Source organism: Lissotriton vulgaris, chromosome 3_1 (assembly GCF_964263255.1).
Source record: "Lissotriton vulgaris chromosome 3_1, aLisVul1.2, whole genome shotgun sequence".
Lineage (NCBI taxonomy): Eukaryota > Metazoa > Chordata > Amphibia > Caudata > Salamandridae > Lissotriton > Lissotriton vulgaris.
The window spans coordinates 1,886,356,476-1,887,509,908 of NC_141689.1; the positions used below are offsets into that span (position 1 = coordinate 1,886,356,476).

A 1,153,433-nucleotide genomic window follows, 5' to 3' on the forward strand; every position below is an offset into this window, starting at 1 on the left:
GACATCGCCGACTTCATCAGCCCGCATGCCCTCCCCTCCGCTGACTACATCCTCCTGGGAGACCTCAACTTCCATCTGGAGAACAACAACGACCACAACACCAGCACCCTGCTCGACAACCTCGCCAACCTGGGACTCAAGCAACTGGTGTCCACCCCCACCCACCTCGCCGGACACACACTCGACGCCGTCTTCTCATCCAGCACAGACATCGACTTCAGCCACGCCACAGAGCTTCAATGGACGGACCACAGCTGCGTCCACTTCACCTTCAAGAGAACGACGACCCACCAACACCAGCAACAGACCGCCCGCAGAAGCTGGAACAAGATCACAGCAGACCAGCTCGCCACCTCCCTGAGCCAACACCCTCCTGCCAGCTCAGCGAACCCCAGCCAGGCCGCCGACAACCTCACGAAGTGGATCAGCAACTGCGCGGACGAACTCGCCCCGCTGAGGACCCCGCCTAGCAGACCCGGCAGCAAGAAGGCCCCATGGTTCACCGACGAACTCAAGAGCTCCAAGAAGAACTGCCGAGCCCTCGAGAAAGTCTGGAAAAGGGAACCGACACCGGACAACAGGACCTCCTACAAACTTGCCACCCGGAAACACCACCAGCTGATCCGCGCCGCCAAGAAAACAGCATTCAAGGACCGGTTGGACAACAACGCACACAACTGCAAGGAACTCTTCAACATCGTGAAAGAGCTTTCCAACCCCAGCGCAGGAAACAACGACATCACCCCATCGCAAGACCTCTGCAACTCCCTCGCCTCATACTTCCACAACAAGATCACGGACATACACAGCAGTTTCAACAACCAACCAACGCACACCACGACCGACCAGCCACCCCCCCCCACCACCACCCTCCACGCCTGGACCCCGATCAGCACCAAAGACACCATCCGCACGATGAACTCCATCCACTCCGGATCACCGACCGACCCCTGCCCTCACCACGTCTTCAACAAGGCCGACGCTGTCATCGCACCCCACCTGCGAGACATCATCAACACCTCCTTCGACACCGCCATCTTCCCTGAAAGCTGGAAACACGCCGAACTCAGCGCTCTACTCAAGAAACCAACAGCGGACCCCACCGACCTCAAGAATTACCGCCCCATCTCGCTTCTCCCGTTTCCAGCCAAAGTCATCGAGAAGACCGTCAACAAGCAGATGGCCGCCTTCCTCGAGACGAACGGATCCCTCGACCCCTCACAGTCCGGCTTCCGAGCCAAACACAGCACCGAGACCGCCCTCATCGCCGCCACCGATGACATCCGAGCCCTGATGGACAATGGAGAAACAGCGGCCCTCATCCTCCTAGACCTCTCCGCGGCATTCGACACGGTCTGCCACCGCACCCTAGTACGGCGCCTCAGCAACATCGGAATCCAGGACAAGGCGCTGGAATGGATCATCTCCTTCCTCGACGGAAGAACACAGCGAGTCCGCCTACCACCGTACAAGTCAGAGGCCTCCGAAGTCATCTGCGGCGTCCCCCAAGGATCATCCCTGAGCCCCACCCTCTTCAACGTCTACATGAGCCCCCTCGCGGCCATCGTACGCAAACACCACCTCAGCATAATCTCCTACGCCGACGACACCCAGCTGATCCTCTCCCTGACCAACGACCCCGCCGCCGCCAGAGCCAACCTGCACGAAGGGATGAAAGAGGTAGCCGAGTGGATGACGACCAGCCGCCTGAAACTGAACTCGGACAAGACAGAGGTCCTCATCCTGGGCTCCTCACCCTCCGCCTGGGACGACTCCTGGTGGCCTCCCGCCCTGGGCACCGCACCCAAACCGACAGACCATGCACGAAACCTGGGCTTCATCCTGGACTCCTCCCTCTCCATGACCAGGCAAGTCAACAGCGTCTCCTCGGCGTGCTTCAACATCCTACGCATGCTACGGAAGATCTTCTGGTGGATCCCCACAGAGACCAGGAAGACCGTCACCCAGGCCCTCGTCACCAGCCGACTGGACTACGGCAACGCCCTCTACGCCGGGACCACCGCCAAGCTCCAGAAGAGACTCCAGCGGATCCAAAACGCCTCAGCCAGACTCATCCTCGACATTCCACGATCCAGCCACATCTCCGGACATCTGAGAGACCTTCACTGGCTCCCCGTCAACAAGAGAATCACCTTCCGCCTCCTCACCCACGCACACAAAGCCCTACACGACCAAGGCCCGAGCTACCTCAACAGCCGAGTCAACTTCTACGCTCCCAAACGCCACCTCCGATCAGCCAACCACGCCCTCGCCGCCGTCCCCCGCATCCGAAGAGCGACTACAGGAGGAAGGTCCTTCTCCTACCTGGCCGCCAAGACCTGGAACTCCCTCCCGTCCGACCTGCGCCTGACCCAAGACCACCTCTCCTTCAGGAAGAAGCTGAAGACCTGGCTGTTCGAGCAGTAGCGGCACCCCCCCCCCCCCCCAGCGCCTTGAGACCCTACGGGTATGTAGCGCGCTTTATAAGTGTCACTGATTGATTGATTGATTGGAAAGTCTCTTTGAAGTACATGGAATTTCCTGACTCCCCCGTCCTGCCTTCAACCTGGCAAAGATGATAAGTCCTTTGCGTGAAGGCAGCAAAGTCTTTTCAGTGATGTGCTCTGCTTTGCCCCCATCATGCCAGCAGATGGAACATTCAGGCATACCAAATCTCTTGTTTTTGTGACTGCCTGGAAGAAGGTTTAACTGACAAGAACTCTGAAGAGTTTGACGGCTCATAGGAAATCCTTGGGCCCTGAAGATTAAAGGAGTAAACCTGTTATGCAAGGGGACCGATTTGCGGGAAATGCATTGTTAGGTTGAAAGATGATCTGAGTTCACATAAATAGGAATTACCCTGGAAGTCTTTTTGCAGAAGAATAGTTTTTCAATGTGCTGTTTGCTTTTTAAAGGGAGTCCAGGAGTATAGGACCACAATAAACGAACAGACGTTTCTTCAGCTATTTCCGAGTAAAAATTAACTTGAGTCACTTCAAGGCCCTTTAATACACATACAAAGCCTATAGAATTTGCTGGACCTTTTGGGTTGTGTGAATTTTGTAGGAAGCAGTCAAGAATACGCTTAAATTAAGTAGAGGACAAACAAACCCTCATGAAATGATAAACCAAACCAAACTGACAAAGAAGTCTATTCTAAGTAATCATTTAACAAAAATTGTAAAGATCATAACATTTCAAACTGAATTAACACTGCACGGCTGCAGTTTTCAATGGTGCAGTGCACTGATTTGATACATGCAAATAGGGGATAAAAGGACATTAATTGTCACAAACTAAGAGATAGGAATAAGCAATTGTAGTCTGCTGCCTATTTTTCTTTTGTTTCACATTTTTGGTTGCAGGGTGTCCCTACATTTAGCTTGGAATACCATTCCATTATGAATGGCTTTGATTTTAGACCATCCCTGACCCAACTGTCAATACAGTTGCATAATAAAAAAAGCAGCATTCTTTGGTTTAGGAGCCAATTGGGCATTGGTATTGTGGAGAAACATTTCTGTTTGTAGCTATCTTGTGCATATTACGATGCTCCAATGTTTGAGTATTATTCTCTGCAATATTAGTGATGGTTAAGCATCAGTGTTCAGTACTTTAGAATGCGCAATTGACTCCTTGTTTCACAATATCTTCTTCCCCAGTTACAGCGACCCCTTCGGGTATGGAGCTCATCAGTGGAGGATTTTCAGCAGGCCTGGTTTAGGCAAGTCTAGAATTGCTCTACATAAATAGGTGATCAACTCAGACAAAAGATGGTCTGGTCTTGGAGCGAGAGAAGTCAGTGTTTCAATCTGCTCATCTAAATTAATTGCTGTCATCGAGCACACGTGTTGGAAATATCCCAAGGATATGCTGTAATTTAGAAATCTGCAAACATGAAACATTACGTCTTTCTTTGGGGTTGATTTTTATTCTGGACGAAGCCTCAAGGCTCAATTAAACCCTATGCCAAAAATCACGGATTTGTGTATGTATGCACGGTTCGTGAAGATCTGATGTTGGTGGAGTGATTGTCTATATCTTGGTGAGCTTAGATGAAGAAGGCCTCCGTCTCTTCTCCAATTTTACATTTTTTTGTCGTTAATCTGTCAATATTGAGGCTTCTAGTATTGCATTGGAACCGCATTCCAGTCCAACTTTTTTTTGTTCACTATGGTACCTCAGGCATGAAGCATCCGTTTACAAATCAACCTTGGTCCTGCTCCAGTAGTACTTGCCCAACTCGAAATGCCATGCCACCTCTGAAGGGGAACCCAAGCAGCATAAGACCGGTGTTGCTCTCTTTGTGCCTGGTCAGTGAAGGGCAGCTTTAGCCCACAGGCAAAGTGGAGATCAATCCAACATCTTAGAATACATTTGACAGCGGTATGCACTGGTGCCTGGCCACTCTCTGTAATATCAAAGATCTTTCTAAATAAATAATAAATAATAATAAATTGGAGATATTTCCCATCAAACCTCTTTTTTCAAACTGGAGAAAATGGATGGAAGTTGAAAATGTGTTATTTTAGGCTGTGAACTTCGCCACCCATTACTCACCTAAGGCACGAGTATTTTTCATACCTTAGCTAACGGGTGAGCAAAAAATCCGACACACGTGATCTGCAGACAGTTTGCTTTCTTCACTTTGACAAAACCGTTGCTATTATTCTGCTTATGTCAAAGTTTCTACATTCTGCTGCAGGGATCGAGTGTGCCTGTTTTTGTCACCCAATTTCCAAGTGAGAAAATATCGTTTTTAGGTTTCGGCTACCGTCCCACTGCGTGAGCAGTGGGTGGGCGGAGCCGAAATCTTTTGTCTCTACATATGGGGCTTTGGTCCCGCCTTGTCTTCCATTGGCTAGCTCCATAAATGGAGGCTAGCCATTGGAAGAGATTGGCTGTCAATCACCCTTTCCCCTGAAAACGCGATTCGGGGGCGTTTCCGTGTCTTTTTTTAAGTCCCGCCCTCTCCTCTTCCCATTGGCTGGAATTTTACCTTCCAGCCAATGGGAAGGGGAGACCCCGAAAAACACGCCCCGAGCTCTCCTCCATCGCGCTCTCGTCTTGTTTTACAATATGATCACTTTCCCAATCGTTTGAAGTGCCGCTTGTTTCTCAGTGACATACATTTAAGGGCGGGCATGTCTTAAAGTGGTGGACTCATTAAGTCACTGTGCAGAGTCTGCACTTGCCCTCCGTGCGCGTTATGGACGCTGCCTCGCCACCTGCACAAACGCATGTTTGCAGTGTCTGCCGCGGACTTAAGACCGGGGCATTCCTCGTACCCGCCACCACTGTGGTAACTATAGACTTTGGCAGGGAATGTGGCGGATTCATTTCGAGTCTGTTAGCTCAGCCCATGCAGCCCACATCTTTTCTGGCTGTCTTGGAGACTGTCCTGTGCCCCCGCTCTGCTCTGTTTTTTCACCAAACCCTGTGAATTCTGCTCAGCAAAGTAAACATTGGGAGCTGCTAATCGCATCCTCTGAAACAGAACAGCACTTGAGTCGGGGATCTGGCGGAGATCAGAGTTAAGCAGAGTGAGTCTCTCCCAGCTGCTGCTCTCGATACTGCTGCTGTGCAGACCCTCCGGCGGTGCTCCCTCCTGCCGGCCGCCTGCTGAGCCCCGGCTCTGCCCACCCAGCTCCCAGCTGCTTCTGAGGGACCCCCGGTTCGGGCCACTGCTGCAGCGAGATCCATGCTGTGACCAGAAGTTTACGGATACCATGGCGAGGGCATATGCGTGGCAGACCCTACTCCTGCAGTTCCTGGCTCTCACTGCCTCTCGGGCGGCGTTTGGGTTTACGGACGATACTGTGGAAAAAGCCTCCAAGTCCGAGGGGCACTGCAGCCGGATCCTGGCGTCCAGGGCACCCAGAGGGAAGAAGCAGTGCTTAATTTGTGCCGGTGCTTAGCACCGGCACATATTGATCAGGGCCGGGTCTACAAATATCAGCACGACAATGGCATTGATGGCATATTTACCTCACTGACTTGGGCAATAAGTGTTGTATTTGTTCGTCCCTCGTGTGAGTCCCAGTGAAGTGTTACGGCAGTGAGAGCCAAGATTCAAATGATATGATGATAATTATTTACCCAATATCCTACATATTGCATGCGTATTGCGAATTTGCTTTTGGCGGCGCAGAGACAGCCCTTAGTTCATTGATGCCGGTGGGCGGGTGCCGGGCTGGACATCGATTGGGCTGGATTAGGTTTCTGCTGGGTGGGGGCTGTGCGGCAGGCAGCGTGCACAGATTGTTTTCAGAATGGCACGCGCACGCCCCAGCACGCCCGCACCCCACGAGGCATCAGCGGTTCAGCCAGGTCAGCCCGACGACGTGCAGGTGGAGGGCAGGCAGCAGGAGCTGCACCAGGCCTATCAGTTAAATAAAGTCAGTGCTCCGGCCGCCAACCACCAGTAAACCGTACGTACTACTAAGAGCCTTGATTAAGTTTCAAATCTCAGCAAACCATGCTGTAGGCGTCTTTAGCTGAGGCACCGCACACGTGAAATAATCAGTGCATTGTCGGATAATTCTTGACCTACTGTGTTTAACAATTGTTAAAGTGACAAGCAGTTTTCATTACCACCCTGGCCAGGACGACGAGGCTGGAAGGGCAGGGGCTGGGCAGGGCGTGTAACTTAACCCCGGGCAGTCCGCCCTATCGTGAAATAATGTATGGCTAGGGCATCGTTGAATTTTGAGATTGTGGAGCCGGAGCTACCACAGTGTTTTGTGAGATTAGAAACCACTGAAACGTTATCGAGGTTCTGAGCTCAGCTAAAGCTGCGCCTCGTTGAAAGATATTGAACAATCACAACAGAAATGAAACCAATATTTTATTTAATGCGCGCCTGAATGGTGACTACAGCAGCACACAATTAATTTGCTAATTACTTTTGTGTACATGCTCTTGGTTTACCGCCCAGACCTCTTAGGCTCATGACACACCAGGGAAGGGGTCAGAGAAGAGCAATAGGCCAAAATGCAAGTGAAAAGCCAGAATCGGTGTGTGTGTGTGAAATAAATACACATGGGAGAATGCTTTCTGTAGTTGGCAGGGTGGAATCTGAAAGGCAGTGCGGCATAAAGTGCGCAGTGCTTTGATTCTCAAACTGGGCCGCCACCACCGATATTTTCTCTGAAAAAAACAGAAAATTATCCTTTCTAGCAGTCAACAAACAAGGGTCTAAGTTGAGTAATTGGACTAAATTCAACCAATATCAGGGTAGGACCGGAAACATGATCCTGAAACACTACCTAGAACACTGGTGATGTGACCAAACACCACAGTAGTGCCCGTGGCCCTGACAATTTAGCTACTCACGGCATTCATTCCCATTAACTCTTCGCCTACCTCCTTAGTTTTATGATCGTTAACTTCTAGCCTTCTACCAGTGTCTGGGCTGGAGCTGCCTTTCTAGGACCCTTTGAAAACGTCCCCCTTCTTCCACTACAGAGCTACAGAGGTGTTCATATATCACTTTGTATTACTGCTTTCAGAGTGTCCCAGGTGCCCCTTCCATACTGGACCTTACTCTCCAGCCACTGGAACTCAGTGGGAAGAAATATAACCAAGTACACCCAAACCTAACCCGGGTCAGTGTATCTTGGTTACATGAAAGGAATAGGACCGATGTCGGCCAAGCCTCTGTCACTGTGTCAACCCCCATCTCTTTTCCCTGTTTCTCTACCTGTTTTCCAACACTCTGCAACATCCTCTTTCTGCCTTTTAAAATATTTTCATAACCCTTTCTTCCTATCTTTCTCTCTTCTCAAGCATCCTCTCCTCCTCAGTCTGTATCAGCTCCCTCTCTTCTCCCATCCTCTTTCCTTCTATCACTAGTCACTTATCACTTCGGTTCTCACCTGGCCTCCTCCCTCTTTTAAAACCAGTGCCCTGGGGCAAGAGTGTCTCAACTCTCCAACTGGCAAGTTAGAATGTTCTGATGAAGACAAATGTTTACCAACATGTAAATAGGATTTACACATACATTTTACATTAAATCTTTTGCTGACCTTTTTGTGCTTTGTGGAGAACATCTGTATTTGCTAGATAAACCCTTTAGTTATCAGAGGTTTACCTTTTCTTTCTGTATTTTTATTAAGGTGTTCTTAATGTAATTTGCAATATCTTTTGTGATCTAATCGCATACTGGCTGAGCCATGCTGTTCTCAAGTGCACATTCTGTGTTGCTCTCCTTCACATGTGGTTGAATGATATATTATAATTTAATATTTGTCAAAATTTCCCAGGGTAGGGAAACCTTCCTATCAGAACTTTGCTATGAGGAAGGCTCCATTGCTGAAATTCAGATAGGGTATTACCTCTATTAGCAGGGCCAGTTGAGGATGTGGGTGGAGCCAATAGAGTAAGTGGATGGAGCTGGGGGAAAGTAGGTGTGGCCTCCGACAAACATTTGAGCACCTGGACTTCATATTTTACAAATTAAGCACTGGGGAAGGGTACAACAAATTCAGCCTGAGGGTGGAGGGAGACCCAGAGTTTTACAAGCCGGAAGCCAGCTACCGAGGTAAGTTCTCCTCGGGGCGGCGTGTTGAGCAAAGTGCGTGCACGTGCGTGAGAAAGGGGTCAGGTGAAGATTTGGGGCGCGAGAGCCAGGCTGAAATAGTTGCGCCCTGCCCCACAATGTTACACCTGTTTCTTTGCTGCTCTCGTTAATCTTGATCCATAACAGTACTTACTCATGATTGGAGTTTCATTGTTCTCGTGACATCAGAGATTTCTGATATGATAATTAAAGGTAGATGTATCATGCATTCTCCTATTAGGGTGGCCTCGCAGCGCTAACGTGATTACAGTTTTCTGTAATCGAAGGCATACTGTCGAAGTCATCTCAATGACGAGACAAGATGATACAAAGTTTTCGAACTTCTTTTCTACACCACAGTTACATTCACGGTGTTTTGGGACACTTTTTATTTGATGTTATCACTTATTCTACATTAAACTGTGTTTCAGCCCCGTGGCCCCTATCTTCCATGTGAGCACTGCAGGTGTGGCAATAGAGGTTTCCTGGTTCTGTTTAAAGAGACATAGCAGTACGTTAACATGATTGACGTTAGAAAACAGAGGGGCTTATTTACACGCCTCTAGCGCCGCGGGTGCGCCACTTTTGCCCAAGTTAAAAGTGGCGGCGCAAGGGGCTTGTAAAAAAGCCTAGCGTTTTCAGGCATACTGTCCTCGATGCAGAGCACGTCTGTATTTGAATGTTCTAAACCTGCACAAGTTTGGTACTGCAACAACCGTCAGTTGGGTTACGAGTTAGGAATGAGCAGGTCGGACACAATGCTGCTGCCTGGCCTGGTCTGAGAAACGGAAAATGTGCCCTGCCACCACAAAACTTGTGTGAACATGTCTAATTGTGCTATTTGAAGTCACCCTGCGGAGCAGCAGCAATGAACTTAAAACAAACGAGGGATGTGTGTCCACATTATTTTCTCTGTCTAGACTAATCTAGTGTGTTCGATCGATAGATCCCTCCTTAACTTTTTTGTAAAGAAAATTACATTTTTGCCTAGTTCCACAGGTTATGTGTGATACCTTCAGTCAGTATCGACTTTATCGCCAACAGTACTTTGCATGCTGGGAATTGTAGGCCTTTATAAAGACTCGAAAAAACTAAACTACAGGTCCCATAAACATTATAGAATGAATATTGGTGACCAAAAAATTGATGAATAGACGAAGGAAGAGTTTCTGGCATGTTTAAGGTAAACGGACTGTAGAGTAGTTCTATCTGCCTGAGCAGCTGACTTCGGAAGTGGGGTACCGGGTTTGAGTTCCAGCGCCATCTCTCCCACCTATGATTCTAGCAAATTACTTAATCGCCCGTGCCTAACAAAATAAAATCTGTCCTCGTGTAATATAATAATCTTGTGCTCATGTAAAGCACTCTGATTCCGTAGGGCCATGATCGCGCTGTTTAAAACTGAAGAAAAACCATTATTTGCATGGCATGCTATACAGTCGCCCCCTCAATTCTATAGTTTAATAATTCCAAGCGTCTCTTTTATGCCTTTATTCCAACACCCGGCGCAGCTCTCGCTGTCATCTAAGCAGGGACCGAGTCACGTGATCCGAGGTCTGAGTGCAGCCGTCGCCTTAGACTGGCCGTGAACCCGGCCGCGCTTGGGGGTGAGTCAGCAGCTGGGGGTCCACCTCTGCACGGTCCATGCTGAGGGAACCTCTTCTGCTGAAGGAAGGAGCCATCCTCCTCTCTCACGGTTGGGGCTGCCTCAGGTCACTTAACCAGTATTGGGAACACCCGCGCCCTTCACCCGCCCGTTCTCTCCTATACCCACTATACTGAAGCCCCGGGTATTTTGGGACTCAGACCAGTGTCTTATTTCAGCTGCTGTCTATTGTGTGTGCCTGTTGTAGTCCGCTTTGTGTGTGCCTGACAAAGATTTTCTTTTTTAGGTAGTGCATAGAGGCAGCTTAAATTGTTCACAACACAAGCCTCATGTAATAAAAGAACATCTTAAAAAATACATACATTTATACATATATGCCTTGTGTTTCCCCTCTTCTTTTATTGGGCTGTAGCCCTACCATTCAGGTTTTGCGTCTTCACCCTACATCATAAAGCATGGTGTAGGGGACAGGTCGGCACTATGAGTTGCGGCATTTCCTCCTTGTTGTTTAAACCTGTCTAAATATTCTAAGTCGATAGTGCCCTCTTTTGAGCAAATAAGAATCATATTTTCTGTGATCTGCATTAAAACTAAAAATAAAATTCTGTACCTATTCAGAGTACCATTGCCTGCTAGAGAGCACTTGGACGACACTGTTCTATCAGAATTATATGCAAGGGTACATTTGTTTAATATAATTTTTTAATTGCAAGTGTACAGTCACCATGTTTAGCTTGTGGTGTATTTTCTTTTTTTTCATCTTTTTATTTTTCTGGACCATCGTGGCAGTAAAAAAATAAGATTTAAAAAATACCCATAGCACCAGCTTGCATAGGTCAGATGTAATCACTGAAGTTCTATTGGATCTGGCAAAGGTGCAATCTAGAAAGGAATATTTTCTATTTATAACTTCATCGTGACTTGCACTTGAGATGCGCTTCGTGTTTTCCATAAAATGTTTGGTTAAGCCCAAGGGTTACTCTCTTGGCCTTGTGATTTTCACACCTGGAGTGACCATATATATGTAAATACTGCCTGCACTTTTGAGAACTTGCATCTTTGAGATAAATTATGTTTTTTGCATATGACTGTGCAGTCCAGTGACTGGCTGTGTGCACAAAGATCTCTGCCTGGATCTGTGTGTGTGTTGGGCTCTGTGTGTGTGTGTGTGTTGGGCTCTGTGGCTCTGTGTGTGTGTGTGTGTGTTGGGCTGTGTGTGTGTGTGTGTTGGGCTCTGTGTGTGTGTTGGGCTCTGTGTGTGTGTGTGTCGGGCTCTGTGTGTCGTGGGGCTCTGTGTGTGTGGGGCTCTGTGTGAGTGTGTGTGCCTCTGTGTGTGGGGGGGGCTCTGTGTGTGTGTAGTGCTGTGTCTTTGTGTGTGGCATTTGCGAGAGATTAAGCTATTGGCATTGTAAATTACAATGACGTTTATTTATCTGTTTTCAAAACCAACACATAAATAACAATTATGTCATTTACAATGCCAATCGTTCTAACTTTTGCAAAGGCGAAACCGTTGCATTGTAAATGCTTGTTTTATGCTGTTGTCACTTGCTTTATTTATATTTACTTATCAGCTGTGAAATTCAATTTCAATGTGTGACTCCGAGATCTCAGTTGAAACTGGTACAGTAAACTCACAGGGGCCACAAGAGAAACATTACAGGGCATGGTTAAAAGAAAACGCGTGCACTTGATGCTACCACTGCAGGATGAGCCTTACGGATGGAAAACTGTCACATGCGATCTCGCAGAGCGGTGAAGACCTGGCTCTTCCATCTCTAAAATCTTCTGCCTTATGTTGTCGATCTGTCTCTCAGCGCCGGGAAACACTCATGGGTAGCTGTCGCGCTCAATAAACTCAATTAATAAATAAATAAAATTACTTGTTGAAATATGTCTGTGAAATATAATATGACCATTTCACTCCTCACAGTCAGAACCAGCTATAGCGTTGGTGGAGTCTGGTGCAACAATCTTTGTTGGTACCCCCACTCCCAATAACCTCCTTCTTCAAGGATTCCCTCACTACCACCCTCTAGTTGTGCCCCTCACTTCACCTTAGCACCTCGTTCAAATCTATTTATTTTATAGCCCTAATTATCCCAATTCAGACTGTATACTTTACATCACAAACATAATACAGAGCCAATGCGCAATACAAGTGTGTAAATCGTTGTATGAAAATGCTACTCAAGTCAATAAGGTCTACAAGGTTTAGGAGTCAAATGTCATTCACACTGGTAAGCATATGGCCTCACATTAATGTCGGTCGGGCTGGCTTTCCGACTGACATGGTAGGTTTAAACACTGATAGCCGCATTAGGATGATGGCGGTCGGAGTTTAAACCTGGGGGGGAATCCAATCCCTTAAGGACGGCGTTTACGCCATCGGGATTATGATATCGGTCTCCAACAGCCAATCCATGGTGGCCTTTCTGACATGGATTGGCTGTCTAAACCTGATTTTGGGGGGCTCCTAGCAGGGTCCCCTTGCCCCCTGGCCCACCGGTTTTGGGCCTGTCTGAACTGGGGTGGCAGAGTGGGCTAAAGAACGGTGATGGATTAAACCCAGATCTTTTGACTGGGTGTGAGTGTTTGATTGATTCAGATGCTCCGTCCGTCACCACCCCCTTTTGTACCGCTATTGGCCGCCATAAGTGTGGCAGGGTATGCTCAGACGTGAGTCCCTTGCTCACTTTGCCACTGGATTCAAGCAAGCCGGGCTGAAGACGGCTGAAATGCCAGAAACCGGTCCTCGGAAGCTTGTTTCCGGTCCAGGGAAGACATGGCTTGGCTGTTCGGGCTCGACTGTTCCCATGAGGCACAGGGTCAGGCTGATTTGCATATAGCCATGTCTGAACTGGGGTGGCAGAGTGGACTAAAGTACGGTGATGGATTAAACCCAGATCTTTTGACTGGGTGTGAGTGTTTGATTGATTCAGATGCTCCGTCCTTCACCACCCCCTTTTGTACCCCCTATCGCTCCCTAGTCACCTTCACTGAGCTCATCCTAAATATCCTCCATATCCACACAACCTCTGATAAAATGCTGGTACAACGTAAACACTGGTGTCTTTGAGGAAACTTACATAGTTTCACATTTTACTAATATAGCATAACAGATCTAGAGACAATTTGAAACAATTTGCTCCACAAATCTTTCAGCGCCGTGCAAGTTCTTGTGCCTGATAATGCCATAAAGTCAGCAAGACGTGGCTCAATAAGAAATGTATAGACCTTAAAAGAAATTATCTTAAAATCGTATGAATTTAGCTAATGGTATGGCCCACATTTATTGAGACATGTTTTTCCAAGACTTAGAAAGGAGTGTCTAAGGGCAAACAAACTTCATTTGCCCAATGCATAATTGATTTGTGGAATCTAAGGAAGGACCTCATTGATATTTTCATGTTAGCAACCAAACCAACTAGGGTTAAAAAAACACCACTGGGGTCAACAACGTTGCAAAGATTTCCCATGCTTTGCATCAAAAGTACCAAACATCTTAAAAGCTATGCTGGCTGATTCAAAGCTGATAGACTCTCTTCACCACTTCTTCTCAGAAGTTAGACAAACTGATATCATTCAAACCCATGCATGTTGGAGTATCTCTAAAAGGTGCGGTGGCTCAAAAAATAAAAGCCTTCAACTTCTTAGCAAGTCCATGAAATGCTTCTTGTTTAAAGCAATTCATTCCATCATTGTGGTCACATTACCCCTAGATGGAGTATAGATCCAGGGACACTGACACATGCAGTCATCATCCTTCTTCGTAAAAATCATCAACAGACCCAAGTAAATTAAAAAACTATGGTTCAATTTCACATCTCTCTTCCATCATCAAAATGTTTGAGAATGACATACAAAAAATGTCGGGTACTCTTTGTATAAAACATCACCCTTCACAATCAATACTCCAGATTCAGACTAATTAGAGGAACCCAAACCATACTTGCAAATATGTCAAAACTTCTCCTGAACCTCAAGAGCAACAAATAAGTGATTCCTTGCAATCCTTGTCCACTCGGCATCTGTTGATGCAGACAATGCCACCATTCCCATCAAAAGACTTGAAAAATGGGCTGGTCTTACTAGTCCTGCCTCGATATTAATACAATGCTTCCCTCAGGTATTCCTCAGGTATGAGGTAAAAGCTGCTTATTGGACTTTTAGTGTCTTTGATGTGCAAAGTGGCTTGCAACATACCACAGGGTCCTTTTTCCACACCATTTCATTGTGTACATCCTTATATTTCACATAAACACTGAGTAACTAAAAGTAAATTTTCAAATGTATGCAGATGATGTTCAAATTCTCATCAGTCTTAAAAACGGCTGGGCTAGATTTCCACCCATTAGTAAGCTCATAGACTGGTGGATGAAAGAAAGCTTTGTCTAACTAAATGAAGTCCAAAACTGAAGTTCTCATGGCAAGATGCTCGACTCTGTTGCTTGTTCCAGTGAATATCTTAGCAGTCCTGGAGCAACACCAATCACTTTCTAGGAAAGCAAATAATCTAGGGGTAATATTTGGTGTAGACCTTTCCATTTTCCCATAAATATATGCAATAAGTAAATGTCTCAACTACTTCTATTCAAGCGATGTAAATGTTAGAGAAATCTGGTTACTGGCTGACTAGGGTGCGAGAGCTAGTCAGGCAGCAACGACAATCCGTCAGGATAAGGCACAAGCAAACAGGGAGATTCTTCTCAATGGCTTGTGGTGTGGGCATGGCCCTGGTGGGTCTGCTTGGGGCACGGCGGTGACGAACAGCTGAGAGGAGCACTGCATTACTTGGAGCCTCAGCTACAGGATTGGATGCCTGCCCGAAGGAGACTCTACGATTCCAACTCAAAGATTGTACAAAAGAAGGATAAAAATAACTTGGTGCCAAGCATCACAATGACTTGCCATGGAATATGTACACATAAATTGTATCTACCGGAGAGTCATCGAACTCGGAAACAATTAATAACCATACTTCTGGATCAACAAAATTCTCTTGAAGACAAGACAACTCAAGTACGACAGATTTAGTCCACTTGTGTTCCTGATGAAAATTCCGCCAGCAATCGGGATTTGAAACACATCGACCCTTCTCTTTTCTTATTAAGGCTAATCATTTTGATAATTGTCATGATCTCAAAAAACTGTCTGATAGCCTAATATTTTGAATATCTAAAAACACTTCATTGTGATAAGTGCCCCGTCAAATTAGTACAAAAAAAGTGTAGGGACACTCATACACAGGCTTTTATAAATCTTATCACTTTTCTTCTTTTCTTTAGATGTATGCGGTATGGATGTTTTGAATGTATCACAGCACGATACTGATCACTGAGATTGATACTAGAAGTATGCTTGTTTTTCTTTTTTATCTTTTCTATTATCACTCTTTTTATCACACTTCTGTACATATTACCACATATCTCTATAATTAAGAGTCCTCTCCCCTTCCCTTGTAAATTTTAGGGTGGTGTTTGACTTGGATTAATTGTCAAACAGTGATATTTTTTGTCAAAAATAAATGAAAAATACAAAAACAATTGAATATAAGAATAACGTTTTTTTAAATCAAAGCTGGACTGAAATAGTGGTCCTTGCAGGCGAGTTGCTTGTCCCTTGTTCTGCAGAAAATAAGAAAAATATTGAGCAGTATTGGCACTTCTAAAAGTGGCATTTCTGAAACAGTAATAAAAAATACGCTTTTACCATTAAGCAGGATTTATTACCACTATTCCAAACATACCAAACAGGGTAATGCTCCTCCTTCCAGCTTAGAAATTCGACTGAAACACATATCAGGGAATTCCCAAAGCAAACCTATGAGAGGAGCAGCCTAACAGCAGGGAGAAACCAAATATTCTGTTTGTCACTACTAGGACATGCCACACAACAAAGGCCACATGTCCTACCTTTTACCTACACATCACCCTGCCCATAGGGCTACCTAGAGCCTGCCTTAAGGGTGAACTGCATGCAGCAAAATGGGAGTTTCAGACTAGGCATGTATTTTAAAAATCAAGTCACTGTGCCATAAACTGCACAAGCAGGCCCGGCAGTGGCCAAAGACAGATTTGAAAGGCTACTTCTGAGGATGGCGCCGGCAGCACGGCCGGACTAATAGTTGCATTTAAATTACAGGCATTGAGAATATAGGATACCACTTGACACCACTGTACAAGGGACTGACAGGTAACTTTAATATTCCAAACAGGTGTAGACCAATCTAACCAAGGTTATAGGATAGAGCACATGCCATTTAGCACTGAGCAGCAGTGTTAAAGTGCTCACAGTCATAAAGTCAACACAAACAGGTCAGAAAATAGAGGAGGAAGGCAGAAAAGCCAGAAAGAGCTCCCCGAGTTTAGTTTAAATGACCCCTGGCAGCATTTTGCTCAGATGGAGTCAGAAATACACACCAGGCACCATTTTAAGAATGACTCAAGCAATTAGTATGAATTTACAGCAGCTTCGAATGTATTGATTTCAGCCCTATCATTGCAAAGTGGGATTATGGAAGAGCGACTGGTCGCCGCCTATGAATTGCAGCCCTCAGTTGGGGGTATTGACTCTAAACTTAATCACTTGAACTCATTATTAGTCAGAGCACAAACAGCTTCTTTGAAAATACCAATAGTATGCTCTTGTCCATGACTTTATTATATCAAAGCTATAAGAAGTCCAAGCTATCCTACAATCAGCAATAAAAGAATCTTAGGCAAAAAACCTCTCCCAGCGGTCCAGCTTGTCAGGCTGTAGGAGCATTAGGATAAATAAATCTCTGCAGACATGAGAAATAAAATCATCAGAATTGAAGTCCACGGACAGCCCTTTAGAAACCTAACACCACAGGGCCAGCAAACACACTCCCCCAATCTCATTTGCATAATGGAAAAAAACTGTTTCTCTCTAAAGTAAAATAAAAGAACCATAGGCATTAATGACGTCCATCATACAATTCAAATAGGCTTTTGTAAGGTCACTTAGAAAACACACCAGAAATAATTGAATGAAGGTTGCGAGATGGAAGGTTTGCCCAGTGCTTAATGTTAGCCGGTGGTTTCCGATGCTCTGCACCAGCACTAAATTGTCAACACCGACGCATATGACAGTCTGCAACATGATAGCCCTGTTTGTCTAATATGGAGACCAGCCCAACAGCAGTATGCCTTAAAATGGCTATGATATGCCTGCCATGCCATTCCTACAGGTTTTGGGGCCTGGAATAGTCTGAATTGTTACACTTGTATATCACTCTGCAGCGCCCTAACATACTCTTTAGTAATCACTGAAGAGTATGTAAGGGCAGCACATACTTGAAGGTAACTACGCAAAACGTTTTGAAGACCACCTTGAGTCAGACAGGTCGAACAGTAATGAAATGTTTAAAGCAGGGATGTGAGTTTACCTCCTATTCATTTAATTTTTCAATCTATATATAGTAGGTCTGGGCATGAAATTCTGCTCCGATCGCAAAGTTTGAGGGGTTTTTCCCACTCCGCGCTCCTTATAGGGCATGGAGTTCCCAAAAATTCCACAGAGCAGAGTTTATTCCTCGCTCGCGCTCACAAATGTGAAGTTGGTGAGCCTAAGCAAGGAAAATCATATTCCAGACCACCTCCCGGCAAGATTTCTCAACGCGGGTGGTCGTGGATGACTGCTACCGCTCCCATTCTGTTCGTGTTAAGAAAGCTGCCGATCCAATTGAACATCTACTCGAGCAGCAGAAAGAAACAGAGCTCTCTTGCGCAGCACATGATTGGATTGCACTGATATTCCAGCGCAGGAGAAGTGTGGCTCACTGGTTAGAGGAGGCATACCCTGAAGCAGAGGTCAGACTCAGGACCAGGGTTCAATTCCTGGCGCAGCAGGGTCTTGAGCCCAATTGTCAACGGACTCGATAATTCTCGCTTCGGTGCCCACTCTAAGCACGGGTTCACACTATGCAGCTCTGGGCATTAAGATTGCTTAATCTCCACAACGGCCCCCGCGGCAGGATGCCTGGCTTTCACCTTGGGGATGTCCAGTACGGGTTATCTCACAGGGAAAAGCCAGGACGGGTTCCCAATGCAAGCGCCAAGATGCCCTAGGGTAAGTCGAGCGCTATATAAGAACACACATACATACATACATACCCAGTGCTAAACAAATCAACGCAACCAGCTCAGCCTACGCACTCTGGTGCTTGTGGTGCTTGTGGTACAGGTCATAGTGTGGCAGAACTTTTTGGCCACTTTCTTTTGGTCAACTTCACCCAGGCCTAATATGTAGTCGATATAGAACCAGCCTTGAAAACTCAAAAGGCTTGTCCCCCAAAAGTTGGCAGCCTACATCTTGGTACTCTGAATTGTGCAGACAACACTGTGTTGTTGAACTACTCGGCAAGTCGCCATCTGCATTCCTTAAACAACCTGGATTCCTACCACGAGGAAAATGGTTAAGAAATAAACCCCTGTAAAACCAAAGTTATCGCCTTCTCTCAGATTCGGAAGAGGAAATTGGGCAACATGCAATCACCAGTGTCAGCTCATGCAAATATCTTGGTGTCAAATTTGAAGCTTCAGGAGCAAGCACACTTCACATGGAGTCACTTCAAAACAAGTCCAAATGGATCACATTTGCATTGAACAAGGTGGCAAAAACCTCACATGCACTTGCCTCTTGCCACTGTTGTGGGTTTTATATGCCAAATATTTGCCTCCATTATTTTATAACCTTGAAGCTTTCCCAGACAAGTTCGGAAGATGGCTGAATTTAATTCAAACAAGGATATATAGATCAAGTTTCAGATTGGTAAACTCCACTAGGGAAGCACAATTCACCTGGAATTCAGCCTTATGGAGCATATCTTAGCCATGAGGACAAACCTATTAAAGTTTTGGTTTAAGTTACAAAAAGCAGAGCCCAGGAGCTTTAAGTTTCATCATGGCCTGGGGTTGACTAATTCAATCCCCATGCCCTGACACACTGCCATTGAAACTTCAAATGGTGCCACCTTGGTCTTTGAATAATCAGTCTGCGAAGCCTACCTACATTCTTTCCAGGAAGACTTATAATCCACTTGCAGTGTCTACCTACATGTAGCTTTTTCCATAACAATGTCTTTTAAATTAAAGTTCTTGAAGCTGCATATGGTCTATTTGATGTTGTGGAAGTAGCCCAGGGCTGGAGATACATCCACCTGTTAAGTACCTGCCGGTTCTGCACTTATCATGAGGAATCTCTGCTCCAATTCCTATGTCTCTGTCCCACCTTTGAGCTGGAAAGAAGACTGTTGTCCAAACCACTAATCCATGAGCTGAACATTCATTCCTGTCAGAAGGCTATTAGACACTATTTTCGGAGAATATATGGCAGATTAATGGTGGGATTCTCCATGTTTATGAACAAAGTCACTCAGAGAACGACCTAACTGCAAGTGGCTGGTAGCTGTCTCTGTGAATATAAGGAATATGAACTGCATAGCACACTGTGCACTTTCATTGACAATTAATTTGCCAACAGGGGATCGTCCTAAAATTAGCTGATATGAGATGCCCTAGCCTTAGGGATACTGAAATGCTGCTGAACCCTGAGGTGCTTGATCACTCTAGTGATTAGGCTTAATTATATTTTAATATGTAGTTTTAATATAGAGATGTTTTAATACCAGATTAATGAATTGATCTGGCTGCTTTAATCTATTTTGAATGGTTTTAATTAACTATCAAATAAAGATTATATCACTGTAAGAAATTGGGCTACTGTTTGAGGAGAATGTCTGACAAAATATCGATAACACAAATATCGATATTCAAAAATATCGGAACACAAATATCGAAGTCAAAAATATAGGAATCCTATCCCTAACAAGGTAAGTACAAATATATCGAAAATAAAATATAGAATGACAAAAATATCTTTTTTTGTAAAATATCGTTTTTTTTAAATATAATAAAAATGTAATATTAACAAAATAATACTTATAAATGTAATAAACATATTTAAAAATGTACTATAATATTTAAAATTAATACATAATGTAATACAAATTAATATTAATAAATATATAATACATAATATATGTTTCATTATTAATAACTCGAAATTAATTATTTTCATAACTTAAAAACAAATAAAAATGTAATAAATTACTAATACATTTATTTACATAAAATATTCACATAAATAACAATAATAACAACATAACTAAGAAAAAAGCTAAATACATTTTAGATAGCGTATGAGTAAAAATTACTATTCCCACTCCAGAGAGTGCAGCAGTAGGGAAAGTGTTGGATCGCGTAGCGGTAACAATTACTATTCCCACTCCAGAGAGTGCAACAGTAGGGAAAGTGTTGGATAGCGTAGGGTTAAAAATTACTATTCCAACTCCAGAGAGTGCAACAGTAGGGAAAGTGTTGGATAGCGTAGGGGTAACAATTACTATTCCAACTCCTGAGAGTGCAACAGTAGGGAAAGTGTTGGATAGCGTAGGGGTAAAAATTACTATTCCCACTCCAGAGAGTGCAACAGTAGGGAAAGTGTTGGATAGCGTAGGGGTAACAATTACTATTCCAACTCCAGAGAGTACAACAGTAGGGAAAGTGTTGGATAGCGTAGGATTCAAAATTACTATTCCAACTCCAGAGAGTGCAACAGTAGGGAAAGTGTTGGATAGCGTAGGGTTAAAAATTACTATTCCAACTCCAGAGAGTGCAACAGTAGGGAAAGTGTTGGATAGCGTAGGGGTAACAATTACTATTCTAACTCCAGAGAGTGCAACAGTAGGGAAAGTGTTGGATAGCGTAGGGGTAAAAATTACTATTTCCACTCCAGAGAGTGCAACAGTAGGGAAAGTGTTGGATAGCGTAGGGGTAACAATTACTATTCCAACTCCAGAGAGTGCAACAGTAGGGAAAGTGTTGGATAGCGTAGGGGTAAAAATTACTATTTCCACTCCAGAGAGTGCAACAGTAGGGAAAGTGTTGGATAGCGTAGGGGTAACAATTACTATTCCAACTCCAGAGAGTGCAACAGTAGGGAAAGTGTTGGATAGCGTAGGATTAAAATTTACTATTCCAACTCCAGAGAGTGCAACAGTAGGGAAAGTGTTGGATAGCGTAGGGGTAAAAATGACTATTCCCACTCCAGAGAGTGCAACAGTAGGGAAAGTGTTGGATAGCGTAGGGGTAACAATTACTATTCCAACTCCAGAGAGTGCAACAGTAGGGAAAGTGTTGGATAGCGTAGGGGTTTAAATTACATACTTATAAATTACATCTATCAATTAATTAATTATTTACAATTAATTACCAATTAATTAAATTTATTTACCAATTAATAAAAATAAATGTATGCTTCCTACTAATTAATAATTAATTCTACATAATGAAATTACTTCCCACCCTATTCCCCTATAAACCCATAACCCGCTACAGAACATATTTATCAATTAATTAAAAATATTTACCAAAATAATTAAATATAATTACCAATTATTTTTAATTAATGTATAATTCCTACGAATTAATTATTATTTAAACATTATTACATTACTTCCCACCCTATTCCCCTATAAACCCATAACCCGCTACAGAACATATTTATTAATTAATCAATTAATTAAAATTAATTACAAATAATTCTCAATTAATTAATTATTAATTCCTACTAATTAATAATTAATTTAACATAATTAAATTACTTCCCACCCTATTCCCCTATAAACCCATAACCCGCTACAGAACATATTTATCAATTAATCAATTCATTAAAATTAAATAAAAAATTAATTATCATTAATTAATTAATAATGCCTACTAATAATAATTAATTTAACATAATTAAATTACTTCCCACCCTATTCCCCTATAAACCCACATCCCGCTACAGTACTAAAAGACAATATTTAATTAAATTACATTAAAAATAAATAATAAAACATAATAAATACAATATAATATACACAAAATTTATTTAAAAATCGATATTAGTAACATCGAAATTATTTACTTCGATATTATTGACATCGATACTTAAAACTTCGATATTACTAATATCGATATTAAGACTGTTGATATTACTTACCTTCTATATTATGTCCCATCGATATTTAAACTTCGATATAATTGTATATCGAAATTTAAAACTCGATATTTTGTCTGTGTACCGTCTGAGGATGGATGAAACCCTACTCAAGCAGGCGCTACAATCCTTGTCAGGGTGAAGTCACAAATTAACCCTAAATTAACCTATTCTCAACCCTCTGATAGCTTGGCACAGAGCAGTCACGCTTAACTTAGAGGTAATATGTAAAGTATTTGTGCAACACTTTAAACAGTAATAAAATGAAAACAATAAACACGAAGGATCCCACAACAGATTAGACAAGTAGAGTAAATTTGAATAAATAAACCAAGATAAAAATGTCAAAATCCAATATGTAGAACCGGAGATATACAATGTGAAATATTTCAGTGAAAATAGTGCCAAAAGCCCAAAGTGCTAACTGTGGTTATATGGTCGCACTGAACCAGGGACGAAGTAACAAGTTCAGGCTAACCATGATGCAGCTTGGGCTGGCTACAGGGACCAAGTTACGGCAGCTGAACAAGAGTTCCTTACATCCTAGTTTCTAAGTGTAGCATGGCTCTGAGTTGAGGATGTGTCACGCAGCAAGGGCAATGCGTGGTCCAGGTCAGAGATGCATCATGCAGCTTCAGCTCCAGGGAGCTGCAAGGTTGGTATGTGTAATCCTGCATCACGTATGGGTTGCACATTGGCAAGTTCCAAAGATGCTTCAGGGTTTGCAATGTGCAGTCCTGTGTGTTGTGAAGGCCGAGGAGATGCTTTGATTCTGCTGGAATCACGGATGGGCTGGCAGAGCATCCTCTGGCCCACTTCAAGGGTCCAGGACTGGGCTGCCCCACTTGACAGGGTGGGACTCACAGTTACAAATTCCAGGTGCTGGTTACAGGAGACCATCCCTTGGAGTCACTCTAGTGGTCCTGGGTACAGGTTGCAGGTGCAGTCCTTCTCACCCCGGCAAGAGAGCAGCAGATCAGCAAATCAGCACAGCAGGCCTTCAAGACAGCAGTCCAACAGAAAGGCAGTTCTTTCAGTAGCGCAGCTATCCTTCTTCCTGACAGAGTCTTTCACTGGTGCAGAAGTGTACTGAAGTGCTGGTGTCTGGGTCCAATATTTATACCTTGTGCTTTCTTTGAAGTGGGTGCAATGTCTAGAGAATCCTCTTTGAAGTGCTCAAATGTACTGCCTCCCCTGGCTCCAGAATAACTACAGGGGGTTTTAAATCCTTCGAGTGAAGGCAGGACATTGTCTAGTCATGGGTAAGTGAGGCTGTGACTAACTCTGCCATCCCATGCTGCCAGTGGTGGCCCATCCTGGCACCACTAAGCTTTTTATTGTGTGTCTCTGTCAAAGGGGAATACACAAAGATTAACTGCAAACTACATCCAGTCATGTTGTTACCCAGAGACAGGCTGCAAGCACTAAATAGTTAGGACAGGAAAATGACAACTTTCTAGAAATGTATTTTCAAAATTGTAGTTCAATATCCGACTTTACTATAAAAGAGAATTTTTCATTACAGAGAAACCAAACATGATCCGTTTACCTCATATCAGTTGGAAATTACAGTTATTAAATGTAAGAAGGTAACTCCAATTGTATTATTTGAGAATGGAGGTCTTGCAGTAGTGAAACACAAATTTAAGAGTTTTTCACAGATGGGACATTTAAAAATTAAAAATACATGACCTACTTTTTATATTTATTGCACACTGTTTTGTGGGTTGTTTAGGAACTGCCCAATGAGTGACTTATATATACAAACAAATTAGGTTTAGGCCTGGCTAAAGTATATTTTACCAAGTCAAAATGTCAGTTGCACACACTGGCTGCAATGGCAGACCTGAGACAGGTTTGCAAGGCTACTTAAATTGATGGCACATCAAGTGCTAAAAGCACACAAGTAGAATTGAATTTACATGCCCTGGGTACATGTAGTACCACTTACTAAGGGCTTACAAGTAAATTAAATGTGTCAATTCCGTATAAGCTGATTTTTCCATGCTTAGAAGAGAGTGCATAAGCACTTTACCACTCTCCTGAGATACTGGAGTTTGGTAAAAAAATTATTTTAGAGTTTTATATAGTGCGTACTAGACAGGAAGATATAAGGTAGCAGAATGCTTTACATCGGCATTACAGTTGACACAATAATTTTTGTTAGGCACAGGGAGAATAGGTGATTTGCCCAGAATCACAGGATGTTGAGCGTCATTGCAGAGACTAGAACCCAGTTCCCCAGCTCCGAGGTCGACTGTTCTAGCTGTAAGGCTACATCCCATGGGTACACTTCTCCTCACTTGTTGACCCCATCTGTGAAGTACAAAATCATTTACTTGCTCACAGATGCATCCAGTAATCAGACAGTACCACTAAGACCCACAAACTGATGTGGCCAATTCAGCCCCTAGGATCAGACATTTGTACCAAAGGAAAGTGTTGCCCATAAGGATAGCAATTAACAGAGGCCACTGGCAACTGCTAGTTTCAAAAGCCAGGCCCCAGAACATCCACTGCCAAATGGAAGCTCCAAGGAGTACATTGGGTAGGCCTTTCTTCAAACCTTGGGTCTGGGAAGGAGTTCCCTATGGGCTCCTGAAGGGTTTCAGCCTCTGAGGTCTCCCAGAGGGGGAGCAATAGCCTTAGGTAGAAGGCACCCTGCCTCCAATCTACCTCTTGCAAGTCCAGGTGGGATAGCCGAGACAGGCTTTGTCAGGATTCGAGACACGCGCCTGCATTGCTTGGCGAACCAGATACAATTAATCACGAAACAGGATTGATTTGGCCAGGAAACTACAACTCCCAGAATCCTCGGCAGAGGGGAGGGGATATCAGTACTGCTAACATGCATCCTGTTGCGTGTAATTCGTTTTCGTGCCGTGTTCCTTGCCGGCTGGCAGAGGAGCACCTTTCCCTCGTTTTCATCAAGGTTTCCAGAGTTTGGAGTAACCGGTGGTGTTCGTTCCTGTTCCGAGGTAGGAGCGGATAATTGAGACTGTGGACAAGTTTTCTCAGAGCACGATTGTTTTCCTATCCGCGTTGCCGTTAGGGGAAGAGCTTGTCCTTGTGCTTATTTCATAAGTGGAGCGCGCTAGTGTCCAGCTACGCGTTGCCGTTTTTCCTTCATTTTCCACGGGAAGAGAACTCATCTTCCGGAGGCATTGTGTTATTATTTATGGATTCAACTCGGTTACAGAGTTTCACTGGCGGAACGCAGTAGTGGTCTCAACTACGCGCTGCCGTGCGGTGATCTTTATTTCTACACTTGGTGTCACACGTGGAGAGCGGTTTTAGTGCCTGGAGTTTCCGGGGATCCTAGGTTCTCCATATGGTTTACAGAATTGTGTAACTATGCAATTACTCATGATTTCTTTTCCATGACAGAGCGGAGTGTTGTGGTTCTTGCTCCCTACACACTACCGTATCTGTAAGACCTTGGGCATCATATTTATTTAACCTTTATATTACTTTCATCGCAATACCAAAGGGAAATTGACCGGAGTGATCATTCTATTATTTCCCTCAGCAGAACCCATTATTGCATGGCATCCTCACACTATAGTCATGGTAGGTGGAATGGTGGTAGATGTTATATTCATGTTGAGACCCTATGTGTATTCTTTATGATCATAGCGTGTTGTTTATATTTCATTTAGACGCAATACCGTCAAGGCTGATGGTGAATGAAGAGGATCTTTTCTGGATTTGTTTCCTTTATGTTTCAGGTACCAGTGATTCTTTAGTGAGACCATTTGAGAGTGGCCAATGTATATGGAATTGTTCTAAGTGCATGTTCTTTGTCGTTACAGGTTACTCCCTTTCCCTGCGGTCCCTTCCCTTTCCCTCTCTTGTTCTTTTTTCCCTCGCCTAATGGCTCAAATACTCTGTGTACTACAAGTAGAGTGTTTGTGACGTTGGGAGGTGGACCATTATATACTACAACCAGATCCTGCGGAGCTGAATCTGACAGGCTGTTCAGTCCAAGGTCTGAACCCTGTGGCTGAAAAGGTAACAGTCCTCCCTTTCCCTACCCCTCCATCTTGGTCACATACCCTGCAGTGGCACCCCCAGAAAAAATAAGCTTCCTGGGAGCCCTAGGCTGCTGCTCCTCCAGCTCTCCTGACACCGTGGAGCTCTCTCATGTGGATGGTCTCTTGGTATGGACCAGATTCCCTTCCTTGTGCCCCAACTGGGAGCAATCAAAGCACCAGGGTTAGAATTGGGGCACACTGAACTTCCGCCCATTAGAACCTATCCCTCTGTTCTTAGAAGGAGTATGGGGACCCTTTGCCCTCACACTCTTATGGTCACTGTGTACCTCCCCCTCACTCTGTTGAGGGATCTAGAACCACCCTCCTTAGGATCAATTCCAGGTATCTTCCTACACACTCTGGTACAAACTCAGAAGTTTGCCTCCTTTGCAAGCTTTCTTGGGTCAGTAAGCCTACAGTCTGTCAGGTAATGGTGCAACTCCATGAAACAGTTACTAAGTATGTGCTCTCTCAAAATGCGATCATACAACCCTTCATAACTGCTCACTTGTCTTCCCTTCACCCAGCACCACAATGCCTTACTGGAGAAGTCCAGACAATCTACCCAAGAAGACTGGCCTGCTGGTTTGTACCTATTCCTAAACCTTATTCAATATGCCTCTGGAGTGAGCCTAAAGTAAGTCAAGTCAAGTCAAGTCAGGGACATTTGTATTGCGCACACATCACTCCAGGAGTCTCATGGTGCATGCAGACGACTCTGAACCAAAACTGATGACTTAGTTATCAAATAGCCATTTTTTTAGCTTCTTGCGGAAGCAACTATGGTCAGAGATGGAGCGGAGGTATAGGGGCATTTTATTCCAGGATGCCGGGACGAGAAAGGAAAAAGATTTCCCCTCTTTTCTAGCCATTTGAATCCTAGGATGAATAAGCAAAGTCTCATTACTGGATCTAAGTACCCTACGTGGCTGATACCAAAGTAACTTTTCTGACCAATATCTAGAGCCAACTCCATACATGTTTTTATGAGTCAGACAGAGAATTTTAAAAATAATCAGTTTATTCACAGGAAGCCAATGCAGGGTTTTTAGACATGGAGCAGAAGAAGATCTATATGGAAAATTTAAAACAAGTCTAGCAGCTGTGTTCTGCAGGATCTGAAGCCTGTTTAGGAGGTTTTCATTTATTGAGAGCAGTAAGGCATTGCCGTAGTCCATCCTATTTATGATCAGCACCTGGACTAATGGCTTCCTCGCCTCAATGGGGATCCATTTGAAGACCCTCCGCAAACTACACATAACACCAAAACAGGTGCCAATGACGTGGTTTATTTGGCTTTTCATGGACAGTTGGTTGTCCATGAAAAAACCGAGGTTGCGGACCGTTTCCTTGATGTTTGGGCAGGGGCCTCAATTAACTGACCACCAGTCATGTGCCCAGTGTTCTGTGGCCTTGCCAAAGAACATAATCTCAGACTTACCACCGTTTAGCTGAAGGTGGTTAGATCTTATCCACAGAGCCACATGGGACAGACAATTTTGGAAACATTGCTTAGTTTCGATAAGGTCCAAGCCAAGGGTGACCAGAATCTGAGTATCGTCTGTGTACGATATGACATCAAACCCGTAGGTTCTGATCACCTTAGCCAAGGGGATCATGTACAATTTGAAAAGTGTTGGGCTCAAAATAGAGCCCTGTGGCACTCCCATCTTCACAGGTCTTTCACATGAAATGCGTTTTCCCATCTGAACAGTTGTCATACGGTCAGATAAGTAGCACTTAAACCACTTAAGGGCATTTCCTCTGACACCAATCTTCCAGAGCTGATGTTCTAAAATGCTCTGGGAGATGGTGTCAAAGGCGGCGGACAGGTCGAGCTGGACGAGGATGACTGACTGATGTTTGTCTAGTGCCAGCCTGATATTGCCCGTAACCTTGACCAATGCTGTCTCTGTACTGTGCGCCGCCCTGAAGCCAGACTGTGAAGAATCTAAACGTGCATGCTTCTCGAGATGGTTAACAAGCTGTTTGTTAACAAGGGATTCCAGCATCTTCCCAAAATAGGGAAGCAAAGAGATGGGATGATAATTTAGAAGAAGTTTTGGATTGGCTATTGTTTTTTTTTTATGGGTCTCACTCTGGCTGCCTTCCATATTATAGGGAAGTCCGCCTCTGAGAGTGACCTGTTAAAAAGACTGATTAAACTTTCCAACAATACCGGAGCAATAGTGACAATTAATTTTGGAGGCACAGGGTCTGTGGGAGTGCCAGATGTTATCTTCCGCATGATAGATGTAAATGACTTGATGTCACATTTAATAAATTCCCTCAATGTAAGGTGGGTCAGAAGACCGACAGGGCATGTCTTCAGAGAAGAAATTGTTTTGTTGAAATGATAGAGAGTGATGGATGGCAGTGATTTTCTCCTCAAACATTAGAAAGAGAGTCAGTCCAGTCTTGAGAGACAGGGATTGACAGCTGGGTACTAGGAGTAGTAAAATCCTTCAGAATTTGATAAAGCTCTCTTGAGGAATTTTCTGCATTATTTATCCGATCTATGAGAAATGATTTTTTTTGGCCAATTTTATCTCATCCATGTAGTTGCAGTGTAGTTTTTTATAATTATCACGGTCGGCTGAATTTATACTTTTACGCCAATTGCATTCCGCAGTTCTACACAAGAACTTTGTCAGTCTTAATTGATCCATAAACAAGGGGGCAGTTCTAGTCCTGATCTTCACATGACTGGGGGGGGCAATTTTGTCAAGTGTTGTCAAAATAGCTTTTTCAAGACTATATGCCGCTTGGCTGACATTGACTTGACTTCTAGTCTTGTCTGATCAGGACAGAAATGTTTTGAAAGAAGAAGCATAGTAACTTTGCGCCTTGATCTTTGCAATACAAGATTGTTTTCATGATAATTTTTAATCATGGTTAAGGGAATAGTGAATTTTAGTAAATAGTGGTCCGTCCATAATAGTGGGACTGGAGGTTCGACAATATTTCCAGACATATTAGATAAAAGGAGGTCCAGGGTATGGTCGGCATCATGAGGGGGTCCTATGACCAACTGGGTGAAACCAAGAGAATTCATATTAGAGATCAGTTTATCAGTGTCAACATGACTTATCATATCTATCTGATAATTAAAATCTTCAATTAGGAGAAAATTGTCTGAGGCTAATATTGTGTGCAATGGTCTCAAGTAGTTTATCAGAAAAATTGCCTTTCGGTCTTGGGGGGGGGGGGCGATAAATTAAGGCCCCTCTCCAGGAACCATTAGAAAGGCCAGTGTTAGACTTGGCTGTCTCTAGTTGGCAGAGGTATACACTTCTGACAAATAGGGACTCACCTCCTCTAGTCAGGGCAAGGGGATCGCACACTTAGATAACCCCTGCTCGCCACCTTGGTAGCTTGGCAAAGCAGACAGGCTTATCTCAGAGGCAGTGCGTTAAGCATTTATGACTATATACAGTAATAAAGTGAATACACTACAAATGGACACGACACAGTAGTATTATAAAAATAAGGATGTTTATATAAGGCTTAGCACAAGACCAAATAACGACAAATATATACCACAATCTTAATATATACTCTTGGAAGGAGAAATTAATAGTTCAAGTGTAGTTTCTTCTTAGCACAAAGTCTTTAGTAACAAAAGCAACTCTTCTTCTTTAAATCAGTTCTTGGCAACAATGTAACCCCCACAGGAGTCACACAACGTTGAGGCAAAGTTAATCTAAAGGTTCGGCGTCGACCGCGAGGAGCGCTACGTCGAGCCCGGAGTCCAAACAGACCCCCACAACACAGTACCTTGGAAAATAAAGAAAAGATGATCTACGGCGTCGAGGCGTCCCGGCGTCGAGTCTTCGGCGTCGATCGGGCCTTGGAGTCGGGGGGATCTGTAGCGGCGTCAACAGATGTCAGGCAGGAGCAGCGCTCCCGAGGCGAAGCAGGATACGGCATCAGCGTCGATGTCGATGTCGATGTTGCAAGAGTGTGCAGCGCTTATGGCGTCGAGAGGGCTCGGGGTCGAGGTGTCGGCAGCGGCTTCGCTACTAGCGTCGATCGGGCCCAGCGGCCTGCGTCGAAGATGCGGGACACGGGAGCTGCACTCACGATGTCGAGCTGGATTCGGCGGCGTCCGTCGGCGTCGGGATTGCTGGATTTCTTCAGAGGTGCTGGACTTTCAGGTTCCAGCAACAAGCACTTTCAGCAAGTGGTGAAGTCCTTTAGGCCTGTGACTTCAACAGGAGGCTGGCACTCTTCCAGCCCTTGGAGATTTTCTTGGCAAAGTTTGAGAGTACACACTTAGTTCCTCTCTCCTGGTTCCTTGGCAAAAATAAAGAAGTGACTGCAAGATTCCCCCCAGCAAACAGCACTCTGGCAGAAGGGGTAGGCAAGTCCTTGGATCAGCAGGCTTCTTGTCCTTGGTTCAGGGTTCCTTGTCAGAATTGATCTAAATTCTTTGGTTCAGGGGTCCTTCTCTTATACCCCTTTTCTGCTTTGATCCCTTTGTCCATGCAGGGGAATTCCCCTCATCTTGGGTATGTTGTGGGTGTAGCCAGGCCGAGGCACCTGGCCTATTCACTGTGCAGGGCAGGGTCCTCAGCCACCCAGCAGGAGGTGGAGCCAGTATTGTCACTGGCAGGAGCAGAGCCATCAGTCGCCCGGCAGGAGGTGGAGCCAGCATTGTGTCAGGCAAGGCAGGCTATCAGGAGCTACTCTTCCCCTACTCTCAATGCAAATGCCTCACTCACCCTACACTGACTCATTCAGACCTCTGGAGCCCCCCAGCTCCTGTCACACACACACCAAACCAGCAGGGACCGGTAATAGTCAGACAAGAAAATAGCCACTTTCTAAAAGTGCTATTTTCAAACCCAGAGTCCAAAAACCATCCACCCAAATGGATGCATTATTAAACCCCGAGTTCAGGGATACCAAACTCGCCATTGTACCATGCTGCCCGAGCCAGCTAGGATTATAGCTCTTAATAACCCTGGCAGCCCATTCTAACTTATGGAGAGCAGGTAACCTTACAATAGTGAAAAACGAATATGGCTGTAATTCACTATTAGGGCATGCCACACACATCAGGGCTTGTCCTACCTTATGCTTACAATGCACCCTGCCCTTGGGCCTACCATAGGGGTGACTAACGGGAAGTTAAGAGAAGGTTTGGGGACTGGCAAGTAGGTGTACTTGCGCAGCCCGCGTGACAGTACCAGACTGCACGTAGGTCTAGCAATGGCAGACCTTTAGACATATTTTACCAGGCTGCTTATGTGGGTGGCACAATACGTGCTGCAAGCCCACTAGCAGCATTTGTATTTACAAGCCCTGGCACTCCTGGTGCACTATACTAGGGACTGACAGTAAACCAAATAAGCCAATCATGGAATCCAATCAATATTAATTTAACATAGGGAGAACTTGCACTGTGGCACTGATCTGCAGTGGCACAGTGCCCAAAGCAATATACCAGCAAAAACATTGTAAACAGAGGAGGCAAAGAGAAAAAATGAAGGAGAGACTCAGGCCAATGATGTCAGGTGTAACACGTGTCCCCTCCAGCTGAAATGTGGGGAGAACTTCCCTTAACCTAGGGAGTCCTCATCACTAAGGTGGAAAAATCTGGACAGACCATCAGCATTGGCGTGATCTGTACCAGGGCGGTGTTCCACCCTGAATTCCGTCCCCTGTAGGGAAATGGACCACCTTAACAGCTTTGGATTCTCACCCCTCATCTGCATCAACCATCTGAGGGACCTGTGGTCTGTCTGAACCCGGAAGTGAGTCCCAAACAGGTAGGGTCTTAGCTTCTTCAGCGCCCAGACCACAGCAAATGCTTCTCGTTCTATCACACTCCACCTCTGTTCCCTGGGAAGTAACCTCCTACTGATGAAGGCTACAGGTAAGTCTCGGCCCTCTTCATTCACCTGAGCTAGAACAGCCCCCACGCCATGCTATGAAGCGTCCGTCTGGACAACAAATTCTTTAAAAAAGTTGGGTGCCTGGAGTATGGGTACTGTGCACATTACAGTTTTCAGGGTTTCAAAATCCGTCTGACATACGTCAGTCCAGATCACAAGTTTTGGCTGCTTCCTGGAAGTCAGCGAAGTCAAGGGGTGAACAATGTTACCATAATCCTTGACAAACCTCCTGTAGTAACCCGTGAGACCTAAGAAGGCTCTCACCTGAGTTTGAGTTTTGGGTGGTGCCCAAGCCAGGATGATATCAATCTTGGGTTGCAGGGGGGCCACCTTGCCGCTCCCTACTTGGTGCCCCAAGTACACCACCGAACCCTGCCCAATCTGGCACTTACTGGCTTTGATTGTGAGGGCTGCTCTGCGCAGGGCCAACATCACTTCCTGGAGGTGGTGCAAGTGTTCCTCCCAGCTGGCGCTGAACACTGTCATGTCATCCAGGTAGGCGGCGCTGAAATACTCCAGTCCAGCCAATAACTGGTTGACCAACCTCTGGAAGGTGGCAGTGGCATTCTTCATCCCAAAGGGCATAACCCGGAACTGTTAGTGCCCATCTGGTGTGGAGAATGCTGACCTCTCTTTTGCCCCATCAGTCAAGGTGATCTGCCAGTACCCAGACGTTAGATCAAACGTACTAAGGTACCGGGCAGCCCCTAACCGATCTATGAGCTCATCAGCTCTGGGGTAAACAGCCTTTACAACGAAACTTTTACAACGAACTACCATTACAACGCGGTCATTACAACGCAAACCATTACAACGCATTGCGCTGGGGGGCGCTCTAGGATAGGGAATAAGTTTAATTTTCTATCCAACACCTTCCCTAGTGTCCACGGGTACTGGAGTTGGAATAGAAAATTAAACTTTTCACTATCCCGCACCTTTAAGCGCTATGCGTTGTAAAGGTATGCGATGTAAAAACCGCGTTGTAAAAGCAGGCGTTGTAATAGCCTGCATTGTAACATCATACATCCCAGCTCTGGGGATGGGGTGCGCGTCAGTCTTGATGACTGAATTGAGTCCTCGGTAATCCACACAGAACTGAAGTTCTGGTGAGGCACTAGGCGCTGCAGCCTTCGGGACCAAGACCACTGGGCTGGCCCAAGGACTGCTAGAGGACTCAACCACCCCTAAGGCAAACATATGAAGACCTCCTCCTTGATGTATGCTCTGACCTTGTAAGTCACCCTGTAGGCCTTGTGCTTCACAGGAGTGCTGTCCCCGGTGTCTACATCATGGACACACCACTGAGTGACACCAGGAATCAAGGAGAACAGATCAGGGAATTGTCCCAACAGTTGGCGACAATCTTGCTGCTGCTCAGGGGTCAGTGTGTCAGAGAGGACAACACCATCCACTGACCCATGTTGTTCTTTTGCATACAGGAGGTCAGGAAGAGGCTCACTCTCCTCCTCAATTCCAGCATCTGTAGCTAGGAGCATGCCCACTTCGGACCTTTCTAAGTGGGGCTTTAAACGGTTGACATGCAGGACCCTCAGGCGGTTCCTGGGAGACTTCAAGTCCACCAAGTAGGTGACATCGCTCTTTTTCTCCACAACCTCAAATGGTCCAGTCCACCTGTCCTTGAGTGCACAAGGTTCCACAGGGGACATGACCCAAACCTTCTGACCAGGTTGAAGCTCCACCAGAGTGGCATTCCGGTCGTACCACCGCTTCATCTCATCCTGGCTGGCTTCCAGATTTGCCTGAGCAATATCTCTGAAGTGTCTAGTCTGGTTCCTAAAGGCCAGCATGTAACTGTATACATCCTGGGGAGGTTTCCTGGGAGCTTTCTCCCAGCCTTCTTTGACCAGACTCAAAGGTCCTCTTGCCGGGTGTCCATACAAAAGCTCAAAGGGACTGAACCCTAGAGACTTCTGTCGCAACTCACGGTAAGCAAACAGCAGGCATGGCAAGAGGACGTCCCATTTACGCCTCATTGGTTCTTCAAGACCCATGATCATTCCTTTGAGGGTCCGGTTGAATCTCTCAGCCAGCCCATTACCTTGATGGTAGTAAGGAGTGGTGAACTTGTAGGTTACCCCACACTCCTTCCACAGAGACTTCATATAATTGGAAATGAAGTTGGTGCCCTGGTCTGACAACACCTCTCTAGGGAACCCCATGCGGGGAAAAACACCCATCAGTGCCTGTCCCACCACGGGGGCCGTCACTGTTCTGAGAGGGATGGCTTCCGGGTACCGTGTGGCATGGTCCACCAAGACCAGGATGAACCTGTTGCCCAGGGCTGCCTTGGGGTCTAGGGGCCCAACAATGTCAATCCCCACCCGGTCAAAGGGGGTACTGACGACGGGAAAAGGATGGAGGGGAGCCTTCTGCTTCCTCCCGCTTTTCCCACTTGCCTGGAAAGTTTGACAGGTTTTGCAATGGATATCTGTATCCCTTGAAAAGAACAAGAAGAGTTGGAGGGTCTGTGAACCAAACTGCCGAGTCTATAAGGTCCTCATTAAGAAACTACACTTTTTGGATTGCACTGGACCAGACCAAAGTGGTCACAAGACACTTAGTGTATTCTAGATATCCTATCAGCCCACCCAGTTGGCGGAGCCTCGTCATGTAGGACGTCTAGAACCAGGTTGGTGCGTCCAAGCCTAGATGAATTGGCTAGACAACACACAATTATGGTTCATACAGTGGAAGTGTCCCTGCCACTGGGCGGTGCTGGTAAAGTGCAGTGCAAACAGAAGAAGTGAATAAGTGATGCTAAAATGACGGTCAAGGCAAAAGAAAAACCTTTTAATTGATATTCACCCGGACGCCAGATTAAAAAGAGATGTTGGACAGTGTGACAAAATCACTGTCTACTTCGCTGTGTTGTTAAATAGGCCAACATGTTTCTGCCAACAAGTGAAACTACACCGGCATTCTTCAGGGCCACTTATATGAGATGTTGCTACTGCAAAGGTACACTCTAATGATATTTATAAAAAGTGAATGTGACAAACCAAAAGTAAAGGACTGTCAAACAAAATGGGGTGGTCACTAGGACCGTCCTACCGTATCCTCTTGAATCATTTTTTTGATAGAGGAACTAGTCCTGTAAATGAAAGCAGAAAGACAAAAACTACTTTGTGTTCTTCAAACATAGCACACTTACAGGAGCAATTGACCCCAAAAAGAGGGGTTGTATTAATATGTTATGAGGACCAATATAGAGCATAGCAAGGCCAGTCCCTATTAGAACAGCCACTAAATTTAATTACCGGTTGCAAAAATAAACCATAAACATTTCTGAATACAAACGTTGAAAGCAGTAAAGAAGACTTACCCAGCAATATGTGGGAGTCAAGCCTCACCTCACCCGGCGACGGCTCGGAGATTGAGGCCCCGCTCTATGCACAAATAGATAAATGTAAACATGTAAGCCAAGGCGACTTAAAGGATCTGTAAAGTATCCTAAGTCAGTACTATGTTTCTAAAGTATGTGCATATAGATAACTGGTTCGAGATTGCCCACAGTGATCACGTTTCATAGACAACAAAAGGAAGGGGAAGGCTTAAGTGCTGGTTGGAAACTAGTATAAACAATGACTGCCAGGGCAAACCATGTGTAATTGCCACAGTTTACAATTCACCCTGATTAACTTTGTCAATTCCCAAAGTATGCATACAGTTGTCAGTTCGAAATGTCCTGTAGCGCACAACTATAGAATTGCAAAAGGTGGTATAGCTGAGTGAAAATACAGCCTCAGTCTTCACCAAAACAAGAAATAAGAGAAACAACAACACACGCCTAAAACCACACTCCCACAGTGAGGCAAAGGTCAGGTGTTGACTATTAGAGGTGATTCTTAAAGTTTCTATTTTGTTAAGAGAGAAAGAAAGCTTAGCTGTCCCTCAGAGTGCATGAAAAGAAATGCCAAGGCTAACCACAATGAGGCAAAAGGTCGGATGTTGACCCGTCAAGGTAATTCTTAAAGTTTCTACTTTATTGAAAAAGAAAGCTTAGTTATCCATCAATGTGCATGGAAGAGAATATTAAAGCTAATTTAGGCTCAGCGCGTCGTCTACACTCACCTCTCCGTCGGTACCTCTCGGCTAAAACCAAAGCCGAAGGGGAGGCAACGAGGAGAGGTGAGGCGCGCGTTTTTATACCCAGTTTAATTGGAGAATACCGCGTCAATGACATACAGCTGGTGTACTGCTGCCGTCATTCACGCGCGCGAGTTCTTATCACAGCGCATGCGCGCCGGTGATTCGCTTCTCTATGTAGCGCGGTCGAACAGCGGAGCATGCGCAAAGGGGATCAGGACACATCTCCGGTAATCGGAATGTGTTGTGTCCCCGCGCATGCTCAGTCTAATGTAAACAATCTATGCAGGAGCTAAACACCGCCTCGTTTTCCTTTTAAGAATTGACAAGCGTGTAGATACGATACACGCGCGCTATGCAGAGCATTGTGAGCGTAAGTCTGGAGGCAATGTATAAAAGGGTATTAATCAATATACTGATGTTAAGGGAGAACAACAAATAGTGTGTGCTGGCCACCATAAATGTATCTGTCATAAAATTGACGTGTCAACATGAGAGTGTAGAGGCAATGTACAAGGGATGTACAGAGGACATACCATCAAGGGGTGTTAATCCAGTTGGCAATATTTAGGTGAACAAAAAATAGTGTGTACTGGCCACTATGAAATGTAGGATCATAATCCTGTATACACAGAGAGAACAATATATTGGGCTTCAGAAAGGCCAAGCCATCTATGATAAGTGTCCTGCCTCATTTGGTCCTTTCTAGATAATGGGGTGATATTCAGTGATTCCTGACATGTACTGCACAGTGTGTGGTTACTAGAAAGAACCTACTAGATATTATGTATAGAAAAACCCTTTGTGCAGACCATTACACATGGTTTGCCCTGGCAGTCATTGTTTATACTAGTTTCCAACCAGCACTTAAGCCTTCCCCTTCCTTTTGTTGTCTATGAAACGTGATCACTGTGGGCAATCTCGAACCAGTTATCTATATGCACATACTTTAGAAACATAGTACTGACTTAGGATACTTTACAGATCCTTTAAGTCGCCTTGGCTTACATGTTTACATTTATCTATTTGTGCATAGAGTGGGGCCTCAATCTCCGAGCCGTCGCCGGGTGAGGTGAGGCTTGACTCCCACATATTGCTGGGTAAGTCTTCTTTACTGCTTTCAACGTTTGTATTCAGAAATGTTTATGGTTTATTTTTGCAACCGGTAATTAAATTTAGTGGCTGTTCTAATAGGGACTGGCCTTGCTATGCTCTATATTGGTCCTCATAACATATTAATACAACCCCTCTTTTTGGGGTCAATTGCTCCTGTAAGTGTGCTATGTTTGAAGAACACAAAGTAGTTTTTGTCTTTCTGCTTTCATTTACAGGACTAGTTCCTCTATCAAAAAAATGATTCAAGAGGATACGGTAGGACGGTCCTAGTGACCACCCCATTTTGTTTGACAGTCCTTTACTTTTGGTTTGTCACATTCACTTTTTATAAATATCATTAGAGTGTACCTTTGCAGTAGCAACATCTCATATAAGTGGCCCTGAAGAATGCCGGTGTAGTTTCACTTGTTGGCAGAAACATGTTGGCCTATTTAACAACACAGCGAAGTAGACAGTGATTTTGTCACACTGTCCAACATCTCTTTTTAATCTGGCGTCCGGGTGAATATCAATTAAAAGGTTTTTCTTTTGCCTTGACCGTCATTTTAGCATCACTTATTCACTTCTTCTGTTTGCACTGCACTTTACCAGCACCGCCCAGTGGCAGGGACACTTCCACTGTATGAACCATAATTGTGTGTTGTCTAGCCAATTCATCTAGGCTTGGACGCACCAACCTGGTTCTAGACGTCCTACATGACGAGGCTCCGCCAACTGGGTGGGCTGATAGGATATCTAGAATACACTAAGTGTCTTGTGACCACTTTGGTCTGGTCCAGTGCAATCCAAAAAGTGTAGTTTCTTAATGAGGACCTTATAGACTCGGCAGTTTGGTTCACAGACCCTCCAACTCTTCTTGTTCTTTTCTAGTTCTATTTGGGGTATTTGAGTTGGGATGGTCTATAAATATATTCCCCTTGACCCTCCTTAAATAGTTGTTTTTCAGTATCTGTATCCCTTCTCATCTGAGGCCAATAAAAATGGGTGACAAGCCTGTCATAGGTCTTGTCCTGCCCCAGATGTCCAGCTAATGGAACGTCATGAGCCAAACCCAGTAGGAAGGCTCTGAAGCGCTGGGGTACCACCAGCACACGGGCTGACCCAGGCTCAGCGGCCAAAGGCTCGCTATACAGGAGATCGTTATCCTAGTAGACCCAATGTGATCCTGACTGATCACCTGTTGTTTGGGCTGAGGCCTGCTGCCTCATACCCACAAGAGAAGGGCAAACGTTCTGTTCTGCACAAAATTCTTTCCTGGATGGACCACCATCCTGCTGCCAGTGGGTCAGCTCAGGCAGGTCTCCCAGTTCAGCAACTTGTTCCCCTGTAGGTACCAGGGCACCCCTCTCGAGGTCTGCCTCCTCCTGGACCGTGGGAACTATGGGGGACGGTTTCCCGCGCCCCCTGCCTCTTCTCTTTACAGCTGGGTCCTGGGCCATACTTTCAGGCTCCGGAACCCCATCAACACCCTTACTTGCTGTCATCCAACGAGTGGTTGCACACACCCACTCTGGCACACCCAACATTTTCAAATGCGCCTTTCGCTCCACCTGAGCCCAAGGGGAGCCCTCCAAATCATTGCCCAGGAGACAATCAACAGGCATGGCGGGCCTTATAGCAACTTGAAGAGTACCTGAAACTCCCACCCATTCAAAGGGAACCTGAGCTACCTCACACTCTCTCTGGGAGTTGTCAGCAGCTATAACAGGGTGGAATGCATAAGGGACCACCTGCTCTCTGGACACCAAGTGACACTTGACAGCTGTCACACTCGCTCCGGTGTCTCTGAGAGCTTCCACCCTATGGCCATTAATGGTCACCCACTGCCTCTATTTCTTAGTGTTACTAGGCAGCGGAGGTGGAGGGACCATTTCCATGTCTCCTAAAGAGACCGGGGACATCTCTGCGGGTCCCCTCCCACCACAGGCAACCATCTCCTTCCCTCCCAGGGCTACACTCGCCATCTGATGGGGGGTGCACGTGGTGGTGCTTTAGAGTTCCTCATGGGACACTAGGGATCATAATAACGGTGTCCCACCTGCTTACAAATGTAGCAGGTCATTGGGCCCCTATGAACAGGTTTACCTGTCGGGGCCTCTGACCTCTTCACTGGGGGAGGCTGGGAACCCTTCCCTTGGTTCCCTTGGGGATTACTTTGGGGCCCTTTTTGAAACTCCCTCTGTTTACCCTTGTCCCCTCCACTTTTCTACTGGGGACCCTGCCCACCTTTGGCTGAGTCTCCCACCTGACCCTGGTACTGACCCAGTGGTCCGCCTCCTCAGCAAGTTTTCTAGGGCTAGATATCTTGCTATCAATAAGGTGCTGGCGCAGCTCTGGAAAAGTTATTAGACAAGTGCTCCCAAGCAAACAAATCATAAAGAGCATCATAACTTTCCACTTTGCTGCCCTTTACCAACCATCCATGGCTCTGCAAAAAAATGACACATATTCAACCCACGTAGTACCAGGCAATTTCTTACTATCTCTAAAGGCTTGTCTGTACTTTTCTGGGGTTACGCCATACGTTAACATTAAAGCATCTTTCATATGCATTTCATGTACATTTACATTTAAGTTTACATTTACATATGAGTATAAGACATCCTATCCTCAACAGGCATGTCCAGCAGGGTATCTCTCCCCTCATTCACAAAGCGACCCCACAACCCCGCTCCCCAATCATTCTCAGGGACCCGGTGAGCCAACAATGCTAACTCATACGCTTTAAACCATTGGCTAATGTCTTCATTCTTATGAAAATCTTTGATAATATCTTTGGGAAAATAAAACCTACTTTCTGCAGGCACAGATGGGATGCTGCTATCAGAGGGATTCAACTCTAAACTCTTTGTTTTAAGCTCCATCTCCCTCACCATTTTCTCACGTTCAAAAGCTAACTTTTCTCTTTCAAACTCCAACCTTTTGATCTCCAGATCAGCATCTCTCCTGCTTCTTGCATTTTCTAACTCCAACTGCCCTTCTATCTTAAGTTTTGCAATTTCTATGTTGTATGCACGCTCCTTCGCCCTTTCTTCTCTTTCATCAGGAGAAAGACCTTTAGAGGACACCATGCTACCGGGAGAGGACTCGGGCCCATTCACTGGCACCTCCTCTTCCCCTTCCCCTGGCGGTACCACCACCAGATCAGAGGGATCTCTGGCCTCTAACCAGGCCACCAATGCTTTGCTCAAGTCCTCCTTCCTTGAGAGGCCTGTAATAGGAACTTAAAACTGCTTGCAAAAGGATTTTCTGCTGACCTGACTTTTAGTCCTTTATCTTTCCTCTATCAAATCCCTCCACAACAACAAGGGCAGTGACTCCGGCATCACTCATGATCAAAACTGGCAGTGTTCAAAAAAACAAGCTCCAGGAAAGCGGAGAACAAAAATAGAATATACTACCAAAAATAGATTGTGGCTGCGCTATGGTCTGCTTTCACTATGTAGCGCACACTAATCACTGCACATGGGTCATAAATGCAAAGTTCAAATCCTCACCGCTGACCCACCAATGTTAGACTTGGCTATTTCTAGTTGGCAGGGGTATACACTTCTGACAAATAGGGACTCACCTCCTCTAGTCAGGGCAAAGGGATCACACACTTAGATAACCCCTGCTCACCGCCTTGTTAGCTTGGCAAAGCAGACAGGCTTATCTCAGAGGTAGTGCGTTAAGCATTTATGAACATTTACAGTAATAAAGTGAATACACTACAAATGGACATGACACAGTAGTATTATAAAAATAAGGATGTTTATATAAGGCTTAGCACAAGACCAAATAACGACAAAAATATACCACAATCTTAATAAATACTCTTGGAAGGAGAACATAATAGTTCAAGTGTAGTTTCTTCTTAGCACAAAGTCTTTAGTAACAAAAGCAACTTTTCTTCTTTAAATCACAGTTCTTGAAGCAATGTAACCCCCACAGGACAGACCATCAGCATTCGTTCGGCATCGACCGCGAGGAGCGCTACGTCGAGCCCGGAGTCGAAACAGACCCCCACAACACAGTACCTTGGAAAATGAAGAAAAGATGATCTATGGCGTCGAGGTGTCCCGGCGACGAGTCTTGGGCGTCGATCGGGCCTCGGAGTCAGGGCGATCTGCAGCAGCGTCGACAGATGTCAGGCAGGAGCAGAGCTCCCGAGGCAAAGCTGGATATGGCATCGTCATCGATGTTGCAAGAGTGAGCAGCGCTCACTGCGTCGAGAGGGCTCGAGGTCGAGGCGTCGGCAGCGGCTTCGCTACTAGCGTCGATTGGGCCCGGCGACCGGCGTCGAAGATGCAGGAGACAGGAGCTGCACTCACAATGTCGAGCTGGATTCGGTGGCGTCCGTCGGCGTCGGGATTGCTGGATATCTCCAGAGGTGCTGGACTTTCTGGATCCAGCAACAAGCACTTTCAGCAAATGGTGAAGTCCTTTAGCCCTGTGATTTCAACCTGAGGCTGGCACTCTTCCAGCCCTTGGAGATTTCCTTGGCAAAGTTTGAGAGTACACACTTAGTTTCTCTCTCCTGGTTCCTTGGCAAAAACAAAGAAGTGACTGCAGGATTCCCCCCAGCAAACAGCACTCTGGCAGAAGGGGTAGGCAAGTCCTTGGATCAGCAGGCTTCTTGTCCTTGGTTCAGGGTTCCTTGTCAGAATTGATCTAAATTCTTTGGTTCAGGGGTCCTACTCTTATACCCTTTTCTGCTTTGATCCCTTTGTCCATGCAGGGGAATTCCCCTCATCCTGGGTTTGTTGTGGGTTTAGCCACTCCGAGGCACCTGGCCTATTCACTCTGCAGGGCAGGGTCCTCAGCCGCCCAGCAGGAGGTGGAGCCAGTATTGTCACTGGCAGGAGCAGAGCCATCAGTCGCCCGGCAGGAGGTGGAGCCAGCATTGTGTCAGGCAGGGCAGGCTATCAGTAGCTACTCTTCACCTACTCTTAATGCAAATGCCTCACTCACCCCACACTGACTCATTCAGACCTCTGGAGCCACCCAGCTCCTGTCACACACACACCAAACCAGCAGAGACGGTAATAGCCACTTTCTAAAAGTGCTATTTTCAAACCCAGAGTCCAAAAACAATCCACCCAAACGGATGCGCTATTAAACCCTGAGTTCAGGGATACCAAACTCGACATTGTACCATGCTCCCCGAGCCAGCTAGGATTGTAGCTCTTAATAACCCTGGCAGCCCATTCTAACTTATGGAGAGCAGGTAACCTTACAATAGTGAAAAACTAATATGGCTGTAATTCACTATTAGGACATGCCACACACATCAGGGCTTGTCCTACCTTATGCTTACAATGCACCATGCCCTTGGGCCTACCATAGGGGTGACTAACAGGAAGTTAAGGGAAGGTTTGGGGACTGGCAAGTAGGTGTACTTGTGCAGCCCGCGTGACAGTACCAGACTGCTTGTAGGTCTAGCAATGGCAGACCTTTAGACATATTTTACCAGGCTGCTTCTGTGGCTGGCACAATACGTGCTGCAAGCCCACTAGCAGCATTTGTATTTACAAGCCCTGGCACTCCTGGTGCACTATACTAGGGACTGACAGTAAGGCAAATAAGCCAAACATGGAATCCAATCAATATTAATTTAACATAGGGAGCACTTGCACTGTGGCACTGATCAGCAGTGGCACAGTGCCCAAAGCAATATACCAGCAAAAACATCGTAAACAGAGGAGGCAAACAGAAAAAATGGAGGAGAGACTCAGGCCAATGATGTCAGGTCTAACAGCCAGCTATCTTAAAAATAATTATTTCTGGGTGGCTGTAGGTCAGGCTTTCCAAAACAGTGATATTCAGGTCATGTATTGAAGCAATCAATAGAGCACCACCTCAGGTCTCCTTCCTATTTGCTCGGGTTACCTTGTATTGGGGGGGAACAGCCATCTGTACGTCAGGGAAGGCCTGCTCATGCAGCCAGGTTTCTGTAACAAATCAGGTATCTGGAGCTGTTGAATCCAAGAGGCTTCATATCTCCACCGAGTGTTTGGGAATAGAGCGGGCGTTGAAATAGATGGCACTGAGTGGTTTAGGTGCATTAGGCTGTTTAAAGCAGTGAGGTGTAACGATTTTTTGGGAAATAGGAAAAATAACTGGGCACGAGATATCTGGAATACTGAGTATTCCATTTTCCGTGCTTCAGTGAGTTCTATATTAGGGATGTGTAAGTCTTTTAACTCCTTATTTGTGTATTTCAGGAATGGCATGTTATTGTGAAATCAGAAAAGCCCTCCAAATAAGATTGCTAAGATACAGTGAGAAGATGCAGGGGTCCTGGCGTCTGGCAGAGATCAGGCGTGGACAGGAGCAGACGGGAGTTCCTTTGGCGCGCCGCCGTGTGCGTTTGCGCCCTTCTCCCATTTATGTAGGAAATGGCGAGGAAGAGCTGGAGCTCTGACTGTTGCTTCCGGTATGAACCAGAAGCACTGACTACCGAGAAATTTCCCTCTGTTCAAGTGGCACAAGCCGTGACGGACCAGGGTCAGAGGCAGCTGCCTCACCTGTGCACTATGGACGATAGAGGCTGGTAAGTGGGGCGCAATTTAAAATGTACTAAAAACAGTGCCCAAAAATCTTTTCCTCACTGAAGTTAGGAACAGACTTTAAATTATCGTAGCATCAAGGTGGTAGATTCTTTCAGGGGCCGCTGCACGTGTCCGCGCCCTTCTCCCGTTTATGTAGGGAATGGCGAGGAAGAGCTGGAGCGCCGACTGTTGCTTCTGGTATGAACTGGAAGCACTGACTGCTGAGAAATTACCCTCCGTTCAAGCGGCGCAAGCCGTGACGGTCCGGGGTCAGAGGCAGCTGCCTAACCTGTGCAATATGAGCAATAGAGACAGAGTTCTGCCCTTGGTGTAACCAAAAGGAATCTCTAGGCCATATCTTTTTCGCCTGTCCAGCTTACATTGCTACCCGCCGTAAATGGCTTAAACCCATTTGCAAAAAAATAAAGACAAGGGGGTGCTGGGAAGCTCTTTGGACTTTAAGATCCAATACCTCTGAATGCTTGACCATAGAAGTGGCAGAGCTAGGCACCCATCAGACGTATAACTGGATGATATTTTTTATCTTCTATATGAATGAACCTCTGTACGTCTTTAAAGTATATTTAACCAAGTTTTAATGTTTAAAGCACTTATGACGTTTTTAATGAGCATTGTGGAAATTTTATATTGTCTTGTATTTTATTAATAATGTTTGTATTGATTATGAAGTCTTTTATGGTTTAAAAAATCGAAATAAAGACGTTTGAACTGATAGAGGCTGGTAAGTGCAGCGCAATCAAAAATTTACTAAAAACCGTGCCCACAAATCTTCTCCTCACTGGAGTTAGGAACAGAATTTAAATTATCATTGCAGTGTTTCAAAAGTGCATCAAGGTGGTAGAATCTTTCAGGGGCCACTTTCATGGAGGTGTAGGATGTCTGGTCACCCACCTCTCATTTCAAGGGGTTATCCCTCCCTATGGATAGCATGTGCTTCAATAGACAGGCCCCCAAAACTCCTCTGGGTTCCTAACTATTCTAAGGTCTACCTCATAGGTTGCAAACCACCTATCAATATCACCCCCATCTTAAAGTTGGGCACCAGGGGGCATATTACCAAGCAATAGCGATAATTATCGCTATTGCTTGGTTAGAGACAAAAATTTACCGCTGAGCTGCGGCGATTTTTATCGCAGATAAACCTTGGTATTACCAAGGTTTATCGCAAATGCGATAAAAATCGGCCGCAATGCATGAATATCGCTGAAAAGTCAGCGATATTCATGCATTACCGAGATAATGCTCTTAGCCATGTTATCCAGCTCCCATTGGATAACATGGCTAATGACTGCTCAGGGCAGGTGTTAGCTTTTGGAGATATTGGCGCTTAGCGTGAATATCTCCAAAAGTTGGTAATAGGAGATAGCGATGTTAGCGACTGTTTCCAGACGCTAACATCTTGGCACGCCCACTTTGCATGTCATTAGTGATAAATATCACTGACATGCAAAGTGGGACCCAAGATGGTCGCTATCTCCTACTAGCTGTCGCTAACTGGTGTTAGCGACAGCTAGGTGATAGGGAGATAATTTTATCTCCGCTTTCTTGGCTTTTAAAGTCAAAAAAGCGGAGATAAACCCCCTTGATAATATGCCCCCAGGTTTTTAGATATGTGGACTCCTTGATTTCCTTTGGACACAGAGGTATTGCTGCCACCATTTCATCTGGAGTCTCACAGCGGATTGTCCTTCAAGTCCAGCTCCTTTGAACACAGTTCATGAGCCGAACAATAGTTTTCTCAACCTCCAAGGCCCTCTCTGCCTCAGCCTTTCTCTCCTCCATGACATATAGTGTAATCAGGGCAGCGAATATAGCTACTACCTACAAAATCTCTCTAGTGGTTATCACACTAGACGCCATCAATGCATTTGACTGGGTAAACCGGGCCTACCTGTGGAAGATGTTGAAACTATACAACCATGGCAAACATTTCTCTAGGACTTTGGCCATGATCTTTAAAAAACCACGTGCCAGATTCTGATAAATGGTTCTCTTTCCATGAGCTTTAATATTTCAAGAGGGACAAGACAGGGTTGCCCTTTATCCCCTCTTCTTTTCAATCCCTATTTTGAACCCTTGGCAACCAAGATCAGGAAAGAGAGTTGGCTACTTCCTTTTAGATATAAGGGTTGGGATAGACAGGTGGCTCTATATGCAAATGACCTGATGGTATATACATCAGACCGATCCCATTATTAAATGATCTGACCCTACAATTTGGCTGCATTTCAAGGTATGCAGTAAATTGGGGAAAAACTGAGGTTATTGCCTGGAATTTGGAGAAAACCCCAAATGTAGCCTGATGCTAAGTTGGTCTCATCTTCATCTATTATAGAGAAAGCATATCTGATGAAAATCTGAATCCTCCAGAAGTTTACTTTCCTATTTCAGACGATAACACTAATGTTTAAGGTTGAGTGGTTAACAAAACTAGAGGCTAAGATCAACAGTTTTCTATGGGATTTCAAAGGCCCTTGAAATGCCTGGAAAAAAACGATGGCATCAGAGAGAAAAAGGAGGGCTATGACTGCCAGATTCAGATTATTATGCCTGGGTTTTTCTTCTAAAAAACTGGAAGATGTGATTAAGTCAATCAGACAACTCTGAGATAGGTAAAATGTTTGATTCTATGCTCCTAGACATCAAAGTAGGAGAGCATAGATTTATGTACAAGTTCTGAGCCACTATTTCAAAATACCCTGCCATAAGTGTGGCAGGGTATGATCAGACGTGAGTCCCTTGCTCACTTTGCCACTGGATTCAAGCAAGCCGGGCTGAAGACGGCTGGAATTCCAGAAACCGGTCCCCGGAAGCTTGTTTCCGGTCCAGGGAAGACATGGGTTGGCAGTTCGGGCTGGACTGTTTCCATGAGGCATAGGGTCAGACTGATTTGCATATAGCCATGTCTGAACTGGGGTGGCAGAGTGGGCTAAAAAACGGTGATGGATTAAACCCGGATCTTTTGACTGGGTGTGAGTGTTTGATTGATTCAGATGCTCCGTCCATCACCACCCCCTTTTGTACCGCTTTTAGCCGCCATAAGTGTGGCAGGGTATGCCCAGACGTGAGTCCCTTGCTCACTTTGCCACTGGATTCAAGCAAGCCGGGCTGAAGGCGGCTGGAATGCCAGAAACAGGTCCTCGGAAGCTTGTTTCCGGTCCAGGGAAGACATGGCTTGGCAGTTCGGGCTGGACTGTTCCCATGAGGCACAGGGTCAGACTGATTTGCATATAGCCATGTCTGAACCTGGATGGCAGAGTGGGCTAAAGAACGGTGATAAATTAAACACAGATCTTTTGACTGGGTGTGAGTGTTTGATTGATTCAGATGCTCCGTCCATCACCATCCCTTTTTGTACCGCTTTTAGCCTTTATAAGTGTGGCAGAGTATGCTCAGACGTGAGTCCCTTGCTCATTTTGCCACTGGATTCAAGCAAGCCGGGCTGAAGACGGCTGGAATGCCAGAACCCGGTCCTCGGAAGCTTGTTTCCGGTCCAGGGAAGACATGGCTTGGCAGTTCGGGCTGGACTGTTCCCATGATGCACAGGGTCAGACTGATTTGCATATAGCCATGTCTGAACCTGGGTGGCAGAGTGGGCTAAAGAACGGTGATGGATTAAACCCAGATCTTTTGACTGGGTGTGAGTGTTTGATTGATTCAGATGCTCCGTCCATCAACATCCCCTTTTGTACCGCTTTTAGCCTCCATAAGTGTGGCAGAGTATGCTCAGACGTGAGTCCCTTGCTCACTTTGCCACTGGATTCAAGCAAGCCGGGCTGAAGACGGCTGGAATGCAGAAACAGGTCCCCAGAAGCTTGTTTCTGGTCCAGGGAAGACATGGCTTGGCAGTTTCGGCTGGACTGTTCCCATGAGGCACAGGGTCAGACTGATTTTCATATAGCGATGTCTGAACTGGGGTGGCAGAGTGGGATAAAGAACGGTGATGGATTAAACCCAGATCTTTTGATTGGGTGTGAGTGTTTAATTGATTCAGATGCTCCGTCCATCACCACCCTCTTTTGTACCGCTTTTAGCCGCAATAACTGTGGCAGGGTATGCTCGGACGTGAGTCCCTTGCTCACTTTGCCATTAGATTCAAGCAAGCCGGGCTGAAGACGGCTGGAATGCCAGAAACCAGTCCTTGGAAGCTTGTTTCCGGTCCAGGGAAGACATGGCTTGGCAGTTCGGGCTGGACTGTTCCCATGAGGCACAGGGTCAGACTGATTTGCATATAGCCATGTCTGAACTGGGGTGGCAGAGTGGGCTAAAGAACGGTGATGGATCAAACCCAGATATTGTGACTGGGTGTGAGTGTTTGATTGATTAAGATGCTCCGTCCATCACCACCCCCTTTTGTACAGTGTCTTAAGACCCTACAGAGTGTGGCTGAACTTTGGTCTAAGATCAGAAAGGAGATAAAACTCACTTACTATAGCAGGTTAGTACCAATATGGGTTGCCCCTGGATCTCCTGCATGGACTAAAGATATCCTTGCTCTCCCTTTAAACTGGCGGAGATATCTAGCAACAACATTTTGAGGTTCCAATACTTTTTTTTTTTAAAGCGGGTTTCAGTCATCTGGTGTGGAGATATATCTGTCATATGAGCTAGAAGTGGGTTTGATTGGTGAGGTGCCAAAGAAGAAGGAAGTGGCCAGATGGTACTGGCTTCTGCTGGAATTAACAGATGGTTTCTTGAAACTTCCGAGCGACTTGTGGGAAAAGAGCTTGCTGGGCTTGCAGTTGGAAGACTTATGGTAAGTATCTTTTAATATTCTTTACTCCACTGTACATCTCACCAATCTAAGAAGAAACCATATCTTCTTTCTACCTAAGGTATATTGGGCTTCATATAGGCTATCCAAACTGGGGAAACGGTGAGATGTGTAAAATGCTGCCAAGAGAAGGCAAATGACATTCACATGTTTCTGGAGTGTCGTAAATTTGGGGAGATGTAAATAGTTGTATCTCATCTATATTGGACACCTAACTCCAGGTAAGTCTGCGTTTCATATTTTATGGAGTACAAGAGTCGCATGTGGATATCTCTAATGACATAAAGAAATTGGTTTTCTAACGGATTCTTTTGGCTCGAAGAGAGATCTGTAAAAATTGGACCAGTAATCTACCTCTGACTGAAGTAGATTGGGTAAAAGCTGTTAAACACACAATCAGTTTGGATAAGGCATTTGTGAGGAGAAGAAACCAGTTGGGTCTCCAACTGTAAAGTGGGTAGACCTTAAGTGAATGCAGGTGGTTAAGGACAGGAACAGGTCCAATGATTATGCCTTCTCGCTTTTTGGGTCTCTTACTCCTCGTGTGTGATCTGCAATTCGGCTGATTGGACAGAGTAAAAAAACAAAAGAGAAGTTTAGGGGACATTATGATCCTTGGCATAAATAAACAGCTCTGTGCAGGCGGGCCCCAAAGCTCGATTCCATGGCGAATGAGGTTAAAAATAACACCCACTAATAAAAGGAATACCTGGTTGTGTTGAGGTATTTTTATTTTCTAGAAGACCAAAGCAGACAACAATCTTAAAAGTTCTCCTTGGAACATGGTTGAGCACATCCTCTGATGCTTCCATACGCTGGAGATGCTAAAGAAGATTTTCAAATGACTCCCAATCAGCGCCTGAAAAACTATCATGCATGTCTCCATCACAAGCAAACTGGACTATGGGAACACCATCTCTGCCAGGATAAACTAAACACTCGCAAGAAAGCTGAAGACTAATCATAATTCCGTGCAAAGTATCACTCTCAAACTCCTAGCTGCACTCACATCACACCCCCTGTGGGAGCTCCTCTAGATCCACGTACACAAACAAGCTTTGATTCAAGCTCCTCACTCACAATTTCACCACATAACACTGGCCCAGCATACCTCAACAATCGCATCTCCTTTCACAAACCTTCCAGACGTTCTCTGATCATCAGTATTCCTCTTGGTACACATCCCACGCATATGGTAAAATTGACCCGGTGGTCGAGCCATCTCCTACATCACTCCTAAAGCATGGAATGACCTGCAGCTACACATAAGAGACTCCTTCGCAATTCTTGAATTCCTTAAGAAATTGAAGACCTGACTTTTCGAATAGTGTGAATAGGCCCTAGGTGTGCCTAGAATAACACCTGCTCAGTGCCAGGACACTCTCCCGGGTGATAGTGTGTTCTACAAATCTCCATAACATAAAATGACACAACATAACATCCTGTTTGTTAGGGACCAGGATGTAACACTGTGATAAAGCATACATCCACTAGAGTGGGTGACGTTTCTAAAATAAAAAAATAAAAACAAATGGCTTTGCGGTTTTTGTGGGAGGATTACCAGATACTGCTGTGGTCTATAATTTCACTCTGTAGGACGCCTTTAAGTGTATTGAAGCTCACATATCTCCTGTTGAACCTTGATTGCAAGTTTAGTGCTACATGACATTTTTGGCAGTACTTTGGGAAGGTAATGAGTATTCAGTTATTTTAAACCAAATTTCAAACTTGTTTAGCTCTTAGACATCCACATCCTGTGGTTCAGGAACATTTTCAAAAACATCTTACCCTTCATGTCCCGCACAGCTTACTCTTCTTGTCCCACAGAATGCATTACAAATATATTTTTGGTAGGAGATATGTAATGAACAACTCTTGAATAATGTTTTAACCGTAATATCTTGATATCATGTAATCTACTACTGTGATGTAGATCAATAAACAAAGTTTACAAAAAAAAAAAAATTGCTCTACAAACCATTGCCTAATATTCAAACACGTTTTTCGCCCTCCTGTCTCTCCCCCCATTCCATGGTGGGCTCCTCAGGCTCCCTCAAGAAGGGAGGAACCGTTACATTTTGCATCCTGCCAAATTCTCAGTTTGACCAACCAATACCCACAAAATAGAAACGCAAAAATGGTCTACGCGCATCACCTCACAAAAAGAACACATAAACATACAAAATATATGAACTTCAATGGACAGTTCAAAATATTCCATATATGTCAGAGCGTTTCTCAATCTATTTTGAGGGTATCCCTAGTGATACGCGAAATTCTTTCCAGGTTTGTCTTTCGAAAACACAGTTGTGTGTTGAAATGTACCTCAATGTCACTTTTTCTTTTTTCACGCTTACACATCATGTCTGCATCACGTATTATTGTATATATCTTTTTATGAAAGACATTTTGAAAAAAACATTCCAATTGCAGAACATTCACAACATTGTTCATGCACCAGAATCACGGATAATTTAATATATTATTCTTTGTTGTTGCCATTATCTTAACTCACAAGCCCCCTTGGGGTCAAAGGTGAAGGGCGTGTACAAAAATGGCTCCTTGCTACAAACACGCTAGAGATATTTGCTCAACCTCTGCTATTTGGATTTCACGGGGAAATATCAACCCTTTTGAAAACATGGAGGAGGGTGTCTGGGAGTTCAATACCACAAACTCTGGTACAAGCTCAAATTACTCTCACGGCTGAACTCAGTCACCTGTGCTTCAGAGGTCCCCTGAAAATTAATTTGTTTGTATAGGCATTAAAACAAGTAACACCAAGGGCAGCACCTAAAGAATGCTATAAAGGACCTTTGTTACTCTGAAGCTCTTGTCTGCCGTGAAGCTTCAAATGCCCTGGTGTTACCTGGAGATGGTGATGTTATCACGACTTTAAACTCAGTAAGGGAATACTTAAGTTGCCCAGCAAGTCGAGTGAATCTACAGCAGTTGGTCTGCGTGAGGTTTGATTTTATAATATATTTCAACCAATGGATCAATGCTTCGAAAACTGTAGACATTTTTCACTAAATAAACAAATCCAAGTAGACACTTTGATCCAGATCCAGGCACCTCTTGTTAGCAGAGCCAGAAATATAGACATAAATAGCTGTCTCTGACTTCAATGACTTGTAAAGAAAGAATTCTATCAGGTTTAGGAGAAACAAAAAAATCAAAAAAATATGTGCAATTTCATTTGAAGTCTTGTGACTCGCTTCTCTGACCAGTCCAAAATTCATAGTAAAAAAATGCAGTATTTTGAGAAAATGATGACGTGACAGTCATGAACAGAATAGCCTCATATATAAGTAAGCTAGGGGCATATTACCAAGCAATAGCGATAATTATCACTATTGCTTGGTTAGAGACAAAAATGTATCGCTGACCTGCGGCGATTTTTATCGCAGATTAACCTTGGTATTACCAAGGTTTATCGCAAATGCGATAAAAAACGGCCGCAATGCATGTATATCGCTGAAAAGTCAGCGATATTCATGCATTACCGAGCTAATGCTCTTAACCATGTTATCCACCTCCCATTGGATAACATGGCTAAGAACTGCTCAGGGCAGGTGTTAGCTTTTGGAGATATTCGCGCTTAGCGCAAATATCTCCAAAAGTTGGTAATAGGAGATAGCGATGTTAGCGACTGTTTCCAGTCGCTAACATCTTGGCACGCCCACTTTGCATGTCATTAGTGATAAATTTCTCTGACATGCAACGTGGGGCCCAAGATGGTCGCTATCTCCTACTAGCTGTCGCTAACTGGTGTTAGCGACAGCTAGGTAATAGGGTGATAATTTTATCTCCGCTTTCTTGGCTTTTAAAGCCAAAAAAGGAGAGATAAACCCCCTTGATAATATGCCCCCTACTTTTTAAATTCGTGGTGGGATGTTGTCAGGTTCTTCATATTTTTTTGCAATTGGCTTTATCAAGGCTAAAAAGAAAAAAAAGTCTCATCTGTGGTTTGTATTCCCCTGGTAATCATTCCTTTAAATAGGTTCTAGTGTGTATCCTATTTTATGACCGAAAGAAGCACTATTCTGAGAGCAGATGGTTTTCATCCACAGCCTTTGATTGGAAATATTCCCTTCGGACAATTTTTGGACTGAAAAGAGGCTGCAAGGTTCCAGAGATTTCATAGAGCGTCTATGAAAGACATGTCTTAAGATAAGGTATAGAAGCATTGCCTTCTTAAAGTGACATTGAAAAAGCGTCCAATTTTCCCAACCTGGAAACTAGGTTGAACACTCATGCTTGTTTATGGCTGGTGCTCAGGAAGCAGCAAAGTTCCAAGCACTGCAGTAATACTTTCATTTTAAAGGAGCATCTCTTGTAACACTTGTGGTGATTTCAGAATAGTATATCAGGATACAATTTTATTAATCCTCTATGAATCTATCGTCCAGATTCAGTAAGCAGGAGTAGGTGTACAAGAGCATTTGTCCATGCAATATTTTAGGTTGAGCAGCAGTGCACAGTTGCTTATATTTTCTAAGCGAATTTACAAATACATCTAGAGATGTACTTATGCAAAACTGGGTTAATTGATTGAACATTCATGTAGCCTCACACCAGAATGACGCCCCGAGATCACTGAAAACGCGAGGCACATTGGTGTGTCACTGATGCCATCTTGTGCAAAGATTACAACTCCACTGGAAATATGCCCCTCTCATCCAGAAGAGTGTTTTTATCTAATGCAGCAGCAAACCTGAAAACCAAAATATAGGATAGCTTCTTGCCTGTGAAATCAGCTGAAATATCCTTTCGATCGCTGAAAAGAAGCAAAGACTCATGTGGGTTTATGCAATCTTTTTCCCCCCAAGAAATGGACCAATAAATGGGCAAAAGCTAGATGGATACATGGTGATTACAAATTTAGAGGAAAGCCAGATACTCGAATTTGCAGCATGGACTTAACTATCCTTAAATGTGCTAGCTTTAGTACAAGGGGTTGCACATTTAGTGATGCGTCAGCAAGAAATACAAGAAGTAACTATAGTGCTAGCACACTCATTTGCCAACATTGTTCAATCGCTAAGAAAAAGAAAGTAGTGATAAGTGAAATGCTTGAATACATTTTAGTCCCTGGTAATTACTTAGGCCGCATACCTGTCTGTTGGGTTTTTCCCATTATGCCACTCCAGAAGATAACTAGCTATTTGCAAATCAGGCTCTAATAAGACCAATCAGCCACACATTGCCACGCCAGGTCTCGTCTAGATCTCAACAAAAGCAATGCCAAGCTAGTTTTGGCTTATTCAAACCTCATCAATGAGATGCAATTTGGGCCAATGGGGATTTGGTACACCCATAGCACTTAGAAAAACAAAAACGTAATGGCTTAACTACTTCAGGCCACATCAGAAACTGGCAATTACTTAAGGTCATATTTTTGCCATGATATTTTTGTATCTGGCAGCATGATAATTCATCTTAGAGCTTCAACTTTTTTTTCTATTATTTGTGAACTATCTTAAAAATACTTCTGTTCTTTTATGTGTGCCAACAACATGTCGTATGAATAATGATCAGCAGTTGGACGCTCGGAAGGTTTGTAAAGAGGCAAATTGAAGCCTCGGGACACCAATTAAGTTGTGTTTACATTCTGTAAGCCCTACGAGGCCCCATAGACGTAGTCAAAGTTCCATATACTAGAGTAAACAAGAAACATGGGTTATTCAAGAACTTTATAATTTGGAAAGCACTGGACCCCTCTCACACTTGACCCCTAAGGCACTAATGGGGCCTGCACGCGGAGCAGGGAGCTGACGCGCGTTGCGGCGCGCCGAAGGTGCGCCAAAGGCAAGCCCGTCTGCACCCGTCCGCGCCTGACCGCCGCCAGACACCTGGACCCCTGGCCCTTTATAGTCAGGTACTGTATTTGCTATTTTTGACTTAGAATTCGGTTACCATGTCCTTGCTTAGTTACTCTAGTAAACAACTAAGAGAGTTGAATACCACACAAATCAAACCTACTGGAACCCTAGTCTCTGATTTAGCTAGCTGTCCTCAAATCTCTCTGGTCGCTTATCTCACCGACCAGACAGAAACTCCCCCTTCTCCTGGTCCCTGCTTTCTTAGCACAGATAATTTAGCTGATACACTTAGTGCCATATATTTTAATGCTCGTTCAATCCCCAAACACACTATAGAAATCTGGGCTTTGCTTGACTCAGCAGCTCCAGATATTTGTTTTATCACCGAGACCTGGCTACATGAGCATGCCAACCCCGATTTATATACTGCCTTTCCGTCAGAATATAAATTAATTTGACTTCACAGAAAGGAAACTAAAGGGGGAAGACTACTGATTGCTGCTAAAAATAACTTGAACGTGCTTAGTCTAGAAAGCTTTGCAAACAGCTGCTTAGAAGCCATTATATTTCAGATTGAGGGAAAATTCAACAACATTTGGAAAGGAGACCTAATATATCGTCCCCCTGGCATCAAAGGAGATTTTGCTAATACACTTCTCGAAATTATTGCACCTCATGTCCTTGCCTCAGATAAATTCCTTGTAGTAGGGGACTTCAATTATCATGCAGATATACCATCTGACTTAGGGGCCAGATGTAGGTCGGCAAATACCGGTCGGTAACGGCCGATTTCGGCCGTTACCGACCGGTATTTGCTAATGGTGATTTAGGGGCCTTAAAACATACAAAATCAGTATATTTACAGATTCGGTAAATTTACCGATTCTGTAAAATACAGAATCTGTAAATTTACAGAATCGGTAAATACAGATGTAGGTGGCACTGAAAACAGTGCCACAGGCCATTACCGATTCGTTATTTACCATGTAATACTATTACATGGTAAATAATGAATTCCAGTGTATATGCACATCTGTGCATGTACACCTGTGCCATGAGAAACACAGACATGCCCTAAGGGCATGTATGTGTGCCACATGGCACACAAGCCAGTAACAGGGGGCAACAGGGTGTCACAGTGACACCCTGTCCCCCTTGCAAATTCAGTATTTTTACCAATTCTGTAATTACAGAATCAGTATTTGCCATTGATCCCTATGGGCCTTGAAGCACATAGGAATCAATGGCAAATACTGATTCGGTAATTACAGAATCGGTAATTACCAAATCTTACCGATTCTGTATTTTTACCGAATTTTTTACCTACATAGCAATTACCGAATAGTGAATACCGAATTGGTGAAATTCGGTATTTACCATTCGGTAATTTGCTATTATTTACATCTAGGCCTTAGACACAGAAAAGCTAATGTCTAGCATGAACACTCTGGGACTCGATCAGAAGATCATAGGCCCTACACACCAAGCTGGCCATACATTGGATCTCCTTTTTACCAATTCTTCTGATCTGAAAGCAGCCTCTCCTATTCCATTGCTTTGGACTGACCATTATCTGGTAAATGTTTCCTTCCCGATGGTTAAAATAAAAATAGCACCGGGAAATGGCTCAAGACTACAGAGACCTATGAAAAAAATCACTCTACCGCTTTTTCAAAAACAATTTCAGCTAAACTCACACACTCCCTCTCCAAGTGCCAGCACTGCGGCAATGCAATTTGATCTCGCTATAGAGACAGCGCTGAATAAAATTGCTCCTATGAGCAGAATTAAACACAAAATTAGAACTGCGCCTTGGTTCACAAAGGAACTAAGAATTATAAAATTGGTATGTAGAACCACAGAAAAGAAATGGCGGAGGAGTAAAGATCAGAAAGATCGGAAAATATTTAAACTTCTGCACTCTAGCTATATGCTTAAAATAAAACTGACAAAAAAAGCATTTCTCACGGAGCGGATAGATAGAGCCCAAAATTCCTCTAAGGAACTTTTTCAAATAATGAAGGAAATTACTACTCCTAATACTGCGTTAGAAATTCCGAACTCCTTGGAATGGACAAATGCAATATCCCAGTTTTTTGAAGATAAAATGATCGCCATTCACCTCTCCTTTCCTGATCATCCTGACCTAACGCAGCTAAATGTTTCGGGCACATCCCCATCAGACTCCCCTCATATTATGGAGGAATTCATTAAATGTGATCGTGAGGCGACTATTTTGGCCGGATTAAAAATCAAGTCAGGGACACCCTCAGATCTCATCCCCCCTAAACTTTTTTCTACACTTGCACCGGCACTGGTGGAACATCTCACTGACGTTTTTAATAAATCTTTCATGGATGCCGATTTTCTGACAATATGGAAAGCCGCTAAAGTCAGGCCCATTCTGAAAAAACCCACGGCCGACCCTAACATCTTGTTAAACTATCGGCCTATATCCGTGCTTCCATACTTTGGGAAAATGCTTGAATCAATTGTTAACAAGCAGCTTGTGAAATATCTTGAAAGCCATGGACTCCTGGATCCCTCACAATCGGGTTTTAGGGCACAACATAGCACTGAAACCGCATTGGTCGAGGTGGTTGATAACATCAGACTGGCGCTGGATAAGCACCAGTCAGCCATCCTCGTCCTGCTCGATTTGTCGGTGGCATTTGACACCATCTCCCACCGCATTCTAATCCATTGATTGTGGGAGATTGGTGTCAGAGGAAACGCCTATTTGTCCAACCGCACTACAAAGATCCAAATCGGAGAAAACAGTGCGAATGAAAGACCTGTCAAAATGGGTGTCCCTCAGGGCTCTATATTGAGCCCAACGCTCTTTAATATCTATATGACCCCTTTGGCCAATATAATTAGAGACCATGGCTTTGATGTTCTGTCGTATGCCGATGATACGCAGATCCTTGTCACACTAGATTCTGACCCTAACGAAACCAAACAACGTTTCTGGTACAAGTTGAGGAATGGATGACCATCAATCACCTTCAACTAAATGGCAGCAAGTCAGAAATTATGCTCTTCTGCAAAGCGGCAGAACATTGGACAGATGATTGGTGGCCAATCAATCTGGGCACATGCTCAGTACCAAAGGACTCAACCCGTAACTTGGGCTTTCTGTTGGATAACAAATTGTCCATGAATAGCCAAATAAGCAGCATAGTTGGCACCTGTTTTGGACTAATGCAGAGTTTGAGAAAAATCTTTAAGTGGATCCATATCCACGCCCGTAAACCCTTAGTCCAAGGCCTTATAATAAATAGGATGGACTACGGGAACACACTTTCGTCTTCTATAAATGAACACCATCTGAGGAGGCATCAGGTTCTCCAGAATACCGCAGCCTGGCTGGTTCTTAACCTTCCGAGAAAAACCTCTTCTGCTGCCTGTCTAAAAAGCCTACATTGGTTGCCGGTAAAAAAGCGGATCCTTTTCAAAATATTATGTCTGGTTCACAGACAATTGTATGAAAAGGGGCCTAAATACTGTTCCAAAAAACTCAGATGGTATCAGCCACAAAGGGATCTCAGATCCAGAAACAAACTTCTACTGATACCTTTGAGAACACGTACCTCCAGAAATGGTGGTCGAGCATTTTCGTTTCTGGCTCCGGTCGCATGGAACAAAATGCCGTTCCATCTCCGTAACTCCCCCGATCATGGCCGTTTTCGCAAAGGACTAAAGACCTGGCTCTTTGCAAACTAGCTGCGTTCCCCTATGTCAGAGACTGCTGTAAGCGCCATGAGACTCCCAGGATGTGATTTGTGCGCTGTACAAATGTTCCTGACTTGACTTGACTTGACAACCCTGAAAGCCCCTATGAGTCAATAGAGCACGTTACAAGAAAACATGACATAAAAAGGCATTATGGCGGACGTGAGCCGTGAGCCCAGCACAGGTTCCCTCCTCACGCAGAAGGTGGTCATATTTCATATACTACAAAGCAGAAAGTTTCTTTTTATACATGATCGCTGGCCTCCCCTTAATAAGCAATTGCGGATTGCTTCTGATACAGTTATTTGAGCCTCAATTACAGAAGTGAGATTGTGACAATAATTCATTTTTATCATCCTTCAGAAAAAAAGAATGTAACTATTGACTGAACAGTGCTGCAGAGGCTTGAAGGCTGACCTTTGTTAGATTCCTTAATCCTTCCCAGTCGGGCTTCCGGCCAAAGCATAGCACGGAAACAGCCTTGGTAGCCGTTACTGATGAGATCAGGCTAGCACTAGATAATGGTCAATCTATGCTCCTGGTGCTAGTGTACTTCTCAGCATCATTCGATACGGTCGACCACCAGATTTTGAGAGAATACTGAAGGAAGCCGGGATTGGTGGACTAGCACTGCAGTGGATGACTAGTGTCCTCACCAACCGCACCCAAACCATCAATCTGGGGCCTTACTATTCCAACACGAAGGAGCTGACCAAGGGAGTGCCTCAAGGCTCATGTTTAAGCCCAACCATGTTTAACATTTATATTGCCCCCTTGTCCTTGTCACTGAACCCCCTTCAGGTGGTACAGAACACGGCAGCTCATCTTGAACACCCTGTACCGAACAGCCTCTGTCCCCCTTCTCCAACAGCTCCGTTGGTTACCTGTGCATAAACTAGTGAAATTTAAGATCTGCTGCTTGACACAAAAGGCCACATGGGGTAAGGGACCAACCTATTTGGCAGAGAGGCTACATCAATATACTCCCTAAAGGGACCTCCGCTCTGGCTCAAAATCCCTCCTCAAGGTCCCCATGGTCAAGAGTGCAAGGACAGGGGGCGTGGCCAAGATGGCGACCGGGACGGACGTTCCTGAGTGAGGCTCCCGGCCGGAATCCCCTATCCTGACCACCTAATAGCCTCTACCCCCTGCAGGCACCCCACAAAACGTGAGCACTTGCTACTTGGGGCATCGACAGCCGGACCCCGCTGTTTCCTGGGCCGGCGCTGTCCCGCTACCGCCCTGAGCAAGAATTCCTCCGTGGCGAGGTCTGGCCCGCCATTTTTACTGTACGGGAGGAGCGGCGGTTGCTGGCGGCAGCTGTGGTCCCTGTGGGCGAGGTGAACGGGCCCTGGTGTGGCGGCCGACCGGAGGATGACAGCGGAGCTGTGAGGAGGTGCCCAACCTCCCGTGACTCTCCGGCCACTGAGGCAGCGCCCGCGAGTTAGTCGTGTCAATGCCGGCTCGCCGGACAAATCGAGCCCCTGGCTGCTGGGCCTGGGCCCCGCGGTTCCTTGGGCCAGCGCGGTCCTGCGATCGCCCTGGATGAGCCTTCTCTTTCGGAGGGGACCATCCTGCTGGGCAAGCAGAGTGCTGGCCGCTGGGGGCGGCGGAGTATCCTGAGTGCGGGGGTGAGTGGACTCCGACGTTGCAGCTGGCCAGGAGCTGTGAGGAGAGGCCCGGCGTCTTGCAACTCTTCAGCCGCAGAGGGAGGTGGCTGCGAGCGGGTCACACCTAAGACGGCTCGCGGCAAATCAAGCCCCCGGCTCTTGGGCCCGAGCCCGGGTCCGAGCCCGGGTCCGGCCCCGGAGCGGCGACATCCCCTAGGGCAGGGGTGCCCTGTCTGCCTGTGTGGCGCGGTGGCCCGAGCAGTGACGCGGAGCATACGACGGCGCCCGGTGAGTGGGAGCTGATCTGGGCCGGGGGTCGCGCCGAGCTGCCTGCTGAGTGCCACCCGAGCCCCCGACTTGCAGGCCTGCCGTTGCGGCCGCGGGGAGACACAACGGAAACCCCACACAATCTACTGGCGATAATGCAACGATGATGGCGTGATAATCTGATGCCCCCTCCTGATAGCGACTGTGACCCAGAGATAACCAACTTAAAGGAATTACGCTGCGACGCGTGGCCCGGCGCGGGCACTTGGCACCGGCGACAATCTAGGTGTTGCCCCAAGTAAAAGTACGCGGAGGCGTGAGGACTTGGGAAGAGCCGGCTGAACGCCCGGGGGGGGGCAGGTGTGGGGCTTCACTTACCACTGTGCTGTGGGCATTGACACTGTGCACTGGCACGGAACGACGAGCAAAGCGGCCTACACAGACTCCCACGTCTGGACTCACGGGTTGACCTGCGCCAGCGCTGTGGCGCGACATCTTGGCTCTGCCCCCCCCGCCGGGGCGAGGAGGAATCTGAGACCCCCTGCGGACACCCCTCTTGGGCGTCATGGCTACGGGGCAGCGCAGAATGGGGTGTACAATCCCGGACATGTTAGGGAAGAGTGCCCCCAAGGGAGACAAAAGCCCATTGCCCTCAGTGCCCCCGAGGGTCGCCGCGGGGCAGGACGATGAGGGCGCCCCCCTCACTAAGTCCTTCCTGGAGACTCTCTTCAATACCCTGAGGGAGGACTTCCAAACATTGAAGCAAGATGTGGCTGGGGAAGTCAGAGAAATACGTAGAGATGTGGATGGCCTAGGGGAGCGAGTGGCCGCGGTGGAAGAAGTCACCCTGTCCAGGGGTGAGGAGATAGTGCAACTGCAACAAGAAGTGGTACGCCTCAAAGAGCAGCATGTAGATCTCCAGGCTCACTCAGAAGACCTGGCAAACCGGTCACGAAGAAATAACATACGGGTCTGGGGCGTGCTACTCAAAACGGAGGGAACGGATGTCACTCTCTTCCTGCAGGGCCTCTTCAGGGACGTTTTGGACGAGGGAGAGGACTTCGAGGTGCGCATTGACAGGGCACACAGGGTGGGCCTGGCGCGACGCGCGTCTGCCACCCCACCGGACATCCTAGCATTCCTCCCGGACTTCCAGCTGAAGGAACGCATCTTGCTGGCGGCCCGTAAGAAACAGCCCCTTCAATACCGGGGCCACTCGGTGTCACTGTTTCAGGACCTCTCAGCCATAACTCTGCAGAAGAGGAAGACTTTCAAGCCAGTCACCGCCTTCCTGCGGGACAAAGGGGTCCCGTACTCATGGGGCCACCCATTTCGGATCATCTTTAAATGGAATGGGGCCTTACAGCAGCTCTGATCCCTACAGGACACCTGTGCAATTTTGGGGATCACCCTGGACGATGACGCCAAGGGGGAGGGTACCGGGAGACGGTCCTCACCCAGGTCTCCATCACAGACTTCGGACGATGGCTGGCAACGAGTAAAGGATCGAAGAGGGCCCAAGAGGTCCCTGAAACTGGATCCCCAACTGATGGCACAGGAGCAGGCGGCAGCTATCCAGGAGGTATCCAAAGACACGGCAACGGCAGAATGATCCAGCAGGACACGAATGGTGCTCCGGAGCACCGGTCTTCGCTACAATTGTGCATGAGGGTTCATTTGCTTCAGGGTGAGCGGGTCAGGGGGGAAAGGAGGGGGGCCGATGGGATCGCCATCAACACCCACTCCGCACGGAGAAGACTCTGTGGGCCTGAACTATGTTCGGATAGGCCCAGGACTATGGTAAAGTTGGGACTCCAGTTCATGTTGGGAACGGGGGAGGAGGGTGGAGGGGGCGGGACAAGAGGGGGACCACAGTTGGGGTGAGGGGTTGGTCCTTTGGTGGGGAGGGCTGGGGGACATGGGGAGGTTCGCGGGGGGCTGTTGGGGTGGGGGTAGGGGGGGTGGGACAGAGGGAGGGACTCAGTGTGCCAGGAGGTTCTGTGGGACTGCAACGCCCCTTGATTCAATGTCAGAGACACCAGGGGTATGTGCTTCTGTTGCTGGAGACAGGTTTGCTTTGCTATGCTTCTCTACGGCTTGTGGCGCGTTTGACTTCCTGGAATGGAGTCTAGTTTAAAGGTACTAACCCTCAATGTGAAGGGCCTGAACAACCCGATTAAATGTAGGGCTGTGCTTTCATACTTGGAGAACTCTGAGGCGGACATATGCCTCTTACAAGAGACCCACCTCCTACCCAAGGATTTGCACAGGATGCCCTCACGTGCCTTTCCCCAACAGTTTTTTTCCTCACTCCCCACAAAGAAAGCAGGGGTGGCTATTCTAGTTTCCAGGCGCTTCCGCGGCAGCATAGGCGACAAGGCGGGGGAAATCAAGGGTAGGTTACTAGCATACACCTTCCTCTTGGGGAACCAGCGCTTTACGATTGTCTCCCTCTACGCCCCGAACTCAGGGCAAGAAACATTTTTGAAAATCGCCATCTCGGAATCACTTCAATCTCCTGCCTCTCTCCTACTCATTGGGGGAGACCTTAACTTAATAATAGATACAAATACAGACAGATCATGTCACCGATACGGGGACACCAGTGCCATAACTGCTACCAGTAATGACTGGCTGCAGGAGAGGGGGCTAGTGGATCTGTGGAGAGTCACCCATCCCAACACGTCACACTTCACATTTTACTCACATGTCTATCACACATACGCCAGGCTGGACCACTACTTAGGCTCTACTGAGCTACTAGCCACTCTTCAAGATGTAAGCATTGTCCCAGCGGCGTTGTCTGATCATGACGCAGGGGAACTGATGCTGCAGGTTCCTGCGTCCGCCCGGACCCCGGGGACGTGGCGGCTGAGGGAAACCCTCCTGCAACGACCGGAGGTCCCCGAGCAAATCCGCACCTGCCTCACCGATTACTTAACTATTAATGATGTCCCCGGAAGTTCGCTGTCAGCCCTATGGGGGGCCTTGAAGGCTGTGGTCCGCAAAGAACTTATTGCCATTGCATCAGCAGAGGCCAAGGACCGCAAGGCAAAAAGGGATGACCTCACTGCCCAGGTCTCTGAACTGGAAAGGGTCCATAGCCGCACGGGTGCCCCACGAATTTGGAGGCAACTTAAGGCTGCCAGGGTCCAGCAAGCCAGCTTAGGCACAGATCCTGTCGAATTCGCCGCATTGCGTCTACGTCACTCATACTACACGGGTGGCAACAAAAAGGGCCGCTTACTTGCTAGCGCCCTGAAGGCGAAGATTCCACGCTATCTTTGGCGATCCCCCATCACTCGCACTGTCATGCGAATCTAGGATACGGTGGCGATCAAAAAAGGGTTTACTACCTTCCCTTCTCCACTTCCCCCCGTTTTGGACAATCCTGACTTCCCGCCTGGTAATGACCCCTGGGCGTTCCCGCAATGGCGCGGCGTCAGCTGCCTCTCTGCCGGCCATTTCTTTGATTTGCAAGGTTTCCTTACCCTACCGGACATAATTCAGGGCTACGAAGTTGTCTCCCCACACTTATTTCAATATTTCCAAATTAGGCACTGGCTCACACACCCAGATGTTGCCCCCTAGTCGGCAGGCCCATGACGGCCTTTGAAAAGTGGCTTGTGACGAAGGAATCGGACAAACATCTTATCACAGAACTTTAAAAAATGCGCACACCTCCCGCCCCTTCAGGTAAGACGGTAGGTCAAAAAAGGTGGGAGACAGAACTGGGGCGGGCCCTATCACCCAAGGAAGGGAGCTCTGTGTACTACAGAGCCTCTCACACCACTCGAAACACTGCAAGCAGGGAAGCGGCGACGAAGCTAGCTATATACTGGCACCTCACTCCAGCCCGGCTCCATAAAAGTAACCCCACATGTAGTGCGCTATGCTGGAGAGGCTGCGGGGAAAAAGGCACCCTAACTCACCTCCTCTGGGAATGCCGGGAAGCCCAGGAATATTGGAAGACAGTCCTGGATGACATAGACTCTACATTTGACCCTGAAATCCCTAGATTCCTGGCTTACACCATCCTAGGTCTACCCAACGCACTCACCTTCCCCCTAAAATCCCCCAGAGGCCGCCAGATGGGGATTGCTATGCAGGCTGCTACACAGCACGTTCTGTCCCTCTGGGGCTCCAACACCAAGCCCACTCATACGGGGTGGCTGCATAAAATATGGTTTACTTTGGGAATGGAACGCATTCAGGCTACGCTCACACACTCCACCGCTGCTTACCGGAAGGTATGGCTTCCATTACTGTCTCTATTATCCAGGGAATTCAAGGAGGTCACGTGTCCTAGATACCTCCGCATACTGCGACTCACGGAGCACACGCATGATTCCCCAAGCTCATCTGGGTGATTGCACCCTCTACTATATGATCACAGCTATGTTAGTTTTACGGGTCTGGCACACTGGGTGGGGTGGGAAAAGGGAGGGGGGTTGGGGGTTAGTACGGGAATTTTGGTTGGGTTTTTTACTTATGCAATTTCATTACCTCATCACAACAGACATTTGCAAGCCTGGCATTACACCATTGTTAAGTCGAGCACCGCCTGCCATCTGTTTGCTTTGCAGAATCTATGTACCTACCTGCCTCGATGACTTCTCTTGTCTGATCTGCCTCTTCCACGCTGTAATGTCTATTGTTACTTTTGGAACCAATAAAACAAACTTAAAATTAAGAGTGCAAGGACAAGAGGAAACGACTTTTCATATTTGGCGCCCTCCTTCTGGAATCAACTTCCCATAACTTTAAGACAGTGCCCAGACCATCTGAAATTTAGGAAGGGTCTGAAAACTGCCCTTTTCTAGATGTGACTCTATGTAACAGCTCCTCATTGATAGTGCGCAAGCCTGTGATACCCCTTTGGGGGTGATTCAAGAGCTAAACCCACAAATCAAATCAGATAATTTGCAGGCATAGATAGTTTATTACTACAACTAATAATTCTAGCCACCCTTCTCATTTTGCTGAAAAACATGTAGGAATGTGTTGCATGATTATGGGCCAGATTCATATACAGTTTTTAAGTGAAAATTGATAACTTTATCAGTCACATGCAGAAAAGAAAACTGAAAACAAAGAATTGCTTTTGCTTATTCAGGTTTACATGTCCAATAAAATTTAGATTTCATTTGTGCAAGCTAGGAAACATGTTATGTCCATGAAAACTCATTTGGAATTCTGTGGATTGCCAAATTTACATATCTCTGTGCAAATCATAAACAAATAGAAAACGATACCACATTCCTTAACATTGGTAGTAAAATCGAAATGTACTCTTTTCATTCCCGGCAAAAACATACTCAGGAGTAACTTTTATTGTTAGTATGAGTTAAATATTAAAAAGTAATCAGCCATTATTAAGGGGCATCATCATCATCATCAATAGTGACACAAAGAAGGTCAGTAGTGCACCAAATAAAGTTTTATGGTTGAACAGAAGAAACAGGAATACTGCATTGAGTCCGCTGTGCAATGATTATTTAGATGAAAAAAATCCTAAGTGAACAGTGTGTGTTTATTGGGTGCCTTATCCTTGAAGTTATACCAACCATTTGGAAGTCAGCAACTGTAAAACACCTGTTGAAGAAATAATCATAATGTATACATGATTTGAAATATGTTTGACCCATCACTCTCCAGATCTTCTCTGGATAGCTGCTTGTGAAACCCATCCTCTTGCAGCTTGTGAAAAAGTGCCTCTGTTTGAGTGGTCAGTCACATTTTGTGCTACTGGTTTTTCGATTCTTTACACTGGAACACTGATAACCAGGGCCCAGTGTGTATGCTCGGACACCTAAAACATGTCATAATCGGCTAACTCTTGATTGGCATATTTAATTTTCCTATAAGGCCATAGTATAAGGTAGACAAACTACACCCTCTGTCATGGAAAGTTCAATGTCAGCTATGGCCACAGAACTACTGCATCCGCCATCAGCGTGACCAGAAAAACATGACTCCAAACCTGGCACTGCAGCCTGGCAGCTGCTGTTTAAACCTGCTGTTTGGCCTGTCAAAAACACACTTTTTGACACAAGGAAACCTTCCTTTCACATATTAATAAGTCACCACCATGCTGACTTTGCTAGCCCGCAAGGCATGGCACGTGGCATTTAAAGGAGAACATGTACAAACGTAAAGTTAGCATGTCCTTACAGTGACTGGCACCCAATGCTATTTTCACTGTACCAATGCTGGCTGGCTCATAGGAAACACTGGAGAGCAATTATTAATAAAATGTTGTTTCCAGATTGAAATCAGGTAGAAATGTGAATAAACCACTATGTTTAAAATGACTAGAAGCCCAGCTCAATAATGAAGTCATATTTTTAATAAATATTAGGAACAAGTAACTTGTAGAATGTCACAGTGGCCCGGGGGAGTGTGGATAGGTGTTTTTGTTCCACTGGCAGGAAGACCAGTTGAGCTGTGCCCTCTAAATTAATTTGCTTCATAGTGGCCTCCCTTGTCACAAGCAGATGTGAGATGACATCTGAACATGGACCGCCTTTTGTCCGAGTCTGGCAGTCACCAAACCAAGTAGGGGAAAGCTGCCCCAGAACGGGTTTGTAGTGACTACAGAGAAGGGACTGCTCATCATTACCCCGATCACACATCTGGGTGGGCACACAAGTTCTGCACAAGGGGAGAAGAGTTTCTCCATCTTTGATTTAGTGAGTGAAGGGCACTGTGGGATTGTATGACACAGAGATACTACAGCAAAAGTGGGTAGGGTTACCCCTATGAATGCTTACCCTGTTGGTCAGGAAGGGGCCAGAAATCACCTCCCACCCAAAAGCTAGTGCCAGACATGTATATGGCTCCCAAGGATCCCTTTTTCAGAAAACCTGCTTGACATGAGGAAGAACAGAAGACAAAGGGCGTGGTCTGCTGAGCTGCGAAAATAGCCGCTCTCTGAGTGAGCTCCACCGGCTGAGATTTAATCCTTCAGTGATTCTCGCACCTAGAGAGCTACTGCCGAGTTAAACAGCTTCGCACAGAACGCTGGCAGCGCGCTGAACAGACTGTAGTGACCTGCATCTTTGTTCTCAGCTTCTTGGCCAAGAAGTGCGCCGACTTGGAGGGAGGCTGACCACTCTCGCTCGCGGTGTAGAGGTGAGCGCGGGCTGCCCCAGAATTCGAGCCCGCTGAGCACCGTGAGTTGTGGGCCACACCTGCAGCAGATGCCAACTGGCTGTCTCTGGGATCGGACCGCGGGAGTGTGCGTCGGGCATTCGGAGGTGAGGTGCGGATCTGCCCGGGGATCTCAGACAATGCTGCCCAGGCCCTGGCGATAAGGAGCTGAGTCAATGGGGCAGCGCTCTAGTGCAGGAGGTGGCAGCGCCGTATAAGCATCCGGGTGAATGGAGGACTTACCAGCTGCCCTGTGGATATGTTTGTTGTGCCAGTGCTGAAGCCCAGATGCACCGAAGGTGCGGTGTGAGCCATTGCAGCGTAGGATCTTGTGTCCAGCAGTGAGGTTGGAAGCTGAGCGCGCATCCCACGTGCTATTTTGTGACCCTGAGCTGTTGACCACTAGAGCGGTGATGCAGACACGAGGTGGCTAGTAGTGGATTGAAGCACCAGGCTGACTTGGGAGTGCAAGTGGGCGTGCTCTAATGCTCTAAGGGCTGCTGTGTCCTGCCCAGTTTGGTGCACACGTGTGAAACCAATATCAGCCCCGAAGATGCATACGGCATCTGTATAAGGTGGCGGAGAGACCCCCTGGGCAACTCCGCGGTTTGTGCTTGTGCGCTGGCCCCCGTTGGCTCATGGATTGAAGGTGGGCAAATCGTTGGTGCATGAGTTTCGGGTGAGACAGTCGTGCATGACCTACCAGTGTTGCATGTAGCTGGAGGGCCCTAATAACAAAGTCAGCAGCGCCTGAACGCGACATGGAAAAGCAAGACACAAAACAGCCAAAGCTGACCTTCGACCAGAGGACCACAAGGCTTACGGAATCAGATTCAGAAGCTGGGGTGGTAAGGCTTGCAGAATCACAGATGGAAGATCGAGGAGAGGACCTGAACACCCTGATGCTTGAGATGAGGTCTATTCTGGGGAACCTCGATACCAAGCTAGATGTGCTAACAACCCAGCTGGATGCTGTCAAAATGCAAGTGGGAAAGAATGAGACCAGACTCAACATGCTTGAAAACAAGGCTTCAGACTTTCATGAGTTCCAAATTGAAACAAAGGAACAGCTTCTACAGATGGACAAAGTGCTGGGAATCATCCGTGCCAAGAATGAGGATTTGGAGGCGAGATTGTGCCGCAATAACCTGCGCATCACAGGCATACCAGAGAAAACAGCCATTGCCAAGATGGAGACCAACATAGCTGATCTGCTCCGTGAGCTCCTTGAAACCAATCTATCTGCAGTATTCGCAGTTGAGAGGTCACACCGCACCTTGGCCCCCAAACTGCCAATCGGGGCTCCACCAAGACCCATCTTGGCCAGGATTCTGAGCTACCAGGACTCGTGCCTTGCATGAGAGAAGGGAACTATCATGCACAAGGGCAATCAAATCTCATTTTACCCGGACTTCATGCCCGCAGTTCTGTCAGTGAGGCAAGAGTTTCTGCCTGCTAAACATCTCCTGCTGAAAGCCCAAAGTCCCTACTCGCTGTTGTACCCGGCCAAACTTAAAGTCACTCTTGATGGGACTGCGCATTTCTTCATGGATGCCAAATCCGCCCTTAAATTAGCAAAGCACATTGGTGGTAAACAGCCTAAACAGGCTCCAGATCTGCAGCCTCTGTAGAGGCCCGGCTTAGTGACAATGATTGATATGTCTCCAGTCTAAGTATCTCTTTTACTCAAGCTGTTCTGCCCTATGTTGGTGCGTGGGGGACTTGTGTGCATTTTTTTATAGTTGGGAAAAGGTTGATATGCTTCAGTTATGTCTTGCACCCTCTGTAATGGACTTTACTGTTCATTACACAAACATGCAGGTTGGACTTGATAGGGTCCAAGAAACAATAGAGAAAGTGTAGAGGTAGTGGTGATAGAATCACCCTCCAATATGATATGAAAAAACAATGGGATTCTATCAATGTGAAGTGAATTATTTTTTGTGTCTTTATTTAATAGTAAAGGGAAGAGGGACCGGCTCTCTTCGCGGGTGGCGGAGAAGGATCACTATGTGCTTTTAAAATACCCCTCACACACTAAGACTCCCTTAGTGTCATGCTTCATCATAGGGGTCTTCCCATCCCTCCACGGGGCGGGGCATGCTGCGACCTACGAGCTATGCGGGAGCACTGATGTAAATGACGATAGGCTATGTGTGGTGTGGGACATTGATAAGTGATAAGAGTGTAGGGGCCTAAATACGTGAAAGGAAAAATTTAAAATCCCCTGGCTAGTGGAAAAAATTAATTTAATGGCTTCCCTAGCTGGGAATATTAAAATGGGGGTTTGGAGAGGTAGAACAGAATTTGTTGACTACCTAGTCGACATGACATGTTTCGTAAGCAGTCCCATACTGCTCACTCATCAGGACCTCTAATGGTCCCTACTAGTGAGACTCAATTACTAAATGTTGTATGCCTACAGTCCTAAAACCTAGTAGCAAAAATCGGCTACTTGGTTTGGCTTCTGGGCTTGAGTGGGCCCTAGGTGAAGCAAAAAATATTTTGACCTGTTGTGGTCCCTGAAAGGAAATGGAAAAAAAAATACATTTTGTAAATACACAAAAAATCAATAGATAAGCACATCTTCCTTAGAGGCCGCAAATTGCGTGAGTCACATTGTGGCATTATATCCATGTTATACTTGGCGGCTGATGCCTTATTAATCAATAAAACATGTAGACAGACAGTGATATATTTTTCTCTCTGGTCATGGGGTAGGGGGTATAGTAACCCACCACGAAATCACACACACAAGCGTGGCAGTACCCACCACATCACACGCACACATTCAACAGCGTACCCATGGGTAATGAATTGATCAAAAGGGTAGCTGATTCGGAAAGTTCCATGGTGAAAACACCGAGACTTAGAAGTTCAAATGGTGAAAGGTAGTCCGTTATATGGGAGGACATACTATACACCTCGTAGTGAGAACGCATGCACATCACAAACAATAAATACATACAGTTTTTTAAATGCTGTGTGCACCATGAGTCTGCATGCTGGGGTCCGCTATCTTGCGGTCTACTGTGAAGATATAAGACAAGGTAGGGTCTCACGAGGTGATCAATGATTTGTGTGGCCCTTTAATTATGCATCTGACCAGGTTTTTAGTGACCCGTGGACAGGGTCTTACTTACGTAACTGCTACAGATATGCTGGAATTAATCCTACCCCTCGGCAGCTCCGTGGAATCAATGGCTGGCCACGCGGGCTCAATATTTATGCCGGAAATGTTCTCCTCGGTAAGCGCTGTGTCATGACCGGAGCAGCTCGGGAGCTAGAAAGCTAACCGAAAAGATGGCCGCTCCTCGTGGCACAGAAGGGGCGTGTCCCCTACTTGCGTAGTCTTTCTCCTCTTTTTGCTTAAAGTTCATGCGGGAGATGATAGTACTATAATTTAGTTCATTACCCAGTTTCACTCGAAAAAAAGGAATTTGTACACAAGGGATCAGCGAAAACATTACAGAGCCCTTTAACGAAAGCGCGATGTAGCTGATTGCAAACCTTCCACAAACACTAGTGCTCTAACAAGAATGGCCACAAGATCTGGCGCAGTATCAGAAGTCTTTTGTCTATCTCTATGTTTGCTGATATACAAAGGGAGCAAAATATTTAATAATTAGAGAAAAAGTAAAAAGTATAATGATGCTTGGTGTGCACTGTAATTGCGGGATGAAAAGCGAGTGGAGGCGGGTGGCCAACAAAGAGGAGGTAGTCCTTAAGGGGAGATACCACAAAAGTGCAGGGGGTATTTCTAAGGGTACTTTTTTGAGACAAGAATTAGTTGTGAAATGTTAGCATTTACAGACAAGGAGTCATGTATGACCGTTGCGGCTAGTTAATTCCGCGTCTCCCAGATTATGTATTGTGGTAGACAGACGTGTACTGTGGCTAGGCCCCATGGGAACATTTCTTGTTTTCGGAAGGAATTTATAACCGCGCCTAAGTCTCGCTATCTTGGTTGGTAAATAACTGATTGGAGAGTTACATCAGAGCTGACCCCAAGGAATGTCGTCATTCAAGCCACTATTGTTTGTGTCCAGACGGAAAATCCATCTTTGTTCCTTCTCAGTTTGGTTTTTCGGTCGGGTGTGTACCAGAATATCTCATATGTTTCTTCCCTTTCTATGAGAGAACATGGGTGTTTGTAACTGCAGGCCACCACTGTTGAGAATTTTCCAATGTTTGTTGATGGTCTTAGAGACTTGGTTGGAACTCGTGTTATATGTAGTTATACATATTGGTATTTTCTCTTCTTCTCTGGGTATTTTTTCTTCCAGCAGGCTCTCCCTGCAGTTGTTGCGGGCCCTTGTGAATGCTTGATTGATTATTTTTTCAGGGTATTGACGAGCTTCCAATTTCTTACGCAAATCTTTGGATTGAAATTTGAAGTACTCAATTTCGGTACAATTACGCCTTAGGCGTAGAAACTGCCCATAGGGCAGGTTGTCCCGTAAATGTTTGGGATGGAACTCTGGTACATGAGTAAACAGTTCTTAGATGTGCTTTTGAAGTGTGTGGTGGTCATTAATCGGCCATCCTTCTGAAATATATTTAGGTCCAAAAAGACAAGGCTGCTGTTAGAGCTCGTGCTCGTGAACTTAAGGAAATAGTCCTGTAGGTTCAGCCACGTCAGGAATTGTTGTGATGTTCGCTCATCACCATCCCAGATTATGAGGATAACGTCGATATACCTCTTCCAAGTTCTTATGTTCTGTCTAAAAGGATTGTTGGGGTGGAGTATCTTGGTGGTTTCTAGGTTGTGCACCTAGAGACCAGCTATACTGGGAGCAAATGTGCTCCCCATGCTGGTCCCGTGCTTCTGTAGGTAGAGGGTGCCGTCATATTTGAAGAAATTCTCTTTCAACGCTAGTGAGCAGCAATCCATAATCACGTTCCTCGGTGTTCGGTACTCCCAATCATCCTCAAATAGGACATTCTCAATGATGTTGAGGGTCTCGTTGTGTGGGAGGCTGGTGTACAGACTCTCCACGTCACAGCTTATCAATAGTTGGGTGTTGGGGTCAAATGTTAATTTCTCTAGGAGGTTCAATATGTCCTTAGTATCTCTCAGGTAGGTGGACGTTCGTTGGACCATGGGTCGTAGGAAGGCATCAGTGAATTTTGAAACGGGTTCCAAAACTGATCCAATTCCAGAAACAATTGGACGGCCGGGTGGGTTTTCCAGCCGTTTATGTATTTTTGGTAAGGTGTATAGATAGGGAGTTGTTGGATTTTTTTGGCAAAGGAATTCACCTTCTTTTATGTGATCCAGTTGTGGGCCAAAGCTTCCTCCACCATTGTACCAATTTTCACCTGTACTCTTTCCGTTGGGTCGAAGCGGAGCATCTCGTAGTTCCGATGGTCCTGTAGGAGTCTCACGCATTCATTCTCATATTGTTGTTTGCTTTGTATGACCGTCGCTTCACCCTTGTACGCTGGTTTTATGACAAGGTCAGGGTTCCCACTCAATTCTTGTAGTGCTTTTCGTTCATTGTTGGAGATGTTCTGAAACACCCTCCTCTCCATTGGATTCAAATCGGTCAGGTCCTTCATGACCGCCTTTTCGAAGGTTAGAAGTTCGATAGGTAGAGTGCTGTTCATTGGTCTGAAGGTGGACTTTGGTCTTAATCCGGTGTCGCCTTCAATAGAATTTGTTTCTTTGTCTTTGAAGAAGACTTGGATCTTCAGGCGCCTAATGAACTCCTGCACTTCTTTACAAAGAAGAAATCTGTCCATATTGGCTGTGGGAACATAGCCGAGACCCTTTTCTAGTACTTTTTTCTGTGCCTCTGATAAGTTGAAATCGGTTAAGTTCACCATGAGGCTCCCTTCCGGTTCTTTGATGCACCTGTCATGCTACTTGTTGCCATTCTTGATGGCTCCTCTTCTCCAGTGGTCCAATGGACGGTTGTGCCTCTCCGGTTGCGTCCCTTGTTCCTGCCTTGGCGCCCCCCTAAAAAAGGATTCTGGTCATAATAGCCATAGTCTTGTTGTTGAAATGCCCAAGGGGGGAAGGGTCCTTGTGGGTGCTGGAAAGGAGGGGGTTCATATTGTTGAGGTGGATACATCATTTGTGGTGGGTAGTTGTTCCATCCTCTTGCCCCATGGTAATTGGGTCGCCGATAATTTGGGCGTGTGCCCTGATACCTAGGGCTGCTTCCTCTGCTCGAGTTTAAGCTATTGGAGCCAGTGTCAGATGACTCATCGTCAGTGGTGTTGTTCCTGGAGGACCTATAGTCATCCTTGATGTATGGGTAGATTTTCTCTTGTGTCCATCTCGTGGTATCCTTCTTGAATTTTTCATATTTACTTAGTTTCAGCGAGGTCTCGAAGTCGTTGAGTGTTTAGTTAAGCTCCTCGAGGTTTTTCTTCAGAACTGCCGGAGCCACATCACTCTTTAGTCGTACCTCGATTGCTTGAATCTCAACCTTGAGTTTAGTGGCTAATCTGCTGGCGGTTTTTATGATGAGAACAATCCAGTCCCGTGTGCATCGCCATGAGATCTGGGACCAATCGATTTTGAAGGTTTTATCATTGAGAAAAATGAATGGTTCATTTCCTACCACCAGACCCGATGGGGCTGTGTTAACTCTTAGATACCTGGACATGAGTAGCCAATGGAGCGCAGTTTTTATTTGTGTCCTTCTTAGTTCTTCTAGTTCATCCCAGTCATTGTTACTGGTGGATGGTACAGCAGTGTTAAGGCCCTCAAAGGTGCCGAGTGATGCCATCAGATCGGAGATCTCATCTTCCGTGAATGCAAGGCCCACGTTGGCCATGTCTCAATAAATCTCTTGTTGGTGGAACTTTTTCAGAAAAAATGTGCATGGATTGTGAAGGTACTGCAATTGTGGTGAAAGTATTAGTATAGGTAACTTCCGCAGCTGCACGCTGCTCGTAAAGATCCAAGAAACAATAGAGGAAGTGTAGAGGTAGTGGTGATAGAATCACCCTCCAATATGATAAGAAAAAACAATGGGATTCTATCAATGTGAAGTAAATTATTTTTATGTCTTTATTTAATAGTGAAGGGAAGAGGGACCGGCTCTCTTCGCGGGTGGCGGAGAAGGAGCACTATGTGCTTTTAAAATACCCCTCCCACACTAAGAATCCCTTAGTGTCATGCTTCATCATAGGGGTCTTCCCGTCCCTCTACAGGGCAGGGCGTGCTGCGACCTACGAGCTACGCGGGAGCACTGATGTAAATGACGATAGGCTATGTGTGGTGTGGGACAGTGATAAGTGATAAGAGTGTAGGGACCTAAATACGTGAAAGGAAAAATTTTAAATCCCCTGGCTAGTGGAAAATATTAATTTAATGGCTTCCCTAGCTGGGAATATTAAAAAGGGGGTTTGGAGAGGTAGAACATAATTTTTTGACTACCTAGTCGACATGACGTGCCTTGAGTGGGCCCTAGGTGAAGCAAAAAATAAATATACAGGGACCACAACAGGTCAAAATATTTTTTGCTTCACCTAGGGCCCACTCAAGCCCAGAAGCCAAACCAAGTAGCCGATTTTTGCTACTAGGTTTTAGAACTTTAGGCATACAGCATTTAGTAATTGAGTCTCACTAGTAGGGACCATTAGAGGTCCTGATGAGTAAGCAGTAGGCGACTGCTTACGAAACATGTAAACAAAACAAGATAAGGAGAAAGCGGAGAAGAAAATTAAAGAATTAAAAACAAAGGTTCTTCTGCAACAGGCTTAGATTTTGTGGAGATTCTCGGTCAGTGTCTAGAGGTAGAGGGCGTGGTGCGTCGTCTCAGGAACGACGTCCCTCTCCCCCTCAGGACTCTGCAAATTATTTTGACCTGCGGAATTCTCAGTCTGCACAGTATTACAATGACGATTATTGCACAGATGGTGAGAATGCTGATTTTCTCACTTGCAAGGACAGCCATAGACAGAGGAAGGGAGTCGTATCAGTTCCAGTGAATCAGGATGGACCTTATGTTAATGTTGTAGCATTGGGTGTTACAGAACCATTTCTTTTGGATACTGGTGCAATGAGAAGTTCTATTATGCATTCTAAACTCCCTGGGGCACCTTTGTCTGGCTTAACAAATGTTTCTGTAGGATTCTCTGGCGCCCCAGTTAGCCACCCTGTTTTTTGTCCTTTGCCTATTTCCATTGGTCCGTACGATTTAGAAGCTCCACTTCTTTTGACGATGGGTTGCGGAGAGAATTTATTGGGTTTGGATTTATTGAAACGTCTGCATGCCACATTGTATTGCGCGCCATCTGGTGTACATCTTACTATAGGTGCTAAGTTGACTTCTCTGATGTACGTATCTAAAGACCAACTGCCACTCGAACTGCGTTCGCTTTCTGCTACGCTTTGGGCTACGGGTCCGAATGATGTTGGTTTGCTTCAAATTCCACCTTATGTGATTACTGTGAAGCCTGATGTTAAGTTGCCACGCATTCCACAATACAAAATATCTAACGATGGTGGGTGAGCGCTGTTGGCTATTGTTCATGACTTGGTTCAGAAGGGTGTGGTCGAGGAGACCAGAGAAATGTTTGTAACAGTCCTGTTTTACCTGTTCTAAAGCGTACTGATCCTTCTCAGCCACCTGTGTATCGTTTTGTGATAGACCTCCAAGAGGTCAACAAAATTGTTGTTCCTCAGTTTCCTGTTGTTCCAGATATTACTGCTTTGCTTGCTATGATTCCTGATTCGGCAGCTTGGTTTTCAGTTATTGATCTCAAAAATACTTTCCTTAGCATTCCCATTGCTGAGGAGAGTAGGGATCTGTTCGGTTTCTCTTTTGGAGGCCGAAGTTTTCGATTTAAGCGTGCACCTCAAGGCTATTGTGAGAGTCCCTCCATCTGTAGTCAAGCCTTGAAGTCTGAGCTTGACACTTTTTCTTTGCCATCAGGTGCTACTCTTATCCAATATGTGGATGATTTGTTAGTGACTGCTGATTCGGAAGATGTCTGTAAAAATGCGGCTGTGTTACTTTTGCGACATTTGTCTGATCTACATCACAAAGTGTTGCTTTCTAAGTTACAATATTGCTGACAAGAGGTAACCTATTTAGGTCATCTCTTGTCGAAGGAGGGAAGGCGATTGACCCCAGAACGTATTCAAGCAATTGCGCAAATGTCTGTACCATCCACACAAAGAGAGGTGCGTGCTATTCTAGGTATTACCTCTTATTGTAGACATTGGATTCCGAACTTTTCCTTACTAGCTAAACCCTTGTTGGCACTCACTCTGAAAGATACACCCCAACCTTTTCCTTGGACTGATGAATGTCAAAAGAGTTTTTCTTATTTGCGTACTGCTTTGTGTTCGGCTCCTGTGGTGGGTACTCCAGATTACAGTAAACCCTTTACACTTTATGTTCATGAGAGGGAAGGTTGTGCATTATCAGTTCTGACACAGCAATTTGGAGGGAAACAAAGGCCATGTGCCTATTTCTCGGCTACGTTAGATCCAGTTGCTAAAGCATTACCCAATTGTCTTGGAGCAACAGCGGCAGCAGCGATTTCTATTCGTCAATCTGCTGGATTGGTGTTGGATCATACTCTTAATGTTATGGTGCCACACGCAGTAGATACTCTCTTGAATAGGACGAAAACTCAGCACTTAACGAGTGCTCGTTTGTCTGGATATGAGTTGACGCTTTTAGCAAGTCACATACATATCAGGAGGTGTAATGTCCTGAATCCAGCAACATAGTTGCCTCTTTTGGATGAGAGAAATGTACAAGATCAGCATGATTGTTTTCTTTGTACGGAAGAAGAGACTAAAGGTCAAGTTGATTTGAAAGATACACAACTTACGGATCCGGACGGGATCCTGTGGGTAGATGGGTCTTGCTTCAAGCTTCCTAATGGCGAGACGACAGCAGCTTATGCTGTTACAACTCTACATACGATCGTGGAAACTGCACGCATTTCACAGAATTCAGTGCAAGCTGCAGAGTTGATTGCGTTGACGAGAGCATGTTTGTTGGCGAAAGGAAAAAGAGTGACTGTTTACACAGATAGTCAATACGCGTTTGGCGTTGCCCACAGCTTTGGCCGTTTGTGGAGAGAAAGAGGATTCTTTACCTCCTGCGGCACTTAAATACAGCATGGTCAGTTGGTGACTGACCTTCTTGAATCACTTGCCTTGCCCACTCAAATAGTGATTGTGAAGTGTAGTGCGCATCAAAAGATTACTGATGACGTGGATCGAGGAAATGCATTTGCGGATGAAATAGCAAAGGAAACGGCACGGAATATTGAGAGTCGAATGTACGTTGCAGGACCGGCAAATTGAGTGCCAGAGGCTGGTATGTGTGAAGACACAGTAGAGAGCGTGAAAACGATTCAGAAAGAAGCAACTGAGAAAGAATTGAGTAAGTGGAAAGAAAGTACGGGAATGTTGGATACGATGGGATGTTGGACGGAATTGTCAGAACATCAGTGATGGTTGTTACCAGATGCGTATGTATTACCTGTGGTCACTATGGCTCATGGACCAGCCCATATTAATGCAAGGGGTATATGTAAACTCCTAGCTCCAGTATGGCAGTATTCAAATATTCCTAAATGTGCGAAAATGTAGTGAAGCATTGCATTGTTTGCTTGATGCATAATCCAGGAAAGGGAACTACAACTCCAGCAGGTCATTTTGCTCTTCCTACGTATCCTTTTGAGGTACTGCAAATAGATTACATCCATATGGAACGTTTCAATAATCTTAAGTATGTCCTGGTGGTGGTTTGCGCCTTTTCCAGATGGATAGAGGCCTACCCCCTAAAGGACAATACTGCTTTGTCTACTGCCAAAGTCCTTTTGAAAGAATTTTTCCTGAGGTTTGGTTTGCCGCGCATTGTCTGGAGTGACAATGGGAGTGAATTCGCAGGTCAGATTATGCAGAAAGTGTGTGTGGGTCTTGGTATTAGACAGAAATTTCATGCGGCAAACCATCCTCAGTCAGCAGGTTTGGTAGAGTGTTATAATGGCACTCTCAAACTTAAGTTAGCAAAGATTCAGACTAGTACAGGCCTTTCCTGGCCTGATTCCTTGCCTTTGGCACTTCTCTCAACAAGAATGACTGTCCATTCTCGTTTGGGGCTTAGCCCATATGAGATTGTTTTCGGGCGCCCTGCTAATGTTTGGGGAGTCCCTCGCCCCAAAAAGTACTCAGACATTCCGTATCCACTGTTGGTTGATTATTTGCCCGACCTCACCACTAAATTGCGTGTTATTCATCAACAGGTCCAAAACGCTTTGCAGGAGGCCTCCTCAGATCCAGGACACTCCATCTAACCCGGTGACTGGGTGTGTCTGAAAAAAATCCAGAGGAAGAAAAATCTGGAACCTCGTTGGGGGCCGCCGAGACAAGTCCTACTCACCACCCGTACAGCAGTGAAGGTCGTCGGCAAAAGAAACTGGATCCACGGTGTGCATTGCAATCGGGTACCATTGCCTTTACCTTATGACCAATGGGTCCGAGAAGGCATTGGGGACAGTGAATGTGAAAAAGTACCTAGGTTCATACCATTCAGCAGTGCACGCCTGGATTGGACTAGTACTGAGAAAGAGGATGACAACGTTTTGCAGGAAGCTGTACCTCCACACCTACGACTAGGCACATTGGATCCAGAGACTTTTTTTAAGGACCAGACGATACCTGGCAAGTCACGATACAACCTGAGAGAAAGGTTGCCTAAGAACAATTAAACTCTGTGCTTTATAATTTTGTCTTGTGTTCAAAAGTTAAAGATTCCTTTTCCACTATCCATCAAGTTGCAGGGTCACGGTAGGAGTCTTAGGCTGTGACCTGAATAGTGACTAGGTCAACAGGACTTGCAGTGTCATAGGACAGCTAGCAACCACAGCTAAGTGATTAAGGAAGATTATCATGAGCAACGCCTTTAGAGTAATGGATAGCGCAGGAAAAGAGAATGATGTCAAAATAATGAAAAGAAATCATTATAAGAAATTATTATTCAGTCGTTGTGGCGTAGCATTATGTATTTCAGTATGTTTATGCAGTTTATTAGCATGTGTAGGATGGATCGTACACAGTATGCAGCCAACACCTGTCCCTACTTCTACTTCTTTGATTTCCTCTACTACTATTTCTCCGCATACATTTTACGCACTCCCAGACCATGAGCAGATGAGAAGAATGGAGTATTTTAACAATTCATTTATCCAACTGTTACATCAACATCAATTGGTAGTGAATACTACTGATTGTTGGGTTTGTAGGCTCATACCTCACAACACAGAGAGAGGGATGCCGTATTTAGTCCTTCCATTTACGTATGAAGGTTCTGCCTGGGCTTATCTGGCTATGTTTTCTAATGCATACCAGGACCTACTCCGATATCCTCCTGGTGGGTCCTATAATGGTGGAGTGGATTTAAGTCATAGCTTTTTGATCAAGGGAATAGTGACTATGGCAAAAATCGCTGATATTATTAAGATTCCCAAAGATGAAAAGAGAACATATGATGGATGGAACGTGACTCGGTATGTCACTAGTCTCACTGATAAGATTAAACAGAAGAAATTTGAACCGATTTGGGTTTTACCCCAGAGAGGTAATCTGTGTTTACAATTAAATGGCCAGAATACCAAAGTTAAGCAAAAAAGGAGTAATTGTTCTCACATATACGTCTATACACCCTTGACTCCTTCACCGTTAGTTCCATCTCAAGGCACATACTTTATCTGTCATGACAAAGCTTATACATGGCTTCCCACATATTTCTCGGGAACATGTTATATAGCTCTTCTTCTTCCCCCATCATATACTGCTCCTGCAGATCACCATAGAAAGAGATTTGGTAGAGGGGTTATTGATGCGGAAGACACGGCTGGACAAGAGGGAGGAGATTTCCTGAAAGGATTTCTTCCTTTTTGGGGTCCAATGGCAAATAGTAGAAACATCAGACGCCTAGTTCGTGTGGTCGATGCTACCATAAATATAACTTCTGGAGCATTAAATAATCTAACAGCTGAACTTCAGGCGGATCCCCTTATGACTTTGCAGAACCGAATGGTTCTAGACATTGTCTTGGCTGATAGAGGCGGAGTCTGTAAATTTATTGGGTCCAGTTGCTGCGTTTATGTTCCAGATAATGCCCCTACAGTATACCAAGCCATCTCTAAGCTACATGTCATCTCCGAGTCTATTCATCAGGACACTGGAGACTGGTCTGTGATGGGATGGTTTTGGGGACTACTGTCCACATGGGGATGGAAAGTGTTAACTTTCTTTGGAGCGATTCTACTAATCATCTTTTCTTTTTGTCTTTGTTTACAGTGCTGTCCAGCTATTTGCAGACTTTGTGCCACTGTGTGTGTTTCTAAGCCAGTAACACAGGAAACAGAGAACATCAGAATGATGTTGCAGCAACACCTCAATGACCTCATGACCATCGATATTGATTCAGACTAACATGAGTCTTTTGTGCTTTGCCTGAGTATGGCAAAAGGAGGGTCTGAGGTTACGTGGTTTTCGACTTCGCTTCGTATCTAGCCGCCATTTTGTATTTAACCGCCATTTTGTGTTGCCTCACTCAGACAGCACGGCGGATGTGGTGAACGCGATGTTTTTGCTCTTGCAGCTGCTACGTGTCCTTCCCGTTAAAGAGTAACTTCTGCCTATGTTTATGAAACCGATGTCAGGGTCCCCCGAGTTTCGTAAATCCATGTCTAGACTGATTAAGCCATGTCTTACTCCACTTTTTGGGTCCCACCATTCTTCTTGACTTTATCTTGTTTAACTGGCCTTCGCTATTCTCTTTGTGTGTTCTCCTGTTACATAGACTGTCCTTTGAAGCATTCAACATGTTCTACCACCTGCAAATTGAATTACGGGCACTAGTGTTGATTAACCTGAAGGAAGGAGAGCACACAGGCTCTGAAAGGAGGGTGTGTTTTAGACATTCGATAGCTTGTTTTCAAACTATACCTATTTGTCAGTTTTTTATGTTTTGGGAGTTGGCATCGTAAACTTGTGTACTATAATAGTCTGTGCGCCACGGAATGAAGTGATAACATACCCGCTGGTGTACTTACAGGACCACTGTGCTTAGCTGCAGCTAATAAATCTGCTTTTCTATGCCTAACAGAGTGTCACGAGTCTCTGTCTGCCAAAGCAGGTGAACCCGGAGATCTTAGGCGTGCCCTGCGCTGCCTGGCCCGTAAGGTCAGGTTCTCCACTGTGGAGGGCAGGCAGCAGGGGCAGTGGCAGCACAACGGACCATGGACAGCAAGAGGGAGAAACAGGGCATGCACACAGAGAATGTAGGATATGAGGAAAGGATACAGGGGTGGAAAATTGCCTATGCAGGGGAGGCAGTAAGGGGACAGGTATCACAACATACTACAGAGGTCAGGCGGAGGGTGTAGGGGCATGCACCTGGAAAACAAAGGGCAATGGCGTGGGGGACAGGGGCAGCAGGGCATGAGACAACACCCCCCTCACATGGTCGAAGGCAGTGCACAGTGGGAAACCAAAAGTCACCAAAGTCCAGTAAGATAAATATAACCTGTGCCCCCGCCATGTCTTGCTTCTGACCTCACGTATTACATCACTCATGACATACTCAATGAAATTGATGATGATATTTGTAAATTATATTTTCAAAAGAAAAATATATTTTATGTTGGCATCACAAGTCAGAAACCAATTTGTCTTTAATAGACAAACTTTGTTCTCCCATAACTTTTATCTTGATGTAATGACTGTGGTAGATGACCATGGGGCAGATGTATCATGTGTTTTGCATGTCGCAAAAGCTGCGATTCTCTATTTTCCAGCGTTTGCGACATGCAAAAACGAAAATGGGATGTAAGAAAGAAATCGCATCGCACATTAGGAATTCGCATGTTTGCGAATTCCTTAAGTGCGAGAAATTCAAAATCGCAGAAAATATTGCGAATCGCGATATTGCATTGGTGCAAAATTGCGAAATTCGCATGGATATGTATGAAAAAATCGCAAATTGCGATTTTGTCATATTCGCATAATAAAGAATCGCAATTAACACCAGGTACAAGCAGGTGGTAAAAAAAAAAATATATAAAAGAACACCCAGAATGCATTTTCCCTTTCTCCAAAATGGCGGGACTGTACCTGATTGCCAGGAGGATGCGCATCCAAGCTCTTGCCCAGAGAAGACAACGTCAGGAAAGGATATTCCGAATACGCATTACGCTGTTCCAGCAGACACAGGAGGAGATATATGAAAAATACAGGCTACATCCTCACAGCATTTTGGACCTCATTACTGAATTGAAACCATTTTTGACACGCCAAACTGCCAGAACACAAGCCATACCAACACATGTGCAGGTATTGTGCTCACTGCACCTTTTGGCTTCTGGCTCCTTTCAAACAGTAATAGCAGAGGTTGGTGGAGTGTCACAGAGTGCCCTATCGCGTTTTTTCCATGTTTTCTTGGATGCAATGATCAGTAGACTCCAACATCATATATATTTTTCCAATACACAGCAAGCCATACAGGAAGCCAAGTTGGATTTCTATCAAATAGCAAGATTTCCACATGTGATTGGATGCATAGATGGAACCCATATTGCCATCACCCCACCAGCAGCCATTGAATATGTTTTCCGCAACAGAAAACACTACCATTCACTGAACATCCAGGTCATATGCAACGCTAAATACATAATACAGGACATTGTGGCAAAGTTTCCAGGGAGTACACATGACTCTTACATCTTCAGACATAGTGCAATACATAGACGTCTCAGTGCTGGTCAGTTTGGAGATGGATTCCTGCTAGGTAAGTAATACTCATCCATCCTCCCTTCAACCCAACCAATGTAATGTAACTCTGAGTCACTTTTCCCTCTCTAACTTGCAGGTGATAGTGCTTACGCAGTGCGTGATTTCATACTCACACCATACTTGAATCCTGCAAATGCAAGTGAAAGACGCTACAACAGGGCACACCGGTCCACACGTGGGGTAATAGAACGTACATTTGGAATTCTGAAAAGCCGTTTCAGACGCATTCACAAAAGTGGAGGTGCATTGCAATACAATCCAGAGACATGTTGTAAAATAGTGACAGCATGTGCAATGCTGCATAACATAGCAATCCGCAAAGGCACAGAAATTGAAGTGAGTGACTCAGACACATCTGATGATGAAGATGATAACCCTCCCCCAAGAATGGCAGTGGCAGGAGTAGGAGCCATGGCTGGTCGGCAAAGGAGGGCAGAGATTACACGGAACTATTTTTAGGTGAGAAAAAATACAGAAAACCATTTTCACTTTGCCATTGTTCTTTAATGCAGAACAAGAAAACAGTGCTATATGTATGTGAAATTATATGTAATCATTTTGATTTAACATGTCCTTACTACTAATGAAATTAAACATTATCCATGCATGACTGCTGCATGGGTACTTCATGGGTACTTAAAGAAGGTAAGTCATTTTTTGCGTTGGCGACTGCCAGCAGGTTGATCAATTGGAGGCATGGCCTCTTGCTCTGCTCCAGTAGTGGAACGCCTTCCACTCCTGCGTTGTACCATGATGTTTGTTGGTGTGGGGTTGCTGCTACTCCTACTGGAGTTGTCCTCACTTTCTCCTGAGCACAGAAGGGCCCTTGCACCTGATTGGTTTGTTTGTATACTTTCCAGTACCAAAGTCATATTGTTCACACTCTGTCCAACTGAACGTGTGCAATCACTCAATTCCCGCTGCATGTTCACACTGCGACGTGTGAAGTTGCTGGTGACTGCACATAGCCGGTTGATGGCTTTGGTGTAGCTGTGCATTGTGTCCTGCGCAGCCTGTGCAGCCCTGTCCCGTGCATCCTCTGTGTTCACAAGTGTGAGGCAAAGTTTATCAATGGCATCAGCCATGCGTTCCTGATTCTTGTTGGATTTAACAAGCTGCCTGTTGATGGATCTGAGTGCCTTATGTTGAAGGCGTTGTACCTCAAGCATGTTTTGCTCCAGGCCTGCAAACACTGTCACAACTTCACTCTGACCTGTGTTATTTGCAGATGGCTCTATGCGGAATGCACGTGACCTCCGTGGACTTTGTGAAGGCTGTTGTGCATCTTGGCTGGACACAGTGATTGTGTCATTGGACACTGCTTCAACATCAGAGGTTTCTTCCTCTTCCATAGGTTGTAGAGGTAGCACTCGTCTGCGCTTCCTCTGTATGGTCACAGGGGCATTACTGACTTCATTGTCTAAATCTGACATCACATGGGGAGGTGACAATTCCACATCATTGTCAGTCCTGTCCTCACTGGTATGTCCTGTGAATGTAGAGTGCAAAATATTAATTTGTGTTCATGACATAATAAAATTTACTCATGCCACTGTATTACTTGTCCTGCACTGTTTCAGTATTACGTAGTCCCACATTAAGGAGTCATATAAGTGAATGTTATTGTGAGTGTTACTAGGGCAATGGGACTACAACTCCCATGATGCATTGCTGTGGTATTGTTTCACAGTGTTCATGGCTTAATGGTAGTCTCAAATGCAGTGCACACACACACACACATTTTTGGTACACACATGGATGCACTTTCATATCCTCTTACCTTGTGCTGGTGCTGTGGGTTCTGAGCTGTCTATGTTGGTCACTCCACTCACACTTTCAGTTGTCAGTGTGGATTCTATCAATTCCTCATGGGGTGTTGGTTTGTCCACCATGGAGCTGCCACCACCTGTCATGTTGCCATCTTTCAGCCTCTCCGCAAGTTTTTCCTTGGATCTCAGTCTCATATCGTACCACCTTTTTTTGATCTCATCAATGGAGCGAGTGGTGACTCCTACTGAGTTGACCTTCTCCTGGATCTCCAGCCATATTTTTCTCTTCCTGGAGTCAGGTACCTTTAAAGAATTTTTTCCAAAGAGGTATTCATGGTTGCAAACCATTTCTTCTATGAGCACTTCTTGCTCCCTCTCTGAAAACTTCTGCTTTCTTTTTTTCTTCTCAATTGGCTGCTCCTCCTGTGCCTTCTGGGCCTCCATAGCTGTACAAACAGGTCTGCTCTGCCTCAGCACACTCTTCCAACTGCCACTGGGTGTGGCTCTGGGGAGCAGGTGCAAGCAATCACTGGTACTTCCTGCTTGTGATGTCATCAACTTGTGCCAGCATTGCATGATTCCCGTTTTTGCGAGTTCCTAAAATGCGAAAATCGCAATTATGCGAATCGCATTTTTCTCGCAATATTTTCTGCGAGTTTTAAGGAATCGCTATTTTCTCGCATTTTTTATGTTACATACCATTTTGCGATTCCGAAATTGCGATTCGCTACAAATCGCTATTACGGACTCGCAAAATGGTTTTTTGATACATCTGCCCCCATATTGCTGCATGCCATGCCTCCAAGTGTTTCTTCAATCCAGAAGTAACAAAGGAGTACTTCTTGGCTGTAACCCTGCTGAACTCCTTCTGGCAGAGATTGAGGGTGACTTTCCAGGCAGATTATGTCTTCTCTCATGGAGAAATGGAGAAAAACAGCCACACACTGGGCTCCATAGAAAACACCAGGGATTATCATACATTACACCCATTAGAAAATCTCTAGTCTCAAAGTTTATTCAAAAGCACTCTTTCATACACAATTTTTAAAACGTGTTTCCAGGTCCAGCCATACAGCCCGATGCACAATAGAAAATAAACCTTATACAGGACTGCCGTGGGACCCTTCTAATGGTTCTACGAGTCCTGTTGGAGTACCACAATACAAATGAGACCTTAAAACGGTATAATCGATATCTGGCGTTAAGTTAAGAAATTACAAGATGATTCTCTGGAAAAATTCAACATAAGAGTGGTTATATAGTTAACTATGCTAGTAAAATCTTACTTTATGTTACAAATCCTTTGAATTCCACTAAAAGTCAAAGCTATGTTACATTTAGGTATGGAATAACATCTGTATGTTAATAAAAAAACAAATATTCACTGAAAAAAATCTAACATTAAAGTGACACTATAGTTAGGTTTAGAAAAAAATAATATATTCAGTTAAAAAAAAACTAGGAATCACCTGAAAATACTAATGGTTAAGGTGAAGTTATCGATAATGAGATCCTCCATTACATTAAACAAACAACAGGAGTTAACTGAAAAAACAAAGGTCAAAGTCAAACTATAATTAGGTACAGAAAAAGGACATTAACTGACATTTAAAAAACCCTTAGAAATTCACCAAAGGTTAATAGGGCCTTCATAGTTAGGTAACAATGTCAGTCAGGCCATGCATGGTGCAAGAGATTGGCTGTAAGCCGGAGTTAGGCACAGGGACTGGATGCCAAAGGCGTGCGCAACATGTGGTAGGCCACCTGTGGGGTGTTGGGCACAGAGCTTAGCAACCTCGTTAGGTGTGGTAAAAAATATGACTTCATGTTAAAAGACCCATAGAAATAATTAAAGTGACATTATAGCAAGGCTATGGAAATAATCTTACTTTACGTTGAAAAAATATTCCTAAATTTACTGATATAAACATAGTATAAAATAACGTTCCAGTTAGGTGAAAATGTCAGTCAAAATGAAACATTTTAATCTCAAACTTAACTAAAGCTACTATAACTTGTGCCCTCACCATACACTGATTATTACATCATACTTTTCATTACTCATGACATGCTCTATGACATTATTGATAACAACAATGCAACATCTGAAATTACATCATTAATGACAACAATGAGCCTGGCAGGGGCACAGAGTTTAAAATGGAATGTTTTAACTGACATTTCCACCTAAATGTATTGCAGCTTTCATGGAAAACGTGCCCAATTGTCCAGCCCCTGGCTAAACGCTGTGTCAAAGGGTTCAGACCAATCACATGGCTCCATTGGCTTAGGGGTGGGAGCCTGGCTGCCTGCTTCCTGTTCCGACCTGGAGTCGGTCACAGGCGAACGGGAAAGAAGACGCAGGACCCGACTGCAAGGTACGTTTTAATTCTTCGTCTTTTTTTTTATGCAGGCGCGTCCGCGTCCGCCCCATCCCCATGCTCAGGTGTCTTCCCTGTCCCATGCTGTGACATGTTTGATCACCTTGTCTGTGCCAAAAAAGGTTAGTTATTCATTATCGCTTTTGTTTTTTTAGCAAAATGTCATTGCACAAGTTAGGTGAGAACAATTTTCTTAATGGCATGTAGATGTTACAGCACCATCTCTTTGAGAGATAGCTTTGTGCTACGAATGTACATTAGTTTGCAAGGACACTCTAGGACATAGACAGTGAAGTTGGACATGCAGATAATACATTTTGAGTATGATTTGGTCCTGACGGTAGGAAGTGTGTGATGTTTCTGGTTTGTGCTGCATTTACATGCTTTACACAAGCTTCATTTGAAGAACCTTTCTGCTCATTGAAACATTTTTGCATTTTCTCAGGATTAGAATGTCTGTGTACTAGCATTTCTTTGATGGAACTGGGTTTCTAGAAAGTGATTTTTGACAAGGCTCCTATTTCACTCCCTATGACTGGGTCAACTGTTAATAAGCCTCAATGTTTTTTCATGGAATCTCTGATTTTATATGATCTCCTGTTATGGTGGTTATGAATCGTGGAATCTGATTATTGGTCCCTGTGTTTTGGAATTCTCTCTGAACAATACATCCTCATGTTTCATATTGTACCTTCTTATCTGGCCTGTTTGAGAATGTTATGGGGATACCCACATTCAATGAATCATTGCATCGTTTTGTGTTATTATTTTTTTTAAATCGCCTTCAGTGCTGCAATTATGGCATGCTTGCAGGAGCTCCTCAAAGGGGATGCCCCCATTTTAATGAATTGGGATGGTAGCTGCCCACATGGAACTGACTGTTTACAGCTGTTTCTTTTCTATGTACCAAGGTTCTGAGAGTTTTGCCATCTACATGAACAGATATGTCCAACAATTCACTATGTTCTCTACTTATTTTATGTGGGTATTTAAGATTGAGAGAGTTTCTTTCCAAGGTGTTGATGAACTCTCAGGACATTTGGTGTTGCCCTCCCAGATTAAAAAAGGTCATCAATATACCCTATCCACGTGGAGATATGCATGTTATACCGCTCATTGGTGTCCGTAAAGACCACCTTCTCCTCCCACCAGCCAAGGAAAAGGTTCTCAAAGCTGGGAGCTAAGCAGGTGTCCATCGCAATTAAAGAGAATTGACAATACAGGATGTCCTTGAACAAAACAATATTTTTTTCTCGAAGAACTTTTTTTTACTTTTTCTTTTTTTTTAATGGGAAGGGGGACACAAGGCCCCCCTCCCATGGCCGATTTTTTTGCCCAGGGGGGATCCCTGGGGCATGGCCACATATTTTTTTTTAATTATTATTTTTAAGAAGGGGACCACGTGGCCCCCCTCCTGCAGCCAGTTTTGGCCTGGGGACCACGGGACCCGGCCTTATTTATTTTTAATTTTATCTTATAAAAAAATAAAAAAGGTGGGGGGCGTGTGGCCCACCTTCCCGTGACCACTTTTGGCCCCGGTGACCCCATTTCCAGGGTCCTGGCCTCTTTGATGGGATCATGGGGGGAGCCCCATTTTCCCCACAGTCCCTGCCAGCTCCCTGCCTCCTGCAGGAGCCGGCATTGCTTTTGGGCAAGGGGAGCTGCTAACATGCAGCTCCCCTTGCCCAAAAGCAATTCTGCTTTGCTTCTTGGAAGCAATAGCTTTCCTGCTCTTGCTTCAAAGAAGCAAAGCAGTGTTTGCCATGGCAGGGCGCGGTCCGTGCTCCTGCCCTGCCATAGCAAACAGCAATGTCCCAGGGGTTGGGCACCCCGGGACATTGCAGGAGCTGGCCCTGGGTGGGTGGCAGTCCACAGGGCTAGGGAGGGCTCCAGGAGGGGGGCCGCACGGCTCCCCTCCCAACTTTGACATAACCCTGGGGAGGTGGTGGTTCGCGGGGCCGAGGGTTCATAATGGACCCCCATATTAACATAATTAGTGCCTTGGGGAGGTGGTGGTCCCCTGGGCAGTGTGGGGAGGGGCAGGAGCCCCCCCACACTTCTAGAATTTAATTGGAGGTAGCAGTCCCCGGGGCTTGGGGGTGCTCGTGAGGCACCCCCGCCCCTATTAAAGCAAAGCACCGGGGAGGTGGCAGTCCCCTGGGTAGCATGGGGGGGCTGGAGCCCCCCACTTCTTTTTTTAAAGCTTCAGGGAGGTGGTGGTCCCTGGGGCTGAGGGGGGCCGTGTGCCCCCCGCTCATTATGAGCAAAGCACTGGGAAGGTGGCAGTCCCCGGTCACACACAGGTATACATATGCATATTTCTTTCTCTAATCTCTGTTCTTTTCAACTGCCTTTGTCCCATTATTGATGTACCTTCTAACTCATTCATGATAATAAAGATAATAATCCCCACCTTCATACTACTGTTAATACAATTATACAACTGACCTTATGAGTGTAAAAAGTCAAGACTGTGTAGGTGATTTAAATATATATATATATATATATATATAACATTTTAGAAACAGAGCGCAGGTCCTATGTACAAGCATTCAATTTCACTACTGAAACCTCACTATTCCACAAAATACAATTCCTCTATCTTGCATATGTTGATATCAAGCATTATCAAAAAACATGACACAAACCAACAAGAAAGAAGCTCAATCTGCTTCCTAATCTGAGGTAACGCAGGTGACATCATTGTGAAAGGTTCAAATATATTTATTTAATCAGGAAGACACTATTTATTCCTTCTCAAAAATGTAAAAGCCATTCATTTACCCCAAAATCGTTTTTAAATAACATTTTAGAAACAGAGCGCAGGTCCTATGTACATGCATTCCATGTCACTACTGAAACTTCTCAATTTTACAAAATACAATTCCTCTATGCAGCAAAATCTTTTTACCAATTATTGTCAAAAACATGACACAAACCAACATTAAAAAACCACAATCTGCTTCCAAATCTTCTCCATAGAGCATACAAGTCTCTATCTATAATAAATGAATCATTACTTACCTTTACAAATGCTTTGGGAGATTGAGAACAGTGTCAGACACACACACCAATTTTTCTTTAGCAGAGCAAAAGGTATGCACTCCAGACACTGCAACCATGACTGGCACAGAAAACCTCTAATTCTACACACATATGCCTCATGTCAACTAATTAAAACTCTTCCCTCACTATTTTCAAACCAACACCCTTCCCCCCTCAGACCTTTCAACCTGTTACCATAGCAACTCCCTCCTCACTGAACTCTCAGGTTTAAAAGTTTATTCTACAATGTTGCAAATGAACTCAGCAAGGATGTTTGACCTCTCAATACACCAGCTTATCCAGTGCAATGTTTCTTTAAATGACTTTTTCTTAACCATTCAAATTACTTCTTTCACAGAACAGAACCATGCACCCTAACTTTCAGTTTTCAACTATCTGAATCCACCAATCATTGCTTGTGATTCAAGACCAGTGAAACTCCACTTTATTTTTTTGTAAACTCCTACTGTTCCAACTGCCATTTCATTCCCACACTTCATCTGACTGCACCAGAACCTTCTCTCACCATGTATTCTGTTTGGATTATTGGACATAGCTACATCCACTGGGCTCAAAGGTATGCAGCTATCAGAAATTTTCACAACCTTGATTTACCAAATGTGCACATCAAGTGGATTGGCCAGAGAGGATTGAGATGTCACCAATTGATACCATTGGTGAAACCCTTTTTGCATCTGCCACACCCTGACCTCTTAATTGTGCACTGTGGTGGAAATGACTTGGGCACTTTGACTGGGGTAGGTCTGGAAATGCTTTTAAAGAACACCTTTGGTCAATTGATGGCACTTTTTCCACAAACTGCCTTGGTATATTCCAATACATGTCAAAGACAGAAATGGAAGTGGTCCAACCAATTTAGTCCACAATTTGAGAAAGCACGGAAACATGTGAATAACTCTGTTTCTGCTTACATGAGAGACTATGGAATGGGTTCAATATACAACAATAACTTGCGTTACAACATGCAAGATATCTACAGAGGAGATGGTGTGCACTTCTCAGATGAGGGGAATAGAATATTCCTCCTGAATTTAAAACTGGGCATTGGAACCTACTTGTAGGTACCTAAATCAGCCACAGAACCCAAAAGCTCTTTTCAGGGCTACCCTACCTCTGATCACTCAAAATAATCATCTTACTCTAACTTTTTTCACTATTTTTCACCAAAGTACGCTCCCCAGTACGCTCCCTGGTGCGCGTACCGGGCGCTCCCCCTGCGAAATTTAAAAAAAAAATGTTTTTGTCCATATGGGCCTCCTAAACCCCCCTCAGAAAACCTAGAGGGTCAGGGGGTGTCTACCGTGCCCCCTTTTACCCATTCCCAACGTTGTTTGTCCTCCATCTTGTGTCTCAATTCTACCGAAACACAAAATGGCAGACTCCCGTAGCGCTCCCGGTGCGCGTACCGGAGCGCGCACCGGTAAGCACTCCCCAAAAAACGTTTGAAGTTAATTTACATAAAAACCACTGGAGACACTTTCACTAAATATAGAATAGGCCCTACTACATACCAGTCCCTACCATTTTCCCAAATTTGGTGGAATTTGAGCCATTTGGGCTGTAGCCCTGTCTAAATATCCTGAGGTAAATTACATGACAAAAACACGTATGAAAGTGTTAGAATTTACAACCAATTAAAATATTACTTTCGTTTTGCACTTTTATGTGCTGACATTTGATTGGTTATGTACATGAATATATATGAAAAATGAGAGGGAAACACAGCCATTTTGACTAGTACTACCTGAGATACAACTTCAATTGCTTTCACAAAGGTAAGTTGTTAATTTGTAAGGGGAACTATGTTGTGCACTTTAAGTTAATTTGGAAAAATGTTTTCTGATAGTTATTTACTGTCCCTCTGTTATAGTTATAGATTGAGATAGGCTTCTCTGTTATAGTTATGGATTGAGTTAGGCTTCTCTTGTATAAAAATGAATTTACTTCATTCATCACATGCACTTTTTAATAGTTCTACTTCCTGCCTGAAACCATACACTGCCCAAAGATTACTTCACTGTTAAAAACTCAGAAGTACCTGTCTGAACTTAAACCCAACAGTACCCTAACTCTACTGATATAGTTATTTTGTATGCAATTTACAGAAAGATAATGGAAGCGAAACAAGAGTCCAATAATATTTATTTCGAAATTATGGTGGAGAACAATCCTGAAGAAAATATAGTTGACTTGGACTTTATGGATGAGTCTCTGGACGAACAATTAATTGACTGCTTGGAAACAATAGAATCATGCAATGAAAATTATGAGGAAATTCCAGACAATATGATGTTGGAAGTTTTATTACATTTTGAAAATTCTAAAGAATAAATTTATATTTAATAATTAAAAATAGTTTGAGACATTATTCATTTTTATATGTAATTCATGAAGTAGTACCAAAATGATTATAATACAAAGTGAGACTTATAGTATACTGTGCAACTTTTTTGTGTTACATAGTAAGTTTGCTCATAGTTACTTCCTTTCTCCCACTATATTATCTCCAATGTGTATCTGACATCTCTTTTTCATCTCCTGCCTCCTTTCTCTCACTGTCTGTCTCTAATTCACCCTATCGCTGCCATTTTGTGTAGATTCAGAAGAGAGTAAAAAGTAATACTTGAAAACATCATAAGGGAGCAGGGTAGACTACCCATGATCCCCTAGGCCTTCTCAGGGAGTACTTAAAGGATCTGTTTCTGCTTTCCTGACAGACTATGGTATGGATTCCATATACCTCAATAACTTCTGTAACAACATGCAAGATATGTGTCCACATATATGTATGAGTGACTATATAGAACTGTTGGTGAATGAGTGGATGTGTATATAGATGGCGGTATTACTGAATTGGTTGTTGTAACTGGTATGGGTATCTCAATTTTTTTGAATTTTTTTTGAATATGTGTTTCAAGGGTTACATTACACTGAAAGGAGGTCTGTCACTCTGTCACAAGGATGGTGTCATCAGTGATGTCATGAGTGATGTCACTGACCATGTCATGAGTGATGTAATATGTGACGTCATCGGCAGTGCATTGCAGGCGCGCAAGTAATAGTGAGTCCAACTAACTATAACGTGGGAATTTCAATGGTTTTATGTCACTAAAATTTCCAGCTAACTATAACTGGTGTGAAACCTATGTTTTTTTCAGTGAATTTAATAGGTTTTTTAAATGGTAATTCCTAACTATAACTGGTGTGAAACCTATGGTTTTTTCAGTGAATTTCATAGGTTTTTTAAATGCTAATTCCTAACTATAACTGGTGTGAAACCTATGGTTTTTTCAGTGAATTTCAAAGGTTTTTTAATAGCAAATTTCTATAGGTATGAAATGTAATATTTTTTATAATGAATCCTATATTGTATATTTATGTAATACTATTTTTTTATGTATATTGTTCATGTTTTTTTTTTTGTTGCCCTGGAGCGCTCCCGGTGCGCGTCCCGGTGAGCGCACCGGTAAGCGCAGTCTTGCGTTGCGCCCCAGGGAGCGTACCGGTGAGCGTCCGTTAGCGCTATCGCCGCGAACGAAAACATCATTGTGACGTATCGCGTAGCCGCATCCGCGTGATACACACGGCGTAAACGCACCCGGAAGCACTCGAGCGCATACGATTGCGCAACGTAAGCATCCGACGCGCTTACACGACGCGCCCCTGGGTGCGCCCCAGGGAGCTCCCTGGGGCGCGTAGCGTAAGCGGGTCGGGTCATGTGACCTAAAAATAACACTTTTTATTGGCTCAGGACAGTTTTGGTTTCCAAATGATGAAAGCCCTGGTCATGTGACCTGAAAATAACACTTTTCATTGGTTCAGGACAGTTTTTTTTCCTAATGATGAAAGCCCCCACCTTTTTTCCTCATTCTCACTTTGTACTTTGAGTGAAGAAGACCTGTTGATAGACCTCTCTGTACCTTTTTGGACTGAAAAATGGCTTCAGTAGCAGCAGCAGCAGGAGCATTTCAGCCACCAAGAATATAACAAAAGGAGGGAGGGAGAGGAGGAAGTGGATTCGGTCTCCCCTGGCAATTTACATAAACAAAATAAAATCCACTCTGGTAGTGGTAGTGATCCCTACAATGGTGGGGAGCACACAGTGTTGTTTTAAATACCCCTCACACACCAACAGGCCCCTTGGTGTCATGCTCATCATTGGGGTCTTCGCACCCCTCTACGGGATGCAGCGTGCTGCGACTCACGACTACGTAGGAGCACTGAAAGTGAACTATGTATTGGTGTGTGTGAGGGAAATAAGTGTGAAGACCCCAATGATGAAGCATGACACCAAGGGGCCTGTTGGTGTGTGAGGGGTATTGAAAACAACACTGTGTGCTCCCCACCATTGTAGGGATCACTACCACTACCAGAGTGGCATCTCAGCCACCACCACCACCACCAAGAAGACCACCACAACACCACAGTGGTGGAGATGAAGAAGAGGAGGAGGAGGAGGAGGAGGGGAGGAGGACGTTCCTGCCAGAAGACAATACCCCATATAGGCCAAAGCAGCACATTATCTGGGAGTTTTTTTCCATCCCAAAGGACCAAAAAAAAGTGAATGCGCCAAGGGTTACTTGCCTAATCTGTGGCACTGAACTTTCAAGGGGGAACTCTAACAAGAAATACTCTTTTGGCAATAACACCATGATTCGCCACATGCAACGCCGGCTTCCTAACAACTATGCTGCGGCATAGGTCCGAGAACTGGCCAGAAACCCTCCCCAATCTTCACCCAGCACCTCCAAAAGAAAGCAACCCACTCCATCGGGACCAGAGACAAGGGAGATGGCCCCAAACATACAACCCCAGTTTGGGGAATACAAAATCAGTTGTATTTTTTGTAGTAAAACAATTACCTATGGTGAGCAAAGCATAAAGCTCATCAACCGTGCTGGTGACAACCACAATTGCCCCAAAAAACCTTAATTTTTTCCTGATTTTTTTTGCTCCATTAGAGCCTTTTTCAATTCCCTGTTTTTTGTTTCTCCCTATAAAAATAACAAAAAAAATATAAAATTGTTCATAAAAGCCAAAAAAAGTACAAAATGTTCAAAAAAACAATAAAAAAATATAAAACAACAAAAAGAAGAAAAAAACAGTTCTTTTTAGAACTACCTCCAATTTATAAAAAAAGCTACATTTTTAAAAAACTCTGTCATTCTTTTTTCCCCATGGTACGTTCCCCGGTACGCTCCCCGGTGCGCGTACCTGGCGCTCCCCAGCGCAAATCGGAAAAGAAAAAAAATTGCCCAGCGGGGCCCTTTTATGGCCCCCACATCAAACCTAGGGGGTCAGGGGGGGTCTACTCTGCCCCCTTTTGGTCATTTCCCCCTTTGTTTTTGCCACCTCTTGTGTCTCGATCCTACCGAGACACAAGATGGCGGCCGCTCCGGACTGTTTGGAATGTTGATAGACACCCAAGAGCCAATCAGCTTTCCGCGCGCAAACTCGCGTAGCGCACTGGTTCGCGCCCCAGTGCGCGTACCGGGGCGCACTTATAGATATATATTTTGTTTTTTAACCTAAATTACTGAAAATCCACTGGAGCACATATCTTGAGACATAGCAAAGGCACATCGGGCTACCAGTCCCTACAATTTTTCCAAGTTTGGTGGAAATCCATTCAGCCGTTCGGGCTTAAAAGTGAGTTCGACCGCCCTATGGAAATTAACATGGGGAAAATATGTTTTGGGACCCCCCTTTTATCTCGGCCCCCGCTTGACGAATCCCCCCCCAATCTTTCAGGGAAGGAGCGGAGCGCCGCGAGGCAAATTTGAGGAAAATTTCAGGCAGATTCCTCAACCGGCGCCAAAGTTATTCCCAATAGAATGTTACGAATTCCCTATACAAAATAATCCTAACTATAACTACCTATTGGCGACTGCCAGTAGGTAATATATTTATACATATATATATTCACTGAAAAAACCATAGGTTATAGACCATATATAGTTAGGAATTAGCATTTACAAAACCTTATTTTACTCACACAAAACCATTGAAATTCGCATATATAGTTAGTTGCACTAACTATATATCGCGCACCCGCAATCCACTGCTGATGATGTCACATATTACATCATTCATGACATGGTCAGTGACATCACTGATGACATCACTGATGACATCTCAAATGCCATCACTGATGACATCACTGATGACATCTCAAATGACATCACTGATGACATCACTAATGACATCTCATTTGACATTACTGATCACATCACTGATGATATCATTCATGTGATAATACGATGAACCTCTTCAGACTCTAATATAACCTTAGATACAATCAGTGTAAACAGACACTCACAGACTGTCACTCATCCATGGAGTTACTCACACACCTAGTCAGTCATGCAAAGAATCAATCACACCTCCATTTCCTCAACTATACAGTTATACAAACTTTACTTATTCAAACATATACTAACACATATTTACTCTCTTATACAATCCCTGATACAAGTTCACAATGATCCATACAGCCACTCACACATTCACTGGCTCTTATGCACAGTTATTTATATATGTCAACTCTCACATGTACTGTGTTTTACATATGTACTTACTTTGACATGTAGCACTGAGATATCCATTCACTCACCAATACACTCATGCACACAGTCAACCGCCCATACAGCTGTTTCCACATGCACTTTTGAAACCATACATCTAGTGAATCAACTGCTCACACATCTATGCACAGAGTCATACACCTCCCAGCCACCCACACACACACTCAGTCTCCCATACAAATACTTGGGCAACCAATCAATAACCCATATAGTTACTCATATAGCTACTTATCAACACATGCAACAGTTTACAGAACAACAGACATAATGATGCACAAATTAAGACAGTTTAGTCACTAACCCATGCACTCAGTGAGACACATTTAATCACTCACTCATACAGTCAGTCATGCACCTACTAAATCCTTCATCCAGACACTTATACATCCACTCATTCTTCAATATGTAAGACATTTTTTAACTTTACAGAAACATACAGTCACTGGATGTTGTCATCAGTGATGTCATCAGTGATGTCATTTGAGATGTCATCAGTGATGTCATCAGTGATGCCACTGACCATGTCATGAATGATGTAATATGTGACATCATCAGCAGTGGATTGCGGGTGCGCGATATATAGTTAGTGCAACTAACTATATATGGAATTTCAATGGTTTTGTGTGAGTAAAATAAGGTTTTGTAAATGCGAATTCCTAACTATATATGGTCTATAACCTATGGTTTTTTCAGTGAATTTTCAAGGTTTTGTAAATGCTAATTCCTAACTATATATGGTCTATAACCTATGGTTTTTTCAGTGAATTTTCAAGGTTTTGTAAATGCTAATTCCAAACTATATATGGTCTATAACCTATGGTTTTTTCAGTGAATATATATATATATACATACATATATAAACATATATCATCTGTATATCTATATAAATACAAACATAAATGCATGCATACATATACTTATATGCATACAGATGCATGTTATTTACATGAAAGTTGAAAAAACACTAATAAAAGCAAAGCTAAAAAGCCACCTCATTACAAACAGAATGGCTTTAACTTAAACGAGGGCGAGATCTATTGCATTTTCAATGCTTGTTTACTTTGGTTCCATCAAGAAGGCATTCAGATGTGTCACACATTTGCCATAAATTCTGAATGTTAGCACTCTAGTTGCACATTAGATCACTGTAGTAAAGCTACTGCTCACCAGGGACGTCTGCTGCTGGTATTCAAAGTGCATGTTTCAGTCTGCATGTCAGAATTTTTTTAATGAAATAGAAGAGGATTTGAGAAGTCACTCAAAATGATCCCTAGTTTTTCTTTCTGAAGCACTAATCATACTTTCTATGGCAAAATTAACCCCCTCATGTTGTTCCTTTTTAAATTGAGTGTTTTCAGACTTACCACTTCATTCCAATCAAGATAGCTTCTGGTGTGCCATACTTTTGTCATAAGTAAGACTGTTAGCGCTCTAGTTGTTCTTTAGAACACTCTGGGACATTCTGTCATTGGGCTATACTTGGGGTACATCTGGATGATATTTGGGCTACATTTAGGCTCTTTTGTCTCTGGTGGCCATCTTGGGAGACTGTATGTCAGAATTTTTTAATGAAATTTAAGAGGGTTTGAGAAGTCACTCAAAATGTGCCCTAATTTTTCTTTCTGCAGCACTAATCATAATTCATATGGCAAAATATACCCCCTCATTTTGTTCCTTTTTAAATTAAATGTTTTAAGAGTTACCACTTTATTCCAATCAAGATGGCTTCAGGTGTGCCATACCTTTGTAATAAGTAGGACTGTTAGCGCTCTAGTTGTTCTTTAGAACACTCTGGGACATTCTGTCATTGGGCTATACTTGGGCTACATCTGGGTGATATTTGGGCTACATTTGGGCTCTTTTGTCTCTGGTGGCCATTTTGGGAGACTGCATGTCAGAATTTTTTAATGAAATAGAAAAGGATTTGAAAAGTCACTCAAAATGTGCCCTAAGTTTTCTTTCTGCAGGACTAATAATACCTTCTATTGCATAATATACCCCCTCATGTTGTTCCTTTTTAAATTAAATGTTTTGAGAGTTACCACTTTATTCCCATCACGATGGCTCCAGGTGTGCTATACCTTTGTAATAAGTAGGACTGTTAGCGCTCTAGTTGTTCTTTAGAACACTATGGGACATTCTGTCATTGGGCTATACTTGGGCTACATCTGGGTGATATTTGGGCTACATTTGGGCTCTTTTGTCTCTGGTGGCCATTTTGGGAGACTGCATGTCAGAATGTTTTAATGAAATAGAAAAGGATTTGAGAAGTCACTCAAAATGTGCCCTAATTTTTCATTCTGCAGCACTAATCATACTTTCTATGGCAAAATATACCCCCTCATGTTGTTTCTTTTTAAATTAAATGTTTTAAGAGTTACCACTTTATTCCAATCAAGATGGCTTCAGGTGTGCCATACCTTTGTAATAAGTAGGACTGTTAGCGCTCTAGTTGTTCTTTAGAACACTCTAGGAGGCTGCAGTAGAACACAAAGGAATCAACTGACAGTCTCTGTCCTTGTTGGATGTACATGTTTTACTGAGAATGTCAGACTTCATTTTCACATGACTGAGAAAGTTAATGTGAATTTACAGAAAATATGCTTTCAGTTTAGCTTATAGATCCCCTTCCAAACCACTGTGGGAAAATCATGAGATATTAGTTTTCTTTCAAACAATATTCATGATATCACAGCAGAAGGTTTTTTCACATGGTAAAATCACCTTAGAACCCACCACAATTCCTAAAACGAGTATGGTACCATCAACAAATGATTTATAATGTAACTAAAGTCCTAAAACCCTCTATTAACTACAATGCTTTTTAATGAGGTGCTATCATGTATATTGGTCCCAAGATGGCTGCCAACACTTCTTGGATGAAGTGCTGACAGCCAATCAGATCAGATGTGTGGTTAGGCTCCGCCCAGATATATATCTTTTTTTGAACCTAAATTACTCAAAATCCACTGGAGCACATATATTGAGACCTAGCAAAGGCACATCGGGCTAACAGTCCCTACAATTTTGCCAAGTTTCGTGCAAATCCATTCAGCCGTTCAAGCTAAAAGTGAGGCCAACCGCCCTATGGAAATTAACATGGGAAAAACGCGTTTTGGGACCCCCCTTTTTTCTCGGCCCCCCCTTGATGAAACCCCCCCAAATTGTCAGGGGCTACTCAGAAACAAAATGTTCCATTTTCCTGAAAATTTCAGCCAATTCCGTACACAAACGCCAAAGTTATTAGACATAGAATTTTCAAAACTCCCATAGAGAAAAAATCCTAACTATATATACCTACTGGCGACCGCCAGTAGGTAATATACATGTATATGTATATATATATATATATATCTTCTCCACTCCTTGCCTCGGAAGTAGTCACCGCCGCCAAACCAACGGGTGTCTCGTCTGTCAAAAGACCTCCGCTGCCAGGTCTTTACAAAAGAGCCTCAACGAGTAGAAAACCACACGCTGACGAGGCTTGATCAAGCCTGCTGGCCAGGCGAAACGCGTCCAGGGTTTTGACAAAATAAACTTTATTCGTCTGGTACACGGTCTCGTCAGCGTGTGGTTTTCTACTCGTTGAGGCTCATATATATATATATATATATATATATATATATATATATATATATATATATATATATATATATATATATATATATATATATATAGAGATATATATATATGAACGTAAATTCGTCAAACTGGAGCAGCCGCCCCAGTACACAGCTATACAATGACGAAGGAACAGACCCAGATATATATATGCGGTATGAGTCGTCCTGTAAGTCAGCATGCAGCCAAACAGTAAGCAGGAGACGAGACCCGTTTCTTTGGTGTTCAGAATTTTATTTTACCCAATACCTGTCTGCCATGACGCGTTTCGGCTACCAAAAGCCTTGATCACATGACGCAGTCATGGGGGCTGGCCACCCGTTTTAAAGTGCTAGGTGCCTGATGCACAATGAACATATAAAACATACTACATGCCTGAATGCATTAGAATTTTGAAGTACATTTAACTAACATTGATACATGTAAAATACAGGTTGAGTTAATTATAGCTGTATAAATACGAATAACAATCTCATTTACACTGACACTGTGATTGCATCACATATTGAAGCACAAGATTCAACACGAGTTGTGAACCGGCTATTCGGAATAAAATATATTAAAACACATAAATAGTAACAGTGCATTAAAATTATATAAATATTCCTGATCCGTGCCAGACTCACATTACAACAAGGTTTTGTTGATACTCTAGTTGTGAACATGTCAAGTTGTCAACCGTATGCTCTTAAAACAACAGTAAAATCAATGCAAGACAGGCAAATTTAAGAAATTTATCTAAAATTTTGTTCACAATGGTTATGAATCATAATATGTGGGCAGTGTAAATTCTTGTGCAAATAGGCAAAAAGTTCAGTGCATGTTGGTTAAATGTGCAACATAACTCAACAGTAAAATCATAAAGTGCTACCAGCGATAAAACAAAGATGTGCATGATGAATAAAAAGAGAATAGATAAAATATCTGATGATTCAAAGATTTAGAGTGTGGAGGATAAAGGAAATTCATAGGATGTTGATATTAGTGGAGTTACTAACTACAGGGACAGAGTCAGTGCAGGTTTTTCTTCTCTACAGAGTGACAGTTTTATAGGTAAGTGTGGCAATCCTCAATGTTATTGAGACCATTAGGCATCTTGCTGTCCAGCATAATGATGTATCTGGTCTCAAGTTTACGCAGTAGCCCTTCTCTGTCACCACCTCTTTGTTGAGGGGGGACGCTGTCTATTACAAAATAAGTTAGACCTTTTGGATTTTTTTCATGTATTGCTTCGAAATGTCTAGCCACAGGGTATGTAGGGTCTGCGTTGATGATGGCCCTCAGATGTTGCAGTATTCTCTTATGTACTTGGGGCCTGGTGCTCCCCACATACCTGGGCCCACATGGGCATTCTAAGACATAAACCGCAAATTCTGATTTGCAGTTGAGTTTCTCTCTTATTTTGATGGGAGTAGGAGAGAATGGTATCGTATATTCTGCTTTACTGATACCATTTTTGCAAGCCTTGCATGTGGCGCATTTCAAAAACCCTCTGCTCCCTGCCAGCCACGAGCCCGTGACTAGTTCAGGGCTGCTAGAGACCAAACTGGTTTGCATGGTTCTAGCTTTTCTGTAAGTAATGTTGGGCGAGATAGTCTCTAGGTTACCTACAACTGGGTCACTTCTGATTAAAAACCAATTATTTTTCACAATTTTCCGAATAGATTTATGTTGATTGCTGAAAGTCATGATTAGTCTGGTTTCATTGTTTACATCGGCTTTAGAAGTTTTGACAATTGCATCAGAGGGGCATATCAATTGTTGTCTGTCTTGCATATTCGCTCTCCTCATCGCACTGTCAATGGTGTGCAAGTCGTAACCTCTAGCCAAAAATCTAGATCTGCACTCATCTTGGGCGCTCAGGCAGTCTGTGTCGTTGCTACAAATTCGCCTGATATGGAGCATCTCCCCGTAGGGGATGCTCTTTATCAGGTGTGTTGGGTGGTGGCTATGGGCATGCAACACAGTGTTGCCGGCCGTCGGTTTTCTGTGGAGCTTAGTTTGTAGCTTGCCTTGTTCTATATATATCTCTACATCAAGAAAGACAATGGACATAGTACTGATAGTGTTGGTAAAGTGCAGGTTAAGGTTGTTCACATTTAATTGGACAATGAATGAGGTGACATCATCAGTGGAGCCATCCCATATAAAAAAGAGGTCATCAATGTACCTCCACCAACATTTGACCTTTGTGTTCATGGTGGCTGCGTGTTGAGGCATGAGGACCTGCTCCTCCCAGAAGCCCATGTGGAGACAGGCATAACTGGGAGAGAAGCAGGCCCCCATAGCCACACCTCTAGTTTGCAAGAAAAGTTGGTTTGAAAATAAGAATACATTATTTTCCAAGCATGCTGAAATCATATCTACCACCATTCTGGAATGTTCTACACAGTCAATGGTTCTTTTGCTGAGATAGTGTTGTATCGCCTTTATCCCATTCCTGTGATGGATACTTGTGTACAGGGATGTACCATCCAGAGACACTAGGAGAAAATTAGGTTGCCAAAGTTGGAAAGTTTATTCAGTAATTCCCCTGTGTCAAGTATGAATGATGGTAGATTCTTGACAAAGTCTTGTAAGAAAAAGTCAATGTATTTACTGACGTTTTCCATATATATATTTATATATATATATATATATACATATATATATTTATATATATATATATATATATATATATACATATATATATATATATATATATATATATATATATATATATATATAGAGAGAGAGAGAGAGAGAGAGAGAGAGAGAGAGAGAGTAATACTGTGGAAAGTAAACTATGCATTGTAGTGATACGTGTGAATGTGTGTACATTCTTTGGTACACTTTCCACAAATATCTTGTTTTATTGATTAGCACGTTCTTACTGTACATGAACCTAAACCATTTGTACAGCAGTCACTGCTAAGAATCAAAAGGTCTACTGTAGTATTACTAGTATGAGGCCTGCGTTTCATTTAATCCTTGGGAGGTACATCAATAATAGGACAAACAGACAGTTGGGCAGGTGGAGATTAGAGAAAAAATAACTAGTTGCTCCTCTTCATCAATAGAAATATAAAAGTCAGTACATCCTTGCAGGCATATTTACTTTACAGATCAGTGCCTCATTTGATGTTTTCATGTTCGGATTCCTACCATCTCAATTTTATTAGGTAACAGACATTTTTTTATCAGCAAGAGGGTATGCCAGACGAATGTCAACTTTGAATTTATTCACTAGCAACAGTATAAATGTATCATGTAGTTCCAGAACAGAAAATGAAAACAGTACAAAATAGGGGTTCGGAGACATCACACAGCACTAGCAGACCGAGTTGCCATGGTTACTGGAATATTGAACAGTGAGATCTCCAAAGCATCCTATCAGAGGGGCTCTTCGCGGTTTTTGCCACCGAGCACAGCAGGTTTATAATAAGATTCGCGAAGCAGTATGAAGATGAGCTGACAAATAATTATAGATTAAGGGAGTTGAGGGAGCCCAGCGCTGGAAATCCCACTGCAAGGCATGTTCCTGCTCTCGGCCCACTGTAAAATCAGCAAAGGATCTCTACATAACATGACTAAATGTGTGATTTTGAGAAAGTATATTGATTTTGGAGAGATCAGATTCTCACATTTGGCATCCTGTGAATCAGCAATGATGTTTCCAACAAAGAAATAGATTTTGAGACGTGTTTGCTTTTTATTGTAACAATGTTTGGAAAGAAACATAGCTGCAATTCTGTGTCACTTTATGCAGTAGTGTAGGCTGCCCACGACCGCTGTCAGGCCTGTAGTGCGGGTAATTATAACAATATTCAGTGGCAAAATATACCCCCGAATTAGACATTAGAATTTGAAACACAAGACGTTGTATGGCAAATGGAGCCAGGAACATTAGCATTGAATGATTAGTAGGAGCTTTTCTTGTCTATTTTGTGCAATGACTATGGGTTTCTCTCACAAGTGATCCATGCTTCTTGTGAGTGCTACGGTTACTACCCTCACTCACTAATTCATTGCTGCTTCCCCAGTGCATGTTGTTGAAGTGTGTGACGCTGACGTGCTGTTGTGGGAATCAGCTTGAGCACACGTGCCCCTGCTATTGTCTTTGAACAGTGCGGGACCCTTTGGAATCCCACTTTCATATGCTCAGTGCTAATCTGCCAGACACTCATCACACTGCCCCAGTGGGATGTTGTGAGGAGTTTGGGCAGGGCCTGACTGGGACCCCAAAGCAGACATGGCAGTTTTTCAGACAAGCACTCCTGCAGGGCATAGTGAGTGCAGCGAGTGAGGCTGACCAACACAAGGGGAGTTTGGGAGGGTTCTCCCCTCAAGAATATTTGTGCAGATATGTTGCATTCTACAACACAGTTGTCATTTTATATTCAATATATATAACTTTCTCACCTGAACCATTTAGTTTGCATGTAACTCTTTGATGACATTTCATAGCTCACTGTGCTAGATTATAATTGCAATTTATGAACTGCACTGTAACAAAAGAGTCTCTTTGACAAAAGCAGTAACCCATTACGCTATGCACATAATACTGTTCTGTGATATGCATGGTTGATGTCCTTTGCAGCAGACATATTATCCCTCTGCTCTACCTTAGGTAAGTCAAAATTACCACTAGATACAACTCCCATCTCTGTCAAGAAATGACATTAATCACCAGAGTTATCTTGACACTTTTATTGTTGCCTGAAAACTACTGGATATACAAGGAACTCAGCAGTGGGTGCTTTCAAAACTGATTCACTGCTACAAAAACAGTCCCCAGTAACACAACCAGCCCCTCACCCTTCCAACCTCCAGGGTAAACGCCCGATGCCCAGTAGGAGAAAGGAGCAGCGCCAAAACTTCAGAGTGTAGGCAGCTCCAACTCGGCTTTCAGCCTACATTCTAGGGTCAAGTAGAGTGGGGGTGTGATGAGGTGCAGCGGAGGTGAGCTGCAAAGTCCACTATGATGAGGAAGCAAATACCATGAATCAATACCTACCACCACTGCACCTTATTGGCAAACGTGCAATTTGTAGCAGCTTTAGGCTATTGCCTTTAGATATATTAGGGGCCCTGATATGAACAAGAATGTATACCAGCTAAATAGTGATAATGCAGATCAGTTAAATTTGAAAGCCAAAGTACATCAATAGTATGGAGAGAAGGAAGCTCATGTTTTCTGAAAGGTCAAACCACGCTCCTGTGATTGCCACAAACACGACATGCGGGTTGTCATTTATACCAATGATAGAGCGCTCAGGTCACCCGACTAGGATCTTACCAATACTCGCCTGGGCCCATAATTCGAAAAGGGACATCAATTTTATTACCTCAGACAGGTGACACACGCTGTATTTTTCAGCTGGTGCTTATACTAATTTCTATACCGAAAACTTACCAATCCGTGTCACTAAATACCTAAACACGATGAATCAGGGAGTTCGATAAGGAAAAGGCACTTAAAAATACCATAACATTTGCATTTATATAATAACCACAGACTCTTTATCTAATCATCATCATCAAAAGTCATAAGCCACAGATTAAATGCAATCAAACTATCAATAACCAAGATCAGAAACAGCGTATAGCTATGTAAAGATAGATTATGCCAACCATTTAGAAAACTTGAAATAAAGGGAAGATGGAATCAAGGAACATGCTAATTTTAGGAAACAGACTTTTGCAACTTGATTAAAGGAGGGTAAAGAAAGGGAACATACTAAACCCAAAACTTTCGTAATTCATTGGCAGTTTGAAAAGGAGAACACAACTTATGCAATTCGATTATTCACATTTTAGATCAATAACTATAGAGAAGGTAAGTTTTGGAACATACTATTAAATTCAGCTTATTACTTTAAAGGGAGGTTTGGAAAAAGAACATATGCTAATATAGAAACATTTAGCGTTTGACTAAAGGTGGGTTGAAAAATGGAACGCACTAATAAACAATAATACATGAAAGTCTCATTTACCAAGGGACAGAGAAAAGAAAAGGAACATTTGCAATCAAAAGCTTTTGCAAATTACAGGGAGGGTAAAGAAAAAGACGCGTTTAGAAAGATCAATTACCCACACAGATTTATATTTACCTAGAATAGTGTGAAGACCAACCCTAGCCACAGGTCAGTTGGAAAGGACAGGAGAAACCCCAAAGACTTCAGTGCCAGTAGGCAAGCAGGTGCAGTTAATGGACAATCAGGACAGGATAACCCCAGAATTTGGATCAGGACCGGATCACCAAAGGTTAAGACCAGCACCAGCAGTTTCGGTTGCAACGCCTGCGCTACTCCCTCCCTGCAAGGAATCTGCCAAAACCCCGTTTGGGTTATAGCTTTTTATCAACAAAGTGCTTCGCCAGCACTTTCACTTCCCCAAAACCCTGATTGGGCTCTCGAACCTCTCAACAGAGTGCTCCACAGCTCTTTGCTCTTAGTCACCTATTGAGTGCGTTGGGTCAGTGACAGGTCAGCTATTCAGACAAGTCGGACAATTTCTCTAGCTAAACCTACGCTAATTATACTGTTTTTCAGGTGAGTGTACCACCCCCCAATGTTGCAAGTGTAAGGATCCTCAATTTTGATTGGACAAAGGAGGAGGACAGGTCATCACACCAACTAAATTTTAGACTTTCTCCGTCTCTTTATTCAAATTCCGTCTACGTCCCTTAAATTTCAGGTTTTCATGGCATCTTCAATCCTCCAAACAATGGATGTTCCATTTACAAATACAATGTATTTGTCTAAAGTTCATTAGGGCAGCTTCCCAGGAGCATCTTCTAGTCAGTCAGCTCCTTGGCAATAGTCCTAAGGTCACTGCTCCGGGGACTGGTGATTCTCGTGCAGCCTCAGTTAGTTTAAACCAAAATGGAGTTCAGCATTCCACAACAGGCCAAATTTCAGAGTGTAACATGAAATAAAAGAGAAACAGTTTTAGAGTACAGAATAAATGATTATACTGTATACCATGAATTCCTACACTCTACCCATTACTTTATAATAAACTATAGCATTTGGATTACGCAGAACAAACAGTTTAGCAAAAGCAGCAATGCAAGCCTCTCGCATGTGGTAACACCGAACAGCCATTTTAGCACTAGTGCGCAGATGCGACAGCGTTCCCTCCAAATCTGCGAGTGTGTCATGTCACGTGGGTATGACAGACGAATTCGCAGTAGAAATTCCTGCATAGAAGCAGCCATATTAGATGCAAGCGTATTAGGATTAGAAAACACATAAGCAAGCTTCTCTCGGATACCCCATATAAGTGTAAGATGTGCGAAATTAGTAGGACAAACAGGTTGGTTACTTCGTTATATGTTATTCGAGGTTCATGAGTACGAGCAAGTCGCTTCATATGCGAATCCTTGCTCTATCACCAACAAATAGTGAGGATATTTCTGCCTATATTCTCGCTAAATCGTCTAATTGAGAATTATCCTCAATTGAAGGATCTAGTGACATGCATGATTTTGCAAGGCTCATCTCTGTTTTAAGTTAGAACATAGCAGGTCTGAAACAGAAAATTGAAGACAAGGAGTATTAAATCACATGATATTGTTGCTTTCAGAAACATGGTATATAGAAGTATTTTAGCCGACAGATATACAACCTACAGGTCCCCGGCTCTAAAAAGTAAGAAGCAGTACAGTCAATCAATCAATCAATCACAGCATTTATATAGCGCGCTACTCACCCGGAGGATCTAAAGGCGCTTGGGGAGGGGGGGTCCGCTACTGCTCAAACAGCCAGGTCTTGAGCTGCTTCCTGAAGGCGAGGTGGTCTTGGGTCGGGCAGAGGTGGGTCGGGAGGGAGTTCCACGTCTTGAAGGATCTTCCTCCTGTGGTGGCTCTTCGGATGCGGGGGACGGTGGCGAGGGCGTGGTTGGTTGACCGAAGCTGGCGTGTGGGAGTGTAGAAGTTGATGCGGCTGTTGAGGTATCTTGGGCCTTGGTTTTGTAGGGCTTTGTGTGCGTGGGTGAGGACTCGGAACGTGATTCTCTTGTTGACCGGGAGCCAGTGCAGGTCTCCCAGGTGTCCGGAGATGTGGCTGTGTCAGGGGATGTCCAGGATGAGTCTTGCTGAGGCTTTCTGGATTCGCTGGAGTCTCTTCTGGAGTCTGGCAGTGGTTCCGGCGTAGAGGGAGTTGCCGTAGTCCAGTCGGCTCGTGACGAGGGCCTGGGTGACTGTCTTCCTGGTCTCGGTGGGGATCCACCGGAAGATCTTACGTAGCATGCGCAGGATGTTGAAGCATGACGAGGAGACGGAGTTGACTTGTCTGGTCATGGAGAGGGAGGAGTCCAGGATGAAGCCCAGGTTGCGTGCGTGGTCTGTTGGTTTGGGTGCACTGCCCAGGGCGGGGGGCCACCAGGAGTCATCCCAGGCGGAGGGCGCATATCCCAGGATGAGGACTTCCGTCTTGTCTGAGTTGAGTTTCAGGCGGCTGTTCTTCATCCACACGGCTACGTCTTTCATCCCCTCGTGTAGGCTGGCTCTGGCGGTGGCGGGGTCGTTGGTGAGGGAGAGGATCAGCTGGGTGTCGTCGGCGTAAGAGATGATGTTGAGGTTGTGTTGGCGTGCGATGGCTGCAAGGGGGCTCATGTAGACATTGAAGAGGGTGGGGCTGAGCGAGGAGCCTTGGGGAACGCCGCAGATGACTTCGGTGGCTTCTGATCTGAATGGGGGGAGGCGGACTCTCTGAGTCCTTCCGGCGAGGAAGGAGATGATCCATTCTAGTGCCTTCTCTTGGATTCCGACGTTGCTGAGGCGCTGCTCTAACGTGCGGTGGCAGACAGTGTCGAAAGCCGCGGAAAGGTCCAGGAGGATGAGGGCCGCTGTTTCCCTGTTGTCGAGCAGGGCTCGGATGTCATCAGTGGCAGCAATGAGGGCGGTCTCGGTGCTGTGGATGGCCCGGAAGCCGGACTGCGAGTGGTCGAGGGATCCATTCGTCTCGAGGAAGGTGGCCAGCTGCTTGTTGACGGTCTTCTCGATGACTTTGGCCGGAAACGGGAGGAGCGAGATGGGGCGGTAGTTTTTGAGTTTGGTGGGGTCCGCTGATGGTTTCTTCAGTAGATCACTGCGTTCGGCATGCTTTCAGCTTTCCGGGAAGGTCGCTGTGTCGAAGGAGGTATTGATGATGTCCCGCAGGTGGGGTGCGATGACGGAGTCGGCTTTGTTGAAGACATGGTGAGGGCAGGGGTCGGTTGGAGATCCGGAGTGGATGGAGTTCATCGTGCGTAGGGTTTCCTCGGTGTTGATCGGGGTCCATGCGCGGAGGGTGGTGGTGGGGGGTGCAGGTGCTGTCGTGGGGTGCGTCGGCTCTGTGCTGAAGCTGTTGTGTATGTCCGCGATCTTGTTGTGGAAGTAGGAGGCGAGGGAGTTGCAGATGTCTTGTGATGGGGTGATGTCGTTGTTTCCGGCGCTAGGGTTGGAGAGCTCTTTGACGATGTTGAACAGTTCCTTGCTGTTGTGGTCGTTGTTGTCCAGTCGTTCCTTGAATGCGGTTTTCTTTTTGGTGTGGATCAGTTGGTGGTGTTTTCGAGTGGCGAGCTTGAGGGTGGTCATGTTGTCTGGTGTTGTGTCTCTGCGCCAGGGTCTCTCGAGGGCTCGGCAGTTCCTCTTGGAGCTCTTGAGTTCGTCGGTGAACCATGGTGCTTTCTTACTGCCAGGTCTGCTGGGCGGGGTCCTTAGTGGGGCGATGTCGTCTGCGCAGTTGCTGATCCACTTCGTGAGGTTGTTGGCGGCCTGGCTGGGGTTCGCTGAGCTGGCGGAGGGGTCCTGGCTTAAGGAAGCGGCGAACTGGTCGGCTGTGATCTTGTTCCATCTTCTGCGTGCAACCTGTTGCTGGTGGTGGTGTATCGTGTTCTTTCTGTAGCTGAAGTGGACGCACCTTCGGCTCACAATCGGCGCGCCCGCTGCGCGTCAACGCTGCGCGTACGCATGGTCGCCATTTATGGCGAAGTGGGAGGGAGGGAGGAGCAGCTGGGAGGGGGGAGCGGGGAGGGCACAGAAGGAAAAGGGGGCGCGGCCACACGCAGGCGGCGGGAAGCGGGGAGCGGGGCGGGGGGCACAGGGGCAGAAAGGAGAACGGCACAGAACAACAATATGGGACACAATATGGGAAACAGGCAATCTAAACAGACAATATGGGGGACAGTACAGAATGAAGCAAAAACCGAAATAAAGCTGAAGAGTTAATCCCAAGCACGTTACTACGGCGGGGGCGGGGTCGTCGGGGCGGGCTCAGCGAGGCTGAGGTCAGCAGCGGGGAGGACGCACACGCTACAGCTGGTGGCCGTGTGGCGCGGGGGTGTCCTGAGGGCAGGTCATCCAAGAAAGGATTGGCAATATAGATCCAACTTTTTGTTGCAATAAACCCAAAACATGAACTTACTATATGTCGTCTTGAAAAGTTTGAGCTCAACTATAGAAATCTTTAATCCGTATTCCATGTAAGCATGAGCGAATTTTGCGGATCTCGCGTTCGCGAATTTTGCGGATTTGCGGATTCGCAATCCGCAAAATCCGCGAATTCCCGCGAATTTGCGGATTTTTTTTTTTTTTGTGTTCGTCCGTGTTTCTGCCAGTTCGCGAGGGTTTTTACAATTTCGCAATTTGCGAACTTACCTGTCGGGTCGCAAGTTTTGCGAACTTGTTGTTTCTACGTGTCCAACCTGTTTGGGACACTCTTCTTCATCACTGCCACTCTCTGTCACCACTGCCACTCTCTGACTACTCATGCCACCCTCTGGCCCACCCATGCCACCCTCTGTTTCATCACCACACCCTCTGGTTGTCCAGTGTACATTATTTTCGGCAAAGCAAAGCACACCTTCCCTGCCTCAAGTGACCTGAATTAATTTGGGGCTGATTAATGTGTCACAGAATATTTTTTTAGCTGGCACCTGCTTCCTTAGTGCGCCCTGATTAGTGATCTTTTGCACTTGCTAAGTGCTTTCATTGTTGCAAAATTAGTTACAACACCTGCCCTGCCCCAACTGACAATAATGAATTAGGGGCTGATTAATGGATTTTAACTTCCAGCCTGGCTCCTGCTTGTCTCCCTTAGCTGTAATTCATGACCTTTGTGGCATATGTGTAACTATTCTGAGGTTCAGAGCAGGGTCACATAATAGTTTCAACTGGCAACTGAACTCTGGAGGGGCCCCTCAGGAAGCACTACAGGAAATGGCTACTAATGATGTGCCTGAACTTTTGAACCTGGTAAGTAGTTACTTTCAGTTTTGCTTAGATCGTATTTCTGCAATTTCGCACTTATTCGCGGGGCGCGAACTCACGCGAACAGTGCGAGCAGTGCGAGCAAAATCCGCTGCTCGCGGATTTGCGGATTTTGCAGGAAATTCGCAAATCTCGCGGATTGCGGATTTCCCGAAAATCCGCAAAATCCGCGAGCGGAACGGATTTTCCGCCCATGCCTAATTCCATGCATGATCAAAATAAAAACTGAGTTTAATTATTTAAGAACCAAAAAAGTTGATAACTGAGACTGGATTGTGAAATTTTACTAAATAAAAACACCCACATAGTCTTTGGAGACTTCAATTTAAAACTATATAAAATTATGCTGGACTCTGAAATTGTCATTGAAGACAGAGTTTAGGCGCTTCTGAACTCGGCAACATATACAATCTTGGAAAGCCAAAAGATGGGCCACCATTACCATGATGGTAACCTGTTACCAGGTCTCTTAAACTGGTGCGCAAAATTAGACATGCCAGTGAATATAGCCTTTTGGTCAAATAATAGCTTCAGCCTATTCAACTTTATGTTATTTAATATGGATTCTTGCCATCTAATATAAGACGTTGTCCTGCAAAAGAGAACAGAAAGTGACCCTGATCCCCAAAGATATCTCTTCTTTTTGTGTTTTCCAGCTATTCTGTCCTGATGAGAACCCCCACATTTGAAGGGGTTTGAAACACGTAGGCCATTGTGTCATGGCCAATCAAAGACCAAATTTGAATATGTTTTCGATTTAGAGAATCTATTTATTTGATGGCCTTGTTGTTTATTGCTAAATTCTTTTTTGTGATTTTTCGTTATTATTTTGAAATTATTTTGGGTATGTATGTGGTTATGTGAAGAGTGTGTTTTGATGGAATGATTGAGGTAATCTTATAGATCAAATGGAGTGTTGAGAGTGTGCATAAGTGTGGTTTACATGGATGCAATGGTGTCTTATTCATTTTTTTGTGAGGGCAAAGGGTGTTCAAATATATATGTTTTTCACAAAAGTCAAAGATGTTTGTATTTTTTTGTTGGTAAATCTTTCATGTGAATTGTGTATAAAAATTGGGATTAAATATAACGGAAAAAGTGGTTGATGTGACGGTTCATTTCAATGCACTGTGAATAGAACTTGAGTGTAGTAGCAGTCTGTCGGCTTCTATTCCATGAGAGTGTATGGCCGATAGATAATTGGAGTCAACTTAGTCAGTCCCACGGGGTGCCAGCCCCCCCCCCCCCCGTGTGCAAGCCCTGGGAGCACCGCTTCAGTAAATGCCTCTATTGACAGGTGAAAAAGTCATATAGGCCTAAAGCCTAAAGGCAAGTGAGCGCACACATCGTGTGTGTGGTGCACAAATGATAATCCCCCCACTTACTTCGTCAAGAAGGCATGCCTGTCTGTGACTCCTACAGTGTTCCACCGAGCCCACCAGGTGTTTGAGTGTGCCGGGCTTACAAAACAAAAAGAATGCATGATAGGCTAATGAGCTGCACTGAGCAGTGACGCGTCAGCTGATGGAGTGTTAAACGCTACCTATGGGAGTCATGGGATATGTAGGCTGCAATGTTCTCAGTTTCTGGTTGTGCTTCACCTCTTGATTAGGAAGCATTATTTACAGGGAAGACCATACACGTGGGGTACTGCGCCATCTGCAGTGGAATGCCTGATTAAGGAAAGTCTTTCGCAGGATAACATTATGTAGCCAATGTTACGATATCCTGTGTTTTAGTGACGTTTGTATGGACGCACTGCCCCATGAAGGTATATTATTATTCTGAGGACTGTTGCGCCAATAGGCAACCTACAGGTATGTGTTAGTTGATATTTTGTAACTGATGCATGTATTATGCCAATGTGATCTAAACATCAGTACAGTTATTTTGTGGCGTTTAAGGAAGCGGTGCTACCAGGGCAAGCACAGGAGGGCGGCGGGGGGTGGGGGGGGGGGGCAGTTCATTTTTTTCTCATTTAAATGCAGTATATTCGTCTGTGTGAACAGCATGTTAACAGAGATAGGAACAGCATGTAAAAAAAAAGACATGCAATGAAAGAAGATGGTTGTTGATGAGAGAAAAGAGCCCGAACAAATGGAAGAAGGTGATGATAAAGAGGATGTTAGTACGCGAAAATACCTGTCCCTCATAGTGTGTCTTTATTACCACCCGCATTCTCAGCTTGCCACAAGGGAAAGAGGGATGCTACGGCCACCCCAAAGTATCCAAGCAGCCCAACTCAAAGGAGGGCATTTGAGGTGTGATCATAAAAAAAATATAACAATCTGCTATCAGAGCTATATCGAGCAAGGAAGTACCTCACCGAAAAATCTCTAATTTAGCCCATGTACACATTGGAAAACTGGATAAAATGTTGCCAGTTGTCTTTCTTTATCATTTTTCTTTGGTGCAAGAAGAGGCTTTTTGTGGAGGCGTGTTGTCCAAAATGAAGGGTTCTAGACTGTCCTATTTTTCAATTGTTGCCGTGCCACAGTTGCACCATCAAGTGCTGGAATTGGTTGCTGATGCAATGAAAAGGCGATTTATGGAGTCCATCTGCCATACTATAAACATATTAACCGATTGTCCTGCTACCGACTACATATGCATCACTGCACACTGGGTCTCCATGAAGAGGGCTAGTCACAGGTGCTTTTGTTATATGTGCTTTTTGAGGTATTCTTCGGTTTGTCACATTTGCAAAGCTATTCATGAAGAAAAACACACAGCTGCTAACATCCTGGAAGAATTCAATACCAAAGACTATGAATAGCTTCAACCCCGGAAGCTCAGCATTGGATTTGTTGCCAAACTCAATTGCAGTTATCTAATCCAAACCAAGGCTGCTGGAAATACGTCACAGTGCTCTGTTTAGCTCATTGAAGCAACCTAATTGTGCAGGACTTTTCATAAAACAAGAAGTGGCCCACAACAAACAGGTCACATGTTCCAGGATTTGCACATATTTCAGCCATTCTTTCAAAGCTTAGAAAGAGGTGATGATCGTATGCCAGTACTGTCCCATACAAGCCTTCATACAGCAAATGCCCACCCGTTGGAATACACCTTCCTCATGCTGTAATTTCTGTTTCATTAGTACAGGTCTATAAAGGATTATGTGCAACGAAGAGATAATGCCACTTCAAAGGCCATGATGATGGGGGTTGATAAATTGGGGTTATTAGAGTGCCTGATCCAAATGATCATACCTTTTGAGATTTTGATGCAAATAGTTAGAAAGGTGTTGTACCTTGGGATGTCATCCTATGGTCCTACTCATGCAGTTATCCCACAATATACCTGTAGTGGACTTTCTGCTTAAGAAGTTACAGACCATTTGGATTAATGCAAAAAGAAAATTGATGGCTACAAGAGAACTAATGAAGGAACAGGCAGATAAACACAGGTGTCTATGATGTGGGGGACACTGTTTGATTGAGCACAAAGAATATACACATAACTGTTTCTGCATTCCTCTGAGACCATCGAATGGGCTGTATCTATAACAACCTGCGTTCTCACATGCATGTAATTTATAGATATAATGGGGTGCACTTTACAGACAAAGGCAACAGGGTGTTTCCAAGTAACCTGAAACTCTGCATCTGGTCTTACGTGTAGCTCTCATATACACCCAGTCAACACAACAGCTCTTGTCAGAGCCACCTTAGTACCTGAAAATGTTGTATCCTTTTTACTAAAGATCCTTTTTTTTTGTTTTTGGGAATCTCCACGACTGCGTAGTGGTGCTCACTTGTACATCAATAAATCGCAAAACTAAAGCAGACATTCAACGGTCACCTGCACATCCAGAAATAATAACTACTAAAATGCATTCTAAACATTTCACTACAGATATTAATGTATAAATACGGCTTAAAAAACATGTTTCAACTCATGGTTTTGTACTAAGCTTCTTTAAAAATCATCTTTGAAACCTATTTCCCATTTTTGTCAGTTATTTGGGACATCTCGATGACCTTGTTAACAGCGACGATCGTGCCTTTTTATAAAGTGTAAAACACATATATGTACACATATTACAGTATTTTACATAGTAGTGGTTTATTAATGTATTCCCTAAAGTCATGTTTTTCTAGTGAGTTTCTATAAAAAGCATCAATAACACCTATTTTCTGTTTTCGCAATGACGCCGGGACTCGCGCTGTCCCTGCGATCACCGCGAATACGTCGCTAAATGCAAAGCAAAAGAAAAAAAATTCATAGCCACTGTCACATTCGAAATTGATAACTATATAATTGTTTCTGACTGGGTATTTGAGTGCGTGTTTGAGAGTCTGAGTGGGTGTATGAATGGGTACATGATTCTATGAGTAGATCACTGAGTGGGTGCATAAGTGTATGAGTAGGTCTGCCTATAAGTGGGTGTGTGAGCAGAGGCATAAGTGTCTCAGTGTGTCTGTGCGTTGGTGTGTGCGTGTCTGAGTGAGTCTGCGACTGGGTGCATAAGTCTCTGAGTGGATATGTTACTGGGTGTATAAGTCTCTGACTATGTCTGTGAATGGGCGCATACGTCTCTTAGTGCTTCTGTAAGTAAGTGCATATGCCTATAAATGCTTATATGAGTACACACTTGGGTCTCTGAGTGAGTCTGCAAATGGGTCCATTAGTGTCTGAATGGGTATGTGACTGTATACATGTCTGAGGGAAACATTATTTACAACGCACGTGTTACAACCCGTGTCATTACAACACATTTTTTTAATCGTAAAATCCATTACAACATATGTCATTACCTCGCATAATCCATTACAACACATTCCCCAAAATAAAGCCCCAGCAGAGTTAGAATAGTAATTGCGTTGTAATGGATTATGCGTTGTAATGACATGCATTGTACCGACATGCGTTGTAATGGATGTTTGCGATGTAAAAAATGTGTTGTAATGTCACACGTTGTAACGCGTGCGTTGTAAAGTGTAATATTCCGTGTCTGAGTGAAATATGCAAGTACATGACAGCGAGGCTGTGTATATAGATATAGATACTTTGTGTTTTATATTTCCACCAATATTTGCGGTGTCACTGTGATAGTTGCGAAGTTCCCATAATGGTACATGGGGGATTGTGCTGGCAGTCTCGTCGCCGTCGTGAATATCAAGCATGATTAAAAAAAATCAATTTTGGACACATAACTTGTTTCACTAACACCCCCATTTCTCAAACATGGGGTCAGAGTACCTCCGCCTTCAAACTATATGTCAGCTTTCACAGAACCTTTTATCCCCAGGAACATTTCTCGATTGATAAAATGGCGGCTGCAATAAAAATTGGTCAAACTATGCCAAAGTTATAGGCAAGTTAAAAAAGTGGTTTTCCTGTAGAAACTAGGTCCTAACTATAACTACCTACTGGTGATAATAGGGTAATATTTTTTTAGGGTTTAGGTTGGGCCACAGCGGATGTAGTGATGGGAGACGGGAGTGAGGAAGAGCAAGGGGTACAGAATGCAAAAAGGGCACAGATGGCATGAAACAAAATCAACATGATGATGGAGGAATGAAACAAAGAGAAAATACCAATGACAACAACACAATGGAATGACCCAGCACAGAATAGCAGAAGAGGGTAAGAAAGGAATGAAATGAAGCGTAATATACCAAAGACAACAGCACAATGGAATAACACAGCACAACCTACGGCCTACCACTGGCCACCAGGGATGAGGCGCAGGTGGTAGCCTGCGGGTGGAGGAGGGCCTTTAGTTTCTTCAGCAGCAGCAGCAGCTGGACTAAGGGCATGGGCACACTGGTGGTGCTGTGGGGCGGGGGAGGGACCTGCCTAAAAGGGTCAAGGGTCGCTCTTGTCACTGCGCAGGCAGTGGCCGCCATAAGAAGGGGAGGTGGGAGGGAGGGGCAGCTAGGAGGTGGGTGCGGACAAATTGGTGAGTAGGGGGCGGGCCACAGGGGATGCAGTGGCAGGAGACAGGAGTGAGGAAGAGCGAGGGGTACAGAATGCAAAAAGGGCACAGGGCACAGAATGGCACGATACAAAATCAACAGTGGCAAAAAAGCAATACAATTAGACTAGGCAGAAGTGAAGCGAGCAAAGTGGCGGGCCGCAGGGGATGCAGTGGCGGGAGACGGGAGTGAGGTAGAGAGAGGGGTACAGAATGCAAAAAGGGCAAAGGGCACAGGATGGCACGAGACAAAATCAACAGTGGCAACGAGGCGGTGCAATTACACTAGGCAGAAGTGAAGCGAATGGGGGGGCGGGGACGCAGCGGCTGGAAAACAACAGGAGGAACGGCGAGAATGAGAGAAGGGCACAGAATAGCAGAAGAGGGTGAGGGAGGAATGAAACGAAGAGAACATACCAAAGACAGCAACACAATGGAATGACACAGCAGAGAATAGCAGAAGAGGGTAAGGGAGAAATGAAACAAAGAGAAAATACTAAAGACAACAACACAATGGAATGACACAGCTCAACCTATGGCCAACCACTGGCCACCAGGAATGAGGCGCAAGTGGTAGCCTGCAGGTGGAGGAGGGCCTCAAATTTCTTCAGCGGCAGCTGGTCAAAGGGCACCGGCACACTAGTGGTGCTATGCGGCGTGGGTAGCGACCTGCCTAAAAAGGTCAAGGGTCTCTGCATTGTAATGTACTGCATTGTGATGGAACATATGGAAACAACCGATATCCCTGCTACACATATGCTATGACAGTGTGCAGTTGATGTTTTTTTGCCACATTTTATTCACCATAGTTTTCTATTGTTTAATTTTTTCTGAAAACATTGTTTTTTTATAGAAATTATGATTTTCAGCACAAAATGGTGAGTGTTCTACTGCTCTCAAAAAGTTGGCGGGAAGGCTGTGATTTTTATTAAAACACAACAGGTGATGGACAGAATGTGGATCAATGTCACACACTCACCCCAGTCCAAAGATCTGGGCCCAAATCCATCGTTTTTTTGCACTCCACACCACCCTGGGTTAGACAATGGCGATATGCAAATCAGCTCTGACCCTGTGCCCCATGGGAACATTCCAGTCCGAACTACAAAAGCCATGTCCTTCCCAGAACGGAATCAAGCATCCGAGGACCGGACCGGTTTCGAGGTAACACCTCTCATCAGCCCGGCTAGCTTGACTCCAGTGGTGTGGAGTGCCTGGGACCCACGTCTGGGCATCCCCAGCGCACTTAGGGCGGAATATGCAAACACAACAGGCGATGGACAGAATGTGGATCAATGTCACACACTCACCCCAGTCCAAAGATCTGGGCCCAAATCCATCGTTTTTTTGCACTCCACACCACCCTGGGTAAGACAATGGCGATATGCAAATCAGCTCTGACCCTGTGCCCCATGGGAACAGTCCAGTCCGAACTACAAAAGCCATGTCCTTCCCAGAACGGAATCAAGCATCCGAGGACCGGACCGGTTTCGAGGTAACACCTCTCATCAGCCCGGCTAGCTTGACTCCAGTGGTGTGGAGTGCCTGGGACCCACGTCTGGGCATCCCCAGCACACTTAGGGCGGAATATGCAAACACAACAGGTGATGGACAGAATGTGGATCAATGTCACACACTCACCCCAGTCCAAAGATCTGGGCCCAAATCCATCGTTTTTTTGCACTCCACACAACCCTGGGTTAGACAATGGCGATATGCAAATCAGCTCTGACCCTGTGCCCCATGGGAACAGTCCAGTCCGAACTACAAAAGCCATGTCCTTCCCAGAACGAAATCAAGCATCCGAGGACCGGACCGGTTTCGAGGTAACACCTCTCATCAGCCCGGCTAGCTTGACTCCAGTGGTGTGGAGTGCCTGGGACCCACGTCTGGGCATCCCCAGCGCACTTAGGGCGGAATATGCAAACACAACAGGTGATGGACAGAATGTGGATCAATGTCACACACTCACCCCAGTCCAAAGATCTGGGCCCAAATCCATCGTTTTTTTGCACTCCACACCACCCTGGGTTAGACAATGGCGATATGCAAATCAGCTCTGACCCTGTGCCCCATGGGAACAGTCCAGTCCGAACTACAAAAGCCATGTCCTTCCCAGAACGGAATCAAGCATCCGAGGACCGGACCGGTTTCGAGGTAACACCTCTCATCAGCCCGGCTAGCTTGACTCCAGTGGTGTGGAGTGCCTGGGACCCACGTCTGGGCATCCCCAGCGCACTTAGGGCGGAATATGCAAACACAACAGGTGATGGACAGAATGTGGATCAATGTCACACACTCACCCCAGTCCAAAAATCTGGGCCCAAATCCATCCTTTTTTTGCACTCCACACCACCCGGGGTTAGACAATGGCGATATGCAAATCAGCTCTGACCCTGTGCCCCATGGGAACAGTCCAGTCCGAACTACAAAAGCCATGTCCTTCCCAGAACGGAATCAAGCATCCGAGGACCGGACCGGTTTTGAGGTAACACCTCTCATCAGCCCGGCTAGCTTGACTCCAGTGGTGTGGAGTGCCTGGGACCCACGTCTGGGCATCCCCAGCGCACTTAGGGCGGAATATGCAAACACAACAGGTGATGGACAGAATGTGGATCAATGTCACACACTCACCCCAGTCCAAAGATCTGGGCCCAAATCCATCGTTTTTTTGCACTCCACACCACCCTGGGTTAGACAATGGCAATATGCAAATCAGCTCTGACCCTGTGCCCCATGGGAACAGTCCAGTCCGAACTACAAAAGCCATGTCCTTCCCAGAACGGAATCAAGCATCCGAGGACCGGACCGGTTTCGAGGTAACACCTCTCATCAGCCTGGCTAGCTTGACTCCAGTGGTGTGGAGTGCCTGGGACCCACGTCTGGGCATCCCCAGCGCACTTAGGGCGGAATATGCAAACACAACAGGTGATGGACAGAATGTGGATCAATGTCACACACTCACCCCAGTCCAAAGATCTGGGCCCAAATCCATCGTTTTTTTGCACTCCACACCACCCTGGGTTAGACAATGGCGATATGCAAATCAGCTCTGACCCTGTGCCCCATGGGAACAGTCCAGTCCGAACTACAAAAGCCATGTCCTTCCCAGAACGGAATCAAGCATCCGAGGACTGGACCGGTTTCGAGGTAACACCTCTCATCAGCCCGGCTAGCTTGACTCCAGTGGTGTGGAGTGCCTGGGACCTACGTCTGGGCATCCCCAGCGCACTTAGGGCGGAATATGCAAACACAACAGGTGATGGACAGAATGTGGATCAATGTCACACACTCACCCCAGTCCAAAGATCTGGGCCCAAATCCATCGGAGTCACTGGAGTCAAGCTAGCCGGGCTGATGAGAGGTGTTACCCCGAAACCGGTCCGGTCCTCGGATGCTTGATTCCGTTCTGGGAAGGACATGGCTTTTGTAGTTCGGACTGGACTGTTCCCATGGGGCACAGGGTCAGAGCTGATTTGCATATCGCCATTGTCTAACCCAGGGTGGTGTGGAGTGCAAAAAAACGATGGTTTTGGGCCCAGATCTTTTGACTGGGATGAATGTGTGACATTGATCCTCATTCGGTCCATCACCTGTTTTGTTTGCAATACCGCCATAAGTGCGCTGGGGATGCTCAGACGTGGGTCCCAGGCACTCCACACCACTGGATTCAAGCTAGCCGGGCTGATGAGAGGTGTTACCTCGAAACCGGTCAGGTCCTCGGATGCTTGATTCCGTTCTGGGAAGGACATGGCTTTTGTAGTTCGGACTGGACTGTTCCCATGGGGCACAGGGTCAGAGCTGATTTGCATATTGCCATTGTCTAACCCAGGGTGGTGTGGAGTGCAAAAAAACGATGGATTTGGGCCCGGATCTTTTGACTGGGATGAATGTGTGACATTGATCCACATTCGGTCCATCACCTGTTTTGTTTGCAATACCGCCATAAGTGCGCTGGGGATGCTCAGACGTGGGTCCCAGGCACTCCACACCACTGGAGTCAAGCTAGCCGGGCTGATGAGAGGTGTTACCTCGAAACCGGTCCGGTCCTCGGATGCTTGTTTCCGTTCTGGGAAGGACATGGCTTTTGTAGTTCGGACTGGACTGTTCCCATGGGGCACAGGGTCAGAGCTGATTTGCATATCGCCATTGTCTAACCCAGGGTGGTGTGGAGTGCAAAAAAACGATGGATTTGGGCCCAGATCTTTTGACTGGGATGAATGTGTGACATTGATCCACATTCGGTCCATCACCTGTTTTGTTTGCAATACCGCCATAAGTGCGCTGGGGATGCTCAGACGTGGGTCCCAGGCACTCCACACCACTGGAGTCAAGCTAGCCGGGCTGATGAGAGGTGTTACCTCGAAACCGGTCCGGTCCTCGGATGCTTGATTCCGTTCTGGGAAGGACATGGCTTTTGTAGTTCGGACTGGACTGTTCCCATGGGGCACAGGGTCAGAGCTGATTTGCATATCGCCATTGTCTAACCCAGGGTGGTGTGCAGTGCAAAAAAACGATGGATTTGGGCCCAGATCTTTTGACTGGGATGAATGTGTGACATTGATCCACATTCGGTCCATCACCTGTTTTGTTTGCAATACCGCCATAAGTGCGCTGGGGATGCTCAGACGTGGGTCCCAGGCACTCCACACCACTGGAGTCAAGCTAGCCGGGCTGATGAGAGGTGTTACCTCGAAACCGGTCCGGTCCTCGGATGCTTGATTCCGTTCTGGGAAGGACATGGCTTTTGTAGTTCGGACTGGACTGTTCCCATGGGGCACAGGGTCAGAGCTGATTTGCATATCGCCATTGTCTAACCCAGGGTGGTGTGGAGTGCAAAAAAACGATGGATTTGGGCCCAGATCTTTTGACTGGGATGAATGTGTGACATTGATCCACATTCGGTCCATCACCTGTTTTGTTTGCAATACCGCCATAAGTGCGCTGGGGATGCTCAGACGTGGGTCCCAGGCACTCCACACCACTGGAGTCAAGCTAGCCGGGCTGATTAGAGGTGTTACCTCGAAACCGGTCCGGTCCTCGGATGCTTGATTCCGTTCTGGGAAGGACATGGCTTTTGTAGTTCGGACTTGACTGTTCCCATGGGGCACAGGGTCAGAGCTGATTTGCATATCGCCATTGTCTAACCCAGGGTGGTGTGGAGTGCAAAAAAACGATGGATTTGGGCCCAGATCTTTTGACTGGGATGAATGTGTGACATTGATCCACATTCGGTCCATCACCTGTTTTGTTTGCAATACCGCCATAAGTGCGCTGGGGATGCTCAGACGTGGGTCCCAGGCACTCCACACCACTGGAGTCAAGCTAGCCGGGCTGATGAGAGGTGTTACCTCGAAACCGGTCCGGTCCTCGGATGCTTGATTCCGTTCTGGGAAGGACATGGCTTTTGTAGTTCGGACTGGACTGTTCCCATGGGGCACAGGGTCAGAGCTGATTTGCATATCGCCATTGTCTAACCCAGGGTGGTGTGGAGTGCAAAAAAACGATGGATTTGGGCCCAGATCTTTTGACTGGGATGAATGTGTGACATTGATCCACATTCGGTCCATCACCTGTTTTGTTTGCAATACCGCCATAAGTGCGCTGGGGATGCTCAGACGTGGGTCCCAGGCACTCCACACCACTGGAGTCAAGCTAGCCGGGCTGATGAGAGGTGTTACCTCGAAACTGGTCCGGTCCTCGGATGCTTGATTCCGTTCTGGGAAGGACATGGCTTTTGTAGTTCGGACTGGACTGTTCCCATGGGGCACAGGGTCCGAGCTGATTTGCATATCGCCATTGTCTAACCCAGGGTGGTGTGGAGTGCAAAAAAACGATGGATTTGGGCCCAGATCTTTTGACTGGGATGAATGTGTGACATTGATCCACATTCGGTCCATCACCTGTTTTGTTTGCAATACCGCCATAAGTGCGCTGGGGATGCTCAGACGTGGGTCCCAGGCACTCCACACCACTGGAGTCAAGCTAGCCGGGCTGATGAGAGGTGTTACCTCGAAACCGTTCCGGTCCTCGGATGCTTGATTCCGTTCTGGGAAGGAGATGGCTTTTGTAGTTCGGACTGGACTGTTCCCATGGGGCACAGGGTCAGAGCTGATTTGCATATCGCCATTGTCTAACCCAGGGTGGTGTGGAGTGCAAAAAAACGATGGATTTGGGCCCAGATCTTTTGACTGGGATGAATGTGTGACATTGATCCACATTCGGTCCATCACCTGTTTTGTTTGCAATACCGCCATAAGTGCGCTGGGGATGCTCAGACGTGGGTCCCAGGCACTCCACACCACTGGAGTCAAGCTAGCCGGGCTGATGAGAGGTGTTTCCTCGAAACTGGTCCGGTCCTCGGATGCTTGATTCCGTTCTGGGAAGGACATGGCTTTTGTAGTTCGGACTGGACTGTTCCCATGGGGCACAGGGTCAGAGCTGATTTGCATATCGCCATTGTCTAACCCAGGGTGGTGTGGAGTGCAAAAAAACGATGGATTTGGGCCCAGATCTTTTGACTGGGATGAATGTGTGACATTGATCCACATTCGGTCCATCACCTGTTTTGTTTGCAATACCGCCATAAGTGCGCTGGGGATGCTCAGATGTGGGTCCCAGGCACTCCACACCACTGGAGTCAAGCTAGCCGGGCTGATGAGAGGTGTTACCTCGAAACCGGTCCGGTCCTCGGATGCTTGATTCCGTTCTGGGAAGGACATGGCTTTTGTAGTTCGGACTGGACTGTTCCCATGGGGCACAGGGTCAGAGGTGATTTGCATATCGCCATTGTCTAACCCAGGGTGGTGTGGAGTGCAAAAAAACGATGGATTTGGGCCCAGATCTTTTGACTGGGATGAATGTGTGACATTGATCCACATTCGGTCCATCACCTGTTTTGTTTGCAATACCGCCATAAGTGCGCTGGGGATGCTCAGACGTGGGTCCCAGGCACTCCACACCACTGGAGTCAAGCTAGCCGGGCTGATGAGAGGTGTTACCTCGAAACTGGTCCGGTCCTCGGATGCTTGATTCCGTTCTGGGAAGGACATGGCTTTTGTAGTTCGGACTGGACTGTTCCCATGGGGCACAGGGTCCGAGCCGATTTGCATATCGCCATTGTCTAACCCAGGGTGGTGTGGAGTGCAAAAAAACGATGGATTTGGGCCCAGATCTTTTGACTGGGATGAATGTGTGACATTGATCCACATTCGGTCCATCACCTGTTTTGTTTGCAATACCGCCATAAGTGCGCTGGGGATGCTCAGACGTGGGTCCCAGGCACTCCACACCACTGGAGTCAAGCTAGCCGGGCTGATGAGAGGTGTTACCTCGAAACCGGTCCGGTCCTCGGATGCTTGATTCCGTTCTGGGAAGGAGATGGCTTTTGTAGTTCGGACTGGACTGTTCCCATGGGGCACAGGGTCAGAGCTGATTTGCATATCGCCATTGTCTAACCCAGGGTGGTGTGGAGTGCAAAAAAACGATGGATTTGGGCCCAGATCTTTTGACTGGGATGAATGTGTGACATTGATCCACATTCGGTCCATCACCTGTTTTGTTTGTGATTTTTATTAAAATCATTATTTTATCACAGCCAAAATATTTTATTCATTTTTGTTATGCCTTTTTCTATGCCTCTGCGTGCCTCCCAGTAATTTCATAGTATCGGGCACTTCTACTGTTGCACCCCATATCTCTGGAAATATTTTTTCATGGTGGAAATTGGATTTTCAAGATGACAGCAAAAAATAAAACCCCTATCATCAGGCAATCTCATTTGAGAAAAATTCAAATGCATTCAGATTTTCAATTTTCTGAATCACTGCTTTTAAATGTTAGAAATATGGACACTTAAATGGAAACTTCTTAATGCTTAATGCTCAATAAAATCCTCACGGTTCGCAACAAATTAAAATTGACTCCTGCCTCTCTGTACCAACACAAGTCAAATTTGGAGTCCCGCAAGGATCGATCCTCTTACCATCCCTCTTCAATCTCTTCATGGAACCACTTGCAATAATTCTGAAACAAGCAAGGGTTCAATACCACCTATATGCAGATGACACACAAATATACTATAAAATCAAATCACCCAGTGAAGTCCGACACCTCAATGTCACGCTAACCAAGATCCAAACCTGGTTTAACGCAAACCATTTGAAGCTGAACCTGGAAAAAAACTGAATTAATATTGTTCTCCCCGAAAAGTAACCGCTAACCAATTCAACACTAGCTCAAGGAGCTTGATGCTCTAAACTGCTCCCTCGTCCTATCCGACTCTGTAAAGTCACTAGGCATTACCCTAGATAAGAACTTGTCAATGAAGGACCACATCAAGAACTCTTCAAAAAGTGCACTTAACTCTCTAAAACACCTCAAGAAAATTAAACCTCTCATTCCCCAAGATGATCTCAAGACAATAGTACAATCCCTAGTCCTTTCTAAACCGGACTATGGGAATGTCATCCTAACAGGGTCACCAAAGGTTCACCTAGCCCCACTAAGGTCTGTCCTTAACATGGCAGCTAGACTCATAATTGTTGTAAAAAGATTTGAACACAACACACCAACCCTCAACACACTCAACTGGCTTCCCATGGAAGGTAGAGGTATTTGCAAACTAGCCTGCATCACACACAAGGCCCTTCACGCCCAATCCCCAAACTACCTAAACAGCAAACTGGTAAAAGTAGGAAAATCCAGAACTCCGAGAAGCACCAACTCACTTCTTCTCATCCCTCCGAAACCGAAAAGGAAAATGACCCAGTGCCGATCCTTCTCTGGTAACGTACCAAGGATGTGGAATGCACTCCCTATTGACCTCAGATGCAACCACTCCTTCGCTTGCTTCAAAAAGGACCTGAAATTCCTTCTCCTCAACTAATACTTTACTGACTAAGTAAGCCAACCTAGGCATCAATAACCTAATGGACTCCCCCCTCACTTTGACCTTCAAGGATGGTAGTTATCTGACTGTTTCAACCACCTGCGTTTTTCTCCCCTCACTGTATACATAAGTATTATGTATTTGTTTATATCTTTATGCATCCTCATGTCCTGCGATGTAATGCAATTTTCCTTTTCCTTTGTGTATGTAAAACGCTCTGATACCCATGGGTCTAGCTAACGCGATATAAACATTTATAAATAATAAAATTAATAAATGTGAGTTTATTTTGCTGCAGTTGTGGTAGAAAATCTACTTGAGAAGTAACCATCTGGCTTGTACTTGAAAAACGCACAGGAAGGCTTCCTAGCAACCAGAAATCATGCTAGTCAGTGCCAAACCTCTCTCTCACTCACCAGTTATCTTGCTTGAGCCTTACATTGTTCCCATTGTCATAGGATTGCTTGAACGTAAACAAATTCTGACAAACTGTAATCGATTGAATTTGGCTGGAAGGCTGCATTAACAGCAACATGGAGTTGCCAAATTACTTCATGGGCCTTTTTAAAAGTTTACTTACAAATTTGATTGCAAATATATTGGTTTCAATACAAGTTAATTACATCTTTCCATTTGTGTAAACATTTCTGTCGCTATTCATCAGTTATGAACAAGGGTTTTTAACTTGAAGAAGGTTCCTGTCACATTTTAGAATTTCCTTGACAAATATACGGTTTAAGCACCAGACATGATTTCAGAATAGTGTGATTTGGTCACGTGAAGCATTTTTGCATGTTATACTGCCTTGTTTCCATCTGAGGAATGCATTTTTCCGCTGTATTTCAGACTGTGAACAATGGGCATCACAGTGTGAAGGCCGTATTCCTCAGCTTCTCTGATTGCCGGATGTGTGAAAATTTGCCAGTACCACTCTTAAGACTCATGTGAGACAGCAGTTGCAACACTTTAACTAGCCCTAACTCACAATCAACATTTATAATGCTTGCTGCCTTTTAGAAGTTTCCTGAATTACTTTGCCCAAAGTTGCTGCGCCAGAAATGCAGACGTGCTGTTATCGATATTTATCATCAGGACGAGTACAGTGCAGGACTCATTAACTTGGTATTATTGCCCACACAAAATCTTAGTGTCAATTAATGTGATCAAGAGAACTCAAAAAGGCATGCATGGGTCATTGACTGCCTTAAATATCAAAGTTTCCATAGAAACTGGATCTCTGAATAAAAGCTGCGGCTATTTGGAAAAATCGTGTACGTTCAGGATATGGAACTAATTTGTCACTTGATGGTGCTACAAAATAAATCTGGTAGGTAAAAACGTGGAGCTCAATGTACTAAGGATCAGTTCATAATACTGTTTCTCTATCTCCACAAAGCTGCTGTGCAACCCGATTCTTTTTCTTTGCTGGAATTGCTATGTTTATTGCTTGAAATGGAAATAAAAAGTGTCAGCACCCTGCATCCTAGAGTACCTGTTTACCACTAAGAAGTTCAGGCACGCTCCTATTAAAAGTATTCTCCCTTTCAATTAAATAAGTGCAGGTACTGAGTGTAGCATCCTGGCAGCCTAGGCACTCGCTAATAAGTATGCCACATATGTCTTTATTCCACTGCATGTAAGTCACAACTCAACATTCTAAGCCTGCATTCAACTCATCCTTCGACCTCTTACATCACAGGCTTACGGAATACAGTAGGAACCAAATGAGTTCCAGTGTTATTTTATTACAAGACAGTACATCTCCTGATTTGTTAAATAAAAGTCACAACTTTTTTAAAACAGATAAATATATATACAAATAAATACATGAATAGACATATAAATACACCAGCAATTACAATTCTTCAATTAAGCGTTGTGGCGCCTGAATCACACGTCCTGCTTGGGTCACTGGAAACCGGGATCTGGCAGTCAAAGTTTTAGTGATCTGCACAAGTGAAGAGGAATTATTAGCATGTACAGAGTCACCAACAGGTGGTCTAGTCTCAGGCTCTACATTGACATTGATGTTTGCTGGGTGATGAGGCACATTTGAAATTTAGAGGACTCTCTTTTGTTTTAAGCTTGAAAAGCTTTATTGAAGAAGTTGTTAATATGCAAAGACATAAGCAAAAACTGAAAAAATATTCAAACATAATATAGAACATGAACAGTGCTGATATCAAATATTAAAAAACAAACAGCATGTTATGGGGTTTAAAAGATGGAGGGTATGGGGAAAGAATGGAGAAAGAGAGGAAGGGAAGGGGGAAGGATATAAAAATTGATAATGCAATATATAAATATTAAATATTAATTACGGCATATATGTAAGCGGTATAGATGATCAATGCATAATGTTCAGCGTAAAAATGATATAACAAAAGAAACCTGTAAAAGGTGACAAGGTGACAAGAAGGAGAGAGTCAAAATTCTTCAAGGAAGTTTAACATTTTCTGAATTAATATGCAGAGATTTCTTAAGGGCCAATTGATCCAAATATGAAGTTAAAGGTAACCAGAAAAGATCAGTGTTACGGATTGGTTTACAGGAGGAGGCAAAGGCAACATCAAGTCTGTGGAAATGACAAAAAATATTCCACCAACCTTGAATGGAAATGTCTCTAAGGGATTTCCTATTAGATGAGATGTGTTGAAATGCAAGAGCATGCAATAAAGGTACAAATAAACATATAGACCACGATAAGTGCTATTGTGCAGCTTCCCAGCCCAGCCGGGCAGGGAATATTTAATTTTCAAATTTTTTGAATCAAATTTGACCAAGAGAGGGTCATATACAAGGAATTAGATAGGGCACAATCCTGTACCTAACCTGAAAAATAGAAAAACCATTAGAATATAGAAGGAAATAGAATGAAAGAAGTTTTAACAGGCAAGAAGGGTTTTGGAGCCAGTTGTCGCTTGCGAAATAATAAACAATCAAAGCAAGTCTCGACATACAGTGTATGCAGAATAATACACAAATGGATTTCAGCAACACTTTTTTTAAGCGTCAACGTTTCGATCCCTTGGCTCATAATGAACCGGGATCATCATCAGGACTATATTAATCAAAGCCTGTTTCCAATATGAACGCCTGCCAAATTGCAATGATTGGCTTGGTCGGGCGCGGTTTAGCTGTAAAGATTACTGTCAGGGACCCAGGGTTGGAGGGACCTTGGCAGGACGGGTCAGACCGTGGATTTCAAGTCTTTCCGTGCTCCCTAGATTAATGAGGTCGCTTAAATCGGCAACCACGAGTGCTTATTTCACCTTAGCATCAGTAGGTGGTGGGAGGTATTGCCGTAGATACGGGAATCTTCTGAATGTGGGGGCTAGCAGCCCTTGGATTGTCACGCCGCTTGAATCGGCGGTCTCTTGATCCGCAGTGGGATCTGCGGTGGGTAGGAAGTAAAGACTGTTCCCGCGGATCCACGCTGCCGGAGCTTTGTAGTTAGACCATCGTGTCTTTACTTCCTACCCACCGCAGATCCCACCGCGGATCAAGAGACCGCCGATTCAAGCGTGGTTGCCGATTTAAGCGACCTCATTAATCTAGGGAGCACGGAAAGACTTGAAATCCACGGTCTGACCCGTTTTGCCAAGGTCCCTCCAACCCTCGGTCCCTGACAGTAATCTTTACGGCTAAACCGTGCCCGACCAAGCCAATCATTGCAATTTGGCAGGCGTTCATATTGGAAACAGGCTTTGATTAATATAGTCCTGATGATGATCCCGGTTCATTATGAGCCAAGGGATCGAAACGTTGACGCTTAAAAACAGTGGGGCATATTACCAACAACTAGCGATAATTTTTGTCTCTAACTTGTTTAGAGACAAAAATTATCGCCGCACATCGGCGATTTTTATCGCAGATAAACCTTGCTATTAACAAGGTTTATCGCAAATGCGATAAAAAACGGCCGAAATGCATGAATATCGCTGAAAAGTCAGCGATATTCATGCATTATCGAGCAAATGCTCTTAGCCATGTTATCCACCTCCCATTGGATAACATGGCTAAGAACTGCTCAGGGCAGGTGTTAGCTTTTGGAGATATTCCCGCTTAGCGCGAATATCTCCAAAAGTTGGTAATAGGAGATAGCGATGTTAGCGACTGTTTTCAGTCTCTAACATCTTGGCACGCCCACTTTGCATCTCATTAGTGATAAATATCACTGACATGCAAAGTGGGGCCCAATATGGTCGCTATCTCCTACTAGCTGTCGCTAACTGGTGTTAGCGACAGCTTGGTAATAGGGAGAAAATTTTATCTCCGCTTTCTTGGCTTTTAAAGCCAAAAAAGCGGAGATAAACCCCCTTGATAATATGCCCCAGTGTTGCTGAAATCTATTTGTGTATTATTCTGCATACACTGTATGTCGAGACTTGCTTTGATTGTTTATTATTTCGCAAGCGACAACTGGCTCCAAAACCCTTCTTGCCTGTTAAAACTTCTTTCATTCTATTTCCTTCTATATTCTAATGGTTTTTCTATTTTTCAGGTTAGGTACAGGATTGTGCCCTATCTAATTCCTTGTATATGACCCTCTCTTGGTCAAATTGGATTAAAAAAATTTGAAAATTAAATATTCCCTGCCCGGCTGGGCTGGAAAACTGCACTATAGCACTTATCGTGGTCTATATGTTTATTTGTACCTTTATTGCATTCCCTGAGGACCCTTGTTCTCTCTAATAAGTATATTACCCATGGTCCAAAGGTATATCTCTGGGTTCCCTTGTTTATGCTAAAAAGAAATGCAAGAGCAAGCATGAGATCGAAAAGGCTATGTGAGTGTGTAGGGAGGTCTAAAGAGTCAGAAAGACTGCTCTAAAAGAGAAGAGTTATAGAATAAAGAACGGTAAGTGTAAAGATACGAGTAAAGTATGACCACATTTTTTCCCAGATTTTTGAAACGACAGTACAGAGAAAGAAGATATGAAGAAGATCAGCATTAAGAGTACACATGTCCAACATTTAGAGTCAGAAGAAGTTGAGAAACGTGACAAAGAAAGAGAAGAAAGATAAAGTCTATGATATAGATAAAATAAAGATTAAGTAGGTGAAGCAGAACGAGAAATTTTTAATGATCTGGACCAAAGAGCAACAGACCAAGTACAATCAAAGTCTGCTTCCCAGGAAAGTTCCAGTTTAGTTTTAGCACGGACCGGATTAGGAGAGGAGAAACATTTATAAATAAGAGACGCTTTAGGGAGGGTAATGAGAATTGTGAGGAGAGGAGAGCAAGTGCAAGTGATGAGGAAGATGGAAGAGAATAATAAAGGTCAAGAATTATTGACATGAGAGTAGTACATTTCTGCAAAAAGGATCGTGGACAATGAAATAAGAGTTGAAATTGGGGAAAGGAACAAGGTAATAATCCATCAAAGAGTTGGTTGACCCACATGACGCCCCTTATTCTCCAGGCGTTCCATAAAATGGGTCTATTATTTAAAAGGATCAGTGAGTTATACCAAATGGGGGAATTTAAAAAAGATTCACGTGTGATGGTAGTAGGAGAAACCAGGGTCTTAAAATAGAAGAAGTGTGTTTGAATAAGGGAAGTGATGTATGGGGAGATTTGGCAGAGAATCGTATAACTTCATCAAAGAAAAAGGGTAATAGTAATGTTTGCTCAATGTGGAGCCAAAGAGGGGTAACACGGGAAGGGTCTGATGAAAGTCATCTCGAGGCCTGGCACAATGAGATGGATTTATGGTAAAGGCGGAAATTTGGAAAGTTGACTCCATCATTAGATTTGGACTTTAGAAGAGCTGCAAGAGAAATTCTAGATTTCTTGTTCTTCCACAGAAACTTCGAAATTAATTAGTCGACAGGTTTAAAATAGATTGCAGGAACGTGAACAGGTAACATGTAAAAGATGTATATTAGGATAGAGGCTATCATCATCTTAATTGAGTCTAATCAACCCCACCAGGAAAGAAAAAGAGGATTCCAAGTGGAGAATGTTTTATCAATGTGGGACAAAATAGCGAACATATTTAAGTTAATTGAAGAGGGAATAGACTTAGAAAACCAAATACCTAGGTATTTAATCTTTGAACTATTCCAAGAAAAGCCAGTAGAGGAGAAAAGATGAGGAAGACAAGTTTTGGTTAGAGGAAGGATTTCAGTCTCATCTGAGTTAATCTTATATCCTGAAACCAGTGAGAATGAGTTGAATTCAGATAATAAAGGGGGAACAGATACTACTGAATCGGAAATAAATAAGAGAATATCATCTGCATATGCATAAAGTTTCAATTGATTGTCACTATAGGGAAAACCAAAAAAAGAGTGATTGTTACGGATGGAGGACAAAAAGGGTTCAAGCACTAGGACAAAAAGGAGTGGGGATATGGGCCAACCCTGACGTACGCCTCGTTGGAGAGTAAAGGATGAGGAGACCTGACCAGTCACAAGCACCAAAGCTTTGGGAGCCGAATATAACAAGGAGATAAGGGAAATGAATTTGGGACCAAAGCTGTGCCAATGTAATGAGGCAAACAAGAAAGACCAATCAACCCTGTCAAAAGCTTTTTCTTCATCTACAGAGATAGCGGCTAAAGGAATTGAGAGAGATGAGGCTTTATTCAAAACATTAGGAAAAAGATGAGAGTTATCAGAGGTGAGCCTGCCTTTAAGAAAGCCACATTGTTCCTTACCATTGAGATGGGGTCTAAACGCAACACAAGTAATTTAGCAAATAATTTATAGTCCACATTGACAAAAGAAATCGGACTATAATTCTTACAGAATTGGGGGTCACGACCGTCTTTAGGGATAAGACAAATGATAGCATCTTGAAAAGTGCCTTACCAGATGATTAAAATGATTGAAAAAGAGTTAAAAGTCTAGGAAGTAAGAGATCAAAAAAATGGTAATAAAACTCAACTGGGAATCCATCAGGGCTAGGTGTTTTACCCTAAGTGAGGGATATCAAAGCTACGGAAAATTCATGTAATGAGAGATGAAGGTCAAGGTGCGAAACATTGAGATGAGAAGAAGAGGGTTTAGGATGTCTCTCAAAGTATGCCTGAATAAGAGAAGGAGTAGGAGGAGATTCCGAGGTATAAAGATGTTGGTAAAATAATTGGAATTGATCCAAAATGTCCTTGTCTTTATGAAGGAGGGTGTTGTCAGAAGAGTAAATAGATTCTATAAGGGTACGCTCTTTACGTGATTTAAGATAATTAGCTAAAAGTTTCCTTGATTTATCACGACCACCATAGTAACGAGCACTACTACGAAGAAGTATCGAAGATGCATTATCCGTAGTAGATTTATTGAACTCTTTTGCCCGTAAAAGTTCTGGGGATATAGATTTATCTCAAGAAGTATCAAATTTATGTTCCAAAGATTTTATTTGAGCCAGTGAGGCTTTCCGCTTCTGGAGATATTGCTTCTTTTTCTTGGAGACGAAATCGATGACGAATCCTCTTGCAGTGGCTTTAAAGGAGTCCCAGAGGATATAAGGAGGAGTTCTGGGGTTGCAATTAAACAAGAAGAAATCATTAGTAAAAGAGCGAAAAGAGGAAGAGAAGTTAGGATCAGTAAGAAGGGACCTATTGAAGTGCCAACGAGAAGACTTGGGATGCGGCGGAAGTAAATCAAGGTCTGTTACAATAGGGGCATGGTCCGAGATTACTATAGGTTCAATAGAAGAAGGCAATAAGTTTTGAGATAATGGTTGAGAGAGAAAAATGTAATCAAGATGAGAAAAAGATGTATGAGGAGAAGAGAAAAAGGAGTAGTCCAAACTATCAGGATGAGAGAGTCGCCAAGAGTCAATAAAACGTGATTGCAAGATAGGGTCAAGAAATTGTTTGTGAGTCTTGTGGGGTATGAAACAAACTGTGGATTTACGATCAAGAAACGGATCAACAATCTGGTTACAATCTCCCCCGAAAATAAATAAGTCATCCTTATGTTGAATACATTTTTTCTTGATTAAGGGCCAGAAAGAGCAATCAGGTTGTGTGAGCCATAAACATTAAAACAGTTAAAAGTATACAATTAAGTAATAACTTAGTTAATATCCATCTACCGTCAGAATCATTTTCTTGTGACAAAACTTTACATTTTAATTTCTTGTGACATAAAATGGCAACCCCATTCTTTTTGTTGGTAAAAGGCGAAAATAAGACTGTACCCACCCAGCTCCTTTTTAATTTAAGGCATTCAATTTCGGTAATATGAGTCTCTTGTAAAAGAGCAATGTCAGGGTTATAGGAAGCTAGATGGGAAAGGATTCCCTGCCTTTTATTAGGATTATTAAAACCTTTTACATTCCAGGAGATAACTTTGAATTTACAAGCAGCCTCAAATTAATAGAAACATAAAAATACACTAATGCATATAGGTAAAATACAGCCGAAAAATGAGAGAAAGAAGAAGTGAATATAACAGATAACACCAAAAGAAAGGTCAGAGTGAAAAGAAGGAGAGGAAAAGAAGTCTGTATGAATATGGGAGCAGAGAAAATAGAAAAAGCAAAAGAAAAATTAGTTTAACCAATGAATGAAAGGGAAAGAAAGGGAAGAAAGGGTAAGGAAGAGAGGAAGAAAATACAAAAAGAGACAGTACATATCCAAAAGGATGACTGATAGTAACATACCTGAGGGGAACATACAAAAGGACAATGGGGCAATGGCGACGCTCAACAAGACGGACCGCCTGAAAAGAAAAGGAGTCCAGCCGCACCAGGACAGAAAACGAAGGAAGGGGACCCCATGAGTTGAGGAGAGTTATACCACAAACCTACATAAGGAAACATAAAGAATAATTAACAATAGGAATATACATTAGGATGTAAACAACAAACCAACAAACCATGTGAAGACATGGAACAACCGAAAGAAACTGCAATTTTAACTGAGAATAAGCAATAAACAAAGAATAAGCAATGAAAGAAACTGTACTAAAAACAGTATTAAAAAATTGTCAAAGGTTAACCTGAACGTAGAACTCCATATTGAACGCAATAAGAAAGCACAGCAAATTTAAACAATACATCAGCCACTAGAAGTGGAAGTATCCATGCCACTATTAGATGAATGTGAATGAAGTTCTCAAGTTCTCCAGGATCCTGAAAAGTCCATGTTCGAGTCACTTTGAAAGTACATTGATGAAATAAGCCATAACGAGCACCGAGAGATCGAAGAGGATCACGCAGGTTGAGAAATTATTTTCTTCTCGCCGCTGTAGCATTGGAAAAATCTTGAGATAGGAACACTCTCTGACCCAACCAAGATATTTGACGTTTAGATCTGGCTGCCGAAAGAACTGAAAGAAGATCTGTGAATTTCAAGAAGAGAATGATGACACCTAGTGGCTTAATTGAAGCAGATGAACATGGACCAAGCCGATGAGTCCTTTTAATACTGAGGAGTAGTAGGTGACATGTCCAGAAGCTTTGGGAGTAAAGAGGTAAAAAAACGTCACATGTTCATCACCTTCCAGGGATTCCAGCTGACCATAAATACGTAGGTTATTCTTCCTATTTCTGTTTTCTAAGTCCTCTGTGTGTTGTTGTAGAGCAAGAACCAACTTTTCCAGAGAGGAGTTGCGCTGAGCGTTAACTTGTATTCCTTAAACTTGTTGTTCCACAGACGTCACTCTATTGTCCATATTCGACCAATTCTCCTCAAGAAATTGCATTCTATTATTGGTTTCCTCTACAAATAGGCACAAAGCACAAATCCCTTCTGAAAGTAGTTCCATAGAGATGGGAGATGATGGTTTATCTGGAGATGGAGGATCCTGTTTCAAGTGTTCAGTCGAAGTTGTAGGAGCAGAGGTTCAAAGTGGACTGTGTTGAGGAAGAGAAATTGGGGGTAACACCAGCCATTTGGAATGTGCTGAAGGAAGAACCTGGTGTCGAGGAAAATGAGGAAGATGACTTTGGAATACTTTTGGAAGGTATAAAAACAAACTTTGGTTTACGCACCCTGCCCATAAAAAAAAACAATTACCTCCAAGCAATGGAATGAGCAGAGCATGATTGTGCCAAAGGAGGCCAAAAATACAGGAAATGATCCAGGTGTAGATAGTGAATAACCACAGAGAACAGTACTGTAGACAGTCAGAGAATTCACCACAAAAGAAAGGTAAATATGCAGCTACTGCGGCACAAATATTCCCGAAGATACGAAAGGCATGAAAAAGGCACAAGATACAAGTGGCATACCAGCTAATATACAGTTGTCCACATCAAAGATGATAGGATAATTGGTATATCACTATAGCTAACGTAGCAAACCATTCATTTAAACAATGCCTCCACATACCTTGCATGTTATTCTGCTCCCAAACATATTTATATTGAGGGGATGATATAGCAACAGTTAACAAACTGAGTTGTAGAAATGTGAAGAACTTTCCAGATGAACGCTGTCACATTGTACCTAAGGCGACATGTCCAGAAAGATAGGGTTGTGACTAAGGATATACACAGCTGCTAAACAGTGGGCTTCATCAGTGTGTGAGGAAAGTATGCATAGTGGCTATGTTGAAAGTCTTCTTCACAATGATAAACCTCAGACAGGGGCAGTAGCCAGAGAAGCGGAGACCTTAATAGGAGGTACACTTCAGTGTTACCAGGCAATTAATGTGCTATGCCAACTTAAATATATATGTCCATATTCTTCACTGCCAATGAGTAGAAAGTTCCTTGTGTTTAAATCCGTGGCAGAGAATGAAAGATTAGGGCATTTCATGCAGAAGTAAAACATCCTCATGAGGGGGCGCTGAGCTCCGTGTGATGACCGCGCGCTCCTAAGATGGCGGGCGCCATGATGGAGCAAATACTGCGGCGCCAAAAACTCAAAGAGCGCAGTGGATACATTTCTGGAAAGCGCTCACCAGATGCAGCAAATGTTCCAATTCGTGAAAATCACATTTCTTTGCGGCGTGCTGTGGAAAAAATGCAACAAAGGTGTTGTCAAAAGGTCCGGTGCGGCAGAGCGAACTCCCTAGGCATCCATCTTGCGTGGCGCCATAGCCACGCCCCCTTAGAGGACTCTCTTGTAAGGGACTTCCCAGGACGCTGGATAGGCACCTTGTTTCCTTTGGTGTTGGTGATAGTAAAGGGTTCAACCTCAAATAGAGCATCAGATTTTCTTCTTCTGTATTGTCTAACCAGCACTCAATCTCCTCTTGAAAAAGTGATGTACTTTGCATGATGTCATCGGTCAGCATATATTTTCATCTTCTGTTTTTGACCAAAGTCCCTAGTGTGAATGTCTTCCTCATTTTTAGATCTGAGTTTTGTCCAATGAGGCAGCCTGGTCATTATGGCTCTTCCAAACATTAGAGTAGCAGGGCTTTCCCCTGTCATTGAGTGAGGGGTCGAACGGTAAGCTTGAACAGTAGTGTTTAAAATTGCTTTGAGGTTGAGCTTCTCCTATCCAGCATGCTGAACAGTTTTCTTTAGAGTACTCATAAGCTGTTCTGCCAGGTCATTGGTCTGAGGCCAAAGAGTAGTTTCGTTTATGCTTTATATTGAGGTGATTTATAAAGTCTTTCTTTATTTATTTTTTTTGAAAACCTTTATTTACAAAATGTACGTTACACAGCGTCAGCCTACAACCCCTCAGGGCCGGCCGCTATGACACATATTGAAAGGATAAAGGGACAGTGCACGGTAGAGACAATCACTGGGCACACGTTATGATGTGGTACACCAAACAATACTTAAAGGATATCGAAGGTTTAATTTTGTAATTTTGTCGAAATAAACAACAAACACAAAGACATGGCATTATATTGGCAAGGGTCATAAGAGGGGGGGAGAAAAAAGGGGAGGAATACATGTATGAAGGAGCAAATCTAACGTGGGGGGGCGACCATGGAGGAAGAAAGGATACAGGTAGTATAGGAAACAAAAAAGGAACGCCAATCATGGGGAGGAGGGGATAGTAATGTCATAATCAAGTGGAGGGGAACAAATATCACCACGGTACGAATTCCACTGCGCCCAAACTCTGGACCATTTTCTAGGGCGACCCCGTGCCTCGTACACTGTCTTTTCTCGAAACATGCACCAGTCCATGTTGTCTTTCCAGGCACTGAGCCGCGGTGGTCTGGCGGATCCCCAGAGCTGAGCTATGTCCCTCTTGGCAACCATGTTGCCCAGAGTGACCCAGAACGTCTGGGCAGCAGTACAGTCCGTAGGCTCCCACACATTGAGCAGGCAGCGCCGTGCCTCAGGAAGGAGGGGGACCCCAGTGACACGTCCCATCACATCATGCACCCTGGACCAGAAGGCCGAGACAACCGGGCATTCCCACAGGACATGAAGAAAAGTACCATTCATACCACACCCACGCCTACACCGTCCATCCGTCGCAAGCCCCATTCGGACCAGTCGCATACCAGTTACATACACACGGTGGAGGATCTTTAGTTGAACAAAACGGAGCCGGGCCGGAATAGCTACTTCCCTAGGGGAAGAAACAGCCGATTGCCAATCCTCATCGTCTAATTCAAGCCCGTCCGCCGTCCAGGAAGCACAAAGTTTCCCCAGCTGGTCGGCCCTGTTGTTAATAAGCTTCTTATATATTAAGGAAATCGTACTATTAGGGACGTGGCCGTCTAGGATACGATCCTCCAATGGGGAGGATTGTGGAATATCAGTCCCGGGGGGAAAGGCTGAGGACAAGGCATGCCGAACCTGCATATACCTTATCATCAAGCTGATATTCCAGTTTTAGGGCTTCAAAGGACTTCACAGTGCCTCTGGCCCACAGATCCTCCACCTTACTGATCCCAATCCTATCCCACCTGTCAAACCCTTTCGTCTGCCAAAGGTTGCCCAATCGGTCAGAGTCGTACAGTGGGGTCATACGCGTCAGCTTGCCACTCCAGCCCGTAGCCACAGTCGCATCCCTCCAGGCCCGCACCGCACACTTCGTAGGACCCGTAAGGAGACGGATCGGTGACTTCGAGTACAAAGCCCTATTGAAGTTGCCACCGGGCAGTAAAAATTTGTCCAGGGCAAAGGCAGGAGCGGGTTCCGATGAATACGTTACGTGGTTAATGGCGCTTAGGTGCGAGGCCCAGTAGTATCGTTTGATATCTGGCAAAGCAATACCGCCGTCGTACCAGGGAAGGGTGAGCTTAGACAGCGCGATACGGGCACGTCCGTCCCAGATCAACTGCCGCTGTAGACTTTCGATCTCGCGGAAATAGCGAGCGGGGACCGGGTCGAAGAAATTCTGCAACGCATAAAGAAATCGAGGGAGCAACATCATTTTGAAGAGTGCCGCTCGCCCCAGCGGGGACAAGGGCAGTTCACGCCATCGCCTCACATCCTGTTTAAGACGACGGAGCGGAGCATAAAGATTCCGTTCATAGCGCACCGCAGAGACCGTGGAGACATAGATCCCCAAATACTTGAAACCGTCATCTGCCACTAGAATTGGAAACCTACGGGGCAGCGGCGGCAACACCCCGGCTATGACATAAACACAGGATTTGGTCCAATTGATGACCAGTCCGGAATTCTTGCCAAAGGATGTAAGAACGTCGAAAAGCACGTTCAAGGACTTTTGTGGAGAAGTAAAATAAAGGAGGATGTCGTCGGCATACAGTGAGACGCGATCTTCCAGATCTGGCGCCCACCGGATCCCTTTAATCGAGGGTTCCCACCGGAGCCACGCCGCAAGGGGTCCAAGCGCCAGCGCAAACAGAAGCGGGGAAAGCGGACACCCCTGACGGGTGCCGCGTCCCAATGGGAACGGGTCAGAGCTTCTGCCATTCACCACGACATGGGCAAGCGGTTGTTCATAAAGAAGCCTCACCCACGCGATGAAGTTAGGGCTGAAGCCGAATTTGGAGAGGGCCGCCCAAAGATAAGGCCATTCAATAGTGTTGAAAGCCATCGTAGCGTCCAGAGAGGCCACCACAGCAGGCTCCGCGAGAGTTGCAGCTCTCGCGAGAACACCATGAAGTTTACGCAGATTAAGGGCCGTGTTCCTATGTGGTATGAAGCCGGATTGATCCGGATGAATCAGGTCACAGATCACCGTCAACAACCGATTGGCCAGAACCTTAGCAAGGATTTTAGGTTCCGAGTTCAGCAGGGAAATGGGGCGGTAGGAGGCACAGCGATCACGAGGCTTGGCATCCTTATAAATGACCACTATAGTGGCTAGGCGCTGTTCAAGCGGAAGGAATCCGGCCTCGAACGCGTCCAGAAACATGGTCCGCAAATGGGCGGCCATCTTGTCTGGACGAAGTTTGTACAGCTCGATAGGAAGACCATTGGGCCCCATCGCCTTACCGGAGCGCAAGGATCTGATAGCGAGGGCAATCTCATCCACCGTAAAGGGCGCCTCCAGAGCAAGACCCTCCTCCTCCGAGACACAAGGAAGAGCTATATCACGCAACAGTAAACGGGAATCAGCCTCATCACGATCACTCACCGGGGTGTAAACCTTCCGAAAATGGTCAACGAAACAGCCAACAATTTCACCGGGGTCAGACACACATTCACCAGACTCACGGACGATGACGGGCACCACACGATTCGTTCTTTCAGCCTTATCCAGCCACGCAAGGAGTTTGCTAGCCTTGTCACCCACATCATACAGCCAGCCCAACTGATTCGCTCGCATCAACTTAGCAGCATCGGTTACACAAGCTTTGTAATCCGCCTGTTTCAACTCCAGAGTGTGTAAAAGCACAGGTGTGTCATCCCCACCCAGCTCACTTTCAAGTGCTGTAATTTCAGTCTCAAGGGCCAGTACGGCCTCCCTATTAGCTCTCCGTTCAGCAGCAATAAGAGATAGTGCAGATCCCCGTATGACCGTTTTAAAGGCCTCCCAGAGAACCGTGGGGGAGGTCACCGAACCCACATTTTCATCGAAATAACAATCAATAGCATTCACCAAATCTGAGCGGAGCCGGGGGTTACGAAAGTGCCAGGGGGAGACAAGGGGAACTCTATTACCAGAAAGACCACCCACAGAGACCGCAATCAGCAGGGGGGAATGGTCCGAGATACCCCGGGGGAGATGACGAACTTCCCGTACCAAGGATAGGGTAGAAGCCAGCATAAAGAAGTAGTCTATCCGAGAGAGGCTGCCATGCGCACCAGAGTGGAAGGTATACTGCGTCTGGGAGGGGTGCAGTGAACGCCAAACATCCACCAGACCAAAAGTTTCAGCCATATCATTGAGTCACATCTGGGACTGCGGCAGAACTCTAGGGGGCAATCGATCACAGTCGCCAGACATCACAGAGTTAAAATCCCCACCCATGATCAGCAAACCATCGGGGAGACCAAGAAGAGTCTTGCCAAGATCGGCATACGTGGTCGCCTGCAGCCCGGGGGGGATATAAACAGCTACCAACACAATTAGCTTCCCTTCCCATCTCCCCGAGACAACAGCATATCGTCCCCGATCATCTAGGATGACATCATCAATCTCGAGGGCCAGGGAGGATTTAACCAGTATACCCACTCCCCGGGAGCCTGACGTGAAACCAGCGTGGGCGGCCAATCGGTAGCCCCGACGGTCAAGAGCTTTACAGGCATTACCAATCAAGTGGGTTTCTTGAAGGAACACAACAACAGGGGCATGACGCCTTATAAATTGTAACACAATGCCACGTTTAATCCTATCACCCAAACCATTGACGTTCCAAGAAAGAACCTTCATCTCACCCCCCCATCCCAAGAAGAACGACCCAACCCAACCCCCTCCCGTGACCACAGATCAAGAATGCTTGCAATCAGTAATATACCATGACAAGAAAAAAACAACAAGAAACACACAACACAACCAAGTGCCCACCAACCACCCCCCAACCAGGAACCCGTTCCAACGCCCCCACCCTGCACCCCTGCTGACTAAAAAGCCACCCCAAACTGCAGTGTGCCTGTCGCCCCATCTGATCTACACAAAGAAACCCCTGAGGAGGAAGGGAGAAACCACCCGTACCCGCACCACCACGGACATAATCATAAAGCATACAATTTGAGTTACTCTACAAAGTTCACAGTTCCAAGCCGGACCTCTGGGGCCCCAAGCTAAACCTGGGCTGCCGCACCACCGTCCGCACCTCCGGGTCCTCCACTCTCGGTGTCATCTTTCGGCAACGAGTCCAACCAGTCACTAGCACAATCCGGCTGATCAAAGAAGTAGGCACGTTCCCTGTATTCAATCCGCAGGCGAGCAGGAAACAACATTGCATATTTCAGGCCCAAATCCCTCAGGTGACGCTTTACTCCAAGGAAACCAGAACGTTGCCGTTGCACTTGGGGAGTGAAGTCAGGATAAATCGAGACAGAGTTATTATCGAACTTCAACGGGCCGTGTTTACGAGCGGCCTGGAGGATGGCGTCTCTGTCCCGAAAGTGAAACAGCCTAGCAATGATAGGCCTCGGGGGGCCCCCCGGCTTCACCTGACCACCTGGGAAGCGATAGGCACGCTCGACCGCAAAAAACTTGCTGAGGCCTGCGGGAGCTAGTTTCGCGACAATGAGTTCCTCGACCAGTAGATCGATCGAGGCAGCACCATTGTCCTCCGGGACTCCGACCAAGCGTATGTTGTTCCCCCGGGCCCTATTATCGTAGTCCTCCATGCGTTTAAGCAAAAGGTCGTGCGAGGAGCGTAAATTCCCAATCTCCGACTGTGCCTCCGCCATGTCCGTCACCAAACTCGATGCCTTTAGGTCCAGTGCCTTGACCCTCTCGTTCGTCTTGGCCAAATCGGCACGAATAAGAGTAACATCCACCGCCACCGTGTCTATCTTGGACACAATGGCCTCGTATTGCTGACTCATATCGGCCTTGAGGCCTGCAATGGCAGCCAGCAGGTCCTGGAGGGACACTTCTGAGGAAGACAACATGTCCGTCTTCGGGTCTTCCAAGCCACGACTGGCGGCGCCGGGGGAACCTCTCGGTTGGGTATAGCGTTCGATCATGTTGGACTGGATCGACCCCCGCGAGTATTGGTCTTCCTGCGCTTCTCCGCCTCGGGTTTCGGCGCCATGATGTATTCAGCCCCGGCCAGGGACACCCGGGTGCCGCTGAATGGTGACGAGTCTCGAACCCCAAAAGTCTAGCTTCACAAGAAATTGTCACGGGACACCTAGCCGGCACCGCAAGAGAAAGCGTTCTCAGTGAGAGCAGCAGACCTGGATGAAGTAGCAGGTCCCAAGGAGTCAGAGACGAGAGGGTTGGAAACCGAAAGTGAAAGTGGCACACCACCGGTGGAGCAGATGCCAGGCAGCCGTTGTTGTTGCATTACAGCTCGGCCATATGAGGCAGCAGAGACCCCGGTCTCGTCCGGGGTTAGGCCAGAAAGTTGGAGACGATGTAGATATGGACCCCAAAGTCCGATCTCGGCCAGAAAAGGATCGACGGTATCAGCGAGAGTAGCACTTCAAAAGCCCGTCGAAGTGACCAGGATAACGGAAGGATAAATCAAGAAGGGTGGCGCGGGTCTCAGGAGCTATCTGCTCACGCGACCATCTTGGATGCCCGCGTAGCTCCTCCCTATAAAGTCTTTCTTGACTATTGAAAGGTGGTCCGTTATCAGACTTTAATACTGCAAAGATGACATCTAGGGGCCCATTAGGATGTCGGGCGGATTGCCTCCGCCAGGGTAGCGGTGGCCACTGCCACCCTGGCGGAGGCAATCTGCCCCGACATCCTTCCCTGCATTCCCCCCCCCGCCATTTTACGATGGCGGAGGGGACCGCAGCGGTGAGAAAGACCGCCCGCCTGTTTTCAGCCCCGGTCGCATAGCGGCCGGGGCGGAAAAGGTAGAACATGGTGGCTGTGTCTATCAGACACCGCCAGCCATATTAGAATTATATGGCATTTGTCAATGCCTTTCCGTGGCGGCAATGCCGCCACCGAAAGGCATGCAGTGTTCACTCTGGGGGGCCCCTGTGGGCCCCCAGAGTGACGGCCAAAGGGGGGTGGCACACGGGGGCGTAACTGTGGTACCCCCCTGCATTTGCATAATCGCAGCGGCAGGCACCGCGCGGTGCCTGCCGCCTCGATTATGCAAATGCGTGCATTTGTTTTGAACATTGTGGCGGGCGGTGCAGTGAGCACCGCTCGCCACAATGTTAATTTGAGGAATGCGCCCGCCACTGTGGCGGGCACATCCTAATGCCATTGTCGGGACCCCCGCCCTTTAGGCGGGCGGTCCCGATCTCCGTTAGGGTGGCGGGCGGACTGTTTCCGCCCACCATCCTAATGGACCCCCTAGTTTTGAATGACCTTTTCATGTGCAGTGGATGAAAGGTCTTCCGACAATGGGAAACCAAAATATTTCTCTATAATGACTAGAAGATGATGTTAATTCTCAAGAGTACCAAAGAAATCAATAGCAATTCTTTCCCAAGCATGATATGGCAAGTCGACATGTTGAATGGGTGCTGAATGACTAGTAATGAAAGACAGTTGCATATGTGTCATTAGTGAAAGGCCTGAAGTGCTGACTCCACAAATGATGAGCAATAATGTCTTTTAATCTTAAAATGATACTATCTTGACAAAGTGACAATTTGTTCTAAAGACATGGTAACTGGTCAGCTTGATTTTACAATAAAATTAATAATAGGCCTCCTCTGTCTTACATGGGGTACCAGGGCATTGGAAAGGCACTCTTGAAAAGTAATCAGCCTAATTCTGGTCTTTCCCTGTATGATGAATATTTGTATAGTTGATTTCTTGTAACCTCAAACCTGTTCAATTCGATTTGGATTGCTAAATATCGTCAATAATGCTTGATGATCAGTCTCTACAGTAAAAGGCTCGCCTTATAAGAAAACATGGAAGTATTCACAAGCCCAAACCACTGCCAAACCTTTTTTCCCAGGTTGCGGGCAAAGATGTTCTGTTTGTGACATGCTCTTACTGTTTATTGCCACAATATGTCTCCAGTCATTTGGCTGTCCACTTTGCTGCCCAAGGATTGCACCCAACCCAACAGGGTTAGAGTCAACTACAACCTTTGTATGTATGGAGAATAAATCATGGGGAGTATAGGAACTGCATTCAAAGATATAAATTATTGACACCAACAAGTTGATTTATCTGATATTATTTAAATTATGGAGTTCACAATAACATTAATGATAAATCAACATTTTTCCAATGTCTAAGTCTCCAAATGCCAGAGTAATTAAGTACAAAAACTGGACCTGTTATGGTATTTGATGTTGCCATAACCAACACATATTTTGCGGAGACACCGCTTCTTCAGGGCTCATAAATAAAATTATGACATTACATTCAATCTGCAGAAAGGAGAAAAGGGATATATCCATGACGATATCAAACCGTGAGTCATTTAAAGTAGTAAACATCCATAGCACATTGACATATAAGCAGGAGTGCAGGCTAGTTCATATGCATCCGAGCATTTCCAGAGACCATTGTAAAGAATATATTTTCATATATCAGCATGTTACATCCTCAAGGAAAAATAACACAGAGAGTTCCCGCAACAATCCTCAAATCAAGGAGAAATGACACACGTGTTCCCGCAATTAATCTTATATTTATGTGTGGATCATTGTGGGAACATGCTGTGTAATTTCTCCCTGGGGATGTAACTTGCTGAAATTATATTCTGTATATTCTGTACAGATGGTCTCTGGAAATGCTCAGATGCGTATGCACTACCATGCATACCTGCATATATGTCAATCTGCTCTGGATGCTTACTACTTTGAATGACTCATGGTCTGAAATCAACTTGGATAAATGTATTGTCTACTTTCTGGAGATTTCTGGAGATTGAAAGTAATGGTATATTTTATTTATGAGCCCTGAAGAAGCAGTTTCTCAGCGAAACGTGTTGGCTACGAATACATCAAATACAATAAGGTGTCCAGTTTTTGTACTTAGTTACTTGTATATTTGGAGCCTTAGACACTGAAAAATGATTGATATATCATTAATGTTATTGTGAACTCTTTAATATAAATTACGCTTATCTGGTCAAAATAAGTAGAACATTTATAATACCATATTAATTAACTAGTTGGTATCAATAATTTATATGTATGTAGTTTGCCATCAAAGTAGGCCATTTCAGGGGCACTTTCAATGGTTTGCTTGATGTGATGGAAGCTCTTCTCACACTCTTGTGACCAATGAAATGATACTTTCATTTTTGTTAGTTCTCATGACGGTGCACTGACAGTAACAAAGTCTCATATGTATCTCGTACAGTAACTGGCCAGTCCAAGAAAGGATCCTAACATGGTATTTTCAGTAGAAAATGCTTGCACTTTTGCTGCAGCAGGTTTTATACCCCAACAAAACAGACGTGGCCAAACAATAAAAAAAAAATCTTGTGTAATTCACATTTGTTGGCATTCAGAGTTAAGCCTGCTTTGGTTATAAAATGACATACTTATATAAGAGTCTTTTCATGTTTTTTCTGTGTGGCGCCGAAAACTAATATGTCATCACTTTAGTTAAATGCATTTACTACAAGGTATATGATACCTTTAATGACATCTTGGAAAATTCTGCAGCAGAAGATACACCAAAACTCAATCACTTACAGCAAACCAAATCAATATGCATAAAAAAGGTTGTAATGTACCTGAATTTCATTACAAGACCGAAAGCTACATAATGCATTTTCCTTCAATGCAGACCCAAGCAGCCGCATATATCACACTAGAAAAGGTTCCAATTAGAACAAAGGCAACAGATAAAGGCCATGAGGCAACAACAAATGTAGGATGCCCTTATTTGTAGGTTATTCCATAATTATTGATTGTCTACATATACAGCATTGTTTTTCCGCATTTTGTTTTTTAGTAGTTCGGCCTCTGTAACAGTAAATGAAGTGGCTTTTTTTCTTTCTCTCGAGGGTTACATCGGATAGTCTCTCCTTTGTATCTATTACCATCCAACAATTAGTCCCTCCTTTATTAAAACTAGAAGCACTGGGACATTCATGCGGGCAGTCCCGTTTCTATTTTCCCTACCTAATCAGGTGTAGGCGATTACTTAATCACAGATAAGGTATTTAAACTGTTTGCCGATTCCGGCAAACTTGAGTATTTTTCTGCCCCTCCGTTTCTGCGGCGGATCTGCACGTCGCAACCCCGTTACGCTGAGAGCATTTTCCTGCCTCTACGTCGAATTTCAAGGTAAGCGATTATCGGCTCGGTCCTCCTTCTTAAGACTCCTACACTGCAGCTAGCATCTAGATGATACTCGATTTATGAGTTTGGCCGCCTTACCTGTTTTCCTACCCATCCATTAGGAATGTGGGTTTTCACCCCCCTTTTTCCTTATTCCTTCCTTTTTTAGTTTGCTTACCTGGAGGAGGCCCTTTAAAAGATCGTTCTATGGCATTTAAGAAGCATCGTATAACAAGAGCAGCCTGTCACACAAAAGACAAGGCTCCACATTTAAAGGTATATACTGGTACGTTAGGGCACCCTCCTTTTAAATTCTCTTAGGTTTTTGGGGTTCTGAATTAGTTGTTTTTATTTAATTCTGTAGGATCCCCAGTAAAATATCTATCAGTACCTGAGGATACTTTCTCATCTTGGACTTAATATATAGAAGCTTTGCCACCTTTTTTTATATATCAGGTACGTGGATACATGACTTTATATCAACTTTGTATCTGATCACTTGGAAGCTGATTGCCCCTTTCTTTCCTTCGCCGCTTCCTTTCTTAGTTTAAGTATCATATACATAGACTTATAAAGAGTAGCCCTTTGAGTTAGTATATACACTACCATCCTAGGCACTCTATGCATTCGACATCATTGCACTTGTTTAAAAACTATTGTAAAGCTATGTGAGGTTAGTTCCACGAGAGAAATCACTTGGCCAGAGTCGTATCTTTGTCTCTCTAACCACGCACATCTTTGTTAGCGTGGAATTAAAATATATATACTGTGAGATCAGCATAGTAGAAATATTGACTGTGTCCTGAGACGCGATTCTAAATACTAACCGGGAAATATTTCAAACTAGGTCGAGTCATGTCGGTAATATCTGTGATAATTGCCACATCCATATGGCTGATATTTATCGCTCTACATGTCCTTCAATTGTGCATTCATGTGGCAGCTATTTGTTTGGGAAATCAATTTTGCCCTTCTAATTGATAGGTTGCACTAAAGGATTTGCAGACTGAAATTTGGTGTTTTATTTATTCCAGGATTCATACCTGTTGCGGCTATTTATTTGTCGAGCTTTCATAGTCCACTTGACTGTTCCCTGTATGCAAGTTTGGTAAATCTTCCTAAACAGTGAGTTTGACACACTAAATAAGAATATAGTTATTGAATGTTTATACAGAAATAAATTGTTAAATAATTGTCAAATGATTGTCGCTATGAAATAATCGAACCATCAAACTTTCGATTTTAATATTTCTATGCTGTAGCAAATTCTGTTCTTTTTTTGACTATCATTGTGTCAAGTATTGGACTTCCTCAAGTATTCTTTAGTTTAGCTTTGAGTACTGCACAATCTTGTTATTTATTGGCTTTATCATGTTTGCAGCGGAAACAAGATAAGAGATGAAATTATTTGACAGCGAAAATGTCTTTCTTATAAAATGTAGTTTGATTTTAACATTAGATGTATTTTTAATATGTGATTTTTATGTTTTATATTATTAATTGGAATATATTGTAATAGGATGTTTTTTTCATATGTATGTTTCAGATATCACTGTGTGGCTCCTGAAGAAAGCGTTGTCCACGCCGAAACGCGCGTCGAATCTCATTCGCCACAGTGTTGTCTCTTTTTGATACCAATGATATTATTTGTAGGGGTGTTCTGTATATGATTAAATAATAAATGTATAAACTGTCTGTTTTTTTATTAATTTTTACCATCATACGGTGGTGGTTTCGCCATTTACCTGTATGATTTTTATCTGTGTTCATTAAAATCATGATTACTTTTATTTTAATTCTCCATGTATGATTTTTTCGCTGTCACTTTATATTATTTGTTTGCCCATTTGTTGACTGCCTAGGGTTTTGTTCACACATTATTAGCCCTGCCCTAGGAGTTCATTGACACCAGTGTTCACGGGGTCCTTGTATTTTTTCATTCCATTTTAAAGATGGTCAACATGTCAGCAGTGGCTTATATCAACCGCTTGGGCAGCACAAAATCAGCGTACCTCTCAGATCTAGCCAAGAAGCTCTGGATGTTTTGTTTAGAGCACAAAATCTCTCTTAAAGCGGAATACCTTCCGGGAGTGGCGAGCATCTCTGCAGATTGGAACTCGAGATTCCTCCTAGTTTACAGTGATTAGAAACTGGATCCTTCCGTTTTCAATTCCCTGAACAAGGTCTGGGGTCCCTTGGAGATAAACTTATTCGTGAGCAGACTGACCATCCAACTCGAGAGTTACTTCAGCTGGATGCCCGACCCCGGTGCTCTAGCAGTCAATGCCTTCCTTCAATCTTGGAAGGAAATCCAAGAGTATGCTTTCCCCCCTTTCGCCTTGATTCAGAGAGTGCTTCAGAAAGTGAGACAGTAACAGTGTTTCTTTCTATTGATGACCCCCTTCTGGCCTTCAAAGGCCTGGTTCTCGACCGTTCTAGAACTGACTTGCAGTCTTCCTTTTTTGATTCCTTCTTCAGGGGATTTTCCTAAAGACATAGACGGTTGAATTCATCCCCTAATTCAGAATGGGAGTTTATCCCTTCTTGCCTGGAAAGTGCCAGGAGATCTAACGAAATCTCAGGCCTTTCGGATTTGGCTGCAAATCTCCTCGGAGAATCTTGGGCACCAGGCACACATTACAGATACAATAGGATCTGGAAACTTTGGGTATGTTGGTGCTTGGAAACGGACCTCGATCCCTTGGAGGCCCCTATTGTTCACATAACCAACTTCCTTGTTGAGCAATTTGAAAGGGGGCTCAGTTACAGATCCATCAATTGTTTTAGATCTGCTATTTTTGCCGGTCATGCCCTCGTCAACGGTAAAACTATTGGTAAAAATGTCATCTGTAGAGTTATGAAAAGTATACGCCTAAGGAGACCCCCTAGAGCCAGATATGATTTACTTTGGGATGTTAATTTGAATCTCGATCTCTTCAATAATTGGCCTTCCAATTCTCTCCTTAACAGGAAGAATCTTTCTATTAAACTAGCTACACTTTTATGCCTTATTTTGAGAGTTTCTGATATTAGACCTCTAGATATTTCCAGTCGTTCTTATAACATGTTTCGTGTCAAATTCGACATCCATATAAGAACTAAGACGATGTATGATTCTATAATTTATCCTCGCTTTGACCATTGTCCCAATCTCTGTGCTGTTGAATGCATGAAAAAATGCGATCGCAGAATGCTTGATCTCCGTCCTCAGGGTGTTAATCAATTGCTTATTTCCTTTGTCAAACCCCACAAAGAAATTAGGTCCTCTTCTATTGTGATGGAGCGAGGTGATGAATGAAATTTTGTTCAAACTCGCAAAGTTAAACTTTCATAACCAATGTAACTGTATTAATGAGCATGGTGTTGAACTCATTAACCAACTTAGTTTTAAAAAATGCATACATTCAATAAAACATGTGGGACTAATTTATATGCTTTATGTTGCAATTGCAAGTGTGTGAAAAATAATGAACTAACCTTGTCTATTGTCTTTGTCAGTATTAAATGCAGCTGTTTAATTAATGGCATGTGCTTATTTGTGGGCTTATGTTATGTTATGTCTTTTTTGTGGGAAAAGCTTGTGAAGGATCCTTGTGGCCTAAAGAAGAAGGTAGATATACATGCTGCTCTGTGTGCTCAGCTAGGTAACATAAATTAATGGGTTAATAATTAGCAAAGGGGTGGGTAACAGAATGGTCTCAATTCTCTAATTAAGTAATGTTTTGTGTTTGTTTAAATAATAGTTTCCGAGAGAGGCCTTAAGCTTGCAAAAAGATGGCGTTTCGAATCCTGTCCAGAAAGGAGCCTTGCACAGATGTGGAAACTTTTACCATGTCGACAATGTTGTCAGAAAAAAACTGTTTAATAAGTTGTGCTAAGATACGATAGCGATCACAATCTGCTCTCATTAAAATACGAGATCCCTGATCGGCAACCAGATAAGGTAGACACCAATGCACCATCACAGCCTGACTTAGTACTATCCAGCAACAGGCGTAGAATAAAATGGACTAAATTGCTGGAAAATCACAATAATATTGAGAGACTCTATGCACTAGTTGCCCCCGCCCTGGAAAAAGTAGAGTGCTCCATGAACCGTTCTGGCAGCGAATCCGAGACCAAAACCACGGGTAGCTTGGGTACTAAGGCACAATTGTCTGTTCTTGGTAACATCCATTCGGAGCTATGCACTAATCTTGCAGAGGTACTGAACCCAGTTGCCAGGCCTCGCAAGCCCAAACAGAGAAGAGCGACCTGGTTCAATGCCTCTTGCAGGGAAGCAAAAACCCTATTGTTGGAATCACTTAAAGCAAGAGACGCTCTGAACACAATCAGGGAGAGACGAGTAGCCTATAAATCTGCCCTCCACACTGCAAAAATAGATTGGGACGAGGAGAATTGGACAAAAATAACAGCTGCCCTCGCTTGCCAAGACTCACGGACCTTTTGGCAAATTGTAAGGCATGGCTCGGCCGAACCACTTGCAGCAGTCGAGGCCTGTATAGCACCATCTGTTTGGGAGGAACATTTCAAAAACTTATACCATCCACACAGCAGTGATAGTGGAAGAAGCAAACTTGCTGGAGAGTCCCCCAAAATCAAAAATAGCCTAACTGACATGGATGGTTTCAGCATAGAAGAAGTCACCCTGGCAATTTCCTCCCTGCCTGCAGGTAAGGCGCCGGGCCTAGACAGGCTCCCAGGCGATCTTTACAAGCACGAACCCAAAGTCTGGGCCCCCTATCTTGGGGTATTATTCAATCCCATCTTGAAAGGTCTGCCAATCCCTTCCACCTGGCCAGGGGCAGAAATAGTGCCAATTTTCAAAAAGGGGTCCCCTCTCCTCCCTGCAAACTATAGGCCTATAAGCCTAATTGATGTTTCCCAGAAACTCTTTTCCAAGCTCTTGTTAAATCGTTTACATGAGTGGATCAGGGACTACAACATCCTTATCCCTTTTCAAGCAGGCTTCAGGGAGAAGGTCTCCACAGTGGACCAGGTCTTTCGTCTCGCCCTCATACACTGGAAAACAGTACAGCTGGAGGGTGGCAGCCTCTATACTGTTTTTGTGGACTTGAGGGCAGCATTCGACCTGGTCCCGAGGAACAAGCTGTGGGAGGTCCTTGATAAACTGGGGGTCCCCGAAGGTCTCTTGAACATGATAATCCACCTCCACACTAGTAATTTTGCCCAGGTTAGATGCGGCAGGATGGGGGAATTGTCTGAGAAGTTCCCCGTTGGCAGGGGGTAAGGCAGGGTTGCGTGCTCGCACCAACCCTGTTCTGCCTCTATGTCAACGGGGTAATCTCCCACTTAGCGGGCGTACCCAATTCCGACGCCCCTAAATTGGCTGCTGAGAGGGTCTCAGCCATCATGTTTGCCGACGACACACTGCTCTTATCCAAGTCGGCAAAAGGCATCCAGCGCATCCTTGATGGCTTTGTGGACTTCTGTGAGGCCCATGGATTAGAAATCAACGCCACCAAGACGAAATTCATGGTCCTCAACCCCCCACAGAAATTTCACTTCACTCCAAGCATCGCACATATCAAGCTGGAAAGGGTAAAAACATTCGAATACCTGGGAATCGTATTAAATGATAAATTTACCTGGAGCTCCCACCTGGAGAAAGCTGCACTGAAATTGACCCAGCACTCGGGAGGTATAATGAAGCTCTTGGCAAACAACAAATCCTCAATCAGGCCGATCGGCCCCCCATTACAGATTTATAAATCTCAGGCCAAGGGGGCTGTCACCTATGGATCTGAACTCTGGGGTCAAGAAAACACATCAAAGCTGCTGAGGGTGGAAAACAAATTCATTCGCAACCTTGTTGGGCTACCACCGAGTACCCCCCTTGTCCCCCTCAGGATGGACCTAGGCCTATGCCCGCTTGATGAGGAACTGGCTCTACGCCCACTGGCCTTCTGGCGTAGAATATGGACAACTCCAGAATTGGCCAGTTACAGGGAAGGTCTTCGGGAGATTCTTGCCACTCCAGGTGCCGGAAAAATTAAATGGCTCAACTCTGTTAAATTAGAACTGGAGGCCTTAGGTCTCTCAACCATGTGGTCTGACCCCCAGAACATGTGCCATATCCTCTCAAAAAAGGATTTAGCCAGGTCATACCGAGAAAGTAAACTTTCCCTGATACTCAATCACCAACACCTCGGGCCCTTGACAGCTTCCTTTTTGTCCCACAAGGTGATTTACAATATGTAACCTACTCTAGATAAAATGTATCCCTCTCTACTGAGAACATTATATCTCCAGTGGAGACATGGATCTCTCCCCATCAGAACTTTTACAACCAAATGGAGTCATGATCCAAGTAGCACCTGTCCAGCATGCAGAAATTCGGAAGAAAGTGAGCTCCACATCCTTTTTTTCTGTCCAGTTTATCATGGGATCCGTAGGCACTGGATTCTCCCCCTATGCAAGAATCTGGGATTCAAGAAATGTCTCTCCGCATTTAGAGTCTTAAAAACTGATTTGTCAGACCATATTGTGTTCGCTATGGCCAAGTACTTGGGCGCCCTCTGGTCCATCAGAAGGAAATGGCTCAAAATACAGACTTGAGTACTGATCTGTTTTTAGTATATAAGGACTTTTTTCTAGCAATGTTTTTATGAATTTTACAATTTACTGTATAAATCATTTAAATGAATTGTTTTATATAATTGTCTTTTATGGTAAACTTTTACCGAAATAAAGATTTTCTGATCTGATCTGAAGTTGTGCTAAACGTGCTCCTGGGGAGAATGATTCAAGGACAGGAAGCGGCAAGATTGCCAAGGCAAGGAAGTCATGAACTGTAGCTCAAGTGAAAGGATACATTTTCGAGGAAGCGAAATGACACGAAGGCAAAGGACAATAGGTCTAAAGAAGAGCCCGTTCTTGGTTTGAAAACGGTGATGACACATTATTGTCTGACATAAGACAGCCAATGGGAACTCTGGATGGCAAAGTAAATTGTACAATTTTGAGAAGATTAGCTAGTTAGAAAGGTATAAAACTTGGCACCATGGGCAAGAGGGGATCTTCTTCTTGTTTCCAGATTCCTTAAGGACGTGATGTGCTGTTGGACTCTTTGGCGCACGTAAGGACAGCAGTCTTTAGAGATTATTCTTTCTAGGTGAAATGAGTTTTAGACAGGGTGTTAGAATTTAGGGAATGGAAACTTTATTTTGCTTTAATTCATGCTTATTGATTTGCCTTTGAAGTGTCAGTCTAATAAATCTTTTCCTTATTCAAATGTTGCCTTCATTTTGCTATTAAATAAAGATTCTAATTAAAATGCTATTTCTTTGAATAATAAAGTTAATAAAAATTAGATTTGAAATGACAAGCTGGTTTTGTTTATTTATGGTCTAATTACCATTAGTTAATCTGTCGCCTTAAGTAACTTAATTAAATGACTTATGTTTAAATCCATGGTAAGAAATGATAAACTGCAGTTGTATACAAATTTGTAAATAGTTTGTGAATAGATCTGATTAATTAGGTCACATGATTCAGTCGCTCAAAAATTGTCTCGTTAGTTTATGGGCCTTAGTAAGTAATTCATGATTAATGGTGAAGTAGGTGAGACAGTTTTTCCTTAGGAGCGCTGGATCAATTACTAGATGGATCAAGACTGCAATGAGCTTAGCTGGTATTGATTTAAAAAAAAAACAAGCTCATTCCCTTAGAGGTGCTATGGCCAGTAAATCCCTTTGGTCTGGAGGTAAGTTAGACGACATCCTGAGAGCTGCTGACTGGTCTAATGCCAATACCTTCGCACGTCACTATTGTAAACCTATTCAACACATGTCTGACATTGTTTTAGAGAGCTACCAACATGCATAATGTAGCCCTAGGCACTAGAATGGATCATCTCCTTCCTCGCCGGAAGAACACAGAGAGTCCGCCTACCACCGTTCAGATCAGAAGCCACCGAAGTCATCTGCGGCGTTCCTCAGGGCTCCTTGCTCAGTCCCACCCTCTTCAATGTCTACATGAGCCCCCTTGTGGCCATCACACGCCAACACAACCTCAACATCATCTCCTACGCCGACGACACCCAGCTGATCCTCTCCCTCACCAACGACCCCGCCACTGACAGAGCTAACCTACACAAAGGGATGAAAGACGTAGCCGAGTGGATGATGGACAGCCGTCTGAAACTGAACTCAGACAAGATGGAAGTTCTCATCCTGGGCTCCTCACCCTCCGCCTGGGATGACTCCTGGTGGCCCCCCGCCCTGGGCAGCGTACCCAAACCAACAGACCACGCACGCAACCTGGGCTTCATCTTGGACTCCTCCCTCTCCATGACCGGACAAGTCAACGCCATCTCCTCGTCATGCTTCAACATCCTGCGCATGCTACGTAAGATCTTCCGCTGGATCTCCACCGAGACCAGGAAGACGGTCACCCAGGCCCTCGTCACCAGCCGACTGGACTAAGGCAACGCCCTCTACGCCGGAACCACCGCCAAGCTCCAGAAGAGACTCCAGCGGATCCAGAACGCTTCAGCAAGACTCATCCTCGACATCCCCCGACACAGCCACATCTCCGGACACCTGAGAGACCTGCACTGGCTCCCGGTCAACAAGAGAATCACCTTCCGCCTCCTCACCCACGCACACAAAGCCCTACACAACCAAGGCCCAAGATACCTCAACAGCCGCCTCAACTTCTACACTCCCACCCGTCAGCTCTGATCGACCAGCCACGCCCTCGCCGCCGTCCCCCGCATCCGAAGAGCCACCACAGGAGGAAGGTCCTTCTCCTACCTGGCCGCCAAGACTTGGAACTCCCTCCCGATCCACCTCCGCCTGACCCAAGACCACCTCGCCTTCAGGAAGCAGCTCAAGACCTGGCTGTTCGAGCAGTAGCGGACCCCCCCCCCCCAAGCGCCTTGAGACCCTCCGGGTGAGTAGTGCGCTATATAAATGTTCTTGATTGATTGATTGATTGAGCCTTTGGTCTTGTAATAAAATTGCGATTCTCATATTAACATGACTAGAGAATCTGGATTTCATTAAAGACTTGGAGGCTGACATTATCCCTCCCTCCCACCTCTGGTGGCATTTCAATTGACAATGTTATCTATTACATTTTATTATAATGCTCATTATATTATGTATTACCTATGTGTATTATTTATGAATACTTTGGAAATTGTAGCTTTTATTCTTGGACTACGTTCCTTCTCTTTTCAGATAATTCCTAAATGCTGGTTTTACCACCTCATCTTCGTTGGATTTTACTTCATGGAATCCTTCATCTTCCTCCTTCTTCCGTTCTACTTCTGAAGACCGTCCTGAAGTTTGACGTCTCAAGTTTTTTTGGACTGATCTATTGATCATTTAAAAGAGGCTGATTGTTGTTGCTTCATTGCCTTTATCTGTTGCCTTTGTTCTGATTGGAACCTTTCCTATTGTGATGTATGCGGCTGCTTGGGTCTGCATTAAAGGAAACTGCATAATGTCAGCCTCCGAGTCTTTAATGAAATCCAGATTCTCTAGTTATGTTAATATGAGAATCGCAATTTTTATTCAATCTCCAACTGGAGAGATCCGAGTCGAGAGAAGAACTTTGCACCATTCAGCTAAGTTATCATAACCGCAAAGTGTATACTGGGATGTCTCTCTCTCTAAGTGGCCTTGTTGGCCTGACACATGTCAAAACATATACATACAGCTCCTTCATGGTCTCCTTTGAGCACTACTACAATGGGAGAAATCCATGGTGTGGGACCAGTGGAGTGTTCAGTGATGTTACCTTGCAAGTGAAACACAAATAATCTGTGTCTTTGGGCAGCAGGGCGAACATCCACATTTATGTGTAACTTTACTTTCATTGTTTTAAGTTTTCCGAGTTAATGAAATAATGAAGGAAATGTACTTAGAATTTCATGATGAGCATTCATATTGTAGTTCACTGATATCAGTCCCATATTTAGTCGCAGTATTAAAACCCTGTAAACAGGCAGCTGTTCTTTGAAGTACATGAATAGGTGTTTGTACCAAATTTTTCTTGCATTTTATTGTTTTTACCAAGGATCCTGGACTCTTTAAGGGCGTCAAGTGAGCCTATGTGTATACTTTTGTCTTTGACTTAGTAAGTTGTGGTAATAGGGCCAATTCTTGATACTTCTCATCAGGCATGATATTTATCAGCGCACCTCTGTCAATTATGAATGGTATTGGCCACCCATTCATTTTTAGAGTGATCTTCCTACAATGTTTGAATGTGTTTGGTGCTTCTTCATGCAGATTTTTTGTCAGTTTGAGTTTTTTCTTACGTTTGATGAACGTATGTGAACCTTTGGTATGCACATGTTGGACAGAGGTAAACATCGACATAATACAATTTTAATTGTCATTTTCACTGGAAACTGAGAATGAGGAACTCTTTGTCTATGATTTGGAGGACAATAAACTTCATTTGGTGTTGGTTTGCCTCATTTGGTGAGCCTGCTTGGCTTTGTTGGAGTGCGTCAAACATCGCTGAGGTAGCATTCAGTCTGCCCTTTTGTCTTTATGCTGTGATGCGCAATTTCTCTTCTCCCTGCAAGTCATCAGGAAATGGTTTGCTTTAACACAGCTGAAGCATGTTTATCCAATGGCAAGACATTTAACCTCATGTGGAAATGACAATACACATCTGTAACACACTCCCTTTTCCTTGAAGACATAGCCTTGTGTCTCTCAGCCTTGTAGCTTGACTTACTTTTCATGCTCATGACTGACGCACTTTAGATTTCCTGGGCCTCCATGTCAGTTGTTTGATGATCAGCACGCTATTCAGACGAGCAGCCTTGAAGACTTGTTCAAAGCTCAGAGTTTCCTTCCGCGTTTGTAGTCTAATGAATCTGACAGACATCTGTCTATTACTCTGAGGTCAGTAGTTTCCTCATCAGTAAACGTATTGAATCTACAGTGCTTCACTAGAACATCCAGTCTCTCAACAAATTCAGAGATGGTTTCACCCGGTCTCTGCCATTTTTGACAGAATATGTATCTTTCTTAATCTACATTTGGCACTTGATTAAACTTGACACTCAAGACTGTTTTGATTTGTTTGTAAGTCACCTCACCTTCTTGCTGTATATTTTTCATGTCTTCATTCACTCTTTCACCAGTCATGTTCCTCAGATACTTTATATTTGTATTATCTGTCTTACCTATTGCATCTATGTAATCTTCAAAAGTCTCTATCTATGCAATCCATCTATTGGCAATATTGTGTTTGTTGGCATTATCAAATGCAGTAGGCAGTTTTAACAATGCAGCAGTCATATTATAATGGGTGGACAGCAGGGGTCCCTCAGGCGCTGCATGTGGCACTTGTTCAGACAAAGCTTCTATAGCACCTTCTGACCTTCTGGCTGCAAGGTCAGTCTTACCAAATGTTGGAGTTTGTTTCTCGCCCTGGCTCTCCATTGGAGCTCTTTGTCTTTTGGCAGTCTAAAGAGTTGTTCTGGGCCCCTGCACAGTAGCTTTGGTTGACGGCCAATTCCCCTGGGGATAACTCTGCATGCACAACCCCTGACCCTCTTCTGGGGCCATGTTAGATCTGGGGGTCTCTAGTTGGCAATGGTATACACCTTTGTCCAAATAGGGACCCTTGCTTCTAAGTCAGGAAAAGGGGATTACACTCCTGAATAACCCCTGCTCACCCCCATTGGTAGCTTGGCACGAGCAGACAGGCTTATCTCAGAGGCAGTGTGTGAAGCATTGTGAATATACACAGCAATACAGTGAAAACACTACAGATGGACACAACACAGGTTTTATAAAAAGAAGTATTCTTTAAATAGACTTAACACAAGACCACAAATGGCAAAAATTCACTTAAAGATGGTAAAAGTTACTTAGTTCAAGTTGGTGATAAATGTGACAAAGTTCTCAACAAAGTACCTGGATACGTAACGCAAAATTAACAAAAGGCTTGCAAAAGGGGAAATGCGTTGGTTCCATAATCCGGGGGAGATGATGCGTCGTGCCTCAATGCTTGCGCAGAGTAGGGGATGCATCCTGATCCTTACCGGTGCAGGGATGATGCTTAGATTCTCAGTTTGCGGGCTGCTTGCGATGCGCAAGATGGCGCCTCGATGCGATGCAATAATCCTGGTGCGATGCAAGAAGATGGCGCCCTTGATGCGACAATGATGTGTAGACGCCCTGGCAGCCTTTCAATGACTCTGTTCTTTGGAGCTATGACATACCCTGCAACACGCTTCTATGGTGATGCGATGGGGACTCTCTCGATGGCGTCACGCTTCTCCAGTGATGCAACAGCAGGCAGCTTTGGCGAAGACAAGCTTTCTGGGAGATGCAGCAGTGGCACACTTCTCCAGCGGTGCGACGATTTCAGCTGCGGCGGCGACACGCTTCTTCTTGTTGCGTCGCGCTTCCACCTCCCAAAGACACGCAGGCTTCTGCAATTAGAATTCCCAGCAAGGAGATTCAGGGGGTAGCTGAAGATGAAGTCTTATGTCCATGAGACTTCAGCAGGAGGCAAGCACAATTTCAAGCCCTTGGAGAATATTCTGTAGATGATGAAAGTCCTTAAAAAACAGAGGGGCAGTCCAAACTCCAGCAGCTTCCTTGGTTTTTCTCCTTGGCAAAAGGTTTCTTGTTCCCAGAGTGATCTAAAGTTCTTGGGTCTCAGTTCCAATATTTATACCCCAAAATCCTTTGTTCTCTGAAGGCAGAGAGGCCTCTGCCTAGTCCAAACCAGTTCCTGAGCACTCTGTTTACAGGACTCCTTCTTTCCTTTCACAGTGCAGGGCAGAAACATCAGACGCCCCATAGGAGGTGGAGCCAGCATTGGGGAGGGAAAGCACAGCCCTGGGGCACTTTGTTGACATGATTCCTTCTCGTCTTTCACAGTGCAGGTGAGAGACATCATCCGCACCCCTGGAGGTAGAGCCAGCATTGTGGAGGGAAGGCCCAGTCCAATTCAGGGCCCAGGTGCATCTCCTCCCTCCCATCTAGATGCAGACTGGAAGAAGGCTAAGGTCAGAGCCCTGCTAAAAAAAAACAGCTTGGATCCTGAAGACCTGGCCAACTACAGGCCCATTTCACTATTACCAACCATCAGCAAAATAGCTGAAAAACATGTGAATCAGGTTCTCTCTTCCTTTATTGAATCCACTGATGGACTACATTCCACCCAGATAGGGTTCAGAGCAAAACAAGGAACAGAGACAGCTCTGGTGGCGGTAGTGCAGGCAGTTAGGGGTATTGTGGATGCAGGAGGCTGTGCTGCGGTGGTCCTGTTGGACCTCAGCGCAGCCTTCGATACCGTAAACCACTCTCTCTTGCTGCATCGGCTGCATCTCACAGGGGTCTCTGGAGTGGCCATCGAATGGCTCCATTCTTTTCTATCAGACAGAAGCTTCTCCGTCTTTGAGGGAGAGGTGTCATCCAGCCAGCTGCAACTGAATCACGGCGTTCCCCAGGGATCATCCCTCAGCCCTACTCTGCTTAATATTTACATGAGACCTTTGGCTGAGGTGGTTCTTCCCTGGGGAATCCAACTTGTTACCTACGCCGATGACACGCAGCTGGTTGTGTCTTTGGTGAGGAACGATGATTTAAATCAGGGGATCAATAATCTGACCCCGTGTCTCACCAAGGTTCTGGAATGGATGACCTCCTCCTTTTTGAAGCTAAATGGGGCCAAAACGGACATTATGCTTCTGGGGTACAAAGCCCCAATTAACCTGGATCCTTGGTGGCCTTACTGCCTAGGACCCCCCCCAGCACCTAAGACCCAAATAAAAAGCCTGGGGATCTGGCTAGACTCCTCCCTTGGATTTCATTACCAGGCTAAGAAGGTAGCCGCAACCTGCTATGGACTGTTGAGAGTCTTAAAAAAAGTGTTAGACCTCCTGCCATTCGAAGCTAGACGATTGCTGGTACAGTCGCTGATTTTGTCGCGGCTGGATTATGCAAATGCCGTCTATATGGGCGCTCCAGTCGGCACCATAAAAATTCTGCAATCTGTACAGAATTGTGCTGCTCGGCTGCTTATGAAAGTCCCCAAAAGATGCTCAGCGAAAGCCGCACTTCAATCCCTCCATTGGCTACCCATCAAGGGAAGGATTATATTCAAAACCCTGTGCCTGGCGCATAAGTCTATCCATAGTGTTGGCCCGCCCATTCTTGATCCCCTCTTTCGTCACCATCAATCAGTGAGATCTTTGAGATCCAACCAGCGGAATTTGCTGGTAGTCCCCAGGACGAAGCTGACTCGGATGGGTGGCCGTCGGCTTTCTGTGCACGCAGCTAAAGAATGGAACATACTCCCAGATGACATCAGGCACGAGACTAACCACCTTGCTTTCAGGAAGCGTTTAAAGACACACTTGTTCCAATAGTGTCTTCCATGTCCTCTGGTCTTACAGCGCTGGGATGCTCAAGAGTAGCCATGCGCTATAGAAGAGGGTATTCATTCATTCATTCATCTCCCTATTCACCTCTAGGCTGACTCGTTCTGTCTCTTGGAATCCCCCAGCCCTGTCACTCAATCTTCAGACAAGGAAATCACAACCTAGCAGAGGCAGGCTTTGGATAGTTAGACAAGAAAATACTTACTTTCTAAAAGTGGTATTTTCAAACACAGAATGTTAAAACCAACTTTACTAAAAGATGTATTTAAAAGTTCTGAGTTCAGGCAAGCTAAATTCGAATTTCTACCATGTTCCCTGAGTCAGTTAGGAACATAAGATGTAATAATCTAACTGCCCATTTTGGCCCATGGAGAACAGATAGCCTTGCAATAGTGAAAAACGAAAATCACTGTAATTCACTAGTAGGATATGCTACACACACCAGGTCATGCCCTACCTTATACTTACAATGCACCCTGCTCATGGGCCTACCATAGCGGTGTCTGATATGAAGCAAAGGGAAGGTTTAGGGACTGGCAAGTGGGTGCACTGGCCAAGTCGACATGGCAGCCACAGACTGCACACAGGCCTTGCAATGGCAAGCCTGAGACACACTTTACAAGCTGCTTCTGTGGGTGGCACAAACAGTGCTGCAAGGCCACCAGCAGGATTTGATTTACAAGCCCTGGGCACACATTGTGCACTGTACTAGGGTACGACAAGTAAATCAAATAACCCAATCATGGAATCACTAATTAGTACATCAATTTAACATAGGGAGCACGTGCACCGTGGCACTGAATAGCAGTGACACAGAGCCCAAAAGCATATAACCAGCAAAAACATTCCAAAAACAGAGGAGGCAATACGACAAAAATGGAAGGGAGACTCACGCCAATGATGCCAGGTCTAACAGGTCACTCCACAGTACGTTGTTGCATGATGAGTCGTTAGTGGTTTTGGTATGTAGATGAACCTTATATTCTACTAGTTCATGAATACAGACAACGTTATGACTTTTGTTTGACTTTGTGCTTGAGTGTTTCTTCACAACAACCTAGTTAATCTCTGCGTCATACCACACAAATGTCAATTTTTTTTGTGCTGAAGTATCACTGTGCACTGCTTTTGTAATCTGCTTATATCCGCCTTTAGCGTTCTTTATTGTATATAATATATTGCAGACGTTTGCGTAATGGCGCAGTACCTTTTATTTGCTGCTGTTTTAGTAATTCCCTTGCCATCAACATGTAGACTTTCAATGTTGATTTCTTTATCTTTAAACATTTTATACAGGCTGGCCTTGTGCTGAGCCTCCACCTTTGCCAGCGTCGATTGTAGACTTTGACTGCAGCACTTCATTAATCGCACGAGCAATTTTCTGGACCATGGCAATACTCGGAGTTTCCAAGAAACGCAATATGTGGGATATGTGGACTACAGTTAAATCAAGAAGATAAAAGATGATAAACTTTTGGAAAAAGAATGGAATGGAATTAAACATGGACTAATGGATTATTCAGAAGGATCTAGTATCCTGAAATTGCAGTGCATCTGGTTGTGGAGTGTGAGTTTTGCACTCCCCACTTGTTTATATATGTTATATAGTGCATGAGGGCATAGCACAGCCCAGTTTGCACGCATTTGACACAGTTTGAAAAACATGGACTGGAACTTAGTATTCTGATAAATATAGGTGTGCATACCACCTCTTGTGATTGTTTAAAATGTTTTGCCCCCCATTGGTATTGCACCCGATGATAAAAATGATAAAAACAGCTTGCGATCAAGGTTCGCGCTATGGTAGACACCCCATATCAGTTAACAGCGAGTTTCGAACAGCGTGTAACTAAAGGAGGCAACGTGAAAAGTAATATTTATTCTAGTCATGGTTATAGAAGTTAAATGTTAATGTTTTTGCAAATGAAATCAGTTTACGTGTTGTATTTTACGATATTTTTGTAATCTTTTGGTGATGGGAAGAATGCATTGTGGGGAAAGTAGTTCAGATCGGGGACAACACAGTGGTCATTAAAGCATTTTAGTCAGCACATGTGAGGGGCGGAGCTTGAGTAGTTAATAACTACGTAGGGGACGTGGTAATCCTTAATGGAGAAATCATTCGCCTTAGAAGAACTTCTGGCTATGTAGAAGAAGAAAGTAGGAGCAGGTATGTGTGACGGTTATTTAAAATTCGACTATTAAGTAGAACCTGAGAGTTGTGAACCAGTCAGCACTATATTAGTGTTTCTTAAAAATAAGCAGACGGTATGTGTGTAAGGAGAAAATGGATAGAAAGGGAGACATAAACAAACGCAAAACAGCAAATCGCTAGCAAGCTTAATAAAAGGGTTGCTGTGGGTTCTCGCTGAAATGCATTTTTTAAAAAAGTTTGGGATGAAAGATATACTTGTGTTAGGCTTAAGTAGGACTGTGTTTATACTGTTCGATTGTTTTAATGACAGAGAGGGATTCGAGAATGAACGGGTGAATCGACTATAATTGCATTTTTGAAATATACTTATATAACGCGTTTGGAGAAATATTTATAACTGACATGATTTGTGTAATGAGTATTTAAATAAGTGACGTGACTAGTAATACATTGTTTATAATTGCTGATTCACAGTTACCCCTGAAGAAGGGCAAAAAATTGCCTGAAATGCATTGGGTTCTGAATAAAGAAAAAGCTGCTTCGAACTACTTTTTGCGTCTGGTTCAGTATTTACTAAAGAAGCCTGGATGGGCCCAAGTTAATACTCTGAGTTTCCAAGAAACGCAATATGTGGGATATGTGGACTACAGTTAAATCAAGAAGATAAAAGATGATAAACGTTTGGAAAAAGAATGGAATGGAATTAAACATGGACTAATGGATTATTCAGAAGGATCTAGTATCCTGAAATTGCAGTGCATCTGGGTGTGGAGTGTGAGTTTTGCACTCCCCACTTGTTTATATATGTTATATAGTGCATGAGGGCATAGCACAGCCCAGTTTGCACGCATTTGACACAGTTTGAAAAACATGGACTGGAACTTAGTATTCTGATAAATATAGGTGTGCATACCACCTCTTGTGATTGTTTAAAATGTTTTGCCCCCCGTTGGTATTGCACCCGATGATAAAAATGGGGCTCACAGTCACAGCGGACCGGCAGCCGTGAGGGCAACGGCTTTTCCCGCTATTTGTCACGCCGTGAGGGAAACGGCCAGACCAACGCGAACTACCCTTCCCAGGTGCCCCAGGGAGGCGAGCAGCATTCGCGTCACCAGCGCGCCCGGAGGCGCTTAAGTAAACGGAGCGTCCCGAGCTCCAGGGGGCTCACAGTCACAGCGGACCGGCAGCCGTGAGGGCAACGGCTTTTCCCGCTATTTGTCACGCCGTGAGGGAAACGGCCAGACCAACGCGAACTACCCTTCCCAGGTGCCCCAGGGAGGCGAGCAGCATTCGCGTCACCAGCGCGCCCGGAGGCGCTTAAGTAAACGGAGCGTCCCGAGCTCCAGGGGGCTCACAGTCACAGCGGACCGGCAGCCGTGAGGGCAACGGCTTTTCCCGCTATTTGTCACGCCGTGAGGGAAACGGCCAGACCAACGCGAACTACCCTTCCCAGGTGCCCCAGGGAGGCGAGCAGCATTCGCGTCACCAGCGCGCCCGGAGGCGCTTAAGTAAACGGAGCGTCCCGAGCTCCAGGGGGCTCACAGTCACAGCGGACCGGCAGCCGTGAGGGCAACGGCTTTTCCCGCTATTTGTCACGCCGTGAGGGAAACGGCCAGACCAACGCGAACTACCCCAGGGAGGCGAGCAGCATTCGCGTCACCAGCGCGCCCGGAGGCGCTTAAGTAAACGGAACGCCTCTCGCCCCGCGAGTCGCGCGCGGGAGCCGGCCGGGAGAAGCCCGGGCAAAGGGCGGGCCCTCTTTGGCCCTCAGAGGCCGGAAGAGGTCGGGTCGGGCCACGGATCTTGGCTCCATGGACTATGAAGTACAAGTAAGACTCTGTTTCCCTCATTGTTACATACTGCAGTATTGAAGAGTAACTGTTGCTCGAGACTGTGTTAATATAGCCGCTCTGCTACCCGCTAACATGCCCACCATTACCATGGACCCATCTACATCGGGCCTACGTACCTTGGACAACTTTGTGCTCAAAAAAGTTACACAAATTAACAATGAACGTAGGGCTTCATTGGGTAGTAAAAGTCTTTCACCCTGTATGGATATTACATCTAATGAGTCCACAGAAGTGCCAGAATGCATCTTAGCACAGGCTGCACATAGTACTGAGGTCCCCAGTGTAGTTGCACAGGCACAGGTGCACTCTGAGAACCCAGTGAATCCAGTGGAACTGCTTGTCACTTCAGAGGAGGACTCAGTAGTAGAAGAACCACCGGAGGTTTCTTCTACACAAAGACCAGTGAGGAAATGCAGAAAGACTCAGGGGAGGCGTGGGGGAAAGTCTGTAAAATCTAAAACTCACGTCAACCAACCCAATAACTCTAGGGACACTAATGTTAACAGTGCAAGCATTCAGGTGGTGGAAGAATCCAATAAAGAGGGCTGTAGTAACGAAGGAAGTGTGTCCTTGTCTGACACCAAGTTAGAAGAATTAATAAATACAATAGTAGGTAAACTGGAGGCTAAAATTGTACATTTAATTACCCCAATAATGTCCAAACTGGACATAATAGCCTCTGAGGTGGAAAGACTGGGTAGTTTGGTGGCAGGATATATGACCCCTACACCAGTCCCAGCCCCAGCCGTGATATCACCTACAACTATTCCTGGTGGGAGTGGGAAGGAGCACTTGCTCAGGGGACAGAGTACACAGCAGAAGAGGCAGTCCAACCAAGAAACCGTGGCTGTTTCTGTAGCCGCGGTTTCCGCGGCTCCTGTGACTCAGCCGACTCATCAGGCCCTTGCCCCGGCCCCCCTGGGCAATTGCCCAGCGGTCCCTCAGAGGGCTAGACTTAGGAATGTAAATCTCCCCCCCGAATGCGTCCCATTTGTGGTTGTGCTGACCAATGTCCCGCGTTATGAGGAAATTGCAGCACAACCTCATGGAGAATCACACGACTCATTAAAAAACAAAACGGTGGCATGGCTAAACAAAAACTGTGGCTTTCCATCTCACTACTACGATCAAATTATATCTACTGTAAGAGTAAATTGGGTTGGACCTTCAAGGAAATCAACCACGGGGGACTGTGTAATCGTTAATTTTCAGCACCCACAACACGTTGCTACAGTCTTGTTACGCGCATCCTCACTGGTTTACAACACAAACAGTGTCTGTGTGCGACCCCTGGGATATTTCTATGCGCCTGACCAAAACTCACCTAAAAATCCCCCTAATACTTTCCGTGGGTACAGACTAGGCATGGGCGGAAAATCCGTTCCGCTCGCGGATTTTGCGGATTTTCGGGAAATCCGCAATCCGCGAGATTTGCGAATTTCCTGCAAAATCCGCAAATCCGCGAGCAGCGGATTTTGCTCGCACTGCTCGCACTGTTCGCGTGAGTTCGCGCCCCGCGAATAAGTGCGAAATTGCAGATATACGATCTAAGCAAAACTGAAAGTAACTACTTACCAGGTTCAAAAGTTCAGGCACATCATTAGTAGCCATTTCCTGTAGTGCTTCCTGAGGGGCCCCTCCAGAGTTCAGTTGCCAGTTGCAACTATTATGTGACCCTGCTCTGAACCTCAGAATAGTTACACATATGCCACAAAGGTCCTGAATTACAGCTAAGGGAGACAAGCAGGAGCCAGGCTGGAAGTTAAAATCCATTAATCAGCCCCTAATTCATTATTGTCAGTTGGGGCAGGGCAGGTGTTGTAACTAATTTTGCAACAATGAAAGCACTTAGCAAGTGCAAAAGATCACTAATCAGGGCGCACTAAGGAAGCAGGTGCCAGCTAAAAAAATATTCTGTGACACATTAATCAGCCCCAAATTAATTCAGGTCACTTGAGGCAGGGAAGGTGTGCTTTGCTTTGCCGAAAATAATGTACACTGGACAACCAGAGGGTGTGGTGATGAAACAGAGGGTGGCATGGGTGGGCCAGAGGGTGGCATGAGTAGTCAGAGAGTGGCAGTGGTGACAGAGAGTGGCAGTGATGAAGAAGAGTGTCCCAAACAGGTTGGACACGTAGAAACAACAAGTTCGCAAAACTTGCGACCCGACAGGTAAGTTCGCAAATTGCGAAATTGTAAAAACCCTCGCAAACTGGCAGAAACACGGGCGAACACAAAAAAAAAAAAAATCCGCAAATTCGCGGGAATTCGCGGATTTTGCGGATTGCGAGTTTGCAAATCCGCAAATTCGCGGATTGCCAATCCGCAAAATCCGCTCATGCATAACACAAATTCAGACACCAAATTCGGCAACACCATATATGTATAACAATGACACTAGTGGGCTACCTGGGTGGCAAACGCCAGCAGTAAACGCCAATGGCTGGCGGATACCACCTGCAAATTTTAATGTCGAGAATCTGAACAACAGAGGGTACAATATTCCTACACATAACCGATTTGATATGCTTTCAGGGCTGGATGCCTGCGACTGACTGAGGGCCTTGGAGGGTCAGGAAAACGACCAGTCGCCTGTAGCACAAACGTTAGAGGTGATTCCATCAATTACACCAAAAAATAATGTTATATGTTGGAATGTGGCGGGCTTAGAGAACAAAATGCAGGATGATAGTTGGTTAGCCTATATTAGGGGCTTCCAAATCATTTGTTTACAAGAGACTTGGTCAGTGAAATGTGATATTCAATTGGATGGCTACAAGGCATATTTTGTACCTGCTATACCAGTAACCCGGGGTAGATCAAAGGGGGGTATGGTAATGTTCATATCGGTAGCACTGAAATGCACAACTGTAAGTAGGCCTTCAAGTAATCTTGGCATACAAGGTCTAGTTTTATCGGCGGGTAACTGCAAGGTTGGTCTGATCAACTTTTATAATTCCACTAATAATGTTACTAGTTACGCCCATTCCGAATCCTTAAGTGAGTATATAGGCACTTCAATGAGGGATTGTTCACACAACTTGTTGATAATGGGCGATTTCAACACTCATTTATGTAGTGATCCCCTAGACAAAAGCCTCCTGGAACTGTATTGTCCCAGGATTAACGGTCTACATTTAGAACATACCGTGGAAGGGACACTTTTTAATAACCTACTAAACGAACATGGTCTCACGATTGCAATGAGTTTATGTGATCCCTCAAAGCGCTTCTGCACCCCTACCTTTAAAGGGCACGGGAAGGGGACATTTATTGATTACATGTTGCTAACTGCCCCCATGCAAGTGTTTGTGCGTTCATTCTCTATAGATAGCAATCCACTCAGTGATCATAATCCCTTGACTATACATCTAGGGGGCCCCTGGGTGGAAAGAGAAGGACGTAATTTAGGTCGGGGTAGGGTTACAGCTACGGACGGTAGACGTCGTTTAAAATGGTCTATGTGTACCCCGGCCCTCATATATCAGAATATTCAAACTAACTGCAGTGAAATCATTGCCAGATGCACCCAAGTTGATTCAGACCCAGCCCAGGTTCTATCGGATTTCAAAAGCTTAACTGACAACATAGCTATTTCAATGACAGAACCCCTAAAATATAGAGGTAGGGAGGGTCCAAGGTGGTTCAATAAGGAATGCTCCAAAGCAGCCCGTGATCTCAAAGCAGTCTTACTGCTAAAACCTCGCAACAAGGAATTAGTCCAGAGATCACGTAAAGAATATAAAACAGCCATTGTATCAAGAAAGGAGGCACTGAGGAATGAGGCCTGGGCTGAGATCCTGGAACCACAAACACTGAAAAACAGTGCTAAATTCTGGGCGGTGCTAAAGAAACCCTTCCTGGTGAAAGATCCAGGGGAAGGGTTAGAATGTGTCATCTCAAAAGAGGAATGGGTTGCTCATTTTAAACAACTGTATGGGGGGGGAGATATCAATGTGGTACCGTATGAATGCACTGTTGGGGGTCCTTGTATGAATGTTAGTATAGGAGAGGTCGTGATGGGTATTGAGGGGCTTACAGCGGGCAAATCACCTGGCCCGGATGGGATACCCCCGGATCTCTTCAAATCTGATCCTAATTTTTGGGCACCGATTGTCGCGGCAGTTATTAACGCAGCCTCAAGGGCAGGGTGCCCGACGTCATGGGGTCTCTCCACAATTGTGCCCATATTCAAAAAGGGGGACAGGGACAGTCCCCTTTGTTACAGGCCTATCTCCCTGATCAATTCTGTGGCCAAACTGGTGGGGAGAATAGTTTTGCGGCGACTAGTTGAGTGGACACGGGACAAAAACATCATGTCCATCGCCCAATATGGCTTCTGTAATGGCCGCTCGACTACAACACAATGCCTGAATCTCTTCTTATTACTAAGTAAATATACCATCGTTAAAAAAGGCACAGTCTACTTGGCCTTCATGGACCTATCCTCAGCTTTCGACTGTGTTAACAGGGGGAAGCTGTGGGGGTCCATGAAGGATAAGGGAGTGGACAATGATATTATAAACTTTCTGGCTGACCTCCATAATAACACCAGTGCAAATGTAAGGTATTCCCAAGATTTATCTGTAACTGAGGATTTTAGAACCGGGAAGGGGGTTAGGCAAGGATGCATACTGGCCCCCTTCCTTTTTAATTTTTATATAAATGAGCTGGATGGTGTTTTACGGGAGGTAAAATCAGACAGTCCAAGAGTGGGGACTAGAAGCATTCCAGTCTTGTTATACGCAGACGATGCGGTTCTGTTAGCAAGAACTGAAAATGGCCTTCAATTGTTACTGAACGCATTCAAAAAATTTATGGAAGACAGGGATTTGTTAGTGAACAACTCCAAATCGTTCATCATGCAGGTAGGGAAACAGCCAAAGAGACAATATACTTTTAAATTAGATGAGACAGTTATACCACTTTCAAGTACATTCTCCTATTTGGGAGTACTCTTTGACTCTAAACTATCCTGGGCCCCCCAACTCGCAAAGAAAAAATGTGATGTTTCAAAGGTTAATGCCTCCATTTTTAACTTTGCGTCAAAGCTTGGCAAAAAACCAACGGCTGCTATGATTAAATTGTATGAAGCAAAATCTGTAGCTACCGCAGCATATGGGAGTGAGCTTTGGGGCTATATGGTGGGGGAACAACTTCAGACCACAGAAAATCTGTTTTATAAACGGCTTTTGTGCGTTTCGGCCTCTACCTCAAACTTCATAGTACATGAGGAACTAGGAGTAGGGTACCTGAGTGATATCCTGACCCTACGACCTCTGCTATGTTGGCTGAAAATGTGGTTATGTGAGGAAATCCCCCTAACACACCTAATTGTTAAGGATTTCCTGGCTCTTGAGCACGCTTCACGCACTCCCTGGTTGAAGTACTTAAAATCATGTTTTACCGAGATGGGCCGTCCGGAATTATTTGAACACCCAGAAGGAATTGTGAAGGCGGATATTGACTCAGTTAAGCTGTTGTTCTTCCAGCGTAAGAAGACTGAGAGGGAGGGTGCTGAGCTACAAAAAGTTAGTGTGAGGAAATTCATCATGGTAAAAACATGTTTGACAACAGAGCCTTATCTACTCGGCACTTTCAGCACCCATGATAAATTCCTGCTTACAAGATTCAGATTTAATCAGTTTCAACATCTGCTTATCAGACCCAAAAAGGAGAGCTTCTGTAAACATCCTCTGTCCTGTGGCTGCGACGGTAAGTCTCCACAGGACATGATGCATTTTATGTTCCTATGTAAATACTATGAATTCCCCCGTAAACGCTTTTTAATTGCTCTTTTAAAAAAAATGAATTTTAAACAGATACGACCAGCCTTTTTATACTTACAATTGCTATACAGCAACAGTGTCCTTCAAGTTCTTGAATTTTTAAAACTGTCTCTTAAACTGCGACTTTGTCTGGACCAATGACTGAATCACTGTATGTAATGATTACAGTTCTTTTACCCTCTGAATTTATAATGTCATTTGATGTATGTACTGTATGTTTTTATTGTACTTTTATGGTTGAAATATTACCGAATAAAGTCTGTTTTGATTTGATTTGATTTGATAAAAATGATAAAAACAGTTTGCGATCAAGGTTCGCGCTATGGTAGACACCACATATCATTTAACAGCGAGTTTCGAACAGCGTGTAACTAAAGGAGGCAACGTGAAAAGTAATATTTATTCTAGTCATGGTTATAGAAGTTAAATGTTAATGTTTTTGCAAATGAAATCAGTTTACGTGTTGTATTTCACAATATTTTTGTAATATTTTGGTGATGGGAAGAAGGCATTGTGGGGTAAGTAGTTCAGATCGGGGACAACACAGTGGTCATTAAAGTTTTTTAGTCAGCACATGTGAGGGGCGGAGCTTGAGTAGTTCATAACTACGTAGGGGACGTGGTAATCCTTAATGGAGAAATCATTCGCCTTAGAAGAACTTCCGGCTATGTAGAAGAAAAACGTAGAAGCAGGTATGTGTGACAGTTATTTAAAATTCGACTATTAAGTAGAACCTGAGAGTTGTGAACCAGTCAGCACTATATTAGTGTTTCTTAAAAATAAGCAGACGGTATGTGTGTAAGGAGAAAATGGATAGTAAGGGAGATATAAATAAACGCGAAACAGCAAATCGCTAGCAAGCTTAATAAAAGGGTTGCTGTGGGTTCTCGCTGAAATGCATTTTTTTTAAAAGTTTGGGATGAAAGATATACTTGTGTTAGGCTTAAGTAGGACTGTGTTTATACTGTTCAATTGTTTTAATGACAGAGAGGGATTCGAGAAAGAACGGGTGAATCGACTATAATTGCATTTTTGAAATATACATATATAAGGCGTTTGGAGAAATATTTATAACTGACATGATTTGTGTAATGAGTATTTAAATAAGTGACGTGACTAGTAATACATTGTTTATAATTGTTGATTCACAGTTACCCCTGAAGAAGGGCAAAAAATTGCCCGAAATACATTGGGTTCTGAATAAAGAAAAAGCTGCTTCAAACTACTTTTTGCGTCTGGTTCAGTATTTACTAAAGAAGCCTGGATGGGCACAAGTCAATACTCTGAGTTTCCAAGAAACGCAATATGTGGGATATGTGGACTACAGTTAAATCAAGAAGATAAAAGATGATAAACTTTTGGAAAAAGAATGGTATGGAATTAAACATGGACTTATGGATTATTCAGAAGGATCTAGTATCCTGAAATTGCAGTGCACCTGGGTGTGGAGTGTGAGTTTTGCACTCCCCACTTGTTTATATATGTTATATAGTGCATGAGGGCATAGCACAGCCCAGTTAGCACGCATTTGACACAGTTTGAAAAACATGGACTGGAACTTAGTATTCTGATAAATATAGGTGTGCATACCACCTCTTGTGATTGTTTAAAATGTTTTGCCCCCGTTGGTATTGCACCCAATGATAAAAATGATAAAAACAGTTTGCGATCAAGGTTCGCACTATGGTAGACACCACATATCATTTAACAGCGAGTTTCGAACAGCGTGTAACTAAAGGAGGCAACGTGAAAAGTAATATTTATTCTAGTCATGGTTATAGAAGTTAAATGTTAATGTTTTTGCAAATGAAATCAGTTTACGTGTTGTATTCTATGATATTTTTGTAATATTTTTGTGATGGGAAGAATGCATTGTGGGGAAAGTAGTTCAGATCGGGGACAACACAGTGGTCATTAAAGCTTTTTAGTCAGAACATGTGAGGGGCGGAGCTTGAGTAGTTCATAACTACGTAGGGGACGTGGTAATCCTTAATCGAGAAATCATTCGCCTTAGAAGAACTTCCGGCTATGTAGAAGAAAAACGTAGGAGCAGGTATGTGTGACAGGTATTTAAAATTCGACTATTAAGTAGAACGTGAGAGTTGTGAACCAGTCAGCACTATATTAGTGTTTCTTAAAAATAAGAAGAGGGTATGTGTGTAAGCAGAAAATGGATAGTAAGCGAGACATAAATAAACGCGAAACAGCAAATCGCTAGAAAGCTTAATAAAAGGGTTGCTGTGGGTTCTCGCTGAAATGCATTTTTAAAAAAAAGTTTGGGATGAAAGATATACTTGTGTTAGGCTTAAGTAGGACTGTGTTTATACTGTTCGATTGTTTTAATGACAGAGAGGGATTCGAGAAAGAACCCGTGAATCGACTATAATTGCATTTTTGAAATATACATATATAACGCGTTTGGAGAAATATTTATAACTGACATGATTTGTGTAATGAGTATTTAAATAAGTGACGTGACTAGTAATACATTGTTTATAATTGTTGATTCACAGTTACCCCTGAAGAAGGGCAAAACATTGCACGAAATGCATTGGGTTCTGAATAAAGAAAAAGCTGCTCCGAACTACTTTTTGCGTCTGGTTCAGTATTTACTAAAGAAGCCTGGATGGGCACAAGTCAATACTCTGAGTTTTCAAGAAACGCAATATGTGGGATATGTGGACTACAGTTAAATCAAGAAGATAAAAGATGATAAACTTTTGGAAAAAGAATGGTATGGAATTAAACATGAACTAATGGATTATTCAGAAGGATCTAGTATCCTGAAATTGCAGTGCATCTGGGTGTGGAGTGTGAGTTTTGCACTCCCCACTTGTTTATATATGTTATATAGTGCATGAGGGCATAGCACAGCCCAGTTTGCACGCATTTGACACAGTTTGAAAAACATGGACTGGAACTTAGTATTCTGATAAATATAGGTGTGCATACCACCTCTTGTGATTGTAAACTCTCTGGAAGAGCATTTTCTGTGTATGGGCTTCAGATCCGCTCCCTCGTCACCAGTTGTAGCATCCTGCCGGTCTAGGCACTCATCAATAAGTATGCCACACACGAAAAGTAGTTTTACACATCTTTATTCCGCTGCGTGTAAATCAGAACTCAACATTCTAAGCCTGTCTTCTACTCATCCCTCCATCGCTTATGTTACAGGCCTACGGTATACAGTGGGAACCAAAAGAGTTCCAGCGTTCTTTTATTATAAGACACTACACTCAGTACCTGCCCATTTAAAGTAATTGCCCATTTTGCACTGTGACAGATTAACATAGTCCACTCTATACTAATCTATAACAGTTCAAAACGGCCATTTGAGTGAATTCGTAGAAATGCTGGCTTGTTTGTGTTGATGAGGCAAGATACCCACTGGAAATCCATCTGAATGGGACAGGGACTACAATAAAAAAATATTGAAATAAAACTGGTATCACTTCTGCAGCTTGTGCCCACAGCCATATATACATTATTGAAGTTTTCTTTCAAGGACAATTTCTACTTTGGACGTAGGTGTTGATATCCCATGAATGGATTAACACTGAAAAACATACATACATACATACATACATATCCTTGCAAGTCACAAAGAAGTCTGGAGTGCCTCTTTGAAGAAGTGTAAGAAATTGAAATGTGGATATTGTGAGTCATACGTTGCAAATCCAAGCAATATTTTTTTAGAAAATTGTGAATGTGAGTTTTCCACTCGCAAAGCTCACAGTTGTGCACTTTGCAGGTTTGCGAGTACAAAACCCTTCTGCACATCAGTCTCTGAGTTCTTTTATTAGTCACCAGTAAAAGGAAAATGAGTAATTAGGAAAGATTTGAAGTGGCATTCAACCACTCTAGAAACTTTATTTTATTTATTTATTTATTTATTTGTTTATTTATTTTATTTTCCAATGATGAACAATATACAAATTATACTTTTGCTCCATTTCTGTCGGGCCCCCTCCCCCCCCGTCACCTTTTCGCAACATTTGCTTGCACTAATTCCCTTTCAAGTTTACAGACAATAGACTGAAAGAAAAATAAGATCTGAGAGAAAGAAGACAAGCGGAATAAAATAAAAATAACAAAAAAAAAAAAAGAAAAGAAAGAAGGGAGAACAGCAAACATTTCCTAATAAAAAAGTTACTACATAATATTCCAAAGTAGTTAGAAGAAAAGAATAGTTTTTGCCAGCATGCGGCTTAATTCAGCTTTGTGTACCATCTGCCCATTTCTCTAATTGTTCCCAGAGCGCGAAGCCCTTCTTTCTGGCCCTTTTCCCTTTTTTTGCATAAATTGCCTTTTCCAGTTTATAAGTCGCCAGCAATCTAGCCTGCCACTGTGTAAATGAGGGAGGGTTAGGATCTTTCCAGTGTGCTGCAATACAAATTCTGTAAATAGTCATCGCTACAAAGATAAATGGACTCCCTGGCCTTGTACTTCCATCGTAACCTAACAATAATTCGGCTGGTGTGAGTTGTATCCCTTGCTCTAAAACCGCCCCTACAAAGAGTTGAATTTGCTGAATGAGTGGATTAAGTTTTGTGCAGGTGGCAAACATATGAGTATGATCTGCAGAGTATTCTTGGCATCGAGGACAAACGGTCCCCGCCCCATTCCCCCACTTAGCTATCCTGCCCGGTGTAATGTATAGAAAAAAAGCAGTTTTATAAATCTGAGCCTGCAGTTTAGTGGAAAGTAAAAACTTTTGGGACAAATCCAGAGCATTGGAAAAAAAATTTGGCTCTATATTCAGTTTTGTTTACCATCTCAACCCAATCCTTTCTAAATCATCGGGCATTTTATCATTAAAACTGGAATAAATGGTTCCTATCCTAGGCGGATTATTTGAGCGCAGTCTATCAATGATCTCATTTTTCTTGAATCCGGTCGGTCCACCGGTCTTGTGATCCAAGAAACTTCTAATCGCATAGTATTGAAATAATTGGCTCTCTTCTATCTGAAACCGTATTTTAATTTCTTGAAAGGTCCGAACCCCTTCTTGATTAATCAGGTCGCCCAATTTGGTAACCCCCGCGTTGTACCATTTATGAAGATATGATCCTTTAAAAATTGCTGGAAGTATTACATTATCTTTAATTGGAGTGTAGTAGTTTAGTCTACCTAACCCTACCAGTTTCCGTACTTTGGTAAAAACCCGGTAAATATTTATTAAAGACTTGAACCACACCCGCTTAAAATAACCGAATTCAAGTTGTCTCCAGAGAATTCCTCGAGCATTCACTCCAATTAAAGCTAAATAAGGAGATGGAAGATCTGAGGCGGACTGTATGTCGTAATCTAGCAGTAACACAGGACTGTACTGCAAAACGACTGCCCAATAGTAGAGTTTAAGATTAGGTAGCGCCCAACCACCTCTTTCTTTTGATAAAGATAGCCATTTGTAAGACCTTCTTATGGTAGAATACGACCAAATAAACTGGCAAAAAATTTGCTCAAATAGTTGGAGGACAGCATCACTGAATTCCAGAGGGATAGTTCTAAGGAAGTACAGTAGTTTGGGTAAGTAAGTCATCTTTATTACGTTGCTTCTGCCAACTATTGTTAGATGTAGATTATCAATTCTTTTTAATGCCTTTTTTGTATCCTTGGCAAGTGGGTTCAGGTTATTACCTACTATTGCGTCTAAATTTGCAGTGATGCTTACCCCCAAATACTTTGCTTTTGTGACTACAAGGGGATTGGACCAGCTTATGTTTTCATTTATAATTACCTGGGTTTTTGTTCTATTTAATAAATAGCCAGCTATCTCTCCGAATTCCTGTGCCTCATGTTCCAAGGCCCTGATGGACTTCTCGGGATCGGGTGTAACTATTGCCAGGTCGTCCGCATATGCCATGATTTTAGTTTCTACCCCTTGCCTAACATTTGGCCTAATATCTGGGTTTGCTAAGATTTTTGTGATAAGTGGGTTTATGTACAATGCAAACAGCAAAGGGGAGCATGGACAACCCTGCCGGGTGCCCCGAGTGATGGTAATTGGATTGGTCAAGTTTCCATTGATCATGATTTGAGCCCTGGGTGTTTGGTATAGTGCCTGAATTGCCTGTAGCATAATTGGGCCAAAACCTGACCTTTTTAGTACTTCCCACAAAAATAACCAGGAGACCCGATCGAATGCTTTCTCAGCATCTAACAATATTAAAGCGATCGGGTCCCCTGTTACCCTTGCTGCATCCATTAACATAATAGCCCTCCTGACATGTTCTGTTGTACCTTTGTTGGGGATAAACCCATGTTGTCAATTAGAAACTAATTTCTGGATGTTTTGTGAGATCCTGTTGGCTAATATTTTGGAGAATATTTTTGAGTCAGTATTAATTAAAGTGATCGGTCTATAAGATGCCATTTCTAGAGGTGATTTTTCTTTTTTGGCAAAGATGATAATTTTTGCGAGAGACCAAGAAGCAGGTGGTGATGTGCCTCTGAATATTGACCCCACTACTAAAGAAAATGTCTCCTTAATCTGACTTTCAAAGATTTTACAGAATTCAGCGGGGATAGAATCAAGGCCGGCCGCCTTTCCATCTGGAAGGCTTTTAATCGCGTTATGTATCTCCTCCCAGGTAGGAGGGAGTTCTAATTGCTCTTGTTCAATTGAGTTTAATTTAGGTGTGTCCATAGAGTCTAAATAGCCTGTAATGTTCAGTCTCCGATCACCTGGGCCTGACATCCTCCTCTGTATATAGTTTACTATAATACTCCCTGAAAGCTCTAAGTATTTCGGTAGGATCCTTAGTCAGACCTCCCATGATTGTCTCAATTTCCGCTATTGTGTTTAAGGTTGTTTGTTGTCTTATCGTTAATGCCAGTTGGTGTCCGACATGTTCCCCACATTCGTACAGTTTCCCTTTGGTTGCCGCCCATTTGGATGCTGTTCTTTCAGCAAAAATTGAGCCAATCTCGGCTTTTATCACTGCGACTGCGTTTTGGATTCCCTCGACATTCCCTCCTGCTTTTATTGCCTGTACTAGCTTGGTTTCTTCTGCCCCTAGTTTCTCCTGCAATTCCTGAACCTGTATCCTCTCAACTTTGTTTCTGCTGACAGAAAAACTCAAAGTCTCCCCCCTGATCCCGGACTTGAAAGCATCCCAAACCACCATCAAAGGAGCAGAATCTAAGTTTATCTCCAAAAATTCCTCTATCCATTTCTTCATATGTGCCTGATATTTGACATCATATAGCAATGCTTTCTCAAAGGACCAGGTTGTACTCTTATTTTCAATTTTTAGGCCATCAAGGCGCAGTATTAGAGGATTATGGTCTGACATAAATCTGGGCACTATGTCCATACTAGAAGAGCTAACCAATGAAGCAGAGATAAAGAAGTAATCTATTCTTGTAAGTTTTACATGAGGAGCTGAGAAAAAGGTGAACCCCTCCTGTTTAGGTCTTAACTCAGACCAGACATCCCGCAAGCCATGAGTCTCTACTAGATTTAGTAGAGATTGAAACACCCTTGGCTTCCTCCCTGAATATCTCCAGTCCTTGTTCGAGCTTCAGCCCACGGGTAGGTTTAAGTTTAGATCACCGCATAATATTATGGGTGTTTGCCAGTGGGCTAACTCCCCTGATACCCAATCGAGGACCCCTGGCTCGTCTAAATTGCTACCATATATTGAGCATAGTGTAAACTTACAGTTTAAATCAACAGTGCACCCTATAATGGCCCATCTGCCAAGAGAGTCTGTCTTTACTTTATCCACCTGCAATTTGAATCTATGACTTGCAAGTATTGCTACTCCTTTAATCTTGGCCCCCTGTGTGGTGGCAGCTATTATCTTGTAGCCCAGCGAAGAAAGAAGATGTTTCTGTGTCCCCACCACATGTGTTTCCTGAAGGCATATCAGATCCGGGCCAAGTGAGCGTAAGCCATGTGCCACCTTCTGCCTTTTAGCCTGATCATTTAAACCACATATGTTGCTAGACAAAATTTTAATTTTGCTTAACTGTATCATCCTGTCTTGGTATTTGTTTCAATCCCTAAAAACCCTGCCAATTCACGATCCCCTTCTCTGCCCTTTGTTTGCCTGCGATTTTTTTTTAAGTGTATTTTATAACATGCTGCTCCCTGTGTGTTTATATCCTCCATAACTTTAATGCCATTAGTGCTCTTAGTGACCCTGTTTCTTTCCCTTGCGTTTCTCTTGGGTGCCCTCCCCCCCTCCCCCTCCCCCCCTCCCTGATTGAGCAGTCGAGATGTCTCGTTTTGATAGTGTTCACGAGTGAGGCCCAGCCACCCTGCCACTTCTGAAAGAACAAAGCAAAAATAAGTGATCCCTGGTCATTCTTTCAAAAAACCCGTAACGACCCAAATGTCACTGTCCAGTTGCTTGATAGCCAATGTGTTCTAACCAAACAGTCCTAATGCTTCATTTCAATTCTTCCGTCTTCTATCTTTAATTTCTTTTAGAAGTTCTTCGGCTTTGATCTCAGAAAGAAAGACCCTAGTTTTTCCTTCAAAGATTACTTTTAGTCTGGCAGGGTTCATTAAATAGACCTGGGCGCCTATTTGTTGAAACGGGGTTATCAGTTGCCGTAATTTCCATCTGCGCTCCACCGTTGCATGGCAGAAATCTGGTTTAGCGAAAAATTTGACCCCATTAGCTTCTTTCTGTGCATTGGGTCTTGCTTTATCATAGACCAGTTGTCTTAAAAGAAAATTTCCGAAGAATACCAGGAAGACCCTGGGTTTGTCGTTGAGGTTGCTGTCGCCTCTATTATGCTTCAAGTTGAAAGGGAACCTGTGCGCTTGCTGGACTTCTAAATCCCAGTTCCAGGCAGTTTCAGAGGGAAATGCAGCTTGCAAGAGCTTTACTATATAGCCTCTAGGGTCATCCCCCTTAACTCCCTCCGTAATTCCTAGAAGTCGCAGGTTGTTGCGGCGCTGCCGATTTTCTTGATCCTCCAGCTTAGTCATTAGGTCCACCAGGCAAGCCTCGTGTGAGGTCCTTTGCTCCTTTGCCTCTGCCACCTCTCCTTCTAAAATCTCAGTCCTGGTTTCAACCATAGTCAGCCGATAGCCGAAGTCTGTGCAAGCCTTATTAAGTTTTCTCATCCCGCTTTGGAGTTTTTTGGAAGCAATCTTAGCGGTCAAATTGTCAGACCGTACCTCCTCCTGGAATGCTTTGATTGAGTTCAGTATGGATACCAGGGTAGGATTTTCGCCAGCCCCAAGGCTTTCTGCGTCATCTTTTTGGAGTGAGGTGGTATTAGATGCATTGGATGAGCTGGAGGCTCTGTGACCCTCAAGGGCAGGTAAGTTCGGTGAAACGTAGTGAGCCCCTTTGAGCTGGTTTCGTTTTCGCCTGGAGTGTCTTTTCCTTAATACGGTATTGGGTTCAGGTGCTTTATTAGGGAGGCTTTTTTCCTCAGACTCATTATCTTCTTACTGCCCTTCTGCAGACGAGGTCTCCTCACTGCAAGAGCCTGATTCTGATAGTGATCCATCAGTGACCGAGTAAAAGTTCTCGGTGTTGGGTTCTGAGCCAGGAGGTTGAGTAGGCCCTGCGCCGATATCTTCTCCCTCACCGGACCCCTGACCAGGGTACAAGCTTGTGATTCCGCTAGTGCCGGTTTCCATAGGCTGGGTATCTCTCTCCCCTATAGCTATGGGTGTTGCCTGCACATGCAACCCACTTGGGATAGATATTTCAGGATCCGGGGGAGGAACTTGGGGGCTAGAAGTGGGTGTGCTCTTATCATTTCCCCCCCCTCCTCCAACGAACTTGAGTTAGCTGGCTTAACCACAGGAAAATGGAGACTGATGGAGGGGGAGATGCCTGCACCCATAACAGTATTAGTCTTGGTAGTCTTTCTGATAGCCCCCAAGTCCCTCTTACCTTTCTGCTGTAGTTGCTGCTGCTGTGTAGGATTTTCGCTCTCCCTCTCCTCCTCCAGTTGAGGCGTCAATGCTTTATTCTTGTTTTTTTGGCCCCTCGTGGTCATTTTGGCGGTGGTTAAGAGGTCCCAATAGCAGCGTATTGTGTGGCCAGACCTTCGCTTCAGCTCGGGAAAGTAACCTCCGGCAGCCGCTAGCACTGACAAAGCGGCTCTGATTAATTTATGCTGGTGGGATGGTCGGCGGTTGAGAGCGTCGGAAAGGAGCTTATCTGCAAGGCACATCGTTCGGGCGGGGTAGAATGCCCGCACCGGAGAATTGGTAACCTGGCTCCTCGCCCTACAGTTCGATTCCGTCTCAGATCCTCTCGAAGTTTTATTCCGCCGCTGTCTTAGTATCTCTCGGCTTGTAACGCCGAAGTTGAGTAGATCGTTTCGCTGATCAATTCGCTGCCTGCAGCCCGTTCTCTCCTCGCTGCACAGGATCTGCCGAGCGCCGAGCATCGCCAGGGATTCTCCCAGCATGCACTGGTGGCCGGGGGCTGGAACGTGACTCCTCCTCACTCGAGCACCATCACTGCTCTACACTCTAGAAACTTTAAATGTTGGCGATCATCTCTATACTTTTTTTAAGTAAAGCTACAAAAACAGTATTACTTTTTTCACTGTATAGGTAAGACAGTGATGACTGAAACTGGTTGCATTTTTTTTGGTCACTGGTAATAACTAGAATGCACAAAGGTTTTAACTACTTCTGTGTAGTAGAATGCAGTTGGTAATCGTTGTTCCACTTTGACAAATCAAAGTTTCTAGACTGTAGCAAACTTCACTCAAGAGTAGTTAAAACTCACCCTGCCAGTTTGCGCTGTAGATTTCCTGTCATAGGTCCTATGGGCGAGAAATCTAGTGCCAGGAAATCCCCTGGAAGCTCAGGACAACCATTGCAATCCCAGGTAGATGATGCAGGATAGAGGAAATGGGCAGGCCATTAGAGGAACTTGCTGATTGTAGCAGGATCACTGGTGCAGCTGGGAAACGCACCAGCGTCAATAATAATCCCGGGGTTCGGGTCTCGGAGCAGTGATGGGTGAGTGCCATCGAGTGGGGAGTCCACCTGGTGCTTGTGTGGGGGGAACATCCTTTACAACGCGGATGTTACCCCGCAGTGCAGTTACGACGCGTCTTTTACAACGCAAGTCGTAACCACGACTTGCGCTGGAGGGCGCTCAAGGATAAGGAATAGTAGATTTACTATTCCAACACCTTCCCTACTGTACGTAGGCTGGTGTTGGAATAGTAAATTTAACTATTCCTAAGTCCGCACCCCTGCAGCGCAAGTCATGTTAACGACTTGCGTTGTAATGGTACGCGTGGTAATACCACGCGTTGTACCATCATACATCCCTGTGTGGCCCTTTTTAATAGCTGTTATTGTTTCATAATGTTGAAAATGCACCTCTTAAAAAAACTTTCTGAGCTCTGCATTATGCAAGTGGGAAGTCTGTTACTTTGCACATTTTAAGTAATAATTCGGGGTAGCGTTCTATTTCATTGTCGATTGCCCATCTGTGTATAAGTGAAGAGGACCAATCGGGTGCAAATTAGCCTCGTCCTAAACTCAAAAGGCGCATCGGACCCGTAATTTGCTATTTTGATATCACCATAACACTACAAAAGTACAACACATTTAGAAACACCTTTTGACAGTCATTTTCGAGAAACTCCTTGACGAGGGAATGTTCGTAAAAAAAATTGCAATGTGAAAAAAAACTACTTCAAATAGAATTCCCCCTTCAAAGACGAGTAAAACGTGTCCTACTTCTTCCATTACGGAGTTTTCAAACGTCTGTGAAATAAGAACGTCTAGCTTTTTCTTAATGTGTTGTTTGTCTTTCACTGCTATCACCTTGCTTCTAATTATGTCTCCTGGTTGTGCTTTGGGACGCCAAGGCAGACAGGTTATACTTTTTCCTGTTTTAGGTGCCAGCCTGCTGATATGACGAATGACGCAGGCTTCCTCTATCAGCTTGCAAGTTCTCTATATATCTTCTGAGACACATTTCCCAGCAGCTGTCATTTATAATCCATTATCACCAGTGTCACTTACTGCCTGATTCATGTACGGGCCGTTTTGCGTGTCCCTAATAGCGAATCATAGCGATTCGCTATTGAGGACACGCAAAACGGCATTCATGTAGGAATTGCTACTTACATAGCGATTCCTACATGTTCTTTATTTGCGAGTAGCAATTTGCTACTCGCAAATACTCCCCATTCATTCCTATGGGCCAAGAGGCCCATTGGAATGAATGGGGATTTGCGAGTAGCAATTTGCTACTCGCAACTGAGATAGCGATTTTAAGGGTGACAGGGGTGTCCAAAGGACGCCCTGTAGCACCCCTAAAATGCACTTTTGGACAGGTGTTGCGCACACACATGTCCAAAGGACATGTGTGTGTGCTACATGCAACTTTGAAAAATGCTTTTAAAAGCATTTTTCTGAGTTTTTGCTATTTACCGACAGGTCTGACCTGTCGGTAAATAGCGGCCCCAAAAGTCCAATATCGCTATTTTGTTGTGTGTCATGAATAGCATTTAAGGAATCTCTATTAGAGATTCCTTAAATGCCATACCACGCAAATATGCGAATTCTTAAATAGCGATTTTTGCATTTGGTATCATGAATACCAAATGCAAAAATTGCGCTCGCAAAGGGCCAGATTCTGAGAATCTGGCCCTTTGCGAGTGCAATTTAGCTACATGAATCAGGCTGTAAATTTCCTGTTTACGCAATTAGCACGAATTGTTCTTTTCCCCCTTTTCCCTTTATGGTTTTCATAACATTAAACCCACCCCTGTAGAACTGCCTGAGAAAAAATACAATCGGTTTTTAATTCATATCTGCAGTTTTCAATAGTGATTATTGTAACATCCTAATTTCGGAAATAGCTGAATCATAAACTTGAAATTTCTGAAACGTTCTTCTCAACTTTTAAATGTTAACCTTCAATTAAAATAGAACTCAAATGTGCTGCATAAGTTCCTTTAGCAGAACGTTTCAAAATTGCCCACACTGTGTTTTTCGCCTGTTATAAAGATGTTTTACCGGTCACAATGGATAACAAACCTTGGAAAAACCTTATACATGTTGCAGTTTTCTTTTTTTATTATTATTATTATTATTGTTATTATTATTATTATTATTATTATTATTATTATTATTATCGTTATTATTATTATTATTATGTTTTCTGATATAAGTCGGAGAAAGTACACAAGAAAACAAAAAGAAAGGAAATAATTTGAGAGAAAAGAAAGGAAAGTAAATAGACATACACACAGCACAAATCGCGAATAATAATCTAAGTATGGATATGCATTAAGAACATCATGTAATTATAAACACATGATTATCTCCCCATCATTTTACCCAGTTATTATAATAATAATAATAATCCACATCTGTAAAGCGCACAATCACCCTTAAGGGTCTCTAGGCGCTGGGGGCCGTCGGGAAGATTAAGCAAGCTATTGCCCAGAGTCACATGGTGCTGGGCTAATCTGCTGCCGGTCACCCTGGCCGCAGCACCACACCTCTTCCTAAATCATAATGGGCCTCATTTATGAAAAGTGACGCATTGCTGCGTGAAAACAGCGATGCGTCACTTTTCACTGCGCACTCCTTGCGACACCAATGATGCGTCATATTTAATGTATGACGCATCATGTCGCAAGGACTTACAGATACGTCAGTATTTCTGACACATCTGTAAGCGCAAAAGTGACGCATTGCTGGAGTGTGTCACAAAAGTGACGCAACTCTAGCAATGCGTCCTTTCACATGGGGAAAGCCCCATGTGAAAGGGCTTGCGTCAGTCTTACGCCTGCTGTTAGGCAGGCGCAAGATTTTGACGCAACAACATCCTAAAAGTGACGCAGTGAACTCTCATAGATTTCACAGCGTCACTATTACGAGGCTTTTTGCGGGGGAACGCCCCCTCTGCATACATTATACCTGACGCAGGTATAATGTGGTGCAGGGGTTTAAAAAGTGACGCATCTACCTAGATGTGTCACTTTTTAAATATGGCGCAACAAGGCGCATTTTATACGCCACTGGTGTGTCACAAAAAGTGACGCACCGGTGGCGCAAAACTGACGCAAGGCCTCATAAATAAGGGCCAATGTTTTTTTTAGACTTGGACTACATCCAGCCATGCTACCCACACCATATTATTTGACATTTAATCCTTTCCAGTTTTCATATAGCCCTATATAGGATGTTTCTAAAGGATATAATGCTGGATATCTTGCCCACCATTGCCACAAAGATGGGGGCGGGTAGAATGTACTCAACTTGCTCTGATGCAGTCACTACAATCACTATCAATACTGCATCACTATATGCATTACAAATCAAGTCGTCTACCTTTAGGATAATGATCTGTTCAGTGATAATTGTGCAAGCATATGCAGGAGAGCAGCCTCTCAGACATTTAGAGTTGCTTCGTCTGCCCCATGTGTATAGCCTTTCATTGCTGAACCTTTAAATTAGCAGACATCAATTTCTCATGACCGAATCAAATTGACTGTTGAAATAGCTCTATAGTAATCTCTACACTCAGTTTCCTAGCCCAATATTCAGCATGGATTTCTAAGTCATTTGACCAATCATCATGAAAATTGGTATAAGGGTTCAGTGCCTGATATTGATTCCACCACTAAAGATGGTGTCTAAGTAATCAATCTGGGTATGACACGTTTACATTTTTGTGTTAAAGAGGAAGTATCTAATCTGTAAGAATTTGAACCATAACTCGCTTTGAATATTAGTGAAGGAAAACACAGTAACTTTAAGAAATAAGAGCCTTATCTGTATTATGCCAGCTTTTGGCTCTGGTGTGTGCATTGTGTTGTTCATCTGTCAGATGGGACATATTTCGCCTCCTATCCAAAGGAAACCTGTGTGCCAATTGTACCTGATGAACCCAGTCCCATTCAGTTAAAGTCGATTAGAAGCAAGAAATAACAAAACATCTTCCACGTTCTCCTTAATACCCAATAAGCACAAGTAATTTCTGTGTTTCCTGTTCTCAATATCCTTGGACTTCCATTGTGTGTATTCTAGTTGATATTCAAGTTCTCCTGATTGTTCAAATATTTGCTCGGTCTTCAACTTATTTAAAACGATTCCACATTTCTGTTTACAGCTTTGCAATCTTTCTGAGCTTACCTTGATTTTTTTGAATTGACGTAATATTTAAATTGCTGTTTTTGTGAATTTCAACTCAGTGTGATATGATCAGCTAGTAAATAGAGGCTAAAGTATTTTCAACACATCTGGTTGCAGCTGATTGCAATAAACTATTAGTGATTGTGTCAGCTCCCCACTCTTCCCTAACTGGAGGAAAGTGAAATGCCCTATAGTCCCATTTAAAATTTTAAATTTCCCATTCAAAGTTGCGAGAATCAGCTTTGTCGTGTTTTTACTTGTGTTGACTGGTTTCTTTATATTGTCATCTGAATATGTTTCACTTTCTGAATATATACCTTCCATAATGTCATTGATTTCTGATGTATCCATTGATAGGTCAGAAAGAGAAAACATATTCAGGGGTTTCTGCCTTCTTTGTTTTGTGTTTATCTTCAATAATCTCCACATCATCCTACCAGACATCTGTGACACTCTTAGTTTAATTATTCGCAGTGCCAGGAAACGTATCTTTCTGCTGCTACATTGTAGCACTGCATTTCTAAGCACAGATTCCATCAACAACTGTAGAGCTTGCCTCAGTCATGCTGGGATAGTGGCTTGAGCAGAATAAACTACTGCAATCATGACACTCAGTACCTCCTTTCTCCTGCATGGCGTTAATTTCTCTCACCGTAAGTGCCACTTATCCTTCAACTTTCTGCGCCTTCTAATAAATATTCTCAGATTGATCTGCCTGTTGTCCTGCATAAGGCATTTCTTCATGCTGCTTCATTCATTCTATTGTGCTTCAATAGATAATGATATTTCCTGCGTTTCAAAGGCCAGTATGCTCCGTTCTCTGTGGTGACTACTGGCTAACCGGTGCCTCGTGGTACAGCATGTTGCTACATGCCTCTCTGGATCCCAATTCCTCCTTTGGGAGATTCCCTATCTGCAAGAGACTCTGCAATGGGTAACCAAATTCGCAGTGGTGTAGAGGAGGTGGTGGATACACCTTTGGTGCTCTGGGGTTGTTTAGTCAGTATCAGTGGTTCGGCACCATTATGCTAACAAGCGCCGTCCAGCAAACCTTGGACAATGCAAGCAAGGAGCCAAATGCGGCTCATCTTCCAAATCCAGTATTCCCAAATCAGACGGCAGAGGCTAAACAGACCCACATCTAAATGGGTGTTATGTGTTTCCTTCTTTATGTACAAACATGTTGGACCAGAGTGACAATCTTGACAGATATTGGAGAAGGTAATCGATAAGAAGAGCAGGGAAATATGCTGAAGCTCTTACATCACCTCCATCACTCCCCAAAAACCATCTTTCCCCCTAAAGCTTATTTGATTTTTGTAATGCATTTGTTTCCTCTATCACTATGGCTACGCTCTTCAGTCATGAACGAAATACTAAATAAATGACATATTGACTACAAGAGTGTAGAGTTCAACCAGGGTGGCAGGCACCGACTTTTATAAAGAAGGACACTCTTTTTTTGCCTCACAATAAGTGGTCTTTTAGATGTCGGTTGGCTGAAAAAAAAGTTTCCCATCAATCCACCTCATGGTTTCCCATTCACACTGGAGTAGCAGAAACAGCTTTGTTTCCAATGGAGTCAGTTCAGCTGGGTGCGCTATTGAAACCCACTTATGGCCATCCATCTGCCACAGGACTTCCTGTTGACATTCATCTGAAAGTCCTCCTTGTTTAGGGTTGGCCTTCCAATGCTATTTTTGTTTTTTCACAGAATCATTATGCACATTTTCCTCACTGAGAAAAGGCTGCATTTTCTTATTTAGAATTTTCAGAACCGAGCCCCCGCTGTAATGGCTTGTTTTTGAAAAACTAAAAAATTATAGCAACAGCCCTTGACATGAAGACCCAGCTGTAATAACTTTTTAAAGAAAAATCCCTTCTAACATTGTGAGGATTTCTAGATCAGAAAGGCTGTGTAAATTCTGGATTCAGAGATACAGCACCTAGGCAAGCTCAAAGCCTTGCCAGCAGACTCACGTAGTGATATATGAAGTCCTGAAAACATTTAGAGGGGAATGGCTTTTGTTGGGAAGTGGTTTATTAACAGTGATAAGTAGGACCTATAACTAGAATTGAGGCCCCAAACACAAGAAAACATTCCATCTAGGTCTCAATAAAGTATTCCCATGCTCAACCCTTGGTAGCTTGCAATGAACAGGCAGGCTTAACTTACTTGTGTGTAAAGCATTTAAAACCCAAATACACTAATAAGTAAGGCACAATAAACCATAGAATTCCAACACCAATTCTCAAAAATATTCTATGTACTTTGAAGAAAAAATAGATAGCAAAACAACAAAATCCAATGTAGGGAACCAGCGATATGCATTTTTAAATAATACAAGTAATAATAGCGCTTAGAAGCAAATAGCGCTCAAAGTTTAAAAAAAGGTTGTGCTGGACTGGAACAAAGAGTTCTTTACTCTTACTTCCAGAAGTGACTCTTAATGCAGTTAAGTGGTTCAAAGCACCAGCCAAGGGTTCAGATGCTCTGGTTTGCCTCTTGGGGTCTAGAATTGCATCTCCCACAATGCACCTGGCCAGCTTATGGAGCTTTTTACAAAAGTTGCTCCAACCTTCTCCAAACTTGTGGAACTTCTTCCTGAAGTTCCTCTTAAGGATTACAAGTTTCCAAAACGCCAATCCAAGGGTCTAGATGCTCTGTGAGGGTCCTTGGGGTTTTGGGACTACAAGTCCCACAGTGCACCTAGCCAAATCCTTAAAAGTCCACTGGATGCACTCCAGGATGGGGACGTCTTGGTGGAGATGATGCAGGTGGAATCTGTTAATCTGTAGTTTGCTTGCAGGGAGTGCAGTCCTTGTGAAGCCTGGCAAAGTCCTTAGGGCTGTAGTACCACATTGTGCTGCAGGTGCAGCCCTTCAGAGTGCAATCCTTTGAGTGCAGATCAGGGTCCCAGCAGGGCAGTACTTCTCATCCTTAGTGTTTCAGGCGGCAGATCTGAGTTGCTTGTCAACTCTTCCATATTTATTCAGTTTTCCTGGGCATGAAGCATGGGGGCACCCCTAACCAGTGGGATGCATAACTGCGACCCAGGTGTATGGCCACTTTCTCCAAAGTGTGGCATATTCTTGTCCCAGAGAGCACTATTCTTCCAAAATCCAAAATGGAGAAAGTATCTCCTAAAGAGTTAGATATGGCTAAGCCAATCCACTGGTATGGCTAGGATTACCTAACACCCCCTTCCAGCCCCTTCACGATTCTAACTACAGGGCTCATGTGTGGCTGGGGGGTACAGGATGTTGGGGAGAGCCTGTGCTGTCCGAAAGTGTCACTCTCCCTTTGAAGACCAGTTTGGCTACTCCACCCCTATCCTGCCTTTTGCTTCTGCAGCTGCAGTTCTTCACCCACAGGAAACCCTTTGTCTCTCTAGCAGGTCACTTCACACCTCATTAAGACACCTTGGCTCAGCCTGGCAGAGGATGGATAATCAGGCGAGGGCAGCTGGAAGGCTGGATTTTGTCTCACGGAAAATAAAGTTATACAGCTTATTTTCTGTAATAGTTATTATAATTTTAACAGTGGCACAGTGTTGAATTTATCATAACTATCATTTTCAGTCCTGGAATTACATTTTTTAGCTCACTCCTACCAATAGTTATACTTTATTAAAGTATACCCATGTAAGCCTATGGAGATAATATTCTGCAAAGAGGAAAACGAAAAGTGGCAGTCAGGGCACATAACATATATTTTAAAAATGGCCCTGCTTATTTTTACATGGCACCCTGCCCATGGGGCACCTAGGGGAGACCTTAGGGGTGGCTTATATATAGAAATAAGGTAGTTTAAAACTTTGGAAGTACCTTAAATCTCAAAGTCAAATTTGCATATAATTCAAACTTAAAAGCAGCCTGCAAGACAGGGCTGACTTTTAAAATGACAGCAGGCACCATAGTAGTGTACACTTAAATGCATGAAGTGTTACAGTCTTATAGCTAAGATTTGAGTTCCAATTGTATTTACACCTGATTGCCATATAGATTTAATCAGAGCACAGGCCTGGGTCTGGGTAATCTTGCCTCCTGCACTGTGAAACACAGTGCAGCTTTGAACTAGTAGCTCTGGATTTCATTTGAATGCGCTGCCCCCAGAGTGGCCCGAGTTCATGGCTGCCCTGGAGACAGCGCCTTCACTGTAATATGGTGCACTTTCCCTGCTTGAGCACGGCCCACCCATTTAAAGGTGCACGTATTGCAAACAGAGAAAGTGCTCCATATATTTAATACGGTCCCTGGGCCCCTCAAAGCCACAGAGTAGACAAATTAACATGTTGTCTCTTCTTTTAAGTTGTATGTTAAATACCATCCAGGGCCAGGCATGCTATTCTTTCATGCAACACAGCAAAAAAATGGGTTGTGCTGCACTGTGGGAAAGAAAGACAGAAAAATATGCCTTAACTACTGAGATATGGACACTTCTGCTCTCTCCTAGTGCCGGCACACTTGGAGCTGCCTAGTACCAACTTAAGCATCCTTGAGCCATGACACCAGGGTGCCTGTGTTGTGCTCATAATTGTTTTTGTGCAGGAAGGGACAAATTCCTACACAAAACCAATCCTGAGAGGTATATTCGTCTTTGCATGAGCGCTGCAGATTACAGCACGCATGCAAAGATGAAGTAGCAAGGTGAAATAAAGGTATTTCTCCTAACTACTCCAATCCCAGGTTTTGACACAAACCCATGTTTACTGACTTTAGTAAATCTGCCTTTGCGTCAAAATATATGGGTGGATGCAAGGGAATTCATTCATGTAACACCTTCTAGATGTAAGGTAAAGAAAGGCAGTACAAGGCGCTGAGCTACGTTACTTTCCAGCTGAAATGTGATGCAAAGCCATGCAAATCACGATTTGTGTGACTTTATCAATGTCACTTTCGTTGCTTGCTTTTAATTGAATGATGCTATTAAAATGCAAGTGCCTGGTAAATCTGTCCCGCAATAGTTTTTCCAATGCTTTGTTGTAGGAATTTTTTTTTTGTATGGCTTTTTATCCTCTTAGAATGTTATCTTCATTGTTGATCCATCTTATGATTTTTTTTTTACAAACCTGGCTTGGAATATTTACATTGTTCACTTTTTAAGTCTAATATTGTTTGGTTACTTGATACACAAATGCAACATGTATCTTCCCTGAGAACATCCTTGCTGCTTTTCTCTAACAACCAATGTCAAGCCAATGCTTCCACACAGAAACCAGTTTCCTGTTTTTGAAGGGGAGTTTAGTTGCAGCTCATATCAATACTGTGGCCACTCGCCCTCCTTCGTGTAACACTCTGGATACCAAAATGTGCTGTAACGGTCAAGAAAAACACATATGCACACTATTATTGAAAATGTAAAGAAACGTGCTTAAGTAAGCTCAATCTAACATGTTATCCTATACTGTTCAATTGCACTTTAGTAAGTCATGTGTGCCTTTTTAAAAGTAAACAAATTCAAGACGAATAATGAAAGCTGAAAAGTTCGACTAGGTATTAAGAACTTTCTTCAAAACTGCAAATGGGTGTATGAATGGTTTGTTTAATACATTAGGCTTTGAAAATGTCTGTTAACAAGCCAAGAAGCAGAGATTGATGAAAACAAAGAAGAGGGAGGATATGGGCTGCTATGAAGGAATTCTCAGCTATAACCTCAGCTTGATAACTACTGGTGGGGTTGTGGGCAACTCACAAAGTAAATTTAGGCTATGTTTAATTACACATTTGTGTATTTGAAGAAGAAAAAAGTGGTATAAGCGGTACCTCTTGTACACCTCCAAGGGTCAGTTGGTTGACATACTGTGTGATGCAATAAGCTAACCCTGGGTGTAGCTACGCGAACTACGTAGTGCGGTAGGGAAAATGCTGTTCGCACTGATTGCACAGTGAGGGATGCTTGTGCGCACTGTGCAATAATTGCAAACGGCATCTTACACAGTACAAGCGGTCATTTTCTGCTGATCGAGTAGATTTGTACTTGAGCGGCAGCTTTATCAACACGGACTGGTAGTTTCTCATCGCAAGCGGTTGCGAGCATAAGCGACCACTCACAATGAGACACCTGACCTCCCCGCATTGAGCATGTCGCCGGGAGGTTAATTTTCCACACTCACGATCAGCAACTTGATGTTGCTGATCGCGAACAAGGGAAAAGTCTCGCCGGGAAGGGAAATTTTGCTCGCTCGCGGTCGCCAACTTGACGTTGAAGACCGCGTGCAAGCAAAAAATGCCTGCTACGCATTTTTGTACTATGCTACGTGCAATTTGCGTAGCGTGTAGTTGCGCAAACTACGCACACTCTGCGAGCGTAGCGTAGTGTTCCGTCCAGGGTTACAATAAGCTTCAGAGACCCCTTGAAATTGACCCGCTGACCTGCTCCAACCTGACAATCCAGACCTGCGACTGGACCTGCCTTGGCCCTGATGGACCATGCTGAGTAAGTCCCTGATCCCCAAGCAGTGCCCCCTCCAGGTCCTAGACACTTGAATGGCATCAGAGTCTACACCACTCAAAGAAAAGGTAAAAATTATGAATTTTGTGCTCCTCACAACGGCAAACAGGCCAGTGTGTGCCAAGAGTCTGCCACCGATGACTACATGGCAGCATGAAGATCTGATGACACCTACACTTCCCCCACAGTTCACGCTTCAACGATGACCGTCCACATCACCTGACCTACTTTCACGCTATAGCAAGGACCATCAGTCATGTTCACCCTCCTCCTCCTTGCCTCCTACACCACGGACAAGAGTCTTTGCGCTGTAAACTTTTCAGTGGGACAAACCCGGTCCCTGTATCTGACCCAGGCTCCATTGAGGTTGACCTGAACATGTGACTTTCCTCTGGTCTTGCGTGACCAGATGACCACAAGTGGCGCTTTGTGCTTTTAGGCACTATTTTCACTAAAATGTTAAAATTGAATATCTCCAGTTCTGCTGGTTGGATTTTTATCATTCTGGCATTACCGTATTTATTAACATTTACTCTATTGTTCTAAATTGGCAATCTTCTTGCATTGTGTTCTGACTTTATTATTGTGTGTCTGCTGCATAAATACTTTACACATTTCCTCTATGTTAAGCCTGACTGTTTTTGTGACAAGTTACCAGAAGGATTAGATAGGGATTCTTTTGTTCACCCTGTCAAGGACTGTAGTTGTTGCTTGAGTAGGGATTCCTACCCGCTCAACCAGTAACCCAATTTCTTACTGACATGACTCAAAAAACGATAGGGTGGGTTACTTAATCCTGTGGCCTGGAATTTTATTAACTTACAGCTTAATATTTTTGCACAAACCATATGTTCTCTGATCCCTCCTTCCTTTTGAATCTCGATGAATCACAGTTGCATTCAATAGCAAATCACCAGGTATGTATTAATACTTTCCTCATGAAAACACAATCATCGGTGCTATCACTCCCCTACACTTACCTCTCCAACCAATAACTCATGTTGTGGTTCGACATTGTGAGTAATGAACATACAATAAAAAAAAAATCTGTTGTTGACAAATTAGCCAGATATAGGATCATACAGAAAGCACAGACTCTTGCAATATGTACTTAAAAAAGTGCTTTCCCTCTGTTCACTTTTGCTAAATGTGAGTCAAGCGCTTTGGAGTCAATTCACTAAGGCATTTAGGAGTAGGTAAAAGAGTAATATTTTACAGCTAATCCCTGTCTTTTTTAATGCTTTTGTGCATTTGCCCCATTCTTCAGATCAGTCTTAAAATGAAACAAAGGACATATGTTGGTCGAATAATAAAAGCATTTATGGGTATGGATAGCAGTACTGTAGAAGTGCAGTACTTTCTAAAGTACTTTTCCATGCCTTTATGAATCAGACCAAACACCCAACATCTTATTAATAGAAGTCCAAAGAGGACATTGGCATTTCTAAATGTACTGACTGTATTTAAATATATTGGCCAATTTACAAAAGTATGCAAGATTACATAAAACTGTTCTACAGGAACCATCCCGGGACCAGTTTTGCGGTATAACCCCACATCAGCCAGGCTAGCTTGAAACCAGTGGTGTGGCGAGCATTCCATCCATCATCCGCTCTTTTTGCTTTTGTTGCCCTAAGTGGAAAGGATATGCCCAGACGTGGATCCCATGCTCACTGTGCCAATTGATTCAAGCTAACCATGTCTGATGAAGGGCAGTGCCCCGAAACCAGTCACAGGATGCTTGTTTCCAGTCCAGGGAAGACCTGGATTGGCAGTTTGGGCTCCACTGTTCCAGTGAGGCGCAGAGACAAGACTGATTTGCATATGACTGGGCCCAAACTGGGGTTGTGTGATGAGCAAACAAATGATGGATTAAACCCAGATCTGTGACTGGTGTGAATGTTTGCATTGTTAAGCATTCCATCCATTATCTGTTCTTTTTGCTTCTGTCGTACTAAGTGGGAAGGGTTTGCCCAGACATAGGTCCCTTACTCACTGCACCACTGAATTCAAGCCTGGCGAAGAGGCATGATATCCCAAAACCAGTCCAGGGAGGGTTGTGTCCGGTCCAGGTAGTACCTGGCCTGGCAGTTCAGGCTGGATGTCCTCACGAGGAGCAGGGTCAAGACTGACTTGCATATAGCTGGGTCCAAACTGGGGTGAGGCGTTGAGCAAAATAACGATGCAATGAACCCAGATTTGTGACTGGGAATGAGTGTTTGAAAAGGTTCAACACTCCGTCCATCATTTGATTTTGTGATGTTATTTTGAACTAACCCATAAAGCTTACAGTCATATATATATATTTTTTTTTTGCATAGTGTTTCCATTGTATTCATTTGTGTTATTTTACGACTAGTATTGGTATCGATGAGTCTTGTTCATATAATACAATTTCATATGTACGTAATATGATTAATATATCTTATCTGAACAATCAATACACTTGACTTGAAGCGATACTGCCCTGGCACATGAACAAAACAAAGACCAGGCACATGAACAAAAACAAAGACCTGATTCTGATGAATGAATGCTCTTAATCTGCAAACGAGTTTCTGCTGAATGTACGATGTAGCAGTTGTGTCCAACCTGTTTGCTGCACTTGCAATCTCCATATTTTGTGAATGGGTCGCATTTTCCCTATGTATTAAGCGGGCATCCGGACCTTGCAGAACAGTTTTTGCTCAATTGCCAGCTTGTTTTCCATTCAGGTGTTAGTGGTTGGCAACATTTTTCAGATCAGATATACATTTTGTCTTTAAAATAGACCCATTCACAATACAACGTGTACTTTTTTGTTGTTTTAATGAGATTCGTGTGGATTTTTCATTCTCTGGTTCCCATTGCTGCCATCAACCCAATATCACTCAAATGATGTTCCTGAGTTTAATTCAATTTTTTTTGGTGCGCTGATCGATGACTCATTGCTTTCTGGCAATAGCACCTCTCTCTTGAGAAAAGCCCAATTTCATTTAAAGAAGGAGAAATGAACTCAGTTCTGTGTGCTATTGCAAACAAAATTGAAAAATAGAGAAAAGTACCTTTGCTTCAAACCTAAACCTTCAATAAAAGTAGCAATTGTAAGTTTATTACATTCTATAGTCTCTGTAGTATAACTTCAAAGCAATTATACATGTGCCAACACAAATTAGCGTGTTAACACGACCTAATATAAAAAAATACCAGCATACAGAGAATAAAGGATTTATTTTATTGTTGTTTTCAAACTGACAGGTGCATGCAATCTGGGCACATTAGGAATTGCTTCTAAAAAAAGGAACTTAATTAAACTGTGGGGCGCATTCATTTTGGTGTTGCCCAGGCATCGCCTTTGCCAGCTCAGACTGGTGGAATTAGCATTGACCGCTTCTTAAGGGGACATTTTTCCCACACATCTCTTCTTTCATCCATTTTAGGGCAGTCCCTCATGGCAAGCACGTATGACAAAGCTGTCAACACATCCATGACATAGTCCCAAATTGCATGTTCTTCTTTGGAAATAATGGGCCAGATGTATCAAGGCTTTTGCGACTCGCAAAGGCTGAAATTCGCAGAATTTCGTCCTTTGCGACTCGCAAACGGCCTTTTTGCATTTTTTCATATGTATGAAAAAATCGCAATTAAAGGAATCGCAATAATTTGCGATTTCTTATTTTGCCATAGCATTTAAGGAATCGCAAATTTTGCGATTCCTTAAATGATATGTATGAAACATTTTTAAATTGTGAATTTGTGTTAAGAAATCGCAAATTACCACCAACTTGTAGTTGGTGGTAATTTGCGATTTCTTTTAAAAATGCCCTATTTGCCATTTGTGAGGGTGGCATGTGACACACATACATGCCATAGGGCATGTATGTGTGCCACATGCACACACATGTAGATTTCAGGGGTGCAGCAGGGTGTCTTTGAGACACCCCTGCACCCTTGAAATAATTCTCAAATTGCGATTAGCAAATTGCGAATTCGCAATTTGAGAATTATTGCACTATCATTCCTATGGGCCTCCTGGCCCATAGGAATGCATTGGAAATTATTCTTTATTTGCGAATTCGCAAAATGCGAATTCGCAAATAAAGAATAATAAGGAATCGCTACAAAATAGCGATTTTGTACATACATTCCATTTTGCGAATTCTAAATAGCGATTCGCAAAAAATCGCTATTTAGGATTCTCAAAACGGAACCTTGATACATCTGGCCCAATGTAACTAATGGCCAAGGCTGGAGCAGCTCTTCTAAAGCTATTCCGGCTATGCACTAAGGTTAATCATAAACCTTTTTATGATAGCGAAGCCAATGGTTGCTTTGCCAAAGAAATGCCCGTGCTCTTCTGACAACTAAATCATGAGGAGAACCGGAAGGATAAGGGACGAGGTGTTCTCTAATTGTTGATGGCTGTCAGCTTTGCATCCTCCTCTTATAGAAGCATTGTGAGCCTTGATGTCCATCAATTTGTTCTTCTATTATCATTCAAACAATAATATTTAGTGTCAACCCAGATATGGTTTTAACTGGTTCGATGCTGATGACGGAACCGCTCCGTCATCAGCTGCGGGTGCGCTGTGCTGATGACGGAGCGGTTCCGTCATGGCCCGGCCGCCGCGCCTGCGCGGCGCGTTCTATTACGTGGGCGGGGCCATGACGGAACCGCTCCGTCACGAGCACAGAGCAACCGCGGCTGGTGACGGAGCGGTTCTGTCATCAGCATGCGGCTGCCGTGCGTCCGCCCCACCCGTTTAGCGCTGCGGCGGAATAGCCGCCGCAGCGATGTGGTTAAAGCAACTCTGTAGCATTACAACTCTTCCAATTCTGGCTATGAGTGGCATAGTCGGTGTGCTCAATAATCAGATCATTTGTCCCTGGAATCTAGCTAACAAGGTTATCTGAGCACATACTTTTCTGATTTGCATTTTCACCTATATTAGTTCCTCTATTATTAATATTTGTTGGTTTTCTGACTTCACTAGGAGCATACAAAGCTATTAAAAATCTGCTACAAAAGCGAAGAAATAGAAAAAGAATAGGCAAATAAGTCAGGATTTAGAACTAAGCGAAAACATGAACAAAGAATATAACACAATAAAAGAGAGAGAAAACATAAAACGAAAAAGAAGATATTCAACGGAAAGCAAGAGAGAATTATGAATTAAATCTGTGAATGTTGTGATAGTTGTAAATCATAAAAGGGGGAGGCTGAGAGGGTGTTTATAATAACTGAAAATTTGTGCAAACATTGTATAGAATTAAAGTGTAGTCCTAAAATGAGAAGTCACATTTTAAAATGGCAAAAGGGAGCACTAGGCTTTCATAGCAAGGCATGTCAAGTTAGAAATGCTTTAGGATGCAGTTTTACTTTTCATTTTTTTCTGACCTCAGGTAAACATTCTTGGTAACATGAATAAGTCAATAGTTCAGTCACAAAATGTACTGAAAAGACCTAATCTATTAGAAAAGATAGTTTGCCACCTCCTCTAGAGACATTGCCCATAAAGTACAATAGAAATGTAGTTGAATCCTGTGGCTGCGGGCTTGTACCAAGGGTTGTGGGGCAGGGGCAGAAGAATAAATGAAAATGAAACAGACTCACCTAACTTGCAGTGGGATGTCCTCCTCCATTCAGGTGTCTTCTGGAAGCTCCAGGAGCAGGAAACTGCAGTACTCAATCTTGGCGCTGCTCTCATAGCATGAAATCAATGCCAGGATTGTATAGACCTGACTTTCTCAGCACTCCTAAGTGTACTGTGCATTCTCTAACCTAGCTGTCTAGTGTAGGAAGGTGGATATCTGACTATGGTTACCCCCAAACTTTTTGCCTGGTGTTTAGCTGGTTTTTGACATAGTTGGCCTGGGATCCTGCTATTCAGGGCACCAGGCTGATTGCTCTCTCCTTAAAATGGACTCCATGTACCTTAGGTGCATAACACAATTGGAATTGGTTCACCTTATTGGCCCCTGTAACAGTGTACCATAGGTACCCAGGGCATAGGTGCATCCAAGGCCTACCAGGGGCTGCAGTATGTATTGTGCCACCCCTGGCCTGGCCTCCATATTTGACACAACTGGCTGATCACTCAGCTGGGGTAAGTTGGTGTAATCACCTCTTACTTAGATATAGTATCCCTATATCTAACCCTAAACTGGACCCATATGTTCCTATCAGCCACTCCTATGGAAGGCCTCTTCAATCCTGGAGGCAGAGTGCTTGGAAATATGTGAGATGGTGCTCTAGCATGAGCTGAGCCTGTCTGCAGCTGTCGGGAACCACTCCCTAAGCTGTTCCGGGATATTGCCATACCATATACTCTTAAGTGCATTATAATCCTCGCGGTTATATGCTATCTTTGGTTTGCGTTTATCAAAACATGTCGAGTAAGCTGTCATACGAATTGGAATACTATCCCCTCGACAGTTCTTTCGACGGGGATAGCATTCCACCCTTCTAGAGGGACACGACATGTGTGTAGCCTTAAACCCGGTTAAAGTTAACCAGAGCCTCAGCATCACAAAATGGATGCTGCCACCACAGACACAAGTCTGACCTCCTGCTGCTGGGAGTCCTTCCAGCGAGGAGGCTTGGACAAAGGGTTTCCTGCCTTGGGAGGTGCGAGCACCACCCCAGACAGGGTTTTGTGTATTGGGTAGGACAGGGCTGAATAGATTGAGACATGCCCGGGGCACACAAGGTGTCCCCATGCATAAGCCAGTCCAAACCGGTCCTGGGACTTTCCAGACCCAGGCCTGGCGAGGAGCTGGACAAAGGAAAGGGGGTGTAACCGCCCCCCTTCCTGGTTCCTCCCAGAGGAGGGACCTAGTAGGTGATCCACCCCTCAGATTGGGAATAAGAGTGGGAGCAGTGCCAATGCACAGCAGATCATCCTGAATCAACTTTACACGAAGAAGAAGACTGGACTTCGACATTCTGCTGCTCAGAAGACTGAAGAGAATCTCCCTTGTGGCCTAGGAGTGGCCACCCTGTGAAAGCAGGCACTAACCAGCAACTCGACGTCTGCTTTGGCGCCGCCTCCTGCCGGAGCCGGAGCCCAGAGCCTGACAAGACCCAGACTCCCAGACTTCTCACAGCCCGATCCACAGTCCCTGCAAAGAAGGGACCCGTGGAGGCACCGAGAGGCGTGGGACCGGACCTCTTGGAAGACACCCGAAAAGCTGACAGCGCAGCAACCAAGGCACCCTCGATGTTGTGCTTTGAGGACTGAGAGCCCCCACCACCAAGCAGCCCTTGCACCAAAGATCAGCCCCCCAGCATCTCCACGATCTGCGTGGGCCCCTTTTGCATTGTGCCACTCGACGCGCCATCCCGGCCACTAGCCACGTGGTCAGCGGCCATCTTGGCGACGAAACCAAAGAACTACACTGCGGGTTTAGTTGCTCCAGACTTGCCCCAGCTCCTGTAAGAAGGAGCACCCGCTCTGACCTTGCTGGTCCGAGTATTAAGCCTTTTTTGATTCCTGCGTGGCTTGCATTACCCGAGGCCTGTTTGCTACAATCAAGTTGCCGATACTGCCCACAGCGAGAAGCCTGCGTGTGACAGCTCATGACCGACTTCTGGACGTCCTCAACCCCCGGTGTCTACGTGGCTGCAGAGAGAATCTACACCTCAACGCCTGTTTGCACCCGACATCACCTGGTTCCAATCTGGTTCCACGGTAGTCACTGGCTAGTGACTTTGAACATTGTCCCCTCTGCTTTCAGGTCTTCACATCTTCAGATCCACCCTTGGATCCACCGGAACTCTTCACATCGAGCCGCCTGCAGCATCTTCAGCTCCAAGCACCATCGACCAGCGTGACGAAACCCGACACTACTTCGACCCTGTGCACCCGCTTCCTGTGGGTGAGGTAACTCAGCTCCGCCGGTGTTGTTACACTGGTACACATCTCTAGGGCCTGTGTCTCAAGTTTCAGCTTTCTAGGTCACTCAGAAGGTTCCGAACTAACTAACTTTGTACTTTTTACGCACCATAGACTTTGCATTGGTGAGTGCGTGCACTTTAAACACTGCACCCGAGTCCCGCGGGCCTTTCCCGACTTAGTCACTGCTAGTCCCGATCAGCTCCAGCGATTCCCAAGGCCCTAGGCCTGTTTTCTTTCCGATTGGTATCTCTTATACCACTTTCTTAGTATATGGTTTAGGTGGCCCCTAGGGCTCATCCATATTGTGCAACTTTTGTGTATTTTAAACTGTCTTGTGTTTAACGCTTGTGCTTCTGTGCTCATAAAGAGTCCAGGGGATACTTTTAGTTAATAAACCAATATATATTTTCAATATATATCTGTGTGGTGTCCTTTCTTTTGGTATTCAAGGGGGTTGTGTATGGTAATACAGCTGGCTTCACATGCCTTTCATAGTTTAGCCTAACACTTCTTTGTCCACGTTACTACTAGGATAACTGGTCTGTAAGGTTGACTTACAACCAATCATCATAAGGGTTGCTTGGCATGGTACAAAGTGATCACTAGAATTAGTGAGCATTATATATCAGGCCAACTTCTCACATCTAGGACAGCTAAGTTAGAGAACTTCTTAATGCTCATGTCTGACTGGCCGTCCCAAGAAGGCTGGCCAAAGAAAAATGCACATTTTAAAGCACACAGCTTCCTGCTGCTGCCACTTGGCGGCGCTGGCCCCGCCCCGTCCTGACACTTAGTTGAGAAAAATATAATGGCAATAAATAAACGTATTACCATTTTATTTTTCAGCTTTGGGGCTTGTGGGCCGACGCCCCTCCGCTCAAATGAAGGACCCTCCCCTGGTTGAATCTTACTTAAATGTTTCCTCATGAATAAGATCTGCAAGGTAGAAGATGTGAGAAAGAGATGGCTTCATTTGTGGAATGACAGACATAACCATGAACCGGTTTGATTTTTAGAAGACAGGAGAGTGGGAACCAAGCCAAGATTTGTACAATGTTGTTAGTAATGTATATGTACACTTAGGGGCAGATTTACTAGCCCCTTGCGCCCCTTCTACGCCGCCGTTGTGTCATTTTTGTGATACAGTGGCGGCGTAAAAGATGCGCCATGGTACTTACATTGTGACGCATCTGGGAGATGCGTCTCGTTGTAAAGCCCTGCACCAGAAGGAGGCGTTCCTGCGCAGGGGGTGGCGTTCTGGCGCAGGAATGCCTCCTAAAAGTAGCTCAGTGAAATCTACAATATTTCACTCAGTCACTTTGGGGCCCATGCTGCGTCAAAGCCCTGGCCATGCTTGAAGCAGGCGTAAGGATTGACGCAGCATTAACAAGATAGGGCCCCCCAGAGCCTTGCTGGAGCTGTGTCGCACTTGCAACGTAACTCCAGCAATGCTCCGCCTTTACGGCACAGATGCGTCTTGCATCTGTGCCGTTTTTGCCCATTGGTGCACCGCATTGTAAATGCGGCGCATCAATGGTGGCGGAGGCATGGCGCACAATAAGTGGCGCATCTCTGCTAATATGAAGGGATGCGCCACTTATTGTAAATCTGCCCCAAAATATTTGTAAGTCTTTTTTATCAAGACAGCGTAAATGGCCGTTGGAAGATAGAATTCTTGATGAAAACAAGCCTAAAAAGCAATCTCTCTGACCTATCAGAAACTAGTAAATCATGCACCTGACTCCCTTATACAACTCCGTAGAAAGTGGGAAACTAAAATCACAGAGCTAGATGATGACGAATGGCAGGAGCGCTAGCCTCCCCCAAGGAGGAGCACTCTCCTCCAAGCTCAAACTGGTGCAACTTAAAATATTACACAGAATATTCCTCCCAGGCTCACCACTGGTTAAAACGGATTAGAGGGAAGACTTAGATTGTAGGAGGCAGAGCGGCAGGGAAGGCACCTTTGTTCATATATTATGGAATGTATTCATGTTCAGAAATATTGGATGGAGGTGCTCCGCAGTATGACAGAGGCATTGGGTATAGGTTTGTATCCCAAGGTCAAAAGATGTTTACTGAATATCTGGGAACCTACAGACCTGAATGGTAAAGAAACAATCTACTCTGGGGCTAATGCTTGCCAAACGAAACATTGCAAAACTGTGGAGGGGCACAAGAAGCACTTATAGTGAACACATGGAAAAAGCATATTGATTGGTGCATGGTAAGACAAAATACAGTATATATGGCCCGGAGATGTCCGAAGAAGTGGATGCAAATATGGGGCAAGTGGAACACGTACAGAGATAATATTTGCACTGCACTCCATTCCGCTCTTCCCCCGACAGGAAGAGTGAGGGGCTATATATGTATAGAGATATGGACAGTGGGGAGTGTATTTATGTTAAATATAATCGAACAATACACTGTATGAAAGAAAGCAGTTGTATGAACAAATTCCATGTTGTCTTTGTCATCAATAAAAAGAGTTATAAAAAAAGAAGACAGCGTAAATGGAGAAGGATTTCTCTTTCCATAAAGCCATTGTGATTCCATTGGCCGAAGAAACCGGACTACTGTAACAATTGCATTAATTTAGATGTCAAAACGTTATATTAGTTCATGTTCCTAGACTCGGAAGAGGGAGCTTCTTCGACAGATGAAGCTTACCCATTCTCCACACTCTTAAGATCTTCTCAGACTCTCCGTGCTCTGAAGCCTTGTTCTTTGAGCAGACCATTATTCCTTACCCTTGCCAGAAATGATGCTATAATTATCTGAGACTCCACTGGAAATATGAACTTCTCTTCATGGGAAGTACTACTTGAATTGCTTTTAATGTTATACTTTCATCTCTCGATTTTGAACTATTTATGGGTTGAATATACTTTTCTCCTATTCATATTCAGAATAGGAACTCTGCGTATAAGGAACAGGCTTATGCAATTGTTCTGTTGTTAAAAAAATTGTCATTAGTTGTGTGGCCTGCATAAGTAATGGATCTACATTTCGCCGTCACTGAGAACCAAGCACCCCATTGAAACACTTGACTCTCACAGGGTATCGAAGTAGAGCAGTCCAAGGCCTACTCAAGGGAGGTGGTGTGTGCTAGTAAACACCATTCACAGATACACAATAATAACACTGAATAAATGATAGTCCAGAAAAAAGTATTTTTATTACACACACACTACTCAATACTTTGCAGCAATTTACAAATATACACAAGCTGATTGAATCACTTTTGGATAACATTGCATTTTCATTCTTACCCCTCCCAAAGTAGAAGGTCTAGTAGCACAACTCAAATGTTTAAACATTATCTTGTCTCTAAGTGACAGGATTGAACATAATTTGGAGTAAAAGGCATCAAAGTCAGTGACTATTAACTTCAGCATCTCAACCAGCATTTCATTATGGGAATAACTGCAAAAATCACATATAACCATGACTGAGGGCACATAATACTGGCAATAAAAACCATGCAAACTTTGATCATGAGTGGCTGTCAGTCTCATAATTTAAATAAAGCATCGCAAGAGGGAATTTTTATGCATGATTGGGAGATCAGTGTACTAAGCACGGATAACATAACATAACCACAGCCCCGAACATCACCTTTCTAATTCGAACACTATGCAATAATAAACTTTCAGCCACTGGGGGTTTGTAGCATACACTTTTAATAACTTTTAGCTTCACATACTGCAGTTAAACCATAGCCTCTAAAAGAATTCCCTTTGGTACATACTCAAATGCGCAGTTAGTACAGTTACTACCTTTCACCCTTAGAGGATGTCTGCCAACATGAAACCCCACTTTGTACCAAAGCCGATAACAAGGACTGCAGCCATAATCTTGACCCAGAGAGAGTACAATACTTCCAGCTGTAGAGCAAAATCTCCAGCCTTAGAAATGCTTGCCTGAAATTTGGAAATCCTGGGGAGGTTATACTGTTTGTGTCCCAACACAAACTAGGGTGGGGACTTTTTAATTCCTTGGGGGAACGCTGCTCTTTTCCTGAAGCTCCCCCTACACTTTAGCTATGCTTTGGTGGTGACCCCAGCCTCCTGTGGCCACCACAAGCCAAAAACAAGTGCTTTTTATTCTGAATTGCAGCCAGGCCCTACAGGGCATTATGGGTGCTTCTCTCACTGTGTATGCATACTATAGCAGGAGCTCTCCAGTGTAGCTGAGGAGAGCTGCGCTTGCTTTATTCTGTCTTTGTTTTCTGCACCCCAAGTGGCCAGTACACTCTTGTTCTGCAGCAGGATTCAACAGGGCTGTTCTTGTCTGCCTGCAGGTAGGCATGTTTCTGCTGGCCTGCCTTGCTGATCACATGTGGGAGTATGACAGCCTGCCTACCTCTCTGCTCAGGGCACTGGGCCCATCAATGGGGTCCTGGACCCCTTTCATGCACTTCTGGGGCTCGACAATATTCTTCTCTGATTCGAGGGATAGGCTACTAGGCCCTTTCTCTGCATTTGCAGGGTTTCAACGGCGTTCCCTCGTGGCCTTAGGGGCACAGGGATGGGTTTCTGGGCCCCTCCTGCTTCTTGCAGGTAAAGCATGATGGCGCTTCCCTGCAGGTTTTCTTCCTGGGAGCAGCCTCCAGGCCCTGGCTCACCCCAGAGGCAGAGATTCAGTAAGGTAGGGAAGACCCACGCGCTTCGCGGCCATAACCAGACAAATGTAGATCAAAGGTCACCAACTCTTTGCCTCCTTTTGCTCCTGGTGGTGATCCTGTGCCACCTTGAGTGCTTTATTCAGGTCTGCTGGCCCCAAAAGGTGACCAACTTTGTAAGGGGCTAGTTTCACTGTCTCGCGGTGCCAGCCTCTCACTTCCCTCTTCATTTGTGCCTCTCCTCCTGGTGCAGAAGCCCAGTCTTTCCCCCAACTAGTCCTCCTCAGTGGTTGTAAGGGGACCAGCTTCGCTGGTTCTGGGGAGCTCCACTCTGGTCCTGGGGTCAATCTGAGTCAGAGCCCTGGTGCCAAATGTCAGTCAGAGTGTTCCTCCTCCTCCATCTTCACCACCTCCCCCCTGACCCTCACTGCTGACCTCAAGGTGGGTGTTCAAAATTTCAACACCTACATCACGAATGCTCTGACTTAGTCACACCCCTCAAACATGCAAAACAAGGCAAACCCCTCAAACATATCAGCTAGTTCACTCCTGAACTGAAAGCCTCCAAATGCAATTATAAATGACTAGAAAGAATCTATCGCACCAACAAACACCAAGCGACAGAGCCAACTTCAAAGTGGCTTCAATAAATATCACATACACCTAAAAAATGACAAAAAGGAAGCCTTAGTCACTCGCCTCAAAGCTAGCTTCAACCATAGCATTGAACTCTTTGGCATCATCAAAGAGTTCATCTCAGAGTTTTTGCCCCCAACAGATTTGACTCCTCCACAAATGATAGGCCCACAAAGTGAGTGACAATGTTATGGGTGAATCTGGCATGATATGTCTAGGATATACAGCACTGCTTCCCCCCAATTTTCCATAACACAACAGACAACTCTTGTGTTGAGCACTAAATATGAACTATATATACCATAATGCAAAGGAGTGGAAAACTAAACTGGGGTTTGATGTTGTGTCAGCGCCCCCCCTTGTCCTAGCCCAGAGGACATTAAATGGTCTGTTCCCCCTTTTGTTACATGTCTCTGATTTTCTCTTTCACTGTCATTTCAGGTTTCTCCACTTCAGAACAACAGGATGGCAGTGGATTTGATATGTGATTGTGGAAAAAACAGAATGAATACAAAATGGCTGTCAACTACTTCCTGTTATGTATTTCCTCTCACCCACTTTCTGTATATAATTTCCTGTATGAAATAATGAGTCCCGGTTCAATTTCGGAGTTTACAGCCCGAAATGTAATTTCCAGTTCCGGAGGGTGCACCGCACATGCAGACCTTACACTCAGGTTGGGGAAATTACGTTTTGCCTACCAGGACATGATACGCAACAGACTCTTGATCAATGGGGATCGTGCTTGCGACTCCGCATTTTCAAAGGTGAGGATCTCTGTGAGTGATCATGTCTGAGTTGTCGCCAAGGTGCAGGTAGGTGTTCTGCATGTGCCTGTACAGGGTGAAGTTCATGTGAAGGAGTGGATGGTGTATGCACAGTTGGTGTTTGTGCGTGGACAGGGGCTGTTTGTGCAGGTGTTGGTAGTGCCTGTTCAGGGGTTGGTGGTGAATATACAGGTGGTGTGAGTGCCTTTTCAGGGCACGGTGATGGGTGTGTACCCTTGTTGTCGTCCTGTGCAGTTTATGGTATTGGTGTGTGGGTGTGATTTGCTGCAGGCAGATGTGATGGCTCCCCTCCCTGCGTTAACCATGAAGGGAGACTTTGGATCACTTTCATCATGCCCTCCATCATCTTCATGGCCAAGGCATGGTGTCTTAAACACTCTTCCCATTGGATAGATATCATGTCTCTGATATTATCTTGCCAAGATCTATCCATCCTATCTAAAACATGGGTCAGTTTGTCCACCACCTGAGGGATTTGGTGTATGTTCTGCAGGGCCTCAGACATGTCTTACAGGGTAGACCCTATAGCATGAATGTCCTGCCTCACATCTGACTGCTGTTTGAAGAAGTTCTGCTCCTACTGACCACCATGGCCATGTGCAAGCTCTCTCTCCAGGGGTCATCCATGGATGAGACCGCCAGATCCAACAGCAGGGGGATGCTAGCATGTGGAAGCCTGAGGACAAGAGAATGGTGCCATGGGGATACCTGCACCACAACAAGGTTGGTAGTTCCCTCAGATTAGGCCTGGGCTTTAAATTACATTCCGCTTGCAGAATTTTGGTAATTTCACATTCTGTGGAGAACGCTGAATTGCCCAAAAAATCCGTGATCCGCGGCTTCGCAGAATTTTTTGCTTGTCCGCGCTTTCAAAATGCGTGATCGCAAGATATTTCTTTTGGAGCATGCAAACAGTGTTCGCAAACAGGAAAAAATTCTGCGTGTTCGCGGATTTTTTGCGTACTTGTGAAGATTATTTACCGTTTCGCAGAGCTTTGTGTAGTGCCACTACGCAAATTCATCCCACCCCTACCACAGATTGTGGAGAGAATACCTGGAATACACTGTAGAGGGAGTAGTGTGTAAGGGAACCGCCATGTCTGTCCCAGATGTGAGGGAGTGATGTCTGTGTTGGGGTGTGGGCGAGCTGTGGCTGGTTAGCTCTATGCTAGGAACAGGCAATCTTTTGTTTTGGGGAAGGCTAAGGCACTTTGCTGGGGGTGTGAGGTCTTGCAAAATGTGGGCGATGTGGGCACATTTCTGTCCATGGCATCAGAATCTTCATCCTCTGAGAGGATGAACAGATAGTCACCATGCTCGTCCAATCCTTCATCCTCCTCAGGTACTTCCTCCTCCTCCTACTGCGCAGTACTTGCAGCCGACATTACTACCTGATGGAGCAGTGGATTTTCCCTTTTGAGTGCCCGTCATCCACCACTGGTGGAAGGTCTATCCTCCTCATCGTCATCATCACCTGAAACACAGAGGTGGCAACAGGATAAGTAATTGACCTACTATGAGATGTGGTGCAACACAATGGTTGGTTCTACTGTACTTTGCATCAACAGATGACACACATGTGACCTAGTTTGGGTACCCCTACAAGTGACAGCTCACACCATAGCACTGAGAGGTGAAACGGAGATGTACATTGCACAAGCAAACTCACCAGCTCCAGCCACAGCTTTGTGTCTCTTTGCAATCCCCCCCTGATGTCAACTGCTGAACGATGCTCCTCATATGTTTTGTTGATGAAGCGGTCCCCGATCCAGCAGTTGTAGAGGGAAGTAACACCATTCTCAATCATCTGCATTACTAATTTACAGACAGGCACATGTGACACTTATGATATGTATGTAACTTTGTAAACACCAACTGCAGGTTCTATGCAAAAGGAGATTTTGATCTTTGTCATGGTTTTGATAAGGAAACACTTCACGCCACATTTGCCTGATGGACAGGTGAGAGAGGGTTTCACTGCTGCAGCCAGATGGCCTGCATTCCCCGGTATGGTGTTGTACGCTACACTGGTGTCATCCTGTCACCAGCTGTGATGAGACATACTTGTCCATATTTCAGTACACCAAATGGTAGCTATGAGCTAACATGTATATGTCATTCTTAATGACCATTGATAAGATATTCTTGGACAATATGCAGCATGTTTACCTAATGGACTTTACATGTGGGCTCCTGCTCACATGCAACAATTGCCAGCTGTTACCTCCACACAGCACTGCCATCAATGAGATGACACATCAACAGAGAAATATGTATGAGAAGGTTACTGATATTTGAAAGAAGGGGATAAATAATCAGGTTGCCACTGCATTTCATTGATTACACCTTCACCGTTAAGACTAAAATGTCTCATGAGTATGATGTTGTCTGTTGACAAGTTGAAAGGAGTCTACATCCACATGCTGACCAGTTTCACATTTCCACATTAGTTTTAGGTATGGGCGGAAAATCCGTTCCGCTCGCGGATTTTGCGGATTTTCGGGAAATCCGCAATCCGCGAGATTCGCGAATCTCCCGCAAAATCCGCAAATCCGCGAGCAGCGGATTTTGCTCGCACTGCTCGCACTGTTCGCGTGAGTTCGCGGCTTCCCAGTACAACTTCGCGCCCCGCGAATAAGTGCTAAATTGCAGAAATACGATCTTAGCAAAACTGAAACTACTTGCCAGGTTCAAAAGTTCAGGCTCATCATTAGTAGCCATTTCCTGTAGTGCTTCCTGAGGGGCCCCTCCAGAGTTCAGTTGCCAGTTGCAACTATTATGTGACCCTGCTCTGAACCTCAGAATAGTTACACATATGCCACAAAGGTCCTGAATTACAGCTAAGGGAGACAAGCAGGAGCCAGGCTGGAAGTTAAAGTCCATTAATCAGCCCCTAATTCATTATTGTCAGTTGGGGCAGGGCAGGTGTTGTAACTAATTTTGCAACAATGAAAGCACTTAGCAAGTGCAAAAGATCACTAATCAGGGCGCACTAAGGAAGCAGGTGCCAGCTAAAAAAATATTCTGTGACACATTAATCAGCCCCAAATTAATTCAGGTCACTTGAGGCAGGGAAGGTGTGCTTTGCTTTGCCGAAAATAATGTACACTGGACAACCAGAGGGTGTGGTGATGAAACAGAGGGTGGCATGGGTGGGCCAGAGGGTGGCATGAGTAGTCAGAGAGTGGCAGTGGTGACAGAGAGTGGCAGTGATGAAGAAGAGTGTCCCAAACAGGCTGGACACGTAGAAACAACAAGTTCGCAAAACTTGCGACCCGACAGGTAAGTTCGCAAATTGCGAAATTGTAAAAACCCTCGCGAACTGGCAGAAACACGGGCGAACACAAAAAAAAAAAATCCGCAAATTCGCGGGAATTCGCGGATTTTGCGGATTGCGAGTTCGCAAATCCGCAAAATTCGCGAACGCGAGATCCGCAAAATTCGCCCATGCTTAATTAGTTTAAACATTGCATTGCAGAGTTCATTTTTGAGATGTGTAATAGTCAGGTACATTTTGTGTGTCATTTGTGCTTCCCTACGCATGAAGTCAAAAAGCTCATTTTGGAATGAAAGATCACACATTTGTTATGCCCATCATTTGAGTGTGCTCGATTCCCATAATCCATTTCCTACATCATGGTAGAACTAAGCTGACCATGGATGATGTCTTGTACAGCAGACATCCTAATCTCATATATTAAACACTCACTTCTATAGGTGGATACAGTAGAAGAAGAGGCAAGCAGAATGCAACATTTGACTCGGATCCCACAATGTGAGTAAGTTGCGAAGCTTTGATGGTTGCCGCTTACACTAGATTTGCGTTGTGGCTTTCAGCCAAGAGATTTTAAAATGTAACTTCCTGAAGATTCACTTTAGCAGCTCAAACATCCATCAAAAAAGTACACAACTGACATCAGTGCGAGCCTCATCCACACCAATTTCAATATGATTTGTCCATTGGAATTTTGCTAGGGAGTTTTCATATCATTGAATTACAATCTTGTTGTGTCTTGTACACTTCATAAGACACTATATAATATTTTATGTCAATTCTGCATTCACTTTTCATACATTTTGTGTCATCCTTTCACTAGCCACCATGGTGTGACCTGGTATGTGGTTAAATTACATATGTAGGGGCATATTGTGATGCAGGACAATAGTGATGTAAAACACATACAACATACAGCGGAGATTAAAGGCACCTTTCATGGGCATGACAGTAAAAAAAAAACAGTACATTTTTTTATTTGATCCACACCTCAACTGAGATCAACAAATACAAAGTTAGAATAATTTTAGATACTCATAAAAATGCTTAGCTAAAACACTTTTGCTTTTTAGGCTCACCACAAGATGGTACAGTAGCGATGTTCCACCGCCTACTCAAACAGCATTAGAATGAATTTGATAAGGTAAAATCTTCGGATTGTACTTATTGTTTAAAACAGCTTCAAGAAGCTTTTTAAGATCTTAAACAGATTATGACAAACATATTCATTAACTGTAAAGTTAAACAATCCATGTGATTAAATCTTGAGCAGAGAAAGCGTTATATTTTAATTGAATTGGGATTATATAACGTCGGCGGGCCTTAACTATGCTCTCATTAGGGCAGATTAATAAAACGTGGAGCAAATCTTGTTGGCCACCTTTGCAAAGTTCACATAAACGTTTAGGATTATTAGTACCATCCCAGCTAGCTAAAAAAGTGGCTAAAGGGAGTATACCCAAGCGTAAAAGTAAAATACACCGCCTTACGCCGTGCCTTAATTGAAAACGCAGACAGAAATTTTGAATTCTTTTTGCTCAGCAAACCATTTATAGTGATTCAATTGACATAGGATTATTTGTACCATCCCAGCTAGCTAAAAAAGTGGCTAAAGGGAGTATACCCAAGCGTAAAAGTAAAATACACCGCCTTACGCCGTGCTTTAATTGAAAACGCAGACAGAAATGTTGAATTATTTTTGCTCAGCAAACAGTATATAGTGCTTCAGTTGACAACAGTGATCTTTATCAGATTCAAAACTGATTCTAGGGGCCAAATGTTTTAAAAATTTCAGGTGTGCTGGGGACCACTCCTGTAAAAGTGCAACCGTGCATTGTGAAACCTCCAAGGCTTTTACCATATTCTTATTAAAAGTATACCCAGACGCTTCCTCTCTAAAAGTCTCTAATTTTAACAAATGTCTTAAGGTGTCTGGGGCTGCATGTAGTAAATTGTATGCCCACCTAATATTATTAGATATTACTCTGGCAGAGATACCCGTTACCGATAGCTCAAGATGTAGGGCTTGAACTTGGGCCGACTGTGCCACTTTTATTAGTTTTCGGAGTAGGGACCCTTCCTTTACTTTTAGAGATTGCCAAGTTTTAATTGATGAATATTCCATGGCATATGATAAGATTGGAGGGATTTTCATACTGTAGACTTCCAGCATTGAAGAAAAGTGTCTATTTCGTGTGGAGAGGTACAATCTCTGTAAAGCCCTAACATGGGAATCTGCCTTCCGGTTCAAGTGGCGATGGTGGGCTGTATCTAGGAGGTTGGAAGTGAATGTACAACCCAAATACACATACTCTCATACAGTCTCTATCGGTTTGTCTCCTAAAGACCAAGTATAAGGTAAAAGTTTCTTTCTGCCACTAAAGGGAAGTGCTTTTGTTTTATTAATATTTGGCATCAGGAAGTTTTTGGTTGCATGAAGATTTAATTCATTCAAAGATCATTGTAAACCTATCTGGGTCTGGTGAAGAATTACGATATCATCTGCATACATTAAACACAGGCTATCTACTTGAGCTAATTTTGGAGGAAAAGTTTTACTTTGAGAGAGACTCCCTGGGAGATTGCTGATATACATAGAAAATAATAAGGGAGCTAGTAAGCATCCTTGTTTTAGCCCATTCCGCGAAGGGATGGGTTTGGTTAGGCCTTTCTGCCCCCCCCATTTGAACTCTGCACCATGTAGATGTATGAAGGGAGATTAATATTGTTAAGAGAGCCAATTTTCTCCATAGTGTCGGACGATCTACACTATCGAACGCCGTTGAGAAATCGATAAAAGCACAATATAAAATGTGGCAGTTTGTCTTCACAAACTTATCAAGCACAGTTTGGAACACAGCAATATTGTCCAATGTAGAATGATTTGGGCGAAACCCAGCCTGATACATAGGAATTACTTTCCTGGAAAAAGCCCAGACTTTTAAGTGTTCGAAAATACAAGCAGCAAAGATCTTGCCGGAGGCATCTAGGAGAGCTATTTGTCTATAGTTTGCAGGGTTCGTTCTGATGCCTTTTTTAAAAGATGGACAACCACGCTCCCTTGCTAAGATTCAGGAATGTTACCACTTTCCAGAGGGGCTAAAAATGTTCCCCAGTCATCAGCGTTTTTTTGGAAAACTTTGATAGGAATCTTATCTGGACCCATTGCCGCTGAAGACCTGGCGGAGGAAATCAAAGTAGAGATCAGAGCGGCTGAGATTTCCATTGTATTCTGTTCGGGGAGTTTCATCGGTGCCTGATCCAGTCCGGTGGGATAAAATGTCTTGATGGTTAGATTTATAGAGCCTTAACATATACTTTTCCCAATCTTATGATGATACGGGAGCCGCTTCAACAGATTTTGGTATTCCCATCTGCGCGGAAATTATTTTCCAGATTGCTTTATTATTATTGTGTTTTACTGCTTGTTGGATGTCTATCCAGACACAGTCTCTCAGAGCTTGTCTTTCTTTCGCCTTTTTGCATTGGTGGAGTTTTTTCAATTTCCTTATTTCTCCTTGTCTTAGCACGCAAAAGGAACGGAATTGCGTTCTAGTTAATGTATTTAATTGTTGAGAATTATTATTCTCCAAAGTTTTTCCCGTCTGGCATGTTTTAACAAGTTCTCGTCTCGGAATGCTACCTTGGAGAGAGGCAACTACCATCTGTAAGGTTACTTCGAATCTGTTTATTGGATTACTGGTATTACTTACTGATGTTAGCAAATCTTGTGAGATCATATGATTATTTTACTAATTGCTTTGGAATTCCAATGGATCCTTCCTGTTTTCTGAATTACGACTGCCTAGCCTTCATAGGAATGGAGTGACCACGGAGAGGGGTGCTGGGTATACATTTCAACTTCCACAGTAAGTGGTGCAGGATTGCTTTCATGTGAATGTCTAGTAGAGAGCAATTGAACCTTTGAGAATAAGTCTAGGCTGCAGGTGAAATAGTCTATAATTGAAGACTTAGTTGGGCCCAATCTGGTAAATGCCGCTGGACTATCGCCATCTTTTCTCCCATTAATTATTACGCCATTAATTGCTTCAATGGATGACAAAAGCATTTTTTCCCTTTTAGTTCATCGGGGAAGACAGGAGTTGGAATCTGGCAGGCTTCTTCATGTGGAGATTTCCCCCTATTATAGATTAGTGAATTTGAGATCTTACCATTGAAGTCCCCAGCCATTATCATCATAGGGTATCCCCTTACTTCTAATATTGATTCAATTTCCTTGAATGCTTTAATCAGGATTTGATCTTTCGATGTTCCTGGTGGAAAATATATGTTAAAAAGTAAGAGGTCAGATAAAGACTCCAATCTTTCTTTCCGGCACTTAATTCTGATGCATTGAACATTTGGGAATGATAGCACAATTTCCTCCTGGTCCCAATCTATCTCTTCTCTCAATAGGATTGCTAGGCCTCCTTTTGCATGACCTCTTCTGGAAGCCTCAGCTGCTTTAGCGAACACTAAGTAATTTTTTTGCGCAAAAGTTGTCATGGACCATTTTTCTTGGAGTAACATGATAGACGGGGGATGTTCCCGAATAAAAAGCAATTTTTCATACGTCTTTCCCGCGATGTTCCATGATGTAATAACATGCCTATCGATAAAAAGGCAGTTTCAAATCTTTGCCCAACTTATTCCTGTTTAGAGAACCCGCAATCCAAGCCCAGGAATTTTCATCCAGCTACGGCTTTTGCCGTGAGTCCGATCCGTCCGAAAATTGCTGAACACCACCTTTTATAGAGATCTGCAAGGGAATGTCTTGCGCATATTTCCTTTCTTTTTCTTCCATTCTCTGTAGTTTTGATTTATTAATAGAGATGCCGTTTACTCCTTTGACTTCCCTTATCCCTGTACATACGGAGCTGGACTTTTTAACCATAGCGATATCGAAACCATTTTTATGAAGAGTACTTTGTTCTTTAATTAATATAGCTGGGACGACGTTAGAACAAAACTCAACACGAGCCACCGAGCAAGTTATTTTGTCTGGAAAAGAGACTAATTTTATTTCACCTGAAGTTAACGAATGAAGCAGTCCAATCTTATGTAACAATTCAACTATTCTTCCTCGATTTAATGGACATTTACCACTAGGGAATATATCTGTAAAATGTAGTACGTTTTGGAGTGAGACATCGGGATCATCCTTAGAATCTAGGAAGTCACAATTACCCTCTGTAATATGTACTTTTGGTTTTAGGCAATTTGAAGAGTAATTCAAAGCTAGCGGATTTAATGCTTACTGCCTTTTGTTTCCATTTGAATGATTTTTGGAGAGGTCTGCTGACAAGTGTTGTATAATCCATTGCTCTTGGGGAAGTTAGTTTCTTCCTCAGCATGTTCTGCTTGACTTACTTGGAGAAATTTTATTTTTCGTGATGCTCTTTCGATATTCTCTGTTTTGCTCTTTTCTTCAACAGTTTTGGTTTATTCTATTTCCCGAACTTATGTTTCTCCTTTTTATGGGTCGATCTTAGGGGTTCCAGAGGAATTAATTTGATCTGAGGAGATACTTCCTCTTTCCTTACAGTTGGTCGGGAATGGGAGAGACCTGTTTTTTGTTTTTTTGCTACGAAGATCGGAAAGAAAGATATGGGTTTTTGGAAAACATTCCCCTTATCTCTTCCTGGTCCTGGTTCTTTAAATAGTTTTCAAAGAGAATACATTTCATCACCATTTGGGGGATTCGTTTTTTGATTTTTTGGTATTTGGAACTTTTCCATCTGATTTCCCTTCTTCTTTTCCCCCTTTTCTTGCGTTGGCGGAATACAGGGGACCGAGGCGGTTACATGACACTTCCCTTTTCTGCCCACATCATGCTGTGGGTTAAGAGCTTGCATGTGTGTTGTTTTAACTGGTAAATTTGATTGAACCATTTGTTTTTTCCTTTTTTTGTCTACAAGATATTGAAGGATTCCGGTTTGAGTTTCTAAGATCTGATCCGAGTTTTCCTAATTATTTTCCAGAAGTGTTAATATCGAGTCCATAATTCTCTGTAGAGACAGAATAATATTAGAAACAGGATCTTGACCGGGTGCTGATTGTGGCATAATAAACAATGGGAACTAAGAAGATTGAGAGAAATTTTGATCTAGCTCTAGAAAAGTAGGTGAGATAAGATTATGATCCGGTAGAGTAAAATCAGTTGGTGCGACTTGACTCGGGCCCTCCTTTATTTTCGTTTTGGAGAATATCCTTGGAAGATCTTTCATGAGCGAGAGATTCGCAGGCTCTTTGTGCTCATGGGACGTTGTGGGATCGTACATTTTCAAAGGATCTAACAATTGAGCATTTTGGGGAGTAACATCCTTAGATGAGAGGGCTTTGTGGGCTAGGTCCTCACTTATAACGTCAGCTTTTCCTTTTACTATAATTGCGAATTGCTTTGTCTGATCCTCTTGAGAAAACTTGTTTACGAAATCTGTAGTCGATGTCGCTGTAGGTAAGAAGACATTTGTTATTAAGGATTTCTCTATCGGAACCGAAGCTCCAGCTTGGGATATTGTAAAGGAACTCTTGTAGTTGACTGAAGATCGTGTTGTTCCCACTTTTTTCATATGTATAGTACGGGACCGTAGCCTTTTGTAGACCATACCACCTTGCCGTTGAAGGGCGGGGGGACTCAGAGATGAATCAGCTGAGAAATGTTCCCCCTATCTACCTTCTAAGTGCTAGAACACCCAGCCTCCAACAACTTTCTCCTGTTTTCAAGCCTTCATGTCTTCCTGTCCGCCTGCTTACAGTCTGGCTATCTGTCGCCCTTAGCCAGTTTCAGGCTCCTCTGCAGATCACCTTATTACCACCTTGCCCCTCTAACACCAGGCTACTCGGTGCACTCTATGCACTCTAGACAGGTCTCCGGACTTAGGAAGACACAACTCTCCCTTTCCAGACAGGTAGGATGGCTCACAGGATGGCTCACCTTAAGCTGAATTCGCCTGAGCTGTCGAGTTGTTGACTTAATATTCAGATGCACTGCCAAATTCTGCCATTTTCTGCCGAATGCTGCCATGGGCTAAATTGAAATTGAAAACAGGCTCACTTCAATTCTACTAGTATCTCTCATCGCAGCACTCGTCACTTAGTACCGGAAAGTGATCGACAGAAAGCATCAGAGAGTCACCAGAAAACTTCCAGACGCTGAACAATCTGCTTATGATCTACTTCTTTTATTGTGGTTTCTCGGATTACAGGGGTACAGGGGAGATGCAGAAATGTGGGATATGCGGGGTGATTAACAACCGTCTACCGACCTGCCAGCGTCCGCTAGCCATCAGCGTTTCTTTGTGTTCTCCACTCCTCCACCTCCGCCCCTGCTCCCACTCATGATCTGCGCTTCTTGCCGCTGCGTCCAAGATCTGGGCGATGCACCCGCTGGCATCCTGCCGCTGGGGAAGATGCCCCCACTGCTCAATCCCAACACAGCGGCTCCATCCAGCCTCCACTGCTTCCGTTCTCAGCACCAGCTCCGGGAATGGATGTGCTCGGTGAGTGCTTGCCGGTGTTTGCCGACAAAGACACACACTTCAATGCCGGCACTCCAGCGGCTCTCCCCCACTGCCGCTCGGCTCCACAATCGCTCTCCACCCACAGTCTGGACCGTGTAAAACCAGATTGTAAGCCTATTTGTTAATCAGATTTGTTGACCTCTCGGTTCCCAAAATGTGGGGATTAGCATTCAGGTACATTATTCTTGGGTTTATTTACCATGGCCCCAAACCTGCCCAGTGTGTGGTCCCTACCAGATGTCACAGCTAACCTTGTATCAGAAGTCAATGTGTGTCTTGGACTCTGGGAGGACATCACTGAACCGACATTGATAAGTGTGTTGACTGCCACAAGTGTTGCACTCATTTCCAGGTACAAAGGATGAGCAAAAGCAGTGTAGTGTAGGCCTTACCATTGTCGAAGTGTGTAGCATTGATTAAGAGTGATCACACATTCAACTTATATTGGCCCCACTGCCTAGAAGCAACATCTATCAAATTGACACCTCAACAATTGCTGAACAAAGGTCCACCATCGTGTTTTGTTATTGGCCCAAAAACATGCCATATGATGACAACATCTGAAACCAGCTGGGTGGACTGGACAATTTCGTGTATGGAAAAAACATTGGACAGTGGACACATTCTCAATCCTCCTGACAATGGTATCTCTCTTCTTGTTCATCATTGTTACATGTCTTAAGATTGGATTTCTTGATGTAGTCTACAAAAACAATTGCAATCTAGAGGAGGCTTCGTTTTGACTTGTTTTGACACTCGATTCCAGGATTGAGTTTACCGTTCTGAAATTGGTGGTGGAATACATGTAATGCTCAGAAATCACAAAGGTATGATGAGCCTATATATGTTATATTTTGGTTTTCGCTATTTACAAATGTCATTTGCTAAATGTAAATGTCCTTTAAGAATACCAAATGTTGTAAAGCTAGTATTTTCTCTCTGGTTACCTTTGAGATTCGGTCCCTCTGTTGTCTGCTGACAATGTATGCATTTTGACCATCTCCAAACCAGTTTGACTTACCAGTTAGTGAGGGTGGTATGCGTTGCTCTGAATGATATTGTTTCCTCCCAGAAGATGCAGGGAACTCTGCTACTGTGGTTGTCTGTACTCTGGCTGAATGTGTCAATAGCTGAGTAGAGAAAAAAGACACCAAATGGAAAATGTACATGTGGAACTTGCCAGACATTTCCTCATATCTACTGCATGCTAACAGTATTGTGAAGTATTGCCACGGCCAGTGCAGGTAGGAGCAGTGGGGCGCGGGGATGTAAGGGCGTTGCAGGGTGGGAAATAGACAATGGAATATGGGATTTAAATGTTTGATAATAAGGATTCTCTCACCTTCTCCTTTGTGATTTTGGCAGGCACAAGGTGAGTTACTTTTAGGATAATTCGTAGTTATTTTCCCTATTCCGTTTTCTGATTTTCCTCTGCACCGTACCCCCCACCCCTTACGTTCTTGGCTGACCCAGCAGCATCTGGATAAGTGAAAGGGGCTCTTTGACAATTGCTACTTAACGTGTTAGATATATACAGCAGCAGTACGGGCCCATGTTTATTATTTATTTATTTATTTTTTATTTTATTGAACTTATATTGCGCGCAGCTACCCGCAGTGGGTTTCCCGGCGCCAGGGATAGACTGGAGGAGAAATCAGAAAACAAGTAATTGCAAGAGGGAGACACTAGACCGGAGGAATCTGGAACTAGAACAGGAGGGTCTTCAGTTTTTTGCGGAAAGCCAGAAGACTGGTTTCTGTTTTAAGCGCCAATGGGAGAGCATTCCACATCTTGGGGCCCAGATATGCGAATGAACGGCCTCCAATTTTTGCCAGTCGGATTCTGGGAATCACAAGATTGCCACTGTTGGATGACCTCAAAAGGCGGCCAGGCTGATATGGCTGCGCAAGATTGTGCAAGTAGGCCGGAGCGGAGCCTTGGCGAATTTTGAAGAGGATGCACAAAGTTTTGAAGGCCACTCGATCCGAGATTTTTAACCAATGGAGGTCACGTAGAGCCTGCATTGCGGACATTCTCCTTGGGACATTACGCAGCAGGCGGGCGGCTGAGTTCTGTACAACCTGGAGTTTATTGATTGTAGCTTTATCTGCTCCTAGATAAAGCACATTGCCATAGTCGATATGGGACATCACAAGGGCCTGTACGACAGTTCTACGAGTGGACTCAGGCAGCATCCATATGATCTTTTGCAACCAGCGAAGGGTGTTAAAGCAGATCGCAGCGACCTTAGTTGCCTGCTGCCTCATCGAGAGTTTGTCGTCGATTAGGACACCGAGGTTGCGAGCAACAGGCACGGGGGTAGGCAGAGGACCCATGTCACTGGGCCAATGTCGTGGACCCCAGAGATCTTTTTGTTTGCCTAGTATGATCACCTCGGTCTTGTCTCCGTTGAGCTTTAACAGATGCATTTGCATCCAAGCTGCAACGCGAGAGAGGCCGATTTTGAGGGCAGAGGTGTCCTGAGCCCTGCTGCTAGACAAAGAGAACACAATCTGCGTGTCGTCTGCGTATGAGTATATAGACAGACCGGCGTCCTCTACGATGGAAGCAAGTGGTCTGATGTAAATATTGAACAACAGAGGGCTCAATATAGACCCTTGGGGGACGCCGTAGGCAGAGGAATGAATCGCAGATTCAGCTTTGTTTGAGAAAACCTGAAAGGTGCGCTCATTAAGAAATGAGGACACCCAGGCGAGCGCAGATCCAGCAACACCGAGGGAACCGAGAGACTCCAATAGGATGGAGTGGGACACGGTATCGAAAGCAGCGCTTAAGTCAAGAAGAATCAGCGCAAAGGTCTCACCGCCATCGATACCGTGTCGGAGTCGCTCAGTTACCCCTAGGAGTGCGGATTCGGTGGAGTAATTAGCGCGAAAGCCTGATTGGGACGGATGGAGATATCCCATGTTTTCAACAAACTCATTAAGCTGGGTGTTAACATGGCGTTCTAGGATTTTAGAACAGGCTGGCAGCAGGGATATAGGCCTGAAGTTGGCAAGATTTGTGATGTCAGCACCAGATTTTTTAAGCAGGGGGACGACCATGGCATGTTTCCAGTCCTGTTCCACTCGAGATTCGGTGAGCGAGACGTTTAATAGCCTCATTAGGAATCTTCGTGGTTCAAGGTCAAGTTGTTTGAGTATCTTCATGGGGACTGGGTCCCGCGGAGATCCAGACCTGATGCTTTTTAAGCAGGATAGGAAAGAAGAGTCGTCAAATGGTGTCCAGTTGTAAATAAACTCAGTGGGGGAGGTGGAGGTATTACAATACGGACCGTGTAGAGAGGAATCAGTTGGAGAGGGAAGGGAAGCAAGAGATTGATGGATGCCCTCAACCTTAGATACAAAAAAGTCTGCAATGGCATTACATTGTGTGGCATCTAAAGCCGGCAGTGCGGGGACAGTATCAGCTCCTGTGAGTTTTTTAACTGTGGCAAAAAGAGTTCGGGGACAGTTTTGCACTGAAGTGATTGTGGAAACAGTGTAGGAGGCCTTAGCACGTTTGCAGTTTGCATGATAAAGTTTTAATTCTTCTTTGTAGATCACTTTAGAGGAAGCTGAATAGGACGCCCTCCATTTCCTCTCCAGGGCTTTGCATTTGGAGCGTTGGATTTTCAGCTCCTCTGAATACCAGGGTGCTGGTGGGCGCAAGGGTCTATGTTTGCTCCTGGATTGAGGGACAAGAGTCGATACTGCATCTGTCAGCCAATCAGAGATGGAAACATTCAGATTCTGGTCAGTATTGATGGAGGATGGAATAGACTCAGTTAGGCGCAGGTTAAAATCGGCTATATTGAGCTTGTCCCAGCGATACGATGATTTAATTTCATCCGCATGGACCCTGGCAGAGTATAAAGCAGGTGGTAGTACAAAGTGAACCGCATAGTGATCAGACCAGATAAGCGGGCGGGCAGAGTGGGTACAGTCAAATGAGAGAGTAGAGATGATTGGATCCAAAAGATGGCCAGCATTATGAGTGGCTCCAGAGTTACAGAGTTTGAGGTTAAAAACCTCAAGGTCAGAAAGAAGGACTTTATTGAGGGGGTTGTTGACATCATCGAAGTGAATGTTTAAATCACCAAGAATGGTGAAATTATTAGATTTTAGTAGTGTTGCTGATAGGCAATCAATAAGTGAGGGAATCCAAGGTGCGGCATTTCCGGGCGGCCGATAAATTAGCAGACCGGAGCGCGTCATTCGAGGATTAATCGTCAATTTGAACAGTGCAGCCTCACTACCTGGGAGATGTAGAGGTTCCAGTTTACATTGATAGATAGATTTATAAATGATTGCAATTCCACCACCTTTACCTAAGGGTCTGTCCTGATGCAGCACAACATAGTTAGGAGGGACGGCTGCGGCAATGTCCGGACCCGAACTGGCCTGAATCCAAGTCTCGGTCAGGAACAGAGCGTCAGGTGATTCCTCAGTGATAAAATCGAAGATGTTTAGTTTGTTCCTAGGGAGCGATCTACAATTTAGGCTCCAGAAATGGAGAGGGGACGGGGAGGTGATAGGGCCCTTGGTGGGCTTTCTTTTTCCCCTATAGTGCTTAACGCTCTGCTGTGTCTTGGAGAGCTGCATTTTACCAGTAGTGAAGCCACAACCAGCACAAGTGAAATAATGGCAAGGCAGAATGCACAAGGAACAAGATATGGGGGTACAAGGTCGAAAAGACAGTAATGTCGTGGAAGAGTAGATGTACTTACGACCACCCTGAGTCTGATTGTCGAAGGGCATAATAATGAGGGACAGCCCGTCCTGCAGCCCGTCCTCAGCGCGGACGGGCGCAGACGGGCTGACTAAGGCGTGACTCCGCGCTGAACGAGGCGCTTCCGCAAAGCGCGTCCGCTAGCGCGGAGAGCGACCGTATTCTTAAGTAGTGGAGAGCTAGAGCGCTCTCACTGCTGTCGCCTCCCACCTAAGATGGCCGCCGTAGGGGATGTTATCCCTATAGATCTAGTTTCAGCCCTAAGGTCAGCTGAGACCTTCTACAAGCGGTGTAAAATAAATGCAAGGAGCTGGGGAGGTATGCTGAGTGCTAACAGTGTGGAAATAACAATTTAGACAGGTTTTAAAAGTTTTAAAAATCGGCGATTAAAATGCTATATTAAACGATGGTAATTCCTAGTATCAGCTAAAGTAAGCAGCGCTTCTAAGGGAGCGAGTAGAATACTGTGCAATGCTGGCAAAACGCTTTCTAAATCACAAGCCTGCTTCCTTGGGGCTCCTTAAGTAGTGGAGAGCTAGAGCGCTCTCACTGCTGTCGCCTCCCACCTAAGATGGCCGCCGTAGGGGATGTTATCCCTATAGATCGAGTTTCAGCCCTAAGGTCAGCTGAGACCTTCTACAAGCGGTGTAAAATAAATGCAAGGAGCTGGGGAGGTATGCTGAGTGCTAACAGTGTGGAAATAACAATTTAGACAAGTTTTAAAAGTTTTAAAAATCGGCGATTAAAATGCTATATTAAACGATGGTAATTCCTAGTATCAGCTAAAGTAAGCAGCGCTTCTAAGGGAGCGAGTAGAATACTGTGCAATGCTGGCAAAACGCTTTCTAAAAATGTTTAAAATAGTGGCAAAGGGATTTGCCATTTCTAATACAAAGGATTCAGGGACCTGTGGTACAACATACAGAGGGAAACACATGAACCTCTGACTGACTATATTTTTATATGAACTTTGGACAACTTCTTTACTCACAATGATAGTGCAACACACACATTCATTTGGTATACTTGTTCTTGTCATCCCATTTACCTGGTACCACGTTGCGGACATCTCTTACACGCAGCCCATGAACTATGTGGGGGTGGATTGTAGTGATAAAATCCTCCTCAATTGGGGTGAGACGTAGGTGGGTCCCAGATTATGGGGGAGGAGAATCCTGTTTAACTCGATCCTGGAGTACTTCTCCTTCACCCTCGTCTTTTCATCCTGCCACTTCTTCTTGATGTCCTGCACTGTGCGCACATCCTCTGCCAACGCTGTGACAGCAGTGGCTAAATGCTGCCATAGAGCTGTCTTCTGTGTGCCACTGGTGCAGTAAGGTGGGAGACCATAAAGGCGTTTGTGGTGCCTCACAATGAACTCTACAATCATGGTAGTCTCCTCAGTTGTGAAGTTCTTCTTCCTCCTCCTTTTGTACATTTTCCAGTAGCGATGAACAGCAAATGAAAACAGGAATTCTCTGTGGCCAAACCTGTTCCTTGAATGTGTGCTGCTTTTATGTGGTTTATGGTGCTGGTCTTGCAGTTAGTCTTAATTAAATTCAGCTGGAGCATGATGGGGGATGTTAGGCACTTGAAGTGATCATCAGACCCAAATGCGGGTATTCTGGTCGGTATTTGGAGTTTCTGGCCTGCGTGTGGAAATTCCGGCCCAGGAGAGGAAATTCCGGCACAAGTGCAGGATTCTTGCTCGAGGTGCGGAAATTCTGGCCTAAGTGCGGACTTAAAGTTTGGAACCGTAAGGGCCTTCTGTGAATATCAAAAGTAGTACATTTAAGATTTTGTCTCAGATCAGTCCTGTGAATCGGCCCCATGGTGTTTATATACCCAAAGTGGTACGCTCAGGGGTTCTACCTTGCTGTGTCATGTCGGAGTTAGGATGATGAAAGGAATTACCCTTATACATAGCTATTATGCAGGAGATGGTAGTCCTGCTGAGTTTCCAAGAATCCTCATGCATAATGGATGAGGCCAGTTTTCAGGGAAAACCCTATGTCCTGTAAACAGTATCATAACTAGGTAAAAGGTCAGTCCCAAGAACTGTTATGTAGTGTAATGGTAAGGGAGAATATAGGTGAAAGGTTAGATGACTACCTGAGCCTATATTGGGGTACCTATAGGAAACAGAACACCCACTTCTCATCCGACTGGATGACATACTAAAAATTATAACGTACAGCTAGGTGTTTGTACATAAACAACTTATAAGTCCATAGAAATAGTACTTAAAAAGTGTAAAAACCTTAAAAAATGCTCAAAAGAAAAAGAAATATTGCAGGCGATAGACGTCTGTACTACACTATGTTCGTATATATAGTTCGAACAATGAGTGACTGAAAGCCATGCATTTTTAGGAAAAGTGTCTATTGTGTAGAATTCCAAATTGTTGTTATTTTTTAAAATGGCAGATTTTCCCAGCACACGATAGCCAAATGTTTGTGTGTCCCGACTGGGAAGCGCAACATCTCTGTTGCCTACAATTGCAGAAGACTTTCCTTGCAACACCTCGCAGATCAGGTCAATTGAGCACAGATGTTCCGCCGTATTCTCCACTTCTGCTGCTGGGGATGCCTGAGTGACAACCAAGGCCTGAGTATTTGTTGGGGACCCGGTATCCATTCCTATAGGATCTGAAGCATCCTGTGGTGGCTCTAAAAATGCAGACATCAACATTGGAATACGCTGAGGACACTGAAGAAAATGGGTTGTTATCGGGTCCAGTAAAGCATCAACGTTCGGTAGCGCAACTGATGGAAGTGTTAGACAGAGGTCTAACACGCATTATTGTTCGCAGAACAGACATCAGAGGACAGGCAGAATATAGTTGATCCAGACAGGTACAAATGAAGGGAACCAAGATTCACTTTGTTCGCGAAGGAGAGGTGTGCCCAGATGGAGTTCCATGCGATCACAGTATCAGCACTCAAAGAGTGTTTTTTCTATCTCCTTGGTGACTGGGAAGTCCATTGCGTAGCAGAAAAATGACTATCAGGATACCTACTATTAGGAACCGGATCAGCAGAAGCCCTCCAAAAATGCTTCCGAAAACCGAATGTATGACGTTGGGAATAACTCAGTCCAGAACCTATGGTCTTAAATAGGTGTACTATACCCGTCGTATCAGACATTTTAAAGATACATTGTACCATTTCTGTGAAATGGAAAGGGCTGTTTGTTCGTACTAGTGCCTGTATCTTAGCCGGGGACCTTACAACCTGGAGATCATAACTTTCTCTGGCGGAGGTTAAGGGCATGGTTTGCTGTAAAAGCATGGCTTTCATTCAGCTCACTGTATCAAACCGTATAAAGGAAACATTCAATGAAGGCCTTTACGGTGCTGCCCTGACTGTATGGGTCAGTGGAAACAATACTTGCATACAGCAAGTAACCCTGGAGCTTACTGTGACAATGTGCGGTGCTCGGGATCATCCCACAACAACCTTGATCCTTCAGCATCAAGTAACTCCCATTTGAAAGCAACCTGAACCCTGGATTAATCCCAGCAGCTTGGAATCCTTTCAAGTGACAGGATAAGTTAGCTACTGAACCATTATAGGCCCCGTGAAGCATGATAGCCTAGCTTATGCAAGATCAACTTAAAGAATGTTTGCACTTGGTACAACTAAGGAACATTTCCATGTCCCCATTCCTGCATTGAAATCTGTATGGCAATTCCCAAGATTCCTTGATGAACTCCCTACCCATCGCTTCATATCTGCCAACCTATTGTTCTTCTAGGCAATACTGAAACTGGAAAGTTATGACTGGTAACGTTATGTGGCCATGGATTAACCATTCTGTGGATGGTAACTCTGCCAGTAAAAGGTAACTTGACCAGTTTTTCAATACACAGCATTGTACATTTTGCTCCCCTTTGTGCCATCGTTATCTGTTTTTTAGTTAAATTGAATGCTGAAAATAGGGACACCCTGTTGCTACATCGCCAAGTCCCATAACCAGTGCGCAATGATTGCAGCGACCAGCTTAATAACATACTACAACGTAGTTCAGATTGTCCCTGTTGTAGTATGGACAAGTTCTGTTCTAGTATATCTATATCAGAAGATACAATGTTGCCCAGTGAATACATCCTGGCTGTTAATGTAGTCATACTGTTGTCAACTACAGCTAACTCCTTTTCTAAGTTAATTCTAGCTATTTCACAAAGTCTCTCCGCAGCTTCTTGGTAAGAGATTTTCCAGATTTCATTAAAGACAGCGTATATGAAATGTTTCTGAAGTGGCTTTCGGGGACCTAAACATTTTTCCCTTAGAATCACCTCATCTGAGAGTAAGGATAAATGCTGTTTCACCTGGGACAGTGCCAAGGTTTTTAGCAAATCGAGGCACAACTTCCCAACACTGTATGATGTCACCACCCCTGGATATTCTCTTTGTACATAGCGTTGGTCCAGCTATTGGATAGTGAACCCTTTGGTTGTACCCTTGAATCTTGATTGACATCTGTTTGTGTCTGTGGGCCAAACTAATCATCCCTTCCAATTGGGGTCTGATGTTTTGTACTGCTTGATGTCATCTATTGTATCCCCTCCACGTGATGTAAAATTGACGTGTGAAGGTGTGGGAATCCAAGGTGTGTTCAAATCCGTTTTCTTGGCTAGTCCGAAACAGGAAGTCTGTTGCACAGTGTCATTCAGAAATAGTATCTCCTGTGGGATGAGGCACGATCTAAATAGAGCTTCTGTTCCCTAAACCTGTCCTTTTCCTTGAACCCCAGGCTGATTTTATGTTAATAGTGTCCTTCCATAAGTCGAAACCCTGTTCAGACAATTGGAAAATAAAGGAGGCAGAATAGATCTGTTTGGTGTTAGTTAGTATATTTTTCTTTGCAGGTGTAGGTGCCAACTTATAGTAATATGAGGTCAGGTCAGAAGTGTTAAATTCTGAAAAATAAAAAATAAATCTGTGCAAACATTTTTGAACTACCTTTCGGTGGTGTCGGACAATGTTCTTATTGGTGGTAAGGAAATATATTTTGTGGGATACTGGATTTGTGTAAAAAGTGATTACCATAATGATGGTAACAGTACATAGTGTTATAGTCTGATATGTCTTCTAACAATACAATGCAGCAGATTGTTCTAAATCAGAGAATAGATTATTTACAGTTTCAAATTCCCAATCATCAGAAAATATACCGGCGGTAATCATATCATTTAGAGAAATTTTAAATAAATGTGGTATTTTCAAAAGTTTAATAGGGCCAAATACATCATAATCAATCTTGTCCCAAACTATACCATCAAGAATTGGAACAGCTGTAATGTTCATGGAGAACAGGTCTCTTTGTTCACGATGAGATGATGTCTGAGGTTTCAGGACCAATTTCACATTTAGATAATGCAGAGCGTTCTGGGGGCTATTTTCCACCTATGAGTAAGCAAAAAAAAGTCTCTAGTTCAATCCAGAACAGTAAAAACAATATTCCAGGTATTATCCAGAGCTGGAGCCAAGGAGATACTAAGTAAGTCTTTTTCAGAATAGTGTAGCAATCGTAAATTTGTTGCTTACTGGAAACTGGAGCTGACGTTGTCTCAGGTTCACTGGGATCAAGAGAGAAGGTATCAAAATCAAATATATGACTTTACAACGCAAACAATTACAACGCTTGCTTTCACAATGCGGTTTTTACATCGCAATTACCATTACATCGCATGATTTTACAATGCATTCCATTACCACACATTTTCAAAAATTATCATTACAACACATTCAATTACAACACATACCATTACAATGCATTCCATTACCATGCATAATACTTTTAGGGCAACAGTAGGGTAAGTGTTGAAAAGTGTAGGGGTAAAAAATTACTATTCCCATTCCAGTGAGTGCAACAGCAGGGAAAGTGTTGGATAGCATAGGGGTAAAAATTACTATTCCCATCTACCCCAAAACCCATACCCACCCTAAACTAAAAAATCTCCATTACTTACCTTACATTGCGCTGTAAAGGTATGCGTTGTAGTGACATACATTGTAATGGCATGCATTGTAATGGCATGCGATGTAAAGGCAGTTGCGTTGTAACAATTGCGTTGTAAAAGCAGTACGATGTAATGATTGCATTGTAATGGATGTTTCCCATCAAAATCGATGAAGTAGCCAGATACAGTTTGATTTATCTTTGGTAGCTCAGCAGGTTTTGTTGAACTGGCAGGTGTCTCTTGTCGAGGCATGTTGATGTAGACATCGGTGTTAGGCCGAATTGATATTTGTCTTTCATTTTTGTTTTGAAGTTCTGTTTCAAGAGTAACAAGTTCCATTTCCTTGTTGGAATTTCCATCATTTTGTATTGGTGACTCTTTGAATGTTATGAGTCTTTCTGTCTGAACTTCTTATATGGTAGTGAGAGGAGAGCGTCAGCTACCCAGGAGCCCACGAGGCCTACTATTCAGTATCAGCCACATAGTGTGGTTTGATCAGATCAATGGAGACAAATCTCTTTTCTGCCAGCAAGAGGCGGAAGAAGTACTGTTCTTGTTCCTTCGACAACCAGGACAGGTACAAGCTTTCTGTATGATGGCCGAAATTCTTTCTTTTCCTCGATCTTTTCTCTGACGAGATCCACTACTTTAGGGATCCAGACAGGTCTTGCAATGACCAATATGACTTCCCCAGTGGTGGTGCGTTTTACTTGCACGTAGCTTAGTAGTGCCTGGGATTCATTCAGATCCTGTAAAATAGCCAAAAGTTTATTGAGATCAAATGATATTTCATCCACCACTGTGCTTCCATAATCAAGATCAGGTACCAACTTTCCTGTCCCAAATAAACCTCGTAAGGCGTGACACCGCCTAGAGAACTTCCTGGCATGTTATTAGGAGCTTCTTGGACCCCATATAAGTGATTGACTCAACTACCATCCAAACCTAATACACTGTTAAAGATTACTTTAAGTCACAGTTTTTCCTCTCCACAACTGAATTTTCCTCTGGATGTTATGTTATGTTATGTTATGTTATGTTATGTTATGTTATGTTATGTTATGTTATGTTATGTTACCAGGGTATTTGTAGAACACACAGCTACTCTGCTGAGTGTCCCGGCGCTGGGTGAGTTTAACAAACTGGACTAGATAGGACAATGTGAGGCTATTGCAGGAACAACCAGGTCTTTAAGGCCTTCTTGAAGTGGAAGAGAACGTGCATCTGTCTTAAGGCAAGCGGCATGCTGTTCCAGAGTTTTGCAGCTTGTACCTGAAAAGATTGTCCTCCTATTCGAGAGAGGGAGAACATGGGAATGCTTGTTAGCGACAAGGATGATGAAGGCAGCCGGTGCCTAGGATGATAGAACTGGATTCCTTTCCAGCAAAAGGGGACTCCGGTGTCATGCAGGGCCATAAAGGCGAAAACAAGAGCTTTGAAATGGATCTTCTTGCGGATCGGGAGTCAGTGAAGAGAATTCAAGTGGGGGGATATCAGCATTCTTGGGCCAAGTAAAAGAATAGCCCTAGCTGCAGCATTTTGGACTACTTGGAGTCAGGTAAGTAAGTGTTCCGGTAGTCCAAGACATGATATATTTACATAATCCAGCCTGGATCCAATTAAGGTTCGATCACTACTTTTCGTTGAGGGACCTGGAGAAGGGGTAGGAACTTTTTTAACATTTTCTGGAATCTGAAGCATTGTCCGGCTACCACTTAAATCTGGGATTTAATATTTAGGGTGTCATCCAGTTCCACCCCCAAGTTTTTAACAGACCGTACCAAGGTGTTGGGCGGGTGCATGTCCTGTGGCCACCAGCCATGCCACATATTGTTGGGGGGCAGGCCAAAGAAAATAATTTCTGATTTGTCGGGATTACATTTCAGTTGATTTAACTGAAGCCAGGCAAACACCTCAGATAAACAGGAGTTGATCGCTTAGCCATTGAAATCTGTGTCCTTGTCACAAGTAAAGAGCAGCTGCGTGTCGTTGGCGTACAACACTATTTTTGCTCCGTGCGATTCAGCCAGATTCGCTAAGAGGGACATGTAAATATTAAACAGTCTAGGGCAGAGAACCAAGCCCTGAGGGACTGCCATTTTCAATGGCGGGATAGAAGCCAAAAAAGGCGGAGCCAAGACTGTTTGCTGGTGGTTCGACAGAAAGGAGGCAAACCACTTGAGAACCGTCCCCCGATCCCGGACTCCTGGAGTCTCAACAGGAGTCGGTTGTGAGGGAGGGTATCAAAGGCCACAGAAAGATCCAATAATATCAGCATGGGTTTGTCGCCCTTTCAAGGAAGTCCTTTATGGACTCCGAGCTATCTAGGAGCGCCTTTTCAGTGCTGAAATTTGGCCTGGATTTGCTCTGCTGTAGTATGTTATTAGTTTCCACAAACTATGTGGTGACTTAATTAACATAGTTTTTCAGTGTTTTGGAAAAAAAAGGTAAAAGAAATATGGGCCTGTAGTTGGAGGCTAACTCAGGGTCCAGGATTGGCTTTTTCAGGAGGGGGAGTATTTGAGCTTTCTTCCACCTGGGAGGGACAAGCCCCTGCTGCAGAGAGACATTCAGAATCTAGTTGTTTACTGGGTTAATGGTCACAGCTATCGATGCCATGGTAGAAGCTGGACATGGATCAGAGGGTGCCCCCGACTGGAAAGTTTTCATGATTTGAGATGAGGTTGCCAGTACCGCAATGCTACATCTAAACCTTCCATGGCTTCCATGTAAGCCTGAGAGCTAAATGCGGGGCCACAGTCAGACTGTAATGTGCCAACTGTGTATGTACCTATAAAGTCTCACAAATCTTTTATATCAGCCGAGCACTGAGCCCACACCTATAGGAATCTAGAGCATGAATCCACTGCCACCAACATGTACTTGTAAGCCCCTTCCAACTGTAGGGGGCAGCAGAGGTACAAATAGACACAAGCGAGTGGTCTATCTAATATTAGTAATGGTGTCTGCCCTGGACGCTCCACGTGGAACCCTTCATCTGCTGGCAGATGTCGCACTTTGAGACAAAAATTCTTGGATTGTTTACTTAACCCAGGCTACCAATTGCGTTGTTTCAATAAAGAAACTTTAGCGGTAATCTCTGTGTGTACAGAACCTAGACCCTTGTGCGCAGCTAGAATTAAGCCTAATCTGCGATACATGTTTGGTATTACTCTTTCCCCCACTCCTGAAATTTGAGCATACAGAATGTTATTTGCTTCTAACTTGTAGGAGTACTTGAGTGGAAAACCTTTTGGTAAGGCTGGGCTGTTTTTGCTTGAAGCAATGACAGCTGCCATTACTTGTCAGTCTATTCTCATTTTTGAACGAGTGATTGCAGCTACAGTAGCAGTTTGTATTGCCCCCTTTGCAGCTTTATCGGCCAATGAATTCCCTTCAACGTGAACACCATCACGTTTATGACTCAGCGTGTGTATCACATAAGCTCTTGGTAATTCATTTTTCAACTCAGGTACCTGTTCCCATAGCATTTTAAGCTTAATTGTGCCACCTTTTGAGTCTTTAAACCAATTTTGACCCCCAGTAGTGAAGATATTCGTTGTTTGACTGGACGCAATAAAATGAATCGCAGACAATCATCGTGGGTAATTCTTGATCTGTAATTATTAGTGCCAGTAACAGGGCTTTTAATTCTGCTAGCTGTGCCGTACAGTCTCCTAGCGACTGCGTCTTCGTACTGCAGGAATGGAACTTGCCAACTGCATACGGCCCTTCACAATCGCACAGGCTGCGCTGTATTGCTGTTTACTACGAATGGCTGGCTGAGCAAACCCGTCAGTGTAAATAATATATTCATAATGATCTAGAGGCATTATTTCATTTGATAGAGGATATTCTTGCTCATAGTGCAGTAATGCATGTGTCTTTAAACTAGGGTAAATCTGTATTCTACATCAGTTGCAGTGAGTTAATTAGCCCATTGTATAAAATTATTTGTTTCCCCTGAGCCAGTGCTCGTTCTCTTGTTACAGCGGTCTGTACTTCTGTCAGGATTTTCTCTGTAGAAGCAAAGCGCATTTCAGCGTTTGTGTACAAGTGTGATTTGTATGCTATGGGTACTGTATCTCCTTCATTGAAGGTTAGATAAGTGTACCCAGATTGACCCGCTATAACACGGATCACCAAATTGCAGAAATTCACTCATGTCTGTAAGTGTTTTGATGCTATCATATCAGCTTGCAGGGTACAAAGGATATCTGTGTGTTCCCAATGCCTAACTGAAAAATCTGGTCTGATTAAGTCTTAGTAAGGTTTTACTTTTCTGCGTAATCTAAAATGTATGTTAGGTGAAAATGTATGTTAGGCAAACCCCAAAATTACGTTGCTCACCCTGGTCAAGTGATCCTTTAAATCATCATCCATCAGATCAATATCATCTACATAGGACAATGCCTCTTCATCCAAATTTTGAAGTAATTCTGTTACCTTAGTGCGGAACAACCAAGGGCTATTCTTATACCCTTGGGGAAGGCAGTAACATTGACCATGTGAACCTAGCATTGAGAATGTGGTTAAATACCTGCTTTCAGGTGCTATATTTTGGCAGCACAATCCAGTTGAGACATCCAGTGTTGTTTTACATTTTTTCCACATGTTATTCATCAATGCGGCACTATGTGCATTCTGTACTGCAAATGTTTTAGTGCATGTATTCAGATGTTTGTAGCCTAAAACTAGATGGCATGAATTGTTGGGTTTCATTACGGGAAGCAAAGAATAATTCATTGGATAGGTGCAACTATCTATTAACACCGTGGTATTTAAGTTGACTTAAGATCTCCCTGACCTGTTTTTTCGCTTCTTGTTTTATTGGGTACTGTCTCTGTGGAGTTGGAGTATTTTTTACTGGGATTGTATGGTGAGGTAACTCAGCATTCCACCCAACATGGTTGCAATATAATGCTGGAGCAAGGGCTACCTACCGCCCACTCCTGCATGTATGTGTGTTTTAAGTATATTGGAACGAGGTCAGAAAAAGCCGGTAAAATTACAGTTTCTCCCTTTAGGCAATCCATAACAATTTTAGGCGGCCAATCTTTTTCTGCTAAAAGGATGTCATAGCCAAAAGCCAGGTTCTCCCAAAGAGGCCTTTAAATTTTCTGGGTTTGTCCCCCTCCGTTTGGAGTGTTATCTCATGTAACCTATGCGGGACACCTACCCTTGTATCAGGTGTTTCTACCGTGATATACTCATTCAACTCTTCTGTCACCAGAAATTCCACTAGGTTCTAGTGAGCTACTGTTACTCCTGCTGCGCTGTCTAGCATCGTTAGATCCCATTCCCCGTTCAGAGGTTGAGTCCTCAGAATTCTGGGCATGTCTAACTTTAAGACCAGCTACTTTCTTCTTTTTAAATTGAGGTTTTAATTTTGGCTTCTCTTTTGGAAGTATAATCTGAAGTGTGTGGCGTGTCTCTGGACTTTGTACGCTCTTCTTGTCTATGTTCTGACTGTCCTTCTCTCTTGGTAAACCTTGAAAGGAACGAGAGGAATGTGTATCAGTATCCTGATACCTGTCAGGTTTTTTAATTTTAGCTCTAGTCCTAAGGTTGTACTTCCTTTTGGAAGGCTCCTGTAGAGAAGATCCACCCCTGGACTGAGGTCTTTTTTCTCTATACTTTTGTTTTTTGTTGTTAGAATCCCATTTTTTCTTGGAAGAATCAGGTCCTGGCTGGAAGGTTTACACTCACTTCACTGTATGGGTCAACTGAAGATGAACCTGAGTTGATTGAATTTCTGGATGGGGAATTAGCATTGTGGCCAGAACCTGTAGTATGTTATGGGGATTTTAATATTAATGGTTTGGATGGCCTAACTGACAGGGGTGGGGGTAGATACCGGGGGACGAAGAGAAAGACATACAAAGCAGTACAGAAACTGATCCGACATAATGCTCTGGTGGATATGTGGGCAGAGAAAAACCCAACAGGCACAGGAAGTACTTATTATTCAGCTCCACATAAAACGATTGCCAGATTGGACTATTTCTTCATCTCTAGCTCACTAGTGTGCGGAGCCACAATAGAACGGCTTCCCAGGATAGTGTCGGATCACAATCCGTTGGTTTTAAGTATGACAGTGGCTAAAAAAAGGGACAGGTCGTTTAATGGATGGACATTCGAACGGGGGCTGTTAAAGGAAAAGGAATATGTTATAAGGATGCAAGAATGGATAACACAATTTTGGGACATGAACAGGTACTCGGCTTCAGCGGATATGGTATGGGACGCTTTTAAAGCTGGAGTTAGGGGAGAGACACTAAGCTATACTATGTTAAGAAGCAAGAAGGAAAAGGAGAGGATGGAAGAGAAGATTAGAAGCCTGGGGCGCTTAGAAGAGGGTCTAGTGGTAGCAATAAGTAGGCAAGAACCTATTGAACAGATCCTGTTGGACCTGGAGGTACAGAAGGCAGAAGCGGGCGTTACTTTGGCGCAAAAATCAGCAGGGAACTACCTAGCAAAAAAAGAAAAATGCTACGAATTCAATGAGAGGGTGGGCCATTTGCTGACAATTAGGACAAGGCAAACACTAGCAGCAGGGGAAATAAAAGAACTTAAGGATAGCACAGGGATGATAGTCAATAAGGTGGAGGAGGTACAGGAAGTGTTCAGGAGGTTCTACGAAACATTATACGAGCAGGATACAAATAATGGAGAGACAGGGATTATAGAATATTTGTCTCAGGTACCACAGATAGGGCTAAGGATAGAGGAGAGGGATAAGCTAGACCTGCCGTTAACAATTCAGGAGGTAAGGGACGCAACATTCAGTCTCCCCTCTGGTAAAGCAACAGGTTAAGATCAGATACCAGCAGATTTCTATAAGACCTTTTGGGATGTGCTAGGTATGGACATGTGGGCAATTTACTGCATGGCACAGGGGGGCAGAGTAGTCCCACAGTCCCGGGCCGGGGCAGATATAATAGTGATACTAAAAAAGGATAAACCTCCAATGGAACCAGGCTCATATAGGCCAATAACGCTGCTGAATGCAGATGCAAAAATATTTTCTAAATCACTGGCAAATAGATTGAGTAAGGTTATCGAGGGGGTGGTATCCCCCATACAGCATGGCTTTATCCCAGGTAAAGGGACCACCCAACATACAAGACAGATGATCACCATCCTAGACGCAGCGGAGGTTGCAGGAGACCCTGTCGCGGCTATTTTTCTGGATGCCGAGAAGGCCTTTGACAGGGTCTCCTGGGACTATCTGTGGAAAGCCATGGAATGGGCTGGTATAGGCAACGGCTATCTAAAAGCAATCCAGGCACTATATAAACATCCGTCAGCTAGGATAAGAATCAATAAATCCTATACAAAGGCAGTACAGATCAGACGAGGGACTAGGCAGGGTTGCCCAGCCTCGCCTTTGTTGTTTGCCATATACCTGGACCCGTGGTTAAGAAGGCTTACCCATAATAATAGGATCCCCCCAGTTAGGCTACATGAGCAGGAATATAAATTATTTGCTTACGCGGACGATGTAGCCATTACAACACCAGCACCGAGGGGGGCACTGATCGAAATAGAACAAGAGGCATGGAACTTTGGGGCGATTTCAGGGTATCTCATAAACAGAGGAAAGACACAGGTAGTGCAGAATAGGTTCACAACATTCCAGGATATGAGAGTAGTTTCAGAAGCAATATATTTGGGAATCAGGGTGACAGCGGATTTGGAGAACTTAATAGAGATTAATATGGAACCACTTCTAGGGAAGGTCAAAAGAAATATGGAGAGAATTAATAATTTACACTTGACACTAATGGGGCGTATTAATTTGATTAAAATGGTTTACTTTTCCAAAATTTTAATATATTTTTAGAGCAATTCCCTTATACTTTGCCGGCATATCGCCATTGTCTAACCCAGGGTGGTGTGGAGTGCAAAAAAACGATGGATTTGGACCCAGATCTTTGGACTGGGGTGAGTGTGTGACATTGATCCACATTCAGTCCATCACCTGTTGTGTTTGCATATTCCGTCCTAAGTGCGCTGGGGATGCCCAGACGTGGGTCCCAGGCATTCCACACCACTGGAGTCAAGCTAGCCGGGCTGATGAGAGGTGTTACCTCGAAACCGGTCCGGTCCTCGGATGCTTGATTCCGTTCTGGGAAGGTCATGGCTTTTGTAGTTCGGACTGGACTGTTCCCATGGGGCACAGGGTCAGAGCTGATTTGCATATCGCCATTGTCTAACCCAGGGTGGTGTGGAGTGCAAAAAAACGATGGATTTGGACCCAGATCTTTGGACTGGGGTGAGTGTGTGACATTGATCCACATTCAGTCCATCACCTGTTGTGTTTGCATATTCCGTCCTAAGTGCGCTGGGGATGCCCAGACGTGGGTCCCAGGCATTCCACACCACTGGAGTCAAGCTAGCCGGGCTGATGAGAGGTGTTACCTCGAAACCGGTCCGGTCCTCGGATGCTTGATTCCGTTCTGGGAAGGTCATGGCTTTTGTAGTTCGGACTGGACTGTTCCCATGGGGCACAGGGTCAGAGCTGATTTGCATATCGCCATTGTCTAACCCAGGGTGGTGTGGAGTGCAAAAAAACGATGGATTTGGACCCAGATCTTTGGACTGGGGTGAGTGTGTGACATTGATCCACATTCAGTCCATCACCTGTTGTGTTTGCATATTCCGTCCTAAGTGCGCTGGGGATGCCCAGACGTGGGTCCCAGGCATTCCACACCACTGGAGTCAAGCTAGCCGGGCTGATGAGAGGTGTTCCCTCGAAACCGGTCCGGTCCTCGGATGCTTGATTCCGTTCTGGGAAGGTCATGGCTTTTGTAGTTCGGACTGGACTGTTCCCATGGGGCACAGGGTCAGAGCTGATTTGCATATCGCCATTGTCTAACCCAGGGTGGTGTGGAGTGCAAAAAAACGATGGATTTGGACCCAGATCTTTGGACTGGGGTGAGTGTGTGACATTGATCCACATTCAGTCCATCACCTGTTGTGTTTGCATATTCCATCCTAAGTGCGCTGGGGATGCCCAGACGTGGGTCCCAGGCATTCCACACCACTGGAGTCAAGCTAGCCGGGCTGATGAGAGGTGTTACCTCGAAACCGGTCCGGTCCTCGGATGCTTGATTCCGTTCTGGGAAGGTCATGGCTTTTGTAGTTCGGACTGGACTGTTCCCATGGGGCACAGGGTCAGAGCTGATTTGCATATCGCCATTGTCTAACCCAGGGTGGTGTGGAGTGCAAAAAAACGATGGATTTGGACCCAGATCTTTGGACTGGGGTGAGTGTGTGACATTGATCCACATTCAGTCCATCACCTGTTGTGTTTGCATATTCCGTCCTAAGTGCGCTGGGGATGCCCAGACGTGGGTCCCAGGCATTCCACACCACTGGAGTCAAGCTAGCCGGGCTGATGAGAGGTGTTACCTCGAAACCGGTCCGGTCCTCGGATGCTTGATTCCGTTCTGGGAAGGTCATGGCTTTTGTAGTTCGGACTGGACTGTTCCCATGGGGCACAGGGTCAGAGCTGATTTGCATATCGCCATTGTCTAACCCAGGGTGGTGTGGAGTGCAAAAAAACGATGGATTTGGACCCAGATCTTTGGACTGGGGTGAGTGTGTGACATTGATCCACATTCAGTCCATCACCTGTTGTGTTTGCATATTCCGTCCTAAGTGCGCTGGGGATGCCCAGACGTGGGTCCCAGGCATTCCACACCACTGGAGTCAAGCTAGCCGGGCTGATGAGAGGTGTTACCTCGAAACCGGTCCGGTCCTCGGATGCTTGATTCCGTTCTGGGAAGGTCATGGCTTTTGTAGTTCGGACTGGACTGTTCCCATGGGGCACAGGGTCAGAGCTGATTTGCATATCGCCATTGTCTAACCCAGGGTGGTGTGGAGTGCAAAAAAACGATGGATTTGGACCCAGATCTTTGGACTGGGGTGAGTGTGTGACATTGATCCACATTCAGTCCATCACCTGTTGTGTTTGCATATTCCGTCCTAAGTGCGCTGGGGATGCCCAGACGTGGGTCCCAGGCATTCCACACCACTGGAGTCAAGCTAGCCGGGCTGATGAGAGGTGTTACCTCGAAACCAGTCCGGTCCTCGGATGCTTGATTCCGTTCTGGGAAGGTCATGGCTTTTGTAGTTCGGACTGGACTGTTCCCATGGGGCACAGGGTCAGAGCTGATTTGCATATCGCCATTGTCTAACCCAGGGTGGTGTGGAGTGCAAAAAAACGATGGATTTGGACCCAGATCTTTGGACTGGGGTGAGTGTGTGACATTGATCCACATTCAGTCCATCACCTGTTGTGTTTGCATATTCCATCCTAAGTGCGCTGGGGATGCCCAGACGTGGGTCCCAGGCATTCCACACCACTGGAGTCAAGCTAGCCGGGCTGATGAGAGGTGTTACCTTGAAACCGGTCCGGTCCTCGGATGCTTGATTCCGTTCTGGGAAGGTCATGGCTTTTGTAGTTCGGACTGGACTGTTCCCATGGGGCACAGGGTCAGAGCTGATTTGCATATCGCCATTGTCTAACCCAGGGTGGTGTGGAGTGCAAAAAAACGATGGATTTGGACCCAGATCTTTGGACTGGGGTGAGTGTGTGACATTGATCCACATTCAGTCCATCACCTGTTGTGTTTGCATATTCCGTCCTAAGTGCGCTGGGGATGCCCAGACGTGGGTCCCAGGCATTCCACACCACTGGAGTCAAGCTAGCCGGGCTGATGAGAGGTGTTACCTCGAAACCGGTCCGGTCCTCGGATGCTTGATTCCGTTCTGGGAAGGTCATGGCTTTTGTAGTTCGGACTGGACTGTTCCCATGGGGCACAGGGTCAGAGCTGATTTGCATATCGCCATTGTCTAACCCAGGGTGGTGTGGAGTGCAAAAAAACGATGGATTTGGACCCAGATCTTTGGACTGGGGTGAGTGTGTGACATTGATCCACATTCAGTCCATCACCTGTTGTGTTTGCATATTCCGTCCTAAGTGCGCTGGGGATGCCCAGACGTGGGTCCCAGGCATTCCACACCACTGGAGTCAAGCTAGCCGGGCTGATGAGAGGTGTTACCTCGAAACCGGTCCGGTCCTCGGATGCTTGATTCCGTTCTGGGAAGGTCATGGCTTTTGTAGTTCGGACTGGACTGTTCCCATGGGGCACAGGGTCAGAGCTGATTTGCATATCGCCATTGTCTAACCCAGGGTGGTGTGGAGTGCAAAAAAACGATGGATTTGGACCCAGATCTTTGGACTGGGGTGAGTGTGTGACATTGATCCACATTCAGTCCATCACCTGTTGTGTTTGCATATTCCGTCCTAAGTGCGCTGGGGATGCCCAGACGTGGGTCCCAGGCATTCCACACCACTGGAGTCAAGCTAGCCGGGCTGATGAGAGGTGTTACCTCGAAACCAGTCCGGTCCTCGGATGCTTGATTCCGTTCTGGGAAGGTCATGGCTTTTGTAGTTCGGACTGGACTGTTCCCATGGGGCACAGGGTCAGAGCTGATTTGCATATCGCCATTGTCTAACCCAGGGTGGTGTGGAGTGCAAAAAAACGATGGATTTGGACCCAGATCTTTGGACTGGGGTGAGTGTGTGACATTGATCCACATTCAGTCCATCACCTGTTGTGTTTGCATATTCCGTCCTAAGTGCGCTGGGGATGCCCAGACGTGGGTCCCAGGCATTCCACACCACTGGAGTCAAGCTAGCCGGGCTGATGAGAGGTGTTACCTTGAAACCGGTCCGGTCCTCGGATGCTTGATTCCGTTCTGGGAAGGTCATGGCTTTTGTAGTTCGGACTGGACTGTTCCCATGGGGCACAGGGTCAGAGCTGATTTGCATATCGCCATTGTCTAACCCAGGGTGGTGTGGAGTGCAAAAAAACGATGGATTTGGACCCAGATCTTTGGACTGGGGTGAGTGTGTGACATTGATCCACATTCAGTCCATCACCTGTTGTGTTTGCATATTCCGTCCTAAGTGCGCTGGGGATGCCCAGACGTGGGTCCCAGGCATTCCACACCACTGGAGTCAAGCTAGCCGGGCTGATGAGAGGTGTTACCTCGAAACCGGTCCGGTCCTCGGATGCTTGATTCCGTTCTGGGAAGGTCATGGCTTTTGTAGTTCGGACTGGACTGTTCCCATGGGGCACAGGGTCAGAGCTGATTTGCATATCGCCATTGTCTAACCCAGGGTGGTGTGGAGTGCAAAAAAACGATGGATTTGGACCCAGATCTTTGGACTGGGGTGAGTGTGTGACATTGATCCACATTCAGTCCATCACCTGTTGTGTTTGCATATTCCGTCCTAAGTGCGCTGGGGATGCCCAGACGTGGGTCCCAGGCATTCCACACCACTGGAGTCAAGCTAGCCGGGCTGATGAGAGGTGTTACCTCGAAACCGGTCCGGTCCTCGGATGCTTGATTCCGTTCTGGGAAGGTCATGGCTTTTGTAGTTCGGACTGGACTGTTCCCATGGGGCACAGGGTCAGAGCTGATTTGCATATCGCCATTGTCTAACCCAGGGTGGTGTGGAGTGCAAAAAAACGATGGATTTGGACCCAGATCTTTGGACTGGGGTGAGTGTGTGACATTGATCCACATTCAGTCCATCACCTGTTGTGTTTGCTTAATAGAATAGAAGCAACAGTGAATAGACTAATATGGGCACAGGGGAAGACACGTAGAGCACATCGATTTTTGACACTATCAAGGGAGAAGGGAGGATGGGGGCACCTGATTTTAGACTCTATTACTGGGCGGTAGCTCTCCAATATTCTCAAGGTTTATTAGGAGGCAGTAGCCAGCATGGCGAGAGATCGGGTCGAGTGAACGTCTATGAAGCAGTTCTGGGCAAGGAGGCAGAGAATGCCTTAGTAAATACAGTGGATTATGCCTATTTTAAACATACGAGGTTCAAGACACTGAGTGCTGAATATAAAATCTGGAGGGCCATTAGGAATAAAGTAGGAATGGGGAGGTATAATAGATATCTGAGGCTGTATACAAACAATGATCTTCCGGCAGAGATTTTCAGGGATGCAGTTATGAAGGATTGGGATGGCAAGGGGATTAAGAAATTAGGGGATTTGTTGGATGTAAAAGGGATGTTCCTACTGTTCCAGGATATTCAAAATAAATTTAAGATACCAGGAAACAATTTTTTTAAATACTTACAAGTGAGGAGTTACTTTCATAAGAAACAGGGTGGGACAGCAGGGTTGACAAATTGTAGGATAATGGACTACCTGGAGAGTAGCTTATATGGCACGATCAGACAACTGTATGCAGAACTACACGAATTAAAAACAGATGATAGAGAAAAATATGTTAATAAGTGGGTGGAACAAGTTGGGGCGCATCCCGAGGCTCTACAAGCCTCATTAGACCTAGGTCGATCTGTCTTGTATTCAGCAACGCTACAAACTCAACACTATAAGACAGTCTATTCGCTGTATCATACACCTGCTAGAATTGCCCAGTGGGGGGGGGGAGCACGGGAATAACTTGCCCACGATGTAACTCAACTAGTGCCAGTATTACACATATGTTTGCACAATGCCCACAGCTTTACACACTAAAATTGGCAATAGAAGAATTTCTGGAGGGATCTCTGGGGATGAAGATCAAATTAACGGATGAGTTGATAATGCTAGGGGTCATTATAGGAGATAATAATGAATATCCAGAATTTATGTTTATGGTTACGGCAGTTTTTAGGATTATTATTGCAAGGGCTTGGAGAAGTGTGGCTCACTGGTTAGAGGAGGCAGACCTGGAAGCAGAGGTCAGCCCGGGACCAGGGTTCAATTCCCGGCTCGGCGGGGTCTTGAGTCCTAAAATGTCCATGGACTCGACAATTCTCGCTCCGGTGCCTACTCGATTCACGGGTTCACACTCTGCGACTCTGGGCAATAGCTTGCTTAATCTCCACAACGGCCCCTCGCGGCGGGATGCCTGGCTTTCACCTTGCGGATACCCTGCCAGGGTATCTCACAGGGGAATACCAGGACGGGTTCCCTAAGCAAGCGCCTTGATGCCTCCGGGTGATACGTGCGCTATATAAATTGCAATACATTTACATTTACATTTGATAAGTTGGCACCGACATTCCAGTCATGGATAGCAAGGCTCCTTTCCACATACAATTTGGAGAAAGCTATTTATGATAGGAAAGGCAGAAGGGCAAGGGCATTGGGGGGTAGGATTTGGTTACCCATTGAGCAATGGAAGAATAGGGGGAAATAGAAGCAAAAAGAGGTCCTTTTTGGTTTTTTTCTGTTTTTCTTTTGTAGACTCTTTCTTTTTTTTGTGATAACTGTCGATTTTTTTGTGTATGCAATATCTGTACTGTAAAAATGCATCGGATTTATTGGAAATATGTGGGGGGGGAATCTTAATAAAAATATTTTAAAAAAAAGGAAGAATCAGGTGCTTGCTTGGAGTTATCCTTTTCAGGACCACCCATAAGTTGAGGTTTTATTCCTCTAGCTCCCAAACTATCGCTACCTAATTCAGCATAGGTGTCTTCAATCATTTTAGGGAATTCACGTTCCTGTTGTAAAGGAGTGAAATCCCTTAGGCGTTATAGTATTGCCACTGCTGCTGCATCCCCTGTAACATTAGCTAGAATAATAGCTGATACCGGGACAAAATTTCCCAATAATTTCATCCCCATCTTCAGAGCAGGTTCTGCTCCATACTCATTTAGTATTTCTCTAAATACATCTGGTATTATTGTTAAGGAAGGGATACCATGTGTTCTGGTAAATATTGCAGTGAAAGCTGTACCCCAAGTGGTACAATCCTCCATTTCGGGACCTATCCCCATTGGCAAGCAGATTGTTAGCATTCTGTGTTTTTCTTAAGGGCTGGTATGTGGAAATACTGCCTAGAGCTGTGTTATTTTTTGAGCTATCCAGAATGGCATTTGCTCACATTTAGTGAGCATTTTACCCTTAAGAGCTTGTAGCGTATGTGGTGTTATTTTAGTTGTAGATCCCTGAATTTTTCCTGTTTGTGTAGCTCTTGTTCACTGTTGTGTGAGTATTCCCATCAGAAACTGTCAGGTTTCTATAAAATGTTATTATTTCTTTATGAAGTGGACATAGGTCTGCCACTGGCATTGAGTCAATGTCTGGATGTGGGTATAAGCAGCTAGGACTGGCCAATTTGCTCCATCTCTTCTGAGAGTACATAGTCTTACTTTGGCTTTTGTGTGGGGGGGGGCCGCCTTTAAACCAGTTTATGTGCTCCTGGTAGGTGAGTGGAACTTCAATGTCCTCATACGGACAGTAGTCATCTGGTGTTTCATCTTCAGTGTAAGAATGAAATGTCTTCGATGGTGCATCTGCTGGTGGGAATTTAACCCATGAATGGAATACCTCTGTTCTATATGATTCATGTGCTTCAAACACGAAAGTTACTGCCCCCCCCCCCTAGTTGAGGCTTCATAGTCTGCTAGTTTCAAAGTAAGGGCAGTTCTGACATTTTCTGAAATGTTAATTTCCTCTTCTAGTTCTTCCTCAACTCCTACACCCACATCTAATACTGGGGCACTGTTGCCTTCTTCAGTCATTGTTGAAAAAGTTTCAAGTGAACTGAGAAAAAGGTTTTATGCAAAATAGGAACTGTTTGCCCTCCAAGCTTGATAAACCTAAAGCCAATATATAGGATATGCCTACTCAGCTGTGGTGGATAGTTACCTTCCCACTCCAGACATCTCTAGGAAAATATGAGTAGGGGTATCTGAGAAAAGCACGACAGATCTACTCAGATTTGACTGTTAAATAAGTACCAAACCAACGCTGGCGGCACCATGTTGTGTAGTTCCTATAAACCTATATAGGATCTGTGCGTTTAGACAACATAGACTGTAGTACTGGCGTCCGGACTGATTCTAGTCATCCCTACCGAGTACGTTAGCCTGTATACCAGCAGGCTCACAGTGCCACTAGAAACCCCTCTTACCAAGGAGAGAATAGGTCTTGGCAACCATTGAATATGACAAGCCTGATCCGTCTGGAACGTGGAAACAGTGCAATAGTTTTCGCTCAGTCCCTCGTGCTCACTTTGTCTGAGAGAGGTACACAGAATAAACAGTGGAGACACTTTTCAATAAGGATTTATTGAACTACCATCATTCTAGCATAAAATAGGTGTGCTGAAACAACCAATAGACAGAAACAGATATAAATGAATAGAAGCACTAATAGAGTAAAAGCATGGTAGATGTCTACCATCGTGCTAAAACAATCAATACAGGCAAGTATATAAAATACATGACAGTAATAAATGCGTATTCCTACGACGCAACCCTAACTAGATGTAACTAAGTGTACCTAGCATGTATGTAGGTGTAAAGCCCAGAATCCCTCTAGGATAAAGCCAACCCCATTACCTGAAGTTAGAAACTGTGGGACCCGGTCTTGGTCTCGAGTTGGACACCCCGCAAGGGATGTCAGACCACTGCAAACTGGAGTGTCGGCGTGCAGGAGCCTCAGCATCTCACATCAGTATGTCGGCATGAAAGTCCATTTCTCATCTCAGCGAGATATGTAGTTTATATACCAAAAGTGGTACCCTCAGGGGTTCTACCTTGCTGTGTCATGTCAGACTTAGGATGACAGAAGGAATGACCCTTATAGGTAGTCATTATGCAGGAGATGGTAGTCCTGCTGAAGTGCAAAGAAACCTCATGCATAACGGATGAGGCCAGTTTTCTGCGAAAACCCTACGTCCTGTAAGCAGTATCGTAACTAGGTAAAATGTCAGTCCCAAGAATCGTTATGTTGTGTAATGCTAGGGGAGAATATAGGTGAAAGATTAGGTGACTACCTGAGCCTATATGGGGATAGCTATATGAAACATAACAATATGGGATCAAGTAACACACAAACCACTACTACCATAAAGTAGACTATTGTTCTTTACAGATTCAATGTTGGCAAAATCAGTCGTTCTGGATTATGTTTCACTTATGTCTCCTGAAACAAGACAGATATGCACAGTATACCTCATCTCTGGTTTACCAAAATGTATCTATATTGGTTATTATTTGTCTTGGTGCTCTTTACATTTCTGTATTCTGTTTGAGCAAATATGCATGGTATACAATCCACTTACCTGTCCAGTTTTCTTGTTATTAGATTCAGAACAATATCTTTCATAAATATTTTAAGATCTGACATTTGCAGATTAAAATATGCACCTATAAACTGAGCCTTCCCTCTGATGTCCCACTATCAGATATAACAGTATGCCATTGTCTCCTCTTTTTACCCTCTATGAAGAGTAATGCGTAAAAGGGTCCATATTTACAAGACCATGAAAAGTCATGCAGGGTGACTTTACGTGAGCTAGTAAATATGGACAGGAATACTGCACAACCAATGCGTCTAAAAAAGTGACGCACCTGCGGTGCAATCTGCTTGTAAATGAGGCCCTTCCTTCTGAGGCGTCTGAAAAATAAACATGAAGCAGCTTATTTACATGCCCATTGTGCCGCATTTTTGATGCACCGTTGGCGCAGTTTGCCTGCCATATTTACAAGTCTACGTAAAGTCACACTGTGTGATGTTTTATGGCCTTGTAAATATGGTTCCCTTTCACACATTACTCTGCATGAAAGGGGGGTTCCATGGGTGTTTCTGTGGATGGTCCCACACAACATCCATGGAGCCTGACACATTCCTAAATTTACTGTGTGTTTTAAACCTGAAAATGCATCATAAGCCTAGCCAGAGGAGGTGTAGGAGTGGTGCAAAATGGAGAAATTCTTTTACTTCTCCTTTTTTTTTAATTCTTTCTATGTGTGCTGGATTCTGCAGCATATTTAGAAGGAGCAAAACACCATCAATGACCATGGTGCAAGGGTGTCTGCTTTGGAGAATAAAGCGATACAAAAGGGGATGATGGACGGAGCATTTGAATAAATCAAACACTCACCCCCAGTCAACTGATCTGGGTTTAATCCATTACCAGTCTTTAGCTCACTCAGCCACCCCAGTTCAGACATGACCATATGCAAATCAGTCTGACCCTGTGTCTCATGGGAACAGTCCAGCCTGAACTGCCAAGCCATGTCTTCCCTGGAACGGAAACAAGCATCCTGGGACTGGTTTCGGATTCATAATCCTCATCAGCCAGGCTATCTTGAATCCAGTGGCCAAGTGAGCAAGGGACTCACGTCTGAGCATACCCTGCCAACCTAGGGTGAACAAAGCGATACAAAAGGGGATGATGGACGTCCATCATCCCCTTTTGTTTCGCTTTGTTCCTCCCCTTTCGCTTTGATCCTCCCCTGCTTGGAAACTCCTTACCGGGCTTTGCTGTGGAAAATTGGAGCACTGATGGAGGAAATCACCGCAGACCGGCCCTCGAAACTGGGTAGACAAGAGAGCAGCCTGAGCCCGGCGCCAGAGACTCCTCCGAAGTCGCGCTGGTGTGGAGTCTGCTGCCTGGAACACTTGCTCCACCTTGAGCTCTGAGTCGTAGCCCATCCACTGCCCCAAGGTCCTAGCGCTGCAGATCGCTACCGCAACCGCTTTACTGCAGGAGTTTTCCTTTTTTTTTCCGGAGAGAAGAAGGACACAGTTAATCCATTTTGTAAAAAAGAAGGAGGAAAGAAACATCATACTCTCACCGGGTAAGATTGAAAATGACCGCTTCCCCTGTCATGTCGCTGCCGTATACGCTATGCGGCCTCTGCCTCGGAGCCCCTGCGACCGGCGTCAGCCTGCCGCCACCATGTTACTCCGCCTACCGCTGAGGAAGAGTTGGCGTCTTTATTTTCCCCAAGATGTTATTCTTCTGATGGCTAGTGGAATGCGATCTATAAAAACAAGGGAAGGGGGACTAGGAGCGCATTAAGATCCAGCATACATGCTCCACAATGAACAATAACAATTAGTAGTATGCAGTTCCTAAAGGAGGAAGGGCAAGAGGAAGGAAGGAACAGATGATCAGAACTGTGAAATCTGCAGGATTGGGAATAGTTCCTTCTTGGAACTAGCGCCCTCATACACCCTGAAAGGTGTCATCCTTCATCATTAGTGATACTCCTCGTTGGGCCTTCCTTTTCCCCTCCCTCCTTTAGGAACTGCATACTACTAATTGTTATTTTTCATAGTTGAATGTAGTTCCAGAACCTTGAGGCAATTCCAAAGAATGATCTTTTTGATTGTTACATTTTTCTAAAATTTCAGCAATTCAAAGAGCAGTTTGTCTCTTTTTCTAAAAAGTCTCCAAGTGTCTGACCTGTTCAGTTTTTGGTTGTAATTTTTTTGTGATCTTTTTGAGTCTTTCAATTTTCTTAATTGAGCAGTTTTTGTCTGGGTCTAAGGAGGCACCACCTGTTTGAGCTGCTTAGTTTTTTGATAGTCAATTATTGTGTGTTCCCAGAAATAGTACTTAATGTATGATGAAAGAAAGTTTGCAGATAAGTCTTGCTTCAATGTGGGTCCATTCCAGAGACATAAGGGTGAGTAGGATGTGATTATTTTTTTAATGCCCATAGCCGTTCAGAGCGACCGATTAAGGCCTAGATATCATGAGTCCAGAAAGTGGTGGATAGAAAGGTGGCTTCTCAGAGACTTTCTATTCCAAACTTCATTATTTTTGTCATTCCGCTTAAAATCTAACAGTTATAAGCAAGTGATTGAGAAGTGAACATGCAGTGTAGTGTATTATTTGAACAGTTATTCGTGTCAAGAAGCAAACAACAAGACAATAGGCCTTTTTCATCTATACACAAAGGACCTGAAAAATCATGCAAGCATCGATCAGAAATGCTCTATCGCTGCTACAATCTAGGAAAGATTTGAAAACGTATCTCTTTAAAAAACACTACATCACAATGCATCACTAAAGCAGTGCAAATGCCTCAAACACTAGTCAAAGACTCTACTATATCATATTGTTCTCACAACTTGCATGAATAGAAAGAATGCTCTTGATGCTGTGTCAATTTAGCGTTGTCAAAGTACAATACGTTGTTGGACGGCAGCTCCTCAGTCAAGACCCTGTCCTTATATTTGAAAGTTTTACAGAATAATAGCAACTTTTGTTGTGGGGCCTCAGAGAGTAATAGGAAAGTCATGTAAACCTTGTGAGCAATCTGTCTGAGAAACAAAAGCCATCAGACAATAAATAGATTTTTTTTTATTCCACAAAGCAATAAACCAGCCATCATAAATCAGTCCTTAGAAGGGTTAGGAAAAGAATTACATAACAGAGAAACGAAATTGCTGAAGAAGAAAATCTCAAACAATGTTCTATATATGATAATGTGATATGATAATGGATGAGCAATATAAACAAAATTGAAGGAGAGGACAGAAATGACTGGAAAGCCCAAGGTAATATGCTGGGCACCGTCAACTGGGACCAACATCAATTTTAGTATTCAACTTACATTTACTATCACCGCATGACCTTGGTCTTTCCACAGTCAACTTATCACAACTCAATGGGTAAAACACACCATTTTTTTAAATAAATGGTCAATCCCATTCACAGAAGTGATCTTGTGCATGCGTCTGTCTTAATATTGTCAAAAGAAATAAAATGTACTATAAAATTCCACATCTTGGCTCATAGAATCAGGAATAGCGGAATGTCTGTAGCACAACTTCCACTTACCTTGGTGTAAAATTCCAGAGAACCGCTTTTCCTTGGAGGTGGCGCCTACTGATGCTGCAATATGCTTGATGGGACTACAGCGAGTTTCCTCTCCTCCAAGGTTTTCATGGTGGCTCCACCTCAATGAATCCCCCAGTAGAAAGGAAACCAAGGGGGCCCTACAGGGCCCACTGTGCCACCACCGCATGTGGATGCATACAGAGGGGCATAACATGTGCATGCACATAGGTTCCTGAAGGGCATGAACTTTCAAGTCGATGCCATGTAGGAACCTGTTGTATGGTCCCATTGTGGTGCCTTTTTCAAAGGCACCGCCACCTTTGAAAACGCCACTGCCGTGGGACCCCGTGCCACCTTCTGCCAGATTATACTTAAAAGTCATAATCTGGCAGACGGATAGGCGGCAACGACCTTCGGCAGATTGGTGTCACAGCAGTTTGCACTGCTGCTCCACTGCCATGACAAAAGTCATAAATAGGCCCTAGTTATCTTTCCATATGTTTGTATGTAACAATATAGTTTAAAAAATATTGTGCTATCAAAATATTGTACCAGAAAACCAACCTCCAAAATATTGTGAAGGTAAGTAATAAAGGTATGAATAGATTTACTGTTCTTACCACCACATCTAAATAGCTTAAAGTTACATATATTATCCAGGTATATATGTGTGGAGTTGGTAGTCAATATTCTGCCTATGACATTTTAATAGCATGTTATTTAAAAACCATCTATGTGAACCTTTCTATGGAGGGACATTGATGTTAACATCCTCATATTGCACAAGGATGTAGGGGGAGAGATTTGTTCACAAGGAAAATATTTTCATATGTAGGAAAAAAAGTAGATGCACACATTTTTCCAGGAAAGAGTACTGTAAAAAATATATGGATTTCATACATTTGAAGGCATATTATTGAGACTCTCCCAATTGCTTTGGCAGTTACTGCAGCACACCCAAAAATCGTTTTCAACACAACTGTAAAACATCAAAGCGCAACTTACTCAGTCATGCCAAGTCACAACCAGACCATGATATAAATTATGCTCCATTGCATTTATTTACATGCAGGATTATTGAGTCATTTACTCAAGTAAAACAGACTAATTTGCCTTGGGTAGCTTCTAGTCTACAAGATATGGCACATTTACATTGTGATTCTATTAGGAAGTCTCTTCCATTCCAAAATTATGGAGTCTTCAAAAATCAACTCGCAACCAATCTGACAATCATTTGGTTTAGCTGCCTGGTGAAAATGCACACAATCTTCTTGATGTGTTTTTTCAATCACTAATTTTAAAAAAAACAAGTTAGAAATCGTAAAACCACTGTACATCTATGTAGCTATGTGTGACTATCATATCAAGTAATTAAGTTTCAATACCATGTTGTGAATATTTAATATGCACCATGGATCCGTTATTTTACACTGATTTGATTTAAATAAATAACTAAGAAATGTGTCAGAAATATCAGTATTTAGTCGACTTTCTGAAGCCCTTTTCACTGATGTACCATGAACCTCTCTCTAGTTTACTTGGTCTCAAACATACAACAGCACTTCCAGTTTAAAGTCAATATTGTGTTTACGGATTCTGGTAGGGTTTACTGTACACCATGTGATGTAATGTATTTGAGTGCTGTGTAATAAGCATGATATAAACCAACATTGTCTAATAAAGGTCCAGGAGATGATTTATTTCAAAGCCAGATTCTCAGATTAACATGATATGCATGTACATATAGTGAAAGTAAACAGAGCACATTCATATTTTCAGGGTTTGTTCTGAACATCTTGCACAGTTTCATCCATTTTTTGTCAATTTTGAAAATCCCCAAAATTCTTCCAATCCCTATTTTGAGTTGGGATTGCTAGTTTGAATTCTAACAATGAACATCTTTATTAATGTTGGGCCCTGCAAAGCTTAATCCTTGTTTAATACTGTTAAGGCTCTCTGCTATCTGAAACAATGGCCCTTCCAGGCCCATGAACACCTGCTCAAAGGTATTATCTTATATATTTATAATGTGGTGATTATATTAAGTAAGAATTGAGTTTTGAACATAGGTGAGAATATAACATAATCAATAGTGGCAGAAAAAGTGCTGGAGCCCACTAGTGACATTTAACTTACAGGCCCTGTTACACTGGACACAATCTAAAAGGGACTTACAGGTAACTTAAATGTACCCATTAGAGTTTTTAGTCAATTTGACAAACATTGAGGGGTCAGAGCACAAGCACTGGGGCCTAGTATGCAGGGTAACAGTGTACAGAGTTAAAAAGTAAACAGCATCAGTCCCAAAAAATGATGATGCCAAGAGGAGGTATTTTCCTAATTGGCCCCCTTCAGATTAAAGATAAGGAACAACTAAGCATTCCCTTTGTAGCTCTGATCTTCTATGTGGTAGAACATGGAAAGGCCATCTGCACTTGCATTGTCATTCCCAGGTCTGTGTTTCACTCTAAAGTCCATTCACTGTAGGGCTATGGACCACCAAAATCCTTTGGGGGTTTCTCCTTTCATTTGTATTAGCCATCTGTGAGGTCTGTAGTCAGTGTGAACCCTGAAGCAAGGCCAAAAGAGTTAAGGTCTCATTTTCTTCAGTGACCAAACCACATGGCATTTCAACGCTGCTCTATGGGTAAGGGTCGTCTGCTGACAAAGGCATCTGATTGATCCTGGCCCTCATCATTTAATTGTAATGAACTGCCCCACTCCCATGTTCTGAAGCTTTTGTTTGGCCAATAAACTTTCGGCCAAATTCAGGTGCTTCAGTGCAGGTTTTTGCACAGTGCCTCTTTCAGGGTGTCAAAGGCCTTCTGACAATCTTCACTCCTTTGAATCTTCTTTGCCTGCTTCTTAGAGGTGAGTTCTGTCAATGGGGCAGCAATGGTGCCATAACCCTTTACAAACCTCCTGTAATACTCTGTCATGTCCAGGAAGGTCCCCACCTGGGTTTCGGTTTTGGGAGGCTCCCAAACCATGTTGGTTTGGATCTTGGGTTGAAGTTGCTGTACATGCACTCACCTACAGGAAGACCCAGGTAAACAGCATGTTCCTGCCGTATCTGGCAATTGCTTGCCTTGACAGCAACTTCTTTCTGCTGCAGGACCTGAACACTCACTTGAGGTGGTTCAGATGGTCATGCCAAGTGGAGCTAAAGATAGTTATGCCATCTAGATAAGCTGAGCTGAAGACCTCCAGCCCAGACAATGCCCGGTTCATTAGCCTCTGAAAGGTGACAGAGGCATTCTTGAGGCCAAAAATACATCACTCCAAACTAGAAGTGGCCCTCTGGGGTTGATAAGAAGGCTTCTACTTGGCTCCCTCAGTTAGGGCAATCTGCCAGTATGCAGAAGTGAGGTCAAATGTTCTCAGGTACTTGGCAGCCCATAATCGGTCAAAGAGCTCATCTTCTCTGGGGACAGGGTGGGCATCAGCCTTAGTTACTGTAATCAGTTCCCTGTTATCCACACAGAACCTGAGCTCCTGCTTCCTACCTTTTGGGTTGTGCTTGGGCACCAGCCCTAATGTGCTGGCCTCAGGAATTCTGGAGGGGTCAGTCACCTCCTGTTCCAGCATCCTGTCACTTCACCTTTGATTCTGTCCTTCACCTGGTATTATGACCAGTAGATCTTGCTTTTGGCAGGTAAACTTTCACCTGTGTCCATGAAAATAATTCACCACTGTTTCTGAACAGGTGTCAATGACAAGTCAAAAAACTTCCCCAACAGTTGCTAACAGTGCTTCTGCTGTTGCTCTATCAGCTTAGGGCAGAGCACTACTCGCTACACTGACCCATCCTTTGAATTTTGTGACAAGAGGTCTGAGAGAGGTTCACCTTCTTCTTCCTCTCCCTCATCGGTAATTGTGAGCATGGTCATGCCAGCCCTGTCAAAGTGGGGTTTAACCTGTTCACATGGATCACCCTGGATGTTTTCTGGCGGTACTAAAGTCCACTAGGTAGATGACCATCTCCTTATTTTCTGGAACCATGTAGCGCCCAGTCTCTTTGTCCTGGAGGTCCCTCGGAGACACAGGATTCATGACCCATACCTTCTGACCTGGCTGGTACTCAACCAAGGCAGCTTTTTGATCATAGCAGTGCTTACCAAGCTACTGCCTGGCTTCTAAGTTCTTGTGTGACTGCTTCATGTACTCTGCCATGTGGAAATCCCGGCATAGTACATAGTGCATAGTCCACTAGATCCTGCTTGTGCTCATTGACGGGTTTCGCCCACCCCTCTTTGACCAGGCTTAAGAGACCTTGTACAGGTAGGCCATACAGATGCTCAAAGGGGCTGAAGATCTCTCCCTTCTGTAGTACCTCCCTGTAGACAAACAGAAGACATGGGCCCCTTCTTCAGATTCCAGGCCCTTCCCCTGAGGGCCAAACTCTTATTGGGTTTTGTGAACTAGAGAACATGGTTTTTTAGACTTTTTGCCCTTAAGTTTGGTTGGGATGGCCAGGGCCATTATTCCAGGCTCCTCTGACTATCCTGATGTGCTGTTTGAGGTCACACCCATCCACTCAAGTACACTCAGCAATTCTGCATGGTTGCTATTGCAGACCGAGCAGAGGTTTCAAGATCATTCCCTACAGACACTCGAATGGGATGGCAGGGGACACAGCTACCTTCTTCAGACTAGTTACATCTCCCTATTTAAAGGTGACCATAGCCAGAGAATGGTATTTTACATCATTGCCAGCTTTGACTACCTTGTGTAGGACATTTGGTATGATATACTCTGGGGGAACCAAATTGTCCGCCAAAGTGGTCACACTGGTTTCAGGATCTCTAAAAGCTCACACTCTTGTACTGTTGATGTTAGGCCATTGCCTGTCATTCACAATGCTGGAGTTAGACGGTCAGCACATCAACATTCACCCTACCCAAGGATACTAATGTGGCCTGATTGTAGCCCTTTGTGTGCCCAAGGCTAACGGCTACCCAAATCCCTACACTAGCAATCCCTTGGGAATGCCCACTGATTGGAGGCTTCTTAAAACAAACTGTGTCTTCCTTTTTGTGCCCTGGCTGTTGACAATCATAGTACACTCCAGTCTTAAAGGTTTCATAATGATTTCCCTGGTACCCTTTTCTCTTGAACTTGGATGGGTCACAGCTTCCTGCTCTTGGGCAGGCCTTTAAGGCCCTTTAGAGAACTCATTATTATTTTCTTGTTGCTCCCCTCTTTTACCAGATAGGAAGTAGACAACCTTTCTTGGGTTTACCGACCTGTGGCTTCTTGGACAGAGGTACACAACAATTCATTAGCTGTCCTACCCAGCTCTCCGGGGCTAGACAGCTTAGAATCTACTAGATACTGATTACTGATTTAAGTAATCAAGAGCAATTACTCAGAATATGTTTTTTTGCTGTTAAATTGTACAGCACAACATAATGTAACCTCTGGCTTGCCTAGATCACACAACAGTGTTAAGTGAAAAATATTGTACATAAAATGTAAAAAAATGTATTCTAACACACAATGGGAAGATTACAGTATTCCACAGGAGTGTGTTTTTATACCCAATGTGATGAGGGGAAGCCAAATGTACGATACAGTACATGTAACAACAGCAGAAACTATATTGTGACACATAAAGACAGAGTACAACAGAAATAGTATGCTGATGGGATATTTAACCAGTCCTCAGCTTTTTTCCATGTCAGGCTTTCATCCCCTTCCTAGATCACAATCGACACAGCAGATAAAACCAACAGGTGTTTTGGCAAAATTAAATTTTCAGGACTGCAATAACACATCATTAGAAGAAAACGTATATAGCGGATTGTACCAATTAGTAATAAGAAGAATAGAGTTATGAAGCTCCAACAACCAAATACCCTAAACAAATGTTCAGAAAATGAGAGAGCCAGGAAAAAGACAAGAGCAAAACACCATATACCATAGGTTCTGACTTTTCGATCACCTACTGAGAAAAGTGCAGTCATGCAAAGGACCATTAGTAAGGATAAGTGGAGAAGGTACCTATATAAAGGTTCCAGCCATACAACAAGATTAAATACCGGATAATTACAGAGAGAGAAGCTGTCACGTTCAATCAGCTGCTATTGGAACAAAATACTGCCACTGGAAAGTCGGAAAAATGGAGCCAGAACCAAGATTCCGATGAACTCACTGGAAGTTATATTTGCAAGAAATTATATATTGCTGCATTGCCGCAGCAAAGCGTCAAACATGTGTATGCCTCGGAGCAACAGATTCTTACGTAATGGAAGCGTGGTATTTGCAATATGCCACACCATGGAGTAAGTTGGTAGTCTACGTAAAAAGAAATGATGTATCCTGTGCGCTGCATAATACGAAAATCTGGTGCGACTTCTGCAAAAGTAACATTGGGCAGATTAGAATCACATAAAGAAACACAAGCCATCCTAGCGGCAATTTTGAGCGCCTAGATTGGCAAAAAAAGAAGAAAAAAAACCTCATTGTAAAAATAAAATGGCAAAAATGTACCAGAAGCAGCCATAGAGGAAGGAGCAAAGAACAGAGCCCAGGCCAACAGTCCCAGCAACGCCATTACCAGTCAGGATGTCCAGACAGACTCCCAGGGGAAGAGGAAATGCAACTTCAGTGAGGAGGAAGAATGACATCGTTATCACTGATGGCAGGCCATTGCAAATAAGGTCACCAACGTGGGGCAAGCAAAAAGGACAGTGACTGAATTCAAATAGTGCTGGCATGAGTGCTGGCCAAAAACCTCAAGGCAGCATTGCAAGCCGAGGTGGAGGCCCGGTGCCCCAGGATAAGCTGGATCCCTTGGAGGAGCAAGTGGCAGCCATCGGCCCATCTGAGTTGGTGGCAGGAGTCCGGGACAGTACAGTGCTGGCTATGATGAATCACAAGACCTTCAGGGAAAGTTGCAACAAGGGGCAATGTGGGCAACTAAGTTATGTTGTAAGGTGCAGGCAGCTATGTCTAGCACTGCCAAGCTGCCTGGGTCCTTGTGTGATGTGCTGCTCCAGTCTGGGTTCTTTTTATTGAATTCTGGGACTTGGGGTCTTTTTTATTGCATTATAAAACAGGACTACAAATCTCACAATTCAAAGAAAAAAGCTGAAGAGGAGCAGTACATCATGCATGAACAACTATGTATGTCTCAGCGCTCCACTGTACTTTGTCTGCAGGTCAGAGGGGAGTATGCTGGTTAATCTATTGTCAAACGCCAAATAAATGTAAATCTCAGTCACAAGTTATACGTTGCAGCATCAGTCCACGATCACCTTCCTGTGTATACTGCCTATTACAGTGAAATTTACAGCGTCAGTTACCAGAACTACAACTTCCAGAATACAAAGCAAAAAAATTGGACTGGAACAACACATCACACATGCACACTTTAACCCTACACAACCTGACTGTGACAATGCACGCCATCTTGCACCGTGAAAATACTCTGTCTCACTTAGGCCCATGCACACTAATCTATACTGTAAATGCATGATATGGAATATCCTTGTCCGAAGAGAAACCACTCACCTGAGAGGGGGGGGGGGGGGTCAGGTGTGGCCATGTGAAGTAGCTAAACATAGGGACATGTCAAGAGCCACGTCCATAGTAGCCTGCCTGAAACTACATTGTACCCACCTGCCCTGTCATGCAGGGTGAGAGCAACCAGGTGTCCACTGCCTTGGTAGGGGCCACCTGAACTCCACAGATCTAATAAATCTGACTGGGTGTGGTGGTGAATGCAAGAGATGCACACCAGAGAACCATGTTTGTTTAAACTAATGATGATGTGTGGGCCTGGTGGGCACCTTCTAGTGTAGTGCCTTTTAGGCGCTGGCTGTGCAAATAACACTGCCTGAATGGGGAGATTTTGCAAGCCAGGAGGTGAGAACGGACACATGTACTGCACGGTAGCCTCACCAATACACATGCACTGCTATGTCTGACTATGCCACACTTATGTTGTAGCTGGGCAGTGATGACAGATAACAGCCCATTATGATACTACATCCTGCATGTCATGTGGAGCTGGGGGAAGATAGGTTAAACACAATAAATCCATATTGCTACACATGCCACGAGGGAGACCACTGAGTACTAACCTCCTTCGTCCGAGTTGATCCTCCGATTCACGAGAAATTGGCCAATATGGATTTATTGTTTTTCAAACTATGGTGTGGTTTTAGTAGAAATAAATGTAGTATTGAATATTGTGTTGAATTAGAATATTTGGCATTTGTTGGAATATCTAAACAGTATAGTGTTACTGACTGTAGTTATTTTGCCTAAGGAATATTTTGGATAAAATCACCATGATTTTTTTTTTCAGAAGTTTTTTATTGGTAGTGTCCAGAAACAAAAAACATACAAAAACATACAATAAAAATAAGCATCATTGATGGCTACAGCTAGTTGATGGAGAGTACAATAACTAAATAAATGGAAAAATATCTGTATGGGCAATAACAATCACTGAGAAACAGAGTAAATTAAAAACCAAGACAAACATAAATCAATGAAAGGCAGGCTGCATAACAACAGTCATATATATCATATACTGTATCTTCACTAGGATGGAGGACACAGGAAGACAGTCTTCAAACTTCAAACTCTCTTTGTCAAAATAGATGGAGCAGTTGAATATGTTGTAGATTAGGCCCGTTGGTAAGTATGAGTGGTCGCATGGGTATGGGCATTATGGAGTGAGCTGAAAGTTCAAGGAGGTTTATGTACATTGAAATAGTTGTCAAGGCAAGTCCACATTTGTCTATTGGGGGGGCGCCATGGGGTGTTTTGAAGTGCGATATTATCCGTACCTCTCAGATTAGTGACCCAATTTAACCAACATTTAAAGGAAGCTTTACGGGTGTCCTTCCAATTGTTCAGGATTGTCTTCACAGCACCGGTGAGCAGCAGGTCAACTAGGGCCCTGTCATTATCTGAGATCGAGTCGGCTCTAATAAAGCCAAGTACTAAGGTAGACAACTCTCTAGCGGTGAACAGGAGAAGACCTTTGCAAGGAATGTAAAGACTTTGTCCCAGAAGGGTGTCACACAGACACAGCGTAATAATAGGTGTTCTAGGTCACCATCTTCCTTGTTGCAGTTCCAGCATATGGCGTTGTCTCTAATATTGTGTGAGAAGAGACGCGCCGGTGTCCAGAAAGCTTTATGGAGAAGCCAAAACTTTGTCTGGGAAAGTATAGGGCTTATTTTGTGTTTCATGGTTGATTCCCAGGTTTTGGACCAATTCTGAAATTGGTAACGAGGAGTGAGATTCCCAGAATTGCCGAAGATCTTTATTGAGATTGGATTTTTGTGGCCTCAGGAGTTTGTAAAGTCTGGAGACCTGGTGGCCCAGCTTATTGAGGGTAGCAAGGTAGCACGGGAGGGAGGGCGGCTTTTTGGATAGTTTTGCTTTGGAGATTGCTGTTTTAATGTTCAAAAAATTGTAAAACTCCATCTCTTCTAGGTCATATTTGGTTTAGAGTTCTTTGAAAGAGAGGGGGTAAGAATTACTAAATAGTTGATGTGGGAAGAATATACTTTTATTAATCCAGATTTCATTATAGAGTGGTATATTATTGAGTGATTGTACCATAACGATTCCCAGTCAGAGTGTCTTACACGGTTAGCCAGGAGTTTATCAATTTTTAGCAAGGCAAGTCTTGTATTTTTAAAGATGGAATTCGAACAATTGGCCGTATTCATTTTAGCAGTGAGGATGGTTGCAAGAGCAAGATTTTTGAAAAGGGCTTTCTCGACGTTAATCCACACAGGAGAGTAGTCAGCTGGTGGTGATAGCCAGTACGAGCCTTGTTTGGCAAGGAAGGCAACCCGATATAGTTTAATATCCATTAGATTGACCCCACCCAGTGTTTTGTCGAGGCGTAGCTAATCCTAGCCTTTTTCCCCTTCCAAGGGAATTTGGATAGTATGGTATCTAGTTTGTGGTGGAAGTCTTAGGATAGGGTGTGAGGGAGATTTGTAATAAGGTAATTTACTAGAGGGGGGATCATCATTTTTGATGGTTTCGACCCTTCCCCACCAGGTGATGAAACGAGGGGACCAGCCAATCAATTGCGATTTCATTTTATCCGGTCGGTGAAACTAGCAGCATACGCCGACGACATTCTCGTGACTACTGAGAACCCAGAGGCCTCTATCGCAGCTCTCATGACTGCCATTGAAAGGTACTCGCTTTATTCCGGTTATAAACTGAACCGGGACAAATCAGAAGTTAAGCCCTTAAATATACATGGTACCAGGGATATGCTCGGTTCCTCAGGTCTCACATGGCAAACTGGTTTTATCAAATACCTGGGAATTGAATTCTGCAGCTTCCTTCTTGAAACCCTTCACCACAATGAATCCATCACCTTGGATAAAATGAAATCACAATTGATTGGCTGGTCCCCCTTCTTTAAGCTAATCCTAGCCTTTTTCCCCTTCCGCCCTGTCCGCCCTGATAGCCATAAGCTCAAGCTGCATGGTGTCAGTGTTGTTCTTGGTTGATATGGCAAGGTCATGATCTTCAACAAGTTTTTTAAGGATCATTTCCATAGTGGCTGACATGTCCGATTTGGCTTTGATAGGGAATTGTGAAGGTGATGGCTCCGGGCGCACCTTTCTAGTGTTGTTCCTGCTTTCTCTGTCAGCCATTGTTGGTGAGGATATGGGGTTTGCAGTGTGAGTTGGTGTGGAAACCGATGTTGGTGAGAGAGCCCGTCACAGAATTTAGTATCGCAGCCGTACCGTAGTTGAACGGCGTCTAGAGATATGATGTGACAGATAAATCAACAATCGATATATTCAGGTCGCGGCTGGTTTCCCAATGATTAATCTGCTCCAGCAGTGAGATCAGACGAGTGAGGACTGTAGGAGTCACTTACCACTAATCAGCTGGGCTTGAAAATGGGGTGGCTGAGTGTTGAAGCAGATGTTAGACAAACACAGTTGGTTTATAATTAGCTTTCAGGCAAGATCAGCACCAAAGGAGACTACGCACTTGCTATATTGCTATTAGTGTATGTGGGGAGAAGTAACCCACGTTACCACACAATAAAACTGGGAAAGACTTGTTTACCCACAGGCACAGACTACAGTGAAGTAGGCTGGTGAGCACATTGATATCACTCTGCAGGCATTAATGCTCTTTGATGTTTGAACCATTTAAACCAAAAGCAATGTTGGCAAATCGATCTGGTGGTATGATTTAGGTAGGTGACACGAGGATGGCATTGCTGAGGCAGAGCACCAGTTTAAGGTAGACAGACAGGTCACGCCGAGTTTCTTTGGTTGAATTGGAGTCCCCACCAGCATCAATTCGAGAGGAGCAAGAGAAGAGGTGTTTTGCGTGCAGACAGGCAAGGGTCAGTGGGGCTGGCAGTGAACCCGGTATGAAAGGGACTCCACCAGCGTCACGCTGCCATTTTGGGAGCTCCGGTCATGTTATTTAGCATGAAAGCACCTAGATGTATAGGGCATGCTCAGGGTTGACAGAATGACTTTTTCCCAGTAATACAGGTTAGGGGTTTTCAGATTAGGTATTGATATTCGAGGTGGACAAACAGAGTCACTGTAAATCACAGCAGCGCTGTCTGAGAATGTCCGCCATGTTAAGGTCAGGCATTGCGGTGCAGATAAGTTGGTCGCACGGATCTCATATCTGCCGTCGATAACCAGGGCACCCACCTTCTGTGTCGCTGGAGTGGAGAGAAGGTCCGCGCTGTCCTGTGTGAGTAAGGGTCAGCAGATCCAAGACTGCCATTGAGCTCGGGCGAATCTTGATTAGCGTGGCACCACCATCTTAAGGCTCTTTCCCTGGAGTCACGGGCTCGGAATATCTCAGCAAGGAAGGCTTTTCTACGTTTCAAGGGAGGACAAAGACTGGTTGTAGGAGTCGGCGCTTGTCTTTTTTGAAGAGCAACCCAAGAAGAACAAGCGAGTATAAAGATCAACTACCCCGGTGTTGTAAATTAGCATAAATGGGTTAGCGTTAGCAGAAGCCATCTTGCATTTAGAAGTTATCTTATCTGCTTTTTTTAGAAGCCATTTTAGTATTCTGGAGGCCATCTTGGCTACCATGTGTTGCCATGTGCTCACTATGTGCATTGTCCTACCTTCCTTTTAGCTGCGCCTGAAGTCTGCCTAGTAACAGGATATATTTAGCCTCCTCCACTTCCACGCATGCTCAGAAATGCCTGGTAGAGTCTGCATCTGTTACTGATTAAGTTTTACATAGGAATGTGTTCACTACGGTCTGAAAACTGTTAGCTCCTCCCACTTGGTTCTACATGTCCATATTAGGTACTCTTTGTGTGCTCACAGGAGCCAAGACTGCCCCTTTTCATGTATGCTTACTGTGTAAGTCTGAAATGTATATAAGGCATCAGCCTTCTGACTTCCTCAGACTGCCTCATTCATTTGCCATGGCCTTTGGGCGACGCAGCCTCACTTCATATGAATGTAATAAACTGTCCTTTGATATTTCAGAGTTCTGTGTCAGTCTCTTACTGTTTTATGGACTACATGTAAGTGACACCCCTGAGAGGCAGGATTCTGGTTACGACACCGGAGAATATAACTACTAGGGAGGATTCCACCTATCCCTTTTTATTTGAGGAATGAAGGTTTATATTTCGTAGAACCGCTTATTAGGAGACCACAATAACCGGCAGCTAGGAGGATCTTTTTGGGGAAAGATTAATACAAATTTAAGAAGAGTCAGGAAACGAGTAGCAAATACTTATACGATTTTAAACGTTGCCCATCAAAACCCCAGAAAGAGGGAACTGCCAGAAACAGACGGAATATCATAAATAAAAGACGCCGCGTGAATGACCGTAAAAATTAAAAACGAAAAAAAGTAACTAGGACAAGTGGAAGAAATAAAACGAATATGACATAAGGATTTCCTCGAAATCGGCAACCATCCAGTGCCTGATATAGGAGAGACATATCAATTTGGTCTTGAAAAAGATTGTTAATTGTAATTGAACCATCGAAACGCGTCGACGCCTAGATTCACATAATCAAGGGATTGAGCTTACTCCATAGATACTAAAATTAGAGCATGTCCTGGAGAAGTTTCTATAATTCAGACTTCCTGATATGTATGTATATGACAATAAGATTGTCTGTTTTGTTCTCTGCTTACTTTTCTCTTCTTTTTATGATTCTTTTTATGATCTTATATGTACTAGTGATCCCTTTTCAGTAAAGGATTGGTTTTAATATAATGTGGTGCTAATGTACATGTATTGGAATGGATGTGTAATGTACTGTTTTTCATTTTTGATTTTGTGCAAATATTTAATTTTTAACAAAAAAATAAAGAGGAATTATATAATTCATTTTTTGGTTGCTTAATATCTATTTCTAATACATGAGCTATATTGATGTAAACTATACATCATACAGCCTGATTCATCATAGTGAAGTTTTGCGAGTCTGAAATAGCGATTAATAAGGAATCGCTATTCCAGACTCGCAAAACGGGATTCATGTAGGAATCGCAATATTTTTTGCAATTCCTGCAGGTTCCTTATTTGCGATTAGCTAATTGCTAATCGCAAATAAGGAATGACTCCCCATTCATTCCTATGGGCCTTTTCCTTATTTGCGATTAATCGCAAATAAGGAATGACTCCCCATTCATTCCTATGGGCCTTTTCCTTATTTGCCATTAGCAATTAGCTAATCGCAAATGAGATTGCGATTTCAAGGGTGCAGGGGTGTCCAAAGGACACCCTGTAATACCCCTGAAATGTAAATTCACACAGATGTTACACACACACATGTCCAAAGGACATGTGTGTGTGTAACATGCAACTTAGAAAAGTTAGAAAACTTTTCTAAGTTTTCGCTATTTACCACGAGGTTTAAATGTTTCATGAATAGCATTTAAGGAATCTCTAATAGAGATTCCTTAAATGCTAATCCTCGCAAATTTGCGAATTCTTTATTAGCAAATTTTGCATTTGGGATGATGAATCCCAAATGCAAAAATTGCACTCGCAAAGGGCCAGATTCTCAGAATTTGGCCCTTTGCGAGCGCAATTTCGCTTGATGAATCAGGCTGATAGGGTATTGACAGTTTGTGTCACCAAGGGACCGTTTTTTCACTACTGACTAGTACTCTAATCCCCTGGTTTGAAAGGGGTCTCTCTCTTATTATTACACATTTTCTACGTGTGATACAGGTGAGATTTCGTCACTCCATATGAAGCCGATTGGTGAGGCAGGGTGAAGCCCATTATTCTGGTTTCGATCTCTTCACTCCAACTACTGAAAATAGGTTTAGTCGCTCCTCTGTCTGCCGAGCGGCATGTCTAGGCAGCCATCGCCGCTGCCGTCCAAGCCACCCCTAATCAATCACCATAATTTTTTATTGTTAACATTTTTTCTAAAAAATACAAAACAATTAGTCTGAAAAATTTCTCTTTGATTGAAATTATATGTTAACGAACGTTTTGTAATAGGGACAGCTTATAGGCTATTTATTAGACATTGGGAATGTCTGTAACAGGTATACTCATTGTAGGACTGGTTCTTTCAGAAAAGAAATACATTCAGTGTATAAATCTTTTTAGAGGAAATAAGGGGTACTATACCACCCAATACACATGTATGAACGTTTTGTGAAGAATCTTCTATTGTGTAATCCTGACAGTGGGAAAAATGCGGAATTGATGAATTATCCAAATGAGTGTCCCATTTTTTCATGGCATATCATATGTTGAGCAAATACGTTTGTTACAACACTGAGCAATTGTGAGACTGGGTTATTAGCAAGAGCATGTCAAGATAGACATTCATTATTTGATTGTGTACATAATGCTTTTCTTGGAGGTGTATAGGGGTAGGGAGTCTGGTGGATTGTGTTTCATAATTGGGATAGACTGATGGGATTTATAAAGTATTGTTAATTTTAATTGTAAAATAATATTTTGTGCAAGGTTTTATGCAGCACATTAGTTAATGTGTGTTTTTAAATTTCACAGCCCTGGTGAAGTCCTTAGGGATGAAACGCATTGGCTGGGATGATGTACAATCGTAAAAAACTTGAATTAGGTGGATTTGAACTCACTAGCAAGACTCCAGAGGCTTTCAATTGATCTTTGATTAGGGACATATGTGGATATAGAATTTCACAGAACCTTTCTTAAGCTCTTAATTGCGCTAGATTCATCATACACTACATGCACCTTTTCTTGTGTTTTTGTTTCAGAATTAAAAACTGTCAAACAAAGGCTAGCTAGGAATGGGACAATCATCAAGATACATAAAATCTTTTTGAAACATCACTTGTGGCACTTCCTTAACCAAAAGGTTAACTCTAAGGTTAAAGTGAGCATACATCTGCCTGATACCTATCATCTCCAATTTAACTAAGGCCCAAAGTATCAAGGCTTAGAAACGTTACAGAATGCAATTGCTCCATCTTGGCACATCTAAGTATGACCATGCCAGTACAGAGTATACTTAGCAACAATGCTGTCCTGTACCCATGGTATGGTACACATATCATCTTATCATTAGTTTCCCTTCTACATCCTGCAATGGCCTTGAGTCCATTAGCATTAGCCAAAGTTAGATGAGAATTTTCTGCAAAGTATGTGTATTCTGTCTTAACATTGGGTCCAGGTAATGGCAAGGTCACATATCTGGACACATTGCTACCTACACTTAACATGTGTTAAGTAATTGATCTAAGAATGGAGGGTGGACAGCTAAGTCACATCAAACAGAAAGCTCACAAATGTAATAGCATGTATCCCACTACACAGCCTAGAGTCTGCCCCTACGTGTGGGATATTAAAGTCGCCTTGAGGCACTTCAGAAGCCAGCACATCCATGTGATGGGTGTGCGCATGCCTACTTTACATCTCATCTGTCCAGGTATTATGTGGTGTAAATAGCAATTGGTATCCAAAGTTTGATTCTGTTTGTGAAATAATTTGGGGCTATTATTAGCTACACAATCCGAAGGTGGATTGGGCAATGCCATGTTGGATGACTATGCTGTGCAGACACGCCTCCGGTCAAACATAACTTGGCATTTCTGTTAGGAAGACAGGGTAAAGGTATGTTGATGTATCCGCCATGGAGTATGGGGCATTAGACAACATGAGTGAGGCCTTCTAAAGCATTAAGATGTGTGAAATTGTGACATGTGCCCTGGCAACACTTAAGGGCTCATTCAGTAGTCCATCTGCCTTGCTGGAACCAGACTTTTAATGAGGGTCAAGTGACTCTCAGAGCAGTGCCATATTTACCAGCCGACATCAAGCCAGTCAGAATGGCTTTTCATGACCTTGTAAATATAGCCCATAGTCTTTCTGTCTTTATTGTGTTGTAGTTCCCACCTCCTGTATGGAGTAGCCATAGAAATCAGACAGAGAATGCAATGTGAGCAAATACAGTAGATGTGTGCTTCTCACATGCATTTGGAAGGATTACCATCCACAGTCATGGTAACCTATGAACCCACTACAAAATACTTTGCCATACTATGGCATTTGTATCACGGCTTCTCTGTCAGACCATGTATCTTGTAGTCCATCAGAGATTGCCAATATATTACCCTAAGAAATTACACAGAGGCGACTGCAAATGCTGCAATGAACATTTTTTACCTATTCTTCATTTTACATATGTTTTTTTTTCTCTCAGGGATGCAAATTGAACATGGCATTGCACACAGCATCCTACATCACACACAAATCTTGTACTACACAATTAGCATTCAGGACGATAATGATTAGTAATATTTGGATCATTGAAGCTCTTGACCTCACCAATAGTGTATGGTTTCGGCCCGTCTACAAGACATAGCATGAAACATTGCACTGTAAAAGTAGAACGCATACACTGTTGCCAAGTGAAACACAGCACAAATGAATAGCAATTGGCTTTGTAACCCTTCAGATTGTAATGAATCAAATGGCACAGTTGACATGCCATAATGTGACACATTGGTAAGACAGACTGAAGTGAACACAAATATGGTGCACAGATTGCAGAACCAGTTCTAAAATCTTACTACTACAAAATTTCACAATGGTAGCTAACTAACATGGCTCTCTGCACCTAAATAACTCACATATCACAATCAGCAAAGTAGAGCAATACCTGTGCCTTCCTCATTTCATTACATGTCCATGACTACACTATATACATCACACAGTAGCCATCCTTGCTCTTTAATTTCACAGATATCAGTAAGTGTCAGTGCTGTATAGTACCAGATATTGTCCATCCAAGTCTTGTGCATCCCCAAAGATAATTTATGAAAAATAAACAACATGTATGAGATATGTGCAGATGTGTCAAGTTCAGCCTGTCAGATGATAGAGCACTGAACCCAGGGCACGTTTGTGGCTGCCCTGGGTGCAGGCCATTACATGGAATGGTGCACACTTTATCAGTTTACCTGTTCTCATGTGCACCATGGTGCAAACAGAGAATGCGTTCACTATGAAAGATAGTGCCACTGGTCAGTGTGGGCTAATGACAGCCCAGTGTTTGAATGCTTCTGTGGTATGCTTCGACTTTTAAACATTGTGTTGAGGGGGCATGGCGCTTTCGTGCAAAAACATCTGCGAGTCAAAGAAATTATTAACAAAATCATCAATAGGCAAATGAGACACAGAGAAGAACTTACAGATCATGTGTACTTACCAACATGTCCACCAACTTTGATCTCAAAGTATTTCAGGAAGTTACTCTCCCAGCTGACCACATCCGCCCAATGATGTTTTACTTGCAGACCATCCGCTCAATGTCATACATCTGCAGCATGTGTTGGCACACCTTCCCTCACCTGAGCTTCTGCAGCGCTGTGGGGTAGCCTGCTATCACCCGAACACCACTGGCTAAAATATTTTGCAGATAGTGTCTGATGAGCCACAGAAAGCCCCTGAACTCATCACTCATTTTGCATGCCTTTCCCAGACATGTTCCTCCCCAAAAACAATATGAATCAAACATCCTGATTTTGAAAATCCTCAAGTTTGCCACTATCACTAAGACATTGCAAGGGATTTACTAGCTTTCAGTGAGGAACAGGATCAAGTTTATTGCACTGTCTCTAGTCACAAGATCCTGCACAGGACTGGGCCAGAATATTTTCAAAACATCTTCTCATGGCACTCTCTAAAGCGAATCCTCAGATCCAGTTCAGCCAGACTGGCAATTGTTCAGTCTGATGGGGCGGGAGAACCTTTGCCTTTGGCACAGGTAAAATCTGGAACTCCTTGCCTTTAACTTTGAGATCTCAGTCCAATCTGCTGCAGTTTAGGAAACAGATAAAAACATGGCTTTTCGCTGAAACAATTAGATAAGCTCTATGATTTCATTTTTCTCTACTGACGTCTGCTGTCTAACTGTTAGTGCTAAGACTCCTTTGGGTAATTGCGTGCTTTATAAAACAAATGTACATTACATTACATAAAATACCACAAAAGCGCACTACTACCTTTAATAACAATGAAACCCCAAAACACAGACACCCGACAAAACGTAGGACAATACAATATAATACACCAATATAAAGGACAAATTTAACTACAGGGATACTCCAGGGAGAACAAACACTACAAAAAAATAAAAAGAACACAAAGAAACTCTCCGGCCCAGCCAAAAAACACCCTCTTACAAGCACATAGACTGCGCGGCAAAGTGAAAATTAAAATAACTTTCCAGTTAGTAGTTTGCAGCATGCCCGAGCTATGACCATAATTTCCTGGGTGGAGGCATCACTTTTTCAGCCAATGCGTCACATTTTCTGACGCTTCCAAAGGAAACATAGCCAATGCTTTAAATTTGACAAGGCACCATGGGGTAATTCTGGTGCATTAGCTGGGATGTGTCACATCCATTACGCAATGGCTGCAAAAAAATCATGCATGCCGCAAATGTGTCTATTTGTGTGATGTTATTGTGCAAATGGGTGGTTTTCAGTGTAGTGTGATGTGGAATGCATGGAAACACTTACAGGGATGGCTGTGTTGCCTTTGAATAGTTGAGTTGATATGCTTAATGTTTTTGCATGTGTTTTATGTGTGTGTTGACAGTGTACATATGGAGTGCATTCATTACTAAGATCACACAACTAGGGGTGGGCAAAGAATTTCGCTCACCCAGCAGAGTTTATGGAGTTTTGGCCACTTTGTGCTCTATGCAGAATTCCAAAAAACTCTACAAAGTGATGCAGAGCAGAGCATTTTCTGTCGGGGCATTGGAGAGTGCGCGTAAGACAAAATTGTGAGCTAGACCTCTTCCAAGTGATGTTTCTCAACTCGGGCCCTCACAGCAAGTAGCATCCGCTTGTGCTGATAATTCGTACGCTTGTGTTGAGGAAGCTGCCACTCGAGTAGAATGTCTACTTGAGCAGCAAAAAGCAGCAGCCCCCTCTGGCATGATGTGTAGTGCAGTTCATGCTGATTTTACGGTGTGGGACAAACTCCTGGCACGATAAATCAGTGGGAGCAGCACAACTTAACAGACTCGGCTGCTAGCGGAACTTGACTGAGCATGGAGGAGTTATTATGGTACTTTGCAGAGTTCTCCAGAGTAGAACTCTGCCCGGCCTACATACTACGCATAGAGCTCAATCCCTCCATTTGTGCAATGGCACACCTTACAAGTGGTGTGCCTTGTGCTAGACAAGTAATGGCACCCAACTATATTTCTTGTGCTTCCCCAAGGGCTGGCATAAACTTGCACTGCCATGATATCAGTGCAACCATGTATGAGTGCAGGCAGCAGACTGTCAGCCAACTTTGGTGGGGTGACATTTTCCCTTGCAGGCAAGTACTCTGATTGGCTCCACCCACCTGGCAGGGGATGTATGGAAGGGGCTATATGCCCCAATACTCCTCTCTAAGGGGCTCCCATTAGGGGACACACTGCCAGTGCACCTCTGGAGATTGACTTTGCCTCAGGAACCACACGTTACATATGGGGTAGAGGCCAAGTCAGAGTGATCAGAACATTTGCATGGGGTCATGCACCCCTGCTCAAGAGGGTGCACCCACTGTTGATGGCACAGGCAGTATAAGTGTCCCGGCATCCAAGGTATTCAGGAATGGACGAGAAGCATGTGCAGACCCTTATGGCATTCCAAAGGACCCCAGAGGACCACAAAGTGTGTGCAAAAGCCCATTGTACTTCTACAGGGCTTCAACCATATAGCACGTGGTGTGAACACTGTGGCACAGAAAGTGCACTTTTCTAATTGGCTTGCATGTGAACCTACCAATTAAGTGATAAGGAAGACAACACAGAGCATACAGCCACATTGATGTACTGTATTGCATGAAAGGGCTAGCAAAGTAAACACAAGGAGATGATGGACAGAGCACTTAAACATTTCAGACACTCACCCTCAGACACAGATCTGGGTTGAATCCATCATTGTGCTTTAGCTCACTTCGCCACCTCAGTTCAGACCCAGCTACATGCAAATCAGCCTTGACACTGTGCCTCATGGGAACAGTCCAGCCCAAACTGCCAAGCCAGGTTCAGTTGAACCGGAAACAAGCATCCTGGGACCGGTTTTGGGGCAACACCCCTCATCAGCCAGGTTAGTTTGAATCCAGTGGCAAAGTGAGCAAGAGACCACATCCGGAGATACCCTGCCATCTTACGGTGAACAAAGCAAATACAAGGAGATGATGGACGGAGCGCTGAAACTATTCAGACACTCACCCCCAGTCACAAATCTGGGTTGAATCCATCATCGTTCTTTAGCTCACTTTGCCACCTCAATTCAGACCCAGCTATATGCAAATCAGTTTTGACCCTTTGCCTCATGGGAACAGTCCAGCCAGAACTACCAAACCAGGTCTCACCTACACCGGTTTTGGGGTAACACCCCTCATCAGCCAGGCTAGCTTGAATCCAGTCGCAAAGTGAGCAAGGGGCCACGTGTGGGTATACCTTGGCAACTTAGAGCGAAAAAAGAAAACACAAGGAGATAATGGACGGAGCACTGACACTTTCAGACATTCTCCCCATCACAGATCTGGATTGAACCCATTATCGATCTTTAGCTCACTTCGCCACCTCAATTCAGACCCAGCTATAAGCGAATCCGTCTTGACCCTGTGCCTCATAGGAACAGTCCAGCCCCAACTGCCAAACCAGGTCTTCCCTGAACTGGAAACAAGCATCCTGGGACCGGTGTCAGGGTAACACCCTTCATCAGCCAGGCTAGCTTGAATCCACTGGCAAAGTGAGCAAGGGATTTACGTCTGGGCATACCCTGCCAACTTAAGGTGAACAAAGTAAACACAAGGAGATGATGGACGGAGCGCTGAAACTTTTCAGACACTCTCACCATCACATGTCTAGATTGAATCCATCATCGTTCTTTAGTAAGCATGGGCGAATTTTGCGAATTTGCAATTCGCGAATTTGCGATCCGCAAAATCCACAAATTTGCGGATTCGCGGATTTTTCAGATTGTGTGGGTAAAGGCCGGGCGGGAAAACGGTGCACATCGCTAGTGTGAGGGGCAGGGCCAAATGGGCGAGGCTTATATGCGAGTTCACATGCCTGTTGTGTGTATAAAAGGACAGTCAAGGATCAGAGAAGCTCGCAGTCACAGGAACTGCACAGGGATTGAGCTCGTGAAAGTCAATAATGCAAAGGCCTCCATCAAGCATCATAGCTATTTTTCGACGATAGATATGGGGAGAATGCACACCTGCCCAGCCTCGACAAAACTCACATTTTTGGGGGGGCTGATTAACTTTGCCATCACACGGAAGAGCACCGGGGTCCCTCGAGTGAGCTGTCCTTCATAGTGGGTAAAGGGCTGGAAAACTGTGCACATCGCTAGTGTGAGGGGCAGGGCCAAACGGGCGAGTCTTATATGCGAGTTCACATTCCTCTTGTGTGCATAAAAGGACAGGTACGGATCAGAGAAGCTCGTGGTCACAGGAACTGCACAAGGATTGAGCTCGTGAAAGTCAATAATGCAAAGGCCTCCATCAAGCATCATAGCTAATTTTCGACGATAGATATGGGGAGAACGCACACCTGCCCAACCTCGACAAAACTCACATTTTTGTCCTGTAACTATTTTAGGATGGCGCCGGCAAGCTGTCAGCGCCATCCTAAAATAGTTACTAAATTAGCTTCATCAGGAAGCACTAATAGATAAAATAAAGCAGGTGCTCGAGCACCTGCTTTATTTTATCTATTAGTGCTTCCTGTTGAAGCTAACTTAGTAACTATTTTAGGATGGCGCTGGCAGCTTGCCGGCGCCATCCTAAAATAGTTACAAGTTCAACAGGCTTGAACTTTTGCCCCCCAAATCCGCCGCTCGCGGATTTCGCGGATTTTCAGTAAATTTGCGGGAGTTCGCGGATTGCGGATTTACCGAAAATCCACAAAATCCGCGAGCGGAACGGATTTTGCGCACATGCTTATTCTTTAGCTCACTTCGCCACCTCAGTTCAGACCCAGCTATAAGAAAATCCGTCTTGACCCTGTGCCTCATAGGAACAGTCCAGCCCAAACTGCCAAGCCAAGTCTTCCCTGAACAGGAAACAAGCCTCCTGGGACCGGTTTCTGGGTAACCCCCCTCATCAGCCAGGCTAGCTTGAATCCAGTGGCAAAGTGAGCAAGGGGACCACGTCTGGGCATAACCTACCAACTTAGGGCAAACAAAGAAAACACAAGGAAATGACGGATGGAGCACTGAAACTTTTCAGACACTCTCCCCATCACATGTCTGGATTTAATCCATCATCGTTCTTTAGCTCAATTTGCCACCTCAGTTCAGACCCAGCTATATACAAATCCGCCTTGACCCTGTGCATCATAGGAACAGTCCAGCCTGAACTGCCAAACCAGGTCTTCCCTGAACTGGAAACAAGCATCCTGGGACCAGTGTCAGGGTAACACCCCTCATCAGCCAGGCTAGCTTGAATCCAGTGGCAAAGTGAGCAAGGGATTCATGTCTGGGCATACCCTGCCAACTTACGGTGAACAAAGTAAATACAAGAAGATGATGGATGGAGCGCTGAAACTATTCAGACACTCACCCCCAGTCACAAATCTGTGTTGAATCCATCATCGTTCTTTAGCTCAATTTGCCACCTCAGTTCAGACCCAGCTATATGCAAATCCGCCTTGACCCTGTGCATCATAGGAACAGTCCAGCCTGAACTGCCAAACCAGGTCTTCCCTGAACTGGAAACAAGCATCCTGGGACCAGTGTCAGGGTAACACCCCTTATCAGCCAGGCTAGCTTGAATCCAGTGGCAAAGTGAGCAAGAGACCACGTCCGGAGATACCCTGCCATTTTACGGTGAACAAAGCAAACACAAGGAGATGATGGACAGAGCGCTGAAACTATTCAGACACTCACCCCCAGTCACAAATCTGGGTTGAATCCATCATCGTTCTTTAGCTCACTTTGCCACCTCAATTCAGACCCAGCTATATGCAAATCAGTCTTGACCCTGTGCCTCATGGGAACAGTCCAGCCAGAACTACCAAACCAGGTCTTACCTACACCGGTTTTGGGGTAACACCCCTCATCAGCCAGGCTAGCTTGAATCCAGTCACAAAGTGAGCAAGGGACCACGTGTGGGTATACCTTGGCAACTTAGAGCGAAAAAAGAAAACACAAGGAGATGATGGACGGAGCACTGACACTTTCAGACATTCTCCCCCATCACAGATCTGGATTGAACCCATTATCGATCTTTAGCTCACTTCGCCACCTCAATTCAGACCCAGCTATAAGCGAATCCGTCTTGACCCTGTGCCTCATAGGAACAGTCCAGCCCCAACTGCCAAACCAGGTCTTCCCTGAACTGGAAACAAGCATCCTGGTACCGGTGTCGGGGTAACACCCTTCAACAGCCAGGCTAGCTTGAATCCAGTGGCAAAGTGAGCAAGGGATTTACGTCTGGGCATACCCTGCCAACTTAAGGTGAACAAAGTAAACACAAGGAGATGATGGACGGAGCGCTGAAACTTTTCAGACACTCTCACCATCACATGTCTAGATTGAATCCATCATCGTTCTTTAGTAAGCATGGGCGAATTTTGCGAATTTGCAATTCGCGAATTTGCGAATTTGCAATCCGCAAAATCCACAAATTTGCGGATTCGCGGATTTTGCAGATTGTGTGGGTAAAGGCCGGGTGGGAAACCGGTGCACATCGCTAGTGTGAGGGGCAGGGCCAAACGGGCGAGGCTTATATGCGAGTTCACATGCCTCTTGAGTTTATAAAAGGACAGTCAAGGATCAGAGAAGCTATGGGTCACAGGAACTGCACAGGGATTGAGCTCGTGAAGGTCAATAATGCAAAGGCCTCCATCAAGCATCATAGCTATTTTTCGACGATAGATATGGGGAGAATGCACACCTGCCCAGCCTCGACAAAACTCACATTTTTGGGGGGGCTGATTAACTTTGCCATCACACAGAAGAGCACCGGGGTCCCTCGAGTGAGCTGTCCTTCATAGTGGGTAAAGGGCTGGAAAACTGTGCACATCGCTAATGTGAGGGGCAGGGCCAAACGGGCGAGCCTTATATGCGAGTTCACATTCCTCTTGTGTGCATAAAAGGACAGGTATGGATCAGAGAAGCTCGTGGTCACAGGAACTGCACAGGGATTGAGCTCGTGAAAGTCAATAATGCAAAGGCCTCCATCAAGCATCATAGCTAATTTTCGACGATAGATATGGGGAGAAAGCACACCTGCCCAACCTCGACAAAACTCACATTTTTGTCCTGTAACTATTTTAGGATGGCGCCAGCAAGCTGTCAGCGCCATCCTAAAATAGTTACTAAATTAGCTTCATCAGGAAGCACTAATAGATAAAATAAAGCAGGTGCTCGAGCACCTGCTTTATTTTATCTATTAGTGCTTCCTGTTGAAGCTAACTTAGTAACTATTTTAGGATGGAGCTGGCAGCTTGCCGGCGCCATCCTAAAATAGTTACATGTTCAACAGGCTTGAACTTTTGCCCCCCAAATCAGCTGCTCGCGGATTTCGCGGATTTTCAGTAAATTTGCGGGAGTTCGCGGATTGCGGATTTACCGAAAATCCACAAAATCCGCGAGCGGAATGGATTTTGCGCACATGCTTATTCTTTAGCTCACTTCGCCACCTCAGTTCAGACCCAGCTATAAGAAAATCCGTTTTGACCCTGTGCCTCATAGGAACAGTCCTGCCCAAACTGCCAAGCCAAGTCTTCCCTGAACAGGAAACAAGCCTCCTGGGACCGGTTTCTGGGTAACCCCCCCTCATCAGCCAGGCTAGCTTGAATCCAGTGGCAAAGTGAGCAAGGGGACCAAGTCTGGGCATAACCTACCAACTTAGGGCAAACAAAGAAAACACAAGGAAATGACGGATGGAGCACTGAAACTTTTCAGACACTCTCCCCATCACATGTCTGGATTTAATCCATCATCGTTCTTTAGCTCAATTTGCCACCTCAGTTCAGACCCAGCTATATGCAAATCCGCCTTGACCCTGTTCATCATAGGAACAGTCCAGCCTGAACTGCCAAACCAGGTCTTCCCTGAACTGGAAACAAGAATCCTGGGACCAGTGTCAGGGTAACACCCTTCATCAGCCAGGCTACCTTGAATCCAGTGGCAAAGTGAGCCAGGGATTCATGTCTGGGCATACCCTGCCAACTTAAGTTGAACAAAGCACACACAAGGAGATGATGGACGGAGCGCTGAAACTTTTCAGACACTCACCTCAAGTAACAGATCTGGATTGAATCCATCATCGTTGTTTAGTGCACTTTGCCACCTCAGTTTAGACCAAGCTATATGCAAATCGGTCTTGACCCTGTGCTTCATGGGAACAGTCAACCCGAACTACAAAGCAAGATCTTCCCTGAACTAGAAACAAACATCCTGGGACCGGTGGTGGGGAAACACCCCTCATCAGCCAGGCTTGCTTCAATTCAATGGCAAAGTGAGCAAGGGACCCACCCCTGGGCATACCCTGCCAACTTATGGCGAATAAAGCAAACACAAGGAGATGATGGACAGAGCGCTGAAACTTTTCAGGCACTCACCCCCAGTCACAGATCTGGATTGAGTCCATCATCGTTCTTTAGCGAACTTTGTCACCTCAGTTCGGGCCCAGCTGCATGCAAATCTGTCTTGACCCCGTGCCTCATGGGGAAAGTCAGCCCGAACTGCCAATCAAGGTCTTCCCTGAACCGGAAACAAGCACCCTGGGACTGGTTTCAGGCTAACACCCCTCATCAGCCAGGCTAGCTTGAAGGCATACCCTCTCAACTTAGGACAAACAAAGCAAACACAAGGAGATGATGGACAGAGCGCTGAATCTTTTCAGACACTCACCGCCAGTCACTGATCTGGATTGAAAAAAAACATAATCGTTCTTTAGCTCACTTCGACACCTCAGTTCAGACCCAGCAATATGCAAATCAGTCTTGACCCTGTGCCTCACGGGAACAGTCCAGCCCAAACTGCCAAGCAAGGTCTTTCCTGAACCGGAAACAAGCATCCTGCGACCGGTTATACAAATCATTGTTATAAGGAGCGGCATTCTCATTATTTTACCTTAACGAAATGACAAAAAGTTCCCTCTGGTCACAACACAAAGGGTCTCTAGTAAAAGAGAGAGGGGCCCCAATACCAAAGGGATAAGGTACCACAAAAGACTTTCGTCAAGTAATTAAATTCCCCTTGGGCGCCTTAATATAAAAACATAAATTTACACATAAACATAAACATAAATATAAATGCACCAATTACCATTCATGTAATACCACACCAAAGAAGCAATTTAAAAGAAACAATTATTATATGAACAAAAATATAATGAACATATACTGCACAATTTATTCATATTAAAACAATGTACAATTAAAAAAAAAAAATTATTCATCAGAGAAACAATTCATTTCCATATTTCAGGTTTCAAGAGCATAGATCAGCCATAAAAACTAAAAAACGAACTGCCTCCCTTGTGACATATTTTCTGGACAAAAAACATGGGGAAAACGAGTTCAAATGGTTTATCCTGGAGAAGGTAAAAATCGGAAAGAGAGGAGGCAATATAATCACTATACGGAAACGTAGAGAGCAGTGCTATATATAGTTTTTGAACACCGTAAGAAAAGGCCTCAACTCCAGGGAAGAATGGGAACGGATTATTGGATCTATCTAAACTGCCTGCCTAGATTATGTATTAGGGATGTCTGCTACTTACCTGAGAAAAATTTATATATAGAGGAAAGAGGATATAGGTTTGTCTATACCGGGAACAAGTGGTTTACCGAAAGTCTTGTTGTGACGGAAAGGATGGTAGAGGGACACTATAATGTGATCTGGTGACAGGGCCAGAGTGGGTAATAAATCAATCTTTAGTATAATTTGGTATGAGGTTGTCCTTTATGCCACTACGCTTAGGATGCCGTCAGTGCACACTGGTGTAGGAATATACACCAGTAGCAGAAGATAGGTAAATGCGGTATTTTCTAGTGCAGGCTAGAGGTATTTGTGGGAGAACTAGCCGCTTTTGACAGACACCTTAGTATGTATAGCTGGTCTCTGTATCGGTTCTCCCGGATGATGAACGCTACTACTACTGTGATGTAATTTTTATACCATAGACTCAGAGCGTCACTAAACTGATGGGAATATCTTTACTAATCACGAGGGGTAATTATACATGCGTTGAAGTAGCTTTATATATGCATTTTCGATATACATTGGATACATTTCTTTCGCCGTTTTTTGGAAATACTCGGACTTCAAAACATTTTTATCGAGGATTTAAAGCAGAGACCCATTAACAAAGGATGTACTGCTTTGTTACGTTCTCTATAGTAACAATCATGGAGAGAATGTATGTAAATTTTCTAAACAATCTAAATCTTCGGGACATGATTTTTGCGGCGATGGAATTCCTTTAATTAATGTTTATTAGTCTTTAACTTATCGCAGTGTACGCTTCCATTGAAAGTAGTCTTTTTTCTCTTTCGGTGTCGTTGAACACTGACCGGAAGTCCCCAACCTTTGGTGAACCGGATATTCTAAAATGATGCTGTTTTGCGCGGAAGTAATGGTACATAGGACGCCATGCAGGCTTATTTAGCGTCTTTAGCCGTATGAGGTCGAAAGTCGAGTTACGCGCGGGACGCCAGCGAGCTGATTGCCGCAGGTAAGTTCGTTAGTAATGACAGCTATGTTTAGATTTATGAGGGTACACGCTAAATTTAAAGGGTGACCTGGAGGTTTGTGTTTGTTTATGTCTCCGTGGTCGTAGGTGGTATTTGAAGATCTAACACGTGACAACCGTGAGACGTATTTTAACCTTATTCAGCACCTCCTTCGTGTTCAGTATTACTGAATTAAGTAAGTATAGGATAAATTGGCATTATCCTTGGATACAGAGGCTATTCAGTGATATAATGGGCTGTTCTATTTTTAGGTATTGAAGGCGGCGAATGCCTAGGGACGCAGGTGGGAGGTACCCCGTTTCTGTGATAAAAAGATTACAAAGTTGACTGCACGTACATAGGATATTGTGATCTATACAAAGTAAGTACAGTACTTTATTGACACCCCTCCTTAGAACATCATCGTATATCAGAACGGTTGTTTATACGTGCGTTTTTCTCGTTTTGCAGTGTGACATAATTATTAGTATATACGTCTCGCTGTTTGGAGTTGCTTATCCCCGCTATCGTCCGTGTTAGACAAACACTAACCTAGTAAGTTTTGAGCTTGATGCCGGGGGTGATTTGACATTGATTACGTAGCATAGGGGGCCAATGTGGACTGCTCATGTTATGTTTCTATCTTTAAGAGTCAGAGACAGACGACCTTGGAATAATTTTAAACTTTTAAATCGCCAAATCGCTGGACGAGACTACTGGTGCTGAAGAAAGGAGGTGTAGGCCCCAATTCGATAAGTTCACACGATATCAATGAGGTATGTAAGCCCGTAGGAGGAATAAAGGGAGGGTGGGGTCTTTTGATGAGGCCATTACTATGTGGTGGATAACACTCTCTCCAATGTTGCCTACCCCCCAGGACAAACCATACTTACATTTAGGATGTAATATAATAACAATGCTATTAGCAAGGCGGCCCGTAACAAATACATATGTATAAGTAGTGGGTATGTACTGGGTCCATGATTAGACCATTAGACAATTTCCCTGAGACTATGGCCATGGGAACTAAATCTGACTATTGGTGTTGGGAAAATGTCTGTAAGTTGTTGTTACCCAACCCCTACGAGTATGGCACGTACCGCTGATCAAAAGATTTGTCTAATAAATTGATCCATATGTGGGAAGTATTGTATTGTTCAATTGTAAGTTTGTGATATCTTGTATAAGTCTGGTATAGAGAGGTTGTGTATTGTGATAAACATAGAAGCTTTGTAAATAGGAAATATGCTGTGTAATATTCATTATGTATGTATGCTGACTTTGTGCAATTTTTAAATTACAGAATTGATTGGGATGGCAATATATGTTTTCCTGATGAAGGTGGTTTTATCATAAGTGCCCACCGAAACGCGTCGATGCTAGAAGTAAAGTAGGAATACATTTAATACTGTTTGACAACAATTCTGACGTTATGCTGAATTGATTTCATTATTGGTATCTCCTTTTCACTAATAGGAATTGAAATTGTTCCTTCTTTGAAATGTCGGTCCCTTTATGTCAATGTATGTTTTAATTAGAAATGTGGAAATGAGTTGTTTCTCTGATGATTAATGAATTTTTAATAATTGTACTTTGTTTTAATATGAATAAAAATGTGCAGTATATTTTCATAAAAAATTGTTTCTTTTACTTTGCTTCTTTGGTGTGGTATTACATGAATGATAATTGGTGCATTTATATTTATGTTTATGTTTATGTGCAAATTTATGTTTTTATATTAAGGCGTCCAAGGGGAATTTAATTACTTGACGAAAGGCACAACACAAAGGGGACATCTTATCAACATGTAAAACTAAATCGATAAATAGTAGGAAGATTTACGTGTCATTTTAAACAAAAAACGAACTTTCAAATCACAATCAATTTGCCAATGATACACTACTTACAGGGCATTATTCACTGTTTAATGGGCATTTCACTTGCATTTTTTACTATTACCTGTTTTGCTTTTTTGTTTTTATAAATAATCCTTCATGTCCTCATAAACAACACGTATAAGTATAGCAGCATAATCATAACGTCTCTAAATCATGTAGCAATGCATTCATTCTCAAACATAAGTGAAAATGTGTTAAAATAAAAATATCTTGTCTCCTAAACTCCTAAACATTTTCAACAAAGGTCACCATTAATCACAAAATACAGGATAATTTATACAGCACAGAACTTGTGCAGGAATTAAAAAGTTTATTCACCCTGAGGGCAAATCAGAATATGGTCTTCCAGATTTTGACAATTAAATATTAGTCATTCCTTTACTAATGACGTTCTAACCCATATTGCCAAAAAAGCCTGGTGTTCAAATGCCTAGCCGCATCGTTAATCATTTTGACATACCTTCCAGTAACTATCACTTTCGACAAGTATTTGCATTTCAATAGGTCTTCCATTATGTGTTTTAAAAACCTGCACGCTGTGCGTTAACACGCACTTTGTACTTATAGTCATTGCTTATGACAAGCAAGGCTGGCAGTAACTGCGCCTCTTTTACTGCCAGCCTTGCTTCTCGTAAGCAACAACTATAAGTACAAAGTGTGTATATACGCACCACATGAAGGTTTTCAAAATATATAAACAAAAGGCATTGTCATTTGCAATGCCATTAGCTCAAACTCTCGCAAAAGCGAGACCTATTGCATTGCAAATGCTTGTTGTACTATATGGTCTCTATGCCTTGTTGCTGCAAGTGACAGGACATTTTGATGCTGCTCCTCTTCTTCCTCATCATCGCCACTTCATGCTCCTCATTGGCAACCCCCATGGGACATTTTGTCCGCACACAAATACTGTGCAAAATGAAGCACACTAGTATTATTTTACATACCATCGGTGGCGAGTATAGCAATTGGCCCCCAGATATGTCCAGACTCCTAAAGTGGGACTTTAGGACACCGAATGTCCTGTGCTCACCATGCCACTGGAGTCAAGCTAGCCTGGCTGATGATGGGTGATACCCTGAAACCAGTCCCAGGATTCTTGTTTCCTGTCCAGGGAGGACCTTGTCTGGCAGTTCGGCTGGACTGTCTCCATGGGGGCAGGGTCAAAACTGATTTGCATATGGCTGTGTCTAAACTGAAATGACAGTATATGCAAAAAAACTATGGATTTAGGCCCAGGTCTCTGTACTGGGTTTGAATGCTTGACATTGTTTCAGGATTATGTCCATCAATTGTTTTCTGTTTGCACATTACTAACATATGGCACATCTGTGGTCTGTCTGCAAGCCCACGATCTCATATTTGTGACTAGCGCCAATACACACACCCTTGCACCATGGTGCAAGTGCATCAGCGTTGTTTGCTCAATGCATATAATGCTTTAAGATATACCTTCCAGCACAAAACAAAATAACAATGGATGCTTTTCCTTGTTCTATATGTACTGTGGAATGCAGCACACATAAAAAGAGGAAATAAAGAGGAGATATGTAGTTTTTTCTCCTCTGTACACCTCCCCTTGTGAGGCACACCATTTAGACAAAATCCCAGGTTCACAAATCCTTCGAAATCTGGGATGTGTAAATAATACTCATTGGTGTTGCATGGTAAAAGTCACCACAAGGCACTTGAAACACATCCTTGACATAGGGTGAGGCAACAGTGCACTTTGCACTGTATGATCTTCCTCCATATCTTTGAAGCCACGCAAGGGCACAGTGGCTGAATTTGCATTGCCTCATAGATATGAGTGACAGACCTATTCCATCAGAGCATTATGGACATTGATGCTCCAGCAGTGCAGTCCACTTGTACATATGGCCCACAGTGGAATAGCCGGTCTCAACATGTTTGACGGGTTGGTTTTGCACATGTGCCATATAGTATGAAGGCCCACACCTGCTACATGTCACTTTCTTATTCAGCCCAACACTAATATGACTATCTTATCATACATTATCGACTGGCCTGTGGTCAGTCATGTGCTTGATAAGTACTTACCAGCAAGTAGGACATTCCCATATCTTCCATTCTGGAAGCAGTCAATAATGATGAAATGGCTGAATGCTGTATGCATCATGAGAGCTCCCAGGATACTTTGCCAGGAGATTGACGAACAGTCCCAGATGGTCCACTATTACCTGCATACTCATAGAATAGGTGTCTGCTACTTACCTGAGAAAAATTTATATATAGAGGAAAGAGGATATAGGTTTGTCTATACCGGGAACAAGTGGTTTACCGAAAGTCTTGTTGTGACGGAAAGGATGGTAGAGGGACACTATAATGTGATCTGGTGACAGGGCCAGAGTGGGTAATAAATCAATCTTTAGTATAATTTGGTATGAGGTTGTCCTTTATGCCACTACGCTTAGGATGCCGTCAGTGCACACTGGTGTAGGAATATACACCAGTAGCAGAAGATAGGTAAATGCGGTATTTTCTAGTGCAGGCTAGAGGTATTTGTGGGAGAACTAGCCGCTTTTGACAGACACCTTAGTATGTATAGCTGGTCTCTGTATCGGTTCTCCCGGATGATGAACGCTACTACTACTGTGATGTAATTTTTATACCATAGACTCAGAGCGTCACTAAACTGATGGGAATATCTTTACTAATCACGAGGGGTAATTATACATGCGTTGAAGTAGCTTTATATATGCATTTTCGATATACATTGGATACATTTCTTTCGCCGTTTTTTGGAAATACTCGGACTTCAAAACATTTTTATCGAGGATTTAAAGCAGAGACCCATTAAAAAAGGATGTACTGCTTTGTTACGTTCTCTATAGTAACAATCATGGAGAGAATGTATGTAAATTTTCTAAACAATCTAAATCTTCGGGACATGATTTTTGCGGCGATGGAATTCCTTTAATTAATGTTTATTAGTCTTTAATTTATCGCAGTGTACGCTTCCATTGAAAGTAGTCTTTTTTCTCTTTCGGTGTCGTTGAACACTGACCGGAAGTCCCCAACCTTTGGTGAACCGGATATTCTAAAATGATGCTGTTTTGCGCGGAAGTAATGGTACATAGGACGCCATGCAGGCTTATTTAGCGTCTTTAGCTGTATGAGGTCGAAAGTCGAGTTACGGGTGGGACGCCAGCGAGCTGATTGCCGCAGGTAAGTTCGTTAGTAATGACAGCTATGTTTAGATTTATGAGGGTACACGCTAAATTTAAAGGGTGACCTGGAGGTTTGTGTTTGTTTATGTCTCCGTGGTCGTAGGTGGTATTTGAAGATCTAACACGTGACAACCGTGAGACGTATTTTAACCTTATTCAGCGCCTCCTTCGTGTTCAGTATTACTGAATTAAGTAAGTATAGGATAAATTGGCATTATCCTTGGATACAGAGGCTATTCAGTGATATAATGGGCTGTTCTATTTTTAGGTATTGAAGGCGGCGAATGCCTAGGGACGCAGGTGGGAGGTACCCCGTTTCTGTGATAAAAAGATTACAAAGTTGACTGCACGTACATAGGATATTGTGATCTATACAAAGTAAGTACAGTACTTTATTGACACCCCTCCTTAGAACATCATCGTATATCAGAACGGTTGTTTATACGTGCGTTTTTCTCGTTTTGCAGTGTGACATAATTATTAGTATATACGTCTCGCTGTTTGGAGTTGCTTATCCCCGCTATCGTCCGTGTTAGACAAACACTAACCTAGTAAGTTTTGAGCTTGATGCCGGGGGTGATTTGACATTGATTACGTAGCATAGGGGGCCAATGTGGACTGCTCATGTTATGTTTCTATCTTTAAGAGTCAGAGACAGACGACCTTGGAATAATTTTAAACTTTTAAATCGCCAAATCGCTGGACGAGACTACTGGTGCTGAAGAAAGGAGGTGTAGGCCCCAATTCGATAAGTTCACACGATATCAATGAGGTATGTAAGCCCGTAGGAGGAATAAAGGGAGGGTGGGGTCTTTTGATGAGGCCATTAGTATGTGGTGGATAACACTCTCTCCAATGTTGCCTACCCCCCAGGACAAACCATACTTATATTTAGGATGTAATATAATAACAATGCTATTAGCAAGGCGGCCCGTAACAAATACATATGTATAAGTAGTGGGTATGTACTGGGTCCATGATTAGACCATTAGACAATTTCCCTGAGACTATGGCCATGGGAACTAAATCTGACTATTGGTGTTGGGAAAATGTCTGTAAGTTGTTGTTACCCAACCCCTACGAGTATGGCACGTACCGCTGATCAAAAGATTTGTCTAATAAATTGATCCATATGTGGGAAGTATTGTATTGTTCAATTGTAAGTTTGTGATATCTTGTATAAGTCTGGTATAGAGAGGTTGTGTATTGTGATAAACATAGAAGCTTTGTAAATAGGAAATATGCTGTGTAATATTCATTATGTATGTATGCTGACTTTGTGCAATTTTTAAATTACAGAATTGATTGGGATGGCAATATATGTGATCCTGATGAAGGTGGTTTTATCATAAGTGCCCACAGAAACGCGTCGATGCTAGAAGTAAAGTAGGAATACATTTAATACTGTTTGACAACAATTCTGACGTTATGCTGAATTGATTTCATTATTGGTATCTCCTTTTCACTAATAGGAATTGAAATTGTTCCTTCTTTGAAATGTCGGTCCCTTTATGTCAATGTATGTTTTAATTAGAAATGTGGAAATGAGTTGTTTCTCTGATGATTAATGAATTTTTAATAATTGTACTTTGTTTTAATATGAATAAAAATGTGCAGTATATTTTCATAAAAAATTGTTTCTTTTACTTTGCTTCTTTGGTGTGGTATTACATGAATGATAATTGGTGCATTTATATTTATGTTTATGTTTATGTGCAAATTTATGTTTTTATATTAAGGCGTCCAAGGGGAATTTAATTACTTGACGAAAGGCACAACACAAAGGGGACATCTTATCAACATGTAAAACTAAATCGATAAATAGTAGGAAGATTTACGTGTCATTTTAAACAAAAAACGAACTTTCAAATCACAATCAATTTGCCAATGATACACTACTTACAGGGCATTATTCACTGTTTAATGGGCATTTCACTTGCATTTTTTACTATTACCTGTTTTGCTTTTTTGTTTTTATAAATAATCCTTCATGTCCTCATAAACAACACGTATAAGTATAGCAGCATAATCATAACGTCTCTAAATCATGTAGCAATGCATTCATTCTCAAACATAAGTGAAAATGTGTTAAAATAAAAATATCTTGTCTCCTAAACTCCTAAACATTTTCAACAAAGGTCACCATTAATCACAAAATACAGGATAATTTATACAGCACAGAACTTGTGCAGGAAATAAAAAGTTTATTCACCCTGAGGGCAAATCAGAATATGGTCTTCCAGATTTTGACAATTAAATATTAGTCATTCCTTTACTAATGACGTTCTAACCCATATTGCCAAAAAAACCTGGTGTTCAAATGCCTAGCCGCATCGTTAATCATTTTGACATACCTTCCAGTAACTATCACTTTCGACAAGTATTTGCATTTCAATAGGTCTTCCATTAGGTGCTTTAAAAACCTGCACGCTGTGCGTTAACACGCACTTTGTACTTATAGTCATTGCTTATGACAAGCAAGGCTGGCAGTAACTGCGCCTCTTTTACTGCCAGCCTTGCTTCTCGTAAGCAACAACTATAAGTACAAAGTGTGTATATACGCACCACATGAAGGTTTTCAAAATATATAAACAAAAGGCATTGTCATTTGCAATGCCATTAGCTCAAACTCTCGCAAAAGCGAGACCTATTGCATTGCAAATGCTTGTTGTACTATATGGTCTCTATGCCTTGTTGCTGCAAGTGACAGGACATTTTGATGCTGCTCCTCTTCTTCCTCATCATCGCCACTTCATGCTCCTCATTGGCAACCCCCATGGGACATTTTGTCCGCACACAAATACTGTGCAAAATGAAGCACACTAGTATTATTTTACATACCATCGGTGGCGAGTATAGCAATTGGCCCCCAGATATGTCCAGACTCCTAAAGTGGGACTTTAGGACACCGAATGTCCTGTGCTCACCATGCCACTGGAGTCAAGCTAGCCTGGCTGATGATGGGTGATAACCTGAAACCAGTCCCAGGATTCTTGTTTCCTGTCCAGGGAGGACCTTGTCTGGCAGTTCGGCTGGACTGTCTCCATGGGGGCAGGGTCAAAACTGATTTGCATATGGCTGTGTCTAAACTGAAATGACAGTATATGCAAAAAAACTATGGATTAGGCCCAGGTCTCTGTACTGGGTTTGAATGCTTGACATTGTTTCAGGATTATGTCCATCAATTGTTTTCTGTTTGCACATTACTAACATATGGCACATCTGTGGTCTGTCTGCAAGCCCACGATCTGATATTTGTGACTAGCGCCAATACACACACCCTTGCACCATGGTGCAAGGTCATCAGCGTTGTTTGCTCAATGCATATAATGCTTTAAGATATACCTTCCAGCACAAAACAAAATAACAATGGATGCTTTTCCTTGTTCTATATGTACTGTGGAATGCAGCACACATAAAAAGAGGAAATAAAGAGGAGATATGTAGTTTTTTCTCCTCTGTACACCTCCCCTTGTGAGGCACACCATTTAGACAAAATCCCAGGTTCACAAATCCTTCGAAATCTGGGATGTGTAAATAATACTCATTGGTGTTGCATGGTAAAAGTCACCACAAGGCACTTGAAACACATCCTTGACATAGGGTGAGGCAACAGTGCACTTTGCACTGTATGATCTTCCTCCATATCTTTGAAGCCACGCAAGGGCACAGTGGCTGAATTTGCATTGCCTCATAGATATGAGTGACAGACCTATTCCATCAGAGCATTATGGACATTGATGCTCCAGCAGTGCAGTCCACTTGTACATATGGCCCACAGTGGAATAGCCGGTCTCAACATGTTTGACGGGTTGGTTTTGCACATGTGCCATATAGTATGAAGGCCCACACCTGCTACATGTCACTTTCTTATTCAGCCCAACACTAATATGACTATCTTATCATACATTATCGACTGGCCTGTGGTCAGTCATGTGCTTGATAAGTACTTACCAGCAAGTAGGACATTCCCATATCTTCCATTCTGGAAGCAGTCAATAATGATGAAATGGCTGAATGCTGTATGCATCATGAGAGCTCCCAGGATACTTTGCCAGGAGATTGACGAACAGTCCCAGATGGTCCACTATTACCTGCATACTCATAGAATAGGTGTCTGCTACTTACCTGAGAAAAATTTATATATAGAGGAAAGAGGATATAGGTTTGTCTATACCGGGAACAAGTGGTTTACCGAAAGTCTTGTTGTGACGGAAAGGATGGTAGAGGGACACTATAATGTGATCTGGTGACAGGGCCAGAGTGGGTAATAAATCAATCTTTAGTATAATTTGGTATGAGGTTGTCCTTTATGCCACTACGCTTAGGATGCCGTCAGTGCACACTGGTGTAGGAATATACACCAGTAGCAGAAGATAGGTAAATGCGGTATTTTCTAGTGCAGGCTAGAGGTATTTGTGGGAGAACTAGCCGCTTTTGACAGACACCTTAGTATGTATAGCTGGTCTCTGTATCGGTTCTCCCGGATGATGAACGCTACTACTACTGTGATGTAATTTTTATACCATAGACTCAGAGCGTCACTAAACTGATGGGAATATCTTTACTAATCACGAGGGGTAATTATACATGCGTTGAAGTAGCTTTATATATGCATTTTCGATATACATTGGATACATTTCTTTCGCCGTTTTTTGGAAATACTCGGACTTCAAAACATTTTTATCGAGGATTTAAAGCAGAGACCCATTAAAAAAGGATGTACTGCTTTGTTACGTTCTCTATAGTAACAATCATGGAGAGAATGTATGTAAATTTTCTAAACAATCTAAATCTTCGGGACATGATTTTTGCGGCGATGGAATTCCTTTAATTAATGTTTATTAGTCTTTAATTTATCGCAGTGTACGCTTCCATTGAAAGTAGTCTTTTTTCTCTTTCGGTGTCGTTGAACACTGACCGGAAGTCCCCAACCTTTGGTGAACCGGATATTCTAAAATGATGCTGTTTTGCGCGGAAGTAATGGTACATAGGACGCCATGCAGGCTTATTTAGCGTCTTTAGCCGTATGAGGTCGAAAGTCGAGTTACGCGTGGGACGCCAGCGAGCTGATTGCCGCAGGTAAGTTCGTTAGTAATGACAGCTATGTTTAGATTTATGAGGGTACACGCTAAATTTAAAGGGTGACCTGGAGGTTTGTGTTTGTTTATGTCTCCGTGGTCGTAGGTGGTATTTGAAGATCTAACACGTGACAACCGTGAGACGTATTTTAACCTTATTCAGCGCCTCCTTCGTGTTCAGTATTACTGAATTAAGTAAGTATAGGATAAATTGGCATTATCCTTGGATACAGAGGCTATTCAGTGATATAATGGGCTGTTCTATTTTTAGGTATTGAAGGCGGCGAATGCCTAGGGACGCAGGTGGGAGGTACCCCGTTTCTGTGATAAAAAGATTACAAAGTTGACTGCACGTACATAGGATATTGTGATCTATACAAAGTAAGTACAGTACTTTATTGACACCCCTCCTTAGAACATCATCGTATATCAGAACGGTTGTTTATACGTGCGTTTTTCTCGTTTTGCAGTGTGACATAATTATTAGTATATACGTCTCGCTGTTTGGAGTTGCTTATCCCCGCTATCGTCCGTGTTAGACAAACACTAACCTAGTAAGTTTTGAGCTTGATGCCGGGGGTGATTTGACATTGATTACGTAGCATAGGGGGCCAATGTGGACTGCTCATGTTATGTTTCTATCTTTAAGAGTCAGAGACAGACGACCTTGGAATAATTTTAAACTTTTAAATCGCCAAATCGCTGGACGAGACTACTGGTGCTGAAGAAAGGAGGTGTAGGCCCCAATTCGATAAGTTCACACGATATCAATGAGGTATGTAAGCCCGTAGGAGGAATAAAGGGAGGGTGGGGTCTTTTGATGAGGCCATTACTATGTGGTGGATAACACTCTCTCCAATGTTGCCTACCCCCCAGGACAAACCATACTTATATTTAGGATGTAATATAATAACAATGCTATTAGCAAGGCGGCCCGTAACAAATACATATGTATAAGTAGTGGGTATGTACTGGGTCCATGATTAGACCATTAGACAATTTCCCTGAGACTATGGCCATGGGAACTAAATCTGACTATTGGTGTTGGGAAAATGTCTGTAAGTTGTTGTTACCCAACCCCTACGAGTATGGCACGTACCGCTGATCAAAAGATTTGTCTAATAAATTGATCCATATGTGGGAAGTATTGTATTGTTCAATTGTAAGTTTGTGATATCTTGTATAAGTCTGGTATAGAGAGGTTGTGTATTGTGATAAACATAGAAGCTTTGTAAATAGGAAATATGCTGTGTAATATTCATTATGTATGTATGCTGACTTTGTGCAATTTTTAAATTACAGAATTGATTGGGATGGCAATATATGTGATCCTGATGAAGGTGGTTTTATCATAAGTGCCCACAGAAACGCGTCGATGCTAGAAGTAAAGTAGGAATACATTTAATACTGTTTGACAACAATTCTGACGTTATGCTGAATTGATTTCATTATTGGTATCTCCTTTTCACTAATAGGAATTGAAATTGTTCCTTCTTTGAAATGTCGGTCCCTTTATGTCAATGTATGTTTTAATTAGAAATGTGGAAATGAGTTGTTTCTCTGATGATTAATGAATTTTTAATAATTGTACTTTGTTTTAATATGAATAAAAATGTGCAGTATATTTTCATAAAAAATTGTTTCTTTTACTTTGCTTCTTTGGTGTGGTATTACATGAATGATAATTGGTGCATTTATATTTATGTTTATGTTTATGTGCAAATTTATGTTTTTATATTAAGGCGTCCAAGGGGAATTTAATTACTTGACGAAAGGCACAACACAAAGGGGACATCTTATCAACATGTAAAACTAAATCGATAAATAGTAGGAAGATTTACGTGTCATTTTAAACAAAAAACGAACTTTCAAATCACAATCAATTTGCCAATGATACACTACTTACAGGGCATTATTCACTGTTTAATGGGCATTTCACTTGCATTTTTTACTATTACCTGTTTTGCTTTTTTGTTTTTATAAATAATCCTTCATGTCCTCATAAACAACACGTATAAGTATAGCAGCATAATCATAACGTCTCTAAATCATGTAGCAATGCATTCATTCTCAAACATAAGTGAAAATGTGTTAAAATAAAAATATCTTGTCTCCTAAACTCCTAAACATTTTCAACAAAGGTCACCATTAATCACAAAATACAGGATAATTTATACAGCACAGAACTTGTGCAGGAAATAAAAAGTTTATTCACCCTGAGGGCAAATCAGAATATGGTCTTCCAGATTTTGACAATTAAATATTAGTCATTCCTTTACTAATGACGTTCTAACCCATATTGCCAAAAAAACCTGGTGTTCAAATGCCTAGCCGCATCGTTAATCATTTTGACATACCTTCCAGTAACTATCACTTTCGACAAGTATTTGCATTTCAATAGGTCTTCCATTATGTGCTTTAAAAACCTGCACGCTGTGCGTTAACACGCACTTTGTACTTATAGTCATTGCTTATGACAAGCAAGGCTGGCAGTAACTGCGCCTCTTTTACTGCCAGCCTTGCTTCTCGTAAGCAACAACTATAAGTACAAAGTGTGTATATACGCACCACATGAAGGTTTTCAAAATATATAAACAAAAGGCATTGTCATTTGCAATGCCATTAGCTCAAACTCTCGCAAAAGCGAGACCTATTGCATTGCAAATGCTTGTTGTACTATATGGTCTCTATGCCTTGTTGCTGCAAGTGACAGGACATTTTGATGCTGCTCCTCTTCTTCCTCATCATCGCCACTTCATGCTCCTCATTGGCAACCCCCATGGGACATTTTGTCCGCACACAAATACTGTGCAAAATGAAGCACACTAGTATTATTTTACATACCATCGGTGGCGAGTATAGCAATTGGCCCCCAGATATGTCCAGACTCCTAAAGTGGGACTTTAGGACACCGAATGTCCTGTGCTCACCATGCCACTGGAGTCAAGCTAGCCTGGCTGATGATGGGTGATAACCTGAAACCAGTCCCAGGATTCTTGTTTCCTGTCCAGGGAGGACCTTGTCTGGCAGTTCGGCTGGACTGTCTCCATGGGGGCAGGGTCAAAACTGATTTGCATATGGCTGTGTCTAAACTGAAATGACAGTATATGCAAAAAAACTATGGATTAGGCCCAGGTCTCTGTACTGGGTTTGAATGCTTGACATTGTTTCAGGATTATGTCCATCAATTGTTTTCTGTTTGCACATTACTAACATATGGCACATCTGTGGTCTGTCTGCAAGCCCACGATCTCATATTTGTGACTAGCGCCAATACACACACCCTTGCACCATGGTGCAAGTGCATCAGCGTTGTTTGCTCAATGCATATAATGCTTTAAGATATACCTTCCAGCACAAAACAAAATAACAATGGATGCTTTTCCTTGTTCTATATGTACTGTGGAATGCAGCACACATAAAAAGAGGAAATAAAGAGGAGATATGTAGTTTTTTCTCCTCTGTACACCTCCCCTTGTGAGGCACACCATTTAGACAAAATCCCAGGTTCACAAATCCTTCGAAATCTGGGATGTGTAAATAATACTCATTGGTGTTGCATGGTAAAAGTCACCACAAGGCACTTGAAACACATCCTTGACATAGGGTGAGGCAACAGTGCACTTTGCACTGTATGATCTTCCTCCATATCTTTGAAGCCACGCAAGGGCACAGTGGCTGAATTTGCATTGCCTCATGTATATGAGTGACAGACCTATTCCATCAGAGCATTATGGACATTGATGCTCCAGCAGTGCAGTCCACTTGTACATATGGCCCACAGTGGAATAGCCGGTCTCAACATGTTTGACGGGTTGGTTTTGCACATGTGCCATATAGTATGAAGGCCCACACCTGCTACATGTCACTTTCTTATTCAGCCCAACACTAATATGACTATCTTATCATACATTATCGACTGGCCTGTGGTCAGTCATGTGCTTGATAAGTACTTACCAGCAAGTAGGACATTCCCATATCTTCCATTCTGGAAGCAGTCAATAATGATGAAATGGCTGAATGCTGTATGCATCATGAGAGCTCCCAGGATACTTTGCCAGGAGATTGACGAACAGTGCCAGATGGTCCACTATTACCTGCATACTCATAGAATAGGTGTGCTTCCTATTGTGGTAGAGGTGGGATGTAGCATCTTGAGGCACAAGTAGGACCTGTGTGCAATCCGTTGTCCCCCAACATGTGTAGAAATCCTGCAATGGTATAGAAGTCTTGCTTGTTTTTCCATTGTTTCTAGGGTGTGTTGGGGAACATGAGGTATTGGGGTGTGAGGCTTATGATGGCATCCAGGACAGAGGGTAGGAATGCTGAAACAATGGCTGGGGTACTCCTGCCACTCTGGCTGTGGTAGGTTGGAATGTTTCAGATGCCAGCATGTGTAGTACAGCCAGTAGCTTGGCCTGTGTAGGGATTTTGGTGCAGCACTGAGATGTTGGTTGCAGTCTTGGTGCAATCTGGTGCAGGAGGTGGACAGTAGGTTCCGTGCTGAGCTTGTAATGGGTATTGACCTCCTCCTCCCTGAGGTCAATCAGGGTAATCCTCTGCCACTATGTCCGTTCCCTTATCCTGCGCTGCCTGAGTGGTGATGGTGGTGGTGTTGGTGGAGGTGGTGCTCTTCTTGGTGCTCTGAGCTGAATTGATTGATTAACCTCCAGGATATGGGGAACCCCACCGCGCCCCCTTTCCCTCTCTGCCTTGAGACCCGTTTTGGGTGAGTAGCTTGCGCTTTAGAAATCCCTGATTACTTGATTGAAGCAGGACTACGTCCATGGTGTAGTACAGCTTTCCAGGGTGTTTTGGCTATGTTCTACCAATGTACCAGTGCAAACGTGTCATTTTTAAGCCTGGTTTGATGAGGCATAGGAATTTTTACGTTGTTTAAACTCTGCGTGTCTTTTTCTAATGCTCCATCATTTTCCCATATTCTCGTAAACACAGCTTCTTCAGTTCTGCATGACTTTTTGAGGTGGAACACCTACCTTGCATATTATTGATGTTACCTGAAGCAGCACGATCTAGCGCAGAGAGAAAAGGACACAGAAGAGATAAAAGAGGCCTATTAGTCCTCATGCGTCACTTAGTAAATACAGAGCACAGGATGCGCCACCGCAACATAAAAACAATGAGCAGCAGGGACGCAAGCTTCTTGTAAATATGCCCTTAGGCATTCAAGCAAGTCACGAAAGAACATCATAAAGTCCCACTCATTAATGAATGCACCGCCAGTAGATAGTCCTCCATGCATGTAAATGGTAGAGATTGTTGTACCTAGAAAACAAGAGCAGTCAACACAATTCAACATTAAACGCTCCAAATAGCGCCACAGATTGCAAAGGCAATAAACCTACATATAAAGTGGAAAGTAAATACTTGGCCCACAATGCATATTTAGGGGTTCCAGGGAAGGTATTCATGCACAAGTAACAGTTCTGAGTATTGTGCTTCCGTACTGGGACTGTTAAAAAAGGAAAGTAAATACAATGAAAAGAAAAGAACAAAAACAGAGCTAAAATGAGGTAAAAATAATTCCCTAACAATTTCTGACCTATCGGTCACGAGTAAGTCCACGAAAATGAGAGAGCGCAATTTGAATATAAAGTATATCGTAGCCATATCTAGACGCATATGTTATAAACGTAGGAATGAAACGCATATCGTAATGTAAAGTGGACGATTATAGCATAAAGGTCAACTAACGTGATAACATGATATAGGAAATGTAAATGTATTCACGTGTTAAACATGCATTAGATTTAGAAGTCCCGTATATATAATGAGTAAACATAGAAATGTGTAGAAATGCTTAAGAAATGTAGAACGTGCAAAGTAGAATACATGTACGTGTATAACTTTCAAATGGAGTAAACATGAGAGAAAAACGTAGGGAAATGTAACGTGGAGAAATGTGCAGAGAACTTATATAACGATGTAACCAGTGAGAATATAAAAGTTATACTCTACGTAGTTTATATTCTAGGTAAAATGTGTTCAAGCATAACTAAGACTTTGCTAAAAATCCGAATATATAAATGTATGTTAAAGGTTACACTGTGTAGAGGGGTTTTAGGAATGCTAGAAGAGTTTAGGTCATTTGTGATTATAACCCGACTGACCAAGAGTTCGAAGGAGCATAGTCAAATGTATGTAATTTAGAGGGCTTGTAAAAGTCGTAAATAGCTTGATGTGGACGTGAGAGCCAAGAAGTCTAGCACTTGTTAGATTTAAGGTGACAATGCCGGACGGAGTTTATTGCTCGAACGTGAGGAGAGACACTTTTGAATGTGAACTATGTTGTGACAAGAGCATTCACAGGATCTGGAAGGTTAAAGAGTTGCAGGTATAAGTTAAAGACTTGTCTAAGTTCATATGACATTTGATCCGAAAGAGTCAGTAAAAGTCGCCAATGAGATGATGAAGATGACAACTAAGGAGAAAGGTCAACTTAAGGAACGACGCAAGGAATGGACCAATGGAAGAAGCAGGAAGTTGACATCATCGGGGAAAGTCCGTGGTGGGCGTCAAGGGGCGTTCCACCCACACTGTGATTGTGTATTTTAGGGACAGCACCCCGGGGAGGAGGTAGCAATTGGCGATCAGGAGAGGGCAATCAGAGAAAGGCGAATTGCTCAGAGCAAAGGCAGGGGTAGATGCCTTGAGCAGATGCGCTGAGAGATCAGAGCGCAAGGGAGCAGTAGGCCGAGGACCCTTAGAGAGAGCGGATGGGTAGGCAGATAGGGTACTGCTTCTGAAACTTAAGATTCCTTTAGAGGCTAAGAGAGTTTGAACTTCTTTGGAAGTCAAACTGCTGACACCTTTTTAGGGAAGAAACTTGCGAAGTAGGGATGTCACGTAGCATAGAGTAGGGACAGTTTTAACTTGATTATTTTATCTTACTGCAGAGGACGCCGAAGGAACCACTTCACATCGAAGCATAAGTTGCTGATATTGTAACTGATTTTGTATTTTGTATACTTTGAGATTTTATCCTGAGTGGATTGTATTGCATTCAAAATTACTTCATATAAAAACTCTTAAACTTTATCAGTTGTAAGTGGTTCTTCAGAGTGGCGTCAGTTAATGGGGTTTGTCTAACCTATGCGGGGGTTGTCTTTTACTCAATGACAGATACAACTCGGTCCGAAATTGACGAATGAGATAAATTATTAAATTGATCATAATCATAAATTGATATCAAAATCTCATTCCCCGCAGTTGGTAGCAGAGTATGATGGTTATCTTCTTGAGGAAGACGACCTAGGCCAGGTTAGTTTACCCCAAGGTCCCTAGTCATCGTCGACCAGAAGAAGAATTGCAGCCGAAGACGGTGCTGACGGTGCGTCGAGGGAAAAGCAGCAGAATCGGTCGAGAGTGAGTATAAGGGTCATGCGTTGTAAGATTGCGGTGTTTTATGTTGTTCCTGTGTTATAATGTCAAGCGGAGTTGAATGCCTGTAGTGTGATTGGGGGAAGGTTGTGAGCGCGCGCAACCGGATGAAATCTTATGTCCAGAGGACTTAAGTGGTTCGGGTGTATCGAACACCCAGAGTAATTTGTCTACCATTGAAAGGGGGTCATGAGGTACCATTGATTTCCCGACAGACCGATGATAGGGGGAGCGTATGTGTGAGTGAATGGGTAGCGGACGCTGGTCGTACGTTTACTGTGTGTAAGTAACCTATCAGTTGAGGCAAGTGTCCGACCGTAAGAGGAAAGACGCTGTGCCAGTTGAGGTAGCAATTACAGTTAGACTGTGGCCGTACAGTCAGAGAAAAGTGATCGCTTGGACGGAAGTAGTCATTTTTCAGTGTATGAATGAAAACGCATGTGAGATCGTGAGACGAGTTGAGAAACGAGGGAAGCTGCTGAAGAAGAGACAAGTGACGTCAGCGTAGAGCCGCGCTGAGATTGGTCAGTCAGCGTAGAGTGGCGCTGAGATAGGCTGACTAGCGAGAGTCGCACGGGAATTGGTTGGTTGGTTGCCATTCGGGACGTAAACAAGGAAGAGTAAGAGGAAATTTGTAAATTATCGAAAATGAAGTGTTTTAAGAGTTTAAGAGCACTCTTTAAGAGAAATAGAAGAAACTTATATGCCGGAGAGGAAGCTCCACCAGAAGGCACACCAGCTTATTATATGGCAGTGAATGTAGGCTTGCACTCGATATTATGGATCTCCGAGTGGAACAGGCTAACTGAAGGGCATAAAGAACTGGCGTTTCCGAGATTTGGAACGTTTAAACTAGATGTGTTGAACCAGCTGAAAGCGACAATGCTTTCAATGAGACCTTTACCGAGGCCAACACAATTTGAAGCTCTTGGTGTGTGGTTTAGAACGGCACACGAAAGGGGCGTAAAGAGGCGCCAAGAGAGAGTGAGACGATCAGTAAAGGCAGTACAGGATGCCAAATGGGATGAAGAAGCTAAGAAATGGAGAATACAAAAGATAGAAGCGGACAAACTGTTCACCATGATAGAGGCTACGGGGGAAAGGAAACCTCTAGAACAAGAAGATGAGGAAAGCGAGTCGGAGGAGGATCTAATAGAGAGGTTATTAACAGATAGACCACCTCCATACAGCGGTGAACTTGCGAGTCCCATATTACCGCAAGCAGACGGAGCTAGGTGGGGGGAATATAAATCGATCCCAGTAACAGAGTGGGACGCTAACAAGACTGAGGAAATACCCCAAACTAGTTCTGAACAGAGAGTAGTGGGAAGATTTGTGGTTCAGAAGGTGCCAGAGACGCAATGCGCTAGGTCGTACCAAATGCCGGACGCCTTGCAGGTTCCGGTTACCATAGGCCCTATTGTGTCAATCTATAACCCAGAAGGGGTTCAGCAGGATGAACAGGCACGATGGGACAGTGAAAGAGCAGAAGTGGAGAATAGGAATGCCACAATGAATCCCCACAGGCAAATACGAGCACCAATAAGTCGGAGTACCCCATTAGATTCTGCAACGGGTCTCAGGGTAGAACAGGGAGGTCAAAGAGGGCCAATGGATTTGAGGGGTCCTAAACCGAAGTCTTTTAAAGAATTAAGAGAATATTTGAAAGAATGGGAAACTGTCGAAGAGGCTCGGGGTAGGAGTTTAGAAACGGGACCTGAGTGGAGAGAAGAGGACAACAGGATTCTCTCTCATTGTGGAGCTGGCGAAAGCAGCCCCGAGTGGGAGAGAGGAAGCCAAGAGAGCAGAGGAGATACTTGTCCTACCAATAGCGGCAATAGGCTAATGTGCGAAGACAGAAGTGCAGGGTGTGGCGAAGTGCCTCGCGTCACCTTCAGTGAAGGGGAACGTAGGACACAGGAGTACCGGAATACCTTTAGGTGCACACATCATGCCCCAGATGAAGAAGTGAGACACTGGAGTCACGGAAACATGGAGAGTCGCGAAGCGTCTCGACATGCATCCGGCGATAGTGGACGGAGTCAGGAGAACATAGGGAGTCGCGAAACGTCTCGCCATCCATCCGGTGATCGCGAAAGAGATCACGGGAATATGGAGGGCCGTGAAGGACCTTATCGTTTATTAAGCGACACCAGACAACAAGCGAGTTACGGTGGGTTAGAACAGAACGGTGGATCCTGTCTCACATCTGGAGAAACCGAGCCGAAAAGTCGGAACGTAGGGTTGGGGGACGGAGCATTATTCCACCATACCCCACGTGAAGATGGAAAGGCTTGGGATCTAGAGGGGTGGGAACGAAGAGAAGGAAGGAAGACTCCTCATAACTCACCTGTGCTCAGGCGTAGGGCGCATAGTGGAGGTGAGAGGGATATGAGAGAACAACACAGAACTGAAATGCTGAAAGCTGAAATAAAAGCAAAACGACTTGACGTAATGAGTTTGAAGTCAGACTTGGATGAAATGATTGATGGCACAGTGGCACTAGAGAGATTAGACTTGTATACACCAGATGAAATACTGTTCTTATCCAAGGATATTACTCGTAGAGCGAGGTCAGCTCATGAGAACCTATCTAATTTGGCAAACAGGTACATGGTAGACCTGTCGCGAACTAAGGCTTTACAGAGTAACCATAGGCTAACTTGCACAGAACGGGATCTGGATGAGCGTAGAACGATCGCGCTGAAGGTACACATAAGGGAATTGATTTTAAGTATCAGAATATGGAGAGATCTGGATAGATGGGAGGAAAGATGGTCCAAGAAAGGCTCCGTTAGACGGAGTGTGCTTGGGAAGTCCCAGGACGCAGACTTGATGCGAATGGAAGCCTTCCCTTTGCGAGAAATCGCGAATGGAAGCTACGTTCACGTGCCCTGGAGTAGGGGGGATTTGGCGGCATTTACCAATTCCTTCCCAAAGCTTAGGGATAATCCCGTTGAGTGGTATAAACAGGTAGAAAGATTCGTGAAGATCTCGAAGGTACTGTGGATCGATTTGAACACACTGTTCGATATCGTAGTACCCGGAGATTTGTGGACGGCGTGCAAGCTTAGTGTTGAATGGCCTAATTGTGAGCCTCCGAGAGATACTCGGACAAATGGTCCATCAGTTAGAGTCATGGAAAAATACGAGAGAGTAATAACATGGCTAAAAGAGAAAGTGCTAGTGCAAGACATAGACTGGGTAAAGATAGATCGAACTACTCAGGAGCCGAAGGAGACAGTTCATGAGTTCTATGAGCGATTACTGAAAGCATTCAAGCAGTACCGCGGGTTAGATGTAATGGATCCTAAGGACATTGGACAGTTTGTTTCGAAGTTTGTCCTCGGATTGAGACCAGAAATATGCCTAATGATCCAACAGCATCTGATCTGTTGGCAGAACAAACCTTTAGATGAGATTCTGAGGTATGCAAGGTACTGTAGTGACGAGATAGACTCTAAGGCAAAGAAGCTTAAAGAAAAGTTAATGCTAGTGCAAATGCAAGCTGCTGGAAAGGATAAACCGCGCCAACAGGGAACAGGAACGCAGGCAAAGAAACAGAATAATCAGAACCGAGATGAGGAAGAAAGACCGAGACCGAGAATGGATATCGCGACACTGAAAAAGACGACGAGATGCCATCAGTGTAATGAGGTGGGACACTGGCGACGCGAGTGTCCTTACAATGTTGAGTCAGGGGAATTAGAGCAGGAGGAGGAAGAGGTTCAGAACAACGTGGTTAAGGGAGCCACAGTCCCGAAGGGCAAGTTTGTCAGAGGGGGGACTCAGACTCCTCGAGCCCCGTTTCCTCAACCACCTCGCATCTCAAACGGAGGGAAAACCTACAGACAGATGCCATTGTTTGTAGGAGGAGAGGAATGCTACTACGTTGATCCACTTACAGGGCAGCGGGCGAATAGGGAGGAAGATTGTACTCTAGGAGCCGCCTTGGAAGTAGATCAGAGAGGACCATACGTAGAGGCTGAAATAGCGGGATGTCCTACAACCTTTTTGGTGGATACGGGGGCCACTCGATCCACGTTGAGATCCGCGGTAGTCCCAGGTCTGCCAATATCAGGAGAAATGGTTCAGGTGGTAGGGGTCGCGAACAAAAGGATGACGAATCCCCTGACCGAACCAGTGTCAGTAAGGATAGGGAATTACAGTGACGAACATCAGTTTGTGATCTGCGATTCTAGTCCTGTGTGTTTACTAGGGAGAGATTTGCTGTGTAAACTGAACTGCACGATACATTGTACACCAGAAGGAGTAGAAGTGCAGACTAATGACGAGGATGCTGATTTTAAAGTCGTAAACTCAAAAGAGTGTGTGGAACTATATCCTACCTTAACAGTGGAGGAGCTTCCACAGGACTTGAGGGAGAAAGTCTCAGCTGAGGTATGGGATTTTACTGGGGAAGAAATAGGATTAATCAAAGGAGTAGAACCGGTAAAAATCTTGGTAAGACCCCATGCTGAGTATCCAAGGACACCACAGTATAAGCTAACGACAGAGACGATTGCAGGAATAAAGCCTGTGATCGAATCCATGATTAAACAGGGAATACTGAAGGAGATCGTGGGTAGTCCATGTAACTCCCCGATCATGGGTTTGCAGAAACCTAGTGGAAAATACAGAATAGTGCAGGATCTTCGAAAGATTAATAACATTGTTGTCTCATGTTGTCCAGTGGTACCGAATCCATCAGTGATATTATTTCAGATACCGTTCCAAGCTGAATGGTTTACCGTGATAGATTTGTGCCAGGCTTTCTTTTCGATACCGTTAGATGAAGAGAGCCAGTATCTTTTCGCTTTCAAACTGGAAGATCGCGTCTTAACATGGTGTCGTATCCCTCAGGGGTATACAGAAAGCCCGTCGATCTTTAACCAGTTATTGAAACGAAATCTTGAGAGTCTAGTACTGCCCAAGAATTCAGTTCTGGTTCAGTACATAGACGACCTCCTAGTTGCGTCAGACACTGAGGAAGCTTGCAGAGAAGACACCATCACCTTGTTAAATCACTTGGCCGAGAACGGGCACAAGGTGTCTCCAAGTAAATTGCAATATTGTAAGACTGAGGTGCAATACTTGGGCCATAGGATTGAAAAGGGAAAGCGGAAGGTGTCTCCGGACAGAATAGAGGCGATTATGAAAATGAACGCGCCTACGACCCAAAGAGAAGTCAGGATGTTTCTAGGCATGGTTGGTTATTGTCGACAGTGGATAGCAAACTTTTCACTGAAGGCTAAACCGTTATTGCAACTGACGCACAAAGGAGTAAGTGATCCGGTACCATGGGACAAGGATTGTTTGATGGCATTTTTGCAGCTGAGGGAGGACTTATGTCGCGCCCCGGCTTTGGGAATGCCAGATTACACCAAACTTTTTTTGCTTTACTGCTGCGAGAGAGAGGGATGCGCTTTAGCGGTATTAGCTCAGATCCACGGAGATGCGCGCAGGCCAGTGGCGTATTTTTCGGCTACATTAGATCCAGTAGCCGCAGCGTTGCCCGGATGTCTCAAATCCGTAGCTGCAACGGGTGTCAGCATTGAGAGATCGGAGAGTGTAGTAATGGGACACCAGTTAGTGGTGTATGTGCCGCATTCTGTGGAATTGTTAATGACCAGGACCAAGACTCAGCATCTGACGAATAGCAGGCTCACACGCTACGAGCAAGTCATACTGGCTGCCGAGAATGTGACCCTAAAGAGATGCTCTGTCTTGAATCCTGCAACTTTGATGCCACTTCCGAATGAAGTGGACGATGAAAATTGTACAGATCATGACTGCCTCGATGTGACTGAACTATGTACCAAACCAAGACCTGATATCGTAGATGAGCCATTGACAGATCCAGACGAAATTTTCTTCGTTGATGGTTCATGCGTAAGAAACGATGTCGGTCAGCTGAGAGCAGCTTATGCAGTATGCACGATTACCAGAGTTATAGAAGCCGCTTGCCTGGAAGGAGTACACTCCGCACAGGTAGCTGAAATTGTCGCTTTGACTCGTGCTTGCTTAGCAGGCGACAAACTTCGAGTCACCATATACACCGATAGCCAGTATGGTTTCGGGGTAGTTCACGATTACGGGCAGTTATGGTCTCAAAGAGGTTACATGACCTCCTCGGGTTCTCCCATTAGGAATGGAGAATTCGTGAGACTTCTGTTAGAGGCTTTGCAAAAACCTATGGCCATAGCTGTGGTCAAATGTGTTGCGCATACAAAAAATGTTGATTTTGTATCACTAGGAAACAGATATGCTGATGAAGTAGCGCGTTAATGCGCAGAGCAGGGATATTCTCACACTGATGTAAAAGTGGGGGGAATCCAGGAAAGAACTGAATTGACAATGTTACTAGATACTGTAGATACATGGGATGAATTAAGAGCAGTACAAGAAAATGCACCAGATGACGAGAAAAGGAGCTGGGAAACAGCAGGTTGCGGAAAAAGTGAGATGAATTTTTGGGTTTCTGCCGACGGAAGGGCAGTATTACCAAATGAACTTGTTAGTCCAATGGCAAGGAAATTGCATGGATCAGCACACATAGGAAGAGACGCTATGGTGAGAGTATTCAGACAGACGTGGTTCAATCCTAAGTTTAGAGTAGCGGCAGAAGCAGTGTGTCAGCGATGTGCGATCTGTCAGCAACTAAATGTGGGAAAGAGAACACCAGTTACATTGAGTCACATTGGGAGGTCTGGGGGGCCTTTCAACAGGATGCAGATTGACTTTATAGAAATGCCTCCATGCAACAGACTCAGATACGTTTTAGTGATTGTCTGCATATTTTCTAGATGGGTTGAGGCTTACCCTACACGTAGGTGCGATACACTTACAGTAGCAAAATTGTTACTTAGAGAGTTGATACCGAGGTTTGGGGTGCCATCCTCTTTGGAATCGGACAGAGGAACTCATTTTAATAGCGAAGTGGTGAAGATGCTGTGTTCAGCTTTGAATATCGATCAAAAGTTACACTGCAGCTATCGACCAGAAGCTTCAGGGATTGTAGAACAAATTAACAGTACCATCAAGTCCAGACTGGCTAAAGTTTGTTCATCGACATCCCTGAGTTGGCCAGACGCACTTCCAGTAGTTCTTATGAGCATACGTAGCACACCTGATAGAAGGACAGGCCTCTCTCCACACGAAGTGCTAATGGGGAGAGCTATGAGGTTGCCATCGGTTCCGACTGCAGCGCTAGTGAACATCACAGACGATTTGATCTTGGACTACTGCAAGGGACTATCTGATGCCGTTAATTCTGTGTCCCTCCAGGTCCAGGCTGCAGAGGTTCCATCAGTACAGGACTTGTGTCATGACCTGAGTCCAGGAGACTGGGTCCTGGTGAAGAAGCACGTCAGGAAGAACTGCTTAGACGTCCGTTGGCGAGGACCGTTTCAAGTCATACTTGTAACGAATACCGCAGTGAAGTGTGGAGGTCTGCCAAACTGGATACATGCCTCACACACCCGAAGAGTGCCAACACCTCCAGAAGAAACAGCTCCTCTCTCGGATGAAAATCCGACGGGAAGCGGAGAAGCCATAGAGGGGGAAAACCAAGCTGGGGAGGTGATCGAAGAAACTGAAACTGTGTTGGAACAGGACGACGAAGGTCAGGACACTAGCGGGACCGAAGTCGCCTCAGGAGAAGAAAGTAATTGGGAGTCCGACACAGATATTGAACAAACTGAGAGTGACCAAGAGACAGGTCCTAGAATAAGGAGCGGAAAGACAAAGAGTGACGAAGCCAGTTGGCCGGAGAGAAGGAAAAGGCCAAGTACGAAAGAAAAGAAAGAAAGAACTCTTGTCCCGATCGCTGAAGAATCGGATCAGGAGGAAGGAACGACAGACTCAGGAACGGAGAGTCCACGAAGATCGAGAAGGGTACGTGTGCCCTCCAGAAGGTACGCCACCCCAGAGTGGACTTATCTAGCAGATGTATTGGGGACAGAAATCTGGGAGAGTGAAGAGCGTGAAAGTAATCGATCTCGATCCATTTGTGGCAGTGGAGATATGGATGTTGGCGCCTGGACTCGAGACTGAGGGGTTACTGACTTTCACACTTCCCATACCCCCACGTTTGAGTCAAATTCAAGATCTAGTACTAAAAAGATTACAATTTCCAACAGTTGGTCAGCAAATGTCAGAAGAAGAAGAAAAAGTTATTCGCTTTGAATTATTGATAATTGTTGTGAAAGCTGCAGGTCCGAAAATCATTGTTGATGCATAAAAAGGACTTTTGTATGTATGTTATAAAGAAGAAGATAACCTAGCGCCGAGTGGAAAGAAGAATAAAATTAGGGATTACATTTAGAGGACGGAGAAGGGCTAGGGTTGTCTGCTGCTAAGAGAGAAAAGGCATTTTTGTGAAAAAGAGACTTTATAGATAAAAAGCACTTTAATGACTGAGAAAGCAACCAAGCAACCGAAGACTGGAAAGGAAACCATTTGCTAAGAGAACGAGGTACGCTGTTTGATGACATGGAGAACGGCAACCCAAACAGAAAAGCTAGATGTATAGTAGGTACACTTATAGCAGTAGTGATATTTCTCATAATTACAGTAGTGACAATATCTTACATAATAGGACAGGAGAAAGATAAAGAAATAGCGAATGTAAAAACTGTAACGACTTTGAAACCCGCTCTTGTGGGAAAGAAGGAGGAGAGCACTGTTATACGTGAAAAGGCGTTACTTGCAGATGAAGCTCGTAGATTACACGTAGACGAGTCACAGGGAAATTTCAGGTCAAACGCATACGCTAAACTGTTATATGAGTATATCGATGCCATGGAGGCCAAAGATTGCTACGTTTGTATGCAATTGCCGGCTTCTGTAGACGAAGGCATTAGATATCACCATCTCCCATTGACTTATGGGATAACATGTAGTTTACTGCTTAGTATATTTTATGGTAGAGAAGGATTTGAGTACTACTTTTCAAATTATGATTCGGTACTGCCTGAAGTTCCGAATTATAAGCAAATGAATAAGTGGGACTATTACAAAAAGGAGGATAGACTGGCTAAATTCTTTCTTCCTTGGGATACACTAGATACATCATATGCACGTAGAAATAATCTGACTTGCAAAGTGTCAGAGGTAGAGAAAAGGTTTATAGCACAAGTAGATGACCGATACAGAAGGCAGAAGATTCTAAAAATGTCAGGACAATGGAAAATAGACTGGACAGAAGAAGAGAAGGCACATAAAAAGAAAGGTAGCAATGGTCCAATAGCATTGGATAGAACGCAGAAAGGAAAGTTATGTTTAGCTCGAAGCAAAACGTATTATGAGAGTGAATTTGTAGGTGAAGTTAGTTGCGAGCACTCTTTTAAACTAGAGTACTATACGAAAGATTTTATGAAAGGGATGCAAGCTATTCCGAATGTGTATTTTGTATGTGGGAGAAATGCCTATGTAAAACTACCTGATAATTGGTATGGTTCATGTTACTTGGCAATTGTCTTCCCCAAAATATATCATGCAAAGGATTTGGCGATAATAGAAGGAAAGGCTTCGACGAGAACGAAAAGGGAAGTAGGAGATGCAGAGGTAGTAGGAGATGTATTTGGAGCGATGTTTCCATTGTTAGGCTTGATCCTCAATGATGTTAAAATCAGAAGGTTAGCGACAGTCGTGGATAGATTGTCTGCCAGTACTGCAAGGTCATTAATGTTAGTAGAAGGGGAGATGCAGTCGATCAGAGCAATGGTTTTACAGAACAGACTTGCTCTAGATGTAATACTAGCAAAAGAAGGCGGAGTTTGTAAAGCTTTGAAAGTTCAGGAATGTTGTTCTTATATTCCTGATAATTCAAAACCACTTGAGAAAGTCATACGGAACATTACACAGATTCATCAAGAAATTGAAGATTTATCAAAAATAAATGTTTGGGAAAAAGTAGGAAATGGAGTGGGAAAGGTTGGAAGTTGGTTTACTAATCTTGGCAAAAGTATAGTTTGGTATATTTTAAAGCCTGTATTAATAGTATTAATTTGCATAATTACATTAGTAGGATTAGTAAAATTGTATAAGTGGTATAGGTCGAACCAGTTACAAAGATCGATGAGAGACCAGGAAAGGAGACTAGCTGTTCTACAAGATCAACAGTATAAAAGTCTGAGAGCACTTGAATCGATAAAAAGAGGAACTGATGTAACTAGTTCGGTATAAAAGATGTATTCAAATTGCTTTTAGTGATGACTCCTAAAAGTCATCAAAGGGGGGAACTGAGAGAGCGCAATTTGAATATAAAGTATATCGTAGCCATATCTAGACGCATATGTTATAAACGTAGGAATGAAACGCATATCGTAATGTAAAGTGGACGATTATAGCATAAAGGTCAACTAACGTGATAACATGATATAGGAAATGTAAATGTATTCACGTGTTAAACATGCATTAGATTTAGAAGTCCCGTATATATAATGAGTAAACATAGAAATGTGTAGAAATGCTTAAGAAATGTAGAACGTGCAAAGTAGAATACATGTACGTGTATAACTTTCAAATGGAGTAAACATGAGAGAAAAACGTAGGGAAATGTAACGTGGAGAAATGTGCAGAGAACTTATATAACGATGTAACCAGTGAGAATATAAAAGTTATACTCTACGTAGTTTATATTCTAGGTAAAATGTGTTCAAGCATAACTAAGACTTTGCTAAAAATCCGAATATATAAATGTATGTTAAAGGTTACACTGTGTAGAGGGGTTTTAGGAATGCTAGAAGAGTTTAGGTCATTTGTGATTATAACCCGACTGACCAAGAGTTCGAAGGAGCATAGTCAAATGTATGTAATTTAGAGGGCTTGTAAAAGTCGTAAATAGCTTGATGTGGACGTGAGAGCCAAGAAGTCTAGCACTTGTTAGATTTAAGGTGACAATGCCGGACGGAGTTTATTGCTCGAACGTGAGGAGAGACACTTTTGAATGTGAACTATGTTGTGACAAGAGCATTCACAGGATCTGGAAGGTTAAAGAGTTGCAGGTATAAGTTAAAGACTTGTCTAAGTTCATATGACATTTGATCCGAAAGAGTCAGTAAAAGTCGCCAATGAGATGATGAAGATGACAACTAAGGAGAAAGGTCAACTTAAGGAACGACGCAAGGAATGGACCAATGGAAGAAGCAGGAAGTTGACATCATCGGGGAAAGTCCGTGGTGGGCGTCAAGGGGCGTTCCACCCACACTGTGATTGTGTATTTTAGGGACAGCACCCCGGGGAGGAGGTAGCAATTGGCGATCAGGAGAGGGCAATCAGAGAAAGGCGAATTGCTCAGAGCAAAGGCAGGGGTAGATGCCTTGAGCAGATGCGCTGAGAGATCAGAGCGCAAGGGAGCAGTAGGCCGAGGACCCTTAGAGAGAGCGGATGGGTAGGCAGATAGGGTACTGCTTCTGAAACTTAAGATTCCTTTAGAGGCTAAGAGAGTTTGAACTTCTTTGGAAGTCAAACTGCTGACACCTTTTTAGGGAAGAAACTTGCGAAGTAGGGATGTCACGTAGCATAGAGTAGGGACAGTTTTAACTTGATTATTTTATCTTACTGCAGAGGACGCCGAAGGAACCACTTCACATCGAAGCATAAGTTGCTGATATTGTAACTGATTTTGTATTTTGTATACTTTGAGATTTTATCCTGAGTGGATTGTATTGCATTCAAAATTACTTCATATAAAAACTCTTAAACTTTATCAGTTGTAAGTGGTTCTTCAGAGTGGCGTCAGTTAATGGGGTTTGTCTAACCTATGCGGGGGTTGTCTTTTACTCAATGACAGATACAACTCGGTCCGAAATTGACGAATGAGATAAATTATTAAATTGATCATAATCATAAATTGATATCAAAATCTCATTCCCCGCAAAAACAATGCTGGAGAATTTATCCAGAATATGTGAAGGGCTCGCCCCTGAAAGGTCATCATGGCATACGAACCGCATTACAAAGGATCATCTAAATAAACCAGACGATATGCGTAATATAACCCTATACGTTGCATTGTCATATGACAAGTTTATAGCAGCAGACAGTAAAAGAAACGCATACTTGCCATACCTGCCGTAATGGGTACATTAGAAATTAGCAGAACAGTACGAAATATGTCCAAACCAGACATCGTAGTTTCGATTGTAAATGTGCTCTCCAAATGCAACGGATAATACCAGGTGCACACAATTAAAGACAAACAGTAGATAGCCATAATTTACGTGGTTACTACGTAAGGGCAGACGGCACATTAAAGAATAGTTTCCAACAAAGCATCTTATTCCATCCATTAGAATACATGGACACTCCTAATATATTGACGCCAACAATTCTAAACCTCCAATCCAAAACGAATTACATGTGAACACGTAGAATACCCAAGGCCGGCTTTAGCGCTGCTGGCGCCCGGGGCGACTATCATTTTTGTCTCCACTCCGTGACTTCCTCCGATTCCTTCATGACCTCCGGGCAAAAGTGCCCCCCATCTCTCCGCAGACACTCTCTCACATGCATTTAATATGTTTAAACGCATTGGTAAAGGCTGACTTTACTAATAAAAATGTGTATCCACCCAAACAAACCCTTTTTAGCATTAGATAAAGACTGGAGAGGGAAAAACATAACACCCAAACCTATTTTATGCAGTTTGCATGCAGCTCTTTGGTTAAAGTTTGTAACAGTCACAGTTCTATATTAGGGTTGCATCTTATGAAATGCTGTGAAAAAAGGATCTTTGTGGCAAAAGCAGTAATCCACTCAGCTAGCCAAATAAAATACAGATCTGTGATCTGCAATCAAGAGTGCTTTGCAGTAGGTATATTAGCCCTCTGTGCCACTTTATGGCAAGTAAAAACTGCCACTAGGCACAACTCAGATCTCTCTCTCTAGCAGGAACGTTATCACAAGAGTTATCTTGACATTTTTAATGCTGCCTAAAAACTAGAAGCACAAGTAACTCTGCAGCAGGGGTTTTTAAACCATAAGTAACTACTAAACCCTGTGCCCACCCAAGAGGTCAGCTTTCCCCTCCCCAGGTCAACGCCCAGTGCGGCCGCACAAGTCGCACTGCCCTAAATCCGGCCCTAGGAATACCCACCAGCTATACATATATCTGCACCAACAACCAAGTTCAAACAGATTAACGATCAGGCGTGTCCATACACAAGCGCCTAACATAAAAAATGAGAACAAAATCGTGCATGTAGAAGTGCAACGCCCTAAGCACTAGCAATGGTAAATCGCGGCTCCCCATAATGATTTGGTATACAAAGTAAAGGCCCAGTGATAATAATCAAAAAGTATTTTAGACATATGAGTACATGCACAACACCCTATATGTGGGATGTAAAGACAGCGATTAACCTAACGGTCTAATAGAAACGTGTAGAAAATGATAAAAGGTAGAGATGTTCACCTTCATAAGGAATTGCAATTGTGTAATGCCCTTAACAGTGTTCTCCTACGTTAGAGCATCACAATATACAGGGGTCAGAGATGGAAAGCAACAAGAAAACAATGGTTACATACTTGGCCTGACATTTTGCAAAATCATGAATCAATAATTTTATACAGCATATACAAACCCCAAAAACACGTTCAGTTATAATCAGACATCTATAGAAGATACGAGGCATTCATAGCACCACAATAATGATTATTAAAAAATATCCAGTCTATTTAGTTGGAGCTTAAAAAATGATGGAGTCCCTTATCAGTATTAAGGCCTTTATCCACCACACTTAGTCTAATCAGCCATTTGGCTTATGTTAGACCCAGGATCACTGGTTGGCTGAGGTAGATACCTTAGGCCACAGCTTTCCAAACGTTTTATGTTGGGCACACACTTTTTGGAGATGCATCATTTTGGGACACAGTAAGGCAGTGCAGCGAGCGAGTGCAGTGTAGCGACCCCATACCACCTAAGGTGGACTTTGGGGGATTCTCACTCACTCTGTCTGTCTCACTCTCTCTCCCTCTCTCTCTCTGTAACTGTCTCCCTCTCTCTGCCTCCCTCCCTCTCTCTTCCTCTGTCTACCTCCCTCACTCTCCCTATGTCTCCCTCCCTCTCTCTCCCTCTGTCTCCCTCTCTCTCTCTCCCTCCGTCTCCCTCCCTCTCTCTCCCTCTGTCTCCCACCCTCTCTCTCCCTGTCTGTCTCTGTCTGTCTGTCTCCCTCTGTCTGTCTTTCTCCCTCTGTCTGTCTACCTCCCTCTGTCTCCCTCTGTCTGTCTCACTTCCTCTGTCTCCCTCCCTCTGTTTGTCTCGCTTCCTCTGTCTCCCTCCCTCTGTCTGTCTATTGCCCTCTATCTTCGTACCTCTGTCTCCCACTCTGTCTCCCACTGAAACTGTCTCCCTCCCTCTCCCTATGTCTCCCTCCCTCTCTCTCCCTTTGTCTTCCTCCCTCTCTCTCCCTATGTCTTCCTCCCTCTATCTCCCTCTGTCTCCCACCCTCTACCTCCCTCTCTCTCCCTCTCTCTCCCTCTCTCTGCCTATGTCTCCCTCTGTCTGTCTGTCTCTGTCTGTCTGTCTCCCTTTATCTGTCTGTCTCCCTCTGTCTGTCTGTCTCCCTCTGTCTGTCTGTCTCCCTCTGTCTGACTCTGTCTGTCTCCCTCTGCCTGTCTCAGTCTGTCTGTCTCCCTCTATCTGTCTGTCTCCCTCTGTCTGTCTCTGTCTGTCTGTCTCCCTCTGCCTGTCTTCCTCTGTCTGTCTACCTCCCTCCCTCTGTCTGTCTCGCTTCCTCTGTCTTCCTCCCTCTCTCTCTGTCTCCCTCCCTCTGTTTATCCTCCCTCTCTCTGCCTATGTCTCCCTCTGTCTGTCTCTGTCTGTCTGTCTCCCTCTATCTGTCTGTCTCCCTCTGTCTCTGTCTGTCTGTCTCCCTCTGCCTGTCTCTGGCTGTCTGTCTCCCTCTGTCTGTCTACCTCCCTCCCTCTGTCTGTCTCGCTTCCTCTGTCTCCCTCCCTCTGTCTGTCTGTCTCCCTCCCTCTGTCTCCCTCCCGCTCTCTCCCACCCTCTGTCTCCCACTCTCTGTCTCCCACTCTCTGTCTCCCACTCTCTGTCTCCCTATCTGTCTCCCTCCCTCTGTCTCCGTTCCTCTGTCTCCATCCCTCTGTCTGTCTCCCCCTCTATCTCTCTCTCCCTCTGTCTGTCTCCCTCTGTCTGTCTCCCTCTGTCGGTCTCCCTCTCTCTCTGTCTCCCTCTCTCTCTGTCTCCCTCTCTTGCTGTCTCCCTCGCTCTCTGTCTCCCTCGCTCTCTGTCTCCCTCTGTGTGTCTCCTTCTCCTTCCCTCTGCCTCCCCCGTCTACCTCTGCCTCCCTTCCTCTGTCTCCCTCTCTCTCTTTCCCCCTCTCTCCCTCTCTCTCTGTCTCCCTCCCTCTCCCTCCCTCTGTCACCCTCTGTCTCCCTCTCTCTCACTCCCTCACTCTCCCTCTCTGCCTCTCTGCTAGGCATGGGCGGAAAATCCGTTCCGCTCGCGGATTTTGCGGATTTTCGGGAAATCCGCAATCCGCGAGATTTGCGAATTTCCTGCAAAATCCGCAAATCCGCGAGCAGCGGATTTTGCTCGCACTGCTCGCACTGTTCGCGTGAGTTCGCGCCCCGCGAATAAGTGCGAAATTGCAGAAATACGATCTAAGCAAAACTGAAAGTAACTACTTACCAGGTTCAAAAGTTCAGGCACATCATTAGTAGCCATTTCCTGTAGTGCTTCCTGAGGGGCCCCTCCAGAGTTCAGTTGCCAGTTGAAACTATTATGTGACCCTGCTCTGAACCTCAGAATAGTTACACATATGCCACAAAGGTCATGAATTACAGCTAAGGGAGACAAGCAGGAGCCAGGCTGGAAGTTAAAATCCATTAATCAGCCCCTAATTCATTATTGTCAGTTGGGGCAGGGCAGGTGTTGTAACTAATTTTGCAACAATGAAAGCACTTAGCAAGTGCAAAAGATCACTAATCAGGGCGCACTAAGGAAGCAGGTGCCAGCTAAAAAAATATTCTGTGACACATTAATCAGCCCCAAATTAATTCAGGTCACTTGAGGCAGGGAAGGTGTGCTTTGCTTTGCCGAAAATAATGTACACTGGACAACCAGAGGGTGTGGTGATGAAACAGAGGGTGGCATGGGTGGGCCAGAGGGTGGCATGAGTAGTCAGAGAGTGGCAGTGGTGACAGAGAGTGGCAGTGATGAAGAAGAGTGTCCCAAACAGGTTGGACACGTAGAAACAACAAGTTCGCAAAACTTGCGACCCGACAGGTAAGTTCGCAAATTGCGAAATTGTAAAAACCCTCGCGAACTGGCAGAAACACGGGCGAACACAAAAAAAAAAAAAATCCGCAAATTCGCGGGAATTCGCGGATTTTGCGGATTGCGAATCCGCAAATCCGCAAAATTCGCGAACGCGAGATCCGCAAAATTCGCTCATGCTTGCTCTCTGCCTCTCTGTCTGTCTCAGTCTCTGCTTCTGTCAGTCCCTGTCTCTGCCTCTATCTGTCTGTCTGTCCCTGTCTCTGTCTGTCCCTGTCTCCCTCTCCGTCTCTGTCTGTCCCTGCCTCTGTCTGTCTGTCCCTGTCTCTGCCTCTATTTGTATCTGTCTGTCCCCATCTCTGTCTGTCTCTGTTTGCATCTCTGTCTGTCTGTGTCTCCCTCCCTCTCTCGGTCTCCCTCAGTCTCTCGCTGTCTCACTCCCTCTCTCTGCCTATGTGTCCCTCTGTCTGTCTGTCTCCCTCTCTCTATATCTCCCTCCCTCTGCCTCCCTCCCTCTGTCTGTCTCCCTCTGTCTCCCTCCCTCTGTCTGTCTCCCTCTCTGTCTCCCTCTGTATCCTTCTCTATGTATCCTTCCCTCTGTCTCCGTCCCTCTATATCCGTCACTCTGTCTCCCTCCCTCTCTCTGTCTCCCTCTCTCTCCCTGTCTTCCTCCCTCTAGCTCACTGTCTCCCTCCCTCTGCCTGTCACCCTCTGTCTGTCTTGCTCTGTCACCTCACCCCAGCTTCCCGGGCACACACAGCTGCACCCGAGTACTTCTCAGGTCTTTAAACGACCATTTACTTGTTAAAAGGGCTTTGTTGTGAATCTCCCGGCCCCTCTAGAGCACAGTGTCTCGGAGTCTGCGCTGCTGTGGCTGACTCTGAGACAGTCTTTCAAAGGAATGCCTCCTAATTAGCAGTTATGTGCTAAGTGCCTCATCCAGCGACACACCCAGCACTTGCAGGCAACACAGTAGTGTGGCGGGACACACAGTTTGGAAAGCTCTGCCTTAGGCCAAATAGGGACCCGCATTTCCACGTAAGTGAAAGGAAGGACACCTTCTGAGATAGCCCACGCTCACCCCCTTGGTAGCTTGGCATGAGCAGCCAGGCTTATCTTCAAGGCAAATGTGTAAAGTATTTGCAACCACGCTCACAGCAACCCAATGAGGACACCACAAATTGACTCCTCACAAGTTTTATAAAAACGATTATACATGTTATATAAAAAGATATACGATAAGACCACACAATATAAATCACACATATGAGTATGTGTAATATTTCTCCTGGCTGGTTGTTAGGCCACCCAGTCCTTGTAGGTTCTGGCAATATTATTGAGCACTTCTAAACATTCCATTGTAGTCCTAAAACCATGTTATGCAGTGCATTATGCTAGACTCAGGCACTCTGCAAGGGAAAAGTAATGCAATGCGTAATGCAACAATCAGGCACTTTGCAATGTAAAAATAATGCAATGGTAAAGCAACAATCAGGTACTTTGCAATGTAAAAATATTGCAATGAAAAATACAACCACCAGGTATGTTGTTATACAGAAATATGGCAATGCGTGATACACTAATCAGGTAGTTCCTTATGCAGGAATAATGCAATGCGCAATACGCTAATCAGGTAGTTCGTTGTGCAGAAACAATGCAATGCGTCATATGACAATCAGGTAGTTTGTTATGCAGAAATCATGCCATTCATCATACACTAATCAGTTAGTTTGTTATACAGAAATGATGCAATCTGTAATATGACAATCAGGTTCTCCGTTATGCAGAAATAAGGTAATGCGTAATACACTCCAGCACAGATCACGATGCTTTAGGTGGTCTCTCTGTCACTCCTTCTGACTCGAAGTCAGCCTCTGTCAACAGTTGCCCCCAACATGGGTATGGTATAACAAAAAGTGCAGCTCTACACTCCGACCTCAGTACAGCCACTCCCTTGGTAAGTAAAGGCCGCGATACAAGCCGAAGCAGAGGCTTGCGCTGCCGGAATGACAGAGAGGCCGAGAGTGTCTCCCTCTGAGCACGCACCACGCCTCAGGTGTCAACACACATTACTTGGTGGTGCAACCCCACTCTCCTCTCCCAGCGACTTGGGCCTCCAATGCAATCTTTGTGAATTGGCAACGTCGGGCTCGGGCCTGCGCCCAGTTCCTCCGGAGCTGCCGGTCCGGGCCGCTACTGCTACGAGGATCTCAGACTGCCACAGGGCACACGCACACAGTGTCGCTGACACTCCCTTGAGCTTCGGGTGCACGATCACCGGGCACTCCTCACGAAGGTCTCAGGCTGCACAAACAACACGCATACAGAGTCGCTGAGACTCACTTTAACTCTGTGTGCACGTTAACAAGGCAATCCTCACGAATGTCTCAGGCTGGACAAATCACACGCACACAGCCTCGCTGAGACTCACTTGGACTCTGGATGCACGATAACAAGGCAATCCTCATGAAGGTCTCACACTGCACAAAGCACATGCACACAGCGTCAATGAGACTCACCTGGATTCCGGGTGTGCACGATAACAAGGCAATCCTCACAAAGGTCTGATGCTGCACAAAGCACACGCGCACAGCGTAGATGAGACTCACTTGGATTCTGGTGCAAATGATAACTGGACAATCCTCACACAGGGTTCAGGCTGCAGAAAGCACACGCACACAGTGTTGCTGATCCTCGCTTGGACTCCAGGTGCCCACGATCCCGGTGCACTGCATACGTGGGTCTCAGGCTGCAAAAAGCACATGCACACTGCGTCGCTGAGACTCTCCTGGACACTTTTGTGTTCCTGAGTTTCCGCAACAGGGAGCCAGCTCACCTCTGGCCTTGGGGATAAGTTACTTCAGGACACAGCACAGCAAAGTCCTTTCAAGCAGAGACCAGACCAGAGTAGTCCACCCCGGAGTGGGAGAGCGAGCGAGTGGTGAGCGGCAGACCAGTGCAGTAGACTGTGAACTCACTGTCATCGCTGCCCTCACAGTCCCGTAGCCCGGCAGTCATTGGCGACCTGGGAACAAGGAGGGTCCATGCTGCAGGGGCCGAAGAGGCCTAGGCTGTTGTCCCGGTGCTCCCTGTGGGTGCAGGCTTGAGGTGAGTGGCGGGTGGCAAGCGCCATTAGCTGGCAGGACAGGAGTGGAGGCGGCAGGGGTGAGCTTTTGGCGTGCAAGCAGCCCATTAGTTTAGGATCAGCCAGCGCCCTGGCAGCATGCTCTACCTTTTTCGTTTTGCTCCGCACTGCCTCACCCTGCTTCACCTCGCTTCCCCATTTCACCTCGCCGCGTGAGAGGATCTGACAGGGGGGGTTCTGACTGTAACTGACGGTGACTGTTATTATCTGTTACCCCCTGCAAGTGCCCAGAAGAGACTGGTGGTGGCAAACAGGGCCGCAAACAAGGTTGAAAACAAGGCTACAATCCAGCTTGCACTTATAGTGTATGCCTACACAAGCCATCTGTACACCAATCACGTGTACCCCATACCACTGTTTCACACTGTTTAACACTGACAGCAACCATAGTAACCTCAGAACGGTCAAAGCAGGGATTGAGGCAACAGGCAATCACTGCGCGGAGACGCATTATTAGCATTTACTGTCAGCCTCAGCCTCAGCACAGAACTTGAAGTCAAACGGCATTTATAGAGAAAGCAGAGCACTGGACTGTCAGCTACGGAGGATTCGACCCAGCAAAGTCATGCGGACCCCAAAGTAGCCCAAAAAGTTCAAAAGGCCCAGAAAAGCACTGGGCGCCAATCAAGGGGACACAAATCAAAACACAAACCAGAAAAAAGGGAACAGCATCAACTCTACAGAGCCCATTAAGCTCCCCAATCACAACTTTATTCAGGCACCAGGAAACTAGAGAAACAAACAAAGCCTTCCTTTTTCTCAAAACCCCAGAGGCAGTAATCTTCTCAACACCTCGCGTCCTGCCTGATTTGCCTGCCCCATTAACTCTCTAAAGGGTGTCACAAAACAAGGGACCAGAAAAACTCCTACTGCTCAGACAGCCCTGGGACTAACAGTCCCCATAGCGGTCCAAATGGACCCAAGTAGTCTAGACTCAACCCTTGGCTCAAATAGATACAAATGTCAGCTACACGAGGGAAGAGAACAATTTGAGAAAAGTAACTATCATTTTAGGAGCGGTCGGAGGAGAAACATTAATGTTTCTCAACACGAAGATTCTACAGTTATAGTGCTAAAAGCTTTTAGAACCTTGAAGGTTCTAATCATAACGATGGTGTAGAAAAGGATGTTAAATCCAAAGCTCCTTCTCATTGTTGTTAGAAGGGCAATCCTATTGGAATTGTAAAATACCCCTCACACACTGAAACCTGATTCAGTGTCATGCTTCATCATTGGGGTCTTCCCGTCCCTCTACAGGGCGGGGCATGCTACGACCTACGTAGACACAGGAGCTTGTGTTCTTGATGGACGTTAAATGTAGTGGATGGGGAGGTAGGGTCGTGAAAAAATAGTGCACACATTTGTAAAGGTTCCCTACGAAGTCATGATTTTCTCAACTGCTTTTTCTGGGAAGGGAAGTCTTGAAATGGGGTTATAGTTGTTAAGATCCTGCTTAACCAGATCTAGTTACTTTAATAAAGCAATTATTTATTCACTTTTAAAACCATAAAAGATTACATAAAATCCGTAAAATTTACAAGTAAAAAAAGAGGCGTAAGCTCATATGGCTGAGATACCCGCCACCCCCTCTCAACACAATCCCCAAGGATGGGAAACGGAAACAGTTCTGAAGTCTTTGGAAGACGGGAGGGAGTAACCCTCCCGGCCGTATTTATTAAAATATGAAACAAAATTAAAACATTAAATAAACAGTTTCATATTATGTACAATTTCATTACCACATTGCGATGTTTGGCTAACCTTAACAGATTCTCTAATACAAAGGTTCTCCTAGCCGAACTAACATCCTACAAAACATTTACTTGAAATTTTGAAATTGTACATCCTAACGTTTAAGGGCCAACGGCAAGGTCGTAACCGGTGTCAAGATCCCTAACCCAGAAATATCGCCCTCACTTGTGAGGGGCGGCCCAGAGGCGTACCTCCAGTGCAATTACCAATTTCCCTTGACTTGACGGGGGCCCCAATAAAACTTGACGCCACTTAGAGGTCGTACGTGGACTCGTGTGAGGTATCTAGAAGGTAGCGTAGACCCCCCCCCCAAACCCCACACAACTTACCATATCTGCCGTCGCAGACGTCCTGGCCCCGGGAAATTCCCCAGGAGGGGGCTGTAACCCCTCCTACCCAGGAAGGGGCCTTGACCGCCTTTCCTCTTCTTTCGGCGACCCATCCTTAGAAGGGACCGCCTCCCCGTTGAGGGGCCAATGGCCACCTCCCCCGAGCGCTCCCATCCGTGCTGGGTGACGCCCACTCATAGGGATCTTCCAATTAGTGCTCACCGATCATGACCTTACCGCCCGACCAAAATAAATACGACAATGCTAACTAAATGACTAAACTAAAAAGACAGTAGCAACTACACTTTTATTAAAAGCATGCTTACCAATGAACACTAAAGCAGAATTTCTTTATTTGCGAAACGTAACACAAATCGACATTCTTTATTACATACTCAAAATCATCACGATAATACCACAACCTGTAAACAAAAATCAGAGTTATCCATCAACTTTATTCAAAACCACTTGCTGTCATCAGGGGCTGGTGGGTGGGTCAAAATTGGCTCTTCATTCCGTCTCGAGCTCACGTGCAGCGAGGAGGTGCAGCTTCAGAGCACAGGAACAAGAGGATGCCTTCGGATCTTGCTTCTCCTTTTATCTGTCTACAGGGCGGGCGTAAACCCGCCCCTGCCTGCCCCTAGGGCGTGGCCAGCCGCGTCAGTGTCTAGGCCAACCCACTCTAGGGCGGGAAAAGGCGCGCCCCGGCTACGCCGCTTCGGGCATACCAGCCGAGACTCGCCTCCCGCCCAAGATGGCTTCCCGGGGGGATCGTGGTACTCCGCCATACGTTCGGGGGGACCGAGTGGTCGCCCCTTTCCATATGGCTGAGATACCCGCCACCCCCTCTCAACACAATCCCCAAGGATGGGAAACGGAAACAGTTCTGAAGTCTTTGGAAGACGGGAGGGAGTAACCCTCCCGGCCGTATTTATTAAAATATGAAACAAAATTAAAACATTAAATAAACAGTTTCATATTATGTACAATTTCATTACCACATTGCGATGTTTGGCTAACCTTAACAGATTCTCTAATACAAAGGTTCTCCTAGCCGAACTAACATCCTACAAAACATTTACTTGAAATTTTGAAATTGTACATCCTAACGTTTAAGGGCCAACGGCAAGGTCGTAACCGGTGTCAAGATCCCTAACCCAGAAATATCGCCCTCACTTGTGAGGGGCGGCCCAGAGGCGTACCTCCAGTGCAATTACCAATTTCCCTTGACTTGACGGGGGCCCCAATAAAACTCGACGCCACTTAGAGGTCGTACGTGGACTCGTGTGAGGTATCTAGAAGGTAGCGTAGACCCCCCCCCAAACCCCACACAACTTACCATATCTGCCGTCGCAGACGTCCTGGCCCCGGGAAATTCCCCAGGAGGGGGCTGTAACCCCTCCTACCCAGGAAGGGGCCTTGACCGCCTTTCCTCTTCTTTCGGCGACCCATCCTTAGAAGGGACCGCCTCCCCGTTGAGGGGCCAATGGCCACCTCCCCCGAGCGCTCCCATCCGTGCTGGGTGACGCCCACTCATAGGGATCTTCCAATTAGTGCTCACCGATCATGACCTTACCGCCACAGGCCGGATAGTTGACCGGCTATCCGGACCCCCCACAACACTCCTACCTAAAGGTCATGGTGTAACGTTTTTAGCCATGCTAAGAAGTCTCCTATGAGTAACTCATTCCCCACCCGAGACAAATGCACTCCATCCCCCAAATACATACTGTCATCATTAATACACCCATGTGAAATAGAATGCAGTGTCTTGGAACGGAACAACCTACTCACTTTGTTATTAAGCTTTCTAACAGAATGATTTAAAGCAGGAACCGAAATAGCCCCCCGCCACACTTTTCGTGGGATCATATGGGACCACGCAATTGTGCACCCTGGAACTCTCCTCGCTAACCAACTCACAGCGGAAAGCATCGCCTCAAGAAGAAGTCGTCTACCAGTGGTGACCAAATCATTACCCCCAAGATGTACTATGACTACAGACGGCGGTGACCTCGTCCGCCCTAGCAAACCCTCAAAAAATGATTGAAACTGGTCAATACAGAGACCGCCTCTTCCGTAGAAGGACACACTGTACCCGTATTCTCCAGCTACGTGAATCATATCACCTGCCTTGAATACGTCTGCGGCACGTCTCACGTATGAGTGGCCCACGACCCACACCTCCTTTTTCACAGCCGGTGATGTCTGACCGCTGGCCCGGTGTTGGGTCGACTGCAAAGTCCGCCCCGCCTCGTAGGCTTGCGCAACTGAAAACCAAACAAAAACAAGAAGCGTGAGTACATTGTTACAGCTTCACAACATGTGCAACCGCACATACCTTTTATAACAATTGGAGGACCAACGCCCCACCCGCTTAACTTGTTCAACATCCAAACCCCTGGCTGTAGCTTCTGTAGCAGCCCCTATCCGAAAGGAATGGGTCCCAAACTCGCCCGGGTTCAAGCCCGCAGCGTCAATCGACATCGCAAGCACCCGCTGAAACTGAAACTTTGTCAGTGGGGTGGCGTCAGCGTGTCTCAACAATGTCCCCCCCATGATGCCACCCTTCGTGCTAAATAATCCTCTAGACACCTTACCGGGCACATGGAGGACCCGGGAAACCTGCGTATGATTACGCAGTCACCCATCCCACTTTGATCGGTCTTGGACCTGACAAATGAGACCGTCATCGTCTCCCCTCTGATCTGGACGTGCTCGTGGCACAATCCTCCCGTCACATCCTGCTTGTTCCTCGCCACCAGTTCGCTTACCCGCATAGCCCCATGGAATGCCAGCGTAAAAGCGGCTCGGAATAACACTGTCTCAAATTGAGATGAACACGTAGCAGGGAGTCTGGCTAATAACTGGGCCAGCGTATCCAAACCTATCGGGCGCCTCTCGTCTACTCTGCGACCCTCAAGGCGTTGCCACCCCCGTAGCGCTTTCTGTACAACGAAAGACGCTGTCGGGTCTTGGATCCCATGAGCCCTGGCAACAAAGGAAATGGCAGCCCGATGCCTCTGAGCCGTGGCCACCGATTTCCCGACCTGATGTAAGGACATCAGAAAATTCACCACCCACTCCTCCTGGCCCCAAAGCTCCTCTCTATCAGTCCCCAAAAAGGCCAAATAGGACCGGAACGCCCCTTCATATGCCTTCCTCGTCCTGGGTGCTAAACTCTCTCCCACGAGGTTACGAAGTTCGGGGCACCGAGAGACCAGAGAGCTTCGGGAAAGGGTGCCGGCTCCGGGTCCGCTGTATGAAGGAAACCCCAGAAAGCCTGCATACGAAAACGAGACAGTGCATCAGCCGCCTGGTTCATTACCCCTGGGACATGTCTTGCCCTGAATAGCACATTCAATTGCATACACAGTAAAACAATTTCCTTGAGCAGTCTCAAAATCCATTTGCATCGTGCTGCCTGACTATTGATACACTCGACCACGGTCATATTGTCAGACCAAAATACCACAGAGTGATCTTTGAACCCTTCGGGCCAAGTTCTCAGGGCCACGAAAATGGGGAAAAGTTCCAGGAAAGCAATGTTACTTGTCAGTCCACTGTCATGCCACCATGTCGGCCACTTTTGTGCAGACCATCTCGTGCCGAAGATGGCACCGAAACCTATGCTCCCTGCCGAATCTGTCCATAGCCCCAGCTCCTCAGAGGACACGGCCGGTTTGTTCCAGACGACTCGACCATTGAAATCCGCCAGAAATGCTAACCAAATGCGCATGTCCTGGCGGACCTCTGCCGAGAGCCTTGTGCGATGATGGCACTCCCTCAGGCCGACCATGGCTTGAGCAATCGAACGGGAAAAGGGGCGGGCCATTGGTATAACCCTCAGGGCAAAATTCAGCTGGCCAACTAACTGCTGTAATTGATGCAGCTTAGCCTTAGGTCCACTTAAACACATTTGCAGGGATGTCCTGAACTTTGACACTTTGTCAGCTGGTAAACGAAAACAACCTTCTGCGGAGTCTAACTCGATCCCCAGAAACTCGAGGCAAGTGGAAGGCCCCACAGTCTTACCTGGTGCCAATGGCACGCCAAACTGATTCATCAAGACACAAAACTGCGCCAAAGCCTGCCCACATTCCGGATCCCCGGCTGCCCCCAGGAACAAAAAATCATCAAGGTAATGCATCACATTTTGGAAACCCGTCTTCCTTGTGAAGACCCATTGTAGAAAACTACTGAATTTTTCGAAATAGGCACAAGATATAGAGCACCCCATCGGCATACACCTATCCATGTAATAATGACCCTGAAACATGAAACCTAAGAGACGCTGATCGTCTGGATGTACCGGGAGCAACCGGAACGCTGACTCGATATCAGATTTTGCCATCAGCGCCCCGGGCCCCAGGCGATTCAAAATGGCTACGGCCTCATCGAAGGATGCGTACCGCACCGAACACACTTCCGGGTCTATCGCTTCGTTTACGGAAAGACCACGTGGGGCTGATAAATTATGTATCAGCCGAAACTCACCCGGGTCCTTCTTTGGGACCACACCTAAAGGGGAACAAACAAAATTAGGAACCGGTGGTACACTAAACGGACCGGCGACTCGACCTCGAGTAACCTCCTTCCTGATCTTATCCTGTACCACAGTCGTATGCTGAAAGACCGATAGCTGATTTTAACATTTCGTTGCACCTTGAAAGTCCCCCACTGGGATGCGGAAACCATAAGAAAACCCGTTCCGCAACACCCCAGCAGAAGTACGATCCGGGTATTCACTGAGCCAAGGAATCATTGCCAAGGTATCAATCGGGGTAGGTAAAGGCGCCCCTCGGACTATGTTAGACCTGTTTGGCGCCTCCTCTACCCCCGTTATCACCCGTTTTGGCTCTGCACGTGGACTCAGGATGGGATGATTGCCCACACCCACTACATTCGTGTCTAAATTTGCACGATCCCTGGGGCCTAGTACATTTACCCCTGTTGAAGTTCCAACAAACCCCCCTTTTTCCTGTGTTGCCGGCAGGCTTCGAGTAATTGTCGGTACCCGCACCTGACCGAAAGGGCGTCCCCGCATACTGTAAATGTAAATACTGGCGGGAAGATTCGCCAACGATACTCCCTACTAATGGCAATTTTAACATACCAGTCTCCTTCATTTTGGACCATGACACAGAATCATAACAATCCCATGTTAAGTTTTTATCATGTTCTTTAGCTTTTCTAAACAGGTTATCATAGCAGAACCAATGATTACCCTCGTGTGATACCGAGTACCCCATGATTCGTGACTGATAAATCGGCAATTCGGGTAACAGATCGGGCCTTCGCTCCCCCAAGATCGATGTAAAAACCCCCCACGCTTGGCCCCAATTGCCAATGTTTTCATTTACCTTAAAGGCGGTCATTTTTGCGCGCCAAACACTCGGATGCATGAGCTCCTTCTGGCCCTTAACATGCTCCATCTCATAGTGATCAGTAAGCAACGAGAAGATGTTTACGTACTCCCCTGCCCATATCTTCTCCTTAATAGCCAAAGGAACATGCTGACCCAACTTTTCCCTACGAGAGGGTGCTGACTCATCCCTCGCAATCGGCAATGGCCGCTTACCTGCACCGGACGTTGCCTCTGCTACTGAACCCGTCCCCTGTGGCTTCTCTACTGCTGCAGCCGGCGTGGACACCTTCGCTGCTTCCCGTGACTCACGCAGTTGCTTCATTAGCTCCTGCGCGTCGACAGCCGTGGCGCCCTCGCTACCTTTTCCCAACCACGCTGCCAATTGTGCTGCCAGCTCGGGCGGCATATCTTCCCCGGACACGGGGGTGACCACAACGGGAATCGGATTCCCTTCCTCCGGCACGGGAGTTGGTGCCTCGAGCGGGGCACTGGGACCCGAGATGTCTTCACCCGCTGCTCCCCTCCTGGGCCTCTTGTTTTTCCCTCCCGGGGCTGCTCCCGCCAAAGGACGTTTCGGTCCCCCTTCCTCGTTCTTATCCATTCGCCTCTTTAGTTCGGTCATCTCCTTCATGAGAACGCGCAGCATCTGGTCAGTAGTCATGCGCTTTCCCGCCTTCTTCGGCATTCTCCAACAGAGTATCTGAAAAACAAACAAGAACGATTACAACGCTCAAAATTGGCTCTTCGTTCCGTCTCGAGCTCACGTGCAGCGAGGAGGTGCAGCTTCAGAGCACAGGAACAAGAGGATGCCTTCGGATCTTGCTTCTCCTTTTATCTGTCTTCAGGGCGGGCGTAAACCCGCCCCTGCCTGCCCCTAGGGCGTGGCCAGCCGCGTCAGTGTCTAGGCCAACCCACTCTAGGGCGGGAAAAGGCGCGCCCCGGCTACGCCGCTTCGGGCATACCAGCCGAGACTCGCCTCCCGCCCAAGATGGCTTCCCGGGGGGATCGTGGTACTCCGCCATACGTTCGGGGGGACCGAGTGGTCGCCCCTTTCCATTAAACTTTGATGATGCAGTAAATATATATATATTTTTTTTTGGAAATCTTTTTATTAGCATAGTGGTTCAACAACCTTATACACTGTAATAAAACACGGAAGAATTGTCTCACATCCCAGAATATTTCAGAACAATGTTTTGCTCCTAAATTATTTAATGAAGTCACCAGGAAAATTAACTCTTTGAGTCCATAACTTTGCTTAAGGTTACTACTTTTAACATCTCTGTCTTGACTGCGCCTGTCTGGTCTCGGATTGGATTATACCTTCATCTCCAGCTTCATGAATAGCTACCGAAAAATTATGAACTCGGTTAAGAACTTTACCTAAAAGACTGTTTGTGATCTTAAGCTACATTTTATGAACTAATGGGATTTTAGATTTTATCACCATTTCATTCAAAGCCGATTGCACAAAATTGTATTAAGATTTATTTTTTGTGTATTTTAGGTAAGACTTAAAACAATTTAACATAATAGATGTACTTATTTACTGACATACTGAGACAAAAGCTAGTCAACATAAGTAAATTCTAAAGGTTTGTTACATTCAATAAATAAGGCTGAGTGGCTTCAGTTGTTAACAAGAAATTGTGGCTAACTACTGTAGGTTAAGGAAATTCATTAGACTCTCCTTTGCTTTCCAAAAAAGAACTTAATTTGAATTTCATTTTTAATTTTAACATTGTGATGGTGGCGCGGGTGTCAATAATATCCAACATTACTCCAATGGTGTTATACATTTGTCTTATGAAAGCTATCCATGGAATATGAAAGCATTATATATCGTTAACCAATTTGTAATAAGTGATCTCTTAAAACCAGTTTCTAATTTAGTTTAGAGTGCATTTATTTCTTCTATAAAGGGAAGAGTTAATTATTTGTGCACAATGCAGTCTGAGGTAAATTTGGGACCTGCCAATAATCTCCTAGCAAAAATGTTATCAGATCTTTGTAAATTGTAAACTCAGGGAGTACATATACCCCAAGACACTGAACCATATGTTATTGACAACAAGCATTTACTACAGTAAACCATGCACTTTTTAACAGGCCTACTCCCTAATTTCGCAAAACATCTAAATATTCCCTTAGCATTTTTTTCAGCTGCAGTTCCTTAACAAAATGTACACATTTCATATTACCTGCCTGCTTGTACAAGAAACACATCCAAGAAAATGTATCAACCCTAGGTATCTTAATACCTTTTATTGTGAATTTGAAAGATTTACATGCTCCATTTCCACATGATATTGTGAACATTTAGGGGCCAATTACGATGCAGCTAATAAAGGCTCTTTACATGGGCAGCTCGGTTTCCTCTCCGACCACCTCATTACAATAGAGGCGGTTAGAAAGGAACCCAACCAGTCATTCCTGTTAACTACCAACGGACTTTGAGAGCCTGTCCGCCAGTCAGAAGCTGGGTAGTAACGTCAAGGGTCGGCCTTTCCGCCCTTGAGATTACGATGACAGTTTCTAACATGGTTTGCATGCTGGCCTGTCCGACATGAAAACTATGTTGAAAGCATTGTTGGAGGCCCCTAGCAGGGCCCTGTTGGTGCACAGCCTCCGGTTAGAGGCCAAGGGGGCACGTATTGTGCCCCCATGTTGATCACTGCACCTTGTGTCAGGCACATTGAGGTGGCTGCCTCGGGGTGCAGGCATGAACTGCACCTCTCATTTCACTATGGGAGCATGCTTTAAGGCCAGTTTATGGCTGGAATGCATGCTGCCATAGTAAAATGTAGGAATGCGGCTGAAAAGTGTTCAGTCACATTCTAATGGAGCAATCGGGACCGCCGACCAGGTGTCGGTTGGTCCTATGACTGAGGCGGTGTAGAGCGGAAGCGATTCCGCCCGACATCGTAATGATCCCCTTAATTCAGACTGACTTTCAAATTCAATTCCTCTAAAAAATAGTTAAAGGTATCCAACAACTTTCATACACCAACTAGAGTACTAGCTAGGAGGATGACATCATACACAAAGAGTAAAACGGAAAGTGGGTGGGAGACAAATGTAGGCATATCTGTTTGTGTTTGATGAAATGCCCTTCAAGACCATTCATCTATAGATTATGCAGAAAGGTGCCAGAACCAACCCATGTCTGACCCCACTCCGTATCCTTTAGGATTATGAGAATTCTCCATTAGGGGCCATATTGGAGCTGAGCAGTAGCATGCGAGTACAAATAACTAAGCAAGTGGATAATACAATTATCTACCCTCAGTCTTCTCATAATGCACCAGTGTTTGACGTCACTAACACAGTCAAACATGCTGCTCAGGTCCATGAAGTCTATTTATAAAAATACTTACTTGCCTTCGTATATTTTCTGAATGGTAGTTCTAGATTGAGCTGCTGCTGAATAGATGCCAGGCCCTACCACAAACCCAACTGAAGGTCTGACAGGATTGTCTTCTGCTCTGGCCATTTGTAAACTTCTCTAGTAGATCTCTGCTTAGTATTTTGACAGGGGAACCTAATAAAAAAATGGATTGCTAACATTGTGGGCCCACCTTGTTCAATTGGTTGCTAACATTGTGGGCCCACCTTGTTCCCCTTCTTAAAATTTGAAATATAATTGTATGTCAGTCACCACTTGGATGACAGGCCCTCTATCCATGTCTTATATCAGTGGGATCAGGAATCTTTAAAGCCTTAGTGAGAATGATAAAGACAGTGTTGTTAATTGTTCCATAACATCTGTGAACATCTATTTTACAGTCTATCAAAGGGGTTTTGGGGACAGCCGAGCCTGCAAGGTCTGCCCCCGGACAGCTTTGGGAGGGGGCGGACTGCAGCGGCCATTTTTGTAAACGCTCCTGGGCTACGTTGGGAATAGCCCAAACATAGCCCAACTGAATTTAATAGCCCAAAGGCTATAAAGAGTTATTATTTCTTATTTCTTATTTATTAGATTTGTAAAGCTCGACAGCTACCCCAAAGGGTTTCCCGGCGCTAGAGGAGACAGAAGCAGAAAGGGCACAGACTAATTGGAGGTTATTGATTAAAGAGCCAGGTTTTAATGGCCCTGCGGAAGCAGGCATAACAGCTCTCAGCAGGAATGTCAAGGGGAAGGGAATTCCAAAGTCTGGGCCCTAAAAACGAGAAAGACCTGCCACCCATTCTCGATAGTCTAAACTTTGGCACACAGAATACATTTTGTGAGGAGGAACGGAGAGAGCGAGAAGGGGAGTAGGGGAGTTAGCCCTCCCTCTCCCAGCCACCACTTTAGGTTTGGTGACCTTGTGGCTGTGAGCATAGCCATATTTAGATTTTTGTATGGACTTAGATTTAGCGTTTTGCTCAGTTTGGTTTGTGGGATTTAGTGGGCATTCGACTAGTTATTATGTCTGGTAAGAAATGGAGAGGGTAGGAGGCCGTCCGACTGCTCAAGGAGGCCTGCCGGCTCGATTTCATTTGGCCCGAGGAGTCCGAACCCACGTGGCCCGCGAGGCGCGCGTCCGCGGGGATAGTGACCGCCGTCGCGGCCTGCTCATTACCCAAGAGGGGGAGGATGTCCAAGAGGAGAAGGAGCGTGGGTCGGAGGGGGAGGGCCTATTATGAGGGCCTGGATAGCTTTACCTCATGGCATGAGGACGTACGGGACTTGTCAAGGAGGGAGCAGATCGATGCCTACATGGCACACAGGGGTTCACTGGGTCTGGAGGCTAGGAGGGGGATCAGGCAGGCGAAGGGTCAGGTGTGGAGGGGGGGCTTGGTGGGGGTCTAGGCTCTGGCATGTTGGTGGCAGGGGCGGGCGTGTGTGGGAGTCTGGGGAGGTTGGAATGGAGTGACAATAAGGGGGGATAGGTTTGAGGGGGTTGCAATAGACCTTAGCAGAGTAGGGCGCCATTGAGCAGCTGGTACTCTAGGAGTAGGCTGGTCAAGGAATTGGGTCAGGAGGGAAAAGTAATTTAGGCCCAGCACACAAGACCATACTTTTTTGTTGCAGGCAGTAGAACAGCGGCGGGAGCCAAACTTGGCAGTGCAGGGAGCAGCTCATGGATACCGAGGTGAAGGGAGGGTGGAGCCTCACGGGGCATGCCCAGTACTGGTGGGAGAGCCTGTCTCTGCCGGCATACGTAGGCCCTGAACGGTCTCGCTGGTCCCAACACCCGATGGCCCTCAACGGGACACGGGACATCAAGGACGCAGGACCATGCATTGCTCTTATATTGGGGATCAGAGGAGGGGGCAGTCGGCACCCCCTGTAGACAGGAATTGGGGGCAGTTGGAGGCCGAGGAGTTAGATTATGAAGAGGAAAGTCTTGAGGAGGGTGAATTGAGGGAAAGCAAGGAGGGAGGTGCAGGGGGGGCCAAGTAATGTTGTTTCTATTACCTTGCCAGTGTCACAACGCCAGGCGGAGCCCCCGGGTCGAACAACTGGGTTGGCGGCAGCAACGGCTCCTGCGGCTAGGTGGGCTGCAGCAAGATGGACACCCTCATTGGGTGCAGGTAAAATGAAGGACGGAAGGGTCGAACCTGTGATGGTTTCTGTGGGGATTGGAGGGGGTAAAGGGTGGGGGAAGGAAGAGGGAGGTTAAGCTGGGGTAAATCTGTGTTGGATGTGGGAGTATGCACGAAACACGCAGGCACGACAGCGGTAAGAGTAGGGGACGACGCTAAGGCAAAGACGACAGAGGATGCAGGGGCAACAGGGACAGGAGAGTCGGATGCAAAGTTAGAGAGCAAGGAATTGAAAATCAAGATGTTGCTCTATATGGGAGTAATGAAGCCAATGGGTGTGCATCTGATGTTGGCCACTGAAGAGCATATATGGAAAGGTGAGTATGTGGAAATGCTCAAGCTGCTGCACAGGGAGGTGCAAGCTAAGGAAGGGTTTAAATGGAGGAGAAATAAGAATTGGCAAAGCGGCCAAGGGTCCCCCTCACTATAGCAAACCGGACAGCAGCTTTTCTAATATATGCCAGCATATTGCGAAAAGTATACAGAGTGGTGTGTGGTCCTCTTTAAGTATATGGATGTCATTGAGAAGGCTCAGTTCAGGGGAGAAGGATACGCTTGGTCCCAGTATGAAGAGGAGTTTAGAGCTTGTATGCCATGGGACACGGAAGCAACATTGGGGAAGTTGGATACGGACCTGTAGCAACAAACAATGGGGTCCGCCAGGGTGGGAAAGACTGTATTCAAGGCCAGCAGGCTACCGCTCGTTTATCAGTCTTAGCAGGGGAAGCCCACCTGAGGGGGGTGGGTGGTACAGGCAGGGTGCTGACGGGCTCTGGAGGGGCCTGCTGGGAGTTCAGTAAGGGAATGTGCACACAAGAGTTTTGTAGATTCAGGCATGACTGATAGAAATTTGGAGGCAGACACGCCTTTGTTAATTGCTTTGGGGGGGCTGAAGTTAGGGGGCCAGCAGTGGCAGCAAGGGGGGTCACAGGCAGAGGGTCAGCAGCAGCAGCCAGTCGGGGGCAGGGGCGAGAGGTGCAGGGCCAAAGGGCTCATTTACAAATTAGGGTGGTCAAATTCGGGGCAGACTTACACGGTTAGGACAACCAGAAGGCTGCAAAAGCACTACAGGACAGGTTTATAGACTGTTTTCTTTTGGGTATCAGAGGCCCAAGGGTTGAGGCGGGGAGAAGACAATGTCAGCCTGCAGGGGAGCACCCGGAGGTGGTGCAAGACAAATTGAACAAAGAAGTTTGCAAGGCTCGGATGGCAGGCCCACTTGCAGGAAGATTTTGTTTGGCTTTACTTTTTAGTGGTGGTGCCCAGGAAGGGACCAATCAATCAATCAATCAATCATTGCATTTATATAGTGCACTACTTACCCAGAGGGTCTCAAGGCGCTGGGGGGGGGGGGGGGATCTGCTTCTGCTCGAACAACCAGGTCTTGAGTTGCTTCCTGAAGGCGAGGTGGTCCTGGGTCAGGCAGAGGTGGGTGGGGAGGGAGTTCCATGTCTTGGCGGTGAGGTAGGAGAAGGACCGTCCCCCTGTGGTGGCTCTACGGATGCGGGGGACGGCGGCGAGGGCGTGGCTGGTCGTTCGAAGCTGGCGTTTGGGAGCATAGAAGTTGAGGCGGCTGTTGAGGTATCCTGGGCCTTGGCTGTGTAGGGCTTTGTGTGCGTGGGTGAGGAGACGGAAGGTGATTCTCTTGTTGACCGGGAGCCAATGCAGATCTCTCAGGTGTCCGGAGATGTGGCTGCGACGGGGAATGTCCAGGATGAGTCGTGCTGAGGCGTTCTGGATCCGCTGGAGTCTCTTCTGGAGTTTGGCGGTGGTTCCGGCGTAGAGGGTGTTGCCGTAGTCCAGACGGCTGGTGACGAGGGCCTGGGTGACCGTCTTCCTGGTCTCAGTGGGGATCCACCGGAAGATCTTACGTAGCATGGACAAGGGCAATTCCGGTTACGCCAGCATTTGTTATGCCTGGAAAGCAATGCAGTGCATGATTTTAGCAACAACACAGAAGACAGGGTGTTTGATTAGCCGGTTGATGTGTCCAAGTCACTGGTAAGTGACCACGGGCGTCTTATTAGTCGGTTGACGTGGCCATGTCACTGGTGTGTGACCATGGGCACAACAGTGGACAGGGCAGAACATGACATATACTCAGCTTTCCAATTGATTTCAGTCCACACGGAGGATGGGAACCTCCTGGGCATACATTTCAATGGTGAATGGTACGTAGGCAAAGCATTACCGATTGGCTGCTATATGTCTTGCGCATTCCTCAAATTTTTCAGTACTTTCCTCCAGTGGCAGTTTTCCAGGCACAGGGGACAGCAGTGGTAATGCCGTATCTGGATGACTTCCTCTTTGATGGCACCTCAGACTCCACAGAATGCCAGGCAGCACTAGACAGTTCAAAGAGATCATGAGGGAAATTGGAATGCCTTTAGAATGGAACAACCGATGGGGCCCAGTACGGCTCTTTCTTTTGGGGCATTGAGTTGAAATCCCGATTGAGGGAGGCTCAATTGCTGATGTATGAAAGGTAGCAGAGGCTGGGGCTGCTGGAGACGATGATGGCCAAAGAAAAGAGGCACAGTTCATAAGAGGCCGGTGTTGTGGGGACACCTCACTCGGTGTGCAAGGGCGAAGGGTAAGGAGAACTTGGGTAGACAACGGGGTGGGGTGATGACGGTACAGAGACCTCTGCATCACCAGGTTTGACGTTGGAGGGGGCACAAATGGCACACAAGAGAGTAACGTTCACAATGAGCAATAGGGGGATAGTATTCTGACTGTCAACAGACTTATGTGCTAAGCAGGAGAGATAGACCGCGGTTATGTGTTTCCGTCTGTTCATGCAGTTTTTCTATTTCAGGTTCGGTCGAGGACCCCTCGCCAAGGAAAGGACCATATGGATAGTGGGACATTCATTCGTGAAGTTGGCCGAGGTCCAGGCTTGGTCCAGCTATTTTGTTGGAAATTTGGGTTTTAATAAAGTGTTATTCAAGGTTTTGTGGAAAGGGTGAGAGGCATGCTGTGGAAGGAACTTCTGCGTTTATTGAATGGTATGTTGGTGGCAGGTAGGTGCCCCAACATTATGTTGATTCATCGGGGGGAAATTACATGGTTAGGGAGAAGGGTTTGGTCCTTATGAGAAGCATGAAGAGGGACCGGGCCCTGTTAAAGGGCCAGTGGTCCAGGTGCTCTGTCATTTGGACAGAGCTTACTCCGCGTAGGGTTTGGAGAGGGGCTATCATTCCTAGGGCGGTGGACAGGGCTCGGAGAAAGCTGAACACTGAAATGTTGCGTCATTGCAGGGACTTGGGTTTCTACAGGATTGCGCATAGATAGATTAAGCTTGACACATTAGATTTTTTTTTTTTAGAGGTGATGGGGTCCACTTGTCATGTTTGTGTATGGACTTGTATTTCCTGGGGATCATGGAAGTTCTGGCTGGGGTGCTGAACGTACAGAGTGGCTAGGAAAACACTCTTATTAGGGCAGGGGGGCAGAAAAAGGGGAGGCAGCTCTTCGCCTATGCTGCCGCTTTTTCCTGGGTGGCAGGGTTGTTCAAAAGTTGGCTAGATTGGCAGAAGTTTTGAGTTAAATGTTGGAAGTTTTGTGGGCAGGGCCAGGGAAGGTTAGGCAGGTAGGATACGTTTAGAATAGAGGTTAGGTAGTTACAGTTGCAGACGAACAGATAGGGTTGTAGGTTGTTTTATTAGATGACAGGAGTTTGGAACTGCAATTCCAGGGAATCGGATTGTTATAGAATGTTATGTAATGGTATGTTATCGGCAGGGTGGGGAATTTCATGTGGGGAACGTAGGGGTGGGGTGGGGGAAATGGAGTAACAGTTAATTTATGGTTAGTGAGGTTTTAGTTTGTAAGGCAATGGCCTAGGTTTGACATTGTGATATGCACCCGTTTTCAATTATGCAGCATTTTTTACACACAAAAGTGGGTCTCGGTTTTGACTGCCCCCTCCCTCCCAATGCTGGTATACGATTATTAGATAAGGATACGGAAGATGTACAATTGCATTCAGAGGCAGCATTCTAATAAGCCTGGCTTTTCACCTGATATTGGACATGATTGGTATTAGACCAGACATAATTTTACTCTTTTGACGGGTAGGCCATGATTATTCACTTTTCTCGTTTTAATGGGAAGAGTCATTACTTGTGCATGGGGAGTTGGTTAAAACACCGATTTTGCACACACCTTCAGATATTACGCTCGGATTACATGTCAGGGTTTGTACTAAATTAGGCATCTCACCTCCAGTAATACACTGTTCATTCATCAGCTCTGTCAGTATATCATTAGGGCCTTCTACCACTGTCCACTGAGCCCTCTGTGTCATCCCTAGCCTTCCCTTCACATTCTCAATTACAAAGTTAATTAGACCCATATCATTCATGACAGAGCTTGTAACTGAGGCATTGACACACCTGTCTTTTACTGTAGAATGAGATATTAACTTCCTCTTATCCATATTGTAGAGAACAATTACATTGTTAGCGTTAAATGTAGCAAAGGAGTTAGGCTCTTCTGGACTCTGACAGGCACGGGTGGGGCACTCTTGGCCCTGTTTTAGCCTGGGCAACACCTGGTTGCATCTCAAGCATGTACCACGCAGCGGCAAGCAGGAACACACTAAGTAGCGCTTGGGTAATTGCTTTGATGCAAGCGTGGGTTTATGAGCCCCGAAAAGCAAGAGCCCAGCTGAGCTCTGGTGAATCCTTGGTGTGTCCAGGGTTGGAGTGGGATTAAAAATTGGCCCGGGCACGCTAAAAAAGGGTTACCCACATTTGCATGTTGCCTTTCCGCAAAAAACACTGCTTCAGCAAAGTTTTACTACAAAAGGGGGGGGGCGTAAAAAAATGTTCCGATTAGTTTACACAGGTGAAACAAACCTGTAAAACATACAAGGCCACTTTTGCTCAGGCCCCCTGCCTTTGCTCAATATGCGTATATTAATGAGCCGGCCCAGCGAGAGAAATGGAATTACACCTCTGCCTATTGAAAAAAGGGAGGTAATGGATGCCCATCTGCCTCCAGAAAGGCCACTCAGGCACCCAATGGGCCGCTGGCGGCATCCGAACAATGCAGAAACTGCCCAAATCAACCCCCCAGGCTGCTCAAAAACGCAGCCCACAGCGGAACTCGGATGCCGGCCCGTGCCCTTATTACCAATCTGACCCTGGGTGTGTCCCATACAGTGGGAACTAAGAACATGTTAATAAATGCCATGGAAATTGCCCCTTCTCCACCAGCAAGAATTTGGTTTATGGCTGGGGTCTAAGTTCAAAAACCCTACTGAGGCCCATCGAATCCTTGGAGTGTCCCGCATAGCAGGAAGCAGTAACGTGCTAAGTGGTGCCGCAGAATTGCCTCAGCCCGAGCAGCAAGCATGTGGAGTAATTTAATTTTGGGCTAATCGTTTTTAGATAGAGGGGGTGGATGTTTATGTTGCTAGGTTGTGGATATTTATATTTTTTAGGGTGAAAAGCAAGTAGCTTATTTTTTTCAATTTTTTATTATGTGAATAAACATTTAGGAGCAGTATGCAAGGGTTATAGGTACTAAGGGTGAGAAGAATTTCTTTTTGGGATAATATTTTTTTCTATGGGGTGTGGTTGGGCATTTATTTGTATTTTATATGAGTAATTTTGTTTATTTGGGGTGCAAATGTCAAATAATTATTTAAATTGCATCTATGGTAATCATATTTATGCAAATGAATTTATAAATGTACATTACAACATTAAAATACATTTTGAAACATGTAATGTAAAAACGTTAATAGCTTTAAGTAATAGTGTCAGTTTAAATACATGTTAATTTATAACTGAACAAATATATATTTTTAATCAAAAAGAAATGATTGATGCTTAACAAAAACATTAATAGTTAACAAAAAATAATTACATACAATTATTTGTCAACTATAATTAATTTGCGTTTTTTTAAACATATTGAGCAATTAATCAAATATATATTTTTCTTATTTTCAAGAGTTTTCTCTTCTAGTTTTCTCTTCCTTTCTATGGTAGAAAATATCCTTTTTCATTTTTATGGCTGCCATTATTTTAGTCTTTCTGGTTTGTGTCTATTTTGACATTTGGTGGAGGTTCGCGGGTGAGGAAGGAGGGATACAGATTTTAGAGAAAGTTAACATTATTTCTTAAATTGCGTATTTAATAAAGTGTTCTTGGCCACTTGCAATCAGGACTGCTTGTTAAGATCAGGTGGAATGTCATGTTATTGTTTCCAACAGAGCCAGCTATTTTTTTTCTGCAAAAGAGAAAAGCGATGACCTTGATATGCACAAAACTTTTTCCCGATGTGTAGTGGTTTTTTGCTCACTTTTCATACCTGTATCTGCCAAGCAGTTCATGGTGGTTTTGCACAGGAAAAATATACTTTGGAAGAGTGCTTATGTAGGAATGATTTTCTACTTTTCAAGTTGTTGGACAATTTGGCATGTGCTGGAAGGGTTGCCGTATCTTTGGCATCTGACTGTGGCATCAACTGAGGCTTTGCCATTGAAAAACAAAAGGTTCCTCCTCTAATAAATGAGGTAGAGGAACTAATGCTTTGGTGGGGTTGGAGTCTCAGCCTCTAATAGTGGGGTCTGCCTACCCCTAAATGACCCTGTAAGACTTCAAAAAATCAGTTAGCCAATGTGTGCCCGTTCTATAGCAAACATACATTAAAGATCACATGCAGAGAAAGCAAAATTCAGTAAATGCTATTCACGATATATGACATGATAGAATGTTATATTGGGAATGGGTAACTTTTTACAGCCAGTATAAAGTCTGTCAAAGACTGATGGATTCCTACCCCTATTATTATTATGACTTTTTCCAAACTCTAGAGGAAACAGGTGCTGAGGCTTCAAGCAAAATGTCCATTATAGGTATGAAGAATAGACTAATTGATGAATGTTCTGGTATGTTCTACTTTCCGGCCCATTCGTGCCCTCCCTATATTTCTATCAATAATTAACCCAAAATAAGATTATTCCTACTCTTAATCCAAACTCCACAACCCTATAATCATGTTCCTAAAGTTAGATTAAAAGATTAAAAAAATGTTTTTTAATTATGTTACAGCTCTGCACAATAAGAAAATATGAATACTCGCACCCCAAAGAAACTAAATAACCATGCCCCTTTTTTAGAATAAAAATGTTCTAAAAACACCCTAAACATCCCAATCCCCACAATTTATTGCTCAAATATCTAGTATTTCCAATATTACATTTGGGGGTAAACCCCTGCAACCCTCCCTATATTTCTTTCTCCCTTTTTTATCCAACAGTCGTATAACGTGTGGGTGGTGGTAAATATCCTCTTCCCCAAAATACCCCATTTTATTTTCCCTAATCTACTTAAAATGTAAGTTTTCACAAAAAGTAACCTCATTACTTAAAAATCAAACCTTAGTGCTGTAAATGAATGCATTTTATCATGCATTGTAAACGATGAGTTGTGAATGTAGATCCTTATAAAATCGGTGATGTAAAGATAATATACTAGAAGAAACATTCTTGACAATTCTTAAAGGCAATGCCTTTTTTGTATGACAAATTCATATTTGATGTGCCGTTGCTTTCAGATTTATGATGTTATCTTCAGCTTTTGCCATTAAACGTGAGTCTTAAAAAGTTTAGGGGCATATTACCAAGCAATAGCGATAATTATCGCTATTGCTTGGTTAGAGACAAACAATTACCGCTGAGCTGCGGCAATTTTTATCGCAGATAAACCTTGGTATTACCAAGGTTTATCGCAAATGCGATAAAAATCGGCCGCAATGCATGATTATCGCTGACAAGTCAGCGATATTCATGCATTACCGAGCTAATGCTCTTAGCCATGTTATCCACCTCCCATTGGATAACATGGCTAAGAACTGCTCAGGGCAGGTGTTAGCTTTTGGAGATAAAAGTTGGTAATAGGAGATAGCGATGTTAGTGACTGTTTCCAGTCGCTAACATCTTGGCACGCCCACTTTGCATGTCATTAGTGATAAATATCACTGACATGCAAAGTGGGGCCCAAGATGGTCGCTATCTCCTACTAGCTGTCGCTAACTAGTGTTAGCGACAGCTAGGTAATAGGGAGATAATTTTATCTCCGCTTTCTTGGCTTTTAAAGCTAAAAAAAGCAGAGATAAACCCCCTTGATAATATGCCCCTTAGTTCTGTCAGTTGAAACCCAAGGGTCACATTTACACAAAAGTCACTCATTTCAGCACAGCAACCAAAGTTGCTTCACAGCGTTTTGTAAAAAGTACAGCAGGCTCTGACAGCGCTGACAACACATACGTGTACCCTAGTGCAAACGTATCTATGTGATGTTTGGCATAGGTTATGAATGCAATTCTATACTTAGAAGGAGTTTAACACTTTTCTAAATTGGCCTTTGTACTGTACATTACAGCACACATGCATATTTAGTAATGTTTTGAAAAAGGAAAACGTTTCACAAATGTTGCACATGCTTGGAAGGGGGTTGCATTGTTGGTGCAAAGTTCTTTAGACCTTTTTAAGTAGATTGGACTTTGCATCAATATCTATGAGTGGTTGCATGAGAATGCCCTGGTACCCTCCACATGATAGCCCTTTAACACAAAGTTGCAAAAAGTATCATTAGTGGTTAGTTTGTTAAAAAAAATAGGTGCCAGGGCGCTCGTCAGGAAACCACTTCAGCTTGCACCACACATTGCCCCTGCAAGTGTTTCCAAGGCAGTAGCGGCTCGTGGAGGGAGTGCCGCGGGTGGTGGGGCAGGGCGGAGCGGGGCGGGGGAGGGGCAGGGTGGGGAGTAGTAGACTCCGGCTCACGGTCGACCGGAGTAATGTAAACAAATAAATAAATGAAAAACAAATTTCATTGTGCGCTCTGAAACGCATTTAGCGTTTCAGCGCACGCAATGAAATTTGTTTTATTTATTTGTTTACATTACTCTGGTTGGCCGTGAGGCAGTGTTTACTACCCCCCACCCTGCCCTCCCCACCCCACCGCCCCATGGCACTCCCTCAATGAGCCGCTACTGCTCCAAGGACATTACCATCATAACTACTAACCATCACACTCCTTTCTACAAGTGTTACAATTTAGACCTTTCCAGCCCAAAGCTATATAAATGGCTTGAGTGGCAGGTATTAGGAATATGTATATTGCTTTAATGAACAACTGTTGCTGTGCTCATCTCTAAATTAGACAAACAGCACCACCATGTGGCAGACTGTCATAAGTGCCGGTGTTGACAATTCACTGCCGGTGCTGAGCACCAGGAACCACTGGCTCAAATTATGCACTGAATTAAGTGCTTCTTTGCTGAAAGTAAATCTCAAATAACGACAGTGCGTGGGTTTGTATGGCTTTTTGTGACGCTGTACTTGTGCAAAGCCATGATAAATTGGTCTCAAGATGATTTTACCATAATTCTGCACTTAAATTGCTTGATTACAGGCTTTATTTGGGGGATGTTGTATGTGGATGATGGATGTGGAATTTCTTTTTAATCAGCTTATAAGGTATTACTTCATAAAATACGCGTTATTCAAACAGGATTTGTTCAGTACATGCACAGAAGCTTTACTGTTTGGCATCAAAGAATATGTTATATGGAAAGGTTTTGTTTTGGCTTTCACATCTTTGAACCCACTACACTTTTTCAGTTTACAATCTTGGTGAGGTGCATTTCTAGACACAGGAATTCCCAGTGCTGTCATCTCTATCAAGTTGCGAGCCTAGGCTGTCCTTTTTTTCCTGCCATGGATCTAAAATGACTATAACAAATTGTTCAATCAGTCACTGAAGGGGTGTATTGATCCTGGCATGTATTTATTACTTGGAAAGTTGAAAGCAATGTACAGTATGTGGAGCATGTATTATGCACTGTTAACAGCCATGCAATATCAGTAAAGACGAAACAGTGACCGCAGGTCATAAATCAATCAGTAATGCTACAAATAAACTGCAGACTATTTTAATCTGGCCCTTTCTAAATGCTTATTTAAGGGCCTGAGTATGTAGTTATAATGAAAACTTAATTTAAATTCATTGAGAGTAGTCCATGGAAATTCTCTAACACATTCCAGCACGTATGTTAAAAAAACGTCATGTTTTGACAACAACAAAAATTAATAATAATCGCAGACATTGGGAAGCTAACAAATTGATACTACTGAACGACTGAAGTCTGCAACTGTCTACAACTTCCGTAAACATGCAAAAGAACAGAAGCAAGTATTGCTTTCTACGGTAACGTAGTTTTGAAGAAGATAATGGTGCAAAATAAGATTTTTTTGTATATGTATTTTATAATTGTGAAAATCTACATTTTACTATGTCTTGCTGAAAAAGATCGCAGTCTAGCGAATGCGATTCAATCTGACCTTTTTTTACTGGCACATGAGGCAGTCTCTGTTTTAGCATAACTGTAAAATTTACTTTGCAAGTGTGATACAATCACAGGACAGAGTTTGCGCCTAAACAAACGAGGCTGCTCGAACCTGTGGTCATCATGCCTGCTTAAGTAAACTAAATGCCCAGGAATGTGTTGATTGGCTCTAAAAATTCTGTCTGCCTGTCCTGTAGTTGTCTGAATGGTGCAAACAAAATTCAGATTTTTTGAAGGGTAACAACTCAAATGAATGAAGCAGCAGGCTATACTCTGATTGGTCACATTTCAAGTATTACAAATAAAAAGCTGCTTTAAAAAAATCTGTCAAATACCAACCTGTTCATATGTTGATTTCTGCTTGTTGCTTCCTCTTTCTATCCATGATTCATTCTTCATCACACATAGAAAGAAGAAATTGCTTCTTAGGTTTGAGTTTGTGTAGGAAGGAATTCCTTCCTGCCCAAAAACAATCCTGACCTTAATGCAGACATCTTTGCACCATAGTGAAAGGGTGGCTACTTTGCCACAAGGTAGCTAAAGAGCATCATATTTTAGCAGATATGGAGCTCCTCAGCTAACTCCCTCTCTCGGAGGGCAGCGCAGCAAGTTTGCTTGCTGCCTTGCATTCAATTAACTTTTAGCAAATATGCTCCTAAATATTCAAGTCCTCTGAAAACTATCCACAATCACATTGTAGTAAATAATAGGAATTATTTACAAAACTGTCCCATGCCAACATGCTTTGTTTCAGGGTAAACACTCCCTTGTTCGAGTTTTACTTGAGCATCAAAATGAGTGAATATTTTGAAACCTTGACAAGTCTCAGAGGCAGTGAACAGGGAAGAACGCTAGATATATGTCCCTGCTAACCTATAGACTGGCTCCTTGATAATGATCTACCAGAGGTGGAAAAGTAGGCAGCGGATGGTTTGGCACTGGGGTATGTGGTTGCCCAAGGCTGAGAGTGATGAAATGGCCATTGGTTGGAGTCAAAAATCTGACACAGGAGACAAAATGGGCCATATAAACTGGTTGGACATGCTGGGACTGTTTATATATGCTGAGATGCATATGTGAATAGGCTAGGAATGAGTCTCTCACAGGTAGGGTCTGCAGATAAGAAGGTTTTTCACGAGTAAGGTTAGTGACTAGACTATAACTTGACCGAGGGCACTGAATAGAGAAAGATAGCCATAAAATAAACAAGTTAAATTTAGAGATGGCAAATTCTCTTTGTTCTATTGTTTGAACAGGGAAGGCAATCATATGACTGATTAATTTACCTAGACTTTTGGCTAGGGGTGGTGTGTGTAGTGATGTTGAGGTGACTTGTTTTTCTACAGGGCCACTCTTGATTGTTTGCCTTTTTTATGGACTTTATGTTTGCTGAACCTACACCTCTGTGCACTGTTACCCCTGCTATACATGAATAAAGAGTATGTGACTCCGCCTTACTTTATAACAATGTACCCTGCGCTGACTGTCAGAATTGGCTTAAAAGCTGTTCTGACAGCGATCACACCTCTAGAGGCCACAAAGGTAGAGTTACTGTTAAAACTAATCACTTAGCAGCAATTCATTATCTTAGCAGGATACAGGGCAGCTGGCAGAACACATGATAGCTTTAACATAGAGGGCCTCATTTACAAGGCGTTGGCACAAGACATTCCCACAAGGAATCTTGCTGCGCTGCCCTGCATCAAAAGAAAAGAGCACGAATGGACCATATCAATGAGATACAGTACATTCCGGTCCTTTTCTCCTCGCACTGGAGCACAATGGGCTGTCATGCGCCAACACAGCACATTTGTGCTATGGTGAAAGGTTGTCTGTGTTGCAGTAGAGATTGTTTTTGTGCAGGAAGGGACACCTTACCTACACAAAAGCAATCATGAGAGGTGTTTTCCTCTTTCCATGTGAGATGTAAAATCATCCATCCCACAGGGTCTTATGTATGTGGCTCCCTTCATCAAGCTTTCTTGGGATCAGGTGACCCCTTCCCATGGGGCCTAATGTACATAAAAAGGGGAGCAGACTACCCGGCCCCCTTGCTGAGCCCTGGGGACCTAATTATCCAGGTCCTTATGTCATTTAACATTGGAGGGAGGCCATGTGGTCCCCTCTCTGAGGCTTCTCAGGCCCCAGGGACCCCATCCCCAAGGACCACATACACTTTAAAAGTGAAGGGATCATGCAGCCACACTCACTGGGCCTTATAGACCCTGGGGACAAGATCTACTGGGACCAGAGGTGGATGCCCAAGTGCCCACCCGGGACACTCACATACCATATGTTGCGGGCTGCAGGGGGAGCTCAAGGGCCCCTGTGGCCCAAGCCAGCTTCTGGCATGGTGGGGGAGCTGGCACTGCTCCCATGCCTAGATGAAGCAGCAATTTATGCTTGCTCCTTACGTGCTGGAGCATTATGGGCTCAGTTTCCCTTCCCACAACAGTGCTGTCAGGCAAATAGAACACAAGTCTGCTCCCAGCTGGCAGGAGCATCTTTAAATATCCCGCCTGCTGGGAGAAGACTCACACGTTTACACCCATTTGGCGGGAGATTTAAAAATGCAACCGCCAAATGAGAGCAAACATATGTTTTCCTGGCCGTGCTGGTGATGGCTAGGAAATTACTGTGTCCCGGGTAGGCCCCCTGGAACACAGCCACAGAGACAGGCCCAGGTGATGGGGTCACAGGGCCTTTAAAGGCTTAGGGAGGGGAGCCTTACACCCACCTCCTTTTAAACTTTAATTTGGCCCTGGAGAATGGGGTTCCTGGGGTCTCCTTAGGCTTGGGGAGGGGAGTCATGCAGCAAATAGCTCAGGTTTTTGCTACTGAGCGATATTGGCCTTGCCAATGCTTTTTTTAAATGCTTCTCTTTAGCTTCTGTAATATATGCTCCCTCTGGCTGATTAGTGTGTATGATGTTTACAAGGATTGTTACTATTCCGAGCGCCCAGTCGTTCTGTACAGAAGCTTCCAACAAGTTAAGAAATATGATTTTCAGAAACTCAGAAATCTAGGTCAAGGACTTATTACTTGAAGCTGTGTATGCCCTTTAGAAAATAAAAAGGATGCTTCAGTGATGAAATGCCACCCTCTGAAATTACTTTGCTAAATAAAAACAAAAAAGAAGCGAAGTCATCTATATTTATATTTCTATATTGACACTAATTATTTTAGATAAATGAATCCCTTTGAAGGAAATCAGTAGCCTGATCATAAAATTCCGACTGGCTCAGCAGGACTGATGGATTACCCTCAGGCTGCATTACATTGTTTTGAAAGAGGTTGCATTTCATCCTCAAAGGGACTATAAGGTGAAGGTGCCGTGTAACCTCCTTTATCAGAATAGTCATTTATTTTCTGAACGTCAAATTGAATGTTTTTTCCAAAGGACATTCTTATTTATTCTTCACATCGCCACAGTTACACAATGAGGAAAATCTATACTGAAATAAGAGTCGTGTTGAACTATTATCTGCTTAATGGATCAAAGAGGCTCCCAGTTTTTTCCATCTTTAGGCGCGCTTATTAAAATAAGTGCTCTATTCACGAAGAAAGCAAATTTATGCTTGCAAAACGTTAGTCTATTGCCAGAAGTCACAGAATCAAGATCAGTTGTGTCTGCAGATCAGGCTAACCACTACAGGAAATTTGTCAGTTTGGTCGATTTCCCACAGTTAAACCTATAGGACAGGAGGGGAAACCAACATTCTGAGAGTGAGGCATGGCCATGCAAATTGTAGGATTTGGCCACAAACCTACAAAAACATTTTGCAGGTCTTACACCCTGGAATCACCCGCTAATTTCCCAGGTTAGGAAAGGGGAAAGTATTCATTCATCTTTCGGGGGAGTGTAGGGGAAGGATTTTATCCATGGGTGGGAAAATGTAAAAGATAAAAAAATGTGGATTTGCACAGTACCATCATGGGTACTCCAGTTGTCTGGAATGCTAACAATCCTCCGCAATGCATGGTGGAAAAGAGTTTGCCTAAGATTCTGGAGATTTTTAGATACAATTATTACTTTTTACATTTTGTTAAATGCCACAAAAGTCCAGATATTTGCAAATTAGAGATGGAATGTTAAGCCTATTTTTGTGAATCACCCTTAATAAAGATAGAATATTCAGCTTTAAATACAAAATGAATTTCCATAAAATCAAATAGCCTCAAAAATGCACATTCAGGGCTTAATGTACAAAGTGAATTTAAGGTTACAAAGGTCAAATTTGAGCCTTTCAACCATAAAATTATTTTTTTAAATGTACAAAACCCAAATTGCAAATTGCAAATTCAGTAACACTTAACTGAATCACAATTTGGCTTTCAGCAAAATGCAGAATCAGTATTTGTAAAGAACATGTAAAGGGGGGTCCTCTCCAAATACTGATTCCTTAACTTATGTATTAATGTTTTGTGGCCGGAATTCAGGCGCAAAACACTAAAATGTTACCACCAAATCTAAATTGGTGGTAGCCCTTTACAAACAGGAAGGGGTCTGAGGCCCCTTCCCCTTGGTGAATGTCAACAAAAACATTTTTTAGAAGCATGCAATGGTCCATAGGACCACTGCCTGCGCCTAGAATATATTAGTAACATTATTTGTTTACTTTTCCAGAAGTATCACGCTTTCCTTTTAGTAAAACAGCCTGCATATAAAAAAAAATATTCCTTTATTTAAAAGCAATCAGAAACATGGTGGTCTGCTGACTCCTGCAGGCCACCATGCCTGTGACTCTAACAAATCATAGTGGATCTCAAATTGTGGCATACCTCATTCCTATTAATAAGGCAGTGTGAGAAATTGGGTTGTTGGTTGAGTAGGATGTTAACCCAGCTCAAGCAACAACCACAAGCCCTGTCTGGGTGAATCACAAAAGTCTCAAAATTAACCTGTGTTTAACCCTCTGGTATCTTGGCACAAAAGCAGTCAGGCTTGGATCACTGACAAAATATCGACCTCCAAAATATCGACCTACAGTAATATCGAGCCTAAAATATTGAGGGCAAGAAAATAGACATCCTATCTACAACATGGTAAGTACAAAAACATCGAAAAAATAATAAAGATGTTAAAAATATCGATGTTAAAAATATTGTTTTTTTTTCTTGTAAAATATAAATGTAAAATAAAGTAAATAACACTAATAAATATAATATACATAGTTAAAAGTATCTAATAATGTTTAAAATTAATAAATAATACATATATAATAATAATACATTAATTAAATGTATACTGTAAATATAAAATATATATGTTCTGAACAATATGTTGTAATAATTATTTTACTAACTTATAAATTATTAAAATATATTCTAATTTACAAATACATTTACAAACATAAAACAATAACATAAATAAAATGTAAAAAACAAAAAATTAAATATACTTTTAATATTTTTACAATTAATTATATAAAATGTTGGATAGCGTAGGGGTAAAAAGTTACTATTCCCACTCCAGAGAGTGCAACAGTAGGGAAAGCTATGGATAGCATGGGGTAAAAATTAATATTCCCACTTCACAGAGTGCAACAGTAGGGAAAGCGTTGGATAGCATAGGAGTATAAATTACTATTCCCACTCCACAGAGTGCAACAGTAGGGACAGCGTTAGATAGCGTAGGAGTAAAAATTACTATTCCCACGCCAGAGAGTGCAACAGTAGGGAAAGCGATGGATAGCGTAGAGGTAAAAATACTATTCCCACTCCAGAGAGTGCAACAGTAGGGAAAGCATTGGATAGAGTATGAGTAAAACTTACTATTCCCACTCCAGAGAGTGCATCAGTAGGGAAAGCGTTGGATAGCGTAGGAGTAAAAATTACTATCCCCACTCCAGAGAGTGCAACACTAGGGAAAGCGTTGGATAGCGTAGGGGTAAAAATTAATATTCCCACTCCAGAGAGTGCAACAGTAGGGAAAGCATTGGATAGCATAGGGGTAAAAATGACTATTCCCACTCCAGAGAGTGCAACAGTAGGGAAAGCATTGGATAGCGTAGGAGTATAAATTACTATTCCCACTCCACAGAGTGCAACAGTAGGGAAAGCGTTGGATAGCGTAGGAGTAAAAATAACTATTCCCACTTCAGAGAGTGCAACAGTAGGGAAAGCGTTGGATAGCGTAGGAGTAAAAATTACTATTCCCACTCCAGAGAGTGCAACAGTAGGGAAAGCGTTGGATAGCGTAGGAGTAAAAATTACTATTCCCACTCCAGAGAGTACAACAGTAGGGAAAGTGTTGGATAGCGTAGGGGTAACAATTACTATTCCAACTCCAGAGAGTGCAACAGTAGGGAAAATGTTGGATAGCGTAGGGGTTAAAATAACATACTTATAAATAAACGCTTTTTATTAAAAAATTATATAAGCTATTTAAAAAATTTAAACCATATACAATACCTAAACATAATTATAAAAAACATGATTAGCTAAATATATTTAACCAAAAATAAATATTAAAAAGTACCATTTTATAATATTTAATTACCAATTAAAAATTATTAACAATTATATTATTTACAAAACAATCATTTAAAAAACATTATTACTTAATTACATTTAAATTACTTCCCACCAAATTCCCCTATAAACCAACTACCCACAACAGAACACTTTTATCTATTTATCAATTAATTACAATTATTTACCAATCAATTAAAATTAATTACCAATTAATTAAAATTATTTACCAATTAATTGAAATTAATTTATAATTCCTACTAATTAATAATTAATTATACATAATTAAATAACTTCCCACCCTATTCCCCTATAAACCCACAACCCACTACAGAACATATATATCAATTAATCAATTAATGTTCACGAAATAACAATTAATTAAATGTATTTACCAATTATCTAAAATTATTTAATAATAACTACTAATTTGTTTTTTAATTTAACATAATTAAATTACTACACACCCTTTTCCCCTATAAACCCAAAACCCACTATAGAACATATTTATCAAATAATCAATTAATTAAAATGATTTACCAATTAATTAAATTTAATTACCAAATATTTATAATTAATTAATATTAACTACTAATTATTAATTAATTTAACCTATTTATATTACTTCCCACCCTATTTCCCTATAAACCCATAACCCACTACAGAACATATTTATCAATTAATCAATTAATTAAAATTTCCAATTAATTACAAATAATTACCAATTAATTACAATTTATTAATAAATCCTACTAATTAATAATCAATTTAACATAATTAAATTACTTCCCACCCTATTCCCCTATAAACCCACAACCCGCTCCGGTACTAAAACATATAATTTGCTTATAAATAAATGTATTAATATATAAATTTAATACACATATAATATTAAATATTTTAATTCCTTAAGTAAAACATATAACACATACATAATAAAAACAAAATAAATAATACAAATATCGATATTAGTGTAATCGAAATTAGTAACATCGATATATATGCTATCGATATTACTAACTTCGATATTACTTACATCGATATTAAGTATTTCGATATTACTTACCTTAGGGTCGATATTCTGTCCAACGATATTCTTGTCATCGATATTCTGCACCTTCGAAATTTCTGACACGATATTTTGGTAAATCGATATTTCATACTCGATATTTTGACTGTGTACCGTTAGGCTTAACTTAGAGGCATTGTGTAAAGTATTTATGCACCACAGAAACAGTAATAATATGATAACACAACATAAAAGAAATGCAACACCAATTAAGAAAAATAGAGTAAAGTTGAATACAATATTTGACCAAAAATACAACAGAGTATTGGGGGGTCCTAGGGGAGTTAGTTTATAGACAATGTAAGTACCTTGTCCCCCAACTACTACTACAAAAAACAAGAGAGGTACTAAGAGTCTATGAAGTGAAGAACTGACAGGACCAGATTGTGTCCAGTATGAGTGTTCAGATCAAACCGTTGATCTTGAGCACATGACACTATTATGTCATAGAGGTGAGGAAAGAAAGATACAGGGTTTAGAAAGTTAGAACATAGTACCCGTCCGCCCACTCATCAGTGGAATTTCGTCATCTGGGTTGGTGAAAAGAAAGGTGTCCTATGGGCTTCTCCTCAGGGAGAGTCTGAGGTAGCCAAATGTTGGACCCTTAAGAACCACATCCAACCAACAGAGGATAGTGTGTGAGTGGAAGGGGCAAATAAATTTGCAGTGCTCAGAAAAGAAAAGAAAAGGAAACTAATCCTAGTGATTAAAAATACCTACTTTGATGACATAAGAAAACTTTTATTCGGTGTGACCATCAAAGTGGTATTGTTAAAAACAGTATGCTGATAGCATGTAAGGAATTGCTATCTATCATGTATGTTAATCGGTCGACATGTTTCAGCCTATACCGGCTTTCTTCAGGACCTATGATAAGCTACTGCAACATATACTTATCGTGAGCATGAACAATCTCCAACAAATGAAGGTGTATCTCCTCCTGTGCATAAAAATGTGGGAAACAAAAAACACAGTGTCAAATATATACAAACTATGTGGTGTTTACCTCAACCTCTTGAAATGCAAAGAAAACATAGTCTTCACTCACCCCAATTGTAGGGAGAAAAAACCTCACCTCGCCTGGCAGCAGCTCAGGTTGGAAGGAGGCCACGCACTGAAAAGATAAGCTCGAGAATAAGAATTAATAATGCAGTAACTAAATAAGTCCTGCATTTTGTTTTAGACTTTTACAAACAGTGACACCGAAAGGCATAAGGAGGCGGCTGGATTGAGAAGCTGATGTGAAATTCATCTCTAAAAATTGTATCAAACCCCTTAATATTCCAAGGTTGTGCTACCAGTGGAGTTATTCTAAGAGGGCCAAAAACCGCCATGCTATGTTGTTAGCGTTAAGATAAATCAAAGGGAGTTGGAGTCTTCCTATTCAGAGCCCTCTCAGAAAGAAGCGCAACATGGAGCGCTAGAGAACTCACCTCTCCGTCGTTACCTCGGGTAGAATCCTGAGCCGAGGGGGAGGTGACTGGCTCACTGAGAATGGCTGTTAATAACAGCCGGGGGCGGACCTGAGAGAGAACTCTCAGTATGTGCGTTGTTATTGGTTGTCAGAAATCGACCAATAGTGGCGATGCAAGCTAAGCCTGCAAGAGCACGAACCTCTTGGCGCGTTCTCATTGGTTAAGACTTAAACCAATGCCAGCGGATGGAGGCTTTTTGTGCGGAACTGTGTAAAATACGTACCGCTAGTTTTCTATCAGTCATTCATGGTGATCATACATCTATATAAGAGAACGACCTCATCTGAGGACTGCATGTAGAGCATTCGCATGGCAAACGTACGCCGCCCCATGACTCTGAGTATGTCAGGGAATCGTCTAAATGGGCTTTGGCACAAGGTGCGTGATTGGTGAGCTTGCAACCAATCACGCACTGTTTTGTAAAAAGGGGGGGTTGTTTTGTTTACTTTTCATAATGCCAATATAATATGTTAAAGAACAAGTCCGCTTTCAATAAAAGCTCCGCGGTTTGCAGAGAAGTGATAGAAAGCAAATTAATGTTCATCTACACTCCATGTATACATGATGGTGTGTGAAAAAAAGAAGTTGTCATGTCTAACAGGTTGTATCCGAATGTAAACAAATGAATAGACAGATCGACCGGCAAGTTGCAACCAAGTTGTGTATACCAAAGGGAAGGCAGTATGTCGGAGGATTGTCCACTACTATGTGCGATCCCTAGGTTGCGGTCTGCGTATACCAGTAATGTTGGGCGAGGCTAAATTTGCATGGTGCCACTATCAAATGGGAAGTCAATTCTATGGACCAGAGAGAGCGGGCCTAGACACTGACAACCTCCCATGTGGGACCAATGAGGTGGAGATGGTGTGCACCCATGTTTGAAATGTTAGCCCCAGGTGACCAAAAGCCAAGGTGAACTGTAAATATAATGATGTTAAAGATGGATGCTCACAGTTGCATCCAGGGTATATCATCGTTTAGCCCTTGTGTGTCGCTTTGCAGTTTGTAGACCCACCTTTGCTCTTTTCTCAGAAGGAACAATGAAATGTCTGTGATGTGACTGGGTATGTGTGGTTGTTCCAGGATTAACCACCTCAGTTCATCAGGATGATGTTTTTTATCCAGAAAATGTGAGGTAAGGCGGGTAGCCTGTTTTGTGCGTCTGATTGTACTTTTGTGCTCTTGGATGCGCAGTTTAATTTTTCTTGCTGTCATCCCTATGTACCTTAAGCCACAAGGACAGGTGATCTGATAGATGACTTTGTCACTATTACAGTTTGTGTGACATTTTAATTTCCAGGGTATAGTGGTGCCAATATCGACTTCCAGGGTTTTACTGGTTTGGGCACACACTGAGCAGTTGCCACAAGGATAATGGCCCTGCACTGGAGGAAGATTCCATAGGTTAGGAGTGGATTCTGCAATGTCATCACAAGGTCTTGTGTGTACAAGAGCATCTCTAAGATTGGCCCCTCTCTTAAAAGAGAACAGTGGTAGAGAGATGTGCTCACCAGAGCTATTTAAAATGCGCCATTTCTGTCTAATTATTTTCTGTATTTTAGACGAAGAGGTGTTATATGTGGTGACACACACTATTCTGTCGAGGGGTGGTTTTGCAATTGGTGGTTCAAGTAGGGCCTCACGATGATTATTGGCAGCACGTTTGAAAGACTTGTGAACCAGAGATTTAGGATATCGCCGCATTCTCAGTTTGCTAGTGAGATCCTTTGCTTTTGCACGGAAGTCTACAGTGTCAGAGCAGTTCCTCCGGACCCTGAGGAACTGGCCAAAAGGAAGATTTTCCCTCAGGGAGCGGGGATGATGGCTGTCGAATCTGAGCAATGAGTTCCGTGCCATAGGTTTTCGATATAGAGAACTGGCCAAATGCCCTTCTTGTGGAAAGATTGTCAAATCAAGAAAGGGGAGTTCAGTTTTACTGTGCTCTAATGTGAACCGAAGGTAAGGGTTTTGTCCGTTCAACCAGTCTTGAAAAAGCAAGAGGGATTGTATATCTCCTTGCCAGACCACTATGATGTCATCAATGTACCGTTTCCACATCTTCAAATGATGAAGATGTGGATTGGTGTTATTCAGTACCTGTTGGGTCTCAAAATGATGGACATAAAGATTCGCTAAGCTGGGTGCGAATTTACTGCCCATAGATGTCCCCGAGATCTGTAAATACAGAGAGTCCTCGAAGGCGAAAAAGTTTTCGGTCATGGCAATCCTTGCCAGCTCCATTATAAAATGGGTGGGAGTTACAATATCCGCCGAAAAATCTTCTAGAAGTGTTTTAACCGTCTCCAGTGTCTCAGTCTGTGGTATACACGTGTAGAGTGATTCGGCATCAAAACTTGCTAGAATGTCAGTGTTGATGTCGAAAGGGACATCGGGTAGTTTCCGTAAGATGTCCTTGGTATCTTGGAGATATGTTGGCATGGTTTTCACAATCGGACTGAGAAAAACATCAACAAAGCTTGATAGAGGCTCTAACAAAGATCCAATTCCAGAGATAATCGGCCGGCCAGGCGGTGGTCTGGCCGGTTTATGAATCTTTGGAAGGGTGTAGAAATACGGAATGATGGGGCATTTCGTGACTAGAAAGTTGGCCTCTTGTGGGGTAATCCATCCCTCAGTGCTAGCTTCTTCCACTAGACACTTAATCTCATTGGAGAGTCTGGCAGTGGGATTATCAGCAAGGAGGGTGTAGAACTGTGTATTGCCTAATTGTCTAAGACATTCATTACGATATGTAGTGATGTCTTGAACGACAATGGCTCCCCCCTTGTCCGCCGGTTTGATCACTATCGTGGTGTCTTTGGAAAGCGAATTTAGGGCGGCTCTGTCTTTCTTAGAAAGGTTCTGGTAGTTTCCTTCTTTGGAGAAGTTTATAGAATTCAAATCTTGCAACACTGCTGCCTCAAAAGTGCCAACCTTGGATGGCACTTGTTGAAGTAGAGGCATAAAGTTGGATTTTACTTTCAGTCCTGTGTTCGTGTCATTATTCGGTATAACAGGCTCTTTATCTTTGAAAAAATAGTGTAGCCTGATAGTCCTGAAAAATCGTTCGATTTCACTCCTTAACAGAAAGGGTTCTCCACGGTTAGTGGGAACAAACCCGAGACCTCTGTTGAGAACCTCTTGTTCACTGGGGGTAATGATCCGGCTGCTTAGGTTCACAACTAGATCTTCTTCCGGGGGCTGGGGTGTGTCGTCTACTGGCCTCGTTTGTTGTGGCTCGTCGAAGGATCTTGATCGGCTGCCCATTGTACATGGCCTTGTCCCTGCCCTCTTCGTCTGCCTCGGTTCCAACCGCGGCCCTGTCCTAAAAAAGCCTGGTTGTCAAAATACTGAGGCTGCATGGGGTAGTGAGACATAGGTGGGGGAAATTGAGGGTAACCCCCATGGGGCGGGTGGCCACCATGGTCCTGTCTGATACATACTGCCCCGTCCGTTATATCTCTTGTTGGCTCGATTATTACGGCCTCTGCCCCTTGGTTGACTGGTATCCCCACTGTCTGAGCTAGAGGAATCAGTGTCTGTTGATGTGGCATAGGAAGAACCTTGAATGTTTTTCTGTTTATGAGAGTCAGTGGGAGTGTAATTATCACTGGTGTATGGGTATACTCTCTCATGTGAAAATTTGGCCAGATCTTTCTTGAACTTCTCTATCTTGGCCAAAAAGATTGGTTCTTTATATTCCTTATTCGCCTTGTTGGAATCTTCTTGTTGTTTCTCGAATTTTTTAGCTGTTAAGGTAGTCTGGATTTGTCCTTCAAGGATCTGTATTTCCACCAAGATGGCGTCTGCGATACGTTTGGCTGTGGTGATAATTAAAATCAGCCAATCTCTTGTACAGCGCCATGCTATTAGCGACCAGTCCTTGATAAAGGCCTTGTCTGTGAGAAACAGCCTTGGCGCATTGGTCACTATGAGACCTGTAGGGGCACATTTTCCATGCAAATACTCCGCCATGATCTGTCCATGTATGACTGTGCGAGAATGACTTTTTTTAAGGTTAAGTACTGTCTCCCAGTCTGCCACTACAGTAGGTGTCGGGGTTGGGAGTTGATCTAGCATGCTCGGATTTTCTGATAGAATAGATGATAAAGTCTCATCATCAAAACCCAAACCACCAAAGTCTGCCATGGTATCACTGAATGAAATTGTCAAGTAGCATTCGCACAATAATGCGAGAGTATGGAAAGGTAGGGACCCGCAGCCTGAGCTGCACAAATGAACAAAAATACAACAGAGTATTGGGGGGTCCTAGGGGAGTTAGTTTATAGACAATGTAAGTACCTTGTCCCCCAACTACTACTACAAAAAACAAGAGAGGTACTAAGAGTCTATGAAGTGAAGAACTGACAGGACCAGATTGTGTCCAGTATGAGTGTTCAGATCAAACCGTTGATCTTGAGCACATGACACTATTATGTCATAGAGGTGAGGAAAGGAAGATACAGGGTTTAGAAAGTTAGAACATAGTACCCATCCGCCCACTCATCAGTGGAATTTCGTCATCTGGGTTGGTGAAGAGAAAGGTGTCCTATGGGCTTCTCCTCAGGGAGAGTCTGAGGTAGCCAAATGTTGGACCCTTAAGAACCACATCCAACCAACAGAGGATAGTGTGTGAGTGGAAGGGGCAAATAAATTTGCAGTGCTCAGAAAAGAAAAGAAAAGGAAACTAATCCTAGTGATTAAAAATACCTACTTTGATGACATAAGAAAACTTTTATTCGGTGTGACCATCAAAGTGGTATCGTTAAAAACAGTATGCTGATAGCATGTAAGGAATTGCTATCTATCATGTATGTTAATCGGTCGACATGTTTCAGCCTATACCGGCTCCCATGTGGGACCTCATTGGTCCCACATGGGAGGTTGTCAGTGTCTAGGCCCGCTCTCTCTGGTCCATAGAATGGACTTCCCATTTGATAGTGGCACCATGCAAATTTAGCCTCGCCCAACATTACTGGTATACGCAGACCGCAACCTAGGGATCGCACATAGTAGTGGACAATCCTCCGACATACTGCCTTCCCTTTGGTATACACAACTTGGTTGCAACTTGCCGGTCGATCTGTCTATTCATTTGTTTACATTCGGATACAACCTGTTAGACATGACAACTTCTTTTTTTCACACACCATCATGTATACATGGAGTGTAGATGAACATTAATTTCCTTTCTATCACTTCTCTGCAAACCGCGGAGCTTTTATTGAAAGCGGACTTGTTCTTTAACATATTATATTGGCATTATGAAAAGTAAACAAAACACCCCCCCCTTTTTACAAAACAGTGCGTGATTGGTTGCAAGCTCACCAATCACGCACCTTGTGCCAAAGCCCATTTAGACGATTCCCTGACATACTCAGAGTCATTGGGCGGCGTACGTTTGCCATGCGAATGCTCTACATGCAGTCCTCAGATGAGGTCGTTCTCTTATATAGATGTATGATCACCATGAATGACTGATAGAAAACTAGCGGTACGTATTTTACACAGTTCCGCACAAAAAGCCTCCATCCGCTGGCATTGGTTTAAGTCTTAACCAATGAGAACGCGCCAAGAGGTTCGTGCTCTTGCAGGCTTAGCTTGCATCGCCACTATTGGTCGATTTCTGACAACCAATAACAACGCACATACTGAGAGTTCTCTCTCAGGTCCGCCACCGGCTGTTATTAACAGCCATTCTCAGTGAGCCAGTCACCTCCCCTTCGGCTCAGGATTCTACCCGAGGTAACGACGGAGAGGTGAGTTCTCTAGCGCTCCATGTTGCGCTTCTTTCTGAGAGGGCTCTGAATAGGAAGACTCCAACTCCCTTTGATTTAACTTAACGCTAACAACATAGCATGGCGGTTTTTGGCCCTCTTTGAATAACTCCACTGGTAGCACAACCTTGGAATATTAAGGGGTTTGATACAATTTTTAGAGATGAATTTCACATCAGCTTCTCAATCCAGCCGCCTCCTTATGCCTTTTGGTGTCACTGTTTGTAAAAGTCTAAAACAAAATGCAGGACTTATTTAGTTACTGCATTATTAATTCTTATTCTCGCACTTATCTTTTCAGTGCGTGGCCTCCTTCCAACCTGAGCTGTTGCCAGGCGAGGTGAGGTTTTTTCTCCCTACAATTGGGGTGAGTGAAGACTATGTTTTCTTTGCATTTCAAGAGGTTGAGGTAAACACCACATAGTTTGTATATATTTAACACTGTGTTTTTTGTTTCCCACATTTTTATGCACAGGAGGAGATACACCTTCATTTGTTGGAGATTGTTCATGCTCACGATAAGTATATGTTGCAGTAGCTTATCATAGGTCCTGAAGAAAGCCGGTATAGGCTGAAACATGTTGACCGATTAACATACATGATAGATAGCAATTCCTTACATTCTATCAGCATACTGTTTTTAATGATACCACTTTGATGGTCACACCGAATAAAAGTTTTCTTATGTCATCAAAGTAGGTATTTTTAATCACTAGGATTAGTTTCCTTTTCTTTTCTTTTCTGAGCACTGCAAATGTATTTGCCCCTTCCACTCACACACTATCCTCTGTTGGTTGGATGTGGTTCTTAAGGGTCCAACATTTGGCTACCTCAGACTCTCCCTGAGGAGAAGCCCATAGGACACCTTTCTTTTCACCAACCCAGATGACGAAATTCCACTGATGAGTGGGCGGATGGGTACTATGTTCTAACTTTCTAAACCCTGTATCTTCCTTTCCTCACCTCTATGACATAATAGTGTCATGTGCTCAAGATCAACGGTTTGATCTGAACACTCATACTGGACACAATCTGGTCCTGTCAGTTCTTCACTTCATAGACTCTTAGTACCTCTCTTGTTTTTTGTAGTAGTAGTTGGGGGACAAGGTACTTACATTGTCTATAAACTAACTCCCCTAGGACCCCCCAATACTCTGTTGTATTTTTGTTCATTTGTGCAGCTCAGGCTGCGGGTCCCTACCTTTCCATACTCTCGCATTATTGTGCGAATGCTACTTGACAATTTCATTCAGTGATACCATGGCAGACTTTGGTGGTTTGGGTTTTGATGATGAGACTTTATCATCTATTCTATCAGAAAATCCGAGCATGCTAGATCAACTCCCAACCCCGACACCTACTGTAGTGGCAGACTGGGAGACAATACTTAACCTTAAAAAAAGTCATTCTCGCACAGTCATACATGGACAGATCATGGCGGAGTATTTGCATGGAAAATGTGCCCCTACAGGTCTCATAGTGACCAATGCGCCAAGGCTGTTTCTCACAGACAAGGCCTTTATCAAGGACTGGTCGCTAATAGCATGGCGCTGTACAAGAGATTGGCTGATTTTAATTATCACCACAGCCAAACGTATCGCAGACGCCATCTTGGTGGAAATACAGATCCTTGAAGGACAAATCCAGACTACCTTAACAGCTAAAAAATTCGAGAAACAACAAGAAGATTCCAACAAGGCGAATAAGGAATATAAAGAACCAATCTTTTTGGCCAAGATAGAGAAGTTCAAGAAAGATCTGGCCAAATTTTCACATGAGAGAGTATACCCATACACCAGTGATAATTACACTCCCACTGATTCTCATAAACAGAAAAACATTCAAGGTTCTTCCTATGCCACATCAACAGACACTGATTCCTCTAGCTCAGACAGTGGGGATACCAGTCAACCAATGGGCAGAGGCCGTAATAATCGAGCCAACAAGAGATATAATGGATGGGGCAGTATGTATCAGACAGGACCATGGTGGCCACCCGCCCCATGGGGTTACCCTCAATTTCCCCCACCTATGTCTCACTACCCCATGCAGCCTCAGTATTTTGACAACCAGGCTTTTTTAGGACAGGGCCGCGGTTGGAACCGAGGCAGACGAAGAGGGCAGGGACAAGGCCATGTACAATGGGCAGCCGATCAAGATCCTTCGACGAGCCACAACAAACGAGGCCAGTAGACGACACACCCTAGCCCCCGGAAGAAGATCTAGTTGTGAACCTGAGCAGCCGGATCATTACCCCCAGTGAACAAGAGGTTCTCAACAGAGGTCTCGGGTTTGTTCCCACTAACCGTGGAGAACCCTTTCTGTTAAGGAGTGAAATCGAACGATTTTTCAGGACTATCAGGCTACACTATTTTTTCAAAGATAAAGAGCCTGTTATACCGAATAATGACACGAACACAGGACTGAAAGTAAAATCCAACTTTATGCCTCTACTTCAACAAGTGCCATCCAAGGTTGGCACATTTGAGGCAGCAGTGTTGCAAGATTTGAATTCTATAAACTTCTCCAAAGAAGGAAACTGCCAGAACCTTTCTAAGAAAGACAGAGCCGCCCTAAATTCGCTTTCCAAAGACACCACGATAGTGATCAAACCGGCGGACAAGGGGGGAGCCATTGTCGTTCAAGACATCACTACATATCGTAATGAATGTCTTAGACAATTAGGCAATACACAGTTCTACACCCTCCTTGCTGATAATCCCACTGCCAGACTCTCCAATGAGATTAAGTGTCTAGTGGAAGAAGCTAGCACTGAGGGATGGATTACCCCACAAGAGGCCAACTTTCTAGTCATGAAATGCCCCATCATTCCGTATTTCTACACCCTTCCAAAGATTCATAAACCGGCCAGACCACCGCCTGGCCGGCCGATTATCTCTGGAATTGGATCTTTGTTAGAGCCTCTATCAAGCTTTGTTGATGTTTTTCTCAGTCCGATTGTGAAAACCATGCCAACATATCTCCAAGATACCAAGGACATCTTACGGAAACTACCCGATGTCCCTTTCGACATCAACACTGACATTCTAGCAAGTTTTGATGTCGAATCACTCTACACGTGTATACCACAGACTGAGACACTGGAGACGGTTAAAACACTTCTAGAAGATTTTTCGGCGGATATTGTAACTCCCATCTATTTTATAATGGAGCTGGCAATGATTGCCATGACCGAAAACTTTTTCGCCTTCGAGGACTCTCTGTATTTACAGATCTCGGGGACATCTATGGGCAGTAAATTCGCACCCAGCTTAGCGAATCTTTATGTCCATCATTTTGAGACCCAACAGGTACTGAATAACACCAATCCACATCTTCATCATTTGAAGATGTGGAAACGGTACATTGATGACATCATAGTGGTCTGGCAAGGAGATATACAATCCCTCTTGCTTTTTCAAGACTGGTTGAACGGACAAAACCCTTACCTTCGGTTCACATTAGAGCACAGTAAAACTGAACTCCCCTTTCTTGATTTGACAATCTTTCCACAAGAAGGGCATTTGGCCAGTTCTCTATATCGAAAACCTATGGCACGGAACTCATTGCTCAGATTCGACAGCCATCATCCCCGCTCCCTGAGGGAAAATCTTCCTTTTGGCCAGTTCCTCAGGGTCCGGAGGAACTGCTCTGACACTGTAGACTTCCGTGCAAAAGCAAAGGATCTCACTAGCAAACTGAGAATGCGGCGATATCCTAAATCTCTGGTTCACAAGTCTTTCAAACGTGCTGCCAATAATCATCGTGAGGCCCTACTTGAACCACCAGTTGCAAAACCACCCCTCGACAGAATAGTGTGTGTCACCACATATAACACCTCTTCGTCTAAAATACAGAAAATAATTAGACAGAAATGGCGCATTTTAAATAGCTCTGGTGAACACATCTCTCTACCACTGTTCTCTTTTAAGAGAGGGGCCAATCTTAGAGATGCTCTTGTACACACAAGACCTTGTGATGACATTGCAGAATCCACTCCTAACCTATGGAATCTTCCTCCAGTGCAGGGCCATTATCCTTGTGGCAACTGCTCAGTGTGTGCCCAAACCAGTAAAACCCCGGAAGTCGATATTGGCACCACTATACCCTGGAAATTAAAACGTCACACAAACTGTAATAGTGACAAAGTCATCTATCAGATCACCTGTCCTTGTGGCTTAAGGTACATAGGGATGACAGCAAGAAAAATTAAACTGCGCATCCAAGAGCACAAAAGTACAATCAGACGCACAAAACAGGCTACCCGCCTTACCTCATATTTTCTGGAGAAAAAACATCATCCTGATGAACTGAGGTGGTTAATCCTGGAACAACCACACATACCCAGTCACATCACAGACATTTCATTGTTCCTTCTGAGAAAAGAGCAAAGGTGGGTCTACAAACTGCAAAGCGACACACAAGGGCTAAACGATGATATACCCTGGATGCAACTGTGAGCATCCATCTTTAACATCATTATATTTACAGTTCACCTTGGCTTTTGGTCACCTGGGGCTAACATTTCAAACATGGATGCACACCATCTCCACCTCATTGGTCCCACATGGGAGGTTGTCAGTGTCTAGGCCCGCTCTCTCTGGTCCATAGAATTGACTTCCCATTTGATAGTGGCACCATGCAAATTTAGCCTCGCCCAACATTACTGGTATACGCAGACCGCAACCTAGGGATCGCACATAGTAGTGGACAATCCTCCGACATACTGCCTTCCCTTTGGTATACATAACTTGGTTGCAACTTGCCGGTCGATCTGTCTATTCATTTGTTTACATTCGGATACAACCTGTTAGACATGACAACTTCTTTTTTTCACACACCATCATGTATACATGGAGTGTAGATGAACATTAATTTGCTTTCTATCACTTCTCTGCAAACCGCGGAGCTTTTATTGAAAGCGGACTTGTTCTTTAACATATTATATTGGCATTATGAAAAGTAAACAAAACAACCCCCCCTTTTTACAAAACAGTGCGTGATTGGTTGCAAGCTCACCAATCACGCACCTTGTGCCAAAGCCCATTTAGACGATTCCCTGACATACTCAGAGTCATTGGGCGGCGTACGTTTGCCATGCGAATGCTCTACATGCAGTCCTCAGATGAGGTCGTTCTCTTATATAGATGTATGATCACCATGAATGACTGATAGAAAACTAGAGGTACGTATTTTACACAGTTCCGCACAAAAAGCCTCCATCCGCTGGCATTGGTTTAAGTCTTAACCAATGAGAACGCGCCAAGAGGTTCGTGCTCTTGCAGGCTTAGCTTGCATCGCCACTATTGGTCGATTTCTGACAACCAATAACAACGCACATACTGAGAGTTCTCTCTCAGGTCCGCCACCGGCTGTTATTAACAGCCATTCTCAGTGAGCCAGTCACCTCCCCCTCGGCTCAGGATTCTACCCGAGGTAACGACGGAGAGGTGAGTTCTCTAGCGCTCCATGTTGTGCTTCTTTCTGAGAGGGCTCTGAATAGGAAGACTCCAACTCCCTTTGATTTAACTTAACGCTAACAACATAGCATGGCGGTTTTTGGCCCTCTTTGAATAACTCCACTGGTAGCACAACCTTGGAATATTAAGGGGTTTGATACAATTTTTAGAGATGAATTTCACATCAGCTTCTCAATCCAGCCGCCTCCTTATGCCTTTTGGTGTCACTGTTTGTAAAAGTATAAAACAAAATGCAGGACTTATTTAGTTACTGCATTATTAATTCTTATTCTCGCACTTATCTTTTCAGTGCGTGGCCTCCTTCCAACCTGAGCTGTTGCCAGGCGAGGTGAGGTTTTTTCTCTTTTTTCTCCCTACAATTGGGGTGAGTGAAGACTATGTTTTCTTTGCATTTCAAGAGGTTGAGGTAAACACCACATAGTTTGTATATATTTAACACTGTGTTTTTTGTTTCCCACATTTTTATGCACAGGAGGAGATACACCTTCATTTGTTGGAGATTGTTCATGCTCACGATAAGTATATGTTGCAGTAGCTTATCATAGGTCCTGAAGAAAGCCGGTATAGGCTGAAACATGTCGACCGATTAACATACATGATAGATAGCAATTCCTTACATGCTATCAGCATACTGTTTTTAACGATACCACTTTGATGGTCACACCGAATAAAAGTTTTCTTATGTCATCAAAGTAGGTATTTTTAATCACTAGGATTAGTTTCCTTTTCTTTTCTTTTCTGAGCACTGCAAATTTATTTGCCCCTTCCACTCACACACTATCCTCTGTTGGTTGGATGTGGTTCTTAAGGGTCCAACATTTGGCTACCTCAGACTCTCCCTGAGGAGAAGCCCATAGGACACCTTTCTTTTCACCAACCCAGATGACGAAATTCCACTGATGAGTGGGCGGATGGGTACTATGTTCTAACTTTCTAAACCCTGTATCTTCCTTTCCTCACCTCTATGACATAATAGTGTCATGTGCTCAAGATCAATGGTTTGATCTGAACACTCATACTGGACACAATCTGGTCCTGTCAGTTCTACAATATTTGACGCCAAAACGACAAAAATGCAATTAGTAGAACCAAGGTTATGAATTTTTAAAGTTTAAGTTAAAAATCAGCACCTAAAAGATCAAAGCGCCAACCGTGAGCATTTAGGTACAGGGTCAAAGTAAAAAAATATGGTGAGCTGTGATGGAGCATTAGATACAGGATGTCAATTGGCCTCATCGGTGCTCCCTTTGGACTTAGTAAAAGTTTAAAGAAAAAGTTATTTGAGAAAGTAAAGTTCAGCGGAGTCCGAGGAGGACTCCTCATTGTCGAGGAGGCGCTGGCTGAAGTCACTGTGAAGATTTCTATATTTGAACTTAGGGCCTGATTTCTATCTTGGCAGATGTGGTACTTCATCACAATGGTGACAGATATTCCGTCTGCCAAAATATAAATTCCATAGGATATAACAGGATTTTTGGAACAGAAAATGGGATATCCAAAACCATTGTGACAGAGTTACCCGTCCGCCAAGATCTAAATCAGGCCCTTAGCCTCTTTTTGAAAAACAAAAATCTCTAACAGGATCAAGCCTGAGGGTGTAGCTGCTGATAGTTCCGTGAGGCAGGATACACCTTTGGCAAAGGACTGTTGAATAGGATTTGCTGCTACGGAGAAGACCGTAGTGGGACCTGCGACAAATGAAGGCTGACCGGTGATGCTCCTTGGGTAGATAGATGAGCTGTTTTGTCTCTGTCTCCTCTTGTTCTGAGAGCAGTTTATAGCCAAAATAGTTTGGGATTTTGACTATCTGGGCACAATTACCACCACAAATAAGGGCCCAGGCCTGTAGGGGCAACACTTGGGGGTTAAGACTCACTCAGGCTGGGTCCAGGTGTGGGTTCAAGATGGTTCAGGCCTTTTCTATCCCCGAGGCTCTGATCAGAAGGCCAGTCAATAAGTCCTTGAAGTCACTCTTATAGAAACAGGGCTCAAACAGCAGGACAGGCATCTAAAGGTTCATGGCAGGCTTCGGGTAGCAGAGCAATCCTTCCAGGTTCAGCAAAGCAATCATTTGTAGTGAACAATTGGCCACAGAAGTAGGCAGTCCTCTGAGAGTCCTTCCGTAAGTTCAACAATTGAACTGAAGAGTGGATCTAAGGGTCATATTTTTAGGCATGGGGCTTTATTTGAAGTGGGAGGAAGTTTCCATTTGATGTGCTTAAAGTTTCCTGCCTTCCTTGCCCTTGCTCCAAGCCTGCTGAAGGAACAAAGCAGCGGTGACAGTCCTTTGTGTACAGGCAGAGCACAGCACATTCAGTTGCAAGTGGAGTTGTGCCACACTCTGTCCCTCACCCTGCCAACGAATCCCTCTTTTAGTGGCTGTCTGCAAGAAATAAATAAAGTCCAATTGCCAACTACATCCAGTCATGCCACCCAGGAACAGCTGCAAAAACCACAGTTGATGGACAGAATGCAGAACAATGTCATACATTCACCCCAGTACAGAGATCTGGGCCCAAATCTATCGTTTTTTTGCACTCCGCACCACCCCAGTTCAGACATGGCCATATGCAAATCAGTCTGACCCTGTGCCTCATGGGAACAGTCCAGCCCGAACTGCCAAGCCATGCCTTCCCTGGTCCAGAAACAAGCTTCCGAGGACCGGTTTCTGGCATTCCAGCCGTCTTCAGCCAGGCTTGCTTGAATCCAGTGGTGTGGAGTGCATGGGACTCACGTGCGAGCATACCCATCCCACTCGGGGTGACAAATGCAAAAGCCACAGTTGATGGACAGAATGCAGAACAATGTCATACATTCACCCCAGTACAGAGATCTGTGCCCAAATCCATCGTTTTTTTTCCCTTGCTCACTTTGCCACTGGATTCAAGCAAGCCGGGCTGAAGACGGCTGGAATGCCGAGAACCGGTCCTCGGAAGCTTGTTTCTGGTCCAGGGAAGGCATGGCTTGGCAGTTCGGGCGGGACTGTTCCCATGAGGCACAGGGTCAGACTGATTTGCATATAGCCATGTCTGAACTGGGGTGGCAGAGTGGGCTTAAGAACGGTGATGGATTAAACCCAGATCTTTTGACTGGGTGTGAGTGTTTGATTGGTTCAGATGCTCCGTCCATTACCCCCCCCCTTTTGTACCGCTTTTGGCTGCCATAAGTGTAGCAGGGTATGCGTAGACGTGAGTCCCTTGCTCACTTTGCCACTGCATTCAAGCAAGCCGGGCTGAAGACGGCTGGAATGCCAGAAACCGGTCCTCAGAAGCTTGTTCCGGTCCAGGGAAGGCATGGCTTGGCAGTTCGGGCTGGACTGTTCCCGTGAGGCACAGGGTCAGACTGATTTGCATATAACCATGTATGAACTGGGGTGGCAGAGTGGGCTAAAGAACGGTGATGGATTAAACCCAGATCTTTTGACTGGGTGTAAGTGTTTGATTGGTTCAGATGCTCCGTTCATTACCCCCCCTTTTGTACCGCTTTTGGCCGTCATAAGTGTGGCAGGGTATGCTCAGACGTGAGTCCCTTGCTCACTTTGCCACTGGATTCAAGCAAGCCGGGCTGAAGACGGCTGGAATGCCAGAAACCGGTCCTCAGAAGCTTGTTTCCGGTCCAGGGAAGGCATGGCTTGGCAGTTCGGGCTGGACTGTTCCCATGACGCACAGGGTCAGACTGATTTGCATATAGCCATGTCTGAACTGGGGTGGCAGAGTGGGCTAAAGAACGGTGATGGATTAAACCCAGATCTTTTGACTAGGTGTGAGTGTTTGATTGGTTCAGATGCTCCGTCCATTACACCCCCCCCTTTTGTACCGATTTTGGCCGCCATAAGTGTAGCAGGGTATGCTTAGACGTGAGTCCCTTGCACACTTTGCCACTGGATTTAAGCAAGCCGGGCTGAAGACAGCTGGAATGCCAGAAACTGGTCCTCGGAAGCTTGTTTCCGGTCCATGGAAGGCATGGCTTGGCAGTTCGGGCTGGAATGTTCCCATGAGGCACAGGGTCAGACTGATTTGCATATAGCCATGCCTGAACTGAGGTGGCATAGTGGGCTAAAGAACGGTGATGGATTAAACCCAGATCTTTTAACTGGGTGTGAGTGTTTGATTGGTTCAGATGCTCTGTCCATTACCCCCCCCTTTTGTACCGCTTTTGGCAGCCATAAGTGTAGCAGGGTATGCTCAGACGTGAGTCCCTTGCTTACTTTGCCACTGGATTCAAGCAAGCCGGGCTGAAGACGGCTGGAATGCCAGAAACCGGTCCTCGGAAGCTTGTTTCCGGTCCAGGGAAGGCATGGCTTGGCAGTTCGGGCTGGACTGTTCCCATGAGGCACAGGGTCAGACTGATTTGCATATAGCCATGTCTGAACAGGGGTGGCAGAGTGGGCTAAAGAACGGTGATGGATTAAACCCATATCTTTTGACTGGGTGTGAGTGTTTGATTGGTTCAGATGCTCCGTTCATTACCCCCCCCCTTTTGTACCGCTTTTGGCCGCCATAAGTGTGGCAGGGTATGCTCAGACATGAGTCCCTTGCTCACTTTGCCACTGGATTCAAGCAAGCCGGGCTGAAGACGGCTGGAATGCCAGAAACCGGTCCTCGGAAGCTTGTTTCCGGTCCAGTGAAGGCATGGCTTGGCAGTTCGGGCTGGACTGTTCCCATGAGGCACAGGGTCAGACTGATTTGCATATAGCCATGTCTGAACTGGGGTGGCAGAGTGGGATAAAGAACGGTGATGGATTAAACCCAGATCTTTTGACTGGGTGTGAGTGTTTGATTGGTTCAGATGCTCTGTCCATTACCCCACCCTTTTGTACCGCTTTTGGCCGCCATAAGTGTGGCAGGGTATGCTCAGATGTGAGTCTCTTGCTCACTTTACCACTGGATTCAAGCAAGCGGGGCTGAAGACGGCTGGAATGCCAGAAACCGGTCCTCGGAAGCTTGTTTCTGGTCCAGGGAAGGCATGGCTTGGCAGTTTGGGCTGGACTGTTCCCATGAGGCACAAGGTCAGACTGATTTGCATATAGCCATGTCTGAACTGGGGTGGCAGAGTGGGCTAAAGAACGGTGATGGATTAAACCCAGATCTTTTGACTGGGTGTGAGTGTTTGATTGGTTCAGATGCTCCGTCCATTACCCCCCCCCCCTTTGTACCGCTTTTGGCCGCCATAAGTGTGGCAGGGTATGCTCAGACGTGAGTCCCTTGCTCACTTTGCCACTGTATTCAAGCAAGCCGGGCTGAAGACGGCTGGAATGCCAGAAACCGGTACTCGGAAGCTTGTTTCCGGTACAGGGAAGGCATGGCTTGGCAGTTTGGGCTGGACTGTTCCCATGAGGCACAGGATCAGACTGATATGCATATAGCCATGTCTGAACTGGGGTGGCAGAGTGGGCTAAAGAACGGTGATGGATTAAACCCAGATCTTTTGACTGGGTGTGAGTGTTTGATTGGTTCAGATGCTCCGTCCAATAACCCCCCCCCCCCCCCCCGCCCTTTGTACCCAGGAACAGCCGGCAGGCACAAAATAGTTAGGGCAGCAAAATGGTAACTTTCTAAAAACGCATTTTCAAAATTCAAACTTAAAATCAGATTCTACCGTTGAAGATGATTTTTAATTACAGTGTTGTAGAGTGGAGCAGTATGTAGTACAGTGAAGCGGACTGGTATGCTGTAGAACCGAGTAGAGTAGAGTAGAGCATAGCGGAGTAGGAAGGAGTGGAGTTGAGTAGAGTGGATTGGTGCACATTGGAGTAGCATCCAGAGCGGTGGCATAGAGTAGAATTGCAGACAGTGGGGAGGGGTAGAGTGGGATCCCATGCAGTGGAATAGCATGGAGTATAGTATAGTGATGCACACTGGAGTAGTGTTGTAGGAGAGCAGGATCTGCTTCTTATAGTTGCCTCCACTTTTTGCTGTTATTTCACTGTTTTTGACTTAGACTGGCTGGGATCCTGCTCTCCAGGACCCCAGCCTAGCTGCTTTCTCCTGTAAATTGATTGGATGTATTTCAGGTACACTCCAGATTGGATATCGAGGTACCCTTATCAGTCCCTAGTATATGGTACACTATGTACCCAGGGCACAGGTACCCCAAAGGCCTCCCAGGGACTGTAGCATGTATTATACCACCCCTGAGAGATCATTCAAACGAACACCACGAGTTTGATACTGCAGCCTGTGTAAGGAGGTGCATGCCCCACTTACCTAGATATAGGTTCACCATATCCATCCTAAATCACTGCATATATAAAACTATCAGTCACCCCTATGGCAGGCCTTATCAATCCTGAAGGCAGGGTACTGGGTTTTATGTGAGAGGGTGCTCCTGCATGAGCAAAGCCCCTCTGCAGCCTTTGAAACCTATTTTCTGGGGTTGTTTCTGATGCAGCCATTCATATATATTTAAGTGCATCATAACCTCGCAGTAAATGCTAACTTTAAAACGGCTGCTTAGAAACATGTTGTGTTTGGTGTCAAACACCTTGGAATCATACTTCCACACCAGTAACTGCTGTGGGAGGTATGATTCCTCCCTTGTATATCGACTACTGTGGGTCACCGGGCTACCCAGTTCCAGCTTTCTCGACCTGGGCATCACCAAATAGATGCTGCCAGCCACAGACATGCATCTGTCCTCCTGCTGTTGAGCTGAGCTCGAGCAGGGGAGGCTGAACAATAGGTTTCCTGTCACAGGGAGGTGTGAACACCTCTGAGACAGGATTGAGTGTATTGGGGCTGGGTGGGTGCAGTGCTTAATTTGTGCCGGTGCTTTCCGGTGCTTAGCACCGGTACTTAATTACCAGGGCCGGGTCTACGCATCTGCTGCCCATGCCCACATTGATGTTTTTAAAATATACCTTAATTGTACTCGGTACGCGTGTTTTTCACGTATCGCGCCGTCCGCCGAGTATGAGTCACGGCGTTTAGTGTTGTTACTGCTCACAGTTCTTAATCATTTAGCCAGCAGCAGGCAGCCTTGCTAAAGCTCAAGAGAATGAATATTCAAATTAATAAAATATAATATATATCATGGCGGCCGCGCAGCCCTTCTAGTGCAGACGTAGTGTTGACTGTATCTATGCCACTTGCCAGTGGGGGCGGGCCGCGGAAGTTCAGAAGACACACGCTGATGTATTTGGGCCGTTGGGCGGGCCGTGGGGGGCCGGGCTGGAGGTTCTGATGGGATAGGGGCTGTGCGCGCGGAAGCGCGCGCAGATTTTTACACTGTGCCACCAGTCGCCACGCCCCAGCATACCCACCGCAGTCCGCAGCTCCCCAGCTCCCCACGAGTGATCTTCAACTTAAGTCGGCCCGGCGGCTCGGCCCCCGCACGACGACGACATTGAGGGCAGAGCTGGGCAGCCTGTGTCTGTGTGCAGGCATCTGGCAGCCTCCAGTAGTACTACTGACGGTACTGACGGTCTGGCACTGCTGGCAGACTGCGGTCTGATACTGGTAGCAAGCAGGCAGCACCACCAGGCCGCCATGGCGTCCTAATCAATCGTAGTACGTACTTACTAAGCAAAGGCACAAGGCAGTGTCATTCCCGATGGCGCACCACATGTAACGGTAAGATTCAAAGTTAAACGCTTTAAGATAGCAATCAGCAGGCCTCGGGAGGGGTGCATTTGGCTGGCTCTCGTAGAGGGAGTGGTCGGGTCATGCAGATGGGGGCGGACGCATAGGTGAAACCTATCGGATTTTGCCAGTGCTTGTGTTTTTTTTGTCACCGTTCTCTTTGGTTTCTCTGCATCTGGCTGCGCTTTCGCAGCTCCATACAGTGTGCTCGGCAGGGGGGGGCTAGGCTCCAGTTTCTCACAGAGTGACGGACATCATGCCTCGAGACGGTAAATCTGCACAACAGATCTGGGGATGAGGGTCTCCATGGGAGGGCTTGCCTTGAGTGACTCTTTAGGGAGGAAATCTATTGCAAAGGAGATGTGAAAGTTGTCACTTACTTGGGCCCTTAAGGACAAGATCTGCTGGTAGATAGCAGTCACTGCTGCCAGGCGCCAGGAAGCCCTGCCTCCCCTCTGTGCAGGGCCGAGGTGACGAGGAGTGCGGCCCCTGACCCCCCCACCCCCACTCGTGGATTCACGGACTCATAAATACTGCTGGCAGTAAAGGGGCCATCTCAACAGGTAATCAAGGAACCACTTCACCTACGGAAACAACCAGCCCTGTCGTGAAAGCAAGCGTTTACTTTGCACATAGCTGACATCCGTGGATAATTGCTAACTGTTGCTGTCATTAATTCAATAAAAAGTCGGCACAGTAAAGATCACACCCATTCCTAAAAACATTCACTGAAGTCAAGTTCAATCAAGTTGGTGGCCTTCAAAATTAAAAATAAAAATATTAAAAAATAGATCAGTACACAAAAATCGTGTCAAACACCACTACCATGCAAACACTTTCTTTATAAGAAATTCTACATTTGATATTTAATGTATTGGTAATACTGTTTACATGTAACAATCCTAGCTCAATGGGAGGCATGTGTAATCCTCTAAAATACAGTGAAAAGCCGTATTAACTGCTGTTAGGTTATATCCAAGAGACCTTTGTCTGGGGCGGGGGTGGGGGGCAGCCCTCGTCACTCCATTAAAGCTGCGTATGTGCGCAGACCATGTGCTGTGGGATTCAATGGACAAGTCGCACAATCTACAAACATGTTTAATTGAATATTGTGCTGCGGCACCCGCGACCCATGTGCTGTTTACATCCTGAAAGAGCATACAATGTATTAGCAGCCTTTTATCAACTACGTTTCCTAAATACTTTGCCCAAGAGGCAGAGCAACAAAAAAAACAACTCTAATTGTGAGTCAAAGCTCACACAATAGCTCCAATACAACAAAATACCCCACTTCACTTACACAAATTGTACTCTCAATAATGCTCTTATTAACCACCTGACTCTTTGATGCTGTTGCAAACCGCCTCCCCCCCAACTGCACCTTATACCATCTATCAGCTCTACTTCCTCTTCATCCATGTCGCCACCTATACCAGACACACACAGTTTTCATAACTTTCAACCTCTTGCCCCTGCACCTTCTGAGGTGTCTTATTTGTTTGCTCCCCTCACGCCTGCTGGGCTGGTTAGACCTTCACAATGGTGACAATGGTTTGTGCTTCTAAATTTGTAATGTAATTGTTAGCATGTATTAAAGATTATGTGCAAAAACAACCGACAGGAGTAGGTCAGAATCAGCCTTGCATTGTCCTCCATTAATTTAATTTGAACTTTGAAGCAATCTATATCGTGCATTATCACAAGCGTTTGATTAAAACAGGCGTCCAGGGCCCGTCCAGTAGACTCTTCGTGCAACTGGCTTTCTTGAGTAGCTTGTGCGGATTTATTTTTCCTTAGAATTGTTTGCTTTTATTTATGGTGGAGGCTGGCAGAGCTGCAGTATGTGTCTACTAAGGAAATACGAATACCTGGTGGTGAGGGGGGGGCTTAATGAAGTTTATTTATGCCTCTACTTTCTTCACTTCATTATTACTGCCAGCTGCAGAAGCATAGTAGCAAGAGGGAGGTGAGGTGAAGAATAACTTCGTAGAGGGTAGGGAGGAAAGGGTAAGCAGCAGAGAGAAAGAGACTGAGGCAAAGAGGGGTGAGCCATGAGGTCAGATAGCAAGAGAGAGAGATGAGATGACGGAGCATGAGATGGGTGAGAAGAGAAGGAAATATATATAGAAAGCCAGGGAGTTGAGGGGAGGGATAGGTAGAGAGAAAGTAGAGACAGTCAGAGGTAGAGGTAGACAGGGAGGTGTGGGGGTTAGAGAGAAAAATAGAAGAGAGTAAGAGAGAGTAAGAATACTGAGGACTCTGCTACATTATGTTCCCAAACAGGGCATTACACGTCTGTGATTGTTCAACAACTTTGAGCCATGTTTGTAATTTTTTTTAGGACAACAAGTTTGTGGTGAAAATTGACTATTTTGCTGCATAGAAAAATATTTCTCTAGTGTGGCCTGCAGCAAACAAAACAGCAGGGGTAGGGTCCCTAATCAACCTATCAAAACCTTACTATGAGGAAGGCTCCCTTTCTGAAATTCAGATCAGGTAATATATTTGACTTTTAGCAGTGCCAGTTTAAGATATGGGTGGAGCTAGTAGAGTAAGTGGGTGGAGCCAGTGGAGGGAGTGGGTGGAGCCAGAAAAAGTGGGTGTGGCCCCCGAGAAACATTTGAGCACCTGCACTTCATATTTTACAAATTAAGCACTGGGTGGGTGCACTCTGAGAGTGCCTGGCAGTCTGCACTGGGGGCACATTTGGTGTCCCTGTGCATAGTCCAGTTCAAACGGGTTGCAGGAGCCATCTGCTCCTGCTCAGATGCGAAACTGGACAAAGGACATGGGTGTAACCACCCCTCTATCCCATAGGTGGGTCCCCAGAGTTTGTCCCACCCCTTCCTTGGGTATAAAGTAGGAACCCTGACTACTGGACTTTAGATTTTACCTGGACTAAACTCTCCAAGCAGAGACCAAGTACTTAGACAATCTACACTACACTGGATGACTGAAGAATCTCCCTTGGAGTAAAGGAGTTACTCCCCTGCGAAGCAGGCATCTCTAACGCATCTGACCGGTTTGCATCTCCCGAGGACTCCGAAGATTTCTGCAAATCAGGGGGTGGGTTCCTGAGCGTCCCTGAGGTCGATCTGCCCTCTCAGTGATTCTGAGACCAGTATCCCTCGCGATGACAGTGCATTCTGAACCCCTGGGCACCGTGTACTTTTGCAGCAAACTGTGCTTTTTTGTGATCCCTGGAGCTGTGCTTTGGGCTATGTGTAGTCCTGACCCGGGCAGTAACTTCACCGAAGATTTCCGGCTGACACTCTGTGGGCTGGTATTTTGTGATTCAGCTCAAGGTCCCTTTGTGATCCCTGGTCCTTTGGCCTGTTGGTCCCTGTGAAGGTAACTTTGATTTCTCTTGGGCTTTCCAGGTTGTTCCAGATGTGCCCTGACTCCCCATATCTGAATGGATTTGCAGCAAATCACAAAAAGCACACTTTCTGGATCAATAGCTAGCTTTCTGCCGCATATGGAGTAATTCTGTTCACCTGTGTTTGGGGAATTGCTGTTCAATTTTCTTATGGAAAATGGTATGGGGAAAAATATTTTGGGACTCCCCTTCATATTGGCTGCCACGTGACAGTTCACCACAAACCTTTCTAGGAAGAAGCAGAGGTTGTTGAGACTTTTTTGGGAAAGTTTTGTGAAGATTAGTGAACAACTCCACAGTTTTTAGAAAATCAAAAAATCTATTTCCTATGGAAACCTGGTCCTGACTATAACTGTCCAGTGGTGATCGCCAATGGATAATAGGCAAGGTTCATGTATGTGGAGTAGGGTATACTAAATATATACTTATCTCTAGATACTTACCTTCTTGTTATTTTTATAGCTAATACACTCTCAACAATATTTTTGCAGCACAATATAAAAGCTCGATTGGGCCTCTGTCTCTGTGGAATTCTGCCTCTTCCCACATTAAGTCTTGTGGGTGCTGATAAGCTCCTGCACCCTGAGCAAACAATTGCTGTCTCTTCTGCATGCATTCGAATAAGTGATACCCTAAAAAGTATGGGGCATATTACCAAGCAATAGCGATAATTATCGCTATTACTTGGTTAGAGACAAAAATTTACCGCTGAGCTGCGGCGATTTTTAACGCAGATAAACCTTGGTATTACCAAGGTTTATTGAAAATGTGATAAAAATCGGCCGCAATGTATGAATATCGCTGAAAAGTCAGCGATATTCATGCATTACCGAGCTAATGCTTTTAGCCATGTTATCCAGCTCCAATTGGATAACATGGCTAAGAACTGCTCAGGGCAGTTGTTAACTTTTGGAGATATTCGCGCTTAGCGCGAATATCTCCAAAAGTTGGTAATAGGAGATAGCGATGTTAGCAACTGTTTCCAGTCGCTAATATCTTGGCACGCCCACTTTGCATATCATTAGTGATAAATATCACTGACATGCAAAGTGGGGCCCAAGATGGTCGCTATCTCCTACTAGCTGTCACTAACTGGTGTTAGTGATAGCTAAGTAATAGGGAGATCATTTTATCTCCGCTTTCTTGGTTTTTAAAGCCAAAAAAGCGGAGATAAACCCTCTTGATAATATGCCCCTCTGTTCTTGCCAAAACCTTTGTAAACAAAGTAAATCCTAGCTTCCTGGGTAATCTACTGTAATTGTCTCTACTAAGGTCTTCTGGATGGTGCAATCAATATACTCAAGGGCATTCAAAATGTTTATTTGGAGTCGCCTCAAAGCTTAGAATGTTCAAAAAGGTTACAAAACAAGAATATAGCTGAATTTTAAAATCTGATATGTTAATCACAAAATCTTCTATAGAATAATCAGGCCTTGCAATAAAGAGAGTTTCCAGGTATACCAAGATCCACTTCCCTCTCAATCCTGCTCAGAACTGCTTTCCCAGGTCGCTTCATTTTCCTGGCCCCTAAGTCTCAATCATTCTTTCCCTTGTATTCTGTCAGCAGTCAAATTTACTGTTTAGGAAAGCACTCCCTCAGCCCCCAAAAGCCAGTTCGGATGTGTAGGCCTTGTTTTTTATGGCATGATTCTTAGAAGCGTAAATATGCTTTTTAAACACATGGAATATCCCTGATAATATTACAAAATAGGCCCCCTTTTTATTTAGAGAACTAATTTAACATCACACAAATTATGACCTTTTTTTAATAAGTTATTTGGTCATGAGGGACTCGACTTATTTACTGATTCCCATGCTGTAAAATGGAATGGCTTTCAATCAAACACAATTCCGAGTGGGATGTCTGATTTAATTTGATCATTATTGTACATTTGCAAATTCAAACCATAAAACAAGCAATCGCAAAACCAATAGGTTAGGCATAGGATGTCAGCTTATCAGCTTTGTCAGTGCTTTTTTGGTTTTGGCATGTATTTTGCAAAACGTTATTGTTGGGGAAGTTACAGAGCCATCAGGAAGCTAAATAAATCATTTGCAAAAAGCACAATTATGCTTTGGTCTCAAAAAGCAGATAGTCCCTGGACAGAAGGGAACTACTTAACTAATGAGGTTAGCCAATGAATGCAGTTGGCTTGAACCATTACCCCATGCTGCATGTTGTAGTGGGTGGAAACAATAACAGACTAAATGATGAAGAACACTGGCTTAAAGTCCCTATTATATTATACACACAATTTTAGTGAATTCAAAACGTTTTGGCCAACACCAGACAGAAAAAGAGGCATATGGCATAAACTGCAACATATCACGACAAAACATTCACAGTGTTTAACATTCAATGCATTATCAGTATGGTATATGAGACAATATGTAAAGTCTGACAGAAGGCATCAACTATTACTATTCTATGTGATTTAAAAAAAGGCATAAACGGTTTACATTAATTCGAATATTTCACAAATAAAATAGCCAATGAATGACTCTAGTTGAACAGACCAGGAATGGCGCTGTTCTTCATACAGGCACAGTGCTAATTTGTCTAAACAAAAACATAGAAATGTAAAGTGAAAAAGTCAGACATAACAAATATATTACTTGTACAAATACATCAAAAGGTGACCTATTAATATATGGAGTGAGTGCTTAAGGCTAAATGAAATCATTGTAATTCGAGAAATGATACTTTGAAATTCAAATGTTGATTCTTAATCTGCTGTATGAGCACAAAATACAATTTAGCAATGCATAATAAATCAATACATACCGTTTTCTGGTGACAATGTGTGAAACCTACTGAGATAGCAAGTATTCAGTAATTCTATCGAAATATATTAGAATTCCTCTTCATTCAAATAAAAAGAAATGCAAGCCATTCACTCATCAAGGAACATTCCTGAAGCAGGGGCATAGCAATCAATAGTGTCGGGAGTGCAGGGGCACCGAGACCCAGGAGCTAAAAGGCCCACTACACCTCAAACACAGGAATTTTCACTACGAAACTTAGGTGGATATTTACAATAAAATGTTGGAGCGCTGTGTCATTCCAGAATTGGTAACGCTATGATCCAACATTTTTTAAATTCACGGATGCGCCTCATTTACAAAAATACAACGCACCCCTACATTTCCGCTAGCACCTAAATATCTACCTAACGTTGATGCAGGCACCCTTGTGCCATGGTTCAAGGGTGGCTGCACTTCAGGGGTGATTGTTAATGTGCAGGAAGGGACACCTTCCTGCACATAAACAATCTTGAAAGGCGATTTGCTGTTCCTATGTGTGCTACATAAAGCAGCACACATCAAAATAGCACAATACGAGGAGAAAGGAATAATTTCTCCTCTTGTCACCTTCCGAAGACCAGGTTTTACCTGACCTTATTTTTCGTGCTGTCCCATCCTTGTAAATATAGGACACTACCAAAAAGCAATGGGTGTTGCGGCGGACCGTGCAATTGGGCCTTATTTAAAGGAGGCATTAAGCTATGTTAAATTGTTTAACCCCTTCGATGCTGAGAACGGCGCCTGGCCGTCCCACATAATGGTGGGCAGCCGGGGGGAGTCCAAACCCCGCCCACTGATTAGAGTGCCAGCCTCGCTGCGGAATTCGCGCCATGGTCAACGCGTTGAAGCCGCCTTGTAAATTAGGTAAAGGGGATATCACCAACAGAACATCACTAAAAGTGATGTTCTGGTGGTGATTATCCCTTGTAGATATTCCCCCTGCACTGGGTCCCATTTCCCTTGGTACGGCACTTTTCTAAAGGCCGTGGTTAATTTGTGAAAGAATGAGTGCCTTGCCTAAAGTTCTGCTTAGAAGCTTGTGTCACTGTAATAAAACTTGAGGGCGCTCAATCTCAAGGCTGCGTCTTACATTCCCCTCAGGCCTCCTTCATCCAATACCCAATGATAACCACCTATTTATCTCACTCTTGCAGGTTGCTGATATCTACTTTTCTGACAGTTTTCCTGTCTTTCTCCATCTTTCTGCTTCGTTTATTTTTCCTTCTCTTGCTCTTGGAAAAGGTCTGATTAAGAAATATAAGTGCTGTCCCCTCAAAAGAGTGCCATGACTCAATTTGGCAATCACCGGCTCAAATTAAGCACTGTTAAAGGCTGGTTTAAATTGCTCAAATAGAAACACAAAAAGATCATATACCGAATGCTGAACCTTGTCAAGCACTCACCCCCAGTCACAGTTCTGGGTTAAATCCATCATTCCTTTGCAAGCCACGCTGCCCCAGTTTGGACCCAGCCATGTGCAAATCAGTCTTGACCCTGCTCTCCATGGGAACAGTGCAGCACGAACTGCTAGGCCAGGTCCTCCCTGGACTGGAAAACAAGCATCCTGATACCGGGTTCGGGGAATCATCAATCATCAGCCAAGCTAGCTTTGAATCCAGCTGCATATTGAGAAGGGGACCCACATCTGAACAAACCCTTCCCACTAAGGGTGACATAGCAACACAAAACGATGATTGACGGAATCCTGAACATTGTCAAGCATTCATCCCCAGTCGCAGATTTGGGTTAAATCCATTGCTTTAGGTCAAACAGAGAAACCTTCCTCCAAGTGAAAGGAGTAGACATTGAGGTGTATTGAACTGTTGTTTTGAGTTGGGCTGTGTGAAGCTGCGCACATTGTAATAGATTTGAAAAGTCTTTGGAAGTGAGAAGCTGGTGCACTTTTCAAAAAAGGTCAATAATAGAGCTGTGTGCAGCAGCGGAAACGATTCCACTGCTAAGGTGCACTCCCGGTCCCACTAGCTACCACTCTGCATGCCTACTGCAGGTCACTATTTCATTGCTCACACTGCGAAGCTTCAAAACATCCACACTAACATAACCGAGCACATAGAAACTATTCAGTATATTAACAAAATCTTATTCATACACTCTTCTTGCAGACGGATGTCAAGCATTTGCGTACTAACAATTTTATTTTTAAACATTTTATTAAAAAATAAGCTATACTTGAGTCTCCTGTTCCTCTGCAGTATTATTCCACTTTTAGGGTATTCCTCCCTCCCCCCAGGCTTCAGGATTTACTCCTAACTGAATCATGTGACCCATTTAGCTGGGTTTCTGCTTACCTTTGAGCGACTGCCTGGGGGAGGAGGGGCTGCAATTCCAAGCTTTTCCATCAGGCTCAGGCCCAAGACGGCCGCTAATTTAGACTTATTGATTTATTGACTGCTGCTAATTCCTATTGAGTTTTATTTATTTCAACTTCTGTTTATGATACTTCGTTTCCTCACTGTGCAGTTTAATTGGCGCATGACATTGCACCGTGAGATTTATTTTTCTAATCTTTTTCTCAGCTTACTGCCCTGTCCTTAGCACAGGAACCAAAGGCAAACCTGTCTGCATCCTTAAGACATCAGAATGCATTCGTGCCCAGAACTCCTCGACCATTGTCGTCAGAATTTAAGAAAAGGACATACATTAAAGAGAAATTGCTTGGGATTTGACAAGGTATATTTGAACCTCTTAAAGATTCCCTAATTTCCCTTTGATGATACTTATCAATCTAGGGAGTGTAGGGGGTGTTGGGAAAATGTATATATATATATATATATCCATATGTATGTACTACATGAACACATAGTTACCAGCTATAATGTATATTGCTCCTTTGAAAATGAGCAGGATGCGTTGGAACATTTAACATAGCAGTATAGTGCAATGATGTGTCCTGAGATGAAAGAAGCAAGAAAGTAAGACTTAGAAAAGAAGCAGGGTAAACACTACCATTGCTAATAACAGAGAGGATATGTTGAGTCCGTACAAAAATACATAAGGTTAATCAAAGAAATTAAATCTCCTTCTTTGCTTATAGAATTCACTCAAACAGTAGTACATCAAGAAAAGACAAATTCAATGATAGAGTGGAGTTATGTGACACTTTAGTCACTTATGTTTCAGACAATGTCAATTTAATCTATACATTATCATCGATCCCTGGCAACATACGAGAGGTCACAGCTAAACCTATACATAAACCAGAAGAACGTAAGTCATTCAATGCTTGATCTTAGTAGACACACTGCATAACATAGCTATGAAAGTAAAATCAGGGTCTGCTCTAAATGTGTCGCAAAAAAAATGTCACCTAGCCATGTACACAAGTGCTTTCAATCTGACTAACATTATTAATCTTTCCTTTCTGACTGGAAATGTTCCAATAGATAGAAAATAAAACAATTGTAGGCCAATATTGAAAAGACACTCTGCAGACCCTATGACACACAGCACCATTCACTCTATCTCACTACTGCCTTTCATGTCAAAAGTGGCATAGAAGATTGTCAACCACTGATTATCTATGTTTTTCTTCGCTAATAACAGACATGATTGTACGGCTGGTTTTGTGGCTCAACAGCGGTTACACTTCTGCAGTGATGAACAAGCTGCGGATGATCCAGAATAGGGGAGGAGATGCAGCTCTGATATCACTAGATTTATCTGCAACTTTTGACACAGTTTGTCACTCTATTCCCGTTACATGCTTAAGAGAAATTGATATTCACGACCTAGCCTTAAGACGACTGAAGTCTTTTTTTGTCCAAATGCTAAGTAGCAGTCTCTCATCCTGCCTTTATGTCCTAAATGTTCATCTCAGATCCCCATGCTGTTCAACATATAGGTTGCTGTTTTAGTTCAATTAGTGAGATCATATAATCAAGATATAATAACTATGGGGATGATACACATATCATCATTCAAATAGTGAGAGACCAACAGCTAGCACGATCCATGGTCACCAGTGGAAAAGACTTTGGAGCTAATTGGATGAGGGCAAACAGTCGAAAATTGAACTTCAACAAGACAGAGGTACTGATAATAGACTATCGGTTTGTTTGGACAAAACAGCGGTGCCCAAATTCCTTCGGCACTTTTCCAACCCTGGTAAATACTGTTCACACTCTATAGTTAATATTCAAGGATGAGCTCAACTGCTCCAGGCAAAGTGCTGAAGCAGTTTTGACATGCTTTCTTATTCTAAATAAAATGGAAAATTGATCACTCTACTTCATCGTGAGCACAGATTCACCAACTTACAGGCCACAGTAGAATCATGGCTTGATTATTGCAATTCCTTGCAACTAGCTCTCCCTAAATATGCAATACACAAAATGCAGATTATTCAAACCATGGCAGCAAGCGCTCTGTTGAACAATCCTCAAAATATCCTGATTCATGGACATTTGATCAGTTACATTGTCTGTCAGTTGAAAAACAAATTAAATTGCCACCCTGCTATAAAGCCTTCTGTGGCCTGTGTCCTAAAGTTGTTGAGGACACGATTCAGCATTACGTTTCATCTCATCTGGCCTTGAGGAAACTTTTAAAAATATATCTGTGTAAATAAATAATTTAGTTAACAGGAGACCTTATTGATAACTGTGCACTAAAAATGGTCAACAAAATATAACTTAACAAGGCTTTTATTTATTTATTTATTATTTTGTTAGATTTATACCGCGCATGGCTGCCCCAGCAACGGGGCGTCCCAGCGCACCAACAACTCCTGGACATTAACCGCAACAAACAGCCTTAAGCAGGGAAAAGCCAGGTCTTAATGGCTTTCTGGAACGCAAGATGGTTTTGGATTACTCTAATTGACCCGGGGAGAGAGTTCCAAATTTTCTCGGCCAGACAGCGGAAGGAACGACCAACCGCTCGGGCTCTCCGGACTCGCGGGGTGCATACCAGTGCTGCGGTGGCAGATCTTAGAGGACGACGGGGAACGTAGGACTGCAGCAATCCTCTCAAAGCAGCCGGTGCCTGTGGTGATAAGATCTTATGCGCTAAGCAAAGCGTCTTAAATTGGATACGCTTTGCTATTGGCAACCAGTGGAGCCTCTGCAAGACAGGGGGAACTGAACAGGTATTAAGGAGAGCCATCAACATGCGAGCGGCAGCGTTCTGTGCCCTCTGTAGGTGCTTAACGCTGGCTTTGTTTGTGCCTAGATATAGGCAGTTCCCATAGTCTAATCTCGACAGAATGGTTGCCTGTAGAATGAGTTGGCGGACTTTCGGGGGGAAAAAGCCCAGTAGTGGTTTCAAGCCCCTCAAAGCGCCAAAGAACATTCTGGCCACAGCTTTGGATTGGGCATCGAAAGTTAGTTCGCTGTCGAACCAAATACCAAGATTTTTCACAGTCTCCTTAGGCCCCGGAGCAGGGATCAGCTGGTCCGGCCAGTAACTCTCGGACCACATCCCTCGATCTCTTCCGAACAGCTGGATTTTGGACTTGCCAGTGTTCAAATGCAGGCGGTTAGCTGCCATCCAGTCCGCTATAGCTGCCAGATCCTCCTTGAACTTCACCAGATTTGTGACGTTTTTTTAGGAGAAAGCGATCACCAGCTGGGTGTCATCTGCGTAGGATACCAGTGCCAGGCCCCTATCCCTCGCCAACGCAGCCAGAGGCTGGACATAGATGTCAAACAATAGAGGACTTAGCACTGATCCCTGCGGTATACCCTGGCGCAAGGCAAACTCCTGTGACTGGAAAGGCAGAACATGCACTTGGAAGGACCTTTCTGCCAAAAATGACCGAAGCCACTCCAAGGCCAGATCTCTGATGCAAATTTCCAGAAGGCGTTGCAAGAGAATTGCATGTGAGACAGTATCGAAAGCGGCGCTTAGGTCCAACAGGACCAAGGCCGCTGAGTCTCCCACATCCAGGTTTGCCTGGATGGTCTCCGTGACCACCAGTAGTGCCAACTCCGTGCTGTGCCTGGCGCTGAAGCCATGTTGGGACGAGTCAAAGATGTCATTCTGCTCCACAAACCTGGAGAGTATGGCATTCACAAGCGATTCCGTAACCTTGGCCAGAAAAGGCAGTTGGGAAATTGGGCGGAAGTTAGCTGGCTTGGTGGGATCCAGCGTGGGCTTCTTTAGCAAAGGAATAACCGTGGCATGTTTCCAGGCCCTGGGGACGGACGCTGAAGTCCAAGAAAGATTGACCAGGTTGAAGTTCAGCGGAGCAAGGCACAAATGGAATTGGCAAAAGTGAGTAGGCGTCAGAGGGTCGGCTGGAGAGCCAGATTTGATTTTAGAACAGAGTACCTCAAACACGGGCTTAGTCAGAGACGGGAAAAAGGTCAAGATATTAGCTCCCCTTAATCCCGAAATCCGCAAATCAGGCCCCCCTGAGGTGGATTAGGGGTGGGTAGCCCCTGATAGATTTTGTCAACCTTATTCACAAAATGTGCGGCCAGCTCGGTGCACTGTTTGCTTGACGAGATCATAGAGGTCTCCATGGCTCCTTCGATTTTCATATTCTTCAGAACAGCGAAGATGGTTTTAGCAGGATAGGAGCTGGACAGAATTTTATCGGCCACAAACTTGGCCCGGGCTTGATGGATAAGCTTATGATAATGCTGGATCGCGGCACGATATTTCCTTTTTGCCGTTAGGTCATAGGAGCGCCTCCATGCTCGTTCCAGCTGTTGCAGCCCTTTCTGGCCATGACTAGGGAGTCATGAAAGACTGCCATGCTGCTAAGGGATTTATTCTCCTTCATGGCACCCTCTTTCTTCTGTGCCCAAGGGTCACTGCTAAGTGGGAACTATTAAACTGACCACACTTGAGCCCTCGTTGGCCCATTGGGAAGGTGGTAGCAAATTCTGTCCCTTGGTGCATTTGCACCCTTTTCCAGCACTACTGCTCTGGTACACTTCATTGTATCATTCTTCCCGCTGTCTCACCTTTCTATTTGTGGAGGACAAAGGGCATTCCACTTCATGATATTCACATTTGTGCATCCTCAAGAAGTACAAGACCCTCAACTAAGTTACCATTTTGGCTTCTAAAACCCCCTGCATGAGATATCTAGCATAAGGGTAATCGATGATTGTGCAGTGCCTGTGTGCCTGCGCCAGAGGTGCAGCAAGAGAAAAAATAAACCGCTCCTCCGTGGACATTTCTAACCACTTCTTCAGGCAGTTCCTCTCCCACTGGGATTGGTGCCAGCCTAACATGGGGAGAAAAGAAGAACCCTGCTTAGGTGACAGCTAACCTGGGATAGGTTATAAATTGCCAAAGTTAATCAAGTTCCTGAGAAAAATACAGATAAGCAAACTGCCAGAGGAACAGGAACATCTCCCTACACCCAAGCCTTTGTCCTGCTCTGGAAGCAGTTTTCACACATCATCAAGAGGGCTATTCAGCTGCCAAGTGAGAGCTGAAGCTTGAGCAAATGGGTCTCAGGGGCTTTAGGTATGGAAAAGATACTTTCTAAAAGTGCTTTCATCAACATATTTATTACAAACCCTACTTCACTAGTGATTAGGGCTTGTAATAAATATTCCACAGTCCAAGAATAAATCACGTTTGTTTCATAGCTAGAATTAATATTATTGAATACAATATTGTATTTCATGGCTTTCCTATGGAACAGCAAATGCTGCTACAGTGGAAATAGCTTTAGGAACCTTTCACTGTAAGAACATGCTTAACATAAAATGTGCACATATCCAACTTTTTAAAATAATAGGCACCCTGTCTTTGGGCGGTAAGGCCTACGGGGGTGGCTTATCAAAATTTAACATTTTGGTTTGAGCCTATCAAAAGGCATTATTTTGACAGCTTGAATTTGAAATTTTAAAACTGTGCAGCCAGGCTACAATTGTAGACCTGAGGTCATATTTACACTATCACTGTGGTGGGTGGCTGCGGTCCACTAGTGACCTTTAACTTACAGTGTCTGGGTGCACTTTGTACCATTGGGAATTATTCGTAAGTTAAATATGCCGATTAGGATTTGAGCCATTTTTGACATGTTTTTAGGGGTCAGTGAACATGCACTGGAGACTGGTTACCAGTGCTCCATTGTACTGAGTCAAAAAAACAGCAGCAACAGACCCAAAAAATGGGGTGATCATGCAAAAAGAGGCATTTTCCTACTGAGACCTTTTACCAAGCAAAACATTAAGCACAAGTTTATTTTATTTCTTACACAATTTCTCCAAAGGATCTCATTTATTGTTCAAAAGAAAGATCTTCCAGAATAGCATGCCCAGATGGCACACTATCTGTCTCAAAGCAATATAGATCATCTTTACTAATGTGCCTTTCATGGCAGAAATACATGGACATCTTTATTTGTCTAAATAACAATGAGGAAGGTCCTTGAGGATGACTATGGTTCCACTACACTGGAGGATCATTTATGAGAAATCATACAGTGCAGGGTAGCAAGCCGCCTTTCTGCGCTGCACTGCATGACAGGGAAATGGCAGTAATGTGCAGTATATGAGGCAATATGGCACAGTCCTGTGTTTTCCCATGCGCTGGTACCATTTTGATTGCCTAGTGCTAAGGCAGGTATCCTTGCACCATGGCGCAAGGGTGCCAGTGTTATATATTATATTGTTTTTGTGAAGTAAAGGGTACCTTCCTGCACACACACAAACCAATCCTCTGAGGCATATTCCTATGTCTATGTGTGCTGCAGAATGGAAAGAGGAAGAAATGAGGAGAAGCAGAGATATTTCTCCTCATTGCGTCTCTCCTCGTAATGTGTAAGATTGTGGTGCTTTCCCAAGTTGACGAGTTCTTGGAAATATGGATGGGAATGCATCATAATCTGTGGGAGTTGTATGGGAACACCCACACAAAATGCCCATGGAATGCCGTCCCATGGAAGAATAATGCAATGTAGCGATTTGCCTCACTCCAGATTTATGAAGCCACTCAGAGCCACGCAAAGTGGTTTTGCATTTCTTCATAAATTTGACTTGGTAGTTTGGCGTAAGGCAGAAGAATAAAGCTTTATTGAGATTTCTGTGAAAATGCAGGTAAGGTGCTTAAGAGGGCCCACATCAAAAGAAGAGAAGAGATAAAAGAACGACAAAATTTATTTTTGCTGGCTTTGTGGAAGGTCAGTAATGTAATAAAAGTTTGTTGATGTAAAACTAGGATTGATAAGAGTGGAGTGTCTGTGACATTGCTTTTTGGCTACAATACAGTTAGCTGTGCCACATATTAAAATTCCCATGAAGATGATTTTGTCAGAGAGCTTGGGAAAGGCTATGTTGGGGCTTTTAGATCCTGGGAATTCTGTAAATGATTTGGTTATTGAGGGGCCGCATCGTAATGGGCAGCTCAGTTTCTTTTCCGTCTGCTTCATTATGATGGAGGTGGTCTGAAAGGAAACTGGCCAGTCATTTAAGAGCTATTTACAAAGATATTCAATATGTGAACAAATTAGGAGCTCACATAGTAAACGTGTTTCTTTCTGTCTGTTTCACCTAGACCTTGGAAATTAAACTTATTATCAAATTGCCCAAGAATTGAGGTTTCACAGGGATCCCAGTGGTTGTGGGCTGTTAAACCTGTCAGTCTTAGGGCTGTCTTCCCCCAGTTCGTTTTTGTTGGCGTTAAGACTCTTTACACTTTATTGCTCAGTACCAGTGCTACAGTGTTTGTGCTCACTCTTCAAAATGTGGTAAAATTGGCCTACATATGACTGGCACATTTAAATCACCGATAGTAAAGTGGTACAACATGTACCCAGTGTCTTCAAATTAACTGCTATCAGTTAGCCTGCAGAACTTGTTGAACTATCCACTTAAGTACCATTTTAAGGCAAGTTTCATGCCTGCCATTGTAACCTGTGTGCAGATTAAAACTGTGATTTTGACCTTGCAAAACAAATCTTGTGCCATGCCTAAAACTCCCTTCTTAATACATATATGTCACCCCTACCGAAGACCCCAATTACATTTCAAATGAGCTGCCTCAGCACATTCACAAAGACCTTTACACCACTCTTTCGTCACTCTACACCTCTTGGAGCCTGGGCAGGGAGTGTTGGGAAAATGTATATATATCCATATGTATGTACTACATGAACACATAGTTCAAATTCTCACCTGTCTCAATTTACAGAGCTATCCCACTTCTCCCTGAGTGAGTTGCAGGAGCTGACAGCTGACAGCTAGGTGTTCCATGGCACACCAGACCCTCCTCTGCAGAATTATTCCAACTATTGACAAACTCTCCCACTCTGACCTTGCTGGATAGCTCACCTTAGACATTTTCATGTCTTTCCTATCTACCATGTTAGTTTAGTCAGCACATTCCACAGACATGGAAATAGCTTCCTTCAGCAGCCTACACTCCACACCTGACTTCTTTTAGTTTTATGCTCCCCTACACTTCTAATTTTTATACGGTTGCCCATAGTTGCCACAAGGTTTTCTGTTAGTTTTATGCTTCTGCTACCTTTCTATATTCTATATTTTTCCCATATTTAGCACTCTGCTTTCTTTGGTTTATGCTGGTGCTGCATTTCTGCTTGTATATAAACACCACACCCTAGTCACTCAAGGCAGAAGGAGCCTGCTTGTACAGCGTGCACACATGTCTGCCCTTCTCGCTTGGCTACCCAACAAGCGTTGGTACCTACAAATACATTGTCGTGTTCTAATCTAGGACCCCGATCAATACTGTGACCTTATGCCCCTATAGGGCTATAATCCATTTATACCCCTATACTGGCATAAACGATCAAGAGCGATATTTCAGAATCTCTTCCTCTGCAGCTCATTAGAGCAAATGACATAGTAGAAGCCACTATCTAAGATTCCTAGATTATACTCCGAGTTCTTCAACAAGATAAAACTCAGCAACCTGGGAAAGCCCCGCTTGTTATGTTTTGATTAGTAATAGAACTCTAATGAGCACTGAGAGACGATCACTTCCTAGTGACATCTTTATTGACGTCTTATGTCCAAAAACTTACGTCAAACAAGGCACCTTTCGGGTATAAATATTACCAACGTTGCCTTAAGCAAACGCTGCCTCAACGACATCGATGATAGCGGTGGTGTGGTGAACACAGGAGCAGATCAGCTGTCCCTTATAGAGCCCAGCAGATGCAAGCTGCCCACGGACACTGCCCCTCCTCCTCCTTGACCCGCTGAGAGAGACGCTGTCTTTTCTCCTGCCGAGAAAATCCAGCTCCGGCGTTTCCAGCCTACTCTTGCGAGTGACTGGGATATCGAGTCCTGGAAGGAGATACAAGAACTCCAACATTCTATTTCAGAGGTATGGTGTTGACTAAACCCTTAGAGAGAATTCTTGAAGCAAACCTTGGCAAAACCAACTTAACTAAAACTGCTACTCACTTACTCCCTTCCAAGTATTAGGCTTAGGTCAGGTACACTGGGGTAGGCGTAGTTAGAAGCACCAGTTGAGTACGTTAGCTGAATGTATATATGAATGTATATATTTTATTCATTTTAACCATTGTATGGCTAAGAAACCATGTCAATGCTTTTACAGTATTATTTCCCAATCCTCTTTTCACTGTACGCACTTTTTATAATAACTAGTCTTGCAATTGTGGCAATTCATTTCTCTTGCACGAGAAGAAAGACTGTTCAATAAATAATACCTTTTTATTGAAAACGCCCGTCTCTCTATTCTCTGCATCTTGGTGAAAGTAATCTGCACAACTTACTGAGTAAAATAACGTCTATTGTTTCACACGACTCTAGAGATTGACTCTTATTCTAAGGAGCAAAGTTGTCATGTTTATGCGGTTATTGGAAAATTGAATCCCTTCTTGTCTGTACCAGGGAAGCGGATCACTTCGTATTCAGTCAAGAAAGTTTCCAATGACCTCTGAGCTAGTTGGTAACAAACTCAATTAAGTTTAGCATAGTTAGTAGAGACCTGGAAGACCGCACTTCTACGTCTATACTGCTGTTTATGTTATTCCAATGCGCAGGGCCTATAGGGAAAATAGGAACTACACTACAACATTTGGCCTGTTCCCAAATTTCTGTTGTGTCTGGTGTGTTTGCTCCAGGGAGGATGCAGAATTATTCTGTGACGGAGAGAAAGAAAATTCCAGAATTATCTATAGGGGAAAACTCTACCTGTTTCTTTCACTTTTACAGCTGGCACTAGGTATACAAATAGGACCCTCAGACCCACTCTTCAGTTCAACTCCTACACCTGTGGAGGACACTCAGAAGGCCTGCTTAAGAAAGATTGCCCTGCTGCTTGCGGCCTGCTTTCCATTCAGAGGACTGGACTGCAGCTTAAAGAGAACTGTCCTGCTGCTCGAAGCCCTCATTGAACTGCCCTGCTGCTGGAGGACTGCTTTGCTGCTCGTACTCAGGACTACCCTAGTGACTCTGAGGGCTAGTTGACTGGTCTCTTGTTCTGAGCTACAGGGACACAAACAATCTCCAACAGTTTAAACTATCAACTTGGACCCTGCCTGAAGTGAACCCTACACTTCAAGTGGTGCCCACCAATGTGTGGCCCTTGGCAGTGGTACCCAAACAACCAAATCCAAAAACTTGGGACTTAGAACATTTTCAGCAAAAACTTGCTCTGAGAACTGACAGGAGACAAAGACCTACCAGCTCACTGATCTACCCTATGTACATCGGCAGTCGCCCCCACTACGTTCTTTTCCGCAGCAGCAAATCCTGTTCAGCTGATCCTCACAAAATAGGTATAGGGCCTCATGGTGCCCTTGTTGGATACAGCCTCCAGCTATGTCCAGCTGGACATTTTTTACTTCTAAAAAAGTGACAAACTCCAAACCTAGAAATCTTCACTGATGACTACCTTGTTCTGATCAACTTTACCTTGCCAAACAACAGGTCCAAAGTTTAGCGGAGACCGGACCCAATCTATTTTGGGTATCCTAACCAAATTTCATTGTGGTCAGCCATAATTTTCACCCTTGCCCCAGTCTAGTGTGGCTAGATGTCCGCTCTAGACACTTTCATCTTTCAGGCACTGGAATAAAAACTTTAAAAAAATAATAAATCCAGTTCTACTGATTGGATTTTTGTAGTTTTGACGTTGTTTTCTATTTTTCTAATTAGTGTAGGATTTTATATTACATTGGGTTTTTGACTGCTTTTTTGCTAAGCTACCTGATTGATAAGCACAAGTCAATTTGGTACCTTTTGTGGTTCACTCAGACGAGGATTGTGGTTGTTGCTTGAGAATGGTTTTCACCCCTCATTCAGAAACCACATTTCTAACATGGACCATTTAACAAAAATGGGTCATTCTATGCATTGGACTTAATTGCGCACATCTCAAGACTTAGCAGAGATTTTTCACAACATGATATTTGGTTGCATGGTGTTCTACAGGATCTCATTATTCATAAAGGGTCACAGTTTCTTTCAGTAATCTGGCCTGCTTTGTGTAAGGAATTAGATATTGAAGTTTGCCTGGCCACTTCCAACCATCCTCAAACATATGGACAAATAGAACGATTGAGTGAATGTTTTAAACAGTACTTGAGATATCAAAAAGGAAAGGATTTGTGCACAACATTTTGGTTGGCAGAGTACGTTTATAATAACAAGAAGCACTCATCTATCAAGGTGTAGCCTTTCTTTTATATGTAAGGTAATCATGCCTATACAGTTCCGTTGGCTACCTCAGTTGTTTCTGTGCAAGACCACTTAACAGAGCTAACGGATGTCCAGAAATTTGCACAAGAGGCCTTAAGAAAAGTTGCTAGTAAAATAAGTTCTACATCACAGTACCTTATGAGTGAAAAGTTGTAGTTACTTACAAACAAAAACATTTGAAATGTCGTCAAATTTTCAACCTAAGAGTATGTATTCATCGGTAATATACCAAGCTGTGAATCCAGTTACTGTTGGATTTAAATTTTGTTTGAGAACATCTGCACAGTTTTTCATGCATCGTTATGAAAATCGGTTTCTGGAAAGAAGCTTCTTGTTTCACATCCTTTGACCATTGATCTAAATTAATAAAATCAGTATGGATACTGTAAAGTGACCCTTTTTGAATGGTCACTCCCTGTTTTTCACTTGCTGGTAATTGTGAACTCTAACACGTGAAACTGTTATCCAGTGCCTACAATATGTGCTCTGACCCCAAACACAAAATCAAAATTGGCTAAAACTTTATTTAGCATATTTAACTTTCTTATAAGGCAATTGTATATGATGTAGAAACGACACATATGGTATGTAAAATTGTATGTCACATTTAGGCTGAAGCAGTTAATTGTGCCAACCACATTGTGATGCTAAAAACATTACACAGGCCTCCAAGGGGGCCTGGTCCCTTTCAGCCTGCAAGCTATCATACTTGCAGACAGAACTGTAAAAATAAACTCTTTTAAAAATTTGCTTCTAAGCCCTTAATAAGTCAGCCTAAAATAAGTGTATCGACTATAAGACAGTGTGCATAGTGTCTCAAAGTAGTATATGCCTAAAGCAATATTAGCAAATATCTTCAAGGAAGACATTATCCAAAGCTATATTCACTGCATTTGCTTTAGCTATTCCAATAGGAAATACTGTTAAAGCACATTAAATCTGCATTATCTAGCAGGAAACAACTTCTGAAAAAGTTCAAGATTTTTTCCTAACTGTTTTTACATATCCAATTTCCAAGTCTCATTTTTTCTAACTAGCTAGGAAATTTAATTTTCAGAAAAGTTATAATTGTTTGCATGCACCACTGTAGGTCAATTAGCCTCAGTCTGCAGCTACTCTCCAGCACCATTCCTTCCAAAAATGAGGTACGAAATTCCTTCCAGAAGCTACACATTTGATTGACAACTCAACATGAAGAGGCAGGGATGAGCCATCTGAGCTCAAAAGACTATTCAGGGTTAGGACTGCTGCCACTCCTGTTGGCACAACAGTGTTTCATCCGGCATGACTGGCCTGTATGAGGCACATGTAAAACTTCTGCACCCTGAAAGAGATCAAAATTGGCCCATATCACAGCTCACTGAACTACTGAAGGACCCTGCGTTGTCTGTCTTGTGGCTCCAGAGGCTGCATCAAACTGGATTTTATGTTAGATGTGATAAGACCCTAGAAATTTCCATGCTACATTCCCCTACTCACCCCCAGCACTCAAATCCCGAATTTAGGAGGGCTGAAGACTTTGGAAACATCAGATTTGCACTGACACATTAAATGTGCTGAAAAAGTAGATAGTCCAGGGACTAGGAACATTTACTCCATTGGTCAGAGAGGGACTAGGAGTGTCATAGAGTGTGCCCATCCACAGGCTGGTGAACCCTGCATAGCTGGATCCTTGCAGAGCGTTTCTCAGAGCACTGCTGGGCCCATGAAATTATACCAAGCAAACTCAACCTGCTACACTTAACATCTGTGAGAAGGACATTAAGAGGTTGAACCCCCTTCACCCTAAATCAAAACACAGAAAGTGCACAAGGACCAAAAGGCTAATCCCCCGGGTGGCTCCAGGAACACCAAAAAGCTGAAAAGGACATTTGTGTGACAAATCCATTGGACTAGTACCAACTTGACTGAGACTGGACTTCGCTGTTGACCTCTGCCTGACAAACTGAGCCTATCTAAGTGCCTTCTCCTGAGTGGCAGGGGTCCATAGAAGAGTACTCATGTGGCTGTTGGGCACCAGACGTAAGATTGGAAACCTTTGAAAACTTTTATCCTAGAAGTCCAGCGATTCAGAGGGACCCACCAGAAAAAGTCAAAACAACCGTTTCCCAGCAAGGTATTGGATGAGCCTGATTTATATTTTGGCAAAATGGAGTATTCTCCATCGAGCCGGTTGAGGACTTTACGTCCGACAGATAGAGAATACTCCGCCTGTAAGATTTATAAATGATTGCCTTGCAAGGAGTCATTTATTAAGGCGGCCTGATTTATATATATCTGCGGAGGAGGTATGCTATTGCGATGGTGACAGAGTTCCCTCCCTGCCAACATAGTGGTCCACCCACTGCATTCACATGGGCGCAGACCTTAGGGTTAATCATGGCAGAGAATACTCTGTCTCCATCATGAATAATTCTCTGCGACAGCCCTGAGGATTAAAGGCCCTGGGAGAAAGGGCTACATGTCAACTCACCCAATTTAGAGGGATGGACATGTAGTCGTTATTTTATTGTTCTTTACCGCCAGGTAAATTCTGGTGGTAAGGAAGAGGGAAAGCATTATAATGCCCCCCCCCTCACCCCCCCCCCCCATATGAGAGAAGTCTCTCGTGGTGAGGGGAGCATTTCTTTTTTTCTTTTAAAAAACAAAATCCTGTTTCAGGATTTTTTTTTTTAAAGAACACTATTGGCAGCAGGGCTGCATCCTTCCCCAGTGGCATACCACAGGGCCCGGCAGCCACGGCGTTGGGGAGGGGGGGTCGAGTCTGAGCTGCAGGGGGCCCCCTCAGCACAGTACTTAGGCCAAAAAGCTCCAGATTAGATCTGGAGAGGGGCCCTTCCATGTACCTTGCATGGGAGCTCTCTCAACTTTTGTTACAACACTGTCCTTCCCATGCAGTCCTGCGACAAGGAACCGCTGTTATGGCGCTTTGTATCCCAGATTCCCAGACAGGGATGATCTCTGCCTGGTGATCTTCTTTGAGCTGGCTGCTTCAAAAGAAACTACCAAACATGAAAAACATTTTTTTCTTATTTCACCTTGCTGATGATTCAGATCTTGCATTAGCATCAATAGGTAATAATAACACGGTTCTCTTCTTACCTGAAAGATCCCTCTCATCAACTGAGCATCAAGGACTTTCACTGTATCCCGATGTCCCTTGGCATTCCATAAGATTCCATGTCCATACCAGTACTATTTAACCTCTATGTGAAATCACTGGACGATAAATAAATAGTTCATACCGACTTAGAAAGTAGTGTAAGTGAAGACAACGATGAAAAAGGGGTTTGTGCAAACGGAAGACATCTATGTTTCTCTTATGAAAGTTGTTCTCTGACGTCCATCAAATACTGTTTGCACTTTTTAGCAGAAACAATCATCCACTAAAAAATATTTTGTAGCTACATAGGTCAATGTAATCCACAATTAACGAATGTAAAACATTTAAATAAGAACATCAGCCTGTCAATGCACATCAGCACTGCTACTATTATTTGAAAAAACAATATTATCCGTAAGTGTAATTTTAGAGAAAATATGAAAAATATGTTTACAGACAACAACAGAAGAAAAAGAGGAACATATCACTTGCCCATTAATATGGTACTATTAAAAAGACAGGCGAGGCTGCCTTGCACATAGTGTGCTATCTCCATTGTTTGTGCGGTTTCATTTTTATTGAGCTTTCATTTTTAGAAACAGTGGATGTTCTTTTTCTTAGCACTAAGGGGCAATTTGACTGATTAAACTAGCGGGCTGCTCTTAAAATATGCAGCTAGTTGCTATGGCAGCAGTCTCCCTTTCACACACAGCTGATCCTGATTTAAAAACTGCAGCCTGTTGTTACAGCAAGTTGGAAGCTAGAATTCTTCCTGAAATAAACACAGAACATAATGATGCAATGCCAATTAAAATGTATTTTTGAATGACAATTAGTTGCATGGTTTCGAAGTACACTTTCATTGTCATGAGACATGAAAGTTCCTGGCGTTCAATAAATATGTAAAATTTGACGGGTTATGGTGTCAATAAAATAAATCCGTGTTGATTAGAAACACAGCCAATTAATTGAATTGAATTTCTGAAAATACATTTTAATATGTGTACCCGCTTCCCATAACAAACTGCGCTCTGTTCATGTTTATTCCACCCTCATAATGTCACACATCAGTGTATAGAACTTTGTGGAAATGGAAGTCAATGGATAATTCAATGAGCTCTTGATAATTGGCGATGGGGTTTGTATCACGACAATGCCTGTAATTGCCTCGTGTCAGGTCCAACCTTGCCTCAGTTGATTGTTCATGCTCTGTCTGGCCTGATATGCCATACAGTGCAGCTGTGTTGCCCCCTCATTGAACATTGTGGAACAATATATGGATAATAATGAAGCCATTTTTCTGGAAGAGCATACACTATGATGCCTATTAGGATGGCGGACGGACCTGCATCCGTCCGCCACTCCCGAGGTGGAGGGACCGTCCACAGGGGCAGCAGCGGTCCCTCCATACCAATTAGTATGTGACCGCCACCTAGGCATGGGCGGAAAATCCGTTCCGCTCGCGGATTTTGCGGATTTTCGGGAAATCCGCAATCCGCGAGATTTGCGAATTTCCTGCAAAATCCGCAAATCCGCGAGCAGCGGATTTTGCTCGCACTGCTCGCACTGTTCGCGTGAGTTCGCGCCCCGCGAATAAGTGCGAAATTGCAGAAATATGATCTAAGCAAAACTGAAAGTAACTACTTACCAGGTTCAAAAGTTCAGGCACATCATTAGTAGCCATTTCCTGTAGTGCTTCCTGAGGGGCCCCTCCAGAGTTCAGTTGCCAGTTGAAACTATTATGTGACCCTGCTCTGAACCTCAGAATAGTTACACATATGCCACAAAGGTCATGAATTACAGCTAAGGGAGACAAGCAGGAGCCAGGCTGGAAGTTAAAATCCATTAATCAGCCCCTAATTCATTATTGTCAGTTGGGGCAGGGCAGGTGTTGTAACTAATTTTGCAACAATGAAAGCACTTAGCAAGTGCAAAAGATCACTAATCAGGGCGCACTAAGGAAGCAGGTGCCAGCTAAAAAAATATTCTGTGACACATTAATCAGCCCCAAATTAATTCAGGTCACTTGAGGCAGGGAAGGTGTGCTTTGCTTTGCCGAAAATAATGTACACTGGACAACCAGAGGGTGTGGTGATGAAACAGAGGGTGGCATGGGTGGGCCAGAGGGTGGCATGAGTAGTCAGAGAGTGGCAGTGGTGACAGAGAGTGGCAGTGATGAAGAAGAGTGTCCCAAACAGGTTGGACACGTAGAAACAACAAGTTCGCAAAACTTGCGACCCGACAGGTAAGTTCGCAAATTGCGAAATTGTAAAAACCCTCGCGAACTGGCAGAAACACGGGCGAACACAAAAAAAAAAAAATCCGCAAATTCGCGGGAATTCGCGGATTTTGCGGATTGCGAGTTCGCAAATCCGCAAATTCGCGGATTGCCAATCCGCAAAATCCGCTCATGCCTACCGCCACCCTGGTGCGGTGCCTGCTGCTTTGTGCATGTAAATGCAGGGGGGTACCATAGGTACCCCCCATGTGCACCCCCCACCCCGACACCCTGGGAGCCCGCAACGGGCCCCCAAACACAAAAGACCATATGCTTTTCCATGGCGGAAAAGCCGCCATGGAAAAGCATGTTTACGCCAGCAACCTAATATGGCTGGCGGTGCCTTGCAGACACTGCCACCATATTTGAGTGCATTCACCGTGGATCAGCAGCGGACGAACTTGCCGTCCACCACTGATCCACCGCCATCCTAATGTGGCTGTCATGTTTCCGGCTTCCGCAAATCGCCGCAAGTCGCAGCTGACACTTTGAGACCCGAAAACGGCAGCAGCGTCTCACCAGACTACAATTCCCGGCATGCCCGAGAGCACGTTGCGTGTGAGACAGCGGTCACGTAAGACACGGAAGTAAATAGCGGGCCGAGAGAAACAGACCTCGCCGATTATTCGTTTGCGGAGGAGATGCAGTGGGTCGGTAAGGAGCAGTGCTGGTAAGACTACTTCTCTGCACAATTCTAGGAAACCGACAAAACCCCGCTCTGGATTGGGTACCTTTTGTCACTATTGTCCGAGTTAGCCTCAAGGGGGTAAGAGCGCTAACGAACTTTGGGGCAGAATCCAGTTTACCTTCTTTCTTGCTATCTCCCTGTTGGAGGAGACGTAGTATTTTCGTCTCATTGCAGGGAGTGACTTGAACTAAGGAGTTCGGAGTATTGAACTTTATGATCTAGAAGTTGGGGCTCTGAGTACGTTTGCCTCATTTCTATTATGTACTATTGCATGGATGTCTAAGAGGTATTTGACGTTCGGGTACCCTGGAACTTTATGATTCACTTGAACCGATTAACCTTTGGCTTCTGAAAGAGTTCGAGAAGCCTTCACCTTGTTTTATGCCTTATTTCATACCTACACAGGAGAAAACGAGATAGGGGGTTCACGTCAGACGGAGTATTGAGCCTACAGGAAGGAACACATACAGTGTTTGGTATGCAATAAGAAATTGTGCGTATGTGAATACTGCCCGGGTAAAACTGGGAATGTGTGTGCATGTAAATTCCACCCGGCTACAACTGTGAAGGTTAAACCATTAATTGTGTCTTCCTTAGCAGTTGGTTACAACACCCTGGCATCGCCCCGAGTCTCTTCTCCTAGATTACAGGTCCAACGTATTTTCCTTTACAGGTAGGGGTGATACTGTTCTGTAAATAAGAAGAAAGAAGGTAGTTGATGTGCATGTAAGAGGGAGTGGGGGGGACTCATTATAACTGGTTGTCGTTCTCATTTCAGATCTCCCTCCCTGCTGTCCCCTTCCTTTCCCTCCCCTGCGGGCGGTCCTAGTCGCCTGTGTTTATACTTCAGGCTCTGGGTGAGTCGTGTAGGGGAGGTTATAGGTCATTCAGCACAGCCCCGAAGAGCTTGAGAAGACGGAGCCTGACAGTGGCAGTGGGTGTTTCCAATGTCCGCGGCGGTGAATCTGCATCCTCCAGGCCAGCGGTGGCTTCCGCCTGCCCGGAGGATACGGATTCACCACCATCGTAATCAGCCCCTATGTTTGTGAATCAGATTTTTCCAGAATGCTAGTTGGGAAGAGTTCAAAGCTACTAAGAGGCTGCTTGATAATCACCGGCTCTCCTACCAGACGACTGAATGTTTACAACTTTGTCCTTCTTTCTCCAGAATTCATAGATGTCACTGACAACTTGCATGTTCTTAAGGATTATTAGAACATTGGAATGTTGGGAGCTCCATTGCAGACAATGGAGTGCTCCCGGCTTCTACGGGCCGGTTAAGGCCCGCAGAGCAACATTCCAATGTTCTACAAAGGCTTCTCGAAGCTCGAGGGGATTTATATCCCCTCGAGCTTCTAAAACCCTTTGTTTAATTTGTTAGAACATTCTGCCCTCTAGTGGCAGAATGTTCTAATAGCCCTATAGCCCTTCGTAGCAAGGCTATACCGGCTATTAACGGCCCGGCTATTAACCGCCCGAGCCTTCAGGCTCGGGCCTTTAATGATTCAGCGGGCCTTTAATAGCCCAATAATAAGAAAATAGTAGTGAAGAAACAGACTTGTTCATGAGTTATGCTAAGGGGGTTTCATTTGAGGTGTGGCATATGCAAGAATAAGTAATATCCGTTTTGTAGTTCATTCTTCATAAACATTCCTGGCAGCTCCTTAAATATTCCATAGCAGTGTTTCTCCAACTATCACAAGCCATATAATTGTACATGGGAATGTATCAACAATTGAGTGGTTTTCCACCACTAGTTTCTGAGCGACAATAACTCAATAAAGAACAACATTTCAGTTTTCACGGAAGTCTCTGAAGTTCTCAGTGGAATGCTTCTCCTTGTTGAATCCCTTGTTGAATGTATGTTGAGTAGGCCTTCCCAACACTCCTTGTGTGCCATCATAGACAGACCACAAAGGCAGACAACGAAAAAGAGTGATTTGTGGTGCTGTGGAGCAAATGTAAAGAACATGTGGGACCTGCATAAAGCACGTGTAGGCATTGCTATTCCACGGAAGAGGACAACCCACTTATTTCATACTACACTGATGTCACACCAGTAGAGTAGAAAGTTAGGTTTTGTATAATATCTTCCTATGGAATCCATACATAATGTAGGTTATCTAATGGATGGCAATAGTCAATTATATCAACCCCAAACCTTTTTTTTCAGACATTCTGCTGAGGAGCAGGCCTTAAAGGAAAAGCCCCCCGCTGCTATAACTGACACACTGGCATAACATTGCCGTGCAGGACAAGGCACGCAGGCTGGAAAACAACTTCCTGTACTCGAATCAATGCCATGATGTGAGTGTGGTTTAGCAGTTGTGCAGCGATTTAAAACCAGAAACTCCTGCAGTGATCCTAGCGTTACTTTCACCTACTTTTTACACTAATCAAGAAATTAGAGTTTACATATTTCCCTTTCACATATTGACATATGGCGGCATGGCTGAGGATGCAGGAGCAGTTGCAAGTCTGTTGTGCATGTTGATCTTAAACACATTTAACTTTGCTTCCACATATAACACCAGCATCCATTGGGCTCATTGAGTTATTTATGGAATGCCTATAGCAGGGCTGTAAAGATGCTGCAAACTGCTTCATTCTTCTGTATATGCCAAAGAGAAAGTGTGCAAGATATTACTCACACTTCTCAAAACAGTGGCCAATGATAATCTACAGGTAATGCAAACTTTCAAAGGCCCATTCTGTGACATGCAAAAAAAAAATTAATTGGAACCCATTTATCCTTTCGATAAGTGCCTATAAGTACTGATTAGCATGTACACTACTGCCAATCAGGAGCAGGTTCTGAAGGCACCAATCATATGAAAGTGACCATAACTGAAACACAAAATCGCAGTCAGCTGGCGTTAAACAATTTAGCATGTGCCTTTAGATTATCCTGCAATTGGGATGCCAAGGCAAGTTGTCAAAAAGATCGGCTTTGCATGTAAACAGTGGTTCATTATCAAGCAAGAGAATGTGTGAGGTTATAACCAAAAAATAGACTTTACCAAAATTGCAAAAGAGAGGATCTACATGGGGTTAAGGTGGTCGATGTTTTCCTTATTACTGCAAAGTTCCAGTGAAAACAGCAAAGACGTTGATTAAACATATCTGAAACATTTGTATCACGAGGTGCATGGCTCCAAAAGATGCTGGGCACAACACAAGGGACAGCTCGATCATCAAATATTGTTGACTGATGAGCTACACAAATATGAATATCATATGTGGATTACAGCAGACCATTATCTAGAGGCCCCTTCAGGTTTCAAATCAATAGTCAGTGCTTCAAAGTTATCAAGGGTGCAGACCTGGGTGTCATAGTCTATCTATCTATCTCTGCATTTCTAAAGCGCGCTACATACCCGTGAGGGTCTCAAGGCGCTGGGGGGGGGGAGGGAACTGCTACTGATCGAAGAGCCAGGTCTTGAGAAGTCTTCTGAAGGCCAGCAGGTCCTGGGTCTGTCGTAGACTGGTGGGGAGAGTGTTCCAGGTCTTGGCGGCGAGGTAGGAGAAGGATCTGCCACCGGCGGTGGCTTTCCGGATGCGAGGAACTGTGGCAAGGGCGAGGTTGGCTGAGCGGAGGCTTCGGGTGGGAGTGTGGAAGCTGAGTCAGTTGTTGAGGTACGTAGGTCCAGTGTTCTGTAGAGCCTTATGTGTGTGGATGAGGAGCTTGAAGGTGATCCTCGTGTTGACGGGGAGCCAGTGCAGGCCTCTCAGGTGGGGTGTGATGTGGCTGCGTCGGTGTACGTCGAGGGTCAGTCGTGCCGAGACGTTCTGGATTCGTTGTAGTCGTCTCGGGAGCTTTGTTGTTGTTCCTGAGTAGAGGGCGTTCCAATAGTCGAGTCTGCTGGTGACGAGGGCGTGGGTGACGTTTTTTTTCGTGTCGGGAGGGGATCCATTTGAAGACCCTGCAGAGCATTCAGAGGGTGTTGAAGGAGGACGCGGAGACGGTGTTGACTTGCCTGGTCATGGAGAGGGTGGAGTAGAGGATGACCCCCAGGTTGCGTGCGTGGTCCGTGGGTTCCGGGGCTGTGCCTAGCGATGTGGGCCACCAAGAGTTGTCCCAGGCTGATGGGGTGGGTCCGAGAATGAGGACCTCGGTCTTGTTCGAGTTCAGATTCAGTCTGCTGTCCTTCATCCAGTCGGCCACGGCCTTCATTCCTCTGTGGAGGTTGGCTTTGGCGGTGTGGGGGTCTCCGTGAGGGATATGATCAGCTGGGTGTAAACATATAATGGAACACTTTCATAAACTGAAGCCTTGATTGGCCCTGTTCCACATCAAGATAAACTCCTATGGAGGCCGTGGCACCAATTACATGGAGCAACTCTTCCAAATGCACTATTCAACATGATGATGTAGAAGCGACCATGAAGGTGTTTGTCACTAAAGCCTAAAAAGGTAAGCTAATCTGCTGCAGCATTGAAGAAAAACCTAATCTGATTAGATTCAGAATGAATGCTATCATATGAGTAAAAAGGACATGGTAGAAGAACTGGAGTAGCTGATCTTAGGTAGGAGGGGCCTACAATTAAAAAGAGGACAATACCCTTCCACAAGTCTGTGCAAAAGGTACACCTTCATCAGTGAAAGCATATGCAATTAAAAGAGTAATACTCCCCTCACATTGGACACTTTCACTGTGTTAGCTGTAAAGGTCAAGCAAGCTGGAAAACATTGCAAATGTGTATATATCAGCACAGGCATTGAAGACAAGCCATAAAAAGAGAATACACAAAAAGCCAAGGATCAATGCCATTTTGACCGTGCTTAGTGTCTTTTTTGAAGACAGACCTAAGTGCTGAACACCATCAGCTAGAGACTTGTGAAGTCTCCTGCTGCACTTCAGCATTCTCAGTGCATTTGAAGGCAGGGGAGCTACGAGGGGCTAAACTTTGGGATGTCTGTGAATGAGAGCTTCCAGATTAAAGTCTGTCAATAATTAGCTTATTGATTTTGGAAGAGGATACACCTACCAATTTAATAAACAATCCTTGATTAATTTTCAAAAGATTTCTACATTTCTGTACAGCCCCCTGGTTGCTGTATCACAAAGGGCAGTCAATTCACCATATAAGTTTGTGTTACGTTCAGGAAGTACCATCAAGTTTAAAGTCAAGCCAAAACACAATAAAATTCTAATAAGCACCTATAAAATATAACACAATAAGTAAATGTATCAGTTTGTGAACCTGTGCGTGGATTTAGGCCTACTGAATTTGAACAGTGGCCCGATACACTTAGTGGGTACTACTGATACAAAAGTTTTATCTTGGACGTTTTATAGCTCCTGCCGAAGCAATTTATTTTGTAACCAAAGAGACAGAGAGGGAACAGCTGACTTCAGTAGCCGTCAGGATCGTTTTGCTGCTGGGATATACTTGCAATGCCACCTCCACTCCAAGTGAGGATAACCTCATTTTTTGCGTGCAGAGGTTGTGCCTTTAATGGGTAGTCTCAAACAATGTCCCAGTCAACTGGAGGTGAAAATAGTGCCATTCTGCTTTTTCGTGCCTTTGTGGAAGCTAACAGGAGGCCAAGCACTTAAACTCTACAAGCAGTTACAGTACCTGGATGGTATTCATTCTTTCAAATTTCAAACAGATTCCTCTTCTTGCAAGAAGTTTCTTTCCTAGGTCTAAAAATGTTCTGAGGAAACAACGAAGAGGTGTCAGTCTTAACCCATGAACTAGCCAGTGATTGGAGAATTCCCTACTCCCAGTCCTGACAAATTCCCAACCAATCCCCACAACCTTGCTTTACACTTCCTATGTTACTTTGCTGTAAAATTTACCAAACTTCCTGAACAAGAAAGCTCCCTCCCATCCCTCAACTGGAAGTTGTCTGGCTCACACCCAAGCAACTTTTAATTGGATTTCCTTCCTGGTGTGCATGAAACTAGAAAGTCTAGGGTCGCTCAGAGAATCAATTGTCACAGTCTGTGACAGCCACCAAAAATGTGAACGCTGACCTCAATTCTGCCAACTGGTACTGCCTCCTTACTAGGTAAATCTTCACCAAGGGATCATTTGCTCACCAACCCCTGCCTTCCTCCTGCCAGAGGTCACTCCGTTGTCTGCAGGAATAAGGTCATTAGAAAGGCACCCAAGAATATGTACTGGACCTACAGAGCAGTGCTGTAAGACAAGCAAAATCTAAACACTCTTACCTTAAAGGAACGATTTCACTACAATTAAAAAATAATGCTCTTTCACTTCTGAGTTAGATTTGTGATAGTAATGAAAAATAACTTTTTTATAATCACTGAAGAGATTTCACCGGAGGAGATATGAATTAACAATTTTATTCGCATCTTGGCCTGTTCCTGGAAATTGTAGCTTTATCTACACAGTGAAAACAGATTTTCCGTAATTGTTCATAATAATCCAAATGTCTAGCAAGCAGTGATTTAACTAATACATAAAAATAGATGATCATACACAGCAAAGGCAGTTTTCTCCGCCGTGTGTTGCTGCAGTGCTTTTAAACTGAAGTCAAGCCTGAGAACAATGGTGCTCTCTGTACCTACATGTGGTAATCATTTGTGTGGGTGGTGTAAATGTAAATGTCAGCCCACGTATAGCATTTAACTTACAAGCCACAAGTACAGTTTCCATTCCAGTCAGAAATAGCTACACTGGAAAGTTAAATGCATCAACTGATGGGTACCAATTTTACAGTGCTTTGTTAGGGACATAGAACTCAGAGTTTGGGATTGAATAGCAATCAAATTGCCAGCAGAAATAGGATTCATAAAAAGGTTTCAAATCCTAAGTGACCATGAAAAAAATGCAAAATTCCTGCAGAATTCAATTCAAGAGGGCTGTTAAACATTCCGAATATGCTAAACTTTAATGAAGCCATCTTCATATATCCTTAATCAGAGCAAAACCAGTTTAAGAGGCTCAGGGCAGCCCTTAACAGGCTGGAGAAATGTGACCTCAATAACATCAGTATTTAAAAGTATGACTCTCGAAAGTCTCAACAAGAATTTTTTTTGGCTATTTGTTCTCAGAAACTGGTGTCACGGTCAATGTGTATTCACTGTAGACAGCCACTGGGGGGGTTGAGGTGCACCTGGAATCCTTCCTGAATGACTCATCGTTGAGCTGAATGGGCTTGGCAGCATTTATACTAGCAGGAGGAGATTTCCTTGCACCTGAATAGGGGCTCTCTCCCTTACACAATGTTGTCTCCAACCACTGTGGCCATACTGCACCAGTGAGGACACTGGTTTTGACTGGGCTGAGAGACCCTTGCACAAAGTGAACACATACATTTTGTGGTATAAGTATTAGATCTAAAACCCCACAACTTCAGACTACTTATGGAATCAAGTGGACCCTTTGTCAATAAAAGACCTGTAGAAACTGGAGGAAGAGTAATGACCCTTTGCAGTGTGCTGTCTGGGGTTGGCCTGCAGTAGCTGTTTCTGCCAAGGAAAGGACAAGCACTTTGATGTGTGCTGTGTCCCCCTGCTTGAGGAATCTCCAAGGGCTTGAGTAGAGCTTGCCTCCTGTTCTGAAGTCTCAGGGACACAAAGACTTCACCCCAAGCTCCCCTGAACTTCCTTGCTGGGAGTTCTAACCTGCCAGGAGTTGCCTGTGACTGTGTTGGGCCTCTGGAGCTTGTTCCTGCTGCTGGGAACTGGAAAAGCAATGCAACTGCAATAAAACGATGCATCACTCTTCTTGCGGCTGTTATTTCCGATACAGCGCCGTTGTGCAAGAAGAATATCCACGCATCGCCGCGCCACTGCAAAAGTGACGTATCACCTGTCGCTGCTGCAAGAACAGACACATCGAGGGATCGCGGCTGAAGAAACCAACGCAGCGCTGCGTGACAAAGCTTCAACGATCGCCAACGCATCCCGGAGGTCCACGCATCGTACCTGTGTGGCAAGTTTTCCCGATGCATCACTCACTGACCAGAACAGTCTTGGAATCTACACATCACTTTGCCCTACAGACCAGATTCGAGGCATCACTTCTCCTGCGTGTAGCAGAACTTTCGCATCACCTCTCTATGGTCTCAGGAACTGACGCATCCCTTTGTTTTTCGACGCTTCCAATCTCTGCAGCTGTTCGGCCTTGTGAATTTTGTCACAACTACAGGTAATTTGAGAGAAATCACACATCCATAGTTGTCTATGGGCCAAGTTGTTTGAAACTATAAATCCTGCTGTCAATTAATCGGGCCAGGCCGTGGAAGGAAGACCAGAGTATAAGACACTCTGGCAAGAAAACAACCTTTTCACTTGCATGGTTTGAGCTAATGAAGAGCTGAAGAACGGTAAGGATAAACGCTTAGGAGATACATTCGAGCCCTGAGTTCAAGTGAGGACGGCACAAGTAGTCTGACGATTGGATATTTTGTAAGCATGAGCGAATTTTGCGAATTGGCAATTCGCGAATTTGCGGATTTGCGGATTTGCGAATTGGCAAACTGCAAAATTCGCGAATTTGCGGATTTTTTTATTCTTGCGTGTTCGCGAGGCGCTTTGCGTGTTTGCGGCTGTACGCGAGGCGCTTTGTAATTATGCGGATTTTTTTTTGCCTGCTTAATCACTGCCACCCTCTTGTTTTTTATGCCTAACTGCCCTCTGTACCACTTGTTTCTGTGCCCTTCTGCCCTCTGCCCCACTCATTTTTTGTCCCCTTCTGCCCTCTGTCCTACTTTTGTGCCCTTCTGCCCTCAGCCCCATTTAGAATGGCGCCGGCAAGCTGCCAGCGCCATTCTAAAATAGCTAGAAATAGCTTCAACAGGAAGCACTAATAGATAAAGTAAAGCAGGTGCTCCAGTTGAAGGTCAAATTAAGTTACACAATCATTAATCACCCCAAGTTTGGGTGATGCGGGTGATTAATGAGTGTGTAACTGAATTTGAGCAGCACCGGCTTTACTTTATCTATTAGAGCTTCCTGTTGAAGCTGACTTTTGTAACTATATTAGAATGGCTCTGGCAGCTTGCTGGCGCCATTCTAAAAGAGTTACAAAAGTCAGCTTGAACTTTTGACCCGAACCGTCCGTTCGCGGATTTTCGTTCGCGGATTTTGCGGGAAATTCGCGAATCTCGCGGATTTTGCGGGAAATTCGCGAATCTCGCGGATTGCGAATTTACCGAAAATCCGCGAAATCTACGAGCGGAACGGATTTTGCGCCCATGCTTAATATTGTTATATTTTTCTGACGATTGGATACTGTTATATTTTGGAGCTATGATTTTCCTTTGAAATAATACATGGAAAACACATATGAAACACGTTTGCCTATGGATTTGATTACCAAAAAAACAATAATTGATTGGATACCATAGAGGATACATTGATGCTCCTTTCAATTTGTAGAATTCACAGATAAATTTTAGTTTGTATGAGAGTAGCCTGGAGGTAACTAGCAGTGTTGGACTTCCAGGACACAATAGAGGGTTGAACATTTATTTATGGTGACCATTTTTGATTGAAATGTGTGAAGGAGGAATTAGGAGTAGCAAGGTTTTTTCGACTTTAGAGGCTATATGTCCTGTGTGACTGAACACATTAATACAAAACTCTATACCAGAGGACTGAGACATAGAAAGCAGTTGAGGATAAGCATTAAGAACAGTGTTACACAGTAATGTATATTTGGAAAAATCAGATAAAGGTAAGTTATATTTAGCTTGAATAGCATCAAATGAGTAAAACATATCATATTGACATAGGTCAGCAACAAATAAAATACCAGCAGCAATCCATAAATTCCAAAAAGAAATATGTTTATGATATTTTAGTTTGGGATTGACCCAAAGAGAAACTTTTTTAGTGGATATAATGATAATAGACAAACTACTATCAAATGATAAAAGGGCAAGTTTAGAGTTTTTGCAATAGTGGAGGAACTTTGCCAAATGAACAATTTGCCATAGTAAGGAATGCAGGTAATGGATGTGGAGCCAAAATATTCTTTCCAGGAAAAGCCATTTACGTGCATTGGAAGGAGAAATTGTATGAAACAATAACGAACATTGTGCCACAAGAAATGCAAAATGATATTTCTTTTAATCTGGAAGACCAACCCCATCATCACATTTGGTCAATAGCAAATTTGTAAGGCTAATTTGTGCAGGTTTATTATTCCAGATGAACTTAGTAAAATGTTTATATAATTTAATATAAAAAGTAGAAGGGAAAGAAAAAGGTATCATGGACAACAAGTAAAGAATGTGTGGAGTTGTAGACATTTTAATTGCCTCAATACATCCCCACCAATTTTTAATGAAGATTAGACCATCTATCCAGTTTATCTTAGGTACGAGCTGAAATTGTGGAACAATCAGTAAATGTTACACCCAAATATTTGAGGTTTTCTGGAGACCACACTATATAAGTATTTGCTAGCATTGTAGAATTACAAAAAACGTTTTAATGGAAAAAACTCTGTCTTATTAGTATTCAGAGAATGACCAGAAACACCAGCATGCTTATGAGTGATATTGAGATTAATAGGTACAGAGGTAAGGGGATCAATAACATACAGTAATATATCATCAGGGTATGCAGAAATGTTAATGTTAGTACTTTTCAAAATAACACCTGTGTATTTATCATTAATGCAGAAAGAGCATAAGAGGGGCACTTTACCAATAAGAAAAAGTAAAGGAGATAGTGCACCTCCTTGGCGAGTGCCTCTATATGAACGGAATGAGGAAGAGCATGCACCATTGACACAAATGGAGGGTTAGGAGCTGAATACAATGCTTTAATCATATTAATAAAAATAGTTCCAAACCAAAATACTTCTAGAGTTCTAAATAAAAATTGCCAATTAACCTTAACAAATGCCTTTTCCACATCCAACACCATTGCACCAATTGGATAGCTGGAGCCCTTAGCAAGAGACAAGGCATGACAAATCAAACAAGTGTTATAGGCAGGGAGTCTACCTTTCATGAAGCCAGTCTGATTAGGTTGAATAATATTAGAAAGCAAGGGAGACAATCTATTTGCTACAATTGTGGCATATATTGTACAGTCCTGATTAATTAGATATATGGGATCTTTACTAGGCTTGGGGAGAATAATGAACCAAAATACTTCTAGAGTTCTAAATAAAAATTGCCAATTGACCTTATCAAATGCCTTTTCCACATCCAACACCATTGCACCAATTGGATAGCTGGTGCCTTTAGCAAGAGACAAGGCATGACAAATCAATCAAGTGTTATAGGCAGGCAGTCTACCTTTCATGAAGCCAGTCTGATCAGGTTGAATAATATTAGAAAGCAAGGAAGACAATCTATTTGCTACAATTGTGGCATATATTGTACAGTCCTGATTAATTAGAGATATGGGACAAAAATGTGATAGTAAAGTAGGATCTTTACTAGGCTTGGGGAGACCAATGACAGTGGCTTCATTAAAAGATCCCACCATCAGGGAAGTATGCTGAATGTCTGTAAAAAGAGAAAGTATGATAGGAGAAAATTGGTCTTGACAACATTTATAGAAATCAGCCGGAATACCATCTGGGCCAGGTGTTTTTTTGGAGTTTAATGCTCTAATAGCTGCATTTATCTCTTGAATGTCAATGGGATTGTCTAAAGTTAATCTATGAGCGTCAGAAATCTGAAGCAGTTGACAAGAAATCAATGATGACATTGTTATGAGGGGCGAGAGGTTCATGGTATAAGAGGAAAAGAAAGAAAATAACTCTCAGTATATCCTCAACATCTGTCAATAAGGTACCGTTATATTTTGATGGTTGGGATTTGAATTCTGTCTCACTTGATGTGTATATAGTTAGCTAATAGTCGACCAGATTTGTTAGAGTTAAAATAAAAGTTTGATTTTTCTTTTGATATAAGTAATCTGCTCTTTTATTAAGCATACAATTATATTCGTATCTATATTTCTGAATTTGGGACTTATATTGTGGTCTCTAGATGAAATGAAAAGTCTTTCCACAGTTGTTAAATGCTTCTCTAATTTGGAGAGGTGGGAGTAAAATGATTTATTCTCATGCGCCATAATAGAAATTGAAACTCCTCGAACATAAGCTTTAAAAGCCTTCCAATGGATAACTTTGGAGGTATCGCAAGATTGTTATTAAAAAAATATTCACTAATAGCTAAGGCCAGTTTTTTTAGAATTAGTTGGATTAAGAGCTACTTCAGAGTTCCTTCTCTATCTTTTATTAGGAGTGTGAGGGTCAGAAATACATAAGGAAAAGGAAATTAGAGCATGTTCATAAACTGTAATAGGGTGTATAACTGACTCACTAATCATGTGACATAGATTATGTGAAGTCAATAGGTAATCAATCCTAGAAAAAGAAGAGTGAGCATTAGAATAAAAAGTAAAAAGTAAATTCTTTGTCTGTAGGATGATCTAATATCCAAAAATCAACCAATTTAGTAACAGAAAGAAAAGATTTCAAAGCAAAGAACACTTCGTTAGGCCAAAATTTAAATACAGAAGAACGGTCCAACAAAGGATCTCTTATGAGGTTAAAATCACCACCCACTATAAGGGACATGTTACCAATTTTGAGTATTTCAGCAGAAACATATGACCAAAAGGCAGGATCATCAGATGTAGGAGCGTGTACAATGACCACATTTAAAATTAGCTTGTCAATTTTAACTCACGGATATGCAAGTCTACCATCTGAGTCATGATGATGAGATAATATGTGTACATGAGCTCTATGTGAGAAAAGTATAGCTACACCATTTTTACGTTTTGCAGCAGCAGATGAAACTATAAGCCCTACCCAACCCTTGGACATAGTATGTAACAGTTTATCATCCACATGCGTTTGTTTTAAAAAACAGATATCTTCATTAGATTTTTTCAGTTATTCTAAAAATGTTCGTCTTTTAACTGGGTGCCTCAAACCCTTTACATTTAGTGAAGACCCTACTAACTTTTGTGGCCTGGACATATTACCCTATAAGTAGAAGAAAAGGATAAAAGAAAGACAGTAGCCCACATAAAAAAGACAAAACAAGACATACAACATATAAAGAGGTCAATCTCCAAGACCTCATACAAATAGAACATTGGAGAAGGAGGTACAAAGCAAGAAAACCACCTTATGTGCACAAGCATTGACATAGCCACTAGGTCTCACCTTTGGGACCTATAAGTGGACTACTGTTAACTACATTTGAAAAAAAAGGCACTAGTCCAATAGAGACCTACCTTTCTAGGTAAAGAAAATACAATCCAAGCATACGTAAATACAGACTGAAATGACACAACCTAATCCCTGATAGACACGTAGTCCCTGTGGGGCAGCCCAACGCTAGGCTGCTAACAAGGACCTGCTAGAAACGGGGACCGCTGCACTATGCAACTTCTCTGTAAAATAACATAAAATATCAAGTTAATTGCATTAATCATGAAACAAATATTTTTTTCTAATGGGCACAGATTACAGAAAAATCTTTTTAAGCAGAGGTCCTGAAATAATACAACAGAAGTCATGAAAATATGCATGTTTAATGTCTGGTTTGAAATAGCAAAAGAAAGTGTATCAGAAAATGGTTATATTATGGTGATATGAATACATATCTTATTAATTGTCAAAGGATTTTTGGATTTCCGTTAGATTCATTATTTGCTATAATTCTTTTTCTCGTATACTTATTTACATTTGTAAAGAGTCTGTGATGAACGTTCATTAGTACACGTGTCCCCATACTGCGGTCTGGCCTTGCCTATGTGGTGCATACATCAGAAGATGAAACTCCACCAAGACCAAAGTACATCATTCATGATTTACTTCACCAGAAGCCATGTATACAATATTATTAATTGGAAAATCTAGATGTATATAAGCGCTTCAACGCCTCGTCAGGAGTAGTAAGCACTATACAAGTAAAGTCTACATAGGAGCAGTCAAGGACTGAAATTGTCCAGAAAATCGATTAAACAGGGACTGGGTGATTTGAAGGCAGAGACACTTGAGAGACAGAGCTTTGGAGGTGAGTAAAGATGGGAAACACTGAGACATGGAGATGGAATGGGGAAAATAAGCATTACCACTGAGTGACCCCATAGCAGTAAAATAAAGACACAATTACACTGGGACAGTGGACTTGAGAAGAACATAGAGCAGGATAAAGAGACATCCGGCTCTGTAAAGAGCAATGTGGTTAATCTGCATTAATATAACCTAGTTCAGGAACTAGAAACCCCAGGCAAACCTCACCAGTCACGTGTGGTGCACAATGTGGAGACACACAGGCAGCTTGGAAGGAGCAGGACCCCTGGCCTTACAAATGCCCCCACTCGACTCTCTACACATGACGCACAGCACCGCCACTGCTGACTCTGGTGAGGTGGGGAGGGAAAACTCCCTTGGGAAACCAGAACATTGAGGCCACTCACAGTGAGTAGGAGGAAGGCAGGGGAAAAGAAGACCATCAGGCCCCAGCCCCACTCAACTCACAGGGAAGCCTGGTCCTACAAAACCAACCACGGCAGGCGTCCAGCACCCCGAACCTCACTGCCCCCTACATATCTCCAGCACAGAGAGAACCTCCATTGGGAGACCCCTTAAACTGCGGATCTCCATCTGCTTCCTCAAACCTACAACTGCAAGTGGCCAAAGAGCTGAGCAGCGCAACCCTCTGCAGAAAGCGCCTCATTTGCCAAACTACTAGGCAGATATTTTTGTGAGCTCATACCCCAAAAACTGTAGTCAACAGGAAGCTCTTAAAAAAGAAATACTACTGCCCTGCCGGCATGGCACACAGTACCTACCCGTAAATCAGCGGCCAGGGCCCAGGAGAGTGCAAACCCCTATGCACCACAGAGGGAAGACAGCACTGGTTCTCCGATCTTCCCCGCTTCTGTTCAAGCACACTTTCCGGTTTCAAGAAGATAATTTTCCATGTCCCAGGGCAACTAGACTTGTGACAAGCATAACCTTTATTCAAATTGTTTTTTTTGTGCTTTTCAAGTTGTTTCAAGCCTCTACGTTAGTAGGTGAAGTGTGGGAACAGTCACACATAGGAATGTTTGCCTTACTCGTGCAACTGTTTATATACCACAAAATGTGGCACGTGCAGAACACGCTGACCATCCAGTTTTATGATAAAAGGTCTGAGGCAGAATGTCACATTCAGTAATTATTTTTCTCTGTTGGGAGTTGGCCTTTAGGAAAAGGCTTGGCAAACCGACGTAACATGAAGGGTGCTTAAATATTCCACAGGATTGCAAAAAAAAAAACAAGATATCACAAACAAAACAAGTGCAGCAGCTGAAGTGAAAGCAACAGCGCTGTGTTCAATTAGTAACATGATCAACGACGAGGGAGGAATGCAGTCGGCAGCCCATGCGCTGCTGCTAGCTCCCGAGAGCCAAACGCTGTGGGAGTTAACTTTTGGAAGAGAGGTTGGACATGCACCTGCCTTTGGCCATTTGAGTGCTTTTATTTTTGAAAGCCACATTCAATGGCCAATAAAACATGTGGGAGTTAACAAAGTCACACGGAGAAATCTCTGGGCAGTTTGTAGTGCTTACAAGAAGCCTCCCCATAGAGCAGTGCATGTGCGCTGCGCTAGGCTCGACCTAAAAAGAGTAACATCCTTTAAAAATGGAAGAGAATGTTAGCCTGCAGAACCAGATGGTTGAGAATCCATGAGAATAGGACCATGCTGGTCTACGAATCTTAATAAATCTGGAGGAGCTGAAAAAGGCTTAGAGACATAATTTTTCCAGATTCGCATACTGAAGGATCAAGGAGGCCATACTTGGAATCCAGATTCTCGCAGAAGAGGCCTCAAATCTGAAAATTGCCCTATTATTTGAACTATCTCCTTTGGAAAATCCTGTTGAATAAAGACTTTATTTCCTTCAATTAGGAGAGAACGGATCTCTCGGGCAGCATTCCTGAGGATTAGGAGGTGATGGTGCCTCAAAACTTAAATATGATTTGTCTCGGTTTGACTTGGTGAGGTTTACGAGTAGAGGGTATTCTGTGAGCTTTATCAATCTCAAAACTTTCTGGAAATTTGACATTTAAAAGTTTATGTAGAAGGTTTTCCAAGGAAAGACAACAACTTTGTCCCTCAACTCCCTCTGGGACATTAAATATGCATAGGTTGTATTGTCTGTTTCTATTTTCCAAGTCAAGTAATGAGCGTATCATTATCTCAGACTCTCATAGGTAGTGAAGCCATATCTCTCAGAATATTTTTAATATCTGAAGAAATTGTGTCAGTGTTTATATGAATAGCTTGAATTTCTTACAAAATGTTTGCCAATGAGTTATCTTGTGAATCAATAGCTTTGGATTTGGTAGGAGGGGGCAAAACAGCTTGTTTACGCCTATATGACTCCGTTTTTACTCCACACTGTTAAAGAGAGAGCAGGCAAGTAACAGTGAATAAATTACACAAAGAAATAGCAGAGACTTTGAAGTATGCTATGGCTTTCCAGTCAAAATATTATAATTAATGAAGAAAACACAGATGCAGAAAGTCCTGAATGAGGTTTCAATAAAGCTTCAATGAATAAAATGGAAGCAAAACCTTTAAACTTGTGAAGAAGAGAAGGTAAAGCAAGCCAAGAGGCTAAAAAATCCCTTTAAGGCTTCTGAAGAGAGGATGTGCCAAAAAGAATATGCCAGCCTCCTCACTGCACACAGCTCACAGAGATTACTGCAGATGACAAGAGCCCTCTCTGAGGAGAAATGAAATGTGCCTACCGCGCTGCTACACACGAAGGCAGAAGACTTCTGAAATTCAGCCTGACGCCTCCCCAAGCATTAAGGAGCAGCTTGACTGAAGATGATGCCAAAACGAATCCCCTTTTGTCAGGAAAAGATCATCGATAAGGCAGGTGAGGGCGGAGCTTAAAGAGTAGCAACCATCTTGCTTTGCACGCGCTGCCGACTCCTAGCCATGGAAGTATTGAGGATGAAGTTGGGAAAGACATTGTAAATGTTAGAATTCTGAAGGAAATGAAGATGGAAAGTAGGTTCCCTTGATAATGACAAGAGTTTCAAAGGTATCTGGAGTTTTTATGCATATGTGTTAGAAATTAGATTTCTGGTTGACTAGGATATGCACCTAAGCCAGGCAGAACCCACCACAGTAGTCAGGGTACGGGAGTTACACACCCAAGATAACCACTGCTTATACCCTTGGTAGCTTGGCAGAGCAGTCAGGCTTATCCCAGAGGCAATGTATAAATCATTTGTGCAACACGCACACACACACCAGTGACACACTAGGCACCAACAAAAAGAGACTCCACACAAGTTATATAAAAATATCCTTTGTATTGTACATAAAATACGTTAGCCCACAATCATATACATCACTGTGTCACTAGGCACTAGTCATGACCTCACATAGATCATAAAGTCACTTTGCTGACCCGGCAATGGTCATAACATCACAAGGTAGTGCAAACAAGTTAAATGCTTGCAGATTGCACATATTATAAAAGTGACCTCATCATGGTGCACATAGTGTACCCCTTGAAATAATGTTTGTTATCCTGCTATTGCCAGGTGTCATACGAAATATGTAGTAAATCAGGGCACAAAAGGCTGGAGTTAGGTTAGGCATGAATCACGCACCTCACCAACATCATCCAATATAACAAGTGGGTCACAAATTACCAGAAGGTATTCTCCTTATATAGCACCCTTGCACTTCCCTTACAGATCATAGGGTATTTGGCACCAATCATAGGTTAGAAGCCTGCCTGCACCTTTACTACACGAAGTACAGTAATTCCTTTGAATTCAGGAACCTGTGGCCTCCAGCGAGGTCTCACCCCATCCTTATGCCAAGATATCTGGTGCTACTACTACCACAGCAGCCAGGCACCTCCCAAGGTATGCCACACTAATAAGGGGCATTGCTCACACACCAATTTGTCAGGGCAACCATGCAGGATCTAAAAATATGCCCCCTGTTGTTGAAGAGACGTCCCTGGGTTTCCCCCGGGAGGAATCCAGCACACCGCAGATACCCATGAACCCGCATGTTGCTGCTACCAAAAAGACGGTATAGTTAACAATATGGTCTTAGACATAATTTAGCCAAAACACTTAATGTGACACTTTTTGGTTTCGTACGCGACTTAATCCTACAAATACAAAAGACAAAATAAAGAATACGAAAAGCCAAATGCATATATAATATTTACAGTACCCAAAGTAATTTTAAAAACAAAGTTGTTTGGGGAAACATAAATTTGCAATTTATTTACATGATATACAATTTTAAGACAGTAAAGACTGGGGGGTAACTGCCAGGTGCAGTAAGAAGTGCAAAGATAAGTGCTCAAGTGAAAGGAAAAAAGAATGTAAGAAAGTTTAAAAGAGAATCCAACGATTTTTGATTGGGTTAGCTTCAAATCTCTTAGCAAAACGAAAGGCCTGCCCCAAGGGTCTTTTCATATGATTTACTGTAGTTATTTGTCACAGTGTCACTGTATCTGTGCAGATAGTCAATGGGAGGGGGCAACAGGGGTGCAGGTACCAATTCGGGGGGGAAATCGTCGACGTTTCGACCCTGGTGCTTAATCAAACCTATTGCAGAAAACACTACGAGTTACCTGAGGGACACTATGCAGGCGATACAACTGGTTGATGAACAATCTTTTAATCGTGAACAAGATCTGCTGGTTACAATGGACATAACATCCTTGTAGACTAACATCTCCCAGGAAGCAGCCCTTGGGGTAATTAATAAAACTTTGAATGAAAGGCCCAGACCACATAGGGTCCGGACTAGTTTTATAATAGATCTCCTCGAAATTGCGAAGCGAAAAAACTTCTTCTATTTTGAGGGTGATCATTATGTGCAGACAAATGGTGTAGCCATAGGGGGTAAGTTTTGCCCCGGATTTGGTTATAATATGCATGGATGTCTACGAACATGAATTTGTCCATAACGAATGTAACCCACATGAGAATGCATCAAACTTTGGCGTCGCTATATTGACGACGTGTTGTTGATATGGAATGGTACGGAGCAAGAACTTAAGACCTTTCACATATGGTTTAACAATAAAAAAGGACATTCAGTTTTCCCTTGACTATAGTAACAATGCGATTAACTTCTTAGACATTACCATTAAAGAGGAGAAAGGTAAACTACACACCACCCTTTTTAGGAAACCAAGTGAGAAGAACACAGTACTAAGATATTCTAGCCACCATCCGCACAACCTCAGGGACAACCTTCCCTATGGTCAATTCCTGAGGTTGCGTAGGAATTGCAGCCATAAAATTTACTTTTTCTCGGAGTCAGCATACTAATGGATCGCCTATTGGACAGGGGTTACACGAGGAGCCTCCTCAAAAAAGCAAGAAAGAGAGGGTGGTTTTGCCATAGGGAACACCGACTTGAACCCAAACCAGAGAAACTCAATGATAAGGAAAGGATTATCTATAACCACTGGCATTTAGTTGCAGATGAGATTGGTATACCAGAACCACCCATGCTTGCATTCCGTAAGGGAAGGAGTGTAAGGGACTTTGTGGTCCAATCACTTCTTCCCAAAAGGAATACGGAGAGTCAAACCGCACTGTGCAATATGCTGCCAGTGGTGGCGGTACAAAAGGGGGTGGTGATGGACGGAGCACCTGAATCAATCAAACACTCACACCCAGTCAAAAGATCTGGGTTTAATCCATCACCGTTCTTTAGCCCACTCTGCCACTCCAGTTCAGACATGTTTATATGCAAATCAGTCTGTCCCTGTGCCTCATGGAAACAGTACAGCCCGAACTGCCAAACCATGGCTTCCCTGGACCGGAAACAAGCTTCAGAGGACCGGTTTCTGGCATTCCAGCCGTCTTCAGCCCGGCTTGCTTGAATCCAGTGGCAAAGTGTGCAAGGGACTCACGTCTGAGCATACCCTGCCACACTTATGGCGGCCAAAAGCGGTACAAAAGGGGGTGGTGATGGACGGAGCATCTGAATCAATCAAACACTCACACCCAGTCAAAAGATCTGGGTTTAATCCATCACCGTTCTTTAGCCCACTCTGTCACCCCAGTTCAGACAAGGCTATATGCAAATCAGTCTGACCCTGTGCCTCATGGGAACAATCCAGCCCGAACTGCACAGCCATGTCTTCCCTGGACCGGAAACAAGCTTCCGAGGACCGGTTTCTGGCATTCCAGCAGTCTTCAGCCAGGCTTGCTTGAATCCAGTGGCAAAGTGAGCAAGGGACTCACATCTGAGCATACCCTGCCATACTTATGGCGGCCAAAAGCGGTACAAAAGGGGGTGGTGATGGACGGAGCATCTGAATCAATTAAACACTCACACCCAATCGAAAGATCTGGGATTAATCCATCACCGTTCTTTAGCCCACTCTGCCACCCCAGTTCAGACATTGCAATATGCAAATCAGTCTGACCCTGTGCCTCGTGGGAACAGTCCAACCCGAACTGCCAAGCCATGTCTTCCCTGGACCGGAAACAAGCTTCCGAGGACCGGTTTCCAGCATTCCAGCCGTCTTCAGCCCGGCTTGCTTGAATCCAGTGGCAAAGTGAGCAAGGGACTCACGTCTTAGCATACCCTGCCACATTTATGGCGGCTAAAAGCGGTACAAAAGGGGGTGGTGATGGAGGGAGCATCTGAATCAATTAAACACTCACACCCAGTCAAAAGATCTGGGTTTAATCCATCACCATTCTTTAGCCTACTCTGCCACCCCAGTTCAGACATGGCTATATGCAAATCAGTCTGACCCTGTTGCTCATGGGAACAGTCCAGCCTGAACTGCCAAGCCATGTCTTCCCTGGACCGGAAACAAGCTTCAGAGGACCGGTTTCTGGCATTCCAGCCGTCTTCAGCCCAGCTTGCTTGAATCCAGTGGCAAAGTGAGTAAGGGCCTCACGTCTGAGCATACCCTGCAACACTTATGGCGGCCAAAAGCGGTACAAAAGTGGGTGGTGATGGACAGAGCATCTGAATCAATCAAACACTCACACCCAGTCAAAATATCTGTTTTTAATCCATCACCGTTCTTTAGCCCACTCTGCCACCCTCAGTTCAGACATGGCTATATGCAAATCAGTCTGACCCTGTGCCTCATGGGAACAGTCCAGCCCGAACTGCCAAGCCATGTCTTCCCTGGACCGGTAACAAGCTTCTGAGGACCGTTTTCTGGCATTCCATCCGTCTTCAGCCCGGCTTGCTTGAATCCAGTGGCAAAGTGTGCAAGGGACTCACGTCTGAGCATACCCTGCCACACTTATGGCGGCCAAAAGCGGTACAAAAGGGGGTGGTGATGGACGGAGCACCTGAATCAATCAAACACTCACACCCAGTCAAAAGATCTTGGTTTAATCCATCACCGTTCTTTAGCCGACTCTGCCACTCCAGTTCAGACATGTTTATATGCAAATCAGTCTGACCCTGTGCCTCATGGAAACAGTACAGCCCGAACTGCCAAGCCATGGCTTCCCTGGACTGGAAACAAGCTTCAGAGGACCGGTTTCTGGCATTCCAGCAGTCTTCAGCCCGGCTTGCTTGAATCCAGTGGCAAAGTGAGCAAGGGACTCACATCTGAGCATACCCTGCCATACTTATGGCGGCCAAAAGCGGTACAAAATGGGGTGGTGATGGACGGAGCATCTGAATCAATTAAACACTCACACCCAATCAAAAGATCTGGGTTTAATCCATCACCATTCTTTAGCCCACTCTGCCACCCCAGTTCAGACATGGCTATATGCAAATCAGTCTGACCCTGTGCCTCATGGGAACAGTCCAGCCTGAACTGCCAAGCCATGTCTTCCCTGGACCGGAAACAAGCTTCAGAGGACCGGTTTCTGGCATTCCAGCCGTCTTCAGCCCGGCTTGCTTGAATCAAGTGGCAAAGTGAGTAAGGGCCTCACTTCTGAGCATACCCTGCAACACTTATGGCGGCCAAAAGCGGTACAAAAGTGGGTGGTGATGGACAGAGCATCTGAATCAATCAAACACTCACACCCAGTCAAAATATCTGGGTTTAATCCATCACCGTTCTTTAGCCCACTCTGCCACCCCAGTTCAGACATGGCTATATGCAAATCAGTCTGACCCTGTGCCTCATGGGAACAGTCCAGCCCAAACTGCCAAGCCATGTCTTCCCTGGACCGGTAACAAGCTTCCGAGGACCGTTTTCTGGCATTCCAGCCGTCTTCAGCCCGGCTTGCTTGAATCCAGTGGCAAAGTGTGCAAGGGACTCACGTCTGAGCATACCCTGCCACACTTATGGCGGCCGAAAGCGGTACAAAAGGGGGTGGCGATGGACGGATCATCTGAATCAATCAAACACACACACCCAGTTAAAAGATCTGGGTTTAATCCATCACCGTTCTTTAGCCCACTCTGCCACCCCAGTTCAGACATGGCTATATGCAAATCAGTCTGACCCTGTGCCTCATGGGAACAGTCCAGCCCGAACTGCCAAGCCATGTCTTCCCTGGACCGGAAACAAGCTTCAGGGGACCGGTTTCTGGCATTCCAGCCGTCTTCAGCCTGGCTTGCTTGAATCCAGTGGCAAAGTGAGCAAGGGCCTCACGTCTGAGCATACCCTGCCACACTTATGACGGCCAAAAGCGGTACAAAAGGGGGTGGTGATGGACGGAGCATCTGAATCAATCAAACACTCACACCCAGTCAAAAGATCTGGGTTTAATCTAAGCATGGGCGGAAAATCCGTTACGCTCGTGGATTTTCGGTAAATTCGCAATCCGCGAACACTCGCGAATTTACCGAAAATCCGCAAATTCGCACGCAGCGGATTTTTTTTTCTTGGTGATACAATTTTGCGGCGTGCGGAGTAAGTTCGCAATTGCGAACATGTAGGTGCGGCGGGCAGCAACAATCTCGCACTCGCGAAATTACAAAAATTGCAATTCTGCACAAGCAATCTACTAGCAAGCATCATAGACCTTCTGAAAATTATGATTTTTATCAGAATAACGCCTCAGGTTGACATTTGCCTGCACTTTTTTTTGGATTTGAGGCCTTTTGATTTTCTTTGTATAACTTTTGGATTAGAAATCAACTTTCTCATATAAGCTTGGTGGGGCATTACAGTTGCTGTAATGCTGTTCTGCAGAAAAACGAGTTTTGCAAAAGTGAAAGCAGGTTCAAAAGTTCAAACTCATCATTAGTAACCGTTCCCTGTAGTGCTTCCTGACATGGGCCCCTCCAGAGTTCAGTTGCTAGTTGCAACAATTGTATGACCCTGCTCTGACCCTAACAGCAGGCTCATAGAATAGCTACAAGTAGGCCACAAAGGTCCTGGAAAAAAAATTGCACTGCAACAGATAGCAAATTACAGATAAGGAAGCAGGTACCAGACTGGAATTTTAAAAAAGTGACACATTAATAAATCAACCCCAAAATAATTCATGTCAGTTTAAGCAGGCAGGTGTGCTTGCTTTTTCCCCCCCATAATCTACAGTGATGATTAACCAGAGGGTGGCATTGATGTACCAGAGGGTGGCATGGGTGAAACAGAGGGTGGCAGGGGTGAAACAGAGGGTGCTGGGAACCTGTGATGATGAACCAGACGTAGAAACAACATAATCGTGATGGTTGCGAGCCGACATGTAAGTTCGCAATTGCGAACTGGTACAAAACCCTCGCGAACTGTCAGAAATCCTTGCGAACTGGCAGAAATCCTTGCGAACACAAAAAAAAAATCAGCAAATTCGCGAGAATTCGCAGATTTTGCGGATTGCGAGTTCGCAAATTTGCAAAATTCGTGAACGCCAGATTCGCAAAATTCGCCCATGCTTAGTTTAATCCATCCCCTTCTTTAGCCCATTCTGCCACCCCAGTTCAGACATGGCTATATGCAAATCAGTCTGACCCTGTGCCTCATTGGAACAGTCCACCCCGAACTGCCAAGCCATGTCTTCCCTGGACCGGAAACAAGCTTCAGAGGACCGGTTTCTGGCATTCCAGCCATCTTCAGCCCGGCTTGCTTGAATCCAGTGGCAAAGTGAGCAAGGAACTCACGTCTGAGCATACCCTGCCACACTTATGGCGGCCAAAAGCAGTACAAAAGGGGGTGGTGATGGACGGAGCATCTGAATCAATCAAACACTCACACCCAGTCAAAAGATCTGGGTTTAATCCATCACCGTTCTTTAGCCCACTCTGCCACCCCAGTTCAGACATGGCTATATGCAAATCAGTCTGACCCTGTGCCTCATGGGAACAGTCCAGCCCGAACTGCCAAGCCATGTCTTCCCTGGACCGGAAACAAGCTTCCGAGGACCGGTTTCTGGCATTCCAGACGTATTTTTATCCCGGCTTGCTTGAATGCAGTGGCAAAGTGAGCAAGGGACTCACGTCTGAGCATACCCTGCCACACTTATGGCGGCCAAAAGCGGTACAAAAGGGGGTGGTGATGGACGGAGCATCTGAATCAATCAAACACTCACCCCCAGTCAAAAGATCTGGGTTTAATCCATCGCCGTTCTTTAGCCCACTCTGTCACCCCAGTTCAGACATGGCTATATGCAAATGAGTCCGACCCTGTGCCTCATGGGAACAGTCCAGCCCGAACTGCCAAGCCGTGCCTTCCCTGGACCGGAAACAAGTTTCCGAGGACCGGTTTCTGGTATTCCAGCCGTCTTCAGCCCGGCTTGCTTGAATCCAGTAGCAAAGTGAGCAAGGGACTCACGTCTGAGCATACCCTGCCACACTTATGGCGGCCAAAAGCGGTACAAAAGGGGGTGGTGATGGACGGAGCATCTGAATCAATCAAACACTCACACCCAGGCAAAAGATCTGGGTTTAATCCATCACCATTCTTTAGCCCACTCTGCCACCCCAGTTCAGACATGGCTATATGCAAATCAGTCTGACCCTGTGCCTCATGGGAACAGTCCAGCCCGAACTGCCAAGCCATGTCTTCCCTAGACCGGAAACAAGCTTCTGAGGACCGGTTTCTGGTGTTCCAGCCGTCTTCAGCCCGGCTTGCTTGAATCCAGTGGCAAAGTGAGCATGGGACTCACGTCTGAGCATACCCTGCCACACTTATGGCGGCCAAAAGCGGTACAAAAGGGGGTGGTGATGGACGGAGCATCTGAATCAATCAAAAACTCACCCCCAGTCAAAAGATCTGGGTTTAATCCATCGCCGTTCTTTAGCCCACTCTGCCACCCCAGTTCAGACATGGCTATATACAAATCAGTCTGACCCTGTGCCTCATGGGAACAGTCCAGACCGAACTGCCAAGCCATGTCTTCCCTAGACCGGAAACAAGCTTCCGAGGACCGGTTTCTGGCGTTCCAGCCGTCTTCAGCCCGGCTTGCTTGAATCCAGTGGCAAAGTGAGCAAGGGACTCACGTCTGAGAATACCCTGCCACACTTATGGCGGCCAAAAGCGGTACAAAAGGGGGTGGTGATGGACGGAGCATCTGAATCAATCAAACACTCACACCCAGTCACAAGATCTGGGTTTAATCCATTGCTGTTCTTTAGCCCACTCTGCCACCCCAGTTCAGACATGGCTATATGCAAATCAGTCGGACCCTGTGCCTTATGGGAACAGTTCAGCCCGAACTGCCAAGCCATGTCTTCCCTGGACCGGAAACAAGCTTCCGAGGACCGGTTTCTGGCATTCCAGCCGTCTTCAGCCCGGCTTGCTTGAATCCAGTGCCAAAGTGAGCAAGGGACTCACGTCTGAGCATACCCTGCCACACTTATGGCGGCAAAAGCGGTACAAAAGGGGGTGGTGATGGACGGAGCATCTGAATCAATCAAAAACTCACCCCCAGTCAAAAGATCTGGGTTTAATCCTTCGCCGTTCTTTAGCCCACTCTGTCACCCCAGTTCAGACATGGCTATATGCAAATGAGTCCGACCCTGTGCCTCATGGGAACAGTCCAGCCCGAACTGCCAAGCCATGCCTTCCCTGGACCGGAAACAAGTTTCCGAGGACCGGTTTCTGGTATTCCAGCCGTCTTCAGCCCGGCTTGCTTGAATCCAGTAGCAAAGTGAGCAAGGGACTCACGTCTGATCATACCCTGCCACACTTATGGCGGCCAAAAGCGGTACAAAAGGGGGTGGTGATGGACGGAGCATCTGAATCAATCAAACACTCACACCCAGTCACAAGATCTGGGTTTAATCCATTGCTGTTCTTTAGCCCACTCTGCCACCCCAGTTCAGACATGGCTATATGCAAATCAGTCGGACCCTGTGCCTTATGGGAACAGTCTAGCCCGAACTGCCAAGCCATGTCTACCCTGGACTGGAAACAAGCTTCAGAGGACCGGTTTCTGGCATTCCAGCCGTCTTCAGCCCGGCTTGCTTGAATCCAGTGGCAAAGAGAGCAAGGGACTCACGTCTGAGCATACCCTGCCACACTTATGGCGGCCAAAAGCAGTACAAAAGGGGGTGGTGATGGACGGAGCATCTGAATCAATCAAATACTCACACCCAGTCAAAAGGTCTGGGTTTAATCCATCACCGTTCTTTAGCCCACTCTGCCACCCCAGTTCAGACATGGCTATATACAAATCAGTCTGACCCTGTGCCTCATGGGAACAGTCCAGCCCGAACTGCCAAGCCATGTCTTCCCTGGACCGGAAACAAGCTTCTGAGGACCGGTTTCTGGCATTCCAGACGTCTTTTTATCCCGGCTTGCTTGTATCCAGTGGCAAAGTGAGCAAGGGACTCACGTCTGAGCATACCCTGCCACACTTATGGCGGCCAAAAGCGGTACAAAAGGGGGTGGTGATGGACGGAGCATCTGAATCAATCAAACACTCACACCCAGTCACAAGATCTAGGTTTAATCCATTGCTGTTCTTTAGCCCACTCTGCCACCCCAGTTCAGACATGGCTATATGCAAATCAGTCTGACCCTGTGCCTCATGGGAACAGTCTAGCCCGAACTGCCAAGCCATGTCTACCCTGGACTGGAAACAAGCTTCAGAGGACCGGTTTCTGGCATTCCAGCCGTCTTCAGCCCGGCTTGCTTGAATCCAGTGGCAAAGTGAGCAAGGGACTCACGCCTGAGCATACCCTGCCACACTTATGGCGGCCAAAAGCAGTACAAAAGGGGGTGGTGATGGACGGAGCATCTGAATCAATCAAATACTCACACCCAGTCAAAAGGTCTGGGTTTAATCTATCACCGTTCTTTAGCCCACTCTGCCACCCCAGTTCAGACATGGCTATATACAAATCAGTCTGACCCTGTGCCTCATGGGAACAGTCCAGCCCGAACTGCCAAGCCATGTCTTCCCTGGACCGGAAACAAGCTTCTGAGGACCGGTTTCTGGCATTCCAGCCGTCTTTTTATCCCGGCTTGCTTGAATCCAGTGGCAAAGTGAGCAAGGGACTCACGTCTGAGCATACCCTGCCACACTTATGGCGGCCAAAAGCGGTACAAAAGGGGGTGTGATGGATGGAGCATCTGAATCAATCAAACACTCACACCCAGTCAAAAGATCTGGGTTTAATCCATCACCATTCTTTAGCCCACTCTGCCACCCCAGTTCAGACATGGCTATATGCAAATCAGTCTGACCCTGTGCCTCATGGGAACAGTCCTACCCGAACTGCCAAGCCATGTCTTCCCTGGACTGGAAACAAGCTTCCGAGGACCGGTTTCTGGCATTCCAGCCGTCTTCAGCCTGGCTTGCTTGAATCCAATGGCAAAGTAAGCAAGGGACTCAAGTCTGAGCATACCCTGCCACACTTAAGGCGGCCAAAAGCGGCACAAAAGGGGGTGGTGATGGACGGAGCATCTGAATCAATCAAACACTCACACCTAGTCCAATTATCTGGGTTTAAGCCATCACCGTTCTTTAGCTCACTCTGCCATCCCAGTTCAGACATGGCTATATGCAAATCAGTCTGACCCTGTGCCGCATGGGAACAGTCCAGTCGAACTGCCAAGCCATGTCTTCCCTGGACCGGAAACAAGCTTCTGAGGACCGGTTTCTGGCATTCCAGCCGTCTTTTTATCCCGGCTTGCTTGAATCCAGTGGCAAAGTGAGCAAGGGACTCACGTCTGAGCATACCCTGCCACACTTATGGCGGCCAAAAGCGGTACAAAAGGGGGTGGTGATGGACGGAGCATCTGAATCAATCAAACACTCACACCCAGTCACAAGATCTGGGTTTAATCCATTGCTGTTCTTTAGCCCACTCTGCCACCCCAGTTCAGACATGGCTATATGCAAATCAGTCTGACCCTGTGCCTCATGGGAACAGTCTAGCCCGAACTGCCAAGCCATGTCTACCCTGGACTGGAAACAAGCTTCAGAGGACCGGTTTCTGGCATTCCAGCCGTCTTCAGCCCGGCTTGCTTGAATCCAGTGGCAAAGTGAGCAAGGGACTCACGCCTGAGCATACCCTGCCACACTTATGGCGGCCAAAAGCAGTACAAAAGGGGGTGGTGATGGACGGAGCATCTGAATCAATCAAATACTCACACCCAGTCAAAAGGTCTGGGTTTAATCTATCACCGTTCTTTAGCCCACTCTGCTACCCCAGTTCAGACATGGCTATATACAAATCAGTCTGACCCTGTGCCTCATGGGAACAGTCCAGCCCGAACTGCCAAGCCATGTCTTCCCTGGACCGGAAACAAGCTTCTGAGGACCGGTTTCTGGCATTCCAGCCGTCTTTTTATCCCGGCTTGCTTGAATCCAGTGGCAAAGTGAGCAAGGGACTCACGTCTGAGCATACCCTGCCACACTTATGGCGGCCAAAAGCGGTACAAAAGGGGGTGGTGATGGATGGAGCATCTGAATCAATCAAACACTCACACCCAGTCAAAAGATCTGGGTTTAATCCATCACCATTCTTTAGCCCACTCTGCCACCCCAGTTCAGACATGGCTATATGCAAATCAGTCTGACCCTGTGCCTCAAGGGAACAGTCCAGCCCGAACTGCCAAGCCATGTCTTCCCTAGACCAGAAACAAGCTTCCGAGGACCAGTTTCTGGCATTCCAGCTGTCTTCAGCCCGGCTTGCTTGAATCCAGTGGCAAAGTGAGCATGGGACTCACGTCTGAGCATACCCTGCCACACTTATGGCGGCCAAAAGCGGTACAAAAGGGGGTGGTGATGGACAGAGCATCTGAATCAATCAAACACTCACACCCAGTCAAAAGATCTGGGTTTAATCCATCGCTGTTCTTTAGCCCACTCTGCCACCCTAGTTCAGACATGGCTATATGCAAATCAGTCTGACCCTGTGCCTCATGGGAACAGTCCTACCCGAACTGCCAAGCCATGTCTTCCCTGGACTGGAAACAAGCTTCCGAGGACCGGTTTCTGGCATTCCAGCCGTCTTCAGCCTGGCTTGCTTGAATCCAGTGGCAAAGTAAGCAAGGGACTCAAGTCTGAGCATACCCTGCCACACTTAAGGCGGCCAAAAGCGGCACAAAAGGGGGTGGTGATGGACGGAGCATCTGAATCAATCAAACACTCACACCTAGTCCAATTATCTGGGTTTAATCCATCACCGTTCTTTAGCTCACTCTGCCATCCCAGTTCAGACATGGCTATATGCAAATCAGTCTGACCCTGTGCCGCATGGGAACAGTCCAGTCGAACTGCCAATCCATGTCTTCCCTGGACCGGAATCAAGCTTCCGAGGACCGGTTTCTGGCATTCCAGCCGTCTTATGCCTGGCTTGCTTGAATCCAGTGGCAAAGTGAGCAAGGGACTCACGTCTGAGCATTCCCTGCCACACTTATGGCGGCCAAAAGCGGTACAAAAGAGGGTGGTGATGGACAGAGCATCTGAATCAATCAAACACTCACACCCAGTCAAAAGATCTGGGTTTAATCCATCACCGTTCTTTAGCCCACTCTGCCACCCCAGTTCAGACATGGCTATATGCAAATCAGTCTGACCCTGTGCCTCATGGGAACAGTCCAGCCCGAACTGCCAAGAACAGGGGCCTTAATGAATACGAGGAGGTCACTAGACAAATGGCCTCTCTATATAATGGTTAACAACTAGTGACTTTTTCTTGATGTCAATGTTAAACTATACTGTGCAGATACATTGATTATCAATCAGGATCTGAACCGTATGAATTATTGCATAAACCTACACCTTTTTCCGGTTTAAACTTTTCATTATGGCGCACTCGCCAATAGTATCTCTTCTCTCCTCACTCGGGATCTGCGAAGCAGAGCACGCATCTCCAGTGTGCACGTTGCAGCGTGCATGTTGCGCGTTCACTATATCAGAGGGAACCGGTCCTGCCGTCGGGTTGTCTGCTTGACGTAACCCGAGGAGGACGTTTTGGTCATTCAAGACAGGTAATTTTGGAACTTTTGCAGCGGTAGAGTAGGTCTTTGGCTTTTTAGAGCTCTTGCCGTTTAATCTGCGTATTAGCGCATAACTAATTAGTGGATTTGGTTCTTTCTTCCCTCATAGAACCACTCCTGATTTGATTGACTAGCGGTGTAATTAAAAACCGTTTCTTACCCCCACGGTTTGCCCATTCCGGCCCTAGTGAGCGGAAGAGTGAACGTTTTCAACTGAGTTCTGATACATATTGTTGTACTCCAGATGATGTTAAGTGTCGTGTGTGGGACGATATATTTATTATGTCCACGTGTGTGTTCTGGCTTTAGAATCATTCGGAATTTATTCCCTGTCGGGAACTTCTTCATTAAGTCCTGGAATAGAGATCAGTTTTCTATGGAATATTATGGCACATCATTGACTGGTGAGTGCCTTTTGTGAAGATATACCTATGCAGGTGTATTGCTTTTAGTGTGAAATAATTAGGTTGTGGGCACTAAGCCATATGCTCTTTTATCTTTAGGTTGCCTACCTCATTGCTGGGAGCGTTGGTTCACTGCAACCTAGGTGGTGATGGAATTTGACGTTTATATGGTTTCTCCCAGGTCCTTTATTCCCTTCAACCCCGTCCTGAGGAAGACCGGTAGCTGAGGTTTTGATCCTCCCTTAACAGTGCCAGGGTTGAAACTTCGATGATCTCCCCCGAATTGGGGCCTGCACCCCTGTTGCCCCCTCCCATTGACTATCTGCACAGATGCAGTGACACTGTGACAAATAACTAAGCATGGGAAAATTTTGCGAATTCGCGAATTTGCAATCTGCAAAATCCGCGAATTTGCAAATTCGTGGATTTTGCGGATTGTGTGGGTAATGGCCGGGCGGGAAAATGGTGCACATCGCTAGTGTGAGGGGCAGGGCCAAACGGGCGAGGCTTATATGCGAGTTCACATGCCTCTTGTGTGCATAAAAGGACAGGCACGGATCAGAGAAGCTCGTGGTCACAGGAACTGCACAGGGATTGAGCTCAGGAAAGTCAATATGCAAAGGCCTCCATCAAGCATCATAGCTATTTTTCGACGATAGATATGGGGAGAATGCACACCTGCCCAGCCTCGACAACACTCAAATTTTTGGGGGGGCTGATTAACTTTGCCATCACACCAAAGAGCGCCGGGGTCCCTCGAGTGAGCTGTCCATCAAATGGGTGAAGGGCGCGAAGATGGTGCACACACCACTAGTGTGTGGGGAGGGGGCAAACGGACGGGGCTTATATGCGAGTTCACAGGCCTCTTGTGTGTATAAAAGGACAGGCACGGATCAGAAAAGCTCGTGGTCACAGGAACTGCACAGGGATTGAGCTCGTGAAAGTCAATTATGCCAAGGCCTCCATTAAGCATCATAGCTAATTTTCGACGATAGATATGGGGAGAGCGCACACCTACCCAGCCTCAACAAAACACACATTTTTGGGGGGGCTGGTTAACTTTGCCATCACACCAAAGAGCGCCGGGGTCCTTGAGTGAGCTGTCCATCAAGTGGGTGAAGGGCACGAAGACGGTGCACACACCACTAGTGTGTGGGGAGGGGCCAAACGGACGGGGCTTATATGCGAGTTCACATGCCTCTTGTGTGTATAAAAAGACAGGCACGGATCAGAGAAGCTCGTGGTCACAGGAACTGCACAGGGATTGATCTCGTGAAAGTCAATTATGCAAAGGCCTCCATCAAGCATCATAGCTAATTTTCGACGATAGATATGGGGAGAGCGCACACCTACCCAGCCTCGACAAAACACACATTTTTGGGGGGGCTGATTAACTTTGCCATCACACCAAAGAGTGCCGGGGTCCCTCGAGTGAGCTGTCCATCAAGTGGGTAAAGGGCGCGAAGACGGTGCACACACCACTAGTGTGTGGGGAGGGGCCAAACGGACGGGGTTTATATGCGAGTTCACATGCCTCTTGTGTGTATAAAAGGACAGGCATGGATCAGAGAAGCTCGTGGTCACAGGAACTGCACAGGGATTGAGCTCGTGAAAGTCAATTATGCAAAGGCCTCCATCAAGCATGATAGCTAATTTTCGACGATATATATGGGGAGAACGTACACCTACCCAGCCTCGACAAAACACACATCATCCTGTAACTATTTTAGGATGGGGCCGGCAAGCTGCCAGCGCCATCCTAAAATAGTTACTAAATTAGCTTCATCAGGGCACTAATAGATAAAATAAAGCAGGTGCTCGAGCACCTGCTTTATTTTATCTATTAGTGCTTCCTGTTGAAGCTAACTTAGTAACTATTTTAGGATGGCGCTGGCAGCTTGCCGGCGCCATCCTAAAATAGTTAAAAGTTCAACAGGCTTGAACTTTTGCCCCCCAAATCCGCCGCTCGCGGATCTCGCGGATTTTCAGTAAATTCGCGGGAGTTCGCGGATCGCGGATTTACCGAAAATCCGCGAAATCCGCGAGCGGAACGGATTTTCCGCTCATACTTACAAATAACTACAGTAAATCATATGAAAAGACCCTTGGGGCAGGCCTTTCGTTTTGCTAAGAGATTTGAAGCTTAGCCAATCACAAATCGTTGGATTATCTTTTAAACTTTCTTAGATTATTTTTCCCTTTCACTTGAGCACTTATCTTTGCGCTTCTTACTGCACCTGGCAGTTACCCCCAGTCTTTACTGTCTTAAAATTGTATATGATGTAAATAAATTGCAAAATTATTTTGCCCCAACCAACTTTGTTTTCAAAGTTACTTTGGGTACTGTAAATATTATATATGCATTTGGCTTTTTGTATGCTTTCTTTTGTCTTTTGTATTTGTAGGATAAAGTCCCGTACGAAACCAAAAAGTGTCACATTAAGTGTTGTGGCTAAATTATGTCTAGGACCATCTTGTTAACTATACCATTTGATACCCAGATCCTATGACTTTCTCTGGGTTTGACCCCATTTTTTTAATGGCTACCAAAAAGGAAGCACCTCTACCACAAATGCAGCTGAGCGGAACCTCCATCTAGTCTTCCTTCCCGCTAGGCTGACAAGCCAGATAGTGACACGGGCATACGTCAGCCCAGTGAACAAACAGCAGGCCACTCCCTAGGTTTTCCTCTGTCCCCGTGGGACCTAGAGCTTGCCCGAGCTGAAAGGCTATGTCCGGCAATGGGTGGGGCTGGGGGCTGGACCTGAGCAGTGCTGTGGCTGAGGCTGCTTTTCCTTCTCCTCGCTGCAGGAATCCAGTGTGTCTTGCAGGGTCAGGCACCTCTGAAGTACGGCTTCCCTTTTGCTTGGATCAGGATTAACTTGACCCTTCCTCTGGTAGCCCAGCCCCTCTCACTATAAGTCACCAGCAGAGTTCCTTCGGTCCTGGATACCCCTTCTTTGGGGTTCCTTTTCAGGTGCTGGAGAGTGCAACTCTGTTTAGGAATGGCAATCGCGCACCACACTCTTCACAATAGAGTGAGCTCACCAATGACTCTGCAAACAAGGCACAGTGCTCCCCACGGGATTCTTCCCTATGCCAGGATGCTGAGCAGCACCTTGCCACTCGTTATGGTTGTAGGGCTAGGGCATCAACCAGTGCTCACCACACGCTCCACTTCAGGGAAAGATGAATGGATAGTAAAGCGCTCACCAGCGCTACATTTTCACAGCACCTGGCAAACACCTAGGAGCAGTCCACAGTGCTCACCTCACGCTAAGCTCCTTTGAGAGCACTGGGGGGCATGCAGGTTCATGAAGGCATGCAGCAGGCCGGCACACAGGGTCCATGGGGCAAAGATGCATTCCTTCCAGCAGGTCAGCACATCAAGGCAAAGGCAAAGTGGCGGCTCCTTGAGAGCACAGCAATCCTCTGGTTCAGTGCATGCAGAACTAGCAGTGTCTGGTTACAAGTTTCACGCAGTGTATCACATTATGGGGTCACATCCCCTGTACTTATACTCCATAAATCTTTGTTCTGGGGGGCACTTCAAGCAACTTTCAGAAGTGCACAACACTCCCATTCATTCCCAAGCACTGGCTCCAGACACACTAGGGGGGGGAGCAGAGACAGCATTGTGAACGTCAGGCACAGCCCTATTCAGGTGCAGGTGCAAATCTGCTCACCACTCTAATTGCAGACAAGACCTAGTCAGATGCAAGGGAAACTCCTCCCACCACTCTAAATGCAACCAATGTCTATTCAGCCCAACGCTTAATCAACCAGGAAAGACAGGTCTCACCTCAACCCCACTTGTGAGTGTCGAGAGTGAATGCACATCCCCTTCTCCTGTCACTCTAAACAAAGGCAGTGAATACTCAACGTGGCAGAGCACAAAGAGTCATAAGCACACAGAAATGCCCACTTCTAAAAGTGGCATTTCTAAATAGTAAGGACAAATAAAGCTTTCACCAATAATCAGGATTCATTACTACTATTCCAAACATACCAAACATGGCCATGCTACCCCGTTCATATCACAAAGTGCCACTGAAACATATATCAGGGAATCCACAATGCAAACCTATGAAAGGGCAGCCTCATAGCAAGAGAAACCAAATAGGCTGTTTGTCACTACCAGGATGTGCCACACAGTTAAGGCACATGTATTAACTTTTACCTACACAGCACCCTGCCCATTGGGCTAGCTAGGGCCTACCTTAGGGGTGACTTATATGTAGTAAAAGGGGAGTTTCAGATGTGGCAACCACTTTAAATGCCATGTCGCTGTGTAAGTAAAAAGCACGTGGAGGCCCCGCAGCGGCAGACACCTGAGAAAGGTTTGAAAGGCTTACTTTGGTGGGTGGCGCAAGCAGCGCTGAAAACCCACTAGTAGCATTTAATTTACAGGTCCTGGTTATATTGGATACCACTGTACAAGGGACTTACAGGTAAATTAAATATGACAAACAGGTGTAGACCAATCTTGCCAGGTTTACCAGAGAGAGCACTTACACTTTAGCACTGATCATCAGGAGTAAAGTGCCCAGAGTAAGAAAAAATCCAGGAGGAAGGCAAAAACTTTGTGGATTACCCTGCAAAAAGGGCCACTTCCAACAAAAAGCCATAATATAATAGCATGAATATGATGAACTAAGAATTAGACCAAATCATGAGGACACAATCAATTTCATCTTAATTGCAAAAAAAAGCAAATATTAGCCCTGTTCCAATATTCCAATTACTCTCAGAATACTCATATAATGCTCACACTTTTACCCACACTGCATTAACCACATCCCTCTTTGGACCATCCCCATGCAAACATCATCACTGCTCCTCATTTTTGAGCCTGCATCCTTTAATCTCTGGGAAGGGGAAGTAATAATCAGAGAAAGGGAGACCACAAAAGCTGTTGGTAAAAACCTACATTTTCTTCAGTTAAAAAGGCTGTCTTATACTGGGAAAGTAGCTTAATTTCAGGGGACACTTTCCAATACCATTTGAAATAAGGCTACTAAACCTCCTTCATGTTGTGACAGTAATTATGTTTAGCTGCAGGAGGTGAATTGTCGCATCACCAGCAGCATATCTAATTTACAGAGGTACCTGAGTTCTGTATGCAGATGATGTAGTTATACTTGCAAGAACACTTCTAGTCTTACAAAACAGCATTGCAAACTATGCACTTTTTATGAAAAACCTGGACTTATATGTCAATAAAACAAAGTCTTTTCTCATGTCTGTTGGGAAAAGAAGTAAAAAAATGGTAAATTATAATATTGAGGATAGGAAAATCGAAAGTGTAGAGAATTCCGCATACCTGGGCATTGTTTTTGACACCAAATTAGATTGGAAATTGATGGTGACCTCTAGAGTCACACACATAACGCCTGGGGTGGTCATCTCAGCGGTTAGGATCACTTTGCTTCCACACAGGGTTTGACAAGTGGGACACTATTGGCATTGCTAATCTCGGAAATTTGGTCAGCAAGGGGAAACTGCTAAGCTTTTAAAGACTTACAAAATAAACATGCACTCGCACAAGGAGAGGTTTTCCGATACCTACAGATCCGACGTGCTCTTCTCACACAAGTTCCAGACCTTCCATCCTTGCCAGACTCTTCCCCCCTAGAGGACCGTTTGTTTACTGAGCCACTCTTGACAAAAGCCATCTTGTGTACCTACCGTACACTTTGCAATAACCTCCCTGACTGTTTTCAAAAGCTTCAAGACCATTGGCAGACAGACGTAGGGCTGTTGGACGATGAAGACTGGCAGACTGCATTAATGTCCCCCTGGGAAATAGCGATAAACCATTCCTTCTGCCTGATACAATAAAAAATACTTCACATATCCTATTTCTCCCTAGTGCTCCTGGCCAATATAGGATGCGCTCTGCCTTAGAAGCTGCGGCCAAGATAGTACTTTTTACCATGTTCTGTGGAAGTGTCCCCAAATACGGCCCTTGTGGGACAGGGCAACCAAGAGAATGACAGACACATTGGGTAAACATATTCAACTGTTACCAGGGCTTGGAATCCTAAACATATGGGAGTCCACAGACTTAACAGAAATTGAGCATCAATGGGTGGCATTGGGATATCTGCTAGTGAAGCGGGCTATAGCTATGCAGTGGTGGGGATCCACCACGCAGCCGTCAATGATTGGATGGGTTGCAGAGATGGATAGATGCATGATTGCAGAGAAAAAAGTCTTTATGCAAAGGGGATGCCCCAAGAAATGGGACAAAAAAAGAGGAGGGTGGAATGCTTTAAGAGGTGAAGTATGTACCTCTCCCACTGAAGATATGGCAATGAGGAGATCCCGATTCAGTAACTTTAATCATTAATATTGACATTATGCCAATGCTAATGGACTGTATTGTCTGACCCTGGAACTTCATTGTGATACTGTGATGATGACTCTGTGCTTTATTTCAATAAAAATTGTTTTTAAACAAAAAGAGCTATACACATGAGAAAAAGCATAGCTGCAATTTTTAGGTTTGCCACAAATCTGGGTAATAAACCAATACACGAGATGGTTAAAATTTACTTGGCCAAAACAGTCGCTGTGGCAATGTATGGGGCAGGAATCTGGGGTACAACCTGAGTGGATAGCCTACAAAAGATAGAGGACGGGTTTGCAAAAGATTATTATCTGCCCCAAAGGCTTGTACAAATGTTATTGTCCATAAAGAGTAAGCATTGCCACATATTACTGATACAATTAAACTAGCCCCTTTGTTATTATGGCTGTCTATTTGAAAACAGAAGGTCATCCAGCCAAATCAATCTATTCTGAGGGACATCATGAAAATGGAGCACGCCACAAAAATGATCAGGTTACAATATATAAGGCGTACCCTTGAGTCGGTGCGGCTGGGGGATCTCTATGCCCACCCTAAACGTGGTGAAACAATTGAGTAAGACGAGATTAAAAAAGCTCTATGTAGAGAAATATGCACGAGCCAGATGGAATAGATATAAAGAAAAACTCACAGTAATTGTATATAATGCTATTCCCTCTACGTTACATGGACCATCTTTATATCTCACTTTTGTAGAAAATAATCGCCACCGATTCATTTTGACAAGATTCCTCTTCAATTATGTGACATTAATGTTGGGCTACCCTGCAAATGTTTTTTCTCTGAATCAATTGGAATGCTGGCCTTGTGACAACATATCAAAACAATCAACTGTACATATTTTATTCTTTTGCCAATTTTATGTAAAGAAAAGAAAGAGATTTATTATCCCCTTTGTAAAGAATCTTAGCTTCTGCAGCCACATTACAGCATTGTCCGTTATACAACAGCTAGAGACACCATATCTGTGTTTTGTAATGGCCTCATTTCTATGTGCAGCTCTAAAAACTCGCCGTCTAGCTAATCACTTATCAAACGCAAACCTTTTTAATAGAAATTAACTCGATGTGATGTTTTTTATCTTTTTTACGATTTTAAGAAAGAATATATGCCTATGAGGCTTTTTTTGTTTAATTTATTAAAATGTCATTTGTCCTATGTACTTGCATGCATTTTTCTTAAATGCGAAAAAAAAGATATTTGATGGTGAGGTCCCAGAGTAAAGACAATGGAGAACAAGGAGGTGGAGGTGGCACAAGATGCATATGACAGCCATGCTGTTAAAGACAATTGTATTCAACAGCATGGCTATCATATAAATCTTTAGTGGAGGCATTCAGAGGAATCCAACGAATCCAGAACGCTTCAGCCAGGCTCATATTAGACATCACGCGCAATGAACACATCTCTGGTCACCTGAAAAACCTCCACTGGCTCCCCGTCAATAAGAGGATCACTTTCCGGCTCCTAACCCACGCACACAAAGCACTCTACGAAATCGGACCAGAATGCCTCAACACACGACTGTCCTTCTACACCCCCTCACGCCAGCTACGATCATCCAACCAAGCCCTGGCCACTGTACCTCGCATCAACAAAACCACCATGGGAGGTAGATCCTTTTCCTACCTTGCAGCTAAAACCTGGAACTCACTTCCCACTCACCTTCGCCTTACTCAGAACCACCTAGCATTCAGAAAGGAACTTAAAACGTGGATATTTTACCAGTATTTCCCCACCCCTCTTCAAGCGCCTTGAGACCCTCTGGGTATGTATATAAATTTTCTGACTTGACTTGACTTGAGAGGAGACCGGACAATAAATGTGGTACTGCCAAAGGTGCATGCCTGGAGGGTCTTCGGCCCCAGAGACTAATGGATTGTGAAGGAGGAGTCTGTTAAAGCTCCATTGTCCAAACTTCACTGGCTTCCTATTCAATCCAGAGTCAGCTATGCCTAGCCCACAAAGCTTAGCATGGCAGAGGTCCAGGACCTGTGACAGTCCCTCATCTCCCCATATGTCCCTAACAGGTCCCTCAGGCCTTCATCTGATTATCTCATGAGTACAGGGAGAATAAAAAAAGCCAGATGGGGAGGAAGATCTTTTACCCATTTGTTCCCAAAACTTTGGAGCTCAATAAACACTGAATTGCGACTTATAACGGACCTACATAGCTTCAGGAATAAACTTAAAGGGTAAAAGACTATCCCTGGAAAGATTTGTCTCACAGAATACTGGTCCTCCACTACCAGTAATTCTATCTCACTCACTCAGCGCATGTATTCACTCTATTAGTCAAATCATTGGTCACAAACTAGATCATAACGTTTACAGTCTATTTTATTTTAAAATGTATGATTAAAATTTCAGTATAGAATCAATCGGATTCTACTGAAAACATAAAATACAAAAACATTCAATAAAAGAAGGAAAATTATTTAAAAAAGACATAGTACAAATACATTTATACTGCATATGAGAAAAAATGCATAAAAGTACATATCATATCAATAATCAAAGATAAGCATACAGTCAATTATAAATACATAAACAAACAAAACCCCCTATTGTAAATGGAGCACCTATTGTTGCTACAGATTGTCAGATTCAATAGCCTTTATACAGTTTCGTTCAGACTTCTAGTATTTCAAAATACAGTACATCTAGAGTCTCTGAGGCTTTGTTTGAATTCTATAGCGAGAGAAGTGCGTCAACGCGTTTTGGTGTTTTAACCTCGTAGATGTGGTCACACCTTCATCAGGACAACATAGATATAATTGGGGTTATCTGGTTCGTTAGACCGGTGTTCTATCTCTTATATAAGGATTCTAATTCTTCCAGGTTTTGCAGCAGTTAATTCTTCACTTTTAACCACGACCTGCAGTGGACAAATCCTCAGAGCTGATGGTGGATCGTTTTATTTTAAATGCACGTGGATGAGTAGTTCTTTTCTTTTTTTATTTCTTATTTTCTTACTCAGAAGCTGGCTGTTTTTTTTAACTCTGATTGGAGTAGGTCACTTATCTCGTATTACTAAGGGCACCTCCTTCCCCGTGGTTTCCCTCTGTTGCGGACTGTCACTTCGATTCTTAGAATTAGATATGTTCTTTTTCTTAACCATTCATTCCTATGGGCCTCCTGGCAATTAAGGAATATTAAGAAATCGCAAAAAATTGTGATTTTTTTACATACATCCATATTTGCAATCGCAAATCAGGATGTTAATACATTTGGCCCTATGTTCCCTCGTAATGCACTCACGTGGATCTTCTGCACAAAACATTTATGTGCATTTGTTTGTTTCGATTGCTGAACAACTCGTCGCTACATATATTGTATGAATAGTATTACGCTCAGATTTGTTTTTAGAGTTGACTTTCTTCATTGAAGGTTCACAAGAATGGTGTTGATACTCATATATGTGCTTGCAGTGTGAACCCTGAAGTTGGAATATAGGCTTCATGCACTGTCTTATCATAACCATGGGCGCTATGAGTGTGGCGCTGCCTTTTGACAGTCACTCAGCACTAGACAAAGAGGTCTGTAGAGATCCGACTGTTTCTTTTACCTTCCTTTGGACTGAATATACCAAGCTCAGGGATGGGATTCCGCTGTCATTTTCAAAGATATAGATCAACGAAAATATGACTCATTTGAGAAACCTGTACTCTGCAGAAGCTTAAAGCAAGTGTAGGTAGATAACGCATTTTGACAGATTTGACTTTGAAGAACAATTATATGGTTATGCGCATAAAAGTGCAAAGGTTATCAGTTGATTGTATTATGAAAAAAAGAAATATAAAAAGCATCGTGCTCTCACCACTTTTAAAAGGACGAAGCTACTGCACATGATTGGAGGGACACAAATGTCATCGGCTCAGTACCCTGTTTAAAAGTTTGAAAAGATAAGGGTGCAGCTGCTGTGAAGATTCTGAGTGATGCAAATGTAATGGGCTTAGCTTCATTCTGCCTCTGGGATTTCCACAGTATACCTGATAGTAACCCGTTGGAGAGGCTTTTCAGTGAAAGGAATAGCAATTTTATGTATCGTGTTCACTAACATAGACAAGGGCGGAGGTGGAGAAAAGCAAAGATCTCTGATATTGCTTACACAAAATGCACAGTAAATGGTCATTTTGCTAAACAATGCAGTTCAATTTTCTAGGTGCTCTAAAATATTATTGGGCATATTTGGATGGATGCAAATCTCTTAATGGAGGAAGGATCGAATTAGAAAAAAAATCATAACAATTTTAGAAAAGTCTGATTAATCAGCCACATGCTCTTAGGGAGCATACGCCCATCTAATTTATCTACTGCGAGCAATTTCTCACCCAGGACAACCAGCATATATTTACAGTGCGTGTCAGAGTCCCTGTCAAAAGTGCTGAAGATGGTACATGCATTGCTCCTATTCTAATTGAGTGAGTGGGGGTACTGAGCAGATGGGCATAATATACTCCTAGAGGGAGAGGAGACACGAGCAAATAGGTTAAGGTGGGAAAACATGGAAGAGGATGCTGAGGGAAGTGGGAAAGGTAGTGGGCTACAAGATACCTAATATAAAAACATGGAAACGTATGTTTATTAGAACGGTGGTGAAGAATGGAATGTGCATTATGTCACAAAGAAACTCTGTGTGACACACTTCCCCACTTAGAAATCAGTACACTCTTCAGGTTGAAATCGGTGTGCAGTCTAAATATCGAGTACATTTTATCGATTGGACATAATATCGAATGAGGAATATCAATATGGCAGTAATATCGAGGTAAGTAATATCGAGGTAAGTTTTATTGATTTTTAAAGTTAAACAAAAATATCGAAGGTAGAAATATCGAGTAGTTAATATTGAGTGTGTAAAATATCTATTTTACTTGTCAGTAAAAAATATCGAAACTTAAAATATAGAGTGTTAGAATATCGAATGCAAAAATATAGAGTGTTGAATATCGAATGTAAATATATAGAGTGTAAGAATATCGATATTTGAAATATAGATTGTTAAATATGTTTGTTAATTTTTAAAAATAAATTTATAATTTTTTATATAATTTTTTATAAATAATTAAAATATTTTATTATTTACAAAAAAATCTATAATAAAGTTTAGGAGCGGGATGTGCGTTTTTAGGGGAATATGGTGGGGAGTGTTTTAATAATGTGAATTTGTAATTATTGTTTTTTTTTTATTTGAAGTTTTTTTAAATTTCCAAAAATATTTTTTTAAATGTGTAATAGAAATTAGGAGCGGGATGTGGGTTTTTATAGGAATAGTGTGGGGAGTATATTAATAATGTGATATTTGAAAAAAAAAAATATATTTTTATTTTTTCCAAATTTAAATTAAAAATATATATATTTATTACATTTTAGGAGCGGGATGTGGGTTTTTAGGGGAATAGGGTGGGGAGTGTATTAAGAATGTGAAATTTGAAATTTTATTTTTAAAAATTTTAAGTTTTAAAAAAAATTTAAATTAATTTTAAAAATGTATAAACAAAAATTTACTAGTGGGAAGTGGGTTTTTAGGGGAATAGGGTGGGGAGTCTTTTAAAAATGTTAAATTGAAATTTTTATTAACTGTTTAAATATTTCAATTTAAAAATAAAATATAAATTATAGAGAATTATAAGAGTTGTCTGTGTGTTTTTGTTTTAGAAATTGTGTTCAATTATGTAAATTACAATTTAAATTTATAAAAAATGTGTACAAAAATGTGAGTTTAAGTGTGCTAATTAAGTTTTTAGGTTTTTATGTTGTGTTTTTTTTATTTGAAATAAAAAAATTAAAATTTAAATTAAAAAATATAATTTTTATTTAAATTGTGGAATTATTAATATTTTAAATATCTGTTAGTAAAAATGTTTTAAAAATTATTTTAAATATTTAAATAATAAATTTATTTTGTAATTTTGTTTATTTTGGGTAAATTGTGTATTTTTTAATATTAATTTCAAATTAATTCGTAAATATGAAAAATATTAAATTAAAAATTTAAAATGTAAAATTTTAAGTTTGGAAATATACATTTTTATTTTAATGTAAATAATGTTTTGTGTTCTTAAGAATTGTGTTATTAATTAAAAATTTAAAAATAGGGTTTAATACTATTTAAAAATATATTTAAATTTGTATTTTATATTTAATTTAAAAAAATGTGTTTGGAATTATGTGAGCCAATATACATTTTAAAATATTATTTAAATGTATTTGAAATATTTATAAACAAACATTAAATAATGAAAATAATGATGAATATTTTTAATTTATTTTTTATATTTATTTTTAATCGATTGTTTGGATTATTTTTAATATGTAAAAAAATAATTTGGTGTAAGATGAATGTTTTATTTAAGTATGTTTTTTGTATGTGTTTATTATTTTAACTGGTTTTGGGTATATAATTAGTGGAGTTGGGAATAGTAAATTATATGGGTTGACTGTCCAGCACCTTCCCTGACTTTATACTTGGTGGAGTTGGAATAGTAATTTATATGGGTTTTGTGTCCAGCACCTTCCCTGAGTTTATACTTGGTGTAGTTGGAATAGTAAATTATATGGGTTATGTGTCCAGCACCTTCCCTGAGTTTATACTTGGGGGAGTGGGAATAGTAAATTATATGGGGTTTGTGTCCAGCAACTTTCCTGAGTTTATACTTGGTGGAGTGGGAATAGTGAATTATATGGGTTTTATGTCCAGCAACTTCCTTGAGTTTATACTTGGTGGAGTTGGATTAGGAAATTATATGGGTTTTGTGTCCAGCACCTTCCCTGAGTTTATACTTGGTAAAGTTGGAATAGTAAATTATATGGGTTGAGTGTCCAGCACCTTCCTTGAGTTTATACTTGGTGGAGTGGGAATAGTAACATATATAGGGTTTGTGTCCAGCAACTTTCTTGAGTTTATACTTGGTGGAGTGGGAATAGTAAATTATAAGGGTTTTGTGTCCAGCACCTTCCCTGAGTTTATACTTGGTGGAGTGGGAATAGTACATTTTATTGTTTGAGTGTCCAGCACCTTTCTTGGGTTTATACTTGGTGGAGTGGGAATAGTAAATTATTTGAGTTGACTGTCCAGCACTTTCCCTGAGTTTATACTTGGTGGAGTGGGAATAGTAGATTATTTGGGTTGACTGTCCAGCACCTTCCCTGAGTTTATAATTGGTGGAGTGGGAATAGTAATTTATATGGGTTTAGTGTCCAACACCTTCTTTGATTTTGTACTTGGTGGAGTGGGACTAGTAAAATATAGTGGTTTTGTGTCCAGCGCCTTCCTTGAGATTATACTTGGTGGAGGTGGAATAGTAAATTATATGGGTTTTGTGTCAAGCACCTTCCCTGAATTTATACTTGGTGGAGTGGGGGTAGTACATTTTATTGTTTGAGTGTCCAGCATCTTATTTTAGATTATACTTGGTGGAGTGGGAATAGTAAATTATTTGGTTTGACTGTCCAGCGCTTTTCCTGAGTTTATACTTGGTGGAGTGGGAATAGTAAATTATTTGGGTTGACTGTCCAGCACCTTCCCTAAGTTTATACTTGGTGGAGTGGGAATAGTAAATTATATGGGTTGAGTGTCCAGCACCTTCCCTGAGTTTATACATGGTGGAGTGGGAATAGTAAATTATATGGGTTTTGTGTCCAGCACCTTCTCTGAGTTTATACTTGGTGGTGTTGGAATAATAAATTATATGGGTTTTGTGTCCAGAACCTTCCCTGAGTTTATACTTGGTGGAGTGGGAATAGTAAATGATATGGGTTGAGTGTCCAGCACCTTCTCTGATTTTATAATTGGTGGAGTGGGAATAGTAAATTATGTGGTTTGAATGTTTAGCACCTCAGTAGAATATATAGTTGGTGAAGTGGGAACAGTAAATTATAATGTTTGAATGTGTAGTATTTTGTGAGAGTATGTATAATGATATTTACAGGGTTTAAATACATGTTGTACAGTAACATTATTATAAAAATTGTAATTACTTATTATGATTGTTAGTAAGTACAATTAAATTAATCAGACTCACAGCATGGTTTAAATATGTTATTATTTTCAAAAGAGGGTAATAAAATAAGAAAATAATTTTATTGACATTTTTGAATGTTTTGTGTACATTTTTATTTTGATGATATATAGTTAAATAACATATTTAAGTTTTAGTCACAGTGGTACATTTGTGCCAAATAAATTGTTTTGCAAAGAAATTTTTTTACATTTATTTTTAAGTAAAGTAATATTTATTAAGTGTGCATTTGTTTGTTCATTTCACAGTTTTTAATGTAAAAATAAAGATTTATTTTACAAGTCATATACAAGAATTATTTTGATAATTTTTTAACGCTGTGGTAGTATTTGTAAACATTTTTTGAAGTAAACATATTTATATACATTAACAAAAAAGGTAGGTGTTGTTGACATTAAATATATTATTATTATTATTAATACATATTATATTAATAATAATAATGTTACTGAGGTAAAGTATTTTTACACAGGTAATGTTTTTCAGGTAAATTATTTCTTTATACAAACAGTAAATAATAGTAACATTTATTACAGTGCTTTATATTCATACAGTAATGTAAGAAATTTTTATTAAAGTAAATGTTTGTTTATTTAATATACAGTAATTGAAAATAACATATAGAACATTGTAAACGATTTCTATAATAATCTTACATTTTTGTTTTATTAAAAAAAATACAATATTAACATAATATATATTGAAACATGTGTAAAATAATTTTGGAATGTTATTTAATGTTAATATCAATGGGACTATTTGTTTGTTGGAGACTATTTTGTAACTGTGTCATGTTATTTTGGGTCATTTCGACGTGGAAGAGCTCACGGTTGGAGGCTGCTTCGTGTGTTGAAGGGTAAGTTTAATTATAAGTACTTTATTTAACTTATATGTTTAGTTTGAGTGTTTTTGGAATGTGTGTAGGTGTTTTAGTGTTCGGTAGTTGTAGGATGTGTGTCTTTTAGGCGGTAGTTACGGTTTTTGTTTTGGTTCGGGTTTACTCGTTTTGGGCTTACTATGTTGAGGTAGGAATAGGGTTAGAATTGTTAATTAAATGATTTGTATAATGTTTGACAATGTTTCAAATTGACTGTTGGGGTTCATTGTGTGCGGGTGGGTATGTTTTTGTTCTATTTTACAGGTACTTCGCGTGGATGTTGTTTTTGGGAGAAGATTGCGTTTTTTGTGTGTAAGAAGTGTGTTGAATATTATTTAATATTTTTTTAGACACACTTTCTAACATTTTCGCGTTTTCAAGGAGCGTTTTTTATTTTTTAAACTATTTTCATTTTTTTTACGGTTTATCTTTGGATCGATTATGGAGAACGTTCGTTATGGATGTGTTTTTATTTTTTATTTTTATATTTCATTTCCTTGGAGCGTTTTTTCAGTTTTTGGTAACTATTTTCAGGTTTTTAAGGATTTTCTAGTGGATGGTATTGGAAAAGAACCTTTTCGAATCTCCTAGTTTTTTGTGATGAGCTCCTTTGGATGGATTCCTACTATGGAAGGATTTCTTTCATTTCAAAGGTTTGTCTTCAGCAACAAAGTGAGTAAGTTATTTTTATTTATTTTTTGGGTGGGATTGTTATGTTTTTTTTTAAATTATTTTACGTTATATGTTAGAAATTATAAGGAAAATGTTCAGATATATTTAAATAAATGTCTTAAATATATTTGAAAATGTTCTTACAGTTTCTAAAATGTGTTTAATATATATATTTTATGTTTAATATTTGAAAAGTGTAAGTATGTTAGGTATGTTTACAGAATTGTTTTTGCTATGGTAGATAGGTATGGTAGGCCTCTGGTAGTTGGGTATAGGGTGACATGGCTTTGTAATGTATTGTACATTTTTCTGGTTTCTTTAGTTAGTTTAGGGCCAATTAGTCTTACAGATTGCTCCATTCGAAGTTCTTGGTAACTCTGCTCCTTTTGTAATGCTTGAAGGAGTTTATGTAGGGTTAGGGAACCTCTGCCTGTACTTGCTTGGAAAGCATTGTGCCATCCTTCGACAGCGTTGTTGCTTTTAGCCTGTTTATTTAGTGTACTTATGAAGACGTTCCGCCAGGGTATTTGGAATTTTGGTTGCCTTCTGTGTCCTGATCGGTGTAGTCTACCTACCCATGTGTCCTCTGAGTAGTCTAAGAGAGGGCTTAGTTTTGTTTCATTTTTTTTATAATAGGTGCTTTCTATTAGTATGTTGTAATGTTCTGCTACGTCTGTAACAGGAACGTAGGCCAGTGCAATGAGTTTTTTTATCTGGTAGGCAAAAGTGCTGTCAGTGCAGTATTGGGTGCTTAGGGCAGATTTTTGTATACGTTTCCATATACATTTATTAAAGTGGTAGTAGCAACCTTGGATTGCTGTGTGAGGGTAGTTCTTTAGAATTGTATTTATCATTGCTTTCTCAAAGTCAAAGATAATTGTTTGGGAGAAGCAATTATTTGTTTGGTCTTTTATTTTATTTAGTACCTCTACATAGGTTGTTTGCTGTTTGTTGGGTAGTATGGTATATATGAAGGGAATATTGCAATTTTAATAGTGTCCATGGATGGTGTATAATTGGTAGAAAGGTTTTGGGCATACCTTTGGTAGAAAGGTTTTGGAGAATATACCGTCCATCATCCATGTTTCGCATTGGTGTAGTTTCACCATATTGTTTGCTGTAGCAAACATTATAATTCTTTTTTCTTTACAGGCATTGTCGTATAGGATGAATGGTTCGTCATTATGAGTTAATTTTAGTTCAGGTGGAATTTGGACTTCCTCAAAGGTTTTTGGGGCAGGTGGTGTAGCTGCAGTTGTTCTTTTTTGCCTAGCTATTGTCCTTTTTAGAGATTCTTTAGATGGGAGTTGGATTGATGCATGTTGGGGGAGAGTTTTTAAATGTTCTTTAAGAATCATTGTAGATGGGAGGTCTGTGCTAGTGCTTGCTTATTTTAGTGAGTCAAGCATTTGTCTAATTTCTATTTCTGTCACGTTGGGAGGGTGGTTATGTACTGTTGTATTAGTTACAGTTGTTTCTTGTGTTATAGCTCGACCATAACATTTATTACTGTAATATTTGCTGCATTTCCAAATAAATTTCAATTCATGCTGCTTTTCTTGGGTATATGTATAGCCCATATAACAAAGAAGCATTTTGCCTTTCTGTGAAGTTATAAATTTGGCTCCTTCTGACATTTTTCTGATTTCTTTCTACAGTAAATAAATGTTGCATAGAGATTTAGTATTGTTTTACGTTTATCCTTTGCATTCATCACATTTTCATAATATATTTACCTGTTTCTCAGTTGTTTGGAGGGCTGTGCTGTGTTTATGGATGCTTTTCTGCTCTGTTTGTCTTGTTGATGGTTCTGTTGGGTAAAGAAAAAAAGATGTATTGTATATGTTTTGTTTGACATTATTGGATTTCTTTACATATGGAGATTTTCTTGCTAACTTTTCTTTTAGGAGTTGTTTCTGTTATTTTAGTTTATATACTTACTTTGTTTTTAGAGTTGATAGGCTTGTAAATGTTGGCCTTTTTTTCTTTAATTTTGATATATCTGCAATACATGGTAAGAATGAAAGAAGTGATTAGTTTATTGTTTAATTTATTATTTTTAGTTTTTAGTGCTAAGTGTAGTAGTTATTATAAGGTAGTGGTACTTCCTTTTCTTTTGAATATCCTTTGTTTGATTGTAGCAGCTTTCTGTTCTGGTGAAAATTTGGCAGAGTTTCCTCTTCTTAACTTTTTGTGGCACAAAGTGGTATCTAATTGTGTGTTTTCTTTCTTTTTATAGTGTTTCAATAATGTGTTGGTTGTTTTGATTGGTATGTTTAATTGTTTGGCATATTTTATTGGTTGCTTGAGATATTTTGAATTTTTTTTGGTAGTTATGTGGTATATATGGAAGGCGCTAATTATTGTATTTTTTATTGTGGAGCTTTTTTTTCTTTCTTTTTATTTAATATTGTTTTTTAGTGTGAGATGTCTAATGTTTTATATGAATATATTATGTGAAGTTATTGTATTATAAAAATGTTATTTATGATAAAAATGCTGATGTTTATTTACTCATTGATTATAATAGTTTTAATTTTATATAAGTATGGTGATTTATCTTTCTATTTACTATGTTTTTTTCTTGGTATATTCTGTTTTTTATGATGTAGAAGCCGATAATTATATTTAGCGAAATTTTAGTGGTCTATATTTTTTTTCGATATTTTTGCTTATGTCTTTATATGTGTTGAAAGTCGATATATATGTTTTGTGATATTTCTTAGGGTTGAAAATGTTGTTGTTGATTTTTCTTAGGTGCGGTATTGTTGTCTCGATATTTATGTAGTTTTTTGTTTAAGTATTGGTAGTCGATATTTTTGTAGTCGATAATTCTTTGTCGAAATTTTTGGTACTCGATATTCGGTCTATTGATATTGTTTCGGTGATCCGTTGAAATCGTATGGAGGGTTTATAAGCCCTTAACTGAACCACTTTTATGTGCTGAACACTTTCCACAATTATGGCTTCCATTTTATTGATGTATTATTTTATCAGTAATTTATTTTAGGTGCTTGGGCAGCCAAATGATGCTTGAAAACAGTCAGTGATGAAGTACAGTCTGAAAATGTATTTTAAGTCTCAATTTGTGATGCAATAAGTTTTTTTCCAGGTATTTGTGGAAGTTAGCGCCTTGGCAAAAGGGTGTAGGCAAATTACATGAAAAAGTGGGGTCCTCAGGCTTGTGGGACATTTCGCCAAAAATTTGGCTCTTGCTGGTGTCAGTGATACGCAGTGCTGGAAAAAATACCCTTAAGCAGCTCGCTGTGTGTACTAAGAGCAACAGCTTGAAAAAGTATTCATAAGAATACCCATAGAAGGCTTTATGGACCTGGCAGAGCATTATTATACTTGATCCTATATTTGACTAGCTGCCAATGTACTGAAATGAAAATATGGGAGAATTGATTGGAGTTTGTTTAGGTGTAAGGAATCATTGTAGCTCACATTATTAGTAGGTGTGATGAAAGAGAACTCTGAATCAATAACAAAGATTGAGGGTGTATAGAAGTCACTCGTGGTATTGGATAATACAAAAGCTAGTATTTGTGCATTGGTAATTAATGTTCAATGATCATCAGAGCCTATGAGGAAGGTTTCAGTTTCTTTGCATTCATGCAGAAATGATTATAAGCCATTTGCTGCTCCACTTAGGGAAAGCAAACTTTCATGGATCATTGTTGTGAAGTTGGGAAGAAATGAGCCGACCATGACGAGTGGATTCAAATCATTTTAATTGGTAAGAATGGCACCTCAGCCACTGCGTCTTGTTCCAGCTCAAACCTTTGTCTTTGAATCTCATCCCTCGTTCATAACTCAACATTCCAAAAGAGAGAACTACAGGACATCACACTGGAGTTTTCATTGCTTGCTTATTTCTTATAAATGTTGAGTTATGCACAAGGAATTAGACGCCAAGAGGAGCGGGGTGAAGTGTAACAAGAAACAGTGGCTGAGGTGTCTTTCTCATCAATTAAATGTACTTTAATCTGATCATCGTGGTTGCGTTAATTTCTTCACAACATCATACTGGTGACAAGTAGCGTGGAAAAGAGGCATCATAACACGCAAAGTAGGAGGTGCTGCCTGACCTGAGATCTCCTGTTGTGTTGGTTGTTTTGACTGACGTTGATAACTCTTTTAAAGGCAAGTGGAAGCATTTGAGTTATGGAAAGTCTGAGGCAGGACTGTATGTGAAGGATGGAGATTGTGGCTTGTTGAGGTGCAGGAGGTGCCCAAAAGCGCAACAACTGGGCATCAAAAGCTACCCACAGCTCGTGCATGGAGCATCCACCACTTTGATTCAGTGCACAAGGAGAATCTTCTTGAGCCACTTCCATGTGTCTTCACAGTCCAAGAGGGGGACAAGGTTGCACAGATTTTGAGGGACCAAGTTGATGGAAGAACATGAAGTGAAAGCTCTCGGACATTCCAGTACATCTGAAGTGTTCAAATGCTGATGCACTACACAATGCCCTCTCATTTTTAGGAGGTATTGTCGCGGATTGTTAGTGGAAAGAGACGATGGCCAGAGGAGTGACCTCAGATTATATCTCAGTGTTTGAGGCTGTCATTTGGGAGGTTTCTGAGAGTTTTCCCTCTGTTTGACAAGGTTTGGTGATGCCTGCTGGTGATGGGCATACTTTATAGTAACATAGATTTTGCTTACATTGAAAAATAAGCCTGATGGTGACAGACAAACCCTGAACAGCATTTCCATATTTTCTTTTCTCTATAACTTTGCGTTTCCTATTTAAGTTCAATGCATTGATCAATGACCAGCCCATTTAGAAATTGTTGGGTATTGTTTACTTTTACTTTTATTGTCCTTTTGAAGTGATTTGTGATTGGTTTTCTTGGAGCCCTTCCACAGATACTTTCATTGGGCTTTTAAAGCTTTATTAGTACCCTAACTTAAAAACAAAAATAGAAAGTAGTATTGTGCAATGTTTAACTGGATAACATAATGCAGAATATAGCACCCCCACCATTCTTCCTCAGTAATCCCGGGGAAGCAACAATGAGTGTAGAAAAGTGTTTGAAAACTATATGTAGGTTTGTGGACCCAAGATAGGGGTTAATAGGAAAGTAGATTTGCTACTTCATGAGTTGGGAGCCGAAGGTCTAGAAGTAGGGGAAAATGTAGTAAATTTGGACAGTGAGTCTGTAAAGGGGGTTATGAGTGCAAAGTATATTTTAAAAAATTAGACATGCATTATTCTACAATCTTACAATCGTTATCATTTTAGGAGGAGGTAACAAGGGGGACAAGAATGTGAGGAAGATTATCTCACAGCTCTGCGTAAAATTCCTTCCATCTGCAAATTTGGACACTCATCTGAAGAAAGAATTTGAGATCAATTTTCATTGTATTGTAGTTCTGACAAAGTCACAGAAAAGTTATGGTTGAAGGAGTACCCACCACTGTGTGAGGTTATTCTTGTTGCCCAACATGTGCAACACAGGGTATAGTGTGTTGATTAACTTAAGAGAGACAAATAAAAACGTTTCAGGGGATTAGTTATGGCAGTGAAATAAGAGAAAGGGCAGAAGAGAGAGGTTACGGAAATATAAGGGGCAGTGTATGCAGTGTGATATTTAGGACCATATTGCCAGCAGAGTGTGCCTCTTTGAAAGTTATTTGCAATAGATTTGATAAAAAAGAGCACTATGCTAAATGTTGCGGGAACATTTCTTCTACAAACACAAAAGTACAAGATGTGAAAGAGGTGTGTGATGAAATAATGTTGTAGATGAAAATGAGTGGAGGTTCACCCTGAAGAATGTGTGAGGCTGGTCTCAAGAGATATGAAAATGTTGTTTGAATTTTGCTCTAAGCTAATAACAATATCAAAGAGAAAATGCGATGGGAAATTTGCAAACAAACGTCAGAATAAATTGATATGATATGGGGTGGGTATAGTGGTCAACCTATAGAAATGTTTGCGGACTTTTGTAACAAAATTTAAAATGTGAGGAAACAGCATCAATGGCATAGTATAGATAGTGAACCAAAGGAGATAGTATTTAGGTTCACAACAATAGAAGGATTTTGGAGTCTGGTTAGATATTAGTGCTCATCCACAAGTACAGATAAGACAAATAAATGTGAAGCAGAACACCATGAAAAGTTATTTTCAAATGTTTATACAAATTTGCTTGCTCAACAAAAAGTTGACAAATTGACCCAAACCAGTCTCAGCTAAGGTACATAGATTGTCAGTAGCAGTCCAAGGAGCAGTGTAGGAGAAGTTGGACAAACTGCAAAAAATAGGTGTGATTATACCTAAGGAGGCTACTGAGTGGTTAGCACCAATAGCAGCAGCAAAGAAAGAACATGGAAACGTACAACTCTGTGTAGTTCTAAGAGCATTAAATAAAGATGGTGTTGTGGATAAGCTCCTACTTCCCAGCATCAGTGAAATGCTCTCAAGAATAGCAGTTGCCAAGATCTTTTAAACATCAGACTTGGCATCTGGTTACCATCAAATAGGATAGCATGAGAACTCACAGGACTAGATAGTGTTTGTCAACCCGTTGGAGAATTATATTTAAGTGTACGCCTTTGGGTTGGCGGTATTTTTCAAAGAGCAATAAGTGCCATACGTACAAAGATGGGTCTGTTACCGACCACAAAAATGTTTTTACATATGTTCAAAGCACAAATTGTGATTTAATAACACGTTACCGAATCCCATTATGTTTTTGTGAATCAGCATTTGGAGAGGGAGAGTATTGGGCATCCCTTCCATATAATGAATCTGAATGGGATGCATTAATACACATATTATAGGGAGAGGTTGTAGCCTTACGGTGAGAGCGGTCGACCTTGAAGCTTGGGAACCGGGATGCTCAACATCCTGTGATTCTGGGCAAATCAGTTAATCTCCCCTTGCCTAACAAAAATGAATATCGCCATTTGTAACGAAACTGATGCTCATGTAAAGGGCTCTGACACCTGATATTGTTGGGTTGAGTTCCTGCTATATAAAACTCTAAAAAAAATAGTGGTTTGTGACTGAATTCTGAAAGTAACACATTAATACTTTACCGACTCCTTGAAGGAGGTGAATGGCTACCCACTCACAAAAGGGAAGGGTTTCCACTGGGACTCATTCCCCTTTGAGAAGGGAAAAAACAATTTAAACAGGCAGTGCTTCCAGGACCACTGCCTACTCTTAAACATTTTTTTTTCTAAGTTTCCTTTTTCTTTTTTAACACATCCAATTTTCCTTTAAGGACAACAGGCTTAAGTGTTTTTTCTTCAAAGGTTGCTTTATTAAAAACCAATAGCAGACATGGTGTTCAGCTGACTGCAGCAGGCCACTATCCCTATAATGCCTCTGATACCTAATGGGTCACAAATTGTACCATATATCATTAATATTCATGAGGTAAGTCAATTTGCAAACCTATTAGGAATCAATGTTCTTTGTTGAAATGCATTTCAGGAGTTTTTTACTATCAAGATAATGTTTTAGTATTTGGTAACATTCGGGAAGAACAAGACAAAATTGAATGCAGTATTTCAAGTATTTGAAGACAGTGGTCATAAATAAATGCCAATTTGGCAAGGATGAATTATCATATTTGGGTCATCACATAGATAGGAATGATACTTAACTAAAATAAAGTTTTGTGGTTTTGAGATGCCAAAATACAAGGGAGAGGTCATGCCTTTTCTTGGTGTGGTGGAATATTATTCTCGATTCATTAAGAATTTAGCAAAGAAAAAAGAAGAATTTTGTAATTTGGTGAGGAAAAATTTGGAATTTTCTTGGATTGTGAATTGTAACATTGAATTTCTAAGATTCAAATAGGGTCTAAAGAATGCCCCTAATCTAAAGACATTTGTTCCAGGAAAAGAATTTATTTTTGTCACTGATGCCAGTTCCAAGGATCTATGAGGTGTTGTTGAAGGAAATCATCAGAGAGGAAAGAACAATTGTCTTTGCGTTGCCTGCATTTAGAGGAGCTGAGTTAAATTACTCGGTCATTGAAAAAGAAGTGTTGGTGGTTAAGTGGGAAGTTGAGATATGTATAATATTATTGTGGGGTGTAAGGTGCAGAGCAAGAACGAATCACAAACCTGTGAGATATATATTTGAAAAGTTTTGTACAGAGTATCAGCTAGGATAAGAAAAAGGGTACTTTTGTTGCAGTAGTATTCCTTCAATATTTCTTATTTACCTGGTGTGCAGAGCCTAACTGCAGCTTGCCCCTCGAGCTTGGAATCTATTGGTGGAGTGAAAGAAATCAAAATGACATTGAGGATCAATGGACAGGTGTTTGTCGGGTGACAAATGTAGCTACTGGTTGTCAGGAGCTTCCCGTCCTGTCTGGTATGTCTGCACCCTCAGGGGTCACTGCTTGCTCATGTTTCTGTCCACTAAGTTGTTTAGTTGTTTCCTTTTCTTGCCACTGCCAATGTTTGTTTCTTTTCATTGTATTTGTTGGTGCTGGTGCTTTTTTTGCCAATTCTTGTTGTTTTTGGGTGCTAGCTACAGTGTCACAATATTGGACGTGTGCTGTTGCTAAGCACCTGTCATGCTTATGGGCATGGCTAAGGCACCCGGCATGCTTATGTGCGTGGCTAGCCATGTGCGGTTAACTGCCACTGAATTGGCTATAAAAGCCCAAGCCTCCCACCTGTCAGTGCTTGGTTTAATTTCTTGGTTCCTGCTTCAGCTGGAGGCTGCTTTTGTCACTGCTTCAGGATTTCCTCCTTCACCATTGGACAGAAGCACACTCCGGTCTGGAATTGCAGCAAGCATCGGACAGCTAAGTGCGAAGTGAAAGGCTGTGTGACTTTGAAATTTTCTATTGGTATCGGAAAGCTCATCCTTCCATAGTTGCCATGTGAATTGGCCATCTGGTATTTGGCACAAGTGACTTTTGTTTCAAGACTATGGCATTTACATATTTTTATTACGCTTAGTGCTTGGAGTCATTTCATGTTTGAACTCATTTCATATTTGTATTACACATAGCATTTGGGGTCATTTAATGTTTGAACTAATTACTGAATTCTGAGAGTTTTGTTTCCACACTATTTGCATGGAACTTTGATATTAAGACAAATATTTTGAACTTGATATCATGCCTTGCGCATGAAAGCATCCTGTTGCCCCTCTCATCATCATATTGTATGGACACTGGCTTATGTAGCCCTTTGGGCCTGTTCTTAGATGTGAATATTTGTTTATGGATGTTTGCGCTGATGAAACAACGTGTCTAGGTGCCATTTGTTTACCTGGCTGTAGATGATACATAATCATTGCCAGTGACTCCTTTTTGGGAGAATTGTTCTTAGAGAGCTATTATTTGGATTGGATTCTCCTGCACCCTACAGACAATGGCTAAGAGAGTATCTCTGCTCCTCTTGATAACCAACTTGTTATGAATGTTCTGTGTTAACTGTGCTTGGGTGGGCCAGAAATGTCTCTTTATTCATCTGTTGCATTTCTTATTTTATAGAGGAACACAAGTCCTTAAAAAAGCGACCCTAATCTGCAAACAGATCCCCTCAAGGGTGCCGGGCTGGACCAGGCTGTGTGGAGTGGGAGTGTGCTTTCTTTTTCTCGTCCCATCCACTATCCCTTTTGGTACACCTGCGGGGACTCCTGTAGCGAGTTCAGTAGTGCTGAGGGGTGTTCTAGGAGGAGAGAGGACAGTTCATTGCTCCTGCAGACAACCTGTAGTTCAGGTGAGTGGCTGCACCACAGTCTCACACTGGTGAGGAAGAATGGAAAGAGAAGGTGTGTAATGATGGGTCTCTAAGCAGATTGATTGGCTGGGTGGTGCATGGAAAGGATGGTTAGAGCATGTTTGAAGATTCTAGGAATCCGCATGAGCTTGTTGTCTGCAATGAATTGTCACTACAAGACGCTTTGTCATTTAGGAGTGTCAAATTGGTAGCGCAGGGGGGTGATGCAACTAGCTCACATTGTAAATTTAGGAATTGTGACCAAGGAGCACATTTGAGCTTATTTGTGGTGGCCTGGAATGGATTTGCAGATAGAGAGAGTGGTTAGAGATGCCTGGAGTGTAGAAATAGTAGCAAGATTTTGGACACAAGGTTACTTTTATGTAAGCTAGAACTTGATTAGCTGTTCAATGGCCATGGATATTGTAGGACCATTGTGGGGCGAGCATGTCACGCCAAATGTGCTGGTCTTGGTTGGTTTGTTTGCCTTATGCCCTATTGTTCAGTATCTTAATGATATCGGCTAAAATAATTTTGTCAGACTTTTAATTACTGTATTAAAGAACAAAAGTGTAGTTAGCGTGGTGCTGTTGGATAATGGTACACAATTATGTTCTAAAGAAAATGAAGAGTTAAAAAAAAGGTATAGCATTACTCACAAGAGGTGTTCTTGGTATCATCCGGAGACAAATTAAGTAGTTGAGATGTTCAAAAGAATGCTGTAGAAAGGTATTCAAGATTCAAGTGGCAAAGGCATCAAGGTTAGACTGTAAAAACGAGATGCATGAAAGCATGATTGCATACAGAATTACTCCAAATGTCACTACAGATACATCTCTCTTTGAGGTATTTTGGTATAGGAAGACTAGAAGAATGTTAGTTCCTCTGTGGATGGTTGTGAAAAAAGGCTCAGCTGTTGGCTGTGGAGACGTGTAGTGACAGAGAACAAGTGGCTGTTGCTGAAAGGATGAGAAGATTTGATAACAGCATATGTGTCAAGTAACAAGTTGTTTCGCTAGGTGATTGGGTAACGGTGAAGGCTTCCACTGGTACCATGCCAAGCACCCAGTTTACATATCCTATGAAGGTGGTTAAAGTGTTTCACAATGCTGTGAAAACCACCTATGAAGCCATTTGAAATTTAGCCAGAACAGCTGGGTTTGAACAAAGTGAAGATGTGGGGCCTTCATTAGGGAATAACAATGCAGTGCCTTTAAGGAACTTACATGGAGACTGAAAATGTTTATAAGAAAACCTTCATATTTGCATATATATGTGTAAGTAGTTTTTTCAGGAAATCTTCATATCAGCATAACCATGTCTAAATAGTTCATCATTTTGTGTATTTTTCTACAATTATCTACTTTTTCTTTATATGTATTGTTACATTTGTCTGTTTTAAGTAGGAAGCTGGGTGATGTCTCGGCGTTCTTGTTGGTTGTTCATTCCTTTGAAATTATGAGTTATGAACGAGGGATTAGATTCCAAGAAGGGGTTGAGCTGGAACAAGACACAGTGGCTGAGATGCTTTCTCATCAATTAAACTCACCTTAATCTATACTTGATGGTTGCCTTATTTCCTCACAATTTTACAACTTTCTTCTCAGATTTTGTAGAATTCTGATAGGAATTTGGGTATTACTAGCATACAAGTGATAACAAAATGTTAAGGTTATTGAGAATGATTGTAAATAGTGCATCTATTTCTCCCCCAACCTTGTTAACCTTATTGCCTCATTTAGATTTTAACTAATTTCCTATTATATTGAAACCCAGAATATAGTCACATTTAAAGAGAACAAAATTGCAGTTTCAGGCAAATTCAAATCTAAAGGTTATAGAGAATGACTGTATGCATTTCCAAATGGGCAGTAAACTGTGCAGTGAGAGGGGAGAACCATGTGACATTGCCACTTTTGATACTTTGGACAGGCTTCTCTCTCCATGTTCTATATGTTTCCTGCAATGTGTAAGGAAAGGTCTCAAACATCCAATTGCAGTCTCCACTATATTCACAACATCTATTTATTTTTCAATCAAGTGTCTTTGTTGTAGAAATATGCCCGATTGTACTACATCTTCAAGATATCAACAAATGATCCCATACTTTTGAGTGATTATAGCTTAATTTGCATACTGCTGTTTCCTGCTTGAATCAGAGTGAAATGAGTCAATACTCACATTTCCAAATTTATCAAAACAAACAATCTTCTGCACAACTTTCAAGAGCATTTAATTTCCACCAAAAAACAGAAGTTGCTTTACTACCCACCATGAATGCCATCCACCTCCTATTTGATAAGGACGAATGCAAAACCTTAACAATTTAGATTTAAATGCTGCATTTACTATGTCCCACCCTATCCCTCTTAAGTGGTCCTCTTTTGCTGTCATCCAAGGTACAGTTCTCCCCCTTTTGAAGGACTGCATTAAATCAGTGCACCTTTCTACTTTCTTCTCCAAATTGAAACGATTTTCCTGTGGTGTGTCCCAAGGCTCATCCGAGGTCCTGGGTTTGTAAAAACTTGTCTCACACTATATCCCTCTCAGATCTTTATATTCATCAACAGCTTGCATCCTAAGTATTCCTAAAATCTCTAAATCACACATGAAGGATTACTCATTTTTAGGTTTGTGGTTAGCCGAGACCGTTTGGACTTACCAAAATGATAAATATAATATACTTATTTATAAGGGCTTCAGCCAGCCCTCTGCCTCCTTTGATATGCTATTGTGTCATTCACACATATCTGTCACTATCTACAGAATACATCCTGCAGCAGTGAATCAGCCAAATTTAGTGATTGGCTAATTTGAACGAGAATGATGGCATTCTGCATTTTCACAAGGAGCACATCTACATGCTAAGCGGCAGATTACGATGTTGTTAGGAAACTCTTCTGACCAAATCAGTTTTGGAATCATTTCCGACTGACTTGGGTTCTGTGAGTCCGACCGAGTGATTATGATGCTTCAGTACATTATTCGGTCGGACTCCCATTGACTTCAATTGGAGCCTGTGTTCCGAACGAGAACAGAGGTTCCTATTGAAAAAAGGGTTTTTTGGGAAAAGCATGCACCCCGTGACGGGCTCCCCATGGTGCCTGCCACATTGTGCCTGGTGGTAAAAAGGAGTCCCATGGTTAGCCCCACGGGTCTTAACCAGAGGCTTCTGGGTGAAGAGGTGCCTGTTAAAGGCCCCCAAAGTCAGATTCCGACAGCCGTTTCATGTTAGACAGATTGATTTGGAACGGATGTCATAATAATCGCTCGTTTGGAAACCATGTCCATAGAGCTGTACTATTTGGGTTTGAACAACTCAGGCTGTCTAAATCCCTTTCGGAACTCAATCGGACAGCCCAAATGGTTTTCTTTCATCATAATCGGTCATTCAGAAATATGTCTGAATTGGTCGAACACATAGGTTCCGAATCGGATTTGCAAAATCAGACTGCTGTTGAGAGCCTTTCTGGACAGCATCGTAATCGGACCCAAAGTAGTGGCAGAGACTACTATGTCTATGTGTGCTTTTTGAGACCCCTTACAATTCTTTGCAAGCCAATTTTTTTTATTGATGAGTGGCTGTCAGCTTTCTCAACAATAAGGTTTTTGTGAAAAACATGAAAAAACTAAATAAGCAGACAAACAAGCAAAGACAGCCAAAAGGCTGGCGGGCAATGCCAGAAAATGTCACTTTGCCAATGTTTGCTTATCCTTGCTGCAATTAATTTTCCCTTTGCCATTTGAACCAAACCAAACCATTTTTGATCTTGAAAGAATTTGGTAAATTCCCCGCTGTTCACACAGTTGAGATTTCAACAGTATCGAGCATCTTAATCAGGTAACATGCACAGTACAAATTCTCATTCATCCAATTATTTGTTTGTTCTTTCAAGATGTGTGAGAAAAATGGGGTGATCCATCTTTTTGAGGGACACTTTTTGAAGGGAATTCAAACACAACTCTTACCCTTTTCCTTTGCAAAAGCAATTCTTCGCTGATGTTCATTAGAATTGATTAGGTATTACTCTGAGGTTTAGTGCTCACCTTGAGTTCAAAAGTGGTTTTGCTTGTTCAAAGATAGAGGTCACTCCTAACTCAAGACTCTTTAAACCAGCCTGAGTGGGGTGTATAGTTTGCAGGGATGTTTGGACTTTTGGGTGATCACTTAAGCTCCCTAATAGAAATGGAAAACTTAGGTTTTTCAGGAATAATCTGAGATATTAAGGACTCATTGAAGGGTTTTATAGTAATTGGCATCACTGCAGGAAGATAGAACTGTGTTGGTTGTTGATTTGCTAGGAATCGTAAGGTATGGTTTACTTTGTTTATGTTCTTAGCCACCAAGACTGGTAAAAAAAAATCAAAATGGCTCTGGCACTATTCGTCTCTTGACAGCAGGGCTCTTTTTGCCAGTAGGAAAAATAAATAATCACCTACTGAACGACATGCATGGGCATCAGAGTCCCATCATACATGCAATTGCCTGATGACAGCATACAATGTTTATTTTTTTATTTTCTGAAGAACACATTAAACCCTATTTTTAAAACCTAATTATTACTTATTGGCAACCGATCACAGCTCGCCCAGGCCACGTTGTTCAAAAAATGTCAACTTTTATGATTTTCATTTTTCAATCACTTGCTACTAACGTAGTTGCTAAATGAATCCGAAGAGTCTCCGCCATTAGAGTGACTTTCAAGTGTTTATCATATATCCTATAAACATTCATATCTGCTAAGAGGTCCATGTCATATGTGACAGTCCTGACCATTTAGTCTACTGCAATTTGCTGTGCCTTTAAAGTTCATATGTACAAGGGTAACCTTGAAAATACAAAATGCACAGTCGAACTGGCTAAATTGCCAGGAGTAGGTGAAAGATTTGTGAACCCACAAATTGTCAAATAATAAGGCACTGTAAAATGTGTTTCCTGTGAGTTTAAGGACCGCAACACATAGCTCTACCTGTGTAGGTTTGACATCAAATGTGTTATAAGGATGAAGAATTCCTATAGCCTGAAGCCCAAGCAGCAGCAGCCACTGCAGGTAAGAGCGGCGGGCGAGATGACCACGAGAGAAAATGTTTTATTTATTCAAATTTCCCTTGTGGTAGTCTCTCAAAATCCACCCCCCCCCCAGTCTGCCCCACCACTCTTACCTGCAGTGGCCGCAGGTTGAGCCCAGGACACATTGTTTGAGGTCATGGGCAATGCGTTCTCATGTTGATTTGTCCTTGGGACTAGTAGGCCCAACCACATACAACACAAAACCTTTGGATTCCAGTACCACATCATAGATCAGGGAAGAACATTGTCTACAGTTAAGGTAATATTTGTGTCCAGTGGTTAATGCTGTTCAAATTTGTATTCATGGTTCATTAATGCAAATCTTTATTATTAGAGTGAGCGCTCTAAGTAAATGTTGTAAGCTCGGACTGCACTACTGACGGTTGTCCCAGTATAAAAATATTTGTGGAAGCTTGAAAGTAGAAAAAAAGCAAGAAGGAATAAAAAAAATCGCTAGACTACCATAAATTGTTAGGTACCAATTCTTTGCAGCATCATTTAGTAAAATGTATTGATGTATGCTAGTATGTTTCAAAAATATTCATAATGGAAAATCAGTGTAATAAGTTACAATAAGAATATGGGAAACATAAAAATAAACAAGCATTGGCATAAACAGTAAGTCTGAAATTTGTGGTCAGTCTTTTGGTTTTAACAATGCATGCATGTCTTGTTTTTGCATGGTTTTTGCAAAACCTTATTGGTGTGGCGGCTACCAGGCCCTCACCATTATGGCAAACAATGGCAAAAGTAGAACATTTTTTAGGTTTCAAAAAGCACACATTGCCACCGTAGTGTGTTCCGATATGCTCCTTGCGAAAAAGCTGACAGCTAATAGACAGAGAGCAACAGCGTTTTAATAAACACGCATGGTCGTGGTTAACACCAGACCTAATTAGAGGCGCAATTATTAAAGAAAGTCTCAAAAGTGCACCTATGCTATATGGCCTTGCATTAAGTGCAGATGTACAGCTTTCATGAATTCACACGAATTTACAGAAATAGACCAAGAAATAGTACTCCTAAAAAATATTTGTGATCCATTTTTCAGCATGAGCAAAGGGCTTGTTTAGATATGCTTGTGTGAAAATCGGTTGAGTGTTTGCAACTTCACTTTCCATCCAACCACTTTTTTGCCAGCCCTGGAAGAATTTCTGTGTCTTCCATTGTCAGAAGTAAACGTTCAACCTTTCTCAGCATGGGGAAAGATTAGAGAAGAGTTGGTGAAAACCCTTAAAACATGCAAGTTAGTAGGTTTGCATAGACTCGAAAGGGCATTACAACCCTGGAACAATTGCTCCCCACTAACTTCAAGCCTCAGTATGTTGATCAGTGGAAACATGGCAAAATAAGGGACTTGCTAGTATTCAAACCCTTCTATGGTATGAGCACTGGCATAATCAGAGAGGCTATATCTGATCTCTTATATAATGAGATTGCTGCCATAATTTGCCGCTGCATTACATCGCACAAATTGGGCAAGTGGATTTTGTTACAGGACAAGTAGATTTATGAAGCAACCTGCCCCATGGACAAGCAGATATATGATTAATTTCCACACCTGTGTGCTATAATTTTGCATTCTGCAGGTCGCATGTTCCAGAAGAAGCAAAGTGAGACTGGAAATCTCTCATGTGTTCAATTATTTGGACAGGTTAGTGGTTTAATTTTGGTGGATCGAAAGATTATGTGTGTTTGTGGCATAAAATTAATTGTGCAGTTGCCTAGAATTGCATAGCAATGGAATCCATGTGATGTCAAAACTATATAGTGAATAGTTGGTAAGAGAGCTGGTGAAGAAAGATTCACCTGTCTGATAGACTGGCTCATGGTGGACTGACACTCTACTATGCAGCTGAAATTAAATGTAAACATTGAATCATATCTGGGCTCATTCTGGGTCTGCTGCTACAGTACTACCACAACATATCAAGTATTGGCTGCTGGAAAGTTGTTATAATTCTGAAGAGCAAATCATATCACCTGCCAGGCAGCCAATCAAAAGGGACATAACAAAGGGCCCTATCATCATTGTATGAAAGGGTGATCCATGAGGTTGCAGAGATCTTAGCACTCTGAAGGGTTACGCTTTCAACCAATCAGAATATGTCATAACCAGTCTACCTGTATATTTTACTACAATACAGAGATGTTAACTCCCATGGCTATGTTTCAGCTGTTATCATTCCCACTTGTCTAACGGTTACATTTTTGCTAATACCCACTTCTTATAATACAATGGTCCACATTCCTCATAGGTTTGTTTAAGCTTTCAATAATTGTCTGAGGTCTGTTACTTCAACTCAGCTAAGTCCTCTGACCTTTTGTTTACTGTATCATGTCTAACTTAAAAACTAAACCACCCCTTGAAAACGTTGCGTTTCATGCCTTGGTGGTGATATACTTCAAATCTATATGATCAACATGCTATTTCCATGTACTCAACTAGTCCTCACAAATCTAACCCTACTACCTCAAATTGATATAATTGATGATTTAATTTGTAGTTGATTCTTTCATGTGCACTCATATTATTCACAGCTTCCAGGGTCCGGACATGTTCTATATGCTGATAAGGTGCTGGTTTTCCAATGTCGTAATATCCTTACTTCTGCTGTCGCCATTGATAAAGCTAGCAGCCTTTTGGCAAAAAGTGATACTGTAGGGAGGTCTGATAAATCAACTAACAATAGCAGTTAATGCCTAATTTATATTATTCTCCCTTTTCAAAGTGTTTATTTGATTTGCTCAATATATAACTAAATTGTGATAATCCCATTCCACATTTCACATTGCATTGTGTTACACAAGGTTGCCTTGTGTAACATCGTTGAAGAATCAGGACTCTCAGTTATTGGTCATGATTCTCTATCATCCCATCCATTCTTTATCCACTCTCAGCCCTCCACTCTACCAAGGGATGTTATATGTGTAGGGCGACCTATCCTTCTTTGTGCCATTGTGTACCTTTCAAAAGGTGTGCAGGGTGCAAACATAGCAATGCACAATATTAGAAAGAATGCATTGTCCCTATGGCAGCTACAAACTCGTGATGCCCTGGGGGAAGCGCATTCAAGTGAAATATGGGGGGGGTTGGCACTTTCAATGCCGCTCTGTGTCTCACAGTGCAGGTGGCATACAGTCTGTAATTTGAAGAGGGGAGAGATATCCCCTTGTAGACGGGTGCTATAAGTGACTGAACCTGCCTTCAGGGGGATATCCAGGAAATTCATGGGGCCTCCTTTCTCCCCTCCAGAGGGCTGCTTTCAGGAGGCACATGTAAAGTGTGCCACCTCTTTGTGGCACACTTTCAATGCGCCTCCTAAGGGCATATTTGCCTCTGTGCCCATGGCCACATTATGGCGCGAGCGCAAAGGCAAAGTTATATCACAGGCATTTTGGCAAACTTTAAAAGATGCTTAGATAATCAAAACCTAGTGAAATGCTGTAAGCATTTCTCAAAAAACAAGATAGAAACAGCATGTGAAACGAAGCAAGATTAGGTAAGAAAAAACTTAAATCCAAACTATGCTGGTTAAAGCCGTAAATATTTTAGTTAAAATAGTAAAAATGTTATAAGTAAAATGAAGCAAAAATTCAGCAAATATCTCATAGAAAATATGTGAAGAAAAAACTAAATGTTACTATTTTCCATGAAATATGTTGGGCTGTTAACCTCCCTTCACAGCTGACCTGCTCTGTTGTCTTTGGCGTATCTATTGGTGGTTTGCCAAGGAAAAACGTTTATCTTTACACTTAGAACGTTTCTGGAGGTTCAATGCCTATAGAAGGGCTAGGCTGAAAACGTTCACTGGAAAATGAACCGTCTTCACTGACCAGACACGGTGGACACGTTTCTGTGGGCAGGCTGAAGAAACGTCCTGTTACAAGTAGTCCAAAAAAATTCTCCAAGGTCAATTTCCATATTCTGCTACTTCTAGGGCGGATTTCTACATGGCAATTGGTCCCAAAATGGACCTGGACCCACCAGAGCCTAGTTCTACTAGACCTAAAGAAACTTCTGGCTTCAGAGATTCAAGATGTAAGCAGGAGACACTTACTCCAATGCTCAGGCAGGCAAGAAAAAATCATTCAGTGTTGCATGCAGGAAAATTGTTTTTTTCTTCAGCTCTACCAAGTAGTTCTCTTCTGAAATTGGTAGTTGAAGGGGTTATTGGAAGCTGAAACTAGTGTGTGAGTGGCTGTAACACCTGGGACAATCAATTCTCACGATCACTTTCTCGACTAAATATTTTTGAAAAGTTACTTTGTTTCTGTTTCAAATATTTGTTTATGGTAAAACTTAGACCAGAAAATAACAGGGGGAAAAATTAGCAGCTTTTTGCCCCAGTCTCCATCTTTACCTCTTCATTTTTATGGAAGAATGCTTGTAGCTGTAGTAGCTGGCTCAAAATGCTCCAGCTACTACTGAGGTTGAATGCTCAAAGTGAAATGCAACAAAGAAGGGGGTGGTAAAAGTCAGCTTTCTACAACACTGCTATGAAAGACATTTTTAAAGAAATAATCCGCACACCTTGAGCAGACTAGCAAAATGTTATTTAACAGCAGTTAATGTATTTCTGATGCATGAGATCAGTGAATGGATATTTTATTCACATTTATTCACTTCTTGCTCTTCATCAAGAAACTCTATTTGCTGACAGTCACAATAGCCTCACCTCCTCCACTATTACCAACTACATCTTCTTCACTGAATGCCCACCCAAATGGAAAAGCATCTTTCTCCGACACCTTCTTATCAGTAACTCCCGCAAAATTCCGTATGGTATGAAACACTCCACCACCCCCTCTTCCTCCTTTCCTGGGGAAATAGACATTTCAATTTTCAAATCGGGAAACATACTTATTCAAGTGTCAGAAAAACACCTCTTTATTTTTTAACTCCACTTCAGCACACTATCCCAGAACCTCACTCCTACCCTTAACCCTTACCTCCAACACCCCAACACATAGATGTCTTGCTAACCCCACTCCCCCAGGTCCCCCTCTCTCCTCTCACTGATACACCCACCTCCTCCCCTATCCTTCCTGTTTATACCCAACCTCAATCGACTATGCCTGCTCTCAATACGATCATTAATAATAACACCCCCTACCCTCAATCCCTAACATTGACTACCTCCCTTGCATCCGCACCCTCCTCAGACTCTCTCACTCCCCCCTTTGCCTCCATACCCTCCCCCTGTCTTCCACTCTTGACCTGCAACCCCTCATCCAATCCTTCTCCTTTGCCCCCTCACCCCTGGACCCATGCACTCCTTCCCCCTGACTCTTCTAGCCCTCTTGAAATTCATCTCCCCTGTCCCAATACTCTGACATCCCCACTAACCCACAAGTCTATAGACTCTATTGTTTGCCCCTTGCCCTGTGATCCTTCCCTGATCCCATCTCCTCCTTCTTATGACTCTTCCTTAACTGCACAAGCCCCCCAAACTTACCCTCCCCTGCTATCACCTGCTAACGATCGATGAGCCACCCTACCTCACTCCCCTCCTTGTTTCTGCACTAAATTGCCCTCAACTGCACATAACCCACTACCTTCTCTTGTAACTTCCACACTCACCCCCCCTTACGGCTCACCCCACCTCCCCTTTGCCTTCCCAGCCAACTCCTTCACACACTCCCCCATCACTCCCTTGATCCCCATTTTACTGTCCTACAAGATCCCCCTTCCTCATGCCCTAACCAACACTACCAAAGACTTGAGGATCCCAACTTCTCTCCCCCCCTCTCCGACTACTCTCCCCCTCTTTAACTCGCCTCCTACCCCCCCCAGGTTCCCCCCTTCTGTCTATCACCCTCTTCCAATAAAATTTGACACCTCCTGGACTCAATTGTCCACCTACATTCCTCACTCCTTACTCTTTCACTCCTTAATATTGAACTACACCTCTCGACCCTTGTCTTAGATCTCGCCTCACTCAGAAATGATGTCTCTCTACTCTCCAGGAACTACTCTCTGGATCTCACCCCCCACTGTCCCCTCACATAATTTCAATACGCCAGCTTTCACAGTGCCTCTCACTTCCCCTCCAATCACCCCTCCTTCTTTTGTGCCTAACACTAATTTTCTGCCCAGCCCACCCCGCCATCAGAACAACCAGCCCTCACCAGACCTCCCTAAACTCACCAATGTCTTTCCCTCATACACCACTACATTGACCTCCCCCTCTCATCATACATCCTGCCCAGTGTCCATGGGAATTAACCTGACCACGACCTCCCCTGTTTCTCCCTTGATTGACGATCTCAGCACACTCGGCCCTCCACCCTCCCCTATCCATTCTTCCCCACGTGACCCCCATGACCCCTCTGATCACCTTAATATCCCACCTCCCCCTAACTCTTTTGTGATCCCCACCCCCCACTCTGCCATCCCAGTTCTTCTGGCAACGAACATATACCCCCGATTCCCTTAATCACCTAGGCCCCCACAACAACTAACGTCTATCCCCCTATGTCCCTCAATTTTACACACTGACATCTTACCCCTCAGCTGCATGCTGATAAACTGAAGATCTGCCTCATGTCATGCTACGGAAATAGCGGAAACTATTCTCAGCGATAATATCGACATTGCTTTCTTAACAGAAACATGGCTCAACCCCCACTCCACCTCTATCCTTGATATGCTCACCCCTCCTGGTTATTCCATCCTTAAGAAAGATAGAATTGATCAAGTTGGTGGTGGCCTTGCCATAATCTTTAAAGACGACCTAAAACTTGCACAGGTTCATCTCCAAGACCCAGCCTCCTTCGAATACCTCTGTGCTGATCTTACCACTCCTGGTTTCACTACTATTCGCCTACATACCATCTACCACCCCCCCGGTAATCCTCTTCCCTTCGCCGAGGAGCTATCTGACCTCATTATCCAAGTGTCGCTCTCCAATTCCAGAAATCTCTTCCTTGGGGACTTTAATATTCCCTGGAATAAAACCAAAGAACCTGCTATTAGCCTCCTTAATGAGGCCATGGATATCAGTGACCTGACTCAACTCATTCTAAGGGTGCCACCTTGGATGCCATTATCTCTTGCAAAGATCTGGCCTCCCTCTCAAAGATCATTCCTGTTGTCTGGTCTGACCATCACCTTATCCTCTTCACCATGAACAGCTCTACCACTCGTCCAACCCATAGCTGCAGTTTACAAATGAAACAAACACGTAATCTTCACCTCATCCCTCCAGGCGAGCTAGATTCTATAATTAAATCCTGATTATCACTCCCCCCTCTCTCCCACAGCACCACTGATCTAACTGATCATGACAACAATTCCATCCTTGAAGCACTTGACCAAATGTTCCATCTAAACAGAAACCACTAAAAAACATCCCACCCAAATCCGGGTTCAACGTTGAACTAAATAACGAAAGACGTGCCCTCAGGCAGTCTGAACATGCATGGAGGAATCAACCTTCCTCTTCCAACTCGATACTCCTCAGAAAAGCCAGAGCCAACTAAAAAAAGCACATCTTCAATGAGAAAGCCTCCTTCCTCCGTTCTCAAATTGACAATGCTAGAAACATCCCGGAGAATTGTTTCACATTGTCAAAAAACAAACCTCCTCTGGCCCTCTAAAATTATTAGCTACCAGGCGAGAGATGTGAAGAGATTGCTAGCTTCTTCTCAAATAAAGTCAACTTGATCGACCTATCTTTCTCCACCATCCCATTTACCCAACACCCTCCTCATACCCCTCAGCCAACACACTACCCCTAGCACTCAAACGGTACCTCTGCCTGCTTCCCTCCCCTCGCCTAACCCCCCTCAATCCTCCCTCTCTCTCCCCCAGCTTGACACCAATTCGGTTGTCCTCCTACCTAAAAACAATGCTTCTTGGAATGAATTTTGCCCTATCTCTGAATACGATGTTCTCAACATTATCTCCAAACTCAAACTCTCCTCCCATACCAAAGATCCTCTTCCTGCTCACTTGGTTCAGGAACTTAAGCACATCATTGCCCCTATATGGACCAACATTATCAACTCCTCCCTAGTTTCTGGCAGTGGTCCTGCTTCCCTCCAACTTGGTCAAATCACCCCTATCCTTAAAAACACAACAGTGGACCCTAATGACTTAAACAATGTACGCCTTATCTCAAACCTTCCCTTCCTTTCTAAAGCCCTTGAAAAATGTGTCCTGTCACAATTGGATAATCACATCGACACTTTCAATCTCCTTGATGCTTTCCAATATGGTTTTAGAAAGGGATGCAGCACGGAAACTACAATGCTCAACATTCCTGATGACATTCACAACTCCCTTGATAGAGGTGAATCCTTCCTCCTCATCCTCCTTGACCTCTCTGCAGCCTTTGATACTGTTAATCATCTCACCCTTCTGAAAACTCTTAAAGACCACTTCGGTTTAAATGGCAGTGTCCTCAAAGGGTTCACCTCCTATCTCCACAATAGAACCCAACAAATTAATCTGAATAGTTGCCTCTCCAAACCACAACCTGTCTCTCTGGGCGTCCCACAATGCGCTATCCTCTCGCCTACTCTTTTTAACCTCTTCATGGAACCCCTCACTACTATTCTCAAACAAGCTAAAATCAGCTACCACCTGTGTGCCGATGACACACAATTATACTACAAGATCAAATCACACAACAACATCTTACATCTTAATGATACCTTGACCAAAATTCAAACCTGGTTCTATCTTAACCACCTCAAACTTAATACTAAAAAAACTGAAATCATCCTTTCTGCTCCCAAAAACCATCCTCTGCCTATCCAACACTGGATTGCCTATATCAAAGCACTTAATTGCCCTCTCACTACTTCCCACTCTGTCAAATCCCTTGGCATCAGCGTCGACCAGAATCTCAATCTTATCCCACATATTAAAAACGATGCCAAAGTTGCCCTTTTCATTCTACATCACCTTAAAAAAATCAAACCCTTTATTCCAATGGACGATTGTAAAACCATTGTTCAATCACTTGTCCTTTCCGGAATCGACTATGGCAACGCCACGCTTGCTGGCACCCCCAAAGTCCATCTTGCCCCGATTAAATCTGTCCTCAACCTGGCGGCCAGGCTTATCTCTGGCATCTCCCAGGTCCTCAAAAATCTAAATTGGCTACCAATCGAAGGCAGATCCACCTACAAGATCGTGTGTATCACTCACAAAGCCCTTCACCAAAACACCCCCTCGTACCTTTCTGACAAACTCCAAAAATCAGGATGTACTAGATATTTGAGGAGCACCAACGCCCTTGTCCTAATCCCCTCTCAGACCAAAAAGAAAAAGACTCAATCATGTTCTTTATCAGGGAATGACCCATCCATTTGGAATTCTCTTCCCAAAGACCTTTGCTGCAACCCTCCTACCCCCTTTTCAAGAAAAACCTCAAGCTGGTGCTTCTCAACAAATATTGGGGTCCTTAATTCTTATTGAACTATCGGTCCATTTACTCTTTGCTGTTCTATACACTCTCCCTTACACTACCTTTACTACTCTCGCTTTTCAAGAACTACCTCAAGCTGCTGCTTCATAACAAATATTGGGGTCCCTAATTCCTAATGAACTATCTGCCCATTTACTCGCAGCATCCCTCTACATTCTCTCTTCCTTCTACTCTTCCTACTCTTGCTCTCCTTCTTTCTCCCTCTAACTAAATACTTTACCCCCCTATTTTCTTTCTCAACAGCTCTCTTCTCCTTTACTTGCTCTCTAAAAGCTACTCCTTCTTTTCCTTTTACACTCGGAGGACTCTATCACCTAGTGTATGTTAAAACTGTGCAGTTTATTGATTTTCTTTTTCATGATGTGTTAAGTTTCCTGTAAAGCGCTCTGATACTCTTGGATCCAGTAGTGCTATATAAAACCTTTTAAATAAATAAAATAAAAATTAAATTGTTTCTCATACCTCCTAGAGTAAATTATTTTGCATTCAACATGTGCAACATTGCACTCTACTGAAAACAAAACTCGGGCCATATTATCAAGAACGCCAATAACATTATCGCCGCTTTAGCGGCAAAAAGGGGCTTGATAATATGCGCTAGAAAATTCCAATAGAAGCCCAGGTTTGTGGTCCTTCACACCAGAACCTGGGATTATATTGGAATTCTCAAGGGCATATTATCAAACCCCTTATCGCTGCATTAACAGCAGTTTCCTGTGGCTAAAGCGGCGATAATCTTATCGCCGTTCTTGATAATATGGCCCCTAGTATGCAAATTTACGAAGAGTTTGCACAACACAGGGCATCAAGCACAGTTGCTGCACTGTGTAGCATGAACTGGAGCGAGCAGAGTGCGCCACATCTACAAATAAATTAGGTAATTCTGATTTCGCCAAGAGATAGAGCATTTTGTGCAGCTATTTGCCAACGGAGGGAATTATGTGCCACAAGGCAAGGGTGTCTAAGCTGTGATCTGCATAGTTTATGTGCAGGTAGGGGCCAGTTGCTGCATTAAAAGCATGCATTAAGGTGATATTCTCTATGTAGGTGTACTACAGAATGCAGCACGTATGTAAAGAGGAAGTGATCAAGGCAAAATAAAGATATTTCTCCCCATTACACCAGCCTGAAGAAGTTGCAGGATTCTGGGGGTAAATCCACATCTACAAGTCAAAGTTCATGGATAGAATGCTTGGGAACACCTATGCACCACCCAATGGAACACCTCTCTGATGCAGAGTATCGCAAGACAGCACAATGTACTGCGTTGCATTACTATTTGTTACAAATCAAAGCAACTTGTCATTTGTTGACATTGATAAATCCAAAACAATATTTTGCATTGGGTCTGTGTTAGAAACGTAATGCAAACCTGACGCAAACTCTTTGTAAATCTGGGCCTACAAGTTCATATTCTTGTAATAGAAAAAGTGATCCCATTTATGCTGTATATATCAGTTGTGATTTAAATCCTCTGTCTGGAAGTCAGCTCTAGATTTATTTTAGAATGACAGTGTGTAGTCATTAGAAGCATCGTTTAATAACAAGAAAAAGTGCTAAAAAAACATTACTGAGCATTATACATATGTTATGGAGGTGTGTGAGAAATTGAGTTGTTGGTTAAATGGGGGGTGACTCCTGTCCAAGAAACAGTCACAATCCCTGTCAGGGTGTACCCTAAATGTCACTACATTAACCTGTGCTTAGCCCTCTGGTAGCTTGGCACAAAAGAAGTGAGGCAATGAATTAGGTATTTATGCAGCACACAAACTGTAATAAAGTGAAAACAAAACACAAGAATAATCCCAAATGAAATTTAGAACAATAGAGTACATTTTAATAAAAATATTTAATGCCAAAACAATAATAATCCAACCAGTAGACCTTGACTTTTGAAATCTAGCGCTAAAAGATCAAAGCTCCGACCCCGGACATCTAGTCGCTCAAGACCGGGTTAAAGGAAAAAATTATGGGTGACCGCGATGAAGAATGGTTCAGATACAAGAAGTGTATTGGTCCCAGACAGTGCTTATTTATTTATTTATTTATTTATTTATTATGAAGTTTTATATAGCGCGAACAAGACCCGTGGGTATCAGAGCGCTTAACATAGAAGAAGTAAAGGATTAACAAATATATTAACAGTTATACGAACAACAGATATGAGGTAGGTGATATATAATCAAACACATGTGTAGTTAGCGTCTAAACTTCTATCCTAAGTAATATATATATACATAGACATATATGAGGTAGATCGTTATAAGTTCATGTAGGATGTAGTTATCAGTTCGGCCAAAATATTGTTTAGTGATATACTTTAGGTCGGTCTTACATCCTTGAATTAGCGTTTCTTATATTATTGACTGTGCTTCCCTTTCTGATGCCATAACTGTTTTGTATTAGGGTAGTAATAGACCAAAACCATGCTCAGATCTCTACTCTAAGTAAAGTATTTCTTCATCAGAAGGCTCTTCACTTCCCGTTTGAATGTTGCCAAATTCTGGATCTTCCTAACGTTAGGAGGAGTGAGTTCCAAATTCTGGGGGCAGCTCCAGAGAACGCTCTGTCATAGGTTTTTTTCGTTCGAAAAAGGCTGGCCGTAACAGAAACTCCTCAGCACTTCTAGCTGGTCGATTACCACCGGACAGCTGAATTTTCTTCGCTAGGTATCTTGGGGTGTTGTGGTGTAGCGCTTTATGGGTGATACATGCTAACTTCATTTGGATTCTGGCTTCATAAGGTAGCCAATTTAAAGCTTTCAGGTGTGGGGATATGATCATATTTCCTAGATCCTGAGATAATTCTTGCCGCAGCGTTAAGGCATGCTTTCAGTGGTGCTGTGTACGTTTTTGGTAGGCCAGCTAAGGTGGTGCAGCCATATTCAATCCTCGAGATAACTAAGGATTGGATTGCCAATTTGAGATCCGCCTCTGATATGAATGGTTTCAATTTTCTTAGATAGTTCAGGTGGAAGCGGGCATTTTTAGCCATTGAGTTAATGTGGGCTTTCATGTCCAGATTCTCGTCTAAGATGATTCCTAGCGATTTAGTTGAATTGATTAGTGTTGGGGTGCAGTTTAGCGCAGTCACGAATTTCGTCCAATCCTGTATTTCCGTATGGCTCCTTGCTGGTGAGATTAGTAGGAACTCAGTTTTGTGAGCATTTAGCTTCAGCTGATTGGTAGTTAACCATTGTAGAGCCATTTTAGAGCTTATCTTTGATTTAGAAGAAATTCTGAGAAAAATGTTAGGAGAAAGTAAAGTTTAATGGGGTAATGCTGCAGGTGGTGTCAGAGGAGGAGGCATTGTCATCTGGAGCCGCTGGAGGAAATTGGGGTGAAGACTTTTACATTTGCACTTAGTCTCTTTTTTGGAAGTCAAAAATCTTCAATGAGATGAAACTGGAGGCTGTAGATAATGAGAGTTCCAGGTGGCCGGACACCTCTTTGCCGAGGGGCTGCTAAACAGGATTTGCGGCTACAGAGCAGAACGTAGGTAGATCTGCTGCAAAATCAAGCCAACCGGCAATGCACTTCGGCAGATAGACAAGCAGGTTGGTCCTGCCTTCTCTTGGTTCTCAGAGCATTTTTAGCCAAAAACTTTCTAAGTCCCATGTTTTGGATTTTGACTAGCTGAACACATTAAGCACCACCACCAAAGGTCCAGGCCTAGATGGGCACCACTTGTGTGGGTTAGGACTCTCTCAGGCTTGGCCCAGGTTCAGGTTAAGGATGCTTCAAGCTATTTCTGTCCCTGAGGCACTGAACATGAGGCCAGCAAACTAGCCTTTGGTGTCACTCTAGTAATCCTGGGTTCAAGCGATGAAGCAGGGCTTAAAAAGCAGGCTGTCCTCTGAGGGCTAAATTATTCTCTGCTCACCGTCTGGTAGCTTGGTACAGAGTAGGCAGGTTTAACTTAAGAGGCAATGTGGGAAGTATTTGTGCAAAACCTCGAACAGTAACACAGTGAAAACATCACAAAATAACTCCACACCAGTTTAGAAAAATAGAGAATATGTTTATGAGTAAAACAAAACTCAAACAACAAAAATCCAATAAGTAGAAGTCAAGATATTATTTGTGTTGTGCTTGGAAACAAACAGCTCCAACAGAGACTATCTGCTTGTGCTTTATTGGATCATATCCAAACATTCAGTCTGACTGCGATAGAGCATGGGTCAGATACAGGGATCAGCCCTGGTCCATTGAAGCAGTACCTTTGATGTGTCAACGCCAAGAGAGATGTGGGAAGCAGCAGAGTCGAGGCATCATTGTCGATCTTTCACTGGATTGGCACCACTTGGCAGAGCAGAATTCACAGCAGACAGAACCCTTAGACTTCTGAAACAAAAGGCAATGCAAAGGGTAGGAGGCAGCAGAAAAGCACAGGAGAAAAGCAGTTCTTCCAGAGCAGCAGTCCAGCAAACTGATAGTCCTTCCAGCAGTCTTTTTTTCCGACAGGGGTTCTTCACAGTTCCAGAGGTGGCTGATTTGGTACTCAAATACTTATACCTAGTTGTGCCTTTGAAGGGAAGGTCACTTCAAAGGATAGTCTTTGAAGTGCACAGAGGTCCTTTCATCTTAACCCTGGCTCCACAATCATTACAGGAGAGTAATCAGCATGTGGTATATGGACAGGAATCTGCCTATTCAGGTGTGAGTGTCAGCTCCTCCCTCCCATCCTGCCCAGGATTTGCCATAGGATGGAAATGGGCACTCAGACACACCTAACCTACCTTTGTGTGTGGCTGTCTACAATGAATTCACACATTTAAGCTGTCAACCACCCCAGCAATGTATTGGAGACAGGGTACAGAGACACAGAGCTTTAAAAGCAGAGAAATGCCAACTTTCTAAGAGTACACCAAACAGAACAAATAGCCAGTCAGGTTTACTTTTTTGTTGTTCGATCAACCCAGCCTATGAGTGCCGAGTGATCAACTATTTTATTTTAGTTTTTTAACTTGTAGGACTTTTTCATTTAATTTTTTGTATGTCGTCAAAAGAACAGTTTGTCAAACAATAAAGAATGCATTCAAAAAAACAATGTGAGCAATATATACAAGTGGTAAATATGTACACAATCAATACTTAATTTCAAGTACACCAAAAATACATTACAACAAATAAATTCATACAATGCCTAAAACAGTTTTTTGAACTAGGCACCAGTCCTTCAAATTGTATACCAGAAGACAGGCGGACAACAGAGTTCGTGGATACTGCCTGCCTGTCTTACTGAGCCAGTGATTAGATACTATTGTGATTGCACGGCTAGGGAATGGAGAGAGTGGTATTATTTTTGTCCCTAGCTGCACCCTTCTTCTTTATCACAGGCTCGGGGTCAACGCGTTTCGAACCACAGAAGGATTGTGGGTTCTCCTCAGGACATGGACTGGAGGAGGCCGTAGCTGAAAACGATAAGGGAATTGGTGTAAGTATTGGGTTGCAATCAGATCATTGTGTGCTGTCAGACTCTAGTGCGGTCATTAAAAAAAACCTGTATGTGGTGTCAATCACCACTTCGGTCGATGGAGGAGGCTCGCAGAAGATGGTGTTTCTGCAGAGAGACAGGTAAGTGGGTGAGTAGGGGTCTGTGTCGGCAGCAGTCACTATTGCATGCCGCTAGTATTGGATTATAAACAGTGGAGCTTGCCAGCTAGAATCCTACCTTATCCCCAGGCGGTGAGTCGTGTGGGCAAAGGGGCTGGCATGTTCGCTGTTTCAGAAAAAAACTGACAAAAACCCTGCTTTACACTTCCAGAGCTATCACCCCAGGAGTCTCAAGAACAACCTTCCCTACGGACAATTTCCGAGGGTTAGATGGAATTGTTCTAGAGTCCAAGACTTTGACCTGCACGGCCAAGCATGGGCCAAAAAATTACAAGAAAGAGGATACCCACGGAAGTTGCTCAAGCACTCCATGAAAAGGGCCAGATGGACTCCAAGGGAGCACCTTTTGGAAAAAAGGCAGAGATCACCCACACAGAGAATTGTATGCGTGTCCACGTTCGGACCCCACACCCACCCTTTGCAGAAAATCATTCGAAAAAACAGGCACCTGGTGGAAGAAATCACACTGGACGTAGGCTCACCATTGTTTGCTCTCAAGAAAAATCGTAACATAGGTCAGCTGATCACATCCAAACGCCCCCCCCCAGAAAAAAGGACACTCAAAGCACCATCTTCGGGATGAACCTGGTTAAGGGACATCGCAAATGTGGTTCTTGTTCCGTTTTTGACCTCACTATGGAGGGGTCACTGTTCACCGATGGAAGGAAATTCTGGCGTCATGAAGAACAAACCAACTGCAAAACCAAAAACGCAGTATATGCCATCCAGTGCCCATGTGAGAAAGTTTACATTGGAAGGACAACACAGGAGGCGCGACAAAGGATCATAAAACATTGTTCGGGAATCAATAACAAGATCCTGGCAGCACCACTGGTGTCTCACTTTATACAACATAATCACTCGCCGAATGATCTCAGATGGACTATACTGGCAGTGATTAAAGGCGGAAGTGGGGACCCAGAAACACATCTATCCCAAAAAGAGGCATACTTAATACTGAAATTTGATACAGCCACCTCTGGGCTGAATGAGCTATCTGAATCTGGCAATCTATGACCAACAAGCCCGTTTCTCAATTGTCATGTGGATATCCCCTGGCGATGCCTTCTCCAGTGTTTACGACTCCAGTACACACACCCACTGTAATTGTCTGTGACCCTTTTCTGCTGTGGCTGTGACAACTTGCTAACTCTGCTCTATGATTACGGCGGCACTGCAAAGCCCATCTGGTCTGTGACACTGTGGTAATTCCACTCGGCATCTGCCGGTCACCACACCACTTCCAATAAGCACTACGAATACCATCATCCTTTGCGCGAAGCTCCCGGCATGGCCCATTTCTATTACCAACAGCTTGCCTCCCCGATGCGATCACTTTAAACCCTTGCGGCTCCCACACGCTGCCGGAGCAGATGCGGGACGGTTCACTAATCGGACCAGTAAGTACTCTCTCCCCGCGAACGTAGATTTTTCCATCCGATCTCTCCTGACCACCAATCTAATGTTTTTCATTGTGTCCCGGTATAGCTTTAATCGACCAGAGCACAACAAAAAGACTTTCCGAACCTGCGCCCGGTCTTCTCTTCCTTTTCCCACACGACACACCGCCTGGGGATAAGGTAGGATTCTAGCTGGCAAGCTCCACTGTTTATAATCCAATACTAGCGGCATGCAATAGTGACTGCTGCTGACACAGACCCCTACTCACACACTTACCTGTCTCTCTGCAGAAACGCCATCTTCTGCAAATCTCCTCCATCGACCGAAGTGGTGATTGACACCACATACAGGTATTTTTTAATGACCGCACTAGAGTCTGACAGCACACAATGATCTGATTGCAACCCAATACTTACACCAATTCCCTTATCGTTTTCAGCTACGGCCTCCTCCAGTCCATGTCCTGAGGAGAACCCACAATCCTTCTGTAGTTCGAAACGCGTTGACCCCGAGCCTGTGATAAGGAAGAAGGGTGCAGGTAGGGACAAAAATAATACCACTCTCTCCATTCCTTAGCCGTACAATCACAATAGTATATAATCACTGGCTCAGTAAGACAGGCAGGCAGTATCCACGAACTCTGTTGTCCGCCTGTCTTCTGGTATACAATTTGAAGGACTGGTGCATAGTTCAAAAAACAGTTTTTAGGCATTGTATGAATTTATTTGTTGTAATGTATTTTTGGTGTACTTGAAATTAAGTAATGATTGTGTACATATTTACCACTTGTATATATTGCTCACATTGTTTTTTTGAATGCATTCTTTATTGTTTGATAAACTGTTCTTTTGACTACATACAAAAAATTAAATGAAAAAGTCCTACACGTTAAAAAACGAAAATAAAATAGTTGATCACTCGGCACTCATAGGCTGGGTTGATCAAACAACAAAAAAGTAAACCTGACTGGCTATTTGTTCTGTTTGGTATATTTGAGTGGTCCAAGCCAGTTAGAGACTGGACCCAAACCTTCCTTGTTCCCCAACTTTCTAAGAGTGGCCTTTCTCAAATAGAATTGTTAACTCCAACTGTATCAGCAAAGAGGATTTACAATTACCATTACAATGCTATGAAGCATGACAAAACTGTTTCTTCCCAAAAAGGAATTACAACTTAAAAGTGTAATAAGGATTTCCCAGTGTTAAATCATGAGAGGAGTAGGTTTCACAGTAGTGAAAAACAAATGGAGGTGTTTTTCATTACCCGGACGTGCAAAATGTAAAAGTGCATGTCCTACTTTAACATTCACAGCATCCTGTCCCATTGGGTACCTAGGGACTAACTTAGGAGTGTCTTATGTGTAATAAAAGGAGAGTTTAAGGCTTGGTGAAAGGTTTTAACTGTCAAGTCGACATGGCAGTAACATACAGGCTCTTCAGTGGCAGTCATGAGACATGTTTTAAAGTGTTAATTGTTTGGGTGGCACAAAACAGTGCAGCATGCCCACAAGTAGCATTTACTTTACAGGCCCTGGTCACATGTAGTGTACTGTACTAAAGACTTATAAGTTATTTAAATATGCCAAGTACATGGTGAATATACCAATTAAGCCATGTTAAGAGGAGAGAGCACATGCACTTTAGCACTGGATATCAGTGGGAAAGTGCTGAGGGTCTTAAAGCCAACAAAAAACGAGGTCAGAAAAAGAGGAGAAGGAAGGCAAAAGGTTTTGGGTGACCCTTCAGATAGGACCATTTTCCAACAACAGTCATTTGTCCTTTTCCTGATCACGGTTACATGTGGCTTTTGATAACAAGCTGTGTAAAGATGACACCTCTTTGCGCCTCTGTCCTGGATATTCCAGGCTGGGGGCTACCCTGCAGTGAGGAGCACCACTCTGCATTAAGACTGTGTCTGGAAAAGAGCCAGGAGAGAACAATTGAAAGACAAAATACCTCAAACCAGTACTCAAAGCGCAGAGAGAGAATCCACATCCCCTCACTACTTTCACTGTATGCAAGTTGGAGAAATAGACCCACTTGTTGTTTCAGTTGCAATTTCTCTTTGACCAAAAAGGCAGAGATCAGCAAAGTACTCAGAGGACTGCTGTGCAACAGAGTCAGTATCTGCCTGACAGCCATTTTCAGAGAGTTGAGGGTACATCACCTTGACTATTGTTTAAAAGGAACTATTCCACTAACATCGGGAATCCAATATGCCTCCTGAGAGAGGGAAGGTACCTGCCAAATCTGTAGGGATACTCTCTGTAGGGAGAATCAGAGCCAGTTTGACCCTGTGATGTCAAAACATCAAGGCAGAGAAAAGTGTTCTGTGAGCTCAGGGGGAATATGAGTGCAGTCTCTTTGGGAGAGTGGTTCAAGTTAGGAGCCATGGTACCAATGGCCTATGTCACTACATCAGTGAAGCTTATCTAAGCAGACTGTGCCACTGCATCAAAGAATTGTGCCCTTGTGGACTGTGCCCCTTCAAAACAAACTATACCTGCGCAGACTGGGCTGCTGCAACAGCAAACTGTGCCTGAGCAGGCTCTGCTGTTGTATCAAGGAACTGTACCCATAGTGGACTTGCGCCATCCCAGAGACCTCAACCTCTGACTTCATGCCCCAATCCCAGACCTCACTGGAAGCCTAAAAGCAGGCTGGACCTCAGGCAAAGGCCAGTGTCTACACCTGAGCCTGGCATACTATCACAACTCCACATGGCAGTCTCACTGCTGCTTACTGTGATCACAACCTGATTGCCTCCCTTGCCACCCAAGGTTCTGAGTGTCTCCGAAGTGATTAGATCACATATTGTGATAATATGGACCCCAGGTGCAATTTTTCTAGTGCCCCTGAAGAATTTTCACCTGAAGCCTGTTTTGTGAAGTATTGAGTCTTTTGTGTGTATTAAAGTGTTGTTCTTTATCAGAGTACACTACATGGTTAGGTAATACATTATTGTGCTGCTGGGTGATACCCCACTGAGTAGCCTGTGACTGCTTGCTTTCACTACCACTGAGACTCAAGTACTGAAGAGGTTGTACTTGGTCCATTTGTGTAGAGCAACAGTATGATAGACCAACAGATATCAGCAGAAAATGACTCCAGTCCTCACTGCCAAGGCTCAGTAGCCCCTGCATGCCCTTTAGCTTTCCGAAAGGGGGATGATATGTACTGCTAAAAATATTAAGGAATCAGATATCAAGATTAATTGTACTGAAACAAATAGCATTGGTTGCATGAGAAAACATTGAGAAAAAACGGTCAAAGTTGCCCTATGGAAAATTCAATGATAGGCAGTTCATAATACATAGCTAGTCTGACTGAGCGAAAGGTGAACACAGTCTGGTAAAAGATATTGGTTTGACCTGATAAAAGAGTTTGAATTCGACCGTAGAAACATTTCTGGATGCCAATATCTTCAGCAAGTACACCTAAAACATTTTTTAGAAAGGAAGTTACGAGGTCTGAAACAGTGTGAGTAATTATCTTGCTATAACCTTTAAAATATCCTATGTGATAAAAACTGCTAAAATGACATTTCAGAGACTGCTTCTTTTTCATGTAGGCATGGCAGGTTTTCCCGTATTGGAGAACAATTAAATCATTCAAAAAGGGGGCCCATGGGTTGATACATAGGCAGAGATTCAGGGGAAACAACTGTATATATCTAAAAAACAAAACATACTGCCTGAAATATTGTTTCCCTTCGGGGGAATCTTACCATATGTGGGGTGGAGTGAAACAGTTTCTAAATCTAAATGTGTGTGCACATCATGGATTATTGAAAAATGTGCTTGATCTTTGGAACTCGTTCCTCAAACTCAAGTCCACTTTATTCTTTTGAAGGAGATTTATAAAACCTCTTCTATCAGGTCCTCTAGACATGTTAGGTACCAACTGGCCTACTTGGATGTATATAGTATGCAATGACTTCCTCTGTCTGAGGACCTTCTGAACTTTCCAGGCACAGGAGGAGAGGTCCATGGTGTAAAGAAGATATTGCTTACTTGATCTTGAGTCATCCATTTAGCACTGTGTTTTAACTGGAGATTAGCAGCACCACTCATCATCAAAGGGTTAGAGCAGAAGTTCAAGGTAGAGCTGTCAGACAAATCTACTTTCCTCTTCAGTTCCAGGCAGATGTTCCTGCTAGAGGTGGGTATTTGAAAAGGTAAAATATTGGTGATGAGTCAGAGTCAAGCCTAAAAAAAGGCTTTCCACTCATGCACCAGATATTCAGGAAAGGGATGAATTATCATGAGTGTATAATTTCTAGCAAAGAAAACTATGGTAGAATTCCATGTATCCAATATCCAAAATGGTGACTGTCGAAGATGTGTGGAGCACCTACCTATCTCACAACACTATCATTGGTCCTCATGAGTCAGCCAGTGGACCTGCAAGGAAATCAACGTCCCTGCCCTAAGACTTTGGTCCAACCTCTCATAAAGCATGACACTACTGAGTCACCTTACTCCCTTCTCTGACTAGGAAAGGAGTTGATAGATTCTATTTAAACACAGATGTTCTCATTGACAGCTAGCAGCGACTTTGGCTCTCCGTTTTAGATAGTGTTTGAAATAGCAGGTAGCATGCAGATCGACACTGAAGATGTGAATGGTGTGTGATAAAAGGTAAGAATGTGTGCAGTGCAGGTAGGAATGTGTCCCCCACTGCTTTGCAGCAGTGAAATAAAGGAAAAATAAATTAATAATAGCTTATTATCTTTTTATTTTGTCCTGCAGCAGCTTTGAAGGGCAGGGTGGGGCTGCTCTGATGACATGAGCTGGGGAAGTGGTGAGCACACTTTGTAGGTGGGCATGAATGTTTGGCCAGCCATCTCGGGCCAGCCAAACATTCATGTACACTTTGCATGTTCTCCACCCAGGCTGCTTTACAGCCTGGGTAGAGGACATGCCAAGGCTCCCATTCCCTACCTGAGTGCTGAACCACGGCGCTCAGACCAATCACAACGCTGCATTGCAGCGTTGTGATTGGCTTGGGGGAGCCTGGATGTGCTTCCTGTTTCAATAGTGTTGAGGGACAAGGAGGAGAGACGGAGGATAGACGCAGCGGTAAGGTATGTTTTTTTCTCTTACTTTTTGACTATCCTCTTATCCGTTTACACCCCCTGCCCTACCACCCCCAATCTATGCAGGCTAAATGTGTGTGCCTTTTAGAATGCCCTTCAAATGAGCTCGTGAAGGATATATTTTCAAAACGGTTTTAAAGGTAAGAGATAACAGGAAGTTATTTTTACGAATTTAATTTGGGTGGCACTTTCTTATTTAAAGGCATAGGGTTGCATTACATTTTATAGAGCTTGCCCTTGTCCTCTAACAGAAGTTGCTTGGAAAGCATTTATCTAAAAATATATTCTCTGTTTTTAGCTGTAAGTAGGGCAATATATTTTTTACTGATTACCATCTATCTCTGTACTGTGTGCCATTGAACAGGTATATGTTGTACAGACAGATGCCATACCAGAGTGACAAGCATGACATTTTGTACAATTGAAACACCTATCCTTTTACACTGAGCATATGTGGCCGTATCTGTTTGATAGACTAAAGCTACTGTCAAGATCAAACCTAGTTTCCAGGGCTTGAAAATGTAGGGAACAAAGGAAAGACATGCTTTCCTTACATTAATTCACGTTTTATAGGTGCCTAAGGTATACACAAACAACGCACCCACTAGGAGAGAGCCACCATGGCACAAGTTTCTCAGAAACATTAAATGACAGGCTCTTCATGGAGAATGAAGTGAAACCTTATGTTTATTCATTGTAATATTATACAAGGCAGGGAACATTTTGGAAAAAAATAGCTTTCCAGGTCGTCTGCTGCAGGCTGAATGTACTACCAAATGTGACTTCCAATAAAAGAGAACTGTATAAAATATGAAGCAAAGAGAAGGCAAAGGATGTGCACCAGCGATACCAAACAACATCACAGTTTCAGAAAAGTTTATGGGGGATATGTACAAGGAAGTTGCGGAGCGCTGTGTTAGTCTCCTTGGCTTAACGCCGCGCTCCGCCACTTCTGAAAAGTAAGGCTGCCCTATATTTACAAGAATGTGGTGCAGCCTGGCATTCCCCCCTGCAATGACGCTAAGTTTAGCAACTTAGCGCCAAAGCAGGCCCCCCTTGCACCAGAGTGCAAGGGTGTCTGCATGCAGAGGAGGATTGTGTATGTGTAGGAAGTTGTCCCTCCTTGCACATATACAAATGCCATTCTGTTACAAAAATTGCATTTTTAAAAATTGTTTGTTTGTTTATGTTTCCTGTACATAAACAAACCATGGCATTTTGCTTTTTCCATGTGTGCTGCACAAGGCAGCACACATGGAAAAAGCAAAAACGAGGAAAAATGCATTTCTCCTCTTTTCGCCAACAAAAGACCAGGATTTACCTGGTCTTAATTTTTGCGCTGCCTCCTGTGTTTGCCACCCTTGTACTTAGGGGCAGCGTGAACATGAATAAGTATTGTGGCAGAATGCCCACAAAAACACCCACTGCTCACCCCTTTTACGCTAACCGTAGGATGAAAGGGGACTTATGTACATGGTAGAGTTAAGCCTAATTAAGTGGCTTAACACCGTCTTGTACATGACCCGAAGCCGCTATTGTCACCACAACATCAGTAAAAGTGACGTAGTGGTGGTGATAGGGGCTTGTACATATGCCCCCATGTATTTAGTCCTTCAATAGAGAACATTTGAGGCAAAACTAAAGCCAGCACAAATTAGTAGCATGCCCACATGAACCAGGTACACAAGATATACTCCGGTTAATGCTGATGTGATATATTACCTGTGGTCGTCAGAGTTGTGTGTCAATCTTTACTTTACAAATGCCTCATGTAAATGGATCATACTTGACCAGTGAGCCAGGTTTCCCATAACACATTTTTTTCACATGAGGATTATCTCTCTCCAAAAAATTTTTGCTGCAAAAAGTCTTCTAGAAGTAGCATCTGTCAGGAATTTCTAGCTTTTAAAATAATGTATGATGTGGACAAAAGTGAGGTGGTTTAATCCCTGGCTTTGGCTTCCACTCAGGTCGAACAACGGGGTTAAAAAACTGACAAAATACAGCATGAACCATATACAACACAATTTATTGAAATTACGATACGGGTCTCCAATCAAGAAACACAGGACAAGGTGATCTCCATTTAAATGATGATGCATGTTGTGTACTGGTAATCATCTCATACAGTGTGATAGTAAGGTTAGCACATTGCTACCAAGAACAATTTTTTGTTACAAGAAGGACGTGGTAGAGGCGACATCCTCTGTATTCACACAAGTCAAAAAGGCACCACTAACAAGAATGACGCCCATCTCTAGGAAGGCGTTAGTTGCACTGTGAATGCAATTTACAGCAGTCTTGAAGAGGAGTACACTACCACCCATAGCCTTATTTATGAAAAGAGTTGCATTGCTGCGGTCAAAATAGAGAAGCAGCACTTTTAAAGGCGCTCTCCTTGTGACACCATGGATGAATTGTATGCTGTGAGGCAGGCGTAAGGATTTGATGCAATGGCGTCTATGAAGTGTTGGAGTGGATTCTCATAGATTTCACTGCAACACTTCTACAAGCCTTTTTTGCGGGGGAACACCCACCCTGCATACATTATACCTGACGGAGGTATAATGTAGCACAGGACTCTACAAAGTGACGCATCTGCCTAGATGCGCCTCTTTGTAAATATGGCACAACGTAGAGCAGCATCACAAAAAGTGAAGCAACACCGGTGCAAAGGGCTCATTAATAAGCCCCTTGGTTTTAGTGTCATACTTTTATTCTTAAATGAACAGCATGACAGAGCGTTCCTCCTCTCTGTAATCACAAGACAAAAGAAAGTGACTCTAAGCTTGATCTCGCCCAGTGCAGCCTTGGCTCCTGACACTGACACAAATAGGCAATAAGAAGCAAGCGCGCTGACAGCACTAACAGCAGTAACAGCAGTCGCAGCTGGCATGATTGTGGGTGGGGAACGGAATGGTCATGCATGTAGAGGTGAGTTGTGTGGGGGTCACGCGAGGGAAGTTGTGCGGGGGGTGTTCATTTAATTAATTAAAAAAAAACATTTAAAACTACCTTGTAGCCGGCCGGGTCCCGCATCTTCAAGAAGCAGGTAGACTCCCTCCCCTTCAAAAAGCCAATCACAATTCTCCAGTGGAGCATTGCGATTGGTCGGGATGCCGCCCAGGAATGGGCTTACAGGGAGGCCATCTTCTCCAATGCAGCCTTAATGGAGAACTTTAGCGTGTGCATAACTGGTTTCGGCGGCCCCAGAGGGCCGACCAAAGAGTCAGCGTCCTCTGCAGTGGGCACACCACTCCTCCCCTGGAACAGAAACCCCCAACCCATACCTTATGCATCCTCGAAGTGTGAGAAGCAAAAATATAAAATGGTAGATATTACCATTTTATGAGGGGCAAGAGAGAGCGTACGGCAAAATGGCCACACCTCCGTGAGGCTCTCCGGCCAAGCTGCAATCCGCTTATTATCCATGACTAATCCGTTTCATCTGGGGCCCAAGAGTGTGTACCTGGCGTCAAAGACACCCTGACCAGATTGCTGTGCCTGTGGGGCCTGGTACGGTCCGCAACTGTGAGAAATTTGCCTGCATCCCAAGTGGTGCGAAATGGCTGCGCCCGGGGCACCGTGAACCTATCAGCCTCCCTCTTCTGTATTGTGCCGGCGGCGGCACAGTCGATGCCTGTGGCCCACCAGTGCCCCGCCGCAGGAAGCTGTCAGTGGCTGCTCCGGAGTGTGGCGGCGATTTGTAGGTGGCTCCTGGCCCTCACAGCATCGGGCGGAGTATCGGCGGCCCAAGGTGGAGAGAAGAGCAGCGGTCGGACGGCAGCGCCTGGGGCCCGGGTGCCGGTGATGGTGAGTGGGGCACCGTAGGTGCTGGGCCGGCATCCATGGAGGCAGAGGCAGACCTTGCGTGGGCTGCTGCCCAGCTCCGTCGCTGTGCGCTTGGGCTCGCTGGTTATTGTGTAGCAGGTCTGTACTGAGCCGGCCCTGTATGATCGAGGCCTCTGGGACTTACCAGCATTGCTGCCCTGAATATTGGAGCTGCGTCCTGTGTGCACTTCCGTTCCTCACACTTACCCAACATTGACCTGCTGATGACTGTGGGGTGCCCACTCTGGCTGGTGGCTTGGTGTCTGTAGGCTACCCTGCCGTGGAGTGGTGTGTCCTTGCTGGGAGGAGGGGCTGTCTCTGGCTCCCTCGGCCTGCTTGGCTGTGAGTGACTGTCCCTGGGCTCGGAGGAGTGAGGATGAGGCCTAGCAACTTGTGGGATCTTCTGTGCTTGCTGGTGTGCAGACTGCCCGGTGCTTTTCTACACTACCCGCTTATCTGCCTCTGCCTGCATTAGCTGTGTGGGGTGACTGATTGACCTTCATATTGACTGGCCTGCCTCTAACACGCGGACATAGGGCGAGACCTCTGCCGCTGCCTGGAATGCGGGGACCGGGCTCAGGTGCTTACAGTGGACTTGGATTAGTGGTCTCCCCTTCCTGCTGTAGGGGTTGCAGTCTCTTCTTGTGCAGGTGATGACATCATGGGCAGGACTGACAAAACACAGCAGCGCCTAACATTTGAGACGCAAAAGATGCCTAAACCTTCCCTCAGAGCCACATCGGACTCTGAAGCAGATGCCCCAGGGGCTGAGCAATCCACTCTGGAAACCACCCTATTAGCTATGCAACACAGCCTCCAGTCTATAGAGGGCACTATGGCGGTAGTTAATCATCGCTTAGACCACATGTACTCTCAACTTGAAAAACAAAATGCCCGCATGGGGGAGGTAAAACAACAGGTGTTAGCCACTGAAGATGGCCTGAGTGACGTCGCAGGGAAGGCTTTGAACATGGAGAAGATTCTCTCCCTCATCCAAGCGAAGAATGAGTATTTAGAGGCCCGCTCCAGGAGGAACTATATCCACATTATAGGGCTGCCGGAGTCCACGAATGTGGAAAAAATGGAGACCTACATTGAGCACCTGATCACCGAGATCTTTGGGACCATGCACTTGTCTCCTATGTTTATCATTGAACGTGCGCATTGCTCCCTTGCCACCGTGCCCAATAATTGCTAGGGTGCTCAATTATAGAGACTGTGACTCTATCCTGCGCATGGCCAGGGAGAAGGGAACAATTAAGCATCAAGGAAACACCCTGTCCTTTTCCCCAGATTTCACTGTGGCTATGTAGAGAGTTTGGGGCTGTAAAGAAATTTCTGCAAACTGAAGGGGTCCCGTATGCGATGCTATACCCGGCCCATCTGCGGATAGGGTCCGACAATGCCTTTAACATTTTCACTACTCCCAAGGCCGCTATGGACCACGCTAAACAGTTGAAGAAGAGGCGGCGCGAATCACAGCCTACCGCTGAGACCAACGACTGAGGGGGAGGGTAATAATATCAACATGCTAAGAACTGCATCACACTGTATGATTTGTGTGGTCATGGGCTTCTGCTGGGGTTATTCTGCATTACATACGGCTGTGACTGAGATAATGTCTTCTAAGGGTACTAATTTTTTTGCATTTCATCTATGGTCACCCTCTGGTGCCTCAGGGCATATTGGTTATATTATAATTCAGGTATTATTGCTATTTTCTTGGCCACCTCCTATCTGATACGAGGACAGAAGTTCTCAACACCCCCCAATGGGTGTACCCCATACGTGTGCTCTGTTCTTTGGTTTTGGTTGAGACGGGATTGTCCTGGGGTGGGGTGGCTTTGGCGAGTTGGGTGTGCTGAAGTGGGAGGGGGGTTGGGGTTCTGGGTGGGTGGGAGGGCATGTTGTGGGGTTGCGAATATTGAACTGGAAGCGCACTGTGCTTTTTTCCCTTTGGTTACACTTTTTCAATACCTTGCTTGTCTCTGTTTGGCCTGGAATATCTGATCTGGCACTATGGCAGCTTATTACATTATTGTGTACCACCGAGTATGAATAGTACCATTCGATTTCTCACCTGGAATGTGCAAGGGCTGAACTCCCCAAAGAAGATATGGTCGGTCTTCGCCTATCTGGATCGTATGGGTGTTCATGTGGCCCTACTACAACAGTCCCACCTTACTGTGGAATCGGCCGGAAAGTTGGGTGTACGATGGGCGAGTGTTAAGGTTGCGTCCTCCTACTCCTCTTATTCTAGGGGAGTGTTGGTGCTAGTAAAAAAGGGAGTCCCCTTTAAAGCGATTCGGGAGGAGACTGATGAGCAGGGAAGGTTGGCGCTTCTTAATGGTGGCTTGGGAGGCATGAGTGTGTTGCTAGTAAATGTGTATGACCCGAATGTACACGACCTGTCTTTCTATTCTGATGTATGGCACAGAATATCAGCTTTTCCCACTGCGGAGATTATCTGGGGGGGGGGGATTTTAATATATGCCTGATTCCAATGTTAGATAGGTCAGCTAGCAGTGAAACACGCCCTAAGCAGGCTTCCGAGGCGCTGAGCGGTATCTGTGATGCGGGGAATCATCACGATGTGTGGAGGTGTCGTATTTCGGGTAGCAGGGAGAGCACGTTTATATCCACTGTACATGGGTCCTGGTCCCGATTGGACTGTTGGTTGCTCTCAGAGACTGCCTGCTCGTGGGTGACGGGGTGAAACGTGAAGCGCGAACTCTGTCGGATCATTCTTCGGGGACTTTAGACCTGCAGTTCCCACGAGCGAGCGCCCGCCTTATTCATGGCGCTTACAGCCCTCGAAATTGGCTGACCCGGTATTCAAACATACTATCACTGCGGCGATAGATAACTTTTTGGGGGAAAATGAGGGCACTGTCGGCAGCGTGGGAGTGCTGTGGGAAGCCTTTAAAGTTACTATCAGAGGGGTGTGTATTGGAGTCCAGGCAAGAGTTCTGCGAGATATCCGGTGCCACATAAAAAAGCTAGCCTCCGATATCTACACACTCAAACAGGAGTATGAACTTCATCCATCTCCGGCGGCACTGGCAGAAATACGGTCACTTGTTACTGGCTCCGTGACCTATTGTACTGTAAAGCTCAGTTACAAACCTACGAGGAGGAACTTCCTGAAAATTCACGTCCAAAGGACTTCTGGGCCCCGCTAACTGCATACTTACTAACCTGCCCGGACACCCTATGACTCTATATGAATATGTCAGTGCTGGTATCCTGTCCAGTCTCCTGAATTGCCATCCGCATAGTCTCATGGTGAGAGTGCTTTTCCTTCCCTTTAGTCTTTATTGGTGGATTATCTATGACTTTGCTGCAGGTTGTCTCCAGGTCTTTGGAACATTGGATTTCTGTTTTTATTGCCTGATGTTGATATGAAATGTGTACACTTCTCATTGCTTTGATGTTATCTTTGTATCAATTTTGGGGGTGGGTGGGTGGTAACTGGGAGGGGGGTCTGTTTTTATGAGTGGTTACTATTGCAATACCGGTCATGTCTTTGGATGTTTATGTAATTGAAGAAAATCAATAAATACATATATATATTTTTTAAAGATATTACCATTTTATGTTTCTACTTCTCGCACTGCAAGAACGATGTGGGGCGATGCTCCTCTGCCCTAGTGGAGGAGCCGACCCTGACTGACGGAGCATGGGAAACTCTGTGAATAGGGATCTCGGGCAGGAGTATAAAGCAGGTCCCCCCAGCCCCTGGTGCGGGGCTGTGGGTCCTGGGGACTCAATGGGGCCTAATTTAGCTCAAAACAAAAGAATATCTATGAAATATTAAAATATGGAAGTCTAAGGCGCCCCTCTTTACTTTCTGCTTGGGGGCCCTACACTGTATTTCGGTAAGACCCAAAGAGACTCATAGTGACACCAAAAGATCAAGAGAGGCCTGGAGTAGGTTATGATCACAGTTGGGTCTTGGCGAATAGTCAGCGACAATATATAGGAAGCGCCTTGGCTGCTCCATTCCTCACCTCTGGGAAGTATTGTAGGGTTTGGGCGTGCGGGGGGCGGTTGGGCCATTGTGTGTGGGGCGTTACCAGCACTGATGTATATCCCTCAAGAAAAACTCTCCAACTTTAACGTGACCCGCTAGCCAGGCATTGGGCTAACACTGACCCTTCATGAGAGTTAACAACCGGAATAGAGAAATGAAGAATTTAAAGTCAATACAGGATTCTTTCTTTATGAAAGTTTGAGGCAGCTGTGGCGAGAGGTGTTTTGTGGAGGAGTTAAGTGAATAGCTATGTAACAGTGTGGTACTCTTTCACTAAAGTTAAATTGCCAGCCTATTTTATTTACTTTGATAAAGTAATGTGCTGAGTGTGACTTTCAGTGGCTCTTCGTGGTAAATAATTGAACAATCACATGTGTTGCCGGTCTAAAAAGGTCCACTTAGGGAATTCAAAATCATTTCACGAACAGTAAAAGAGGACAAAGAAATAGATTGGACTACGAATTTTTCAGTTAAATTAATATGCCGAATTAAGGCACATATAGAAATGTCACTCTGGATTTGTGATAATGATAGAAACGTAAACGTGGGATAGATTTTATATGTCATATTGCTCACAACTCACTGGATTGTTTATTTTTCAAACGACTAGGAGTACAGTTTTTTTTAAATCTATTTTCTCCAAATATGAAATAAGAAACTGGAAAGATGCATTGTAGTATTATTTAGGAAGGAATCGTTGGATACAAACCATTGTGGGTAGGTTTTTAATTGACAGTAATAAAAAAGAGTTTTAAGCAACTTTGTATTACCTATATGTAATTGAGGATTTTAAAATCAAGATTTTACATTGAATTATTACATGTAATGAGTTGTGTAAAAGTTCCCCTTAAAAAATAAACACATTTCTGATGATGATGATGATAAAGCTCTGTAGCAAAGAGGATTGGCCAGCTTTATAGTTCTTCATGGTCTTTATACAGTAAATTGACCATAACACGAGCTGTACATTAACGTGAATGAGTGAGGGGAATGACTGTTAAATCATCTTGATGATGGGTTTACTGTGCAGGTAAAGGTCGATTAATCTTTCAGTGTGCCGCTGCACATGAACATTGTATTTCTTGAGGTCTGTTGATATCTTCCTCTTCAAACACACGCCTATGAAACCATGTTGTTACCCTCTTGAAATCACATGTTAGAGGCCATATTTATGGAAAAGAGTCTCCATTCACCGCTTTGCTTACTCCACTAGCCCGAATTACCACCATAGTCATTTGTGTTGTTTTGCATTCCTTCCCCCCCTCTTTACTTCTTCTGTGTTTGATTATGTTTAGATATTTTTCTAGAATCACTAAATGTATGTCATTGATTTTTTAATGATTTATAGGTATTTTTATAAAAGAAAATCTTAACAAAAATGAAGAAAATATTTAAATAAATTACAAATACTATTTTGAATATAAACAGTATGACTGGTTTCGACTAATTTTGTTTACATGTCACAATACTCATTTTATGTATTTATAGTTGTCCTTGGGTTTCTTGGCTTAATGACCATGTTCACTACTGTTCGTTCTTTCAAAAAATGGAAAAGTAATGCCGGACAGCAAGTCACCTCGCTACGCTGCATTAGAGGGAAAGGGCAGGAATGCCATGCCATTTCCCAGCGCTGGCGCACAATGTGCAAGAGTGTCTGCGTTGCGAGCAGGATTGTTTTGCGCAAGAATTGACACCTTTTCCACAAAAACAATCCTTTGAGGCATTTTCCTCTCTCCTTATGTCTTGCAGAATGCAGCACACATAGAAAGAGGAAGTAACAGAGAAATAAAGATATTTCTCCTTGTTCTGCTTCCCCTGGGAAGGAGTATCATTGTGGCGCATTCTCAGGTCTACCAGTAATGGTAAATCTGGAAATGCATCAAACTCCATGGGTGGTGTGTGGGAACACCCATGCAACACCCATCGAGTGCCTCCCTGGGCAAACGAACGCAATGCAGCGATTTGAGCTGCATTAAGTTACTCCAGTTTTATCAAGACGCTCAGGGCCACGTAAGGGTGCCTAGCATGGCTTATTAAATTGAAGTTCAATGGTTGCATTGCTTTTTCTCCATGCCTGGTGGTACAAAAGTGACGCAACCCTTGATAAATATGGCCCAATTTATGGAACAATTTAGTCGATGGAACATCCAGATAGAAAATACAGTATAACAGCAAATGAGCTATTTCTCTTTTGCACGCCTCATGGTCAGTCTCAAACATAAAAATGACGGCTACTATTTTTTACTTGCCCAGTGCTGACATAGCAGTTGGGTGCTACATATAGATCATTTAGAAAAAGTGCACATATTCACAGATTCAATGTGCTTTCATAGTAATCATGTTCTCTTTCGCCCCTTCTCCCATGTATCAGTACTACAACGGGGTAATATGTCATCAAATCCCAGATTGACACATGTGTAGCCAGTCAATGGGGTGAGGATGTTCATCTGTAATTTAACTGTCCTTTCTGGTGCAGCTCAAACACTGGACATAAAGCAGAATGAGCATAAATGCCTCTGATAACAGAGATACCCAGAGTGCTGGGGATCTTGACATCTCCATATGCACTGTTTATAGTTGAACAGAGGCATCTAATTTTTCAGAGCCCTTTGAGAATGACCTCAAGTGCAGTCCTGAGTGGTTCTTGATGCAGTATATTATAGCTAGGGTATCTCCTTCTGTTCACACTTTCTTCCTATAAAGTTAGTAGTTAAAGCCATCGGACGGAAATTTTTAAATAATATTATTGCAACCATAGTAACTACTAAAGCAATAGATTTTAGAGAACGCTCGGGATAGCTGACGGCTCATGAAATAATCCAGTAATTCAGAACCTATTGCCACATCAAGAATATTAGTGCGCTTAGGCAGAAAATGTCCTGATGCTCTCCTATGGATTGTTTTCTGCAATCAGCCTAGGTGTCCATTGGCTGCCAGGCTCGTTGGGGTTGCGTGGCGGTGGCAGTCTTCTGACCACCCTACTATGAATCAGGTGGTCAGGCCTCCCTGTGACTGCCACAACCACCAGTGGCGCGGTGGTCTTTAGGCCGCAATATGCTTGGCGGAACTCTCACGGTCCTGCCAAGCTTTACGAGTTTCCTCTCTGCCATGGTGGTTCCTCCTTGATGCCGTTCAAGTACTGACTTTGATGTTCCCATTACGGTGCCATTTCACAGGCACGGTTCTGGGAACGCAAAAGAACCACCTGCCAGACACAAGAAAACTCGTAATCTAGTGGGCGGTTTGCACATGGGTTTGGTGGTGTGGTTCACCGCCACACCGCCTAACTCGTAATCACGCCCTATGTCACCAAAGAATATAATGCTTCAATCCTGGGCTTTCCTTTTACAAGTCATTTTTTTCAGGTTTGTTAGTTGAAATCGATCTAATGATGTAACCTAGGACAACAATACCCAAAATGAGTAGGGTTTTTAAACTTAAATCCAACTTTCAGTGTACCAATATGATCTGCAGTAGTTAGTTATTAACTCCTTGCGTGCGTTCGTTGGCCAACAGCCATCGCGAGCACTACCTCGGTAGTGCTGTGCACGTCTGTTGGCTGACGCAGCCCTGTCCGTGCAATCAAACGCCCGCACCTGGGCCGAATTGCCGCCTTGGTAAACGGGTTAAAGTTACGATGGACTACAAAGTGCAAAGTAAATATGCATATTTTAATGGTGATTTTAGCGCCATGCCATATTTCTCATCATCTGTTATTTTGACACTGAATATCAAGATGAAAACGAAAATTCAGGTTAACAACAAAAGGACAAACTAATTTAAATTAATTTACACTGCAACTGTTTTCCAGCCCTTCCCTTCCTCGACAAAGTTGAGTGCTACAGACCACTTCCTGAGGGGAAGGGGTTGGGGAGGATGGTTCTTACTATTTTAGTGTTTCATTGTCTTTAAGCAACGCATTTAGAGTGGTGCATGTAGTTCCTTGAGTCAAAGTTAAAGTGATTTCAGGAAAAACTAAAATTGGGACCAGCAAATAATGTTGTAAGCGCAAAAATAAAATCTGTTCCCTAATGTATGTGTCTGCGTTATAACAGGCATTTCATATTCAGTGGTACAGTGATTCGCTTGATCAATTATGACTTTATCTGTAATACTGACAGATGCTACAACAGCAATAGCACACATTAAAGTGCCTCCCATTGTTGAATGTAGAAAATACCTCAGTTCTTTAAGTAAGGATAACCAATTACCCTGCCTGGCTCATTTTGCATATTGTTTCTGCCTGTGTTGCCTTTTCTTTTCAGCTTGGCTTTCACCAATTACGAAATTTATAGAGGATTGTTGCTGATCAGCAGGCCGACCCTTTCTAATGTGCACTCCTGATGCGGAGAAAAATGACAATGTGCATGGCTGCCCAGGCATGTACACTACAGGGAACTTAGAAGGGACATCTTTAAGAAGAGGCTTATTAAATGATACTTATTTCTGGGGTGTTTATGATGGGAAAGATAACTCTGCCTCCCCAACAGAAACACTGCTTTCTGTCACCCTACACATATGGCAGCCACACACATTGAGAGCAGAGGGGGCTCATGTTCAACCTAGGAAGAAATTAAATTACTACCCACCACTAAAAAAGGCCATTCATTGTCATTTTTACACCATTTGCTCACAGGGGCTAATTCCTAAAACTGATAGTCACAACTGTTGCCTAAGCTATGGATCCGATAGGACAGATACATATCTTTACAAACAGCTGAAGGAATTGAAGGGAAGGGGCTCAAGAGTGCAGTCAATGAGTGGGCCTAGTCCAATCATAGGAGGGATTGTGTGCATGGTTGTACATCATAATGTAAACTAAACGATTTTGTTGCTTGGTATGGTTCTAGCAGAGCAAAGATGGACCAAAGAGAATGCAAATGTATTTAATGAAATATAAATCTTCTGACGGAAGCCTTCTACATAAGTTCATATTTTTATATGCTCCTTAGACAAGCAGCTTGAGGTTTTTTTTAATAAACGATTGAACAATGTTTTCTGTAGCTCTCTGGTGTCCTCGGGAAGTATTCCAACATTTTAGTGAACCATGACAGTCACATTGATAAATTAGAACTTGAATACTCAGCAGAATTAAGTGAAGATCAATCATGTCAGCTCACTGAAACTTAACAGGGATTAAACTGGAGTTCCTTTGTTGCACTCCTGGCAGAATTCCCATGACACTTCCTCACGATATTCGCCCTCTTCCATTGGAGGAGGCGCAATTGTCTTCAGATTCAGTGCGTAATCTTTGGGTTGTGTTTGACAATACATTGTCTATGGAGATCCACATGACTAAAGTGGCAGGCAGGTGCTTTGCGTTACTAAGTAGTCTCAGGCAGGTGCTCCTTTGTTGACCCACCTATCCAGAATTATGGTGGAGTGGAGTGTCATACTGAGCTGACTGGACTATTGTAACACTGTACTTCATGGAGCACCTGAACACCTGATCAAGCAACTGCATAGAGTACAAGTAGTCGTGGCTAAACTGGCACTAAATAGACCTCGTAGGTCTTCCCCTAGTGATGCTTTGAAGGACCTACACTGACTTCCTTTGATGCAGAGGATTACGTTTAAGGCAATGTGAATTGTTTACAAGGCTGTACAAGGAAATGGTCCTGCACCAATGCAACATAGATGTAAAAGATACAATCCTCTTAGATCTCTCCGATAAAGCACTGCAAGCCTTGTTTGTATCCACAAGCATAGAAGAGCAAGATAAAGGGGCTGGGTATTTTCAGTAAAAGCTCAGATATGGAATGAGCTTCCGTACTCACTAGGGGGCTCTTTGGAGCTGTTCCAAATCGGAAGGATCTTGAAGACCTGGCTCTTCCTGAAATACATTTTTTATTCTGAAGTTGGAACTTGACATGTGCACTTTTAGTAAGATAGTTCCCTTGTATGCTAGCGCCAGGATACCAGTTTCGGTGACAGTTCAGCGCTTTATAAATACTATAAATAAATAAATATATAAATAAATAAAGTGATAGTGAGTTTCAATGCTTGAAAGTTAGGCATGTCAAAGTTCTTTAGAAAGTCTGGAAAAAGAATGATAGGAATTTTCAGAAGGTGAGCAAAGTTCAATTTAACAGGAGTCGTAGGTTAACTAATAGCAAAACGAGTTTAGATAAATATAGATGAAGCCAGTGAATAGCCCACTTACAAATGCAGAGAATTTGTTTATCCATCTCATGTTTGATGAATAAAGAGTCTTTTAGAGAGGCCATCCAAACTTTCATAAATGCTGCCTCAATTTATCATTGTTGAAAGACTGATATCGTGTCACCTGAAGTAACAGTGAGAATGCTAGAATGTTCTGGAAGTCTAATGAATTCATTCAAACGCAAAGAGATGATAGATGGAGCGCTGAAACTTTTCAGACACTCACCCCCAGTCACAGATCTGGGTTGAATCAATCATCGTTCTTTAGCTCACTTCACCACCTCAGTTCAGACCGAGCTGTATGCAAATCAGTCTTGAACCTGTGCCTCATGGGAACAGTCCAGCCCGAACTGTCAAGCCAGTTCTTTCCTGAACCGGAAACAAACATCCTGGGACTGGTTTTGGGGTAACACCCCTCATCAGCCAGGGTAGGTTGAATACTGTCAAGTCTTTTGTTTTGAAGGTGGTGAGTCTAAAGAAAGGGGTTTAACTGATCCTGCCGCTATGGATATATACCAAAAAACAATGTCTCAATGGGTAATGTTTATAAGACAGTTAAATAAGACATGCAGATCAAGTTGCAAAAAAGGAAAACTCAAGGGTCGGTGAGAAATGCAAGGAGCAATCTTTATTTAGGACAAGGTAAGTCAGGGAACAGTATCAACACTGTTTAAAATAAATGTGGTACTTGTGCTCATGAGTGCTCATGAGACATACAGTGAGCGGTGCAAGTGACCCAGCAGGGGACGGCGCAAGGTAAGCACACTTAGCAATATATACAAGGTACTTTTTGTTCACAGTTAGTTTTAATAGAAATTGTTTTACAAGCGATAGACAATTTTGTGAACAATAGATTTGCGCCAAGGTTAGCGCTGGAAGGTGAATGGCGTTTCGATATTTAATAATTTAAGGTAATCTTAAGAACTGAGGGCTAGATGTAGGTAGGCTAGTACCGGTCGGTAACTGCCGAAATCGGCCGTTACTGACCGGTAATAGACTTTTCCTATGTAGGGGGCACATTTACAGATTCGGTAAACAACAAATCGGTATTTACCAATTCGGTATTTACTGAATCATCATTTACCAATTCAGTATTTACCGAATCGGTAAATGAAATGTAGGAAGCACTTCAAACAGTGCTTCTGGGCTGAAAGGATTCGATATTTACACCAACTATTAGTTGGTGGTAAATAAGGAATTCCTATGTAAATGCAAATATGTGCATTTACACCTGTGCCATGTGACAAAAATACATGCCCTCAGGGCATGTATGTATGTCTCATGTGCACACCAGCACTATTCAAGGGTGCAAGAGGGTGTCAAAGTGACACCCTGCCACCCTTGACTATTTCCCTATTTTACCGAAACTGTATTTACCGATTCAGTAATTGACATTCATTCCTATGGGCCTTCAGGCCCATAGGAATGAATGGCAATTACCGAATCGGTAAATACCGATTCGGTAATTACCGAATCTTAACGATTCAGTCATTTTTACCGAATAAATACCTACATAGGATCTACCGATTCGAAAATACAGAATCGGTAAAATTCGGTATTTTAGAATCGGTAAAACCTATTTACCTACATCTAGCCCTGAGTTACTAATAGTTGGCCTGCTGTACAAGACGGGAGAAAAGAATTAAGATAAGCAGGGCGTGGAGCAAGGTAGGGGGATGGAGGTGAGGAACGTTGGAGGGTGGTAAGGTACCTGAATTTGATGGAATTCCAGGGAAGTGAGATAAAGAATCCTGCACTGGACGAAAGACCAAAGGTGGTAAACGAATTGCACTGCTGGCCGGGGTGCTGCATACGGTTGATCTATGTATGGGGAGGGAAGGAAAGAGAGCATGGGCTGAGAAAGGGCTGTGTTAGAGGCAAGAATCATGCAACGGTCCGGCTTGTAAAGGTCCGTGTTGAAGACAGTTAATTGTAACTCACCAGTTAGTCTGATGCACGTGGACATAATTGGAGATGGGAGGGGGAGTTGCGATCCAGAGTAGGAACAACAAATGTCTCGATGGTGCGCCGGCCCAGCGTCCAGTGAAGGGCGTCCGGCAGATAGGAGGGAGGGAAGTGTGGGTAAAGTTATAAGTTGACCACATGAACAGTAAAGTGGTCGGGGGTATGGGTGGAACATGGTACTAACCTGAAAGGAAATGTTCCAAAGTGGTGACTAGGGGGTAAGAAGTCCAGCAGGATCCTCATTCGGCAGGACACTCTCCTCTCCTTGAGCCTAGGTTGGAGTGATAGGCAACAGCAATCTGGACAGAGCTAATACGTCATGGGATTGTGTTACGTCACGGCATCCCGTGTGAATGTGGGCGGGGGCAGGGTCACAACCGGGGCATTCTTAAGGGCCAGGGCAATCAATGTGGGATAAGAGAAGGAAGAAATGTGTAACAGAGCCATGAAACACTGGGTAGGTAAGAACACAGAAAGAAAGGATCTAGGCCCAGACATAAGAACGGGCAATTTGAGTAATGACGTTATACAGCAGAAGATGGCCATTGAGAAATAAATGTAATTTGATCAGTGATCATTGTCAATTTGTGATCACTGTATATCGTGGTGAATATTTGACAAGATAAAACATTGAAAATAAATATGAAAACATATGAAAACAATCACATGGGAACAATCATGAAAATATAAAGGGAAAAGGGAAAACAGTAGTTCCAACATGTAATCATTCTGATAAATTGTCGTTCCTAAAGAGTGGAATAAAGGTAAAATAAGGACATATGTATGACAACCATATTCATACCTAGGGACAGACAGTGGTAGAACAAGGGAGTGAGTTTGCATAATAATACTGCATCATATGGGTTCAACACAGGCATATGTCATTTACATGGAGCAATTAGCGAAGGGATGTGCAGGCAATATGACCATAATGCCGGGACATACTGGGTCTCTTACTATGTTGCAACAAAGTCTGCGGTATGATAGGAACCTGAACTAGGAGTATGTACAGGGGATCAATCAAGATGTATAGTGTTGTTCAACTCATCAAGGTTGTTAATCCATTGGTTAATGGAGTCACATCATGTAGTCAATCTGCATTCACACTTGTTGAGGAGATGTTGCATGCTGCCAGCAAGAATGGCAAGCCCTCAAATTGCCCTTTCTTAAGTCTGTGCCTAGATCCTTTCTCTCTGTTTTCTCACGTCCCCAGTGTTTTGGGGCTCCATTACACACTTCTTCCTTCTCCTTTCCCCCCATGATTGCCCTGGCCCTTAAGAATGCCCTGGTTGCAAACCCGCCGTCTCCCACACACATGGGACGCTGTGACGTAACACACCCACAACGTATTAGCGCTTTCTAGATTGCTCTCGCTTATCACTCTAACCCAGACTCACGCCGAGGAGAGTGTCCCGCCGATTGTGGAGCCAGCTGGACCTCTTGCCCCCAAGTCAATGCTTTGGAAGATTTCCTTTCTGGTTAGTACCATGTTCCACCCGTAACCCCGACCACTTTGCTGCTCATGTGGTCAACTTGTAACTTTACCTCACTTCCCTTTCTCCTAGCCGCCGGACGCCCTCCACTCGACGCCGGGCCTGCACACTGCAGAGACATTCATTGTTCACATGCTGGACCGTAACTTCCCCTCCCATCTCCATTTGTGTCCAAGTGCATCAGACAGACTGGTGAGGTCCAATTAACAGCCTTCAACACAGACCTTTACTAGCCAGACCGTTGTACAATTCTTGCCTCTAACACGGCCCTTTCTCAGCCCATGCTCTATTTCCTTCCCTCCCCATACATAGATCAACTCTATGCAGCACCCCGGCCAGCAGTGCACTTCGTTTACCACCTTTGGTCTTTCGTCCAGGTCAGGATTCTTTAACTCGCGACCCTGGACCCTCAACAAATTCAGGTACCTTACCACCCTCCAACTTCCCTCACCTCCATCCCCCTACCTTGCTCCACGCCCTGCTTATCTTCATTCTTTTCTCCCTTCTTCTACAGCAGGCCAACTAATAGAAACTCAGTCCTGAAGATTACCTTAACTTATTAAATATCGAAACGCCGTTCACCTTCCAGCGCTAACCTTGGAGCAACTCTATTGTTCACAAAATTGGCTATCCCCTGTAAAACAATTTGTGTCAAAACTAACTGTGAACAAAAAGCACCTTGTATATCTTTCTAAGCGTGTTTACCTTGCACCGTTCCCAGCTGTGTTACTTGTGACTTGCGGTGCTCACCGTATGTCTCACGAGCACTCATGTGCACAAGTTCCTTCGGGTTACGCTCACATTTATTGTAAACAGTGCTGATACTGTTCCCTGACTTACCGTGTCCTAAATACAGATTGCTCCTTGCATCTCTCACAAACCCTTGATTCTCTCTTTTCCTTTTTTGCAACTTGATGTGCATGTTGTATTTAACGGTCTTATAAACATTACCAATTGAGACATTTGTTTTTTGTTATAGACTATTATCATCCAGGTCTCAACCGGGTATACGGGTGATCTCCTATTGTTTGAGTCCTACCTGTTATTAAGCAGTGTCTATAAAATCCCTGCAATGCATTATATGCGTTAATCTTGGCAAAGTGTTAGTCTGTATATTTAGTGACAAACAGATGAAAGCTATTATTTAAGTGAAAAGGCAATAGCACCACGAGGCCCCATAGAGGGGAATGGAACTCAGCAAATACATTTGTGCCAGGAGTCGTCTTTCAGTTGAATTGGAAATCTACAATTGCACTTGCTACGTTATTGTGAGGGGACCATTGCTCTAAAAAGGGGGCACTGCACCACAATTAGGATGATCTTTTGTTACCTAACACAGAGTTGGAGAGTTCATTTTACTTGTGATGCAACTTTGTCTGTCTTCTCTTGCATCAGCACAACTTGTCCTCAACATCCACAGGGGATAAACCAAGAACCTGAAGGTTAACACGACCAGCACAACTAATGTCACTCTTGCAGGTGATGGATTGGAAGAGGTTGAGGCCTTCACCTACCTGGGCATTGTAATAGACAAGCAGGGCGGCACAGACACTGACATAAAAGCAATTATTGGCAAATCAAGGGTTGACTTTATTCAGCTAAAGAAGATGTAAACTTCCAAGGACCTAACACTGCAAACCAAGACCAGGCTTTTAAACACCAGCAATAAAATTGATCCCTCTGTATGAAGTAAAAATTTGAAGGACGACAGTGACTACCACTAACAAAGTTCAGACCTTCATCAACACCTGTCTGAGGAAAATCCTCCACATCTGCTGGCCAAACACCATCAGCAAATACGACCTATGGCAGCAGACCTTTAAATATCCTGCTCATGAAGAAATCATAAATAGACACTGGGGCTGGATAGGTCACAACGGCCATAAGCCAGCATCAAAATCCACCAGGCAAGCCCTCACCTGGAACTCTCAAGTCAAAAGAAAAAAGGAATGCTGTGAAACACCTGGCTTGAGTCATTGAAGCTGACTGCTAGGCGGTGGGTTACACATGTAGTCAGATTGAAAGAAAAGCCCAGAACTGAGATGGCTGGATAGTCCTGGTTGTAGGCATACATAAGTGCCTCTGATACATTTGCTGTGCCACTAACATTTTTGAGGCAATCTCGGAAATTCATCAAGTTAAAAAATAAATTGACTTAGATTGCTTAAATAACTGCACTGATGTATTTGAAGTTGGGTTTCCTTGCTTCCCTTCAACTGAAGGAGCAATGTGGAGTCATAAATACCACGCAACATTACAGCAATATACACGGAGCAAAGATACAACCTTTCCCTCATGCCATTACATAATACTTAGGTCGTTTACCAAAGTCCTTTCAAGACAGAATAAAAGATCACATTATACATGCTTCCTCTTGCAAGTAATTTGATTGATTAAGAAAGAAACAAGCTCCCAGAAAATCTGTTCCTGTTTCTTTATCCCCAAAGATAATGTAATAGAGCGAGCGCAAATCAAATACTGCCTAGTCCCTACCTATAACCAATTTTATTTACCCTTACTACTAATGTGCCACTGCATTCAGTTTGCATAACGCTTGAAGAATAAATAGGAGCTATCTGTAACTCAGAACAAGCATTTGACATATAAATATAGTGTTAGTGCTGAACATACATAAACAAAGTACACCTCTCCTATACATTTTCCAGTGAAACTAGATTATCCAGCACACACATGCACCACAGAATATTAAAGGATCAGATAACGGAAGTGTAGTCCTGTGAAAGAAGGTCAACGCAGGTATTAAGAACAGCATGATACTATTTAGATTAAGTATTGTTGATATGGAAAAAGGATGGGAAATTCGTAGAATGTAAATGAGATCGGTGCAATTCTATACTAGCACCAGCCATGAATAAAAGAATCTGAATAAAGTACTAAATTGTAGAAACACAACAAAAACTGCACTATGTCCTATCCCAAAACAGAGGTATCTGGATAAAGATGGTAATAGTTCAATCCAGAAAATATTTCAGATGCTAGGAGGAAATAAGGCCACCATAAATGGTGTAGGCAGATGATTATGCCTCTAAACTTTAAACAAAATACTTCCAAAAATACAATTTCTCAATATTTAGATCTAATAATAAGTAGTTGAAGGAAGGAACACTTCCCAAGTTGTTAGTTTAAAAAATATATTGAATTGAGGGCAGTGTAAAAGGGGTTAAGGTGCTAAGTGTTTGGGATTGAGGATGTTGGGAAAAATGGCATGGGTGTATTACCTCAAAATGCTGGAGAACAACATTTTCAAAAATAACAATTCTCAATTGTTTGTTTTGAAAACAAATACTTTGGAGAAATGAATATTTCCCAAAGTGTCTGTTCTCAAAATATATTGAAATAAAGATAGTGGGAATGAGGAAACAGCTTTTACAACACACCACAAACCATGCGCTGCTGATAAAACGCAGACCTTACAGTGAATGATTCTTTACCATTCATATTGTTACAGCAATATGCCTTAGGTAAAGCAGCGTTGGACTTTAAAGTCCAATGCTTTCCTTATTGTTGTGCAGAGTGGAGTTTGAATAGCAAATTTTACCGCTCCAAAGTCCAATACTTTCACTAAGGCATGTTGTTGTAATGATATGCGTGGTAAAGAAATGCTTTGTAAAGATGAATTATTTTCAAAGACAGTGGAGTAGAAGCATGCGTGGTAAAGTGATATTTACTGACTAGTAGCCAGTCAAAATACAATATTTTGGTAGCATACACTTTTCATTATTTTCTGAGACATTTTATGAGAAATTCAACTCTCTGCTCTGAACCAAAATACACCTAGAGTCTTAATACGGATTATACCCTCACATGTACTAGTCTTAATTTTTGCTTGTTAATGGTTACAGCGTTACTCCAAAATAAACATCAGGAAATACGTGTGTTTGCTACTTGAGAAGGTAGAAAATGTTCAAAATAACAAGTATTCTTTCCAGTTTTAAAGCTTTATGGGCAAAACAAACATGGAAACTTCTGCAATGATGTATCCAGAAGCAGTTCTTGGAAACAGATTAACATGATCTGTTCGTATTAGTTCTGTGTGAATATTAATTCTTAGATTGCAAACAGTGCCCACAGGAGAAGAACATCAATCCATCAAGTTTGCCATAAATTGTCACCCCAGTTATTGGAACTGCTAAGGATCAGTAAGAGTACCATTGATTTCAAGCAGTTTAATTTTTTTCCCCTAAAGAACTTCAATCTAAGACTTGTGAAAGGGAGAGAAAAAGATGCAATGCAAATTCTTGTGTATCACCTGTCTTGTTGCAGAAGCATCCTGCATTTGTCCCACTAGACCTTTGTCTCAAGGATTGATGTGGTTACAGTGCCTACTTCAAACTGTATTTTAGTGTTAAATGTAGGAGGACATAAGTGATTACCATAGTGCACTCCTCCTCTGTACACCCATAACCCTCATAGCCCACGTTAAGTGTAGCTGAAGACATCTGCTATGCCCTGACATGCCCTGACACATGCCAATTTGGGACTGTAGGCAGTAAGGCAAAGAGGAACTACACAAGAAGTGGATAGGGTTTCCAACTGGAACTTTTGCCGGCCCACAAATCACCCTGGTTGGTGGTAGGCATACATGTGGCATGCCAAGGCAGCTGGACAGAATACTTTCTGGTCCAGGAAAGGAAGAGAAGAGGATCAGACCTGTGTGTGGCCTAAAAGGAGCTCCAATGGACTGGGCCTGCTCCCCCTTTTACCCAAGACACAAAATTGTTTTTCAAAGGGTCATTTGGCTAACATATGTGGCTACAGAGACACAACAAGCTGCAAGTTGCCTTTAACTGGAAGTACCCAGATTACCAGTGGGAACTTGACATAGATTGAATCCTGCTGTTGGTCCCTGTCTGACACTCAGAGAATCTCCTAGTACCCCCTGAACCCTTGGCAGACTTAGAAGTATACTCTTGTGGGTGTTTGGGCATCATAACAAAGTTTGGAAAATGATCAATACTTTTTTTCTAAAGCAGTGGGGCTTTTCTTTCTAACTTTTTTGACTCTCAGACTTTCACTGGGACCAATCCACATGGTGGCCCCCGTGAAATTTCACATAGGTACGAATACCAATTACCAATTATTGAAGTTGCAATTTTGTTTAATTACATTTTACTCCATTTTTCTAATTCAGTTTTGTATTTTTATTTATTGATGCTTTGAGTTATGACTGTTTTGAAACTACATAAAAAGATCTCTGCACACATATTTATGCTTGTTCCTGCTCAGAATTGTCTACCCGTTTGTTGTTCACAATTTCTGGCTGGAACTAATGACCCACTTGGCCTCAACATCCACAGGGGATGCTACTACGTAGGATTTTACACACATCAGTTGTTGAGTACATACTGGTGCTTTTGCTCAGGGTGAACTAAATTTGTAGGCTTATTATTCTGCTAGGATCCGAGTTCCTCTCGAACAGTGCCTTCAATATGCCTACTTCCTGTCAGCACTGACTCTGCACCAAAAGGTAGTAGAAATTCAGAGCGACTGGAAAAGGGGAAAGGATTTTGTGGAGGATACTGCGGTGAAGGGGATCTAGAATAACAGAACTGAACAGCTATAAACACATCACATTTAAAGCACATGATTATTTCTGATATCTGTGAAAATAAAAATAATTTTGCAAATTTCTTTTCTCATTTTCTTATTGTTTTTCAAATAATGCTCAATAACGTTTAATCAAATATCAGTACTATGAACTATTGTTAACAAAACTCATTTCCTCTTTAAGCATTCTTGATTTGAATGCCAGATTCAAAAATACAATCTTTGAATAACATGTTTCTCATTACATATATGAAAAGCAAATAAATATTTTGTTCACACATCCAAGTTTTCTTTTTTTAGTTCTTTTAACACTCTGTAAGGCTCTTTCAACATACTATTCAAATGTATTCCAAAAGTCCATGACTGCCTTACATTGACTTTTTACAGAATGCCAACCTCTAAAAAAGCTGTTGTGTGAGAAGATTGTAAATAGCGGTAATTCAATGAAGTTCTTTAGCTTAAATGGCCTTACTGGAATTTTGCATATATTCTCTCCTCAAGTTAGGAATTTCTGCAATTCTGTTCAATAAACAAACCTGATGGGCTCTGTGACTCAACTGTGGAACATAATACTTGATGGCTGACTCTCTCCTGCGTCCTTCACCAAATAAATCAGGAAACCATCACCTCTGAAGCTGCTGGAATAATAAGCAACATGCTTAGAGTGTTATTTATTCAATTCAGAGTCTGGAAAGCGGACTCAAGTTGCTTAGTTCCAGTTAGATTGCCAGCAATAAAGTGTTTATGGTTAAAAGACCTTCTTTTTAGCATGTCTGTCTTCTTTTAAAGGAATTTGTACATGATTCATTAAATGCACCAGTACATCATTTCTTAAGGAATTTGTTTTTTTTTCATTTCATAGTCTATTCTTTCATGTCTGAGTTTAAAGCAGTGAATCTTTGTACAACCCTTTAGTCAATTCAAAGAGTTTATCTTATTCATTATGAAATGTATGCTCCGCAAAGTCTCTGTGTCCAAGAGTGCTTAGGGTAATGAAAACCTGGTGCTGATATACACCAAATGAGATTAACTTTTCTCATGCTCCTAAAACGCTCTCGCACCTGAAACCCTGATTGCTTTTCTACGTCAAAACCTGTGATCTTAGATGGGGCCGTAATTCCAGGATAAGAACTGCAAGTAAAGCTCAATTGCATGACAATGTTGTGCAACATGGAACAGGCTACAATAATCTCACACATTAATTTTGGTGAGTACTGAAGCAGCACCATGTTCTATGATCGAATCATCTGAAGTGCAACTTGAGGAAGCCAAAGAGTACATATGGTATACATACATGAGACTTTGTGGGTGGATGTTGGATGGGTTCAAGGAAATGGGGAGAGAGTGCATAACTGCCATTCATCTGGAGAAAGCCATTTGATATTGATTATGATGTGGTCACCTTAAGAATACAGACGATATTACATGTATGATTGATGTCAATGTCTGTTTTATCATGTATATGGTGATGTGGTTAAATTAAGAGTGACTTTGTTTGTGACTGTGGGGCATATTACCAACAGTTAGCGTTATTTATCGCTAACTGAGCTTAGCGTTAGTTTTTTAACGCCGTGCTTCGCCCAATATTATTGCTGAGATAACGTCCTATTACCAACGTTTATCTCAAAAGCGATAATATTGCAGGCGTTAGCGTGAATATCGCTAGAAAACCCACGGTGTTCACGCATTAGCGTGCAAATGCTGTTAGCCATGTTATCCACCTCCCATTGGATAACATGGCTAAGAACTGGTATTTGCAGGCGTTAGCGTTTGGCGATATTCGCCCTTAGCGCAAAAATTTCCATCGGTTCGCCTTTCTTGGTAATAGGCGATAGCGATGTTAGCGACTGCTGTCAGTCGCTAACGGGTTGGGTACGCCCACTTTGCATGTCATTAGCGATAAATATCGCTGACATGCAAAGCGGGCCCCAAACCGCTCGCTATAGCCTACAAGCTGTCGCTAACTGGTGTTAGCGACAGCTTGGTAATAGGGCGATGGAATTATCTTCGCTTAACGGCCGAAAACGGCCGCTAAAGCGGCAATAATTCAATATCGCCACACTTGGTAATATGCCCCTGTATTCCTTAAATAAAATGCAGGGCCAGTGTGAGTTAGGTAAAGTAATCTAGTGAAGTTTGCTGTGGCATAAGTCCTGAACCTACAAGGACACTTCTCTAAACTGAAAGATTGTCGATGACAGTCTTCAGTCGGCACTGACTTTACAAATTCCTTCGTTGAAATGCATCAGGCGGACCTGTTTGAAAGTAGGCCGACTAGAATATTTTGATAACCCTAACTCTTTACAGTACATAAGCATGAGGGAGTTAAAAATTGTTGCATATCCCTGTCTGAAGGTCAAAGGGTGTCTGTGGAACTAGCTAATCCCATTATCATCAACAACCAAATGATGCTAATTACTGATGATATGCAACTCTAATTTAAATACGTTAACGATCACCAACACAGGTTTCTTCTGGCAAGATTCAGATTTGATATCTTCTATCAACTTGTAACTTTTCCTAAATCCAATTATTGGTCTTTAATCTAAGCTAAATGCCCATGTGATGGCTTCATCTGATCAATGCCCTCAGTATATATTATTTTCTTGTACATTTTATAAGACACCTATGAAGCATTTCATCCTGTCCATTTTACAAGGCAGCAAAGTCAAACACTGCCGTGCTGCTTTATTGTTTTTGTGACAACCGATGTCTTTACTAATCTGTTCTAATGTGTCTAGTTACTTATAGTTCGTGATTTATATCAGGAAACATTTGTATTATGACTATTGACCAGCCCATGGTGTGGCGGCATCCTCTTTCTAATCATGTGCAATTTTGTTATACTGTATTTTTAACATAATGCTATTATATTTTATTTCATGATTTTTTTATCTGTGCAATAATGTTCTTCACTTTAAAGTAGTATTCATATAATGTATTGTATGCTTTTATGATTTTACAAAAATAAAATAAAGTATTGAAATGAAAATTAATCTAGTGACCACGTCATTGAAATCTCCAGCAACCAACTAATGTGTAAGAGTGGACTGTCAGAAAATGCAGGTGTTGTGTGCATCTAAAAAGGCAACGTAGACACATTTGAAGCATCCTTATCTATAACCAATCTACATCCTGTGAACATCTCCCTCTCCCTGCTGATCCATATATCAAGAGATACAAGGCAGGGATGTCCCCTTTTGCCACTCCTATTTATTGTGGTGCTGAGTCACTGGCTAGCACGCTCCATCAACACCACTCATTCAGTGCACTTCTCTTTCCTGCTCACTGTATCCTTCAGTTGCAGATTGCAGATGATGAACTCCTGTTTGTTAAGAACCCTGTGGTAAATGTAACCCTCATTACTAGGACACTAATTACATGTGCTGCTCTATTTGGTCGATCCATTAAACGAGGAACTTCTCACTAAACCCTGGTAGAAAACAGTTTGACCATTACTTAATGGGCAGCACTGCTATCAAAAACCTTGGTACCTAAGTCTGCATAATACAGAAACAATCATCAAAGAAAACTATCAAGTGGTGTGCAAGATATTGGCAAAGCAAATGGACCACTTGATATGATTCCTCTTGTCCATCACAGGCCGGGTTGTCTTGATGAAGATTGTGGCCCTCCCAGATTCCTTTATCTTTTATAGAACATTCACATGAATCTGCCCCTTTCGTTTTTCACTTCCTTAAGGTTACTCAAAACCAAGTTTTTCCTAGGCTGTCAAATAATGCATCAAGTGGGAGACATTGCCTCTTGCATATTGTAAGGGAGACTGAATGCCAGTGATCATGAATTATAGGATTACTCTGCAAAGGCACAGTTTGCATAGTATGGCTGGCATTCCCCACCGGGCTTTCCTATATGCAATAGAGGAAGGTGCATTATTTGAGCAGGTGGTTGCAAGTGGGGACCACTGGCGCACATTTTTGGGAACCAGCACTTATTTTTCAGACGCTTCTAGAACTAGAAGGAGAAAAATACACAAGGGAGAAAAAGGTGGAAGAGAAAGATGGAAAGACAGTGATAAAGGGAGAAACGAAGGATAAAAAGTAACCTTGTGAGAGTGAGATAAACAGTGAGGTAGTGCCTGGTGGTGGATTAAAAAGGAATTGGGTGGAATAAAGACTACACAGCCTTGGAATTCGGCACTCTGACCTTACATAGTGTAGGCCTTGGGCTTCTAAACAAATGTTTGGGCACCAGCACTTATTGTATTACAAATTAAAAACTGTGGGTAGAGGCAGACATTTCACTGCTATTTGCCAGTAGCACTTTTTATGATGGATGTTACCCCCCTCTATATAATATACTACAATGTCATGGCAATGTCATGTTTTTATTCAGTAAGGTTTTACCTCTTTAGTGAACCCTATGTTTTTAGGTACACATTAGTTGCCTGTGTTTCTATTTAATAGGTCCCTAAAAAGTTGTCATTTCAAAGATTTTTTTTTATTCACTAATGTTTTAAGGGGCAGATTTATGAAGGGCTTGCACCACGTTTACGCCGCTGTTGCGTGACGCAACGGCACGGAAACGTGGCGCATCCCTGCACCCTATTTACAATGTGACGCATCTAGGAGATGCGTCACGTTGTACAGCACTGCGCCATGAGGAGGCGTTCCTGCACAGGGGGGGCGTTCCTGCGCAGGAACGCCTCCTGAAAGTGGCTGAGTGAAATCTATGAGATTTCACTCAGTCACTTTCAGGGCAATGCTGCGTCAAAACCCTGCGCCTGCTTGAAGCAGGCGTAAGGCTTGAGGCAGCATTGAAAGAATAGGCCCCCCAAGAGCATTGCTGGAGCTGCGTCGCGCTTGCGACGCAACTCCAGCAATGCGCCACATTTCCGGCACAGATGCGTCACGCATCTGTGCCGTTTTTGCCCCATGGTGCGCCGCATCATAAATGCGGCGCACCGTGGGTGGCGTAGCTGTGGCGCACTGTGGCGCATGTTAACTGGCGCATCCCTCGGGATGCGCCAGTTAACATAAATCTGCCCCTAAGTGTCTATTTATGATTGTTTCATATTTGCTTCCTTTAACCTTTGGAAACGAGCGAAATAAAGATATTTGACTGACTGACTGACATAGTGTTATATGGTATTTGTTTTTATATTGGATTAATCATATGACCAAGAGTTTGACAGATAGTGGATTATGCACTTTTGAACTTATGCTCTACGTGACAGTAGTAATACTCCTGACTTAGACTTTTTCATTAGCTCAGTCCTACCCAGAGTTAGCAGCATATTGGGGAATTTGCCACATTAGTTCTCATGCATTTACAACCGCGTTGTTTTATCACATACCTTTACAACGCATGTCAGAACAACGACTTGCTGTAGTGAGGGCGCTGGATGTTGGAATAGTATAATTTACTATTCCAACTCCAGTCTGTGCGAAAGTAGGGAAGGTGTTGGATTTTAAATTCAACACCTTCAAGCCTCTACAGCAAGTCACTGTTCCGACTTGCGTTGTAATAGTATGCAATGTAACAATGCGGTCGCTGTAACGACCGCGTTGTAATGGCATGCGTTGTCTCGCATGCATGGTAAACAATGTTTACCCATATTGGGTAGCCTTGGGACTCAACCTATACAAATGCTTGAAAAGGATTTGTCCCCCTTACCCATCACCGGGATATTTCAGAGAATTACTAATGACTATGCGTAAATATGCTGTTATGGCCCTGTCAGTGCCTAAAAAGCATATATCCGTCACTGAGGCAGAAGACAAATCTGTAAAATACAGGACTGCTTAAAAGATTGTATCTACTGTACCAACATTACCAGCCTATATATTTTACTAATTTCTCTGCAGTGATGTACCAAGGGAGGGTGGGAGAGGAAGTCCACGCAGGGGGGAACGTGTTTTGGGGGTGGTGGCCTCCCTCCGCCCGCTCTTACCTGGGGCATCGTTTACACAGAATAATCTGAATTATGCCCATCCATACTTAATACCAATCAACTGATGATGGGTATTGGGTGGATCTAGGAGATACACCCCAGTATCTGAAAGCCTGAACTAAGATCCCTCTTAACTGGACCTCCTGCCCCTTGATTGTCTGTATAGGACTTACACACCTGAGAAATATCTATGGTCTGATAGCATGATTTGCAACCATTTAACAGTTTTTATTTATCCCGATATATGTGCATTGTTTATCATTTATCTTATGACACTGCACATGTTTATACCGGCATACATTGTGGCTGTTTGTGTGAAAGGTTTCAGCACTCCGTCCATCATCTCCTTGTGTTTGCTTTGTTCACCCTAAGTTGGCAGGGTATTCCAAGACGTGGGTCCCTTGATCACTTTGCCACTGGATTCAAGCTAGCCTGGCTGATGAGGGGTGTTAACGCTGCATCCCAGGATGCTTGTTTCCGGTCCAGGTAGGACCTGGCCTGGCAGATTGGGCTGGACTTTGCCCATGAGGCACAGGGTCAAGACTGATTGTCATATGGCTGGGTCCAAACTGGGGTGGCAAAGTCAGATAAAGAACAATGATGGATTCAGCCGAGATCTGTGACTGAGGGTGAGTGTCTGAAAAGTTTAAGCACTCCGTCCATCATCTCCTTGTGTTCGCTTTGTTTGTCCTAAGTTGGCAGGGTATGACCCAGATGTGGGTCCCTAGCTCACTTTGCCACTGGATTCGAGCTAGCCTGGCTGATGAGGGGTGTTATCCTGAAAGTGGTCCCAGGATTCTTGTTTCCAGTCCAGGGAGGACCTGGCATAGGCCTATCAAGATGGACTGTTGCCATTGGGCACTCATAGGAACAGTGTTGCCCGAACTGTCAAGCAATGTCTTCCCTGTACCGGAATCAAGCATCCTAGGACTGGTTTCTGGATATCAGCCGTCATCAGCCAGGATAGCTTGACCCCAGTGGTGTGGAGAGCACAGCACTCTGGTCTGAGCATACCCGTCCCACTTGGGGTGACAAATGCAAAAACAACAGTTGATGGACAGAATGCAGAACAATGTCATACATTCACCCCAGTACACAGATCTGGGCCTAAATCCCTCATGCATTACCCTGCACCAAGGACCAACCAACACACAGCCAAAACCAACCTCCACGAGGGAATGAAGGCCGTTGCCGACTGGATGAGGTGCAGCCGTCTGAAGCTGAACTCAGACAAGACGGAGGTACTCATCCTCGGACCCACCCCCTCAGCCTGGGACGACTCCTGGTGGCCGACCATACTTAGAACAGCACCAACACCCACCGACCATGCACGTAACATAGGATTCCTCCTCGACTCCTCCCTCTCCATGTCTAAGCAGGTCAACGTCGTCTCCTCCACCTGCTACAACACCCTCTGCATGTTCAGCAGGATCTACAAGTGGATCCCGACTGAAACAAGAAAAACGGTGACACAGGCCCTCGTCAGCAGCAGGCTGGACTATGGCAATGCACTCTACTAAGGAATTTTTGCCAAACACCTACGATGACTACAATGCATCCAAAACGCCTCCGCCCGACTGATCGTCAAGGTCCCTTGCAGCAGCCACATCACCCCCCACCTGAGGGACCTACACTGGCTCCCCGTCGACAAGAAGATGACCTTCAAGCTCCTCACCCACGCACACAAAGAATTCCACAACGCCGGACCAGCCTACTTGAACAGCAGACCCATCTTCTACACCCCCACTCGCCAGCTCCGCTCCGCTAGCCTCGCACTCGCCGCTGTCCCCCGCAACCAACGAACCACCTTCAAACCACCTCCTTTGGATGTGTATTGGTATTAGATAAGTGTTACGTCTAACATTTATTTTGTCTCTTTTTATGCTGGTCATAATTGGAAATTATCTTAATATAAAAAATCCTGTTTTTTGATGTATTAGTGGTATTTGTTGGATGGAGTTTATGGTTATTAGCCACGTGACAGCCTTCTGCCCTCTTGGGGGAGGTGTGAACTCTCAGAAAGGAACACAAAGGATGTTCTATTGGAAAAGGTGCGTTACCTCTCCCTGGCAGGAAGACAAAATGTAGTGTGTGCCCAAAAGCCACCTCTGAAGAGTAAATGGTGTGCACACACAAGAGGGGCTGCTCTTTTGTTCTGGGAGACAGGTTGGCATTAGGGAAAGAGAGGCAGAAACAGTTGCCAAATAGCCCACAGGTAGCCACACCCCAATGGTAAACTACAAAGCTTCACACACTGAGAGAGGGATTCTCCCATCTTGGGAATGGGAAGAATATTGCATTCCGGGGTAACTAGGTGTCATATTATACAAGATGTTGTGTTCAGGTGGGAGGGGACCAGGCAGCCCACTGGCTAGTAGTAACCATATTCATGAGGGTAAGTACCGGGTATAAAAGTGGCACCCCTGGCACCCTCACATCAAGTCTACACCGGAGAAAGTACAGAAAAAGGACTGCTCTGCTGTTCTCTGGACCCTGTAAAGAGAAGCCACACTAAAAACTTGGATTGTACCTGCTGATCCTTGAGCTAACAAAGAGAGGACTATGCCTAAGGTGCCCTGCTCAAAGATAAGTTAAACCCGAACCCCAGACAGAAGAAGTGACTCCAAGAGTCTGTTGGCTCACTTTCTGGTACAACTTGAGGGTCACAAAAATGAATAAACCTGCCTTGGTGAGTTGGTAGCCACAGTCGCTTGATCACCACTGACACCTGCAACGCAGCCTGGGGAACAAGTCTCAACACTCAAAAGTTGCACCCACGTCTGCTGGACCCGGGTGAGTTGTCTGAGTGCAGAGTCGTTACTCAAGGCGGATAAGGGCCTCAATGAAAAGGAACTGCATTTTCGCTGTAACCAAGGACCAGTTGACCAGTGGTAGCTGGGTTTTGGCAAAACTTCAGCTGGACTCCAAGGGATATTGACCTCTGTGGCCAATGTCACCCCACCATGTTCATGGACCGAGGGGTGGCCCCAGGGAAACCCCCGTCTCCGGATCAGCACCCTCAGCATCCTTCAGCATGGTCAGTATCTTGTATCCCTTGCATCAAGACCTCTTCATTGATGTGCAGGGCTGTTCATCCATATAGCCTGGAACTGGACTGGAGACTGCTTTGACTGCCAGGTGTTAGAAATGGGCATCTCTAGTTGGCAATGGTTTGCTCCTTTGACCAAATAGAGACCCTTGCTTCTAGCCAGAGAAAGAGATTACACTCCTGAATAACCCCTGCTCTCCCACTTGGTAGCTTGGCACGAGCAGACAGGCTTATCTCAGAGGCAGTGTGTAAAGCATTTGTGAACACATACAGCAATGCAGCGAAAACACTACAGATGGACACCACTCAGGTTTTATAAGAATAAGTATTCTTTATATGGACTTAACACCTGACCACAAACAACAAAAATCCACAATACTGTAATCGAAAATAATACTTTAAGATGGTAGAGGTAGTTCAAAAATAGGTTATTCACCTAAAAGCAGTCTTTAGCAACAGATAACCCCAACTGGAGTTATCACAACGTTAAGGTCAAAGAAATCCCAAAGTAGGAAGTCAGTTCCTTGCTTCGGGGGGCGATGCGTCGGGTCCTCGATGCTTGCGCAATGCAGGGGAAGCATCGGTTCCTAGCTGGAGAGGAGGTGACGTCACGATGGCACCGAAACCACGGTTCCATACAATGTCACGATGTCGATTGATTCTTCACCACCCACGCGAGGATCGGCTCCGCACTGATGTCGGCTTCTGAGTCAATGTGGCACAGCAGCCGGAGTCGAGTCTACATTGTAATTCGGAGCAGCGCTCAAGACTTAAATGCAGAGTACGGCATCACTCGCTGGCGTCGGTATTTCAATTTCCTTCTGTAGCAGCTAGAATACCAAGTTCCAGGTGCAGGCAAACAGAATGGGTGAAGTCTTTTGAATCCCTGAGACTTCACACAGGAGGCAAGCTCAAGTTCAAGCCCTTGGAGAAATATTCTGCAAGAGGATGAAAGTTCCTAAAAGTTTCTTCTCCTTTCCTTGGCAATAAAGAAACCAATGCAGGCCAACCCAGCAAACAGCACACTGGCAAAGGGGCAGTCCAAACTCCTGCAGCTTACTTGGTTCTTCTCCTTGGCAAAGGTTCATCTTGACTTCCCATAAGTGATCTAAAGTCCTGGGGTCTGGGCCCCAATATTTATACCAGTAATTCCTTTGTCCTCTAAAGGCAGAGAGTCCTGTACCTAGTCCAAACCCGTTCTGGGTGCATTCTGCCAGTGCACTCTTTCTTCCTTTGTCAGTGTGGGCCAGGGTCATCAGACTCACCACAGGAGGTGGAGTCAACATTGTGGACGGCAGGCACAGCCCTATTCAGGCCCAGGTGCTACTCCTCCAAGCACTCTTCATGCAGATAGGTCTATTCAGCCTTGTGCTGACTCACCTTGTCTCCTGGAGCCACCCCAGCCCCTGTCACTCACAAACCAGACATGGAATACACAACCTAGCAGAGGCAGGCTTGGATGGTTAGGCAAGAAAATACCTACTTTCTAAAAGTGGTATTTTATTTTTAAACACAGAATCTTAAAACCAACTGCACTAAAATATGTATTTTATCATTCTGAGTTCAGGCATACTAATTATGAATTTCTACCATGTTCACTTGGTCAGTTAGGATTATAAGATGTTATAATCAAGCTGCTCATTGTGGCCTATAGGGGCAGGTAGCCTTGCAATAGGGAAAAACGAAATTGGCTGTAATTCACTATCAGGTCATTCCACACACATCAGGGCATGACCTACTTTTTACATACAATGCACCCTGCCCTATGGCCTACCTTCGGGGTATCTGATATATAGAAAAGGGTAGGTTTAAGGACTGGTAAGTGGGTGCACTTACCAAGTCGACATGGCAGTACTAGACTGCACACAGGCTCTGCAATGGCAGCCCTGAGACACACTTTACAAGCTGTTTCTGTGGGTGGCACAATCAGTGCTGCAAGCCACATTTGATCTACAGGCCCTGGGCACATGGTGCACTGTACTAGGGTCTGACAAGTAAATCAAATAAGCCAATCATGGAGTCACTAATCCATTACATTAATTTACCATAGGGAGCACTTGCACTGTGGCACCGAATAGCAGTGGCACAGTGCCCAAAGCGTCTAACCAGCAAAAACATATCAAAAGCAGAGGAGGCAATAAGTGAAAAATGGAAGGGACACTCACGCCAATGGTACCGGGTCTAACACCAGGTAACAGTCCTGCCAAGCCTTATTGGCCCATATGACTTGTTCCCTGAAAAAGTGAACCACCCAAAGTGAGCCAGAGTAATGGAACATAACTAACCGCTAACCGCAGTAGTTGCCAATGCTTGCTTGCAGTTTAAATGAAAGGGAGTGATTTATTATTTTCTTATTAATTTATATCTCCAGAATGCTATGTTTGATTTGTTTCATTTTGGTTCCTAAAAATTCATAAAAATGTATTTGTATAAATTGGTGGTGGATTGTTTTGAGTGTTTTATTTCTTTCTTCTTATGCTGTTTTGGTACTTATAAATATCTTGCACTTGTTCCTTTGACAGAGCCTGACTGTTTTAAAGCCACTGCTATGCACGGCTGAGCTAGGTTTCTGCAAACAAGCCTGACTGTACCCAAGACAGTTGTGTGAATGTATTACCCGATGCAGTTGTACAAGGCTCGAATGTGGCATTTTTAGTAAGCTGAATAAGGCAACATCAATATAAATATTTGATTAGCTCACACTGTTAAACACACTTATCTCATTTTCTAAGCTGCATATCAACGCAAGTCACAGTGAATAAAATCTGATCACAGCAACATTGGTTCAGATGAAGTTGTGAATCACACTGTGCGAAGACTCAGTTTATTCAGCACAGCTTTTAAAGTATTATCACAGTGTCCCACTTTTATTGTAATCCTGTCACTTGTTATCATGAAAACCATTCTGACCTGCTAGGCATATTACCTATATGATTTGGGTGGTCATAATGTGTAATGCTTAGATGCAATTTACAAATTGGATAAACATATATACTTCTTTGAAATGCCCTCCTTTGTTAAACCTTATCTCTGCAAGCTGTAAAAAATGTAAAATATATTTTGAATTATGAAGAATGTAAGGATAAATGTTCATAAATGACTGAGCTGTTATTCCATCTATCCCATTTTTACCTTTGTCTCTGAGTTCTCCTACATATTTCCCTTTATACCTGGGTCAGAGGAAACCCCTTAACATCTGATATCTCTTAATGACACCTTAGGTGTCACCAAAGAGAAGAGATTCTTATCTTTGTCGCCTCACCTTGGAACCTCAAGTGGATACCCCCTCCACCCCTTTGTTCATGTCTTAGGTGATGGCAGCCATTCTTTAGTGTTGCGGTGCCATCCCAAATGCAATTCATTACTAAAAATACAACCAGTAAATTAACTTACAGGTTTCCTCCATGTGTATTCTTTATTTAATATAAATAAATGATTGTGAGCATTACATAGATAGCATGTACAATAATAATTGTGGATATCAGAACAAATGAGAATGGACAACTGATCACAATCATCTACAGTGCACATGTTGTCAGGATTACCCTTTCATGAAGATTAACATATTTTGGATATTTTGCATGAGCGGTGAATGTTACATGGAGGATGGCAGCAGCTCACAACTAATCAACATGAATGATCTATTTCCCACTTCTTCCCTCATGCTTCTTAGTTGCTTTACCTTACAAGTCTATCTAGAGGAAATAGACAAGGCTGCCCTTCAAAGCAAACACATGCAGGACATAATTTCCTGATTTCATGTATGCAACAGCCATCACAGTGTGTTATAGTAGCTGTGCATGGTAGGTTAGTTCTGTCCAGATTACATTTTGGGAGAGAATTTCTGCCGCTATGAAATTGGGTTACTGGTTGAGGGGTTAATACCTTTCTGAAGAAGCAACCACCATTCTTGTCAGAGTGAAGTGCAAGCAACCCCCAAATTACCCTGTGCTTAACTCTCTGGTCTCAATTTAGAAAAATAAAGTAAAATGTAATTGATTATTTTAGACCAAAATGACTAAAATCCAATTAGTAGAACCAATATACAATTTTTAAGGTTTTTGATGAAATGAAGTGCTAAGGAGCAAAAAAAAGGCCTCAATCCGGTCATCTGTTCGCGGAAACTGGGTCAAAGTCACAAGTTCAGGCCGATGGCAATGGAGCGTGGGCTGGATATTGGACTGAGATCAGTCCTATGAAAGTAACTTGTACCTGATAATGTAATATTCACTATTAGTATAATAAAAAGTGACTGAAAGCAAACGTTCGTAAGGACAAACTGTCACTGTATTCCTGGCACTGATTTTGCCTCCTCTGAGCCCAAGGAAAGCAAAGGTAGTGCCAGGGGTCACAAGGGGCAAGCTGGGGGTCACAGCTGCTATCCCTGGTGGTCCTTAAATGACATCCATGGACTTCCAGGGACAGGCAGTGCATCAGCACTGAGGACAAAATGTTTCATGCTGGGCCAATGTCAGTCTGAAGCTGAGTCAGTGTTAAAGAAGCCGCCAGTGCACAGCATCTGTCTGCTTACCTTTCTACAGCAGTATATCAATTGGGGGGTTTTACCCAAGTATAGTCACTGGGACCTGGGCGAACTAAGTGTTTAGAGGAAGGGGTTCCAGTAAGGAAGGACAAGACTTAAGAACAGTGAAAATATAAATCACACAGAAAATCAATTTATCCTCATTGTTTTAATCACAATGGGAATGCATAATGGATATACAAAGATTGGTACATCAAATACGTACTTTTAGGCAGTGCCCCAAGAAAGGGAAGTGGGGGTGGGGGTTGTGATCATGTGATGACGAAGTGCAGGAGAAGAGGAATGATTAAAAGGTGACAGTACAATCAACCTATAAAAATCCTTAGATTGACACAGTTACACATTATGTACAAAACACAAGACTCATTAGTCAATTTTCAAAAAAGAGCATACTTCACATTGTTCATTTTATGAAACATTCGGGCGTGAAGTTGACATTCAAAAACAAGTGGTTGTCGACGTTTCGACCCTTAAGATTTACGCAGGATTTAGTTATGTCCTTGCAGTAGGGTCTTCATCAGGACAGGAGGAAGGGGCAAACAACCTAGTCGATATGTAAATAAATTGAATTAGAGGTGGGAAAATATCCCTGATTTCATCATAACAGAAAATAGCACACAAACCCCTTGACGGGATAGGTATAGGGTCGACAGGCGAGAGCATCAGACATGATTATAGAGATTGAGTACTATAATTATATAATGTCAGGTAAATATTAATGAGATAAATTCCAATAAATGGATAGTTCAATGGTAAAGGAGAGCCGATGGATAAAACCAGCTACACGGAGGTGCACATGGCCAGGGAGGATAGTTAAAAAGTTTCAATATCACTTAGAAACATTAACGTCAGTCGTGGTAAAAACACCCACTAGACCAAGGGCGTTGGTGCCTTATCTTATGGTAGTTTAACATAGGTCTAAGTGATGAACAGAAGGAATCGAGTAGGTTACTAAGAGAATAAACTCACCATTCCTTTATGTGCAAAATATTCACCGCTTGGTGTTCAGTGACAGTCAGGGGTCAAATAGACCGGCGATTGAGTTGAATCTGCCGAGATCAATTAAAGGGGGGGGCGGTTACCCATGGTCACGGAAAATGAATTACACATAGGTTACTCGTGACCAAGTCGGACTACACTCCACTAGGCGGGAGGGAGACTCACCAGTTAGTAGCGTTATACAACGCGTTCAGCTTACGGTGAAACCATCATTGTAGCGTTCCAAAAAATGTAGTAATCACAGGGAATCTGACGAACCAACGATAATGTGGAATCTAACGGGATTAAAAGAGGCCGTTATCACGGGACAACTCTGTAGAATTGTATAATGAACTCGTAGCACGGTAATGCTGAGTTACGTAAAGCAGGGGAGAAGAACTATCAAACCGCCTACTGCAGAGAGGATATCCCAAAAGATTGGTCAAGAGAGCAAAGAAAAGGGCTTGGTTTTACCCGCGTGAGGAACTCCTTTCCCCGAAGTCTGATAAGGAACCACAAGACAATAGGATCGTATGCGTCACAACTTTTAATACCAAGAGCAACAAAATCAGACGCATAATTAATCATCATTGGAAATTAATATCGGATGATATTGAGCAATCTGAGACACCCCTACACGCTTTTAAAAAAGCTAGAAGTGTTAAAGACCATGTGGTCCGGTCCTTTCTAGCAACTCCAGAAGAGCCTACTATCACCAGTCTATGGAATTTGACTCCGGTGGTAGGTCACTCCAGATGCTGCAATTGCAAAGCCTGTGACAGTACTATCCAAACAAAAGAGTTTGAACATCGCCAACACAAGATTCGTCTTAAGACTCAAACCAATTGTAATTCCTCTGACATCATTTACGCAATTGTGTGTCCGTGCCAAATGATATACATAGGCCAAACGCAACAAAAGGCGAAGGCAAGAATTCTTCAACATATGAGCCGAATCAGATGCCAAGTGCAAGGTGCACCAATGGTGGAACATTTTACATCGGCAGCACATCCACCTGAAAGCCTAAAATGGGTAATAATTGAGAAAGCTAGACTTGGCCCTCAGGGTGGGAACATCGCCAACATTTTAAACACACGAGAGCTCAAATGGATGTTCTTTTTTGATTCTATAGAGACAGGTCTCAATGAGCACGATAGCTCTTTCTCCCAACTAGCTACTCTGTCCTGATTTCTAACGGATCTATTCCAAGCATGGCCTATACCCCTTTGTTAGAGGTACGCCATGCCTATAGTAACGCTGTTTGAATGCACATGCTGATATATTGGTTCTGTTTGGCTTTCCTGAGTTTTGCAAACAAAAATATATACTGTATTAATGAGTGGCCTTTACCCTCGAGTGAGAGGTACGCCACCCTTGCAAATTTACACCATTTGTTTGAATGTTTCTATTTTTGTCATCCATTTTGAATAGTTACACCTTTTCGAAATTACTTAGTTTAGTCTGTTACATATACTCGACATGTAACAATATTGACGAATAATGCCTTCTTCTGTTATGTATGACAATCAAGATTATTTATATGTGGCCTTTACCCTCTTGTGAGAGGTACGCCACCCCTTTAGGTTGAAGTATTTGACATGCACTGGGTACGTTTAATTCCAGGTTATGTAAGTTTTCAAAACCCTCCCACGTTGTATAATTTATATATGACCATCTGACCCCCCAGCTCATATAATTAGGACCTTATTCTACAACCCAGTATTAGAATTAGATTTATCCATCCCTATTGCCACTTGATCGCGGCCCAATATAAGTCCGAGTGCCAATGTTTACGGTTACTTGGCAACAGACTAAGTCTCTCTACACGGGTGCTCTGCATCACGTGTATCCATCTCCATGGCAACTTAACTAACCCGGAAGCGTGGCTCGCCATTGCGAACCCGAGCGTTACTGACAGCGAGATTCATTCCGCATCGGGTAAGTGCGCTCTCTCTCCTCACCCTCATAGTTACAAACTAGCTCGCCACCTATATCATTACCTTTGAGTTTCGCCTACCCATGTTTTCACTTTGTCTCTTAGATATTGTGAGATTACCTCTCCCTTGAACATCCTGACGCTGAGATTACCGTGTGGTCACCGCGTTTTGAACAGTATTCACTGGTGAGTCTCTCCCCTGCTTTACGTAACTCAGCATTACCGTGCCACAAGTTCATTATACAATTCTACAGAGTTGTCCCGTGATAACGGCCTCTTTTAATCCCGTTAGATTCCACATTATCGTTGGTTCGTCAGATTCCCTGTGATTACTTCATTTTTTGGAACGCTACAATGATGGTTTCACCGTAAGCTGAACGCGTTGTATAACGCTACTAACTGGTGAGTCTCCCTCCTGCCTAGTGGAGTGTAGTCCGACTTGGTCACAAGTAACCTATGTGTAATTCATTTTCCGTGACCATGGGTAACCGCCCCCCCTTCAATTGATCTCGGCAGATTCAACTCAATCGCCGGTCTATTTGACCCCTGACTGTCACTGAACTCCAAGCGGTGAATATTTTGCGCATAAAGGAATGGTGAGTTTATTCTCTTAGTAACCTACTCGATTCCTTCTGTTCATCACTTAGACCTATGTTAAACTACCATAAGATAAGGCACCAACGCCCTTGGTCTAGTGGGTGTTTTTACCACGACTGACGTTAATGTTTCTAAGTGATATTGAAACTTTTTAACTATTCTCCCTGGCCATGTGCACCTCTGTGTAGCTGGTTTTATCCATCGGCTCTCCTTTACCATTGAACTATCCATTTATTGGAATTTATCTCATTAATATTTACCTGACAATATATAATTATAGTACTCAATCTCTATAATCATGTCTGATGCTCTCGCCTGTCGACCCTATACCTATCCCGTCAAGGGGTTTGTGTGCTATTTTCTGTTATGATGAAATCAGGGATATTTTCCCACCTCTAATTCAATTTATTTACATATCGACTAGGTTGTTTGCCCCTTCCTCCTGTCCTGATGAAGACCCTACTGCAAGGACATAACTAAATCCTGCGTAAATCTTAAGGGTCGAAACGTCGACAACCACTTGTTTTTGAATGTCAACTTCACGCCCGAATGTTTCATAAATTGAACAATGTGAAGTATGCTCTTTTTTGAAAATTGACTAATGAGTCTTGTGTTTTGTACATAATGTGTAACTGTGTCAATCTAAGGATTTTTATTGGTTGATTGTACTGTCCCCTTTAAATCATTCCTCTTCTCCTGCACTTCGTCCTCACACGATCACAACCCCCACCCCCACTTCCCTTTCTTGGGGCACTGCCTAAAACTACGTATTTGATGTACCAATCTTTGTATATCCATTATGCATTCCCATTGTGATTAAAACAATGAGGATACATTGATTTTCTGTGTGATTTATATTTTCACTGTTCTTAAGTCTTGTCCTTCCTTACTGGGACCCCTTCCTCTGTACCTTTCTACAGCAGCAGTGTAATGCTTGTCTGCATTACCCATTGCCATTTTTCCTATGTTAGCCTAGTTGTATGCGTTGTAGGCCGCATTTCTTTTGCACGTTACTACGTAAGCATGCTTGCTTTTTGTGCCACATTGTATTTTCACACAGAACCTGTATATGTTTCTGTGTTCTGTTCTTTTCTGGGATTTATTCTGAACACCATAAACAGGGCCAAACAACAATGTTGTTGTTGTTCTCTCTGGTCACACACTAGCACCTAGACATGACATACGAATGCAGCAAACATATCTTGTCATATAACTGAGGACAGGAGTTCTAAAAACTAACACACTAAGCAAAGGTCTGAGTCAAGACAAGACTGTGTCAGCTGAGATGTAGAACGTTTATCTATGTATGCTAAAGTACAGGGTGTGCCACTAATCCCAGAGATCTTTGATATATAATCATTAAGCCTCAGTAGGGAAAGGGAGGGTGGGATTTAGGCTAATCTGTCTTATAACATGGGCTTTGTATGGTATATGGTTTGTTACCCTTGCTGGCGACATTTGTGCTAATTGTGGTGCAAATACTGGATCTTTCGACACAATAGTTTAAATAAATATTCTAAACTTCCTTCATGCCTGTTATTTATCTTATTGTGGACAAGTACGAATGAGAGAGTGTGCCCTGTTACCACAAGCCCTGAGAGGACCAAGAGTGTTGTGTTCTGGGTGCCAACTCACTTGTTTCTCAGGAAAGGTTAGGAGGACAAATCAGGCACTATAGCTCATGGCTCATAGAAAGTGAGGTAATATGGTGACTCAGTCCCTAAATTCCAATGTTATATGGTCCCTAGCATAGTTCTGTTTCTGAGAAGAATCCCTGCAACATGGCGCTGCCAACGTTTTAGTCAGGTACTTACTTACTGGAAGCCTGAATAGTGCTGGGGCTTGCACACAATACCATTACACTTTTTACCAACAACATCCGTAGTGTTGGGGATCCTCCACAGTTTCTAGGTAGCACCTAGTTCTGTTGGTTTTTCAAGCTTGGATATTAGAAGGTTTTACACCCTGTCTGTGCTGTGCTTTGGACCCATTAAAGATGACTTATGGTTCAACCTATTGCGATTGCAGCCAACTGCTGACCGTCAGTATGTGCCCATTTACAACAACATGTACTCCCTGATGTGGGAGCTCCTGTAAATTTGTTTTTGTGTAGAAGCAAATGCTGCATTCCGCTTTGAGGTATTTTATTCCTGGGTCACATTTCCGGCTGTGCACACTAACACAAACACTTTTCATGAATACACTATATCCCAGGCACCTGCAGCATATAAACCTCATGACCTTGTTGAAAATACTCCTAAAGTTTGGGAACACAAGACTAGGTTTAATGGCGCACTTCCTCCAGTGCCTGGGCCAGTTTGAATGGGTCCTTTCAGTAATGATGGGGCCACCTGTCCGGCATTGGCTAGAAACATACCATATCGATATCTAGGCAATTTCAATCTAGTACAAACCTGTGCTTTGTATAATGTTCTTGTCATCGTATATCGACATCTAACTCAATTAATGTCACGTATATTACTAGCTGGTCCAGCCTGCAAGCACAAGCCCAGTTGCCTGCAGCACCTGTAATAAGTCTTGTAATTGTTCAGTCAGTTATGGGCAAACGGTCCACTAATCATGAGGAAATACCATTTTAAATTGCCCAAAAAAATCTATCAACTTGAAGGTGTGTTTCCCCTTATGGGACCACAAGACAAACAGAATTTGGACAATGCACTTACCCGCTGAATGGTTCCCACTCTAGCTGACTGCAACCCCTGGGGGACAATTTTTCACACAGTATACACCTTCATCATTGCACTCCCTTGTTGGATAGTCTGCCGAATGTCGGCAAACAAATATAGAATGAGCATGGGGCGTGGTATGCCCTCGATTTGGTGATGAAACTCATGGGTAATGTTCCCGTTGTCTCCCATTATTCTTTCTAATCTTAATGGTAAAGCAGTGTTTTTCGCTATAAACCAGCGGCTTACCTCTGTGACAGTAGCTGACTGCGATCATGAGTTGAGAGTTATCATTGCTAATGTACATACGTCTTTGAGACGCATTAGTTTGGGAACCTGACTTTGTGTACGATCATTTGGCAAGCCTAGCTCTGACAAGGATGCCAGACCAGCCCTTGAGTTTGCTAAAAAACCATGGGATGAATCTAAACAACACAAATATAGACAAGGTGGATGCTTTCCACTCTCGGAGACCTCTGAAAAATGATATGATTTTTGTAATTGCACTAAAATCAAGACTCCAGACAAGAAGAGTATGTGAAATCAAAAAGGGGGACACAATGCTTTTCTGACGTGAAGATAAAAAGGGAGGACAGGCTTCCTCCATAATAACCCCCTTTTCAGAAAAAGAATGTTGCAGATTTTACTGCTAAATATGCAACAGACGGTAAGAACTCTCCTCCTGAACAGGAGCTGGGTGGTGACACTCCTTAACACCACGGCAGAAGTCACCATAGTACACGGAACTCTCCACCAGTTTCTGGTAGCGAAAGCAATTGAAACATTTATTACGATTGATATCGCGGACACCATGTAGCCCTTAAACCGGCTATATCACTTGGATATTCAAATTGAAGGTGATGCTAAACGCACTATTAAAGCAATATTTTGTGACCACTTAACTACGTCTTATGACATACTTCTGGCAGAGGTCAATTGGCCCCCACCTTTTGTTCTTGCATCCACCTAGGGTGAGGGTGTAATTCCCTGTTCTTTTTCACACCTTGTTCCTGATGAACTGAAACAAGCCTATGGATCTGAATGGGCCCTTGCACTGGCCCCTGCACTTCATAGTAACTCTACTGGTGGAAATAACGATTCTCGTTTCCATGTTATTCCTATACAGTCAACATCGCGCAACCAACCACAGTATCCTTTTAAATGAAATGCTAAAGAATTTGTTAAGGAAATTATTTTTCCAACTGGAGTACCAAGGGGGTAATTCAACACTGTGTATCTCAAATTAATAATCCTCTTTTTCCTGTTCCGAAACCTGATCATTCCTATCGCATTATCTTAGACTATAGTTATTTTAACAGTCATACAAGAACATTTGCGAGGAAAAACACACATTGTACGTCACTCTTTAATAATTTAGTCTGTAAAAAATGCAAAACCATTTGGGATATTTCCAATGTTTTTTTTCTGTCAAAATTTGGCTCCTGAGACCCAAGACTGGTCAGCAGTTAGTGCCTTAGGATTTCAAATGTGCTATGCACGACTCCCTATGGGCTATAAGAACAGCCCTGGATTTTTTGCAGCACAAATTGTGTCAATTCTTCATGAAATAGAACATGATGCTCTGTCCTGTGCAAATTACATCTACCTAAGGGACGAAGAAATAAACCCCCAGTTGGCGAGAGTAGACCGCATAATATTAGGATTTGCTGAACTTGGCTACAAGTTAAACTTTAAAAAATCGAACATAGCTTTTCCCAGTGTCCTTTTCTTAACATATGAAATTATCAATGAGGAAAACATTTTGCCCCTCATTTTCTGGAAAAATGTGTGCAATTGCAACCTTCAACTAAACTGAAATAAATTGCAGTCTCTGCTGGGATTTCCTATTATGCACAATGCAATAAAAACCTTTTCTGCATTATCACATCCTGATTTTTCCATTTCATCTTGGACATCAGTACACACAGAAATACTCAGATCTTCACAATCTCACTTGCTTGAAACACGCCACTTAAATACACAATACCAGAAACCTCCTCCTCCGAGATTTACTGAGTGCAATTGGATTTATATATGTCACCTTTAATGAGGCCGAGGCAGTTTCTTTAGCATATACAGTTATATTCCATTGCAGAAATGCATTTTGCTTCAATGAAAAAAATACTGCCTGCTGTGCAGACGGCCTTCCTTAAAGAACAGACCCTTGCACAAGGAAAACGCATTATTGTCCTTACTCCTGTGCCAGCCTTAGAGGCTGTCACAAAAGCTAGTGTTCCTAACGCTAAAGCCCTTCGTCCTTGATGGATTCAATGAGCTATATCATTAAAAAATGCAAAAAGAACAATTGATGGACAGAATGCAGAACAATGTCATACATTCACACCAGTACAGAGATCTGGGCCTCATTCCATCGTTTTTTAGCTCCCCATGCCATTCCAGTTTGAACCCAGCCATATGCAACTCAGTCTTGACCCTGCGCCCAATGAGAACAGTTCAGCCCGAAACTGCCAGGCCAAGTCCTCCCTGGACTGGAAACAAGCATCCTAGGACCGGTTTCGGGGTTTCACCCCTCATCAGTCAGGATAGCTTGATTAGAGTAGCATGAGGAGCACGGGACCCACGTCTGGGCATACCCGTCCCACTCGGGGTGACAAATACAAAAAGAACAATTGATGGACAGAATGCAGAACAATGTCATACATTCACTTCAGTACAGAGATCTGGGCCTAAATCCATAATTTTTTGCTTCCCATGCCATTCCAGTTTGAACCCAGCCATGTGCAAATCAGACTTGACCCTGTATCCAATGGGAACAGTTCAGCCCGAACTGCCAGGCCAGGTCCTCCCTGGACTGGAAACAAGCAGCCTAGGACCCGTTTCGAGGTATTAGCTCTTATCAGCCAGGATAGCTTGATTCCAGTGGCATGGAGAGCACGGGATCAGATCTGTGATTAGCGGTGTGTCTGAAAAGTTTCAGCACCCCAAGTTGGCAGGGTATGCCCAGACGTGGGCCCCTTGCTCACATTGCCACTGGATTCATGCTGCAGTGGCTGATGAGGACGGCTGTTAGCACGAAACCAGACCCAGGATGCTTGTTTCTGGTCCAGGGAAGACATGACTTGGTATTTCGGGCTGGACTGTTCCCATGAGGCACAGTGTCAAGACTGATTTGCATATAGCTGTATCTGAACTGAGGCGGTGAAGTTAGCAAAAGTACTATGGTGGATTCAACCAAGATCTATGACTGGGGGTGAGTATTTGAAAAGTTTCAGAGCTCCGTTCATCATCTCCTTAAGTTTGCTTTGTTTGCCCTAAGTTGGCAGGGTATGCCCAGACATGAGTCCCTTGCTTACTTTGCCACTGGATTAAAGCTAGCCCGGCTGATGAGGGCTGTTAACCTGAAACCTGTCAACGGATGCTTGTTTCGGGTCTAGGGATTGATAGAGCGCGCAGGTCACCCGACTCAAATTACCACACTCACCTGGGCCCATAAACAACATATGTTGAGATTTAATCAGGTAACCTGAGCACTTACTCTAATCAGTGATGTATACATTTCATTAGGACCTATACCACTGACTTACCAATCCTTGTCATCGGTACCTAAAGTCCTAAGGGATCAAAGGAGTTAGAATAATAGGTAGTATAAGTACATTTGCACTCATAAAATAACCACAACTCGGGAAAGGTTTAAACTCTTTATCTAAAATCTTTAAAATGTCATAATCCAAGCATTAAACTATAGAAAATTCTCAATTAGGAAAATAACGATTAGAATGAAAATATGCAGAGTTTTTATAAAGCAGTCTTTACGCATTTGACATTAGGGTAGGAAGAGAGAAGGAAATAATATAATGACATATCCACATTGAATATGTACCTAGAATGGTGTGAAGAACTAACCCTGGCCACTGGTCAGCTTAAAGGACAGAACCCCGAAAGTGCAGGCACCATAAAGGCAAGCAGGTGCAGATCAGAAAGAGGACAGGTAAAGCCAAATTGGATCAGAACAGCACCATCAAGGGCTAAGACCATCACCCGCAGTTAAAGTTGCAACGCCTGTGTTACTCCCTCTCTGCAGCTAACAGCCGAGACTTGGTAAGAGTTATTGATTTCTCTGACAAATTGCTTCGCCAGCGCTTCAGCTCTCAAACCCCAATCTGGGTTTCGAACCTTCTGACAGAGGGATCCGCCAACACCTCTGCTCCCGATCACATATTGAATGAGGAGAGGTCATCACACCATACCAAAATGAAACTTTTAGAATGAATATTAATGTTTGTGTTCCCGTCCATCAATTTATTTTCCCATGTATGTTTTATTCCACCCAGCATTGAATGTTCCAATATTGGTTACATTTTAGTCCATTTGAGAATTCTGCTTCCTCCGTAAGGGTCAGGAGGTAAGATTCCCACAGTCACCTTCTAGCAAGTTAGTTCTTTGGCAGCATTTCAAAGGTCATTCTGCTTCATGGACTTTGTGATTCGTGCACAGTCGCAATTTCTCCAAGATGGAGTTCAGTAATAGGCGTCAGGCCCAAATTAATTTACATGTAAGAATAGAAAAGAAACAGTTTGCGAACACGGAATAAATGAATGCACTGTATACTCATTATCTCTACTGTATTCCTATTACTTTATATTTAACTATTGCGTTAGAGTTAAGCAGAACAAACAGCTTAGCAAAAGCAGCAGTGCAAGCTTCTTGCATGTGAGGACATAGAGCAGCCATCTTAGTTCTAGTGCGCAGACGCAAAAGATTCCCTCCAAAGCAGAAAGTACGTCATGTTACGTGAGTGTGACAGACGCATGCGCAGTAAGAAATCCCATGTAGGAGCGGCCATATTAATGCAAGCGGATTATCGTTAGTAAAAGCACATATGCAAGCTTCACTTAGATGTCATGTAATGCAATATTAATAGGACAAAACATCTTGATTAGTATAGTAACGTTATGTCGAGAGGACTGAATACAAGCAAGTCGCATTACGTGCGAATCCTTGCTCCATCAGGATATGGCTTGGCAGTTTGGGCTGGTCTGTTCCCATGAGGCCCAGGGTCAAGACTGATTTGCATATATCTGGGTCTGAACAGAGGTGGCAAAGTGAGCTAAAGAACGATGATGGATTCAACCCAGATCTGTGACTGTTGGTGAGTGTCTGAAAAGTTTCAGTGCTCCGTTCATCATCTTCTTGTGTTTGCTACATCCTTAACAGCCATAGATGTAGACTTTGTCCTTGACTCTTCTTTGTGACCACAAGAATTTCTACAATATGATCATATCTATTCTTTCCCCTCTACTGTTTTGCCGCTTGATCAGTATATACATGTTATTTACAGTAACAGATGCTTCAGCTCAACCTGCTATAGGTTCTTCTAAGCCGCAGTACTCTCCTGTATAATCCATAGTTATTGATGTTCTGTTAGATGGTGTTTTTCACTCCTAACAACCTTCTGCAGTCTTTAGGAGACTGCACTGCGTAGTTAGCTGAAGTGAAGGCATTGATTTTTGCACTTGAAAATACAGATCCTAAATTCCCCAAGCTTATTGTGTGTGATTTGTATTACTGTGTACAGTCTTTTAATGACAATTTACATTTTATGTGAAAAATGGGCTCAGAGATTCAAAGAGTAACACAATCAAGCACAAAGTTCTTGGGGTTAAATTGACAGATTTTAAAGTTAAGGTTGCCATAAACTCATGTAATCAATACATTGACTCATCAACGTGTGGGTACACACTCTGTAGGGAATTCTCTCACTGATGAAGCAGCCAAATCTGCAGTAGCCACAGCTAAAATAGCAGCAGTTACTTGCTCTGCAACTTGTATCAAAAATGAAATCTTGGCTGCCACAAATGCTTTAAAAACAGCACCCCTTTACCTTCTCTACTCTTATCACTTAAATGACCAGAATGCTCCTTTTGTTATTATTCCTGGAGTTGGCAATTGTTTGATTCTCAATAAATACCACTGACAGGCTTAATTGCTGTCGCACATGAAGGTGTAGTTTCCGCCCATGAGGGAGTGGATGCCACTATTTCGCTTTTACAACAATGTTATTGGGGGCAAGGTTTATACCAAAAGACAAAAAAATATGCCATGTGTGCGACATCTGTCAGCAGATTAAAAGCTTCAACATGTCTCATCCACCACATACACATCTCTTGATTTCTCGCAAGCCTTTTGGCTGTATCTAACTCAATCCCTGAGGTCCACTTATTTCAGATACTGCATTCAAAGATATCTTTGTTGCAGTTGATTCTTGCTCTAGATTTCTCTGTGTTTGGCCACAGCGTTCTGCTGATGCTTGCACAGTTATCAAAGACTTGCAAGTTTTCATCGGGACTTATGCCTGCTGTGCATTCCACTTGAACCAGGGTCCGGCTTTTGTTTCTAAAGCGTACTGTGATTTGATGATGTCCATGGGTGTACAGGTGCATTATTCTTCTCCATATAAGCCAGAGGGCAATTCTGTTGTGGAAAGCATTAATAGTGACTTAAAGCAGCCCGTAATGACTAGAGTATTAGTTACAGGGCGTTGTTGGTGGAACGATCTATATGGGGATCAACAAGCACTTAATAACCTCTCCAAAAGATCTCTGGGTGGGCAGACCCCATACGAAATGTTTTTGTATGTTCCCGACCTTGATGGGCCAGACATTGTGGCAGCTGCCGCAACCTTTGACATAAATAGCCAGTATGCTGTCTCACAGGACCTACAAAAGTTCAGGGCTGCTCAGTCTCACAAACATTTGCCTGCATCCCTCTCTTCGAGTACTGAGGACCAAACTCTGGTTTCAAGCTGGCTTCTAAAGTTGTAGATCTAGTTCGGGAAAAGGTGGAGATCAAAAAGAAATTCAGCTCAAATTAGCATGCTCCTGTTCCAGGCCTTGGCAAATAAGGTACACAAACTGTGATCTTGCCACTACTTCTAGGTGCAAAAGAGAAACACTTGTCTCCATTGAACATGTCAAACTACAGCATGTGCTGATTCCCAATAGTATGTCACATACTCGTCTGCAAGAATTTATTTTACAGTCCATCACAACCCTTTATGCTGATTCTCCCTGGCCGGGAGTCCGCCACTGATAACCTAACAGACACAGTACCTGTTTCTATTACGTCTTCTACAATGGACGTCATTTATAAGGATCCACTTTTGGCGAGTCCTTCCAAATTGAATTTTTTAGGCCATGTCTCCAGTTTTTTAGCTAAGTCCCTCCTGGTACTATATTGATCAAGATGATTCTTCTTCAGACAGTTCTTCTGTTTTGAATCTGCCTCTAGCATGGATTTGTGTTTATAATCCATGGTTAAAATGCGCTTATCAGTATTTTTTTCCTGTTAATCCTTGTCCATTACCTCCCGGTAAGTTCTACTACGGAACTGGTCAATGTGGTGTTGACGCCCCATTCTTCATTGCATAAACTGAAAAAAGAGACTTGTCCCTCGTCAACATTTCAGCTGTTCTAGTGATTGATGGACTTGCTTGGAATAAAGTTCCTTTCAACATTTTCAGACGTATGGAGATCCTACAGATACCATATGTTTTCAAAGTTGCTATGGGTGATGTAATTGTACCTTGGTACTTACGGATGTAAATGCTATGCTTTCAGAACAAAAGTAGTATACTGTTTTTGAAACAGAGGACCCATATCTTAAATCTGCTAGCTATGCCAATATGTTTTGTTATCATTTTTCTGGACATAATTTTTTGCACAGAGCCAGTGGTCAGCTTCCAAGTTTTAATTAAACACAATGGGAACATTGTCCAACTCCCCCACAAGGGCGATCCAAAAACCAAAAAAAACAAATTAACATGTTTCACAGGATATGACACTTTGGATCCTGCGTCATATTATTTCAAATTAGTTCCTACCCCGCCAAAAATATATATGCTCACCCAGACTAAACTCATTTATGCAGCTTCATTTGTCAACCAGTTATCACTTCAAGGCTATGATTACTGGAAGGACACCATTGATTTGAAGTTGATTTGGGGGACCGAATCTTGGCAGGTTCAGGGAATGGAAACATTACTTTAAGCCTGTTTAATTTGGACACAAATGATTTTATTGAATGAAACAATCCAGCAGACTACCTGTTTAGGATTGGCAAAATTAAAGAAATGAACACTGTGATAAAAGAAAATCCCACTATTGACAGCTTTGATAACTGGCTGAGTTTCTCAAATTACATGCAAGAACGATTAAATAGCATGGTGCAGAATGGTACATTTAATTCCTCATGTTCTAGTCCTGACCGTTGGTTGTTGTGGCCAGTGGACACTAATGGATGCCACGCTCATTTTCTTAATTCCGCACCTGGATTCAAATCAAACTGACCTGATCCCCTCTACGCTTAGTCAAAACATTCTGGTTTTATTACCACCTATTCAGTCTAAAAGTATGTAAACAATGATTGGAACGTTCCACACGTTTTGCAGCAACATCTTTCTCTCTGGAACGAAGAAATGAATTTGTCATATTTTCTTTTAGGTCCCAAATCCCCAAGTTCTAAAAGATTTATATATGCTACATATAGTGAAATTTGGAAGCTATCCCAGATGGAAGCTGTTGCATGTTTGAGACAGATTGACCGAGATAATTTGGATGGGGTGCTTGCTATTGTTGATAATGGTATTGGTGCGTTGTTATCTCATATTTATAATTTAAGCAAAATTGTGTTGTCTGTTATTGATATTGTGCAGAGTGACATTACCACACTGTCACATGGGCAAGGTTGGCTTAGATCTATTATGCATTTTAGAGGACGCTTCAAACATTCGGGAATGGATGTGTTCCACGGCATTACTTGAATTGCAGAAATTAATTTCTGCCTTTTGATTTGACATGCAAACACTTGACAATCATGGGCGACACAACCTACATAGTCCTAGATTTAGAAAATTTGGATCAACTTCCATTCACTATAGCTGAAACTACTTTGGTTGTGTGGTTAACACACAGAGTTATTTCTCTACCTATCTCGACATTCAGTTCACAGCTAGCATGAAACATTTTCCTGTAGGTAGATATGAACCCCTTGGAAAGCGCTTTATTCGTGAGTTGTGGTCACTTCCTTTTACATATCATTGTGAATGTGGCAACAGTGGGGGTTGTGGGGGTTAATACTGGAGAAGAATGCAACTCTACTGTTGAACATTTGCTAGTTTGTAAACATCTTAAAATTCACGGCACATATAATGTTTCAGTGCCCAATTTGGCCTGTTATTTGAAAGAAATCCTGGTTTCTATGATTCTTCTCCTTATTATGACACTCTCGACAGAGGCTTAACACCAGCCCACACAGCCCCTGTGGTGCGGCGGGCCTCCAAGTTCCAGGGGGCCCCCTCAGCACAATCCTACGGCCAGAGAGCTCCGGGTTGAGTCCTGAGGGGGGCCCTCTACTAACCTTGCAGGGAGGACCTCCTTAAGCTTCCTTACGCCAGAGACTCTCTAACTGAGATTGTTGTGGAATGCGAGCTGGAGTTTCGTATATTTCTTATGTTGCCCAATTAGTCATTTGTTGCAACAATGTCCTGTTTCACCCTCCGCATGGGATCGTAGATAGCTCATTGTGGCCTTCCATTACAACTTTGAATGCAGACTTGAACAAGCTAAGCAAACTCAAAGCATTATTGTTCAAACAAGAAGTAGCTCTCGAATCTGCTCGCAAAAGCTTTGAATTTCAGGTGGCTAGAACTTCCAGTAAAATACAGTTATTCTAAAATACAAACCTTACCTTGCATTTCAGAGAGTTAGTGCATCACATTTTTAATGCCACTAGTACAGCCTGTCTCTCCCACTTTTTTAAGCATGTAGGCTCCAGCCTTGTTAGTGCATTTCGAACCATCTTTGGAGTAATCCTGGCTTTTTGCCACTCCATTTTTACAGTGTATTCAGAGAATTGCCATTGCTATTTTTCCTCTTTTGCAGCATTCTCATCCTGTTCATACTTCTAATCAATTAATGTTCCTTTCGGCGGGCCATCTGCGACTAGAAGTGCTCCAAGACTACCATGAGCGTATGCTTCAGATCTGTGGAATATTTCTACTGCAGGAGCTAGATTTTGATTGGTCCTTCACATTCCGACCTGTCTGGTTTACCTGCGTGCAGCCTGTGTTTTACTGTCTCTGGTGCCGCTTTGAATGGGCACTGGATATTTGCCTGGCTTTGCACAAGGCCTTTGCCTTGGACATTGGACTGCTGATGAGCCCCTTAGTGACCAATTTTCAGGACTGTCCTTTAGGTTTGCGACTTCTGCACAATGCAAAGTTTGAGCCACTCACCTTCAAGGAACCATGTGCATCGGCACATGGTTGAAAGGAAACTGGCTCTACTAACATGGTAGCAGGGTGTCCAGTGGTTATCTCCGAATCGGCTGAGACCGAGGTTTATGGTTGTTCTTTGGAGCTCATGACTTGAGCTGTTGACCAATCATCAAATGCGGAACCGGACTCCTTCATCGAGTCCTTAGCCTTTGAATTGTCGAGTGGCACAATGGATTCCTCCGAAACACCATGATTTTACTATTTTCAAAATTGTCATTGCTGTTATTGTTTTCGGCATATCATATTTTCAAACTGTACTTTCAGTTTTTTTAACTTCTATTAACATATATATAATGTGGTATTTTCTAATGTGCTATTATCTTGACCAAAGGGAGAGTGTTGTGTGTTTCCTGCATGTCCCATTGTTGTTTTCACTATGTTAGCCTAGTTGTATTTGTTGAAGGCTGCATTTCTTTTGCACACATTACTACATAAGCACACTTGCTTTTTGTGCCACATTGTTTTTTACACATAACCTGCATATGTTTTCGTGCTCTGTTATTTTCCTGGGATTAAGTCTGAATACCATAGAAAAAGTCAAACAACAATGTCCCTTGTTATTCTCTCCAGTCAGACACTAGCAACTAGACATAGCATTAGAATGCAGCTGCTGTTTGTGAACATGTCTTGTCATATAACTGCGGACAAGCGTTCTTAAAACTCACACACTAAGCTTTGATGTAGAATGTCCATCCATGTATGCTAAGGAACTAGGTCCATCACTAATCCCAGAGTTCTCTGATGTATAATTGTTTTGCTTCAGTAGGAATAGGGATGGGGATTTAGGCCAATTTGTCTTATAACATGGCAGGGCTTTTTATGATATGTGGTTTGCTAACCATGCTGGCAATATTTTTGTGAATTCATTTGGTTTCAAATTGTTGCACAAATACTGCATGCTGGGACACAGCAGTTTAAATAGATATTATAAACTTCCTTCATGTCTCTTGTTGATCTTATTGTGGACAAGTAGGAGTGAGAGAGCAAAAGGGTGTGTCCTTTTACCACGATTGCTGAGAGTGTTGTGTTCTTGGGTGGAAACTCACTTGTTTCTCTATAAAGGTTAAGAGGGTAAGTGAGGCACTATAGCGAGTCGGACACGAGATCATACATACTGAGGTAGTATTGTGACTCAGTCCCTACAGGCCAATTTTCTATGGCCCCAGGCATAGTTCTGTTCCTGAGCATAATCCCTGCAACAGCAAAGTTTACTGGTGCAGAAAGAGCAGCCCTTTGGCAGTGAAGAACTCCTTGTTCAGCAAGCAGGTGAGCAGGAAAGACTTCATAGTTTGGCTGTCCTTGTTCCAGACAGAGACCACAGGGCCAGAAGTGATCTGAAGAGTTGGGTATGAGCTCCACTATTTATCCTTGGTGCCAGCTTTGAAGTAGAAATTTCTAGTGGCTTACCCCCCTCTGGTGTCAGAAGCCTCCTCCCTTCCTGCTCCAGCCATAGATTACCTGGAGGCACAAAAGGCTAGTGTGCAACCCTTTGTGAGTGTGCTGAGGCAGAGTCATTGTGATATGCAAATGAGGTAGGTGACCGCTCCTTCCCCTCATCCTGACAGAAATGGCCTATCCTGCCAACATCTATTCCCCCTTTGTCCCACTGTCTGGGAGTAATACACAATGATCAACTGCCAGTTTCACCTAGTCATGTGACCCAGGATACAGGCACCAAATGGTTGGGACAAGAAAATGCCAACTAACGTTCAAAAAGTGGCATTTTCAGAATTGTAACTTAAAATCCAAATTTACCACTAAGTGTTTTAAATTACAATTTCTTAGACATTAAACTCAACATTTCTGCCTACTCTCAATGAAAGGTCATCACTTATTAAATTTAATAAGGTAACACAATGTTATCCTACAGGAGAGGCAGGACTTGCTGTAGTGGAAAATCAAATGTAATAGTTTTTCACCACAGGTCATGAATAACTTAAAAGTACATGCCCAACTTTTTAAACACACTGCACCCTGGTCTATGGGCTGTTTAGCGCCTATGCTACAGGTGATTTCGGTGTATTAAAAAAAAGGTAGGTTAGGCCAGACAAAAAAACCTTTTTCCTGGTGGAAATGGCAGTTTAAAACTGCACCACTAGCAGCATTTCATTTACAGTCCCCAGGTACAGGTAGCACTACTTTACTGGTGACTTTGAAAAAAAATTAATGTGACAATCTTACCATGTTTTAGGGAGAGAGCATATGCACTTTAACCTTGGCCAGCAGTGTTAAAGTACGCAGAGGCTTAAAGCCAATAAAGCCAAGCTCATTAAAAATGAATGAGAAAGGTATAAAGTTTAGGGGAAGACCACCCTGAGACAGGTCTAATACTGCCCTAAACAGAGGCATAGAGTGCAACAAGAAGCCTCTCTACCATTTATTAGAGACTGGAGTATGGACAGAGTTGTTTTAAAAAAAACATGTTTTTACTGGCATTTCAACAATCATGATAAGTTGATTTCAAATATTAATGATAAGTTATGCACTATATACAAACACAAGTTAGGCATAAAATATTAGGCTCTCAGCCAACCCATAACAGGTGCAGTATAACAGAGCACTATAAGTATGCAGACATAATATTAATCAGCCCACATCGGTTACCCAAAAAAAACGAATTTTGCCAGATTATGGAACAGAATAACTCCCACCCCTACATCCGTCCCCCAGGCCTCCAATCAGCCACGGGTCCATACAGTAAAAACTGTGATATCCAATGACGGCCTACCTTAGGGCAACCCAATTCTGGTGTCCATTAACCCAAGCTTGACATCAGGCCCACCCTATCCACTACAGAACAAGCATTGACTAGCACTTTATGGAAACATGTGTATCCATCATGCCACTGACCTCAGAATGTTCTGATAGAGGCTGCATCATGACTCCCTAAGAAAGCAGGACTTCTGATACCCTCTCATCTTCACATGTGCCCTTCCTCAGCCCTCGCTGATTACAGTAAATCTCTCCTCCAATCCCACTGTGAGGGGTGTCTAGCACTTAGCCAACTAATAGCCAGGACAGGACCTAGGACTGTAAATAGTCTACTACACTTTTTCTTAGCATTATTGGGAATCAAGGAAAGCAGACACTGCTTAATTGTGGATGGAACATCTCACCCTATTATTATTTTTATTTGGGCCAGTATCGTCACCCAGTAGGTCATAATAACTGGGCAGCGCCACATCTCATAAAAGAAGTCAGCCACTGCACCCCGCATCTGGCGCTACTCTTATTCCTGGTTGGATAAATGTGTAAATATTTATATTGCACCAATTGAAACCTGGAATTGACTGATACCCTGCACACCCCTCATGCATTTTGAGCCAATCATTGGAGCAAATGGGATCATCGCTAACCGTGTACCAGGCCTCTTCCACTTGCAGCGGGGCCATCCTTCCATCAGGCTTGCAAAGCATGGTATAAATGAGTAATCAGTTCCTGGCCCCCTACCAGAGAAAGCATGGTAGCCAATAGCTGGATGGGCACTGGGGCCTCAGGAAATGACATCATGGTTGGAAGTGCCCCAGGCCAGCTCAAAGGCATCCTGCCTAGTGACAAAGCGGCCTCCAGAGTAAAGATTTGATCGCATAATGCTCCACCACCCTGTCACTTATCTACTACCATAGTGTGTGCTATTTGCGCAAAGGGTTGCACTAGCCACAGATCCAAATCTGGGGCCTCATTTATGAAAAGTGACGCATCGCTGCGTGAAAACAGCGATGCGTCACTTTTCACTGCGCACTCCTTGCGACACCAATGATGCGTCATATTTAATGTATGACGCATCATGTCGCAAGGACTTACAGATACGTCAGTATTTCTGACGCATCTGTAAGCGCAAAAGTGACGCATTGCTGGAGTGTGTCACAAAAAGTGACGCAACTCCAGCAATGCGTCCTTTCACATGGGAAAAGCCCCATATGAAAGGGCCTGCGTCAGTCTTACGCCTGCTGTGAGGCAGGTGCAAGATTTTGACGCAACAGCATCCTAAAAGTGACGCAGTGAAATCTCATAGATTTCACTGCGTCACTATTACAAGGCTTTTTGTGGGGGAACGCCCCCTCTGCATACATTATACCTGACGCAGGTATAATGTGGCGCAGGGGTTTAAAAAGTGACGCATCTACCTAGATGCGCCACTTTTTAAATATGGCGCAACAAGGCGCATTTTGTACGCCGCTGGTGCGTCATAAAAAGTGACGCACCGGTGGCGCAAAACTGACGCAAGGCCTCATAAATAAGGGCCACTTTTGCAATCAGAAACCGATTTCAATCAAATATTTGGACAACCACCAATTTTTGCATACAAACGCACTAAAACCATACAACAGATCATTAAACAACCGACAATTACCAGTCAAACCATCTACAAAGGCACCATTCCATGTCACAATTGCAGTCACTGCAACAGTATAATTCCTGGATCAACCATGACTCACCCTACGCAAGGTACTATCATCAACCTTTGTGTAAATGCCACATGCGATACCACCAACGTGATTTACATGATCAAATGCCCGTGTGGCCTCCCATACGTAGGCAAAACAGAACGCAAAATCAAAATCAGGTTAAACGAACACCGCAGCAACATCCGCACCAAAAATCTCAAATCCTGTATTGGCGCTCATTTCAACCAACATTCACACAACCCCAGTCAAATTAGATTCTTAATTCTGGAAACTGTTGATAAATTACCACATCAAGACAATAACAAAAACCTATTGAAACGCGAATTATACTGGATTTACCGCCTTAGGGCGGTTCAACCGAAAGGACTTAATGATCGCCTAGAATTCAGCTGTCATTTATGACCTACTATTCACCTATGACTCAGTTGTGTAACTGTCTGTATTTATGATCTGTAATTGATTGTTCTCTTCAGTAAGCTGTAATATAGTTAGCAGTTTTGTATACATCTATTTTGTACACTTTGATCTCTGTACCACTCCTCTCTTACATTACGTTTCCTTTTTCTTATAACATTCTCTATTTTCACCCCTTTTTCAGATTCTTTTGTTGCCCCACTAATTTTTTGTCTCCACTTTAGTATACTGCATTGTATTACTTTATTTATCCTTTTCACTTCGTTATACATTTTGTTTTATTATTTCTCTTGCATGCTCCGAGATTGATGTAATCATTCACCATGTTTCTTCGCTTTCCCATTTCACTTGTTCCCATAGTCCGCCTTTGATGCAGACTACCTTTTCACTTTTTTAACACTCGCACGCGCATGCGTGGCGTCTTCCGGGTTCCTCCTACTAGCGGAGCCTGGTTTTCGCCGACACACGGAGTACGCCGGTTCACTTTTCCATTGCTGACTTAATCGCGGTAAGACCCGTTGTTTCACTCATTGTGGCACGGTGAACTTCTTGTATGCCAACGCTAGGTTCGGGTTCTATAATATTTTGCTTATTCACACGCATTTTCTTGAATAACTACTGGGCTCATTATCTGATTTAATTTTACGCTTTTGGGACTTACACTTTTCACAAATCTTCGTTCTTTTCGGGACGCCACCTATTGTTTGGGTGCACGTCAGGGATTACTTTTGTCATCTTGGTTTTCTCACCTTTATAGTTGTTTTCACCTTCCACAGTCTTTAGCACATTAGGTCATTTAGCATGTACTTTATTTACTTCATTTCTTCTCTTCTTGTATTCCGCGCCCCACATGTTCCTCCCATACTTAGTAGTCCTATTTTCTTTTCAATTTACAGACCCCCTGAGGAAGCGCACTGCTGTGCGAAATGCATTGGGGAATCTAAAATTTCTGTGGACCGTATACATGATATACAAGCATTATTGATGTTCAAAACTATCAAGTTGTGACTGTACAATCATATGAAATCAATATGATATTCAAATAAATGAATTGTCAAAAATGACAAACACTTTGGAGTAAAGATTTACCTTCTTTCCGAAATACATTGGGAACACATGTGCACACTCTATGCTCAAGAGTACTACTAGTTTTGTCTTACTCGCTGTAAGATTTTCCTATTCTTCACTGGGGCCTCAGGAAATGACATCATGGTTGGAAGTGCCCCAGGCCAGCTCAAAGGCATCCTGCCTAGTGACAAAGCGGCCTCCAGAGTAAAGATTTGATCGCATAATGCTCCACCACCCTGTCACTTATCTACTACCATAGTGTGTGCTATTTGCGCAAAGGGTTGCACTAGCCACAGATCCAAATCTGGGGCCTCATTTATGAAAAGTGACGCATCGCTGCGTGAAAACAGCGATGCGTCACTTTTCACTGCGCACTCCTTGCGACACCAATGATGCGTCATATTTAATGTATGACGCATCATGTCGCAAGGACTTACAGATACGTCAGTATTTCTGACGCATCTGTAAGCGCAAAAGTGACGCATTGCTGGAGTGTGTCACAAAAGTGACGCAACTCCAGCAATGCGTCCTTTCACATGGGAAAAGCCCCATATGAAAGGGCCTGCGTCAGTCTTACGCCTGCTGTGAGGCAGGTGCAAGATTTTGACGCAACAGCATCCTAAAAGTGACGCAGTGAAATCTCATAGATTTCACTGCGTCACTATTACAAGGCTTTTTGTGGGGGAACGCCCCCTCTGCATACATTATACCTGACGCAGGTATAATGTGGCGCAGGGGTTTAAAAAGTGACGCATCTACCTAGATGCGCCACTTTTTAAATATGGCGCAACAAGGCGCATTTTGTACGCCGCTGGTGCGTCATAAAAAGTGACGCACCGGTGGCGCAAAACTGACGCAAGGCCTCATAAATAAGGGCCCTGGGGTTTATGGGACCCATCGTACCACTCGCTGCACCACTCTCTCCTACAGAGCGTCATTCCAAACGGATCACATGTGGAAGCTAGTCGGGAACCCTCTTTCACCCCATCAGCAAAGTCCCCAGCTGCTGACCATCATGCGTGACTGCTAGGTGCAAAATTTCCCAATTTTCCTTCCGATCCAGCCTGTGAATTGCATGCTGTAGGTGCGCCAAATGGTAATAGAATCCCAGGTGCAGGCTTCCATCCTGTCACTCTTTAATTCTCGCTTGAATGTAATTAACGTCCCTCCATAGCATTTTTTGGGAACTCCTTGAAACTGCCCATCATGGGTAAAATAGCAATATTTAAAATGGTGCTGCAGCCCAGGTGTCTTTTCGTTCACCAGGGGGCCATGTATGAGATCTCCAGCATGTGTTTCGAGAGTCCCCTTGAATAGATGGGTTCTGATGTACACTGAGACTCAGTGTTGAGTAACCCTTTTCTCCTTCCGTTGTTTGAGATCTGATATGAGTGCCAAGATGATTAGCTGTTTACCCACTATTTATATTCAATGTTTTTTATCTTCCCACCCTGCCTCACAATAGTACTTGAATTTGTAACTTATGATGTGATCCATGTTGCATAAGAAAAATAAAATAAATTTTCTTGATTATGATCGCTTTGTACGTAAGTTGTTTTTTAAAATGTGATGCTTTGTGCTTTATGTATTTCTCTTCTTTTTGGTTTATTATTTAGATTGTCCAATTTTTATATATGTATGTTTTTTTATCTGTCTCTCTAATTCTTTCCACATGTATTCATTGGAAATCTAGGATCCATGTATTATTGGATGGTACTATAATGTTTGGTGACATTTCCTCTTGACAGGTGGCGTTTTCTGTCCATATCTCCATGGTTTAAATATGAATCGTGCAATGATTATGTGGCAATGCCCTCCCACATTCCTGCTATAACACGTGACCAAGCTTCGTCGAAACTAAACTTGTTGTATCCATTGAGATCCTTTTAACTGCTATGTTGTTATATCCCTTGTAATATAGCTATCCCCTTTTTTTCACCCCCATCTTTTTTCCATTACGTTGTACAAATCGAGGTTTTTATGTGTACTTTTAAATGTGGTGATTGTCTTTTGAGAAAACCTTTGATGGTATTTTGGTCTCTACAGTTTTTCTCAAATATTCATATATGTATAGTTATATGTCGATATTAATGTTGCTCTCTGTACATTGTTTATTGTTTCCTCTCTTTATTATGTGTCAATATGTCTTGTATAATACTGATTCTGGTCTCTGTATTCTTTCAGCCCCTGAAGTTCTCCGATGGAGAACGAAACACGTTGGCTGGAATTTAAAGCTCTTTTTGATACTGAATGTAAAATAAAGGAACTTAAGTAAAAATAACGTTTTTATCTTTTGGACTCTATTGTTCCGCGCATGCCCACCAAATTGCATTTGTTAGAAGGAGTTCTGCACTGCTAAGTCCAGCGGTGCAGTTTGCAAGGTCCCATCAGGACAGACCAGGACGCGGCATCCGTCCTGCACAGCAGGTATCATATACAATTGCACCATTGATGGCTGATTCCTACTAGAATGGCGCACTCCTCTTGTCTCGGTTCTTTCCATTTGAGATTCAATTGCTCTCGGATCAGACCCAAGGATTTCAGCCATTGCATGACTTTTTGCGGGGAGTCAGAGAAATGGGCCCTTCTGTTGTTTGGGGTCCCGAGTTTAGCAGGGATCTTCAGTCTTTACATAATATTACGTTCCCACAACAGTTTTTAAACTGGCAGAAATCTCTTACTGAGGTATTGGACCCCCCCCCCGTGTATAGATGGGGAAAATGAGTATCTGTTTATCTTTATATCTTGGGGGTTATGAGTGCGCACTTGCTGAAGTATTACATTGCAGCCCCTGTGACTGAACAGCTGGGTTATCAGCATTTTAGGGGGTGCACCCGGGCATGGCATTGCCACCATTGATCTCTGGTTCCCTGTTACGAGGGTGGGCAGTTCGGAAGCGAGAAGAGAAACGTTATGAAGGCGAGAGCTATACCAGTCTCACCTCTCTCCTCACAGCAACCTGAAAATTGGAACCAACGCTCTTCCGCCCGGACGATGAAGCCGGTTCCTGTTTCTTTACCTGGGCCGAATTTGCAGAAGGCCCCACCCCCGGGGACATCACAGAGTCAGACCTGCAAAAACCCGGAACCGAGGACAGAGAGGCATGTCCTACACCCAAAGGAGGAAGCAAGCGTGGAGAAGTTGCCAAGCTGGTCGAGAGGACACCGCTGGAGGAGAAAACGAGCGGAGAAGTTCCCTGTCGACGTGCGACGGAGCCAGGAGGCCAACGGTACGGCACATGGCCAAGCCACACGTCAGGAGACGCGTGGCTCAACCAGGTATGGGCACGCATCTCAGGTTGGGCTGGGAGGAAGGGTTTCAAACTCCCGTAACCACACCGGCTATAACCCCAGGCACTCCCCTTTCCCGAGCACTACCGGCACGGAGCACCGACCTGCTTGTGTACATTTAGTTTGGTATTGGGCACAGTGTGACTCCTCACTACCCTTCCCTATCGATATATATTGTGGGAACCTTGACTGAAACCAAGTCTGTTGTCTTTTGTTTTTTTGTACTCCAAACCAGCGACTTGCGCCGGGAGCACCCTGGAGTGAAAGAGAAGAGGAAAACCCCTTCTGAGAGGGCTTCTATTCCCCGACAAGGAACAAGAAGCGACCCTACCTTATAACAGAGAGAGCCCTAGGCGAAAGAGACTGTTAAAACCAGTAAAAACTGGGTTAAAACCACTTAAAGTTTCCGAGAGTTCCTCTAGCCCGCTCACATTCCCATACTGCATTAAGGAATCCCGGCGGAAGCACAGACCTGGGGCTGCTTATCAAATCCTTAGGCACCCCTGATGTTTTATCTTGTTTTTACATCTCTGTAATCGATTTCTGGAACTGGGCTCAACATTATTATTTCCATAACCCAGTTATATCTGCACATTTGCAGACAGTTTTCAAATCTGTCTACAGAAGCACTTTAGTCTCCTTTATCTGGTTGGGACGCTATATTCACTGATGTCTTGGACTCAAGCGTCTATTTCCGCGCCCGTGACTTTGTTCCGGAAGTAACCAGATTTTCAGATTCCTCGTCACGGAATACTGATTTTTCTCTTGACCTGGTTTTATATCCTCGACTGGGAATTTCTTGGCCTATGACAGTTTTAGTTACATCCAGCTATTAAGCACCCACTGTTTACTCTCCAGAGGTTCCCATAATTTACCTCTTTTTGAAATTCAAGTGGTTACTCCTGAAGAAGGCGTTGGATACACAGAAACGCACGTAGAGATTGTCATCTTTATCTATTTATATTCAGTGACCCTTGTATTATTTTATTATTTGTTATCTCCTTTTTGCATATTTATGCAACAATTGAATTTTAAATATGATTAGAAGATGTCTTGTTAGGCATTTGTTGTTGTGAATTTAGTTTTAAATTAAGACGTATATCTATGTATTTAATAAAATGCTATGTTTTTAACACCATCGGTGCGGTGCAGATTTACCCTGTGCGCTGACCATCATAAATTCCCATTGTTCATGATGAGCTCAGCTCGTCATGAGTGTACGAGAGGTGTACCTCATGACGAGCTGAGCTCGTCATGAGCATCGAAGGGGTTAACAGCTTTTCGTTAGTACACTGAGTTTCTGTCTATTATTTCGAATGTGTAAGACCTGACTTTAGACAGGTGTTTAGTTGCCTAGGAATTGTTAACACCTCAAGTATTGTTTCCCTGCCCTAGGAACATCTTGCAGAGTCAGGGGGTCCTTTTTGATATAATTGAAATCACCATTAGTCTCTGCACATGTTCAATTGAGAAGAATTTGGAAAGACATTTAAATTCCATCGTGTTAACAATCCAGTCTTCTGGAAAGAGTTCCACAGAAAGGCCTTCTGCCCTCTCCGGGAAACCTAAGAGGTGAATGTTATTTTGTTACTTTGTGAGCACCCCTCAGCTTCCTCTACACATATTCGTTTACATGCGATGCACTACATTTAATGCCCTCCACTGAGGCCTTGAGTGACTTTGTCTCCTTCTTGAGGGCTGTCACATCGTCCTAGGTGTATGTAACTCTTTCAGCTACTTTACGGAGGTCTAGGAAGAGCTGATTCACCTCAATGGCCATCCAGTCCATTTTTTTCTAGCGTCGCTCTAGACTGCTGTATTGCAGCCAGAGTTTCAGCCGTGGCCTGAGTTTGTTCCCTGGATTCCTGGGAGGAGCACTCCACTGGTTCTTATTCCTGCAGACTTTGCCCGGGGACAGTATACTGGTCAGTTGTATTAGTTTGCACAGCCTTTGCCACTATTTCTTTACCCAATGTGTAAGTAGTGCAAAAGGACAGCGTCCCTGGAAGCAAAGTTATCAGTTCAAGTGCATCCTATCAAGCTTCGAAAGCATGCGTGCAAGCACTAGACACACAATGATCATGGGGGCGTTAAACCACTGCGCTCAGGGTATACATTGGCCATCTTACTCCACGACAGGGTGATGAAACTGGGCAATACACCTTTGAAGCGGCAATAGTCCAATTATAACAATCTTAGAAAGAACCAAGTATTAGTGGGTGTATGCTCAGAGTGTCTCAAGTTCGGTCACTGTCAGTGTTCGCACAGTGAAGCAGGGAACCCTCCAGTCACATCAACAGGAGTAATGACCATTTCCAAACACGTTGTGACAAAGCACCCCCAGTAGAGTTCTCAACTCAGGCTCTCCTAGTGAGACCAGCAGAATAGAGGGCACCGTCACTCGGGGCATCACCGCACCCAGACAACTCATCCAGCACTTCTCTAGTTCTCCTCGGCCCCTGGATCCAAGGTTGTTGTTCCAGAATAGTGGACCCACTAACAGGCAATTTCTCCATGCCTTATGGCAAGAGCGTATCAGTGTCAATCCGGCAGTGCAGAGTCCACTCGTCGTTACTCAGTTTGCCAGTTATTTGCACATCGCCAGGTGCTTGCTCCAGGGAATCCTCCAACAGTGCTCAGGATCAGAGGTGTATGCCTGTGATAAGTTTAGTAAATCTGTGCCTTGGTGTTGTGATGTGAGTAGTCATTTTGAGTTGGTGGGTTGAGCTGCATTGAAGGTGCACCCTGATTACCAATCTGTGATTTAAGACTGAAGCTTTAAATATCTGTGAATTGGCTATTCATCTTTTCTGCTTCACCGTACATATTAGTTTGTCATGAGCTTCTCTCTCTCCAGCTAAAGTCATTAAGAGTGTTAAGCCCTGCGGCCATACAAGATGTAGGAACTTTGAATTAATCACATGAAAAATATTTCCTCTCTTTTAGGAAGTTTGGACCATCTTACTGTTGGGGTGGTGGGGACTTTATTGTTTACGTGGATGGGTAATGTATAACAGCCTCATACCCTGCGATTAAGTCATTTTCTTTTGCTTTTTTAAGAACAACTACAAAAATGTTTGTCGCTCAAAGTGACTTCATCAGGAATGCAAGAATGCATACGAATACAACATTACAAATTATACAATCTACATTTGAGCACTGATGAAGTCCCTGGGAGGAATGAAGCTGGTAATATTGGTAACATCGATGCCAATGTTTATAATGATACGCTCTCATATACGACTGAAATCACATCACTATTAAACAAACTCGCCAACCCTGACTCAGAAATATGCGGTCAGGTAGTCTCTACGACATAGGCATGAGTTTACTGATTGACACTAAGGGGGGGCTGAACTCATGGAGTTCTACTCCGCATAATTCAACAGAGTTGCATATACACTCAGTGAAATTCTGTAGAGTCCCGCCCGCTCCTATATTTCAACTAGTGTGCGTGCTCAGTCTCAACATTAACAGATTATTAGACCTACAGTAAATTAAGTGTCAGAAAGTGCTTAGAAATGGGCATCAGGTAGCACTGGCAGTCAAAGGTTAAAGCGTGAGCAATCTTGGCAGTTAAATATTTATATGTGAGCCTTCACTACTGTATTCTTACTAAAGGAGGCCCACATTGCACACAGAAGGCAGAAGCGCCTGTACTCTGTAAGCATTGTAGTCGAGTAGTGCTCATGAACCTTTTCATGCTGCCAAGACTTCGGTCCCTCCAGCAGGATCGGAGCAGCCAGCCCGCCGGGCACCAAGTGGACTGTTGATCTGCCTGCCGCTGGAGATGCACATCAATTTCTAGGAAGCCTGCAGTGGTGAGAGACCCTCTATTGGCCTTAAGATTGTGCAGGGAAAGGGGATACTCACATGGAACACTTCCACCAGCGTCTGTCTCTTAGCCTGGGTGGCACTTCTTGCCCTGTGCCTGAAAGTACCTGCCCGCAGTGCCGGGTGACCTGCAGCACCCACAGCCCTGGCACATTGGCCAGCAAAATGGGCACTCTTGTTACTGCGAAATGCCAGGGACTCCCAGTGAAGAGGTCGGCTGCTCCCCACTACGTGCCAAGTGCAGAAAGTTCCCCCGGTCCCTATGAGTGGCATGATGGGTGCACAACCAACCACAAAGAGCGGCCTGTGCCCTGCTCATGACATCAGTATGACTTGTACGAGGAAATGTAGGTCTGCACGGCTCTTGTCACCTTAGCACACAGGAAGTTGTATTTTGTGCACTCTTTCTCTGAGTGTGCATAGGCCCCAGCGCCGGTGCAATCAATCAGAGTACTTGTAGAGCGTGCTACTTACCTGTGAGGTGCTGAGGGGAGGGGGGGTGCTGCTACTGCTCGAAGAGCCAGGTCTTGAGGAATCTTTTGAAGGCGAGTAGGTCTTGGGTCTGTCGTATGTGGGTAGGGAGCGTGTTCCAGGTCTTGGTGGCGAGGTAGGAGAAGGATCTGCCGCCGGACTTGGTTCATTGGATGCGAGCTAGTGCGTCTGCTGTTCAGGTAGGCTGGTCCGGCGTTGTGGAGTGCTCTGTGTGCGTGGGTGAGGAGCTTCAGGGTGATCCTCTTGTCGATGGGGAGCCAGTGTAAGTCTCTCAGGTGGGGGGTGATGTGGCTGCGGCGGGGGACGTGATGATCAGTCGGGCAGAGGAGCTTTGGATGCGTTGTAGTCATTGTAGGTATTTGGCTGGGATTCCTGCATAGAGTGCATTGCCATAGTCCAGTCTGCTCCTGACGAGGGCCTGTGTCACCGTTTTTCTTGTTTTGGTCGGGATCCACTTGTAGATACTGCGGAGCATACGGAGGGTGTTGTTGCAGGAGGAGGAGATGGCGTTGGCCTGCTTAGACATGGAGAAGGAGGGTTCGAGGATAAATCCTAGGTTGCGTGCATGGTCGGTGGGTGTTGGTGCTGTTCCCAGTGTGGTCGGCCACCAGGAGTCATCCCAGGCTGAGGGGGTGGGTCCGAGGATGAGTACCTCTGTCTTGTCCGAGTTCAGCTTCAGACGGCTGCTCCTCATCCAGTCGGCGAGGGCCTTCATTCCCTCGTGGAGGTTGGTTTTGGCGGTGTGTTGATCCTTGGTGCAGGGTAATGAATGAGGGATTTAGGCCCAGATGTGTGTACTGGGGTGAATGTGTGACATTGTTCTTCATTCTGTCCATCAATTGTTCTTTTTGCATTTGTCACCCCGAGTGGGATGGGTATGCCCAGACGTGGGTCTCGTGCACCCCATGGCTCTGGAGTCAAGCTATCCTGGCTGAGGGACCCCCATTGGGTGTAGGGTCATGACTGATTTGCCTATGGCTGGGCTCAAACTGGAATGACATGAGGATGCTGATTGATTTAATTCCACGGTGGATTGGTGTAGACAGGCTCTGGCGAAGGACAGAAGAAGCCGACAACAGAAGTGTTTCTAAGGGTGTTTAATATTAGTCAAAAGATACTAAAATTGCGGTCCAGACTGGATTTTTCTTCAAGATTATTCTTTTCACTTGTCTTCAAGGTTTGTGATGATTGTTTCCTGTCTTCCTCTCCTCTCTCCCTCTGACCAGGCTGACAGGCATCTGGCATCCCTCAGAACACAAAACAAAACACAGACAAGCGTCCGTTGATTACAGTGTATGGGTTAAACTCTGCCACAACCAGTTCACCCATGCGTATGGTGCAGTGGTGAAACTTGCACACCACTCTTCTAACCACTCAGTGCCTCTAACATGCCCCATCTATGTATTCTTGGACTCATGTGCTTAAGTGTGCAGCCCCATATCCCATGTTGTTCTGGCCCCATTTTACTTCAGTCGTTTTTAGGTCGAGCATTTGAGGCCTCTTGTATATACTTTAGTATATACACTTTAGTATGGTCTTATATGTGTATGTACTTTGTGGGCTCAGGAGATAAGCCCTAGGACTTGTCTGTTTCTGCTTAGAGACTTTTTTCTGTTCAACTGCTTCTATTTAACTGTCTTGATAGAAAACGACCAGCAGAGGTCAGTAAAATACCAGTATTGCTTTCTGCTAAGGGATTTAAAAAAAAAATTCTGGCAACTGCCACTATAGAACTTTCTTGATAGAAAACTACCAGCAGAGGTCAGTAAAATACCAGAATCACTTTAACATTCTCTATATTCTAGTCCATCGAAATTGTCTTCCATGAGCATCTGTAGACAATAATATTTTTTTCAAATCTTGTATTTTCAGTGATATGACCACCGAAGGCCCTGCTTTTATATTAAAAACTGAGCTTTGGGCTATACCATTTCCCTCTGAAAGGTAATATTCCTCTCCATGTGTCCCCATACTTGGTATTACACCATTTGGTGCTTACTTTCCCTCCATGTTAAAGAACAGTAGATGTTTCAGCACCTAGGCTAATGTGCTGCATAGCTAAATACATATAAGGTCCCAAAGGCGAGATCGATTGCATTGCAAATGCTTGTTTCCTTCATAGTCTGTACATTCCCTCCCAACAACCCCACAGAACAGATGCCCCGACCCACAAGACTTGCCTGTTGCTGTGACCCTTCTGGGCCACAGCAGAGGGAGCCATAGCGTCTGCCTGCCTGCCTGGCCGGTCGACTGGGTTCCAACACCTGTCTGGCATCTGCATAGGTTCTCCTCCTCCTCCCGATATCCTTTTGCCTCCACTGCCTCTGCCGACTTCTTCCTGTTGGTGCTTCTTCATACAAGCCAATTCCAAACTTCCTTCAGTGTCCTCCTTCTCTCTGCCACCCGCGGGTGCCGGCAGTTTCCTTTTTAGGGCCACCTCGTTGGCTGATTCACTCTATTACCAGGCCAGCATTATGACGTTGTCAGGAAACACTAGACCCTCTCCGTAATCCTTGACCGATCCTGAACTGTCTGCCTTTTGGAGAATGGGGGGAACCACCACCAGATTACAAGCGTAATGTGAATTTTCTAAATTGATTACTAATTGACCCATCACAGGTGTGGTGGCAAGTGGCCAACAGACAAATGCTCAACAGGAAACTTGGATCCCTCCCCAGATAAACACAGAGACACCACCATGCTTCAGGGAGATTGGCCTTAATAAAGCCCATGTGACAGGAATAGTGCACTCATTTCCAAAACATCATAAACTCAGATGCCACATGAAGTTAGGAACACATAGACAATCAAGACACAGCGCACACAGTACAGACAGTGATCACATGCCCCTCATGCCGGACATCTGGACACATTACTCACTGGCTCACATTGTGTCCACGCAAGCTCCAGGCCTACCTGAATTTGTAATGAGGGGCCTTCTTTATGACTCCACAGACAAGGCCTGCATTCTTTTACCAAACAAGGATCATCAGAAGTATTTTTATGATACCCAAATACTGCATAAAAACTCGCTCAAATTGCTTTGAGACAGTCCTCAGAACAGCTTCTGTAACTGTGTTCCCGGTCAAAGTGTTTAATTAAACCAAATGTTCCTGTTATGCCAAATACATCTTGTCTTTTGTTTTTCCAAAGTAAATTCATGTGCTTGTCCCTTGGGTGTGATACAAGGTCAAGGCCTCACTGCTTGGTCCACTGGGCGTGAGACAGATGGTACACATGGGCCCTTAGTGTGATATAGGGGCGGCACCGCAATCTTATTTTTTAGTTTAAAGGGTTTTCTCAATGCTACCGGTTTCTTAACACTGTTGGTATCCAAAAGAAGTGGGAGGTGTTGTTTGTTTGGATCTCTGGGAGTGAAACAGATGGTATGCTTCGCCCCTGGGAGTGATACAGGCTGTAATTCAGACGTTAGGGAACGATTTGGACCTGGGAGATCAGGTGTAGCTTGTGTTTGGCAAAGAGGGCCCTATGTTTCTTTGAGTTATTAGTTTTGCCTGCAATAAACTGTTAATTTTCTTTGTCCCAGAGCTGATGTTGACAGACTATCGGGTCCACTTAGTCGCGTGTACTAAGTTATTTTTGACAAAGTCATAATTCTTTCTCTGTCAAGTTTTTTGTGATTGTAGTATTGAAATTGATGCAAGGTATATTTGATGTTGTGGTTATTTGACACTGTGGTGCTGGTATAAATGCTTGCAACTGTATTATGTCTTGAGTACAGTGTTTTCCTCGATGTCTCAATGTGCTATATGAAGGTGCTGATATTTCTCACAATTATTATTTCATACCAAAGTAAAATCTAATATGTACTGCCAAATGTCATGATGTTTTAAGAATAGCACTTTCTTCCAGGTTGTGACCCTTCATATGCATTGCTATTTGTGTTTATGATATTTTTGTATTGATGCATCTGTAAACATGGTTAAGCTCATAGTAAGTGGTTAGACCCAGCAATCCCCATGTATAATATTTCCCAAGACTAGAGTGGAACTAAAAATTACCTAAAAAACTGAAAAACTACGGTGCATCTGTTTCTTAAAAAAAGGTACCCAGCTTATCATTGAGTCGCCAATAAAACACAGGAAAACCAGATTCCCCACACAGAAACTTATGAATGGCATGCACACACTAATGTACATGTGTTTCCCTGGCCAAAGAAGGGAACCTTTGATACCAACATCATCGAACACAAGAGGACACACATACGGACCAAATACGCAAGACAGAAGAAGGACAGGAAAGGAGCACTATTAGAGCTGTGGGCCATCTACGAGGAGGCCCAGATGGATAATTCTACCACACAGACAATAATCAAAGCATCTGCACCTCCCTCAACATATGCAGCTATGGAGGTGCACCCCCCAATGTCAACAATTCCCGCAATAGGATACACCAACCCACCAGTTGAGGGAGCCGGAGGGTCCTTTACCAAACAACAAACCATTAGATCCAGTTACGAAAATCTAACAGGCCAGCAGTTCTGTGCAATCCCAGGACCACAACAGTACAGTGCTAGAGCTTTTTGTGATGGGTTCTGATCAACAAATCAAAAGGACTCAAGTCAAAATATATTATATGATTAATTAAAATCTTTACAATTATCCCGAAAAATAAAAAAGTAGAAATGTCTTTACAGTCACAATTAATACCCAACAACGTTAAAAATGACCCCTTAGTTGTATAACTTGGGTCCAAATGTTTAACCAGCATATAAAATAATATAAATACAAGCAGTTCCGTGCAATTCCAGGACCACGCCAGTCCAGTGCTAGAGCTTTTTGTGATGGTTTCCGATCAACAAATCAAAAGGACTTCATTATCGGGCCCCCAGCCGGGACCAAAATTCCTTCTTGGCTCGCAGATCCCCAGTGCCCCAAAAAGCTAGCAGCCTCCAGACAATGGAGGCTTCATTTAAGTTCCACAACAAAGCTGCCCTCCAGTGTCAGGAGCCATGTTTTCCCATAAACTCGGGATAATGAAGACCCCCATTACCTCCACCATACAAGATCTGACAGGGCGCGAAGTGCCACACAGCACTGAGTCAGTCATGAGGGAAGGTTTACCCAGGTAAACAACTGTCCCAGTCCAGCACCTTCACTAGATGAATATCAACGAGTTCTTCAGCAATCTTTCTCTCCCTTCTCCCTAAAAAGTTTTCCAAGTATCCTAAGCCTGTTCGCCGGGCCTTGCCCCTACAGAGTAACAACAGAAGCGAGGCACTGGGTAGAAGCTTCTAGTCTCAGCCAGGAACTGCTGGTCCAAACACCCAGGAAAAGACATGGTCATAGGGAGAGAGGCGTCCCAGGGAAAAGGGAGTCCATAAGTCCATCACAGCTCTGTGCAAAGGCCATAAATAAGGAGGTGCACGTATAGCTTGGGGAAAATTGCGAAGAAGAAAGGTAGAAGGAGGAATTGCTAGTCCTGATTTAGTGGTATATTATAGAGCTTTTCAGTTTAAGCATATGAGGGTTCTATTGAGGAATCATGATCAGTACCCGGAACATCTCAAAGTAATGACTGGAAATAATGGACACTTCTTGTACAAATTCCGCCACCCAAAGTATTTCAAAAAAATAAAATTTAAGATTTTAAGATCGGCAGCTAAGCTTTGGTACCAGATAAGGAGCACCTTGAATATTCCATATTATAGTGAGTTCGCTCCTATATGGGACTCTCCAGGGACCCCAGAGTGTCTTAAAGACAAACTGGCAAATCCACTGAAAACATCAGGTTTCCAAGTATGGGGCCAGTTGATGGTTTACAATAGCATAACAGATTGGGGCACTCTGTTTGCGAGTACAAATGCATCCCTTTCAAAGTTTAAATTTTATCAACTCGCTAGTTGTGCGAAAACATTGAAGGAGAAAAGCAGCGGGAAAAAAACCTTAGAAACATCTATGATATAAAATTCACCTAAGAAAAAAGAAATTGCATTATGGTACTGGGCACTTATTGAAGCCGGGGAGGAGGACTTCCAGAAAAGACCTGGGGTAAAGATCTGCCGTCGCTGGACCTCCAAAATCTGTGGCAAGTATCTATGAACAAATGCTGGTCCATTGTGAAATCTGCTACCCTAAGGAGAAATCACCTCTTTACCTCCCACAGAGCCTACTGGACGCCGAAGGCGATTGTCTAAATTCGGCGGACCTAAAATGAAAACCTGTCCGAAAAGTGGCTTACCAAGGGCAGATGACGCGCATATGTTTTGGCAGTGCCCCCAGCTCGAGGGCTTCTGGCGGGAAGTGAGTAAAATCTTAGAATCGGTACTGAGAAGACCAATTGCAGTAAGTATGGATATTGTTATTTTTGGGGTCAGAAGACAAGAGGTAGAAATGGCCTTAATAAAAAAGGAAGAACATCTCTTGTTTATGTTGATTTTGCTTGCGCAAAGGGATAAGACCAGTCCCCCCACACACTTAGAATGGGTGGCCTCTATAAATAGAATAAATAAGTGGGACAGGAAAGGGAAACCCAGCAGGCAGTATAACTATTGGGAGATATGGGAAGACTCCCAGTTTGTAAACTAAAATTGGGATACTGAGAATACAAACACGTTATGGTCTACCTATTTCCAATGATTATGCAATGGCAATAAACTTACAGGCAAAATGCCTGTGTGAGTGGCCAGGGTGGCCAGCTACCCCAACTCGAGTGGAAGTTATTAAAGGTGTTACGGACGTAAGGGGACCCTACTCTGAAAGCACGTATGGCGAGACCCCCCAAGGCCAAGGGCTGTGAAGGTTCAGAACGCAGAGAAGCCGGTCCCTGATAACTCCAAATACACTCTATTGCAGAATGAGGAATAAACATTTTTTTTTTAAAAAGCTGAATACACCAGAACTTACACACACCATCAGAAGAATCAGTAAGCCCAATTTCAGACATCGCAATATCAAAAGAACATGGAGGCTGGGGGACAGCCTTCTGACCATCTCCACTGTTTTCCTTGATAAAATAGAGTAACAGATCATTTGAGACCAAGGGAAATTGCCCAAAAGACATTTAAAAAGCAGACAAAAAGTAGCCTAAAAGGGAAGGCTATATAAAAAGGGCATAGTCAGACACCTGGCTCTACTAGGGAGGGTCACGTTACGCGCTGCATGCAGACCCTAGAGGGATATACACATGACATCAGAGCACGTTGTGATCTCCAGCCGGATGCAATTGAAACACGCCCCCTCTTTATATATCGCTTCGCACATGTGTAGGTCAAAAGACACCACCTGCACAAATGCCACCCCCCATGTACACCTTGGAGCGAGGAAATGGTGACGCCATGGAACCCAAGCACAGTAATTAATACCTTCCCATGTTCACGAGATTACCCAGTAAAAATCTTGCACCAGTTTAAGCTCCAAGCTAGATACAGAGAGGCCCGAAAAAACATTAATATTAATGAGTTCCATGAACCATATCACACTTTTCAAAATATATACCTTGACTGGGGTCACCTTCCGGTCCCTAACTAAAATTGTGTGTATAGAGTGTGGAGAGCACACCCTTTAAAGGAAAGCACAGGAACCTCGAAGGAAAACAATGGCACATGCAATAATGCACTGCTTTTTAACTAACCAAGTGAACGTGGACAAGGTGAATGCAGTGGGAGTGCTGAAGAGGACAATGGAAGAGGTCAAGAGGCACTGGAATGACGTCAAGCGCAAAACCAAGATGAAACTCTCCAACAACCGGAAGGCAGCAATGTAGACTGGAGGTGGCAGTCCAGCGCCACAGGAGGTTGGACGATATGGTGTCCACAGTCATCAGTAGGGAAATGGTGGCAGGAGTCGGGGGACCGGACTCTGCTCAACATGACTGGACACAACAGCACCAGGGTGAGTAAATACCAGGGACTGGGGGGACGGGGAGATGGGCACAATGCCACACATGCACAATCAAGTAGTAGAGCACATCTGCGGACAAACCGTGCCCCGGACCACCAACTCCCGCCAAGAGACAAATGTACCCAAGTATGCAACATCTTAGCACTGCATAAGCACAGAAGTCAAAGGCACATCGCATGAAATAGAGAAGTGGCAGCACAAACAGAGGTCCAGGGGCCACTCTCCCAAAATTCAGCACACACACATAACAGGCAGAGCACGTCAACACTGACAACAATGTGGCACAAACCACAACTAGTCCATAAAAGAACACAGGACCCAACTGGTGCCGACTATGTGTAGAAACTTGCCAATCACAAGTGGCATTGCAGGGAAATGTGAGTTGTGAATGTACAAGTACAAAGACACACACCTCTGTTGTCGAAATGTGCACTGTCCCCCATCAAATATGCAGCTCCTCCCAAAGAGCCACAATGTACACAGTCATGCAGTCTGTACGTAAACATGGACAATGCGACAACATACATGTGAAAACAATGTTAAACTGCATCTCCCCTTCACATTGCAGAGGGAGAATCAACACCTCCTGCAGAGCAGCCCAACCCTATTTCTCTGATGATGAAGAGGGCCACCACAGCTTCAACCCCAACATCCTCCAGCAGTACATTGCCAGCCTCCGCAACACACTTCCAGGAGCAGGGCAGCCCAGCTGCAACGAGGACAGCCCACCCCCTGCACAGACCACACAGCAGGCAGCACCCACCACCACGGCTGCCTTCCAGGACCCCCACGAAGAACACATGGCCTTCCAATGCCGTGTGTTGGGGTGCCAGGAGCAGCAAGCTGAACAGGTGCAGGTGGACTTCGACCGCAAGGCAGACAAACTGTATGCCATAAGTGGGTGTCTTTGTCCCATTAGGGATAACTCACAGTCCCTAACAGACACCCACATTTTGCTCCATGCTCTCTAATGGACCATGGCTGACATTGCTGGAGCCCTGACTCAGAGACTAGAACAACTGTCCAGTCAGAGTGGCTCCAGTAATGTCAGCAAAGAATTTGGACATATCCGGAGATTAATGGAGACCATGGAGCGTGCCAATGCGGAAAGAGCAGCTGCCACGGATGCACACCAATGAGTGGTAGCTTGGGTTCTACAATGACATCAAGACAATCCTCATGGCATTGCTGTCACAAGGCCTGGCGCTGATGCATGCTGCTGCTACCACCACATCCAACTTTCTTTTTCACACAGATGTGTCATATCCCTGGTCTTCCAAGTGAGACAGTATGAATGAATGTAGGGTCAGTGAATTCCTTGTATGTCGATGTGACTCATGTCGTTGGACTTGGGTCACAGGGTGACACATTGCCAAATGTTGTCCGGGTCGCGCCAATTGCACAACAGCGACACACACATTTGTTACTTCCTTGTAAAGCCCCGTATGGAGCCACGCGGGAGCCCTAGGGTCTTTGTTCAAACCCGTACCTTGGATTGGCATAAGCCAGGCCAACCCACTACGCTTACGCTCACAGGGGGGACGACAATGCTACATGTGCCAGGACTTCCCTGTAGTGGTCTTTCGGTCACAGGCCTAGTTGTCAGCATGCCACAGCCACTCCCTCATGGCTGGTGTACACCCACACCACACCCGTCCAACACACATGTCACAGGACATGTGACCCGGGCAAAAAAAAGGCCCAGGCGCACCTACTCGATGCCATTTCCGACCTCTCTCGGGGTGTATCCGTGTGGTGTGCATGTGGCCATGGGAGCCCAGGGGCTTGCAACATCACATTCCGCCAGCCCAGAGGTGACATGATGGCGTCCGCACCATGATACTCAATCATAGAGTGTCCATGGCTTTTGTGGCACAGACTTGGTGGCACTGGATGCACTCCAGCCGGCAAAGGCACACCGCCATGGGATGGTGACTTTCGGTGCACTGAGGTAGGGGCACCGTAAGTGCTGAACGGGTGTGCAGCCTGCGTTGAGGCCCCGTCCCAGCAGCCCTGTCAGCTCCGGTTTTGTGTGCCCTGCTGGACCGCAGTGTAGGCCTGAGCCAGCTGGTCACAGAGTTAGTGGCACCTCAAGGACTGAGCGGGTGTGCAGCCTGCGATGATGCCCTGTGCACTAGTATGTCCTCTGCCTTAACGTAATCAAGACCCAGCACCAAATGTGAGACCCGGTGGCCTGTTGAGCGGGCGGCATGATATGGAGGGTGACCTGTCCAAAGTCCCTGGGCTTGGGGCCTGCATCGGCACGTGGTGGGCTCTCTTTTCTACACACCGGTGGTGGAAGGTGAGCAGTTTGGCCTGGGTGCGCATGGGCGGGCATGCACCACTGGGCGTCAGGAGGGGCTGGGGTGCATCTGCCTGTGTGCACAGGGGCGGGCATGCACCGCTGGGCAGCAGGAGGGGCTGGGATGCAGCTGCCTGGGTGCGCAGGGGTGGGCACGCACTGCTGGGTGGCAGGAGGGGCATTGATGTCATGCACAATTGTATGTACTTTGCAATTCTTGGATCTGGACTCTGTTTCAGATGACGGATGTTTCAGATGTGGGACCTGGTGTACTGCACTACATACCAGCACATGGTTGGAGACACACCAGTGTCAGCAGGTGAGCAGTGTGGCCTGGGTGTGCAGTGTGGGCACTCTCTCTCCCTGTCCATCTATTCTGTTATCTGTGTCTCTCTCCCCCTCTCTGTCCATCTATCACTATCTCCCCCTCTCAGTCCGTCTATCACTCTCTCCCCCTCTCTGTTCGTTCATCACTCTCTCCCCGTCTCTGTCCGTCTGTCACTCTCTCCCACTCTCTGTCCGTCTATCAATCTCTCTCTCTTTCTCTCTCTCTGTGTCTCCCTCTCTCCTTCGCTCTCTCTGTGTCCCTTGATGTGCACAGGACACACCTTCTCATCATGATTTTTGTCATCCAGGCTGTGTCCTACGGATTGTCACAGGGGAGTCTACATGTGTCTTCTTTTCTGTTCTGTGTTTATTTGAATAAAGTTTAATTTGTTTATTTGAAGGTGAAGGTGTGATGCTCATTTTTGTGACGACACATGCATGTCAGCAGATGTGATTGTGCGACATCAGGGGGATTATTTGGAACACGATTCTTTGAAGTTTATATGGCATGATTTTGCTGGTGGGGGTGGGTGCTGGGGGGTGCGGGTCCTGGTGGTGGTGGTGGCGGTGGGTGTTGTGGTCCTGTTGGGGCTCCCAGCTGCACGATCTGTGGCTCTATGGCATCTGTTGCCCTTCAGGTGTGGCTGAGGGCTGGGCTCCCTTTTGTGGTGCAGGCATATCGCCGCTCTGGCTGGTCGTTGAGAATGTTGTGCAGTGGTGTTGTTGCGGCTTTTTGCTAGGAACGCCTACTCTGCATCTCATTAGTGATAGTTGCCTGGGTCGTCAGTGGCGATGTTTTTTGCAGCTGCTATTGCGGGTAAACTGGTGCTATGGGCTGTTAACACCAGCTTGTGAAAGGGGTGATAACTTTATTGCGACTTTGGCAGCGATAAAGTGCTGTAAACTCGGCGATAGGTCCTCGAGAATAAGACCTAATGTGTATCAATATTCAAATGACTGTAATGGCTCATGAGTTAGCCATACTCTAAATCTTGACTGGTAGATCACGCAGAAAATTCAGATGCTACTCTGAACTATTTCTCGTGAAGCTGACGGAAATCTTTCTCAAAGCCCACTTCTGAATGGAAACTCTTTTAACTACTGAGCTCTGATTACATTCGTCTCTGCCTTTTTTTATAAATGAAAAGCCAAAGCTGCCAAGAAAACAAGAATACTTGGCAGGAAGCCCGGTTAGTGATTTTTCTTAAGTTCTGTCTAGCTTTGGGAAAATGGAGTGAAATCAGATTCTGCATTGTGAAGATAAAAACACATCTGACCAGTGTATGTAGCTTACAGACAACAAACAAATCAATATGCTTTTAGGATCCTAATGCCAGCAGAAGATAGTATCAGTGCTGGGAGACAATTCTACTGTTCTTTCATCAAACGGTATCTACGTTTCACAAAATGCTGATAATCTTCAGAGACACTGGAATCTTGACAATGATTCTTGGTTGAAATTGAGATCCGGATACACAGTATGTATGCTACATAAATATTCTAATTTGTGATGCCTCGGCATTGGGCTACTATCAGAAAGAAATCCATGTAAACAAAAACACAATACTCAGACAGGTAAATATTAGGGGTAGGCATAAGTGGCGTAATTCTCTCTAGCGTTATTACTTTCAATTACAGCAACATTACTCCCAAATATACTGTATTTATGTGAGAAGCGCAATCCAGTAATTATCACTATTTTCTTAGGGCAAAATGCACCCTCGCGTCCAGCATGGGCTCAAGTAGTAGGCAGCAGCCGCTCGATCGCCTTTAGATCATTTTTCCTGTGCTTCTGTGTTGGGATTTTTAACTCAACTCACTAAAGCTAGTGCAATTGCGTGATATGCGTGTTTTTGCATCACAAGAGTAATGCATAATTATTGAAATTACTCACCCAGACCTAGTAAATATGTCATCCTGTGCCTCTTTGATATATGTATTTCCTCTGGGAGAGGATTCTGCAGTATGGTCAGAGTTGCTGACTTTGTAACTGGGGAACCCAGATCAACATTACGTGATTCTGGGCAAATCACTATCAGCCTGATTCATCATTGGGAGGTTTTGCGAGTCTGAAATAGCAAATCATAAGGAATCGCTATTCCAGACTCGCAAAACGGGATTCATGTAGGAATAGCAATATTTTTTGCGATTCCTACAGATTCCTTATTTACGATTAGCTAATTGCTAATCACAAATAAGGAATAACTCCCCATTCATTCCTATGGGCCAAATAGGAATGAATGGGGAGTTATTCCTTATTTGCGATTAGCAATTAGCTAATCGCAAATAAGATAGCGATTTAAAGGGTGCCAGGGGTGTCCAGAGGACACCCTGTAGCACCCCTTAAATTTAAACATGTGTTGCGCACACACATGTCCAAAGCACATGTGTGTGTGCAACATGCAACTCAGAAAAATGCTTTTAAAAGCATTTTTCTGAGTTTTCGCTATTCACCACGAGGTTTGACCTCGCGGTAAATAGCGGCCCGAAATTGCGATTTCGCAATTTGAAAATGGATGATGAATTGCATTTAAGGAATCTCAAATAGAGATTCCTTAAATGTAATTCCTCGCAAATTTGCAAATTCGCTATTACCAAGTTTTGCATTTGGGATGATGAATCCCAAATGCAAAAATGGCACTCGCAAAGGGCCAGATTCTCAGAATATGGCCCTTTGCGAGCGCAATGACCTTTAATGAATCAGGCTGTAAATCTCCCCATGGCTAAAATAAATGATTGTATCCTTGTGTCAAGTTAAGTTGTGCTCATGAAAAGTACTTAGGTTTGTGCTATATAAAACTGCAAAAATAAAATATTTTGTGAGGCGCAGCTGGTGCAATACCTCACAATCAGAGAGAATAGGCCCATATTATATATTGTAATGAGTTAGGTCCTTCTTGTGATTGGTGCGCAATTCCAGGTGCAAATTCTGCACTAGGTACACTTTATGCCCCAGTGTGTTTGTGCATGAATGCAATATGATGACACACAATTTGTGTGTCCTTCTGTTTCAATATTATTTCATAAAGTAATAGATTAAGAACTATTGCTGCATTAGAGTTATTAGCCAGTGAGTATGTTAAAAATAGATTTGGAAGTCTTTTTGGACTCAGAGGAGTGTCCTTCCTGGACACTCTTCTGAGCTGAATTGTGACCTCAAAGTATTATCTGGGCCTACGCTGAAAAAGGAGGACGCCATTTTGGATGTGCACAGCTTCCAGAATCTTACCTTTAAAATTCATAGCTCTTCGGCAGGCCACTGCTTAATCCAGGGACTAAAGCCACTAAGAGGTTGAGCCATGCAGTTCAATGCCATAGACCGAAGGACCTAGAAGATGTTAGCAGAGGAGTGGATTACGGAGGCTCCACACAGCCAGATAGGTGGACTGTATGTATGCGACTCAAACAAGAGACAAACCTAAAAACATATCAGCAAGAGCCATGCAGAAAAATAAAACATGCACAAAGATTTGATGCCAATTTCAAGGTAGGCTGACAAGCTGAAAGAAATGGATGTTATGAATGTAACATGGACACCTGCTTTAAGAATTGCAACCAATGAGTTTTTAATATTTCTTTTTAAATTCTTACAAATCTTTTGAAAACGTACTTATTTAGTACATGGGATTACAAAAACATTTATATACAAAATATATACAACATGATAACTACAATGAAAATTAACAATGCAAACACTCTTGGCCAATTCAATCATACAAAAAAACCATTCAAACAAACAAACATACAAAGATTGGTCTCGGCGTCGAAATCAACCAATGTCAAAGTCTTTTACAGAGTTCGAATCAAAGGAGGGAAAATCTCTTGCTATTCACAAACATCCATTTGTAAAGAAGATGTTTTGAATGACCCGAGACCAACATCGACCAGGATTCCTTCCTCTAACATATGTCCAAAAATACTATTGATGCCGAGACCAATGTTTGTATGTTTGTTTGTTTGAATGGTTTTTTTGTATGATTGAATTGGCCAAGAGTGTTTGCATTGTTAATTTTCATTGTAGTTATCATGTTGTATATATTTTGTATATAAATGTTTTTGTAATCCCATGTACTAAATAAGTACGTTTTCAAAAGATTTGTAAGAATTTAAAAAGAAATATTAAAAACTCATTGGTTGCAATTCTTAAAGCAGGTGTTCATGTTAGATTCATAACATCCATTTCTTTCAGCTTGTCAGCCTATAATTGAGGTTCTCAGCATTGGCAATTGTTTTGTTTGTTTATTCAAGTTCGGCTCAGCCTTGCTGAGTTTAGAGTCAAGGCCCTTTGTGTTATTTGAATTTCAAGGTAGGGGCAGGGTGTGCCTAAAATGTTGCTGGATGCCAGAAGGACTAGATATGCAGCAGAGAAAAATAGTGCTAAAGAGCAAAAAGTCTGCTCAACCAAGTGCATGATGGTTTATATTTTAGCATTCGTGTAAGCAGAGTACAAATAGAGGAGTAAACTGAAAGCATAACATACCCGCACTTAAATGTTATGCGACCCAAAAAACACATAATAAATAACACTTGCATGAATTTCATTAAGCATATCTTGGCCGAACTTGTGGCTGTCACATACAGAGATACAATGCGGCAATATGATGGGGAATGAAGGGCAGTTCCCTCAGTGAAATCAGTTCTCAATAGTAAATCTATCAATCAATCAATCATAGTACTTGTAGAGCGCGCTACATACCCGTGAGGGTCTCAAGGCGCTGAGGGGACGGGGGTGCTGCTCCTACTCGAAGAGCCAGGTCTTGAGGAGTCTTCTGAAGGTGAGTAGGTCTTGGGTCTGCCGTATGTGGGTAGAGAGGGTGGTCCAGGTCTTAGCGGCGAGGTAGGAGAAGGATCTGACACCGGAGGTTGTTCGTTGGATGTGGGGGACAGCGGTGAGGGGGAGGCTGGTGGAGCGGAGCTGGTGGGTGGGGGTGTAGAAGCTGAGTCTGCTGTTCAGGTAGGCTGGTCCGGCGTTGTGGAGTGCTTTGTGTGCGTGGAGCTTGAAGGTGATCCTCTTGTCGACGGGGAGCCAGTGTGGGTCTCTCAGGTGGGGTGTGATTTGGCTGTGGCAGAGGACGTTGTTGATCAGTGGGGCAGAGGTGTTTTGGGTGCGTTGTAGTCGACGTAGGTGTTTGGCTGGGATTCCTGCGTAGAGCCCGTTGCCATAGTCCAGTCGTCTGCTGGCGAAGAGGGCCTGTGTCACCGTTCTTCTTTTTTCGGTCGGTATCCACTTGTAGATCCTGCGGAGTATGTGGAGGGTGTTGTAGCAGGAGGAGGAGACCTGTTTAGACATGGAGATGGAGGAGTCGAGGATGAATCCTAGGTTGCATGCATGGTCGGTGGGCATTGGTGCTGCTCCCAGTGTGGTTGGCCACCAGGAGTCGTCCCAGGCTGAGGGGGTGGGTCTGAGAATGAGTACCTCCGTCTTGTCCAAGTTCAGCTTCAGGCGGCTGCTCATCATCCAGTCAGCGACGGCCTTCATTCCCTCGTGGAGGTTGTTTTTGGCGGTGTGTGGGTCCTTGGTGAGGGAGAGTATGTCATTGTCTAGTTGGCGACTGATGTCGTCTGTGGCGGTGATGAGGGCTGTCTCGGTGCTGTGGTTTCATCTGAATCCGGAATGGGAAGCGTCCAGGTAGCAGGCCAACTGTCTGTTGACGATTTTCTTAATAACCTTAGCGGGCGCAGGAGCAGGGAGATGGGCCGGAAGTTCTTGAGGTCCGCCTTGGGCTTCTTGAGGAGGGCTTTGATTTTGGCGTGTTTCCAGCTTTCCCGGGAATGTCGGTGATTCGAAGGAGATGTTGATGACCTTCCGTAGTTGGGGTGCGATGGCTGCTTCTGCTTTGTTGGTGTGGTGTGGGGACGGGTCTGACAGAGATCCTGAGTGGATGGAGTTCATGACCTTGCGTGTCTCGTTGTCGTTGACGTTGGACCAGGAGGTTAGGCGGATGGCGCTGTTCACAGGGGAGGTGGAATCTGGCTTAGTCGGGGCGGTCATGGTGTTAAAACTGTTGTGGAAGTCAGCGATCTTGCAGTGGAAGAAGGTCGCTAGTGAGTCGCACAGTTCTTGAGAGGGCGGGATGTCGTTGGTGTTGGAGCTGGGGTTGGAGAGTTCCTTTACAATGCTAAAGAGCTCTTTGTTGTTGTGTGCGTTGTTATCCAGGCGGTCTTTGAAGGAGGATCAATTGGCTAATCTGATGAGGTGGTGATGTCTTTGGGTGGCGCCCTTGTGGGCTGCGTGGTTGTGCGGTGTGCGTTTGTGGAGCCATATTTTCTCCAGTTTCAGGCATGCTCGCTTGAAGGTCTGGAGTTCGTCAGTGAACCAGGTAGCTCTCCTGCTGGTGTGGTTGTTGGAGGGTTTCTTGAGTGGGGCGAAGGTGTTGACGCAGTGGTCGATCCACTGTCTGAGGTTGTGGTGTCTGGGTTGGTGGGGTCGGTGGGTGGGTTCTGGGTGAGGGTGGTGATCAGCAGTCTTCGGTGACTTTGCTCCAGCAGTGGCGAGGCAGCTGTTGGGTGTGGTGGTGCATGGTTGGTTTCTTGAAGGTGAAATGGATGTTGCGGTGGTCGGTCCAGTGGAGATCGGTAGTGTGGTTGAAGGAGACGTGGGTGCCTGTGGAGAAGACGGGGTCCAGCGTGTGGCCGGTGGCGTGGGTGGGTGCGGTGACGAGTTGTCCGAGGCCGAGGTTGGAGAGGTTGTCGATCAGGGTGGCAGAGTTGGCGTTGTTGTTGTTCTCGAGGTGGAAGTTCATGTCCCGAGGAGGATGTAGTCCATGAAGGCGAGTGCGTGGGTGCTGGTGAGGTCAGTGATGGAGTCGCTGAACTGAGCCCGGGGTCCTGGGGTCTGTAGATGAGTGTTCCTCTGAGGGTGGTGGTGGGGTCGGTGTGAATCCGGAAGTGCAGGTGTTCGGCGGCGTTGAGGGTGTCTTCTGCTTGGGTGGTGACCTTGAGGATGGACTTGTGTACAATGGCTATTCCTCCTCTGGTTCCGTTGGTGTGATCTCTGCGGGTGAGCTTGTAGCCGTCCGGGATGGCTATGGCAATGTCAGGTGCAGAGGAGTCGTTCCACCAGGTCTCGGTCAGGAAGGCCACATCTGGGGCGGAGGTGTTGAGCAGATTCCAAAACTCGATGGACTGTTTGAGTGCTGAGCGGGTGTTGAGAAATATGCAGTGGAGGTGGTTGGGTCCAGTCCTTGGAGGTTTGGTGGTTCTGTCGCAGGTGAAGCTGCAGGTGCGGCAGGAGAAGGGTCCGTGGGTCCGTTTCGGGGCAGCCAGGAAGCAGGTGTGGTTTCGGCCGGCGTTGAGTGTATAAAGGTGTGTCTGGATAGGAGTTATATGGGTACACATGACACACAGTAATGAACACCTCACCTTATTGGTGATCTGGGCAGGATAAATCAGACAGTGATTGAAAGGAACAGCGGCCATGAGACCTTCAGTACGAGTTGCTACCTTAGCTCTGGCCACAGATTCAGGATTGGCAGCAACAACATATGTCACACCTGTTACAAAGGAACCATCTTCAACACTCAGAGATGTCTAAGTTGGAGCTCCTCCTGCAAGATCATATACGACAGTCAAAGCTTCCCTAACAGATCTGCTACAGAAGAGCAATCTGCTCCTGCCATGGTTGCACCACTTATACCTACTACAGTGAGAAGGCCAGGATGAGGCACAGCTGATAACACCGATCTCACTTCAACCCGTTGTGTGATAGTATTAGACCTGTCACCCTTAAGGTGGCCTTCATCCAAAGTTTTAGGCTTCACCCCTCCTATTCTTGCTGAATTTGTTTTTGTTGGCCCTTGGACTCTGTGCACTTTATGACTGCAAACCAGTGCTAAAGTGATTGTGCTCTCCCCTTTAAACATTGCAAAATTGCCTTGCACCTGACTAGAATATTAAATTTACTCATAAGTCCCGGGTAGAGGGTTGTGTGATGGAACCAAACGCCATCATCCCCCCATGGCGGTTCAACGTGGTCATAACGATGTAAGTCTTAACCACACATATGCCTTTAACACGCATGCCTGTACAAAAAAATATGCATTGTTAAGGCATCTATGGCAAAGACACATGCGTGGTTAAAACTCACCTATATACCCTGACCCTCTTCCCCATCCCTGAGCCCTAAAACACCCACAGGGCAAAAATCTGCTCTGACCCCAGACCCCACCCACCTGCTTCCACCCTGAACCTTAAAATGCCCCATTGAAAAAATCTACCAAATCCAGCCCCCCGCCCTAAACCCTAAAATGCCCCCAGCCCAAAAAATGAACCCAATTCCTGGCCTCTGCCCTGAGTCCTAAATCGGCCCTTAAGCCAAAAAACGACCCCTACCTACCCACCCTGAGTCCTTAAACTAACCACCTCCCCCACTGCCCTAAAATCTTCCCCAATCCCCCTAGGCCTAAAAACTACCCCTACCCCCCTAAGCCCTAAAAACTACCCTGCCTCCTGAGCCTTAAAAGCTACCTCGACCCCACCGAGGCCTAAAAATTTCCCTGATCTCCTCAGCCCTAAAAACTTCCCAAGACCCCCGATCCCTAAGAACTAACCTCACCCCCAAAAAACCTGGTCACAGTCCCACTTATCTCACTGCATCCTCTCTCGATCCATCCTGGTCCAGGGCTCGGCCATTCCAGCATCTAGATAGTGCACTGCCTTAACCACTTATATGCCTGGTTAAGGCATATGCATTGTTAAGGCAAGCGTGGTTGCGCTTGCGCCGAGCGGGCATACTTGGCTGAGGCTGCAGTGTTCCGACCGTTTCCCCGGAAAAAGTGGTATACTATATACCCAGGGCCTGTATATTACATGCTACTAATGAACTTGCAGCACTTATTGTGCCACCCACTCAAGTAGCCCCACACTCATGTCTCAAGCATGCCATTGCATTCTGAAGGCAGTTTTAATCAGCAAATTCGACTTGACAATATAAACTCATTGCTAAGCCTTAAACTCTCCTTTTATCAGAGGCAGTTTCTCCATTAGGGATCTGGGGCTGCAACCCACTGACATTTCTACACAAACATTAAATAGATTTATTTATTTAGAGATACAACTGCATCTCTAAACCAATCAATGTATTTAAGTGTGGAGTGTCTGTCTTAGGCTGCCTGCCCCACCTCACTCTGAAGAAGAGAACGGAAGCCAGGCAGTAAATCAACTTTCAGAACTGTGACACACAATGTTGGGCTTATCATTCTAAAGCCATTTGTTACCATTGTAGTCTATAGTAGTATCCAGTATAGGACAGTGAATATTTTAGGGTTCCTGAGTATCACTTTTCTGGGCGCTGGAGTCTCCATCCATATGTGATGGCAGCTGTCCATCACTCACAGGCATAGATCCCAACCTTTACCATTCGTTACACGTAGGAGTCAATGCAAGCACATGTGATTTGATGACATGTCATTGGTAATGATAAGCATTATATTGCTAATCTTGTATTATGCATATTGTGCTAAGACCCCTGTGACACCCCAAGTCCTGACTGCGCAATGCTGGCCCCGTTAGAAGTGAAGCTGCTGCAGTTGTTCCCCCACGAAATTGATCCAAAAGACAAACAGGGCTCTTGTTCCCTTGGGAAGTTGATCCAAATATCCGAGTCAAGCTTAAATGGAGAAAAATGTCCTTATAGTAAAGACAAAATATCTACTGTATGGTGACAAAACAGGCCCTATCTTCATGTCCTTAATATTAATGCCAAAAACAAGGATTGGTTTACAAGCAGTAAATGTTAAATACATTAAGGCGATGTTAGTGATTTTGTTCCTCTCTTGTTTCACATTTTACTTGCATTCTCCAATAGTTAGCTATTTTATCAGGTTATGTTTCTGCATTTTTTTCAGTGCATCTTATTACTCTTGCATAGTGCATACTTTGAGACATGCCAGGTGTTTATGAGGGGCGATCGTTGAGAGCTTTGGCACTGAGGCTGAAGGCAAAGCAAAGTGCTTCTCAGTGGGTTGGCTTCTCTGTAGAGCACACGGAACAATGGTCATGTATTCCAGCTGCAATTGAAATTCTGTGGAAATGTGTGTGAAGGGGGTACACAGAGGTCACAATATTTACAAGGAAAACTAAAAGGAAATAAAGGTCTTAAATATGAGTGAGTACCGAGTATGTTTGGAAATGGTGAAGTGAGGGAGATGCAAGGAAGGGCATTCATGGAGAGTGAAAAGAAGCTGCTTGAGACGAAAGAGAGGCGGTTGAAGATGTGCAGATGGATGAGATATATAGAGAAAAAGGGCAAACATATATAACATAATGTGCACATAAATGAAGACCAAAACTCCTTCCATATGCCTCAATACTATTTAAATCGGTATAAAGCAGGAATATCGACGGGATAATATCGACTAGCATAAATATCGAGGTAAGAATATCGACTTGCAAAAATATCGTGGTTCTAAATATCGTTGTAGTAAATATCGTTTTTTTAGAGTTACAAAAATATCGTCAAAAAAAAATATCGTTGAATAGAATATCGTTAAGGAAAATATCGTTGGATATAATATCGACAAAATAATTGAATGTGTTATATAAGTGTCTAAAAGTATGTTTTATGTTTAAATAATTAATAAAAAATGTATATTAGTATTATTGGTATTATAAGGGATAAGGGTGGGTAGTAATTTAAAAATGTAGTGTAAATAATTTGTATTGAATACTAACAATATTGAAATATTTTTAAATTTAAAATTTGAAATGCGAAATTTCAATTTTGAAAAAGAAAAAAAAAATCAAATTTAATTTTATATAAAAATAATTTTAGTAGCGGGTTGTTGTTGATACAGGGGATAAGAGTGGGTAGTATATTATAATAAGTGATATGAAATGCAAATTTAAATGTAAATAATTTAAAATTAGAAAACAAAATTTTAGTTTTCTTGGATGTCAATTTTAAGTATTATGTAATAATTTTCTGATAAAGTGTGTGATTAATGTAATATAATTTAAAAAAAAGAAAATTTTGAAAAAAACGAAATTCGGAATTTAAATATTTAAATTTTGAAAAATTAATTTTAAAATCGAAATTTGCTCAATTATTAATATTTATATAAGTTATTTGTTTAATATTTTATTTATCTGTTTTTGTTATAATATATGATAAGAATTATTAAAAAATATCTTAAAAATAGAAATATAAATAAAGTTTTAAATTTAATGTAAAAGAAATTGTAATTTCGAAATTAAAAAAAAATATTGAAAATTATTTGTTATTATTATTATAAAATTAGAATATTGTATAGTTGGAATGTAATAGTTCATTTTGTAGTATCATAGATAATAGTTGTTAGTTATATATATTTAAAGTGTTGTTATTTTATTAGAAGACCATAAATGTGTTTTTGTACTGTCCAGCATTTTACAGACTTAAGTTTAATTGGAGTTAGAATAGTAAATTATTATGGTTTACAGTCCTGCACTTTCCCTGACTTATGTTGGATTGGAGTTAGAATAGTAAATTATTATGGTTTACTATCCAGCACTTTCCCTGAGTAATGTTATATTTGGAGTTAGAATAGAAATTATTATGGTTTACTATCCAGCACTTTCCCTGAGTAATGTAATATTTGGAGTTAGAATAGGAAATTATTATGGTTTACTCTCCAGCACTTTCCCTGACTTATGTTGGATTGGAGGTAGAATAGTAAATTATTATGCTTTATTATCCTGCACTTTCCTTGAGTAATGTTATATTTGGAGTTAGAATAGTAAATTATTATGGTTTACTGTCCAGCACTTTCCCTGATTTATGTTGGATTGGAGTTAGAATAGTAAATTTTTAGGGTTTATTATCCAGCACTTTCCCTGAGTAATGTTATATTTGGAGTTAGAATAGTAAATTATTATGGTTTATTGTCCAGCACTTTCCCTGACTTATGTTGGATTGGAGTTAGAATAGTAAATTATTATGGTTTACTGTCCAGCACTTTCCCTGACTTATGTTGAATTGGAGTTAGAATAGTAAATTATTATGGTTTACTGTCCAGCACTTTCCCTGACTTATGTTGGATTGGAGTTAGAATAGTAAATTATTATGGTTTACTGTCCAGCACTTTCCCTGACTTATGTTGGATTGGAGTTAGAATAGTAAATTATTATGGGTTACTGTCCAGCACTTTCTCTGACTTATGTTGGATTGGAGTTAGAATAGTACATTTTTATGGTTTACTGTCCAGCACTTTCCCTGACTTATGTTGGATTGGAGTTAGAATAGTAAATTAATATGGTTTACTATCCAGCACTTTCCCTGAGTAATGTTATATTTGGAGTTAGAATAGTAAATTATTATGGTTTACTGTCCAGGACTTTCCCTGATTTATGTTGGATTGGAGTTAGAATAGTAAATTATTATGGTTTACTGTCCAGCACTTTCTCTGACTTATGTTGGATTGGAGTTAGAATAGTAAATTATTATGGTTTTACTGTCCAGCACTTTCCCTGACTTATGTTGGATTGGAGTTAGAATAGTAAATTATTATGGTTTACTATCCAGCACTTTCCCTGAGTAGTGTTATATTTGGAGTTAGAATAGTAAATTATTATGGTTTACTGTCCAGCACTTTCCCTGATTTATGTTAGATTGGAGTTAGAATAGTAAATTATTATGATTTATTATCCAGCACTTTCCCTGAGTAATGTTATATTTGGAGTTAGAATAGTAAATTATTATGGTTTACTGTCCAGCACTTTCCCTGACTTATGTTGGATTGGAGTTAGAATAGTAAATTATTATGGTTTACTGTCCAGCACTTTCCCTGACTTATGTTGGATTGGAGTTAGAATAGTAAATTATTATGGTTTACTGTCCAGCACTTTCCCTGACTTATTTTGGATTGGAGTTAGAATAGTAAATTATTATGGTTTACTGTCCAGCACTTTCTCTGACTTATGTTGGATTGGAGTTAGAATAGTAAATTAGTATGGTTTACTGTCCAGCACTTTCCCTGACTTATGTTGGATTGGAGTTAGAATAGTAAATTATTATGGTTTATTATCCAGCACTTTCCCTGAGTAATGTTATATTTGGAGTTAGAATAGTAAATTATTATGGTTCACTATCCAGCACTTTCCCTGAGTAATGTTATATTTGGAGTTAGAATAGTAAATTATTATGGTTTACTGTCCAGCACTTTCCCTGATTTATGTTGGATTGGAGTTAGAATAGTAAATTATTATGGTTTATTATCCAGCACTTTCCCTGAGTAATGTTATATTTGGAGTTAGAATAGTAAATTATTATGATTTACTGTCCAGCACTTTCCCTGAATTATGTTGGATTGGAGTTAGAATAGTAAAATATTATGGTTTACTGTCCAGCACTTTCTCTGACTTATGTTGGATTGGAGTTAGAATAGTAAATTATTATGGTTTACTGTCCAGCACTTTCCCTGACTTATGTTGGATTGGAGTTAAAATAGTGATTTATTGTTGATTACTCCGAAGTATTTTAAATGAGTTATGTTTTATATGTATTTTATTTTATATGATTTTATTTAAATTTAAAAATATATTTATTTAAAAAAAATATTTTAAAATTATAATAATAATAATATATTTAATGTTGTAATATTATTTAAAAAAATTAATAATTAATAATTGTTTAAACATTTTTACATACATGTCACAAGTTTCAACATTTATTAAGTAAAATAGTCATTTAGTTTTGTACAATAATTTTTTATTCATACTTTCATTTGTTGATGGAAGCATTTATATAATTTGAATACAAATTTAACAAATTATTGGTTTACAATTTACATTGCAATTTTTGCCATATATACATTTTTATATTACATTAATTAGTACATAAAATTTTAATTTTATTTATTAAAATTTAATATGTTAATTAATTTACATGTAATTGTATTTTCCAAAAATATGTACATAAAATAGTGCATGTTTTTGTACATTACAAAAAAATAATTAACAATCTGAAACATATTTTAATATACAATAATAATTAATACATATTTATATTAAAAATATTATTGTATATTTTACATTATTCATATGTTTTTTCAGAATAATAAGAAAATTATTAGTAAACATGGAAAAAAAATGCTATTTATCACAATTTTTGGGGGAAAAAATCGGTATTTAGTCCTATTTTTGTTTTTATTCTGCTGCCATTTTGTTTTTGGAACTTCACTTTTTAGTCTATCGACATCGTTGTTTGGGTCATTTCAGAAAACGGAACCTCGCGGTTGGGAGCTGCTTCGTGTTGGTGAAGGTAAGTTTATTTTACATTAATTTTAAATACATTTTAAGGTATTTGAGAGCTAGTTGTAGTGTGTACGTGTCGATATGTGTTGTGATTTACAGTTTATGTGATAAGTACGTGCTATTTCAGGTCGTTATTTATAACGTACTTTGTTAGGTATTTTTAATGAAACTAAGGTTTATGTATTGTATTAATGGAATACTGCAGGTGTTTTCCTATGTTTTATATGTTATGTTTAGGCTTTGTGTCTTTTTTATGTATTGTGGGTGGGTTTTGTTTGTATTTATTTACAGGTTTTCGTTTTGGTGAGCAGATGGATTTTATCTCGTTTTTTTTTTAATTACAGGTAAATGTTTATTTACATTTCCTGATTTTTCGGGATTTTTGAGCTTTTTTTCGTGATTATTTTTCGGGTTTTTAATGGTTCCATTCTCCAGAGTATTGCGACGCGGGACCCTTATAAAACAGTTGTATTTTTGCATTTTGTGGGGATTTTTTTAAACTATATGGATTGATTTTTGTGATGTTCATGTGGAAACAATCATCTTGGAATATATTCTACAGCAGCAGAACCGTAAGTTATTATTATTTTTAATTTTGGGGTGGATTGTGCTATATTGTACAATTTTGTTTAATGTCGTTTTATTATGTCTTGTAATAATATATTACATTTATTTTTACATGACATAATTTAACTACATTGAAAAAAAATGTTTGCTTTATTTATTATTTGCAACGTTTTTGGAAAGGGGCGACCACTCGGTCCCCCCGAACGTATGGTGGAGTACCCCGATCCCCCCGGGAAGCCATCTTGGGCGGGAGGCGAGCCTCGGCTGGTATGCCCAAAGCGGCGTAGCCGGGGCGCGCTTTTTCCCGCCCATGAGTGGGTTGTCCTAGACACTGAAGCCGCCAGCCACGCCCCCGGAGGCGGGCGGAGGCGGGTTTACGCCCGCCCGAAGAAGGATAAAAGGAGCGACAAGCCAAGGAAGCATCCTCTTGTTCCTGTGCTCTGAAGCTGCACCTCCCCGCTGCACGTGAGCTCGAGACGGAACGAAGAGCCAATTTTGAGCGTTGTAATTTTGTCTTTGTTCTTTCAGAGAATCTTCGTTCGAGAATGCCGGGCAAGAAGGTCGGAAAGCGGGTCGGTACCGATCAGATGCTCCGCATGCTCGTGAAAGACATGGCCGAGATGAAGAAACAGATGGCGGCAATGAACGGTGTAGGAGGCCCAAAGCGAGTCGTCGGACCAGCATTGCCGGGAGTAGTCCCTAGCGGGAGAGGTAGAAGGTCCAAGAGGGGGGCAACTGGGGGAGAGACCCCGGTTCCCGAGGCACCGCCGGCGCTCCCCGATACACCGACTGAAGCCCCGATCCCGGTCCCGAAGGAGGGGCAACCAATCCCTGTTGTAGTCACCCCTGTGAACGGGGAGGATATGCCTCCCGAGTTGGCTGCACAGCTGGCAGCGTGGTTGGGGAAAGATAGCGAAGGCACCACGGCGGATGACGCCAGGGCAGTAATGAGGCAGTTGCGGCAGTCAAGAGAGGCCGCAAAGGCACCATGTCCTTTTGTTCCCCCGCAGGCTCCAGTGGGTGAAACCGCGGCGGGCACGAGTTCGGCAGCGACTACGGTTACAGCCTCTAGTTCAGGTAAGCAGCGACTGCCGATTGCGGGGGAGGGGTCGGTACCCTCGAGAAGGGAGAAAGTGGCTCAGCATATTCCGATTGAAATCAAGGAGAGGATATGGGCTGAGAAATATGTGAACATGTTTTCTTTGCTAACTGATCATTATGAGATCGAGCATGTGAAGGGTCAAAAAGAGTTTTTGCACCCGAGTGTTTGGCGCGCCAAGATGGCCGCCTTTAAGGTCGATGAGAACATAGGTAATTGGGGCAGAGCATTTGGCATTTTCACTTCAATTATGGGGGAACGAAGGCCTGAAATGTTGGCCGAGTTACCCGTGTACCAGACACGTATTATGAGTATTCTCAGTCATATGAGGGAAATCAGTGGTTTTGTTATGATAATGTTTTTCGGAAGGCCAAGGAGTTTGACACATCTCTGACGTGGGATTGTTACGACTCCATTTCTTGGCAAAAGATGGAGAAATCAGGCATGTTAAAGGCACCATTGGTGGGGGGAAGCGGGGGAGAGTTTTCCCGCCATTCATCTGGGGCGCCCTTTCGGGCAGGTTCAAGTAATGAGCATCACTCGAGATCGAGTGGCAATACAGGCAAAAAAGGCATCTGCTGGAATTTTAACAGAGGAAAGTGTACGAGGCCCCAGGGGTCATGCAAGTTTAGGCACGACTGTGGGGGGTGTGGGCAATCCTCGCATCCTGAGACCATGTGCAGAGCCAAAACGGGTGATAACAGAGGTAGGGGAAGCGCCAAACAGGTCTGAAATAGTCCGAGGGGCGCCTTTACCTACCCCGGTTGATACCATGGCAATGATTCCTTGGCTCAATGAATACCCGGATCATGTCTCCGCTGGGGTGTTGCGAGATGGGTTTTTGTATGGTTTCCGCATCCCAGTCGGGAATTTTCAGGGTAAGGCACAGTGTAGGAACCAACTGTCGGTCCTGCAGAATACGGCGGTGGTACAGGCGAAGATTGTGAAAGAGTTGACCCGGGGTCGGGTTGCCGGACCATTCGACATGCCACCAGTTGATAATTTTGTTTGTTCCCCCTTGGGAGTGGTCCCCAAGAAGGACCCGGGTGAGTTTCGATTAATACATAACTTGTCCGCCCCGAGAGGTCTTTCGGTGAATGATGCGATAGACCCGGAGGTGTGTTCGGTGCGGTACGCATCTTTCGATGAGGCCGTCGCCATGTTGAATCGCCTGGGGCCCGGAGCGCTGATGACCAAATCAGACATCGAGTCAGCGTTCCGGTTGCTCCCGGTACACCCAGACGATCAGCGTCTCCTCGGTTTTATGTTTCAGGGTCGCTATTACATGGATAAATGTATGCCAATGGGATGCTCCATATCTTGTGCTTATTTTGAGAAATTCAGTTGTTTTCTGCAATGGGTATTCACAAGAATGACGGGGTTTCAACATGTTATGCATTATCTTGACGATTTTCTGTTCCTGGGTGCAGCAGGGGATCCAGAATGTGCACAAGCTCTAGATGAATTTTGTGGTCTGATGAATCAGTTTGGTGTGCCACTGGCACCAGGTAAGACGGTGGGGCCATCAACTTCGCTCGAGTTTCTCGGAATAGAGCTCGATTCACTGGAAGGTTGCTTCCGGCTGCCCAAAGAAAAGGTGGGGAGATTCAGGGCCTCCCTTGAGTCATGTATTCGGGAAACCAAGGTGAACTTGCATCAATTGCAGCAAACTGTGGGTCAGTTGAACTTTGCCCTTAGAGTAATGCCAATGGCCCGCCCTTTCTCCCGCTCGATTGCTCAAGCCATGGTCGGTCTTAAAGAAGGGCACCATCGCACGAGGCTCTCGGCCGAGATTCGCCAGGACATGCGCATTTGGTTGGCATTTCTGGCGGATTTCAATGGTCGGGTGGTCTGGAACAAGCCGGCGGTGTCCTCCGAGGAGTTGGGGCTGAGGACAGATTCGGCAGGGAGTATAGGCTTTGGCGCCATATTCGGTAATCACTGGTCGGCCCAAAAATGGCCGTCATGGTGGCACGAGTGTGGGCTGACGAGCAACATTGCTTTTCTCGAACTGTTCCCTATTCTGGTGGCCTTGAAAACATGGCCTGAGGGGTTTCGGGATCACTCTGTGGTGTTCTGGTCTGATAACATGACCGTGGTCGAGTGTATCAATAGTCAGGCAGCACGATGCAAATGGATTCTGAGATTGCTCAAGGAAATTGTTCTACTATGTATGCAATTGAACGTGCTCTTTAGGGCGAGACATGTGCCAGGAGTACTGAATCAGGCAGCTGATGCGCTTTCTCGTTTCCGTATGCAGGCCTTCTGGGGTTTTCCTCCCACAGCGGACCCGGTGTCGGCACCATTCCCCGAAGCTCTCTGGTCTCTCGGTGCCCCGAACTACAAAACCTCGTGGGAGAGAGTTTAGCACCCAGGACGAGGAAGGCATATGAAGGGGCGTTCCGTTCTTATCAGTCCTTTTTGGGTTCGGCTAGGGGGGAGCTTTGGGGCCAGGAAGAATATGTCGTAAAGTTTTTGCTGTCGTTACATCAGGCAGGCAAATCGGTAGCCACGGCCCAGAGGCATCGGGCCGCCATTTCCTTCATGGCGCGGGCTCATGGGATCCAGGACCCTACTGCATCTTTCGTAGTACAGAAAGCGCTGCGTGGGTGGCAACGCCTTGAGGGTCGCAGAGTAGATGAAAGGCACCGGATAGGTCTGGAGAGGTTGGCTCTGTTATTCTCCGTTCTCCCTGCGACTTGTTCATCCCAGTCTGAAACAGTGTTATTCAGGGCCGCTTTTGCATTAGCATTCCATGGGGCTATGCGGGTAAGCGAACTGGTGGCGAGGAACAAGCAGGATACGGGGGGGGGACTGTGCCGAGAGCACGTTCTAGTTAAGGGGGATACGATGATGGTCTCGTTTCCCAGGTCCAAGACCGATCAGGGTGCGATCGGGGACAGTATAGTAGTCCATCGGAGTCCCGGATCTCCCATGTGCCCCGTCGTATGCGTTGAGGAATATTTGGCGCAGAGGGCGGCATCGTGGGGGGGCACACTGATGCCACCCCACTGACGAGGTTTCAGTTCCAGCGGGTGCTAGCAATGGCAATTTCGTCCGCGGGCTTGAACCCGGGCGATTTTGGGACCCATTCCTTCCGGATAGGGGCTGCTACAGAGGCTACAGCCAGGGGTCTGAGTGTTGAAAAAGTGAAACAATTGGGGCGTTGGTCCTCGAATTGTTACAAAAGGTATGTGCGGTTGCACATGTTGTGAAGCTGTAATCATGTACTCACGCTTCTTGTTTTTTGTTTGGTTTACAGTTTTGCAAGCTTACGAGGCGGGGCGGACTGTGCAGTCGACCCGACACCTGGGAACCAGCGGTCAAAGATCACCGACTGCGGAAAAAGTGGTGTGGGTCGTGGGCCACTCATACGTGAGGCGTGCCGCGGACGTATTCAAAGCAGGTGACATGATTCACATGGCTGGGGAATACGGGTACAGGGTGACCTTCTAAGGAAGGGGCGGGCTCTGTATTGACCAGTTTCAACCTTTTGTTGAGGGTTTGTTAGGGCGGACAAGGTCACCGCCATCTATAATCATAGTGCATCTTGGGGGCAATGATCTGGTGACCACTGGTAGACGACTACTTCTCGAGGCGATACTATCCACAGTAAGTTGGTTGGCGAGAAGGGTTCCAGGGTGCACGATTGCATGGTCCCATATGATTCCACGAAAGGTGTGGCGGGGGGCTAATTCAGTGTCTGCTATAAATCGTTCTGTGAAAAAGGTGAATAACAAGCTTGGTAGACTGTTCCGTACAAGTACTTTGCATTCGATTCCTCATGGGTGTATCAGGGGGGACCTTATGTATCTGGAAGATGGGGTCCATTTGTCCCGGGTGGGGAATTCTTTACTCATAGGAGACCTCGTAGCCTGGTTGAAGAGTTTACACCATGACCTTTAGGTAGGAGTTTTGTGGGGGGTCCGGATAGCCGGTCAACTATCCGGCCTGTGGCGGTAAGGTCATGATCGGTGAGCAGTAATTGGAAGATCCCTAGGGGGGGCGTCACCCATTACGGATGGGAGCGCCCGGGGGGAGGTGGCCATTGCCCCCTCAAACGGGGAGGCGGTCCCTTCTAAGGATGGGACGCTGAAAGGAAAGGGAAGTGCGGTCAAGGCCCCTCCCTGGATAGGAGGGGCTACGGGCCCCTCCTGGGAATTTCCCGGGGCCAGGACATCTGCGACGGCAGATGTGGTAAGTTGTGTGGGGTGGGGAGGGGGGGTCTACGCTACCTTCTAGACACCTCACACGAGTCCTCGAACGACCACTAAGATGGCGTCGAGTTAATTGGGGCCCCCGTCAAGAAAAGGGAAATTGGTATGTGCACATGAGGTGCAGTCCTCTGTGCGGCCGCCCCTCACAAGTAAGGGGGGAGTTCTGGTTTAGGGATCTGACACCGGTTACGACCTTGCCGTTGGCCCTTAACGTTAGGATGTACAATTTCAATTTGAAAATGCATTTGTAGGATGTTAGTATCAGCTAGGAGAACCTTTGTATTAGAAATGTGTTAAGGTCAGCCAAAACATCGTAATGTGGAAATGAAATTGTACATGATATGAAACTGTTATTTTAATGTTTTAATTTTGTTTCATATTTTAATAAATACGGCCGGGAGGGTAACTCCCTCCCGCCTTCCAAAAGTTCAGAAAATGTTTCCGTGTTCCCATTCTTGGGGATTGTGTTGAGAGGGGGTGGCGGGTATCTCAGCCATATGGAAAGGGGCGACCACTCGGTCCCCCCGAACGTATGGTGGAGTACCCCGATCCCCCCGGGAAGCCATCTTGGGCGGGAGGCGAGCCTCGGCTGGTATGCCCAAAGCGGCGTAGCCGGGGCGCGCTTTTTCCCGCCCATGAGTGGGTTGTCCTAGACACTGAAGCCGCCAGCCACGCCCCCGGAGGCGGGCGGAGGCGGGTTTACGCCCGCCCGAAGAAGGATAAAAGGAGCGACAAGCCAAGGAAGCATCCTCTTGTTCCTGTGCTCTGAAGCTGCACCTCCCCGCTGCACGTGAGCTCGAGACGGAACGAAGAGCCAATTTTGACCCACCCACCAGCCCCTGAAGACAGCAAGTTGTTTTGAAATAAAGTTATTTGACGTGGTAATTCACTTTCTTACAGGTTGTTCTGAATAAAGTTGTGATTCAGTATGCAATAAAGTGGATAATTCTGATAATTCTTTACAGTATGCTTTATCGAATAAAAGTATTTTCGCCAGAGTTGATCATTGATGTTTAGACAGTTCATACTTTGAATATCTTTTTGTTTTTCCTCTTTTAGTAATTAGTATCTCTAGTTTAGTTTGTCGTATTTATTATTTGGTCGGGCGGTAAGGTCATGATCGGTGAGCAGTAATTGGAATATCCCTGGGGGGGGCGTCACCCATTATGGATGGGAGCGCCCGGGGGGAGGTGGCCATTGGCCCCTCAAACGGGGAGGCGGTCCCTTCTAAGGATGGGACGCTGAAAGGAAAGGGAAGGCGGTCAAGGCCCCTCCCTGGATAGGAGGGGCTACGGGCCCCTCCTGGGAATTTCCCGGGGCCAGGACATCTGCGACGGCAGATGTGGTAAGTTGTGTGGGGTGGGGAGGGGGGTCTACGCTACCTTCTAGACACCTCACACGAGTCCTCGAACGACCACTAAGATGGCGTCGAGTTAATTGGGGCCCCCGTCAAGAAAAGGGAAATTGGTATGTGCACATGAGGTGCAGTCCTCTGTGCGGCCGCCCCTCACAAGTAAGGGGGGAGTTCTGGTTTAGGGATCTGACACCGGTTACGACCTTGCCGTTGGCCCTTAACGTTAGGATGTACAATTTCAATTTGAAAATGCATTTGTAGGATGTTAGTATCGGCTAGGAGAACCTTTGTATTAGAAATGTGTTAAGGTCAGCCAAAACATCGTAATGTGGAAATGAAATTGTACATGATATGAAACTGTTATTTTAATGTTTTAATTTTGTTTCATATTTTAATAAATACGGCCGGGAGGGTAACTCCCTCCCGCCTTCCAAAAGTTCAGAAAATGTTTCCGTGTTCCCATTCTTGGGGATTGTGTTGAGAGGGGGTGGCGGGTATCTCAGCCATATAGGTATTGCTTGTTAAAGGATGGATTTTGCTATTAGGTCTAAGTATTCTAGACCTTCGATACTTGGGTACATTCTGGTTTTTTGCTGTAGGTATTCGTACATAATGAATGTTTGTTTACTTAGTTTAGGGCCGATTTTAGATAGAGATTGCTCTATTCTGAGTTCTAGGTAGCTTTGTTCTTTTTTTATGCTTTGGATTAGTTTATGAAGTGTGGGTTGTGTTCTTCCTAAAGTGGCTTGGAAGGCATTATGCCATCCTTCGACTGCGTTGTTAGTTTTTGCTTTCTGTGCTATAGTACTAGCATACACGTTCCACCATGGAATTTGAAATTTAGGTTGTCTGCGGTGGCCTGAACGATGTAATCTTCCCGCCCAGGTATCTTCAAAATAGTCTAAGAAGGGAGTTAATTTTTTCTCATTGGTGCGGTAGAAAGGGCTGTCAAGTAGTAAATTGTAGTAGTTAGCAACTTCTGTTGTTGGCACATATGCCAATGCAATTAACTTTTTAATCTGATAAGCAAAGTTACTGTTTGTTGAATATTCAATGCTTAAAGTAGATTTTTGTAAGTGCCTCCATATACTTTGGTTGTAGTGATAATAACAACCTTGTATTGAGGTGTGGGGATATATTTTAAGGATAGCTTGAATCATGGCAATTTCAAAGTCAATTATGATTCTTTGTGGATAGTAATTATCTGTAAATTCTTTAATAGTTGTTAAAATTTTTACGTAGGTAGCATTTGTTTTATTTGGCAGCAGAGTATAAATTAAAGGGATATTTGTTTCTTGGTATTCACCATGGATGGTGTAAAGTTGATAGAAAGGTTTGGGACATACTTTAAAAGTTCCGTCCATCATCCAGGTTTCACATGATTTTAGTTTTTGCAAATTGCTATTTGTTGCAAAAAGTAAAATTCTTTTGTCATGACTGTGGTTATCATACATTAAGAATTTATCTTCATTGTGTGTAATAGTATATTCAGGATATATTTTTAAAAGTTTCTGGGGTTGGTGGAGTTGGATCAGAAGCACGTTTTGTTTTAGCTATTAATCTTTTCAAGTTGGGGATTGAAGGTAACTGTCCTGTTACATGTTCTGGCACTTTGCTTAAAACATTTTTCAAAATAGTAGTGCTTGTTTCTTGTGAGCCTGTACTAGCATCTCTCAATGTCTCTAGTGCTTCTCTTACTTCGACTTCTGTTACATTGGGTGGGTGGTTATGCTCACGTACATTTACAACATTGTTATCAACAGTAGTTGCTCTACCATAGCATGCACTTGAGTAATATTTACTACATTTCCAATGGGTCTTATTCCCTTTGATTCTTTCTTGGGTGTAGGTGTAACCCAAGTAGCTCAGCATTATTTTCCCTTTTTGAGAAGTAATAAAAGTAGCTCCAGTTGCCATGTCTAAGGTAGATCTGTGGAAACATATATATGTATTTTTATTATAAGTGAAAAACATTTTTTGAGATGTGTATATGAGAAGGAAAAAGTGTAAAAACGTACTTACAATGTTGTTTTCCTGCTAATTATATAATTCTTGTTTTTCTTTCTTGAGTTTCTCTCTTTAATGTTCTGTAGTTGTGGTAAAGAATAAAACAAAAACATGATTTAGTGTTATAGTTGTTTGTTTTAACTTTCTAATTTTTAATAGATACAGTGACTATGCTTACTTAATGTAGTAGAAGATGTTGGTAGTGTAGTTGTAGATTGGTAGATGAAGTTTGCATAATCTGTAAAAAAAAAATTATTTGTGTTATTTATTGTATTATGATAATAGTAGTTAATAACATATGAAGTCTATTGCAAGTTTACTTTGCTAATTTTTTAAATATTTTACAGCTATCTAAGTAGACATGGATAAGGCAGTTCATAATTTCATTTAATTATTAATTTGTCGTGGTTGTTGATAGGTTTTTGTAGTTGTATTTTAACAGAAAAGAAGACCAGGTTTTTACATTAGGGAGTTCAGGTAGTTTTCGACAGGTTTGAATGATAAATGAAATGGGATTTCACTTACTTGAATTGTAGTATGAAGTGTTGTAGTTGTTGTAGTCGGTGTGTATTCTCTTCTCTTCAGCAAGGTAACCGTTTTTCTCCAAGTTTGGGTCAAAAAAGGTAAATTAAGTTAAGTGTGTAATTGTATTTATAGTAGTGAGTTAATTAATGGTAGCATTTGATTGGTTCAATTAAATATATTTTAAAATGATTGGTTGAGAACATTATTTTGAATTTAAAAGCTGTTATTTTAGAAACAGTTTGTTGCATCAATAATTGTTAGTGAATTTAAATAGTAAAATGTATTATATGTGATTTATTTTAATAGAATGATATTTTTAAAATGTACAAATTAGTGAAATGTGCTTTAAATTTATCCAATAGGAGTGTATGATAGTGTTTGTTAATGTATTTATTACTAAACGATAATTTTTTTATATATAAATAAATAATAGGTATTGTTAATACATATATGTGCGAAAAGTATTTTTTAACATAAAATAATTATAAAAATGTGAATAATATAAAGGTATTGGGTATATTTGGTTGTTAAGAATAGGACAATATTATTTGTATATTTATATAAGTCGAGAGGTAGTCGATGTTAGTGTTGTCGATATTAATGTAGAAGGTAATGTTTTTTTAAAGAATGTCGATAATGTAGTAGTCGATATTTAAGTAGTCGATATAAGTGTTAACGATATTAGGGTAGTCGATAAAAAAATATCGATATTTGTGTCAATCCTTGTTTAAGTATATGATGACGATATTTTTGTAGACGATATATTTGTGACAATATTTTTGTAGGGCGATGTTTTTGTAATCAATATTTCATCATGGAACCATTTAAATCACAGACTCACAATTTCAGAATTGAAACATTTCCACTGCTAATTATTCATAACAAATCATTGTTGTTACTCATTTATCTTAAACAGCTAACAAATCATTGACAAAGCCAATTGTACTGACAGGTTTTAGGTGTATGTCAGTTGTTGTGTTATATATCTGGATGCAATTACATCTCAGAGACAATCCAAATTACTGTTCATGTGGCACACAATGGGAATCATATAAATTTATTTTACATGTTACCTTTTTGAGAGCCCCCAATTTTTTCATCCGACTTAAAGATCTGTCTGCACATATTTCTATATGACGGATTTCAGCCATCAGCTGTGGGTGCTTCCCAAAGCCTGGTTAGAGCATTTTCTTCCAAAGTTGATGCCGCATACAGTGCAAGATACCGAACAAGAACCCACTTTAAATGGCTGAAGTTGTAGCGCTGTAAACTTTGCAAATTACAGTGAATGTTGAACATATTAATACAATATGATATAGGGCTTTTTTTTAATGAGTTTACTATTACAAGACTAAACGTTTCAACTTGTTTATAAGCCTTGCCTTATCACTAAATACATTTGCTTTGAAATGCACCATTTGCCAATCTTGTTTCAATTTTATCTCGGGAGGAGGACCCACCCTGGACGCCATGTTTGCCCATTAAGCTTGCTTACATCACTCGCTACATAAAAGTGACGCCCAATTTTAAAGTCCCACCACTTTTAAATGTCACAAGTCGTCAATGTCTATTATTGCATATAAGTCACCCCTAAGATAGGCCATAGGTAGCTCACGTGGCAGGTTGCATTGTAATTAAAAGGTTGGACATGTACTTTTAAGCTTTACATGTCCAGGTAGTGAAAAACTCTTAAATTGGGTTTTCAATACTGGGTAGCCTCCCTCTCAAATAGAATAACTTTGGGTTGCATTGTTACATTTAATAAGTGCTAACTTTGATTGAGAATAGATACCCTTTCATGTTTGGTGTCTGGCAAATTATGATTAAAAATCCTCTTTAATGGTAATGTCGGATCTCAAGTAACAAATTTGAAAATGCCACTTTTAGAGCGTTTGCATTTTCCTCTCAATACTATTTGGTGCCTGCAGCTTGGTCCTAGGTTACATGACTTGGTGTAGTTGGCAGTTGAACTTTGTTTATTCCTCCAAGACTGCCATACTATAGAGGGATTGTGTGTGCTTGGATAGGCCATCGATTGGAAGGATGGTGGTTACCAAAGCCCCACTTGCAACTGAAAAGGCTGTGCTCTGCCTTCACACAAAGGACTTGTTAGCCCTGCATTGTTCATGCATCTAGCTTGCAGCCAGGGCAGGGGAGAAGCTGACAACTTCAGGTACCTCAAAGGAAATTAATGAGAGACTTCTCCTAGTTCAAAGAAGGCACCAGGAATAAAAGGGAGCCCCCAGACCCTCCCTTCATTTCACTTTTTGGACCTGTGAAATGACTCTCAGGTGACTGCCTGTTGCTGTGGTCCGACGTGCCCTCCAATACACTGTTTTTCTGCACCTCGAAGGTCTACTTTTCTGCCTGGAGATTGTCTTGAAACTGAGCCTGGGTGGTGAGCTCTGTTTCGTTTGCGGAGTTTGCAGAGTTTTCCCTACTCTGTGGTCCGGGAAGCATGCAAAATTCCCCAAAACTCACTCGTGCTTGTAAACGTCAAGATGGCAAGTGAGGAAAATCCACCTCCAGATGAGATTTTTCCTTGCTCGCGATTTACAAGGTCTAGTTGAAGAGCAAGAGCAAGGAAAATATCATTGAGAAACCTTCCGTTCTCATTGAGAAAGCTGGCGCTCGAGTAGAAAATCCACTTGAGCAGCAGAAAGGAAGCACCCTCTTGCACTGTGCATGATGCCATTCATGATGATTTACAGCGGTTGCCCAGGCTTACTTGAAACCTCAAAGGAGTGCACTACTGCTTGAGCCCTATTTCATTACTTGAACCCAGGACTACCAGAGTGACTCCAAGGCCTGGTTGGCTGGCCTCCTCATCACACTCTCAGGGAATGAAAAGACTCTTGCATCCACACCTGGACTCAGCCTGAGTAAGTCCTAAACCTCTGAGTTGTGCCCCCCCAGCCATATACCCTTGGTTGTGATTTTAAAGGTGCCCTGATAGCCAAAATCCAAAACTTGGGACAAAGTGTTTTTTTTCTCCTAAAAACTGCTCAGAGAGCTGGGAGTAGACAGTGATCTACCTGCTCATTTATCCACCCAAGGTACATCAGCAGTCGGCCTCACTTTGAGGCAGCTCCAGCTATCTTCTTCGCAGTACCGAAAATTACTGATCTGTGTTCCTTTACCAAAGGGGTATCCAGCCTCTTGAAGCTATAGTCTGACTTCCAAAAAAAGACACTACGTTGAAACGGAGAAATCTTCACTGCAAATTCATCCTGCATCACCCAGCCAATCAATCTCCCTCAACAGACAGAACCTGCAGCTTCCGCTGAACGTTACCTTTTCAGAACTTCTCAGAAGGTGAGCACCACCCAGGCCCGATCCCCTTCTTGGATCCAACCCGCGCTCCATCATGGTTGACTATATTTTTTAATTTTGATCCGGTCTCAGGAAATTAGACTTCGGCAGTTGGAGCTTTGATCTTTTAGGAGCCTGTTTTTACCTTAAATTTAAAAAAAATTATAACTCCAGCTCTCCTGATTGGATTTTTGTTTTTTGGTATGAAATAATATAGTAAATGTAGTCTGTTTTTCTAAATTGGTGTGGGATATTCCTTGTGTTGTGTTTTCACTTAGTTACTGTTTGAATTCCACATAAATACTTTACACATTGTCTCTAAGTTAATCCTGACTACTTTTGTGCCTGGCTACCAGAGGGTGAAGCACAGGTTAATTTAGTGGATTTTGAGGTTCACCCAGACAGAGAAAATGGCTGTTGCTTGAGCAGGGTTAACACAACTCTCAACTAACAATCCATTTCCTGGTAACCCAGTGTCATCCTATGGGAGAGGTGGGCTTTGCATTACTGAAAATTAATTAAGAGTTATTAACTACCTTGACACGTAAACGTTAACAGTACATGTCCAACTGGTGATATGGTGGCTGTTGCTTGACCAGTGTTAACACCTCAGTCAACAAGCAACCTCATTTGTCAGAGATATTATATTGACAACAACAATATCAACTTACCAAGAGATTCACAAAAAGTTCTTATCTCTCTCTGGTTAGAGGCTGACTCAGCAAATCCTTGTTTAATCTCTGCAGATAAGGCTGCAAACATTGCTTGTACAGATGCTACAGATATTGTCTCAGCGCCTGAAACAGCCACATCACTTAATTCTTGAGGCGTGCCCAAGGAAGTTTCATCGAATATTCTAGCCTCAAAATTATCTTCAATGTTATTGATAGGGCTCACGACTGAATCATTTCTACCAACTACTGAGGAGTTAGGTAATAACATTTCATCTACTGCCATAAAATTTTCAGCATCTGTTGTGCCTTGTTCCGCTATATTTTTAAGTTCTGAGCTCTCTATTTCAAGCTCCGCCAAAGGGGTCTCTTCTACTTGTGTAGTATGAGATAGATCAGTGCTAGCAGCTTGATTTTCAACTAAAGTAGTTAAGGTCTTGGGTGGCAGATCCGACTCTTTATTTTCCATGGTCTCGAAACCCAATTTGGAAGTATTATTGCTGGAATGGAAAGGGGCGACCACTCGGTCCCCCCGAACGTATGGTTGGGTGCCCCGATCCCCCCGGGAAACCATTTTGGGCGGGAGGCGTGTCTCGGCTGGTATGCCCGAAGTGGCGTAGCCGGGGCGCGCCTTTTTCCCGCCCAAGAGGGGTTGTCCTAGACACCTACACCGTTGGACACGCCCCGTAGGCGGTTGGAGGAGGGTCCACGCCCTCCCGAGGAAGAATAAAAGGAGCAACAATCCAAGGAAGCATCCTCTTGTTCCTGTGCTTGGAAGCTGCACCTCCGCGTTGCACGTGAGCCCGAGACGGAACAAGGAGCCAATTTTGAGAACTTGTAATTTTTCTGTTTCTCTTTCAGTGAGTCCGAAGCTTTGGATCCAGGACCTCGAATCGAATATCCGTGAACGATGCCTGGCAAGAAGGTCGGAAAGAAGGTTGGGACCGAACAAATGCTTCGCATGCTGGTGAAGGACATGGCGAACATGAAAAAGCAGATGGCGGCAATGAATGGCACGGGTAGACCGAAGAAAGTCGTCGGACCAGCATTGCCGGGAATAGTCCCTGCCGGGAGAGGTAAACGGGCAAGGAATGGGGCGGCAGGAGGGGAGGCCCCGGTTCCCGAGTCACCTCCGACGGGCCCGGTCAGTCCAGTGGAGGCCCCAGTTCCGATCCCGGACGCGGGACAGCCGATCCCGGAAGTAGTTACCCCTTTTAGCGAGGGGGATATGCCTCCCGAACTGGCCGCCCAGTTGGCGGCGTGGTTGGGCAAGAACAACGAGGGTGCTGTGGCACCGGGAGACACGGCCGAGGAGGCCAGGTTAATAATGAAGCAGTTGCGGCAATCGAGAGATGCTGCGAAGGCACCTTGTCCTCTTGTTTCCCCACAGGTTCCCCCGGAAAAGCCGGCGTCGAGCGTTGGAACAGCAGCAACAACAGATCCAGCTACTGGCTCGGGTAAGCAGCCATTGCCAATAGCGGGGGAGGGTTTGTTACCCTCAAGGAGGGAAAAGGTGGTTCAACATATGCCGATGGATGTGAAAGAAAGGATTTGGGCTGATAAATATGTGAACATGTTTTCACTGTTGTCCGATCACTATGAGATAGAGCACGTTAAAAATCAGAAGGAGTTGTTGCATCCGAGTGTATGGCGTGCCAAAATGGCGGGTTTCAGAGTAGATGAAACGATCGCTAATTGGGCCAGGGCGTTTGGTATGTTCACAGCAATCATGGGGGAACGTAGGCCTGAAGTGTTGACTGAATTAGCCTGTTACCAGACACGTATTATGGAATTTTATGAATCATATGAAGGTAATCAGTGGATGGGTTACGATAACAAATTTCGTAAGGCCAAGGAGCACGACTCATCCCTGACGTGGGATTGTTTCGACTCCATTTCATGGCAGAAGCAGGTTATGCCGAACGCGGCAAAGTCGTCTTCCCTTGGCGGGAACGGGGCAGAGCCTTCCCGCCATTATTTGGCGGCGCCCTTTCGGGCAGGCGCCAACGGTGATCAACACACAAAGAATAATGGGAACTCGGGTAAGAAAGGGGTCTGTTGGAGCTTTAACAGAGGCAAGTGCACTAGGCCACAAGGGACGTGCAAGTTCAGGCATGAGTGTGCAGGGTGCGGACAGGCTTCACACCCCGAGAGTTCGTGCAGAGCCAAGAATGGTGATACGGGAGGTAGAGGAGGTGCCAAACAGGTCTAATATCGGCCGAGGGGCACCGTTACCTACTCCCGTTGACATCATGGCAATGATCCCTTGGCTGAACGAATACCCTGATCCTGTCTCCGCTGGGGTGTTGCAAGACGGTTTCTCGTATGGTTTCCACATCCCGGCGGGGGATTTTCGGGGGAAAGCACAGTGTAAAAACCAATTATCTGTTCGACAAAATACGGCGGTGGTACAGGCAAAGATTGCAAAAGAGGTGACCCGAGGTCGGGTTGCGGGACCGTATGTGAACCCGCCAGTTGTTAATTTTGTTTGTTCACCATTGGGAGTAGTCCCCAAGAAGGACCCAGGTGAGTTCTGGTTAATCCATAATTTGTCCGCTCCTAGGGGTCTTTCGGTGAACGATGCGATTGACCCGGGAGTTTGTTCGGTGCGGTACGCATCCTTTGATGAGGCCGTCGCCATGTTGAATCGCCTGGGGCCCGGAGCGCTGATGGCTAAATCAGATATCGAGTCAGCGTTCCGGTTGCTCCCGGTACACCCACAGGATCAGCATCTCTTAGGTTTTGTGTTTCAAGGGCGCTACTACATGGATAAATGTATGCCGATGGGCTGCTCCATCTCTTGTGCCCTCTTTGAGAAGTTCAGTACTTTTCTGCAATGGGCGTTCACCAGAGTCACGGGCTTCACGCAGGTTATGCATTACCTTGATGATTTTCTGTTTTTGGGGGCAGCCGGGGGCACGGAATGTGATCAGGCTTTGATGCAATTCTGTAATCTCATGAAAGGATTTGGCGTGCCACTGCCACCAGGCAAGACAGTGGGGCCATCTACTTCACTCGAGTTTCTGGGAATTGAGCTCGATTCAGTGGAGGGGTGCTTCCGTTTGCCCAAGGAGAAGGTAATGAAATTTAAGGCCTCGCTTGAAATATGCCTTGGCGAGAGAAAAGTAACTCTCCATCAGTTGCAACAAGCTGTGGGTCAGCTTAACTTTGCCCTTAGAGTAATACCGATGGCTCGCCCCTTTTCCCGCTCTATCGCACAAGCCATGGTTGGCCTCAAGGAAGGGCACCACCGCACAAGACTGTCAGCAGAGGTCCGCGAGGATATGCGCATTTGGCTGGCATTTCTGGCGGACTTCAACGGTCGCGTCGTGTGGAACAAACCGTCAGCCTCCTCCGAAGAGCTGGGGTTGTGGACCGACTCGGCAGGAAGTGTGGGTTTTGGCGCCATCTTTGGTGATCGATGGTCGGCACAAACATGGCCGGCCTGGTGGCACGAAAGTGGGCTCACAGGTAACATTGGGTTCCTTGAGCTGTTCCCCATTCTGGTAGCCTTGAAAACATGGCCAGAGGGGTTTCGTGATCGTGCTGTGGTGTTCTGGTCTGATAATATGACTGTTGTGGAATGTATCAATAATCAGGCAGCACGCTGCAAGTGGATTTTGAGATTGCTGAAAGAAATTGTCCTGCTATGTATGAAACTAAACGTCCACTTTAGGGCAAGACACGTGCCGGGGGTACTGAACCAGACAGCTGATGCACTCTCTCGTTCCCATATGCAGGCCTTCCGGGGTTTTCTGCCCTCAGCGGACTTGGTGGCGGCACCATTTCCCGAAGCTCTCTGGTCTCTCGGTGCCCCGGATTACAAAACCTCGTGGGAGAGAGTCTAGCGCCCAGGACAAGGAAGGCATATGAAGGGGCGTTCCGTTCCTATTGGTCATTTTTGGGTTCAGCTAGGGGGGAGCATTGGGGGCAGGAGGAGTATGTCCTGAAATTTCTGGTATCGTTACATCAGGCTGGCACTGGCAACAGCCAATAGGCACAGGGCTGCCATTGCCTTCATGGCGTAGGCTCATGGCATCCAGGACCCCACATCGTCCTTTCTCGTAAAGAAGGCACTGCGTGGGTGGCAACGCCTTGAGGGTCGTAGAGTGGATGAGAGGCACCCGATAGGTCTAGCAAGGTTGTCACTGTTAATGTCCGTACTACCTGCGACTTGTTCATCTCAATCAGAGACAGTGCTGTTCCGGGCCGCTTTTGCATTAGCATTCCATGGGGCTATGCGGGTAAGCGAGCTGGTAGCAAGGAATAAGCAGGATACGGGGGGAGGTCTGTGTCGAGAACACATTCAAATTAAGGGCGAGACGATGGTAATTGCAATAGCCAGGTCCAAGACCGATCAGGGAGCGATCGGGGACAGTGTGTTAGTCCAGCGGATCCCGGGGTCTCCCATGTGCCCGGTAAAATGCGTGGAGGAGTATTTAGTGCAGAGGGCGGCATCATGGGGGGGGAGCTTGCTGAGGCACACCGACGCCACCCCACTGACGAGGTTTCAGTTTCAGCGGGTGCTAACTATGGCAATCGCGCCAGCGGGATTGGACCCGAGCGATTTTGGGACCCATTCCTTCCGGATAGGGGCTGCTACAGAGGCTACAGCCAGGGGTCAGAGTGTTGAAAAGGTGAAACAGTTGGGGCGTTGGTCCTCGAATTGTTATAAAAGGTATGTGCGGTTGCACATGTTGTGAAGCTAATGTCATGCACTCACGCTTCTTGTTTTCTGTTTGGTTTTCAGTTTCGCGAGCAGGCTTTGCGGGGCGAACTGTGCAGTTGACCCGACACCTGGGGACCGGCGGTCAAAGATCACCGGCTGAGGAAAGAGTGGTGTGGGTCATTGGCCACTCATACGTGAGGCGCGCCGCGGACGTATTCAAAGCAGGTGACATGATTCACGTGGCTGGGGAATACGGGTACAGGGTGACCTTCCACGGAAGGGGCGGGCTCTGTATTGACCAGTTTCAAGGTTTTATGGAGGGACTGTTAGGGCGGACGAGGTCACCGCCGTCTGTAATCATAGTGCATCTTGGGGGCAATGATTTGGTGACCATTGGTCGACGAGTACTTCTCGAGTTAATCTTATCTTCAGTACGTTGGTTGGCGAGAAGGGTTCCGGGGTGCACGATCGCATGGTCACACATGATTCCTCGGAAGGTGTGGCGGGGGGCCCTCTCTGTGTCTGCCTTGAATCAATCGGTAAAGAAGGTTAATAACAAACTGAGTAGGTTGTTTCGTACAGGAAATTTGCATTGTGTTCCACATGGATGTATCCGGGGGGACCATATGTATCTGGAAGATGGGGTCCATTTGTCCCGGGAGGGAAATGTCTTACTCATAGGTGACTTAATAGCCTGGTTAAAGAGTTTGTGTAGCCATGACCTTTAGTAGGAGTTTTGTGGGGGGTCCGGATAGCCGGTCAACTATCTGGCCTGTGGCGGTAAGGTCATGATCGGTGAGCAGTAATTGGAAGATCCCTAGAGGTGGGGCGCCACCCATTATGGATGGGAGCGCCCGGGGGGAGGCGGCCATTGGCCCCTCACACGGGGAGGCGGTACCTTCTAAGGATGGGGCCGCCGAAAGGGAAGGCGGTCATAGGCCCCTCCCTGGGGAGGAGGGGCTACGGGCCCCTCCTGGGAATTTCCCGGGGCCAGGACATCCGCGACGGCGGATGTGGTAAGCAGTGTGGGGTGGGAGGGGGGTCTACGCTACCTTCTAGACACCTCACACGAGTCCTCGGACGACCACCAAGATGGCGTCGAGTAAATATGGGGCCCCTGTTAAGACAAGGGAAATTGGAAGTTGGCACAGAGGTACAGTCCTCTGTGCGCCCGCCCCTCACAAGTAAGGGGGGGAGTTCTGGTATTAGGGATCTGACACCAGTTACGACCTTGCCGTTGGCCCGTAATGTTAGGATGTACAGTTTGAATTTTGAGAAATGCATTTACAGGATGTTTTAGAATCGGCTAGGAGAACCTTTGTATTAGAGATATGTTAAGGTTAGCCAATAAACATTGTAATGTGTAAATGAAATTGTACATGATATGAAACTGTTATTTTAATGTTTTAATTTTGTTTCATATTTTAATAAATACGGCCGAGAGGGTAACTCCCTCCCGCCTTCCAAAAGTTCAAGAACCGTTTCCGTCTTCCCATTCTTGGGGATTGTGTTGGGAGGGGGTGATGGGTATCCCGGCCATATGGAAAGGGGCGACCACTCGGTCCCCCCGAACGTATGGTTGTGTGCCCTGATCCCCCCGGGAAACCATTTTGGGCGGGAGGCGTGTCTCGGCTGGTATGCCCGAAGTGGCGTAGCCGGGGCGCACCTTTTTCCCGCCCAAGAGGGTTTGTCCTAGACACCTACACCGTTGGACACGCCCCGTAGGTGGTTGGAGGAGGGTCCACGCCCTCCCGAGGAAGAATAAAAGGAGCAACAATCCAAGGAAGCATCCTCTTGTTCCTGTGCTTGGAAGCTGCACCTCCGCGTTGCACGTGAGCCCGAGACGGAACAAGGAGCCAATTTTGACCCACCCACCAACCCCTGATGGCAGCGAGTTGTATTGCAATAAAGTTGATTAACGAGGATATTATCTCTTTTCAGGTTGTTTCGAATAAAGTTTCGATTGTTTTTGATGTGACATTAAATGGTTGCTCTTTTTTAGGTGAAGTATCACAGCTGAGTCGAAGGAGATGTTATTGCATAGTTAGAAGTTGTGTTTTTGAAATGCCCAGTATAACTGTTCATATCGTCCTCATTAGGTTAAAAAATGTCGTATTTATTTTTTGGTCGGGCGGTAAGGTCATGATCGGTGAGCAGTAATTGGAAGATCCCTAGAGGTGGGGCGCCACCCATTATGGATGGGAGCGCCCGGGGGGAGGCGGCCATTGGCCCCTCACACGGGGAGGCGGTACCCTCTAAGGATGGGGCCGCCGAAAGGGAAGGTGGTCATAGGCCCCTCCCTGGGGAGGAGGGGCTACGGGCCCCTCCTGGGAATTTCCCGGGGCCAGGACATCCGCGACGGCGGATGTGGTAAGCAGTGTGGGGTGGGAGGGGGGTCTACGCTACCTTCTAGACACCTCACACGAGTCCTCGGACGACCACCAAGATGGCGTCGAGTAAATATGGGGCCCCCGTTAAGACAAGGGAAATTGGAAGTTGGCACAGAGGTACAGTCCTCTGTGCGCCCGCCCCTCACAAGTAAGGGGGGGAGTTCTGGTATTAGGGATCTGACACCGGTTACGACCTTGCCGTTGGCCCGTAATGTTAGGATGTACAATTTGAATTTTGAGAAATGCATTTACAGGATGTTTTAGAATCGGCTAGGAGAACCTTTGTATTAGAGATATGTTAAGGTTAGCCAATAAACATCGTAATGTGTAAATGAAATTGTACATGATATGAAACTGTTATTTTAATGTTTTAATTTTGTTTCATATTTTAATAAATACGGCCGGGAGGGTAACTCCCTCGTGCCTTCCAAAAGTTCAAGAACCGTTTCCGTCTTCCCATTCTTGGGGATTGTGTTGGGAGGGGGTGATGGGTATCCCGGCCATATGAGCTTGCTCTCTCCCAAGGCTCAAAATCTGAGGAATCACCTTGAAATATGAGCGCAAAGAGGGGGTTACTCTGGGAATGGGAGCTATAGAAGGTTTAGCTTTAGCACGTTTTCTCCCCCTTTTTGCTTTAACCTCCACTGAGAGATATGAGGATGTTTCTTGGTCTAATTGTGGACTTTCCCCTGTCTCAGAAGCCTTCTTATCCGCCTCCTCAGCAACGACTTGCAATGTGCTCTTTCCTCTCTTTCTGCGAGATACTGCGACCCCCACTAAGTCCTTTATTTCACCCTTCCCTCTTAGCTTCCTAACGGACTCTGAAGCACTCATGTATGCCTGAGTTCGGCAGAGGGAAGCGTAGTAAGCTCTGCTTTCAATCCGCTCACTCACACATACTTTACTTACTACAACTGATTTGGAGACTCCGTCTTTTAAAGTGGCGCTTGTGTACCAAAAAGTACAATCCTCGTGCAGTTTGATAGCTGGTGAAGCGTAAGGACCGATAACCAGATTGCAGGGAGCTCCGTTAGTGTAGCCGACGCCGTAGAGACTTTGGATACGTCTCACTCTATGCAACTCGGCGGCGGCTTGCCTCCACGGATGCAGTGCAGGTGGGGACTCGCAGAGCGCTGGGCGTTCCCTTCCTTGTTCGCCGCTGCGATTACTGAGACTGCCGCGCCCTGCCTTCAGACCGCTGCTCCGGACCACAACAACTCAGCACATTGAGCGGCACATCGAGCGAGGTAACACGGAATTGTTTTACACGTTAAAGAACGTAAAGACCGTAAAGACCAGTGCCGACCCAAGCTGAAAAAAACTGTTGGCGAGTCAGGTTCCTCTGGTTTACCGACAAGGCATCTGCGGGACTAGACGGAGCGGAGCACTGCCGCAGTCAGCCGACTGCCGCCATGTTTTCGAATCTCTTGATGAGAGACTAGGCAGCCTGACGTTAAGAACTCAAGCTCTAGAGGAGACAGTGGGCCAAATATCAATGAGAGCAGAAGGCACCACGGAAGACATTGTAAAGCTTAGGAAAGTAGAACAAGCCCTCTCCGAAAGAATGGAGATTTTAGAAAACAACGCAAGGCGGAGTAATATACGCATTTTGAATATTCCTGAGGGGAGCGAAGGTGTGGATATCAAGAGTTATATAACTACTTTATTAAAAGAAACACTAAATCTTTCTCAATCTACTGAGGAGCTAGCAGCGGATATTCAGCGCATCCACCGAGATCCTTTTAGACGTAACATCCAGTGGACCAAGCCCAGGAAAATTCTCGTTAATTTCCATACCTACTCTTTAAAAGAACAGATTTTGAACCAGGCACTTAAGCTCAAGTCACAAACATACAAGGGATATAACTTTCAGATTCGCTCTGATCTGTCCCGTTTCACCTTGGATAAACAATGGGAGCTTGGGCAAAGGATGGACGCTTTCCGCAAGTTTGGCGCGACAGTACAGATGGGCTTCCCTGCATCCCTTAAAATCATGATAGATAACAAAATGCACAACATCAGATCAGTGCAAGCTGCAGATGATCTCTTATTGTCTCTTGGCAACAAGAAACAAAGAGTGTGACATTATGTACCGAGGATATAATCTTCAAATATCGAGGAATAATCTCAAATACTATCAGTTGAGTTAAGGTTGTTATCGACTTTTAGACATAAGATCTATAGAACACCCCCATAATTGTTGGGTAGTTTTCTAGAGCTCCCATAGAGGAAAAATCTAATATAAGAAGCCTATAATGTTTATAAAGCATATAATGTTTATAAAGCGTAACCCTACAAAAAAAAAATATATATAAAGGAAAAAAAAAAAAAAACACGAAATATATGGGGGAAAACAGGGAAATAAAAAGGTGTAAGTTAAAAAAAAAAGGGAAAAAAAATGAGGGTGGTAAGAAGGAAACGAAAATAAAAAAATAAAAATAATAAAATAAAATAAAACACACAACTACACAACTACACTTACATTACTCGCATTTAAGTTAAACATAGAAAGTAATGGCGAGTCACATTATAGATACTAATAGGCACGAGGGGACAAGATGGGGAAGAGCTAGGGGCACTTACTTCCGGAAGTTTTCCGGTTGGTGAGTACGGGGTTTTCCCAGGGTGGGTGTCGGGGAGGGAACGGGTGGGTAAGGGGGCACAACTATATTTCAAAAAAAGAGCTCCAATCGGTTTGTGTAAATAACTTTCTTAACACTATGTTTTCTTCTCATCTTAAGCCATATAAAATCAATTCTCTTGAACTTTCCAGTTCCTTCTTCTTAAAGTCAGCCATAATAATTTACTTTTTTTTACAACCTAATGAGTAAATTAAAAATATTATCCTGGAATGTCAATGGTCTCCGCACCAAACCGCGGGCTAACAAAATTATGCAGTATCTCCGAGACTGTGATGCGGGGATCATTATCCTCCAGGAAACGCACTTAATCGATAGTGAGATGCTCGATGTGGTTCGTAGAAATAGATGGACAGAATCAGCTATCTCAACAACACAAGGTTCTAACACACGGGGGATCTCGATCATATTCAAAAAATCTGTGATATTTAAATTAACACAGCATAAAGTAGACACCGGAGGGAGATGGGCTATTGCAGCAATAGAACTAGGTGACACTAAGCTAACTCTTGTAGGATATTATGGCCCCAATATAGATGACCCCTCAGCATTGGAAACACTTTTTAGCCACCTACTTAGTTTCCCAGACCCTGTGATTATAGCAGGAGATTTCAATATAACTTTGAATCCACTTTTAGATAAATCCCCTAATAGTAGGCAGAAAACCATCTCTAAATCTAGAAACTGTCTACTAGGTTTAATGAACCAATACGATTATATAGATATTTGGAGATTCAAAGAAGGTCTAAAGCAAGAATTTTTGTTTAGAAACTGGAAATATAGACACAGATCCAGAATTGATTTCATTCTCACAAGTAGAGCTTTAGCTGATAATATCACCGCAATACACTACAATCCAATACATCTCTCCGATCATTCTGCAGTAGTGCTACATCTAAAACTGACTTCGGCACCTCTTACTAGAATATGGTCTTTTGACAGATCTCTTCTTTCTTCAACAGAAGATATTACTTTTTTACAATTAGAGACAAGATACTTCTTTAGCACTAACAAGGATACAGCCCCCATTGGAATAATTTGGGACGCATTCAAGAGTACATTAAGAGGTCTTATTAAAAATAAAGTAGTCTACCGTGCGAGACAATATACAGACGAAGTAACTTCCATCGAAAGAAATATCGTGACTTTACAAAGGGATATAGATAACACCATTCCTACAGATAATCAAACCATTACCATCAAACAAGCTGAATTGAATAGGTTGAAGCTTTTATTGTCAGCAGTACTGGAGAAGCGGGTTATACAGAGATGGGAGGCAAGCAAACTTTCGCATTTCCAATATGGAGAGGGGGCAGGAAAGCTACTTGCCTGGAAAACAAAATCTGACCGGGTCCGTAACAATATTTGTTCAGTCACATCAGCGCAGGGCACCGTTTCCAGGGATGAGGAAATTAGAGCAGTCTTTAGAAATTTCTTTGAGTCTATATACCAAGACGATCTTAAGCCCAAACAGAGTGACATAATTAATTGGCTTGAAGGTATTTCTCTTCCGTCCTTAACTACCGAGCAATCCTGCTCACTAGATAAAGAAATAACCATAACAGAGGTTGAGGAGGCCATTAAGAAAGCTAAGAGTGGAAAGGCGGTAGGTACTGATGGGATGCCTTGCGAGATCTATAAAAAACTTGTCTCGGAGGTCGCACCAGTGCTGGCCACTTTGTTCAACCAAATTCTTAGAGAAGGCGAATTACCACCAGAGTCATGGAATAATGCCTCTATAACCCTCATCCTGAAACCTGGTAAACCCGCTTCTGACTGTGGCTCATACAGACCCATCTCCATATTAAATGCCGATTACAAAATTTTTACATCTATTTTAGCTAATCGGCTCGGTCGGGTGGCTCCGGATATTATAGCATCGAACCAAAAGGGGTTTATTAAAGGGAGACAGCTTGGTGAACTTACATACGAATTGATTGGCTCAATAGATATTGCTATAAAGGAGGAAATCCCACTGGTTGTTCTTACCCTTGATGCCACCAAGGCCTACGATAGGGTGAATTGGCTATACCTATCGGAGGCTTTGAAGAGGTTTAACGTGGGGGATAGATTTCGGAGGACCATAGAGCTTCTGTATCGCAATCCATCTGCTTCTTTGCTAATTAATGGTGGCTTGACAGAGCCCATCAAGGTCATGAGAGGAACCAGACAGGGTTGTCCCCTGTCCCCCCTCCTTTTTGACGTATATATAGAACCATTTGCTCAGACTCTTAGGGACAATAGACTTATTAAACCTTTTATTTTTGGTGGCTGGGATAAGAAGGTGGCACTTTATGCCGATGATATTATGATTTTCTCCACAAGTTACGAAGAGGCATACCCAGAGATAATTGAACAGGCCCTTACATTTGGGAAAGTGTCAGGGTATGAAATTAATGCCCTTAAGACAGAATCAATGTCCTGGAATTGTAACAGAACGAATAATAATGGGACATCAAAAAGCCAAATTCGCTATCTGGGGGTGAATATAGTTAATGACATTGACGCTATTGCCTCTCTAAACTTTAATAAAGTGGCTGCAGAGTGCCGGAAACTTATGAGAGACTGGTCTCACCTTCCACTTTCCATTTTGGGTAAACTTAATTTGGTGAAGATGAGCATTTTACCAAAAGTTTCTTTTTTATTTAACACAATACCACTTTATTTTGATTCTAACTTAATTTCTAAACTACAGAGTGCGATTACTAGCTTTATATGGAATAATAAAAGTGCCAGAATCTCTTGGAAAAAAATTAGGCGTCGTAGGGAGAAGGGGGGGTTGGCTGGCCCAGACCTTCAAATATACGCATGGGCGTTCCAATTATCGCATATGCGTATGTTGTTTAAAACCCCTATATCTACAGGGATGGGCCCGCTTTTCTCTACATTACTGGATTGTGAAGGAATTGATCACGCCAGTTTCTTGTTTAAGTTCGGTGATCCCAAATTCTTTAAAAAGATAAAATTGAAAGTTCTAAAAGGGTTTGTATCCACGTGGTATAAAATTAGGCAAGCGATTAAGATTGGCTATTATTCTGCAAAGGCTCCAATATGGAACTTACCCGATCCTCCCTTATGGACAATGGATGCCTTAAACAATTCGCTATTAGAAGCCGATATCCATTGTTGGGACGACTTGTTTATGAACGGGTCTTTACTCCCATGGGATTATCTTAGCAATAAAGTAGGTCCTGGGTTGTCAAGATTTAAATATATCCAGATTTCCAGCTGGGCTCAGTCATATAAAGATCCGCCATTGAGACGTAACAAGCAACCTATAGGCGGCTTTAGCGACTTGGTCACTTGCTTATTGGACAGCCCAGTGGCAAAAAAAGAAATCTCACGTTGGTATAATAAAATTATAGATGAAATGGATGTCAGTTTCCAGTTACCAACTACACTGTGGGCAGAATTAATGCCAGGCTTAGATCTGGAAGAGCTCTGGACTGCCTCTTGCTTATTGTTATGGGAGTTAGTTAAACCTTCGTGGCTTCGTAGGAACCACCTTTTTACTATACATAGGGCATATTATTCTCCCTATAGGTTAACTAAATTTTCATTAACCGGTCCAGTTAAATGTCCGAGATGCGGGTTAATTGAAGCCACGGATACACACATGTTCCTAGAATGCCCAAATCTAACAGAATTTTGGGAAGCCATGAAGAATAAGTTATCACAATCTTTGGGTGAACATGTCAATATAGGCCTGGTTCTTGTTATCTTTGGTCTAAGAAATAAAATCTGCAATTCAGCAACCAAATTGATATTCTATTCCATACTTGCCGCACGTAGGGAGATTTGCAGGCATTGGAAAGACGCTAAACCACCTACAGTGCATGAATGGTGAACATCTCTTCTTCAAATCTCCAAACTTGACCTAGCCAGGACAGGAAATTTAAATAGTAGAGCGTTTTGGGCAATGCTTGGATAGTCGAGACCATACCTGGGGTTTTTTTTTTTTTTTTTTTTCCCCAGGTCCTATGATTAACGTGTGCACTGCCCATCCTGGCTATCAAGATTAACAGTCTTGGTACCAAAGGGGTCTCGATAAATCGGGCACTATCAACTGAGATACCATCCTAAGCTGGTTTAAGATTGGTCACCGTATAAAGTGCTGAAAGGAACTGGCCTCGCTTCGCGCCCTACAATTTCCTTACCAGCTATAAGCTGAGTCGGCACAATACACGACTAGTCGGCCTATTGCTCTGTGGTGGTTTTCTCTTTGGTTTTGGTAGATTGGAGCTACGCACACAAATGAGGACAAAAAAAAAAAAAAACAATATCAACTTACCAGAAGATCGAGCCAAAAACATGGTGCAGCAAAACATTGAGAGGAATATTTGAAAAAAACTTTATTTTCGATTTTATACAAGACATATATCTCCAAGGCATTGCATTATAAATGGCGGCAGCCACAAGTGAAGAACCAATTTTTACAGTTAGAAGTGAATGCATGTACACATTTTGTTTTGCTTTTGACAAGGCATTTGATGTTTCAAATTACGGGTGGCATTAGCCCTGTACATTAGCTCTGTTAATTGTACACAGGAAGCGGAAAACCACAAAATGGATTTAATAGCATTAGCAAACTCTACATCCAGGGGAAATATTCTGACTTTTACCGTTGTAAACTGGTCAACAACAACACACAGTGGCAACCTTGCCATGGCAGCAAGCAGTTCCGTCCCTCAGCGCAACCTCTGATTAAACCAACCCTCATCCTGTCTTATCTTCACCCGTTTCTTCGTCAGTGGAGTTACGGGCCAAGTATGCTTGAAACGGTTCCCAAATGTTCTTGGGTTGGCACCTTAAAGACATGAGAGCGTTAACGTTTTCTGAGTGTATATTGCAATGAGAATGATTGGTGCACCATTCTTTAATTGTGGGCATAGGTACTTTCCTTATCACATAGCAACCCTTTGTTTTGCAATTAGGATACCTAGTGCTAATAGTTTACATGAACTTTTAGGGAACTCCTTAGTGAAGCCCAACAGTGCCTCTAGCGGGGTGAGGCGCAAACTCACTCCTGCTATGTCTTGTAGTGCTACATGTACAGCTTCCCAGAACATTTGGAAGCCTGGGCAATCCCATGCAGGAGGTGTGAAATTCGCATTGGTTGCCCCTCATCTCATGCATCTATCATCGTCTCTAGGTCTGCACTTGAACATACGAGCTGGAGTGTAACATGTTCTCTGCAAAAACTTAAAATGTATAAGACGAGGTCTACCGTTTTGTGAAATGTCCTTATTGTGGTGTTGGGCCTAAGGCCCTCATTATGTGAATGATTGACAGAGACACCAGGGGTTTGTAGTTAGGTAACTGGCAACGAGCATGTGCACCCAATCTTTTTTATTGACGGAGCCACGTCACTCGTGGCACCAGTGATGGATGGGTGTGGGGATGCAGTGTGCCCAGCCCTCGAGGGAGTGGCTGGGATGACAGCTTCCTGCGGGACACTAGAACGTGTCTCGCAGGACACTACATTCCTCCCCAACTTTATTGAGGAACAAACAAACTCTTAGTCCAACCTGTGGGAATAAAACAGTTAACTCAATACCACAGGGTCCATCAGTCTCTGGAGTCAGGTGGTAGGACGACATCAGACGTGGGCTGGTGACCTTGCTTGCAGCAGAACCTTCTTGGCAGGCACCCGTAGTTTAACCTGAGGGGTTCAGGACACGACCGTTGGCTTGAAGACGTCCGCTGCATACCGTCAGTTCGCTGACTGTCTTGCTGTCTTCCAATTTGCTGACGTCTGTGATGGTCTGTGGTGAATTCTAACAGTTCCTTTTGGTGGGTTGCATCGTGAACATGGATGGAATCCCTAGTGAGAATTCACAGAGGTGTTGCTGGGGTTGCTGTGGGACGATAGGAGGGCTGCGCTGGGGGCCGCTTGTGTGCCGTCTGGGGGCAGCTGCAGGACCGCTGAGAAGCTGTTACTTAGTCGCATGCACAACACTCCCAGGTGGATGAGTTTTGACCGAGACTTGCGCTCGCTGCCACTGCTCCGGTGTAGGCCAGGACCACAGGTGGCCTCTGGTTTCTTTTGTCGGCTGGTGTGGCAACGGTGCAGGACTCCAGTCCGCCGATCTTCTGGGAGTACTGTTGTTTGACGCAGGTACTGATGGCTGGCGTGATGCGGTTGCCAGCCATGTGGTGACTCGGGATGGCAGGTGGTGGTGACTTGCTGGGGGTGTTGGATGTCCTGAGGGGCTTGGCAGCCATGTGCCTCCGCCTTGCCGAGCTGGAGTGTCTGTGGCGGCTTGACACGTAGAGTGTGGGGACCCTCTATTGCCTGGCTTGGGGCCAGTGCCGACTCCATCCTGAGGCACTCTGTACTGATCTTCACCCGTGGGATCTGCGGACAGGAGCAGGGATGCCGCTTGACTTAGACTGCCAACGCTTGGGACGGACGGTCGCCTGGGGAAGGGTTGGGATGAGACGCGGTTGGCGTTTGCTGCGGCTTATGTTCGGTTCACCCATGAGGCTGTATCCAGGGACGTCGGTCTGCCTTGGTGGCTGCCTGGTGTGTCAGGGTGTGCTCTTGGCTTGCTGTGAGTCCTCGGTTTTCTCCCTTTGTTGGTTTGTTCAGCCCACCTGTTTTCATCCAGTTTTCGGGGTGACAGGGCTGTCACTCTTTTCCTTTCTTCGAGGGTGTTGTGCTAGGACCTCCAGGCGGCGCTGACATGGTGCCGGCTTCTGCCTTCACTCTGGCGTGCTTGTCTGGACTGGTCACTTTGTGATGTGTTCCTTGCTTGCTGGGCGACGTAACGTCCGGTCTTGTGTCGCTGTTTGTTGGAGCGCATGGTGCAGTTGCGGCCTTCTACGTAGGATGTGCGACTCCTCTCTTGCCAATTTTGGGCCACGGCCGACTCCGTCTTGAGGCAGTGTGATGGAGGACACCATGTGTTGTCTTCGGCCTACTGAGGGGTTTCGCTGTGACAGTGGAGACGTGGCTGCTCTCCTAACTGTGTTCAGCAGTGCTTCTTTGTGGAGATGCCTGTCTCCTGGGTGCTTGCCAGTGTTGTCGGATACACTGGTGCGGTCTTCTACGTGCTTCGGACCACGTGCTGTTCTGGCACTGGTGGGCCTGTGTTGTGACTTGTGGTGTGTCTGAACTCTGGCGGTAGGCAGCCGCTGGTGGTGCGCGCTCTGCGTCCGTACCTGCTTGCAATGTCGATGGGGACAGCTTATGTGAGACGTTTCTGTTTCGCTTGCTGCTCTGGGGCCTTGCAGATTGACTGGCACCATTTGTCAGGGTTTAGGGGTTTCCGGATTCCGCTGGTGCTGAACTGATGCCCCGCTAGGGTGTATGTTTTTTTCTTGCCGTGGCCCTGGCTGCGGTGATGACTTACGGCCACTGAGGGCATCAGTATGCTCGCTGTGGCTACTTGGGTGTGCAGGGCACTGGAGTTGATGACGTAGGGTTTGCACTATGCAATGGCAGATTCGGTATGGCATGAGTCTCTGCCACTGTTGGCTTGTAGGTGGCACTGCCGGCTACATTTTGGTGTACAGGTACGTGCTGGCCTGGATTTCCATGAGTGATTTATTACTATGCTGGGGCCGCCTTCCTTCTTGTCACTTCATAGGCTCTGGTGCTGTGCAATGTACTCCTTTAAACCTCGTTACATGCACTGTCTCTTGCTGGCCACTGGGTGGCTCTATGAGTGATCAATGAGACACTGGGCAGCTTTCCTGACACCGAGGGCCTTCAGAGAAATGTTGGCTTTGGCAGTATGCTTCTGACTTCTCCGGTGCTGCAGCAGCAGCAGGTGGCCATCAGGGTGTTCATGACATTCTCCGATACCACTTCAGTTCAGCGGTGGAAGTCTCAAAGGTCGCTGATCCAGCTGGTGCCTTGATTGATAGGGTGGCAGGTGAAGTTCCTTGTGCACATCCGTGCTGAGTTCCTGGTCATGGTTAACATGCGGTGCAGTGGGTAGGTGCTGGGTGGCGCTGCGGTCCAGTTTGTTATTCCTTAACAGAGAGTATTCACGGGGAACCTGGCGGTGGGCAATTCCGCCAATAGTTCTTGTCTGGGTGTGCTCGATGCGCGGCTGGTTTATGGAAGGTCAGGGGTGAGGATTGTGCTCACCCGCTACTGTGGCTGCCCGAGGCCACACAGTGGCCATCAGGAGGGCGGGCCCTTAGTCGCAGAGGGCTGTCCCCCCGTCCCTTACAGTAGTCAGCCACTTCTCCCCAGGGCAGGCGATGCCCTGTTGGAGGTGGGCGGGTCTGTGACGCGCGTCCGGGGCGGCAGGCAGGCAGAGGGGCTATATCTTTCTCCCTCGCCATTTTCAGGCCTCTTTGCCGCTCCCGACGTCGACCGCATTACTTCGGGGACACTCTTTTTTAAATAACCTCACCTCTGGTCGCCGTCCCGAGGTCCGGTCTTGCGTCGAGGTGACGAGTTTCCGACGTTCGACTGTTTGCTCGGTGAGTGGGGGTGATTTTGGTGGGTCGCGTTCCCACAGAGTGGCGTTGTGGCAAGTTTCTTTATCCGGGGGCATGCGGGGTTGTTCGTGCAGGCTTCGGCGGGTGGGCCCCTCCTCCTGTTGGTCACACTCCTCGTCCCTCGATGCCTTCCCTGGCATCTCCCTCCAGGGGTACTATTGCTCCCAGCGCCTCACATTTCGGTGTGTTCTTTCGTGACGCTTGGTATTATTGCCTACAGCAGTCAGAGATGCCTCGAATTGAGCCAGGTGTTACTCCGACATCTGCCGTGCGGTTTCTTTGCTCAGCCTAATGCATCCCGGGGCTGTATTTGTGGGTGTCTTTTACAAAACAACACACTAGCCAGTGCTGAGGAATTAATTTACACAAACTCTTGAATTAGTGTACACAACATTGGCATGGACACTTGCTTTACTAATTGCAACTTTTTAATTGTTCTTTTTTGCATATTGTATCTATTCAGTTATGCATCTTTTTGCATGGGAATACAAAGCATTTTATGTACATATATTTACACACAACCGTGAAATGAAATGAAGAAATAATAATACGGTATATACAATGGGTTTACAACTTACATGCAACACATTCGTAGCCATCCATTCATACAAAACACACAAACATACACATTGGTCCCAGTGTCAAAATAAACTTTTAGATCAATCAATGAATTCTCCGTTTTTCGCTTTTTATAACATTCGATGGTTCAAAAATGTGAAACAAGCAAAACAGTCTTTGTGCTAATTCATCATAATTATTTCAATTCAATCAAGAGAATGACCCGGGACCTGGTCGGTCGACGCGTTTCGAACCCTGTTGCTGGTAGGGTTCTCTTCAGGACCAATTTATAACTACAAGAAAGTAAGGGGACAGTCGTCACTACTAACACCTTGAGAGCTCAACACCCCCTATGCACCCTAACCACTATCAGCCTACCTTCAACGTTGGGTCATGGCTCCAAACTGTGATAGTATTCCCAACAGTGTGAAGAGTGATTTAGAATAGGTGGAACTGAAATAAGTAGGAAGAAACAAACAATAAATGTGCCGCCTTTGCAAACAAACGTGCTTTTTTGCTCCGTTTCACTCGTTCTCTGTGCGTGCGCTTACCTGCGCTGGTAGAAAATGTAGAAATTCCGAGGGTTCATGCGATGCTATTCTATTTCTGTAAGAGTGATTGAAAAGGCGTCCGTTAACACTGCCTGTCCGTCACTATTTAACATCTTAGAGTGTATTCAGAAGCGGACGGTGTGCTCCTTACCGTTAAGTGGAGCTCCACATCCGTAATCTTATTTCAACCGTGTCTTTGCTGGCGGGACGGCGTCCTCCGTGTGCGCGGTTCTAACTCCCAATGCGTGTGTCTGCTGGTGCACAAAAGGGAAAGCGTGTGTCAGCGTTTGCTACTCAGCGTTTCGATCTGAGACTGGGGCCCGCATTAAACCCGTTCTTACCTCTAGTCGTACTCCGTATTGATCATCAGAGAGGACAGCTTCTGGCACTGCTCGCTCCAGCCCTTTCGATCTGTTGAGGCTAGGAGTGCAGGCTCTCTCTTCCTGTTTGTGGGAGTGGTTGCAAGTGGGAGGATTGTGGGAAATGTAGTCCTTGTTGAAATACATAGACACACTTATGGGATAGGTTTGTAAATTTCTGACATTTCATTAAGTCCAGATGTTGCGGTGTTGAATTTCATTATAAGCATGGCTTCCCTTTGGTTTAGCCTTGCCTCAATATTACCTCCTCGCGGGTCATTCTCAATTTTCGACAACACCGTCCACTTGAGCTTTGTTTTTTCATGTTTCTTGACTAGCCAATGGTTGACTAGTGGTGCATTTTCCACTTCTCTCCGGAGTCTAGATTTGTGTTGGGTAATTCGTTGCCTGACTTCTTGGGTGGTTTTTCCTATGTATAACATAGGGCATGGGCATATTACGCCATACACGACGTTTCTGGTCTTACAATTCGTGAAACTATCATGTTTCCAGTGAATATTGTTGAATGAGAAGACTGACTCTTCAATAGTTTCTTCGCAGCAGACACATGTTCCGCATTTATGATGGCCAGTCGTTGGAGGAAAGCCAAATAAGCTTCTTATACTTGGACTTTTCTCTATGGGCAAAGCGGCTCTCACTACATGGTTGGCCACACTTTTGTCTTTTTATGTGCGAATAAAGGGGGTGTTCTAAAGTCCTCGTGTAAGTCCTTTATTAAATGCCAATTTGATAACATCAGTTTCTTCAATTGATTAGTGGCCGGACAAAACGTAGATACACAAACTAATCGTTTCTGTTCCACTTTGGGCTTTTTTTGTAACAGGGATTCCCGTGGTGTCCACCACGCCCTTTTCAGTGTGGTCTTTAATATTTTATTGGGGTATCCTCGTTGGAGGAGTCTTTCTTTGAGTTGGTGAGCCTGCTCAAAATAGTCCTCTTTTCGTGAACAATTCCTACGTACCCTAAGGAATTGTCCGAACGGTAGGTTCTGTCTGAGGGTGCATGGGTGGTTGCTCGAGTAAAGTAATGCTTTATTCCTATCTGTCTTTTTCCTATAGAGAGTGGTAGCTAGACCTCCCTCGAAAGGTTCAATTTTGACATCCAAGAAGGTGATGGAAGTGCTGGATGATGTACAGCTGAACTTGATGTCATTACTTCGAGAATTCAGCCAGTCGACAAACTGATTTAGGGTTTCGGGACTGCCAGTCCAAATGAGAAATACATCATCAATGTATCTCATGTAATGGGAAATCTGTTCTTTGAAAGGGTTATTATTATAGATAAATTTTTGTTCATATAGGCCCATGAACATCACCGCCAATTCTGGGGCAAATGGGCACCCCATGGCTACTCCTTTTATCTGCAAGAAAAATTCTGAGTCGAATGCAAAGAAATTCTTTTGTAACGCCAAAGAGGCCAGTTCTACTATAAATTCGGTGGGCACCTGAATTGGTCGATCACGTTTGTCGCATGAACCCTCGGAATTTCTACATTTTCTACCAGCGCAGGTAAGCGCACGCACAGAGAACGAGTGAAACGGAGCAAAAAAGCACGTTTGTTTGCAAAGGCGGCACATTTATTGTTTGTTTCTTCCTACTTATTTCAGTTCCACCTATTCTAAATCACTCTTCACACTGTTGGGAATACTATCACAGTTTGGAGCCATGACCCAACGTTGAAGGTAGGCTGATAGTGGTTAGGGTGCATAGGGGGTGTTGAGCTCTCAAGGTGTTAGTAGTGACGACTGTCCCCTTCCTTTCTTGTAGTTATAAATTGGTCCTGAAGAGAACCCTACCAGCAACAGGGTTCGAAACGCGTCGACCGACCAGGTCCCGGGTCATTCTCTTGATTGAATTGAAATAATTATGATGAATTAGCACAAAGACTGTTTTGCTTGTTTCACATTTTTGAACCATCGAATGTTATAAAAAGCGAAAAACGGAGAATTCATTGATTGAACTAAAAGTTTATTTTGACACTGGGACCAATGTGTATGTTTGTGTGTTTTGTATGAATGGATGGCCACGAATGTGTTGCATGTAAGTTGTAAACCCATTGTATATACCGTATTATTATTTCTTCATTTCATTTCACGGTTGTGTGTAAATATATGTACATAAAATGCTTTGTATTCCCATGCAAAAAGATGCATAACTGAATAGATACAATATGCAAAAAAGAACAATTAAAAAGTTGCAATTAGTAAAGCAAGTGTCCATGCCAATGTTGTGTACACTAATTCAAGAGTTTGTGTAAATTAATTCCTCAGCACTGGCTAGTGTGTTGTTTTGTAAAAGTTTATATTGGCTCAGCCTTGCTGAGTTTAGGAGCCAAGACCCTTTTTGTTTCCTAGATTTGAGTGCGGGCACGTTGGCTCGCGAGGTCCTGTTGGGCAGAGAAGCAGCTGCCACAGGGTGATACCCCTTGTTAGTATTAGACTGTTCACGTGGTGAACGAGATCGCGTGGGTCTCCTAATCAGTGTGTAGTTTGTGTTTAGTGTTTCCTTTCACACTCCATTTGTTACCACCACTTTATCACTATTCTTATTTTTTATTTTGAGCACGTGTGTTCAGCCTGTGGTATGTCTGAACAAGACACAGTAGCGTTCACCGAAGAACACATAAAAAACCTTTTGAGAGATCCGCCTCCTTTTGCATCAGCCACTCTTAGCCTCACGGCCAACACCCAAAACGAGTCAGAAAAGCTACTTCGACTACAGAAAAAACAAATCAGGACGGATCTCCACGGACATTTTCTTCTCCAACATTTAAGATCAGGCACCATTCCCTCCGGCCTTCAAATCCGCAATATACCAGTGGTGTTCACGGATGACCCTATTTACAAAAAGGGTTTTAGCGGGGTAGAAACAAAATGTAGCAGGGATTTGATGGTCCTTACAATAGAGACAGCTCATAGAATCTCTGTTAAAGAACTAGAAGAAATTGCAGCATTGGAAAAGGAGATTCAAGATAACCAACTTATAACTGACTCCAAAGGACTGCTGGAGAAGGTAGAAAAAGAAATTGGAGAGTTCAAGGACTTTACAGTAGCCCAAAAGAACAACAAGTTTGAACTAGACAAGAAAATGTTTTCCCTGGAATCCGTCTATCCATATCTTAGGAAGGATTTCTACTCGAACACTGATTCTAGAAGATTTCTACAGGACAATCAAGGGCGATCACGCCGGAAGTTTGTCACCTTTTCAGACACATCCTCCTCGGGAAGTGAGTCAAGCAACACTAGTAGACCTTACCAAAATAGACAAAGTAACCAACAAGAACAACAAAGACAGCAACAAAATCAGTCTCCTTTTTTAGGGCAGGACCAACAGAAAGGGAGAGGCCGCACGAGACCAGTGCAACCATGGGAAATGAGGACACGGTCCCGATTTTACAAGAATTGAATCCTCCACCCATATTCAATTTATCTGACAAAAACCTGACAGAAGCAGAGATATCTATCCTGACAAAAGGACTAGCATTTGTACCGTCGCGGCCCACAGATTTTGTCAGAATGAAATTAGAAGCCTTAGAATTTTGCCGCAAAATTAGGCTGAAAACATTCTTTTCGGATACCATTGAAGATCACCATCTTGAAACAACAGGTCTAAAGAAAAAATCTACTTTTTGTCCAGCGGGGTCCGAGATCCCCAAAGAAGTGATCACGTTTGAACGCACCATTCTATCTGGCATTTCATCCTTAGAGAAAAAACGAAGCTATGTTAAATACAATATACCCAAAACAGAAAAGGAAGCATTGTATGCATTAAAAAATGACAAATCGGTTGTCATAAAACAAGCAGACAAGGGAGGAGCAGTGGTAGTCTGGGATGTGAATAAATATAAAACTGAAGTTCACCGTCAGCTGAATGATGTCACCTGCTATAGACGTATCCCAAAAAATCCAACAACTGAATTTCAAAATCAACTTTTCCAAATAATTCAGAAAGGATTTGAACAAGGCTTTGTTGGCCCGAAGGAATTTGAATTTATGCAGAACAAACATCCAAGGACCCCAGTATTTTACATACTGCCTAAAATTCATAAAGATGACAACAACCCTCCCGGCCGTCCAATAGTGTCAGGCTGCGAATCCCTTTTTGAACTGGTAGCCAAATACATAGACTTCTTTTTAAAACCATTTATTGAAATGGTTCCAGCTCATCTCAAGGATACCACTGAGTTCCTACAAAGAATTGAGTCAATACAATTTGACCATAACCAACAACTATTGGTCACATTAGACGTCGTCTCACTTTATACACAGATTCCCCAAGACCAAGCTCTGGAGACATTGACATTATTTCTGGACAAACGTGATCGACCAATTCAGGTGCCCACCGAATTTATAGTAGAACTGGCCTCTTTGGCGTTACAAAAGAATTTCTTTGCATTCGACTCAGAATTTTTCTTGCAGATAAAAGGAGTAGCCATGGGGTGCCCATTTGCCCCAGAATTGGCGGTGATGTTCATGGGCCTATATGAACAAAAATGTATCTATAATAATAACCCTTTCAAAGAACAGATTTCCCATTACATGAGATACATCGATGATGTATTTCTCATTTGGACTGGCAGTCCCGAAACCCTAAATCAGTTTGTCGACTGGCTGAATTCTCGAAGTAATGACATCAAGTTCAGCTGTACATCATCCAGCACTTCCATCACCTTCTTGGATGTCAAAATTGAACCTTTCGAGGGAGGTCTAGCTACCACTCTCTTTAGGAAAAAGACAGATAGGAATAAAGCATTACTTTACTCGAGCAACCACCCACGCAGCCTCAGACAGAACCTACCGTTCGGACAATTCCTTAGGGTACGTAGGAATTGTTCACGAAAAGAGGACTATTTTGAGCAGGCTCACCAACTCAAAGAAAGACTCCTCCAACGAGGATACCCCAATAAAATATTAAAGACCACACTGAAAAGGGCGTGGTGGACACCACGGGAATCCCTGTTACAAAAAAAGCCCAAAGTGGAACAGAAACGATTAGTTTGTGTATCTACGTTTTGTCCGGCCACTAATCAATTGAAGAAACTGATGTTATCAAATTGGCATTTAATAAAGGACTTACACGAGGACTTTAGAACACCCCCTTTATTCGCACATAAAAAGGACAAAAGTGTGGCCAACCATGTAGTGAGAGCCGCTTTGCCCATAGAGAAAAGTCCAAGTATAAGAAGCTTATTTGGCTTTCCTCCAACGACTGGCCATCATAAATGCGGAACATGTGTCTGCTGCGAAGAAACTATTGAAGAGTCAGTCTTCTCATTCAACAATATTCACTGGAAACATGATAGTTTCACGAATTGTAAGACCAGAAACGTCGTGTATGGCGTAATATGCCCATGCCCTATGTTATACATAGGAAAAACCACCCAAGAAGTCAGGCAACGAATTACCCAACACAAATCTAGACTCCGGAGAGAAGTGGAAAATGCACCACTAGTCAACCATTGGCTAGTCAAGAAACATGAAAAAACAAAGCTCAAGTGGACGGTGTTGTCGAAAATTGAGAATGACCCGCGAGGAGGTAATATTGAGGCAAGGCTAAACCAAAGGGAAGCCATGCTTATAATGAAATTCAACACCGCAACATCTGGACTTAATGAAATGTCAGAAATTTACAAACCTATCCCATAAGTGTGTCTATGTATTTCAACAAGGACTACATTTCCCACAATCCTCCCACTTGCAACCACTCCCACAAACAGGAAGAGAGAGCCTGCACTCCTAGCCTCAACAGATCGAAAGGGCTGGAGCGAGCGGTGCCAGAAGCTGTCCTCTCTGATGATCAATACGGAGTACGACTAGAGGTAAGAACGGGTTTAATGCGGGCCCCAGTCTCAGATCGAAACGCTGAGTAGCAAACGCTGACACACGCTTTCCCTTTTGTGCACCAGCAGACACACGCATTGGGAGTTAGAACCGCGCACACGGAGGACGCCGTCCCGCCAGCAAAGACACGGTTGAAATAAGATTACGGATGTGGAGCTCCACTTAACGGTAAGGAGCACACCGTCCGCTTCTGAATACACTCTAAGATGTTAAATAGTGACGGACAGGCAGTGTTAACGGACGCCTTTTCAATCACTCTTACAGAAATAGAATAGCATCGCATGAACCCTCGGAATTTCCACATTTTCTACCAGCGCAGGTAAGCGCACGCACAGAGAACGAGTGAAACGGAGCAAAAAAGCACGTTTGTTTGCAAAGGCGGCACATTTATTGTTTGTTTCTTCCTACTTATTTCAGTTCCACCTATTCTAAATCACTCTTCACACTGTTGGGAATACTATCACAGTTTGGAGCCATGACCCAACGTTGAAGGTAGGCTGATAGTGGTTAGGGTGCATAGGGGGTGTTGAGCTCTCAAGGTGTTAGTAGTGACGACTGTCCCCTTCCTTTCTTGTAGTTATAAATTGGTCCTGAAGAGAACCCTACCAGCAACAGGGTTCGAAACGCGTCGACCGACCAGGTCCCGGGTCATTCTCTTGATTGAATTGAAATAATTATGATGAATTAGCACAAAGACTGTTTTGCTTGTTTCACATTTTTGAACCATCGAATGTTATAAAAAGCGAAAAACTGAGAATTCATTGATTGAACTAAAAGTTTATTTTGACACTGGGACCAATGTGTATGTTTGTGTGTTTTGTATGAATGGATGGCCACGAATGTGTTGCATGTAAGTTGTAAACCCATTGTATATACCGTATTATTATTTCTTCATTTCATTTCACGGTTGTGTGTAAATATATGTACATAAAATGCTTTGTATTCCCATGCAAAAAGATGCATAACTGAATAGATACAATATGCAAAAAAGAACAATTAAAAAGTTGTAATTAGTAAAGCAAGTGTCCATGCCAATGTTGTGTACACTAATTCAAGAGTTTGTGTAAATTAATTCCTCAGCACTGGCTAGTGTGTTGTTTTGTAAAAGTTTATATTGGCTCAGCCTTGCTGAGTTTAGGAGCCAAGACCCTTTTTGTTTCCTGTATTTGTGGGTGTCTGTGTCATCGGGCCTGGTTTTCTCACGTGTAAGATGTGGCTCAAACGGTAGGGAGGCCGACTTTTAGATTGGGGAGCCATGTTCGAATCTGGCAGGAGGTCGGTCAGGCGTTGTTCCTATACATGGGTATCCCCCTGTCTCATTGCTGCTAGTGGTCATGTTTACCGCTGTGGTAACTTTTCACCCCGTGCCAGCTTGGGGGCTCAGCGTACGTTGTGTAGGGTTTTCCCTTTTCTTTCTTCACTCTCCCCAGCAGCTCTACGGTCTGTGCAGCCAACGCTGGGGTTCTGGACCTCCAGGAGGAGGTGTTCGAGGCTGCCCCCGTCCTGATATTTTGCCCTTTCTCCTGCTCGGCTTCTGTCTATGTCCTGCCTAAGTCCTTTTAAGACTCGCAACTTGTGAGTTTCTAGCTCCTTCGCTCCCCGGCTATCCTCTGTGCGGCATGTGTGCACGTGAGGGAGGCGACCATGGCGTTAGGCGGGGTGGACAAGGTGGTATTGTTTAGGCGCCCCAGCTCAGTGTCCATTTTCCTACTAGTCATTGGGGGTGGGGAAATTGGCGCGCTTTCTCTTCGGCCATGTCCGGTCTCCTCCACCCCCTTCCCCTTCTGGTGGCCATTTCTTCGAAGGTTCAGCGTTTCATCCAGTCTTCCTTACGGGGTTCCACGTTGCCCGGTCTTTTGACGCGAGCGATAGGTATTTATTTGGCTGATGTCTATTTTGGGCTACTCAGCACTAACTTACCAGCAGGAGTGGGAGCGCTTCTCTAGAGGACCAGAACTTTCTAGTGTTTACGGGTCATAAGCTGAGGATAGTTTATAGCGTTAAACAAAGTGTGCACGCTTTGTTTACTTTAGGCCCCTGGGACTTGGCCCACCCTGTTGAGAAAGGGGGCATGGCCTGCTATCAGAACTCAGCAATCCTGCCGCATGGGACTTACAGGAGTTAATAGGAGGGGTACTTGGCCCCCAAGGACGTCCCCACTTTTTCCACCACTCTACAGATGCGCCTCCAGGTGCACTACTGATAGGATGATGAAGTCCACTTTACTCTTGAGGGACCTTGAGGGCCAAGAAGCCCTTCTGGTACTTCCTGTAAGTCCTGCGCAGTGGAATTCCTGAGAGGTGGTTGGAGGCCCAGCCCCCTTTCCCCACCACTCTGAAAACATGATTGCTAGTTAAAAAACCTTAGAAATTCACTAAAATAAAACAAAGGTTAAAGGGTTGTTATAATTAGCAAATAAAATTTTTAAAAACTTAGAAATTCACAAAAAAAAACAAAGATTACAGGGACTTTTTTGGTAGCAAATAATTTTAAAAACCTTAGAAATCCACAAAAAAACCCAAAGGTTACAGGGATGTTATAGTTAGGCTGGTGTTTCACTTGAACAAAACCAGAGAAATTCAGCTGTTATAGTCACCTGAGTTAACTATAACTTGCGCCCACGCAATGCACTGCTTATGACCTCACATTTTACATCACTCATGACATGGTCAGTGACATCACTAATGACTTCACTGATGACATCTCAAATGAAGGTAAAGTTCAGTGGAACAAGGCTACAGGTCAGTGTCTGAGGATGAGGCATCGTCGTCAGAGAGCTGCTGGGCGAGGTCACAGTGAAGATTTATATTTTCTGATTTAGCCTCTTTTATGGAAGTCAAAAATCTCCAGCAGGACAAAACTGCAGGCTGTAGCAGACGAGAGCTCTACGAGGCTGAGTACTCCTTCTAAGAGGGGCCACTGAGCGGGGTGTGCTGCAGAACATAACTTAACAAGAGCTCCTGTGAAGTCAGGCCGATCGGCGGTGCACCTTGGGCAGATCAAATTGCAGGCTGGTCCTGGTCTTTTTTTGGTTCTCAGAGCACTTTTTAGCCCAAACCTTGTTAAGTGTCATGTTTTGGATATTGGCTATTTAGGCATATTTGGGACCACTTACAAGGGCCCAATATTAGATGGGTACCACTTTGAGGGTCAGGACTCCCTTAGGCAGGGTCCAGTATTCAGTTCAAGATGGAGGGTGCCTTTCTGTCCCTGAGGCATTGATCAGGAGGCCAGATAACTAGCCCTTGGAGTCACTCTGTATTCTTTTTGTTGGACTTAGGACTCTGCGCACTTTACCACTGCTATTCATAGCTAAAGTGCATGTGCTTCTCCTCTAATCATGGTTTAATCACTTATTCACAATTGGTATATTTAATGTATCTCTATGTCCTTAGTAGAGTGAACTACCTGTTCCCAGCGCCTGTAAATTAAATGTTGCTAGTGGACCTGTAGCACTGATTGTGCCACCTGCACAAGCTGCCCTTTATTCATGTCTTAAGTCTGCCACTAAAGAGCTTGTGTGTGCAGTTTACCCTGCCATGCCTACCTGGCATTTAAAACCCTGTACTAACTTAAACTCCCTCTTTATTACATGTAAGTCACCCCTAAAGTAGACCCTAGGTAACCCATAGGGCAGGGTGTGGTGTAAGTAAAAGGCAGGACATGTACTTTTACATTTTACATGTCCTGGTATCGAAAAACACATGAATTTATCTTTCACTGCTATGAGGCCTACCCTTCTCATAAGTTAACATTGTCCAGTCCTTAAACCATGTTTAATTTATAATTCCTGATTGAGAAGGAGTTGCTCTGTCATGTTTATTATCATTGATTGGCAGTGATACCTTCCCTTTGCTGGTAAAGTTGTTTTTAAAATGACTATTTTAGAAGTGCCACTTTAAGAAAGATGCCATTTCTCTGCTCTTCAAGCTCTGTGAGCTTGCAGCCTGTCTCCAATACACGTCTGGGGCGGGTGACAGCTGGACTTTGTACATTCCCTCTAATCCGCCACATACAAAGGAAGGTTAGGTGTGACTGAGTGACCATCTGCATCCTGATGGGTCATCATGGACAGGATGGGAGGGAGGAGCTGACACTTACTCTTAAATGGGCAGTGGCTTGTCCCCACACAAAGGGTTACATACCCCCCTGCAGGGAGTCTGGAGCTAAGGCTGGGAAGGGTGAACCTCTGAGTGCTTCATAACCCTTCATTGAAGTCACCTCCACTTCAAAGGCACAACTGGGTATAAATACTGGGTCTCTGATCACATCAAATCAGATATATCTGGACCTGTAAAGAAACTCCGCCAGGAAGAAGGACTGCTGTGCTGCTACAAGGACTCCTACTCTGCTAGACTACCACTCTGGAATAACTGTTTTTCCGATGTGCTGCCCTGCCGCCTGCTACTCTCTGCCCCTTCTGAGGAAGAACTGGACTCTTGCTTGAACCCAGAGTAATCTCCAAGGAAATGATGTCTTGCCGCCTATTTCGAGACTTAGGGATATCTAAGTCTCACCTCCTGCTACTGTGCCTGGTCCATTGGAGGTGGATCCAGGTGCTTTCTCCAGTGAAACTGATGTATTGTCTGCTGCATGAAGCAGAATCGGCACATCGCCGCTGTTGAAGGAAGAGAACCGGTGCATAGAATTTGGAACCAGCGTCTCACCTCCAGAACCGACATATCAGAACCGCCGCTTCAATGCAGTGAGAGGCGATCGACACACCCTCTTGACTGCATGGAGAAACTTTGGCGCTTCGTAACTGGCGCATCACTATTGTTGTGTAGAGAAAATCGATGCCTGGCCTTGACTGCAGGATCAACACAAACACATCGCTCCGCTGCACCCTGCATATCGCTAGGGCGACCAGGATCAAGATACTTTTTTCAGCGGACTTTGCGTGACTCCTGTATGCAGCCTGCACTCCATCGCAATTGGCCTGAACTCCTGGCTTTGCCCCGGTCCAGTGCGACCAGATAAGCCCCATAGGTGCTTACTGCTTCTAATCACTGTTTTTACATTTAATCTTTAAAAAATCATATCTCGACTTCTACTCGTTTGATTTTTTGTTGTTTTGGTCTTTTTTTATTTATAAATCATACTCTATTTTTCTAAACTTGTGTAGAGCCTTTTTGTGGTGTTGTCACTGTGTTCCTGTTTGAAGTGTTACACAAATACTTTACAGTTTACCTCTTAAGTTAAGCGTGCCTGCTCTGTGCCAAGCCACCAGAGGGTAAGCACAGGTTAATTTATGGTGTGTATCTGACTTAACCTGACTAGGATTGTTGTTCCTGCTTTGACAGCGAGCATACCTAAGCCAGACCCAATTTCGAACACCCATGTTGCACGCTTAGATAGCAGATGATCTTGAGATGCTTATTTTTGTCATTCCTAATAGACACAACTGTATGTGCTGCCAAGGTGCTGTGTTTGTAGTACCAGACCGAGGCATGTGGATCCAGGGAGACATACTATTGAGCTCATAGTGATCCAGAACGAGCCTGGTAGTAGTTCGAAAGTCCTAGAAAGATGACTGATTGGTACCAGTTGGAGCAAGGGTTGAGATGCAACTGGGAGGAGTCAATAGGATCATGGGTTAGCTAAAACACTGCTAACATCACAAGAAACAATGGTGCTGGAAAGGAAAATTATGCTGTGTAACCAAGCTTTCAGTGTATAAAAGGAGGGGTTCAGAGGCCTTGGAGAAGCTCACAGGTGGAGTCGTGCAGATTTGCCGTCACCTACTGCAGCTGCTCCTGGTGCACTGTTCCCAGTGAGAGGGAGAGAGGAAGAGAGGGAGAGAGGTCGGAGTGGGCTTCCCGGTGCTAGCAGCTAAAGTTAAGTTATGTTATGTTATAATGTTATGTTATAAACCGTTTTGTAGCGCGCTCTGTTACTGGTGAGTATCCTGGCACGGGGAAAGGATCAGAACGGCAGATAACAAGACAGCGAAGAATCCTCCTAGCCTGCACTCGTGAATAGGTGAGTTATCTACAGATGAAAGGCCAGCTTCTCCTAATTTATCTCACTTTACATAATTATTATTATGACGTGGATTTATTGATTTGCTACTGATTCAAGACTGTTTTGCTATCATTGTGCTATCATTACACTATACATCTAACCCTGTTTGCTACTGTAAGGTCAACATTGCCAATATACTTGATTGTGCTATTGTGTTTATTAAACTCACACAGTATCGGATACATGTGTGTATAGTTTTATTGTTAACAAGGAGACATGCAGTATAACATACATTGTATTGACAACAACCCCAGACAGGCCGGCTACATGTCCAGGAATGTGAAATCCAAGAAGGGAGTACAGTTGATACACAGCAAGTCGCTTACAACCACTTTGGGCTGGCTGCGATGGTAGGCAAGTGCAGCATTAAAAACATTGCGCTAAGGGATATCAGTAAATATGGTACAACCAGAACTCCCTCGCCACAACTGGCATGTAATGTGTGAGGAATGCCCTGACCCCGGGTGGCCTATGATGGTAGATCAAAGGGGCTATGTCACTGTCTGCCACCCGACCATGGGAGCGAGATTGGTGTTGCGAACATACAGCTGTACAGCCTTGTATGATGTGGCATCAGGAAACCTCTTGAGGGGTGAACTAAGGGAAACCAACTAACAAAAATACCTTCCTTCAGGTCTGAGAAAGAGCTGTCTGTGCAATATTGACAAGATACAGGGTCATGCTGCAAGCAAGGGGAGGAATGGGGTCCAGGCTCCGTCAGCCTACATGGGAAGTCTCTGGGCAGGCGTGGGAGGCTGCAGATCACGCAGGCCCAAAAAGCTGAAGGGCTCTGTGTTTGGTGGGGGGTTGAAACACGGGAATTCTATGCATGTGAGATAGGGTTTGAGGGGCTACCATATCCGTGAAACTTCTAATCGGTGTTAGCCAGGCTGTGCGACAGCCATTCCATCGGCAGGAGGTGCCACACCCTAGTGAATCACTGTGCCATGGATGGAGGCAATTTTTGTCTCCAAGTGCATGAGATGAGCTGTCGTACAGTTAGCAGTAGATGGATTGCTAATACCCAGTCGGCGTGGGTCATAGCATCGATGCCGGGTGGGCGTATGCCTAAGACTATGATGGAGGGCAAGCCCAAAATACCCTTAATGTGACCCAAGATCTCCTTCCAAAATGTCGTAATTACCTTGCAGGATCAGCAAACGTGGCAGAGACTATCACCCTTCTGTCCACAATGCCAGGATACATCAGGGACTGCGCCGTAAACAGTTGCTAGATGGATGGGTGTATGATACCATCAGAACATCAATTTGCACGCAGTTTTGCGCGCCGCAATACTGCGGTATGTTTTAGGGATGTCTTACCATAGTGTTTCCCCTTGTTTAGTGGTTATCCCCCAGGGTTATTGCCTTGCCATGTGGCCTGGTAGTTATGTGTAGGGGTTGAAGTTGAGTGTTGGAGCAACTGATAAGTTCTGGAGTTCGGCCCTTTAGACCCATCAAAGTTATGCACTAGTTTCCCGAAAGAGGGTGAGGGGGGCGCATCGTTGCAGAGTGTGTCTCGACCTACATTGCCAGTGTCGCAGTGGGAGGTATTGGTGGTAGGTCGTGGCAGGATCAGCAAACTCCGCCTTATAAGTCTCAAAGGGCTTGATGGTGTCTACTTGGAACAAGTCACTAAGTGTCCGGCGATCCTCCTCCGTCCAGTGGTGTAGTGCAAGTGGCGACTGGCCCGGAGAAAATGCCAGGGTACATGCCATGGGTGTTGCGAGAGGGGAAGGAAATGAGACCCCTCTCCATACGACTCAGTCACAGACATCTATTACCATCCTGGTGGGGGCAGAAACATAGGCACTGCTCGTTTGGGCTGCCAGGCCAGGTCCCACAGAGGCTGGCATGCTTCTGCCCGGTCCAGGTAGAACCAGTGCTTCTTGCTTTCCCGCACCACCCGCTCGGAAATATACCTCAAGTGAGCCACCCAGTAGTATTCTAACAGATTTGGACATGCCAGCCCACCCCTGACTTGGGGCCGCATCAGTAGGGAGCGAGCGATGCAGGGGGTTTCCGATTACATATGAAAGCGCGCAGGTCTTTTTGAAGACGCTGGATGTCCTCCTGCAGGATTGTTGTGGGCAGCGTCTGAAAGACGTAGAGAACCCGGGGGAGTATATTCATTTTAATAGCATGAACATGCCCCAACCAAGAGATATATAGGGCTTTCCACTGCTGCCGGTCCGCCAGAATCGCGCAATGGAGGGGGGCCAATTAACGCGAGACCGCGCAGAAGGATTGGGGTTATATAAAGACCCAGATATTTAATAGAATCAGTTGAACATTGGAAGGGGTGACATCCTGTAGTGCCTAAGATACTACGCCTGGGAGGGTAAGATTAAGAACAAATTACCTATTCATATTGACCTTGAAGCCAGAGATAGCTGCGAAGGACTGTAGGTCGTCTATGACAGGGCGGAGTGAGGTCGCAAGCTGAGCAAGGGTGAGAATGAGGTTGTCAGCAAAAAGATTGATCTTGTGCTCATGCCCCCAAAAGGAAATGCCCCTGATCTCCTTGGAAGCCCGGATGCAATCAGCCAATGGCTCCACAGCCAGTGCAAAGAGCAGTGGCGAGAACGGGCACCCCTGCCGCATGCCACAACCCAAGGAGATAAGGCTCGTCGTCCTCCAGTTTACACGAATACGGGCAGTTGCAGTGACGTGAGATGCAATGATTTTGGATACAAAGGTCTGTCTCAACCCCACCTTGTGGAGCACCACCTGAAGGTATGTCCAGTCCATCTTGTTGAATGCCTTCTCTGCATCAAGGTCAGAGAAGACGAGTGGGTATGTTGAGTCTGCAGACTTTCTCTTCTAAATGGGATTTTCACTGTACGTTATTGGCCCCTTGTTGCTGGCAAATAAAGCCCACTTGGTCCTGATTGATAAGGCCTGGTAAATACGGGTCAAGGCACACCGAAAGGATTTTGGTAAAGAATTTTGTGTTAAGAAGAGCTATAGGGTGACATGAGGAGCATTGTGCGGGGTATTTTCCGGCTTTAGGAATAAGCAAGATTTCTGCCATTGCCATCGTGGGAGTGAGCCAATGTGTCTTGTGAAAAGTAGTTGAAAAGGGTCAGGAGGTGCTCTTGCAGCTGGGGGAGGAACATGCAATAAAAGAGCACCGGGATCCCGTTGGGTCCTGGAGCATTGCCAAGGGGAAGAGCGCAGACCACATCACGCAATTCGCCTGCAGTGATGGGGGGAGGTATGTGTGAAGGTGAGCGAGGGAGGGTTCTTGGCGGGAATACAGTTGCTGATAAAATGCCTGGAAAGCCTCCATTGTGTCTCTCTCTGCCTTTACCCAACCTGCGTCACCCACCTGTAATTTGGCAATATGGGACTTGCTGGTGGTGTAGTTTGCGCAACAGCAGCTTCCCCGTTTTGTCGACCCTCATAGTAACTTTCACGTAAGGACAGAAGGGCGTACTCAGCTCTACCCATCCTTTGGACATGCAGTTGCCAGTGTAATCGGGCATGCTGTCTCTTGGTTCAGCGGGTAGGGGCTGTCTTATCCAGTTGCTCCAGCTGTTTAATCGCTGCAGTAAGTTTAGCTTCCACCAACTGCCCTTCTCGCCTGTGCGCAATAGCTATGGTCATGATTGTGCCCCTGATGGTAGCTTTAAAGCCATCCCAAAGCGTGTGTAGGGAGATTTCAGGCAGGACGTTAAGTCAAATGTATACTTACATGCGATTGCATATCTCTGCCACATCCACAGGGTCGCGCAATACGTGTGGGGGCATTTGCCAGCACGGGGTATGGTCATGACGGGCACCAGTGTCAAAGGCGAGGGCCAAGTGGGCATGATCAGATATAAAGATATCTGAGATCTCTACTGTGTGGAGACTTCGCAAGATAGAAGATAAGACAAGGACGCAATCAATGCGGGAATAGGAGGTGTGGACCTGAGAGTAAAAGGTGGAATCACTGACACCAGGGTGCTTGTATTGCCATGCATCTATCAGCCCATGGCCTTCGATATCCCTTTTAAGATTCACAGACATCAAAGAAGCAGCAAGAGTCTCCAAAACAAAGTGCTCCAAAACTGGGCTGGTCAGGCTCAGGCCCCCTGGCCTGCAAAGACAAAAGAAACTGTGTATAAAAGTAGGAGCCCTGCTCCTAAACATTAGATCCTGTTTTGATCACGAAGAACCTATGCCCGACTAGAAGGACCAGGAGAGGCAGAAGGAGGAAGACTGTCCCTGACCTGGGGGACTGGCCTGCAGTTGGTGCCTTGCTGAAGGAAGGAGAGGAAAAGACCAAATAGGACTTAGAAGACTTGTGCCTGAAACAATCTCCAAGGGCTTGATATCGAGCTAGCCCCCTGAACTGAGCCCCAGGACCATTGGGCTCGTGCTAATTTCGCTCCTCAACTGCTGACTCGCTGGGATTCCCCCCTCTGCCGGAGCTGTGCCCTGTAACTGTGCCTCACCCCCTCCCTGGGCCATAAACGACTCGTGCCTGGCCGCCCCTGCCTGCCGAGAGCCCCGCTCTGCCCAAGCCACTCTCCTCACGCTTTCCAGGGCCGCCCGCATCTCGTCTGCCTCGCTCGCTCGGAGCGCTCTGGGCGCATCGCACCCCTCCCGCAGGAATTCCCTGCGAGTGCTACCTCAAGCCGGACGGCGCGTACTTTGCAGACGTACGCCGTTGCCCCACTCCATAGCCTTGACCTTGGCCGCGCCGCACGCTCAAGACCTCTCGGTACACCGAGTACTGAGCCCTGTGCCGCATCGGCACACTCCTTTCCCACATTCCTTTCCCAAGGAGTCAGCCCTGTCGACCCGAAGGTATGCCAGCACCCACCAGCGTACAGAAGAAGTACGCCTCATTGACCTGACGGACGCCTCGCACAGTGAGCCGCACACCGCCCCAGACTGCCCGCACCTCTCCTCACTGTCCCCCTCGTTCGCTTCGCTCCTCGAGGCAACACCGAACCAGACACCTACGCGGAAAACCGCCGGCCTTGTCCCGGGCCCGCCCTCACCTGGCCGCACCTGAACGCCACGAACAAACTCGACAACATGGTACTGTGACAGGCGAACTCAATTGCGAGTTCGCATCGGATCCAGGGTCTGCAACATTTGTTTTCCCTGCCGCCGTCCTCCACATATAAACGGGTCGCCTCACCAGCGCAAAGTGCGCAAAGACCCACAGTTCACCTTGTGGCCAAACACTGAAGAACTTTTGCATTATTAGATATCGTTGCCTCATTTAACAACGTTATAATGGTCTTGTAAGTAGGCCTGCATATGAAGTATATTTTTACATAAAGCCTACGTATTTTTCTACATAAATTACGCCTGGTGTCCGTTTGTGGTGGGTCATTCTTATTACTGTATGTGGTCATAAATGCTTAACTGACTAAGGGCCAGATGTAGGTAACACATTTTTACCGACTTAAAAATACCGAATTTTACTGATTCGGAATTTCCGAAAAGTGAAACGAGATGTAGGTCAAAAATCGGTAAAAAATAACGAATCAGTAAAAATCGGTAACCCCTTCACGGTATTTACCGAATCGGTATCTTCTGATACGGCAAATACTGAATCGGTAACTCACATGCAATCCTATGGGCCCGGAGGCCCATAGGAATGCATTGAAACTACCGACTCGGTATTTACCGAATCGGTAAATACCGAATCGGTAAATACCGAGTCGGGGATACAAAATATCAGGCAGTTGAAGTATCAACCAATCACGTGTCACCATCCCGCCCCTCAGCCAACCAACAGAGCAATAGACCAATCCTGTGCATGGACCCCACCCCACATCTAGGAAGTGGCCACACCCATGCAGGTGCAGTGTAACTGATCACACAGGAGAGCAGACACACAGAGACAGGCAGTTGTGAAGCAGAGCCCTGCAGGAGAAAGAAATGGAGCCCCAAGACTCTCAGAAAGAAGGTGCAGAGAGGAAGAGGAAGATGAAGTTTAGCACTGGATACCTGCAGGTGCTGGTGGAGGAGGTAGTCAAGCACTACCCATAAATATTTGGAAAACAGTCCCTGCAGGGACCAGAGGCTGTCAAGAGGAGCACCTGGCTGGGGATCCAGACTAAAATCCATGCCATAGGAGTGACCAACAGGGAAGTGGATGACCTAAAAAAGCGATGGTATGATCTAAGGATCATCACTAAGAGGAAACTGGCTGCAAGAAGCAAGGAGTCCAATTTAACAGGTGGAGGGAAGAACAAGGCACCTCGACTCACAGACCTGGAAGAGCTAGTGGAGTCCACACTGGAGCTAGAGTGCGCATGGGGATTGATGATGCAGACAGCTCAGCCCGAGCCACAGCTAAGAAAGGTAAGGGAAATGTCCATCATCCCATGCCCCCTGCCTGTGTTCTCCCCCAATGTGGCTATGTATTTAGGAAATCCAGTTCTGACTTTAGTACTCACCTGCAATGCATTATGGGAGTGGTAGTCATAAGAATACCCATATGAGCAGTCAACATGAAATGTTGTCAGGCATGCCACACAATACAATCAGACACATGGGAGGAGCAGAAAATAGTGATGTGAAAATGTAATTTAATCTTGATGTACACGGTGAAAGCACCACTAAGATACTGTCCATGTCTGTCCACAGGAGAGACATCACGCAAGTCACAGCAGGTGAGGGAGAAGACACATCCCCAAAGGGATAGCAGTGAGCAAGAAGGCAGGGATGCTGGGCCCAGCAGTGCAAGACCTACAGCACCCTTCACACAAGCAGCAGACATACCAGAGGCAGACGACACCATGCAAGTGGAAGCATCTCCTGTGCTCATAGGCTCACCACTACCTACGTCAGAACAATCACACACACCAGCAGACTCTGAGGTGTCAGAAATCCTCAGGCCAGTGAGGCATGAGGGTCCCCCGCATAGGATCCTGCAAACATCCTCGGATGAGGAAGGGGAATGTGAGGAGTCAATGCAGTCTATGGCAGGGAATGCACCAGGTCACACATCCACTCCTGTCAGGCCATCTGAAGGAAGAAGACGTCGTAGGGCCCGGGAGTCAGGCGGCAGTGGCTGTGATGAGAGTGTTTTCCAAGGCCTGGAGACCACAATGGTGAAGGTTCAGCGCCTGCAGGCAAAAGGGATCAGTGCAGTACACAGGCAGATGCTAATTCTTAACACCAACTTCACAGACATGAACAAGGGAATAGCATCAATGGCAGACAGCATGAGGGACATGGCAGAGGGAGTCAGGGATATGTCTCAGTGTGTGATGACACTCTGTGAAGAACTTCGTGAGGACCGTGCACAAAGGCGCAGGGAGAGCCATCGTACGCAGCAGCAGACAAGCGGCATGCGGCAACTAGCAAATGCAACTTCATTGATGTGTCGCCGGTCAGTTGCAATGCAGGAGGGGCTGGTGCACTGCTGTACTGACCTCACACGGGGATGGGGAGAGTCACTTCAGCGATGGAAGTGTTGCTGACAAACCAGTCAGCCACCACAGGAGCAGAAGGTGTCGGGGACATAGATACCACTAGTAGCAGGGGCAGCACCCCTGTCCCTGAAGTAAGGAGGAGTAGCAGACGCCAGAGTGCCGGCGCTGCCACAGCAGACTTTGAACCCAGCCCAGCTCCTGCAGCACGCGGGACTGTACATGGGCGCAAGCAGTGAGTCCAGCAAGTTCAGTTGGACATGTGAGGGTGAGGTAACCCCTGTACACACAGTAGTGCCAGGCACACTAGTATGTGACATTTGTGGTTCATGTCTTTTCTACGTAGTGCTAAATAAACTACGTGCATTGACGTACAACACGTGCTTTGTCTCGATACTTACTCAGAAGTAGTTGTGTGTGATTTCTGTCCGTCTCTGTCTTCCATCTGTGGGTGTTGGTACTTCCACTGTGTTGGCTGCTGGTTAGTGCCTGCTCATCGTCATGGTCTTCATACTCCTCCAATTCCACCTCTGTGCCCCTCTTAGTTGCGAGGTTGTGCAACATTGCACAGGTTGCAATAATCTTACAGCACGTTACAGGTGCGTACTGCCGTGCCCCCCCACTTTTGTGGAGGCAGCGGAACCGGCTCTTCAGGAGGCCAAAGGTGTGCTCAATGATGTTCCGGGTGGATTTATGTGCCAGATTGTAACGTCTCTGGCTGGGGGTTGTGGGGTTGAGGTAGGGTGTCAGGACGAAGGAACGGAGTGCATATGCACTATCCCCTAAAGTGGAAGACAAAATTATAGATTACTCAGATGCACACATTGACATACATCTGCTTCATCTATCAAGGGAGTGTCACCCATTTCTTTACCTAGCAGGTATCCTTGCCCGAATTCGCCCGCTGTCAGGCGGGTATAGATCCCACTGTTTTGGAAGATATATGAGTCGTGGGTGCTTCCTGGGTATCTGGCCTCTATATCGGTGATGATGAACTTGGCATCACAGATTGCTTGTACATTAATTGTGTGTGTTGACTTCCTGTTCCTGTATATGTGCTCTGTGGCAGCTGGGGGGCAAATGGGGATGTGGGTCCCATCAATGCAGCCAATCACGTGTGGGAAGTTTGCCATGAGGTAAAAGTCTGTCTTGGTCCTGAGCAAGTCCGCATCAGTGTCTGGGAAGTGGATGTAGTGATCCATTCTTTGTATCAAGGCGTCCAGGAACTTTCTGAAAAAACGCGACAGGCAGCTCTGGGACACCCCACCTACCGCTGCCACTATACTCTGGTAGCTCCCAGATGCTAGGAGGTGTATGCTACAGAGCACCTGGACATGGGATGGGATGGCATGGGCCCTTGGTCTTGGGTGGTCCAGGAGTGGATGCAGGTCCCTGATCAGGTCCATGATGGTTTCAGGGTGCAGTCTGTATCTCTGCAGTATCTCTGGCTCTGTCAATTGGAAGAGTGTAATCCTTTGCCTATATACCTGTTCCTCCCTTCTCCATTCCCTCTCACCTGTAGCCTTAGCCATCTTGCTATGACATAAAAAGCAGCCATTCTAGTTCCAGTGTCGCATTTTGGGGCCCTTTTTTATAGGCTGCACCTGATTACCACCTGCTTGCAATCCATGTTAAATACCTACTTGTAATTACCGAATTTCGGAGCAAATCGGTAATTTAAGGCTCACCTACATCTCGATGGCGTGGTATTTTCCATTTCGTAATTTCCAATTCGGTAATTTTACCGATTCAGTACTTTTTCCGACTCTGTATTTGTTCCGATTCGGTAATTTTACCGAATCGGAAATATTAACGATTCGGTATCTTTACCGAGCCGGTAATCTACCGATTCTGTATTTTTACCGGTTTTAGGCGACCTACATCTCATTTTCCAAATACCGGTAGGTAACGGCCGAAAACACTGATTTTCGACCGTTACCGACCGGTATTAGGCTACCTACATCTGGCCCTTAACGCCCTGAGGATGAGCCTTGTCTGCTCGTGCCACGCAACCTAAAGGGTGAGCAGGGGTAATTCTTGAGGAGTCGTTCCCTTGCCCTGACTGGAGGAGAGGGTCCCTGTTTGTCACAAGTGCATACCTGTGCCAACCAGAGACCCCCAAATCTAACATGGGGCATACCAGCTTCACTTTGGAAGGCTCATCTTTAAGTCAGCCCACCAGTCAACAGCTCCACATCCAGCTGGTGCTCCTCTGGACCACTGGGTCAGAAGAAGGGTCAAACCATATTTAGCAGGCAAGCAGGTCAATAATGGTGAGCAGAGATCCCCCAGGGTAGCAGGAGCCAGTGGCAGCTAGAGGCCATCAAAGGTGTGCATCACCTCCCGCGTTCCCGGTGTCAGTCCCATCCAGGGGTTACATGCCTGGGGTAATGCTGCACTCGCTATCCGTGCCAGTGGCACTGTGTGGGATTGTGGCAGGAGCTAATGTGCTTCAGGCTGGGGGTCTGAGGGTCGCCGTGCACAAGGTGAGGTGGTCTGTCACTCCACCCGTCCTCCCTAGATGCCCATCAACAGTCCAAGGCCTTCTGCATGTCCAGTGTGCACGTCACTGGCGTCCCAACTTGCAGCCAGCACAACACGCTTACCAGGAGGAGGCAAAGCCCTCCATGCTCTATGGCAAGCCGCTTTTCAGGCCTGTCCGCGGGCACGGAGTCAAAATCGTGGCCTCCGGCCTCAACCTCCAGCCTCAGCACTTCAGAGGTACAAATTGCTGCAAATCAGGCTGGCCGGTGCATGGACACCCGGCAGCCAGGCTCCGGCAGGTTCCAGGGGTGGATAGAGGTACCCTGGGCCAGCCGCAAAGTAGTGGGCTTTGGAGTAAAAATGGCAGCCGCCGGTTGTCACCTCCAGCCTCGGTGCTCCAGCAGAGCAAATTGCTGCAATTCAAGTCGGCTGGTGCATGGACACCCACCAGCCAAGCTCCGGCAGGTTCCAGGGGCAGGTAGAGGCACCAAGGGCCTGCCGCAGACACTCCGGTGCTTAAAATGCAGAACGGTGGGCTCCAGGGGGACGGAGCGCAAAGGAGACACGTTCTACTCCATTGCTCCCATGGCAATGCCCCCCTACTGTGTATTGCTCCTTATAGAGTGTCCCTATTTATGTGTACTTGATTAATATTTCTTGGGTTGGTTGCCAGCAGTTAGTCCAACACAGGCTGTCAGGTATGTAATGGAGCACCCTGCATTTGTTTTTTGGATCTCTTCATTCGTGCTGCAGGTCTCAGTCTCTTCCTGGTGAATATGTACCCCCATATGTATTAGCACATCTCCAAAGCTCTTAAACATGGCATTATATATGGGATAAAGTACCCCCTGCCGTACATTACAAAGCTATTGAAGTCACAGAGGAATTCCTTGACCATAAAAAGGAGTTACTTTAACCCCTCCCATGCTCGTGACGGAACCGTTCCGTCGCGAGTCTCGGGTGGGCTGTGCTGGTGCGGAACGGTTCCGTCACGGCCCGCTCGCCGCGCCTGCGCGGCGCGCATTCCACTCCTGCGCTGACGTTCTAAAGAGCGGGCGGGCCGTGACGGAACCGTTCAGTCACAAGCACAGCTCACCGGCGGTCCGTGACAGAGCGGTTCCGTCACGAGCACAGGAGCGCCACGCAGCCCCACCTCCCCCTTAGCGCTGCGGCGGAATAGCCACCGCAGCGAAGGAGTTAAAAGGTTATGGAAGAAACAGCTGACTTGCATTATCATTATCATGTACGGCAGGGAGTACCTTATTCCTTAATATACATGGTCACACCTTTACCTTTCCCACAAGCCACTTAAATCCTTCTAACTCATTAAAAAAAAAGAAAGAGCATGTTTGCAAACATGACGATTAAAAAATAGAATGCTAGCGCTAAATCAAAACAACAAAAAAGCTATTAATTATTTTGGGGAAATAAATAATAGAGTTGATTCAATACTTTTCTATAACTAGCTTAGTAGTGCAACAAATAAACATTTTGCCATACATTTCCACTTTCTGCTTGCCATGGTAAACTATAAAAACAGAGCATGTGAAAGAAAAGCCACTCTGGCAGCACGCATTGTGAAGTTACAGTCTCGCTCTGACATAATTTCTTTATATTCGGTGACTGCGTGGTCACTGGTCGCCGATTATAATGAAATTAGAGATAGGTTTTTAATACAGAGATTGCAGAATCCTATGTATTATAATCATTTCATTTTCCAATCTTTATTTCGACCGTTTGGTCATAAAAGATACACATTACACATAAAATCACATGAACTCTGTCATAATTTGATAAAACATCAATACATGACTTTAAGCAAAACACAGACATAAAAGCAGTTTATAAGAGTTAAAACAGATCTAAGATCTACCCAGCATTTTTTTAAAAGCGATTGCGCGTGTACCAAACATTAGTAAAGAATTTGGAAAGTGCAAAAACAGTTGGGCCGGAAACATCGGATTTTAAAATCCTATACATAGGTGTGTATTCCCTGCCACCCAAATTCTTAATCAGGGGAAGCAGCCAATGCTTTCTAGCTGCCTTATAGGCTGGGCAGAAAAAGACCACGTGCAAGTCATTTTCCTCATTGCCATCACAGAAAGGACAGTGCTTGGTGGAGGGGACCTGTGACCAGGAGCTTGTAAAGGACCGAAAAGGCAATGTACCGTATCTCCACTGGAGAAATAACTTCCTAGTAAATATAGGGTATATGGGATCCAAAGCCTTCTCGAATCTGTAGAGGTCCTTAGTTTGCAGGAATATGGAAGACAGGGACCCCTCTGTCTGGGTAGCTAAGGCCCTTGCCCTTTTATATTCATGATACAAATTCGCCAGGGATCTCTTAGAGATTCTTAATGCTGCGTTTGCCGGCTCAGTCCACAATTCAGGGAGCCCCAGATCAGTGCAAGTAGTTTGGATGTTTTGGACCCAGGGAATACTAAGCGCCTTAGGATGGTTTAATAGTTCGACCAGTTCCGCCCTATAGTCGGCGAGATCATTGCTGCTCCATAGCCTACGCCAGTAGGCAATGGGTCTTGAATTTATCTCATCAGCAAGTGGCCGTAGCCCTAGGTCAAGCCTTAAGGGAAGGAGTGGAGTGCTAGGGGGAAGTGCGGCTATCTGTCTTATGAACCTATTTTCTGTAGAAGACAGGTTCCGACATGGCACGTGACCCCACAGTTCAGCCCCATACATGGTCGCCCCCCTGGCCTGGGCCTTGTATATCTGGATTAAGGCCCCCAATGGGCGGTAGGACGAGCCGGTCATCAACCGGGATATGCCCCCGGTAGTTTGTATTAATTTAAGGTTGGCCCTACTCTGATGGGGTCCCCAGGTCATAGTTTCGTTGATCGTCACGCCGAGATATTCAAACGTGGCTACTCTTTCCAGCCGCACTGCTCCCAATTGGGGATTTGCGCGCTGTTTCGGACTCGGATTCAATACCATGAATTTGGTTTTCATGGCATTGATTTCCAGCCCTCTATCCTGGCAGAAAGCCACAAAGGCATTGAGTATACTTTGAATGCCCATGGGTGTTTTCGATAGCAACAGTGTGTCGTCCGCAAACATTATTGCGGGCACCCTGTTGCCATTTAGTTTGGGAGCGTCTGTGTAGTCGGTGGCATTAAGATGGGCGATTACCCCGTTGACGAAGAGGCAAAACAGGGTCGGCGCCAGCACACAGCCCTGCCTTACCCCTCTGCCAACGGGGAATCTATCAGTCAGTTCCCCCGACCTCCCACACCTCACCCGGGCATAATTATTATGGTGCAGCCTCTGCAAAGTCAATAGGATATCTGGGGGGACACCCATCCCTGCTAATACGCTCCAAAGTTTCCCCCTGGGCACCAGGTCGAAGGCGGCCCGTAGGTCTACGAAAATCGTGTACAAACTACCGCCCTCGAACCACGCTGTCCTCCAGTAGACCAGATTCAGTTTAAAAATCTGGTCCACAGTGGATACCCCTTTCCTGAATCCTGCCTGATAAGGGCTGAGGGCGCCCACCTCCTCTATCCATTCCTGAAGCCTGTTCAGAAGAACCCTGCCGAACAGCTTCTGTGCTACATCTATCAGGCTAATCGGTCTGTAGTTGGCTGGGAGGAGGGGGGATCCCTTTTTGAAAATAGGGACCACCTCAGCCCCCAGCCAAGTACTAGGGATTTCCATCCCACCGAAGATACTGTTAAAAAGAGCAGCGAGGTAAGGCGCCCAGACGGTGGGCTCCTGCTTAAACAGGTCTCCCGGTAGCCCATCCAGTCCGGGCGCCTTCCCCGAAGCCAGACCTGAAATAGCAGCAGTGACCTCACCTAATGTTATTTGAACCGTACAGGGGCCCGGCCCCTCCGATTCGATAGGCACAGGGGGTTCTCCGGGCTCAGAACTGTATAGGGACTGAAAGTGGGCCTGCCACACTCCCGGTGCTATATTGGGCTCCACTGCCGAATGGAGACTCCCTGATCCCCCATTCACAATCCTCCAGAACAGGCGTTGATCTTGAATTGCTAGGGCCTTAGTGAGTTCTTCCCACTGGTTTTCTTCCCATTCTACTTTAGCCTGAACAAGAAGCTTCTTGTAGGCTTGCCTGCATTGCTTAAGGCATTCTCCTCCTCCGCCCTCCTTAATTACTCTGAGGAGTTCTGTTTTGGCCCGTCTGCATGCTGGATTATACCAGTGCGTTTTACCTTGGCACCTCTCCCTTGGCTTTCGTGAGCTACGAGTGAAGTGGGGTGCCGCAACTTTTATAAGTTCCTCGTGGGCGTCAAACAATTTGCTCTTTATATCTTTTTTATTTGCCACAATGTCAAGGCTCCCAACAATTTCCAGGATAGGAGTAATCTCTGCATAAAGCAGAGGAAGTTTGTCCTTGTTTGTAACCATATGCTCCCACCTAATTCTTCTCCTACTGTTATCTAGGAGGAGCGTGGGATAATTCCCTTCCTCATAGGTCACTAAGGCCTGGGGGCCTGGGTGGACAAGGTCTAGCTCAAGGGCGTTATGATCACTGTCCGTCCTTTCTATCACCCTAAAATCCAGTATTGTCAACCACCTCACTAGTTGGACCAAAACATAGTCCAGATGAGACTCTCTCCCCCGTCTATTATAAGTATTTTTGCTGGGTATGTCGGATTTCATTCTCCCATTACAGGCTCTGAGTCCGAACCTTAGAGTAAGGGCAGTAATTTGCAGTGCCAGTGGGGTCCAAGCTTTCGGAGGTGGAGCATCAACCCATGGTACTGCCCACCTAGCCTCTTCTTCCGATAAGAAACCTTCAAGGAGGCCGGGGAGTGGCTCAAAATGAGAGTTAAAGTCCCCACCGACCACATAATATGAATCAGTCGACAGTTCAGATAAAAAATTCGAAAGTTCATCAATGGTCGGTGATTCCTTTGCCATTCCCATCGGCCTCGAGTAGATGTTGACCAGCAGAAGATTAACTTTGTTTGGCCATGTTAGTGAGACCACAAGGATGTCATCAGAGTTGAGTGGGAGCCGTGTGGCCACACAGCCCAAATGAGCTGCAACCCACGTCGTAAGCCCCCCTGATGGGCGGCCTTTGCCTTCCCACCTGGCTGGGATGAAGAATGATGAGTAACCTTGATGTCCATAATCCTCTCTGGCCCAAGTTTCCTGGAACATGCATATGTCGCAAGTCTCTATATACTTTGCCCAGTCCGGCTCTTCCAATTTGTTGGCCAATCCCGCGATGTTCCAGGAAATTATCTTCAAATGATCGGAAGTGGCAGTTGCCATACCGTGGGGATTAGAGGAGGTGATTCCAGGCTCCACTTCAGTTGCAGGGCCTTGGGCAGAGGCAGCAGAAGATGTATGTGGCACAGGGGATCTAGGCGCACCATTATCCGCAAGGGAAGGGACCATAGTTGTCCCCTCATCCACGACTACACTATCAGTGGCTAGGTGAGAAGATTCAATTGTGCCGTGGTCAAAAGTAGCTGGGTTGTTCAGTGGGCCAGAAATTGAGCCGGGAGACACAATAGGCAGTTCCAAGAAACCACAGGAGCCAGAATCCCCTGTCGCTGGCTTTAAAACTGTAAGTCAGTCGACCCCATCCAGACCGTTCAGACAATTAAAACGATTAAAATGGCAAAAGGGTGTGTCCGGCGGTTGGAAGTGCTGACGTTGTGCAAGGCCTTTATGTCTATGTCTGTGTTCCACCCTTGTCCAGTCATCATGCAACGGGACCTGGTGCCTGGAAGTGGGGGGGAAGAAGAAAGATACTGGGAGAGTCTGAATGGTGGAATCGAGGGATCTGTTCACTCCTCCACAGATATGCCACACAGTGCCCGGGTCCTTAAAAGTTACCAAAATGCAGTCCCCCACTATGGTTTTCCTGGTCTTCCCTAGCCATGGGACCCTTCTCACCATGATGATCTCGTTGTTAAAATGGGATGGTAAGGGTCGGTTCCAATTGAGCCATTTGATCACCTTTTTCTTGAGGGACTGATAATCCTCGTTTTCCCCTGATTTTAAGTAGGGGGCACCTGCAAGGACCACCATTAATCTATTGGCTTCAGGCGGGAGGTCTGGTCTCCGCAGTCTGGGGGTTGGCCAAACAGGCAAGTGTGGGGGGGCGTTATCCTGATCTTGATCTATTCCAGTGGTCTCTGTTTGACAGCTATGAAGGGCTTGATTTAGTGGATGAGTAGGTCTATTACTTTGGTTATTGTGCCGTGCCTGGAGTGGGATGGCCATAAGGGGTTGCAAAGGAGGGGCAGGTTGCGGGTTCTGGTGGGGGGCTTTATTGGCATTTGTTACAGCTTCTACTTTTGAAGGGTCCCCAGCGGAAGAATGGGTTCCCACTAGCTTAGTTTGCTTACTTACTAGAGTGTTCAGAGTGGTAAGGGATGTTTCTAGTAAGGTAAGCCTAATCTCCACTTTTTTAAAACTCTCGGTAATGGGCTGCAAGAGGGAGCGGAGTAGGAATTCTATGCTCCCAGTGGCAGTAAGTGGAGGGGTTAAATTCGAAGAAATAGCCTCTAATTCCTTAGTGGTAACAGTTATACCAGTGCTTGGGGGCTTAGGAGGTGGGATGGTAGACACTATCTCCATAGGCTTCCTCGGTAGGAGACTGTTAGTGTGTTTCTTGCCAAAGTCAGAATGTGATATTTTAGATTTCCCCCGACCCCCAACTGTTTTCCGAGCACGTTTACTTGGTGGGGGCCTATGCAGCTCAACCACTACATTTAATTTGGACTTACTCTTATTAGCTATTTGCATAGGTGAAGTTTGAGTTACCAAGTTGACAGGAGTATAGGAAGACTCTTGAGGGGCTGGCTCTACATTTTTCCCAGGCACTTTCCCTGGGGTACAGGGAATTTCCCTTAGTAAGATGGGAAAGTCCTCGAGTGTCGGAATAATTAGACTACTGTGTGGCGGCCTTCCTCTTGGGTGGTGGGGTAAGGGATGATATCTATCAAAGGTCTGGTTTTCATGGATTCAATGGAGCGCCTGCGCTCCGCCCTACGTTTCTCTAGCGAGCTCTCCTTGCCCGCGTCTCCTTTAGCAGATTTAAAATAATTGTCCAGAGTCCCTACGGTAGAGGCGCCATCCCTTAAAGGGGTTCCCTGTGATGAAGGCGAGGGCATTGCCTTACTTGTAATGGAGAGTGGGACCAAGAGAATGGGCCCAGCCCAGCCTCCTTCGGCCCCTGACGGCCACAGACGGCCCCGCCCTTGTCCCGGGCTTCTCCCGGCGCTCCCGCGCGCTCCCGCGCAGCGGGAATACTAGTAGCTTAATAAGGAGTATAAACACAATAGGTGGAAGGGGTAGGAGGGGTCGGGGAGAGCGGCCCAGGTGTAGGTCTTCAGGGCTGGCGGGCGCTCCTGGGAAATGCAGTCCCAAAGGAGCTCACGCACTCGCTCGCAGCCCCGAGAAAGTACTTCCCTCAGTATCCCCTTCGAAGTGCAGCAGGCAAACACTCCTCACGCAGCGGGACCCGCGGAGCGGGTTCCGCAAGAAGTAGACTGGTGGCAGGCAAATCCAGACGGGTAACAGCAAAAACAGCAAGGCGTCCCACTCGCCGACTCAGCGAGAGCAGTTAATAAGGGCTCGGTGGAAGGGTAGGAGGGGTCGGGGAGAGCGGCCCAGGTGTAGGTCTTCAGGGCTGGCGGGCGCTCCTGGGAAATGCAGTCCCAAAGGAGCTCACGCACTCGCTCGCAGCCCCGAGAAAGTACTTCCCTCAGTATCCCCTTCGAAGTGCAGCAGGCAAACACTCCTCACGCAGCGGGACCCGCGGAGCGGGTTCCGCAAGAAGTAGACTGGTGGCAGGCAAATCCAGACGGGTAACAGCAAAAACAGCAAGGCGTCCCACTCGCCGACTCAGCGAGAGCAGTTAATAAGGGCTCGGTGGAAGGGTAGGAGGGGTCGGGGAGAGCGGCCCAGGTGTAGGTCTTCAGGGCTGGCGGGCGCTCCTGGGAAATGCAGTCCCAAAGGAGCTCACGCACTCGCTCGCAGCCCCGAGAAAGTACTTCCCTCAGTATCCCCTTCGAAGTGCAGCAGGCAAACACTCCTCACGCAGCGGGACCCGCGGAGCGGGTTCCGCAAGAAGTAAACTGGTGGCAGGCAAATCCAGACGGGTAACAGCAAAAACAGCAAGGCGTCCCACTCGCCGACTCAGCGAGAGCAGTTAATAAGGGCTCGGTGGAAGGGTAGGAGGGGTCGGGGAGAGCGGCCCAGGTGTAGGTCTTCAGGGCTGGCGGGCGCTCCTGGGAAATGCAGTCCCAAAGGAGCTCACGCACTCGCTCGCAGCCCCGAGAAAGTACTTCCCTCAGTATCCCCTTCGAAGTGCAGCAGGCAAACACTCCTCACGCAGCGGGACCCGCGGAGCGGGTTCCGCAAGAAGTAGACTGGTGGCAGGCAAATCCAGACGGGTAACAGCAAAAACAGCAAGGCGTCCCACTCGCCGACTCAGCGAGAGCAGTTAATAAGGGCTCGGTGGAAGGGTAGGAGGGGTCGGGGAGAGCGGCCCAGGTGTAGGTCTTCAGGGCTGGCGGGCGCTCCTGGGAAATGCAGTCCCAAAGGAGCTCACGCACTCGCTCGCAGCCCCGAGAAAGTACTTCCCTCAGTATCCCCTTCGAAGTGCAGCAGGCAAACACTCCTCACGCAGCGGGACCCGCGGAGCGGGTTCCGCAAGAAGTAGACTGGTGGCAGGCAAATCCAGACGGGTAACAGCAAAAACAGCAAGGCGTCCCACTCGCCGACTCAGCGAGAGCAGTTAATAAGGGCTCGGTGGAAGGGTAGGAGGGGTCGGGGAGAGCGGCCCAGGTGTAGGTCTTCAGGGCTGGCGGGCGCTCCTGGGAAATGCAGTCCCAAAGGAGCTCACGCACTCGCTCGCAGCCCCGAGAAAGTACTTCCCTCAGTATCCCCTTCGAAGTGCAGCAGGCAAACACTCCTCACGCAGCGGGACCCGCGGAGCGGGTTCCGCAAGAAGTAGACTGGTGGCAGGCAAATCCAGACGGGTAACAGCAAAAACAGCAAGGCGTCCCACTCGCCGACTCAGCGAGAGCAGTTAATAAGGGCTCGGTGGAAGGGTAGGAGGGGTCGGGGAGAGCGGCCCAGGTGTAGGTCTTCAGGGCTGGCGGGCGCTCCTGGGAAATGCAGTCCCAAAGGAGCTCACGCACTCGCTCGCAGCCCCGAGAAAGTACTTCCCTCAGTATCCCCTTCGAAGTGCAGCAGGCAAACACTCCTCACGCAGCGGGACCCGCGGAGCGGGTTCCGCAAGAAGTAGACTGGTGGCAGGCAAATCCAGACGGGTAACAGCAAAAACAGCAAGGCGTCCCACTCGCCGACTCAGCGAGAGCAGTTAATAAGGGCTCGGTGGAAGGGTAGGAGGGGTCGGGGAGAGCGGCCCAGGTGTAGGTCTTCAGGGCTGGCGGGCGCTCCTGGGAAATGCAGTCCCAAAGGAGCTCACGCACTCGCTCGCAGCCCCGAGAAAGTACTTCCCTCAGTATCCCCTTCGAAGTGCAGCAGGCAAACACTCCTCACGCAGCGGGACCCGCGGAGCGGGTTCCGCAAGAAGTAGACTGGTGGCAGGCAAATCCAGACGGGTAACAGCAAAAACAGCAAGGCGTCCCACTCGCCGACTCAGCGAGAGCAGTTAATAAGGGCTCGGTGGAAGGGTAGGAGGGGTCGGGGAGAGCGGCCCAGGTGTAGGTCTTCAGGGCTGGCGGGCGCTCCTGGGAAATGCAGTCCCAAAGGAGCTCACGCACTCGCTCGCAGCCCCGAGAAAGTACTTCCCTCAGTATCCCCTTCGAAGTGCAGCAGGCAAACACTCCTCACGCAGCGGGACCCGCGGAGCGGGTTCCGCAAGAAGTAGACTGGTGGCAGGCAAATCCAGACGGGTAACAGCAAAAACAGCAAGGCGTCCCACTCGCCGACTCAGCGAGAGCAGTTAATAAGGGCTCGGTGGAAGGGTAGGAGGGGTCGGGGAGAGCGGCCCAGGTGTAGGTCTTCAGGGCTGGCGGGCGCTCCTGGGAAATGCAGTCCCAAAGGAGCTCACGCACTCGCTCGCAGCCCCGAGAAAGTACTTCCCTCAGTATCCCCTTCGAAGTGCAGCAGGCAAACACTCCTCACGCAGCGGGACCCGCGGAGCGGGTTCCGCAAGAAGTAGACTGGTGGCAGGCAAATCCAGACGGGTAACAGCAAAAACAGCAAGGCGTCCCACTCGCCGACTCAGCGAGAGCAGTTAATAAGGGCTCGGTGGAAGGGTAGGAGGGGTCGGGGAGAGCGGCCCAGGTGTAGGTCTTCAGGGCTGGCGGGCGCTCCTGGGAAATGCAGTCCCAAAGGAGCTCACGCACTCGCTCGCAGCCCCGAGAAAGTACTTCCCTCAGTATCCCCTTCGAAGTGCAGCAGGCAAACACTCCTCACGCAGCGGGACCCGCGGAGCGGGTTCCGCAAGAAGTAGACTGGTGGCAGGCAAATCCAGACGGGTAACAGCAAAAACAGCAAGGCGTCCCACTCGCCGACTCAGCGAGAGCAGTTAATAAGGGCTCGGTGGAAGGGTAGGAGGGGTCGGGGAGAGCGGCCCAGGTGTAGGTCTTCAGGGCTGGCGGGCGCTCCTGGGAAATGCAGTCCCAAAGGAGCTCACGCACTCGCTCGCAGCCCCGAGAAAGTACTTCCCTCAGTATCCCCTTCGAAGTGCAGCAGGCAAACACTCCTCACGCAGCGGGACCCGCGGAGCGGGTTCCGCAAGAAGTAGACTGGTGGCAGGCAAATCCAGACGGGTAACAGCAAAAACAGCAAGGCGTCCCACTCGCCGACTCAGCGAGAGCAGTTAATAAGGGCTCGGTGGAAGGGTAGGAGGGGTCGGGGAGAGCGGCCCAGGTGTAGGTCTTCAGGGCTGGCGGGCGCTCCTGGGAAATGCAGTCCCAAAGGAGCTCACGCACTCGCTCGCAGCCCCGAGAAAGTCCTTCCCTCAGTATCCCCTTCGAAGTGCAGCAGGCAAACACTCCTCACGCAGCGGGACCCGCGGAGCGGGTTCCGCAAGAAGTAGACTGGTGGCAGGCAAATCCAGACGGGTAACAGCAAAAACAGCAAGGCGTCCCCATTATTATTATAATCACATACTGCACCTTCTTAAATGAATCCACGTACAAGAAATACAGAGGGAGGGAACTTAGGGGCATATTATCAAGCCTGTGCGCTAAAATTATCGCCGCTTTATTGGCCGAAAACGGCCGATAAAGCGGCGATAATGGGCTTGATAATATGCTCTATGGAATTCCAATCGAAGCACATGTTAGATGTGAAGACAGGCTTGATAATATGCCCCTTAAATCTTCAATAAATATTTTAGTCGTTAACAGTATGGTTACGTTGCGTGGTATCTATGTTTATATAGGGCTTTCAACCTGCATCTTGTGAGGTCTGGTTACCTACGAATCCAAGCAGAAAGCGTAAACATTAAAGTGCCATTTCAAAAGATTATGTGATGGACAAAATATGTTTGTACAGCTGCTTCCTACACATGTACCTGCTTTTGCTCATGAATTGAATGGTGGTTGGAAGGTGAAGGGAGAGACTCGTACGATTAGTGATGTCTGATTTTGAACGTACTGCATAATAGAGCTGCCTCAGATCGAAGGCCACATCCACCAACGCATTCAGAGTATGAAGCAACTACAGAAACATTCCTTCTTCAGTGACTAACTAGTCGACGCTTAAGTAAGGGCACTTGGCCAAGGTTACATTGAATAGACGTTATCGTAATTTGACATTAAATTGTGTGTGCCCAGTCCTGTGGCTGCCTCCACTTAAATGCCGACACAAAACTTACTTTTAAAATGTGACTCACATTATTTTAAGTACATACCTAGAGAGCCATTCAACATCTGGGTGAAATGTGGCTTTCTGTGAACCTCTTCTTATCAGTATAAAGACAGTTTTTATATAGCGTCGCTCAAGGAACGAAGAGTCAGCGGGGCCAGGAAGAGATAGATTAAGGCAAACAACAGATACGGCTCTTTCTGCGTTGTTATGGACTTTCCTGTCCAAATAAATGACTGCTTCTCTCTGAACATTTCAGGTTGTTTACAGATCATATAATTGCTTTCACTCTCCATCCATTGTCGCTCACCCTTTTCGCTCCGTCCAAACTCACTAGACCTACACACTTTCTTTCCCCTCTTTCTTCCCCTCGTTCATTTCGTTTTATAATTCTATTCTAATTTCTCCTAATTTTTCTTCCTTTCTCAGATCATCTCTGCGATGACATCCTTTCTCTCGACCTACCTTTCTTCCACTACCTCAGTTTATCATTCATCACTTCTTCCCCTTGTATGTCCTTCCCTTCTTTCTCACTCTTCTCTCTCCAGTCTCCTTTCCTTGCTATGCTCACATCCACTATTTTGTCTCTCTGTAATCCTTTTTCGATTCTTACTTTTACATCCTTGCTTTCCACTGTCTTCCTTCCTACCCATCCCTGCTAGATTCTATTCTCTTTTCCAGTGTCGGCCGCCACGGATAAGGGGTGGCGGGGCAGGGAGTGGGATTAAGGGGCTAAGGGGATCGATCATTAGAAGATAAAAAATGTACCTTACCACCGCTTCTCTCCTCCTCGCCCCTCTGAACAGCCGGATTCGGAAGCACATCCAGGCTCCCCTAAGCCAATCACAACACCGCATTGGGGTGAAGTGATTGGTCTGAGAGCCGTAGTTTGATGCTTAGCCAGGAAATGGGAGCCTGGGCATGTTCTCCACACGAGGCCACAGCCTACGTACAATGGGGCAGATTTACAAGCCCCATGCGGTGCCGGGGCATCACGTTGGGTGACGCAACGATGGCGCAGCCTGCAAAGGGATATTTACAAGGACAGGTAAAGTCACCCTGCGTGACGTAACCTGTGCTTATTAATATCGCCCCTGTTCACGCAGCACTTTGCCTGGTAGGGGCGGGACATGGGTGTTGCTGTGGGTGTTCCCACGCAAGACCCATGTCCACTGATGCATTTCCAGATTTACGAGAAATCGTAAACCTGGAAATGCGCCAATTTGCTTCTACAGCACACTTTGAAAGAGGAAAATGCTTGCAGTGATTGCTTTTGTGCAGGAATGGACCCCTTCCTCACAAAAGCAATCACCCCATGGCAAAGGCATCCTTGCACCATGGTGCAAGGGTACCTGCGCCGGCGCATGGCAGCTGTTTCTGCACCAGCGCTGGGGAGAGCACAGGAAATGTGACATATCATTGTAGATATGTTGCATTCCTGTGTTCTGAAAGTGCCGCATTGTGTCGAAGCCAAAGCGCTTGCGGTGCAGCGCTACAGCACTTTCTTGTAGATCTGCCCCAATGTATTTGAGTTAGCAAGGGTGATGATGAAGACTGTAGTATGGTCTGAGAATCAGGAGCAGACTGAAACCTGGTCCATTGGATGGCATTGAGACACAAAAGAGAAATAGGTCAAGAAAAGGAATAGCTAAAGTTGAAGATAACTTAGGTTCTGCTAGGAATGAGCTGCCATCTGTCTTAGTTGAACAAAAAGCTGTATCCACTTCAGGTGCCAACTCATCACCAGCACCTTTGATGTTGCCCTCGGTTCCCGAGGGCTACATAGTCATATGCTGTGATATCATTGTCATGTGAAGGGACATATTATTAAAAAGAGAAAAATCCATTTAGGAGTAACTTTGTGCTCTGTACTGTAACAACAAGATGGACTATGGAGTGCTCATGAGGCAGGTCCTGCCCAGTGAAGACTAAAATGAGGACCCAATTGTTGTGGACCAGGGTGTGGGGCATGAACCTAAACTTCCATTTCAGATTTCTTTTCAGGTATAAACACCTTTCCCCGTTTCATAATAGATAAGATCCATGGATGTCACTCTCTGCTCAGAAGACAGCATGCAGTCTCAATTTCTCACTCTCTCCTTCTGTCTTTTTCTATATCTTCCCACACTCTCTTTTTTCCAGTCGTTATTCTATTTTCTCTGTTTCTTTCTCTCCCTCTCCATCATTTTCCTTTTGTCTGTCCTACTCTGCCTTACTTGCTCTTTCCAGTTAGTTCATTAAAACCCAACAAAAGGACTAGGAACTAAGAGGCCTATTAGGATGGCGGACGGACCTGCGTCCGTCCGCCACCCCCGAGGTGGAGGGACCGTCCGCAGGGGCAGCGGTGGTCCCTCCATACCAATTAGGATGTGACGGCCACCCTGGTGGTCACATCCCGTATCTCTAACCTTGCGGTGGGTGCTGCTTGAAGCAGCACCCGCCGCAAGGTTACAAATGCATGTTTTGCATTTACTGCCTGCCGCTTTTTGCATGTAAATGCAGGGGGGTACCATAGGTGTCGGGGGTGGGGGGTACCATAGGTACCCCCCACCCCCGACACCCTGGGGGCCTGCAATGGGCCCCCAAACACAAAAGACTACATGCTTTTCCACGGCGGAAAAGCCGCCGTGGAAAAGCATGTTTCAGCCTGCATCCTAATATGGCTTGTGGTGTCTTGCAGACACAGCCACCATATGCATGTGCATACACCGCGGATCAGCAGCAGACGGACTTGCCGTCTGCCGCTGATCCCACCGCCATCCTAATGTGGCGGTGGGTGTTTCAGATGTCCGCGGCGGTGAATCCGCAGCCTCCAGGCCGGCGATGGCTTCCGCCGGCCTGTAGGATGCGGATTCACCGCCATCCTAATCAGCCCCTAAGAACACACGTAGAGTGTGTCGACACTGATATTCAGTCTTGGACAGCAGACCTCTGTCTAATCTTTTACTGCTCCCTTAAACATTTACTCCATGCAGGATTGCACCACTTGGCATTGCTCAGTGTAAAGATACACTCGATAACCACTCACTATCATAAAGTAAACACTGTATGTTATCTGCCGCATTTCCCGACTTGATTTTGCTTTCCATGCAGATTTACCACAACATAATGTTTTCCAGGCAACAAGAAATTTAAAATTTGTATGGAGCTACTGCACAAAATCATACCCCAACACCATTTGTTTGTTTTGGACCACACCATTTCTCTACTACAATATAAATCTGGATTATTTTGAAGCAACTTTTTCGAAAGAAAATAGGTCTTGGTATGAGACCTTTTGGCTTTGCCAGTGGTTGTCCCCCAGACCCCGCCTCTCAAATAGCCACATTACATGTGCATGCAGGTGCAGTGGCTATCTTGAAATTATTTTTCTTAAAGTAAAAGAAAAATCAAGAACAAGTTCACCCCAGGGCTCTGCAGCCAGGCAATCAGTCTTAGTTACTCCCACTCGTGTAGTATTAAGGAAGACCTCAGGAATGGTCATAGCCATCGTTGTGGTAGACTGAAGCAGATGCCTGCAATGAACAGTAGTTTTGCCGCTGCTGGCAAGGTGACTTTAAGTCTTCAGTGCTCCTCTGGTGATGTGGTAAGTTACTCTGATCTTGCGGTCATGTCAGGGGCCGTCACTTGGCTTTCAATGATTTAGTCAGTGCTCCTGGTGCAATGGTCCTTTCTCTTGACAATGGTGCATCAGCACCATGGGCCTTGCCTTCCATGGCAGCCCACTTTGGCATGCAGGGTTGCCGACATTTTGGTAGCACATGGGTGGACAGCCTGATCAATTCGGCAGCAATTATCTTCACCGTGGCCCCCTTGTTGCGTTCTAATCTAGGACCCTGATCGATATTGTGACCTTATGCCCCTATACGGCTATAAATCCATTTATTCCCTATATTGGCATAACCGATCAAATGCAATATTCAGAAACTCGTCTCTGGCCTCACACGAACAGAGCCACATTTCAGAATCGCTTCCTCTGCCACTTCCTTTGCAGCTAATTAGTGCAATGACATAGCAGAAGTTACTATCTAAGATTCCTAGATTAACACTCTGAGTTCTTCAACAAGATAAAAACTCAGCAACCTGGGAAAGCCCCGCTTGCTATGTTTTGATTAGTAATAGAACTCTAATGAGCACTGATAAACGATCACTTCCTAGTGACATATTTATTGACGTCTTATGTCCAAAAACTTACGTCAAACAAGGCACCTTTCAGGTATAAATATTACCAACGTTGCCTTAAGCAAACGCTGAAGCTGCTGAAGCTGCTGAAGTTGCTGCTGTTATGCTGATGATACCATAGCTGCTATCGCTGCTAACGAGCGAACGATGGTGTGGTGAACTTAGGAGCTGAACAGCCGTCCCCCTGCAAGAGCCCAGCAGATGCAAGCTGCCCGCGGACGCTGCCCCTCCTCTTCCTCGACGCGCTGAGAGAGACGCTGTCTTTTCTCCTGCAGAGAAATCCAGCTCCTGCGTTTCCAGCCTACTCTTGCGAGTGACTGGGATATCGAGTCCCTGAAGGAGATACCAGACCTCCATCATTCTATTCCAGAGGTATGATGTTGACTAAACCCTTAGAGAGATTTCTTGAAGCAAACCTTGGCAAAACCAACTTAACTAAAGCTACTTACTTACTCCCCTCCCAAGTATTAGGCTTAGGTCAGGTACACTGGGGTAGGCGTAGTTAGAAGCACCAGTTGAGTACGTTAGCTAATGTATATATGAATGTATATATGTTTTATTCATTTTAAACCATTGTATGGCTAAGAAACCATATCAATGCTTTTACAGTATTATTTCGCAATACTCATCTTACTGTACGTACTTTTTATAATAACAAGTCTTGCAATTGTGGCAATTCATTTCTCTTGTACGAGAAGAAAGACTGTTCAATAAATGTTACCCTTTATTGAAAACGCCCGTCTCTCTATTCTCTATATATTGTGAAAGTAATCTGCACAACAACTGACTGAGTAAAATAACTGTCTATTGTTCACACGACTGTAGAGATTGACTCTTATCAGAGGAGCAAAGTTGTCATGTTGCACGGTTGTTGGAAAACTGAATCCCTTCTTGGCTGTGCCAGGGAAGCTGATCACTTCCTATTCAGTCAAGAAAGTTTCCAGTGACCTCTGAGCTAGTTGGTAACAAACCCAATTAAGTTTAGCATAGTCAGTGAAGACCTGGAAGATCCGCACTTCTACGTCGATACTACCGTTTATGTTATTCCAATACGCAGGGCCTATTGGGAAAATAGGAACTACACTACATGGCGCCCAACGTTTGGTAAGGCGATAAACTAACGCAAGACGTTAGAGTAACTCAGTCGTGCATATTTCACACAGACCCCTTTCTCCCGTAAATACTCCAATAGACGTCTGGAGTGGGTGAAAGGTTAAAATCCGCCCGACCTTAGTAGGAAGAGATTCCTATGTAAAGCTCTGGTTTATTCAACGTTGAAGGATACAGTGTTCCAAAATATTGTGCACCTAATCTTTGTCTCCTTGGAGACCTGCTCTGCAAAACCTGCATTTATAAAATGTCAGTAGAAAACAACGGAACTGATGCCGCAGTAAATGCGACTCAGCAGGGTCCCGACGGGACTACTGAACCGGGTGCAATAATCATCCCGGCACATTTAAGAAAATCTATAACGTCAAAACTTATAGAAAATGGACTGACCACACAAGGTGGCACAGTCGTCTTCGTGATAGAGGCACACGAATATCGGCAGACAGAGGTATTCTATTCATGGATCAAATTTCCAGCGGCAAACGCCGCAACACATGAGTTCCACTATTATAAAATAGAGGATCCACCGGGAGAGTACGCTCCTTTTGAGGAGATTGAAATCCCATTAAAATTCCAAGAGCACCTGCTCTGGTTTAATGGCGCCCTAAAACACAATGATCATATTACCAGGCTCGGTCCACTAGGTAGACCAGGAGCAACGTGGCCGGTTCTAGCCAGCTACACACCACATCCGGACATTGATAAAATGTCTAGAGAAGAACTTTTAGCACAGCTAAAAACACTTATAAAAATACATAGGCAATTAGTCCAATATGTAATGCGGACTGCTACAGTCCAATCAGCTGTTAATGTACCACAGCTGACACCTCATCAGGGGAACACTAATAAAATTACACCACAGAACATACAGTCATGTCTTGGTAAAACACCCATAAAACGGGAACAAATTCCTTTCTGGTTAGCGCAGAAAATCACTCAAATAGAGGCAGTATTTCCGAATACTACCCCTATTGAGAAACACAGAATCTTGACCATCTGCCTTCCTATGGGAATCGCACCACACGTGGAGGACTGTGACACTTGGGGTACAGTCTTTGCTTCCATTTACACAAAAACACATGGTGTTCCATCTATGGCGGTAATACCAGAAGTGCTAAAACAGATTCAAAATGAATACGGTCCAGAACCTGCTTTAACTCTGGGTATGAAATTACTGAAAGACTCCAAGCAGGTCTCGGCTATATTATTAGCCAACATAAAAGGAGAAGCAGCATCTGTGGCCATCCGCCAGAAGTTGAGGGAAACCGATATTACAGATCAACCAATTGAGCTTGCCAGAATCATAGAAAAATGCTATGAAGAACTAGGTAGAGACAGCTTGGGTGGAAAACCAGTAAAGCCCCAACTGCTCGAAAATACTGAAAAATTATTTATTAAAAATAATTCAAACACTCCTAAAAAGAGCTGGGATGGAAATAAACAATCCACTCCCAAAGAAAAAGTTTTCCAGTCCAGAGGAAGGTCTCCTCGACGGAGAGAAAGAACTCCGACTCGAGAACACCAGTCTCCCCAGAGGGAGCCCTCTGAGAAAAGATATAACCTTAGAAATAGGGATAATTTGAAGAAGCCTGATAGATATCAAAGTATTGATACACGTCCCTCTCGATCTTTTTCGCAGAAATCGGAAAGAAAAGGACGGTCAGACCCAGGAGAGCACACCAAGTCCAAAGACAAGGAACCTGCTCAGAGTAAAAAATCTCAATTTCCAAAAAAGAAGGTAGCCAGTATTAGAGTAATCAACCATGCCGAGAATACTGAGGACACAGTTGAAAAACGGGGAGTGGGCACAGACAATGCTAGACAGTGCAGCAGAAATCAGTATAGCCCGCAAGATCTTGATGAGTCATCTGGAGACAGTGGACACGAATGAATACATTCAGGTTGAAACTGCCGACACCAGACTTAGCGAGCCCCATAAGATATACAAAATAACACTGAGTATAGAGGGTGATAAGACTAGGAAAATAAGGGGTCTATTTTGGGATAAACTCTCAAAAGGCTATGACATTTTGTTAGCTGAAAAAGATTGGCCCCCAGAGTTTGTCAGAGAGTGCCCTCGTGGCGAAGAAATGATTATGCCTGCCTTCTCGAATCACATTCCGATTCACAAAAAATATACTTATGCAAGGAAATGGGCAGTGGCCCAGGCACCGGCATTATATAAAAATCATGTAGGATGGGATGAGGACTCTCCTCCTCACAAAATCCAGTTAAAAAGTGAACCAACTGCACAAAGGCAGTATCCCATTAAGCAAGAAGCTAAAAAACAAGTCAGGGAGATTTTAGATCAACTTGAATACCAGGGGGTGATTGAAACATGCACCTCTCAAATGAACAATCCTTTGTTTCCTGTCTCCAAACCAGACAATTCATATCGTCTAGTTTTGGACTACAGACACCTTAATGCATGTTGCAAAACATTTGCAGTACAAAATTCGCATAGTGCTGCACTAATGAATAACATAGTTAGGAAAAAATATAAAACGACATTAGACATATCTAATGGTTTCTTTTGTCAAAACATTGCACCCGAAAGCAGATACTTGACCGCTTTCTCAGTAATGGGGTCACAGAAAAATTTCTGTAGGCTCCCACAGGGGTTCAAGAACAGCCCAGGACTATTCTCAGCTAGAGTAACAGAGTTACTACAAATATATGATGATGAGGCATTATCTTACGTAGATGATATCTATCTCACAGACGACGACTTGGATACTCACTTGAAAAGAGTGAACACCATTATACTTGGGTTCACAGCAGAGGGTTACAAATTCAACTTTAAAAAGTCTCGAATTGCCCATCTGACAGTATTATTTTTAGGATACGAATTATCAAGTGAAGGAAAAAGCCTAGCGGACAACTTCTTAGAGAAGTGCGCTGTACTCCAAGCTCCAAAAACGCTGAAGAACTTACAATCGATTCTAGGCTTCCTGAATTTCGGTAGAACTTACATTCTAAATTACACGGAGAGGGTTAAACCTCTCTACGAACTAATTAAACCTGATTTTAAGCAAATCACCTGGACTCAAAAACACACAGAAATTTTGAGATCACTGCAAACAGACATGTTAGCAAAAACAAAATTAGATACACGTGACAACACACGCAATCTTGTAATCCGAGTCATCCCAGGAAGATGCGGATTCACGTACCTAACCTCTAATGAGGGAGAAAAGGTACCAATTTCAATTAAATCTCACTTGTACACACAAGCAGAAAAAACATTCAGTCTCACAGAAAATACTGTGAAAGCAGTAGAAATTGCATTAGCAAACGAACGAGAACTAGCACATGGTAAAAGGATTAATATCCTCACAGCGGAATCCGCCTTCGAGGCGCTATACAGCCCAGTAAACCTGCCTACAGTGTCACTGGATCCGAAATGGATACAGTGTGTAGATTCTCTAGGATCGGAAGAAGTGAAATACTATTTCGCCCCACAATTCGAAAAACTGAATGATTTAGAATATGAAGAAGAATATCCTCTGCCAATCGAACTTCTGCCTCTCCCACAGTACGCCTGTATAATCTATACAGATAGATTTGTACAGCATTTCAACGTAGAGAACAAATCCTACGATGCAGCCTGTTCGAATATTAAAGGTCGTTGGCTGTGCGGTAAATTCAGACCGAAAATAACAAAAACTGAATCAGTAAGAAACTGTTCGGCTCAGAGAGCTGAAATCAGATCTTTAAAGATGGCGCTTGAAAATGCGGAACGTGAATTCCCGACACTAATCGTGTGCGATTCTCATTTTTGCGTCAACTCTTACAATAATAAGTTGCAGAGCTGGATTGAAAACGATTACAAAGATGACACAGGTGCCACAATAAAGCATAAATTGCTCTGGAAACAGGTAGCTCTTTTTCAGAAAGAACTACAAAAGACTCACGTGATACACGCACAGAGTCTTCAACGTGATGGCGTTCACGTTGCAGGGAATTCATTGGCTAATACAGCCACAGCGGAAGCAACTGAACCGGCTTCCGTAGCCACAAAAAAGCGTGCAGAAAAATACATAGACGGGGAAACTATGCTGGCAGTAAAAACGACCGTAAAAGGCGACTGTGCAGCACTACCCGTGAACTATCCACTCAATTATGCATACATAATCGATGCAAACTCCGTTCCTTTTGCGCGAATCCCTGGAGTGGGGAATAGGGTAATTCCAAACAGGAACCGAAGAGGTTTCCTATTACAGGAAGCACATATGGGGTTGGGTCTGAGACACCAAACAATCAGGGACTCTCTGAGAGAATTGGAATCAGAGTACTGGTGGCCGGGAATGAGTGTACAACAGCAAATATATGCAAACAACTGTGAAAACTGCAACAGGGATCGCAGTAGTGAACTATGCTACCGGCTACCAATCAGAAACAGCGTAACGCTGTCTACATGCCATCCAGCGTCCCATTAAACATTAAGACTAAATCCTCTTAAAAAATGTGGCCCCAGCGCTCGGCTGACGCCAGAACAGTTATAAAAGATCTGCGAGTCTTTATCAGCACATACGCAATTGCCATGTTCCATTCTGACCAGGGTCCTGCTTTCAGCTCTCGAGCTTATAAGGAGGCCATGGCCAGCATGGGAGTTGGGTTGCGGTATTCTTGTCCGTCACACTCCGAAGGGAACAGTGTGGTAGAAAGAAAAAAAACGGGACATAAAGCAATCTATAACAGCGAAGGTATTAGGTTCAGGCGCTGGGTGGGTCAAACATTTAATAAGTGTCCAAATCAGTCTTCATAATTTGCCAAGAAATTCTCTAAAAGGTTTCAGCCCATACAAACTATTGCTCGGAACTAGAATGCGAGTTCAGGACTTAGATAGTCAAGTATCAGTGGTACAAGATAAGAAAATAGACTTTGACATCAAAGATCGTTTGGCTGTTTTACAGGACTTGAATGAAACAAGAAAATCCTTAAGCAACATAAAGTTAAAGCAACAGCCAGCTACCACTGACGAGGCACCACAAGCAACAGCCCCAGCAAGGCCTGTCTGGATTCCAAAGATTGGGGATCTAGTCAGAGAAAAAATAGCGGTGAAGAAGGAATTTGGGCCTTCTTACAGAAAAGCAGTACCTGTCTTGGCAATCAACGGAACAAGATCAGTAGTACTACCGCCCCTTGCTGGTAAAAAGGAGAACAGAGTTGTATCAATCGACCTGGTAAAACCACAAGCATGTGGCCTATAATCAACAGTAGGCCCAGTGGACTCCCAAGAAACAACAGAATACCCAAACTTGCAACAATCCAAGAGGTTCAAACTGAAAGACTAATCACATTCGATCAGCCTGCAGTGCACAGAGAAGGACTATGCAATAATGCCATGGAACTCGTGCCTCTTGAAACACAGATTGAAACAGTTCGTCAAGAAACACCAGTCTACAGTGGTGTGGCATCAGAATGTGCTACCGAAAGACAAATTGAAAGAACAATTCCAACAAATGACAGAACTGCCTCTGGCTACTTCATCAACTTCGACAACTTTTCTGAGGATCAAAGTAACCCCGAAGTGATGCCAGAAACAAAAAAGACTTTTAAAGAAAAAGCAACGGAACTCTTTCATCAACTGAAGGAAATCTACCTTATTTCCCCATGGTTAGAGTTCTGGTTCGGTCTAGGTGTATTTTTCCTCCTGCTTTGGCTCATCATGGTACTTTGTTTGGGAGAATTCATTGAGGGAAAATATAGTACAATGGACACAGCAAGTCAGAACATCAACCTAGTCCTCAAACCACACAGATCATCCCACGTGAAGAAAAGAGAACTGTCAACAGTAAATGTCACAGCCATTCCAATACCCAGTGGGGTAGTATGGGAGAAAACTGACTATGAGATCTATGGTCCGGTCGAGATCCTGAAGTATCCTCATCAACTGAAGGTTTCCTTAAGTGACTTTGTAAAACCTAGTACATTCTCTGATGATTGGGACTTTGACAGTATTAATAATATGATGTCTGATTTAGCTAGATTCGCAGATCATGATTATTTACAAGGTTTGTCTAGTTATGAACAGATGTTCTGCTTCACACATTATGGCGATCATTATTTGCATAAATCTGCACAGCCTAGAAATGTTTTTAAGTATATTCAATGGGAACATTGTGCTACACCACCTAAAAGCAGTTCTAAAACATTCTTTGAGAAATTCAAGTACTTCTCAGGGTTTAACACCAGTGATGCAGAAACGTTTTATTACAAACTGTTAGATAAAACAGGAATGAAAACAATGCTGACAAATACTAAATTGATATATTCAAAAGCATTTTATGAAAAAATGATGACATTTGGTTTTGATTATTGGAAAAATAACATTGAAACAAAAACCATTTGGGGTACAAAAGATTGGCAGGTACAAGGCCTAGAAGCATTATTCAGAACCTGCATGATACCAGAACAAATGATGTTTTTAAATGACACAATTCATCAAACATCCTGTCTTGGCCTAGCTAAGATTAAAGACCTTAACAAACCGTCTATTCAAAAGCCAATACCTGAGAATGCAACAACAGATATTGAGATAGACGTAACTAAAATTTTACATTTAAACAGAACACATCCTGATTGGAAAAAGTGGTTAATCTGGCCTACTGACACAAACAACTGTCAAGATAAATTCCTGAATAAAACACAGGGGTTAAAAATGACCAGACTAGACCCTAGATACTCCCAGAGACAACATCCAGGGATAGTAACAACATACAGTGTAGGGAAACTCTGCCTCGAATGGCTAGGATCATCCACACTGGCTGAAATTAAGCAACACTTGTCTTTACTTAAAGATGGTGCTGATTTGCGCGATTTTATTATGGGACCACGCAAACAGCGTCAAAAGCGTTTCATAGCAACCAGTATCTATGCTGCATACAACGAGGCTTGGAAAGTCACACAAATTGAAACAGCTGAACAGTTTATGTTATTCCATGGCGCAGGGCCTATTGGGAAAATAGGAACTACACTACACCCTCTGGCATATAGGATTAAAGACTGGGGAAGACAGCCTGATTGGTGGGTTGGCAACTATCTTTATGGCAGTCCCCTTTTGCATTTTGGGTTGCAGTGGCAATTACTTTCACTGCGGCCCCCTCTGGCATACAGGGTGACCTACTTTGAGTGGCAGACCGGAAAATGGCCCCATGTGTGCAGCGTAATTCTCTTACATCTTGCATCAGGGAATCACTCACCAGGATCCCCCACTAGATCTCTATCCTTCCAGGCACTCTAATCTTCCTAACACTGTTCTCTGTTATCGGCAGGCAGGTGCTCCAGACTCAGGGCAGGTGGTCTTGATTTTCCTAGGTGATGTCAAATCACCCACCTAGCAGGCTAGTTGACCTTGATCCCCAGCCATTATCAAACAAAGTAGAATCCTTACTGAGCTTCTCCATGTCGAGTTACAACCATTAACAATGTGGGCGATTCAAGTTCCCCTTTTCATAATCTTTATATAATCCATTTTCAGACACAGACGTGATTGAGGGCCATTTCAATGTTGGTGGCGGGTGACCTGTGTTACAATGGTGAGGGAGTTCCATCCCCGCCATCATTATGCTCCTCCCACCCCAAATCGGGTATACCGTAGTTGAAGACTACCACATCTCCACTATGGTCAAACTTCTCTAACGGCCCGATTGAGTAAGGGCCATCGGAGGTTTTGGCTATATGTCAGCCCACCAAATTTAGGTTGGGGGACATATAAATGTTCTCCAATGCCCTTCTCTGCCAATAAAAACCTGGCACTAAAAGCCATTGAAAAGTGTACAATGCCTCCCTGCACATGGGAGAAAACTCCTTAACTGGGGGTGGGGGGGGGGATTTTTCTTTTCCCAAATATAATACCGCTTTGGTATTTTATTTTGGAAATATTTTTTTTTTACTCTGCTCTACGGCTTCATTATGTTTGACCATCAACATTTTTACAAAACATTAGTGGGAAGTACCTTGAAGGTAGTTCCTGTTCCTGTCAATGCTAGAAATGTCCTCTGGGCCAATATATATTTCATATTTTGGCTGTAGGCATTTCCAAGAAGGCGACAGAGTGGGTTACTGTGTTGCGCTGGCAGAAGACGGGCCAACCTCCAACATTTAAATAGGGCCTTAGTGTCTCATGCTCTGAAATTCATATTGTGGGGGTGCCTCCTTCGAAGTGTCCACATCACAAGCCATGGGAGTTACTCATGGATCACACATGAATATCAGCCTCACTGATATATGTCTAACAAAAATGTGCAAAGACCACAGACCTACTCTTTATGATTCTCTTATCAACCACATCTCCTTCCTGAGATGTTCCCTGGCTCCACTAACCAGTGACCTTTCCAAACTCAAAGATCCCTTTTTAAGTGCACAGAAAAATCTTGCTCTCCCTTCCTTCAGTGTGTGTCCCACCCAGTTCTCAAGAATGTAGAAATCCACAAATCTGTCTGGAGGGCTCCTCCACATACCCTTTCGAGGCTCTAGGTTTTCCTCCATGTATTGTTCACTCGCAGACACACATATATCACAGCATACACATGCAAACACATGTGGTTCATATTGCTACATGTTAGCAACATGTAGGCCAAGGGTGAGTAAAGCACACAGCAACAAAAGTTTCCTGAGTGGGCCGGTAGGCCCTACTTCTGTGTCATAGTTAAAAAGGCCTTGTAAGAAAATGGAGTATTAGTTAAAGGGGGTTGGTACCCACCTCACATTATAATCAAAATCCTAGTAAGGGTGAAAACACTAAAGCCACTAATTTAACCTGAGCTCAACTCCCTGTTAGCTATGGTACAGAGAAGACATGCCTAAATTAGAGGCAATCCTAAAATGAATTTTAAAAAATGAGTAAAATTTGATAAACAAAATGACAAAAATTCAAACTGGAAAAGTGAAAATGTGAATTTTTAAAGTTTCAAATAGAAATAGAGCCAAGAGCACAAAATGCCAATTATAGTCAATAATCGCTCTAGAACAGGACCTAGGTACAAACTGCTGATGACTGAAATGGAGTGCGGTTTGGATACACTAACCTGATTCATACTAGTCAAAGACTTCACTTTCTGACTTAGTTCTTCAAGTCCCAATCCGCCACAAAGGTATACTTCTGAAGCCCACTAGGACCTCTGGAGATGCATTTAGTGACTCAAAGGGTGGCAGGCAGAAGCCAACAGGAGGGTGATAGTCAGGTCGCATGGGACTGATAGCAGCGCAGTAGTAGGAAAAGGCCTTGTATCCCTGTAGCTTGACAGAATATCAGCCTTATGACCACTTCTTGTCCTGGGTACAAGAAAAAGAACAGGTCCAATTCTATATGGATCGTATTTCAGACAGAAGGGTTCAGTCTTCTTCTGATCTTCACCATATAAAGGAGTGTTTTGAGGTGGCTTCCTGAAGATGCCAAGTTTATGCCTGGCACAGGCTAGTCGGTGGGAACAATCCTTGGACATGCCCTAACCAATAGGTTAAACGTTCCCAGGTCTAACACTGCACACCATCGGCATTTGCAAGATGGCAAAAGTTTTTGGTCACACCAAACTTGGGCTTTGAGGGCTAGGAGTGTGTGTGGGGACAATAACATGGCAAACTGAGTGTCCTCCCCTATAACACTAACATCCATTTTGAGTCAAGGTTTGTACCCACAACATCAGAGACGGACTTCTGATAGAACAGAGCTGAGTTTTCCAGCATCCAGAGAGTGGATGCACAAGAATTGTTTTGGTATCCTGTCCTTGTCCTTTGAAGTGCAGCCATCTCCAGGCCCAAGGCCTTTCGTACCTGTCCTGAGAGCCACTTCCCACCTCTTTAAAGGGACTAATACATTGCCAGGCAACAGTTGAAGCTCATACAAGTGGGCCTCTGGAGGCTTTAGGCAGAGAGAGGCATTACCTTAAACTGGAACAAACTCCCTGGCCTAAAAAAGGCAGTCTTCTCCTTGGCACCCGGTGCCCAGGTTATCTCCCAATACTCACTGGTCAAATCAAAGGAGTTCAAGTATCTTGCAGCACATAACCGACCAATCAATCAATTAATTAGGATTTAAATAGAGCAACAAATTACCCGATAGGGTATTCAGGTGTTTGCATGTTCCGGAGGCTTATTCGATCAGCCAGATCTTGATGGTCATTCGAAATTTTAGAAGTGAGGTGATGGTCTGGATTTGTGTGGGGGGCTGTTCCAGGTCTTTGCTACGATGTGGGATAAGAATAGAGGGAAGGTGATGCGTCGGTCCCTTACAATCAGGGAAGGTGATGCATTGGTTCCTTGCTCCTGGGAAGATGATGCGCCGGTTCCTTACTGCTGCGTAGGAAAGGTGATGTGTTTGTTCCTTACCGAAGAGGAGGTGATGCGTCGGTTTCTTACTATGTGGGGAGGTGATGCATTGGTTTCTTACTGTGTTGCCCAACGATGTGACAGACTTGACGCGTTGATGTAATGTGTAACAATTCGGTAGGATGCAATGCGTGAACACCAGGGATGAGCTGCGATGGTTTTAGCCGCGTCCCCCTCAATGCGTTGATTCTTCCACAACAGGGCCTGCGTCAGAATCGGTGCAGTGAACTCGGACATCGGAGATTGGTGCACTGGATTCGTCTCACGGCAGACACATGCAGTGGAAAATTCTTCTCACACTGCTGCTGTGTCTCGGAAACAGGTGATGTGTCAATTTTCACAGTTCTTGCAGTTTCCAGTCCCAAAACAGCCTCCAGAGGTCCAGAACACTGGCAGGCACCTCTCAGCAGGTCAGAACTTCTAGCAAAGCAATTCAGAGGGGACTGGAGGTGAGGTATGTGTGTCCCTGAGACTTCAGAACAGGAGGCAAGCTATATTTCAAGCCCTTGAAGATCTTCCAGAAGCAGGGGACACAACACACATCAAAGGTCCGTGTCCTTTTCTTGGCTGAAAGTAGCCACTGCAGGGCAACCCCAGACAGCAAACAGCGCAGGGGCAGTATTCCTCCTCAGTTTCTCCAGCTCTTCTCCTTGGTAAAGGTTCCTTTTGATTCCCAGAAGTGATCTTTGAAGTCTTTTCTATTCATGAGCTTTCTAATAGGAGGCAAGCTCTACTTCAACATTTGGAGAAAACTCTCACAGCAGGATGATGAAAGCAAAGTCCAGTCCATCCCCTGCCCAAGACAGAAGCAACCACTGCAGACCAAACCCAACAGCACACAGCACAGGGGCAGTGCTCCTCCTCCAGCTTTCCCGGTTCTTCTTCCTGGCCGTTCCTTTGTTCAGCAGTAATCTAAAGTTCACGGGTCTGGGCCCCACTTTTTGTAGCACAAATTCATTTATTTTCTGGTGGCAGAGAAGATCTTTGCCTAGACAAAACAGTTATGTCCTCGCTGGTGCAGCTGCCAGGCAGGAGGGGGAGACAGCATTGTCCAAGGCAGACTAGGCCCATTCAGATGTGAAAGAAATCTCCTCCCCCTACTGTAAATGCAGCCCAGGTCTATTCAGCCCAGCCCTGACTCATCCAGGAAAGGAAGGACACACATCAACACCCCCCCCCCCATCAACCTCCCCCCAGTTGTCATCTGAGAGAATACAAATCCCCAGCCCCTGTCATTCAAAAACCAGACAGTCAATCCACACACCAGCAAAGGCACACAGGATGGCTAAGCAAGAAAATACCCTCTTTCTAAAAGTGGTATTTTCAAACATACAATATAAAAATCATCTTACCTAAAAGGTGCATTTTTATATTCTGAGTTCAGGCATACTAAACTCCATCTTTCTATCTTGTTCCAATGGGAAGTTATATTTATAAGATCTTATAAATAAATTATCATTCTATACTATGGGACAGATAGCCTTTCAATAGTGAAAAAATTAAATTGACAGTATTTCACTATCAGGACATGCCACCCACATGAGGGCACGTCCAACCTTTCACAAACACTACACCCTGCCCACAGGGGTACCTTGGACTGACCTTAGGAATGACTCACATGTAAGAAAAGGGAAGGTTAGGGCCTGGCAAGTGGGCGCACTTGCCAGGTTGACATGGCAGTACCAAACTGCAAAGAGACAGTGGCAGGTCTGAGTTACATTTACAGGCTGTTCATGTGGGTGGCACAATCAGTGCTGCAGGTCTACTAGCAGCATTTGATTTACAGGCCCAGAGCACAACCAGTGCACTGTACTTTACCAGTAAATCAAATATGCCAATCATGGAATCACCAATCCATAAAACCAACAAAAACAGTGTCCAAAACAGGAGGCCAAAAAAACAAAAAGTCTTGGGATAAACCCGCTGGACAAGCCAGGTTAATAGTGAGCATGTTGTGAATGATGATTCAGAGGTTTCTGGCGTGGTCGTAGGGAGTGGGTGAGGGTCCTAGGTCTGATGGCCACCAGAAGTCATTCCATGTGTTGCAGTTGTTGCCGAAGATCAGTACATCCTTCTTGTCTGTGTTCAGGTGCGCCAGTCATTCTGCATCCAGTCGGCGACACTTGTCATGCATCTGTGGAAGTTGGTTCTGGTGTTGGTGGGGTTGTCAGAAATTATGCTGAAACCATGGGATCCGATGATGTTGGCCAGCAGGGTCATATAAATGTGTTGAAGTGCATGGGGCCGAGAGCCCTGGGGGACACTGCAGATAATCTCTTCAGGTGCAGAGATGAAAGGTCGATGTTCTGGGCTCTTCCGGGAAGAAAAGGGGTGATCCATCTGAGCATGTCAACTTGAATGCTGATGTGGCAGAGTCTTTTGATCAGCGTGTTGTAGCATACAGTGTCGAAGACTGCAGAGAGGTTGAGGAGTATCAGAGCTGCTACTTCTCCTCAGGCAAGGAGTGTTCGGATATCATCGGATGCTGCGATAGGGGCAGTTTCTGTGCTGTGATCGTTGTGATGCTGGCTTGGGCGGTGTAGGGTAGGTGGCTCTACTCTAGGTGTGTCATGAGTTGCTTATTGATAATCTCTGCCAGTACCTTTGCTGTGAATTAGAGCAGGGAGATTGGCTGGTAGTTTTTGAGTTTGCTGGGGTATGCTGTGGGTTTTTTGAGTAGTAGTCTGATTTTAATGTGTTTCCAGGCTTCTGGAAATGTTGTAGTGGTGATAGAGGTATTATGCAGGGTGGTGAGTTTCTCGCCAATCCTTTGGTTTCCTTTGGTTTCCGAGGTTGAAGATGCGGTTGAAGATGCGGTGCAGGCATTGGTCTGTGGGGCCATCTGAGTGGATGGATTTCATGGAGGAGGTGTCCTGGGTAGAGAGGAGGTTTCAAATGGTCAGTCTGTTGTTTGTGTTGGCTGTGATGGTGGCGTATCTGTCAAGGAAGTACATGGGTGTGGGTTGGGTTGGGTTTCGAAGTTTCTGTATATGACTGTGAGTTTATCGCACAACTTCTCTGAGGGTGTGATGTTGTTTTCACTGTCAGCTGGGCTGGAAAATTATTTAACAAAGTTGAAAAGTTCCTTGGTGTTGTTGCCACTGGTTTTGATGTGTGTTGATAGGGCTGTCTTCTTTGTTTCCCTTAACAGGTGGTGGCAGAAGTAGGGGGAGGTCTTGAAGACTGCCCTGTCAGAGGTGTCCTTGCTGGCATGCTATCTCAACTCCGGCTATTTACTGTCTTGTTTCACTGTTCTGAGTTCTTGGGTGTACCAGCTAACCTTTTTGGAGGATTTTTTCTGGATGTTGCTCTTTATGGTGACAATGCTGTTGGTGCAATTGGTGATTGTGGTGTTGAATTTCTTTACTCACTGTTCGCAGTTGTTGGCAGAGGTTGGAGTTATTGAAGGAGTCAGTTCAGCTCATCTCTGAGATTCTGTTCCATCTCCGGTGGGGTGTGCTGGTCGTCTTAGGGGTGGCAGTGGAGGGGCTGGAGATGCTGAAGTGGATAATGCAGTGATCGGTCCAGGTGAGTTCAGTGATGTGGCTGAATTTGATGTGGTTGCTGGAGGTGAAAATGGGGTTGAGCATGTGTCCCGCGGTGTGTGTAGGGTCATGGACAATCTGGGTCAATCAGAGGCTGCTCAAACTGCCGAGGGGTCATTAATAGAGTCATGTAGGTCACCAAGGAAGATGTAGTTCTCGGAGTTTAAGGCTAGGGGTGCAATCAAGTCTGCAATGGTGTTGCAGAAGCTGGACAGCGTGCCTTGAGGCTGGTATGTGAGGGTGCCTCTGCTGGTTGTCTTTTTGTCCATGTGGAGCTTAAAGTTGAGATGTTCCATGGGACTAGTGGTTTTATTGGTGGTGGTAGTACATTGTATGGTCTCTTTGTGAATGATGGCTGTTCCTCCTCCCGTCTTGTTGGTGCAGTCTTGGTGAGCGATTTTATATCTGTTGGGGATCGCTGCTGCAATGTCTGGGGCAGATGTGGGGTTGACCCAGGTCTTGATGAGGAAGACGATGTTGGGTGTAATGGTGGGGATGAGGTCTCATAATTCGGTGGGATGCTTGCATAGTGAGCATGTGTTGAGAAGGGCACATGTGAGCCTGTGCTTTCGTTCAGGTGGTATCTGTGGTGTGTTTGGGGTGGGGCTGTTCGGTGGGCTGGTGTGTGCGCTGTGGCAGGTGAAGTGACAGTGAGTGCAGGTGAAATGTCCTACTGTGGCAGTGTTTGTTGCGGGGTAGAGGGTGTAGAGCTCGGTGATGGTATATCTTCGGGCGGAGGGCCAGTGGTCATGGCTCTGGCACTGGTGCAGTCCATTCACATACGGGTGCAGACAGGACTGCAGTAAGTCGGTCCTGGGGTGGGTGGGGCTTCTGTTGTGGGGAGAAATGGTGAGTGGGAAAGCCTGGGCAGGAAAACCCAGGAAGCAGGGGTGTTGCTGGATCAGTCTGGAAACAAGCAGGGACTGGAGGCCAAGGGCAAGTGGCAAGTTAGACGCCCACCTGCCTACTTATGTGTTTGCACTGCGGCCTCCCTTAAGTAGGTCCTAGGTTGGACACGGCTTCTGTTGGCAGAAAGAATGGTGAGTGGGAAATCCCAGGCAGCGGCAGTGCCACTGGATCAGTGTGGAATAATCAGGAAATGTAGGCCACAGGCAAGTGGCAGACTTAGTGTCCAGGAGCCAGGTGTCCATAAACTCATTGGCTCACAGGATTGGATGGCCATTGGCCTTAGTCTCATTGAGGGCTCTGTAGTACATACAGATCTATAAGTCAGCCAACCCTTGCTTTGGTATTAGAACCAAAGGACTAGACTGCAGCCTACAAGATCTTACAATGACTCCTGGGTCCAACCTCTTGGCAACTTCTGCCTTAGTGCAGCTCTGAACCATGTCATCAATTCTACTCTTCACTGGCAGACTGCCTCCTTTGTCTATGTCATGCGCAGAGACAGGTGTCAAACCTGGAGCCAGAAAGAAGGGGGTGGAAAACCATCCCAACACCTCTCTATATTTCTTCCATTTCTTAGGCATTATCTCAGGGGCTTAATGAAGCCCAGATATTCATAGTGTAATCTCCCCAGAGGTAAGGCTTCAGTTGTTTACATAGAACACACTTTTGGGTTCCCTTGTGGCACTTGTTTTCATCAAATAGTTTATCTTATACATCTTCTGAACTACCTTGTATGACCCACATCATATGTCCTTCAAAAGGCTCAAATAAATAGCCATCAGAACCAACACCTCCTGACTATCCTGATACCTAGTTAGCAAAGCTTTCTGGTTGCACAATTCCTTCATCAGTGCTTGGCTAGTCTAACGGTTTTCCTTTGACTGTCTCATTTATTGCTTTATCAAATTCATGAGGCCATTCACATAGCCAACCACATCCCTCTGTGAAGACTCTTAGGCTCCTTCCCACCATTCTCTGACTAAAGTGTGTGGATGCTCTAAAGGGTGTCAATACAGAAGTTGAAAGGGACTGAACCATACTCCCGCCTGTGGAATCACTCAGTAGGCATGCCCGGAGCAGATCCCACTTCCTCAAGAGGTTTTCTGTCAGAGTTCTCATCATGCTCTTAAGTATTTTGTGAAACCATCAATGCATTGGTTTGTTAGGTAGTAGAAGAAGTGGTAGGTCACACCAGTTTGCTCCCACCTCTCTCTCATAAATAAAAAAGTGGAAAAAGTCCCTAGGAGAGCTTTCTGTATCACTCTAGCTAGGAAATGGCACAGAACATAATTTCTTAGATAAAAAGCAGCACAAAAAATGTTTATGTTTTGTTATTTTCTTAGTCAGCGTTACCTTGTTGAACATCAGATCAACCTCAAAAGTGACTCATCCTGACATTCAGCCCTACCTCTTAGGTCCATGTCCGAGTGATGCTGCAGCAAATAAGCCCCTACCGCAAAATGCTTGGGGTTATTTGGTGGTCTTACATACAGGGGTAGTTTGCTCCACTGCTTAATTTGATTAAAGTTGCAGATGGGGCCTGTCGGCACTCATTTTTGGGGACAGGAATTTATTTTTTTTCATCAGACTTTGACCCAGAGCACGAGAGAGAAAAACAGAAAAGGAGGAAAGGAGTAAGACAAGAAAGATAGAAAAACATTGACAAAGGTAGAAAGCAGGTAACATACTCTACCTGGGGGCAACCAAGGCAGTTTCGCGACGTCTTCAATTAGTTCAAAACGCCGTTGCACGTCTGCTCTGCGGATGTCAAAGAACTGATCATATCACTGAATGCCTCCGCGAGCTACACTGGCTTAGAGTTGAGAGTCCCGTGAAATTCAAGGCATTGAGTTACATGCATAAGATCAAGACCCATAGCGAGATCCTATGGGTGAGTGCTGCCCCGCTGTGGTGTCCCGCTGTGGTGCCCCTCCTGTCCTGCTGCCTTGGGGAGGCACCCAGAAGACACCACCCACCTGTTCCGGTAATCCAGTGAGTTGCCTTGCTCCACCTGACTGCCCCATTGCTCACAGGCCGAGCGCTGTCTACGCAGAGATGACGCTTATCAGCACGACGGCTGCCCCACCTAAGGAGACACAGACGAGCCCCTGTATGGCATGCATGCATGAGAAATGTGTCTGGGTGCTGTTGTAATGCCCAGAGGGAGAGCTCGTAGGACCCTCGAAGCAAGAGGGGCTACCGGTGAGGGAGCCAATGACCTAGAGGAGGTCCAGTGAAAGATTGTGCTCAGCGAAGGAAAGCACAAATCACAGCAAATATAATTATAGCAAAAGAATCAAAGGCCAGTTGAATAATCACACTTAAGGAAAAACAGAGGGAGCACTACCATCTGCTGAGGCTGCACAGGGAAATAAGGCTGTGAAAGCACATGTAGCGTATCAGCAAAAAGATATGTCGAGCTGTGAGATAGAGAGGGCGGTGAGAAGACGCAGCACACCAGGGAGGAAGACGGGAGAACGCCCAACCAGACAAGTGACAAACGTGAGGAGACTCCAGACACAGGCCACTGCGTATAGAGAGCAGACTAAAGCAGAAGGGAGAAAGGAAGGCATCCACCCACAGGGAAAATGGATGATGAAGACCAAGAACAGGTACCACAACTTGTCCCAGTACAATACGCACTTACCGGGGTACTGCCACCCTTCGGTGAACTGGAAGAACCGGCCACAGCGTCCTCAAGTTGGAAAATCTGGATAGAACACCTGAATAACTATTTCCTAGCTACCAGGGAGACCGACAGGGCAGTGAAAAGATCACTACTTCTCCACTATGCTGGAGACTAAATATTCAAGCTGTTCAAGCACTTGCCAAATCCAGGCATTGCCACGGACTACAATGCTGTGGTGGAGGCATTTGATGCGCATTTCAACCCCCAACTTTATTGATTCAAATTGCTTCAGGCCTGCCAAAGGGAAGGGAAGTTGATTGATGCGTTTTACGCTCACCTGCGTGAATTGGTCAGCACATGCACGGAGGACGATTAAGCAAAGGGGATAAGGGCCCAGATCATCTAAGGGTGCCGGGACAAGACACTCAGAGGCCTAATCCTGCACCAGCCAAAAATCACCTTAGAAGACATACTCATACTAGCGAGGACCCATGATCTATCTAGGGGCTAGGGCAAACGAAATGGACCAAGCCCTCACAAAGCCTCATGTAAGACCAGAGACCATCAAAACGGAGTGGGCTGATGCCCTCCTAACACAGCCATGAGGTGACCCAAGAATACAAGGCCCGAAGCGGCCAAGTCATGGTGAGGGTACTGTGGGCATGTAACACATGCAGCGAAAGACTGACCCAAGCAGGGCAAAACCTGCGCTAATTTTGGGATCCCCAACCACTTTGCTGCAGTGTGCAGAAGATGGAGTCGAGGCTGAGACACCCGAGGACAAAAACCACCATCACGGACAGTACAACAACTGTCCTTAACTGACTCCGCACAGAGGAAAGAGCCACCAAGGATGAGCCAACGGTATGAAGGGCCAGAAGATTCGTCTACGAAGGAGGATGAGGTGGAAACATACCTGATCTCTTTGGCACGAGAGCTCAAGCGTCGCAGAAGGCCACAACCCACCTATATGATTCAAATTGCAGGATCGGAAGTAAAGGCAATTATCGATACAGGAGCATCTGTAAACGTGATGGACCTCCAACAATACCGGTGCCTCCAACCGCGACCACAGATTACCCCATCCCAAACCAAATTATTTGCCTATGGGAGCCAAACCTCTCTGCCACTGAGAGGAAAGATATCTGTCCCGCTCAGTGCCAACGACCAGGAAGTCACAACCTTTATCCATGTCATTGATCATGAAGTGGACACCCTAATCAGCAGTCACACGGCGGAAGACATGGGCCTAGTGTCATTTTCCAGTAGTGACCAAGTACATAAGGTTGACGAGATACTCAACAAATTCCCAGAACCTTTCCATGGCATGGTTGAGCACACTGCATTCATCATTGTAATCTTGGACGCATCAAGTGCGACCCTAACAAGCTACACATTGACAAGTCCATCACCCCAATCACGCTGCTACACCGTCGAGCCCCTTCCACCTGAGGTCCTTGGTGGAAAAGGAGTGGACAACCTTGAAAAACAAGGAGTAATCAAAAAAATCTCAGGACCGACACCCTGGGTGTCCCCGATAGTTATCGCGGAAATGCCCAAAGAGCCAGGTGCCATACACCTCTGAATTGATCTGAGGTTGCCCAACCGGGCCATCAAAAGGGAGTATCACAATATGCCAACAATGGATGACATAATTGCGGATGTCAATGGATCAAGGTGGTTTTCAAAAATCGACCTGAACACGGCGTACCACCAACTGCCTCTAGTGGAAGAAAGCAGCCACATTACAACATTTAGAACCCACCGGGGGCTGCGTCATTACAAACGACTGAACTTTGGAATATCCTCAGCTGCAGAGGTGTTCTAGAACACGATCTGCAAGATGCTGTCTGTGCTGCCGGGAGTAATCAGCTTCAGCGATGACATTCTGATCCACTCTGCCACAGCGGCTGTCCATCACAGACACCTGAGGAGCACGTTGCATCGCCTCAGTGAACATGGCGCGACACTCCACTGAGAGAAGTATCAATTCTTCCAACCATCTCTAGAATTCTTTAGGTATGTGTTCAGCCAGGAAGGGATCCAAGAGGATCCGAAGAAATCGCAGGCCATCCAAAACGTGCCAGCTCCAACCAAACCTACAGAAGTGAGGAGTTTCCGTGGCATGGCCACTTATTGCGGGAGAATCATCCCTGATCTTGCAACCCGTGCCGAGCCGTTGGAGGCGCTAACGAAAACAGATGTCAAATGGCACTGGGGACCGTGGGAAGAGGAAGGTTTTCAGAGCATCAAGGACGCACTATTGGGAGAATCCACACTTGCCTATTTTGATCCGGCGAATCGGACAGAACTACTGGTAGATTCCAGGCCGGTAGGGTTGGGAGCAGTGCTTGCCCAGGAGCAGGAGCCAGGTTGATGGGCAGCCTTATCATTTGCCAGCCAGTCGCTGACCCCCACCGAAGCAAGGTATGCCCAGATTCAGCGAGAGGCGCTCGCTATAAAGTGGTCCTCCAACCATTTCCACCTATAACTGATGGACAACTATTCCCCATGGTAACTGACCACCAGCCTTTGGTTCCCCTCTTCAAGGGGTCAGCCCTTCACCCACCTACTCGGATTGAGCAATGGGCTGTACAGCTTCAGCCATACCAGATGGACGTGGTATATAGACCCGGGGGGAATAATCCCGCAGATTTTCTGTCCCGGCACCCAGCACCAAAGGTGGATGATCTCAAAGGGTTAGAACACTACATAAATATGATCTCAGAAGTGGCGTGCCCCCAGGTGTGGAAATCAAGGAAGCTGCCAAGCAAGACATCATATACACCCGGACTCTCCAAGTGATCCAAGAGGGGTCCTGGAGGAACTACCTTCAACAGACTAACACATGGGCACCGGAAGACCGAGAAGAGCCGACGAAGATATGGAGGATGAGGAGTGATCTGAGCACCATGGCAGATGGAATACTCCTGAGAGGCTCTAGGCTGGTGATACTGCAAGCTCTGAGGCACCAAGCAACTCAACTGGCCCACGGAGGCCACCAAGGTTTGACCAAAATAAAGGCGAGGATGAGAGAAAAGGTCTGGTTTCCGGAACTCGAGGCAATGGTTGAAGACCAAGTATGTTGTTGCCCGGCCTGCCAGATAACCAGCGCTCCTGAGAGACCGACCCCAGTAATCATAGAAGAAGCCTACACTCTTCCGTGGTCGAAAGTGAGCATAGATTCCGGGAGTTTCCCCGGAGGGAATCACACGCTCGTTCTTGTGGATGCATTCTCTAAATATCCCATAGTGGAACCAGTCATGTTGATCGCTTTCCCACATGTGGCCCCGGTCCCGTAGAAGGTGTTTGTCACATTTGGGTTTCCCCTGGAGATCCGGATTGACAATGGGTCCCCGTTCCACAGCACTGATTTTGCCACTTTCCTCCATCAGCGATGGATCCACCACTGCCGGGTCTCGCCTCAATGGCCCCTGGCTAATGGAGACCCTGAGCATTTCATGAGCACCCTAAACCCTACGCATTGCCAGTGTGGAACAAGTAGATCCTGAGCGGCGTCTTCAAGAGTTCCTTAGGGAGTACCGGAGCACCCCACACTGCACCACGATGCGGAGTCCATGGTCCCTTATGCTCAAAGGCCCATGGCGAGACCTGATGCCTACGTGTCCAGGGTGGACACCCCGCCTCTGGATGTCTAGGAAACCCAAGCAAGGTGAACGGCAGAACCAATGGGCAAGCGTTCAATGCCATGCCGCACCCGGGTCACTCTGATCCAGTACCACAGTCCTACTCAAAGATCGCCGTCCGGAGGGGGAATTCTGGACCGTACATGAACCAGGCACCTGGACAGTTGTCACCAGCAACGGTACTATGGTGACAGGCCGGAAAAGGAGTGAGGAAATATTGCGTAGCGACCCATGGCTCAAAGAGGTCCCAAGAGAGTCTTCAAAGTCTGACACTCAACCCCCTGAGTCCGAGTAGAAACATCCATAGCCAGGAAAAAGACAGCAACTGTTAGACCTGGCACCATTGGCGTGGGTCTCCCTTCTATTTTTTGCTGTTGCCTCTGATGCTTTTGCAGTTTTTAGATGCTTTTGGGCACTGCACCATTGCTATTCAGTGCCACAGTGCAAGTGCTCCTTATGGTAAATTGATGTGTGGATTAGTGAGTCCATGATTGTCTTGTTTGGTTTACTGTCAGACCCTAGTACAGTGCACTGCATGTGCCCAGGGCTTGTAAATCAAATGCTGCTGGTGGGCTTGCAGCACTGATTGTGTCACCCACCAGAGCAGCTTGTAAAGTGTGTCTCAGGCCTGCCATTGCAGAGCCAGTGTGCAGTCTGGTACTGCCATGTTGACTGGGCAATTGCCAGTCCCTAAACATTTCCTTTTATACATATTAGTCACACCTAAGGTAGGCCCGATGGCAAGGTGCATTGTAGGTAAAAGGTAGGACATGCCCTGATGTGTTTGGCATGTCCTGTTAGTGAATTACAGCCATTTTTGTTTTTCGCTATTGCAAGGCTACCTGGTCTTCATAGGCCATAATGGGCAGTTTAATTTTTACATCTTGTATTCCTAACTGATTCAGGGAACTAGGTAGAAATTCGAGTGTAGTATGCCTGAACTCAGAATGATAAAATACATCTTTTAGTGAAGTTGGTTTTAACATTCAGTGTTTGAAAATACCACTTTTAGAAAGTATGTATTTTCTTACCAAACTATCCAAGCCTGCCTCTGCTAAGTTGTGTATTACTTGTCTGTGGTTTGAGTGACAGGGGCTGGGGCATTCCAGGAGAGGGGGTCAGTTAGCACAGGGCATAATAGAGAGATCTGCATGTAGATGGGTGGGAGGGGAGCACCTGGGACCTGAATAGGGCTGTGCCTGCCTTCCACAATGCTGGCTCCACCTCCTGTGGTGCGTCTGATGTCCCTGCCCTACACTGTTAAAGGAAGAGAAGGAGTTCTGTAAACAAAGTGCTCCAGGACTCAACAAAACTGGGTTAGACTAGGCATAGACACTCTCTGCCTTCAGAGACAAAGGATTTTGGTGTATAAAAGAGGGGAGCCAGAACACAGAACTTTAGATCACTTCTGGGAATCAAGACAAACCTTTGCTGAGGAGAAGAACCAGGAAGCTGAAGGAGGAGACAACCCTTGTGCTGTGTGTTTGGGGGTTGGCCTGCAGTGGTTGCTTCATTGAAAAGAAGGGAGAAGAAGACTGAGTGTGCTTTTCATCAACTTAAAGTAGAATCTCCGAGGGCTTCAACTAGAGCTTGCAGTCTGACGAATACAAAACTTCACTAACCAGCTCCCCCCTGAATTCCCTTGTTGGGAATTGAAGTGCCTGCTGTTGTGCTGGGCCTTCTGAGAGACTGCGTGTTGCTGGGAGCTGCAAGCGTGACGATGAGAAGTGTGTCACCGTGTCAGCAGCTGTCGTCGCATCACCGAAGATGCGAGCTGCAGCTGCCGCTGTCATCATCTCATTGCTGAAGAGTGGCACATCACCGGAGAAGCGGGCCGCCGCCACAAAGGTTGCCGTTGCATCACTGGAGAAGCGCATCGCAGGGCCTGTTGCGGCTCAAAAGATTATCGAGTCGCCGCACGGCCATCGGGCGTGCACGCATGACATCAACGTTGTTGCACTGTAAGCAAGATGCCATTTTGTTGCATCGCACCGGAGAGGAGTATTTCATCGAAGTGCCGTCTTGTCACATCGCACAGGAGAGAAGTAAGAAACCAAGCATCACCTCCCCACATAGTAAGGAAACGAGCATCAACTCCCCTGCGCAGCAGTAATGAACCGACGCATTCACTCCCCTGAGTGTAAGGAACCGATGCATCACCTTCCCTGCGACCCTTTTGTTTTCTTTGCGTTACGCATCAAAGGTACATTGAGAGTAAAGTGTTTCATTTACAACTTGAGAGAACTGAGCTATTTTATACTATTTTAAAATTCATTTTTGAGTACAGTGTTGTGGATTTTTGTCGTTTAGTCTTGTGTTAAGTTTATATAAAAATACTTATTTTTATAATACTACCTGTGTGATGTCCATCTGTAGTGTCATCACTGTATTACTGTATGTGTTCACAAATGCTTTACACACTGCCTCTGAGATAAGCCTGCCTGCTCGTGTCAAGCTATCAAGTGGGTGAGCAGGGGTTATTTTGGGAGTTTAGCCCCTTACCCTGACTAGACACAAGGGTCCCAATTTGGTCAAAGGTACCTACCTCTGCCAACTCGAGACTCCCAAATCTAACAGCGACAACATACCGGAACCTGCCCCCCCCCCAGGTGCATTGCCTCCTGGTTCGCCTCCAAGCCGGCCAGTACCAAGTGAACCACCCATACGAAGCCAACAACATTGTTGCAGTCTATGGCCTAATCCTCGCCCTAGCCGACACCTCCAGGATTTTGATTGCTAAGACTTTAAAGACTGATGCAGCAGAACTGCGTCTGCTTACTGGGCTTTTCAGAAGTTTTGTTTCAAGAACCAAGTTGGGGAGGGATGTAATGGTTAGCATTCCTGTGTTTCAGGATGCTGGCCGGAACTGTGCCCACGTCAACCGCAGCCTAGGTGTGGCCTGCGGGGTTGAAATAAAAGGGGAGAACCCGCACGTGGGTCATCTCCTGGCACTAGTATACCAGTGTGCGTGTCCCAATATTGATTGGTCCCCACCGTGATAACAGGCCTCACTATCATCCACGTGTCCCTGAAGGCCGGCACAGTAAGTAATGCTTGGCTGTAATCGGTCATTGGTCATGAGGAACAAAAATTATATGTCACATTATCTGAGTTCATGTATGCTCCTGGTTTCTTACCCAAGTGCCAGCTTTCCAGCTTTCTTTCCGCTGTTTGTATGAATAGCTGAAGAACGAAACCAACATCTCACTGAAACAGTAACCTGTACAAACATGGAACTGGGGTTTTTGTATGGGTGGGGAGGCTTCTGTATTCCTCTTGGGAAGCATGATGCCTGCTACTTCAATCTCTACCCACTCTCTCTGTTTTTCTTTTTTTTTCTCTCTCTCTGTTTTTTATGTGTCCAGTGTCAATGGTAGGTCTCAAATACCCCTTCTATATAAATGCGTTAACTACTGTTAATGTACACTGGAGGGTAGTGAAACTACCAGTCTGTAATTCAAGCAATCATTAAACATGTATTCGGGTATATTAACCTTATTTATTCTCATATAATTCCTATATTATTTTCAATTGCATATTACAGATGTTAGTTTTCCAACATATGCCAAGTGACTCACTCATTCTGTTTACATTTGTTGGTTCTCTCATGCATATCGAGACTAATTCCTTTCCTCTGGGAAAGGGAGATTAATTTATATTTATTTAGGTCTTTCAGCCTTATTATCGGTTGAGGGGCTATCTATACTTGATAAAACACAACCTTCCACCCCAAACCCCACAAAACGTTATCAAACCTGTAACAGTCTCTCGGTATTGTCATCCTTTGGCTGCTTTAGACACCCTCGTCTACCAGATGGCATGGCTGGCCTGGGTTCTATTTCTGCAAGTGCCACCTCATCCCTGTCATTGATTATTTGGAATTTGGGAACTTGGTGGGAAATTTATTAAGCTTTTGCGCCGTGTTTGCATCACAAAAATGATGCAAAACAGCGCAAAATCTTTTTTTATAATTTACTTTAGGAAATAATGTAAAAGTAATGCGCATTACTTTACGGCATGGAGGCGTACCACTACCAAGGGTGGTGCATGGGCGTTCCCATGCAACCACCCAAGTTTTCCCACGCTAAATCCAATTTACTAAAGACTGTGTTTCAGTGAGAAAAATGCGCCCTTTTCAAGTAGGCGCAAGGAAGGAGAAATGCTTTAATTTCTCCTTCTTTTTCTGACTTTGCATGCGTGCTGCACAGTGCAGCACGCATACACAGTGGAAAAAGCTTTCCCTTGTGCCTAGCATAGTATTTTGTACAGGAAAGTTATCCTTCCTCTACACAACCTATGCTTGTCTCTTGCACACACCCTAGCTCTGCGGCGCTAAGTTGTGTGCATGGCGCACAGCAGATGTAATCAGCGCCAACGCAAGGAAAAAGGGAGGAGATAGCCATATCTTTGAAGATATGGCGCTCTCTGCTCCCTCCCTGTTGGGCAACACAGCGCAGCCTCGCGGGGGCTGCGCTGCATTACGTGACTTTTTCGTAAATATCCCCCTAGGTGTTCTAAGACTATCGTAGTAAGTCAGTAACAGAGGCCCACATGCATCATTCATTTTTGGAGTCGCAAACGGTGCGATTCCTTAAAATCGGCCGTTTGCGATTCCAAAAATGCTTTTTGGAATGCATGAAGCATTTTTTGAAATCGCAACATTTTTGCGATTTCAAAAAATGCGATTGCTTTTAGGAAATCGCAAATTTGCGATTTCCTAAAAGCAATGCATGATTCATTTTGAAATTGCGAATTCGCAATTAGAGGGACAAATTTACCGAGTAGTTGAACTACTCGGTAAATTTGCAAAAAGTGTAATTAACACTTTTAACGCATTTTAAAAGCATTCATGTTACGGACACACATGTCCTTAGGACATGTGTGTGTGCAACATGATGCGAAAAATACATTTCAGGGGTGCAGGGGGGGGTCCTTTGGACCCCCCCCTGCACCCATGAAATTTTCTAAGTGCCACTCGCAATTTGCATTGACTCCTATGGGCCTTTTGACCCATAGGAATCAATGGGAATTGCGAAAATTAACTTAAGAATTCGGTATTTCTTTGGGATTCGGTAAAAATTGCGATTTTTACCGAATCACAAGGAAATACCGAAAAAAATGATGCATAGCATTTTGCACTTCTTAATTTGCGATTCCTTATTTTTCGCAAATTAAGAAATGCAAAATGACACAATGATGCATGTGGGCCATAGTTCCTGCTTTACCAGTCCCATCCAATATACATCTCAATTTTGTGAATTCGAAAATTGCGTGGTTGAGCACGCTGCATTCATCATTGTAATCTTCCGCAAATAATCAAAACACAAATGCCACATTTTGCTTCTTCAAATCTTTTTGGTAAGTTGTCTGATAAGTGTACTATTTCTTTAGTAGAGTTAAAAAACTATTGAATGCAACTTAAGCAAACCACAGGCAGATTTTCTGCTTTGTTGCCTGGTAAATAGAAAAAATCCCTCTACCGGGCATCAGCCATAAACATTTTCAATAATCGACATGGGATTCTCCATAGTAAAAACATAAATGTTACGTCTAATTTATTTCACTTGCCCAATTTCAGTTCCCAGAACAAAAATAGAGAATGATGTGAGAGAGATTCCCTCTCGAGATATACGTCCATCTCCACTCTGCATGCAAAGCCTAAGATTGCAATTGTTAAGTTTGATTAATGAAACCCATGATGCCTTGCCCATCTAAATTGAAATTGCAGGTGGTGCTTGTATTATTCAGAATTTAATATCTTATCAATTGGAAATGAAACTCATCATCTTCTGCTCCAAGTTGTGTACAGACTCATACCGTGTATTTAGTATGCATGGATGCACCTTCCATTAGACTCTCTGATTAAAAGGAAATGGTGCAGCACTTCAAGCTACCTCTGTTAACCAGTTCGCAATCCAACTTAATTCGTCTGACATTTATAAATGAATAGAACTCCCTGAATCTCAAGTGCCATCTGTGCGTTGCCCCCTATATCTCTGCTGCATATGTTTTATAGTTACTATTGTCATTTTCTTCATTTTCATGTGTTGATTTCTGTTTAATCTACCTTCCAATGTTTGTCTTATAAAATCTGCACTTTCCTCAGACACATATCCTCAGGAGACTACGTTGAAAAAAATGCAAGCAGTGGACACATCCTTCCCCTCAATAAAATGTGGTAACGTTAAATAGTTTATTTGTCAGAAATGACATTAAAATTCGTAGGTCCAAAACATTTCCTACTGAGGCCTCTACCAGGTATAACTTACCACTGCCACTTACTGGTATTGTGTGGGACAGAAGAGGTTGAAAAAAGGAGCATATTTATGAATGTTGGAGTCCCTTACCACCCCACCCCCTTTCTAGCTCTAGCTTCTAGTCGATGAGGTCTGTCCGTTTGACCCAATTAAAATCCAGCCGCCAAAATCAAAATTCGAAACATGGCGGTCTTCTCTGCACAGGAGGACCCTCTTCTATTCCAAGGGGCGTCGTGTAGGGCGTGGCATCCACAGTCTGTAATGTTGAGATATGTGACCACGGATGTGATCAATGCTGAAGAATTTCTGGAGGGGACGACAAGCAGTTCACAACAAAGAGAGGGGGGGGGGGGGTAGCTAGGGGACAACGAAGGGAAGTCAGTAATGAAGCTTAACAGTAAATATTCCCAGCATTACTTTCCCACTGATACTTCTCCTCAAAGATATGTAACTCCACTGGGCCTAGTAGTAAAACAATGCTTGACACTCGTAAATCTACACATTTTAGGAATTATTCTTTAATGGGTGCAAATATTCAAAGGATCATATCTCCATCCTCAACACTTCTTCTCCGAACTTCCCAAAACATCTAAACATTCTTTATTATTAAAATGCTGAATCTCTTTCTGATGTGTACCTCTGTCCAATACCCCCTGCACTCTTTTCTTTCTTTAAATGTAGAACATAGTGCGACTCTTATCCGTCCACTTGCCCTGTGGCACGGACTATGCTACATACATAGATATTGGGCAGGTCTGACTTTTGCTAACTCATAGATAACATTGCTTTTCATGCCATATATGATGTTGTTATTGATATCAGCAGTGACGCGGAAAACCACCATACTCATCCAATTTAATGAATCACAAATCTATATAGAAAACGTGATTGTTACAAACCTAAAGCATTTTTAGGATTCTGTTTCATGGATTAATACTGAATTCAAAATACTCCCCAAAGAAAAAAAACCTTAATTGCAGGACATTTATTAGCATAGGATAGTGCCAGGAATATTGATCATTTCTTTAAGGTGGGTTAAGATATGATGCAACATCCAGCGCCACACATCGGAATGACACAATGCAATGAATTAATGAGAACTGACATCGAATTGCATTCAGTTTGCAGTCCTGGGGTTCTGTTTTAGTTGCTTTTTTCAATGGCTCCATGATTCTGGCATGAATGACACTATTGTGCGTTTAAAGTCCAATCAAAGAGCAGAACAATCGGTTTATAACAGCAGGAAAAGTTACTGATTTTGTTCTCCGTGGACCACGTTGTGAAGATAAGAGGCCCTCAACCACGGATATCATATTAAAGAGATGGCACAAGTGGAAAAGTGGACTTAAAAAAAGTAGAAGACGTGGGGCCCTGCGCTATAGAAGTAAATGTCCCCACTGCTGCTCATGGCAGTTGTGGTGCTACCTCCACCCTATCAGTTGTCATTGCACTAGTGTTTCACTTCTGAGAGGTGTTGCAACATAAGTCCTACCCAACAATGTATTTGCCCACTGTCTTCTGTGATAGAGCTCCACCTGAGAGGCTCTTCTGGTGACAAAAAGCAGCATCCTGCGCGACCTGAATAACTGAATTTATGTATTAATGTACGTATATGGTGTTTCAATAACACATAAATAGCCAAAACACAGTGTAGCACTGTACAGGTTCAGAGGCAATCATAATATCAATAAGTGATAGATAAGGTAGCTCAGTCGTGGAGGAAGACATATATATATATGACAAATAAAAAAACACATTTCCATTGGACACTAGGTTCTAACTATAACTAGCAAATGGCGACCGGCAGTAGTATATATATACAACAAACAATGAATTGTGGGACTAGTAGTTCCGACTGACAAATTGTCACGGAAAGTTTAGTGATTGAAGGTGTTTAATTTACAATTAACATCGGAATGCGAACGTGTGAATTGAAAAGTATAAATTATGATACAGAAAATGAAAAGTATCGTTTATTATGAAGAAGTGTTTAAACTTTGAGAGTCTGGGTTCACTTGTTATTTTAGTCACATGACAATGTTTCTTTTCCTTTTTGTATATAACTTTATTGTTTAAAACCACTCTTCACTCGTGAAAAAAGCGGCTGCAGCTGCGGCTGCGGCTGCGAAACGCGTTGGGTGTGATCGCCAAATAAATTTCACTTAAAATGCAGTTTGGGCCTCGACTTGTTGTCTTTTAAAACCTTTTGAGACGGCGACTTGTTGGATTGCTTGGGGTAAGATGAAACCCCGTCGAGGCCCGCCATCAGAAGAAGGTGTGGGCTCATTTTCGTCAATCGGATGGTGTTTGGATGAAAAAGCCGGCGCCCGCCCGTGCAGTACTCATGAGCAGAAATTCAGAAAAACCCATTCAGAGCACATCAAACAAATCGGTAAGTGGGTTACGAGAACTGAAGCTCCCTGATAAACGGGCATTGCGTGCACGAACAAAAGCAGAGAGATTAACGGGCATATGGAGACAAATCGGCGAATGTAAGGATTAACCGGTTGTCAGCAGAAAAAAGTAAACACGCACAGAGTGCAGAATAACACAATGGCGACATCAAGAAACGAAAAACGATGCGAAGCAGCAAACAAAATGTTTGAAACTTTAGCGCTAGCACAGAAAGATGGAAGCACAATCGATTTGACAGTGGGCAGCAATACATCTAAGAAAGCCCAATGGGATCGTCTATGGAAATATTTGAAATTGGAACAAAATAAATGGTTGGAATCGACCACATTGCAGAAATATATAGAGGCTGGTCGAGTGCCTCGAGGACTTCGAATCTTCATTACTCCAACGTTCAGCGACCCGGACCCAGATTTAATTGAGGAATGGGCGGAAAACAATCATCACTGTTCCATGGTAATGTTAAAATTATTGGTCAAGTATGCCAATCGTGATTGTGAAAAATTAATGGAAGTGATTGAAGACGTTATATCACAATTAAAAACAATGTGTGAAGCAGATGAATTTGACTGAGATATGGCTAAAATTGAAACAAAACTTGAGCAGATTGAAAAGGAGATAAAGGAAAAGAAACAACGCAAATTCATGAGAGACTTTATTGACTATGAAAAAGGGCAAATTTTGACTTTTGCCAGAAAATTTGACCGCCTGAGAGGACAAGGGGCTAATGTGACGGCAGCGGCACCCAAAACAATCAATGGAGAGGAAGATGCAAGTAATGCAAATAAAACTCCGGAACCGGTGGCCACTACTAGTGAGAGTGCCCCAATACAATACCTGTCGGTAAAAGACAAAATTTTAAAAGAATTTACCCTGATGGCCCAGGAAAGGCTGGCAGTACAGGGGAATCCGGGAACAAGCAACCAAAGAGCACAAGGGCGTGATCGCGGAGGAAGAGGCGTTAGCGGTTGTCAGCTGTTGCTTTGCTCACAGGTTGCGTCCTGCCGCCATTCCCTTGGTCGAGGGACCCGCCAGACACGCCCACCGCGGCTGGCCACGCCCCCCCTCCCAGTTCTTGTATAAATTAAGCGCCAAAGCGCCAGCGCTTCATTATACCTTGTGAATACTCCTGAGGCGGAAGCCGGGAGAAGCTACTCTTTTTAAAATTTACGAATCGTTTTTATAGTGTATCTGTGTGTTTGATACCTTGTGCACTGTCTAAAAACTCTTGGCATTACCTGTTGGAGCTTAGCGGTTGTCAGCTGTTGCTTCGCTCACAGGTTGCGTCCTGCCGCCATTCCCTTGGTCGAGGGACCCGCCAGACACGCCCACCGCGGCTGGCCACACCCCCCCTTAAGCATTGAACGTGACCATAAATCATAAGCTCCTGCAGGAAGCGCAGCGGACGAGCGCAGCGGGCGCGACGATTGCGCGCCGAAGGCGCGCATAAGGCAAGCTCGTCTGCGCTCGTCCGCGCCTCGGCAGCGACTGAAGAGCTCCCCGATGCTCCTGCCCTCTTGCCCACTACCAGCCTTCCGTATCTGACACGTGAGTCTCTACTCCTTCTTAGAGACTTTGCTCATGAAGGCTAACTCTCCTTCACAGACACTGCCTTCCCTCTACATGATTTCGCCTGTAAAGGTCTACTGACGGGCGGCCTGCTGAATGTCAGGTCACTGCCTAAACACGCCAATGAAATCTCTCAGCTTATTGAGAACCACCACCTTGACGTATTGTTCATGACTGAGACCTGGACCCACTCCGATTGTAATATAGATCTGGACTGGGCGTGCCCACAAGATTTTAAAATCTTGCATCTCCCTAGACCCAAGGGTCGGGGTGGTGGAGTTGGCATAATTTACAGAGCCTCCTGGTCCATAAAAACACTTGACATGGACCCAGTGGCTGGTATGGCCACTTCCCACAACAAGTTGATTGTTCTGGGTGATTTTAACCTCTGGCCTAATGGCAGTCTGGACTCTGCTCTAAACAATCTTTTACTCTCCTGTGAAGGCATGGGACTCTCTCAACTGGTCAGAAAACCCACACACTCTGCTGTAAATCAGCTCGATCTAATTTTTTCCTCCCCCCAGTTAGTTTCCCTGAGCGACATCCTGCCTATGTGCTGGACCGACCATGCGCTTATCAAATTTCACATAGCCAGCGGCAGAGCCAGCAAACCGTCACTCAGCGCCGCACCTGACCCTCTGTACAGAGACTGGAAAGCCTTAGATAAACGGAGACTGGCCGGCCCCGTATTCAAGGTGGAAGACAGCTTCTCCACCGCTCGGTCGGTGGAGGACAATTACATGTCCTTCTGCACCAAGATCACCAATACCTCAGAGCGTCTCGTCCCTCTGAAAAAATGCAAACCAAGGAGAAGAGCAGCCGCCCCTTGGTTTAACGACTCATTGAGAGCCCTTAAACTGGCCTGCAGACAATCAGAGAGAAAGTGGAGGCAAGGCTATCTCGACTCCAATAAAACTCTCTGGAAAGACAACCTTCGGGCGTACAAAACTGCCATTATCCAGGAAAAGGCTAACTATTACTGTTCTACTATTACCAACGCCACCAACAGTTCAAAAAGTATTTTTCAGATACTTAAAAATCTAACTCACCCAGACTGTGCCACGTCAACGCCGACTCCCACCCAAGCCCTCTGTGATAATCTGGAAACTGTTTTCATTAATAAAATCAATATCATCATTCATAATTTGAAGACCCCCCCCTCACTGGGAGATGCCAACACTCAGGGAGCCAGCACTAGCCCTCACGACTTGTCGCCTCGATCCTCCAGCTCGACGGCTAGACTGCGAGAATTCTCCCCGATCTCTGAACCCGAGTTTGAAAGCCTGGTGCTCGGAATCACCTCGGGTTCCCCGCTTGACCCTCTGCCTCCAAAAATTTGGAAAAGCTCTGGAACAGAACTTTTTGGCATCCTGCGCCAAATATGCAACCAGTCTCTGCAATGTGGCTACGTCCCAACTCCGTGGAAACAGGCGCTTGTCACTCCGCTCTTGAAAAAACCCTCCCTGAGCCCAGATTGTCTCTCTAACTATCGACCCATCTCCCTACTGCCTTTCCCTGTGAAGGTAGTAGAACGATGGGTCAGTTCCTGCCTTTCCACTCATCTTGAGCAGAACAACCTTCTAGACGATCTCCAGTTCGGTTTCCGCCCTGCCCACGGCACCGAAACTGCGGTTTTAACAGCCATGGAGGATCTTCGCATGCGTGCAGACAGGGGCCAGCCAGTAGCACTAATACTGCTGGACTTGTCTGCCGCATTCGATACGGTCAACCACAGGACGCTGCTGTTGAGACTCAGGGAAGCTGGTGTGGAAGGCACAGCTTTGCTTTGGTTTCACTCTTACCTGCAGGACAGGAGACAGGCTGTCTCCCTCCCCCCATTTCAATCCGCCTTCTCACCTGTGCCACAGGGAGTTCCCCAGGGATCCTCCATCAGTCCCATCCTTTTTAATGTGTACCTTAAACCGCTGATCACATTAATTAAGTCATTTAGGTTAAAAACAATTAACTACGCAGATGACACCCAGCTCATTCTCTCCTGGGAAGGAGAAGACTCCATCTCTTTGACCTCCTTCCATGATTGTCTTAGAGAGACGGCTGGATGGCTCCACAAAAACTCTCTCCAATTCAACGCCTCCAAAACAGAGGTTCTGTTTTGTGCTGGCACCAATCTATCTCGCCAGTTCCCGAATGACTTCTGGCCTCCTGAGACAAGGGAGAAACCTAAACCTGTCTCCTCGGTCCGCAACCTGGGGGTCATGCTCAATAACAAGCTGAGTATGGAAACCCAGGTGGCAAAAACAGTGGGGATTTGCACGGCTCTGCTACGCTCCCTGCGAAAAATTATGCCACTTCTCCCTGCACAAGCCCGGGCGTTGGTAGTCAGGTGTACGATTCTCAGTCGCCTCGATTACTGTAACGCCCTGCTCCTTGAGTCTCCAGTCACGTTACTGGACCGGCTGCAACGAATTCAATCAGCCGCGGCCAAGCTGGCTCTTGGCTGGTCGAGAAGGTCTTCGGCCACAGCGGCACTGGCCGAACTGCACTGGCTACCCCTAAAGCAGCGTGTGGCCTTCAAGTCCCTCTGCATTGTATTCAAGGCTCTGCATGGACTCGGTCCCAGGCCCCTGCAAGCCCTGTTTCTGTGGTATACTCCTACCAGAGATCTGCGATCATCCTCGGCTTATCTGGTAAGGGTGCCCAGATACAACAAAGCCAGAACTGGGGGTAGATCCTTTAGGGTCGCAGCGGCCAAATTATGGAACAGCCTGCCCATTGACATACGGCAGATCCCTCAACTTCTTCCATTTAGGAAGCGCATCAAGACCTGGCTTTTCCCTTAGACCTCCCCGCCCTTACATACCTTCGGTCTCTTCTTCAGTAGAGTATTCTCCAGCGCCAGGAAGCCTGCAAGGTATCAGCTGCGCTATATAAATAATTAAAATAATAAAATAATAAAATAATAAGAAAGGCTACAAGAAACGCCAAAAGGATTAACGGAGGGCCCAGTGGGATCCCGCAATCGATGGCAAAAAAGAACCAGAGAATGGAACAAACAGAACTAAAGAAACGAACAGTTTTGAATTTATCGGATCGGACACTAACTAATGATGAAATTGATGTTCTGGCAAGGGGACTTACATTTGTTCCCACGAATGAGTTTGACTACACACAAGCGAGAATTGACTTATTTTACTTCACAAGAAAACTGAGACTAAAGAAATGGTTCTCCACGAAAGTAAATATGGGAAGAGATGATGTGTGTGAAGATGAGGTCAGTAATATTTGCATAAATGACATTGACACACTGCATTTGTTGAATGAGTTAGGTGATCAAGTGGATTTTAACACAGATCCCATTTTAAATTTGGTCAATGATAATATTACAGTAGATCTCAGCTACAAAAGTCACTTTAAGCCCACATCTATATGTATGCCACAGATTCAGAATGAGGCATTGGATGTGTTTGAGAAAGGAGTGAAAAATGGCTTCAAGAAATTGGCACACACTCCATCTAAGGTAAAAGGAAATCTAACATCCCAGCAAAAATTAGCTATCCAAATACTGCAAAATGATCCCACAATAGTGATTAAAAAATCCGATAAAGGGGGAAATGTGGTGGTTTGGGGGAGAGACAGATATGTGAAGGAAGGTCTCAGACAGTTAACTGATGCAAGTCAATATGAAAAAAGCTTTAAGATTAGCTATGAAACATCTAATAAAGAATACCGAGAGAAATTGCTACAATGAAAGGACAAGGGATGGCTGGAACAGAATGAATATGATTACCTGTACTGTAAGTTCCCCAAATTACCAGTGCTATATCTATTACCAAAGGTCCACAAGGATAGAGATGACCCGCCGGGAAGACCTATAGTATCATCCAGGGGGTCGGGCCTGGAAAATACCTCTAGGTATGCAGATTATTTTTTGCAGCCCTTTGTTAAAAGATTACCATCCTATATTAAGGATGCAGGGGACTTTTGCGTATGATCAATGAATTGGAATGGAATGACAACTACCTGATGCTAAGTCTAGACGTAACTAGCCTGTACACAAGTATTCCTCATGAATTAGGAATAAGGGAGTGTAGACACTATTTTGGTGAAAGATCTATCTCTTACTTTATGCATACAGAAGTACTGATTGACATGATATTCAGATGTCTGACCGAGAACTACTTTACCTTTGATAATCAGGTGTACAGACAAGTGATGGGCACGGCGATGGGCACCTGTTTCGCCCCCAGCTTTGCGTGTCTCTACCTTGGCTGGTGGGAGGAGCAGGTGGTCCGGGCCAATGACCTGTACATTAAACACGTCAGAAAGTGGGCAAGATTCATAGATGATGTTTTTTGTGTCTGGGAGGGTCCAAAAGAAGAAGCAGATACATTTGTAGAAAGCCTTAATAAAAATTAGTTGAATTTAAAGTTTACCCACCAAATCAGCTCAGAAAAAATGGAGTTTCTAGATGTTATGATGGAAGTGAAAAATGGTAAAATTGAGACATCACTGCATCGTAAAGCAACTGCAGGGAATAGCATGTTACATGCTCGGATCTGTCACCCCAATAGTTTGATCCAAGGTATCCCTTATGGAGAGCTACTACGCGCAAAGAGGAACTGTAGTACAGCGGAGGGATATGAGAAGGAATGCACTATCATGATCAAACGTTTCAAAGAAAGGGGTTACAGGGATCAGTGAATAGCGACAGCATGTATGAAAGTAAAATCAAGAAATAGAGAAGATCTGTTGAAAATTCATGAAAGACCACAAATCTGTGAGAAAGTGAGATTTGTAACAACGTATAGCAACAAGGCATATGAAATGAGGAAATGCCTTGATAAATACTGGAGTATATTGAAAACAGATTTGGACTTGGGTAAGGCGGTGAGTGAGTCATCACAGATTACCTTTAGAAAAGGCAGGTCATTTAAAGACTTGGTTAGTCCAGCAATATTACCCAAACCAGGATTAAAAACAACAAAGCCAGTACAAGGGTTCTATATTTGCGGAAAATGTAAAGCCTGTAAATATAGTACAAGTTGTAAATCACTGAAGCTATCATCCAGTTGTTGTCCATTAAGAATTCAAAAACATTTGACATGTGACACGGAATATGCAGTGTATGCCCTCAGGTGCCCATGCAATCTATGTTACATTGGCAGTACGATACACAAAGCCAAAAAAAGAGTGATGGAGCATCTGAGGGCAATCAACCACCACAACAAACAATATCCCATTGCATGCCACTTCTACAAAGAACATAAACAAAATACTAATCTCTTATCCTTTGTGGTATTGGATTGTATACCCAAAAGAGAGAGAGGTGGTGATGGTGTCAAAGAGTTGAGAAGATTGGAATCTAGATTTATAATCAAATTCCAAACACTATACCCGTCGGGTCATAATGCAGATGAGGGGTTGGCAGTCCATCTTGGATAAAAATGTGCTAGTGTTGTCTAGTTTTAAGAAAAACGCTGTTTACAATGAATTTATGGAAATAGATGAACTAATGGTGAATTGTAAGGTTTTATGTGAATCAATATCACCAATAATTTTAATGGGTATACTCTCTCATTTTAAGATTATTCAAGATCTTTGCATGCCTGAATGATAAAAACACGTTTGGAAGCCATCAAGTAGTGTGAATGAAGATAATTTGCACAATAAGACATTTGAATATTAGCCCACTGGGGCGGCACTGAATTAATTTGTCGTGATAACCCAAAAACTAACCAGGCTTTAAATTCGATTGAGAATGATGTTATAATTCCTGTATCACCTATATGACAATGATATACAAGCCCACTTGGGCTTGAATGTGGACAATGAAATCGATGTACCTTGGTACATCAAGGAAAAGAATTTAGAGGAATCTTTGAATAATTGTTTTCATGGGCATTGTAATGAGATAAGCCCACTGGGGCTGAATTGTGAATATAAAATGCCCGGGTTGTGTAATGCTGTAACAGAATTGACAGTAGATGCCTGACTAAGGAATGATGTTACAATTCCTTTAATTTGGGATAATGAAACGCAAGCCCACTTGGGCTCAATGTTGAATTACGCAGAATCACGGAATGAAATGTAATTCCGGGTAAATGTATAAACGTGCAAATATATGAGATAAACACAAGTAAGTGGTAATTACTAGTTATTAACTAGAAATATACGTGGCTTACAATGTTGCAACAGAGTTTGTCAATAAGAAGCAAGAACCGGCAACAAACAATGAATTGTGGGACTAGTAGTTCCGACTGACAAATTGTCACGGAAAGTTTAGTGATTGAAGGTGTTTACTTTACAATTAACATCGGAATGCGAACGTGTGAATTGAAAAGTGTAAATTATGATACAGGAAATGAAAACTATTGTTTATTATGAAGAAGTGTTTAAACTTTGAGAGTCTGGTTTCACTTGTTATTTTAGTCACATGACACTATTTCATTTCCTTTGTGTATATAACTTTATTGTTTAAAAACACTCTTCACTCATGAACAAGCGGCTGCCGCTGCGAAACGCGTTGGGTGTGATCGCCAAATAAATGTCACTTAAAATGCAGTTTGGGCCACGACTTGTTGTCTTTTAAAACCTTTTGAGACGGCGACTTGTTGGATATATATATAGATATATATATATATATTGGGTCTAGTACTTGCATATTTGTCCACTTAACAACCCCAAGTAAGGGTGTATTTGACTATACCACTGTGCCCCATCTAAAACATCAAATACATTGTAATGCTGCCCCAGTGGGCTCCTGAATGGGTGAGCTCAATCTCTAATGCCCCAATGCAGTAACTACTTTATTTGACGCAAATAAATGTAAACAATATTGTGGTCAAAATAATTTAAAAAGGGCAAAAACTCACAATGTACCTAAACTAAACTCCTAAACTAAACTCCTAATTGTAATAAATCTTAAATTCCGATCTGTATATGTGCAGTGCTAGAGAAGGGCGCTAACAGACTACATGCTTCTATTATAAACATGTACACATCTCTTCATCTATATTGAGGCTATACATGATGTGGATTTTCAAAGGGAGCCCATGAGGTTCGATCATGATGGTGGTGATGTGATCATATTACTTCAGGCTCTGGATAAGACATGCTGCAACATGTAGGATGGCCTTAATTAATGCGTGCCATTGTGGAGTCTGGCATGCCATAAAGCAGGGCATTACTACAAGAGCACAAGGGCTTAGTGATATTGAGGTGCTATTGAATCTTCTTTATTTTCTTTAGGTTGATGGCATTGCACTTTCTCTTGAGAGAGGGGATTGATGCAGTGCTTGATTATCTTGATAAGTATTATGCTTCGGTTGATGGCTTCATTGATGTTTTGGTCTGGTACGTTCTTTTGGCTGATGTAATGAGCTGTCAGCATGCTTTGTGGAGGGACTTCTATATCAGTCCTGTTTTTCTTCAATTATTCTTGATTGTCTGCAGATGAATCATTTATTGTCAGCAAGGTATTTTTAGTATCAGTGTGGTGAATTCTTGGGCTTGTACTTGTGTGTTTTAATTGGGGTATGGATACCCACTTAGTTTTCCAAATAAAAGTGCTGAAGTTGTTTAGAAAGGATTTGGAGTTGGGTTTGAAGTTGATAGGCTGAGTGATGAGTTCAGGAATCAGGTCGTCTATAGAGAAGTCTTTAAAGGATCTGCAGGATCTAATCATTTGTGTTGATCTTGGTTTGTTGGTAGGAATTTGAGATGGTGAGATAGGGAGCAAGAGGTCGGTCGTCCAGAGGTATGGATGGTTTGTAATGTATTGTTGGTAATTGTAAGACCTGTATCTCCTTCAACACATTGATGAATGTACTAATATCATGAATCCCATTCCCCTGATCTATTGGAAAATGCCAACTGGCCATTCATTCATTCATCCAGAAAACTTTATTTCGGTTCTATTAAACCATAAAAGCACATGCAATTTTCACAATTTACAGTTTCAAAATATTGCAATATGAGCTGAAATATACACTCATCTCATTGTCATGCAATTCATCATTTTTAAAATTCATCGTCATGGAAAAAAAATGTATAAAAGTAGGTACTGTTTAAATATTTTAATTAAATATAAGATTTAAAACAGTAAACTTCCCCTTAGCCTACATATCTCATAAAGATGGCGCAACCCAACACCACTAGAAATAACAAAGGTCTACAGCTTGAGCTTAACTTAATAATACTGGAGCTCTAAACTTTAGGGAGCAGCTTCCTACGAGTATTCCACATTGAAAACAAAAACTTGGCTACAGCAGTCACAATAACTGGGTCAGTGTCTGACCTTAAGATCCTATAAAAGACAAGATAATTCCTAATGCCCATATTGTTACACAATTGGATAATCCAATTCTTCCTGATAACCTTATATGCCACACAGAAGAGAATAACATGAGTAGCAGTTTCCTCTTCCTTTAGGCATCCAGGGCAAGGGCGAGTAGGACCTCTCGCCCACTTATCTGTGATTGCATTGAGCGGTAAAGTTCCATACCTAAATTGGAGGTACAATTTCTTGGCCAATGTAGGTTGCATAAGATCTATCACCTCTTCAAACCTAAACAATGACTTAATATCCAAAAAGGCATACGATATGATAGGCTTGAAGTCTTAAGGGACCTGAAAAATTTCATAAAATTATGCTCCTTTATCATATTCGCCAAGGTCTTCTTAGGGATAGCTTGGCAAGATTCCTCTGGATTGGACCATAGGCTATCCATACCCATCAGGCTAAAAGAGTGTCTTATATAGGATAGCCAAGGAATTCTACATGCCCCTAGGGTTGCCATAACCACCTTTAAGTTCATCACAGTAGTTAGTCAGCTCTGGGATGCTCCATAGCCTCCGCCAGTAAAGTAATGGGCGGAAGGCAATTGCATCCGCAATTGGGCGAATATTTAGGTCCAGTCTTAAAGGCACTAAAGGTGTGTTTCTAGGAAGGCTCATAATTTGCCTAATGAAATTATTTTCAGTAATTGTTAGATCGTTCGATGTGGTGTGCCCCCATAGTTCTGCCCCATATAATGATGCTGACCTTGCTTGAACTTTATAAATTTCTAGAGGAGGGCTTATAATTTTTAAAACTCAATTTTTTGGGACCCTTAAAATACCCCCCACGGCCTGTGTTAATTTTAAATTAGCTCTGGCCTTCTGGGGACCCAGCCCCATTTTGTCATTCATAGATAAAACCAGATATTCGAAGATGGGTACCCTTTTAAGGGGTCTACCCTCCATCATCGGAATAGGGCAATTTATGGTGCTGGCATTAAAGACCTTGGGCCTCATTTATGAGGCCTTGCGTCAGTTTTGCGCTGCGGATGCGTCACTTTTTGTGACGCATCTGCGGCGTAAAACATGCGCCTTGTTGCGCCATATTTAAAAAGTGACGCATCTAGGTAGATGCGTCACTTTTTAAACCCCTGCGCCACATTATACCTGCGTCAGGTATAATGTATGCAGAGGGGGCGTTCCCCCGCAAAAAGCCTCGTAATAGTGACGCAGTGAAATCTATGAGATTTCACTGGTCACTTTTAGGATGCTGTTGCGTCAAAATCTTGCGCCTGCCTCACAGCAGGCGTAAGACTGACGCAAGCCCTTTCACATGGGGCTTTCCCCATGTGAAAGGACGCATTGCTGGAGATGCGTCACTTTTGTTACACACTCCAGCAATGCGTCACTTTTGCGCTTACAGATGCGTCAGAAATACTGACGTATCTGTAAGTCCTTGCGACATGATGCGTCATACATTAAATATGACGCATCATTGGTGTCGCAAGGAGTGCGCAGTGAAAAGTGACGCATCGCTGTTTTCACGCAGCGATGCGTCACTTTTCATAAATGAGGCCCCATATACTTAGTCTTGTTGATGTTAATAACTAGGTTCCTTTTCTTACAGATCTGGACAAAATAATTTAACACCCGCTGCATTCCCATAGCTGACTTTGAGAGCAGCAGGGTGTCGTCCGCAAACATAAGAGCGGGAAATCTTTGGGGGCTAGTTTTGGAGGGTCTATATCCTTGATGGCAAGGAGATCTTCCATCAAGCCATTAACGAAGAGGGAAAAGAGGGTCGGGGCAAGTACACAGCCCTGCCTCACCCCCTTCACAACCGGGAACGGAGCCGCCAGCTGGCCGTTCTTGCCTATCTGACTTTTGCAAAAGTCCCGTCGTGTAGTCTTTTTAGCTGATAGCATAAGTATGGCGGAACACCCATATCCAGCAAAATACTCCATAGTTGGTTATGGTCCACCATATCAAATGCTGATTTCAGGTCCACGAAAGTTAGATTCAGACTACCCCCTTCCAGGACAATGTGCTTCCAGTGCAATACTTGGAGCCTAAATAGTTGATCTATTGGCGATGTTCTGGTCCGAAATCCCGCTTGAAGCGTAGCCAGAATGTTATTGTCACTAATCCAGTCCTGCAGACGTTGAAGTAGAGCCCTTGCATAGGTTTTTTGCGATACATCGGTAAGGTTAATAGGCCTATAGTTAGCAGGTTCCAGCGGTGATCCCTTTTTAAAGATAGGGATGATCATCGCTCCCATCTACGTACAGGGTAGAGATAGACCCTGGAAAATTGCATTAAATATTAATAAAAGATAGGGTATCCATACCACCTGTTCTTCTCTGAAAAGGTCACCAGGTATCTTATCTAGGCCAGGTGTTTTGTTCATTTGGAGCTTGGTTAAAGCAGTCTGGACCTCAGCTGTTGTACATGGTGGTATACAACACGAGGGGTCTGAAGTTAAAAGGCTTGGTGGGGGTTCACTTGCCTCAGATGTTAAGTTTGAGTACAAGTCTTTAAAATAAAGGCACCATGCTTCCTCTGAATAGACTTTCCCTCTGGTTTCCCCGTGTGAACTAGGTTACAGAAGGTCCGCGAGTCCTTCGCTACAAGGGCAGACTTAATTGCCTGCCAACGTTCTGCTTCCCACTCCGATTTTGCGTTACAAATGATACGTTTATAGGCATGCCTAGCCTCTACAATGCATACCCTATTTCCTTGTTTAAGAGCCACAAGCAATTCACACTTCGCCTTCCTACATCCCCTATTATACCAGGGGCTCCTATCGCACAAAAATGTGTGCTTAGGAGGCTTTGTGGTATAAAAAAAGCCTGGAGTGAAACAACTAGTTCCTGCTGGAGTTCACCCAAGTCCCCACCTACATCGCTCTGTAAAGAATTCCCTTGCACTTTGCTCGCTTTTTCGAGAAAAGGGATAATTTTTTCATATAATTTTGCCATATTATCCCCAAATTGTTTGATGGTGGCCCAACGTATGCGTCTTCCTCCATCTACAATTCTGATTTCCCTACTTCGAGAACTTTCCATACCTTGCTCTACTTCTAGCATGCAGAGATCCATCAGAATAACTAATGGATTGTGGTCACTTTCCGTACGCTCGATAAAACGGATATCTAAGATTTTTTGCCACACTCCAATGCTGACTAAAATATGGTCAATAACTGATGCGTGACCTAGACCTCTATAAGTTGTTTGACCTGGGTTATCACCCTGAAACCTCCCATTACATGCCCTTAAAGAGAACAGGTGAGTAAGGGAAATCATTTGTAGTACCAGTGAGGACCAGCCCTTAACTTGGTACATATTTGGGGCTGGAACAGGCCAGGTTTTGTCTTCTTCAGTAGTGATTGATGGCACACCATTAAGTGGCTCATAATGGCAATTAAAATCTCCATCGATCATGAATACAACGTCACCCGGGAGAGAATTCAAAAGGGTTGTCAGAGAATCCAGGGTTTGGGAGGTACCAGCATGCCGAGATGACCGAGAATAGATGTTGATAAGAGCTAATTTTTGAAAATTATTATGGGTCAACAGTATACATGTTATATCAGGGTAATTAGTAATGACCTTTTTGCCGTGAATCCTAGGTGTATTCTTACACAGATACACAGCCCCCCGATGGTCTACCTTTTGGGCCCTTAGTCACTGGCTCATGGATGGCTAGATACCCTGTTCTATGGATAGGAGTAATAGCCCAGGTCTCCTGGAATAAACCAATCCCATGGAGATCAACTAAGGCACCCCACTCTGATTATTCTAATTTTGCTGGCAGTCCAGCAATATTCCAGGACAACACGTTAAGTCCTCCTATTGCCCCCACCGGCCCAAACCCTTTGGTTGCCTGGATGCCCTATCTCTCTGATCTACCCTTTAGATTATTTAGCGTACATGTAGAAGGTGGTAGTTCAGGGTTAGCTCCAGTAGCAGTGGATACTAGGGTTTTATCCACCAAAGTCACTTGGCCATCATAATCAGCATCTGCGTTGCTCGTACCTTTCTCACCATCCTCCTTAGTCATTGGAAAGTCTTTGGATCCAACAATCCCGCCTTTATTTCTAATCCTCACTGTCTCCTGAATAGGGTGTTCAGGTTTCGATGGAAACGGTGATGGTCAGTCCACCTGATCTAGTACACTAAACCTATTACTTACCGGGAACCCCAGCTCGTACTCATTATCCCACATCCTCCCAAATTCTCCTGCTTTATTCCTATTTCCAAGCTGAATTTGCCAATTGCTAAAATTATCAGGGCGGGGAGGAATGGGGTAAAGAGTTGGTCGAGGTTAGAAGTAACTTAACCCCAATGATAGGATTGTCGTATCTGAGCTCCTGAAAGAACCCCTACAAACATAGTCAACTGCCCTACGGTCATTAAAATTACTCACAATACAATCCCCATCCACATCTTTAGGTCTGCATCCCACCCAACTGACTCTTCTAGCAAACAGAATCTGGCTTCGTACATTTCTTGGCAGAGGCCTATTTAAGTTCAACCAATGGATTACTTTGTTTTTTAGTTCCATATAAGTTTCAGTTCTGTTTGTACCCAGTTTGGGGACCCCAGCTAGTACAATAACATAGGGTATACTTTCAGGCGGTAGATCTATCCGTGGCAAATTTGAATTAGAATTGCCTTCCTTTGGTTGGCTTGGGGAGATTTTAGCTGGAGTTTTCGATTTTGCCACTCCGGCATATCGCGGTTAATTAACACTGTTGTTGTTGTTTTTGCGAGATCCTTCCAGTCTCGATGATTGTATTGGACTTGCCACGGGGTATGAGGGAGAGTTTGTTGGATGCGTAAGGCTAGCAGTGACTACTTCAGTTGTTACTTGGGGTTGTACCGTTTTAGTCATTGCGTTTTCCATGCTGACCATATTCTTTTTTGCCAGCTCCTCTATATTTGCAAGCCTTTGTTTGTTCAAGGACAGTCTTCCTTCCAGGGGTTGAATAGTAGAGACTATTAGGATACTCAGTTGTTCCAGGAGCATTTCTTCATTGAGGGGAATTATGGGTGTAGTTCTAGCAACTACACAGGGATCACTTGGAGGGTGTTGGTCATTTTCTTTTAGCTCTGGAGTGGAAGACCTTTGATAAATGTTGGGTTTAGACTGCTTCGGTCTTCTACCCCGTAGTGGGGCCCCCATCCGCTTCCTTTTTGGGATGGCTCCTTCTTTATGGGCATTAGACTCAGAAATGGTACTTGAATCTTCCCCAACAGTTATTGCCTTCTCAGGTGCCACACTATTTGTTAAACAATCATTCCCCCTTCCATGTTTGTCAGGTTCCCAATCAACGTTTTTACCGCTCCTGGTTGCCCTGCATTATCCCAAATTTGTGGAACAGGATCCGGAGTACGGGCTTGAGCCAAAGGACCCAGCGAAGATCTCTTAGAGAGAACCAGGATCCAGAGAAAGACGGCGTTCTGTGTTAGCTATTTATTTTTCCAGAACCGAAGATGCCCGCAAAATAAATTGGTCCAAAATCCCGGCTACATGGCCACCCGATGTTGGTTTCATTCCTCTGCGACTCGCCATTACCCTCAATGGTACAATAATAGTTCTTCAAATACTTACACCTCCCAGAGTAGGCGTTAGAGGGTAGGCCCGGTCCGGTCTTCCCGGGCTACAACAGGCTTAAACGGGCCAGCACTTGGCCAGGCTTCGCCCGGCACGCACCCACGTGCGTCCCGCGCAGCAGGGGCTGTGGGGTGAAGTTATGCGTCACCACGTCAGCAGGTGCAGGTGAGTGAGGGCGGGTGCTGCGGCTGCCTCCTGGGACTATGAGTCCCTTACTCGTGCTCCACTCCACTTCCGAGCAAGGAAAACACAACTCTGTTGCCTAACGCTGCGGCTCCCGTGAAACGTTAGCGGCGAGGTGGCTTTGTGCATCAGCAGGCACAGGTGAGTGAGGGCGGGGGCTGCGGCTGCCTCCTGGGACTGCGAGTCCCTTACTCGTGCTCCACTCCACTTCCCAGCAAGGAAAACACAACTCTGTTGCCTGACCCTGCGGCTACCGCTAAGTGGGAGCGGCGAGGTGGTTTTGTGCCATTCTTATTTGATGTTTCAATGTATCTTCGATAACCATATATCACAAACCAAATTCTTAAGCTGAACATGTGGTGGACATAGCTGTTTTAATTTCTTGCACCCATTGCAACGGTCTGTGGAAAATGTTACACATTTTTCGTGTTGCAAGGCTCTTAACTTTGCCACTTTGGCTTGCCAAAATGACTTTTGGAACAACTTGTATTGTTCATATCCTTATTTAGCACTAATAAAATAGTTTTAAAGAAGAAAAAAGTTGCAGAAAAGAGATGGGCCTCTTTATGTGGTAAAGCTGGAATGATGGAGTCAGCACTTCCGTCTCTCCATCCTCAACTAGACAGCTTCATTTAGAAATGTCTACCATGTCAGCAAACATTTTTCTCCAAAAGTTGCTGTTGCATACAAGTTGGCCGTGGCTTCCTGTGGCAATAATTCTGCTGAGTTGACTTGTCTTCACTTTTGTGATATTTCTGAGGAGAGACCTCCAATGCAGGAATACACTTTTAGAGATAACTAATGCCCCCACCGAGTGCGATTTATTTTCCAAATGAGTGGCTGACATTTCAGGAGATTTTATGTTCGGGTTGGTGTGCTTTACATGCTGCTTTCTGATGCTGGCAGGAATGCTGGTGGGAATGGTTTTAGTGGAAGAGCCTTGAACGTTGCAGTACTTTGGCACCTTTTTCATTGATATTGGCTTTGACTTTGGCCGGCGGTGGATTCGGCATTGGAAACACAGAATTCGCCTATACTCCAAATGAAGGGGAACAGAGAAGGGTTGATGGGACATCTGTCACTTGTTTATGATTGTTTCATTACTCCTACTGGAGCCCTTTTTATTCTTCACCTGCATAAAGTATTTGGATATAAAAACTCTACTATTGGTAAACTTGCAGCTAAAATGTCTGTCTACATTTTCATCTTTGCTGGGTTTAATGACAGTGCATTTTCCGTTAAGTGGTGAAACAACTTGCTATTAAGAGCAAAAAAGTGTTCTGGTGAAGGCACAGATAATGCAAAAAACGTAATATATTTGGGGAGTGTGACATAGCCGGCTGCAAGATGGTCTCTCCTTGAGTGTGCTCTGCCGGCCAAGCCAATAATCCGTAAGCATCCTGCGGACTGGAGGCTCTCTGGACCCACGCGGCGAGGTGTCCGCACACAGGGGATTGCGGCGACGGCAGCATTTCCCCAAACATCGCAATACAGTGGGGGAAACTTTCTCTGGGAGCTGCAGAGGCGTCGGCAAAACATGGTGGGCCCTGCGAATTAGCTGAGAGGAGCGGGACGGGCTTTCCTTGCTGTGCAAGCGGATGGGGTTACAGAGCTGACGACCATGCTGCTGGGAAGTAAACCTGCTGAATTAAGTGATGCCGGGACTGCAGGAAGTAATCGGAGGCTGCGACGCATGTGAGATGCGGGACCGCGTTGTCCAGTACACAGAGAGGCCCAAGTAAGTAAAGTGGCTTGTGGCGACAGGGGACCGAGGACGGAGTAGGGGCTCGGGTGCTGTATCGCTGGAGCAGGGTGGACACGCCCTGGTGGGAGGAGGGAGCCCTCCACCCGGTTGCTGGTGTATCTGTGCGGCCCCGCAGCGGGAGCACCACGCCCCCTGGCATCCCTGTCCAAAGTGCACCCACTGCAAAAGCTGCACCGAGGAGAGCGCCTGAAATGCGCCTGCCCGAGGCCACGCAGTGGCCATCAGGAGGGCGGGCTCCTAGTCACGGAGGGCTGTCTCGCCCCCGCATGACGCGGTAGTTCCTCTCCTGAGGCAGTCTCCCCTGGTTGGTGGAGACTGGTAGTGATGCACGTCCGGGGCGGTGGGGAGGAGCCGTCTGGAGTACATCAGACCTCTGCCCTGCTGGGGAAGGCCTCTTTGCCGCCCCGGACGTCGCAGTTCCATGTTGGGACACTCTTTCGTTCTCGTCGGGACACTCTTTCCTTCTCCTCGGGTCGCCGTCCTGTGGTCCGGTGTTGCGTCGATATGATATTCCGACGTGCTACTGTTGCGTTGCTTACGGTGAGTAGGGATGTGAAGCGTCTGCTTGTTGCTTTGTCCCGCGGTGTTTGTTTTGGTTGTCTCCCTCCACGGTCCTGTGGCCTGCCCCCAGCGTCTCAATTTTGTGAGTACATGCGAGGCGCTTGTGTCGGGGCTTCGCGCCTGAGATTACGTGGTTATGTATGGGTGCGTCTGGGGAGGCGGATATAAGAGTCTGCCGGTGTGTCCCCGGAGGTATGGCCTTGGTCTGCTGTGTTTATTCCTCCCTCCGCATACTCCGGTCAGGCAGGGTCTGGCTGGTTTTGTGTCGCCTGGTCCACGTCCGATGGCTGGACGGTGGCCTCTTCCTAGCTGCTTGTCGTCATTTTAATTCACGATCATGTACCCGGGTGGCGTGAGACACTCGGCGGAGTGATCTCACATTCAGGGCAGCCATTAGTTCTAGGCTGCAACATGCTAGTTTTGCGAGTGAGGTGTGATTTCCATGCATGGTAAAGTTCTATTAAAGCGGGATAGCCTTGTATCCCTCGCCTATTTAGCTGATCTGTGGTTTTAATTTGTGGGCTCCTGCTCCGGGGGCATTTCTCGGTGAGCCCATGTGTGGTTCACTGTGCGCGATGTTAACGTGGTGCTTACCACGAATCGTGGTGCGATTCCCGACGGTGCCTCATACGGCGTAAGGGTTTTCTTTAGTGTGTTTAAAGTGCAGCAGGGATTGTGTGAGTTGCGGAGCTCCACTCATGCCCACTCGCACAAATTACCGCGGCTGCGCTCCCGCCGAGCCTGGCTTGTCCCGGGACGTCCACCTTATCCTCAGGTGGCCTTTGTTTCCTTAGTCCTTGCCCCCATATTATTAGTTGGCAGTCTTGCCCCCTCCGCCGAGGGGCATGGGTGTTTTCTACCTCTCAAGCGTCGCGTGTTGGTGTGGCGTGTCTTCTACAATGCACTCTTGGTTTGCAGATCTGTTGCCAGGCCCATCCCTGGCGCGCACGCCCTAGTACCCCCCCCCCCCCCCATAGCAGTGCCAGTGTGTGTTGAGTATGTGTAAGCGGCACAGTGCCATCATCGTGCTATGGGGTGCGGTTTTGCGGGGTGCTTCTTATACCCTGCTTGGGTGGTCCGTTGCAGGCCTCGTCGGGTTTGCGCGTAGCATCCACGCGAATTGTTAGTGGCACTAGGTGTTGGGGGGCATGGGGTGGCCTCCTGGTGGTACAGGGGTAAGGTGCTTGCATTTTGGTATTGTAGCAATAGTTTGAGTTCAATGTATAGTTCTCGGCGCAATTCATTTCAGCTATGCTTCTGCGTATTTGGCCCAGGTTTGTTCTGCAGTTTGTGCATTGTCTTGGAAAATTTTCAGTGCGGCGCTGTTTGCACTTTTGGGGCACGAGCCGTGTCTTACCCTTGTCCGGTGTTAGCTGCCCCCCCTCCCGCTGGGCATGTTGCTCAGCTCACCTAACGTCGCCTTCTGGCCGCACACCGAGCCTGTAATACGGAAGTCGGTCGTCTGCGGGCTCGGAGGGTGCTAGTGGGGGCGGGAGCATTCCTACAGGGGTCTAGTCTGCTTCACACGTTTATCGTGCTCTAAGTCTCGTTCGATATCCCAATAAGTGCTGGGCCGTCCCGGTGTATTGGTTTCGGTTTTCTAGCTTAGACGAAACAGTACTGGCCGGGTTCTAAGCGGCTCTGATCCACACAAGTGTTTTGTGGACATCTTCTTGCGGCAAGCGTCCCATAGGGGGACGATAACTAGGAGAATCTGCTCTTTTCAGGCTACTTCTGCTCTGCGCAGATGTTTCAATTGCCCAGGTCAGTATTGTGCACATGCGACTCACGCATTTTCCCAGCGAACATTTGTAGCTGCGAGCTCCCGCCACAGTATCTTGCCTGTCTGGTCCGGTTGCCTTTCTCTTTCAATTTTCTATCCACCTGCCACGTCAGGCTCCCGTGGGTGTAGTTTTCGATCTCCCGATTGTGGAGCGTTCCTGGCCTTGCCGGGTAGGATGTGGCATCGTTAGCATTGTTGTTATCGGCCCACATCCCGGATCTCTCCGAGGAGTTCTTCGCGGCCTCCGGTGTCCTTCGGGGTGGTCCGGGCTGCTCATGCGTTGTATTTTCAGCGCTGCTCGTTTTCCAGTGCTCGCCCCCCCCCCTTTCTATTTGGCAGTGCCATCCGCCCTCATCCCTGCGGCTATAGTGGCCCGCCTTGCCGGAGCGGCAGTTCTAGGGTAAGGGCTCCGGCCTTGGGGGTCTCGGGCTTCCCCGAGGTCTAGTCGTGTATCAGTGGGGGGGTCATCCTTGGGGACTCCGGGCGTCTACAAGCTGGGTCCCCGAGATGTTGCGAACTGAGGGAAGCATCATTCGTTACATCCACGGGGTCGGTTGACGCACGTGTATGATTGCATTTCTGGCTTACGATGGATAGGGTACCCGGCATCGGCCCAAGTTGGGAATCGTACCAACTTCGGTGTGCTGCCTGCCTCCCGCACTGTGTTCATCCAGGCGCCAGCGCGCTTCTCAATAGTAACAGTGTAGACACGGGAAAAAAAAAACAAAAAAAACAACAAAAAAAAATCTTACATGTGTACTGGTTACAAGCTGCCTTCCAAGTAAAGGGTGGCGCCCGTCGAGGCACAACCTAGTTATGGCACGAACAATTTCCACTTATATAAGCATGGTTTCGCTCCATATGCTGCGTGGCAGGAGTGAGGACGTCGCCGTGCTCTTGCAGATATGGATGCAGCGCCCCTCCGAGGCCGCTGAACTGTACTGCTAGGGGTCCCCTGTTCTACCCTGGGTTTGGCAGAAGCCGTTTATGGACCACGTGGCACTTCGGCACGCCTGGTAATCCCTCCCCGTGCCATTTTGTTTGTTAAGTTACTTGGTCAGCTACTTCGAACCAATCTGCTTTTCACTGTAGTTAAGAATGACCGAGCGAAGTCGCCAGAGATAGCCGCGGAAACATCATGTTCTTTAGTAAAGGCCTCTGTAACACTCTGCTACTCGGCCTCAGGCACGCCAATCTGCTCCTGTTCGGGTACACTGCTTGTGGGAATTTGATGTTGATGTGCTTCAGCCTGCCCCACTGTATCTTGCTATGAGTTTTCTGTCCATTACACCACAATGTGAGCCATTAGGTGGCAATTGGCATGCCCGCGACCATATTATCCAGGATAAATATGGGATTTCCAGCGTCATCAGGTTTAGCAGAACAGTTCTTTCTGTCTGCGATGGAAGGTACGACTGGTTCAGTATAGTCTTATTTTGAAAGCGATCCTTGCTTCGATCCCTGCTTGTATATCTAATAGTCTATTACTTTTAAGTCTCTATGTACTATCCTGTAGCCACCCAAATAGCGCAATGAACTAGACTGAGATAGGCAAAACTATGTTTCCCGCATATTGTCATACCCTCCAGCTTTACAGAGTATTAGTTATATCCTCCTTTTTCGAGCCAGCGACTTAGAAGTGCACTAGCACGGCTCTCTTGCATACCATTACTAAAGTCTTCCGATTTTACCACATATAGGCTGGTCTTTAGCATCATATTCTTGCAGCAAGTTTTCGCGGCTGTAGCATAGTGTCAATCTTGAAATGGGTAATATAATCCTGTTCGGTATCCTCACCTTTTGTACTACACACCAGCTAATCCCCGTTTCAAAGTGCTTGGGGCCACCGATAGGTATGGTAGGCTCAGCGCTCCTTCATGTATATATGCTTTGGTGTCCATCAGTATGCATGGCTGGCTTCCTGCCCAGCTTGAGAAGTAGGCCTGTGTTTCCTTTCAGCTGTTGCATCACCTCTAGAGTAATTTATATTTGGAGTCTGCTTAGGACCTTCTTCTTCAGGTATTTCAGTGGCAGTGCAGGCGCAGGCTGAGGTGCAAATGTATTTATTTGTTCGATGGTTCCTCCCATCCCAGTGTAGGGTGGCGGGGCACTTTCCACCACAGGTGGTGGCAGACTCTGCCAAACTGGGCGCTCTGTACAGTCACTTGAGAATTCGGATACCCTGCACCCACTATTCCAAAGTCCACCAGCTTGGTCCGCGGTGTCGGGCTATGTACAGACCTGCTTCCCTGGTAATACTTCAGGAGTGTGTTTAGGGCCCCTTACGGGAGGAAAGATCTGGTATGCACGCTGCATGAGTGTACTATGCGCAGGTAGTGGGGTTCTAAGAGAGAAGTGAACAGCTCATTCGGGCTAAGAAATAGATGCTCGATGACTGATTTGCCCCTTGTAAAGTCTGGAAGTGGTAGGGACACGGGTCATCATGTCGGATATGTTCGGTTTCCTCTACACCTTAATACTATAGCTTATAACTTTACCCTTGTGTAGCCCTGGTACTCCCTCATCTAGCTATAGGCCAGCATTACAGGTTATCAGCAATGGCGTGGGTGGGAGTATGTCATCAGCTTAGCATGTGATAGAACTGGCATGTTAATATTTTAGCTGTAGGCTGGACAAGAAACTATGTATAAGACCCTACTCCGGTTCTTCTATGACCAGACCAGTTTGACAAGACCAGTTTCCCTGAGTTACTTTGCGTGTTAGCTTGTGGGTAGTTACAAGTGGAAAAGGGTCCGGTAGGCATGCTGCAAAAGTATATTATGTGCAGATGGTGGGGGGTTTTAAGGGTCTAGTGCGCACTTTTAGTGGTGGCCCAAGCCAGAGAGCAGGCAACTGGCTGTGTATATGGGGTGGGGGCGGTCTTTTAACCCATCTGTACTCCTTGGAAGGAACCCCGGAGCCGGGGGAAGTTTACCCTACAATGTGGCTCCTTCTAGTCCACGGTAGGGGCTTGTATTTCAGGGCAAAGTGACATTACTCTAGTGATCATGGCTGCAATTTCATCACCCTATCTCCTTCCTGGGGCCCATATTCTTCCTCTTAACAGTGCCTATGTCACACTCATTGCCCTATTAGACAGGCACCACGCACCCAAACCTTGCGATTCATGCTCAAAGTAAACAAGGCAAAACACAGCTATAGATGGTGCTGCACTTCGGCCCATGTTACGTAGGTAACCTGTCGTCTGCGCAGCGCATGACTACTCTAGTTTGATAGTTCTGCCATGTATCTGTCGCGCAGGTATTCTCCAAACAAAATCCAGTATCTTTTATGTATTGTTATTTTCAAAGCACTTACGTTACCTTGACCCCATTTACCAAATTATCCTAATAGTTAGGCACAACGGCCGATCTCTTTTAGTCCTTTCTAACATGCGGTGAAGTGCTGGACATAGACATTCGAATGTCACGTCATAAACAAAAGACTGGATATGCCACCTACATATTCCCAGACGTTGTCAGCTATGTATGGATCCTCGTATTTACTCCAGTAAGTTAAACAGGAGGCTTGCTGTTATTTGAAATACTGGGGGTTTAATTGTTTGACAGCCCAGGCTAAGTATTGAGTTACACCTGAGAATTCTGAATGGATCTACATGTGTTGAATTACTAACTAGGGTAATCATATATATGCTTAGAACTCTAGGAGTTGATAGTACCCCCCCTATTATTTTGGGCAGGCCAAGGGGGTGCAGCACAAGTGATTGTGCCAGGCTCGTCGGCAAACTTGCCACCCTGTGCGGGGTGCAATAGGTTTAGCACGCAGTGCACATCAGACACCCAAGTACAAGAACAAATGTTACGTAGGCTATGTTTGCACCGGTGCAAGTGTTAAGATAAGCACTGGAAAAATAGCAAACAGTGCGGTAAGAGAAGTGGTGTGGTGTGCAACAAAGAGTATCAACACAGGTACATAGAGCACTGCAATAATGGCAACCACTTTAAACTGAGAAATTCTACCTGTGCACCCTTGATAACGGCACATGTGTTGCTCTCCCATGAGTGGTAGGGTCTTACGTCATAGTCATTCCTCCCCCTTCCTTTGGTTCTCCTGCCTTATTTAGGAATTAATGCATTACCTAGGGGAGGCAAGTGTTTTCGGCTGTCCCCGTGGTTTTCAGTTTGTCTCTTGCAAGACCACTTCGCTAGTCACTCCAATATATGCATTTGAGTACTGCAATAGACTTCTGTATCCTGTGGGGATTTGTTGCTGAAGCGTAATCGGGCAGTTGATTGTTTTGTGACAGCGCCTGTTTCTTCGGGAGGGATTCTCTGCGGGGGGCCCTTCCCATCACCTGATCTCTTGCCTGGGATAGTCTTCCCTATTGGGGTAGAGGGATTGTTCCCGGGTGGATATGGCTATTGGTGTCGGAGTGGCTGGCATTTTATCCATGCATGCCCCTGCGCAGGTCAGCCGAGGGGCCGCTCTGTTGCAGGCGCTGCGGTCCCCGGGAAGTGGTCGTAGTCGGCCTTCAGTCTAGCTATCTAACTGTACTATGTCTGAAGCCGCTTCCAGCCAAAAACCTAAGAGGGCAGGGGATGCCGGCTGTTTGGCCTGTGGTCCCGGATTATCGCTTAACTGGGACTCGTCCAAGTTCTATAGTATGTTCGGTGCCCTCCTATCCCCTCGTGTCAGTAAGCACACTTCCTCTCCCTGCTGGATTATGAAGACAGTGATTCTGATGTATCAGTGACTCCTTGGCGCAGTTTCCTGACGTTCAGGGGGAAGGGATATGTTGGTGTCCCAGCGGCTTGCGCTGGACAGCCTATTTCATGATACCTAGGGCCTCTGAAGTAGGGGCCCCTTCCTATCCCTTTGCTCCCCTGAGGGGTTGTAGGACAGGTTTATTGGTGCCTGATGTTGGCACCCCACGCCTATGGGCGTTGCCTTGTTCCTCCTCTGTCTGGAGGTAGCAATTCTAGGTGTAGGTTGCAGGTAAAGAGCAGTAATTTTGGTGGGGGGCCCGTGCGGCAGCGGGAACCACCTCACGGGCTGTGGCGGAGTTACTGGGCGATCCGGAAGAAGAGAGGTGCAAACGCTGGACGTCAGCGGGCACATAGGGGTGCCAGAGCATAACCTCAGAGCCTAACCTGTAACCTCATGGGAGGTGCAGGAATCCGTGTCGGCGCCCCAGTAGTCCTTCGGGCGGTTGTGGGCCTGCGCAACCGGGGGTTTGCCTAGTCACGCCCCGCAATGGGCGTGTCATTATAATTATGGTAATTGTACAACAGTTGGGTGGTTCGCCACTGTGTTGTTTGGCTCAACAGGCGGGCAGGTGGCGAGAATGCGGCCTGCCCTAGGATCGCCCGTAAGCTAACCCACCGTCATTACATATGTTGTATGTAATAAACCTGCAGCAATTTTTACCCAAACCTAATACTTGTGTCTTTGTGTTATTTGCGGGTTTGGGCATGTGGGGCGGGGGTTCATGTGGCCCTGATGTGACTATGCGCCTGCCCGAGGCCACGCAGTGGCCATCAGGAGGGCGGGCTCCTAGTCACGGAGGGCTGTCCCGCCCCCGCATGACGCGGTAGTTCCTCTCCTGAGGCAGTCTCCCCTGGTTGGTGGAGACTGGTAGTGATGCACGTCCGGGGCGGTGGGGAGGAGCCGTCTGGAGTACATCAGACCTCTTCCCTGCTGGGGAAGGCCTCTTTGCCGCCCCGGACGTCGCAGTTCCATGTTGGGACACTCTTTTCCCGCCCTTCCTCGAACCCAGAGTGTCGGCTTGAGGGGGCTCCGGGGGGAGCTTTTAATATGTTTCTTTTTCGTTGCAGGCGGAGTTACTGGGCGATCCGGAAGAAGAGAGGTGCAAACGCTGGACGTCAGCGGGCACATAGGGGTGCCAGAGCATAACCTCAGAGCCTAACCTGTAACCTCATGGGAGGTGCAGGAATCCGTGTCGGCGCCCCAGTAGTCCTTCGGGCGGTTGTGGGCCTGCGCAACCGGGGGTTTGCCTAGTCACGCCCCGCAATGGGCGTGTCATTATAATTATGGTAATTGTACAACAGTTGGGTGGTTCGCCACTGTGTTGTTTGGCTCAACAGGCGGGCAGGTGGCGAGAATGCGGCCTGCCCTAGGATCGCCCGTAAGCTAACCCACCGTCATTACATATGTTGTATGTAATAAACCTGCAGCAATTTTTACCCAAACCTAATACTTGTGTCTTTGTGTTATTTGCGGGTTTGGGCATGTGGGGCGGGGGTTCATGTGGCCCTGATGTGACTAGGCTGGCATGGTCCTGCGCACAAGACTGGGTGACACTGTAGGCACGACGAGAAGGTATTGAGGTGGACGGAAGTGCCCTATATCTAATAGCTGGGCGCTGTGCAGGCCTTCCCCCAAAATCTGATGAATGTCCACCCCGGTGAGGCCTGCACGATATGAACTGCGTGTGAAGAGGTGTGTGACTGCTAAGCAGACGTGCCTCCAGCAGGCCTCCTTGATCAGTGGCTGCCCTGGCTGGATATACGGAGAGCCTGTAGCGCGTAACTGAACCACTGGTTGCGACCCACGCACTGGCGCGGCATTTGGCTGCGTTGGACGACCATGCGTGGAAAAAGGTGTTGCCTGCCGGAGTGAGAAGCTGACACAGGCCACATTGGGAAAACACCTACCACTGTTTCCCAGACACTTGCAGTACAGCGCGCCCTTGGCTATGAGTGGGAGTACAATAAACAGAGATGCCCTCCCATGATCGGGAAAGAAGGAAGAAGACGCAGAGAGATACTGACCCCCTCCCCCACCAATGAGAGAGGCACAGAAAAGGTGGGTGGATGAATGACGGGTGGATGGATGGATGCAAGGATGAAGGATGGATGGATGTGTGAAATGGTGGGTGGATGAATGATGAATGGATGGATGAAAGGGTGGATGGATGGATGAAAGGGTGGATGGATGGATGACAGGATGGATGGATGAAAGGGTGGATGGATGAAAGGATGAAAGGGTAGATGGATGAAGGATGTATGGATGGATAAAAGGTTGCATGGATGAATGATGGATGGATGGATGGATGTGTGAAAAGATGGGTGGATGAATGATGGATGAATGATGGGTGAATGGATGGATGAAAGGGTGGATGGATGGATGAAGGATGGATGGAAGGATGTAAGGGTGGATGGGTGAAGGATAGATGGATGAAGGATAGATGTATGGATGTAAGGATGAAAGGGTGAACGGATGAAGGAGGGATGAAAGGGTGGATGAATGGATGAAAGGGTGGATGAATGGATGAAAGGATGGATGGATGTATGGATGGATAAATGGTTGCATGGATGAATGATGGATGTGTGAAAAGGTGGGTGGATGAATGATGGGTGGATGGATGGAAGGGTGGATGGGTAAAGGATGGATGTATGGATGGAAGGATGAAAGGGTGGATGGATGAAAGATGGATGTATGGATGTAAGGATGAATGGGTGGATGGGTGAAAGATAGATGAAGGATGGATGTATGGATGTAAGGATGAAAGGGTGGATGGATGAAGGATGGATGGATAGATGAAAGTGTGGATGGATGGAAGGATGAAAGGGTGGATGGATGTATGGATGGATAAAAGGTTGCATGGATGAATGATGGATAGATGTTTGAAAAGGTGGGTGGATGAATGATGGGTGGATGGATGGAAGGGTGGATGGGTAAAGGAGGGATGTATGGATGGAAAGATGAAAGGGTGGATGGATGAAGGATGGATGGATGGATGGAAGGATGAAAGGATGGATGGATGTGTGAAAGTGTGGGTGGATGAATGATGGATGGAATTGATGAGGTCTAACAGGCGCATTTATGGTTGTCAAAAGATGATGATGAGGAGTACCAGTTTCTAGAAACTTTTGTCTGAAGGGGGTCCTTACCCCTAAAAAGGTTTTACGAGGGGGTCTCGGCATCAAAAAATTTGAAGAACTCTGGTGTAGAGGGTGCGCAGTCCCCGGCACCAGCGTTCGATTGGTGACCTATTGGCACTTGTGCTCTGCCTTGCACGAAGGAGTAAGTAGCGACACCGGCCCAGAGGTATTGGGCGTCTTTTTAACCTAATCTCCCGCCTCCCCCACTGGAAAAATCAATATGGGTAAAGCGTAAGCTAAGCAGACCAAGCTTACCTTTCACAATCGGCGAAAAACTTTACAGGAAGAGCCCGCCCAATAAGCAGGAGAACACTCCACCCAGACAGATGCTCCTGCAGTGCGAGATGATGATTTGAAGGCTCTCCTGCTGGAAGTAAAAAACAGCCTTAACACTATAGACTCCAAACTTGATGGGCTGACTGCTTGCCTTGACCAGGTGAAGGCCAGAGTGGACACGCACGATACACAAATAGCACAGCTGGAGACGCGAGTGTCTGAGGTCGAAGACTCGGCAATGGCAGACAGGCAACAATTGCTCAAGATGGACAAGGTGTTGGAACTGATAAGGGTAAAGAACTTTGGAGGCACGCTCAAGGAGGGGCAACATACGCATCGCGGGCCTGCCCGAATCCACCAACATCGTGAGGATGGAGGATTAAGTGGAAACTTTGCTGCGGGACCTCTTTGGCAATGTGCTCTTCCGTGTTTATAGTAGAGCGGGCACACAATCTCTGGGGCCACGCCACCTCACCCGATCATAGCCAAGATGTTAAATTACCGTGACCGTGATGCTGTGCTGTGGGCGGCGCAGGAGATAGGCGAAGTGCAGCACCATGAGGTTCCGTGACAATTATAGTGGTGTTTTCGACTCGTTCGAATATGGACGAGTTTGGTATATATGAATCGCAAATGACGAGTTTAGTGGGTGTACGCGTTTTCGGTACACTGGCCTGAACCGTTCGTCTTATTCGTGGGTTTCTTCATCTGAACCCACGGGTTCCATTTTAGATACAGCATCCATTTTGTCTCTTGCCCTCAAGTAGCCAGCGAACGGACACTGTCCGCTTCGTGACCCTGGGATTCCCAAGCTCTTGCGGAAGACACGTGTTCCTTTGAGGGTGTCTTTATGATAAGGGGGATGACACTGCCAAGGCAGATGGCCCCGCTCGAGGCTCATCTTGCCGTGCTGGTCTATTGTTTCAGCCGTGCATACATTAGGCACGACTCCTTTGATCCTGCAATCGTGTTTCCGACATAACCCCCTACACTCTCTTCAATCTGTTGTCTATCTTCCTTGCACCTGTTTCTGTCTCTTCCTTAAACTTGTTTACAGCCGGAATGGAATGTACTTAATGATGGGATAACGTACTTTTACAGTTGGGAACCGGCAATGCTACTGTAATTATGTTCCGGGACCCTGAATACATGAAAGCAACCCTTTTGAAGTTTACTGTGGGAACTGAGTTGTAACCTTTTGTTCGCCATGTTGTGCTATGACGGAAATATGTATAAAAGGAGCGATCCACTGTTGCAATTTGAAGCAGTCTCCTAGAACCTAAACACGCTGTACTTTTTGTGACTTTTGTGTTCCCTGCAGTAAATAAACCTCGATCTTTGACGCCGAAGGAAGTGTCCCGTGTCTCTGTGATTTGTACGCCGGAACAGGTAACCCACGAAGGTTTCAGGTGTTGTCCCCTGGCACCGCTGGGCCTTAGAATAGCCCAGTCCTTCAACCAGGGGAATCTATTATAATTTTATCCAGACTTTACTTTGGCGGTGCAGGCCTCCCGTCGAGAGTTTCTCACAGCAAAAAGAATCCTTAAACAACAAGAGGTGCAGTACGCTCTGATCTATCCTGCCAAGCTAAAGATACAGAGGGGCACTCAAACACAGATCTTCAGTGACCCTAAGGCTGCACCGATATTCGCTAAGAAGCTAGAAGCACAGAAGTGCAATGCTTGCAAGAACCCTGAGAGTGTCGAGAAAGAAACAATGAATGACAATGACTAACTAAGTTGCAGGGTTTTGTTCATTGTGTTTTTTATTGCGGTGCAGCCTGGATAACGGAGCTGCTAATGTGACAATGTCTTGGATTTAAGCATGAAGGGGCGCCTCTATGCTTAAGCATGTTTTGCTCTACCAATGTCTGACCAATAGCGTGGCTTGGCCACCCTGTCTTTCTGGCAGGGTGTATGCTAGGTGGAACCATGCCCCCTTGGGATAATTCACTTCTCAATCTACGTCGCTACTTCCCCAAGTTTGGGGTCCCTGGGTGTGGTGGGTCTGGATACTCAACCTAATTGGGGGGTTGGAGTGGGTGGAGGGCGGGATGAGAATTCTCCTCTGAACCTTCAGGCTCTCCTACAAGATCCTTGTTCTGTTTTGTTTTTGGCATGATGTTGCAGTATGCACTCTGTAATGCACTCTTTAACTTGGCACTTACTTCGGACACTCCTACTCCAGACCACGGGCAATCTACTACTAATCACTCCACGTTACAACATGACGGACACTACATTTTGGACCTGGAACATTAGGGGCCTAAACGACCATCGCAAGGCATGCCTTATGCACGCAGAGCTTATTAAACACAGAGTGGATGTCTGTTTCCTTCAGGAGACGCACCTCATTCCTGCTACTGAATATAGGCTACTATCTCAACATTGGGGTGACTCTCACACCTCCTTCTATTCTAATTATTACAGTGGCATCTCCATTCTTTTTTGGCGAGGCCTCCCTTGACACAACACTCACTCTTTCATTGACCCAGAGGGCAGATACCTGATTCTTGCTGGCACCCTATACAATCAGCCATTGATATTAGTGGCACTATACGGCCCCAACTCTGATGAACCTGACTTTTTCACATATATTTGGCAGCTTATTTCTTCCCTAGGACCCCATTCCCTGATCTGAGGAAGCAGGTGCTAGACCGCTCTGAAGATCGCGCCCAACACCCTCAGGCAACCTCCCTTCTCCACTCCATTTTGATGGACAATTCCCTGTTGATGCATGGCGATATGTGTACCCTGACAGCCGCAAGGGAACCTGTGTCACAGGCTTGCAAGTCTCATGGTCCCGCCTCGATCTCTGGATCACTACCGCAACATCACCTCGTGGACCACATGGCCCTCACCTTGTCTGATCACGCCCCTGTACACATGTTCTTGTGGTTCCCGTACACACTGCTCCGTATGCTTGCTTGGCGATTACCCTCCAAAGCTCTCCAAGACGCTGCTTTCCATGAAGAAATTTACAGCAGCATAACTGGGAGGGCTTTAAGGTTGTGATTCGGGGGAGTGCATCGCCAAACAATCTGGGGTGTTGAGGTCCATCAGGGGCTCCATTGAACGTCTGGAGAATGATATTAAAACTTTAGACCTTTAACAATCTCAAGATCCCTGCCCTGCCACACTTGCGTTGATCAGAGCTAAACTTACTAATTCCACGATGAAGGGAATAGGGAGATTGCATTTCTGGGTAGAGAGGCACGTGCCTGTCAATACGGTGAGGGGAGTGCATCGCCAAACAATCTGGGGTGTTGAGGTCCATCAGGGGCACCCTTGAAAGTCTGGAGAACGATATTAAAACTTTAGACCTTCAACAATCTCAAGATCCCTGCCCTGTCACACTTGCGTTGATCAGAGCTAAACTTACCAATTCCACGAGGAGGGGAATAGGGAGATTGCATTTCTGGGTAGAGAGGCACGTGCCTGCCAATACGGTGAGGGGATCGCCCTGGTAAAACTCTTGCAAATCTCCCCAGGCAACGGCATGCCTCTTCCTACATTACAGCACTGCGTGATCAGGCCGCTGGCAGAACTACTTCTCCTACGTAAATCACCACCAGAATCTCCACCTTTTACTCCCAGCTTGACACTGCCAGAGCGGTGGCTCCTAGAGTGGTCATGGAGCAATATTTTGATTCCATCGAACTGTTGTGGCTCAGTAACAACCACCGGGACTACCTGGATGAACCATTCACCCAGGAGGAGATATCCACTGTCATTGCAGGACTCCGGGTTGACAAGGCGTCTAGTTCAGATGGGTTCACCCCTGCATTTTATAAACAATACCCACACCTTCTTGTTCCGCATTTAGCCGCAATGTACAATGACTCTCTAGAATGGGGCAGTTTCCCTCCGTATCTCCGCGAGGCTTTGCTCACCCTTCTCTTGAATCCGGATAAGCCTCCCCAGTGCTGCGATTCGTATCGCCCATTGTCCCTAATCAACACTGACAATAAAATTTACACCAACTTTCTGGCCAACCGCCTCCCACTCATGTCATTAATAGCTCACCCTGACCAGTCAGGCTTTATACCGGGTGCCTCACCTCCCACAACCTATGTACCATCTTCTCAGTCCTCCACCAGTTCAATCTCACACTACCGGCCATGGCTGACCTATTGGACGCTACTAAAGCCTTCGACACTCTGGAGTGACCCTTCCTCTTTTACCTTCTCCCTCAATTGGGTTTCAGCCTAAATTTTGTATGTAAGATACAATTGCTGTACATTCTTCACATGGCTCGCATCAGGATAAATGGGCAGGTCACAACTCCATCGCCATCTAGAGAGGTACCAGGCAGGGTGGTCCCCTTTCCCCTATGCTTTTCACCATCGCCATGGAACCCCTGGAGGAGCGATTGCGCACACACCACACCCACCAGGGCATCGGCTTCTTGGCTCACTCTCTTGTAACTTCAATATATGCTGATGATGTCACATGTACATCCGAGAACCTCAGGAGAATCTAGCACCCATGGCCAGGGAGGTAGAGCATTTTAGTTGCCTTTCTGGAGTCCAGGTCAATTGGAGTTAGTCAGTCCTTTTTCCTCTCACGGATTCTACAAAGCCCTTCACCCCTGTTTACACTTTTGTTTGGGCGTTGGGCCCTACCAGATACCTCAGCATCTGCCTCAGTAGGGACTTGGACAAACTTTAGAAGTCCAATTTTGGAAGGCCAATGGACTGGCTGGAAACCAAGATCCGAGTGTGGCAAAAACTCCCCTTGTCAGTAGCTGCGTGCATTGCCATTGCTAAAATGGTGGTATTCCCGAAATTCTTGTACCTCTTTTCAAATATCCCCATCCCTCTCAATTTTTCCCAAAACATCGCTCCAACATTATCACTCTGATCTGGGCCGGACACCAACCCAGAATTGCTTGTGATATTCTAACACTACCCCTGGTCCGGAGCGGTATGGGGCCCCCAGATTTTAAACTCTATGTGCTGTGTGCCCAAGCCAGCATTCTCCACTTTTAGCTCCATCCCAAGTCTTTTCAGCCCCATGTGGCAGTTGAGATGGACCTTGCTGCCCCATGGCCACTGCAGACCGCACTATTTCTCCCACCCAAACACCCCTATGGTGAGATTGACATGGTTGAATGCCCGCGTAGGGCCTGGGACAGGCTGCGTAAATACACCTTTGCTGGCATGCTACATGCACCATCTATGCAACTTGCTCCCAACCCATCATTCCCCCAATTGCAGACAGAAGGCATGGCCCACTGTACAGCTCATCTAGGTATCAGCGCCATAGCAGACATTTACCCCAACAACAAGTTCTTTACCCTTCATGAAAACACTACTCCACTTGAGTTGCTTTATTATCAGATTAGAGCGACATGCAGAGAAGACAACCCCACGTTCGGACACGCTTCCCAGTCCAACACCGCTCTTAAGTTTGTCCATTCCTCCAGCTCCCCGCGTAAGCTGGTCACTAGACTATACGCTCTTACACTGGCCACCTCCCCAGCCAACACAGAACGCGCCCGCAATGCGTGGTGTGCAGACTTAAAAAGAGACCTCCCTCCTGGGCACTGGCTCAACTGCTGCAACCAGATCAAGCATCTCTCCCCAACTGTTGTCTGAGGCCCATTCATTTTAAATACCTGCACAGACTCTACCGCACCCTAGCATCATTAAACAAGATGGGCCTAATTGACAACGATAGATGCACGCGCTGCGCGGCTCCCTGCGCTGATTTTGCCCACCTAGCCTGGTTGTGCCCCAGGGTTTCATCGTTCGAATCACACTCAAATGCCTCACCCCTGATCCCAAAATATGCCTCCTAGGTTATGACAAACACATGTCAGATGTGCATCGCAAACTAGTTGTGATGCTTCTAGTACTTGCTAAGCGTAGGGTGGCCATCCACTGGGGGCGTAAACTGGCACCTACGGTTAAGCACTGGTTGGACAATGCAACCCACTGCCAGACACTTCTGGGTGAATTATGGGATCTGATGCCGGTGGCCAGCAGGCCCCCAGACATATGGGTTCCTTTTATCTCCTACCTCCAATCATTTACCACTCCTGACAATCCAGTAACGGATCCCCCATCACTGACACACAGAATGCATGGATGACTCCGCAGATGTCAAGGGAAACCGCCAATGGGGGCACACAGACAAGGTCAGAAGCAGTGGAAACCAAGACCGACGGGACCACTCCGGTACAACCAGAAGAACCTTCTCCGGTGCATCGGAATCTTCTGGAGGACCCGGGGAATCAAAGCAAACGGAGGAGTAGGTTAACAGGATCCCCTGCGACCACCGAATTGAGAAAGCGCTGATCGCCCATGCCAACAAGGAGGGAACAAGGCTGCAAAACCAAGGAAGAAGGGCCGAGCCCACGATTCAAAAAGATCCAGCCATGGAAGTCGGAACAGGAGGACAATCAGATCGAATAGAGCCAGGGAAAGACACACAGTCACAGAGGAAGGGAACACTCTTCTCGAAGAGTCCACAGGCTCATTCTCCTTCCCCGGAAGATAGACAGCTGTCAGAGACAAAAGATTCTGTTCGGCCCAAAGACCGATCACCCTGGAAAGGAGAAACAGAGACCGGCACATGCCCCCCTGACGATTGGCATAAGCCCGAACAACCTGGTTGTCGGTCTGAACTGAGACAGCATGGCCCAGAAGGAGAGGAGCAAACCATAGTAGAGCCAACCAAACCACCCGGATCTCCTTCCAGTGCGAGGACTGGAGAGACTCGAAATGGGACCACCAACCCTGAGCCTTGGAAGCACCCAGGACAGCACCCCAACCCACGGCACTGGCATCCGTGGACAACACCACCACATTCTGAGAAGGAAGAAGGTCGAACTCCCTGGGAAAGAGACAGAGGGGACAACCACCACTGGAGAGCAGCCTGAATACCCGGAGTGACGGGAATCAGGGTATCGTAGTCCAGCGAAGCAGGATTCCAATGGGACAGAACATGATGCAGGATGGGATACAAATGCAGCCAGGCCCAAGGGAGGCGATGTAGAGTGGAAGCCATCTCTACATGGGCAGACACCTGGGACTGGGACAGAACCCAAGAAAGGTGAAGGAACAAAGTCAACTGGCGCTCCTCGGAGAGGAACACCATCCCCAGATCCATGCGGAACAGAGCCCACAGGAACTTCAGATTCTGGGAGGGCAGCAGGGAGGACTTCTGGTGATTGATGAGGAACCCATAGAGCCCCAGAACATGACACACCTGGGCCACATCCGGCAGAGCCTGAAAAAAAGAAAGAGAAACAATCAACCTATCATCGAGATAGGGAAAAACCTGTATACCTCTGGAATGGAGAATACCCACCAGAGGGGCCAAGAGCTTCGTGAAAACCCTTGGCGCCAATGAAAGGCCGAAAGGAAGCACTCAGAACTGGAAATGGCAGGAACCAAGAGCAAACAGCAGATACTGCTGATCCGCAGGATGGATCAGGACGTGCGGATAAGCATCCATCAAGTACAGAGACGCAAGGAAACCCCAGGAAGCACCAGATGCAGGATGGACAACAAAGTCACCATCTTGAACGTACAACGAGTGATGAAGAGATTGACCCTTTTGAGATCCATGACAGGGTGCAGATCTGATGTATCCTTTTTGGAGACCAGGAAGAGGATTGAATAACAACCCTTGCCCCTTTCCAGTGAAGGAACCTCCACGGTAGCCGCCTTCTCCAACAGAAGGCGCACACCCTCCAGGTAAGCCTCCCACAGCAGAGGGTGACAGGGCAGGGAGGTCACTTGGAAGACCTGAGGGGAGGAGAGGAGAACTCGATCAATAACCCTCCAACACAGTCTCCACCACCCAGGCATCCGGAACCTCCAACCACCGGTGCATAAAAAAACAAAGGCGACCCCCAGCTGGAAAAGGCAGACAGTCATTGTGCAGAGGAAGGAGTGGTGGCAGCACCACCGGCAGGGGCACGGGACTTGGCACCTCCAGGGGCCCCCTGGTCATGACCCCTGCCACAAAAGAGCTGAGAAGCACCCCAAGCAGAAGGCCCAAAGGCACGGCGCTAGCCAAACCCACGCCCCCGAGAAGGAGGGTGGACAGGAGCCACAAGCTTGCGGTTCTCTGCTGACTGCTTTATCATGTCCTCCAGCTGAGGCCTGGACACCTTGGACCCCAAAAAAGGCAACTTAAGCAGGACCGCCCAGGACTGCGAAGGCTCAGCTTTCCAGGAACACATCCAGACATGACCCTCGCAGCAATCGAAGCACCAGAAGCAGCCGCAGCGCCACTCAAATTGTCAAAAGAAATGTCCGACAAATAGCAAACCTGCAACTCCATGAGGCGCAATGGAGAGGAGGCATCCTCCCCATCCTGCAAAAGAAGAGCCAGGGACTGGAAAACATTCGGCAGGGACTGAACTATGTAATTGAAATAGGCTGTCGCCCTGACAGAAAAGTTGGAAGCAGCGTAGGAACGCTTTACCGCCCCCTCAACCCGTTTATCCACAGCGTCAGAAGGAAGGGCATCATCAGATGAAAGCAAACTCTGCGAGGAAGGACCAGCCATCAAATTGGCAGCTTTGATGGACTGGGGAAACTCAGCAGCAAACCCCTCGAGATGATAACGTTTAGACAAAAAGCGAGAGAAGGCGGACTTATCCACCATCTTCCACTCATGATCCAGCACCTTGCGCACAGCACCATGCAAGGGGAAGGACTCAGGAGTCGGCTGGTGATACTGTGTAAAAAAGTCATCCTCCAGGACATCAGACACAGAAGGAGCGAACCCCAAATTATCACGCACATGGCCAAACAAGTAATAGAGCTCCGCACCCTGAACAAAGTGCCCACACACATTCCACCTCTTCAGGTCCTAAATCGTCAGCAGGAGCGTCAGGAGGATCAACAGACCCATGAGGCACCTTGGCAGTAGGGCCAGCAGTCTCCCAAGCCTGGAAGGCATCTAGAGGTCCCAACCTCACGCGGGACCTGGAATAGGGGGCGGACACTGAAAAAGCGGCCGGCTCCCTGAAAAAATTCCCTCGGAAGCTGTGTGCATGCAGCAGGACACACCGCTGAAGAATCCCCACCCGCTAAAGCAGGGCGCATCGGAACCGACACGAAGGGAAAAACCTGCTAAAACACGTGGAAATAACACAGGTAAGAGCGGCAGAAAACCAAGCACAAGCGCCAGCTAGAGTGGACCGTGACACACAACACAAGTACCTGAAAGGCACAATCACATGCAAGGAAAGAAAAAAGGCGGCCGCTAGAGCAGGCCGCCCCGTCAATAAAAATACGAGAAAAACGTACCCCTAAAGCTCCTGCTAGGAAACCAGTAGACTGCGAAGGCAGACAAAAAAGAACAGGATGGTCTATGGTGCACTTCCCCCTTTATCGCCAACTGATGGTGGTGCCATGTTGGGGGAAGTGCGAAAAGCACTGCTAGGTGGTAGGTTTCTGTGGAGCGGATTAGCTGGTCACTATTAACGAATGGGGCGGTAAGACTGGACGAGGAGGTAATGCATCGTCCCCCTTCCTGTTAGAGACTAGTGCAGGTAGAGAACGTGGAGCAGACACGTGCATGTAAAATGGGATATTGTAAACTGCGGATAACGTGCTTTAATGTGGAAGGTATAGATAACTAAACGAAAAGGATCCGGACGACCGAAGTCTTGTTATACTTCATACCATAAATATTAGTGGCATCCAGCCACTTAATGCAGTTTAATCAATTTTAACTGAAAATTCAGAAGAAAAAACAAGCATGAAGTGTCTTCTAAAACATTTCCCTGAAATTACTTTGTTAACATATTGCATTGAAATTCCAACTATGATATATCTAGATGAAAATTCTTAGCTTTCCTCCAGGCAAATATTCTACCTTTATTCAGAAAATGTCAAGATCACGGCGGAGCTATCTTAGGCTCTTCATGCCCTTTCTTCCGCATGTACTTCTGACTGACAGCGCAATATCCCGGGGATTATCCGTCTGTCAAGGCCTTCATGTTTGAACTTCAGGCGAGTAACATCTGTATTGTGCGTCAGTGCTCTTTCGATCAAATCAAAGCGTTTTCCCTTGCCCACACGCTGTTTGCTTTAGCCCTTCTAAAATGCAATGCTATTACAGTAAAAATAATTTAAATAACACTATGTATGTTTTAGCTTAAGCTCATACAAATATTGAAGGCAAAAACCGGACCAATACGTTAAGTGTTCACTGTTCAATTCATGTAGTTGTAGAACTGCTGATGCGTTTATCTCCCAGAAATCTTGTCACTTAACACAATGCACACAGCCTGAAGTAAAGCATGAATGCGTCTGCGCCATTTGCTTTCAAATCATGGAAGGACCTTCATTTCATGCAGTCATGTGACAATTCTATTCTCTTACAATATTCTAAGGTGTTATGCATTACAGCAAATTATCAGAAGGGTCAATTCTGAAACAGGCCTTAAATTGTATATTGTTATACTTCAGTTAGGCGGATGGGATGGTGTCTTTTAAGGAGTATTCAAAAGTACAAATAACATAGGTACAATATTTTCATCTGTACTGTCAACTACTAATGCACTGGTAATATTCCTTTCTCTTTCAAAATGCATTTATTAACACGGAAGGATAACCTGTTGGCTGCAGTGAATTGTATTCACATTAGGTTGGCTTGGAAACAGAAAGGAATACAAAAAATCGCTGCTTCTCTCATTATCACTGTATACTGCTTAATCTCAAACATCCCTAGGGGTAGAGAGTGAAGTGGCTCTTCACTTTGTCTCCCCTCTGTGATTCATGTACAACAAAATAATAATAGTCCCTTTCCACTCTCATACGGAAGATCAGCGAACCGGAATGCTGATTGGCCTAGGCTACACTACACTAGTGGCCCAGTTTGTATATTGTATTGTAGTTGCTACCGTCTCAACTCATTTGGTCTATACTTCGTTGCAAGGGAGAAGTGACAAGGTTCATTTTTAAGTCAGACATCACTTTTTCCCCTCTCTTATACTTCCAGTTTCTCATGAGTTTAGTCAGCTAGTTTGTCAGCTAGGTCCTTAAGTTTTTTTCTATTGCCTACTTTGACCAGGCCTCATATCAATATTTTTTGGATTCCATTTTTGTTCTGAGGTCGGCCATGGCCACTATTGTCGGCCATGGCCAGTACTGTTTCTCTGTCTCAATGTGTCTTGAGACAATTGACAATTGTTTTTAAAGCTGATATTAATAATCCTTCTCAATCTACTACACAAGTGAACCTGCTAAATGCTTCTTCACGATATATAAAGTTTAAAAACAGTGTGGGAGCAGGACCGCCAAAGCCATGTCCAAACTGCCTGCCAGATTAGGAGTTTTCTCCTTTCTGGCTGGCAGCTCTTTGGCATTCCCTGGGCGGTGCCTATGAAACTGCTGGTACTGGTGTGCTACTGGTGTGCATGCAAATAGCGGGCCCTGCAAGGCCCCCTTTGTTTCCTCATGCCACACTTTTCATGGTGATCGCACTGCAATTCAAGTGTGGCTGTGAGGAAACTCGTAATATGCATGGCGGGGCTGAAGTGGGCCCGGCTAGCAAGTTGTGGCCTCAATACCGCCGCGCCACCAGCAAGGATCTCTGTTCCCTGGTGGTTGCGGTTGTCCCAGGTGGCCCGATCACCCTGGTCATAATGGGTTAGTCGGAAGACTGCCAGTACTACGCCCAGCAAGTCTGGCATTGCGTGGACCACCAGACTCGTAATTAACCCCTGAATCACATGATGACCTTGTGCCCCTTGTGAAATGATTGTAGGTTGATCCATTCCATACCTGTATAATACACCCTAAACGTCCACTGCACACACATTGATAAAATGACACTCACAGTTGGGTACTGTTAAATGCTACACAGAATTAGGTTATTTTCTGTGCTACATAAATTATTATATTTCTACACAAACACCCTCATGCAGAAGAATAATACACAATATGAGCAATTAACAGCCAAGTCATTATGCTCGCTTGCCATTCAATTCAATATTCAAATGAGTGCCAACACTAATCAGGGCAAAGATTTACCCCTTAAACTCTCACATATTTATAATAATATTTTACATTTGACCATGTGTCATAAAAACATACAATAAATCTACACATTACATTGTTTTAGCATGTCCTCCCTGTCAATCATGGCACTACCATCAGCGCATCTGTACTTTTACTCATTATTTGTACACATTTCTGCACACAAAAAACCCAATGGTTGCTTAGCTGTGTTCTTCCATTACCCGACAATGCCATTTTGGCTGGGCCTTTGCCTCTTGGCCTCTTACATGGCTTCTCCCCAAGCGCTTGCAAGAACTTTCTCTCTGAGGCTGCCTTCTAAGTTTTCGACAGTCGCTATGCCCTCATCACATATGTGTTTGAAAATTTCGAAAGCTGTACCTATCCCCTTTCTGCAGGGTCTCAAGGCTGATGGTTTATTTTGCCACCACTTTTTGTTACCCTCCCACCCTTGCCCTTCACTTTATGCGACATGTGTGATTTCCTATTTGTTTGTATTCAATAAACAGATAATAAACAAAAAACACAACTCGAAAACGAGTTCCTGAATCCTGTGCTCCATGGTAACCAGGGAATCAATAAGCTATTGCTAGCATAAAAGTATATGCTGTGAAAGTCATGCTACCCTTCCCTCTGCCACAGCCTTCATTCTAGAGATGGAATGTCTGAACAGTGCTCCTCAGTTTAGTTTATTTATTTTTCCGATTAACTAGATGGGCATCACTTTTACTATGCATGCTTTCTTACTTCTTACACTCCTTTTCTTTACTTCCTTGCTCCCTTTCCTTGTTTCTTTCCCTCCAAATGCCCCCCCCCCCCCAACAAGTCTTCATCTCACTCTACATCACTTAAGATTTGTTTTTGTTAGAGTGTGGAGTTGAAGAGAAAACATATATAGAGGGCAGCACTTCTTATATTTCTGTAATCAATTTGTTACAACTCGGGGACGTTCCAGGAGCTTACTGTATAATTGTTCGGATTCCTCAGCTGTCCATCCTTAAGTACATAGCTATGAATATCAGATCAAGATTTGCAATTGTTTATGTAATATACATCTTATTAAAACTCATCATTGTCAGGTATATTTCAAATGTCGGCAAGGAGATTGGAGGAACAAGAAGCAGACTTAACACACAGTCATGTGACTTCATTAATATGGGACAAAAAATATTGTGATGCAAAAATATTGTGGCCTAGAATATTGTTGTCAAGAATATTGTTGCTTTTGGTAAGTAATATCGTTTTTAAGAATATAATTTATTAAGCGCGCAAATACCTGGAGGTGTCTTGCTGTTGAACCTTAACGTAAGCCCGGAGATATGGGGGAAACTATTTTTGAAATAGCCATGTTTTACGGCCTTTCCTAAATGAGGTAAGTGAGTTTGCAGCTCTAATGTCCATAGAAAGCAAATTCCATAGTTTTCCCGTGCTGTGGCCAATGCTTCGGCCTCCCCAACTAGAAGTACGGATCCTAGGAACCATCATAAGCCTGGTGCCACAGGAACGTAACTGCCTACAAGGATGATACCAAGAGAAGATGCTTTCCAAAAATACTGGCACTGTGTTATACAAGGCCCTGTAGGCTAGACACAGTGTCTTAAACTTGATGCGTTGTGCCACAGGAAGCCAGTGAAGTTTCCAGATTTCTTTAGAAACTGATTTGTGCTTTGGCAGGTGTAATAGGAGCCTTGCAGCTGCATTTTGCACCATCTGTAGTTTTTTCTTTTTTTGCTACTACATATTCAAATAGAGCCTGTTACAATAGTCTAGCTTTGATAATACCAGTGCAGTTACAACTGTCCTCCTGGAATCAAAGGGGATAATGGGAAGAGCCTCCTTCAATTTCCTAATCAGATAGAAGGAGGCTGAAACAACAGTGTTTGTTTGCTGAGCGAAAGTACGTTTATTGCCAATCAGGACCCTGAGATTTTTTCCCTTTTCTACAGAATTTAGTAGCTCTCTGATATAACAGGCCATCGGAGTCCATCCCATCTTGGCTGGAGATTTACCAAAGAGCCCCACTTCGGTTTTGTCCGAATTGAGTCTGAGACAATGCTTGCCCACCCAGCTGCTAATTTTCATGATGCAGTTTTGAAACTGCATTACAGGGGATACTTGGTCTTTAAGTTCAGGTATCACGATCTGTGTGTCGTCGGCATATGATGTTAAATAAAATCCAAATTATTGGATTAAGGGAGCCAGTTCCAACACATAGATGTTAAACATGGATGGACTAAGAGACGAACCCTGGGGACCCCACAAGAAAGCACATAGGGGGTTGATTTAAACTGATCCAAGGTTACTTTCTGTCTTCTTTCCTTCAAAGAAGACGATAGTAAGGATGTTATGTTATGTTATGTTATAACCTATTTGTAAAGCGCACTTCGACCACGGTTTCATGGCGCTATTTCCAGCTGGTGTGAGTTGACTGTTCTGACTTGACTTCAGTAGGGTCGGTTTACTCATGTGCCTGTATGAACAGCCATGTCTTAAGCTGCTTTCTAAATTGAAGCAGATCGGGGCAAGATCGGATCTCCCGTGGGAGCGAGTTCCAGAGTTGTGGTGCCAGATATCCGAAGCGACACCCGCCATGCCGCTTGCGTTTGAACTTTGCGCTCACCAGCAGATTTTGATGTTTAGAACGGAGATCACAGGTTGGAATATATCTCAAGATCAATTTGTTAGGATAGAGCCAATCCCTTAATTTTTCCAAATGCTGCAGCAGTGTGTCATTGTCGACGGTATCAAAAACTGCCGACAGATCAAGGAGGATCAGGGCAGCAGCACCTCCTTTATCCATCATTGTTTATAATATTGTTTTGTTATTGTTATTGTTATTGTTATTATGGGTTTATATAGCGCCGGGTCAGCTACAGGTCTCAGGGCACTTTGACCACAGAACATAACATCCAGGAGAGAGAGAAGGTGGAATGCCTAGGCTGGGCTGAACGATGTTCGGAACAAGCTGGTCTTCAGGGCTTTCCTGAAGCGGAGTAGATTCTCCTCCTTTCGGAGAGTTTCAGACAGGGCATTCCAAAGCTTCGGTACTAAAACCGAAAAAGATCTGCCTCCCATTGTGGCCAGCTTAAAGCGAGGACATACAAGGAATTTGGCATCAGAGGACCTAAGATTTCTTTCCGGCCTATATATCTCGATCCGTTCCTTGATGTAGGTCGGGGCCTTCCCGTAAATGGCTTTGTGGGCTATGCAGAGGCTTTTGAAAACAGACCTCTGTCCAATTGGTAACCAGTGTAGGTCTTTTAACAATGGAGAGGCATGGGTTCTCCGCGGGAGATTGAAGATAAGTCTGGCGGCGTCATTTAAGACTACCTGAAGTCTGTTTGTTAGTGTTTTTGGCAGGCCTAGGTATAGCGCATTGCCGTAATCGAGTCTTGACACTATAGTGGCCGAGACCACTGTGCGTAACATCGATTGGGAAAGAAGAGGGGCCAGTTTACGCAGCTGTCTTAAAAGACCTGTACAAATGCCAACCACTGTGGAAACCTGGTTGGTCATTGAGAGGCCACTGTCCAGTTTAATACCCAGACTTTTGACCGTGGCTGCCGGCTGTGGGGTTGGGCCCAGCTCCTGGGGCCAGTACAAGTCACTCCAGGAGGTGCACTTGGATGGTATTATCAGCACCTCTGTCTTCTCCGGGTTGATTTTGAGCTGGTTGATGGACATCCAGTGGACCGTGTATCGGAGTATATCTTGCGCATGCAACTGGGCATGTGTTGTATCATCTATGCCCAGCAGCAGCTGCGTGTCGTCAGCATAGTTGAATACTCGGCAGCCCATTCCCGCTAGTGTGTTAATCAGGGGCTGTAGATATATATTAAACAGGAGTGGGGATAGTGCTGAACCCTGGGGGACACCACAGGTCAGACTTCCCACTCCTGATACACTGTCTCCCATCTGGATTCTCTGCGTTCTCCCAGATAAAAATGATTCCAGCCACCGAAGGGCTAGGCCCTGAATCCCAAACCCAGCCAGCCTGTTCAGCAGGATGGGATGGCTGACAGTATCGAACGCCGCCGATAGGTCTAACAAAATCAGGGCGCTCGGTCTTTTGCTGTCAGCCATCCTTCTGAGCTCATCCAGCACCGAGAGCATGACCAACTCGGTGCTGTGGTGTGCACGAAAGCCTGCTTGCCTCTCATGGAGTAGATGGTTAGACTCCAGATAGCTTGACAAAGATTTGAGTACATGCTGTTCGAGTGCTTTGGACAGGAAGGGCAGCTGAGATATAGGTCGATAGTTTTTTAAAACATTGGGATCTCCCCCCACTTTTTTTAGCAGCGGTCTTACACGGGCTTCCTTGAAGCCAGTTGGGAGCCTGCCAGTACTCAGGGATTTATTAAGTATGGCTAGAATATGGTTCTCTAGGATTGGTCCTGCCAAGCGGAAAATGCTTGGGGGGCATGGATCTGCTGGGGAGCCAGATTTCGTCTTTCTCATCAATAACTCAAGGGTTAGTGGATCCATGGGGGGAAATGATAATAAGCCGCTAACCGTTGGCATTAAATCGGTGTGCTGCTCAATTAAGCTGCACCCCGTGCTTTTTATTTCACGCCTGATAATGTCAACTTTATCCAGAAAGTATTTCTGGAAGGTGTCACAGTCTATGCTGCTTTCTGCATCTTGGGCTCTTTTTGTTAGTTCTTTCAGAATGTTGAATGTTTCCTTTTGAACATTATTCGCCTTATTTATACGAGCCTCGTAGAAAGCAGCTTTAGTTGTCTGGATAGATTTTTTGTAACTACGGAACGCCGTTTTGTATTGTTCGCAAGTGGCTGTATTCTTATTCCTCCTCCAGTTTCTCTCTATATTACGCAGGGCCTTCCTTTGGTCCCTCAGAGCAGGTGTAAACCAAGGGGCTCCCTTTTTCCCACTATTCTTTGTCTGGAGTTTCTCAGGGGCTATCTGATCAATGGCCTTTACCAGATAGTCCATCAGGTTTTTACAATCCTGGTCTACATCTTGATTGAGCATTATTGGCTGGGCAATTCCTCTAAGTGATGTGGTCAGCGTATCTTGATCTACATTTTTCCACTGACGAGTCAGTCTAGTTTTAGGTACTGAACGTGAGGGTATAGTGTCCAAAGAGATGTCACAGTAGATCAGATGGTGGTCTGACCATATGCAGGAAGAGATTCCAACTAGTACCACCCTGGGGTATGTAGTCCATATCAAATCCAGGGTGTGGCCTTTTGTATGGGTAGGGGCATTCACAAGCTGCCTGAATCCTAGAGAGGACATGGTTGTCTCTAGGGTATTCGCTGCCGGTTGTTTCCTATCTTTGTCCCAGTGAAAGTTGAAGTCTCCTGTAACTATGACGTTTCTATATCTAGAACACATATCAGATACGTAGGTCATAAAGGAGTCATTAAAACCTGGGGTTGCGTTGGGGGGGCGATAAACTGTGAGAACTGTAACACACATATGATCGAACATAATTTTTATCGCCAGCAGGTCGGCTAGATCCGCTGACTCCGCCAATATTTTAGTCACTGCTAGATGTTTTTTTAAAATTATTGCCACCCCCCCCCCCTCGGGTGTTCCCTGTGCGATTCTGCCAGTGGATGTCATAATTTTCAGGGACAGCGGCTATAATGTCAGGTAGGGAGTTATCCCCCAACCAGGTCTCAGATAGGGTCAGGATGTCAATATTTTCGCCCTGTAATAGAGTACAAATCTCGAGGCTGTGACAGCATAGCGACCTAGTATTAAGGCTGACAAGCTTTAAAATATGCGAGGGGGCTTGGGACATACCTATCAGCGGTGCCTGAATAGATAGTTCCTCGATGCAAATAAGTGTAGGCAGGTCTAAAGATGTCATGGCCCCATTTAGATGGCGAATTTCTTCACCAGAGTATGTAAGCCGTTTGGTGAGGGGCCCTGCCCCTGCGCCCTTCCGTGCGCGGACGGGCGCAGACGGGCAGGACTCTGGCACGACTCCGGCGCTGGTCCGGCGCGTCCGCTGATCGCGTCCACTACGCGGAGACATAGCCGACCGTTTTTATGCAGTCAACAACAGCCCAACCAAAGATGGCCGCCACGTAATCCGGGACCCGGGGCTTCACCAGCCCTGCCGAGCACCGAGTTTTAGTGATATTGTTGTAAAAATATTGGTTTCATTACTTTAATATGTTTTAAATGATGTATTTATTTTAGGTGCTAGTATTGTTGTTGTAATTGTTAAGCATTTTATGAAATGTGGTTAGAAATTTGAAGGAATTAAGTATATATTTTAATAATGTTATTAGTAATTTATAGTGTAGTAACGGGTTGTTGGCTGTGTAAGGGGATAGGGTGGGAAGTTATTTAAATTAGAAATATTTTATATTTATTGTTCATTTTTGTATTACTTATTTTTTAATTGATTATTTATTATTTCATGTTTAACGTGCTGTATTATATTATATGCTGAATTTAAAATTGATGTTAGTAATAGTAAGTTATAATTTAGTTGCAGATTGTTGGGTTTGTCTGGGTATATGGTGGGAAGCTAAATAAGTTTTAAACAATTATAAAATTATTACTCTTAATTAGTTTTTATTTTAAATTAGTTCTTTAAGTGATTGTTAATTATCTCAATATTTTAATACTGATTTATTTAAGTTATATTTTAGTTGAAAGTTGCTCAGTTTGTAGGGGAATAGGATTGAGAGATGAATTAAATTAAATGTTTTGCCTGGCTACAGGCCCCCCTCCTCAAACTGTTACCGCCCTGAGGACCACATTCCCTGGGGCTCATATCACTTATAGGTGAGTGCCCTGGTGCTCACCAACGGCACCCACCATGTTCTCATTGGGGGCCGTGGGGGGAATGTAAGGCCCCTGTGGCCCCAGCCAGCTCCCTGCATGCAGCGAAAGCAAGCAATGCATCAGATCCGAGGTAGCAGCTACTAATGCTGCTCCCTGAGGGCGGGAGCATTATTTTGATCTGTTTCCTCGCCCACATCAGTGCAGACAGTGAAGTAGATCAAAAGTCCACTTCCAGCGGGTGGGAGCATTATTAAAGCTCTCAAAAAGCACTGGACCCCAGGGGATGGGGTCCTCTGGGCCAAAATAGATCCCGGGAAATGGGTATCTACCCTCCTACCCTAAACAAGATGCCGGTCCCTGGGAGCTGGGGTTCTCAGGGCAAAGAGAGGCCTGGCAAGGGGTCTGCATGCTCCATCTCCCTAAAAAATGTGATATGCCCTGGGGGGATGGGGTCCCTCAGACCACAAATGGCCCAGGGAGCAGGCCACGTGTCCCCCTGCCCCCTGAAAGTGTTACCCGGCCCGTGAAGAATGGGATTGCTGAGGCCAAAATTAGCCTGTGGAGGGGGGCCATGCACACCCCCCAAAAAAAATAAGCAACCCTTCCCTGGGGCCCTGGCCCACCCTGGGGATAAAAACATGCATGCTCTTGTTTTTTTTAATTACTATTTTGTCACAGATTTGCAGACCCCGTGCAAATTTGCGACAAAATAATGTATAAAAAACATTTTTTTCATTTTTTTTTTAGGACTCAGGACTCAGTCCTGAGTTCTAATATGATTGCCACCACTTCCTGGTTGAGGTGATGGCAGCCAATCAGATGTCAGCTTGAGATCTGTCAGGATCTACGGAGCCTTTTTGCCCCTAGATATACAATGATTTAGTGCACTATTTGCTCAAAGATTACTTAATAGATTTACATCAAAATACAAAATAGCACTCTTTCTGGACCTAGAGATAGCTTTCTGCCAAATTTGTGTAAACCTGTTCAGCAGTTTAGGCTGTAGCTGTGCTTAAAGTTCCTATGACAAAATGAAGGGGGAAAATGTGTTTTGGGGCACCCTTTTTTTCTCGACCCCTGCTTGACGGAACACTTTGTTTTTGGGAAAGTTTTGTGGAGATTTGTCAAACGGCACCATAGTCATTAGCAACACAAAAAATGCATTTACTCTGGAAACACAATCCTAACAATATCTACCCAGTGTGACCACCACTGCATAATATATAATACCTAGTTGCAGTTGTCACTACGTAGTTATAGTTAGGTTGGCCTTTCCATACATTGAGTGTTTTTTGATTTGCTATTAACTTCGGCCCTGTTTGTGGAATTTCCCCAAAATTTCCAGAAACAAACTTAATCCATTTCAGCTCCATCCTGGAAAGTCTAGGGAGGATCTGTTAAGCAGGAGCTGGGAACAAAGGGGTCCTAAAGTGAAAAACCCCAATGCATTTCCATAGACTTCTTCACACATGGCTACAAAACTGCTGAAACTAGAAAAGATGGCGGCCGGTCGTTGAACCCGGTCGAGAGCTCCGTGCCTGGGCTCTGTAGTATGGCATTGTAGAAGGAGGAGGCTGCTGCTGCTGATTGCTAGCGGCTGAATTTTTACATGGTCAATGATGTATCTGGAGTCTCCCTAAAGCAGCGAGCCGTTTTTGTTTTCTGCCGACACCTTTGCTAGCATTATATGCTAACATATGAGCTGCAACCGCGACTTACTTGCTCTTCTTGAGGTGATCCCTGCATTTTTCCTTCGTTTCCCCTGAGAGTGCAGTGTAATGGTGACTTCTTTCGGCGTCCTGACCGAAGCACCCGGCATCACAGCAGAGGTACTGGATCCTAGACCTCGGAAGCGGGGCTCTTGCATCGGTGAATCGGCAATCCACAAAGACGCTGGGTGGTGGGAGGCGGCATTGCGGGCTCGGCAAAACTGCAGGAGAGCAGTGAGCCGGATCGCGGTGTTCATCAGAGGTAAGGCGAGGGGAACTGAGGTACTGGATAGATGGGTTCGGCATCCTGGGGGTTGTAAAAGTTTAGAGGTCTGCCAGGGTAATTGGTCTGGGGTACACTTGTCTCACCTGGAAAAGCAGACTGAGTTACATTTGTCCCAGCTTCAAAACGGACCGCAATCAGCTGACTCTCCCCCCAGTATAAAACTCCTGAGCAGGCTAAGTGACCTCAATAAACTCAATTTGGTGGATAACCCTGTAGAAGTTCCAGTAGACAAAGCACCTCACTACCATTTAAGCCCCTCGCTTTACCAGCATACCATCGCAGGTAGGCTTGTTGTGGTAAAAGTAGATGGGGGGAAGGGAAGCCTAGATAGTACAATTTATTCTTCATCTTCCGAATTAAGAGACCAGACGCTGAATATAACTAGCGACCAGAAAGTAGGGAAAATTGCTTTTAAAGTGGATAAAGGCATTACAGTAGATCCTGAACTGCGAGAAAGGTCTTCATATTGTCTAAGGAACAGGCAATTCCTTAAGACAACTGTTCCCCCGCTCCTAACCAGCCTGCAATTCCGCGAATCACAAAGAGAGTTTCACGGAAAGCTCTGAAATTACAAGTAGGAAAACCTCTAAACAGAAGGGGGCTGGCAGTAAGCAAGTTGGAAACAGGAGAAGGGGGAAAAAACTCTAAAATAAAAATCACTCCCTCATTAAGGTCCTATTTCAAAATAAACTCGCCATGGAAAGCTCTGCTTCCCCAGTAGTAACAGAAGCTCTAACGGGAGATCCAACCAGCACGGCAGAGGTCCTCATGAAGGAGCCAGAAAAACAGTTGCAGGCAGGGTCGTTGACCCCAGCTTTAGCCCAGGGTTCAATCCAGAGTTCGCCCCCCTGCCAGAATTCGAGTCAGGCTCAAAGCACACCCCAGGACCCTACTGGATTTGTGCCTAATTGCCCTTCTATGAGTCCTCCCTCTAATATGATTAACACTAATACTAACTCTAATAATCCTCTGAGTGACGCACAAAACAGTACGGAGGTCTTGTTGGAAAAAATGCTCGAGGAGATGAGGTCCAGGTTCAAAGTATCAGAAGATAACCAGAATAAACTGCATGAAAGATTTGAATCTTTGGACTCCAAGCTTCTAGCTCTAAATGATAGAGTCTCCGCAGTGGAAGCAGAAGCTGAGGGCCTGGCTAGGAGAGTAGAGCTTACTGAACGGAATATTAGAGACTTGAAGGCAAAGGACAAAAGCATAGATGAAAAGTTAGAATCCTTAGAAAATCAGTCCAGAAGGTGCAATTTGAGATTTCTCAATGTTCCGGAAGGGTGAGAAGGGTCGGACACAAAAAAATGTATATTTTCACTAATAGAGGAGCTCTTTCCATGGAGTAAAACCCTTGACCCGGAAGACGATATTCAGCGGGTACATCGTGATCCTTTTGGGAAGCCTAAAGAGAGGAAGAACCCAAGAAAGATCCTAGTGAACTTTAGAACGTACAATCTCAAAGAGAGAATCCTGAGTGAAGCCTGAAAAGTGGGGCGTATAACAGAGATGACTGGTCTTTTAGGATTCGATCCGACATTGCAAAAGTGACACAAGACAGGCAATGGGAGCTGGGTCAAAAAATGCCCGAACTAAAAGCACTTGGGGCAACTGTCCAAATGAAGTTTCCAGCCTCACTTAGGATAATGTGGAGGAATAGGATGTACAACATTAGAGATCCTCAGGAAGTCGATTCTCTCTTAGAACAAATGCGAGCCCAGATTCAACTACATTCACATTCTTAGCTTAAATGTATTCAATAGTGACGTAGTGTTAGAAGTGGTAGCAGTAGCAGTAGCACCCTCATAGAATTTTATGCACTCAGGCACGGGGCTCGAAGTGGGCTATAATTAAGGCCCAAAGTAAAGGGAGGCTTTCCCAGGGAGGGAGTGTGTCTCCCCGTGCCTTCTTCTTTCTTTTTTTCTGTTTATTTCCCACAATCACAGTTGGTTTTATGTATACACTAGAAGGGAGGAGGGGGGGCACACGGGGGATGGGAGCAAAGTAGGGGAAAATATAAAAAAAAGTCCTCAGCATGATGTCTATTTTAGAGGAAAGAGGGTAATCAGGGCCCAGCTTGATAACAGTGGAATTCAGCTAACTAACAGGAAGAGATGGGAAGAAATCTAAAGAATATAAAAATAACTTCCTGGAATGTCAACGGGCTAAGAACTAAGAGCAGGCGACGGAAAAGTTTTGAATATCTGAAATCTATTGATAGCGACATTGTAATCTTACAAGAAACACACTTACTTAAAAAAGAGTGGGAAGAGATAAATAAAACCCTCCACTGGGTCGACTCCTACATATGCACTGACCAAGAGTGTGTTATAAAAGGGGTTGCCATCCTTTTTAAAAAATCTTTGAAAGCAAGAATCTTATCACCTGAGATAGACCCTAAGGGGAGATGGGCGATAGCTAATGTCAGCATACTTAGTAACACTTTTAAAGTGGTTGGATATTATGGACCAAACACAGACGATCCTACTCCACTCCAGTCGCTATACTCCCAACTGATTTCGGCAACATCTCCAGTGATTTTAGGCGGAGATTTTAATATCATCTTAGATCCAAAAGTAGATTGGCACCCTAGAGGGAACCAGGCAAGCTTGCCAAAAATGAGGGAATGGTTGGGAGTGTATAAAAGGGACCTAAGCCTTATCGACGTATGGAAAGAGAAGGGTGTCAAACAAGACAAATTTACCTTTAACAATAAGAAACTTGGGTTACAATCAAGAATTGATTATTTTTAAATAAATCAGGGGTTAGTAGAGAATACTCAAAATGTAATCCATCTTCCCGCCCATCTCTCAGACCACTCTGCAGTCCAAATTACCGTTAAGAATAAACAGTGATATATCGACTCCGAGATGGACACTGGACCGCTCAGTTATCTTAGACCCTGTAATTATTGACCAACTTAAATAGGAGACTGAGCTATATTTTCAGGATAACAACGGGAGTGCTCCACCTCAAACGGTTTGGGAGGCATATAAGGCAGTAATAAGGGGCAAGATCATTGGCCTAACTATTCATAAATCAAGGGAGGTCAAAAAAGAGATCCAGAGAATAGAAGAGAATATAAAAACACTGGATCGGCAGATATCCTCATATACTTCATCCTCGAGAAATCAAGACCTAAGTAAGGAAAGGCTTAAACTGAAAGAAAGTTTATCTGTGTTATTAGAGGGTAAAATCAGAGAGAGATGGGAATGTAGTAAACTCGCCCATTATGAATATGGAGAAGGTTGCGGGAAAATGCTTGCCTGGAAGATCAAAACAGACCAAGCTAGAAATAAAATCGGCAGTATAGAGCAACAGACAGCTCCCAAAACGGATCTCAAGAAGCAGTAATAAAGGAGGAATTCTCAGCCTTCTTCTCTAACCTCTATAAGGAGGACTGCAACTCAAAAATCGAAGAAATAATCAAATTTCTAGATGCGCAAAACATCCCCGTTCTATCCTCTGAAGAATAAGAAATTCTAAATTGCGAAATTACAACAGAAGAGGTAGACATAGCAATAAGAAATTTAAAAAGAGGTAAGGCAGCAGGTCCTGATGCCCTCCCAAATGACTTCTACATGAAACTAAAAGACATACTGGTCCCCCACCTAACAGCGCTATTTAATAAGATCTTTTTAAATAATGATAGAATCCCAGAGACATGGAATGATGCAACCATCTCCATTCTTTTGAAACCGTGTAAAAACCCGAACAAATGTGAGTCTCACCGCCCAATATCTATCCTAAACTGTGATTACAAGATCTTCACCCAAATCATGGCAAAAAGACTAGGAAAAATTGCGGGGACACTAATAAATTCTAATCAGAAGGGCTTCGTGGCAGTAAGACACCTTCAAGATCTTACACACGAGTTGATTGGAGCAATAGATATTGCCATCACTGAGAAAATTCCTCTGTCTATAATTACAATTGACGCTGCTAAAGAGTTCGATAGAGTTAACTGGAGCTATTTAAGCGAAGTTCTAAAGAAATTTAATTTGGGGGAAAACATTTTAAAAATTGTAGAAAACATCTATAACTCTCCTAAAGCTAAAATATTCATTAATGGCAATCTAACAAACAATATTCAGATAGGTAGAGGAACTCGCCAAGGGTGTCCCCTCTCTCTCCTGCTCTTTAACTTTTATATCGAGCCGGTCGCAGAGTGCCTTAGGAATCTCCCTTCAATCTCCCCTTTTCACTATCAAGGGTGGCATAAGAAAGTAGCTCTTTATGCAGATGACCTCATGATTTTCACTTCAGACTTAAAAGAGGCTCTTAAAACAACAGAAGAGACCCTGATAGGTTTTGGGAAGTTATCTGGTTATCAGATAAATCAAACTAAAACTGCAACCATGAGCTGGAATGAGGATTTTGTATCCCCTTTTTGTAAGGAAAAAATAAGATACTTGGGTATTGATCTCGTAAAAGGTCCAGATAAAATAACCCATACTAACATTCACAGAGTAGAAGTTGAAGTAAAAAAGCTTCTGAAAGTATGGAGTGGACTTCCTTTAACATTCCTGGGTAAATCTAATATTATAAAAATGGCAATTTTGCCTAAATTTACTTTCATTTTTAGCGCTATCCGGCTTGAGTTTAAAAGAGAAACCATAAAAAAAATCCAGGTAGAATTATCCAGCTTTGTCTGGTCCTCAAAAAGACCAAGAATCGCCTGGCATAAAATAAGGAGAAAGAAGGAGCAGGGAGGTATAGCTTGTCCAGACCTCCTGGAATATTGCAGGGCCTTCCAATTTAAAAATAGTAGGATGTTGTTGGGCTCTTACGAAACCTACCCATTATTTATACAAAAATTAACAAACAACACCAGCCACTTTTTGTGCAAATTCGGTCATCCGAAGTTCTTTAAAAAAATCAAATTGAAGATCTTGAAATCAGCCGCTAGGTTGTGGTACAGTGTCAGGTCTACATTGGATATCCCTTCTATAGCGATAAAGCTCTGATTTGGGATTCCCAGACTACACCAGACTGCCTCAGGGACAGTTTAGCGATTCCCCTAAAATCGGCAGGATTAGTAGAATGGGGGCAACTCCTGTTTCAGAACAAGTTTCTTGACTGGGAAATATTAACGCAATGTACGAATTCTACACTATTGAAATTCAAATGTTACCAACTGCTGAGCTGGACTAAGTCACTCAAAGAAACCAGAAAAGGTAACATCTCCCTAGAAATAAAGATGCAGGTTAAAAAACCGTTCCTGAAAGAAATATCCTTCTGGTACTGGGCCCTAATTTCAGCTGGGGAGGAAGACTTCCGGATTCCAGAGAGTACCGGGGGGGAAAGACCTGCCGACGCTGGATACAAGTAATATATGGCAAGTATCCATGAGCAAATGCTGGTCGATTGTAACGCCTGCTGCTCTTAAAAGAAATCATTTACTCACCATTCATAGAGCCTATTGGACCCCGAAAAGGTTATCCAAACTGAACGGGTCCACAGTGAGGAACTGTCCAAAATGTGGACTACAGATGGCCGACGACTTGCATATGTTCTGGCGGTGTCCCAGTCTCGATGGCTTCTGGAAGGATGTGGGTATTACCTTAGAAGGGGTAATGGGAAGAAAACTAACTGTAAGTATGGACCTAGTTACTTTTGGGGTGACATGCATGAATGCAGTAATATCTTTCTCTAAAGCCCATGAAAACTTAATTTTCATGTTGATCCTCCTGGCAAGGAGGGAGATCTGTATAAAATGGATAAGTCCTGTCCCTCCGACCGACAATGAATGGCTTGCGTCAGTTCTTAGAGTGTATAACTTAGACGAAAAAAAGAGGCTAGCTTCTAAAAAATATAAATTCTGGGATATATGGGAAGAGTTTTATAAGGGTTGATTTAAGTTATGGTTTTCTTTTATAGATGTTGTGGTAGTCATCTGTTCGGATTTCTCTTTATAGTCCACTAAAAGTCCAATGATTACGCTATCGCAACATTATTGGAGGAAGGCTTGCAAGAGTAGCCATAATGGCTAGCTCACCCCTATCCGAAATAAGAATCCTTCTCCTTACAAGTATATGGAAGTAAGGGGTTCCCTTTCTCTGAAATGCCGGAAAGATGTGGTCCAGATCCTTGGGAAAATAAAGAAAGCGTGGAGTAAGAGAAGGGTCCCTGATAATCTCCTAACTTTAACTTGTTGCGTAATGAGGACAAAAAAAAAAAACTGCTGAAACTACTGAATGGAATTAAGTCAAATTTAGCAGGAAGCTAGATGTTGGTCCACGGATTGTGTTTATTATGATTTGGTGTAAATCCGTCCAGTATTTTTTGAGAAATTTCGTATAAAATCCAATTGTATATTTAGGTAGTTGAGTCAGAAAGAGTCTTGCAAATGTCCTGTGTTGGAGTGGGAGTCAGTACAAAATGAAAGGTATTTGGTTTACCATCATCTGGGCTAAATCCCACCCTAGAAGGTCTCTGCTGTCAATGAGGCAAATTGATCTTTGCTGTTGTTTTAGAGAAGATGAGGAGCTGAAAATCGCATAAATTATAATCACAATTTCTATTCTACTTTTAGTCAATAATGGAGTTTGGTATGAGTTAAAGGGTTTTATCATTTAGGTCTTTTAGTAAGTCATCTTTATTCAAAGTTAATTTGTATTAATCTCAAATCATCAAATATGAACTGAATTCAATAATCAATATGGTTAATCAATAATCATATTAAAATGCATTAAGCACATCCCATAAAGGAAAGAGTCCTTATACTAATAATCAAGTGAGAAAAGTTGTCAGACAGAAACCATAAAGATTTTGAGATCCAGAGAGTGTGAATTCAAGCATAAAGCTTCAGCATTTGAAGCAGTTCAATAAATCATAAAATTCAATCAAAGCAGACTAACGTAGAATATGGGTAAAATGGAAAGAAGGGTATCGAAATTCTAACCAACTCTTGAAACACACATTATTATCGAAAACACATTCTGAAGCTTTAGCAGCACGTTGCTTCTTCCATCTCTGTCAGCTAATCAGCTTTCAGTGCTCTCCCGGGAGCAGGATCAAGCATCTTCTTCTCACAGAAAAACAATAGTCCACAGTTTGCTACTAAGTTGTATAAATTCTAAGTTCATTTAAATCATTCTCCCATTCAAGACTACTTTCCCATGCATAACTACATTTCTAACCATCTAATATATCAAGCTGGTTTATTTACTAACAATGGTATATTAGAAGTTGAAAGATTTGTATAAACAAAAAAGAAATCATTTAGAATAGCAAGCATTTTTCTGTTTTAAATTCTGCCTCTTCGTATGTAAGTTCTTCATTATCTCACTAACAAACAAAAACACATTTTGATTTAACAGTGATCTTTTTGTAAGCACAAAATGTTTACATAGTAATGTGAAAACATTTATGCAACTATAATTTATTATGAAAAAACATGTTAATGGAAATGGTCAGGAAATAAACTTTGTAGTGCATATTTAGCATATCTAATCAGATCAGCTTGTCAAGCAATGCTGTTTCAGTCATGTAGGGCCTCATATGAATAAATATGATTGAAGGGGTGTTTCTTAAGGCATGCTGCTATTTTTTAAACCTTACCTGCAATGTAAAATGCAAAACTACAATTCCAAGAATGCTTATTATGTTGTATTTAAACAACATTGCCAGTTAAAGAAGTCATCATACCTAAAATGAGACCACTTGCCAACTAGAAAAATAGTTGTTAGTATTGTTATATTTGCACATAGTCAATTTTATGATATCTGAAGGGTGAAAGATTTAGTTGTTCCTACAAGACTTCAGACCTACAATGTGCAAGTTACACACACACAGCTCTGCAGCACTGGAGCTAGAACGTGTTAACTGCAGGTATCAAGTAGACCTGTGTAACTGTCACATTTATCCCAGAACCATTCTAAATGCAGGATTTAGATAGTAGTCTCACTAACAAACTTTGGACCAAATACCCTGTAGATTACAAACATATCTCTGCAGCGCCCAGCTTTTCTAGAATTGGAATCTATCGCCAGGCCACTCATTTTGAAGAGTGTCTGTACTCATTTTTCCAATTTAATAATGTAATACATTTTGAAAAGATGATAGACATTATGAAACTGTAAACTGTTGCTTTATAGCTCTTCAGTTAATAAAAAAGAAAATGCAATGAAAAATGTATTGTTTTACATCCATCCTTCCAAATATTTCTTTTCCCAGTATAGTACTGCTCAGTTGCCAAGACAAGTAAATATGGAAGTATTTAATTTGTTTCACTTCTGATTTTCTTAAAACGTAGTATTTTAGGACTTACTTCTCAATACTTTCAACGTTCATCTGCTGTCACTACCTTCGTGACACCAGAGGCCTTTCTACCCTCACCACATCATGGAGGCAGGCTCTAGATAGTTCAAACTCTTTGGAAAGCAATGTTTTCAAACATTTTCTAAGCCTCATACTACACCCCCAACAACAGAAAAAAAGGCTGTATACTACATTGGCCCCTGCAAGTGCATTTGAGATGGCAGTGACTCACCCAGGTGAGCACAACTTTCTTTGGACCATCTTTTCTTATTTCTATTAACAACATTGTTCCCTTTGACTTGCTGTGTATGCCAGACAGCTCCTGGCTTGTGATTCATGCAGTCTACTCTGAGATCCTGTGTTCTTGAGCTGTTGCTGCATGTGCCTGTAGCATACTTCATGTGGGCATACCTTCATTGTCCCTCATGTGAGTTCAAGGTCTCCAAGACAATTTCAAATTGCTCTGCAGGTACCCTTGACTGTTGTTGCTGTCCTATTCAAGTGTTCATGGAACCACAATTTAAGAAAACCAAATAGATTCAAATTATCGAGCTTGGAATTTAAGTTTTGTTTGTGTAACAAGGGGCCAGGGAATGTGGTCTTGGTCTGTAGAGTGATTGTATGGGGTCTGAGTGTACGGTTGTGGAGAATTCACTATGCAGTACATACAGCTTGCTCTATGCAAACTGGGTGTGGTAGAATTCGGAAGAGTATTGAGTAGCTCAAGGTTTATATTTTTTCATAACTCCTGTTTTCTTAAGGTTAATTTTCTTGTTCCCTTACTGTGTGTTTTTCGTTTGGATTTGATTTTGTTTATCTTTTGACTCTCTATCGTTTATCTTATGTTTAACCTACATTTACTCCTGCTGTGCTGCCTTTTCCTATGTCCTGTGGCCGTTCTCTTTTTCTGCATAAGATAGCTTGCATGTGGTAAGAATGATTATATGTGGCATTTTCCACCCTCGAGATTCCCTAATGATGGTTTATATCCGCTGAGCCCTTATTCCACTGCATCATGTGGTTCAGGGATTTCAAAGACAGAATATCAAAAGTAAAAATATCATGAACAGACTAACTCCACTTAGACATACCTTGATGATTGAGATATAAGTATATATTCACTGAAAAAAACAAAGGTAACAGGGATGTTATAGTTACGAAGCAGAATTTTAAAAAACTTAGAAATTCACAGAAAAAAAAGGGTACTGGGAAGTTATAGTTAGGCTCAGATTTTACTCACCTTAAACCACATAAATTCATTAGTTATAGTTACCAGAGCTAACTACAACTTAGGCCCCCGCAATTCACTGCTTTTGACCGCACATATTACACAATCATGTCATGGTCAGTGAAATCACTGATAACATCGCTGATGAAATCTCAAACGACATCACTGATGACATCACCCACAGAACTACTCACACATCTACTCACATCCCATACAACCTCTGCACAACCACTCTCATATGCATTTACAGACCAGTACCAGTTCTCCATCACCCGCGGCCTGGCTTCTGTCTTAGGGACCATGGGGGAGTTTGAATGCCCCCCGGGACCCTGCCGGCTCCCCAACTCCTGTGGGAGTCGGCAGTGCTTTGACACACAGGGAGCTGCTAACCATGCCAAAGCATATTATCTGCTTCCAGCAAGTGACAGCATTTCTCCACTCTCACTTGTTGGAAGCGGTACATTTGCTGTGGCTGTGTGGGAAGCTCTTGCCAAGCCAGAGCAAACAGCTATGTCCTGGGTGGGCATCCTGGGACATAGCAGGAACCGGCCCTGGGGGTGGCGGTCCCCAGAGCCATGTATGGCTCTAAGAGGGGTGCCCACACGGCCCCCTCCTTTTTTTGTCTTCGAGCCTACCCTGGGGTGGTGGTAATCCCCAGGGCTGTATAAAGTACGCAAGGAGGGCAGCGCACCCCCCTCTTTTTAAAGTTATGCCCGAAGGAGGTGGTGGTCCCTGGGGCACAGGGGGGTCCACAAGGTCCCTCATGCCTTTATGATTTAGCTCCAAGGATGTGGCAGACCCTTGGGCAAGGGAGCTGAGAGGCCCCCATTTGTTTGTTCATAGCCCCAGGGAGGTGGTGTCCCTGGGGCTGCAGGGATCTGTGGGACCTCCCTGTGTAATTTGTAATTAATACCCCAGGAGATAATAGTCTCTGGGGTTTTATAAAACCTAGGAGGGTCGCTCCCTTCTTTATTTTTTACATGCCCTTGGATTTGGCCCACCCGGGGGCTTCCTGAAAAAGATACGTGGTGATCGCGCATCTGTTTTTTCAACTTAGCCGCAGATACACTGATCCACTCACAAATCAAGAAAGGTACAGTAAGAGGCAAGAGGGGTACAGAAATAAAAAAAGAAAGGCAAAAAGAAGCAACAGAGGTGCTGAAAGAGACAGAAGGGCGCAGAAAGACGCAAGAGAGGTACATAAACAAGCAAGAGAAGTGCAGTAAGAAGCAAGCGCATTTCTGAAAGAAGCAACAGAGGTGTAGAAAGAAGCAAGAGATGTGCAGAAAGTGACAAGTGAGGTGCAGAAAAAAGCAAGAGCAGAACAGAAAGAACCAACAGAGTTGCAAAAAGAGGCAAGAGGGGTACATAAAGAGGTACGAGAGGTGCACAAAGAGGCAAAAGAGGTACAGGAAGAGGCCGGAGTGATGCAGAAATAAGGAAGAGAAGTGCAGAAAGAAGCAACAGAGGTGCTGAAAGTGTCAGGAATGGAGTGAGCCCGCGCCTACCTACGATCGGCAAAGACTCCATTTCTCAGAAGGCAGTCCTTTGGGGAAGCCGATTCTCTATTTTAGACACGTGTGACGCAGGATGCATCGTAAGTGATTGAGGTGGTTCTTGTTCGTACCGTAGCAAAGCGGCTGCACACTACTCTTGGATCTTTTAAGCCGGTGTTTGTTTAGTCCTTCTGGATACTGTGTCCACGCCCGGGATGCTTACTTCGCATCAGTAAGTACAAGAATAGTGTCCTCTCCTGTGAAAGTGCTTGGCTTAGGATTTCGGTGTTGATCGCTGGTTCTGCCGCCCACGGATGCGTCGGGAGTTCACCAGCCCCTCCTCTCTTGATTTTCACCGTGGATTATAGGCGAGCGTGGACGGGCGCTGTTATTTGGGTTTCCTAGTCTTATTCTCTAGCGGCTTTTAGAGGATTGCCCTGAGGGGTCTTTGTTGAATATTCCTTGGCAAAGAAGCAAGAGTGAAGGTGTCCCTAGCAGGTTTTCCATGCCTGCGGATATATAGGGAAGCACCTCCACTTATCTCTGCATACTTGGACTCACGTCCGGAACTGGCTGTGAAAGTGAGGTACATTATTCTTGTTTTGATTTTGTGACATCGGTTCTTTTGGGGCTCCACTTACTTGCTGGATATACTGGAAATAAGGTTTCTTCTGTGGCTGCTACACAAGGATTCTTGTGAAACCACAAACTATTTTTTATCCAGGGAAAAAGAGGCTATCATTTCTTCTGTGCATTGCATGTATGATATAGGGTGTGTATGACTATAAGTACTGGCATATGGTTTAACTAAGCTTTAAAGAAACAAGAGTTGATGTGCTTGTGCTTGTGCTTAACTTCTAGGTACCAGTTAATTTGTTCCAAGGTGCGAGAGAGGCATCTTGCACCCTGGGAATTCCTTTCAGTCAGTAGAAGGTTATATGAGGTATGAGCATACATATAGCGAGATACTAATGAGAGTAGTCAGGATGGCTAATCTGTATTAATGCTATGTTTATTTTGTTACAGGTATCCCTATTCCCACGCAGCACCTTCCCTTTCCCTATCTCTCGCTTGATCGCCTCAATACTCTGGGTACTTTCCAATCAGAGTTGGGGATGTCAGGAGGTGGACCCCTTTGAGCATCGCCCAGATCCTGAGGAGTCCTGGTGGTCTCGACAGAAAGAGGCACAAAGGGTGCAGAAAAACCAAGAGAAGTGTAGAAAGAAGCAACAGAGGTACAGAAAGAGACAAGAGAGGTGCAGAAACAGGCAGGAAAGGTGCAGAAAGACATGATCAGGGGTGCAGAAAGAAGCAAGGGAGGTGCAGAAAAAAGCAAGAGTATTGCAGAAAGAGGCAAGAGAATTGCTGAAGGAAGCAACAGAGGTGTTGAAAGAACCAAGCGAAGTGCATAAAAAGGCAAGAGAGGAGCAGAAAATGTCAAGAGAACTGCAGAAAGAGGCAAGGGGATACAAGAAAAGTAAAGAAGGGTGCAGAAAGAAGCAAGAGAGGTGTAGAAAGAGGCATGAGAAGTACAGAAAGAAACAAGAGAGGTGCAGAAAGAGGGAAGGTGTGTGCAGAAAGAGACAACAGGTGTGCAGAAAGAGACAACAGGGTTGCAGAAAGAAGCAAGAGAGGTGCAGAAAGAGGCAAAATAAGTGCAGAAAGAAGCTACGGAGGTGCAGAAAGGGGCAGGAAAGATACAGGAACAGGCAAGAAAGACCCAGAAAGAGGGAAAAGGGGTTCAGAAATAAGTAAGAGGGATATAGAAATTGCAAGAAAGGTGCAGAAAGAAGCAAGAGCAATGCAGAGAAAAGCAAGAGTGGTCGATAAATAGGGAAGAGGGGTGCAGAAAAAGGGATGAGGGATGCAGACATTTGCAAAAGAGGTGTAGAAAGAAGCAAGAGCAGTGCAGAAAGAACCAACAGAGGAGCAAAAAGGGGTGCAGAAAGAGGTAGGAATTATGTACAAAGAGGCAAGAGGGGTACAAAAAGAGGCAGTAGGGGTGCAGAAAGAAGGAAGAGAAGTGCAGAAAGAAGCAACAGAGGTACAGAAAGAGGCAAGAGAGGTGCAGCAACAGGCAGGAAAGGTGGCGAAAGAGCAAACAGGGGTGCAGAAAGAGGTAAGAGAGGTGCAGAGAAAAGGAAGAGGAGTGCAGAAAGGTAAGAGGGTGGAGAAAGAGGCAACAGAGATGCAGAAATACACAAAGGAGGTATAGAAACAAACAAGAGAAGTGCAGAAAGAGGCAAGAGAATTGCTGAAAGAAGCAACAGAGTTGTAGAAAGAAGCAAGAGAAGTGAGAAAGAGGCAAGTGAGGTGCAGAAAGAGACAAGAAAGGTGCCGAAAATGGCAAGAAAACTGCAAAAAGGGGCAAGATGGATGCACAAAAGGGAAGAATGGTGTAGAACAATGCAAGAGAGGTACAGAGAAGAAGCAAGAGAAGTACAGAAAGAAGCAAGAGAGGTGTAGAAAGAGTGAAGACGAGTCCAGAAAGAGACAGCAGGGGTGCAGAAATAAGCAAGAGAGGTACAGAAAGAGGCAAAAGAAGTGCAGAAAGAAGCAACAGAGGTGCAGAAGGAGGCAAGAGAACTGCAGAAAGAGGCAAGGAAGTTGCCGTAACAGGCAAATGAGGTGCAGAAGAAGGAACTAGGGTGCAGACAGAAGCAATAGGTGTGCAGAAAGTGGGAAGAGGGGTACAGAAAGAGGCAAGAGGGGTGCAGAAATTTGCAAGCAAGATGCAGAAAGAAGCGAGAGCAGTGCAAATTAACCAACAGAAGTGCAGAAAGAGGCAGGATGGGTGCAGAAAGAGACAAGAGAAATGCAGAAAGAAGGAACAGAGCTACACAACGTGACAACAGAGGTGCAGAAAGGGGCAAGAGGGGTGCAGAAAGAGGCAACAGAAGTGCAGAAAGAAGCAACAGAGGTGCAGAAAGAGGCAAGCGAAGTGTAGAAACAGGCAGGAGAGGTATAGAAAGAGGAAACAGGGATACAGAAAGAGGCAAAAGAGGTGCAGAAAGTAGAGGAGATGAGCAGAAAGAGGTACAAGAAGTGCAGAAAAAAAGGAAAGGTGCAGAAAGAAACAACAGAAATGCAGAAAGAGGCAAGAGAGGCGCAGAAAGAAGCAAGAGTGATTTGCACACCATTAGTACCAATTTAATACCCACTTTTAGCAATAAATAACAGGTGACTATTCTCGGTTTGCAAAGGGTCTTCCACCATGCTGTAACACTTGTCGCTGCATTTTTGGTAAAGTATAAGCTGTTTGAGCTAGAAACAAGATTTTTTTGTTCAAATGTGCAGATTATGCAGCAGATGATGGATTATGTGGTAAATACGGAAACAGTATAATTGTGCAAAGGTTGGTGCAGCCAAACAGTCGCATAATACCAGTGTCCCTGCTCATACCTCTGACTAGGTCCAGAAGTGCTTCTCAGTGGTTCCTTCTTTTTTATCTCATTGAGTTTATAGTTTAGCTTCTATGAAAACGAGGAAGACCAAACTTGGGGTGACTACTCCACAACACAGACTATCATTCCACACAATTACTCTCCATAACACATAATCCCACTCTACATAATTCCTACACACTAAATACCACATACTTTCTATCCACATAATTTCACTGTACACCATACCAAATAATTCCACTGCACACAGCCTACATCCACTCCCCTCCAAGTAACATTATTAAAAATATTTTACATTTACAATGCCAATAGCTCTAACTCTCGCAAATGTGAAACCAATTACATTGCAAATGCTTCTTTAACTAGTAGTTGCGTTTGCAGAGAGGTGGAGAAAGGGGGCTGGATCTCTGACCACCTCTCGGGAATTCCACTGCATAGGACTTACAGGAGGTTCCAGGAGGGCTTCTTGGCCACCAAAGTCCCTCAGGAGAAAGGAGGACTTCAATCCCCAACCCGTAGTGTGCCAGGTGGCGCGTTTGCAGTGTTGTGGAGAAAGGGCGGCATGGCCTCCGAACACCTCTTTGCAATCCCATTGTGTGGGACTTACTGGAGGTACCACGAGGGGTAGTTGGCCCCCAAGTACAACCTTGGAGGCCAACTACCCCATCTATTACCTCCAATAAGTCCCACACAGCAGCATTGGTAAGTTCTCATAGCAGGCCACGCCCCCTTTGCCCACCAGTCTGCAAACACGCTCCCTGGCTTGCTCTTCTATGGGGATTAAAGTCCTTTTTGTTGTTGGTTGGGGTGGTTAGGGGCCAACTAGCCTACCTATTACCTTCAGTAAGCCCAACACAGTGGGATTGCTGAGAAGTGGGCACAGGCCACACGCCCTTAGTCCACCACTCTGTAAACACACCTCCTGGTTCGCTCTTGGTTGGGGATGAAGTCCCCATGCCTCCTGAGAGTCCCTCGGGGCCAACTAGCCCTTCTGCTACCTCCAGTAAGCCCCACACAGCTGAATTGCTGAGAGTGGTCTGAGGTCACACACCTTTTTTACACCACTCTGCAAACATGATGCCTGGGGCACTGCTGCTCATGGGATGAAGACCACTTTAGTCCTGATGTCCTCAGGACAAAAGAAGACCTCATCTCCCCACCAGCAGTGCACCAAGAGGCGCATTAGTAGAGTGTTATTAAAAGGGGCATGGCCTTGGACAACCTCTCAGCAATCCCACTGTGTGGGGCTTACTGAAGGTACCTGGTGGGCTAGTTGGCCCCTAAGGAACCTTAGGATTGAAGGGGACTTAATCCGCAAATCCAGAATGCACCAGGAGATGCGTTTGCATAGTACTGCAGGGAGGGGGTGGGACCTCCGGCGACATGCAGCTTCTGCTTATTATTTTTTTTATTAGAAGGGGGCAGTGTGGCCCTCTGCCCTTAATATTTTGTGGGCCCTGGGGAGCCAATCCCCCCTGGCGTGATCCAATTTTAAAAAAAACATGGGACCACCGAGGGCTTTTTTGGCCCCGGGGACCCCATCCCCCAATGCATGCCCTGCTTTTTTTAATTATTACTTTTGGAGGGGGGCTGTGTTGCCCCCCTCCTGTGGACAATTCTGGCCCCAGGGACCCCATCCCTGGGGCCTGACCTTATTTAAAAAATATATATATTTAAAACACCCTTTCCTAAGCTGTTGTTGGCCCTGGTGACCCCATCCTCCGGGCCCTGGCCTTACGTTGTGGACAGAGGGGGAGCCCCAATGCCCCTGCGGTCCTAGCTGGCTCCACTCTTCTTGCGGGAGTGTGCATTGCTTTTGGACAAGGGAAGCTGCAAACATGCAGCTCCCCTGTTCCAAAAGCAATACTGCTTTGCTTCATGGAAGTGAGAGCAGGATTCCTGCTCTGGCTTCCACAAAGCAAGGCAGACATTTGCAATAACAGGGCGGGAGCATTTTGCAAACTGCAATGTCCCGTGGGTGGGCACCCAGGACATTTCTTGAGCTGGCCCGGGAGGGTTGTGGGCCTCAAGGCCATAGAGGGTTCCAGGAAGGGCCCGCATGGCCCCCCTCCCAACATGTATGTAGCCCCGGAGAGGTGGTGGTCCCTGGGACTTGGGTATCTGTGAGGCCCCCCACACATAATTAAGCAAAGCCTCAGGAAGGTGGTGGTATCTGGGGCTTGGGGGCCCATTAGTCCCCCCCACACATAATTAAGTTAAGCCCGGGGAGATAGCAGTCCCCAGGGCTTGGTGGGCCACAAGGCCACCCCCAATATCTGAATTCTCCCGAGAGGTGGCGGTCCCCAGGGCTGTGGGGACCCATGGAGAAGTGTGGCTCACTGGTTAGAGGAGGCAGACCTGGAAGCAGAGGCCAGCCCGGGACCAGGGTTCATTTCCCGGCTCGGCGGTGTCTTGAGTCCTAAAAATGTCCATGGACTTGACAATTCTCGCTCCGGTGCCTACTCGATTCATGGGTTCACACTCTGCGACTCTGGGCAATAGCTTGCTTAATCTCCACAACTGCCCCTCGCGGCGGGATGCCTGGCTTTCACCTTGCGGATACCCTGCCAGGGTTATCTCACAGGGGAATACCAGGACGGGTTCCCTAAGCAAGCACTTAGAAACCGCTCGGTGATTTATATAAATCCCTGTACATTTACATTTACATATATTTAGCATATTGCCCCTGAGACTGTGCGGATTAAAATATATATAGGAAGCACGATCAATCCTATAAAGATTTGTATACTAGAGCACATGAGGGCCATTGTAAAGATCCAGTGATCAGAAATGTTGCTAATAAGCATCAAAGTAACAGGGATCTGTTACAATATTATGGCATTGGCCATGTACCCACTAACATCAGGGGAGGAGACTGAATTTTGAAGCTTTGCAGACTTGAATCTCGCTATATTATCGATTTACAAACAAGAGCACCTCACGGGTTGAATAGCAGGGAAGAACTAGCAGTTCACCTGGGTGACTGATCGTCAATTTGAATTTTATCGATAATGTTACAGATATAAGATTGTGCAATAAGCTGATATACGGTGAGATTGAGAAGCGGACTCCTTTGACAAAAGTTTGAGATTAATAGCAACCACTTAAGCACTGAAAACGGTATATGCCGATGCACGGCCAGATAGCAGTGAAGATAGCAATCATTATAATGAGATATGCTATACACAGCTAAGTAGTAATAAGTGCATTGATTTAAATGAAATAGCATGCATTTATGTAAGTTACTATGACTGCACAAGTAATTTATGGCAACATTTGAACATTTATTAGAGAAGATCATTTAGAACTGAAACATTTATCGTATAAAATGTCTATGCTAAATTGGCGCCTTCTATATATATTGCAAAGTTGTCTGTTCTCAATGTAGTTGCTTAATGAATTTGTTTCATAAAATAACATGATAATAAGATATGAAGATATAAGGCTAGATATCATTGACTACACTAATCATGTTATTGATTAAAATGAAATAATATCTATTGATGTAAGTAATTATGATTGCTAAAACAAGGTATTGCAGTATTTGAGCATATAAGCTTATTTAGCTTGTCTCAAACGGAGGCATTCATTGAGAGCAGAGGTGAGTCTTTTATGGCACCCGGCCCGCCCTAAGTATCTGTTTTACGCACCATTGTAACCGAGTGAGTGGAGTTCAACATACTCATCAGTGATGTCATTTGTGATGTAATCAGTGATTTCATCAGTGATGTCACTGACCATGCCATGAATGATGTAATATGTGACGTCATGAGCAGTGCATTGCGGGGTGCGAGTTATGGTTAGCTGAACTAACTATAACGGTGGAATTTCTATGATTTTGTAAGAGTGAAATGTCCAGCTAATTATAACGTCACTGAAACCAGTGTTTTTTTCAGTGAATTTCTAAGGTTTTTTAAATGCTAATTTCTAACTATAACGTCTGTAAAACCTATGATTTTTTCAGAGAATTTCAAAGGTGTTTTAAATGATAATTTCTAACTATAATATCTGTAAAACCTATGTTTTTTTTCAGTGAATTTCAAAGGTTTTATAAATGCTAATTTCTAACTACAATGTCCCTGAAACATATGTTGTTTTTAAGTACATTTTAAAAAGACATGCATACTTTTTGTAGTGAAAAACTAACTGTAACAGTAGGCTGTTATAAGTTATAATTTAACAATGTTTAAAACTTAATTAGCAGTAATTAGTATATAAGTGTGGAAAAAGTGTGATGCAGCAGGTATGATACCTGATTTCGAACAACAGCATCCACAGTTCGAATCCCAGCTCCAGCGGCACGTTAGCCCACCACTATTTCACTGTGGGCAACACCTTGCTTAATCTTCCCAATGCCCCGGAGAGCGGGTGCACCTTTCCGGGAGTACCTGTACGCTTTACAAATGCTGGTATTTTTTTTATTTAAATCCATAGTTAGAAGAAATATTAGAATTATAGCAATTATTGCAAGTTTTTAGTCACAAGAAAGGAAATAACACGGTTTGCCGGGTAACAGTTTATAAGCTCTCCATATGTACATATTATGGAACTTATACTTATGAGGATTGAAAGTGAAACCTTTACCGCTTCACATTTTGTAACTTTTCCCAACACGTGCACAAGTGAAACAGTTAAAACGGGAGCACGTGTCAACTATAAAACGTGACATATACATGGGCCGAGCCGCATCTTCCTTCTATAGACTACTCAATAACCAAAAAGTATATAAACCACACCTGTTGTTCGATTAGTTTCATTTTTGTGAGTTATTTTCATGTGTTCCCTTTTCTAGCGTTGGATTCTTCTTTTGCGACAACAAAACATATTACGGAGTTGTAAGCTGTTTGATTATGGCATTGTAGATATTTATAATACATAGCTATTTGTGAATATTTAAAGATTTGTATTACGAAAAAAGTGCTATTGGTTGTTTTTGCCATTTATATGTAACATCAGCAGGTAGTATTGAGAAACACTCGGAAGAGAGGAAACATTGTTCCTTTTCTGGCTCCTTCGAGATCACAGAATCTGACTATGTACATTGTAATAATCAAAGTATAGCAGATCTCAGAGGTGTTGGTGATCCAACGACGCAAAGAGTAAAGATTCATATGTAACGTGAACAGCTTCTCCTTCTTACTCTGTTTCCCTCCTTTGATCATATACAGTGAATTTGTATATTATAAGATTCACAGTCATTATGATCTGCGAGGAGTTTATGAGCCGTTGGCGTGAAGACAAACGATTTCGAAGTTCCAGAAAAAAATTTTTGGACCATATTCACCGCTGAAAAATATTTCGTTATTGATCTTGTTTTGTGTTTATGACTTTATTTTCCTTTTCCTTTGTTGTGTGGCATCAGTAAAACTCTCTATATTGTAGTAGAGTGTCATATTTTCCCACAAGAGGAAATGGAGATTTGTAAACCATTTAAAATACAGTTTACTGACTTTTATAACTTACTTGAGCAGATATTTTTACAGTAAGAATATTTTTCGAAATTGCAGTTTTAAAAAAGATGAAATAAATAGATACTTTTTTACTGAATACCTTTGATAAACTCTACATTTCCTAATTGATATTTTCTTTATTTCTCTTTTTCTTTGTTGTAGTTCCTATTCTCGTTCTCTCTATAGAGTATATAAAAATAGTATTGTATATATTACTACTTTTCTATATATTCTTAATGGACTACGTGATCTGTTACCAGAGCAGTGAGCAACCTCTAAGCACTACGACAAAACTTTGCCAACTTCTACAGAATAGAGATTGTAAATGTTTTTTTTTGTAGTCCTCTTTATTTTTCTTCTCCTGTGGAATACTATAAAGTCACTGTGTATATTTTAGTACTGGGAACTTATATTACTTCAGCAGAGGAGTTGGAGATCTATCTCTGCGACATACATTTACTACAGTTATTTCCGTTGATAACTTACTACCTCACAGTTTGTAACACCAGTAATTTTTTATGAAATAGTAGTCTTTTTTTAAAAACTGTGAACATAGTGCTTTATTTAGTTTTTAGATTAAGCATACATATCTAGGTAATATGACGTCATTAATGTTTAACTGTTTTTTATTTGTTATTGTTCTTCTGACCTGACATGATGTAGTGCGGGAGTGTTTCTTGTAGCACTTCATTTCTGTTTTATCTAACATTAACTGATGCCCTCTTATATTAACAAGAATATGGGGAAACACTTTTACAAACTATAGGTGTCAAATAAGTAGGGTGTGGCCGCGCTTAAGGGATATTTTATGAATTGCGTTTTTATTTATCACCCCTCTGATATATACAGCTACACTTTCCTAAGAAAGTATATTTGTGATTGCTTAATAAAAACTGTTTCAAAGCTAGATTACATTTTTTACAGCGCAAATACACCTACTATTTTGTTCCAAGGAAATAGCACTACCGCGACAGAAGTAAGAAGCGCACTATAACTATACATTATTAGTAAGCATTTCTCTGAGAAGTAGGATACTCAGAACCTTATTTAAATGAAGACCCCCAACTGCGCACTTTCGTTTTCAACCCCCACCTCCATATTATAATATTAGCTCCAAAGATGTAGCACTCCCCATCAGAAAAGTAACAACCACATTATAAGTAAATACTGTTCCTGTGAAGTAATTACCTTCACAGTCCCTGTCCACCACCTTGTGACCACTGTACAGAGTTAACAGTGCTCCTACACTCCCCTCTACTACTTTGTTTTCCCGTACTCCTTTGAAGTGCGTTACAAAATGACTGACAACAGTGAACCGTTCCCATCCAATAAGGAGCAAACTTGTACTTGGAACACTTTGGTCAATAAAATGTCCATGGTGTTCGGCAGAAGGGGAGGGAATGGCTGTCAACACTTCTACTTTTAATGCTTCACAGCCAATGAACCTTAATCTTGGGAAGGTCCCGCTTGGAACACGTTACCCAATGAGTTGTCCCTAATACTCCCGGAGGGGGAAGGACTCGCTGACAAGACTTCTACTTTCAATGGTTTATAGCCAATCAACATTAAGCTCTGGAAGCTCCTCCTTAGAACAGGTCAGCCAATCAGATGTCCCTCCTACTCTGCGGAGGAGAAAGGAAGAGCTAGCAACACTACTACTTTCAATGGTTCGCAACCAATGAACAATAAGCTCTGGAAGGTCCTTCTTAGAACATGTGAGCCAGTCAGAGGTCCTTGCTACTCTGCGGAGGGGAAGTGAATGGCTGGAAACACTTCTATTTTCAATGGTTCGCAGCCAATTAACATTAAGCTTGTTGTTGGAACACCTCAGCCAATTAAACATCAGTTTTGTTCCGTGCACAGATACAGAACACACCCTCCCTCATAATATTAAATTTCCTGTAACAAAGTGACACTATCTGTGATAAAAGCGAACACTGCATTATAAGTAAACATTATTCCGCATTATATTAAAGGAAGGCCGCAATACGATGCATTTTGGTTTTCCCGATATGATTTCTACAGCTTACTGAATCCCCCTCCCAACATGAGTAAAGCCCCGGGGCTTCGGGGGCCCCAGCAGCCCCGCTATTATTTTTTAAGTAATGCCCCGGGACCTAGTCCACCCATGGGCCTCATTAAAATAAAACACGGGAACTAGCGACCCCAGCGTGAATTGTGCCAAAATTATTTTTTTACAGTGCTTTTTTGACCCTGGGGATCCTTCTGGGACCCCGTGAGTAGGCCTAGGGGGTCAGGGTGTTTCTATCTTGCCCCCTTCTCTGGTTTATATCTTTGTTTCTCTGTTTTCTGGTGACTCTCTTCTACTGAGTCACAAGATGGCTGCCAACGCTTTCTGGTTTGGAGTGTGGGCAGCCAATCACAGTGAAGCTCATGCTCTGGACTTAGGCTCCGCCAAGATATCAAAACTTTTATTTTTCTAATTTTCAGCAACTACTGAACGGATTTACACCATTTTAAAAAAGGTCGCTTTTCTGATCCAAACACTACCTTTTTGCCAAATTTGGGGTAATTCCTTTCAGTAGTTTCGGCTGTAGCCTTGCACAAAGTTTCCTGTGGGAAATTGATTAGTTGACTCTTATTTTTTGAATTTCTCTAAAACTACTGAACGGATTTACACCATTTAAAAAAAGGTTCCTTTCTGAACCAAGCTCCACCTTTCTGCCAAATCTGGGGTAATATCGTTCAGCAGTACGCTGTAGCTCACCGTAAAAATTCCTATGGAAATTAACATGAAGAAAACATGTTTTGGGACCCCCTTTTTTCTCAGCCCCGCTTGACGAATCACCCCCAAACTTTCAGGATATGAGCTGACCTAGATAGACTTTCTGGGGGGGAGAATATCACAAAGGTTCATCAAACAACACCAAAGTTATTAGCAAATAAAAAAAATGGTTTTCATATGGAAACTAAGTTGTAACTATAACTCCCTACTGGCGACCGCCAGTAGGTAATATATATATATTTATATATTACCACTCCACCTGCACCAGGCTCACGCACTCACAAATTGGTGCTGTTACAGCGGGTGGTGCACCCACCAATATTGCAGTTACTCATCTTGTCTTATACGTAGAAAAACACAACACTCACGGGGGAGAGTCCTCAAGGTTTATTACGACTCTATTAGCACCAGATGCGTTTCGGCAGTCGCCTTCCTTGATGGTACCAGGGCGCGCCCGAAATGGCCATTTTTATACAATCAACCTCATTTCCTGCTTCAAGTAGCAACATAGAGAAGGGACCAACCATCATTAGGAAAATACTGTGCTATTTTGTAACATATTACAGCGTATTGATATCCAAGCAGATTCTACTTTTAGCAGCATGTATGTACAATTGTCAGTACAAAAAATTTACATATACATGTTTTATAAATTAAATATTTTCACAACATACACAATTTCATAGATCCCACCCTGGATGTGCCAAGTGTAGAGCAGTACCGAATCTCAATTAATAATTCAGTAGATTCTGATCTCGTCTAATCTTGTACCTAATCTTGTCCTGAATGCGCAATGACAATGAATCTCAGAAATATATTTCAATCATGGTCTTCTTACTTGTAGTCACTACAACCCACACCCAGTGATATTGTTTTCTAACTGTCAATAGAAAAGCCCAACATAATAATATATATGTAAGAAGAAAAAGGAAAGTCAAATTCTTCAGCTAATTACATCAATCACAAAAATTACCAAATACTATAATCATGAATATAATTTTGTTACAAATGTCCTCCAGTGCAGAGAGTCTATGCTATGTGCTGAATCTAAGATTAAGGGATTATGGAGGAGGGCGAGGAGCATAATGTATAGTATGAAGTATTCACCGGGAGAGAGCCCTCTATCCTAAATGTACTATTAATTCTTCATTGCTATTTAATCCCCCAGAAGTCTTGGTTTCAAGATCTTTAATATACCTTGACTCCAATCTTCTAAGCCTCGCTACTCTATCCCCACTTCTTGGATGGACTGGCACATGGTCCAGAGCAAAAAAGGTTAACTAATCCCTATTGCTGTTGTGTTGCGTTTGGAAATGCCTAGCTACAGGATATGTCATGTCACAGTTCTTTATAGCCCTTGTGTGCTGTAAGATTCTCATCTTAGTTTGCTGGATGGTAATCCCAATATGGCGTAGCCCATACGGGCGTAACAGGCAGTAAACGGTGTAAGGGGTGCTGCATGTGATAAACTTCCTGATCCACCGTGGTTTCCCAGATCCCATCACTTGGTATGTTAAGACTTTCCTGCTATTGCTACAAGCCTTACATCTGTCATAGGCGTAGAACTCCTGTAGTTCCTTACCAAAGGGTCTGGGTACCCGTTTTCACAAAGTGACTCTTAGTTAAAGAATCTCTATGAGCCCTACCTCTTTTAAAGGTGAGCATAGGATGGGCGGTAATGTCCTTCCCTATAACTGGATCCGCTTTTAATAGGATCCAGTTTCTTCTCAGTACAGTTCTTAAATGATCCGCCCCACTGGAAAAGGTTGTTATATCCTAAATCCATCATTGATGCTATTTCTGTTAATTTTAAGTAATTCCCCATAAGGGATACTGTAGATCAGTTTGGGAGAGTGACTACTTGCCAAATGTAAAATGGAATTTCCTGACGTTGGTTTACAATACAGACGTGTGCAAATTTTCCCCACATCTATAAAAACTTCCAATTCCAGACAATGCCCACTTCTAGAACTAGTGTCTGCAGTAAACCGCAAATTATTATCATTTGCATTCAGAATATCCACAAACATAGATGATGATTCTTCCAATCCCTCCATACCAGAAAGAGATTATCTATGTACCTGTACTAGGCCACAATTTTCTCTGTCCACTCCATGTTGGCACCCGACCAGGCCACCCGTTCCTACTACCAGCCCACTTAAAGGTTTGCATAGCTGGGGGCGAAGCAGGTGCCTATAGCCATGCCAGACAGTTGTTTAAAGTATTGGTCCTGGTACTGGAAGATATTATTATGTAAACAAAATACTAGAAATTCTATCAACATCAAATTTTGATCTGTGAATTTCACTGATAGGGTATCCAAAAAGAACTTAACAGCTCTTATACCATCAGGATGTGCTATATTAGTGTACAGGCTGGCTGTATACATAACTACTATACAATCTCCATCCCGTCAATCAATTTGTCCTACATGGGAAAGAAAATCTTAGGTGTCTTTGATGTTCCGTCCTATTTTGAAATGTTTATCCTGAGTAATGATTTTGGACACTAGACATGAGCATCGCCCTTGAAAACACAGGTGTTTGCTCATTTCCCAACTGTCCAATAAAGTTTCTCTCAACGGGATAAAAACCTTCATTTCCCGTGATGCAAGATTACCCACAATTCTCCGCAGGGCGCTGCGCCGGTGGCAAGTTCGACTGGGGATTGAAGACGCCGACTGGATACTGACGAAGCGGTTGTCCTCACTTCCACGAGGTTAGTGTTTGTCTTGTTGTGCATTTCACATGATGCAGGCATTTCTTGCTGTTTAGCTGTTTGGGTTAAGGCTTTTATGTGAGGCTTTCGATATCGGTGAGGTAAGAGAGTGTTTTATCTGGGTAGTTATACGAGCGAGAACTCCTTGACCGGCACTGCAAGTATTGTTGAGCCATAAACGGTGGCAGAGTCGTGCTGTTACTAGAACAAATACAGTGGAACTAGTCGGATATTGTTTATATCCACACTCGGACGAGCTGATGTTGTCAATTGACATTACATAGGATAGAGAATTATGCTGAACACACAAGGGGGCTCCATGCTGGCTGCCTGTTTGACCGCAATCTTTTTCATTTTTTCAGATTGACGTCTTTTACCGGGGAAGTGGTGAAGTGCCCATCTTTCAACTGGCCGCCACATATTTGTTACTTCTATCGGTATGTTTAGTGCGAATTCAATTCAAGAAATTAAGACATGAAGGTTCTTGTTTAAAAATATGGTCTTGATAATAGAAAATCCACTTGCTAGCCCTATAGATCTATAGAAGTTATTGTTACCTATATTGGATTTACTCCATTACTGTTGCTGAAGTCGCAAGGATTTTGGATTTCACCACAAATGTAAGCCTATTCTTCTAATTTTTTGGTCAGGCACATCCTGACGTAGTTCTGACTGGTGGGAGGATTCCAATTCTGTTTCCTGAGTTTTTTATCCTTTTTCTTCTTTTTTGATTATCTTTTGATTTGCAGACACACTAAGGATCGACTTTAAGTAGAACAGCCTTTTAATTATAAGTAAGGTAAGAAACGCTGCACCATTGGGGTGCGTCCATACCGTTGTTGTTTATTTGATGATCAGAGTAGTAAGAGTTTGTGTCTCTTTTTTCTTTTTTAGATTGTGTTGGTCCTGAGGAGAACCCTGGGATATACAAGGGTTCAAAATGGTTAGTCAGACAAACTTTTCTAAAAATTTAATTTTGTGTTTGTATTGCACTTGATTTTTTGTGAACTTTGGGGAGTGTTTGGTGTATTGCTTCATTTTGAATTAGTGGCAACATTTGTTGTTTGGCTGTGTGCGTTGTGTTCCCCTTTGGGTTTTGCCTTCTCAAAAATTTGTGAATGTACTTGGCTCAACTCTCTGGGGAATTTGGTGAGTGTACTGAGATGGTTATGTGTCAGGAATGGATGTTGTATGAATGAAAGTTAAATTGAGTGGGTGTGGTGTCTTTTGACAAGTTGTGTAATTGTGTAGGAATGTTTTTGTATATTTAGTGGTTGTTTCATGGATCATTTACTTGTTTGTGTATATATTTATTGAAAAATAGATAAAGATTCAAAATAAAAATAGTATTTCTGAAATTGATTGCTCATGGAACCTATGACATACTTGTGTTGGTACCTGTAATACAATAAGTGATTAATATTGTTCAGTATTGGCACTTATTATGGTTTGTACTAATGTAAGTGGGCCCCTTGCACCAGTCTAGCACTTGAGAGCCATCACCAACTCTGAATTGACCTACCCTGTGGCACGCCACTTTAATGAGACCCATGGCAATGACCTTATTAAATTAAAGTACTATGTAATAGATTCCGTCCCACCATTAAGACGGGTTGGCAATAAGGAGGGCATTCTCAGATCTTTGGAGACTAGGTACATTCTAGAATTAGATTGCAAAAATACACAAGGATTAAATACCACTGAGGATTTGCATACATGGTTGTAGCCATACTCACCATGCCTTAAGCAATCTCGAAGTTTGAATCCCAGGTCCACGTACTATATGGAAAGCAGCAGGACAGATGCACCTATCCTTAAAAAAATGCTGTCTCAGTTCTCTTTCTTTTACCCCTTTCTTTTCCATGCTACTAAGGATGTTTCCATCTGGCCGTACTTAGCAAGGAAATAATTTTAAGACAGCACATTGACACTTTATATGTAGGGATCTGTGTGCTCCACAAACAGATCCTGCATAAGAGTAACTATTTCATCTTCAATTTTCGCACGATTTTGCGCAATCACACAGCACTTTACAATCAACATGATTCATTCCCATATGGGTATTATGACCATTTGCACATTAACTTATGGTAATCTGTGGCATTGGTTCGGAACAGTCCTTCAATGCAAGTATTGTACATAGACCAATTTTAACTATGTGTAGTTTTACCAAACTGTATTTAGACAGGAATATTGTGTATTTTGCACATGGTTTTAAATTAAGTTTTAGTTATCATGTATTATACTTGGAACTAGAATTTAAGTTGTGTAGATATTAGTGTTTACATATACCACATATGAAAGGAAAATTGAGTTTTAAGTATCAGACTTTTTATAATGTTTTTACCATGTGTAATATTCAAATGTATTTAAACAGTAATTTTGTGTTTTTTGCACAGGTATTGGTTACTATAATCAAATGTACCAACATGCTGAAAGTTTGTATAAGGGCAGGGAAAACACTTGACACTTTAAATTTGAGGGAGGAAACAGTAGCACGAAATGTGATCAAGGCCTCTAGGGGCCAAAACGCATCATAGCGGCACAGAATGACGAAATTACCTGCACAAAATAAGAGGTGTCAGTTCCCTTTCTGGTTCAAGGGGCAAGGGATTATTGGTGAAAAGGAGTGTTGAAAATATATATATATATATGGAAGGGATTTGTTGGGGCTGTACATCCCTAACAATTGTTCATGACTGGAACTTTTATTCAAGGTGACAACAACATCAACACTATGTTACCTATGCGTTCGTGACTGTTTCCATCTAGATAATTGATTTGAAGCACCATGATTCCAAATGAATTAATGAACTCTTTGCACTAATTAAGCACTGTCTTCTTAACATCAGACTTATTTGTGCTTTGTGCTGCAGTGCGGGAGTTGGAGGCACCTAACAGTCACGTGTTTGTAAGCTATTAAATTGTCAGCACGGAAGCACTTTGCCATCGCTTCCTGTCCGTGATCAAGGCCGATAACCTGTCGAAAGATGTAGGACGTAAGGAAGCATGTGTGCAGCATCACTTTGGAATAAAGTGCTTTCCTCTAGAAATAGGCCTCTACTCCTTGCTTCGTTGTTTGTATTTAACGGGCTTTTCCTTGCCCATTTAGAGGCTGCCCTGAAGGGTCGGGGGCTTCCTGCATGGGGACTTTTCTGTGGATATATATGGTCGCCAGTAGGTAGTTATAGTTAGCACCTCTTATCCATAGGAAATCTGCAACATTCTATTCCCAGTAACTATGGCGCAGATTGATGAATCTTTGAGAAATCTTCCAAACTTTTGGCCAGCTCTGGTCCGCTCCTATCCTGAAAGTTTCACGGTGATTCGTCAAGTGGGGCCCGAGAAAAAAGGGGGGTCCCAAAACGTGTTTTCCCCATGCAATTTTCTATAGGACCTTTAGCCACAGCTACAGCCTGAACTGTTTAACGGAATGACACCAAACTTGGCAAAGAGGTAGCCCTCAGTTCAGACTTGTGTCTTTTGCTTAAATAGTGTCAATCTGTTCAGTAGTTCCTGAGAAAATGACAGTCAAAATCATTTATATATCTATGGGCGCGTTGGATCTGTGGATTCTGCACGAATTGTCATCGTACCATAAGCGCACCCTTCCGATCACACGTTGAATGTTAATTGGCTGTCAAGTGATTGTCAACATTCGAAACTAGGAACTGTTGGCAGCCATTTTCTTTCTTGGTAGAAGCGAGGCTGAGGAAGTCAGTGGAATATGTGTGCAAATGTAGAAAGAGGGCAGGGTAGAAAAAAAATTTTTTAAACCCGGCAGGTGCGTGTAGGGTCAGCGGACTCTGCCATAAGTAAATAAAATAAAACGGAGCTTTTTTTATATTTAGCCCCCAGGGGAAAAATTCATACATTTTATGGGGGCCCAGAGGGGATCGTCAACCCTGGGGCAAAAAAAAATGGTGAAGGGAGGAGTCCAAGGTCCTTAAGGCAGCGGGGATCACCACCCCCGGGGCTTTATGTATTGTGGGAGGGGGACTGCATGGCCTCCCTCCTGGAGCACTCGAGGGCCCCATTACCCCCCCCCCCCCCCCCGGGGCTACAAAAAATATGGTTGGGGGCTGCAAGGTCTACAAAGCGCCGGAGACCATCACTCCCCGGGGTTTTATGAATGGAAGCGCTGGCTCCTGCAGTGTCCCAGGGTGTCCATCCGGCCCTCTCATAGCAAGGAAATCTGTTCTCTCTTTTAAAATATAAATCAGATTGCTGTTCCACATGGGGATCGGCATGTTGGTAGTTCCCCATGTGGAAAAGCAGTGCTGGCTCCCAAACACATAAAAGTTGTGCACCAAAGGTGCTGGAGTCGTGTACCCTACAGATTATGAGTCGTGCATCCAGCGCGTGCACACCAGGGGGCCGTACTGAGTGCTGTGCTGGTTGCCCAACTTTTAATTTTACCGTAAAAAAATAGCCCCTATCAGTAATTTCTAATATCCCCGGGGACCCTATCCACCGGGTCTTATAAAAAATGTTCGGGACTGTGGGGGGAGCCACAATGCCCCTGCGGTCCCGCAGGCTCCCTGCATCCTTCGGGAGCCGGCATTGCTTTTCCGGGAGATGCTAACTTGCATGTTGAAAAGCAATCTGGTTTGGATTTTGAAAGTGAGAACAGATTTCACTGCTGTGTTTTTCAAAATAAAAACTAAGTTTGCTATGGGAGGGCGGGAGCCCCCTCCTCATAGCAAACAGCAGTGTCCCAGGGGTAGGCAGCCCGGGACACTGCAGGAGCCGGCCCTGGGGCATGGTGGTCCCCAGGGCCCTCGAGGGGTCCAGGCGGAGGGCCACGCAGTCTGCCTCCCACAATGCAGAAATCCCCGGGGTGGTTGTTCCTGGGGCTTGAGGGGGGTTGTTGAGGTCCCCAAAACTTCTAGTTTTACAGGGGGGGCCTTGGAGCCCCCACAACCATTTATTTTAGAGCCCTGGGGGTGGTGCTCAGTCATGTCTAGGAAACAGCAACGTTGAGAAAATCTTCCGGTAAGATAACAAAGGATTTTTAAGTCCATTTTCTGTGTTTTTTTTGTAGTTTGAAGGCGTTAAAGCAACAACAATTTTAACTCCGTCTTTGTAAATATGCAGCTAAGTTTTGTAATGTCGACAATCTTGTCTTCCATTTAAATAGGCACGACGTATTTATTGAAGTTCATTGTCAATCGTGAAGCAACACTGTCTAATTGTGAACAATAAAGAATTTATTGAGGTGTGTACTTGTTTTGCTCGTAATGTGCATAGGGGCAGATTTACAAGTTCATTGCGTTACTATTGCATCACTTTTAAGATGGGAAAAGTATTGTGAAGGTGGCGTAAGGGGGTTGTAAATCTGGTACACTGTGTTCTGTTTTACTTTGCTTTCCTTTCTGTAATGTAGAGGATCCTGGGTAGATATAACGGTTTCTGTACAGCTAGTACCTTTCAACCCTACCCCCAAACGTTTTTCTGCCTGTTACCATAGTAACAGTTCATGGAACACTTAAATGAGCACAGAGGTTAGAAGTTCACCACACAATCGAAACAGTTACTGTGCTGAAGTCTTAAAACTTTTCCATAGTACCAGTTAGTCGTAGCTATAGTCTGTGATAAAGATCTGGTAAAGAGTTAGCCTCAATATTATACTTCAAGTTATAAATATCATTTCTATTTCTAGTTTTCTAACTATATCATTATCACAGTAAATAACAGTGAAATGCAGAAAAAGAAGACGTATATACTTTTTCTTTTAATTAACTTTTATTAAAACAATAATGAATAACTGGAAACGTAACTTAAAGATAACTATGTAATAAATAACTAGAAACATAACTTTAAAAAAAACAATTTAACAAAATGTGATATGGACTCCAATAGAAGTAGTTTAGCTAATCTGTAAAACAAAAAGGAAAAAAGTGGTAAAAATTAGATCGATGTGACTAAATGAGGTCAAACATTACAAGTTAAGGTACACTTGGTGAAATTTAGTTATTTGCATGACTGCAGTGTGCCTGATACATTTCACCTGTCTTGAAGGCCCGCGTTCAAGAGGTGTCTGTATGGAAGTGCCTACTGCGTCAGATTTACACTATGGACCAACAGGTCTTTATAATGATTCAGAGATGGGACAGAAGAGGTGAGAGATCAAGTCATTATGCAGGACAATATTCTTTAGGGCTTATTTACAAGACTCTTGCGCCACTTTTGTGTTGCCTTTCTCATGTAGAAAGTGACGCAAAAGTGGAGCAAGGGGCTTGTAAATAAGCTATTTTATTTATAATGCATTTAATCAGAGGCATTGTATATCTAGGCCGCTCTGCTTACCTTCTTTAAAGACTGTGGCCAAGAGAGTTCACAACTTGAACTCAGCTTTGGTTGTACACTGCAGACTGTCTCTCTTCAACCTCTGCAGAGTGGACAGTAGCATCCATAGCTTTAAAAGAGAAAGAGAAACAATATGAGAGAGAGTGAGAGAGAGAAAGAGAGAAAAAATGACATTAAAAGTGTGAGAGAGAGAAAGTTATAGATGGAGTAGTTAATACTGGAGAAAATCTTCGTAGCTCACCTTTTTCCCTCCTTTGTGTGTCCAAGCACGTGCCGGTTCATAGTGCACTCTATAGTTTAGTGATCTGAAAGATAGTATATAGAGTTAGTAATAGCATGATACATACAACCGCACACGTATATCTTTGCTTTATTTATTTGTACACTCAGGATAATGTATTTCATCCAGTTCCACTGTAAGGAGGTGTCTGTGCGCTGTTTTTCTTCCAAAGTAGTATATCCCATGAATTCCCACTGAATAGCGGTGAGTTCTCAATATTGCGTACTGAGGGCCAGATGTAGGTAATCCCCAATTACTGATTCTTAAATGCCGAATCATACCGATTCGGTATTTAAGAACTGGCAATCGGGATGTAGGTATATTTACCGAATCAATTACCGAATTGGTAAGATTCGGTAATTACGGAATCGGTATTTACCGATTCGGTAACTGCCATTGATTCCTATGGGCCTCAAAATCAATGTCAATTACTGAATCGGTAAATACCGATTCGGTAAAATTACCGAATTTACAAGGGGGACAGGGTGTCACTTTGACACCCTGTTGCACCCCTGATTCTGGCTTGTGTGCCATGTGACACACATACATGCCCTTAGGGCATGTATGTGTGCCACATGGCACAGGTGTACATGCACAGATGTGCATGTGCACAGGAATTCGTTATTTATAATTAGATAGTATTTCATGGTAAATAACGAATTCTTAAGGGCCTGTGGCACTATTTTAAGTTCCACCTACATCTGGAATTACCGATTCGGTACATATACCGAGTCGGTATTTTACCGAATCTGTAAATTTACCCAATCGGTAAATTTACAGATTCGGTAAAATTCGGCCCCCTACAACTCAAAAACCAAATACCGGTCGGTAACGGCCGAAATCGGCCGTTACCGACCGGTAATTGGCGCCCTACATCTGGCCCCTAGACTGTTGCACCCCATTGAGTCGCAGAGTTCGGAGATGAGTGTTTTTCTTGGTAAGTCAGTGGCAGATTTAGAAGCTCCTTGCGCCTCTTTTCTCATGTTAAAAGTGACAGAAAAGTAGCGCAAGGGGCTTGTAGATTTGCCCCTCAGACTGTTGTAACCTATCCTCACTGCTCTGGGGTAATTGTACATTCCTATGCAGTGAAGCTGCTGCACACTACAAACTTTCTGTTTTCACAGATAAGTTGTTGTTGTTTCAGAAACAAGTTTCTTTGCTCACCTTGTGCCATTGGCGTGATTCAAAGAGGGTGCGTCACGTGTCAAAGCAGGCTTCTCAAATGCTGTTACGATGGCCACGCATCATCGCAGAATACACGAACATAGAGCTTTGTAGGTTTTTTTGGGGGGGTTACACCAATTTGTGAAACACGATCTGTAAGACAAAATGGAGGTTAAGATTGTGTGGCATTTATGAAAGGAGAGAGGAAGTGAGAGAGTGACAGAAAAGAATATTCGCTAACTCACCTTTCTGTCACCGGTGTGTTTTTCACCACATGCCGGGACATAATGCACCCTAAAGCTCTACATCTCAAAGATAGTAAAAGAAATATGTTATGATTGATATTTGTTACTATCTTAGTGTGGATTACAATAACATCGCCCTTTCACACACCTTCCCTCCTGCATTTAAAAACAACTATTTGTACAGTTTATATTCTGGACGTGTGACCGATTATAAAAACGTTCCTGCTATTGGAAAAAATATATATTAATGGAATAAGATTCAGTATATAGGACTGCGTTCGTCTAAATTGCTGCGTCGGTTTTTTGTATCCACTCTGCTGCAGCCCATCGACTCCCTCTGATGCGCACCCAGGCCTGACTGCTCACCTTTTCGTGGAAAGGACACCTTCTACATCATGCTGTGCCGCTCTGCCACCAAGACGTCTCACACGTGATGCTGAGTTCTGGTTCCTCACCCGCTCAGTCCTTGCTGTACCATTAACTCAGTGAACAAAGAGGCCACGCACGAACCACTAGGATGGGTCATCACAGCGCTTGTGATGGGAGCAACTCTAAAATGGAGACAGCCCGTGCGCCCCGTCTTTTCTATTGGTTGGGTCACATGTGTAGTGACACATGCACTGGATGGATGTGGTGTAGGTGTATACCAGCCATGAGGGAGTGTGTGTGTGCCATTCTGACAACTAGACCTGGAACTAAGAAATCAGTACAATGGAGATCTGGGCAATGTTTCGTTTTGGTTATTCCCTGGTAGCTTAAGTGGAGTGGGCTGGCCTGACGTATGCCAGTGCTTTGCAAGGCCCTAAACCATGATTCTGGAGCTACGGGCATGGTCCCGTCATGAACTATATGAGAAATCAAGTGATTCGGTGTCTGTTTTGTAGTGTTGACGTCACCCGGGTCTTAAACGCAAATGTGTCATTATATCTGTAAAGTTCCACAACTAGGCCAACATGGAAGGTACGTGGCATTAATGACTCTATATTCGTTCATAGTTGCAAACATAAAAGATGCTGGACATGACGCATTTCTGTGATTATGAATGTTTGTTGTGAAGTGTTGTAGCTGTAGTAATACAGGGCTGTGAAAGGTTTCAGTTGCAGTTTTTGGCACATGAATTGTAGCTAATATATATATACGTATGTGGTTATTCAGGTACACTGTAGAACTTGGTGCTGGAAATCAGTGTTCGAGCCTCGGAGTTGTGTCCACATCCTGTTATTGTAGAGTAATGACGTAATGTACGCGTGCCTGAAATTGTATTTGTTTTGGGTTGATTTTCCGCTATATAAATATGCTAGAAAAAAAAAATTAAAAAGGAGGAATAGCCCACACTTACCGTCACAGGTAAGATGGTTGCATACGCTATTTATAGCAAAATATAATGTGGTAGGGTGGAGGAGCAGCATTTTACAAACACAATAAATACACAGACACATATAGATAGTTGAAGTGGGTACAGGCACGTATGCTCGACTCCATTTTATTACGTTGTTGTTGGTAACAAGTAGAATAGTAATCCTCATATCATATACAGATATTGAATCATAAACGGTTTATGACTTCTGCTGTATAAAGGTAGGAGCATTGTATGTGAAATAATACACAGAAGATTCTATCATAAAGAGTTCATGAGTTGTGGTGCACTGAGGTAGGGGTGGCTTGTGTGGAGCCTGCAATGATGCATGGTCCAGTCAGACCGCGCTGGTAAAAATGTGTTTTGACTATTGAATTTGCCTTAACAAGGGCACGTGGCGATTATTTACGGTGTACTGAGTTAGTGGTACGTCTGGTGTTTATCGTGTGCTCACCCTGCGATGATGCGTGGTCTGAATGTGCTGCACTGAAATCATTCACTGTTGCATACTGGACTATATGAACTTTGAGGGGGAAAAAACCTACCATCAATGGTTATCAACTGCTGTGAAAAATAGGTGTACTGATTGCTCCCCATAACAAATTAAACGATTCCTCTTCACGCAGTGCATTGTAACTTTCTCAAATTGGGGACGTATGTCTGGTGGCGATGTTGAGAGTGATACCCCAGAGGTACTTGGTATTGCTGGTGGTGGAGGTACATTTTGGCGCAATCTTCTACATTCTTTGTTATCATAGTTCACATGATGCAGCTATTGAAGGTGCTAGCAGTGCAACAGCACCATTTTTTCTCTGCTTTAAATAAATCGAAGTAGTACAAAAGGGGGTGGTAATGGAGGGAGCATCTGAACCAATCAAACATTCTCACCCAGTCAAGAGATCTGGGTTTAATCCATCAACGTTGTTTAGCCCACTCTGCCACCACAGGTCAGACATGGCCATATGCAAATCAGTATGACCCTGTGCCTCATGGGAACAGTCCAGCCCGAACTGCCAAGCCATGCCTTCCCTGGACCGGAAAAATCTTCCGAGGACCGGTTTCTGGCATTTCAGTCGTCTTCAGCCCGGCTCGCTAGAATCCAGTGGCAAAGTGAGCAAGGGACTCACGATTGAGCATATCCTGCCAACTTATGGTGAACAAAGCGGTACAAAAGGGGGTGGTGATGGACGTAGCATCTGAACCAATCAAACACTCACACCCAGTCAAGAGATCTGGGTTTAATCCATCACTGTTCTTTGGCCCACTCTGCCACCCCAGTTCAGACATGGCCATATGCAAATCAATCTGACCCTGTGCCTCATGGGAACAGTCCAGCCCGAACTGCAAAGCCATCCCTTCCCTGGACCGGAAACAAGCTTACGAGGACCGGTTTCTGGCATTTCAGCTGTCTTGCTTGAATCCAGTGGCAAAGTGAGCAAGGGACTCGCGTCTGAGCATATCCTGCCAACTTATGGCGAACAAAGCGGTACAAAAGGGGGTGGTGATGGACGGAGCATCTGAACCAATCAAACACTTACACCCAGTGAAGAGATCTGGGTTTAATCCATCACCGTTCTTTAGCCCACTCTGCCACCCCAGTTCAGACATGTTCATCAATTGTTGTTTTTGCGTTAAATAAATAGAGGCTGAATTTAATGCTCTCTGTAGTGTAGGTGAAAAGGTAATATCAAGATATGAACCCTACTGTGCACAGTGTACATAGAAGCTAGTACTCAGTACAGTTATAGAACAATGTTTTTTTCACTTATTTTAACAAAATCTGAATACATACGGTATAATTGTCTCTGCATTAAATACACCATGGTTGAATTTCCTACTGTCTATAGTGTAGATGCAAAAGTGAATTCAAGTTGTAAACCCTGCTGTCCACAGCGTAGATCTTAGGGTGGTATGCATCATCTGCAATTATGATTGAAGTGGAAGATAGAACATGTATGCAGTGTGCATTTCATTATTCAACTAAATCTATAAGTAACATAAAAAAAAATGAATGAAGCATACTAAAGGGATATTGTGTAGGGTTTGATAGGTGTTATACTTAGTTTGGTTTCCACTGAGTAGGTGGTACCTGAAACAACAAGGTTCTGTGGACCCTGCAATGATGTGTGGTTTGGGCAGGCCATACTGATAGTAATGTTTTTTGTCTTCTGAATTCTGGCTTATAAGGCCATGTGATGATTTTGTGTAAGTTTGGGGGACGTTACTTTGTTTGGTACTGCATTATATAAATAATGAATGAAGAATCAGTTAAATTCCGCCTGAATACGGCCATGTAGCGATGAATTATGGTGCACTGAGTTAATAGTACCTTTTGGACTGAGCATGTACTTTGAGGGCACCATCGAAAGCTATGAATTCTTCAGCAACAAAATGATCAGAATCAGATAATTCTTCCAGTAGTGTAGCCGTTTTGTCATCAAAAAATAAATTCAGGTTTCCACTGAAGAAAAAGTGAGGTTCAAATTGTGACCTATGCTATCCACAGTGTAGACTATCATTACGTGTTCCTTTGCACTTGCAACGTGAAATGTATTATTCAAGTAAATCTATAAGTGATATAAAAGAAGTTGTTAAAGGAAGCATAATAAAGGGATATTGTATTGGGTTTGATAAATGTTATATTTAGTTTGGTATTGTACTCTGCAAATAATAAGTCAACAGTGTAATTAATTATGAGCTCTGATGACCACAGTGTAGGCAGGAAGCAGCTGTAAGCAAGAGCCCACAACCACGTGGCATTGATCTGAGCTTCACAGTTTTGGTAATTTAGTGTGTGTGCAGCCAGCGATGATAAGTGGTGCACAGAGTTAATGGCAACTGAAGCAACAAAATTCTGTGGAGCCTGCGATGATGCGTGCTCCAAGCAGGAAGCAATGGTAGCAAAATCTCTAAAATCAAGTTTTCTTATAAATATTGGTTGTCCTTTCATGGAGTAAGTTGCAGTACATCTCCAAAAACTATGATATATTTTCTTCTAAGTAAGAGATCTGACTCAATACGGTCATGTGGCGTGATTTGTGGTGCACTGAGTTAGTAGTACCGTTGGTGCTTAGCGTGTACGTAACCTGCGATGATGCTTGGTCATGGGGAGGCACAGTAATTGAAGTAATGTCTTTTGGTGATTGAATTCTACATGAATTCCATTTAAAAGTGCTACTATGTCTCATTGCTGACATAAAACTGTTCACTGAGTTAGTAGTATTTTTGGTGCTGAGCTTGTATGTACCCTGCGATAATGAGTGGTAAAGGGGGGGCCGTATTCGGACCAATGTCTTTTCTCTATTGAATTCTGCCTGAATACGGCCACATGGTGATGAATTATGGTGCAATGAGTTACTGATACCTTTGGCACTGAGCGTGTATGTAACCTGCGATGATGCGTGGTCCGGGTAGGCTGTACTTGGAGCAATGTTTTTTGCCTAGTGAATTCTGCTTTAAGACGGCCACGTGGAGATGACTTGTGGTGCAGTGAGTTAGTGGTACATAAGTAAGTCAGCGTGTGCGTACCCTGCAATGATTCATGTTTTGGACAGGTCGCACTGGTACAATGTCACTTGGCTATTAGAATGCGTCATTTGCATTCGCCATTCCACCTGAATCGTGATCCCTCACAATGTACATTGAAGGCAGTTGTCAGCACAGATATCGACAAATGATTTTTGTGACTTATGTAAAAAAAATCTGATCACATACAGTAGAATTGTCTCTGCATTACATATATCAAGGCTGAATTCCCTACTGTCCGTTTTGTACATGAAAAGCTGTATTCAAGTTGTGAACCCTGCTGTCGGCAGAGTACATTTATGGCAGTAGTCCACAGAAATATCGAAAAATGCTTTTTTGTCACATACGTTAAGAAAATCTGACGACACAGTAGAATTGTCTTTGCCTTAAATAAATCGAGACTGAATTAAATGTTGTTTGTAGTGCTTCTCCACTTCTGGTATCAAGTTGTGAACTCTGTTGATCGCAGTGTACATTTGAAGGCAGTACTTAGTACAGATATTGGGGAATGTTTTTTATGGCATCCATTAACAAAATTGTCTCTGCCTTACATAAATCAAGGCTAAGTTGAATGCTGTCTATAAATGTCTCTGCATTAAATAAATGAAGGCTGAATTTCCTACTGTTCAAACTTTAATGAAATCTGAGGACATAGTACAATTGTCTCTGCTTTAAATTAATTGAGGCTGAATTCCATTTTTTCTGTAGTGCTGATGCGCAACTGGTATCAAGTTGTCAATTCTACTGACCGTAGAGTAGATTGAAGGCAGTTGTAGCACATATACTAATGACAAATTTAGATCCAAAGTTGAATTCAAGTTGTAAACCCTGCTGTTCACAGTGTAGATCGAAGACTGTAGTCGATACAGACATAAGTCTGCGGTGCTGTAGCGCTGAGTTCCCAATGGGCCTGTATCGAGGAGGCACGCGGTCAGAATAGTAATCCACATTTGTAAAGCGCAAACCATTACCCGTTAGGGTCTCTAGGTGCTGGGGACCGTCGGGAAGATTAAGCAAGCTATTGCCCAGAATCACATGGTGCTGGGATAATCTCTTGCCGGCCCCAGGGATCGAACCGTGACCCCCAGATTCCGGAATCAGTCAGCCTGGCCGCAGTGCCACACCTCTCCCTTCATGGTGGCAGCCATGTGGCAGGGTGCGGACCATTGCTGCGGCGCAGTCTCTTCTCTTTGCAGAAGTAAACCATGCTCAAGGCGTAGCCTTATTATTTATAGTCTTACATTGACGTTGTTTATGTTGGTTTAGCCCGCTCTGCTTCTGTTTCAAAGGGGGGGGTTGACACAGCTATATGACCGAAATATTAACCAGTGTCTAAGATAATATGGTTGCATTCACTATTCAGTACACTACACACATCAATGTTATATCTACACACTGAAAAGTTGTTGGTTTTTATATTGAATTGGGTATAGTATTTCACCAGCAGTGTTAGCGTTGTGTACAATATTGTTGATGTTCGAGTTCTTTCCCTTATAAATACTTGGTTGCCACATCCCTGTAGATTGAGCTAGTGTACTGTTGAGGGGATATATTACTTTGAAAAGGTCTGTTGTCCTGTTTTGTGCTGCCTCTGAGGTAGTAGTGGAGAGGGGTTCGGTGGTGTAGTTGTGGTGGTGATGGCGTTGGGTATGATTTTCTTTGGTATCAGAAGTGTATAATTAGAACCTCTATAACATATTGATCTTTAAATTTGAGTGTGAGTTGGATGTAATTCACACAGTACATAGTCGACGTCCTTACACAAGTTAAATGTTGATGTTAATTTGTTAGTGGTAAGTGGAACTATTGCCTGTTTTTTTAAGTATAAAACAAACAGAATTGCCAATACTGATGTGAATGATTTAAAATAAACCAATAATCATCCAAATCTAGAAGAGAAATTCAAGAGTGGGAATTGCTAGTTTATAGCTTTTTATTTTAGCAAATATTTCAAGGATATATTTCAAAATTTAAATTCATAATACAAAAAAGAGTTTTCTTAAAAAGACACATAGGACATTAGAATATAACTGCACATCAATCATTCATTCAAAGTTACACGCATATCACAACCAACCATATCACAATCAAACAGTCAAAAACAAGACAAGAATATAGTACAATATATATACAGAAAAATAAGGAAAAATAGCCAAGGTCTGCAAATATTTTCCAATGGTATTGAGATAACCAATTTTTTACATAGTACATTCCTATATATCAAACAAAGTAATCGGAACTCATTGGTATTATTGCTACAAGGTAATGTACGGCATGGAGCAGCAGGGTCGATTAGTTTGATCCCCGGCTGATCTCGCAGACCAATATGTGGCGGGCCTATGCGTTTCGAATCCCACCGAGGTGTTGGGGATTCTCTTCAGGGCCTAATGGAATATCTGTGAAAGAATGAAACAAATAAAAGAAAATATAAGTGACACAAATTGAACAACTGTTTAATTCAACTCAGGACTAAACAACAGGAGGAGTTGCCAAGCGACTCAAGCGTCCCCGCAGTGGCTTACCAATTTTTTGGAAATCATGGACGTATAATAAGGACAGAAGTTTTTTGGGAAGTTGATCTGAACCTAGAAATGAACAACATAAGGATAAGCTTGAGTGTTCCGATAGGTGTTTATCAAGTTTAGTGCACAGGGACAAAGGTTAAATCATGCCGACTTATTCGGTGCCTAGTTCTACTCACCTTTTCCACAATGTGATAAAAGACCTCTCTTCGAATGTGCCCGTGGAGTAATGCTTGAACGCTGCAGAGCAGGAAATGAAAGCCTGCTTAAAGAATAAGAAACTCTATTTAGAATGGAGTATAGGGGTAACTTGGCATAGATGAATAAAGAATGAAGAATGCTGTAAGATCTCTCACCCCTAGTATTACTAGTCTTCGTTTCGGGGCTGGGAGGGGTTAAAAATGGTTCCTCACTCCACTCTATGGTACAAGAAAGAACGGAGCGAATTAATAAACTGCCAAGAAGACTTATTTAATATGCTGTTTATTTGGCCAAAAGAACACTTCTTACCGGTCTTCGAAACTTGAAGACCCTAGAGGACTATGAGTCAAAAAGGTCCGCCGAACACAAGGCGAATTGGTACTGTAATGGAAAATGGGAAAAAATGACCGTTACCTATTTACATAGTTGGAAATTACAATCGGTAGTTGCTAAATGGTGTTCATTTAGCAAAAACATTAGGTATATTACCAAAATCAGTCAGTCATGGTGTCCGCAAGTGCGAAGGGGCAGTTACTAGCAGCGCTTGGAGGGCGTTTTGGCGGAATCGCTAAAAAAAACAACACGAAAAGGAACTATGAATTACGAGGTCCTTATGAAATTTAGAATTAAAGAAATTTCCTAGTGTAGCCAATGCTTACCAAGAGGAATTCAAAATTCAATTGGGGCCCGGACTCGTCTAGGGCGGGGAGAACAATCAGCACCCGTGTGGTGGCAGACTAGAAATAAACTGCAAAAGAACGGGACACATATCACTCATAGAGCGGACACTGGCGTACAAAGTCGCCGGGAAGAGGGGAAGGGTACACTTACTTCTGAATAGAGCAGCCGCACGGACCGGTGGCGTTCTAGTCGGCACTTAACATTCGCACATGCGTCCTACAAAATGGGCGAAGAAGTGTTCCTTTTTAAAGCGAGAGTCTTTCAGTGCCGCCTCCAAACGGGGAGTGGCGGGAAGGCCGGCTGTGGCAAGCGTAAAGGAGCAGCTGGCTTGAAAGTTTAACCTGTTAGAATCTGCAGGTTATAAAAAGTTTCAAAAGACACAATCGAACATAGGGCATATACATGGGTAGAAACAGATCGACTGTTAGCCTGACAAAAGTGAGGGCAGGTCTTTACGTTTGTGGAAAGGAGCATATGCTGGAAAAATTAGGTGGATGATTTAGCATATACAAACGCCTATAGGATCATAGGCATCCAAAGGCACGGGTAGTTAAAATGCATGGATGGAATCAGTTATAGTCAAATAGTACAGACCCTATTAGAGTTTAAAGATTTCGCTCAGTTCGTTAAGGCCTGATGTTGCCGTATCGAATTTTACTATAAGGAATGGCTCTCTTTTAGACAATTTAAGGTTCCAGTCGCCTCCTCTGGGATCTTTTTCAACCTTAGATATGACTGTCCACCTCAGGTCACTGATTTGATGTTGCATTCTTCTCCAATAGTGGACCAATGGGGCATTTTCCACTTTTCTTTTTAGTCTTGATTTGTGTTGGGAAATGCGTTGGCGCACCTCTTGATTTGTTTTTCCTATGTAGAGGCGTTCGCAGGGGCATTTTATACCGTATACTACAAACTTTGATTTGCAGTTACTAAAGGCATCATGCTTCCATGAAATTCCATTGTGCTGGAATAATGACCCTTCTATTGTTGATTCACAGCAGAGACAGATGCCACATTTGTGGTGTCCTGTCACTGGGGGCATGCCCATCATTTAGCGTAGCATGGGTTGTATCGGGGCTGGCATGGCTGCTCGTACTACGTGATTGGCTACACTACTTTATCTCTTGAAAGCAAATAGAGGGAGTTCTTTTAAACTGGCATCTAAGTTATTTACCAAGTGCCCCTTTTTTGTCCGATGACCCGTTTGAGCTGGTTGGCATTTGGGCAAAAGGTGGTGACACACACTTGTCGTTTCGAGTCAGACTTCTTTTTCCGTTCCAAGAGTGTCTCTCTAGGCATCCATCTGGCCCTCCTCATGCAGTTTTTTACTAGTTTTTTAGGGTAACCCCTATCACACAGTTTAGACACCAGGTTCTCTGCATGATGGTGGTAATCCTCATTATACGTACAATTTCTGCGTACACGCAGAAACTGTTCGTAAGGAAGATTTTCTTTGAGACTTCTTGGATGGTTACTGTCAAACAGTAAGGCTTTGTTTCGATCGGTAGGTTTAATGAATAAAGTGGTCGCCAGTTTGCCCGCTTTGGGGAATACCTCTACGTCAAGAAATGCAATTTTGGTAGCTGACTGAGCAAGACTGAACTTTATGTCCAATGTCCTAGAGTTTAACCATTGGTGGAACAAGGACAAGTTGTTACTGCCTCCTGTCCACACCATGAACACATCATCGATAAATCGAAGCCAGGTCCCAATATGTTGGCTAAATGGGTTGTTATTATGTATGTAGGTGTTTTCGTACATAGACATAAAGAGTACTGCTAGCTCCGGTGCAAAGGGGCAGCCCATGGCTACCCCTTTGACTTGATAGTAGAATTCCCTATTAAAGCAGAAGTAATTTTTCTTTAATGCAAATGATGCTAGATCCACAAGAAATGTTGTGGGTACTCGCGTGGGTCGGGGTCTAGAATCTAAAAAGAAGGTAAGCACTGCCACTGCTTCGTCCTGGGGATCTGGGTGTACAAGGACGTCACATCTAAGTTGACCAGTGTGTCCGTTTCCTCACAGAAATTCACTGTCTCCAGTTTATTGATGAAGTCTGTGGTGTCCTGTAAATAGGATACTACCTGGCTCATAAATTCTTTGAGAAAGCAGTCTACGTACTTTGAAATCGGCTCAAGCAGAGAGCCACATCCTGCCATGATGGGTCTGCCTGGCGGATTACTTGGCTCTTATGAATCTTGGGTAGTACATAGAACATAGGTGTTTTAGGGTGTTTGATTTGTAGGTATTCAAGTTCTTTAGAACTCACAAACCCTTGTTTGAAACCTTCTTGTATTAGATCAAACAGTTCATTCTGCAGCTCTGTAGTGGGGTCTCTCCCTATTTTTCGATAGCAACTGGAATCATCAAATTGCTTCATAACTTCAGCAGTATAGTCGTTTGCATCCCAAACGACTATAGCCCCGCTCTTGTCGGCTTGCTTAAATATGATGGAAGTATCATTTCTTAGATTGTTTAGAGCAGTCATCTGGTTTTTGGTGGTGTTAAATTTGACGAATTTTCTTTCCTGTTCCATTGTTGAGATGGCGGATACCACACTTTTTTCAAAGATCACTAGATCTTTCGGGATCTTATTAGCTGGTGGGCAGAAGGTAGATTTATTTCTTAGACCCGTAACTTCGACGGAGTTTTGGGTCGGATTTTCACTGAAGAACAAGGTGAGTCTCAGTTTTCTACAGAATTTGATGAATTCGGATTTCATTTTCACGAAGTCTGTCCTTTTAGAAGGAACAAATGACAGCCCCTTAGCTAAAATACTTTCCTCTTCCTGAGTGAGAACTTTTTTAGAGAGGTTGAAAATAGGTGACTCATAGTCCTCTAGGGTCTTCAAGTTTCGAAGACCGGTAAGAAGTGTTCTTTTGGCCATATAAACAGCATATTAAATAAGTCTTCTTGGCAGTTTATTAATTCGCTCAGTACTTTCTTGTACCATAGAGTGGTGTGTGGAACCATTATTAACCCCTCCCAGCCCCGAAACGAAGACTAGTAATACTAGGGGTGAGAGATCTTAGAGATCTTACAGCATTCTTCATTCTTTATTCATCTATGCCAAGTTACCCCTATGCTCCATTCTAAATACAGTTTCTTATTCTTTAAGCAGGCTTTCATTTCCTGCTCTGCAGCGTTCAAGCATTACTCCACGGGCACATTCGAAGAGAGATCTTTTATCACATTGTGGAAAAGGTGAGTAGAACTAGGCACCGAATAAGTCAACATGATTTAACCTTTGTCCCTGTGCACTAAACTTGATAAACACCTATCGGAACACTCAAGCTTATCCTTATGTCGTTCATTTCTAGGTTCAGATCAACTTCCCAAAAAACTTCTGTCCTTATTATACGTCCATGATTTCCAAAAAATTGGTAAGCCACTGCGGGGACGCTTGAGTGGTTTGGCAACTCCTCCTGTTGTTTAGTCCTGAGTTGAATTAAACAGTTGTTCAATTTGTGTCACTTATATTTCCCTTTATTTGTTTAATTCTTTCACAGATATTCCATTAGACCCTGAAGAGAATCCCCAACAACCTCGGTGGGATTCGAAACGCGTAGGCCCCGCCACATATTGGTCTGCGAGATCAGCCGGGGATCAAACTAATCGACCCTGCAGCTCCATGCCGTACATTACCTTGTAGAAATAATCCCAATGAGTTCCGATTACTTTGTTTGATATATAGGAATGTACTATGTAAATAATTGGTTATCTCAATACCATTGGAAAATATTTGCAGACCTTGGCTATTTTTCCTTATTTTTCTGTATATATATTGTACTATATTCTTGTCTTGTTTTTGACTATTTGATTGTGATATGGTTGGTTGTGATATGCTCGTAACTTTGAATGAATGGTTAATGTGCAGATATATCCTAATGTCCTAGGTGTCTTTTTAAGAAAACTCTTTTTTGTATTATGACTTTAAATTTTGAAATATATCCTTGAAAAATGTGCTAAAATAAAAAGCTATTAACTAGCAATTCCCACTCTTGAATTTCTCTTCTAGATTTGGATGATTATTGTTTTTTTTTTAAATCATTCACATCAGTATTGGCAAATCTGTTTGTTTTATAATTATTAGGCTCAGCCTTACTGATTGGAGCCAGCCCTTAGTTGTTTCTTGCTGTTTTTTTAAGTAGCATTGCAAATTTGGTTTCTTGTTGAAGATATGGGGAAGTGGTCAACATTATAATTAGGAATTGTCATTTAAAAAACCTTTGAAAATCACTGAAAAAACATAGGTTTCAGGCAGGTTATCGTTAGGAATTTTCATTTAAAAAAACCTTTGAAATTCTCTGAAAAAAACAGTAAAAAAAAAAAATATATATATATATATATATAGAGAGAGAGAGATAGATAGATAGATAGATAGATAGATAGATAGATAGATAGATAGATAGCCAGATAGATAGATAGATAGATAATGATATCTTATTCCCTTGATAATCTTCAGAAAAGAAAAGATGATGAACTGAATGCCGATCAAATTCATAATTTCCCCCTAGTCACGGATCTGGGTTAAATACTCAAAACCTATTTTCGCCATGCCTTTTCAGTTTGGACACGGCCACAGGCAAATTCATTCTTGACCCTGCTCCCTGTGGGAACAGTCCATCCTGAACTTTGAGGTCAAGTCCTTCCTAGCCCAGAAACAAGCTTCCTGGGAGCTGAATCAAGTATCTCTCCTCATCATTCAGGCTAGCTTGCATTGAATGTTATAGCGAGCATGGGACCACATCTGAGCATACCCTTCCCACTTAGGGCGACAAATGCAAAAGAGATCAGATGATGGGCAGAATGGTAAAAAAATCAAGCATTCACCCTTAGTCACAGATCTGGGTTAAATTCATCATTTTTTGCTCGCCATGCCATACCAGTTTGGACCCAGCCACATGCAAATCAGTCTTAACCCCGCTCCCCAGGGAAATGGTCCAACCTGAACTCCCAGACTAGGTCCTCCCTGGACTAGAAGCTAGCATCCTGAGAGCAGTTTCATGGTATCACCCTTCATCAGCCAGGATAGCTTAAATCTGGTGGCATTGTGAGCACAGAACCCAAGTCTGGGCATACCGTTTCCACTAAGGAGGATAAATGCAAAAAAAAAGATAATGGACGGAATGCTGAAGAATAAAAACATTCACCCTCAGTCACAAATATGGGTTAGATCCATCATTTTTTAGCTCGCCACATATTTCCAGTTTAGACCCAGCCAAAGCAAATCAGTCTTGACCCTGCTCCCATTGGGAAAAGTCTAGTAGGAACTCGATAATCTGGTCATAATATTGTTGCCCTTCAATATTATGCCTTTGATAATGCCTACTACAATCCACCACATATACCCCAGAATCAATCTGGTGTTTGGGTCCCCGTCCCCACAACAATTCAAAAAGTGACCTACCGGTGGTTGAGTATGGAGTCAACCTGTTACTCACCAACAATATCTGCACCACTTTTTTTTGACACAGACTGTTTGACTTGGTTTTCTAGATACATTCCTTTGAAAGTTCTTAAACATTTGTCTACCACTCCATCGGATTGTGAGTGAAAGTGCAAATTTATTGTGTCTTATACCATACATTTTAAGGTAAACACTACTAAGAGTTATTAATAAGAATGTGCTTCGGGGGTACTTCACTTTTGGAAATATTATCTAAAAAGGTTAAGACCTCATGGAGAGTCACTTCATTAACCCATACAATTTCCAACCAGATTGAAAATAAAGAGCAGGCAAATATGGCATGGCATTTTCTACCCTCAGTGGTGCTATATTATCTGTGGCATTTTCCTTCCAAGGTTTACTGGGTTTGATAGGATTGGTCATAGGTGGTGCCCTCTGCCTCAAAACCCTGTTACTGTTAATTCACAAGGAACAATCTCTCAATTCAATTAAAAAAGTCTTTATTGCGATTATTCATCTTAAAAGACAGAGGATATAATAAAAACAAGGTACAGCTGGACGCAACCATAGCTACACCATAAAATCTGTTGTTACAAGTTTACCATTCATGATAAAAGCATAAATACATATATTTACAATTTTAAGAACGATTCATAAGACAGGATTAAATATATCACACGCACAAGACTTTTCATCTATATACAATCAGCAAAAAGTAAGAAAACTCAGCTCAGGAACTTAGCCACCCCTATAACTGCAAGGTTATTGCAACCAGTTTTCAGTAGCCTTTTAGCAATCTGCGCAGAGTTAGTTCCCAAGGTTCTGCATAAGGGTTTGAGCCACATACTACGAGGTTGTTGGTAAGCAGGGCATACGTATAGGAGGTGATCAATATCTTCTATGTTATCCGGACAGAATGCAAAAACAACAAGTGATGGACCGAATGTGGATCAATGTCACACATTCCCCCAGTCAAAAGATGTGGGCCTAAATCCATCGTTTTTTTGCGATCCACACCACCCTGGGTTAGACAATGGCGATATGCAAATCAGCTCTGACCCTGTTGCCACATGGGAACAGTCCAGTCCGAACTACAAAAGCCATGTCCTTCCCAGAACGGAATCAAGCATCCGCGGACCGGACCGGTTTCGAGGTAACACCTCTCATCAGCCCGGCTAGCTTGACTCCAAGTGGTGTGGAGTGCCTGGGACCCACGTCTGGGCATCCCCAGCGCACTTAGGGCGGCAATTGCAAAAACAACAAGTGATGGACCGAATGTGGATCAATGTCACACATTCCCCCAGTCAAAAGATCTGGGCCTAAATCCATCGTTTTTTGCACTCCACACCACCCTGGGTTAGACAATGGCGATATGCAAATCAGCTCTGACCCTGTTGCCCCATGGGAACAGTCCAGCCCGAACTACAAAAGCCATGTCCTTCCCAGAACGGAATCAAGCATCCGAGGACCGGACCGGTTTCGAGGTAACACCTCTCATCAGCCCGGCTAGCTTGACTCCAAGTGGTGTGGAGTGCCTGGGACCCACATCTGGGCATCCCCAGTGCACTTAGGGCGGCAATTGCGAAAACAACAAGTGATGGACCGAATGTGGATCAATGTCACACATTCCCCCAGTCAAAAGATCTGGGCCTAAATCCATAGTTTTTTTGCACCTGTTGTGTTTGCATATTCCGCCCTAAGTGCGCTGGGGATGCCCAGACGTGGGTCCCAGGCACTCCACACCACTGGAGTCAAGCTAGCCGGGCTGATGAGAGGTGTTACCTCGAAACCGGTCCGGTCCTCGGATGCTTGATTCCGTTCTGGGAAGGACATGGCTTTTGTAGTTCGGACTGGACTGTTCCCATGGGGCACAGGGTCAGAGCTGATTTGCATATCGCCATTGTCTAACCCAGGGTGGTGTGGAGTGCAAAAAAACGATGGATTTGGGCCCATATCTTTGGACTGGGTTGAGTGTGTGACATTGATCCACATTCGGTCCATCACCTGTTGTGTTTGCATATCCGGACAGAATGGACATTTATCTCCAGCACCTGAAGACCATTTACATGTAAACTTCCTTAACGGAAGAGTCTCAACACGGAACTGGTGGTAAAGCTTGCGGTCTCTGGGTTTCGTTATTAGATCTCAATAGCTTTCCATTCAAGGTTCATCTTTAAGCTCACAAACATCTCTAGACATGGATGAGCTAATCAAAGCAGAATACCTCCTAATTTTCATTAGGTTCCAATAGGCTGCTCTGTATATTACTTTTGATGGGAATTCAGCAGACTCTGGATTGTCCCATAAATCTCTCATCCCCACATCAGTGAGCATAATTTTAATACTAGTTAACCATGTAATCTTGTTCGAACGTTCCAGTCCCCTTACTTCAGTCAGGCCCCTTGCAAACAAATGTAATTCTGGAGTAGTCCAGAGCCTTCTCCAGAAAGCCAACATCCTAAACCGTGCAATATCCTCTATTGCATGACAGCCAATATCTAACAGGAGGGGGATGTGCGGGGTAGATTTGGGGAGGCCCACAATTGATCTTAAAAATGTGTTCTGGGCTAATGCTAGATAGGTTAAGTTACTAGATCCCCAAATCTCAGCACCATATAAAATTGCTGGAATGATTTTCGCAAAATACATTTTAGCAAAGGGGGCTATAGGCTTAGTCTGTGATTGCCTGTGTTCCTTTATCAATGCTCCCGCTAACTGAGAGTGTTTCAACGCAAGTAGCTTCAATTGTGGAGACCAGCTACATTTTTTGCCAAAGGTAACCCCCAGGTAAGTAAAAACATTGGTCTGCTCCAAGAGTTTTCCGCTCATGAAAACTCTTGATGTGACAGGCCTGGCCCCATTAGGTACCATACATTTGGTCTTCTCTACATTGACCACAAGTTCATGATCGCAGCAGAACTCTTCAAAACGAGGCAGAGCTAGCCGTAGCCCCTGTCTCATCTTAGATAGAATCAAAGTATCGTCTGCGAACATGAGCAGGGGCACCCTTTGGCCAGCTAGCGTAGGCGCATCTGTAGGGTAATTATTAAAATACTGCACCACCCCATTTATAAATAGTGAGAATAGGGTGGGAGCCAGCACGCACCCTTGACGGACGCCCTTCTCCACTGTGAATTTCTCGGTGACCTCCCGCCGTTTCCCCCAGCTGACCTGGGCGTAGTTGGAACTGTGGAGTCTTACCACAAAAGCAACCAATTCCTTGGGCATCCCCAATCCAAGTAAAACATCCCACAGTTTAGATCTTGGAACTAAATCAAACGCGGATTTTAGGTCCACGAAAGCAGCAAAGATTGTACCCCTGCCCAACAGGACCCAACAGAACAATTCTAAAGGCTTGATCCAAAGTCCCCAAATGGGCCCGAAACTCTGCCTGTAATGGGTAAATGATATTCGCTTCAGACATCCAACACTGGATCCTACCCAGAAGGACTTGTGCTACAGTCTTTTGCAGAGCATCAATAAGGCTTATTGGCCTATAATTGGCCGGTACGGAACGATCACCCTTCTTATAAATCGGGATGATTTCCGCACCGAACCAAGATGCGGGTATTGGGGCTCCCCCTGCTAATGAATTAACAAAGTTCGTAATATATGGAATCCAAAGGTAGGGGTCCTGCGTAAAAAGATCAGCTGGAATGCAATCAGACCCAGGTGCCTTACCACTTGGGATGATCTTCAAGACTGCTTCGACCTCTTTAGTGCTAAATCGCAGAGGCACGTCTGAAGTAATATGCAGGTCAGGGGCGTTGCTTTCCTTGCCCCTCTGGAATAGGGCTTCAAAAAAGGCAACCCAATGCGGTGGTTCCACATTATTGTTTGGGATGATCGACCTCTGTCCATTTTCCCATTTTATTAAGTCCCAAAACTGGGTCATGTTCCTACCTTTGCATGCTAGTAGCAGGTCCTGCCAACGCCCCTCATCCCAGTCTCTCTTTGCCTTTCCTAAGGTGGATTTATAAAATGTTCTAGACTGTTGGATATTGGGGTGATTCCTTGATTTGATAGCTATCACTAAAGCTTTATGTGCAAGCCTGCACAAGTCATTATACCATGAGGTTGGTTTTAACTTAATAACCTTCCTGGCTGGCTTGGTATTAATAAAAAACCTTTTCAGCCCAATAAAGAGCTTGTTATGGATCCCAGCTAGATTAACGTTAAGAACCTCTTGTGAACCACTTTCCTCAAGTTTCCTCAAGTTTCCTTAGCGACCCTGATACTAGTGCCCTAATCTCTAACACCTTCCTTTCGTCGAGGGCCACCTTAGCTAATCTCTCAATGTTCTCTCAATTTCAAAATCAACTCCAGACCACCAACAGTGTGAATGTACCCTCTCCTTAGACTTCACAATGCCGAGATGCCACTCATGACTTATCTTAACTGCCTCTCCCCTCAAAGATTTAGGTGGTATCAAATGTATTCCTCCAAACAACAATCCATCCACCATATTCAATTCATCCTTCACAGTCAAAAATAATTTCACTTCTGCTTGGACTCCATTCCTAATCAGCCATCCGCAAGCACCAACAGACATCTCCCAAGTACATATCCTGACTCAATTCCCCTCTCCATCCATCCTTCAAAATCAGACCTCTCTTGTCCACACAAATGTTGTTATGGATCCACTCCTCTGCTTTCTCCTGCAACAATGTCCCCAGCCTCTAAAGACAGTCTGCAATGCAATTGTTCTGGCAAGGAATATACCCTACACTAGAAATGTCCTGTTGCAGGCCAACCACTTAGTTACAGATCCTCCCTTAACCTAAATACAAGCCCTCTTTTGTGACAATATCTCTAGGGTGTTTATTATTGAACCTAGCCACATGTTTGCCGACCACACAACGTACTCCCACAGACTCTGTATAGATAATGGAGGTATTAGTCTCAGGGCCTCTCAATGCTCTTGAGGCAAAGGCTATAGGTACGTCATTGCCGCTATGCTTCTGAAGAAGTACAGCTCTTAAATCTTTGGAGCTGGAATCCATGACAATTTTCACCTCTGCCTGGCAGAAATGCCCCGAAAAAGGGTGCAGCCTTAAGGTCAGCCTTAAACTCGTTCAAGTTTTTCTCACAATCCGCTGTTCACTGACAACTGGATTTTATTTCAACAAACAATGCAACTATACTATCTTGCAAAAGAATACTCAACAGAAAGACTATAGAGCGCATAGATCCCCAAAAGTATAAATACCTTTAGTTGATTAGAATAGGGAGCTTCTAAATTGTCCCAACCATGTCAGATTTTGGTTTTTCAACATTCCACTGACAAATTGACCTAAATAGTCAATCTCCATCCTACCAAGGCAACACTTCTCTGCCTTGAATGTCAACTGCTTCTCTCTGATCCTTCCTAGTAGCACCAAAACTCGCTCATGATGTGCTTTCCTTGCCTGCCCAAAACCCAACACATCAGCCTAGAAACCTGTACTCAACTCAGATCTCGCAAGATGTTATGCATTGACCTCTGAAGGATAGAGGCTGCTGAGATTAGTACAAAGGACATTTTCAAAAACGTATATGCATCCATGGGGAAAATGAATACAGTAAGTTCTTGACTTGCCTTATCCAAACAACTCAGATAATAAGCTGAGGCAAGGATCAATGTGGAAAAGTACTTTGCCCCAAACATCATGGACATCATCTTGGTGATTCGATGGAGTCTTTATTCCGCTCCCTGAGACTGATGCATAAGCAAATGTCACCACTAGCCCTGTTGGCTACCACAATGACGGCCAACTATTCAGTGGCCTACAGAGGTTCAATCACAACTTCCAGACACAATTTTTCCATCTCTCTGTTGACATCATCATGCACTTTAAAGGTTAAATGATTAACTTTGGCAGAGAAAGGCATTGAACTTTCCTTAAGCCTTATCCTGTGCCCTTAGCCTTTGAGTAACCCAGGATCTTGCTAAACGCCTCAGGAAATTCTTTCTCAAAATGTATGCCCTCTTCCAATAGTAACCAAACTTCTATTTAGGATTCAGTATTGGGATCAAGGAAAACACTAAGGGGCAGAAGAATCATCACCATCATTTGCGATTCTCAAATAGCGATTTTTTAGAAATCGCTATTTGAGAATTGCAATTTGGGATGTATGTAGAATACCGCAATTTTTTAGTGATTTCTTACAATTCCTTAATTGCGATTAGCAAATTGCTGATCGCAATTAAGGAATAATTTCCCATTCATTTCTATGGGCCAGGAGGCCCATAGGAAGGAATGGGAAGTTATTCTCAATTTGCGATTAGCAATTTGCTAATCGCAAATTGAGAATAATTTCAAGGGTGCAAGGGTGTCTTAAGGACACCCTGCTGTACCCCTGAAATTTACATGTGGGCCTATATGACGCACATACATGTCCTAAGGGCATGTATGAGCACCACATGGCACCTTTACAAATGCCAAAAAGTGCATTTGTAAAAGATTTAGCAAATTACCACCAACTACAAGTTGGTGGTAATTTGCGATTTCTTAGTGTGAAATCGCAAAACTTTATTGTTTCTTACATAGCATTTAAGGAATCGCTTTTTGCGATTCCTTAAATGCTTGCACAAAATGAAGGAATCGCAATTTTTGGGATTCCTAAATTTTGCGATGCGATTTTCTTCATACATCGCATTTGCCATTTTTTTTGTCGCAAACGCTGCTTTTTTACGACTCGCAGCGTTTGCGAGAAAAAAAACGGATGATGCATCTGCCCCTAAATTCTTTCTGGCTTGGCCACCTTAAGAAGCAGTCCTGCTCGCATTAAACATAAATATTAACGGAGACAATCCTCTCTAAAAATTCAACAATGAATATGAAATATCCCTTAATTTTGATCTCATGCCACCTGTAATCTCCTGGCATAACGTCCATCTTGTTTAAACTGCACCTCTCCACAAATTGACACTCATTCACATCATCTGAGATGGTGAACAAATGGGAACACTAGTCAACCTTCGTCTTTAGGTTGTCCCCTTTCAAAACAACATGTGACACCTGATTTGCACACCAACATTTAACAAAATGGCCCTTTATCCCAAACAAATTGCACTAGACCTACAGGGCGGCACATAATTTACTATTGGCTATATTCCCCATTGCCCCTCATCTGTAGCTCTTTCTTCTCAATTCATTTTCACCCTTCTGTCTGTCACACTGATTTGGCAGAATTAACTACAATACCTTCAGCTGGACTCTTGTTGTCTCGTTTAATTTCTCCAACACAACGCATCATGTCCAAAAACCAAAGATGGGCACTAGCGAACTCATTTACTCAGACTTTAGCGACCTCAAAAACACTTTTAGTGCCTACCCTCAAGCACTACCAAACTAAAAACATAAAAAGACAATGTTTGAGGTCCACATGGGATTATGTATGGCGTGTGTTGGTTACAGTGATGGTAGCTTCTTTCCGGTTCTTCACTTAATGTAAAAAAAATGATGCGTGCAATATAAAATAACACAAGACTAGCTGAGTTTCTAAAGGTCCATGATGTTTTTTATTCTTTGACTGAACAGAAGTACAGGCGTATTTGTCAATTGTAAAGAAGAAAATGCCTCCTATTTGACGATTACATAGTCAAAAGTGCCATTAGATGATTACAAAGAAAAGAGAGCCATGATGCGCTTTCATCTTTAACAATCCAATATCTTACTTGACAAGATCAAGGACAAGGCCAGCGATCGATCACAACACATTAGGAATAAAGATTTGACAAGCCAAATGTCATAACAAAAAGGAAGTAAAATACCACCATTAATAGAAAGGGCAGAAAAAACAAACAATGGAAAAAAGGAGTCACAACAATTTACACCATAAAATAATATTATTCATTCGGTTCTATTTACAATCCATTTTTCACCCCCTTCGGTCGCTATAAGGAATTGGTAGAGAGGAGGTGTATCCGTTAGCTAAAGTTCCTCTCTTACGTTCTCAAAGTTGAAATGGAGGATAAACTGCTCTGTTATGCTCTCTTTGGCCAGCACTCCAAATGTATAAGAGGCAACCGATTTCCCCACGGCAGTCACATACTCTTTTACAGTTTCCCTGTCTCTTTGGGCTCTCGTGCAAAAACAATAATCCTCGAGAATCAAGCTAACCTTTGGCAAATAGGTATTGTCCAGTTTCCTTAATGTAAATGTAAATGTATTCGAGCTTATATAGCGCACAGCTACCCACAAAGGGTTTCCCGGCGCTTGCTTAGGGAACCCGTCCTGGTATTCCCCTGTGAGATAACCCCGGCAGGGTATCACAAGGTGAAAGCCAGGCATCCCGCAGCGAGGGGCCATTGTGGAGATTAAGCAAGCTATTGCCCAGAGTCGCAGAGTGTGAACCTGTGAGTTGAGAAGGCACCGGAGCTAGAATTATCGAGTCCGTGGAATTTTTTTGAGCCCAAGACCCGCCGAAGCGGGGAATTGAACCCTGGTCCAGGGCCGATCTCAGCTTCCGGGTCTGCCGCCTCTAACCCCTGAGCCACACTTCTTAATGAATGTCAAAATCATTTAGTCCATGGGACTCCTCTTTATTGAGTGGGGAAGAGCCTCTAACACATCCTGCCCCTCAGCACCAAGACAATGATGCAGAAGAGCAAGGCTTCTTTTCTCTTCGATGATTAGTACAAATACCCTGGCGTAGGTGAAAGAGACCTTCTTCCATTTACTTCAATTCAAAACTGGTTCCCCAGGAAGGTTCAAGCTGGTGGTGAAAAATTAAGCATGCTACCCTAAAGTGTATCTATGCTTCTACCTAACCCATACAGCATACCAACACAGAAAATGAACCTAGACACAACAGACAAGACAACAAGAAAACTAAATTGTGAATTATTGTAAGAAACTGTATAGCTTGATAAGTGTGACCCAATTAAGCCTTGCACAATTCCAACCCAAAACTGCTGTTATCGGGCATGCCCCCACAAAATCTATACTGATGTAAACATACATTGAGTTCTAAGCATGGCCAACTATCAGAGTGCCCGGTACAAGGAACACACAGACCTGAAGGTGACAACTCAAAGTGTCCTTGGTGTGCCACTCACCATTTCAACTTCACAGGTGCAAGTTGACCTCAAGTCTCAAGCGAACTTTAAGATAAGATGTTGCACATGTTACTGATACAGATGTTACTGTTAATGAAAGGATATAAGGGATGCAAAGTTTCATCTTTCTTACCAGCCTATGCCACCTCGCAACTAGTTCGTTCAAGTTTGAGCCCAGCATGATTGGTGTGGTTGGTCACTTTGAACCAACGCACCCAAAATGGGTGCCACGCATGTGTGGCGCTGTGCAGACACAAGCGCTTCTCGCACCAGAGTCCATCATCCAAGACTGACATAGCAACCAGGCTAGAGGGGACAGGCTCCTGCTCTAAAACTCTGGGAGAGATGAATTCCCCCAGCAACAACCTTCTCACAACCTGGCATTCCCAGCACTTCGTTCTGCTCTCACAGACTGTCAGAGAGGGGACCTATGTATTGGATCCACTGACGAGTCTGGCCCAGCAATGTCACTCTCTCTTCCTACAGGTTGTAGTCTAGCTGTACACATCTTGGAGGAACCAGCAAGTTCCACGAGACACTTAATAAGTATATATTTTTCTCTCTGACAGCCACACAGAAGTCACCAATTCCCACAGTAGGGATTGACAGTTGATGTGCAAGAGTTCACTCTGCCTCACGGAACCGTCACCCAGTATCCATACAAATTCCTGATCTGTTGGGGTTTGCAACATGCTATTGGTTGCTTCACCAGTGTAATAACACATATGCTACGAGCTTTATTAAGTAAACCCCAAACAAAGTCAAGACCTCGCTCCAACTATGTAGAATCCAGGTCAGCCAAAACATAGCAGGGCAGATTTACAAGCCCCTTGCGCCACTTTTGCGTCACTTTTAACATGGGAAAAGTGACGCAAAAGTGGAGCAAGGGGCTTGTAACTCTGCTCCAGCATTTTTAACAGAATACAAGAGAATAGTACAAGAGACTAAACCATTTTTGAGGGAACCTCCAGGATGAAATATACCACAGTAATATAACCCCTCTTGAAGATTGGAACTTCGACCTTACATTTGCATACATCTGGAATACTGTAGCCTATAATGCAACCCAACAAAGAGTGGTTTAAAGAATTAGCCACTTTCAGTTGAATGTCCCCACTTGGTAGTAAAAGACAGTCATAATTTGAGTGAAATTAGCTCCTAAAACCCGATGCCTCTGTGCATTGCACCTGCTTCACCATTTGTAACTACACCCGAGGGTTAGAAGAGATTGAAAGGAACGCTGGGGATAGAGAAGCCGGAGACAGTCGATCCGAAAACCCAGGAAGCCATAGCATGGTATCAAGGAATCGATTCATCATAAGTCGTAACAGGTGTAAACATGCAATTAACATATAAAAATGACCAAACAACTAATAAAATATATTTATCACAAGATTATAGAAAAATTAAACCATTATTACAGCCCTCACATCCTATGTTAACATTCATTACTTCTGTTAGCATGTCATTTATCTTACCATACTACAGTAATAACAAAAGCGACAGCGGAAACAGCAAAACAACGTTCACTTCTTTTTGAGCAGCAGAAACAAGATTTCATAGATAAAACGTGCATATCTTCCTTGTTGACAATGAAAGGAACTGTGGCTTTGTTGTAGTACCTCAGTGTACCTCAGTGTAAAGGAATGTGTGGGAGCTTCAAGGGTGACAATGTCTTTTCTTATGATTTTATTTTTAAATTGTTGAAATGGTTGTTGCTGTGGATTTGCTGTAAAACTGGATGCGTTTCAAAGAACCTTTGTGTCTTGCAGTAAATTCGCTGTGAAGATCTAAGCATGCTGTTCAGGGCACAGCCTTCTGTGTGCTCCAATTAATTTGATATGGTTGCCATAGAAACCACTCTCCGGTGTTGCTAAACCACAAATTCCAATTTCTATTTCAGGTAAAATGAATATAAGGATTCAGTGGCTTAAATAACGTATATTAGGCGGTTTTCGTGTAAATATCTTCCAGTTTGGCGCCATTGCACGAATAAATAATTCTTATGTAACTGTCAGTATGTATTTAATATATGTATTATTTGCTTGATGCAATGTTAAAAGAAGGGACCCCCTGAAAATGGATGACGTTCCTAGGACAAGGCAACAATATTTCAAAAATAAACAATTCCTAGCCAAAAAGTGAGCCCGCCGATTGGCAGGTCAAGCAACTCAATCGATGAAAGAATGAACATCAGTGTACTGAACAGATGATAACAAATTGATTAGACAAAAATGTTACATTTATTGTAAAATATTATACATGTAGAATATATACACACTACAATAAGCAATCATAAAAATAATGGCAATATGTGTCAAACAATAAAAAACATGAAACAAAAACATTACATATATGGTATTAAAATTCAATTTCAGCTATAAAATTTCTACAACACAAGAGTTAAAATATTGGTCTATAATATAACACAGTGGTTATATTGTTAATCTCTACGCGCGTTTCAGCATATTACACGCCTTCTTCTGGAAAACCACTTGAAGTTCCTAATGAAGAAACGAAAACAAATCCTTTCATATATTACAGTACACTGGAGTTTGACCCATGAATCTAGATAAAGCGTGCTACGAAAAGTTGAGTGGTGCTGACCAAAAAGGGATAAGATTGGAGAAAAGAGATGAAAAAATAAGAATTAAGAAACCTCACCCTAAGTAGTGATTTAGAAGGGTGGAAAGTGCATGAAAATCGATGGTGAAGTGGAAAGGTTAGCCATAGAAATAATGTTTTACCACGGATGCCCAAGAGTAAATCTAATGTGTGAGAAACATGCTAAGATGTCTTTCAAAATTGAGCAATACAATCTTACTAAAAAAATATTACCAACAAGCAAAGAGCAAGAATGATATACCGACAGAGTGTCTCAGGAATTCACAAGAGACCTGATTCGAAAAACTGGAGAAAATAAACAAAATATGTCAATGATAACTTTCTCCATGATTATTTAAAAAGTCGAAGACTGATGCATAATAATAGGTAAAGATTTACAATACCTAATATGATTCGACTCAGTGTACTGTCCAATGATAAATGGCAATTACACCTTGAGCGATTGTACGGGTAAGGTATTTGCTTGATGCACCTTTTTACGGTGATCCACATAAGATCGCTGTCCCACAGGTAGAATGTGGCCAGTTTGGCCCACCCTTTCGTAATTTAGGCCATTTTTATAAAACGAGTATCCAGGATCACAGTATCTCGTCTTTACTGGGTCTTTAAATGTAGGTTATAGCACACTTCCAATGACAGTTTGTAGATGGGACATTTCTTACTCTCGACACATTTCAAAAAGTCGGGTCAAACTGATAATGTGCTCAGCTTTCAGTCCTGCACAGCAAAGATACACTGAGGGGATATTGTTCAATGATGTTCAGTGACCAGCAATTCGAACATGACCTATGTCCACTGCACTCATCCCTTGGGTGAATTCAAGTAAAAAGACCATGACATCAATCAAAAGATTTCCTTTTAAAATATCCAATAAATATTTTGTGAGAAATTGGGTTGTTGGTTGAAGGGGGTGTGAGTTCTTCTCAAGCAACAGCCACAATCCTTGTCAGGGAGAACCGCAAGAGTCATTAAATTAACTTGTGATTAATCCCCTGGTAGATTGGCACAAAAGCAGTCAAGTTTAACATAGAGGCAATATGAAAAGTATTTATGCAGCACGCCCACAGTAATATAGGGACAGTACAACACAAGAAAAATCTCAAATCAATTTAGAACAATAGAGAAAACCGTAATCACATTTTTAACACCAAAAAGGACAAAAAATCCTACCAGATATATGCAAAGAATTAAGGTAAGTATAGCACCTAAAAGCACAAAGCACCACTTGCCGTTATCTGGATGCAGAAGACCGGGTGAAAGGCTCACATTCAGGCCAACTGTGATGGTGCGTGGACCAAATACCAGGACCAGGTTAGTCCAGCTGAAAAAGTTACCTTCTAAAGTCCAGTGCGAAGAGTTCAGTGAGAGGCAGAGGAGGCCGCAAGGGGCAAGTAGAGTTTCGCTGTAGCGCAAAGAGCAGGCCAGGTGTCACAGCTGTAGTGTGAGGTTCCTGCTGGGCATTGCAGTCACTGCGGGCTATCGATGAGGTAGCGTGAAGTGCAAATCTCACAATATGAGTGAGTGAAACTCCGCAAGATCTACCAGTCCCTATAGGTGTCTTTCTCCTGAAATATCCACAGGTTCAGTAGTGTACTAAAGAGTTTGGTCTGAGGGTCCAATATTTATACCTGGTGCCTACTTTGAAGTAGAAGAAGCTTCTGGAGTTTCTCCCAGCGGCGGTGCGTGGACTTTCCTGCCCACCCTGCCCTGGTCCTAGTCTGTCTGGGGGTGCAATAGGCTAGTGTGAATCCCTTTGTGAGTGTACTGGGCTAGTGCCTTTAAAGTGCAAGTGTGGTAGGTGACAGCTCCACCTTCACATTAAGCTAGAATTGGCTATCCTGCCAACACTCAAAAACCGCTATAGTGATGCTGTCTGGGAGGAATATGCAAAAGTCAGCTGCCAATTGACCCAGAAATAAGCTGCAGGCACCAAATGGTTAGGACAAGAACATCCCAACTTTCTACACCTCCTTTCACAAAACAATTCCCTCTTTAATGCCAATTTCTTGAAAATGTCTGAACGAACAAGCTGCTGGGTTCCTCTGAGTGGCACAGACAGACCCAGGAACACAGATGAAGTTTGAAGTATAGAAGTGTATTTGTTATTCTTCTTGAAGCCAGACAGCACAACAACAATTACTACCAACATCTCCAGGCCTCAGCTGGCAACTGACTCACCAGGAACCTCAGACAGGAATTATCAATGCCTACATTCTAAGGCCCATATTCCACCCCCTGCTCGAGTGTGCACATTCCACCCCTTGGCTACATTCCACATCTTAGCTATGCTCTAAACACAGCAGATGTAACCCCTTTGTGAACAACAATGAATCTCACCTAAAGACAGTGGCTGCTCCTCCGCTATGGCGGAGGAGTATTGCTCCACTGCTCTGTGAGCAGTGGTTAAAGAAAACTAAAATGATAATAAAGCATTATTATCATTTTAGTTTTCCTTTCCTGGTGCTGGCAGAGCTGGACTGCTGGAGCAGGGGAGGAGTGGTTTAACCCCTCCAATAGTCACAATGATGATTTAACCGGCCCACTCGGTCCGGCCAAACCGTCATGAACACTTTGCCTGTTCTACACCCAGGCTGCATTACAACCTGGGTGCTGAACATGCCCCAGGCTCCCATTCCCTGCTTGAGCACCGATCCACGGTGCTCAGATCAATCACAGTGCTGCATTGCAGCATTGTAATTGGCTAGGGGAGTCAGGAGCCTGGTAGCTTCCTGTTCCTGCTTCCAGGAGCAAGAGGCAATGGCAGCGGCGAACGGACCCAGAGGAGGCGGCTAGCCGGGTGGCTGGCGTGAAGGTTAGTGGGGTTTTTTAAGTTTATTTTTTATTTACAACCCTCCCATTCTCCCCGCCGTACCACCCCTGGTAAATAGCAGCCACCACTACCTAAAGACAGACAAAACTCAGACTAAGGTGAAGTACAACACAAATAGACATACAAAATTGGCTATGCAAACCAAACATTGTTGCAAAACAAAACATAGCCACAACCAGCACAGAGACAAAGATGAAACACACAACTGGACTTCACACCATGCAAGAAAAGAAAACAAATAACCCATTACTACGCAGGTCACCCTAACACATAATCTTTTAAATAATTGAGTGGTTGCACCTGTCTCCTGTTTTACCTTGAGAAAACCGAATATTCCATTGCACAACCCGAATAAATGCTCCTTGTGCACCCTGACAGCAGCATCTTCAGTCATGCCACCTGCACCCAAAGCTGTCATACAGCCTTCATCCAACGGATATTGTATGTCATTTCTGGGTACACCCTGCTAGAACAACTACCACCCTTCTGTTTGAGAGCTCTCCCAGCTATTACCTACCCCCTCATGGCCCTTGTCATCATTTTAGCCACTCTCCTCTTGCTCCACCACTTTCCATTTTCTACCAAGACTGTATGTTTTTCTACCTTGATTATATGTGCCTTAGGAAGGAATTAAGAATTGTTCTTGGCACCCATTGGTCTCCTAACCTTGACCACATCTCCCACCTGAAATTGAACTTCTCTCACCTTTTTGTCTCTGCCATACAATTTTTTGCTTTTGAACTGACCATTCGTCGCTTTCCTATGCACCTGTGCTAAGTCAGGTAACCTTTCCTTGCTCCGTGTGTGTCCCAGTACCCAACACAGATGCAACTTACAAGAGCCTTGTTAGACACATGGGTTTCCTGCTGGCTGTGACACATCAAAGCCAGTTGAAATTCCCCTTTCTAGATAGGATGTGTACAATACACATGGCCGATAACTTGTGCATACCCTTGGGTAGCTTGGCACAGATCAGTCAGGCTTATCCTCAGGGTCAGTGTGTAAAATGTTGGCACAACACCACCTTAGCAACACATTGCGTATGCTATAAAAAAAACTCCACATAGTATATATAAAATTCTGGTCTTTGTATTACACACACATTGAAATCAACATGATATATAATTTGCAATGGTGAGCAATTGTCAAACTTTCCCATTAGCAGCAGAACAGCATAACCATAAATGCCCTGTTCAAAGGTAGCCAACAAACACAACATGCCCAATATCGCACACCCCAACATTTGCAATGGTCAAGAAATCACAGGTCTTTGACAACAACTTGTGACCCAGTCCTTTCAGTTTTGTGTACACTGTGTAGTTGACTACACAGTGTACCTTTACTGGATTTAAAAAATAAAAAAAACATAAAGTTTAGACCGTAGAATAAGATGAGAGAGGGGGAAAAGCAAAAGCAAACAAACAAGACCAAAGCATAACAGAGACAGAAAGTACATAATCATAAAATTCATTAGAGCAGAGCACTCAGTTCGCTTGTCACCAAGCCACTCATCCAATGGAGCCCAGATCTTCTGACCCAGCTCATGCCTCCTTCTTCCCCACCTCTGGAAGACCACAGATTCTAAATTATAGTGAGCTAAAATCCTCGCTCTCCAGTTTACAAAAGTGGGGGCATTGTTGCCAATCCAATCTGAGGTTATACACAGCCTCACAAGTGACATAGCAATAAATAAAAGAGCAGATGCATGCCTTGATCTATCGCACAGACCATCACTATCGCAGCCGAATATGACTAGCTCTGGTGACAGAGCTGCTGAGATGTTGAGGCTTGAGTTAATAAATACTTCTACATCCTGAAGGAAAAAAGCAAGTTTGAGGCAGGAAAAAACATATGTACATCGTTAGCGGCTATTAGGCTGCATCTCGGACAGCCGTGACCCCCTCTGCCTCCCCATTTAGAGATTTTGGCCGGGGTGTAGTAAATATCAAATAATGCCATGTAACATTGTGATCTTAAACTACCTGATATTAATATATTACTTGACAGATCTAAGGCCTGAGAGATATCCAACCCGGTCTTGCCCAGCTTTATCTCCCACTTAGCATTTTGGAGAGCGAGATCGTCAGGAAGACCGGAGAGAAAATACTGATAGACTGCACCTATTTTTAACCGTTTAAAGATAAATTCCATTAGCAAGTTCCTACTACAGCGTTGTGGCTTGGCTCTTTAATTTTTCTACATAGCTTTGGATCTGCAGGTATTTAAAAAACTCATGAGTATTAAGAGAGAACTTATCCTTTAGAAATAGGAAAGAAGCCATTGAGCCTTCAGACCCTAACACCCCCAAAGACTTAATCCCCTGAGCCATCCACCTAAATGTAATCTGATCTTGAAAGATGGAAGGTAATAGGCTAGCAGCCGTAAAAGGTGTTTAGTAGTGAATATTGAGGATCGACCATTTCCGACGAATCTTGTGCCAAACTGAAAACATTGCAACAATGACCTTGAACTTGGTCTTCTTATAATAACTGGGTTTGAGTACCGGCAATAATATCCTCTTAGCATCCTCACCTAATCCTATCTCAAAAATAGATGGTGGCAACACCGCCCTCTGCAATATTATTGACTACAGCGGTGATTTTAACCCCAAGGTATTACGCATTTTGCACAACTGGCTGCTTCAGAGGGACCCATGGCCACTGATTGAACAACCTGCATCTTGGCAACATTGAGTTTATAGCCAGAAAGCTGTCCATATTGTTGTGCTAAGAACTCAATAGCAGGGAAGGCTGATGCTACATTACTAGTCAAGACTATATTATCATCGGCATATGCCAAGATCTTATATTCAGACATATTGGCCCTAACTGGCAGTATATCCCTAAAACTCTCTATTTTGCTTTAAAAGGGGTCAATATATAAAGCAAACAGCAGGGGTGAGCAGGGACAGACCTGCCTTGTGCCTCTACTGATATTGAAGGGTCTTGACAATAGACCCGAAACCAAGAGACAATCCTCCAGAGCAGTATAAAGTGATTGGACTGCTTGGGAGAACTCAGAGCTAAACCCCTTCCACTGAAGAACTGCCCATAAAAAACCCCAGGTGACCCTGTCAAACTCATTTTCGGCATCCAACAGGATCGCTCTGAGGGGAGATTTTGTAACTTGGGCCTAGTCCAAAAGTGCGATTACCCGGCGTACATGATCAGCCGTGCCGCGCCCTGGGATGAAACCATGCTGTCGCAATGAAACAAGGGGAAATCACCGAGGCCATTCTAGTGGCTAAAATTGTAGAATACATTTTGCTATCTGTGTTGATTAGGGATTTCGGACGAAACAACAAAGGGTCCAGCTCCGGTTTACCTTTCTTTTTGAAAAGAATAATATTGGTTTGGCGCCATGAATCCGGTATATGACCAAGTTGAGCCCCACGTAAGATTGTTAACAATTCCTGCCTAATCTCTGAATGAAACCGACTGTAAAATTCCAAGGGGATAAGGTCAGGGCCAGCAGCTTTGCCGTTAGCCAGTGATTTAATCGCCAGATCAACCTCATCCCACTCAATGGGGGCAGAAAAAACTTTGTTCTGCTCCGCCGTGACCTGGAGGAAGTTAAGATCCTGTAAAAAACCCCAACTTCGCATTCAAATGAAATATTTGTATCCCTAACTTCCTCTGTGTACAGAACTGACAAAAAACCTCCATGACCCCCCTCTGTTGTATCCTGAATATGGCCTTGAGGGTCCTGAATCTTAGCTATACTATTAGCAAGTCCTCTCTGCTGGAGTCGCTTGGCCAAGACCCAACCTGACCTGACCTCTCCCCAAACTCGAACATCGTAGAGCGGAACTGCAGATACTTCGCAGCAAGGTCCTGTCCAAAAAACTCCAGCAAGAAGGCCATAACTTTAGCAACCTGTAACTGACTTTGAGATGTATCACGGCCCTCCTTAATTGCACAAATCAGACGAACCTCTGCATCTCCCAATTCCTCAATCCGCCTATTGATTTGATCTCGAACAGACCGCTTCCGGAAAGACGAGAAACTCTTAGTTTTGCCCTGGACCGCTGCCTTTAGCGTATCCCAAAAGATGTTACAGGAGGCGGTCTCTCTATTAATACTAAACAATTCTAAAATCCAGTTGCTCATGTGATCTATATATGACTGTTCTAATAATAACTTTCTCTCAAATGTCCAGGCCCTGGGCGCTCTTGTCATGTGGTAAAATGACAGTCAATAATCAGCGGGTTCTGATCTGACAGAATCCTGGGGGGGGGCTGAGATAGAGGTACCATCCACCAATTGATCAGACATGAAGCAGTAATCTAACCTAACCATTTTATTATGAGGAGTGGAGAAATATGTATAACCATCAGAATGTTTATTGTGGTGGAACCAAAGATCCGTCAAGCAATGCACTTTTACCAAAGCTTGGAGTGCCCTAAAAACTCTACGTTTCTTACCAACATAGTTTTGGCCCTCAACTAGATTAAAATTGGCAGGCAAATCTATATTAAAATCCCCACAACACAAATAGGGCGAGGCCAAAGAGCCAACTCTACGTTGAGATGGTGCGGAGCTGCCGGGTCAACCAGATTGGAAGCATACACAGTGCACACAGTTAGAGATCTACCGTTCACTAACAACTCAGTGATTACCCATCTCCGGATACTGTCTTGGGTGGTTTTCTTACATAATCCTGAGCCACGTCTGAATAAAATTGCGACCCCTCTAATTATGGAAGTCTGGCGAGAACACCCAATCAAGTCAAACCCGGGAATTTTCAAACAGTCACGATTACCCTAAGGAACATGGGTTTCCTGCAGGCACAATACCTCTAAACAAAATGTCTGAACAACTCTAGCAAACAGAGCCCTTTTCTTGCCATTATTCAGCCCACAAATGTTCCAGGAGCCTATACAGATTTTACCCTGCGCCATTTACACAAAGGAGATGAAAACAAAACCCCCTTGACTTAGCAAATGCATAGAGAACAACATCCAACCCCCCCATATACAGAAAATATCCTAATAGTAGCCATATTAAACAATGATTCATGATTATACTGTATATTCAAGATTTGTTTACATTTTTCTCCCCCAGCACCCACCCCGCCCACCCCCCCCTCCAACACCACACCCAACCCATCCGGCCCGGCTGAGTCCAACCTTAACTTCCCCCCCCCCCGGAAAACCACCCACCCCACCACCCCCTGCATAGGGCACCAGGACCAAGGTCCTTGTGATGGAGGATCTATCCCTAAAACACAATTCCCCCGACATTGTTACCACTATAGTAGAAAGGGGTGCGATCTTAAGGAAAGATAAGGAGAAAAAAAAGGGAAAGAAAAAAGATATGAAAAATACAAAATTCACAGTCCTCTAGACTCCAAGACCGCATCCCCTACCCCTTATAACCCTTAGAGACCTGAGAAACAAGAAAGAAAAAAAAGAATATTTTTTTTGCCTGCATTTAAAAAGCATTGCATTAGCTAAAGTGAGTCCAAAAATTATTTGGCCTGAATTTCGGAAGTGAAGACTTTGGTCTGGCTCTTATGAATGATTTTTAGTTTAGATGGAAAGAGTAAGACTGGAAGGGTGCTATTAACTGGCGGAGCTGCCACCTCCACTCAACTGTAGCTGGGCACAGGTCAGGCCTGACAAAGAACTGACAGCCCTTGCCCGACCTCTTCCTATCCGGGAGGGCCAGGTCATAGATCTTTTCTCTGGCCAAGAAATTATTTAAGCATATAAGGATAGCACGAGGCTTGTCGTCAGTATGACCTGGTCCTTTCTTCAGTTCAAATGGAAAACGGTGGGCCCGCTGAATTTCAAGCTCCCAGTCCCATTGTTTGACCTCAGGAAATGCCTCGGTGAACAGTTCAACAACAAATTGCCTGATGTCCGACCCCTCCATCTCTTCCGGAACTCCTAGGACTCTTAGGTTGATACGCCGAGCTCCATTTTCAAGATCCGTAACCTTCCATACGATGTCTTCCCTTTGAGCCTTAATTGAGTCTGTAACGCCCGTTTGGGTGGCCATGTCATCTTCGAGAATAGAGATCCTCTCTTCTGCCTCCCCAATCCCGAGAGGCAATATCTGAACAGGTTTTAGCCACTCTGCGAATAGCATTCTGCACCTTACGGCAAGCGCCCTGAGTGCGAACACTCTCTTTCCGGGTCTCCTCGCGATGGGCCATGATGGTCTGGTAAATCACCACCAGGGTCATCTCGCCTGAAGGTGGATTCTGGAGATTAGCCCTGAACTCATTTCCAACATCAGAAGCAGTGATGTCTGGACCAGATTGTAAGGAAAATGAGTAGTCCTAGGCCAGTGACCCCGCTTCAGGCTAAGATGCTAAGCTTACTTTCTCTTTGGCTGCCTTTCGGACTGTTCGGGGTCCGGAATATGAGCACAATGCCTCGCTTGTATACCAATCCCCATCTCACTATCATCATCAGTCCAGTCTTTTTCCTCATCAATATCTTCCTCAGAGGAGCCTGTATGGTCTGATAGAGAATAGTATCTATCGCCCCCTGCCATATCCTCAATAGAATTTGAACTTGATTTCTGAGGGGTTACATCACAAATTGCACCCGTGATTGGCTCATTCGACTGTAGAGTGGGCCCAGAATCAATGGAAACTCCTGTAGACCCTGTGGTTATCCCTGAGGTAATCCCTGCGGACTGAGCTGGGACTGCAAGTCCCAGAATTCCAATGGGTTGTGGAAGATGAGCCGTATAGATGTTGAGATAGTGTTCAATCCTCCTGAAAGTGCGGCCCTAGCACTGTTTAACAAGTCAACCACAGTAATTGATACCATCAAGGAAGGAGAGGGAGGAGGACCGGAATCCGCTTTGTCCGTAACACAGGCTGCGGTGGTTAAGGCCTTTGAAGATATAGTCATTGCATCATCAGGTTGCTTTTTCTTATTTTTGGTGATCTACTGTGGCTGCTTGGTCTTATCTAATGTTTTGTTAAACATTAATGGGACGGTCCTCTTTAATCTCACCGCGACCGGGGAGACTGTCTCCCCATGGGGCTGCCGATCACTTGCACTCCCGCTTACCTTGATGTCACGGCCGCCCGATGCAGATACTGGTGCCGGTGCTGGCGGTGCTTGTTCTGATGGATCCACTTCAGTGGCCACTATCCTGGGGCCGCCCGCCCGAGCGAGCGAGGTGCGACCCGTGGCGTTGTCAGCAGTCTTCCCCTTTGGCGGCATTCCGATGGACCCTCGGGGGAGGACAGCACTGAGGCCAAAGCCGGAGCAAGATGTCAGAGAGCCGACTCGCCACGAAAGGATCCAGCAGGTATGTTGGAAATGTAGAGCAGAAAACCGCCAACGCATCCCGAACGTGTTTGACAGGCAAATACAGTGATACAGATAAACAGAACCTTCAGGCTTCTCAGGGTCCATAGTCAAAGATTAGGACATGCTGGTGACTTAGTCGGGAGAGAGTGCCTTAGGCAGCTTGTCCGGCCGAGGGTCCGGCCGCCATCTTGCCCCTAGCTTCTCTGTTCCCGAATGTTGCAGATTTCCTATGGAAAATAGGCCCTAACTATAACTACCTACTGGGGACCGACAGTAGGTAATATATATATATATATTTTCCATAGGTACCGTTCATCACGGCTACAGCCCGAACGGCTGAACGGAATTACACCAAATTTGGCAAAGTTGTCGTCCTTGGTTCAGACTCGTGCCTTTTGCTTATATGGTGCAAATCTGTTTAGTAGTTCCTGTGAAAATTACAATTAAAAGTACATATATTTCTATGGCCTCGGTAGATGCGAAGATTATAAGTGCACCGTCCTGATCACGTGCAGAATGCTGATTGGCTGTCATGCGGTTGTCAACATTCGAAAACAGGAAGTGTTGGCAGCCATTTTGTGCTTTGGTAGAAGCGAGGATCTAGAAATTAGTGGAACAACTGTTTAAAACGTGTAAAGAGGGCAGGTAAGAAATATGTTGACACTCTAGACCTGTTTAGGGGGTCCCACAAGAACCCCTAGGGCCCAAAAAAGATTTTTTTGTTGTTTTGAAAAGAACTGAGAAATGTGAGCTGGGTGCATGGATCCTGCGTAAAAAAAAATAAAAAATAAAGTGCGGGCTCCTGTGCTTGTTTAAAAATTAGCTACCTGGGATGGTCAAATCTTAGGGTCTAAAATATTACATTTGATGGTGGTCCAGAGGGGCTGTAGTATGCTTCTCAGCCAGTATGTGTATAGTTTAGCATGTTGAATACTATAGGGGCCCTGCAGCCCGGGGACCGCCATTCCTCAGTGCTACAAAATAACTGGGTGAGGGAGCTCAATGATCCGTTTAATCCCCAGGGATTCCCACCCTCCGGGGCTTTTAATATTTTGGAAGGGGGCCGCGTGGTCTCCATTCTGGAGCAGTGGAAAGCCTTGGGGAACACCACCCCACAGGAGCGGGGCACTGCTGTTTGCTATGGCTAGGCGGGAGTCGAGGTTCTCGCTGTGTCATAGCAAACTTGAGGGCATATTAACAACAATTTTTTAAAAAAAAGCAAATAATGTGGTGAAAATTATATTGCCCTATTTACTAGGGTACGCAAAGATGCATTAATGCATGTTTGCAGCCAGTTTGGTAAGGGGTCACCTCGTAGGTAGGTAGGTGTTTCTATGAGAATAGAAAAAGGGAGAGGAAGGTATGACAACAGCTTTGCATTTACAAGGCGGCCCTAGATTTGAGGACCGATAGGAAAACTCTCGCTAATTGCAGTTTAACATTTGTTCTAAAGTAGACTTAAACATGTTTATTATGCGAGGTGGATTGATATGTTAAGTGCACAGTCTTATATTAACAAGGTTTTCACTTGCGAAGATGAATTTTTTCTGTATTTCTCGCGATATTGAGGACATATTTACAAGGACAGCGATAAAATTATCGTCGCTTTAGCGTTAGGAAAGTGTTGTTAAATGTGTTGTGGTTTCCTGGAAGTGTAAGCGGAGTGGGCTGGACTAATGTATGCCAGTGCTGCGCGAGGCTGTGATCCATGATTCCGGAGCTATGGGTGTGGTTCCATTGTGAGCTATATGAGAAATCAACTGATTCGGGTGTCTGTGTTGTAGTGCTGATGTCACCCTGGTCTTAAATGCAAATGTGTAATTATATCTTTAAAGTACCACAGCATGGCCAACATGGAAGGTACGGGGTATCACTGACCCTATATTCATCCATAGTTTCACACATAAAAGATGGTGGACATGATGTATTTCTGCGAATATTAATGTTTGTTGTACATTCAGTGAAGTGTTGTAGCTGTAGTAATACAGGGCTATGAAAGCTTTAGGATGTAGTTTTTGGCACATGAAGGGCAGCTAATATATATACGTATGTGGTCATTCAGGTACACTGTCGAACCTGGTGCTGGAAATCAGTGTTCCTGCCCCCTGGGTCGCGTCCACATCCTGTTATTGAAGAGAAATGACGTAATCTACGCCTGCCTGAAAATGTACTGTAAATATGGTGTTCATGTAAATTGCTGATATAGTTTTAGGTCGACTTCGCACTATATAAATATGCACACTCTCCCTTTTTTCTCTGCAAACACTATTTTCTATTCACATCTTTTTTTAAAGTGTTGCCACAAATTCTTATTAATATAAAAGGGCATGATTTACTTTCAGATAAAGTAGAATAGAAGTGCTACTACAAACACTCCCTCAGTACTTCATCTTTGTTTTTTGTTTTTTGTACATTTCTTTTCAATTACTCTTTATGAAAACATTGACATTAATATTTTTTTACATGTTTAATGCTTGCAACGATATACCTCCAGTTCTTCATGAGTAAAAATAGTTCACAATACTACACAATAGACATACTGATAAACCCATTTCACTCTAGAAGAAAAAGAGAATTACTTGATCATTTTTTTTGATTTGTACATATTTCAAACCTTCTTTTTTCTGCGTCTTTGTAGTTTTTTCAATTCACGACTATAATACATGAACTGTTCTTACGTCATTTTGTTTCTTAAGTACAATTATACTTTTACACACTACATTTAGAAATTATAATAATATACTTGCTTTAGAAAAATATATAAAGCATAAACTTATACTATTAATTTACCTCTCTTTAAAATTCTTTCCGCCTTCCGTCGACATACATCAAACTCCTCTGGAGGGAGCATAATGTTTTATATATTACAATATATATATTAAATTTATGTTCCCTCTGAGGAAATAGACGATAAACTGAAGATGAATCCGACGATCGTAAACTGTATCTTGCTCATAGTTTGGTCACCCGTAATTAAATCACAGAAACAAAAGTAATCATCCTACGGGTGTGGTTTATATACGTTTTGGTTATTGAAGTCACTATGGAACCAATGTAGTGCTCCTCCCATCTTTTTGTTATGTTTTTCAGTTGACACTTGCTCACATTTCCACTGTTTAACTTGCGAAGGTGTTTTTGTAAAAGTGAAACTTGTTAAACAGTTTTAGTTTAGTTTTATATCCTCATACGTTTTCGCTCTTTCTTTTTCTTTTAATTCTTTCTCTTTTTATGCGAGTATTAAAATAAATATCTTTGTATTTATTTTTTAAAACAAGTGAATATATTGGTTACTGTGTACAGTTTCTGTCCACAATTTTAATACACTTCCCCATCCAAAACCCCTCTCGCGATATTGAGGACATATTTACAAGGACAGCGTTAAAATTATCGTCGCTTTAGCGTTAGGAAAGTGTTGTTAAATGTGTTGTGGTTTCCTGGAAGTGTAAGCGGAGTGGGCTGGACTAATGTATGCCAGTGCTGCGCGAGGCTGTGATCCATGATTCCGGAGCTATGGGTGTGGTTCCGTCGTGAGCTATATGAGAAATCAACTGATTCGGGTGTCCGTGTTGTAGTGCTGATGTCACCTTGGTCTTAAATGCAAATGTGTAATTATATCTTTAAAGTACCACAGCATGGCCAACATGGAAGGTACGGGGTATCACTGACCCTATATTCATCCATAGTTGCACACATAAAAGATGGTGGACATGATGTATTTCTGCGAATATTAATGTTTGTTGTACATTCAGTGGAGTGTTGTAGCTGTAGTAATACAGGGCTATGAAAGCTTTAGGATGTAGTTTTTGGCACATGAAGGGCAGCTAATATATATACGTATGTGGTCATTCAGGTACACTGTCGAACTTGGTGCTGGAAATCAGTGTTCCTGCCCACTGGGTCGCGTCCACATCCTGTTATTGAAGAGAAATGACGTAATCTACGCCTGCCTGAAAATGTACTGTAAATATGGTGTTCATGTAAATTGCTGATATAGTTTTAGGTCGACTTCGCACTATATAAATATGCACACACTCCCTTTTTTCTCTGCAAACACTATTTTCTATTCACATCTTTTTTTAAAGTGTTGCCACAAATTCTTATTAATATAAAAGGGCATGATTTACTTTCAGATAAAGTAGAATAGAAGTGCTACTACAAACACTCCCTTAGTACTTCATCTTTGTTTTTTGTTTTTTGTGCATTTCTTTTCAATTACTCTTTATGAAAACATTGACATTAATATTTTTTTACATGTTTAATGCTTGCAACGATATACCTCCAGTTCTTCATGAGTAAAAATAGTTCACAATACTACACAATAGACATACTGATAAACCCATTTCACTCTAGAAGAAAAAGAGAATTACTTGATCATTTTTTTTGATTTGTACATATTTCAAACCTTCTTTTTTCTGCGTCTTTGTAGTTTTTTCAATTCACGACTATAATACATGAACTGTTCTTACGTCATTTTGTTTCTTAAGTACAATTATACTTTTACACACTACATTTAGAAATTATAATAATATACTTGCTTTAGAAAAATAAATAAAGCATAAACTTATACTATTAATTTACCTCTCTTTAAAATTCTTTCCTCCTTCCGTCGACATGCATCAAACTCCTCTGGAGAGAGCATAATATTTTATATATTACAATATATATATTAAATTTATGTTCCCTCTGAGGAAATAGACGATAAACTGAAGATGAATCCGACGATCGTAAACTGTATCTTGCTCATAGTTTGGTCACCCGTAATTAAATCACAGAAACAAAAGTAATCATCCTACGGGTGTGGTTTATATACGTTTTGGTTATTGAAGTCACTATGGAACCAATGTAGTGCTCCTCCCATCTTTTTGTTATGTTTTTCAGTTGACACTTGCTCACATTTCCACTGTTTAACTTGCGCACGTGTTTTTGTAAAAGTGAAACTTGTTAAACAGTTTTCGTTTAGTTTTATATCCTCATACGTATTCGCTCTTTCTTTTTCTTTTAATTCTTTCTCTTTTTATACGAGTATTAAAATAAATATCTTTGTATTTATTTTTTAAAACAAGTGAATATATTGGTTACTGTGTACAGTTTCTGTCCACAATTTTAATACACTTCCCCATCCAAAACCCCTATTATCCTTATTTTTTTTTAAAGGTGCTATTCGTTTTTTTTATTTATTCCAGTATTAAAATAAATACATTATTGTTGATGTGCGAGTTCCTTCCCTTATACACAGTTGATTGCCTCATCTCTGAACATCTGGAGGTACCTAGTGGGCTAGTTGGCCCCCAGGGACCCACAGGATTGAGGAGGAATTAATTCTCTAACTTAAAACACACCACAGGGCGTGTTTGCAGACATGTCACCTCAGGCCACGTCCCCTTCTTTCACCACTGTACCCCGTTGCAGGTTTTAAGTTGGGGAATGAATTCTCTTTCAATACTGAGGATCCCTGAGGGCCAAATAGCCCAATAGGTATCTCCAGTATGTGCCAGGGAGCTATGTTGCAGATAGGTGTTCAGAGGCCAAGTCCCTTTTTACACCTCGCTGAAACACAGCTCTGTGGGGCTTATTGGAGGTACCTGGTGGGCTACTTTGACCCTAGGGACCCTCTAAAATCAGCCGAACTACGAATTCCAATGTACTAACCTATTATCCGGAGATACCTCAGTGGTGCATCTTTTGAGCCCAGTACTGATCCTGAAAAGTTATTCTAACCGTACTTACCAGTAAATTGAATTTCCTTCCATAGGCTAACATTGATTGGCTTCACTTGGAAATTCTTCTAAGTGTGGAATTTTCGAACTTTAAAATATTCACCTAAAATCATTCGAACAACGAATTCCGATTTACTCACCTGGTATCAGGAGAAAACCCAGTGCTGCATCTTTTAGCCCAGCACTGACCCGGAAAAGTACTTTTAACCGTAGTTACAGTAACTTGAATTTCCTTCCATAGGATATCATTGCCTGCTATATAAAATATATATAAATTAAAAAAATATATTAAAAAAATATTACAACATTTATTTTTCAAATTCTATAAAAAATATGTAATGTAATTTAAAAAATAAAATATATAAAAATAAATATTTTAAAATAATGTAGTAAATCAGTATAAAGAAAATATAACAAGTAATACATTTAAAAATTATCATTTACAAAACCTTTGAAATTCACTGAAAAAACCATAGGTTTCACCTACGTTATAGCTAAAAATTAGCATTTAAAAAACCTTTGACATCACTGATGACATCCCTGATTACATCATCCATGTGACAATTAGATACACCTTATCATACATTAGTATAACCTTTCATCACTCACTGTGAAATAAAGAGTACCATATTTCAATCCATTGACATAGCAATACAAGTATCTAAAAACCCACTCAGTGATTCCTATATCAACGCACACATTGCATCAGTGACTTATAAATGCACTCATACATGCTAACAAAGATCAATAGAACACTATCAAATATACTTATACACCTATATCGACAGGTCACACTAGCACACATCCTTTTCATGTAGGCAGTCATTCCACTCACTTTTGCAAACAATGTATCATTTTTACATTTACTCAGCTACACACTTATACAAATAGCACTTTATTTATTCATATAGATAGTAACTCACACTTAGTGTGCTATGAAATCACTATTACAAGTATACAGTTATCTATACAGTCACTCATGCAATCAATGAGACTTATGTATACTTATTTATATACAACAACTATCACATACACTGCTTTTTATTTTTCTAGTTTGTTGGACATGTACCATTGAGAGATATTGCTCATCACCACACCCATAAAGATATTCACTCACCCAAACAACTGTTTCCGGGGGAGAATATGGCAGCTAGCAGCAGTTGCTAGTTGGGAGGCTCCGCGACTCTGACAGCGTTTTTGCAGCGTCTTTCGGTGTTTCCTTAGGCAATATGTTTCCCCGAATGACAGAAAATGGCTAAAAGAATCCAGACATTTGCTTAGGAAAACGAGGGCTTCTTACTAGTGCAATATTTTTCTAATACAGCGTTTTTGTATACCACGCTGTGCTGGGAGAGATTTGGCAGCCTGTGCCTCGGCAGCTTCTTGCAGTACGTGGTGCTCCGCGGCGCTCTGCAGGACACGCTACATACTCATCGGAATTCTTTTTGTTTTTTGTTTCCTTTTGGATTTGCAAGCTCCCGGGGGATTGGAGGACCTGGAAGAAGCAGGCAACAACACCGGGGCGGAGGCCGTCATTGTCGGCGAGGGTCCACCGGCCCTGCGTGCAGAAAAGGAGGTGAGGAGGATTCAGGACTGTGGTGTGGAATGGGGGGTACCCAATGGTTTAGAGCCGCGTTAGAGATAAGGAGAGGGCGCAGTGCAGTTTCTAGAATCTCACATGCAGGTAGAGGCAGGTGGATAAAGTATATATAGGGAGTACAAACCCCAGAATCCACTAGGGTAGAGAATCAAAAACAAAATCAGGCCGATAGTACTCTACCGACTGGAGCGATAGAGGAAACACTTGATTTAAGAAGTGACTCACAAGGACCGCAAGGTTTAAGGTATTGTTTAAGAAGCAGGAAGCAAGGCGTGGCGGTATCTCAACGCTTAAGATTTTCGGCACCGGTGAAAAAGGATATAATACTCCCGAAAAACAAAGTGCTGCTTTTCATAAATAAACCGCCCCTCTCGTCTAAAGCTAAGGGGAAATCGAAGAAGAGGAAAGGTGGTTTAAAAAATTCACCCCCTAAAGCTGCCAAAAAAAAACAAAGCCCGCTCCGTCACTCAAACAATATTTTAAGGTGATACCTCCTATTCTAGAGCTAAAACCATTACTCGAGGGTCTTACTTGTGAGCACTCTAATTTCCCAGAAGGTTTTTTGAGCCCGAATAGATATCAGCCCTTAGTGGTGCACGAAGATATAACGGACATGCAGAGCTCAGAGCTAAGGGACAACTTTTCCAGCACACAAAGCGGCTTAGCAGCATCTAGCAATGAATACTTATTTTCTAAGGAAATTAAAGACTCATTGTTAATTATGGAGGATAAGATTCAGGTATGTTGGGATCTAATGCCAGATAGCTTGGGCGCGGAACTACTCGATGAAGATGATCTCGAATGATCAGTCAGTGTTGCTAATTCTGCAGTCTTTAAGCCAGGAAATGAGGAACGGGTTCAAGGTCTCTCAGAAAAATTAGCAAGAAATTAAAACGTATTGCGAAAAATTAGAGGAAATATTTGAGGCATTAGCTGCTAGAACGACAGACCTAGGGCCTCATTTATGACTTTTTGCCGTACGGAAGCGCAGCAGGCCTTCCTGCTGCGCTTCCCTACGGCAAAAGAAAAGGGCAGAAATGCGCCGTATCTATAAGATACGGCGCATTCCTGTCCTTTTCCCCTGCGCCGGCGCACAATGGGCTGCCTGCGCCAGCGCAGGCACCCTTGCACAATGGTGCAAGGGTGCCTGCGTTGCGGGGAAGATTATTTTTGTACAGGAAGGGAAACCTTTCTGTACAAAAATAATCACAAGAGGCTTTTCCTCTTTCTATGTGTGATGTAGAATGCAGCACACATAGAAAAAGGAAATACGAGGACAAATAAAGACATTTCTCCCTGTTGCGCCTCCCTTACGCCTCCCCTGGGGAGGCGTAAGCTTTTTGCACTGCTTCAGAGTTACGATTTCTCGTAAATCTGGGGCAGTGTCAAAAGGCCATGGATGTTGCTGGGAACGCCCCCAGCAACACCCATTGCACGCCCATTTAACGCAGTACACTGCGTTAAAGGGACTGATATTTATCAGGCAGTAGTACGCCACAAAAACTGGCGTACTGCTGCCTGATAAATACCACGCAGGCTTCTGCGCCACGGAACTTCATGAAAAGTCAAGTTCCGATGGCGCAAGGGGCCTCTAGAATCCACAGTCACAGATCTGAAAAAGTTAACATTGCAACACACAAAGATAATAGACGATATAAGACAACAGGAGCAAGGATACCAGGAAAAGCTGGAATCAATCAAAAATGCTTAAAGAAGAAATAATCTTCGTCTGCTAAAAGTACCACAAGGGACAGAGGGGGACAACATCGTGGAGTTTGTAGCTAAATTAATCAAACAAGCCACAGCAATTGAAATGTCAGAGCAGGATATAATTAAAGACATATGTAAACAACAGGAGAGGTAGGGTTCCTTATGGGTCAATCCTCGTCCCCTCAATAATAGACAACAACAACTAAAGAGTGACAATATATGTGGAGCGCACACAAGTGGATAAGGAAAAATTCCAAGCCACAGAAAGGTGAAGAAAACAAAGAAAAAAATGTTTTCTTTAAAAAGAAGAACTCTCACTCACCACCTAGTGGTGACATGCTTCATAATTAAAGACATACAGAGAGTACATAGAGACCCATATAGATTAAAACCAAATAAAATGAGGCCAAGAAAGATTCAGATCCATTTTCTAACATACTCTTTGAAAGATGAGATTCTTAACACAGCTTTAAAGAGTAACTTCCTTTCAGCAGAGGGGATCACTTTTCAAATCAGATAAGACGTCTCCTCAATCACGGCGTCCAGACAGTGGGAGTTAGGGAAATTACTTGACCCATTTAGACAGCAGGGCGCAACGGAAAAGTTGCAGTTCACGGCATCTTTAAAGATCATGTATAAAAACAAGATGAGAGTATTTAAAAGAGTGGAGGAAGCAGGAAATGTTCTACAATTAATTTCAGAATCTGCTCAGGAGGCTGGATTGGTTTAAAATATCAGTTTGTTTTGGAGTTCTTTAGCGCCTCTATAACTCTTTCACTCTATTCTTCCTGCGACTGAAGTATATAGGTCATATAGGTAAACAGTTGGAAAAGAGAGGGGAAATTAAATCATATATGAGAGAGACAAATTCCATTATATAAATATGTAAATAAGTCGTCTGAAGTCAGGAGGGGAGCCTCAAGGCCAGAGTAGGGCGAAAACGAAGAAGGGGGGTTCTCCAGGGGAACACTAGGGAGGGGGAAGGGGAGTGTTGGGTGGAAGGTGTGCACGTGGTGGGGAGCATATGGGGAACAAAAAAACAAAAAAATGTCTCATTCGCCTAACTGTTGCATTATATTATAATTACCATCCACGAAAGAAGAAATGGCACAGTCTAAATTAACCCAGGACATATTTCTTGGTTTTAACGTGGAATCTAAATGGTTTAAGGGTAGTTCATAGACGAGAGAGGATTTTTCAATATCTGAAAGATGCACCAGAGCAGGACTTTATACTCCAGGAAACCCATCTCACAGAGGAAGAGTTGAGGGAAGTCTGTAGTAAGAAAAAGTTGATCCAAGAGGTGGTCTGCTCCTCTTAGCAACTAACTATAAGAGGTGTAGCTATCCTGGTCAAAGCAAACCCAGCCGTACTAGTAGAGAAAGCTAGAGTCGACAAAAGGGGTAGATGGGCCATAGCTACGATTAAATTCCATTCCCATAAATTTACTATAGCGGGGTACTATGGCCCGAATCTGGACGACCCTCATTCGCTTAGAGAAATGTTGAAAGAGCTGTTAGAGTTTAAGGATCCCTTAATCTTAGCGGGAGATTTTAATGTGGTCCTGGATCCCCAAACGGACAAAACATACAAAGATAGTTTCATCTATAACTCTAAAACAAGGACATTTTTGGTGGACGCTATGCGTCAGCTGGGGTGGATAGATATTTGGAGAAATAAATGGGGACTAAAAAAGGAGTATACGTTTCATAACAAGAGGTTAGGCCACAAAAGAAGGCTAGACTTTTTCTTAATTGCAGAGGAGTTGGAGGATAAGGTTAAGGAGGTTAAGCATTTAGGTGGCCACCTCTCAGACCATTCAGCTGTCTCTTTAGTATTAAAGCTCTCGGGACAGCAACATAGGAAGAGGTGGACTTTGGACCAAACTATCTTGTTGGAGGACGATGTGACAAAAGAATTGATAGAGGAGTCAGAGAGTTTTTTTTGAGCTAAACTTAGGATCCACCCCAATTGAAGTTGTTTGGGACGCTTATAAGGCTTTCTTGAGGGGGGTGATCCTGGCTATTCAATCTACGAGGCAAAAAAGATTTAGTGCTAAAGTATCTGAAATAGAAGTAGAAATACCCAGGTTAGAACAAGATCTACTAGCTCAGAAACATAAGTTGGAATCATCTCTTATACAAAAATTAGCACTATGTAAATCTCAAATGGAAGAAGTTTTGGATGCTAGACTCAGGAAGCGGTGGCAGACTAGCTCACTGGCCCATTTTGAATATGGGGACGTGAGTGGGAAGCTTTTGGTTTGGAAAACTAAAAAAGATCAATCTAGAAATAGAATTAAAGAGGTGCTGTCAGATATAACAGGTCAGATTACAGAAAATGCTTCTGACATATAAAAAGCCTTTTTTAACCACTTTGAACAGGTCTATGAGGACCTGTCTCCCCAGAATACCTCAATTCAAGCATGGTTGGAGAAGTATGCAATTCGGAGAATTGAGGATGAAGCAGCTAATAATTTAAACGGTAAGATAGATCTGAGGGAAGTAGTTGCTGCAGTTAATATAAGCAAGGAGGGTAAGGCTCCAGGTCCTGATGGGCTGCCAGCTGAGCTATATAAAACTTTGTCCCCAGTTGTCGCCCCAATCCTCTGTAGATTGTTTTCTTCCATCCATGACAAGGGAGGAAATATTCCCTCATCATGGAATGAAGCAACTGTGGTGCTAATTCTCAAACCATCTAAACCGAGGGCACTATGGGAATCTTATAGGCCAGTCTCTCTGCTGAATCTCGATTACAAAATCTTTGCCGGGATTTTAGCAGAGAGACTGAATGGTGTCGCTGATAAATTGGTGCATGGGGATCAGAAGGGGTTTGTTAGAGGCCGATCTATCCAGAATCTAATCCAAACAACTGTTTCCACATGCAGTCTTAACCTCATATACCGAATAAATCAAGTATTTACATATCTTTGGGCAGTCACACACACCCCACTGAACCACACACACATTCACTCTCCCATACAAATACTCAGTTAACTAATCAATAACTAATATAGACTTTCACATAGTTAGTAACCAACTGGTGCAGCAGTTTACACAACAACTGACAAAGTTATACAGATATTCACACAGTTTAGTCACTATTCAATATATTTAGTGAGACACTATAAATTAGTCAAGTAAACAGTCGATCACACTGCTACTAAATCCTCCATTCAGATATTTATATTTATGTATCCACTCATGCAGATTGTTATATATATTAGACATATTTAAATACCGAACCAAACCACTTTCACTGGATGATGTCATAAGTGATGTCATCAGTGATGTCATTTGAGATGTCATCAGTGATGTCATCAGTGATGTCACTGCCCATGTCATGAATGATGTAATATGTGACATCATCAGCAGTGGATTACGGGCGTGCGAGTTATAGTTAGCAGAACTAACTATAACAAAGGAATTTCAATGGTTTTTTATGAGAGAAATGTCCAGCTAACTATAACACCCCTAAAAACCTATGGTTTTTTTATTGAATTTCTAAGGTTTTTTAAATGCTAATTCCTAACTATAATCTGCCTGAACCCTATTTTTTTTCCAGTGAATAATATATATATATATATATATATATATATATATATATATATATATATATATATATATATATATATATATATATATATATATATATATATATATATGAGGTATGTGGAGTTCCCAAAATCACCAATTGCAGCAGATCCAGCCACTTAGGAAAAAAAAACCAGCAAGACCCAAAGATGGTGCAAATTTTCTTTATTAAATGTTAACCCAGCACCAGTCCGCCATGACGCGTTTCGGCTAAAGATAGCCTTGATCACATGACATCGTCACGAGGGCTAACCACCCATTTAAAGTGCAAAGTGCCATCACATGTGATAGAAACAAACAAAATACTTTCAATGTTTCCATATGCTTGCAACTAATACATTACGGCATAAATGCCGGTATTGCACAAAGTGTCAAAATTTGATCTAGAATTGCAGTAAAATACAATACAATTAACATCGACCAGGGAATTACTCTCAGGTTAAAAAACTGCAGTATATATACACATGGCAACGGCTACAACAAACTTTTAAAATATTTAAAAAGTTTATAAAAGTTAAAAGCCGAATAAATAATTATATACAATTAATATATAACCATTAAAATACCTAATTTTGTGCAAAATTGCTCTAATTGTAATGCTCCGTTGACATGGAATCAAAACAATATGCGATAATGCCCCAGTGGGCCAATGCATATAACCTGAGGTAGAGACTAATAATTGTGCAAATACGCTGTTAGTGCAAAACATTGTGTTGGCAATAAAGTGCTACCAAGGAAGTGAAAAATGATAAATCAAAACAATTAAACTAAAAAGGTCATGGAGGGTAAAGGGAACATGTTAAGCAATTACAATTAATAATCTACAGTTCATGAAAGGACAAATCAGATTACAGGATTTCATCACAAAAGGTGCAGAGAGCTGGCAATACAAGTCATCTGGGTACTTAAAGATAGGTGTGGCAATCCTCCCCGATATTAAGGCCTTGCGGTGTCTTGGTGTCAAGTAATATTATGTAGCGAGTCTCCAATTTGCGTAATAGGGACTCCCTATCACCGCCTCTCCTCTGGGGAGGAACACAATCTATTGCGAAGTACCTCAACAAGAATGCATCTTTTCCATGTTTGTTCTCAAAGTGCCTGGCTACAGGATATGTCGCATCTGCGTGGGTGATAGCTCGCAGATGCTGTAATATACGCTTGTGCACTTGTGGTCTAGTGCTACCTACATATCTCAGCCCGCACGGGCACTCCAGAACATAAACAACAAATTCAGATTTGCAGTTTAATGTCTGTTTGATTTTAATGGGAAAAGGTGATAGAGGAGTGATGACCTCCGTTTTACTGATGCCATGTTTGCAAGCTTTACAGGTAGAGCACCGTAAAAAGCCTTTGCTCTCACTGAGCCATGATCCAGAGATCACCTCAGAGCTACTGGAAACAAGACTGTCTTGCATTGAGCGGGCTTTACGATAGGTAATGCTGGGATGTTTAGTCAAGAGAGGGCCTATAATAGGGTCACTGGAGACTAAGGACCAGTTGTCTTTGACTATTTTATGGATACTTTTGTGTTGATTATTGTATGCCATAATAAGTCTGGTCTCTTCACATGACTTCTCAATGGAAGTCCTTTGTTGAACACTTCCTGAGCCCAGGAGTGTAACCCTATCAATCTTGTTGGCCTTCTTAATGGCATTATCTATAGTCACTGTCTTGTAGCCCCGTTGTATAAATCGAGCCCTACAGAGGGACTGTGCCAGCCGGCATTCATGCTCATTGCTACATGTTCTCCAAACACGAAGCATCTCCCCATAGGGGATACTACGTATCAGATGTGCTGGATGGTGACTATCCGCATGTAGCAATGTGTTCCCTGCTGTGGGCTTGCGATATAATCTGGTCTGAAGGCTACCTGCCTGGACAAAGATCTCTACATCTAAGAATACGATGGACTGTTTGCTAAGGGTACTAGTAAATTGAATGTTGAGGTTATTGTCATTCAATTCCTTTATGAATTCAATGACCCCTTCTTCAGACTATCCCATACAAATACCAGGTCGTCTATGTATCTTAACCAAAGTTTTACATTGGAATTCATAGTGGCAACATGTTGTTTCATCAGGACCTGCTCCTCCCAGTACCCCATATGAAGGCAGGCGTAACTAGGAGAGAAGCAGGCCCCCATTGCCACACCCCTGGTCTGTAAAAAAAGCTGGTTAGCAAACAAAAAAACATTGTTTTCAAGACAGATACTGATCATGTCTAACAACATTCTTGAATGATCCTGGAAACAAGTGTCTCTTTTCCCAAGAAAATGTTGTACAGCCCTCAAACCATCAATATGGAATATGCTGGTATAAAGCGACGTAACGTCCATAGATACCAGAACAAAATTAGGGCTACAGCTAGGAGGTTTTTTGAGTATTCCAGAATGACTAGGCGCACAACCTGAGTAACCGCAAAGTAAAAGGTAACATGAGGTAGTCAGTATAGGCAATGGGGCGAGCGGTAATCCCTCACAACCGCTCAAGGTTGGACCAAGGAGATCCACACAATTAACAAAAGACAACAAAGCCCCTGCACTATACAATGTCAATCAATTCTTAGTAATGCTGGTGTCAGTTGAAGTGGTTGATTAAGCACATCAAAACTTTCAGTATAAAACTTCGAGAATGAAAAAACATCAATAGATATATAAAAGTTCAAAAAGATGTTCTGTTCTTGGTGTAGTATATCAGTTTAATGTTCCTTTGTACAGGCCAACATGTGTTTCATCGCAGGGAACAGACTGCGAATCTTCAGGGCCTCATAGGAATTGGGCGAAATTACGTTGGTCAAAACACCCGGTTGGGGCGATACATGGAATCCTATATTTGGATTTCCAAAACGTGCGTACTCGCTGTCTGCGTGATTTGTTGAATCTCAATTGTTTACGATTGGAGCTTTAACCGGGAGGAGAAGAGAGTAGTGGTAGTGATCTGGTTAGGCGGTCAAGTCTGGTAACAAAGTGTAGGCGGGTACACCTCATTAGTTTTGTTCTCCCTCTTGAAGTTCCCGGCGCTGTGTATATATATACTGACGAAGGCTAAATGCCGAAACGCGTTTGTTCACTTCCTGATTAAAAACTTGTTGAAAATCGGCCTCTCCGGAGTGTTGTTTTTCATCGAAAATAGAGGAAAATTTGAGCGTCGTATATATATATATGTATATATCCTGTGACCAAGGCCTCTGTGTAGGCCGAAACGTTATGCTGAGGTGTGCCGCTTTTTTAATTGAATAAAACACTGCTCACCTGCATTTTGGGTCTCCTCTCTTCATCTGCACCGAAGGTATCCAGGACTGGGCTCCGGGCGAGAGATAGCAGAGACTGTTCTCTCTCTCTCTCTCTATATATATATATATATATATATATATATATATATATATATATATATATATATATATATATATATATATATATATATATATATATATATATATATATATATATATATATATATATATATATATATATATATATATATATATATATATATATATATATATATATATACATATTTCAACAAAAGTGCCCGCTGCTTAAGGACGCCACTCCACGAAAAATAAGTTCACAGAACCATTTATTTTCTGAAACCAGCTCAGCTTTCCAATTGTTCATTACCTTCCCTGACGCGTTTCAAAGCAACATGCTTCTTTTTCAAAGGGAAAACACAGTCTGTCAGCCACAGATCAGCAGAGTACACCCTCCAGCCTTCAGTTCGTTTTTTTTCTTTTTCAATTAACCTCTCCAGAGGCCTCACTTAAACAGGTGTGGAAATTCGTGTGCATTCTGGGGTTTGAAGTTTTTGTGCTGTGCCCAATTCTTCCCCTCCAGTGGGGTCTGTGTAAATTGCTTGCAGATGAAATATTTTAAAACAGTGTTCATTTTCCGGTTATTTTAAGCCCTCCATTGGGCCTCAGAAAGACATGCCAGTTCCTTTTCGTGGAGTGGCGTCCTTAAGCAGCGGGCACTTTTGTTGAAATATATATATATATATATATTTTCACAGAAAAATCCACAGGTTTCATATATAGATAAGTACATATCTACTCACTAATTTGTAGGTCATTATGTATGAGCGAAATGTTCAACTAACTATAGCGTCCCTGAAACCTATGTTTTTTTCAGTGAATTTCTAAGGTTTTTTAAATGCATAAGTTCTAACTATAACATCCCTGAAAACTTAGGTTTTGTTCAGTGAATTTCAATGGTCTTTTAAATGCTAATTTCTAACTACAAAGTGCCTGAAACCTGTTTTTTCGGTGAATATATATATATATGCATTCTGGGTCCTGTAGTTGTTGCACCGACGATGCAATCTACATCAGGTGGGGAGAAACAGACACAGCCTATCAATCAGAGCGGGACACTTAAAAGGCGTGAACATTTCCCTGCCTGTTATTCCATATATATATATATATATATGTGTATATATATATATATATATATATATATATATATATATATATATATATATATATATATATATATATATATATATATATATATATATATATATATATATATATATATATATATATATATATATATATATATGCTGAACACAACTTGTAAAAAGGGCCAACTTGCCAGATGCCACTTCACAAATCTCTGTGCTAACCCTGCACAGAGCCCTGCAAATGTTTCTGGGCTTGCTTGCCCTGTCTGTGCTTTCTTTCAACCAAATATTCTCTGATATAGAACCTCATTTTCGAACATAAAACGCTGCAAACAATATACATGGTTTGCTTCTGTCTGTTCACAAGTTGTCTGAAAATTATGCAATGCAAATATACAGCTGAACTCATGCACTATAGGAACTGCCGGCACGTAAAACAAGTGCTCAGTTTTGCCCTGAGCCAGCGCACCTGTCATGATGTGGATCATAGCAGAGCGCCTGTTTTTGTGCACCTGCTATCACTAAATCAAATTCATGTAACCCTATATTTCTCAGAGTTAGTGTTTGATTGTCTGAGAGTACAGCTCAAAGACAATTAACTGGATTTGTCTCTTTCTATTTCTGAGCTGTGCTGTCTCAAATAATATTATAACTCTGATAAATATTAGGTTAAATTAATTAACTTTTCCATACAGGAGCCGCATAAAATAGGTGCTGGGCTCTGTCCTGAGGCAGCGGAGCCCATTGTGAAATGCGTCTGATATCCAAATATTCACCATAATGTTTTAATAGTGCATCAAACAATTTGACTTTTCAGATGAGATGTAGTTCTTCATGTAAATCCTGTCTTTCCCTTGGTTGTCTCGAACAAAGGAAGCGCAACACTGAGCTCTTTCATCTGCTTGTCCTCATGGCACCCGTCCTCGCCTCTTATACTTGCACAAACATGACAATATAAGCAGGCCCCTGTATGGAAGCAATAAGCAATGCATGCAAGACTCCATCAATCATTTCCTCATCTCTTTCATCACTGCTGCCAGCCTCTCTAGCTGAAGAACAATAGATTGTATTTATTTATCTTTAGAGTGTTCCCAAAACATCAATAGGACCGCAGTTTGCTACACCGGGTTGTCCTAGTTTCAGCGCTGTGTTTCATTTAATTGAACGGTTAACAGCATCAAACTGACAGACAGTGAGCCTGCTTGCAAAGATCTTCGCCACCTTTTAATCGATGAAACAGTGTAATTGTGTGTTTGCTCATAGGGCTCGACTCTAATATCACTCTCGGTTCTTTGATGATGCGCAGAATCCTTTGATTTCATGGTGTCATGCAACACACTGCAAAACACCACTGACACCCAGAAGGGTTTCTTCCAGCCTTTCACCTACACGGCCATGTTGTTCATTTGTTTTTCTTTACAGCTTACAAGTGTCACTGCTGTGTAGCCCACACCATTTGGTTTGTACCTCAGTCCTAAACTATATAATAAAAAGACTGCAATTTTATATGTTGGCCTGACATCCTTGGCACGGTTATTCCCCAACATTTTTGCCTTCAATCCTCTTTTTGCTGGTTTTGAGACTTTGCATACTTTAACCACTGATAACTGGTGCTAAAGTGCTCCTGCTCTCTCCTTCAAACATGGAAAAATTGGCTTACACCCAATTGGCACATTTAATTTACTTGTAAGTCCTTAGTAAAGTGGTACTACGTGTACATAGGGCCTGTAAACTAAATGCTACTAGTGGGCCGGCAGTCCTGCTTGTGCCGCCCCCTTAAGTAGCCATGTAAACATCTCAGGCGTATAATTGCAGCATGTGTTTGCAATTTTAAACTGCCATTTCGACCTGGTAAAATAAACCCTTTGCCAGGTCAACATTTTCCATTTTAATTCATAAAAGCTAGCCTTAGGGTGGGCCATAAACAGCCCAGAGGACTGGGTGCAGTGTGTTTAAAAAGTTGAGCATGTACGTTTAAGTTTTACATTTCCTGTTAGTGAAAAGCTCTTAAATTTGAGTTCCACTACTGTAAGACCTACCTCTCCCATAGGATAACATTAGGTTACCTTATTACATGTAATAAGTGAATACTTTTAATTGGGAGCAGGTAGGAATGTTGAGTTTGGTGCATAAAGAATTGTAATTTAAAACCCTCTTTAATGTTAAAGTTAGATTTTAAGTCACAATTCTGGAAATGCCAATTTGCATTGTCTTGCCCTTATCATTTGGTGTCTGCAGTCTGTATCCTGAATTACGTGATAAGGAGTAGTTGGCAGTTGGTCTTTGTGTATTGCTCCCAGACAGTGTGACAAAGGGGAAAAGGTGTCGGCAGGATGGGCCATCTTGAACATCATGAGGGGAAGGAGCTGGCACCTACCACACCTGCACATTACAAAGGGTTTGCCTAAGCACACTCACAAAGGGATTGACACCAGTCTTTTGTGACCCTAGACAAGGGCCGATTAAAGTGGCAATAAATTGCAAGCATTTCTGGGGTGGAAGTCTCTAGAAATGTCTCCTACTTCAAAGCAGGCACTAGGTATCAATAATGGACCCTCAAATCCAACGCTTCAGCACACCCTGGACCTGTAGATGATTCAGAAGAACTGCTGTGCTGCTCTGCAAGAAGGACTGCTAATCTGGTGCCCTGTTGCCCTGCTGCCCTGCTACTCTGCTGCCTTAGTGAACTAGATTGGATCTACATCTTGAACCCAAGGACACAAAAGTGACTCCAAGGGCTAGTTGGCAGGACTCCTGATCAGAACCTCATGGACAGAAAAGGCTCCAAACACCTTGAATCCAGTACACAGGCTCTGTCTTCTATGTGTCCTCCTCCAACCAATGATGCCAGCCCAGTTATGGACCCTTAAAAGTGTCTGAAGTTTTCTAGTGCTATTTTTTTTCATTTCTGCTGACAGCTTAAGAGGTCTGTAACATCTCGAGACCCCCCTCATCTTCCATCTTTTGTTTCAGTAATGGAATGCTAATCTAAGATCTACCATGTTGTAGACCTGTACAACAAAGGATTGTAAGCTTGCTTCTGTCATAAGTTAGCCATGGGAAGCAGGAACCGGATCATAGTACTAAAATAAAAGGAAATTCCAGTGTTATTGCACAGAATTCCAGACTCCTCACAGAGGAGAAAACGTGATTGCAACCTGATTTTCTGCCATTTTCAAATTGTAAGAAAGCATTTACTGTGATTGGGTCTTTACCCGATGTTTGAATTAGTGACTATCAGCTAGAATGGCACCAACCCTCCCAAAATGTACCTGGGCATGGACCAGTGAATACCTTTTATTGCAGAAGAGAGAAACAATATACCCAGTATTCTGTTTACATTCTTCTAACTGATCCAAAGACCCTGCCAAAACTCTAATCGACTATCTTGCTGGTGCTGTAGTTCAGAATAGCAGACCCAAGTCAACCCAAAGAGTCATGCACCTGAAGAAAGGTGGAAGACAGCCTGAGTCCACTGACCCCTCACCATGAGACCCTAGGAACACATTGGGCTAGATCTGCTGACTCCCTCAAACTCTATACTAATGATGCAGACGAGCTGCCTGAAAGATTCACCCTGCAAGGGTATTTGAGATGTTATAAATAAGTTATATGAGCGCACCCCTCTTCATACCTCCTTTAATTACTTTATCTTTTTCATAGCTGCTCCCTTTGACTTGCTGAGCTTGATGGCCAGCACCCAGTTGATAAACCAGGAAGACTGATCCAGGCAACTTTGGAGTTCATACTGAGCCATTTTTGCTCTTGGGATGTTGCTTATGCATAAAAGTTGGTACCACTGAGTATCTACATCATACCTCCAGGTAAGGGTACAGTTGGAACGATGTTCAATATTGTTGTACCGCAGTGTCCTTAAAATGTTGAGAAAGACACCCTGGTGGAGTTCATTAAGCATCTCTGTTTAACCCCTGACAGTGGTGTTTTAAGCTACAAGTAATTCATCAGAAAAAATGTGGTCAAGACAACAAAACAACAAAGTCCCCAATTTACGTAGAAAATAGAACATATCAACAATGTCATTAACAAAAGACACAAAAGCAATTAAAATAAGAGAAAGAAAAATAGAGATGGGATATTTTTTTAATTTTGAGGTAAAAAAGCATCAAGATATACAATCCAAAATTCAGTTTGTGGTTAATTGGAACAGCATGTCAATTTTAGGCCAACCGGGATGGAGTAATGCAGGCTATGCACATTGGGTCACACCGTCAGAGTTTATGCCCCAGGGTATAGGACCTTCATTAACTTTTAGCGGGCTGAACTCCATTTCACCAAAGCAGTGGAGGATGTACTCTCCTGCTTTGGCGGACTACAGGCTGCCATACTTAGAGATCCCTGTATGGCTTATAGAGATCTATGTGCCTTAAGGGGATCCATTGCCGCAGTGGCTCCTTTGAAGGTATTAAAATGTTGCTGCTTAGGTCCCTTGTTCAGAGCCCCCACCCAGCAAATATTATTGTTTTAAAACAAACTCTAAAAGTAATAGAATCTTTTTTTAAACAAAAAAATAAATGTCTCTAATACTCTTAGAGTTTTTTCCTAAAGTCATTTATTTCTTTTCCCATTAAGAATAACCAGGCTTTCCCTGGTGGCACCAAACAGGAAAGAAAGTACATTGTATCATTTGCAATATATTGGTAGACAGAGCCATATATAGGGAGGATGATCTGAGGAACTTTGGCAAATGGTGCAACGTCATTGGGCTGTTCCTCAGAGCTTTTCACAGGGAGAGAAAATGGAGTATTTTCCATCAGAAACTTAACTGTGAGCGTGACCTGAAATAGAGCCGCTGAACTGTGAGTTTGATGGTCAAATTTGTAACCTTGTCTGCTGACTCTAAATAAAGCTCTTAGTATATTTTCTAGAGTTCCAAGTACTTCAACTTGGCAAGGCAAAAAGATTAAACTGGGGAGGGGAAATCAAAGTTGGATACAGCGTTGTCAAGATCCAACTAAAACTCTTAATTTTTGTACCATAAGCTTTGAGTGGAACAAAACTGAAATCTATAGCCACCAAGATTCCTTCAGTGCTAAGGTAGATGTGTTGTTTGCACTGTCCAAAACTTTACTTTTGGAATTAGTCTCTTTTTTATTCTCAAAATTTATCAATGTGGCAGGACCAGCTAGGTTTGTCATGAGGTCCTGCTGAACCTTTGGCGTAACAGCAAAAAGCACTGAGCAGTGCAAATTTGGAGGAATCTTTACTAGGATTTTGTGCCGTGTTATTTGGCACAAAAGGGGTGATTCTCAAACATTTTGTACTGATTTAAAATCACAAAAATGTTACTAACCCACACAAAATGTTTATTTCTTGATTCACTTTGCATCGCAAAACTTGTTTTGGACTGGAAAGTACCGAAAAGTACCGCAAAGCAGCGCAAAATGCTGCTTTGCAATACTTTGTGTTAAGGGGGCATTACATGAGTGGTATATGGGCGTTCCCATGCAACCACCCATGCTTTTTCACACTAAACCCAATCTACTAACATTAGGAGCCAGGTTTTAGGGCCAAAAATTAAAGCCTCTGAAAAGCAGGCTTTCTTTTCCGACTTTGTACATGTGCTGTACAGTTCAGCACACATGCAAAGTAGGAAAAGGTTTTTCACTCATCTAGCTATAGTATTTTGTACAGGTAGGGCATCCTTCCTGTACAAAACCTATGGTAGGTTCAGCAACCTTAGCACTATGACGCTAAGATGTGTGCCTGGCACACAGCAGCTGAAATCAGTGTTGGTGCTAAGGAGAGGGGATGAGAGAGCCATATCTCTGTGAATATGATGCTCTCATGCTGTCTCCCCGTCACGCAACGCAGCATTTTTGGCTGCTACGCTGCGTTCTGTGACACCTTTGAGTATCTGGGACAAAGGGCCAGATATATGACCATTTTTTGTGGTCGCAGAGGGGTATTTTGCCCTTTTGAGACAGCAAAAAATGGTAGCACAATGTACCAACCCTATTTTGTGAGTCGCTAATGTAATAGTGACTCACAAAATAGTGTTAGAGACTCGCTATTAGGAAGAGGCTTTCCAAGGGCATCCCTTCCTAATAGCAACTCTGAAACCTATGTAAGAATGCTTTGCGACTGCATTTGTGGTCTTAGAAGACTCTCAGTTTACCACCCTCTTCAAGTGAGTGGTAAACCATTCGCAAAGGGGAAGGGGTCCCCAGGGGACCCCCTCCCCTTTGTGAATGGGTGCGCAAATATTTTTTAAGAGCAGGCAGTGGTCCCAGGGACTACTACCTGCCCTTAAAAAATGAAACAAAAACGTTTCATTTCTTTTTTTTTTTTAAATGCATCTCGTTTTCCTTTAAGGAAAATGGGCTACATTTAAAAATAAAACTGCTTTATTGACAAAGCAGTCCTAGTCATGGAGGTCTGCTGACCCCAGCAGGCCACCATCCCTGGGAGTGCCAGCCATTTCCAATGGGGTTGCAAATTGCGACAGCCTCATTAATATGCATGGATCATGCAATTTTCGACCCTATTGAGAATCGCAAACAGTGTCTCTGACACTGTTATACATTGATGTTTGTGACTCGCAATTAGCAACTCGCAATTTAATGCAATTTGCGAGTTACAAACATCAATGGTCGTACATCTGGCCCCAAATCTTTTTTTCTCAGTTTAAATTTCAGCACAAAACTTGTATTGCACTAGAAACTAACTTGAGAGTGGCACAAAGCAGAGCTGCTTTGCATTCCTTTGTGCCAATGGGGCATATCATGGGTGTTGCATTGGCATGATGCAAAACCCTATCTACTAAAAAAAACAGACAAGGTTTTGCATCAAAGAAATAATGCCCTTTTGAAATAGGCGTTTTGAAGAAGAAATGCTTTTTTTCTCTCTTCTCTTTTCTTTTTTGACTTTGCATGTGTGCTGCACTGTACTGCACACATATTAAGTAGAAAACGTTTTTAAGTTAGTTTAAGCATAGTATTGTGTTCTGGAAGGGTTGCCTTCTAGTAGAAAACCTATGCTAGGCTCATCATACACCCTTGCACTATGGGGCAAAAGTGTTTGCGTGGCGCACAGCTGCTTGATTGTGCGCTGGAGCTATGGAGACAGGAGAAGAGTAACATTTTTCTGTAAAAATGTAACTTTCCTGGTCTTTCCTTCCCACACAGCACAGCATTTTATTGCTGCAGCATTTTTTGCTATGCTGCATGAGAATTTGGTACATAGACCACTTGTTTTTCTTGCCCACTAAGGGTGCTTGCTCCTGGGGAACCCTGAACACTTTCTGCGATAATCCAGAGGTGGAAGAAATGACAAACATACACTTTTTTCAGCATAGCATAGAATTCCTTCTGGATACTTCAAGGCACCAGGTCTCTCTCTAACAAGGGCTTCTGCAGGGGGGCAGGGATAAGCTGCATCAGGAGTCCTTTGGTTTTTCCACCATCTAGCATGAAACAGAAGCACAGCTATTTGACCTTGGAGAGCAGCTCCAGTCCTTGGGTAACAGTGGAATTCTGGAGTTCTTGAATTGTCTACTTCCGGCAGTCAGACAGAAGTATCTTCTTTCTAGATGTTCTCAGCAACAGGTACAAGAATGTTCTGTAGAGATGGTAGCAAGTGCCAGCATTATCCTGTGCACTGACCAGTGATTCATAGTTCATTACACCTAATCCAGGCTATTAACTCATGGAACTGTCACCTCTTTTTAGTGTTTCCTTTCTAGGGTTATTGCAAAGCTTTCCAGAGCCCTGCAACTATGATAGCTCTATGAGTTTCATACACCTTTTTCCAGATTCCTTCTAATGGTTCTATGAAAAATGGTCTAAATTGGTGTCATGGTCCTGGCACTGCTGTAAAAAGCAACCTTCACTACGTTTTCTTTCCAATTAGTTTCATGCTTTCACAGTACATTATTGTGCTTAAGGCTAGTGGGTAGTTATACATTTTAGCAATATGAATGTTCTTTGATGAGCTACAACTTCAAAAACGTACGAAAGTCTTATTCCTTCAGAGACTTGGGTGGTTTCAATGAGATCCTCTCTAATCATGCAGGTATCTCACAATAAGGCATATGTGTATCAACCAAAGGAGCAGATGCCATAGACACTGTTACTCCAGCGAGTCTGTAAATCACTGTGTTTAACTCTTCTTTCTTTTGATTATAGGATAACATTAGTTCTCATAGACTTCTTTGTTAAGGGCAGCCTCTCCCTCCTCCAATTATATTAAAATGGGCACAACAAATGCATACACCAGTTTTTTACATTTTCCATAAAAGGTTCATCCTGGTAGGCTATTTTCTTACAACCTGTTTTCACTTTCATACTGTTCATAAATTCCTCAAAGATAACGCAGGACCTCACTCTGCAAGCCCTGTCGACTGCTTCTTCGGAACCGCCACTGCTAGACACATGCTTAACACGGGATTGTGCAATGCTCCACAACCAAGATGTAATGTATTTTGTTCAACAGATCTAACTTGGTCCCTGGATCCGGCATGCCGTCCATCGCAGTTGGCCTGAAGTTGTGACTTTGTCTAGTCTGGTGTGACCATTATAATCAAAGCTGGCACTTTGTGATTTTACACTATTTCCCTAGATTGGATGTGGGATTTTTCTTGTATTGTTTTTTCACTTTATTGCTGTTTGTGTGCTGCATAAATACTTTACTCATTGCCTCTATGTTAAGCCTTACTGCTTTTGTGCCAAGCTACCAGTGGGTTCAGCACAGGTTAAGTTGGTGCTTCTTGTGGTTCACCCTGAGAAGAATTGTGGTTGCTAATTGAGTAGGGGTTCACCCCCCTCAACCAGTACCCCAATTTCCTTCAACCACCAACACAACATCTGAATGTTAAACTCCAGCAACATCCGTCCACGATGCCTGATTGCCTCTTTGTGCTACGGCTGTGCCTGCCCACAATGCCTGATCTGCTCTTCTTGCTACTGCAATGAAACTTGAAATAGAACTCTTTGCCACAGACGCAGCAAGTAACTCTTCAGTGAGACTAACTCGGCCCATGTATCTGATCCTCACTCCATTGTGGTAGGTCTCACCTTGTCACTTTCCCATTGTTTAGCATGACCAGATGACCTCAAGTAGAGCGTTGTGCTTTTAGGTGCCATTTTCACCAGAAACTTAAAAATGTAATATCTCCAGGTCTACTGACTGGATTTTTGTTGTTACGGAAATCATTTTATTTATTAAAACGCATTCTATGTTTCTAAAATGATTTGGGGTTTCTCTTGTGTTGTGTTTTCTCATTATTATTGTTTGTGTGCTGCATAAATACTTTACACATTGCCTCCAACTTTAGCCTGCCAGCAATGTGCAGGTTTATTTAGTGACTTTTGTGGTTCATACTGTCGATTGTGCTTGTTTCCTAAGTGGGGCTTCCACCTCCATCAACCCAATTTCTTACATCCCCTCTCCCCTTATTCTTTATTCTTCCCCTTAAGCCCCTGGCAATAGTTATCAGGAACCCCCTTATATCTGAGGTATTTTGACCCCAGAAGGTTAACTTAAAGCACTGCTCTATGCAGATGACATCCTGCTAATACTGTCAAACCTGGAGGTATGCCTCACACTGCTCACTATTCTGAACTCCCTTGTTATTGACTTCTCTGGATGCCGTATTGTCAGAAATTACCATACTTTGTGTGGTATTCACTAGAAACACTTGAAGGCCATTTTGCCAGTTCTCATGACCTGAGCAAAAATTTATGAGAATTCTGTCATGTGATCAACACGAATCTCCCTTTTAACATAGTTTGAATGTGAATCTTTCCTGTACCTGGAAAGCTACGAGCATATTTATTAAGAAATCCTGTAGCTTAGCAAGTCACCTTCAGATTGGGCACCAAGAGCTCTGAGTAAGATAGAGAAGAATTACATAGCCACTGAGGTTGCTTAATTGCACAGGTCTATTTTCCACCTTGCTCCAGGCCAAAGTATTACAGTTGGGCAAAGGGACTGGTTTAAAATTTGGTGGACCAGATACGCTATCACAAATTCGGTGGATGTGCCATCCACATTTAACATGTGCATTATAGCCTCTGGCACTTGCAATATGGTTGACCCTGATTTCCACCTGGTTTTGAAGGAATGTCCAGTCCAACAAACTCTAGGTAAGTCCTCTAGTTTCATTTTTGTTCTCAAAATCCTCCAGCAGAGCAAATTTGGAAGCTGTAGCCCGTAAGGGATCCTCAAGGACAGATACCTTCACCACGAGAACCTGCTAAAGCGTTTAACATCGTAAATAGCTCTGTGCAAAATGAACCTGGATATCTTGCCTGCCAAAGTGCACCACCTCTGGTGAAGCTTAAAAGTATTATTGCCACCCTCCAGAGGTGACCAAAATGACCATAGGGCAAATGTACAGTATGGTGTTTGATCTGCCAGGCTGACAGGTCTGCTGAGGCCATTGCCTCCATATTCCTGGAAGAAGACTGTCCATCATATTGAGAGATCCCTTTCAGGCTGGTGGGTATCTCTTGCTCTTCTGCAAACAGTGAAACTTTGCTGAGCTGGTGCCATGTTTGATGCTCCTGCTTGCAAAAGCAAGACTGTATTCTTGAGAAAAAAATACAATTTCTCCAATGCTCAGAGAGCTTTCTCTCTGTGGGCCTGATTCACAAAGAGAAACATACACTTGTGTATAAGTTTACAAGTGTTTGCTATTCACAAAGGTACGTTATGACTAGTATCTTTACGACTGTGGAGTCTTCGCAAATGAAAAGATGGGACTGTCCTATCTTTTTATTTGTGTATACTATGCAGTAGTTAAGATGCAGCTCGCAAAGTACCATTGCGAATAGAAAGAATGGTAAATGTACACAAATCTGCAAGTTTACCTTTGTGATTCAAGACTTCTGTTTCTGAGCAATTAGTCAATTTCCATGTCTGGGAACATAATGTCTTAAATAGCAGTCTTGGGCAAGAAGTTCTAGTAACAATCTCTCCACCTAAAACACAGTGAAACTTGTGTCACTGTGACCTGGTGGCCTTGTGGCAGCTGCGCAGTCAGGTCAGAAGATTCATATGCCACAGCCAGTAAAGGCTCAACTGTCAGTAATCCAGTGCTTCCCCTGGCTCTAAACATAATAGTGGAACTGTGAGTATGATGAGGCAGGAGTACCACCGATATACAGAGAGCCTATACTGCCAAAATCTTAATTAACCTTTACATCCCAAATTGTGTGTAGTGTAGGAATAGTTACAATAGACACAGACAATAATATACCTCCCTCTAGACCTCTATTTCTTTACCTTGTAGAATGAATCCTAATGGGTTATAAATATATTTTGTGGGACATCATAAATGCACCACCAACTTATTGTTCAAAATTTGTATTTAATCATTTTCGTTGGTACTTGTATTTATTTACATCAGTAGTATCAAAAAGAACGAGATTTTTATTCCAAAAAGACATGCATATTCATAAAATTGTTTTTCCCACAAGTTTTTCTTTTTATACGTTTTCTACATAAGAAAACAATTTCATATTTTTGTATACAAATTCAATTTGGTGATTTTCACTGGACCTCTAGATTAATATTATACACTCTGATCACATAAAGAAAATCACATTCACACTCAATCACACCAATCAAACTTGCAAGAAACCCCAAAAATACATACACATCCTGGTCTGAAGGTGACATAAATATTGTAAATCTCCATGACCGTGTCGTGGGTTGAGCACATACAGTAAGGTCCACGCACGTTTCAGTGGAATAACTCTGATGTTAACTACCTTCTTCAGGACATTCACGGGTACAGATAATAATGATGCGAGGAACGTTCTCAGATGATTGCCGCCTTAAAATTAGCCCGCTATTGGTAAGTAAGCTGTGTCAATTCTGAATGACTCCTATAGGGATCGGGTTCTGTTGGACCTGCGTAAATAGGAAGAATTCTCTCTGCTTATTCTTCCAAGATATTTTCTTAGATAGTGAGCGACATCGCTTCTAATTTGGCGTTATTACCTGTTGTCTGTTGTGGTGCCACCACACTGAGGAACCATATAAAATAGAAAATCTTATCATTTGTTGGATCCCTGACTTATATTCTGTTAGTGAGGGTTCTGGCTTACAAGATAGAATCCTATTCGGAATTGTACTCGACATGACCCATAGATGATCCTGACAGGCTCGGCAACAAGCAGCCTGTCTGTCTCACAAAATAAATGTATAACCCATTAAGATTCCTTCTACAAAGTAAAGAAATGGAGGTCTAGTGGGAGGTATAATATTTTCTGTGATCATTGTAGTTTTTTCCCCCTTTTCTCCCTGATCTCCAGTCTTCCTTAGAGGGGGTCCACTTTTCCAAAAGGTGCAGGAATAGTTTGCCTTGGGTACTTCTGTAAGTAGTTCAAGGTAAACATGTCTTTGGAGAACTGCCAGTTCTTATCTACAGACTTTTTGGCTTATTTTGACTTTGGCGCTTCTGCTCCAGCTCTCTGCCAGTGCAGCTGCACCAAATCCATGCAAAGACCGCCCACCTGATGACGATTTGAACTTGTGTAAGCCGACGGTCCTTTTGCTGTTCCCAAGGCGCTGTGCTGAAAAAGGGCACCGCAATGGGAACAACAAATATGTTCCAGCACGGCTTGGACTGTAAAGTCTATGCCATGCTGGAACTGGGGAGCTGCAAGCAGACAGGGGGGCACATGTGATGCTCCCCTGAATGGATCCCCATGGTGGTGGATCATTGTGGGTCCCCTTTCTTTCCCCTCCAGGAGCCTTTTTATGGTGGTGAACCTGCCATGAAAAGGCTTGCGGAGGGTAAACTCATGATATGCTCAGCAGACCGTGGATGTCCAGCCTTGCATATTATATAGTCCCTCTGCATGCACCACGGACAGGGAATGGTGGTTCCCTGGTGCAGCTGGCGCAGTGATGGCCGGCCCTAAAAGCTGCCTTGAATGAGGCAGATGCAGGATCGCCACCGCTCCAACGCCACAAGTCCAGTGGTCCAAGACCACCAGACTCGAAATCAGCCCCTTTGTTCTAGCCTCCTCACATTGTGGTCATTAAATTAGTTGGGGTGTACATACCTAAAAACACAATCTTAGCACGGCTACATTTATGGCCACAATTGCTGGACAACTGGTCCTAAATTAGTTTCAGAAAGCATTTCAAGTGGACTGCAGACTCCTGTCTTTTGGGAAAACTTGAATTTAATGGCTCAGGAATGTATCTTCAAAGCCCATGACATCAAGTTGTATGACAGTGAATGGTTCAATCAGCTTTTCTTGCATATCCTCAAAAGAAGTGCAGGTGGAAAAACCTTTGAGGTCTGTACCACTCAGCACTGGAACAAGCTCCCCCTAGCCCTACGCACCTGTCCAACAGAATCAGCCTTCCGTAAATCCCTGAAAACACATCTATTCTCTTCTTAAATCTGGATATCGGACCCTCTGGCCTCAACTTTCAGAGTTTTCAGCGCCGGGATGCCCCGTTGGGGCCGCTGCGCGCTTTACAAAATACTCCAAAAAAAAAAAAAAAAAAAGAAGAATCATGTAACTTTTTTCTTCCCCTTTCCTCCAGGCTTGTTCCCAAATGTTGTGGTTCTCAGTAGCGACCGGCATGGATCGGAGGGGGTAAAGGTATATATTTTTTTTAAATGTAAAAAACCTTACATTACCACCGCGTCTCTTAGTCATCTTTTCGCACATCAGGAATGAAACAGGAAGCAGACATCCAGGCTCCCCTGATAAATCACAACGCTGCAATACAGCATTAAGATTGGTAAGCACCTAGGCTGCCTTGACCAAAAACAAGGCTGCAATGCAGCATTTTGATTGGTCTGAGCACTGTGGTTCAGCGCTTAGCGAGGGATTGAGAGCCTGGACATGTTCTCCATTCAGGCTGTAATGCAGTCTGCATGGAGAACAGGGAAAGTTTGAATGACAGTTTGGCAAAGCCAAAGAAGGCTGGCCAAAAAGTCATTGCATACTTAGGAGGGTGCTATCACTCAACCCTGCTCTGCAGCCCAACCCCATCACGCAAACCTGCCGCAGCAGGAGAATAGGCTAAAATGTTAATGACATTAAGTTATTATCATATTATTTTTTCCTTTCTTTTACTGCTGTTTGATGGCAGTGGGGTGAATTCTGGTGGTTCTAGGATTCTCTAAAAAAATTAGAAGCTAGGATACCACTGAAGAGTACTAATGAACCTGTTCCTAACTGTTCTTAATGTGTTCTATTGCCTCTTTTTTCAGAACAAAACATGGGAGATATGTCATGGAACCCTGGCTTGTTCCCAAATGTTATGGATCTAGGACTCTCTTAAAAATGAGGAAAGTTAGGAGGCCATCAAAAGTACCAATGGATAAGTTCCTCGCTGTCCCTATTGTGTTCTATTGCTTCTTTTTTCTGAACAAAACAGAAGAGCTATGTCATGAAAAAGATTGCATAGGTCAGGCTTAGAGGGTTGTTGGAGCCTAGACAGTTTTCCCATCATGCAAACTCCAACAAAAATCCCAACTTTCCAGAAGAAAAACTTCCAGACATTTCCTGTAGCTTATGGGAGGAATGTGTCCAGGGACCTTTCCACCTTTCCACTAAGCTAAGGGAGCAATTTAAGTGTCCCCTTCACATCTTGCTGCCATGTTACTTGAAGTCCAGAACTTCCCTGCCTCTAGGCCCCCTCAAGGAATTTGATTGCAGCCGTCTCGAGTAGAACAGCCTCAGTTCTGAATGTTAACCTTAAATTACTCGAAGACCTATAGAATAAAACCTTGTCCTCTTATAACCTAAGGTAAATAATATAATAATTCCTTCAGCTTTGGGTTATTTACTCTCAAATCAATATTATTTTATGAAATATATAATTTGCTGTCATTACACTCAAAAAATTATGTTGTTGTTTATTACAGCGATAGCTGTTGCCTCTTAGAGAACTCTGGCTGTTTTGCTGGCAAATGCTAGTGATGATGGGCACAGACCCTTGTGAGATGATGTTGGTTAATGAAGGCACAAACTCCCAAGAATAGGGTAACGTCTACAGCTACAATCAACTCGCAATGAACTGGTTATCCATAGTCTACACATTTCAGTGGCTGCCCAGGTGCCTGTCAAAGTGTCAGGCCCACCCCATGTTAAGAGGTGTGGCATTGGAATGCTATTCTAAATGGAGATTTACGGGGCTGATACAATCCAGCAGAGGTAATTAACGAGAGTTTCTAAAAATCTAATGGATGTTTCACAAACTTGTGGGCAACAAGTGGGACTTTGGTTGTACCAAAGTCTACTTAAGAGACAAGTGCTACTATTGTAAGTAGATGTTCTTTTGATTGCTCTTAACACCTTAATGAAATCATACTTTAACTTGTTGATGAAATATGGCAGTGCTCCCTAATGAGACATTGCCCTATTTTAGGGTCTTCCTGTAGGAATGCTCTAAATGTGACTATTTTTTAAGTAATATCATTTTACAGTGTGTTACTCCCTACTCTCCATCACATTTTCCCTTCCTCTCTGCAATCTCAGATGTTGCCCATTAATGCCGTGAAGTGTAGTTCTCACCCCACTAAAGTAGCAACCCCTGACGTCCTTAGTGAGTTCCATGTCTTACCACGAACCAGGTCCCGATAAACCAAGAGTCATCCATGTCATGCTGCCACAATGCTTTCTGACTTGTCCCTTCAGTGACTCTTGGGGGGATATTCTCAAGAACATATGATAATCATCGAAAAATTAGCTTAACGCAACTCTTTACATCGCAGTCCATCGCGGGAAAATAACGCTGTGTTAATGTTGTGTTCTCAACACAGCGGTACCATGCGAAAGCCTCACGATAACGGGTCAAATGACCGCGTTAAAATCAATGCGATGCTGCAAAAATGTGAAACACAAACACGAAAAAAGTGGCAATGTACCAAACCACGATACAAAATCAGCGATAACCAGTGACAGGCCTGCAATTCCCACGCATCATGCGGGTAAATACACCAGAAAAGCATTGAAAAAAAACAGTGAGATAACAATGTACAAGTACAACCCGACATCCGTGAAGTAGAACAAATGTCCACTGTCCCGCATCAAATAGGCATCTCCTTACAAACAGTCACAATGTACATTGACATGCAGTCTGCATGTAAACTGCGCCCATGCGGAAACATACATGGAACACACTGTGAAACCGCATCTCCCCTTCACATTGCAGAGGGACAAACAATACCTCCTGCACCCAGATGTGTCATGTCCATGATCAATCAAATGTGAAAGCATGGACGAATGCAGGGGCTGTGACTCCCCCTTACGTACATGTTGCTCAAGCTGTGGGACTTGAGTCACAGGGTATATCCCTGCATCATGGTGGTACGTATTTGACCCCAAAAGAAGCCCTGTTGTAACTTGTAGGTCACTAATGACAGCCTATATGTAATGATTTTAGACACATGTAAAACACCGAAGAGTGGGATTCCATACTATTGTTGACACACAGAACTGGCATTTCGAATAGGTTACACCCTAAACAGCCTCTCCATACAGAGGTGATACACCCATCATCTATCATCAAATTATGAAATTGTTAGTACTACATGTCGCACTTACACTTGTCTGAGTGATGTGTTTGTACAGAGGAGTGACATGCACTCAGGAAATGTTCTTGGAATGCATTTATTTGCACATGCTTTGCCTGTGGTCATTTTGTACTGCCCCATGATTGCTAAGGACTGTCACAATATGAGGTGCTCATGTGAAGAAATTGTCAATGATGGTGTTCCTACAGGCTATTCCCGCTGCAGCTGCAGTGGGGTGTGGTCCACCTGCATCATCTTCCCCATCATAGTCCGGTGCATATGGCACTTGTATCCATGGGGCATTGGTGCGTGCACATATGTTGTGCAACACACAACATGCAACAATCATCTTGCACACAATGTCTGGGTTGCACAGGAGCCTTCCACCTGTGATGCCCAGGCACCTGAAACGTGACTTCAACACGTCAAATGTGTGTCCCACAATGCCCCTGGTGCATTTGTGGGCCGCATTGACCTGCTTCTGGGTCTCTGTGTTAGGGCTCGGACGGGTGACATCATCCAAGCGCAGAGTGCATATCTTTGATCACCTTTGTCAGTGCAGAGAGACATGAGTCAATAGTTTGTTCTGCTTGATGTGTTGGCAGGCTCACTGGTACATTGGTGTGTGATATGTGTGACTTAGTGATTCCTATTTGAGATATACTGCTTGTAGCAAATGAGTGGCATCAATGTGTATTACGTAGCCTCACTGCAGCTCCTCCCTCTGGAGCCTATTTACTAGTGTGTGCTGTGCGGTTGTATCACTTGCACTCGTATAGCACACCATTGTCATGCCTGTCTGCACATGTCCACAAGCCTGATAACGACACTGTGATGTTGTGCGTTCAAGGTGGAAGGCCACATGTGTGTAGGCTTATGGTAAGGATAGGGTAGGCACAGATGTAAAGTTCATGGCTGGCTGAACTCGCCATGCGGTTGAGGGTAGACCTTTGGCTTCTGCTGTGGTAATAGCAATACACACAACAGTTGGCATGTATGATCCCTGACCCCGAATGGGATTGCGCTCCTTTATTTACCCCTTCGGCTGAACCTGCACACTGGGGGCATGCTACTTAGCAACATTGTCCATTGCAGGAAGGGTGATGCTGACACTACAACAGAGTCACAAGCATTAGTTACTTCCTTGGCAAGGCCTAAACTTAACCATGCCAGAGCCACGGTTTGATTACCACACCCCTACACTGGACTGTCGTATGCAAGTCCACTCCGCTTACGCTCACAGGGGTGTACAAAACAGCTAAATGGCCCAGGTCCACCCAACTGCCTGAGGTGCCATGGTTGAGTCCGCTGTACACAGCACAATGTAATGTGACAGGGCCCGAGGCCCTCCTGCATATATACTGACCACACGGACACAGTTAGATAGTTTGTGGGGCTGGCTACGGGCATGTGCGCCTAGCCCCTTTTATAGCCAGGGTCACATGTCCAGTGACGCCTGTGCTGGATGGGTGTGGGGTGAGTGTAAGCCACCCCTCAGGGGCTGATTGGTACTGGCTACACCTACAACAGTGATCAGACAATCAGAAGTTCAAAGTTCAAACAGCATGGGTCCATTACTTGAGCTGCACAGAGTTAGTGGCCCTGGTTGCACTAAGGCAGGCACAGTCACACCGCCAGGGGACGGTAACATGCGGTGCACTAAGGTAGGGCCACGCGAGCTGAGTGGGTCCTCGTCGATGTCCAAGGTGAATGACGCGGAGGGTTGCACGGGACAGTGGAAGGTGACCTCCTGGGCATGATGCAGAGGGCAGAAGCTGGAAGAAACTGGCAAATGGAGTGCTACAGACTAGTTTTTACCACCAAGTCAGTATCAGCTACATGATGATGAAGACAACGCCCCAGCCATAGACGCAGACACCACCAAAGTTCAACCAGAAAGTGTCCATGAATGTTGGGGCACAGACTTAGTGGCACCGGGGCTGAAAGGGTTTGCAGTCTGCGATGAGGCCTGTACAATGATATAAACTCTGCCATAAATAAATCAAGACTCAGTTCCAAATGTGTGATCTACTAGACTGCAGTGTAGGCCGGAGCCAGAGGTGGAGTACATAAATGAGAAAAGAGTACTGCAGGCCTGTGTCGTGGTGGCCGGATGGTCTGAGGAGGCTTCCAAGGTTACGGGCCTCAGGCTTGGAGCTTGCGCCGGCACGTGGTGGGCCTTCTTTGACACACGCCGGTGTCGGCAGGTGAGCAGTGAGGCCTGGGTGCGCGGGCAGAACAAGACGGGTTCGGGGACCAGCGACCTGGGGTGCAGCAGGCGCACAGGATCGCAGGCAACACCACTCACGACGACGGCGTCGGCCTCGTGGTGGGGTGAGTAGCGCAGCCCTGGCAGACACATTGGGCATTCCGGAAGAGAACCAAGCCCAGAGCTACGTGTTTTTTATTCACACCCCTACGCTGGCCTGACACACGCCAGCCTAGCCCACTCCGCTAATGCTTACAGGAGGGGACGTAACTAGCTACATTTCCGTGATCTTCCCCACTGACTGAGGTGACATGGTTACATCCACTGTCCACTACACTCCAAACCACAGCAATGTGTCTCGACATGGATATGTCTGTGGTCTGCATACTGCAGTCTGGCCAGCATATCGACGCCACACTTGGTATTGTATACATTCTCATTCATGGGTCACTTGCCTCCTTCACACATCCCTGGTTCCCACCTCTCCTCACATTCTGCTATTGTGTGGCTGAGGTGCCATGCCGCTGATGGCTCATGTACATGGCTAGCCCTGGTTACCACAGTAAGTTGTGCTGTCGTGTCTGGTGGGGGGCATGTTGTTTGGCATGTTGTATGCGAGTTTGTAACTTGTGCAGTACCAGAGTTGTGAGTTGCATGGTTGTGGAGTTGGAGTGTGTGGTGTGTTCATTTTGTACTTACCAATGAGAAGTGCATTTCCATAGGTGCCATCCTGGAAGTGCTGGTTGATGATGGACTGTCGGAAGATGTAGGAATCATGCACAATGCCAGGGTAGTTGGTGCCAAGATTGGTGAAGAGTACCTGTGGTCCACTATTGCCTGCACATTGATAGAAGGTGTGTGCTTTCTGTTGCAGTAATTGTGTGCAGTGTCGGCAGGGGGCACAAGAAGGACATGTGTGCAGTTGATTGCCCCCAACACGTGCAGGAAGCTAGCTATGGGGTGGAAGCCTTGCTTGGTCTCCATCTGTTCCTGATCAGTGTGGGGGAACTGAAGGTACAGGAGTACCAGGCTGATGATGGCATCCAAGACAGTTGTGAGGAACTTTTGTAGGGCTGGCTATGAGACTCCTCCAACTCTGGCAGTTGTTGCTTAGAAGGTACCAGAGGCCAACAGATAGAGCACAGCCAGCAGCTTTGTCTGCGGAGGGATGTTGGTTGTCTGCTGTGTTGGTACCCTCAGCCTGTGCGCTATGACGTTCAGGATGTGGAGGATGCCTGTCCTTTTGAGCCTGTAGTGGGCAATGACATCCTCTGGTGTTAGGTCTGTGAGGCTGGTGCATTTTTTGAAGATTCACTGTCTTTGTCTGCGCTGCCTCTGTGGTAGTCCGGTGGGGCGGGAGAGTTGCGGGTGGTGATGGGCCTGGGTGGGGGGGGTGGCGGTGGGTGTTGTGGCCCTCTTGGGGCTCTGAGCTGCATGATCAGTAGCTCCATGGCATCTGTTGTTCTTCTGGTGGGGCTCTGGGCTGGGCTCCCTTTTATGGTGCAGGTTGTCGCCTGACTTTACACCAGGTAGGAGCAGGTGTTAAATCCCTGCTGCTAATGCACGTTATTGCATGTTTTGGGATCTTATCACTGATCTGGCAGGTGTTTTTGCGGATTTTTACACGGGAAAGCCTACTCTGCATATCGTTAGCATCAGTTGCCGGGGTCATCTGTGGCGGTGTTTTTCTGGATCTGCTATTGCAGGTAAACTGGTGATATGGGCTGTTATTACCAGCTTGTGAATGGGTAGATACATTTACCGTCACTTTGGCAGCGATAAAGTGCCGATAACTCGGGGATAAGCCCTTCAGAATATGCCCCTTCCTTCTTTATTAAGCCTGCGCCATGAGCGTGATCTTGGAACCGCTTCTGCCCAACACTTAATAGAAGTAGTTAATGAAGCGGCTTGAACAAAGAGAGCTGCCCTCCGCGGTGACGATGTTGACATAATGAGGCTGCAATCCTACTGATTGCAGACTGCTTCTGACGGCACCAGGTCATTACAGACTAAAGCTGACATTCCTACAAGCTTGGAAGGGAAAAAGTAACACGGCGAGTCTTCCTCAGCTGCACCAGCTGTCCCGGATTTTAGAACTGGAATGTATTCAGAATCATCTCAGCGTGATAATTCACTTCAAAGGCTTGACAATATCCAAACACACCTTGATCATTCTTACAAAGGATGCAAAGTTCCCAATTAGAAGATAGTTTGAAGGTACTTCTAAAATGTTTCCAGAAAACATAATTTTTAAATCCATATCTCACAGCGAAAAAACAAAATGTGTCCACTTAGGTCCTCATTAGGAGCGGCCCGGTAATTGGTATCTTTATCGCCCCTGATTAAATCTGACTCCACTTATTTGGAATGTATAGAGTGTGATAAATACCACTCAATTTCGATTTTTAGGAGAATAACGTGCACATTTTGGTGCTTATCGCAACAAAATCCATTGCAGTTACCGCACCTAGAGCGATGAATCGGACCGCTCTTGATGAGCGCCTCAGGCACATATTTGGAGGTAAATCACCACCTTATTAGGATAATAAAAGTTAAACTTGAAACATCTGGGATCAATTCAAATGTTAGCAGCGATCGTTTTACAGAACGAAACGTACAGGTCCCGTGAATTCATCTTAAGCGAGGGGGAGTTCCCAGTTACTTTAGGAAGAGCCTCAACGCACCTCATATTGTGATTGATTAATTTTGTTTAAAATTGCTGAATTCACGGCTGGTCGCGGAGTACCTTTGGTAATGCAAATGATGTTTGTGTTTGCTGATATTATAATAGCAAAATTATTCAGAGATAATTCTAGTCAAATACTTAAAAAATAACGAAATGAAATTCAAATTCAGAGTGAGCCTGAACGGAACGACGACGAGATGTGCAGCTCCAGTGCCATTGCCAGGAAGCCTGAAATTAGAGAATTTGGCTGGAAAAATACTGAAGAAGTACTGCGGAAATCGACTCACATGAGGTTTAGGATTACGGGTTTGTAGCTCTTGTAAAATTGTAATCAATGTATTATAGCTTGTGTAGAGTTAGCACGTAACACACAAGGCAATAAAGAAACTGCATTTATCTATCTGTTGTGTACCTTGATTTACAGGCGGGATTGCCGAAATCTGTGCACATGAATTGCAATCCCGTGTTCTCAGCAAACACAGTCCAGCCTCCCCTTCGTCTGCCAATAGCGCCTTTCAGTGTTTTATTGCTCAGCACTTAGCAGAAAGCAATATTCTCTCCAGGATCACTGCAAGGAGTCCTCACACTACCCTTGATCAATACCAAATGACCTTCAGAAAAATTACCCAATGCGTCATTAGCAGGAGATGCAATAAAAGATGATGGATGGGGTCACTCGCGCATGTATCATACTAATAATGGTGAAAATAGATTGCTAAATCTCTAGACAGGCAGCTGCGATTAAACTGTATGGATTTCGTTTTGCTGCACTACGAGCTGGTGATTTGTGGTGACAAGAGGGTGGATTTGCAGTTTCAAAGAAGTCTGCTTCTGCAACGGTCAATTTGTTTGATGCATACAGAGCATACCATAATACCAATATTCTGGTTTATATTTCCTTCTCTCACTGAGGTGACATATGATAATACCAGTATCCACATGCAGATGTTCTGAGGCACGTAAGAGAGTGATGTGGGCAATTGAAGACTAATGATGAAGCATCTCCTTGGGTTTATTTTGTTGATTCACTTCCAAGACTCGAAACACTTCAGAATTTATTAGTGGAGATCACCTGACTGGTTGTAATGGGCCAGTGACTAGATGGTTTGAACCTCATCCTAGTTCACAGTAAGAGCTGATATGTTACTCTGAGTGGCTGAAGAAACTATAACTTTCACAGCAAAGATTGCACGATGGACTAAAAGCTCCTTCATAACCGTATCCTTTACCAATACCAGTCCTGGGGCAGTGCAGCGCTACTTGTCCATATCTGTTTTTTGGGCCTGGGGATTTAGGAAAATATGAGCTTGTGGCAGCTGCCTTTAATTTAAGCTTTAGTTTACATGTACAAGACTGGTGGAGGAGGGCGAGTCATGACCCAAATAATGTCAATAATGTCACTCCAGGGTGCATGATGCAACCCATGCTGCAGTTAGGCAATTGGGGGACAAGACACTCACGTCTTGAAGACTGTCCAATCAGTTGCCAGTCTGACAGTACTGACAGCTCATGGTGAATACTGCTGCAGCCAATTAGAACATGTCTCAGTGTAAATACTGCTTTAGCCAATTGGGGCATGCAGCACAAGGCAGCTCTGGATAAAGACTGCAGTCTCTATCAATGTGGCAGGGCCAGAGTAACTTTAGGCAGCAAGCAGCTATTTAGGTGACTGCAATCCATGATTCTGGGATATAGGAGTCTTGTTATCAGCTCCACCTCTGTTTTGTCTACTCAAGTGTGGCTCTCTCCTATGCTAATGGCAACTTCCAAGGTGGAGTCCATCTGTGTCTTTGGTGCAACATGGAGGTGTCAGGCTCATGCCACTTTCAGGACAGATTTAGGGGCCAATTACGATCTCGTTACCTAAGGCTTCAAACGGGATTCGGATGAAGCAAATCTGATTCGGAGCCTATGTTTCCGACCAAATTGTACACCTTTCTGGACAACCAAGTAAAATGCGTTGAAGCCGCCTGGGCTGACCAAATCGATTCAGGCAGTCAAATTCGTTCAGAGCTGATTTGTGCAGCGCAATGGGAACGGTTTCTGAACGAGCAAGAACGATGATGGATTCGGACAGCTGTACCGACTCAGTTTTGACAAAACAGCTTTGGGTATCGGATTTTGGGGGTCCGTAGCAGGGCCCCTTTACCCAGGATCCTCTGCATTGGTCCCGTGCATGCACAGTGTGGCGGGCACCATAGGGTACTCACCACAGGGTACACGCTTTTCCCCACCCACCCCTTTTTTCAATGAGAGCCTGTGTACCAATTTGAATTCAATGAGCGTCTGACAAATTGTATCCGGATGCATCCTAATGCATCCAAATCATTCCGTCGGCCTCCCCGGATCCTAGTCATAAGGAAAGCATTCCGGAACCGATTTGGTTGGAATGCACTCCTAACAAGATCGTAATCTCACCCCTAATGCCCAAGTCTCAGCATCATACCCACATTACAGAGGACCCAGACTGAGTAAGAAACTTCAAACAGGGAAGGAACGTGACAAGAAGGCTTGTATATCAGTCTGAACATTTGTATGCACACGTTCTTATATAGTCCAGACCTGGCAGGGGGCAATGGGGCACTGAAAACCTATCTCTGTTAAACAGTGGAAATTAACTATGCTTCAGGAAAGTACACTTTGAATTTGCAGAATAGACACAGTTAGCTCTATGTTGCTTGTGTTGACTTTTCTATGTGAGATGTGACAGTGTGCAGACAAAATAGCCAGCTTGAAATTACGAACTACAGAAATACCAAGTCCTAAATATCGTCAGTGAGAAATATCGACAGCAAGAATATCATGGTAAAGAATATCGATTTGAAGGTAAGAAAAATTGTTTAAAAAAATATAGAAGTTAATAATATAGCTTGCAAAAATATAGTTGTTTAAAATATGTATTAAATATTTCTCAATTAGTGTCTTGTATTTTAGTATATATTTTAATTGTATGTGATGTATTTTTTTTTAATAAGCATTGTTTATGTTTATTAATATATGTGTTACATTTTTAGTAGTTATCAATTTTATTTTAAGTACATTTTGAATTTTTTAGTTCCGTAGTGAGTTGTGGGATCATAGGGAAATAGGGTGGGAAGTAATTTATTTATAATAAATGAATTATATATTTTTATTTATTAATATTTATTTAATTGGCATTGTATAGTGTTAATTGTGGAAACTAATTTATTTTTAATGATTATACATTTGTTGTTAATTAATATTAATTAATTGATTATACATTAAATATGTAAATTGTGTAATTAATTTTAGGTGCGGGTTGTGGGGTTTATAGAGGTAAAGGGCGGGAAATACTCTATTTTAATTAATTAATAATTTGTTGTTGATTGTTATTAATTAAGTAATTGAAAATTAAATATGGAAAGTGTGTTATTAATTTTAAGTGCGGGTTGTGGGGTTTATAGGGGTAAAGTGTGGGAAGTATATATTTGTAATAAATTAATCATTTATTTTTTAATTAATAATATTTATTTAATTGATAATCAATTATGTTAATTATGGAAGTACATTTTATTTTTAATTTAGATGTGGGTTGTGATTTGTGTGGTGTTATAGGGTAAGATGTAAATAAAAATATTTGTTTGTTTAACGAAATTCTTTATATTTTATTTAATATAATATCTGTAGGTTTAGTAAAAATGGAGCGGTGCACTCCAAAGTCAGTATCGCGTCAATAAAGATGCTTGATCAGTCTCTTCGTTGCAAAAATATATCAATCTTTATTTTCAACAATCCATGGGATTTTGTAAAAACATCAGCCATAACATCTGTAGGTATTGGTGATATGTATTTAACATTATAATATATATTTTTAATTTATAATATTAAATATATTTTTATTTTTATTTTTAACATATTTATATATATTTTTAATTTATTTTCTTTTTCCAATATTTTATGTTGTTGTTGATATTTTGTTTGTTTTTAATTTTGAATTGACTGTAGTGGGAATAGTAATTTTGATCCCTCTGCAAAGCAACACTTTCTCTACTGTTACACTCACTGGAGTGAGAATAGTAATGTTTATCCCTCCGCTATCCAACACTTTCCATACTGTTACACTCATTGGAGTGGGAATAGTAATATTTACCCCTCCTCTATCCAACACTTTCCCTACTGTTACACTCACTGGAGTGAGAATAGAATTTTTTTCCTCTCTTCTATCCAACGCTTTCCCTACTGTTGCACTGACTGGAGTGGGAATATAATATTTTACCCCTCTGCTATCCAACACTTTCCCTACTGTTGCACTGAATGGACTGGGAATAGTAATTTTTACCCCTCCACTATCCAACACTTTTTCTACTGTCACACTCATTGGAGTAGGAATAGCAATTTTTACCCCCCCCCAGCTATCCAACACTTTCCCTACTGTTACACTCACACTCCCTCTCCTATAAATTCTAGTGTGACTTTAGCCAGTCATCAAGAGAGTTTGAACCTGCCAAAGATCTGCTACCTCTAGAGAATCTTTCAGGATCTATAGAAACTATGTCATGGAACATTGCTGGTTTCAACCAAAAAAGGACTAATACCGACTGGTTGTCTCTGTTGACATCTAGTGTGCCTTCAGGAGACCTGGGAAATAGATCCAATATTCTTGAATGGGCATCGTTCCTTTTTTACTCCTGCTATACCGTCACCTGCTGGTCGGGCCAAGGGTGGTTTGTTGACACTGCTGTCTAATGCCTTTTCTTTTAAAGTGAAGTCATTTTCGAACAAGTCACCTTATTATCATATTATTTTAATTGGCCATTGTGTGGATTACTACTGGCTCTTTCTCAACTTCTATAATATCAAATTTAGAAGTAATCAAGCATATGTGCTGCTCCCTTTGGAAAAGGATATCAATGAGCTACAAGATAAGTGAACCAAACCTTGCAAAATAATTTGGCCTGGGGATTTCAATATTCACCCATGTGATAAGATAAATGTGTTAGCTTGTGGAATACAGGATGAGGATGGGGAGAGCGTTTTCCACTTTTGTTACACGGAATATGGTAATACCTTGAATAGATTATTAATAATAAATAATATTGTACTTTTAAATAAATCTGAAAATTTAACTGGTCAGTTAGAATCTACTTTTTTAAATCCTTTTTCTACTTCTACTCTTGACTACGTGTTGGTCTCTGACTCTATAAAAGGCCTTTTTTTTCGGTTTGAGATTGTGTTCTACCCATTTAGTGATCACGCTGCAATAACTTTTTCCATGCAATCCGTAAAGAAAGCCGATTGTGCTTTTAAACTCCTGATAAACCCCATAAATGCAAGAGAAAATGGGATTGTCCTAAAATAGGGAAAAAAAAACACTGTGAGTTTTTTGACCAACCTAGTTTCCAACCGCCTTGCGGAGATAATGCTTTGCTTGGATTCAGTTTTACATGAGAGAAATATTTTGGATTTGAGCTAATTCTATCAGATGTTAAAAATAGTTTAACTTGCGTTATTCGTAGTGGCTGACATAAAAAATATAGTTGGTTTGATGACGATTGTGATAAAACTCTGAAAAGTTTACATGTAGCTTTGAAGTCCAAACCCAGAGACACAATATTAGTAAAATGTCTACGTACAGCCTATAGAAAAAGCAAGAATTACCAGGCTTAAAACCTTAAAAGAAGAATGGTGGGAAAACCAGCAGAAGGCAGCAAAACTGAAAAGCTCACAAACATTTTAGTCTTTGATCAATGCTCCATTCTTAAAAGATGAACAGGCTATGAAAACAGATACTAACGTAGACCAAGAAGAATAGGTGACCCACTTTGACGGGCTTTTCAGGGCGGGTGATATGTCAACTCTACAATCTGATTCCCAATCTAAAGAAAGTAATGAGACTCCTGCTATTTTTACACTTGCTGAAACTAAGCACGCCCTAAACCAATGTAAACTAGCAAAAGCACCAGGACCAGATGGAGTCCCTATTAACCTGTTTGTACATAATCCAGACCTGTGGACCCCACTCCTTACAGATATTTTTAATAAAATTGCCCCAACATGTGCACCACCATCGTGGAAGACAACTGTAATTGTCCCAATATATAAAAAGGGGGACAGGTCAATTGCGAAAAACTATAGACCAATCTCTCTGATTGATTCTACTGCAAAGTTAATGGGCCGTTTGATTTTAAATAGATTAGAGGATTGGGCTCTGGAAAAAAATATTATTATTCCTTGCCAGTTTGGCTTTAGAAAAGGGAAAGGCACTGTGGATCAGTGTCTGAACTTGAGCTTAATTATAGCGAAATACACCGCTGCAAAAAAAGGTCATCTCCACCTGGCCTTCATGGATCTGTCTGTAGCCTTTGACTGCATGGCACAGCCTAGGCTGTGGCAGATCGTGAAGGCCATGGGAATCGACCTGTATATCATTAAATTATTTGTGACCTGTATTCAGGTGCCACAGCATGTGTTCGCTATAGATGGGACGGCGAGTGTACTAGATCCTTCAAAAATTGCAAGAGGCGTAAGGCAGGGGTGAGTCCTTGCCCCCTTCTTATTCACTCTTTATACCAATAGCGTACAATCTCCTCTAACAGGTTCCACCCCGGATGTCCCTTATATAAACTCAGCACAGGTGCCAATTTTATTATATGCGGATGATGCTTGTGCTTTTAGCTCGTACAGGCAATGCACTGCGCCGCCTAGTTCTGGAGTATACCCAATTCATGAATAACCTAGATATGAAGGTTAATTAGTCTAAATATTTTATTTTAGTAGCAGGTACTAAACAGCAAAGTTATTCACAACTCATTACAGAAGGGGGCAAACTGGGAGTTGTTAACTCTTTTAATTATTTAGGGATTACGTTTGATGAACAAACTAATTGGCAGAAGATAATTGCTAACAGAGGGTCCCAGATGGAGAAGAACATTGGGGCACTATCAACATGTATAAAAAAAAAACTGGCCTAAAACCTATAGTTATGATAAAAACAGTGTATCAAGCAAAGACTGTGTCTGCTGCCATTTATGGGGTAGCTCTTTGGGGAACAAGGGATTGTGCAAAACTGTAGATAATTGAAGATAATTTCTTAAAAAGGGTTCTATCTTTACCAAACTCATGTGCCAGCTATAAGTGACACATGGAACTAAGAGCACCTTACATTACTGTCACCATTGCAGTGGCGCCGATTCTTATGTGGCATTCAGTTTGGCAAAAAGAGACCCTTGCCTTAACAAGAGATATTATAAAGGATGTTCTGAAATTAGATGGGGCCGGTAGCATCAGTTGGTTAACCTATGTTGAATCCACATTGAAAGCGGTTGGGCTACTTCGCCTTTTTTGGACCCTACTACTTGTTGTTAAATCTCAAAAAATGACCTAAAAAGGCAATTGCTTTCTAATCTGCAGATAAAAAGGGAGGCTAAAAATATTAATCTGTCAACAGTAAAGATATACCTGACTTCTCCTAGCATAATGCAAAACAATAGAAATACCATATATACCTACCTATATACATACCTTTGTCACTAATCTACAGCAAAGGTACATTGTGGTGAGATTTCGTCTGAATTATATACCTTTAATGCTTGGCTTTCCTCGTAATGTTTATGTTGCTTCTGACTTCCCATTTTGTCCATGTGATCAGCAATCTACTCAGAATGACATACACTTTTTATTTTTCTGTAAAGTTTATTGTGATGAAAGGAAGCGATTTATTATCTCTATTATGCGTAAAATGAAGTTCAGACAGTGTCGTGTAGCCCTTTATTACCTCCAATCATTACCTGACCCTTTTGTTTGTTGTTCTCTGGCATACTTTTTGCTATCTGCATTAAAATTGAGAAGTACAATTTGCTGCAATTAAATACCGAACAATGAACTGATTGTATTGTATTGTGTAAATAATTATGAATTTGTATTTTTATATTACCATTTTTGTATATTTTAACCATACTGTAATGTTGTGAAACACTGCAAATGTTTCTTTTTATTGTAGAATAAATTTTATGCCTACATTGTGTTGGCAAAATAAAGTTATTCCGACTGACTGATTGTTTACAACATTAGGAAACATTTAAAAATATGTTAAAAACACACAAAAACCATTCATGAAGTAGTACATTTAGAAAGTTACATCTTAAAAGACTCAATGCTGCATTGATCAATTTACGAAAATATATTAGAAAACCAGAAACGTAAAGTGCAATTGTGGTTGATGTGACATAAATTAGAAAAACATTCTCCTCCTTTGGGCTCAACTACATAATCATTACGTTTCTGGAGAAAGAGTAAGGCAACTTTATATTTAAAAAACTTGCACCTACGTAGCAATGGCAATACAAAATTCTCCTTGTAAAAGGTAGGTAATAGTTACAGAAGAAAACAAAGTGGAATGGGGACTGGGTTGATTGCTTGTCGCATGGACAAAAGCAGGAGAATATTGCCCTTGTGGAAAGCATACAAACCAGTGAATCGAGCCAAGTCTAAATCGAATCAGTGATGTTCGCTCGTGCACGTTCATCACATAAAGTAAATAGGGAGCAATCTCGGGTGACATCTGGATTAATCAATAGTCTCTCGCAGCTGGTTTTGCCACTTACAAAGCCTCCCTAGAATCTTCCCTGTCCTAAATAAAACTATCCTGTGCTCAGAGTTTATCTTTTTTCGTAATAGTCTCTGGGTTCTCAAACAAATGGGTGCAGCCCAGGGCTGAAAAAGTGTCTCTGAAATATTTTATCCGTGGAATGGTCAGATCAGGGCTACGCAAGAGGCAATCTCTAATGATAGCCCGATTGAGTTTAGCTTCCTTATTTGCCCAGACTGTGCACCAGAGGACTAAGGGTGCTGCATTAATGATGACTTGCACATACTCAATGCCCACTTTCTTTTGCAGAGGGAAATGTAGTGTCGAGAGGGCAACTCCAAACAAGCGTCAGCAGAAACTGTTTTCCTCCACCTGGATCACCCCAGCTTCTCTGCAGCCCCAAATCCCCATACCATACTGAGTGTGATCTGTGGGTAATTTCTGGCAGTAAGAATAAAAACATGCAGAAAAATATGTAAAATGTTTGCCTCTAACCACAGATGCGCACCCCTAGTGCACAAACTTTGCCAATGCTTGGTTATGGTACCTTTGAGCTTGGCATTATTAGCTATGAGAATACAAATGGGTTTTCAAACCCAGGGACATATAGTGGTCTAGTGGATTATATCCCAAGTGCAGCAAGTGCAATAATATAGCTGCAACAGTATTTAAGGATACTTGAAAAAAATATCCAAAATTAACTACAGAATCGCTGTCTGAATTTAATGAGACATGTAAAGCAATCAAAAAGTGCTAAATGTGTGACTGTCCAAGCATATGATATACCAATGTTACAACAGGACCCACCAAGTTCTCCTTCACTATATTGGGGTTAATGGCGGAGTAGTAAACATTTTAACTGATTCAATCAATTGAAATTATCTTCAACTTAGAATATTGTTTCAGCTTTATTTTAATAAATTAATGTTGTTTTCCCAATATCCCATATTAAAAATATTCTGCAGAATTAACTGAATAGACTCCCAAAGTGGACAGAAACAAGCACAAACGTCAGCATCCATACTGTAAATATAATTTATGAATACAGAGATAAAATCATTGAATGCTTTAGGACCATTGAACATAGAGGTGATTTTGAGGCTACTGTTGTATTTGAGGGCAATGGATGAGTCAAGAACAATGTAAGACAAAGAGTTGAATGTTTTTATTCTTAGTCTAAAACGTATATAAAAAATACCATGTTGTACAACCACCTACACACTAATGTGATAAACCTTTATATGCTGCTAAGGAATCCCTAGATTGCAAGTTTCACAGCTGAAATACATGCCTTGGCCAAAGTAACAAACAAACTGGCATAAAAAGTGGCTCTGATTTATGGCAAAGTGCCAAGTGTGAAAGTTATGAGTAATCATTTCCAGATCAAGCAATGAACTCAATCAGACACTTGAAGAGCGTGCTACCACCCGTGAGGGTCTCAAGGCGCTGGGAGGGTTGCTGCTACTGCTCGAAGAGCCAGGTCTTGAGGAGTCTCCTGAAGGTGAGCAGGTCTTGTGTCTGCCGCAGGTGGGTAGGGAGGGTGTTTCAGGTATTGGCGGCGAGGAAGGAGAAGTATCTGCCACCGGAGGTTGTTCGCTGGATGCGGGGGACGGCGGTGAGGGCGAGACTGGCTGAGCGGAGCTGGTGGGTGGAGGTGTAGAAGCTGAGTCTGCTGTTCAGATAGGCAGGTCCGGTGTTGTGGAGTGCTTTGTATGCGTGGGTGAGGAGCTTGAAGGTGATCCTCTTGTTGACGGGGAGCCAGTGCAGGTCTCGCAGGTGGGGGGTGATGTTGCTGCGGTAAGGGATGTTGAGAATCAGTCGGGCGGAGGCGTTTTGGATGCGTTGTAGTCCTCGTAGGTGTTTGGCAGGGATACCTGCGTAGAGAGCGTTGCTATAGTCCAGCCTGCTGCTGACGAGGGCTTGGGTCACCGTTCTTTTAGTTTCGGTCGGGATCCAATTGGCGCATGCGGAGGGTGTTGTAGCAGGAGGAGGAGATGACATTGACCTGTTTCGACATGTAGAGGGAGGAGTCGAGGATGAATCCGAGGATGCGTTGCGTGGTCCGTGGGTGTTGGTGCTGTTCCCAGTGTGGTGGGCCACCAGAAGTCGTCCCAGGCAGAGGGGGTGGGGCCGAGGATGCGGTCCTCCGTCTTGTCTGAGTTCAGTTTCAGATAGCTGCTCCTCATCCACTCTGCAACGGCCTTCATTCTCTCGTGGAGTTTGGTCTTGGCGGTGTGCGGGTTCTTGGTGAGGGAGAGGATGAGCTGGGTATCGTCGGCGTAGGAGATGATGTTCAGGTTGTGCTGGCGGGCCACTTGTGCAAGCGGGGCCATGTAGACATTGAAGAGGGTCAGGCTGAGGGAAGAGCCCTGGGGTACGCCGCAGATGATGTCGGTGGCTTCAGATCGGAAGGGTGGGAGGCGGACTCGCTGGGTTCTGCCGGAGAGGAAGGACGTTGTCCAGTCCAGGGCCTTCTTCTGTACTCCAGCTTCTTGGAGGCTTGCTCTTAGTGTTCGGTGGCAGACCGTGTAGAAGGCGTCTGATAGGTCCAGGAGGATGCGGGCTGAGGTTTCACTGTTGTCTAGTTGGCGCCTGATGTCGTCTGTGGCCACGATGAGGGCTGCCTCAGTGCTGTGATTTCTTCTGAATCTGGACTGGGATGGGTCTAGGATGTTGTTGTCAGTATCAATAAGCTTTATTCGGTTGAAACAAAGCAACCATAAAAGCACAGTACAATTATTAAAATACATTCATATCATACTTAAAAAGGAAATACCATGCCAAAGAGTAAATATGTACATACATACAGTGAGTTTACAAAAATATAACAAACAGTTTTTAGATTATACGAGAAAAGTGCAAAGTGCGTTAACAAGGAATTTCATTCATATAAAAAAGGGGAGTACAACCCTCACTCAATCGGCATATAACCGATCTAAACTAAACATCATTCCCCCACTTAGTGCCGCCTCCTCTGCAATTCTAAGCAGCCCCGGGCATCAGAGATTTGTTATCAGACCTTTCAAGGGTCGAATTATCAGATCAATGCGAAAAGTATTTCCAAGTGGGTAGCTTTTGGTTGCTGAGTGTATTGTTGCCCCTACAGTAACTATGTCCGGTCTTAAATCTTACTTGGGGCATAAATGCGGTTCTGGGGTAAAAATCTCTCAATTCCCTTGCAACTATTGGGCCGTCCCCCCTTTGAGGCTGCCAGCCCAGAAGATAATGGACAACCCGGGGGTCCCTAAAGTTTACAAGAATCAGATCTCCCGCTATATCTTTGGTTAGAGGACCCAACCATTTCACCCTTCTGACATTCAGTATTTTCCCGTCTAAGTTTGGTGGAAGGGGCCTATTCTTTGTTAACCAAAAAGATACTTTGTTTGCCAGCTCGGTTTGTCCCTCGATTTTTCCATTGCTTAATTCAGGCACGCCTGATAGAATGCAAACAAATGGAGCTGCCTCGGGCGGGAGATCAATTTGATTAGTTTTTCTTAGCCTATAACTATTTTTTGAGAGAGTCCCCACTAAGGGCGTTGAATCTTTGAATGACCCTACTCCTTTATCTGAGTTCAGTGGTATTACCTTTTTTGGACTACTTCTGTTTGGTGTAGTTTGCCGAGTATTAGATGGAAATGACTTTTTAGATTTGTTAGGTGCAGATGGCTTGGTTAGGGGAGAACTGCTTTGTGTCATAATTATAGGTAGATCGGCAGTGGCTGTGAGTTCAGCTTTGTTAGCATTTACTAGACTTTCTAAGAGGATAGCGTTCGCCTTCGTTGTTTCTTCAATATAGGTAACTTTTTCCCCCGTAACCATAATTTTTTTAACCAAAGGGGATATTAAAGATTTAATGATGTGTTCAATCAGGGTCAAAGGGTCAGTTGGAATTGAGGGTAGGGGAGAATCAGAGGTAGAGCATGCCCTGAATGATTGCGGAGAAATAGTACAAACCAAAGTGGGGCTTGCATCCCGCTTTCTTTTGGTGGGGAGTGTCTGAGGGTTTGTAATAGAAATACAATCTTTTTCTGTAAATGAGGAGTGGTTACCCTGGTGGGTTACTTGGGCGTTAGGTAGTTTGTTAGGATAAGCACTTATATTTAATGGGGCACCAGTTGATTCGTTACCCTCTTGAAACAGGATGTAATTAGTTTTGCAAATGGCATTAAGTTCTTCCAATAGTGATAGCGATTGGCAGAAGTTGGTTGTTACTAAGGGGGATTGATGGTAGAAATTTAAGTTATCCAAACTCCCGTTTCCAGGCCCCCCACGGGAGTTAGTATTATTTATGACCCCTTTACCATCCATAATGTTGATGACTTTCGTATATAGGAGCAATATAGTAACAACGACAAACACCAGTAGTGGACCAGTGTACAATGTCATAAGTCCAAATCTGTTAGGCGGAAAGGGTATCAAAGCAGTCACGATTATGAGTCAATATGATTTAATATGATTTACCTCCTATATCCAGTGGAAGGTAGGACAATATAGCAGCTCGGTACCTCCCCCTTCGTTGTAGCCAAGAGGGGGGGCCCGTCCCGGCCTCCTTGTGCCTCTGAGGGCCACAGAGGGCCCGCCCTTTGCCCGGGCTTAGCCCCGAGCTCGGTCCCGCGCGCGTCCCGCGTCGCGGGGCCTCCCGTGTGTTTTTGACCGCCTCCAGGCGCGTCACGGGCGTCAGCGCCCGCAGGGGATGCCGGGAGTTGTAGTTCTCCCTCCGCGCAGCGGCCACCTGGTGTTCCTCGGCGGCAGCGGGAGGGAGGAAGGGCAACCAGTCAGGGAAAAGTTCTGTGTCCACCCCACGGGAATTGCTGGCGAAAGATGCAGTGCTCCTGTCAGGTAGGAGCGGCGCTGGCAGACTAGCGCAGGGGAGCCCGCTCTACCGGACCTCCCGTGTGTTTTTGACCGCCTCCAGGTGCGTCACGGGCGTCAGCGCCCGCAGGGGATGCCGGGAGTTGTAGTTCTCCCTCCGCGCAGCGGCCACCTGGTGTTCCTCGGCGGCGGCGGGAGGGAGGAAGGGCAACCAGTCAGGGAAAAGTTCTGTGTCCACCCCACGGGAATTGCTGGCGAAAGATGCAGTGCTCCTGTCAGGTAGGAGCGGCGCTGGCAGACTAGCGCAGGGGAGCCCCAGACTAGCGCAGGGGAGCCCCAGGCAGAGGGGGTGGGGCCGAGGATGCGGTCCTCCGTCTTGTCTGAGTTCAGTTTCAGATTGCTGCTCCTCATCCACTCTGCAACGGCCTTCATTCCCTCGTGGAGTTTGGTCTTGGCGGTGTGCGGGTTCTTGGTGAGGGAGAGGATGAGCTGGGTATCGTCGGCGTAGAAGATGATGTTCAGGTTGTGCTGGCGGGCCACTTGTGCAAGCGGGGCCATGTAGACATTGAAGAGGGTCAGGCTGAGGGAAGAGCCCTGGGGTACGCCGCAGATGATGTCGGTGGCTTCAGATCGGAAGGGTGGGAGGCGGACTCGCTGGGTTCTGCCGGAGAGGAAGGACGTTGTCCAGTCCAGGGCCTTCTTCTGTACTCCAGCTTCTTGGAGGCTTGTTCTTAGAGTTCGGTGGCAGACCATGTAGAAGGCGTCTGATAGGTCCAGGAGGATGAGGGCTGAGGTTTCACTGTTGTCTAGTTGGCGCCTGATGTCGTCTGTGGCCACGATGAGGACTGCCTCAGTGCTGTGATTTCTTCTGAATCTGGACTGGGATGGGTCTAGGATGTTGTTGTCCTCGAGGTGTTGTGTCAGCTGTATGTTGGTGATTTTTTCGATGACCTTCGCCAGGAAGGGGAGCAGGGAGATGGGCCGGAGGTTCTTGAGGTCTTTGGGGTCCGCCTGGTCTTCTTGAGAAGGGCGTTGATTTTGGCATGGTTCCAGCTTTCCTGCAATGTTGCTGTGTAGAAGGAGATGTTGATGACCTTCCGTAGAAGGGGTGCGATGGTTGCCTCTGCTTTGTTGAGCAGCGGTCTGACGGAGATCCTGAGTGAATGGAGTTCATGATCTTGCGCGTCTCGTCGTCATTGACGTAGGACCAGGTCAGCTGGATGGTGCAGGTGGCATTCGGGATGTTGCAGTCTCTTGCGGTTGGTGTGGGTGATGTGTTGAAGCTGTTTTGTATGTCAGTGATCTTGCGATGGAAGAAGGTGGTCAGTGAGTTGCATAGGTCTTGTGAGGGTGGGATGTCGTTGGTGTTGGCACTGGGGTCGGAGAGCTCCTTCACTATGTTGAAGAGTTCTTTGCTGTCATGTGCATTGTCTAGGCGGGTTCTGAAGGAAGATCTCTTGGCCATTCTAATGAGGTGGTGATGTCTGTGGATGGCGTCCTTGAGGGCTTTGCGGCTGTCTGGTGTGCGGTCGCATAGCCATATCTTCTCCAGCTTCCGGCATGTACGTTTAGAGGTCTGGAGCTCTTTGGTGAACAAGGCGGCTTTCTTGCTGGTGCGGTTGGTAGGGGTTTTCTTGAGTGGGGGGAGGGTGTTGACGCAGTCGTCGATCCACTGTCTGAGGTTTCGAGCAGCGGCGTCTGTGTCGGTGGGGTCGGTGCGTGGGTTCTGGGCAAGGGAGGAGGTCAGCTGGTCTTCGGTGACTTTGCTCCAACAGCGTCGGGGGAGCTGTTGGGTGCGGTGGTGCATGGGTGGTTTCTTTAAGGTAAAGTGGATCCAGCGGTGGTTGGTCCAGTGGAGTTTGGTGGAGTGGTTGAAGGCGAAGTGGGTGCTTGTGGAGAAGACGTGGTCAAGCGTGTGGACGTCGGTGTGGGTGGGTTCAGTGACAAGTTGTCGGAGGCCGAGGTTGGCGAGGTTGTCGATCAAGGCGCTGGAGTAGGTGTTGTTGTTGTTTTCGAAGTGGAAGTTTAGGTACCCGAGGAGGATGTAGTTCGTGGAGGCGAGTGCTTGGGTACTGGCGAGGTCGGTGATGGAGTCACTGAAGAGGGCCCGGGGTCCAGGAGGTCTGTGGACAAGTGTTCCCCTGAGGGTGGTGTTGGGGTCGGTGCAGATCCTGAAGTGAAGGTGTTCGGCAGAGTTGACGCAGTTGTCTGCGAGAGTGTGGACCTGGAGGGTGGATTTGTGGACGATGGCTATTCCTCCTCCAATGCCGTTGGTGCGGTCACAGCGGTAGATCTTGTAGCCATCTGGGATGGCTATGGCAATGTCAGGTGCTGAGGAGTGGTTCCACCAGGTCTCGGTCAGGAAGGCAAAATCTGGGGCGGAGGTGTCGAGCAGGTCCCAGAGCTCGACGGCGTGTTTGCGTTCGGAGCGTGTGTTGAGGAGTATGCAACGAAGGTGGTTGGGTCCGGTCCTGGGAGGTTTGGTGGTTCTGTCGCATGTGAAGTTGTAGGTGTGGCTGGAGAAGGGTCCGTGGGTGCGTTTCACGGTGGCCTGGAAGCAGCAGTGGTCTCTGCCGGTGTTGAGAGCGTGGAGGGTGTTGGCATCGTATCAAAGTCTGGCGTCTTGGCGAGCATGGGGTCCAGGGGTTCTGGCGCTGGGCGCAGTCCAGGCGCGGACAGATGCAGATGGGCTTGCCTTTGGCACGCTTTCGGCGCGCAATCGGTGCGCCCGCTGCACGTGTCCGCTGCGCGTCCTGGCGGCAGCCTCCTTTTAAGGGAGTGATGGAAGGAGGAGCATCTGGGAGGCGGGAGCGGGGCAGCAAGGGGCCATGGCCGCAGGAGGCAGCAGCGGGAACCAAAAAACCAGGGATAAAGCAATGAAAAAGGAGGTTGTGTGGGGGCAAGCCGGTCGGGAAAAAAGGACAGGACAGTGGTACAAAAAGTTACAGACGTACAATAGTAACTATATGCTGAAATACAAACAAGACCTTTACACACAATTGGCGAGCAGAGGCAGCGGGCACAGTGGCCGCGAACTCGCGCTGAGAGGCAGCGGGGAGACGTCGGTCAGGAGGAGCTGTGTGGCGGTAGGGGGAGCAACCTGGCCTGCAAACAGGTCAGGAGTCACCCCTATCCTCCGATAGCAGCCACCTTATGTGGCGGTGATGGAGGGAGGAGCAGCTGGGAGACGGGAGCAGGGCGGCGAGGGGGCATGGCCGCAGGAGGCAGCAGGGGAACCAAAACCATGGATACAGCAATGAAAAAGTGGGGGTGAAGGGGCCAGCCGGGCGGGAAAGAAGGATGGGACAGTTGTACAAAAAGTTACAGAGATACAATAGTAAATGTATGTGGAAATACAAAAAATAGGGGGAGCGAGCTGGCCTGCAAGCGGGTCAGGAGTCACCCCTATCGTCCGACAGCAGCCACCTTATGGGGAGGTGATGGAGGGAGGAGCAGCTGGGAGGCGGGAGCGGGGCGGCGAGGGAGCAGCTGGGAGGTTATACGAGCATTTTACTTTCCAAACAAATTAAAATTGATTGAACACTGAGCTGTCAGTCAAACTTGGATGGCCTAAATTTTAGAGAGCTAGAGGTATCATCCTTTATTTGGTGTAGTTCCTTAAAAACACGTCAAACAAACATGTTGAGATACTACAAATGTATTGAGAATTCTCATTACCACACCCATGGCTACAGGAAAATCTGAGCAGTGCTTGCTCCAAAAATATTCTTAAGGAACACAGTGATCCTGGATTTATTTCATGCATTGGCCATGTAATTGATGGAAAAAGAACCTGTCAGAGAAATACCAGCTGTAGGAAATTGAATTACTGGTTGAGGGGGTGAAACCCTAATCAAGCAACAGCCACAATTTCTGACAGGGTGAAGCAAACCCCAAATTAACCTTTGCATATCCCTCTGTTAGCTTTGTACAAAAGCAGTCAGGCTTAACTTAGAGACATTGTGTGTTTGCACCACTTCAAACAATTATAAAGTAAACATAGATAAAAATGAAATAAAGGATTTGAGACCAAATTGACAAAAATCCAATCAGTAGAAACGGGGATATGAAATTTCTGGTAAATATTGTCCCAAAAAGCACAAAACACCACTCACATTTAGCAGGTTGTGTGAGAACTTGTGAAAGACACAAGTTTAGGCCAACTGTAATGGAGCTCAGGCAGGATATAGGAACCAGGCAAGTCCCACTGAAAATGTTACCTTCAAAGTCTGGAATGAAGAGTTCTGTTCACAGTGGAAGGCGCCGCAAGGAGCAGGAAGAGCATTGCAGGTGGTTGTCGATGTAGAGTAAAGAGCAGGGCAGGCATCGCAAGCAGTCATCGCTGTAGTGCAAAGATCTTGTTGGGCATTTGGTATGCTTAATGCTGGAGCTTCTTGTTGGTGGTCACCCGGAGGTGGCGATGAAGTAGCGTGAAGTCGAGATTTAGCGTTGCTGGGTGTCACTGGTGGTTGGTAGGGAGAGACGAGTCGGTTCACCAGAGCTCCGCATTGGTGTGTGCTGCTGGCAGCAAGAATTTGGCTCAAACAGGCCCGTTTGCAGTCACGAAGAGCCCAAAACTTCAGAATTTCTCCTTTTCTTTGGAGAAGAGCTGATGCCACACCTGGAAACCAGGACCTGAGAGGCACCTCTTGGGGGGGCAGAAACTTACTCCAGCAGAGGATGACACGCGCATGAATGATCGCAGCATGAATGTTTGTAGCATGACCTGGAATATTTTAAAACGCTTCTCGTGTGATTGATGTAAGAATTTCACGGATGCACTTTCTTCCTGTTTAATATTATAAATTGTATTACTCACTGCTCTGCTCACGCTAACCATCGCTGCACTTTGTCGCCCCTGCAACCCCGGTCCACCGCAAGCGCTAGGCTTGTTTGTTATGGAGGGTGCAGGGCGGTACCTTCTTCCGTGTCCCTTCCTGGTGCTGGCACTGATTGGGCGAGTGTGTGGAGGCGGAGCTGAATGCTAGCCCGTCCTCTACAAAAACCAGATGCCCTCGAATACGCGCAGTGGATGCGCGCAGCGTCCACGTGCCGAAGACACGCCAAAGACCAGCCCGTCTGTGCCCGTCCGGGCCAGTACGGGGCACGGGGCTGAGGGCCACGCTCCGTTGGCTCAGAACAGGCTGGTTATGTCCTCCGGTCAGTTAAAAGCGCTGCGCCCCACCACAAACGATTACTGCACTACACTTGAGGTACATCATACAGGAAATGCTAGTTGTCCCAACTGTAATCTCACACTCACTAATTTTCAACCGTACTCCGATCACAGGAATAGATATAGAAAGAGGAAACAGTACCCAAGTGCCAGGGCGCAAGACTTCCGGTTTTACAGCACCAACTGCCGCTCACTACCCAAACACAAGCTAGATATTTTTAACCTGTTACTAGAAGACCAACCCAGCGCGCTTTTTCTGACTGAAACCTGGCTACACGATAGTGCAGGCCCCGATGTAGCCACTGCCCTTCCTTCCAACTATGCGATTGTTAGGAAAGATAGAGCGGACCAAACTGGAGGCGGGATTGCAATAATTTTTAACAGAGAACTGTAATGTAGCCTCGACCCTGTAGACATCCCAGACTGTGAAGCTGCCTTTTTTAAAATAGCCATGAATCCGAATTTCACGCTATCAGGCTTATTGATGTATCGGCCCCCTGGAAATTCCCAATGGGCTTCTAAATTAGCTAACTACATCACACCTTTTTATGTAGCTTCAAAAAAAAATTCATTAATTGGAGACCTTAACTTGCATTTAGAGGATTCATCTAACTCCACATGTACCAATTTGCTAGAAGACCTGACAGCTTTAAACATTAGACTATTACATTCCGGACCCACTCATAAGGCGGGACACCTGCTTGCCCCTATAATTACTAATCTTACCAAATTGGTATGGCACAACACCACCCCATATGTTGGTCAGACCACTACTTAATAAAATGTAGCCTTAAACTACCAACCCTTACCTCTGTGCAGCCTGTTTTTCCAGCCACGACAAGGAAAAACTGGAGAACACTCGACATTGTACAATTCAACAAGGTACTCTGCGAAAATCCCCCCAAAAAAGGCCAAAACATGGAAGGCATAGCAAAAGCAACTCAACAGTGGCTCAGAATACCTACACTCCTGAGGCGGAAGCCGGGAGAATCGCTGCCATTGTTTTAACCTGTTATTGTGATACTGTGTGTTTTAAAATCACCATTCCCCCTGGTACTTGATCCTGTGACAGGGCACCTTCTGGGCTTACCCCTGCAGCGGATTTCAGCGCTGACGCGGGGCTCATTTCTTTTTGCCGCCATCTCCCCGGACCACACCCAAGCCACGCCCACTTTCGCAAGGCCACGCCCCTTGCCCTGACGTTATTTAAGTTGCACTGACTGCGAGCGCACCTAGAGAATACCTACACTCCTGAGGCGGAAGCCGGGAGAATCGCTGCCATTGTTTAACCTGTTTTTGTGATACTGTGTGTTTTAAAATCACCATTCCCCCTGGTACTTGATCCTGTGACAGGGCACCTTCTGGGCTTACCCGTGCAGCGGATTTCAGCTCTGACGCGGGGCTCATTTCTTTTTGCCGTGTATTTTAAGGAACAATGGTTCAGATTAGGCCTGATCAGGCCGGCATTTAATTCCAGGCGCCATTATTTACAAAACGAAGTCATAGCGACGAACGTGCTAGACGAACTACCTGATACTTATTGATAGTCCAAGTAGGACCCTCGTCTGCAACCACGAGCGACTGAGCGCTACTTGAACCCTCGCAGTGAGAGACCATAATTGTTTAATCCGGATATTCTATCCAGGAAAGCGACCTTCAATTGAAATTCTAGTGTCACAACCATCCTTGCCTGATAATGCGTTGGCAAGATAAATTTCAGGAAGCTCATCAGTCCTGATGATGATCTAAAGCAATATAGATCGAAACGCCGTCGACCTACCCAAGGATTTCCTCTCATTCTATTGTATATAACTGTTTTTTAACCTTGTTGTTGTTGTGTGACAGTCCGTTCACTTTGTTCACCTATGTCACGTCCTGCACCGTATTATTCACTTGAGCACCTGAAATACAGCATTATTATTTATGTATATCTATAACAAAGAAAGAGTAAAATAAAACTCCTACTTGTACATACAACTCTTGCTCCCCAGCGTTTATTAAATAATCGCTCTTGAACCTTTTTCTCAGGACCTGATCAGGCCTAATCTGAACCATTGTTCCTTAAAATACATATTACTCTACCCCAGGTTCTACTTTGTGGGGTTCCCCTTGTTTACAAAAACATTTCATTTCTTTTTGCCGCCATCTTCCCGGACCACGCCCAAGCCACGCCCACTATCACAAGCCCACGCCCACGCCCCTTGATAATCATGTGCTTTTCAAGGATGCGCAGCGGACGAGCGCAGCAGGCGCGCCTAAGGCAAGCCCGTCTGCGCCCGTCCGCGCCTGGTCGGGCCTAGGGACTAGGCAGAATGGAGAAAATTACAGCTACACCTCCCTTGAACTTTGTTCTTTACAACACTCTTGCCCCCCCTGCCTCGATCCCGCCACACGCGCCTGCCTAATGGCTAATAACATCTACCTTCCCCACTTAATCCAGGACACCTCTGCTACCACGCCTCATGGCTCTTACTCCATTAGTCCTACTCCAAGGCCTATTGCCATTACACTTCGCTGCTTATACCTTAACACCAGATCTCTGGTAAAACATCAACTAGACATCTTCTTACTGCTTAAATCGGAGAAACCAGACATGTTACTCGTCTCTGAAAACTGGCTCACCAAGGACTCCCTACCGGATATCCTTGCAGCTCTCCTGGCAGACTATTACCTATTATTAGTGAACAGAGAACCAGGAAAGCCTGGGGGTGGCGTCGCCGCCATCATCCATAAAGACCACAAGTTCACCACCTTACCTTCCTTGGATCTACCAGACACTGAAAACCTTGTAATTAAATCTGACACAGACAAGGGAACTATAGTTCTGGTATTGATCTATCGCCCTCCTAAAACTATGCTTACATTCCCAGTCTCTTTGACTGAGCAAATGGCCAGCCTAGTCGTTAATTATGACTAGGTATTGCTGATTGGGGACTTAAATTATTGGTATAATGACCCGGAAGCAGCACCTCAGGCCACAGAACTCTTTGAGCTTCTCTCCCATATGAACTTCTCTCAATCAGTTCTGACTCCCACCCATGAAAAGGGACATACTTTGGACCAAATTTGGTCACAAAACATCCCATTGCCCACCCCGACGACAATGCCTTGCATATGGTCTGATCATCACCTACTGCAATTCTCCATTACCCTTCACGGGCATATAAAGGCCCCCGTTTCCGCGGGGGGCTAGTAAGGAAGTGGAGCTCATTAAATAACCAAGATTTTTTGTTCACCTTGGCTAATTCTATTCCAGCATCCTCCCCTGACATTAACCTTATGGATAAAGATCTCACTGACTGGCTGTTGGCGGCCTGCAACGAGCATGTTCCACTCACCAAGTTCTCACGTGCTCGCCGCATGGACGCCCACAGGTGGTTTACAGCAGATCTAAAAAAAACAAAAATTAGAATTGCGCCAATTGAAGAGAAAATGGAGACACGGGTACTCTGATGAAGATAGATCATCATACACATCTGCCCGCAGGAAGTATAAGAACTCCATCCTATCTGCTAAGGCATTTTCTTTCTCCGAAAAAATTTCCAATGCCCAAAATAAATCCAGAGAAATCTTCAGGCTCAATAATTTTTTCAGGGATAAGATTGCCATTATAAAAGAAAGTTTTCAGATCAGTTTTATCACGGCGGACAGAGAGGATATCTGCAGAAACCCGTCCGAATTTGAGGCTCTCCCTCCCATAGACCAATACAGGCTAGCAGAATTGATGAATCGTGTGAAGTCCGGGTCTCCCAAAGACCCCTGCCCCCCGCATATACTAAAGGAAGTTTATTCTGCACTCCCACGAGGAATACTCCCCCTTTTGAATGAGTCCCTATTGCAGGGAATAGCTCCCAACTCGTTTAAAAATGCTACGCTGGTCCCATTAATGAAAAAAAACAGGCGCCGATTCATCTAATCTATCGAACTACCGGCCCATATCCCTTCTCCCTTTTGGTGCAAAGAATCTAGAAGCCCATGTGGCTAGCTGTATCTCTAAATTTATAGAGACATCTGACTTGCTGGAGCCCAACCAAGCCGGCTTTCGCCAGGCGCACTCTACTGAGGCGGTGATCCTCGCTGTCCTAGACACAATGAAGTCTAATGCCGATAAGGGCATACATCAGGCCCTGGTGATCCTGGACCTGCCGGCAGCGTTCGACACGGTGGACCACACCGTCTTATTACACCGCGTCGAACAAGCCGGCCTACGGGGCGCGGCCCTCGGCTGGGTCAAGTCCTTTCTGAACGACCGATCCCAGGCAGTCAAGCTTGAGAACTTCATAGCACCTAAACTGACCACCACTTGCGGCGTTCCGCAGGGCTCATCATTGTCCCCCCTCCTGTTTAATCTGTACCTTAAACCCCTATTACACTCTTTAAAAAACAGGAAGGTTACAATATACAACTATGCGGACGACCTGCAGCTTATTTTCCCACTAAACACAACAGACTCCGTCGAGGAATTCCAGGCCACCATGCTGCACATTCAAGGGTGGATGGAGCTGAACCAACTAAAACTCAACCCTAGAAAGACCGAGCTGGTACTCCTGGGTAAAAGCTCAACCAGCTGGGGCCCTCATTTCTGGCCGTCATCATTGGGATCTCCTCCGTCTCCCTCTCTTTCGGTGAAAAGCCTCGGGATCACCCTCAACTCCGATCTCTCTCTGAAAAGTCAGGTGGGAGCGGTGATCTCATCTAGTTTTTTCCAGCTACGTAAGATTAAGAAAATTGCTCATCTACTTATGCACTCTGCCCTCATCCAGGTGGTTATCGCCTTGGTCCTCTCCCGATTAGATTTTTCTAATTCCATCTATTTAGGCCTCCCCCTGGTTATGTCTAAACGCCTGCAAATCGTGCAAAATCAGGCGGCCAGACTAATCTTCAAAAGCAACGGCAGGAGTTCAGCGAAACCACTGCTGGCCACTCTTCACTGGCTACCTATAGCCCAACGGGTAACTTTCAAGGTAGGCTGCTTGGCCTTTAAGGCTCTCCATGGAAAAAGCCCTAAGTTTATTAACAACCTCATAAACAAACATGAACCGACTCGCAATCTCCGCTCTGCCCACCTGTCCCTCCTCACTCTGCCCTCTTTCAAAAAGAAACGTATTGGCGGATGCCGATTTGCTCTTTTGGCCCCAAAGATCTGGAACTCTTTCCCTTGTCACTCCGGGGATGTACTAATCTTATTGCATTTAGGGGTGCACTGAAGACTTGGTTATTCAAGCAAGCGCACGGGTAGGTTACTGATTATCATCTTTTCTCACCACTAGCGCCATGAAACCTCTGGGTGCCCGTGCGCTTAACAAATCCTGAATAACATAACATAACATAACATTGACGCCGCTGATTCCTGCCTACCCACCCCTCACACAAAGGGAAATAGTCACCGCCCCCCAGCCCCTTGGTACAATGACTCATTAAAAACTGAGAAAACGAAATGCAAGGCATTAGAGAGAAAGTGGCGAAAATACTATGCACCTGACAAAAAGGTGAGATATCAAAACGCCAGAAACATATACCATACAGCTTGCATGAAAGCCCAAGCCCTGTATGTATCCAACACCATTATGGAAGCAACAAACAGACCTAAAACTCTGTTTAACACGGTTAAGGAATTAGCAGGGGCGCAAACCACAGCAACTGCCCATCCGCTAAATGAACGACAGTGTCAAGATCTTGCTGAATTCTTCACGGACAAAATTGATAAACTAAATATTGATATCAATTGCAATAAAAAGGATACTACCTCGCAGGCGGATACGGACTATGTCCCCATAGTTAAGAACACCCTCGAATACTGGCCTCCCATTACAATAGACACACTGAAGGCCATCCTCAAGACCATTAAATCTGGCTCCCCTCGCGACCCTATTCCCATCAATGTACTAAAACAACTGGATGCCCCTTCTCTTGAAATCATTGTCGACATGTTGAATTCCCCCTTTGAATTTTCTACAGTTCCCGCACTTTAGAAACCTGCCTTGATAAGCCTACTGCTGAAAAAGCCCACAGCAAACCCCGAAATATTGTCTAACTATAGACCTATATCTCTGCTTCCTGCCTTTTCAAAATTACTGGAAAGACATGTCCGCTCGGTCTTAACCCATTTCACTGAAGAAAATTCTCTCCTCCATCCGTCTCATTCAGGATTTCGAGCCGGTTTCTCCACAGAAACTGCTCTGCTGGGAGTCACTGAATAATGAAACATCAAAAGGGTTTGGCTAAAGCGCAGTAAGGCTGCGCCACTACAAGTATAAACAAAACAAAGTGCCAATACTGCTCAATGCGTCTGCCTGTTTTTTATGTACAACGACATTAAACTGTTGACATATACAAAGGACAACCAAAAGTCACTGAAAACATCCGGAAACTCCTTGACGACAGTCAAACGGTTGCCCTCATTCTTTTAGACTTGAGTGCGGCCTTTGACACCATATCGCATGAAAGGCTATTAACCACGTTAAGGAAAAATGGAATCTGCGGTGTGGCACTTGAGTGGATCAGGTCTTTTTTGAAACAACGGACGTTCCAAATTGCATCTTCTTCAGTGCCCCACATGGAGTGCCCCAGGGCTCTATTTTGAGTCCACTGTTCTTTAATTTATATCTTAGACCTCTGGCCGACCTAGCGGACAGATCAGGACTCACCCTCATGACCTACGCTGATGACTCACAGATCATCTTCTCTCTGTCAGAATCCAGCCCAACATCTCCGTCTCCCCTCAAACAAGGTCTCCACAACATTTTCAGCTGGATGACTAGAAACCAGTTGAAACTTAACGGAGAAAAAAATGGAGATCCTCCTTCCGGGGAAACAACAAGACCTGTGGAACCCCTCCCACTGGCCTTCCCAGATGGGAAACCTCCCAGTACCAGCCACCCAGGTACGCAACCTGGGGGTCATTGTGGATAGCTCCCTCTCCATGAAACAACAGGCCAGCAAAGTCGCTGGCCTATGTTTCACCATCATGAAGTGGCTTAGAAAAATCCTCTGGATGCTGCCCATCTACACCCAAAAAACCGTAGTCAATACCTTGATTACATCTCCGCCTGACTACGGTAACATCCTTTACCTGGGCTCGAATAAAGCTGTAGTACGGCGGCTGCAGCTTGTCAAGAACTCAGCTGCCAGGCTGCTGTGTAGAATTCCTAGAACCGCCATGGTCTCGAATCACTTACGTGACCTGCATTGGCTCAGGGTAGAAAACCGGATCAGATTTAAAGCCCTGAGCTATATGTTCAGGATAAAAGCGGGCACTGCACCAAAATACCCTCTTGCACTAGCCCATCCCTACACTCCAAAACGCAACCTACGGTCACAATCAGCAGCCAACTTTTGTGTGCCTAGGTTCAAACTCTCAAGAATGGGAGGCAGATCCTTTTCATACCTAGGACCAACTCTTTGGAACGCACTCCCTCCCTATATTCGCAAAGAGGATAACTACGCTAGGTTCAGAAAAAACATCAAAACCTGGTTGTTCGAGCAATAACAAGAACGACCCTGTGAACCCTATGCCACTCTTTTGTGCTGTGTCTCGGCACCGGGAAACCCTCTTTGGGTAGCTGTTGCGCCTTACAAGTTTAAAAAATAAAATAAAATACAATTAGCAGGCCTAAGACAGGTCCAGTTGCAGTTCCAGGCATCAGCTGGGCTGTTTTAGGGAGGCTCAGGAGTCTGTTATGTCACAGTAGCTCAGAACATGGGTCACTTGACACTTGGAGTCTCTTCAGCCTGGGATTAAGGATGCAGGTCCAGTCTTCGTAATCAGCAAGCAAGGCAGAAGGCAGCAGAGCAGCAGAGTAGCATTGTAGCAGAGTGGCAGTCCTTCTGGCAGCAAAGCAGCATGACAGTCCTTCTGTAGTATCCATAGGTCCAGGAGTGTACTGAAGAGTTGGTTTGGGAGTTCAATAGTTATGCCTGGTTCCCACTTTGTAACAGGAGAGGTTTCTAGAGAATTCCCTTTAAAGTTCTTGAAGTTTCCTGCCTCCCCTGTCCTGGTTTAAAACTGACTGCATGAACAATTCAGTGGTGAGAAGTCCTTTGTGTGAGAGCAGGTCACATGCCTATTCAGTTGCAAGTGAGGCTGTGCACAGCTATGCCCCCATACTGCCCATTGACAGCCCATCCAGGCACATTGTGTGGCTGTCTGGGAGAAATAAACAAAGTCCAACTGCCAACTATACCCATTTATGTGACGATTAGAGGCTGCAGGCACTAAATAGGGTAGAAAAATGCGAACTTTCTAAAAGTGCCAGTTTCAAAATTGTAACTTAAAATCAGCTTTTTCCATTAAAGAGGATTTTAATTTAGGATTTCTCAGACACCAAACATGAAATATTCACCTGTTCCCAATCAAAAGTTTCCACTTATTAAATGCCATAAGGCAACCCAATGTTATTCTATGGTAGAGGTAGGCTTTGCAGTAGTGAAAAACAAATGAAATAGTTTTTTACTACCAGGACATGTAAAAGTACAAAGAACCCCAAATACCCAGAAGCCAAACTATCGAGAGCAGGAAGAGGCCGGGCACTGATTGTATTTCTGATAATGTTTCTGTAATTGATACTTTACATGTTGTTTTTTTGCCCCATTTTTAAAAATATGAGTTCAAAATATATTCATCCTTTACTGCTTGCACTGGGTTTCAGAAGGCAAGGCCGGCCCTACTTTATCTCCAATTTTTAGAGAGTCATACAGTATGTTTTTATATCTCATACTTTTTAGTGGGAGTTTTCCATTCCTCCTGTTGATTGGAAATTATTGATCTGTGTTGTTTTTAATGACTATTTGTTGTTTGTGCTTTTATTATTTATTATCATGAATGGAATAAAGTGGTTTGATCTGATTTGACTACCTTAATGCTGTATGATTTTTTTTACTCCTTTGTTCTCAGTTTGTGCCCACACAAATCCTTGCATGTAGTTCAAGTAAACGTAGTGACATAAGTTGTAAAGTGCTCTGATACTTCCGTATCTAGCTAACACTATATAAAACAAAAAAGATATAAACAGAAACATTTGTTTTTCCTTAATTATTGTTTCCTTGATTTCTTTGATAGATTTGTTCTTGTTAAAAAATTGTGTTCATACTGTTTTTCAGTGCTCCTATATGTATTCTTTTATATTTACATTGATGCATTGATGCTACTTAAAAATGACAAAGGTAGGCCTACATACTATTTTTGTTTCAAATTTAGTCAATACTTTGTAAACCACTGCAGTCATATTTACAGCTGCCTCTTTTTCCTTAAAGTTATTCAAATACTAGTGTACAAGTTTTTTTCCGGATATTATGCATGTAAACTGTTGTTGAGTGTGTGTGTATGGGTGCGTTATCCTGTGTATCTTTTTAAGATACATACAATCATATTTTTGAAAACCTGAACATATTTAATTGACATACGTTTTTGTTGGCTGTTTGGCTAACAGCTCTGTGAAGTTTAAATACCATGGGGCATATTTACTAAAAAATGTCAGAGCGCGGAGCTGCACTAAATTCAGTAGCGCCGCGCTCCGACATTTTTAAAACTCAGGGATGCGCCGTATTCATCGAAAAATACAGCGCACCACTGTATTTCCTTAATGATGGTGCAAGAAAAGCTGCCTAGTGCCAGCACAGGCATTCCTGCTGCCATGTTGCAAAACGTCCTGTGCTGCAGGGGCGATTGTTTATGTGCAGGAAGGGACACCTTTCTGCACATAAACAAACAATAATGGTGATTTGCTCTTTCTATGTGTGCTGCAGAATCTGCAGTAATGCCTGGTAATCCATTGTGTTAGAAAGGCGCTGTGTTTGGCACTGTCTCAGCCTTGTAAATCTGGGGCAGCGTCTAAAAGCAATGGCTGTTGTGGAGGAACGTCCACAGCAACTCCAATTGCACTCCCATTTGCCACAGAGGACTGGGGTAGAAAGGGGCATATTTACAAGCTGGTGTTAAGCCACATTAAGTGCTCCCTTGCAAATATGGGAAATGGCGCCTCGCCCCCGGAGCATCAAAAAAGTGTCGCTCCAGTGGGGATAGAGGCTTGTAAAGTTGCCCCCATGTTTTGAAAGGGTCTATTTTCCGCCATCTAATTCTGTCAGGATTTCCTTCTTTGGTATCTACAGGAACAGCCTTCCACAGCACTGACGTTCTGCACCATTAAAGAGACTGGCACTTTACAAGTAGGAAACACATTTCATGTGTGTGCCAGTTTAGGTGTGTGCATTGGTTTTGTGGGGATTTCTTCCAATATGCTTGTGTTGTTATATGGACTATTTTCCGTACAGTTCTGGGGAAAGTGTGCTGTAAAATGCACCATTTGGACTTTTCATGGTGTAAGGCCCCATAATCATTCATGCATTGTCACCGTCATATTAGGGGCCAATATGCTTACTGGAGTTCGATAAGACCTTGCAGAAATGGTACACTGAGGTACATTCTGGAACCATAATAGGATTTTTTTTAAAGGGCTAACAATAAAGACTTTTAACTACTGTCTAACACCTACTTTCAAGCGATCAATAAAGCAAAATGTCCAATTGGAACTCTAATGTGAAGCATGCAAAGGAATTATGAAATGGCTATTAGGCATCCTTTCAGCAGAGCTCATTAAAGAAATACAAATACACCTATATTAAAAAGTGGACAAGAGACTTGCTGTAAGAGGAAGAGTAAAGTAACTGTGCAATGCTAGATAAGAAGAGGAAGTGATTACTGGTGCCCGCCTTACATACTTAGCAAATAAAAGATAAAAGCAGAATCCATACACTCAGAATAAGACTAAATAAGTAGTTGATTGCACAAACAGGTTTCTGGAAAGGGAACAAGTGGCAAAGAGCAGGGCACACTGATTCACTCTCTGCATATGCTTTTTACGTTGAGCCTAGCGGCAGCGCACATGTGCTGCTCCCTCTGCGAGGCATGCAGTAATCGAGTATGCTGTGGAATCCTCGCCTACTCTCCTCCCATATTTTTCATTGGCTGGTGTCATTGTCCTTGGTAAATGCTGCTTCAGATTGATAATGAGGCGTGTTTGTCCCTCCTTGTTACCGACCTGTTGCCATTTGTTACCTCCAATGAGGAATGGATCTTTTACTTGTGGCATTACAAGGTCTCCTTCATAAGTCGGTAAGCACTATTTTTTTTTGTTTGCAACATGGTCCGCTTTCACTTTAGCAGCCGCACTTATTTATTTAATTAATTTGCCACTCGGGCGGAAAAGGCGTGTTTCTACTCACTAATCTAACAAGCATTTGCAATGCAATAGGACTTGCATTTACGTAAGTTTCAGCTATTGACATTGCAAATAACAATGCCTTTTATTTTTGTTTTTAAAAAAACAGATAAAAGGCATTGTCATTTACAATGCCAATAGCTTAAACTTGCGTAAATGCGAGACCTATTGCGTTGCAAATGCTTGTTGTAAGCTGCTATCCAGTACATGGGACAGCAAGCACAGAGACCAGTAAACATGGAATTGAATATGGGAACTTTTAGTGGGGAACAGAACGGTATTGGAGAGACCTATTATTGCAGAATATTTTATTATGTTTGTTCGCCAAATATTGGATGGTTTTCATACAGAAGTGTACCAACACTTTTAAATGTGCTTAGACAGCAAGTCGAAAACATTTTAGGCTTAACATGTACATCACTAGACTTCACTTCCAAACATTGCTACAGTTTTAGTAGTTAAATAGGAGCAAATGTTTGTTTGTGTATATTTAAAAACACAGGAACATATTTATCATTAGTTCATTCAGCGTAGCAAGACACCTTGCTGCACTGCCTGAAAGGAAGAGGGCAAGAAAGTGCCATATTTATCAAGATTTTGCATGTTCCTGCTCTCTGCCTATGCTGGCGCACCATGGTGAAAGGGCGCTTGTGTTACGGGCAAGACTGTTTTTGTGCAGGAAGGGACAAATTCCTGCACAAAAACAATCCTCTGGGCCTTTTTCTTTGCTCTAAATGTAAGAATGCAGCACACATAGAAAGAGGGAAAAAATTGGCAAAATAAAGGTATTCCTCCTTGTTATGCCTCCCCTAGCATTCTGACGAATTACTAGGTCTACCGGTATTTGTAAATCAAACAATGCTTCAAAATCCATAGGTAGGTGAGTGGGAGCACCCTCTCTCAACCCATGGAATCCCTCCAAGGGCAGAGTAACAGAAGAAAGAGACTTGCGCTGCCTTGTATTTCTCTAGATTTACCCAGCCTAGCAGGGACATGCCAGTTGGCCTTGTGTGGCTTGGTAAACATCATTATAGGTTTTGTGTCATCCTGCACTCCCTTGTTTGGGGCAAGGGTGGAGCAAAACCCATGATAAATATGTCCCACAGTCTCCAGAAGGGTATTAGAATAAATCTAGATATTACTTACAATAAAAAGATGCTAAGTGCTGAAGAGAAGGCTGTTCCTATGGCGTCTAGGTAGGGATTTTTGACCAGGGTAGCACAGTTTTCTTGTCTCCTGCAAGATATAAATGGAAACATGGTTAGCCACAGCACTTTCTAAAAACGGAATCCAGACTGGGAAGGCTTTCTTAGTGTATATGTGTTGTTACATTCACTTCCTTGATCACATCTTTTACCTCTACAAGGAAAATTGTAAATTCTCCTGGTCCAACTCTATAAGGAAACATTTATGGCAGACCATTTGCATTACAGAAATACAAGACTTCAGGACTTTTTTTTCACAACGGACACCAATTCCCCCAGGAAGTTCCAAATCCCTTGCCTGGTGTTGTTACAAAAACAGGAAAACAAAGTTCAGAGGACACAAAGCCTTAGAAGACATTCCATATATTAATCCTATACGGGCAAAGTTAATAAAGAAAATCTTGGTCATTTATATACAAGTATCAACTAAAATGTAACCTTACAAAAACGGGAAAATCAAAAATGCTATTATTAAAAACAAAGAAAAAATCACACTTACCCCTATGTAAGGAATGGGGGTAGGAAGATTAAAATAGGTTATGGTTTCCTGTTACAGGCCTTGGAAGACGATGTTGTACAGGTGGAAAATGCTTGGGCTATAAAAACCGGGGACCCAAATGTGGATGTGGATTATGCATTGGCATTGAATAAGAAAATTTTAAGAGCAACTAACCTAAAAGCTCAACATTATAAGATGATTTTTAATTTATACTACACACCTGCGAAACTGTATCAATGGGGAAAAAGGGATACGGACAGATGTCCAAGATGTGATCAAGGCTCAGCAGATTTAATCCATATGTTTTACTCTTGTCCAAATTTAAAACCGATCTTAACTGAAATGGAGAAGTTTTTATCGGGGCTGCTAGAGGGTCAAATTCTTCTATCCCCAACGACTGTTTTAATTGGCAGGGATGAAAATCTTAATATTACTCAGGATGCGGAAGCCTTTGTATTCTTGTGTGTTGCAGTATTAAGAATTTTAATAGCGGCAGTCTGGAAAGATCCAATAGCACCTTCATTCCAGATATGGCTAACTAGATTGCTCGGGATTCATAATATTGAGGATTGTCTATATAACTTTAAGGGACCAAAGAAGAAAGATCTTGGGAAAAAAATTTGGGCACCCCTTAGCAAATGGAGGGAATCAAGAGGATGAAATGGAGTATATGTAAATTTAATAATAAGAAGCTAGTGTGTGGCTAGATGTTGACCTTTTTAATCCTCCATGTATATTGACATTTTTTTAAACCTCCATGCATATTTCTATGTTTTTACCCAGCTGATAATCTATACCTGTGTATGTATGCTTTCTGTTTTTCTTTTTGTATTCTAATCCATCTCATTAATAAAAAAAATTTAAAAAAAAGAAAAAATCACACTTAATCTTCAGTAAGTAAGTAAGTTAAGCTTTATTCGATTTTCATATAAAATCATAAAAGCACAACACATACATCAATTCATAATCACAGTTAATAAATGCTTACATATGGACATTCAATTAAAAACAAGTGTGACAGTCAACCAAATAAAATAATTTCAGTTGTTATACAATTTAAAGTGCAATATCTACAATCTGCAACAATGGGCATTGTGAAACCGAAAAAGAGAGATATTTTACCACATGGATTTCCGCAACTTCATGACAGTTCTTAAAAAACACGATACAGCAAAAATCACGTGCTCATCTTCAAATCTTAACAGTTTTAGAAAAGCTGGCCTGCAATTTCTTAAACCCCATCGTTTTAGTAGAGGTTTCAAATATAGTTTTCTGGGGTTAGAATAAAATGTGCAGAAGAACATTATATGCAAATTAGATTGCACTGCGATATTGTCGCATGTACAGATCAGCTTGGTGGTTGACCAATTGTTCATGTCAGGTAAAGTTACCATGCAATAAAAAATCCCAAGACGTAGACGGGACAGAAGCATTCTGTGATACGGACTAGGATCAACATTTAAGTAAGTTTGCAAGCCTTCATTGGGGGTAATTTCCTGAAAGTTTAGGATGGTTTGTTTGTGTTTTTCAGAGTTCCATCTCAGAGTTTCCAGGTGGGTGGTTAGCGTTTTTTTGAGAGCTAATCTTAAGACACCATCCATAGATCTCGGGTTATCATAATATTCTGGATGACCTATATCGGTGAGTAATGTTCTTACATATGATAACCATCTAAAATTAGCAACCCCATCTAGGGCTAAGCAATCTTCTAAGAGGTCCCTGTTGAAACTGGCTTCATGTGTAGTCCATACCTTGTGCCACAAAAGAATAGGGGCCATCTTAATTATGTCACTAGGATGTTTAACTCCTGTCTCGATATGCGTCATAAATGATGATGTGGTTTTAGGTACACCCAAGAGGTAGCAGATAAATTGATTCTCACAAACCTGCAAGCATTGGTCCTTCTCGATGCCCCATAATCCCGCCCCGTAGGTGGCTGTAGAAACGCATTTAGCCCGATAAATCTGGGTCAGCTCTTTGATTGGTTTGCCACCAACTCTGTTAGAAAAAGCGCGCAACGCGCCTATGGTGCGGGTGAAAGCCAGTTTCCTAGCTGCAATCGCCGGCTTCCAACGGCACCGCCTGTCGAACAGAACTCCCAAGTAGCAAAACTTATCAATAGTAACTATTTTTTGTTTGTCTAGGAATATGCTACAGGGAGCCCCCTGATGCTTATTGGTGCATGGCATAGTATATGTTTTGGAGATATTCACTTTAAGTCCTCTATCCTGCATGTAGCCCGCAAATTTAGTAACCGCCCTCTGCAGTCCAACTTGGGTCTGGGACATTATGGCCGCATCGTCAGCGTACAGGAGGATTGGTACTGGTGAGCCTTTCACGATGGGGTAATCATTTGAGAAAAGGGAAAGGTATTGGCCCACAGAGTTTATGTAATATGTAAATAACCTTGGGGCCAAAATACAGCCTTGTCTAACCCCTCTTGAGAAGGCAAATTTTCCAGTGCATTCCCCCTGTTTGCCATATCTCACTCTTGCCCCGCAGTTGTGGTACAGCTCTCTGATGTATGTATGTATGTATGTATTGGCATTTATATAGCGCACTACTTACCCGTAGGGTCCCAAGGCGCTTCGACCGCTGCGGAACCCTTCCTGGCTTCCCTGAGAGATGGTCCCTTAATGGGTATCTCCAGGGTGAGACCAGGCATCCCCGGCGGTCTGGTGGGGCCGTTAGTGAAGATGAGGCAAGCTAATGCCCAGAGTTGCCGAGTGTGATCGCTGATCAGAGTGGGCACCGAGGCGAGAGAATTATCGAGTCCGCTGACCCTGGTCCAGAAACCTGCCGCGCCGGGAATCGAACCCTGGTCCCGGGCCGTCCTCTGCTCTCGGGTCTGCCGCCTCTAACCAGTGAGCCACACTACTTCACTGATAAAAGTGATTATACGGGCATCAATGCCCATCTCGCCCAGCGTGGACCATAATAACATGTGTGGTCCACGCAATCAAAAGCGGAACTTAAATCAACAAAAGTAATAAAAAGCGATCCACCTCTAGCCTGCGTATATTTAGAGCTTAGGAGGGCCAGGTTTAAACACTGTTCGGATGTCCCTATGCCTTTCCTGAACCCATATTGAAGGTGTGACACGACATTATGGTCTTCCTCCCATTCTTGAAGTCTCTTTAAGATGATCCTACCTGCTACTTTCATTAGACCATCCAATAAGGATATTGGCCTGTAGCAGGTCGGGTCGTCTCGGCTACCCTTTTTAAAAATGGGGACCACTATTGCGTCCGACCAGGTTTCAATAAACCCCTTTTGGTTTCCCTTATTCAGCACGTTTGTAAGCAGGGGAGCCCAAAAATCCGGTTCAGCTTTGTACACGTCTACCGGAGTGCAGTCGGGCCCCGCCGCTTTACCTTGTGCGCTATCCCTAATTGCACCCTGGACTTCTCCTAGTGTAAAGGGTAAGTCAATCGGAAATGGACAAGTTAGGGGATGTGTGTCCCTGCTATTGACTGAGGCTTGAGCTACAGTGGAGTTCGACCCTTCAAATGTAATAATATCATCTAGCTTTGTATGCTTATACAATTGCCTGAAGTGGGTTAGCCATCTTTCACCCGTTATGGCGAGGTCTATTTTATTGCCACTATCGTTTGGTTGATAAAGAGTTTTGACCAGCCTCCAAAACTTAGTGGTGTTTTTCTGTGTAGAGGCTTCTCTTAATGTTACCCAGGCTTGCTTTTTTAAAGCCAGTCTTCTTTCTTTTAAAGCAATTTTGTATAATTGTCTGGCCTCACGTATTCTATGGATATCTCTTGGTTTAAGGGCCAGCACTTCTTTTAGGGCTTTTAGTGCTTTTGTGCACTTCCCATCGAACCACCCTTCGCTAGATGTTTTGTTGTTATTCGCTACACGGGTCAGCATGTTTTTAAAACAATGTTGAATGTTGGCAAAGGCTGACATAACAGTAGTGGGCTCCGCGTGTTCCTCCAAACAAACATTAACATCGATGGCACATTCAGAGAACAGCTTTTTTAGGAACACACTGGGGACAATCTTCTCCCATTTTACCACATAGCCATTAGTTTTAGATAAATCAATCTTGTATGGGTACGTGGGATGGATACCTTTGTTATCATGGCGCCCTTTTACGTTTACACCGATTAACAAGGGATAGTGATCGCTAAATACATCTTTACCAACCGCCCACGAGGTGAAAAACCCTGGATTGGCAAGGCTTACCAATATAAAATCGATAGTTGAATTACAACCTCTGCCAAAAAAGGTTGGCTCAAACTGCACGGGCATTGGACAGATCTGATTTGCAAAAGAAAAATCAAAATTAAAAACAAGACCATTTAACAATGACCCCATCTTTGTATGAGAAAAATGAGTTGGATTATCCGCCCCAAAGTCTCCGAGGCCACACAAGGGTGAATCAGAATGTGAGCAAATAGTGCAATTGAAGTCCCCAACCCATATTATTTTTGCTCCCTTAAAGAGGTCAACAGTGCGGGTCAACTGGCACAGCAAGTTGGACATGGTCGATTCCATTTCACTGTTGGACATGTTATTGTAAAAGTTCACCAGTACAATTTTCTCATTCACGCCCCAGTTAAAAGATAGGATTTGAAAATAAATGCTGGAAAAAAATGTATGAATCTTAACCTCTGCCGTTGTTGAGACATAAACACAGAGCCCACCCTTATTATGACCCTGTGCTGACGGCGTAGCCGAAGAATGAAAGGTTTGATACCCAAGCAAGTGTAGTTCTTCATAGGACCATGTTTCTTGAAAACACAGGATGTCGTGCTTGTGTATGACGTCTAACCAGGCTTTGTTGGTAACTTTGCTGGCTAACCCCGCCACATTCCATGAAAGGAGGGAATTGGAATGGGGTGCACTGCTGGTGACCACATGTGAACTACCTGCACTCGCTACAGATCTTTGCAATCGCAGAGTTGGTGTATTTGAGGTAGCGAGAGGAGTCATAGGGGTAGAAATAGTGCAATTTTGGGAAAGTGGTTGAGGCTGAAGGGAAGCAGAACTAAGTATCAGGAGATCACCGGAGGAATCTATCCCCTCCCACGTATTGGCCTGATGCACTTTTAATGGGCTGGCTGACACATAGTGGGCTAAAGTGCACTGACGGTGCTGGTGACCCTCAGGCGACTTTTCTGTGTTATTAGTCTCGTGAAGTCATTCATTGTCATCCAATCCGGAGAGAGGATTGAATAAGTTGGTCAGGGGTATATTCCAGGAGTCCTTGGGGTTGTAGGAATTTGAATCACCCCAGTAAGAGATAGAATTATGAAAATTTTGCGATGGGAAAGGTAACTGACAAGGCGGGAAACAGAAATCGTTGGTGGTGTCATAAGAATTCTGGCCCCTTAACATCAGTGTATGATCTAGTCTGTGAGGGGCATAGGGTCTGTGCTTTATTAGAAAATGAGTGGGCATAGGTTGAGGGAAAGGAATATTAAATCCTGTATGATGTCTTTGAGCTGGCAACGGAGGTATTGTGGGTCCATGGGGGCCTTTTGAGCGCCATTTATTCCTAGGATGGTAAGGTCTGTTCCAAGCTGGTGGTGGCCTCAACATAGCCTCAGGGTAGAAGTAACTTAGATTATGGGTTGCGATTCCCCTCTCACCCGACCCAGGATACCAATCACTGATGTATGTGACCAGTCTGTGATCTTTAAAGTTGACTATGATCACATCACCTTCGATGTCCTTGGGTCCAGTGCCAACCCAATTGTATCGCCTGGCCGAAACGATATCGCCATTTAGGTGTGGGGGAAGTGGTCTGTTTTTCCTCAGCCAGTAGATAACCTTATTTTTTAAATTAGCCTAGTGTTCTGGGTTACCGTCTGGCGGGGGCGGGACGCCTGTAAGTACAATAACATAGTTTATGCACTCAGGCGGTAAATCAATAGTATTCCTTGGTCGTCTATTAGAGTTATGAGATGTGTTAGCTGGAGGGTTTGTATTAATGTTATTGTTAGGGCGAGTACTTTGAGGCCTTGTGTTGGAATGAGGCTTATCTTTGGTCATAATGTTATTAGATGGAGCAGTTTTATTATTATTTTTGTCATTTGGTTTACTATTCTGCACAGGTTTTGGAGTCCCAGCTATGAATGATGGATTTGCTTTAGGGATACCAATCACAGGCTTGGGGTGTTTAGGTTCTTTAATAGGCTGTGTTGAGTCGCTAAGAGCATTTTGGTTAGGGCAAGATATACCCTTCTGTTCTTGAAGGATTTTATCTATGTTCTCCCCTAATCTTTTGATCCTTTCAGTGAGGGGAAGGATCAGAGCCTTTATAAGACAGTCAATGTCATTTAACAGCCCTGCATAGCTTGGGACAGAAATTGATTTAAGAGTCAAATGTTTCATGGGATCTGCTGCCCCTGTCTTATCGGGGATGGTGTACAGGGTGTGTTTCGAATTTGTGGGAGGAGCGATTCTCTTTTTAGGAGCGTTCTTCCTTCTTCTCTTCCTCGGTGGGGAGCCAGAGGAGGTTTTGGGGCGCTTGATGGAAACCCTAGACGATGATCTTGAAAGCTTTCCCTCAGGGATACCAAAAGTATGTTGATCAGACCCAATTGGGGTAAAAACAGGAGAAGGTATATTTTTATCGTAGAGAGGGGCTGGGTCCACTGAGGGAGTGCTTAAGTCTATGGTCTGAGTGTCAGTTGCCTGGGAGTGAATGGAGTCAGAAATAATTATGGTGTCCTTGTGGTCAGGGGATATCATCTGGAAAATGAGGGGGATGTCTTCAGTAAGGGAAGAGGTGTTAATGTGATCTTTAGGTGCGGTTAAATCTATTAGGGGTCCTATAACTGCATCGTGGGGCTGGAGAGGTCTTTGCTTTAACTTTTCGATAGAGAGGCATCGCCCTGCTCTTTTCTCTGCGAGTGTGAGCTCCCTGTCAACTTCGCTCTTTATTTTTGCGAAAAATGTATCCAGCGGGCCTAAGATAGGAGACCCTAACGAAGCTGGAACCGGGGTAGCCTCGAGAGTAGACATCTCAGTAAACGAATGGAGCAGGAGTAGCAGTAACTTATTATATGAATAAGTGGGGGACACTGTAATAAGAAAGCGCAAATCTATGTTACAAATTGGCATACCACAATAAGGACTGCGATGTCGCAATCAAAAAGGACCAGCTTGATGGCAGCAGGGGCAAAGAGAATGGGCCCGGCCCGGCCTCCTTCGGCCCCGGACGGCCACAGACGGTCCCGCCCTTGTCCCGGGCTTCTCCCGGCGCCCTCCCGCGCGCTCCCGCGCTGCGGGGTATGTGCCTCCTTTAAATAGCTCGTTGGAGGGAAGTCTAGCGGGTGGGCGGTGCCGGCAGGGAGAGCAGCCCAGCTGGTTCCAAGGGCGCGCAGGGACTCCTGGTCCTTGGAGTCCCTGCTGGTGCTCGCAGCCCTGCCGGTTGCCTGCAAAAGTTCCCCAGAGAGTCCGCTGCGCTATCGCCTATGTCAGGGGGCGATGAGGGACCCGCGTAGCGGGTCCGGGGAGGTCCTCACGGGCTGGAAACACAACGAAGATCAGAGGGTGAAGACACGCTGGGTCCGCATGCAGCGCGGTGAGAGCAGGAAAGCAGCGAGTCCCAGGTGTGGCCGATTATTTATTCCAGAGCGGGCGGGCGGTGCCGGCAGGGAGAGCAGCCCAGCTGGTTCCAAGGGCGCGCAGGGACTCCTGGTCCTTGGAGTCCCTGCTGGTGCTCGCAGCCCTGCCGGTTGCCTGCAAAAGTTCCCCAGAGAGTCCGCTGCGCTATCGCCTATGTCAGGGGGCGATGAGGGACCCGCGTAGCGGGTCCGGGGAGGTCCTCACGGGCTGGAAACACAACGAAGATCAGAGGGTGAAGACACGCTGGGTCCGCATGCAGCGCGGTGAGAGCAGGAAAGCAGCGAGTCCCAGGTGCGGCCGATTATTTATTCCAGAGCGGGCGGGCGGTGCCGGCAGGGAGAGCAGCCCAGCTGGTTCCAAGGGCGCGCAGGGACTCCTGGTCCTTGGAGTCCCTGCTGGTGCTCGCAGCCCTGCCGGTTGCCTGCAAAAGTTCCCCAGAGACTCCGCTGCGCTATCGCCTATGTCAGGGGGCGATGCGGGACCCGCGTAGCGGGTCCGGCGAGGTCCTCACGGGCTGGAAACACAACGAAGATCAGAGGGTGAAGACACGCTGGGTCCGCATGCAGCGCGGTGAGAGCAGGAAAGCTTCAGATTTCAAGCATTACCAGTCACCATAGATGCAAGGTCCCAAGCAAGAATAAGGCAGGAAAAGTCTATTTTGGGTTTTCCACATCTGCTCAAGACATTCAAGAGGATTATGTACTAATTGAAAGAAACTGGATTATTCTTTGATTTGGGTGACTATCAACCTCAAGGAATAATCATAACTGTGGCAGTGTGAACTCTCAAAATCACTAAATTAATCTGGGCTCACCCTCCGGTAGCTGTAGAACAGAGCAGCCAAGCTTAATTTAAGGCAATGTGTATAGTATTTATGCAGTAACAAACTAGTAATAATGTAGAAATACTGCACAATAAAAAATCCCCAATCCAATTCGAAAAATAGATCAAAATGTAATAAATATAATAACATCAAAATAAAATATGGGGAATTGAAGATTTTTCTTTTTTTTAAATGTAAGTAGAAATAACGACAAAAAGCACGAAGCACAAATTATAGTCTAGGGAAGCAGTACACCGCAACCTAGGCTCCACTTGAGCAGGACGGCGATGGAGCCCTGGTCTGATAAACAAGTGACTGGTCCCAGAGAAAAGTCTGAAAGTTTGAAAGAGTATCTAAACTTTCTTCTGGTTTTCCAACAACCACAGCCATTCACTTGTATGCCATGAGGGCCTCAGGGGAAGGCACCTAAAAAACTCATGGTGTCATTGAGAGCCCAAGAGCAATGCACAGTCAAAGTCTAGCTGCATTGGTCACCTAGGCACTTTAGGGAAGAGACCTCTTGAAGCTTGATGTGTCCCTGTTGCCACACAGGAGGTCAGTCAACTGGCCACTGGAGTCTACTTCTTTGTATTGGGTACAAGAAGGAGCAGGCTCAGTTCTTCAGGCCTCCTCCCAGGTCACAAACAGGAGGTTGAATCCTCTATTGTACTTCCACAGGTCCATTAACTGTTCTCACAGTGATACCTTGGTGTGCCATATTTACGACTGGCACCTGTTAGTGGATGGGGATGATCCTGAGCCTTCCCTCAATAGTGGAATAAATGTTTTGTGGGCAACACTAACCCCTTTTCAAGCAGTTTTTGTTTGCGTTACTGCAAGCAGGTCCCAAATCCCATGTGCCAGACATGTTCAAGATGGCAAAATATTTGGCCAAACTAATCCTCGGGTCCAAGGACTGGGAGTTTTTGTGGGAGTGTCACAGGGTCCTCCCTCATCTAACACTAATATTAAAGTCCAGTTTGAAGCAGACCCTATATCCAGGGCTGGTTTAAGTTGTGGTGGCCCCCGTTACAAGATTGTTTCTGGTGCCCCCCAAATCACTGCCTTCTCCAGTATTCCCTTGCTACCACACTCCAACAGTGCCCCTTTTCTCTCTTTAGCCCATCTCTCATCTGCATTTCATTTTTTCATAGCGCTTCTCATATCAGTGTAGAGAGACATACACACAATATAGAGAGACAATGAATCATACATGTAAATTAGTCTATAGGAAATGTTACATGAGACAATGAGGATTACAAGGAGTAGAGCTCACATGTCATTTATATTAGTAGGCAGGATATGTTAAGAGCGTTTAGTCCGGGGAAGCACAAACTCAGGATTTAAAACATACCTCAGTGGGTAGAATTGGCTTTACTAATAAGAGTGTATTTCTAGCCATTTTTAGCATTAGGATGATGAAAACCTGGGAAAATAATCATAACTTTCTAACCTACAACATAGAGTCTGAATGCAGCCTTTTGATGCCAGTTCAAAAGTCACTGTGCAACATTAGGATTGTAACTTATGAACTGCAGGTAACAATAGGACCTTTGTGACAAAAGCAGTAACCCACTGAGTTAGCCACATAAAATAGAGCTTGTGACCTGTGTGGTACACACTCTTTACAACAGGTAAATTACCCTCTGCAGTAGTTTTGTGGTCACTAGACAAAACTCTAATCTCTCTCAATAGAAACATTAATGATCAGAGTTATCTTGACATCATTTGTATTACTGCCTTAAAACTGCTGGGTACACAAGGGACTATGCAGCAAGAACCTTTAAACCCATAAGTTATTTCTAAGCAGTGCCTCTGAACTTAGCGCTAGGTGATGTTGCACCTATTGCACTGCCCTGCGGCCGACCCTGCCTGTACCTACATCAAACCAGGAGACAGATGTCTTGTAGGGCAAAAGCATGTTCCTGATGCGCCCGTAGAGTGGATGCTCAAGATTCATTTTGGAATCCTCTTTGCTCCTTTTCAAGTGCAGCAACATGTTACTTGCTCACCTAGCAGAATTCTACACTGTTGTACCAACAGGATGCACAGCCCCCACCCTGAATATTTTGCTGAGCCCAAATGAGTCATCATTGATCATTCAGGTCAACCTGGAAGGAATTTCACATCTCTTTCATTTTAATTCGGGTCAGGAATAGGCTGGGGGTTGTCAGAGGCAAATGCTATTTAGCCTTCTGAAAAACTCAGTCAGGTAAAGGGTAACTTCAGAAAAGTAACATTTCCAATATATTTTGGCATTAGATTGTATTTTTATACAATTTATGAATAAGTCCTTGAATGGTGACTAGTGCTGATTATGGTAAAAAATTATAGATCAAAGTGTGTAATCTATATTTGGACTTTTTCTATGTGCCACTTATATCCTGACCATTGACAATGTTGTTTTGGGTGGAATGACTTGGGGAACATATTATTTTAAGTGCCACATATATTCCGCTCTTAAATATCATGAACCCTACTTGTGGGCAGCAAGGTGTACTTAGGGATGATTTACTCAATATTTAAAATCAGGTTTTCCTAAGTAAAAAAAAGGTGACTTTGACAGGTCTGTACAGCAGGGTTTAAGTTGCTGCCCTCATGTGTCATCTGCACTCCTGAACCTTGGGATTGTAGCGATGCACAAGTGGGTCCCCCCCTTGATCGTCTCAATTCTGTTTTCTATAATAGCACAGAAGTTTGATAGATCAAGCAAGGGAAGGAAAGTAAGGGAACAGCGGGGATGGAGATCTGGAATCAGAAAAATGTGCACTTTACTATTTTTAATCCATTCATCAATAGACAACTAATGCTCTCATTTTAAAAAACTCTATACAATTTAATGTACCTCAAAAGGAAAATAACAGGAACCTCTCTTTGTGAGATACGATAGTCACAGAAAGAGTTATGAACATCCCTTGTTCTATTTCCAGAAGAATTGCATAATATACTGACTGTGTCCATAGGAAAAAATATAGCATTACTCTCCTGAAGCTATCCAGAAGAAAAAAGAAAGAAAAGAATTCTCAATTGTTTTTATTTATATACCATATGAATTTCCTTTACATTCATCACAGGCTGTGGACTTCACTCCTACTAATGTCCCTGTCAAAAGTTAGGCATGAAACACACAAAAAAAATATAGCATGGAGATCAAGGTGTATTAGTGATATCACTTTAGCAAACGTTATAATACTTTTGTAATATAATTCCTTTGAAACTTTTCTCCAGGTTCAATAGCCTTTCAAATAAGACATGGACTAAAATGAGCAATTTGTGAAAGTTTTCAAGAAGAAAAGTTTTGTAGTGGCAGTTGCTTCACTGCCTGGTGTCAAGAACAATAAACCCAATGTTTGACTTTTCCATTTAGGTTAAAACCACACAATGATATCTGTGCCTGTTTTCTTCCTCCATCTGAAATCCAAGATAATATTTAAGCACAAGCACTAAGACACACAAGGCTTCCTTCACCCCTATGACAGCCATAAAAGAACAAATACCAAGTCCTGGCTCAGCAGGTTCCTTCACCCGAGCATTCTTACTCGCCCTAAGTGCGGCAGGTATACCCAGACGTGGACCTGGGCTAACTGTGCCACTGGAATAAAGCTATCCTGGCTGAAGAGGGGTAAAACCCAAAACCGGTTCAAGGATGCTTGTTTCCGGTCCAGGGAGGACCTGACTTGGCAGATTGGACTGGACTGTTCCCATGAGGTACATGGTCGAAACTGATTGGCATATGGCTAGGTCTGAACTGGGGTGGGATGGTGAGCAAAAGAATGATGAATTTAACCCAGATCTCTTGACTGGGGGTGAATATTTTGATTTGTTTTGCATTCCATCCATCAATTGTGTGTCTTTTGCTTACTTGCCCTAAGTGCGCCAGGTATGCCCAGACGTGGGTCCTTGGCTCACTGTGCCACTGGAATCAAGCTATCCTGGCTGAAGAGGTGTGAAACCCCAAAACCGGTCCTAGGATGCTTTTTTCCAGTCCAGGGAGGACCTGGCTTGGCAGTTTGGGCTGGACTGTTCCCATGAGGCACAAGGTTGAAACTGATTTGCAAATAGCCAGGTCTGAACTGGTGTGGCATGGTGAACAAACGAATGATGGATTTAACCCAGATCTCTTGACTGGGGGTGAATGTTTTGATTTGTTCTGCATATCTTCTATCAGTTGTGTGTCTTTTGCCTGTCACGATCTAGGCATGAAAAACACAAATAAATATAGCATGGAGGTCAAAGTGTATTAGTGATATCACTTTAGCAAACGTTATAATACTTCTTTAATAGAATTCCCTTGAAGCTTTTCTCCAGGTTCAATAGCCTTCCAAATAACACATGGACCAAAAATTAGCAATTCGTGAAAGTTTTCAAAAAGAAACAATAACTTTTTTTTTGGCAGTTGCTTCACTGCCTGGTGTCAAGCACAATAAACCCAATGTTTGACTTTACCATTTAGGTTAAAACCAGACAATGATATCATGTGCCTGTTCGCTTCCTCATCTAAAATCCAAGATAATATGTAAGCACAAGCACTAAGACGCTTCTCACACAAAGGTTCCTTCACCCCTATGACAGCCAAACAAGAACAAATACCCAGTCATGGCCTAGTAGGTTCCTTCACCCGAGCGAGCCAAAAACAAACCGGCAAAGCAGAATTACCAATATTGTACATAAGGGAAGGGGTGCCGTGGCACCCTTACCCGACCTTTCAAAGAGACGCATGGAAACCTGGTCTTTCATCCAGCAACCTTGAATAATCTGCAACAGCCAGCGCACTGGCTTTCCTTATGATTCCCCCCACACTGGAAGCACCTCGTGTGTGTCCCTGAAGTACTGGGGCATTCTGGGAGTGTTAGTTCCTGACACTGCGTCGAGCGTCTGACAGCGGGTTTAAACGAAGACTACTACATCATGCTACACAGGGTAGGCCTTGAAGTCATGTTTTCACTGCCACTGTAGTTGAAAGAACAGTACGTGCTACAGTCCTCAATGGATGTTTAACTTACCCGGCTATGAGAGTATTTCCGTACCACATAATCTATACTAATATAATAAAAGAGAAACTTGCAGGCTTTGAGGCAAGTAAACGCGGGAACCACTGTGCCAATCTACACACCCGATACACCGTAGAAATCGGCAGGGTGTGTAGATGGTTATAGGTTATATAAACTTTCAAAAAACACCTTATTTAAAAAAATTAATTAAAAAAAAAAGTAGTTTCCCCAAAGTAGCGCCGGCCGCGACGTGCGTGCTCAAGTCGATGAGCGGCGTCAGAGGACCGGCGGACATGGCGTGGGGGAGGAGCGGTCACGTGAGCTGCAGCGGACAGGCCAGCGGCGGTGAGAGACCAGCGGAGAGGCGGACATGGCACGGGGGAGGAGCGGCGGCGGACAGGCGGTGAGGAGCAGAGCGGCGAGGACCTGCACTCAGGAGTGGAGAATGAGGTAAGCAGGCGGGTGTCGGCCCAGGCGGGGGACGGGGAGTTACTAAAGGCAATGTCGGGGCAGGCGGGGGTCGGGGCAAGAGGGGGACGGGGACTAACACCTCCAGGCTAGGGTCAGGCCAGGCGGCAGGCGGGGGACGGTGCGGGCGGGGGCACGGGCTGCTGGGCAATGTCGGGACAGGCGGGGGTAGGGGGAAGCCAGAAAGCACCCGGACAAGGTCGGGGCGGGCTGCTAGTATGAAATTACAGGAAAGGCAAATGTGCCAATCAGGGGTAAGTCAACTTGGACATGTTTTAAAGGGGTGCATAGGCACTTTACACCTAGTTAGCTGGGGTAAAGTACACAGAGGTTTAAATTTACGTCAAACTTTTATCATTCAAAAGGTTTGTAAGCAAAATTGTGGAGCCCCATGCGAGTGCTCACATAGCCCTGAGTAATACTAGGTTTATGTCTCTTTCAATTCTCTTTTTTGGCATGGATGATCCAGGACAAAACATCTGGAAATCAAAACTGGGGTTATTAAAATCAGCTCTTCGTGCCTATGCATGACCTGCATCAAAAAGACTATTTGAAGGGGTTCTTACTGATAGAATGATTTCCAATTAAAAATTAGTGTCTACTTTTCCTAGATGAACTTTGATCATCTTCAATGTAGCCCTTTATCTCATCAATCATTTTTTGTTCACGGACATACTCATTTAGGTTCCCCTTGTACTGTTCCACTGATTAAAAGTGTTCGCGTAAATACAGATATTATATCAAATGTAACACAACAGGCATGTTCAATAAAAATGCTAAATAGCATTAGAAAGACCTCATTCTGCCAGCATTCCACTTATAATCTTCACAAAACCAGTAGTCTAAACTTCACACAGTTTAGAATGTTTCTCCACTATTGCTGACCTGCAATAAATCTGCTGGTGGGTGTAATAAGAACATTGCTGACTTTACTGGTGGAATTTCTCATGGATGATCATCTGCTGGCACCTTTTCTCACTACAATTGCAGCCAGAAACACATTTCACCCCATAAGTGCAGATAATTAATTTGTTCTTCCAATGAATCGGTATATACAGCCTCTACTGAACTTGATGGAGATGTATTGAATTAGCAGGACAGAGAACCCATACCCATTTTTTGCATTTCCACAAATGTGTTACTGTTTATTTTCCCAGAATTAGATTAATCAATAGGGTGGTCGATCTAAATATGTTACATTTACTGCTGCCATTTACTGCTGCTATTTTGGGGTGATTTATTCTGCACCATGTCAGGATTAATGGTGGTGCGACTGAATTTTGACTTTGACATTTCAGCCAATCATCCTCATTTGAAGCCCCCTGTGGTAGTCAGTAGAATGGAAATTGAATATGATTCTGAATGATTAGGCCATATGGAATGGAAGAGATCAAAGAAATTTACATTATTCAAGGAGATGTGTAGGACTATGTGACAGGAAATTAGTGCATGAAGTGTTACAGAATTACAAACATTTTAAAAGAAAAAATAATAATAATTTGAAACTTCAAGACTTTTAAACTGTCTTAAAATGTATACAAAACTAGGATAAGACAATATTTTTGTTATTTTGTTGCACTGGTATCAACATGCAAATTTTTCAGCAAAAAGTAATTTCTTCCTACATGCTACACTTGCCACACTAAATTCCTGAAATTATGCCATTGCTCCACATCAAGGGTGGCCTTGGGTCATGAAACTTATGTTTTGGCAAGGCCCTGGGTTGGGCTGATACTTTGTTAGGTTATGTGTATTTGTAAAGAGTACAACCACCCGCTGGGGTATCCTAATGCTGATCAGGTGTGTGTACATCGTCCTGCCTATGGTAGGTTGGTTAATTGAAAAATCAGGTTTCCAACTTCTTACGGAATTTAAGAAGAAAAGCAGAGGCTTCAATATGCAGTGGTGGAAGGTTCCACACTTTCAAAACAATGTAATAGAATGCCTGTCCTACTGTTCTGGTTCTGTGTATGTGTGGGATGTTGGCGAGCAGGAGTCCTGCAGTGAGATGGTGTCTGGGTGAATGAAAGAAGGAGATGCAACTGTTCAGGTAGATTTGGTCTATTATGTGTAATGTCTTCAATGTGTGGGTTTGGTGTTTAAAATGCTCAAGTTTGTGTATCAGGATCCAGAGGATCTCCCTAAGGTTTGGTGTGATGTGAGTTTTGTGTTGGAGGTTGAGGATTGTATTGTATTGTAATTGCATTTATATAGGTCTTACTACACCTGACAAGGCATTGTAGCACTTTTTGGACGAGTAGTACACTGCTCCGGAACCCATAAAGGATTAGTGGTGAATTAGTATAGTTAAAATATGAAAGTAATTTCAGTGGTGGATATTTTAGTCAGTTATTTGGATTGAGAAGGATAGCAAAAGGGGTAGAAGATGCAAAAAGGTTTGCCTTTAAACAGTGCTTGGTACCCTTGATGAAGTGTTGAAGTGCTTTTTTGGTGTGTAACCCATAAAGGATTAGTGGTGAATTAGAATAGGGAAATATGAAATTAATTTGAGTGGTGGACATGTTAGTCTGGTATTTGGATTGAAAAGGATAGTGGAGGGATAAAAAGAGGGAAGGATTTATATATTTTTGTTTTGTTTTTGTTTTAGAGCTCTTAGCAGTCGGAGGAGGATTGGGATGAGTAAAAGGGAGATGGAGGGGGATAGTAATTGGGAGGAGGAGGGGGAAGAGTCAGAGGAAGGGTTTATAATGGCTTATTTTGCAGGATCGGAAAAGTAAAAAGAGGTATGAGATGATGCAAGGACTGTTGCAGTAGGGAAAGGGTTATTTTGTGGATCATAGATCATTTGGGATGAATGAGAGAGTGGAGATAGAGATATATTGATATAGGTATAGGGTGGGAAATGGGGTAGTGCATTGGATATGCTGAATTATAAGTACACGTAATAAATATATAGATTTTAAAGTAATAAATATATAGATCCATAAGTACATGGATGGTACATCGATGCATAAAGGAAGGTAGTATATGTCTATTAAAGATGCATTAAATAAACTCTGGCTTTCAAGTGTTGTACTTGAAATTACTTTTATGTATCAATTTACATATATATAATCTAGCCCTTTTGTCGGTGTCTGGTTTCGACCAAGGAATTGGAGTTGGTCTGCATATATATATATATATATATATATATATATATATATATATATATATATATATATATATATATATATATGGAGCAATTTCTGTTCCCAGTTGAGACCACAGAAGTAACGGACCACCACACGACTAGCAGAGTGTCACAGCGAACTTTTATTATCCATTTTGTCAGCAGTTCAGGTAGGCATGACGCGTTTCGGGCAGGAACTGCCCTTGATCACATAACGGAAATGCAGTTAGTGTCACTTTAAATAGCGCACACACTCGTTTTTTTCTTTCTATAGTAACACCACGTGTTCTAGTAATCAAAAACATAGAAAATAGACTTTTTTAACGTGTTGGGTGTTTTACATGTGCACAAGAAATTGCAACTTTGCCAGCATAGATGTAAATTATAGCAGCATAATTCATATTGCACTTAAAATAGAGATTCTTTCAATATAGTTCAATTTGCAACGAACATATGACCGCTTCAATGCGTATTGACGTGTACCAATATTAAACCAATAGCATAATACTTGAAAACTATATAATGCAACTATCGTATCTTATAAATAGTGATCCAGTTAGAAAAACCTTTTGCAGTCAATAAATAACATATAAATATGTTAAAATAGTAAAAAGTACCTTCAATGAATAAAAGGTCAATTGATAATTTACATAAATAAATATTATGTTAAAATGATTGTGCAAAATGGCAATTTATCTTATGACTGGCTATAACGTAGCTGATATGTAATCAAGTAAATACACTGGCTCCTAAAAGTGGCACGCCTAAAGGTCACGTTGCTAATAAAAAAGATTACAATTTATAAAGTGCTGATGCTGAACTAATGCAATTAGGATAGAGCCTCTACCCTTGAGCCGCTGGTTCCTAAAGCGATAGGTGACCAGATGTATTCAAAGTCAACTTCCCATTATAAAGTGCTGAGTGAAATAAGTGCAACCAAGATAGTGTAAAAGGTTTAAAAACATAGTGATACTGGGGAGAGATAAAAAATCACAGGTTCAGTAAATGTCGCTCAAGGATGTTAATAAATCATTCATTCAATCTTGTGCTGTAATTATCTGGACTACTGGCGAAGTAGTAGACACAAGTGACATAACCAACTTAATTGGTGGATGGGGTACAGGATACACTGATTATAATTACAAGAAGGTGTGCATGTCCTCCCTGTCATTAAGGCCGTTAGGATGCTTAGAATCAAGGTTGAGAATATATCTAGTCTCTAACTGCCTTAGAGCCTTATCTCTGTCCCCACCTCGCTTAGGTACCGGTGCCTGATCAATTACAAAGTAAGTGAGACAATTTACGTCTTTGTTGTGGCTCACTTTAAAATGTCGGGCTACCGGGTATGCCGGGTCACTGTGGATAATGGCACGAATGTGTTGCAGGATGCGCATATGTACGGGATTTTTCGTACTGCCAACATAACGCAAGCCGCAGGTACACGTAAGAACGTAAATGGCGTACTCAGTGCGGCAGTCATATTTACCTCTAATTGATTGTGCTTTATTTTTAAAAGGGGTATTGTAAGTGGCAGTATTGGCTCCAAAGTTGCATGCCCTACATGTGGCACATTTGCGAAATCCATTACTGGAGGGCATCCATGTTTTTATACTAGTAGACCCAGTGGAGATCTCTTTAGATAAGAGATTCCCTATGTTTTTTGATTTTCTAAATGTCACGCTAGGATGTTCTAATAACGTGGTTTTTAGAATAGGGTCTGTAAGAACAATGGGCCAATTCTTTTTCATGATATTGCGTATTTTGCGCTCCTGTCTACTATAAGTAGTGATCAGTCTTGGGGAACTATTGTCATCTGCTGTACTGAAATCTACCTCAGTGGTGCTGGGCAGCAGGGTGGATCTCGATCTTTCATTAGTTTTACTCATGGCTTTGTCAAGGATGTCCTCGCTATACCCTCTTGCTCGCATGCGTTCTAAGCATGACCTACAGATGTTAAATTGTTCCGGCGTGCTGCAAATGCGTTTAAGGCGCAGCAATTCACCATAGGGTATGCTGGCAATTAGGTGGCGCGGATGAGCACTAGATGCATGTAATATTGCATTTCCAGCAGATGGTTTTCTATATGCTGTGGTGGTTAGTGTCTCATCAGTTATCAGTATTTGGACATCTAAAAATTCGAGCATGGTGTCACTCATGTTTGAAGTGAAGTGTAAATTAAACTCATTAGTATTCAGAAGTTCAACAAATTCCAAAGCACTCTGCATATTGCCCTTCCAAATAACAAAAACATCGTCTATATAACGAAGCCATGAGATAACATTACTTTCAAATATAGTTTTGTGTTCCTTCATGAGGACCTGCTTTTCCCAAAACCCTACATGCAAACATGCGTAGCTTGGAGAAAAGCAGGCCCCCATGGCCACCCCTTGCTTTTGTCTATACAGTTCCTTCTCAAATGAAAAGTAATTGTTATTTAAGCACCATGAAATGAGGGAAATAAACATTTTGTTATGCATAGCATATTCAGCAGGACGTGTATTTAAGAAATGTTCCACACCACGTAAACCACATTCGTGACGTATACTAGTATAGAGAGACTCTATATCTAGAGTTAATAAAATCCATTCCTTCGACCAGGTTATGTCACTGAGGTGCCGTAAAAAATCACCAGTGTCTTTTAGATAAGAGGGCATCGTTCTTACCAGGTCCTGTAAGTAGAAGTCAATGTATGAGCCCACATTTTCCGTCATACTTCCTATCGCCGAAATTATAGGGCGTCCAGGAACCGGAACAGTGTTCTTATGAATTTTTGGTAGTAAATATAGATAGGGCAGCCTTGGGTGGGTGTTAAACAGGAACTTATGCTCGTCATTTGATAGCAGTCCCTTAGATTTCCATTTGGATAATTCTTTTTTTAAATTCTCCTTTGCTTTGTTGTATTTACTCCACGTTGTCAATTCATAACACTCATTGTTATTTAATTGTCTCTTGGCTTCCAAATCATATTGTTGTTTTGGCCACAGGACCACATTGCCCCCTTTATCAGATTTTTTGATAATGACAGAGGCATCCTTGGCTAGCTTGTCTGTTAATTTATTTAGAGCAATTTGTCGTTGATTGAGGGTAACATTTTTATTGTGATTGATGGAACAATTCAATTCTTTTATTTCCTCCACGACGCGATCATGAAAAACGTCGATTGCGTCCTTTGGCATCAGAGGAATAAAAGCAGACTTGGGTTTGAAAGGGCTTTCCCCTGCACCCTTCTGTAGTAAGTTCAATTCCCTTACTTTTGCTTGTGTGGGTGCCTGGGAATTCAATTCATCCTCATTATTCAAGCCATGTAAAGCCCATAACGCTGGTATTTCTCCAACTGACAAGCCAGAGGGGTTTGAGGCTTCCTGCTTGTTTTGTTTGTTTTCCCCTAGATCTTTAAGGGCATGAAATTTTTTGAGTTTTAACTTCCTGATGAAAAGAAATAAATCCACACGTGTAGAAGCATAGTCAAAATTAGTGTTAGGACAAAAATTTAGACCCAAAGAAAGCAGTTGTTCTTCAGCTTTTGTCAACGTTATAGTGCTGAGATTAACTACGGTGTTGTCATTTATTACTTTTTCTTCCGCCAGTAGTTTTGCCTCTTTTTTGGCTTGTCTTTTGCGTTTTCTCCGGGCGGTTTTTCTAATAGTGTTCCGCCTTCGTCGGCTTGCTTCCTTTCCTTTCTTGGTCTCAGAGTTTTCAGACGGTCCTGCACTAAAAAATCCACCTCTTCGCCTAAGCCCGGGATGGTATCCGTGGGTTCCATGCTGCCTGAACCCACTGAGCTCAAACTGGATTCGCTTGTAACGGATATTGTGTCTATTTCTTCTAGATCCCCAGTTGCTGCAGTCTGCTTGGCTTCCAGGATATTTGGTTTAGTAGAAACTTTTCCTTTCATTTTGCGGATGTTTTCATATTTTTTTGCGAAAGTGTAGATTTGGCCTCTTTCATAATCCTCCAGGTCTCTGGCGAATTTATGCACTTTTCTATTTTTTATCTTTTCTTCATATTTTTTCAAGCGCTCCTTAATTTCATTCATTTTTTTAGAAATCCAGTCCTGGTTTTCCATTTTACTTAAGTCATGTTCCATTTCTTCAATTTCTTTTGCGAGGGCTAACCGGTCAATATCAGCATACTTAATTAGGATCCTTATCAGGTTCATTGATTGTTGTAGGTTACTTTCCCCCCACTCTAGTAACATTGCGGGATTGGGGTGCTCAAAACTAGGAGCTAGAAGTATACGCAAACCCCGCGGAACCCGGTTGACCTCCACATATTTAGTCAGGGATTTACTCTCCCACCATTTTGTTAGCTCAACTCGCATTTTCTTCTCCAGATTTTTCAACAACAAGTTTGCATCTTTATTTGCGTCTTCAGCATAGTCCTTCTGCGTTTTTTTCTGTACATTTTTATCTTTATTTTTAACCACATTGTCGAAGAGCGCATCAGCTTCCTGCTCTCTCTCCCGTACTGCGTTACTCAACATGATGCCAGTATCCTTAGATTATTGTTGACTGCAGTTATGATAGCCTGCACGTGTGTGTGCAACTCGGCTTTTTTACATATATAATGGAAAAACTCGCTGAGTTACGCAAAGTCGTAGCCCCGTCTTGTGTATGCTTTTTTCAGATTACTCACCGGTGGCGAGGTCGAGCCTTCGCGGGTCCTCCGACTCAAGCGTCGGCGTCCTCGAATACCGGTTTTCGTTCTATCGTAGCTCACAAGGGGTTTAGCCAGCCTGAAGATTTCCTTCCGGAGCAGCAGGGGTTGTCAGGTTGAAGGCGGCTTCCAGCACTCGAGGCAGGGTCCGAAGAGGCGAAAGCAACCAGAAACTTCCGCATTCGATATGGAGCAATTTCTGTTCCCAGTTGAGACCACAGAAGTAACGGACCACCACACGACTAGCAGAGTGTCACAGCGAACTTTTATTATCCATTTTGTCAGCAGTTCAGGTAGGCATGACGCGTTTCGGGCAGGAACTGCCCTTGATCACATAACGGAAATGCAGTTAGTGTCACTTTAAATAGCGCACACACTCGTTTTTTTCTTTCTATAGTAACACCACGTGTTCTAGTAATCAAAAACATAGAAAATAGACTTTTTTAACGTGTTGGGTGTTTTACATGTGCACAAGAAATTGCAACTTTGCCAGCATAGATGTAAATTATAGCAGCATAATTCATATTGCACTTAAAATAGAGATTCTTTCAATATAGTTCAATTTGCAACGAACATATATATACATATATATATATATATATTACCTACTGGCGGTCGCCAGTAGGTATATATAGTTAGGATTTTTTCCCTATGGGATTTCTGAAAATTCTATGCCTAATAACTTTGGCGTTTGTGGACGGAATTGGCTGAAATTTTCAGGAAAATGGCACATTTTGTTTCTGAGCAGCTCCTGGAAATTTGGGGGGGGTTCGTCAAGGGGGGGCCGAGAAAAAAGGGGGGTCCCAAAACGCGTTTTTCCCATGTTAATTTCCATAGGGCGGTTGGACTCACTTTTAGCCCGAACGGCTGAATGGATTTCCACGAAACTTGGCAAAATTGTAGGGACTGTTATCCCGATGTGCCTTTGCTAGGTCTCAATATATGTGCTTCAGTGGATTTTGAGAAATTAACGTTTAAATCAAGATATATATCTGTAACAGCGCTCCGGGCAGCGATCCGGTTAGCGAACTTTTCGCGTATCGGAACTTTGCGATGCGAAGCTGATTGGCTCCCCCGTGTCTGTCAACATTCTAAACAGTCCGGAGCGGCCGCCATCTTATCTCTCGGTAGGATCGAGAGAGAAGAAGAGGTGAAAAACGAAGGGGGAATTTAATAAAAGGGGGCAAGGTATACCCCTCTTGACCCCCTAGGAATGTTGTTGGGGTTATTAAAGGGTCCCGTGGGGAAAATAAAAAAAAAATGATTTTTCACGGTAGAAGCGCATCACGGGCCGCGAACTGGGCCGCAAACTGGTAGCGAAACGGGAATTCGCCATTTTGTGCTTCGTTTTAATTAAATTACTAGGTATAAGGGGGTGCGGGAGACGTATCCTAATCCCCTATGTTTCATGAGGGTGGCTGAGGAGGCTCATATATGTTGATACATCTCTTCCAGCGGCTGTGCGTGAGCTTTTTATTTTTTTGGCTGCGTGACGTCTGTTAACGTTCGATTCGATGGAAATCAGGAAGTGTTGACCGCCAATTTGTCACTGCGATAAAATATTTTGTTATAAATGAATCCTTATTGATAAACATTGTCTGCGCCATCTTGCCTTTTTTCCAATGCCACAATTTTGTCGTGCACGGCAGCCATTTTAGATGCCAGGCTGGTCCCAGGCTATCACCTACCCCTGCGGATGTAGTTTATGGCCCCAGCTGTAGAGAATCCAGACATGCCAACCCTCCCGATTCAGGCGTGAGACTACTGATTTCAGTGCTAGTCTCCCGCCTCCCGATTTCTGCAAGCAAAAACCCGGGGGCATATTACCAACAACTAGCGATAATTTTTGTCTCTAACTTGTTTAGAGACAAAAATTATCGCCGCACATCGGCGATTTTTATCGCAGATAAACCTTGCTATTAGCAAGGCTTATCGCAAATGCGATAAAAAACGGCCGCAATGCATGAATATCGCAGAAAAGTCAGCGATATTCATGTATTATCGAGCAAATGCTCTTAGCCATGTTATCCACCTCCCATTGGATAACATGGCTAAGAACTGCTCAGGGCACTATCACTGACATGCAAAGCGGGGCCCACGATGGTCGCTATCTCCTTTTAGCTGTCACTAACTGGTGTTAGCGACAGCTTGGTAATAGGGAGATAATTTTATCTCCGCTTTCTTGGCTTTTAAAGCCAAAAAAGCGGAGATAAACCCCCTTGATAATATGCCCCATGATTCTTCGGGGGGTTCAGCTGACAGGGCTTGGTATTGTGTTACGTGGTAATTCTTCCAGGAAACGTCAGAGGGTCGATGCAGGGGTTCTAGAAGGGGTGATAAACCATTTAAGCCTCATAAACAAGCGCATGGTCTTTTAAAGATCTGTGAAGTACTCGGGGCGGCGGTGTGTGTGTGTCCTCTTTCAGGAGCGGGCGGGGGGGGGGGGCACTGCCAGCAACTTCCAGGCTAGGCAGTGTTCAACACGTGCATCACCCTTTCTCTGCCTGCTATTGCGCTCCATGCTTCGGAAAGGTAAGAAAAAGAACGTGCATTTGAGTTTGAAATGTCCGATCCTGTAGCAGTACACTTGCAAAGCCCACACATGACAATAACCCGATTCAAGGCCCCATTCACCCGTTTTTAAAAAAATGTATAACACTCCAACAAAGTAAGATTATAAAACTTTATTAACTTTTAAATATAATGAACGGAACAAAAACTGTAAAAACTTTTAAACATTTTTCACCAAAAAAAGCAACAATTGTCAGAAGCTGTCTTTTGTGCGAATAGTCCCAAGGCAGCACAACGTGCTGAGTTCTGGACGGCACCCAGGTGATGTCGCCTGGGTGCCGCACTGGTTTTGGTATCCTACAATGCTGCTCCGAAAATTGGCGTGGGGCGTCCCGGGTGGTGCGGGGGGAGGCCTCGTCAGTAGCGGTCTGTTGTGCGAATAGTCCCAAGGCAGCAGAACGCGCTGAGATGTTGATGGCACCCAGGTGATGTCCAGTAAACTGCCGCACTGGTTTTGGTATCCTACAATGCTGCTCCGAAAATTGGCGTGGGGCGGCCCGGGGGGGGGGCGTGGGGGAGGCGGCGTGAACGGGCCTTCCAGGTGGCGGCCATCCAGCTGAGTTGCGCCCGCTCTTGCGGCTACAGCGTCTCGCTCACCATGTTGTTGAGTTGCTCCCACTCTTGCAGTGCAGCGATAGGCGGCTGCCACATGACTCTTAAAATGGCGGACGGCTCTTCGGTTTTGGGCCTGGTCCACTGAAATGGCCCTGGGACACCTTGGAACTCGGACGCTTGCCTGCTAGGGCTTGGGCTCCATTCTCGAAAAGCGTCCCCTCAGCCGTGAAGATTCTACAAAAGTCTTGGGGGCCCCCGACTCCCGCAGGCTTCCGGTGGGGAGCGGCTGCCATGATTGCTCGCGGAATGACCACGACGGAGCTACGAGATGGTGGTGCTCTCATGCTGACGCCAGCTTTAGTCTGAAACATCCAGAAACAAGGTGGGGCTTTCATCGTTTGGGAAAAAATTTTTTTATAAACCAATGAAAAGTGTTATTTTTAGGTCATATGACCAAGCCTTCCATCTTTAGGAAACCAAAAGTAAAATGAACCAATGAAAAGTTTTATAAACAAGTCACATGACCTGTTATGCGGCATAGGGCTACAAAAAGCGTAGAAAATCCGTTGGCACGTGAGGCGGCGTCAGTAGCGGACCGATGTGCGAATAGGCCGAAGGCAGCACAACGCGCTGAGATCCGGATGGCACCGAGGTGGTGTCCAGCAAATTGCCGCACTGGTGTGGCCATCCTACAATGCTGCGCCGAAAGACGGCGTGTCCAGCTGAGTTCCGGTCACTCTTGCGGTACAGTGAGTCGAACGCGCCGAGATCCGGATGGCACCGAGGTTGTGTCCAGCAAGTTGCCGCACTGGTGTGGCCATCCTACAATGCTGCGCCGAAAGACGGCGTGTTCAGCTTAGTTCCGGTCACTCTTCCGGCACAGTGACTCGAACGCGCCGAGATCCGGATGGCACCGAGGTGGTGTCCAGCAAGTTGCCGCACTGGTGTGGCCATCCTACAATGCTGCGCCGAAAGACGGCGTGGGGTGTCCCGTTGGCTTATGAGGTGATGTCAGTAGTGGACCGATGTGTGAATAGGTCGGAACCAGCACAAGGCGCCAAGATCCGAATGACAAGTCCTGGATGTTGAGTGCCATAGTTGAGAGTGCTGAGCAGTGCTTGGAAGACTGTCTGAAGCTTATTTGCACCTGCTGCAGCTTCACTATTGCCCTGGTGTGGCCAAAGGTCGCACATGACATAGGCGCCGGCTCCCGAGGTCCGGCAGAACTTTTTTCCTTTTCTTTTCTGCTTCTTGTCCTACAATCCGTTTCATCTGAAAACACGACCAGGTCCCTGAATGTGTGCAGGGGGACGCTATTGAGTGAATGAAAATGGCGGCTTGACACAAAGCTGACTCAAGCGTTGCTGTTGATGCTATACAGACAAAAATTGGTTTTCAGTTTGTACATTCTTCAGGATTTTTTTTCCATCCAAGGCTGATTGAGAGTTTGTAGAAAAATGGCTTCAGATTTTCCACATACTACTCTTCAACATTCTTCCTAAATGTAACAATGTGAAACTCACTAGGAGAACGGCTGTTTATGTTTCCTTTCAAAATGCTGCCAATAATATTTTCTGAATGGAAGACACCATCTTGTAGCATAAAGGGCCGAAAGGGGTTCTGGTCTGGCCGATGGTTGGTGGAGACATTTTGACTATATCTTGGACTTGCCCGGCCTCGCCCAAAATGGCGCCGGTATAAATGGGACTCGTAACTCATTGTTGTGTACTAGTTGAACAACCTTGATATCACGAGATATGAATGCAGTTTTGATGCTCATGGCGGGCGGGGACGAGAATTGATTGAATATTTCGACATCCCTATTGATATTAAGTTCTGATGTGTTATTGATTACTGTACTATTGAAAGTTCGAATTAACGTCAGCCATGGTACTTGCACGCAAATGTATATCTAGATAACTTTTTTGTAAGTGGCCCTGTCGTATTTTAATTACAAAATGTACGTCCACCGATTCCGCAATTGTTAGACACCTTAGTTCTTGCAACCTAATGGCTCGTTCGTTACGTTCCTCCATAATGTAAATGTCTCCTCATCATATACGATTCCAGTTTGCTCCGTGGCCGGCCCACGTGGTTATAGGCCCGTATTTGTATACTGACATTTTCACAATAAAGCTTTTTAAAACAAAACATGGTAGTAGTATTTACATTGGTAAAGTTTTTACTTTTAGTCACTGTTTTCGAATCAGTAAAAGGCAAGTGAAATAAAGTAGTCCAATTACATGACGGATAAAAGGTATAATATGTAGGAACGTAGTAAAGATAAATGGTCAAGGGCAGTTGTGTTTTCCACTCCTGCAACATAAAGTGATCGATAAGAATCTGATAATCAGGCGTATCGGCGACTAAGACAGCAGGCCGAGTCTCTTTTACTCAACGGCTCCGTCATGGAACGAAGAAACGCCCTTTTTCTCGAAAAAGGAATATGTTTTACTTGCAGGACAGTTGTAAATTTTCCGGGAAAGTACATTAGCCTGGAATATTATAACATATATGTTTAAAAAAAAAAAATGTTCGAAAACAATAAAAAGCGTAATTTTTAGGTCATATGACCAAGCTTTTCATCATTAAAATAACAAAAGTAAAATGAACCAATGAAAAGTTTTATTAACAAGTCACATGACCTGTTATGCTTACGTTACGCGCTGCGCGCCGCGCCCCGGATCACTTCCGGGTGCGCTAACGCGGCGTGTCATATAACGCATTACGCGACAACGTAGGTCAAGAATATAGTCAAAATGTCTCCACCAACCAGCGTTCGGAACACAACCCCTTTCAGCAGTCCAAAAAGTTCTGTTAAATGACAACAGAGGGGACAGGCAACAAGAACCATCAGTCAAAGAGGGGAGGGCAAGTTCTTCTCTACCGGGTCATGTTGGGGCGCTACCGGAACTGATCGAATTGGTAGTCTACAGTGTTTCTGGATGTTTCAGACTAAAGCTGGCGTCAGCATGAGAGCACTACCATCTCGTAGCTCCGTCGTGGCCATTCCACGAGCAGACATGGCAGCCGCTCCCCACCAGAAGCCTGCGGGAGTCGGGGGCCCCCAAGACTTTTGTAGAATCTTCACGGCTGAGGGGACGCTTTCGAGAATGGGACCCAAGCCCTATCAGGGAAGCGTCCGAGTTCAAAGGTGTCCCAGGGCCATTTTAGTGGACCAGGCCCAAAACCGAAGAGCCGGCCGCCATTTTGAGAGTCCTGTGGCAGCCGCCTATCGCTGCACCGCAAGAGCGGGAGCAACTCAACTACATGGTGAGCGAGACGCTGTAGTCGCAAGAGCGGGCGGTAAACAGCTGAATGGCGGAAGAGGCACAGTGTAGCAAAAGCGGGCGGAATGGCAACTGAAACGGTAAAGGGGCGCCCCACTACAGCGTGTCTTCAGGTCAAACGGATTGTGGGACAAGGTCCAGAATAGAAGAGTCATCAAAAGGCAAAAAGTTCCGCCGGACCCCGGGAGCCGGCCGCCTATGTCGGGGGCGATCTCAGGCTACACCAGTGCTATAAGACTTGGGGAGGGGGTCGGAGCCAAGCGTCTTCTCCGAGTCCATGGCCATCACACCGCCCCTCGGGGGCCTCCGTCAAGCTGTTTAGGAAGGTAACATATCACATTCTTTTCAAATGCAGTCAGGTCCACAAACGACACTCACTTACTTTGAGAATAGTGAAGCTGCAGTAGGTGGAAATAAGCTTCAGACAGTGTTACAAGCGCTGCTCAGAACTCTGAACTATGGCACCCAACATCCAGAACTTATGCCATTTGAGAATGGCAGTGACATTGAAGCAACTCAGGGACCAAAACCATTAACGTACTTTCACGTATGAAAATCTTACTTGGGGAGGGGGCAGGAGCGAAGCGCCCCCTCCCAGTCCGCGCCACCACACCGTATGTTGAAAATCTGAAGCCATCGTTCTACAAAGTCAACCAACCTTGGATTGAAAAATCTAGAAAAATGTACAAACTGAAAACCAGTTTTGGTCTGCATAGCATCAGTAGCAACGCTTGCTATCAGAGTGCATGAGTTTCATGCTCGATCGATTGAGCTAGCCGGATCGGGCAATAAAAAGTATAAAATAGTTATGTAAATAGTTATTTAATAAAATGTTTTACCCTGTTTCTTTGCTGGTGTGTTGTCTATATTTTTAATATTTGCATAGGGTTTGTCGTTATTTTGGGCGGGGTGGGTGACGGAGCCGAGCTGTCTTGCAGCCCTCATGGTGTGGAGCTCAGTTCATCTCACTATTTTCGTATTTCTCATGAAGGGTTGTTTATAATATTTCTATTTTAGCGAGGTCAAAAAGAGATCCAATTAGTGGCCTACTGATTTTGCTCGATTACTTTTATTTTTTTACACGATTTTTCACGATCTGCAAAGACTAAACAGAGTATTGCGACTTTGTGCTTGTTTGTAAATAGAGAATGAACCAAAGAGAATCAATTGTAAAACAGTAAATGCTTGGATAATAATCAATCAAATGGAGAGACAAGCAGCCAGGACGGATTACAACGGGGGCAAAGGCCTGCGTTAACTACTCTTCACTATCTGCAAAGAGAGAGTACTACTAAGAGAAAAGAGGGGAGGGGGGCAGCGTTCAAAGCACATCAGCGTGCATAAATACGAAAATGTTTTTATCTATCACGTACTTGACATTTTAAAGCTTTTCATATTTGCTATTAAAAAACCATTGAAATTCACAGAAAAAACCATAGGTTATAGTCGATATATAGTTAGGAATTTGCATTTACAAAACCTTGAAAATTCAATGAAAAAACCATAGGTTTTAGGCCATATATAGTTAGGGATTTGCATTTACAAAATCTTATTTTACTCGCATAAAACCATTGAAATTCCATATATAGTTAGATGCGCTAACTATATATCGCGCACCCGCAATCCACTGCTGATGATGTCACATATTACATCATTCATGACATGGTCAGTGACATCACTGATGACATCACTGATGACAACTCAAATGACATCACTGATGACATCTCAAATGACATCACTGATGACATCACTGATGACAACTCAAATGACATCACTGACAACATCACAGATGACATCATTCATGTGTTAATACGATGAACCTCTACAGACTCTGATATATCCTTAGATACACTCAGTGAAAACAGACACTCACAGACTGTCACTCATCCATGGAGTTACTCATACACCTAGACAGTCATGCAAAGAATCAAACACACCTCCAATTCCTCTACTATACAGTTATACACACCTTACATATTGAAACATATTCTAACACATATTTACTCTCTTATACAATCCTTGATACATGTTCACAATGATCCATACAGCCACTCACACATTCACTGGCTCTTATGCACAGTTATTTATATATGTTAACTCTCACATGTACTGTGTTTTACATATGTACTTACTTTGACATGTAGCACTGAGATATCCATTCACTCACCAATACACTCATGCACACAGTCAACCGCCCATATAGCTGTTTCCACATGCACTCTTGAACTCATACACCTAGTAAATCAACTGCTTACACATCTATGCACAGAGTCACACACCTCCCAGCCACCCACACACATACTCAGTCTCCCATACAAATACTTGAGCAACCAATCAATAACCCATATAGTTATTCATATAGCTACTGATCAACACATGCAGCAGTTTACAGAACAACAGATATAATGATGCACAAATTAATACAGTTTAATCACTAATCCATGCACTCAGTGAGACACATTTAATCACTCCCTCATACAATCAGTCATGCACCTACTAAATCCTTCATCCAGACATTTATACATCCACTCATTCTTCAATATGTAAGACATATTTTAACTTTACAGAAACATACAGTCACTGGATGTTGTCATCAGTGATGTCATTTGAGTTGTCATCAGTGATGTCATCAGTGATGTCACTGACCATGTCATGAATGATGTAATATGTGACATCATCAGCAGTGGATTGCGGGTGCGCGATATATAGTTAGCGCATCTAACTATATATGGAATTTCAATGGTTTTATGCGAGTAAAATAAGGTTTTGTAAATGCAAATCCCTAACTATATATGGCCTAAAACCTATGGTTTTTTCATTGAATATATATATATATATACTAGCAGCCCGTTCCGACGTTGTACGGGTATGAAATAGAATGTGTGCAATGTGTGTAATAGGCAAGGGAAATGTATTTTAAAATCTCGCGGTAGACAACATTTTTAGCATGAAGTGTCACAATAGTTAGACATGTGTGTGCAGATACTGTCTGTACCTCGGAGTAAGAAGTATTAGCAGATGTCTCTAGTGTATATGTACTCCACTTCCGTAGGTAAGCGTGTGTGAAAGTGCATTCAGTTGTAAATTTCGTGTCCCCGCAGGCACGCTGAACCGCGTCATCCCCCGCTTGAGGCCCAGCTCCAGTTTTGTTTGATGTTGTGCTTGTGGTGTAAAGTCGTTGATTCAGAGACTTGAGTGGGTGACAGCGCGCGCTGGAGATGCTGTGCGCGTGGGAAAGTGCAGTCAGTTCAAACGTTAGTGTCCCAGCAAGCGTGCTTAGTCAAGTCATCCGCTGCCTGAGCACGGCTCCAGCCCTGGTTGATGTTATGCGCCTGGTGTCAATTCGTTTATGCAGAGAGTTGAGTAAGCGCGCATGAGACGCTGCAGTTAGTGTCCCCGCAGGCACGGTCCTTTATGCAGAGAGTTGACTGGCTGACAGCATGCAGGATACTGTGCGGTTATTTTCCCAGCAGGCACGATTAGTCGCGTCTGCCCCCACCTAAGCCCCGGCAATTGCCATGCCCATTGGCCATGCCCCTTGCTCCCAAGCAATTGCCGCGCCCATTGGCCTTGGCCATGACCCCTGCCCAAAGCACACGTTTGTTTTCCACACGCCCTCAAGGCACGTTTTTTTTTGGGGGATGTGCCGCCTGATTGTTGTCGTTTGTCGCACCCATTGGCCACACCCCTTGGTGCCACGCAATTGCAATTGCCGCGCCCATTGGCCTTGTTCACGCCACCAGCACAACGCACACATTTAAGGAACGCTTTTTTTTGTCGTCATCCTGCGTCCCGCCCACGCCCACAAGGGACTACTTTGCTGGTAAGGTACTTTTACATTTCAAATGTATATGGTGGGCATCTGTATAGCCAATGCCCTTCTGCTGCTACTGCCCTTTCCAAAGCTGTATTGGGTGTTGTGATTGGTGCTGTGGTTCCTGAGATTACCCGCCTCAAAGGTTTGGGCTCACTCTTTACAACATTCTATTGGCAATAACTTTGGCGTTGATTGATGAATCTTCTTGAAATTTTGGCCCGCTCAGTTCCGCTCCTTCCCTGAAAGTTTGGGGGTGATTGGTGAAGCGGGAGCCGAGACAACAGGGGGGTCCCAAAACTAGGCCTGGGCGGTAAATTTTGTTCCGCTCGCGGAATTTGCGGAATTTTGCGTTCCACGGAGAACGCAAAATTGCCCAAAATTCTGCGTTCCGCGACTTCGTGAAATTTTTTGCTTGTTCACGTTCTCAAATGCGTGTTTGCGAGATATTTCCGCCCGAGCACGCAAACAGCGATTGCGAACAGTAAAAAAATATTGTGAACAAGCAATTCCGCGTGTTCACCTAATATTTGCGTGTTCGCGGAGATTTTTTACCATTTCGCGTAGATTTGTGTAACACAATTACAAAAATTCCTCCCACCCCTACCCAAAATGTGTTTACCCATGCATTTTCCCGTAGGACCTTTGGCCACGGCTACAGCTCGAACGGCAGAACGGAATTGCACCAAATTTGGCAGAGAGGTAGTCCTCAGTTCTGATTTGTGCCTTTGGCATATCTGGTGTCATTTTTTAGATACACATCAAGCTTATGTGTAGAGATGTTGGGTGGCCCTTGTGTTTATTGAGAGATTTTAATACTTACAAGTAAGTACAGATGCAGAGTCTAAAGTTCATGAGAAATACTCTGTTCCCTTCATCTGTAAAATGTATAGCATCTCTCCTATAGATGCCATGCATATTCAAACGCAGATTTTTGTGGTATATGGACACCATTCAATAGTATCGGAGAAAAGTAGAAATAGATTTATTCACATTTTTCCTTGTTTTCTCAATCTGTGGTCAAAATAGATTGGAGTAGTTCCATTTCTGCCTTTGGCATATGTTAGAATGGACAAAGGGAGTTTGGGGAATAAGTGAAATTAGCACAGAAAAGAAATGATTGGTTGTTGGACAACATTCTACACAGAAAACTAGGGTGCATATTTCTGTTTTTTAAAAGCATGATTGTTATTGGTCATCAGAACGTGATTGAAAATAACATTACATAGGATAAGGTAGTATATTGAGAAAGCAAGCACACTTGCTGTTTTTTTTAGCAACATTGTGTGATGAACTTTTGCAGTCTTCAGGAGCCAGTATTGCTTTTTTGCATGGGTAGATGCTAATTTGTATATGGAAATGCAATCTGCTTTTGGATTTTGAAAGTGAGAATAGATTTCACTGCTCAGTCTTTCAAAAATGAAAACTATGTTTGCTATGGGAGGGCGGGAGTCGTGAGAGTCCCGCTCTGTCAAAGCAAACAGCGGTATACCAGGGGTAGGCACCCCGGGACACTGCAGGAGCCGGTCGTCGAAGTTTCAAGGGCCCTCGAGAGCACTAAGGGAGGGCCCGCCTGGGGGTGGTGATTCCCAGAGCTTGAGGGGGGTCGTTGAGGCCCACATACTAGTACATTTTGTGGGGGGGGTTGTATGCGAAAGTGGTGCCAGGGGGTTGTAAATTTGGTACACAGTGTTTTGTTTTACTTTGCTTGCCTTTCTGTCATGTAGAGGATCCAGGGTAAATATAACGGTTTCTGTACAGGCAGTAACTGTTAACCCTACCCCCAAACGGCTTTCTGCCTGTTACTATAGTAACAGTTCATAGAACACTTACGAGAGCACAGAGGTTATAAGTTCACCACACTATGTTGCTAATGGTGTTGTACTTTGTATTCTTTTGAATTGGAACCGTAAGTTGTAGCTATACACTCTGGTAAAGATCCGGTGAAGAGCTAGCCTCAGAATTATACTTCAAATTATAAATATAATTTCTATTGTCGACTGTTACCCCCACAAAAAAAAGACGTACTTATTTTTTTAATTAACTTTTAACTGGAAATTTAACTAAATGATAACAATACAATAAATAACTAGAACAATAACTGTAACAAAACAATTGGAAAGGGGCGACCACTCGGTCCCCCCGAACGTATGGTGGAGTACCCCGTTCCCCCCGGGAAGCCATCTTGGGCGGGAGGCGAGTCTCGGCTGGTATGCCCAAAGCGGCGTAGCCGGGGCACGCTTTTTCCCGCCCAAGAGTGGGTTGTCCTAGACACTGAAGCCGCCAGCCACGCCCCCGGAGGCGGGCGGAGGCGGGTTTACGCCCGCCCGAAGAAGGATAAAAGGAGCGACAAGCCAAGGAAGCATCCTCTTGTTCCTGTGCTCTGAAGCTGCACCTCCCCGCTGCACGTGAGCTCGAGACGGAACGAAGAGCCAATTTTGAGCGTTTTAATTCTTGTCTTTGTTCTTCCAGGAAATCAGCGTTGGAGAATGCCGGGCAAGAAGGCCGGAAAGCGGGTCGGAACCGATCAGATGCTCCGCATGCTCGTAAAAGACATGGCCGAGATGAAGAAGCAGATGGCGGCAATGAACGGTGTAGGGGGCCCTAAGCGAGTCGTCGGACCAGCATTGCCGGGAGTAGGCCCGAACGGGAGAAGTAGAAGGGCCAAGAAGGGAGCAACTGGGGAAGAGGCCCCGGTTCCCGAGGCGCCGCTGGCGCACCCTGATACACCGGCTGAGGCGCCTATCCCGGTCCCGAAGGAGGGGCAACCAATCCCCGTTGTAGTCACCCCTGTGAACGGAGAGGATATGCCTCCCGAGTTGGCTGCACAGCTGGCAGCGTGGTTGGGGAAAGGGAGTGAGGGGGCTACGGCAGATGACGCCAGGGCAGTAATGAGGCAGTTGCGGCAATCAAGAGAGGCTGCAAAGGCTCCATCTCCTTTTGTTCCCCCGCAGGCTCCAGTGGGTCAACCCGCAGCGGGCGTGAGTTCGGCGTCGACTACGGTTACAGCTTCTGGTGCAGGTAAGCAGCTACTGCCGATTGCGGGGGAGGGGTCAGTACCCTCGAGAAGGGAGAAAGTGGCTCAGCATATTCCGATGGAAATCAAGGAGAGGATATGGGCTGAAAAATATGTAAACATGTTTTCTTTACTAACTGATCATTACGAGATTGAGCACGTGAAAGCTCAAAAAGAGTTTATGCACCCGAGTGTTTGGCGCGCCAAGATGGCCGCTTTTAGAGTCGATGAGACGATAGGTAATTGGGGCAGAGCATTTGGTATATTCACCTCAATTATGGGGGAACGGAGGCCTGAACTGTTGGCCGAGTTACCAGTGTACCAGACACGTATTATGGAGTTTTCTCAGACATATGAGGGCAATCAGTGGTTTTGTTATGATAATATTTTTCGTAAGGCCAAGGAGTTCGACACATCTCTGACGTGGGATTGTTACGACTCCATTTCCTGGCAAAAAATGGAGAAATCAGGCATGACAAAGGCGCCATTGTTGGGGGGAAACGGGGGCGAGTTTTCCCGCCATTCATCTGGGGCGCCCTTTCGGGCGGGTTCAAGTAACGAGCATCACTCAAGGTCAAATGGCAATACAGGTAAAAAAGGGGTCTGCTGGAATTTTAACAGGGGAAAGTGTACAAGGCCCCAGGGGTCATGCAAGTTTAGGCACGACTGTGGGGGGTGTGGACAGTCCTCGCATCCCGAGACCATGTGCAGAGCCAAAACGGGTGATAACGGAAGTAGGGGAAGCGCCAAACAGGTCTGAAATAGTCCGAGGGGCGCCTTTACCTACCCCGGTTGATACCATGGCAATGATTCCTTGGCTCAATGAATACCCGGATCATGTCTCCGCTGGGGTGTTGCGAGACGGTTTTTCGTATGGTTTTCGCATCCCAGTGGGGAATTTTCAGGGTAAAGCACATTGTAGGAACCAACTGTCGGTCCTGCAGAATACGGCGGTGGTACAAGCAAAGATTGGGAAGGAGGTGACCCGGGGTCGGGTTGCCGGACCATTCGACATGCCACCAGTTGCTAATTTTGTTTGTTCACCCTTGGGAGTGGTCCCCAAGAAGGACCCGGGTGAGTTTAGATTGATACATAACTTGTCAGCCCCGAGAGGTCTTTCGGTGAACGATGCGATAGACCCGGAGGTGTGTTCGGTGCGGTACGCATCTTTCGATGATGCCGTCGCCATGTTGAATCGCCTGGGGCCCGGAGCGCTGATGGCCAAATCAGACATCGAGTCAGCGTTCCGGTTGCTCCCGGTACACCCAGACGATCAGCGTCTCCTTGGTTTTATGTTTCAGGGGCGCTATTACATGGATAAATGTATGCCAATGGGATGCTCCATATCTTGTGCTTATTTTGAGAAATTCAGTTGTTTTTTGCAATGGGCATTCACAAGAATGACGGGGTTTCAGCATGTTATGCATTATCTTGACGATTTTCTGTTCCTGGGGGCAGCCGGGGATCCAGAATGTGCACAGGCTTTAAAAGAATTTTGTGGTCTGATGAGTCAGTTTGGTGTGCCATTGGCGCCAGGTAAGACTTCGCTCGAGTTTCTTGGAATAGAGCTCGATTCCGAAGAGGGTTGCTTCCGGTTGCCCAAAGAAAAGGTGAGGAAATTCAGGGCCTCGCTTGAAACATGTATGAGGGAGACTAAGGTGAATTTGCATCAATTGCAGCAGACTGTGGGTCAGTTGAATTTTGCCCTTAGAGTAATGCCAATGGCCCGCCCTTTTTCCCGCTCGATTGCACAAGCCATGGTCGGTCTTAAAGAGGGGCACCACCGCACGAGGCTCTCGGCAGAGATTCGCCAGGACATGCGCATTTGGTTGGCATTCCTGGCGGATTTCAATGGTCGTGTTGTCTGGAACAAGCCGGCGGTGTCCTCCGAGGAGTTGGGGCTGTGGACAGATTCGGCGGGGAGTATAGGCTTTGGCGCCATATTGGGTAATCACTGGTCGGCTCAAACGTGGCCGTCATGGTGGCACGACTGTGGGCTTACAAGTAACATTGCTTTTCTCGAACTGTTCCCTATTCTGGTGGCCTTGAAAACATGGCCTGAGGGGTTTCGGGATCACTCTGTGGAGTTCTGGTCTGATAACATGACCGTGGTTGAGTGTATCAATAGTCAGGCAGCACGATGCAAATGGATTCTGAGATTTCTCAAGGAAATTGTTTTACTATGTATGCAATTGAACGTGCTCTTTAGGGCGAGACATGTGCCGGGGGTGCTGAATCAGGCTGCTGATGCGCTTTCTCGTTTCCGTATGCAGGCCTTCTGGGGTTTTCTGCCCACAGCGGACCCGGTGGCGGCACCATTTCCCGAAGCTCTCTGGTCTCTCGGTGCCCCGAACTACAAAACCTCGTGGGAGAGAGTTTAGCACCCAGGACAAGGAAGGCATATGAAGGGGCGTTCCGTTCCTATTGGTCCTTTTTGGGTTCTGCTAGGGGGGAGCTTTGGGGCCAGGAAGAGTTTGTCGTAAAGTTTTTGCTGTCATTACATCAGGCAGGCAAATCGGTAGCCACGGCCCAGAGGCATCGGGCCGCCATATCCTTCATGGCACGGGCTCATGGTATCCAGGACCCTACAGCGTCTTTCGTAGTACAGAAAGCGCTGCGTGGGTGGCAACGCCTTGAGGGTCGCCGAGTAGATGAAAGGCACCCGATAGGTCTGGAAAGGTTGGCCCTGTTACTGTCCGTACTCCCTGCGACATGTTCATCCCAGTCAGAAACAGTGCTATTCCGGGCCGCTTTTTCATTAGCATTCCATGGGGCTATGCGGGTAAGCGAACTGGTGGCAAAAAACAAGCAGGATATGGGTGGGGGACTGTGCCGAGAGCACATCCAAGTTAAGGGGGAGACGATGATTGTCTCGTTTGCCAGGTCCAAGACCGATCAGGGTGCGATCGGGGACAGTGTAGTAGTCCATCGGATTCCCGGATCTCCCATGTGCCCCGTCGTATGCGTTGAGGAATATTTGGCGCAGAGGACGGCATCGTGGGGGGGGACCTTGTTGAGACACGCTGATGCCACCCCACTGACGAGGTTTCAGTTCCAGCGGGTGCTTGCAATGGCAATTTCGGCCGCGGGCTTGAACCCGGGCGAGTTTGGGACCCATTCCTTCCGGATAGGGGCTGCTACAGAGGCTACAGCCAGGGGTCTGAGTGTGGAAAAGGTGAAACAGTTGGGGCGTTGGTCCTCGAATTGTTACAAAAGGTATGTGCGGTTGCACATGTTGTGAAGCTGATATCATGTACTCACGCTTCTTGTTTTTGTTTGGTTTACAGTTTCGCAAGCTTACGAGGCGGGGCGGACTGTGCAGTCGACCCGACACCTGGGAACCAGCGGTCAAAGATCACCGGCTGAGGAAAAAGTGGTGTGGGTCGTGGGCCACTCATACGTGAGGCGTGCCGCGGACGTATTCAAGGCAGGTGACATGATTCACATGGCTGGGGAATACGGGTACAGGGTGACCTTCTACGGAAGGGGCGGGCTCCGTATTGACCAGTTTCAACCTTTTTTCGAGGGTTTGTTAGGGCGGACAAGGTCACCGCCATCTATCATCATAGTGCATCTTGGGGGCAATGATTTGGTGACCACTGGTAGACGACTACATCTCGAGGCGATACTATCCACAGTAAGTTGGTTGGCGAGAAGGGTTCCAGGGTGCACGATTGCATGGTCCCATATGATTCCACGAAAGGTGTGGCGGGGGGCTAATTCAGTGTCTGCTATAAATCATTCTGTGAAAAAGGTGAATAACAAGCTTGGTAGACTGCTCCGTACAAGTGCATTGCATTCGATTCCTCATGGGTGTATCAGGGGGGACCTTATGTATCTAGAAGATGGGGTCCATTTGTCCCGGGTGGGGAATTCTTTACTCATAGGAGACCTCGTAGCTTGGTTAAAGAGTTTACAGCATGACCTTTAGGTAGGAGTTTTGTGGGGGGTCCGGATAGCCGGTCAACTATCCGGCCTGTGGCGGTAAGGTCATGATCGGTGAGCAGTAATTGGAAGATCCCTAGGGGGGGGCGTCACCCATTACGGATGGGAGCTACCCGGGGGGAGGTGGCCATTGGCCCCTCAAACGGGGAGGCGGTCCCTTCTAAGGATGGGACGCCAAAAGGAAAGGGAAGGCGGTCAAGGCCCCTCCCTGGATAGGAGGGGCTACGGGCCCCTCCTGGGAATTTCCCGGGGCCAGGACATCTGCGACGGCAGATGTGGTAAGTTGTGTGGGGTGGGGAGGGGGGTCTACGCTACCTTCTAGACACCTCACACGAGTCCTCGAACGACCACTAAGATGGCGTCGAGTTAATTGGGGCCCCCGTCAAGAAAAGGGAAATTGGTATGTGCACATGAGGTGCAGTCCTCTGTGCGGCCGCCTCTCACAAGTGAGGGGGGAGTTCTGGTTTAGGGATCTGACACCGGTTACGACCTTGCCGTTGGCCCTTAACGTTAGGATGTACAATTTCAATTTAAAAATGCATTTGTAGGATGTTAGTATCGGCTAGGAGAACCTTTGTATTAGAAATGTGTTAAGGTCAGCCAAAACATCGTAATGTGGAAATGAAATTGTACATGATATGAAACTGTTATTTTTAATGTTTTAAATTTTGTTTCATATTTTAATAAATACGGCCGGGAGGGTAACTCCCTCCCGCCTTCCAAAAGTTCAGAAAATGTTTCCGTATTCCCATTCTTGGGGATTGTGTTGAGAGGGGGTGGCGGGTTTCTCAGCCATATGGAAAGGGGCGACCACTCGGTCCCCCCGAACGTATGGTGGAGTACCCCGTTCCCCCCGGGAAGCCATCTTGGGCGGGAGGCGAGTCTCGGCTGGTATGCCCAAAGCGGCGTAGCCGGGGCGCGCTTTTTCCCGCCCAAGAGTGGGTTGTCCTAGACACTGAAGCGGCCAGCCACGCCCCCGGAGGCGGGCGGAGGCGGGTTTACGCCCGCCCGAAGAAGGATAAAAGGAGCGACAAGCCAAGGAAGCATCCTCTTGTTCCTGTGCTCTGAAGCTGCACCTTCCCGCTGCACGTGAGCTCGAGACGGAACGAAGAGCCAATTTTGACCCACCCACCAGCCCCTGAAGACAGCAAGTTGTTTTGAAATAAAGTTATTTGACGTGGTAATTCACTTTTTACAGGTTGTTCTGAATAAAGTTGTGATTCAGTATGCAATAAAGTGGATATTTCTGATAATTCTTTACAGTATGCTTTATCGAATAAAAGTATTTGCGCCAGAGTTGATCAGTGATGTTTAGACAGTTCATACTTTGAATATCTTTTGTTTTTTCCTCTTTTAGTAATTAGTATCTCTAGTTAGTTTGTCGTATTTATTATTTGGTCGGGCGGTAAGGTCATGATCGGTGAGCAGTAATTGGAAGATCCCTAGGGGGGGGCGTCACCCATTACGGATGGGAGCGCCCGGGGGGAGGTGGCCATTGGCCCCTCAAACGGGGAGGCGGTCCCTTCTAAGGATGGGACGCCGAAAGGAAAGGGAAGGCGGTCAAGGCCCCTCCCTGGATAGGAGGGGCTACGGGCCCCTCCTGGGAATTTCCCGGGGCCAGGACATCTGCGACGGCAGATGTGGTAAGTTGTGTGGGGTGGGGAGGGGGGTCTACGCTACCTTCTAGACACCTCACACGAGTCCTCGAACGACCACTAAGATGGCGTCGAGTTAATTGGGGCCCCCGTCAAGAAAAGGATAATTGGTATGTGCACATGAGGTGCAGTCCTCTGTGCGGCCGCCCCTCACAAGTGAGGGGGGAGTTCTGGTTTAGGGATCTGACACCGGTTACGACCTTGCCGTTGGCCCTTAACGTTAGGATGTACAATTTCAATTTAAAAATGCATTTGTAGGATGTTAGTATCGGCTAGGAGAACCTTTGTATTAGAAATGTGTTAAGGTCAGCCAAAACATCGTAATGTGGAAATGAAATTGTACATGATATGAAACTGTTATTTTTAATGTTTTAAATTTTGTTTCATATTTTAATAAATACGGCCGGGAGGGTAACTCCCTCCCGCCTTCCAAAAGTTCAGAAAATGTTTCCGTATTCCCATTCTTGGGGATTGTGTTGAGAGGGGGTGGCGGGTATCTCAGCCATAATAACAAACAACATATAATATGGAGTCCAATATAAGTACTGTAGCTAATCTGCAAAACAAAAAAGAAAATTAGTGTTTAAAATTAGATTGATGTGACTAAATGAGGTCACACATTACAAGTCATAGTAACACTTGACAATATTTTAATTTTTTTTAATGTGTGCAGGGTAACTGATAGATTTCATTGATCTAATAGGCTTGCATTCAAACGGTGTCTGTATAGAAGTGCCTACTGCGTAATATTTATATTACAGATGAACAGATCTTTAAAATGATACACAGATGAGACAAAATTAGGTGAGAGATGAAGTCATTATGCAGGACAATATTTTTTAGGGCTTATTTACAAAACTCTTTTGCCACTTTTGTGTTACTTTTCTCATGTTGAAAGTGATGCAAAAGTGGCGCAAGGGGTTTGTAAATAAGCTCTTTTATTTCTAATACATTTGATTGGAGGTATTGTATATCTAGGCTGCTCTGCTTACCTTGTGTAAACACTCAAGCCAACAGATTTCACAACTTGAACTCCGGTTTGGTTGGTTTCTTGCCGGATATGCATGACTGCTTTCAAGAGGAGACCCCAATAAAGAGTACTGGTGTGGAACTGAAGTATGCGGAAAGACTTGCAGACTAAGAATCCAGTCAACTTTGGAAGGGAAGAGTTAAGGATATTGAGAGAGGCTCCTTCTGTTTCATGAGTAGGCCCAAGTACCAGTGGAGCAACACCGTCAACCTCTACTTCACAGCTTAATATTCATCCCCAATTTAGAACCCTTTAAGAAAGAAAGTAAGAAGGTTGGGAGCTTTGTATGCCATCCTAATACCTAATCATCCATTAGTTACACAGAGATCCACCCTGTATCAGACTCATTCGTACAAGTGTGACTTGGACATTATCTGACAGCAAAAACCCTTCAAGTACTTATATCTGTTACTTTTTAACTTAGTAGGGTACTCATATTGAGAGTATTTACCTTACCGTTGTCCGTTAAAAATTTGTGAAGCTCCATGGCTTAAGACAACTAGTAAATGCCATATTTGAGACATCAGTGTAATCAGCTGGAACAGGAGAATATACTTTTCTTCAACCACTGCAATTTGCTGCTGATTTATTTAACATTCTGCAAAGTGAAAAAATAGTTAAACATGTATATGTTGTACATATATCCAAGATTAATTTAAATGTACATAAAAAGATTTGTTCTCAATAGGATTGGGGATGGCCAGCAATCTTCAGAGGTTATATTTGGCAAGCAAAATAAAAAATAGCATTGCATTATACAAATGTTAGGCCGAGATTTGTCACTCACTTCATTTAGAAACTCCTGGCCTTGATCTTATAGAACCGTTTGTGGTCTTCCATGATCTAGAAATTGAGAAATAAACATTAAAAAAAATTGAAAGACACGTCTTCAAATAAAAAATTCAAAACAACATTTTCACTTTGTATCTCAAGTGCAGGCTGAAAACGTGTAATGAGCATTTAAATGAGAAACATATGTGTTTCAGAAACAAACGTCTATAAGACTATCACAATGGAGATTTACATTGTATAAAAAATATTTATTGAAGCAAGAAAAATTATAACACACCTTGTTCAATTTCAAATCACATATTTGGCAAATAAAATCGCAAGGACATGTTTTGTATTATTTTTCTTGCTACCAGATTGCCCACTAATTCGCCCAAAACATGAGAACACCACAGCTACCTGTCTGCAAACAAATGAAATACACAAATGCTTATCTCAGAATGCTTTTCAATCATGAAATGTTAAAGTCAAAACTGATAACTCCATTAGGTCCATTGCAATTTTCTGCTGATACCATCTGGTATAGTGCATGGGCAGGAAAAAACAACTTGTGGCGACCACTACGTCCCATGGTTGAGATATCTGTATAATGAGATAGAACAGAGGACAAAAAAAGTTTAAGCTTATTAAAAAACTTGGTGAGCGTGCTAAAATAAAACATTGGCTAATTGATTACATGTGCAGTGCATGGGGAGGAAGTAGCACGTGGTGCACTACTTTAAAAAAATGGAAGGCGGCAGGATGAAGTGATTGTCCAGAAACATCGCCTACCAAGGTAAAATATTAGAGGTATAAGAGTGGAAACCGTGCTAAAATACACTATTGCAGAATACATTACTTTTGCAATGCATGGGGCACGTGACACACTACTTACACAAGAAAAATGATATCACATTATGTTGAACAGCACGTAGCACACTGTTGCGGGAACGGCCACATGGCGCTAGGCAAATTAAAGAAACGTGGCAGTGATTTGTACAGAACTAAGGATAGCAAATCAAGTTTAACGTTATTAACACCTTGAATGCTACAGCTAATTCTACTGGATGCTGACTTTACTGGATTCCCATTGTTCATGACGAGCTCAGCTCGTCATGAGTGTATGGAGGTGTACATCTTGACGAGCTGAGCTCGTCATGAGCGTCCAAGGGGTTAAAAACGTGAAGAGGGTGCTAAAATACAACATTGGTAAATCGATTACATGTGCTGTGCATGGGGAGGAAGCACCATGTGGCGCACTAAATACAAAATTGAAGGCGGCAGGATTAAGTGATTTGCCTAGAAACATCACCTACCAAGGGAAGATATTGGAGGTATAAGAGCTGGAAATCATGCTAAAATACAGCATTGCCGAAAACATTATTTTTGCACTGCATGGGGCACGTGACACACTACTTACACGAGAAAAAGCACATTGCATTAAGTTGAACAGCAAGTAGCACACTGCTGCGGGAACGGCCATGCGGTGCTTGGCAAATTAAAGAAAAATGGCAGGATTAACTGATTTGCACAGAACAAGGGATAGCAAATCAAGTTTAACATTATTAAAAACATTAAGAGTGTGCCAAAATACAACTTTGGCCAATCGATTACATGTGCACTGCATGGGGAGGAAGCAGCACGTGGCGCACTACTTACAAAATTGAAGGCGGCAGGATTAAGGGATTTGCACAGAAACAAAGGTTACGAAGTCAACTTTAACGATATAAAAAAGTAGGAAAGCGTGCTTAAAAACACCATTGTCAAATCGAACAAAAAATTGTATTTACGCAGTATTTAAAGATCATTCAGATTAATTAATTTAATTATTCTTAAAAAAATGTACTCACCTACGAAGAAGTGGATACGAATACTATCAATGGTTGTGACTGCAGAATAGAAAAACTTTGAGAAGGTTGGCAGGTTATAAATGCTTTGCAGAAGGATGATTGGTTGAGCATGATGTCACTTGGTGTGAGAGCTGTGATTGGGCATTTGTAATTGAGCATGCACAAATAAAATGAAATTTGTTAGGGGTACATAGCCAGACGCTGGGATGTACTGTGCGCATACATAATATTAACACGCATGCTCAACCACAAACGTGCATGCGCAAAGTGAAGGCAACTCCTTGGTGGTACATACAGAGATGGAGTTCGGATGTCGATAGAACACCGACTCCCAGAGGAGGCGGGGAGCCGGCGGGCCAGTGGGGGAATTAAAGACCCTCGCACGGTCCCCAATGGTGACGGTAATAATAAAAAATGTTAAAAGGCCATACCCGGGGAATGGGGTCCCCGGGTCTTTGAAGTGGCTTCAGTAGGGGGGCTATGCAGCCCTCCTCCATAAAATATTAATATATAATTAGCCATACGCTGAGGGGTGGGAACCTTGGTGCCTGGAATTGACAACGGGAGGGGGGGCCTCACGGGCCCCTTCCTATTAAAAAAAATTTATACGGATACTCCGCCTATTGTCATCGTACCATAAGAGCAGCCTTCCCATTACGTGCTGAATGCTAATTGGCTGTAAAGTGCTTGTCAACATTCGAAACCAGGAACTGTTGTCAACCATTTTATGCCTCGGTAGAAGGGAGCGTGAAGAAGCGTGTGAAATGTGAGTTTAAAACGTGAAAAGGGAGAGGGTAGACAAACCCTAACCGTCTAGGTCTGCTCAGGTGGTTCCAGGTGGTGTTATCAGTGATGTCCTTTGAGATGTCATCAGTGATGTCAGCAGTGATGTCACTGACCATGTCATGATGATGTGATATGTGACATCATCAGTAGTGGATTGCGGGTGCGTGAATTATACTTAGTACAATTAGTACAACTAACTATCTCGGGGGAATTTCAATGATTTTGTAAGAGTAAAATGTCCAACTAACTATAACACTCCTGAAACCTGTGTTTTTTTCTGTGAATTTCTAAAGTTTTTTAAATGCTAATTCCTAGCTATAACATGTCTGAAACCTGTTTTCTCTGTAAAAAAAAATAATATATATATATATATATATATATATATATATATATATATATATATATATATATATATATATATATATATATATATATATATATATTTGTAGATCAATAGTGAAGCACTTGTAGATAAATAGTTATGATAAAAAGATTTACTTATTTATGCAGTCACTTATATACATGTTAAAAACATTTAATAATGTAACTATCAGTAATATGTACATCTGTTAAGCAGAACTAATAAATATCTATGTATACCTTTTTTGTTTAAACATAATTATTCTACATATTTTATACAAAGCAATACACATATATGGGTACATATCTTTAGTACAAATAAATGCTTTTATACAGAGAGATATGCTGTATATTTACGCAGTATTTAAAGATCATTCAGATTAATTAATTTAATTATTCTTAAAAAAAAGTACTCACCTACGAAGAAGTGGATACGAATACTATCAATGGTTGTGACTGCGGAATAGGAAAACTTTGAGAAGGTTGGCAGGTTATAAATGCTTTGCAGAAGGATGATTCGTTGAGCATGATGTCACTTGGTGTGAGAGCTGTGATTGGGCATTTGTAATTGAGCATGCACAAATAAAATGAAATTTGTTAGGGGTACATAGCCAGACGCTGGGATGTACTGTGCGCATACATAATATTAACACGCATGCTCAACCACAAACGTGCATGCGCAAAGTGAAGGCAACTCCTTGGTGGTACATACAGAGATGGAGTTCGGATGTCGATAGAACACCGACTCCCAGAGGAGGCGGGGAGCCAGCGGGACAGTGGGGTAATGAAAGACCCTCGCACGGTCCCCAATGGTGACGGTAATAATAAAAAATGTTAAAAGGCCATACCCGGGGAATGGGGTCCCCGGGTCTTTGAAGTGGCTTCAGTAGGGGGGCTATGCAGCCCTCCTCCATAAAATATTAATATATAATTAGCCATACGCCGGGGGGTGGGGACCTTGGTGCCTGGAATTGACAACGGGAGGGGGGCCTCACGGGCCCCTTCCCATTAAAAAAATGTTATACGGATACTCCGCCTATTGTCATTGTACCATAAGAACAGCCTTCCCATTACGTGCTGAATGCTAATTGGCTGTCAAGTGCTTGTCAACATTCGAAACCAGGAACTGTTGTCAACCATTTTATGCCTCGGTAGAAGGGAGCGTGAAGAAGCGTGTGAAATGTGAGTTTAAAACGTGAAAAGGGAGAGGGTAGACAAACCCTAACCATCTAGGTCTGCTCAGGTGGTTCCAGGTGGTGTTATCAGTGATGTCATTTGAGATGTCATCAGTGATGTCAGCAGTGATGTCACTGACCATGTCATGATGATGTGATATGTGACATCATCAGTAGTGGATTATGTCACATATCGTGACATATGCGTGAATTATACTTAGTACAACTAACTATCTCGGGGGAATTTCAATGATTTTGCAAGAGTAAAATGTCCAACTAACTATAACACCCCTGAAACCTGTGTTTTTTTCTGTGAATTTCTGAGGTTTTTTAAATGCTAATTCCTAACTATAACATGTCTGAAACCTATGTTTTTTCAGTAAAAAAAATAATATATATATATATATATATATATTTGTAGATCAATAGTGAAGCACTTGTAGATAAATAGTTATGATAAAAAGATTTACTTATTTATGCAGTCACTTATATACATGTTAAAAACATTTAATAATGTAACTATCAGTAATATGTACATCTGTTAAGCAGAACTAATAAATATCTATGTATAACTTTTTTGTTTAAAGATAATTATTTTACATATTTTATACAAAGCAATACACATATATGGGTACATATCTTTAGTACAAATAAATGCTTTTATACAGAGAGATATGCTGTATATTTCTATCTGTTTCCGTATGGTGGTTATGTTGGGAAGAGCCAATTCTTGAATAGTTTTCTGAAGATAAGGTGGTTATCCATGGAACTTATGATGTGGGTAAAGAGTTGCATAGTTTGGCTGCTTGAACAGAGAATGATGTGCCAGTTGTTTTTTTCTTATAACTTGGGATTTTCAGGTGAGGTGGTACTCTAGAGCGGAGGTTCCTTTGTTGAATGTGTTTGGTGATTTTTTGCTGATTGAGGAGTGGTCCAGTTCCATGTATTGCTTTGCGGTGATACAAAGTAGCTTGAATGTGGAAGTTCTGGCAACTGGTAACCAATCCAGGGCTTTCAAGGCAGGGGAGATGTAGCTTTGTAGTTTTATATGTAGGAGTAGTCTGGAAGCCGAGTTCTGAATCCGTTTTATACTTTTCATGGTCGTTAAAAGTGATCTTTGGTGTAGAGGCTATTGGCGTAATCAAGTGTGGACACAACAAGGGGGATGGTAGCCTGGACCTTGTGTGGAAATCCCAAATGGGGGAAGATTAGTCGCAGAGTTTTTATATTAACAAAGCTTAATCTTGTGAGTTTGCCACTTGGGCATTCATCAATAGGTTGGAGTATATGTTCATTTTGAGGTTTCTTACTTCCTTCCATATTTTAGGCGGTGTTCCCAGATCATCAGGCCATGTGGCAAATCGGTCATAATGTTTCCAATTGGCACAGATGAGTGTTTCCATTTTAGAAGCAATCAAATTTGAGTTGGCTCCAAGTCGTCTATTGATCCACAGCTCTGAGACAACTGAAAATTGGCGAGTTTCCGATATCTTTGGGGCATTGCAGTTGAAGGAGTATTTGCATGCCATCTGCATAGTTATAGCCCATGAGATGAAATTGATTGTCCATGTAGATGTTGAGAAGCATGGGCAAGATAATAGAGCTTTGAAGGACCCCTGATTTTGTGAAGTACCGTTTGGACGAGAAAGATGGGGTATGAATGACATTAGTTCTGTTGCAAGGGTAGGATATGATCCAGTCTAGAGCACTCCCCTCTATGCCGGCTTGTAGAGTTTTTTCATCAGAGTGTCATGGTCAAACATGTTAACGGCACCTGAGAGGTCCATGAAAAGTAGCGCAGCAACCCTGTTTGGGTCAACTGTGTTCTTCAGGTCATCCCATATGGCAAGGAGGGAAGATTCTGTGCCTCTTCCTGGCCGGAATCCCATTTGGAAGTCTGAAAGTATGGAATTCTCTTAAATGAATTGTGAAATCTGGATGAAAGAAACACTTTCTATCAGTTTGCCCAGGAAAGGTCCATTTGAAATTGGTCTTTCGCTGTCAGGGTTCAGCGGGTCCAAGTTTGTTTTCTTCAGTAATGGGCATATGTATGACTTTTTGAGTTCTTCTGGAAATATTCCAGTAGTTAAGGAGTTGTTGATGATTCTCCTAACTGAAGTGGGCAGCAGAGGTGGTTAGAAGGATTGTCTTGAAGGTTAGCGATGGACATGGGTCAGAAGGGCTGATTGCAGGCCTGTTTGCTTTGACCAGGTTCATAAATTCATTGTGTGAAATGTGTTGGAAGGCTCGGAGAGTCTGGAGTAGAGCATTCTTTGATTTGAGCTTTGGAAAGGGTTAGTGCTGATGCTTTGTCTCTGTTTTAAATATGAGTCCAACCGGTCAGTTTTGTGCATGTAATGATTTGTCAGTTTGTCTGTGAACTCTTGAATAATAAGATGAGCTGCTTCTAGGCAATTTGGGTTACTAAATTCATTGATATATATATATATAAACGAAAGTATGTCTGTCTGTCTGTTTGTCATTTATGCATTACTACACCATTCATCCGATCGCCATGAAACTTTGGGAAGTTGTTGAGTACACTCGCACGAAGGTTTCTGTCAAAAACATTTTTTACAAATCGACCCCCCCCAGGGTCCTCATAATCTTTCGAATACTGAAATAGACAGCGAATTTGCGAGCATTGTCAACAGTTATAACCCCCAAACGGAAATCGATTAGTCAATCTACATCAGAAGCACGAAAGAAAAAGGCATTACGAGCTTCAGAAACAGACAAGCAACGGGAAGCAAGATTAGAAGCTGTTCGAATACAAACTGCTCAAGCCCATAATGCTGTCCGAATACAAACTGTTCAAGCCCGTAATTCTCAAACGAACGAGCAAAGAGAATCAAGATTGGAAGCCGATCAAGTACGCACTGCTCAAGCCCGTTCTTCTCAAACGAACAAGCAACGAGAATTAAGATTGGAAACAGATCGATTACGCACTGCTCAAGCCCGCTCGAATGAAACAGGAGTGCAATGAGAATCAAGAATGGAAAACGATCACGCACTGCTCAAGCCCGCTCAAATGACACAGGTGAGCAACCAGAATCAAGATTGGAAGCCAATCGATGACGCACTGCTCAAGCCACACTTAGAAATGTTTTCAAAAATATAATGAATAAGTTTCAAAAACAATGTAAATTTAATGCTATCATAACAAGTTTCCTTGAATTTCCTTTCTTCTGAGATCACAGCAACTCGCGACGGGTAAGCTAGTAATTTTATAGAATTCTTTGTTTGCACATTTAGCATTTTGAATTCTGTCTGAATAGTATTTTTATTTTTTGATAACTGACTTGATAATCTGGTAATTTTCTGAAGGAGAAGTGTGTCTTGGTATGCATTTGTTTTGAGTCAGGCACGTTGCAGCTTTCTAATTTGTATTATCTCTTTTATCTATGTATTTCTCCAAAGGGCGTGTTTTCTTTTTTTCTGTTGTGTAATTTTTAGTGGCATCAGGATATCAGAAGCTTCCTGGAGCCACTCATATAGTTTTTGAACAGAAGTTATTGTTTCTGGAGCTCTACTGGATGCAAGTTCTTCTAAGTGTTCCAAATTGAGGGGTTCATGTACAATGAAGTGGAGGAGAAAGGTGTTAGCCTTCCTGGCTTAACACCTCTCTCCTCCACTTCTGAAACGCAATGGCGCTACGTTTAGCAACCTAGCGCCAACGCAGGCACCTTTGCACCAGAGTGCAAGGGTGTCTGCGTGCAGGGGAGGATTGTTTATGTGTAGGAAGGTGTCCCTTCCTGCACATAAACAATCCTAGAAATGCCATTCTGTCACTTTCATGTGTTCTGCTTCATGCAGCACACGTGAAAGTGACAAAATGGCTTTTTTTTTTTAAGTTTGTTTATGTACAGGAAGGGACACCTTCCTGTACATAAACAAATAACAGCATTTTGCATTTTCAATGTGTGCTGCTTAATGCAACACACATGGAAAAAGCAAAAACGAGGAGAAATAATGCATTTCGTAAGACCAATTTTTACCTGGTCTTAATTTTGGTGCTGCCTCCTATGTACGCCACCCTTGTACTTTGAGAGCAGCGTCAAAATGAATGGGTGTTGTGGTGGAACACCCACTGCCCACCCCTTTCCCACTAACCATAGCATGAAATGGGGCCTTATGTACAAGGCAGCGTTAAGCCATGTTAAGAGACTTTACACTGCCTTGTACATAAGGCACATCCCCTATTGCCACCACAACGTCACTATAGGTGACGTTGTGGTGGTGATTTGGGCTTGTACATATGCCCCTGAGTTTGTTCCCTGGCCGATAGGTGGATTCACATAAGGTCGTTTTAGGTGTGTCGCTTAGTGTTGTTTTATTTTGGAAGCAAGCAAATGGCGGTCTGACCATGTGACCGGAGTCATCGGTTGAAAGGTAGTTAGTTCTGTATTAGTAAAAATGACATCTAGGATGTATCCATCAATGTGTGTGGGTTTGTGGATGATCTGATGCAGGTTCAGTGCTTCTAGGCCAGCGATGATTGTTTTTGAAATAGGCATATTGGGTTTGTCAAACCAAATGTTGAGGTCGCCCATAACGCATCCCAGTCACTATCTCTCTGATACCCAATGTAAGGTGTCTCCTCTGCTTTAATTTTCCCCACTACTGTACCATTACTCAGAGGCCCAAAGCAACACTGCCAGAGCAAATGGCCATTGGGCCCTATTGCAAATTAGGAAGAACAGTAAAACAGTAAAACCGACATGGGGTTTAGCTGGGCCCTCATACCAATGGGACCTGGTGCCACCAATCATACCTACAACTCCGCGAAGGAGGCTGGCTGCTCTGCTCACTTTACTGGGTCATCACTCCTAGGCCAGAAAAACAAAGTAGACTTTCCGCACCTTTGTGAAAAACAATACATCTGATTTCTGCTACCTGAAAGGTAAATGTGTGCAAGTGGTTAATCACCAAATATAAAGAGTGTTTTGGAGTCAGTATAGACTTTAACTGATGGAGTCACTTAGAGCTTGACAAATATTTATTCTTCTTGAGAGGTAATGTGACAGTGTTACTTGACACCATGCGCGCTACGCATTTTCCCACTGTGCGCTGAGTTTTCAAAAAACCCGCGGTTCATGACGAGCTGAGCTCGTCATGAGCGTACGACAGGCGTAATTCATGACGAGCTGAGCTCGTCATGAGCGTCGAAGGGGTTAAATTGTAATTAAATAAATAAATCCTATTCAGTCGTCTGTGGACACCCCCCTCGCCACGCCTTCACTGCGCTTACCTGCACCAACCGCCACTTGCAACAATGCCCCCCCAGGAGGGCGCACCCCACAGTCTGATTTTGAGTAACGCAACTCATCACAAATCGCTGCGTTGGATTACTCTACGGAGTTAGGCGTTCCATGGGTGAAGTGTAGATATTCCCCCACATCCACCCATGGATTGTGGAGCATTCCAAGATTCATCATTACTGGTAGATCTGGAAATGTTTAGAAATACACAAAGGAGCTATAGAGGGAAAACTGATCTGGTTGCCCTCCACTCAAAACAGCCAACGCAAAACAAAAAGACTTGATCAACTAAGGCACTTTGATTTCCTGCCCGGGGCTGGAGATTCATTTCCTACCCCGAGCAACAATCCTTCACATTTATAAGGTATTGTCCCTATTCGTGCTAGCCCTGTCTTTTTTTTTTTAATACTAGACTTTCCCAGGTGTGGGGTAACGAGGAGAAATATCTTAATTTTGCAGCACACATATAAAGAGGAAAATGCCTCCCAGAATTGTTTTATTGCAGGAAGGTGTCCCTCCTGCACTAAAACATCCTTCTTACATCGCAGGCATCCTTGGACCATGGTGCGAAGGTGCCTACATTGGCGCTAAACACCACATTGTGCGCCAGAGCAGGGAAAAGACAGGAATGTGCGGTATAATGTTAGATACAACGCATTACCAGCCCATTTGTGATCAGAACATAATTCAGTGAAAATATGATTATGTGGGAAACGGTAATACTGTTGTTTTGATGGAATTTCCTCTGCATTTACCTATAAACCAGTCCCACTGTATCAGAAATAATGATAGATGCTCTATTAAAATAAAAAGACATGGATATAGAGGAGGGAAGCAGGGAGCAGGTGAGGTGAAACACAACCGGTACAGACAGCAGAGAAGGGCTTCCGACTTGCAGCCGAGATGAACACTGCGGTGAAAGGAAATTGAACACAGGCAGAGACCACAAGGAAATTGACTTGCCAAAGTCACAGTGCCATTTTTCCCAAATGGGACATAATTACAGAAGGAGAGATATAATGTTCCAAGAGGCTGGCATCCCAGTGGCACTGAAAAAACTGACAAGAACCTCAAACATGTCAGTGCCAACTTCCAATCGAGTGAGGTCATGGTGACACTTTCGAAAAAATTCGAGTCTATTCTGAATATATCCACAAACTGTGTTATGATCAACTGCCTAATAGAAACGTAAACAGGAATAAAATGATTTATTTTTCTCCTAATTGTTCATCGATCAGAAAATCGATTTCACTTCTCTGTTCGCTCCATTTTTACCGTTAACGCTTCATTATTTTGACAAAGAGCCTTTATTTTATACCTGTAAAGGTGCATGGATCGTCAGGTGCTTTTAAGTTTTAATAAGAAAGCAGAGCAAGGAAAAAGGAACATCTGTCTTCCCCGCGGATAAAAATGAAATACATACATCTTTCATGACTGAACAAAATGTAAATGGTAACACATGATTTTAATATTCTATGGAAATACTTACGGAATTAAAACGTAACTAAGAGTAAGATTCATATATTTATCGCCTCTTCAATTTAAATGATATCTATTTTACTATGAGAAATGGAATACTCTTCCTATGTCAAAGGTTTACATTGCTGCTTTGAGGTATATTCATTTTATCATTGGAGTTTGCGCATTTTAATCAAAGACTGAAATGCATAAAAACTGATTTAAATGCACAATGGTCTCTTTGCTTTGCCGTCGTTTTCGTTTATACTAGAAAGGTTTTTAGTCCTGTATCTATCAACGTGAGCACGGTAATACTGTTTTCGGGTTCAAATCCCTTCCTTCGCAGTACTACACCGCCACCACGTGGTAAGAAATAAATGTTCGCCAACTAACGTTTGAAAAGAAGACTGGCAACGTACCAGTCAGTTTTACTGTATAATGAGATGCAGGTAATATACTTATATCAATCAATCAAACAGTCTTCATTCGGTCATATTATAACCATAACAGCACATGCAAACAAATATAAAAACAGTTTATAAAAACAATTTACGAAGAGAATAAAATGCACAGTACAAAGTTGAGTAAATATATCAGACAAATAACTCTAAAAAAATCTCTCAGAATTATGAAAAGCGAGAGGCCCACAGCACAACTAATTGAGCGTGGAATCTCTTGCTCTCAATACATCTCTTAAAAAGCAGCACACCTTAAAAATGATATGATCGCCATATAGTAGCTGGAGGAACATCAGGGCTAGGCGTGATTGCTTAAGGTTAATGTGCTTCAGTAAAGACTTGATAAACATTTTCCTAGGCCCAGTAAAACACCTGCAGAACAACACGAACTGAAGGGTATCCTGTGGGGACTGATGTTCACAGCCACAGGGACCCAGGGGTCCTGGCCAGCTCCAGCCCCTCGGCGAGGCCCAAAGATGATGTATCATGTTGAATCTAAATCTAGTCAGTAACAATCTTCCCTTCCCCTATCACTAGGCTGAGCGGGTATGGTGCTATGGAGCATACAGATTATAATAGCACGTGCCCCTTAAACATGGGTTTCAATAGTTTAGTCTGTTCTCTAAAGAGCACCTTACTTTCAAAGAATTTTTTTCTGACCCATTTTACCTCCGCCATGTTCGCGGTGTCTGTCCTACAGAATAAATCCTGCCTCTCCAAGGTACTACAACCACCCTTAATATGGCAATCTAAGGGATCTTGCAGCCTAATTCATCAAGGCCAAATCGGCTCGCAAATGGCCAGATTCTGAGAATCTGGCCCTTTGCGAATGCGATTTTTGCATTTGGGATTCATCATCCCAAATGCAAAAATCGCTGATTGCGATCTCGCAATTTTGCGAGGACTTACATTTAAGGAATCTCTATTTGAGATTCCTTAAATGCAATTCATCATGCAAAATAATTTTGCGAATTCGCAATTTCTGGCCGCAATTTACCGCGAGGTCAAACCTCGCGGTAAATTGCGAAAACTCAGAAATATGCATTTAAATGCATTTTTCTGAGTTGCATGTTACACACACACATGTCCTTTGGACATGTGTGTGTGCAACGCCTGTGAAAATTTCCATTTTAGGTGTGCTACAGGGTGTCCTTTGGACACCCCTGGCACCCTTTAAATCGCAATCTTATTTGCGATTAGCAATTTGCTAATCGCAAATAAGGAATACTCCCCATTCATTCCTATGGGCCTTTTGGCCCATAGGAATGAATAGCGAGTTATTCCTTATTTGCGATTAGCAATTTGCTAATCGCAAATAAGGAATATGTAGGAATCGCATTTTATTTTGCGATTCCTACATGAATCCCGTTTTGCGAGTCCTTAATAGCGATTCGCTATAAATCGCTATTAGGGCCTCGCAAAACGGAATGATGATGAATCAGGCTGTTGGTGACATGATCCGAGGCGAAACAATCATTCAGCACCATCCTATTCAGCTGAGATTCCATTCTCATCCACTCCTTGATCCAGCAAATCAGTGACCTAAGAGCAATCTTGTTCACTATATGCTGGGAGCATATTTACAAGTTCATTGCAGCCACCCTGCTTGGCTTTTCCTGTCCTTGTAAGTACAGCTCCCTTACACGCAGCAGTTTGCGTTAGAGAGGCGTTCCATGGGTGTTTTTATGGGTGTTCCCATGCAACTCCCATGGGACCAGACACATTCCCAGATTTATAAGAAACGCAAACCTGGGAATGAGTCAGAATGCTACGCCTCGGGAGGCGCAACGAGAAGAAACGTTTTTATTTCTCTTTGTTTTTCCCTCTTTCTATGCGTGATGCACACATTGAAAGAGGAAATCCCCTCTCGTGATTGTTATAGTGCAGGAAGGTGCCCCTTCCTGCACAAAAACAATCTCCCCCACAATGCAGGGATCCTTGCACCATGGTGCAAGGGTGCCTGCACCAGCGCATGGCTTCCAATTGTGTGCCAGCGCCGGGGGGGGGGGGGGGCACAGGCATCTGCCATATCATTGTAGATATGAAACATTCCTGTGCTTTGTAAGTGACTCAGTGCAGCAAAGCAGAATAGCTTGCAGCAGGGCGCTGTCACTTTGTTGCAAATAAGGCCCTGGATTCCTAGCTTATCATTCACAGATAGAGCTGGTGTACTCTGGGGAAACTGCAACACCCACCTTAAAAACAGGATTTCCATGGACTGAATGCTGTCAACTCTAGTGTATCCCCACACCTCACTGCCATATAGGGCATTTGAAGCACATTTAAACTGATACACTTTAATTAAGGAACTTTGTGGGCAGGACTGCAGTCTCTGTGCAAATCTTTGCACAGCAGCAGATGCCTCGTTCAGCTCAATTTTCTTCCTTTCAACCAAGGGCCTCTAGTGACTATGTCAGTCAAACAAAATCACAAGACAGGAAAAACAGAAAATGTGGATGTGTGTGTCCTCACCTTGAATGTTTTGAATCGCATGCTCCTTGGGCCCACAACCATCCCACACAATTTGGAAAAATTAGCTGAGAGATTCAAGCTGGCCATAAAGATCACCGAATGTACACAGTAGCAGCCACTGCTGTCCTTGCCATCAGGACCGCATCATCTGTGTATAATAAAACTGGTAGTGACCTCGACCCCTCTTTGGGAGTAACGTGCAGAAGCTGCTGTGTAGGCATGAACGTCACACAGCAGGTAAAAAATATTAGGGTCGCCCATATCACAAGCAGCACGTGCCAGAGTTTTTCGCAATTGACCCTGCCAACCATACCTGTAAATCCATGAAAGTAAGATGGATAGATTCAGGCCTGAGAACAATGTACTTATTGATTATCAAATGTAGAAGGCGCTGGTCCGTTGTTGATCTACCCTGCCTGAATCCATATTGGACTTCAGAGATGATGTTGTACTTATCTGCACACGTCCTCAACCTATTGAGCACCACCCTGCCCATAACCTTTCCCATTGCATCAAGCAGGGAAATGGGCCGATAACATTGGGGTTTATCTTTGTCCCCCTTCTTAAAGATGGGAGCAATTGTTGCAGCTGCCCATGTTGCTGGTGCACCCCCCTTAACCACCGCATTTAAACCCATTATCTAAAGGAGGGCCCAAAGATCAATGTCATCCAGAAATGAATCCGGGGATCTCATCCATCCCTGGGGCGTTATTACATGTTAGGACTCAAATAACCTTGAACCCTTCCTTGAGGATAAAAGCAATATCTGGTCACCCTCCAAAAGAAGTACCCAAGGCGACATCCCCGCCCAACGGCTCACCATTATGGATCCCATCAAAGGGCCCCACACACTGACCCACAGTTATGTGGTGGCAAAGAACATGATCGTTATTGCTTGCAAGTTCAGGGCTGTTTATTACCTGCCAAAACAGGGCACTATCTCCCACTTGAGTTAAGTCATCCCCGGCTCTCTCTCTTAACCTGGTCTTTCAATTGACAAGCTCCATTTTATAGCCTCTGCCGCAAGTGATAACCAAGGGGCATATTAGCAAGAACCTCGTTAAAATTATTGCAGTTTTAGTGGCAGGGAACTACCGCTAAAATGTCGATAATGGGCTTGCTAATAGGCGTTATAGAATTCCACTAGAAGCCCAGGTTAGATGTCCTGCACATCTAACTTGGGGTTTCTATTGGAATTCGATAACGCATAGTAGCAAGCCCATTATCGCCGTTTTAACAGCAGTTTCCTGCTGCTAAAACGGCGATCATTTTAACGAGGTTCTTGCTAATAGGCGCCCAAGTCCTTATCTCTAGGCATCATCTTTAACACTGCCTTCAAATTCAGTAAGACACAGTTGCTATCAAACCATTTGCTCCCACCTACCCTCTCCTGCGTCAAGAGGACCATCAAGAGTCTGGATACCTTCTGGGCAATATCCTCAAAGGCACTTAAGATTTAAGTCCGGACAAGTGAGAAAATTATGTCTAAACTCAGGGAAAAGTGAGTTTGTAAATTGAGTGGGCTCCACTTGGGACCATCTAACACGCCTTCCCCATTCTTTGTGACAAAACACACCTTGTGACACATGTACTTTATTAGTGTAACTGCCTGATCTTCTCAACACTAACGAGAGATTTGATTTGATTTGATTTGATTTATTAACTTATAAAGCGCGCAATTGCCTAGAGGCGTCTTGGCGCTAAGACAGACCATCGACTATGGAGACCGGTAGCTAGAGCTGTGCAGAGAACAACCAGGTTTTAACTGCCTTTCTGAAGGATCCTAAAGATGGGCTGTTTTTTATAGCAAGGGGTAGCCGATTCCAGGTTTGTGCTGCATGCACCAGGAAGCTTCTTCCGCCCCAGCCGGCTCGTCTAAATTTTGGAACACTGATGAGTTTCAGTTGGCTGGATCTAAGAAGTCTGGTTGGTTTGTATTGTTTTAGATGTAACTTCAGGAATTGCGATCCTGTTCCCTGAAGTGCCTTGTAGGCCAGGCACAATGATTTGAATTGCACCCTTTTTGCAATTGGCAGCCAATGCAAGGTTCTTAGTTTATGGCTGATCGGCTCAAATTTAGGTATGCCGAGTACCAGCCTGGCTGCTGCGTTCTGCAGGCATTGTAGTTTGGCTCGTATCTTTGTTCTGGCTCCAGGATATAGGCCATTTCCGTAGTCCAATCTTGACAAGGCTAAAGCTGTCATCACGGTCTTACGCGAGTCCTCTGGTAGATAAGGCAATATCTTTTTTATCATTTTTAAGATGAACCAGATTGTTGATGCCAGCTTGCTGGCTTGGGCATCAAAAGAAAGATTGATGTCTAGAGAAATGCCCAGATTCTTCACTTTTTTTGAAGAATCTGGACATCTAACCAGATTATTGGGCCACAATGTGGGGGATCAGATATTTGTGTCACCCCCTAATATCATCACCTCGCTCTTGCCCCCGTTAAGCTTTAGGCAGTTCTTTTTCATCCATTGGCTGACCTGTACCATACATAGTTGAAATTTATCTGCCGTCTCCTTCACATCTTTGCTGATGGACACCACGATTTGGGCATCGTCAGCGTAGGATATTGGGGTGAAGCCACAGTTCCTTATAATTTGTGCAAGCGGGCCACATATAAGTTAAAAAGGGTGGGGCTCAGCGAGGACCCCTGCGGGACCCCGTAGGGTGAGCTAAATGGCTTAGATTTAGCACCTCCTAATTGCACCGAGAAGGTTCTATTATCTAGGTAGGAGGCGAGGAGGGTACATGCTGAATCTGGAACTTTTGCTGCTCTCAAACGAGTTAGGAGAATCTCGTGGATGACCGTGTCGAAGGCCGCCGATAGGTCTAGTAGCACCAAGGCGGCCTTCTCTCCATTGTCCAACACCATCCTAAGTTCTTCCACTGCTGTGAGTAGAGCGGTTTCTGTTCCGTGTCCCTCGAGGAACCCGAACTGAGAATGGTCCAGCCAATTACCGTCCGTCAGGTAGCGAGATAACTGTTTGTTTAAAAGTTTCTCGAGAATTTTTGCTGCAAAAGGTATCCTGGCTATTGGTCTATAATTGCCTGGTTCCTCACAGTCTAGATTTGATTTTTTCAATAGAGGCATAATCGATATGGTTTTCCAGTCATCTGGAAAAGTGTTAGTTCTTAGGATTTGAGCAAATACTTTTTCTAATAACAGACTCAGCTGTTCCGGGCAGATTTGCATTACTTTGGGTGGGCAAGGGTCCATTGGGCTGCCTGAATTAGTGGTGAGTATCTCTTTCCGAATTTGATCTGCTGTGGGAGGAAAGAAATGGAAAAGCATGGGTTGGGCTGATTGTTCCACTAGATTTATTGGGTGTGAGGTGGCCTGGACTGCAGTATCTGTGGGGTGGCTTTTAAAAGAGTCATAAACTGAGGATACTTTGTTGACAAAGAATTCACCTAATGTATTACAGAAATCTGACGACATTTCTTCTGCACTGCTGTTTTCAATTTTTGATAGTTTTTTTACAGTAGCAAAGAGAGCCTTATTAGAGTTTTTCGACTCATTAATTTTTGAACAAAATATTTGCTTTTTTCTGTTATTATGAATTTTTTATAACTGGCTAGGACTGCTTTATATTCTAATTTGAGCTGGGTGTTGTAATTGGTTCTCCACTTTTTCTCTGCTCTTCTACACGTCTGTTTTTGTGCCTTCAATGCTTCTGAGAACCATGGCTGTGAGGGGGTTTTCCTTTTAAAAGTCACTCTCCTTTGTGGGACTGTGAGTTGAACTGCGGCATCTAACCACTCTTTGAATTGTCTACATGCTATATTACTGTCCGCATCAAGAACTGGATATGATGAGCGGAGTGTGTCAGTAAGAGCCTGAGGGTTGACTTTTGAGCAGTCGGGATATGTAGTACTCTTAAGAGTTTCAGCGGGCCTCCCCGTATCTTCTTTAATTTCTAAATAGAAGGAGACCAACTTGTGGTCAGACCATGGGACCAGAAGAGTGTCAATTTTGTTTAGGCTCTGACATGAGGTAAAGATACCATCTAAGGTATGGCCGGCACATTGAGTGTCTAGGTTTACCTTTTGGTCCAAGTCAAAGTTTGCCATTGCATCCTTAAATGAAGCTACCTTGGGATCAGAAGTTTTCTCTAAGTGCAAATTAAAATCTCCTAGAATTGTGTAGTCAGGGCCTGTCACACTTGATTCTACGAAAGGACTTAGTAACTCAATTAGAGGCGTTTTGGCACTAGGTGGTCTGTAGATTAATAGGCCATTGAACTATAGTAATTTGTGATCTTAATCTGAAAGGTCATGGTTTCACAGTCCAGGTTACTTCCTCTTTCTGAACTCTTGATCCTGAGTTCCTCTTTTGCTATAATTGCTAAACCTCCCCGCGTTTCATTTTTCTGTCGGCTCTAATAAAAGAGAAGCCCTCGGGGATGGCAAGGGTCAGATCGGCATCGAAGGCTTCGTCTGCCCAGGTTTCCGTGACAAATAGTATGTCAATATTTTGGCTTTCAATTAGTTCTGCTGTATGGATGTTATGTTAACCAGGGACCTGACATTGATTAAGCAAGCCTTGATATAATGTTTCTAAAGTTTGGTATCTTGGGTTGGTTTTTGGCATATTAGGGTCCCTAATAGATGAAAATGTAAAAACACACGAGCAGAATGGACATTTTTTGCTTTCCTTATGTAGCTCGATCGGGGGACATGTGGCACTGGGTCTTAGTGATAAGAGCTCCTGGCTGGAGTAATTCCGCTGTCCTCTATCAGGAAGGTTTTGAGCAGGGGGTATGGCCCTGGGCCCGGTCCCGGCACGGACGGGCGCAGACGGGCTTGCTTTAGGCGCGCCTTCGGCGCGCCCAAGCGTATGATGTCATTTTATTCTGTCCGGGAGGTGGGATCGTCATTGTGGACATTGTGACATTGTGATTACTAAAATCACTATGCAAAATACAAAAATGAACAAACAGAGGAAACAGACGCTGACACAAAATTAAAATCAATTATCGAAGCATACCCCCGTCCCTAAAGGTGGGTAAAACATTGGGGTTGGCAGCACTAATACATTTTTCTAAAGAGAGCATCAAAATATGATTGTTTAAGAAAGTGTTTAGCCTGGCCCCGTCACTGGCATGCACAGCAAACCCAACATGCACTTGGGTTTGCTGTGAAGGGGATCCAAAGGATTCACACATAGGTGAAAATTAAAGTCCCCCACAAGGATTATTTTATCTAGCCCCTCCCTTCTGTCTGAGAGGGCCTTGGAGCTCAAGGTGCTGAAGTTGGACGCTCCCTTACACAGGCTTTGGCCTTATAAAAGTTACTTATATCATAATTTATTCTTTTTGTAACGTTTTTAACTTAGTTATCCCATAATTTGTCACAAAAAATGAAAGCATTACTCTAGCTTCCCTAAATGTTTTTCCATTTCACCTCACTAGGGTTGTACATATGGTGAGGCTTTGTACCTATGATCCCTGACCAAGGCTTTGCCATTTCAGCATGCAACCTCCCCGCAGGCCAATGCCACCTTGAAACATGGTAAAACCGATGAATCTTTTCTTTGGCGTTCATATGCCAAAACCACATTGCTTCTAATACTTTTAGTGAGAGCAGAAAACAAAACATGTATTTACCATAACATTCATTGCTCCAATCTCAAATCTTCCCAGTCCTCACTTATTTGAGCGTTTCCCTATCGTGACAAGCATCGCAACGCTATTTATTTGTCTGGAAAATAGTCTTCCTTTTCACTTTCCTTCCATTCCTATTGCCTTTTTATGAAAAATGCACGCAATGCAGCACAGCGAAGCAAGCCACCTTGCTGCTCTGCACTGAGTAACAGGGAAAGGGCAAGAGTATGCCATATTTAAGGCAATACAGAACATTCCTGCCTATTCCCCCGCGCTGGTGCGCTTTTGTCAGCCTAGCGCCAAAGCAGGCACCCTTGCACCATGGTGCAAGAGTGACTGCATTGTATGCAGGGTTCTTTTTGAGCAGGAAGGGGCACCTTCCTGCACAAAAACAATCCTGAGAGGCATATTATTCTTTCTATGTGTGGTACAGAATGCAGAATAAAGATTTTGAGCCCGATTCAAAAAAGTAATCCGAGACAAAATCCTAACTTTACGACTTTCGGTATTCACAAAAGACATTTAGGAGTAGAAAAGTTAGGAATCCTAACTTTACTACTCCTAAATGCCTTTTGTGAATTCCGAAAGTTGTAAAGTTGGGATTTTGTCTCAGATTGTTTTTGTGAATTGGGCCCATTTCTCTTTGTTATGCCTCTTCTAAGAAGGTGTGTCTTTTTGGAGCTTTCCCAGGTCTACCAGTTCTGGTAAATCTGGGAATGTGTTCAAAACCATGGGAGATGCATGGGACCACCCACGCAACTCTCAGGAAACACCTACTTAGGGTAAAGCATGGCAATCCAGAGATTTGTGCTGTGTTGCCTTACTCAAGATGTAATGCCACTCAGGGCCACGCAAAGTGGCCTTGTGTGTCTTCATAAATCGTACTTAAAGTTTGCATCACACATGTACCACATTGAGTGGTGCAGACGTTATAAACAAACAATCTCGTAGGTAGGCACCTTAGAATATTTTTCCATTGATAATTTCACCTTGCTATTACTCCCTGCTTTCCCCTCTCCTACATCCTTCTATACAGCAGCCACATTTTGTATGAGAAGGAAACCAGGATGGAAATTTGAGCTGGGATGAGGAAGACTTAAGATTGGAGTAAGGAAGCTTACCAGTTAGTATATTTTTCATTACCTCTTCACTAATCTTTCTTGTCACATCCCTTACATATTTGAGGATACAGCGCTCTTAATTTTAACTTTTCAAACCGAAAAGGTCAAAGGAAAAATAATAACAATTGCAGCAACAATAAACACCAAAACAAAAATACTGCAGCTTTCAAGACTTCCTTTCTAAGTGAACTTTCTTTTTATTATAGCAATGATAGCCTGTAGTGTTTTACAACTATATCTAGGGCTACCAATTTGCTGCCTTCCAGAGTTACATTAATGAAATCCATTATATTTCAGCTCATGACGTAGTGAATCCACCGGTGGATCTACCCTTTAAAGTATCTGAATTAGATACTTCTTTTGATGTACAAGCTTTCACAATTGATAACTTTATTCACTTACTAATTGTAGATGCAAATGCCTTGCTATGTTTACTTCCTTCGTAGACCAAATGTGAGAAAAGAAAATCTGTTTGCCTGATTTCTTTAGTTCAGTATAAATATTCACAATTACTCTACGAACATCTAGTCCATGTCGATTATTCTCATTCTCATCTTTTGGATTCTGAAAAATGATTTCTTTTACTTTATGAAATTATGATTTTTTTAACAATTATGATTAGATATAATCTAAGAATGACAGAATCTGATGTTATTTTTAGATGGGGTTCAGATATTATTAAAAGCCCAATTTGGAGCCTCATTTACAAGAAATGGCATATCACTGCCACAGCACAGCGATCCGTCAAAATCATTTACGAAATCAATGTAATTTTTTTGCTACATGAATGCGCCATAATTGTGATATGGTGCACATGTTGTTAACTGCCTGCTATGTTAAAAAAAAGTAAGTTGCCACTGACATTATAGTGCTAAAAAAACTGCCACATCTCTGTAAAAGGGTTGTTAGGCAGAATAGCTTCAGGTAACACCAGCAAAACAACATTCGCTCCACAATTTACTGCATGAAAATGTGAAATAATGGATAAAAAATTACACAAATGAAAAATAATTAAACAAGATTACTCTGAAGGCAGCCATGGAGCAGGGAGAAGGAACCACCAGCCAGTATAACAACCCAAACAACCCCAGAATGCGCCAGGATGTCCACGCAGATTTCGTGTGGAAGAGGAAGTGCAACATTAGTGAGGAGGAGAATGAGATCCTGATTACTGAGGTGACAGACCACCAACACCAATTATTTGTCACCTCAAAATTTGCATTATCAAAGAAAGAAGACATTTGGCAGTTCATACTGGCCAACGTCAACAATGTGGGAGAAGTAAAGAGGACAGTAACCCACTTGAAGAAACGCTGTCATGGCATAAAGCGTAGGATGAAGGAGAAAATGGCAAACAACCTAAAGGCTACAATGCAGTTCAGAGGAAGGATCCCAGTGGGCCAGGAGGAGCTGGATGCCCTGGAGGAGCTGGTGGCAACTGTCATTTCAGAGGAGTTGGTAGCAATATTTTCAGGACAAGACAGTGCAGCCCATGAGAATTGAGCATTTAAAAAACCTTACAAATTCACTGAAAAAAACACATGTTTCAGGGACGTTATAGTTAGTTAGACATTTCATTCGTATAAACCAGAGAAATTCGGCCATTATAGTTAGTTGAGCTAAAACTACCTCTAAGTCTCTAGCATATAATAGGGCATGGCAGTTTAGAGGCCAGCAGACCTTTTCTGCACTTACATGTGTGCACTGCTGACCGTGAGGTCAGTTTAAAAGTAGCTCTGTGTGTGCAGAAAGAGGCAAGAGAGGTGCAGAAAGAGGCAAGAGAAGTGCAGAAAGAAGCAAAAGAGGTGCAGAAAGAGGCAAGAGAAGTTCAGAAAGAGGCAGCAGAGGTGCAAAAACAGGCAGAGGAGGTGCAGAAAGAGGGTACAGGGGTTCCGAAAGAGAGAAGAGGGGTGCCAAAAGAGGCACATGGGGTGCAGAAAGTGCCAAGAGCAGTGCAGAAAGAGGCAAGAAAATTACTGAAAGAAGCAACAGAGGTGTGGAAGGAAGCAAGAGAAGTAATGAAAGAGGCAAGTGAGGTGCAGAAAGTGGCAAGAGAGGTACAGAAAGAGGGAAAACTAGTGCAGAAAGAGACAACGTGGTGCAGAAAGAAGCAAGACAGGTGCAGAAAGAAGCATGGGAAGTGCAGAATGAAGCAACAGGGGTGCAAAAAGAGGCAAAAGAAGTACAGAAAGAAGCAACAGAGGTGCAGAAGGAGGCATGAGAACTACAGAAAGAGGCAAGAGAGGTGCAGAATCAGGTAAGAGACGTACAGAAAGAGGGAACAGGGGTGAAGATAGAGGCAGGAAAGGTGCAAAAACAGATAAGAGGAGTGCAGAAAGAGGCCAGGGGTGCAATAATTTTCAAGAGAGGTGTAGAAAGAAGCAAGAGCAGTGCAAAAGAGCCAACAGAGGTGCAAAAAGGGGCAAGTAAGGTGCAGAAGGAGGCAAGATACCTGCAGAAAGAGGCAAGAGACTTGCAGAAACAGGCACATTGGGTGCAGAAAGAGGGAAAAGGTGGGCAGACTGAGGCAAAGGAGGTACAGAAAGAGGGAAGAGGGGTGCAGAAAAAGTCAAGAAAGATGCAGAAATGTGAAACAGAGGTGTAGAAAGAAGCAAGAGCAGATCAGAAAGAACCAACAGAGGTGCAGAAAGAGGCAAGAGGGGTACAAAAAGAGGCAAGTGAAGTGCAGAGCGAAGCAAATGAGGTGCAGAAATTATCAATAGAGGTGCAGAAAGAGGCAAGAGGGGTGTAGAAAGGGTTAGGGGATGTGCAAATAGAGGCAAGAGGGATACAGAAAGAGGCAGGATGGGTCCAGAAAGAAGGAAGAGAACTGCAGAAAGAAGCAACAGAGGTGCTGAAAAAGACAAGAAGGGTGCAGAAAGAGACAAGAGAGGCACAAAAATATGCAACAGAGGTACAGAAAGAAGCAAGAGTGGTACAGAAAGAGGGAAGAGAGGTTTAGAAAGAGGCAAGAGAGTTGATCAAAAAGGGAAGAGGGGTGCAGAAACAAGCAAAAGGTGTGCAAGAAGCAGCAAGTGAGGTGCAGAAAAAGGGAAGAGAGGTTCAGAAAGAGGCAAGGGAGGTGCAGAAACAGGCAAGAGAAGTGTTGAAAGAGGCAAGAGAGGTGCAGAAAGAGGCAAGAGAACTGCAGAAAGAGGCAAGAGAGTTGCAGAAACAAGTAAAAGGCGTGCAGAAACAGGGAACAAGTGGGCAGACTGAGGCAAGAGAGGTGCCAAAAAAGGGAAACAGGTTGCAGAAAGAGGCAAGAGGGGTACAGAAATAAGCAACAGATGTGCAGAAAGAAGCAAGACAAGTGTAGAAGGAAGCAACAGAGGTGCATAAGGAGGCAAGAAGGGGTTAGAAAGAGGTACAAGAGGTACAGAAACAAGCAGGAGAGGTGCAGAAAGAGGGAACAGGGGTAAAGAAAGAAGAAAGAGGGGAACAGGATGAAGCAAGTGAGGTACAGAAAGAGGCAAGAGAGGTGAAGAAAGAGGCAAGAGAGGTGCAGAAAGAGGCAAGAGAGGTACAGAAAAAAAGAAAGTTTATGAAAGAAGCAACAGAAATGCAGAAAGAGGCAAGAGAGGCGCAGAAAGAAGCAAGAGTGGTTTGCACATCATTAGTACCAATTTAACACCCACAGTTAGCAATAAGCAACAGGTGACCATACGAGGTTTGCAAAGGGCCTTCTACCATGCTGTAACACTTGTTGCTGCATTTTTGGTAACTTTTGAGCTGTTTGAGTTAGAAACAAGGCTTCATTTGTTCAAATCTGCAGATTAGGCAGCAGATGATGGATTATGTGGCTGATGCCAAAAATGTAAGATTGTGCAAAAGTCGGTGCAGCCAAACAGTGGCATAATTCCAGTGGCCTTGCTCATACCTCTGCCTAGGTCCAGAAGTGCTCCTCAGTGATTCCTTCTTTTTTTGTCTGATTGAGTTCATAAATTAGCTTCTATGGAAACAAGGAAGACTAAACCTGAGTTTACCACACCACATCACAGACTACCATACCACATAATGACTCTCCATAACACATAATCCCACTCTACATAATTCCTATACACTAGATACCATATACCTTCTATCCACATAATTTCACTGCACAACATACCACATAATTCCACTACATTCAAAGTACATCCACTCCAGTCCAAAAAAACATTAGTAAAAAACGGTTAGATTTACAATGCCAATCGCTCTAACTCTTGCAAATGTGAGACCTATTACATTACAAACGCTTCTTTAACTGCTAGTCACGTTTGCAGAGTGGTGGAAAAAGTGGGCTTGGCCTCCAACCAGCGCTCAGGAATTCTGTTATGTAGTACTTACAGGAGGTACCAGGAGGGCTACTTGGCCGCCAAAGTCCCTTTAGAGTACAGTGTACTTAATCCCCCAACCAGAACTGTGCCAGGGGGCGCATTTGCAGAGTGGTGGAGAAAGGTGAGTGTGGCCTCCGAAGACCTCTCAGCAATCCCACTGTGTGGGACTTACTGGAGGTATCAAGAGGGATATTGACCCCCAATGTGAGCCTTAGTGGCCAACTACCCCTCCTATAACCTCCAGTAAGTGCCACACAGCAGGATTGCTCATAGCAGGCCATGCCCCCTTTCCCCACCATACGGCAAATGCACTTGGCATGCTTGTTGATGAGGATGAAAGTCCCTTTTGCTCCTGGGGGTCTTAGGGGCCAACTAGCCTACCTGATACCTCCAGTATGCCCCAGAAAGTGGGATTGCTGAAACGTGGACACACGCCATGCCCCTTTCTCCACCACTCAGTAAACATGCCTCCTGGCGCATTCTGGGTTCGGGGATTAAGTCACCCTATATCCTGAGGGTCCCTATGGGCAAACTAGCTCACCACACAGTAAGCCCCACACAGCTGTATTGCTGAGAGTGGTCCGAGGCATGCCCTTTTTTACACCACTCTGCAAACGCGCTTCCTGGCACTCTTCTGGTGCGGCAATGAGGTCCTCTTGTGTTCTGAGGACCTCAGGACTAAAGTTGACTTCATCCACCAAGGAGGCGTGTTTGCAGAGAGGTGTAAAAAGGGGGTGTTACCTTAGACCACTCTGCAATCCAGCTATGTGGGGCTTACTGGAGGTACCTGGTGGGCTAGTTAGCCCCCAGGGACCCTCAGGATTCAAGGGGACTTAATCCCCCATCTTAGAACGCGCCAGGAGGTGCGTTTGCAGAGTGGTACAGGGAGGGGGCGAGGCCACTGGCGAGATGGCAGCTTTTTAAAAAAATAATTAAATATTCAGTAGGGGGGCCACATGGTCACCTTTCCCTGGACCACTTCTGGGGCCTGGGGCCTGGCCAGCCTTTATGTTTGTTTTTTTTATTTTTGGAGGAGAGGCTGCTTGGCTCCCATCCTGGGGCCAATTATGGCCCTGGGAACCCCGTCACCCAGAGTCTGGCCAGCTTTCTTTAAAAAAATAATATATTGAAGGGTGCCGCGTGGCCCCCCTCCTCCGGCCAGTTATGGCCCTGGTGACCCAATCCCCTGAGGCCGGCCTTCCACATTTTTTATTAATTTAATAATTTTAAAAAAGGGCGCTTTCTGGACCAAGAGCTGCCTTTTTGCCAAATTTGATGTAATTCCGTTCAGCAGTTCGGGCTGTAGCCTGTTCCAAAATTCCTATGGAAATGAACATGGAGAAAACGTGTTTTGGGGCCCCCCTTTTTTTTGAGCCCCCCGCTTGACGAATCACCAAGAAACTTTCAAGACAGGAGCTGACCTGAGTGAGCCATCAGTTTGGACAATTTTGCGAAGATTTCTCAAATGACACCAATGATATTGGCAAAAGTAAAACACTTTTTGAATAGAAACAAGGTCCTAAATATAACTACCGGGAGACATCCATTACCACGTGGGCATTACAGTGCATTTCCTTTACATCACGGGTCTTACAACGCAAGTTGTTATAATGACTCGCGCTGGATTGCGCTCTAACCTAAGGAATAGTATGATTTACCATTCCAACATCTTTCCTACTGTTCGTTGACTGGTGTTGGAATAGTAAATCATAATATTCCTAAGTCCAGCGCCCTCCAGCGCAAGTCATTGTAATGGCTTGCTTTGTAAAAACTGCGATGTAATGTACCGCGATCATTTTGATATCGTAACGTCACATATTCATAACTACCTTTCATGCAACCACCAGTAGGTAATATATATATATATTCCGCAGTCACAACCATTAATAGTATTCGTATCCACTTCTTCGTAGGTGAGTACTTTTTTTTAAGAATAATTAAATTAATTAATCTGAATGATCTTTAAATACTGCGTAAATATACAGCATATCTCTCTGTATAAAAGCATTTATTTGTACTAAAGATATGTAACCATAAATGTGTATTGCTTTGTATAAAATATGTAGAATAATTATGTTTAAACAAAAAAGGTATACATAGATATTTATTAGTTCTGCTTAACAGATGTACATATTACTGATAGTTACATTATTAAATGTTTTTAACATGTATATAAGTGACTGCATAAATAAGTAAATCTTTTTATCATAACTATTTATCTACAAGTGCTTCACTATTGATCTACAAATATATATATATATATATATATATATATATATATATATATATATATATATATATATATATATATATATATATATATATATATATGTATATATAAGAGCACAGGATTCCCTCTCTCCAGCTCTGCGTACGCGGTCGAAGCCTCCACGCCAACCACAGGAAGGAAAAACGGACCACCAATCTTGCAGGCAAATAATGTTTATTGCAGTTCACAAGCCATATGCCAGCGACGCGTTTCGAGCACGGATGCCCTTGCTCACGCTGCAGTGCAAGAATAAAACAATCACAAGCCATTTTTAAACGCAGGTCACCTGTGTAAGTTACCACCCCCTGGTGGTAACTTCCCATATCACGTGATAAATACTAGTGAAGAAAGACTACCGCTGCATTGTAAATTCTATCTGAACACACTAGAAACAAGGGAGCAGATGTCAGGTTAAATCCTGAATCATTTAACAACGTTTATGAATTGCACTAGATAACTGGTTAAATCCACATATTGACTGAATTTCTCCTTGTTGTCATTGCATAAATAACGCATTGTATGTACAAAGATGTTACTTGTGTAGGAATTGGGATCTCATAAGTGCAAAAACGTCAGAACCATAGTGTAAGTGTGCAAAATGTAGCAATGTTATCTAAGCAGCAAATAGACCATAATAAAGTGCATATGTGACAAAAAGGTGCAAAAATAGTGATTGCGACGAAAGGTAATCATCATCTATGGAAGTACATGTTGAGCCACGAAACCACCAAACAACGGAAGCCAAATCAGCAAATATAACTAAATTCAGAGCCCTGAATTAAAATCGGTCATAAATACATATAGGCAATCGATGTTATGAAAGGTAAAAGTAGTATCAAAAGTGTAGAAAAAAGTGTTAAAAATGTGTTAAAAATGTGTTAAAAAATGGGTATCAAAATTTACAAATATATCAATATATACAATCAATTTAGACAGATCAAATTGTCATCAATACGAGGTTAGGTCGTGCAAAAGTGCAAATAATGGGTACAAAAAGTACTGTACACAGTGCAAGAGTCAACACATAAACAACTAAGCGCAGAATTAGAATACTCAAACTGTACAGCATGGCAGGAATAGAAACAAATTCAGATTAATTCGTACATAAATAGGGAACCTAACTTATGTAGAATTTATAGTCCGACAGACAAATGAATGAATAACTGGTAAGGAATGGGCACGCCTATCTAGACATCACAAATAGGGAACCTAACTTGAGATGTCTTCGAGTTTACCTGGAAATTCTTATGAGCTGGAAGAGAAATGTAGGATGGAATGTCATTCTAAAAAGTGGTGCATTTCTTCAATGTTGTTAAGCCCGTTGGGCCAACGGCTATCCAACTCAAGTATAAATCTCGATTCCAACTTCCTAAGTAATAGCTCTCTATTGCCACCTTTCCTAGACAAAGGTACGGAGCCAATTACAAAATAAGAAAGGCAAGACAAATCTCTTTTGTGAGTGTGATTGAAATGCCTAGCGACCGGGTAGGCCGGATCATTATGAAGTATGGCTCGTAGGTGCTGTAATATGCGCATGTGTACCTGGAGTTTGGTACTCCCCACGTACCGAAGTCCGCAGGTACATACCAAAACGTACACGGCATAGTCAGGTTTACATGAGTAATTACCCAGTATGGGTTTGTCTTCAGAACTAAATGGGGTAGTGAAGTGGGTAGTGGACATGCCAAATTTGCATGCCCGACAGCTGGAGCATTTGAAAAACCCTCTAGAGGGTCGTAGCCAGGCTGCTTTAGTTTTTAGTTCAGGAGCAGCAGTGTCTAAGTAGCTACCCATAGTCTTAGCTCTCCTAAAGGTCACTAAAGGGGCGGGAGGTAATACTGAATTGAGAGTATGGTCACTTAAAACTATTGGCCAATTTTTGTTCAGGATGGCCCTGATTTTCTTTTCTTCTCTACTAAAAGTAGTGACCATATGGGGGCCTGTATCTAGAGGCTTACTGGTGGTGGTATTCTCAATGTCAGGGTTGTACTCAGGAAATAGGCTCTCTCTAGTACGGGATAAAGATTTTTTGTAGGCTTTCTCTAGCAGTGCCTCCGAATATCCCCTAGCTTTAAGACGGGATTTGAGGTCCTTTAAGCATGATTCAAAATCAGAGTTGGAGCTGCATATTCTTTTAAGCCTTAACATTTCACCGTAAGGGATGCCTGTGATGGTGTGTCTAGGGTGCATACTGGTACAATGTAATGTGGCGTTGCCCGCTGTCTTTTTTCTGTGTAAGGTGGTGTTGACCTTGTTATTTTCTATGTACACTTCCACATCTAGGAATTGAATTCTTTCTTTCTCCACATGGGCGGTAAAATTGAGATTAAGATTGTTTTGGTTAATGTCATCTATAAATTCAATTGCTTCCGTCTTAGTGCCCTGCCAAGCTATGAAAATGTTGTCAATATAGCGTAAAAAACTGATGACATGTGTGACCATCCAGGCTTTGTGGCGTGTCATGAGGACCTGCTCCTCCCACCAGCCTACGTGTAAACACGCATAGCTGGGAGAGAAGCAGGCCCCCATCGCCACACCCCGAAGCTGTCTAAATATCTCCTTGCCAAAGGAAAAGAAATTGTGATGAAGACACCAGTCCATTAAATTGATGATGACCTTATTATGTTCATATAGTTCAATGGGGCGCTTGGATGAAAAGTGTTGTACAGCCAAAAGTCCTTGCTTATGATTTATGCTGGTGTAGAGCGCTTCCACATCGAGAGAAATGAGCCACATGTTTGTGTTCCATGTGATGTTCTCAATTTTCTTAATAAAGTCACTAGTGTCTTTTACGAAACTGGGTAGTTCCTTGACAAAGTCTTGGAGAAAATAGTTGATGTATTCTCCCACCTTTTCTCCTACACTTCCTATGGCAGACACAATGGGTCTCCCGGGCACAGGTGTAACAGCCTTATGGATTTTTGGTATGAGATACAAGGAGGGCAATATTGGGTGATCAATGCACATAAATGTATATTCTTCAGACGAGATGAGGCCCTCTCGCTTCCACTGGCCTAGCATTTTGTGCAGTTTTGTTTTGGCATTCTCATAATCTTTTTGCGAACTTTTCTCGTAGCAGCTGTCGTTTAGCTTCCAAGATATAATCTGCTTTAGGCCAGATCACCAGGTTGCCCCCCTTGTCTGATTTTTTGACGACAATTTCATGGTTGTTGCTTAATTTTTTCATTAGTGTATATAAGTGACTGCATAAATAAGTAAATCTGTTTATCATAACTATTTATCTACAAGTGCTTCACTATTGATCTACAAATATATATATATATATATATATATATATATATATATATATATATATATATATATATATATATATATATAGATATATGACGAAAATCCCTTCCAGAGAAAAGAACAGAGGCCGCAAGGGGAATCAGGTAAGACACATCTTTATTCCGTGTAGTCCCAGCTTGGCGAATGCATTTCGGCGGTTTCGCCTTCTTCAGCGCCATACGCTGTTAAGCTCCACTTCGAATGATCTCCTCCTGATTTGAATGATTGCCGGCACCTGTGTCCCTCCTCCTAACGCGGTCTGCGCACCAGCCAGAGTCCACGTGCAAAGTCAGTGTACTCCATTTCCCAGCATACCCCATCATGGCATCCCGAGGTGGTGGCGTGGAGGGATGTATGACGTTACAACGCATACCATTACAACTACCTACCATTACAACGCGACCATTACAACGCATACCATTACAACGCATAGCGCTTAGAGGTGCTGGATAGTGGTAAGTATAATTTACTATTCCAACTCCAGTCCCCGTGGACACTAGGGAAGGTGTTGGATAGTAAATTAAACTTATTCCCTATCCTAGAGCGCCCCCCAGCGCAATGCGTTGTAATGGTATGCGTTGTAAAAGTTGCGTTGTAATGGTAGGTAGTTGTAAAAGTTGCGTTGTAACAGGTGTATACCGGCGTGGAGCAGTGAACAAAAATGTGTGCAGTGCAGGCTTCAGGTGAGTCGGTGGGTCACAGCACCACTGGAACAAAATGGGTCCTCGCTGTGTCCCCTTGAACTCCGCAGCTACCAGATGCGCCCAGATAAGATGCGAGAAGTGGCTGTCAAATGCTAGACAGATCGCCGTCCTGAGGTAAAATACCTCGGTCTTCCTGCATCCTCCGGTCGGTCATGGCGGAAATCGAAGTTACCAGTCCCCTGGTTTGAAGGTGTGCTGCATGCAGCAGCGTGCCAGTTGAGCTTCGGGTTCACTTTCGTGCTGCGGGGCCGTCTGTACTGAGCTGCTGGCAAGCTCAGAAAATATGACGAAAATCCCTTCCAGAGAAAAGAACAGAGGCCGCAAGGGGAATCAGGTAAGACACATCTTTATTCCGTGTAGTCCCAGCTTGGCGAATGCATTTCGGCGGTTTCGCCTTCTTCAGCGCCATACGCTGTTAAGCTCCACTTCGAATGATCTCCTCCTGATTTGAATGATTGCCGGCACCTGTGTCCCTCCTCCTAACGCGGTCTGGGCACCAGCCAGAGTCCACGTGCAAAGTCAGTGTACTCCATTTCCCAGCATACCCCATCATGGCATCCCGAGGTGGTGGCGTGGAGCAGTGAACAAAAATGTGTGCAGTGCAGGCTTCAGGTGAGTCGGGTGGGTCACAGCACCACTGGAACAAAATGGGTCCTCGCTGTGTCCCCTTGAACTCCGCAGCTACCAGATGCGCCCAGATAAGATGCGAGAAGTGGCTGTCAAATGCTAGACAGATCGCCGTCCTGAGGTAAAATACCTCGGTCTTCCTGCATCCTCCGGTCGGTCATGGCGGAAATCGAAGTTACCAGTCCCCTGGTTTGAAGGTGTGCTGCATGCAGCAGCGTGCCAGTTGAGCTTCGGGTTCACTTTCGTGCTGCGGGGCCGTCTGTACTGAGCTGCTGGCAAGCTCAGAAAATATGACGAAAATCCCTTCCAGAGAAAAGAACAGAGGCCGCAAGGGGAATCAGGTAAGACACATCTTTATTCCGTGTAGTCCCAGCTTGGCGAATGCATTTCGGCGGTTTCGCCTTCTTCAGCGCCATACGCTGTTAAGCTCCACTTCGAATGATCTCCTCCTGATTTGAATGATTGCCGGCACCTGTGTCCCTCCTCCTAACGCGGTCTGCGCACCAGCCAGAGTCCACGTGCAAAGTCAGTGTACTCCATTTCCCAGCATACCCCATCATGGCATCCCGAGGTGGTGGCGTGGAGCAGTGAACAAATTTTGTTCAGGATGGCCCTGATTTTCTTTTCTTCTCTACTAAAAGTAGTGACCATACGGGGGCCTGTATCTAGAGGCTTACTGGTGGTGGTATTCTCAATGTCAGGGTTGTACTCAGGAAATAGGCTCTCTCTAGTACGGGATAAAGATTTTTTGTAGGCTTTCTCTAGCAGTGCCTCCGAATATCCCCTAGCTTTAAGACGGGATTTGAGGTCCTTTAAGCATGATTCAAAATCAGAGTTGGAGCTGCATATTCTTTTAAGCCTTAACATTTCACCGTAAGGGATGCCTGTGATGGTGTGTCTAGGGTGCATACTGGTACAATGTAATGTGGCGTTGCCCGCTGTCTTTTTTCTGTGTAAGGTGGTGTTGACCTTGTTATTTTCTATGTACACTTCCACATCTAGGAATTGAATTCTTTCTTTCTCCACATGGGCGGTAAAATTGAGATTAAGATTGTTTTGGTTAATGTCATCTATAAATTCAATTGCTTCCGTCTTAGTGCCCTGCCAAGCTATGAAAATGTTGTCAATATAGCGTAAAAAACTGATGACATGTGTGACCATCCAGGCTTTGTGGCGTGTCATGAGGACCTGCTCCTCCCACCAGCCTACGTGTAAACACGCATAGCTGGGAGAGAAGCAGGCCCCCATCGCCACACCCCGAAGCTGTCTAAATATCTCCTTGCCAAAGGAAAAGAAATTGTGATGAAGACACCAGTCCATTAAATTGATGATGACCTTATTATGTTCATATAGTTCAATGGGGCGCTTGGATGAAAAGTGTTGTACAGCCAAAAGTCCTTGCTTATGATTTATGCTGGTGTAGAGCGCTTCCACATCGAGAGAAATGAGCCACATGTTTGTGTTCCATGTGATGTTCTCAATTTTCTTAATAAAGTCACTAGTGTCTTTTACGAAACTGGGTAGTTCCTTGACAAAGTCTTGGAGAAAATAGTCGATGTATTCTCCCACCTTTTCTCCTACACTTCCTATGGCAGACACAATGGGTCTCCCGGGCACAGGTGTAACAGCCTTATGGATTTTTGGTATGAGATACAAGGAGGGCAATATTGGGTGATCAATGCACATAAATGTATATTCTTCAGACGAGATGAGGCCCTCTCGCTTCCACTGGCCTAGCATTTTGTGCAGTTTTGTTTTGGCATTCTCATAATCTTTTTGCGAACTTTTCTCGTAGCAGCTGGAATCATCGAGCTGTCGTTTAGCTTCCAAGATATAATCTGCTTTAGGCCAGATCACCAGGTTGCCCCCCTTGTCTGATTTTTTGACGACAATTTCATGGTTGTTGCTTAATTTTTTCATTAGTGTATATAAGTGACTGCATAAATAAGTAAATCTTTTTATCATAACTATTTATCTACAAGTGCTTCACTATTGATCTACAAATATATATATATATATATATATATATATATATATATATATATATATATATATATATATATATATATATATATATATATATATATATATACAATATATATGTGTGTACAATATGTGTCACCAGAACTACAAGTCCTACAATGGCTAGCAAAAATACATGGGACCTCAGTCACCAGAGGGCAGTAATGCCATCAACCTCACTTTTAATGACACTCTGGTGGTGCTGGTCTCTCAATCATATATGTGTTGCATCGCTTAGCCACCTTGCATGACTTTGAATAGCATCATAGGTATGGATCAAGGCAAAGCAGTGCAAAGCCCTGCCTTGCCTTACTGTCTGTCCATGTGGCTCAGACTGGCCTCCAAGTAATGGGTCTGCACTGTTAGCATTATGACATTCTGGGGGCACACTAGGCTTGTAATAAACACCTGGGTTTGCGGATGAATGCAAGTAATTCATACCAAAGGAACATGTGTGTTGAAACAAACCATGGCGAGCCGTACTGACAAGGCCATTGTGCCACCGGTACGTCACTATCTTCCGATGCACTGGCGCAAAATGAACCTGCTCATATTTACACGGTCACATAAATCCACCCTGCGTTGTTTTAAGGGACTGGTGAATATGTCCCCTATCACATTACTCTGCTTGGAAGGGAAGTTCTATGAGTGTTGCAGTATGTGTTCCCAGTCAACATCCATGGATCTGACGTATTCCTATATTTACAAGAATCCTTAATCTGGGTATGCGTCAGATTCCTATGCCTCACCAGGGGAGGCGTAAAGGAGGGGTAACAAGGAGAAATACCTTTATTGTACATTTATGAGGGCTACTTCTAGTTGACGGGATGTGCGGACGTTGATATTTCCAAAAATGTTACATAAACACAACGATAAGTAATAGTTTAAAAAATGTATTATCATGTTAAAACTTTCATTCATGTTGCTTCATGGACTGTTCACAAACATGTGTGTCATGTAAACAAAAATTGCACAATACGTGCGTGTCTGCAATTGACTGTTATGTTATGTTATGTTAAAATATTTTATACCGCGCTCGGTCACCGGACGGTTTCATGGCGCTCATAAAAAATATGGAGGGCTGGAGCGGGGATTACTCAAATGCTGATTGGAAGAGGAACGTTTTCAACATCCCACGAAAGCAGTCGTAAGAAGGGCAGTGTCGGAAGGCAGACGAAAGGGAATTCCAGGTTTTGGGGGCCAAAAATGAAAAACTGAGAATTTTGGGAATAACTAAAAGGTTGTGTGAGGTAGAGCGGAGATCTCACAAGGGAACATATCGCTTCAGAGTAGATGAAGTGAAAACAGGAGCGAGATCAGACAGGGCTTTGAATATCGTGCAGCCAAGTTTGAAAGTGCAGCGCTTAGCCACCGGGAGCCAGTGCAGGCTCCGCAACAGCGGTGAAACGTGCTGATGCCTAGGCTGATGGCAGACCAAGCGAGCTGCCTGATTTTGCACCCGCTGCAACCTGTGAAGATGGTATGCTGGAATTCCCACATACAGGGTGTGTTGGCATAGTCAATTCTTGACATAACGAGGGCCAAGATAACAAGGATAAGTGCATCTGTGGTGAGGAATCTACTGATTTTACATATCCTGCGCACGTGGAAAAAGCAGGATGACGTGACAGCACTAATCTGGGGCCTCATAGATAGGTCACTGGAGATGACTACGCCAAGACTCTTCACAGAGTTGACAGGGCAAGGAGGAAGCCCTAGTGAGGGAGGCCAAAAGCTGTCGTTCCATGGGTTGGCTGCCCCGCCCACCAGCACAAGCTCGGTCTTGGTGGGATTTAATTTAAGCTGGCTGTGGTACATCCATTCCGATATCTCAAGCATGGTAGTTTGAAAGTTAGTGCAGGAGGAAAGGGAGGTGTCAATAGGGAAAATTAACTGCAAGTCATCTGCGTAATTAAAAATTATAGCCGCAGATTTACGGAGGGAAGCTATTAGGGGCTGCATGTACAAATTAAATAACAAAGGGGATAGAGCGGAGCCCTGTGGGACTCCGCAGGATAGGGGGTAATAGGAGGCAGAGAAAGTAGACAGGTGCAAAGCCTGGGAACGCTTATCCAAGAAAGATCTCACCCAGTCAAGGGCTACGCCCTGAATGCCGGCATTTTTAACACGGTCGATCAAAATTACATGATCGACCATGTCAAAGGCCGCCGACAGGTCCAGCAAGACAAGAGCTTGGGAGATGTTATCGTCGGCGCCTCTTCTGAGGGTGTTCATCACAGCCACAATGACCGCCTCGGTAGAGTGAAGTGGGCGGAAACCGGCTTGCTAGGCCTCCAAAAAAGACGAGCTCTTAATGAAAGCACTCAGGCAGCGAGTGACATATGTCTCCAGAATTTTCTCCAGATAGGGGAGAAGGGAGATAAGTCTGTAAATGCTCAAGATCGTACGGTCGGCGTTGGTCTTTTTTAGGATTGGTATCACAACTGCCTGTTTAAAGGAGTCCGGGACCTCCCCCATTGCCAGCGAGTTGTTAAGTAGTGCCAGTGGAGGATCAGGGCAGGCCAGGAAGACTTCCTTAAGGACTTGGGGGGGGGGGGGGCAGCAATCATTGGGGGAGCCAGAGCTCACTTTGTGCAGTAACAAATGAAACTCCCTGAGGGAGATTGGAGGAAAAACGTCAAGGCAGCAAGGATTTCTGGGAGGTAAAGGAGGAGGGGAAGAGGATGAAGGCGGGGGGATATTGTTCTTGATAGTGATGATTTTGTCAATGAAAAAAGTATTGAGTGAGTCGCACAGAGCCTGTGTGGGTGGAGGTTGAGGAGTGACACGGTCTGGCAGAGAGAGCTCATTCACTATGGAGAAGATATCCTTTGCCTTGGAAGCAGACTCCAGATTTTTTTGGGAAAGTAAGTTGTTTTGGCCAATAGGATGGATTTTTTGTAGGCTTTCAGACAGTCCACAAGCTCAGTTTTGAGTTGATGGTCGTAGTTACGCCTCCAGCGGCACTCAGCCTGGCGTAAAGCTAATTCGTCCAGCTTTAATTGATCTATAAACCACCGCTGAGCGTCATGGGGGCGCATAGTTTTAATAGTTTTCAGAGGGGCGACTGTATTACAGGCGGACAACAGCCATTGCTCAAGGAGGAAGGCCTGGCGGGTCACCAAGGCGGAGGTTGGAGGGACTGTAGAGGCTAGTAGAGAATGTAGTTCCACCAGGTTGGCACTCTTTCAGTTCCGAGCTGTGAAATTGGTCGTAGGGATGAGGCGACTGGGAGTAGTCAATTTAAGGGAAAAAGAAATAAAACAGTGACCGGACCAGGAGCAAGGAGTCACTATGACAGGCGAAATTTCGAGATTGGCCGTCCACACTTGGTCTAGAATGTGGCCTTTACAATGCGTGGGTGTTTTGATATATTGATGACAGTTCAGGCCTAATAGGACTGCATCTGTATTCTGGATGTCTCAAGCCTCGGCATCGTCCTCTTCATCATCATCCTCCATTGGGTGTGTAAGTTGTAGGTCACCATCCCTGGGGATATTAGTCTGCACCAAATGTTTTGTAGTACTGCACAGATCAAGATGATCTTGCAGACCATTGGGGGGTAGAGTAATCTACCCCCCACATTGTCAGGGCAGCGGAATCTGGCCTTCAGAAACCAAATTTTCTTACAACAATGATCCTGTCCTTCTGGGAGCATGGTTATAGGCCTGTCACATCCTTGGTGTGTACGTGGGGTGTCATGATTAACGGCTGGATGCCATATCCCTGGCCAGCTAAAAGTGAAGCAATAGGACAACTGTCGATACTTTAGAAAACTGTTACTGATATATGACAGGCATGTGCGTTATGTGTTCTTACATTGCCAAACCTAACTCTATGTGTTAGTCATTCAGTTGTTGATAGGTTAACACTTTTCTTCTCCATTATTCTGTATTATAGCAAATGCTAAGCATGTCCTGATAGATTGTATACTTCTAAATTATGACTGTGATGTAGATCCTGTTATTTTTTGTCATGTCTATTTGGAGTAGCTTATGACCACTCAATGTTATGTGCCCACACATGTGTGGACTTGCCGATATTTAGGGCCACCTTTAGCACTGGTGTGACAGTCTTTTAGCGTTCCCCCCACCATGACTCCTCCTCAGATTCCCTTACTATCACCCAGCAAAAGTGCCCCTCATCACTCCATGTCTCCTCTCAAAGATACCTTTAATTTGTTTTAAAGTGCTGCTAAAGGCTGACTTTACTAATCCACGCAGCTATCCATACAAAATACAGATCTGTTATTTACTACAGAAATGTTAACTCTCTGCGCTACATTATGGTGAGTCAAATCTATCACTAGACAAAACTCCAATCTCTCTCTCAAGCAAGAGTTACCTTGACATTTTTATTGCTGCCTGAAAGCTGAAAGCACAAGGATTTCTGCAGCAGGTGCTTAAATCATAAATTATTGCTAAACACTGCGACCTCCTTGAGGTCAGTGCCTCCCTCCATGTCAGCGCCCAGTGCAGCTTTACCATTTGCACCACCCTAAAGCCAGCCTTGCCAATAGTGGCACATGTTTGGGCACTTGATCCTACATAGGTAGATGTTGACATAGGAGGCATGTCTTACACTGAAACATGCATAAGGCCATGGCTAACCACTGTTTTGTGTGTTGAGATACATGACATGCCTGATGAACCATGGAAGGGGCATGTGGCCAACCCCACATACTCCATGGAAAACCTCCCTTACACACATGGATGCTACACTGCATTTAGGCCAGCAATACATTGCTTTGAAGCCTTGCACAATTATACAGAAGACATAGTGGCTTTGTGTGTCTTAACATTGTTAGCTTGTGTGTTTGATACATGGTGCATGTATGAGCCACACCAGTCTTACTTCAGTTCCTATCTGCTTCAACAGACACAATAATGGATATTATGTCATACATTTCTACCTGTGAGTAGGTGTGTTAGGTATTAGAATTTAGCTTACCTGCAAGTAGGCCATTCCCATATTGTCCATTCTGGAATCGGTCATTAATGATGCAGTGCCTGAAAATGTAGGCATCATGCAAACTGCTGGGGTATTTGGCCAGCACATTGGTGAAGAGGCCCCATGTTTCACAATGGCCTGGACATTTATGGAGTGTCTGTGTTTCCGGTTCCTGTAGAGATGCACAGTGGCTGCAGCAGGTACCAGTTGCACATGTGTGCAGCCCATGGCACCCAACATGTGTGGAACCCAGTGATGGCATAAAATCCTTGCTTGTTCTCCAGCTGCAGTTCTTTGGTGTTGCAACGCAAAGTGCACTTTGCACCACGCACGCTACGCGAACTGCGTAATGCGATAGGGAAATGCTGTTCGCAATGATTGCACAGTGTGGGATGCTTGTCCGCACTGTGCAATCATTGCAAACGACATCATGCACAGTGCAATCGGTCATTTTCTGCCGCTTGAGTAGATTTGTACTCAAGCGGCAGCTTTCTCAATGCGGACTGGCAGTTTCTCATCGCGGGCAGTCGCGAGCACATGCAACCACTCGCACTGAGAAACCTGACCTCCCCACATTGAGAATCTCGCCGGGAGGTTTATTTTCCATGCTCACAATTGGCAACTTGATGTTGTCAATCGCAAACGAGGAAAAAGTCTCACCGGGATGTTGATTTTGCTTGCTCGCGGTTGGCAACTTGATGTTGAGGACCGCGAGCGAGCAAAAAATGCTTTCTACGTGTCTTTGCACTGTGCTACTAGCGATTCACGCAGCGCTTAGTTGCTCAAACTATGCACACTCCGCAAGCGTAGCATAGTTTTCCACCCAGGCTTAGTAATGACATGAGCTTCACCTGTAGAGGGATGTTGGTAGCCCTGTCAGCTGTTGACTGTAGTCTTTGGGCAATCAGGTTTAGTAGGCAATGGACTGCCTCCTCAGCTGGTAAAGAGTAATTACCACCTCCTCGCTGAGCCCTATCAGAGTGGTCCTCTGGAAATAAATGTGCTCCCTTATCCTTCGTTGTCTTTGCAGTGAGGAGGTGGAGTGGGCATATGGGGTGAGTTGGATGGAAGTGGCCATCTCCTAGCTGCAAAATAATTACCTCCATGGTGTAATTCTGGGTGCAAAACTGCCCAGCCTCTCTTTATTTATCAAAGCAGCACGTGGGTTTCACAGGTGTAGGAAGTTTGACTTTTCTGCAATGCTGCTCCACTTCTGAAGCTGCTGTGTCACTTTTAATACCTATGTGATGCAGGCAATTCCAACACAGAGTCCTTTTGTTGTTCGAGTCCAAGGAGTGATGCATCCTCAAAGACATATTACATTGTAAATATGGAGCAGTGAATGTGCCTCCAATGCCTCAAAACCCTTGACACACTGATGGTGCAAGCTTCTTGTAAATAAACCCAGAAGAGTATGGTGGGCAGATATTAACTTCACAAGGGTGATGGCATAAAGTGCTCTGTCGATCTTAAGGAATACCCACCCTTCAAAGTTTCAGATGTCTACCGACCAAGTGAGCATCTCTTGCATTTACAGGAACCACTGTCACAGCAGTTCCTCTAAATTCTTCAACTGTCTGACAGATGGCTCCGTCAAAATGATGGAGCCATGTAGGAAACCTTCAATGGTTTTTTTTGTATTTTCAAAAAGAAAATTCCAAAGTGGGATTTCTTTTTTGAAAATAAAAAAACAATGACCCACTCACCATAGGAGATTTCTTCCATGGATTGGGAGTTATTTTACTTTTTTCACTGTCCCTTACAACCAGTTTTTACCTGGTGATGGTAAACAGTGATAACTGTCCATTTCTCTGCTGACTTTAAGTAGAGTCGGCAGACAAATACCCAAATCTTCAACAGTTCTTCCTCTGTCAGGCCGTCTGAGGTGTATGCCATATGAGGAGATGGAGTAGTCTCCACTGTCGACATACATAAGGTTCACATGTCTCTAAAGGAGATAGATGAACGTTCAGTTTGGCGAAGAGAGTACTTTGTCGCCATTGCGATGGAGTATTCTCTCTGCCAAACTATAGATCGTGCCTAAATATGCTCTTTCTCCTATTCTCTTGGATGGCATTATTGCCACAAGGAAGGCTATCTTATAAGTCAAAACAACATTAGACTATTGAGATGAGGGTTTAAAGGATGGCCTCTGTAACACTTTCAGCACTAATGGAAGATGCCATTGAAGTACAAATTGTTGTTTGAATTTTTAAACTTTTAAGTAGTCTAGTGATCAGAGGACTTATTTGATCTAAAGATCCTTATCGAGATCTGTAGGTTTCTATTGCTGCCTACTGACAGCTCAATGTTGAGCATGTCAATCCCTTGAGCACACTGTCTCTCAGAAACTTAAGTTTCAAAAAACGATCATCAGACAATACTAAACAGTTTATACTTAAAAAACATCCATTAACGTTTCTCCAATGTCTTCTACAATTACACAGTGCAGATCCTTGTCTGGAGTTCTGTATTTACCTCACTACTTCTACAGAGCACCCTCAATTGTTTAAGCCTGACCTTTCATTTTCCAAGTCATCAGACCTAATCATTTGATAGCTGGGATCTGAAGAACTGGGCTAAGCAATGGATGTAGATTGTAGAGGAACCTCAGAGGACAGTTCTTCAGCATTCCTAGGATTAGGAGAAACCATTGTCTCCTGGACCACCGTGGAGCTATCAGAATTACTAATGCCCTCTCCACCCAGATTTTCCTCAGCAACCTTTAGAATATAGCAATGGGGACAAAAGCACATATAATGCCTAGAGGCTATTTGACTGACAGAACATCTGTACTCAAATTCCCTTCTTCTCTCCCCAGGGAGCAGAACCAAGAGAGATGAGTATATTTTCTGCAATCAAAAAGGTTATTCTCTGGGTGGCCTTTATTTGGCACAGCATCTGAAAAGCTTTTGAATGTCCCCTGAAATGTGTTAAGGAAGTGAATGTGCAGCTTAACTAGTCCTCTGTTTTTCCCACAGAATGTACATTACTAGTAATTGTAGGAAGATGGGTATTATTTCAGAATGGTGGAAGCTCCACTCAAATAATAAACACAATTATTGTAGGGTGAGCCACAAAATTCACTAAATAACCTTGTGCTTAACCCTCTGGTAGCTTTGCATAAAAGCAGTCAGGCTTAGCTTAGAGGCAATGTGTAAAGTATTTATGCAGCACTCAAACAATAATAATGTGAAAACACAACAAATGAAAAATCCCAAACCAATTTAGAAACATAGAGTAAATGTTGATAAATAGAGTGACATCAACACAACACAACTCCAACCAGTAGAACCAGAGAAATTTGTTTTTTAGGATTTAGGCAAAAATTACTCCAAAAAGAACAACGCGCCACTCTCTGGTCACACTAGGTCGGTTGGAGATAGGGACCAGGTTAGTCTTGCTCAAGAGCTACATTTTCAGGTCCAGCACAGTTTTCATTGTTTGAGAAGTAGGTCAGGTGCCATGGACCGTTGCTGCTATAGTACAAAGAGACCGTCGTCGCTGCAGAGTCGTGTTGGTGGTTGACACAGGGTTGCTGCAATGAGCGGGTCACACAGGAGATTTGAGTTGGCTGTTGCTGTGGATAATCACTGTTGGCACGAAGAGTAGGTCCTGCAGGAGCTCCATGTTGGCATTCAATGCAAGCAGTCAATTCTCAGAACAAAGAGGTCACATAACATTTGCGAGGAGCTCAAACCTTCTCTGTCTTCATTTTTTGTTCAGTATGAGTTTTCACTGATGCCAGCAAAGGGTCCAAGACCGGGTACATTTCTTGGGGACCTGAACTCACTCCAGCAGAGGCCAGCAGGAGGGTGAGGCAGGTCTAGACAAGTTCAGTTGTTGCTGGTCAGCTGGGCACTTGCAGCAAGGCCTCTGGAAGGTTGTTGTGTCTGTGAAGCTTACATAGGAGGTCAAGGCAAGCAGGTTTTCTTTCTTCATTAAGCAGGCAGTTCTTCTTAATCTTCCACAGGTCCAGTAGTGATCTGATGAGAGGTTCTTTAGGTCTCATGTTTATATCTGGTGCCAACCTTTGTGTGGATGAATTCCCTGGCCTACCCCCAAAACTGATTCTGACCAGTTCTTCACCTTCCTCTGTTCCAGTCTTCAAACTGCTTAGGGTGACCAAGGGAAGGCCTAGTGTCAAGTTTATTTGTATGTGCTGTAGCAGAGATATTTGAAGTCTAATCAGGGCAGGTTACAACTATTCCAAAGTCAACCTTTCAGGAAGACTCTCTCACCTCACACCCAGGCCTCTTTTGTTTTAATGTCTGGAAGCATTACACAACCCAAAACAGGAAAACCATTCACAGTCACGCGGCGAAGGGACACTGGTAGAAATGTAGTTATTTTAGGCAGTAAAATGGCAGAATTAAAAATTGTAACTTAAAATCAGACATTAACATTAAAGAGGATTTTAAATTTCAGTTTATTTCAGTGTATGCATAATTTCTTTATCTGGTAGCAATCAGATGTTATCCCTTATTAAATGTAAGAAAGTAACCTAGTGTCATTCTGAGAGAGAGATAGGACTTACAACAGTGAAAAACAACTTTAGGAGTTTTACATTGCTAGGACACGTAAAACTTAAACACACGTGCTACTTTTTAAATACAATGCATCCTGCCCTGTAAGCCTTTAGAGCCTACCTTAGGAGTGGTGTATAAGTATTAAAAAGGAAGATTGAGGTCTGGCAAAAGGTTTATCTTGCCAGGTCGCAATAGCAGTTTAAAAATGCACTACAGGCTGCAGAGGAAGGCTAATTTAGTGGGTGGCACAATGAGTGCTGCTGCTTACTAGTAGCATTTAATTTACAGGCCCTGGATATGGGTAGTACCATTTACTAGGGACGCACAAGTACATTAAATGGGCTAAATAGGTGTATGACAATTTTACTATGCTTTAAGGAGAGCACACAAGCACTTTAGCACTGGCGAGCAGGTGTAAAGTGCACAGAGTACTAATGCCAACAAAAACGAGTTCATCAAAGTAAGTGAGTGAAGTCAAGAAAGTTTAGGCAATACCACACTAAGGATGTCAGATCTAACAGTAATAAAAGATGATCATTTTCGCACACAAATGCTTTGATCTAATATAGACTAAATCATCAATTGATATGTGCTTTTACAACTTGATTGTCTGTTATCAGCACTACTGGCTACCCAATATGTGAGGGAACCCTTGAATAGCCTTCATACTTACTATTAACTCACTCCAGTAGGAGGACAGGTGAGCCTCCTTGAGGAGCTACAACATCTGGATTGTTTGATCTTCCAGAACTGCTACCCAAGCCAGACAACTCACATCTGCATTATTATAATAGGATTGGGAGGGTCTAATGGCACCCCTGATAACATATGTCACCCTCCTTAACCAAGACATCTCTTGCTTTGTGCTCTGTGTTATTCCAATCAAAAAGTTGCAAACCTTCTGCTCTGGAGTCCATTGGAGGTTTCAGGGGAAGTTTCACCCATTCTATCCCAGATGTTCTGGCAAATATCAGTTATTGTACTCTCAAGCATGCTCATACTGCAATGTTTGTTTCGATACAATCTGAGATGTTCTTGCTTCATCAAATGGCCGGGAAATAATTCTTACTTATGCCTAGAATCTGGCTCCTATGAATTTTGCATGTTGCTTTAGGTAGGGATGAGACTTTTCCCAATTCAGAATACAGCCAAATCATTTGGGAACTTGACAAACATTCTTTGGGTTGTTGATCACCCTAGGGAGAGAGGACACATAGAATACCAAATCATCTTAATAGGGCATAACCATAATTTATTTATCATGCACAATAGCGACAATATGAGTTGATGCCTTTGTGAACACCCTTGGAAAGGCACATAGCCTGAAGGGCACAACTCTGAACTGATAATCCTCTCCTCCTACTGCAAATCTTATGAATTCCAGAGAACTCAGGTGTACTCTTATGTGAAAATACATGCCAGTGAGGTCCAAGGCAGACAAACAATCTCCTCTGTGTATTAACAGTATGTTTGTCTGAATTGAAGCCATTCAAAAGTTTTTGACAGTCACAAACTTGTTTACAAACTTGAAGCATATGAAAGGTCTATATTCTCCCAATGGATTAGGCACAATACAAATGAATGAATAGCCACCTTGCCTTTCCTCTTCCTTCAAAACACCTTCGGTTGAAGATTTCTTTAGCAGCTGTTGGAGAGAGCTTCTTCTTTCTTGTTTTCCTTTTGAATTCGGAGTCATGCAGTATCTTCTGTCAGTGTGTTTTCGAATTCTATGTAGTAACCAAATAAAGCTACCTTTCTTACTCAAGGGCCTGAATCTTGATCGATTTCCAGAAGGAAATGGAAATAAGAGGATCTCCCACTGGTAACTCTGCCATAGAGTCAGGATCTTACCAACAGACCTATTTCAGATAAATGTGAAATTGTATTTGTGGCTTTCCTTTTACATTTGAAATTCCCAAAGGCTGAAGAGTGTTTTTCTCTTCTGCAGACTGCTCAATCAAGGTATTTAGTTCATTGCCAAAACATGATGATTCTAAAAAAAAGGCAATGATGAATTCATACTTTTGGAAATGAATGAGATTTCCAATTATTCCTTCATATGTGATGGCGAGATGAGGTTGCCACACCAGGTGCTGTTGAAAGCGACCATAAGCCATCAAAAGTAGAGAAATGTTTTATTTAGTGTTAAAGCTGCTAGATATTCTGTGCAATCTTTGCTTTCTTGAATATATCATATGGGTTTTTGAAATGTTTTAACAGTGTTTGTGTGGCATAGGCACCATACCTCTCTACTCTCTTGGAAACCTTCTTTGGTGCAAGGGCTCGTTTTACACTGTCTTTTACTTTTTGCTCACCAACATCTTGCAGTGTAGCGTCTTCTGATACCAGAGATGTCAATTGTGGCGTGCTCACTAGTAATGCATCTACTATTGGTATTGCCGAAAATTCAGCTTTAAAGTTTTCTAATGGACATGCTGAAGATCATATCCCCACCTTCTAATGGCAAAACAAAAGAATAACCACATGGGAACAATCCAGGGGGAAATGCGGCAAGCCAGGCAGGTGCCCCATCTCGAAATACAGATGCATTGACAGCGAGAACTGGCGCACTTGACCGTAACATTGGGCTTCTAGGGTCTATGTAGAATCAAAAAAGTTCAAAATCCATGGCAAGGAATAAGGCAGCCCCTCATGCCCGGGGCTCTGTGCCGGCACATGGTTCCAGCCTCGTCCACGGTGGGTAAAACACCGTCACTCCGTATTTTTTACTCCGCATACCATTACTCCTCATACCATGATAACGCAGGTACCGTTACTCCGCAAAATTTTACAACGCATGCCATTATATATTATAAGCTTTTACCACGCATGCTTTTACAACGAAATTCGTTGTAAAAGCATGATTGGTAAAAGCATGTTTTTTATATTCAAGTGTATGGTAAGTATATGGTTTTAGTTTGGGGTTGTTGGAGTATATGTTTTTGGGGTTCAGGGGTATTTTAAGGGTGGGTTTGGGTTATGGGGTGCAGGGGTATTTAAGGGTTAAGGGATAGGTATGGGTATTGGGGTATAGGGGTATTTTTAGGGTTCAGGGGTATGTTTGGGTTTCTGGGTACAGGGGTATTTTTAGGGTTCAGGGGAATGTTTGGGTTTTGGGGTACAGGGGTATTTTTAGAGTTCAGGGGTAGGTTTGGGTTTTGGGGTACAGGGGTATTTTTAGGGTTCAGGGGTAGGTTTGGGTTTTGGGGTACATGGGTATTTTTAGGGTTAAGGGGTATGATTGGGGTTTGGGGAACATGGGTATTTTTAGGGTTCAGGGGTAGGTTTGGGTTTTGGGGTACAGGGGTATTTTTAGGGTTCAGGGGTAGGTTTGGGTTTTGGGGTACAGGGGTATTTTTAGGTTTCAGGGGTATGTTTGGGTTTTGGGGTACAGCAGTATTTTTAGGGTTCAGGGGTACGTTTGGGTTTTGGGGTACAGGGGTTTTTTTAGGGTTCAGCGGTAGGTTTGGGTTTTGGGGTACAGGGGTATTTTTAGGGTTCAGGGGTAGGTTTGGGTTTTGGGGTACAGGAGTTTTTTTAGGGTTCAGCAGTAGGTTTGGGTTTTGGGGTACAGGGGTATTTTTAGGGTTCAGGGGTAGGTTTTGGTTTTGGGGTACAGGGGTATTTTTAGGGTTCAGGGGTAGGTTTGGGTTTTGGGGTGCTGGGGTATTTTAAGGGAGTAGGGTGGTATTAGTCTTTAGGGTGTTAAGTGTATTTTTTTTAAATTGTATAGATATATATATATATATTTTTTTAAATTATTTTAAAACAATTATAAATGTAAAATAATTATTTACTTATATACATATGCTTTATTTGGCCTATTTTTATATATTTATTTTTATTTATATGTATATAGATATACATATGTATACACTATATATATATATATATATATATATATATATATATATATTCACTGAAAAAACCATAGGTTTCACACCAGTTATAGTTAGGAATTAGCATTTAAAAAACCTATTAAATTCACTGAAAAAACCATAGGTTTCACACCAGTTATAGTTAGCTGGAAATTTTACTGATATAAAACCATTGAAATTCCCACGTTATAGTTAGATGGACTCACTATAACTTGCGCGTGCAATGCACTGCTGATGACATCACATATTACATCACTCATGACATGGTCAGTGACATCACTCATGACATCACTGATGACACCATCCAGTGAATGTGTGTCTTTCTGAAAAATAAATATATTTTATATATGTATATGTAAAAGTTGATGGAAGAATAAATGTTTAAATAAGTGTCTAAATGGATGGTTTTTAAAAATTGATTGGTTAACTGGCTTAATAAGACATCATCAGCAGTGCATTGCACGCGCAAGTTATAGTGAGTCCATCTAACTATAACGTGGGAATTTCAATGGTTTTATATCAGTAAAATTTCCAGCTAACTATAACTGGTGTGAAACCTATGGTTTTTTCAGTGAATTTAATAGGTTTTTTAAATGCTAATTCCTAACTATAACTGGTGTGAAACCTATGGTTTTTTCAGTGAATTTCATAGGTTTTTTAAATGCTAATTCCTTTGTATATCGAGTTTCTAACCTTTTTTTTTTTTTACAATTTGCTGTTTTTTTTTAAGTATTCATTTTTTCTTTTGCGCTCTGGGTGCGCGCTCCGGGAAGCTTTCAGCTAAGCTCTCCGGTAAGCTTTTCCGAGAGCTCATCTGAAAGCGCACCCAGAGCGCAACTGTCGTTCGTGAAAAAAAATATGAATGAAAAGTTAATAATAATGCAAAACATTTCGTACCATACAAATAAAATTAGTTTTTTTTAATAAGGAAAATGATTATGCATTTCTATAAAAGATTGATGACGTCACTTCGGCGCGCAACGTAAGTGCCCTCGGAAGCGCCTACGTTCGCGGCGCATAAACGCACGCAAAAGCGCCTACGATCGCGCCACGTTTGCGCCCCGGAAGCGCCTACGATCGCGCTGCGTAAACGCACCGGAAGTGCTCCGGAGCGCGCAGCGTAAACGCGTCGGGTCATGTGACCCTAAAATAACACTTTTCATTGGTTGCTAACAGTTTTTTTTTACAATGAATGAAATCCCCACCCATTTCCTTCACTTCTTCTTTCACTTTTGTGACTGAAAGACCTGCCTTTTTTGCTGTTCCATATTCCTTGATTAATCATGGTTGCCAGACCATCCAGCAGTGAAGATGACTCCAATGATTTCATTGATGAAGAGCCTCCTCAGCCGAAGGTCAAAGAACATTTCATCTGGAAATTTTTTAAGTTTCCAGCAGACCAGAAGAAGGTGAATGCACCAAAAGTAGAGTGCAGGATCTGCAAACAGGTCCTGTCACGGGGTAACCCCCAAAAAAAATACTCTTTTGGCAACTTCACCATGATTCGCCATGTGGAGAGGAGGCACCCCCAGAATTTTGCCCGGGAAAGTGTCAGGGCTCTGGCACAAGAGGTTCCCAGAGATGGGGCCTCTACATCAACAGGAGGAGCAACTTCTTCTGGAAGAGAACAATCACAGGAGCAGGTAGCAAACATACAACCTGCATTTAACCATGGGGTCGTCAAATGCAGATACTGCAATCAACTCCTCACCTATGGGGAGCAAAGTGTCCTGCTCATGGTTCGAGCATTGGAGAACCATCGCTGCCCTTCCCACCCCTAATTTTTTTCTTTTCTTTTTGCTCCTGTTGAGCAGTTTCCATTCCCTGTTTTTGTTCCTGTTCAGTTAAAAGAAGAAAACCAAAAGTTCTTTTCAGAACTACCTCCAATTCTCATCAAAGAGCTATATTCTTAAAAAATGAAGAGTAAGTGAAATATAGTGCATTGATAATTGAAAGGAGAATGAGTAAGAAAGAACAGAAAGGTATGAGAGGTGAAAGGAAGTGAAGTAGGAGGAATGAAAGAAGGTGAGTGTTAGAAAAGAAAGTTATGACACAGTGAATAAACTGGAGGCCTCATTTCTGAAAAGTGACGCATCGCTACGTGAAAACAGCGATGCGTCACTTTTCTGGACGCACTCCTTATGACATTCCAGATATGTCATATTTAATATATGACTAATCAATTCGCAAGGAGTTACAGATATGTCAGTATTTCTGACATATCTGTAAACACAAAAGTAACGCATTGCAGGAGTGCGTCACAAAAGTGACGCAACTCCAGTAATGTGTCCTTTCACATGGAAAAAGCACCATGTGAAAGGTTTGCTGTGAAGCAGGCGCAAGATTTTGGCGCAACAGCATCCTAAAAGTGACGCACTGCGTCATTATTACCAAGCTTTTTGCAAGGAACACCCCCTCTGCATGCATTATACCTGACACTATTTTTTAAAAAGTGACGCATCTAGGTACATGGGTCACTTTTTAAAACTCTGCGCCACATTGTATCTGCATCAGGTATAATGTATGCAGAGGGGGCAATCCCTCGCAAAAAGCTTGGTAATAACGACGTACTGAAATCTATGAGATTTCTCTGCGTCACTTTTAGGATGCTGTTGCGTCAAAATCTTGCGCCTGCCTCGCGTCACTTTCATGTTTACAGATATGTGAGAAATACTGACGTATCTGTAACTCCTTGCAACATGATTCGTCATACATTAAATATGACACATCTGGAATGTCATAAGGACTGTGGACAGAAAAGTGACGCATCACACCAGCAGTGTAATAAAATGTGCCTCGTTGCACTATATTTAAAGGATGCAACAGCATCCTAAAAGTGACGCAGTGAAATCTCAAACATTTCACTGCGTCGCTATTACAAAGCTTTTTGTGGGGGAACACCCCCTCTGCATGCATTATACCTCACGCAGATATAATGTGGCGCTTGATTTTAAAAAGTGACCCATCTACCTAGATACGTCACTTTTTAAATATAACGCAACGAGGCACATTTTTTTACACCACTGGTGCGATGCGTCACTTTTCTGTGCGCACTCCTTATGACATTCCAAGTAACGCATTGCTGGAGTGCGTCACAAAAGTGACGCAACTCCAGTAATGTGTCCTTTCAAATGGGGAAAGCAGCATGTGAAAGGTCTTGCCTCAGTCTAACACCTGCTGTAAAGCAGGCACAAGATTTTGACGCAACAGCATCCTAAAACTGACGCAGTGAAATCTCAAAGATTTCACTGCGTCGCTATTACAAAGCTTTTTGCGGGAGAACACCCCCTCTGCATGCATTATACCTGACGCTATTTTTAAAAAGTGACGCATCTAGGTACATGGGTCACTTTTTAAAACTCTGCGCCACATTATATCTGCGTCAGGTATAATGTATGCAAAGGGGGCATTCCCCCGCAAAAAGCTTGGTAATAACGACGTACTGAAATCTATAAGATTTCTCTGCGTCACTTTTAGGATGCTGTTGCGTCAAAATCTTGCACCTGCCTCGCATCACTTTTATGTTTACAGATATGTCAGAAATACTGACGTATCTGTAACTCCTTGCAACATGATTCGTCATACATTAAATATGACACATCTGGAATGTCTTAAGGAGTGCGCACAGAAAAGTGACGCATAACACCAGCAGTGTAATAAAATGTGCCTCGTTGCACTATATTTAAAAAGTGACGCATCTAGATAGATGCGTCACTTTTTAAATATTGCATAACAATGCGCATTTTTTTACACCGCTGGTGCGTCACAAAAATTGACGCACAGGAGGCGCAAAACTAACAGCGCAAGGCCTTCATAAATATGGTCCTGGATTTTCCCCGTGCTTCGCCGGTGCGCGTACCATGCGCTTCCCCCGCGCAAAACGAAAAAAAAAAAAAAAAATGTAATGCCCCGCAGGACCCTATTTTAGCCCCTACATCAAACCTAGGGGGTCAGAGGGGGTCTACTCTTCCCCCTTATGGTCATTTGCCCCTTTTTTTTTCAAACCCCTTGTGTCTCGATTTTACCGAGACACAAGATGGCGGCCGCTCCAGACTGTTTAGAATGTTTACAGACACCCAAGAGCCAATCAGCTTTCTGCGCGCAAGTCGCGTGTCGCGCCAGGAGCGCACTCAAGTGCGCGCACCGGAGAGCGCCTATAGATATATATATTTTTTTGAACCTAAATTACTCAAAATCCACTGGAGCACATATCTTGAGACATAGCAAAGGCACATCGGGCTACCAGTCCCTACAATTTTGCCAAGTTTGGTGTAAATCCATTCAGCCGTTCGGGCTAAAAGTGAAATCGACCGCCCTATGGAAATTAACATGGGGAAAATGCGTTTTGGGACCCCCCTTTTATCTCGGCCCCCGCTTGACGTATCCCCCCCAAACTTTCAGGGAAGGACCGGAGCTCAACGAGGCCATTTTCAGGAAATTTTCAGGCAGATTCGTCAACCGGTGCCAAAGTTATTCCAAATAGAATTTTGAGATTTAACATTGAAAAAAATCCTAACTATAACTACCTACTGGCGACCGCCAGTAGGTAATATATATATATATATATATATTTATTTATATATATATATATATATAGTGTAAGTACATTTTCTAACTTTTCCCCACATATAACTTCACCACACATGCCTTTGCGTTGTAAAGGCATGAGTTGTTAAGTTATATGTGGGGTTACATTTTGCGGAGTGATTGTTCCGCGGAGTAATGGCTCTGCGTTGTAAATAATGCGGAGTCATGGTGTGCGGGATTTTTGAATGCGGAATGGGATCATATATTCTCCACGGTGACATAGTGAGCAGTCCTGCAATTTAATCGCTGTCACTGAGATTGCTTTCAAGATCCTCTTCAATGTTGGGGTTTCTCTTGGTTTGCTTGCGCGCTTGCTTGTGGCAGAACTCGATTGCCAGCTTGGGGTCTGTGAAGAATTGGGCCTCACCATTTCATGTGCCTCGCAGTTTTCCCGGATAGATCAAGAACTACAACACACCCATCTTCAGCAGCAGTTGTTTCACTGGGAGAAACTCTCTTTGGGCAGTCTGGACAGCAATTGTAAAATCCGGGTAGATGGAGATATTATTTCCTTGATTTTCCTTGCCAAAGAATGTTGTCAAGATCATTGTAGTGTAGCAGATGGGCCATAATGGGACGGGCCTGGGCCTAGGGGACAGCCTCGGCTCCAGGGATTGATGAGTTTGTTCCATCAAGAAGAGGGCAGTGAGTCATCTCCAAAATGATGTCCTAAGTATCGATTCAAGTTCAAGTTTCAAGTTCAAGTTTGGCATTTCTATAGCGCACTACTCACCCATAGGGTCTCAAGGCGCTTGAGGGAGGGGGGGAATTACTTATTTAATATCCAGGTTTTGAGTTGTTTTCTGAAGGAGAGGTGATTTTGAGTAAGGCGAAGGTGGGTGGGGAGGGAGTTCCAGGTTTTGGCCGCTAGGTAGGAGAAGGATCTTCCCCCCATGGTGGACCTGTGGATGCGTGGTATTGCGGCGAGGGCTTGATTTGACGATCGAAGTTTGCGGGTGGGGGTGTAAAAGGAGAGGCGTGTGTTGAGGCATTCGGGTCCTAGATCGTAAAGGGCTTTGTGTGCGTGGGTGAGGAGGCGGAACGTAATTCTCTTGCTGACAGGGAGCCAGTGGAGGTCTTTCAGGTGACTGGAAATGTGAGCTCTGTGGGGGATATCTAGAATGAGTCTGGCTGAGGCGTTTTGGATACGTTGGAGTTTTTTCTGTAGTTTGGCTGTGGTTCCGGCATAAAGGGAGTTTCCGTAATCTAGACGGCTTGTGACTAGTGCGTGGGTGACCGTCTTTCTTGTTTCGGTGGGGATCCAGCGGAAGATTTTTTTGAGCATGCGTAGGATGTTGAAGCATGAGGAAGAGACGGCGTTGACTTGTCTGGTCATCGATAGGGAGGAGTCTAGGATGAAGCCCAGATTATGTGCGTGATCCGTAGGTGTGGGGGCGTTTCCTAGAGCCGGTGGCCACCAAGAGTTATCCCAAGCAGAGGGGGATGGTCCTAATATGAGGACTTCTGTTTTATCCGAGTTAAGTTTTAGGCGGCTGTTCCTCATCCACTCGGCCACTTCTTTCATCCCTTCGTGTAGATTGGTTTTGGCTGTGTTTGGGTCTTTGGTGAGGGAGAGGATCAGTTGGGTGTCGTCTGCGTAGGAGATGATGTTGAGGTTGTGTTTGTGAGCGATGGATGCGAGGGGGCTCATATAGACTTTGAAGAGTGTGGGACTGAGTGATGAACCTTGTGGTACGCCGCAGATGACTTCGGTGGCCTCTGATCTAAAAGGGGGGAGGCGGACTCTTTGGGTTCTGCCGGCTAGGAACGAGATGATCCAGTTCAGTTCTTTTCCTTGAATTCCGATGTTGCTGAGGCGATGTATAAGGGTGCTATGACAGACTGGTCACCGGACTGGTTTACGAAGCTGTTGTGTATGTCGGCGATTTTGTTGTGGAAGAATGAGGCTAGGGAGTTGCAGAGGTCTTGGGAGGGAGTGATGTCGTTGGTGCCGGCTGAGGGGTTGGAAAATTCTTTGACGATGTTGAACAGTTCCTTGCTGCTGTGGGCGTTGTTGTCAAGTTGATCCTTGAATGCTGTTTTCTTAGTGGATCGGATCAATTGATGGTGTTTGCGGGTGGCGTTCTTGAAAGTGGCTAGGTTTTCGGTGGTTGGGTTTCTTTTCCAGGCTTTCTCGAGGGAGCAGCATATCTTCTTGGATTTCTTAAGTTCATCATTGAACCAGGGGGCTTTTTTGTGATCTTGCTTGGTGGGGTTGTTTTTCAGGGGTGCTAATTCGTCAGCGCTGCGGGTGATCCATTGTGCAAGGTTCGTGGCTGCTTGGTTTGGGTCTGATGAATGGGCAGGAGGGTATTGGTGGAGCGATGTGAAAAGCTGGTCGGTGGTGATTTTGTTCCAGTTTCTGCGGGGAATTTGTTGTGGGTGGTTGTGGGTCATAGACTTTTTGTAGTTAAAGTGCACGCAGCTGTGGTCTGTCCAATGGAGAGCTGTGGTGTGATTGAAGGAGATGTATTTGCTGGATGTGAAGATTGGGTCGAGCGTGTGTCCGGCACCGTGGGTGGGGGTGTCCACAAGTTGTTTGAGTCCGAGATTTGCGAGGTTGTCCAAAAGGGTGGTAGTGTTGTTGTTGTTGTTCTTTTCCAGGTGGAAGTTGAGGTCGCCTAGTAGAATGTAGTCCTCGGAGGGGAGGGCGTGTGGGTTGATGAAGTCAGTGATGTCTTCGCTAAATTGTGTGCGTGGTCCTGTTGGTCTGTAGATGAGGGTGCCTCTGAGTGTGGTCTTGGGGTCGATTTGAATCTGGAAGTGGAGGTGTTCGGTGGCTGCGAGGTTGTCGTCGGAACTGGTCGTGATGCGGATGGTGTTCTTATGAACAATGGCGATGCCACCTCCTATTTGGTTGGTGCGGTCCTTACGGATAATCTTGTAGCCGTCAGGGATGGCTATGGCGATGTCGGGCGTTGATGAGGCGTTCATCCAGGGTTCTGTGAGAAAGGCGACGTCCGGTGATATGGCATCGAGTAGATTCCAGAGTTAAACGGCGTGTCTGTGGACGGAGCGGGTGTTGAGAAGGATACATTTCAGGTGGTTGGAATTGGGACTCTGTTTGGTGTTTGTAGATTTGGTGATGGTCCTGATGCAGCCAAACTTGAAGGAATTGCAGGTGAATGGTCCGTGGGTGTGTCCTGGGGCGGCTTGGTAGCAGTTTGGTGGTCGGCCTTGGTTAAGTGCTGAGAGGGTAGCGGCATCATATGTAATGCGGGAGGAGAGGGTATTGCGGGGGTCAGGGAGTCTGGCGCTGGGCGCGGTACAGTCGCGGACGGGCGTAGACGGGCTTACCTTTGGCGCACCTTCGGCGCGACCGCTGCTCGTGGACGCTGCGCGAAGGTTCATCTGTCTTAAATGGTGTAGGGGGCGGAGCGTGGGAGGGGCAGCTGGGAGGCGGGAGCGAGGTGGAGGGACGGTCTGGGACGGCACAACAAACAAAATGGCAGCAACAAAAACAAACACTGCGAAGCAGGGTGAGCTAGGGGAACAAAGCGAAAAAGCTAAGTGAGCAATGGAGCGCTATGGGTGAATCTTAAGTCTAGGCAGCAGTGGTGTAGTGCTACTAGCAAAGCAGCGGTCAATCAATATTACACTCTGCAAAACAAACCACAATGCAAAACAATATCCTGCAGTCGAGCGCGTGATCAGCAGTGCTAGCACAAAGCGTATTCAGAGGAGTCAAAGCGCTACAATATTATAATGGGGCACAAGTCTTATCAAAAGGAGGCAAAGCGCTACTATAATGGGGCACAAAGCGAATCAAAGGAGGTAAAACGCTATGATACCAGGATGCACAAAGCGTATTCAAAGGAGGCAATGCGTTGCGATACCAGGATGAGAGGAGGGGAGCGACCGCTTCTGTACAGGACAGGACGGTCACAGCTCTCCATGAGGTCGGCAAGTAGTATCCGTGGGTGGGAGGGGCAGCTGGGAGGCGGGAGCGAGGTGGAGGGACGGTCTGGGACGGCACAACAAACAAAATGGCAGCAACAAAAACAAACACTGCGAAGCAGGGTGAGCTAGGGGAACAAAGCGAAAAAGCTAAGTGAGCAATGGAGCGCTATGGGTGAATCTTAAGTCTAGGCAGCAGTGGTGTAGCGCTACTAGCAAAGCAGCAGTCGATCAGAATTACACTCTGCAAAACAAACCACAATGCAATACAATCTCTTGCAGTCGAGCGCATGATCAGCAGTGCTAGCACAAAGCGTATTCAGAGGAGTCAAAGCGCTACGATATTATAATGGGGCATAAGGCTTATCAAAAGGAGGCAAAGCGCTACTATAATGGGGCACAAAGCGAATCAAAGGAGGTAAAGCGCTATGATACCAGGATGCACAAAGCGTATTCAAAGGAGGCAATGCGTTGCGATACCAGGATGAGAGGAGGGGAGCGACCGCTTCTGTACAGGACAGGACGGTCACAGCTCTCCACGAGGGCGAGGTCGGCAAGTAGTATCCGTGGGTGGGAGGGGCAGCTGGGAGGCGGGAGCGAGGTGGAGGGACGGTCTGGGACGGCACAACAAACAAAATGGCAGCAACAAAAACAAACACTGCGAAGCAGGGTGAGCTAGGGGAACAAAGCGAAAAAGCTAAGTGAGCAATGGAGCGCTATGGGTGAATCTTAAGTCTAGGCAGCAGTGGTGTAGCGCTACTAGCAAAGCAGCAGTCGATCAATATTACACTCGGCAAAACAAACCACAATGCAATACAATATCCTGCAGTCGAGCCCGTGATCAGCAGTGCTAGCACAAAGCGTATTCAGAGGAGTCAAAGCGCTACGATTTTATAATGGGGCACAAGGCTTATCAAAAGGAGGCAAAGCGCTACTATAATGGGGCACAAAGCGAATCAAAGGAGGTAAAGCGCTACGATACCAGGATGCACAAAGCGTATTCAAAGGAGGCAATGCGTTGCGATACCAGGATGAGAGGAGGGGAGCGACCGCTTCTGTACAGGACAGGACGGTCACATAGCCCCTCACTGTGGTCATAGATGTAGACTTAGGCAGCGCGAGGACTCTGGATTATGATGTGGTTCCACCTGGAGCAAGCTTCTAGGTCTTCATTTTTACCCTTGATAATTTCCAGTAGCTTTTCCATGCTGGATATTTGTTCATTGTGCACAGTTATGCCATACTCCTCATCAGACATCTGTTCAAGGTGTCCCAGTCTATCATCATGCTAATTTAGTTGATGTCACATGTAGTCTAGCGAATTGGTTAGGGTGTCAATCTTCGAATCTATTGTCCTGAGACTGTTGCAGGTGTCAGCTATCAAAGTGTTAAGCTCCATATCCATTGTGGTGCAGCCCTGGTCCGTGACTGCCTGGGCCTTACCTACCCAGTCAGCATCCCCAGACCTATTGAGGCACTTTCTTTCATATGTCAGCTTGGGTTGTTGTTTGTTGGATTACACCATCTTCATGCCCCTTTTCACCCAAGGGGCCCTCCAATTCACCAGGGGGCAACTTAATGGATGGGTATCATGTGGCCCCGCCTCACCCTGCAAAGACCGGGGCACAAGCAATTCCCAGACGCCTCCCCACAGCAGCACAAGAAGGAGTTAACAGTGTCGAACCCTGCTCGATTCTTCACATAGGAGCACAACAGGAAATGGGGGCCCAGGCCACAGATCCCAGTGAGCTCAGCAGTTCTCACTATGCAACAAGCGCCGCACCACCGCCCTGAAGCAGCAGGCCCACAGCTGCAGATTTACCTCCTCTCTCTATGGGGTGGGGGCTGATGTATGCTCTGCCACTGGCACTCAATGCCTCTGATGGTGCAGGCCCTTCTCAAACACATGGCCAGGAGATCAGTGAGGGAAGGGCTCGAGTCGGGCTACCACGTGGGTGGACGGCGTCCCCCAACTTATTTTACCGGGAGCTCCATAACTGGAGCAAAAAAGAAAAATGGCACTACTTTTAAAACCAACAGCATGTAAAGCAGGAGTAAACACCTGTTTCTTACTCTAAAAGAATTAGAATAAAATCAAAAGTAAGGGGTGAGCGAGGGGAGGCAATGTGCCTGACGGTGCAAGCCACCTTTCGTGAAGTCACTTCCTGTTGTGATGTCAGCGTCCCCCCACCTCTCTTTTTAGGACTTGTGCCCTGAGGGCATGGTTGATTCCCTGGGTTCCTGAGGGGCCCCAGCACCATCATAATGTCTTGTATATGGTTGTTTCAGGTGAGCAGAGGCAATACTTCTCACTGTATCTCCGAACTTGCTTCTCCTCATGGTCTCCCCTTTTAGGGTCAGCGCACACAGGAGTCCTCCTCGGACCTACGCCGTCCAGACGTGAGCAAACTTCGGCTAGGCCTACTAGTGCATGGGGCTTGCCCTTCTCTGCACGGAGTCCTCAGACCATAGGAAGAAGTTAGCAATGAAACTGGAAAATACAAAAGCAAAGTTTATTAAACCTTTAAAGGTGGTACTACAGTCCACACAACACCCTTCAGTTTTGTATAGAGTAGCACACCGAACTAAAGCACATGGCCCCTTTTATACACTATGGGGGGGCTCAAAAGAAGGCGGTACAGAACACAAGAGCAATTTTATGACCATACAAGGACATTCTGGAAAGCACAATCGATAAGTAGGCGGAGTTAACAATCTTCAGAAACTAGTAAACACATTCCTGTCTGGAACTAATTAGTAACAGCAGCAGACCCTACTGGGCATGTCTGGGCATGCTGAAAGTGGGGGATGCTAAATATAGCCTGTTGCCGGGCAGACCTCAGGCGCAGTTAACAAGGAGCTAGGACAAAGCACATGATGAGCACATGGAAATGTATGGCATACAAAATGGCTGCTACGAATACAAAATGGAGACGGTTCATTTGCTACGATAATGGAAAAATACAGCATGTCTTCTGCTAATGCTTAACCTAATCGCTGTTGATTTACAACAATCCCACCCATCTACTATTACCTGGTGGGAGTGAATACTGCCTCAGTGCATCAAACTGTGATCGCCCATCAGTGGAGGAGAAGCGGTGATATCCGTTTGTAGTGGTTTAAAGAGCGCTAGCGCTATTAGTAGCGGCGCCATAATATTAAAGAGACTCAGAGCCGGTATAACTTTTCACTCGTGGCTCCCGACTAGACTCTCGGCCACGCCCCTTTATTTTTATATCCAGCACGTGACAACACGCGCACAGGCTGGCGTGTCCTCGCAGGCGCAGGTAGGCTGGAACGCTACCCGGCACCGCAGGACACTACATTCCTTCTAACCTTTATTTGAACAAAACATAAACAGCATCATAGAAACAACGAGGGTCTGTTACCAGTCTCTTGGATTCTATTCTCTGGATGGTCACACCATGAAGTCAGCTAGCCGGGAGGATGGTGCTGGATTCTGGCGCAGACTATACCTGGGTTGCTCCACCCTTGACGAAGGCACTGATGGTGTTGCTCTTGGCGAGGTTTCACTAGTCAGAGACCACACGGGAGAGCTTGGCAGGCTCTCCCCAGGTGCCTCCGGCGTTGGCCGTGTGTCCGGGTCCATTCGGTTCTCCCCTCCTGTGGGGTAACACTCTGGTAGTTCACAGTCGTCTTCATCCGTTGGTTGGCTAGGCCTGGTTGTCCAGCGATCCGGCTCCTGACAATCCGGTGCTCTGGGGTGTACCTTTTTGAAAAACGAGATGTTTCGAGTAACAACTTCAGATCCTCTCTGGGCGGTCACAATGGTGCCAGTCCGGCGGAGAACAGTCCAGGGCTGGTACTCGAACAGGAGCCAGAATTTGCTCCCTGGATGTCGGTCTTTGATGAACACGTTGTCTCCTTCTTGGATGTCCGATTCTTTAGCTCGCCTCCTAGCGCTGGCTTGGTTGTTGGATTGGGTGCGGTTAGCCAGAGTGCTTGCCACATCCATTCGAGCTGGGACCCAGTTAGGGTGGTTCGGGATGGTGTCTTTCACTACTCGGCCCATGGTTGCCGGACCGGGGGCTGCCTCGGTTGTGAGATGAGGTATCAGCCAGTACTCTCGTAAGAAGCCGTAGATGGCTCTTTCCACGGGTGATCCGTCGGCGTGGGCAATGCGTATTGTTTTGTTGAGCGTACGCATAAATCTCTCCACTTCACCGTTGGCCTGGGGCCAGCGGGGAGTCACTTTCCTGTGGGTGATCCCCCAGCTCCTTAGGTAGTCCGCAAACTCCTGTCCCTGGAAGGGTGGACCATTGTCAGTTTTGACCACCTTGAATATTCAGTGCGTAGCAATGTTTTTTTTGAACTTGGCAATGATTTCCGTGGCCGCCTGGCTCCCTACAATCTCCACTTCCGGATACTTTGTGAAATCATCGATGATCACCAGTGCATAGCATCCGTCGGGAAGAGGTTCAAAGTCTGTGCTTACACATTCCCACGGCCTTTTAGGGTTATCCTCGGTGATGACAGGGTGAGGGCGATCTGACGACCCTGCTGCTTGACACCAGGCGCATGTCCGGACGGTCTGTTCGACCATTGCGTCCATTCCTGGAAACCATACTTTGGCCCTCAGCCGACTCTTGGTTTTAACCATGCCTTGGTGCCCCCGGTGCGCCAGGTCAACGGCTTGCTGAGCCAGGCTGAAGGGCATCACCAATCGTGGTTCTCACAGGATGCAGCCCTGGCTGTCGACCGACAGCTCGTCTTTGACCCGCATCATGGACTCTAGTGTTCCTTTCGCTTGCGGTGTCCGCCTGTTTAGGGTGACTTGAATGGGGTGCCAGTCATTCATTTGAGCAGCCGCGACGACCATTTGTAGACACTCATCACCCCGGGTGGCTTCGATGAAAGATTCCGGACTCATCTGCAGGGGCCGAGCTCTCTCCAGTACAAGCCGGACATACTCTTCGGTATTTTCCGCCTCCTCTCTTTCCGCTTGTGTGGCCGTTCGGGGATGTCTCGAGAGGTAGTCTGCGGGATTTGACGAGCCGGGTTTGTACTCTACCCGGTAGTCATAGACTTGGAGCTGAAGTATCCACTTCTCAATTCGTGGCGAAGGTTTCGACACCGAGCCTTGGAATAGGGGTATGAGCGGCTTGTGGTCTGTCGACGCTGTGAAGGGATGGCCATACACATAGACATGGAAGTGCCGACAGGCCCAGTGAATGGCGATTGCTTCCTGCTCTATCTGCGAGTATCTCTGCTCTGTGTCTGTTAAAGAGCGGCTTGCATATGCAATCGGGGCCCATTCTCCATTGCGTTGCAGTTGAGTGAGTACTGCTCCTAGTCCATAGGGGCTAGCGTCCACTGCGACATTAGTGGATCTGGTCAGATCAAAATATGACAGGGTTGTGTCCGCTGACAAGGCCCATTTTGTGGCTATGAAGGCTTGTTCCTATTCTGGGCCCCACTGCCACGTGGTGGTGGACTTTATCAGTTCCCTCAAAGATTTGGTGAGGTTGGAAAGATCGGGGATAAAGCGTCCGCAAAAGTTCACCATGCACAGGAAGCTCCTGGTTTCGGAAATGTTGGTGGGGGAAGGGGCTTCTTGAATATCCCTCACCTTTTCGGGGTCCGGGGCGATTCCTTGGTCTGAGAAGGTATACCCAAAAAAGCTGATCTTGTTGCTCAGGAATTGACACTTTTCCCGGTGTAGGGTCAGGCCGGAATCTTTAATCCTTTGTAGGACTCCCCTCAGCCTCTGATGGTGATCTTCAATGGATGATGCATAGATGAGCAGATCATCGCTCATGTTTAAGACTCCTGGGAGCCCACTGAGGACCTCACGGATGGTCTTTTGGAACACCTCAGCGGCACTCGAGATCCCGAAATTGAGGCGTCGGCACCTTCGGAGGCCTACGTGTGTGGAGAAGGTGGTTAGGTATAGAGAGTCCGGGTGTAGTGGTAGTTGGTGATACCCCGACCGGAGGTCTATCTTTGAAAACCATTTTGCGCCGTTCAACTCTCCCAGTATGTCGTCGATAGTTGGGGTTAGGTGACGTTCCCTTTTTACTCCTGCATTTGGGAGGCGCATGTTTCTGTTTCTGAGCCACCACGATCCGGGACACCCACGGGGTGGGCCCACTGACTTTCTCAACGATGCCCTCTTTCTCCAACACCTCCAGTTCTTCCTCGACCTTCTTCCTCAAATGGAACGCGATGCGTCTGTGTCTCAGTGCCACAGGTTGGACCAATGGGTCGATATGGAGGGAGACTTCCTTCCCTTTTAGGCATCCGATGCCTTTAAAGACGTCTCTGAACTCTTCTAGGATGGTCTCTAGTTCATCTTCCAGCACCGCCATGTTGAACGATATGAGCCTCAGCTGTTTGTCCGCTGAATAGCATGCCGCTACCTTCCTTAGTGACGTATACAGTGGTTGGGGCTTTGAGGCCGTGATGTTGCAGTTCTGTTTTGAAACACCTGATGAGTGGAATTGGTGTCTTCTGGCCACATGCGAATACCCTGATTCTTGCTTCGCGGAGGGGGGGCTTGTTACTAATCTGGTTGTACACTTTGGCCGCCATCAGTTTAATGGATGCCTCTGTGTCGATAGTGGCTCTCACCTCTTGTTGATGGATATTGATTTGGCATTGTGGCAGGCGTCGCTTCTTCCGTTGCGGCTGATCAATCGCAAACACATAGTGAACCGGATAGTCACTTGTGTCGTCGTCAATGTCTTCGCTTGCACAGCTTCTTTCTTTGATTTCGTCGACCGGCATACCGCCGCATAGTGGTTCATCCACCCACATGCGCTGCATATTTTTCCTTTCGCCGAGCAGTCCTGCATGCGGTGAGGGGGTCCCCCACAGTACCCACACTCTTGGCGCTTGTCCTGCTGTTTCTTGCCAGCATACTGGCGCATTTTTGGTCTCACAACATTTGCTGTCTCCGCCATGTTGACTTGCTCCGTTTTGATGGGCCGATGGAGGGCTGCTTCCATGTGGGAGGCTCTGGCCTGCGACAGTTCCTTGGAATGCCCCAGCTTGAGGATGTCTGCTAGCAGCTTGCCGTCTTGCTGGAGAATGGTGACTCTGAGTTTGGAAGAGTAACAACCTTGAATTATCTGTCCATGGATCTCTTCCTGTACATCACGGAATCCACACATGCTGGCCAGCTCTTTCAACCTCCTGTGGAAGGCGTCCAACGACTCCTCTGCCTCCTGCTTAGCCTGGCGGAAGATGAACCTCTCATAGTCTTTACTTGCCATAGGTTCGAAGTGTGCATTTAAAGCGTTGAGGAGGGCGTGGAACATCTTCGGCATGGCTTCCACTATCGTTTTGTATATCCGGTGGATGTCTTTCCCTCCCAGGTGAAGGAATAATGCTCTGCGCTTCTCCCGGGCCGTGCCCGCCCCTTCAAAGTAGATCTGGAGGCGATCAACCCAGTCTCTCCATCGCGGAGCAAGGGACGACAGAGCTCCGTCTACAATAAATCGTTCTATGGTGGGAATCAGCGCCATTTTGGTGCGTGGTGTGCTCAGCGGCACGTGTGCTGCTCACCCTCTTCTTGGGCGCGCTTGTGGGCGTCTGGCCGGGGTGAGTGGTGAGTGTGTCGGGTGGAACTCGAGTGGTTGGTCCTCCCTCCCTTTTCTCAGATGCACACCGCCTGGAGTACAGCCCTGACTTCAGTGGTGGGCTCACGTGGCACCCCGGCGTGGGCCAGCTGAAGGGTGTGCTGAGGGCTTACTTCTGGTGTTGGTTGTAGTCCTCCACAATAGCAGGCACCAGTGGGGCTTCTCAGGCTCTCTGGCAGTAGCATGCACTACCACTACCAAGGTTTATCGCAAATGCGATAAAAATCGGCCGCAATGCATGAATATCGCTGAAAAGTCCGCGATATTCATGCATTACCGAGCTAATGCTCTTAGCCATGTTATCCACCTCCCATTGGATAACATGGCTAAGAACTGTTTAGGGCAGGTGTTAGCTTTTGGAGATATTCGCGCTTAGCGTGAATATCTCTATAAGTTGGTAATAGGAGATAGCGATGTTAGCGGCTGTTTCCAGTCGCTAACATCTTGGCACGCCCACTTTGCATGTCATTAGTGATACATATCACTGACATGCAAAGTGGGGCCCAAGATGGTCGCTATCTCCTACTAGCTGTCGCTAACTGGTGTTAGACACAGCTAGGTAATAGGGAGATAATTTTATCTCCGCTTTCTTGGATTTTAAAGACAAAAAAGCGGAGATAAGCCCCCTTGATAATATGCCCTAGTGAATTGACTTAGTTGTGCAATAAACCACTTATAAACATGACTAATAAATTCGGAAGAAACTTTTTAGACTGCACAACCAGCCTAATCTGTTTTGATAGTACGGTTGTTTGGTATCCAACAGAAAAGTCCTACGCGTTTCTAACCCCCTCAATCCTGGGGTTCTCTTCAGGACCAAAGACAACTGTGAAGAAAAAGAGAGAGCAAAACTAATGTTTAAAAACTATGACTTGCATCCTCAAAAGTGTATCCACTGAGAAAGTCAGCCAGATCAAAATATTACCTATTTGTTCGATCCCAAAGTGATCTATAACGTTTTTCAACAAAAAACAGGATAGTCTACAAAGACATAAATCAAACAAAGCAAACCGCTGTCAGAAAAGTAAATTTGTCAAACATTGTCCAAAAAGTGTAAGGTATTCAGTCAGGGCTCAATGTATACCACCATGGCCCAGCAACTACACAGCACCTGCGCATCCCACTCTGGCTTCCAGACACAGGCCAATCGAGGTTTTGGAAACCATGGTATTGCAAGGAGTGCGCAGTGAAAATTAAAGCATGACTGGTTGATGCAGCTAGGCGCCACTTTTCATAGATGAAGCCCTGAATTTCCTCTTCCAATGGGTCTCTGGCTGGTCATTCTGTCTTTTGGGGGGCTTGGGGTGGTGTTGATCTATGCTGCACTTCGCCCTGGCTGCTCCATTCTGTATTCCATTGGTTTTATTTCCTATTTTTCATTAGAGGTGGACCTATAGGTTAATATTGCCTCTAGAGGCAAAACAAGTCATGCAGGACTGACTAACTTGAGTTTTCTCGTGCTAATGGGCCTTTCGTCAGTTTTTGCACACTAACGTCAGAATTTGTATTGCCTTCACGCCAGTGTTACCAGCAGTTTTCACCGCAGCTACCTGAAACTATCGCAATGTAGCAACATATTTTAAATACATAGCTAACAGGGTGATAGTTTTTGGTGATAGGCTGTGTTAAAAAAACTGCCGCTAACTAGCGATAGCGTTTGTCAGTGGAAGTTCTTGTACATATGCCCCTAAGTTACTTTGTTGCAATACAAGGCAGAGTCAACACTGAGAAAAACCACACAATGCAATCTTATGGGGAAAACGAAGTTAGCAATTTCAGGGGACTAAAACGACTTTGCTGTGGTCTTTTTGGGGGTAGAACCAAGGTTCCCCAAGGTTCAATTCTGCACTTAATGTGCACCCCCAGCGGCACTAAAGTGGCCAGGTGCAGAGTACAGGGGTGCCAATACTAGTCAATGGGGACTAGGGGCACAGCTGTTGGAGGCTGCTCATGGGAAGGTAAAGGGGCCTTGGAGAGTAATCTTTAGGAGTTAAGGCAAGTGCAAAGGGGGGGCCAAGGCAGCAACAAAACCACACCACCGGCGGCACAGGGGCAGCCGGGTGTAGGGTGCTCACACAGTGTTGAACAGCCAATGTTACCTTATGGAGATTGGCAGTTCTGGTTTCAGGCTGTAGACTCAGACCAGGAGATCTCTTCGATGGAATCAGCAGCCAGAGGAGGAAGTTGAGTGCCAGGTAATCTCGGGACACCAATAACTCTGGTCATCAGGCGCAGGGCCAGAGGATGAAGGGGTGTCTTTGGACGTCAGCTTTCTGCTTACTGGGCAAGTCGTAAATGAGGGGCGTCATCGTGAATAGCCTGCAGATGTCGGGAGCCAACTCAGTTGGACCCGGAGCCTTCACTGCTGAGACCTCTTCAGGTTCCACTCTTAGTAGGTCGTCATTTCTACTGAGCAGGGCTCAAGGGTGCCGCTAAATACTGTATTTAGGGGTGTTACTGTTGTAGCAAGGGAGTAGGCAATGGGCTACTGACCTTAAGGTGACTGCATCCATGGTGTGCTAATTGCACATGGTAGAGTCGGCATAATCCATAACCCTGATTTGAGGTTGCCTGCCATCTGTAAGATGGCGGGCACTGAAGAGTGGGCCTCAGCTCACCCCCCCCCCCCACCTGAGGGGAGGGATTGGAACATGTGGGGACACCTTCTGGGCTGTCCTGATTTTTCCAGCCTGTCTTCCTGCCAGAAGGGGTTGAGAGAGGAAGACTGTAGGGAGGCATTTTTTTACAAGGAATCTTGCAGATTACTGGAGAACGTGAGGGTGTTGGTGCTGGTGACTCACCTTAAACCATGTGAATAGATGATTTGCACTATGATAATCCTCATCAGACTGTAGCAGTAGGGATTTTGTATTCTTTTTACATATATATTGTGTGCATATTTGTAATTTTACTACAAGATTGCCTTGTGGGAAGGATTATGAACAAACACAGTAGGTTGGAGTTGCCTTTGCTGACAAGCTAATAATAAAGGTTATAGGCTTTAATCTTTATAAAGAAAAGTTACCATAAAGGCAGTAGGCCTGCCATATTAATTGTGATACGTATGTAATAAAGTCCACCGGCATTTCAGGGTGGATTGTTATTGTTACTAAAATCTACCGATAGGTATTTTGTTACATGGAATCCTACAGATTACTATAGTTGGAAAGCATTTTGGTGCTGGTTACCCTCTTGGACAAATCATGGGTATAGAAGGTTTGTTCAGTCGGAATCCTTGTTAGGCCCTCTTAGGATAGTATTTTGTTTTGCCAACTGTAATTCTGTATACTGTTTAGTTTTATGAATATATCCCTGATGGTTGTCTTCTGGGAAGGTGTAAACCCAGCAAAGGAGGCTTCAGCTGGTTATGGTGATAATTAATTGATAACAGCTGCAGGCCAGATTGGTTCACTCGGAAAATATATTTCTATTGCCATAGGTCTGGTCTGATTATTATGAAAAGTTATTGATAGTGAAAATCATATGTTAATATCAACAGGCATTTTTTAATGGATTGTTATGTCTATGTATTAAACCCTACAGACAGGTATTTTGTTACACAAAATGTCAAATTTCCTTTTTAGGGAATAATTTTGGGCTTGGTTGCGGTCTCTGATTTGCACTGCAATAATTCTTGCTCAAATGTCTTCCTAGGTGTCTTGCTAAAATAATTAAAGAAGACACACATCCTTATACATGAATATATCCATATAGATACATAGGGGGAATTTGTTTCCGCTCCTTCTGCCATTGGCCTGCCTGAATTTAATTTACACTCTGGGCCACAATCACTTTTTGTGACGTTCTGTAGCGCAGGAGCTTGCTCCATATTTACAAGGTAGCTGTGAGCCACTTCTTTGGGCTTAATGCTGCCTCTTAAATATCCTTCTCTTTAACCCAGTTTTCTGGGTTAAAAGGGCATGCAATGGGTGTTGCTGGGGGTTTTTCTAGCAATATTCATGGCTTTTTTACACAGCCCCAGATTTACAAGAAATTGTAACTCTGAGGCAACGCCACAAACTTACGCCCCTGGAGAAATATCTTTATTTCTCCTTGTTTTTTCTTTTTCTATGTGTGATGCATTCTGCGGCACACATAGAAAGAGGAAAAAGGCTTGTGATTGTTTTTGTGCAGGAAGGTTTCCCTTCCTGCATTAAAATAATCATCCTTGCAAATCAGGCTCCTTTGCACCATGGTGCAAAGGTATCTGCGTTGGTGCACGGCAGTTCTTTGTACTCCGTCGCAGGAGAAAAGGACAGGAATGCGCTGTATCTGATAGATAAGGAGTGTTCCTGCCCTTTTCTTTTAGCGTAGGGCAGCGCATCAGGAAGGCCTACAGCACTGCCCTACGACAAACCCTCATTCATGAGGCCCTTTTGTTTCTAACCATGACAGCAGACTGCATGGGGTAATGGTTCAGCATGCATCAGTCATTGGCCCCTTTGCCCTGTGAATGATGGCATTTTCCGATCATGTGTGTACATCCTCTGAAAATAGGTATGCTTCAGTATAAGGGCTAGATAGCCAGGTTGTTAGTTTTAATTTGTTCCTTTATTAGTTACCCTTTCATTTCTTTGCTTCTCCTTTTTTTGTTTTAATGTTTCTCAAGAGGGTACTACAGCTCTCCAGACAGTGCTGTTGTGTTGCTTGCATGCCGCTCATTTCATCTGCAGTGTGCCTCATTCTGCATGCCCACTTCTTTGAAACCAGGAAATTTTGGAATGCAGTTGTCCATAGTGTATCATTGTTTTACGATTCCAAGATGGCCAATATACTGTTTCTAAATGTGGTGCCCATACATGAACCTTAAAATAATGATAAACTGTTCACAATACCTTTGCAAGACAGACACCCACAGCTATTTTTAGTTTTGTTATTGTAAATATCTGGCCACCATGTTTAGAAGGCAGCTTGCTTTTTTTCAACTTGTATTCTTTTAATTTGTCTTGCATATGTTGTTAAGTCTGTGTGTGTTGTATTGCAGTTGTGTCAAAGGGTGAATAGACGGATAAGTCAGTGAATTGATGAATGGGTACCACAGTTCAAAGAGGAAAGATAGTGTGTGTTGGATGACCTATTGAGCGTCTACACCCATCAGTGACACAAAAGGCACTTTCATTCATAAGCCAGACCTATTGTCATTGACAATGCTTTTCAACCTATGAACATACTCCTACCATTGCTATTTATTCATAAACTAATATTCTGCACTTGCATGAGTTTGATTCACATCATTACCTATGGATTCCCAACTCGGTCTAAATGCACAGTTTTTTTGTTGTTTTCCATACTTTTGACAACTAGTCTTGGAAAGTATTGATTATGTTGCTATTTCAGATGTGCTTCGATTGCATTTATAACTTGAGATTCAATTCTCCAGTATGTGCAGTGAAAGCAATGCTCAGCTAAATGCATTGGTTGAGGTTGCAGCAGATGTCTCTTCTACATCTCTCTCAGCTGGGGTTCCTACTGCTTGGATGTAACTACGAGAAACCCATAGTTCTACTCCATAGGGCATATGATGTGATCCTTCATTTGTCTCTGTTATTAAAGGAAAATATGTGTGAGGGTGACTTTCAAAGAGCTTTTTGAGAGTTAGCATTATTTCTGCTGCAATTTTGTTGTTGATCCTTGTCAGACCTGTCAGCCTTAGGGTGCTCTTTCCCCAAAACTTTTGCCTCTCCTCCCCCTTTTTCTGCACTTATTGTAGACATCTTCTTGTTCAACCATCCGGTGCCTCTGCCTGTCTGTGAAATCAACGTCTGGTTTAGACTGTCAGGGGACTGGTTGTGCATTCATTCTATACAGTCACACAAGGGAAGTTGAGGTGTGTGCCTAGCATATCTTGATGGCCATCACCAGGCTAATGGGCCTTCCTGAGCTAGAGTAGTGGGGGGAGCTGTCCCCTACACCTGATTAGGGCTGTGCCTGGCCTTTCAAAATGCTGTCTCCGCCCACCCCCCTAGAGTGTGTCTGGAGCCAAGACCAGTCACAACAATAACTTGTGCACTAAAAAGAAAACCATTTTAGGTATCCCTACTTCAAAGGCCAAAAGGTATTTTGGACCTAAAATCCCAAACTTTCAGAACACTTCTGGATCAAGAGGAGCCCCTGCCAAGGAGAAGAGCTGTCTGGAGGTGTACTGTCCCATTGTTGTGTATTGCTTTTCTGGGTTGGCCTGCAGATGCTGTTTCTGCTTTGGAGAAGAAAAGGACTAGACTTTGCTTTGTATGCTTTTTTGTGAAGTTTCTCCAAGGGCTTGTGTGTGCTTACCTCCTTTTAAGAAGTCTCAGAGCCAGCAAAAACATCATCTGCAGCATCCCTGAACTCCACTGCTGGCAGTTCTGACCTGCCTTGTGGGGCCAAATCCAGGTCAGGGCCCTCTGAGGTTGTTCCTGCTGCAAAGACTTACTTAAAACTATAAAAATCAACGCATCTCCCTGGTGGTGCAGCTGAAAAAATCTACGCATAGGGGGACCGTGGCTCAAGAAATTGAGGCAGCATCTGTTTGTCGCAGCCGCATCGGCCTCCAGCCCATTCAGATTTCCACACATTGCACCTGTGTGCCACGTTTTTCATACGCATCACCTGCAGACCAGAACCGTATCGAAATCGATGCATTGCTTCCCCCTACAGTCTGGATTTGACGCAACACTTCTGTTTGCAGCAAAATGATGCGTCACCTCCACAAGGACTCAGGAATCAGCGCATCACTGTGTTTTCCGAAGCCTCTTTCGTCTGCGTCTGTTTTGCCTTGTGGATTTTGACACATCCGATAGGAACAGGGTGTAAAATCACAGCATCCATTTAGTTCTATGGACAGAATTGCTTGAAACCTTTAAAAAGTAATATTTTTAGTTCAGTATGTTGGATTTTTGTCATTCTGGTCTTGTTTGGTTTGGATAAAGATACTTTATAACTAGTGTGATATCCATTAGTAGTGTTGTCTCTGTTTTACTGTGTGTGTAATGTACAATGGTCTCTGAGATTAGCCTGACTGCTCCTGCCAAGCTACAAAGGGGGTGAGCAGGGGTTATTTTCGCTGTGTAATACCCTAACCCTGACTTGAAGAGACCATACATAGACAGGGTGCATACCACTGCCAACTGGAGACTCCCATTTCTAACACTACATGTAATTTGCGAAATGTAATGTAATTTTATGAAAAAGTATTGCACTTTCGAACACCACCACTGGCAGCTCTGTTATACGTAAATTGTTAAGCTCGGATGCTTGAGTCGTTATCATGGGTACTTATAATGATTCTGTTGTAAACATTAAGGTCAAGATTTTCATTAATTGGCAAGAGACTAGTGCAAGCTAATCATGAGCCACCCACCACTACCTACAAAAAAAATCAATTGACAAAGAACACCAAGTCAATAGCAAGCAAATATTCACCCTAGACTGTCCAGTTAAAGAAACGTTACATATAGTCCCCGGCATGTGCAAATCATGACTGTGAATTCCACATCATGTCTTAGATTATTAACACCCTTGCAGACACATTTTCAGTCACAGAAAACACAGAGAACTGTTCAGAATGTTGTTTTAAAGTACTGGGTACTTTGAGCTAATATACAAATAACTTCCTAGTAAACGAATATTAAAACCAACATGTGTAGCTTGATTTTACCTGTGCCCTCTCCCTCTTGCCTTCTCTTGCCTGTCTCCTCATTGCACTTCTTTAGTCTTTGAGGTGCAGATTTACAACAAAGTAAGGCAGCACGGTGCAGCAAGTAATTTTGCTGCACCGTGCTGCATTAGTTTGGAAAGCACAGAGATGCAACATATTTACAAGAATATGTCGCACCTCTGTGCTTCTCCTGCGCTGGCGCACAAACTGCACTATGGTGCAAGGATGCGTGTGTCGCGGGGAGATTGTTTTTGTGCAGGAAGGGGCACCTTCCTGCACAAAAACAATCACAAGAGGCGTTTTCCTCTTTCAATGCGTGCTGCAGAATGCAGCACGCATTGAAAGAGGAAAAAACGAGGAGAAATGAAAAAAAATCTCCTTGTTGCGCATCGCTACGCCACCTCTAGGGTGGCGTTGCATTCATACGCATCCCCAGATTTACGATTTCTCGTAAATCTGGAAATGTGTCTTGTTTCATGGCCGTTGCGTGGGAACACCCACAACAACACCCATGGAACGCTTCTTCCACGCACAGTACTGCATGTGAAGGGGCCGTATTTACAAGGAGAGGAAAATTCACGCAGGGTGGCTTTTCCCCTCCTTGTAAATATGGAGGAGCCCCCTGTGCCACCAGTACGTCACGAAAAGTGACGTACTGGTGGCGCAGGGGGCTTGTAAATCTGCCCCTATTTACCTTTGTAATATGAATTCTGCCCAATCTTACCGCCCACTATCACACGTCCCACTGCATCCGAGTCGAATGGCCCTCCACAAACTGCTGACATCAGTCTTTCAATGCTATCCGTTTAACGGCATCTTCCCACAATCAGGGCTTTAAGTAGGATGAAAAAACTGGGGGGGCTCTCAAAGGGGCGTGGCCAGTGTAATTAGGGGCGTGGCTTTAAATCACTTACGCAAAAAATCTGTGCTTAGCATAGTGAGCCGCCCGACTTGTATTTTGATGTTTCCGTCATTGCATCCAGATATTTCATACAAGTAACATCATACCTACAATAAGTAAGGAATTGGCTTTGTCAATGGTTATTAGTTGCAGAAGATAAATAAGCTGCAACTATGACTTGTATATAATATTGACAAAGCTTCCAATTAAATCCTTGGTGACCCTACCACAATGTTGCTGCTCCTGAGTTTCAGAAAGAGAAGGGAAATCCAGAAAGAAAATGACTCTTAAAGGATTTCCCTTCCCCCACAACGCTCCCCTGGCATGACGTCATGCTGTCACTTCTCTACTGCTGAGAAGTGAGCAGTGTGAGCAGCGCACATCCATGTGCCTGGTGCTGTCTCGAAACGGGTCTCTATCAGGCTTTGTTTTGCGCCCTGTCACTTTTTTCCGGACTGCAGTGACAGCAAACAACTGTCACTGCAGTCTGGGAAAAAACGGGCTGCCTGTGTCAGGGCTCAAAACAGAGCCCGATAGAGACCCGTTTCGAGGCCCCCTGAAAAAAACTGCCGGTGCTCAGACCCCTTGAGACCCGGCCCACTTAAAGCCCTGCCCACAATACCTTTCTGGGCCACCCACCTCTTGCACGAGGGCCCTTCGCATTGCTTCTCGCCACGACGTGCAGGACTCAAAGGTCCGAGCCCCCATCGGCACTGGAGTGCGTCCACTTTGAGGTACAGGCAGACACCTCATCCAGCCTACAGATCTTACGTCAAAGCCCGCATCTTTAAGATCCATTGACTTATTATAAATAATCAACTTCCAGTTCCACCACCAACCCTTTAGACTTTATTTTATTCTTCTGTGAATCATACATTTGATTCGGTTTTGGATTCCTTGTTTCCCCTGCATGGTGCGTGTCATACATACGTTTGTTTATGCATCCATGACACATTACATATTGACCGCAGCCTTAACTGTCCTCTGAAATGTAATGAGGTCCCACCGTTCATATTTGTATGTGTTTTATCATCTACTGCGTAAGGTTGCCCGTGTCCGATTATTAAATAACTAATCGAATGTGTTTTGGCGTTACACGTGCATTCATTCTTATTTGCTTTTCATTGCAGCCTATTTAGAGTATCTTTCAGAAAATAGAAAGTCTGTACTTGGGAAATGATAGAAGCTATGATATCCACCAGGGGGCAGCAAATAGCTTTAAAAACATATGACGAAAACTATGGGAATTAGCAGCCTGATTCATGTAGGTAAATTGCACTCGCAAAGGGCCAGATTCTCAGAATCTGGCCCTTAGCGAGTGCGATTTTTGCATTTGGTATTCATGATACCAAATGCAAAAATCGCTATGTAAGAATTCGCATATTTGCGTGGAATGGCATTTAAGGAATCTCTAATAGAGATTCCTCAAATGCTATTCATGACACACAACAAAATTGCGATTTTGCAGCCTGATTCATGTACATGCCGTTTTGCGTGTCCCTAATAGCGAATCATAGCGAATCGCTATTGAGGACACGCAAAACGGCATTCATGTAGGAATTGCTACTTAAATAGCGATTCCTACATGTTCTTTATTGGCGAGTAGCAATTTGCTACTCGCAAATACTCCCCAATCATTCCTATGGGCCAAGAGGCCCATTGGAATGAATGGGGATTTGCGAGTAGCAATTTGCTACTCGCAACTGAGATAGCGATTTTAAGGGTGCCAGGGGTGTCCAAAGGACGCCCTGTAGCACCCCTAAAATGCACTTTTGGACAGGTGTTGCGCACACACATGTCCAAAGGACATGTGTGTGTGCTACATGCAACTTTGAATGATGCTTTTAAAAGCATTTTTCTGAGTTTTTGCTATTTACCGACAGGTCTGACCTGTCGGTAAATAGCGGCCCCAAAAGTCCAGCCGCCTGATTCATGTAGGTAAATTGCACTCGCAAAGGGCCAGATTCTCAGAATCTGGCCCTTAGCGAGTGCGATTTTTGCATTTGGTATTCATGATACCAAATGCAAAAATCGCTATGTAAGAATTCGCATATTTGCGTGGAATGGCATTTAAGGAATCTCTAATAGAGATTCCTCAAATGCTATTCATGACACACAACAAAATTGCGATTTTGGACTTTTGGGGCCGCTATTTACCGACAGGTCAGACCTGTCGGTAAATAGCAAAAACTCAGAAAAATGCTTTTAAAAGCATCATTCAAAGTTGCATGTAGCACACACACATGTCCTTTGGACATGTGTGTGCGCAACACCTGTCCAAAAGTGCATTTTAGGGGTGCTACAGGGCGTCCTTTGGACACCCCTGGCACCCTTAAAATCGCTATCTCAGTTGCGAGTAGTAAATTGCTACTCGCAAATCCCCATTCGTTCCAATTTGCCTCTTGGCCCATAGGGATGATTGGGGAGTATTTGCGAGTAGCAAATTGCTACTCGCAAATAAAGAACATGTAGGAATCGCTATTTAAGTAGCAATTCCTACATGAATGCCGTTTTGCGTGTCCTCAATAGCGATTCACTATGATTCGCTATTAGGGACACGCAAAACGGCATGTACATGAATCAGGCTGTTAAATTCTTCAAATCTTACGGACACCAACCGAAAACGATTCGTTTAATTTAATTATTATCATTATTTTTATTTTAGGAAGCGAGTGGGAGGGGGTCTCAAAACACTAGAATATGAAAGTGGTCATAAATAATTTTGGATGAAAATACATTTCCAGTACAAGGACAGAACATTTCCCCAGTTTTTATATGTTCTACAGGCATTTATTTTCCAATTAATGAATCGCTTAGCCTTATACTAAACCAGATGTTAAGTGAAATAAATATTCACTATTTCATTTGTTGAAAGCGTCACAATTTAAATTTTTGAAAAGAATTGCTATTATCGAAAACGGAACAAGGAAAAATACAAAGCCTTCGAAGTTTCTCATTTGAAGTTTGGAGAAACAGCGCGTAAGGGATGTAGCGTGGGAGCTCGAATGGAAAGATGTGGGCCTTGTTGTGTCAGGCCCTAGGCCCACATGATTATAATAACTGAGACACACCAGGTAGTTGGGTACTATCTCTGACCACGAGTATGTGACGCCTGTGATCGATGCGTGTGGGGTGCATGTGTGCCAACTCCCCCAAGGGAGTGGTTAACAACTCTGTGTCTGCTGAGACACCAGAACGTGTCTCGCAGGACACAACATTTCTCCCAAATTTTAATGAAGACAAAAACAAATCACTGGTCCAACCTGTAAAGGTAAGTAACAATTAACTATACACCACAGGGTCCATCAGCTTCTCGTGTTAGGCAGCAGGAAGACAGCAGCCGAGAGCTGGTGACTGACTGCAGCAGGACGATCTCGGCGGGCACTCATGATTTAGCCTGAGTGGTTCAGGACTCGAACGCTGGCTTGGAGACGTCAGCTGCACTCTTGTAACATGCCAGTGGAAACGTGTAATTTGGTCTGAGGTGGCTTCCCTTCTCTGACGTTGAGGATGGTATGTGGTGGGTAGGAACAGTTCATTAAAATTGGGTGCGTCAAGAGCATGGTTGGAGTCCAAGGTGAAGATTCACAATGGTATTGCTTGATCACCTGACGCCTCTGCTAGACTACTTTGCGGTATCCTGTAACCCGTCAGTGGGGCAATATCAAGTCCAACTTTCGCGCCTGGGGAGGCCCTTTGTTGAGTTTGCCACGGGACAGCTTGTGCGATGCTCTGGGGCTGAGTGTGTGCCAACTTGGGGTAGCTGCAAACCCACAGAGGAGCTAGCACCTAGTCACTCTCACAAACCTCAGGGATGGATAAACCTTGGTCAGGACATGCTCTCGCTGCTGCAGTTCTGGTGTAAGCCTGGTCAGAAGGTGGCCTATGGGTCTTCTTGTTAGCTGGTTCAACAACAGTGTCCATTGGTGCTCTTGAGATGGTATTGTTTGACGCACTTGATGAGGACTGGCGTGATGGCATTGCAAGCCTTGTGGTGGTGACTTGCCCGGATGGTTGCAGGCCTTCAGTCTAGAGTCGATCACCGAGAGTGGGTATGGCCAGGTGCGTCCATTTCCTTTAGGGCGACAGTTACATCTGTGCACTTGGACTCCTTGAGCTTTTAGGACGTCAGTGACAGTGGCATGGTGGACACACTGAGAAATGAGAGGCAGAGACTCTGTTCCCGCAGGCTTTGCAGGTTACTCTTGGTCTCCCGCTGGGCGATTAACAGTTCCTTCTCTGGTTGTCACCCCCTTCACTTGCTGTTGATGTGTCAGGTTTCGCTCCTTTTGCAGCTCGGGTTCTCTTCATCGTCCGACCCAGCCACTCATGACTTCCCCTTCTGAACTTGGTCGGTTGTAAGATACTTAGTGTGGATCCTCTGGTCACACTTCCACGTTTCTTGCTGAGTGTGGTGTCATGCACATGGCACTGATGATGTAGTTGCCATTGGGCCTGGACGAAAGGTGGTGATGATTGGCTAGGAGAGGAGGTTTCTGGAGGGACTTCGCAGATGCATGTCTCTGCCTTGCCGAAGCTGTTCTTTCACCTCTGGCATCTGAGGTCAGGAGCCGAAATGCTATCTGACTTCATTGGGGAGCGACGCAGTTCCAGCTTGCTGTGGCTTACGTTTGGTTCTCCCTTTGGATTGTCTCCAGGGACGTTGGAGCTTGGTAGCTGTCTGGTGTTTTGGGGTGTACTCTTGGCTTGTGGTGCTGCAAGTCCTCTGGCTTCTCCTCTTGTTCTCTCTATCACATCTGTATTTGTACAGCTCCTCCTGGTGACAGGATTGTCACTCTTCTTTTTGCTTCTCCTCCGGGTGCAGTGACATGCACCATTTTCCATAGAGGCCAACAGGGCCTATCAACTTCAGTGGTCTCTCGACCATGCGGGCAAGACTTCTGTTGCTCTCCTCTGCTGCTTGGCTAACAGCCACTTGTCTCGTGTGCTCCATCTTCAGGAAGCTTCTTGAAGCTCCTACTCCGGGTGTTCCTTTTTCTGGGGATGGCTTCCACGGGCAGTAGGGAGCTGTGGTAGTGGCTGGCCACTCAGAGTTTGCGATACTCCTCTTGCCTGTCCTGGGTCACCGGCGACTCCGCCTTGAGGCAGTGTGAGGAAGGACAGTGTGCTGTGTTTGGCCCACTTCGGGATCTGATGCAGCTGTGGATATGTAGAGGATATCCCTGCTGTCTCCAGCAGTGCCTCTTTTCTTTGGAGAGGTCTCTTTCCCTCCTGGGCATTTACTCATGCTGACGCGCTTCTGGGTGCATGTGTCATGCACCTCGGGCTCTGCACGCTTTGTGTTTTCTTGGGCGCCCTCTTCTGGCACCTGGCGTGCCTGCTCTTCCTCCTTGCAGTGGTGGTTGTTCACTGACAGGGGTGTGTGGCGCACTCTTCTCCCTTGTGGTGGTGTTGAGCAGCCACTGGCGGTGTGTGCTCTGCACCAGTCTTCCATGTGCTTTTGGCGGGGAGAGCTACCTTGAAACATTGCTGTCTGGTCAATCATCTATCCTTGCCAGTGGTAGCTGTTGTTGGCGTTGCTGCTTGTGTTTGACTTTGCATTTCTAGTGCCTCTCTTCAGGGTTTGTCAGTCTCTCCCCCCTTTCTTTGCAAAAGTGGCAGGCAGTTCTCTTTTCTTATACCGACAGAGTTCAGGTATGTAGAACTGGTGAGACATTCCGCCATGTGTACCTTGTTATGCTGGGCACTGCAATCAATCAATCAGTCAAAGACATTTATAGAGTGCACTACCTACCCGTAGGGTCTCAAGGCGCTAAGGGGGGGGGGGGTGCCGTTACTGCTCGAACAGCCAGGTCTTGAGCTTCTTCCTGAAGGAGAGGTGGTCTTGGGTCAGGCGCAGGTCGGCTGGGAGGGAGTTCCAGGTCTTGGCGGCCAGGTAGGAGAAGGACCTTCCTCCTGTCGTCGTTCTTCGGATGCGTGGGACGGCGGTGAGGGCGTGGTTGGCAGATCGGAGGTGGCGTTTGGGAGCGTAGAAGTTGATTCGGTTGTTGAGGTAGCTCAGGCCTTGATCGTGTAGGGCTTTGTGTGCGTGGGTGAGGAGCCGGAAGGTAATTCTTTTGTTGACGGGGAGCCAGTGCAGGTCTCTCAGGTGTCCGGAGATGTGGCTGTTCCGTGGGATGTCGAGGATGAGTCTGGCTGAGGTGTTCTGGATCCGCTGGAGTCTTTTCTGGAGCTTTGCGGTGGTTCCGGCGTAGAGTGCGTTGCCGTAGTCCAGTCGGATGGTGACGAGGGCCTGGGTGACGGTCTTCCTGGTCTCCGTGGGGATCCACCAGAAGATCTTCCGAAGCATGCGCAGGATGTTGAAGCACGACGAGGAGACGGCGTTGACTTGCCTGGTCATGGAGAGGGAGGAGTCCAGGATGAAGCCCAGGTTGCGTGCGTGGTCCGTCGGTTTGGGTGCGGTGCCCAGGGCGGGGGGCCACCAGGAGTCGTCCCAGGCGGAGGGCGAGGAGCCCAGGATGAGGACCTCCGTCCTGTCTGAGTTCAGTTTCAGGCGGCTGGTTGTCATCCACTCGGCTACCTCTTTCATCCCTTCGTGCAGGTTGGCTCTGGCGGCGGCGGGTCGTTGGTCAAGGAGAGGATCAGCTGGGTGTCGTCGGTGTAGGAGATTATGTTGAGGTTGTGTTGGCGTGCGATGGCCGCGAGGGGGCTCATGTAGACGTTGAAGAGGGTAGGGCTCAGCGAGGATCCTTGAGGGACGCCGCAGATGACTTCGGTGGCCTCTGACTTGTACGGTGGTAGGCGGACTCTATGTGTTCTTCCGCTGAGGAAGGAGACGATCCATTCCAGTGCCTTCTCCTGGATTCCGACGTTGCTGAGGCGCTGCACTAGGGTGCGGTGGCAGACCGTGTTGAACGCCGCGGAGAGGTCTAGGAGGATGAGGGCCGCTGTTTCTCCGTTGTCCATCAGGGCTCGGATGTCGTCGGTGGCGGCGATGAGGGCGGTCTTGGTGCTGTGGTTGGCACGGAAGCCGGACTGAGAGGGGTCGAGGGATCCGTTCGTCTCGAGGAAGGCGGCCAGCTGTTTGTTGACGGTCTTCTCGATGACTTTGGCTGGAAACGGGAGTAGTGAGATGGGGCGGTAATTCTTGAGTTCGGTGGGGTCTGCCGTAGGTTTCTTCAGTAGAGCGCTGAGTTCGGCGTGCTTCCAGCTCTCGGGGAAGGTGGCGGTGTCGAAGGAGGTGTTGATAATGTCCCGCAGGTGGGGTGCGATGACAGCGTCAGCTTTGTTGAAGACGTGGTGAGGGCAGGGGTCGGTCGGAGATCCGGAGTGGACGGAGTTCATCATGCGGACGGTGTCTTCGGTGCTGATCGGAGTCCTAGCTCGGAGGGTGGTGGTGGGCGGTGTTGCTGTGGTCGTGGTGTGGGTCGGTTGGGTGCTGAAGCTGTTGTGTATGTCCGCGATCTTGTTGTGGAAGTAGGAGGCGAGGGAGTTGCAGAGGTCTTGCGATGGGGTGATGTCGTTGTTTCCGGCGTTGGGGTTGGAGAGCTCTTTCACGATGTTGAAGAGTTCCTTGCAGTTGTGTGCGTTGTTGTCCAGTCGGTTCTTGAAAGCCGTTTTCTTGGCGGTGCGGATCAGTTGGTGGTGTTTCCGGGTGGCGAGCTTGAGGGTGGTCCTGTTGTCCGGTGTGGGTTCTTTTCTCCAGACATTCTCGAGGGCTCGGCAGTTCTTCTTGGAATTCTTGAGTTCGTCGGTAAACCATGGGGCTTTCTTGCTGCCGGGTCTGCTGGGCGGGGTTCTCATAGGGGCGAGTTCGTCTGCGCAGTTGCTGATCCACTTCGTGAGGTTGTCGGCGGCCTGGCTGGGGTTCGCTGAGCTGGCAGGAGGGTGCAGGCTCAAGGAGGCGGCGAGCTGGTCGGCTGTGATCTTGTCCCAGCATCTGCGGGCAACCTGTTGCTGGTGGTGGTGGATCGTCGTTCTTTCGAAGGTGAAGTGGACACAGCTGTGGTCCGTCCAGTGGAGTTCTGTGGCGTGGCTGAAGGCGATGTCTTTGCTGGATGAGAAGATGGCGTCGAGTGTGTGTCCGGCGAGGTGGGTGGGGGTGCTCACCAGTTGCTTGAGTCCAAGGTTGGCGAGGTTGTCGAGCAGGGTGCTGGTGTTGCGGTCGTTGTTGTTCTCCAGGTGGAAGTTGAGGTCCCCCAGGAGGATGTAGTCGGCGGAGGGGAGGGCATGCGGGCTGACGAAGTCGGCGATGTCCTCGCTGAATTGAGTGCGTGGTCCCGGGGGTCGGTAGATCAGGGTGCCTCTGAGGGTGGTCTTCGGGTCGGTGTGGATCTGGAAATGCAGGTGTTCGGCGGTGGTTAGGGTGTTGTCGGTGCTGGTCGTGATACGGATGGTGTTCCTGTGGATGATGGCGATGCCTCCTCCCACCTGGTTGGCGGTGCGGTCCCTCCGGGTGATCTTGTAGCCCTCTGGGATGGCGATGGCGATGTCGGGCGCTGAAGAGGCGTTCATCCAGGTCTCCGTGAGGAAGGCAACGTCAGGGGCTGTGGTGTCTAGGAGGTTCCAGAGTTCGATGGCGTGTCTGTGGACGGAGCGGGTGTTGAGCAGGATGCACTGGAGGAGGTTGGTGCTGGTGTTTGGCTTGGCAGGTGCTGGTGGCGGGCAGGTCCGGGTGCAGGTGAACTTGCAGGCGTGGCAGCTGAAAGGTCCGTGGGAGCGTCGTGGGGTGGCTCGGTAGCATCCTGGGGTTCGGCCGGTGTTGAGTGCAATGAGGGTGGTGGCTGTGTACGTCAGGCGGGATGGTCGGGGTCCTCGTGGGCCAGGGGTCCTGGCACTGGGCGCGGTCCAGGCGCGGACGGGCGTAGACGGGCTTACCTTTGGCGCACCTTCGGCGCACAATCGGCGCGCCCGCTGCGCGTGACTGCTGCGCGTTCGCACGGTCGCCATATATGGCGAAGTGCGCGGGGGGCGGAGCAGCTGGGAGGCGGGTGCGGGGAGGGTACAGAAAGAAAAGGGGCGGGGTTAGCGGTGGTGGCGGGAAGCGGGGAGCGGGGAGGGATGAGACGGGGCGGCAGAGAGCAGGCAAACCAGGAAAAGCAAAGGGGGGAAAAAAATACAATTTCAACAGCAAACAGCAACTTTACAATTTAAATAGACAAAAAACAAAGACAGGGACACAGGGCAGGAGGCGAGTGCAGACCACGCCGCTCGGAGGCAGGGGGCGTGGTCACGCGGCGGAGCCGGGGCAGCGAGGCACAAGGTGGGAAGGCACACGCAGCAGCTGGTGGCCGTGCGGCGCGGGGTGTCCTAGAGCTAGGTCACACTCACCTGCGTCGCACGGTCGCCATATATGGCCAAGTGCGCGGGGCGGAGCAGCTGGGAGGCGGGAGCGGGGAGGGTACAGAAAGAAAAGGGGCGGGGTTAGCGGTGGTGGCGGGAAGCGGGGAGCGGGGAGGGATGAGACGGGGGCGGCAGAGAGCAGGCAAACCAGGAAAAGCAAAGGGGGGAAAAAAATACAATTTCAACAGCAAACAGCAACTTTACAATTTAAATAGACAAAAAACAAAGACAGGGACACAGGGCAGGAGGCGAGTGCAGACCACGCCGCTCGGAGGCAGGGGGCGTGGTCACGCGGCGGAGCCGGGGCAGCGAGGCACAAGGTGGGAAGGCACACGCAGCAGCTGGTGGCCGTGCGGCGCAGGGGTGTCCTAGAGCTAGGTCACACTCACCTGCGTCGCACGGTCGCCATATATGGCCAAGTGCGCGGGGGGCGGAGCAGCTGGGAGGCGGGAGCGGGGAGAGTACAGAAAGAAAAGGGGCGGGGTTAGCGGTGGTGGCGGGAAGCGGGAGCGGGGAGGGATGAGACGGGGGCGGCAGAGAGCAGGCAAACCAGGAAAAGCAAAGGGGGGAAAAAAATACAATTTCAACAGCAAACAGCAACTTTACAATTTAAATAGACAAAAAACAAAGACAGGGACACAGGGCAGGAGGCGAGTGCAGACCACGCCGCTCGGAGGCAGGGGGCGTGGTCACGTGGCGGAGCCGGGGCAGCGAGGCACAAGGTGGGAAGGCACACGCAGCAGCTGGTGGCCGTGCGGCGCGGGGGTGTCCTAGAGCTAGGTCACACTCACCTGCGTCGCACGGTCGCCATATATGGCCAAGTGCGCGGGGGGCGGAGCAGCTGGGAGGCGGGAGCGGGGAGGGTACAGAAAGAAAAGGGGCGGGGTTAGCGGTGGTGGCGGGAAGCGGGGAGCGGGGAGGGATGAGACGGGGGCGGCAGAGAGCAGGCAAACCAGGAAAAGCAAAGGGGGGAAAAAATACAATTTCAACAGCAAACAGCAACTTTACAATTTAAATAGACAAAAAACAAAGACAGGGACACAGGGCAGGAGGCGAGTGCAGACCACGCCGCTCGGAGGCAGGGGGCGTGGTCACGCGGCGGAGCCGGGGCAGCGAGACACAAGGTGGGAAGGCACACGCAGCAGCTGGTGGCCGTGCGGCGCGGGGGTGTCCTAGAGCTAGGTCACACTCACCTGCGTCGCACGGTCGCCATATATGGCCAAGTGCGCGGGGGGGCGGAGCAGCTGGGAGGCGGGAGCGGGGAGGGTACAGAAAGAAAAGGGGCGGGGTTAGCGGTGGTGGCGGGAAGCGGGGAGCGGGGAGGGATGAGACGGGGGCGGCAGAGAGCAGGCAAACCAGGAAAAGCAAAGGGGGGAAAAAAATACAATTTCAACAGCAAACAGCAACTTTACAATTTAAATAGACAAAAAACAAAGACAGGGACACAGGGCAGGAGGCGAGTGCAGACCACGCCGCTCGGAGGCAGGGGGCGTGGTCACGCGGCGGAGCCGGGGCAGCGAGGCACAAGGTGGGAAGGCACACGCAGCAGCTGGTGGCCGTGCGGCGCGGGGGTGTCCTAGAGCTAGGTCACACTCACCTGCGTCGCACGGTCGCCATATATGGCCAAGTGCGTGGGGGGGCGGAGCAGCTGGGAGGCGGGAGCGGGGAGGGTACAGAAAGAAAAGGGGCGGGGTTAGCGGTGGTGGCGGGAAGCGGGGAGCGGGAAGGGATGAGACGGGGGCGGCAGAGAGCAGGCAAACCAGGAAAAGCAAAGGGGGGAAAAAAATACAATTTCAACAGCAAACAGCAACTTTACAATTTAAATAGACAAAAAACAAAGACAGGGACACAGGGCAGGAGGCGAGTGCAGACCACGCCGCGCGGAGGCAGGGGGCGTGGTCACGCGGCGGAGCCGGGGCAGCGAGGCACAAGGTGGGAAGGCACACGCAGCAGCTGGTGGCCTTGCGGCGTGGGGGTGTCCTAGAGCAGGCATCTTGGTTGTTGTAGATCCTCACAGCACAGGGCACTGCAGGCCCCTTTCTTTCAGGGGCTTGCCTCTCTATCACCTAAAAGCTTCACATGCAGGATGTCTTGGAGGCTGACTTACTGATCTCTTCTTTCTGAGCCAAGGATAATAGGGTTTTCACAAAAGCACACCCCTTCTGCAGTGCTGTGGGCAGTTTCTTTGTAAACAGCCTGCCCTGTTACTGGTGCTATGCTTCCTAACGGCCACTAGGTGGCAGTGTAGCACTTTCCACATGCACCAGCAGTCTTTTCTTGAATTGTGGGTCCTTGCCTTTGCTGCCGAGGTTGGTTCTGTGCTCCTGTTTCGAGTCTGCTTGGGGGAGAGAATGCGGCCCACGTGTCCTCAGCTCCCAGTTGCTTCAGTCAGGAGCAAGTGTAGTAGTGGACCCTGCTGCTGGGGCCTCTGCTTCAGCAGAGGAGAGGTGTTGGGGGCATTGGTAGCTCTCTCAGGCTTTGCTGGCATTTTTGGAGGCCGTGAAGACTCTCCTCATTCAATGGGCCACGCCACCCATGTTGCCGGACTTCCCCATGCACCGTGCGGTGCATCTTTTTCACGGTATAGCGGAGGGTGTAGGAACTGTCCTCATTCTGCCCCCGCCGGTGCCGTTGGGTGTAGAGTTTGGTGTGGCACTGGTCTCACAAGGGTGCCTTTGGTAGGGGTAATGCTCATATTGACCGGGCGCAAGCAGTGAGGAATGCGTACCGGCACAAGGTGCAACCTCTGTTGCCTTACCTGCTGGTGGGGCGCTGCAGTCCTTGTCTGGCTGGATGACTGACTTCAGTGTCACTTCTCACCGGGCCGCTGTGTATTCTCCCTGTACCGCGTGGGTATGACCGGCTGGTGTTCCTATTACGGGTGCAGCTGATTGGTCATGGCCACTGGAAGACATCGCTGTCTGCTGGGCTGCATGCTTTTCCTCAGTAGCTGCAGGAGTCGGGAGTCGTGCAGTGGAAGCAGATTGTGTTGGGCCAGAACCGGAGACTAGCAGCAGAGGTAGACTTCGGGCCTTTACTGCCAGTAAGCTCGTCTTGAGCGGTTGCGGCTGCCGTACACTGACTCCCTCAGTTGGTTGCAGGCAGGGAAATTAGCATATGTCTGTGCAGGTCTACGGCGTAGGGACAGCCACCGAGCTACGGCTTCTGCTTAGCATTTACTCTGTCATCGAGTCCCTCAACCGGTGGCCTTCTCCCGGGTTCACCACTCCTCCCGCTCAATACTTTGGGGCATACCGGGGTACACGAATGAGCTGGCAGGCAGCGAGCATCGACTCTTGCTTTCTAGATGCACTCCCTTCTCTCTCTTGTGGGCTCTTCGTCCGATATACTGTCCGTGCAGTTCTTCCGTCGGCTCTCATTACAGGAGCAAGAGCTACCTCTCGCGGTGCTAGCTGCGATGCCTCCCCTTACACACAGCTGTCTCTCTAGCCTTGTTCTCTTCACTTACGCCGTCTTGCTGGCAACAGGCAGGTGGAGCTTAGGTGTAGGCTGCACTACCCCCACGACGACCAGTAAAAGCAGCTTCCAGGTAACACACGAGTGAACCCCCTTGTCGCCAATGTTGTGTCAGGCCCTAGGCCCACATGATCATAATAACTGAGACACACACCAGGGAGTTGGGTACTATCTCTGGCCACCAGCACGTATACCTAGACCCTTTTATTAACAGGCTCACGTCACTCGTGATGCCTGTGATGGATGCATGTGGGGTGCATGTGTGCCCACTCCCCCAAGGGAGTAGTTAACAACTCTGTCTCAGCAGAACAAAACAGTCCTAAATACATCAGGTTCCTCCTGTGGAAAGCTGAAGCAGTTTGAAGAACATTGAACTTGGATCCACGATGTGATGTACTAAAAGACTACTTGTCCTGTGTTTCCAGGGTCTATGATAACGTGTGAGGGTTCATGACAGTAAAAAACCCTCAAATGTGAACACTAGTATCAAGCGGTATAACTTGGTTCTCCGCTGTTTAGTGTCGCAGCAGCATTATCATTGGGTCTTTTCCTTTGTCTTGTATGCTGGCCTCCACCTGGAGGAAGACCGACTGGATTGAGAATAGTTGTCAGAGAATAAAAAATGAGGGGTGAGTTGGTGCTCAGGTGAGTGTAGTTTAAAATCCCCTTTACCTACTCTCTAAGGATTTTATTCTGTTTAGCTTAGGTATAAAGAAGTAAAAACGGTGGTGTGCGTGCTAAGGCCTAGTTACCAGCCTTCCGCACTTGTGAGGTAGGTCAACATGTTTCAGCCTTCTGACGTCTCTAGAGGCTTTCTTCAGGACCAAGGTGCTTAAGAGTAAATCTTGGCTCTTAAAAAGCTAAGTGGTGCGATTACCACTTTAGTTTATAGATAATTTATCTTCTTTCATTATTAATGCTCTGTCATCGAGGGGTCGGATCAGCGCGGCAAGCCTTTTGCGGCGTTGCCGTCTCCAGCGATTTGTGCTGTCTACGGGCTTCGAGGCCCAGAGACAGCACAAATCGCTGGCTCGCCGCGTTTGTTCCGACCCCTCGATGACAGAGCATTATTATTGAAAGAAGATAAATTATCTATAAACTAAAGTGGTAATTGCACCACTTAGCTTTTTAAGAGCCAAGATTTAGTCTTAAGCACCTTGGTCCTGACAAAAGCCTCTAGAGACGCCGGAAGGCTGAAACATGTTGACCTACCTCACAAGTGCGGAAGGCTGGTAACTATCAATCAATCAATCAATCATCGTATTTATTTAGCGCACTACTTACCCAGAGGGTCTCAAGGCGCTGGGGGGGGGGGGGGTCCGCTACTGCTCGAACAACCAGGTCTTGAGTTGCTTCCTGAAGGCGAGGTGGTCCTGGGTCAGGCGGAGGTGGGTGGGGAGGGAGTTCCATGTCTTGGCGGCGAGGTAGGAGAAGGACCTAGGCCTTAGCATGCACACCACTGTTTTTACTTCTCTATACCTAAGCTCGACCGAATAAAATCCTTAGAGACTAGGTAAAAGGGATTTTAAACTACACTCACCTGAGCATCAACTCACCCCTCATTTTTTAATATCTGACCACTACAGTCAATCCAGTCGGTCTTCCTCCAGGTGGAGGCCAGCATACAAGACAAAGGAAAAGACCCAATGATAATGCTGCTGCGACACTAAACAGCGGAGAACCAAGATATACCGCTTGATACTAGTGTTCGCATATGAGGGTATTTTACTGTCATGAACCCCCACACGTTATCATAGACCCTGGAAACACAGGACAAGTGGTTCATTCTGCCCAACTTGATTATTTGCTCTAGCCAAAGGAAGCTGAATGAACTACAATTCATTTTCCCTCTATTGATTTTGGTACTAAAAGACTAGTCACAAAAGTAGACAAAAAATGCACACAGTATTTTTGTGAGCAGTCTTTATTTTTCGATGCTACTCAGTAACTAATAGGATGCATCACAAATTCTCCAATCATAGGTGTAGAGAGCCACCTAGACACTCAACAGCATTGTCACAAATGTATCACTCCTCAGGGCAGGCTGGCCACAAGGAAATAAATAAAGGAACAAAAAGACCACTTGAGGTTTTTGCCTGCACCTCATCACTGGGTGTGTGTGTGACTCCTATGCGACAAGGGGCAGGCCGCATGTCCACGTGGGCCTGCCCGCCACACTGGCGATGAGGCCGATAACGGACCCGCACCTCGCCTGCTCACCTGTCTCTGCTTGCTCCACCGGACTCCCTGCTGGCCTGAGGCGTTGCTCGTCAGGGCTCTGAGCAGCCTATGATCCCCGACCTTCTACACCAGCTTCCTTTTTCTGCCTCATACCAGCTGGCGACAGCATTGTCCCCATGACCTGTGTGCATCAGGCCGCAAGAACAGTAGGCCTGCAACGGAAGATTGGGATGTCACCCACAACGTGTAAGGTAAGTGCACTGAGCCTCACAAGGCCCCAAGGGCGGTTGCACAACCAAAATAAGTAAAAATTAATAATGAGAACAAGAACTGTGTACAGAAAGTACACGGATGACTGGACAATAGAGGGAACCACATTATCCTGATGAATAAGAACAATATACATGTACAATAAGCAATACTACAGGAATGTCAGGAGGGAGCAGGAACATCTAAATAATACGTCACAAAAAAGAATACAAATGAATCAGTGAATACACAGCAAAGAAGGGGCACGCAAAGGAAGACGGGAGAAGCACGTGAGCAGGAAGCAATACCCTAGCTGACAGACAGCCACAAGGAGCACACCTCAAACAGGCAAGGCCGGCCCACAGGCAGGTTCAGCTGCACCACCCCAACACCACCGCCATGCCGTAGTGACATCACTTCCACCATTCAGTGAGCTCACTCACCCTGCAACAGCGCCCCCTAAGGAAGTCCTGGATAGGGCACCTCAACCACTACTTCAGCGGCACAAGAGAGATGGATGGAGCCGCCAGGAGATCGTTTCTCATGCACTACGGGGGTGGAGAGCTGTATGACCTCTTTGAGACCCTCCCAGACAACTTTAATGCCGCGTTGGCGACCCTGAACCAGCATTTCGACCCCGAAATCAACCCAGACTTCGAGCGCTTCCAGCTGTGACAGGCCAAACAATCCGATACAGAATCAGTCGATGTGTTCTACGCCTGACTGAGAAGGCTTCTGAGCATATGGAAGAAATACAGGCCCAAATCATGCAAGGGTGCCAGTCGGTGCTGTAACAATGGCTAATTCTTCACCAACCAGGAATGTCGTTGGACGACATCCTTATACTGGCTAGATCCTACGAGTTGTCAAACTCCTGAGCTGACTAGATGGAGGCAGCTCGCAGCAGGAACTCCATCACACTCCACAACCCCTGGTACGTCCAAGTCAAGGAGGAAAGAGTTGAGGCTATCCAAAAACACCCAAGCCCTGCTCACGTCGCCCCAAAGGCACCAATGGAGGGCCGTGTGGAAACTGTGGAGCCGAACATCCAACTGCTATGCAAAAGGAAAGGTCTGCTGCTGGTGCAGGCAGAATCACTTTGCCAAAGTATGGAGGAGCGGGAGATCCAGAACATCCTTGAACAAGCCATGGGGCCCTTCATCCAACATCTGGAAGCTGTCCATTGATGACCACCTTACCCAATGGTCACACCACCAGGACAAGGGTTTGACACAGAGGGAGAGGATGACAACGTGTTCATAGTATCCTTCGCAGGTCACGCAAATCTTCAACGATGGCCGCCGTCCATGTGCTCCATTCAAGTTGCGGGCTCCACGGTACAAGCACTCATTGACACTGGGGCATCGGTGAATGTCAGGAATATGAACGCCATGACTAGATGATAGCCGTGCACAGCTTAATTATGATACTTAGGTTAAAGGCGTGGATCGTGCTCCTTCGTTTACTCCCTGCTTTGGAGTATTTACAATGAACTGAGGATTGCACTAGCACTCTACAGTGCCAGTGTCACAAAGGGCACTGATTTCTAGTGTGCTGGATTCACCAGCAAGTTTTAGTCAATAAAGTTTTCAAAAACTTGAATTTGCTGTTCACTGAAGTATTTTATTCATACTTGTGCAAGTATTTTCATGAAGGTATTCAGTAATTATACTTTATATCCAATTCCTCTGAGGAAAGACAGGTTTACCGACTGACAGATTTCCCAGATGAAGGCCAGTGGGCCGAAATGCATTGGAACACATGGATTGTTGTAAAAGGAATTGGATATAAAGTATAATTACTGAATCTGTGGGTGTGGGTGCTCTGCCCAGAGCGGAAGACCACCAAGAGTCGTCCCAGGCAGAGGGGGAAGATCCTAGGATGAGCACCTCCGTTTTGTCTGAGTTGAGTTTTAGGCGGCTATGTTTCATCCATTCGGCTACTTCTTTCATGCCTTCGTGAAGATTGGTTTTGGCAGTGTTAGGGTCTTTGGTGAGGGAAAGGATTAATTGGGTGTTGTCGGCGTAGGAGATGATGTTAAGGTTGTGTTGGCGCGCGATGGATGCGAGTGGGCTCATGTAAACGTTGAAGAGGGTGGGACTGAGTGATGATCCTTGAGGTACTCCACAGATGACTTCAGTGGCCTCTGAGTTGAATGGGGGAAGTCGGACACTTTGAGTTCTCCCGACGAGGAACGAGATGATCCAGCTCAAGGCTTTTCCTTGTATGCCGATGTTGCTGAGGCGTTGTATAAGGGTGCTGTGGCAGACTGTGTCAAAAGCGGCGGAGAGGTCGAGTAGAATGAGGGCCGCTGTTTCTCCGTTATCCAGTAGTGTTCGGATGTCGTCTGTCGCTGCAATGAGGGCGGTTTCGGTGCTGTGTTTGGCTCGAAACCCGGATTGAGATGGATCGAGGGAGTTGTTGGATTCAAGGAAGGCGGCGAGCTGGCATTTGATGGCTTTCTCAATGACTTTGGCGGGGAAAGGGAGGAGGGATATGGGTCGGTAGTTTTTAAGTTCAGAGGGGTCTGCTGTGGGTTTTTTCAAGAGGGCGCTGAGTTTGGCGTGTTTCCAGCTTTCTGGGTAGTGGCAGAGTTGAACGAGCAGTTGATGACATCACGGAGATGGGGTGCGATGGTGGAGTCAGCTTTGTTGAAGATGTGGTGGGGGCAGGGGTCGGTTGGCGAGCCAGAGTGGATTGAGTTCATTAGGCGGATGGTGTCTTCAGTGGTGATTGGGTTCCAGGCGCTAAGGTTGTTAGTTGGCGGAGTAGGATCTGAGGGGGGTGGGGAGGGTTGATCGCTGGGAGTGTTCTCGAAGCTGTTGTGGATGTCGGAAATTTTGTTGTAGAAGAAGGAGGATAACGCAACGCAGAGGTCTTGGGAGGGAGTGATGTCGTTAGATGCTGCGGTGGGGTTGGTGAATTCTTTGACGATGTTGAAAAGTTCCTTGCTGTTGTGGGTGTTGTTGTCGAGACGATCCTTGAATACTGATTTCTTGGCGGATCGAATCAGTTGGTGGTGTTTGCGGGTGGCTGCCTTGAGGGTGGCCATGTTGTCGGTGGTTGGGTTTTTTCTCCATGTTTTCTCCAGGGAGCGGCATAGCTTTTTGGATTTTTTAAGGTCATCATTGAACCAGGGAACCTTTTTGCTGGCTGATTTGATCTGGTGCTTTTTCAGGGGTGCTAATTTGTCAGCACTGTGGGTGATCCATTGCTTGAGATTGGTGGCTGCTTGGTTTGGGTCCAATGAGAGGGTGGGAGGGTTTTGGTTGAGTGATGTGAGGAGTTGGTCGGAGGTGATTTTGTTCCAGTTTCTCCGAGGAATAGGTTGTGGGCGGTTGTGGGTCAGGGTGATTTTGTAGCTGAAGTTAACACAGCTGTGGTCCGTCCAATGGAGAGCTGTGGTGCGATCGAAGGAGATGTGCTTGCTGGAGGTGAAGATAGGGTCAAGCGTGTGTCCGGCTACATGGGTGGGGGTGTCAACAAGTTGTTTGAGTCCGAGATTGGCCAGGTTGTCCAGAAGGGTGGAGGTGTTGCTGTCGTGTTTGTTTTCAAGGTGGTAGTTGAGGTCTCCTAAAAGAATGTAGTTCTCGGAGGCGAGGGCATGTGGGCTAACGAAGTCAGTGATGTCATCGCTGAATTGAGTGCGGGTTCCTGGAGGCCTGTAGATGAGGGTGCCTCTAAGTGTGGTCCTAGGGTCGGTGTGGATCTGAAAGTGGAGATGTTCGGCGGCTGCAAGATTATCGTCGGAGCTGGTCGTGATTTTGATGGTGTTCCTATGGATGATGGCGATGCCTCCTCCTGTTTGATTGGTGCGGTCTTTTCGGATAATCTTGTAAGCGTCCGGTATGGCTATGGCGATGTTGGGTGCTGATGATGTGTTCATCCATGTTTCTGTCAGGAAGGCGATGTCCGGTGACGCAGTGTCGAGTAGGTCCCAGAGTTCGGTTGCGTGTCTGTGGACCGAGCGGGTGTTCAGCAGGATGCACTTCAGGCGGTTAGAGTCGGAGCTGTATATGGAGGAAGTGGATTTGGTGAGGGTCCTGAAGCAGTTGAACTTGCAGGAGAGGCAGGCGAATGGGCCGTGGGTACGTCCTGGGGTGGCTTCGCAGCATTGTGGTGTGCGTCCGGGGTTGAGGGCGAGGAGAGTTGCAGCATCATATGAGAATCTAGTGGATTGGGTGCGGCGGGGACCAGGGGGTCTGGCGATGGGCGCGATCCAGGCGCGGACGGGCGTAGACGGGCTTACCTTTGGCGCACCTTCGGCGTGGCCGCAGCGCGTGGACGCTGCGTGTAGGTCCATTTGTCCTAAATGGAGAGTGGGGGGGGGCGGAGCGTGGGAGGGGCAGCTGGGAGGCGGGAGCGAGGTGTAGTGACGGTGTGGGAGGAGGGCACAACAAACAAAATGGCAGCAACAACAACAAACGCTGCAGGGCAGGACGAGATGAGGTACAAGCAGTAAAAACAGTGGAGCGCCTATCGGGAGAATGATGTACCAGTAGCTAGCGGTTCAAGCGCAATGTAAAGGTCACAAGCGCTAAGAGATATGGCAGTCCTTTATATAATGTGCACTTAGTCACCAAAACAATCTAGAGCCCAGCAGTGTGCAATGCGCAGGTAAATTAATAAATGTACAATGCACTCAGCAAACAGTGAAAGACAAAGCGTTACAAATGCCCAGCAGTTACAAATGCCCAGCAGCGCGATAAAATAAATACCAGTTGAGCAGTGCGCAAATGAAAGCGGAAATGAAAAAAGCACTTAGCAAATCGTAATACACAGAGCGAACAGTGAAAGACAAAGCGTTACAAATGCCCAGCAGTGCGCGATTATTCAATCTCAGGCAATCGTTAGATAATAGAACTTGGCAAAGTTAAAACGCTGTGGAACAATACCAAGTCGGGAGGAAGTGGTGACCTCTTTGTAACTTCACTGGTTAGAAAGCCGGGGGAATGGAAACGCAGCCTTGCTCAAAGTATTGAGAAAGATCTTAGTGTGAAAGCAATCAAAAAATGGCAGGAACATGAGAATCATAACATATCTCTTAATACTTGGAAAACCTAAAATAAATCAGTGTATTGAGAGGGTCCAACTGGCGCAGAATGCTGTTCTTTAATAAATGGTTACTATATCGCACTCCTGCTCTAATCACTAAAATGTATGCTAATACGTCCGCTATTTGCTTTAGATGTAGGCATTTTGCTCCTGCCAATTGGTCCCACATTATTGCACTGTGTCCGAAAATTCTCACATTTTGGAACAACATTTTTGATTTTCTTGGCTCCAAATACAATATCCGGATCGTTCACACTCTTCAATTAACACTGTACGGCTACGACCCGGTTATTGGTTTGGCAGATCATTTGGTTAAACTGTTGTATATAGTCTCTGCTGTAGCAAGATCCTTGATACTTCAAAACTGGCAATCAATACATGTTCATTTGTTCCAGGAATGGTTAGATAAAATGAAAAGAGTAAGAAAGACTGAACTGTTATATGCACAACGAATCAGAGGGACTAAAAAGTTCGATAAAATCTGGAACTCAGTTTTTGATTAAGTGTACTTTTATGTTTGGTGTCTAAAATGTATATTATGATTTTCTCCCTGTATTTGTTATTTAGGATTCCTGATAGTACTATTGATAACACTTTGTTTCTTTTCTGTTGACTGACTTTATACATGTTATTGGTCATTTTGATCCCAAAATACCTCAATAAAAATGTTTGGAATAAAATCGTTCACAAACCATTGACGCATAGCAACTCGCAATTAGGAGGGGACACCCTTTTCACAACTTTCCTAATTGCAATTTGGAGTCATCACAAAAATCCTTTAGCAAGTCAGAACGCTTTTGTATTTGCAAACATTGTGATTTTGATAATAAAACCAAAAGCGTTTAGAAAATCAAGCCCTAGGACACAAGCAAGAGTTCATTAAATTTCAGAGACGCTAACCTTATGAAGCTCTCAAATGAGTGACGAGGCGAAGCTGGAAGAGCGAAATGGGTCATGTGCAGAGACTGAATTACACTAGGCTAGATCCACTTGACTATTTCGCTAGTTGTCAGCCTAGCTTCAAGTAGTGCTACTTTTCTCCCCACCAAAGAATGGCAGGAGGCATTGCTGTAAGTGTAAATGCCCCCGCCTATCCTCCTCCATGTGTGGCAGGACATATTGGGCTAGGATAATATAGGCAGTAAGGTGTTTTGAGATTGCTGATGCACGTGCATCAAAAACATTAGGGGTAGATTAACTCATTAGTATATAAAATCCTAGTTATCTATTTGCATGTGTGGAGAAGGGAAAGCCCTGTAATGTTTTAGCAAACATCCAATAATAAAGATTACTTGTAAAGCTGTTTGTGTCTTTCGAACAGTGTTATTCATATCATATTTCATTATACATCAACAACGGTATACCACCATAATGGTGCATGAATTCTAACCGGATTATTTTTTCTCTTCAAAATACAGGTTTCTTTTTTGTCTAGGGGAGAAAGGGCAAGTAAAAAATAAAGACTGTAGATTTTTCATAGCTTGAGATGACAATTTCAAACGTTAAATATTGCAATTAGGGGCATGCCAATGTCATGTTAAAAGGGGGAGCATATGTCCTTTACCACTGCTTAGCAGGTGTAAAGTGCACAATTCTACAGCCAGCAAAACAGTCAAGGCAAAAAGCTGAAGGTACATCATGCAAGAGATGGTCATTTCCAAAAGTGGGCTACTATCCACTTCAACTGATAACCCACGTTCTGACACCTGCTGTTAGAAATGGAGGGGTATATGTACAAGTACAGCTGCTAACTAATGCTAACACTAGTTAGCAGCAGTTTCTTAACATGGCCTATCACCAAAAACTATCGCCCTGTTAGCTATGTACTTACAAAACATCTAGCGTGAAGGCAATACAAATTCAGACGCTAGGGGTGAAAACTGATGAAAGGCCCATTAGCAGCAAAAAAACCTTAAGTTAGTCAGCCCAATATGACTTTTTCTGCCTCTAGAGGCAAAAATAGTCCACCTCCAATGAAAAATCGGAAATAAAACCAATGGAATGCAGAATGGAGCAGCCAAGGTCAAGTGCAGCATGGATCAACAACACCCCCAAACCCCTCAACAGCCAGTATGACCAGCCAGAGAACCAGGAGAAGACGAAATTCAGGGCTACAATCCTGAAAAAAGGTGCATCACTGGGCAAAAATAGTGATGTGTAATTATCATTGCGCACTCCTTGCACCACCATGGCATCCAAAACCTTGAAAGAGCGGACAGTCCCCGGGACCTGGAGGCCTCACTGGGCCTGCGTCTGGGACCCAGAGTGGTATGCAGAGGTGCTATGGAATCGCTGAGCCGTGGCGTTAGACATTGAGGCATTGACAATTACCCTTACCTGGCGGTGAAGTCTGCCAGGCTGCATGGAGACACATTGCTGACCTGTGTGAGAAGACCACCTGGTGCCTCTTGGAGCGGTGAATGGTAGAGGTGTTCCTCTACACCAAAGTACGGAGGTCTGCATCACATACCACATGCCACCACTACACTGGGCTGAACGGAGGAGATTACCAATGGTGGGCCACACCTCTCTGCATCATAGGCCTGAGGATGTTGCACTGGCCGAATGCTGTGGAGGGTGAAGGCCCTGAGCTGCGCGGTACTTGTGTGGTGGGAGCACTGCACCTTCACGCGTAAAGTGGCCCAGTTGTATCACCTGCATCAGGAGGTTCCCCAGTGGACTTGGTGGCGACTACTTTACCAAGGCTTGTGAAATCCTGCCTGGCTGAGGCACCTACTGGCTGAGTCACAGATTTTGAAAGAGTGCAGCGGATTGCGCCACAGTGTCAATGTCCAGGTGAGGAGAAGGTGGTACACATAGCAGAAGAGGCCCGGGGGTCAAGTTGGGTCCAGGCTTAGTACCTGTGGGTGACACACCCCAAGTCGTGGCACATCCGCTATGACGGGGTAGCGTCGCCCCACTGCTTTCAAGCAGTGCAAGAAGAGAAAACATAACATGATGATAACTTTCTGATGTACATTTTCTTTGCGATTTGCTGCTCTACTCAAGGAGCAGGGCAGGGGCAGTGTGGTAAGCCCACTCAAGTGAGCAATGACTGTTTAGTCAGCCCTCTCAGGCCGCCGAAAGCAGTCTTGCGCACATCCCTGTCCACATTGCAGGCTGCATTACAGCCTGAATGGAGAACATGCCGACCCCTCCAGCCCGTGGCTGAACACCTTGTCACGGCGCTCAAGAACAATCACAACGCCGCATTGCAGCATTGTGTTTGGCTTAGGGTAGGGAGCCTGGCTGCCTGCTTTTGGTTCCTGGAAGCAGACTCAGGAGAGCAGGAGCACAGAAGATGCGGGACCCGGCCGCAAGGTAAGAATTTAAAAAATATATATATTTACAACCCCCACTTCCACTCACGTCCCCGCCCCTTACAGTGTTCTTTCCCGCGTCTCGCACCTCCCAGCTGTCCAGTCTCCCCCGCAGCACTACTCAATGGCAGCCGCTATGCAGCCAGGTGCAACGAGTGTACCACTGGTGCACCAAAGGCAAGCCTGTCTGTGTCCGACCGCCCCTGGACCGCGCCCAGCACCAAGGACCCTTCTTCTCGGACACTCCACCGCTACGACACCAGCACCCTCCTCGCCATCAACCCCGGATGCCACACTGCCTGCCATCTAGCAACACTGTAGAATTCTCTTGCACCCTGCACTTGTCCAAACTGCAAACGCACCTTCTGCCACATCAGCAAAGTAGCTCCTCCTACCGGCCAGTCGACCAACAGCACTGCCGACTGGCTCAACTGCATCCTCCTCAACATGCTGTCCCTCCACAAATACGCAACAGATATCTGGGACTTCCTTGACACCACCTTTTCAGACATTGCCGTCTTCACGGAAACCTGGACCAACCTCTGCTCCGGACCAGACATCGACATCGTCATTGCCATCCACGAAGGCTACAAATTCACGTGCATGGACCACCTGGAGCGGCAAGGAGGAGGCATTGCCATTGTCTAGAAAAGCACACTCCAACTTACCACGCACTCTAATGACCAAACAGTGACCATGGAACACCTCCAATTCCAGATCTGGACCAATACCCCCCTTTGCAGCACCCTATCTATAGGCCCCTAGCCCATGAACCCCCATTTACTGATGCCATGTGAGACCTCATTGCACCCAGGTTCTCCCATTCACCTACTACAACCTACACGGCTACGTCAACTTCCACCTGGACAACCACAGTGACCAGAACACCATCCCCCCTCCTGGAGAACCTTGTCAACATCAGATTCAAGCAGCTAGTCACCACACCAACCCACATAGCCTGACACACGTTTGAGCTCGTCTTCTCCACCAGTGGGAAATTCAACTACAGCTGTACCACACAACTCTCCTGTAGTGACCATCATTGTTTACATCATGCCTCCACCACGCCCACCGTACACCATCAACATCATTGCCCCTGTCGCAGCTGCATCAAGGCCACCGAAGAACTTACTGTCAACTCCCTGAGCACCATCACTCCTCCAGTGCTTATGCCAACACAGCAGCGCGCAACCTCCACCAATGGATCTCCAACTGCACTGAAACCCTGGCACCCCTCAAGAAAAGACCAGGCAAACAACACTCCAACCCTATTACACCTTCCCACCCTCCAGTTGTTCAGCCCCAACTGCAGATGTCTCGAGAAGAGATGGAGCCACAACATCAATCAACTCCACAACACAGTCACCCTTGCACCATGGCACAAGGGCGCCTGCGTTGGTGTATGGCAGCCATTGTACGCTAACGTTGGGGAAAAAGACAGGGGGCTTATTCATGAGCCCCTTCTGACAGTTTCACCCTGCTGGTGCGTCATTTTCTTGACGTACTTGCAGCGTGATTATTGCACCACGTTGCACAGTGTTTGCAAAGTGACACTTCTAGGCATATGGGTGACCTTGAGATGCCCTGTACCACTTTATACCTGCATCAGGTATGATGGATGCAGGGTGGTCGTTCCCACACAGCAAAGCCTCATAGGAGTGGCGCAGGGAAATTCATCAGATTTCACTGCAACAATTGTAGGACGCCACTGAGTCAGTAGATAGATGTATTGATTGACCAATAGCATGATCATAACCAGTATAGAATCTCAAATAAACACATTATCACATAATACATTTAAAAACATTACTTAAAACAATGCTTTAAAACCTTGCTTAAATCAACTGCCAAATAGACTTTCAAAAAGTTGCAGTTTTACAGTTCTCAAAAATGAAGATATAAAAATAAAGACACATTGATTAAAACCGATCTAACCCCTGCACTTATTATGATATAACTTTCGATCTCTGCCACCAAGTATATAACATATATTCAGTTATTACTAAGACAAGTCACTTTGTTGGGTCTGACCGGAATATGTGTAAAGCTTCGGAGGGGCGTGAGAAGGAAAGCAGTCGACAGGCTGGAATGAGCCATGTTTTCCTTATACTTCCATAAGCTGGGCACAGGAAAATAAAGTGCTCTATAGTCTCTTGCGCAGTATGACAGGATGGGCACAGGGGAGATATAATAGAATTTTCCAACAATTTTTCAATGCACTTAATGGAAGAGTCCCTAACCTGAACTGTATATAAAGTGCTTGTGCCTGCGGTGGTTCAATTTCATCCATATACATGTCAAAGTTAAAACAACTTTTAACATTTAAAAATTGAAGGGTTAAAGTGCCACTTGCTACAGTATCCTTACAGGAAGAGTTTATAAAATCCCAATATCTCTTTTCTAGCAAGGGGGTCATTTTTTTTGTAATAGATGTAATAGAATGTGGGACCTCCCACATCACATCCAAGCCCAGCCTACACAACCACTTCCTGACCCTATTAAACCAAGGAAATTGGCCTTTCTGACTTTGGGGAGTTAATAATTCCACCACTGCTTCTTTTAAGGGTATCCCCATATTATTAGTCCAAATTCTAACCCAAAACATTAGTGCTTTGAGAACAGCAAAACGGGAAATGGACTTGATTCCTAAATCGAGGCATAGTGGCAATATTGGTGTATTGGTAGGGACAATGAGGATTGCCCTTATTAATTTATTTTCCTGTACTTCTAGCTATTTTGTATTCTATAGACCCCACAATTCGGCCCCATAAAGGGCCACACCTAGGCCTTTGGCCCTGTGTATTTCAAGAGTGGGGAAAATTGGGCGAAAGATTGATTGTCTTACCCTCCTTGCTATTGGGCAGTCCACAGGTTGTAATGCCAACTCACTCTTCTGGATTTGGGGAGTCCATGCTAAGTTATCACAAATTCTAACTCCCAGGTAATCGAAAACCTTAACCTGCTCTAGCTGTTGGGTACCCAGCATCAGTTTCCCCTTTGTGGATTTCTAAGGGTTAAAAACCATATATTTTGTTTTAGAGCAATTAATCTTAAGGCCCCAATCTTTGCATGCTTCAGCAAACTTATTTAAAATGTTTTGGATGCCCATCGGTGTCTTAGAGATGAACAATGTGTCATCTGCGAATAGCAAGGATGGGAAAGGGCTACCTACTAGTCTTGAAGGATCACCCCCACAGTCATATAACTCTTTTATTAACCCATTAATGTACAAGGTAAAAAGGTCTGGGGCGAGCACACAATCCTAACGTATACCTTTAGAAATTGCTGTATTGGAAAGACTGCCATCTGACTTCTACCTGACTTTGGCGTAAATATTGTGGTGTAAACGAACCAATAACTGAATTAAGTCACTTGGGAGTTCTAGTTTCCTAAGTGTGGCCCAAAGCTTGTTGCGATCAATGTAGTCAAAGGCCGTTTTAAGGTCAACGAATACAACGTATAGGTGGCCCTTCTAAACACTTGATTTAGGGTACTTGATGATGACCTAAAGCCTGCCTGCAGGTGGGAAATAATGTTATTCTCCTCATTCAATTTTGAAGAAATAGCAGAATTACTTTGCAAACATTTTTTGGGGAGACATCTATAAGACTAATCAGTCTATAATTTGAGGGGTCCCCTTTCTCTCCTTTTTTGTAAATGGGAATTATTTTGGCTCCTTTCCAGGTGTGGGGGATTAGCCAACCACGTTGGATAGCATTAAAGACGTTTTGGAACAGTGGGCCCCAAATATTCGGCTCTGCTTTTTACAAATATCCTGGGGGTTTATCTAAGCCAGGGGCTTTCCCAACCTGGAGTTGGTTGAGTGCTATTATAATTTCCTTTAAGGAGAAGCCTTTCCCATGTTCCTGTGTTGACATTAAGATGTCTTCCCCTGAGACTTCTGCAGTTCCCTTCTCTGGATTAGAGGCCACTCCAGTGTAAAGCTTTTTAAAGTATTTTTCCCAAACCTGTGGTTGTATATAATATTCATCTTCACTGACCTGCTTAGTTGAGCCCTTAGAAAGTAGATGCCAAAACATTTGACTATCCTTCTGTCTAGAGGCCTCAGCCATTATATGCCAGTTATTAGCCTCCCAGCTTTTTTCAGCCCCAACCTGGACCTTCTTGTACATCATTCTTCTGTTCTTAATATCATCTCGAACTCCCTGCTTAGCTGCCACCATTAAATTAATCTTTGCTAATCAGCAGTCCTCATTATACCAGGGGACATGATTTCGTTTGGACGTATTAAAATTAGATAATTTACTAAAATGTTGTTTAATGCTATTAGACAATTTATGAAAGTTGGCTAAAATAAGATCATCCTCTTTTTGGTCTAGATCACTAAAGACAATAAGAGTTTGTGCCACTTCTTCATAAATTTGTGGGAGTTTTTTCCCGTGTACTATAACCTTAGGCCGTTTAATTCTTCTGATATTATTCGTACTTACGATCGGAGGAGTTTGATTATCAAAAATAGGGAGGCCAGTTAACTCCAAAAAAGAGAGCATTGTGAACACTATCATCACAGTTTTGGATGGTCATATCTTTGACATGTGGCCACAAATCAAGGTCCACCATGATGTAGTCTATCCTAATTGTAATGCTCCCCCTCTTGAATTTAAACTTGACTTCCTTATCAGAGGGTGTCCCCCCATTACAGGCTCACACCATGTGAGCTAAAGTAAGAGACAATACCTGCTGCCCAACTTTAGTAAGTCTTTTAATTGGAGAAATATGTAGCTTATTAGCACCCCTTGCTTGCTCTTCTTCCTACACTAGCTCTTGCACATAATCTTACGGCTCATAAGTCGTATTGAAATCGCCAGCGTGAATAAGATAGAACCCTCCACTTCAGTTCTCTAGAGAATTGACCTGCGTTGTTATAGTTTCGGAGTGTTTGTGATGGCTGCTGAACCTATTATAAATGTTAAACAATCTAATATGGATATTCCTTTTGGACCATATCAAGTCAATGCCAAGAATCTCCTGGGAATCTACCCCAAGTAGTTTAAGTTCACAGTCCAATATTGTCCTAACCCATATTAACAACCCTCCAGCCAGATGGCCCGCTTTTGATGGCCTGCCCTCAATACAAAAGGTGCTGAACCCCACCCTATGTACCCACTCTGTCGCCCAGGTTTCCTGAAACAGGCATACATGATTACTATCAACCATCCTACCCCACTCAGGGTCACTTACCTTAGATTTTATTCCAGCAATATTCCAAGAAACAATCTGAAGTAACTGTTCAACACCCACGCTTCCCTGTTGCCTGCAACTGAGTGTAAAATTTGCATATATTGGTTTCTGGACAATTTTCTGGGTGGTTAATTGGGTGGGAAAGTTGTTCACTATCTCATTACAGAAGATATAATATCAGTAGTTGTATGGTGTGGCTACATCATATGCCGACATTCCATTCCTTTGATTTAGTCAGTCGGGGCTATCTAAGTCAGTAGGACTCCATATTTATTGCTGACTGTCTGGGTGATATGGACATTCAGTGGGGGAAATAACACAGTCGGCTTAAGATGCCTATACAAGAAATGCCTTGTACTGGGCCACACCCAGGTTGTTTCTTCCTACTTTGGAGCAACTGCCCTGCGAGATCTGGAGATCTGCAATTGATCACTATGCATTCTCCCTTTCCAGCCTTCCAGACCGACCCAATTCACTCTATGGACAAACAAAATATCATGAAAACAAGAATTTGAGATATCAGTATTCATTGTTAGCCAATGGCAGACTGTGTTCCTTAGCTGAGTGGTAGATTCCTTTTGGTTGCCCATAAGTGATGGGACATTAGTTAAGATCACCACGTATGGGCACCAATCTGGGGCACCGGGGTCAGAGACGAGGCACTCCCTCCCTCTGCACCCCCTTCCAGAGTTCTGCGCCCTCCCACTGTAGAACAGGGTCCCTTCACTTAAGATAGGCCCCACCTGCTCTCAGGGTAGTACTACCACACTCAGTCAAGGACCCTAAAGGTCCTGGCTAGGACTGCACCACCCCTATCTGGGAAACACAGGGTCCCTTCACTTAAGATAGGCCCCACCTGTGTTCACTGGGGTACCCCTTGAAGACAAACTGGCCAGGACACTGATTACAGCCGCCCTGCCATCCAGGACAGACAAACACCTGAACCTGGCTCCCCAACCCAGGGACACTACCCTTTGGTCAGATGCCTGGCAAACCAGGACTTCACGAGTGTGACACATAACTAATGTGCCGTGTGACAGTCTGCCTAACACAGATCTCATGACCTCCTATCCAACTGACAGTGCGTGCAGATCCCCCAGGACAGAAGTGGTGTTACCCTGGCCAAATATTTGGGACTCAGCCCTTCTGGCTGGCCCTTACCCACAGGTTCCCACTGGGGACTATTTCCCCCTCTCACCTCTCCATCTGGACTTCTGCACCCTCCCAACTGGAGCGGCACCGCCAGACACCAGAACTGCTGGAGCTCTGATTACAGACACTCCACGTTCCACAGACACTATGAGATCCTCCTCAAATGGCCTATCAGTACAGCCTAGGCTCCCAACCTGGTGTTCCCTCAAAGAACCTCCCAGGCCTGAGACAAGGTTTTGGGCACCTGGAAACACGCAGTCCCACCCACTCCTTCTCCTCTGAGACAGGACGTGAGCCCCTATACCCCTCCCACTACACCGGGACCTAGCTGGGCTACTCTGAACCTCTTCCACCACTCTGGGCTGGAAGACACCTCAGCCACTCCTTTTGGAATCACTCCCCAATGCCTCTTCAGATCCTCTAAAATGGGGAGATCCCCCACCTGGAACAGTCAAACAGGACAGACTAGGTTCCTTTACTGGTGTTTCATCGAAGAACCATCCAGTACTGGAGACTGAGGTTGAGGCACGAAACACGACCCAGTTTCACACCTTCCTCACAGGACATGATGTGAGGCCTTGCAACCTCCTCACTATAACGGCACCTAACTCTGAACACCTTCCACCAACCTGGGTTGGAAGACACCTGCACCATTCCTTTAGGGTCACTCCCTCATGTAAGCTCCTTGCAATCAAATCAAAGAACTCACACCCAATTATTCAGCAAGCTCCTTATTTCAGAGAACTCACACTCTCTCGTCCAGTGAAGCACACCATTCATCCACACCCCCTCCCCAGACCGGTGAGACAGTATCTACTGCCCCTGAATCTCAACCTGCACCCCTCTTACTGAGCACCATGTACCATACTCTGGGAACAGGACGGGGACTTCATGCACTGGACACACTTCTGCTGCCACCACTGGATCACACCCTTACTGGTGAATCCAGACAACTCACACAGCACTTAGGGGATGATCTACCCTTCCGAGCTAGTGACTCCATACCAATTAAGTCCCCACTGTAGGCCAACCCAAGAATCAGCGCAATGGTTCAAGGGCAGTCTCTCCTCCAGATTCTCTGGTTTCTGTCCTTGGCAGGACACCCAACTCATAGTGCAAAAGAATCACATTTCCAAAGAAATTACGTTTAGAACCAACTTAGACACAATAATCCCTTTCCATGTGACTATCTAAAATGCAGAGTTTTGTAATGAAGCCAGTTGTCGCTGTGGTACTGCACAAACACAAGTCCTAATCCCACCGCTGCTCACCAATGTTAGAAATGGGATCTCTGGTTGGCTAAGGTTTGCGCCACAGCCAGGAAGAGACCACCACTCTAGTCAGGGCAAGGGAGTTACACGCCAAAGATGACCCCTGCTCACCCCCTTGGTAACTTGGCATGAGCAGTCAGGCTTATCCGGGAGGCCATGTGTAAAGCATTTGCGCACGCACACAGCAACAACATCCTAGGCACACTACAAAAGGAACTCCACACAAGGTTATATCAAAAATAGCATTTATATTCTCATAACACATTAGAATAGTAAACACATAATATACATGGTGCCACCTGGCACTGGGTCATATCTACAAGGGAATTATTTACACCTGACAGGGCCCACTGGACCACTGTCAGAACCATCACAAAGTGAACTTAGTCAAAGCAAAACAGATCATAAACATACAACCAGTAAACACTGGTAATCACTGTACTTAGCATCAGCCTGTAACATAAACTACATTATGCAGAGTCTCACATCAAGGGTGAATTACATTCTGCGCCAAACTCACCAATGCAATCATTATGCAATCATCTCACAAGTCTTAACGCATTAGACCCTAACCTCCTAAGCATTAGGGGCGTAAATCACACAGTGAAACATAATCTCACTAGCATAAACCATAATATGCAAAACAGCCTCATAATCATAAACTACAGTTAGAGGTTTAACACAGGGTGCGTAAAACATACTACACACATAACATTTCCTAGCACCACCATCACACTACGGCCTGGTGTCCTACAATTCTAACAGTCCCCCTGGCCAATTGGCCATCTTAAAAAGGGGCTCAAATGCCCTATGTCCAAAGAGTCAGGGCTGCTGCCTATGCAGCGAAAGTCAAGTGTGCGCCGCTGCGCAAACCTAAAGGTAGCAGCTGCCCACTACTTGCTTGGCAGCTGGGAAAGTGTTGGGCAAAGGGGTGCATCTCACTCCTTACTTCACAAGACATGCCCCCAAAGAATTGTGCGCATAAACGGTGCAGCAGGCACTAATTGCTGCGCAGCTGTAAATACTGGAGAAGGCCTGGCACCTCTGTGCCACTTCTGTGCCTCTCAGGGACTCTCTCAAATAACTACGCAACACGTTGCAACTGCCCACGCTGGTGCGGCACAGCTGGGGATAGAACAAATGAGCCCTGGCACAACTGTGCCCTCTGAGCCTTGCTGGGGCTCTTAAAATAATATTGCACCTGTTGGAGCCACACAGGGCTCTAAAATAACAATGCCCAAGTGTTGCAGCTGACCCTTTCAAAAGTGGGGCATCTGGAGAATAATGCCCAATATGGGCAGCAGGGGCCCTTGGGACCTCGAGACCCCCCCCCCCGGGAGGTCCTTTAAAATAAATATTGTCAAGTTGGAGTGGCCCGCTGCACAAACGGGGCCACACTGACCGGGTGATTCTGCCAGGCACCATTTACTGCGAGCCCCGCTCACCTGGGCTCTTCTCTCCCATCAGGAACTACCATGGACACACATATCCCCCATGCATTCCTAAGGGAAAGCAGGCCAACCTCACCACCCGCCCTTTACACTGGGCCACAGTGCTAAAGTGCGCAGAGGCCAAAAATCACTACCATCATGTCAGAGCTCAAGGCAAACAGTTCAGGGGTGATCCTGCCACAGGGCCGAGTCTAACAGACCATGTTTGCTGTATTATCTCTATTTTGTTTGTAACATTTACTGATTTGGTATTTTACCTTTTTTGAAATACAGACTAATGGATTTTTTTAATTTGTAATAATGACGAGGAAAGATTAATATTTATTGAATAAAACAATTAAAATTTACAAGAATTGTTAATAAAACCCATTAACTCACACCAACTCTCTTTATTGACTGCTCTAAAGGCAAAAGGGGTTTATTATTTATAAAGGTTTGATGTAAGTACTTGCTCCTTTTAAACTCTCCTTGTCAAATAATAAAGGTGCATACAACCAATGACAGGGATTATTTCAAGATTACACCCAAAGACTGAGATGCAAGTATCCCAGCACCATTGATACTTGCACTCTGCCCAAGATGGATGCGAGAATTGCTACAGAAGCTTGAGTTTCCTTCTAGAAGAAAATTACCAGGGTGTTTCACACAATGTCTTTTGCACATCCTAGACTGTGCTAAGGGCAGCACTTAACCATACTGAGGCTGTTAAACAATGTTTCACACCACATCATGGTCTGGAACAACACATTGTTTCAATTCAGTATGGTAAAGGGCATAACACATGATGAGGCATGTTCTTTGCAAGCAGTTTCATCAATCTGTGAGGTTGAATTCTCAGCTGCAGAAGCTGATTCGTAGAAAGTGCATCTAGGGAGGATCTCCTATGAATGCCTCTTTAGACTGAACTTCACACCAGCTTTAGGTCAATCTCGAATGGCCAAGTTCAAGGGAAAATTGATTAAAACAATTGCTTTCCCCCAGATTTCGGCCATTGTTGAAGAGAATGTTCTGTGTGTTCATAGCTATCTCTGACGACTCAATTGTTATAACAATAACTCTTCTAAAAAGAAAATCACTAGCACCTACTGACATATGCAATGCAAGCCCAATCAAACTTCGCCTAGCCAGTTTCACTTAATTCATGATGAAGTTTGAGATGACTCTCTCTGCCCACAAGTTTCCCTCGGGATCTCGAGCACAACATCCATGCCCTTCTACATATACCTTATGCAGTACACAGAATTTGCAATCAATCACTAAGGCCCACATGCATCATTGTGTCATTTTGCATTTCTTAATTTGCGAAAAATAAGGAATCGCAAATTAAGACGTGCAAAATGCTATGCATCATTTTTTTCGGTATTTCTTTGTGATTCGGTAAAAATCGCAATTTTTACCGAATCCCAAAGAAATACCGAATTCTTAAGTTAATTTTCGCAATTCCCATTGATTCCTATGGGCCAAAAGGCCCATAGGAGTCAATGCAAATTGCGAGTGGCACTTAGAAAATTTCATGAGTGCAGGGGGGGGTCCAAAGGACCCCCCCATGCACCCCTGAAATGTATTTTTCGCATCATGTTGCACACACACATGTCCTAAGGACATGTGTGTGTGAAACATGAATGTTGAAAAAAAAACATTTAAAGCATTTTAAACACTTTTTCCAAATTTACCGAGTGGTTCAACCACTCGGTAAATTTGGAACTCTAATTGCGAATTTCCACTTGTCAAAGTAATGATGCATTGCTTTTAAGAAGTCGCACATCTGCGACTTCTTAAAAGCACCCGCAATTTTAGAACTCGCAACAATGTTGCGAATTCTAAAATTGCTTCATGCATCCCAAAAAGCACTTTTGCATTCGCAAACGGCCGATTTTAAGGAATCGCACCGTTTGCGAATGAAAAAGTGCTTGATGCATGTGGGCCTAAATATTCAGTCTTCCATCCCTAACTAAGACTCTTGGAAATACTGTGACAAAACAGAATTTTCGTCAACACCGTTTTGGAATAGTAGAGAGAACTGGCATTGAGGTATTGGTAGGGTAAGGTAATATTTTATTTGTATATGAATAATTAAAATCTTTACAAAAGTATAAAAGCCATACGACAATAAAAAAAAGGAAAATGATTTAACTTTTTTTTTTTTAAATGCAACAATTACTGTGGTCAGTTCAAGGTTTTACTAAGCCCCAATGAGTCTTTCAAGTGTGGTTGAGTCTTTCCTTTATTAGATCAAAGAACTTCACAACCTGGCAGTTCAGTTTGATGTTGCTAGTGGTAAAACACAGTTTAACTGCCTGCCTACAAGTCCGAACAGCATATGATCTAAAAAATGATAGCAGCAGGTTATGCCTCAGATCCCTTAATCTCGGGCATATGCATATCACGTGGACAATGTCCTCCTTGCCAGATTTACACAGGCGACACAAGTCCGAAGCATGAGATCTCTCCCATGGAGGCAGGTGTGGCAATATCGGGATAGCCCCAAGGCGCAGTTTTAGAAACTTTTTTTTACTTTTATTTTCATCCCGAAGTTAAGATAGGCTTGTGGCAGTGTTGTACCGTAATCTCCCACCGTTATCCATCCGTGCGCTCTGTTGGATAGATCTTTCTTGTCTTCTATTGCTGAGATTATCCGAGCAGACTTTTTGGCCAATTTTTTGAAGGACTGAAGGTCTATGGCTGTTTCCCAAATGTCAGATAAACCTAGCACTTCAAGAGATCCAAATAGGTAGTCCCTAGGTGGTGAGGTGCAACATCTGAGTAGCTCTTCCCAGACGCTGGCATTTAAGGAGTCAGGGTCTGAATCGCGGATCTTGCGCCAGTTGGCTACATATGCGCTCCGTCTTTCTAGTGCTTGTTTCATGAGCCCAAATTCTAAACGAATTTGGGCCGGAGAAACATATTTGGGGAGGTTAAAGATGGCCCTATAAGAGTTGGCTATAACTGTGTCCAACAGTGCAGCGTTCTTCCCATGCAGAGATTCACTCCCGTAAGTGAGCGTTGGTTGAAGTTTCGCTCGGAGGATTTCAAGGAAGGGTTTGAGGGTGAGGTCAGGGAGTTTGGGCTTTAGTGATTTTAGTGCAAGGTAGGTCATTGTTGCCTTCCCTTGGATGGACTGAAGCTGTGGCCTAGACGTATTCTTAGAATCCAGCACGACACCAAGGTACTTGTATGTGGCTACCCGTTCAAGCTTTTCTCCATTCAGGAACCAACAAGGGATCCTTTTCTTCCTATAGTTCACCGTCATGACCTTAGATTTGTTAAGTTTTATTTGTTGGGCATTCTTTACTGAGAAGGCGTGGGTACAGTTCAGGAGATGCTGAAGACCTATTGGCGACCGGCTTATCAGTACTAAGTCATCCGCGTATAGCAGACTTGAGAGGGTGGCTTTACCTAGCCTGGGTGCATGATTGGGGCATTTGTCGAGTTCTCCAGGTAAATCCGAAATAAACAAATTGAATAGAATGGGCGCTAATAAGCACCCCTGCTTTAGTCCTTTAGTTGTCCTAATCGGCTTCGAGAGGTGTTGGCCAGTTCCAAGTTTGATTTTAACCCAGGTGTTAGAGTGAAGCAGTATTAGGATATCCAGGAGGTGTTTCGGAATGCCCAAGTTAAATAGTTTTTCCCAAAGTTTGTTTCGGTCCACATGGTCAAAGGCGGCAGTATAATCGACGAATGAGAGGAATAGCGGTAGCTTAGTAGCTTTCACTTCACCCATCAGTAGGGACAAGGCCATGATGTTGGTTGTTGTCCCTTGGCCTTTACGGAAACCCGTTTGATTGGGAGGGATGATTGCTTTTTCGGACGCCCATGCCGATAGTTCCTCCAGAATGAGTCCAGCGAAGTATTTTGCTTCTATATCAAGTAAAGCACTGAGACAATAGCTATTCGGATTACTCTTGCTCCCATGTTTATAAATCGGGCTTATAACGGACCCATGCCAGGAGTCCGGAAGGGACAAAGTAAGTCTAGCCTCATTAAAAACTAGCTCAAGGGATGCACTCCAGAAAGCTACGTCAGATTTATACAACATGGGAGGGATCCCATTCGGCCCCGGAGCTCCATTCGGTCGCCCCTTGATGATTCGCCATCCGATGTCTGCTGGGGTAAATCCCGTGAGCACTGTCTCCGCGTTCTTTACAGACCTTCCTTCCAATTTTAGATAGTCAGGTTGCGGTGGGGTGGTACCCTTACCCTCCCGCATTCCGCACATATTTGTCCCCCTATGATTGTTAAAGTTACCATCATGACCAAGCTTTGTAATCTTCATGCAGGGTAATTTTGTTGTCGTGTCTCCTGTATTGTTGACATTATTAAAATGCGACAGTAAGTATTTGGTCCATACTTCCTCTGCTATGTGCGAGTTTTGACCCAGATGGTCAGGGTTCTATATTCTTTTCACCATTTGCCAGAACCTAGAGCTGTTTTTAGGCTTCCCTTCATAGAGAAGTTTCCACCCAAAGGTCGTCATTTCTTTGATTTTGGCTTTCCCATTTCAGCCGTTTGAGTTGCTTTTTTGCTTCCCTCAGCACTACTTGGAGGCTAGGGTTTCCCTGGTCCTTTCGCATCCGCCTCAGAGTTTGGTTAATCAAACGTTTTTGTAATTTCATATCCAGCCGCATCTGTCTCGTGCATGCGGTTCCCCTCACGAGGCGAGGGTTAATAGACCTGGTACTTCCCATTTGCTCACCGATGGTGTTAATGAAGTCATACCAGACGTTCGCTAGTTTGGATGAGCCATGAACTTGGTGGAAGAAAGTTTTCACAGTAGTGCTAATGAGGTCGATGTTATCGGGGTTGCACTGTATCCGCTTTAGGTTAGCGCTGACTTCTGTCTCTGGGCCAGTATAGCGTTCTTTTTCCTCTGCCGAGTTGGATCTTATCTCGGCCACAAGGGGCAGATGATCGCTGAAGTCGGTTGCATCTATTTTAAATGATGTTATCCAGCTGAACATGTCTAGAGACATGAACATATTATCCAGATGCGAGGATTGTGTACTAGAGTGGAAGGTGGCTGCGGGTGGGTCGTCTTCCGCATAACGTCAGTTTAAGGCCCTTAGATTATGGTTATCCAGTAGCAAAAGTAAGTTTTTTGAATATTTTGTTAAATTATTGTTTTTTGTTTGGCCTTGTGGCGGCACGCCCCATGCTGTGTCCAGTTCGTAAACGAGGTCAGTGCCTTGCTCTTTGCTGATGAGAAGCATGTTGAAGTCGCCAGCCAAAATGAAGGTGTCCGACGCCCTAGAATCCCTTATTTTTTGTAGAACGTGCGCCAGCTCTTCCACCGATTTTTATTTCCGTTTGGGGTGGATGTATGTATTTATAATAATAACTTCCTGATGCTGCTTTGTTGAGGGGAGTGAGAGCTTTGCCACCTGTATGACACTTGGTGGAGTTAAGTGAAAGTCCGGAGCCCTGATTTCGCCTATTGTCGTTATAGAGGCGAAGACCATCAGTCCTCCTGAACTACGGCCAAAGATTGAGTTTTTGTTTGCCGGCATACAGAGTGACGTGAACCCCTGGAGGTCAAATGCTTTATCTTCCCAGGTTTCTTGTATTAGCAAGAGGTCAAATGAAGTTAAGTAATGTATGAATTCCGGGTCGTTCCTTTTGCTAGCTAAGCCATTGATATTCCATGAACAGATTCTTATGGCCCCGTGTCGGGCAGAAGGGTTGAAGGACGCTTGCCCATTCTGTCAGTCATCAGCAGTCGTTATGGCGATGGTGCGCTGGATACATCTCCAATTAGGGTCAGTAGATAGCAAAATGTTCGTGTTTTGATTATGGTTTCGGCCCAATTGAGGGCTTTTAGTATTTCGGGAACGTTGCCCCGGTGAGCAGCTCCTGGCTCCCTTTAGTATTGAATTAGGGTTTTTTTGAGGCTGAAGTTGAGTCGAAGGTAAAAGGGGAGTCGGATAGCGAGGTTGCCTTTCCAGCTTCAAGGCAATTCCCCATTGCTGAAACATTGCCTCCTCTTCCAAAATTGTACTAGCTATCTCCAGCGAGATCCAAGTTGTTTTGGTGATTTCAGGCTGGTGGAGCGTGGTGTTACATTGAAACCCTACTTGCAAAAGGTCAGTCGAGCTGATATTCGCAAGGTTTGTTAAAGAGTGCAGAAGTCTTAATATGTTCCCCCTGTTCAATATGTCTTCATTCCCTCTGGATGTATATTCTGGAATGAATAAAATTGAGGTTGGAATGCTCTGGCGCTGCCCTCTTGTTGGGACCGTTAGTGGGTTCTTGTTGGCCTGTGAAGGTGGTTCAGGGAAATGACTTGAGGATGCTGCACCTAAGGTGTTTGAGCCCCTGCCTTGGTCGTTATCTAACTTCGTAATCCGGAGGGAACTGTTTGTTTTTAATTTGGGCTCATGGCATGTCTCTGAGGTCGTGACCGTGGGGGTAACATCCCGCCTGATTGTTGCGGCCTCTTCACCCAATATAATTTTACTATTACCCAAAGTCTGGCCTGGCTGGATTTTTTTGAATTGTAAAACTTTCTGTTTATTATATTTTTTTGGTGTCAGATTTTTTATGAAGTTGAGCGTTGATTTTGGACACTGCGATGGGGACTCTGTTGGAGCGCTACCTCGGGCTTCGGGCAGGGGGGAACGGGGGGCACTGGGTGAGGGACTCCGAGCATCAGTGTCTGAAACTGTAATGGAGAGTGGTGGTTCTTCTAAATTAAGTCTTACCCCTGTTAGCGTGCAGTTCCTGCCTTTCCTTTTGTTCTTTCTACGGGACTTTGCATTGGGTTGTGTCGAAAGTTTGACTGTGCTTGTGGTGGTAGTCGCTTGCTCTATTTCCAGTAGCCCAAAAGATGGAGCATGAGGTGAAAAAGTAGTGGCTAGGCTCTGGTCGCCTAGCACCTTGGTCGCTGGCCTTAAAGCAGTCGCCGGGGGAACTGCGGGGGGGTCGAGGGATTGTTGCTTCAAAGTTTGTAGAGCTGATGATTTTAAGTCACTTATCAGGTCCCCTAACATTGATGGTAAAGATGATAATTTATCTAAGAGGGGGTCATAAGGTGAGGGATGGGTGATGGATTGTTTATCTACAAAAACTGCGTCTTGGCCTCTCCTTATCAGTCCATTTAGTTCCGAGATTTTACAATCAATCCCTGAGATTGAATCGGCCATTTTTTGTGACTGGAATTCCAGGGCGGTGGCCGACTGTTGTAAGGTGCTTAGGATTGTAGTCCATAGAGTGTCTGAGCCTGGTTTGCCTAGGTTGGTGCCCCCTTCTGATCTTAGGGAGGCATTGGTCGTCGGTTTCCCTTCAGTAGGTTTGGGATTGTAGGCGGCAATTAATTCCTCGCACTCTTGTGCTGCAATGGAAGACATATCTTTGTCTATAGAATTATTTATAGATTGGGAGTCATTAAACTGCAGTGGGATACGGCGTTGAGATGCCGTTAACACCGTTGGACCAATGTTTGAGGTTAGTTGTTCAATGGTTCGACTCAGGTTCCCTTGGGATTTTTTTGCGGGAGTCAAGGGGAATACTGGCGGTTGGGGTGAGGGATGCCCGCTTTCTTCCCTTGTTAAAGCCATTGGTGACTCCATACCTGCGCCTCAAGTTTCCATTACAGGGATTGCAGGGATTGGGGAACTACTGACTGGATGAAGGCCAGGCGAGTCTTCTCTTGCCCCCTCCCTGTGAACCATGGCCATAGTTTCCTTGGACCTGTCTTGGCTTCTCAAGGGAGATAGACCGTGCTTACTCGGTTGAGTCAAATTAAGAATGGCTGAGGTCTGCGCGCGTGCTGGCTCAATTGTTTCCGCTTCGTTTGGGGGACTCTGCTCCAAAGTATGGTTTTTCCTGTCTGCCCCATTCCCCAAGGAGTTGAGGATGGAGTGAGCATGACTGGCTGTGAGATTAAGTGCGACGGTGTCCCCTGGGTCCGTTGATGTTAATAGTGTTGAAATTGGCATTGGTGTAGCCACCCCGCTGCTAGATGGAGAAAGAGCATTGGAGCGATTGGGTGAGCCTGCTAGGCTCTTTGTCATATGGGTGCTGACAGAAGCACCTTTTAGAAGTGGGGTTTGGAGGCCACTGATGTCCCCTGCCTTAGAGAAGATGGCTGTCCCTGGGTCTTTGAGAAAGGAGAACTTTGTGTAGATCTTAGGCTGATAGGAGCACATCCTTTTCTTAGGTGGCATTCCGTCAATTATTACCAGATTTTCCAGAGCTGTTGGTGGAATCTTCGGTACTGCTTGTGATAGCTTTTGTACGGGCCTTTGTGAATATTGGGGGAAAGTAGTTGAGCAGAGTGGCAGGGGGTCAGTGGATGCCTGGTAGCTTTTGTGTGTTGAGTCAGTTGCGGTTAGCGGTTGGTTGGGTGACAGCATTTCCGTGACTGCTGGCGTAGGGTCCTCTCCAATATTATAACGCACTTGAAGATTAATGGCCTGGACGTGTCCTAGGTTCGGTGAGGTTCTCGGCTCTAGGTTGCCCTGTTTCCTTTTTCTCGTTTTGGATTTGGCAGGTGATTTAGGCTTTAATTCTAGCCTGACTGTTCCTGATCTCATTGCTCTGCCTGTTTGTAGTCCCTTAGTTTTCCTTGTTAAGCCCTCGCAGAGTTGCCGGTAATGGAAGCGGTTTGTCCTGAGCCCCCACACCCAATACCCACGCCACACCTGGCTGCTGTAACAGCCGCTGTTGTGATAAAATCGGTGTTTGTGGCGGTCTCAGGGGTCTCAGGAGTGAGTAACTTGTGTTGTTTGTGAGCTGGCTGGGCAGGCTGGGAGTGTGGGAACTAGCTGCATGTGGGGCGTGCAGGTCAACCTGCGGCGGTTCTACTCCTTCTGGTCTACTTGTCCACTGCCCACTCGCTCCTCCACCTGACCCAGAATAATTGCGGCGCTAGCTAGCGAGGTACCTGTGGTGAAAGCTCTTCAGTAGCAGCTCACGTCTGCCGATGGTTCCGGGCGCCAAGCCAGAATACAGGTGTTGTTCTCAGCTGGGCTCGGTGCTCTCACCAGGACGTGGCCTGGACTTCTCTTGCTCCTTTCCCCCCCGGCAGTAGCTACCTGGTGGTGAGTTCTGAGTTTTTGCCAGGTGTGGTTCCTCCAGGTGCAGGTGTTGTTCTCACAGCGCTCACACCTGGCGCCGCCTGTACTTCTCAGCTTCACGACCCCCAGCCAGCCAGCCAACTCGCGGGACCCGTACCATGGTGCAGCCGAACCGTGGTGGCCTGTGATGTAGCGTGGCGAGTCTCTCTGCTGCACACGCTGCACCCACTGCTCCCTCCTCCACCGGGCCGGTCCCGCTGTTACCGGCGCTGTTACCGGTGCTCTCCCGCTCTGGCGGGCCAACACCCCCCCCCCACGGAGTCGCGGAGTCACAGGAGTCACAGGAGACACGGGGTGCGGGAAGCACTGCAGCAGCTGCCTGGGGCTGCTTGGGGGCCAGGTATGCCGGTCGGTCTCTAACTGCCTGGCCGGCGCTGGGCGTCCTCGCGTCCTCGCGCCCTCGCGTCCTCGCGGCTCACCTCTCACTTCACTTCGCTTCGCTTCTCTCAGCTGCGGCTGTGGCTGCTTGTCTCGAACTGGCAGTGGCTCAAGTCCCTTGTTTCCATGACTTCTAGAAAGTGTCCCTATCTTCCATATTTTCACAGGTCCACTTCAATATCTAGATGATGTCACAAGCTTCATCGTTGACAGCCTTTACAGAGGCAATGAAATATATATATATTATGATAGCCGTAGGTTATGCCAACACATCTCCTGTGTATGAAATTGCAGCATTAGTAGAAATAATCATCACAACCCTTGTCCAGGTGAAACACAAAAGGAGCTTTATCCCCTGTGGCAGAGATTAGACAGGCTTAAGTTAGAGGCCGTACTAAAACTGTTATAACATTGAAATGGAAACAAACAAATCCCAAAAGCGATTATATAAATAGATTATATAAATAGAGTAAAAATGTTTAAAAAAGAAGTTGAATCAAAGGTATGAATTTTTTAATGTTTTAAGTAGAACTATCACCAAGAAGCACAAAGTGTCAAAAATAAAAAAAATCACAGTAGCCCAGGATCTGCACTGCAGAGTTCCTTGTATATCCGACAGTTTCCAGGCAACAGTTATCGTGCCAAGATAACTCAAGTGATTAATGTACATGCGGAGAGAGTTCGGAGTTTTGTCTAGTAGTGCCAGTTTTGACTTATATAAGGAGCACAGAGGGTTATTATGCCTGCTGCAAAGAGTATGTACTATGCACATCACAGAACAGTATTTTATGTGCATAGCTCAGCAGGTTACTGTTTTTGCGACTGAGATCCTTTTGTTACTGTGAAATTCATAAGTTACAATTGTATCTAGGTTTGAAAGTCATGCTTTTTCCCTGTCTCTAATTATCCTAATTTTGCTAAAAAAAGGTTAGTTTTGGGTAGAAATAAATTCTTATTACTAAAGTAAACCCTAACCACTGTGTAAGTTCGGAATCTTGAGTTTGTGCTTCCCCAGACCAAGCACCAAGGTCCCCATACCTGCACATAGCCAATCTTGAAATCTCGTTTTGTAACTTCTATGTCTGCGACTTAATGCAGTACACACAGAAGTTGCAAAACAGCATTTTTCTTCAAATTATTGTTTACGTGCAGGAAGGGGACTTTCCTGCACATAAACAATTATTGGAAAAAGCAAAAACAAGAAGAAATAAAGCATTTCTTCTAGTTTTGCCTGTTTCAGACCAGGTTTTCCCTGGCCTTAATTTTGGCACTGCCTCCTATTCAAGCTGCTCTTTTAAATAGGGGGCAGCGTCAGAATCAATGGGTGTTGCGATGGAACACCCACCACAACACCACAAGTGTAGTGTGAAAGGGGGCGTTACAAGGCAGCTTTAAGCCACGTTAAGTGGCTTAACACTGCCTTGTAAGTAAGGGGAAGCTCCTGCCGCCATTACAACATCACTAAAAGTGACGTTGTGGCGGTGATAGGGGCTTATAAATATGCCCCTCTGCATCACAACAGGCCCTCAGCCTAAATCAAAATTCACCAAAGGGAATCTAGGGTAGGAGAGATGCTGTTCCAAGTCATGTTAGGGATCTTTTCCATCCCAACAGGCACATATATACAACTTGTCCATACTTGCAGAACATCTCGCGGCTTCCTCACAGTTAAGGCCATACACCAAAAGAAGATGTACATTGCAGAGAGCAGAGAGGCAGCATGTTCAATGTCCATAATCAAATGGGAGAGTAGGTGAAGGTGAGCAGTTCATTATTAGTTAGATAGTCTAGTGAAAGCAGCATGTGTCGCTGCTATAGACCAAAGTGAGAGACCGGTCGCAATCATTGTAAGAACAACAATGTGAATACCAGATAGATATATCACAGTCGGCATACCCAGCGCTGTGGCCAGCTCTCTTCATGGCTTCTCCTTCGAATTCATACCCACATTTGCTTCACTTTCTTTGGTCACTAACACCATTCCACACAGGCTGAACTCTGCGCCAGATTTTACATTCTAACCACCTGAGCAAACAAAACACTCCCCAAAATCTTCTATGCTCCTGCTTGCCTCAAAATAAAACAGTTAAACTATCTAGAAGCCCTGCAGAAGGATAAATGACTGACACACACTCTCTATATTTCATTTTAAAACCACCAGATCGCGCTACATTAAAGAACTAAAAATCAAGTCTGGTGTAAATGAATCTTAAAAAGTGCATGTACATACAGAATGCACAATACCAATTACTTGGCTATCTCAATGTAGTTGTTATTTTCAAACTCGAGGAGACTAAGAGCTCCTAGCAGAGGATTCTGAAAGTGTACATGTAAAAGGCCGTACTAAAAGTGGCAAACAGCTCTGCCAATTTCCCAAGGGGAAGCATGGGATACAGCAGAATTTAGTTTATCCAAACCATAATTGTCAAACCTATTTCGAGCAGACCTCAGGCGGGGTATGACCTGCGAAATAATGATGCAAGATTTCCTTAGCTGGGATGTGACTGGAGTTTTTCCATTTCCTCTAGATTAGTCAGCTCTTCAGTGCGACAGAGCAAGCTGTTTATTATAGTCTGTTCGTGACAGCATAAAAACAGCTTTCATTAGGAAACGGCCTGCTGGAACATTGCCTTTTCATTGTGTCGGAGCATTTTTCCCAGCTGGATCACATCTGCAAGAAGGGAGGTCTAGATCTCCTCATTCAGTTTGGAAAATGTTGCATTCTGAAATGCACACCATATAATGAACTTGCTGTTTCGCAACAATGGCTGGCAATTAGCCATTTCATGTTCAGTGCATAATTAAATATTTAACTTGATGAAGTGAAGGGACATTTTAATACTGTATACTTAGTATAAAGAAGCTGAAGTGCTTATATTTTATGTTAGCGAAATATATACTTTGTCCTTTGAAAATCGTAAGGTTTGTGGCAATGACAGATCCCTAACATTAATGTGTCTGTCTGATGAGTGGTTGTGTCTTCACTGTCACCTGTGTGGTAATGCTAAATCGGGTACAGATTATATTTGCAGCTGTTTTAGTACAGGCACTAGTTAGGAGGTGAGAGCAAGTTGCAATGGCGACTTGAGGAACACATCATGGACCCTCTTACTAGAGTGGAAAAGGGCCTTTATTCAATACAAAGTGGTTGTACAGATATGATGAATAAATGTGGCTTTAGCTGCAACCTCTACAACTAACCATTATCCTCTCCTAATACATCACCCATCGGTTAACATCCCAACTCTCTTCCCTCCTAAACTTCAACTTCAAAAATCTAAATACATCCAAACTTCCTGGTATTATTAGTTCCTATTACTACCTCCTTCTTCTTCAATCGCTCCCGACATTTGTGTCCAGCCTACCCACACTAGATGCCGAGGTGCCTTTGATCAACCCTCAGAAACTCCCTCCATCTGCATGTCTTATCTTACGACCTTTCCAGGCACCCCTCTGCCTAGTGTGAGATTTCTCTCTCTCCGCCACCAGTAAAATGTTCCTCTGAGTTGTATTTTTCTGTCCCATAATTTCCCTCCATACCCCACTATTCTTCCAGAACTTCCTCTAGATAGATTCATTCAGTTCTCCAGCATTGATACATGCACCCTGGATCAAAATAGACAATTTAAAGACTATGGGGAAAATTTACTAAGGGCCTGAATTGCCATTGCATCACACAAGATGATCTGTGGAATGCCCTTAAATGGGATTCGCTAAGCTATGTAAAGCCACTTTGCATGGTTCTGCGTGGTTTAATAAAACCACAGTAATGTAAAACAGAGCAAATTGTTGCCTTGCCTTACTCTGCTTTGGGAAGACTTTCCATGGGTGTAGAATGGGGGTTCCCATGCATCCACCCATAGATATTGACGCAATCCCAGATGTACTAAAGTTAGTAAACCTGAGATTGAGTAAAAATTATATAACTTCCTCAGTGAAGCATAGCGGGGATAAATATATTTATTTCTCTTTGTTATTTCCTCTTTCCACATGTTCTGCATTTTGCAGCACACTTAGAAAGAGTGAAATGCCTCCAAGAATTGTTTTTGTGAAGGAAGGCATCCTGCCTGCAATGAATGCAACCTCGCACCATGGTGCAAGCGTGCCTGCATTGGCACTAGGCACCACAGTGCGTAAAAGCAGATAGAGAGCAGAAATGTGCCATATCTTCATAGATATGGTGCATTTCTGCTCTCTACCTGTCACTCTACGCAAAGCAACAAGTTGTCTTGCTGCATTATGTGACTTCTTAGTAAATCTGCCTCAATGTTCACATGTCGAGCCGCCCCCAAATTTTTGGATTTCCAAAAAGCAGAATTTGTTCAGCTCCTTGGAGCCCTGCTATCTCTCATTTGCCTTGTGTCATGTACAGGTCAACTCCAAACCTGAACTAAGGGTAAGCATAGATCCTGATCTCGGCCTGGATTGCCTCCAATCCACAAAGGACACACAGCAATTGCACTCATGTCATGCCTCCTTTGTCGAATAAATATACTATTATCTTTTTGCAATCTAATCCTATCCATGCTACTCACATACTTTGTATCCCTGCAGGTTCACAAGCCCACTTCACAATTGGGTGATTATGAATCCAGATCTCCTTCTCTTGGCTCTACTATATTCGCAACCTTGCCAGCAGAGCTATCCAGTTCTTCATTACACTATGCCAGAATGCCCGCTAATCCTATGTCGACATAGCCCCCCCACCTACCAATGCCTTTCAACCAGTCCTCAATCAGTCCCAAATAAATGTGGCTGCACCAATCATCAAGGAATATACGTCAAAAGCTAGTCTGCTATCCCGTTTTCTCAAATATTTCATCAGAAACCATAACACTTGCCTGTCTTTAATTGCACCCTCATTCTCATGCTGAAACATCTTGACATTCCTGTGATCTCTGCACCACACTAACTTTTATAAACCATGAATAGACATATCACCTGCTTTTCAGGCATTATCAATGTCACTTCCTTCCCCAAAACTTTCTGATCAGTCTTATTCCCTAGTAGCAGATGTGCACACTATTTCTTTCTAAAGATCTGTCATTTTACCTAAAGCCTGCTTAGTTCTATCTATACTACATGGAATGCACCAAAAAAAATTAACATAAAAATAGACCTATGCAGCAAGAACTCCCAATTGGAAGCTCATGTGTGTCTCTCCTGAGTAAACATCCCCTGTAAAATCTTGATCATAGTACGTCATTTGACATCAAGCTTTCTCCCGCTTCACCCACCACTCCTTGGACAAGCATTACAAAATGTGCTTCACAAATAGCGCCCCAATGGGTCCTTACCCTAAAAAACTTATAAAAGGCCATGTATGCCATTTTGCCTGCCATTGTCACCAGAGCCAGGTTGTGTTCAGTCAAATTCAACACAAAACTAGCCACCCCCACCACCTCCACCCCCTTCCTGGATTCCACAACATTTATACTTTTTACTGGTACTGGCTCCATTTTTTAAATAAATTCTTCCCATTATTCCATTCTTGTGGAATGGTGGCAACAAACTTATATCCGGCCTCAGTACTCATAATCCAAGGGCCCATTTGACCTCTGGAATGGCAGTCCTGTGTTTTTCTGCTTTCATTGCTAACCAACAGAATTTTGACGTCTGTGAATGAGACAGGGAATCACCCACTGCATTTTCGCAGCCCACAATACGACATGCTAAAAACAATATGTTCCACCACAAGCAGAAAAGTACAAATCCTCTCAATGATCTCAATACCCTCCCATCATTTAGAAACATTTTCTTGAGTACCTTCATAGCTGAGTGAGTCCTCGACCCCTAGGTCAGAGCTGCACTCCCCCGCTTCAAGTAGCACACAGACACTGGGACCCTGCCACAGGCCGTGTACCCTATTTAGCGCTTGCTGCTGACCACTTCTTCTTTCATTTTCTACACTTTGTGTGCCTCAGTCTATATTGTCCCTGTTGTTATTTCCACCTAATTTATTTTGTTCCCAGTGTCTGTACTGTTGAATATTGTTTTGTTTATTTTTTCATTCAGCGCCCAATCCCACCGTTTCCCCACTCCACCCTCTCACCGAGCCCCTCCCATCTCCCAGGACTATTAATAGAAGCCACTGTATGGCCATAGCGCTGGCACACCAGAGGGGCCCCAAATGGAAAGCCCGCCTGCACCTGTCCAAGCCAGACCCGGACACATCAATAACCACTGCTGACCTGCATCCCCACACACTACCAGAGGATTTTCTCCTGGTGGGACTGCCACTTCCACTGCAGCACCAAAGCAGCCAACAACACCAGAGGAACTACAAATGTGACTGCACCTACCACGCCAACCATGGCCACCTCAAATGAACTCCATTGAATTGTACTCAGCACATGATCACTCTACAAACAGTCGAATGAGATCTGGTACATGATATCATCCCTCACACCTGATGTCATTTTCCTCACAGAGACCTTGCTTAGCCCCACATTCACACCTGACAACACTATGACTACCCTCAAAGGCAACAAAATAATGCACCGGGACCAAACCAACAAGTACGGAGGTGGAATTTCCATCATTTACAAGGACACCATCCACTGCACGAGCTCTCCAGACAACCTGACCTCGGTAATGGAACACCTCAACTTCCAGCTACACACAGACGGGAAAATAACCATCAGAGGCACCCTTACCTACAGACCACTAGGACCACGCTTCACCTTCGGCAACTCCATCCTTGACCGCATTGCCCCGATCATAATCAACACCGAGCACTACATCTTCTGAGGAGATCTTAACTTCCACCTTGACGGCATCAGCGACACCAACACAACAGACCTCCTGGAAAGCATGAGCAACATCAGCCTCAAGCAGCTGGTTACCAACACCACCCACATCGCAGGACACACACTCGACCCCATCTTTACCTCCAACAACAGAGTCAAGTACAACTATGTCACACAGCTCAACTCGACTAACCACTTCAGCATCCACTTCACCATCACAGGATCTATCAACCCTGGCACAGCGCCCCTTAACTCCAAGCGGAAAGACTGGAAAAAGATAACAGAAGATCAGTGAAATGATGCTCTCAGCTCTCAGATCCCACCTCCCACCTCCCATACCCAACACCCAACCCAGATCTGCAAAACCAACAGCAGAGAGCGTTCATTCTCGCACATGGCGGCCAAGACTTGGTACAGCCTCTTCCAAGCCTCAGAACCACCCCACCGATCCAGCAGTTGAGGAAAGAACTCAAGACCTGGATGCTTGAAAGAACAAACCACCACACAGCTCCTCGAGACCCTCACAGGTGATTTGCCATGCTATTTGCATTTTTGATTAATTAATTGACAACTGCCTCATTGTCAACTACAGAAATCACTTTCTTATTCTCTCATAAGCACCCCCATGATATTTTCACCCCACTAGGAGGGAGAATTACAGAAATGCAATATCATACCCTTCTCTATCCATTCCTCTGCCCAGCTTTCAGTAAAGGAAATATCACCAGCACCAAAAAATGTCAGAGACGCTTCCACCATACAGGTCACTAAGCCATTATGAACTCATGTCACTTTGGTAAGCTCATCAAAAACCCACAGTAAAATAAATAGATCTTGTCTAAGTCAAATAAAAAAGTCTTAGCCCTGCATAATTATTTGATTTGTTTAAGATGACAAATACAATTGCATGGCAGATGACTGAAAGTAGTACTACTACCCTGTGCCACCATGTTGCATGCAAATTTAAATGACCAAATCTTGATTCATGGTCCGTAGTTCTCAATTCACCTTTCCAAGGTCACAATAACAATCTCAGATCCTGCACTTCCTATACTGGTAGGGTAGACACTATAGTCAGAGAGCCAAGTTTTATGCCCAAGTTGTTCATGGTGTTCCTTCAGTTTTTTCTGGCGCTAGTGCCATCTCAAAATCTTGTTCAACTTTCTCCAAAACCGAAAATAATCCATCGGTATTCTACTCTATCGTCTGCAACTTATTAACATAAAAAGCAAGGCGATAATGCACAACTTATTTTGATTCAACTATCACTCTCACCATCCAGTCAATAATGTAGTAAAAGTCTTAAATAGAACACTTGCCATGGAACATACCATTGGCATTGCTTTATCCTGAAATATCTGTCCCGAAATTGTTAGCTTGGGAGCTGAAATTCATCCTGGGTAAACTGCAACAGCCACAAATCTGATGTTATATGTCGCTACTCCATCTTTGCACCCACGATTCATTTTTGCTGCCATCTTAATATTAGAAAATCACACCGAGCATCCGCCCCTATCAATAAAAACACTGATCTATCTACCTTTGACTCAAGAATGGTGATGTATCAGTCTGAATTTCCCTTTAGATTTACTGAGCACAATGTCCAACTGGAAATAGTAAGGTCTGGATGCGGAAGGTACTGATACAGTCCTGCAATTCAGTTTTTCTCACACTTCTTTCATTAATATCTTTGATTAAATATTTGTTTTGTCCTTGCCAGAGCAATGATTTTCACAAACCAATCAGCATAAGGGCCAATATCTGATGTTTAATTCTTTGTAAAACTCTTCCATTTTTAGTTTAGCTGCCTGTAATAAGTGGCCACACAATGGTTCTGCAATGCCCACATAAAATAAACTTTTTTAAGAATATCAGTCGGTGTAACCTGCTCACAAGTTGCCTCGGCCACCTGAGCCCATGACCCCTGATTTTGTGCTGATTTCTCATTGTGCTTTCTCCTCCTCTCTTTAAACTCAAAGAGGGAATCAGTTCTTCCTTCGGCTCATGTACTCTATACAATCTGCTAATGTGGTGACTGTGCAACCTTCTGGTGCAACGTCCTCGGTCCCGCAGCAACAGGTTAATTGACTGTCCGCTTTGCTACTATTATACCAACTCCAGATTCTGTCACTCATACCCCCAATTCCATTGTGATTACCTTCTCCTTCTGCCCTTGCTTTTTTTAGAAACTTGTGCCATGAATTCCAAAATCATCATCAGTGGCTGTAGCTCGCTGCCATCTTTACTTCCTTTTTCCTGGGCAGGACTGTACTTCCAGCCACTACCTCTGCTCTACCAATAGACTTGGCCTCACCACAGGTCCCTGGACTATCCCCATTGACTTCCTCCAAACTCGCCCATTCGAATCGGCATGCCCTGTCTCCGTAAGAATGCCTTCATTGACAACCACACATCCTGACTTCTGCTCTTCAATCTTTTTATTATTTCAGGCCCCTGCCCCCCTTTCCCCAGTTTGTGACCTATTTGATGCACTTCTACCAATGAGCACCTGCATTGTATCCCTTCCGACTTGTACAGGAGTAGCGCCCGCTCAACTATGGTCGTTGGGACTTCTCCGGATACTCTTGAGGTCGGGGTCAGAGTGCCAATTACAACCTTCACCCTCTCTTCTGTGTGCCATGTCGCTGCTCTATGCCACCCATCTTGGTCCTTCACACTGGGGACGTAATGGTTGGTCAACCTGACCCTCTGACTGGATTCCGTGATCTAAACAATGGTCACTCTCCTTTTGAGGTGCACGCCACACCGCCATCCTGCCTACCCTGTTCCTCTTCCATACATGACTGTAACTCCATCCTCTGACCACTCATTCAAAATGTCAACTTCCTGAGACGACTCCTATCCTTCCACTCACAGTGCTTCCAAGCCTCAAGAGGACCCTTTTTACTGTCACACGTCCCCCTAGACATTGTCAACGGTCTCTTTTTAGAGCAGTCCTGTAGCCCTCAGCTCGTCTCTTTTCTCTTCAAGGAATCTGGGGTCAGAGATAAGGGAGCTTGCGTCTCCACTCAGAGGTGGCATACCCTGACGTCCATATTAGTACTGTCACCACTGTTTGACCCCCATGCCGTGAGTGCCTTCCTGCACTCCTCCCAGCCTGCCTCGGGAAGGAGTCACAGGTCAGTAGAGCAGCAGGCCCTGTGGCCCTACATTGTGCCTTGGGCACCTCAGAGATCTGCTATCATCCCAAGGTAATTGGCCTACTATGCGCAGCATTGCCAAGGCTGGTGCCACCTCTCTGTTCAACAGTGCTTGTAGTGTGGCTGTTACCTCCTGCCATGCTCAAAGGTGATACATTCTTCGCTCTGTGCATGCACCCTATGACGTGCTGACCGCCACCTCATGCACTCATTGCATTCCTTGCGCTTCCAATCTCCTGGGGTACAGGGCAGATCCACCAACAAAATGTATAGAATAAGGCAATCATGCAAAATCAGAGCCAAAACAATTTGCTCACCTTGCACACCGTTTTTGCAGAGGAGTTTAAATGAGGTGCAAATTATAAATACTTTGAGGTGTTTTCAGACCAGCACTTTAATGCAGGATCTAAAAAAAAAACTTTAGTATTGTAGGTAAAGTTGTTCATTACTAGGAATTTCCTTGGTAATTAATTCTACCTTGCTTTCCTGCTGCAACTTACCTATCTGATTGTTGCTGCATTAAACGTTGCAAAGAGAAAAGCAAGACGGAAACACATAACGAAGTAACTAACTGAGTGGATACATTGCGAGGTGATTGTCTCACAGTTCCTATTTTTCTGCATTTGATGTTTCACAATTTAGAAAAAAAGTTATAACGCATTTCAACATCATTAATATGGGTTACGTACAGAAAATATGAACCTTATAAGTTATTTGAGGCACATATGTCATTCCATTGTAAGAGGATTTCAGAACTTGCTCACATTTAAAATAGTTTATTAATGAATCAATGCATTTATATATTTATAATACATAAGATTCTGTCTTCCCTGTCTCTAATTTCCTTTATAATCGGTGACTTGTGTCGCCGATTATAAAATAAATACGCCAGAACTCGAGTATTATAACTGGTTAATACAGTCGATTCTAACATCACAGTCCCAGCAGCTGAGGCAGTTCAGGTCAGGGAGTCTAATTAAAGTAGTGGTTTAAAGCAACGAAAACAGAACCTTGCTTTTCTGTTTTTTCTGCTTCATTTTTTAGCTTACAATAACAAACAGAGTGAACTTGTTTATTTTTTGCACTCGAAAAGTGAAATTCTTTCTGCATGTTTCTACACATTCCGCGCTAGTGCATCTTAAAAAAAAAAAAAACTGACTTGTATAGAACAGTTTCTAATATCTGCTTGTAACAAACAACAAACAGGTTTCTCATGTGGTAATTGTGCATTAGAGATTTTATATTTATTCTTCATGTTTGCAAACACGATTTTATCATTTATCTAAGTGTTTCCAAACATGATCGCTCTTTCATACGAAAGAGTTATGCACCAGTTTTTAAGTAGTTTGTGGGAAAGGCGATAGTGTGACCATGAATTATATGGGATAAAGTACCCACTTGGCGTAAATAATTAGTATATTGCAAGTCACCTCAAAGTTTTGTACTCTCATATATAGACGTTATGGAACTCCTTTGTGACTTGCAATATCCTTATAATTTCCGGCAGGGTATACTTTATCCCTTATATCTAGTATATAGTTATTTGTGTAATTTATATAGCTCCAAAACATAGCCATTCAGCCACTGAACCCTCCCCCTCAACACGCAATCAATAAACATGAATGTAAACGTGATTGTGTATACAGTGAGTGAAATTAAAACAATTACTTTGGAGGCTGGGCTGACATACAGTGATCATCAACCATTTGGCTACAGTTGTGTTGATAGGATAGTAAGTAATAAATGGTGGGGATTGTTCTCAGTTTGAACATGTGGCTTTGGTGCTCGGCACCAGCACTTTATGACAGTCTGCCACATAGTGGCGTTGTCTGTCTAATTTAGAGGTGAGCACAACAACAGTTGTTTGTTAATTAAATATACATGAAATTAATTAATATATATTAATTACACTCTTCTAGCTTTGGGGTCCTGGAACAGTCTGAATTGTCACATTTGTATGAGTGTGATGGTTAATAGTTGTGTTAGTACTTATCATTGGCAATGCTGGCATGGGTAACAGGTGGTGCAAGCTGCAGTGGCCTCCTGACGAGGGCCCTGGCCCTTATTTCTTTTACAAAATAGGCACTGTGGGGATATGAGGGTTACCATCGGCTAGTTGGTAAACATTGCAAATCAAGCAACCTACCTCACTCAACAGAAATCATCTTTGAAGTTGGTCACTTGAAACTCAGTTGTCCAATCTTCTTATCATTGACTGGTTTGATACTCCTAAATGGAAAGCACTATTATTAGAAATTGTGGGCTAATTTATGAGAGGTTAGCATCACGTTTGGACTATGCAACGTGGTACATGCATGACACAAACCTCTAAGTCTTATTTTTAAAGCCTTGCAAAGCCACTTTGCGTGGCTCTAAGTGGCTTCAAAAATCTGGAGTAAAGCAATGCAGCGCAAATTGCTATTTTGCATTATTCTTCCTTAGGTAGGTGTTCCATGGGCATTGCAAGGGTGTTCCCATGGATTTTGACATATCTCCAGATTTCCAAGCACTTGTAAACCAGGGAATGCACCAAAATCTTACACCTTCCCAGGGCAGTTGTAGCAAGGAGAAATAGCTCTAGTTCTCCTAATTTCTTCCTCTTTCTATTGGGGCAGCATTCTGCAGCAGACATAGACAGAGGAATATGTCTCCCAGTATTGGACCAATCCTCCATGCAACACATTGAGGGGGGGCCCGCCTTGGTGCTAGGCTGCAAAAAGGGTGCCAGCGCGAAGGAAATAACTGGAATGCACCATATTGATTTAAATATAGCGTATTCCTGCACTTTCCCTGTCATGCAGTGCAGCGCAGCTAGATGACTTGCTGTGTGCTGCACTGCGTCACTTACTCATAAATGGACCTCCAGGTTTCTGAATGATAGAGGTATGCACGTTGTCCAAGCAGGAACCACAATCCTAGGATAAGTCACAACACTTCCCAAAATGATCCTGTGCTCACCCTCTGATAGCTTGGCACAGAGCAGTCAGCCCTAACTTAAGAAGCAATGTGGAAAGTATTTGTGCAACACATCAAACAGTAAAACAGTGAAAACACCACAAAAGATTCTATACCAATTTAGAAACATACGGCCACATGCATCAACCTATTTAGGAAGTGCAAACGGTGCGAATCGCAAAATTCAGCCGTTTGCGATTCCTAAATAGGTTTTTAGGATGCATCAAGCATTTTTGGTAAAATCGCTATTTTTAGCGAATTCCAAAAATGCGATTGCTTTTGAGGAATCGCAAATTTGCGATTCCTTAAAAGCAATGCATGATTAATTTTAAAATTGCGAATTCGCAATTAGGGGGTGCAAATTACCACGGGGTTGAAGCTCGTGGTAATTTGCGAAAATGTGTTAAAATGCTCTAATTTGCATTTAAAAACACTGTCATGTTACAGACACACATGTCCTTAGGACATGTGTGTTTGAAACATACGCTTCTAAATACATTTCAGGGGTGCAGGGGGGGTCCTTTGGACCCCCCCTGCACCCATGGAATGCATCAACATTTTGCGAATTCTAATTCGGGAATTCGCAATTCCCATTGATTCCTATGGGTTTTTTGGCCCATAGGAATCAATGGGAATTGCGAAATCGCAAATTGGAATTTGCATAATATTTGCAATTTGGTCAAAATTGCGATTTTTACCGAATCGCAAATATTATGCACTTTCAATCATGCATCCCGTTTTGCGATTCCTTATTTGCGATTCCTTAAAAATCGCTAATAAGAAATCGCAAGACGTTATGTTGATGCATGTCACCAATAGAGAATACTTTTATTAATAAAACAAAACCAAAATGACAAAAATCCAATCAATAGAAGTTAAGGTATTAATTAATAAAGATTAAATGCAGAAATAGCGCTTAGAAGCAGCAAACACCTAAAGAGTTAATTGATCGTGCTGGACCGGGACAAAGTAAAGAGTTCAGGCCGACCGAGATGGAGCGCTGGCGGATACAGGATCCACACAGAGCTTGCTGAGCAAAAGTACCTTGATACTGGTTGCAAACATTCAGATACGGGTTGCAGCCGAGCGATGCGTCAGTGATCCCCACGCATATGGGGTGATGCACCAGATTTTTCCACACAACAGTGGTAATACATCAGTTCAATGAGTGATGCACTGGTTCCGAGGTGTGGTGGTTCTGAATGCTGTGCACCGGGTTTCTCCACACTGTAGGGTGATGCGTCGATCTACCCCAAGCAGCGGTGATGATACATCGGTTCCAAAGCTGTGGTTCTGGAGGCAATGCAGTGGTTCTAAGTGTGATGCGCCGATCTGGTTCCTGCAACGACGGCAATGCATTGTGCAAATCAGTGCAACGGTGTTAGTGAATGGGTTCTGGCAGATGCCGCACTTTATACTCGCTTTTAAGTGCCCAGGAACAGGTTGATACCACTTGGCAGACCAGACTTTTAGCACACAAAGTCCAGGTGCTGTTTGCAGGTTGAAGAGAAGTCTTTGAAAACCCTGAGACTTTGGAACAGGAGGTAAGCCAACAATCCCTTGGAGATACTTAGGTTCTGCAATGTAGAGATGCAGGTCCAGTCCTTCTTACATCCAGGCAAGAGGGCAGTAGTCAGCAGGCCAGCACAACAAAAGCATTAAAGCAAATTGGCAGTCCCTCCAGCAATACCGCAATCCTTCTTCCTGATAGAATATCCTCCATTCCAGTGTTCTGAGCTGGTGATTTCTGAGGTCCAGTACTAATACCCAGTTAAATCTTTGAAGTGGGGGAGACTTCAAAGAAATGCCTTTGAAGTGCACAAGTCCCTGCCTTTCCTGCCCTGGCTCCAGACTAACTACAGGGGGTTATTCAGCTCTTTGTGTGTGGGGACAGGACACAGTTCATTCAGGAGTTAGTGGCAGCTCCTTCCTTCCATCCTGCCCAGGATGGCTGATCAGGGTGTGGATGACATCATTCACACGTAAGATTTCTTTGTGTGTGGCTATCTAGAGGGAATGCACAAAGCCAGCTGTAGCCCACCCAAGACATGCATTCAGAGACAGGCAGAAGGCACCAAATAGTTACAGGAAGGACATGCCAGTTTTCCAGAAAATGGCACTTTCAGAATTGCAGTTTAAAATCCAACTTCACCGTAAGTTGTGTTTTAAATTGTGATTCCAGAGACACTATATTTGGGAGTCCCATCTCTTCCCAATAGGAAATTACACTTATAAAATGTAATAAGGCAATCCTAATAAAGACGGTCTTTGAAAAACGGCGCCGGGAACTACAGGAGGGGGAATACATTCAGTCAGGTGTATCCGCCTGTCTACCTAAACTTGAGCGCTACTGCTTCAATATCTTCTCCTCCCGGTTATGGCTTCCTTACCACTACATTAAGGAACCATCAAACTACGCGAGCAAAGTCCATCCTCCACATTTCGCCCTTTCGGGCGTTGGCCACAACACCATTTCCGGTTCTTTCACTTAAGAGGCCCTGAAGATTCGCAGTCTGTTTCCCTGCGATGAAACACGTGTTGGCCAGTACAAGAGGAACAATAAACCGGTGTTTTATACCAAGAACTTTACTTCATTGAAATTCCTTTTTCAGCACTTTGCAGTCTATTGACTTTGGAAATTTCGATGTGCACGTTTGACTTATGCTACTGAAACTCGAAGTCACCCAGACATTATTGTTGTTTATCCAGTGCAGGGGTTTTATTGAACACATGCACTTTAGCCCAGATTCCTAACGCCAGCAAAAACGAAGTCAGCAAAATCAGCAAAGCAGGAGGTCTGTAGACAACAAGTCGGGGGAAATCACATCAAGGATGCCAGGTCTAACAACTATATTACCCCCTTTTTTCCAGGTACTTTATGCCCTTATTCCAGAAACCTTTGTGGCTATCACTTTTTCATGCTGGAAAATAAAGTACTTTGAACATGGGTTTGATGTGGTCTGGTTTCTTCTACTAAAAGGCTAGCCTCGCTGCCTGATGTTGGATACTTTTTAGGCTTTCAGCTACTTTATTTGGTAGGCCTGTATAGACCACACTGCAGCAGACTCTTTTACAAAAGCTTAGAATCTTAACAGGTTGGGACAGTTGAAGGAAGATTTTAGGCCCCGATTACAGGGCATACGTGATTACAGGGCTTCGCGTCGTACGTGGAGTTTTTTCCACACTCCGCCTTCCAAGTAGAGCGCAAAGTCGGGAAAACTCTGTAAGCTCCGCTAGCAGAGTTTACCACCCACCATTACTCATTGCATTTTGTAAGTTTCATTTCCAAATGGGAACAGGTAACTGGTTCATGTTTGGTATCTCTAGAATCCTAACTTAAAATCCTAAAATGGTGAAGTTGGCATTTTCATGCCTTAGCCATTTGGTGCCTGCAGTCTCTCTTTGTCGCACATGACAGGCTGTGGGTGACAGTTGGGCTTTGTATATTCATCCTAGACAGCCACACACAATGGGGATGCTTAGGTGTGACTGGATGGGCCATCATTGGCAAGATGAGAGGGGGTAGCTGGCCCTAGCTGCACTTACACTTGAATAGGCTGTGTCCTGTCTCCACATAAAAGGCTGCAAACCCACTGCATTTAGTCTGGAGCCAGGGACAGGAAGGCAGGGCAGCTGTTGAATTCAAAGGCATGCCACTAGAAGCTTCACCCCACTTCACAGGCAGAACTGGTTACAAATACTGAACCTCAGTTACCACCACTTTCAGTTTACTTCTGGACCTGTGAATACTCTGAAAGAAAGAAGGATGCTGTGCTGCTACACGGATTGCAACTCTGACGGACTTCTGCTCCAAAGGAACTGTTGCCCTGTTACGCTGCCCTGCTACCTGCTGCCCACCTGCCTGGGATCAGTAGGAGTGGCCCTGCATCTCTTGAACTCAAAACCCAGAGTGAGTCCAAGGGCTAATTGACCTGGCCTTCTGATCTGAAGCCTCAGGGACAAACAGGCTTCCAACATCCTTGCATCCGAAACTGGACTCTGCCATCCATGTGTCTACTCTGCCAAGTGGTGCCACCCCAGTCCTGGACCCTTGGAAGTGGTTTTAAGATGTTATGCCAGCCTGTGTATCCAGCAGACCTGCCACTGCACCATGGATCCTTTGTGCTGGCCCTACCATTCCTCATCAATGTCAGCCACAACAAAGATGTTGGGCTCCCCATTGCAGCCTCTCAAGCCTCTCAGAATCAATGCATCTCCCCAAGTGCTAGCCATCACATCTCAGCGTAGCCGCTTCTTTGAACTGGTGCTTCACCTTGGCTGTGCAACACATTTTCGACACAGATCCTCACAACAGTCCACAAACCAGGATTAAGCCACTGTATTCTAACTGGGTCCCTGTAGCTGACCTGTGCATTAATGTGGCACGGTCCGGCACAACCAGATATCCATAGTTGGAGCTTTGTGAATTTTGGTGCTATTTTCTCTGAAATCTTACAATTTTAATATTTCCTGTCTACTAATTTGATTTTTGTCATTGTAGTCTTGGTTAATTCATTTTATTTTAAAAAAGTAATATTTTTTCGAACTTGGTGTGGGTTGCAGTTCGACCAGGGCTCACACCCCAGTCAGCAGCCAACAACCCAATTTATAACACTGTCCTTTTGTGGTCCCCCTTTTCTTAGTGCTGCACCCTCAGGGTAAGAGTTTGAGGTAAGGTCTAGATGTGCAGGTTTTTCTACCCTCCCCAATTTGGGCTTAGCACTAAGTCTCTTGGGCCTAGGCCTGCTCAGTCTCTCGCCCACTTCACAGGAGCAGCACCAGGTCATGTTCATCCTTCATAGGGCAGCTGGATAGCACATGTTGCAGAGAACCCACAGGTAGCATGCAGAAGTTTGTGAGAGAGCTATGTGGTAGTTAGCCATGAAGTGTGTCTCTCGAAGTGTTGGATCAGGAGAGTAAGCTCTGTCAGTGGCCCCTTTCCGGGCAGCTGGCTGTAGTGCATAGCTCACTCCAATATACCGATAGGTATTTATCTCACGGCGCAGCTAACTCTGACACTCTGTTGGGTGCTTGACTCACAACACTGCTCAATCTGACACTCCAGTAAGAACTGTCACATGGCCCATGGGGACATTGTTGTCTTCTCTAATTTAGCATGAGTGTGCTGCAGATAGTTCGTGCTTCGCGCACGTTACTAAATGAGTTTTAGTCTGCACATTGGGATTAATTTTGAACAACAATGCCCCTTGACATTCTGTTCTGGTCAGCCTCTAGCACCTAGACAAAACATACAGATGTAGCTATTGTTTGGGAATATGTACTTTGGGCTTATTGGAATACACAAGTAGGTAGGACACACTTGGAGAGGGACCTTTCCAGGTAGAAGAGCAAGAAAGCACCTATGATGTAGATTTACCATCTATAGGCTGAGGTACAGGATCTACAGATACGTCCTAAGATCTTCTGATATATCATCATTCTGCTTCTACACAAGGGGAGGGAGAATAGGCTACACAGTCTTTTTCTAATGAAAGCTCCTTTCATGATATACAGACTAATTACTATGCTTACCATATTGGTGTCATGCATTTTCCTGCTTGTTGTGGCATGTATACTGCATATTAGAGCACGTTTTTTTTTTTTTTTTTTGTCCTCATTTGCCTTACCCACTGCTTAGGAAATGCCAACCACCTTGCGTGTCCCCGACCAAGAGAGGGAACCAAAAAGATGAAACCCATCTCTGGAACTGGACTCCGAGATATTTTACTGGTGGCAGAGAAGTCCCAAGGAGAAGGGAAATGTAAATTCTTAAGCTGACTCCATCTAGGTATGTCTCAACCTGCAGGACCAAAACACCGTATCGGGGCCAGACCCGGTCCAAGGAGTAGTGTTGGCATAATCATAGGACCCGGGGGAAAAAAAAAAAAAGAAAAAAAAAAAAAAAAAAACCCCGGAACACTATCTCCACTGTGTCAACAGATCCCAAAAAGCCAGATTACGGTTATTACAAGCTCTAGCCATGTCCACCTTTGATGTTTCGTATAGTGACGTGAGCCAATCCGAATATATTGGAGCAGATTTTTCCACCCACCTTATGCAGATCTGTCTCCTAGCCAACAGAATAGCATAAAACAGAAAAGATCTTGCTTCGCCAGAAATACTGTCCTCGATTCCAAAGATGATTAGTGGCAATGAAATTACTAATGAAGTGTTCATAATGCAATTTAAGGTAGACAGCACTTCCTCCCAGAACTGACCGATGTTAGGACATTCCAAGAACATGTGAATATCTGAAGCTCCTGGTAAATTACATTTGTTACACTTCTTGTCTGGGAGAAATTTGGAAAGTCTCTGCGGTGTCATATAAGCCCGGTGTGCTGTGAACAAATGGTTACGCCTCAGCCATGATGGTTTCACCACTTTATAGAGGAGCGCAAAAGATCTTAACCATATCTCCTCACATTGTAAGCCCATTGTCTCGCTCCACAATTCATCTGGAAGGGTGAAATCCCCATCGGTTTCCTCCAGAAGCTGCCAATACCAGAAGGCCACCTCCTTACCACCCCTAGGTCTTTCTAGTAGCAGCTGCTCCAGGGAGCTAGATTTCCCGAGTAATGCATCTTTGCGCCGCTGGGCTCTCCCCCAGCTTTCCAGCTGAATGAATTTAAATCTAGAGAAAGCTGGACCTATACGTTCATGCAATACATCCCAGGGAAGTATCGATCCATCCACCAATAACTCTCCCCATCTAGTAATTCCTGCTTCCTCTAGTGAGGAAGATAAGCTGTCCCTGAGACACTCCGGTAAACCCGGGGAGTCCCATATGGGAGCGAAGTTGGAATAGTAGGACAGCCCCAATCTACTTCTAATGGCTAGCCAACCCCTAGCCCAAGACTGTATAATTTTCAGTCTTATTTTCTTGAAGTATTTCTGACTCCCAAATTTAAATAAAAATCCGTCAGCTGGTAAATTTGCTCCGGTTAACATGGCTTTATACATTGCCACCTCCAGAAGACTCGATGGTGTTTTTAGTAACATCCTGGAGTAGGACAACTGAAAGGCCCAAGCGTAGTATACTAGATCCGGTAGGGCTAGGCCCCCCTTCTCCCTTCTCCTCCTCAACTTCTTCCACGCAATTCTAGTTGCCTTGTAATTCCAAATAAAGGAGTTAAGCTCTCGCTGACATCTGTCCAACATCTTCACATCAAACCCCAATGGAATGGCACCAAATATAAATATAAACTTAGGAAGGATAGACATTTTTATTAAGTTGACCCTCCCCATTATGGAAAGTGGCAAGTGTGTCCAAGATTTCAATAGGCCCTTACATTCCCTGAAAACTCGATCTAGGTTAGTTTGGGCAATGGTCCCAATGTCTTGGGTGATTCGGATCCCGAGATAACGCATAGAAGTGGTGATATTAATGCCTAACCGTGGGTCCGGAATATTCCAGACCATAACCTTGGTCTTACTTGAGTTGATATTGTAGCCCGAGATCTTACCGAACTCTTCCGCCTTCTGAATCACGGCGGGGAAGGACAACACCGGGTCCGAGGTAAAGATTAAGATATCATCGGCATATAATGCCGTCCGCCTCTCCCAATCCTTAAACTTGAATGATGGTATATTTTCGTCTGCTCGCAAAGCCTGGGCAAACGGCTCAATGTACAAATTAAAAAGGAGGGGAGAAAGCGGACAACCTTGCCTCGTACCTCTGGTGATCCTAAAGGGGTCTGTCAATATTTCGTTAATCAGCAGCCTAGCCGAAGGGGATCGATAGAGTAAGGCAATAGTTCTGCGAAAGCCCTCCCCAAAGTTAAACCTTTTTAGCACTTCGTTTAGGTAGGGCCAATTGACCCTATCGAAGGCCTTAGCTGCGTCGAGGGTTAAGGTGGCCAGTGGAAGGGAAAAAGCAGAGGCTATATCTATAGCCCCTACCAAATCATGTGTAAGATCTGAAAGATGTCGCCCTTTAATAAAGCCTTTCTGATCGTGATGAATAATGGTGCCCATTACCTTACCGCTCTCCACCCACAATGAATATCGCCAAGCCATGAGGAAGGAAGAAAATTCTGAAACGCGTAGGCATTATTGGCAGACACTTTGAAGGCGAATCCATGCACGCTGCTGCTACCCTGCTAATAAAGGAGGAAACGAAACGCTGCGTGGGTATCTTCATTTGCAGGGCAAATCTTTTTGAATATTAAGTGGCCGGTTCCGGGTCACGGAGATCACCCCCTCGCTGCCCTGCGAGTCCGCGTGTTGCAAGACGAACACGAGATGCGGAGCAACGTGCCTGGTGGGGACTAGCACAAGGAAAGCAGTTGGCTTGGTTTTGACTTCACAGTGACCCGATGGAAAACAATGTTTGAGGGGTCTTGAAAGCGGCATCCACTACGGATCAAATACCAACAAAAGAACTCAAAGTACCAGAATGCTGAGTTGGCGGCACGCCCAGAGGGGCGGGGTACCTACCTGAAATGAACATTAACATGGCCGCTCTCCACCCACAATGAATATCGCCAAGCCATGAGGAAGGAAGAAAATTCTGAAACGCGTAGGCATTATTGGCAGACACTTTGAAGGCGAATCCATGCACGCTGCTGCTACCCTGCTAATAAAGGAGGAAACGAAACGCTGCGTGGGTATCTTCATTTGCAGGGCAAATCTTTTTGAATATTAAGTGGCCGGTTCCGGGTCACGGAGATCACCCCCTCGCTGCCCTGCGAGTCCGCGTGTTGCAAGACGAACACGAGATGCGGAGCAACGTGCCTGGTGGGGACTAGCACAAGGAAAGCAGTTGGCTTGGTTTTGACTTCACAGTGACCCGATGGAAAACAATGTTTGAGGGGTCTTGAAAGCGGCATCCACTACGGATCAAGTACCAACAAAAGAACTCAAAGTACCAGAATGCTGAGTTGGCGGCACGCCCAGAGGGGCGGGGTACCTACCTGAAATGAACATTAACATGGCCGCTCTCCACCCACAATGAATATCGCCAAGCCATGAGGAAGGAAGAAAATTCTGAAACGCGTAGGCATTATTGGCAGACACTTTGAAGGCGAATCCATGCACGCTGCTGCTACCCTGCTAATAAAGGAGGAAACAAAACGCTGCGTGGGTATCTTCATTTGCAGGGCAAATCTTTTTGAATATTAAGTGGCCGGTTCCGGGTCACGGAGATCACCCCCTCGCTGCCCTGCGAGTCCGCGTGTTGCAAGACGAACACGAGATGCGGAGCAACGTGCCTGGTGGGGACTAGCACAAGGAAAGCAGTTGGCTTGGTTTTGACTTCACAGTGACCCGATGGAAAACAATGTTTGAGGGGTCTTGAAAGCGGCATCCACTACGGATCAAATACCAACAAAAGAACTCAAAGTACCAGAATGCTGAGTTGGCGGCACGCCCAGAGGGGCGGGGTACCTACCTGAAATGAACATTAACATGGCCGCTCTCCACCCACAATGAATATCGCCAAGCCATGAGGAAGGAAGAAAATTCTGAAACGCGTAGGCATTATTGGCAGACACTTTGAAGGAGAATCCATGCACGCTGCTGCTACCCTGCTAATAAAGGAGGAAACGAAACGCTGCGTGGGTATCTTCATTTGCAGGGCAAATCTTTTTGAATATTAAGTGGCCGGTTCCGGGTCACGGAGATCACCCCCTCGCTGCCCTGCGAGTCCGCGTGTTGCAAGACGAACACGAGATGCGGAGCAACGTGCCTGGTGGGGACTAGCACAAGGAAAGCAGTTGGCTTGGTTTTGACTTCACAGTGACCCGATGGAAAACAATGTTTGAGGGGTCTTGAAAGCGGCATCCACTACGGATCAAGTACCAACAAAAGAACTCAAAGTACCAGAATGCTGAGTTGGCGGCACGCCCAGAGGGGCGGGGTACCTACCTGAAATGAACATTAACATGGCCGCTCTCCACCCACAATGAATATCGCCAAGCCATGAGGAAGGAAGAAAATTCTGAAACGCGTAGGCATTATTGGCAGACACTTTGAAGGCGAATCCATGCACGCTGCTGCTACCCTGCTAATAAAGGAGGAAACGAAACGCTGCGTGGGTATCTTCATTTGCAGGGCAAATCTTTTTGAATATATATATATATATATATATATATATATATATATATATATATATATATATATATATATATATATATATATATATATATATATATATATATATATATATATATATATATATACACACACATACTTAATACGGCCCCAGGTTTTCCTGCTGGAGAACTCTAAGCTTTCATATCAGCTGCCACTACAGGGTTTGCTCTGAAGGCTGAGGAGTTTGTCAAGTGAGTGCTATGTTTTTTAACACTCTTGGCAAACGTTTTTTGCTTTTCAAGAATAAACTCCCAAAGCAGGAGTTTGCTCTTGAAACAATAATCAATGGCGTGACATGAAGGGGTTTTTCTCCCTGCACATAATGGCCATAGAGCTACTTTCTTGCTTGGGAATTCTAGTAATGGTGCATGCTTAAAATAGGGTGGGGCAAACGGGACGACATCACTATATTGACCTGGTTGCCCAGCAGCTGAGCCAGTTGAGTCTTCGCTGGCAGAAATCCTGGGGTTTCCCCACTTCTCAATAAAGGGAACTTTAAACTTGGCAGGCGAGGAATTTTTTAGCAAATCCCCCACATTCACCGAAATCTAAACAAGTGCCGTATTCAGGACTTAGGTCAGAATCAAGTTCCCAGATCTGCTCTTTGAGTCTGACGAAGCGCTTATTGTATATTTGACTTGTGTAGGCTCTTTAAATTATGCAAGAGTCATTTCATGTAAGGAATTTCCACTAATGAAATTAGAAGATTGATTGGGTTTCCAGTGACATCTCCGTCCATGGCCTCAGATGCTTCATATCACAATGCAACCTCTCATGAGTTACATATATTGCGCAGACAAACTTGCTACATGGGAACGACCAAATTATAGCTCTTTCTCTCTCTGGCTGCCGCCCTTGTTTGTAATTGCCCCACATTTTTGTTTAGACTGTTTAACAGCAATGTTTCCACATTGTGAGGCCCGGAAATGTCTCAGCATCATAGTTAGAGTAACACGGTCACATGTTCTATTGTGTGAAACGTGTGCGAAAGAGTGGGTTCATCTGTGGTAAAATGGCCCTGGTGTCTTTTCTGCCATGTCAGCTTGCTGCTCTATTAACCTTGTCGCAGCTTTTGACCTTTGCTCTTTCATAAATCTCAACTACGTTAATCCATGCCTGGAAGCCCTCCAGTCCTGTCAGCACAGAATTCAAGCCATGACAAAAGATGCAATATGTTCAGGGAAAGTGACTCCCATTCCCAGGGTTAAAAAAAACAGAAATTACGTTGACGAAACAACTTGTGTTTTACCTACAGAATTAGTTCTGGACAAAAACGTAACTGTGGTTCCTACATGTTGTTTCGGGTGACAGAACAAGGAAGTAGGCAAAGGAACAGCGTGTTATTCTTAAACGACATGACTAATTGCATGGAAAGATTTTATTCCACTATTCCTTATTTGGCAAATTGTAAGGGGCGTGCAAATCAATTCGCTCTGCATTTCCCAGATCTAAATGTGGAAGAGTCACATGAACTGCTGCAAACATGGACCTCATGCAACGCTTTTTATTGTGTGAAATAGTTGTCTGGGGTCTGAATGAGTGAGCATTAAAACCAATGTACGTGTTCAGTTACTGAGCCACTGGTAAGGGCCCCGGAGTCTAATCTGGTAGCAGCCATGGTCTATGCCAATGAGGGTTGAGAGCGGATGAAGCAACTCTCCTAATCAGGCATAGGGGCCCCCTGCCAGTGTAGTTTGTCTGCCGAGGCGTGGGTATAAGGGCCACTCCCTTTCAGCGTTAGCAGCCTTCGCATCTGAAGAGCCACGGAGATGGAAGGTATGCTCTGAATTGACCTTGTCATCTCTACTTCATGGTAAATTCATAATAAGCGATAATTGTTGCACAGGACACATTCAAATGATCAGTGGCAGTTCTTATCCGGCGAAATAATTGTCCCCCAACAAACCGGGCCTTTCATAATGAGGACCTCCGTGCTGCACCTTTCGGCCCAGAGGAATGCGAGACAGCTGGGTTGAGTTCCACGCCTGGGCAGGGAATTCTCTTCAACACAATAGACATCTTTGCACAAAACTTCCTAGGCCACGTCGTGCAAAGATCAGTTACACCTCCTGAAATGTATCTCCAAGAACTGCTGTATTTTTCTCATTATGTCCAGAATAAAACAAGGAGACAGAATACAACCCCTCCCAAATACCAGCTGCGGCACGTGGATGGAGTTCGGTGGGGCAGGGAGGCGGTGCAGGGGAGGGGTAGGGTTGGGGGTGGTAAACAGGAATATGGATAATTGCAGGTAAGTAAAAAATGTAAAAAATAAAATGAATTTTGTGCGTGCCCGATGCAGAGCGCGCTATGAAATTCGTTTTATTTATTAGATTGTCCATATTCCGTTGTTTACCCCACCACCCTGCTCCTCCCCTACACCGCCTCCCTGCCCCAACCGAACTCCCTCCACGGGCCGCGGCTGCCAAATACTTTTGTGGCATATTTACAATGCCCCTACAGCATTTTTACAATGTCGGAGTGTTACTTTTGTGATGCTCCAGAGGCGCAGTGTGCCTGCCTTTATTTACAAGGTCACGCAAAGCCACCCTGCGTAGCTTTTTTAAGTAAGGAAATGCCTTACTCTGCGTGGAAGGGGCGTTCCATGGGTGCTGCTGTGTGTGTTTCACGCAACACCCATAGCTTTTGACTCTACCCCAGATATACAGCATAGCATATACAGCATAGCATAAGTCTCGTCAGCAACAAAACTAACGCTTTCCCAAAGCAGGAGTAACGAGGAGAAATATTTACATTTCGCCTTTTTTCCCTGTTTCCACATGTGCTGCATTCGACAGCACACATCGAATGAGGAAAACACCTCATTTGATTGTTTTCTGCGAAGGTGTCCCTGCCTGCACAAAAACAATCATATCAAGAAAACAGACACCCTTTCTCCGTGGTGCAAGGGTGCCTCCATTGGTGCTCGGTTGCAGTTTGTATGCCAGCACAGGCAGAAAGGACAGGAATGTTCTGTATCTTGTAGATACAGTGCATTCCTGCCCTTTTCTTTCGACATAGACCTGCACAGCTAGAAGGCTTGCGGTACTGTCCTATGACAAAATATTGTAAATATGCCCCTTGGATTGTAGGAAAAATATTAGATGCAGCAATACCATTTCAAATATATCTATTACATCACGAGTACAAAAGCAACTCAAATAAAATATATCTAAAGGACAATACTGTTATAGTGTAAATATGCAAAAAGCCAAATTGTTAATGGTAAGTACGAGGATAAATGATTGACGAAAAATACATTTTATTCGATGTGAGATATTGGTAGGTTACTTCCAGCAGCCTGTCCCAACATGTCTACTAGTAGACAACATTTATTTCACAAAACAGTTTTAAGTGCCAGTTTCAAAACTGTTCTAAAAACAACAGAGATGAAAGGCACTCAAACGAGGTTCTTGAGAAGTGATATATTATAATATTGAAGCCAGCCAGGGAAGTGCTCAAGGTCAAATGATACATTTTCCTTACTTCACTTTAAACAGTATACATCATCTTAAATGTGGGTATGAATATGCTTCTACTTTTAGATACTAGGGGTCTGATTTAATAATTGGCAGAAAGTCCCTTATCTATCAGATGCTGCCCGCTAAATGTTGAAATATCTGCTGGCCAAGCAGACATTTCAAGCATTGCCAGGAACTACCATCATGGCGTCTCTTGCCAATGCATTGTAAGTTTGTCGGACGGCTCAGTCACATACTTATGCTGTTACATAAATAATGGGGAATTATGCAAGATTGTAATTGTAATGTAAATTTCACTGCGGCCTAATGTATATCCTGTCAATAATAACACATATGAGAACACGGCTTCAGTCCTATTTGCTACATAAACACTTTCAACTGATATGACATCATTCTTAAAGGGTAGAATTGTACTGATGCATTTTCATGAGCGTACTATTTTTTGAGAAGGTAGTTGTCTAGAAAATATGACAATAAGTATTTGTAATTGCACTGTCTATATCGTTTGTTGATGTTGATAAAACCAATCAACAGAATTTCAAGAAAAATAATAAGGTACAGTTCCATATACCATACATATGCACAAATATATCGAACCCCAAAAAAGTGATTACCCTAATTTTGAACTCCTCAAAGGGGCAGTCCTCTGGCGAGTCTCTATCTCCAATCCTGGTTACCAGACCTCAAAACAGAGCAATTGCCTCATTTGGACAACTGCCCATGAACAGGTGGAGAGCTGCCTGCAGTATTTGCCTGATCAATTAGCTTAAATTGTGGAGCAGTGGGAGCTGTTTTATCATCTTGAGACTGAAGGGAAAAGTACTCTTGCTACCTGCTTCCTCAGGGTCACTGGCCCTTGAGGACTCCCCCAAACTTGCAAAGTCATAAGTATGTGGCAGGATTCCTGCGACTGTTCATGTATTAAGAATTGGGGCTATACTAGCCATGATTTAGCCGGACAAGTAGACTACTTTCCATCACACAGGCTTTATATCAGCAGTGAGTTCTGCCACTAGGAAAATAATTGAGTAAGAATAGTGGTTTGCAAGCAGAGCAGAGGCAAGGGCACCACCCCACTTGATAGCAATGGTTTGGCCTTTTCTCTTTTTAATTTTGAACAGGAGCGGAGTGGTGATTAACTTCTCCTGCCAAAGTTAAAATGTAGACTATATGTATGTATGTATGTATGTATTTGTGTGTAGATGATCCACGTGTGCTTCTGTCACAGCCACACAATGACCACTCTAATGCAAAACTCATGTACGTTCTTCACACATTTACTTGATAGTTCAAAATCCCTAAGCACGTTGCTTGATCATGAAATACCTCAAAAAAACAATAGACAAGAGGCTTTTGGCAAAACTGGAACAGTTTCTTTAATTAAACAGAGTGGCCTTGAGAACAGTTACAGGTGTAGGGTCTAAACACTGTTCCTCAATTTACAATCAGTCTGCAGGCTCTTTTTATACAGTTCATCATGGACAATAAAGTATTCACAGTGGTCCATGTATGGCAAGGAATGTAAGCTGCTGACTTTGCAGTGAAAAATGAACTGTCTAATAGAAAGTATAGGTGGGCCTCAACCATGCGTGGACACAATGTGGCCAGTGGATAATGTGTCCAGATGTCCGGAATGTGGAATGCATGATCATTGTGTGTGCTATGTCCTGATTTGCTATATGATCCTAACTCATGTGGCATCTAACTTTATGGTGTTTGGCCATAAGCCTGAGTGGAGTTCAGGGAGTTCCGCATAGCGGAATTCCACAAAGTAAAAAGAAAATGCGCTGCACTAGGCGGTACTCCGCAAGCGGTGCAGTCGTTAGGAAAATGCAGTTTGCGATAATTTTCCCTATCGGGCGTTTGTCCATGCTATGAAATTATTTTGAATGGCACCATGCCCAGCACAACCAGGCGCTGCTCCCTTTCTGTTGCTGGATTTTCCTCACTCGCACTCACCAACTTGATGTTGATGAGCGCGAGCGAGGAAAAAACTCTGCGCCACGAGTTTTTAGGAACTCTGCGAGCTCTGCATATCACGGAGTGCAGACTTAGATTTGGGAGCACTTATACCCCTCCAGTCAGGTATGTTGTTTTGGAGAAAATCTCCCTGGACCATTGTAGTGTCCCAGAACCTATCTCTGGGATTGATCTTGCGTTTCCAGTTCATGTGTTTATCTGTCGGCTATGTGCCATTCCACCTGTGACCTATCATTCAGTGACCTTAGCCCTAGGTCTCAGAGCCTGCCATGTATTTGTGAGTCGGGTGATGTTGAGTTCACAACGGGTGGCTTCATTAATAAATATGCGATTTCATTCTCATTAATGAATGTATCATTTTTCATATTAGCATCAACTTTTTCCATATTACCTTTCCCCTCTCTAGTTGATTTTTCAACTGCACTATCTGACTCATACCTTTCAACAGTAAAATTATTGGGTATATGTAGCTTCCTATGATCGCTCTCGACAATTACTACCTTCCTAGTTACTTGTATTTTCCCATTCTGTGGACTGCATTTTTACAGCAGGTAATCCCCATTTGTACAGACAAAAATCGGTCCATAGTGAAAAATGGCAACAGCGATCGCCACAAACCGATGATCCACTGGGAAAGACAGGAGAACCGATTTTTAAACCACTTCTGCTCAATGGCACCTCCCTTCTCACGTATGTCTCTCTGAAAGTGGTGCAGTGCTTGGATGGCAACCGTCAATATCCCATTGTCTGTGTCATTCCCTGGAATAAAGGTGCAGCAGGCCATACCGATCTTGGCACACACCCCTCCCTTCATTGCAGTTGTTAGAAATTGGATTTCTGGTTGGCTAGGGCTTGCCCCTACGCCAGGCAGAAACCACTACTCTAGTCAGGACAAGGGAGTTACATGCTGAAGATAACCCCTGCTCATCCCCTTTGTCTGCCATACAGAGCACTGGGGAACCAGTCTAAACTGGTTCAGGGTGGAATTGGAACACTTTGCTTACCAAGCTCCTCTTCCCCTTTGTCAGGTGGGGACTAGGTGATCAGACACACCACAGGGGGTGGACCCAGCATTGTACAGTCTGGGCACAGTCCTATTCAGAGTCAGGGGATTGCTCCTCCCACTACTTACTATGCAGATGTCCCATTCAGCCTAGGGCGGACTCACCCTGCTCCTCCTGGAGCCACACACACCTCCCAGCTTATGTCACTAAGGCAGGCATGCACATAGCACACTAAAATAGTTATAATAAATCTGCGCACACCATTGTGCAGCATTTATTATGACAATTCCAAATATACTAAACTTGACCACCCTGTTCCTCTCATAAAAGACTGAAGGCAGGCTGTTGTTTCTAATGTCAATGAGCTGACTTTTTAAAATGTGTGATGTTATGCAATAGGGCACCTCCACACTGATGTAATTTACTGGCAGTGTGGCGATTTTGCCTATAATCACCTCATCCCTGGATGGCGCGGACTCTGTTCCTTGGATGGAGCAGACTCTTTTCCCTGGTCACCATACACACCCCGACCCTGGCAATTTCGGGAGAAGTACTATCCGACTTATTCCAGCGCTCATTAAGAAAGTAGCCAGCCTTGCTGCACCAGGCTCAAAAGAAGAGGACTGTGGACTATTTTGCCTGGAATCAGTACAAGGACATTCCCGAAGAATTCAGACTGTTTACTGATACACACGTTTCTGCAGAAGGGTTAATACTATTCATCATCCTGTAGACAAAAAGCCAATGCCTGCTTGTAGGAGAGTAGGGTCTGCTATCCTATGGTCACCCCAAATTTTTGCTTTTTGCTTCACTGGTTTCTGACTTAATGTGGCTGTGGGCCTGCTAATCAGACCCACAGCCTGCTGTTCTCTCTCTAAATTACTGCCAATGCACTTTAGGTGCATTACGAATTGGAACTGGTTCACCTTATGAGCCCCTGTATTAGTGCACCCTAGGTGCCCAGGGCATAGGTGTATCCAAGGCCTACCAGGGGCTGCAGCATGTATTGTGCCACCCCTGGCCTGGCCTCCATATTTGACACAACTGGCTGATCACTCAGCTGGGGTAAGTCGGTGTAACCACCTCTTACTTAGGTACAGTATGTCTGTGCCTAACCCTAAACTGGACACATATGTTCCTATCAGCCACTCCTATGGAAGGCCTCATCAATCCTGGAGGCAGAGTGCTTGGAAATATGTGAGATGGTGCTCTAGCATGAGCTGAGCCTGTCTGCAGCTGTCGGGAACCACTCCCTAAGCTGTTCCGGGATATTGCCATACCATATACTCTTAAGTGCATTATAATCCTCGCGGTTATTTGCTATCTTTGGTGTGGCTTTATCAAAACATGTCGAGTAAGGTGTCATACGAATTGGAATACTATCCCCTCGCCAATTCTGGCGACGGGGATAGCATTCCACCCTTCTAGAGGGACACGACATGTGTGTAGCCTTAACCCCGGTTAAAGTTAAACAGAGCCTCAGCATCACAAAATGGATGCTGCCACCACAGACACGAGTCTGGCCTCCTGCTGCTGACCGAAACTCGGCAGATGGTGGCCTGGACAAAGGGTTTCCTGCCTTGGGAGGTGCGAGCACCACCCCAGACAGGATTTTGTGTATTAGGTAGGACAGGGCTGAATAGAATCAGACATGCCCGGGGCACACAAGGTGTCCCCGTGCATAGGCCAGTCCAAACCGGTTCTGGGGCCTTCCAGCCCCAGTCCTGGCGCGGAGCTGGACAAAGGAAAGGGGGTGTAACCGCCCCCCTTCCTGGTTCCTCCCAGAGGAGGGACCTAGTAGGTGATCCACCCCTCAGATTGGGAATAAGAGAGGGAGCAGTGCCATTGCACAGCAGATCATCCTGAAATCAACTTTAAACAAGAAGAAGACTGGACTTCGACATTCTGCTGCACAGAAGACTGAAGAGAATCTCCCTTGTGGCCTAGGAGTGGCCACCCTGTGAACACAGGTACCAACCAGCAACTCGACGTCTGCTTTGCCGCCGCCTCCCGCCGGAGACCGAGCCCAGAGCCCAACAAGAACCAGACTCCCAGACCTCTCAGAGCCCGATCCACAGTCCCTGCGAAGAAGGGACCCGTGGAGGCACCGAGTGACGTGGGACCGGACCTCTTGAAAGACACTCGAAAAGCTGACTGCGCAGCTTCTGAGGCATCCTCGATGTTGTGCTTTGGGGATTGAGAACCCCCACCACCGAGCAGCCCTTGCACCGAAGAGCAGCCCTCCAGCATCTCCACGATCTGCATGGGGCCCTTTTGCATTGTGCCACTCGACGCGCCATCCCGGCCACTAGCCACGTGGTCAGCGGCCATCTTGGCGACAAAACCGAAGATTTACACAGCAGGTCTGGTTGCTCCAGACCTACCCAAGCTCCTGTGAAAAGGAGCACCCGCTCTGACCTTGCTGGTCCGAGTGAACAGCATCTTTCAACTTCTGCGTGGCTTGCATTTGCCAAGGCCTGTTTGCTCCGATCAGGTCGCCGACACCGCCAACAGCGAGAAGCCTACGTGGGACAGCTCGTGACCGACTCCTGGACGTCCTCGACCCCGGGTATCCACGTGGCTGCAGAAAGAAGCTACCCGACAACGCCTGTTTGCACCCGACATCGCCTGGTTCCAATCTGGTTCCACGGTAGTCACTGGCTAGTGACTTTGAACATTGTCCCCTCTGCTTTCAGGTCTTCACATCTTCAGATCCACCCTTGGATCCACCGGAACTCTTCTCATCAAGCCGCCTGCAGCATCTTCAGCTCCAAGCACCATCGACCAGCGTGACGAAACCCGACACGACTTCGACCCTGTGCACCCGCTTCCTGTGGGTGAGGTAACTCAGCTCCCCCGGTGCTCCTGCACTGGCACACATCCCAAGGGCCTGTGTTTTAAGTTTCAACTCCGTAGGTCACTCGGAAGGTTCCTAACTTTCTAACTTTGTGCTTTTTACGCACCATAGACTTTGTATTGAGAAGTGCGTGCACTTTGAACACTGCACCCGAGTCCCGTGGGCCTTTCCCGACTTAGTCATTGCCAGTCTCGAATAGCTCCAGCGATTCCCAAGGCCCTAGGCCTCTTCACTTTCCTCCTGGTATCTCTTATACCACTTTCTTAGTATATGGTTTAGGTGGCCCCTAGGGCTCATCCATATTGTGCAACTTTTGTGTATTTTAAACTGTCTTGTGATTTAACGCTTGTGCTTCTGTGCTCATAAAGAGTCCAGGGGATTTTAATAGTTAATAAATCAATATATATTTTCAATATATATCTGTGTGGTGTCCCTTTCATTTGGTATTCAAGGGGGTTGTGTATGGTATAACAGCTGGCTTCACATGCCTTTCAGAGTTTAGCCTAAGACTGCTTTGTCCACGTTACCACTAGGATAACTGGTCTACAAGGTTGAATTACAACCATCATCATAAGGGTTGCTTGGCATGGTACAAAGTGATCACTAAGAATTAGTGAGCATTATATACCAGGCCAACTTCTTACATTGGTGGCAGCGGTGGGATCTGAGCTTGCTGTTGTTTTACCATTACAATCTTTGAGATTATCATTTGAAAGATCATACAGGTACCTGCTAGGTACATATAAAACAAGACTAGTATACTTAAGTTCTACTGAACTTAGTTGTTGTAGAGCAAAGGGAGTAGCACACCCTAGCTACAACTACTAGATAGGTTTAGTAGGTAAACACCAGTGTAGGTAGATTACAACACATCCACCCACACTAGAGCAATGTCTGGAGCAGAGGGGTCCAGTGGACTTACTCCTGTTGAGAGTGACCCTCCAAGGGCACCATCCAAATTTGCTATTTTTTCCTTTAAGGAATTAAGACAGCTTTGTGTCTTAAGGGGTCTGAAGACAGGGCCTTCCCCTACTACAGACCACCTAAGAGAGCTCTTAGACCAGTCTGAGACTCTAAAGCCCTCTAAGGCAAACCCCACAGGGGATGCTGAAGGAGGCCATCCTTCAGAGGATGACACTGTAGACACCCCTGCCCCTATCATCCTGGTAGATGAGGAAGCCTCCACCACTGGAGCTCCTCAGGTAGATGTAGAGGAAGAGGAAGAGGAAGAGGAGGTGGAAAGCAGTGAGTCAGATGATGACAGAGATAGTCAGGTACTGGTCAGTAGACTGAACCAGGCTAACTTAAGCTTACTTGGGAATGAATCAGGTAACAACCCATTCAGACCCCCAGGTGGACTTAACCAGGAGCCTAGGAGGAGAAGGATTCACTCAGGTGACTCTGACAACTCCCATGCTTCTAGAGGTTCTCATGGTCACTCCAGAAGAAGGATGACTAGCCCTCAGAGAAGGGAACATGAGACCAAATTGAGAGAATCTCAAATTAGAGAGGCTGAATTGAGAGTCCAGAGACAAGAGTTAGAGATTGCCCTGGCCCAAGAGAAACTTGCTAGAGCAAGACAGCCTAGAGAGAGTGGGGTAATAGAACCCACTGGTGGCAGCAATATCCACAAGGATAAAGACAGGTCTTTTGATAATAGAAACCTGAGTAAGATTGTGCCCCCCTACAAAGCTGGGGATGATATCCATAAATGGATTACTGCAATGGAGAGAGCCTGCAGAGTACAGCAGATCCCTCAGGAGCAGTGGGCAGCAATCTTGTGGCTCTCCTTTGAAGGTAGAGGCCGAGACAGACTCCTCACAGTTAGTGATGGGGATTCTAGAAACTACCTGGTCCTGAAGAGTGCTCTGATTGATGGGTTAGGCTTAACCACTGAACAGTACAGGTTAATGTTCAGAGATACCCAGAAGACACAGACTCAGGACTGGTCTGAATTTGTTGAGTGTGCCACTAAGGCTCTGGAGGGATGGTTGCTGGGAAGCAAGGTTACAGACTATGAAGGATTGTATAATTTGCTGATGAGAGAACAAATTTTAAATAATTGTCAGAACCAGCAGTTGCATCAACATTTGGTTGACTCAGATTTGACCTCTCCCCAAGAATTGGGAAAGAGGGCAGATAAATGGGTAAGAACCAGAGTTAAGCAAAAGAACCAGAACCAGAACCAGGGTGGTGACCAGAAGAAAACAGACCAGAAGGGTGGGGAGCAGAAAGCTAAAGACCAGAAGTCTTCAACAGGGCCCCAAACTGAAACAGAGGGTGGGTCCCAAACTTCCAAGAAGAAGAAGAAAGAAGGTCAGAAGAAACCCTGGTGTAAAACTTGTAAGAACACCTCTCACTGGACAAGTGAGTGTAAAAAGGGTGGAGCCCCCAGCACTGCAGCCCCTAAGGCACCTGCACCCACTAGTACAGTTAGCAGTGCTGGTCCTCAAGCCAAGGGATTAGTGGGTATCACTTTGGGAACTGAAGGAGATTCTGACCTAGTCAGAACCCTTACACAGGCTGTTCTGGTTTGTGAAGGGGACATAGATTTGACCCCTGACATAAGTCCCAGTAACCTGGGCAAATACAGACAGACACCTTTGATCAACAATAAAGTGGCTCAAGCTTACAGGGACACATGTGCCAGTGTCACTATGGTGACACCTAACTTTGTGGACCCTGGACAATACATGCCAGGCGATGATTACCTGGTGACCAATGCCAGCAATGTCACTACTACACATAGTGTGGCACTTGTTAACTTTTCCTGGGGAGGGGTAACTGGCCTAAAGAAAGTTGTGGTTAGTGCTGATCTCCCAGTAGAATGTTTGTTGGGCAATGACCTGGAGAACTCTCTATGGTCAGAAGTTGAGTACAGGACTCATGCAGAGATGTTAGGGATATCATCACATGTCCTTGCTGTGACCAGGTCACAGGCCAAAAAGTGCCTCTCTGAACCTCAGGTCTTGGATCCTGGAACAATGGACCAAGTACCTTCCAAGAAGAAGAACAGGAGGGTTAAGGCTGCGCCTTCCCAACTGCCTACAAGTGAGGATCAGGCTTCACAGGAAACTGATCTTGAGACCCCTGAAGGAACTGTCCCTGAAGAACTTGAACCTGATCAGGTTGAGTTTCTGGGGACAGGGGGACCTTCTAGGGCAGACTTGGGGCAGGCTCAGTTAACCTGTCCTTCTCTTGAACCCCTCAGACAGCAGGCTGCTGCTGAGGCTGCTGGGAATGCTCAAGGTGCCCATAAAGTATATTGGGACGATGGACTCCTTTATTCAGAGGCTAGAGACCCCAAGCCTGGTGCTACCAGGAGGTTGGTTATACCTCTGCAATTTAGGGGCTTCCTACTCACCTTGGCCCATGATATTCCTTTAGCAGGACACCTAGGCCAGAACAAGACTTGGGACAGGCTTGTCCCTCACTTTCACTGGCCTCACATGTCTGAAGACACCAAGGAGTTTTGTCGCTCCTGTGAAACCTGCCAAGCCAGTGGTAAAGCAGGTGGAACAACAAAGGCCCCCCTGATACCACTACCTGTGGTGGGGGTTCCCTTTGAAAGAGTGGGGATTGATATTGTTGGTCCAATGGATCCCCCTACAGCATCTGGGCACAGATTCATACTGGTGGTAGTGGATCATGCCACCAGGTACCCAGAGGCAATTCCCCTTAGGACCACAACAGCTCCTGTTGTGGCCAGGGCCTTACTTGGAGTTTTCTCCAGAGTGGGGTTTCCTAATGAGGTAATATCAGATAGAGGTACCAACTTCATGTCTGGATATCTGACAGCTATGTGGAAGGAATGTGTTGTCAACTACAAGTTCACCACTCCTTATCACCCACAATGCAATGGGCTTGTTGAGAGATTTAACAAGACCCTAAAGGGCATGATTAAAGGATTACCTGAAAAGCTCAGGCGAAGATGGGACATCCTTCTGCCCTGCCTTTTGTTCGCTTACAGAGAGGTCCCACAAAAGGGGGTTGGCTTCAGCCCCTTTGAATTGTTGTTTGGGCACCCTGTAAGAGGACCCCTGTGTCTAGTGAAGGACGGATGGGAGTTACCTCTCAAAAAGCCTAAGCAAGGCATAGTGGACTATGTACTTGGTCTCCGCTCCAGGATGGCAGAGTACATGGAAAAGGCATCCAAAAACCTTGAGGCTAGCCAAGAATTACAAAAAGCTTGGCATGACCAAAAGGCTGTCCTTGTTGAATTTCAGCCTGGACAGAAGGTATGGGTGTTGGAGCCAGTGGCCCCAGCAGCACTCCAAGACAAATGGTCTGGACCCCATACAATTCTGGAAAAGAAGGGAGAGGTTACCTACTTGGTGGACCTAGGAACTCCCAGGAGCCCCCACCGGGTGCTCCATGTGAACAGATTGAAGGCATATGTCAGCAGGGCAGACATGGGCTTGCTCATGGCTACAGATGAGGGACAGGAGGAAGAGAGTGACCCTCTCCCAGACCTGCTCACTCAGAACCCTGAGGATGGCTCAGTCGATGGTGTGGCCTTAGATGGCAGCCTCACTGAACATCAGCAACATGACTGCAGACAAGTTCTACAGGCATACAGGCATATGTTCTCCTTGACACCCAGCCAGACTAACTGGTGTACACATGTGGTGGACACTGGTGACAGTCTTCCTGTAAAGAGCAAAATTTACAGGCAACCTGACCACGTCAGGGACTGTATAAAGACTGAGTTGCAAAAGATGCTGGAATTAGGTGTCATTGAGCCTTCAGAGAGCCCCTGGGCTAGCCCAGTGGTTCTGGTCCCCAAACCTCACACCAAAGATGGCAAGAGAGAGATGAGGTTCTGTGTGGATTACAGAGGACTCAATGCTGTCACCAGGACAGATGCACACCCTATTCCAAGGGCAGATGAGCTCATTGACAAGTTGGCTTCTGCCAAATATTTGAGCACATTTGACTTGACAGCTGGCTACTGGCAAATCAGGTTAGCTGAGGAGTCTAAAGCCAAGACAGCATTTTCTACCCCTAGTGGGCATTATCAGTTTGTGGTGATGCCCTTTGGTTTGAAAAATGCACCTGCCACCTTCCAAAGGTTGGTGAATCAAGTCCTCACTGGGTTGGATGACTTTTGTGCAGCTTATCTGGACGATATTGCTGTCTTTAGCTCCACCCGGGGAGATCACCTGGTCCACCTGAAGGAAGTGCTTGAGGCTCTGCAGAAGGCAGGCCTCACTATCAAGGCAACAAAGTGCCAGATAGGGCAGAGTAAGGTTGTATACCTGGGCCACCTTGTAGGTGGAGGCCAAGTTCAACCACTGGAGAGTAAGATCCAGACCATCAAGGACTGGTCCCCTCCAACTACCCAGACTCAGGTCAGAGCTTTCTTGGGCCTGACTGGGTACTACAGGAAGTTTGTTAAGAACTATGGGTCCATTGTGACTCCTCTTAATGATCTGACATCCAAGAAGATGCCCAAAAAGGTTCAGTGGACAGAAATCTGTCAAAAGGCATTTGATGACCTGAAGAAGGCCATGTGCTCTGCACCTATCCTGAAGAGTCCTGACTACTCAAGAGAGTTCATTGTCCAAACAGATGCTTCTGAGTTGGGAGTGGGAGCAGTGCTTTCACAGCTTAATGTAGATGGCCAGGACCAGCCCATTGCTTTCATTAGCAGAAGGCTGACCCCCAGAGAGAAACGTTGGTCAGCTATAGAGAGGGAGGCCTTTGCTGTGGTGTGGGCCCTGAAGAAGTTGAGACCATACTTATTTGGCACTCACTTCAAGATTCAGACCGACCATAAGCCCCTCCTATGGCTTAATCAGATGAAGGGTGAAAACCCCAAACTACTCAGGTGGTCCTTTTCCCTACAGGGGATGGACTTTACAGCGGAGCACCGCCCAGGGACTGACCATGGCAACGCAGATGGTCTCTCCAGGTACTTCCACTTAGAACATGAAGACACAACTGGTCAAGGTTAGTCTAATGTCCCTGCGTTTGGGGGGGGGGGTTATGTAGGAGAATAGGGTCTGCTATCCTATGGTCACCCCAAATTTTTGCTTTTTGCTTCACTGGTTTCTGACTTAATGTGGCTGTGGGCCTGCTAATCAGACCCACAGCCTGCTGTTCTCTCTCTAAATTACTGCCAATGCACTTTAGGTGCATTACGAATTGGAACTGGTTCACCTTATGAGCCCCTGTATTAGTGCACCCTAGGTGCCCAGGGCATAGGTGTATCCAAGGCCTACCAGGGGCTGCAGCATGTATTGTGCCACCCCTGGCCTGGCCTCCATATTTGACACAACTGGCTGATCACTCAGCTGGGGTAAGTCGGTGTAACCACCTCTTACTTAGGTACAGTATGTCTGTGCCTAACCCTAAACTGGACACATATGTTCCTATCAGCCACTCCTATGGAAGGCCTCATCAATCCTGGAGGCAGAGTGCTTGGAAATATGTGAGATGGTGCTCTAGCATGAGCTGAGCCTGTCTGCAGCTGTCGGGAACCACTCCCTAAGCTGTTCCGGGATATTGCCATACCATATACTCTTAAGTGCATTATAATCCTCGCGGTTATTTGCTATCTTTGGTGTGGCTTTATCAAAACATGTCGAGTAAGGTGTCATACGAATTGGAATACTATCCCCTCGCCAATTCTGGCGACGGGGATAGCATTCCACCCTTCTAGAGGGACACGACATGTGTGTAGCCTTAACCCCGGTTAAAGTTAAACAGAGCCTCAGCATCACAAAATGGATGCTGCCACCACAGACACGAGTCTGGCCTCCTGCTGCTGACCGAAACTCGGCAGATGGTGGCCTGGACAAAGGGTTTCCTGCCTTGGGAGGTGCGAGCACCACCCCAGACAGGATTTTGTGTATTAGGTAGGACAGGGCTGAATAGAATCAGACATGCCCGGGGCACACAAGGTGTCCCCGTGCATAGGCCAGTCCAAACCGGTTCTGGGGCCTTCCAGCCCCAGTCCTGGTGCGGAGCTGGACAAAGGAAAGGGGGTGTAACCGCCCCCCTTCCTGGTTCCTCCCAGAGGAGGGACCTAGTAGGTGATCCACCCCTCAGATTGGGAATAAGAGAGGGAGCAGTGCCATTGCACAGCAGATCATCCTGAAATCAACTTTAAACAAGAAGAAGACTGGACTTCGACATTCTGCTGCACAGAAGACTGAAGAGAATCTCCCTTGTGGCCTAGGAGTGGCCACCCTGTGAACACAGGTACCAACCAGCAACTCGACGTCTGCTTTGCCGCCGCCTCCCGCCGGAGACCGAGCCCAGAGCCCGGCAAGAACCAGACTCCCAGACCTCTCAGAGCCCGATCCACAGTCCCTGTGAAGAAGGGACCCGTGGAGGCACCGAGTGACGTGGGACCGGACCTCTTGAAAGACACTCGAAAAGCTGACTGCGCAGCTTCTGAGGCATCCTCGACGTTGTGCTTTGGGGATTGAGAACCCCCACCACCGAGCAGCCCTTGCACCGAAGAGCAGCCCTCCAGCATCTCCACGATCTGCGTGGGGCCCTTTTGCATTGTGCCACTCGACGCGCCATCCCGGCCACTAGCCACGTGGTCAGCGGCCATCTTGGCGACGAAACCGAAGATTTACACAGCAGGTCTGGTTGCTCCAGAACTACCCAAGCTCCTGTGAAAAGGAGCACCCGCTCTGACCTTGCTGGTCCGAGTGAACAGCATCTTTCAACTTCTGCGTGGCTTGCATTTGCCAAGGCCTGTTTACTCCGATCAGGTCGCCGACACCGCCAACAGCGAGAAGCCTACGTGGGACAGCTCGTGACCGACTCCTGGACGTCCTCGACCCCGGGTATCCACGTGGCTGCAGAAAAAAGCTACCCGACAACGCCTGTTTGCACCCGACATCGCCTGGTTCCAATCTGGTTCCACGGTAGTCACTGGCTAGTGACTTTGAACATTGTCCCCTCTGCTTTCAGGTCTTCACATCTTCAGATCCACCCTTGGATCCACCGGAACTCTTCTCATCAAGCCGCCTGCAGCATCTTCAGCTCCAAGCACCATCGACCAGCGTGACGAAACCCGACACGACTTCGACCCTGTGCACCCGCTTCCTGTGGGTGAGGTAACTCAGCTCCGCCGGTGCTCCTGCACTGGCACACATCCCAAGGGCCTGTGTTTTAAGTTTCAACTCCGTAGGTCACTCGGAAGGTTCCTAACTTTCTAACTTTGTGCTTTTTACGCACCATAGACTTTGTATTGAGAAGTGCGTGCACTTTGAACACTGCACCCGAGTCCCGTGGGCCTTTCCCGACTTAGTCATTGCCAGTCTCGAATAGCTCCAGCGATTCCCAAGGCCCTAGGCCTCTTCACTTTCCTCCTGGTATCTCTTATACCACTTTCTTAGTATATGGTTTAGGTGGCCCCTAGGGCTCATCCATATTGTGCAACTTTTGTGTATTTTAAACTGTCTTGTGATTTAACGCTTGTGCTTCTGTGCTCATAAAGAGTCCAGGGGATTTTAATAGTTAATAAATCAATATATATTTTCAATATATATCTGTGTGGTGTCCCTTTCATTTGGTATTCAAGGGGGTTGTGTATGGTATAACAGCTGGCTTCACATGCCTTTCAGAGTTTAGCCTAAGACTGCTTTGTCCACGTTACCACTAGGATAACTGGTCTACAAGGTTGAATTACAACCATCATCATAAGGGTTGCTTGGCATGGTACAAAGTGATCACTAAGAATTAGTGAGCATGATATACCAGGCCAACTTCTCACACTGCTAGTTACAAATAACTAGGTGGGAAATGTTCCAACTGATGCACAGTACTGAATAGGCCTTAATTCAATCAAGGAAAAACTGTGAGCAATTTGTCTCATGGTATTGCAGCATCGATATGTACTGTACTTGATGACCACTATTGGACTTGGCCCTTTTTCCAGGGTCATCTCTAAACTTTTTTCCTTTCTCCCAGCCTTTTCTCTGACATGGTGTTGATGGTTTTAGGCCTCTGGGCACTTTAGCACTGCTGTCCAGTGTAAAGTGTGTGCACTCTCTGTATTTTACATTTGGTAAGATTGGTCTACACCTGTTTGGCATATTTAATTTACCTGTCATTCCTTTGTAAAGTGGTATCTCATATACCCAGGGCTGGTAAATTAAATGCTACTTGTGGGCTTGCAGCCACCCACCAAAGTAGCCTTTCAAACCTGTCTCAGGTCTCTGCCATTGCAGGGCCTGGGCGCGCAGTTTACAGCCGCTGTGACGTGGCACATAAAGTGGGTGCCACGTCTGTGACTCCCCTTTTACTACATATCAGTCACCCCTAAGGTAGGCCCTAGTTACCCCTATTGGCAGGGTGTATTGTAGGTAAAAGGTGGGACATGTGCCTTAACTGACTGGCATGTACTGGTAGTGACAAACAGCCTTTTTGATTTCTCACTACCGTGAGGCTGCCCACTCATAGGAATGCATTGGGGGTTCTCTGATAAATGCTTCGGTGGTAATTCCTGATATGAGAGGAGCAGCGTGGTCAAGTTTGGTATGTTTGGAAAAGTAATAATAAATGGTGTGCACAGATTTGTTATCACTATTTTAGAAATGCTTCTTTTAGAAGTTGGCATTTTTGTGTGCAATGTGTCTTTGTGCCTGCCTGGTGTGTATTGCATGTCTGGCTCTGGAGTGACAGGGACTGGGGAGGTGCCGTGGCTCCAGAGGGGCTGGGTGAGTCAGCACTAAGCTGAATAGGCAGATCTGCATTTGGAGTAGTGGGAGGAGTAGCCCCTGACTCTGAATAAATCTTTGTCTGCCTTGTTCAATGCTGGCTCTGCCCCCCTGTGGTGTGTCTGGGGCCAGAGCCTACACTGACAAAGGAGGGGGTCGATGCACCTTTAGAGAAAGGCGTGAGTGCCCCAAGAACTATATTTAGACCGGGCGCAGAGCCCTGTGGCAGGGGGAGAACAAAGATACTAAGGGGTCTAAGTATTGGGCTGTGACCCCATGGAAATGTGCTGCTGGGTGCTTACTTGAAACCTGTGGCTGGCAGGCTGCCGAAGGGCTTGCTTGGAACAGAAGACTGCGTGGGACAAAGAGGAACCCCCAAGGACCTGGGCTGCAGGAAGTGCTGATCTGCTGCCTGCTGGGGGCTGAAAGGACTCCCCCTCTGCTGGAAGACCCTTTGTGCTGGTCTGCCAGTGTCCCATTCTGCCCTGTGAGACTTTTCAATGCTTTTGATTCTTCACCCAGAGTGGGGAGGACTGACTGCCCCTGGTCCCTTCAACTAGAGCGCATGGTGAGCGCTGTTGACTGACCTGCAGGAAGCGCTGGTACAGCATGGTGTAGCTTCCATTCCTGTGTAGGGGAAACATGTGGTGAAGGCTGTTGTGCCTTTGTTAAGGGCGTAGGAGCACTTTCACATGCCCGACAGCGAATGCCACGTTGCACTGCCCACATACGCCAGGAGAGGAACATGTCCCTAGTTTTTGCGCTTGAAGGCACTGTGCCGCAAAGCCTGCTCCTTCGCGGACTCCCACTGAGGAGGAATCCCAGCGTGGGGATTCCTTGCTGCTGCCTGATTGTGAGCAGAGCCTTGTTGAAGAAAGCCTGACCCTGGGCTGGGTCAGCCGGAGGGCCTATGAGTCACTGGAAGTCAGATTGCAGCTGCTTGATGGTGGCCGGGGCTCCAGTCCAGGAAGGAAAGAACCCCGTGCGCTGCCTGAACCAGCTTGGTCCCAAGAGAGGGGAGATCTGTCCTCTGGGTTTGGGGGAGCCCCGAGGGATCATGAGGATCCCGGGCGCCCACTCGTGAGGAATGCCAGAGCGGTGGGAGTGCCAGACGAAACTGCAGATCGGAGAAAATGGGCAAAGGGAAGGCTGTGGCCCGCCCCCCTGAAGTGAAGCACAGGCAGAGAAAAACGAGCACTTGGGGTCGTCGGTGGCAAGAACCCATGTGAGAGGACCCCGGTAAGACAAAGTGGAGGGCCTGAGAGGCCTCCCCCGGTGACCACTCCCCTTTTGTTTTTGGAGTGTGGAGGAGGGGGAATTGAGAAAGAGGAACAGGTTGCTCACCCCCAGACCACCCCCACATAGCTCTGAGGTTGCGGTCAGTCTCCAGGCCGGAGGAGGGCGCCCACGAGAAAGGTGCCTATCGCTAAAGGGAGGCTGTAGGGCGTAAGTCTCCTGTAGACATTGGGACTCCAGTATTTTTACAGGCTATGTTCATTGCAGGAGTGTTCAGGTCCAGTTATGACAGTTTTACGCCAAATGCCGGATGTGTTTACCAGGTGGGGACTCCGTAAGTGTTAGGTGCAGTCTTGGTAATCTGCATAGGTCTTGTAGAAGGTGAGCAGGAGGAATGCGTGACATGTGCCCACTAATACAGTTTTTTATATGCTGTTCTGTTGGTATTGATGCCATCCTGTATGGGGTGATTACTTCAGGTGCGCCCAGCTATAAGTGGGTACTTTAGTAACTCCGCTCGGTTCACAGAGTTTGCAGAGTTTTCTGCACTCCCCGGAGCTCACGGAGTGCAAGAAAAGCCTGCTTCGCATAGTGCAGCATCGTTTTTCCCCACTCGCGAATGGTAAGTTCGTGAGCGTGAGCTGCAGCTCGGGTAGAATTTCTACCCAAGTTGCAGAAAGGCCAGAGTGAATAGCAGTTTGCACAACACTTGCAGAACTTTTCTGAGTTTTTTTGTAACTTCGCGAAATTTTGTGCAGCAAAACTCTGTGAACTACGCCCAGGTTTAGTTAAAATCTTGTCCAGATCTGCTGTGCAGACTTTGGTGGGTGCACTGGCACCACTGGTGCTGGGAACTATGTGCCCTCCTGCCATCGCAGGTCAGGGTGTGCAGTAGTGCACATGCGCCCAGGTTGTGAGGAATACCTATGTGTGTTTTCACTAACTATGAGTCCCGCACTGCCCATAAGTTAATACGGGGAAGTGGTTGACAATATTTCACACTGCAATACTGGATTACAGTGGAGCAGCCTCATAATGTTTAATATCATGGGATTCGTTGTGCCAAACCCTTTCCATTGGTAAAGGGGTTTTGCATAATTCGCTTAGAAATGCCACGTTTAGAATATGGACATTTCTATGCTCCAAGAGTCTCAGGGACCATGGTGTCTGACTCCAGTGGACACCTGGTGTTGGGGGGAGCACATCCATGCATTCCCTAATCAACAGCCATAAAACATGGCCATCCCATTGAGAGTAAACATACAGTGAAAGATTTGAGATGGGTCATCTTGGAAACCCTACCCACCAAGAACCATAACGCAGAGAAAATCCGATTCGAGAAGGAACAAATATGGGTCCACCACTTACACACAAATGTTAATGGACTCAATGATAATATTCCGTGGCTCAGCCTGAACCGTTGAGTAGTGACCAAAACAACTTTACAATGCTGAGCCTCTTTTCTCCATGAACTCTGCTGAAACCATACAATCCTGAGACTCTACAGTTCCCACACTATGGGAAACATACTAAAGTACTACCCCTCCCTTTGAAATACCAGTGTCAATCTCTTAAGTCAATAGATGGAGAAATGACCTTCATCCCTTTAACTGTATTACCTTTGACCTTACTAAGTGACCAACCGGTAATCTTCACACCTATCTAGATCACAGGCCATACTCGCAAAACTGTGCCTGAACCAGTAGTTTAAATCGCCTAAAAACTTTGGGAACTTATAAAATAAAAGCGGATAAAAAATATAAATAATATATATATTTAAACGACACTTTTGCCCTTTTTTTTACAAAATCGAAATCAATTGTAGCAATAGTGCAGGGTCTGTTTTCCATTACCATTCACCTTTTGCTAAAAAAGACAGGAAACTATCCACCCTCTGTTTCCAGGGTCTGAGTGGCAGAGCAAGCACAAGTTGTGTACAACCTGTGCAAGAGGTAGAACTAACAAGTCGAGGACCAGGTCTCTACAAAACCGTAACGTATCAGCAATACCATGTGTATAATGAGGAATATGTGTATGTCATTTCCCAGCAGGTACCGCCTTTGCAGCACGCTCGCGGAGGTTTTAAATGAACACGAACAAGGTATGCCTTTTTGGGGACAATGGAGAATAGTAACCAGTTGTTTTCTAACACCAAGGATCACAAGTGTGTGAATCATTGAGTTGACAACCAGAAACCAGTTGTTTTCTAATATCGAGGATCACGAGTGTGTGAATCATTGAGTTGTCAACTTTTAAAATACCCACCGCACCACTCGTTATGGAAAGCTCTACCGGTCGGGTCAATATTTATTGCAATGGGCATTGGTGTGGTTTACGCTTATTGCAAATGACGCACACCCCTTTTCTCACTCTCAGAGGATGGCGCACCAGCTACTATAGCCACCGTTTCAATACTTTTGATAGATATACAGCGCCCATGACGGTCTGCAAACCGCAAATCGGGAAAGACTTCAAACTTTAATATCTACCAACAACAACGACATGCATGAAAAAATTTTCCTCATAGCTACAAACTCCTTGCTGATTCTGCACACAAAGATTAATGGGTCAACACATTAGGCTTGGGAACTGACCTTCACAAGACCTTTGCGCATTTGACCAATAGAATCTGAACATAAAAGAATACGATCAATGAGAGAAGATTTGCCAAAGGGGAACAAGGGAATTTTGCCATTTGTAACAAAGAATTGCCATTTTTAAGCTTTTTTAAATTTCTTCTGTGATTAAAGCACAACAGCATCTATCCATGATAGTGTGCAATGATGCTATCTATACATGTTTGTATTGTCTATCTTGTCCCCCCCCCTTTTCCCTTTTATATCTACAGGTACATAAAGGCCTTCCTACATTCAGGGGTAACAACCTCGAGAATTACCCTACAATAGAGGGTTACCCTTAGATGTGTTCACTAAATATTTTTCGCTATAGATTCTAGGTCCTGAAGAAAGCCAACTTGACCCCTATGGGCAGTTAAAGGATGAAACATGTCAACCTTTTTATGGCTATTATATACTGCGGAAGCCCCACAATTCAACTTCCTACGCACGCCAAATCTTTTAACCAGGCTTGCTCTCCAGAACCAATACAAATTTGTTCAGTCTGATCATTTAAGCCTTTTTAAATAAGTACTTCTCACTTACATTTTTCATCACTACTCACTACTGTACTAACCAGTGGTTTACCTCCGGGTGGAGGAAGCACACAATCAAACCCTATGATGATGCTGTCACGTTGCTAACAAAAAAGCGGAGAACTAAGATACACCGCCATTCGAGCCTTGGTAGGTGAATGAGGGTTTTTTATCGGTATCAGAACCGAATAGTAAACAAACCCTGGTTACTCAGGACAAGTGATCCCTTCCCCCATTAATTTTTTTACATTAAGACTAAGGAAGCTGAAAGGATCACAGACATTTCCTTCTCCCCCCATTTGATATAAAGCAACCCATGGGAACGACAGACCTCTGTCTTTTGAGGGCCAAATGGGATAGATTGAAGATAGAGTGTGTGACACTTAGCCTCTGGGGCTGAATCATGGCTCCACTAAAGATTAAGATCTGCATTCCTAGTCCCCATGGCAGACAGGTCTACAATTTAGCGGAGACAAATACATATTTGTGGTTCAAAGGGGAAATGCCCAAAGCCGTCTAGACTTCAAAGACACACAACAGTACAACTATGGGTGCCAATTTCCAGCAAGGGATGATATAGCTGCTGGGGTCATGGGACCGGATAACCCACACTGTGTTGTGCGCACAGTAAAAAGACTGCACATTGAGCATAACTGTCCAAATAGAGACTGGCCTGGGCAGAGGACCTGTGAGGTTCTTCGATTTCTGACTTCGTCCCGTATCTAGCCGCCATTTTGTGTCTTGCCGCCATTTTGTGTTGCCCTCACTCAGGCAGCACGGCAGACGATGTGTTTTTGCTTTTCCAGCTGCTACGTGTCCTTTCAGTTAAAAAGTAACTCCATTGCCCTTGTTTGCGAAACTCAATGTCAGGGTCTGGCTGAGTTCGTTAATCCATGTCTGGCTCGATTGATCCCTGTCTCGACCGACTATATGCCTTCTCCCATTCTTTTTTATACTATCTTATCCGACTAGCCTTCGCTATTCTCTCCTTGTATTCTCCTATTACACAACTATCCTTTGAGGCACACAAATACGTCCTGCCACCTGCAAGAAGGGATTGTTGATGCCTTCACTGATTAATTTGTTGGGAGGGGTAACACAAGGGGTCTCAGAGAGGGGTGTATTTGAGACACCTGATAGCTTGTTTTTCTAACTTTTCTCATTGGTTCGTTTTGTATGTGTAATGAGTGAGATGCTGTAAATATGTTGCTATAAAAGACTGTGCGCCACGGATTGAAGTGGCAGTCTCCTTAGAACCCACCTTGTGTGTAACTTCTGGGATAACTGTGCTTAGCTGCAGCTAATAAACCTGGCTTCCACGCTCAATGGAGTTTCTCGTGTCTCTGTTTTATGCAAGGCAGGTAAACTCGGGGATTAAGGCTGCCCTGCGCCGCCAGGCCCATAAGGCCTGGTTCTCCAACTGGCGCCCAACTTAGGGGGGTTTCAGTGGTAGCGGTTCAGCCCGAGGGTCGTGAGAAGCCCCGCAAGAAAATTCCAGAGGATTCACGAGCCACGTCAAGCGACCCCTGTATGTCGTAGTGGACCGAAGGTCTTTTTCAGTGCGGCTACTCCTTTCTGACGGCTACAGATGACTGCTGCCCTGACTACGGCCCTGCCTTGGACCCTTTGGTGATGGCTAGTATCGCGAGACGTTAGACGGACCTCTGTTGGTGTGAGAAGACCATTTAGTTAAGTATTCGTGGGCAGCGCCCACTTCTTTGTTTAGTTTTTGACTTTTGTTATTCGACTGTTGCAATAGCCGAAGCCTTGGGGTGAGTACATTTGTACTGTGTTCTTTGTTTTCACTCCTTGAAGTTAGTAAACGGATCGGTGTGCTTAAAATGCCTGGTCTGAGTGGATTTAGTAAGCTTTGTTGCTTTTGCTGTACTAGGGATTCCCGGCTCGAGGATTCATGTCAGTTTCCTCCGGTTGAAAGTCCCACTTATGAGCTCTATTCAAAGCATGGTGTTGGCCCCATTGCCTTTAATGAGGCATGGATCAGATACACAAAGAAAGATGGTGTTTTGCGGTGGCCACAAAATGGTAGCTTTGAGCCCGATATATTAGATAATTTGAAAGCAATTTTGTTTAAGAGAAAAGCCCGGCCGCCAATGTTTGACTCTTTCCGCCTTTGGCATAAGGAAGCCAAACAGAGAGAAATTAAACAAGCAAAAAAGGATTAGAAAACGAAAGATATGACAGTCATACAGGCTGCCCAGCAGTTCAAAGACGATGAGACTGATCGAGCGATTGAGGTCTCAGATAGACAGCATCGAATTGCAATTGATAGGTGCTATCCTGTGTTGCCTACTTCTCCACTGCGTAAGGATCTTGATGAAGATCCCTTAATGTCCCATTTGCTGAGATTACCTCCGCCTTATGCGCCAGGTACTAATACACCCGTATTATTGCCACCTGTGCAGCAACCTGTTGTTCAGTCAGGAGCTCCGGCTCCTCCGCAATTGCCTCTTCCTGCATTACCACCTGCACCTCCTTTGCCACCAACTTCTGTACCTCAGTCTCCTTCACCTTCAGTTTCTCTTGTAACGGCTAGTTCTTCTCTTCCTTTGCTTAATACTGTGTCTCCAGTTTTACTCCCTACTTCTTCTCCGGTTTGTACTCGATTAGTTGATACTGTCTCTGGTCTTTTCTCCCCCCTCTTTGGGCCGTTTAATAGGACTCCTGCTTTTTCTCGAAGGCAATCCCGTAGTCAAATTCCAGATTCTGATGAACGAGTTGTATTTGACTCCCTCGCTCACAAATGGATGATGAATGGTCCACTGTATAGTGTACCCGAAATACTGAGTACCTTTCTTCAGTGGAATGCGCCTACGCAGAGATACGTTTTTAATGTCATGTGTGACGCACTTGTTAAAGGATGGGAGGATATGGAGTTGGATTTAACTCCTCAGGGTCTATTGGATATGCAGGATAGGTTTGATGAAGGACTCATTGTGGGTCCTGAAGTTGCGGGTGCTATAAAGACACTTGTTACTTTTAGGTCCTTATATTCTTACCAGACTATTCCTGAACCTGATCCTGCAGTTAGACAGAGGACAAAGAATTATCCTATGAGAGAAGTTCCTCCAGTATGGAGGGACGCGGTTCCACCGGCAAACAATGTTCCAGGTGTCCCTGCTCATTTCCAGCGTATATGGGTCCATGTCCCTTGGAAATGATCTGAAGTTTTAGCACTTAAGCAGTCTTTACCGGACCCTCGTAAAAATCCAGCGGGATATTATAAAGAGCTGTCCCAAACTGTTGATGCGTGTATTATGAATTTGGCCGGGATCAATATGCTAATGGGGAATGTAGTTCCACAAGCATTGTGGGCTCGGATTCGTAGAGAGGACCACGATCAAGCTTTAGGAGGTAATTGGGCCGCTATAGCTGCCGCAGATGCAGCACAAGTGGATGGTGCTAAGCCAGATGATTTGATTACGCAGTTGCCTGGTAGAATCATCGCTTTAATGAAGATGATGATACCTGCCTTACGCATTAACTGGGATAAGTTAGCTGCGTGTAAACAGAAGAAAGATGAGAGTGTCTCCGATTTCTTTACTCGGTTCGAGGAGACATTTATTGATCATAGTGGTCAAGATATGAGTACTGAAGGTGGACAGCGATTATTTGTGGATAAATTTGTATTTAATTTACTTCCTGAATTGTCCCATAAGTTGAAAGATTCTGAAAGCTATTGGGCTGTTTCTTCGTATGCACAAATATTAGCCACTGCTCAGTATTATGAGAATAGGGACAAGGAAGAGAAAGATAAGATGGAGAAGAAGACTAAGGATTAAAAACGAAGGTTCTTCTTCAGCAGGCTTATCCCCCTCGCTCTGGTCAGTGTCAGTTTCAGCAACCTCCTCAGCTTCAGAGGTTGTTACAGAAACCTGAGCCTTCTGTTCCACAACCTTTGCTTGGTCCTAATCAGTGTGCCTATTGTAAAGAGGAAGGCCATTTTAAGAATAGCTATCCGGTTTTATTGCAGCGTAATGGTGGATTTCAAGGGCCGCGAGGCAGTGGTGGTTTTCAATCAGCACCTAGGGGTAGAGGGCGAGGTGCGTTGCCTCAGGGACAGCGTTCCTTTCCCCCTCAGAATTCTTTGAATTATTTTGATCAGCAGAAGACTCAGTCTGCGCAATATTACAATGACGATTATTGTGTTGAGAGTGCGGTTCAGGATTTTCATTCTAGTTAGGACAGCCATGGACAAAGTAAGGGATTCGTATCAGTTCCAGTGGATCAGAATGGACCTTATGTTGAGGTAGTTGCTTTGGGTGTTGCGGAGCCATTCCTTTTGGATATTGGTGCAATGAGAAGTTCTATCATTCATTCAAAACTCCCTGGGGCACCTTTGTCTGGCTTAACAAACGTTTCTGTAGGATTTTCTGGCGCCCCAGTTGCTAACCCAGTTTCTTGTCCTTTGCCTCTTTCGATTGGTCCTTACGATTTGGAAGCTCCACTTATTCTAACGACTGGTTGCGGAGAAAACTTGTTGGGTTTGGATCTGTTGAAACGTCTTCATGCAACGTTGTATTGTTCCCCCTCTGGTGTGCGTCTTACTTTGGGTGAGAAATTGGTTTCTCCTACATACCTATCGAAAGATAGCTTTCCGCCTGAGTTGCAATCTCTTCCTGCTACACTTTGGGCTACAGGTCTGAATGATGTTGGTTTGCTGCAGATTCCTCCTTATGTGGTTACTATTAAGCCTGATGTTAAGTTGCCACATATTCCACAGTACAAGATTTCTAATGATGGGGAACGAGCTTTGATGGCTATTATCTATGATCTGGTTCAGGAGAGTGTGGTCGAAGAAACGAGAGGCAATGTTTGTAACAGTCCTGTTCTACCTGTTCTTAAACGCAGCGATCCTTCTCAGCCTCCTGTGTATCGCTTTGTGATTGATCTTCGGGAGGTCAACAAGATTGTTGTCCCCCAGTTTCCTGTTGTCCCAGATATCACTGCTTTGCTTACTATGATACCCCCCTCAGCCGCATGGTTTTCCGTTATCAATCTAAAGAATGCTTTCTTTAGTATTCCTATTGCTGAGGAAAGTAGGGATATTTTTGGCTTCTCTCTCGAAGGCCGAAGTTTTCGGTTCAAGCGTGCACCTCAAGGTTATTGCGAAAGTCCCTCCATTTACAGTCAGGTTTTGAAATCTCAGCTTGATGCTTTCATTTTACCTCCAGGTGCCACTTTGATTCAATACATTGACGATTTGTTGATTGCTGCTGATTCGGAGGATGTCTGTAAGGATGTGACTGTTTCTTTGTTGCGTCATTTGTCTGACCTGCCTCATAAGTTGTCCCCCTCTAAGTTGCAATATTGCCGCCAAGAGTTTACCCATTTAGGTCATCTCTTGTCGAAGGAGGGAAGACGGTTGACCCCAGAATGAATTCAAGCGATTGCACAAATGTCTGAACCATCCACACAAAGGGAGGTACATGCCTTTCTGGGCATTACCTCTTATTGTAGACAATGGATTCCGAATTTTTCTTTGCTGGCTAAACCTTTGTTGGCACTTACCTTGAACGATACGCCACAACCTCTCCCTTGGACTGACGAATGCCAAAAGAGTTTTTCTGATTTACGTCCTGCTTTTTGTTCTGCACCTGTGTTAGGTACTCCAGATTACAGTAAGCCTTTCACACTTTACGTTCATGAGAGAGAAGGTTGCGCGTTGTCCATTTTAACACAGCAATTTGGAGACAAACAACGGCCATGTGCCTATTTTTCGGCTACGTTGGATCCAGTAGCCAAGGCATTGCCTAGTTGTCTCAGAGCTACAGCAGCAATTTCCATTCGCCAATCTGCTGGATTGGTATTGGACAACACTCTTGTTGTTATGGTACCACATGCAGTAGATACTCTTTTGAATAGGACAAAAACACAACACCTTACGAGTGCTCGCTTGTCTGGCTATGAGCTGACGCTCTTGGCTAGCCATATACACATCAAGCGGTGTAATACTTTGAACCCAGCAACATTATTGCCCATCCCGGATGAGAAAGGTATTCAAGAACAGCATGATTGTTTTCTCCGAACAGAGGAGGAAACGAAAGGTAGAATAGATTTAAAAGACATACCACTTGTGGATCCGGATGGGATCCTATGGGTGGATGGGTCTTGCTTCAAGCTTCCAAATGGCGAGACGACTGCAGCTTATGCTGTTACTACCTTGCGTACGGTAGTAGAGACAGCACGCATCGCACAGAATTCAGCCCAAGCAACTGAATTAATTGCTTTGACGAGAGCATGTGTGTTGGCAAAGGGAAAGAGAGTGAACATTTACACTGATAGCCAATATGCTTTCGGTGTGGCTCATAGTTTTGGTCGCTTGTGGAAGGAAAGAGGATTCTTTACTTCTAATGGGACTAAGATACAGCATGGTCAGTTGGTGACTGACCTTCTCGAATCACTTGTTCTGCCTACACAAATAGCAATAATCAAGTGTAGCGCTCATAAGAAGATTACTGATGATGTGGGTCGCGGGAATGCTTTTGCAGATGAAGTAGCAAAGGAGACAGCGACAGATGTTACAAGTCGCATGTGTGTTGCGGGCCCGGCAAGATGGGTCAGAGAAGGAGGAATGTGTGAGGACACAATAGAAAGTGTGAGAATGATTCAAGAAGAGGCTACTGAGAAAGAACTGAGTAAGTGGAGAGAAAGTACGGGAATGTTGGACGCAACTGGGTGTTGGGCGGAATTGTCAGAACATCAGCGATGGCTGTTACCAGACGCCTATGTACTACCTGTAGTTATAATGGCGCATGGTCCAGCCCACATCAGTGCAAAAGGCATATGTAAGATTTTGGCTCCAGTATGGCAGAATGAAGGAATTCCTAAATGTGTAGAAAATGTGGTGAAGCATTGCATTATTTGTTTAATGCATAATCCAGGAAAGGGAACCCCAACTCCAGCAGGTCATTTTGCTCCCCCTACGTATCCTTTCGAGGTATTACAAATTGATTACATTCATATGGATCGTAGTAATAACCTCAAGTATGTTCTGGTGGTGGTCTGTGCCTTTTCTAGATGGATAGAGGCCTACCCCCTAAAGGACAATACTGCTTTATCTACTGCTAAAGTTCTTTTGAAGGCGTTTTTCCCAAGGTTTGGTTTGCCGCGAATTGTCTGGTCTGACAATGGGAGTGAATTTGTAGGCCAAATTATGCAGAAAGTGTGTACAGGTCTTGGTATCAGGCAGAAATTCCATGCGGCAAACCACCCTCAGTCAGCAGGTTTGGTAGAGTGCTATAATGGCACTCTCAAGCTTAAATTGGCAAAGATTCAGGCAAGCACAGGTCTCACTTGGCCTGATGCCTTGCCACTAGCACTCCTGTCCACGAGAACTACTGTGCGTTCTCGTTTAGGTCTTAGCCCGTATGAGGTCGTTTTTGGGCGCCCAGCTAAAGTCTGGGGAGTCCCTCGACCTAAGAAGTATTCTGACATTCCATACCCAATGCTGATTGACTATTTGCATGACCTCACCACTAAATTACGTGTTCTTCATCAACAGGTTAAAAACCCTTTGTTGGGGGCCACCGTGAAAAGTTTTGTTGACAACACATACAGCAGTAAAAGTCGTTGGGAAGAAAAACTGGATCCATGGCGTGAACTGTAAGATGGTACCTTTGCCTTTACCTTTTGACCAATGGATTCATAAGGGCATAAGTGACAGCAAAGGTGAAAGAGTACCTAGATTTGTACCTTTCAGTAGTGCACGCCTGGACCAAACGAACCCTGAGAAGGAAGATGACGACGTGTTACAAGATGCTGTGCCATTACATTTGCGTTTGAACACAGCGAATCCAGAAGCTTTATTTAAGGACCAAACGATCCCTAATAAGACTCGATATAATTTACGACCAAAAGTAATTAAAGACAATTGAACTTTCCTTTTTCTATTTTTCTGATTATACTTTTTGAAAGACATTAATGTTTTTTCTTCCACTATCCATCAAGTTGCAGGGTCACGGTAGGAGTCTTAAGCTGTGACCTGAGTAGTGACATAGGTCTGCAGGACTTGTAGTGTCATAGGACGGCTAACAACCACAGCTAAGTGATCTAGGAAGATTGCCATGAGCAACGCTTTAGAGTATGGATGTTAAAGTGGAAATTAATGATCAGACTGTAAATATGAAAAGTGAATGTTAGAAATTGATGGTTAGTCCATGTGGCATAACCTTATGTATTCTGATATGTCTATGTACTTTATTAGCGTGTGGAAGTTGGGTTGTTTATGCTATACAGCCATCACCTGTCCCAACTTCTGTCTCTTTATCTTTCCTTACTACTGCCTCTCCACATCGGTTTTATACACTCTCAGAACACGAACAGATTAGGAGAACAGAATATTTCAATAATTCATTCATTCAGTGTTTGCATCAGCACCAACTGTTGATGAATACTACTAATTGTTGGGTCTGTAGGATCTTGCCTCATAATACAGAGAGAGGTATGCCGTTATTAGTCTTTCCATTCTCCTATGAAGGTTCCGCTTGGGCCTATTTGGCTATGTTCTCTAATATCTATCAGAATCAGCTACGGTATCCTCCTGGTAGTCCATATTGTGGTGGAGCAGACTTCAGTCACAGTTCCTTGATTAAGGGAATATTGGCTATGGCTAAAATTGCTCAGATTAGTAAGATTCCCGTGGATGAGAAAAGAGCATATGATGGCTGGAATATAGTCCGTTATGTTACTAGCCTCAATGATAAGGCTAGGCGAAGAGGATACCCGCCAATTTGGACTGTACCTCATCGAGGTAATTTCTGCTTACAAATTAATGGCCAGAATGTTAAAAATCAACAGGAAAAGAGTGTCTGTTCCCATACTTATGTCTATACACCTCATATTCCCTCACCACTAGTGCCATCACAAGGCACATATTTTATCTGTCATGATAGAGCTTATACATGGCTTCCCACTTATTTATCAGGAACCTGTTATGTGGCTTTTCTTCATCCTCCAAAATATACTGCTCCTTCAGGTCATTTTAGGAAAAGTTATGGCAGGGGAGTTATTGATTCGAAAGACACAGCAGGACAAGAGGGAGGTGATTTTATTAAAGGGTTGCTTCCTTTCTGGGGCCCAATGGCCAATAGCAGAGACATCAGACAATTAGTTCGCGTTGTTGAGGCTACCATAAATGTAGCCTTGAGTAATCTGACAGCCGAACTTCAGGTGGATCGTCTTATGACGTTGCAAAATCGGATAGTTTTAGATATTATCCTTGCAGATCGTGGGGTAGGCTGTAAATTGATCAGGTCTAGTTGCTGTGTTTACATTCCTGATAATGCCCCTACAGTATACCAAGCTATCTCCAAGTTGCATATCATCTCCAAGTCAATACATGAGTACACAGGAGATTGGTCTGTGATGGGATGGTTATGGGGACTTCTGTCTACATGGGGATGGAAGATACTAACTTTCCTTCGAATGGTTTTGGCCATCATTTTCTCTTGTTGACTCTGTGTACAGTGTGGACCTGCCATTTGTGGTCTTTGTGCCACTATGTGTTCCCGAAGCCTGTATCACAGAAAACAGAGAATATTAGAATGATGCTACAGCAACAGCTCGATTACCTCATGGCCATTGACATCGACTCAGATTAACTTGAGTCCCTGGTGTTTTGCCTGAGTAATGGCAAAAGGAGGGTCTGAGGTTCTTCGATTTCTGACTTCGTCCCGTATCTAGTCGCCATTTTGGGTCTTGCTGCCATTTTGTGTTGCCCTCGCTCAGGCAGCACGGCGGACTATGTGTTTTTGCTTTTCCAGCTGCTACGTGTCCTTTCAGTTAAAAAGTAACTCCATTGCCCTTGTTTACGAAACTCGATGTCAGGGTCTAGCTGAGTTCATTAATCCATGTCTGGCTCGATTGATCCCTGTCTCGACCGACTATTTGCCTTCTCCTATTCTTTCTTTATACTATCTTATCCGACTGGCCTTCGCTATTCTCTCCTTGTATTCTCCTATTACACAACTATCCTTTGAGGCACACAAATACGTCCTGCCACCTGCAAGAAGGGATTGTTGATGCCATCACTGATTAATTTGTTGGGAGGGGTAACACACGGGGTCTTAGAGAGGGGCGTATTTGAGACACTTGATAGCTTGTTTTTCCAACTTTTCTCATTGGTTCGTTTTGTATGTGTAAGGAGTGAGATGCTGTAAATATGTTGCTATAAAAGACTGTGCGCCACGGATTGAAGTGGCAGTCTCCTTAGAATCCACCTTGTGTGTAACTTCTGGGATAACTGTGCTTAGCTGCAGCTAATAAACCTGGCTTCCACGCTCAATGGAGTGTCTCGGGTCTCTGTTTTATGCAAGGCAGGTGAACTCGGGGATTAAGGCGTGCCCTGCGCCGCCAGGCCCATAAGGGACAGTACTCCACCTGCTGAAGTGTGTCACCCTGAAGAGTGCTCTCCAAGGGCCTGACGGCAGGCCTCCTGTTATCCTGGAGATCTTAGGGACATCAAAGATCTTCCCCAGGGACCTACACCATCTACCTGTGACATCTGGAGAGCAGTACCCTCTCAAGTGGCCAACTCGGCTACTAAATATGTTATATGTTATATGTTATGTTATATGCGGATTTATAACGCGCTCCGTTAGTCAAGACTGTCCTGGCGCGGGGAAGAAACTGGATCAGAGTGTAAAAAAGGAGTATGCTAATCATGAACTTGAAAGAGGTGAGTTTTAAGCAGTTTTTTAAAATTGGTCAGATTGGGAGCGTGTCTAATACAAACTGGTAGTGCTGTGCTAGCTTGGACCTAAGACTAGTGTCTGGACACTGGATTGCCTAGTGTGGAGCCCAAAAAAACGTGCCCGCATCTGAAACGTGTGGTTCCAGTACTGAGGTGACCACAACACTAATATGTGTCTAGTGGTGGTGAGGTTGCAGGACACCGCATGGCCTGTTTAGTTGATTGTGCTGCATTTCTCTCATGCGACAAGCTGGCTGCATGCTCATTGCGGTGGTGTCCAATTCACAGAGTGCTACCCTCTAGTGGCTCAGCTGAACTGGCTCCAGTTTGTGTGTGACCAGATGGGACTGGTGCAACCGGTATTGTGCACCAGATGTTGTGCCTCATTTCCAGAGAGGTACAGAATTGCAACTCTTCGCTGTGTGTGTGTGACCAGAATTGCCTGCTGCAACCCAACTTGGCGTGCACTGGTCATTGTGCCTCCTTACCATGGAAATTCGGAATTTTGCAACTCATCATATTTGAAATCTGAGGTGTCTGGTGCGACTCATTCCTATGCGCACCAACCAATGTGCCCGGATCACCTGGGTTTGACCTGGATCATTGTAAACCAATCAGGGCATCTCATCCTACCAAGACGCTCCACTGTTTTACTCCCCATCATTGGTTGTTCCCTTGTTGACCCTCATCGCGGCAGACCAACTGCCCTTTCCACACCTGGTTCCTCCTGAATACATCTTAGGGCCAGGTAGTAGCAAGAGAGATGGACTGGGTTGAAGAAATGCTTCTGAGATAATTCGGAAGTGGGTCAAGAGACTTTGTGACTCCTTTGTGTTTTGAGACCTGTGGGTGAACTTCCCGAGTGGCTGCTAACTTCTCCCCTGTTTATATATACCTCCTAATTAAAACTGTTACATATTCCCACCTGCTTCCCGAGGACCCAGACTAAGTGTGACTTCGGAAATAAGAGCTGGTTATCTTCCACCCCAGGGTGATAGAACAATAGGGGTGACCTTGAGGGTGGAGGGAGGCTTGGGCCGTGGAATTTGCAAAGGGTCAACCCTTTACCTGCTGAGTACCAGTGTCACTATATTAGGGTGCTGAGTGTGAGTGTAAGAATGTGCCGTCTGGATTGGCTGATACCTGTCACACCACGTAGTGGTGCAGAGTGAGTGTGTGTCAGTGGGAGTGATTGTGTGCAGACAGCCTGTGATTTTCAACACTGACTGGTGGTGCCACCTTATATATCGATTGGTTCCAATAGCATAATACTTTTTGACATTGGGTTTCCCTCATGTGGCTTCAACCCCCAGTGCTGCTAAAAAGGGCTCTAGTTTTTGTGTACGTATATTATTTGGATATCATGCACTGCATAAGAGTGCTCTCTCTCAATTTGTGGGGGGTTAGATTAGGAATTGTCCTCAGTGTGCACACAAGTGAGATCATAATAATTCGAGTGGGCCTCGTTCAGCTTTCCAACTGTGTTTTAGGCCCAAAGGTATATGATGAACATGTTATAATGATTGAATGTGTATGTTGAATATAAATAGTTTTTCATACATCCTGTGTGAAGTATCTTTTGTGACGCTCAGTGCATTCATTGCGAGTGGCTGCTGTGCATTTGCTTCTGTAATGAGCCTGACTGCTCAGTGCCAATCTATCCAAGGGTGAGCACAGATTATACAGCTTGGGAAATCAACTTCCCTTGAGGGGAGCAATAGTTCTGCCTGGCTGGAGGACACTGACGGTTCCAACAATGCACTCTTACAGTTTTATATACTATGAGCTCAGTGCTATCCACAGATGCATCAAACAATTCAATATAAACATTTCAATAAAGACAGATGAAAATGCATATTAAGAGTTGCGACAGGTGAAAATGATGCAATAAAAACAGTATTTGCACAATATCAATGTAAAAATTCAGTTTCCAATGAATGATGTGAAGTATAAAACACAGGCAAAAAAAGGAAAACACTAGGACAGTATCTGCATGATATTAATTATTGTACTATATACAGTTTTCAATAAATAATAGCAACAAAAGATTATATGTACATTACACCAACTCAATAAAAAGCTGACAGAAAAAAAATGATTGCTTTGTCAAAAATCTCTTAGCCCACTCATTTTGCATGCTATACTGTGACCAGGGGAAGCTCTGCATGGTACACAGTACTAAGTGAACTTGATAGTCTGCCAACATCGACTATGGAACAAAGGTAGTGGTAACAGATATGGAAATAAGAAAAACTCGAGAACCATAGGCCCCTCTTGGCCACACACAAGTTACACCTAGTTTCAAAGGTACAAATCTTTTTCCCTAGATGTCCGAATTGCAACCTGTATCACACCCAGGGCCAAGCGTACCATCTGGGTCACACCCAGCGGTACAAGCGACCAACACCTCTCACTCCTTTCAGATACCAACAGTGTTAAGACAATAATAACACTAGACTAAAATAACATGAGATTGAGGTGCCAACTCCACCCATTCAGGATAGCTCTATCACAAAAATAGCATAATGGGAGCCATAAAGGGCTATACCATAAATATTCACCTTTCCTAGCATGCTGACTATCAAAAAAGGTGACTCCCGCTGGATCGCATCAGAGGCCGCTTTGCGACTTCTCAGCTCAGATATATAAGATATGTCAGATTCTATCAGTGGAAGGGTGCTCCGGTTATCTATTTATGCTTTGCCCTAGTTTACAATATGTCAAATGCTTTAGATTAGGTTCTGATATAGTGTCTTACACTCCATGATGGCTGTTTCAGGACGGATCATTCCCTGCGGATTCAGGAGAACTTCCGATCATTTGTGGTGTCTGCTTACCTTCCTTGATGGGCAAATGGGAATCTGTCCAGGTGCAGTCTCTGCAGTAGGGATCGAGGTACCAATCAGCTCCTGGCTAGCTCGCAAAATTGCTGCTTTAACATGAAACCCCTTGAAAAAAGAAGAGGCATTTGGCAAAAGAGCAACAGTTTGTTTAATTAAACAGAGCGGCCGGGAGAACAGTTTCAGGCACACTGTTTGAGGACTGTCTCAATTTGCAATCGGTCTGCAGCTTCTCTTTATACCGTTCGCCGTGGAAATAAAGTATTTCCGGAGGTCCATGTATCCCAAGGAATGTATGCTGCTGCCTGTGCAGGCATAAATTAATTGTCTAATGGAAAGTGGAGGTGTACCTCAACCTTGCATGGACACAATGTGGCCAGTGGATAGTGTGTCCAGTTGTCCGGCATTGCCTGATCAATGCATGTGCTGTGTCCTGATTGGTTGTATGTTCCTTACTCATATGGCATCTGTCTTTATGATGTTATGGGAGTCCACATACCCCTGTGTATGCTTAATTGGGGCCAATCTCCCTGGACCATTGTAGTGTCGCTGCACTTATCTGTGGGATTGATCTAGGGTTTCCTGTTGGTGCATTTATCTGCTGTCTATGTGCCACCCCACTTGTGACCTATCAATCTGTGACCTCCAGCCTACTGGACTACGTATTTGTGAGTCAGGGTTGATGTGGAGTTCCCAATTGGCAGATTTGTTACTAAAGGTGCTATTTCGTTCTAATACATCAATGTATAATTTTTCCTATTAGCATCAACTTTTCCCATATTAACAAGCACACGCTAACAGTATGCCCACACACACATATTCATAGAGATTTACGCAATTACAGATCATTTGTACCTCTACATCTCTATTCACAGGTTCATGCGCCTGCACAGCCACAGTTAGAACATTTTAAATACATTAGCATATGTAGAGATATGGGCATACAGAGGCTTGCGCATAGACAGAACACTTACACATTGACACAGACGCACAGACCCACAAATAACATTTATCCAAAGACTAACATCTACATATAAGTATTGACACGTGTATATATACATATATACACACATTCTGTTGTGCCTTCCACGTTTTGCTATGTTTAGGTTATTCTCTTTGACCTTTCAGGGATGCACCATACTTACCACGCTGCCAAATAAGCTGCCATACGTTAACACATGTTTACCTGATATTACTTCAAAGCAACCATATACATGCTCGGAATCCCAGAACTTCAAATTCTTATACATGTAAATTGCCATTGGTACTGAATACCATTTGATGGTACTAGCAGCTATGTACTTTTTCATGGGCCTCAAGCTAACACTTTTTGGTTAAAAATTGGTTAAGAATTTCCGATCATAAAGACAATAATTGGTACACATAGACACCTCCTCCGTTCTGCCAGCCATTGTCAATTATCATATTCATAATCTGAACATGCAGCCACTATCTACATTACGTCTGCAGTGAGGGGCAAAATAGTTGTAATCTAGAGCATTGCCAAGATGGTATAGATATCATGACATCATGACACTCTTACATCAGTAGTTGTAGGTACGTCATACAGTTTAGTCAAGTGCTGTTTGAGTACAATAATGTGGCATGTTCAAGATACAGTATATTACTAAACGCGTTCTAAAGCTAGCTTATCTGCAGGCTTTGCAGTAAAAATAATTTGTTTCTAGGGCTAGTGATGTGATGCTTCTAATCAAGATGTGCATTAAAAATGCGTTGATTTCTATTATTGTGCCACTCCTGTACCAATGTTTTGCCTTATGGTAAATGCGGTGTGCTTATGAACACTTACACGCCCTCTTTGAATACCTTACTCCAAAAAAAGATTAAGATTGCTTGGAAGGAATGTAGGCAATGGCTGCATTTTATGGGGCAGATTTATGTTAACTGGCGCATCCCCAGGGATGCGCCAGTTAACGTGCGCCACAGTGCGCCACAGCTCCGCCACCCATGGTGCGCCGCATTTATAATGCGGCGCACCATGGTGCAAAAACTGCACAGATGCGTGACGCATCTGTGCCGGAAATGTGGCGCATTGCTGGAGTTGCGTCGCAAGCGTGACGCAGCTCCAGCAAGGCTCGGGGGTGCCCCATCTACACAATGCTGCGTCAAGACCTATGCCTGCTTCAAGCAGGCGCAGGGTTTTGACACAGCATTGCCCTGAAAGTGACTGAGTGAAATCTCATAGATTTCACTCAGCCACTTTCAGGAGGCGTTCCTGCGCAGGAACGCCCCCCCCTGCGCAGGAACGCCTCCTTATGGCGCAGTGCTTTACAACGTGACGCATCTCCTAGATGCGTCACGTTGTAAATAGGGCGCATTGTTTGCGCCGCAATTGCGTCAAATAAAGTGACGCAATTGCGGCGCAAAGAGGCGCAACGGCCTCATAAATCTGCCCCTATGTCTTTAAGTTTATGTGAATGGCTTTTTACAATGGTATTTATGAGGTCTTGTTCTCTCCACCATACAATTGCATAGTAGTTCAGCCAAACAGGGAATTAGGAGATGTAAGTCTACCTACCCTTTGTCTTGCTACATGTATAACATACCGTTATGTGTTTTAAACGCTATGCTTGTGAATGGGCTAATAGTGATAAAAGACCTACAATATGGGAGTGTGCTACATTGCCATGGATTGAAAAACAAATTACATTATTGTTTTACTAACGGTGGAGCCATCATTGTTAGCTTAAACACAGTTTTCTTTAAACTATACCACCATCTGTACTTGGTTCTTACCCCTTTATTATATGCGGACAATAGCATGCATTTTGTAGGTAGTCTGGATGTTCTTCTCCATCTGGTATTTTCTATATGTCAACGTTATTGTGTCACTGCTAATGTGAATATAATGTTTGTGTATATTCTTATTCATGTTACTGTATAGTACACTGAAACATCCTGTTTAGTTCCATGGCATTATGTTGTAATAACTAGAGACACTTGGTAATGAGTTTAAATTATGTATTAGGGTTTTAACTTAAATGCATATTGGGAATGTATATATGTTTTTCATGACCATAGATATATGTAAATGTCAATTATACTGCGTGTCTGTGATTTTCCACTGGAAAATGTTAACATTATACTATTGCAATTTTACAGACTTAAAGAAGTTTGGAAAGGGAATACTCCTTATTTATAGTAACGCCCGGCATTGCTGGTGGGTGGGAGGGCGAGTGGGAAGGGGGGATTCACGGAGATGTTGCGGGGGGATTCGTGGGGGGAGTCACAGAGAGATCACGGTGGTGTTGCGGCCGCGTGGGAAAGAAAAAAAAATTAAACTTACCTTTCTGCCGGGTCCTGCGTCTTCTCTGCTACTGCGATCCTGCTGTCCTGCCTCGACAGGAACAGGAAGTAGGCAGCCAGGCTCCCTCCTCTAAGCCAATCACAATGCTGCCAGTGCAGCATATGTGATTGGTCGGGACGGCGCACAGCCATGGGCTAGTGGGGTGAGCATGTTCTCCATGCAGGTTGCAATGCAGCCTGCATGGAGAAGGGCAGAGTGTGCACGATTGGTTTTGGTGGCCCCAGAGAGCAGAACAAACAGTCTTTGCGCACTCAGGATTTGCAAACCACTCATCCCCTGCCCTGCTCAAAGAACAGGCCAGCCCCGCCCACCCATCCGCCCTCAATGCTTCAAGCAAACAAAAAATGGTTATTACCATTTTATGTTTTGGTATTCTCTCACTGCGATAAAGCAGTGGGGTGGCGCTCCTCCACCCTAGTGGAGGAGCCACCCCTGCCTATTGACTGATCACTTGTAAATTAAGCTTTAGGTTTTCAAAAAAGATGTTCAACTAGAGTCTCACCTGTCTGGATTGGTCTTTGAATTGATTGTGCATATACTATGACATTTGAAATATCTTCTTTTCGATTTCCAAGTTTGCTGCATAGGCACACTAGAGTGTCTCTCCCAACCAGGTAATGGGCCAGCTCTACGAAGCATTTTACCGGTCACAAACGACCCATCGAGCCATTTGAGCCTGGTAAAATGCATTTGTCATGTACAGAAGGCAAAATACAACTCAGTAACTTGTTACCAAATCGCGTTTTGCTTTTGCGATTTCGTATTAGGAAGGGCCGTGTTTAGGGCGTCCCTTCCTAATACCAAATAGCACTGTTATGTATGAATGTTTTGCTACTGGCAATGCAGTCCCAAAATATTTGTAGTTACCACCAACTTGAAGTTGGCGGTAACCCTTTTGCTAACGGGAAGGGGTCCCTTTGGGAATGTGGGTGCCAACATTTTTTGAGAGCAGGCAGTAGTCCCACAGAGCACTGCCTACTCTTACCAAAATTGCAAGTTAGCTTTTCATTTTTTTTTTTTAAATGCATCGCGTTTTCCTTTAAGGAAATTGCACTACATTACATCTCTGTGATTGTAGCCATTCACAATAGTCCGCACATTGCGACCTGCCTCATGAATATTGACTAGGCAAGTCCATTTGCGAGCCACTGCAAATCGCTGATGGTGTCAAGCACACTGTTGTACATTTCAGTTTGTGATTTCCTAATAGCAAATTGATAAAATTCCATATAAGGTAATCGCAAACGCGATTTTGTACATCCTGCCCATTGTTATTTACTCCATGTGCAAGCAATAGAAATGCCTCCTTAGCTATTAGGAATAATCTGATTGTAGTATATATGGTCACAATGGTTAAATATAATAGTAGACTATATTTCTGCAGATTTCATTTTGTATTTCTCTTCGTTATTTTGATAAACTTCTTCATATTATTATATGTAAGAGTCCAAGTGAAGTTTGTTGATCCAGTGTAAATGAAATGTAAATCTTTTCAACTTCATAAATCTACTGGAGACTAAAGTGACACAACTGTTAGAACCACTACATATATTCACGTCCCACCCTTGTTTACTGCTTTATTGATGTTTCCCAAAGAAAAGAGAGCTGCAGCCTTTACATTATCCAAAGTTAAAATATGGGAAGTGAAGCTAATTATGTGAAGTAAGGTGCTGAATCTCCACTCAGATCTATTTATATTAGTAACTCAAAGGACAGAGGCATATATACATCAGGGCTCAACTTCTCCAATGAAATGTTCATGTGCTAATAAGGCAGGCGGGAAATTTATTGGTTTGGGAAATGTAATGAACTTTTTTTTAATTATCATATTCTTGAAGTTTCGTCCTCAGCGAGAAAGGAGACAAGAGTTCTCCAACTGTCAAAATATTTCCAGTGAAGAATAGAATTTGAAAATAAATGGGTTTCATAAATTTACCTATGTTCCTGAAATGAATGTCACCAAAGAAGAGGAGTCCCAAACTCCTTTGGTGCATATTAACAAGTGCCTGATATACGCTTTTGTGGCTTTAAAAGCCAAAAATGCGGAGAGAAGATTATCGTCCTATCTACAAGGGGATGCTAACATGCATTAGCGCATGTTAGCACCTGTTTTCCCGGCGCCTCGCTTTGCATCACTAATGAGATGCAAAGTGGGCGTCACTGGGCGTACCCCTGATGGACTACCTTGTAAATGATCACTAAATACCGCTGGTAACATGCCCCTCTGTGCCTAGAATCCTCTTGGATATCACTGATATGACGTTGATTTGTGCGTCTGGGGAGCCCAGTCCTAAATATCTATGCACAACAGGCATTCTCAGATTCAAGAAACCCGGATGAAAATATATCTCTTTCAACCTTGCCAATTAACATGCTTTTCTCTAGGGAATTTAATGTAAAAAGTTAAAATTGCCAAACAGAAGTGCAAAGTCTGTTTTTTTAAAACAAAATCTGAAACTGTACATAAGTGCATACAGCAACCACCAATACATTCCTTTTGGCAGACAGAATTACAATATATATGGGTTTGTCTTTATAGCCCTCAATACAACTAGTCTCTGAGCACTGATGTACTATTCACGCACCTGGACCTACAGATACTACCGGTATATGTAATTCTGGAACTTACATATGCTTAGAAAAGGGGTAATATTAATGAAATTAGATTTACCGTACACGATTGCTGAAGTAATTCTTCAGTTTTCGGCCATTCTCCACCCTCAAATTCCCCCAGCTTAGAGCCAATGAAATTTCAGGGTATGAAATGATAGAAATGGGTATTGCCATATCTCTTGCAATTCCTCATTTGGACATTAATTCGGTTCCCAGCCAAGTAGTTTATTATGACCCATTTCTAATGAGTTACAGCGTCCTAGAGTGAGCTACAAAAAGACCTTGGGTCTTCAAAACAGAAGAGATGTAGAAGTACCAGACAGGCAGGAGAATTATCAGGGAGTCGGGAGAGGACACTTGGATGAGCAGAAATAAATATATATGTGCTGATGCGCAATACCTTAACATTTGAGTCTAAATCTCACACTCCTTATTGTGCATGGGTGTATGTAGTGGTAGGACGACGGTACACAAAGCATGATCTGCACTATGAGGACGAGCATGTGAGCTTATACTCGAGGTTTTAGTATGGGGTAGGTATGTGAAGTTGCGCGTAGACATATGGTGCAGTTGAATCAAATATGAATATATAGCCAAATAGGATTCTTTCTGTATCTGGTCATACATATCGCCATACTTGCACTTCAGACAGTGCACCTGGGGATTTGCGTGTTTTCGTGGAAATACGAGGCTATACCTGGGCATACAAGGTTGCACTGACCATGAGTCTGCAGCCGGTCATAAGTTTGTTGAGCCTGTGCTGTAAATGGACTTATGAGAATGAGCATGTGCATATTGAGGTTGAAACTAAGTTGAGAGGCTACGTAGAAAGATGATGGTTTAATGTCAGAATAGGACTCTCTAGGAACAAATATGGGATTCTGCTCAGTCAAAAGAACGTGCACTTAGGCATTGGATGCTCTACTTGCCATCCGTCTACATTAGGTCCTAGGCTAGCTGAGGCATGCTTTTGCAAGGATATTAGAGGCCGAACATGAGCATATTATTACTGGACCTAGATATACTACGGTTTCTGTGGGGATATGGTGATTTAACCTGGGCATATGTGCCGGTAACTAAACATGTTTAACATTACCCTGGCCTATAAAGCTGCATAATGGAATACACAGTTGTCTCTGGATATAGGCGGATTTATATGAGTGTAGGCAGCTGTGTACCCAATGGTTAATAACCGTTCCCTCATATTTACCTCAGACTGGGGTTTACCCATTGGCCCTCTCAATGTAAAATCAATTGCCAAAACTGAGCAAGTATTAAAAATAATGTATATTAAAAAGATGTAGAAAACCTCACCCACTAATTAGTGGAATGCTTCTTCATTGGTCCTCCTGATTAGAGAACTATCTTCAGTCAAAGTGTAATGTTATAGGGGCATATGTATCAATATCCCGTTTTGCGAATCTCAAATAGTGAGATTTTGCGATTCGCAGTTTCAGATTCCCAAAATTGGATGTATTTAAAAAATTGGTAATATTTTGCTTTTTCTTAACCACTTGGATGCTATGACTCCTCTGGCTCTTCCATGTAATTTCCATTGAAATCAATGGAAACTCCATGACGAGTTACCCTTGTCATTAGCGGCGAAGAGGTTAAACATCGCAAAAATTCTCAGAATATTGATTTGCTATTCCTTATTTGCGAAATTCACATATTAAGAAATCGCAAAATCGGGAATCTGTAATACAGGTGCAGCTTCATGACATCACAACCAGGAAGTGAGAGTGATTTGCTGCACCTGTTTGCCTGAGCCATAGTTAGAGGCAGTTTGGAGTGCGTGAGGAGGCTGCACAGCACAGCAAGAACCCCAATGGAGTCTCAGAGGCCACATGAGGGCAAGGAGGGTGAGAAGAGGAAAAGAAAACATAAATTCTCAGACAAAGAGCAGGAGGTGCTGATAGAGGAGATGGTCTGCAGCCATAAGCTCCTCTTTCGGAAGAAAGCTTTGAAAGTCCCAGAAGCAAGGAAAAGGAAAATTTGGTTGCAAATACAAGAGAAAGTCAATGCTGTGGGTGTGACTCATTGTACTATTGAAGAACTGCGCAAGAGGTGGAACGATATGCGCCAAAGGTCTAAGGAGAGGGTGGCAGAAAGACTAAAGGAGTCAAACAAGACCGGGGGAGGAGCAGCACAGTCAACACCCCATGAAGAGCTTGTGGAGTCCACTCTCCTGCCTGAGAGTGTAAGTGATGTGGCTGACATTGACAGCTCCTACCCTGCATCCAGCAGTCAAGGTAAGATGCATGGCAAATACTTCTGCACACATCCCCATAGCATGCACACTGTCTAGAATGTGTAAAATAGAAAAAACACGTCACTCCGGTCCACTCCTTACAGCACTCACAGCAATGCATAATGGGAGTTGTAGTTGGATGTAGGATGGTGTGTCCATGACACATAGAAAATCATGGGCAAAATGTGGGTTACAGATAAGGGAATAAGACAGTGTCAGAAGTCAAAAAACTCAAAAGTTAGAAAGTTTATTGAGTCCAAGATGAAGACAAAGACAGAAACTCATGTGTCCCCCTTGACCTCCAAAGCACAAGCCAGGGCACTTGATGACAGTGCAGAGGGAGATGATGTACAAATTCCTTTGGAGCAGTCTGATGATGGGGACTCCAGTGAAGACTCACAGCACATAACCATCACGCGCAGGAAGCGCACACATATGCCCCCACTGCCTCCATTGGAGTGAGGAAATATAAATTCTATGGTCAAGTTGTGTTCCCTAGCGCGTACCCCACCGTCTCCATGTACCAGCTTAAAGTGCATGTAACTTCCCTCCTGTGCCAGCTATGAAGACGCAAATACATTTGCGTCCAACGTTAACATGTCCTCTTTCAGACCCACCCTGAATGGGTTAAATAGTCCGTTCCTAAGTATGCTATGCCAACGTCTTTTTATAGTGTACCTTACACGTTTTTCAGCTCTAGCAAAGTAGGCCCTGAATTTCTGCCATCGAGCCATTTTTCTGGCTTCTGACTCTGAAAGCCTCAGCCCAGGCTGCCTCTGTACCCGTGAACTCTGACTTACTTCCAGCGCGGCCCACTGCGCTCAGCTCAGCCTGCTGCCTGCCAAGACTGACTATAACCTTCGAGTTATCTGTTCCGCTCCTCGAAAATACATTCCTGCCTACTAGTTTCAGTAAACATCCCCCTCATCTGCAGAGCAAAGGGCCAACCTGTCTCCGTGCAAGTAATTCATAGCCTCTGTTACCATGCTCCCATGGAAGGCCCCATGGCCCCACGCTTCTCATGCTTCTCATGTAGACACCCAGGCGCTTGTACACGCATTCACAGTCAGTATAGAATAGCTTCTGCCCCAGAGACCTTTCCCGTCCAGATAATATGGTTCCCAAACATCAGATATCAGATATGATAGAAGTACAAGTTGATCTGACATGCCAGACTTCTGTCTCTTTCCGTCAGTGTAAATGTCAAGCCCCCTGCACCCTCCAGTTTCACGTCAATCTCACGTCATGTAGCTGCGCGCGCATCCAAGCTTCCGATTTCTGCTGACATTGCAACATTTCTGTTTAGTGCCACCCTCTTGTGACACCTACCTGTGACGTTTCTAGCACACACCTCTAATTCACGCCTAGTCCACGCCTTCTGATGACGTACTAGTAACACGTGGATACTGTTATCTTGTCCTCTCTCAGCTGTTACGCCTACTGCATTGCTTTCTATGGTGTAAATTAAGTATATAAGCTGTGTACTGTCAATAAAATGAAGCGCGCTCTATCCCTTCTTCCACCCCTGTGGTGGGAAGAACATGATATCCTGGTCTTGACCATTCCTTTTTGAGGAATAAAACCCCTAAGAACTCTAACACCACGGACTCTGTTTTTTTCTTTCCGATTTGAGTTATTATTGATTAAGTACTTACCTGCATAGAAATTAAGACGGTAAATTAAATATTTACATCAGGAGGATGACTTAGACGCCACAGGGGAGGCAAGTGAGGACAGAGAGGCAAGGCAGGGTGTGTCTGACATCCATAGACATGAAAGACCACAAATCAGTGTGGCAACAATGGGAACATGGAGGTCAAGGAACAGGAGCAGCACTGACACCGAAGAGGAGCATACTGTTTTTGCAGGTCTGGAAAACAACATGCTTGAAGTACAGCGCCTGCAACAAAAATCAATACGCTCCATTAACAGGCAGCTGAGCACCCTCAACAGAAATCAGCGGTACATGGGGGTGGCATCATGGCCATGGCAGGTGCCATACGTGACCTATGTGACACTCTAAAACAAAAATGAAGATTCCAGGGACAGTGCTGCCCAATGTGCCAACACACAACTTCACAATTAGACAAAGGCATGTGAACCGTCTCTGCACCACCACCAGCAACTTCACCCGTCGCAGCATTACAATGCAGCTGCAAATGTCACACTGCTGCCAGTACATTGCGAGAGGGCTGGAACAGGTCACAAGTGCAGTGGAACAAATGCAAACTGCCAACTCTGGTGGCAGCACACTCATGGTCTCTGGGGAGAGCGAAGAGACTTCAAGTAGGAATAGTAACACTCCTGCATTGCCTGATGCACGACATCGCAGTGGAAGACAAGGTGCAGTACCTAGGCACACAACGGAGGGCACTCAGGCTGGGCACCGACCAGCACCAATCCATCACCGGAGGAGGTGAACTGCACATTGACACATTTGTGGCAAGGGGTGGTGCAACCCAACAAAGCAGATTGTGCACATTCATGGGGAGTACCTGTGTGTACATAACATGTGCTGGGTACAGCAACAGTTAATCTTTGTGAAGTATGAATAAGTACATCACATATATCAACCATCATTTTGGATTATCATCTTCCTTTCTTACCTAGAAGTAGTTTTGTGTGATCTCAGTCCATCTCTGAGGTCTGGCAGCTGCCCCTACTCCTGCTGCTGCCCTGCCAGGGGGAGGTGGACAATCGTCATCCGATATGTCTGTGTCAGTCACAACAATTGTGGTGCCTTTCCTCATAGCCATGTTATGGAGCATTGCGCAGCTTGCCACGATTTTACAGCATGTCTCAGGGCTGTATTGCAGTGCTCCTCGACTTTTATGCAGGCATCTGAACCAGCTCTTTTGGATTCCAAAGGTACGCTCTATGGCGCTGCGCGTAGATCTGTGTGCCCTGTTGTATCTCCTCTCCCATGCATTGGCTAGATCCAGATACGGGGTCAGGATGAAGTCTTGCACTGCATAGGCACTATCACCTGCAGGGATACAAATAATAGGTAAGTCAATGCCCCCTCCCAAGAGATGTAGTGGAATGGATGTATGTGTGCCATTCATTTACCTAGCAAGTATCCCTCTCCAAACTCTCCAGCACTCAGACGTCTGCGTATCCCACTATGTCTAAAAATGAAAGAGTTGTGTGTGCTGCAAGGGTATTTTGATACAATGTCATTGATAATATACTTAACATTGTACACAATCTGTACATTCAGGGAATGGTAGCATTTACAGTTTCTGTACACATATTCAGTTGCTGCTGGGGGTGTGAGGGCCACATGGGTCCCATCAATGCAGCCAATGACGTGGGGGAAACGTGCAATCTGGTAAAAATCTAATTTGGTTTGCTGTAATGCCTGTTGGGTGCTAGGGAAGTATATATGATGTGATAGCCTCTGTAGCATTGCATCTAGAAAGGAATGGAAAAAGCGAGATAGGGCACTCTGTGACACCCCGCCAACCTCTGCTATGACTCCTTGGAAACTCCCTGAGGCCAGGAGGTGCAGTGAGCACAAGACCTGCACATGGGTGGGAATTGTTTGGGCCCTGCGTGTTGGGAGGTCCAAAAAGGGTTTCAGTTGCTCAAACAGGTCCAAGATGGTCTGTGGGTGCAGCCTGTGCTTCTCATGGATGTTCTCTTCAGTCTGCTGGAACAGAGTGATGCGCAGCTTAAAAATACGTTCCTGTCTCGTTCTCCTTTGTGCAAGGGCACGAATACGCAGCCTCCTGGCTATCGCATATAGTGCTGCCATTGTGGAAGTTTCAGTTGCATTGTGGGCTGCTTTAAATACCTTGCACCTGGTGACCACCGGCATGCACTTGGTGGTAATTTCAATTTCTTAATTCGAGTTTTTGTCCAAATCACTATTTGCAAATTTTTGTTACATTTCATTACAATTTCTTAAATTGCGATGCGATTGTGTCTTATACATCTGAAATTGCAATTTTTTTTATCACAAATGCTTTTTTTTGCGATTCGCAACGTTTGCGACTAAAAATTTGGTTGATACATTTGCCCCATAGAGCCTTCCTGCAAACAATGTCAACCAGAAATGTGGTTAGCAGAAATTTTAAACAGTAAATGTGCAGGGTGAGACTTTCATTTTGAACAAGACATTGCTGAGGTCTAGCTGGCACCTAGTTAGCAAATGCTAAGAAAAGTAACTTTACCAGGAAATTGTAAAATTGTTGCAAAGGCAATAACATCAGATAAAAGTATACATGTAAATTCAAGTGTAGATCCATATTGCATGAGTTGTTTATTTAAAAAAAATATATAAAAAATAAGGTCCATTAAAGAAGTACGGACTCAAAAATTGAGTTTGGGGGCAGAATTAGAATATTTAGAAAGATTTATTGCAAAACGTTCAATGGCACAATACAGAAATTGTAAGCGCAGATGCATAACGTCATTGCCATGAAGTCACTCAGCAATAGAGCAATACAGATTTGCAGGAAAAATCACAAATATTCTAACTCCCAATGGTCATCAAAATCAGTAAGAAATCAGACAGCCTCCCTAGTAGCATCAGAAAAGTCTCTTGCTCACTTTGAAAGTTGAGGGTGTATTCAGGATACCATCTCATAGTATAGAATGAAAACTTCAGGTTGATCATGGTTTGAGCACAAAAATGTTTTACTTTTTTTTTCAGAGTTTTATTACTTTTATATAGCGTGAACTTGACCCGAATCGGGTATCAGAACGCTTTACATAGCACCAGTTGTGTTACATGAGGACACACGGGGAGATTAAGTGATTTACCCAGAATCACAGGATGTACAGCGTCGTTGCCCACACTCGAACCCAGTTGCCCAGATTCAATGGCGACCGCCATAGCCGTTAGGCCAACTCCTTTGCAATTTCGGCAAATCAGATCACAGAAGTAATAAACGTCACCTAAGCACTATCCCTCTAATTGAATATTATTGATTCAGCCAGAGGGGGTTGAAATCATCCAAACTAGTTACAAAACAACAGTGAATTATTTTGAATGAAAGAAATACTGCTAGCAGGTGGAAGAAATCTTGAAGAGCCTATGTTAGAGTCTTCTTCGAGAACCTCGTCAATCAGAAATAAACATACATGGCTTTGCTTGACTGCCTGCAGTAATAATAATACATAATGAATGTGCAGGGTGAAACATACATTTGAACAAGAAGGGGCTGAGGCCTAGCTGGTAGATAGTTAGAATAAGCCAAGACAAGACACTTCTAACAGGACATCTCCAAATAATTTCAAAGACACTAACATCTGATATGTGTATAAATGTAAATACGATTATAGATCCATATTACACACATTGTTAATAATACACAAATCTTATGAATGCACAAAAACCTCCCACAGCTGTGTGAACAAACGTAATTCCTACCCCTCACATGATTACAAACAATTGGTTGGACAAGTGCATATTACATTGTTCCTGAACATATGAGGGACATCCTGGTCGGTCTCGTGAGGCATATAAGATTTTACTTGGTCACATTATGCTCTGTCTTGTCATAAAAGCGTCTATATGGAAAATGATGCACTGTCTGGGCATGCAATTGTAGATGGACATATAAAAGTGGGTATGGGCTTTGTGAGCGACAATCAAGAATATAAGTCTATTCTTCCCTATGTAGTGGTGGAGCCTTGACGTTTGAGACTGCCCACTGGCATGTTCATTTGTTCATGGACACATGAGGCAGGTCGTCAGAACATGAGTAAGGCTTTAGAGAGATGGGATTACTCATGGTAAAAGGAGGTTATCAGAACCCAGTGAGTCAGTATGTACACTATTTGTGAATCAGTACTTGGGCACACAAATCAACCACCTGCAGCTAGGACACCCACGACAGTTTACTAGCAGAGGCTTATGGGAGCTGAGAATGGATTGCTTCAATTTGTTGGCAAAGGCAGCAGTAAACATTTCTGGCATACCCACTTTGCATGTAGCTCCTGTGTTTTTGTGAACTCAGTTTACCTAGTGTGAAAAGACGGCATTCTGGAATGTTAGTCCACGTAGAAATATTTTCAGTGTAGAATTCAGATTTTGCCGTTCTAATCATCAGTTTATAACTCTGGGCTTTATTATGAGTCGGGCAGTCCACGGACTGCCAGACTCACAGGGGCGTAGTGATGGCGGTCTTCGGATCGCCCCATTTCGACCAGGGGAGTCAGGCCACCCTGGGACCACAGCAACCTCTAGGGATCAGAGATCCCTGGCAATGGCATAGCGGTATTGAGGGTGCAACATGCTTGGTGGACCGCTGCAGTTCTGCTAAGCATATCGTGAGTTTCCTCACCGCCACACTTTTCATGGTGGTGCGTCTGCCATGAAAAGAGTGGCAGTGAAGAAACAAAGGGGGCCCTACAGGTCCCGCTTGTGCCTCACGCCATGTGGATGCACACAGGGGGGGCACCACAGGTGCCCCACTGTGTGCATGCACACCAGTACCTGCACTGCATGGACTGCAGCAGTACATGTCATGCACGTACTGGCTTTGATGTTCCCATTGCGGTGCTGTTTCATAGGCACCGCCCTGGGAACGCCAAAGAACCGCCCTCCAGGCAGGAGAAAACTCCTGATCTGGTGGGCTGTTTGTACATGCATTTGCCAGTGCAGGAGCGGGGCAGTCCCGCTCCGTGAACACCAAACTCATTATAGGGCCCTCTGTTTTATTTTCTAATTTAAAGTTTGATGGTGGAATTAAAGTCTAAGCACACTTAGTGCTCCAAAGAGCAAAGTGTCTTTTGCCTGCTTTGAATTAATAAAACACACAAGTTGTTAGATAGGTAGGTTACTGGATTGTCGATTAACAATAACTTTTCTTCCTCCTTCTGCTGCCCAATTATTCTACCTTCTGCTGCCCAATTACTCTATCCTCTACTGCCATTATTAGCAGATTTTCGTACAGTCTCATAGAGTCCTTCTGTCTTGGGGTCAGATCACAGAATCTGCAGTGACACCTGTTACTAATTTCTATTTCTTTCGGTTCTGGCTAGAGAAATTATATTCTTGAACTAAAATGTCAACTGAGGGTGGGAAGGCTAACCTCCTTTAGCTGTTTGGAGTTGCACATTACATCCACGTATTTTATCAGTCCACATTCATCATCCATTGTTTGATGCACCTGTCATTCATGAATATTGCTTTTTGCTTGTGCAGGGGGTACTTTAGGGTTACATTTGTTATATGACTGCACGTACAGGCATGCAGTCAATTTCTTTATGAGCGATACAAGAATGGGGGATCAGCAAGAACACCAACTCATGGGACTCCAACTGGTGAACGGCCAAACTCAGACTGACCACAAATTCAAATTGCAACATAATTGGAGTGTTAATTCCTCTGTTGGCTATGGACATAAGCACTGCCAACTTCAATATATCATATTTTATGTATGCACAAAAATGCAGACAGAAGACACCCATACAAAGAATACAGAGAAAAACAAAACCGTGACAGAGGAATGCATGCTTGCATTAATCTCAGCTAATGTAATTACTCTGAGCTAACTTCCATCAATGTGCCATTGCAGAAGGATATCAATCCTATATATTATTCATGGCTCAGCTCCAATGGACCTACATCTAGATATACCAGCTGCATTTAGAGTCTTGTACTTTTTCTCATTGTCCTCAAGAGATGGAGCACCATATGCAAATCAGCTTTGGTCATACTCTGAAAGGAACACTGCAGTCCGAACAGCAGGTCTGAGGTTGGTTCTGGCCCATTTCAGGAAACATGGTTGTTAGACCTGCCATCCTTACGGTGGTCTTGCCCAACTTTATGACTATTTACCTCCACTTTTTGCTGTATTTTTTTGTTGACTTTAGGACTCTGAGTACTTTACCACTGCTAACCAGTGCTAAGGTACAGGTGATTCTCCCTTAAAACATGGTGACATTGATATATAACTAATTTGCATGTTTAGTTTACTTATAAGTCCCTTGTAAAGTGGTATACCATATGCCCAAGGACGTGTAATCTAAATGCTACTAGTGAGCCTGCAGCACTGATTGTGCCACCCATACAAGTAGTCTTTCAAACCTGACTCAGGCCTGCCATTGCAAGGCCTGTGTATGCAGTTTACTGCCTCATTGACATGGCATTTAAAGCCACTTGCCAAGTCTTAAACTCCACCTTTATTACACCTAGGTCACCTCTAAGGAAGGCTCTAGGTAGCCATAGGGACAGTGTAAGTAAAAGGTAGGCATGTACTATTAAGTTTTACATTTCCTGGTAGTGACAAACAGCTAAATTCATTTGTCATTGCTGTGAGGCCTACTCTTCTCATAGGCTAGCATTGGGAATTCCTTAAAACACTTTAAAGCTATAATTCCTGATTAGAAAGGAGTAGCTAAATCATGTTTCATATCTTTAGAATGGTAATGATAAATCCACTTTAGTGGTAAAGCTTGATTTTACATTACTATTTTAGAAATGCCACTTTTGGAAAGTGGACATTTCTCTGCTCTTAACTTGGCTCTGTGTAACTGCAGCAAGTCTCGAATACACGTCTGGGCTGGGTGACAGCTACACTTTGTGCATTCCCTCCAGAGAGCCACAAAAGAGAAGGGTGGGTGTGACAGAGTACCCATCTTCATTCATTTGCATTTTTATAACCTTCCTGTGCAGGAAGTGGGGGAGATGACAATTGTACATGAATAGGCTGTGTCCTAAACCCCTAGAAAGGACTGATTACACCACACAGATAGCCTGTGAGACAGAGCTGGGATGAAAGGTGACCTGTGCACTTCAAGGAGTTGCTTTGAAGTAACTCCTTCTCCAAGGGCCATTTGGGTATAAGTACTGGGACTCTGACACTAACAAATTAGTCACTACTGGACCTGTGAAGAACTCTACCAGGACTAAGGATTGCTGAGTTACACAGATTGCCACTTTGCTTGACTGACTGTTATAAGGAACTGCTTCATTGCAGTGCTGAGCTGCCCTGCTACCTGCTGATCTCTGCCCTGATTAGGACAAGGACTGGACACACTTCACTTGAACCCAGAGTGACTCCAAGGGCTTACTAGCTTCCCTCCAATTTTCTGAAGTCTCAGGATAATAGAAGACTTCTTGCAATTCGGCTGGTGCTGATTGACATTGCAATCTGTGAGTCATACTCTTGCCGAAGGTGTCCTCTCCAGTCCTGGTCCTCAAAATTGGGTTTGTGTAGCTTTTCCTACATGGACGTCAAAGCAGCAGAGCCTACAGACAGCATAACTCAACAATGACAGATAGCGTGGCTTGATGATGACAAGGTGCCTGTATTGTACAGGGGTTTGTCAACAAAGCTTCCATCAACAATGCAGATAGGCGCTGACACTTGCCTCTATCCACAGGATTGATGCTCCGCCTTGAGCCTTTGATGTCGATGCTTTACTCCATCCAAAGTACTTTGTCAGCTGTACCTGTTTTGAATCCTATAGCTGGGCAGCCCTCCATCGTGGCCAGCCTGAACTTTAGATTTACCCTGGTCTAGAACGGCCTCAAGAAACCCCTTATTGCTGTTTTACTATTTTTGGTTTATTCTTTAAAAATGTATAACTCTGGTTGTACTTATTGGATTTATGTGTCATTTTGGTCTTGTTTTACTCAGATCAATATCCTCTATTTGTCTGAACCTGCGTGGAGTCTTTTTGTGGTGTGTTCATTGGGTTACGGTGTGTGTGTGTGTTTGCTCCACAATACTTTATACGTTGCCTGACTGCTTTGTGCCAAGCTACCAGAGGGTGAGTGCAAGTTTATCTTTTAGTGTGCTTCTAGCTTTTCTTACCTAGAGTGGTGGTTCCTGCATAGACAGGATACATACCTCTGCCAACCAGAAACCCCATTTCTAACATTGGTGATCAACGATGAGGATAGGACGTGTGTTTGTGCAATACCGTATAGTAATTTAATGTTAACTATAACTCTGAACTTTAGAACAATTCAAGCCTTTTCAATTCTGCCTGATTGACATCTTTGATTTTTCAAAAATCTGTTTGCTCATACTCATTTTCTCTACAATGTCTGTGGTCCTACCTGGCAATATGGAATTTGAGCTGGTCAACCTGGAAGCATACACAGTGGCCCAGCTCAAGGGGTTCTGCCAGGAGAGAAGTGTGTTCCATAAGGGAGTGCCAAAAAGAGAGAGCTTCAGAAAGCCTTAAGAGCACAGGTAGCAGCCCGCCCAGAAGAAAAAGCGGATGAGGTGGAGGAGTCAGAGTCTGAGAAGGAGGACTTGGAGCAGAGCCAAGATGGAGGTCTTGAGACACAGCCTAGTGATGTTGGGGGTAGCATCCTCCCAGGACTGGAAGTCCGAAGCACACCAGGCAGCATTGTGTCTTCAAGGAACCTGTCCCCAGAGGTGCTGCCAGATAAGAGGGAGGAGGGAAAACTAAAAATTGGATCTTAACAAATTGAACAAAGAGAAGGCCCTTGCTAAATTGGAAAAGGAGAATACTCTTGAGGAGAGAAGACTGGCCATGGAAGAAAGAAAAATAGCCCATGAGCTCAGTACGAGAGAGCTGGACATCAGAGCCCTGAGAGAGGGGTCCAGCCACGACAATGTTGGGTTCATACCTAAAGTGTTCACTGGTGAGTCCACTGTAAGATCCTAAGGTATTTGATGTCCAGTTATGTGGTGGGAGATGACATAGATAAATGGTTTGCAGCCTATGAAGTGGCTCTAATAGTATAGTGCACAAAGTCCCAGAGGAGTTCTGGGGTTGTAGTTTGAGGAGGTATATGCCCCTGGTGGGGAGGGACATATACCTTACACTAGAGGTAGAGAATCAGACTTGGTGTTGGGGTAGTAGTTGTGACCCATGTTGTGCCCCATGTGTCATTCATCCTGTTGCTCCCCAGGTTGAACATTTGGTGGGGGAACATTTGGTGGGTGATCTTGAGTGGATGGAGCACATGATGTTAGCGGTGGTTTGTGTAGTTAGTTGATCCCACGTAGTGATTATAGTTTTTGATGTGGAATCGCTGCTGTGGAGGAGTTCATCGAAGTTGTCGCTGGTTGGTTGTGGATCAAAGTGTTCATAGAAAGTGGGGATTTTGTTGTAGAAGAAGTCTGCGAGGGTGTCGTACAGCTCCTGCGAGGGGGTTACGATGTTCTCAGTGGCGGAGGGGCTGGTGAACTCTTTGATGATGCTGAAGAGTTCTTTGGTGTGCCTGGAGCTATCTTTGAGGGGGTGACTAGGACTTCCTTTTTGCCATTTTTCAGTTGTATGTGATATTTATTGAAAGCCACTTTGAAGTTAGCTCGGTCACTGTGTTTGGTTGGTGCGCCAGATTCTTTCTAGTTGTTTTCAATTGCATTTGGAGGTTTGTAGTTTAGGAGTGAACCAGCTGGTGTGTTTGGAGGGTCTACTTTGTTTTGAGGGTTGGAGGGGTGCCACTATTTTGGCGCATTTGGTGGTCCATGTGTTGAAATTTTGGATGCCCACTTTGAGGTCAGCTGTGGTGTCCTGGGGAGGTTTTGTGGGTGTTGGTCCGTAGATTACCTTGCTCCAGCTTCCATGGGGTGGTGGAGATGAAGAAGTTTATGATTCAGTGGTCATACCAGGTGATCAACGAGGTGTGGTGGTATTTGATTCTGTTGCTGGCTGTGAAGATCGTGTCCAGAGTGTGCCCAGCTATGTGCGTGGGGTCGGTGACGATTTTGGTGAGGCCGAGATTGTTCATGCTCTCTATTAAGTTTGCCATGTTGGTGTCACTTAGGTCGTCAATGTGGAAATTGAGGTCTCTAAGGAAGATTACATTCCCAGATCGTGTGGCCAGGGAGGCTAGGAAGTTGAAGTTTCCTTGCAGAAGGTGGGATGTGGGATGTGGTCCTGGTGGTCTGTGTGCACCTTATGGTAAACTAGCTGTCTGTGTTGAATTTGAAAGGGAGGGGTTCTGTAATGGGGGTGGTGTTGTCGGCAGCTGCTATGCAGTGGAAGAACTCTTTGAGGATGATGGCTATACCTCCTCCGTGTTTGTTAATTCAGTCTCGGTGTACATCTTGTAGCCGCTGGGAGTGGCAGTGGCGATGTCTGGTGTAGAAGCGCGGTTGAGCCATGTCTCAGTGAGGAAGATGACATCAGGGGTGAAGGAGATGATTGTGTCCCATATTTCTATGGCATGTTTGGGGAGTGATCGGGCATTGGGCTGGGTTCTGAGGCGGGGGTGGGTCGATGTTGCAGGAAAATCAGCAATGTGAGCAGGCGAAAGGTCCTACCATTTTTCAAGGGCAAGTGAGGATGCAGAGGTCGCTTTGAGATCCTGGGATCAGGGCAGTCAACTCAGCTCTGGAGTAGCTGTGGGTGGTTAGATATCCAGGGGATCTGCTGGGTGCGTCCAGTCATGGATGGGCGCAAAAGGGCTTGCCTTTGGCTTGCCGCTAGTGTGCCAACTGTACTTCCACTGCGAGCGGCCATGCAGTGTCCTCTATTGAGTAAGTTCCAATTAGGGGTTGGGGCACTGGGCGTGATTAGAAGAAGGTAAAAAGCAGGAGTGGGAAAGAGGTTAAGGTTAGGTGGGAATCAGAAAACAAGGAAAAAGATGCAATGTCACAAAATAGGGGAAAAAGAGTCACAATTGGTGGGAGAGAAGGTCAAGAACAGGCGGGTGAAAAAGAAGGTTATGTAGGCAAAAAAAGAGGCAAAAGTTTTATTAGGTGGAGTAAAACAAGGTTTATGGAGGCAAAAACATTACGCTTAGGCAGGAAAAAAGACTGTTTATGAAGGCTAAAAGAAGGCAATATGCTAAGTGTAGGCAGAAAAAAGTCTATTTATAGAGGCAAAAGGAGGCACAAGGTTAGGTTTAGGTGGGAAAAGAATATTTATGGCTGCAAAAAGGAGGCAAAAAGGTTAGGCTTAGGTGGGAAAAGGACTGTTTATTGAGGCAAAAAAAGAGGCAAAATGTTAAGTTTAGGCAGGAAAAAACTGTTTATGAAGGCAAAAAGGAGGCAAAAGGTTAAGTTTAGACTGGAAAAAAACTATTAATGTAAATGTGTGAAGCTTATATAGCGCATGACTTACCCTGGGGCATCTCCGCGCTTGCTTAGGGAACCCGTCCTGGTATTCCCCTGTGAGATAACCCTGGCAGGGTATCCACAAGGTGAAAGCCAGGCATCCCACCGCGAGGGGCCGATGTGGAGATTAAGCAAGCTATTGCCCAGAGTCGCAGAGTGTGAACCCGTGAGTCGAGAAGGCACCGGAGCGAGAATTAACGAGTCAGTGGAATTATTGAGCCCAAGACCCGCCGAGGCGGGGAATTGAACCCTGGTCCAGGGCCGAACTCAAGCTCCAGGTCTGCCACCTCTAACCCCTGAGCCACACTTCTCCACAAGTGTGGCTTTCACCTCATTCTTGGAGGCAAGAATGAGGTGAAAGGTTAATGTTTAGGCGAAAAAAAAGACTGTTTTTGTAGGCAAAAAAGAGGCAAAAGTTTAAGTTCAGGCAGTTAAAAAGTACTTTATGAAGGCAAAAGGTTAAGTTTAGGCAGGAAAAAAAGACTATTTATAGAGGAAAAAAGCTGAAAGTTAGGCAGAAGGGAAACAAGGATATGGGGAGAGGATGAGAGCACCAAGAAGATGTTGGTGTGGCCGACTCGTGCTTCATCAGTGGCAGCATACAATTTCGCCCTGGTTTCGGTCCACCACGACCACTGATTATCATTGGCACTTTCTACTTTCTACCTCAATTATTAATGAAAACTTTAAAAATTCATATCTCCAGTTCCCATTGTTGGATTTTTGCCATTTTAAGTCATTCTCTATATTACATTTTACTCAATTTTTCTAATTCGATTTGGAACTGTTATTGTTTTACATTTCAGCTTTATTTACTGTTTTGGTGTTGCATAAATACTTTACACATCGACCTCAGTTCAAACTCTCTGCTCCGTGCCATAGCTACCAGGGGGTTGAGCTCAGGTTAATTTAGTGACTTTGAAGGTTTACCCTGACAAGGTTCGCAAATATTCCTTAAGGTGGGTAGTCACCCCCCTAAATAATAATCAACGTTCTTCTACATTTCCTGAAGGTACACTAATCTTTCTTTTGGCTTTGCAGGTAGGCGAGTACTTTCTGGGTTTTACGGGAGCTCCTACAGGTTCAGTGTGCGCTGAGGCAGTGGAGACCTCCCCAATATCTATAGAACCCGGCCCACCCTGCACCCTCAAGTTTAAATATATTAAAAGTATATTTTTCCACCCCAACCCTTCCTTTCGCAGCCAATACCTCATCTTTGTACCTAATGAAATGGCTTGAATTAAAGAGTCACAGATTCATTTCAGGGAATAGCAGGGATGGAGGGAGCCCAACAAACACCCTGGTTGCTCCACCCTCTCCTGGGAAAAATAATCATCCTGCCTAATCGTAGGTATCCAGGCTGAATACTAGTTGCTAAGCAGTGATATCTCTGAAGGACATACCACCCCGCACAATTATGAGGTGCAGACTTGTATCTACTAAGTACTCTTTCATTTCGACTCATGAATTCCATCTGATAAAGCAGGTAGAATTAGTCAAGCAGAAACCGCCCCAAATGTGAAGACCATCATTATTCCCAAATTTAGGACCTGAAAGGGTGTAATAGCTTAGTACAGGGCAACTTGGAGTCGGCCCCTTAAGTGGCCAAAATGTAGGAGGCATATAATAAACAAGTTAGCATACTCTAAAGTTTCTTGTGGTCGATTAATAAAAAAAGTTCCATTCATGTGGACTGTTTTCTACAAAGAATGTTCAAAGGACCAAGAACACTTGTCATGTGAGTTCTTTTCAATAATAATGAACGTAACATTTCTCGTGACCTATTTTTTTAAAAGCCACATGCAAATAATTACTGGCCAGTTTACAACGACACAGCATAATTGGAAACATGTAATGGAAGATCACACTCTAAAATTTTAAAAAACAGGAGAAGAGGAATTTACAGCCTCTTACAAGTGATTTACAAAAAATAAATTTAGAGCAACCACATTATGTTTGTTGCTAGTAAAGGTTTTGCAGGGAAAAGAAGGCCGGTGCCTCGGTCTCCCCGCAGGAAACACAGCTCGTTGGCCCAGGAATTGCCTGTGAAGGAAGGTGAACGTGTGAAAAACAGCAAGCACGATGTCTCTCTGACAGTATGATGTAATCGCCGCAGGACACAGCTGGATGCATACGCAGTCAAAACAACCTATCTCATTTTTTTAAGCACCATTTGCCCTATTGTTGTTCCAGAAACGTCTCTAATCGATCAAATCGCTGCCTTAAATGAAACAATGTTGCCTACAGGCTGCAGAGAATTAAAAGAGCAGTAATGCCACAGTCAACATTTACTGTCTTAACTAGACTTAAGTAGCTAATCGCTGAAAGAATCTCCGTGGCCGACTCTGATTCCAGTCTTCTGTGCCCCACGTCACGCCACGATTTACTGTCAAGAGTATATCCTTCTGAGAGAATGCCACAAAGATTTCTGAAGGATTTTTCTTCTTGCTCTTCTTCGCATTCACTGTTAAACAAAGAACCAACTTGGAAGATGTGGAATTCTGTTAGCCTTTCCTACTTTTTTAACGCTTAGGAGCCTTGATATTATCAAGGTTTATCTCCAAAGCGATAAAAATCGGCCGAAATGCATGAATATCGCTGAAAAGTCAGCGATATTCATGCATTACCGAGCAAATGCTCTTAGCCATGTTATCCACCTCCCATTGGATAACATGGCTAAGAACTGCTCAGGGCAGGTGTTAGCTTTTGGAGATATTTGCCCTTAGCGCGAATATCTCCAAAAGTTGGTAATAGGAGATAGCGGTGTTAGCGACTGTTTCCAGTCGCTAACATCTTGGCACGCCCACTTTGCAAGTCATTAGTGATAAATATCACTGACATGCAAAGTGGGGCCCAAGATGGTCGCTATCTCCTACTAGCTGTCGCTAACTGGTGTTAGCGACAGCTAGGTAATAGGGAGATAATTTATCTCCGCTTTCTTGGCTTTTAAAGCCAAAAAAGCGGAGATAAACCCCCTTGATAATATGCCCCATTATTGTTTGGCACCTCACTAACCCTTCCCTTAATAGTCTAAACTGTACGATACTATTGCCTACCTGATTGGAAGGCACCTATCCGTCAGCAGTTTTTTTTTCTTAAAATGCTGACATACAGCACTAGAAGATGAATGCAAACATACCAATTAAGCATAATCCCTCATAAATAACCTAGAATTGTGTTCAAGTCGTAACTCCCTGGTATAACTAGTTTTGAAGTCAATATTTATTATCTTGAGTATGCAGTGTAGAGTGTGGAGATTAAGGTGATAGTTCACTTCCTTAATTTCTAATTTTCAATTCTTCAATATTTTATGAATTTTACACCAGTTCCAGCAGTTCGTAATCCCAAATGAAGGTGTTGCTCCACACGTCTATCGAATGCAACAAAGTTAAAAAATATCACACAAGATTTAGCAAAATTAACCACCCCCAAACCTTAATTCAAAGCGCGAGAACACCTGAGTCGCAGACTTTAGATAAGCAGATGAATGTTGGCTATAAGTGGGCTCCTGATGAGAACTCCTTGGATATCAATTTGGAAGCACTATTCATCACCACCATCAGTGTTAACATGCTTACTCCAAAACTTGACATCCACCATTTAATCACCTACAAGACAAAGAATTTCACTTCTCCCAAGAATTCACCTACATTCAACTCTACACCATCCTAAAGAATCTCAGGTACCATGTTGGAATACTTTATCGCACCCAGTGCTCGAGGGGAAGACTGAAAACTAAATTGCCCTGGGTGTTTACCAGGGAAGTTGCTCATTCCTTGGGTATAACTATGACTCTTCTTTATAATTTGCTTGATGGACCTTCTGTTAATCCTTGTGTGTCTAATATTGCTAGCCACCCCTAGCTTGTGCTCTGTACTCTAAAATGGTGTTGGGATCATCGCACCCTCAGACTAGTCGGAAGCGTTTGTCCAGCAGAATTGTCCAGCTGATGGTGGGCCCAGTTATCAAAAATGAGAACCTTCAGATATCATTCAGAGATTTACAAGGCAGCCATATGAAAAACAGGAGTGCAAGAATGAAAGCTACAAGCAGGATTAAATATAGGTAGACATAAAACAGAATCAGTGCTTCTCAAAACGTACTTCAATCTCGTTCATTCTGATTGGGAAAAGAAAGATACAATTTACACCGACAACATTTTTTCTCAAAATTGCAGCTCTGTCGTCCAATTTAGGATTTCGGTGCCTTGACAGTGGCTCTAAGGAATGTGTGCGTACAACGGGTTAATGTGGGGGGAACATAAGCTCCTTTGAAGTCTGTTTTTATGTTCAATGGCTCATTTTAATTTCTGTTACCTCCCACCACCACTTATCACAGTCCTTATTGGCTTATCAGTAAATTTTGAGTTAACACAACCATGGAAAAAGTCCCAAGAATAATGTTGCCCCATACAAAGTAGGCACAGATTTAAAAAAGAAGAGATTATATGTTGATGTAGAAATGGTGATTTAGAATATGAGAATTTACCATTTATTGAGAGTAGTAAATTTACTATGACACCTCTTTTTAGTCAATTCACTGTTCTTTGGAGAAAAAACTGTAGCGACCTCTGTTCTGTGGCAATTTCTTTTATCTTCAAGCACCCTCATTAAATGGAATTAGTTTGTCAAATCCTTCTCCAAATATTCTGGTTAGGCTGGGATTCTACCTTCGAACTTCATACCTTTTCATTTTTGCTAAGACATTCACCTCAGGAAATGCTAATCAAATGGTCTTGACTTATGGTAAGTCCTCGTTTTTTTGTATATCTTTTTATGGCTCAACTCCTTTTTCATAAGGACCCTAAAGCTATCGTTTGGTTGAGTGAGCTCGATAAAAAACATTAAATAATATTAAATGAACAAGATAAGTTTGGGGTAGCCTACCCTGTGCTGATGAAGGATTTTCAACTTTTCAAAACCATGGGCTGAATTTACCGGGTTCTGAAATAAACACATCAATCTCTAAATTATCTTACTGAGTCATGATGATAAACCCACAAGCACTAATTTACAAAGCAAACACAAACCCTACACCCTGACACATACTCCTACGTACATGGGAGATTCATAGGTTTTAGGAATTCACAAACATTCCTATTAGTCGTATGCCTGGAAAGCTGCACAAGTCACTACACTTGGCCTTAGGGTCATGTAGGCAGTTTCAGGAACAGGGGGAAATAGGGCGCAAGAGTGTCTTTATTTTGTCTAGTTTTCAGGTTTTTTAATTCCTTTATCCCTTTGCAGAAAATGGAATACCATTTAGGTGTTATAGGTGGAAAAAGGAAATAGCCCTGTGATATTATTCAGAATCAAATGGTATGTGATGCTATTTCTGCAGCCCACGACATTTTGGTGACTCCGAAACCATGAGTTTGACTCAATTAACCTGAATTGACATAATAGGTTAGTCAGCTAGGAACTGAAAAGGCAAGAGTTTAAAAGAGACGAGCCGGTTTAATGGCTTGAAAAAAAAGTCTAGGGCATGGTGGTTATGCATCCTCAAAGCAGCTTGCTTCGCTCATCAGCTCTACTCTTTGTGTTGCAAATAAAGTGTTGACTCAAGGGATACAGGAAATGAACCCTCAACAGGAAGATGCAGTACCACATATCACACCTTGAACATGTGATCACCACTAAGCTTCAAAACCTACCAGATACCTGCTTATATTCCCATCCAAGTGCCCAATTGCATCTGAATAGGGCAAATGTTGATGGAAGGAGGCAATATGGTTAAGGTGATCCTGGCCATGCATCCTTGCTTATATATATAGAAGCAGCGTTGCATTCCCCACCTTAGCTTAAATGAATCCGAAGACTATGGCGCCTAGCACCAGAGTCACAGCCCTTGAACCCGTAAGTCTTTTAGAGTAAAGCAAAATAGAGATAAATACCCTTTTAAAACAGGGAGAACAACATATTAAGGCTGTCCGGTTTTAGGTATAAACCTATATTAACTGATAAAACACCACCAAAAGGGAAATAGCCCTGTGTAAACATATAAACACTGAACATACACCTTTACAACCACAATCTAACTGCCATACAATGAAAGAAAAGACCAGTGAAAGAGTAATTTTCTTGTCTTCCTGAAGGGGCCAATACAATGTAACTTTGTTATACAAGCTAGCAGCAAGAAAGACTGGGATAACATTATTCTGCGTACGTTTTGTTTAGGAATGCCACTAAAATATTGTTTCTTCTTCCTTTTGCTTTTTTCAGTTTTGTGGTCTTTGGTCTAAAGAAGCTGGGTTTAGAAGCATGTTTTAGGTCTTGTTTAATTATTTTATAAACTGTAGAGAATCAGGAAATATCAAAATCATATTTGATATTTTGGCTGCATTTGATTCTTTCACTGATACATAAAATGGCTGGTTTCATAAGATTCTTTTCCAATATTTGCCATCGTGTTTACCCACTGAGAATGGGTAAAAACCCTTTATACATCAGCCCCCAGTGTATAGTGAGTTAGTATTGATAGTAGGTGAATTGCTAACACCTCAGGTTTAAACATTCAATCCATGGTGGGGTGACAAGTATATCTGAAAAGAGTGCTATCCCCAAGCATCTGGAATAGTGGTGAACACATGACACCAGGCTTTTGGAAAAAATGGAAAACATTGTCACTTGGAATGCTGCTGCAAAAAGGTTCTTTCCAAGTTCAACAAAGATTGGAGTGATATTGTTTATATTTGCAGTGATTCAGCCACCTATATGAAAAAGTTGTGTGATGACCTGTCAAAATCAAAACCTGTTCTGAAGTGCTTCCTTGTAAGAGATCTTGTCACTTGTTAGATGGTATGCTGACAGTCTTTACAATCTTCAGAGTTAATGAAGAATGTTATTGACATTTTAGTCCATTCTGGTGCACTGTTCTTTTATGCACGGGAACTAAAACGCAAATATTTCTTATTTTGTGCCTTGTGTGGCATCAAAGAAAGACATCCCAACTGTGTCACTTAGCTGATGGTTCTCTGTCCAAGTGGCAACCGTTTACACATTTTTTGCTGAGTGATGATGCCAAAGGCAAGAAATGGGAGGATCTTTGGTCGCATATTGATAGTGATGTGAAAAAAAAGTACGCTCTACTGCATTCTTAGATTTTTACAGGAAAACATAACTGCTGTAGTGGACATAATAAAAAAACTAGAGTCTGAAAACACCCTTGTCTGCCAAGTGTTCAGCATAATTGGTATAGATGTGCAACATCTTCTTAAAAATAGGCTGGGCGATATTTTTAGTGACTTTTGCACTTGGTAAGCAAAGCCATGCTGAAGAGCAATTCAGGAACTTTTATTTTACAATGAAAGAGAAATGGCTTGCAATGATGCATAGAAACACCTCTTCACCAACTATGGCATTTGAGGTCGATGGAACCTCACTGTGGTACTCTGTACAAGTTCTAGATTCCTTCCGTAAAGGGGAATTTTCGCCGTAGTTTCATAAGTGCTGTTTCATTTTTTACCTCTTCAATAACTCTGAGGGCATAAGCCCCCAGTTACAATGCAAATGTTGCAGATATTGCCCAAAGAATCGCAATCTTCAATTGCACCAGTATTAGTATGGAAAGCTATGTCAGGGCCAGAGTTAGCAAATGTTGTACTGGCTGTTTTGATGGTGCCCCTCTCAAGTGCAAATGTTGAGAGGCCCTTTCCTCCGAATTTGTTTTTATATGGGAAGGAAAGAGCAAGTGCAGATGACCAAAGACTCACTGAAGAAGTATTTTATGGTGTACTACAATAAGTTTGATTTGCAAAAATGTATTTGGACCTCATATACACTATACGTACACTGTCTATATACCATGCACTATCCGTCCAGAAAGCAAGCAAAAATAAAAGCAAAATGTTCCATAAACACCTGAAAAACACTGTTTCTGTTATTTTTAATGGTGTGAAAATGTGTAACCACTGATAACCACTTTTGTTTTAAGGTATTAAAATCACTTGAAAACACTGCAAAAAAAACACACCAGAATCGACCAAAAATAGAAACTGAAAACAGGAAAGCCTAAACATATTATATATACTCATAATAAAATGATTGCAGACATACTGAAATATGGGCACCCGTACCTGTCTCCAGACAAGAAGGACAAAATACAAATAGGCAATAAGTGCAAGATATTGCATTCTGGCTTAAATTGTTAGAATCTTACTGAAACATAAATAAAGGGCTAGTTTACTAGAGAAAACTAGTTTGCCTCTTTCATGGTTAGGAGTCCCCTTTCGCAGTCATTGACTTGTGTCAAATGAATGCAGAGAAGATGGTAGTAGGCTCTTATCATTCTAGTATTTTGTAGCACTTCACTGTAGATTGGTGGCAAGTTCTACACCCACCTAAATACATATCAAACAAATTAGTTAGCCGGGGCAGCCGGCATGGTTCGCCAGAGGTGGGGCGGGTGTGAGCATGTGGGGGCAAGGACGCGACAGGGATGAAGGGGGGAATAAGTAAACAATTATATATATATATATATATATATGTATATATATATATATATATATATATATATATATATATATATATATATATATATATATATATATATATATATATATATATATATATATATATATATATCCAAACCTCACCAGAGTCCCAAAAGTGAAGGAGACCAGCCTGGAAGTTGAACAATGAATGCAGGTTTATTGACAGCACACTGGCAGCAGGACACGAGGGGAAAACTCCTCCAAAGTTAATAAAACCAGACGCGTTTCGGGAGTAACCAGCTCCCTTCTTCTGTGGTTTTGTTTGCATTGAAAGAGCCTCGCTGCAGTCTTTAAATTAATATGTGGCACCTGCCCCTGGGAAGGGGGCGTGGCCGACCATTGGCCTCATGGGTGCTGTAGTCCAACATAGATAAGTCCCAAGTGGGTGTGCAGCTTGGTTCATGGTGACCAAAAAATAAATCCCCAGTGGGTTGGAGAAGTTGCCAGGCGTCCTACTGTCTTGCTTTGTTGCTGAAAATAGCATCGCGGCGAACACGCACTGGCATAGTGCTCGCCTTCCTTCCATCCTTTCTCTGTCAAGCCCCACCGGAGCTGACAAGGTCAGTGGAACCACGGGCGGTCTCCTCCGCGGCCGGGAACAACCGCTACTATCCAAACCTCACCAGAGTCCCAAAAGTGAAGGAGACCAGCCTGGAAGTTGAACAATGAATGCAGGTTTATTGACAGCACACTGGCAGCAGGACACGAGGGGAAAACTCCTCCAAAGTTAATAAAACCAGACGCGTTTCGGGAGTAACCAGCTCCCTTCTTCTGTGGTTTTGTTTGCATTGAAAGAGCCTCGCTTCAGTCTTTAAATTAATACGTGGCACCTGCCCCTGGGAAGGGGGCGTGGCCGACCATCGGCCTCATGGGTGCTGTAGTCCAACATAGATAACTCCCAAGTGGGTGTGCAGCTCGGTTCATGGTGAGCAAAAAATAAATCCCCAGTGGGTTGGAGAAGTTGCCAGGCATCCTACTGTCTTGCTTTGTTGCTGAAAATAGCATTGCGGCGAACACGCACTGGCATAGTGCTCGCCTTCCTTCCATCCTTTCTCTGTCAAGCCCCACCGGAGCTGACAAGGTCCGTGGAACCACGGGCGATCTCCTCCGCAGCCGGGAACAACCGCTACTATCCAAACCTCACCAGAGTCCCAAAAGTGACGGAGACCAGCCTGGAAGTTGAACAATGAATGCAGGTTTATTAACAGCACACTTGCAGCAGGACACGAGGGGAAAACTCCTCCAAAGTTAATAAAATCAGACGCGTTTCGGGAGTAACCAGCTCCCTTCTTCTGTGGTTTTATTTGCATTGAAAGAGCCTCGCTTCAGTCTTTGAATTAATACGTGGCACCTGCCCCTGGGAAGGGGGCGTGGCCGACCATCGGCCTCATGGGTGCTGTAGTCCAACACAGATGGTGAGGTTTGGATAGGAGCGGTTGTTCCCGGCCGCGGAGTAGACCGCCCGTGGTTCCACGGATCTTTTCAGCTCCGGTGTGGCTTGACAGAGAAAGGATGGAAGGAAGGCGAGCACTATGCCACTGCGTGTTCGCCGCAATGCTATTTTCAGCAACAAAGCAAGACAGTAGGACGCCTGGCAACTTCTCCAACCCACTGGGGATTTATTTTTTGCTCACCATGAACCGAGCTGCACACCCACTTGGGACTTATCTATGTTGGACTACAGCACCCATGAGGCCGATGGTCGGCCACCCCCCTTCCCAGGGGCAGGTGCCACGTATTAATTTAAAGACTGCAGCGAGGCTCTTTCAATACAAACAAAACCACAGAAGAAGGGAGCTGGTTACTCCCGAAACGCGTCTGGTTTTATTAACTTTGGAGGAGTTTTCCCCTCATGTCCTGCTGCCAGTGTGCTGTCAATAAACCTGCATTCATTGTTCAACTTCCAGGCTGGTCTCCTTCACTTTTGGGACTCTGGTGAGGTTTGTATATATATATATATATATATATATATATATATATATATATATATATATATTCAATGAAAAAACCATAGGTTATAGGCCATATATAGTTAGGAATTAGCATTTACAAAACCTTATTTTACTCGCATAAAACCATTGAAATTCCATATATAGTTAGCTAACTATAAGCGCTAACTATATATCGCGCACCCGCAATCCACTGCTGATGATGTTACATATTACATCATTCATGACATGGTCAGTGACATCACTGATGACATCACTGATCACAACATCCAGTGATTGTATGTGTCTGTAAAGTTTAAATATGTTTCACATATTGAAGAATGAGTGGATGTATAAGTGTCTGGATGAAGAATTTAGTAGGTGCATGACTGACTGTATGAGTGAGTGATTAAATGTGTCTCACTGAGTGCATGGGTTAGTGACTAAACTGTCTTAATTCGTGCATCAGTATGTTTGTTGTTGTGTAAACTGCTGCTTGTGTTGATCAGTAGCTATAAGAGTAGCCATATGGGTTATTGATTGGTTGCCCAAATATTTGAATGGGAGGCTGAGTGTGTGTGTGGGTGGCTGGGAGGTGCGTGACTCTGTGCATAGATGTGTAAGCAGTTGATTCACTAGGAGTATGAGTTCAAGAGTGCATGTGGAAACAGCTATATGAGCGGTTGACTGTGCATGGGTGTGTTGGTGAGTGAATGGATTTCTCATTGCTACATGTGCAAGTAAGTACGTATGTAAAACACAATACATGTGAGAGTTGAGATATATAAATAACTGAACATAAGAGCCAGTGAATGTGTGAGTGGCTGTATCGATCACTGTGAGCTTGTATCAGGGATTATATAAGAGAGTAAATATGTGTTATTATATGTTTGAATAAGTAAGATGTGAATAACTGTATAGTTGAGGAAATAGAGGTGTGATTGATTCTTTGCATGACTGACTAGGTGTGTGAGTAACTCCATGGATGAGTGACAGTCTGTGAGTGTCTGTTTATACTGAGTGTATGTAAGGTTATATTAGAGTCTGAAGAGGTTCATTGTATTATCACATGAGTGATGTGATCAGTGATGACAAATGAGATGTCATCAGTGATGTCATTTGAGTTGTCATCAGTGATGTCATTTGAGATGTCATCATTGATATCATTTGAGTTGTCATCAGTGATGTCATTTGAGATGTCATCAGTGATGTCATCAGTGATGTCACTGACCATGTCATGAATGATGTAATATGTGACATCATCAGCAGTGGATTGCGGGTGCGCGATATATAGTTAGCGCTTATAGTTAGCTAACTATATATGGAATTTCAATGGTTTTATGCGAGTAAAATAAGGTTTTGTAAATGCTAATTCCTAACTATATATGGCCTATAACCTATGGTTTTTTCATTGAATTTTCAAGGTTTTGTAAATGCAAATTCCTAACTATATATCCACTATAACCTATGGTTTTTTCTGTGAATTTCATTGGTTTTTTAATAGCAAATATGAAAAGCTTTAAAATGTCAAGTACGTGATAGATAAAAACATTTTCATATTTATGCACGCTGATGTGCTTTGAACGCTGCCCCCCCCTCCCCTCTTTTGCCTTTGTTAGTACTCTCTCTTTGCAGATACAGAAGGGTAGTTAACGCAGGCCTTTACCCCCGTTGTAATCCGTCGTACCTCCTTGTCTCTCCATTTGATTGATTGTTGTCCAAGCATTTACTGTTTTAGAATTGGTTCTCTTTGGATCATTCTCTATTTACAAACAAGCACAAAGTCGCAATACTCTGTTTAGTCTTTGCAGATAGTGAAAAATCGTGTAAAAAAATAAAAGTAATCGAGCAAAATCAGTAGGCCACTAATTGGATCTCTTTTTGACCTCGCTAAAATAGAAATATTAGGAACAACCCTTCTTGAGAAATACGAAAATAGTGAGATGAACTGAGCTCCACACCATGAGGGCTGCAAGACAGCTCGGCTCCATCACCCATCCCGCACAAAATAATGACAAACCCTATGCAAATATTAAAAATATAGACAACACACCAGCAAAGAAATAGGGTAAAACATTTTATTAAAAAACTATTTACATAACGTTGGTTTATAAGATGATGTCAGTAGTGGACCGATGTGTGAATAGATCGAAAACAGCACAAGGCTCCAAGATCCGGATAGCAAGCTCCTGGATGTTGGGTGCCATAGTTTAGAGTTCTGAATTTCAGCCTTTTTCAATGCCTGTGCTTTGTTGAATCAAAATGGTGGCTTGACACAAAGCTGACTCAAGCGTTGTTACTGATGCTATGCAGACCAAAACTGGTTTTCAGTTTGTACATTTTTCTAGATTTTTCAATCCAAGTTTGGTTGACTTTGTAGAACGATGGCTTCAGATTTTCAACATACGGTGTGGTGGCGCTGACTGGGAGGGGGCGCTTCGCTCCTGCCCCCTCCCCAAGTAAGATTTTCATACGTGAAAGTACGTTAATGGTTTTGGTCCCCGAGATGCTTCGATGTCACTACCATTCTCAAATAGCATAAGTTCTGGATGTTGGGTGCCATAGTTAAGAGTTCTGAGCAGCGCTTGTAACACTGTCTGAAGCTTATTTCCTCCTACTGCAGCTTCACTATTCTCAAAGTAAGTGAGTGTCGTTTGTGGACCTGACTGCATTAGAAAACAATATGATATGTTACCTTCCTAAACAGCTTGACGGAGGCCCCTGAGGGGCGCTGTGATGGCCATGGACTCGGAGAAGACGCTTGGCTCCGACACCCTCCCCAAGTCTTATAGCACTGGTGTAGCCTGAGATCGCCCCCGACATAGGCGGCCGGCTCCCGGGGTCCGGCGGTACTTTTTGCCTTTTGATGACTCTTCAATTCTGGACCTTGTCCCACAATCCGTTTGACCTGAAGACAAGCTGTAGTGAGGCGCCCCTTTATCGTTTTAGTTGCCATTCCGCCCGCTTTTGCTACACTGTGCCTCTTCCGCCATTCAGCTGTTTTCCGCCCGCTCTTGCGACTACAGCGTCTCGCTCACCATGTAGTTGAGATGCGCCCGCTCTAGCGGTGCAGCGATAGGCGGCTGCCACAGGACTCTCAAAATGGCGGCCGGCTCTTCGGTTTTGGGCCTGGTCCACTAAAATGGCCCTGGGACACCTTGGAACTCGGACGCTTGTCTGCTAGGGCTTGGATCCCATTCTCGAAAAGCGTCCCCTCAGCCGTGAAGATTCTACAAAAGTCATGGGGGCCTCCGACTCCCGCAGGCTTCTGGTGGGGAGCGGCTGCCATGATTGCTCGTGGAATGGCCACGACGGAGCTACGAGATGGTAGTGGTCTCATGCTGACGCCAGCTTTAGTCTGAAACATCCAGAAACACTGTAGACTACCAATTCGATCAGTTCCGGTAGCGCCCCAACATGACCCGGAAGAGAAGAACTTGCCCTCCCCTCTTTGACTGATGGTTCTTGTTGCCTGTCCCCTCTGTTGTCATTTAACAGAACTTTTTGGACTGCTGAAAGGGGTTGTGTTCTGAACGCTGGTTGGTGGAGACATTTAGACTATATTCTTGACCTACGTTGTCGCGTAATGCGTTTTATGACACGCCGCGTTAGCGCACCCGGAAGTGATCCGAGGCGCGGCGCGCAGCGCGTAACGTAAGCATAACAGGTCATGTGACTTGTTAATAAAACTTTTCATTGGTTCATTTTACTTTTGTTAATTTAATGATGAAAAGCTTGGTCATATGACCTAAAAATTACGCTTTTTATTATTTTCGAACAATATTTTTTTTTCAAACATATGTTATAATATTCCAGGCTAATGTACTTTCCCGGAAAATTTACAACTGTCTGGCAAGTAAAATATATTCCTTTTTCGAGAAAAAGGGCGTTTCTTCCTTCCATGACGGAGCCGTTGAGTAAAAGAGATTCGACCTGCTGTCTTAGTCGCCGATGCGCCTGATTATCAGATTCTTATCGATCACTTTATGTTGCAGACATGAAAAACACAACTGCCCTTGACCATTTATCTTTACTGCGTTCCTACATATTATACCTTTTATCCGTCATGTAATTGGACTGCTTTATTTCACTTGCCTTTTACTGATTCGAAAACAGTCACTAAAAGTAAAAACTTTACAAATGAAAATACTACTACCGTGTTTTGTTTTAAAAACCTTTATTGTGAAAATGTCAGTATACAAATACGGGCCTATAACCACGTGGGCCGGCCACGGAGCAAACTCAAATCGTATATGATGAGGAGACATTTACACTGTAGAAGAACGTAACGAGCGGGCCATTAGGTGACAAGAACAAAGGTGTCTAACAGTTGCGGTATCGGTGGACGTACATTTTGTAATTAAAATACGACAGGGCCACTTACAATAACATTTTCTAGATATACATTTGCGGGCAAAGAGTTACGAGTCCCATTTATACCGGCGCCATTTTGGGCGAGGCCGGGCAGGTCCAAGATATAGTCAAAATGTCTCCACCAACCATCGGCCAGACCAGAACCCCTTTCGGCCCTTTATGTTACAAGATGATGTCTTCCATTCAGAAAATATTGGTGGCAGCATTTTGAAAGGAAACAGAAACAGCCGTTCTCCTAGTGAGTTTCACATTGTTACATTTAGGAAGAATGTTGAAGAGTAGTATGTGGAAAATCTGAAGCCATTTTTCTACAAACTCTCAATCAGACTTGGATGGAAAAAAAAACCTGAAGAATGTACAAACTGAAAACCAATTTTTGTCTGTATAGCACCAACAGTAACGCTTGAGTCAGCTTTGTGTCAAGCCGCCATTTTCATTCAATCAATAGCGTCCCCCTGCACACATTCAGGGACCTGGTCGTGTCTTCAGATGAAACGCATTGTAGGAAAAGAAGCAGAAAGGAAAAGGAAAAAAGTTCCGCCGGACCTAGTGAAGCTGCAGCAGGTGCAAATAAGCTTCAGACAGTCTTACAAGCACTGCTCAGAACTCTCAACTGAGGCACTCAACATCCAGGACTTGCCATTCGGATCTTGGCGCCTTGTATTTTTGTTTTGTTTTTGATGGAAGGGAAAGAACAAAAAACAGACATTGAAAAAGGCTCAACAGTGCAGGGCGCCTTGTGCTGGTTCCGACCTATTCACACATCGGTCCGCTACTGACATCACCTCATAAACCAACGGGGCACCCCACGCCGACTTTCGGCGCAGCATTGTAGGATGGACACACCAGTGCGGCAATTTGATGGACACCACCTCGGTGCCATCCAGATCTCGGCGCGTTCATTCATTCAATAGCGTCCCCCTGCACACATTCAGGGACCTGGTCGTGTCTTCAGAAGAAACGCATTGTAGGAAAAGAAGCAGAAAGGAAAAGGCAACAAGTTCCGCCGGACCTAGTGAAGCTGCAGCAGGTGCAAATAAGCTTCAGACAGTTCTACAAGCACTGCTCAGAAATCTCAACTGAGGCACTCAACATCCAGGACTTGCCATTCGGATCTTGGCGCCTTGTGCTGGTTCCGACCTATTCACACATCAGTCCACTACTGACATCACCTCATAAGCCAACGGGGCACCCCACGCCGACTTCCGGCGCAGCATTGTAGGATGGCCACACCAGTGCAGCCACTTGCTGGACACCACCTCGGTGCCATCCGGATCTCAGCGCGTTCGAGTCACTGTGCCGGGAGAGTGACCGGAACTCAGCTGAACACGCCGTCTTTCGGCGCAGCATTGTAGGATGGCCACACCAGTACGGCAATTTGCTGGACACCACCTCGGCGCCATCCGGATCTCGGCGCGTTCGAGTCACTGTACCGCAACAGTGACCGCAATTCAGCTGGACACGCCGTCTTTCGGCGCAGCATTGTAGGATGGCCACACCAGTGCGGCAATTTGCTGGACACCACCTCGGTGCCATCCGGATCTCGGCGCGTTGTGCTGCCTTCGGCCTATTCGCACATCGGTCCGCTACTGACGCCGCCTCACGTGCCAACGGATTTTCTACGCTTTTTGTAGCCCTATGTCGCATAACAGGTCATGTGACTTGTTTATAAAACTTTTCATTGGTTCATTTTACTTTTGGTTTCCTAAAGATGGAAGGCTTGGTCATATGACCTAAAAATAACACTTTTCATTGGTTTAGAACATTTTTTTTTCCCAAACGATGAAAGCCCCACCTTGTTTCTGGATCATTCAGACTGAAGCTGCCGTCAGCATGAGAGCACCACCATCTCGTGGCTCCGTCGTGGTCATTCCGCGAGCAATCATGGCAGCCGCTCCCCACCGAAAGCCTGCGGGAGTTGGGAGCCCCCAAGACTTTTATACAATCTTCACGGCTGAGGGGACGCTTTTCGAGAATGGAGCCCAAGCCCTAGCAGGCAAGCATCCGACTTCCAAGGTGTCCCAGGGCCATTTCAGTGGACCAGGCCCAAAACCGAAGAGCCGTCCGCCATTTTAAGAGTCATGTGGCAGCCGCCTATCGCTGCACCGCAAGAGTGGGAACAACTCAACTACATGGTGAGCGAGACGCTGTAGTCGCAAGAGCGGGCGGTAAACAGCTGAATGGCCGCCACCTGGGGAGGCCCGTTCACGCCGCCTCCCCCCCCCCCCCCCGGGCCGCCGCACGCCAATTTTTGGAGCAGCATTGTAGGATACCAAAACCAGTGCGGCAGTTTACTGGACATCACCTGGGTGCCTGTCGTACATGTTGTGTCAGCCATGTGACACTGGACACAGACCGCTACTGACGAGGCCTCCCCCCGCACCACCCGGGACGCCCCACGCTGTTTTTCTGTGCTGCATTGTAGGATCCCTAAACCAGTGCGGCACCCAGGCGACATCACCTGGGTGCCGTCCAGAACTCTGCACGTTGTGCTGCCTTGGGACTATTCGCACAACAGACCGCTACTGACGAGGCCTCCCCCCGCCCCACCCGGGACGCCCCACGCCAATTTTCGGAGCAGCATTGTAGGATCCCTAAACCAGTGCGGCACCCAGGCGACATCACCTGGGTGCCGTCCAGAACTCTGCACGTTGTGCTGCCTTGGGACTATTCGCACAAAAGACAGCTTCTAACCATTGTTGCTTTTTGTGTTAATAAATGTTTAAATGTTTTTAGTTTTTGTTCTGTTCATTATCGTTAAAAGTTAATAAAGTTTTATAACCTTACTTTGTTGGAGTGTTATCTATTTTTTGAAAAACGGGTGAATGGGGCCTTGAATCGGGTTATTGTCATGTGTGGGCTTTGGAAGTGTGCTGCTGCAGGATCGGACATTTCAAACTCAAATGCACGTTCTTTTTCTTACCTTTCCGAAGCATGGAGCGCAATAGCAAGCAGAGAAAGGGTGATGCACGTGTTGAACACTACCTGACCTGGCAAGTTGCTGGCAGTGCCCCCCCGCCCGCTCCTGAAAGAGGGCACACACACACCGCCGCCCCGAGTACTTCAGAAATCTTTAAAAGACCATGCGCTTGTTCATGAGGCTTAAATGGTTTATCACCTCTTCTAGAACCCCTACATCGACCCTCTGACGTTTCATGGAAAAATTACCATGTAACACAATACCAAGCCCTATCAGCTGAAACCCCCAAGGAATCGTGGGGCATATTAGCAAGGGGGTTTATCTCCGCTTTTTTGGCTTTAAAAACCATGAAAGCGGAGATAAAATTATTTCCCTATTATCAAGCTGTCGCTAACACCAGTTAGTGACACCTAAAAGGAGATAGCGACCATCTTGGGCCCGGCTTTGCATGTCAGTGATACTTATCACTAATGACATGCAAAGTGGCGTGCCAAGATGTTAGCGACTGGAAACAGTCCCTAACATCGCTACCTTCTATTACCAACTTTTGGAGATATTCGCACTAAGCGCGAATATCTCCAAAAGCTAACACCTGCCCTGAGCAGGTTTTAGCCATGTTATCCAATGGGAGGTGGATAACATGGCTAAGAGCATTAGGTCGATAATACATGAATATCGCTGACTTTTCTGCGATAATAGCAAGGTTTATCTGCGATAAAAATCGCCGATGTGCGGCGATAATTTTTGTCTCTAAACAAGTTATAGACAAAAATTATCGCTAGTTGTTAGTAATATGCCCCCGGGTTTTTGCTTGCAGAAATCGGGAGGCGGGAGACTAGCACTGAAATCAGTACTCACACGCCTGAATCAGGAGGATTGCCATGTCTGAATTCTCTACAGCTGGGGCCATAAACTACATCCGCAGGGGTAGGTGATAGCCTGGGACCAGCCTGGCATCTAAAATGGCTGCCGTGCACGACAAAATTGTGGCATTCGAAAAAAGGCAAGATGGAGCAGCCGCTGGAAGAGATATATCAACATATATCAGCCTCCTCAGCCACCCTCAGGAAACATAGGGGATTAGGATATGTCTCCCGCACCCCCTTATACCTAGTACTTTAATTAACGAAGCACAAAATGGCGAATTCCCGTTTCGCTACCAGTTTGCGGCCCAGTTCGCGGCCCGTGAAGCGCTTCTACCGTGAAAAATCATTTTTTTTTTATTTTCCCCACGGGACCCTTTAATAACCCCAACAACATTCCTAGGGGGTCAAGAGAGGGATACCTTGCCCCCTTTCATTAAATTCCCCCTTAGTTTTTCACCTTTTCTTCTCTCTCGATCCTACCGAGAGACAAGATGGCGGCCGCTCCGGACTGTCACGCAGCAAAAAAAAAAAAAAAGCTCACGCACAGCCGCTGGAAGAGATGTATCAACATATATCAGCCTCCTCACCCACCCTCAGGAAACATAGGGGATTAGGATACGTCTCCCGTACCCACTTATAACTAGTAATTTAATTTACGAAGCACAAAATGGCGAATTCCCGTTTCGCTACCAGTTTGCGGCCCAGTTCGCGGCCCGTGAAGCGCTTCTACCGTGAAAAATCATTTTTTTTTTCTTTTCCCCACGGGTCCCTTTAATAACCCCAACAGCATTCCTAGGGGGTCAAAAGGAGGATACCTTGCCCCCTTTCATTAAATTCACCCTTCGTTTTTCACCTCTTCTTCTCTCTCGATCCTACCGAGAGACAAGATGGCGGCCGCTCCGGACTGTTTAGAATGTTGACAGACACCGGAGAGCCAATCAGCTTTCTGCGCGCAAAGTTCCGATAAGCGAAAAGTAAGCGGACCGGATCGCTGCCCAGAGCGCTGTTACAGATATATATCTTGATTTAAACGTTAATTTCTCAAAAACTACTGGAGCACATATATTGAGACCTAGCAAAGGCACATCGGGCTAACAGTCCCTACAATTTTGCCAAGTTTCGTGCAAATCCATTCAGCCGTTCGAGCTAAAAGTGAGTCCAACCGCCCTATGGAAAACTCAATGCAAAAAACGCGTTTTGGGACCCCCCTTTTTTCTCAGCCCCCCCTTGACGAAACCCCACCAAATTTTCAGGAGCTGCTCAGAAACAAAATGTGCCATTTTCCTGAAAATTTCAGCCGATTCCATCCACAAACGCCAAAGTTATTAGACATAGAATTTTCAAAAGTCCCATAGGGAATTAATCCTAACTATATATACCTACTGGCGATAGCCAGTAGGTAATATATATATATATATATATATATATATATATATATATATATATATATATATATATATATATATATATATATATATATATATATATATATATATATATATATATATTACCTACTGGCGGTCGCCAGTAGGTATATATAGTTAGGATTTTTTCTCTATGGGATTTTTGAAAATTCTATGTCTAATAACTTTGGCGTTTGTGGACGGAATTGGCTGAAATTTTCAGGAAAATGGAACATTTTGTTTCTGAGCAGCCCCTGACAATTTGGGGGGTTTCATCAAGGGGGGGCCGAGAAAAAAGGGGGGTCCCAAAACGCGTTTTTCCCATGTTAATTTCCATAGGGCGGTTGGCCTCACTTTTAGCTCGAACGGCTAAATGGATTTGCACAAAACTTGGCAAAATTGTAGGGACTGTTAGCCCGATGTGCCTTTGCTAGGTCTCAATATATGTGCTCCAGTGGATTTTGAGTAATTTAGGTTCAAAAAAAGATATATATCTGGGCGGAGCCTAACCACACATCTGATCTGATTGGCTGTCAGCACTTCATCCAAGAAGTGTTGGCAGCCATCTTGGGACCAATATACATGATAGCACCTCATTAAAAAGCATTGTAGTTAATAGAGGGTTTTAGGACTTTAGTTACATTATAAATCATTTGTTGATGGTACCATACTCGTTTTAGGAATTGTGGTGGGTTCTAAGGTGATTTTACCATGTGAAAAAACCTTCTGCTGTGATATCATGAATATTGTTTGAAAGAAAACTAATATCTCATGATTTTCCCACAGTGGTTTGGAAGGGGATCTATAAGCTAAACTGAAAGCATATTTTCTGTAAATTCACATTATCTTTCTCAGTCATGTGAAAATGAAGTCTGACATTCTCAGTAAAACATGTACATCCAACAAGGACAGAGACTGTCAGTTGATTCCTTTGTGCTCTACTGCAGCCTCCTAAAGTGTTCTAAAGAACAACTAGAGCGCTAACAGTCCTACGTATTACAAAGGTATAGCACACCTGGAGCCATCGTGATGGGAATAAAGTGGTAACTCTTAAAACATTTAATTTAAAAAGGAACAAAATGAGGGGGTATATTATGCAATAGAAGGTATTATTAGTGCTGCAGAAAGAAAAATTAGGGCACATTTTGAGTGACTTTTCAAATCCTCTTCTATTTCATAAAAAAATTCTGACATGCAGTCTCCCAAAATGGCCACCAGAGACAAAAGAGCCCAAATATAGCCCAAATATCACCCAGATGTAGCCCAAGTATAGCCCAATGACAGAATGTCCCAGAGTGTTCTAAAGAACAACTAGAGCGCTAACAGTCCTACTTATTACAAAGGTATGGCACACCTGAAGCCATCTTGATTGGAATAAAGTGGTAACTCTTAAAACATTTAATTTAAAAAGGAACAAAATGAGGGGGTATATTTTGCCATATGAATTATGATTAGTGCTGCAGAAAGAAAAATTAGGGCACATTTTGAGTGACTTCTCAAACCCTCTTCAATTTCATTAAAACATTCTGACATACAGTCTCCCAAGATGGCCACCAGAGACAAAAGAGCCTAAATGTAGCCCAAATATCACCCAGATGTACCCCAAGTATAGCCCAATGACAGAATGTCCCAGTGTTCTAAAGAACAACTAGAGCGCTAACAGTCTTACTTATGACAAAAGTATGGCACACCAGAAGCCATCTTGATTGGAATGAAGTGGTAAGTCTGAAAACACTCAATTTAAAAAGGAACAACATGAGGGGGTTAATTTTGCCATAGAAAGTATGATTAGTGCTTCAGAAAGAAAAATTAGGGATCATTTTGAGTGACTTCTCAAATCCTCTTCTATTTCATTAAAAAAATTCTGACATGCAGACTGAAACATGCACTTTGAATACCAGCAGCAGACGTCCCTGGTGAGCAGTAGCTTTACTACAGTGATCTAATGTGCAACTAGAGTGCTAACATTCAGAATTTATGGCAAATGTGTGACACATCTGAATGCCTTCTTGATGGAACCAAAGTAAACAAGCATTGAAAATGCAATAGATCTCGCCCTCGTTTAAGTTAAAGCCATTCTGTTTGTAATGAGGTGGCTTTTTAGCTTTGCTTTTATTAGTGTTTTTTCAACTTTCATGTAAATAACATGCATCTGTATGCATATAAGTATATGTACGCATGCATTTATGTTTGTATTTATATAGATATACAGATGATATATGTTTATATATGTATGTATATATATATATTCACTGAAAAAACCATAGGTTATAGACCATATATAGTTAGGAATTAGCATTTACAAAACCTTGAAAATTCACTGAAAAAACCATAGGTTATAGACCATATATAGTTAGGAATTAGCATTTACAAAACCTTGAAAATTCACTGAAAAAACCATAGGTTATAGACCATATATAGTTAGGCATTTGCATTTACAAAACCTTATTTTACTCACACAAAACCATTGAAATTCCATATATAGTTAGTTGCACTAACTATATATCGCGCACCCGCAATCCACTGCTGATGATGTCACATATTACATCATTCATGACATGGTCAGTGACATCACTGATGACATCACTGATGACATCTCATATGACATCACTGATGACATCACTGATGACAACATCCAGTGACTGTATGTTTCTGTAAAGTTAAAATATGTCTTACATATTGAAGAATGAGTGGATGTATAAGTGTCTGGATGAAGGATTTAGTAGGTGCATGACTGACTGTATGAGTGAGTGATTAAATGTGTCTCACTGAGTGCATGGGTTAGTGACTAAACTGTCTTAATTTGTGCATCATTATGTCTGTTGTTCTGTAAACTGTTGCATGTGTTGATAAGTAACTATATGAGTAACTATATGGGTTATTGATTGGTTGCCCAAGTATTTGTATGGGAGACTGAGTGTGTGTGTGGGTGGCTGGGAGGTGTATGACTCTGTGCATAGATGTGTGAGCAGTTGATTCACTAGATGTATGGTTTCAAAAGTGCATGTGGAAACAGCTGTATGGGCGGTTGACTGTGTGCATGAGTGTATTGGTGAGTGAATGGATATCTCAGTGCTACATGTCAAAGTAAGTACATATGTAAAACACAGTACATGTGAGAGTTGACATATATAAATAACTGTGCATAAGAGCCAGTGAATGTGTGAGTGGCTGTATGGATCATTGTGAACTTGTATCAGGGATTGTATACGAGAGTAAATATGTGTTAGTATATGTTTGAATAAGTAAAGTTTGTATAACTGTATAGTTGAGGAAATGGAGGTGTGATTGATTCTTTGCATGACTGACTAGGTGTGTGAGTAACTCCATGGATGAGTGACAGTCTGTGAGTGTCTGTTTACACTGATTGTATCTAAGGTTATATTAGAGTCTGAAGAGGTTCATCGTATTATCACATGAATGATATCATCAGTGATGTGATCAGTAATGTCAAATGAGATGTCATCAGTGATGTCATCAGTGATGTCATTTGAGATGTCATCAGTGATGTAATTTGAGATGTCATCAGTGATGTCATCAGTGATGTCACTGACCATGTCATGAATGATGTAATATGTGACATCATCAGCAGTGGATTGCGGGTGCGCGATATATAGGTAGTGCAGCTAACTATATATGGAATTTCAATGGTTTTGTGTGAGTAAAATAAGGTTTTGTAAATGCAAATTCCTAACTATATATGGTCTATAACCTATGGTTTTTTCAGTGAATATGTATATATATACCCTGCACACGTGACCTCAGTTATCAGCATACATCATCCATCATAATGATGGATCTGCCGGGACTCGAACCAAGTCGGGCCAGTTGACAGCACTACAGCGTTTATGAAAATTGACAGCGCTCACATGCCTGGAGCCCACTGGACGGCTAAAAACAGAAAAATTAAAGCTGCAGAGAAATCGGAATCCCACCAATGGGGAAGTCATGCCATGAAAAGAAACCACAAGTCCCAACATGCTTAGCGACTCACGTGGAAGAAGAAAACGCCCATTGAAGGACCACACCCACTGAGAGTCACTTAAATAGGAGAAGCATGCTGCCTTTGGGTTTCACAGACGGAGATGGCCGATGGTGCTGCGGACAAGCCTATGAGTAAGGAGCAGGAGGCTCCGAAACCGGTCAGGCAAGAGACAATGAACACACGGGCATGAGAGCGCTGTTTCCTCCAATAAAATGTCTTGAACAGACTCGCTGAGTGGAGTGCGTTTCTAAGCAGTTGGACACCTTTGGTGAAATATATATATATATATATATATAATTAAAAATAACACTTACCTTGTTGCGCCCGGACCCGTGTCCCTGCTGTCCTCAACAAACAGGCGCAGAAGTACAGCCAGGCTCTCCTGACCAATCACTTCTGAAGAGAAACAAGGGACCCCGCAAGGTAAATAAGGAACTTGGGTATCAGTTATACATTAGAACAATGGTCCTTATATAGTCAAAATTTGAGAAAGTTAAATATAGGCTGGAATCAGTGCTATATTGTGAGCGTCCAGCCAGACAATCAATTTAATTAAGCAATAAATTCAGAAAAATACTGTGAACAACATAACAATATAGTGGGACACAATCCTGCATCCTACAAACAACATAACATTTGCAAAATAAAAAAATACATTTCAGGCAAGAAAAGAGTAGCTTGTCAAATGTAAGTTGTGGCAAGCTTACTGCAAACAGTCAATGCACTTATTTTAACACAGTGGATTCATGTGCATGCTGTTTTACATGGGTCGATGACGTTTCGATCCTTTCAAAGCAATAATAGGATCATCATCAGGACAGTGAATAGTACAAGCCTGAATTTTAGAAATTGCCTCGGATCTTGAGGGAATCAAATTCCAAAAACAAGGGGCGGTCCAGGGTATCTGAATCAACGCTCCAAGTAGCATTCTTATTAATGGGTTGTTTTCGAAGGGTACAGAGATAGTAAGCAATTGAAGAAGTCCTACGGCGTGGCTATACACGATTAGCCGGGTATTCCGGGAAGATTCCTCTTGAGTGGGGGCGAGGGTGCGACAGGGATGAAGGGGGGAAACGGTGAGCAATATATATATATTCACTGAAAAAACCATAGGTTATAGACCATATATAGTTAGGGATTCGCATTTACAAAACCTTAATTTACTCGCACAAAACCATAGAAATTCGCATATATAGTTAGTTGCAATAACTATATATCGCGCACCCGCAATCCACTGCTGATAATGTCACATATTACATCATTCATGACATGGTCAGTGACATCACTGATGACATCACTGATGACAACATCCAGTGACTGTATGTTTCTGTAAAGTTAAATTATGTCTTACATATTGAAGAATGAGTGGATGTATAAGTGTCTGGATGAAGGATTTAGTAGGTGCATGACTGAATGTATGAGTGAGTGATTAAATGTGTCTCACTGAGTGCATGGGTTAGTGACTAAACTGTTTTAATTTGTGCATCATTATATCTGTTGTTCTGTAAACTGCTGCATGTGTTGATCAATAGCTATATGAGTAACTATATGGGTTATTGATTGGTTGCCCAAGTATTTGTATGGGAGACTGAGTGTGTGTGTGGGTGGCTGGGAGGTGTATGACTCTGTGCATAGATGTGTGAGCTGTTGATTCACTAGATGTATGGGTTCAAAAGTGCATGTGGAAAAAGCTGTATGGGCGGTTGACTGTGTGCATGAGTGTATTGGTGAGTGAATGGATATCTCAGTGCTACATGTCAAAGTAAGTACATATGTAAAACACAGTACATGTGAGAGTTGACATATATAAATAACTGTGTATAAGAGCCAGTGAATGTGTGAGTGGCTGTATGGATCATTGTGAACTTGTATCAGGGATTGTATAAGAGAGTAAATATGTGTTAGTATATGTTTGAATAAGTAAGGTGTGTATAACTGTATAGTTGAGGAAATGGAGGTGTGATTGATTCTTTGCAGGACTGACTAGGTGTGTGAGTAACTCCATGGATGAGTGACAGTCTGTGAGTGTCTGTTTACACTGATTGTATCTAAGGTTATATTAGAGTCTGAAGAGGTTCATCGTATTATCACATGAATGATATCATCAGTGATGTGATCAGTAATGTCAAATGAGATGTTATCAGTGATGTCATCAGTGATGTCATTTGAGATGTCATCAGTGATGTCATCAGTGATGTCATTTGAGGTGTCATCAGTGATGTCATCAGTGATGTCACTGACCATGTCATGAATGATGTAATATGTGACATCATGAGCAGTGGATTGCGGGTGCGCGATATATAGTTATTGCAACTAACTATACATGCGAATTTCTATGGTTTTGTGCGAGTAAATTAAGGTTTTGTAAATGCGAATCCCTAACTATATATGGTCTATAACCTATGTTTTTTTCAGTGAATTTCAATGTTTTTTTAGTAGCAAATATCAAAAGCTGTAAAATGTCAAGTACGTGGTAGGTAAAAACATTTTCGTATTTATGCACGCTGATGTGCTTTGAACGCTGCCCCCCCCCTCCTCTTTTCTTTTAGGAGTATTCTCTCTTTGCAGATAGTGAAGGGTAGGTAACGTAAGCCTTTGCCCCAGTTGTAACCCGTCGTGCCTGCTTTCCTCTACATTTGATTCATTGTTATCCAAGCATTTACTGTTTTAGATTTGGGTGCTCTCATGCTGACGCCAGCTTCAATCTGAAACATCCAGAAACACTGTAGACTACCAATTCGATCCGTTCCGGTGGAGCCCCAACGTGACCCGGTAGAGAAGAATTTGCCCTCCCCTCTTTGACTGATTGTTCTTGTTGCCTGTCCCTTCTCTTGTCATTTAACAGAACTTTTTGGACTGCTGAAAGGGGTTGTATTCCGACCGCTGGTTGGTGGAGACATTTTGACTATATTCTGGACCTGCGTTGTCGCGTAATACCTCATATGACGCGACGCGTTAGCGCACCCGGAAGTGCTCCGGTACGCAAGGCGCAGCATCCCGGAAATGATCCAGAGCGCGGCGCGCAGCGCGTAATGTAAGCATAACAGGTCATGTGACTTGTTAATAAAACTTTTCATTGGTTCATTTTACTTTTGTTATTCTAATGATGAAAGGCTTGGTTATATGACCTAAAAATAACGCTTTTCATTGCTTTCGAAAAAAAATTTTTTCCCAAATGATGAAAGCCCCACCTGTTTTTTCTCACTCTGACTTGTAAAGCAAAGGACCCAGATGCATTTACAGTTTATCACTAACAATGTTCCAGGCTAATGTATTTTCCCGGGAAATTTACAACTGTCCTGCAAGTAAAATATTCCTTTTTCGAGAAAAAGGGCGTTTCTTCGTCCCATGAGGGAGCCGTTGAGCAAAAGAGGCTCGGCCTGCTGTCTTAGTCGCTGATAGGCATGAATATCAGATTCTTATCGATCACTTTATGTTGCAGGAGTAGAAAACACAACAGCCCTTGACCATTTTTCTTTACTGCGTTCCTGCGTATTATACCTTTTAACAGTCATGTAATTGGACTGCTTTATTTCACTTGCCTTTTACTGATTCGAAAACAGTGGCTATTATTCAAAACTTTACCAATGTAGGTACTACTACCATGTTTTTTTTAAAAAACCTTTATTGTGAAAATGTCAGTATACAAATACGGGCCTATAACCACGTGGGCGGGCCACGGAGCAAACTGGAATCGTATATGATGAGGGCACATTTACACTGTAGAAGAACGTAACAGGCGACCCATTAGATTGCAAGAACTAAGGTGTCTAACATTTACGGAATCGGTGGACGTACATTTTATAATTAAAGTACGACAGGGCCAGTTACAATAAAATTATCTAGATATACATTTGCGGGCAAGTACCATGGGTGACGTTAATTCGAACTTTCAATAGTACAGTAATCAATAACACATCAGAACTTAATATCAATAGGGATGTCAAAATGTTCAATCAATTCTCGTCCCTGCTCGCCATGTGCTTCAAAACTGCATACGTATCTCGTGATATCAAGGTTGGGCAACCAGTACACAACAAGGAGTTACGAGTCCCATTTATACCGGCGCCATTTTGGGCGCGGCCGGGCAGGTCCAGGATATAGTCAAAATGTCTCCACCAACCAGCGATCGAACCAGAACCATTTTCGGCAGTCCAAAAATGTTCCGTTAAATGACAACAGAAGAAATAGGCAACAAGAACAATCAGTCAAAAGAGGGGACGCTTTCGTGAATGGGGCCCATGCCCTAGCAGGCAAGCGTTCGAGTTCCAAGGTGTCCCAGGGCCATTTTAGTGGACCAGGCCCAAATCCAAAGAGCTGGCCACCATTTTGAGAGTCCTGTTGCAGCCGGCTATCGCTGCACCACAAGAGTAACCGCAATTCAGCTAGATGGCGGGTGAGTCACTGTACCGCAAGAGCGGGCGGAACTCAGCTGGAAGGCGAGTCAAACGCTAAGAGGCACCCCACTGCAGATGAGGTGCCTCCACCTGGGGAAGAGGGAGAGGCCCATTTGCGCTGCCTCCCCCCCCCCTGGGCACCCCACGCCGTCTTTCGGCGCAGCATTGTAGGATGGCCACACCAGTGAAACTTGCTGGACACCACCTCGGTGCCATCCGGATCTCAGCGCGTTCGAGTCACTGTACCGCAAGAGCGGGCGGAACTCAGCTGGACATGCCGTCTTTCGGCGCAGCATTGTAGGATGGCCACACCAGTGCGGCAACTTGCTGGACACCACCTCGGTGCCATCCGGATCTAGTCGCGTTGTGCTGCCTTCGGCGTACTGTAGCAGCAAGAGTGACCGCAACTCAGCTGGACACGCCGTCTTTCGGCGCAGCATTGTAGGATGGCCACACCAGTGCGGCAACTTGCTGGACACCACCTCGGTGCCATCCGGATCTTGTCGCGTTGTGTTGCCTTCGGCGTACTGTAGCAGCAAGAGTGACCGCAACTCATCTGGACACGCCGTCTTTCGGCGCAGCATTGTAGGATGGCCATACCAGTGCGGCAACTTGCTGGACACCACCTCGGTGCCATCCGGATCTCGGCGCGTTGTGCTGCCTTCGGCCTACTGTAGCAGCAAGTGCGGGCGCAACTCGGCTGGACGGCGTGTGAAACGCTAAGGGGCGCCGCACTGCACATGAGGCGCCTCCACCTGGGGAGGCGGAAGAAGGCCGTTCGCGCCGCCTCTCCCCGGGCACCCCACGCCGTCTTTCGGCGCAGCATTGTAGGATGGCCACACCAGTGCAACTTGCTGGACACCACCTCGGTGCCATCCGGATCTCGGCGCGTTGTGCTGCCTTCGGCCTTTTCGCACATCGGTCCGCTACTGACGCCGCCTCACAGGCCAACGGATTTTGTAGGCTTTTTATAACCCAAAGCCGCATAACAGGTCATGTGACTTGTTTATAAAACTTTTCATTGGTTCATTTTACTTTTGGTTTCCTAATGATGGAAGGCTTGATCATATGACCTAAAAATAACACTTTTCATTGGATTAAAACTTTTTTTTCCCCAAACGATGAAAGACCCACCTTTTTTTTTCTCACTCGGCAATCAAAAAAGGTACCGTTAGATGACAACAGAGGGGACAGGCAACAAGAACCATCACTCAAAAAAGGGGAGGGCAAGTTCTTCCCTACCGGGTCACGTTGGGGCTCCACCGGAACTCATCGAATTGATAGTCTACAGTGTTTCTGGATGTTTCAGACTGAAGCTGGCGTCAGCATGAGAGCACCACCATCTCGTAGCTCCGTCGTGGCCATTCCGCAAGCAATCATGGCAGCCGCTCCCCACCGGAAGCCTGCGGGAGTCGGGGGCCCCCAAGACTTTTGTAGAATCTTCAAGGCTGAGGGGACGCTTTCGAGAATGGAGCCCAAGCCCTAGCAGACAAGCGTCCGAGTTCCAAGGTGTCCCAGGGCCATTTTAGTGGACCAGGCCCAAATCCGAAGAGCCGGCCGCCCTTTTAAGAGTCCTGTGGCAGCCGCCTATCGCTGCACCGCAAGAGTGGGCGCAACTCAACTACATGGTGAGCGAGACGCTGTAGCCGCAAGAGCGGGCGGTAAACAGCTGAATGGCGGATGAGGCACAGTGTAGCAAAAGCGGGCGGAATGGCAACTGAAACGGTAAAGGGGCGCCCCACTACAGCAGACGAGCCTCCACCTGGGGAGGCCCGATCACGCCGCCTCCCTTCCCCCCCCCGGGGTGCCCCACGCCGTTTTTCGGAGCAGCATTGTAGGATACCAAAACCAGTGCGGCAACTTACTGGACATCACCTGGGTGCCGTCCAGATCTCAGCGCGTTCTGCTGCCTTGGGACTATTCGCACAACAGACCGCTACTGACGAGGCACAGTGCAGCAAAAGCGGGCGGAAAACCACTGAATGACAAGTGAAACGCTAAAGGGGCGCCCCACTACAACAGACGAGCCTCCACCTGGGGAGGCCCGTTCACGCCGCCTCTCCCCCCCCCCACCCCCCCCGGGGCGCCCCACGCCGTTTTTCGGAGCAGCATTGTAGGATACCAAAACCAGTGCGACACCCAGGTGACATCACCTGGGTGCCGTCCAGAACTCAGCACGTTGTGCTGCCTTGGGACTATTCGCACAACAGACCGCTACTGACCATTGTTGCTTCTGTTTTAATAAAAAAATGTTTAAGGTGTTTACTGTTTTTGTTGCGATGTATATATTTATAAGTTATTAAAGTGTTATAATCCTACTACTTTGTTGGAGTGCTATATATTTTTAATGTGACACATAATTGTGAAGACTTTGATGTACAAAAAGGCATCCCTGGAATCTTCCGCTTCAGGCTCGGTCCCACACACCCTCACAGTGAGAATCCCCTCCCCAATCACAATACAGGATGGTTATCAGATAGTAGGAACGTGTGTGGTGTGACGGATCTCATCAGGTGGGGGCCTTGATCTACTGTAACTCCTTTGAAGAGGGGTGATTCTTTACAGTTGAGGCCATAAACTACATCCGCAGGGCTACGTGATAGCCTGGGACCGGCCTGGACAATCAAACACAAAGGAAGAGGAATGTCAGAGGGTGCAGTAGTGAATAAGGTGAAAGGGTGGTGTCGGGCGGGCACAGGGTGTGATTCTCAGGGAAGAGCAGCGCAGATGGGGGGAGGTTTATGGCCCATGCATAAGACAGAGAGCGGGGGTGACCAGTGCGTGGGGGAGATGCTTGCGAGGGTGGGGAGCCATGCTGAGGATCGGCGGCGTGCAGAGAGTGGGTCTGGTCAAGGCTTCTAAAATGGCTGCCGTGCACGACAAAAGTGTGGCATTGGAAAAAAAGCAAGATGGCGCAGACAATGTTTATCAATACGGATTAATTTATAACAATTATTTTTAACAATATATTTGCTCGCAGTGTCAAAATGGCGGTCAACACTTCCTGATTTCCTTCGAATCGAACGTTAACAGACGTCACGCAGCAAAAAAAAAAAAAAAACGCTCACGCGCAGCCGCTGGAAGACAAGTATCAACATATATGAGCCTCCTCAGCCACCCTCAGAAAACATAGGGGGTCAGGATACGTCTCCCGTACCCCCTTATACCCATTTCTCACATTGTTTTTCCTCCATCTTCTAATTTAATTAAAACGAAACACAAAAGGGAGAATTCCCGTTTCGCTACCGGTTCACTACCCGGTACGTGAACCGGAAAGCGCTTCTACCGCAAAAAATCAATATTTTTTTATTTGCCCCACGGGACCCTTTAATAACCCCAACATCATTCCTAGGGGGTCAAGAAGGGTCTACCTTGCCCCCTTTCATTAAATTCCCCCTTCGTTTTTCTCCTCCTCTTGTCTCTCGATCCTACCGAGAGACAAGATGGCGGCCGCTCCGGACTGTTTAGAATGTTGACAGACACCGGAGAGCCAATCAGCTTCGCTTCGCAAAGCTCCGTTACGCGAAAAGTACGCGAACTGGTGCGCTATCCGGGACGCTGTCACAGATATATCTGTTTTTTAAAACGTTAATTTCTCAAAATCCACTGGAGCACATATATTGAGACCCAGCAAAGGCACATCGGGCTAACAGTCCCTACAATTTTGCCAAGTTTCGTGCAAATCCATTCAGCCGTTCGAGCTAAAAGTGAGGCCAAACGCCCCATGGAAAACTCAATGTTAAAAACGCGTTTTGGGACCCCCCTTTTTTCTCGGCCCCCCCTTGACGAAACCCCCCCAAATTTTCAGGGGCTGCTCAGAAAGAGAATGTGCCATTTTCCTGAAAATTTCAGCGGATTCCGGCCACAAACGCCAAAGTTATTAGACATAGAATTTTCAAAAGTTCCATAGAGAAAAAATCCTAACTATATATACCTACTGGCGACCGCCAGTAGGTAATATATATATATATATATATATATATATATATATATATATATATATATATATATATATATATATATATTGTCACCAAACCAAACTTCCCATCAAAATAAGGCGCTGACTCCGTGAATCATAATCCAACCGATATTTAATGGCTCATTTGCTGCTTAGACGCGTTTCGGTGGCTTGCTCCCGCCTTGTTCACTACATCTGCATGGTCATTTTGTTACACTATATTTACGTATATATTACATGGTCTCATAGGTATTCATGTGTTACACAAGTTTCCATTGGCTGAGGGTTGCTATGGTTACAGGTGTATAGCCCTCATGTGTGGACATAGAAGAGTTCATGACTTGCACATTATTTCATCATGGCTGTCTTTCACCTATGTTCATGAGACTCAGTAAAGCACATAGGAACCACAGTTCTTGAAACGTCTCAAATATACATTTTTCCGTGTGTTTAAATCACACCCGTACATTTTATGCAATGAGAACACTCTAAATTAAATTAAAAATAAAAGCGTGCACCAACACTATTCACAAGTTTAACTTTAAGCGTGTCATTCTACCATTGGCTTACTCCATCGCGCCTAATGCAGTTGTGGTTAACATTGGTATCGCGGTTCCACATCCTGTTAAATGCCTGTTGGATTGTCGCGTGTGTAACTGAAGTCGGTTGTATGCGGAGTTGAGCACTGGTGGGTGTTCGCCCACTTGATATATATCACACATTGATGACTAACAGTTTCTTCAATTATGTTGTAAGCACTAAATGGCCTTGTTTAATGATCAATCTATGTTAAAAACCTTTTTGGCGTTAAGCACATGGTGATTGACATTTCTACTTAATAGTCATATAAGTACTTTGTTGCCTATTAATTCACAACATGATTCATACGCATGCTTATTCTATCACATATCGTATTGTTGCCATATGGTCAAATCCTTATTGCAGTCTCAGCATTAGAAGCTTAGCACAATGGACACACATCGTCTCCAAGTGGAGTGGGTGGCTAGCAACTTGTCTAGTGTACCTCAAGCAGTGGTTGGTGAATAAAAGGTGAATCTTAGTAATTTGCGATGGTGAATTTGAGGAATTGTGATCTTAGTGTCCTAATGTGCTCGTGGTTTAAAAACAATTACTAGTAGTTGAACTGCAGATGTTTAAGAATGGGTATACAGGAAAGGTAGCAGTACAGACTGGTTACAGATGTACATTCAGGGCTTCATCCGCGTTCAAACCGAACAGGATTTTCGAGTTCAGAAGGATTATGTATCTGGACTCTAGGCGACGTAGGGCTAGTTTGCGATTGCCTCCTCTTGCATTCTTAGGCACGCTGTCAATGACATAATATGAAAGGCTTTGGGCATTTCCTTCATGTAGCTGATTGATGTGCCTAGCTACTGGGTACGAAGGGTCTTATTTCGCTATTGCCCTCAGGTGTTGTAGAATTCTGACATGTGCAGGGTGAATGGTGGATCCTAAGTATCTTTTTCCACATACACATGTCAACACGTACACCGCAAATTCGGTTTTGCAAGAGTATTGTGCTCTTATGGTGTACGGCTTTTGTCTGAAGGGTATACTGACATCAGTAGTGTTGATGCCATGGTTACACGCTTTGCGTTTACTGCATTTTTTGAAACCTTTCTGTTTCTGTAACCAATTGCACGACTTCTTAATTGACGGGGCATTACAAACCAACTGGCTGCGCATCGATTTGGCCTTCCTGTAGGTTACCAGTGGCATTTTACCCACCACTTGGCCAATCGTGGGATCATTGTGAACAAATAGCCAGTGTCTCCTAAGTATCTTACAGAGATTCGTATGGTACCTGTTGTAACCTGTAATGAGCCTAGGTGGCTGCCGTTCGCAGGTTGCAGGATTTTTGCTGTTTTTGGGAGGGAATATGAGTTCCTGCCTTGATTTCATATTGCACTTGGTTTCAGCCCTCCTACACGTTTTATCAGTATATCCCCTGTTATTGAGCCTAGTGAAAAGGTTCTTTTTAGCTTCTGTCAGATCTTCTGGGGTGCTACAGTTTCTCGTCATTCTTATGCATTCAGCCTAAGGGATAGATTGTTTCAGAGGTGTGGGGTGAAAACTCTACACATGCAAGATGGCATTGCCCGCTGTAGGTTTTCGATATGCGCGTGTCTGTATACAGTTGTTTTTGACAAATAACTCTACATCAAGGAACTGTATAGTAGCAGGGCTAATATTACAAGTGAATTTTAAGTTTAAAGCATTTTCATTCAACTCACTAGCGAACTGTTCTGCACTTTCAGGGCTGCCCTGCCACAACATAAAAATGTCATCAATGAAACTTTATATACCACGATGTTGTTGGTTACGGTTTCTGCGTGAGAAACTTGCAACACCCGCTCCTCCCACCAGCCCATATGCATATTCGCATAGCTAGGGGAGAAGCAAGTACCCATAGCTGATCCCTGCATCTGTTTATAATGAAGTTTGTCAAATATGAAGGTGTTGTTGGTCAAGCACCATTCAGTCATTTCAAGTAGCATGCAGGTATGTTTGTATAAGTTTATTGGTCTTTTCCCGAGGTAATGTTTCAGGGCGTTGAGGCCATCTTTGTGCCTGATGCTCGTGTACAGTGATTGTACATCTAAAGTCATGAATAAGTAGTTCTCTTTCCATTCCACATCGTAGATTTTAGCTTGGAAGTCCCCAGTGTCTTTGATGTATGCAGGTAATCCCCTTACCTCTGGCTGTAGGAAGTGGTCTATAAATACACTCGTTCTTTCGAAAAGACTCCCTATTGCAGATATGATCGGTCTGCCCGGGGGGACACTGTCGTTTTTGTGAATTTTAGGGATTAGGTAAAGTTGAGGAGTTACTGAATAGTCATTCTTCAGGAACTCAAACTCCTCTTTGCTCACAAACCCATCCCTCTGCACTTACATAGCTCGTTGGGGTATTTCTCTTGTATACCAATGATGTGTGTTGGACTTATCCTCATGTAGCATTCACGGTCTTGAAGCTGAGTGAGTGCTTCCTGGTTGTACATCTCAAGTGGCCACAGGACTATGTTGCCCCCCTTGTCTGACCATCTCACCACAATGTCAGATCTTGCTTTGATTTTTTCCATTAGGTTGTTGTACTTTCTCATTAGGTCATTGTTATTTGCAGAACCCTCTTTTGTACTTTTGATGGATAGTTCCTTCAGGTCTTTTATTACACACTCCGAAAAGAGATCCAGTCCATCCTTAGGCATTATTGGCATAAAAACTGATTTTGGTTTGAAACCAGTTTTGACCGTTTGGTAGATGTCTATCTCTGAGTTTGCCGCCACTCCACTGGGGGTAATTAGAACAGTTTCATTTTGTTGTTCCAGGTCTACTAAATCCTGCAGTGCCTCCATATTCGCCACACTCAGGATTTGTTCTTGTTCACCCAGTGCTGGTTTCTCCCTCGCATGCTGGTTTTGAAAGAAATATTTTTGTAATTTTAAAAAATAATAAAAAAAACACTTACCTTATTGCGCCGGGTCCAGCGTCTCTGCTCTCCTCATCAGACAGGCGCAGGAAGTACAGCCAGGGTCTCTGGACCAATCACAACACTGCATTGCAGCGTTGTGATTGGTGAGCACCCAGGCTCTCCTGACCAATCACAACGCTGCAATGTAGTGTTGTGATTGGTTTTGAGCATCCTGGTTCGACTTTCAACCAGAGAATGGAGGCCTGAGGTTGTTCTCCATACTGGCTGTAATGCAACCAGCATGGAGGATGAGTAAAGTACACTTGACTGGTTTGGGTGGCCCGAGAAGGCCGATGAAACAGTCATTGTGCACTTAGGGATGGGCAAATCACTCCTCCCCTGGTCCTGCTCTAAGAGCAGAACAGCCCCGCCCACCTGCAAAGAGGCAGGAAACATATGGTGGAGGAGCGCTACCCCACTTTTTTTAAGCAGTGCGAGGAAGAAGAAAAATAAAATGATAATAACTTACAGTTATTATCATTTTATGTTTCCTGCCTGTTTGCGGGCGGGCAGCTGGGCGGGGCTGCTCTGCTCTCAGAGCAACAATAAAAATGTCATAGTTAACCGATTAATATTTCTGCAGGAGAAAATTGAGATTTGTCTAGTGGCAGTTTTGATTTGCCATAAATTAGTGCAGAGGGCTAATATGTCTGCCGCAGGGGCTTTGTCGAAGTTTCATGATCTTTTTAGAACTTCAATTACTCAAATGGGTGTACTTTCTCATATGTATCTGTTTCCATGGACTTCATTGCTTGATTTTGTTTGCAAGAAAGTGTCACTTCAAGTGTCACACATTTGGTCATTGAATATCACTCATAAGTATACTGATACCATGAAAAAGTCATGCACGAGCAATGTGGAACCTTGGCAGCCATGTCCGGGAAGTGTTGAACCGAAACATTTTCACCTGAGGTCTGTATTTTCTGCCACAACAGGTGACCTAGTATGTCAGGCTGTGAACGCATATCCTCAGAAAAGCCCCCTAACAAGCAATAGTTTAGTTGACCAGACCGAATTCAAGACGTATTTCAGCAGAGATGCATGCTGAGGGATGAAAAAAATCCTCCTTTATCTGTTGGAGATTATATTGTCCAAATATGTTGTATCTCTTTCCAGCAAAACATCAGATCCGTAGGTGATAGTTGGAATTGAGTGTGCTCAGACAATGTTTAGAATATGTGTCATGGTCATTGACAGACAGAACCCAAATAGAACGATTGTGGTATAGCTCACTGCACTCTGTACCATTTCCAGTAGTGAAGTGCTCACTAAGCATGGGCGGAAAATCCGTTTCGCTCGCGGATTTTGCGGATTTTCGGTAAATTCGCAATCCGTGAGATTCGCGAATCTCCCGCAAAATCCGCAAATCCGCGAGCAGCGGATTTTATGGCTTGCTCGCACTGTTCGCGTGAGTTCACGGCTTCCCAGTACAACTTCGCGCCCCGCGAATAAGCGCTAAATTGCAGAAATACGATCTTAGCAAAACTGAAACTACTTACCAGGTTCAAAAGTTCAGGCTCATCATTAGTAGCCATTTCCTGTAGTGCTTCCTGAGGGGCCCCTCCAGAGTTCAGTTGCCAGTTGCAACTATTATGTGACCCTGCTCTGAACCTCAGAATAGTTACACATATGCCACAAAGGTCCTGAATTACAGCTAAGGGAGACAAGCAGGAGCCAGGCTGGAAGTTCAAATCCATTAATCAGCCCCTAATTCATTATTGTCAGTTGGGGCAGGGCAGGTGTTGTAACTAATTTTGCAACAATGAAAGCACTTAGCAAGTGCAAAAGATCACTAATCAGGAAGCACTAAGGAAGCAGGTGCCAGCTAAAAAAATATTCTGTGACACATTAATCAGCCCCAAATTAATTCAGGTCACTTGAGGCAGGGAAGGTGTGCTTTGCTTTGCCACAATAATGTACACTGACTGGACAACCAGAGGGTGCTGTGATGAAACAGAGGGTGGCATGGGTGGGCCAGAGGGTGGCATGAGTAGTCAGAGAGTGGCAGTGGTGACAGAGAGTGGCAGTGATGAAGAAGAGTGTCCCAAACAGGCTGGACACGTAGAAACAACAAGTTCGCAAAACTTGCGACCCGACAGGTAAGTTCGCGTTTGCGAAATTGTACAAAACCCTCGCGAACTGGCAGAAACCCGCGCGAACACAAAAAAAATCCGCAAATTCGCGAGAATTCGCGGATTTTGCGGATTGCGAGTTCGCAAATCCGCAAAATTCGCGAACGCGAGATTCGCAAAATTCGCCCATGCTTAGTGCTTACTCCCAGGGCCAACTGTCCAAAATGCCCTAATGTTTACAAATAAAAGCAAAGAGGAAGAAGCACTAATAAGAGTGCATAGGGCAAAAGAGTCCAATAAAGGTACAAATTAAAGTCCAGAATTAAAGGCGCTTCTCAACATGGAACAAACATTACATTTCTCAGAATTGGATATGTATTTTTATATTGATATACCTGTTTTAATGTTGGTTCCATATTGTTTTTCAAATTGTTGGTGTTGTCTTTTGTAATCTGAGTGTACACTATATTTATACTCTATAGTTGGTCTATGTTTAGTCTGTTATTCTGAAGTTTGTCCCTATATGTTCTTAACAGCCCAGAAGAAGCCCAAATGCCACTGGATGAAACCAGTCTTCTCTACCAACACATCTTGGAACACTGATCTTCCTTGAATCACCTATTATGGATCCTTAATCCTGAGAACTCACAAGCACTGTCTAGGGATTCTCCCAGTGTATCCCTTTTTTCAGGCAGGGCATCTGTTGGTTTGGAATGCTCCAATATTGATGTTGAAGTGAAGTGATTTCATCTTCCTGTGTTATGGGAAATAAGCTCATGTTGGAATCACCAGTCAGCAGGATTTGGGTGTTTCTGTATCCTGTTTTTCGGTCTGTGATTATGCCCTGAATCTGGACTACACATTTCTTTTTCTGTTGCAGCGAAGACTTGAGGTACATTTAGAATAATACGTCTAGATTCTTGGCCTGATGTCCATCTTTGGAGCAGCACTGCTGGTAGCCAGGGCACGTGATGATGTCAACATCTAGTTCGGAAGAGATGTAGACTCACAGTCCTTTCTTCTGTCTTCCTTTGGATTTCTCTTTCTTTGCTAGAATAATGATTTCGATATATCTAATTATCTAATGACATAACCTGTATATAGAAGCTGCATTGAAGCTCTTTATTCAGGTTCTCTATTACATTGAGTTCTTAGAACATGATCAAACAAGGATATATGTGTGTGTGTAGGTGTGAGTGTTTGTATGCATGTGCCCGCATGCGCATACATGCAAATGCCATTCTCTTGTGTGATCTGTTTGCATTTATTTTCTAGCATGCATGTGTCTGTGTGTGTGTCCACATGCTTAACGCATATGTATGCATGCTGTCTGTGTGTATGTTTGCACGTGTGCTATGTGAATGTGTGCTTTTATAGTGATGTCTTGCTGCATGTTTGTTTGCTTATTCATGTGTCCGGACAGAATAAAAAAGCCAGGCCTATTGGTTTTGACATTGCAATGCTTAAAAATGTAATAGTCCACGGATATCTTTTTACAATGATTTGTAAGGAAAGAACACTTCAAACATTTACATCTTCTCCGTGCCACTAAAAATATACAAAACACCTATGCAGTTCACTCCCTGTTCAGAAATATCATCCAGTCAAAATAAAATACTTGTATGCCACACCAAATACAAAAAAAGAAATTCCGGGTCCCACCCTTGAGATCTGTGACCTGAACTTCAACATTATCCTTTTGCGTTTAACCATTTGTAATCGAAAAGTTGTGCTTTTGCCCGCCAGCGTGGTGTAACAACAATTATTTTCCTGGACATGTTACAGCAATACCTTTAGAGGAAATACGAGATAACACATGAAAGACTTCTTAAAGCTGCTGCCACGTGCTGGAACTGTGATGAAGAAAGGGGAGACTTAGAACACCTTTTACTAAAATGCCCAAAAATCAAGGACTTCTGGGGGAAGATCAGAACACTTATCCACGAGATCACAGGCACAGACATACAAACAGACCTCACAGGCCTAGCACTAGGGTTTACATCCCAGGCGATCACAAAAACGGAGGACAGGGACCTCATAGATCTCATGCTGACAGCCGCAGTCAAAGTCGTCCTAACTAACTGGAAGGACACATCAAAGGCGTCTCCACAGGCGTGGCTCAACTGGGTCACGTTCCTGAGGGGGGCGGACAACATAACAGCAAAATACACACCGAAGACGCACAAACAGTCGACCATGTGGGGATCATTAGATCACTACCTGTCATCATCACACAAGCCGCCATGAACATCTGGGGCCACAGGCCGAAATAGGCTAGTGCCAACAGAGCACCGAGCACATCTCCTACTCAACCTATAACCTATAACCTAGACCTCTCTCTACTGTCCCCCGGGGTGGCGCGGGGAGCAAGCCGCCTGACAACAAACGCCAAGGTATACCAATGGGCGCAATATGGACTACCAGACTATGAGACTTTTGGACTATGAGACCACGAACTGGCGAACGATCTCAAGAGTATGTAATGCCCCCCCCCCCCCCCCCTCTCTCTTCTTTTCTCTCTTTTCTTCTTTCCACTCATGTATAAGCCTCTTCCATGTATGTAAAATTATATTTTTCTATATACAATAAAGAATTTCAGAAATAAAAAAAAAAAAAAGCTGCTGCCACTGAAGTCTGCACCTGTCTGATAAACCAAACGCACATGAAAGGGCTGTGAAGACGAGCAGACAAAGGACACTGGAGGTTGTTGTGTGAAGTGGTTTTGGAAACTCACCTGTTGATGAAACCAGCTGACTTTTAAAACATTGTTGTGATTTAACTATGCATTCGAATTACTTGCACACGTCGGATACACAGCAATCTCATACATGTACGAATCCTTCATTTCTATGGGGTTTAGTCTACTGTCGAAGCTAATGAATGGTGGCGAATATGCACAGAATTAAAAAGAACCAGCATCGCTGTTGACTTGTTCAATTGTATATAACTGATTGCTGATGCTTAATGAGTCAATTTTCCCTGCTGGCATGAAGCTCATTCTAATGTAGACTCGGGTCTACAAAGCATAGGTAGGTGTACATGGTAAATGTATCAGGGCTATTTCATAAAATGAAAGCGTGCTTCCTCGATACTCTCTATTTTGTTTGTTTGCTTTTTCATTTGAAGGTGTTGGTTACTGTGGAGCCTGAATATTCCACTGCCCATCGGCAAACTCAATCAAGTCTCAGAGGCCTCCTGCAGCGACCTTTGACCTCTCATGTCAGTTTTCCCTGGCCTTTCTTTACGGGTCACCCTGCCATTTCGTGCAATTCTTCCGAAATTGACAGTTGATTTCGGCTACAACTACAGGCAAATCCTTTAACCCTATAGATCCTCTGGATTGCATTTCATGTATTGCTGCTTGAAGTGTTTATGGGGGGACTGACAAACATTTCTGTGATAGAATAAGAATTACTTAAGTTCAATGAAAATCATTCTGAGCGCAATGATAAGGTCTGTAATAGTGACCACAATAGACAATATTACATGATTTATCACTTAAATATAAGCTTTAAGCATATTTAGAAGTTTATACATTTTTCTCCAAACATCAATTTATGAGCTCTGAAAAACAGTGGCAGCTGCCACCATTCAAAACCTGCAGGGCACCCTGGGTGGATGGGGGGCATCATGGTGGGTTGAGGGGATGAAGAGGAAGGGCTGGGAAATAAAAAAGTGATAATTAAAATCACTTACCTGCTACTCCGCTTCCCTCCCGCTGCCGGCTACCTCATTGCTGCTGCTCCTCCTTTGAAAGCGGATGGGCCTGGAGGCACAGGCTTCCCACCCAATCCAGAAGCTGCTCTCATTCTCATAGCAGAGTCTCGATTGGTCTGAGTGGCCTTGTTTGCCACGCAGACAGTACCTGGGCGCTTGTGGGGTTTCTCCAACCTGGTTGTAGAACACAGCTGAGTTGGAGACAACATAAGTGTGCATAAATGAATGGCCGGCTGACCAAACTGGCATGCGCACTTATAAGTGCACAGTACTCCTCCCTTCCATGGCTCAGCGAATCCTGTTGGATGTAAGCAGCCCAGACAGAGATAAATAAAGCAATAATAACAATGTGTTATTGACATTTTATTTATCATCTGCTGGCAGTGGGGTGACGCTCCTCCACCACTGCGGAGGAGCCGCCTCTGCTGAAAACATGCACATTTTTGTCTCGAGGATATGCTTGTCAGGCTCTCTTTGGAGAGATAGTATTTTGCTTTACAAATTGTAATGTTCTATACATGTGCACTTTTCTGACTGTATGCAGGATTGTTGCCTCCTGGAAAGCTTATGCTCTGTATGGCTTGAGTTGTTTTTTTATGACATGTCAATGTTAAAGGCTTTTTAATCTTGGAATAAATATATTAATTTACATACAGCAAAGCTTCTAATTTTAAAAGGCTGGACTATCCTCAGGGAGATACTCGCAGGTAACTGGAAAACTACCAGTAGCTCACGAGATACTCCTTGGAGAAGCCTGGTGCAGACAGTAATAGAACCAATTCAATCTGGCAACTGCATGGTCACTACTTGAGAATATCTTGGACACAGTCACAGTTGAAAAGTCAAAATGAAAATTTACAGCTAAGAGGATCAATTATCAATCATACAGAGATTATAATGATGAACCGATAGCTTTGTACTAAAGTTCTGTCTACGCAGGATGAGGGGAAGGCTGAAAGGGCGGGAGTAGCGGCCACACCATGAGAACAAACGGAATTTGCACGATTAACTCGTGCAGGGAAAATTTACCACAGCCATGCACTGATGCACAAACCTAGTAAAGGCTCAAACTTGCATTTCTGTTCTTGATATATGAAGAGGACAGTATGCAGAGAAAAAAGTGCAGCAAAGTACCTGTTTTTAAACATGGGGAATCATTGCCACATACTCTGTGGCTTTGGCATCCCTCACTTTATGCTCAAAAACACCACTAAGCTATTTATTTTGAAATTTTGCTAAAACGTTAACAAGGTTTTTCTGTTAGCGCTGGCCCTTTTTGTGTGGTGTTATCACGAAATGTTTCTAGGAATCTGCTCCAGCATGGCTTTGTAATAGCAATTGTTTGCATGTTTCTTCTGGTGAAAAGGATATAATCATATGTTTCCATGGGCTGGCAGCTTGTCTGGTTATTCCAGTTATTTCTCTCCGTCTGCGCAGAGAAAATCGTACCACAAAGCTTTGTGTCTATCGGCATAATCATTGCATATTAGATGTTGGTTCCTTTTAACTGTGAATTTTCATTTTGTCATAATAATATCTTTTCAACTCAGTAGGGCTGCTCTGTCTTCAGAAGTCTAGTCAGGGATGCGCACATATTTTTTCATCAGATTCAGGGCCAAATCTATCAAAGCTTTGCACTGTTGCAGTGACAGGAAAAAGTGATGCCCACATGTGCAAAGCATTGATCAACTATTTACTATTTAGTGCATATCTTGGTTTGAGTTGGAAAGAAGTCCTAAAGTAATATAAGTAATATAAGTAGAGCTAGGTCCTGCTTTGCTCTAATTTGCGTCAAAGCGGCATCCTAGACATGGTAGGTTAATGGGCATTCCCATGCAACAATCCACTCCATTCCCATGCAACAATCCATGGTTTGTGAGGCAAAACCCTAGCTGATAAAAAGAGGTATATAAGACTCTGCCGAAAATGTAGGTGTACTGTTTGAGAAGTTTGTTTTTTCTTAAAACATTTCTAACTTTGCATGTGTGCAGCACACATATGAAGTTAGAAACGTTTTAAACTATGTCTTAGCACACTATTCTGTTACTGGAAGGGTACCATTCCAGTACAAACCTGTGCCAGACATTACACACACACCCTTACACTATAGTGCCACCCAAGGAGTCTTGTGTTAGTAAGAGATATGTTTATCAGTGTTAGACCTGGCATCCTTGGCATGTTTTCCCCTGTCTTTTTACCTCTGCCTCCTTTATTTCTGCTGTATGCTGGATTTCGTTTTTGCTGGTCTAGATGCTTTTGGCACTTTGCCACTGCTGATCAGTGTCAACGTGCAAGTGCTCCCTAAGTAAATTGTGTCCATGGATTGGTGTTTCCATGGTTGGATTATTAAATTTACAAGTAAGTCTCTAGTAAAATGCAATGTGTGTGCCCAGGGCCTGTAAATCAAATGCTGCTAGTGGGCCTGCAGCACTGATTGTGCCACACACACAAGAAACCTTTCAAAGGTGTCTCAGACCTGCCACTGCAGTGTCTGTGCACAGTTTTAAACTGCCATGTCAACCTGGCAAGTGCACCCACTTGCCAGGCCCAAACCTTCCCTTTTCTCACATGTAAGACACCCCTCAGGCAGGCCCAAGGTACCCCCATGGACATGGTGCAGCGCATATGAAAGGTAGGACATTTACTGATGTGTGTGGCATGCCCTGATAATGAAATACTGTGGTGGATATTCTGAAGAACGTGCGATAATCATCGTCAAAATCGTTTAACGTACTGTTTCATATTGCCCTCTATCGTGGGAAAACAACTCCGTGTTAACGTCCTATTCACAACAAGGAGGTAACATGCGATAGTTTCCCGATAACGCGTCAAATGCCCACAATAAAGTCACCGGGATGGCGAAAAAAATCTAAACCCCCAACATGCAAAAAGTTGCGATGGGCCCAACCTCGATAAAAAAAGTTCGCGATAATCTTCGCCAGGCCTGCAATTCACACACGTCATGAGAAACAAATCACCATAAAAGAAGGAAAAAAAACACAAACAAAACCAAAACAACTGCGAAGCACAATGGCGGTAGCCGGAGCAAGTACAAAGGACGACCAGAACCCCACAAGCCCCACGAAGGACCAGCCTGGGACCTCGGGGTCATGGAAGGGCAAGGACAAGAAGAAGAGGAAGACACGGTTCAGTCCGCAGGAAAACAGGATCCTGATAACGGAGGTGATAGAACACCATCAACTACTGTTCTGTACTGTTCTGTGCTGCCTCTGTAGTAGTCTGGGGTGGGGGTGGTCCTGGGGTTGGTGGCAGCGGGTGTTGTGGCCCCACTTGGGTCTCCATGCTGCATGATCATTGGCTCCATGGCAACTGTTGGTCTTCAGATGTGGCTCTGGGCTGGGCTCCCTTTCATACTGCAGGTAGTCGTCCTGCTTAACACCAGTAAAAGGCAGGTGTTAAATCCCTGATGTTAACGCGCCTTAACGCCTGTTTTGGGATCTTATTGCAGATCTGGCTGGTCGTTGAGAATGTTGTGAAGTGATGTTGTCATGGCCTTTAGCACGGAACGCCTACTCTGCATATCATTAGCGTTAGTTGACTTTGTCATCTGTGGCGATGTATTTTGAGGCAGCTATCACAAGGAAACTGGTGATATCGGCTGTTTGCACCAGCTTGAGAATAGGGCGATAAATTGATTGCCATTTTGGCTGCGCTAAAGTGCCAAAAATTCCGAGATAAGTCCTTGAGAATATGACTCTGTCCATTTTGTTTTTCACTATGGAAAGGGTATCTGTCCCCTAGAGTAACATGGGAGTTTATTTGTAACATATTACAAGTATAACCTTCCATTGGGACAAGATAGAGAATTGGAGTTTGGCTCTCTAAACTCAGAATATATTAACAACCCTTTTAGTAAAGATTACTTTTAAATTGTGGGTTTGAAAGTGCCACTTTTAGAAAGTAGGCCTTTTATCGCGTAGCCATCCTATGTGCCTCTGCTTGTTTGTGGCTTGACTGTCTGGCTTTAAAGTGACAGGGGCTGGGGATGTGCAATCACTGTAGACAGCCACTGCGGGTTGAGGTGTGTCCTGCTTTTCCTGGAATACTCAGGCTGGGCTAAATAGACCTGGAGTGCATTTAGAGTAGTGGGAGGAGATTTCCTTGCACCTGAATAGGCCTGGTCTGCATTGGACAATGTCGTCTCCACTTCCTGACGGGAAGCTGGGCCAGAGAGGATAGAACTGGCTTTGTCTGAGCACAGAGCCCCTCTCCCACAAGAGAACAAAGAGAAATGCAGTATGAATATTGAGGCCAGACCTCAGATCTTTAGATTACCTTTTGACTCAAGAGGAACTTCTGCTGTGGATAAAAGCTGGGAAAGCTGAAGGAGAAGTACTGCTCATGTGCTGTGTGGGGTTGGCCTGCATTGGCTGTTTCTGTCAAGGAGAGGACAAAGACTGAACTATGCTGTGTATACTGCTTAAAAGAGATCTTCACTGGCTTGGTGTAGGGATTGCCTCCTGTTCTGAAGTCTCAGGGACACAAAGACTTAATTCCCTCGGTCCTCCTGCACCTGGAACTGCTGTTCCAGCTGCCACAGAGGTAAATAGCAACACGGAAGCCGGCGAGCAATGCTGTGACCTGCAACGAAGCCTTGGGCACCCCATACGAAGTAAGCAACACCTGCCGCCGCCGTCTCTGATGCCATCACCGAGGCCGCTGCCTCCACCGGAGCCGAAGGTACTGCTTATGATGCTCACAATAAACGCCCCAATTGGCACCGCAGCCTCGACTCACCAACGCTGATGCTTCATCATCGCGGAGCCGATACCTGACATGGGTAACTTCCTTTGACCCAGCATAGTCGTAAGGAACCAACGCCTCGATGCCACCGTGACATCACCTCCTCAGCAACTATAAGGAACCAATGCCTCACCTGCCCTGCGTCTCAGTAAGGAACTGACTCCTCACCTCCTCTGTGGTCGTAAGGAACTGCCACCCCCCGGCACCAATGAAGCATCACTTCTCCAATGCCATGCACCATTTTTGCTTTCATTGTTTGCCAGTGTACTGTTCTTGGGGACCCTTGTGACTCTGGGCCTGATGCAGCGCTGTACTTTGGGATTTTCATCTATCACAACATCCCAATAGTCCCAGGTGGAGCTATTTTTTGCTACAAGCTTTATTTTTGTGAATAACCTATTTATGGTGATATCTCGGTATATGTATGGTGAATTTCTGTTGTTTTGGTCTTGTTTTGTTTAGATAAAGATTTCCAATTCTTCTAAACAGGTGTGGTGTCCATTTGTAGACTTGTCACTGTACTACTGTATGTGTGCACAAATGCTTAACACACTGTCTCTGAGATAAGCCTGCCTGCTCGTGCTAAGCTACCAAGAGGGTGACCAGAGGTTGTCTTAGGATGTAACTCCCTTACCCTGACTAGAGGAAAGGATCCATACTTGAACAAAGGTGCAAACCATTGCCAACCAGAGACCCTCATTTCTAACATTGGTGGTCAGTTGTGAGGATTAGGACTTTCATTTGTGCCTAACATACAGAGATGGGTGTACACTACTAGTATAGTGCAAACCATTACGCAACCACATACTATTTGGCAAACTTTCTTTTGGGATTTTTCTACCACTTGTGAACCTCCAATTTTCACCAACCATAACAAAACCAGCATCAATTGCATATGTGGATATTGATTTTAAAGAAGATAGGTGAAAACCTACACCGTGCCACAATTGAAATCAATCTGCAAGTAATGTAAAATCTCAGTAAGAGGCCTCACCAAAAGGAGGCATACTAAAAGGCATTGGGAACCTGGTTGCAATAATGAATGCCAGTGGGCATACTGAGGATCCTATGGGGGAGGCAGAGGATTTAGATGGGCAGCAGAATAAGCTATTGCTCCTGAATGGAGGAAGGGTGCTGTCCAGGGTGGGCAGCAGTGTATCCTTAAAGGTTTGTCTCCAGAGAAACTGGAGGACAGAGAAAGAAGCAGAGTGCATGGGATGGAGCTTGACACAAGCTCAGGCTGGGGAAAGAGATTACGATGGAGGAAATGCAATTGGAATTAGAGAGGCAGAAACCTGCTATGGAGGAAAAGATGATGCTCTTAGAGCATGAGGGAAGTTTGAGGGAGCTGGACATAAATGGCGAGAGTGTGGAGTCCAGTTACAATTGTTGCAGCTTGTCTCCAGTGCATGTGGAAGGGAGGGTGTATATTCCTAAATAAGTAATCAAAGATTATTTAATAAGTGATGACATTAGTCAGTGGTTCAAGGGGTGTGAGGTAGCAATGAGGTCTCACAGCGTCTCTGAGAGAGATTGGGGAGCTCGGTTGTGTAGCCACTTCACCGAAGAAGGGAGGGACACCTTGCTAGCTTTACCTCAGGAGTATAACATTGTTTATACTCCTATGAAGGAGGCCTTGATCAGAAGGTATGGGTTGACCCCAGAACTGTATAGACAGAAGTTCTGGGCCTGTAAGAGACTTGAATCAGATACTTGGGTTGAGTATGTTGCTTCATTTTGCAGAGCACTGGATGGGTGGGTGAGGTGTAGCAAGGTAACTGATTTTCAGGGCTCTATGATTTATTGGCATAGTAGCAAATATCTGCTAATACTTATCCAGAGCTATGCCAGCACTTTATTGACAGTTACCTGACTGACCCTGGAAGCTTGCTGTGGAGGTGGACTGCTGGGTCAGCACCAGGGTCCACAAGCGGTCTGTAGGAGGCTCAGCCAAGGGTGGGTAGGGTCCCCAGCAAATGAGTGGGTAAGGGCAAGGGTAAACAGAAGGAGTTCCAGAAAGGACCCAATATATTTCCCAAGGGAAAGGTTGCCAGTCCTCTGGTGGTAAGAAACCATGGTTCTCTTCGGGGAAGCCTGCAGAGAAGAGACACCACAAATGTTTTGCTTGTGATCAGGTGGGTCACTTCATTGGGGATCCTAAATGTCCCAAGTCTACACCTGCACCCACTGGTGATCCACCCATGGATTGACTAGTGTAGTGATGGGGGAGGAGGTAGACCCACAGGGTGGGTGGGGGCCAGCAGAATTGACCCTTGTCTCACTAGGGGACAGTGAGATGGTCCCAAGAACCCAACTGCCCACAAACACTAAGAAAAACAGGCAGTGGGTGACTGGGGGTGAATGTTTGTATTGTCAACGCTCCGTCCATCACCACCTTTGTTTTTTCTTTGTTCTCCCTAAGTTGGCAGGGTATGCTCAGACGTGAGTCCCTTGCTCACGTTGCCACTGGAGTCAAGCAAGCCCGGCTGAAGACGGCTGTAATGCCAGAAACCGGTCCTGGGAAGCTTGATTCCGGTCCAGGGAAGACATGGCTTGGCAGTTCGGGCTGGACTGTTCCCATGAGGCACAGGGTCAGACTGATTTGCATATGTCCATGTCTGAACTGGGGTGGCGGAGTGAGCTAATGAATGGTGATGGATTAAACCCAGATCAGTTGACTGGGGGTGAGTGTTTGTATTGTCAACGCTTCGTCCATCGCCACCTTTGGTTTTTCTTTGTTCGCCCTAAGTTGGCAGGGTATGCTCAGACGTGAGTCCCTTGCTCACTTTGCCACTGGAGTCAAGCAAGCCCAGCTGAAGACGGCTGTAATGCCAGAAACCGGTCCTGGGAAGCTTGATTCCGGTCCAGGGAAGACATGGCTTGGCAGTTTGGGCTGGACTGTTCCCATGAGGCACAGGGTCAGACTGATTTGCATATGGCCATGTCTGAACTGGGGTGGCGGAGTGAGCTAAAGAATGGTGCTGGATTAAACACAGATCAGTTGACTGGGGTAGAGTGTTTGTATTGTCAACGCTCCGTCCATCACCACCTTTGGTTTTTCTTTGGTGACCATTAGTGGTCATAGGGTGGAGGTTGCTAGAGACACTGGAGCCAGTTTGACAACTGTCAGTTGTCGGCTGGTGTCTGAAGAGCAGGTAATCCCCAACATACTTGACCCAGAAGTTGCAATTGACAGCTCAGAGTGTCTCTGTAAAGTGGCACACATTCCCTTTGAGTGGGGGGTGTTGGGTGCCTTGAAAGTAGGTGTGAGACTGGCTATGCTTGCTGACTGTCTGTTTGGTAACGACCTGGAGAGTTCCCCTTGGGAGAAGGTGGAACACAGGTCTCATCTGGAAATGTTTGGTCTGCCTGAGTGGGCATGTGTGACCACTCTGTCAATGGTAGCCGGGAAGGGTGATCCAGAGGACCTGGAGCCTGAAAGAGTGGCCCAGGTGCCTGCCAGAAAGAGAAGAGGCAGGGAGCGCAGGAAACTAGCCCCTGAAGTTCCCATAGTCCAGCAAGAGGCAGACCCTGAGGGGGATGCCTTGGAGTCGACAGGGGAGCAAGTGGTCAAACTGGGGGACCTGTCTGAGCTGAATCATTGATGTAGGAAGGGGGTCCCGAACAAGAGGAATTCTTCATGGAGCAGCAGGACTGCCCTTCTCTTGTTGGTTTGCGGCAGAGTTCATGCCCCAAATGGGCATGAACTCTGATACTCATTGTAGATCTTGCCAGACTTGCAAGAGTGGGAGGAAGTGCAAGACTACTCTCCAACCTTTTCCTAGAGTCAGCACCCCATTTGAGAGGGTCCGTATTGACATTTTGGGGCCACTGGACCCCAAGACAACCATGAGCAACAGGTTCATCCTATTCTTGGTGGACCATGCCACCCGGTACTCAAATGCTATCCCGCCCAGGCTCACAACAGCCCCTGTGGTGAGCTGGGCATTGATGGGCATCTTTTTCTATTTGGGGTTCCCCAGAGAGGTGGTATATGACTGGGGTACAAATTTCATATCTAAGTATATGACATCCTTGCGACAGGAGTGTGGTGTTACCTATAAGTTCCTTACTCCTAACCACCGCCAAGGTAATTGGCTGATTGAGAGATTCAGCCGGAACCTCAAGGGCATGATTAAGGGTCTTGCAGAACCAGTGGGGTGTAAGTGGGATATCCTCATACCATGCCTACTGTTTGATGACAGAGAATTACTGCAGCAGTCCTTAGGGTTCAGTCCCTATCAACACCTGTATGGGCATCCTGTAAGAGGACCTGTGAGTCTGGTCAAAGAAGACTGGTGGAAAGCTCCTAGTAAACCTCCCCAGGATATATTTAGCTACATTCTGGCCTTCGGAAACCAGACTAAGTGCCTCAGACAACTCACTCGGGCGAATGTTGGTGTATATCTAATTAATTTTGACAACAATGATTGACTTCGTTAATCTGTTTGGTCTCATTAAAAATTCAACGGGTAGACACAGGAGAGTAACCAAATCCTTGCTGGGGATTTTAATGCAAAACTGTCCTCAAAATCTGTATATTTGGACAAACTGGTCACTTGTCATGTGGACAGTAACTATGACAATAGGGATGTTGAATTGGGTGTCTATATTGTAGTCCATGCCTTGTTAACATGATTGAGTTTATGATGGGCAGAGATCATTCTATACCAACGTTTCATGGGAGGGGTTATGCCTCTGTCATTGATTATATTTTCTTGATGGGAGTATTGATGAATTGTGTAGTACATGGAGACATTTTAGAATCTTTCTTTGGAGATCATAATCTCTTTGCAGCATTTTTAACCCTTCCTTAGCGTAAGGTAACCCGTCCCACCTAGCTTTTAGCTCAGCCTCATCCCTATACCAGTGGTCTCAGGCTCTCATGGAGCCTTCGGAACCCTGGTCAGTTTCTAGCTTCTTTCCCTGAAAAAAAACGCCAATCTCTACTTAAGTTGTCTTACGGATGGGAACAGTGATGAGAAAATTGTGCATTCTTTTGAAGATCTATATAACTGTATAAAATGTGCCTTAGGAAAACCTATTAGAAATTACTCAGATGTCCCTCAGTGAATTGATTCCACATGTTCTATGGTAAACAGACAGTTACGAAGAGCCCTAACTTCTTGACCTAGGGACTATATTAAAGTGTAAATGTCCAACTGGGAGAGTTTAGTTTTAGGCACCTCACATACGAACTATAAGGCTTTCTGGGCTATTAGGGCAAGTGACGATTCTATATTACTTACCAGTAGTTATATCACTGGTGATTACTTGGTTGTACACTTCTCAAGTGTCTACTGTCCTTCTTGTTCTCATTCTACAATGGAATTATCAAATTTTCCTAAATTGAGAACAAATTTGATTTTCTTGTTAAGTGGGAGATATCAAAGAAATATGGCAGAGTCCTGCAGTAAAAGCTCCTAGACCTGATGGGGTGCCTATTGACCTGATAAATGCAATTCAGATGTGTGAGCCCTCCTTTTGAATAAAGTATTCATTAGTGTGGGGGGGGTGTTAACAAGCAGTTAGCAAATACCAAGATTCTGGTCAAATGCAACCACTGTCCCTGTTTTTTTAAAAAGGGCAACCACTCCAATCCAAGGTACTATTATCCCATCTCCGTTATTGATAACTCGGTTAATATTGACAGAGTTATCTATAATAGAATGCGTAACTGGATTTCTCTAAATGTCTTCCTTAACCCTTGCCAATATGGCTTTCAGGAGTATCTGGGCACAGTGGAGCAATACTTAACCCTTAATCTGACAATAGGCAACTACACCATTGACAAATGTTGCCTGTTGTACCTCATGTTTGTGGATCTGACAACAACATTTGATTGGGTAAATAGCTAAAATATGTGTGATGCTCATATCTGACAACACAAGAACATGAACATGAGAATCAGATTTGGTGCCCGTGGGTAACTTTGAGACGCTTTTGTCAGTGTTCAGGGAGTTTGGTAGGAATACTTTATTGCTCCATTTCTCTTTATTTGATATATTAACAGGCTACGCTCTTCTGTAGTTAGTGATAGTCTCGACATCCCCAGGATAGGAGATGCACCTTTACCTGCATTGTTATATGCTGACGATGTAGTTCTCATGGCTCGCATGCCTAAGGCCTTGCGTCTCTTAATTACTTCTTTTGCTCAGTTCATGGCAGAACTTGACTTGGTTACTAATGATTCCAAATGATATATTATGGTTTGAGGTCCCAAACCGTTGAGTGCTCCCGCTCTTGCTCTTGGCAATACACGATTGTGAGGGATAAACAGATTTTCTTATCTCAAGGTTAATTTTGATTCTTCTGGTGCTTTTAGTACCAATGTTTCAAATTGCAGAATGAAGCTTTCTCGTTGTCTGGGGCACTCTTTACCTTACCTCGGTCATTGGGTGGTAAATCAATTATACCGGTACTTTAAATGTATTAGGGCCAATGTGTTGCCACTGCTGCGTATTTAACAAGACTATGAAGCTACGCTAACTGTACTACCATCCAGAATGAGGAGTACCATTTTTGTAGGCAGCTCCTCTCAGTAACTCACTCGATCCCGCAATTGATATGCCATGAAGAATTAGGGCTCCTTATTTAGAGCATAGCATTAGGTTGGGCCCAATTGCTTTATGCTTTTCAGCTTGGCTTAACCCTGAAGCTAGTTTAAATCAAGTTACCACAGATTGTCTGGCCTCCGAAAGGGTCTTACCATACCCTGACTTGCATATGTTTATAAAACATTTGTAAGGTTCGGGTAGGCCTCGCTGTACGATAATCCAGCACTTGTTTGTGTATGAAATAAAAATCGGGCTAAGCATAAAGCAGAGTAGAAAACTCTCTGAGAAATTAGTTGAGTACGATAAAACGGCCATAAAAGCATATTTTTACTTAAGCACCTCTATTGGACCAGAATTCTATCTTTCCAAATCACAAGTTCAATGGAAGACGTCCCTGCTCGACCACTGTAGGCATGTCCATGCTCCGTTCCCCTGCAGGATACATAAAGATGCAACAACTAGTGCTTACCCATGTGACTTTGCCTGCTTTTGTAAATATGACACTCTTTTTAGTGAAAATGTTTTAATTCCGTTTTTGAGTAAACATAAGCTTGTGCAGTGTAGAGTAGCATTATTAAACGATGAGGAAGTAAGGTGCATATTATCAACGACGGCGTTAAAATTATCACCAGTTTAGCAGCAGAAAACTGCCGCTAAAGCGGTGATAATGGGCTTGATAATATGCCCTGGAGAATCCCAATAAAAGCCCATGTTCACACCAGAGCATGGACTTCTATTGGAATCTCAAGGGTATATTATCAAGCCCATTATCGCCGCTTTAGCTGTAGTTTTCTGCTGTTAAAACGTCAATAATTTTTAACGCCGTTCTTGATAACATGCCCTAATGTTTTTACGAGGGTTCTTTCCTGAAATTAACTGTACTTTCAAGAAATACCATGGGCTGTTAATTTATTGATGCTCAAGCCTACATTTTTAAATTTATGTATTTATGGTGCTTTTTCTATTTGAATCAATATTATGGTTTTAATTTTTATGTGCTTTTATGGATGTCTCAGGCGCTCAAATAAAGTTGGATTTGATTTGTGTTAGTAAAGAGAGGTTAACAAAATGGCAAAAACCATTGGTAAGTATGTTTACTGCAATTATGAAGTGCTGTATACTGATTTGAAATAGATAGAAGAATATAATACATCAAAGGTATTTGTATTTCAGTTCTTAAATACGTTTTGTCACATATAGTTACATTTGTTTGGACTGGGTGTTTAGCCAGAAATTGAGAGGGAGGTATACAGGGTCAAGCTTAAATTCAGATGAGCAGCAAATCAAAGTTATTAAGAAAGAGATGGTGTGTGTACCCAAGTGGCAAAAGAAGGTTTTCCATGCACAGGCATTGACAGCTCCAATGACATTACGTATTAATTATCTTGGAGGTGGGTGAACCGTGCTATAGCATGCCAAGTTAGAACGCTTCCAGTTCCTGAGAATGTTCCAAGGTTAACCATTAAATAGTATCAATCTCATATGAGGTTCACTAGGGAGAGCTGTGGGTGACCGGCTACCCAATTTGTTTATTTACAAAAAACGCCAGGTAGAATGTGTGTACGGTCACCCTCCGGTTCCTGACTGTTTATATCTAGAACCAACCGCAAAACAACAAACCAACAGCCTGATTCATCAAACTGATATACGCTCGCAAAGCTTTGCGAGTGCGATTTTTGCATTTGGGATTCATCATCCCAAATGCAAAAATCGGTAATAGCGATTTCGCTATTTTGCGAGGAATTACATTTAAGGAATCTCTATTTGAGATTCCTTAAATGCAAATCATCATCCATTTAAAAATTGCGAATTCGCAATTTCGGCCCGCTATTTACCGCGAGGTCAAACCTCGTGGTAAATAACGAAAACTCAGAAAAATGCTCTTAAAAGCATTTTTCTGAGTTGCATGTTGCACACACACATGTCCTTTGGACATGTGTGTGCGCAACACCTGTTTCAATTTGCTTTTAACGGGTGCTACAGGGTGTCCTTTGGACACCCCTGGCACCCTTTGAATCGCTATCTTATTTGCGATTAGCTAATTGCTAATCGCAAATAAGGAATACTCCCCATTCATTCCTATGGGCCTTTCGGCCCATAGGAATGAATGGGGAGTTATTCCTTATTTGCGATTACCAATTTGCTAATCGCAAATAAGGATTGTGTAGGAATCGCAAATCTTTTTGCGATTCCTGCATGAATCCCGTTTTGCGAGTCTGTAATAGCGATTCCTTATGAATCGCTATTATAGACTCGCAAAACGGGTCTATGATGAATCAGGCTGCAAATGCTGTAACAAGAGAGCCAAAAAAAAAACACTCAAGAGGAAAAGGGATGTTCTCCTCCATTGCCTTCCATTTTCCTCTTTTGAGGTACACTAGAAAGTGCTAGGATGCATCCACCCGTATATTGATCAGCGACAGCAAGGTATGATGGCTACGATGCTTTTTTAGAGTGAGATAGCAAGGGCAGTTCCTCCATTAGGGCGGAGGAGCATCGCCCCACTGCTTTCTCGCAGCACAAGAAGCAAAAACATGAAATGGTATTTAAAATACCATTTTATGTTTCTGCTTCTCGTGCGGCGAGAAAGCAGAAGGCAGGGTATGCCTGGTTGTGGGTGGGCAGGTCGGTGAGTCGGGTGGAGTGCTTTGCCCAATGCTGTGGGCCTTGACTGTTTGGTCGGCCCTCTGGGTCCGACCAAAGCAGTCATGTGCACTCTGCATTTTCTCTATGTAGGCTGCATGCTGAGAAAAGGTCCTGAGATGAAGAAGCTATGAGCCTAAGATGTTGACCAACTGATTATGACTCTCAGGAATGGGGTCCGGCACTAATCCCAGAGATATTTAGTATAATATTGTATGCACGTAGTAAGGGTAGGCTTAGGCTAATTTGTCATTCACTATAACAGTGCTTTTCATTGTGTACAATTTATTATTTGTGCCAATCACATTATTGACTTGCGTATGTCATCTAATTGAAGCACAGTTTTTACATGATAGAGCATGTTGTTTCAATAAATATTGTAAGCTTTCTATGCATTTCTCTCTCTTTATTTTAGACATGTGTGAGTGAGAGAACAAAAGGTGATAACCTGTTACCACGACTCCTGAGAGAGTTCACAGTGTTGTGTTCTGGGGTGCTAAGTTGCCTGAGTCCATGGTGAAAGGGATCTATCCTCCATAGTTTTTTAGAAGTTAAAGCTTTGCTTCTTGTACAAGAACATACAGATCCTGAATTCCCCACACTTATTTTTTTGTTTACATCTGCTTTATTGTTTCACAAATAGGTATGGCATATATATTCTACACACAGCTTTATCAATGAGAATAACAATTGGAGATGGCATCTCAAATCACATGAGGGCATATTTTGGAAGCTGTTACACATCATCGTTGAATTTGATAAAACAGTGCTAATTTGGGTATTGTAGTTGTCGTTGGTGAAAATTAATAGATGCTATGTTTACAATTCGGTTACATAACAGAGCTAAACAGTTTTACAACAAAGCAACAGCCTGCAACATATATTATATGTATGGCGACTGATAAGAAAAAAATACTTTGGTCAATATAATTGACCAAGCAGCTGGTCTCATTTCCCTGTCATTGTGTGCAGCATACAGGTGCATGTGGTTAAGGATAGACTCCACTGAGGACAGTCCCCACTGGAGTATCAACCAGCTAAGAATCACTTAGCCAAGAAGAGTGTACATTGGAGCTGTCCTCCGCTACAAAAGATACTGCATAGACCTCTTTCACCGCTGCACCCTTACCCTCCATGCTAGAGTCGTTATGGCATGAGATGGATGATATGTCAGTGTTTAAGTATTACATTAATACATCCCAGTGCAGGGCAATGTTTTCTGAGATTCAGGTTATCTTCTCTGTGTAAGGCTGCGCTCTCTGTCTGTGTCCAATTGATAAATGAGTGGAGCCAGGCTGCAGCATGTGGGTGATCGGAGGATTTCCACCTGCGGGTTATTAGACACTTGGCCAAGATCAGCCCCACATGAATAAATCGGGATGTAACCTTATATTTATTTCTTGCCTCTGCTGTACCTCCTTAATAGGCATACCTCCCATCTGTGCACAAGATTTCTTTCCGTGCAATGTAACAACCTGTCCATTACAGTCCGCCAATAATGTGTGAAATGAGGGCACACCCACTGCATATTCAGCAAGTCAGCATTTATCAGCTGACATCATGGGCAGGCGGCAACTGCTAGTCTAAAATAGCAATTTATTTTCTCTAGAGTAAGGTAGGCCCTGTGTACAGCATACAATTGAATTAGACAAAATCTGGCATTTCGAGGGTTCATGACAGTGCTCTTCAGTACAGCATCCCATCCTTATGGGTGTAGGGATGGCTCAACTCAGTCTCCCACTTAACACGTAACTGCATGAGAGGATGTGCTTTATTGGTGCGCAACGAGCCCGCCAGCCGTCTGATTAAATGCTTGCCGTGCCTAGTACATGTAAGTATTGTATAGTTAAATGTGTGGGCAGCTCGTTCCCTATGTTGCTTCAGTTGCGACTCAGAGTACCTATGAGCAAAGCATGCAATAACAACTGTCTCAAAGGAAGCCCGTCCTCCTCAATCAAGTGCTGTTTGGCAGGAGTGTGCCATATCTGTAAAGGTCACCCTCAGTCTGAATGATGTAACAGTCTAGTGTTTCAACAGTTTAGTAGCTCCCCGGAAGCACCACCCAACATTGTAGCACTCTCTGGCCAGGCGTGGCCAGAGGGCTTAAATAAAGGGACCGGGGTCGCTCGTGACTTCCGGTCCATACCAATGCAGTACTGTGTGTGTGTCAGTCATTTGTCCTGTGTGCCCCCATCATTATCTACCCCTGCCTAGCAGCAGAGCGACCCCCCCCCCCCCACATTGGCGACGAAGATGGGATGGTGAAAATTACATCAGGGAAGACAAATTGCCCGAGCAGCCAAGACCGTAGTGAGGCACGTTGAATCGGCGGTTCGCGCCGACACTGACTGGCGGCAGCTGTGCAAGCAGAAGATCCCCTACGTGTGGCGGGAGCAGAATCGAACAGGAGACTGGTGAGCGGCGCTGCACAGAACGAAGACAACTCACCGGAGACCGGTGCGAAGCGCTCACACCCCCTCAGGCAGCTCCCGGCACCAAGTGCAGTAGGAAGGACCAAGGCCCGCGCCTCACGAAGAGCGTGAAGGAAGCGCTGGAAGCAAACGGCTGAACCAGCGAACCCTCTCGGAGGCCAGAAGCAACCCGCAAGCAAACCGCAGCGCTTGCAGCATACCACAAGACCAGTGGAAGAGCTCGCGACTGCGAAGAGAGAGCCCACACACACAGTCAACAAGTACTGACAGAATCAAATAAATAAAAACGACCAAAACAGGGTTTGTGCAATAACGAGTGAAGCACTAAGCCCACAAGTATCAAGCACTAGCAAATCATACAATACCCAGGCAAGGAGGCAAGCAACCAAAGTGCACCTGCAACAAGCATTGGCAAGAGCAACTAGCCTAGCACACGAGTAAACGGTAAATGCTGGCAAGAGCGAAGAGGAAATAGTCAGAGCGCCAAAACAAATATCGTTACCTCCAAACAACAAAACATGTCCAACCAGCCAGCACCAAATGCAGCCGTATCAACTGCAGCAAAACAACAAGTTGCCCCACCGGCGCAAGCGCCCCCACCATCGGCGCATTCCCAAATCCAGGCCTTACCTCCGTTCAGTGAACTGATTGACCCGTCAACCGCTTCACCGAGGTGGGAGTGTGGATTGGACGCCTGGACAACTATTTCATTGCAACCAGAGAGACAGATGGGGCCGTTAAAAGATCGCTGCTCCTGCACTTTGGAGGAGATGAGATACATAAACTGTTTGCACATCTCCCAAACAGCGGCACAACTTATGACTATGATGCCGCAGTAAGGGCATTGAATGCCCATTTTGATCCACAGCTCAACCCCCATTAGGAGCGCTTCAAGTTCAGGCAATCCCAACAAAGGGAAGGAGAGATGATGGACGCTTTCCACGCACGGCTCAGGGAACTAGTGAGCACGTGCACTGAGGATGATCAGGCCAAGGAAGTCACGGCGCAGCTAATTCAAGGCTGCCGAAACAAACCGTTGCGGACGCTCATACTTCGACAACCACGCATCACTTTGGAGCAAATTCTGCTTCTGGCGCGGTCACAAGAACTATCTGACATTAGAGCGACAGCAATGGAAATCACAGTTAACCAACAGACGGATGCCAGCGCCCACCTGAAGACGGAGCGGGTCGACACAATCCGCACACCGACTCGAAGTGGACGTGGCAGATGTCCCAGTAGAACAGCGCGGCGCACACCGTGCGGATACTGCGGGAGAGAGGAACATAATCCCGACGGTTGCCCTGCAAGAGGGAAACGTGCTCAAAGTGCAGGATTACGAACCACTTTGCTAGTGTGTGTAGAGGAGGTTTCCGAGGCAAGAGCACCCCTGGAAAGAAAACGCTGTTGGACACCTGTCGCTGGAAGAGCCAACAGCATCGCGTCCAATGAAAGCACCGTCTCACCATTAGTCACATTTAGATGACTCATCCACCGAAGATGACGAAGAGTGCTATTTCGTGTCATTCGCGAGTGACCTAAAAAAGAGACGGAGACCGTAGCCGAAATGCAACATCAAGATCGATGGATCCGCGGTGACAGGTCTAATTGACACGGGAGCAACAGTTAATGTGATGGGTCTGCGGCACTACAAAAGCCTGAATCCAAGGCTGCAACTCGCCTCTTCCAGAATTTTTATCTTAACATATGGAAATCAGAAGCCTTTGCCCCTCCGAGGGAAGATGGTGATCCAGGTCAAAGCGGAAGACAAAGAAGTAACTACAACGTTTCACGTTGTCGACCGGGAAGCGGACTTACTCATTGGAAGCCATACCGCGGAAGACCTCTATCTAATTGCGTTTGCAAATGCAGTGAAGGTCCTCCAGACGGAGGACATGTTGGAGCTGTTCCCACAGCTGTTCAAGGGGAAAGCATCAAGAAGCAACCAGTAAAACTGCACATCGACAAGGCAGTAAAACCCGAAGCGCTAAGACACTGGCGAATCCCCTTTCATCTCCGACCAGTGGTTGAGCAAGAACTCCTGAAACTAGAACAGCAGGGCGTGATCTAGAGGGTATCGGGCCCCACCCCGTGGGTGTTGCCTATGGTCATTGCCGAGAAACCTAAGCAGCCAGGGAAAATTCGATGTTGCATAGACATGAGAATGCCCAATCGAGCAATCAAACGAGAAAGGCACCTGACGCCAACGGTGACGACATCCTTGCCGACCCGAACGGCTCGTAATGGTTCTCAAAGCTGGACCTAAATGCTGGCTATCACCAGTTGAGACTGGCTGAAGAAAGCAGATATATTACGATGTTCTCGAGCCATCTCGGACTCCGCCGGTATAAGAGACTTAATTTTGGAATATCGTCAGCGGCCGAAATTTTTCAAAACACAGTGAAAGAGATCCTGTCGGGGCTTCAAGGCATCCTTAACATAAGCGACAACATCTTGATTCACTCCAAAACTGTTGAGGAACACCAGCGACGACTCAGAGCCACTCTACAACGATTGGCAGAACACGGTGTGATGCTTCACAAGGAAAAGTGTCCGTTTTTTCTGAAAACGATTGACTTCTTCGGGTATGTGTTCAGCTCGGAGGGAGTCAAAGTGGATCCCTGAAAGTCTCAGGCCATTCAACTTGCCCCTGCCCCGACCAGCGCGTCTGAAGTCAGAGGTTTCCTGGGAATGGCAACATACTGCGCAAGATTTATACCAAACTTAGCAACCATTGCTGAACCGTTGAGGAACCTCACGAAGAAGGAAACCCCATAGAAATGGACGCTCGCTGAAGACAATCCTTTCAATCAAGTTAAGTCAGCACTGCTGAACAGTACCAGAATGGCCTACTTTGACACCACCAAGTCCACGGAGATTCTAGTCGATGCTAGCCCTGTTGGTTTGGGCGCGCTACTTACCCAGGAGAACAAACCAGGTATCTGGGTCCCGTTGGCGTTTGCGAGCAAAGCTCTCACTGTGACAAAAGCACGCTATGCACAAATCAAACGAGAG

General features: G+C 44.3%; 1 protein-coding gene across 1 annotated transcript; it reads left to right on the forward strand.

Annotated features, from left to right (window-relative positions):
- Positions 1-79,352: 79,352 nt before the first annotated feature.
- Positions 79,353-80,732, forward strand: LOC147728580 (uncharacterized). The gene has a single exon (XM_086963820.1). The coding sequence runs from the start codon at positions 79,353-79,355 to the stop codon at positions 80,730-80,732; it is 1,380 nt and encodes a 459-aa protein (XP_086819946.1).
- Positions 80,733-1,153,433: the final 1,072,701 nt, after the last annotated feature.

Excerpts from the sequence above, each read along its gene's own strand:
- LOC147728580 (XM_086963820.1), top strand. The coding sequence starts at position 79,353 with ATGCAGCCAACACCTGTCCCTACTTCTACTTCTTTGATTTCCTCTACT.